Here is a 1,125,760-nt window from a genome sequence, read left to right as displayed (position 1 = left end):
TCGGAACATTCTCGTCTGTGAACCTGTTCTTCCTCTGAACATTCCTGTCTGTGAACCTGTTCTCCTCTGAACATTCCTGTCTGTGAACCTGTTCTTCCTCGGAACATTCTCGTCTGTGAACCTGTTCTTCCTCTGAACATTCCTATCTGTGAACCTGTTCTCCTCTGAACATTCCTGTCTGTGAACCTGTTCTTCCTCTGAACATTCCTGTCTGTGAACCTGTTCTTCCTCTGAACATTCCTGTCTGTGAACCTGTTCTTCCTCTGCACATTCCTGTCTGTGGACCTGTTCTCCCCCTGAACATTCCTGTCTGTGAACCTGTTCTTCCTCTGAACATTCCTGTCTGTGAACCTGTTCTCCCCCTGAACATTCCTGTCTGTGGACCTGTTCTTCCTCTGAACATTCCTGTCTGTGAACCTGTTCTTCCTCTGAACATTCCTGTCTGTGAACCTGTTCTTCCTCTGAACATTCCTGTCTGTGGACCTGTTCTTCCTCTGAACATTCCTGTCTGTGAACCTGTTCTTCCTCTGAACATTCCTGTCTGTGAACCTGTTCTCCCCCTGAACATTCCTGTCTGTGGACCTGTTCTTCCTCTGAACATTCCTGTCTGTGAACCTGTTCTCCCCCTGAACATTCCTGTCTGTGAACCTGTTCTCCTCTGAACATTCCTGTCTGTGAACCTGTTCTCCCCCTGAACATTCCTGTCTGTGAACCTGTTCTTCCTCTGAACATTCCTGTCTGTGAACCTGTTCTCCCCCGGAACATTCCTGTCTGTGAACCTGTTCTCCCCCGGAACATTCCTGTCTGTGGACCTGTTCTTCCTCTGAACATTCCTCTCTGTGAACCTGTTCACCCCTGAACATTCCTGTCTGTTGACCTGTTCTTCCCCTGAACATTCCTGTCTGTGAACCTGTTCTTCCTCTGAACATTCCTGTCTGTGAACCTGTTCTTCCTCTGAACATTCCTGTCTGTGAACCTGTTCTCCTCTGAACATTCCTCTCTGTGGACCTGTTCTTCCTCTGAACATTCCTGTCTGTGAAACTGTTCTTCCTCTGAACATTCCTGTCTGTGAACCTGTTCTCCCCCTGAACATTCCTGTCTGTGGACCTGTTCTCCTCTGAACATTCCTGTCTGTGAACCTGTTCTTCCTCTGAACATTCCTGTCTGTGAACCTGTTCTCCTCTGAACATTCCTGTCTGTCAACCTGTTCTTCCTCTGAACATTCCTGTCTGTGAACCTGTTCTCCCCCTGAACATTCCTGTCTGTGAACCAGTTCTTCCTCTGAACATTCCTGACTGTGAACCTGTTCTCCCCCTGAACATTCCTGTCTGTGAACCTGTTCTTCCTCTGAACATTCTTGTCTGTGAACCTGTTCTCCTCTAAACATTCCTGTCTGTGAACCTGTTCTTCCTCTGAACATTCCTGTCTGTGAACCTGTTCTCCCTCTGAACATTCCTGTCTGTGAACCTGTTCTTCCTCTGAACATTCCTGTCTGTGAACCTGTTCTTCCTCTGAACATTCCTGTCTGTGAACCTGTTCTTCCTCTGAACATTCCTGTCTGTGAACCTGTTCTCCTCTGAACATTCCGGTCTGTGAACCTGTTCTTCCTCTGAACATTCCTGACTGTGAACCTGTTCTCCCCCTGAACATTCCTGTCTATGAACCTGTTCTTCCTCTGAACATTCCTGTCTGTGAACCTGTTCTTCCTCTGAACATTCCTGACTGTGAACCTGTTCTCCCCCTGAACATTCCTGTCTGTGAACCTGTTCTTCCTCTGAACATTCTTGTCTGTGAACCTGTTCTCCTCTAAACATTCCTGTCTGTGAACCTGTTCTTCCTCTGAACATTCCTGACTGTGAACCTGTTCTTCCTCTGAACATTCCTGTCTGTGAACCTGTTCTTCCTATGAACATTCCTGTCTGTGAACCTGTTCTTCCTCTGAACATTCCTGTCTGTGAACCTGTTCTTCCTATGAACATTCCTGTCTGTGAACCTGTTCTTCCTCTGAACATTCCTGTCTGTGAACCTGTTCTTCCTCTGAACATTCCTGTCTGTGAACCTGTTCTTCCTCTGAACATTCCTGACTGTGAACCTGTTCTTCCTCTGAACATTCCTGTCTGTGAACCTGTTCTTCCTATGAACATTCCTGTCTGTGAACCTGTTCTTCCTCTGAACATTCCTGTCTGTGAACCTGTTCTTCCTCTGAACATTCCTGTCTGTGAACCTGTTCTTCCTCTGAACATTCCTGTCTGTGAACCTGTTCTCCTCTGAACATTCCTCTCTGTGAACCTGTTCTCCCACTGAACATTCCTGTCTGTGGACCTGTTTTCCTCTGAACATTCATGTCTGTGAACCCATTCTTCCTCTGAACATTCCTGTCTGTGAACCTGTGCTCCTCTGAACATTCCTCTCTGTGAACCTGTTCTTCCTCTGAACATTCCTGTCTGTGAACCTGTTCTTCCTCTGAACATTCCTGTCTGTGAACCTGTTCTCCTCTGAACATTCCTGTCTGTGAACCTGTTCTTCCTCTGAACATTCCTGTCTGTGAACCTGTTCTTCCTCTGAACATTCCTGTCTGTGGACCTGTTCTTCCTCTGAACATTCCTGTCTGTGAACCTGTTCTTCCTCTGAACATTCCTGTCTGTGAACCTGTTCTCCCCCTGAACATTCCTGTCTGTGAACCTGTTCTCCCCCAGAACATTCCTGTCTGTGGACCTGTTCTTCCTCTGAACATTCCTGTCTGTGAACCTGTTCTCCTCTGAACATTCCTGTCTGTGAACCTGTTCTTCCTCGGAACATTCTCGTCTGTGAACCTGTTCTTCCTCTGAACATTCCTGTCTGTGAACCTGTTCTCCTCTGAACATTCCTGTCTGTGAACCTGTTCTTCCTCGGAACATTCTCGTCTGTGAACCTGTTCTTCCTCTGAACATTCCTATCTGTGAACCTGTTCTCCTCTGAACATTCCTGTCTGTGAACCTGTTCTTCCTCTGAACATTCCTGTCTGTGAACCTGTTCTTCCTCTGAACATTCCTGTCTGTGAACCTGTTCTTCCTCTGCACATTCCTGTCTGTGGACCTGTTCTCCCCCTGAACATTCCTGTCTGTGAACCTGTTCTTCTTCTGAACATTCCTGTCTGTGAACCTGTTCTCCCCCTGAACATTCCTGTCTGGACCTGTTCTTCCTCTGAACATTCCTGTCTGTGAACCTGTTCTTCCTCTGAACATTCCTGTCTGTGAACCTGTTCTTCCTCTGAACATTCCTGTCTGTGAACCTGTTCTTCCTCTGAACATTCCTGTCTGTGAACCTGTTCTTCCTCTGAACATTCCTGTCTGTGAACCTGTTCTTCCTCTGAACATTCCTGTCTGTGAACCTGTTCTTCCTCTGAACATTCCTGTCTGTGAACCTGTTCTTCCTCTGAACATTCCTGTCTGTGAACCTGTTCTCCCCCTGAACATTCCTGTCTGTGGACCTGTTCTTCCTCTGAACATTCCTGTCTGTGAACCTGTTCTTCCTCTGAACATTCCTGTCTGTGAACCTGTTCTCCCCCTGAACATTCCTGTCTGTGAACCTGTTCTCCCCCTTAACATTCCTGTCTGTGAACCTGTTCTTCCTCTGAACATTCCTGTCTGTGAACCTGTTCTTCCTCTGAACATTCCTGTCTGTGAACCTGTTCTTCCTCTGAACATTCCTGTCTGTGAACCTGTTCTTCCTCTGAACATTCATGTCTGTGAACCTGTTCTCCCCCTGAACATTCCTGTCTGTGAAACTGTTCTCCCCCTGAACATTCCTGTCTGTGGACCTGTTCTTCCTCTGAACATTCCTGTCTGTGAACCTGTTCTCCTCTGAACATTCCTGTCTGTGAACCTGTTCTTCCTCGGAACATTCTCGTCTGTGAACCTGTTCTTCCTCTGAACGTTCCTGTCTGTGAACCTGTTCTCCTCTGAACATTCCTGTCTGTGAACCTGTTCTTCCTCGGAACATTCTCGTCTGTGAACCTGTTCTTCCTCTGAACATTCCTATCTGTGAACCTGTTCTCCTCTGAACATTCCTGTCTGTGAACCTGTTCTTCCTCTGAACATTCCTGTCTGTGAACCTGTTCTTCCTCTGAACATTCCTGTCTGTGAACCTGTTCTTCCTCTGCACATTCCTGTCTGTGGACCTGTTCTCCCCCTGAACATTCCTGTCTGTGAACCTGTTCTTCCTCTGAACATTCCTGTCTGTGAACCTGTTCTCCCCCTGAACATTCCTGTCTGTGAACCTGTTCTTCCTCTGAACATTCCTGTCTGTGAACCTGTTCTTCCTCTGAACATTCCTGTCTGTGAACCTGTTCTTCCTCTGAACATTCCTGTCTGTGAACCTGTTCTTCCTCTGAACATTCCTGTCTGTGAACCTGTTCTTCCTCTGAACATTCCTGTCTGTGAACCTGTTCTTCCTCTGAACATTCCTGTCTGTGAACCTGTTCTTCCTCTGAACATTCCTGTCTGTGGACCTGTTCTTCCTCTGAACATTCCTGTCTGTGAACCTGTTCTCCCCCTGAACATTCCTGTCTGTGGACCTGTTCTTCCTCTGAACATTCCTGTCTGTGAACCTGTTCTCCCCCTGAACATTCCTGTCTGTGAACCTGTTCTCCTCTGAACATTCCTGTCTGTGAACCTGTTCTCCCCCTGAACATTCCTGTCTGTGAACCTGTTCTTCCTCTGAACATTCCTGTCTGTGAACCTGTTCTCCCCCGGAACATTCCTGTCTGTGAACCTGTTCTCCCCCGGAACATTCCTGTCTGTGGACCTGTTCTTCCTCTGAACATTCCTCTCTGTGAACCTGTTCACCCCTGAACATTCCTGTCTGTTGACCTGTTCTTCCCCTGAACATTCCTGTCTGTGAACCTGTTCTTCCTCTGAACATTCCTGTCTGTGAACCTGTTCTTCCTCTGAACATTCCTGTCTGTGGACCTGTTCTCCTCTGAACATTCCTGTCTGTGAACCTGTTCTTCCTCTGAACATTCCTGTCTGTGAACCTGTTCTCCTCTGAACATTCCTGTCTGTCAACCTGTTCTTCCTCTGAACATTCCTGTCTGTGAACCTGTTCTCCCCCTGAACATTCCTGTCTGTGAACCAGTTCTTCCTCTGAACATTCCTGACTGTGAACCTGTTCTCCCCCTGAACATTCCTGTCTGTGAACCTGTTCTTCCTCTGAACATTCTTGTCTGTGAACCTGTTCTCCTCTAAACATTCCTGTCTGTGAACCTGTTCTTCCTCTGAACATTCCTGTCTGTGAACCTGTTCTCCCTCTGAACATTCCTGTCTGTGAACCTGTTCTTCCTCTGAACATTCCTGTCTGTGAACCTGTTCTTCCTCTGAACATTCCTGTCTGTGAACCTGTTCTCCTCTGAACATTCCGGTCTGTGAACCTGTTCTTCCTCTGAACATTCCTGACTGTGAACCTGTTCTCCCCCTGAACATTCCTGTCTATGAACCTGTTCTTCCTCTGAACATTCCTGTCTGTGAACCTGTTCTTCCTCTGAACATTCCTGACTGTGAACCTGTTCTCCCCCTGAACATTCCTGTCTGTGAACCTGTTCTTCCTCTGAACATTCTTGTCTGTGAACCTGTTCTCCTCTAAACATTCCTGTCTGTGAACCTGTTCTTCCTCTGAACATTCCTGACTGTGAACCTGTTCTTCCTCTGAACATTCCTGTCTGTGAACCTGTTCTTCCTATGAACATTCCTGTCTGTGAACCTGTTCTTCCTCTGAACATTCCTGTCTGTGAACCTGTTCTTCCTCTGAACATTCCTGTCTGTGAACCTGTTCTTCCTCTGAACATTCCTGTCTGTGAACCTGTTCTTCCTCTGAACATTCCTGACTGTGAACCTGTTCTTCCTCTGAACATTCCTGTCTGTGAACCTGTTCTTCCTATGAACATTCCTGTCTGTGAACCTGTTCTTCCTCTGAACATTCCTGTCTGTGAACCTGTTCTTCCTATGAACATTCCTGTCTGTGAACCTGTTCTTCCTCTGAACATTCCTGTCTGTGAACCTGTTCTTCCTCTTAACATTCCTGTCTGTGAACCTGTTCTTCCTATGAACATTCCTGTCTGTGAACCTGTTCTTCCTCTGAACATTCCTGTCTGTGAACCTGTTCTTCCTCTGAACATTCCTGTCTGTGAACCTGTTCTTCCTCTGAACATTCCTGACTGTGAACCTGTTCTTCCTCTGAACATTCCTGTCTGTGAACCTGTTCTTCCTATGAACATTCCTGTCTGTGAACCTGTTCTTCCTCTGAACATTCCTGTCTGTGAACCTGTTCTTCCTCTGAACATTCCTGTCTGTGAACCTGTTCTCCTCTGAACATTCCTGTCTGTGAACCCATTCTTCCTCTGAACATTCCTGTCTGTGAACCTGTGCTCCTCTGAACATTCCTCTCTGTGAACCTGTTCTTCCTCTGAACATTCCTGTCTGTGAACCTGTTCTTCCTCTGAACATTCCTGTCTGTGAACCTGTTCTCCTCTGAACATTCCTGTCTGTGAACCTGTTCTTCCTCTGAACATTCCTGTCTGTGAACCTGTTCTTCCTCTGAACATTCCTGTCTGTGAACCTGTTCTCCCCCTTAACATTCCTGTCTGTGGACCTGTTCTTCCTCTGAACATTCCTGTCTGTGAACCTGTTCTTCCTCTGAACATTCCTGTCTGTGAACCTGTTCTCCCCCTGAACATTCCTGTCTGTGAACCTGTTCTCCCCCAGAACATTCCTGTCTGTGGACCTGTTCTTCCTCTGAACATTCCTGTCTGTGAACCTGTTCTCCTCTGAACATTCCTGTCTGTGAACCTGTTCTTCCTCGGAACATTCTCGTCTGTGAACCTGTTCTTCCTCTGAACATTCCTGTCTGTGAACCTGTTCTCCTCTGAACATTCCTGTCTGTGAACCTGTTCTTCCTCGGAACATTCTCGTCTGTGAACCTGTTCTTCCTCTGAACATTCCTATCTGTGAACCTGTTCTCCTCTGAACATTCCTGTCTGTGAACCTGTTCTTCCTCTGAACATTCCTGTCTGTGAACCTGTTCTTCCTCTGAACATTCCTGTCTGTGAACCTGTTCTTCCTCTGCACATTCCTGTCTGTGGACCTGTTCTCCCCCTGAACATTCCTGTCTGTGAACCTGTTCTTCTTCTGAACATTCCTGTCTGTGAACCTGTTCTCCCCCTGAACATTCCTGTCTGGACCTGTTCTTCCTCTGAACATTCCTGTCTGTGAACCTGTTCTTCCTCTGAACATTCCTGTCTGTGAACCTGTTCTTCCTCTGAACATTCCTGTCTGTGAACCTGTTCTTCCTCTGAACATTCCTGTCTGTGAACCTGTTCTTCCTCTGAACATTCCTGTCTGTGAACCTGTTCTCCCCCTGAACATTCCTGTCTGTGGACCTGTTCTTCCTCTGAACATTCCTGTCTGTGAACCTGTGCTCCTCTGAACATTCCTGTCTGTGAACCTGTTCTCCTCTGAACATTCCTGTCTGTGAACCTGTTCTTCCTCTGAACATTCCTGTCTGTGAACCTGTTCTTCCTCTGAACATTCCTGTCTGTGAAACTGTTCTTCCTCTGAACATTCCTGTCTGTGAAACTGTTCTTCCTCTGAACATTCCTGTCTGTGAACCTGTTCTTCCTCTGAACATTCCTGTCTGTGAAACTGTTCTTCCTCTGAACATTCCTGTCTGTGAACCTGTTCTTCCTCTGAACATTCCTGTCTGTGAAACTGTTCTTCCTCTGAACATTCCTGTCTGTGAACCTGTTCTTCCTCTGAACATTCCTGTCTGTGAACCTGTTCTCCCCCTTAACATTCCTGTCTGTGGACCTGTTCTTCCTCTGAACATTCCTGTCTGTGAACCTGTTCTTCCTCTGAACATTCCTGTCTGTGAACCTGTTCTCCCCCTGAACATTCCTGTCTGTGAAACTGTTCTCCCCCTGAACATTCCTGTCTGTGGACCTGTTCTTCCTCTGAACATTCCTGTCTGTGAACCTGTTCTCCTCTGAACATTCCTGTCTGTGAACCTGTTCTTCCTCGGAACATTCTCGTCTGTGAACCTGTTCTTCCTCTGAACATTCCTGTCTGTGAACCTGTTCTCCTCTGAACATTCCTGTCTGTGAACCTGTTCTTCCTCGGAACATTCTCGTCTGTGAACCTGTTCTTCCTCTGAACATTCCTATCTGTGAACCTGTTCTCCTCTGAACATTCCTGTCTGTGAACCTGTTCTTCCTCTGAACATTCCTGTCTGTGAACCTGTTCTTCCTCTGAACATTCCTGTCTGTGAACCTGTTCTTCCTCTGCACATTCCTGTCTGTGGACCTGTTCTCCCCCTGAACATTCCTGTCTGTGAACCTGTTCTTCCTCTGAACATTCCTGTCTGTGAACCTGTTCTCCCCCTGAACATTCCTGTCTGTGGACCTGTTCTTCCTCTGAACATTCCTGTCTGTGAACCTGTTCTTCCTCTGAACATTCCTGTCTGTGAACCTGTTCTTCCTCTGAACATTCCTGTCTGTGGACCTGTTCTTCCTCTGAACATTCCTGTCTGTGAACCTGTTCTTCCTCTGAACATTCCTGTCTGTGAACCTGTTCTCCCCCTGAACATTCCTGTCTGTGGACCTGTTCTTCCTCTGAACATTCCTGTCTGTGAACCTGTTCTCCCCCTGAACATTCCTGTCTGTGAACCTGTTCTCCTCTGAACATTCCTGTCTGTGAACCTGTTCTCCCCCTGAACATTCCTGTCTGTGAACCTGTTCTTCCTCTGAACATTCCTGTCTGTGAACCTGTTCTCCCCCGGAACATTCCTGTCTGTGAACCTGTTCTCCCCCGGAACATTCCTGTCTGTGGACCTGTTCTTCCTCTGAACATTCCTCTCTGTGAACCTGTTCACCCCTGAACATTCCTGTCTGTTGACCTGTTCTTCCCCTGAACATTCCTGTCTGTGAACCTGTTCTTCCTCTGAACATTCCTGTCTGTGAACCTGTTCTTCCTCTGAACATTCCTGTCTGTGAACCTGTTCTCCTCTGAACATTCCTCTCTGTGGACCTGTTCTTCCTCTGAACATTCCTGTCTGTGAAACTGTTCTTCCTCTGAACATTCCTGTCTGTGAACCTGTTCTCCCCCTGAACATTCCTGTCTGTGGACCTGTTCTCCTCTGAACATTCCTGTCTGTGAACCTGTTCTTCCTCTGAACATTCCTGTCTGTGAACCTGTTCTCCTCTGAACATTCCTGTCTGTCAACCTGTTCTTCCTCTGAACATTCCTGTCTGTGAACCTGTTCTCCCCCTGAACATTCCTGTCTGTGAACCAGTTCTTCCTCTGAACATTCCTGACTGTGAACCTGTTCTCCCCCTGAACATTCCTGTCTGTGAACCTGTTCTTCCTCTGAACATTCTTGTCTGTGAACCTGTTCTCCTCTAAACATTCCTGTCTGTGAACCTGTTCTTCCTCTGAACATTCCTGTCTGTGAACCTGTTCTCCCTCTGAACATTCCTGTCTGTGAACCTGTTCTTCCTCTGAACATTCCTGTCTGTGAACCTGTTCTTCCTCTGAACATTCCTGTCTGTGAACTTGTTCTTCCTCTGAACATTCCTGTCTGTGAACCTGTTCTCCTCTGAACATTCCGGTCTGTGAACCTGTTCTTCCTCTGAACATTCCTGACTGTGAACCTGTTCTCCCCCTGAACATTCCTGTCTATGAACCTGTTCTTCCTCTGAACATTCCTGTCTGTGAACCTGTTCTTCCTCTGAACATTCCTGACTGTGAACCTGTTCTCCCCCTGAACATTCCTGTCTGTGAACCTGTTCTTCCTCTGAACATTCTTGTCTGTGAACCTGTTCTCCTCTAAACATTCCTGTCTGTGAACCTGTTCTTCCTCTGAACATTCCTGACTGTGAACCTGTTCTTCCTCTGAACATTCCTGTCTGTGAACCTGTTCTTCCTATGAACATTCCTGTCTGTGAACCTGTTCTTCCTCTGAACATTCCTGTCTGTGAACCTGTTCTTCCTATGAACATTCCTGTCTGTGAACCTGTTCTTCCTCTGAACATTCCTGTCTGTGAACCTGTTCTTCCTCTGAACATTCCTGTCTGTGAACCTGTTCTTCCTCTGAACATTCCTGACTGTGAACCTGTTCTTCCTCTGAACATTCCTGTCTGTGAACCTGTTCTTCCTATGAACATTCCTGTCTGTGAACCTGTTCTTCCTCTGAACATTCCTGTCTGTGAACCTGTTCTTCCTCTGAACATTCCTGTCTGTGAACCTGTTCTTCCTCTGAACATTCCTGTCTGTGAACCTGTTCTCCTCTGAACATTCCTGTCTGTGAACCCATTCTTCCTCTGAACATTCCTGTCTGTGAACCTGTGCTCCTCTGAACATTCCTCTCTGTGAACCTGTTCTTCCTCTGAACATTCCTGTCTGTGAACCTGTTCTTCCTCTGAACATTCCTGTCTGTGAACCTGTTCTCCTCTGAACATTCCTGTCTGTGAACCTGTTCTTCCTCTGAACATTCCTGTCTGTGAACCTGTTCTTCCTCTGAACATTCCTGTCTGTGAACCTGTTCTCCCCCTTAACATTCCTGTCTGTGGACCTGTTCTTCCTCTGAACATTCCTGTCTGTGAACCTGTTCTTCCTCTGAACATTCCTGTCTGTGAACCTGTTCTCCCCCTGAACATTCCTGTCTGTGAACCTGTTCTCCCCCAGAACATTCCTGTCTGTGGACCTGTTCTTCCCCTGAACATTCCTGTCTGTGAACCTGTTCTCCTCTGTACATTCCTGTCTGTGAACCTGTTCTTCCTCGGAACATTCTCGTCTGTGAACCTGTTCTTCCTCTGAACATTCCTGTCTGTGAACCTGTTCTCCTCTGAACATTCCTGTCTGTGAACCTGTTCTTCCTCGGAACATTCTCGTCTGTGAACCTGTTCTTCCTCTGAACATTCCTATCTGTGAACCTGTTCTCCTCTGAACATTCCTGTCTGTGAACCTGTTCTTCCTCTGAACATTCCTGTCTGTGAACCTGTTCTTCCTCTGAACATTCCTGTCTGTGAACCTGTTCTCCTCTGAACATTCCTGTCTGTCAACCTGTTCTTCCTCTGAACATTCCTGTCTGTGAACCTGTTCTCCCCTGAACATTCCTGTCTGTGAACCAGTTCTTCCTCTGAACATTCCTGACTGTGAACCTGTTCTTCCTCTGAACATTCCTGTCTGTGAACCTGTTCTTCCTCTGAACATTCCTGTCTGTGAACCTGTTCTTCCTCTGAACATTCCTGTCTGTGAACCTGTTCTTCCTCTGAACATTCCTGTCTGTGAACCTGTTCTACCCCTGAACATTCCTGTCTGTGGACCTGTTCTTCCTCTGAACATTCCTGTCTGTGAACCTGTTCTTCCTCTGAACATTCCTGTCTGTGAACCTGTTCTCCCCCTGAACATTCCTGTCTGTGGACCTGTTCTTCCTCTGAACATTCCTGTCTGTGAACCTGTTCTCCCCCTGAACATTCCTGTCTGTGAACCTGTTCTCCTCTGAACATTCCTGTCTGTGAACCTGTTCTCCCCCTGAACATTCCTGTCTGTGAACCTGTTCTTCCTCTGAACATTCCTGTCTGTGAACCTGTTCTTCCTCTGAACATTCCTGTCTGTGAACCTGTTCTCCCCCTGAACATTCCTGTCTGTGGACCTGTTCTTCCTCTGAACATTCCTGTCTGTCAACCTGTTCTTCCTCTGAACATTCCTGTCTGTGAACCTGTTCTCCCCCTGAACATTCCTGTCTGTGGACCTGTTCTTCCTCTGAACATTCCTGTCTGTGAACCTGTTCTCCCCCTGAACATTCTTGTCTGTGAACCTGTTCTCCTCTGAACATTCCTGTCTGTGAACCTGTTCTCCCCCGGAACATTCCTGTCTGTGAACCTGTTCTCCCCCGGAACATTCCTGTCTGTGGACCTGTTCTTCCTCTGAACATTCCTCTCTGTGAACCAGTTCACCCCTGAACATTCCTGTCTGTTGACCTGTTCTTCCCCTGAACATTCCTGTCTGTGAACCTGTTCTTCCTCTGAACATTCCTGTCTGTGAACCTGTTGTTCCTCTGAACATTCCTGTCTGTGAACCTGTTCTCCTCTGAACATTCCTGTCTGTGGACCTGTTCTTCCTCTGAACATTCCTGTCTGTGAACCTGTTCTTCCTCTGAACCTTCCTGTCTGTGAACCTGTTCTCCCCCTGAACATTCCTGTCTGTGGACCTGTTCTCCTCTGAACATTCCTGTCTGTGAACCTGTTCTCCTCTGAACATTCCTGTCTGTGAACCTGTTCTCCTCTGAACATTCCTATCTGTGAACCTGTTCTTCCTCTGAACATTCCTGTCTGTGAACCTGTTCTCCCCCTGAACATTCCTGTCTGTGAACCTGTTCTTCCTCTGAACATTCCTGTCTGTGAACCTGTTCTCCCCCTGAACATTCCTGTCTGTGGACCTGTTCTTCCTCTGAACATTCCTGTCTGTGAACCTGTTCTGCCCCTGAACATTCCTGTCTGTGGACCTGTTCTTCCTCTGAACATTCCTGTCTGTGAACCTGTTCTTCCTCTGAACATTCCTGTCTGTGAACCTGTTCTTCCTCTGAACATTCCTGTCTGTGAACCTGTTCTCCTCTGAACATTCCTGTCTATGAACCTGTTCTCCCCCTGAACATTCCTGTCTGTGGACCTGTTCTTCCTCTGAACATTCCTGTCTGTGAACCTGTTCTCCCCCTGAACATTCCTGTCTGTGAACCTGTTCTCCCCCTGAACATTCCTGTCTGTGAACCTGTTCTTCCTCTGAACATTCCTGTCTGTGAACCTGTTCTCCCCCTGAACATTCCTGTCTGTGAACCTGTTCTTCCTCTGAACATTCCTGTCTGTGAACCTGTTCTCCCCCGGAACATTCCTGTCTGTGAACCTGTTCTCCCACGGAACATTCCTGTCTGTGGACCTGTTCTTCCTCTGAACATTCCTGTCTGTGAACCTGTTCTTCCTCTGAACATTCCTGTCTGTGAACCTGTTCTTCCTCTGAACATTCCTGTCTGTGAACCTGTTCTTCCTCTGAACATTCCTGTCTGTGAACCTGTTCTTCCTCTGAACATTCCTGTCTGTGGACCTGTTCTCCCCCTGAACATTCCTGTCTGTGAACCTGTTCTTCCTCTGAACATTCCTGTCTGTGAACCTGTTCTCCCCCTGAACATTCCTGTCTGTGAACCTGTTCTCCCCCTGAACATTCCTGTCTGTGGACCTGTTCTTCCTCTGAACATTCCTGTCTGTGAACCTGTTCTCCCCCTGAACATTCCTGTCTGTGGACCTGTTCTTCCTCTGAACATTCCTGTCTGTGAACCTGTTCTTCCTCTGAACATTCCTGTCTGTGAACCTGTTCTTCCTCTGAACATTCCTGTCTGTGAACCTGTTCTCCTCTGAACATTCCTGTCTGTGAACCTGTTCTCCTCTGAACATTCCTGTCTGTGAACCTGTTCTCCCCCTGAACATTCCTGTCTGTGGACCTGTTCTTCCACTGAACATTCCTGTCTGTGAACCTGTTCTCCCCCTGAACATTCCTGTCTGTGAACCTTTTCTCCTCTGAACATTCCTGTCTGTGAACCTGTTTTCCCCCTGAACATTCCTGTCTGTGAACCTGTTCTTCCTCTGAACATTCCTGTCTGTGAACCTGTTCTCCCCCGGAACATTCCTGTCTGTGGACCTGTTCTTCCTCTGAACATTCCTCTCTGTGAACCTGTTCTCCCCCTGAACATTCCTGTCTGTTGACCTGTTCTTCCTCTGAACATTCCTGTCTCTGAACCTGTTCTTCCTCTGAACATTCCTGTCTGTGAACCTGTTCTTCCTCTGAACATTCCTGTCTGTGAACCTGTTCTTCCTCTGAACATTCCTGTCTGTGAACCTGTTCTTCCTCTGAACATTCCTGTCTGTGAACCTGTTCTCCTCTGAACATTTCTGTCTGTGAAACTGTTCTTACTCTGAACATTCCTGTCTGTGAACCTGTTCTCCTCTGAACATTCCTGTCTGTGAACCTGTTCTTCCTCTGAACATTCCTGTCTGTGAACCTGTTCTCCCCCTTAACATTCCTGTCTGTGAACCAGTTCTTCCTCTGAACATTCCTGTCTGTGAACCAGTTCTTCCTCTGAACATTCCTGTCTGTGAACCTGTTCTCCCCCTGAACATTCCTGTCTGTGAACCTGTTCTCCTCTGAATATTCCTGTCTGTGAACCTATTCTTCCTCTGAACATTCCTGTCTGTGAACCTGTTTTCCTCTGAACATTCCTGTCTGTGAACCTGTTCTTCTTCTGAACATTCCTGTCTGTGAACCTATTCTCCCCCTGAACATTCCTTTCTGTGAACCAGTTGTCCCCCTGAACATTCCTGTCTGTGAACCCGTTCTTCCTCTGAACATTCCTGTCTGTGAACCTGTTCTTCCTCTAAACATTCCTGACTGTGAACCTGTTCTTCTTCTGAACATTCCTGTCTGTGAACCAGTTCTCCCCCTGAACATTCCTGTCTGTGAACCCGTTCTTCCTCTGAACATTCCTGTCTGTGAACCTGTTCTCCTCTGAACATTCCTGTCTGTGGACCTGTTCTTCCTCTGAACATTCCTGTCTGTGAACCTGTTCTCCCCCTGAACATTCCTGTCTGTGGACCTGTTCTTCCTCTGAACATTCCTGTCTGTGAACCTGTTCTTCCTCTGAACATTCCTGTCTGTGAACCTGTTCTTCCTCTGAACATTCCTGTCTGTGAACCTGTTCTCCCCCTGAACATTCCTGTCTGTGGACCTGTTCTTCCTCTGAACATTCCTGTCTGTGAACCTGTTCTTCCTCTGAACATTCCTGTCTGTGAACCTGTTCTTCCTCTGAACATTCCTGTCTGTGAACCTGTTCTCCCCCTGAACATTCCTGTCTGTGGACCTGTTCTTCCTCTGAACATTCCTGTCTGTGAACCTGTTCTTCCTCTGAACATTCCTGTCTGTGAACCTGTTCTTCCTCTGAACATTCCTGTCTGTGAACCTGTTCTTCCTCTGAACATTCCTGTCTATGAACCTGTTCTTCCTCTGAACATTCCTGTCTGTGGACCTGTTCTCCCCCTGAACATTCCTGTCTGTGAACCTGTTCTTCCTCTGAACATTCCTGTCTGTGAACCTGTTCTCCCCCTGAACATTCCTGTCTGTGAACCTGTTCTCCCCCTGAACATTCCTGTCTGTGAAACTGTTCTCCCCCTGAACATTCCTGTCTGTGGACCTGTTCTCCCCCTGAACATTCCTGTCTGTGAACCTGTTCTTCCTCTGAACATTCCTGTCTGTGAACCTGTTCTCCCCCTGAACATTCCTGTCTGTGAACCTGTTCTCCCCCTGAACATTCCTGTCTGTGAAACTGTTCTCCCCCTGAACATTCCTGTCTGTGAAACTGTTCTCCCCCTGAACATTCCTGTCTGTGGACCTGTTCTTCCTCTGAACATTCCTGTCTGTGAACCTGTTCTTTCTCTGAACATTCCTGTCTGTGAACCTGTTCTCCTCTGAACATTCCTGTCTGTGAACCTGTTCTTCCTCTGAAAATTCCTGTCTGTGAACCTGTTCTTCCTCTGAACATTCCTGTCTGTGAACCTGTTCTCCCCCTGAACATTCCTGTCTGTGGACCTGTTCTCCTCTGAACATTCCTGTCTGTGGACCTGTTCTCCTCTGAACATTCCTGTCTGTGAACCTGTTCTTCCTCTGAACATTCCTGTCTGTGAACCTGTTCTCCCCCTGAACATTCCTGTCTGTGGACCTGTTCTTTCTCTGAACATTCCTGTCTGTGAACCTGTTCTTCCTCTGAACATTCCTGTCTGTGAACCTGTTCTTCCTCTGAACATTCCTGTCTGTGGACCTGTTCTTCCTCTGAACATTCCTGTCTGTGAACCTGTTCTCCCCCTGAACATTCCTGTCTGTGGACCTGTTCTTCCTCTGAACATTCCTGTCTGTGAACCTGTTCTTCCTCTGAACATTCCTGTCTGTGAACCTGTTCTTCCTCTGAACATTCCTGTCTGTGAACCTGTTCTCCCCCTGAACATTCCTGTCTGTGGACCTGTTCTTCCTCTGAACATTCCTGTCTGTGAACCTGTTCTTCCTCTGAACATTCCTGTCTGTGAACCTGTTCTTCCTCTGAACATTCCTGTCTGTGAACCTGTTCTCCCCCTGAACATTCCTGTCTGTGGACCTGTTCTTCCTCTGAACATTCCTGTCTGTGAACCTGTTATTCCTCTGAACATTCCTGTCTGTGAACCTGTTCTTCCTCTGAACATTCCTGTCTGTGAACCTGTTCTTCCTCTGAACATTCCTGTCTATGAACCTGTTCTTCCTCTGAACATTCCTGTCTGTGGACCTGTTCTCCCCCTGAACATTCCTGTCTGTGAACCTGTTCTTCCTCTGAACATTCCTGTCTGTGAACCTGTTCTCCCCCTGAACATTCCTGTCTGTGAACCTGTTCTCCCCCTGAACATTCCTGTCTGTGAAACTGTTCTCCCCCTGAACATTCCTGTCTGTGGACCTGTTCTCCCCCTGAACATTCCTGTCTGTGATCCTGTTCTTCCTCTGAACATTCCTGTCTGTGAACCTGTTCTCCCCCTGAACATTCCTGTCTGTGAACCTGTTCTCCCCCTGAACATTCCTGTCTGTGAAACTGTTCTCCCCCTGAACATTCCTGTCTGTGAAACTGTTCTCCCCCTGAACATTCCTGTCTGTGGACCTGTTCTTCCTCTGAACATTCCTGTCTGTGAACCTGTTCTTCCTCTGAACATTCCTGTCTGTGAACCTGTTCTTCCTCTGAACATTCCTGTCTGTGAATCTGTTCTTCCTCTGAACATTCCTGTCTGTGAACCTGTTCTTCCTCTGAACATTCCTGTCTCTGAACCTGTTCTTCCTCTGAACATTCCTGTCTGTGAACCTGTTCTTCCTCTGAACATTCCTGTCCGTGAAACTGTTCTTCCTCTGAACATTCCTGTCTGTGAACCTGTTCTTCCTCTGAACATTCCTGTCTGTGAACCTGTTCTTCCTCTGAACATTCCTGTCTGTGAACCTGTTCTCCTCTGAACATTCCTGTCTGTGAACCTGTGCTCCTCTGAACATTCCTGTCTGTGAACCTGTTCTCCTCTGAACATTCCTGTCTGTGAACCTGTTCTTCCTCTGAACATTCCTGTCTGTGAACCTGTTCTCCCCCTGAACATTCCTGTCTGTGAACCTGTTCTCCCCCTGAACATTCCTGTCTGTGAACCTGTTCTCCTCTGAAGATTCCTGTCTGTGAACCTGTTCTCCCCCTGAACATTCCTGTCTGTGAACCTGTTCTTCCTCTCAACATTCCTGTCTGTGAACCTGTCCTCCCCCAGAACATTCCTGTCTGTGAACCTGTTCTCCCAGGGAACATTCCTGTCTGTGGACCTGTTCTTCCTCTGAACATTCCTCTCTGTGAACCTGTTCTCCCCCTGAACATTCCTGTCTGTTGACCTGTTCTTCCTCTGAACATTCCTGTCTGTGGACCTGTTCTTCCTCTGAACATTCCTGTCTGTGAACCTGTTCTTCCTCTGAACATTCCTGTCTGTGAACCTGTTCTCCCCCTGAACGTTCCTGTCTGTGGACCTGTTCTTCCTCTGAACATTCCTGTCTGTGAACTTGTTCTTCCTCTGAACATTCCTGTCTGTGAACCTGTTCTTCCTCTGAACATTCCTGTCTGTGAACCTGTTCTTCCTCTGAACATTCCTGTCTGTGAACCTGTTCTCCTCTGAACATTCCTGTCTGTGAACCTGTTCTTCCTCTGAACATTCCTGTCTGTGAACCTGTTCTCCTCTGAACATTCCTGTCTGTGAACCTGTTCTTCCTCTGAACATTCCTGTCTGTGAACCTGTTCTTCCTCTGAACATTCCTGTCTGTGAACCTGTTCTTCCTCTGAACATTCCTGTCTGTGAACCTGTTCTTCCTCTGAACATTCCTGTCTGTGAACCTGTTCTTCCTCTGAACATTCCTGTCTGTGAACCTGTTCTCCCCCTGAACATTCCTGACTGTGAACCTGTTCTTCCTCTGAACATTCCTGTCTGTGAACCTGTTCTTCCTCTGAACATTCCTGTCTGTGAACCTGTTCTCCCCCTGAACATTCCTGACTGTGAACCTGTTCTTCCTCTGAACATTCCTGTCTGTGAACCTGTTCTTCCTCTGAACATTCCTGTCTGTGAACCTGTTCTTCCTCTGAACATTCCTGTCTGTGAACCTGTTCTTCCTCTGAACATTCCTGTCTGTGAACCTGTTCTTCCTCTGAACATTCCTGTCTGTGAACCTGTTCTCCCCCTGAACATTCCTGACTGTGAACCTGTTCTTCCTCTGAACATTCCTGTCTGTGAACTTGTTCTCCCACGGAACATTCCTGTCTGTGGATCTGTTCTTCCTCAGAACATTCCTGTCTGTGAACCTGTTCTTCCTCTGAACATTCCTGTCTGTGAACCAGTTCTCCTCTGAACATTCCTGTCTGTGGACCTGTTCTTCCTCTGAACATTCCTGTCTGTGAACCTGTTCTTCCTCTTAACATTCCTGTCTGTGAACCTGTTCTCCCCCTGAACATTCCTGTCTGTGGACCTGTTCTTCCTCTCAACATTCCTGTCTGTGAACCTGTTCTTCCTCTGAACATTCCTGTCTGTGAACCTGTTCTCCTCTGAACATTCCTGTCTGTGAACCTGTTCTTCCTCTGAACATTCCTGTCTGTGAACGTGTTCTCCTCTGAACATTCCTGTCTGTGAACCTGTTCTTCCTCTGAACATTCCTATCTGTGAACCTGTTCTCCTCTGAACATTCCTGTCTGTGAACCTGTTCTTCCTCTGAACATTCCTGTCTGTGAACCTGTTCTTCCTCTGAACATTCCTGTCTGTGAACCTGTTCTTCCTCTGCACATTCCTGTCTGTGGACCTGTTCTCCCCCTGAACATTCCTGTCTGTGAACCTGTTCTTCTTCTGAACATTCCTGTCTGTGAACCTGTTCTCCCCCTGAACATTCCTGTCTGGACCTGTTCTTCCTCTGAACATTCCTGTCTGTGAACCTGTTCTTCCTCTGAACATTCCTGTCTGTGAACCTGTTCTTCCTCTGAACATTCCTGTCTGTGAACCTGTTCTTCCTCTGAACATTCCTGTCTGTGAACCTGTTCTTCCTCTGAACATTCCTGTCTGTGAACCTGTTCTTCCTCTGAACATTCCTGTCTGTGAACCTGTTCTTCCTCTGAACATTCCTGTCTGTGAACCTGTTCTTCCTCTGAACATTCCTGTTTGTGAACCTGTTCTCCCCCTGAACATTCCTGTCTGTGGACCTGTTCTTCCTCTGAACATTCCTGTCTGTGAACCTGTTCTTCCTCTGAACATTCCTGTCTGTGAACCTGTTCTCCCCCTGAACATTCCTGTCTGTGGACCTGTTCTTCCTCTGAACATTCCTGTCTGTGAACCTGTTCTCCCCCTGAACATTCCTGTCTGTGAACCTGTTCTCCTCTGAACATTCCTGTCTGTGAACCTGTTCTCCCCCTGAACATTCCTGTCTGTGAACCTGTTCTTCCTCTGAACATTCCTGTCTGTGAACCTGTTCTTCCTCTGAACATTCCTGTCTGTGAACCTGTTCTCCCCCTGAACATTCCTGTCTGTGGACCTGTTCTTCCTCTGAACATTCCTGTCTGTCAACCTGTTCTTCCTCTGAACATTCCTGTCTGTGAACCTGTTCTCCCCCTGAACATTCCTGTCTGTGGACCTGTTCTTCCTCTGAACATTCCTGTCTGTCAACCTGTTCTTCCTCTGAACATTCCTGTCTGTGAACCTGTTCTCCCCCTGAACATTCCTGTCTGTGAACCTGTTCTCCTCTGAACATTCCTGTCTGTGAACCTGTTCTCCCCCGGAACATTCCTGTCTGTGAACCTGTTCTCCCCCGGAACATTCCTGTCTGTGGACCTGTTCTTCCTCTGAACATTCCTCTCTGTGAACCAGTTCACCCCTGAACATTCCTGTCTGTTGACCTGTTCTTCCCCTGAACATTCCTGTCTGTGAACCTGTTCTTCCTCTGAACATTCCTGTCTGTGAACCTGTTGTTCCTCTGAACATTCCTGTCTGTGAACCTGTTCTCCTCTGAACATTCCTGTCTGTGGACCTGTTCTTCCTCTGAACATTCCTGTCTGTGAACCTGTTCTTCCTCTGAACCTTCCTGTCTGTGAACCTGTTCTCCCCCTGAACATTCCTGTCTGTGGACCTGTTCTCCTCTGAACATTCCTGTCTGTGAACCTGTTCTCCAATGAACATTCCTGTCTGTGAACCTGTTCTCCTCTGAACATTCCTGTCTGTGAACCTGTTCTCCTCTGAACATTTCTGTCTGTGAAACTGTTCTTCCTCTGAACATTCCTGTCTGTGAACCTGTTCTCCTCTGAACATTCCTGTCTGTGAACCTGTTCTTCCTCTGAACATTCCTGTCTGTGAACCTGTTCTTCCTCTGAACATTCCTGTCTGTGAACCTGTTCTTCCTCTGAACATTCCTGTCTGTGAACCTGTTCTCCCCCTTAACATTCCTGTCTGTGAACCAGTTCTTCCTCTGAACATTCCTGTCTGTGAACCAGTTCTTCCTCTGAACATTCCTGTCTGTGAACCTGTTCTCCCCCTGAACATTCCTGTCTGTGAACCTGTTCTCCTCTGAACATTCCTGTCTGTGAACCTATTCTTCCTCTGAACATTCCTGTCTGTGAACCTGTTCTTCCTCTGAACATTCCTGTCTGTGAACCTGTTCTTCCTCTGAACATTCCTGTCTATGAACCTGTTCTTCCTCTGAACATTCCTGTCTGTGGACCTGTTCTCCCCCTGAACATTCCTGTCTGTGAACCTGTTCTTCCTCTGAACATTCCTGTCTGTGAACCTGTTCTCCCCCTGAACATTCCTGTCTGTGAACCTGTTCTCCCCCTGAACATTCCTGTCTGTGAAACTGTTCTCCCCCTGAACATTCCTGTCTGTGGACCTGTTCTCCCCCTGAACATTCCTGTCTGTGAACCTGTTCTTCCTCTGAACATTCCTGTCTGTGAACCTGTTCTCCCCCTGAACATTCCTGTCTGTGAACCTGTTCTCCCCCTGAACATTCCTGTCTGTGAAACTGTTCTCCCCCTGAACATTCCTGTCTGTGAAACTGTTCTCCCCCTGAACATTCCTGTCTGTGGACCTGTTCTTCCTCTGAACATTCCTGTCTGTGAACCTGTTCTTTCTCTGAACATTCCTGTCTGTGAACCTGTTCTCCTCTGAACATTCCTGTCTGTGAACCTGTTCTTCCTCTGAAAATTCCTGTCTGTGAACCTGTTCTTCCTCTGAACATTCCTGTCTGTGAACCTGTTCTCCCCCTGAACATTCCTGTCTGTGGACCTGTTCTCCTCTGAACATTCCTGTCTGTGGACCTGTTCTCCTCTGAACATTCCTGTCTGTGAACCTGTTCTTCCTCTGAACATTCCTGTCTGTGAACCTGTTCTCCCCCTGAACATTCCTGTCTGTGGACCTGTTCTTTCTCTGAACATTCCTGTCTGTGAACCTGTTCTTCCTCTGAACATTCCTGTCTGTGAACCTGTTCTTCCTCTGAACATTCCTGTCTGTGGACCTGTTCTTCCTCTGAACATTCCTGTCTGTGAACCTGTTCTCCCCCTGAACATTCCTGTCTGTGGACCTGTTCTTCCTCTGAACATTCCTGTCTGTGAACCTGTTCTTCCTCTGAACATTCCTGTCTGTGAACCTGTTCTTCCTCTGAACATTCCTGTCTGTGAACCTGTTCTCCCCCTGAACATTCCTGTCTGTGGACCTGTTCTTCCTCTGAACATTCCTGTCTGTGAACCTGTTCTTCCTCTGAACATTCCTGTCTGTGAACCTGTTCTTCCTCTGAACATTCCTGTCTGTGAACCTGTTCTCCCCCTGAACATTCCTGTCTGTGGACCTGTTCTTCCTCTGAACATTCCTGTCTGTGAACCTGTTATTCCTCTGAACATTCCTGTCTGTGAACCTGTTCTTCCTCTGAACATTCCTGTCTGTGAACCTGTTCTTCCTCTGAACATTCCTGTCTATGAACCTGTTCTTCCTCTGAACATTCCTGTCTGTGGACCTGTTCTCCCCCTGAACATTCCTGTCTGTGAACCTGTTCTTCCTCTGAACATTCCTGTCTGTGAACCTGTTCTCCCCCTGAACATTCCTGTCTGTGAACCTGTTCTCCCCCTGAACATTCCTGTCTGTGAAACTGTTCTCCCCCTGAACATTCCTGTCTGTGGACCTGTTCTCCCCCTGAACATTCCTGTCTGTGATCCTGTTCTTCCTCTGAACATTCCTGTCTGTGAACCTGTTCTCCCCCTGAACATTCCTGTCTGTGAACCTGTTCTCCCCCTGAACATTCCTGTCTGTGAAACTGTTCTCCCCCTGAACATTCCTGTCTGTGAAACTGTTCTCCCCCTGAACATTCCTGTCTGTGGACCTGTTCTTCCTCTGAACATTCCTGTCTGTGAACCTGTTCTTCCTCTGAACATTCCTGTCTGTGAACCTGTTCTTCCTCTGAACATTCCTGTCTGTGAATCTGTTCTTCCTCTGAACATTCCTGTCTGTGAACCTGTTCTTCCTCTGAACATTCCTGTCTCTGAACCTGTTCTTCCTCTGAACATTCCTGTCTGTGAACCTGTTCTTCCTCTGAACATTCCTGTCCGTGAAACTGTTCTTCCTCTGAACATTCCTGTCTGTGAACCTGTTCTTCCTCTGAACATTCCTGTCTGTGAACCTGTTCTTCCTCTGAACATTCCTGTCTGTGAACCTGTTCTCCTCTGAACATTCCTGTCTGTGAACCTGTGCTCCTCTGAACATTCCTGTCTGTGAACCTGTTCTCCTCTGAACATTCCTGTCTGTGAACCTGTTCTTCCTCTGAACATTCCTGTCTGTGAACCTGTTCTCCCCCTGAACATTCCTGTCTGTGAACCTGTTCTCCCCCTGAACATTCCTGTCTGTGAACCTGTTCTCCTCTGAAGATTCCTGTCTGTGAACCTGTTCTCCCCCTGAACATTCCTGTCTGTGAACCTGTTCTTCCTCTCAACATTCCTGTCTGTGAACCTGTCCTCCCCCAGAACATTCCTGTCTGTGAACCTGTTCTCCCAGGGAACATTCCTGTCTGTGGACCTGTTCTTCCTCTGAACATTCCTCTCTGTGAACCTGTTCTCCCCCTGAACATTCCTGTCTGTTGACCTGTTCTTCCTCTGAACATTCCTGTCTGTGGACCTGTTCTTCCTCTGAACATTCCTGTCTGTGAACCTGTTCTTCCTCTGAACATTCCTGTCTGTGAACCTGTTCTCCCCCTGAACGTTCCTGTCTGTGGACCTGTTCTTCCTCTGAACATTCCTGTCTGTGAACTTGTTCTTCCTCTGAACATTCCTGTCTGTGAACCTGTTCTTCCTCTGAACATTCCTGTCTGTGAACCTGTTCTTCCTCTGAACATTCCTGTCTGTGAACCTGTTCTCCTCTGAACATTCCTGTCTGTGAACCTGTTCTTCCTCTGAACATTCCTGTCTGTGAACCTGTTCTCCTCTGAACATTCCTGTCTGTGAACCTGTTCTTCCTCTGAACATTCCTGTCTGTGAACCTGTTCTTCCTCTGAACATTCCTGTCTGTGAACCTGTTCTTCCTCTGAACATTCCTGTCTGTGAACCTGTTCTTCCTCTGAACATTCCTGTCTGTGAACCTGTTCTTCCTCTGAACATTCCTGTCTGTGAACCTGTTCTCCCCCTGAACATTCCTGACTGTGAACCTGTTCTTCCTCTGAACATTCCTGTCTGTGAACTTGTTCTCCCACGGAACATTCCTGTCTGTGGATCTGTTCTTCCTCTGAACATTCCTGTCTGTGAACCTGTTCTTCCTCTGAACATTCCTGTCTGTGAACCTGTTCTTCCTCTGAACATTCCTGTCTGTGAACCTGTTCTTCCTCTGAACATTCCTGTCTGTGAACCTGTTCTCCCCCTGAACATTCCTGACTGTGAACCTGTTCTTCCTCTGAACATTCCTGTCTGTGAACTTGTTCTCCCACGGAACATTCCTGTCTGTGGATCTGTTCTTCCTCAGAACATTCCTGTCTGTGAACCTGTTCTTCCTCTGAACATTCCTGTCTGTGAACCAGTTCTCCTCTGAACATTCCTGTCTGTGGACCTGTTCTTCCTCTGAACATTCCTGTCTGTGAACCTGTTCTTCCTCTTAACATTCCTGTCTGTGAACCTGTTCTCCCCCTGAACATTCCTGTCTGTGGACCTGTTCTTCCTCTCAACATTCCTGTCTGTGAACCTGTTCTTCCTCTGAACATTCCTGTCTGTGAACCTGTTCTCCTCTGAACATTCCTGTCTGTGAACCTGTTCTTCCTCTGAACATTCCTGTCTGTGAACGTGTTCTCCTCTGAACATTCCTGTCTGTGAACCTGTTCTTCCTCTGAACATTCCTATCTGTGAACCTGTTCTCCTCTGAACATTCCTGTCTGTGAACCTGTTCTTCCTCTGAACATTCCTGTCTGTGAACCTGTTCTTCCTCTGAACATTCCTGTCTGTGAACCTGTTCTTCCTCTGCACATTCCTGTCTGTGGACCTGTTCTCCCCCTGAACATTCCTGTCTGTGAACCTGTTCTTCTTCTGAACATTCCTGTCTGTGAACCTGTTCTCCCCCTGAACATTCCTGTCTGGACCTGTTCTTCCTCTGAACATTCCTGTCTGTGAACCTGTTCTTCCTCTGAACATTCCTGTCTGTGAACCTGTTCTTCCTCTGAACATTCCTGTCTGTGAACCTGTTCTTCCTCTGAACATTCCTGTCTGTGAACCTGTTCTTCCTCTGAACATTCCTGTCTGTGAACCTGTTCTTCCTCTGAACATTCCTGTCTGTGAACCTGTTCTTCCTCTGAACATTCCTGTCTGTGAACCTGTTCTTCCTCTGAACATTCCTGTTTGTGAACCTGTTCTCCCCCTGAACATTCCTGTCTGTGGACCTGTTCTTCCTCTGAACATTCCTGTCTGTGAACCTGTTCTTCCTCTGAACATTCCTGTCTGTGAACCTGTTCTCCCCCTGAACATTCCTGTCTGTGGACCTGTTCTTCCTCTGAACATTCCTGTCTGTGAACCTGTTCTCCCCCTGAACATTCCTGTCTGTGAACCTGTTCTCCTCTGAACATTCCTGTCTGTGAACCTGTTCTCCCCCTGAACATTCCTGTCTGTGAACCTGTTCTTCCTCTGAACATTCCTGTCTGTGAACCTGTTCTTCCTCTGAACATTCCTGTCTGTGAACCTGTTCTCCCCCTGAACATTCCTGTCTGTGGACCTGTTCTTCCTCTGAACATTCCTGTCTGTCAACCTGTTCTTCCTCTGAACATTCCTGTCTGTGAACCTGTTCTCCCCCTGAACATTCCTGTCTGTGGACCTGTTCTTCCTCTGAACATTCCTGTCTGTCAACCTGTTCTTCCTCTGAACATTCCTGTCTGTGAACCTGTTCTCCCCCTGAACATTCCTGTCTGTGAACCTGTTCTCCTCTGAACATTCCTGTCTGTGAACCTGTTCTCCCCCGGAACATTCCTGTCTGTGAACCTGTTCTCCCCCGGAACATTCCTGTCTGTGGACCTGTTCTTCCTCTGAACATTCCTCTCTGTGAACCAGTTCACCCCTGAACATTCCTGTCTGTTGACCTGTTCTTCCCCTGAACATTCCTGTCTGTGAACCTGTTCTTCCTCTGAACATTCCTGTCTGTGAACCTGTTGTTCCTCTGAACATTCCTGTCTGTGAACCTGTTCTCCTCTGAACATTCCTGTCTGTGGACCTGTTCTTCCTCTGAACATTCCTGTCTGTGAACCTGTTCTTCCTCTGAACCTTCCTGTCTGTGAACCTGTTCTCCCCCTGAACATTCCTGTCTGTGGACCTGTTCTCCTCTGAACATTCCTGTCTGTGAACCTGTTCTCCAATGAACATTCCTGTCTGTGAACCTGTTCTCCTCTGAACATTCCTGTCTGTGAACCTGTTCTCCTCTGAACATTTCTGTCTGTGAAACTGTTCTTCCTCTGAACATTCCTGTCTGTGAACCTGTTCTCCTCTGAACATTCCTGTCTGTGAACCTGTTCTTCCTCTGAACATTCCTGTCTGTGAACCTGTTCTTCCTCTGAACATTCCTGTCTGTGAACCTGTTCTTCCTCTGAACATTCCTGTCTGTGAACCTGTTCTCCCCCTTAACATTCCTGTCTGTGAACCAGTTCTTCCTCTGAACATTCCTGTCTGTGAACCAGTTCTTCCTCTGAACATTCCTGTCTGTGAACCTGTTCTCCCCCTGAACATTCCTGTCTGTGAACCTGTTCTCCTCTGAACATTCCTGTCTGTGAACCTATTCTTCCTCTGAACATTCCTGTCTGTGAACCTGTTTTCCTCTGAACATTCCTGTCTGTGAACCTGTTCTTCTTCTGAACATTCCTGTCTGTGAACCTATTCTCCCCCTGAACATTCCTTTCTGTGAACCAGTTGTCCCCCTGAACATTCCTGTCTGTGAACCCGTTCTTCCTCTGAACATTCCTGTCTGTGAACCTGTTCTTCCTCTGAACATTCCTGACTGTGAACCTGTTCTTCTTCTGAACATTCCTGTCTGTGAACCAGTTCTCCCCCTGAACATTCCTGTCTGTGAACCCGTTCTTCCTCTGAACATTCCTGTCTGTGAACCTGTTCTCCTCTGAACATTCCTGTCAGTGAACCTGTTCTTCCTCTGAACATTCCTGTCTGTGGACCTGTTCTTCCTCTGAACATTCCTGTCTGTGAACCTGTTCTTTCTCTGAACATTCCTGTCTGTGAACCTGTTCTCCTCTGAACATTCCTGTCTGTGAACCTGTTCTTCCTCTGAAAATTCCTGTCTGTGAACCTGTTCTTCCTCTGAACATTCCTGTCTGTGAACCTGTTCTCCCCCTGAACATTCCTGTCTGTGGACCTGTTCTCCTCTGAACATTCCTGTCTGTGGACCTGTTCTCCTCTGAACATTCCTGTCTGTGAACCTGTTCTTCCTCTGAACATTCCTGTCTGTGAACCTGTTCTCCCCCTGAACATTCCTGTCTGTGGACCTGTTCTTTCTCTGAACATTCCTGTCTGTGAACCTGTTCTTCCTCTGAACATTCCTGTCTGTGAACCTGTTCTTCCTCTGAACATTCCTGTCTGTGGACCTGTTCTTCCTCTGAACATTCCTGTCTGTGAACCTGTTCTCCCCCTGAACATTCCTGTCTGTGGACCTGTTCTTCCTCTGAACATTCCTGTCTGTGAACCTGTTCTTCCTCTGAACATTCCTGTCTGTGAACCTGTTCTTCCTCTGAACATTCCTGTCTGTGAACCTGTTCTCCCCCTGAACATTCCTGTCTGTGGACCTGTTCTTCCTCTGAACATTCCTGTCTGTGAACCTGTTCTTCCTCTGAACATTCCTGTCTGTGAACCTGTTCTTCCTCTGAACATTCCTGTCTGTGAACCTGTTCTCCCCCTGAACATTCCTGTCTGTGGACCTGTTCTTCCTCTGAACATTCCTGTCTGTGAACCTGTTCTTCCTCTGAACATTCCTGTCTGTGAACCTGTTCTTCCTCTGAACATTCCTGTCTGTGAACCTGTTCTTCCTCTGAACATTCCTGTCTATGAACCTGTTCTTCCTCTGAACATTCCTGTCTGTGGACCTGTTCTCCCCCTGAACATTCCTGTCTGTGAACCTGTTCTTCCTCTGAACATTCCTGTCTGTGAACCTGTTCTCCCCCTGAACATTCCTGTCTGTGAACCTGTTCTCCCCCTGAACATTCCTGTCTGTGAAACTGTTCTCCCCCTGAACATTCCTGTCTGTGAAACTGTTCTCCCCCTGAACATTCCTGTCTGTGGACCTGTTCTTCCTCTGAACATTCCTGTCTGTGAACCTGTTCTTCCTCTGAACATTCCTGTCTGTGAACCTGTTCTTCCTCTGAACATTCCTGTCTGTGAACCTGTTCTCCTCTGAACATTCCTGTCTGTGAACCTGTTCTCCCCCTGAACATTCCTGTCTGTGGACCTGTTCTTCCTCTGAACATTCCTGTCTGTGAACCTGTTCTCCCCCTGAACATTCCTGTCTGTGAACCTTTTCTCCTCTGAACATTCCTGTCTGTGAACCTGTTCTCCCCCTGAACATTCCTGTCTGTGGACCTGTTCTCCTCTGAACATTCCTGTCTGTGAACCTGTTCTCCCTCTGAACATTCCTGTCTGTGAACCTGTTCTTCCTCTTAACATTCCTGTCTGTGAACATGTTCTCCTCTGAACATTCCTGTCTGTGAACCTGTTCTTCCTCTGAACATTCCTGTCTGTGAACCTGTTCTTCCTCTGAACATTCCTGTCTGTGAATCTGTTCTTCCTCTGAACATTCCTGTCTCTGAACCTGTTCTTCCTCTGAACATTCCTGTCTGTGAACCTGTTCTTCCTCTGAACATTCCTGTCCGTGAAACTGTTCTTCCTCTGAACATTCCTGTCTGTGAACCTGTTCTCCCCCTGAACATTCCTGTCTGTGAACCTGTTCTCCCCCTGAACATTCCTGTCTGTGAAACTGTTCTCCCCCTGAACATTCCTGTCTGTGAAACTGTTCTCCCCCTGAACATTCCTGTCTGTGGACCTGTTCTTCCTCTGAACATTCCTGTCTGTGAACCTGTTCTTCCTCTGAACATTCCTGTCTGTGAACCTGTTCTTCCTCTGAACATTCCTGTCTGTGAACCTGTTCTCCTCTGAACATTCCTGTCTGTGAACCTGTTCTCCCCCTGAACATTCCTGTCTGTGGACCTGTTCTTCCTCTGAACATTCCTGTCTGTGAACCTGTTCTCCCCCTGAACATTCCTGTCTGTGAACCTTTTCTCCTCTGAACATTCCTGTCTGTGAACCTGTTCTCCCCCTGAACATTCCTGTCTGTGGACCTGTTCTCCTCTGAACATTCCTGTCTGTGAACCTGTTCTCCCTCTGAACATTCCTGTCTGTGAACCTGTTCTTCCTCTTAACATTCCTGTCTGTGAACATGTTCTCCTCTGAACATTCCTGTCTGTGAACCTGTTCTTCCTCTGAACATTCCTGTCTGTGAACCTGTTCTTCCTCTGAACATTCCTGTCTGTGAATCTGTTCTTCCTCTGAACATTCCTGTCTCTGAACCTGTTCTTCCTCTGAACATTCCTGTCTGTGAACCTGTTCTTCCTCTGAACATTCCTGTCCGTGAAACTGTTCTTCCTCTGAACATTCCTGTCTGTGAACCTGTTCTTCCTCTGAACATTCCTGTCTGTGAACCTGTTCTTCCTCTGAACATTCCTGTCTGTGAACCTGTTCTCCTCTGAACATTCCTGTCTGTGAACCTGTGCTCCTCTGAACATTCCTGTCTGTGAACCTGTTCTCCTCTGAACATTCCTGTCTGTGAACCTGTTCTTCCTCTGAACATTCCTGTCTGTGAACCTGTTCTCCCCCTGAACATTCCTGTCTGTGAACCTGTTCTCCCCCTGAACATTCCTGTCTGTGAACCTGTTCTCCTCTGAAGATTCCTGTCTGTGAACCTGTTCTCCCCCTGAACATTCCTGTCTGTGAACCTGTTCTTCCTCTCAACATTCCTGTCTGTGAACCTGTCCTCCCCCAGAACATTCCTGTCTGTGAACCTGTTCTCCCAGGGAACATTCCTGTCTGTGGACCTGTTCTTCCTCTGAACATTCCTCTCTGTGAACCTGTTCTCCCCCTGAACATTCCTGTCTGTTGACCTGTTCTTCCTCTGAACATTCCTGTCTGTGGACCTGTTCTTCCTCTGAACATTCCTGTCTGTGAACCTGTTCTTCCTCTGAACATTCCTGTCTGTGAACCTGTTCTCCCCCTGAACGTTCCTGTCTGTGGACCTGTTCTTCCTCTGAACATTCCTGTCTGTGAACTTGTTCTTCCTCTGAACATTCCTGTCTGTGAACCTGTTCTTCCTCTGAACATTCCTGTCTGTGAACCTGTTCTTCCTCTGAACATTCCTGTCTGTGAACCTGTTCTCCTCTGAACATTCCTGTCTGTGAACCTGTTCTCCCCCTGAACGTTCCTGTCTGTGGACCTGTTCTTCCTCTGAACATTCCTGTCTGTGAACCTGTTCTTCCTCTGAACATTCCTGTCTGTGAACCTGTTCTTCCTCTGAACATTCCTGTCTGTGAACCTGTTCTTCCTCTGAACATTCCTGTCTGTGAACCTGTTCTTCCTCTGAACATTCCTGTCTGTGAACCTGTTCTTCCTCTGAACATTCCTGTCTGTGAACCTGTTCTCCCCCTGAACATTCCTGACTGTGAACCTGTTCTTCCTCTGAACATTCCTGTCTGTGAACTTGTTCTCCCACGGAACATTCCTGTCTGTGGATCTGTTCTTCCTCTGAACATTCCTGTCTGTGAACCTGTTCTTCCTCTGAACATTCCTGTCTGTGAACCTGTTCTTCCTCTGAACATTCCTGTCTGTGAACCTGTTCTTCCTCTGAACATTCCTGTCTGTGAACCTGTTCTCCCCCTGAACATTCCTGACTGTGAACCTGTTCTTCCTCTGAACATTCCTGTCTGTGAACTTGTTCTCCCACGGAACATTCCTGTCTGTGGATCTGTTCTTCCTCAGAACATTCCTGTCTGTGAACCTGTTCTTCCTCTGAACATTCCTGTCTGTGAACCAGTTCTCCTCTGAACATTCCTGTCTGTGGACCTGTTCTTCCTCTGAACATTCCTGTCTGTGAACCTGTTCTTCCTCTTAACATTCCTGTCTGTGAACCTGTTCTCCCCCTGAACATTCCTGTCTGTGGACCTGTTCTTCCTCTCAACATTCCTGTCTGTGAACCTGTTCTTCCTCTGAACATTCCTGTCTGTGAACCTGTTCTCCTCTGAACATTCCTGTCTGTGAACCTGTTCTTCCTCTGAACATTCCTGTCTGTGAACGTGTTCTCCTCTGAACATTCCTGTCTGTGAACCTGTTCTTCCTCTGAACATTCCTATCTGTGAACCTGTTCTCCTCTGAACATTCCTGTCTGTGAACCTGTTCTTCCTCTGAACATTCCTGTCTGTGAACCTGTTCTTCCTCTGAACATTCCTGTCTGTGAACCTGTTCTTCCTCTGCACATTCCTGTCTGTGGACCTGTTCTCCCCCTGAACATTCCTGTCTGTGAACCTGTTCTTCTTCTGAACATTCCTGTCTGTGAACCTGTTCTCCCCCTGAACATTCCTGTCTGGACCTGTTCTTCCTCTGAACATTCCTGTCTGTGAACCTGTTCTTCCTCTGAACATTCCTGTCTGTGAACCTGTTCTTCCTCTGAACATTCCTGTCTGTGAACCTGTTCTTCCTCTGAACATTCCTGTCTGTGAACCTGTTCTTCCTCTGAACATTCCTGTCTGTGAACCTGTTCTTCCTCTGAACATTCCTGTCTGTGAACCTGTTCTTCCTCTGAACATTCCTGTCTGTGAACCTGTTCTTCCTCTGAACATTCCTGTCTGTGAACCTGTTCTCCCCCTGAACATTCCTGTCTGTGGACCTGTTCTTCCTCTGAACATTCCTGTCTGTGAACCTGTTCTTCCTCTGAACATTCCTGTCTGTGAACCTGTTCTCCCCCTGAACATTCCTGTCTGTGGACCTGTTCTTCCTCTGAACATTCCTGTCTGTGAACCTGTTCTCCCCCTGAACATTCCTGTCTGTGAACCTGTTCTCCTCTGAACATTCCTGTCTGTGAACCTGTTCTCCCCCTGAACATTCCTGTCTGTGAACCTGTTCTTCCTCTGAACATTCCTGTCTGTGAACCTGTTCTTCCTCTGAACATTCCTGTCTGTGAACCTGTTCTCCCCCTGAACATTCCTGTCTGTGGACCTGTTCTTCCTCTGAACATTCCTGTCTGTCAACCTGTTCTTCCTCTGAACATTCCTGTCTGTGAACCTGTTCTCCCCCTGAACATTCCTGTCTGTGGACCTGTTCTTCCTCTGAACATTCCTGTCTGTGAACCTGTTCTCCCCCTGAACATTCCTGTCTGTGAACCTGTTCTCCTCTGAACATTCCTGTCTGTGAACCTGTTCTCCCCCGGAACATTCCTGTCTGTGAACCTGTTCTCCCCCGGAACATTCCTGTCTGTGGACCTGTTCTTCCTCTGAACATTCCTCTCTGTGAACCAGTTCACCCCTGAACATTCCTGTCTGTTGACCTGTTCTTCCCCTGAACATTCCTGTCTGTGAACCTGTTCTTCCTCTGAACATTCCTGTCTGTGAACCTGTTGTTCCTCTGAACATTCCTGTCTGTGAACCTGTTCTCCTCTGAACATTCCTGTCTGTGGACCTGTTCTTCCTCTGAACATTCCTGTCTGTGAACCTGTTCTTCCTCTGAACCTTCCTGTCTGTGAACCTGTTCTCCCCCTGAACATTCCTGTCTGTGGACCTGTTCTCCTCTGAACATTCCTGTCTGTGAACCTGTTCTCCTCTGAACATTCCTGTCTGTGAACCTGTTCTCCTCTGAACATTCCTGTCTGTGAACCTGTTCTCCTCTGAACATTTCTGTCTGTGAAACTGTTCTTCCTCTGAACATTCCTGTCTGTGAACCTGTTCTCCTCTGAACATTCCTGTCTGTGAACCTGTTCTTCCTCTGAACATTCCTGTCTGTGAACCTGTTCTTCCTCTGAACATTCCTGTCTGTGAACCTGTTCTTCCTCTGAACATTCCTGTCTGTGAACCAGTTCTTCCTCTGAACATTCCTGTCTGTGAACCTGTTCTCCCCCTGAACATTCCTGTCTGTGAACCTGTTCTCCTCTGAACATTCCTGTCTGTGAACCTATTCTTCCTCTGAACATTCCTGTCTGTGAACCTGTTTTCCTCTGAACATTCCTGTCTGTGAACCTGTTCTTCTTCTGAACATTCCTGTCTGTGAACCTATTCTCCCCCTGAACATTCCTTTCTGTGAACCAGTTGTCCCCCTGAACATTCCTGTCTGTGAACCCGTTCTTCCTCTGAACATTCCTGTCTGTGAACCTGTTCTTCCTCTGAACATTCCTGACTGTGAACCTGTTCTTCTTCTGAACATTCCTGTCTGTGAACCAGTTCTCCCCCTGAACATTCCTGTCTGTGAACCCGTTCTTCCTCTGAACATTCCTGTCTGTGAACCTGTTCTCCTCTGAACATTCCTGTCAGTGAACCTGTTCTTCCTCTGAACATTCCTGTCTGTGGACCTGTTCTTCCTCTGAACATTCCTGTCTGTGAACCTGTTCTTTCTCTGAACATTCCTGTCTGTGAACCTGTTCTCCTCTGAACATTCCTGTCTGTGAACCTGTTCTTCCTCTGAAAATTCCTGTCTGTGAACCTGTTCTTCCTCTGAACATTCCTGTCTGTGAACCTGTTCTCCCCCTGAACATTCCTGTCTGTGGACCTGTTCTCCTCTGAACATTCCTGTCTGTGGACCTGTTCTCCTCTGAACATTCCTGTCTGTGAACCTGTTCTTCCTCTGAACATTCCTGTCTGTGAACCTGTTCTCCCCCTGAACATTCCTGTCTGTGGACCTGTTCTTTCTCTGAACATTCCTGTCTGTGAACCTGTTCTTCCTCTGAACATTCCTGTCTGTGAACCTGTTCTTCCTCTGAACATTCCTGTCTGTGGACCTGTTCTTCCTCTGAACATTCCTGTCTGTGAACCTGTTCTCCCCCTGAACATTCCTGTCTGTGGACCTGTTCTTCCTCTGAACATTCCTGTCTGTGAACCTGTTCTTCCTCTGAACATTCCTGTCTGTGAACCTGTTCTTCCTCTGAACATTCCTGTCTGTGAACCTGTTCTCCCCCTGAACATTCCTGTCTGTGGACCTGTTCTTCCTCTGAACATTCCTGTCTGTGAACCTGTTCTTCCTCTGAACATTCCTGTCTGTGAACCTGTTCTTCCTCTGAACATTCCTGTCTGTGAACCTGTTCTCCCCCTGAACATTCCTGTCTGTGGACCTGTTCTTCCTCTGAACATTCCTGTCTGTGAACCTGTTCTTCCTCTGAACATTCCTGTCTGTGAACCTGTTCTTCCTCTGAACATTCCTGTCTGTGAACCTGTTCTTCCTCTGAACATTCCTGTCTATGAACCTGTTCTTCCTCTGAACATTCCTGTCTGTGGACCTGTTCTCCCCCTGAACATTCCTGTCTGTGAACCTGTTCTTCCTCTGAACATTCCTGTCTGTGAACCTGTTCTCCCCCTGAACATTCCTGTCTGTGAACCTGTTCTCCCCCTGAACATTCCTGTCTGTGAAACTGTTCTCCCCCTGAACATTCCTGTCTGTGAAACTGTTCTCCCCCTGAACATTCCTGTCTGTGGACCTGTTCTTCCTCTGAACATTCCTGTCTGTGAACCTGTTCTTCCTCTGAACATTCCTGTCTGTGAACCTGTTCTTCCTCTGAACATTCCTGTCTGTGAACCTGTTCTCCTCTGAACATTCCTGTCTGTGAACCTGTTCTCCCCCTGAACATTCCTGTCTGTGGACCTGTTCTTCCTCTGAACATTCCTGTCTGTGAACCTGTTCTCCCCCTGAACATTCCTGTCTGTGAACCTTTTCTCCTCTGAACATTCCTGTCTGTGAACCTGTTCTCCCCCTGAACATTCCTGTCTGTGGACCTGTTCTCCTCTGAACATTCCTGTCTGTGAACCTGTTCTCCCTCTGAACATTCCTGTCTGTGAACCTGTTCTTCCTCTTAACATTCCTGTCTGTGAACATGTTCTCCTCTGAACATTCCTGTCTGTGAACCTGTTCTTCCTCTGAACATTCCTGTCTGTGAACCTGTTCTTCCTCTGAACATTCCTGTCTGTGAACCTGTTCTTCCTCTGAACATTCCTGTCTGTGAATCTGTTCTTCCTCTGAACATTCCTGTCTGTGAACCTGTTCTTCCTCTGAACATTCCTGTCTCTGAACCTGTTCTTCCTCTGAACATTCCTGTCTGTGAACCTGTTCTTCCTCTGAACATTCCTGTCCGTGAAACTGTTCTTCCTCTGAACATTCCTGTCTGTGAACCTGTTCTTCCTCTGAACATTCCTGTCTGTGAACCTGTTCTTCCTCTGAACATTCCTGTCTGTGAACCTGTTCTCCTCTGAACATTCCTGTCTGTGAACCTGTGCTCCTCTGAACATTCCTGTCTGTGAACCTGTTCTCCTCTGAACATTCCTGTCTGTGAACCTGTTCTTCCTCTGAACATTCCTGTCTGTGAACCTGTTCTCCCCCTGAACATTCCTGTCTGTGAACCTGTTCTCCCCCTGAACATTCCTGTCTGTGAACCTGTTCTCCTCTGAAGATTCCTGTCTGTGAACCTGTTCTCCCCCTGAACATTCCTGTCTGTGAACCTGTTCTTCCTCTCAACATTCCTGTCTGTGAACCTGTCCTCCCCCAGAACATTCCTGTCTGTGAACCTGTTCTCCCACGGAACATTCCTGTCTGTGGACCTGTTCTTCCTCTGAACATTCCTCTCTGTGAACCTGTTCTCCCCCTGAACATTCCTGTCTGTTGACCTGTTCTTCCTCTGAACATTCCTGTCTGTGGACCTGTTCTTCCTCTGAACATTCCTGTCTGTGAACCTGTTCTTCCTCTGAACATTCCTGTCTGTGAACCTGTTCTCCCCCTGAACGTTCCTGTCTGTGGACCTGTTCTTCCTCTGAACATTCCTGTCTGTGAACCTGTTCTTCCTCTGAACATTCCTGTCTGTGAACCTGTTCTTCCTCTGAACATTCCTGTCTGTGAACCTGTTCTTTCTCTGAACATTCCTGTCTGTGAACCTGTTCTCCTCTGAACATTCCTGTCTGTGAACCTGTTCTTCCTCTGAACATTCCTGTCTGTGAACCTGTTCTTCCTCTGAACATTCCTGTCTGTGAACCTGTTCTCCCTCTGAACATTCCTGTCTGTGAACCTGTTCTCCCCCTGAACATTCCTGTCTGTGAAACTGTTCTCCCCCTGAACATTCCTGTCTGTGAAACTGTTCTCCCCCTGAACATTCCTGTCTGTGGACCTGTTCTTCCTCTGAACATTCCTGTCTGTGAACCTGTTCTTCCTCTGAACATTCCTGTCTGTGAACCTGTTCTTCCTCTGAACATTCCTGTCTGTGAACCTGTTCTCCTCTGAACATTCCTGTCTGTGAACCTGTTCTCCCCCTGAACATTCCTGTCTGTGGACCTGTTCTTCCTCTGAACATTCCTGTCTGTGAACCTGTTCTCCCCCTGAACATTCCTGTCTGTGAACCTTTTCTCCTCTGAACATTCCTGTCTGTGAACCTGTTCTCCCCCTGAACATTCCTGTCTGTGGACCTGTTCTCCTCTGAACATTCCTGTCTGTGAACCTGTTCTCCCTCTGAACATTCCTGTCTGTGAACCTGTTCTTCCTCTTAACATTCCTGTCTGTGAACATGTTCTCCTCTGAACATTCCTGTCTGTGAACCTGTTCTTCCTCTGAACATTCCTGTCTGTGAACCTGTTCTTCCTCTGAACATTCCTGTCTGTGAACCTGTTCTTCCTCTGAACATTCCTGTCTGTGAATCTGTTCTTCCTCTGAACATTCCTGTCTGTGAACCTGTTCTTCCTCTGAACATTCCTGTCTCTGAACCTGTTCTTCCTCTGAACATTCCTGTCTGTGAACCTGTTCTTCCTCTGAACATTCCTGTCCGTGAAACTGTTCTTCCTCTGAACATTCCTGTCTGTGAACCTGTTCTTCCTCTGAACATTCCTGTCTGTGAACCTGTTCTTCCTCTGAACATTCCTGTCTGTGAACCTGTTCTCCTCTGAACATTCCTGTCTGTGAACCTGTGCTCCTCTGAACATTCCTGTCTGTGAACCTGTTCTCCTCTGAACATTCCTGTCTGTGAACCTGTTCTTCCTCTGAACATTCCTGTCTGTGAACCTGTTCTCCCCCTGAACATTCCTGTCTGTGAACCTGTTCTCCCCCTGAACATTCCTGTCTGTGAACCTGTTCTCCTCTGAAGATTCCTGTCTGTGAACCTGTTCTCCCCCTGAACATTCCTGTCTGTGAACCTGTTCTTCCTCTCAACATTCCTGTCTGTGAACCTGTCCTCCCCCAGAACATTCCTGTCTGTGAACCTGTTCTCCCACGGAACATTCCTGTCTGTGGACCTGTTCTTCCTCTGAACATTCCTCTCTGTGAACCTGTTCTCCCCCTGAACATTCCTGTCTGTTGACCTGTTCTTCCTCTGAACATTCCTGTCTGTGGACCTGTTCTTCCTCTGAACATTCCTGTCTGTGAACCTGTTCTTCCTCTGAACATTCCTGTCTGTGAACCTGTTCTCCCCCTGAACGTTCCTGTCTGTGGACCTGTTCTTCCTCTGAACATTCCTGTCTGTGAACCTGTTCTTCCTCTGAACATTCCTGTCTGTGAACCTGTTCTTCCTCTGAACATTCCTGTCTGTGAACCTGTTCTTCCTCTGAACATTCCTGTCTGTGAACCTGTTCTCCTCTGAACATTCCTGTCTGTGAACCTGTTCTTCCTCTGAACATTCCTGTCTGTGAACCTGTTCTCCTCTGAACATTCCTGTCTGTGAACCTGTTCTTCCTCTGAACATTCCTGTCTGTGAACCTGTTCTTCCTCTGAACATTCCTGTCTGTGAACCTGTTCTTCCTCTGAACATTCCTGTCTGTGAACCTGTTCTTCCTCTGAACATTCCTGTCTGTGAACCTGTTCTCCCCCTGAACATTCCTGACTGTGAACCTGTTCTTCCTCTGAACATTCCTGTCTGTGAACTTGTTCTCCCACGGAACATTCCTGTCTGTGGATCTGTTCTTCCTCTGAACATTCCTCTCTGTGAACCTGTTCTCCCCCTGAACATTCCTGTCTGTTGACCTGTTCTTCCTCAGAACATTCCTGTCTGTGAACCTGTTCTTCCTCTGAACATTCCTGTCTGTGAACCAGTTCTCCTCTGAACATTCCTGTCTGTGGACCTGTTCTTCCTCTGAACATTCCTGTCTGTGAACCTGTTCTTCCTCTTAACATTCCTGTCTGTGAACCTGTTCTCCCCCTGAACATTCCTGTCTGTGGACCTGTTCTTCCTCTCAACATTCCTGTCTGTGAACCTGTTCTTCCTCTGAACATTCCTGTCTGTGAACCTGTTCTCCTCTGAACATTCCTGTCTGTGAACCTGTTCTTCCTCTGAACATTCCTGTCTGTGAACGTGTTCTCCTCTGAACATTCCTGTCTGTGAACCTGTTCTTCCTCTGAACATTCCTGTCTGTGAACCTGTTCTTCCTCTGAACAATCCTGTCTGTGAACCTGTTCTCCCCCTGAACATTCCTGTCTGTGAACCTGTTCTTCCTCTGAACATTCCTGTCTGTGAACCTGTTCTTCCTCTGAACATTCCTGTCTGTGAACCTTTTCTCCTCTGAACATTCCTGTCTGTGAACCTGTTCTCCTCTGAACATTCCTGTCTGTGAACCTGTTCTCCTCTGAACATTCCTGTCTGTGAACCTGTGCTTCCTCTTAACATTCCTGTCTGTGAACATATTCTCCCCCTGAACATTCCTGTCTGTGAACCTGTTCTTCCTCTGAACATTCCTGTCTGTGAACTTGTTCTTCCTCTGAACATTCCTGCCTGTGAACTTGTTCTTCCTCTGAACATTCCTGTCTGTGAACTTGTTCTTCCTCTGAACATTCCTGTCTGTGAACCTGTTCTTCCTCTGAACATTCCTGTCTGTGAACCTGTTCTTCCTCTGAACATTCCTGTCCGTGAAACTGTTCTTCCTCTGAACATTCCTGTCTGTGAACCTTTTCTCCTCTGAACATTCCTGTCTGTGAACCTGTTCTTCCTCTGAACATTCCTGTCTGTGAACCTGTTCTCCTCTGAACATTCCTGTCTGTGAACCTGTGCTCCTCTGAACATTCCTGTCTGTGAACCTGTTCTCCTCTGAACATTCCTGTCTGTGAACCTGTTCTCCCTCTGAACATTCCTGTCTGTGAACCTGTTCTTCCTCTTAACATTCCTGTCTGTGAACATGTTCTCCTCTGAACATTCCTGTCTGTGAACCTGTTCTTCCTCTGAACATTCCTGTCTGTGAACCTGTTCTTCCTCTGAACATTCCTGTCTGTGAACCTGTTCTTCCTCTGAACATTCCTGTCTGTGAATCTGTTCTTCCTCTGAACATTCCTGTCTGTGAACCTGTTCTTCCTCTGAACATTCCTGTCTCTGAACCTGTTCTTCCTCTGAACATTCCTGTCTGTGAACCTGTTCTTCCTCTGAACATTCCTGTCCGTGAAACTGTTCTTCCTCTGAACATTCCTGTCTGTGAACCTGTTCTTCCTCTGAACATTCCTGTCTGTGAACCTGTTCTTCCTCTGAACATTCCTGTCTGTGAACCTGTTCTCCTCTGAACATTCCTGTCTGTGAACCTGTTCTTCCTCTTAACATTCCTGTCTGTGAACCTGTTCTCCCCCTGAACATTCCTGTCTGTGAACCTGTGCTCCTCTGAACATTCCTGTCTGTGAACCTGTTCTTCCTCTGAACATTCCTGTCTGTGAACCTGTGCTCCTCTGAACATTCCTGTCTGTGAACCTGTTCTCCCCCTGAACATTCCTGTCTGTGAACCTGTGCTCCTCTGAACATTCCTGTCTGTGAACCTGTTCTTCCTCTGAACATTCCTGTCCGTGAAACTGTTCTTCCTCTGAACATTCCTGTCTGTGAACCTGTTCTTCCTCTGAACATTCCTGTCTGTGAACCTGTTCTCCCCCTGAACATTCCTGTCTGTGAACCTGTGCTCCTCTGAACATTCCTGTCTGTGAACCTGTTCTCCTCTGAACATTCCTGTCTGTGAACCTGTTCTTCCTCTGAACATTCCTGTCTGTGAACCTGTTCTCCCCCTGAACATTCCTGTCTGTGAACCTGTTCTCCCCCTGAACATTCCTGTCTGTGAACCTGTTCTCCTCTGAAGATTCCTGTCTGTGAACCTGTTCTCCCCCTGAACATTCCTGTCTGTGAACCTGTTCTTCCTCTCAACATTCCTGTCTGTGAACCTGTCCTCCCCCAGAACATTCCTGTCTGTGAACCTGTTCTCCCACGGAACATTCCTGTCTGTGGACCTGTTCTTCCTCTGAACATTCCTCTCTGTGAACCTGTTCTCCCCCTGAACATTCCTGTCTGTTGACCTGTTCTTCCTCTGAACATTCCTGTCTGTGGACCTGTTCTTCCTCTGAACATTCCTGTCTGTGAACCTGTTCTTCCTCTGAACATTCCTGTCTGTGAACCTGTTCTCCCCCTGAACGTTCCTGTCTGTGGACCTGTTCTTCCTCTGAACATTCCTGTCTGTGAACCTGTTCTTCCTCTGAACATTCCTGTCTGTGAACCTGTTCTTCCTCTGAACATTCCTGTCTGTGAACCTGTTCTTCCTCTGAACATTCCTGTCTGTGAACCTGTTCTCCTCTGAACATTCCTGTCTGTGAACCTGTTCTTCCTCTGAACATTCCTGTCTGTGAACCTGTTCTCCTCTGAACATTCCTGTCTGTGAACCTGTTCTTCCTCTGAACATTCCTGTCTGTGAACCTGTTCTTCCTCTGAACATTCCTGTCTGTGAACCTGTTCTTCCTCTGAACATTCCTGTCTGTGAACCTGTTCTTCCTCTGAACATTCCTGTCTGTGAACCTGTTCTCCCCCTGAACATTCCTGACTGTGAACCTGTTCTTCCTCTGAACATTCCTGTCTGTGAACTTGTTCTCCCACGGAACATTCCTGTCTGTGGATCTGTTCTTCCTCTGAACATTCCTCTCTGTGAACCTGTTCTCCCCCTGAACATTCCTGTCTGTTGACCTGTTCTTCCTCAGAACATTCCTGTCTGTGAACCTGTTCTTCCTCTGAACATTCCTGTCTGTGAACCAGTTCTCCTCTGAACATTCCTGTCTGTGGACCTGTTCTTCCTCTGAACATTCCTGTCTGTGAACCTGTTCTTCCTCTTAACATTCCTGTCTGTGAACCTGTTCTCCCCCTGAACATTCCTGTCTGTGGACCTGTTCTTCCTCTCAACATTCCTGTCTGTGAACCTGTTCTTCCTCTGAACATTCCTGTCTGTGAACCTGTTCTCCTCTGAACATTCCTGTCTGTGAACCTGTTCTTCCTCTGAACATTCCTGTCTGTGAACGTGTTCTCCTCTGAACATTCCTGTCTGTGAACCTGTTCTTCCTCTGAACATTCCTGTCTGTGAACCTGTTCTTCCTCTGAACAATCCTGTCTGTGAACCTGTTCTCCCCCTGAACATTCCTGTCTGTGAACCTGTTCTTCCTCTGAACATTCCTGTCTGTGAACCTGTTCTTCCTCTGAACATTCCTGTCTGTGAACCTTTTCTCCTCTGAACATTCCTGTCTGTGAACCTGTTCTCCTCTGAACATTCCTGTCTGTGAACCTGTTCTCCTCTGAACATTCCTGTCTGTGAACCTGTGCTTCCTCTTAACATTCCTGTCTGTGAACATATTCTCCCCCTGAACATTCCTGTCTGTGAACCTGTTCTTCCTCTGAACATTCCTGTCTGTGAACTTGTTCTTCCTCTGAACATTCCTGCCTGTGAACCTGTTCTTCCTCTGAACATTCCTGTCTGTGAATCTGTTCTTCCTCTGAACATTCCTGTCTGTGAACCTGTTCTTCCTCTGAACATTCCTGTCTGTGAACCTGTTCTTCCTCTGAACATTCCTGTCCGTGAAACTGTTCTTCCTCTGAACATTCCTGTCTGTGAACCTTTTCTCCTCTGAACATTCCTGTCTGTGAACCTGTTCTCCTCTGAACATTCCTGTCTGTGAACCTGTTCTCCTCTGAACATTCCTGTCTGTGAACCTGTTCTCCCTCTGAACATTCCTGTCTGTGAACCTGTTCTCCCTCTGAACATTCCTGTCTGTGAACATGTTCTCCTCTGAACATTCCTGTCTGTGAACCTGTTCTTCCTCTGAACATTCCTGTCTGTGAACCTGTTCTTCCTCTGAACATTCCTGTCTGTGAACCTGTTCTTCCTCTGAACATTCCTGTCTGTGAATCTGTTCTTCCTCTGAACATTCCTGTCTGTGAACCTGTTCTTCCTCTGAACATTCCTGTCTCTGAACCTGTTCTTCCTCTGAACATTCCTGTCTGTGAACCTGTTCTTCCTCTGAACATTCCTGTCCGTGAAACTGTTCTTCCTCTGAACATTCCTGTCTGTGAACCTGTTCTTCCTCTGAACATTCCTGTCTGTGAACCTGTTCTTCCTCTGAACATTCCTGTCTGTGAACCTGTTCTCCTCTGAACATTCCTGTCTGTGAACCTGTGCTCCTCTGAACATTCCTGTCTGTGAACCTGTTCTCCTCCGAACATTCCTGTCTGTGAACCTGTTCTTCCTCTGAACATTCCTGTCTGTGAACCTGTTCTCCTCTGAACATTACTGTCTCTGAACCTGTTCTTCCTCTCAACATTCCTGTCTGTGAACCTGTTCTTCCTCTGAACATTCCTGTCTGTGGACCTGTTCTCCTCTGAACATTCCTGTCTGTGAACCTGTTCTTCCTCGGAACATTCTCGTCTGTGAACCTGTTCTTCCTCTGAACATTCCTGTCTGTGAACCTGTTCTTCCTCTGAACATTCCTGTCTGTGAACCTGTTCTCCTCTGAACATTCCTGTCTGTGAACCTGTTCTTCCTCTGAACATTCCTGTCTGTGAACCTGTTCTTCCTCTGAACATTCCTGTCTGTGAACCTGTTCTTCCTCTGAACATTCCTGTCTGCGAACCTGTTCTTCCTCTGAACATTCCTGTCTGTGAACCTGTTCTTCCTCTGAACATTCCTGTCTGTGGACCTGTTCTCCCCCTGAATATTCCTGTCTGTGAACCTGTTCTTCCTCTGAACATTCCTGTCTGTGAACCTGTTCTCCCCCTGAACATTCCTGTCGGTGAACCTGTTCTCCCCCTGAACATTCCTGTCTGTGGACCTGTTCTTCCTCTGAACATTCCTGTCTGTGAACCTGTTCTCCCCCTGAACATTCCTGTCTGTGGACCTGTTCTTCCTCTGAACATTCCTGTCTGTGAACCTGTTCTCCCTCTGAACATTCCTGTCTGTGAACCTGTTCTTCCTCTGAACATTCCTGTCTGTGAACCTGTTCTTCATCTGAACATTCCTGTCTGTGAACCTGTTCTTCCTCTGAACATTCCTGTCTGTGGACCTGTTCTCCCCCTGAACATTCCTGTCTGTGAACCTGTTCTTCCTCTGAACATTCCTGTCTGTGAACCTGTTCTCCCCCTGAACATTCCTGTCTGTGAACCTGTTCTCCCCCTGAACATTCCTGTCTGTGGACCTGTTCTTCCTCTGAACATTCCTGTCTGTGAACCTGTTCTCCCCCTGAACATTCCTGTCTGTGGACCTGTTCTTCCTCTGAACATTCCTGTCTGTGAACCTGTTCTTCCTCTGAACATTCCTGTCTGTGAACCTGTTCTTCCTCTGAACATTCCTGTCTGTGAACCTGTTCTTCCTCTGAATATTCCTGTCTGTGAACCTGTTCTCCTCTGAACATTCCTGTCTGTGAACCTCTTCTCCCCCTGAACATTCCTGTCTGTGGACCTGTTCTTCCTCTGAACATTCCTGTCTGTGAACCTGTTCTCCCCCTGAACATTCCTGTCTGTGAACCTGTTCTCCTCTGAACATTCCTGTCTGTGAACCTGTTCTCCCCCTGAACATTCCTGTCTGTGAACCTGTTCTTTCTCTGAACATTCCTGTCTGTGAACCTGTTCTCCCCCGGAACATTCCTGTCTGTGAACCTGTTCTCCCATGGAACATTCCTGTCTGTGGACCTGTTCTTCCTCTGAACATTCCTGTCTGTGGACCTGTTCTCCCCCTGAACATTCCTGTCTGTGAACCTGTTCTTCCTCTGAACATTCCTGTCTGTGAACCTGTTCTTCCTCTGAACATTCCTGTCTGTGAACCTGTTCTCCTCTGAACATTCCTGTCTGTGAACCTGTTCTTCCTCTGAACATTCCTGTCTGTGAACCTGTTCTTCCTCTGAACATTCCTGTCTGTGAACCTGTTCTTCCTCTGAACATTCCTGTCTGCGAACCTGTTCTTCCTCTGAACATTCCTGTCTGTGAACCTGTTCTTCCTCTGAACATTCCTGTCTGTGGACCTGTTCTCCCCCTGAATATTCCTGTCTGTGAACCTGTTCTTCCTCTGAACATTCCTGTCTGTGAACCTGTTCTCCCCCTGAACATTCCTGTCGGTGAACCTGTTCTCCCCCTGAACATTCCTGTCTGTGGACCTGTTCTTCCTCTGAACATTCCTGTCTGTGAACCTGTTCTCCCCCTGAACATTCCTGTCTGTGGACCTGTTCTTCCTCTGAACATTCCTGTCTGTGAACCTGTTCTTCCTCTGAACATTCCTGTCTGTGAACCTGTTCTTCCTCTGAACATTCCTGTCTGTGAACCTGTTCTTCATCTGAACATTCCTGTCTGTGAACCTGTTCTTCCTCTGAACATTCCTGTCTGTGAACCTGTTCTTCCTCTGAACATTCCTGTCTGTGAACCTGTTCTTCCTCTGAACATTCCTGTCTGTGAACCTGTTCTTCCTCTGAACATTCCTGTCTGTGAACCTGTTCTTCCTCTGAACATTCCTGTCTGTGAACCTGTTCTTCATCTGAACATTCCTGTCTGTGAACCTGTTCTTCCTCTGAACATTCCTGTCTGTGGACCTGTTCTCCCCCTGAACATTCCTGTCTGTGAACCTGTTCTTCCTCTGAACATTCCTGTCTGTGAACCTGTTCTCCCCCTGAACATTCCTGTCTGTGAACCTGTTCTCCCCCTGAACATTCCTGTCTGTGGACCTGTTCTTCCTCTGAACATTCCTGTCTGTGAACCTGTTCTCCCCCTGAACATTCCTGTCTGTGGACCTGTTCTTCCTCTGAACATTCCTGTCTGTGAACCTGTTCTTCCTCTGAACATTCCTGTCTGTGAACCTGTTCTTCCTCTGAACATTCCTGTCTGTGAACCTGTTCTCCCCCGGAACATTCCTGTCTGTGAACCTGTTCTCCCACGGAACATTCCTGTCTGTGGACCTGTTCTTCCTCTGAACATTCCTCTCTGTGAACCTGTTCTCCCCCTGAACATTCCTGTCTGTTGACCTGTTCTTCCTCTGAACATTCCTGTCTGTGAACCTGTTCTTCCTCTGAACATTCCTGTCTGTGAACCTGTTCTTCCTCTGAACATTCCTGTCTGTGAACCTGTTCTTCCTCTGAACATTCCTGTCTGTGAACCTGTTCTCCCCCTTAACATTCCTGTCTGTGAACCAGTTCTTCCTCTGAACATTCCTGTCTGTGAACCAGTTCTTCCTCTGAACATTCCTGTCTGTGAACCTGTTCTCCCCCTGAACATTCCTGTCTGTGAAACTGTTCTTCCTCTGAACATTCCTGTCTGTGAACCTGTTCTCCTCTGAACATTCCTGTCTGTGAACCTGTTCTCCTCTGAACATTTCTGTCTGTGAAACTGTTCTTCCTCTGAACATTCCTGTCTGTGAACCTGTTCTCCTCTGAACATTCCTGTCTGTGAACCTGTTCTTCCTCTGAACATTCCTGTCTGTGAACCTGTTCTTCCTCTGAACATTCCTGTCTGTGAACCTGTTCTTCCTCTGAACATTCCTGTCTGTGAACCTGTTCTCCCCCTTAACATTCCTGTCTGTGAACCAGTTCTTCCTCTGAACATTCCTGTCTGTGAACCAGTTCTTCCTCTGAAAATTCCTGTCTGTGAACCTGTTCTCCCCCTGAACATTCCTGTCTGTGAACCTGTTCTCCTCTGAACATTCCTGTCTGTGAACCTATTCTTCCTCTGAACATTCCTGTCTGTGAACCTGTTTTCCTCTGAACATTCCTGTCTGTGAACCTGTTCTTCTTCTGAACATTCCTGTCTGTGAACCTATTCTCCCCCTGAACATTCCTTTCTGTGAACCAGTTGTCCCCCTGAACATTCCTGTCTGTGAACCCGTTCTTCCTCTGAACATTCCTGTCTGTGAACCTGTTCTTCCTCTGAACATTCCTGACTGTGAACCTGTTCTTCTTCTGAACATTCCTGTCTGTGAACCAGTTCTCCCCCTGAACATTCCTGTCTGTGAACCCGTTCTTCCTCTGAACATTCCTGTCTGTGAACCTGTTCTCCTCTGAACATTCCTGTCAGTGAACCTGTTCTTCCTCTGAACATTCCTGTCTGTGGACCTGTTCTTCCTCTGAACATTCCTGTCTGTGAACCTGTTCTTTCTCTGAACATTCCTGTCTGTGAACCTGTTCTCCTCTGAACATTCCTGTCTGTGAACCTGTTCTTCCTCTGAAAATTCCTGTCTGTGAACCTGTTCTTCCTCTGAACATTCCTGTCTGTGAACCTGTTCTCCCCCTGAACATTCCTGTCTGTGGACCTGTTCTCCTCTGAACATTCCTGTCTGTGGACCTGTTCTCCTCTGAACATTCCTGTCTGTGAACCTGTTCTCCCCCTGAACATTCCTGACTGTGAACCTGTTCTTCCTCTGAACATTCCTGTCTGTGAACTTGTTCTCCCACGGAACATTCCTGTCTGTGGATCTGTTCTTCCTCTGAACATTCCTGTCTGTGAACCTGTTCTTCCTCTGAACATTCCTGTCTGTGAACCTGTTCTTCCTCTGAACATTCCTGTCTGTGAACCTGTTCTTCCTCTGAACATTCCTGTCTGTGAACCTGTTCTCCCCCTGAACATTCCTGACTGTGAACCTGTTCTTCCTCTGAACATTCCTGTCTGTGAACTTGTTCTCCCACGGAACATTCCTGTCTGTGGATCTGTTCTTCCTCAGAACATTCCTGTCTGTGAACCTGTTCTTCCTCTGAACATTCCTGTCTGTGAACCAGTTCTCCTCTGAACATTCCTGTCTGTGGACCTGTTCTTCCTCTGAACATTCCTGTCTGTGAACCTGTTCTTCCTCTTAACATTCCTGTCTGTGAACCTGTTCTCCCCCTGAACATTCCTGTCTGTGGACCTGTTCTTCCTCTCAACATTCCTGTCTGTGAACCTGTTCTTCCTCTGAACATTCCTGTCTGTGAACCTGTTCTCCTCTGAACATTCCTGTCTGTGAACCTGTTCTTCCTCTGAACATTCCTGTCTGTGAACGTGTTCTCCTCTGAACATTCCTGTCTGTGAACCTGTTCTTCCTCTGAACATTCCTATCTGTGAACCTGTTCTCCTCTGAACATTCCTGTCTGTGAACCTGTTCTTCCTCTGAACATTCCTGTCTGTGAACCTGTTCTTCCTCTGAACATTCCTGTCTGTGAACCTGTTCTTCCTCTGCACATTCCTGTCTGTGGACCTGTTCTCCCCCTGAACATTCCTGTCTGTGAACCTGTTCTTCTTCTGAACATTCCTGTCTGTGAACCTGTTCTCCCCCTGAACATTCCTGTCTGGACCTGTTCTTCCTCTGAACATTCCTGTCTGTGAACCTGTTCTTCCTCTGAACATTCCTGTCTGTGAACCTGTTCTTCCTCTGAACATTCCTGTCTGTGAACCTGTTCTTCCTCTGAACATTCCTGTCTGTGAACCTGTTCTTCCTCTGAACATTCCTGTCTGTGAACCTGTTCTTCCTCTGAACATTCCTGTCTGTGAACCTGATCTTCCTCTGAACATTCCTGTCTGTGAACCTGTTCTTCCTCTGAACATTCCTGTCTGTGAACCTGTTCTCCCCCTGAACATTCCTGTCTGTGGACCTGTTCTTCCTCTGAACATTCCTGTCTGTGAACCTGTTCTTCCTCTGAACATTCCTGTCTGTGAACCTGTTCTCCCCCTGAACATTCCTGTCTGTGGACCTGTTCTTCCTCTGAACATTCCTGTCTGTGAACCTGTTCTCCCCCTGAACATTCCTGTCTGTGGACCTGTTCTTCCTCTGAACATTCCTGTCTGTGAACCTGTTCTTCCTCTGAACATTCCTGTCTGTGAACCTGTTCTCCCCCTGAACATTCCTGTCTGTGAACCTGTTCTCTTCTGAACATTTCTGTCTGTGGACCTGTTCTTCCTCTGAACATTCCTGTCTGTGAACCTGTTCTCCTCTGAACATTCCTGTCTGTGAACCTGTTCTCCTCTGAACATTCCTGTCTGTGAACCTGTTCTTCCTCTGAACATTCCTGTCTGTGAACCTGTTGTCTTCTGAAAATTTCTGTCTGTGAACCTGTTCTCCTCTGAACATTCCTGTCTGTGAACCTGTTCTCCTCTGAACATTCCTGTCTGTGAACCTGTTCTCTTCTGAACATTTCTGTCTATGGACCTGTTATTCCTCTGAACATTCCTGTCTGTGAACCTGTTCTCCTCTGAACATTCCTGTCTGTGAACCTGTTCTCCTCTGAACATTCCTGTCTGTGAACCTGTTCTCCTCTGAACATTCCTGTCTGTGAACCTGTTCTTCCTCTGAACATTCCTGTCTGTGAACCTGTTCTTCCTCTGAACATTCCTGTCTGTGAACCTGTTCTCCTCTGAACATTCCTGTCTGTGAACCTGTTCTTCCTGTGAACATTCCTGTCTGTGAACCTGTTCTTCCTCTGAACATTCCTGTCTGTGAACCTGTTCTCCTCTGAACATTCCTGTCTGTGAACCTGTTCTTCCTCTGAACATTCCTGTCTGTGAACCTGTTCTTCCTCTGAACATTCCTGTCTGTGAACCTGTTCTTCCTCTGAACATTCCTGTCTGTGAACCTGTTCTTCCTCTGAACATTCCTGTCTATGAACATGTTCTTCCTCTGAACATTCCTGTCTGTGAACCTGTTCTTCCTCTGAACATTCCTGTCTGTGAACCTGTTCTCCTCTGAACATTCCTGTCTGTGAACCTGTTCTTCCTCTGAACATTCCTGTCTGTGAACCTGTTCTTCCTCTGAACATTCCTGTCTGTGAACCTGTGCTCCTCTGAACATTCCTGTCTGTGAACCTGTTCTCCTCTGAACATTCCTGTCTGTGAACCTGTTCTCCTCTGAACATTCCTGTCTGTGAACCCGTTCTTCCTCTGAACATTCCTGTCTGTTAACCTGTTCTCCTCTGAACATTCCTGTCTGTGAACCTGTTCTTCCTCTGAACATTCCTGTCTGTGAACCTGTTCTCCTCTGAACATTACTGTCTGTGAACCTGTTCTTCCTCTGAACATTCCTGTCTGTGAACCTGTTCTTCCTCTGAGCATTCCTGTCTGTGAACCTGTTCTTCCTCTGAACATTCCTGACTGTGAATCTGTTCTCCCCCTGAACATTCCTGACTGTGAACCTGTTCTTCCTCTGAACATTCCTGTCTGTGAACCTGTTCTTCCTCTGAACATTCCTGTCTGTGAACCTGTTCTTCCTCTGAACATTCCTGACTGTGAACCTGTTCTTCCTCTGAACATTCCTGTCTGTGAACCTATTATTCCCCTGAACATTCCTGTCTGTGAACCTGTTCTTCCTCTGAACATTCCTGACTGTGAACCTGTTCTCCCCCTGAACATTCCAGACTGTGAACCTGTTCTTCCTCTGAACATTCCTGTCTGTGAACCTGTTCTTCCTCTGAACATTCATGTCTGTGAACCTGTTCTTCCTCTAAACATTCCTGTCTGTGAACCTGTTCTTCCTTTGAACATTCCTGTCTGTGAACCTGTTCTTCCTCTGAACATTCCTGTCTGTGAACCTGTTCTTCCTCTGAACATTCCTGTCTGTGAACCTGTTCTTCCTCTGAACATTCCTTTCTGTGAACCTGTTCTTCCTCTGAACATTCCTGTCTGTTAACCTGTTCTCCCCTGAACATTCCTGTCTGTGAACCTGTTCTCCCCCTGAACATTCCTGTCTGTGAACCTGTTCTCCCTCTGCATATTCCTGTCTGTGATCCTGTTCTCCCCCTGAACATTCCTGTCTGTGAACCTGTTCTCCTCTGAACATTCCTGTCTGTGAACCTGTTCTCCCTCTGAACATTCCTGTCTGTGAACCTGTTCTTCCTCTTAACATTCCTGTCTGTGAACATGTTCTCCTCTGAACATTCCTGTCTGTGAACCTGTTCTTCCTCTGAACATTCCTTTCTGTGAACCTGTTCTTCCTCTGAACATTCCTGTCCGTGAAACTGTTCTTCCTCTGAACATTCCTGTCTGTGAACCTGTTCTCCTCTGAACATTCCTGTCTGTGAACCTGTTCTCCTCTGAACATTCCTGTCTGTGAACCTGTTCTCCCTCTGAACATTCCTGTCTGTGAACCTGTTCTTCCTCTTAACATTCCTGTCTGTGAACATGTTCTCCTCTGAACATTCCTGTCTGTGAACCTGTTCTTCTTCTGAACATTCCTGTCTGTGAACCTATTCTCCCCCTGAACATTCCTGTCCGTGAAACTGTTCTTCCTCTGAACATTCCTGTCTGTGAACCAGTTCTCCTCTGAACATTCCTGTCTGTGGACCTGTTCTTCCTCTGAACATTCCTGTCTGTGAACCTGTTCTTCCTCTTAACATTCCTGTCTGTGAACCTGTTCTCCCCCTGAACATTCCTGTCTGTGGACCTGTTCTTCCTCTCAACATTCCTGTCTGTGAACCTGTTCTTCCTCTGAACATTCCTGTCTGTGAACCTGTTCTCCTCTGAACATTCCTGTCTGTGAACCTGTTCTTCCTCTGAACATTCCTGTCTGTGAACGTGTTCTCCTCTGAACATTCCTGTCTGTGAACCTGTTCTTCCTCTGAACATTCCTATCTGTGAACCTGTTCTCCTCTGAACATTCCTGTCTGTGAACCTGTTCTTCCTCTGAACATTCCTGTCTGTGAACCTGTTCTTCCTCTGAACATTCCTGTCTGTGAACCTGTTCTTCCTCTGCACATTCCTGTCTGTGGACCTGTTCTCCCCCTGAACATTCCTGTCTGTGAACCTGTTCTTCTTCTGAACATTCCTGTCTGTGAACCTGTTCTCCCCCTGAACATTCCTGTCTGGACCTGTTCTTCCTCTGAACATTCCTGTCTGTGAACCTGTTCTTCCTCTGAACATTCCTGTCTGTGAACCTGTTCTTCCTCTGAACATTCCTGTCTGTGAACCTGTTCTTCCTCTGAACATTCCTGTCTGTGAACCTGTTCTTCCTCTGAACATTCCTGTCTGTGAACCTGTTCTTCCTCTGAACATTCCTGTCTGTGAACCTGATCTTCCTCTGAACATTCCTGTCTGTGAACCTGTTCTTCCTCTGAACATTCCTGTCTGTGAACCTGTTCTCCCCCTGAACATTCCTGTCTGTGGACCTGTTCTTCCTCTGAACATTCCTGTCTGTGAACCTGTTCTTCCTCTGAACATTCCTGTCTGTGAACCTGTTCTCCCCCTGAACATTCCTGTCTGTGGACCTGTTCTTCCTCTGAACATTCCTGTCTGTGAACCTGTTCTCCCCCTGAACATTCCTGTCTGTGGACCTGTTCTTCCTCTGAACATTCCTGTCTGTGAACCTGTTCTTCCTCTGAACATTCCTGTCTGTGAACCTGTTCTCCCCCTGAACATTCCTGTCTGTGAACCTGTTCTCTTCTGAACATTTCTGTCTGTGGACCTGTTCTTCCTCTGAACATTCCTGTCTGTGAACCTGTTCTCCTCTGAACATTCCTGTCTGTGAACCTGTTCTCCTCTGAACATTCCTGTCTGTGAACCTGTTCTTCCTCTGAACATTCCTGTCTGTGAACCTGTTGTCTTCTGAAAATTTCTGTCTGTGAACCTGTTCTCCTCTGAACATTCCTGTCTGTGAACCTGTTCTCCTCTGAACATTCCTGTCTGTGAACCTGTTCTCTTCTGAACATTTCTGTCTATGGACCTGTTATTCCTCTGAACATTCCTGTCTGTGAACCTGTTCTCCTCTGAACATTCCTGTCTGTGAACCTGTTCTCCTCTGAACATTCCTGTCTGTGAACCTGTTCTCCTCTGAACATTCCTGTCTGTGAACCTGTTCTTCCTCTGAACATTCCTGTCTGTGAACCTGTTCTTCCTCTGAACATTCCTGTCTGTGAACCTGTTCTCCTCTGAACATTCCTGTCTGTGAACCTGTTCTTCCTGTGAACATTCCTGTCTGTGAACCTGTTCTTCCTCTGAACATTCCTGTCTGTGAACCTGTTCTCCTCTGAACATTCCTGTCTGTGAACCTGTTCTTCCTCTGAACATTCCTGTCTGTGAACCTGTTCTTCCTCTGAACATTCCTGTCTGTGAACCTGTTCTTCCTCTGAACATTCCTGTCTGTGAACCTGTTCTTCCTCTGAACATTCCTGTCTATGAACATGTTCTTCCTCTGAACATTCCTGTCTGTGAACCTGTTCTTCCTCTGAACATTCCTGTCTGTGAACCTGTTCTCCTCTGAACATTCCTGTCTGTGAACCTGTTCTTCCTCTGAACATTCCTGTCTGTGAACCTGTTCTTCCTCTGAACATTCCTGTCTGTGAACCTGTGCTCCTCTGAACATTCCTGTCTGTGAACCTGTTCTCCTCTGAACATTCCTGTCTGTGAACCTGTTCTCCTCTGAACATTCCTGTCTGTGAACCCGTTCTTCCTCTGAACATTCCTGTCTGTTAACCTGTTCTCCTCTGAACATTCCTGTCTGTGAACCTGTTCTTCCTCTGAACATTCCTGTCTGTGAACCTGTTCTCCTCTGAACATTACTGTCTGTGAACCTGTTCTTCCTCTGAACATTCCTGTCTGTGAACCTGTTCTTCCTCTGAGCATTCCTGTCTGTGAACCTGTTCTTCCTCTGAACATTCCTGACTGTGAATCTGTTCTCCCCCTGAACATTCCTGACTGTGAACCTGTTCTTCCTCTGAACATTCCTGTCTGTGAACCTGTTCTTCCTCTGAACATTCCTGTCTGTGAACCTGTTCTTCCTCTGAACATTCCTGACTGTGAACCTGTTCTTCCTCTGAACATTCCTGTCTGTGAACCTATTATTCCCCTGAACATTCCTGTCTGTGAACCTGTTCTTCCTCTGAACATTCCTGACTGTGAACCTGTTCTCCCCCTGAACATTCCAGACTGTGAACCTGTTCTTCCTCTGAACATTCCTGTCTGTGAACCTGTTCTTCCTCTGAACATTCATGTCTGTGAACCTGTTCTTCCTCTAAACATTCCTGTCTGTGAACCTGTTCTTCCTTTGAACATTCCTGTCTGTGAACCTGTTCTTCCTCTGAACATTCCTGTCTGTGAACCTGTTCTTCCTCTGAACATTCCTGTCTGTGAACCTGTTCTTCCTCTGAACATTCCTTTCTGTGAACCTGTTCTTCCTCTGAACATTCCTGTCTGTTAACCTGTTCTCCCCTGAACATTCCTGTCTGTGAACCTGTTCTCCCCCTGAACATTCCTGTCTGTGAACCTGTTCTCCCTCTGCATATTCCTGTCTGTGATCCTGTTCTCCCCCTGAACATTCCTGTCTGTGAACCTGTTCTCCTCTGAACATTCCTGTCTGTGAACCTGTTCTCCCTCTGAACATTCCTGTCTGTGAACCTGTTCTTCCTCTTAACATTCCTGTCTGTGAACATGTTCTCCTCTGAACATTCCTGTCTGTGAACCTGTTCTTCCTCTGAACATTCCTGTCCGTGAAACTGTTCTTCCTCTGAACATTCCTGTCTGTGAACCTGTTCTCCTCTGAACATTCCTGTCTGTGAACCTGTTCTCCTCTGAACATTCCTGTCTGTGAACCTGTTCTCCCTCTGAACATTCCTGTCTGTGAACCTGTTCTTCCTCTTAACATTCCTGTCTGTGAACATGTTCTCCTCTGAACATTCCTGTCTGTGAACCTGTTCTTCCTCTGAACATTCCTGTCTGTGAACCTGTTCTCCCTCTGAACATTCCTGTCCGTGAAACTGTTCTTCCTCTGAACATTCCTGTCTGTGAACCTGTTCTCCTCTGAACATTCCTGTCTGTGAACCTGTTCTCCTCTGAACATTCCTGTCTGTGAACCTGTTCTCCTCTGAACATTCCTGTCTGTGAACCTGTTCTCCCTCTGAACATTCCTGTCTGTGAACCTGTTCTTCCTCTTAACATTCCTGTCTGTGAACATGTTCTCCTCTGAACATTCCTGTCTGTGAACCTGTTCTTCCTCTGAACATTCCTTTCTGTGAACCTGTTCTTCCTCTGAACATTCCTGTCCGTGAAACTGTTCTTCCTCTGAACATTCCTGTCTGTGAACCTGTTCTCCTCTGAACATTCCTGTCTGTGAACCTGTTCTCCTCTGAACATTCCTGTCTGTGAACCTGTTCTCCCTCTGAACATTCCTGTCTGTGAACCTGTTCTTCCTCTTAACATTCCTGTCTGTGAACATGTTCTCCTCTGAACATTCCTGTCTGTGAACCTGTTCTCCCTCTGAACATTCCTGTCTGTGAACCTGTTCTTCCTCTTAACATTCCTGTCTGTGAACATGTTCTCCTCTGAACATTCCTGTCTGTGAACCTGTTCTCCCTCTGAACATTCCTGTCCGTGAAACTGTTCTTCCTCTGAACATTCCTGTCTGTGAACCTGTTCTCCTCTGAACATTCCTGTCTGTGAACCTGTTCTCCTCTGAACATTCCTGTCTGTGAACCTGTTCTCCCTCTGAACATTCCTGTCTGTGAACCTGTTCTTCCTCTTAACATTCCTGTCTGTGAACATGTTCTCCTCTGAACATTCCTGTCTGTGAACCTGTTCTTCCTCTGAACATTCCTGTCCGTGAAACTGTTCTTCCTCTGAACATTCCTGTCTGTGAACCTGTTCTTCCTCTGAACATTCCTGTCTGTGAACCTGTTCTCCTCTGAACATTCCTGTCTGTGAACCTGTTCTTCCTCTGAACATTCCTGTCTGTGAACCTGTTCTTCCTCTGAACATTCCTGTCTGTGAACCTGTTCTTCCTCTGAACATTCCTGTCCGTGAACCTGTTCTCCTCTGAACATTCCTGTCTGTGAACCTGTTCTTCCTCTGAACATTCCTGTCTGTGGACCTGTTCTCCTCTGAACATTCCTGTCTGTGAACCTGTTCTTCCTCTGAACATTCCTGTCTGTGAACCTGTTCTTCCTCTGAACATTCCTGTCTGTGAACCTGTTCTCCTCTGAACATTCCTGTCTGTGAACCTGTTCTCCCTCTGAACATTTTTGTCTGTGAACCTGTTCTTCCTCTGAACATTCCTGTCTGTGAACCTGTTCTTCCTCTGAACATTCCTGTCTGTGAACCTGTTCTTCCTCTGAACATTCCTGTCTGTGGACCTGTTCTCCTCTGAACATTCCTGTCTGTGAACCTGTTCTTCCTCTGAACATTCCTGTATGTGAACCTGTTCTCCTCTGAACATTCCTGTCTGTGAACCTGTTCTTCCTCTGAACATTCCTGTCTGTGGACCTGTTCTTCCTCTGAACATTCCTGACTGTGAACCTGTTCTTCCTCTGAACATTCCTGTCTGTGAACCTGTTCTCCTCTGAACATTTCTGTCTGTCTGTTGACCTGTTCTTCCTCTGAACATTCCTGTCTGTGAACCTGTTCTTCCTCTGAACATTCCTGTATGTGAACCTGTTCTCCTCTGAACATTCCTGTCTGTGAACCTGTTCTTCCTCTGAACATTCCTGTCTGTGAACCTGTTGTCTTCTGAACATTTATGTCTGTGAACCTGTTCTCCTCTGAACATTCCTGTCTGTGAACCTGTTCTCCTCTGAACATTCCTGTCTGTGAACCTGTTCTCTTCTGAACAGTTCTGTCTATGGACCTGTTATTCCTCTGAACATTCCTGTCTGTGAACCTGTTCTCCTCTGAACATTCCTGTCTGTGAACCTGTTCTCCTCTGAACATTCCTGTCTGTGAACCTGTTCTCCTCTGAACATTCCTGTCTGTGAACCTGTTCTTCCTCTGAACATTCCTGTCTGTGAACCTGTTCTTCCTCTGAACATTCCTGTCTGTGAACCTGTTCTCCTCTGAACATTCCTGTCTGTGAACCTGTTCTCCTCTGAACATTCCTGTCTGTGAACCTGTTCTCCTCTGAACATTCCTGTCTGTGAACCTGTTCTTCCTCTGAACATTCCTGTCTGTGAACCTGTTCTTCCTCTGAACATTCCTGTCTGTGAACCTGTTCTCCTCTGAACATTCCTGTCTGTGAACCTGTTCTTCCTCTGAACATTCCTGTCTGTGAACCTGTTCTTCCTCTGAACATTCCTGTCTGTGAACCTGTTCTTCCTCTGAACATTCCTGTCTGTGAACCTGTTCTTCCTCTGAACATTCCTGTCTGTGGACCTGTTCTCCTCTGAACATTCCTGTCTGTGAACCTGTTCTTCCTCTGAACATTCCTGTATGTGAACCTGTTCTCCTCTGAATTTTCCTGTCTGTGAACCTGTTCTTCCTCTGAACATTCCTGTCTGTGGACCTGTTCTTCCTCTGAACATTCCTGACTGTGAACCTGTTCTTCCTCTGAACATTCCTGTCTGTGAACCTGTTCTCCTCTGAACATTCCTGTCTGTGAACCTGTTCTCCTCTGAACATTCCTGTCTGTGAACCTGTTCTTCCTCTGAACATTCCTGTATGTGAACCTGTTCTCCTCTGAACATTCCTGTCTGTGAACCTGTTCTTCCTCTGAACATTCCTGTCTGTGGACCTGTTCTTCCTCTGAACATTCCTGTCTGTGAACCTGTTCTTCCTCTGAACATTCCTGACTGTGAACCTGTTCTTCCTCTGAACATTCCTGTCTGTGAACCTGTTCTCCTCTGAACATTCCTGTCTGTGAACCTGTTCTTCCTCTGAACATTCCTGTCTGTGAACCTGTTCTCCTCTGAACATTCCTGTCTGTGAACCTGTTCTCCTCTGAACATTCCTGTCTGTGAACCTGTTCTTCCTCTGAACATTCCTGTCTGTGAACCTGTTCTCTTCTGAACATTTCTGTCTGTGGACCTGTTCTTCCTCTGAACAATCCTGTCTGTGAACCTGTTCTTTTTCTGAACATTCCTGTCTGTGAACCTGTTCTTCCTCTGAACATTCCTGTCTGTGAACCTGTTCTCCTCTGAACATTCCTGTCTGTGAACCTGTTCTTCCTCTGAACATTCCTGTCTGTGAACCTGTTCTCTTCTGAACATTTCTGTCTGTGGACCTGTTCTTCCTCTGAACATTCCTGTCTGTGAACCTGTTCTCCTCTGAACATTCCTGTCTGTGAACCTGTTCTCCTCTGAACATTCCTGTATGTGAACCTGTTCTTCCTCTGAACATTCCTGTCTGTGAACCTGTTGTCTTCTGAAAATTTCTGTCTGTGAACCTGTTCTCCTCTGAACATTCCTGTCTGTGAACCTGTTCTCCTCTGAACATTCCTGTCTGTGAACATGTTCTCCTCTGAACATTCCTGTCTGTGAACCTGTTCTTCCTCTGAACATTCCTTTCTGTGAACCTGTTCTTCCTCTGAACATTCCTGTCCGTGAAACTGTTCTTCCTCTGAACATTCCTGTCTGTGAACCTGTTCTACTCTGAACATTCCTGTCTGTGAACCTGTTCTCCTCTGAACATTCCTGTCTGTGAACCTGTTCTCCCTCTGAACATTCCTGTCTGTGAACCTGTTCTTCCTCTTAACATTCCTGTCTGTGAACATGTTCTCCTCTGAACATTCCTGTCTGTGAACCTGTTCTTCCTCTGAACATTCCTGTCTGTGAACCTGTTCTCCCTCTGAACATTCCTGTCCGTGAAACTGTTCTTCCTCTGAACATTCCTGTCTGTGAACCTGTTCTCCTCTGAACATTCCTGTCTGTGAACCTGTTCTCCTCTGAACATTCCTGTCTGTGAACCTGTTCTCCTCTGAACATTCCTGTCTGTGAACCTGTTCTCCCTCTGAACATTCCTGTCTGTGAACCTGTTCTTCCTCTTAACATTCCTGTCTGTGAACATGTTCTCCTCTGAACATTCCTGTCTGTGAACCTGTTCTTCCTCTGAACATTCCTTTCTGTGAACCTGTTCTTCCTCTGAACATTCCTGTCCGTGAAACTGTTCTTCCTCTGAACATTCCTGTCTGTGAACCTGTTCTCCTCTGAACATTCCTGTCTGTGAACCTGTTCTCCTCTGAACATTCCTGTCTGTGAACCTGTTCTCCCTCTGAACATTCCTGTCTGTGAACCTGTTCTTCCTCTTAACATTCCTGTCTGTGAACATGTTCTCCTCTGAACATTCCTGTCTGTGAACCTGTTCTCCCTCTGAACATTCCTGTCTGTGAACCTGTTCTTCCTCTTAACATTCCTGTCTGTGAACATGTTCTCCTCTGAACATTCCTGTCTGTGAACCTGTTCTCCCTCTGAACATTCCTGTCCGTGAAACTGTTCTTCCTCTGAACATTCCTGTCTGTGAACCTGTTCTCCTCTGAACATTCCTGTCTGTGAACCTGTTCTCCTCTGAACATTCCTGTCTGTGAACCTGTTCTCCCTCTGAACATTCCTGTCTGTGAACCTGTTCTTCCTCTTAACATTCCTGTCTGTGAACATGTTCTCCTCTGAACATTCCTGTCTGTGAACCTGTTCTTCCTCTGAACATTCCTGTCCGTGAAACTGTTCTTCCTCTGAACATTCCTGTCTGTGAACCTGTTCTTCCTCTGAACATTCCTGTCTGTGAACCTGTTCTCCTCTGAACATTCCTGTCTGTGAACCTGTTCTTCCTCTGAACATTCCTGTCTGTGAACCTGTTCTTCCTCTGAACATTCCTGTCTGTGAACCTGTTCTTCCTCTGAACATTCCTGTCCGTGAACCTGTTCTCCTCTGAACATTCCTGTCTGTGAACCTGTTCTTCCTCTGAACATTCCTGTCTGTGGACCTGTTCTCCTCTGAACATTCCTGTCTGTGAACCTGTTCTTCCTCTGAACATTCCTGTCTGTGAACCTGTTCTTCCTCTGAACATTCCTGTCTGTGAACCTGTTCTCCTCTGAACATTCCTGTCTGTGAACCTGTTCTCCCTCTGAACATTTTTGTCTGTGAACCTGTTCTTCCTCTGAACATTCCTGTCTGTGAACCTGTTCTTCCTCTGAACATTCCTGTCTGTGAACCTGTTCTTCCTCTGAACATTCCTGTCTGTGGACCTGTTCTCCTCTGAACATTCCTGTCTGTGAACCTGTTCTTCCTCTGAACATTCCTGTATGTGAACCTGTTCTCCTCTGAACATTCCTGTCTGTGAACCTGTTCTTCCTCTGAACATTCCTGTCTGTGGACCTGTTCTTCCTCTGAACATTCCTGACTGTGAACCTGTTCTTCCTCTGAACATTCCTGTCTGTGAACCTGTTCTCCTCTGAACATTTCTGTCTGTCTGTTGACCTGTTCTTCCTCTGAACATTCCTGTCTGTGAACCTGTTCTTCCTCTGAACATTCCTGTATGTGAACCTGTTCTCCTCTGAACATTCCTGTCTGTGAACCTGTTCTTCCTCTGAACATTCCTGTCTGTGAACCTGTTGTCTTCTGAACATTTATGTCTGTGAACCTGTTCTCCTCTGAACATTCCTGTCTGTGAACCTGTTCTCCTCTGAACATTCCTGTCTGTGAACCTGTTCTCTTCTGAACAGTTCTGTCTATGGACCTGTTATTCCTCTGAACATTCCTGTCTGTGAACCTGTTCTCCTCTGAACATTCCTGTCTGTGAACCTGTTCTCCTCTGAACATTCCTGTCTGTGAACCTGTTCTCCTCTGAACATTCCTGTCTGTGAACCTGTTCTTCCTCTGAACATTCCTGTCTGTGAACCTGTTCTTCCTCTGAACATTCCTGTCTGTGAACCTGTTCTCCTCTGAACATTCCTGTCTGTGAACCTGTTCTTCCTCTGAACATTCCTGTCTGTGAACCTGTTCTTCCTCTGAACATTCCTGTCTGTGAACCTGTTCTCCTCTGAACATTCCTGTCTGTGAACCTGTTCTTCCTCTGAACATTCCTGTCTGTGAACCTGTTCTTCCTCTGAACATTCCTGTCTGTGAACCTGTTCTTCCTCTGAACATTCCTGTCTGTGAACCTGTTCTTCCTCTGAACATTCCTGTCTGTGGACCTGTTCTCCTCTGAACATTCCTGTCTGTGAACCTGTTCTTCCTCTGAACATTCCTGTATGTGAACCTGTTCTCCTCTGAATTTTCCTGTCTGTGAACCTGTTCTTCCTCTGAACATTCCTGTCTGTGGACCTGTTCTTCCTCTGAACATTCCTGACTGTGAACCTGTTCTTCCTCTGAACATTCCTGTCTGTGAACCTGTTCTCCTCTGAACATTCCTGTCTGTGAACCTGTTCTCCTCTGAACATTCCTGTCTGTGAACCTGTTCTTCCTCTGAACATTCCTGTATGTGAACCTGTTCTCCTCTGAACATTCCTGTCTGTGAACCTGTTCTTCCTCTGAACATTCCTGTCTGTGGACCTGTTCTTCCTCTGAACATTCCTGACTGTGAACCTGTTCTTCCTCTGAACATTCCTGTCTGTGAACCTGTTCTTCCTCTGAACATTCCTGACTGTGAACCTGTTCTTCCTCTGAACATTCCTGTCTGTGAACCTGTTCTCCTCTGAACATTCCTGTCTGTGAACCTGTTCTTCCTCTGAACATTCCTGTCTGTGAACCTGTTCTCCTCTGAACATTCCTGTCTGTGAACCTGTTCTCCTCTGAACATTCCTGTCTGTGAACCTGTTCTTCCTCTGAACATTCCTGTCTGTGAACCTGTTCTCTTCTGAACATTTCTGTCTGTGGACCTGTTCTTCCTCTGAACAATCCTGTCTGTGAACCTGTTCTTTTTCTGAACATTCCTGTCTGTGAACCTGTTCTTCCTCTGAACATTCCTGTCTGTGAACCTGTTCTCCTCTGAACATTCCTGTCTGTGAACCTGTTCTTCCTCTGAACATTCCTGTCTGTGAACCTGTTCTCTTCTGAACATTTCTGTCTGTGGACCTGTTCTTCCTCTGAACATTCCTGTCTGTGAACCTGTTCTCCTCTGAACATTCCGTTCTGTGAACCTGTTCTCCTCTGAACATTCCTGTATGTGAACCTGTTCTTCCTCTGAACATTCCTGTCTGTGAACCTGTTGTCTTCTGAAAATTTCTGTCTGTGAACCTGTTCTCCTCTGAACATTCCTGTCTGTGAACCTGTTCTCCTCTGAACATTCCTGTCTGTGAACCTGTTCTCTTCTGAACATTTCTGTCTATGGACCTGTTATTCCTCTGAACATTCCTGTCTGTGAACCTGTTCTCCTCTGAACATTCCTGTCTGTGAACCTGTTCTCCTCTGAACATTCCTGTCTGTGAACCTGTTCTCCTCTGAACATTCCTGTCTGTGAACCTGTTCTTCCTCTGAACATTCCTGTCTGTGAACCTGTTGTCTTCTGAAAATTTCTGTCTGTGAACCTGTTCTCCTCTGAACATTCCTGTCTGTGAACCTGTTCTCCTCTGAACATTCATGTCTGTGAACCTGTTCTCTTCTGAACATTTCTGTCTATGGACCTGTTATTCCTCTGAACATTCCTGTCTGTGAACCTGTTCTCCTCTGAACATTCCTGTCTGTGAACCTGTTCTCCTCTGAACATTCCTGTCTGTGAACCTGTTCTCCTCTGAACATTCCTGTCTATGAACATGTTCTTCCTCTGAACATTCCTGTCTGTGAACCTGTTCTTCCTCTGAACATTCCTGACTGTGAACCTGTTCTTCCTCTGAACATTCCTGTCTGTGAACCTATTATTCCCCTGAACATTCCTGTCTGTGAACCTGTTCTTCCTCTGAACATTCCTGACTGTGAACCTCTTCTCCCCCTGAACATTCCAGACTGTGAACCTGTTCTTCCTCTGAACATTCCTGTCTGTGAACCTGTTCTTCCTCTGAACATTCCTGTCTGTGAACCTGTTCTTCCTCTAAACATTCCTGTCTGTGAACCTGTTCTTCCTTTGAACATTCCTGTCTGTGAACCTGTTCTTCCTCTGAACATTCCTGTCTGTGAACCTGTTCTTCCTCTGAACATTCCTGTCTGTGAACCTGTTCTTCCTCTGAACATTCCTTTCTGTGAACCTGTTCTTCCTCTGAACATTCCTGTCTGTTAACCTGTTCTCCCCTGAACATTCCTGTCTGTGAACCTGTTCTCCCCCTGAACATTCCTGTCTGTGAACCTGTTCTCCCTCTGCATATTCCTGTCTGTGATCCTGTTCTCCCCCTGAACATTCCTGTCTGTGAACCTGTTCTCCTCTGAACATTCCTGTCTGTGAACCTGTTCTCCCTCTGAACATTCCTGTCTGTGAACCTGTTCTTCCTCTGAACATTCCTGTCTGTGAACCTGTTCTTCCTCTGAACATTCCTGTCTGTGAACCTGTTCTCCTCTGAACATTCCTGTCTGTGAACCTGTTCTTCCTCTGAACATTCCTGTCTGTGAACCTGTTCTTCCTCTGAACATTCCTGTCTGTGAACCTGTTCTCCTCTGAACATTCCTGTCTGTGAACCTGTTCTTCCTCTGAACATTCCTGTCTGTGAACCTGTTCTTCCTCTGAACATTCCTGTCTGTGAACCTGTTCTTCCTCTGAACATTCCTGTCTGTGAACCTGTTCTTCCTCTGAACATTCCTGTCTGTGGACCTGTTCTCCTCTGAACATTCCTGTCTGTGAACCTGTTCTTCCTCTGAACATTCCTGTATGTGAACCTGTTCTCCTCTGAATTTTCCTGTCTGTGAACCTGTTCTTCCTCTGAACATTCCTGTCTGTGGACCTGTTCTTCCTCTGAACATTCCTGACTGTGAACCTGTTCTTCCTCTGAACATTCCTGTCTGTGAACCTGTTCTCCTCTGAACATTCCTGTCTGTGAACCTGTTCTTCCTCTGAACATTCCTGTATGTGAACCTATTATTCCCCTGAACATTCCTGTCTGTGGACCTGTTCTTCCTCTGAACATTCCTGACTGTGAACCTGTTCTTCCTCTGAACATTCCTGTCTGTGAACCTGTTCTCCTCTGAACATTCCTGTCTGTGGACCTGTTCTTCCTCTGAACATTCCTGACTGTGAACCTGTTCTTCCTCTGAACATTCATGTCTGTGAACCTGTTCTCCTCTGAACATTCCTGTCTGTGAACCTGTTCTCCTCTGAACATTCCTGTCTATGAACATGTTCTTCCTCTGAACATTCCTGTCTGTGAACCTGTTCTTCCTCTGAACATTCCTGACTGTGAACCTGTTCTTCCTCTGAACATTCCTGTCTGTGAACCTATTATTCCCCTGAACATTCCTGTCTGTGAACCTGTTCTTCCTCTGAACATTCCTGACTGTGAACCTGTTCTCCCCCTGAACATTCCAGACTGTGAACCTGTTCTTCCTCTGAACATTCCTGTCAGTGAACCTGTTCTTCCTCTGAACATTCCTGTCTGTGAACCTGTTCTTCCTCTAAACATTCCTGTCTGTGAACCTGTTCTTCCTTTGAACATTCCTGTCTGTGAACCTGTTCTTCCTCTGAACATTCCTGTCTGTGAACCTGTTCTTCCTCTGAACATTCCTGTCTGTGAACCTGTTCTTCCTCTGAACATTCCTTTCTGTGAACCTGTTCTTCCTCTGAACATTCCTGTCTGTTAACCTGTTCTCCCCTGAACATTCCTGTCTGTGAACCTGTTCTCCCTCTGCATATTCCTGTCTGTGATCCTGTTCTCCCCCTGAACATTCCTGTCTGTGAACCTGTTCTCCTCTGAACATTCCTGTCTGTGAACCTGTTCTCCCTCTGAACATTCCTGTCTGTGAACCTGTTCTTCCTCTTAACATTCCTGTCTGTGAACATGTTCTCCTCTGAACATTCCTGTCTGTGAACCTGTTCTTCCTCTGAACATTCCTTTCTGTGAACCTGTTCTTCCTCTGAACATTCCTGTCCGTGAAACTGTTCTTCCTCTGAACATTCCTGTCTGTGAACCTGTTCTCCTCTGAACATTCCTGTCTGTGAACCTGTTCTCCTCTGAACATTCCTGTCTGTGAACCTGTTCTCCCTCTGAACATTCCTGTCTGTGAACCTGTTCTTCCTCTTAACATTCCTGTCTGTGAACATGTTCTCCTCTGAACATTCCTGTCTGTGAATCTGTTCTTCCTCTGAACATTCCTGTCTGTGAACCTGTTCTCCCTCTGAACATTCCTGTCCGTGAAACTGTTCTTCCTCTGAACATTCCTGTCTGTGAACCTGTTCTCCTCTGAACATTCCTGTCTGTGAACCTGTTCTCCTCTGAACATTCCTGTCTGTGAACCTGTTCTCCTCTGAACATTCCTGTCTGTGAACCTGTTCTCCTCTGAACATTCCTGTCTGTGAACCTGTTCTTCCTCTGAACATTCCTGTCTGTGAACCTGTTGTCTTCTGAAAATTTCTGTCTGTGAACCTGTTCTCCTCTGAACATTCCTGTCTGTGAACCTGTTCTCCTCTGAACATTCCTGTCTGTGAACCTGTTCTCTTCTGAACATTTCTGTCTATGGACCTGTTATTCCTCTGAACATTCCTGTCTGTGAACCTGTTCTCCTCTGAACATTCCTGTCTGTGAACCTGTTCTCCTCTGAACATTCCTGTCTGTGAACCTGTTCTCCTCTGAACATTCCTGTCTGTGAACCTGTTCTTCCTCTGAACATTCCTGTCTGTGAACCTGTTGTCTTCTGAAAATTTCTGTCTGTGAACCTGTTCTCCTCTGAACATTCCTGTCTGTGAACCTGTTCTCCTCTGAACATTCCTGTCTGTGAACCTGTTCTCTTCTGAACATTTCTGTCTATGGACCTGTTATTCCTCTGAACATTCCTGTCTGTGAACCTGTTCTCCTCTGAACATTCCTGTCTGTGAACCTGTTCTCCTCTGAACATTCCTGTCTGTGAACCTGTTCTCCTCTGAACATTCCTGTCTATGAACATGTTCTTCCTCTGAACATTCCTGTCTGTGAACCTGTTCTCTTCTGAACATTTCTGTCTATGGACCTGTTATTCCTCTGAACATTCCTGTCTGTGAACCTGTTCTCCTCTGAACATTCCTGTCTGTGAACCTGTTCTCCTCTGAACATTCCTGTCTGTGAACCTGTTCTCCTCTGAACATTCCTGTCTATGAACATGTTCTTCCTCTGAACATTCCTGACTGTGAACCTGTTCTTCCTCTGAACATTCCTGTCTGTGAACCTATTATTCCCCTGAACATTCCTGTCTGTGAACCTGTTCTTCCTCTGAACATTCCTGACTGTGAACCTGTTCTCCCCCTGAACATTCCAGACTGTGAACCTGTTCTTCCTCTGAACATTCCTGTCAGTGAACCTGTTCTTCCTCTGAACATTCCTGTCTGTGAACCTGTTCTTCCTCTAAACATTCCTGTCTGTGAACCTGTTCTTCCTTTGAACATTCCTGTCTGTGAACCTGTTCTTCCTCTGAACATTCCTGTCTGTGAACCTGTTCTTCCTCTGAACATTCCTGTCTGTGAACCTGTTCTTCCTCTGAACATTCCTGTCTGTGAACCTGTTCTTCCTCTGAACATTCCTGTCTGTGAACCTGTTCTTCCTTTGAACATTCCTGTCTGTGAACCTGTTCTTCCTCTGAACATTCCTGTCTGTGAACCTGTTCTTCCTCTGAACATTCCTTTCTGTGAACCTGTTCTTCCTCTGAACATTCCTGTCTGTTAACCTGTTCTCCCCTGAACATTCCTGTCTGTGAACCTGTTCTCCCTCTGCATATTCCTGTCTGTGATCCTGTTCTCCCCCTGAACATTCCTGTCTGTGAACCTGTTCTCCTCTGAACATTCCTGTCTGTGAACCTGTTCTCCCTCTGAACATTCCTGTCTGTGAACCTGTTCTTCCTCTTAACATTCCTGTCTGTGAACATGTTCTCCTCTGAACATTCCTGTCTGTGAACCTGTTCTTCCTCTGAACATTCCTTTCTGTGAACCTGTTCTTCCTCTGAACATTCCTGTCCGTGAAACTGTTCTTCCTCTGAACATTCCTGTCTGTGAACCTGTTCTCCTCTGAACATTCCTGTCTGTGAACCTGTTCTCCTCTGAACATTCCTGTCTGTGAACCTGTTCTCCCTCTGAACATTCCTGTCTGTGAACCTGTTCTTCCTCTTAACATTCCTGTCTGTGAACATGTTCTCCTCTGAACATTCCTGTCTGTGAACCTGTTCTTCCTCTGAACATTCCTGTCTGTGAACCTGTTCTCCCTCTGAACATTCCTGTCCGTGAAACTGTTCTTCCTCTGAACATTCCTGTCTGTGAACCTGTTCTCCTCTGAACATTCCTGTCTGTGAACCTGTTCTCCTCTGAACATTCCTGTCTGTGAACCTGTTCTCCCTCTGAACATTCCTGTCTGTGAACCTGTTCTTCCTCTTAACATTCCTGTCTGTGAACATGTTCTCCTCTGAACATTCCTGTCTGTGAACCTGTTCTTCCTCTGAACATTCCTTTCTGTGAACCTGTTCTTCCTCTGAACATTCCTGTCCGTGAAACTGTTCTTCCTCTGAACATTCCTGTCTGTGAACCTGTTCTCCTCTGAACATTCCTGTCTGTGAACCTGTTCTCCTCTGAACATTCCTGTCTGTGAACCTGTTCTCCCTCTGAACATTCCTGTCTGTGAACCTGTTCTTCCTCTTAACATTCCTGTCTGTGAACATGTTCTCCTCTGAACATTCCTGTCTGTGAACCTGTTCTTCCTCTGAACATTCCTGTCTGTGAACCTGTTCTCCCTCTGAACATTCCTGTCCGTGAAACTGTTCTTCCTCTGAACATTCCTGTCTGTGAACCTGTTCTCCTCTGAACATTCCTGTCTGTGAACCTGTTCTCCTCTGAACATTCCTGTCTGTGAACCTGTTCTCCCTCTGAACATTCCTGTCTGTGAACCTGTTCTTCCTCTTAACATTCCTGTCTGTGAACATGTTCTCCTCTGAACATTCCTGTCTGTGAACCTGTTCTTCCTCTGAACATTCCTCTCCGTGAAACTGTTCTTCCTCTGAACATTCCTGTCTGTGAACCTGTTCTTCCTCTGAACATTCCTGTCTGTGAACCTGTTCTCCTCTGAACATTCCTGTCTGTGAACCTGTTCTTCCTCTGAACATTCCTGTCTGTGAACCTGTTCTTCCTCTGAACATTCCTGTCTGTGAACCTGTTCTTCCTCTGAACATTCCTGTCCGTGAACCTGTTCTCCTCTGAACATTCCTGTCTGTGAACCTGTTCTTCCTCTGAACATTCCTGTCTGTGGACCTGTTCTCCTCTGAACATTCCTGTCTGTGAACCTGTTCTTCCTCTGAACATTCCTGTCTGTGAACCTGTTCTTCCTCTGAACATTCCTGTCTGTGAACCTGTTCTCCTCTGAACATTCCTGTCTGTGAACCTGTTCTCCCTCTGAACATTCCTGTCTGTGAACCTGTTCTTCCTCTGAACATTCCTGTCTGTGAACCTGTTCTTCCTCTGAACATTCCTGTCTGTGAACCTGTTCTTCCTCTGAACATTCCTGTCTGTGGACCTGTTCTCCTCTGAACATTCCTGTCTGTGAACCTGTTCTTCCTCTGAACATTCCTGTATGTGAACCTGTTCTCCTCTGAACATTCCTGTCTCTGAACCTGTTCTTCCTCTGAACATTCCTGTCTGCGGACCTGTTCTTCCTCTGAACATTCCTGACTGTGAACCTGTTCTTCCTCTGAACATTCCTGTCTGTGAACCTGTTCTCCTCTGAACATTCCTGTCTGTGAACCTGTTCTCCTCTGAACATTCCTGTCTGTGAACCTGTTCTTCCTCTGAACATTCCTGTATGTGAACCTGTTCTCCTCTGAACATTCCTGTCTGTGAACCTGTTCTTCCTCTGAACATTCCTGTCTGTGGACCTGTTCTTCCTCTGAACATTCCTGACTGTGAACCTGTTCTTCCTCTGAACATTCCTGTCTGTGAACCTGTTCTTCCTCTGAACATTCCTGACTGTGAACCTGTTCTTCCTCTGAACATTCCTGTCTGTGAACCTGTTCTCCTCTGAACATTCCTGTCTGTGAACCTGTTCTTCCTCTGAACATTCCTGTCTGTGAACCTGTTCTCCTCTGAACATTCCTGTCTGTGAACCTGTTCTCCTCTGAACATTCCTGTCTGTGAACCTGTTCTTCCTCTGAACATTCCTGTCTGTGAACCTGTTCTCTTCTGAACATTTCTGTCTGTGGACCTGTTCTTCCTCTGAACATTCCTGTCTGTGAACCTGTTCTTCCTCTGAACATTCCTGTCTGTGAACCTGTTCTTCCTCTGAACATTCCTGTCTGTGGACCTGTTCTCCTCTGAACATTCCTGTCTGTGAACCTGTTCTTCCTCTGAACATTCCTGTATGTGAACCTGTTCTCCTCTGAACATTCCTGTCTGTGAACCTGTTCTTCCTCTGAACATTCCTGTCTGTGGACCTGTTCTTCCTCTGAACATTCCTGACTGTGAACCTGTTCTTCCTCTGAACATTCCTGTCTGTGAACCTGTTCTCCTCTGAACATTCCTGTCTGTGAACCTGTTCTCCTCTGAACATTCCTGTCTGTGAACCTGTTCTCTTCTGAACATTTCTGTCTGTGGACCTGTTCTTCCTCTGAACATTCCTGTCTGTGAACCTGTTCTCCTCTGAACATTCCTGTCTGTGAACCTGTTCTCCTCTGAACATTCCTGTCTGTGAACCTGTTCTTCCTCTGAACATTCCTGTCTGTGAACCTGTTGTCTTCTGAACATTTCTGTCTGTGAACCTGTTCTCCTCTGAACATTCCTGTCTGTGAACCTGTTCTCCTCTGAACATTCCTGTCTGTGAACCTGTTCTCTTCTGAACATTTCTGTCTATGGACCTGTTATTCCTCTGAACATTCCTGTCTGTGAACCTGTTCTCCTCTGAACATTCCTGTCTGTGAACCTGTTCTCCTCTGAACATTCCTGTCTGTGAACCTGTTCTCCTCTGAACATTCCTGTCTGTGAACCTGTTCTTCCTCTTAACATTCCTGTCTGTGAACATGTTCTCCTCTGAACATTCCTGTCTGTGAACCTGTTCTTCCTCTGAACATTCCTGTCTGTGAACCTGTTCTTCCTCTGAACATTCCTGTCTATGAACATGTTCTTCCTCTGAACATTCCTGTCTGTGAACCTGTTCTCCTCTGAACATTCCTGTCTGTGAACCTGTTCTCCTCTGAACATTCCTGTCTGTGAACCTGTTCTCCTCTGAACATTCCTGTCTGTGAACCTGTTCTTCCTCTTAACATTCCTGTCTGTGAACATGTTCTCCTCTGAACATTCCTGTCTGTGAACCTGTTCTTCCTCTGAACATTCCTGTCTGTGAACCTGTTCTTCCTCTGAACATTCCTGTCTATGAACATGTTCTTCCTCTGAACATTCCTGTCTGTGAACCTGTTCTCCCTCTGAACATTCCTGTCTGTGAACCTGTTCTTCCTCTGAACATTCCTGTCTGTGAACCTGTTCTTCCTCTGAACATTCCTGTCTGTGAACCTGTTCTTCCTCTGAACATTCCTGTCTGTGGACCTGTTCTCCTCTGAACATTCCTGTCTGTGAACCTGTTCTTCCTCTGAACATTCCTGTATGTGAACCTGTTCTCCTCTGAACATTCCTGTCTGTGAACCTGTTCTTCCTCTTAACATTCCTGTCTGTGAACATGTTCTCCTCTGAACATTCCTGTCTGTGAACCTGTTCTTCCTCTGAACATTCCTGTCTGTGAACCTGTTCTTCCTCTGAACATTCCTGTCTGTGAACCTGTTCTTCCTCTTAACATTCCTGTCTGTGAACATGTTCTCCTCTGAACATTCCTGTCTGTGAACCTGTTCTTCCTCTGAACATTCCTGTCTGTGAACCTGTTCTTCCTCTGAACATTCCTGTCTATGAACATGTTCTTCCTCTGAACATTCCTGTCTGTGAACCTGTTCTCCTCTGAACATTCCTGTCTGTGAACCTGTTCTCCTCTGAACATTCCTGTCTGTGAACCTGTTCTCCTCTGAACATTCCTGTCTGTGAACCTGTTCTTCCTCTTAACATTCCTGTCTGTGAACATGTTCTCCTCTGAACATTCCTGTCTGTGAACCTGTTCTTCCTCTGAACATTCCTGTCTGTGAACCTGTTCTTCCTCTGAACATTCCTGTCTATGAACATGTTCTTCCTCTGAACATTCCTGTCTGTGAACCTGTTCTCCCTCTGAACATTCCTGTCTGTGAACCTGTTCTTCCTCTGAACATTCCTGTCTGTGAACCTGTTCTTCCTCTGAACATTCCTGTCTGTGAACCTGTTCTTCCTCTGAACATTCCTGTCTGTGGACCTGTTCTCCTCTGAACATTCCTGTCTGTGAACCTGTTCTCCTCTGAACATTCCTGTCTGTGAACCTGTTCTTCCTCTGAACATTCCTGTATGTGAACCTGTTCTCCTCTGAACATTCCTGTCTGTGAACCTGTTCTTCCTCTGAACATTCCTGTCTGTGGACCTGTTCTTCCTCTGAACATTCCTGACTGTGAACCTGTTCTTCCTCTGAACATTCCTGTCTGTGAACCTGTTCTTCCTCTGAACATTCCTGTCTGTGAACCTGTTCTCCTCTGAACATTCCTGTCTGTGAACCTGTTCTCCTCTGAACATTCCTGTCTGTGAACCTGTTCTCCTCTGAACATTCCTGTCTGTGAACCTGTTCTCCTCTGAACATTCCTGTCTGTGAACCTGTTCTTCCTCTGAACATTCCTGTCTGTGAACCTGTTGTCTTCTGAACATTTCTGTCTGTGAACCTGTTCTCCTCTGAACATTCCTGTCTGTGAACCTGTTCTCCTCTGAACATTCCTGTCTGTGAACCTGTCCTCTTCTGAACATTTCTGTCTATGGACCTGTTATTCCTCTGAACATTCCTGTCTGTGAACCTGTTCTCCTCTGAACATTCCTGTCTGTGAACCTGTTCTCCTCTGAACATTCCTGTCTGTGAACCTGTTCTCCTCTGAACATTCCTGTCTGTGAACCTGTTCTCCTCTGAACATTCCTGTCTGTGAACCTGTTCTCCTCTGAACATTCCTGTCTGTGAACCTGTTCTCCTCTGAACATTCCTGTCTATGAACATGTTCTTCCTCTGAACATTCCTGTCTGTGAACCTGTTCTCCTCTGAACATTCCTGTCTGTGAACCTGTTCTCCTCTGAACATTCCTGTCTGTGAACCTGTTCTCTTCTGAACATTTCTGTCTGTGGACCTGTTCTTCCTCTGAACATTCCTGTCTGTGAACCTGTTCTCCTCTGAACATTCCTGTCTGTGAACCTGTTCTCCTCTGAAGATTCCTGTCTGTGAACCTGTTCTTCCTCTGAACATTCCTGTCTGTGAACCTGTTGTCTTCTGAACATTTCTGTCTGTGAACCTGTTCTCCTCTGAACATTCCTGTCTGTGAACCTGTTCTCCTCTGAACATTCCTGTCTGTGAACCTGTTCTCTTCTGAACATTTCTGTCTATGGACCTGTTATTCCTCTGAACATTCCTGTCTGTGAACCTGTTCTCCTCTGAACATTCCTGTCTGTGAACCTGTTCTCCTCTGAACATTCCTGTCTGTGAACCTGTTCTCCTCTGAACATTCCTGTCTGTGAACCTGTTCTTCCTCTTAACATTCCTGTCTGTGAACATGTTCTCCTCTGAACATTCCTGTCTGTGAACCTGTTCTTCCTCTGAACATTCCTGTCTGTGAACCTGTTCTTCCTCTGAACATTCCTGTCTGTGAACCTGTTCTTCCTCTTAACATTCCTGTCTGTGAACATGTTCTCCTCTGAACATTCCTGTCTGTGAACCTGTTCTTCCTCTGAACATTCCTGTCTGTGAACCTGTTCTTCCTCTGAACATTCCTGTCTGTGAACCTGTTCTTCCTCTGAACATTCCTGTCTGTGAACCTGTTCTTCCTCTGAACATTCCTGTCTATGAACCTGTTCTTCCTCTGAACATTCCTGTCTGTGAACCTGTTCTTCCTCTGAACATTCCTGTCTGTGAACCTGTTCTCTTCTGAACATTTCTGTCTATGGACCTGTTATTCCTCTGAACATTCCTGTCTGTGAACCTGTTCTCCTCTGAACATTCCTGTCTGTGAACCTGTTCTCCTCTGAACATTCCTGTCTGTGAACATGTTCTCCTCTGAACATTCCTGTCTGTGAACCTGTTCTTCCTCTTAACATTCCTGTCTGTGAACATGTTCTCCTCTGAACATTCCTGTCTGTGAACCTGTTCTTCCTCTGAACATTCCTGTCTGTGAACATGTTCTCCTCTGAACATTCCTGTCTGTGAACCTGTTCTTCCTCTGAACATTCCTGTCTATGAACATGTTCTTCCTCTGAACATTCCTGTCTGTGAACCTGTTCTCCCTCTGAACATTCCTGTCTGTGAACCTGTTCTTCCTCTGAACATTCCTGTCTGTGAACCTGTTCTTCCTCTGAACATTCCTGTCTGTGAACCTGTTCTTCCTCTGAACATTCCTGTCTGTGGACCTGTTCTCCTCTGAACATTCCTGTCTGTGAACCTGTTCTTCCTCTGAACATTCCTGTATGTGAACCTGTTCTCCTCTGAATTTTCCTGTCTGTGAACCTGTTCTTCCTCTGAACATTCCTGTCTGTGGACCTGTTCTTCCTCTGAACATTCCTGACTGTGAACCTGTTCTTCCTCTGAACATTCCTGTCTGTGAACCTGTTCTCCTCTGAACATTCCTGTCTGTGAACCTGTTCTCCTCTGAACATTCCTGTCTGTGAACCTGTTCTTCCTCTGAACATTCCTGTATGTGAACCTGTTCTCCTCTGAACATTCCTGTCTGTGAACCTGTTCTTCCTCTGAACATTCCTGTCTGTGGACCTGTTCTTCCTCTGAACATTCCTGACTGTGAACCTGTTCTTCCTCTGAACATTCCTGTCTGTGAACCTGTTCTTCCTCTGAACATTCCTGACTGTGAACCTGTTCTTCCTCTGAACATTCCTGTCTGTGAACCTGTTCTCCTCTGAACATTCCTGTCTGTGAACCTGTTCTTCCTCTGAACATTCCTGTCTGTGAACCTGTTCTCCTCTGAACATTCCTGTCTGTGAACCTGTTCTCCTCTGAACATTCCTGTCTGTGAACCTGTTCTCCTCTGAACATTCCTGTCTGTGAACCTGTTCTTCCTCTGAACATTCCTGTCTGTGAACCTGTTGTCTTCTGAACATTTCTGTCTGTGAACCTGTTCTCCTCTGAACATTCCTGTCTGTGAACCTGTTCTCCTCTGAACATTCCTGTCTGTGAACCTGTTCTCTTCTGAACATTTCTGTCTATGGACCTGTTATTCCTCTGAACATTCCTGTCTGTGAACCTGTTCTCCTCTGAACATTCCTGTCTGTGAACCTGTTCTCCTCTGAACATTCCTGTCTGTGAACCTGTTCTCCTCTGAACATTCCTGTCTGTGAACCTGTTCTCCTCTGAACATTCCTGTCTGTGAACCTGTTCTCCTCTGAACATTCCTGTCTGTGAACCTGTTCTCCTCTGAACATTCCTGTCTATGAACCTGTTCTCCTCTGAACATTCCTGTCTGTGAACCTGTTCTCTTCTGAACATTTCTGTCTGTGGACCTGTTCTTCCTCTGAACATTCCTGTCTGTGAACCTGTTCTCCTCTGAACATTCCTGTCTGTGAACCTGTTCTCCTCTGAACATTCCTGTCTGTGAACCTGTTCTTCCTCTGAACATTCCTGTCTGTGAACCTGTTGTCTTCGAAACATTTCTGTCTGTGAACCTGTTCTCCTCTGAACATTCCTGTCTGTGAACCTGTTCTCCTCTGAACATTCCTGTCTGTGAACCTGTTCTCTTCTGAACATTTCTGTCTATGGACCTGTTATTCCTCTGAACATTCCTGTCTGTGAACCTGTTCTCCTCTGAACATTCCTGTCTGTGAACCTGTTCTCCTCTGAACATTCCTGTCTGTGAACCTGTTCTCCTCTGAACATTCCTCTCTGTGAACCTGTTCTTCCTCTTAACATTCCTGTCTGTGAACATGTTCTCCTCTGAACATTCCTGTCTGTGAACCTGTTCTTCCTCTGAACATTCCTGTCTGTGAACCTGTTCTTCCTCTGAACATTCCTGTCTATGAACATGTTCTTGCTCTGAACATTCCTGTCTGTGAACCTGTTCTCCTCTGAACATTCCTGTCTGTGAACCTGTTCTCCTCTGAACATTCCTGTCTGTGAACCTGTTCTCCTCTGAACATTCCTGTCTGTGAACCTGTTCTTCCTCTTAACATTCCTGTCTGTGAACCTGTTCTCCTCTGAACATTCCTGTCTGTGAACCTGTTCTTCCTCTGAACATTCCTGTCTGTGAACCTGTTCTTCCTCTGAACATTCCTGTCTATGAACATGTTCTTCCTCTGAACATTCCTGTCTGTGAACCTGTTCTCCCTCTGAACATTCCTGTCTGTGAACCTGTTCTTCCTCTGAACATTCCTGTCTGTGAACCTGTTCTTCCTCTGAACATTCCTGTCTGTGAACCTGTTCTTCCTCTGAACATTCCTGTCTGTGGACCTGTTCTCCTCTGAACATTCCTGTCTGTGAACCTGTTCTTCCTCTGAACATTCCTGTATGTGAACCTGTTCTCCTCTGAACATTCCTGTCTGTGAACCTGTTCTTCCTCTTAACATTCCTGTCTGTGAACATGTTCTCCTCTGAACATTCCTGTCTGTGAACCTGTTCTTCCTCTGAACATTCCTGTCTGTGAACCTGTTCTTCCTCTGAACATTCCTGTCTGTGAACCTGTTCTTCCTCTTAACATTCCTGTCTGTGAACATGTTCTCCTCTGAACATTCCTGTCTGTGAACCTGTTCTTCCTCTGAACATTCCTGTCTGTGAACCTGTTCTTCCTCTGAACATTCCTGTCTATGAACATGTTCTTCCTCTGAACATTCCTGTCTGTGAACCTGTTCTCCTCTGAACATTCCTGTCTGTGAACCTGTTCTCCTCTGAACATTCCTGTCTGTGAACCTGTTCTCCTCTGAACATTCCTGTCTGTGAACCTGTTCTTCCTCTTAACATTCCTGTCTGTGAACATGTTCTCCTCTGAACATTCCTGTCTGTGAACCTGTTCTTCCTCTGAACATTCCTGTCTGTGAACCTGTTCTTCCTCTGAACATTCCTGTCTATGAACATGTTCTTCCTCTGAACATTCCTGTCTGTGAACCTGTTCTCCCACTGAACATTCCTGTCTGTGAACCTGTTCTTCCTCTGAACATTCCTGTCTGTGAACCTGTTCTTCCTCTGAACATTCCTGTCTGTGAACCTGTTCTTCCTCTGAACATTCCTGTCTGTGGACCTGTTCTCCTCTGAACATTCCTGTCTGTGAACCTGTTCTTCCTCTGAACATTCCTGTATGTGAACCTGTTCTCCTCTGAATTTTCCTGTCTGTGAACCTGTTCTTCCTCTGAACATTCCTGTCTGTGGACCTGTTCTTCCTCTGAACATTCCTGACTGTGAACCTGTTCTTCCTCTGAACATTCCTGTCTGTGAACCTGTTCTCCTCTGAACATTCCTGTCTGTGAACCTGTTCTCCTCTGAACATTCCTGTCTGTGAACCTGTTCTTCCTCTGAACATTCCTGTATGTGAACCTGTTCTCCTCTGAACATTCCTGTCTGTGAACCTGTTCTTCCTCTGAACATTCCTGTCTGTGGACCTGTTCTTCCTCTGAACATTCCTGACTTTGAACCTGTTCTTCCTCTGAACATTCCTGTCTGTGAACCTGTTCTTCCTCTGAACATTCCTGACTGTGAACCTGTTCTTCCTCTGAACATTCCTGTCTGTGAACCTGTTCTCCTCTGAACATTCCTGTCTGTGAACCTGTTCTTCCTCTGAACATTCCTGTCTGTGAACCTGTTCTCCTCTGAACATTCCTGTCTGTGAACCTGTTCTCCTCTGAACATTCCTGTCTGTGAACCTGTTCTTCCTCTGAACATTCCTGTCTGTGAACCTGTTCTCTTCTGAACATTTCTGTCTGTGGACCTGTTCTTCCTCTGAACAATCCTGTCTGTGAACCTGTTCTTTTTCTGAACATTCCTGTCTGTGAACCTGTTCTTCCTCTGAACATTCCTGTCTGTGAACCTGTTCTCCTCTGAACATTCCTGTGTGTGAACCTGTTCTTCCTCTGAACATTCCTGTCTGTGAACCTGTTCTCCTCTGAACATTCCTGTCTGTGAACCTGTTCTCCTCTGAACATTCCTGTCTGTGAACCTGTTCTCTTCTGAACATTTCTGTCTGTGGACCTGTTCTTCCTCTGAACATTCCTGTCTGTGAACCTGTTCTCCTCTGAACATTCCTGTCTGTGAACCTGTTCTCCTCTGAACATTCCTGTCTGTGAACCTGTTCTTCCTCTGAACATTCCTGTCTGTGAACCTGTTGTCTTCTGAACATTTCTGTCTGTGAACCTGTTCTCCTCTGAACATTCCTGTCTGTGAACCTGTTCTCCTCTGAACATTCCTGTCTGTGAACCTGTTCTCTTCTGAACATTTCTGTCTATGGACCTGTTATTCCTCTGAACATTCCTGTCTGTGAACCTGTTCTCCTCTGAACATTCCTGTCTGTGAACCTGTTCTCCTCTGAACATTCCTGTCTGTGAACCTGTTCTCCTCTGAACATTCCTGTCTGTGAACCTGTTCTTCCTCTTAACATTCCTGTCTGTGAACATGTTCTCCTCTGAACATTCCTGTCTGTGAACCTGTTCTTCCTCTGAACATTCCTGTCTATGAACATGTTCTTCCTCTGAACATTCCTGTCTGTGAACCTGTTCTCCCTCTGAACATTCCTGTCTGTGAACCTGTTCTTCCTCTGAACATTCCTGTCTGTGAACCTGTTCTTCCTCTGAACATTCCTGTCTGTGAACCTGTTCTTCCTCTGAACATTCCTGTCTGTGGACCTGTTCTCCTCTGAACATTCCTGTCTGTGAACCTGTTCTTCCTCTGAACATTCCTGTATGTGACCCTGTTCTCCTCTGAATTTTCCTGTCTGTGAACCTGTTCTTCCTCTGAACATTCCTGTCTGTGGACCTGTTCTTCCTCTGAACATTCCTGACTGTGAACCTGTTCTTCCTCTGAACATTCCTGTCTGTGAACCTGTTCTCCTCTGAACATTCCTGTCTGTGAACCTGTTCTCCTCTGAACATTCCTGTCTGTGAACCTGTTCTTCCTCTGAACATTCCTGTATGTGAACCTGTTCTCCTCTGAACATTCCTGTCTGTGAACCTGTTCTTCCTCTGAACATTCCTGTCTGTGAACCTGTTCTCCTCTGAACATTACTGTCTGTGAACCTGTTCTTCCTCTGAACATTCCTGTCTGTGAACCTGTTCTTCCTCTGAACATTCCTGACTGTGAACCTGTTCTTCCTCTGAACATTCCTGTCTGTGAACCTGTTCTCCCCCTGAACATTCCTGACTGTGAACCTGTTCTTCCTCTGAACATTCCTGTCTGTGAACCTGTTCTTCCTCTGAACATTCCTGACTGTGAACCTGTTCTTCCTCTGAACATTCCTGTCTGTGAACCTGTTCTCCTCTGAACATTCCTGTCTGTGAACCTGTTCTCCTCTGAACATTCCTGTCTGTGGACCTGTTCTTCCTCTGAACATTCCTGACTGTGAACCTGTTCTTCCTCTGAACATTCCTGTCTGTGAACCTGTTCTTCCTCTGAACATTCGTGTCTGTGAACCTGTTCTTCCTCTGAACATTCCTGTCTGTGAACCTGTTCTTCCTCTGAACATTCCTGTCTGTGAACCTGTTCTTCCTCTAAACATTCCTGTCTGTGAACCTGTTCTTCCTTTGAACATTCCTGTCTGTGAACCTGTTCTTCCTCTGAACATTCCTGTCTGTGAACCTGTTCTTCCTCTGAACATTCCTGTCTGTGAACCTGTTCTTCCTCTGAACATTCCTTTCTGTGAACCTGTTCTTCCTCTGAACATTCCTGTCTGTGAACCTGTTCTCCCCTGAACATTCCTGTCTGTGAACCTGTTCTCCCCCTGAACATTCCTGTCTGTGAACCTGTTCTCCCTCTGCATATTCCTGTCTGTGATCCTGTTCTCCCCCTGAACATTCCTGTCTGTGAACCTGTTCTCCCTCTGAACATTCCTGTCTGTGAACCTGTTCTTCCTCTGAACATTCCTGTCTGTGATCCTGTTGTCCCCCTGAACATTCCTGTCTGTGAACCTGTTCTCCCTCTGAACATTGCTGATTGTGAACCTGTTCTTCCTCTGAACATTCCTGTCTGTGAACCTGTTCTCCTCTGAACATTCCTGTCTGTGAACCTGTTCTCCTCTGAACATTCCTGTCTGTGAACCTGTTCTCCTCTGAACATTCCTGTCTGCGAACCTGTTCTTCCTCTGAACATTCCTGTCTGTGTACATGTTCTCCTCTGAAAATTCCTGTCTGTGAACCTGTTCTTCCTCTGAACATTCCTGTCTGTGAACCTGTTCTTCCTCTGAACATTCCTGTCTGTGAACCTGTTCTTCCTCTGAACATTCCTGACTGTGAACCTGTTCTTCCTCTGAACATTCCTGACTGTGAACCTGTTCTTCTTCTGAACATTCCTGTCTGTGAACCTGTTCTCCCCCTGAACATTCCTTTCTGTGAACCTGTTCTCCTCTGAACATTCCTGTCTGTGAACCTGTTCTTCCTCTGAACATTCCTGTCTGTGAACCTGTTCTTCCTCTGAACATTCCAGTCTGTGTACCTGTTCTCTCTCTGAAACTTTCCTGTCTGTGGACCTGTTCTCTATCTGAACATTCCTGTCTGTGGACCTGTTCTCCTCTGAACCTTTCCTGTTCGAGGACCTGTTCTCACTCTGAACATTCCTGTCTGTGAACCTGTTCTGCCACTGAACATTCATGTCTGTGAACCTGTTCTCCCCCTGAACATTCCTGTCTGTGAACCTGTTCTCCCCCTGAACATTCCTGTCTGTGAACCTGTTCTTCCTCTGAACATTCCTTTCTGTGAACCTGTTCTTCCTCTGAACATTCCTGTCTGTGAACCTGTTCTCCCCCTGAACATTCCTGTCTGTGAACCTGTTCTTCCTCTGAACATTCCTGTCTGTGGACCTGTTCTTCCTCTGAACATTCCTGACTGTGAACCTGTTCTTCCTCTGAACATTCCTGTCTGTGAACCTGTTCTCCTCTGAACATTCCTGTCTGTGAACCTGTTCTCCTCTGAACATTCCTGTCTGTGAACCTGTTCTTCCTCTGAACATTCCTGTCTGTGAACCTGTTCTCTTCTGAACATTTCTGTCTGTGGACCTGTTCTTCCTCTGAACAATCCTGTCTGTGAACCTGTTCTTTTTCTGAACATTCCTGTCTGTGAACCTGTTCTTCCTCTGAACATTCCTGTCTGTGAACCTGTTCTCCTCTGAACATTCCTGTCTGTGAACCTGTTCTTCCTCTGAACATTCCAGTCTGTGAACCTGTTCTCTTCTGAACATTTCTGTCTGTGGACCTGTTCTTCCTCTGAACATTCCTGTCTGTGAACCTGTTCTCCTCTGAACATTCCTGTCTGTGAACCTGTTCTCCTCTGAACATTCCTGTCTGTGAACCTGTTCTTCCTCTGAACATTCCTGTCTGTGAACCTGTTGTCTTCTGAAAATTTCTGTCTGTGAACCTGTTCTCCTCTGAACATTCCTGTCTGTGAACCTGTTCTCCTCTGAACATTCCTGTCTGTGAACCTGTTCTCTTCTGAACATTTCTGTCTATGGACCTGTTATTCCTCTGAACATTCCTGTCTGTGAACCTGTTCTCCTCTGAACATTCCTGTCTGTGAACCTGTTCTCCTCTGAACATTCCTGTCTGTGAACCTGTTCTCCTCTGAACATTCCTGTCTGTGAACCTGTTCTTCCTCTGAACATTCCTGTCTGTGAACCTGTTCTCTTCTGAACATTTCTGTCTGTGGACCTGTTCTTCCTCTGAACAATCCTGTCTGTGAACCTGTTCTTTTTCTGAACATTCCTGTCTGTGAACCTGTTCTTCCTCTGAACATTCCTGTCTGTGAACCTGTTCTCCTCTGAACATTCCTGTCTGTGAACCTGTTCTTCCTCTGAACATTCCTGTCTGTGAACCTGTTCTCTTCTGAACATTTCTGTCTGTGGACCTGTTCTTCCTCTGAACATTCCTGTCTGTGAACCTGTTCTCCTCTGAACATTCCTGTCTGTGAACCTGTTCTCCTCTGAACATTCCTGTCTGTGAACCTGTTCTTCCTCTGAACATTCCTGTCTGTGAACCTGTTGTCTTCTGAAAATTTCTGTCTGTGAACCTGTTCTCCTCTGAACATTCCTGTCTGTGAACCTGTTCTCCTCTGAACATTCCTGTCTGTGAACCTGTTCTCTTCTGAACATTTCTGTCTATGGACCTGTTATTCCTCTGAACATTCCTGTCTGTGAACCTGTTCTCCTCTGAACATTCCTGTCTGTGAACCTGTTCTCCTCTGAACATTCCTGTCTGTGAACCTGTTCTCCTCTGAACATTCCTGTCTGTGAACCTGTTCTTCCTCTGAACATTCCTGTCTGTGAACCTGTTCTTCCTCTGAACATTCCTGTCTGTGAACCTGTTCTCCTCTGAACATTCCTGTCTGTGAACCTGTTCTTCCTCTGAACATTCCTGTCTGTGAACCTGTTCTTCCTCTGAACATTCCTGTCTGTGAACCTGTTCTCCTCTGAACATTCCTGTCTGTGAACCTGTTCTTCCTCTGAACATTCCTGTCTGTGAACCTGTTCTTCCTCTGAACATTCCTGTCTGTGAACCTGTTCTTCCTCTGAACATTCCTGTCTGTGAACCTGTTCTTCCTCTGAACATTCCTGTCTATGAACCTGTTCTTCCTCTGAACATTCCTGTCTGTGAACCTGTTCTTCCTCTGAACATTCCTGTCTGTGAACCTGTTCTTCCTCTGAACATTCCTGTCTATGAACCTGTTCTTCCTCTGAACATTCCTGTCTGTGAACCTGTTCTTCCTCTGAACATTCCTGTCTGTGAACCTGTTCTCCTCTGAACATTCCTGTCTGTGAACCTGTTCTTCCTCTGAACATTCCTGTCTGTGAACCTGTTCTTCCTCTGAACATTCCTGTCTGTGAACCTGTGCTCCTCTGAACATTCCTGTCTGTGAACCTGTTCTCCTCTGAACATTCCTGTCTGTGAACCTGTTCTCCTCTGAACATTCCTGTCTGTGAACCCGTTCTTCCTCTGAACATTCCTGTCTGTTAACCTGTTCTCCTCTGAACATTCCTGTCTGTGAACCTGTTCTTCCTCTGAACATTCCTGTCTGTGAACCTGTTCTCCTCTGAACATTACTGTCTGTGAACCTGTTCTTCCTCTGAACATTCCTGTCTGTGAACCTGTTCTTCCTCTGAGCATTCCTGTCTGTGAACCTGTTCTTCCTCTGAACATTCCTGACTGTGAATCTGTTCTCCCCCTGAACATTCCTGACTGTGAACCTGTTCTTCCTCTGAACATTCCTGTCTGTGAACCTGTTCTTCCTCTGAACATTCCTGTCTGTGAACCTGTTCTTCCTCTGAACATTCCTGACTGTGAACCTGTTCTTCCTCTGAACATTCCTGTCTGTGAACCTATTATTCCCCTGAACATTCCTGTCTGTGAACCTGTTCTTCCTCTGAACATTCCTGACTGTGAACCTGTTCTCCCCCTGAACATTCCAGACTGTGAACCTGTTCTTCCTCTGAACATTCCTGTCTGTGAACCTGTTCTTCCTCTGAACATTCCTGTCTGTGAACCTGTTCTTCCTCTAAACATTCCTGTCTGTGAACCTGTTCTTCCTTTGAACATTCCTGTCTGTGAACCTGTTCTTCCTCTGAACATTCCTGTCTGTGAACCTGTTCTTCCTCTGAACATTCCTGTCTGTGAACCTGTTCTTCCTCTGAACATTCCTTTCTGTGAACCTGTTCTTCCTCTGAACATTCCTGTCTGTTAACCTGTTCTCCCCTGAACATTCCTGTCTGTGAACCTGTTCTCCCCCTGAACATTCCTGTCTGTGAACCTGTTCTCCCTCTGAACATTCCTGTCTGTGAACCTGTTCTTCCTCTGAACATTCCTGTCTGTGATCCTGTTGTCCCCCTGAACATTCCTGTCTGTGAACCTGTTCTTCCTCTGAACATTCCTGTCTGTGAACCTGTTCTTCCTCTAAACATTCCTGTCTGTGAACCTGTTCTTCCTTTGAACATTCCTGTCTGTGAACCTGTTCTTCCTCTGAACATTCCTGTCTGTGAACCTGTTCTTCCTCTGAACATTCCTGTCTGTGAACCTGTTCTTCCTCTGAACATTCCTTTCTGTGAACCTGTTCTTCCTCTGAACATTCCTGTCTGTTAACCTGTTCTCCCCTGAACATTCCTGTCTGTGAACCTGTTCTCCCCCTGAACATTCCTGTCTGTGAACCTGTTCTCCCTCTGCATATTCCTGTCTGTGATCCTGTTCTCCCCCTGAACATTCCTGTCTGTGAACCTGTTCTCCCTCTGAACATTCCTGTCTGTGAACCTGTTCTTCCTCTGAACATTCCTGTCTGTGATCCTGTTGTCCCCCTGAACATTCCTGTCTGTGAACCTGTTCTCCCTCTGAACATTGCTGATTGTGAACCTGTTCTTCCTCTGAACATTCCTGTCTGTGAACCTGTTCTCCTCTGAACATTCCTGTCTGTGAACCTGTTCTCATCTGAACATTCCTGTCTGTGAACCTGTTCTCCTCTGAACATTCCTGTCTGTGAACCTGTTCTTCCTCTGAACATTCCTGTATGTGAACCTGTTCTCCTCTGAACATTCCTGTCTGTGAACCTGTTCTTCCTCTGAACATTCCTGTCTGTGAACCTGTTCTTCCTCTGAACATTCCTGTCTGTGAACCTGTTCTCCTCTGAACATTCCTGTCTGTGAACCTGTTCTCCTCTGAACATTCCTGTCTGTGAACCTGTTCTCCTCTGAACATTCCTGTCTGTGAACCTGTTCTTCCTCTGAACATTCCTGTCTGTGAACCTGTTCTCCTCTGAACATTCCTGTCTGTGAACCTGTTCTCCTCTGAACATTCCTGTCTGTGAACCTGTTCTTCCTCTGAACATTCCTGTCTGTGAACCTGTTCTCTTCTGAACATTTCTGTCTGTGGACCTGTTCTTCCTCTGAACAATCCTGTCTGTGAACCTGTTCTTTTTCTGAACATTCCTGTCTGTGAACCTGTTCTTCCTCTGAACATTCCTGTCTGTGAACCTGTTCTCCTCTGAACATTCCTGTCTGTGAACCTGTTCTTCCTCTGAACATTCCTGTCTGTGAACCTGTTCTCTTCTGAACATTTCTGTCTGTGAACCTGTTCTCCTCTGAACATTCCTGTCTGTGAACCTGTTCTCCTCTGAACATTCCTGTCTGTGAACCTGTTCTTCCTCTGAACATTCCTGTCTGTGAACCTGTTGTCTTCTGAAAATTTCTGTCTGTGAACCTGTTCTCCTCTGAACATTCCTGTCTGTGAACCTGTTCTCCTCTGAACATTCCTGTCTGTGAACCTGTTCTCTTCTGAACATTTCTGTCTATGGACCTGTTATTCCTCTGAACATTCCTGTCTGTGAACCTGTTCTCCTCTGAACATTCCTGTCTGTGAACCTGTTCTCCTCTGAACATTCCTGTCTGTGAACCTGTTCTCCTCTGAACATTCCTGTCTGTGAACCTGTTCTTCCTCTGAACATTCCTGTCTGTGAACCTGTTCTTCCTCTGAACATTCCTGTCTGTGAACCTGTTCTCCTCTGAACATTCCTGTCTGTGAACCTGTTCTTCCTCTGAACATTCCTGTCTGTGAACCTGTTCTTCCTCTGAACATTCCTGTCTGTGAACCTGTTCTCCTCTGAACATTCCTGTCTGTGAACCTGTTCTTCCTCTGAACATTCCTGTCTGTGAACCTGTTCTTCCTCTGAACATTCCTGTCTGTGAACCTGTTCTCCTCTGAACATTCCTGTCTGTGAACCCGTTCTTCCTCTGAACATTCCTGTCTGTTAACCTGTTCTCCTCTGAACATTCCTGTCTGTGAACCTGTTCTTCCTCTGAACATTCCTGTCTGTGAACCTGTTCTTCCTCTGAACATTCCTGTCTGTGAACCTGTTCTCCTCTGAACATTCCTGTCTGTGAACCTGTTCTTCCTCTGAACATTCCTGTCTGTGAACCTGTTCTTCCTCTGAACATTCCTGTCTGTGAACCTGTTCTCCTCTGAACATTCCTGTCTGTGAACCCGTTCTTCCTCTGAACATTCCTGTCTGTTAACCTGTTCTCCTCTGAACATTCCTGTCTGTGAACCTGTTCTTCCTCTGAACATTCCTGTCTGTGAACCTGTTCTCCTCTGAACATTACTGTCTGTGAACCTGTTCTTCCTCTGAACATTCCTGTCTGTGAACCTGTTCTTCCTCTGAACATTCCTGACTGTGAATCTGTTCTCCCCCTGAACATTCCTGACTGTGAACCTGTTCTTCCTCTGAACATTCCTGTCTGTGAACCTGTTCTTCCTCTGAACATTCCTGTCTGTGAACCTGTTCTTCCTCTGAACATTCCTGACTGTGAACCTGTTCTTCCTCTGAACATTCCTGTCTGTGAACCTGTTCTTCCTCTGAACATTCCTGACTGTGAACCTGTTCTCCCCCTGAACATTCCAGACTGTGAACCTGTTCTTCCTCTGAACATTCCTGTCTGTGAACCTGTTCTTCCTCTGAACATTCCTGTCTGTGAACCTGTTCTTCCTCTAAACATTCCTGTCTGTGAACCTGTTCTTCCTTTGAACATTCCTGTCTGTGAACCTGTTCTTCCTCTGAACATTCCTGTCTGTGTACCTGTTCTTCCTCTGAACATTCCTGTCTGTGAACCTGTTCTTCCTCTGAACATTCCTTTCTGTGAACCTGTTCTTCCTCTGAACATTCCTGTCTGTTAACCTGTTCTCCCCTGAACATTCCTGTCTGTGAACCTGTTCTCCCCCTGAACATTCCTGTCTGTGAACCTGTTCTCCCTCTGCATATTCCTGTCTGTGATCCTGTTCTCCCCCTGAACATTCCTGTCTGTGAACCTGTTCTCCTTCTGAACATTCCTGTCTGTGAACCTGTTCTTCCTCTGAACATTCCTGTCTGTGATCCTGTTGTCCCCCTGAACATTCCTGTCTGTGAACCTGTTCTCCCTCTGAACATTGCTGATTGTGAACCTGTTCTTCCTCTGAACATTCCTGTCTGTGAACCTGTTCTCCTCTGAACATTCCTGTCTGTGAACCTGTTCTCCTCTGAACATTCCTGTCTGTGAACCTGTTCTCCTCTGAACATTCCTGTCTGTGAACCTGTTCTTCCTCTGAACATTCCTGTCTGTGTACATGTTCTCCTCTGAAAATTCCTGTCTGTGAACCTGTTCTTCCTCTGAACATTCCTGTCTGTGAACCTGTTCTTCCTCTGAACATTCCTGTCTGTGAACCTGTTCTTCCTCTGAACATTCCTGACTGTGAACCTGTTCTTCCTCTGAACATTCCTGACTGTGAACCTGTTCTTCTTCTGAACATTCCTGTCTGTGAACCTGTTCTCCTCTGAATTTTCCTGTCTGTGAACCTGTTCTTCCTCTGAACATTCCTGTCTGTGGACCTGTTCTTCCTCTGAACATTCCTGACTGTGAACCTGTTCTTCCTCTGAACATTCCTGTCTGTGAACCTGTTCTCCTCTGAACATTCCTGTCTGTGAACCTGTTCTTCCTCTGAACATTCCTGTCTGTGAACCTGTTCTTCCTCTGAACATTCCTGTCTGTGAACCTGTTCTTCCTCTGAACATTCCTGTCTATGAACCTGTTCTTCCTCTGAACATTCCTGTCTGTGAACCTGTTCTTCCTCTGAACATTCCTGTCTGTGAACCTGTTCTTCCTCTGAACATTCCTGTCTATGAACCTGTTCTTCCTCTGAACATTCCTGTCTGTGAACCTGTTCTTCCTCTGAACATTCCTGTCTGTGAACCTGTTCTCCTCTGAACATTCCTGTCTGTGAACCTGTTCTTCCTCTGAACATTCCTGTCTGTGAACCTGTTCTTCCTCTGAACATTCCTGTCTGTGAACCTGTGCTCCTCTGAACATTCCTGTCTGTGAACCTGTTCTCCTCTGAACATTCCTGTCTGTGAACCTGTTCTCCTCTGAACATTCCTGTCTGTGAACCCGTTCTTCCTCTGAACATTCCTGTCTGTTAACCTGTTCTCCTCTGAACATTCCTGTCTGTGAACCTGTTCTTCCTCTGAACATTCCTGTCTGTGAACCTGTTCTCCTCTGAACATTACTGTCTGTGAACCTGTTCTTCCTCTGAACATTCCTGTCTGTGAACCTGTTCTTCCTCTGAGCATTCCTGTCTGTGAACCTGTTCTTCCTCTGAACATTCCTGACTGTGAATCTGTTCTCCCCCTGAACATTCCTGACTGTGAACCTGTTCTTCCTCTGAACATTCCTGTCTGTGAACCTGTTCTTCCTCTGAACATTCCTGTCTGTGAACCTGTTCTTCCTCTGAACATTCCTGACTGTGAACCTGTTCTTCCTCTGAACATTCCTGTCTGTGAACCTATTATTCCCCTGAACATTCCTGTCTGTGAACCTGTTCTTCCTCTGAACATTCCTGACTGTGAACCTGTTCTCCCCCTGAACATTCCAGACTGTGAACCTGTTCTTCCTCTGAACATTCCTGTCTGTGAACCTGTTCTTCCTCTGAACATTCCTGTCTGTGAAGCTGTTCTTCCTCTAAACATTCCTGTCTGTGAACCTGTTCTTCCTTTGAACATTCCTGTCTGTGAACCTGTTCTTCCTCTGAACATTCCTGTCTGTGAACCTGTTCTTCCTCTGAACATTCCTGTCTGTGAACCTGTTCTTCCTCTGAACATTCCTTTCTGTGAACCTGTTCTTCCTCTGAACATTCCTGTCTGTTAACCTGTTCTCCCCTGAACATTCCTGTCTGTGAACCTGTTCTCCCCCTGAACATTCCTGTCTGTGAACCTGTTCTCCCTCTGCATATTCCTGTCTGTGATCCTGTTCTCCCCCTGAACATTCCTGTCTGTGAACCTGTTCTCCCTCTGAACATTCCTGTCTGTGAACCTGTTCTTCCTCTGAACATTCCTGTCTGTGATCCTGTTGTCCCCCTGAACATTCCTGTCTGTGAACCTGTTCTCCCTCTGAACATTGCTGATTGTGAACCTGTTCTTCCTCTGAACATTCCTGTCTGTGAACCTGTTCTCCTCTGAACATTCCTGTCTGTGAACCTGTTCTCCTCTGAACATTCCTGTCTGTGAACCTGTTCTCCTCTGAACATTCCTGTCTGTGAACCTGTTCTTCCTCTGAACATTCCTGTCTGTGTACATGTTCTCCTCTGAAAATTCCTGTCTGTGAACCTGTTCTTCCTCTGAACATTCCTGTCTGTGAACCTGTTCTTCCTCTGAACATTCCTGTCTGTGAACCTGTTCTTCCTCTGAACATTCCTGACTGTGAACCTGTTCTTCCTCTGAACATTCCTGACTGTGAACCTGTTCTTCTTCTGAACATTCCTGTCTGTGAACCTGTTCTCCTCTGAATTTTCCTGTCTGTGAACCTGTTCTTCCTCTGAACATTCCTGTCTGTGGACCTGTTCTTCCTCTGAACATTCCTGACTGTGAACCTGTTCTTCCTCTGAACATTCCTGTCTGTGAACCTGTTCTCCTCTGAACATTCCTGTCTGTGAACCTGTTCTCCTCTGAACATTCCTGTCTGTGAACCTGTTCTTCCTCTGAACATTCCTGTATGTGAACCTGTTCTCCTCTGAACATTCCTGTCTGTGAACCTGTTCTTCCTCTGAACATTCCTGTCTGTGGACCTGTTCTTCCTCTGAACATTCCTGACTGTGAACCTGTTCTTCCTCTGAACATTCCTGTCTGTGAACCTGTTCTTCCTCTGAACATTCCTGACTGTGAACCTGTTCTTCCTCTGAACATTCCTGTCTGTGAACCTGTTCTCCTCTGAACATTCCTGTCTGTGAACCTGTTCTTCCTCTGAACATTCCTGTCTGTGAACCTGTTCTCCTCTGAACATTCCTGTCTGTGAACCTGTTCTCCTCTGAACATTCCTGTCTGTGAACCTGTTCTTCCTCTGAACATTCCTGTCTGTGAACCTGTTCTCTTCTGAACATTTCTGTCTGTGGACCTGTTCTTCCTCTGAACAATCCTGTCTGTGAACCTGTTCTTTTTCTGAACATTCCTGTCTGTGAACCTGTTCTTCCTCTGAACATTCCTGTCTGTGAACCTGTTCTCCTCTGAACATTCCTGTCTGTGAACCTGTTCTTCCTCTGAACATTCCTGTCTGTGAACCTGTTCTCTTCTGAACATTTCTGTCTGTGGACCTGTTCTTCCTCTGAACATTCCTGTCTGTGAACCTGTTCTCCTCTGAACATTCCTGTCTGTGAACCTGTTCTCCTCTGAACATTCCTGTCTGTGAACCTGTTCTTCCTCTGAACATTCCTGTCTGTGAACCTGTTGTCTTCTGAAAATTTCTGTCTGTGAACCTGTTCTCCTCTGAACATTCCTGTCTGTGAACCTGTTCTCCTCTGAACATTCCTGTCTGTGAACCTGTTCTCTTCTGAACATTTCTGTCTATGGACCTGTTATTCCTCTGAACATTCCTGTCTGTGAACCTGTTCTCCTCTGAACATTCCTGTCTGTGAACCTGTTCTCCTCTGAACATTCCTGTCTGTGAACCTGTTCTCCTCTGAACATTCCTGTCTGTGAACCTGTTCTTCCTCTGAACATTCCTGTCTGTGAACCTGTTCTTCCTCTGAACATTCCTGTCTGTGAACCTGTTCTCCTCTGAACATTCCTGTCTGTGAACCTGTTCTTCCTCTGAACATTCCTGTCTGTGAACCTGTTCGCCTCTGAACATTCCTGTCTGTGAACCTGTTCTTCCTCTGAACATTCCTGTCTGTGAACCTGTTCTTCCTCTGAACATTCCTGTCTGTGAACCTGTTCTTCCTCTGAACATTCCTGTCTGTGAACCTGTTCTCTTCTGAACATTTCTGTCTGTGGACCTGTTCTTCCTCTGAACATTCCTGTCTGTGAACCTGTTCTCCTCTGAACATTCCTGTCTGTGAACCTGTTCTCCTCTGAACATTCCTGTCTGTGAACCTGTTCTTCCTCTGAACATTCCTGTCTGTGAACCTGTTGTCTTCTGAAAATTTCTGTCTGTGAACCTGTTCTCCTCTGAACATTCCTGTCTGTGAACCTGTTCTCCTCTGAACATTCCTGTCTGTGAACCTGTTCTCTTCTGAACATTTCTGTCTATGGACCTGTTATTCCTCTGAACATTCCTGTCTGTGAACCTGTTCTCCTCTGAACATTCCTGTCTGTGAACCTGTTCTCCTCTGAACATTCCTGTCTGTGAACCTGTTCTCCTCTGAACATTCCTGTCTGTGAACCTGTTCTTCCTCTGAACATTCCTGTCTGTGAACCTGTTCTTCCTCTGAACATTCCTGTCTGTGAACCTGTTCTCCTCTGAACATTCCTGTCTGTGAACCTGTTCTTCCTCTGAACATTCCTGTCTGTGAACCTGTTCTTCCTCTGAACATTCCTGTCTGTGAACCTGTTCGCCTCTGAACATTCCTGTCTGTGAACCTGTTCTTCCTCTGAACATTCCTGTCTGTGAACCTGTTCTTCCTCTGAACATTCCTGTCTGTGAACCTGTTCTTCCTCTGAACATTCCTGTCTGTGAACCTGTTCATCCTCTGAACATTCCTGTCTGTGAACCTGTTCTTCCTCTGAACATTCCTGTCTGTGAACCTGTTCTTCCTCTGAACATTCCTGTCTGTGAACCTGTTCTTCCTCTGAACATTCCTGTCTATGAACCTGTTCTTCCTCTGAACATTCCTGTCTGTGAACCTGTTCTTCCTCTGAACATTCCTGTCTGTGAACCTGTTCTCCTCTGAACATTCCTGTCTGTGAACCTGTTCTTCCTCTGAACATTCCTGTCTGTGAACCTGTTCTTCCTCTGAACATTCCTGTCTGTGAACCTGTGCTCCTCTGAACATTCCTGTCTGTGAACCTGTTCTCCTCTGAACATTCCTGTCTGTGAACCTGTTCTCCTCTGAACATTCCTGTCTGTGAACCCGTTCTTCCTCTGAACATTCCTGTCTGTTAACCTGTTCTCCTCTGAACATTCCTGTCTGTGAACCTGTTCTTCCTCTGAACATTCCTGTCTGTGAACCTGTTCTCCTCTGAACATTACTGTCTGTGAACCTGTTCTTCCTCTGAACATTCCTGTCTGTGAACCTGTTCTTCCTCTGAGCATTCCTGTCTGTGAACCTGTTCTTCCTCTGAACATTCCTGACTGTGAATCTGTTCTCCCCCTGAACATTCCTGACTGTGAACCTGTTCTTCCTCTGAACATTCCTGTCTGTGAACCTGTTCTTCCTCTGAACATTCCTGTCTGTGAACCTGTTCTTCCTCTGAACATTCCTGACTGTGAACCTGTTCTTCCTCTGAACATTCCTGTCTGTGAACCTATTATTCCCCTGAACATTCCTGTCTGTGAACCTGTTCTTCCTCTGAACATTCCTGACTGTGAACCTGTTCTCCCCCTGAACATTCCAGACTGTGAACCTGTTCTTCCTCTGAACATTCCTGTCTGTGAACCTGTTCTTCCTCTGAACATTCCTGTCTGTGAACCTATTCTTCCTCTAAACATTCCTGTCTGTGAACCTGTTCTTCCTTTGAACATTCCTGTCTGTGAACCTGTTCTTCCTCTGAACATTCCTGTCTGTGAACCTATTCTTCCTCTGAACATTCCTGTCTGTGAACCTGTTCTTCCTCTGAACATTCCTTTCTGTGAACCTGTTCTTCCTCTGAACATTCCTGTCTGTTAACCTGTTCTCCCCTGAACATTCCTGTCTGTGAACCTGTTCTCCCCCTGAACATTCCTGTCTGTGAACCTGTTCTCCCTCTGCATATTCCTGTCTGTGATCCTGTTCTCCCCCTGAACATTCCTGTCTGTGAACCTGTTCTCCCTCTGAACATTCCTGTCTGTGAACCTGTTCTTCCTCTGAACATTCCTGTCTGTGATCCTGTTGTCCCCCTGAACATTCCTGTCTGTGAACCTGTTCTCCCTCTGAACATTGCTGATTGTGAACCTGTTCTTCCTCTGAACATTCCTGTCTGTGAACCTGTTCTCCTCTGAACATTCCTGTCTGTGAACCTGTTCTCCTCTGAACATTCCTGTCTGTGAACCTGTTCTCCTCTGAACATTCCTGTCTGTGAACCTGTTCTTCCTCTGAACATTCCTGTCTGTGTACATGTTCTCCTCTGAAAATTCCTGTCTGTGAACCTGTTCTTCCTCTGAACATTCCTGTCTGTGAACCTGTTCTTCCTCTGAACATTCCTGTCTGTGAACCTGTTCTTCCTCTGAACATTCCTGACTGTGAACCTGTTCTTCCTCTGAACATTCCTGACTGTGAACCTGTTCTTCTTCTGAACATTCCTGTCTGTGAACCTGTTCTCCCCCTGAACATTCCTTTCTGTGAACCTGTTCTCCTCTGAACATTCCTGTCTGTGAACCTGTTCTCCCCCTGAACATTCCTGTCTGTGGACCTGATCTCCCCATGAACATTCCTGTCTGTGAACCCTTTCTTCCTCTGAACATTCCTGTCTGTGAACCTGTTCTCCTCTGAACATTCCTGTCTGTGAACCTGTTCTTCCTCTGAACATTCCTTTCTGTGAACCTGTTCTCCTCTGAACATTCCTGTCTGTGAACCTGTTCTTCCTCTGAACATTCCTGTCTGTGAACCTGTTCTCCTCTGAACATTCCAGTCTGTGTACCTGTTCTCTCTCTGAAACTTTCCTGTCTGTGGACCTGTTCTCCCTCTGAACATTCCTGTCTGTGGACTTGTTCTCCTGTGAACATTCCAGTCTGTGTACCTGTTCTCTCTCTGAACCTTTCCTGTCTGTGGACATGTTCTCTATCTGAACATTCCTGTCTGTGGACCTGTTCTCCTCTGAACCTTTCATGTTCGAGGACCTGTTCTCACTCTGAACATTCCTGTCTGTGAACCTGTTCTTCCTCTGAACATTCCTGTCTGTGAACCTGTTCTCCTCTGAACATTCCTGTCTGTGAACCTGTTCTTCTTCTGAACATTCCTGTCTGTGAACCTGTTCTTCCTCTGAACATTCCTGTCTGTGAACCTGTTCTTCCTCTGAACATTCCTGTCTATGAACCTGTTCTTCCTCTGAACATTCCTGTCTGTGAACCTGTTCTTCCTCTGAACATTCCTGTCTGTGAACCTGTTCTTCCTCTGAACATTCCTGTCTGTGGACCTGATCTCCCCCTGAACATTCCTGTCTGTGGACCTGTTCTTCCTCTGAACATTCCTGTCTGTGAACCTGTTCTTCCTCTGAACATTCCTGTCCGTGAAACTGTTCTTCCTCTGAACATTCCTGTCTGTGAACCTGTTCTTCCTCTGAACATTCCTGTCCGTGAAACTGTTCTTCCTCTGAACATTCCTGTCTGTGAACCTGTTCTTCCTCTGAACATTCCTGTCTGTGAACCTGTTCTCCTCTGAACATTCCTGTCTGTGAACCTGTTCTTCCTCTGAACATTCCTGTCTGTGAACCTGTTCTTCCTCTGAACATTCCTGTCTGTGAACCTGTTCTTCCTCTGAACATTCCTGTCCGTGAACCTGTTCTCCTCTGAACATTCCTGTCTGTGAACCTGTTCTTCCTCTGAACATTCCTGTCTGTGGACCTGTTCTCCTCTGAACATTCCTGTCTGTGAACCTGTTCTTCCTCTGAACATTCCTGTCTGTGAACCTGTTCTTCCTTTGAACATTCCTGTCTGTGAACCTGTTCTCCTCTGAACATTCCTGTCTGTGAACCTGTTCTCCCTCTGAACATTCCTGTCTGTGAACCTGTTCTTCCTCTGAACATTCCTGTCTGTGAACCTGTTCTTCCTCTGAACATTCCTGTCTGTGAACCTGTTCTTCCTCTGAACATTCCTGTCTGTGGACCTGTTCTCCTCTGAACATTCCTGTCTGTGAACCTGTTCTTCCTCTGAACATTCCTGTATGTGAACCTGTTCTCCTCTGAACATTCCTGTCTGTGAACCTGTTCTTCCTCTGAACATTCCTGTCTGTGGACCTGTTCTTCCTCTGAACATTCCTGACTGTGAACCTGTTCTTCCTCTGAACATTCCTGTCTGTGAACCTGTTCTCCTCTGAACATTCCTGTCTGTGAACCTGTTCTCCTCTGAACATTCCTGTCTGTGAACCTGTTCTTCCTCTGAACATTCCTGTATGTGAACCTGTTCTCCTCTGAACATTCCTGTCTGTGAACCTGTTCTTCCTCTGAACATTCCTGTCTGTGGACCTGTTCTTCCTCTGAACATTCCTGTCTGTGAACCTGTTCTTCCTCTGAACATTCCTGACTGTGAACCTGTTCTTCCTCTGAACATTCCTGTCTGTGAACCTGTTCTCCTCTGAACATTCCTGTCTGTGAACCTGTTCTTCCTCTGAACATTCCTGTCTGTGAACCTGTTCTCCTCTGAACATTCCTGTCTGTGAACCTGTTCTCCTCTGAACATTCCTGTCTGTGAACCTGTTCTTCCTCTGAACATTCCTGTCTGTGAACCTGTTCTCTTCTGAACATTTCTGTCTGTGGACCTGTTCTTCCTCTGAACAATCCTGTCTGTGAACCTGTTCTTTTTCTGAACATGCCTGTCTGTGAACCTGTTCTTCCTCTGAACATTCCTGTCTGTGAACCTGTTCTCCTCTGAACATTCCTGTCTGTGAACCTGTTCTTCCTCTGAACATTCCTGTCTGTGAACCTGTTCTCTTCTGAACATTTCTGTCTGTGGACCTGTTCTTCCTCTGAACATTCCTGTCTGTGAACCTGTTCTCCTCTGAACATTCCTGTCTGTGAACCTGTTCTCCTCTGAACATTCCTGTCTGTGAACCTGTTCTTCCTCTGAACATTCCTGTCTGTGAACCTGTTGTCTTCTGAACATTTCTGTCTGTGAACCTGTTCTCCTCTGAACATTCCTGTCTGTGAACCTGTTCTCCTCTGAACATTCCTGTCTGTGAACCTGTTCTCTTCTGAACATTTCTGTCTATGGACCTGTTATTCCTCTGAACATTCCTGTCTGTGAACCTGTTCTCCTCTGAACATTCCTGTCTGTGAACCTGTTCTCCTCTGAACATTCCTGTCTGTGAACCTGTTCTCCTCTGAACATTCCTGTCTGTGAACCTGTTCTCCTCTGAACATTCCTGTCTGTGAACCTGTTCTTCCTCTGAACATTCCTGTCTGTGAACCTGTTCTTCCTCTGAACATTCCTGTCTGTGAACCTGTTCTCCTCTGAACATTCCTGTCTGTGAACCTGTTCTTCCTCTGAACATTCCTGTCTGTGAACCTGTTCTTCGTCTGAACATTCCTGTCTGTGAACCTGTTCTCCTCTGAACATTCCTGTCTGTGAACCTGTTCTTCCTCTGAACATTCCTGTCTGTGAACCTGTTCTTCCTCTGAACATTCCTGTCTGTGAACCTGTTCTTCCTCTGAACATTCCTGTCTGTGAACCTGTTCTTCCTCTGAACATTCCTGTCTATGAACCTGTTCTTCCTCTGAACATTCCTGTCTGTGAACCTGTTCTTCCTCTGAACATTCCTGTCTGTGAACCTGTTCTCCTCTGAACATTCCTGTCTGTGAACCTGTTCTTCCTCTGAACATTCCTGTCTGTGAACCTGTTCTTCCTCTGAACATTCCTGTCTGTGAACCTGTGCTCCTCTGAACATTCCTGTCTGTGAACCTGTTCTCCTCTGAACATTCCTGTCTGTGAACCTGTTCTCCTCTGAACATTCCTGTCTGTGAACCCGTTCTTCCTCTGAACATTCCTGTCTGTTAACCTGTTCTCCTCTGAACATTCCTGTCTGTGAACCTGTTCTTCCTCTGAACATTCCTGTCTGTGAACCTGTTCTCCTCTGAACATTACTGTCCGTGAACCTGTTCTTCCTCTGAACATTCCTGTCTGTGAACCTGTTCTTCCTCTGAGCATTCCTGTCTGTGAACCTGTTCTTCCTCTGAACATTCCTGACTGTGAATCTGTTCTCCCCCTGAACATTCCTGTCTGTGAACCTGTTCTTCCTCTGAACATTCCTGTCTGTGAACCTGTTCTCCTCTGAACATTACTGTCCGTGAACCTGTTCTTCCTCTGAACATTCCTGTCTGTGAACCTGTTCTTCCTCTGAGCATTCCTGTCTGTGAACCTGTTCTTCCTCTGAACATTCCTGTCTGTGAACCTGTTCTTCCTCTGAACATTCCTGTCTATGAACCTGTTCTTCCTCTGAACATTCCTGTCTGTGAACCTGTTCTTCCTCTGAACATTCCTGTCTGTGAACCTGTTCTCCTCTGAACATTCCTGTCTGTGAACCTGTTCTTCCTCTGAACATTCCTGTCTGTGAACCTGTTCTTCCTCTGAACATTCCTGTCTGTGAACCTGTGCTCCTCTGAACATTCCTGTCTGTGAACCTGTTCTCCTCTGAACATTCCTGTCTGTGAACCTGTTCTCCTCTGAACATTCCTGTCTGTGAACCCGTTCTTCCTCTGAACATTCCTGTCTGTTAACCTGTTCTCCTCTGAACATTCCTGTCTGTGAACCTGTTCTTCCTCTGAACATTCCTGTCTGTGAACCTGTTCTCCTCTGAACATTACTGTCTGTGAACCTGTTCTTCCTCTGAACATTCCTGTCTGTGAACCTGTTCTTCCTCTGAGCATTCCTGTCTGTGAACCTGTTCTTCCTCTGAACATTCCTGACTGTGAATCTGTTCTCCCCCTGAACATTCCTGACTGTGAACCTGTTCTTCCTCTGAACATTCCTGTCTGTGAACCTGTTCTTCCTCTGAACATTCCTGTCTGTGAACCTGTTCTTCCTCTGAACATTCCTGACTGTGAACCTGTTCTTCCTCTGAACATTCCTGTCTGTGAACCTATTATTCCCCTGAACATTCCTGTCTGTGAACCTGTTCTTCCTCTGAACATTCCTGACTGTGAACCTGTTCTCCCCCTGAACATTCCAGACTGTGAACCTGTTCTTCCTCTGAACATTCCTGTCTGTGAACCTGTTCTTCCTCTGAACATTCCTGTCTGTGAACCTATTCTTCCTCTAAACATTCCTGTCTGTGAACCTGTTCTTCCTTTGAACATTCCTGTCTGTGAACCTGTTCTTCCTCTGAACATTCCTGTCTGTGAACCTGTTCTTCCTCTGAACATTCCTGTCTGTGAACCTGTTCTTCCTCTGAACATTCCTTTCTGTGAACCTGTTCTTCCTCTGAACATTCCTGTCTGTTAACCTGTTCTCCCCTGAACATTCCTGTCTGTGAACCTGTTCTCCCCCTGAACATTCCTGTCTGTGAACCTGTTCTCCCTCTGCATATTCCTGTCTGTGATCCTGTTCTCCCCCTGAACATTCCTGTCTGTGAACCTGTTCTCCCTCTGAACATTCCTGTCTGTGAACCTGTTCTTCCTCTGAACATTCCTGTCTGTGATCCTGTTGTCCCCCTGAACATTCCTGTCTGTGAACCTGTTCTCCCTCTGAACATTGCTGATTGTGAACCTGTTCTTCCTCTGAACATTCCTGTCTGTGAACCTGTTCTCCTCTGAACATTCCTGTCTGTGAACCTGTTCTCCTCTGAACATTCCTGTCTGTGAACCTGTTCTCCTCTGAACATTCCTGTCTGTGAACCTGTTCTTCCTCTGAACATTCCTGTCTGTGTACATGTTCTCCTCTGAAAATTCCTGTCTGTGAACCTGTTCTTCCTCTGAACATTCCTGTCTGTGAACCTGTTCTTCCTCTGAACATTCCTGTCTGTGAACCTGTTCTTCCTCTGAACATTCCTGACTGTGAACCTGTTCTTCCTCTGAACATTCCTGACTGTGAACCTGTTCTTCTTCTGAACATTCCTGTCTGTGAACCTGTTCTCCCCCTGAACATTCCTTTCTGTGAACCTGTTCTCCTCTGAACATTCCTGTCTGTGAACCTGTTCTCCCCCTGAACATTCCTGTCTGTGGACCTGATCTCCCCATGAACATTCCTGTCTGTGAATCCTTTCTTCCTCTGAACATTCCTGTCTGTGAACCTGTTCTCCTCTGAACATTCCTGTCTGTGAACCTGTTCTTCCTCTGAACATTCCTTTCTGTGAACCTGTTCTCCTCTGAACATTCCTGTCTGTGAACCTGTTCTTCCTCTGAACATTCCTGTCTGTGAACCTGTTCTCCTCTGAACATTCCAGTCTGTGTACCTGTTCTCTCTCTGAAACTTTCCTGTCTGTGGACCTGTTCTCCCTCTGAACATTCCTGTCTGTGGACTTGTTCTCCTGTGAACATTCCAGTCTGTGTACCTGTTCTCTCTCTGAACCTTTCCTGTCTGTGGACATGTTCTCTATCTGAACATTCCTGTCTGTGGACCTGTTCTCCTCTGATCCTTTCATGTTCGAGGACCTGTTCTCACTCTGAACATTCCTGTCTGTGAACCTGTTCTTCCTCTGAACATTCCTGTCTGTGAACCTGTTCTCCTCTGAACATTCCTGTCTGTGAACCTGTTCTTCTTCTGAACATTCCTGTCTGTGAACCTGTTCTTCCTCTGAACATTCCTGTCTGTGAACCTGTTCTTCCTCTGAACATTCCTGTCTATGAACCTGTTCTTCCTCTGAACATTCCTGTCTGTGAACCTGTTCTTCCTCTGAACATTCCTGTCTGTGAACCTGTTCTTCCTCTGAACATTCCTGTCTGTGGACCTGATCTCCCCCTGAACATTCCTGTCTGTGGACCTGTTCTTCCTCTGAACATTCCTGTCTGTGAACCTGTTCTTCCTCTGAACATTCCTGTCCGTGAAACTGTTCTTCCTCTGAACATTCCTGTCTGTGAACCTGTTCTTCCTCTGAACATTCCTGTCTGTGAACCTGTTCTCCTCTGAACATTCCTGTCTGTGAACCTGTTCTTCCTCTGAACATTCCTGTCCGTGAAACTGTTCTTCCTCTGAACATTCCTGTCTGTGAACCTGTTCTTCCTCTGAACATTCCTGTCTGTGAACCTGTTCTCCTCTGAACATTCCTGTCTGTGAACCTGTTCTTCCTCTGAACATTCCTGTCTGTGAACCTGTTCTTCCTCTGAACATTCCTGTCTGTGAACCTGTTCTTCCTCTGAACATTCCTGTCCGTGAACCTGTTCTCCTCTGAACATTCCTGTCTGTGAACCTGTTCTTCCTCTGAACATTCCTGTCTGTGGACCTGTTCTCCTCTGAACATTCCTGTCTGTGAACCTGTTCTTCCTCTGAACATTCCTGTCTGTGAACCTGTTCTTCCTTTGAACATTCCTGTCTGTGAACCTGTTCTCCTCTGAACATTCCTGTCTGTGAACCTGTTCTCCCTCTGAACATTCCTGTCTGTGAACCTGTTCTTCCTCTGAACATTCCTGTCTGTGAACCTGTTCTTCCTCTGAACATTCCTGTCTGTGAACCTGTTCTTCCTCTGAACATTCCTGTCTGTGGACCTGTTCTCCTCTGAACATTCCTGTCTGTGAACCTGTTCTTCCTCTGAACATTCCTGTATGTGAACCTGTTCTCCTCTGAACATTCCTGTCTGTGAACCTGTTCTTCCTCTGAACATTCCTGTCTGTGGACCTGTTCTTCCTCTGAACATTCCTGACTGTGAACCTGTTCTTCCTCTGAACATTCCTGTCTGTGAACCTGTTCTCCTCTGAACATTCCTGTCTGTGAACCTGTTCTCCTCTGAACATTCCTGTCTGTGAACCTGTTCTTCCTCTGAACATTCCTGTATGTGAACCTGTTCTCCTCTGAACATTCCTGTCTGTGAACCTGTTCTTCCTCTGAACATTCCTGTCTGTGGACCTGTTCTTCCTCTGAACATTCCTGACTGTGAACCTGTTCTTCCTCTGAACATTCCTGTCTGTGAACCTGTTCTTCCTCTGAACATTCCTGACTGTGAACCTGTTCTTCCTCTGAACATTCCTGTCTGTGAACCTGTTCTCCTCTGAACATTCCTGTCTGTGAACCTGTTCTTCCTCTGAACATTCCTGTCTGTGAACCTGTTCTCCTCTGAACATTCCTGTCTGTGAACCTGTTCTCCTCTGAACATTCCTGTCTGTGAACCTGTTCTTCCTCTGAACATTCCTGTCTGTGAACCTGTTCTCTTCTGAACATTTCTGTCTGTGGACCTGTTCTTCCTCTGAACAATCCTGTCTGTGAACCTGTTCTTTTTCTGAACATGCCTGTCTGTGAACCTGTTCTTCCTCTGAACATTCCTGTCTGTGAACCTGTTCTCCTCTGAACATTCCTGTCTGTGAACCTGTTCTTCCTCTGAACATTCCTGTCTGTGAACCTGTTCTCTTCTGAACATTTCTGTCTGTGGACCTGTTCTTCCTCTGAACATTCCTGTCTGTGAACCTGTTCTCCTCTGAACATTCCTGTCTGTGAACCTGTTCTCCTCTGAACATTCCTGTCTGTGAACCTGTTCTTCCTCTGAACATTCCTGTCTGTGAACCTGTTGTCTTCTGAACATTTCTGTCTGTGAACCTGTTCTCCTCTGAACATTCCTGTCTGTGAACCTGTTCTCCTCTGAACATTCCTGTCTGTGAACCTGTTCTCTTCTGAACATTTCTGTCTATGGACCTGTTATTCCTCTGAACATTCCTGTCTGTGAACCTGTTCTCCTCTGAACATTCCTGTCTGTGAACCTGTTCTCCTCTGAACATTCCTGTCTGTGAACCTGTTCTCCTCTGAACATTCCTGTCTGTGAACCTGTTCTCCTCTGAACATTCCTGTCTGTGAACCTGTTCTTCCTCTGAACATTCCTGTCTGTGAACCTGTTCTTCCTCTGAACATTCCTGTCTGTGAACCTGTTCTCCTCTGAACATTCCTGTCTGTGAACCTGTTCTTCCTCTGAACATTCCTGTCTGTGAACCTGTTCTTCGTCTGAACATTCCTGTCTGTGAACCTGTTCTCCTCTGAACATTCCTGTCTGTGAACCTGTTCTTCCTCTGAACATTCCTGTCTGTGAACCTGTTCTTCCTCTGAACATTCCTGTCTGTGAACCTGTTCTTCCTCTGAACATTCCTGTCTGTGAACCTGTTCTTCCTCTGAACATTCCTGTCTATGAACCTGTTCTTCCTCTGAACATTCCTGTCTGTGAACCTGTTCTTCCTCTGAACATTCCTGTCTGTGAACCTGTTCTCCTCTGAACATTCCTGTCTGTGAACCTGTTCTTCCTCTGAACATTCCTGTCTGTGAACCTGTTCTTCCTCTGAACATTCCTGTCTGTGAACCTGTGCTCCTCTGAACATTCCTGTCTGTGAACCTGTTCTCCTCTGAACATTCCTGTCTGTGAACCTGTTCTCCTCTGAACATTCCTGTCTGTGAACCCGTTCTTCCTCTGAACATTCCTGTCTGTTAACCTGTTCTCCTCTGAACATTCCTGTCTGTGAACCTGTTCTTCCTCTGAACATTCCTGTCTGTGAACCTGTTCTTCCTCTGAACATTCCTGACTGTGAACCTGTTCTTCCTCTGAACATTCCTGTCTGTGAACCTATTATTCCCCTGAACATTCCTGTCTGTGAACCTGTTCTTCCTCTGAACATTCCTGACTGTGAACCTGTTCTCCCCCTGAACATTCCAGACTGTGAACCTGTTCTTCCTCTGAACATTCCTGTCTGTGAACCTGTTCTTCCTCTGAACATTCCTGTCTGTGAACCTATTCTTCCTCTAAACATTCCTGTCTGTGAACCTGTTCTTCCTTTGAACATTCCTGTCTGTGAACCTGTTCTTCCTCTGAACATTCCTGTCTGTGAACCTGTTCTTCCTCTGAACATTCCTGTCTGTGAACCTGTTCTTCCTCTGAACATTCCTTTCTGTGAACCTGTTCTTCCTCTGAACATTCCTGTCTGTTAACCTGTTCTCCCCTGAACATTCCTGTCTGTGAACCTGTTCTCCCCCTGAACATTCCTGTCTGTGAACCTGTTCTCCCTCTGCATATTCCTGTCTGTGATCCTGTTCTCCCCCTGAACATTCCTGTCTGTGAACCTGTTCTCCCTCTGAACATTCCTGTCTGTGAACCTGTTCTTCCTCTGAACATTCCTGTCTGTGATCCTGTTGTCCCCCTGAACATTCCTGTCTGTGAACCTGTTCTCCCTCTGAACATTGCTGATTGTGAACCTGTTCTTCCTCTGAACATTCCTGTCTGTGAACCTGTTCTCCTCTGAACATTCCTGTCTGTGAACCTGTTCTCCTCTGAACATTCCTGTCTGTGAACCTGTTCTCCTCTGAACATTCCTGTCTGTGAACCTGTTCTTCCTCTGAACATTCCTGTCTGTGTACATGTTCTCCTCTGAAAATTCCTGTCTGTGAACCTGTTCTTCCTCTGAACATTCCTGTCTGTGAACCTGTTCTTCCTCTGAACATTCCTGTCTGTGAACCTGTTCTTCCTCTGAACATTCCTGACTGTGAACCTGTTCTTCCTCTGAACATTCCTGACTGTGAACCTGTTCTTCTTCTGAACATTCCTGTCTGTGAACCTGTTCTCCCCCTGAACATTCCTTTCTGTGAACCTGTTCTCCTCTGAACATTCCTGTCTGTGAACCTGTTCTCCCCCTGAACATTCCTGTCTGTGGACCTGATCTCCCCATGAACATTCCTGTCTGTGAATCCTTTCTTCCTCTGAACATTCCTGTCTGTGATCCTGTTCTCCTCTGAACATTCCTGTCTGTGAACCTGTTCTTCCTCTGAACATTCCTTTCTGTGAACCTGTTCTCCTCTGAACATTCCTGTCTGTGAACCTGTTCTTCCTCTGAACATTCCTGTCTGTGAACCTGTTCTCCTCTGAACATTCCAGTCTGTGTACCTGTTCTCTCTCTGAAACTTTCCTGTCTGTGGACCTGTTCTCCCTCTGAACATTCCTGTCTGTGGACTTGTTCTCCTGTGAACATTCCAGTCTGTGTACCTGTTCTCTCTCTGAACCTTTCCTGTCTGTGGACATGTTCTCTATCTGAACATTCCTGTCTGTGGACCTGTTCTCCTCTGATCCTTTCATGTTCGAGGACCTGTTCTCACTCTGAACATTCCTGTCTGTGAACCTGTTCTTCCTCTGAACATTCCTGTCTGTGAACCTGTTCTCCTCTGAACATTCCTGTCTGTGAACCTGTTCTTCTTCTGAACATTCCTGTCTGTGAACCTGTTCTTCCTCTGAACATTCCTGTCTGTGAACCTGTTCTTCCTCTGAACATTCCTGTCTATGAACCTGTTCTTCCTCTGAACATTCCTGTCTGTGAACCTGTTCTTCCTCTGAACATTCCTGTCTGTGAACCTGTTCTTCCTCTGAACATTCCTGTCTGTGGACCTGATCTCCCCCTGAACATTCCTGTCTGTGGACCTGTTCTTCCTCTGAACATTCCTGTCTGTGAACCTGTTCTTCCTCTGAACATTCCTGTCCGTGAAACTGTTCTTCCTCTGAACATTCCTGTCTGTGAACCTGTTCTTCCTCTGAACATTCCTGTCTGTGAACCTGTTCTCCTCTGAACATTCCTGTCTGTGAACCTGTTCTTCCTCTGAACATTCCTGTCCGTGAAACTGTTCTTCCTCTGAACATTCCTGTCTGTGAACCTGTTCTTCCTCTGAACATTCCTGTCTGTGAACCTGTTCTCCTCTGAACATTCCTGTCTGTGAACCTGTTCTTCCTCTGAACATTCCTGTCTGTGAACCTGTTCTTCCTCTGAACATTCCTGTCTGTGAACCTGTTCTTCCTCTGAACATTCCTGTCCGTGAACCTGTTCTCCTCTGAACATTCCTGTCTGTGAACCTGTTCTTCCTCTGAACATTCCTGTCTGTGGACCTGTTCTCCTCTGAACATTCCTGTCTGTGAACCTGTTCTTCCTCTGAACATTCCTGTCTGTGAACCTGTTCTTCCTTTGAACATTCCTGTCTGTGAACCTGTTCTCCTCTGAACATTCCTGTCTGTGAACCTGTTCTCCCTCTGAACATTCCTGTCTGTGAACCTGTTCTTCCTCTGAACATTCCTGTCTGTGAACCTGTTCTTCCTCTGAACATTCCTGTCTGTGAACCTGTTCTTCCTCTGAACATTCCTGTCTGTGGACCTGTTCTCCTCTGAACATTCCTGTCTGTGAACCTGTTCTTCCTCTGAACATTCCTGTATGTGAACCTGTTCTCCTCTGAACATTCCTGTCTGTGAACCTGTTCTTCCTCTGAACATTCCTGTCTGTGGACCTGTTCTTCCTCTGAACATTCCTGACTGTGAACCTGTTCTTCCTCTGAACATTCCTGTCTGTGAACCTGTTCTCCTCTGAACATTCCTGTCTGTGAACCTGTTCTCCTCTGAACATTCCTGTCTGTGAACCTGTTCTTCCTCTGAACATTCCTGTATGTGAACCTGTTCTCCTCTGAACATTCCTGTCTGTGAACCTGTTCTTCCTCTGAACATTCCTGTCTGTGGACCTGTTCTTCCTCTGAACATTCCTGACTGTGAACCTGTTCTTCCTCTGAACATTCCTGTCTGTGAACCTGTTCTTCCTCTGAACATTCCTGACTGTGAACCTGTTCTTCCTCTGAACATTCCTGTCTGTGAACCTGTTCTCCTCTGAACATTCCTGTCTGTGAACCTGTTCTTCCTCTGAACATTCCTGTCTGTGAACCTGTTCTCCTCTGAACATTCCTGTCTGTGAACCTGTTCTCCTCTGAACATTCCTGTCTGTGAACCTGTTCTTCCTCTGAACATTCCTGTCTGTGAACCTGTTCTCTTCTGAACATTTCTGTCTGTGGACCTGTTCTTCCTCTGAACAATCCTGTCTGTGAACCTGTTCTTTTTCTGAACATGCCTGTCTGTGAACCTGTTCTTCCTCTGAACATTCCTGTCTGTGAACCTGTTCTCCTCTGAACATTCCTGTCTGTGAACCTGTTCTTCCTCTGAACATTCCTGTCTGTGAACCTGTTCTCTTCTGAACATTTCTGTCTGTGGACCTGTTCTTCCTCTGAACATTCCTGTCTGTGAACCTGTTCTCCTCTGAACATTCCTGTCTGTGAACCTGTTCTCCTCTGAACATTCCTGTCTGTGAACCTGTTCTTCCTCTGAACATTCCTGTCTGTGAACCTGTTGTCTTCTGAACATTTCTGTCTGTGAACCTGTTCTCCTCTGAACATTCCTGTCTGTGAACCTGTTCTCCTCTGAACATTCCTGTCTGTGAACCTGTTCTCTTCTGAACATTTCTGACTATGGACCTGTTATTCCTCTGAACATTCCTGTCTGTGAACCTGTTCTCCTCTGAACATTCCTGTCTGTGAACCTGTTCTCCTCTGAACATTCCTGTCTGTGAACCTGTTCTCCTCTGAACATTCCTGTCTGTGAACCTGTTCTCCTCTGAACATTCCTGTCTGTGAACCTGTTCTTCCTCTGAACATTCCTGTCTGTGAACCTGTTCTTCCTCTGAACATTCCTGTCTGTGAACCTGTTCTCCTCTGAACATTCCTGTCTGTGAACCTGTTCTTCCTCTGAACATTCCTGTCTGTGAACCTGTTCTTCGTCTGAACATTCCTGTCTGTGAACCTGTTCTCCTCTGAACATTCCTGTCTGTGAACCTGTTCTTCCTCTGAACATTCCTGTCTGTGAACCTGTTCTTCCTCTGAACATTCCTGTCTGTGAACCTGTTCTTCCTCTGAACATTCCTGTCTGTGAACCTGTTCTTCCTCTGAACATTCCTGTCTATGAACCTGTTCTTCCTCTGAACATTCCTGTCTGTGAACCTGTTCTTCCTCTGAACATTCCTGTCTGTGAACCTGTTCTCCTCTGAACATTCCTGTCTGTGAACCTGTTCTTCCTCTGAACATTCCTGTCTGTGAACCTGTTCTTCCTCTGAACATTCCTGTCTGTGAACCTGTGCTCCTCTGAACATTCCTGTCTGTGAACCTGTTCTCCTCTGAACATTCCTGTCTGTGAACCTGTTCTCCTCTGAACATTCCTGTCTGTGAACCCGTTCTTCCTCTGAACATTCCTGTCTGTTAACCTGTTCTCCTCTGAACATTCCTGTCTGTGAACCTGTTCTTCCTCTGAACATTCCTGTCTGTGAACCTGTTCTCCTCTGAACATTACTGTCCGTGAACCTGTTCTTCCTCTGAACATTCCTGTCTGTTAACCTGTTCTTCCTCTGAGCATTCCTGTCTGTGAACCTGTTCTTCCTCTGAACATTCCTGACTGTGAATCTGTTCTCCCCCTGAACATTCCTGACTGTGAACCTGTTCTTCCTCTGAACATTCCTGTCTGTGAACCTGTTCTTCCTCTGAACATTCCTGTCTGTGAACCTGTTCTTCCTCTGAACATTCCTGACTGTGAACCTGTTCTTCCTCTGAACATTCCTGTCTGTGAACCTATTATTCCCCTGAACATTCCTGTCTGTGAACCTGTTCTTCCTCTGAACATTCCTGACTGTGAACCTGTTCTCCCCCTGAACATTCCAGACTGTGAACCTGTTCTTCCTCTGAACATTCGTGTCTGTGAACCTGTTCTTCCTCTGAACATTCCTGTCTGTGAACCTGTTCTTCCTCTGAACATTCCTGTCTGTGAACCTGTTCTTCCTCTAAACATTCCTGTCTGTGAACCTGTTCTTCCTTTGAACATTCCTGTCTGTGAACCTGTTCTTCCTCTGAACATTCCTGTCTGTGAACCTGTTCTTCCTCTGAACATTCCTGTCTGTGAACCTGTTCTTCCTCTGAACATTCCTTTCTGTGAACCTGTTCTTCCTCTGAACATTCCTGTCTGTGAACCTGTTCTCCCCTGAACATTCCTGTCTGTGAACCTGTTCTCCCCCTGAACATTCCTGTCTGTGAACCTGTTCTCCTTCTGCATATTCCTGTCTGTGATCCTGTTCTCCCCCTGAACATTCCTGTCTGTGAACCTGTTCTCCCTCTGAACATTCCTGTCTGTGAACCTGTTCTTCCTCTGAACATTCCTGTCTGTGATCCTGTTGTCCCCCTGAACATTCCTGTCTGTGAACCTGTTCTCCCTCTGAACATTGCTGATTGTGAACCTGTTCTTCCTCTGAACATTCCTGTCTGTGAACCTGTTCTCCTCTGAACATTCCTGTCTGTGAACCTGTTCTCCTCTGAACATTCCTGTCTGTGAACCTGTTCTCCTCTGAACATTCCTGTCTGTGAACCTGTTCTTCCTCTGAACATTCCTGTCTGTGAACCTGTTCTTCCTCTGAACATTCCTGTCTGTGAACCTGTTCTTCCTCTGAACATTCCTGACTGTGAACCTGTTCTTCCTCTGAACATTCCTGACTGTGAACCTGTTCTTCTTCTGAACATTCCTGTCTGTGAACCTGTTCTCCCCCTGAACATTCCTTTCTGTGAACCTGTTCTCCTCTGAACATTCCTGTCTGTGAACCTGTTCTCCCCCTGAACATTCCTGTCTGTGGACCTGATCTCCCCATGAACATTCCTGTCTGTGAACCCTTTCTTCCTCTGAATATTCCTGTCTGTGAACCTGTTCTCCTCTGAACATTCCTGTCTGTGAACCTGTTCTTCCTCTGAACATTCCTGTCTGTGAACCTGTTCTTCCTCTGAACATTCCTGTCTGTGAACCTGTTCTCCTCTGAACATTCCAGTCTGTGTACCTGTTCTCTCTCTGAAACTTTCCTGTCTGTGGACCTGTTCTCCCTCTGAACATTCCTGTCTGTGGACTTGTTCTCCTGTGAACATTCCAGTCTGTGTACCTGTTCTCTCTGAACCTTTCCTGTCTGTGGACATGTTCTCTATCTGAACATTCCTGTCTGTGGACCTGTTCTCCTCTGAACCTTTCATGTTCGAGGACCTGTTCTCACTCTGAACATTCCTGTCTGTGAACCTGTTCTGCCACTGAACATTCATGTCTGTGAACCTGTTCTCCCCCTGAACATTCCTGTCTGTGAACCTGTTCTCCCCCTGAACATTCCTGTCTGTGAACCTGTTCTTCCTCTGAACATTCCTTTCTGTGAACCTGTTCTTCCTCTGAACATATAGTCTGTGAACCTGTTCTCCCCCTGAACATTCCTGTCTGTGAACCTGTTCTCCCCCTCAACATTCCTGTCTGTGAACCTGTTCTCCTCTGAACATTCCTGTCTGTGAACCTGTTCTTCCTCTGAACATTCCTGTCTGTGAACCTGTTCTCTTCTGAACATTTCTGTCTGTGGACCTGTTCTTCCTCTGAACATTCCTGTCTGTGAACCTGTTCTTCCTCTGAACATTCCTGTCCGTGAACCTGTTCTCCTCTGAACATTCCTGTCTGTGAACCTGCTCTTCCTCTGAACATTCCTGTCTGTGGACCTGTTCTCCTCTGAACATTCCTGTCTGTGAACCTGTTCTTCCTCTGAACATTCCTGTCTGTGAACCTGTTCTTCCTCTGAACATTCCTGTCTGTGAACCTGTTCTCCTCTGAACATTCCTGTCTGTGAACCTGTTCTCCCTCTGAACATTCCTGTCTGTGAACCTGTTCTTCCTCTGAACATTCCTGTCTGTGAACCTGTTCTTCCTCTGAACATTCCTGTCTGTGAACCTGTTCTTCCTCTGAACATTCCTGTCTGTGGACCTGTTCTCCTCTGAACATTCCTGTCTGTGAACCTGTTCTTCCTCTGAACATTCCTGTATGTGAACCTGTTCTCCTCTGAACATTCCTGTCTGTGAACCTGTTCTTCCTCTGAACATTCCTGTCTGTGGACCTGTTCTTCCTCTGAACATTCCTGACTGTGAACCTGTTCTTCCTCTGAACATTCCTGTCTGTGAACCTGTTCTCCTCTGAACATTCCTGTCTGTGAACCTGTTCTCCTCTGAACATTCCTGTCTGTGAACCTGTTCTTCCTCTGAACATTCCTGTATGTGAACCTGTTCTCCTCTGAACATTCCTGTCTGTGAACCTGTTCTTCCTCTGAACATTCCTGTCTGTGGACCTGTTCTTCCTCTGAACATTCCTGACTGTGAACCTGTTCTTCCTCTGAACATTCCTGTCTGTGAACCTGTTCTCCTCTGAACATTCCTGTCTGTGAACCTGTTCTCCTCTGAACATTCCTGTCTGTGGACCTGTTCTTCCTCTGAACATTCCTGACTGTGAACCTGTTCTTCCTCTGAACATTCCTGTCTGTGAACCTGTTCTCCTCTTAACATTCCTGTCTGTGAACCTGTTCTCCTCTGAACATTCCTGTCTGTGAACCTGTTCTTCCTCTGAACATTCCTGTCTGTGGACCTGTTCTTCCTCTGAACATTCCTGTCTGTGAACCTGTTCTTCCTCTGAACATTCCTGACTGTGAACCTGTTCTTCCTCTGAACATTCCTGACTGTGAACCTGTTCTTCCTCTGAACATTCCTGTCTGTGAACCTGTTCTCCTCTGAACATTCCTGTCTGTGAACCTGTTCTTCCTCTGAACATTCCTGTCTGTGAACCTGTTCTCCTCTGAACATTCCTGTCTGTGAACCTGTTCTCCTCTCAACATTCCTGTCTGTGAACCTGTTCTTCCTCTGAACATTCCTGTCTGTGAACCTGTTCTCCTCGGAACATTCCTGTCTGTGAACCTGTTCTTTCTCTGAACATTCCTGTCTGTGAACCTGTTCTTCCTCTGAACATTCCTGTCTGTGAACCTGTTCTCCTCTGAACATTCCTGTCTGTGAACCTGTTCTTCCTCTGAACATTCCTGTCTGTGAACCTGTTCTTCCTCTGAACATTCCTGTCTGTGAACCTGTTCTTCTTCTGAACATTCCTGTCTGTGAACCTGTTCTTCCTCTGAACATTCCTGTCTATGAACCTGTTCTTCCTCTGAACATTCCTGTCTGTGAACCTGTTCTTCCTCTGAACATTCCTGTCTGTGAACCTGTTCTCCTCTGAACATTCCTGTCTGTGAACCTGTTCTTCCTCTGAACATTCCTGTCTGTGAACCTGTTCTTCCTCTGAACATTCCTGTCTGTGAACCTGTGCTCCTCTGAACATTCCTGTCTGTGAACCTGTTCTCCTCTGAACATTCCTGTCTGTGAACCTGTTCTCCTCTGAACATTCCTGTCTGTGAACCTGTGCTCCTCTGAACATTCCTGTCTGTGAACCCGTTCTTCCTCTGAACATTCCTGTCTGTGAACCTGTGCTCCTCTGAACATTCCTATCTGTGAACCTTTTCTCCTCTGAACATTCCTGTCTGTGAACCTGTTCTTCCTCTGAACATTCCTGTCTGTGAACCTGTTCTCCTCTGAACATTACTGTCCGTGAACCTGTTCTTCCTCTGAACATTCCTGTCTGTGAACCTGTTCTTCCTCTGAGCATTCCTGTCTGTGAACCTGTTCTTCCTCTGAATATTCCTGACTGTGAATCTGTTCTCCCCCTGAACATTCCTGACTCTGAACCTGTTCTTCCTCTGAACATTCCTGTCTGTGAACCTGTTCTTCCTCTGAACATTCCTGTCTGTGAACCTGTTCTTCCTCTGAACATTCCTGACTGTGAACTTGTTCTTCCCCTGAACATTCCTGTCTGTGAACCTATTCTTCCCCTGAACATTCCTGTCTGTGAACCTGTTCTTCCTCTGAACATTCCTGACTGTGAACCTGTTCTCCCCCTGAACATTCCAGACTGTGAACCTGTTCTTCCTCTGAACATTCGTGTCTGTGAACCTGTTCTTCCTCTGAACATTCCTGTCTGTGAACCTGTTCTTCCTCTGAACATTCCTGTCTGTGAAACTGTTCTTCCTCTAAACATTCCTGTCTGTGAACCTGTTCTTCCTCTGAACATTCCTGTCTGTGAACCTGTTCTTCCTCTGAACATTCCTGTCTGTGAACCTGTTCTTCCTCTGAACATTCCTGTCTGTGAACCTGTTCTTCCTCTGAACATTCCTTTCTGTGAACCTGTTCTTCCTCTGAACATTCCTGTCTGTGAACCTGTTCTCCCCCTTAACATTCCTGTCTGTGAACCTGTTCTCCCCCTGAACATTCCTGTCTGTGAACCTGTTCTCCCTCTGCATATTCCTGTCTGTGATCCTGTTCTCCCCCTGAACATTCCTGTCTGTGAACCTGTTCTCCCTCTGAACATTCCTGTCTGTGAACCTGTTCTTCCTCTGAACATTCCTGTCTGTGATCCTGTTGTCCCCTTGAACATTCCTGTCTGTGAACCTGTTCTCCCTCTGAACATTGCTGACTGTGAACCTGTTCTTCCTCTGAACATTCCTGTCTGTGAACCTGTTCTCCTCTGAACATTCCTGTCTGTGAACCTGTTCTTCCTCTGAACATTCCTGTCTGTGAACCTGTTCTTCCTCTGAACATTCCTGTCTGTGAACCTGTTCTTCCTCTGAACATTCCTGACTGTGAACCTGTTCTTCCTCTGAACATTCCTGACTGTGAACCTGTTCTTCCTCTGAACATTCCTGACTGTGAACCTGTTCTTCTTCTGAACATTCCTGTCTGTGAACCTGTTCTCCCCCTGAACATTCCTTTCTGTGAACCTGTTCTCCTCTGAACATTCCTGTCTGTGAACCTGTTCTTCTTCTGAACATTCCTGTCTGTGAACCTGTTCTCCCCCTGAACATTCCTTTCTGTGAACCTGTTCTCCTCTGAACATTCCTGACTGTGAACATGTTCTTCTTCTGAACATTCCTGTCTGTGAACCTGTTCTCCCCCTGAACATTCCTTTCTGTGAACCTGTTCTCCTCTGAACATTCCTGTCTGTGAACCTGTTCTCCCCCTGAACATTCCTGTCTGTGGACCTGATCTCCCCCTGAACATTCCTGTCTGTGAACCTGTTCTTCCTCTGAACATTCCTGTCTGTGGACCTGTTCTCCTCTGAAAATTCCTGTCTGTGAACCTGTTCTTCCTCTGAACATTCCTGTCTGTGGACCTGTTCTTCCTCTGAACCATCCTGTCTGTGAACCTGTTCTTCCTCTGAACATTCCTGACTGTGAACCTGTTCTTCCTCTGAACATTCCTGACTGTGAACCTGTTCTTCTTCTGAACATTCCTGTCTGTGAACCTGTTCTCCCCCTGAACATTCCTTTCTGTGAACCTGTTCTCCTCTGAACATTCCTGTCTGTGAACCTGTTCTCCCCCTGAACATTCCTGTCTGTGGACCTGATCTCCCCCTGAACATTCCTGTCTGTGAACCCTTTCTTCCTCTGAACATTCCTGTCTGTGAACCTGTTCTCCTCTGAACATTCCTGTCTGTGAACCTGTTCTTCCTCTGAACATTCCTGTCTGTGAACCTGTTCTCCTCTGAACATTCCTGTCTGTGAACCTGTTCTCCCCCTGAACATTCCTTTCTGTGAACCTGTTCTCCTCTGAACATTCCTGTCTGTGAACCTGTTCTCCCCCTGAACATTCCTGTCTGTGGACCTGATCTCCCCCTGAACATTCCTGTCTGTGAACCCTTTCTTCCTCTGAACATTCCTGTCTGTGAACCTGTTCTCCTCTGAACATTCCTGTCTGTGAACCTGTTCTTCCTCTGAACATTCCTGTCTGTGAACCTGTTCTCCTCTGAACATTCCTGTCTGTGAACCTGTTCTTCCTCTCAACATTCCTGTCTGTGAACCTGTTCTCCTCTGAACATTCCTGTCTGTGGACTTGTTCTCCCACTGAACATTCCTGTCTGTGGACCTGTTTTCCTCTGAACATTCCTGTCTGTGGACCTGTTCTCCTCTGAACATTCCTGTCTTTGGACCTGTTCTCCCACTGAACTTTCCTGTCTGTGGACCTGTTTTCCTCTGAACATTCCTGTCTGTGGACCTATTCTCCACCTGAACATTCCTGTCTGTGTACCTGTTCTCTTCTGAACATTCCTGTGTGTGGACCTGTTTTTTCTCTCAGAACATTCCTGTCTGTGGAGCTGTTCTCCTCTGAACATTCCTGTCCGTGGACCTGTTCTCCTCTGAACATTCCTGTCCATGTACCTGTTTTCCCTCTGAACATTCCTGTCTGTGATCCTGTTCTCCCCCTGAACATTCCTGTCTGTGAACCTGTTCTCCTCTGAACATTCCTCTCTGTGAACCTGTTCTCCCCCTGAACATTCGTGTCTGTGGACCTATTTCCCTCTGAACATTCCCGTCTGTGTACCTGTTCTCCCTCTGAACATTCATGTCCGTGTACCAGTTTTCCCTCTAAACATTCCTGTCTGTGGACCTTTTCTCCCTCTGAACATTCCTGTCTGTGAAATTGTTCTCCACTTGAACATTCCTGTCTGTGAACGTCTTCTTCTCTGAACATTCCTGTCTGTGGACCTGTTTCCTCTGAACATTCCAGTCTGTGAACCTATTCTCCTCTGAACATTCCTGTCTGTGAACCTCTTCTCCTCTGAACATTTCTGTCTGTGGTCCTGTTCTCCTCTGAACATTCCAGTCTGTGAACCTGTTCTCCTCTGAACACTCCTCTCTGTGAACCTGTTCTCCTCTGAACATTCCTGTCTGTGAACCTGTTCTCTTCTGAACATTCCTGTCTGTGGACCTGTTCTCCTCTCAACATTCCTGTCTGTGAGCCTGTTCTCCCTCTGAACATTCCTGTCTGTGGACCTGTTCTCCCACTGAACATTCCTGTCTGTGGACCTGTTTTCCTCTGAACATTCCTGTCTGTGGACCTGTTCTCCTCTGAACATTCCTGTCTGTGGACCTGTTCTCCCCCTGAACATTCCTGTCTGTGGACCTGTTTTCCTCTGAACATTCCCCTGTGAACCTGTTCTCCCTCTGAACATTTCTGTCTGTGGTCCTGTTCTCCTCTGAACATTCCTGTCTGTGAACCTGTTCTCCTCTGAACACTCCTTTCTGTGAACCTGTTCTCCTCTGTACATTCCTGTCTGTGAACCTGTTCTCTTCTGAACATTCCTGTCTGTGGACCTGTTCTCCTCTCAACATTCCTGTCTGTGAACCTGTTCTCCCTCTGAACATTCCTGTCTGTGGACCTGTTCTCCCACTGAACATTCCTGTCTGTGGACCTGTTTTCCTCTGAACATTCCTGTCTGTGGACCTGTTCTCCTCTGAACATTCCTGTTTGTGGACCTGTTCTCCCACTGCACATTCCTGTCTGTGGACCTGTTTTCCTCTGAACATTCCTGTCTGTTTTCCTATTCTCCACCTGAACATTCCTGTCTGTGTACCTGTTCTGTTCTGAACATTCCTGTCTGTGGACCTGTGATTTATCTCAGAACATTCCTGTCTGTGGAGCTGTTCTCCTCTGAACATTCCTGTCCGTGGACCTGTTCTCCTCTGAACATTCCTGTCCATGTACCTGTTCCCCCTCTGAACATTCCTGTCTGTGTACCTGTTCTCTTCTGAACATTCCTGTCTGTGAACTTGTTCTCCTCTAAACATTCCTGTCTGTGGATCTGATCTCCCTCTGAACATTCCTGTCTGTGAACCTGTTTTCCTCTGCACATTCCTCTGTGAACCTGTTCTCCCCCTGAACATTCGTGTCTGTGGACCTATTTCCCTCTGAACATTCCCGTCTGTGTACCTTTTCTCCCTCTGAACATTCCTGTCTGTGAAATTGTTCTCCACCTGAACATTCCTCTCTGTGGAACATTTCTCCTCGGAACATTCCTGTCTGTTGTACTGATCTCGCTCTAAATATTCCTGTCTGTGAACGTCTTCTTCTCTGAACATTCCTGTCTGTGAACCTCTTCTCCTCTGAACATTCCTGTCTGTGAACCTCTTCTCCTCTGAACATTTCTGTCTGTGGTCCTGTTCTCCTCTGAACATTCCTGTCTGTGAACCTGTTCTCCTCTGAACACTCCTGTCTGTGAACCTGTTGTCCTCTGAACATTCCTGTCTGTGAACCTGTTCTCTGCTGAACATTCCTGTCTGTGGACCTGTTCTCCTCTCAACATTCCTGTCTGTGGACCTGTTCTCCCGCTGAACATTCCTGTCTGTGGACCTGTTTTCCTCTGAACATTCCTGCCTGTGGACCTGTTCTCCTCTGAACATTCCCGTCTTTGGACCTATTCTCCACCTGAACATTCCTGTCTGTGTACCTGTTCTCTTCTGAACATTCCTGTCTGTGGACCTGTTTTTTCTCTCAGAACATTCCTGTCTGTGGAGCTGTTCTCCTCTGAACATTCCTGTCCATGTACCTGTTCTCCCCCTGAACATTCCTGTCTGTGAACCTGTTCTCCTCTGAACATTCCTCTCTGTGAACCTGTTCTCCCCCTGAACATTCGTGTCTGTGGACCTATTTCCCTCTGAACATTCCCGTCTGTGTACCTGTTCTCCCTCTGAACATTCATGTCCGTGTACCAGTTTTCCCTCTGAACATTCCTGACTGTGAACCTGTTCTTCTTCTGAACATTCCTGTCTGTGAACCTGTTCTTCCTCTGAACATTCCTTTCTGTGAACCTGTTCTTCCTCTGAACATTCCTGTCTGTGAACCTGTTCTCCTCTGAACATTGCTGTCTGTGAACCTGTTCTTCCTCTGAACATTCCTTTCTGTGAACCTGTTCTTCCTCTGAACATTCCTGTCTGTGAACCTGTTCTTCTTCTGAACATTCCTGTCTGTGAACCTGTTCTTCCTCTGAACATTTCTGTCTGTGAACCTGTTCTCCCCCTGAAAATTCCTGTCTGTGAACCTGTTCTTCCTCTGAACATTCCTGTCTGTGAACCTGTTCTCCCCCTGAACATTCCTGTCTGTGAACCTGTTCTTCCTCTGAACATTCCTGTCTGTGAACCTGTTCTCCTCTGAACATTCCTGTCTGTGAACCTGTTCTTCCTCTGAACATTCCTGTCTGTGAACCTGTTCTCCTCTGAACATTCCTGTCTGTGAACCTGTTCTTCTTCTGAAAATTCCTGTCTGTGAACCTGTTCTTCCTCTGAACATTTCTGTCTGTGAACCTGTTCTCCCCCTGAAAATTCCTGTCTGTGAACCTGTTCTTCCTCTGAACATTCCTGTCTGTGAACCCGTTCTTCCTCTGAACATTCCTGTCTGTGAACCTGTTCTCCTCTGAACATTCCTCTCTGTGAACCTGTTCTCCTCTGAACATTCCTGTCTGTGAACCAGTTCTCCCCCTGAACATTCCTGTCTGTGAACCTGTTCTTCCTCTGAACATTCCTGTCTGTGAACCTGTTCTTCCTCTGAACATTCCTGTCTGTGAACCTGTTCTTCCTCTGAACAATCCTGTCTGTGGACCTGTTCTTCCTCTGAACATTCCAGTCTGTGAACCTGTTCATCCTCTGAACATTCCTTTCTGTGAACCTGTTCTTCCTCTGAACATTCCTGACTGTGAACCTGTTCTCCTCTGAACATTCCTTTCTGTGAACCTGTTCTCCTCTGAACATTCCTCTCTGTGCACCTGTTCTCCTCTGAACATTCCTGTCTGTGAACCAGTTGTCCCCCTGAACATTCCTGTCTGTGGACCTGATCTCCCCCTGAACATTCCTGTCTGTGAACCTGTTCTCCTCTGAACATTCCTGACTGTGAACCTGTTCTTCCTCTGAACATTCCTGTCTGTGAACCTGTTCTTCCTCTGAACATTCCTGTCTGTGAACCTGTTCTTCCTCTGAACATTCCTGACTGTGAACCTGTTCTTCCTCTGAACATTCCTGACTGTGAACCTGTTCTTCCTCTGAACATTCCTGACTGTGAACCTGTTCTTCTTCTGAACATTCCTGTCTGTGAACCTGTTCTCCCCCTGAACATTCCTTTCTGTGAACCTGTTCTCCTCTGAACATTCCTGTCTGTGAACCTGTTCTTCTTCTGAACATTCCTGTCTGTGAACCTGTTCTCCCCCTGAACATTCCTTTCTGTGAACCTGTTCTCCTCTGAACATTCCTGACTGTGAACATGTTCTTCTTCTGAACATTCCTGTCTGTGAACCTGTTCTCCCCCTGAACATTCCTTTCTGTGAACCTGTTCTCCTCTGAACATTCCTGTCTGTGAACCTGTTCTCCCCCTGAACATTCCTGTCTGTGGACCTGATCTCCCCCTGAACATTCCTGTCTGTGAACCTGTTCTTCCTCTGAACATTCCTGTCTGTGTACCTGTTCTCCTCTGAAAATTCCTGTCTGTGAACCTGTTCTTCCTCTGAACATTCCTGTCTGTGGACCTGTTCTTCCTCTGAACCATCCTGTCTGTGAACCTGTTCTTCCTCTGAACATTCCTGACTGTGAACCTGTTCTTCCTCTGAACATTCCTGACTGTGAACCTGTTCTTCTTCTGAACATTCCTGTCTGTGAACCTGTTCTCCCCCTGAACATTCCTTTCTGTGAACCTGTTCTCCTCTGAACATTCCTGTCTGTGAACCTGTTCTCCCCCTGAACATTCCTGTCTGTGGACCTGATCTCCCCCTGAACATTCCTGTCTGTGAACCCTTTCTTCCTCTGAACATTCCTGTCTGTGAACCTGTTCTCCTCTGAACATTCCTGTCTGTGAACCTGTTCTTCCTCTGAACATTCCTGTCTGTGAACCTGTTCTCCTCTGAACATTCCTGTCTGTGAACCTGTTCTCCCCCTGAACATTCCTTTCTGTGAACCTGTTCTCCTCTGAACATTCCTGTCTGTGAACCTGTTCTCCCCCTGAACATTCCTGTCTGTGGACCTGATCTCCCCCTGAACATTCCTGTCTGTGAACCCTTTCTTCCTCTGAACATTCCTGTCTGTGAACCTGTTCTCCTCTGAACATTCCTGTCTGTGAACCTGTTCTTCCTCTGAACATTCCTGTCTGTGAACCTGTTCTCCTCTGAACATTCCTGTCTGTGAACCTGTTCTTCCTCTCAACATTCCTGTCTGTGAACCTGTTCTCCTCTGAACATTCCTGTCTGTGGACTTGTTCTCCCACTGAACATTCCTGTCTGTGGACCTGTTTTCCTCTGAACATTCCTGTCTGTGGACCTGTTCTCCTCTGAACATTCCTGTCTTTGGACCTGTTCTCCCACTGAACTTTCCTGTCTGTGGACCTGTTTTCCTCTGAACATTCCTGTCTGTGGACCTATTCTCCACCTGAACATTCCTGTCTGTGTACCTGTTCTCTTCTGAACATTCCTGTGTGTGGACCTGTTTTTTCTCTCAGAACATTCCTGTCTGTGAACCTGTTCTCCCCCTGAACATTCCTTTCTGTGAACCTGTTCTCCTCTGAACATTCCTGTCTGTGAACCTGTTCTCCCCCTGAACATTCCTGTCTGTGGACCTGATCTCCCCCTGAACATTCCTGTCTGTGAACCCTTTCTTCCTCTGAACATTCCTGTCTGTGAACCTGTTCTCCTCTGAACATTCCTGTCTGTGAACCTGTTCTTCCTCTGAACATTCCTGTCTGTGAACCTGTTCTCCTCTGAACATTCCTGTCTGTGAACCTGTTCTCCCCCTGAACATTCCTTTCTGTGAACCTGTTCTCCTCTGAACATTCCTGTCTGTGAACCTGTTCTCCCCCTGAACATTCCTGTCTGTGGACCTGATCTCCCCCTGAACATTCCTGTCTGTGAACCCTTTCTTCCTCTGAACATTCCTGTCTGTGAACCTGTTCTCCTCTGAACATTCCTGTCTGTGAACCTGTTCTTCCTCTGAACATTCCTGTCTGTGAACCTGTTCTCCTCTGAACATTCCTGTCTGTGAACCTGTTCTTCCTCTCAACATTCCTGTCTGTGAACCTGTTCTCCTCTGAACATTCCTGTCTGTGGACTTGTTCTCCCACTGAACATTCCTGTCTGTGGACCTGTTTTCCTCTGAACATTCCTGTCTGTGGACCTGTTCTCCTCTGAACATTCCTGTCTTTGGACCTGTTCTCCCACTGAACTTTCCTGTCTGTGGACCTGTTTTCCTCTGAACATTCCTGTCTGTGGACCTATTCTCCACCTGAACATTCCTGTCTGTGTACCTGTTCTCTTCTGAACATTCCTGTGTGTGGACCTGTTTTTTCTCTCAGAACATTCCTGTCTGTGGAGCTGTTCTCCTCTGAACATTCCTGTCCGTGGACCTGTTCTCCTCTGAACATTCCTGTCCATGTACCTGTTTTCCCTCTGAACATTCCTGTCTGTGATCCTGTTCTCCCCCTGAACATTCCTGTCTGTGAACCTGTTCTCCTCTGAACATTCCTCTCTGTGAACCTGTTCTCCCCCTGAACATTCGTGTCTGTGGACCTATTTCCCTCTGAACATTCCCGTCTGTGTACCTGTTCTCCCTCTGAACATTCATGTCCGTGTACCAGTTTTCCCTCTAAACATTCCTGTCTGTGGACCTTTTCTCCCTCTGAACATTCCTGTCTGTGAAATTGTTCTCCACTTGAACATTCCTGTCTGTGAACGTCTTCTTCTCTGAACATTCCTGTCTGTGGACCTGTTTCCTCTGAACATTCCAGTCTGTGAACCTATTCTCCTCTGAACATTCCTGTCTGTGAACCTCTTCTCCTCTGAACATTTCTGTCTGTGGTCCTGTTCTCCTCTGAACATTCCAGTCTGTGAACCTGTTCTCCTCTGAACACTCCTCTCTGTGAACCTGTTCTCCTCTGAACATTCCTGTCTGTGAACCTGTTCTCTTCTGAACATTCCTGTCTGTGGACCTGTTCTCCTCTCAACATTCCTGTCTGTGAGCCTGTTCTCCCTCTGAACATTCCTGTCTGTGGACCTGTTCTCCCACTGAACATTCCTGTCTGTGGACCTGTTTTCCTCTGAACATTCCTGTCTGTGGACCTGTTCTCCTCTGAACATTCCTGTCTGTGGACCTGTTCTCCCCCTGAACATTCCTGTCTGTGGACCTGTTTTCCTCTGAACATTCCCCTGTGAACCTGTTCTCCCTCTGAACATTTCTGTCTGTGGTCCTGTTCTCCTCTGAACATTCCTGTCTGTGAACCTGTTCTCCTCTGAACACTCCTTTCTGTGAACCTGTTCTCCTCTGTACATTCCTGTCTGTGAACCTGTTCTCTTCTGAACATTCCTGTCTGTGGACCTGTTCTCCTCTCAACATTCCTGTCTGTGAACCTGTTCTCCCTCTGAACATTCCTGTCTGTGGACCTGTTCTCCCACTGAACATTCCTGTCTGTGGACCTGTTTTCCTCTGAACATTCCTGTCTGTGGACCTGTTCTCCTCTGAACATTCCTGTTTGTGGACCTGTTCTCCCACTGCACATTCCTGTCTGTGGACCTGTTTTCCTCTGAACATTCCTGTCTGTTTTCCTATTCTCCACCTGAACATTCCTGTCTGTGTACCTGTTCTCTTCTGAACATTCCTGTCTGTGGACCTGTGATTTATCTCAGAACATTCCTGTCTGTGGAGCTGTTCTCCTCTGAACATTCCTGTCCGTGGACCTGTTCTCCTCTGAACATTCCTGTCCATGTACCTGTTCCCCCTCTGAACATTCCTGTCTGTGTACCTGTTCTCTTCTGAACATTCCTGTCTGTGAACTTGTTCTCCTCTAAACATTCCTGTCTGTGGATCTGATCTCCCTCTGAACATTCCTGTCTGTGAACCTGTTTTCCTCTGCACATTCCTCTGTGAACCTGTTCTCCCCCTGAACATTCGTGTCTGTGGACCTATTTCCCTCTGAACATTCCCGTCTGTGTACCTTTTCTCCCTCTGAACATTCCTGTCTGTGAAATTGTTCTCCACCTGAACATTCCTCTCTGTGGAACATTTCTCCTCGGAACATTCCTGTCTGTTGTACTGATCTCGCTCTAAATATTCCTGTCTGTGAACGTCTTCTTCTCTGAACATTCCTGTCTGTGAACCTCTTCTCCTCTGAACATTCCTGTCTGTGAACCTCTTCTCCTCTGAACATTTCTGTCTGTGGTCCTGTTCTCCTCTGAACATTCCTGTCTGTGAACCTGTTCTCCTCTGAACACTCCTGTCTGTGAACCTGTTGTCCTCTGAACATTCCTGTCTGTGAACCTGTTCTCTGCTGAACATTCCTGTCTGTGGACCTGTTCTCCTCTCAACATTCCTGTCTGTGGACCTGTTCTCCCGCTGAACATTCCTGTCTGTGGACCTGTTTTCCTCTGAACATTCCTGCCTGTGGACCTGTTCTCCTCTGAACATTCCCGTCTTTGGACCTATTCTCCACCTGAACATTCCTGTCTGTGTACCTGTTCTCTTCTGAACATTCCTGTCTGTGGACCTGTTTTTTCTCTCAGAACATTCCTGTCTGTGGAGCTGTTCTCCTCTGAACATTCCTGTCCATGTACCTGTTCTCCCCCTGAACATTCCTGTCTGTGAACCTGTTCTCCTCTGAACATTCCTCTCTGTGAACCTGTTCTCCCCCTGAACATTCGTGTCTGTGGACCTATTTCCCTCTGAACATTCCCGTCTGTGTACCTGTTCTCCCTCTGAACATTCATGTCCGTGTACCAGTTTTCCCTCTGAACATTCCTGACTGTGAACCTGTTCTTCTTCTGAACATTCCTGTCTGTGAACCTGTTCTTCCTCTGAACATTCCTTTCTGTGAACCTGTTCTTCCTCTGAACATTCCTGTCTGTGAACCTGTTCTCCTCTGAACATTGCTGTCTGTGAACCTGTTCTTCCTCTGAACATTCCTTTCTGTGAACCTGTTCTTCCTCTGAACATTCCTGTCTGTGAACCTGTTCTTCTTCTGAACATTCCTGTCTGTGAACCTGTTCTTCCTCTGAACATTTCTGTCTGTGAACCTGTTCTCCCCCTGAAAATTCCTGTCTGTGAACCTGTTCTTCCTCTGAACATTCCTGTCTGTGAACCTGTTCTCCCCCTGAACATTCCTGTCTGTGAACCTGTTCTTCCTCTGAACATTCCTGTCTGTGAACCTGTTCTCCTCTGAACATTCCTGTCTGTGAACCTGTTCTTCCTCTGAACATTCCTGTCTGTGAACCTGTTCTCCTCTGAACATTCCTGTCTGTGAACCTGTTCTTCTTCTGAAAATTCCTGTCTGTGAACCTGTTCTTCCTCTGAACATTTCTGTCTGTGAACCTGTTCTCCCCCTGAAAATTCCTGTCTGTGAACCTGTTCTTCCTCTGAACATTCCTGTCTGTGAACCCGTTCTTCCTCTGAACATTCCTGTCTGTGAACCTGTTCTCCTCTGAACATTCCTCTCTGTGAACCTGTTCTCCTCTGAACATTCCTGTCTGTGAACCAGTTCTCCCCCTGAACATTCCTGTCTGTGAACCTGTTCTTCCTCTGAACATTCCTGTCTGTGAACCTGTTCTTCCTCTGAACATTCCTGTCTGTGAACCTGTTCTTCCTCTGAACAATCCTGTCTGTGGACCTGTTCTTCCTCTGAACATTCCAGTCTGTGAACCTGTTCATCCTCTGAACATTCCTTTCTGTGAACCTGTTCTTCCTCTGAACATTCCTGACTGTGAACCTGTTCTCCTCTGAACATTCCTTTCTGTGAACCTGTTCTCCTCTGAACATTCCTCTCTGTGCACCTGTTCTCCTCTGAACATTCCTGTCTGTGAACCAGTTGTCCCCCTGAACATTCCTGTCTGTGGACCTGATCTCCCCCTGAACATTCCTGTCTGTGAACCTGTTCTCCTCTGAACATTCCTGACTGTGAACCTGTTCTTCCTCTGAACATTCCTGTCTGTGAACCTGTTCTTCCTCTGAACATTCCTGTCTGTGAACCTGTTCTTCCTCTGAACATTCCTGACTGTGAACCTGTTCTTCCTCTGAACATTCCTGACTGTGAACCTGTTCTTCCTCTGAACATTCCTGACTGTGAACCTGTTCTTCTTCTGAACATTCCTGTCTGTGAACCTGTTCTCCCCCTGAACATTCCTTTCTGTGAACCTGTTCTCCTCTGAACATTCCTGTCTGTGAACCTGTTCTTCTTCTGAACATTCCTGTCTGTGAACCTGTTCTCCCCCTGAACATTCCTTTCTGTGAACCTGTTCTCCTCTGAACATTCCTGACTGTGAACATGTTCTTCTTCTGAACATTCCTGTCTGTGAACCTGTTCTCCCCCTGAACATTCCTTTCTGTGAACCTGTTCTCCTCTGAACATTCCTGTCTGTGAACCTGTTCTCCCCCTGAACATTCCTGTCTGTGGACCTGATCTCCCCCTGAACATTCCTGTCTGTGAACCTGTTCTTCCTCTGAACATTCCTGTCTGTGTACCTGTTCTCCTCTGAAAATTCCTGTCTGTGAACCTGTTCTTCCTCTGAACATTCCTGTCTGTGGACCTGTTCTTCCTCTGAACCATCCTGTCTGTGAACCTGTTCTTCCTCTGAACATTCCTGACTGTGAACCTGTTCTTCCTCTGAACATTCCTGACTGTGAACCTGTTCTTCTTCTGAACATTCCTGTCTGTGAACCTGTTCTCCCCCTGAACATTCCTTTCTGTGAACCTGTTCTCCTCTGAACATTCCTGTCTGTGAACCTGTTCTCCCCCTGAACATTCCTGTCTGTGGACCTGATCTCCCCCTGAACATTCCTGTCTGTGAACCCTTTCTTCCTCTGAACATTCCTGTCTGTGAACCTGTTCTCCTCTGAACATTCCTGTCTGTGAACCTGTTCTTCCTCTGAACATTCCTGTCTGTGAACCTGTTCTCCTCTGAACATTCCTGTCTGTGAACCTGTTCTCCCCCTGAACATTCCTTTCTGTGAACCTGTTCTCCTCTGAACATTCCTGTCTGTGAACCTGTTCTCCCCCTGAACATTCCTGTCTGTGGACCTGATCTCCCCCTGAACATTCCTGTCTGTGAACCCTTTCTTCCTCTGAACATTCCTGTCTGTGAACCTGTTCTCCTCTGAACATTCCTGTCTGTGAACCTGTTCTTCCTCTGAACATTCCTGTCTGTGAACCTGTTCTCCTCTGAACATTCCTGTCTGTGAACCTGTTCTTCCTCTCAACATTCCTGTCTGTGAACCTGTTCTCCTCTGAACATTCCTGTCTGTGGACTTGTTCTCCCACTGAACATTCCTGTCTGTGGACCTGTTTTCCTCTGAACATTCCTGTCTGTGGACCTGTTCTCCTCTGAACATTCCTGTCTTTGGACCTGTTCTCCCACTGAACTTTCCTGTCTGTGGACCTGTTTTCCTCTGAACATTCCTGTCTGTGGACCTATTCTCCACCTGAACATTCCTGTCTGTGTACCTGTTCTCTTCTGAACATTCCTGTGTGTGGACCTGTTTTTTCTCTCAGAACATTCCTGTCTGTGGAGCTGTTCTCCTCTGAACATTCCTGTCCGTGGACCTGTTCTCCTCTGAACATTCCTGTCCATGTACCTGTTTTCCCTCTGAACATTCCTGTCTGTGATCCTGTTCTCCCCCTGAACATTCCTGTCTGTGAACCTGTTCTCCTCTGAACATTCCTCTCTGTGAACCTGTTCTCCCCCTGAACATTCGTGTCTGTGGACCTATTTCCCTCTGAACATTCCCGTCTGTGTACCTGTTCTCCCTCTGAACATTCATGTCCGTGTACCAGTTTTCCCTCTAAACATTCCTGTCTGTGGACCTTTTCTCCCTCTGAACATTCCTGTCTGTGAAATTGTTCTCCACTTGAACATTCCTGTCTGTGAACGTCTTCTTCTCTGAACATTCCTGTCTGTGGACCTGTTTCCTCTGAACATTCCAGTCTGTGAACCTATTCTCCTCTGAACATTCCTGTCTGTGAACCTCTTCTCCTCTGAACATTTCTGTCTGTGGTCCTGTTCTCCTCTGAACATTCCAGTCTGTGAACCTGTTCTCCTCTGAACACTCCTCTCTGTGAACCTGTTCTCCTCTGAACATTCCTGTCTGTGAACCTGTTCTCTTCTGAACATTCCTGTCTGTGGACCTGTTCTCCTCTCAACATTCCTGTCTGTGAGCCTGTTCTCCCTCTGAACATTCCTGTCTGTGGACCTGTTCTCCCACTGAACATTCCTGTCTGTGGACCTGTTTTCCTCTGAACATTCCTGTCTGTGGACCTGTTCTCCTCTGAACATTCCTGTCTGTGGACCTGTTCTCCCCCTGAACATTCCTGTCTGTGGACCTGTTTTCCTCTGAACATTCCCCTGTGAACCTGTTCTCCCTCTGAACATTTCTGTCTGTGGTCCTGTTCTCCTCTGAACATTCCTGTCTGTGAACCTGTTCTCCTCTGAACACTCCTTTCTGTGAACCTGTTCTCCTCTGTACATTCCTGTCTGTGAACCTGTTCTCTTCTGAACATTCCTGTCTGTGGACCTGTTCTCCTCTCAACATTCCTGTCTGTGAACCTGTTCTCCCTCTGAACATTCCTGTCTGTGGACCTGTTCTCCCACTGAACATTCCTGTCTGTGGACCTGTTTTCCTCTGAACATTCCTGTCTGTGGACCTGTTCTCCTCTGAACATTCCTGTTTGTGGACCTGTTCTCCCACTGCACATTCCTGTCTGTGGACCTGTTTTCCTCTGAACATTCCTGTCTGTTTTCCTATTCTCCACCTGAACATTCCTGTCTGTGTACCTGTTCTCTTCTGAACATTCCTGTCTGTGGACCTGTGATTTATCTCAGAACATTCCTGTCTGTGGAGCTGTTCTCCTCTGAACATTCCTGTCCGTGGACCTGTTCTCCTCTGAACATTCCTGTCCATGTACCTGTTCCCCCTCTGAACATTCCTGTCTGTGTACCTGTTCTCTTCTGAACATTCCTGTCTGTGAACTTGTTCTCCTCTAAACATTCCTGTCTGTGGATCTGATCTCCCTCTGAACATTCCTGTCTGTGAACCTGTTTTCCTCTGCACATTCCTCTGTGAACCTGTTCTCCCCCTGAACATTCGTGTCTGTGGACCTATTTCCCTCTGAACATTCCCGTCTGTGTACCTTTTCTCCCTCTGAACATTCCTGTCTGTGAAATTGTTCTCCACCTGAACATTCCTCTCTGTGGAACATTTCTCCTCGGAACATTCCTGTCTGTTGTACTGATCTCGCTCTAAATATTCCTGTCTGTGAACGTCTTCTTCTCTGAACATTCCTGTCTGTGAACCTCTTCTCCTCTGAACATTCCTGTCTGTGAACCTCTTCTCCTCTGAACATTTCTGTCTGTGGTCCTGTTCTCCTCTGAACATTCCTGTCTGTGAACCTGTTCTCCTCTGAACACTCCTGTCTGTGAACCTGTTGTCCTCTGAACATTCCTGTCTGTGAACCTGTTCTCTGCTGAACATTCCTGTCTGTGGACCTGTTCTCCTCTCAACATTCCTGTCTGTGGACCTGTTCTCCCGCTGAACATTCCTGTCTGTGGACCTGTTTTCCTCTGAACATTCCTGCCTGTGGACCTGTTCTCCTCTGAACATTCCCGTCTTTGGACCTATTCTCCACCTGAACATTCCTGTCTGTGTACCTGTTCTCTTCTGAACATTCCTGTCTGTGGACCTGTTTTTTCTCTCAGAACATTCCTGTCTGTGGAGCTGTTCTCCTCTGAACATTCCTGTCCATGTACCTGTTCTCCCCCTGAACATTCCTGTCTGTGAACCTGTTCTCCTCTGAACATTCCTCTCTGTGAACCTGTTCTCCCCCTGAACATTCGTGTCTGTGGACCTATTTCCCTCTGAACATTCCCGTCTGTGTACCTGTTCTCCCTCTGAACATTCATGTCCGTGTACCAGTTTTCCCTCTGAACATTCCTGACTGTGAACCTGTTCTTCTTCTGAACATTCCTGTCTGTGAACCTGTTCTTCCTCTGAACATTCCTTTCTGTGAACCTGTTCTTCCTCTGAACATTCCTGTCTGTGAACCTGTTCTCCTCTGAACATTGCTGTCTGTGAACCTGTTCTTCCTCTGAACATTCCTTTCTGTGAACCTGTTCTTCCTCTGAACATTCCTGTCTGTGAACCTGTTCTTCTTCTGAACATTCCTGTCTGTGAACCTGTTCTTCCTCTGAACATTTCTGTCTGTGAACCTGTTCTCCCCCTGAAAATTCCTGTCTGTGAACCTGTTCTTCCTCTGAACATTCCTGTCTGTGAACCTGTTCTCCCCCTGAACATTCCTGTCTGTGAACCTGTTCTTCCTCTGAACATTCCTGTCTGTGAACCTGTTCTCCTCTGAACATTCCTGTCTGTGAACCTGTTCTTCCTCTGAACATTCCTGTCTGTGAACCTGTTCTCCTCTGAACATTCCTGTCTGTGAACCTGTTCTTCTTCTGAAAATTCCTGTCTGTGAACCTGTTCTTCCTCTGAACATTTCTGTCTGTGAACCTGTTCTCCCCCTGAAAATTCCTGTCTGTGAACCTGTTCTTCCTCTGAACATTCCTGTCTGTGAACCCGTTCTTCCTCTGAACATTCCTGTCTGTGAACCTGTTCTCCTCTGAACATTCCTCTCTGTGAACCTGTTCTCCTCTGAACATTCCTGTCTGTGAACCAGTTCTCCCCCTGAACATTCCTGTCTGTGAACCTGTTCTTCCTCTGAACATTCCTGTCTGTGAACCTGTTCTTCCTCTGAACATTCCTGTCTGTGAACCTGTTCTTCCTCTGAACAATCCTGTCTGTGGACCTGTTCTTCCTCTGAACATTCCAGTCTGTGAACCTGTTCATCCTCTGAACATTCCTTTCTGTGAACCTGTTCTTCCTCTGAACATTCCTGACTGTGAACCTGTTCTCCTCTGAACATTCCTTTCTGTGAACCTGTTCTCCTCTGAACATTCCTCTCTGTGCACCTGTTCTCCTCTGAACATTCCTGTCTGTGAACCAGTTGTCCCCCTGAACATTCCTGTCTGTGGACCTGATCTCCCCCTGAACATTCCTGTCTGTGAACCCGTTCTTCCTCTGAACATTCCTGTCTGTGAACCTGTTCTCCTCTGAACATTCCTGTCTGTGAACCTGTTCTTCTTCTGAAAATTCCTGTCTGTGAACTTGTTCTCCTCTGAACATTCCTGTCTGTGAACCTGTTCTCCCCCTGAACATTCCTTTCTGTGAACCTGTTCTCCTCTGAACATTCCTGTCTGTGAACCTGTTCTCCCCCTGAACATTCCTGTCTGTGGACCTGATCTCCCCCTGAACATTCCTGTCTGTGAACCTGTTCTCCTCTGAACATTCCTGTCTGTGAACCTGTTCTTCCTCTGAACATTCCTGTCTGTGAACCTGTTCTCCTCTGAACATTCCTGTCTGTGAACCTGTTCTTCCTCTGAACATTCCTGTCTGTGAACCTGTTCTCCTCTGAACATTCCTGTCTGTGGACCTGTTCTCCCACTGAACATTCCTGTCTGTGGACCTGTTTTCCTCTGAACATTCCTGTCTGTGGACCTGTTCTCCTCTGAACATTCCTGTCTTTGGACCTGTTCTCCCACTGAACATTCCTGTCTGTGGACATGTTTTCCTCTGAACATTCCTGTCTGTGGACCTATTCTCCACCTGAACATTCCTGTCTGTGTACCTGTTCTCTTCTGAACATTCCTGTATGTGGACCTGTTTTTTCTCTCAGAACATTCCTGTCTGTGGAGCTGTTCTCCTCTGAACATTCCTGTCCGTGGACCTGTTCTCCTCTGAACATTCCTGTCCATGTACCTGTTCCCCCTCTGAACATTCCTTTCTGTGATCCTGTTCTCCCCCTGAACATTCCTGTCTGTGAACCTGTTCTCCTATGAACATTCCTCTCTGTGAACCTGTTCTCCCCGTGAACATTCGTGTCTGTGGACCTATTTCCCTCTGAACATTCCCGTCTGTGTACCTGTTCTCCCTCTGAACATTCATGTCCGTGTACCAGTTTTCCCTCTAAACATTCCTGTCTGTGGACCTTTTCTCCCTCTGAACATTCCTGTCTGTGAAATTGTTCTCCACTTGAACATTCCTCTCTGTGGAACATTTCTCCTCGGAACATTCCTGTCTGTTGTACTGATCTCGCTCTAAATATTCCTGTCTGTGAACGTCTTCTTCTCTGAACATTCCTGTCTGTGCACCTGTTCTCCTCTGAAACTTTCCTGTCTATGAACCTGTTCTCATTTGAACTTTCCTGTTTGTGAACCTGTTCTTGCTCTGAACATACCTGTCTGTGAACCTGTTCTTCCTCTGAACATTCCTGTCTGTGAACGTCTTCTTCTCTGAACATTCCTGTCTGTGGACCTGTTTCCTCTGAACATTCCAGTCTGTGAACCTATTCTCCTCTGAACATTCCTGTCTGTGAACCTCTTCTCCTCTGAACATTTCTGTCTGTGGTCCTGTTCTCCTCTGAACATTCCAGTCTGTGAACCTGTTCTCCTCTGAACACTCCTCTCTGTGAACCTGTTCTCCTCTGAACATTCCTGTCTGTGAACCTGTTCTCTTCTGAACATTCCTGTCTGTGGACCTGTTCTCCTCTCAACATTCCTGTCTGTGAGCCTGTTCTCCCTCTGAACATTCCTGTCTGTGGACCTGTTCTCCCACTGAACATTCCTGTCTGTGGACCTGTTTTCCTCTGAACATTCCTGTCTGTGGACCTGTTCTCCTCTGAACATTCCTGTCTGTGGACCTGTTCTCCCCCTGAACATTCCTGTCTGTGGACCTGTTTTCCTCTGAACATTCCCCTGTGAACCTGTTCTCCCTCTGAACATTTCTGTCTGTGGTCCTGTTCTCCTCTGAACATTCCTGTCTGTGAACCTGTTCTCCTCTGAGCACTCCTTTCTGTGAACCTGTTCTCCTCTGTACATTCCTGTCTGTGAACCTGTTCTCTTCTGAACATTCCTGTCTGTGGACCTGTTCTCCTCTCAACATTCCTGTCTGTGAACCTTTTCTCCCTCTGAACATTCCTGTCTGTGGACCTGTTCTCCCACTGAACATTCCTGTCTGTGGACCTGTTTTCCTCTGAACATTCCTGTCTGTGCACCTGTTCTCCTCTGAACATTCCTGTTTGTGGACCTGTTCTCCCACTGCACATTCCTGTCTGTGGACCTGTTTTCCTCTGAACATTCCTGTCTGTTTTCCTATTCTCCACCTGAACATTCCTGTCTGTGTACCTGTTCTCTTCTGAACATTCCTGTCTGTGGACCTGTGTTTTATCTCAGAACATTCCTGTCTGTGGAGCTGTTCTCCTCTGAACATTCCTGTCCGTGGACCTGTTCTCCTCTGAACATTCCTGTCCATGTACCTGTTCCCCCTCTGAACATTCCTGTCTGTGTACCTGTTCTCTTCTGAACATTCCTGTCTGTGAACTTGTTCTCCTCTAAACATTCCTGTCTGTGGATCTGATCTCCCTCTGAACATTCCTGTCTGTGAACCTGTTTTCCTCTGCACATTCCTCTGTGAACCTGTTCTCCCCCTGAACATTCGTGTCTGTGGACCTATTTCCCTCTGAACATTCCCGTCTGTGTACCTGTTCTCCCTCTGAACATTCATGTCCGTGTACCAGTTTTCCCTCTAAACATTCCTGTCTGTGGACCTTTTCTCCCTCGGAACATTCCTGTCTGTTGTACTGATCTCGCTCTAAATATTCCTGTCTGTGAACGTCTTCTTCTCTGAACATTCCTGTCTGTGAACCTCTTCTCCTCTGAACATTCCTGTCTGTGAACCTCTTCTCCTCTGAACATTTCTGTCTGTGGTCCTGTTCTCCTCTGAACATTCCTGTCTGTGAACCTGTTCTCCTCTGAACACTCCTGTCTGTGAACCTGTTGTCCTCTGAACATTCCTGTCTGTGAACCTGTTCTCTGCTGAACATTCCTGTCTGTGGACCTGTTCTCCTCTCAACATTCCTGTCTGTGGACCTGTTCTCCCACTGAACATTCCTGTCTGTGGACCTGTTTTCCTCTGAACATTCCTGTCTGTGGACCTGTTCTCCTCTGAACATTCCTGTCTTTGGACCTGTTCTCCCACTGAACATTCCTGTCTGTGGACCTGTTTTCCTCTGAACATTCCTGTCTGTGGACCTGTTCTCCTCTCAACATTCCTGTCTGTGGACCTATTCTCCACCTGAACATTCCTGTCTGTGTACCTGTTCTCTTCTGAACATTCCTGTCTGTGGACCTGTTTTTTCTCTCAGAACATTCCTGTCTGTGGAGCTGTTCTCCTCTGAACATTCCTGTCCATGTACCTGTTCCCCCTCTGAACATTCCTGTCTGTGATCCTGTTCTCCCCCTAAACATTCCTGTCTGTGAACCTGTTGTCCTCTGAACATTCCTCTCTGTGAACCTGTTCTCCCCCTGAACATTCGTGTCTGTGGACCTATTTCCCTCTGAACATTCCCGTCTGTGTACCTGTTCTCCCTCTGAACATTCATGTCCGTGTACCAGTTTTCCCTCTGAACATTCCTGACTGTGAACCTGTTCTTCTTCTGAACATTCCTGTCTGTGAACCTGTTCTTCCTCTGAACATTGCTGATTGTGAACCTGTTCTTCCTCTGAACATTCCTGTCTGTGAACCTGTTCTCCTCTGAACATTCCTGTCTGTGAACCTGTTCTCCTCTGAACATTCCTGTCTGTGAACCTGTTCTCCTCTGAACATTCCTGTCTGTGAACCTGTTCTTCCTCTGAACATTCCTGTCTGTGTACATGTTCTCCTCTGAAAATTCCTGTCTGTGAACCTGTTCTTCCTCTGAACATTCCTGTCTGTGAACCTGTTCTTCCTCTGAACATTCCTGTCTGTGAACCTGTTCTTCCTCTGAACATTCCTGACTGTGAACCTGTTCTTCCTCTGAACATTCCTGACTGTGAACCTGTTCTTCTTCTGAACATTCCTGTCTGTGAACCTGTTCTCCCCCTGAACATTCCTTTCTCTGAACCTGTTCTCCTCTGAACATTCCTGTCTGTGAACCTGTTCTCCCCCTGAACATTCCTGTCTGTGGACCTGATCTCCCCATGAACATTCCTGTCTGTGAACCCTTTCTTCCTCTGAACATTCCTGTCTGTGAACCTGTTCTCCTCTGAACATTCCTGTCTGTGAACCTGTTCTTCCTCTGAACATTCCTTTCTGTGAACCTGTTCTCCTCTGAACATTCCTGTCTGTGAACCTGTTCTTCCTCTGAACATTCCTTTCTGTGAACCTGTTCTCCTCTGAACATTCCTTTCTGTGAACCTGTTCTCCTCTGAACATTCCTGTCTGTGAACCTGTTCTTCCTCTGAACATTCCTGTCTGTGGACCTGTTCTCCCTCTGAAGATTCCTGTCTGTGGACTTGTTCTCCTGTGAACATTCCAGTCTGTGTACCTGTTCTCTCTGAACCTTTCCTGTCTGTGGACATGTTCTCTATCTGAACATTCCTGTCTGTGGACCTGTTCTCCTCTGAACCTTTCATGTTCGAGGACCTGTTCTCACTCTGAACATTCCTGTCTGTGAACCTGTTCTGCCACTGAACATTCATGTCTGTGAACCTGTTCTCCCCCTGAACATTCCTGTCTGTGAACCTGTTCTCCCCCTGAACATTCCTGTCTGTGAACCTGTTCTTCCTCTGAACATTCCTTTCTGTGAACCTGTTCTTCCTCTGAACATTCCTGTCTGTGAACCTGTTCTCCCCCTGAACATTCCTGTCTGTGAACCTGTTCTCCCCCTCAACATTCCTGTCTGTGAACCTGTTCTCCTCTGAACATTCCTGTCTGTGAACCTGTTCTTCCTCTGAACATTCCTGTCTGTGAACCTGTTCTCTTCTGAACATTTCTGTCTGTGGACCTGTTCTTCCTCTGAACATTCCTGTCTGTGAACCTGTTCTTCCTCTGAACATTCCTGTCCGTGAACCTGTTCTCCTCTGAACATTCCTGTCTGTGAACCTGCTCTTCCTCTGAACATTCCTGTCTGTGGACCTGTTCTCCTCTGAACATTCCTGTCTGTGAACCTGTTCTTCCTCTGAACATTCCTGTCTGTGAACCTGTTCTTCCTCTGAACATTCCTGTCTGTGAACCTGTTCTCCTCTGAACATTCCTGTCTGTGAACCTGTTCTCCCTCTGAACATTCCTGTCTGTGAACCTGTTCTTCCTCTGAACATTCCTGTCTGTGAACCTGTTCTTCCTCTGAACATTCCTGTCTGTGAACCTGTTCTTCCTCTGAACATTCCTGTCTGTGGACCTGTTCTCCTCTGAACATTCCTGTCTGTGAACCTGTTCTTCCTCTGAACATTCCTGTATGTGAACCTGTTCTCCTCTGAACATTCCTGTCTGTGAACCTGTTCTTCCTCTGAACATTCCTGTCTGTGGACCTGTTCTTCCTCTGAACATTCCTGACTGTGAACCTGTTCTTCCTCTGAACATTCCTGTCTGTGAACCTGTTCTCCTCTGAACATTCCTGTCTGTGAACCTGTTCTCCTCTGAACATTCCTGTCTGTGAACCTGTTCTTCCTCTGAACATTCCTGTATGTGAACCTGTTCTCCTCTGAACATTCCTGTCTGTGAACCTGTTCTTCCTCTGAACATTCCTGTCTGTGGACCTGTTCTTCCTCTGAACATTCCTGACTGTGAACCTGTTCTTCCTCTGAACATTCCTGTCTGTGAACCTGTTCTCCTCTGAACATTCCTGTCTGTGAACCTGTTCTCCTCTGAACATTCCTGTCTGTGGACCTGTTCTTCCTCTGAACATTCCTGACTGTGAACCTGTTCTTCCTCTGAACATTCCTGTCTGTGAACCTGTTCTCCTCTTAACATTCCTGTCTGTGAACCTGTTCTCCTCTGAACATTCCTGTCTGTGAACCTGTTCTTCCTCTGAACATTCCTGTCTGTGGACCTGTTCTTCCTCTGAACATTCCTGTCTGTGAACCTGTTCTTCCTCTGAACATTCCTGACTGTGAACCTGTTCTTCCTCTGAACATTCCTGTCTGTGAACCTGTTCTCCTCTGAACATTCCTGTCTGTGAACCTGTTCTTCCTCTGAACATTCCTGTCTGTGAACCTGTTCTCCTCTGAACATTCCTGTCTGTGAACCTGTTCTCCTCTCAACATTCCTGTCTGTGAACCTGTTCTTCCTCTGAACATTCCTGTCTGTGAACCTGTTCTCCTCGGAACATTCCTGTCTGTGAACCTGTTCTTTCTCTGAACATTCCTGTCTGTGAACCTGTTCTTCCTCTGAACATTCCTGTCTGTGAACCTGTTCTCCTCTGAACATTCCTGTCTGTGAACCTGTTCTTCCTCTGAACATTCCTGTCTGTGAACCTGTTCTTCCTCTGAACATTCCTGTCTGTGAACCTGTTCTTCCTCTGAACATTCCTGTCTGTGAACCTGTTCTTCCTCTGAACATTCCTGTCTATGAACCTGTTCTTCCTCTGAACATTCCTGTCTGTGAACCTGTTCTTCCTCTGAACATTCCTGTCTGTGAACCTGTTCTCCTCTGAACATTCCTGTCTGTGAACCTGTTCTTCCTCTGAACATTCCTGTCTGTGAACCTGTTCTTCCTCTGAACATTCCTGTCTGTGAACCTGTGCTCCTCTGAACATTCCTGTCTGTGAACCTGTTCTCCTCTGAACATTCCTGTCTGTGAACCTGTTCTCCTCTGAACATTCCTGTCTGTGAACCCGTTCTTCCTCTGAACATTCCTGTCTGTGAACCTGTGCTCCTCTGAACATTCCTATCTGTGAACCTTTTCTCCTCTGAACATTCCTGTCTGTGAACCTGTTCTTCCTCTGAACATTCCTGTCTGTGAACCTGTTCTCCTCTGAACATTACTGTCCGTGAACCTGTTCTTCCTCTGAACATTCCTGTCTGTGAACCTGTTCTTCCTCTGAGCATTCCTGTCTGTGAACCTGTTCTTCCTCTGAATATTCCTGACTGTGAATCTGTTCTCCCCCTGAACATTCCTGACTCTGAACCTGTTCTCCCTCTGCATATTCCTGTCTGTGAACCTGTTCTTCCTCTGAACATTCCTGTCTGTGAACCTGTTCTTCCTCTGAACATTCCTGACTGTGAACCTGTTCTTCCCCTGAACATTCCTGTCTGTGAACCTATTCTTCCCCTGAACATTCCTGTCTGTGAACCTGTTCTTCTTCTGAACATTCCTGACTGTGAACCTGTTCTCCCCCTGAACATTCCAGACTGTGAACCTGTTCTTCCTCTGAACATTCGTGTCTGTGAACCTGTTCTTCCTCTGAACATTCCTGTCTGTGAACCTGTTCTTCCTCTGAACATTCCTGTCTGTGAAACTGTTCTTCCTCTAAACATTCCTGTCTGTGAACCTGTTCTTCCTCTGAACATTCCTGTCTGTGAACCTGTTCTTCCTCTGAACATTCCTGTCTGTGAACCTGTTCTTCCTCTGAACATTCCTGTCTGTGAACCTGTTCTTCCTCTGAACATTCCTTTCTGTGAACCTGTTCTTCCTCTGAACATTCCTGTCTGTGAACCTGTTCTCCCCCTGAACATTCCTGTCTGTGAACCTGTTCTCCCCCTGAACATTCCTGTCTGTGAACCTGTTCTCCCTCTGCATATTCCTGTCTGTGATCCTGTTCTCCCCCTGAACATTCCTGTCTGTGAACCTGTTCTCCCTCTGAACATTCCTGTCTGTGAACCTGTTCTTCCTCTGAACATTCCTGTCTGTGATCCTGTTGTCCCCTTGAACATTCCTGTCTGTGAACCTGTTCTCCCTCTGAACATTGCTGACTGTGAACCTGTTCTTCCTCTGAACATTCCTGTCTGTGAACCTGTTCTCCTCTGAACATTCCTGTCTGTGAACCTGTTCTCCTCTGAACATTCCTGTCTGTGAACCTGTTCTCCTCTGAACATTCCTGTCTGTGAACCTGTTCTTCCTCTGAACATTCCTGTCTGTGAACCTGTTCTTCCTCTGAACATTCCTGTCTGTGAACCTGTTCTTCCTCTGAACATTCCTGACTGTGAACCTGTTCTTCCTCTGAACATTCCTGACTGTGAACCTGTTCTTCCTCTGAACATTCCTGACTGTGAACCTGTTCTTCTTCTGAACATTCCTGTCTGTGAACCTGTTCTCCCCCTGAACATTCCTTTCTGTGAACCTGTTCTCCTCTGAACATTCCTGTCTGTGAACCTGTTCTTCTTCTGAACATTCCTGTCTGTGAACCTGTTCTCCCCCTGAACATTCCTTTCTGTGAACCTGTTCTCCTCTGAACATTCCTGACTGTGAACATGTTCTTCTTCTGAACATTCCTGTCTGTGAACCTGTTCTCCCCCTGAACATTCCTTTCTGTGAACCTGTTCTCCTCTGAACATTCCTGTCTGTGAACCTGTTCTCCCCCTGAACATTCCTGTCTGTGGACCTGATCTCCCCCTGAACATTCCTGTCTGTGAACCTGTTCTTCCTCTGAACATTCCTGTCTGTGTACCTGTTCTCCTCTGAAAATTCCTGTCTGTGAACCTGTTCTTCCTCTGAACATTCCTGTCTGTGGACCTGTTCTTCCTCTGAACCACCCTGTCTGTGAACCTGTTCTTCCTCTGAACATTCCTGACTGTGAACCTGTTCTTCCTCTGAACATTCCTGACTGTGAACCTGTTCTTCTTCTGAACATTCCTGTCTGTGAACCTGTTCTCCCCCTGAACATTCCTTTCTGTGAACCTGTTCTCCTCTGAACATTCCTGTCTGTGAACCTGTTCTCCCCCTGAACATTCCTGTCTGTGGACCTGATCTCCCCCTGAACATTCCTGTCTGTGAACCCTTTCTTCCTCTGAACATTCCTGTCTGTGAACCTGTTCTCCTCTGAACATTCCTGTCTGTGAACCTGTTCTTCCTCTGAACATTCCTGTCTGTGAACCTGTTCTCCTCTGAACATTCCTGTCTGTGAACCTGTTCTCCCCCTGAACATTCCTTTCTGTGAACCTGTTCTCCTCTGAACATTCCTGTCTGTGAACCTGTTCTCCCCCTGAACATTCCTGTCTGTGGACCTGATCTCCCCCTGAACATTCCTGTCTGTGAACCCTTTCTTCCTCTGAACATTCCTGTCTGTGAACCTGTTCTCCTCTGAACATTCCTGTCTGTGAACCTGTTCTTCCTCTGAACATTCCTGTCTGTGAACCTGTTCTCCTCTGAACATTCCTGTCTGTGAACCTGTTCTTCCTCTCAACATTCCTGTCTGTGAACCTGTTCTCCTCTGAACATTCCTGTCTGTGGACCTGTTCTCCCACTGAACATTCCTGTCTGTGGACCTGTTTTCCTCTGAACATTCCTGTCTGTGGACCTGTTCTCCTCTGAACATTCCTGTCTTTGGACCTGTTCTCCCACTGAACTTTCCTGTCTGTGGACCTGTTTTCCTCTGAACATTCCTGTCTGTGGACCTATTCTCCACCTGAACATTCCTGTCTGTGTACCTGTTCTCTTCTGAACATTCCTGTGTGTGGACCTGTTTTTTCTCTCAGAACATTCCTGTCTGTGGAGCTGTTCTCCTCTGAACATTCCTGTCCGTGGACCTGTTCTCCTCTGAACATTCCTGTCCATGTACCTGTTTTCCCTCTGAACATTCCTGTCTGTGATCCTGTTCTCCCCCTGAACATTCCTGTCTGTGAACCTGTTCTCCTCTGAACATTCCTCTCTGTGAACCTGTTCTCCCCCTGAACATTCGTGTCTGTGGACCTATTTCCCTCTGAACATTCCCGTCTGTGTACCTGTTCTCCCTCTGAACATTCATGTCCGTGTACCAGTTTTCCCTCTAAACATTCCTGTCTGTGGACCTTTTCTCCCTCTGAACATTCCTGTCTGTGAAATTGTTCTCCACTTGAACATTCCTCTCTGTGGAACATTTCTCCTCGGAACCTTCCTGTCTGTTGTACTGATCTCGCTCTAAATATTCCTGTCTGTGAACGTCTTCTTCTCTGAACATTCCTGTCTGTGCACCTGTTCTCCTCTGAAACTTTCCTGTCTATGAACCTGTTCTCATTTGAACTTTCCTGTTTGTGAACCTGTTCTTCCTCTGAACATACCTGTCTGTGAACCTGTTCTTCCTCTGAACATTCCTGTCTGTGAACGTCTTCTTCTCTGAACATTCCTGTCTGTGGACCTGTTTCCTCTGAACATTCCAGTCTGTGAACCTATTCTCCTCTGAACATTCCTGTCTGTGAACCTCTTCTCCTCTGAACATTTCTGTCTGTGGTCCTGTTCTCCTCTGAACATTCCAGTCTGTGAACCTGTTCTCCTCTGAACACTCCTCTCTGTGAACCTGTTCTCCTCTGAACATTCCTGTCTGTGAACCTGTTCTCTTCTGAACATTCCTGTCTGTGGACCTGTTCTCCTCTCAACATTCCTGTCTGTGAGCCTGTTCTCCCTCTGAACATTCCTGTCTGTGGACCTGTTCTCCCACTGAACATTCCTGTCTGTGGACCTGTTTTCCTCTGAACATTCCTGTCTGTGGACCTGTTCTCCTCTGAACATTCCTGTCTGTGGACCTGTTCTCCCCCTGAACATTCCTGTCTGTGGACCTGTTTTCCTCTGAACATTCCCCTGTGAACCTGTTCTCCCTCTGAACATTTCTGTCTGTGGTCCTGTTCTCCTCTGAACATTCCTGTCTGTGAACCTGTTCTCCTCTGAACACTCCTTTCTGTGAACCTGTTCTCCTCTGTACATTCCTGTCTGTGAACCTGTTCTCTTCTGAACATTCCTGTCTGTGGACCTGTTCTCCTCTCAACATTCCTGTCTGTGAACCTGTTCTCCCTCTGAACATTCCTGTCTGTGGACCTGTTCTCCCACTGAACATTCCTGTCTGTGGACCTGTTTTCCTCTGAACATTCCTGTCTGTGGACCTGTTCTCCTCTGAACATTCCTGTTTGTGGACCTGTTCTCCCACTGCACATTCCTGTCTGTGGACCTGTTTTCCTCTGAACATTCCTGTCTGTTTTCCTATTCTCCACCTGAACATTCCTGTCTGTGTACCTGTTCTCTTCTGAACATTCCTGTCTGTGGACCTGTGATTTATCTCAGAACATTCCTGTCTGTGGAGCTGTTCTCCTCTGAACATTCCTGTCCGTGGACCTGTTCTCCTCTGAACATTCCTGTCCATGTACCTGTTCCCCCTCTGAACATTCCTGTCTGTGTACCTGTTCTCTTCTGAACATTCCTGTCTGTGAACTTGTTCTCCTCTAAACATTCCTGTCTGTGGATCTGATCTCCCTCTGAACATTCCTGTCTGTGAACCTGTTTTCCTCTGCACATTCCTCTGTGAACCTGTTCTCCCCCTGAACATTCGTGTCTGTGGACCTATTTCCCTCTGAACATTCCCGTCTGTGTACCTGTTCTCCCTCTGAACATTCATGTCCGTGTACCAGTTTTCCCTCTAAACATTCCTGTCTGTGGACCTTTTCTCCCTCTGAACATTCCTGTCTGTGAAATTGTTCTCCACCTGAACATTCCTCTCTGTGGAACATTTCTCCTCGGAACATTCCTGTCTGTTGTACTGATCTCGCTCTAAATATTCCTGTCTGTGAACGTCTTCTTCTCTGAACATTCCTGTCTGAGAACCTCTTCTCCTCTGAACATTCCTGTCTGTGAACCTCTTCTCCTCTGAACATTTCTGTCTGTGGTCCTGTTCTCCTCTGAACATTCCTGTCTGTGAACCTGTTCTCCTCTGAACACTCCTGTCTGTGAACCTGTTGTCCTCTGAACATTCCTGTCTGTGAACCTGTTCTCTGCTGAACATTCCTGTCTGTGGACCTGTTCTCCTCTCAACATTCCTGTCTGTGGACCTGTTCTCCCGCTGAACATTCCTGTCTGTGGACCTGTTTTCCTCTGAACATTCCTGCCTGTGGACCTGTTCTCCTCTGAACATTCCTGTCTTTGGACCTATTCTCCACCTGAACATTCCTGTCTGTGTACCTGTTCTCTTCTGAACATTCCTGTCTGTGGACCTGTTTTTTCTCTCAGAACATTCCTGTCTGTGGAGCTGTTCTCCTCTGAACATTCCTGTCCATGTACCTGTTCTCCCCCTGAACATTCCTGTCTGTGAACCTGTTCTCCTCTGAACATTCCTCTCTGTGAACCTGTTCTCCCCCTGAACATTCGTGTCTGTGGACCTATTTCCCTCTGAACATTCCCGTCTGTGTACCTGTTCTCCCTCTGAACATTCATGTCCGTGTACCAGTTTTCCCTCTGAACATTCCTGACTGTGAACCTGTTCTTCTTCTGAACATTCCTGTCTGTGAACCTGTTCTTCCTCTGAACATTCCTGTCTGTGAACCTGTTCTCCTCTGAACATTCCTGTCTGTGAACCTGTTCTTCTTCTGAACATTCCTGTCTGTGAACCTGTTCTTCCTCTGAACATTTCTGTCTGTGAACCTGTTCTCCCCCTGAAAATTCCTGTCTGTGAACCTGTTCTTCCTCTGAACATTCCTGTCTGTAAACCTGTTCTCCCCCTGAACATTCCTGTCTGTGAACCTGTTCTTCCTCTGAACATTCCTGTCTGTGAACCTGTTCTCCTCTGAACATTCCTGTCTGTGAACCTGTTCTTCCTCTGAACATTCCTGTCTGTGAACCTGTTCTCCTCTGAACATTCCTGTCTGTGAACCTGTTCTTCTTCTGAAAATTCCTGTCTGTGAACCTGTTCTTCCTCTGAACATTTCTGTCTGTGAACCTGTTCTCCCCCTGAAAATTCCTGTCTGTGAACCTGTTCTTCCTCTGAACATTCCTGTCTGTGAACCCGTTCTTCCTCTGAACATTCCTGTCTGTGAACCTGTTCTCCTCTGAACATTCCTCTCTGTGAACCTGTTCTCCTCTGAACATTCCTGTCTGTGAACCAGTTCTCCCCCTGAACATTCCTGTCTGTGGACCTGTTCTTCCTCTGAACATTCCTGTCTGTGAACCTGTTCTTCCTCTGAACATTCCTGTCTGTGAACCTGTTCTTCCTCTGAACATTCCTGTCTGTGAACCTGTTCTTCCTCTGAACAATCCTGTCTGTGGACCTGTTCTTCCTCTGAACATTCCTTTCTGTGAACCTGTTCTTCCTCTGAACATTCCTGACTGTGAACCTGTTCTTCCTCTGAACAATCCTGTCTGTGAACCTGTTCATACTCTGAACATTCCTTTCTGTGAACCTGTTCATACTCTGAACATTCCTTTCTGTGAACCTGTTCTTCCTCTGAACATTCCTGACTGTGAACCTGTTCTCCTCTGAACATTCCTTTCTGTGAACCTGTTCTCCTCTGAACATTCCTCTCTGTGCACCTGTTCTCCTCTGAACATTCCTGTCTGTGAACCAGTTGTCCCCCTGAACATTCCTGTCTGTGGACCTGATCTCCCCCTGAACATTCCTGTCTGTGAACCCGTTCTTCCTCTGAACATTCCTGTCTGTGAACCTGTTCTCCTCTGAACATTCCTGTCTGTGAACCTGTTCTTCTTCTGAAAATTCCTGTCTGTGAACTTGTTCTCCTCTGAACATTCCTGTCTGTGAACCTGTTCTCCCCCTGAACATTCCTTTCTGTGAACCTGTTCTCCTCTGAACATTCCTGTCTGTGAACCTGTTCTCCCCCTGAACATTCCTGTCTGTGGACCTGATCTCCCCCTGAACATTCCTGTCTGTGAACCTGTTCTCCTCTGAACATTCCTGTCTGTGAACCTGTTCTTCCTCTGAACATTCCTGTCTGTGAACCTGTTCTCCTCTGAACATTCCTGTCTGTGAACCTGTTCTTCCTCTGAACATTCCTGTCTGTGAACCTGTTCTCCTCTGAACATTCCTGTCTGTGGACCTGTTCTCCCACTGAACATTCCTGTCTGTGGACCTGTTTTCCTCTGAACATTCCTGTCTGTGGACCTGTTCTCCTCTGAACATTCCTGTCTTTGGACCTGTTCTCCCACTGAACATTCCTGTCTGTGGACATGTTTTCCTCTGAACATTCCTGTCTGTGGACCTATTCTCCACCTGAACATTCCTGTCTGTGTACCTGTTCTCTTCTGAACATTCCTGTATGTGGACCTGTTTTTTCTCTCAGAACATTCCTGTCTGTGGAGCTGTTCTCCTCTGAACATTCCTGTCCGTGGACCTGTTCTCCTCTGAACATTCCTGTCCATGTACCTGTTCCCCCTCTGAACATTCCTTTCTGTGATCCTGTTCTCCCCCTGAACATTCCTGTCTGTGAACCTGTTCTCCTATGAACATTCCTCTCTGTGAACCTGTTCTCCCCCTGAACATTCGTGTCTGTGGACCTATTTCCCTCTGAACATTCCCGTCTGTGTACCTGTTCTCCCTCTGAACATTCATGTCCGTGTACCAGTTTTCCCTCTAAACATTCCTGTCTGTGGACCTTTTCTCCCTCTGAACATTCCTGTCTGTGAAATTGTTCTCCACTTGAACATTCCTCTCTGTGGAACATTTCTCCTCGGAACATTCCTGTCTGTTGTACTGATCTCGCTCTAAATATTCCTGTCTGTGAACGTCTTCTTCTCTGAACATTCCTGTCTGTGCACCTGTTCTCCTCTGAAACTTTCCTGTCTATGAACCTGTTCTCATTTGAACTTTCCTGTTTGTGAACCTGTTCTTCCTCTGAACATACCTGTCTGTGAACCTGTTCTTCCTCTGAACATTCCTGTCTGTGAACGTCTTCTTCTCTGAACATTCCTGTCTGTGGACCTGTTTCCTCTGAACATTCCAGTCTGTGAACCTATTCTCCTCTGAACATTCCTGTCTGTGAACCTCTTCTCCTCTGAACATTTCTGTCTGTGGTCCTGTTCTCCTCTGAACATTCCAGTCTGTGAACCTGTTCTCCTCTGAACACTCCTCTCTGTGAACCTGTTCTCCTCTGAACATTCCTGTCTGTGAACCTGTTCTCTTCTGAACATTCCTGTCTGTGGACCTGTTCTCCTCTCAACATTCCTGTCTGTGAGCCTGTTCTCCCTCTGAACATTCCTGTCTGTGGACCTGTTCTCCCACTGAACATTCCTGTCTGTGGACCTGTTTTCCTCTGAACATTCCTGTCTGTGGACCTGTTCTCCTCTGAACATTCCTGTCTGTGGACCTGTTCTCCCCCTGAACATTCCTGTCTGTGGACCTGTTTTCCTCTGAACATTCCCCTGTGAACCTGTTCTCCCTCTGAACATTTCTGTCTGTGGTCCTGTTCTCCTCTGAACATTCCTGTCTGTGAACCTGTTCTCCTCTGAGCACTCCTTTCTGTGAACCTGTTCTCCTCTGTACATTCCTGTCTGTGAACCTGTTCTCTTCTGAACATTCCTGTCTGTGGACCTGTTCTCCTCTCAACATTCCTGTCTGTGAACCTTTTCTCCCTCTGAACATTCCTGTCTGTGGACCTGTTCTCCCACTGAACATTCCTGTCTGTGGACCTGTTTTCCTCTGAACATTCCTGTCTGTGCACCTGTTCTCCTCTGAACATTCCTGTTTGTGGACCTGTTCTCCCACTGCACATTCCTGTCTGTGGACCTGTTTTCCTCTGAACATTCCTGTCTGTTTTCCTATTCTCCACCTGAACATTCCTGTCTGTGTACCTGTTCTCTTCTGAACATTCCTGTCTGTGGACCTGTGTTTTATCTCAGAACATTCCTGTCTGTGGAGCTGTTCTCCTCTGAACATTCCTGTCCGTGGACCTGTTCTCCTCTGAACATTCCTGTCCATGTACCTGTTCCCCCTCTGAACATTCCTGTCTGTGTACCTGTTCTCTTCTGAACATTCCTGTCTGTGAACTTGTTCTCCTCTAAACATTCCTGTCTGTGGATCTGATCTCCCTCTGAACATTCCTGTCTGTGAACCTGTTTTCCTCTGCACATTCCTCTGTGAACCTGTTCTCCCCCTGAACATTCGTGTCTGTGGACCTATTTCCCTCTGAACATTCCCGTCTGTGTACCTGTTCTCCCTCTGAACATTCATGTCCGTGTACCAGTTTTCCCTCTAAACATTCCTGTCTGTGGACCTTTTCTCCCTCGGAACATTCCTGTCTGTTGTACTGATCTCGCTCTAAATATTCCTGTCTGTGAACGTCTTCTTCTCTGAACATTCCTGTCTGTGAACCTCTTCTCCTCTGAACATTCCTGTCTGTGAACCTCTTCTCCTCTGAACATTTCTGTCTGTGGTCCTGTTCTCCTCTGAACATTCCTGTCTGTGAACCTGTTCTCCTCTGAACACTCCTGTCTGTGAACTTGTTGTCCTCTGAACATTCCTGTCTGTGAACCTGTTCTCTGCTGAACATTCCTGTCTGTGGACCTGTTCTCCTCTCAACATTCCTGTCTGTGGACCTGTTCTCCCACTGAACATTCCTGTCTGTGGACCTGTTTTCCTCTGAACATTCCTGTCTGTGGACCTGTTCTCCTCTGAACATTCCTGTCTTTGGACCTGTTCTCCCACTGAACATTCCTGTCTGTGGACCTGTTTTCCTCTGAACATTCCTGTCTGTGGACCTGTTCTCCTCTCAACATTCCTGTCTGTGGACCTATTCTCCACCTGAACATTCCTGTCTGTGTACCTGTTCTCTTCTGAACATTCCTGTCTGTGGACCTGTTTTTTCTCTCAGAACATTCCTGTCTGTGGAGCTGTTCTCCTCTGAACATTCCTGTCCATGTACCTGTTCCCCCTCTGAACATTCCTGTCTGTGATCCTGTTCTCCCCCTGAACATTCCTGTCTGTGAACCTGTTGTCCTCTGAACATTCCTCTCTGTGAACCTGTTCTCCCCCTGAACATTCGTGTCTGTGGACCTATTTCCCTCTGAACATTCCTGACTGTGAACCTGTTCTTCTTCTGAACATTCCTGTCTGTGAACCTGTTCTTCCTCTGAACAATCCTGTCTGTGGACCTTTTCTCCCTCTGAACATTCCTGTCTGTGAAATTGTTCTCCACCTGAACATTCCTCTCTGTGGAACATTTCTCCTCGGAACATTCCTGTCTGTTGTACTGATCTCGCTCTAAATATTCCTGTCTGTGAACGTCTTCTTCTCTGAACATTCCTGTCTGTGAACCTCTTCTCCTCTGAACATTCCTGTCTGTGAACCTCTTCTCCTCTGAACATTTCTGTCTGTGGTCCTGTTCTCCTCTGAACATTCCTGTCTGTGAACCTGTTCTCCTCTGAACACTCCTGTCTGTGAACCTGTTGTCCTCTGAACATTCCTGTCTGTGAACCTGTTCTCTGCTGAACATTCCTGTCTGTGGACCTGTTCTCCTCTCAACATTCCTGTCTGTGGACCTGTTCTCCCGCTGAACATTCCTGTCTGTGGACCTGTTTTCCTCTGAACATTCCTGCCTGTGGACCTGTTCTCCTCTGAACATTCCTGTCTTTGGACCTATTCTCCACCTGAACATTCCTGTCTGTGTACCTGTTCTCTTCTGAACATTCCTGTCTGTGGACCTGTTTTTTCTCTCAGAACATTCCTGTCTGTGGAGCTGTTCTCCTCTGAACATTCCTGTCCATGTACCTGTTCTCCCCCTGAACATTCCTGTCTGTGAACCTGTTCTCCTCTGAACATTCCTCTCTGTGAACCTGTTCTCCCCCTGAACATTCGTGTCTGTGGACCTATTTCCCTCTGAACATTCCCGTCTGTGTACCTGTTCTCCCTCTGAACATTCATGTCCGTGTACCAGTTTTCCCTCTGAACATTCCTGACTGTGAACCTGTTCTTCTTCTGAACATTCCTGTCTGTGAACCTGTTCTTCCTCTGAACATTCCTTTCTGTGAACCTGTTCTTCCTCTGAACATTCCTGTCTGTGAACCTGTTCTTGCTCTGAACATTCCTGTCTGTGGACCTGATCTCCCCCTGAACATTCCTGTCTGTGAACCTGTTCTCCTCTGAACATTCCTGTCTGTGAACCTGTTCTCCTCTGAACATTCCTGTCTGTGAACCTGTTCTTCCTCTGAACATTCCTTTCTGTGAACCTGTTCTTCCTCTGAACATTCCTGTCTGTGAACCTGTTCTTCTTCTGAACATTCCTGTCTGTGAACCTGTTCTTCCTCTGAACATTTCTGTCTGTGAACCTGTTCTCCCCCTGAAAATTCCTGTCTGTGAACCTGTTCTTCCTCTGAACATTCCTGTCTGTGAACCTGTTCTCCCCCTGAACATTCCTGTCTGTGAACCTGTTCTTCCTCTGAACATTCCTGTCTGTGAACCTGTTCTCCTCTGAACATTCCTGTCTGTGAACCTGTTCTTCCTCTGAACATTCCTGTCTGTGAACCTGTTCTCCTCTGAACATTCCTGTCTGTGAACCTGTTCTTCCTATGAACATTCCTGTCTGTGCACCTGTTCTTCTTCTGAAAATTCCTGTCTGTGAACCTGTTCTTCCTCTGAACATTTCTGTCTGTGAACGTGTTCTCCCCCTGAAAATTCCTGTCTGTGAACCTGTTCTTCCTCTGAACATTCCTGTCTGTGAACCCGTTCTTCCTCTGAACATTCCTGTCTGTGAACCTGTTCTCCTCTGAACATTCCTCTCTGTGAACCTGTTCTCCTCTGAACATTCCTGTCTGTGAACCAGTTCTCCCCCTGAACATTCCTGTCTGTGGACCTGTTCTTCCTCTGAACATTCCTGTCTGTGAACCTGTTCTTCCTCTGAACATTCCTGTCTGTGAACCTGTTCTTCCTCTGAACATTCCTGTCTGTGAACCTGTTCTTCCTCTGAACAATCCTGTCTGTGGACCTGTTCTTCCTCTGAACATTCCAGTCTGTGAACCTGTTCATCCTCTGAACATTCCTGACTGTGAACCTGTTCTCCTCTGAACATTCCTGTCTGTGAACCTGTTCTCCTCTGAACATTCCTGTCTGTGAACCTGTTCTCCTCTGAACATTCCTCTCTGTGCACCTGTTCTCCTCTGAACATTCCTGTCTGTGAACCAGTTGTCCCCCTGAACATTCCTGTCTGTGGACCTGATCTCCCCCTGAACATTCCTGTCTGTGAACCCGTTCTTCCTCTGAACATTCCTGTCTGTGAACCTGTTCTCCTCTGAACATTCCTGTCTGTGAACCTGTTCTTCTTCTGAAAATTCCTGTCTGTGAACTTGTTCTCCTCTGAACATTCCTGTCTGTGAACCTGTTCTCCCCCTGAACATTCCTTTCTGTGAACCTGTTCTCCTCTGAACATTCCTGTCTGTGAACCTGTTCTCCCCCTGAACATTCCTGTCTGTGGACCTGATCTCCCCCTGAACATTCCTGTCTGTGAACCTGTTCTCCTCTGAACATTCCTGTCTGTGAACCTGTTCTTCCTCTGAACATTCCTGTCTGTGAACCTGTTCTCCTCTGAACATTCCTGTCTGTGAACCTGTTCTTCCTCTGAACATTCCTGTCTGTGAACCTGTTCTCCTCTGAACATTCCTGTCTGTGGACCTGTTCTCCCACTGAACATTCCTGTCTGTGGACCTGTTTTCCTCTGAACATTCCTGTCTGTGGACCTGTTCTCCTCTGAACATTCCTGTCTTTGGACCTGTTCTCCCACTGAACATTCCTGTCTGTGGACATGTTTTCCTCTGAACATTCCTGTCTGTGGACCTATTCTCCACCTGAACATTCCTGTCTGTGTACCTGTTCTCTTCTGAACATTCCTGTATGTGGACCTGTTTTTTCTCTCAGAACATTCCTGTCTGTGGAGCTGTTCTCCTCTGAACATTCCTGTCCGTGGACCTGTTCTCCTCTGAACATTCCTGTCCATGTACCTGTTCCCCCTCTGAACATTCCTTTCTGTGATCCTGTTCTCCCCCTGAACATTCCTGTCTGTGAACCTGTTCTCCTATGAACATTCCTCTCTGTGAACCTGTTCTCCCCCTGAACATTCGTGTCTGTGGACCTATTTCCCTCTGAACATTCCCGTCTGTGTACCTGTTCTCCCTCTGAACATTCATGTCCGTGTACCAGTTTTCCCTCTAAACATTCCTGTCTGTGGACCTTTTCTCCCTCTGAACATTCCTGTCTGTGAAATTGTTCTCCACTTGAACATTCCTCTCTGTGGAACATTTCTCCTCGGAACATTCCTGTCTGTTGTACTGATCTCGCTCTAAATATTCCTGTCTGTGAACGTCTTCTTCTCTGAACATTCCTGTCTGTGCACCTGTTCTCCTCTGAAACATTCCTGTCTATGAACCTGTTCTCATTTGAACTTTCCTGTTTGTGAACCTGTTCTTCCTCTGAACATACCTGTCTGTGAACCTGTTCTTCCTCTGAACATTCCTGTCTGTGAACGTCTTCTTCTCTGAACATTCCTGTCTGTGGACCTGTTTCCTCTGAACATTCCAGTCTGTGAACCTATTCTCCTCTGAACATTCCTGTCTGTGAACCTCTTCTCCTCTGAACATTTCTGTCTGTGGTCCTGTTCTCCTCTGAACATTCCAGTCTGTGAACCTGTTCTCCTCTGAACACTCCTCTCTGTGAACCTGTTCTCCTCTGAACATTCCTGTCTGTGAACCTGTTCTCTTCTGAACATTCCTGTCTGTGGACCTGTTCTCCTCTCAACATTCCTGTCTGTGAGCCTGTTCTCCCTCTGAACATTCCTGTCTGTGGACCTGTTCTCCCACTGAACATTCCTGTCTGTGGACCTGTTTTCCTCTGAACATTCCTGTCTGTGGACCTGTTCTCCTCTGAACATTCCTGTCTGTGGACCTGTTCTCCCCCTGAACATTCCTGTCTGTGGACCTGTTTTCCTCTGAACATTCCCCTGTGAACCTGTTCTCCCTCTGAACATTTCTGTCTGTGGTCCTGTTCTCCTCTGAACATTCCTGTCTGTGAACCTGTTCTCCTCTGAGCACTCCTTTCTGTGAACCTGTTCTCCTCTGTACATTCCTGTCTGTGAACCTGTTCTCTTCTGAACATTCCTGTCTGTGGACCTGTTCTCCTCTCAACATTCCTGTCTGTGAACCTTTTCTCCCTCTGAACATTCCTGTCTGTGGACCTGTTCTCCCACTGAACATTCCTGTCTGTGGACCTGTTTTCCTCTGAACATTCCTGTCTGTGCATCTGTTCTCCTCTGAACATTCCTGTTTGTGGACCTGTTCTCCCACTGCACATTCCTGTCTGTGGACCTGTTTTCCTCTGAACATTCCTGTCTGTTTTCCTATTCTCCACCTGAACATTCCTGTCTGTGTACCTGTTCTCTTCTGAACATTCCTGTCTGTGGACCTGTGTTTTATCTCAGAACATTCCTGTCTGTGGAGCTGTTCTCCTCTGAACATTCCTGTCCGTGGACCTGTTCTCCTCTGAACATTCCTGTCCATGTACCTGTTCCCCCTCTGAACATTCCTGTCTGTGTACCTGTTCTCTTCTGAACATTCCTGTCTGTGAACTTGTTCTCCTCTAAACATTCCTGTCTGTGGATCTGATCTCCCTCTGAACATTCCTGTCTGTGAACCTGTTTTCCTCTGCACATTCCTCTGTGAACCTGTTCTCCCCCTGAACATTCGTGTCTGTGGACCTATTTCCCTCTGAACATTCCCGTCTGTGTACCTGTTCTCCCTCTGAACATTCATGTCCGTGTACCAGTTTTCCCTCTAAACATTCCTGTCTGTGGACCTTTTCTCCCTCTGAACATTCCTGTCTGTGAAATTGTTCTCCACCTGAACATTCCTCTCTGTGGAACATTTCTCCTCGGAACATTCCTGTCTGTTGTACTGATCTCGCTCTAAATATTCCTGTCTGTGAACGTCTTCTTCTCTGAACATTCCTGTCTGTGAACCTCTTCTCCTCTGAACATTCCTGTCTGTGAACCTCTTCTCCTCTGAACATTTCTGTCTGTGGTCCTGTTCTCCTCTGAACATTCCTGTCTGTGAACCTGTTCTCCTCTGAACACTCCTGTCTGTGAACCTGTTTTCCTCTGAACATTCCTGTCTGTGAACCTGTTCTCTGCTGAACATTCCTGTCTGTGGACCTGTTCTCCTCTCAACATTCCTGTCTGTGGACCTGTTCTCCCACTGAACATTCCTGTCTGTGGACCTGTTTTCCTCTGAACATTCCTGTCTGTGGACCTGTTCTCCTCTGAACATTCCTGTCTTTGGACCTGTTCTCCCACTGAACATTCCTGTCTGTGGACCTGTTTTCCTCTGAACATTCCTGTCTGTGGACCTGTTCTCCTCTCAACATTCCTGTCTGTGGACCTATTCTCCACCTGAACATTCCTGTCTGTGTACCTGTTCTCTTCTGAACATTCCTGTCTGTGGACCTGTTTTTTCTCTCAGAACATTCCTGTCTGTGGAGCTGTTCTCCTCTGAACATTCCTGTCCATGTACCTGTTCCCCCTCTGAACATTCCTGTCTGTGATCCTGTTCTCCCCCTGAACATTCCTGTCTGTGAACCTGTTGTCCTCTGAACATTCCTCTCTGTGAACCTGTTCTCCCCCTGAACATTCGTGTCTGTGGACCTATTTCCCTCTGAACATTCCCGTCTGTGTACCTGTTCTCCCTCTGAACATTCATGTCCGTGTACCAGTTTTCCCTCTGAACATTCCTGACTGTGAACCTGTTCTTCTTCTGAACATTCCTGTCTGTGAACCTGTTCTTCCTCTGAACATTCCTTTCTGTGAACCTGTTCTTCCTCTGAACATTCCTGTCTGTGAACCTGTTCTCCTCTGAACATTCCTGTCTGTGAACCTGTTCTTCCTCTGAACATTCCTTTCTGTGAACCTGTTCTTCCTCTGAACATTCCTGTCTGTGAACCTGTTCTCCTCTGAACATTCCTGTCTGTGAACCTGTTCTTCTTCTGAACATTCCTGTCTGTGAACCTGTTCTTCCTCTGAACATTTCTGTCTGTGAACCTGTTCTCCCCCTGAAAATTCCTGTCTGTGAACCTGTTCTTCCTCTGAACATTCCTGTCTGTGAACCTGTTCTCCCCCTAAACATTCCTGTCTGTGAACCTGTTCTTCCTCTGAACATTCCTGTCTGTGAACCTGTTCTCCTCTGAACATTCCTGTCTGTGAACCTGTTCTTCCTCTGAACATTCCTGTCTGTGAACCTGTTCTCCTCTGAACATTCCTGTCTGTGAACCTGTTCTTCTTCTGAAAATTCCTGTCTGTGAACCTGTTCTTCCTCTGAACATTTCTGTCTGTGAACCTGTTCTCCCCCTGAAAATTCCTGTCTGTGAACCTGTTCTTCCTCTGAACATTCCTGTCTGTGAACCCGTTCTTCCTCTGAACATTCCTGTCTGTGAACCTGTTCTCCTCTGAACATTCCTGTCTGTGAACCAGTTCTCCCCCTGAACATTCCTGTCTGTGGACCTGTTCTTCCTCTGAACATTCCTGTCTGTGAACCTGTTCTTCCTCTGAACATTCCTGTCTGTGAACCTGTTCTTCCTCTGAACATTCCTGTCTGTGAACCTGTTCTCCTCTGAACATTCCTGTCTGTGAACCAGTTCTTCTTCTGAAAATTCCTGTCTGTGAACCTGTTCTTCCTCTGAACATTTCTGTCTGTGAACCTGTTCTCCCCCTGAAAATTCCTGTCTGTGAACCTGTTCTTCCTCTGAACATTCCTGTCTGTGAACCCGTTCTTCCTCTGAACATTCCTGTCTGTGAACCTGTTCTCCTCTGAACATTCCTGTCTGTGAACCAGTTCTCCCCCTGAACATTCCTGTCTGTGGACCTGTTCTTCCTCTGAACATTCCTGTCTGTGAACCTGTTCTTCCTCTGAACATTCCTGTCTGTGAACCTGTTCTTCCTCTGAACAATCCTGTCTGTGGACCTGTTCTTCCTCTGAACATTCCAGTCTGTGAACCTGTTCTTCCTCTGAACATTCCTGACTGTGAACCTGTTCTCCTCTGAACATTCCTTTCTGTGAACCTGTTCTCCTCTGAACATTCCTCTCTGTGCACCTGTTCTCCTCTGAACATTCCTGTCTGTGGACCTGATCTCCCCCTGAACATTCCTGTCTGTGAACCCGTTCTTCCTCTGAACATTCCTGTCTGTGAACCTGTTCTCCTCTGAACATTCCTGTCTGTGAACCTGTTCTTCCTCTGAACATTCCTGTCTGTGAACCTGTTCTCCTCTGAACATTCCTGTCTGTGAACCTGTTCTTCCTCTGAACATTCCTGTCTGTGAACCTGTTCTTCCTCTGAACATTCCTGTCTGTGAACCTGTTCTTCCTCTGAACATTCCTGTCTGTGAACCTGTTCTTCCTCTGAACATTCCTGTCTGTGAACCTGTTCTTCCTCTGAACATTCCTGTCTGTGAACCTGTTTTCCTCTGAACATTCCTGTCTGTGAACCTGTTCTTCCTCTGAACATTCCTGTCTGTGAACCTGTTCTCCCCCTGAACATTCCTGTCTGTGAACCTGTTTTCCTCTGAACATTCCTGTCTGTGAACCTGTTCTTCCTCTGAACATTCCTGTCTGTGAACCTGTTGTCCTCTAAACATTCCTGTCTGTGAACCTGTTCTCCTCTGAACATTCCTGTCTGTGAACCTGTTCTTCCTCTGAACATTCCTGACTGTGAACCTGTTCTTCCTCTGAACATTCTTGTCTGTGAAACTGTTCTCCTCTAAACATTCCTGTCTGTGAACCTGTTCTCCTCTGAACATTCTTGTCTGTGAACCTGTTCTCCTCTAAACATTCCTGTCTGTGAACCTGTTCTTCCTCTGAACATTCCTGTCTGTGAACCTGTTCTCCTCTGAACATTCCTGTCTGTGAACCTGTTCTTCCTCTGAACATTCCTGTCTGTGAACCTGTTCTTCCCCTGAACATTCCAGTCTGTGAACCTGTTCTTCCTCTGAACATTCCTGTCTGTGAACCTGTTCTCCCCTTGAACATTCCTGACTGTGAACCTGTTCTTCCTCTGAACATTCCTGTCTGTGAACCTGTTCTTCCTCTGAACATTCTTGTCTGTGAACCTGTTCTCCTCTAAACATTCCTGTCTGTGAACCTGTTCTTCCTCTGAACATTCCTGTCTGTGAACCTGTTCTCCCTCTGAACATTCCTGTCTGTGAACCTGTTCTTCCTCTGAACATTCCTGTCTGTGAACCTGTTCTTCCTCTGAACATTCCTGTCTGTGAACCTGTTCTTCCTCTGAACATTCCTGTCTGTGAACCTGTTCTCCTCTGAACATTCCTGTCTGTGAACCTGTTCTTCCTCTGAACATTCCTGTCTGTGAACCTGTTCTCCTCTGAACATTCCTGTCTGTGAACCTGTTCTTCCTCTGAACATTCCTGTCTGTGAACCTGTTCTTCCTCTGAACATTCCTGTCTGTGAACCTTTTCTTCCTCTGAACATTCCTGACTGTGAACCTGTTCTTCCTCTGAACATTCCTGTCTGTGAACCTGTTCTTCCTCTGAACATTCATGTCTGTGAACCTGTTCTTCCTCTGAACATTCCTGTCTGTGAACCTGTTCTCCCCCTGAACATTCCTGTCTGTGAACCTGTTCTTCCTCTGAACATTCCTGTCTGTGAACCTGTTCTTCCTCTGAACATTCTTGTCTGTGAACCTGTTCTCCTCTAAACATTCCTGTCTGTGAACCTCTTCTCCTCTGAACATTTCTGTCTGTGGTCCTGTTCTCCTCTGAACATTCCAGTCTGTGAACCTGTTCTCCTCTGAACACTCCTCTCTGTGAACCTGTTCTCCTCTGAACATTCCTGTCTGTGAACCTGTTCTCTTCTGAACATTCCTGTCTGTGGACCTGTTCTCCTCTCAACATTCCTGTCTGTGAGCCTGTTCTCCCTCTGAACATTCCTGTCTGTGGACCTGTTCTCAAACTCAACATTCCTGTCTGTGGACCTGTTTTCCTCTGAACATTCCTGTCTGTGGACCTGTTCTCCTCTGAACATTCCTGTCTGTAGACCTGTTTTCCTCTGAACATTCCCCTGTGAACCTGTTCTCACTCTGAACATTTCTGTCTGTGGTCCTGTTCTCCTCTGAACATTCCTGTCTGTGAACCTGTTCTCCTCTGAACACTCCTGTCTGTGAACCTGTTCTCCTCTGTACATTCCTGTCTGTGAACCTGTTCTCTTCTGAACATTCCTGTCTGTGGACCTGTTCTCCTCTCAACATTCCTGTCTGTGAACCTGTTCTCCCTCTGAACATTCCTGTCTGTGGACCTGTTCTCCCACTGCACATTCCTGTCTGTGGACTTGTTTTCCTCTGAACATTCCTGTCTGTTTTCTTATTCTCCACCTGAACATTCCTGTCTGTGTACCTGTTCTCTTCTGAACATTCCTGTCTGTGGACCTGTGTTTTATCTCAGAACATTCCTGTCTGTGGAGCTGTTCTCCTCTGAACATTCCTGTCCGTGGACCTGTTCTCCTCTGAACATTCCTGTCCATGTACCTGTTCCCCCTCTGAACATTCCTGTCTGTGTACCTGTTCTCTTCTGAACATTCCTGTCTGTGAACTTGTTCTCCTCTAAACATTCCTGTCTGTGGATCTGATCTCCCTCTGAACATTCCTGTCTGTGAACCTGTTTTCCTCTGCACATTCTTCTGTGAACCTGTTCTCCCCCTGAACATTCGTGTCTGTGGACCTATTTCCCTCTGAACATTCCCGTCTGTGTACCTGTTCTCCCTCTAAACATTCCTGTCTGTGGACCTTTTCTCCCTCGGAACATTCCTGTCTGTTGTACTGATCTCGCTCTAAATATTCCTGTCTGTGAACATCTTCTTCTCTGAACATTTCTGTCTGTGGTCCTGTTCTCCTCTGAACATTCCTGTCTGTGGACCTGTTCTTCCTCTGAACATTCCTGTCTTTGGACCTGTTTTCCTCTGAACATTCCTGTCTGTGGACCTGTTTTCCTCTGAACATTCCTGTCTGTGGACCTGTTCTCCACCTGAACATTCCTGTCTGTGTACCTGTTCTCTTCTGAACATTCCTGTCTGTGGACCTGTTTTTTCTCTCAGAACATTCCTGTCTGTGGACCTGTTCTCCTCTGAACATTCCTGTCCATGTACCTGTTCCCCCTCTGAACATTCCTGTCTGTGAACCTGTTCTCCTCTGAACATTCCTCTCTGTGAACCTGTTCTCCCCCTGAACATTCGTGTCTGTGGACCTATTTCCCTCTGAACATTCCCGTCTGTGAACCTGTTCTCCCTCTGAACATTCCTTTCTGTGAACCTGTTCTTCCTCTGAACATTCCTGTCTGTGAACCTGTTCTCCTCTGAACATTCCTGTCTGTGAACCTGTTCATCCTCTGAACATTTCTGTCTGTGAACCTGTTCTTCCTCTGAACATTCCTGTCTGTGAACCTGTTCTCCTCTGAACATTCCTGTCTGTGAACCCGTTCTTCCTCTGAACATTCCTGTCTGTGAACCTGTTATCCTCTGAACATTCCTGTCTGTGAACCTGTTCTTCTTCTGAACATTCCTTTCTGTGAACCTGTTCTTCCTCTGAACATTCCTGTCTGTGAACCTGTTCATCCTCTGAACATTTCTGTCTGTGAACCTGTTCTTCCTCTGAACATTCCTGTCTGTGAACCTGTTCTTCCTCTGAACATTCCTGTCTGTGAACCTGTTCTTCCTCTGAACATTCCTGTCTGTGAACCCGTTCTTCCTCTGAACATTCCTGTCTGTGAACCTGTTATCCTCTGAACATTCCTGTCTGTGAACCTGTTCTCCTCTGAACATTCCTGTCTGTGAACCTGTTCTCCTCTGAACATTCCTGTCTGTGAACCCGTTCTCCTCTGAACATTCCTGTCTGTGAACCTGTTCTTCCTCTGAAAATTCCTGTCTGTGAACCTTTTCTTCCTCTGAACATTCCTGTCTGTGAACCTGTTCTCCTCTGAACATTCCTGTCTGTGAACCTGTTCTTCCTCTGAACATTCCTGTCTGTGAACCTGTTCTCCTCTGAACATTCCTGTCTGTGAACCCGTTCTTCCTCTGAACATTCCTGTCTGTGAACCTGTTCTCCTCTGAACATTCCTGTCTGTGAACCTGTTCTCCTCTGAACATTTCTGTCTGTGAACCTGTTCTCCTCTGAACATTCCTGTCTGTGAACCTGTTCTCCTCTGAACATTCCTGTCTGTGAACCTGTTCTTCCTCTGAAAATTCCTGTCTGTGAACCTGTTCTCCTCTGAACATTCCTGTCTGTGAACCTGTTCTTCCTCTGAACATTCCTGTCTGTGAACCTGTTCTCCCCCTGAACATTCCTGTCTGTGGACCTGTTCTCCCCCTGAACATTCCTGTCTGTGAACCTGTTCTTCCTCTGAACATTCCTGTCTGTGAACCTGTTCTTCCTCTGAACATTCCAGTCTGTGAACCTGTTCTTCCTCTGAACATTCCTGTCTGTGAACCTGTTCTTCCTCTGAAAATTCCTGTCTGTGAACCTGTTCTTCCTCTGAACATTCCTGTCTGTGAACCTGTTCTCCCCCTGAACATTCCTGTCTGTGGACCTGTTCTTCCTCTGAACATTCCTGACTGTGAACCTGTTCTTCCTCTGAACATTCCTTTCTGTGAACCTGTTCTTCCTCTGAACATTCCTGACTGTGAACCTGTTCTTCCTCTGAACATTCCTTTCTGTGAACCTGTTCTTCCTCTGAACATTCCTGACTGTGAACCTGTTCTTCCTCTGAACATTCCTGTCTGTGAACCAGTTGTCCCCCTGAACATTCCTGTCTGTGGACCTGATCTCCCCCTGAACATTCCTGTCTGTGAACCCGTTCTTCCTCTGAACATTCCTGTCTGTGAACCTGTTGTCCCCCTGAACATTCCTGTCTGTGGACCTGATCTCCCCCTGAACATTCCTGTCTGTGAACCCGTTCTTCCTCTGAACATTCCTGTCTGTGAACATGTTCTCCTCTGAACATTCCTGTCTGTGAACCTGTTCTTCCTCTGAACATTCCTGACTGTGAACCTGTTCTCCTCTGAACATTCCTGACTGTGAACCTGTTCTTCTTCTGAACATTCCTGTCTGTGAACCTGTTCTCCCCCTGAACATTCCTTTCTGTGAACCTGTTCTCCTCTGAACATTCCTGTCTGTGAACCAGTTCTCCCCCTGAACATTCCTGTCTGTGGACCTGTTCTCCTCTGAACATTCCTGTCTGTGAACCAGTTCTCCCCCTGAACATTCCTGTCTGTGAACCTGTTCTCCTCTGAACATTCCTGTCTGTGAACCAGTTCTCCCCCTGAACATTCCTGTCTGTGGACCTGATCTCCCCCTGAACATTCCTGTCTGTGAACCCGTTCTTCCTCTGAACATTCCTGTCTGTGAACCTGTTCTCCTCTGAACATTCCTGTCTGTGAACCTGTTCTTCCTCTGAACATTCCTGTCTGTGAACCTGTTCTCCTCTGAACATTCCTGTCTGTGAACCTGTTCGTCCTCTGAACATTCCTGTCTGTGAACCTGTTCTTCCACTGAACATTCCTGTCTGTGAACCTGTTCTTCCTCTGAACATTCCTGTCTGTGAACCTGTTCTTCCTCTGAACATTCCTGTCTGTGAACCTGTTCTTCCTCTGAACATTCCTGTCTGTGAACCTGTTCTTCCTCTGAACATTCCTGTCTGTGAACCTGTTCTTCCTCTGAACATTCCTGTCTGTGAACCTGTTCTTCCACTGAACATTCCTGTCTGTGAACCTGTTCTTCCTCTGAACATTCCTGACTGTGAACCTGTTCTTCCTCTGAACATTCCAGTCTGTGAACCTGTTCTTCCTCTGAACATTCCTGTCTGTGAACCTGTTCTTCCTCTGAACATTCCTGTCTGTGAACCTGTTCTTCCTCTGAACATTCCTGTCCATGTACCTGTTCCCCCTCTGAACATTCCTGTCTGTCTACCTGTTCTCTTCTGAACATTCCTGTCTGTGAACTTGTTCTCCTCTAAACATTCCTGTCTGTGGATCTGATCTCCCTCTGAACATTCCTGTCTGTGAACCTGTTTTCCTCTGCATATTCCTCTGTGAACCTTTTCTCCCCCTGAACATTCGTGTCTGTGGACCTATTTCCCTCTGAACATTCCCGTCTGTGTACCTGTTCTCCCTCTGAACATTCATGTCCGTGTACCAGTTTTCCCTCTAAACATTCCTGTCTGTGAAATTTTTCTCCACCTGAACATTCCTCTCTGTGGTACATTTCTCCTCGGAACATTCCCGTCTGTTGTACTGATCTCGCTCTAAATATTCCTGTCTGTGAACGTCTTCTTCTCTGAACATTCCTGTCTGTGGACCTGTTCTCCTCTGAACATTCCTGTCTGTGAACCTGTTCTTCCTCTGAACATTCCTGACTGTGAACCTGTTCTTCTTCTGAACATTCCTGTCTGTGAACCAGTTGTCCCCCTGAACATTCCTGTCTGTGAACCAGTTCTCCCCCTGAACATTCCTGTCTGTGAACCAGTTGTCCCCCTGAACATTCCTGTCTGTGAACCCGTTCTTCCTCTGAACATTCCTGTCTGTGAACCTGTTGTCCCCCTGAACATTCCTGTCTGTGAACCAGTTGTCCCCCTGAACATTCCTGTCTGTGAACCCGTTCTTCCTCTGAACATTCCTGTCTGTGAACCTGTTGTCCTCTGAACATTCCTGTCTGTGAACCTGTTCTTCCTCTGAACATTCCTGACTGTGAACCTGTTCTTCTTCTGAACATTCCTGTCTGTGAACCTGTTCTTCCTCTGAACATTCCTGTCTGTGAACCTGTTCTTCCTCTGAACATTCCTGTCTGTGAACCTGTTCTTCCTCTGAACATTCCTGTCTGTGAACCTGTTCTCCCCCTCAACATTCCTGTCTGTGAACCTGTTCTCCTCTGAACATTCCTGTCTGTGAACCTCTTCTCCTCTGAACATTTCTGTCTGTGGTCCTGTTCTCCTCTGAACATTCCTGTCTGTGAACCTGTTCTCCTCTCAACATTCCTGTCTGTGAACCTGTTCTCCCTCTGAACATTCCTGTCTGTGGACCTGTTCTCCCACTGAACATTCCTGTCTGTGGACCTGTTTTCCTCTGAACATTCCTGTCTGTGGACCTGTTCTCCTCTGAACATTCCTGTCTTTGGACCTGTTCTCCCACTGAACATTCCTGTCTGTGGACCTGTTTTCCTCTGAACATTCCTGTCTGTGGACCTATTCTCCACCTGAACATTCCTGTCTGTTTATCTGTTCTCTTCTGAACATTCCTGTCTGTGGACCTGTTTTTTCTCTCAGAACATTCCTGTCTGTGGAGCTGTTCTCCTCTGAACATTCCTGTCCGTGGACCTGTTCTCCTCTGAACATTCCTGTCCATGTACCTGTTCCCCCTCTGAACATTCCTGTGTGATCCTGTTCTCCCCCTGAACATTCCTGTCTGTGAACCTGTTCTCCTCTGAACATTCCTCTCTGTGAACCTGTTCTCCCCCTGAACATTCGTGTCTGTGGACCTATTTCCCTCTGAACATTCCCGTCTGTGTACCTGTTCTCCCTCTGAACATTCAAGTCCGTGTACCAGTTTTCCCTCTAAACATTCCTGTCTGTGGACCTTTTCTCCCTCTGAACATTCCTGTCTGTGAAATTATTCTCCACTTGAACATTCCTCTCTGTGGAACATTTCTCCTCGGAACATTCCTGTCTGTTGTACTGATCTCGCTCTAAATATTCCTGTCTGTGAACGTCTTCTTCTCTGAACATTCCTGTCTGTGCACCTGTTCTCCTCTGAAACTTTCCTGTCTATGAATCTGTTCTCATTTGAACTTTCCTGTCTATGAACCTGTTCTCATTTGAACATTCCTCTCTGTGACCCTGTTCTCCCCCTGAACATTCGTGTCTGTGGACCTATTTCCCTCTGAACATTCCCTCTGTGTACCTGTTCTCCCTCTGAACATTCATGTCCGTGTACCAGTTTTCCCTCTAAACATTCCTGTCTGTGGACCTTTTCTCCCTCTGAACATTCCTGTCTGTGATATTGTTCTCCACTTGAACATTCCTCTCTGTGGAACATTTCTCCTCAGAACATTCCTGTCTGTTGTACTGATCTCGCTCTAAATATTCCTGTCTGTGAACGTATTCTCCTCTGAACCTTCCTGTCTGTGAACCTGTTCTCCTCAGAACATTCCTGTCTATGTACCTGTTCTCCTCTGAATATTCCTGTCTGTGAACCTGTTCAAACTCTGAACATTCTTGTTTGTGGTCCAGTTCTCTTCTGAACATTCCTGTCTGTGAAACTCTTCTCCTATGAACACTCTTATCTGTGAACATGTTCCTCCTCTGAACATTCCTGACTGTGAACCTGTTCTCAAATGAACATTCCACTCTGTGAACCTGTTCTCCTCTCAACATTCCTGTCTGTGGACCTGTTCTCCTCTGAACATTCCTGTCTGTGGGCCTGTTCTCCCTCTGAACATTCCAGTCTGTGAAACTGTTTTCCTCTGAACATTCCGTCTGTGTGCCTGTTCTCCTCTGAACATTCCTGTCTGTGAACCTGTTCTCCTCTGAACGTTCCTCTCTGTGGACCTGTTCTCCTCTGAACATTCCTCTCTGTGAACCTGTTCTCCTCTGAACATTCCTGCCTGTGGACCTGTTCTCCTCTGAACATTCCTGTCTGTGAACCTGTTCTTCCTCTGAACATTCCTGTCTGTGAACCTGTTCTCCTCTGAACATTCCTGTCTGTGAACCTGTTCGTCCTCTGAACATTCCTGTCTGTGAACCTGTTCTTCCCCTGAACATTCCAGTCTGTGAACCTGTTCTTCCTCTGAACATTCCTGCCTGTGAACCTGTTCTCCCCTTGAACATTCCTGACTGTGAACCTGTTCTTCCTCTGAACATTCCTGTCTGTGAACCTGTTCTTCCTCTGAACATTCTTGTCTGTGAACCTGTTCTCCTCTAAACATTCCTGTCTGTGAACCTGTTCTTCCTCTGAACATTCCTGTCTGTGAACCTGTTCTCCCTCTGAACATTCCTGTCTGTGAACCTGTTCTTCCTCTGAACATTCCTGTCTGTGAACCTGTTCTTCCTCTGAACATTCCTGTCTGTGAACCTGTTCTTCCTCTGAACATTCCTGTCTGTGAACCTGTTCTCCTCTGAACATTCCTGTCTGTGAACCTGTTCTTCCTCTGAACATTCCTGTCTGTGAACCTGTTCTCCTCTGAACATTCCTGTCTGTGAACCTGTTCTTCCTCTGAACATTCCTGTCTGTGAACCTGTTCTTCCTCTGAACATTCCTGTCTGTGAACCTTTTCTTCCTCTGAACATTCCTGACTGTGAACCTGTTCTTCCTCTGAACATTCCTGTCTGTGAACCTGTTCTTCCTCTGAACATTCCTGACTTTGAACCTTTTCTCCCCCAGAACATTCCTGACTGTGAACCTGTTCTTCCTCTGAACATTCCTGTCTGTGAACCTGTTCTTCCTCTGAACATTCATGTCTGTGAACCTGTTCTTCCTCTGAACATTCCTGTCTGTGAACCTGTTCTTCCTCTGAACATTCATGTCTGTGAACCTGTTCTCCCCCTGAACATTCCTGTCTGTGAACCTGTTCTTCCTCTGAACATTCCTGTCTGTGAACCTGTTCTTCCTCTGAACATTCTTGTCTGTGAACCTGTTCTCCTCTAAACATTCCTGTCTGTGAACCTCTTCTCCTCTGAACATTTCTGTCTGTGGTCCTGTTCTCCTCTGAACATTCCAGTCTGTGAACCTGTTCTCCTCTGAACACTCCTCTCTGTGAACCTGTTCTCCTCTGAACATTCCTGTCTGTGAACCTGTTCTCTTCTGAACATTCCTGTCTGTGGACCTGTTCTCCTCTCAACATTCCTGTCTGTGAGCCTGTTCTCCCTCTGAACATTCCTGTCTGTGGACCTGTTCTCAAACTGAACATTCCTGTCTGTGGACCTGTTTTCCTCTGAACATTCCTGTCTGTGGACCTGTTCTCCTCTGAACATTCCTGTCTGTAGACCTGTTTTCCTCTGAACATTCCCCTGTGAACCTGTTCTCACTCTGAACATTTCTGTCTGTGGTCCTGTTCTCCTCTGAACATTCCTGTCTGTGAACCTGTTCTCCTCTGAACACTCCTGTCTGTGAACCTGTTCTCCTCTGTACATTCCTGTCTGTGAACCTGTTCTCTTCTGAACATTCCTGTCTGTGGACCTGTTCTCCTCTCAACATTCCTGTCTGTGAACCTGTTCTCCCTCTGAACATTCCTGTCTGTGGACCTGTTCTCCCACTGCACATTCCTGTCTGTGGACTTGTTTTCCTCTGAACATTCCTGTCTGTTTTCCTATTCTCCACCTGAACATTCCTGTCTGTGTACCTGTTCTCTTCTGAACATTCCTGTCTGTGGACCTGTGTTTTATCTCAGAACATTCCTGTCTGTGGAGCTGTTCTCCTCTGAACATTCCTGTCCGTGGACCTGTTCTCCTCTGAACATTCCTGTCCATGTACCTGTTCCCCCTCTGAACATTCCTGTCTGTGTACCTGTTCTCTTCTGAACATTCCTGTCTGTGAACTTGTTCTCCTCTAAACATTCCTGTCTGTGGATCTGATCTCCCTCTGAACATTCCTGTCTGTGAACCTGTTTTCCTCTGCACATTCTTCTGTGAACCTGTTCTCCCCCTGAACATTCGTGTCTGTGGACCTATTTCCCTCTGAACATTCCCGTCTGTGTACCTGTTCTCCCTCTAAACATTCCTGTCTGTGGACCTTTTCTCCCTCGGAACATTCCTGTCTGTTGTACTGATCTCGCTCTAAATATTCCTGTCTGTGAACATCTTCTTCTCTGAACATTTCTGTCTGTGGTCCTGTTCTCCTCTGAACATTCCTGTCTGTGGACCTGTTCTTCCTCTGAACATTCCTGTCTTTGGACCTGTTTTCCTCTGAACATTCCTGTCTGTGGACCTGTTTTCCTCTGAACATTCCTGTCTGTGGACCTGTTCTCCACCTGAACATTCCTGTCTGTGTACCTGTTCTCTTCTGAACATTCCTGTCTGTGGACCTGTTTTTTCTCTCAGAACATTCCTGTCTGTGGACCTGTTCTCCTCTGAACATTCCTGTCCATGTACCTGTTCCCCCTCTGAACATTCCTGTCTGTGAACCTGTTCTCCTCTGAACATTCCTCTCTGTGAACCTGTTCTCCCCCTGAACATTCGTGTCTGTGGACCTATTTCCCTCTGAACATTCCCGTCTGTGAACCTGTTCTCCCTCTGAACATTCCTTTCTGTGAACCTGTTCTTCCTCTGAACATTCCTGTCTGTGAACCTGTTCTCCTCTGAACATTCCTGTCTGTGAACCTGTTCATCCTCTGAACATTTCTGTCTGTGAACCTGTTCTTCCTCTGAACATTCCTGTCTGTGAACCTGTTCTCCTCTGAACATTCCTGTCTGTGAACCCGTTCTTCCTCTGAACATTCCTGTCTGTGAACCTGTTATCCTCTGAACATTCCTGTCTGTGAACCTGTTCTCCTCTGAACATTCCTGTCTGTGAACCTGTTCTTCTTCTGAACATTCCTTTCTGTGAACCTGTTCTTCCTCTGAACATTCCGGTCTGTGAACCTGTTCTCCTCTGAACATTCCTGTCTGTGAACCTGTTCATCCTCTGAACATTTCTGTCTGTGAACCTGTTCTTCCTCTGAACATTCTTGTCTGTGAACCTGTTCTCCTCTGAACATTCCTGTCTGTGAACCCGTTCTTCCTCTGAACATTCCTGTCTGTGAACCTGTTATCCTCTGAACATTCCTGTCTGTGAACCTGTTCTCCTCTGAACATTCCTGTCTGTGAACCTGTTCTCCTCTGAACATTCCTGTCTGTGAACCCGTTCTCCTCTGAACATTCCTGTCTGTGAACCTGTTCTTCCTCTGAAAATTCCTGTCTGTGAACCTTTTCTTCCTCTGAACATTCCTGTCTGTGAACCTGTTCTCCTCTGAACATTCCTGTCTGTGAACCTGTTCTTCCTCTGAACATTCCTGTCTGTGAACCTGTTCTCCTCTGAACATTCCTGTCTGTGAACCCGTTCTTCCTCTGAACATTCCTGTCTGTGAACCTGTTCTCCTCTGAACATTCCTGTCTGTGAACCTGTTCTCCTCTGAACATTTCTGTCTGTGAACCTGTTCTCCTCTGAACATTCCTGTCTGTGAACCTGTTCTCCTCTGAACATTCCTGTCTGTGAACCTGTTCTTCCTCTGAAAATTCCTGTCTGTGAACCTGTTCTCCTCTGAACATTCCTGTCTGTGAACCTGTTCTTCCTCTGAACATTCCTGTCTGTGAACCTGTTCTCCCCCTGAACATTCCTGTCTGTGGACCTGTTCTCCCCCTGAACATTCCTGTCTGTGAACCTGTTCTTCCTCTGAACATTCCTGTCTGTGAACCTGTTCTTCCTCTGAACATTCCAGTCTGTGAACCTGTTCTTCCTCTGAACATTCCTGTCTGTGAACCTGTTCTTCCTCTGAAAATTCCTGTCTGTGAACCTGTTCTTCCTCTGAACATTCCTGTCTGTGAACCTGTTCTCCCCCTGAACATTCCTGTCTGTGGACCTGTTCTTCCTCTGAACATTCCTGACTGTGAACCTGTTCTTCCTCTGAACATTCCTTTCTGTGAACCTGTTCTTCCTCTGAACATTCCTGACTGTGAACCTGTTCTCCTCTGAACATTCCTTTCTGTGAACCTGTTCTCCTCTGAACATTCCTGTCTGTGAACCAGTTGTCCCCCTGAACATTCCTGTCTGTGGACCTGATCTCCCCCTGAACATTCCTGTCTGTGAACCCGTTCTTCCTCTGAACATTCCTGTCTGTGAACCTGTTCTTCCTCTGAACATTCCTGACTGTGAACCTGTTCTCCTCTGAACATTCCTGACTGTGAACCTGTTCTTCTTCTGAACATTCCTGTCTGTGAACCTGTTCTCCCCCTGAACATTCCTTTCTGTGAACCTGTTCTCCTCTGAACATTCCTGTCTGTGAACCAGTTCTCCCCCTGAACATTCCTGTCTGTGGACCTGTTCTCCCCTGAACATTCCTGTCTGTGAACCAGTTGTCCCCCTGAACATTCCTGTCTGTGAACCCATTCTTCCTCTGAACATTCCTGTCTGTGAACCTGTTCTCCTCTGAACATTCCTGTCTGTGAACCAGTTGTCCCCCTGAACATTCCTGTCTGTGGACCTGATCTCCCCCTGAACATTCCTGTCTGTGAACCCGTTCTTCCTCTGAACATTCCTGACTGTGAACCTGTTCTCCTCTGAACATTCCTGACTGTGAACCTGTTCTTCTTCTGAACATTCCTGTCTGTGAACCTGTTCTCCCCCTGAACATTCCTTTCTGTGAACCTGTTCTCCTCTGAACATTCCTGTCTGTGAACCAGTTCTCCCCCTGAACATTCCTGTCTGTGAACATGTTCTCCTCTGAACATTCCTGTCTGTGAACCTGTTCTTCCTCTGAACATTCCTGACTGTGAACCTGTTCTCCTCTGAACATTCCTGACTGTGAACCTGTTCTTCTTCTGAACATTCCTGTCTGTGAACCTGTTCTCCCCCTGAACATTCCTTTCTGTGAACCTGTTCTCCTCTGAACATTCCTGTCTGTGAACCAGTTCTCCCCCTGAACATTCCTGTCTGTGGACCTGTTCTCCCCTGAACATTCCTGTCTGTGAACCCGTTCTTCCTCTGAACATTCCTGTCTGTGAACCTGTTCTTCCTCTGAACATTCCTGTCTGTGAACCAGTTCTCCCCCTGAACTCCTGTCTGTGGACCTGATCTCCCCCTGAACATTCCTGTCTGTGAACCCGTTCTTCCTCTGAACATTCCTGTCTGTGAACCTGTTCTCCTCTGAACATTCCTGTCTGTGAACCTGTTCTTCCTCTGAACATTCCTGTCTGTGAACCTGTTCTCCTCTGAACATTCCTGTCTGTGAACCTGTTCGTCCTCTGAACATTCCTGTCTGTGAACCTGTTCTTCCACTGAACATTCCTGTCTGTGAACCTGTTCTTCCTCTGAACATTCCTGTCTGTGAACCTGTTCTTCCTCTGAACATTCCTGTCTGTGAACCTGTTCTTCCTCTGAACATTCCTGTCTGTGAACCTGTTCTTCCTCTGAACATTCCTGTCTGTGAACCTGTTCTTCCTCTGAACATTCCTGTCTGTGAACCTGTTCTTCCACTGAACATTCCTGTCTGTGAACCTGTTCTTCCTCTGAACATTCCTGACTGTGAACCTGTTCTTCCTCTGAACATTCCAGTCTGTGAACCTGTTCTTCCTCTGAACATTCCTGTCTGTGAACCTGTTCTTCCTCTGAACATTCCTGTCTGTGAACCTGTTCTTCCTCTGAACATTCCTGTCCATGTACCTGTTCCCCCTCTGAACATTCCTGTCTGTGTACCTGTTCTCTTCTGAACATTCCTGTCTGTGAACTTGTTCTCCTCTAAACATTCCTGTCTGTGGATCTGATCTCCCTCTGAACATTCCTGTCTGTGAACCTGTTTTCCTCTGCATATTCCTCTGTGAACCTTTTCTCCCCCTGAACATTCGTGTCTGTGGACCTATTTCCCTCTGAACATTCCCGTCTGTGTACCTGTTCTCCCTCTGAACATTCATGTCCGTGTACCAGTTTTCCCTCTAAACATTCCTGTCTGTGGACCATTTCTCCCTCTGAACATTCCTGTCTGTGAAATTTTTCTCCACCTGAACATTCCTCTCTGTGGTACATTTCTCCTCGGAACATTCCCGTCTGTTGTACTGATCTCGCTCTAAATATTCCTGTCTGTGAACGTCTTCTTCTCTGAACATTCCTGTCTGTGGACCTGTTCTCCTCTGAACATTCCTGTCTGTGAACCTGTTCTTCCTCTGAACATTCCTGACTGTGAACCTGTTCTTCTTCTGAACATTCCTGTCTGTGAACCAGTTGTCCCCCTGAACATTCCTGTCTGTGAACCAGTTCTCCCCCTGAACATTCCTGTCTGTGAACCCGTTCTTCCTCTGAACATTCCTGTCTGTGAACCAGTTGTCCCCCTGAACATTCCTGTCTGTGAACCCGTTCTTCCTCTGAACATTCCTGTCTGTGAACCTGTTGTCCCCCTGAACATTCCTGTCTGTGAACCCGTTCTTCCTCTGAACATTCCTGTCTGTGAACCTGTTGTCCTCTGAACATTCCTGTCTGTGAACCTGTTCTTCCTCTGAACATTCCTGACTGTGAACCTGTTCTTCTTCTGAACATTCCTGTCTGTGAACCTGTTCTTCCTCTGAACATTCCTGTCTGTGAACCTGTTCTTCCTCTGAACATTCCTGTCTGTGAACCTGTTCTTCCTCTGAACATTCCTGTCTGTGAACCTGTTCTCCCCCTCAACATTCCTGTCTGTGAACCTGTTCTCCTCTGAACATTCCTGTCTGTGAACCTCTTCTCCTCTGAACATTTCTGTCTGTGGTCCTGTTCTCCTCTGAACATTCCTGTCTGTGAACCTGTTCTCCTCTCAACATTCCTGTCTGTGAACCTGTTCTCCCTCTGAACATTCCTGTCTGTGGACCTGTTCTCCCACTGAACATTCCTGTCTGTGGACCTGTTTTCCTCTGAACATTCCTGTCTGTGGACCTGTTCTCCTCTGAACATTCCTGTCTTTGGACCTGTTCTCCCACTGAACATTCCTGTCTGTGGACCTGTTTTCCTCTGAACATTCCTGTCTGTGGACCTATTCTCCACCTGAACATTCCTGTCTGTGTACCTGTTCTCTTCTGAACATTCCTGTCTGTGGACCTGTTTTTTCTCTCAGAACATTCCTGTCTGTGGAGCTGTTCTCCTCTGAACATTCCTGTCCGTGGACCTGTTCTCCTCTGAACATTCCTGTCCATGTACCTGTTCCCCCTCTGAACATTCCTGTGTGATCCTGTTCTCCCCCTGAACATTCCTGTCTGTGAACCTGTTCTCCTCTGAACATTCCTCTCTGTGAACCTGTTCTCCCCCTGAACATTCGTGTCTGTGGACCTATTTCCCTCTGAACATTCCCGTCTGTGTACCTGTTCTCCCTCTGAACATTCAAGTCCGTGTACCAGTTTTCCCTCTAAACATTCCTGTCTGTGGACCTTTTCTCCCTCTGAACATTCCTGTCTGTGAAATTATTCTCCACTTGAACATTCCTCTCTGTGGAACATTTCTCCTCGGAACATTCCTGTCTGTTGTACTGATCTCGCTCTAAATATTCCTGTCTGTGAACGTCTTCTTCTCTGAACATTCCTGTCTGTGCACCTGTTCTCCTCTGAAACTTTCCTGTCTATGAACCTGTTCTCATTTGAACTTTCCTGTCTATGAACCTGTTCTCATTTGAACATTCCTCTCTGTGACCCTGTTCTCCCCCTGAACATTCGTGTCTGTGGACCTATTTCCCTCTGAACATTCCCTCTGTGTACCTGTTCTCCCTCTGAACATTCATGTCCGTGTACCAGTTTTCCCTCTAAACATTCCTGTCTGTGGACCTTTTCTCCCTCTGAACATTCCTGTCTGTGATATTGTTCTCCACTTGAACATTCCTCTCTGTGGAACATTTCTCCTCGGAACATTCCTGTCTGTTGTACTGATCTCGCTCTAAATATTCCTGTCTGTGAACGTATTCTCCTCTGAACCTTCCTGTCTGTGAACCTGTTCTCCTCAGAACATTCCTGTCTATGTACCTGTTCTCCTCTGAATATTCCTGTCTGTGAACCTGTTCAAACTCTGAACATTCTTGTTTGTGGTCCAGTTCTCTTCTGAACATTCCTGTCTGTGAAACTCTTCTCCTATGAACACTCTTATCTGTGAACATGTTCCTCCTCTGAACATTCCTGACTGTGAACCTGTTCTCAAATGAACATTCCACTCTGTGAACCTGTTCTCCTCTCAACATTCCTGTCTGTGGACCTGTTCTCCTCTGAACATTCCTGTCTGTGGGCCTGTTCTCCCTCTGAACATTCCAGTCTGTGAAACTGTTTTCCTCTGAACATTCCGTCTGTGTGCCTGTTCTCCTCTGAACATTCCTGTCTGTGAACCTGTTCTCCTCTGAACGTTCCTCTCTGTGGACCTGTTCTCCTCTGAACATTCCTCTCTGTGAACCTGTTCTCCTCTGAACATTCCTGCCTGTGGACCTGATCTCTTCTGAACATTCCAGTCTGTGGACCTGATCTCTTCTGAACATTCCTGTCTGTGGACCTGATCTCCCTCTGAACTTTCCTGTCTGTGAACCTGTTCTCTTCTGAACATTCCTGTTTGTGAACCTGTTCTCCTTCTGAACATTCCTGTCTGTGTACATTTTCTCCCCCTGAACATTCCTGTCTGTAGAACTGTTCTTGTCTGAACATTCCTGTCTGTGGACATGCTCACCTCTGAACATTCCCGTTGTGGACGTGATCTCTTCTGAACATTCCTGTTTGTGGTCCTGTTCTCCTTTGAACATTCCTGTCTGTGAACCTGTTCTCCTCTGAACATTCCTGTCTGTGGACCTGTTCTCCCACTAAAACTTCCTGTCTGTGGACCTGTTCTCACTCTGAACATTCCTGTTTGTGGTCCTGTTCTCCTCTGAACATTCCTGTCTGTGGACCTATTCTCCACCTGAACATTCCTGTCTGTGAACCTGTTCTCACTCTGAACATTCCTCTCTGTGAACATGTTCTCACTCTGAACATTCCTGATTGTGTTCCTGTTCTCCCACTAAACATTCCTGTCTGTGGACCTGTTTTCCTCTGAACATTCCTGTCTGTGAACCTGTTCTCATCTGAACATTCCTGTCTGTGAACCTGTTGTCTCTCTCAACATTACTGTCTGTGGACCTGTTCTCACTCTGAACATTCCTGTTTGTGGTCCTGTTCTCCTCTGAACATTCCTGTCTGTGGACCTATTCTCCACCTGAACATTCCTGTCTGTGAACCTGTTCTCACTCTGAACATTCCTCTCTGTGAACATGTTCTCACTCTGAACATTCCTGATTGTGTTCCTGTTCTCCCACTAAACATTCCTGTCTGTGGACCTGTTTTCCTCTGAACATTCCTGTCTGTGAACCTGTTCTCACTCTGAACATTCCTCTCTGTGAACATGTTCTCACTCTGAACATTCCTGATTGTGTTCCTGTTCTCCCACTAAACATTCCTGTCTGTGGACCTGTTTTCCTCTGAACGTTCATGTCTGTGGACCTGTTCTCTTCTGGACATTCCTGTCTGAGGACCTGATTTCTTCTAAACATTCCTGTCTGTGGACCTGCTCTCTTCTGCACATTCCTGTCTGTGGACCTGATGTCCTTCTCAACTTTCCTGTCTGTGGACCTTTTCTTTCTGAACATTCCTGTCTGTGGACCTGTTCTCCTCTGAACATTCCTTTCCTTGGACGTGATCTCCCTCTGAACTTTCCTGTCTGTGGACCTGATCTCCCTCTGAACTTTCCTGTTTGTGAACCTGTTCTCTTCTCAACATTCCTGTTTGTGAACCTGTTCTCCCTCTGAACATTCCTGTCTGTGAACCTGTTCTCTTCTCAACATTCCTGTCTGTGGACCTGATCTCCCTCTGAACTTTCCTGTCTGTGAACCTGTTCTCTTCTCAACATTCCTGATTGTGAACCTGTTCTCCCCCTGAACATTCCTGTCTGTAGATTTGTTCTCGTCTGAACATTCCTGTCTGTGGACCTGTTTTTTCTCTCAGATCATTTATGTCTGTGTACCTGTTCTCCCTCTGATCATTCCTGCCGAGTACCTGTTCTCCTCTGAACATTCCTCTCTGTAGACCAATTCTCCGTGTGAATATTTCTGTCTCTGGACCTGTTCTCTCTTTGAAACGTAAATGTCTGTGGACCTGTTCTCCGTCTGAACATTTCTGTCTGTATACCTGTTCTCCTCTGAAAATTCCTGTCTGTGAACCTGTTCTCATCTGAACATTCCTGTCTGTGAACCTGTTGTCTCTCTCAACATTACTGTCTGTGGACCTGTTCTCCTCTTAACTTTCCTCTCTGTGTATCTGTTCTCCTCTGAACATTCCTGTCTGTGTTCCTGTTCTCTATCTGAACATTCCTCTCTGTGGAACTGTTCTCACTCTGAACCGTTCCTGTCTGTGTACACGTTGTCTCTCTGAACATTCCTCTCTGTGGAACTGTTCTCTCTCTGAACCGTTCCTGTCTGTGTACCCGTTGTCTCTCTGAACATTCCTGTCTGTGGACCAGTTCTCTCTCTGAACCGTTCCTGTCTGTGTACCCGTTGTCTCTCTGAACATTCCTGTCTGTGGACCTGTTCTCCCTCTGAACATTCCTGTCTGTGAACCTGTTCTCCTCAGAACATTCCTGTCTGTGAACCTGTTCAAACTCTGAACATTCCTGTTTGTGGTCCTGTTCTCTTCTGAACATTTCTGTCTTTGGACCTGTTCTCCTCTGAACATTCCTGTCTGTGAACCTGTTCTCCTCTGAACATTCCTGTCTGTGGACCTGTTCTCCCTCTGAACATTCCTGTCTGTGGACCTTTTCTCCTCTGAACATTCCTGTCTGTGAACCTGTTCTCCTCTGAACATTCCTGTCTGTGTACCTGTTCTCCCACTGAACATTCCTGTCTGTGGACCTGTTATTTCTCTCAGAACATTCCTGTCTGTGCACCTGTTCTCCTCTGAACATTCCTGTCCGTGGACCTGTTCTCCTCTGAACATTCCTGTCCATGTACCTGTTCTCCCTCTGAATATTCCTGTCCATGTACCTGCTCCCCCTCTGAACATTCCTGTCTGTGAACCTGTTTTCCTCTGAACATTCCTCTCTGTGAACCTGTTCTTCCCCTGAACATTTGTGTCTGTGGACCTGCTCTCTTCTGCACATTCCTGTCTGTGGACCTGATGTCCCTCTCAACTTTCCTGCCTGTGGACCTGTTCTTTCTGAACATTCCTGTCTGTGGACCTGTTCTCCTCTGAACATTCCTGTCCTTGGACCTGATCTCCCTCTGAACTTTCCTGTCTGTGGACATGATCTCTTCTCAACATTCCTGTCTGTGGACCTGATCTCCCTCTGAACTTTCCTGTCTGTGAACCTGTACTCTTCTCAACATTCCTGTTTGTGAACCTGTTCTCCCCCTGAACATTCCTGTCTGTAGATTTGTTCTCGTCTGAACATTCCTGTCTGTGGACCTGTTTTTTCTCTCAGATCATTTATGTCTGTGTACCTGTTCTCCCTCTGATCATTCCTGCCGAGTACCTGTTCTCCTCTGAACATTCCTCTCTGTAGACCTATTCTTCGTGTGAATATTTCTGTCTCTGGACCTGTTCTCTCTTTGAAACGTAAATGTCTGTGGACCTGTTCTCCGTCTGAACATTTCTGTCTGTATACCTGTTCTCCTCTGAACATTCCTGTCTGTGAACCTGTTGTCTCTCTCAACATTACTGTCTGTGGACCTATTCTCCTCTTAATTTTCCTCTCTGTGTATCTGTTCTCCTCTGAACATTCCTGTCTGTGTTCCTGTTCTCTATCTGAACATTCCTCTCTGTGGACCTGTTCTCTCTCTGAACCGTTCCTGTCTGTGTACACGTTGTCTCTCTGAACATTCCTGTCTGTGGACCAGTTCTCTCTCTGAACCGTTCCTGTCTGTGTACCCGTTGTCTCTCTGAACATTCCTGTCTGTGGACCTGTTCTCCCTCTGATCATTCCTGTCTGTGGACCTGTTCTCCTCTGAACATTCCTGTCTGTGAACGTGTTCTCACTCTGAACATTCCTGTCTGTGGACCTGTTCTCCTCTGAACATACCCGTCTCTGAACCAGTTCTCCTTAGAACATTCCTGTCTGTGAACCTGTTCTCCTCTGAACATTCCTGTCTGTGGACCTGTTCTCCCTCTGAACATTCCTGTCTGTGGACCTGTTCTCCTCTGAACATTCCTGTCTGTGAACCTGTTCTCCTCTGAACATTCCTGTCTGTGTACCTGTTCTCCCTCTGAACATTCCTGTCTGTGCACCTGTTCTCCTCTGAACATTCCTGTCCGTGGACCTGTTCTCCTCTGAACATTCCTGTCCATGTACCTGTTCTCCCTCTGAATATTCCTGTCCATGTACCTGTTCCCCCTCTGAACATTCCTGTCTGTGAACCTGTTCTTCCCCTGAACATTTGTGTCTGTGGACCTGATCTCCCTCTGAAATTTCCTGTCTGTGAACCTGTTCTCTTCTGAACATTCCTGTCTGTGAACCTGTTCTCTTCTGAACATTCCTGTCTGTGAACCTGTTCTACACTGAACATTCCTGTCTCTGAACCTGTTCTCCTCTGAACATTCCTGTCTGTGAACCTTTTCTCCTCTGAACATACCTGTCTCTGAACCAGTTCTCCTTAGAACATTCCTGTCTGTGAACCTGTTCAAACTCTGAACATTCCTGTTTGTGTTCCTGTTCTCTTCTGAACATTTCTGTCTGTGGACCTGTTCTCCTTTGAACATTCCTGTCTGTGAACCTGTTCTCCTCTGAACATTCCTATCTGTGGACCTGTTCTCCCTCTGAACAATCCTGTCTGTGAACCTGTTCTCCTCTGACATTCCTGTCTGTGAACGTCTTCTTCTCTGAACATTCCTGTCTGTGAACCTGTTCTCCTCTGAACATTCCTGTCTCTGAACCTGTTCTCCTTAGAACATTCCTGTCTGTGCACCTGTTCTCCTCTGAACATTCCTGCCTGTGGACCTGATCTCTTCTGAACATTCCTGTTTGTGGTCCTGTTCTCCTCTGAACATTCCTGTCTGTGGACCTATTCTCCACCTGAACATTCCTGTCTGTGGACCTGTTCTCCCAATGAACATTCCTCTCTGTGGACTTGTTTTCCTCTGAACATTCCTGTCTGTGAACCTGTTCTCACTCTGAACATTCCTGTCTGTGAACCTGATCCCACTCTGAACATTCCTGTTTGTGTTCCTGTTCTCCCACTAAACATTCATGTCTGTGGACCTGTTTTCCTCTGAACATTCCTGTCTGTGGACCTGTTCTCCTCTGCACATTCCTGTCTGTGGACCTGATGTCCCTCTGTACTTTCCTGTCTGTGGAACTGTTCTCTTCTCAACATTCCTGTCCATGTACCTGTTCTCCCTCTGAATATTCCTGTCCATATACCTGTTCCCCTCCGAACATTCTTGTCTGTGTACCTGTTCTCTTCTGAACATTCCTGTCTGTGAACTTGTTCTCCTCTAAATATTCCTGTCTGTGGACCTGATCTCCCTCTGAACATTCCTCTCTGTGAACCTGTTTTCCCCTAAATATTCGTGCCTTTGGACCTATTTTCATCTGAACATTCCCGTCTGTGTACCTGTTCTCCCTCTGAACATTCCTGTCTGTGAAATTGTTCTCCACCTGAACATTCCTCTCTGTGAACCTGTTCTCCTCTGAACATTCCTGTCTGTGAACCTCTTCTCCTCTGAACATTCCTGTCTCTGAACCTGTTCTCCTCAGAACATTCCTGTCTGTGAACCTGTTCAAACTCTGAACATTCCTGTTTGTGGTCCTGTTCTCTTCTGAACATTTCTGTCTGTGAACCTATTTCCCTCTGAACATTCCTGTCTGTGGACCTTTTCTCCCTCTGAACATTCCTGTCTGTGGACCTGTTCTCCCTCTGAACATTCCTGTCTGTGAAATTGTTCTCCACTTGAACATTCCTCTCTGTGGAACAGTTCTCCTCAGAATATTCCTGTCTGTTGTCCTGATCTCCCTCTGAACATTCCTGTCTGTTGTCCTGTTCTACGTCTAAACATTCCTGTCTGTGAACGTCTTCTTCTCTGAACATTCCTGTCTGTGGACCTGTTCTCCTCTGAACCTTTCCTGTCTATGAACCTGTTCTCGTTTGAACATTCCTGTCTGTGAACCTGTTCCCCACTGAACATTCCTGTCTGTGAACCTATTCTCCTTGAACATTCCTGTCTGTGTACACGTTGTCTCTCTGAACATTCCTGTCTGTGGACCAGTTCTCTCTCTGAACCGTTCCTGTCTGTGTACCCGTTGTCTCTCTGAACATTCCTATCCGTGGACCTGTTCTCCTCTGAACATTCTGTGAACCTGTTCTCCTCTGAACATTCCTGTCTGTGAACCTGTTCTCTTCTGAACATTCCTGTCTGTGAACCTGTTCTCCACAGAACATTCCTGTCTGTGAACCTGTTCAAACTCTGAACATTCCTGTTTGTGGTCCTGTTCTCTTCTGAACATTTCTGTCTTTGGACCTGTTCTCCTCTGAACATTCCTGTCTGTGAACCTGTTCTTCCTCTGAACATTCCTGTCTGTGGACCTGTTCTCCCTCTGAACATTCCTGTCTGTGAACCTGTTTTCCTCTGAACATTCCGTCTGTGTACGCGTTCTCCTCTGAACATTCCTGTTTGTGAACCTGTTCTCCTCTCACTTTCCTGTCTGTGAACGTCTTCTTCCCCGAACATTCCTGTCTGTGAACCTGTTCTCCTGTGAACATTCCTGTCTGTGGACCTGTTCTCCTCTGAACATTCCTGTCTGTGAACCTGTTGTCTCTCTCAACTTTACTGTCTGTGGACCTGTTCTCCTCTGAACATTCCTGTCTGTGAACCTGTTCCCCACTGAACATTCCTGTCTGTGAACCTATTCTCCTCTGAACATTCCTGTCTGTGAACCTGTTCTCCTCTGAACATTCCTGTCTGTGAACCTGTTCTCCTCTGAACATTCCTGTCCGTGGACCTGTTCTCCTCTGAACATTCTGTGAACCTGTTCTCCTCTGAACATTCCTGTCTGTGAACCTGTTCTCCTCAGAACATTCCTGTCTGTGAATCTGTTCAAACTCTGAACATTCCTGTTTGTGGTCCTGTTCTCTTCTGAACATTTCTGTCTTTGGACCTGTTCTCCTCTGAACATTCCTGTCTGTGAACCTGTTCTCCTCTGAACATTCCTGTCTGTGGACCTGTTCTCCCTCTGAACATTCCTGTCTGTGAACCTGTTTTCCTCTGAACATTCCGTCTGTGTACGCGTTCTCCTCTGAACATTCCTGTTTGTGAACCTATTCTCCTCTCAACATTCCTGTCTGTGGACCGGTTCTCCTCTCACTTTCCTGTCTGTGAACGTCTTCTTCCCCGAACATTCCTGTCTGTGAACCTGTTCTCCTGTGAACATTCCTGTCTGTGGACCTGTTCTCCTCTGAACATTCCTGTCTGTGAACCTGTTGTCTCTCTCAACATTACTGTCTGTGGACCTGTTCTCCTCTGAACATTCTTGTCTGTTAACCTGTTCTCCCTCTGAACATTCCTCTCTGTGGTCCTGTTCTCCTCTGAACATTCCTGTCTGTGTTCCTGTTCTCTATCTGATCATTCCTCTCTGTGGACCTGTTCTCTCTCTGAACCGTTCCTGTCTGTGTACCCGTTGTCTCTCTGAACATTCCTGTCTGTGGACCAGTTCTCTCTCTGAACCGTTCCTCTCTGTGTACCTGTTCTCCCTCTGAACATTCCTGTCTGTGGACCTGTTCTCCCTCTGAACTTTCCTGTCTGTGGACCTGTTTTCTCTCTGAACCGTTCCTGTCTGTGGACCTGTTCTCCCTCTGTACATTCCTGTCTTTGGACCTGTTCCTGCTCTGAACATTGCTGTCTGTGGACCTGTTCTCCTCTGAACATTCCTCTCTGTGAACGTCTTCTTCTCTGAACATTCCTGTCTGTGAACCTGTTCTCTTCTGAACATTCCTGTCTGTGGACCTGTTCTAACTCTGAACATTCCTGTTTGTGGTCCAGTTCTCCTCTGAACATTCCTGTCTGTGAACCTGTTCTCCTCTGAACATTCCTCTCTGTGAACCTGTTCTCTTCTCAACATTGCTGTTTGTGAACCTGTTCTCCCCCTGAACATTCCTGTCTGTAGATTTGTTCTCGTCTGAACATTCCTGTCTGTGGACCTGTTTTTTCTCTCAGTACATTTATGTCTGTGGACCTGTTCTCCCTCTGATCATTCCTGCCGAGTACCTGTTCTCCTCTAAACATTCCTCTCTGTAGACCTATTCTCCGTGTGAATATTTCTGTCTCTGGGCCTGTTCTCTCTTTGAAACGTAAATGTCTGTGGACCTGTTCTCCGTCTGAACATTTCTGTCTGTATACCTGTTCTCCTCTGAACATTCCTGTCTGTGGACCTGTTCTCCTCTGAACATTCCTGTCTGTGATCCTGTTCTCCCTCTGAACATTCCTGTCTGTGGACCTGTTCTCCCTCTGAACATTCCTGTCTGTGTTCCTGTTCTCTATCTGAACATTCCTCTCTGTGGACCTGTTCTCTCTCTGAACCGTTCCTGTCTGTGTACCCGTTGTCTCTCTGAACATTCCTGTCTGTGGACCAGTTCTCTCTCTGAACCGTTCCTGTCTGTGTACCTGTTCTCCATCTGACATTCCTGTCTGTGGACCTGTTCTCCCTCTGAACATTCCTGTCTGTGGACCTGTTTTCTCTCTGAACCGTTCCTGTCTGTGGACCTGTTCTCCCTTTGTACATTCCTGTCTGTGGACCTGTTCTCGCTCTGAACATTCCTGTCTGTGAACCTGTTCTCTTCTGAACATTCCTGTCTGTGGACCTGTTCTCCTCTGAACATTCCTGTCTGTGAACCTGTTCTCACTCTGAACATTCCTGTTTGTGTTCCTGTTCTCCCACTAAACATTCCTGTCTGTGGACCTGTTTTCCTCTGAACATTCCTGTCTGTGAACCTGTTCTCACTCCTAACATTCCTGTTTGTGTTCCTGTTGTTCTCTGAACATTCCTGTCTGTGGACCTGTTCTGCTCTGAACATTCCTGTCTGTGGACCTGTTTACCTCTGAACATTCCTCTCTGTGGACCTGTTCTCCTCTGAACATTCCTGTCCTTGGACCTGATCTCCCTCTGAACATTCCTGTCTGTGGACCTGATCTCCCTCTGAACTTTCCTGTCTGTGAACCTGTTCTCTTCTCAACATTCCTGTTTGTGAACCTGTTCTCCCTCTGAACATTCCTGTCTGTGAACCTGTTCTCTTATCAACATTCCTGTCTGTGGACCTGATCTCCCTCTGAACTTTCCTGTCTGTGTACCTGTTCTCTTCTCAACATTCCTGTTTGTGAACCTGTTCTCCCCCTGAACATTCCTGTCTGTAGATTTGTTCTCGTCTGAACATTCCTTTCTGTGGACCTGTTTTTTCTCTCAGAACATTTATGTCTGTGGACCTGTTCTCCCTCTGATCATTCCTGCCGAGTACCTGTTCTCCTCTGAACATTCCTCTCAGTAGACCTATTCTCCGTGTGAATATTTCTGTCTCTGGACCTGTTCTCTCTTTGAAACGTAAATGTCTGTGGACCTGTTCTCCGTCTGAAAATTTCTGTCTGTATACCTGTTCTCCTCTGAACATTCCTGTCTGTGGACCTGTTCTCCTCTGAACATTTCTGTCTGTATACCTTTTCTCCTCTGAACATTCCTGTCTGTGGACCTGTTCTCCTCTGAACATTCCTGTCTGTGATCCTGTTCTCCCTCTGAACATTCATGTCTGTGATCCTGTTCTCCCTCTGAACATTCCTGTCTGTGGACCTGTTCTCCTCTGAACATTCCTGTCTGTGAACCTGTTCTCCTCTGAACATTCCTATCTGTGGACCTGTTCTCCCTCTGAACAATCCTGTCTGTGAACCTGTTCTCCTCTGACATTCCTGTCTGTGAACGTCTTCTTCTCTCAACATTACTGTCTGTGGACCTGTTCTCACTCTGAACATTCCTGTTTGTGGTCCTGTTCTCCTCTGAACATTCCTGTCTGTGGACCTATTCTCCACCTGAACATTCCTGTCTGTGAACCTGTTCTCACTCTGAACATTCCTCTCTGTGAACATGTTCTCACTCTGAACATTCCTGATTGTGTTCCTGTTCTCCCACTAAACATTCCTGTCTGTGGACCTGTTTTCCTCTGAACATTCCTGTCTGTGAACCTGTTCTCACTCTGAACATTCCTCTCTGTGAACATGTTCTCACTCTGAACATTCCTGATTGTGTTCCTGTTCTCCCACTAAACATTCCTGTCTGTGGACCTGTTTTCCTCTGAACGTTCATGTCTGTGGACCTGTTCTCTTCTGGACATTCCTGTCTGAGGACCTGATTTCTTCTAAACATTCCTGTCTGTGGACCTGCTCTCTTCTGCACATTCCTGTCTGTGGACCTGATGTCCTTCTCAACTTTCCTGTCTGTGGACCTTTTCTTTCTGAACATTCCTGTCTGTGGACCTGTTCTCCTCTGAACATTCCTTTCCTTGGACGTGATCTCCCTCTGAACTTTCCTGTCTGTGGACCTGATCTCCCTCTGAACTTTCCTGTTTGTGAACCTGTTCTCTTCTCAACATTCCTGTTTGTGAACCTGTTCTCCCTCTGAACATTCCTGTCTGTGAACCTGTTCTCTTCTCAACATTCCTGTCTGTGGACCTGATCTCCCTCTGAACTTTCCTGTCTGTGAACCTGTTCTCTTCTCAACATTCCTGATTGTGAACCTGTTCTCCCCCTGAACATTCCTGTCTGTAGATTTGTTCTCGTCTGAACATTCCTGTCTGTGGACCTGTTTTTTCTCTCAGATCATTTATGTCTGTGTACCTGTTCTCCCTCTGATCATTCCTGCCGAGTACCTGTTCTCCTCTGAACATTCCTCTCTGTAGACCAATTCTCCGTGTGAATATTTCTGTCTCTGGACCTGTTCTCTCTTTGAAACGTAAATGTCTGTGGACCTGTTCTCCGTCTGAACATTTCTGTCTGTATACCTGTTCTCCTCTGAAAATTCCTGTCTGTGAACCTGTTCTCATCTGAACATTCCTGTCTGTGAACCTGTTGTCTCTCTCAACATTACTGTCTGTGGACCTGTTCTCCTCTTAACTTTCCTCTCTGTGTATCTGTTCTCCTCTGAACATTCCTGTCTGTGTTCCTGTTCTCTATCTGAACATTCCTCTCTGTGGAACTGTTCTCACTCTGAACCGTTCCTGTCTGTGTACACGTTGTCTCTCTGAACATTCCTCTCTGTGGAACTGTTCTCTCTCTGAACCGTTCCTGTCTGTGTACCCGTTGTCTCTCTGAACATTCCTGTCTGTGGACCAGTTCTCTCTCTGAACCGTTCCTGTCTGTGTACCCGTTGTCTCTCTGAACATTCCTGTCTGTGGACCTGTTCTCCCTCTGAACATTCCTGTCTGTGAACCTGTTCTCCTCAGAACATTCCTGTCTGTGAACCTGTTCAAACTCTGAACATTCCTGTTTGTGGTCCTGTTCTCTTCTGAACATTTCTGTCTTTGGACCTGTTCTCCTCTGAACATTCCTGTCTGTGAACCTGTTCTCCTCTGAACATTCCTGTCTGTGGACCTGTTCTCCCTCTGAACATTCCTGTCTGTGGACCTTTTCTCCTCTGAACATTCCTGTCTGTGAACCTGTTCTCCTCTGAACATTCCTGTCTGTGTACCTGTTCTCCCACTGAACATTCCTGTCTGTGGACCTGTTATTTCTCTCAGAACATTCCTGTCTGTGCACCTGTTCTCCTCTGAACATTCCTGTCCGTGGACCTGTTCTCCTCTGAACATTCCTGTCCATGTACCTGTTCTCCCTCTGAATATTCCTGTCCATGTACCTGCTCCCCCTCTGAACATTCCTGTCTGTGAACCTGTTTTCCTCTGAACATTCCTCTCTGTGAACCTGTTCTTCCCCTGAACATTTGTGTCTGTGGACCTGCTCTCTTCTGCACATTCCTGTCTGTGGACCTGATGTCCCTCTCAACTTTCCTGCCTGTGGACCTGTTCTTTCTGAACATTCCTGTCTGTGGACCTGTTCTCCTCTGAACATTCCTGTCCTTGGACCTGATCTCCCTCTGAACTTTCCTGTCTGTGGACATGATCTCTTCTCAACATTCCTGTCTGTGGACCTGATCTCCCTCTGAACTTTCCTGTCTGTGAACCTGTACTCTTCTCAACATTCCTGTTTGTGAACCTGTTCTCCCCCTGAACATTCCTGTCTGTAGATTTGTTCTCGTCTGAACATTCCTGTCTGTGGACCTGTTTTTTCTCTCAGATCATTTATGTCTGTGTACCTGTTCTCCCTCTGATCATTCCTGCCGAGTACCTGTTCTCCTCTGAACATTCCTCTCTGTAGACCTATTCTTCGTGTGAATATTTCTGTCTCTGGACCTGTTCTCTCTTTGAAACGTAAATGTCTGTGGACCTGTTCTCCGTCTGAACATTTCTGTCTGTATACCTGTTCTCCTCTGAACATTCCTGTCTGTGAACCTGTTGTCTCTCTCAACATTACTGTCTGTGGACCTATTCTCCTCTTAATTTTCCTCTCTGTGTATCTGTTCTCCTCTGAACATTCCTGTCTGTGTTCCTGTTCTCTATCTGAACATTCCTCTCTGTGGACCTGTTCTCTCTCTGAACCGTTCCTGTCTGTGTACACGTTGTCTCTCTGAACATTCCTGTCTGTGGACCAGTTCTCTCTCTGAACCGTTCCTGTCTGTGTACCCGTTGTCTCTCTGAACATTCCTGTCTGTGGACCTGTTCTCCCTCTGATCATTCCTGTCTGTGGACCTGTTCTCCTCTGAACATTCCTGTCTGTGAACGTGTTCTCACTCTGAACATTCCTGTCTGTGGACCTGTTCTCCTCTGAACATACCCGTCTCTGAACCAGTTCTCCTTAGAACATTCCTGTCTGTGAACCTGTTCTCCTCTGAACATTCCTGTCTGTGGACCTGTTCTCCCTCTGAACATTCCTGTCTGTGGACCTGTTCTCCTCTGAACATTCCTGTCTGTGAACCTGTTCTCCTCTGAACATTCCTGTCTGTGTACCTGTTCTCCCTCTGAACATTCCTGTCTGTGCACCTGTTCTCCTCTGAACATTCCTGTCCGTGGACCTGTTCTCCTCTGAACATTCCTGTCCATGTACCTGTTCTCCCTCTGAATATTCCTGTCCATGTACCTGTTCCCCCTCTGAACATTCCTGTCTGTGAACCTGTTCTTCCCCTGAACATTTGTGTCTGTGGACCTGATCTCCCTCTGAAATTTCCTGTCTGTGAACCTGTTCTCTTCTGAACATTCCTGTCTGTGAACCTGTTCTCTTCTGAACATTCCTGTCTGTGAACCTGTTCTACACTGAACATTCCTGTCTCTGAACCTGTTCTCCTCTGAACATTCCTGTCTGTGAACCTTTTCTCCTCTGAACATACCTGTCTCTGAACCAGTTCTCCTTAGAACATTCCTGTCTGTGAACCTGTTCAAACTCTGAACATTCCTGTTTGTGTTCCTGTTCTCTTCTGAACATTTCTGTCTGTGGACCTGTTCTCCTTTGAACATTCCTGTCTGTGAACCTGTTCTCCTCTGAACATTCCTATCTGTGGACCTGTTCTCCCTCTGAACAATCCTGTCTGTGAACCTGTTCTCCTCTGACATTCCTGTCTGTGAACGTCTTCTTCTCTGAACATTCCTGTCTGTGAACCTGTTCTCCTCTGAACATTCCTGTCTCTGAACCTGTTCTCCTTAGAACATTCCTGTCTGTGCACCTGTTCTCCTCTGAACATTCCTGCCTGTGGACCTGATCTCTTCTGAACATTCCTGTTTGTGGTCCTGTTCTCCTCTGAACATTCCTGTCTGTGGACCTATTCTCCACCTGAACATTCCTGTCTGTGAACCTGTTCTCACTCTGAACATTCCTGTCTGTGAACCTGATCCCACTCTGAACATTCCTGTTTGTGTTCCTGTTCTCCCACTAAACATTCATGTCTGTGGACCTGTTTTCCTCTGAACTTTCCTGTCTGTGGACCTGTTTACCTCTGAACATTCCTGTCTGTGGACCTGTTCTCCTCTGCACATTCCTGTCTGTGGACCTGATGTCCCTCTGTACTTTCCTGTCTGTGGAACTGTTCTCTTCTCAACATTCCTGTCCATGTACCTGTTCTCCCTCTGAATATTCCTGTCCATATACCTGTTCCCCTCCGAACATTCTTGTCTGTGTACCTGTTCTCTTCTGAACATTCCTGTCTGTGAACTTGTTCTCCTCTAAATATTCCTGTCTGTGGACCTGATCTCCCTCTGAACATTCCTCTCTGTGAACCTGTTTTCCCCCTAAATATTCGTGCCTTTGGACCTATTTTCATCTGAACATTCCCGTCTGTGTACCTGTTCTCCCTCTGAACATTCCTGTCTGTGAAATTGTTCTCCACCTGAACATTCCTCTCTGTGAACCTGTTCTCCTCTGAACATTCCTGTCTGTGAACCTCTTCTCCTCTGAACATTCCTGTCTCTGAACCTGTTCTCCTCAGAACATTCCTGTCTGTGAACCTGTTCAAACTCTGAACATTCCTGTTTGTGGTCCTGTTCTCTTCTGAACATTTCTGTCTGTGAACCTATTTCCCTCTGAACATTCCTGTCTGTGGACCTTTTCTCCCTCTGAACATTCCTGTCTGTGGACCTGTTCTCCCTCTGAACATTCCTGTCTGTGAAATTGTTCTCCACTTGAACATTCCTCTCTGTGGAACAGTTCTCCTCAGAATATTCCTGTCTGTTGTCCTGATCTCCCTCTGAACATTCCTGTCTGTTGTCCTGTTCTACGTCTAAACATTCCTGTCTGTGAACGTCTTCTTCTCTGAACATTCCTGTCTGTGGACCTGTTCTCCTCTGAACCTTTCCTGTCTATGAACCTGTTCTCGTTTGAACATTCCTGTCTGTGAACCTGTTCCCCACTGAACATTCCTGTCTGTGAACCTATTCTCCTTGAACATTCCTGTCTGTGTACACGTTGTCTCTCTGAACATTCCTGTCTGTGGACCAGTTCTCTCTCTGAACCGTTCCTGTCTGTGTACCCGTTGTCTCTCTGAACATTCCTATCCGTGGACCTGTTCTCCTCTGAACATTCTGTGAACCTGTTCTCCTCTGAACATTCCTGTCTGTGAACCTGTTCTCTTCTGAACATTCCTGTCTGTGAACCTGTTCTCCACAGAACATTCCTGTCTGTGAACCTGTTCAAACTCTGAACATTCCTGTTTGTGGTCCTGTTCTCTTCTGAACATTTCTGTCTTTGGACCTGTTCTCCTCTGAACATTCCTGTCTGTGAACCTGTTCTTCCTCTGAACATTCCTGTCTGTGGACCTGTTCTCCCTCTGAACATTCCTGTCTGTGAACCTGTTTTCCTCTGAACATTCCGTCTGTGTACGCGTTCTCCTCTGAACATTCCTGTTTGTGAACCTGTTCTCCTCTCACTTTCCTGTCTGTGAACGTCTTCTTCCCCGAACATTCCTGTCTGTGAACCTGTTCTCCTGTGAACATTCCTGTCTGTGGACCTGTTCTCCTCTGAACATTCCTGTCTGTGAACCTGTTGTCTCTCTCAACTTTACTGTCTGTGGACCTGTTCTCCTCTGAACATTCCTGTCTGTGAACCTGTTCCCCACTGAACATTCCTGTCTGTGAACCTATTCTCCTCTGAACATTCCTGTCTGTGAACCTGTTCTCCTCTGAACATTCCTGTCTGTGAACCTGTTCTCCTCTGAACATTCCTGTCCGTGGACCTGTTCTCCTCTGAACATTCTGTGAACCTGTTCTCCTCTGAACATTCCTGTCTGTGAACCTGTTCTCCTCAGAACATTCCTGTCTGTGAATCTGTTCAAACTCTGAACATTCCTGTTTGTGGTCCTGTTCTCTTCTGAACATTTCTGTCTTTGGACCTGTTCTCCTCTGAACATTCCTGTCTGTGAACCTGTTCTCCTCTGAACATTCCTGTCTGTGGACCTGTTCTCCCTCTGAACATTCCTGTCTGTGAACCTGTTTTCCTCTGAACATTCCGTCTGTGTACGCGTTCTCCTCTGAACATTCCTGTTTGTGAACCTATTCTCCTCTCAACATTCCTGTCTGTGGACCGGTTCTCCTCTCACTTTCCTGTCTGTGAACGTCTTCTTCCCCGAACATTCCTGTCTGTGAACCTGTTCTCCTGTGAACATTCCTGTCTGTGGACCTGTTCTCCTCTGAACATTCCTGTCTGTGAACCTGTTGTCTCTCTCAACATTACTGTCTGTGGACCTGTTCTCCTCTGAACATTCTTGTCTGTTAACCTGTTCTCCCTCTGAACATTCCTCTCTGTGGTCCTGTTCTCCTCTGAACATTCCTGTCTGTGTTCCTGTTCTCTATCTGATCATTCCTCTCTGTGGACCTGTTCTCTCTCTGAACCGTTCCTGTCTGTGTACCCGTTGTCTCTCTGAACATTCCTGTCTGTGGACCAGTTCTCTCTCTGAACCGTTCCTCTCTGTGTACCTGTTCTCCCTCTGAACATTCCTGTCTGTGGACCTGTTCTCCCTCTGAACTTTCCTGTCTGTGGACCTGTTTTCTCTCTGAACCGTTCCTGTCTGTGGACCTGTTCTCCCTCTGTACATTCCTGTCTTTGGACCTGTTCCTGCTCTGAACATTGCTGTCTGTGGACCTGTTCTCCTCTGAACATTCCTCTCTGTGAACGTCTTCTTCTCTGAACATTCCTGTCTGTGAACCTGTTCTCTTCTGAACATTCCTGTCTGTGGACCTGTTCTAACTCTGAACATTCCTGTTTGTGGTCCAGTTCTCCTCTGAACATTCCTGTCTGTGAACCTGTTCTCCTCTGAACATTCCTCTCTGTGAACCTGTTCTCTTCTCAACATTGCTGTTTGTGAACCTGTTCTCCCCCTGAACATTCCTGTCTGTAGATTTGTTCTCGTCTGAACATTCCTGTCTGTGGACCTGTTTTTTCTCTCAGTACATTTATGTCTGTGGACCTGTTCTCCCTCTGATCATTCCTGCCGAGTACCTGTTCTCCTCTAAACATTCCTCTCTGTAGACCTATTCTCCGTGTGAATATTTCTGTCTCTGGGCCTGTTCTCTCTTTGAAACGTAAATGTCTGTGGACCTGTTCTCCGTCTGAACATTTCTGTCTGTATACCTGTTCTCCTCTGAACATTCCTGTCTGTGGACCTGTTCTCCTCTGAACATTCCTGTCTGTGATCCTGTTCTCCCTCTGAACATTCCTGTCTGTGGACCTGTTCTCCCTCTGAACATTCCTGTCTGTGTTCCTGTTCTCTATCTGAACATTCCTCTCTGTGGACCTGTTCTCTCTCTGAACCGTTCCTGTCTGTGTACCCGTTGTCTCTCTGAACATTCCTGTCTGTGGACCAGTTCTCTCTCTGAACCGTTCCTGTCTGTGTACCTGTTCTCCATCTGACATTCCTGTCTGTGGACCTGTTCTCCCTCTGAACATTCCTGTCTGTGGACCTGTTTTCTCTCTGAACCGTTCCTGTCTGTGGACCTGTTCTCCCTTTGTACATTCCTGTCTGTGGACCTGTTCTCGCTCTGAACATTCCTGTCTGTGAACCTGTTCTCTTCTGAACATTCCTGTCTGTGGACCTGTTCTCCTCTGAACATTCCTGTCTGTGAACCTGTTCTCACTCTGAACATTCCTGTTTGTGTTCCTGTTCTCCCACTAAACATTCCTGTCTGTGGACCTGTTTTCCTCTGAACATTCCTGTCTGTGAACCTGTTCTCACTCCTAACATTCCTGTTTGTGTTCCTGTTGTTCTCTGAACATTCCTGTCTGTGGACCTGTTCTGCTCTGAACATTCCTGTCTGTGGACCTGTTTACCTCTGAACATTCCTCTCTGTGGACCTGTTCTCCTCTGAACATTCCTGTCCTTGGACCTGATCTCCCTCTGAACATTCCTGTCTGTGGACCTGATCTCCCTCTGAACTTTCCTGTCTGTGAACCTGTTCTCTTCTCAACATTCCTGTTTGTGAACCTGTTCTCCCTCTGAACATTCCTGTCTGTGAACCTGTTCTCTTATCAACATTCCTGTCTGTGGACCTGATCTCCCTCTGAACTTTCCTGTCTGTGTACCTGTTCTCTTCTCAACATTCCTGTTTGTGAACCTGTTCTCCCCCTGAACATTCCTGTCTGTAGATTTGTTCTCGTCTGAACATTCCTTTCTGTGGACCTGTTTTTTCTCTCAGAACATTTATGTCTGTGGACCTGTTCTCCCTCTGATCATTCCTGCCGAGTACCTGTTCTCCTCTGAACATTCCTCTCAGTAGACCTATTCTCCGTGTGAATATTTCTGTCTCTGGACCTGTTCTCTCTTTGAAACGTAAATGTCTGTGGACCTGTTCTCCGTCTGAACATTTCTGTCTGTATACCTGTTCTCCTCTGAACATTCCTGTCTGTGGACCTGTTCTCCTCTGAACATTTCTGTCTGTATACCTTTTCTCCTCTGAACATTCCTGTCTGTGGACCTGTTCTCCTCTGAACATTCCTGTCTGTGATCCTGTTCTCCCTCTGAACATTCATGTCTGTGATCCTGTTCTCCCTCTGAACATTCCTGTCTGTGGACCTGTTCTCCTCTGAACATTCCAGTCTGTGTACCTGTTCTCTCAATGAACCTTTCCTGTCTGTCTGTTAAAATCACCTTTCAATATTGTTATTGTCCCTGTCTGCTCCACTGCCTCTGGTAGCTCATTCCACACACCACCACCCTCAGTGTGAAGAAGCTGCCTCTCAGGATTTCTTCACACGTTAAATTTATGCCATCTAGTTTTAGACTTCCCTACGATTGGAAAAAGTCCACGACTAATTACCTAACTCTTCTCCTGATTTTACAAACCTCAACAAGGTCATTTTAATCAGTTTTAGAATCAGAATCAGAATTTATTATCATGAACATGTAACATGTAACAAAATTTCTTAGCATTACAGGTGCAAATATTACTATAAATTATTATTTTTTAGTAAATAAATTACTACAAAATAAGAGAAAATGTCCATTCAGAAATCTGACAGCTGAAAGGAAAAAGTTGTTTTTGTGTCACTGGGTTTTTGTCTTCAGACTCTTGTAGCTCCTTTCTGAAGATACCAGTGTGAAGAGGGCATGTCCTGGATGGTGAGGGTCCTTGAGGATAGAGGTTGTTTTCTTGATACACCGCCTCTTATAAGTGTCCTTGATGGAGTGAAGGCTGATGCCCATCATGGTTCTCCCTGTAGCCTTTTCCTGTCCTATGCATTGGCACCTTCACACCAGACAGTAATGCAACCAGTCAGAATGCTCTCCACGGTACCCTAGAAATTTGCAAGTCTTTGGTGACACACCAAATCTCCGCAAACTCCTCACAAAGTATAGCCGCTGGTGAGCCTTCTTTGTGATTGCATCAACATGGAGGCCCCACCACAGATCTTTGGAGATGTTGAGACCAAGAATTTGAAGTTCTTAACCCTTTCCTCCACACTTTAATTATTAATCTTCCTCTTTGTACCAGCTGACAGTAATGGTCACTCCAGTTCACTCTGAATGTGTCGGGACGCGGCATCGATACTGTGGAAGAATAAGTAGTTTGTCAGCTTTTCCGCATCAAGGTTCATTTACTACAAGAACTCAGCCATTTGAGATACCAGCATTGACAGCACCCTGACTTGGTCTATTTCATGGGAGGCCCTGTTGAGGGGAGAGGTCGGTCTCACCCTTGAGTGGGGAAGAATGGAGTGGTGGCTGAAGGATCAGACATTTGGATTCAGTTGGTGTTGCGAGAAAGACCCAAGGGAGAATTGCCGGAAATGGAGCTTGGTAGTTTCCATGACAACCCACTTAATATATTTACCATGGTAACATTGACTGGTAAATTTTTGGCCAAGACCTTTGTTAAGTTTCTGTCAAGAAATGTCAGATTTCATTGTTTACGTTGGATCATTTGCTTCGATCACCTTGTATCAAAACAACATCTATTTATCTATTGATTGATTGATTTATTTGTATAGATGAATACTTGTCCTGCATATGTATTGTTTGTCTGTATGTGTGTTACGTCTGGTTGTGTGTCTGTGGGTTTTGCGCCAAGGACTAGAGAACGCTGTTTGGTCAGGTTGTACTGATGCAATTAGATGACAATAAACTTAACATGAACTGATTTACATATTTTTTGTTAGATATACAGCGCAGTAACCGGCCCTTCGAGCCCAAAAGACCATGCTGCCCAATTATACCCAATTAACCTACAACGCCAGTACATTTTGAATGGTAGGAGGAATCTAGAGCACCCGGAGGAAACCCATGTAGACACGGGGCGAACATACAAATTCCTTACAGACAGCACGGGATTCAAATTCTGGTGCGGATCGCTGCCGCTGTAACTTGTATAGACAATTGTGCTAACCACTAGAGGCTGTCCATTTATAAATATTTGACACTATTGATATTAACTTTATTTGACATCGTTTTGAAGTTTCATGTACATATTGTTGAATATACTTTAATTTTATATTTTTAATTAGGGAAAGAAGTATCGGTGGTACAAGACACGCACCACTGCGTTCAGGAACAGCTGCGACCCCTCCACCATCAAGAACATCTACAGGGAACGCTGCCATCAGAGGGCAGCAGAAATCATCAAGGATTCACACCACCTAGTGCACTTTTTTTTCGCTTCTAACATCAGGAAAGGGGTATAGGTGCCACAAGACTCGCACCACCAGGTTCAGGAAGAGCTCCTCCCCCTCTAGCATCAAACTCCTCAACAACAAACTCAATCAGGGACTCATTTAAGGTCTCTGACTTTTGCACTTCATTGATTTTTTTTCCCTCTCTCTCCTTTGCACAGTCAGTTTATTTACATTTCTTTATTTGTTTATATGTGTATGCTGAGTCCGGTTTTTTCCCCCACTGCCAATAAGTGGCGATTCTGCCGTGCCTACAGGAAAAGGAATCTTAAGGTTGTATATGTGTATATGATGTCATGTACGTGCTCTGACAATAAATTGGACTGATTCATCTTATCATCGGCATGAACACTTTTTTGAAAAGGTTCTCAATCTTGGCACAATTTCAAATATCAGTCATATACTATGAAACAAACCCAGTTTAAATATCCTGCTTTACAGATAATTAATGGTTAAAAGATTCCATTATCTCTGAAAGTTATTTTCCTGCTAACAAGAAGTGCAGTAGAAATATCGTTTGACAATGTTGATTTTGGCACTCTGAACTCCCTCCGCCAGCAGTTCCTTCATGTGGCAGAAAGAAGGACAAGCACGGAGTTACTCACGCCTTCCTTTCGTATTCTTACTGGGTATTTCCAGTGGTTTCTGGGTGTTTTTGTGAGATCGCCTTTTCTGCGTGTTGCTTATTTTGATTGACTCATTGTTCTGGAAATGTAGCTACTTCCTAATTTTCAGTTTCAGTTCTAGGAAATTTCTTGAAGGTGGAAAAACACATTTGGAAAGGGCTAAAATTTGATGCATGTCCTTCTAGTTAGAGCACACTGCAGAGAGAAGGGAGAACGCTGAAGCAGTAGCCCGTTTAAAATACCAGGGGATGATTATCCGTGAATCAATTATTGACATTTATATTGCAAAGTGACAGGAAAATGTGCAGATCCGTTGCCGTGTCTTCTCCATACTTCCTGAATGCAATTTTACGACAAATTGTAGATGTCCCTAAGGGGTTTGTACGTTCTCCCCTTTTCTGCGTGGGTTTCCTCTGTGTGCTCTGGTTTCCTCCCATCGTTCAAAAACATACCAGACTTCGAGGTCAATTAGGATCTAACTGGGTGCACGGATTCGTGGGCCGGAAGGGCCTGTTACTGTGCTGTATGTCTACATTTTTTATTTAAATTTAAAATGAAAATCATACAATTCAAACCATGGTTTACTGTGCTATTTACACTAACCTCTATGCATGCAATAGTCTAGAATTTGTTGTCTCAATAAAACATGTGCCAACTGGCATAGACAATTCTGACAACAACAAAAAATCAATTAATAGGAACATAGGAACATAGGAAGTAGGAACAGGAGTAGGCCAAAAATGGCCCATCGAGCCATTCAATACGATCATGGCTGATCTAATTTATGACCTAACTCCACCTACCTGCCTTCTCCCCATATCCCCTAATTTCTCTATCATGTAAAAATTTATCTAACCGAATTTTAAATATGTTTAATGAGGCAGCCTCAACCACTTCCCTGGTTAGAGAATTCCAAACATTCACCACTCTCTGGGAAAAACTATTTTTCCTCATCTCTGTCCTAAATCTACTCCCCTGAATCTTGAGACTGTGTCCTCTCATTTTAGTTTCTCCGGCTAGCTCAAAAAACCTTCCGACATCTATCCTATCCATACCCTTCATAATCCTATATGTGTCTATAAGATCTCCTCTCATTCTTCTGAACTCGAGCGAAAACAATCCTAGACGATTTAATCTTTCATCATAAGTCAACCCCTTCATGCCAGGGATCAACCTAGTAAACCTCCTCTGGACCGTCTCCAAAGCCAGTATATCCTTCCTCAAATATGGAGACCAGAACTGGACACAGTACTCCAGGTGCGGTCTCACCAGTACCTTATACAGTTGCAACATTACCTCCCTACTCCTGAATTCAATTCCTCTAGCGATGAAGGCCAACATTCCATTTGCCTTCTTAATAACCTGCTGCACCTGCAACCTAACTTTTTGCGATTCATGCACAAGGACTCCCAAGTCCCTCTGCACAACAGCATGCTGTAGTTTTTCACCCTTTAAATAATATTCACAAAATTTTATTTTTCTTGACAAAGTGGATAGCCTCACACTTACTAACATTGTACTCCATCTGCCAGACCTTTGCCCACTCATCCAGCTTAACTATATCCCTCTGCAGACTCTCCACATCCTCATTACAATTTGCTCTTCCACTCAATTTGGTGTCATCCGCAAACTTGGCTACACCACATTTTGTCCCCTCCTCCAAGTCATCAATGTAAATGATAAACAGTTGTGGGCCTAACATTGACCCCTGCGGCACCCCACTTACCACTCTCTGCCAACCTGAAAAACTCCCACTTATCCTGACTCTCTGCCTCCTGTCAGACAACCAATTTTCAATCCAGGCCAATATACTTCCCCAGACTCTACTTTCCTGTAACTTACTGACAAGTCTCTTGTGCGGCACCCTATCAAATGCTTTCTGGACATCCAAATATACAACATCAACCTCTTCCCCTCTATCCACCGCACCCATTATATCCTCAAAGAATCCTAACAAGTTTGTCAAACAAGATCTTCCCTTTCTAAAACCATGTTGCGTCTGCCTGATTGAACCCTTACATTCCAAAAGTTTCACTATTTCATCTTTAATGACAGCTTCAAGCATTTTTCCAACTACAGACGTCAAGCTAATTGGCCGATAATTTCCAGTCTTCTGCCTACATCCTTTCTTAAAAAGTGGCGTGACATTTGCTGTCTTCCAGTCTGCCGGGACCTGCCCAGATTCCAAGGAATTTTGGTATATGACCATCAATGCATCAACTGCCATTTCCTTCAGAACACTTGAATGCATATCATCAGGACCAGGTGATTTGTCTGGCTTTAGTCCCATTAGTTTCTCCATCACTACTTCCTTTGTAACAACTATTTTAACATTCGCATCCTTAACTCCGCATTTGGGCATGCTGGACGTGTCTTCCACCGTGAAGACTGACACAAAATATTTGTTCAATGCCTCGGCCATTTCCTCATTTTTTGCTACCAGGTTTCCTTTCTCATCCTCCAAGGGTCCTATGTTAACTCTGGCCACCCTCTTCTGTTTTATATATTTATAAAATATTTGCTTTCTGTTTTTATATTTACTTTCATAATCCTTTTTCCCATTTCTTATTACCCGCTTTGTAACCCCTTTTTGTCTCTTAAAGTTATCCCAATCTTCCAGTTTCCTGCTCCTCTTTGCAGCTTTGTACACCTGCGCCTTCAATTTTAGACTCTCCTTTATTTCCTTTGTTAACCACGGTTGATTTTTCCCTCCCTTGCTGCCCTTTTTCCTGACCGGAATATATTTCTGTTGAGCATTACAAGATATTTCTTTGAAAATCTTCCACTGTTCCTCAACGGTTTCATCAATTAGCCTGTGCTCCCAGTCCACTCTGCCCAATTCCTCCCTCATCCTATGGTAGTCACCCCTGTTTAAGCATAATATATTAGTTTTAGATCTAACTATTTCCCCTTCCATCTGAATGAGAAATTCAATCATACTATGATCGCTATTTCCCAGATGTGAAACCTTTCTGACAAATGATTACTGATTCTTTTCATTATGGTGAAATAAATCAGAATCAAGATCAGGTTTATTGTCATGAACATTTGCATTATATATTTCAGATTTATTGTCTGAGTGTATCACATACAACCCTGAGGTTCCTTTTTCCCGCGGGTTGCGGCAGAATTACCACTTAATAGGTGTAGTGCAAAACATAAATGGTGCACAGCGTAAACATGTAAACAATTAAAATCCCTGTAAACAGATAACGAATGTAAACAAACTGACTGTGCAATATAGAGAGAACAAAAGAAAATCAATAAAGTGCACGTCGGAGTCTCTGATTGAGTTTGTCATTAAGGAGTCTGATGGTGCAAAAATTTCAATAAATTACAGTTTTGTAAATTCAATATTTAAAAATAAATAATTAATGCAAAAAAAGGGAAGATTTGTCTGTGGTCCATTGCCTGTTTAGGAAACTGATGGCAGAGGGGAAGAAGGTGTTTTTGTACTGCTGGGTGTTCATCTTCAGGCTTCTGTACCTCCCTTCAGATGGTAGCAGTAAGGAGAAGGTATGGCCTGGAGTGGTGAGGGTCCTTGAGTTCAACCTTGTTTTCCACAAGAGGCGTGTGATATTAAAATGATGTAAAAGAAAGCAAATGGATAGTTTCAGGACAGAAATGCCCACAGGGTTTTCTACATTGTGTTTCACTCGTACAAGTAGCAGAGGTGGAGCTCCTGAAGAACCACCCTTTACTGAAGGTCATCCACACTCTCACTGAAGACTGGAATCAGGTGCACCATGACCATGTACCATGGTCAAACCACATGCTACATCAAACACACCAACGAACAGGAAGGAGTTTAATACAGCAAAATCCACTCGATGGAAAAAAGGTTATAAATTTATGTTAAAATATCCAGCGGTGCTGAAAATAGTTATCCCGGGGCAGCAAAGCAAACTGTTCTCGGATCTGGAAAAAGCACGAAAATTTGCAGAACACCTACAAAACAGACAGAAAGATGAAGAGATATAACAAGAACAAAAATGATAACAAACTATATATAAAGAAGAAGAAGAAGAAAGTATAAGTAAGAAATAAGAAGGGAAAGAAAGGAAGTAAGGAGGGAATTAAGAGAGTGAGCTTTGTTATATATGAAGATTAAAATCTTTTCTGGGGGGGGCTGGGTGGGGAAGAATAACAGTCACTGTGGTATCAGTTGATGCTTGCGAGCAGGTTCGCAAATCCAAAAGGAAAGGGGAGATGTGGTTGCCCGACAAGGGACAAAGGGCAACTCAGAGATGGGACGGACTATTGGGGTTAAAGGAATTTTAGATATGGGAATAGTGGAAATATTTTATGTTTTAGAAATGTTGTCTTATAATGTGTTCAAAAAAAGAAAGCAGAAATGGATAAGAAGGGAAGGTGGTGATGAGAAAACGGAAAGGAAAGGTAAACAAAGTATGAAATGGCTATGTTGAACTATATGATTTTAAATATTAACGGAATACATAACCAAATCAAAAGGAAGAAGCTGTTAAATTTACTGAAGAAAGAAAAAATTGATATAGCATTCGTACAAGAAACACATCTAAATGAAGTGGAACACAAGAAATTAAAGAGAGATTGGATAGGACATGTAAGAGCAGCATCATATAATTCAAAAGCCAGAGGAATAGCTGTATTAATCAATAAAAATGTACCAATCAAAATAGAAGAGGAAATAATAGATCCAGCAGGGAGGTATGTAATAATAAAATGTCAGATATATGCAGAATTTTGGAATTTACTCAATGTATATGCACCTAATGAAGAAGATCAAAAATTTATGTAAGATTTTTTTTGAAGATCGCAGATACGCAAGGGAATATAATAATAGGAGGGGATTTTAACCTTAATTTGGACTCAAACATGGATAAAACTGGAAAAAAGACTAACAGAAAGAACAAAGTAACCAAATTTATAATTAAATTGATTCAGGAAATGCAACTTTTGGATATATGGAGGAAACAACACCCAAAGGAAAAGGAATATTCATATTATTTGGGTAGACATAAAACATACTCAAGGATAGACCTATTCCTGTTATCAGCCCACATTCAAGGAAGAGTTAAGAAAATGGAATATAAAGCTAGATTGTTATCGGATCACTCACCCCTGTTATTGGCAATAGAGCTGGAGGACATCCCACCAAGAATGTATAGATGGAAATTAAACTCCATGCTACTTAAAAGACAGGATTTTAGAGAATTCATTGAGTGACAAATTAAAATGTACTTTGAAATAAATACGGAATCAGTGAAAGATAAGTTTATACTATGGGACGCAATGAAAGCGTTCATCAGAGGGCAAATAATAAGTTATGTAACCAAGATGAAGAAGGACTACAATCGGGAAAGAGAACAGTTGGAAAGGGAAATAACAAATATAGAAAAAGAATTAGCAATAAAGGAAGATACAACTAAGAGAATTGACAGACAAAAAGTAAAATATGAAACACTACAAACATATAAGGTGGAGAAGAACATAATGAAGACAAAACAGAAGTATTATAAGCTAGGAGAAAAAACGCACAAAATACTAGCGTGGCAGCTTAAGACAGAACAAACTAAAAGAACGGTATTGGCATCAAGGACAAAGGACAAACAAATTGCATATAACCCAACGGAGATCAATGAAAACTTCAGGGAATTCTACGAACAACTATATCAAACTGAAAACGAAGGGAAAGAAGACAAAATAGATGAATTTCTAACTAAAAGTGAACTACCAAAATTGCAAACAGAGGAGCAAAATAAATTAATAAAACCATTTGAAATAGAAGAAATACAGTTGATATTTAAAAAATTACCGAACAATAAAACACCGGGAGAGGATGGACTCCCAATAGAATTCTATAAAACATTTAAAGACTTATTAATTCCTCCTCTCCTGGAAGTAATGAACCAGATTGAAAAAACACAAAACATACCAGATTCATGCAAAACAGCAATAATTACAGTAATACCAAAGATAGGGAAAGATCCACTAACACCAGCATTGTATAGACCAATATCTCTACTTAACACAGATTATAAGATAATAGCTAAACTATTAGCAAACAGATTAGCCGACTTTGTACCAAAAATAGTAAAACTAGATCAAACTGGATTTATTAAAAAAAGACGAACAATGGACAATATCTGTAAATTCATTAACTTAATCCATGCAGTACAAGGAAACAAAACTCCAACAGTAGCGGTTGCTTTAGACGCAGAGAAAGCCTTTGAATGGAATTATTTATTCAAAGTACTACAAAAATTCAACCTACCAGAAAAAAAAAATTATTGGATTAAAGCATTATATAAGGGACCATTGGCGAAAGTGACAGTAAATGGAGATATATATCAAACCAATTTAAATTAAGCAGATCAACAAGGCAGGGATGTCCACTATCTCCCTCACTGTTCATGTTAGCTATAGAACCACTAGCAGAACTGATAAGAACAGAAAATAAAATAAAAGGGATAAAAATAAAAGAGAAGGAATATAAAATCAGTCTATTTGCAGATGACGTTATAATATACTTAACAGAACCAGAAATAAAAGAATTACATAGGAAATTGAAGGAATATGGAGAAGTATCGGGGTACAAGATCAATGCAAATAAAAGTGAAGCAATGCCAATGAATAATGCAGATTTCACAAAGTTTAAGAAAGAATCACCATTTAGATGGCAAACACAAGCAATTCAATACCTAGGTAGACAACTAAATAATAATCTCGGCCATCTATATAAACTAAATTATCAGCCATTAATGACAAAATTACAAGACGACATAGAGCACTGGAAAGAGTGCCCAAGATGGATGTGATGGGGTGGGGACAGTTTATAAAGTGGGGAACTCCTTCTTCCATTTACACAGAGATTCTCTGTATTCCTGATGCTCGGATTCCCGTTCATATAAATCCTCCTTCTCCACATCGAGAGGTTGCCAATGGGAATGTCACAGAGGCTCATTCTTTTAGTCTTTTCCTCTGTACCCATCCACAATAGACTATGTGTGTGTGTGTGTGTGTGTGTGTGTGTGTGTGTGTGTGTGTGTGTGTGTGTGTGTGTGTGTGTGTGTGTGTGTGTGTGTGTGTGTGTGTGTGTGTGTGTGCATGCATATCTATACATTTCGGTGTTTTAAAATGATATCAAAGTTAGCAATCTTTAAAATATTAAATGCATTTTGCATTTTTATTTTAGTTACAGAGTTACATGCACCTCATTAATCTTTCCTTTTGACTGATTTTAATGATACAGCTTGTTTCTTTACCACAATGACACACGAGCACACATCTGAAATGCAGATTAGTATCTTACATTTCCCCACTCCACCCCGATCATAATCAATCTAAAACCTGCTGATTATATTGAGTATGAGTTTTGATGAAAACACAAGTTAAAATAGAGAAGTTCTTCTCGGGGAAGATTAATAGAAATCCTTGCATTATTTTCTTCTAACAGTGGATTACAATAGTGATATTTTGGAAGTCAAGGGAAAGCAATTCTCTTTATTATCGATAATAACGTCTTGTGGGGGGGTTTGAGAGACCACATCTAGTTCCCTGTGGAGACAAAGAGAGTTCCACCAGCAACCTCCGACAGATCCTGAAATTAAAAAATTAAATGAAGTGCCGACACTGCGCGACTTGCACCAAGAAGCAGGGGGCCCAAGGCAGGTTAACCAGCTTCACATTTGATAGCTATGAACAAAGCAGTTTTTATATGGAGTAAACCGCAAGGGCTGGAAATAGTCAGGTCTGGTGGCATCTGTGAGGAGAGAAACAGAATTAATGCCATGCTCTGGTTAAAGGTCATCGAGCGATGAACTCCATTTTTCTCTCCTCATGGGTGCTGCATGGACCTATCACATATCTCCATCATTTTCTATATTTGTCTTCGATTTCAAGCATCTGCAGACTTTTGCCTTTGGATACATTTTACAGAAAAGGGAGTGTAATAAACACACACAATAATGTTTCAAGATAAGACCATATAATTAACTGTTCTAGCAAGATGGTTCCCACAATTCTAGTGCCTCTGACAGTCATCAAGGTCCTGGCTGTTATTTGAGAGTGTATTTTTTTAAAAAAAACAAAAGTATAATTAATTTTGCAAATCTTATTTTATATCCCTGAGGGCAAGAACCTGGCCAATAGCCATGACTAATAATCCTTTTCCATCTTTCAGTTTAATCTGTGCCAAAGTAAATGCCAAATTAATTGTTTTCATAGCAACAATCTATCTCAAAGCTCCAAGCACTGGAATCGCCTTGTTTTTGAATATTTGGTGTGACAAATGCTCTCATTTTTCAAATGAATACTTCAGTAATCAAAGAAACCACAATTTCTTCAACTTTCAACAGAAGTAACTGTATATTTAATGGAAACTTCTCTCTGGGTGATTCAGCTTTAAAGGAAATTTGGCCATAAGCCAATAATAATTAATGATCACGATTATTTGTATCTTACTGTTTTTGGTATAACATTTCACAAACTTAAATTACTGCCCTTTTAGTTTAAATTTATTTTAAAGTCTGGCGCCGAGTTCACATAATGGCTACCATTTGACGGAAACATTTGGAACTGATATGGTGGTTTCAACAAATCTGGGTTAGCTCATCTCAGCACAAGATCTCCCCAGTGAGAAAGAAATGAAAGATTGCTACTCCCATATTTGCATTGTACACAATTACTCATTTCTGCCAGTATCCACTTAATAAGACCTTGGGCATTTTACGCCATGTTTTTAATATGCAGTTGTAACAATGGGCTCCATGCAATTTCGACCCTTAATTGAGATCATACTGCTGAAACGACTATGGGAAAGTCATCTCATTTGGACATCTGGAATCCATTTGCATTGCGCTTGTCTTTGCCACCCACACAGCTGACTGTGAATTAGAGCACTGAGTTTACAAGTTTATTCCCTCTACACACCCCATATGAGGTCGCTATCTGCTTTGATGGATGGGAAGAGAGGGGGGTGTGTGTACAGATGAGGAGCAGAATATGGCATTACCAGTCAAGGAGCACGGCAGAAGTCCTTCGCTGCTCTGTTACTCAGTAACTGCCTAGATGGTATTTAGGACGTCCAAATACAATTGTCAGAATGTGAAAAAGACCACAAGGTATGCATTAGTATTTTCTCTCATTAAATTTGCAAGTTCAATATTTGACAAATGCCCTGAACTGACTTTCAAAAAAATGATTAATTTTAATGATGGTAATAAAAATCTAATTTATATTCAGAGTTTCTGATTAAAATGAGAAATCTTAAACTATTCTTTTCAGACTCTTGATTGAGAGTTGCAGAGAGGTGCCACACAGAAACAAGCCCTTCGCCCCATCATATTGCTGATGACCCTTGTGTTTATTCACATTTATCCTACACCAATCATTTTATTCTCTCCCCAATCTCTGTCAACATCGCCCCCCGTCCCCCCACCACCACCACCTCCCCCCCCCTCCACTTCCCACCTGCCCCCTTGGTGTCTGTTGGCAGTGGCTCAGGATAGAACCTGCCCCCGCAGTGATGTGGAGAAGTGAGGCATTCATCAGAATATAAGAAATAGTTGCAGGACTCACCCATCTGATCACTCGTGAAGGGTTGGCCAACGGTTGCAAGCAGGCTCCTGAATTTCCGCCCTTGTTACTCCAATCAAATTGTGCTGACACCGCAGAATCATTGTCTTGTAGCGGCGGCTATTCTGCTTACTGAATGATCTCTCAACCAAGTGGGTTGAGCTCAGTGAGCAAAAACTTGTTTATTGAGGTCTGGTCTTGTACTCCCAGCCTGGACCTGGCTGAGAACTGGGCCAGGGGACCTGACGTCGCCGGGGCCACAGAGCGCGGGCTTCTGAGCCTGGTGCCGAGGTCGGGAAGAAACCCCCGATGGCGCCATTTTGACTGGCTGCCCTGCCGCGTGCGAGACAAGCGGGGCCGGTTCGCCTGCCTAATGGTGTGCCGCCACACAGCCCCCCCAGAACTGGCGCCAATGTCGTTTTTTGCCGGGTGGCCTCGCTTCTTGGGTTGAGCTGCGACCACTGGCTCATTGGGGTCGAGGTGTGCTGGCTTTAATCTGTCCAGAGTGAACAGTTCCCTCTTACCACTGATGTCCAGTGTGAAGGTGGATCCTGAACGCTGGATGACTCTGTACGACCCTTTGTACGGTTTTTGAAGGAGTGCTGTCGAAGGGCCTCATCTGATAAAAACATAATCTGTGGAATACAGCTCCCTGGGGATGTAAGAGGCCCGTGTGCCATGTCTGGGTGGCAGTGGGGGTGTGAAGGAGTCCAACTAGCCCCGATAGTGGGGAAGTAAACCGTGTGGTGACTGTTGCGGGTTGTGAGGTCCATTGATAAACTCACCGGGCAGGGCTAGCAGTGCACCGTAGACCAGCTCGGCCGATGACGCCTGCAGGTCTTCTTTGGGTGTCGAGCGGATTCCCAGGGCAGTTCATCCACTCAGTCAGGGCCAGTGAGGTGGGCCATAAGTGCCAACTTAAGGTGGCGGTGCAATCGCTCGACCAGTCCATTGGCCGGTGGGTGATAGGCCGTTGTGTGATGCAGCTCGATTTCCAGTCTGTTGGCGAGCTGTGCCCAGAGCACGGAGGTGAACTGTGCGCCACGGTCGCTGGTGAGGTTGGTTGGAACGCCAAACCGGGCAACCCAACCGGTCAAAGTTGCTCGGGAGCAGGAGTCCATGGAGGCATCTGGCATCGGGATCACCTCGGGCCAATGAGTGGTGTGGTCTACCACCGTGAAACGTTAACGGTTACCTTGGGAAATGGGTAAGGGGCTGACAATGTCCACATGTATGTGGCTGAACCATTCTTGGATATATTAAAAATCCTGCACGGGTGCTCTGGTGTGCCTGTGTACCTTGGAAAGCTGGCAATGGCTCCAGGTTCTAGCCCAGTCCGCAATCTGCTTTTGAAGCCCGTGCCAGGTGAAGCGTTCTGCCACCATACAAACCGTGGACCTGATGGAAGGGTGGGAAAGATCGTGGATATGGTGGAAGACTTCCCTGCACCACTGCTGGGGAATCACTGGTCGCGGGGTGCTCATGGAGACATCTCACAGGACGATATCATCACCAAGAGAAGTCAGGAGGTACTGGAACCACAGGCCCATGATGGCAGTCCTGAAGGCCTGCGTCTCCTCATTGGACTTCTGATTCCGGGCAAGATGGTCATAGTCTAGGCCGGGTGTCAGCGAGCAAATGGCCGGTTGGGAGAGTGCGTCGGCAACCATATTGTCTTTCTCCGCCTTGTGCCGAATGTCGGTGGTGAACTCCAACACAAAGGACAGGTGATGCTGTTGGTGGGCCGACCTGGGATCTCTAGCCATAGCGAGCACCTGAGTGAGGAGTTTGTGGTCGGTAAAAATGGTGAAAGGCCTCCCCTCCAAGAAATAGCGAAAATGACGCGCAGCAAGGTACATGCCCAGCAACTCACGAATAGCCGCCGCTACAAGACAATCATTCTGCGGTGTCAGCACAATTTGATTGGAGTAACAAGGGCGGAAATTCAGGAGCCTGATCGCAACCGTTGGCCAACCCTTCACGAGTGATCAGATGGGTGAGTCCTGCAACTATTTCTTATATTCTGATGAATGCCTCACTTCTCCACATCACTGCGGGGGCAGGTTCTATCCTGAGCCACTGCCAACAGACACCAAGGGGGCAGGTGGGAAGTGGAGGGGGGGGGGTGGGAGGTGGTGGTGGTGGGGGGAGGGGGGGGATGTTGACGGAGATTGGGGAGAGAATAAAATATGATTGGTGTAGGATAAATGTGAATAAACACAAGGGTCATCAGCAATGTGATGGGGCAAAGGGCTTGTTTCTGTGTGGCACCTCTCTGCAACTCTCAATCAAGAGTCTGAAAAGAATAGTTTAAGATTTCTCATTTTAATCTGGCAGACAAAGAAGTCAGCTAAAGTATGCCAGTGGTTTCCACTGTCTGTTAACCTGCTGCTCCAGGACGGCACTGATGGCGGTGGCAGAGGCATCAATGGAGAGGGCCATGTGAAGGTCGGTGCGTGGGTGGGGGTAGCCTTCGCGAGAGCAACTTACATGGCTTCGAATGCCCTGATGGGCTCTGGAGTCCAGGCAAGTGTTTTGTCCTTGGCTGCAATGAGGGCGAAGTGCGTCTGTATGATGTGTGCAGCACCTGGAATGAATCGGTTATAAAAGTTGACCATACCCGCAAAATCTTGTAGCCCTTTGAGGTTGGCAGGGCGTGGAAACTCTCTGATTTCAGCGACATTCATAGTGGCAGGTGTGGCTCCTTCTGCTGTGATGGTATAGCCCAGGAACTGCATGGACTCTTTCCTGAACTGGCATTTGGCCGGGTTGATCATTTGGCTGAAGTTGGCCAGTCGGGAGAAGAGGATGCACAGGTGAGACTGTGTTGTGCCCGGTCTCTGCTGGCAACAAGAATGTCATCCAGATAAATGAACAAGAAATTCAAATCCCTGCCCACTGTATCCATGAGGCGCTGGAAGATCTGGGTGGCGTTCTTGAGCCCGAACGGCATGCGTAGAAATTCGAACAAACTGAAGGGGATGATGATGGCCATTTTGGGGATGTCCTCGGGGTGCACTGGGATTTGATGATATCTGCCCACCAGGTCAACCTTGGAGAACACCCTCGCACCATGCAGGTTGGCCGTAAAGACCTGAATGTGAGGGATGGGGTAACAGTCAGGTACTGTTGCGTCGATAAGCTGTCGATAATCTCTGCAGGTGCGCCAGCCACCGGAGGCTTTCGGGACCAGGTGGAACGGCGAGGCCCAAGGACTGTCAGAGCATCGAATGATCCCCAGTTCCTGCAAAGGCGAGAACTCCTCTCTTGCTATCTGGAGCTTATCTGGCGGGAGCCGGCGTGCCTTGGCATGACCGGCGGGCATTGGGTGGGGGGATATAATGAAACACCCCGTGGCGTGGAGAGGTGGCGGAGAACTGCGGCTTGAGGAGTGATGGGAACTCGTCCAGGATGCACTGAAACTTGTCCTTGGGTGCGCTGACCATGTCCATCTGCGGCTGCTCTGTGGAGGAGGTGTTGAGGCGAACAGATTGGAAGGTATGGGCATCGATAAGTCGCCTACCTCGGGGGTCGACCAGGAGTCCGTGGGCAAGGAGGAAGTCGACAACCAGAATGGAGGTTGGGAGGGTCAAAACAGTGAACCTCCATGAGAACTTCTGCTGGCCGAACTGGAAGTGGACGGTCTTGTTACCATATGTTCGGATCTCCGACGAATTGGCTGCACAGAGTGCTCATGGTGGCTGTGACCGAGATGATGCTGATCTGCGTCCCGGTGTCATCGAGGAAGCGTCGGCCGCTGATTGCATCCTGCAGGTCGAGAAGGCAGTGTTCTTGGCCAGTCGCTGCAGCCATTAACAGCGGCCAGCCTGCTTGTTTCCCTAGAAGGGCTAACGGCACTTCCGAGCCTTGACTCCCCAGTGCTGGTGGAAGAAGCAGAGGCCTGAAGGGAAGGACTTGCTTCTGGCTATGCTCTTTGAGGTCCCTGCAGGGGCCAAGTGTTCCTCTGCAGCACTAGAGGAAGGCTTGGCATGGTCATGGTCAGGACTCGTAACTTGCTGGACTGCTGAGACCTCCGGGAATCATTCAAGCCATAGCTCCTGAGCCTTTTGAGCAACTTTCCTAGGGTCAACGAAGCTCTCCTGGGACAGTAGTGGCTGGATGTCTTCGGACATATGGTTGAGGAAGATGCGCTCGAAGAGTGGGCAGTTGGTGTGATCGCCCATGAGCATGAGCATCTCATCCATCAATGCGATTGGAGTTCTGTCTCCCAAGGTGTCGAGGTGCAGCATCCTTGCAGCACGCTGGTGCCTGGAGAGGCTGAGGGAGCCGGTGAGCACCCGTTTGATGGTCCCATTCTTATCTTCTGCAGGTGGGAGCTGAACAAGGTGCAGCACTCGTTTGGTGGTGACCTGGTGCAGGGCAGCAACCACATGATAAAACTTGGTCATATCTGATGAAATCTGGCAGAGGTGAAACTGAGCCTCTGCGTAACTGAACCAGGTCTCAGGCTCCTGAACCCAGAAGTCAGGAAGCCTGATCAATGCTATGTTGATCGAAGAGTCGTTCATGTCGGGTTCAAATGAGTTGGAACCTGTCGGGGTTACCAATGTAGAGGCGTCTACTCTGCTAACTGAATGATCTCACAACCAGACGGGTTGAGTTCAGTGAGCAAAAACACTCATTTATTGAGATCTGCCTGGCTGGTCTTATGCTCCCAGCCCGGACCTGGCCAAGAACCGCACCAAGGGCCCTGATACGGGCTTCTGAGCCTGGTGCCAAGGTCAGGGAGAAACCCCCGACGGTGCCATTTTGGCCGGCTGACCCGCCGCATGCGTGACATGCCATGCTCTCATTCCAAATACTAGGGTGGTCTTCAAATACACTGAAATTAGAGTTGAATCACATCACAGGAACAAAAGAAACTCCACTCATTCTCTCGCTGTACAATTTTCCTTACCTGAGAATAAAGTAGTTGGCACTTTGAACTGGTGTAATCTCATTCCTCAGGGAGAACTTGCACACTTCTTATAGACAGCATGGGATTTGAACCCTGGTCCAGATCACTGGCACTGTAAGGCCATTGCACTAATCACTATGTCAACCGTGCCACCCAAGAAGGCAGACATTTCAGAAGGCCTGGAATGGAAGACCTCATCTTGGGAATAGATGCAGTGGAGATGGAGGAATTGAGAGAAGGGAATAGAATCCTTGCAGGAGACAGGGTGTGAGGAAGTGTAGCCCTTTGTGGCCTTCTCTACATCAGAGAGACTGGGCGCAGCTTCACTGAGCACCTTCACTCCGACCGCACCAGTAATAGGGGTCTCCCAGTGGCCAACCTTTTCCGTTCTGCGTCCCGCTCCCAGACTCATGTCTATCCATGACCTCATGAACTATCGCAGCAAGACCACCCGTAAATTGGAGGGACAACATCTGATTTTCCGTCTGGGCATTCTCCAGCCAAATGGCATTAACATTGACTTTTCCGGTTTCTGCTAACTTGCTCCTCTCCCCTTCCCCATGTCTTCTTTCCCTCAGCTCTCCACCCCTTTCCCTCTCTATTCACCTACACTTCCCTCCTCCCCCTTGCTCGCTGCTGTGCCCTCCCTCCTTTCTCCACCTATTATCTCCTGCCTTTGCTACCATGCTCCTCCCCCTTACCTTTTGATTCGGACACCTGCCGACATTTTCCATCCCTTGATGAAGGGCTCAAGCCTGAAACATCAGTATCATTGCTACATAAAGGACTCTGTTTGACCTGCTGAGTTTTCTCCAACTTTGTCCTCAACCTGATGTGGACAAATGTTCAAAAGCAAAGATGTTCAAAATGACAAGCAAGCTCATTTGGAACATTACATCACTTTATTAAAAAAAACCACCATACACAACAAAAGAAAATGTTGACACACCGGAGACTGCAGCTGACAGAATCTGGACCAAAAGACAATTGGTTGGTCGAGCAGCGTCGATGTTTCGGGCCGGAACCCTTTGTCAATTTCCTGTTTGATCTGGAACATAAACTCTACAGATGCTGCCCTACCTGTTGTTTCCAGCTTCATTTTAGGTTTCTGGCATCTGCAGTGATTTTGATTTTCATACATCAGTGGGTCCACGTGGTGGGGGGGGGGGGGGGCTACGTCAGGACTCACGAAACCTGAAGCCCTTTTGCCCTTATCTGAGGGTGTCGTTGACTTTCTCCTGGCCGACAGTGGACCACATGCTCCCAGACTCTACAACATGGTGACTCTGCTGGAGGAAGTCAGCAGGCCATGCAGCATCCAAGGAGGAAAATGGACAGTCATCTTATTGTGTTGATTCCCTGCAGCAGTCGATTTTGTTCATTACCCATGTTTCCTTCCTTAATGTTGCCGAGTTATCTCCTGGAAAATTGTCCCAAATTTATAAGAATGAAGTCATTCGCATTCACATCTCTTTCAAGCTGTGAAAATGTGTTTTCAACTTCAAAGCCATGGATTGAAACAAACTGCCTGGAAGAAATTGACCATTAGATTTAGGATGCTTTTTTTTTAGTGCATCACAGGTTTGAGATCAAAGGACTCTCACTAGGCTGTGGACTGTTGGAGACTGATTCATGGGAACCAGGATTTGAGAGGGTGCTGAGGGCAAGGAGGGCTCCCAAAGGCCCTCAGGCACTGAAGGCTTCCTGATTGTGCCAAAGGCTTGGATCTGGAGCTTGGGCGGCTGATGGTTGGAACTGAACTGGAGTTTGTGCTGCTGCAGGAGCGCAGGAAGAGAATCCATGGACTCTCGGTGACTCTGAAGGAACTCTCTTCTCTTTCTCTGACTGAAAAGGGCACTGGGCAAAGCCAGTGGCAAATCTTCCTCTGCCCTTAATATTGCATTTCTGCTTTATTACATGACAATAATTAGTATCTCATCTGATCAAAACATGGGCAGCAAAGTGACTGGAATTAATCAGGTGTAAAAGTATTCGCTTATCTGCTAACAGTGTTATAGAAGTAACCGGTGAGGATATTGTTGCACAAATGATTAACGTCAATTGAATTCCATGACTTTTTAAACAGGGAGAGTTAACCACTTTAGTTAGAAAAGAAATTTTAAATGTTTAAATCCTGAGGTACATTTGGTAAATGCTCATTAGGTTCTGTGTGATGGCTTTAACACCTGACATTTTGGCCTTAAACCTTTAAACACATTTACAAGGAAAATGTGATTCAGGGTCATTGTTTGGTGAACATGGGGAAAGCCAAAGAGAAGACATCTGCAGATGCCGGGGTTGAGGGCAGGGGAGAGGGAGATCTACAGTGGTGTCAGCTTCTGAAGGATTGTCTAGTTGAGAGGTTCCAACCCCCTCTGACAGTAACTTCCCATTTACAGCTGGAGGGAGGGAATCAAATTGCATCGTTTATTGTCGCATGTACTGAGATACAGTGAAAAGCTTAATTTTGTGTGCTGTCCAGGCATGTCCATTCACGTGAGAAGCACCAAAAGCTGCAGATGCTGCAGTCTTGAACAGACAAAGAATTGCTGGAGGAACTCAGAAGGTATGATGATAAAGGGTTCAGACCTGATACGTTGACAGACCATGTCTGACCCACTAGGTTCCTCCAGCATTTCTTTGTCTGCCCAATTCAACTCATGGAACAGTAATATACACATAAACAATGGTGTAGGAAGTGTGTTGTAATGTCACCTAGTTTAGGGTGTGGGGAACACTTAACAACAGTGCAAGGACATCGTCTTTTTTGCCAGCGAGAGGCCCATTTAAGAGTTTAACAGCAGAGAATAATCTCTTCTTGAATATGAAAGTTTGTGTTTCCTCGCACTTATATCTTCTGCCCAATGGCATAGGGGAGAAGAGAGCATGACCGGCATTTAACAGGTCATTTAATATATTGCCAGATTTCCTGAGTCAACAGGATGCGTCAATGGATGGGAGGTTGGTTTGCGCGATGGCCTCAGCTGTGTTCACAGCTCTCGGCAGTTTCTTGTGATCTTGAGCCGTTCCCATCCCAAACTGCGATGCATCTGGACAAGATACCTCCTGCAGTGCAGTGGGTAAGAGAACTAGAGGAGGTGCCGAATTCCCTCAGGGCTCGGAGAAAGCAGGCTGTAATTTCTTGGTTGTAAACCTCGTTGAGTAAATAGGTTGTCGGGGATATTTAGTTTTCTTCCTTTTTAAAATATTTGTATTGATTTTATTAATAACAAAAATAGTTACAGAATAAAACAATCAGATAGCAAAAGCAAACGTGAATGATACAACATATTCATAATTTGTAATCCAGATAATACTTTTTTAAAAAAGGAACTAATAATAAAAAGGAAAAGATAGAAGATAAGAAACAAAACAAAAAGAATGAATGTTCAATCGCCCCCCCCACCATCCCCACTAAAATGGCGTTGCCAGGTGCTGTATATGCTTAGCATTAAAAGAAAAATAAAGGAAGGAAAACTAAAAAAAGAATGTGGAAAAGTCACAAGTCAGACCATTCAATTACACTGAAGCAAAATTATAAAATAAGAAATTGAGTCATAAATGATCCCCATAACTTCTGGAATCTTATATCTGAATTATTAATTGAACAACGAATCTTTTCCATATGCAAATAGGACACGACATCCCGTAACCACTGTTCATGAGTAGGCAGGGCAACATACTTCCATTTAAGTAAAATCGCTCACCTCGCCAAAGGACAGGCAAAAGAGATAGCACAACTGTGGACCGGAGTCAAGGAAAAATAATTCCCTCCCATGGTACCGAAGAGGCCCACCGAAGGATTTGGTACCAAATTGTAGTTTTCACAGTTTGAAGCCCTCCACTTTCTCCAAGTCAGCATTGCTGATGCATACAGGAACACGTGGTCATCTCCGAATACTGAAGTTACGGACCAGCTCCTTCATTTGGCTGACGGTTGAGGACAAAATGGAGAGTGGAAAGAGTTGACTGGCTCTCTCAAAGATAAGCTGTCTGGCAGTTCTTCTTATCCAAAGTTCCATAATATGATCACTGAGAGGAAACACTCTCTAAACTCACAAGGTACTGTCTGGAACTTTTAGTAAAGATTATAACATATATATGTAATTAAGGTAGAAGATGTAGTATCATATATAACATTTTCAAAGTTTATTGCCAATTTGAACCCCTATTATGTTTTTAATATTTAATTCATTCACAAGATGGGACAACAATTATGTCTTTCCTTCAAACCCCAAACTGAGGAGATGGATCAGATTCTTATAGTCAGATCAAGTCAAGTTTATTGTCATCTGATTGTACAAGTACAATCCAACAAAACAGCATTCTCCAGTCCTCAGTCCCAACACACAGACACACAACCAGACATAAACACACACATATACAGACAGACAATACATATGCAGGACAAGTATTCAGAAATACAAATAAATAAATTTCATGAATATGAGAGTCTCAGCTGGTTAGTGTGAGCAGTTCCTTTGGTCATTCAGTATTCTCACTGCCCGTGGGAAGGAACTGTTCCTCAGCCTGATGGTGCTGGCTCCAATACTCCTGTATCTCTTTCTCGAAGAGATTAGCTAGAAAATGCTGTGTGCGGGGTAGAAGGGTCCGCAATAATTTTGCGCACCATCTTCAGACAACAATCCTGGTAGATCACGTCCATTGGTTGGGGAGTGGGGGGGTGGGGGGGGGGGGAAAGGGAGAGCCCAGTGATCCTCTCTGTCACTCCTATGGTCCTGTGGATTGATCTCTGGTCTATTTCTCTGCAGCAACCGCACCACACAGTGATACAGCCGGCCAAGACACTCTCAATAGAGCTCCTGTGTAGTCTTGCCCACTTACTGATCGGTCAACCTGGGGCAACGTGCAGGGGAGGATAGATCTCACACCCTCAAGGATATTCGTGAAGCAGACAGGTTTTATGAAAATCCAATAATGCCCTGGATAGCATTATTACATTTTTTCCTTTTAATATTAAATGTACATAATTATTTGTTCTTAAATTCTCAGCTGACATGGTGGGATTTGAGCTCGTGTCTCCAGATCAATGGCCCAGAATCCTGGTTATTACTCTTGCAACTTTAATGCAACATGACCATACCCTGTTTTACTTGATGGGATTAGTATCCAGATACAAAAAAAGCTTTAGAGTTCTCAAAAAGTAATGCTGGATTAAATCCACTTGTACCTCAAGTAACAGAAAGAAAACTTGCAGTTTATTCGGCAGAGCAATGTTCACACTTTAAACTCACAACTGCCTGAGGCCACATTTACTGAAATAGCTCCTCACAAATGGTGAAGCCTGCAACTTTGTGAGGCAGGAATCTGCTGGTCCTTTTCGACCTTTCTATTGATCCTTTGTTTCAAACCTCCCTCAGATTCCTTTGAGCTGATTAGCATTGAACCCCAGCCCCAGCCTAATCATCTAGTCCAGCCACCCTAACACCACCCCCCCCCCCGCCCCAGCCCCGCACACCTCCGTGCAGCAGCAGAGCGGATGAAACAATGCCTGCTTGTCTGAATCAATGGTACATGATATCTGTGGCCTTGCACACAATATCTTGCTGTGGGAATCCGCAAGAAAGCATGCATTGGTGCTTTGAGGCGCACCGAAGAACTTCTCAGACTCAGATTTCATGTGTCTGCAGGCACCAGCACCTGTGGAGCAAGCCTGCAGGTTGAATTTCTCAAAGTACACAAAGGCAAAAATTAGCTGCACAAAGCCACAGTTTTATCTTCATCACAACCACCAGATCTGGATAATCAGACACTTTTTTTAACCAGAAGGAAAAATCAATTTTCAGCAAAAACAAATAAAAATAGAAAGATTCTCACACCGCAGAGTACTTTTCCATTTTAATGCTGGGAGAATGTTAGTATCAGATTGCCAGCTTTGATATATATTAACGATCTGGAAGTAGGGTTGGAGAATCGGATAAGCAAGTTTGTGGATGATACAAAGATTGGTGGTGTTGTGGACAGTGAGGAAGATTACCGTAGATTAAAAGGTGATTTAGGAAGGCTGGAGGTGTGGGCTGAGAAATGGCTGATGGAATTTAATACAGATAAGTGTGAGGTGTTACATTTTGGAAAGGCAAATCAAAATAGGTCATATGCATTAAATGGTAGGCTATTGAGATGTGCAGAGCAACAAAGGGATTTAGGAGTGATGGTAAATAGTACCCTCAAGGCTGATACTCAGGTAGATGGTGTGGTGAAGAAGGCATTTGGAATGTTGGCCTTCATAAATCGGAGTATTGAATTCAAGAGTAGGGAGGTTATGATGAAATTGTACAAGGCAATGGTGAGGCCCAATTTGGAGTACTGTGTACAGTTTTGGTCACCAAATTATAGGAAAGATATAAACAGAATAGAGAGAGTGCAGAGAAGGTTCACAAGAATGTTGACAGGATTTCAGGGTCTGAGTTCCAGGGAAAGTTTGTGCAGACTGGGGCTTTTTTCTCTGGAGCGTAGAAGATTGAGAGGGGACTTGATAGAGGTGTTTAAGATTTTAAAAGGGACAGACAGAGTAAATGTGGATAGGCTTTTTCAATTAAGAAAGGGGGAGATTCAAACTAGAGGACATGGTTTAAGATTGAAGGAGGAAAATTATAAGGGGAACATGAGGGGAAATTTCTTTACGCAGAGGGTGGTGGGGATGTGGAATGAGCTTCCGGCAGACGTGGTTGAGGCAGGATCATTGGTTACATTTAAGGAAAGAATGGATCGTTACATGGATAGGAGGGGACTAGAGAGGTATGGACCGGGTGCTGGTCAGTGGGACTAGGAGGGTGGGGATTTGCTACGGCATGGACTAGTAGGGCCGAACTGGCCTGTTCTGTGCTGTAAGTGGTTATATGGTTATATGGATTTTCAAAAGGAGTCATTGAAATATTCCTTGGGGTAAACATCAAAAGGACTTAGTGTCTTTATTAGTGGATAAATCACGAGGACCAGATGAAATATTCAGTAAAAGTCACAAAATCTGGATGCCAGAAACCCGGACCACCTGAGAATCTTTTTAAATTTAGCAGGTTTTTGTAAGTACCACAGATGCATGGAAGTCACAGAAATGAACAAATAACCCTAATATGAAAAAAATATTTACTTAAAAAACTATCAAAATTTACCTGTTCATCTCTTTTTTTATTCATAAATTTTAATTTTAAAAGTACTGCCTGAGAATCCGGACTGACCTGACCCCTGAACAGTCCGGATCTTAGGACTTTTACTGTATCCCTGATTGTTAAAGGAAGTAAGAGTGGAGTCAAGGGTGGAAACAAGCCCTTTTCCCCAACTTGTGCACTTGGACTAAACTATCAACCAGAGGTCAGAGATTGTGGAAGAGTGGATCCAGTCTACAGGAGAGTACCTGAGGACCGAAGATATGCTGACAACAAACCATGGTTTAAAAGGGAGGTAGAGATGAACAGGAAGCTCAGTTACTTAGATCAGTGGCAGACAAATTATTCATTCAGCAATAGCAGAGAGACAGTCCAGGGAAATTAGGTCTGACTTGATTTTGTTTGAAGCAATGATAGATGTTGATAGTGTGAATTTTGATAGTATCAAATTGAGGCCAAGTGACAAAGTGGATTCCAATTGGTTCATTGGCTGAATGAACTTAAGGGGTAAAAAATTATTTCAAAGCTATTATGAGTGGTTTAGACAGTGCTCAGTACTCACTCCCATACTTAAGGGTTGTGGTAACAAAGTTTGCGGCCCTTACAGCGACAGGCTGTGCTGTGAAGAGCGAGGTCAGAATCTATAAGATTCTGGTTGGATGTGGACAGACGGTATAATTGGGCAGTTGAAGTAAATAGAGAATGTGAGGGAATGCATATGAGGTGCAAGAAGGCAGGAAATATATAATGAATGGGAGGATTAGAGGGACCTTGCAAGGGCATGCCTGCAGATCGTTAATGATGTGAGGATGGATTAATGTGGTAGTCAAAAGTCATGCAAAATGATTAAATGAGTTTGTTGCTATATACATAAATACAATGTACAAGTCTTCCTTCAACACAAATTAAGTAATTTCAGATGCAGCAAAGAGGAATGAAAGATAACAAATATAAAAAGAAGAGAACAGAAAATAAATAATCACTAATAAATAAAGGTCTCCTTTATTAATAAAGGCACAGAAGATGAGAACAGGGGAGTTCTGTTCAGGCTGGTTAGGCCCCAGCAGGAGCAGAGAGTCAGGTTCTGGCCATTATGTCCCAGGGAACAATGAGTTCACCTGGTGGGAGTGCAAAGGGTTTACCAGGATGTTGCCAGGTCTGAAGAAGTGGGGGCAGTGAGGACTAGGCTTGTTTACGGTGCAATGGGGAAAGCAGAGGGAAAACTGTATGGAACCGGCGAGAGAAAAATAGGAGGGACATACAAGAGGTGTCAACAGCTGTGGATCAAAGGAAATGATTGAACAACAGTGGGGAAGATTTTAGCCCAAAGGGTAATAGAAAACTGGAACCCATTTTCAGAGAAGGTACATCAGACCCAGGTCACAGTTAAAACAATACTGGGACTTGATGCGCAGGGTTGCAGACCCAGTTCTGGAGGTGGGATTAGGCTTGTTTTTCTGGCACAAACAAAATGGACTCAAGAACTTCTGCGATATAATTTTATCAATTATTCTGTGATGGGGTATTTCAGTGACATACAAGGTAGTGCTGCTACTTCACTGCTCCAGTGTTATCTAAGCTGGCTCTATCTCTCACTCTCTCTCTCTCTCTCTCTCTCACACACACACACACTCTCACTCTCTCTCTCTCACTCTGTGACTGCGTAGGACTCTTCCTCCCACATCACCACCATGTGCTCCAGATCCAAATCTCCAACACGATCAGAAAGTCTTAAGCATCCAATGCCCTTTGGCTGCCCCTCCTGCCCTTGGCTCCCTCTCACGTCCCGGTTCTGATCCCTGGATGGGATCCATCTGAAGAGATAGACCCTAGCACTATGCCACAAGGAAATCTGATTGCAACATACGCTGCAAAGAACCTGGGTGACATATGTTATGATGATCAATAACTAACCTGGTTTTCAACAGTTTGGCGATCCATTTGAACGCTGTACAAGAACTAGTGCAAGTATTATTGCTCGTAGCTAAATGCAGATATTTACATAATTCCTTTTCCAAGTTCAGAACATTCCAAACTTCATTTCAACCAAAGTAGTTCAGTTAATTTTGCAATGGAGTAACTAATTTATTGGATGAATCTGCTTAGACTGGACGAAGAGTGTATTGCTTTAATACCTCTTGTAAGTTCTTGCTCCTTCGATAATTACTTACCTTGCCCAGCCAGAGCAGAGCTGATTGAATCAGAATTTATTATCATGAACATGGGATTTAGGATGGTAAAGAGAGACAGTGGGGGAAAAAAAAGTCTTCCTTTACTTGAGACAGGAATCAATCGTATGTTGTTCAACGCCAGCTGCAAAAACATCGGGTTGAAGGGTCACGATTCGATTCTCCACTGGCATTCTGCCACTCAGTGTTCAGAGCCGACTAGGTCTCACCCCAACAGCTGTAATAACTGAATAGTGCAAAAGATTTTCATCTCCTTTTCATGACAGAAGCTTGGCAAAGCTTTCTGTCAGTCCGGGATGAGAAGGTCAGCCTGAGCGTGCTCTATGTGGAGGCTCTGTTGATGCCACTGGTGCACAGGAAGTGTGGGCACGGCTATCATGTGTGCAAATCAAAATCTCTCATCAGCTATCTTCTAAAACCTTGCAAATGACCTCCCAGCTTACCAAAATATCGAAGTACAATACATCCTTTCCCTAACACACCTCCTAACATTCCACAGGGAATTCCATCAGGCTAATCCCACTGAGCTCAGCTCAACCCCCAGAGATTCTCAGTATTCCTTCACCACAGTTGGATAGGCAGGAAATAAAACCAAAGGACTTCAAGGAAACTTTGCCTAATTGTACTTTCAACGTGAATAGTTTAGGTTAAAAGTTATACAACTTAACATTTGTTACCATCCCCCTCATAAAAACAGAAAGTGCTAGAAATACTCAGTAGTTCAGTCAGTATCCATGGAAAGGGAACCAAAGTAGCATTTCACGACAATGAGCCTTTATTAGACATTAAGCTGCTACCTGCTGTGTCACACGGTGCAGGATGCATGAAATATCCCCCATTTCCTGAGTTCATCCAGCAATTTTTGTTAATTCCAAAAAAAAACCACTTTTCACAGAAAAAAAGCAACCAATTCTGAATTAGGAACTTATAGAATTTAAGGTCCTGGCATCCAATGTTGGACAAACCATGATGACCTTCCGAAATGAGCAGCTAATTTAAAACATCCAAATCTAAGCTATTATCTTTGGGGAAAAAAAAAATTATGTTCCTTTTTAAACATTTATGTTCCCTCAGAAGACATGGTGTAATTTGTGAAAAATCAGGAACATGCCTAGTTGCTATAAACGCAGGCTTTGCAGACAATTTCGACAAGAATTTTTCCGGATTGATGTTTCCATTATATTGCTGCCACATTTCAAATGCTTTAATGTGCCAGTTCACAGAAATTCAGTCACTCTTGTGTAACAGGCCCAGACGAAGTTGAGGTCACACAGTTATGGGACAAGTCTGACATACAAACTTTCCCTGCTGTTGAACCACAGTACCTCTTACGTCCAAGAACCTCTGCAAGCTTGAAAGTATTTTCTCTTGGTCTGAGAGAGTAAAAATATTTGCAAAGGAAACTTCTTGTTCAAAAAATTCCAGCATTGGTTCCCAGTCCAGATCCTGTACTGCCCACTAATGCAGAAAAATAAATGGTTTCCACCAGTTTTCTCCATCATGTCCAGCTCATTCCTATTTACCTTGCTAATTCCCTGCTCCCCATACCCTCTGAACCATCAAACCCACTCAAATATTTCCCCACCAATGCAACCTATCTTCTGCTTCTCATCCTCCATCTCCCACCCTCCATCCCATCTCCAACTCTCCTCCCCATCTCCCACCCTAATCTTCCATTTTATACCCTCCATCTCCCTTCCACATTGCCTACCCACCATCCCATCTTCTACCTTCACCCCCATCTCCCATCCCCATCTCGGAACCTTCACTCTTATCCACCCTCCAACCCCATTTTCCACCCATCTTCCATCCTCCACCCCATCTCCCATCTTCCACACCATCTCCCACTCCCACCCCCCTCCATTCCTATTTCCCACCCTCCATCTCCCATCCTGCACACCATCTCCCACCCTATTTCATATCCTCCAACCCCATCTCCCATTCTCCACCCCATCTCCCTCCCTCCACCCCTATCTCCCATCCTTAAACTTCTACCACTCTACCCACATGATCCTTGTGTGCTACCCCCTGTGCAAACATGCTTGCTCATCATGGTGGCAGAACCTTCCTGAGCTTAAAATGAACACAAGAATTCCAAGAACACTCCTTGCTTCTGTCCCAGGAGGAATTTCCTAGAGGAATTCAATCATAGGGTGTGTCATTGCTTTGTGGGTACATTGTCTGTCCTTTATGTGTGATGCATTCCCAGGAAAACTGGAGCTAGAACATCAGACACAGGAGCAGGTGTCAGCCACTTTGCCCGTGGAACCCTCCCCACCATTCAGTAAGATATGACTAATCCAGCCAATTCTGCCTTCCCCCCCTTCCCCGCCCCCTCTTCCCCATATTCTTTAATCCTCTACAATGTAATAATCTATCTGTCTATGTCTTAAATGCATTCAATGAGGCAGTCTCCACTTCTTCCTTGGCCAAAGAGTTCCACTTTTTCACTGCTCTCGGGGAGTTCCTTCTTCTCTCTGCCTCAAAACTGCTTCCCTAAATGTTCAGCTGAAGTGCCCCAGTTCCAATCTCATCTTGGTGGAAACAAACTCCTTCCTTCTTTATTATCTATTGGTTTCATCATTTCATATGAATCTTTAAGGTGCCCCCTCGTCCTTCTAAACCTCAATGAGTGAAAACCCAGGCTACTCAATCCCTTCGTGTAATTTGAACCCTCCCTGCGTGTGATAGGGTCCTGGGGACACAGGGTTTGCTGGGGGTCTACTGAGTCTAGGGAGTTTGGAGGAACTCGGTGGGTCAGGGGGCATGGGGACAGAGGATCAGGGAACAGGGGGTGTGTCAAGGACCTGGAAAATCTGGGGGGATGGGAGTGTCTGGGGTGTGTTGGGGTCCAGGGGGACAGGCAGTCCACTGGGTGTGTCTGAGGGGTCAGGGGGTCTGGGGGACACAGCAGGAGTCTGGGGAACATGGGGGGTGTCGGGGGTCGAGAGAATGGAGGAATAGGGATGTGGGGTGCTTTGAGGGTGTAGGGGGTCCATGGGGGATCCAGGGGGACATGGGGAGTCCAGGGTGATATGGGAGGTCTGGGAGGGTGTTGGGGGTCCAGAGGGTCTTGGGGGGGTGGGTCACAGGGGGTGTTGGAGCACTCCCCATGCAGCCGTTTGAATATCACGATCTCAGTCGATTTCTAGTGCTCATTCATCAATCATTTTTGACTGATTGTGTGACTGAAGAGGGTTAAACATTGACCATAATACTGAAAGAATTAATTGTATCTCAAAGTTCAATTAATGATATTATGTCTCTCAAGTCAAAATCTTGGCAAGTGAACGAGAGTGAACGGGACTGTTTGCTCAAACACAAACCTCTGCTGTCCTCTGCTGGTAGTTTCTATAAATTCAAAGTACTTTTCTCACTCATCTCCAAATAATTTCCCAATTTTTAAGGTTACTAAAGGATATAGACGGGATGCAGAGTTGCCCAGAAGAGTGGCCGATGGAATTCAATTTGAGTAATTGTAAGGTGATTCATTTTTGAAGGACAAACCAGAAGGCTGAGGACAGGGTTAATGGTTGGTTACCTAAGAGTGTGGATGAATAGAGAGACCTTGGGGTCAAGGTTGCCACACTGGTTGATTGGATAGTTGAGAAGGCCTATGGGATGCTGGGCTTCATTAATAGGGGGATTGAGTTCAAGAGTAGAGAGGACATGTTGCAATTCCACAAATCTCTGGTCACCTCATAACAGGAAGGATGTGGAAGGTATGAAAAGGGAGCAGAGAAAATTTACCAGGATGTAACCTAGATTGGAAAATAAGTCTTATGAAGCAAAGTTAACAGACTTGGGACTTTTTTCTTTGGAGCATAGAAGGATGAGAGGAAACTTAATAGAGGTCTACAAGATTATGAGAGGCATAAATGGGGTGGAGAGCTAGTGCCTGTTTCCCAGGGCAGGATCAGCAAACACCAGGTCAAAGTGAAGGGAGGGATGTTTAGGGGAGACCACAGGGGTAGTTTTTTTTTTACACACAGAGAGTTGTGGGTGCCTGGAATGCATTTCCAGGGATGGTAGTGGAGATTGAAACATTAGGGGCATTGAAGAGACTCCTCGACAGGTACATGGATGGAAGAAAAATAGATGCTTATGGGGTAAGGGAGGGTTTAGTTTTTTTTAGGGAATATAATGGGTTGGCACAACATTGAGGGCCAAAAGGCCCTTCAGAGTCACGGGTCTGCAGATCTATGTTGAAAACAGGTAGGTGAAGGAACAGGTTTCAAACTCTGCAGATTCACAGTGAACCCCTGAGAGACCACAGGATGCTGCTATGGAAAACAAGATCTTATGCAAACCTTCACCGGAAATATCCTTCAGGAGGATAGGACTGTATGAATATTGACAGGAAAAATTAAAATCCTATGTTTTGGGGATTTGAAATATTTCTAGTTATTTGCAAACAATGGAATTCAAACATAATTATCAGAGAAAAAAAATAATTTGATTATTTTCATTATTCTCAAATTCTAAAATAGGAGTCTTTCCATCAGAATCCTTCATAAAAGGGGAAGGTTTCATAGATCGCTCTGTCACCCCTACACCCCTAACCCCCCCACCTCATTGGAGCAAGTTATACAAGCGTTGTATTCCAGGTTCTCTTCCTGTGAGAGGTTGTCTGCTTACAATCTGTAAAATTGTGAATAAAATTTAATTTGTTTTGTTTATGTTAATTGCTTCAATCTTCATGAGTACTGACATGAAGGGATTACAAGTCTAACAGCGAGAGGGTGGATTCAACATTTCAGGAGATCAGATTCTGGGAAATTATGTCCATCAGTTCAGCTCTCCTGCAATCGCCAACTTAGTATTCTTCCCGATCCTTATCCATGATGTGTGATTTCACGATTTATCACCCTTACGATTCTGTGAAAGTGGATTGTGGAACTCACATGAAGCTTTTCAATGTCACCATGTATATTTAAGGCAGAGATCGATAGATTCCTGATTAGCCAGGGCATCAAAGGTTATGGGGGAAAGGACGAGCAAGCGGAGCTGAGTGGGAAAATGGATCAACTCATGATTAAATGGCGGGGAAAATTTGATGGACTGGGCAGCCTATATTTGCTCCCATGTCATGACCAACTGTCTTTTGACATGATTGTGTTTTGGTTGAATTACTGAACCAGCATCTTCAGTGTTACACCAATAAGTTCGAATCCCACAATGGCACCTGGAGAATTTAATGAAAGTAATGAAATAAATCTGGAGTTAAAGACCTAATCTCATTTGTGGAAGCCTTGAAACTACTAGACTGGTTCATCAATGTTCAGGAAAAGACGTCTACAATCCTTGCTCAGTTTTGTCTTATTTTTCATAGGGAGTGCCCTGGGATTGGGGATTATTTACTTCCTCGGTTCTGAAGATGGTTGATGAGGCCACTGAGAGAACCACGGCTTCTCCCACAGAAGGGTTCAGCATGGGTGGTGATAACCTTCTCTATACGTTTCCAGGACTGGTGAAACTCAAGGTTCAAGGATATCCCAAATCCTCCTCCTCCATGGGTCAGAAATTCCCAGGTATTGAAGGGAATGTTCTTCAAGGAGATGTTGACCACGTTCTTGAACCTTTTCCTCTGTTTATCTGGTCATCACTTTCCACCATAATATTCTGGGTAGAGTGAACCTGAAGGGTCTCAGCAGGTCAGGCAGCATCCGTAGGGAGAAATGGTGAGTCCAGTGAAGATAATGAAACAGTCAGATTCTGATCGGGTACAGGAGGCAGGACCAACGCAGTGGTCAGTATGGCAAACAAGGAGTTGGGGAGCGGTCCCTGAGTAGGACTCTTCCATGTACCCGACAAAAGGGCAGACACAACTGGGGCAAGTGTAAAAACGTCCAATATACAACCAACCCATAGTTACGAACTGAAAAGCCGGCCATAAGTAGAATGGCATCATCTTCCGGTTCGAGCATGGCTAAGTCAGTATTGTGAGAGAGTATGCTGTACAATACTCTCGCGTGATGCAGCCATTGCCCAGCATCACAGAGATTAGCGACATTACAAATGCAAGAAAAGATTTGAAATTGAAAAGAACAGGTTCCAACATCGCACCTGTATAGTACTGTACTCTCTTGTTTCATCTGGTTTACAATTATGTACTTTATTATTATGTTTAAGATGTAGTGTATTTGAAAGTGTCTCTTAAGTATTTTACATGCATAGAAGGGTAAAATATATACTATATACTAAGAGAAACATTTGACTAACTGATGCTAAATAAGGACCATATATACTTGTTCCAACTTAAATATAAATTTGAGTTAAAGACAGACCTAGATAACAGAACATGCTCTTTACCTGGGGGCAACCTGGATATGTTTGTCTGCAAACTTTTAGTAACTTGTAATTATACTCATTTCAGTTCGCAGTTTCTATATCTAAAAGTTGCCGTACCTGTCCACAGGTTCTTTTTGAATTGCTTAGACTAGTTTGCAGTTCCTTTCGTAGTTACTTGCCTGGAGTTATTGCTGCAGTGCAGGCTGGCCTGAACTAACCTACTAACATCTCATGACATGGCCGTAGCCCTCACATTTCTACCTCATTCTAGACTTCTGAAGAACCTTCTGTGATCTCCAGATCCAACAGTACAGCTAAGTACTGCAACACCACACTGATCCCAGCCTGCCAATCTGGGAGAGACTCATTAACGCTTTGTTTTCTCCCCTTCCTTGTTTAAAGACATCTAAAAATCTTAAAAACCTGCAAACTCCATGCAGGCAGCACTGGAAGTCAGGATTGAACTGGGGTTACCGGTGCTGCAAGACAGGAACCCCAACCACTGTACCACAGCACTGCCAATCACGTTTATATCTGTAATATTAATACTAAATTGATAAACATGAGAGACTCTGGTTTCACCGAGGAAAAATAATTGATAATTGTATAATCAAAAGCAGAGAAGTGTTTCAATGTAGGCTGGTTAACCTTCGTCTTTGAGAGTTCATTTTTTTCATGCAATGTTTTATTAATCAGTCAAATGAATCTCATTAAATTTAAAAGTTTCAAATCTGCATCAAATCCCAAAACAGCATCAGTTTAGAGTGAAAACCCACAGTACTGATTTTAATTTAAACTTTTCGCCCGTGTTTTGAACAGCTCCTGCAGAAAAATGGTGCCAGATTGGGGTAAATTACATTTACACAAGTCACCGCCAGGTCCCCTTGAACTTATTACAGGAATAAACATCTTTCACAGGAGAGGGTTAAAATTTTTAATCACCGAGCAGTCATTTTCTATTACATTTTTGTGCATGGTGAACTTGGATGTAAAATTCCAGTCAACACATCTCACAAGTTAGTAATTTTGTCGTTGTCCATTGTTGGGTTACAGAGATCCCCAGATGCTGAAGTTCTAAATCAAACAAAACACAAAGTTAGAAAAAAAAATAAATGGACGGGAAAAGACTACAGAGAGTTGTGAACTTAGCCAGTGCCATCACAGATATCAGACTTCACTCTGATGAGGACATTGACAAGAGGTAGTGTCTTAAGAGAACAGCCTCTATCCTCCAGGACCCCCACCATCCAGGCCATCCTCTCTTCTCACTGCTACCATCAGGAAGGAGGTCCAGGAACCTGAAGACGAACACCCAACGGCACAAAAACAGCTTCCTCCTCTCCGCCATCAGATTTCTGAATGGACCACAGGCATGACCTCACTTTTTCTCTTTTTTTGCACAATTTTTTAAATGTAATTTACAGCAACTTTGCACCTGTGTAATAGTGCCTCAAAACAACTAATTTTGTGACACATCACAATGATAAATTCAGATTCTGATGGCATTTTTCTATCCAAACATTATGTTTTCTGAATGGTTGTTCGATTGGGACTTTCTTAGCAGGCCCTCCTCTCAATGCACGGAGAGGTGGGGGCAGTTGAGAGGAAAACAGTTTATTATTTTTCCTTACAACTGACAAGTGAGACAAAACGAGATTGGACCTAAACGCCAATGTTCCACTAAGCAAAGAAACATTTTTCTTTTCATTTTGTGGTAAATAAAGAAGAACAATGGATTTTCCAAACGTAATCTCAAAATCACTGAACACAAAAATATAACGTGAAGATTTTTACAAGATGTGACTAACCTTTCTTCGATGTTTAACTTGGTACTTGATTCATCATTTCCCCTGCCCCTGTAAAGTTCAACAAGTAAATGAAATATAGTAATCCTTCTCATTCATTAGAAATCATGGAATAAAACCGATCTCAACATTGCCGATGCATCCTCACAGATGGCCAACTGTTTTAACACAGGGACAGAGTCTAAATTAACTGAAGACCAAATAGTTGGAGAACTCGGCATCTATGGAGGCAAAAGCGTAAGTCTCCGAAGATCCTGTTTGACCTACTGAATTCTTCACGATTACATTTTTAGTTCCAGATTCCAGCATCTGCTTTCCCTGGCTCAGAGTCATTCAGGACTAAGATGGGGAAACTTTTCTTCCTGCAAGAATTGTCCAAGTTCCTCCAGTAACTTGTTTTGTTTGGAATTCTCTAACCTGAAAGCTTGAGGTGGCTCAGACATTGGATCAATTCAACACAGAGTTAGACAGGATTCTGGACATTAGGGGAAATAAGGGATTTGGGAATAATGCATATAATGATGGCAGAATGGGCTCAAATGGCAAAGTGGCCTCTTTGTTCTAATGTTCTCATGCCCTCAATACAGTGTTAAATGTATCACAAAAGGTCATGGAGAACTGCATTTTTTCAAAAAGTCTCAAAGAATGTCCTGAATCACTTTGTGGCATGGAGTGTCTACTTTGGGACTCTATTTAGACTGGTGTTGAGAGTGTAAGCAGTATAATCTACTCCCTCAGAGGCTGAATGACTGCATCGAGGGATTCTGTGCTGGGACTGTTGGCCTGGGAGAAGCTATTTTGCCAATGGATATGTAGGAATTTACAGAAACAGTATTGGGATGGTGTCTCCCCAGTGCATTCACTCAGAGATTTACAGGTAGGCAGGTTTACTGTAAACCCCAGGAAGGGACAAAGATACAGATCTAAACATTCTTCCCAGAGTTAAAGACCGCACCATGCACCAGAGGTGAGGGTGAGTTTTATAATCGATAACCACCTTCGTTCTGAGAAAGAATGCAAGGGCATATTAGCTGCACCATTTAAACAATTGCCTCCCCTCCTACCTCGCTTCTCAAGATCTTGCTGATCCTTTGACCTTGGAAAATGCAATATTTATTTCTAAATCAATGCTCTAGGGTGCTTACTTACTTTGCACAAAGGACTCTGTTCATGATCAATCCAGCAAAGACAATGAAAAGGAATACAGTGACAGCAGCGAACGCGGTCATCCAAGGCTGCCAATATAAGGAAGAGCTTGCCTTTGCTCCACCTTCAAATAAAACAAAGTTAAACAATAGTTTGATTTTTCTATTAATGAAAACCACTTCAATAAATGTTCAATGTCAGCCTTTCACTGAGTACATTTTGAAACAGTCTTTTACTTACAGAATTTATAGTTTTAACTTATTATTAAATAATATAGAAAGCAAGTAACACGTGGATCTCATTCATATGTCTCACATTGATGGGCTGTCTGATTTACTTGTCATCTTTGCAGCATCTCAGGAACACATTTAATGCTGTCAACCCATTGCACTGATCATTTCCATGAGGAATCAAGAAATCCCTGGGAGAGGGTCTACTGGCCCTTTCCCAGACCAGTGCCCATCCCCTCCCCTCTCCCATGGAATGCAAAATTGTAGGTCTTGATGCGCAACATGACCGCAACACTGCGAATGCACTCCCCTCTTCCCGTGGTGACATCTTCTAATTGTTAGCGCCAAAATATCCAGTGCCAATTTGTGGGCGGCAAAATGTCCAGTGCCAAAATGTGGGCTCCAAAATGTCCTAGACCTGCTCCCCTGTACCCTTTCCCAAACCAGTACCCCTCCCCTGAGGTCACTGTACCTTTTCCCAAACCAGTACACCTTCCCTGCACCCTTTTCCCAAACCAGTACACCTCCCCTGAGGTCTCTGCATCCTTTTCAAATCAGGATACCTCTGCTGAGGTTCAACTTCAAGTTCCACATCACATTATCAAACCAAAGCTTTATCCAATTCGAACAGAGAACACAGGAACCGTTCTCTGCCGGTTTAGACATCTGTCTAAATGCCTCTCCAACATGTCTGCTTTCATCACATCTCCTCTCAGCCCATCCCAGTAACCTATCACACTCTATATAAAAAATGTATAAATCTCTCTTAAACCTATGCCCTCTAGTATACAACACTTCCACCCTGGGAAAAGATTCTATCTACCCTATCTATACTTCTCAAGATTACATCTAGTCTTCCTTTAGCCTCCAATTGTCCAAGTATATCTGATCTGCCCTTATATCTAATACTCCAATCCAGCCAGCCTCCTGATAAACCTCTTCTGCACCCTCGACAAAGCCTCCACGTCCTTCCTGGAATGCAGCGACCAAAACTTTACACATGTGGTCTAACCAAAGTTTTAACCACCTGCTCTCCGTCACACCTTGACTTTTATACTCAATGCCCCTACTGACAAAGACACACATACTGAATTCCTTCTTTATCATCTATCTACTTTCAGCGAGCTATGGACTTTCACCCCAAGATCTCTCTGTACATCAGTGAATCTAGGGGGCTTCCATTCACTATATACTTTGCCCTTCCATTTGCCCTCCAAAAAAAAACACCACCTCACACCCATCTGGATTGTTTCACCCACCAATTCTCCATTCATATCTCCAGCTGACATATATTCTGTTAAATCCTTTGACAACCTACTTCATTATACACAACTTCACCAATCTTGTTGTCTGCAAACTGACTTATCTGCATTTCTGTCCAAATCATTTTCATACACACACACACACATATATATATATATATATATAAGATATATATATATATGATATATATATGATATATAAGATATATATCATATATATGATATATATATATGATATATAAGATATATATATATATATATATATAAGATATATATATATATATATATATATATAAGATATACATATATATATATATATATATATATATCTTGGCGCCTCACAGTTTGGCGGGCAGCAACCTCCTTTGAAGAAGACCGCAGAGCCCACCTCACCGACAAAAGGCAAAGGAGGAAAAACCCAACACCCAACCCCAACCAACCAATTTTCCCCTGCAACCGCTGCAATCGTGTCTGCCTGTCCCGCATCGGACGTCAGCCACCAATGAGCCTGCAGCTGACGTGGACTTTTTACCCCCTCCATAAATCTTCGTCCGCGAAGCCAAGCCAAAGAAGAAGATATATATATATATATATAAATAAAACAAAAAGCAGATGTTTCAGCACTGAGTCTTGGTATACCTCTGGTCTCAGACCTCCAGCTGGTGACACAGCTCTCCAGCACTGCCTAAGGCCAAACCAATTTTGAATCCAATCTATCAAGTCACTGTCAATCCCAAGCGACTTAATCTTCAAGATTTGGTACAATGAGGAACCTTGTCAAATTACTTACTCAGAGCAGCATGGTTGGCATAGCAGTTAACGCAACATCTTTACAGTGGCAGCGATCGGCACCAGGGTTCAAATCCCGTGCTGTCTGTAAGGAGTTTATACGTTCTCCTTGTATCTGCATGAATTTTCCCCGGGGCCTTCAGTGAATTGGATGTAAATTGGGCGGCACGAGCTCATAGGCTGAAATGGCCTGTTACCGTGCTGTATGTCTAAATTTTTTTTAAATAATTTAAAGGGCAGGTAGATAACATCCACTTCATCAACCATCTTTGTTACCTCCTCAAATAACCTGACCAAGTTCATAAGACATAACTGGTTTCACGCAATGCCATGCTGACTATCCCTTATAAGCCCATATATTTCCAAATACGTTAATCCTATCTGTAAGAATCCTCCCCAAGAGCTCCCCTACCACCAATATATGGCTCACCAGCCTCTTTATTCTTAGATTAACCCTGTGGGTCTTTGTAAACACTGGATACTCTGGTCCACTGGATCTCACAGATGTAGCAAACTTTCACTATGGAGACACAAGATACCATATATCCTGGAGTCTGGAGCAAAAAACAAGCCTCCAGCGTTCACTATGTTTGTATTAAGGGCTTCTTCAATGAAAGCTAATATTCCAATTGAACCAGTTCAATTAATGTTTGCCTCTGCCCCAAGGGAGATAAATACAGGAGAAGTTAAACTCAAAGGTTAGAGGCTTGGGCGTACGTTTCAGTCACAGATATCACATAAATCTAACTTAAGTTTATGAAAAATTAAAATAAAGCACCTTGCAATGGGTTGGATTGCTGAAACACTAGCTTTCACTCTAAAAGTGAATGGGCAAAGTTAAAATGTTCTGACAATTTAATATTTAAAATCCTTTCATTGAACACTTTCTCCTTGTAAGCAAAGTTACAACTCAGATTTCTCAGGCGAACAGAGTAACAGTAAAACAGACTTACCATCCTGTGCTCTCACTGCACTGATTGAAAGCAGAGCAACGAGGGTTCGGCAGGCCCAAGTCATTTTCACTAGGTGCGGCTAAAATGGCCTTGAACAATGAGCACATTTGACAAGAAGATTCGGATCTATAGTGCAAGCAAGGGTCAAAGTACTGCGTTCTGAAGGTAACTTGATCCTATAAAACTAGCAAACGCTCACACCGAGGAATATCAGATCATTTCAAACAAGCTTTGCATTTTGAAAATTGCTCGGGCACTTTAATGAAAACACATTAAAAACTTTTAAGATTTAACATAATAAATTGTTATTGCCTGGTGCACTTGCAAGTAAACAATAAAAGAATGGACTTTGAAATGTTTCTATGCCAGAACAGGCTGTTGAATTTTCTTTTAAGAGAGTCGTGCTCACCCACGTTTACGCTCAGATTGGTAAATGAAGATCCGCTTTAATGCCGAAACTCCTGGTAAGCAAAATCATAGGAATGACTGCTCAAACATACAAATTACGCGCTGAGAGCTCCCAGCAAATACTTTTTTTTTTTTGCATTCTCGACACTCCTAATTTCAAACAGACTGCATCAGCTTCAATACTGAACAAAGTTGGGGTATAATACAGGCAACGGAAGCAAACCATTTTTTTTGTGATTTCCCTTTCAAGAAGGGTTTCGATCGCAAAGATCCAAGAGACAAAATACGACTCTCTTATCCTGATCCATAACTAGCCCACATTTATAAATCAGTCTAATTTTTGTTCCAATATCAATGGACTGAAAATCAGTCATGTTCTATAAAGTCACGTTTATATCATTTGATTGCACAAATACAACCTGACAAAACCGCATTCTCAGGTCCTCGGTGCAAAACATGCAGTCACACAACCAGACATAACACACATATTGTGACAGATTATTTTGTGTGTGTTTTTTTTTTAGGTCTGTCTTTGGGAGATAAATTGGGGCAGGTTTTTTAGTGTAGGTCACATACAAACACTTCAAAACAGATCTCATATCTGTTGAGCTCTGCTCAAGCTGGACAGGGCAACTCCTAGGGGCATTTGCAAAAACTTTGGGGAGTGTCCAAGAGATTTCACTAAAGGATTGTTGTTTCGAAAAGCAACAGATGAAAGAGATCAGAGGAGTGGTTCGGAGCTACAGGCTGCCTGGGAGTGCAGCTTGCTGTTCTAAGAGAGTCATGTGGATTTTGCAAGAAGAGAGAGTTGAACAGGCTTTTTCTCTGAGAGAGAGAGAAAGAGATCAGTTCTACAGGGCTACAGTCAGCAGCAGCTGGGACTGGAACAGGACAAGCTGGAAAGCTTGTGGAAAACCCCCATTTGGAAGGCGGGTTGTGAGTGCTTAGCTCAGCCTGGTCAAAGCCCTTGTGGTTCATGCAAGAGGAGAGGACTGGCTTCCTAATGTTTCACTTGTAATAAGTGAAACAAAAAGGAACTCTGTGATGACCTGAAGGAAAGAGGTTATCATCTGGAGAACCTTGAGGGGGGCAACTTTCTTCGGCAAGACACTGAAGTGGCTGATTAAAAGGGATCAGTTTGTGTCCAGGAACAACAAATCTCTCTCTCTCTGAAAACCACCAAGAACCTTCCTGAGTGGTGACCATTTACCCTTCAAGCACCAAAGCCTGGTGAACTTAAAAAATGTTAAATTGTGTGCACAGTATAAGAATTGCCTGCAACCAGTGAACTTGGAGGCATGAGAAGTGAGACTGGACTGTGAATCGAAGAACTTTCCTGAACTTGCATGCACATTGCATACACATGCACTTAGAAGTAGAAGGGGGTTAAGTTAGGTTAGTTAAGTTAATAGTGATAAGTTAAAGTTTGATTCTGTTTTAAAGATCACTGAAAGCAACTTTTGTTTAAGTAACCAATTGTCTTGGTGAATATTTATTGCTGGTGGGGTTTGGGGTCCTCTTGGCTCGTAACAATACACACAAACAAAACTTATGCAGGACAAGTTTTCATATATACAAATAAATAAATTTTGTTTCAGGAATATGAATCTCGGATGGTTAGTGTGAGCAGTTCCTTTGGTCGTGCTGTGTTCTCATTGCCTGTGGGAAGTGGCTGTTTCTCAGTCTGGTGGTGCTGGTTCTGATACTCCTGTATCTCTTTTCTTGCTGGAAGCATCGGAAAGATGCTGTGGGTGGGGTCTTCAATTATTTTTGCACACCCTCTTCGGACGATCCCGAAAGATCACATCGATGGAAGGGAGGGAGGCCCCAGTGATCCTCTCTGCCAGTCTTATGGTCCTGTGGATTGACCTCCAATCCATTTCTCTGCAGCAACCCGTACCACACTGTGATGCTGCTGTACAGGATGCTCTTGATAGAGCTCTTGTACAAGGTTGACGTGATGGTGGCCGGTAGCCTTACCTGTCTCAGCCTACTCAAGAAGCGCCATTGTTCTTGTGCCTTCCAGACAAGTGAGAAGGAACAAGGAACCATGATGCTGGAGCAGGTTGAAACTTCACCAAAATTCCATTTTAAATAATTATATGAGATGTGATGGGAGAAGGACATCCTTTAACATGGCATTACATTAAGAACAACAGAGCTCGCCATTCCTCTCAATCACAGATGTAGAATTTGTCTCAATATCGCCCAGTTTCTAACAACTTCCAATGCATGGAGCATTCAGATCCAACCTGTTGACTCTCAGTTAGTATCCCACATACGGTCTTCACCCTACAGATGAGTCCGTCATGGGAGTGCAAAGGAAGGGTCCCTTGTGGGGGCCTCATAACCTCAGTTCTCAGAAGTTACTAGGCAAAAGCACTTTAATGGTCACTCGGAAAGAGATTGGAAGTGCAAAGGTGGAGAAACTCAGCAGGTTAAACAGTGTATTTCATATAGCAAAGGTGAAGGTACATAACCATCGTTTCGGGCCTGAGCACTCTCTCTGAACTGCAGAGATAGCTTTCGTGAGATACAAAAGTTATCAGGTTGTTCATTATTTTTTTCTTTGGCTTGGCTTCGCAGACGAAGATTTATGGAGGGGTAAATGTCCACGTCAGCGGCTGACAAGTCCGATGCGGGACAGGCAGACACGGTTACAGCGGAAAATTGGTGGGTTGGGGTTGGGTGTTGGGTTTTTCCTCCTTTGTCTTTTGTCAGTGAGGTGGGCTCTGCGATCTTCTTCAAAGGAGGTTGCTGCCCGCCGAACTGTGAGGCGCCAAGATGCACGGTTTGAGGCGATATCAGCCCACTGGCAGTGGTCAATGTGGCAGGCACCAAGAGATTTCTTTAGGCAGTCCTTGTACCTCTTCTTTGGTGCACCTCTGTCACGGTGGCCAGTGGAGAGCTCACCATATAACACGATCTTGGGAAGGCGATGGTCCTCCATTCTGGAGACGTGACCTACCCAGCGCAGTTGTTCATTATATATAGCAATCAAAGGCATTCTCTCTTGTCCTCCTCAACCAATACATGCAAACATCTACTCAACTGTTTATACACTGTTGGTCCAGGTCCAATAGTGATGAGGTAAAATGCAGGCACTTATCTTTGCATTGACCACTTTATACCTGTAAGTAGACCAGACATTTTACCCTGGAGATTTGGTATGTTACCAAAGGTTCTTGCAAATTTCGACTGGTTGCATCACTGTCTGGTGTGGAGGTGTCAATGTTCAGGACAGAAACTGGCTACACACAGTTGTGAACTCAGCCAGCATTATCATGGGCACAATTCTTCTTTCCATTAAGGACATCTACAAGAGGCAGTATCTCGAGAAAACAGCCTCCATCATCAAGGACCTTCACCACCCAGTCCCTCATCTCATGCGACCATCAGGAAGGAGGCACAGGAGCCTGAAAACAAACACAGAACGGTACAAATGCAGCTTCTTCCCCTCTGCCAGCAGATTTCTGAATAAACAATGAACCACAGACACTAGCTGATATTTTCCCCTTCTTTTACACTAATTTATTTATCTTTCAAATTGTTTATTTACAGAACTGTACGTATAGCAATTTTTGCCCCTGTAATGCACAATACTGCTGCCACAAAATAACAGGTTTGGTGACACATGATGATAAACTCGACTCTGAGAACCAGAAGAGCTGGGATCTTAAACAAGCAGGGAGTAAATGGAGGGGCCCATTGCCTCAGGCAGTAACCATGGAAACAATATGGATGGTCAATACTTCTTGAGACACCTGATGTTTTCAAGCTTTACCCTGTTGTGTAAATGGATGCGAAGAAAGATTTGAAAGTCCAGTCCACGAATGGAATGGAAATTAATTTGTTATTGCTAACTACAGCTGTCTGAGAAAACAGGAGGAAGGAAAAATATGAAATGTATCTCCAGGGTTGAATTGCTTTCTATCCATCAAATGGCCATAGGTTTAACGTGGAGATCTCCAGATCTACAATTCTTGGCTTCTCTGTTGGGTGTGAAAACTTTGGAAAACTAGAAGCAAGATTTACATATTGTTTGTCAAGCAAAAGTCGAATAAAAACATAACTTCTCCATTCCATTTACCAAGCTGAGGCAGGAAAGAAATGAATGTTCTTTGGGTAGGAGTTTTATTTTGTTTATTCATTAAAACGTCAATTGATGTAATAAGAATTCAGAATTGGCTACAAATATTGTTTAACAGCAATAGTGATGGCAATGAAATCTTTCCCAAATCTGACTCTCTCCCAAGGACAGGATGCACACTTTCATCATACTGTGAGTGTTGTTAAACTTCTCTTTCCTCTCATCAATGTCAACAGTTTTCATCGGATGGACTCGTTAGTAAAACTCGTGGCTTGGTGTTACACAAATTTTAGGAATAACCACCGGAGTGTTGATGTGGACCATTGGTTCTCCTTCTGCTCCTTCAATCTGCCCAATGAAATCTTCATCGGCAACTTCCATCTTCCAATCCTCTGAATCAGGACTAGGTCCAAGGAGACAATCTGCGGAGAAAGGTAAATACAGCATAAAAATGAGACATTATTCCGTCTGCTCGGAGAGGTGAGTTGAATGGATTCACTGCATTAACAGCTGATAGTTCAGGTTCAAGTTTACCATCACATACTGAGGATTCATATGGCACGAAACATGATCTTTGACCCAACTCATCCACACAACCAAGTTGACAGAAGTAAATCACAAAATTATGTAGACACCGTGGTTGAAATAAAAACACAAAATGCTGGAAAAACCCAACTGGTCAAACAGTTTCCATTGTAGAAAAGATAAAAATACTTAACTGACATTCCCCTGAAAAAAAAACTCCAGCCAGATGGCATTAACATCGACTTCTCTGCTTTCTGCTAACCTGCTTGCCTTTTTTCCCCTTCACCCTTTCCAATTTTTCCAGTTCTCCCCCTTCCCCCTCCACCCACTTCTCCCTCCTCCCTTTGATTGCTCCTGTCCCCCTCCTTCCCTTCTCCATCTATCATCTCCTACCTACCCCCCCCACATCCTTTTGTTTGGACGCCTGCCGACATTCTTCCACATCTCGAAGAAGGGCTCAAGCCTGAAACATCAGTTATGTATTTTTTAACTTTACTACATAAAGGACACTGTTTGACCCGCTGAGTTTCTCCAGCATTTTGTGTTTTGACCAAGATGACATTCTGGGCTAGTCTACTAGATTTGAATTTGCTCCATACCATTTTAAACCCTTCCTATCCAGAGTGATAAACTTTGTTTTGTGACAGTCCAGCTAATCAAAATTTTCAACCCCTCTTGCCCATATCCTTTTCTTTGGCTTGGCTTTGCGGACGAAGATTTATGGAGGGGGTAAATGTCCACGTCAGCTGCAGGCTCGTTTGTGGCTGACAAGTCCGATGCGGGACAGGCAGACACGGTTGCAGGGGAAAATTGGTTGGTTGGGGTTGGGTGTTGGGTTTTCCCATATCCACAATCTACATTAATACCATAATTTGACCAACTCTTCTTGTCATTTCATCAACATATGATGGAATACTCTACTCACGTCTTACTCTCCTACAGCTCTCAGAAATGTCTCAACACCATCCTGAACAAGGTAGTTTTGATTGGCACCATCATTGACCACACTAAAAGTTTGTTCACCGTGATTGCATTCTGTACTATCTAGGCAACATACTGCAGTTACTTGCTCAGGCTACTCTAACAGCCACAAAGCCACTGTGAAGGTTAAGTGCAATAGGCAGATAGCAACATTATGACCCCCTCCCAGTCACACATAAGCCTGACTTGGAAATATCTCACAGGCCCTTTATTGTCACCAAATCTAAATTCCAAAATCACCAACCTAAAAACACTTCAAATGCTTCAGCTTCTCGCAGATAATTGGAGGTGGGCATTAAATATTGTACTTGCTAATCGTATTCTGGTCCCAAAAGAAAATGAATAAAATAAAAATATATTAGATACAATTAACTCTTAACAAATCAGTTTAAATTCCCACTTGAACTTCATAGATCATCAGTTTATTTTTTCCTTAGATCAGCCATTTTTAACCTTTTTACTATTGCTCCCCCCCCCCCCCCCCCCACCACCAGGACTCTGCTTGATCCAGGGATGTCAACCCAGTCAGCAGGTGGTGCAGGACATAGAACGGTTCTGATGAATGTCAGATCAGACGGGAGAAACTCGCACAAGGCTGCTACTCTTCTTGGCTGTCCTGGTTAGGATGGGATTGGACTTGGAGAGGAACCTGCAAGTGGTGGTGTTCCCTCGTGCTGGCCGGCCTTCTCCTCTGTGTGGTGTTTATGGCCCTCTTGCCTATGTAGCAGTCCAAGTTTTTGTTCCATACATTTCTCCTTCCTTCTACATAAAACAAACATTATTTATGATATACGGGATTAACAGAAAACAAGGCTTTTACTTAAATGTGCTGTGGCACCCAGTGTTTTTTGGGTGGGGGAGGAATAGGTCCCCCCGTTGAGAATGGCTGCCTTAGATTATGGTCTCTTTACAATTCTTAAGCTCTTAGGTAAACTGGTTAATAAATTTGGCCCCTTTCATTTGCTTTCGGTAATTTGCAAGGAGAATAAATGATTATGGTCAGAACTCTCTCTGATCATTCCACCTCTGGTTCCTTTTTTTCCAAATAGTTCTGTGAATCCTGGTGTTATTCCTGACAAACTTATATCAGTAACTCAGGAATTGCCTCAAGGCACACCACAGAGTGCTGTTCAATTCAAACTATAACCATTTAGTTACATCATTTAATTGGAGAGTCTTACCTGCAAAGTCATAAAGCAGGTCCTTGATGAGATGTCCCACAATGGCATATGCTACCAACACTACAATCAGGCCCGCCATAAACAAATAGATCACATATTTTGGAAGATGAATAGCATCTCTTGATGGAGGTTTGTAGTCTTTGTATACAACTTCCTCTCCAAATGTGTACTGGAAGGGGTATTCTTTGTCTGGCATATTAGTCATTGTGTTTTCACCTGATCTCTACGTGAAAAAGTGCCCACAATTCTGTCGCTGAACTTCTGGTCGGTTAATGAATGATAAAAAAGGTTGCATTACTAAATACATATTGTGCAGATTATCACTAGACTCCAGCTGACAGGCTTTATTCAATAATATCCTTTATCCCCTCCTGTTCTTAATCCCTGAGAATCTCCATTCCTTCATGGTACTGTGAACCTTTAAAGAGGCTGCTTTTGTCTTGCCCAGCCAATCACTTAATTTTAATCTCAAAATACAACAAAGTAATAGGGCCCTTCTGGCCCACGAGCCTGCACTGCCCAAATGCCAATTAACCAATTAATTTTGGGGGGAAACCAGAGCACCCAGAGGAAACCTATGTAGACACAGGGAGAATTTGCAACCTCCTTACAGTCAGCAACAGATTTGAACGAGTCACTGACACTTTAATAATGTTGCACTAACCTCTTCACTAAAACTGTGCCGTCATCTCTTTCATCCCTCGTTTGCTTCTTCATTCTTAGATTGAAGATTCTAATAAATTTGAGATATTTTCATTACAGGATTGTAAAGAGCCCAGAGGTAAAATAAACCCTCAACTCACCCTGTCCTGCTCACCTATTGCTTAAGAGATGGCTCAATGTTCAACTTCTCCACTTTCAAACCCCTCACTGGTATGCCACTCCACAAGTCTCTTCCAATCCTATAAACCTTAGAGGTATCAGGTCTTTCTGGCCCCCTTACTATCTTCAAAATGTGATCAATTCAATGCAGCACGCTAAAGTACAGGAGAAACTCAGGTTACGAAGCATCTATAGGAAGTAAACAAGAAAACCTGCAGTAACTGTGTCTTCACTTGTCAAAACCTAAACTCTGGAATTGTCTCCTAAACAACTTTCCTTCTTTAACACATACCTCTTAGATCAAGCTATTGATCATCTCTAAAGATTAGCAGTTCTCTTTCCAATATTTTTATTGAGTTTCATATACACTCATACAGAGGTAATATCATATATCCATCAAAATAGCAAAAAGCAACCTATGAAAGAGAAAAAATATTTCAAGCAAAAACTATTCTAATAATCTAACCCCTCCCTTGTGAAGCTATGATTAAACATAAAATATTCCATTAATGCATGAGAGAAAGGACAAACCATAAAATAGGATCCAGTAATCTTATAAATTCTGAAAATAATCAAGGAAAGGGCCTCATGAATTTAAAAAGTTAAATTTCATTACATTAGAGCATCTAATTTTTAACCCAGAGTTAAGCATGACATCACATCAGATAACCACGGAGTATGTGGAGGAGGGACAGCATCCTTAAGTATAGCTCTTCTTGCAATAAGGATTGGTGGCTCTAAATGCTTTTTTGTGACCCTCTTACATAAAATAATGAACACCACAAAAATAGGAATTTCAATACAAATTTCCTGCACCCAAATTGGTTCCGTTTCTAATATGGAATTTAATTGAAATGCCCAATTTTAATGTTAGTCCTTACTTAACCCATTGCACTCTGTGTTCCTGTTTTCAGGGACTTCCAACAAGCGCTTATACTCAGTGTCCCTGTCTCCCGGGACTGTGTACTACTATTCGTACTGTAGTTTATCCAGAGTACATATAATGAAAGGTTAAAAATGGCCAGAGTTTAAGGGTTAAAAATTTCCCAAAGATGAAGCAGATTTGCATTACAGATGATATTTTTTTTCCTTCCTCCCGTCAATTAGGGGATATGCCTTAAATTGTTAAATCTACTCAAGTAACCCAGAGCAAAGATAAAGAATTATTTCTCACTATTAAGCTCATTGGTCTTGTACAAAAATCCAAAGAATGAAATGTTGATCGCACCTGATCAACTTAATCAGGCTCAATCATGATCAACCAATAATACTTTAAATATTTATAAACCAAGAATTATCTCCTTAATGATGACTGGTAAGTACGGGGCACCAATACCCGAGCCCAGGACTTCCACAGGGAACACAGCCATCAGAGAGCAGCAGCAATCATCAAGGATCCGCACCATCCAGGACACGCTCTATTCTTGCTGCTCTCATTAGGAAAGAGGTCATAGGTGCCACGACTCATTTCACTGGGTTCAGGAAAGTTGCTACCCTCCATCATCTCCTCAACAACAAACTCAGGACACTTTTTCAGGACACTTACTTTGCACTTTATTTATTATTGAACATTTATTTTCTGTATTGCATTTTGGTTGCAAAAGATCAGTCTTGTTCACATTTATCTATTTTGCATACCTATCTTTTTTTTTTTTGCACGACCAATAAGTAAAAATTCTGCTTGGCCCACAGGAAAAAGAATCTCAGGGTTGTATGTGATATCATGTAAGTACTCTGGCAATAAATCTGAACTTTGAATTTTAAATATGCCATTTTAAGATTCAAGCTTTGTTTATAATTTAAGTTGCTGCTGTGATCATTTTCCCAAATTTGTTCTTCTTACAAGCTGGATTAATTTAAAATTTATAAACCTGTTACAGAATTGTCAATGCAAATTTAATATTTTACATTTTCTAGATAATAGTGACAAAGAATGTATTAAAAGGGATTTTAAATCTATCTCCAAGGATTTAACAATGGTGCAGAAAAGACCTGCAAAAAAAAAAAGTGAACTTCTTATCACACTGAGATTGCTCATGTCCCTAAATTAGCAGGTAACAAAATCTAAAAGTGATACGTCTTTGAACCCTGGATTTAGCCTGATGTATGAAGAGTGTCACGGTCAGTTCTGGTGCCTCACAATTCCAGCATTTTGGGTTCAGTGCCTTTAGTAAGTTACTAGTTTGGAGAATTTTCAGCGGTTTGACCAACAAAACAAGATCAGCATTCTCTTCAATTGCCACTGCTTTTGTGGAATTTGCACGGTCACCTCGCAAGCCTCATCTGTGTGTATCCTCCCACATCCCAAAGACATACTGGTAGGTTAAATCACTTACTGAAAAGTGTCTCTAGTGCAGGGGGAAGGCAGATGAATTAAGGAGAGGGGGTGATGTTGGGCATGAGAGACAGAATAGGTTACAGGGAATGAGTAGGAAGATGGGCATACTCAGAGCTTGCATTGACTTGATGGATCAAATGTCCTCATTCTATGCTGTATAAGAAACGAGAAAAGATAATAAAGCTGGATGTATTTCATTAGTAATTCTCCAACATAATTTACTGTTACACATCAGAAAATGTGACAATGCCTCCAACAAGTTCTGAGAATTGAGAGCACATTACACCCAAGTCCCAAAAATTGTCAAGTCTTTTAGCAGTTTACAGAAGTCCCGTTAAGGCGAATGTAAATTCTCCAAGTCAACTGTTCTTTAATTTGACCAAACCGTCAGCATACTGAAACTCAGGGCCGGTTTCATATTCAAGCATGTCCAGTGCCACTTCACAACTTTCTTTCACCACACGTTCCTTGTCGTTCAGATATTTTTTTAGCACTTCCAAACATGATCCTTTGGCAATGGAGCCTAAAGCTTCTGCACACTCATGACGAACCATGGGATTTTCATCCGGTTTCTTTAATGCTTTTATAAGCAGAGGAATGCTGGCATCATGTTGCATCTGACCAAAAACAAAGCCAAGCTCATGCCGAAATAAGGCACTGCTGCAGTGTAAACCTGGACAGGAAAATTTGAGAAGTTAGATGCCACAGATTATATTTAGAAGATCCTATATCCAAGCACTAGTGTGTCTAAGTACGTCTTAAGAAACTGGGAAGGAGATGCAGGAGCCTGAAGACAAACACCAAGTGGCACAAAAGCAGCTTCCTCCCCTGCCATCAGATTTCTGAATGGACAATGAACCAGACAATACCTCACTTTCTCTTTTGCACCAATTTATTTATTTTTAATGCAATTTTTAATCAATATTTGCATCTGTAATCCTGCCACAAAACAAATTTTATGACATGTTCTTGAGAATTCTGATGGTCATCTAGCACTGTAAATAATAAACAGATTTTGTGCTTAATTAATGTATATCTTTTTAAACTGTGTGTAAACAGCAATTTTCTTGATGTCAAGAATGAGCAGGTTAGGCAAATTAAACAGAACCTTAAACTATGAAAATTGTAGCTGTATACCTTTCAAACTAAAATCCAGTGCCTTTAACAGTCGCTGTTTTGCCCAGTGCACTCACTTCTCCACCCACCAAAAAAAATTCAACACCAGTGATTAATTAAAATGGGCCTGTTTTTCATTAATTGCGGCGAGGTAGTAACACTAGATAGTTTAATCAACTCATTCACAAAGAAAGCTGCTCAATATAGACTTGAAATGTTTTATGTATCAGCTTGAATTCACCTTCTCTAACTGTAAAAGAAAAATTCCAATGATCAGCATGCCCTTGAACCTGTTCTGTCATTCAATGGCTAACCTTCAGCGTTTTCCATCTGATTCCCCATCTTTACCTCACATCCCTCGCCCAATCCACCAACTGATGAGACCAAGGCCCACTCTCAACATCTATCAAGTTTATTGTCATCTGATTGTACAAGTACAACCTGACGAAACCCACATTCCTTGGTGCAAAACAGACACACAACGAGACATAACTCACATACAGTCAACACATATGCAGGACAAATAAATAAATATTGCTTAATGAATATGAGAGTCTTGGATCGTTAGTATGAGCAGTTCCTTTAGTCATTCAGCATTCTCACTGCCCATGGGAAGTGAAGGTTTACTTTTCTTACCCCAGTCCAAAGTCAATGAACCAGACCTCACTCCCAATTCTTGACTCCACAGCAAGGGACCTTTCTGCCTCTCCTCTGGTAGTTCTTTGAGAATTCTATTTTGTATATTTGGATTTCCAGGTGTTTGATAAGGTGCTGCACAAGAGACTTCGCAATAAGATACAGATGAATGGAATTAGGGAAGTATATTAGCACAGATTGTGGATTGGTTAACTGACAGAAGGCAAAGTTGGGATAAATGGGTGTTTTTCTGATTGGCAGACAGTGGTAAGTTGGGGGGCTGCAGGGGTCGGTGCTGGGCCCACAGCTGTTCACCATTTACAATGATGATTTGGAAGAGGGAACATAGTGTAGTGGAGCCAAATTTGTGGATGATACTAAATTGAGTGGAAAAGCAAATTGTACAGAGGATATGGAGAGGCTGCAGAGGGATATAGTTAGGTTAGGTGAATGGACAAAGGTCTGGCAGATGGAGTACAATGTAGTAAATGTGAGGTCATCCACTTTGGTAGGAAAAATAGAAGAGCAGATTATTATGGTGAAAAGCTGCAGCATGCTGTCGTGCAGGACTTGGGAGTGCTTGTGCATGAATTGCAAAAAGTTAGGTTGTAGGTCTAACAGGTTATGATGAAGGCAAACTGAATGTTAGCCTTCATCGCTAGAGGAATTGAATTCAAGAGCAGGGAGGTCATTCTGCAACTGTACAAGGTACTGGTGAGGCTGCACCTGGAGGACTGTGTGCAGTTCTGCCCTCCATACTTGAGGAAGGATATACTGGCCTTGGAGGCAGTCCAGAGGAGGTTCACCAGGTTAATCCAGGAGATGCGGGGGTTGACCAATGAGAAGAGACTAAATAGTCAGGGATTATACTCACTCGAATTCACAAGAATGAGAGGAGATCTTATAGAAACATAAAATTATGAAAGGGGTAGATTAGAGGCAAGAAAATTGTTTTCACTAGTAGGTGAGACCAGAACTAGGGTACACAGCCTCAGGATTCAGGGGAATAGATTTAAGACAGAGATGAGGAAAAACTGTTTTTTTCCCCTCAGAGAGTAGTGAATCTGTGGAATTCTCTGCCCAGGGAAGCAGTTGAGGCTACTTCATTAAACATATTTATGGTTCAGTTAGGTAGATTTTTACATAAAAATGGAATTAAGAGATATGGGGAAAAGGCAGGTGGGTGGAGTTGAGTCAGTGATCAGATCAGCCATGATCTTATTGAATGACAGAGCAGGCTCAATGGGCCAGATGGCCTACACCTGCTCCTATTTCTTGTGTTTTCGTGATCAGTCTCTGAACCTGGGCTCTCACTAGTTTAAACTTGCCACTTGCTCCGTGAGGTAATCTGGTACATCTTGTCTACATCCACTCTTGGGTAAGTATATCTTTCTTTATTACATTGCAAATTCTGTTCCAATTGAATTCTATTCGAAGCAGAGTTCAATCCTATACAACAAATCATTGATCTGACAAGAGACAGGGATGTTTTCAATAAACAACTGAGTTCACACATTCCTATCTTTCCCCATAGTTTGGCAAATTAATGGTTTAATGCACACAAAAACATTGTGGGAAAGACCAGTAAACTTTGGCAAGGATCTCATGTCACCCCCAATGAAATTCACTGCCACAGAATGACTTTTGAAATGTATTTCTGTTGTAAAGATCTAAAATGAAAACAGTAATTTGCATCAGTGAATGATTGATAATGTTTGACAAAGTACCAAACAACAATGGGATGACAATCTATTTTATTTCTTCCCTGGAAGGGGCTGTGAGCTCTTAAATATCCTCAAGAAACCAGACAACCCCTAGTTTAAGATGTTATCCAACACCAACACCAAAGATTCCCCCTCCCCCAATTTAATGCACTGGAATGGCTACAAGACACAGGAGCAGAAAGTCTGCCCTGCCATTCCACCATGAGCTGATCCGTTTCCCCAAAGCCCACTGCCTGGCCTTCTCCCCATGACCTTTGATGCTCTGGCAACCGAGTTTATATGCTCTGATCTCCAAGATGCAAGCATGAAGGCTTATACTGATCAGTGAATAACAAACATTAATTTTTTTTCACAAACACAATAAAAGAACTGCAAAGAATCACATAAAAAAATAAATCATACCATCTCCTAAAGCCAGGACTGCTTCTTCACTTCCAATATTCCGAAGTGCAAACATTGCTCGGTATCTGTCAAATAGAGGCAAGGATTCATCCAGGAGAGTCTCCCTCAACTTTTTAATATCACTCTCTGAAGCTGGGGGAGCAGGATCAATTGAACAATATTGACTTCCACTCTGATCTTCGTTGTTCTGAAGCCATTCAATTCGTTTAACTGCTAGCTGGCATGTTTCAGCCACCTAAAAGAAAAGAAATTAATCTTTTAAAAGTATAGGAGAGCTGTGAACCATGAAAATTAAATTAAAACGACTCAGTTTCCTCAGCTTCCAATAGGATAACTCACATGAGCTTCAGCAGCACCATGACCATTGGATTATATTACTGTTAGGGCTGTCACTTCCTTCAGTCATAAAAAGGCCCTCAACGGTGATTTTTCTAAAGAAGTATATCATTTTAATTGAAATGATTGGACACTGGGAGATCCCTATCAATGATGCAGTCAAAGCAAAGGAGCTCAGTGAAGCAATCTCCCTTTCTGCATCCAGTCTTTCTGATGTGCAGAGGCCACAACCTGAGCAGCAGGCGCAGTTTTGATTATTGCATTCGAAAGAATAATTTCCTGAAACCTTCAATTTGGCTGTTATTTAGAAAAAAAAACATTATCAAAGAATGTTGCTAGGAACAAATCAATGAAGAGAACTTGGTAAAGTGTTTCCAGGTTCTTGAGACCTAATTTTTACCAGCTGATGTAAAGGGATTTGAATCTAAAGTAATTTGATGATTGTTCAGGACGTTGAAAACACTGCATTGGGCATAAACAACAGAAACACTCTAATTCAGAAGTCTCTGCTGCATTTTGAGAATGAGAATGCTAGCTTAAATAGCTTTTCCCTCACTAATCTCAGATCAATAGCATTGCCCAGTTGTCCTTGACACACATTTTCTGGCTGATCTCACTGAACCAAGCATAGATCAGGAACTGCATTTTATTGCAGTGTGCTCTTAGAAACTGGCTGGAGAAACACTTGAATTCTTTAAAAAAAGTCAGGATTCCACCAGGAACAAAAAGTTATAGCTGTCAGCTCAACTCCATGCTAATAAAACACAAGTAGCAGGATTATTGTTCAAATAGTTTGAAAACCAATGTACTAGGTAATGCAAAAACTAATAAATCAGTCCAATTACCAAACCCATTTCTCTGCAATTAACTCGTTAAGACCATTCCCACTCATTTGCCAATAATCCAATCTCCTTTCCTCAATCCAAACTGGAACAAACTAAAAAGGGCAGACAACACACTTCCACCCCACAAAAGAAGATGGTTCCCATCTTGTGACTGACCATACATGGACCTCTAGACCAACCATTCTCAACCTTTTTCAGCAATGGCCCCCTTAGGACTGCTCAAAGTTGACAAGGCCCCCTTCCTGTACTTCTCTCCTACTGACTACAGAAACAAAAGACCCCCCCTTAAATGGGCTTTGACTCCCAGAAGGTTCCCCCCCACCTTAAGAATGGCTGCTCTAATCAATGAGAGTGGTTTAAATAAATTCTGAAAATAATTATTGTCAAATTGAAGCCAGAAAATATACATCCCAGTAAAATTAAATGATAAGTCATGGTTCTAAATTAAACTAGAAACATGGTGACAGAGAGTATATAACCAGTAAAATATTTTATACAAACAGGGCCCATATTCTTAATGTCACTGAATCAGTATTGTATTTTATTTTAATTAAGGCAACAAAATAATCAACAAATCACTACTTTTGTATGAATATTTGAAAGACTACACATTTATCAAAAAAATCTATTTACCTGTTTAAAATTGTACTGTGTGTTTTAAATTACACCTTCCCAACTTTTTCAAGTAATGCAAGCAGGCATGCATAATCTATTGAAAATTAAATTGCAGGTCTGTACAAATCAATGAGGAGACCTACTTCTGTTACTGGATCACACGAATACTCTCTCAATATTTCAAGGACTTCTGGTTTTCCAATAGCTCCCAATGCCTCCCCTGAAATTAATTACAAAAAAAGTCCAAATAGAATTCTGTAAAATAAATCAATTGGTCTAGATGCTTGGAAACTGATTGCAGGACTGGTGAAAGGAAGTCCAGATAATGGATTTGAACACCTTCTTCTAGGCCAGATATCAACAACTGCTTCCATTCATGAATCACTGAGAACGATTCAAAAACTGAGATGACCAATGTTTTGCTAGTATCAAAACCAATGAAAAGCAGATCAAGATGTGTTATAAAATGCTGGCGATCATTTTCCTCGTTTTGGCTCAATAAATGTACACCAGCTCTCTGGTCATTTCCTTTTCCCTTCCCATGTCCATCAAGCACAGTGTCAAAAGCAAATTCAAGCTGCTGTAGCACTGAGAGTCAGCATTAAACCACAACCCCCCCCACACCCCCCCCCCCCCCCCGGCTGAACCAGAGTTATGCAAAGAAATCTGATGCTTGAAATTTACTTCAAATGCACAAATTAAACATTTACTTCAAAGAACATTCTGCTTGCCAGTTTAAAATAAATTGTTTTCCTACAGTTCTTTACAAAAACTCATGACCAATGTTGTGAAGCAACAGCCAAGGCAGAAATCAGTCTAAATTGCATTCAAAACACAAGCATGCTGGAGAAAATTAGGCCACACAGCATCTATAGCAGTGGATCTCCGCCTTTTCTTTCCACACACATACCACTTTAAGTAATCCCTATGCCATAGATGCTCTGTGATTGTGGTATGTGAGTGGAGAGAAAAACCTTCCCCTCCGCGCCCCCTTGCCCTCCCCCATCCGCCCCCCTCCCCCCCGCCCCCTCCCCCCTCCTCCCCCCACCTCCCCCCCGCCCCCTCCCCCCTCCTCCCCCACCTCCCCACCTCCCCACCCAACCCCCCTCCGCCCCCCCTCCCCCCTCCGCCCCCCCTCCCCCTCCGCCCCCCCTCCCCCCTCCGCCCCCCCTCCCCCCTCCGCCCCCCCTCCCCCCTCCGCCCCCCCTCCCCCCTCCGCCCCCCCTCCCCCCTCCGCCCCCCCCTCCCCCCTCCGCCCCCCCTCCCCCCTCCGCCCCCCCTCCCCCCTCCGCCCCCCCTCCCCCCTCCGCCCCCCCTCCCCCCTCCGCCCCCCCTCCCCCCTCCGCCCCCGCCCCCTCCGCCCCCCCCCTCCCCCCTCCCCCCCTCCTCCATCACACCCCCTTCATTCCCTCCTCCACGCCCCCTTCACCCCCTCCTCCTCCGCGCCCCCTTCGCCCCCCCCTCCTCCTCCGCGCCCCCTTCACCCCCCTCCTCTGCGCCCCCCTTCACCCCCCTCCTCCTCCGCGCCCCCTTCGCCCCCTCCTCCTCCGCACACCCTTCGCCCCCCTCCGCCACCTCCGCGCCCCCTTCGCCCCCCCTCCTCCTCCGCGCCCCCTTCGCCCCCCTACCTCCTCCGCGCCCCCTTCGCCCCCCCTCCTCCTCCGCGCCCCCTTCGCCCCCCCTCCTCCTCCGCGCCCCCTTAGCCCCCTTCCTCCTCCGCGCCCCCTTCGCCCCCCTCCTCCTCCGCGCCCCCTTCGCCCCCCTCCTCCTCCGCGCCCCCTTCGCCCCCCTCCTCCTCGCGCCCCCTTCGCCCCCTCCTCCTCCGCGCCCCCTTCGCCCCCTCCTCCTCCGTGCCCCCTTCGCCCCCTCCTCCTCCGCGCCCCCTTCGCCCCCTCCTCCTCCGCGCCCCCTCCTCCTCCGCGCCCCTTCTCCTCGCCCCCTTCGCCCCCTCCTCCTCCGCGCCCCCTTCCCCCCTCCTCCTCCGCGCCCCCTTCGCCCCTTCCTCCTCCGCGCCCCCTTCGCCCCCCTCCTCCTCCGCGCCCCCTTCGCCCCCCTCCTCCTCCGCGCCCCCTTCGCCCCCCCCTCCTCCGCGCCCCCTTCGCCCCCCCCTCCTCCGCGCCCCCCTTCGCCCCCCTCCTCCTCCGCGCCCCCTTCGCCCCCCTCCTTCTCCGCGCCCCCTTCGCCCCCTCCTCTGCGCCCCCTTCGCCCCCCTCCTCCTCCGCGCCCCCTTCGCCCCCTCCTCCTCCGCGCCCCCTTCGCCCCCCTCCTCCTCCGCGCCCCCTTCGCCCCCCTCCTCCTCCGCGCCCCCTTCGCCCCCCTCCTCCTCCGCGCCCCCTTCGCCCCCCTCCTCCTCCGCGCCCCCTTCGCCCCCCTCCTCCTCCGCGCCCCCTTCGCCCCCCTCCTCCTCCGCGCCCCCTTCGCCCCCCTCCTCCTCCGCGCCCCCTTCGCCCCCTCCTCCTCCGCGCCCCCTTCGCCCCCTCCTCCTCCGCGCCCCCTTCGCCCCCTCCTCCTCCGCGCCCCCTTCGCCCCCTCCTCCTCCGCGCCCCCTTCGCCCCCTCCTCCTCCGCGCCCCCTTTCGCCCCCTCCTCCTCCGCGCCCCCTTCGCCCCCTCTTCCTGCACGCCCCCTTCGCCCCCCTCCTCCGCGCCCCCTTCGCCCCTCCTCCTCCGCACCCCTTTCGCCCCCTCCTCCTCCGCGCCCCCTTTACCCCCCTCCTCCTCCGCGCCCCCTTTACCCCCCTCTTCCTGCGCGTCCCCTTCACCCCCCTCCTCCTCCGCGCCCCCTTCGCCCCCCTCTTCCTACGCATCCCCTTCGCCCCCCTCCTCCTCCGCGCCCCCTTCGCCCTCCTCCGCGCCCCCTTGCCCGTCCTCCGCGCCCCCTTCCCCTCCTCCTCCTCCGCGCCCAACTTCCCCCTCCTATGCACCCCCTTCCCCCTCCTCTCCGCGCCCCTACCCCCCAAGGCCCCCTTCCTCTCGCTCTCCTTCTTCGCACCCGCACCCCCCAAGGCTCTCCTCCTCTGCAGCCCCTCCCCCCCTCTTCCGCGTCCCCTTCCCCCTCCTCCTCCGCGCCCAACTTCCCTTCTATGCACCCCCTTCCCCTCGCCCTCCTCTCCGCACCCCCACCCCCCAAGGCCCTCCTCCTCTGCGCCCCCTTCCCCTCGCCCTCCTCTCCGCACCCCAACCCCCAAAGCCCTCCTCCTCTGCGCCCCCTTTCCCCACGCTCTCCTTCGTGCACCCACCTCCCATTCTCCCCGCCCCTTCTTTCTCCCCTCCCGCACCTCCTTTCTCCCCTCCCGCACCTCCTTTCTCCCCTCTTCCCCCCCCCCTCCCCCCTGTACAGCGGCCCTTCAGTCTCGGTCAGGGGTCCGAACCGACACATGGGCTCTCCCCATAAATGCGGCAATGACCCGCTGTCCTACTCCACCGATGCCGTGGTCTCCCGGCGGCCTACCCGCTTCGTGCCGGACCATGGGCTCCTGGTCGCGGTCCTGCAACACCCGCCGGAGTATAGGAACGGCTCGCTCGTCCTGCATCTGGCCCAGGCAGTAGGCCACCTCATGCTTCAGCAGCGCCGACTCATCCACGAACCCCTCCGCGATGCATTCTATGGCGAGCGGGCCACCCAGGCCGCGGAGAGTGAACAGGGCACGGAACCGCTCCTTCAGCGGCTTCGATGGGTCCACTAGGACCCTCCCGATTGCCCGCACTGCCTCGGCGTCCGCCATCTTCCTCGGCCAGTGCCACGTGACTCCCAGCATTCCCCCGTGCAGAGAGAGGTTGCAATGACAGTCTGGTCTTCCCTCCTCCAGTATTACTCCCGTACTTCTCCCTTTTCCCTCCCCTCCTCCACTATTACTTCTCATCTCCACTATTGCCCCCTGTCCCTCCCCATCTCCACTATTGCCCCCTGTCCCTCCCCATCTCCACTATTGCCCCCTGTCCCTCCCCTCCCTTCCTTCAGTGTTCCTCTTTGTTTCTCCCCTCCTCCAGTGTTACCCCCTTCTGTTCTTTCCCATCTCCAGTGTTACTGTCCCTTCCTCTGCAGCCCCTCCCCCCTCTTCCGCGTCCCCTTCCCCATCCTTCTCCGCGCCCAACTTCCCCCTCCTATGCACCCCTTCCCCTCGCTCTCCTCTCCGCACACCCACCCCCCAAGGCCCTCCTCCTCTGCGCCCCCACCCTCCAAGGCCCTCCTCCTCTGCGCCCCCTTCCCCTCGCTCTCCTTCGCACCCACACCCCCAAAGGCTCTCCTCCTCTGCGCCCCCTTTCCCCACCTCTCATTCTTCGTGCCCCATCTCATTCTCCCCTTCCTTCCGCCCGTCTTTCCTCCCCTCCCTCCTTCCTCCCCTCCCTCCTTCCTCCCCTCCATCCTCATCCCTCCCTCCCTCCTCTGTCCCTACCCTCCTCCAGTGTTATCCACCTCTGTCCCTACCCTCCTTTAGGGTTTCCCCCTTCCAGGGCCAGATTTAGGCCAACTGATGCTCTAAGAAACAGCTCAACAATGGTTCCCCCTCAATCCTTCCATTGTCTGATAATGTGCTGAATGTGAAATAATTGATTAAAAATTCAGTTTTCTTCCAAGCCAGACCCTACAACTATATTAAATATAACCTGTATATGTTTTTTTTTCCATTTATTGTGGGGACCTAAGCACTTATTTATTTTTCTTAATAGTTAATTGAGGCCTTCCTCAGTCTGTGTCCCTCCCCTTCTCTTCTCAAAATTATCCCCTCTGCCCCTCCCCTCCTTCAGTTATTTCTTCTGTTCCTTTCCCTCCTGATCTGCCCAGGTCCTCTCTCACACACACTCTTCTTTCCCCTCCCCTATCTGCTTCAATCTGTCACAGACACAAAATCCAACCTCCTGGGTCCCTTACCCTCTGATGCTCTCATCTGCCCACCATCCCTTCATCTGACTCCAACCATCAACTTCCTTTCCTGTTGTATTCCATTATCTGAAGTACTTGTTGTCTCAACTTTTATCACTTATAGCTCCACCCCTCTTATCATAACTGAATGACACCTTTTGTCTGTTGGTCTGGACTTCTCCCCCTCCATTTTCTCCCTTTCTCTGCCAGATGTATCCTCCTTTTTGCTTATACCTGGAAGCAGGGCTCAGGCCTGAAACATTGGTAATACACCTTTAGCTCCTATGGACACTTCAAGACCAGCTCAGTTTCTCCAGCATTTATTGTGTTTTTCTATAATCCCAGTATCTGCAGACTTCTGTGTTTCACTCCTTTTTCCACCTTTCCCTCATACACCTGTCTCAATTTGCCCATCAACTGCTGCCTTACCTCTATTTTATTGGGTACCTCACCTTTATACTCTATACTGATTTGAGGGCTCAACTCAAAGTATCGACCATGCCAATGCCTCCATAGTTGATGCTTGACCTGCTGAATTCATCTAGTGCCTCAATTTGTTTTGTTTTGCATTGAACAGATTAAGCTGTTGTAATAGAGGAAAAGCTTCAGGAGAATGTAAAAAACAATGGATACAGAACTAAATTAACTGGTGTTCGCTTGCTGAGCCAGATGGCAGCCTCCAATGCTGTGGGAAAATGTGAAATGATTTTACAAAGAAAATGAATGCCAGGATTTTAATATGCATAAATTGCAATTTTATATAGCTATTATTATCCATTGTGAGAGATTTGATTTTCCTAAATCAGGTGTTTTTTTTCTTCTTCGATGTAAAAGTTACACTCAGGTGTGGCATAGGCAAACTACTATTTATCTTGATTGTAGAAATTAGAAGGCAGTAGCAATTTAATGTTTTACAACTGCCAGTTATGTCTAGACATGAATCAGAACTCGAATCCAATTCCACTCTCTTCTCACATTTGCATTTATTTCAAACTGAATATTTTAAAATACTGTATTATCAAATTTTATGCAGATATATTTAACCAAACAATTGCAGAATATCATTCATACATAACAAATGCAACAAGCTTTCCATGGAATAATGAGGCAAGTGGAGTTTTATTGTAAAGGCATAACACAATATCAAGACTTCCCTATTCAAAAAATGTGTTGAAAAAAATTTTCAAGTACTAAAAATTATACAACTAAAGGATAACTATGTTTCCTGCAAACCCATAGACTAAATGGACAATACCTCACAAATTTCTTCTGCTTTACTGTCAACTGTTCTATCAGACACTGTTCGGTTAACAAAATTTCTTTCTGCCCAAGAACACTCAGCCATTCACTGTTACACCCATCTTTGTGCTTCTCACAGACATTGTGAAGAAAACAACAGCAGTGATTATCACTGGAATTAGTTCAAGGCTGCAGTCATTCCTTTTGAGAAGACACTGCCAAAGTGCTTTGAACCATCCAAATGGCTTAACCCGTAGTTAAATGCAAGCTGATGCAGTGTCAGTGTTTCAGTTTCTGAATATGGCATTAGCAGCCACTCCTGCAGTGGATATGAAGAGCTGCCAATTAGGAGGTGTTTCACTGGAGTGCCTATAATGTTTTCTGTACAGTCAGGGAACAGTTTTCTTTCAGTTGCCATTCTCCACAAGTCAGAATTCTTCAGGATGGTTGTATCAAGAGAATTACCAGAAAATTCAGTGCTGATATCCCAGAATTTTCTAGTGTCGTCCACTATACCTTGTAGCACAACTGAATGAGGAGGGGTGATGATGGGTATGTGGCAGCTGTTAATTGCACCAACACATTGGGGAAATTCCACTTGCTACTAAATGTTTGAGCCATGCTTTCAAATTCTTCATGAGAAGGCAGACTCAGATATGAAGATTTAAGAGACACAATGCCATGGCATACCTTCCTCTCTCATTTACACACAGGTGAACGGCCTATTCCAAACAATTGTTCTGTGTTCCACATTAGTAGTGAGTCACTAAAATACCACTGTAACTCTCTTTTCCGGGGTAGTGCTGGACGCAAGTGAGTGTTGAACGTGTGTTACGCACATGAAACAATGTTCCTTGAGACATTCAAAAATTCTCTAGCCAATCATTTGGCTGAAATTTCTTCAAAGCAACATGTTCCCACCAATCTGAGCTTCTGGGCTCACACCAGATCCTTGTTGGATAGTTAGAGCTACTACCTCCATGTGCCATCACCATCTTCAAACAAAGAGGAAAATCTTTATGTATCCTACTTAAACATTCAGAAATACTACAGGATTTAATAACATGCTTTTTTCAAGAGATAATACAAAGGGACTTGGTATTGGTTTCTTTCTGCCTTGAGATGTGGTATCATAGCATGCAAAAGGAAATCTTGGCAATAATTGGATTCAAAGGAAGGGATGTTGAACACTTCATTTCATGCACCCAGTACCATGACTTCTGTGACACAAATTGTGCAGCAACTATTTCCAGGAATTCTCCATGTTTCCTGACAATACTTTCCAGAGAAATAAAAATATCTGAATTACATCCAGTTTAGAAAGAACAGCTCCACTGAACCAAGACCTATTTAATGATAAAATCAGTATACACAGAATTAATTTAACCTATAATTCTAAATGGGAGTAGCAAGTTAATCTGCACCACAGTTTTAAAATAAAACTAAATGTTGCAGCCTCAGTACACAAATGAAAGCATGCTCGAAAATGTAAGCAACAAAAGGATAGCGCACAGGAAACTGCATACGCTGGAGTCTGGAGCAACAATCTGCTGGAGGAACTCAGTGGGGGCAAAAGAACTGCTGGTGTTTTGGGTCAGAACCCTTTATGAAGACTGAGCAAGCCGAGAAGAGATAGCTAACACAATGTGGTTAGGGTGGGAAGATTGGTCAGGGGACAGGGATACCATTTTGTCATGACAATCACAGACATGAAGTTTTAAAACACATATGGTTATTTAGCCCATTGGAACACTGATATCATAAGACAATAAAAACTGTTGTTAGTACACAAAACACTGAATCTGAATCAAAACAAAATAGAGATTAGGTCAATACACCTATTTTTTGAAATATTTTTCTTTTTTATCCAAAAGTACCACAGCTTCTATTTTCTTCAGTTTCCAGTCAGGGATTCTTACTAGAATGTCTTATTAACAAAGGATTCCTTACTAAGAATCTCCAAGAGGGTCCTTACCTGAAATATTAACTGCATTTTTCTCCATGGATGCTGCCAGAACTGCTGAGTCCCTTTAGCTTCTCATGGTTTGCACAAGGTTTCTGATAGTTCCCCACAGAATTACAGCCCAACTTGTCAATGCCAACCAAGCTAATCACATTTGCCTGTATTTTGCCCATATTCATCCAAACCTTTCCTATCCACCTGCATCTTCTACTTCCTTTGGAATTCAATTCCATATACCCACAGCCTCCATGAGACAAACGTGCCCCTCTGGTCTTTTCTGTAACTTTCCCCACTCATTTTAAATCTTTTTTTAAAAAATCTAATCAGATTACAACTATCAATCCTAGTCCGAGTGAAGGAATATTTTGGAACGTAGACATGCATTTGTTTTTTTTTTGGCAGGCAGTGGGGGAGATTTGGACTGATCTTTAGAGAGCGAAGCAAAGAATGAGCTTTGCCAACAGGGTTACCATCCATTCTGACCCTGTGGATGTGAGTGGGTGACAATGAAATTGGGATGATGTCCCGTAGTGCCCTAATCCTGCAGGAACAACACGCATCTCAAGGGATGTGGGCACGGATCTTGGGGGTGTCGGATCATTGGAGGGCGGAGGAATAGAAAGGATCCTGGGGTGACAGAGCATTAGATGTGGAAGGGGAGAGCAGCTTAGATTTCAGGGGTGATGGGAGGGGTGGGGGTCAGGAAACAGCATAGATACTGCTGGTAGGGGGGCTGGGAGAATAGATCCTATGGGTGATGGATTGGCGGCGGGGGAGAAAGCACAGATTAGGCAGGTAATGCCACAATTCCTGGGTGGGGGCGGGGCACAGAACCCGAAGAGAATGTATCCTGGGGAAAGGCTTGGATCCCTGGGGAAGATGTGTTCTTCTGGGAGATTGTAAGGCTCGGATCCAGGGGTTGGACCCCCAGGGGAATGTAACCCGGCGGGAAGGCTCGGATTCCGGGGTTTGGACTCCAGGGAAATGTATCCCAGGGGGAAGGCTCAGATCCCGGGGTTTGGACTCCAGGAGAATGTATCCCGGGGAAGGCTCGATCCCGGGGTTTGGACCCCCCAGGGGAATGTATCCCGGGGGGGGGGGGAGGCTCGGATCCCGGGGTTTGTACCTGAGGGGATTGTATCCCGGGGGGGGGCAGGCTCGGATCCCGGGGTTTGAACCCCAGGGGAATGTATCCGGGGGGGGGGCTCGGACCCGGGTAAAGCCTTGGATCCTTAGGGGTTGAGTTGAACCTTGGGGGAAAGGATCCCGGGCTCGGATCGGCGTTCGGACCCTCACCAGCCCCGGACCCTCGCCATCGGCGCGGCGTTTCATCAGTAACAGGAACCCTCCTGTTCAGAGCCACGACGGAGAGCACCATTCTCTCCACCATCTTCCAGGCCGCTGTCTGAACCCGGAAGTGCCCGCGACCACCCCACCGGGACCCGAGCCCGTGCAAACGACCGTCTCCATGAGCGATGCCTGGCCTCTCGCCCATCGGGTTGGGGCTTTGGGCGTTCGGTGCGAAGGCCTGTCCCGGCCGGGTGGTGGATGGAACCCGCTAACACACTGACTCCCAGCCTTCGATCGCCGCCGCCTCACGACGATGCCATGGTGACGACGCGCTTCCGTCGTCAATTTGAATCTCTGTGACGTCACAAAGGTAACGGTCGGGCGGCTGGAATCTGCGCCGGAAGGAGGTGCCGCCATGTTGTGCTGAGGCGGCCGGAGCTCGTCTGGGTATCACCAGGTCCGTGTTGGAATCAGCCGAGGAAATGGGGGACCGGGTCCCGGTTGAAGGACGGGCGCGGGGTCCGGCGACATGGTCGTGGGGGGGGGGGGGAGGGGAGGGGAGGGGCCGGTCGCGGGGAGTTCGGCGGGTACGCGGGCGATAGGCCTGGGGGGGGGGGGGGGGGGGGGGGGGGTGGAAGGGCCGGGGCGCGTTTACCTGGGGGGGGGGGGGGTGGTTGGAGGGGCCGGGCTGGGTGTTTGTGAAGCTGGAGACTTTCCTATCCAGACTATCTGAGTTTGGTCCCCAGTGCCAGAGTTCTGCTGGGGTACAGAGTCCTGCTTGTATTCAGTCTGGTAGGTTATGGTGTCAGGGGAATATTAATTCCAATGTTGTATGGTACTAATGGGTATCTGATGCCAAGGGGGTGGTGTGTGTCTGTGATGGGTATCTGGTGCTAGGGAAGGCGTAGTTAGCAGGGAGTTACTCAGTATCAATTCCTGCTACTGGGAGTGGCTGTTAAAATGGAAAAGTGGTGTCTCATGGCTGTGTTTGGTGCAAGGGTGTATCTGGTTCTGGTGGTTACTCTGTGAGAGGAGTGTAAAGGCCAAGAGGTTGCCGGATCCTTGCAGGTAACTGGTGGCAGGGGAGTACCAAGTCCTGACAGGTACCTATTGTTATGATGTTCCTAGTTGGTACTTGTTCCAATGCATTTCTTGGTCTCAGCAGGTAACTGGAGCTAGGTAGGCTTACTCTGAATTCCTGGGCATTTGTCCTTCCCTTAGAGGACAACGCCTCCATTCTAGTCCAGTTTATAGTTTTAGATCTGTCTTTCAGCTGTAGGAATTTGCTTTCAATGACCGTGTAACCTCTCCAAACAAAAATGTATTGTTCAGTCTTTCTGCATTGTCACTACTTGTCAACAGGCTGCAGGTTATCATTGAACCCACACAATATTTAATGTGCTGGCATGTCTGTTCACAATCACACCAATGCCACTTTAGGCATATTAATGACCCACCAATGGTATTTGGGGTATGAGATCTGTTCATTTCATGTTTTTTTGTTTTGAGTGTGAATCATTGGTCAGGCTTGTTCATAAAATTTAAAAAAATTTAGACTGGTGCTATAAATGGGGAGCTAAAGCAGAATTGCTGGAATCACTCAGTAAGCTGGAGAAATAGAATGAATTAACTTTCTGTATCAAACACGCTCTGACAGGTGACCTGAAACATTCACAATTGTTTGTTTCCACGGGGCTGATTTTCTGCTCCCCTTTCATTGTATCTCCTAAGTGTCACAACATTTTGATTCCTTTTTATTTGCGTGCGGTGTAATTTAAAAAAATAATTCCTCTGATCCAGCCATTCTCAATGGAAGCCACAGCACACTGAAAGAAGACTGAAATCATAAATGTTTTTTATGTAGTCAGTAGGAGAGAAGTTCAGAAGAAGCCAACTAGACTGCTTCACAGGGAAGGGGGCCCATAAACTTTGAGCAGAGTTCTAAGGGGGCTGTAGTCAATAAAAGGTTGGGAATGGCTGGTCTAATTTGATAAAGGCAGATCATGTAGTATCTGAAAAGAGCAGAATGCTAAAGTTTAGGATTTAGATCACAACATGAAGCACATCTCCATGTAACACACTAGATTTCTGTATAAACCAATGTAAATAGAAAATTATACTTGTGGGAAATAATTGGTGACAGAACTATTGACAACAATTATTCTTGAATTGAGCTGTGAAATTGATGAGGGTAATTTGCCCCCAAAACACTCCCACAGGTTTTTGTTTTGCAAACCGTTTATCTTTTCTATGCTTTGGTTTGGATTCTTCACCTATTATCATAATGTGTGTGCAGTATGTAAGGTAAAACATCATGAGATGGGAATGTGTAAGGAGTTATCCTGTGCAGGGCTGTAACAAGATGTGAATGCATCCTTGTACTTACAAGATAAGAGAGACATTGATGGATTGAGAGGCAGGAAGCTAGCAGGGAAAGGATAGCAACAGTTTTAGTCATTGGACAAGTAATGATATGATGATGTTCTAAGCACGTATCCAAGGGTATAAAAAAATCACCATTTTGCTGATAACGGCAGAATGCATTCTCCGACTAACATTGTTAGTTGCAAGTGTTACAATCCGGTAATAAAGAACAAAGAACCCTGATTTCGACTCAGTCTGGTGTTTGTCTCACTCATTCATGAACAAAGCAGACCTAACAAGTACAATGATAATGGACTTTATTACTGGCAATCTCTTGGCTAGACATGGAGAAAAGTGAAGGGTGTTGGTGCTTTGGGAATCATGGGCCACATCTTTGTCATGTATTTCATATTGTATAACTTTCTGAATAAATAATCCAATTTGTATTTTAATACAATAAAGACCCTGGTATCCAACATGTACATGGATTTCCAGTTGCTTGAGACTGCATGTTCGTTCTATGAATGGAGAACTAACAGAGAGGCAGTATCTGGGTTTTTTTTGCCTGATGCTTGAATTCTAGCTAACAGTCATCCCACTGGAGCTAAAACCACTTTTTTGATTGCAATATTGTTTGAGCAAATTCATGTTTCTCATCTCCAAAAGCAGACCATGCCTCCTAGTTCTTTTATTCTAGGTAAGATGAAATGGATCTCTGTAAGCGCTCATCATAAACTGTGGTAGCCTGTTACCTGTGCTGTTTACTGTTCTAAGATCTGCGGTTCTGTCATTTCACCTTATTGGGAGTATACAGGCCTGATTTGCATACAATTTTTTTTAAAAATAAAGATGGTACACACAATTCCTCAACAAAATCTGTTATGTCAGTTCAGTACCTGATTTTGTTCTAATTCTGTTCAACTATCTTTAAGAATATCAGTACTCTGTACTCATTGTACTTGTTAACCAAAGTTGCTGAAGGAAAGGCCATCTAATTCAGTATCTACTTCTGCTTATTAAATTATGGTGGAATTGGTTAACATAGCAATCAATATCTAATGGTTACCTTGTAATGTGAAGGAATGCGCCATAATCCCCAATTCCTGTCGTTCAATGTGATGTGCATCACTTGCTGTAATTGCCACATTTGTTGTTTTGCAAAATAGTTACTAATCAGTTGGTTTGAATGTTAACCTGCAGGCATACCTTATCTCACTGATCCTGCTTGTTCAGACAGTTGTTGTTCCCAAGGTGTGATTAGTTTTTTAGAATTAAGGTAGTTTTGTCTACCGTTCACCAGAACAACTTCTGGTTCTCCCAATTACGTGCATTCTCTTTTACAGAATTGTTGCATTGTTGTTGATGGAACCATGAATACTGCCATATGTATTATCCAAATATTTTGTCTACATGAGAATTGGAAGTTATTTTCATTTCCTTTCTCGGACCACTGCTAATTGAATAAGGTTATTTCATAAGGAAAAAGAACCTAGCTATAAATTTGAATTGGCAAAGAACATGTGTTTGGAGCAATGTTTTCAGTCATGTTTCATTTACTTAATCTTTTAAGAACTTTTTAAGGGAAGATGAAGCAGAATATTGAGACTTAATAGAGAATGGCAAGTTAATTTAGTGGTTATTGCCACACTGTTGAAGTGATCTTGATTGGAATATGGCGCATTCTTTAAGGAGTTTGTATGTTCTCTTTGTATCTGTGTGGATTTCTTCTCATCCTCCAAAAATGTGTGGGATTTGTAGGTCAATTAGTATATTTAGGCGGCATGGGCTCGTGGGCCAGAAGGTCCGTATGTCTAAATTTATATTTAAAAGAACATGGCATAATGCTATCTGAAGACCATTCAAAACATACGAGAGCTGCAACCATATGCAAATGATGGTTGGAGAGCAGTCATTATTTAGACTGAGTCTTTAAACAGAGGGGTTTAAAATGTCTAAGTGTACAAGTTTGAAGACCCTAAAGTGTATAAGAAGGACTTTTTTTTAATCCAGAGTCATTAATTTACAAAAATTCATGAAAAATAATTTCTACAATACTGGTCAGACAGGATGGAGATGCACTGGTGCACTTTGTGGGAAAGGATAGCATTGTTGGAGAACAGTGGATTTAAATGGGCCTTGGCCATAATTTATAAGGCTACGGATATAGCCATCGGAATGGGTATTTACCTCCTGCAAACCTGTTACATTTCCATAATTCCTTTGTGGCAACTTTCGATTTGGGATTTCCAAATGTTTGAGGTTGTGAATTCTTGTAGAATTTTTGATGCTTTTTTTTATCTGATCAAATTTGGCAGTTAGTTCAAGCACTGATGTCCCCCAAGATGGTTATGAAGTGAATTTATCTGCTTATAATTTGCCCTCCCTCAAATTATTGCCTGTGTATGTGTAATAAATGTCTCTCACATTTGCCCATCAACTTCCCTTTGATTCTTTTGGATACTAGTCTAACTAAAGTATAACTTGTCTGAGATGTGGGAGGAAAATGCAATACCCAGAGGAAGTCTGCATGGTTATTGATTTAAAAACTTAATGTAGATAATCCCAAGATCAGGTTCACATTTGGGTCTCTGTAACAGTAAAACAGTGCAGCTGTACCACCCAAAACATGTAGACAAATGTTTATATTTGTTTTAGAAATAACTTTCCTTTCCTGATTTCAGATCTGCCATCTTGATAAAACTTACCGTCATTTATCTCCATTAACTATGGATCAAGACTATGAAAGGCGCCTTTTAAGACAGATTAATGTTCAGAATGAAAACATGGTACCTTGTGTAAGTATCATCTTTTAATTTGGATTTCATCTATTTCACATTCGTTTTGATTATTTTTTTGTGTGATCTCCCACATTGGGTGGCTTAAAAATGCTATCTAGTTGAAAATCAGACAAACTATGATTATCCCGTCTTTTGTTATAAATCTTCAATTATTCTTTTAAACAAAATTATTGAATTAGAGTGATTTATGATATCCTAAGCTCATCAATCTGTTTAATTTGGCAAATTACCTTCCTTAAATGTATGCTCACAATCAAAGGGGGGGGGGGGAAAGAGGCGGCAGCAGTCAGGGCGATGATGATCGGGAGGGGTGGTGATGGTTGTCATAGGTCACAAAAGAACTGTGGATGTTTATAGGTTACAACAGTATATGGAAAGGGTGCAGAGTTGGGCAGAGAAGTGACAGATGGAGTTCTATCTGGAAGAGTGAATTGATACGCTTGGGAAGATCCAACTTGAAGGCAAAATACAAGGTTAATGGCAGAATTTAAAATGTGGAGCAACAGAGGGATCTTGAGGTTCAAGTTCATAGTTTTCTCAAAGTTGCTGGGCAAATTGATAGGGTAGTTGAGAAGCCCCATGCTAGCCTTCATTAGTTACAGGAATGAGTTCAAGAGCTGTGAGGTAATATTACAACTCTTTAATACTCTGGTTAATTCATATTTTGAGAATTGTGTTCTGTTCCGGTTGCAACATTACAGGAAGGATGTGGAAGCTTTGAGGGTGCAGAGGTGATTTACTAGGATGCTGTCTGAATTGGAGAACATGTCATGAAAAGCAAGCTAGGGATTTTGTCTTTGGTGGGTCAGGGGATGGAGGCCACTCGAGAGGTCTAAAAGATTGAGAGGCATGGATGAAGTGGACAGCCAGCACCTTGGTGATATCATAAATGGGCTTTTTATAGGGTGGTGGTAGAGGCTGAGACAGTAGGGAAAATTATCAGGTACATGGATCTAAGAAAAATGGAATGTTATGGACTGTGTTGGAGGGAAGGGATAGAGTCATGAAGTAGGTTTAGGTCAGCATAATTTTGAAGGCTAAAGAGGAATAGGTGCCACAAGACTCTCACCACCAGTTTCAGGAACAGCTGCTACCCTAACATCAGACTCCACAACAAACGTAATGAGGGACTCATTAAAGGACTCTTAATTGTGCATTTTATTGATTTTTTAAAAAATTCTCTCTGTATTGCAGTTGGCTTGTTTACATTCGCTATCTGTTTAGTTCTTGTTTGCAAGTGTAAGTTGTGCACAGATTTTTTTTTGTTTTGCACTACCCATAAGTGGTAATTCTGCCACACCTGCAGGAAAAAGAATCTCGATTGTAAGTGATGTCATGTATGTGCTCTGTGACAACAAAGTTGAAATGTGTTTTATAATGTTTTGCATCTCTGAAGGTGGGGAATTCAAGTGGATGGAACCTGAGTAACAGGGCAGTATTTCAAGGAATGGAAGAGAATTATCTCCCTCAATCAATGTTATGGCAGCAATTACCATTTTCACTAGGTACCTTTGAAGGTTAGGTACCTTTGAAAGCAATAAGAACTTGCCTGAATAAAGCATTAGATTAGCCAAGTACCCAGCACTATTGGACACTACCGATAATTAGTAAATTTGCCTAACTACCCAATGAAACATGCATTCTGTATATGGGACCAATTCCAGATATTGGGATTCTTTGTGCATCAAACCTTGTGTGACATAGCTGTGTCAAGCTGCTTGGTTTAGTTTGTTAAACTAGAGCATTATCTGTCAATGGCATTGAAGGACTGTGGCATCAAATTCCTTGGGCACTGTCAAATGATAAGCATGCATTTGAAGTGCGAAAATTTAATGACTGATGAGTTTGCCATGTACAATGTACTGAAATTCTTGCTGCAGCCAAGCAACTATAATAGTATACATTATATGTTACCACAATATGGCAAAACACAGATAATAAATATGAAAGGATAGATAGGTAAAGATTCACAGTTATAGTTAGTGCAAGGAGAAAAAGTAGTGTTTCAATAGAGCAAATAGACCTTTTGATGAAGGTCTCAGGCCTGAAATGTCATTTATAGCTTTATCTCCAGTGGATGCTGAGACACCAGCTGAGTTCCTGCAGCATTTGTGTTTTAACTGATGAAGCAGAGTGGACCCGTTAACATTGCCGTAGCTGTTAATAGCAGCATTCAAATAATTTGTAAAGAATGAATCGGAAAAAGCTGTTGTCATTGAAACATGATTGAAGCGATTACATAAAAAGTTGCTGTAAGCTACCTTTCTGCAGTAATCTACAACACAAGGAGTGATGTAATTAGATTTTATGTAATCCACTCTGATTTAAAGTATATGGGATATTTTCATTTAATAAATATTTTCTATGTTGCCAATGAGCATGCACCAAAAATAGAACAAATTGCTTTAAATGATGAAAATTTGGAAAGAGTCGAAGTTCAAAGCCACAGGATGCATTAATAATAAAATGCTGACCTGAGGGTTAGGTTCTTTAGTATCCGAGGACTGGAATACAAGGAAGCAAAATGTAGTATGGTCATAGTTAGAGAACTCAACACACTTGTGTCATTGTTTAGACAGCTTGTATTCATCTAGAGTATCGTGGATTTATAAGCAAAATTTGTATGATCTTTTGTACATTTAAATGCTCCAAAACTGACAGGGTAGAAAGAAAGAATAAACTTTTTTTGGCATCTAGGATTAGAAGAAATAGTCTTGCTTTCAAGAGAAAAGACAGGATACACTTCAAAACTTGTGCAAGAAAAAACAAAGCACTGGAAGAGCTCAGAAGGTCAGTCAGCATCTGTGGAGGGAAAGGCATGGTCCATGTTTTGGATCATGATCCTGCATTAGGACTTTCACGCTTATTATCTTTTTTAAATAGTGGAATATTGGAAATTTGGTTAGGAGAAAAAGGGAGTTGTACAAGATAAAGACCAGGAAGCTGAGAAGTTGAAGGAGGACTACAAGGAGTGTAGAAGGAATCTTAAGAAAGAAATTAGAAAGGCCAAAAAAAGGCATGAAGAGGCTTTGGCTGACAGAGTAAAAATAAATCCAAAGGGTTTCTATAAGTACATTAAAAGTAAAAGATTAGTGAGAGATAAAATTGGACCCCTTGTAGATAGCGAGGGTAGGCTGAGTGAGAAGTCTGAGGAAATGGGGGAAATTTTGAATGATTTCTTTGCCTCGGTATTCACTAGGGAAAAAAATGTTGAACCAGTTGAAGTAAAGAAAAATAGTGGGGAGGTCATGAAGCATATAAGGATAACCGAGGAGGTAGTGATGGCTGTGTTAAAAAAGATAAAGGTGGATAAATCTCCCGGACCGGACAAAATATTCCCTAGGACACTCAGGGAGGCTAGTGGACAGTTAGTGGGGCCATTAACAGAGATATTTAGGATGTCACTGGCCACGGGGGTGGTGCCAAAGGATTGGAGGGTGGCGCATGTGGTTCCTCTGTTTAAGAAAGGGTCCAAATGCAAACCTGGGAATTATAGGCCTGTAAGTCTGACGTCTGTGGTGGGCAAGTTGATGGAAAGTGTTCTGAGGGGTGCTATTTACAAATTTTTGGAGGTACAGGGATTGATAGGGAGTAATCAGCATGGTTTTGTCAGGGGTAGATCATGCTTGACAAACCTGATTGAGTTCTTCGAGGGGGTTACAAAAAAGGTTGATGAAGGGAAAGCTGTGGATGTTGTCTATTTGGACTTTAGTAAAGCTTTTGACAAAGTTCCCCACAGGAGGTTAGGAAAAAAGGTGGAGGCATTAGGTATAAATAAAGAGGTAGTGAAATGGATTCAGCAGTGGTTGGATGGGAGGTGTCAGAGAGTAGTGGTAGAAAATTGTTTGTCCAATTGGAGGCCGGTGACTAGTGGAGTTCCTCAGGGTTTGGTCCTGGGTCCACTATTATTTGTTATATATATTAATGATCTAGATGTAGGGGTGGAGAATTGGATAAGCAAGTTTGCGGATGACACAAAGATTGGTGGTGTTGTGGACAGTGAGGTAGATTACTGTAGATTAAAAGGTGATTTAGGAAGACTGGAGGTGTGGGCTGAGAAATGGCTGATGGAATTTAATACAGATAAATGTGAGGTGCTACATTTTGGAAAGGGAAATTTAAATAGGTCATATACATTGAATGGTAGACAATTGAGCAACAAAGGGATTTAGGAGTTATGGTAAATAGTACCCTCAAGGCTGATACTCAGGTAGATGGTGTGGTGAAGAAGGCATTTGGAATGTTAGCCTTCATAAATCGGAGTATTGAATTCAAGAGTAGGGAGATTATGATGAAATTGTACAAGGCATTGGTGAGGCCAAATTTGGAGTACTGTGTACAGTTTTGGTCACCAAATTATAGGAAAGATATAAACAAAATAGAAAGAGTGCAGAGAAGGTTCATGAGAATGTTGACAGGATTTCAGGGTCTGAGTAACAGGGAAAGGTTGTGCAGACTGGAGCTTTTTTCTCTGGAGCGTAGAAGATTGAGGGGGGGGCTTGATAGAGGTGTTTAAGATTTTAAAAGGGACAGACAGAGTAAATGTGGATAGGCTTTTTCAATTAAGAAAGGGGGAGATTCAAACTAGAGGACATGGTTTAAGATTGAAGGGGGAAAATTATAAGGGGAACATGAGGGGAAATTTGTTTACGCAGAGGGTGGTGGGGATGTGGAATGAGCTTCCGGCAGACGTGGTCGAGGCGGGATCATTGGTTACATTTAAGGAAAGAATGGATCGTTACATGGATAGGAGGGGACTAGAGGGGTATGGACCAGGTGCTGGTCAGTGGGACTAGGAGGGTGGGGATTTGCTACGGCATGGACTAGTAGGGCCGAACTGGCCTGTTCTGTGCTGTAAGTGGTTATATGGTTATATTTCTAAATCTGTTCCTATCGATTAAAGGAAAATGTATACAGGCTAAAAGGGTCTCGTTCTCATTTGCAACATGCCTCGAAAATTAACCTGTTTTTTCTTAACAGAAGGGTTAGGCTATTGTGTGTTTCCATGAATTTTTAAATTGCATTTATTTTTATAGTTTTAGAAAACAAGTTGAAAATTAAGAAACTTGGAAATCTGAATTGTAGTCTTTTATTAATTGCCAATTTAATTTGAACTTAATATAATTCTCTTTGGATCTTGTGTAGCTATCAGACGTTAGGAGAACGTTAACACCTTCCAATTCACCAGTGTCATCACCAAGTAAAAGTGGCGACCGATTTATTCCATCAAGAGCATCAGCAAACTGGAGTATAAACTTCCACAGAATAAATGTATGTTGTTTTCAAAATCATTTGTTTTACTTTTTTAAATTTGGTGATACAAGCCTTTCCAGAACACGCCACCCAGATAATTTTGGGTAAAACTTGTGTGTATTAAGAACCAAATGATCTTAATTTTTTTGTATATTTTATTTACGATTTTCCAAACTTAAACTCAGTTATCAACATTATCATTGTCAATGTTAACATAATCTGTGTTGACTACAATTTATAATTATCAATTCTATGCAAAGTGTTTTGCAAAGTTCAAGCTCTTTCCGTTTTCCCCCCCCACCCCCCATAGGATTTAATACTTAAGAAATTATCTTAGATTTTGATTTTTTTTTAAATAAAATCTTCATTGGATGTGGACTATTTTGTTTAAGTTGAAAGTCACTTGTTACATAAGAGTTTGGTCATAGCAAATCTTTTTAGTTCATTTTTACCTCCCAATGAGTATTGAGTGACTTTGAGTTGTACATCATAGGGCCAATTGTTTAAACTATTGAGTAGTGTGTACCAAAAATGCCCACACTAATCTACATATATTGGATATCACCATTTATGAATAGATTGGAGGGCCATTTCTCAGAGGATTTATTTAAATTTAGACATATGGCACTGTTATAGGCCATTCCGGCACTTGAACCAATGCTGCCCGAATACACTAAATTAATCTACAGCTCCCAAATGTTTTGTAGGATGGGAGGAAACTGGTGTACCCAGAGGAAACCCAAATAGACGTGGGGAGAACATTAAAACTCCTTAGACAGTGCCAGATTCGAATCCTGGTCCCTGGCGCTGTAATAATATTGCAAGCACTATGACAGCCCTGCTGCCCCAATGTTGTTTAAAGATCTGTGTAAAGCTGAGCAATGAACACATGTATTTGAAAATGTATTCTGATTTTTGTCTGTTTCAGGAAAATGAAAAGTCACCCAGCCAAAACAGAAAAGCAAAAGATGTAACCTCTGACACTGGAAAAGGTTTAATATATACATTTTTAGTTATTTTAATTTTTTTCTCATTCTTGAAATTCAATGTACTTTTATAGAATATGCATATTTAGGGCCTTTTCAGATTATATGCAGATATTTTTAAAAAGCCTAATAACGGTAAAACATTGCAGGGGAATTCATTTGTTTTGCCAAGAGGGGAAATTAAGACAAAATAATCAAATTGAATATTTGTATAAAATCTGCCAATTCTGCATTGAGTTGTGTGAATTTGTCTCTGCAAGCTGAGGAAATTTCATACATGCACTCAAGCAGACATGTTCACCCTAAACCTTGCAGCTGATGGTAACCATGGTTCAAATCATGATTTTCTAGCAGGAAAGGGCAAACTGCCTCTTTTCCAGTGGTTATACTAATACATTTAATCTGCATCAGATTGGATCTTTTGTAAATTTGATGACTCCTTTGTTTCATTGAGAAAGTATGGCCAGGAGAGAGAAAGATAAAACTTGGGTAGCTTTGAATTTTTCACAATATTTAAAGGTCTTGTTTACTTTTTCATAGTTTTTGAATAGGTCAGACACATTCACTGACATTTCTTTTGTCTTGACTGGTTCAGTAAGTGTACGTGGCCTAACATCTTGTTACTCGTAGACCTTGTTTAGAGTACTACCAGAAAGATATTATTTAATTGGAGACAATTGAGGAAAGGGTCACCAGATCTGACTGGATTGTGCTATTATGTGAAGCCAACCAGGCTGTGAGTACTGAGTTTAGACAAATGAGAGAGAATCTCACTGAAGCACATTAGGTTCTTGAAGGGTTGAAATGAGTAAATGCTAAGAGGATGTTTCCTTGTGGTGGATTACAGAACTAAAGCCATAGTTTCTAAATAAGGGCACATCTATTTAAGACTGAGATGAGCTTGAATCTATCCTGGAGGGTTGTGAGTTTTCCAATACCTTGTCTCGTGGAGCTATGGAGACAAGCCTGTGTGTATATTTAAGTCTGCGACTGAGATTTCAGTGAGTCAAAGGTTGTGAAGAAAGAGTACTTGAACAGTATTGGATTAGTCACAATGGCCTACTTATTGAGGCCTTCTGGTTTGTTACTCGATAAGGGTTCAGCCATTCAGGACAGATCAGAAGTCAAAGGGTATAAATTCAGAAAACCTGATGGGTATGCAAGGTGTGTATGTTCAAGATCAAGTGCAATGGATTTTTGGATACATGGAGAATTGAGGGATTTGGGAGTGATATTGAAACATTATGCAGAAGTAAAGGATCACCTTTGATCGTCCTTGTATGACAGATCAGGTGTGAAGGCACAAATGGTCTATGCTGGTTCTCCTAATGTTCTTGTGTTCGTAAGTTGTGGGCTTTCTGGTAGTAGGTACCAAAATAATATCTGAGCATAAAGCCATGCAAAAGGTAGTGGACACAGCCCAGTAAATCACAGGCAAAACTCTCCCCACCATCAAGAAAATCTACATGGAACGCTGCTGTCAGAGAGCAACAGCAATCAAAGATCCACTCCACCCAACACACACTCTGTTCTTGCTGCTACCATCAGCAAAGAGGTATAAGTGCCACAGGATCTGTACCACCAGGTTCAGGAACTGTTGCTACTCCTCCACCATTATATTCCTAAGCAACAAACTCAATCAGAAACTCGTTTAAGAATTTTACTTTGCCTAAGTACAGTTTTTTTTTTTGCACTACTAATGAAGTAGAAATTCTGCCTGGCCTGCAGGAAAAATAAATCTTGGGGTTATATGTGATGTCATGTACTGTGCGTACTCTGACAATAAATCTGTACTTTGAACAATAGCATGCTACATCAGAAGATGACTCCAGCATTTAGAAGTAATGTTTCAGTTTCTAGTTTCTAAAACCTATTCTATGACAGAAACTGCCAAAGATAGATTGTTTTTCATTGCTCAACATTATGACAGTTTTTCATGTAATCTTTAAATTTGTAAACTTTCTCTGAATGTTTTATTTATAGATGGACTTGCTTATTCTGCATTACTTAGAAATGAGCTTCTTGGAGCAGGGATTGAAAAGGTTCAGGACCCTCAGACTGAGGATAGGAGATTACAGCCATCAACACCTGAAAAGAAAAGTTTATTTAAGGTATAATCTGTCAATACCACAAAACATAACATTCACATGCATACTCTTGAAGGTAATTTCATTGTCCCATTAAAAAGGACTGAAAGTGTTAGGTAAGATTTAAAGACAGATGAGGAATGATTTCATAAACCATTGCCAAAGTGCATAAATACTTGTTTGCTTAGTTTGAAAGCACAAATCTGGTTAGGTCATTACAGACCAAATTTAGCATTAATTAGTGTGCAAGAATAGCTTTTTGTTTGTAATTGAGAAGTTAGAGCAAGCTGCGTCACCGGAAGGATGAGTGTGCACCAAAACTTAACCCCTTACTCTGAAGTTTGAGCAGAATTACTATTGGATAGAGTCTGATCTTGCATTTTGGCATCCAGGCAAAAGAGTGAGTGTTGGCTGCTGTCAGCCACAATATACTGTAGGGCTTGGATTAACATCCTGTCCAAATGTTATCCCTGGATCCATGGGGTCTGTTGTCCTTTGTTTTCTCATTTATGTGCTGACCCTTGAGAAAGGTACATTGAATCTGAATCTATTCTTCCAGCCAGGAAATTCATAATTGTAATTACCTGATCTAAAGTTCTATGAACTGAATGTTTTTTTTAAATAAATAATGATCCAGTCTTGATGAAGGATTCAGACCTGAAACATTTTTTTCTCCCACTGAAGCTGCTGACCCACTGAGTTTCAGCAAATTGATTCTTGCTCGAAATATTCTTTTAACTGACTGTAATCTGATCTCACCAAGAAACCCAGTTAATAATTTTTGAGGTCTCCTTCGGGAATTATTTAGAAAGAACTGAACTGAGTGTTAATGCAGGATTCAAATGCATTATTTTATTGTCTTTAATCAGAATTGTCTTCCAATTGTTTTATTTTCTAGTACTCTCTCACCTCGAAGCATGCAAGTCCTGATGATGGAAATGATATTTCTCCATATTCCTTATCTCCAGTTAGCAATAAAAGGTAACCTAGATTATGCCATTTTGTAATGACTTCTTTGACATTATATAGTGGCTCTGTACTTGTATCGTTTACATTCAAGTTCTCCATTTTGAAAACCTTTTAAATGCAGTTATGGAAAACTGGTTCAAAAAATCCTTGACTTTTTGTTTAGCTTTAACACAATAGAACCTTTTGTTGACTTTTATTTTAAATCTCATTTAGAATTGCTAAATTCACTTCAACAAGTAATAAAAAATTTGTGTAGAACTCAAAATGAATGTGAACCATCCTTGTGCTTTGAATTGCTTTTCTTCAGAGTGTCCCTTGATTGGTTCTTTGATCTGAGATTTGGAAAGAATCAATCCTTTGGATGGCATAAGCAATAAATTCATTGATGATTTATTTTTAAATAAATGCTTGAAATCCACTTAATTCAGTTTAGATTTTGAAACCACTCGGATTTTCATCTTGTAAGTACAGTTCTTAAGATATTGAACAGGAGTGGAACAGTTAGTGCAACGCTGTCAAAGCACTATCGACCCATGTTCAAATTTGGCACTGAGGAGTTTGTACATTTATCTCGTGTCTGTAGATTTCCTCCCACCCTTCAAAACGTACGGGGGTTGTATGTTAATTGGGTGTAATTAGGTGACATGGGCTTGTGGACTGGAAGAACCTTTTGCTGTTCAGTATGTCAAAATTTAAATTTAAAAATTTGTGTGCAATGCCCTAAATTCATTCCTTGTTTGAGTGATGCATCTGTAGCTTAATTCTAATTTTCCAATGCATCAATTCAAAAAAATTAGGTCTTAATTCTGCCATTGTTAACACCATGATGCGACTTTGTGACACATTTACACTGCTCTGCAGGTGGAAGAACAATATAAAATTGATTGTCATCATGCTTTCCAGCCTGGGCAAAGGAGACCTTGCATGTCTCCTTTGAATGTTTCGCCTTCATACCCTAATGCTATGCTTTGCAGTACTGATATCTCTACTCTTGGAAAAAGACTCCCTACTGTCTATGCATCTCTTCATTTTCTATACCTCTACCAGATTACCCCTTCAGCTTCTTATGCTCTACAGAAAATATCCAAATTTGCTTAACCTCTCTTTGTAGCTGATGCAGTCCAATCCAGGCAGTACCCTGGTTGCTCCTGTTCACCCTCTCCAAATCCTCTGCAATCTTCCTGTCCAAATACTCCAAATGAGACCTGATCAACCTTTTAGACAATTGCAGCATGGTTTTAATATATGCCCTTATTGAAGGCAAACATGATTCATGCCTTCTGTGCCACCCTAGCCACTTTCAGGACTTGCACACCAAGATTACTCTATTCATCAAGTGTTCTTTGGGTTCCTACTGTTTTTCTCTTACATTTGACATGGAATGAATCACCTCATATTTGGCTGGATTAAATTCCATCTGACATTTCTCTAATCATGTTTCCAACAGTTCTATATTCTGTATCCTTTGGTAATTTTTCTCATTATCCACTGCTCCATCTTATAAATCAGACCACTGCATTTTCATCCCAATGCATTTGAATATAGGCTCCCTGCATTACAAATAACATGTCTTGCAGAAATAGGTAAAATTGCCCATTTTTAAACTTGTAATTATAATGTTTCCTGATATTGATCAATGACTGGATACTCTATAAATTTCATTAGTTATGAATAGTGTTTGGGTGATTATTCTATTAAATGACAGACAATAGTAAGTGTTATAATTTGTGTTACTCTCGAGGATGGAGGTTTCTGACCTTAATAAAACTTGGATGTTTCAATGTTAATTTTTCAAGTTGCTCGACACCTCTTCCTTAATATTGAGATGCCATAGAATATCAACGTAACCCTGCTGATGTCAAGTTTATTGTCATCTGATTGAACCAATACAACCCAATGAAATGGTGTGCTCGCTCGGGTCCTCTGTGCAAAAACACACAGGCACCCATACAGACAAATAATACATATGCAGGACAAGTATTTCAACTATACAAATAAATATTGTTTCATGAATATGAGGCTCTGATGGTTAGTATGAGCATTTTCTTTGATCTCACCATCATCTGTACCCTCTTCGTGGTGAATGCTGATATGAAGTAGTCACCCATTAACCTTTGGCTCCATACCTAAATGCCCTCCGTGGGTGGACCTTCTTGCACAAATATAGGAATAAAAAACCTTGAGCTTCCCTTTAATCCAACTTGCCAGGGATATTTCACGGCCCCTTTTAGCATTCTTAATTTGTTGATCCTTTATATTTTCAAGTATCCATGATTATTATTATCCAATTGTACAAACCAACTAGTGTTCTCCGATCCTTGGTGCAGAAACGTGCAAACACGCATGCAGACATAAAACACATACAGACAACAATAAATATTCAGTGAGTATATTCATGTATAAAAATATTGTTATAAATTTAGAGTCTCAGAGGTTTTGTATGAGAAATTCTTTGTCATTCAGCAGTCTCACTGCCTGTGAGAAAAGCTGTTTCTCAGCCTGGTGGTTCTGGCTCTGATACTCCTGTATCTCTTTCCCAGCAGGAGTTGCTGAAAGATGTTGCTTTGTCTGATTTCAGCTTCCTAACCTTCTGCTTTTGGCTAAACTTGCAATATATTTTGTCTTCCAAGGTTCTTGAATCTTGCCATTCTTGTCTTTCATCCTTACAGGAACATGTTTATCAACTGACCTTTAAAAGACTCGTGTGTCTGGTCTGGATTTGCCTCTTATAGCAGTGCACAGTTCCTGCCTAAATACTGCTGTAATTAGCCGACCCCTATGTTGCATTTTGACCTAAAGACCAGTCACATCTTTATCCACAGCTATATTAAAACATTTGCCCACCGTTCCCAAAATGCACTCCACTGGAACCTTGATCACCAGACCAGGCTCATTCTACAATATAAACCAGTTTGGCATTTGATGTATTTTGCATTGGGCTTAGGATAGGGAAATATTAGTCCAACTTTACCATGAAATAGATTGTCATCATACAGGTATTCTATTAAAGATCACCCTTCCTGATGGAAATACTCAGTGGTTTTAAAATCTAACTTAAATTAGATGGATTTCTAGGGTTCTATTTTTATTACAAAATTAATGAATTACTAGCTGATATGGTTTAAATGAGCTATAAAAACATTTTCTACATCGATTTTAGTGGGTTTTTTTAATAATTATGAAATAAAAACAAAATAACATTTGCAGCATGGTTAGCTTACTCCTCACAGATGGCACCCACGATCTGGGTTGAATCTGGTGCTGTCTGTGAGGAGTTTGTATGTCCTCCCCATGTCTATGTGGGTTTTCTGAGTCCTCAGTTTCCTCCTACCATCCAAAAGCGTACAGGGATTGTAGATTAATTTGTATGGGCTGGTCGGCTGAAAGGGCATTTTACAATGCAGTATGTCAAAATAAAATTAGCATGCTTTCTTCTTTAAATGGTAGAATTCAACCCTGGTGGCACAGCACATGAATCTTTATAAGATTTAACAACAGCTATTTTCAATTTTTAATTTTTACATTTATTTCTTAAACAGTCAAAAACTGTTGCGGTCACCAAGAAAACCTACTCGAAAAATCTCGAAGATTCCATTTAAAGTTCTCGATGCCCCAGAACTTCAGGATGACTTTTACTTGAATCTTGTAGACTGGTCTTCCCTAAATGTATTAAGTGTTGGACTTGGCACTTGTGTGTATCTTTGGAGTGCCTGTACAAGCCAGGTGAGCCTCCAGCATGCAATACCCTCATGCTTGGGCATTATGTGATTTGAATGCTGGTAATAATCATCAGGTTAGGTGGTATCTGTGGGTAGAGACGTATTTAACATTTCATGTCAATGATATTTTCTCAGAACAAAACAAATGTAAACCCTGTATCATTTGACATCCTTATTAATCAAGAACCAATGAACTTCTGCTTTAAATGGACTCAGTGACTTGGCCTCCACAGCCAGGATAGAGAGAGAGCATGAAGGAAATGACCTTAGTGGGGTTGAGACGTAGATTCTCATTTCCATGTGTTAGAAATAGATGACTCTTTGGCCCATTGAGTCTGTGCCAGCTCTCAAACATTCCCATTCCTCTGCAAGTTATTGTCTTACAGGCCAATCAACCTGATCAAAAGAAACAAATTATTCAATCTACCAAAGCAAAGTAATTGTGAAATACATTGTTTTATAATTAAGTATTGTTTTGAGTATTAAAGTTCAGTGTCATAAAGTAACTGCTTTAGAAAACATTTAATTTTTTCATGTTAAATTTCAGAAAATGTGTATCATACTAAGTTTTTAATGATGTTTGCTCAAATTATAGATTAACTTTGTGCCTTTTTAGGTGACCAGACTGTGTGACCTATCTATAGATGGAGATTCTGTGACATCAGTTGGCTGGTCAGAGAGAGTAAATATCAGTTTTATGGTTTTAAAAATAAAGTATACATTTTATTTGTACTTTATTTAAAATGATCTTCCGTTTAACTACTGTTTTCCTATGAATCATTTGTTAATTTGTGAAAATGTACATCAAAGATGGTTTTTCATTTACTCAATGTACTTTAAGATGCATTGTATTCCTACACAAGTTATATTTTATGAAGGTCCACTCCAGGATCCTGTGCATAGGCAAGGGGGATCACTTGGCCCTGCTCAAAAGGAGCAGGGAGGCTCTTGTGGTATCCTAGCCAACTGTTTTGTTTCAGTCAGCATTGGGACACCTCGCTGATGCAGGCATTCAAACATTAACTGAATAGTGCTTGAGTTTTTTTTTATGGTACAAGAGCTGTGTCGCTTTTGAATATTTGATGCATGCAATTTGGGTAAAATTTTTTAAACTAAAGTATGAATGTGTAATGACAAAATAAATGTAAATTTCATGCAAGAATTTTGATTATTTTAAAATAATCAAGGACGAAATAATATTCAGTCAAAGAAGGCAAATAATGGTTTTGCATTTTCTCGTCATGCTGAAGTTCTTGGAATCTTAATTTTTAATTTACTCTAGGGAAACTTGGTAGCAGTGGGAACGCACAAAGGATATGTTCAAATTTGGGATGCAGCTGCAGGGAAGAAATTATCCACACTTGAAGGTCACTCTGCCAGAGTGGGTAAGTCATTGCATTTACGTTTATGGAACAGAATGGACCTTGACCCTTGTGGATGGTCAGAAACTTTTAAACACTCTCAAATCTGCCACAGCATTTTGGAAAGCAAACCTTATCTAACAAATAGAAAGAAATAAGCTTTTAAGTAATTCATTTCGATTGGTTTCCAGTTTATTTTGCCGTTGGCTAAATATGATCCACTTTTAAAATTGAACTACAAAAAATGTTCATTTCTCACCATTATCTAACTCCTTGTTTTCAATTAAGTTTGACCATTGGAATGTTTTGCCCCATGTCAATCTCCAAGGATAGACAATAGCCCTGCTTCATCCTGCCTGCCATTAGGGTTACCTATTATCTCTTGATTACTTAATGTTAATTTTCTGTTTATACAGGCTGCCCAAGCTCCAGCTTGGCTCATAATCCTACTTTTCACCCAATTTGACTTTCACTGGTCGATGTTTAATACAGTTTTTAGCATACCTTTTGATCTTTCTCCATAACTACTGCTGTTACTGCAGTTGGTTGCTCTGACTGTGTTCCGTGTATTTTAACACCATATTTGACATGTGTGTCTTCAACTGTTTCTGTACCTCTCTTGTATTCCTTTCCCAAACCGTACTTTTAATTCCCCAAGTGCAAGAGGTATTTGCTGTCAAATGTATTTGTTGCTAAAATAGTAATTGGAAATATTGTCAGGTTTGCAAAGATAAGCAATTAAACGTGAATAAGAACAAGTGATATTAACAAATTAGATGAATCATCTGTAATTGTGTGTGAACTAGATTTGATCATTTGAATATTGGAACCTTTGTGACAAGCTCAATTTTTAAAAAAATGATTGAGGTATTTTATAGCACGGTAGAAGCTGATTCTGGCCATTTAAGCTCATGCTGCCCAATTACACCCAAATTAACCTACAACCCCTGTGGGAGGAAACCCATGCAGACATAGGGAGTCCTTATAGACAGCACCGGATAATTCTTTCCAAAATTACCGACTTCCAACTAATGTTTCACTTGAAACAAGAGAAACAAAAAGGAACTCTGTGGTGACCTGAAAGAAAGAGGTTATCATCTGGAGAGCCCTGATAGGGCAATTTCTTTCGCAAGACACTGAAGTGGCTGGTTACAAGGAATCAGTTGTGGGTGTCCAGCGAACAACAAATCTCTCGTTCGCACTAACCGTACCAGGTAGTTAAGGATTCCCCCTCAGGTCATGAAGATGGTAATTTTTCAAATCCTCATCAAAAGTGAAATGTAAACTTAAAGCATTTTTTAAAAATATTTTATTTACAAATTTTAAACCACAATAATAATTGCATTACATTCAATTCAAAGGTTATTTTAAAAAGTTATACATGTGGGTATATAAACTCTAACCTCCCACTTCCTCCCCCTCCTCCCAAACCCCTAGAAAGAAAAAAGAGAAACAGAAAAAGGACCAGAGAATGCCATGGGAATAGAGCATTTATATCATAAAGTCTAATATTGAAGGTTACAAAGAAATGAGGTCTTCAGAGAGTCTATTAAACATACAAACCTAGATTTTGTAAATATGGGCACCAAATTTTCCAAAATACATAATATTTGTTTCGTAAGCTGTAAGTAATCTTCTCAAGTTGTATACAGCTACGAAGATCCATACCTAAATCTGAATCTGACTTCCATGATATTGCCGTACTTTTCCTAGAAAGTGCTAAAGCAATTTGTACAAATTCAATTTGATACATTGTTAATTTTAATTTGGGTCTTATAACCTTAATATTACTCAATAAAAATAACATTGGATCTTGTAGGAACTTGACTCAATAATTCTTTCCAAAATTACTGACTTCTAACCAATGTTTCACTTGAAACAAGAGAAACAAAAAGGAACTCTGTGGTGACCTGAAAGAAAGAGGTTATCATCTGGAGAGCCCTGATAGGGCAATTTCTTTCGCAAGACACTGAAGTGGCTGGTTACAAGGAATCAGTTGTGGGTGTCCAGCGAACAACAAATCTCTCTCTGAAAACCAACAAAAACCTTCCTGAGCGGTAACCATTTACCTTTCAAGCACCAAAGCCTGGTGAACTTCATAAATGTTAAATTCTGTGCACAGTATAAGAATTGTCTGTAACCAGTAAACTTAGAGGAATGAGAAGTGAGATTGGACTGTGAATCAAAGAACTTTTCTGAACTTACATGTTACATATACGTGCGCTTAGAATTAGGAGTCTAAGTTAGGTTAGTTAAGTTAAAAGTAATAAGTTAACGTTTGATCCTGTTTTCATGTTTAAAGGTAATTAAGAGCAACTTTTGTTTAACCATTTGTCTTGGTGACTATCTATTGCTGCTGGGTTTTGGGGTTTTCTGGGCTCATAACACAAGTTAGGAAAGCAGTTAACCCATTAAAATATTATGGAATTAAGATGTATAAACTGAAAGTCCACGGCGCTCTATGCACAACTGTACTGGGAGTTCAGGATCCTAATGGCTTGAGGGAAAAATCTGTTTCCCACTCTGGACATAAGGGCCTGAGTGCTTCAGTACCTCCTGCCAGATAGCAGAAGGGAGAACAGTTTACATGCGGAATGTGTGGAGTCTTTCACAATGTTTATTGCTTTCAGCTTATTCAACAACACCTGTCTAAACCTGTAACCTCTTATCTGAACACGCATATTGGAAAGAATCCTGGAGATTCCCAGGGCATCCTGGTCTGGAAGTTTATCACTTGAAGCTAGATCAGAACATGTATATAATGTGCTGGGAGTACCACATTGGTTGGAAGAGTGGCTCACTACCATCTTTGAGCAGTTAAATCTGCAAGTTTGGTTTGAGATGCTCATGAAACAGCCTCCCTTCAATTGGAAAAACATGAAGAAATCACAGATTTTAAGCCTAATGGAATGGGCAGAATGAAACATTTTTACTAGAGCCAGGAAAATTTCTAATCAAATTAAACATTCTGTTTAAAGCATTCGTTGTGATTTCTACCTGTGCATATTTTCAAAATGACAGGTTATACTTAAAGTTGATTGCTCTCTAGGGGCCCTGGCATGGAATGCTGATCAGCTGTCATCAGGAAGTAGGGATCGTCTCATTCTCCAGCGGGATATCCGCACCCCACCATTGCAATCTGAGCGACGTCTTCAGGGTCACAGACAGGAAGTTTGTGGTTTGAAATGGTCGACAGATCACCAGCTTCTAGCTTCTGGAGGAAATGACAACAAGGTAATAATAAGATATGGTACAGGAACACGATCCTTTATCCAGAACCCTTGGGGGACGGTGTGTTCCAGATTTCAGATTTCAGAAAGCCTGATTTAAGCCCACCCAAATTGTGCTGCTGTGTTCACCCCCGCCCCCTTCCAGTCGCCCTGCTGTCTCCCCTCGCCCCCCTGACTCGCATTTCCGGTCTCTCGGCCGCCCGACCCGTGCTGGCAGTCTCCTCTCCCTTCTTGCTGGATTTTGGAGCTTCCTGGATTTTAGATGTCCGGATTGAGGATCGTGTACCTGTACTATTACTGACTTTAGCAGGGTTGTGTTGCCTGAAGAAATCTTGGTTGCCCCAGCATCATTGACACATTGTGAAGGGAGGAATGGGTTTCCACTGCCGGATCCCGTGCGGCTCTTGGCACAAAAGGGAGCATTTGAACAGATACAGCATGACCATTCGTTTCTGAAACGTGCATGGACAAACGGTGTGAATTAAACCCCATTAGATCTTGTCATGAAGCGCATTTTGGATTGGCTCTAGACTGCAGGTATTGCAGACAGGGATGAGGAACTGTTGTCAAATAACATGAGCTCTGTGTTTCTCACAGATGAACCCAATTTCAAGCTGCATTGTGAAACCTAGACGAGCTGCCAGGATGGTCATACTTGAGCATCTTCGGGGGGGGGGGGCGGGGGGGGGGTTCAAAACGCTATTGGTTTTTGCTTGATCTCCTGCTCCTGAAAAATGAACTTCTTTTTGTAAAAACAGGCTTTACGAGATCTGTTCTTGTTCCTTTGATGTTTAAGTAAAAAATGTTTCATTTTGCATTGCAAAATATGACATTGCATCTCTTTTTATTTTACACTTGCTCATTTGGTTAGCTTCTGGTATGGAACAACTCCAGTTCAGGTCCAGTGCAGCAGTATACCGAGCATCTTGCAGCTGTGAAAGCCATTGCCTGGTCTCCCCACCAGCATGGCCTCCTCGCATCAGGTGGTGGAACTGCGGACCGCTGCATTCGTTTCTGGAACACACTTACCTCTCAACCTTTGCAATGCATTGATACAGGTTCCCAGGTGTGCAACCTTGCCTGGTCCAAACACGCAAATGAACTAGTAAGTGGAAAAATTTACTCCACGTGGATTTTTTTAATGCTGCTTGTACTTATAAAAGTGAGGCAATTATAAAAACCAGTATTGTTAAAAAGAAAGTTGTCTTTGTCTGGTTTGGCCTGTATCCAGTCCCACACAAGTGTGGGACAATTTGGGTGGGCTTAAATCAGGCTTTCCAAAATCTGAAATCCAGAACACACTGTTCCCCAAGGGTTCCGGATAAAGGATCGTATCCCTGTACCATATCAATCTCTTCCACCATTTGGTTTGCTGAACCTAGTGATGTTGGTCTGCTGGTGGTGAGCAACTTCATTTAAAAAAAAAAAAAGTTACTGGTGATTTCACATGACCTGATTGAGGAATGCAAAGGGATGAACACATTGATGGTATTATGGTATAGACCTTAACAGTCGGCAAGAATTGGAGGAGCAAATTTGTAGGCTTAGGCTTAGGCTTAGGCTTAGGCTTAGGGTTAGAGTACAAATTTGGATAGTTGTCAGTTGCAGGTAATAAGCTATTTTAACTTTCCACATTGACTGAGTTAGAGTTTGCCAATTCCTAAATCAACAGGGCAGGTGATGAAAGTGTGCGTAAGGAACACTTTGGATCTAGTTATCATGTAATTACTTTCAAAATAAGTATTAAAAAGGATAGGTCTGTTTTTTGGATTGAGATTCTAAATTGGGGAAAAGCCAATTTTGATGGTATCCGAAAGGATCTGGAAAGCACCAGGCTCAGTTATAACTTTTAAGAATGTTGACAGGTACATGGATGAGAGAAGTATGGAGGGCTGTGGACTTAGTGCAGGTCAGTGGGGCTAGGCAGAATAATGGTTCAGCGCAGACTAAGAGCAAAAGCGTCTGTTTTTGTGCTGTTATGTTCTATGTAAGTGTGGATTAGGACGGGTTGTTTCCTGGCAAATGAGTGCTTTTGAAGGTGACATTTTGAGGTTAGTTTGTGTTCCTGTCAGAATTAAAGGTAAGACTTGGAGCTTGGTTTTGGCATATTGAGTCCCTGTTTAAGAGGGATGTGCATAGCAGATTTCATGCTGTCCGTTTTTGTAAAATTCCACTCAATTATTGCTGAATATTTCACCAGAAGATGGTGGTTCTTGGCTTATTAAACTCTTCTGTCTGATCAGATGTATTCAAGGACACAGGAAAGCTAGAGAGGGAATTGCAGGTGCCCTGGCTGAGAGTTTTGAGATGTTGAGTGTGGCGCCGTAAGACTGAAGAGTGGCTAATGTTGTGCCCCTGTTCAAACAAGGGCTGCAGAGAAAAGCCTGGGAACCGCAGGCCAGAGAGCCCAATATCTGTGGCTGGTAAGTTACTAGAAAGTATTCTGAAGGAGGTGCACATACATTTGGCTGGTCATGGACTGATTAAGGCTAGTAAGCATGGTTTTGTAACAGAACACATCTCACAAATCTGAGCGCTTTGACGGTGGCCAAGAAGGTTGATGCAGGACTGTGGATGTTGTATCTATGGATTTCAGCAGGGCTTTCAATAAGGTTCCACTTCATAGGCTGATCTGGAAGGTTAGATCACATGGGTCCAAGGTGAGATACCAGAATGGACAGGAAATTTGATTTGTGGAAGAAAGCAGAGGGTGATGGTGGAAGGTGGTTTATTGGACTGGAGGCCTGTGACTATCGGTGTGCCACCAGGTTTGGTGCTGGGCCCATTGCTGTTTGACATCTATACCAATGATTTGGTTGAAAATGTATATGTGGCATGATTAGTAAGTTTGTGGTTGATATTGTAGATAGTGAAGTCAGTTGCCAAAGATTGCAGCAGGATTATTGATTGGTTGGACAGGTGGGCAGAGCTCAACATAGTCAAATTAGGAGGGTGCAGAAAATTTTTGAGGAGGTTGCCAGTACAAAAGGAGCTCAGGTGGATGAAGGAAGAACTTGGAGGTACACAAATTAATGCAAGGAGTAGATTGCACAAAACACTCATCGAGAGTAGGGAAACTGAAAATGAGGGGACAGGAGTTTAGAGTGAGGGAGGAGAAATTTTAACAGGAACTGAGGGGTAACTTGTTCTACACAAGGTAGTGAGTGTATGCTGGAGGTTGAGCTAGGTGCTATTGCAAAGATTAAGAAAATAATTGAATGAATGTATAGTTAAGATAGGTTTAGAGGTACAGAAGTGAAATGCAGACATGTGGGATTGTATGGATTCAGATTTATTGTCAGATTACATAAATGACATCACATTATAACCCTAAGATTCCTTTTTACTGCAGGCGCGACAAAATTGCCACTAAATGGTAGTGCAAAAATAAACTGTACACAGCGTAAACAGAAAAGATAACAAATGTAAACAAACTGCAATACAGAGAGAACAAAAGAAAATTAATAGTGCGCAAGTAAGAGTCCTTAAATGAGTCTTTGATTGAGTTTGTCATTAGGGATCATGATGAAGGGGTAGCAGCTGTTCCTGAACCTGGTAGTTAGTCTTGTGCCACCTATACCTTTTTCCTGGGTGGGACATTTGAGTCGACTTGGGCAAATTGGACTGAGGGCCTGTTTCCACGCCATGTGAGTCTGATTTGATAGATCCATAGAGCACTACAGCAGAGAAACAGGCCCTTTGACCCTTAGTCTATGCCAAACTATGATCCCACTGACCTGCACCCAAATCATATCCCTCCATACCCCTTCCATGTATCTGTCCAAATTTTTCCTAAATGTCAAAATTGAGCCTGCATTCACCACTTCAGCTGGCAGCTTGTTCCACACTCTCAGCACTCTGCATGAAGTTCCCCCTAATGTTTCCTTTAAACTTTTCACCATTAAATCATGTCTTCCAGTTTTTATCTCACCAAACCTCTGGAAAAAGCCTGCTTGCATTTATTCTATCTGTGCCCCTCATAATTTTGCATACCTCCATCAAATCTCCCCTCATTCTTACACACTCCAGGGAATAAAGTCCTAACCGGTTTAATCTTTCCCTGTAACTTAGTTCAAGACCTGGCAATGTCCTTGTAAATCTCCTCTGCACTCTTTCAATCCTATTGATATCATTCCTATAGTTAGGTGACCAAAACTGCATGATACTCCAAATTTGGCCTCACTAATGTTTCATACAACTTCACCATAACATTCCAACTCCTTACTCAATACTTTGATTTATGAAGGTCAATGTGCCAATAGCTCTCTTTGACTCTTATCTTCCTGTGATGCCACCTTAAGGGAATCTTGCCACTCACATACCACTTGAAGTAATCCCTATGCCATAGATGCAATTGTTACTGAAATATTTTGCTTGAGAAAAATTGTCATTGGCCCATTTCCTTTGGAGTTCTGAAACCGTGCACATAACGAGTCAAATGGGTACGATTAAAACTGTGGTTTTCAAACTTTTTCTTTCCACTCACCTACCACCTTAAGTAATCCCTTACTAATCACAGAGCACCTATGATATAGGGATTACTTAAAGTGGGATGTGAGTGGAAAGAAAAAGTTTGAAAACGAATGATCTTGATCATTGATGTAAATAGCTAACAACAATGGATCCAGCACCAATCCTTCAGGCACACCATAGGCTTCCAGTCATCCATGACCACTCTCTGGCTTCTGTGAAGAGAATGTAGAATCCAGTTTACTCCTTCATCATGAGCACAGAGTGACTGAACTTTCCTGACTAACCTCCCATGCAGGGTCTTTAGTCCATATGTACAATATCCACATCTTTTGTTTCAACTTTCTTGGTAACGTCCTCAAAATTTTATGATTGGTTAAAAACAACCTATCACATAAGAGCCATGTTGACTATCCCTTCTCAGTCTATCCAAATATTTGTAAATATCTCTAAGAACATCTTCCAATAACTTGCCAACTACTGATGTCAGATCACTGGCCTATAATTTCCTGGATTATTTTTAGAGCCTTTTTTTTAAAAAGAAATCACAGAACACTAGTTACCCTCCAGTCTCTGGTATCACACCCTTGGCTAAAGAGATTTTAAATACTTCTGCCAGGGCCCCTGCAATTTATACAATAGCCTTGTCAGGCTCTAGAGATTTATCCACCCTTATTTGTTTTAGGACAGCAAGCACCATCTCTCTAATCTGTATCAGTTCCATGACCCCACTGCTTGTTTGCCTCTTTTCCATAGTGTCTGTGCCAGTTTCCGGAGAAAATATAGAAACAAAAAAAAAATCAGATTGCCTCATTCTGATTTTCGAGATAACCAATTTTGTCCCTTACTATCCTTTTGTTCTTGATATATCTGTAGAAACTCTTAGGATTTTCTCACTTTGTCTACCAAAGTACCCTAGTGTCTTCTTTTAACCCCACCTGATTTTTCTCACATTTTCTTATTATATTCAAGTATCTCATTTGCTTCTTGTTGCTTATAGCTCTCTTAAGCAGATCCCCAATATCCCTCAAAAACCAAGATTCCTGATGCCTCTTAGCTTTGCCTTTGTTCCTTACACGAATATTTGGTCTTCCACTTACCGAGTACATCATTGCCATTAAACAACCTGACCCAATTCATGCATTATGGATCCTTTTTCATTACCTCAAAATTGACCTTTCTCCAATTTAGAGAGAACCAGACATATCCTTATCCATAATTATCTTGAAACCTGTGGGATCATGATCACTGAACCCAAAGTATTCCTCTACATGTACCTCTGTCACCTGTTTCATTCCCTAATAAGAGATGCACAATTGCATTCTCTCTAGTTTTCTATCGTAAAATTCCCCCTTATCCAAAATTCAAGTAACTGGAACCCTCAAGCAACCAGCACAGAAAATAAATAGGTAAAAACTATGAACATTTAAAATTGGCACCCATAGTGGTTAATTTGCCAATCACACAATGCAATCTCAAGCAACAGTAAAATTCACTTACCCAGCATCTGCCAATCCCCATGGGTGCCAGATACTTTTTTTTTAAACTGTATATTGATTTAGAAAACTTTCTTGAACATTTGGCAAACTCTAACCCATCCAGCTCTTTACAGTATGCAAGTCCCAGTCAATATGTGGAAGGTTAAGATCTCTACTAGAACAACTTTTTCTTGCAGCTGTCTGCAGTCTCCCTGCAGATTTGCTCCTCCAGTTCTCGCTGGCTATGGGTTGTCTATAACATAGCCCTATTAATGTAGAGATTCCTTTCTTGTTCCTCAGCTGCACACATATATAGCCTCCTGTCTGAGCATAGCTATGACATTTTCCCTCCGGCTCAATCACATCTGATACATCAGAACACTGAAATTCTAGTCCTAGCCTTCCTACAACCAAGTTTCACTAATAGCTAGTGTCATAATGCCAAGGGCCAATCCATACTCTACACTCATCTGCCTTTCCTACAATACACCTTGCACTGAAATAGACCTACCATTATTCCCACCATGCACAACCCTTTGATTTATCTTTGCAGTCTTAACATTTTTTCCACTCCATTCTGCAATCTGCTCTGACACTCTAACCTGAAAATCTAGTTAAACCCCCCCCCCCCCCCCACCAAGAGCATCTCTACCAAACCTTCACCCAAGGATATTAGTCCCTCTTCAGTTTAGATGCAAACTGACCTGCCAGAACAGGTCCCACCTTCCCTGGAAGAGAGCCCAATGGTCCAGAAACCTGAAGCCCTCCCTCCTGCATTACCTCTTCAGTCATATAGTAAGTTGCATTATCATCCTATTTCTAACCACATTAGCATGTGGCACAGATAGCAATCCTGAGATCACAAACCTGGAGGTCCAGTCCTTCAACTTCACACCTGAACTCTTTGCAGGAACTCCACACCCTTCCTGCCTACATCATTGGTCCCTACTTGGACCCTCCCTCTTGAGAATACAGTGGATTCTGAGACAGCCTGGACCCTGATACCTGAGAAACAACATGCCATCCAGAATTCTTGATCTCTTCCATAGAACCTCTTCTCTGTTTCCATAATTTAAGAATCCCCTGTCACTACAGTTCACCTCACTTCCCTTCTAAGCTACAATCCCAGACTCTGTGCCAGAGACCTGTTTGCTTGGCCTGTCACTGGTAGATCATTCTCCTCAACATTATCCAAAACTATATGTAATAGAGAACAGCCACAGGAGTGCCCTGTACCCAGTTGCCTTCCTCCTAGGTATAATTGCTTAACTCCTGCTCAAGTCTCTTGAATGATCTGGAGTTCATCCTGCTCCATTTCCCCAACACTGTTGGCTTCCCTGATTATTCACCTACTTCAAGAGAGTAGGTCCCCAACCCGCCTGCCATTCCCTCTGTCTATGAACTACAAAAAATATAAAATATGTATATTACCTGTGCTTTCTTGTTGAATCTTTTTATTCCTGGAGAGGCTGGTTCCTGCACTATCACTTCTGCTTGTCAAAGCCCAAAGTGGTGACTCTTCCTTTTATTGGCCGCAGCTAATAAGCTAATGGAAGAAATAAACAAGCACCTACCTTTCCCATTGCTATTTGAACACTCCTGCTCGCATTTATTCTTGCTCTCTCAGCTCCTGTCGGGAAATGCAGCGTGACAGTAAATCAACACGAATCACTAAGTGCAATTAATTTGAGGGAAATTTACTGAGAATACAAAGCTTTGTGGTTTTCACTGGAGGGTTTTTAAGGGCTGATTGGTAAATTGTAGAGTTCACAAGCAGTTTTGTACCTATTGTGTACTTCTATCATAAATGTAGTGTTTTCATTCCAATGTTTTATAATTAAATTGCTTTTGAAATTTTTTTTGTAAGTAAACCAATTCTTTTCATATCCTTAGGTGAGTACTCATGGATATTCCCAGAATCAAATCCTCGTTTGGAAGTATCCGTCATTGACACAAGTGGCCAAACTGACTGGGCACTCGTACAGAGTGCTCTACTTGGTGGGTGGCTTTAGTACTTCTCATTTCTTATCTAGAACACAACATCAAAATAATCCATTGGCTCTCTGAACTACATCCATCTGAAAATCTGCAATCCTCATTTTTTTCTGAATAGCACATTGGTCTTTGTGCTTTGCTCATATTAAATTAGCCACTTTGATGGTGTATATTTTTAAGATGTTAATTTTGGTCACTGGCCAAAAGAGAGGAACACATCCTTATATTCTGTCTCAGCAGTATCCAACCAGATGATATCAATACTGACTTCAATTTCTGCTGAACCCTCCTTGTCCTGTATCCCTCCTTTCTCCACAGAGCTATCTTTAGACTTCTATCCTCATCATCCTCAGCTTCAGCCTGTGCTCCTCCTCTTCCCCTCCCTCACAAGATGTTCTTGCATCTACCTTTTTTTCCACATTCCTGACAAAGGCCTCCTCCTCCTCATCATCATCCTCTATCACTTCTCAGCTTCAGCCTGTGCTCCTCCTCTTCCCCTTCCCTCACAAGATGTTATTGCATCTACCTTTTTTCCACATTCCTGACAAAGGCCTCCTCCTCATCATCATCCTCTATCACTTCTCAGCTTCAGCCTGTGCTCCTCCTGTTCCCCTTCCCTCACAAGATGTTCTTGCATCTACCTTTTTTTCCCACATTCCTGACAAAGGCCTCAGGCCAGAAAAGTTGCTTCTCTGGATGCTGCATAACCTGAGTTTCTCCAGCACATTTGTATAATGCCCTAATTTTGCATATTCTGGATGCTATCTTCAGGGTGGCAAATCCTCTTATGCCACAACATTCATTTTAACATTACTGACCTCTAGAATCCAGGACTAAAAGAAACCTACTGCTGTGTGTCGACACTCTGATCTGGTTTATCGTATGGCTGTTTCAGTAACAAAATATGGGTACAATGAAATTGGCTCATACTTTTAAGACATATTTACCACTTCAACAAATGAAATTTATTCCATTAGTTACCCAAAATCAAACTCCTTGAGTCACTGTTTAATTTGTATGGCAACATGCATTTAACCAGCATTGGGGTGTCCTTTCAGCTTTAATTAAACTCTCCTCTTGAGCCAAGCAAAATTATCATCCTATGACAAATAACTTGTTGGCATTGGTCACCAGTTACTTGAACAGTGTGATGAATAGAAGTGGCAAAGCAGTTCTGAGAGATGGAGAGAGAATTAACTGCTGTTTAGGAATAGCCTAGAACAGGTCTTACCTTGTCACCAAGATCAGTGTGGCCAACGAGTTGTAGCATCTTGAGAACTGAGCAACAATGCCTTCTCCCCTTTCTAGTAGCATGCTGTGTCTGCATCTCTATTCTAAGCAATGTGGTCATTAACATCCACAGCAAAGACTGAAGTTCGATCCAATTGGGGGGGGGGGATGTGGAACCAAATTGCACTTCATCACACCACATACTACACGAGCACGGAAGTCTGATGCACTGCTACCAGCAATAGGTTTTTCCAGTGCATAACCTTGTCTATTTAACTATTTTTAGATAATCCGAAGACTATTAAGTGATGAGACTCGCAGTTTGTAAGGTAGCAACCTGGCATTTATTGGATCTGTTTTCTGGACTGAGTTTACTGCAGAAAAGCGATGTCAAAATATGTACACCTGTAGAGGCAATAAATAAAACCATGAATGTGAACTTTCAAAGGGACTTCTTTATACATATCTATCCAGCAATAGAGGTTAAATGAGTCAAAATTTTCCAGTTAGGAAAATTTAGGACCGACAAGAGAAAAGCTGTTAATAAAAGCAGATTTTGTAGAAACCAATGTAACTGAAAAAGAATGTTGGTATTTTAAGAGGACTGCATTATTATGCATACACTAAATTCTCTCTTTAATCTATAGGCAATGTCCCCAGATGGAGAAGCAATAGTCACTGGTGCTGGAGATGAAACACTTCGATTCTGGAATGTTTTTAGTAAAACTCGTTCAACTAAGGTATGTGGTGTGGTGGGCAGCTGGGGCAGGGGTCAAAGTGATGTTAGTTCAGGTCATTCTGATCACAAGGTGGTGGATTTACTGTGGTATGCATGGGTTCTGGATTCGTGCACCTGCTTACTCAAGTACTGATATGAAGAATGTGCTGCAGGTTGGAAATGATGCATTAGATTTTCCATTTCTGGGCTCCACACGGACCTTTCCCTTCATTAGAATGGAGTTGCCAACCTTCTAAAAGTGATGTTTGCCGTGCTGCCTCCCCACTCACTGGAACCCTCAATCCCGTGTCCAATGAGGTCCACCCTTGAGAAAGTTCCTTATTAATGTTGCATTGAAACAATGAATAGATGCTTCTACAGATCACCACATTATTTCTGATGGTACATTAACCAATTCAGCTTCATTATATTTGGCACTTCAGGACGAGGAACATCACTGAATCATACATTTATTATATTGGCTAAATGCTTTGCAAGTGGTAATAATTAAAAGGAGTTATGTTTATCATATATAATAATAGAATTATTGTGTGTCTAGTGTAAATGCTTTTAGTGACAAATGGTTCTTTTGTAAATGTAATCTAGGGCTTACAGGATGTGAATAGTAGAACATAAATCAACTCTTGAGGAAAGAAAGCATGGAAACTTTTTTGTCTTGATTTACAGGAATCCATATCTGTGCTAAATCTTTTTACGAGGATACGATGAGAACTGAAGAAATAATGTCAAATGAGGGAAGAGGCAGCAGTCCCATAAATACACAAGAGATTGCTTCATCATGTTGGCACTGGAGGACACATTAAAGAATCTTGCTGCTCATTCCAAACAGCTCGAATTTTTGTCAAATATTTTCAATTATGTTTGTTTACAAAGAACTGTTTGAAAAAGACTGCCAAAAGTCTTTAATTAGGTCAAGTGCTATATTCTAATTTTCTTTGTACAGTTTGTATAAAGAGCCAGTTACTTTTCACTGTCAGACAAGTGATTTTTATTTAGTGCAAACTGTAAATATTTTTGTTATTGTAGGAAATGTACATTGAACATAACATTTATGTAGAAATGTAGTGAGAATGCTAAACAAAGCTTGATTATGGCGAGAAGCATATTTAAATCTGAATATTAGGCTTTCCAATGTGCCTACGTATATATTATAATGTATAGTAACTATTGCAACGATTTTCAGTAAATTTGCAGGAAGTTTACTTCTATTAAGTATTAAAAATTCTGGCTACTGTAGATTAACATCATGTTGAACTGCATAAAATACTTATTTTAAATTATGAATTGGCTAAAATTCTAAGACTGGTTATAAGTAACCATTGCGACATAAACCCCAAAATGTGTGTGGAAATTAAAAGATCTTTCTGCTTATAATGTTAAACACTTTTGTCTTAAACTTTACAAATATGGATGGTAAAGCACTTGAATTTTTAAAATCTTTTTAGTGGTGACCATTATCAAGATTTGATGTCTGTCAACTCATTTCTGTTAAACTGTATGTGATTATATATTCTGCTGTAAATCTTTTTGCCTTATCCTGTAATAATAGTGAATGAACCTTCTGATACTCAATAGAAATGAGTAAAGCTGTTGAAAATCTTAGATTGGTGTTAGGTAATATGACTAATTGTAATGTTTACAGGTTGTCAAGTCATCAAATTTACCAGCGTACAAGCATGACACCAAACAAACTGCAGTTCCAAGAGATTAATAGAATCAAGAAAAAGAAATCAAAAATGTGTTACAATGCTTACAAATAGCAATTTTTTCTGACTGATTGTTTTTGAGAGTTTTGAAATCGCATAGAACCAGAAACTTAAATGGATCTCCAGTGCCTTTACTCCACTGAGCCAGAGACGGTCAATGCTACCAGCATCCCCACACTGACCTGCTGAATTTCTCCAGCATTGCATTTTCAAACTGGCTCTGCAGTTCTCCAGAGGACACGCTGGAGGAGAAATGTCTCGATGGGTAGCACCTTTTTAAAAACTTTGGCTTCTGGATTTGGAAATCGCTTATTGGTTCTTAGCATCACACTTATAAAATTCCACTTTGAAGCGTGTCTGTTTCAGTAAGATCAAAAGAACACAAGAAAAAGCAGCAAGATTCTGCCAACTGGCCATAGAACACTATTAGCACAGAAAAAAGCTCTGGCTCTGCTGGTATGTGCTTAAACTATTTTTCTGCTTAATCTCATTGCTCTGAGCCCAGGCCACCTCCCTCACTATCCAATACTGAAGGTCTAAAGAGCTGTGGTAGTCACTACACTCCTGTATGCCTGTGAACCATGGATTATATTGAAGGCATGCAAGACAGCTCAATCATTTTCATATAATTTGCAAAATATTAGGCATCAGATGGTAAGACAAAGTACCAGGCACTGAAGTTCTCTAGAGCAAGTCTACCATCTGTCCACACACTGTTGATGAGAGCACAGACCCGGTGGGGTCATCTGTGTGCCAGACTGCACATACCCAAGTAACTCCTTTTTGGGAAACTCTATTGGTAGATGCTCACATGGAGGGCAGAAAAAAATGTTACAAAGACACACTAAAGGCTTCCCTGAAGTTCATTGGCATACTCGTGGCCACCTGAGAAATACTCGCACAAAACTGCATCCACATAAGCTATCGAGCTTACGAAACAAGCTGCACTGTTAAAGCACAAGATACCTGCAAGCTGCACAAGTCCAGAGCAACAAAGTAACTAATGGTGACGAGGTTTTCATCAACATTGGATGAACAAGAACCCTCAATTCCCCTCCTGGGTGCTGGTCAGTGAGATGAGCCAGTAAAATAGTTCAGCTCAAATATTCAATGACATCGTGTCTGATCTGATAGCGGACTTCCATGTATCCAAAAACCCTTCATTCTGCTCCGATTCAAAAACCCATGGCTACTACCTTAAAAAGATTCAGTCAGATAGCCTCCACTGCTTCCTTCGGTCAGAGGATTCTATAGATTGATTACTCTCAGAGAAGCTGTCCATCTTCACCTCTGACATAAATCTGCTCCCCAAATATGTCCCCCTTTCCAGTCTCACCTACAAACGGAAATATTCCTTTCAGAATATTCTTACACCCATTCTACTAAGCTCCAATGGTGATAGGATCAACCAGCCTTCATTCCCAAATCCAATCAGAAAGAACCTCTTCACTGCCTCCAATGTAATATAAACAGTAAATCCTAAAATATGGAGGCCAAAGCTAGGCATGAGGTGACATGAGACCTGAAAAGTTGCATCAGAACATTCCCACTTTTATACTCATGCCCCTACACCCACAGCTCCCCAAGACACAGCACTTCCTGCACCCAGTTCCAAGTGGGTCACTGGCCTGTTGATGCACCAACTTCTCCCCAAGACACAGCCTTTACTGCACCCAGTTCCAAGTGGGAAACTGGCCCATTAGGGCACCCACTTCTTCCCAAGACACAGCCTTTACTGCACCCAGTTCAAAGTGGGACACTGGCCCATTACTGCAGCCACTTCTCCACAAGACACAGCCCTTCCTGCACCCAGTTCCAAGTGGGACACTGCCCCGTTACTGCACCCACTTCTCCCCAAGACACAGCCTTTACTGCACCCAGTTCAAAGTGGGACACCGGCCCATTACTGCAGCCACTTCTCCACAAGACACAGCACTTCCTGCACCCAGTCCCAAGTGGGTCACTGGCCCGTTGATGCACCCACTTCTCCCCAAGACACAGCCCTTCCTGTACCCAGTTCCAAGTGGGTCACCAGCCCGTTACTGCACCCACTTCTCCCCAAGACACAGCCTTTCCTGTACCCAGTTTCAAGTGGAACACCAGCCTGTTACTACACGCCCTTCTCCCCAAGACACAGCCCTTCCTGGACCCAGTTGCAAGTGGGACACCGTGCCGTTACTGCACCCACTTCTCCCCAAGACACAGCCCTTCTGTACCCAGTTCCAAGTGGGACACCGGTCTGTTACTACACACCCTTCACCCAAGACACAGACCTTCCTGCACCCAGTTCCAACTGGGACACCAGCCTGTTACTACACGCCCTTCTACCCAAGACACAGCCCTTCCTGGACCCTGTTCCAAATGGGACAACAGCCCATTACTGCACCCACTTCTCCCCAAGACACAGCCCTTCCTGTACCCAGTTTCAAGTGGGACACCATCCTGTTACTACACGCCCTTCTCCCCAAGACACAGCCCTTCCTGCACCCTGTTCCAAATGGCACACTAGCCCATTACTGCACCCACTTCTCCCCAAGACACAGCCCTTGCTGTACCCAGTTGCAAGTGGGACTCCGCGCCGTTACTGCACCCACTTCTCCCCAAGACACAGCACTTCCTGTACCCAGTTCCAAGTGGGACACCAGCCTGTTACTGCACCCACTTCTCCCCAAGACACAGCCCTTCCTGTACCCAGTTCCAAGTGGGGCACCAGCCTGTTACTACACGCCCTTCTCCCCAAGACACAGCCCTTCCTGCACCCAGTTCCAAGTGGGACACCGGCCCGTTACTGCACCTACTTCTCCCCAAGACACAGCCCTTCTGTACCCAGTTCCAAGTGGGACACCAGCCTGTTACTACACACCATTCTCCCCAAGACACAGGCCTTCCTGCACCCAGTTCCAAGTGGGACACGAGCCCGTTACTGCACCTACTTCTCCCCAAGACACAGCCCTTCCTGTACCCAGTTCCAAGTGGGGCACCAGCCTGTTACTACACGCCCTTCTCCCCAAGACACAACCCTTCCTGCACCCAGTTCCAAGTGGGACACCGGCCCGTTACTGCACCCACTTCTCCCCAAGACACAGCCCTTCCTGTACCCAGTTTCAAGTGGGACACCAGCCTGTTACTACACGCCCTTCTCCCCAAGACACAGCCCTTCCTGGACCCCGTTCCAAATGGGACAACAGCCCATTACTGCACCCACTTCTCCCCAAGACACAGCCCTTCCTCCACCCAGTTCCAAGTGGGAGACCGGCCCGTTACTACACGCCCTTCTCCCCAAGACACAGCCCTTCCTGTACCCAGTTCCAAGTGGGACACCAGCCTGTTACTACACGCCCTTCTCCCCAAGACACAGCCCTTGCTGTACCCAGTTGCAAGTGGGACACTGCGCCGTTACTGCACCCACTTCTCCCCAAGACACAGCACTTCCTGTACCCAGTTCCAAGTGGGACACCAGCCTGTTACTACACGCCCTTCTCCCAAGACACAGCCCTTCCTGTACCCAGTTCCAAGTGGGACACCAGCCTGTTACTACAAGCCCTTCTCCCCAAGTCACAGCCCTTCCTGTACCCAGTTCCAAGTGGGACACCAACCTGTCACTACACGCCCTTCCCGCACCCTGTTCCAAATGGGACAACAGCCCATGACTGCACCAACTTCTCCCCAAGACACAGCCCTTCCTGCACCCTGTTCCAAATGGGACAACAGCCATTACTGCACCCACTTCTCCCCAAGACACAGCCCTTCCTGTACCCAGTTCCAAGTGGGACACCATCCTGTTACTACACGCCCTTCTCCCCAAGCCACAACTTTTCCTGCACCCAGTTCCAAGTGGGAGACCGGCCCGTTACTGCACCTACTTCTCCCCAAGACACAGCCCTTCCTGTACCCAGTTCCAAGTGGGACACCAGCTTGTTACTACACGCCCTTCTCCCCAAGACACAGCCCTTCCTGCACCCAGTTCCAAGTGGGACACCAGCCTGTTACTGCACCTACTTCTCCCCAAGACACAGCCCTTCCTGCACCCTGTTCCAAATGGGACACTAGCCCATTACTGCACCCACTTCTCCCCAAGACACAGCCCTTGCTGTACCCAGTTGCAAGTGGGACACCGCGCCGTTACTGCACCCACTTCTCCCCAAGACACAGCATTTCCTGTACCCAGTTCCAAGTGAGACACCAGCCTGTTACTACACGCCCTTCTCCCCAAGACACAGCCCTTCCTGTACCCAGTTCCAAGTGGGACACCAGCCTGTTACTACACGCCCTTCTCCCCAAGACACAGCCCTTCCTGTACCCAGTTCCAAGTGGGACACCAGCCTGTCACTACACGCCCTTCTCCCCAAGACACAGCCCTTCCTGCACCCTGTTCCAAATGGGACAACAGCCCATTACTGCACCCACTTCTCCCCAAGACACAGCCCTTCCTGCACCCAGTTCCAAGTGGGAGACCGGCCCGTTACTGCACCTACTTCTCCCCAAGACACAGCCCTTCCTGTACCCAGTTCCAAGTGGGACACCAGCCTGTTGCTACACGCCCTTCTCCCCAAGACACAGCCCTTCCTGTACCCAGTTCCAAGTGGGACACCAGCCTGTTACTACACGCCCTTCTCCCCAAGACACAGCCCTTCCTGCACCCAGTTCCAAGTGGGAGACCGGCCCGTTACTGCACCTACTTCTCCCCAAGACACAGCCCTTCCTGTACCCAGTTCCAAGTGGGACACCAGCTTGTTACTACACGCCCTTCTCCCCAAGACACAGCCCTTCCTGCACCCAGTTCCAAGTGGGACACCAGCCTGTTACTATACACCCTTCTCCCCAAGACACAGCCCTTCCTGTACCCAGTTCCAAGTGGGACACCAGCCTGTTACTACACGCCCTTCTCCCCAAGACACAGCCCTTCCTGTCCCCAGTTCCAAGTGGGACACCAGCCTGTTACTACACGCCCTTCTCCCCAAGACACAGCCCTTCCTGCTCCCAGTTCCAAGTGGGAGACCGGCCCGTTACTGCACCTACTTCTCCCCAAGACATAGCCCTTCCTGCACCCAGTTCCAAGTGGGGCACCAGCCTGTTACTACACGCCCTTCTCCCCAAGACACAGCCCTTCCTGCACCCAGTTCCAAGTGGGAGACCGGCCCGTTACTGCACCTACTTCTCCCCAAGACACAGCCCTTCCTGTACCCAGTTCCAAGTGGGACACCAGCCTGTTACTACACGCCCTTCTCCCCAAGACACAGCCCTTCCTGGACCCAGTTCCAAGTGGGAGAACGGCCCGTTACTGCACCTACTTCTCCCCAAGACATAGCCCTTCCTGCACCCAGTTCCAAGTGGGGCACCAGCCTGTTACTACACACCCTTCTCCCCAAGACACAGCCCTTCCTGTCCCCAGTTCCAAGTGGGACACCAGCCTGTTACTACACGCCCTTCTCCCCAAGACACAGCCCTTCCTGCACCCAGTTCCAAGTGGGAGACCGGCCCGTTACTGCACCTACTTCTCCCCAAGACACAGCCCTTCCTGCACCCAGTTCCAAGTGGGAGACCGGCCCGTTACTGCACCTACTTCTCCCCAAGACACAGCCCTTCCTGTACCCAGTTCCAAGTGGGACACCAGCTTGTTACTACACGCCCTTCTCCCCAAGACACAGCCCTTCCTGCACCCAGTTCCAAGTGGGACAACAGCCTGTTACTATACACCCTTCTCCCCAAGACACAGCCCTTCCTGCACCGTTCCAAGTGGGACACCAGCCTGTTACTACACGCCCTTCTCCCCAAGACACAGCCCTTCCTGTACCCAGTTCCAAGTGGGACACCAGCCTGTTACTACACGCCCTTCTCCCCAAGATACAGCCCTTCCTGTCCCCAGTTCCAAGTGGGACACCAGCCTGTTACTACACGCCCTTCTCCCCAAGACACAGCCCTTCCTGTCCCCAGTTCCAAGTGGGAGACCGGCCCGTTACTGCACCTACTTCTCCCCAAGACATAGCCCTTCCTGCATCCAGTTCCAAGTGGGGCACCAGCCTGTTACTACACGCCCTTCTCCCCAAGACACAGCCCTTCCTGTCCACAGTTCCAAGTGGGACACCAGCCTGTTACTACACGCCCTTCTCCCCAAGACACAGCCCTTCCTGCACCCAGTTCCAAGTGGGAGACCGGCCCGTTACTGCACCTACTTCTCCCCAAGACACACCCCTTCCTGCACCCAGTTCCAAGTGGGAGACCGGCCCGTTACTGCACCTACTTCTCCCCAAGACACAGCCCTTCCTGTACCCAGTTCCAAGTGGGACACCAGCTTGTTACTACACGCCCTTCTCCCCAAGACACAGCCCTTCCTGCACCCAGTTCCAAGTGGGACAACAGCCTGTTACTATACACCCTTCTCCCCAAGACACAGCCCTTCCTGCACCGTTCCAAGTGGGACACCAGCCTGTTACTACACGCCCTTCTACCCAAGACACAGCCCTTCCTGTCCCCAGTTCCAAGTGGGACACCAGCCTGTTACTACACGCCCTTCTCCCCAAGACACAGCCCTTCCTGTCCCCAGTTCCAAGTGGGACACCAGCCTGTTACAACACGCCCTTCTCCCCAAGACACAGCCCTTCCTGCACCCAGTTCCAAGTGGGAGACCGGCCCGTTACTGCACCTACTTCTCCCCAAGACATAGCCCTTCCTGCATCCAGTTCCAAGTGGGAGACCGGCCCGTTACTACTCCCAGTTCTACCCGGGTCACCGACCCATTACCACACACAGCTCAACCTGGCCAACGCCTTTGTTGCAACTGGCCGGAACGGGGGAACTACTTCTCCCGGCATGCCCGGTGGCGGGAGCACCTGCGCAGTCAGGCGCCAGTCGGCGGGAGCCTGGGTGTGAGAGCGGCCGGTGGGGCCCCGCGATAAGTGACCGGCGAGGGGGCTGACGCTGACGGCCGGTTCAAGTCAGGTAACGGTCCGTCGGGAGAGGGAGGTGTGCGGTCTGGGTTGGGCGAATGCTACGCCCCAGGGGCCAGGAGCCCCGGGAGGGAGGTCCTTAGCGGGAGGGCGCTGAGGCCCTGGGGCCGGTTCCCCATCCTCACGCAGCACTGACGAGAGGGGGTGGTGGAGGGGAACACAAGGCTCCCCAAATGAGGGGCAGAATGAGGAGATGGAACAGCCTAGGGCCGTAGTCATAGTGTCCAAGTCTGGGGGAGTGGGGGGAGAGGATAGGGGTGAAGGAGGTGGGGGTTGCTGAGGCAGGATGGACAAGAGGAGAGGGTGAGGAGAGGACGGGGGGGGGGTGGGTGTGAGGAGAGGTCGAGGGGGGTGGGTGTGAGGAGAGGACGAGGGGGGTGGGTGTGAGGAGAGTTTGAGGGGGGTGAGTGTGAGGAGAGGACGAGGGGGGCGGGTGTGAGGAGAGGACGAGGGGGGCGAGTGTGAGGAGAGGACGAGGGGGGCGAGTGTGAGGAGAGGACGAGGGGGGCGAGTGTGAGGAGAGGACGAGGGGGGCGAGTGTGAGGAGAGGACGAGGGGGGCGAGTGTGAGGAGAGGACGAGGGGGGCGAGTGTGAGGAGAGGACGAGGGGGGCGAGTGTGAGGAGAGGACGAGGGGGGCGTGTGAGGAGAGGACGGGGGGGCGAGTGTGAGGAGAGGACGAGGGGGGCGAGTGTGAGGAGAGGACGAGGGGGGCGAGTGTGAGGAGAGGACGAGGGGGGCGAGTGTGAGGAGAGGACGAGGGGGGCGAGTGTGAGGAGGGGACGAGGGGGGCGGGTGTGAGGAGGGGACGAGGGGGGCGGGTGTGAGGAGGGGACGAGGGGGGCGGGTGTGAGGAGGGGACGAGGGGGGCGGGTGTGAGGAGGGGACGAGGGGGGCGGGTGTGAGGAGGGGACGAGGGGGGCGGGTGTGAGGAGGGGACGAGGGGGGCGGGTGTGAGGAGGGGACGAGGGGGGCGGGTGTGAGGAGGGGACGAGGGGGGCGGGTGTGAGGAGGGGACGAGGGGGGCGGGTGTGAGGAGGGGACGAGGGGGGCGGGTGTGAGGAGGGGACGAGGGGGGCGGGTGTGAGGAGGGGACGAGGGGGGCGGGTGTGAGGAGGGGACGAGGGGGGCGGGTGTGAGGAGGGGACGAGGGGGGCGGGTGTGAGGAGGGGACGAGGGGGGCGGGTGTGAGGAGGGGACGAGGGGGGCGGGTGTGAGGAGGGGACGAGGGGGGCGGGTGTGAGGAGGGGACGAGGGGGGCGGGTGTGAGGAGGGGACGAGGGGGGCGGGTGTGAGGAGGGGACGAGGGGGGCGGGTGTGAGGAGGGGACGAGGGGGGCGGGTGTGAGGAGAGGACGAGGGGGGACGGGTGTGAGGAGAGAATCATTCCTATAAAAAATATAATCGTGCACAAAAAGTAAGGGCGTGCCTTTGGTCAATTGATTAATCTGATAGCAATGGGGAAGAAGCTGTCCTTGTGCCGTTGAGTGCTCATCTTCAGGCTCCTGTACTTTTTCCCTGATGATATCAGAGTGAAGAAGGCATGGCCTGGGTGGTGGGGTCCTTGGGGATAGAGGCTGCTTTTTTGAGAACCGTCCTCAATAGGGTCCCCCTGGGATTGCAGGCTGAGTTAACAAGTGTCTGTAGTTTTTTTCCTGTCCTGAGCATTGACACCTCCAGACCAGGCAATGGTGCAACCAGACACAATCCTCTCTATGGTATACCTGTATAAGTTTTCAAGTAACATACAGATAGATATTTGAATTTGAAAAAATCAGGGTAGCACAGTAGGTGCAACGCTATTACAGCACCGGTGACTGGGATTCAATTCACTGCTTTCTGTAAGGAGTTTGTCTGTTCTCCCCTTGGGTTTCCTCCGGGTGCTCTGGCTTCCTCCCACATTCCTTAGACTTACAGAGTTGGTAGGTTAATTGGTCACAAGGGAGCAATCGGTTTCTTAGGCCAGAAGGGCCTAGGAAATGGGTAGGAAAGTGGAGTTGAGTCCAGAGCCAGATCAGCCACGATCTTATTGAATGGTGGAACAGACAGGATGGGCCAAATGGCCACCAACTTGGTTTCTAAAAACAAATTGTGGGAGACACTTGGCAGATTGGACACCAGCTGTGGAGGGGAGAAGTTGAGTCAATCTGCAGCCCTTTGTCAGAATAGATGCAGAGTGACTGGAATTTATTGTCATGAAAATGTCACAAAATTTGTTGTTTTGTGGCAGGATTATGTGTGAAAAAATTGCTATAAATCACATTTTTTTAAAATTTAGTGCCAAGAAAGAAAAAGTGAGGTAGTGTTTGTGATTAATTGTCCATTCAGAAATCAATGATAAAGGAATAGAAACTGTTTTTGTACCATTGGATGTTTTTCTTCAGGCTCCTGTTCCTCCTTCCTGATGGTAGCATAGTTTGAGTGATGAAGGACCTTGAGGATAGAGGCTGTACAGGTCACTAATGACAGTGGAAGGAATGATTCCCCAGATCTGTTTTGATCTTGCAGTACTCGGGTACGCTGATAGTTGCAAAAGAAACTATGAATTGTGGCATTACTGTAGTTTATCCTAATAAGTTGGCAATATAGGAAAAAGCACTACACTGTATAATTTGTTGATATAATTTTTTTTTGGGGGGGGTGAAAGTCCTGTAAAAGGAAAGAAATCTATTTTACAAAGGTCAATTGCAGTTTTAAAAGCCTAATGAATATGAAAAAATACAGTAAGCAAAAAGTACAGCCACTGAAAAATGATTTTCTGATTCATAAGTTTGCAAGTCCAACTGGGAGAGCATTTTGGAGATAGTTATAATCTGTCTCCTTCACAACAGCATTGGAGAGATAGGAACAGAGGGGTTAGAAAAGTGCTTCATTGAAGTTAGGGGAATTATGAAGCTATCGGGCAGGAGATCGGAAGTTTAAATTGGGAACAGATGTTCTCAGGGTAAAGTACGGAAGAAATGTGGCAAATGTTCAGGGGATATTTGTGTGGAGTTCGCATAGGTATGTTCCAATGAGACGGAAGTTATGGTGGGACCCGAAACCGTGGTGTACAAAGGCAGTAATAAATCTAGTCATGAAAGAAAGAAAAGCTTACAAAAGGTTCAGAGAGCCAGGTAATGATAAGGATCTAGAAGATTATAAGGTTAACAGGAAGGATCTTAAAAGGGAAAATTAGGAGAGCCAGAAGGGGCCATGAGAAAGCCTTGGTGGGCAGGATTATGGAAAACCCCAAGGCATTCTACAAGTACAGTATGTGAAGAGCAAGAGGATAAGACGTGAAAGAACAGGACCTATCAAGTGTGTATGGAACCAAAGGAAATGACAGAAGTATTTCATCAATACTTCAGTGTTCACTATGGAAAAGGATCTTGGTGATTGTAGTGACGACTTGCAGCAGACTGAAAAGCTTCAGCATGCAGATATTAAGAGAGGATGCGCTGGAGCTTTGGATAAGTTGCTAGGACTGGATGAGATGTACCCCAGCCTGCTGTGGGAGATGAGGGAGGAGATTGCTGAACTTTGAATCATCAATGGGGACGGGAGAGGTACCGGAGGATTGGAGGGTTGTGAATGTTGTTCCTTTATTCAAGAAAGGGAGTAGAGGTAGCACAGGAAATTATAGACTAGTGAGTCTTACTTCAGTGGTTGGAAAGTTGATGGAGAAGATTTTTGAGGCAGGATTTGTGAACATTTGGAGAGACATAATATGATTAGCAATGGTCAGCATGGCTTTGTCAAGGGCAGGTTTGTGCCTCACGAGCCTGATTTAATTTTTGATGATGTGACTAAATACATTGATGAAGGAAGAGCAGTAGATGTAGTGTATATGGATTTCAGCGAGGCATTTAATAAGGAACCCTATGCAAGGCTTATTGAGAAAGTAAGGAGGTATAGGATCCAAGAACTGGATCCAGAACTGGCTTGACCACAGAAGGCATGGAGGTCGGTGACCAGTGTGCCTCAGGGATCTGTTCTGAGACTCTTACTCTTCGTGATTTTTATAAATGACCTGGATGAGGAAGTGGGCGATAGGTTAGTAAGTTTGCTGATGACACAAAGTTTGGGGGTTTTGGATAGTGTGGGGGGCTGTCAGAGGTTACAGAGGACATTGATTGGATGCAAAATTGGGCTGAGAAGTGGCAGATGAAGTTCAACCCAAATAAGTGTGAAGTGGTTCATTTTGGTAGGTCAAATATGATGGCAGAATATAGTATTAATGATAAGACTATTGGCAGCATGGAGGATCAGAGGGATCTTGGGGTCTGAGTCCATAGGGCACTCAAAGCAGCTGAGCGGGTCGACTCTGTGGTTAAGAAGCCATAAGGTGTATTGGGCTTTATTAAACATGGAATTGAATTAAAAAGTAATGTTGCAGCGATATAGAATCCTGGTCAAACCCCACTTGGAGTACTGTGCGCAGTTCTGGTTGCCTCACTACTAGAAGGATGTGGAGCCCATAGAAAGGGTGCAGAGGAGATTTACAAGGAGGTTGCCTGGATTAGGAAGCATGCCTTATGAAAACAGGTTGAGTGACAGAGGATGAGAGGTGATCTAATAGATGATGATTGTGTGGATAGTCAGAGGCTTTTTCCTAGGACTGGAATGGTTGCCACAAGAGGACACAGATTTAAGGAACTGAGGAGTTGGTACAGAGGAGATATCAGGTAGATTTCTTTACACAGAGAGTGTTGATTAAGTACATGGAATGGGCTGCCAGCAACTGTAGTGGAGGTGGATACAATGGGATCTTTCAAGAAACTTTTGGATAGGTACATGGAACTTAGAAAAATAGAGGGCTGTGGGTAAGCCTAGTCATTTCTAAAGTAGGGACGTGTTTCAGCACAACTTTGCGGGCCGAAGGACCTGTATAGTGCTGTAGGTTTTCTACATTGCAATAATGTTGATTAAATCTGTCATTTTAAAACATCCACAATTGTGGTGGCTGCAGTCAGGAAATGAGATTGGCTGATAGAAAAACAAGTGCGAGTTATAAACTGCTTGTGGGAAAAGCAGATGGAGACGATTATCATTAACTTCAATAAGAATTATGTTTCTATGCCCTTCCTCACCCCATTTTAATGTTACAAAAATGTGTAATGTTTAATGCTCAATTGTAAAATAGCTTTGTTATTCTAACTTTATACAACTATGTTTGAAATGGTGGAACCCTGAGAGATATAGGGATGCATTTCTATAAAATATCATTGAAAATATAAAATATTGAGGGTGGCATGGTTAGTGCAGCTGTTAGCGCAATGCCATTACAGGACCTACAATCAGGACAAGGTTCAAATCCGCTATCTATGAGGAGTTTGTACATGTCTACATGGGTTTTCCATTCCATTCCAAGCGTTGCATGAGTTATTGGCTATAAAATTGGGCAGTACAAACTTGTGGGCCTGTTACCATGCTGTATGTCTAAATTTAAAATTTAGAAAAAAATTAAATTAAAAATTAAAGTACTGGACATGATCTCTAGGAGATTAGAATAAAGGAGCTAGAAATTGTATTACCTGTGTATGAAGCTCTCGTTAGATAATAGCTGGAGTACTATTGCCTTGATGGCAACTGACAAAAAAATTCACCAGTCAGTAGATACCTAGGAAGTACTATGCAAGCTGTGATTATATTCCCTGTAATTTGAAACATTACGGATTTGACTGAAGTTCTCAGGACACTAAAAAAAAGTTTAATAAAAGAGAGAAAGGGAAAAGGTGAGGTACTCTTGGCCAGTCGATATTTATACATTTCCAGATTTTGTTGCTGATGTTTTTACCTTACTAAGTTCAGTGCTTCTTTTTTATTACTGTTAGTCCTTTTCCATTTTACCAGAGGAGTAAAGATTCAATTTGATGCTTGCTAGCCTACACAAGAGATAATTCACATTTCAGGTTTATTGTACATCTATGACATCAATACAACCCTGAGATTCTTTTTTCTGTGGGCTCGGCAGAATTACTATTTATTGGTAGTGAAAAAACATAAACTATATTCAATGTAGATACGTAAACAAACTGCAATACAGAGAGAAATAACAAATCAATAAAGTGCAAAAGAAAGAGTTCTTAAATGAGTCCCTGATTGAGTTTGTTGTTGAGGACTCTGATGGTGGTGGGGTAGCAGCTATTCCTGACCTGGTGGTGTGTCCTGTGGCACCTCTACTTCTTTCCAGTGAGAACAGGGCACTTGCTGGGTGGTCCGAAGACAGCATTCCCTGTAGATGTTCTCAATAGTGGGGATGGATTTGCCTGTGACACCCTGGGCTGTGTCCACTACCTTTTGCAGGGTTTTATGCTTAGGGGTATTGGTGTTTCCATACCAAACCATACCACTACCAAATATGTTGTTTTGAGTCTAAAGTTGCATGTCGGCTAGCAGATATGTTCTGAAGAACATTCATGAAATTGTCTTTTTTTTAATGGACAAAAAGGCTCAGGTTATAGTGTATGATATAAATGGAATAGCACATATGCCATGAAGAGAGAAAAGTTAAAACTGCTATCAACTTGCCAGTTTAAGTTAGTCATGCAAGTGTTGCATGTGGGCCCACACACTTTCTTCTGTAGGAGTAAATCGAATAACGGGGGCAACAATATCCAAATAATGGCCATTATTGTTTGTAAGGGGGATGGCAACCATTGATGAGGAACTAAAATGAGGAGCTCTGAGGAGAGCGTGAATGTGAGAGGACGGAATCCATTTGTTGCTGAAGGTCTCAGAGCCGATTTGCATTGCCTGCAAAGGAAGATGCTGTGGCGCACTGTCTGATGCTTCATTGGGAAAACCAGCAATATAGTCAACTCACTTTTTTGGTTTTAAAAGAAACAGTCCCTTATTCAACTATCAGTTGAGCGTTGTGGCAAATGTTTACCGTTGGAAGTAGCTAGATGTGCGCAAGTTAGTGTTTCACTTCAGCTTGATAACCTTGAATTTAGTAGGAGCAAAATAGTCGTCATATCGAAGGGAGGTGATCATGCTTATCAACTATTTTTGATCACTGACACTTGTACTTCATGCTGAGCTTTGCCCTCTCTCTTATCACCCGTATTGTTTATACATTTTCTACTTGGATATTATTTAATTGCTTGCACAAGGGGGTGCTATGGCATTCAGGAGGAGTTTGTGACTATCTGCGAGTGAGTCATTGCAGAAATGTTGGAAAAGGTTGAAAATAAGTTCTATTTACCTGCTCAAGCCTGAACCCAAGATCATTGTTTCTCATTACTGGTTTAGACCAGCCATTCTCAGCTGGGAAAATGCGTTTCCCCTGGGGGCCATGGACTGAAACCATTTTAAAAAAAATTGTGTGGTCGGTAGGAGAGAAGTTAGGAAGAAACCAACTCAACAATTGCTTCACAGGGAAGGTGGCCATAAACATTGAGCAGAGTCCTTAAGGGGGACATAGCCAGAAAATGGCTTGCTTAGACTGTTGAGTGTGCACCTATGACTGACCAGCAGGTTAAATTAAGCATAGCAGAGAGTCGAAATAAAATATTGACATCAGTTCATCTCATCCTGCATTGGACCTATGTTTACAAACTAGGACTTGTGTACACCATAGATGATCTGTTGACAACAATGCAGATTCATGTTACCTCTGCCAGTTATTTAATTAAACTGATGTTTCATACATAAACAGAAGGGCTCAAGCCCGAAACGTAGGTTATGTATCTTTGCTTTTGCTATACAAAAGAGACCGACCTGCTGAGCTTCTCCAGCATTTTGTGTTTTTACTTCAACTACAGTGTCTACAGAATTTTGTGATTTAATTTAAACTGAACTTTGGATCGTTAACTCCTAACTCTTTTGCAAAATGCATGTCATTTGATAATAGTTTCCAAGCATTTGTAATTTTAAAAATTAATTATCCATATCCAGCTGATCTTCCATATCTGGTGTGGATCCAAGCCATTTTGTTCCTCTTGTTTATGGATGTCTATCCCAAAAAGCTTTTGGTCCTTAAAGGGGTACATGGAGTTTATGCGCTTGTTGGTAGTCCCTGAAAACAGGGAGATGGCATTCAAAGGGTTAAGGCTATAGCTGTTCGTTATTAACTCTAGGGCCATCTATGTCATTGTAGAATGCAAAGCAGTTCATTTACCAGATACAGTAAAACCTCGTTAGAATGCAGTAGTTGGGGTCCAAGATTTCATACTGCGTTACAGCCAAGTCGCGGAACAGATGCAGGGGCGGCCGATGCGAGACTTTGGGGCAAGGGCTGCTGGCGTGGGACTTTGGGGCAAGGGCACCCCGCTCCTTAGCAGTTTGAGGTGCACAGACACCCGCGCTATAAGCGATTTCGGTGATTAACAAATCGCATTCTAACGAGGTTTCACTGTACCTCCATTTTTAACATCAGAACTTATGTTTTCAAAGTGCAATGTTGAGTCTCTTCCCACAGATGCTGAAATATATTTGTAGAATTTTGTTTTAGATTTTGAGCAACTGCAGTTTATTTTTATTTTGCCTCCTATTGTTTAAGATCTTGTAGCCTTTATTCATTAGAATCTTTCATCTAGTTTGCATGTATAAAAATAATCTTTCCTCTTAATGCATTCAGTACATTTTAACTAATTTGATACTTGTGGGCAGACAGTTTAGTAGCAGCTTCAGTTCTCTAGGCAGCTGCTAATTTTATTTCTACTGTACATTTCTTTATTTAATCTAGAAAGGTTAGATTCCACAAAGAATTTGATTGAGTGGAGAGCACATTGCAACATCATGACTCAATGAAAGGATCTTTGTATATGCAAGTTATTCGCTTCCATTGCTGACTTCAGTTTAAAATTAGCATTGGAGGTTTAATGATAATGAGTTTATTGTCATATACACAGGGCAATGGACATATGGAGCAAAATTCAGTCATACAGCATGGAAACAGCCCCTAGAGCCCATGCCAACCAAAATATCCCATCCACATTAGTCCCACCTTCCTCTGTTCAGCCCATATCCCCTCTGATCCTATCTTATCTATCTATCTGTCCAAATGTTTCTTAACAATAGTACCTTCCTCAACTCTACTCTGGCAGATTGTTCCATACACCATTGTGTGTACAAAAAACTTTTTTACAGGTTTATGCTGAGCATCATTCTTCCTGCAGTAGCTTCCATCTACAACCACTAAATTCTCTGTTATAACCACAAAGAATTAAACAAAACCAGCTTTTATTTTTAGCAGCTTCTTTGATGACAGACAGAAATGTAACCAAAGTAATTATACAAGGATTGGAAACTTAATGTGGGGATAGGAAATCCCCAGATCTTTTATTTAATGACAGGAAATTTTACAGTATTTTGAAAAAAAAAACCCCTATACAGCTCATCTTGTATTTATATGCATTATTTATTTAATGTACACATTTGAAATATCATTGCACCCATCTCAGAGCTCTGTCGTCAGCATGTTAAAGTTTTGGGTCACCTGTGGCTTAATATGTGATCTGCCATATTCAAGCATCAGGTTAAAGGATTGGATCCACCTTCTGAGTATACAGTGTGTGTAATATCCTGCTACTCAATAGCAGAGTGTGCCAAGCATGCAAGTGTAGATTGGATATAGATGGGCTAAAGGGAAATGGAGGTATACAAGGCAGGGTGGTGGGTGCCTGGAACAAATACAACAGTAGTGGGTTTTTTTTAATTTTTAAATTTAATTTCACATATGCATTTAAAAAAAACCTTTTTCATAGATTGCTTATTCGAGTATAATAAAAAATTAATACATAGTGATTTAAAAATTTTTTCCCTGCTCCCATCCTTCCCCCCCAACAACCCAATAGAAAAAAAGGAAACAAAAGAAAGAAAACTCACAATAATAATTATAAAAACTTACTAAAACTATAAAATAAAATCTTAACATACCTTAATTTTCTTGATTTGATTTTAGGAGCCGGAAGATTCAGGTTGGGCGATTATAACTTAAATCCTACAATTTGTAAATATGATTCCCAAATTTTTTTTAAATTTCAAATTTGTTATGTAAATTGTATGTAATCTTTTCAAGTGGTTTCCAACTATTTGTTTCAATACGGCCATCTACCCATCCCCAAATGAAACATCTGATTTCCAAGTTACTGCCTCACATTTTCTTGCTACCGTTAGGGCTATTTTAACGAATTCTTTTTGATATTTATCTAATTTCAATTTCAATTCTATATCAAAAATATTTGGGTCCTGAGAAACAGCTTCTTCCCACGGGAGATCAGAACACTGAACAACCAAATGAACTGCTCACACATCTTCATGTTCACAAATCTTTCATATTCACAGATCAATATTTATTTATTTGTATATATGAATACTAGTCCTGTATATGTATTGTTTGTCTGTATCTCTAATATCTGGCTTTATGCGTGTTTTGCACTGAGGACCAGAGAAGGCTTTGTTGTCAGTTTGTACTTGTATAATCAGATGACAATAACCTTGTCTTGAAGTCCAAGTGAGTGAATTTCATGTTTAGACAGTTGCCCATTAATTCACGAAATAGATTAAAATTGTATGTTAAAAGGATACAGCACAGTCTTTGATATTGACATAATTTCAAGCAATTAGTATTGTTTTTTGAGTGCTGTTTCTGCGTTCCATAATTCTGTAATTGTCCCAGCCAGCAACCTTGTTACATGTTACTGTACCTGTGTTCCTTAAAGAAGAGCATGAATTTTATTTCACCTGAAATCATCCCAGGCAACAGTTTGAGGTTCTGAAACCCAGAACCTTAGTCCTAAGCTGCTTTTTTTGCAAGATGACGAAAAATAAACGATTGGTTACTTGCCTAAGTTCTTAGTGATTTTTTGGGGGGAAATTCAACTCCAGTATCTGAGTGGTCAGTCATTTGAATTAATTTCTTGTTAGTAGTTGGTATTTCACATAAATCAATAATAAAAAAAAAACGAGGAAAGGCCTAAAGGGAAGTTTCCGAGGGTGGATGCTGATGGCTGGATTTCCCCATGACTACATTCACTATGATACCTTCCAATGTAATTAAAGGAGAAATTCAGAACGTTATAAATAAAGGAACCAGGCAAACCATCCTGTTCACAAAGGCAGCTGCGAAGTGTCAAGACTGTTTGCTAGGTCTTTGTTCCTTTATTTTTATTTTTGATCTGAAAATGTGTGTAAAATTCCATCTTCAGGAAGGCAGTTTCATGTTAAAGTCCATATTTTCACAGACTTTAGCAATGGTGAATGAAATATTTATATAGAAAAGTAAGTGAATACATCATTTCAAAGGTGGGGTACTCTTTGTTGTGTCTGAAAAGAAAACTTGCAGCTTGTTTGGAATTGGCTGATAAACTAGATGCACCAGCAAAACGAAACACTTTCTGCCAGAGATAGGCAGTTTTTAAAAATTACTGAAAAGTTTGGAATGGAATATGACCTTCTATTTTTGTCATTTTCATTAAGATCTGCTTATTTTTAAGATTTTTTTGCTTTAATTATATTGAAAATGAAAGAATCAGGAAGTACATAAATTGGTGCTTATTGAATCATAGAATTCAAAATATTGCAGGAATCTGCTACAAGCAAGGGCTTTAAACCACGGCATCTGCATATTTGGATATCCATCTTTAATACATTGCTAATGTGTGTTATTGGTCTGAGTTTTAAAGATATAACTATGGTTGTATAGTAAGGTAATGTTCTGAAGTCATGAAGATATACTTATTAATTTTAGGAACTACATCTTAGCATACACCTTGGTTTGCCGATACCTATTCCCAGTGTGTTATTTGTGTGATGTGTTCCCAGTGGATGAAAGGCTGTGAACTTTGTAGTGGACAGAAATCCTCTGCTTGATTGTATGTCTGCCTTAGCTTGCATGCGTTGGGAAAGTAATGAACATTATTCTGGGTTCCCTTTTTGAATTGTTCTATATGGTCTATAATTTTTGGTCATTGAGTTCATATGTAGCATTTTCTGTTTTTAAGGCCAGTTTACATGTTATGTGTACTGTTGATTACTAGTGTCACGCAGATTGGTCATCAACTAACCAGGATTATAGATCTGAGGATACACATTTGGGCCTGTTGTCGAGGATACTCACAGACATCCCTCCTTTGAAAAATGTGTATTTCTGTAGCCACTCATTTCTCTGTTAAACAGTTCTTCAGGTGCTGTCCCACACTGCAAATGGATTAGAGGAAGTTTCACGTCCACAACTACTTGTGTGCTAGCTTCTTATTGACAGTTAAACAGTGGTTTTAAAATGAAATTGTCTCAGTGCAAGTGTGGGAGGGATTGAGATCAGGAACAGATTGATAGGAAAATAGGATAGTTTATTTGAATTGGCACAAGTTGGGATGGAATTGCTCTTGTATTGCATTCATCCATTCATCTATCAGAGGTTTCCCTTTAATATTTTCTCAGGGGCAACTTTTGCATTGTTCTTAATTTGGCTTTAACATTTTGAACTGTTCTTCTATTTTAAGATTCATTGTACTTTATTTAAACCTGGCAAAGATAGGAAATCTTTATTGTGTGTTATTTTACATTTCAGTAAAGAAAGCAGAATTTTATTCACAGGCAATCTACTGTCTGTGATTCTCTGAAGTGATGGAACTGTCGTGTTGCAGCATGAAGCTGTTTGAACAAAATTGTGCCTGCCTGTGTAAACATGATGATCTAAATTGAGCAAGTCCTGAGAAAATAAAAAACAAGGAAGTATTTCAATTATGCATTCCTAACCAAAGAGGATTACTGTCAAATAGTGCATAAGAAAGTATTCTACTTCAGATAATGCTTTACTTTGTTTAATCTTTTCAAAACTTCATGAAAAATAGATGTGCATAAAGCAAAGCATCTCTTTTCTGACCAAGCCAATAATTCATCCAAATTCAGAGTGTGGATTCCAGGATTGGTGTAATCATACACTGCACACAGTATTCACTGTAACCAAGGCAGAGCCTTCAGTTGCTTGCTGCCCTCTAGCCCAGTATAATTTAGATTAATCTGAGGAAGCAAGGGAGATATAATAGTGAAATATAAGGTTCCGTGCAAGTAATATATTTCATCACCAGCGTGTTTGATTGATGTGCAGATTAGAAATAAAATGGAAACTGCAGAAAACAAAATTACCTTCTCCTTTTGACGATGCAGTATTTTTTCAATTTTTTTTATTTAAGGTGAAAATGAGATGAATAGTAATCCATGTACTTTTATTTTGCACCAATTCTGTCACTGAGTTCTGTGTTAGTGTTGCACATAGTAGATGTGTTGTACATAAGACCAGATTTCAGATTTATTGCCAAGAGTACAGTGCAAACATGACATCACATACCTCTCTGAGATTCATTTTCCTGTGGGTGAGGCAGAATTACTACTTATTGGTAGTGAAAAAAAAATACACAGCATATACAGGTAAACAAATAACAAACTGTAAACAGATAACGAATGTGAACAAACTGTGCAATACATGGAGAATTTTTTAAAAATCAATAAAGTGCATAACTAAGAGTCCTTAAATGAGTCCTTGATTGGGTTTGTTGTTGAGGAGCTGATGATGGAGGGGTAGCAGCTGTTCCTGAACCTGGTGGTGCAAGTCTTGTGGCATCTACACCTCTTACCTGACAGAGGCAGCGAGAACAGAGCGTGTGCCGGATGGTGTGGATCCTTGATGATTGCTGCTGCCCTCTGATGGCTGCATTCTCTGTAGATCTTCTCTATAGTGGGGAGGGTTTTGCCTGTGATGTCATGGGCATTACCTTTTGGAGGGGTATCACTGCGTCATTCTAAATCAATTCCTCTTGACTATGGCTAGAATAGGTAAAACTGGCAAATAACTATAGAATTATAAGGTGGTAAAGTATGACATAAATTTATTTTGTGTTTTTCACAGAACTGAAGAATTGTTAGTAACCTTTTCACCTGTGGAAGCAAAGTCATTCCCTCAAGCTCCATCTTTTGTTTTGACGAATTATCAGTCCTGCTCTTGGCAGATCATCACAGAGTTTAATATGGCTGTGGCCTTGAAGCAAGTGTTCAATAAGGACAAGACTTTCCGTCCCAAGCGCAAGTTTGAGCCTGGCACGCAGAGATTTGAGCTGCACAAGAGGGCACAGGCATCGCTGAATGCTGGCCTGGATTTGAAAGTCGCAGTTCAACTTCCTTCAAACGAGGACCTCAATGACTGGGTGGCTGTCCATGTGGTGGATTTCTTCAACCGTATTAATCTAATTTACGGAACTGTCTCCGAGTTCTGCACTGATACCTCGTGCCCCGTTATGTCAGGAGGGTCTCGGTATGAATATAGATGGCAAGATGAGAATAAGTACAGGAAGCCGACAGCATTATCAGCCCCACAATATATGAGTCTTCTTATGGACTGGATTGAAACCCAAGTGAACAATGAAAACATATTTCCAACCAATGTTGGTGAGTTGGAAAATTTAAATGGTGCCCCTTGGATTTGCAATATGTTCTTTTTTTTGAGAAATGCCATAAGCAGGCTCTTCAGCCCACTGAGTCCAAGTTTAAGTTCAACTTTATTTATCATCTGATTATAACAGTACAACCTGATGAAACTGTTCTCCAGTCCTCGGTGCAAAAACAGCGCAAAGATACATACAGACATAACATGCATACAAACTGAACATACACACAGAACCTGTATACATATATTGAAAATGCCTAATTATCGCATATATAGGAAAATCCCCGTTATCCGGAATTGAGCCAACCAGCAGCATCGAGCAACTGACAAAAAAAAGCACAGAAAATAAATAGCTCAAAACTACAAAAGTTTAAAATTGGTGCCTCCTTGCAGGTAAACATAGAAACATAGAAGATAGGAGCAGGAGTAGGTCATTCGACCCTTCGAGCCTGCTCCGCCATTCAATGAGATCATGGCTGATCTTAAAGTTCAGTACCCCGTCCCCGCCTTCTCTCCGTAACCTTTAATACCCTTATACTGAAGAAATAGATCTAATTCCCTCTTAAATATATTTAATGAACCTGCCTCTACTGCCCTCTGTGCCAATGAATTCCACAGATTCACCATCCTCTGGGTCAAGAAATTCCTCCTCATCTCGGTCCTAAATGGTTTGCCTATTATCCTCAAACCATGGCCCCGGGTTCTGGATTTTCCCATCCTTGGAAACATCCCATCTGCATCCACTCTGTCCAGTCCTGCCAGAATTTTATAGGTCTCTATGAATCCCCTCTCAATCTTCTAAACTCCAGCGAGTACAATCCCAATTTGCGCAATCTTTCCTCATAAGTCATTCCTGCCATTCCAGGGATCAGCCTGGTGAATCGCCTCTGCACTCCCTCCATTGCAAGAACATCCTTCCTTAGATAAGGTGACCAAAACTGCACACAATACTCCAGGTGGGGTCTCACCAAGGCCCTGTACAGCTGCAGTAAGGTATCCTTGTTCCTATACTCAAACCCTCTTGATATGAAGGCCAACATACCATTTGCCTTTTTAACCGCCTGCTGTACCTGCATGCTCGCCTTCAGAGACTGGTGTACAAGTACCCCTAGGTCTCTCTGCACTTCCCCATCTCCCAATCTATTGCCATTCAAATAGTAATCTGCCCTCCGGTTTGTATGACCAAAGTGGATCACCTCACATTTATCCACATTGTAGGGCATTTGCCATGTATCTGCCCAGTCCCTCAATTTATCCAAATCATACTGGAGCTTCCTACCCCCTCTTCCGTGCACACAACCCCTCCTAGCTTAGTGTCATCTGCAAATGTGGAGATATTACATCCAATCCCCTCATCCAGATCATTAATGTAAATTGTGAATTGCCAATTATACAGCACAATCTCAAGCAACTGACAAACTCACTTATCTGGCATTGACCAATCCCTATAGGTGCCGGATACCGGGGATTTACTGTATTAAAATGCAAGTGATAGAGGTGGTTTGCGAGCAGACCAGTGGACGTTTTGTTACATAGTTCAACAAGTAAGACCCAGTACAAAAGTGCAGAGTTCAAGAGAGGTCAGTGCCACCCCACAGAGGTTCATGTCAATGATGCTTTGCTCTTCCACAACTTGTGCACCGAGTCTTTACATATGTGGTCAATTTACTGATCTCACAGGGATATGTAAAAACCCTTGATAATGCTGGGACTCGTTAAAGGAGCGGCAACTGAATTTTTTTTAAACCATAGTTCATACTACTATCTGAAAATATAATTCTATCTGTGGACTCCGTCTGCCAAGATTAGTTCACTACTAATGGGATGAGGCAACTCTAGCGCTGCCTTTTCAGAGAGATTTCCTTTCCCTGATCCATCTGCTGCCACCATCTCTGTGACTAGAAACTGCAGTTCAAAACGTCCTTCGTTGGTGATGACCCAGAAGTTGAGAGAAATATTGCATAAATGCATTTTTTTTTTGCCAGTGCATTGAAAATCATCTGATGTCAGGATACTTCAAATTTCAATCCAACAGTATTTCAGTATTGAACTGAGTATAATAATTGACAGTTCTATGTGAGTGGACAGTTCATTTCTGTCACGGTATTTGTCCGATTGGACTGTAATATGTTAATAATTATAAAGATTTACTTGTAAGCTCAAATCAAACTGCTGAGAGGACACAGCAATTGACCACCAAATGGTGACCGAAGTCAGCCCAGCCCCTCACTGCTAGTTCTTGTGATCATGGCTGGTCTGCAGATTGGTTCTAAAATATCACTGTGGGAAAAAAAACTTGGTTCAGTAATCTACACTCAACTAATTCCTATCATCATTCACAGTTCTTAAAACCACCTTGCTGTGTGTTCCCTTCAAATGTTACTCAAATCAATAGTCACCATGAAGATGGTGCCAGGAGCTTCAGCTCTAAAGGAAACCTTCTGCCTTTGAACTGCAGAGAAGTATTGAATTGTTAGCAGCATTCAGATCTTAAAGATGATTAAACTGTATTTTTCATTTCTCCTCAGGAACTCCTTTTCCAAAAAACTTCCAGCAAGTTTGCAAGAAGATTCTTTCTCGCCTTTTCCGTGTTTTTGTCCACGTGTACATCCACCATTTTGACCGAATCGGCTTTATGGGAGCAGAAGCACACGTTAATACTTGTTACAAACATTTTTACTACTTCGTTAAAGAGTTTAATCTTATAGACAACAAAGAATTGGTGCCCCTGGTATGTAACTTTATCAACCAATTTTCAGTAGGGATGATGGGTAGATTTTTTTAACTCTACTGTTAACTGCTTCATAAATACAGCACAGCAATAGATGGCGGGGGTTGGGGAGGGGGGGGGAGGGGGATTCTCTATATGCTCTAAATCTCTGATCATCTGTTATTCCATAGTTTCAAATTCTTGATGGTTTAGTATATGCCTCACCAGAGCCCTGGTCCCATGCCCACTTTAAACCCAGTCCTGTTCTCACTTTAAACAGGCTGGGACCCGTCATGCTCCCTTTGAACACATTGGCACATTGTTCTTAAGTTCTCTTTAAACAGCTGGCTCACTGGAAAATTAACTAAACAACTGTGTAGCAGCAAAACTCCAGTGCTGTTTGCAAAGTGTTTGAATGTTCTCCATTTCCTCCGGGTGCTCCGGTTTCCTTCCACCTTTCAAAAATGTATGGGGGGGTTGTAGGTTAAATTGAGTATTTGGATGGCACGGGCTTGTGGGCCAGAAGAGCATGTTACTGCTCTGTATGTCCAAGTTTTTAAAAAAAAAATAAAATTAAGGTGTGCAGGTACACTAAGAAAGGAAATATCCAAATGTCTGGAAAAACTCCCAGTCCAACACAACCAAAGTCCCAAAGATGCCAGATTATTGGAGTCTTACTGGAACTAATGTTTATGGATCTTTTACATGCAGAATTTAACTGAATCTTCCTGGATGGGCCAGTGTGAATGAAAGTTGCACATGCGGAATTTGAGTTTACCTGTACCTTGCTGTTGTTAGTGAGCCAGGCTCGTTACTGGGATGGGCCAGTGTGAATGAAAGTTGCACATGCGGAGTTTGAGTTTACCTGGACCTGGGTGTTGTTAGTGAGCCAGGCTCATTTCTGGGATGGGCCAGGAGTTTGAGTTTACCTGTACCTGGGTGGTGTTAGTGAGCCAGGCTCATTACTGGGATGGGCCAGTGTGAATGAAAGTTGTACATGCGGAGTTTGAGTTTACCTGTACCTGGGTGGTGTTAGTGAGCCAGGCTCATTACTGGGATGGGCCAGTGTGAATGAAAGTTGTACATGCGGAGTTTGAGTTTACCTGTACCTGGGTGGTGTTAGTGAGCCAGGCTCATTACCGGGATGGGGAAAGTGGAAAGAATTAACATTCTGTTAGATTACTGAGTCTTCCTCAAAGCCTTCACTTTCTCCTATTGATGGTTTTTAATCTTGGTCCTACAGCAGCCCCCTGCCTCATCCATCCATCATTAGATCACTTTCAGCTTTCCTGAGTGCAAATCAGAAGCAATGTTTAAAAAAAACTTTTGAACAGATACATGGATAAGATACGCCTGGAGGGATTTTGGCTGAAGGCAGGCATGTGGGACTAGTGTTGGTGTGGGCAAGTTGGGACAAGGGACCTGTTTCCACGCTGACTGACTCTATGATACTATGCACCGTCATCCTGAATTCAACTCAGATGTGCAGCACATGACATTAGCTCCACCAGCTGAGGGTGCATGTTCCTGCTCATTTTTACGGATCTTTTGATACCCTGCTCTTCATTTCAGCCCTGAGTACTGGAAACTGTTTCAGAGATTGGGTTTACTAATACAGATACACTCAACGCATTTTGTGACATCTTACCATGTTCCAGCATAGTAACTACCGATATATTACCAAAACAAGCCCTAGTTGTTAAATCACTCGGATCTGTATTTATATAACCAGCTATTAATGTTGTCACCATAATATTTGAGGATTGTCACAAGTAGGATGTAATTATAATCCATTAGTTGAACTACCAGTCAGACGTCGGGCTGCACAGTAAGAGTAGCGGTTGGCGCAAAGCTGTTACAGGGCCAGCGACTGGGGTTCAAATCCGGCGCTGTCTGTGAGGAGTCTCCTTGTGTCTTCCTGGGTTTCCTCCCACCCTTCAAAATGTTCAGGGGTTGCAGGCCAAATGGGTGTAATTGGGCAGCATGAGCTTTTAAAAAATTGTCTTTGGAGTTTTAACGCACATGCTGATGGGAGTTTGCTGATTCAAGGTTAGCCAGGGGGTTTATATACTTTCTGGAAAAGCTGACTTCTCTCAACAATCAGACACTGCCACTTAAAGGTTCAGCATTGGCACATCCTTTCAAAGTCAGCGTGGGCTCCCAGGCTGGTCAATTAAATGTATAAGTAGTTTAGGGAGAAGAGAAGAAAGATTGATGAAAACTGTTCAGTTTCATTATGGTTTTGCATCAGGAAGACAATAGTAGGTTCTAAATGGACATATGAACTGAGAATTCTCAAGGTTACATGAAGAAATGTTTGTAATCTTGGATTAAATATATGCTGATTCATTGTATTTCCTTCCTTGTCCCAGAGGTGTTTGTAACTTCACTGAAACAATTGTTACCTGCTCAAAACTCTGAGATTTGCTAAAATGGCCAAGTTTCATAGTTTTATTGAAAAAAACCATTTTCATGTTACTTTTAACTATTCCCTGCATAAGTGTTACAGAAGAGCCCTAGAAGTGAAATGATTTTTTTTTAAATTGTCACTTATACCCAAATACAATTTTTAAAAAAAGCTTTGCTTTGGATGCTATTCAGGTAAGTCAACTCATACATTGGGTAGTGAAATAAAAACAAACAAGGCTACAGTGCAGGGATAAGTGTTACTTGTTAGCATAGGGAATACAGAAAGGTATAGCAATGAAAGAGCACAGTGGGATCATCTTTTGTCAGTGTGAGATTCATTTGTGTCTGATTAAAACAGGAAAGAAACTCCTTAAATCTGGAAGTTCGTGAATTTGAGTGCATGCATCTTCTGAGGGGAGAAGAGTATGTGACCGGGGTGGAACAAGTCCTTTAATGTGTTTGCAGTTTCCCAACACAGCGAGAGGTATAGATGGAATTGATGGATGCCTCGGAGTCCCCTATCCAGTATGTCTATGCAAACAATTCAAAATTATCCCAGGTTCTGTTTTCCCCTCGCACTTCCTTGATAATCTTTCTTGTTTTTTTAATTCCTTAAAAGTGGACTTTTTGTCTCAGTATTTCACATCTGAGCAATGATTAGTTTAAGACCAATTAAACCTGCTAATTCAATTTCTTCAACAGAAGGAGATGACCATGAGAATGTGCCATTGAAATGCATCAACAGATCAATTGCAGAAGAAACTGTTACTTCTGAATAGTAATTGAAGTGGATAATCTTACCAAAAAAACTTGAAAGATGATTGTTGATTTCAAATGATCATCTGCAGATGTCGAAATGTAAAAGATTAAAACATCTGAAAAGTAGTTGCAATAATTACAGAAAATTCCATTTGGCACTGAACCATCTACCTGGGAGAGTCAGTTACTTCCATTCCATTACCACTGCAAATAATGTCAAGCTGCAAAAAAAAAAGCATTTTTCTGATGGATGAATATTCTGCTTGATTTGTGAATATTTTATACATTTCATTGTATGTGAAGTGCTTTTGAATGTTTCTGATAAAATTGATAAAGCAAAAGGCAAAATAATGCAAATATTTTTCAAGACCAGGAAAATGAATAGTTTGTAGATTCTCTTTACTTGTGATTCTTGCTGATATTACAAGGTTTGGCTGCTGCCAAAGACCTTTGTAAAAACAGTTTGCAACATTCCTCGCACATTTAATTCAGTTGTTTATCATCAACAGGAATATTACTTTTTTTTTCCAAAATATATTTCCTATAATGGTACAGTCTATGGCACAAGCTCTCAGAAATAAGTTTTGTCCCGAATGGTACATAGAATATTTGTGTATTTGATTATTACAATGGAAAGAAGAGTTTGCAGACTTTTTTTTAGCTATTTAAAAAAAGAATGATATACTTTTTTACTATATTTCTTTAAAATATGTGTTAATGATTGGTATGATACTGTATAGTTTTGCAGTTCCAGGGGACATCTGTGGTGAAAGGAAGTTCTTTTTAAAATTTATATTTTTCTTGTTATATCACACGGTCTAATTTTTAACTGCCTGAAGTTTGTTATTTTTGCCTTTGGTTCTGTGATGGGAATTTCCACTTGTAAGATTAAAGTCTAATGTTATCAAGCCCTTTTAACTTTTGATTTCCTTATTGGTACTTATTCTTCTGAAAATTATTTACCACAGCTGCTGTAGTTCTCAACTTGGAAGAATATGTTTCTCTTGCAAGCTTGAACCTAACACCCAATATTTATTGTAAAATGGATGGATAGAAAACATCATTTAAATCTGTGACAGTTTCTTTTTTTTTTTTTTTTGCCTTTTTTTTTTAAATTTTTTTATTTTTCACACCATAAATCACATTAGCCATGATATACACTATTTCTTTTTCACACATATACAGTGAGTTTTTCTCCCCCCCCCCCCCCCCTTTCCTCCCAAACCACCCCCCCACCCCCCCTCTCATCCATTTTAGGTATACAATCTAGGTTGCATTAAGCCAGTCAGACAATGTTGTCATTCAACAAAATTACACCAGAAATTCTACTGAGTCCATTCTTTTCTTTCCTTCTCCTTCCATCAACTTAGGTAATGTTTGTCCCCGGTAGGTTTTCGCTATTGTATTTAATGTAAGGCTCCTATACTTGTTCGAATATTTCAATATTATTTCTTAACCAATATGTTATTTTTTCTAATGGAATCTGTGACAGTTTCCAGGATTTCAACAGATTGTAAACTGGTGCTGATTGCACTGGACAACGATTTTTGTTTCAGAAGGTTTGCTTCCTGAAGAAAGTTGGGATTATGATAGGCAACTTCAAGCTGAACTCAAAGATAATTTCAGATTTGCTGTATCATGTAGGAAGTTGGAGAAACATTAAATTAACTTTTATTGAATTTAGTATGTTTAATTCCATAATCAACTGACCTAAAAATGTTTTGCGACTGATTTTCGTTTGTACTCAGTGTGTGATGCTTCTCGTGTCAGTGTCCAATATTGATGGATTCCATTTGCCCTGATACCAGTTTTCCATGGTGGCAATGCCCTGGTGAAACCTTTCACATGTTCGTCTCTGCACCAAGATCAGCAGGGAAGAAGTCCAAGAGCCAATGCAGAAAATGAATTTTCAATGACATTTCATGGTTTTGTAGAACCCCTCGTCCGCGAAGCCAAGCCAAAGAAAAGAAAAGAGAAGAAGGAAAAGATGCTTGAAGTATGTTAAAAATATGACAGGAAATTACAAAACTAAGTTCAATCTTTTTAAAAAAAGGTATGTGATAGGAAACGTTGGGAAAACCCTGATAGGGCAAGTTTCTTCGGCAAGACAAAGTGATTTTTGTGATCAGCAACCCAAAATCCATAAAATACACCCAAAAGTGTGTAGGAAGCAACATTTTTGTTGTTTATTGTTGTCAAAAGTGCTCTGTCCCAAAATGTAACATTAATACATCCCCTATATTTAATACCTTTTCTGCATGTGTATTCCTGTTAATAGGGTTAGTCAGAGTGGATTTTTCAGCATCTGCTTTCCATGAGACAGAATGAAGAGAAGCAGTTAACATTTTCACAAAGAGGACCAGAAGCAGCTTGTTATTGTGTCGACGTGGAATGTTTCTTTGTGAGTGGTACTGATAACAGAAGACCCCTCTACATTGACCCAACAGGAAATCGCAATTGAAAGAGTGCAGAGAAAATTTACAAGGATATTTCTGGGACTTGAAGAGTTGTATTATAAAGAGAGGCTGAATAGGTTAGGACTTTATTCTCTGGAGTTTTGGAGAATGAGGAGAGATTTGAAAGAGGTATTTGAAATTATGAGAGGTGCAGATGAGGTGAATGCAAACAGACTTTTTCCACTGAAGTTTGGGTGTCCAGAGGACATGGGTTAAGGGTGAAAGGTTTAAAGGGAACATTAGTGGGAGCTTCTTCGCTCAGTGTGGTGAGAATGTGGAAGGAGCGACCAGCAGGGGTGATGAATGCAGGTTCAATTTTGACATTTTGGAGAAGATTGAGTAGTTACTGTATATGGTTGGAAGGGGTATAGAGGCCGGTGGGCTGTGTACAGATTAATAGGACTAGGCAGAATAACAGTATGGTGTGGATTAGCTGGGCTGAAGGGCCTCTGCTGTAATGTCTAATGGTTCTCTGATTAGCATAGGTTGAGACCTGTCAATATGGAGGATGCTCAACACATCAGAAGTTCACATTTGGAGAAAAGTTTGTTGAAGTCATGGGAGTCCTGATGGTCATAGGCTAATTGTCCATTTTAAGGCTACTATGAACAGAACGTACCAAGAGCAGTAGTGGGATTGCACACTGCTCTGTTATTTCAGGCTGTTGTCTCACTACCAATGGGCACTGAAGATTAAAAATTAGACTGTTGGTCTCATCTTCTGCATGAATGCTGGGTGAACTAAAAGGTAACGCCCCAAGGGTAAAGCTTACTGTTATGTGCAGTATTCATAAAATCACATGGAATATGATGACTAAGTGTGGAAACAAATAGGCCAGTGTTAACCAAACAGTGGTGTCAGGCCAGTGGTCCATTTCAACATTGTCACTTCCTGTGTTCCCTGTTCTGATCTCTGGCTTCATAACTCTACACTCACCACCCAGCCCCGTCCTCTTTTCAAAGAGTGGCAAGTAATTCAGGTTTCTCCCAGCAGGTGGCACATGCTGCCTGTGTGAAAATAAAGTAGGCACAGGCAATAAAAACCACCACAAAATTCGCCTTAACTTAAAAGATTTACCTCACTGTTTAGAATTCCTGTAATCTGCAATTAATGTTTTCCAAATAATGAAGGGTGTTATTTAGACAAAAGCAAAAGGACAGTCATGTGCAGAGCGTGGAAGCAGGTCTCTCGACTAATCGCATTACATTTATACCATTTTGTTATTAGAACAATAGAATAAAACAGGCCCTTCAGCCCTTCTAGTCTATGCCAAACTATTTTTCTGCTTAGCCCCACTTACCCCTCCTCCCATCCTCATGTCCAAATTCTTAAATGTTAAAATTGAGTCCACGTTAGCCACTTCAGCTGACAGCTTGTTCCACACTCCCACTACTATGTCTGAAGAAGTTTGCCCTAATGTTTCCCTTTAAACTTTTCCTCTTTCACTGTTAACCCATGTCACTTCAATGGAAAAAGCTTACCTACATTTACTCTCTATACCCCTCATCATTTGTAAATACCTCTATCAAATCTCCCTTCATTCTTCTACACTCCAGGTAATGAAGTCCCAGCCTGTTCCTCTGGACCCTGTAATTTGGTCCCCCAAAGTCCCAGCGACATCCTGGTTGTGAAGTGTCCTGGGATAGGAAGCCCTTTGTGCCATTTCCACTGGAACATTAATCCACGGGGACAGCTGTTCCTTTTTGACTGGTTTTATCAGCATGCCAGCATCAACATACGCCAGAGATATGACAAGGGGTAGAGGCAGTTAATCCCTGGTGTGCAATTACATAATTTAATGCCAGTGTTTGGACATTGTTCCTCTTCCTCTGGACCCTGTCCTAGCAAATTCCTGGGACAGGGTGCCAGTGGAAAAGGAACGTCATTCTCTCCACGTTCTCTTCATCTGCCCCCTGATTCCACCACAAACCTGGAGAGTGACTGTTTACAGTGGCCAATTAATCCATTGAACCCCTTCCACCCATGCCTCAGGGATGTAGGAGCAATAGGGTACATCCAAACCCCACAGAGACAGCATTCAAGGATAGGTTGGAACCCAGGTCACTGGACCTATGAGGCACCTGTTCTACTCATTTAACAAATCTTTTGCTAAATGTTTGTTTAATAGTATGAAATAAGCCCTACAACCTAACATCTGTGGCAACCATAAACCACCCATTATGTTAATCTTACATGAATTATTTATTCCCATCAAACACCCTCAGATTCTGCTACTGACCACAGCAGGAGCAACTTTCAGAGACCAATTAACCTACCAACTTGCTCACCTTTGGTGAATCGAGTGCATCCACGCAAGGCATCTGTCATCATAAAGGCTTGGCAGCAATGGAGGAATAAAAATAAAAATGTCCGAGATCAGTGGTCTTCAAACTTTTTTTTTCCACTCACATACCACCTTAAGTCATCCCTATGCTTTGTGATAAGAAAGGGATGACTTAAGTGGTATGTGGTTGAAAAAGTTTGAAAACCAATCGTACCTCATTGACTCGTTATGTGCACGGTTTCATAACTCCAAAGGAAATGGGCCAATGACAATTTTTCTCAAGTGAAATATTTCAGTAACAATTGGATCTAGAGCAGTGGTTCTCTACCTTTTTTCCCCCACTCACAAACCACCTTAAGTAATCCCTTACTAATCACAGAGCACCTATGGCATAGGGATTATGTGAGAGGAAAGAAAAGGTTTGAAAGCCACTGTCCTGGATGATCACAGATATTTTGGAAGGTTACGGGACTAGGGAGGCTCACTGGGAGATGGTGGCACGATCGTGGGGTCAGAAGTTGACAAGGTAATGTGTTGACTCACCCTCTCTAACAGATTGCATTTTCTAGTTTTGTCCTGTAACCTGCAAATCAATTATGAACCTGCCATCTTCAGACATTGGAAGCACAGGCAGCCCTTGGAAGATACTTCATTCTTTGTCAAATACAGTTAAGTCTGTTATCTGATTCAAGCACCCAGCAGTCTCAGACAAGTGACAAATACAGAAAATAAACAGGTAAAAAATACAGAAGTTTGAAATTGGTGCTCCTCGCCATTAGTTTGCCAATCCGCACAACACTCAATCTCAAGCAACTTGAAAATTCATTATCTGGCACCTACCAATCTCCTTGGGGGCTGGATGCCAGAGGTTTTTTTTTTAAACTGTACTTAAGTAAATTTCCTTGTAGTTTTACAGAAGTGCATAGCCATTTCATCTATTTATATGGACGCTGATACTTCAACTAATATCCTCTCCTTTCCAGGGAATTGGCTGGGTGCCAATTGACATTGGCTCATTTCACAACTCCCTGCAGCCTTTTCCTGTCCTGTGCATTGGCACCTCTATACCAGGCAGTGATGTAACCAGTCAGAAATGCTCTCCACGGTACACCTGTAGAAATTTGGTAGCATACGAAAGCTCCTCAAACTTCTCACAAAGTAGAGCCGCTGGCGAGCCTTCTTCATTATTGCATCAACATAAAAGCCCTAGGACAGATCTTCAGAGGTCCTGCCTCCCAGGAATTTGAAGTTCTGAACCCTCTCCGCTGTTGATCCCTTGACAAGCGATTTGGACATGAAACTTAAAGGGCCAATTACTGACACTGGGATAAGGGCCCGGTGGAGCAGTATTCTGCTGATAGATAGTCTCACTGGGAAACTTCAGTAGCCAAAGTTCTGACAAACATTGACTGCTTCCATAAGATGCTGAGTGTTCCCAGCAGAAATAATAAGAAATAAGGAACAAGAGTTGGCCGTCCAGCCCTTCAATAAGATCAAGGCTGATTTGGTGATAGGCTCATCTTCCCCCATCCCTTAACTCTAAGACCTAAAAACCTTTCCAACCTTGTCTTAAAAATATTTATCAAGGCCGCCTCCACTGCTTCCATGGGCAGCATATTCCACAGATCCACCACCCTCTGGGAAAAGCAATTCCTCCTCATCTCCGTCCTAAATCTACTCCCCTGGATCGTGAAGCTGTGTCCCCCTAGTTCTGGTCTCCCCCACCAAGGGGAACAATTTACCTACCTCTGTCTCATCTATGTCTTTCATCATTTTATGCACTCCTATAGCATTCTCTCTAAATTCCACTACAGTCCCAGACGACTCAATCTTTCCTCATAGGCTCACCCCCTCATTACTTTTTTTTTTAATATTGTAAGATGGTTATAATATGAATGTTTGCTTTATGATACTGCTGTAAACACACTGAATTTCATGACTTGTTCGTGACAATTTTTTATAGTAGTGTGCATAGACTGCAAGAAGCTCTTGCTATTAAATATTTTATTTAACGTTCCATACATGCAGTCACTAATTATTATGTAATAGTACAGATAACAAAATAAGAACAAATTGATTACATACATGATAGTTTTCACCCCACCCCAAAACACCAACCTTCCCCCCCCCCAAAAACAATATACAACTTGAAAAAAGTAAACATTTTTATAGGTAGAAAAAGACAAGAAGAAAGAAAGAGGAAGTAAAAAAGAATCTTTGGATTGGAGGGAGAGATGTGTGGTACAACTCCTCAGCTCTAACATAAACATACAGAGGAGAGATAAAAAGGCTATCACTACAAATTTAATCCCATTATTTGAGTGTACAGGCGCCAGATTCGTAAAAACCTAGGGTATTTATTCCTTAAATGGCAAGTAATTTTTTTCCAAAAGAATACAGCTTTGAATTTCAGCCTGCCACCTTGGCAGAGTTAAAAATATTTCTAAGTCATTGCAATATATTTTCTTGGTAATGATAAATTTATAATTTAAATTTAGGGTTCGTCCCTTCAATGAAAATAAATCGGGATGTCGCAGAAAAACATGTCAGTAATTTATGATTCTAAGACCAGTACTCCAGATGCTTTGTACGGTTGCAACATAACCTCCCAGCTCCAAAACGTCGGATCTTTGTGGTGGTGCAGATGGTTTGAGGCTGCACAGGGACTGGGAGCATGGACGGCCACCACTAGTGGATGGGGAGTTTTTTTTGGGTGAAGAAGGAAAATTAGTTATTGTAATTCCCTCAAGTTGAAAGACGTCCTGCGGATTAGGGAGTGACATGAGCCAGAACAAATGATCTGTCTGTGAATTGCTGACATAAGAATGAGTTGGTTCTTGTTCTGGAACTTGTTGGAACTTTCAAGGTCCCTTTCCTGCTCAATTAATCATTCATTTCATTTTGCTAATATGCCAAGATAGCCTCAGGTATGTCAGAATATGAGTTACCTTCACTGTAATAGAACTGCACTTTCTGAGGCTGATGTCCATTAAGCACTAAAAGCTGTAATTATATAATGCCCCATAAAGCTGAATTTCTTGCTTTTCAGAGATTACAACTGAATTTACACTATTTTTTAAATCAGCTGCTGGTTTTGGACTGTTCTCTTTCTTTCCTTCCTGAATTAAATAAAAAAAACTTGTAAGGCCCAGCTGTATTCTGCTTGTCATTCAAGTTTGGGTTTAATTGAGCCATGGGGTGGGCGTTATTTGCAAGTGTAATAGATCAGGCACATCCCTACTTGCTTTTGAAGAGGCTGTTTGCATGACTTTTGGCCCAGAGTTGAGAGTAATCACACTGTTGGCTGAGTACTTGCATGACCCAAAGATCTTTCCCCAGGCTCAGAAGGTTGGAAATTCAAGTTTCACTCCAGGAACACAGTGACTGTTTTAGTCTAATGCTTAGGAGTTGTGCTTATTGGATAACATTTTATCACCGCCTCTCCATCCATTTGGTCGGAAGCTTCTGCCACCTGTATGTGATGCACTCGGAAGAGATGAGCATCGCTGAGGTTCAGGTCATCGCAACGAGGGGCAGACTGAAGCTGTTGGAAGAGATAGCCTCTCGGGGCAAGCATATGATTGTGGCATCAAGGATGTTTCAACATTCTGTGAGGAGTGGATGAGCCACAGTCTTAAAGAGGACCCGTGGGCATTTCTACAGGTGAGATGGGGGCATATGATGGGATCTGGAGTAAAAGTAATCTGCTGGAGGTCGAGCTGCTTCCATGGGCCAAAAAAGAATGGTAGAGATTTTTGGCAGGAATCCTTTATCAAGATTGGGAATGCAGAGGGGAGATAGCCAATATAATGTGGAAAGGATGGCGGGGGTGGGGGTGTTGGAGAGAGGTCCGTGAGGATGAATGGCAGAGGCAGTTGATTAAATTTAGGAAGGTAATTCCAATTTCTGGTCAAAAGTCCTTTCTTCCAAACTGGTTCTAATCTTTCCCCTTCCATTGTTATTCCCTTTGCCACCCAGATCCCCATCCAGTCTCATTGCCTTCCATCCTCTTCCATCCCTAATGCCACTACAGGGTTCCTGCCTTGCTTCACCCCCCCTTCCCCCCTCCTTTTTTTGGTTCCATCTATCCTATAACCTATGAGGGCTTTCTCAAGGTGTTCCAATTCCCTTCCATGTTCCAAAGAAGGATGGGGTTGGTAGGTTTATTGGTCCAGAAGGGCTTTTACCACGCCACATTGTTAAAATGATTGGGGGGGAGCTATGGTGGCATGGTTAGACTAGCAGTTAGTGCAACGCTATTACAGAGCCAGCAATTTGGGTTCAAATCCAGCGCTGTCTGTAAAGAGTTTGCACATTCTCTCCATGACAGTGTGTGTTTCCTTTAGGTATTCCAGTTTCCTCCCACATTCCAAAGACGTACAAGGTTAGTAGGTTAATTAGACGCATCCGTGTAATTGGGCGGCACGGGCTCTCGTGGGCCAGAAGGGCCTGTTACAATGCTATATTTCCAATCTCCATCTCTCCTCCAACATCACCATCTTATCAGATCCCAGAGCCGACAGGCTTTCTCCCCACTTAGCACCACGTCCTCCTCCACCTGACCCCACCCCCCCTCTTTTTTTTCTTCTTGCCTCTGCCTGGCTCCTGTCATTCAACAGTCTGGCTGGTCTGGGACGGATATTTTAATGCAGGTATTTCTCAGGGGAGAATTTAAACTTGTGGCAGATGTACAGAGACTGAAGCAGAGATGTGGATGAAACAGATAAAAAGAGAGGCAGAAAAATAGAAACCAAAGGAGGGAAGGCAAAGAAAGGAGGATGAGAAACAACAAGGGAATCCAACTGAGAGGGTGGATGTAAGAGAAGGTGTCAAAATGATCTGATAGTCATTTCAGCTGAAAGGAAATCTTGCACTGTACAGCTAAATATTGTTCCAGCTCTATCTCTAAATTTGTGGAAGACATTGCAGTGGGCTGGCTATCAAATTTCACATTTACACATTGACATACAGCACAGTAACAGGCCCAATTGACCTACAGCCCCTGGTAAGTTTTGAACGGTGAGTGGAATCCAGAGCCTCCGGAGGAAACTCACACAGACATGGAGAGAATGTGCAAACTCTTTGCAGAAAGCACCAGATTCATACCCCGGTCCCATTGTAACAGGGTTATGATAACTGCTACACTAACAGGGCCACCCAGTGATGAGGTGTGATGCAGGAGAGAGACTGAAAGTCCAGTGACAGTGCCAAGATTACAATCTTTCAACATCAATAAGATGATCATTCACTTCAGGAGAGCAGGAGAAGTTCACACCCTTGTCCACATCAATGCCGCTGAATTTGAAAAAGTATACAAGTTCCAGTTCTTCGGAATAAGCATCTCCAGTGACCTGACTTGGGCTGAGCACATGAACATGATATTTTATCATTTGGAGCCATTTGGAGAAGGTGCACTCGATAACCCTCGGAGGAATTGTTGGTAGAAGAATTGAGCCTCTACTCATTGCCATTTAGAATCTTACTCAAACCTGGAGGATTCCTTGGGAAATTCATCCGTGTGACCACTGGGAGAATGTTTCCCACCGTGCGTCTGAGCAGACTCAGATCGAGGAGAATTTCTTCTCTCAGATGATCGAGAGGCTTTGGAATTCCTTGCTCCAGAAAGGTGTGAAATGTATTCAAAGCAAAAATAGATTTTTAATCACTAAGGGAGTGTAGGTTTTGGGGCGAGGCCAGGTAAGTGACCTGAAGGAAATTTGGGTTAGGCTTGACCTTATTAACTGATGCTTCTCACGGCCTTGGTATGGGGTAAGACCACAGTGTGAGGCTCGTCCCCATTGTACACTGCAGGGCTGGAACTTATTTGTAGTGAAAAGCATTTCAAGGAAATAACTGATGTCATTCTGTTAAAGTTCATCCAGTATGTGATAAAATATACAGTGTACTAAGATTGGAATAGAACCAGTGTGTGCAGAATTGAACAGTGACCCACAACACAAGTATGACGTATTTGCAAATTTTGTGAATAAAATTTATTTTTGCAAATACATGGCCAAGTTGTTTTGGGTTCATCAAAATGTACACATTGCCTGATGATTTTGTCTGTGCTTTGGAACTTTGATCTTGACGTCAATGACAAAACAATATTTGTTTTGCATCTTTAATTACCTCTTGAACTGAGTGGCATGTTGCTTCATTTCAATAATAGAATGGATAGCCAGTACCTTTTTCCCAGGGGAAGAGTGGCAAACATCAGAGGGAATTTTTTTTAGGGGAGACATCGGGGGTAGATTTTACACAGAGAGTAGGGGTGCCTGGAATGCATTTCCAGGGGTGGTGGTGGAGGCTGGTACAATAGGGACATTTAAAAGACTCTCAGACAGGCATGTGGATGCAAAAAAAATCAAAGGATACGGGTGTAGGTAGGGATGGTTTTGATTTTTGAGTAGGTTTCTATCAGTCTACACAACATTGTGGTCTCTGGGGCCTGTATTGTACTGATATGTTCTATGTTCTAATGATGATCAACTCTTCTTTAGTCTGGAGTCACATAGAGACCAGATTGAATAAAGAAGGCAGATTTCATTCTCCAGGAGTACATTCATTAGTACATCAAAACAACCCATTGACACTGCAGTGCCTGAGACTTGGAGGCCTTATCTCTTTCTGTGTGCCCGGCCCACTCCTGTTTACGCTACTGACCCACGACTGCATGGCCAGATCCAGCTCCAACAGTGTCATCGTTTGCAGAGGACGCGACAGTCATCGGCCTCATCAGCCACAACGATGAGTCGCACCACAGAGAAGAGGCGGAAAATCTCATGAAATGGTGAATCAGAATCGGAAATTGTTGCGAGTATAACAACCTGAGTCTCAAGATGTAGGAGATGATCGTGGACTTCAGGAGGGCCATCCTCCACTGCACATCAGCAACTGAGGTACAGAGGGTGGAGAGCACCAAGTTCCTTGAAGTTAACTAGTGACCTATTGTGGACACAAAACCTCTCCTCACTTGTCAGGAAGGTGGAACAGCGACTGCACTTCCTGAGAAGACCGAAGTGGTCAAGGCTACCAACCACCATTATGTCAACCTACAGGAGCTCTACCAAGAGTGCATCACAGTGTGGTATGGTGGTTGCAGAGAAATGGATTGGAGGTCAATCCACAGGACCATGAGTGGCAGAGAGGATCACTGGAGTCTCCCTCCTGTCGACGTGATCCACCAGGATCGTTGTCTGAAGAGGATGTGCAAAATCATTGAGGACCCCTCCACCCTGCACATAGCATCTTTCAACTGCTCCCATCAGGAAAGGTACAGGTGTCTCAGAACCAGCACCACCAGGCTGAGGAGCAGCTTCTTCCCATGGGCAGTGAGAACACTGAACGACCAAAGGAACTGCTCACACTGACCAACCGAGACTCTCACACTCAAGAAACAGTATTTATTTATTTGTACATTTGAATATTTTTCCTGCATATGTATTGTTTGTCTATATGTGTTTTATGTCTGGTTGTATGTCTGCGTGTTTTGCACCAAGGACCAGAGAACACTGTTTCATCAGGTTGTACTTGTGCAATCAGATGATAACAAACTTGACTTATTCATGAGGATGTAATTAGGGAGCTGAGCTTCTGAAGGTTCTAGGGTGTTAACAGTTTCCTGATCGTATCTGGGGTTCAGAACCAGAAGCTCGACTTCATAGTTGGATCGGCCAGGAGGCCATGTGGCTGCAGAGGCTGCGGGAGGGCTGAAGGTGAATCCATGGGCACTCAGTGTCTCTGAAGGGATTTTGTTTTGTTTCTCTTTTGGGGGGGGTCACTGGGCTAGTAGCTGTTTGTGTGTCTTTATGGAAAGCAAAAGTTAACAGACTTTATATACTTATGTACACGATAAAGGAACCTGAACTCTTAATCTTGCTGAATTAGACACCACTCACTTTTGCATGGATTGTGCAAGAGGATGAAGTTTCTGTTCCAACAGTGGAAGGGAATTTGGGGAATGAATCAATGAAGGTAATGTAACAATTGGGGAGAATGGGAGGTGCAGGATGGAGCTCTGCTCCAAATATTAAACAGTGGAATAACCTGGAGAACTTGCACTCATCCTTGGATGCATGGGATGCAGTGCAGATCCTACCACACCACACTCAACCACACACAGTGAATGTGTTCAAGTTTATTGTCGCATGTACTGACGTACAATAATAAAATGTGATTTTCATTTTAGTGTGGAGGGATAGAAGAGTGATTGTAAAGCATGGGGAGAGAAAATATGCTGGCAGCAAGATGTTGCGCTGGTCCAGGCAATCTGCCTAACATTGTGGTAATCAGTAAAACTAAAACAGTATATGCTTCCCAATATCAAACAATGTCACAGATAATTAATAACAATAAATCATTTCAGTTGAACTGTTAACACAGCTTTTACCGGGCACATTCACTTCAGCAAGGAAACAAACCTCACCTTGAGCAGAATTTCTCTCATGACACTAGACATGGATGTAGGGTGCAATGAGATTGGTACCTTGTGAGCATGAGTCACAAGGTGAGACATCCCTTTGATCCCATTGGCAGAAATATGTGCAGAGACCAATTCAATCCTGCCACAGGTGAGTCAGATCTGACTTGCTTGCCATTGTGTCTTCTCAGTTGGAGCTTCGTCTGGCGATACAACCCCCTATGGAATGTTTGGAGGTCCTCAAGACAGAGATTCAAAGAAAAACTACAGGAGATAACTCTGGCAGATAACTTCAAGGATAATCCCAAGAGGTTTTATGTACATAAAGGGAAAAAGGTAAACAGGAGAAAAAAATGGAATCTATCTGGTCGTTCCGTGTGATGCCACAGGAGGTGACCAAGGTTCTAAATAAATTTTTCCTCTGCGTTTACTGTGGAGAAAGATATGAGGGCCAGGGTTCTTGGGACAGACAATGTTAGTGTCTTGAGAATAGTCAGGACTACAGTTGAGGAGTACTATAGGCCCTGATGCTTATGAAGTGGACAATCTCTTGGGCTTGATCAGATATACAGTGACACTGTGAACACTGGAGAGGTAATCGCAGCCTGGCTGAGATTTATAAATTGTCATTAAGTACAAGTGAGGTGCAGAACACAACAGAGAGGTCCCCCCTAAAATGACAGAATGAGAAGAAGACGAAATGAACTGGCCCAGTGTGTAAAAGTAGATGACACAATTTTCTTGTTTATTTTCATTGTGTGATGACATTGCTCAATGGGTTTATTGTATTGTATATGTTGAATGTTTAGTGGGTAGGGAGGGGGGTGGGAAGGAGGGAGGGGGGTAAAAGGGGAGAAAATGACACTGTATCTTCAAGAGGGTATTTTGGTCAATATGGTGCATAGTGTGAAAAATAAATATTTTTTAAGAAAGGTACAACTACATTGGCTGTAAAAATGTTGGGATGTCTTTGAGTGACCAGAAGTACTAAAGTTTTGGGAAGTTTTTTTTCTGCCAGGCAACAAAATATCCTGCTACTGTGGGTGGCAAATGTTGTGCCTCCATTCAACAAGGGCTGCAGAGAAAAGCCTAGGAACTACAGGTCAGAGAGCCCAGCATCAGTGGTTGGTGTTACGAGAGATTATACTGAGGTAAATGATGTACATGCACCTGGATGGACAACGGCAGTTTTGTAAATGGAAGGTCATGTCTCACAAGTCTGATGTGACCAAGAAGGCCCTGATGAGTGCAGTGTTGTGGACATTGTGTATGTGAATTTCAGCAAGCCATCCAATAAGGTTCCACACAGTAGGCTGCTCTGGAAGGTTAGATCACATGGGGTCCAAGGTGAGAATGGATGGAAGTTGGCCTCAGGGTAGAAAGCAGAGGGTGATGTTTTTCAGACTGGAGGTCCAGGACTAGTGATTTGTCACGGGGTTTGGTGCAATTGATCATCTATATCAATGACTTAACTGAAAACATTCACTGTTTGTGGCATAATTAGCAAGTTTGTGGATGACATTAAAACATTTGGTATAGTAGAGAGCGAAGACAGTTGCCAAAGATTGCAGCAGGGTCTTGATTGGTTGGACAAATGGGCAGAGGAATGGCTGGTGAAATTAAATACGGAGAAATGTGAGGTTTTGCATTGTGGGGAGTCTAACAAGGGTAGAACCTGCAGAGTGAATGGTAGGGATCTGGGGAGTGTTGTAGGGCAGAGGGATCTAGGAATGCAAGTACACATTACATTGAAAATAGTTTCATAGGTAGATAGAGTGGTTAAAAGGTTTTTGACACATGGCCTTCATCAGAGAATTGAGCATAGAAGTTGTTAGGTCATGTGGCAGTTTTATGTGTCCAATTTTGGTCACAATGTTATAGGAAAGATGTCAATCTGAAGAAGGTGTAGAGAAGATTTATGAGGATAATGCCTGGACTTTTGGGGTGGGGGGGTGGGGCTGTGCTACAGGGAGAGGTTCAGCAGACTGGAGCTTTATTCCTTGGAGTCCAAGAGGATGAGGGGTGACCTTATAGAGGTGGACAAAATCACGAGAGGAATAGATCAGGTGAACACACTCTTTTGCCTGGTGTAGGGGTAACCAGAGGACGTATGTTTAAGGTGATGGGGAGAATGTGGGATCGAACCCAGGTCCCGATTACTGACACTGAACAGCATTGTGCTAACTGTGCCATCCCCCCCCACCCCCAATAGATTCTGGCAGAAACGTATACAGTGAAATCCTCGTTATCTAGAATTCAAGCAACTGCAAAAAAATTGTAGAAAATAAATGAGTAGAAAATACATAAGTTTAAAATTGGCAGTCCCGAGCAGTCAGTTCGCCAATCCACACAACATACTTTAGTTCTGTTTTTACAAGAGAGGATACAAATAACCTCCCAAGGATGTTGGGAAACATAGAGACTAATGCAAGGGAGGAACTGAAAGAAATCAGTATCTCCAAGGACATGGTCTTGGGGAAATTGATGGGATTGAAGGCAGATAAATCCCAAGGGCCTGATAATCTACATCCTAGGGTACTCAAGGAAGTGGCCATTCAGATAGCAGATGCTTTAAGAATTATTTTCCAGAACTCGATAGACTCAGGATCAGTACCCATGGATTGGAGGGTAGCTAATGTTACCCCACTATTTAAAAAGGGGGGTAGAGAAAAAGTGGGGAATTATCGGCCGGTGAGCCTTACATCAGTAGTGGGCAAAATGATGGAATCTATTATTAAGGATGTAATAGCGGAGCATATGACTAGCAGAGAAGGGATCGGACGGAGTCAACATGGATTTACAAAAGGTAAATCGTGCTTGACAAATCTATTGGAGTTCTTTGAAATGGTGACAGGTAAAATAGATGGGGGAGAGCCAGTGGATGTGGTGTACCTGGACTTCCAAAAGGCCTTCGATAAGGTCCCGCATAAATGACTGGCTTCCAAAATCAAGGCTCATGGGATTGGGGGCAAAGTATTGATGTGGATTGAGAACTGGCTGGCAGGTAGAAGACAGAGAATTGGGATAAATGGCTCGTTTTCTGAGTGGCAGGCGGTAACCAGTGGGGTACCACAGGGATCTGTACTGGGACCCCAGCTGTTCACAATTTACATTAATGATCTGGATGAGGGGATTGGATGTAATATCTCCAAATTTGCAGATGACACTAAGCTAGGAGGGGTTGTGTGCATGGAAGAGGGGGTCAGGAAGCTCCAGTGTGATTTGGATAAATTGAGGGACTGGGCAGATACATGGCAAATGCCCTACAATGTGGATAAATGTGAGGTGATCCACTTTGGTCATACAAACCGGAGGGCAGATTACTATTTGAATGGCAATAGATTGGGAGATGGGGAAGTGCAGAGAGACCTAGGGGTACTTGTACATCAGTTTCTGAAGACGAGCATGCAGGTACAGCAGGCGGTTAAAAAGGCAAATGGTATGTTGGCCTTCATATCAAGAGGGTTTGAGTATAGGAACAAGGATACCTTACTGCAGCTGTACAGGGCCTTGGTGAGACCCCACCTGGAGTATTGTGTGCAGTTTTGGTCACCTTATCTAAGGAAGGATGTTCTTGCAATGGAGGGAGTGCAGAGGCGATTCACCAGGCTGATCCCTGGAATGGCAGGAATGACTTATGAGGAAAGATTGCGCAAATTGGGATTGTACTCGCTGGAGTTTAGAAGATTGAGAGGGGATCTCATAGAGACCTATAAAATTCTGGCAGGACTGGACAGAATGGATGCAGATGGGATGTTTCCAATGACGGGAAAATCCAGAACCCGGGGCCATGGTTTGAGGATAACAGGCAAACCATTTAGGACCGAGATGAGGAGGAATTTCTTTACCCAAAGGGTGGTGAATCTGTGGAATTCATTGCCACAGAGGGCAGTAGAGGCAGGTTCATGAAATATATTTAAGAGGGAATTAGATCTATTTCTTCAGTATAAGGGTATCAAAGGTTACGGAGAGAAGGCGGGGACGGGGTACTGAACTTTAAGATCAGCCATGATCTCGTTGAATGGCGGAGCAGGCTCGAATGGTCGAATGACCTACTCCTGCTCCTATCTTCTATGTTTCTATGTTTCTATACTGTCTAAAGCAACCGGCAAATTCACTTCTCCAGCATCTACCAATCCCCACAGGTGCCGGATACCAGGGGTTTTACTGTAGTTTGCTTATTTGTACAGAATGAGATGAATCAAGAGAGTTTCTAATTCAAGGTAGAAGTAGTCAGACTATGATTTCTCCAGGGACTGCCACGATAACTTCATACCAAAGTTCTTTTCAATGTAAGTATGGATCACGGGTGACCCATTCTCACACAGGCTCCTCGCGGTTTCAGTGTGAAAATTACATATGCTTTGACTTTGGGCTGGGTGAGGCCATGTATCTGTCGTAGTCTCATTTGTTTAATTTAGACATACAGCATGGTAACAGGCCCATCCAGGCCACAAACCCCAATTTACACACCAATTAACCTACATCCCCTGTACGTTTTTGAAGGGTGCTCGGAGATAACCCTTGCAGACATGAGAAGAACATTCAAACTCCTTACAGACAGTGTTGAATTCGAACCCAATTGGCAGTGTGGTGTTGCGCTAACCATTCGCTAGCCATGCTAACCCATCTCCTGATGAAATTCCCGATGCAATTAGGGTTGGTGTATAAGATGTAGTCAATCGTTTTAAAATCCCAGAGGTGGCAAGAGTTGTACAGAGATGATGCTGGAAATGGAGTCTGCCATCTTCCATAGGTTTAGCCACTGGTGAGCTGATCCTACATGCAGGACATACACCTGATCTCCTCGACACAGGTGAGGGATCAAGAATGGAGAGTGATGAGGCTGAGCTGAGATCATCATTTGCATGTGGGGAGTGGCATTGGTTTTGATTCATGTTGGAGAGACACACATGTAGGTGAGAGATAGATCCTTGGGAGGTCAGTGCACAGGAGGGTCCATCACCATCAATTCTGCTACTAAATCTGCTTTGGTAAGAACCTAGCAAGATAAGGACATCACACTCTAATGGAGAATGGATAGAGAGGCTTCAGACAAAGCAAGTCACTGCTTCAGACAACTTGAAACTACCAATCTGTTCAAGAACCTTGGAACAGAAAGGGAGGTTGATGGTGGGAAATTGGATTGGTGAGTATGGAGGGGCCAGTAGTTTAGGGGAGTAAGTCATCAACCATTTCAACATTAAGGCATGCAAAGTTTACCAACATTCATTGCTTCTGACAGAAGTTAGATTACAAATCTGTTTCTAAACTTCATCAAGTTCTTTACATATCTAATGGTTGCATTGCACGGTTAAGTCAATATTTCATCATCCTTCTAGCCTGCATTGATAATGTGTACAGAAACAGAAGTGAGATTAACTGTTTTGTGCCTGTGTGCATTACATAATTATGAAACACTTCCCATAATTTGGAACCTATCCACAGTTAATTACTGACTTATGTTCATTAGTCATTATCTATTTTTGCCTTACCTATAGTTATTTTAAAGTATCTGCAAAGAAATTGTATTTGTGGTTAACTGAACCAATTGGAAATATAAACTCATGGGCAGGGATCCAGATCAGTTATTTGATCTTGCTGGAGTGTAACCCGCCTCAGTGTGTGATCTGAATTGGTTTACACCACACCCTTTATTCTATAATAATTTTTCACACCTACTTGCTGGATCTATGAACTGAGAACAGTGGAGATGGGCCTTCTGGGACTTTTCAAATGTTGGGCCAAATTAAAATAGCAAAGAAGTGAATGATTCAGGTTTAACGCAGAAAGTCAAATGGTGGGGGGGGCAATGTGATTTAAGGAAAAAAATAAAAGTTAAGGGAAAAGTATCTGAAGGAGATTTGGATACATCAGGAAAGTTGTGGTGGAATTTACCTGCTGCCTATGTCTCAAAGTTTCTTCTCCGGATTGATAGGGCACTCCCATCTCCATTGGTCATGCCTGAGGTTCCACCTGAAGAAAAATTTGGTAATCCCATAGCAACTTGTAGGGGCTAGGGATTCTTTGATCTTGTTTTATTCATCTCTATCTGGCACCCAGACCTCTGAAAATTGTCCTTGGAGTTGACTGGAATTTTCAGAATGACGTGGAAGCTGGGAATGTTTTCTGGTCAACAATTCCACAGAAAACCAAACCTGCTGGAAGGGGAATTTGTGCTTCTTTTAGTACTGAGTTGTGGCCATGGTGTGGGCAGCTCAGGGTTTCCCAGAAACTCCCAACATTGACGACCATGTGAGATCGCAGGCAGAGGGTTCAGCTCTGTAGAGTTTGAGCTTCACGCTTGGCACCCTTTGGCTTCCACCTGCACACCCTGTTTCCTGGCTTCGATTTTCTGTTTCTCCTTCCCCTTTCTCGGACATTAAGTCGACTCCTGCGTCAATTATTGGAATTTCCTGTACAAACTCATAAAGCTCGGACCTATCAACCTTCTAACTTTGTCAGAACTTCCTATGCTCCGTCGCTAGCTTTGAAGATGGACCTGAAGGGTAGCTTTTTCACTCAGAGGGTGGTCTGCACCTGGAATGAGCTGCCAGATGAAATTGCAGAAGTACAACATTCAACAGATATTTATACAGATGTATGCATAGGAAGGGCACTGAAGGATATGGACCAAATGCAGGCAAATGGGTTTGGGCCTGAATATCAACTTGGTCAGCATGGGTGAATTGGGCCAAAGGGTCTGTTCTCTGAAACACTTCTCACAGTAACAGGAAATGCTATAGAAATTGAGTAAGCTGGATCGCAGAAGTGGATCAAACCAAAAATTATTATACAGTTCAATGATTTCTCCCAGACTTTAAGAGTTTTGAAGATTGTTTATTGAACCAAAATGTGCAGTGTTCACCTAAGTTTGCATTAGATGGCACCTGTTGTAACATCCCAGAGTGTCATTTAAGAGCAGTTGCCTTTGTTATACAAAACAATGGTGAATCAGCACATACTCAGTGTTGACCAGATAGCCTGGTTGTGTCAATGGGTGAGACACAAGGTAATAATCCCTCAGCTTTCTTCTGACACTCACAGCCGCAGGACGAACAGGGCTTTGGTTTTACACCTCTCCTTAGCGGAAAAGCTGCATCCCCTCAGTCTCCCCAGACTGTGTGGTTAAGTCCCCAGAGTCACATAGAGTCAGCAGTGTTACCACTGAGCTATCATTCACAATTATTCCCAATATTCCTCAGTGTGCTCATGGACTTGGCTGATTAATATCAATAGAGTAAGCGGACAACAGCTCCTGATCGAAGTCTTCACTGCTTATTTGTATTAGAAACCTTAAGACTTCGTAACTTGGCAGCGATTCTATATTTAGATTCTGTTTCACAGAGTCCAAAGGTTTCCTAAATTTAAAGGAGCTGTAAGTTGGAAGAAACCAGAGACTCAACAAACAAAGCTCTTAAACTTGCTTAGCATGTGATACTGTCATAAGGCAATAAATTCTAAGTTAACTGCAAAAATAAGTTTTGAGCTGGAATCTCACAATGATCTTCCTTGTTCTCAACTCCAAAGCCAAAGAACATTTGCTTGTATTCCACTCCACAGCTGTGGAGCTGGTCCATACAGATCAGATCAATTTTAATTTTCGGACCAATTGTGACCTGGCTCCTGCTGGGAGTTACATGGACCAATGTTCAGCCCCGCCACGATGGTCAGCGGGAGCCCTGCTGCAGGAGTGCTGGAAGCCCAGTGGGAGACAGCAGTGGAGAGGTTAAGACCTTCAAATTCCTGGGTGTCAACATTTCTGGGGATCTGTCCTGGAGCCTCCTTGTTGATGCAATCACGAAGAAGGCCTGCCAGCGGCTATACTTCGTGAGGAGTTTGAGAAAATTTGGTATCTCTTCGAAACTCCTTCAGATTTCGGCAGGTGTACCGTGGACAGCATTCTGGCTGGTTGCATCACTGTCTGGTATGGAGGTGTCAATGCACAGGACAGAAAAGAACTACAAAGAGTTGTGAACTGGACCAGCACCATCATGGGCATCAGTCTTCACTCCATTAAGGACATTTACAAGAGGCAGTACCTTAAGAATGAAGCCTCTATCCTCAAGGACCCTCACCACTCAGGCCATGACCTTTTCACAATTAAAAAAAAAAAGAATTACATATCTAGTAAAACATACGTAAGTTTAAAATTGTAAAAGGGAATGCTCTCTGAACTAACACCTAAACCAATGGTTCTCAACCTTTTTCTTTCCACTCACCTACCACTTTAAGTAATCCCTAGGCCATAGGTGCTTTGTGATTAGTAAGGGATTGCCTAAGGTGGTAGGTGAATGGGAAGAAAAAGTTTGAAAACTACTGTTTTAATCATACCTCATTGACTCGTTATGTGCACGGTTTCATAACTCCAAAGGAAATGGGCCAATGACAAGTTTTCTCAAGCAAAATATTTCGGTAACAATTGGGTCTCGAGCAGTGATTCTCAACCTTCCCTTCCCATTCACATACCACCTTCACCAATGCCTTACTAATCACAGAGCACCAATGGCATAGGGAATACTTAAAGTGGTCTGTGAGTGGAAAGAAAAAGGTTGAGAACCACTGGACTGTATCTCATTGCTTGCCGTTCCCTATTGCATAAGGGGCGAATCACAGGAACTCTAGTTACAGAGAAATGAGTTGAATCAGTATTAATGATTCTTTCTGTCTCATCAATAACCAGGCAATGTTCACAATGGGTTTAGGATGGTTGTAACAAGTGGTTGCTTGCTTCTAGTTTCACCCATAACCTGGGTAGCACAGTTAGTGCAACTCTATTACAGCACCAATGACCAAGGTTCAAATCTGGCGCCTTCTCTGTAAGGAGTTTGTGTTCTATCTGTGATCTGCATGAGTTTTCTCTGGGTGTTCCCAGTTTCTTCCCCCACCCCCCCCCCACCCTCCAAAAACGTGTATGGTTCATGGACTTGAAGGGCCTTCTAATGTGCTGTATTGTTAAAATTAAAGGTATTCAAACTTTTTCTTTCCACTCACATACCCCCTTAAGTAATCCTTTACTAATCACAGAGCACTGATGGCACAGGGATTACTTAAAGGGGTATGTGAGTGGAAAGAACCACTGACCTAAACCTTTGGTGAAGATGGGAGCAAATATCCAGCCAGCAAAGTGCCTTGGTCATTCTTTGCTCATAGCAGCTGTTTGAATAAAGTTGTGTGAAACTGCCCAGGTTGTCGCCTCACACTGTTTGGATGATTCTCTTAAAGTGTCTCCTTATCCCTGCTCAGAAGCTTTATCTGTAAACTTGTGGGAGGGGGTGGTTAAGTATCCATAATGTTATTTTTTGGCTTTCGCGTGACTCCATGGAGGGGGAGGAACCTGCAGATGCAGCAAAGCTAAATGTTTTCAAAGAATGTGACAGAAACTAAAGAGAAGTGCTTTAAGGTTTATATATTCATGCAAGTGGTTTGTTCAGTGTAATTATAGTGGAGCATAGTCTTTTTAACTATTTATTCTTAATGCAGTTAGAGGTTTTGTAAGGAGTAAGTCACAAGCAACCATAAAATACACATATCTAGCATCTACCAATCCCCACAGGTGCCAGATACTGGGTGGTTTACTGTATATGACTGGTGTTGGCCCCCCAGAGGAGTAAGATTGATGTTGAAAGTGAATGTGGAGCATTGTTCCACTTCCACATTCTGTCAGTTTGATTTTCCAAAACAGTTCTCCTTCCGAGCTGGGGAGAGATGTTGCATTTGCAAAAATGTTAGAATCAGTTTATTCTCAATTTATTGGGAATAAATTGTCAATAATAAAAAGGTGGTTTTCCTGTTTACAAGACGATGAGAAGATATTTTGATTTCAAATAAATATTTTCCAATTATTCAAAACTGTTTATTCCATTTGGGATATTTTGCTCACCTGGTGCACACCTGCCTACACACTGTTACAACATCTGATCTTCCCCCTGCCCTACCTGTCCAAGGCCCCCATTCCCTAAAACCATAAGACATAGGATCAGAAATATGCCATTCAGCCCAACGTGTCTGCCCCATCATTCAACCATGAGCTGATCCATTATCCCACAGCCCCTCTGCCCGCCGCCTTCTCCCCGTAACCTTTGATACCCTGGCCTGGCCTCCTCAACCAGCCGGTGATTTTTATATAGTGCACTTGGCAAATGTAAGCAGGGGTGAGATGCCTTCTTGGCGAGGTTTAACCCCTTTTGGATTCCACATGCCTGTGAGTTGGCAGAGTTTGTTCTGCAGCACTCCTTGTGTTGATGTAACCCGACAGTGTGTCCATGGCCCTGTATAAAGCACAATACATTAGTGGCTTTTGCTCTCAGAATCAGAATTTATTGTCATGAACACGTGTCACAAAATTTGTGGTTTGAAGCAGTGTTGCAGGTGCAAAATTGCTATAAATTGCATTTTTTTAAAATAAATTAATGCAAAAATAAGAGAATGTGAGGTTGTGTCTGTGGTTCATTGTCCACTCAGGAATCTGATGGCAGAGGGGAAGAAGCTGATTTGTAACATTGGTGGATCATCTTCAGACTCCTGTAGCTCCTTCCTGATGATAGCAGTGTGAAGAGAGCATGGCCTGGGTAGTCAGGGCCTTTGACGATAGAGACTGCTTTCTCGAGATGCCGCCTCGTGTTGATGTCCTCGATGGAGTGGAGACTGATGCCCGTGTGTAGAGCTCGTCGAAAGAACCAAAGACTTGTTGATCCAAACCAAGGCTTTTATTAGCAAAAGACCGGAGCTCTTCACAGGTGGCCGACCAGTCCGGAATGATCCGACCTGGCTAGGGACACAACCCTTTAAGGCCCAGACAATAGGTGTGGCTTAGCTCTCAGCCAATCGCTGTAAGCACAGTCTAGATACAGTAACTATATACACTATGTACATTGGTGATAGATCTGTACTATCACACCGTGATGGCGCTGGCCAAGTTCACAACTCTCTGTAGTCATTTCCTGTCCTATGCATTGGCACCTCCGTAGTCTTTCAACTATTGCAACTCTTAGGGAGGTTGGCAATGGTTCAGGACTAGGAATTAGTATTTCATCCAAAAGAATACACTTCAGGCTGCCTCTGAATACTGGCATTGCAATGAAGGTCTATCCTCTTTTGGAGATGTCATAAGTATTAATAAGTTGTACCCGTGACTCTGTTGCCCACTGACAGCATCACTGCCGTGGATTTAATATTGCGTTCATTCTAATCTTTGAATCAGGGTACTTTTTCAATACTTTTCTGTCTTCCTGCCCACTGCATCAATTAGCTTCAAGAGCATTTTAATGAACAAAGTCCTAACGAGTTAATTGGCAGTTGGAAAAATAAATTATTGGCGGCATGGTTGGCGTAGCGTTTAGCACAATGCCTTTACAGTGCCAGGGTCTGTCAGGAGTTTGTATGCTCTCCCCGTGTCTGTGTGGGTTTTCACCAGGGGCTCCCACTGTTCAAAACAAACCGGGCATGTAGGTAAATTGGGCGGCACAGACTCGTAGGTCGAAATGGCCCTATTACTGTGCTGTACGTCCAAATTTAATTTTTTTTAAATTTTACAAATTTATATGTAAATTTCCCATTTTGAAGTGTGACCTACAGTGGAAGCTCTGAGATGTGGGTATGGGGTGGAGTCTGAAGAAGCTGGTCAACTACCTACCTACAATCTCTCACCTCAGGACACAGCAGATGCCAGAGAACTGGAACTGTACACAGGAGTGCTAGAGGAACCCACAGCATCCATGAGAAGCAATGGGCAGTTATTGATTTGGATCTAAGCCCTTCTTATATTGCCAAAGGTGGGCTAAATGCCCAAATAAAGTGGAAGGGGAGGGGAACAAGCTTACGGGTAAATGCCAATAGGTAGGGGGGGGGAAGGAAAGGAGCTGATGGGGAGGAAGAGGGCTGAGAAAGGGAAGAGGGTGGGGAGCTGGGGGAAGGTGTGGATGATGGGAAGGAGAAAGAGAAGGAAAGGTGTAAGAGGGAAAGAGAGGGATGGGGGAAAGGGGAGGACCGAGTTAATGGAAATTGTAGGTCAATATCGCTGCCGTCTGGTTGGAGGATGCTGAGAGGGAATATTAGATGCTGTTCCTCCTATTTAAGTGTAGCCTCATCCTGGTTGCACATGAGGCCATGAACAGATATGTCAATGTGGCAATGGGATGAGGGATCATTGACTGGCCACCGGGAGGTCTGTCACAGGGTGGGGTTGTTCTGGCTCGCTGATGGATCCATTACACAATACACCATCATGTTTGGCGCCAATTTTGATCAGATGGAAAGATGTCTCCTGCACACTTCTAATCAATGGTTACATGATACGATGTCATATCTTAACCTTGGAGAAAATAAGATGTCCAATGAAAGTTTTAAATTTAAATTTTTCTAATTTTTGGGGCTCCTTTTTGAATTACTTTCATAACCTTTAGTTGGAATGATAATGATGTAACGTGACTCTCATGGGATTTGCATCATTTCTTCTTATTTATATCAGTAGTGAACTTTTTCTTTATATTGCCATGCAACTTTGGAATTGTTTAGTGCTTGGATTATATATAATCTTTTTTTTTTCTCACCCCATTTTTTTACAATATATCTTTGAATGAATAATGTTGTATAAGGTAAAAATGTTGTTACTTTGTTACCGCTGTATCTGTGTTATGCATCAATCTTTTTACTCTATGTATGTATTATTATATAAAAAACATAATAGAAATATTGAAAAGAACATTTATTTTCTACATTCGCTCTTGGATTTCTTCCCTGCTGGTCTTGGTGCAGTTGGTGACGAACATGGTGAAAGGTTTCACCTGGACGTTACCACCATGGACAAGTGTTATCAGGGCAACTGGAATCCATCAGAGCTGGCCGACTATTGCCTGACACGAGAGGCATTGGATGCTGAGTACAAGCAAATGTTTTTAGGTCAGTTGAACAAACATAATTATCATTATGTGATTAAACACACTAAATTCAATAAAAGTTTCTCCAACTTCCTACGTGATACAGCAAACCTGAAATTATCTTTGTGTCCAGCTTGAAGTTGCCTATCAAAATCCCCAATTTTATTTCAGGATCAAACCTTTCTGAAAAAAATTTGTTGTCCAGTGTGATTAATCCACAGATCCAGGACAAAATACATCGAAAACCTAAGATCGAGGAAGTTTACGATGGAGTATCATCAATCGAGACACCATGGAATTCCTTGGTCACCTCATTGGTATTAGACTTGCATGTTAACAACACCTGCCGTTTCAATACTAGTATTTTATTAAATTATGCAAATTCTGGCAAGGTTTTAGACACACTGTTTATCAGCTGATGAACGGTCACTTAGAGTTGTTTGCTGTCTTGTTTTCTCTGCAGAGTGTACTGCTGTAATTGTGACCTCCATATGAATTTTGCCTCCAGATTTCACAACTTCCAACCATCTCTTGGATGGATTCCTACTGTCTCCCCTTCACAGGTCCCACTGTTAATGAATTATTACCCAGCACCAGACCCAGCCCAACCACCCCCCACCCCCCCACCCCCCGCCCCCCACCGAAGTATGTTAAGCTCTAGAATCACTGCAGACGCCAGAATCTGGAGCATCAGAGAATGTGCTAGAGAAACTCAGCAGGTTGAGCAGCATCGGAGGGGTCACTGTTTCGGGATGGAACCCTTCACCAAGCCTCGTTGGAGGGGTCCAACCCAAAATGTAGATGGTTCCCTCCCTGCTACTGCTCCACCCACTGAGGTCCTCCTGAGGTTGTAACGTTAGCCTCTGCCTGCCCTCCTGTACAAAATGTAATCTCACCCAGATTGACATAAAAGTAAAATGTTTCCTGCTTCGGCAGGACTCCATATGCTCAGTTGAGTTCAGCGAAAGTGACACTCAGATGCATCGAACCATGTGAGTACCTTTACATTGGCAGACCAAAGAGATTATGTGCTCCCCCACATCCCCAACATTGACTCTAACAATATGCAAACTTCAAAGGTTCAAGATCTGGTCTAGAGATATCCACGTGGAGTCATAACTTTAATATTACTTCAACCATCTAAACCTAAATCAAGCATTCCGAATCCTGCCTAAAATATTTTTAGGATCTGTGTAAATCAATCCGATTCCTCTCGCGCCTTTACTAATTTTAGCATATCTCAGTGAAGACTCTCTCTCTTTTATGCATCATGAATTGAGGTCCTCAGGTATGTGGCACTGAAATCCGTTGGTTAACTTTCATGTCATCTGTTAATACTTTGTTGTTTTGTGGCTCTATCTACACTGCTTCCGCGACCTTCTTATGTCGTTGCCACATTTGGGTGGCTGGCTTTCCAACCTATCATCAATGTGGCTGACTTGTTTATTTATGATGTCACAGAAGGGGATGTGCAGCCCATGGAGACCATACTAGCCCCTCAATAGCAAGCCCATCAGTCCCATTCTGCCCCCTCCCCCCTCATTTCCCTGTTATCAGACAATTTGTTCTCATATCCCTGCCCATCAACTCCCCTTTGAACTTTACTGGGGATAATTTACAGTGGACAACATTCCTGTATGTCATACGGATGTTGGAGGAAACTGGAGTGCTAGGGAATCCGATCTGGTCACACAGACCGCGCCTGAAGCTGGGATTGAACTCAGCACCCTGGAATGAAGGAGCAACAGCACCTACTTGCTGCTCCACCCGCCATGTGGCCAGTTAATCCATCAGCTGGTCCTTCAGATAAGGGAGGAAATCAGAGCAGCCGAGAGAATGCCACTTGGCCACTGAGCTATAAATACAGTTGAGACCTCAGCGTGGATTCTTGCAGACATTCTTGCTGATCACCCGAGCTCTCTGTATCCTGTTCAATAGTCAGGTCCACAATTTTTCCAGATTAGTGGCCTTCACTTTAGCTCAGTCCTTCTGGACACCCTTTACCTACCTGATGAAAGTCTCGGGCCTTCTGTCCTGTGAATGCTGCCTGACCTACTGAACCCCTTCCAGCTCTTCTTTGTGTATTAGCTCAGGGGTTGGATATGGTTACATTGCGGCCACTGGTGGGGCTAACAACGGTGACACTGAGCAATTGATATGGGAAGGGGTGGGTAGCAACAGTAGAACTGCTGCCTCATTCCAGTTCAGTCCTGACCCTCTGGTGCTGTCTGTGTGGAGTTTGCATATTGTCCCTGTGGCTATCACCTGGGTGCTGTGCTTTCATCTCACATCCCAAAGACGGACACGTGGGCAGGTTTAACTGGTGAGAGTGTGCAGCTGAAGGGTAGGATCTGGAGGAAGCTGAGAGGAATAAGGTTACAGGAGAACTTGGTGAGGGAATCAGACAGGTGTGGGCTCGCATCGACCCCATGGCCTCCTTCTTCCGTGTCATAGCTGGAATTGAAGCAAATGTCCATGTTGCTCTGTAAGGACAAATTGGGACTGTTTGCATGGTATGCCACTCCAAGAAAGAAAATAGGGATTCACCTTGATAGAAACAGAAATATGACAGGATATGCACAGGAGGTGCTGATGGTTGACTTCAGGAAAGGAAAGTCAGTGATCATTTGGGGATCAAAGGTGGAGAGGGTAGGCAAATTTAGGTTCTTGGGAGTCACTATCTCGGAGAATCAACACAACAATGGCATCATGAAAAAAGCACGTCAGTGCCTCGACTTCCTCAGGAGTTTGTGGAGGTTTGATCTGACACCAGAAACCCTAGCAAATTTCTACAGAGGTGTGGTGGAGAGTGTGCTGACTGGCTGCATCACGTCTGGTATGGGAACACCAGTACCCCTGACCATAAAGCTCTCCAAAAGGTAGTGGACAGAGCCCAGAACATCACAAGCAAAACTCTTTCCCCCCCCCCCCCCCTATTGAGTACATCTACAGGGAACGCTCCCGTCAGAGAGCAGCAGAAATCATCAAGGATCCACACCACCCACCACCATATGTTCTGTTCTCGCTACTGCCATCTGGAAAGAGGTATAGATGCCACAAGATTCGTACCACTAGGTTCAGGAACAGCTGCCACCCCTCCACTATCAGTTTCCTCAATGACAAACTCAATCAGAGACTCACTTAAGGACTCTTACTGTGCACTTTATTGATTTTCTTTTTGTTCTCTCAGTCAGTTTGTTTACATTTGTTATCTGTCTATAGTTCTTTTATTTGTTTACATGTTTATGCTGTGTACCATTTTTTTTTTGCTCAACCAATTAGTGGCAATTCTGCCATGGTCGCAAGAAAAAGGAATCTCAGGGATATATGTGATGTCATATATGTTCGCTGAAAAGAAATCTGAATCTGAACAAACAGCATTGATATTGCCTTATTGTAGGCCGAAGGGCCCTGTTCTGATCATTTGTCACTAGGCTGTATTTCTACGTTCTGCCTTAACTACACTTAATTAGTGGTCGGCTTTGTGAACAGTTGAAGCTTGCCTGCTTTATTACTGCATATCATTTGAATCAGGTCTCTGAGAGAAATAGATTGGGATTGTTATGATTTCAGCTGCTTCCTCTGCCCTTGTTAACGTGAAGTGGTTTCCTGTCAGTGAACAGCAAGGCAGGTTCACAGCTCTGCATATTTTACTCCCCAGACGGGACTTTTTGGCCAACCAGTTGCAGTAATACACAGACCACATTTATATCCTGACTGTGCTAAGAAAAGGAAATGAACTAAGAAAAATAAAATTAAAACAACTTCTGAAAGTGGAGAGAATTAAATGGGGTGACCGAGTACTGGAACAAACCAATTATTTTTTAAAATATTTTTTTATTTTTCACACTGTGAACCATATCAACCAAAATACATACAAACATTTCCCTTTTAAATATACACAGTGGCATTTTCTCCCCTTTTTCTCCCCCTATCTTCCCACTCCCCTCCAAGACGAATAAACATTCAACATTTTCAATACAATAAAACCATTAAACAATGTCATCTCACAATGAAAAATAAACAAGAAAAATGTGTCATCCACTTTTACACACTGGATCAAGTCGTTTTGTCTTCTTATCATTTTAGAGGATGGAGGTCTGAGGCAACCCCTCTCTGTTATGTTCCATGTACAGTTCCCAAATTTGTTCAAATAATGTGACTTTATTTTTTAAATTATATATTATTTTTTCCAATGGAATACATTTATTCATTTCCATCTACCATTGCTGTATTCTCAGGCTCTCTTCTGATTTCCAAGTTGACATTATACATTTTTTTGCTACAGCTAAGGCTATCATAATAAATCTTTTTTGCACTTCATCCAGTTTGAGGCCTAATTCCTTACTTCTTATATTACTTAGAAGAAAGATCTCTGGATTTTTTGGTATGTTGCTTTTTGTGATTTTATTTAATACCTGATTTAGATCTTCCCAAAACTTTTTCACTTTCTCATATGCCCAAATTGCATGTACTGTTGTTCCCGTTTCCTTCTTACAGCGAAAACATCTATCTGATACTGTTGGGTCCAATTTCTTTAACTTTTGGGGCGTGATATATAACCTGCATAACCAATTATACTGTATCATGCGTAACCTTGTGTTTATTATATTCTTCATAGTTCCAGAACATAACTTTTCCCATGTTTCATTTTTTATCTTTATGTTTAAATCTTTTTCCCACTTTTGTATAGGTTTATAGCTTATTCCATCATTTTCCTTATCTTGCAGCCTGATGTACATGTTCGTTATAAATCTTTTAATTATCATTGTGTCTGTAATCACATATTCAAAGCTGCTTCCTTCTGGTAACCTCAGTCTATTTCCCAATTTATCCTTTAAGTAGGTTTTCAGTTGGTGGTATGTAAACATTGTACCATGGGTTATTCCATATTTGTACTTCATTTGTTCAAATGTTAATAAATTATTTCCCAAAAAACAATTTTCTATTCTTTTAATTCCTTTTCTCTCCCATTCTCTAAAGGAAAGGTTATCTATTGTAAAAGGGATTAGCTGATTTTGCGTCAATAATAATTTTGGTATTTGGTCATTTGTTTTTTTCCTTTCTAAGTGAATCTTCTTCCATATATTGAGTAAATGATGCAATACTGGTGAGTTTTTATATCGTATGAGCATTTCATCCCACTTATAAAGTATATGTTCCAGTACCTTCTCCCCTATTTTATCTAGCTCTATCTTAGTCCAATCCGGTTTTCCCCTTGTCTGATAAAAATCTGATAAATACCTTAATTGTGCTGCTCTATGATAATTTTTAAAGTTTGGTAACTGCAAACCGCCTTGGTTGTACCTCTCTGTTAATTTATCTAGCGCTATTCTCGGTTTCTCCCCTTTCCATAAAAATTTCCTTATTATTCTCTTTAGTTCATTAAAGAATTTCTCTGTTAAGGCAATTGGTAACGATTGAAATAAGTATTGTATCCTTGGGAAGACATTCATTTTAATGCAATTTACCCTTCCTATCAATGTTAGCGGTAATTCTTTCCAATGTTCTAAGTCTTCCTGCAATTTCTTTATTAGTGGTTGATAATTTAATTTGTACGTGGCTTAAATTATTGGAACAAACCAATTCAAGGAGTAAGTTGACAAATAGTACAGTCAGTCCATAAACTCAAAAAGATGTTTCTGATACTTGTTTAAATGTGTTGATCTTATTTTGATAACAAGAGAAACTCAACCAGTCTCACAGTGTCCATTGGCGGTAAAGATATAGAACTGATGTTTCAAGCCTGGGCCTTTCTTTGAGATATGCTATTTTGATCACATACTAAAATTATAGGATCTGATTATTCTATTGTAATAAAATAATTTAAAACTTTAATTCTCAAATCTAGATTGTGTGCAATTCCCATGGATGTGGAGTCATTGCAGAGGGTACAGAATAGGTTTCTCAGGACATTGCCTGGTTTTGAAGGTTTGAGTTATGGGGAGAGTTTAGAGAAATGTGGGTTATTTTCCCTGCAGCATTGGAGGCTGAGGGGGTGAGGGTTATTGAAGTGTATAAGATCATTAGAGCCAAAGTGCCAGACATTTGAGGACATCTATTTAACATGAGAGGGAAGAAGTTTAAGGGAGATGTACAGAGCAAGTACTTTACACAGTGAGTGGTGGGTGTCTGGAACAGGCTGCCAAGGGTAGTGGTGAATGCGGATACTCTAGCGGCGTTTGGAAGGTTTCGAGATAGACACATTGGAATAGAGGGGTTTGGATCATGTGCAGGCACCATTGTTTTAGTTTCACTGGGGCATCATGCCCAGCACAGGCCAAATAGCCTGTTCCTGTTCTGGACTGGCCTATGTTCTAAATCTAGGTTTGAGAATGTTATTGTAAGCAAATATGCAATAATTTCTAATAATCTAAATCTAGGAATTTCTAGCCTGCAGAATAGCCATTTGGAAAGTAATAAAGGAAATGCACTGGTTTCTGTGTTGGTGAGAAACCAACCCTTACTCAAATCTGAACTTGTATCTATGAATCATAATGAAAATTTCAATTGATTTATTTCACTCACTTTGTATTGCTGCATCTTGTCGGCTGAAATTCCAGCAAAAGTGGTTTATATTAATTAAAATTGCTTGACATGTTTCCAGGAAGGTTCAAGAAAAAAATCTTTCTTCATTTCTCTTTCTGTTCCTTTCTGAAATTTTTTTTCTCTCTAAGTAATTGGAGAAAATCCAGCCGTGAACCTCCACTGGGAGGGAGTGTTTCATCCAGTACAGAACTAGCAATATGTGGAACTGTTTGAGTGAGATTTGTTGATGGAATGAATCAAACAAATTACACAGGTTGTGGGTTTTAGTGGCAGGATTGGAACTCTTCTTTCAAATGCCTAAAGCAAGCAATGGTGGAAAGGTTGCATGTTGACATTTCGTAAGGTTTGATGACCACTTATTGACAGCTGGACACCTAGGAAGACCATTACTGACGGCACCTCATTCCATTCCTTCAGTGAACAGGCGCCCCTCTCCATGCCCCATTGGAATGTGCGTTAGTGTGGTCCAACATTTACAATAAAGCCAGAAACGACAGATATTTTGACGGAAATGCTGAGCTGATTTCAGCCCATTGATTCTCAGCATATGTACCACATATGTATCGTTGGTCTGTCCGTGTGTTATGTTTGCAGTGTGTTGCACGGAGGACCGGAGAATGCTGCTTCATAGAGCTGTACTTGTACAATCAGGTGATAATAAATTTAAACTTGAGCCTCCAAGTTGGTGTGTTCCAAATGGTTTCTGTGACTAACGTTCACCTCGAAGTGAGTGGTGATATCTGGGAAAACGGTATTGTTTTTGATTTTATCAAAGACTAGATCCCTTCTCATCATCGAGGAGAGAATTTGAAAGGCACAGACAATGATAGGGTAGAAACATAGCAGTTTATTTAAATCTTTAAAAATTTAGACATACAGCATGGTATCAGGCCCTTCATGCCCATGTGCCCGCATTACCCAAATACCCCAATTAATTTACTAACCCTGTACATTTTGAAGGGTGGGAGAAAACCAGAGCACCCAGAGGATACCCACGCAGACACAGGGAGAAGATACAAACTCCTTACAGACAGCACTAGATTCAAACCCGGGATGCTATAATAGCATTGCACTAACCCCTACGATAACTATGCCACTTTCTACACTAACCGTGCCACCCATCCACAAAAAGCAATGGGTACACAATGCTTCAAGCCTGGCCCCTTCGTCAGGTGTGCCAAAAATGATGCAATCACATGAACTATCACTTGTAGTCTAACCGGCCAAGAATTTCCAGCTTTTTCCGCTTCTATACATAGGTCGTAGTCCATGGATGAACAATGTTTCCAGAATATTTCCAATTTACCAGCGGCCTTGATTAACACGATTCCAAGCTTCTGCAAACAGTGGGAGCTCGTCCCCACACCCGCAGTCACCCCTCTGGTCACATCACATCATCTGACAACCGTATCAGTCCTCAACCAAGTAAGCGTTCACATGGAGGTTTCTGTTAGAGTCTGTTGCAGATCTCTAAATAGAATCAAATCAGAATTTATTGTCATGAACATTGTCACATGTTCATTGTTTTGCAGCAGCGTCGTAGTGCAAATATTACTATAAAATTAACAATAAATAAATGAGTGCAAGAAAAAGAAAGTGAGGTAGTATCTGTGGTTCATTGACGTTCAGAAATATGATGGCAGAGGGCAAGAAGTTGTCCTTGTGCCACTAGATGTTTGTCTTCAAGCTCCTGTACCCCCTTCCCAATGGTAACAGTATGATGAGGGTCCTTGAGGAAAGAGGCTACTTTCTTAAGACATTTCAAGAGGAATAGAATATAAGAGCAGGGATGTGATGTTGAGACTGTATAAGGCCCTGGTGAGGCCTCACTTGGAGTATTGTGAGCGGATTTGGGCTCCTCATTTAAAAAAGGATGTGGCAACGTTGAAGAGGGTTCAGAGGAGGTTCACAAAGATCATTCTGGGAATGAAAGAGTTATCATATGAGGAGCTTTGGACAGCTCTTGACCTACACATTGGAATTTAGGAAAATGAAGGGGGGATCTCACTGAAACATTATGAACATTGAAAGGCAACGACAGAGGAGATGTTGAAAGGTTGTCTCCCATGGTGGGAGAGTCTAGGACAAGAGGGCACAGCTTCAGGATTGAAGGGCATCCATTGAGAACAGAGATGGGGTGGTATTTCTTCGGCCAGAGGGTAGTAAATCAGTGGAATTTGTTGCCACAGGCAGTTGTGGAGGCCGAGTCATTGGGTGCATTTAAGGCAGAGATTGATAGGTTCTTGATTAGCCAGGGCTCATCAAAGTTGTGGGGAGAAGGCTGGGCAGTGGGGCTGAGTGGGAAAATGGATCAGCTCATGATGAAGTGGTGGGGTAGACTCAATGGGCTGAATAGTCTAATTTCTGCTCCTGCGCATTATGGTCAACAGCAAGGCTTCCCAAATGTTTTAGCTCATGGAACCCTTTTGGGGGGCACTTGGAAATCGTGGAACCCCATCATCAATTACAGTTTAAAAGACCTGATATGTAAACAAGCATAGTAAGAAAGTAAATAAACTTACCATTCTCCACATTGCTTCTAATTTGCCTAAATTTAATGGGGTGAATAAAATTGTTTCTTATCTTCACAGAACTTCTTAATGTTTGTGCATCTGGTGCCTCTTTATTCCCAGATGAGGTGAATCCAAGTGACAAATCATTTTTGTCATACCTTCATTCTTTTATAACACTTGGTTTTTCCAATATAGGCGTCTTCATGAAAAAACAGTGGCACTTTCTTCACATAAATTATCCTGTCTCCTAGTTTCTTTTTTTAATCCAACGATCCATGGTTCTTAATATTGCTCACAAGGAATATCTTTAAAATGTGGCCAACTTGGCACCAAAAGAAACCAGATTCTCATTGGTTGAAAGGGAAGCACAGACCTGATTCTGCGCTGCTGATGTCAGCCCCCATGACGCCATTTTGTTTTCTTAGGGTGGAGTGCACTGTTTGCTGCCATCCCGGAAACAATTTGAATTAAGTCAGCGGTAATAAGTGATTTTAAAATAAAATGGTAGATCGTTATTACTCCCTGTCATTTCTTCCGTGGAACCCCTACGCCTTTCCAGGATTCCATGGAACCCAGCTTGGGAAATCTTGGTCTAAATCTTCCCCCCGCCCACATCTTCTCACCTTAAACCTATTGTCCTATGGTTACCCATTTCCCCTACTCTTGGTGAAAAGACTCTCCATGTTCACCTGATCAATTCCTCTCATGGAATAATCAAATGTATTGGAGATATTCTGAAGGTCCTGCAACATCCATATGAAGCAAAGGGTCATCAATGCCTCAGGCCTGAGCCCCTCGTCAAGGGGAAACACAATGTTGGAAAATCACAGCAGGTTAAACAGTGTGTTCTATATTGCAAAGATAAAGATACATAACCAACATTTTGGGCTTGAGGCCTTTGTCAAGGTGTGAGGAAAATGTAGGTAGGTGCCCTTAATGAAGGGTGGCTGAAGGAAAGAAAATGTGTGGATAAATGCAAGGACAAGATGTAGATTCTGTGTGGTACATTGGACAGGACTGCTGTCCTTTCCACCTTGGAGCCTGAATTTCAAACAGGTCTTAGCAGGAGAAAACAGTTCTAAGGTGCAGTCCTTCAGACTTGAAAGCAATTTGGAAATCGTAATGCAAAGAACCGTAAAGATGGTGAGAAGTGGGGAAGATCCAAGTTGATGTGTTAAACTTTGCTGGGATTGAAAGATGGATGTCTTGCATTTATTTCTACTACAGGCCCATCATGTCCAGCAGCCTGATTGGCTTGAGTGATTTCAACAGAATATCTCTTCAAACAGGCGATATGTTTGCATTCCTTGTGTTCCTCAGCTTTCTCATGTATGTTTGTGCTTCTTTTCGATATTCTCTTCCCAGCCTGCTGTCTCGACAGGCACTGCCATGGCCACCCCACCCCTGCTGGTCCGGGGAATGCTGCATGTTCCCACTGGCAACCCCAACTTCCAGATCAGTGTAGCAACTGGGGCCTTGCCAGGTCTTGGGTTGATCGTCAAAGATGAGGGTTGGGTCGTGTGAGGAGACTGCATTGGGTAAAATGCTTTGAGAGGCTGGTCATAACCAGAATTAACTCGTACCTAAGCAAAGATCTGGACCCACTGCAATTTGCCTATCGTCATAATCACTCCACAGCAGATGCAATATTGCTGGCTCTCCACTCAACTCTGGATCACCTCAAAAACAGCAACTCATACATATGGCTGCTCTTCATCGACTACAGCTCGGTCTTCAATACCATTATTCCCTCAGGGTTGGTCAAGAAGCTACAAACTCTAGGCCTCTGCACCCCGCCTCTGCAACTGGATCCTTAACTTTCTCATCAGAAGACCACAGTCAGTATGAATTGGAAACAACGTCTCCTCCTTAATGATTATCAACACAGATGCACCCCAAGGATCTGTGCTTAGCCCACTGCTCTACTCATTGTATGCCCATGAATGTGTGGCCAGATATAATTCCAATGCCATCTACTGTGCTGATGACACCACAGGTGTCAACAGAATCACAAACGGCAATGAGGAAGTACAGGAGGGAGATGGATCAGCTCGTTGAGTAGTGTCACGCCAAAAACCTTGCACTCAACATTAGCAAAACCAAGTTGATTGTGGACTTCAGGAGAAAGTCAGGGGAACATGACTCAGTCCTCATCGAGGGCTCAGTGGTGGAGAGGGTCAAGAATTCAAATTCTTGGGTATCAACATCTTCGATGATCTGTCCTGGAGCCTCCACGAAGGCTGGCCAATGGCTATACTTTGTGAGGTGTCTGAGGAGATTCGGAATGTCACTGAAGACTCTTGTAAACATCTACAGATGGACCGTGGAGAACATTCTGGCTGGTTGTATCATTGCCTGGTATGGAGGCACCAACTCTCAGGGACAAGAATAACTTGGACTGTGACATCACGGGCACCAGAACTTCACTCCATTGAGACATCTACATGAGGTAGTGTCTTAAAAAAGCAGCCTCTATCCTCAAGGGCTGCCACCACCCAGGCCATGCCCTCTTCACTCTGCTACCATCAGGAAAAAGGTACAGGAGTCTAAAGATAAGCACTCAGTAGCATAAGATCAGCTTCTTTCCCAATGCCATCAGATTCCTGAATAATCAAAGAACCAAAGACACTGCCCTACTTTTCCTGCACTATTATTTTTTTTTTAGTAATGTTGTAAGATGGTTATAATGCGAATGTTCGCTCAATTATGCTGCAGTAAAACACTGAATTTCATGACTTCTGATTCCTGGTTGGGTGAATGAAGTTGATGAGCTCAGAGAATGAGCTTCATTTTCAGGACCTCCAACCAAGGGAAACTTCCTGAACATTATGTCTGGTTATGATACAACACGGGGAAAACTCAGCAGGTCAAACAGTGCACTTATTTAGCAAAGATAAAGAGACATAACCGACATTTCAGTCTTGAACCCTTCATCAAGGTGAGTGTTTTAACTTCCCGAATATTAGTTGCACTCTCTTTGAGTCAGGGGCTCAGACTGTGCAGAACACGACGAGTTTGGGCACCTGCCTACATCCTGTTCATACCTTGATGAAGGGCTCAAGCCTGAAACATGGGTTTATCTTTGCCATATCAAGTACACTGGGTGACCTGCTAAGTTTCTCCAGCTTTGTGTTAATACTTCAATCACAGTGTCTGCAGATGTTCATGTTTTACTTATGAGCAAAAACTCTGAGCACCTGAATCAAATGCAGGGGAGTTGGGGGGTGGGTGGGGGGGGGGGGTGGTCAGAGAGAATGCAACTATTTCCTTGGGGATCACCAAATCTCCATCTTACCTCTGGTGGACAATCAGTAGTGCATCCAAGAACTCGTCTAACATGCCGAGGACTACTCACCAGAATCTGCTGACAAGTATTCCGATTTAAGGGAATCAAGGGATATCGGGTTAGTACTGTGGATTCCGGATCTGCAGGGTGCTCACACGAAATGACTCACTTCAACTACAGTCTTGGTTGGATTGTTCTTTAATCTGCAGATTGGGTTACTTTCATTCACCGCTACTACTGAAATGCCATTCAGGAGTCAGTGTTAAAGGTTTCCTCGAACAGCTACAATACATTCTCTTTTATCCTGATCCGTTGCAAACTGTATAATGTTACACCAATCAAAAAAGACCATCTTTTAATATCCAATAGCTAGTTCCTTGCATATACAAAGTATCTCTAAGTTAGTACGCTTACTGTATAATATTTTACCAATCGTAAAACTGCAGCTTATCAATTCTAGTAGCTAGTTTCTCACATATGCGAAGTCTTAGGGGGGTCATCAGTGCAGGTGCAGATCAACAAGTGCTTTATTGTTCTTTCAGATGCTGCTGTGACCTTCAGTGCTCTCAGAGATATTTTTTGTGTCAGCTTTTTGCTAATTTATTTCTTCTGCTTTTTTCCCATCATATTGCAAAGCCCAACTGCACTATACTAGCGCCTCGCTCAACCTACAGTTTAGCCAATTTCCTCATTCCCCCCCCCACCACCGGTTGTGATTTTACACAACAGTACCAGTCCTGAAACAGATTAGTAATGATCTGGACAACAGCAGAGCAGATGTGCTGATCTGTCTTCCTAGTTCTTACCTTCTAATCTATTGGTTGAATTGGTGCCAGAGAAACATTTCATTCCTTGCTCAATGGCAGCTCTCGATTTTGTGGTCAGCACTGGGCCTGATTCTGATTCACAGTCACATTTCTGGAGACTTTTTCCTACAAATCAGCTTCAGCCGTAATACACATGTAAACCAAACAATTAAGTTGTGTGGGAAATCTTTTTCATTCTCTCTTCTACCTTCCTAACTGCAAGATTAAAGGGGATACTTAGGGAAAAATCACAGGGGTGGACTTTCCACAGGACCCACATCTGTTCCTGCTGGGGAATACCATGGACGTGAGTTTGAGATTGCCCAATTATCAAATTTAGTTTGTCAAGGTTGCCTTGACTGTGGCCAGGAAATGTGTAGTGGCCACCTGGAAGTCTGACTCCCAGCTAAGCACCACACGTTGGAACATGGAGATGCAGAGCTGTGTTCCCCTAGAGAAAGTCACCTTCAACTCAATCTGAAGAGGAGATCTGACACGGCACAGTGAAGCGTGGCAACTGTACCTGCAGTACATTAATTGGAACACAGGTGTGATTACCCCTGCCACTTCCTTTCTTTAAAAAGGACAGTGGATGGAAAGTTCACGCCAGTCCCGGATGTCAGGATTGAAATAACTCTGAGACCCCAGTCAATAACCCCCTCCCCCAGTTGTTTTTTGTCTCGTTTTGTTTTGTTTTCTCGGTTACTTGAGGTTGCTCAGTTATCTTCTTGGCTTATGTTATCTTTGGAATCTTTCTGTGACTCATTGGTATCCTTTGATATTCTATTGTGACAGATTATGTTATATTTTATATTGGAAACAGATATGTTTTATAGGAGATAAATTGTTGCAGGTTTTTTTTTTGTGTAGGTCACATACAAATATTTCAAAACAGATCTTATTTAAAATGCCAGAGCTCTGCTCAAGCCAGACTGTCCAGGCTCTGGGTGCCTTTGAAAAAACTTTGGATGCCTATAAGGACTTCACAGCAACAGATGAACGAACTCAGAAGATTAGGTCCGGAGCCACAGTCTGTCTGAGTGCAGTTGGCTGTTCAAGAGGGTCATGTGGTTTTATCTGTGTGAGAGAGAGAATTCAGTTCTACAGTTCAACAGCAGCTGGAACTGGAACAGTAACAGAACAAGATGGTTGTGAGTGCTTAGTTCAGCCTGGTCAAAGCATTTGTGGTCCATACAAGAGAGGACTGGCTGTCTAATGTTTCACTGAAATAAGGGAAACAAAAAGGCACTCTGTGGTGACCAGGAAGAAAGAGGTTATCATCTGGAAAACCCTGACTGGGGAAGTTTCTTCGGCAAGACACTGAAGTGGCTGATCTAAAGGAATCAGTTGTGGGTGTCCAACAAGCAACAAATTTCTCTGAAAACTGTCAAGAACCGTCCAGAGCAGTAACCATTTACCTTTCAAGCACCAAAGCCTGGTGAAGATTCATTAATATTAACTTCTGTGCACAGTATAAGAATTGCCTACAACCAGTGAACTTGGAGGAGTGAGAAGTGAGATTGGACTGTGAATCAAAGAACTTTTCTGAACTTATACACACATTACATACACATGCGCTTAGAATTAGAAGGGGGTTAAGTTAGATTAAGTTAATAGTGTTAAGTTAAAGTTTGATCCTGTTTTCATGTTTAAAGATAATTAAAAGCAACTTTTGTTTAAGTAACCATTTGTCTTGGTGAATTTCTATTGCTCCTAGGTTTTGGGGTCCTCTGGGCTCGTAAACACTGTTGTTTAATTTTCTTTTGTAACTAGCATGTGTTTGTTGATTTATTGTTTTGGGGTGGGGGTTAAGGGATCGGGAGGGGGTAGGGAAAAGAAAAAAGACTCGCTATATTATACTCTGTAAAAGGGGACGAATGTTCTCCTGTGTTGTTTGAAATGCATGAGCCTGTAATATCCAAAAATAAAATATTCAAAAAAAAAGATTGAAGTGCTACCATTCGGGGCAAACCATTCTTCTCAACGTTTGGTTCACTTGACACAGAGCCCTCTCATGTTACTGAAGGTTTTCTGGCTTTATTTTTCATATAAAATTCAAAATGTAAGTGGGTGCAAGACTTCTAAGGGCCAATTGCTGAATGGTTCCCCCTTCTGTTTTTTGTGGTCAGCTCGGGCTGGACGTTTGTGTAATAATTATCTGAAGCCTGCTCTCTATGTTCTGTCCGTTACCAAGCACTGTCACATTACTGTGCATTTTCTGGTTTGCTGCCAAGACACCATATCCTGGTTGAATCGAGTTAGTGTCGCAGAAACATTTTGTTCCTTACTTGCTGCCAGGTCTATATTTTGTATAAAGGCCATGTGGTTCAACAGTTCCAACATCACACTTGGCCAGACTTTGACTGTAAGCACGTTGCTTGTGGTAATGCCTCAGCTATCATTTTAACAACACGGTTTGAATGGTTCCGCACTGGTTATAGGCCCCACCCGAGTTTGGTTCATGAGTTGCCCGGAACTCCAATGGGGTTGTAATTAATGCAGATCTGTCTTACATCTATGCAATTTAAGTGCTTATTATTGAAATCTGTGAATGGCCATTCTCAGAATTTATGAAAATATTGATCAGTTATATATTTAGCCAAAAAAAAGTTAGCCTCTTAGTTGCAATCATTAACAAATCTTCCCGCTTTTATTCTTATGAAATGGATACTGCATGGTTATATAACAGTGAAGTGATCCATTTAGTTAGATGGCATCCAAAGAAGTGATGGAAAGATTTACCCTTACCATGTTCAGAATTTAATGTATTTACTGATATCCACTAACACTGAAGCATGACTCCAGCAATGTGCCTTTTGTGTGACGTGCCAACAGGCGAGAGGAGATGTATTTTCCAGCAGAGGTTTTTGGACTTCCTGGCCAATTTTATCTGTTTCCCGGATCTAAGACTGCTGGAATCTAACACCCCACTGCTGTTCAGTGAGCTCAACACTACACTTCATCGTTATTAGTGTCTGCCTGTCACCGGCTCTCGACTGTGAGCTGACCTATTAGAATCAAAATTCTCTCACTGCGATTGAAGATCTGATTGGTTACTAGATTGTCAGAACTATCCAATTAGCGAACTGCTGCAACCTGTGTAGTATCTGATTACTTCTACTGTTTCAGTTTGAAACTAAAAGTGAGAACTTCAGGAGTGCTCACTTGGCATAGGTCCTCCAGTAAGCCGAGAAAGATTTAATGACTTTTGTTTCTGCCGAATGACTTTTGTCTCTGCAGAATGCTTGCGCACCTAACTCAAAGATGAGGAACGACTAAAGAGAAGATCATTATACCAGGTCTCTGACATTAATGTGGAGCAGTAAATGAAAGACACAAGTTGTTGGAAACTGGTCAATAGGTCGAGAAGCATCAGTGGGAGAAAAAGAATAGTTGACGATTCAGGTCAGAACCTCTCATCATTTCTAGAGGAAGGATTTCCACCAGAAACAGCATTCCTGTTCCACCCACCGATCTGCTCAAGCCTCGTCTGGTTGGTTCTTGCTCTTGACAACGTTGCCCCACTATTTTCAAAGCTTTCCAAGCAGAGAGGTAATGTTGGCACTTGTAACAAATGTAACCCAGTGCTGATGAGCAGGAAATCTGCTTTGATGTCTCCTGAAAAGAAAAGACAAACCTGCAGATGCTGAAAAATCTGAAACAAAAATAAAATGGAGGTTGTAAAGAGAGCTTTTAGCACATTGGGTCTGGTTAGCGCAACACTGTTTCAGCACCAGCGATCAGGACTTGGGTTCAAATGCCATGCTGTATGTTATCCCTGTGTCTGCATGGGTTTCCTCTGGGTGCTCTGGTTTCCTCCTACAATTTAAATCATACCGGGGTCAATTTGGTGTAATTGAGTGGCACGGGTTGTGGGCTGAAAGGATGTGTTACCCTGCTGTATGTCTAAATTTAAATTTAAAATAAATCAAAGATTGAGTACAGGAGTTGGGATGGTCATGATAAAGTTGTATAAGACATTGGTGAGGCCACATTTGGAGTATTGTGTGCAGTTTTGGTCACCTAACTGCAGGAAGGAAGGATAGCAATAAAATTGAAAGAGGGCGGAGGTTTACTAGGATGTTGCTGGGACTTCAGGAACTGAGTTACAGGGAAAGGTTAAACAGGTTAGGATTTTATTCCCTAGAGCATAGAAGAATGAGGGGAGATTTGATAGAGGTATTTAAAATTATAAGTGTATGGACAGAGTAAACGCGTCGGCTTTTTCCACCGAGGTCAGGTGAGATACAAACCTAGGGAGTAAGGAGTGCACGGGCCTCTCTCTCTTTCCACCCTCTGACTTTCCCAAACCTCCCCACCCTCCCTTGGACCTTTGCTATCCTCCACCTCCTGATCCACCCAATCCTCCTCCCCTCACTGACACCCTCCACTCCATTGAAACTCCCCCTAACCCCTGCCTGATCTTCACCATCCCTTCTGACCTTCCCCTCTCAGACACTGAATGCTCTGTCCTCAGTAGAGGCCTCACCTCGTCCCCCTTCATTCCGCTTTGCCCACACTTCATCGTGTGCCGGGAAGGCCATAATGCTGAACTCTTCTTGCTCTGGCTCTGTCTCCATGCTTACTTCCACCACCATGATTCTCCACCCCCCACTACAGATCCCTTTTCCTGATTTAAACCTTCTTCCTCCTCTAAACACCTCATTCTGGTCCTGTACGTGCTCTGGACCTTTGTATTTCCAACTCCTGCTGTGACATCAACCATATCGACTTCACTACTCTCCTCACTCATTCCAATCTCACCCCTCGGAATGCCTGGCTCTCCACTCTCTCCACACCAATCCGAACATCACCATCAGACCCACAGACAAGGGTGGCACTGTTGTGGTCGGCCACACTGACCTCTATCTAGTCGAAGCCAGGCGACAACTCTCAGACTCCCCCCTCTTACTTACCCCTACAACAGGACCACCAAAACTCATCAAACTACTGTATCAGGCACCACCTCTGAACTGATCAATTCCGGTCACCTCCCTGCCACAGCCTCCTGCCTTTTTGTTGGCTATGTGAAGCTGCCTCATGTACCTAGGATGAGCTCATTGACTTCATCCATTTTGCTGCCAATTTCCACCCCGACCTCAGATTCACTTGGTTCATCTCTAGCAAGACTATCCCTTTTCTTGATCTCTCCATCTCAGGAAACAAACTCTCAACAGACATCTATAAACCCACCAACTCCCACAGCTACCTTGACTACACCTCTTCCCACCTTATCCCCTGTAAGGATTCCATTCCATTCTCTCAATTCCTCCATTCTCTCAATTCCTCCATCTCCACTGCATCTGCACCCAGGATGACGACTTCCATGCCAGATCATCAGAGATGACCTCCTTCTTCAAACAATATGGATTTCCCTCTACCACCATCAACTCGACACTCACCCGCATATCCTCCATTACCCACTCATCTCCCCTGGCCCCCTTCACCCCCATTTCTGTTGCCCTCAGCTACCACCCCACCAGCCTCCGCATCCAACACATCCTCCTCTGCCATTTCTGCCATCTACTACGTGATCCCACCACTAGACAAATATTCCCCTTTCCTCCCATCTCCACCTTTTGCAGGGATCGCTCCCTCTGTGATTCCCTTGTCTACTCCTCTCTCCCCACCAACATTCCCCTTTGGATCTACCCCTGTGACCACAGGAGATGCTCCCCTTGTGCCCCCAGCCCCTCCCTCAGCACCATTTGGGGCCCCAAACAGTCCTTCCAAGTGAAGCAACATTTCATTTGTGAATCTGTAGGGGTCATTTAATACATCTGGCCTCCTCTACATCGGAGAGTCTGGACGCAGATTGGAAGATCGCTTTGTTGAGCACTTTGGCTTCCCTTCCCTTGCCGACATGTCTGTCCATGGTCTCAGTGCACTGCCTGACTGAGACCACCCTCAGTTTGGAGGAACAACACTTCACCTTCTGACTGGACATCCTCTAACCGGATGGCATTAATACCAATATTCTGGCTTTTGTTAAAACACCCCCTTCCCTGTCCCCTTTCCTGATCTCTGTCTCTCCATTCACAGAAACATGTTAAATTCTTACCTCATTGTACCCAATTAACATCTTTTGTTAGTCTGGATTCCTCCCCCACCCATCATTGCCTGGATTCTGAATTCTGAGATTACCTGCTTCTGCTTTATTCCTTGAAGAAGGGCCCAGGCCCAAAATGACGGCAATATATCTTTATCTCCTATAGACGCTGAAAAGACCGCTGAGTTCCTCCAGCATTTTGCTGTGTTTTTACTACAAACCAGAGGACATGGGTTAAGGTTGAAAAGGGGAAGTTTATGGGGAATATTAGGGGGAACTTCTTCACACAGAGTGTGGTGTGAGTGTGGAACGAGCTGTCAGCTGAAATGGTGAATGTGGTCTCACTTTTCACATTTAAGAAGAATATCAACAGGTACATGGATGGGAGGGGAATGGACTGGGTGCAGTGGGACTAGGCAGAATAATAGTTCAGCACAGAGTAGAAGGGCTGAAGGGCCTGTTTATTGTGCTGTAATATTCTATGGAATTACTCTGCAGGTCAGGCAGCCTCTGTGGAGAGGGAAATCGAGTTAACACTTCAGGTCCATGGTCTAGAGATAAAACTCCTTATAACTCAAGGCCTCCGGTAACAGCCTTGTGAATCTTCTCTGTTCCCTTCCTGCATGACAACATCTTTCCTATACCCGAACAACCAGAACTACCCACATTATTCCTCGTGTGATCTCACCAACATCTTGGCATTCCTTCACGATCCATGGCACAACACTTGGAACTGCCCCCTTGAAGCATTGGGTAGTGGGGCTGATTTCTCCCCTGTACAACTTGATCTTATGCAGTGGTGAGGCCATTGAGCCTTTCTTGGTGATGGCACTGAGGTCCCTGCTCAGAGTTCAAGAATAAAGATATCGTACTTCAAACATACAGAGAGCCTTGGTCTATAGTGTAAAATGTTCTTCCCCTTACATGTAAAGGACAGTTGCAGAGAAAGCAAAGTCAAGCTTTGCTGGAGTGACTCCTGGAAAGGTTGGTCTACTGTACAAGGTTATTTAAAGTTTCAATGAGTGAGAAATGAATGCTTAGAAAGGATGACAGACAGACATATAGATACAGGGAGATGGTTCCCCTTCTCCCAAAGGGTGGCTAATCTTGCAAATTTCTGTTGGAGGTCAGTCAATTCAGCCCCCAGACCATGGACAGTGTGGTTAGTGCAACACTGTTACAGCACCTAGGTTCAAATCTGGCACTGTCTGTAAGGAGTTTGTATGTACTCCCCGCGTCTGTTCTAGTGGTCCGGTTTCCTTTCACCCTTCATAATGTAAGAAGAGGGTTGTAGGTTAATTGGGTGGCACGGACTCATGGGCCGGAAGGACCTGTTGCCGTGCCTCATATATTATCCCACCAAGACCACCTTGTGATGCACTGCAGTGTGAACAAACAAGTCCAAACTATGAAGGCTGTACTACAGGCTTTAATTAGGTTAAAACCGGCACACAAGGTTCAGTCTCCCTTCTGGATCCATGTGCTCTACCGCCTACACAAGGGCTGGTGTGAGCTTTTATATGGGGCTGGTGATTGGTGGAGCCAGCCTCCCAGGTTACCTCCCTACAGGTACAGTGGGTTGCCCCCTGCAGCAGGCAGACACTTGTAAATTGGAGGAACCACACCTGATTTTCCATCTGGGCACTCTCCAGCCAGATGGCATTAACATTGACTTTTCCGATTTCTGCTAACCTGCTCTCCTTTCCCCCTCCCTTCTCTTCCCCTTATCAGCTCTCCATCCCCTTCCCTCTCTATTCACCTGGACACCCTTCCTTCCCTTGCTCGCTGCTGTGCCCTCCCTCCCTATTACCTCCACCTATTACCTCCTGCCTTTGCAACCACATCTCTCCCCTTTCCCTTTTATTTGGAGGCCTCAAGCCCGAAACATCAGTTATGTATTTTTATCTTTGCTCTATAAAGGATCCCGTTTGACCTGCTGAGTTTCTCCAGCTTTGCGTTTTTACTTCAACCACAGTGTCGGCAGACTTTCATGTTTTGCTTCCTGTTACAGTGCTATGTCTAAATTTAAAATTTAAGAATCACCCTGGATTGATAAGTAGAAATTCTGCCTGGCCCGGAGAAAAAAGAATCTCAGGGTTGTATGTGATATCATGTATGTACTCTGGCAATAAATCTGAACTTGGAGCTTTTTGACCCTGCATCAGCCAAAGACCATGTTCTGGGCCCCACCATGTTCATCTTCTTCATTAATATGATAGGAGCGTTCATCGCCGATCGCACAGGCCAACTTTGATCAAGGTGAATGGTCTGTCAATGTGGGTTTGGTAACAGAGCAAGTTTGGCTGTGTCAGCATTGAATGAACTGTGATGAATTGTACAGGAGATTCAATGCCAGTTTAACAGTTACAACTCCAGGGAGAACTGTTGAACCAGAAAGAATTTGTACTGAAATCCAGCTATCCAGGAACCGAGAATCCTACCAAGAAAACAAATGTACTTTTTACTCGTAGTAGATTTCAAAATGTTGGAAAATGTATCAAATAGTATAAAAGACCCTACTGAAGACAAATTCCTACAGTTCCAGACTTCACAAGCTGCTGAGTAATTTGTAATTAAAATCCTGTTCCATACTTGGCTTTCACTAGCCTGGGGAGATGGGGGGTGGGTGGGGAGGGAGGGGGTGTTTCTCCTCCTGCACAGGAATGTTGGGCATATCATCTGCTGAAGTTAGAACAAGTCTGTGATCCTTACAATCCAATTCCTCATCTTGGCGTGTCAGCGTTTGTGGGTGTTTTGGTGCAGTGCCAGCTTTTGCCAGTTTCTCGGTCAGTACCATGCGTAACCTAAGTGAGGAAATCGAATCGGAGATCTACTGCTGTGCCTCCTTCAATTACATACTGACGTGGCTGTCTCAGCTACCAGGGGAGCGCAAAGTATTTTCTTTAAAGATAAATCCAATGCACCCTCATCCTGATGCCTCACAAGGCGAAATATTGCAGGTCTGAACACAACTTCCAGATCTTTTTATGATGTGGAAGGAAACCATTTGGTGTTTCAGTCTGTGCTGGGTCACCAGGCAATCCCATTGCCTCGTTCATTTTGCTGGAACTTTTTCTTTCCACATTTCCATCACTTCTTCCACTTACATCAGACCAATTTACTGAGACCACCCACACATCTTGGGGATGTGGGAGGAACTCAGAGTCCCCACATGATCACAGGAGAAACGTGAAAACAATGTCCAGGAATCCCAGCACAACCTGTTCCCTGGAACACTTTAAAGGGAATAGAGCTCTCTCTCTCTCTCTCTCTCTCTCTCTCTCTCACACACACACACACACACATCTTTTTTCTTTTTCTCTTTCCCTTGCTCTTTATCTCACCCCTACTCTCTCCCTCTCACTGTCCTCCTGTTTCCCTCCACTCTATCTCCCTCTTTCTCCCTGCTTTCTCTCTCTTTCTTTCTCCGAACTTTCTGCCTCAGGATTTGTAGGATCACTTGCGGGCAATCATTTAAGAGAATGAACCGGCCAGCCAGGAGCACTCTTTCCCAAGAGTCCAGGTCATGATCCCTTTTGAACTTGTGAAATGGGAAATCCAGGGCCTCAGGAGACAGGATGGACCGTGATGATATTTCCTCTGTGGGACCCCATGAAGTCAGCATGTTAAGAGTCAAACCCCCGTATTGGAGGACAAGCTGCCCATGAGCCTCCTGAACAGATGACCCGATCATCTCTCTCCATCAGTAACGATGTTCCAGGTACCAGCATTAACCGCTGGCTTCAAAGTCTCAAGTATGACTGTGGGTCCTGCCTCTGGACATTTGGTGTATCTATTCACCAGCAATGGTTTGGCCAGAGATTTTGAGGCGTGAGAATGGTGCCTGAGGCAGATGACTAACATTCTGAGGAAACATACTTAAAAACTGAGAAATTATGAACACAATGTGATGCTAGAGAAAGTTACAGTCATTTAAAGGTACCACAGAGACAGTTTACATGTGGATCTAATCAATAAAGCTCTCCAGATAGGCTCAAGCCTATTTTCAAACAAGGATAAAACGATGAGCTGGAGACAGGTGGGTTCCCCGAAGAAGGGACAGGGCAATGCAACATCCAGCAACACCAGCCAATAGGACTGTGGTCATGGAGTCCTCAAGTCATGTAGCACAGAAACAGGCCCTTCTACCCAACTCCTCTATACTAACCAATATGTCTATTTCTGCCGAATCCTATTGTCCTACATTTAGCCCATATTCCTCTCTTCCTTATCTTTCTATGTTTCTGTCCGAACCCACCTCTATCATCCTCCCCATCAGATCCCCACCACTGTCCTATGGGCTAAGGTGCTTTCAGGTGGAATAGCTGGGAGAATGCGGCTCCGGAGCCGGCTGCAGGTGTGTGCGAGAGCGTCATTTAGGTAGCAGCGCTGAAGGCGCTGTTCTGGCACCCGAAAGGTCTGCAGCGGGGAGAGGCACCGCGGAGCAAACGCCGGCTCCCGTCAAGTGTGGCCATAGTCCCGCCCGCTTTCAGATGCCTAGGGGGAGCACTCAGAAGCAGAGAATACACCTACCCCAAGGAGGGTTGGGTAAGTCCTCCTCAGGTCAGGGTTCTCTGCTTTCAGATGGCCTCCCAACAGCCGCATTCGGGTATTTTAGGCGGCTTTACGTTGGGGTATTCTGGCCACCTGTCTATAGATTTGATAGGCTGAGTAGTCTTGGTAATTAGGACGTACAGGAAAGCAGGGGCTCCTTTGACATGCTCAATTCTGTTCAGTTCAATCCCACAATCATCACATTTATTCTATTTCTCTTCTTTTAAAAAAACATGCCTGAAATCCATGACCTTTTCTTAATGGAAAGCACACAGTTTTTTAGAAGCAGGTACAACCCGATCCCTAACTGCAGGAAAGTTTTGCTCTGTTAGCCAAGGTTCTGGAACACAAAGGCAGAGCCCTCATGATAATGGCGGTATAGGAGCCAGCTGCCTGTCCTGACACTCTGAGACACATGTGGTTTTCATTAGTTGCAATATTAGGATTAGCTGTGCACAGAGACGAAGCCAGCCTGAAGAACATTCCATGGATATTTTCTAAACTTTCAGTCACACAGCCATTATATTCTTTGGTACATGCTGCCAACAATAAACTCTCAATGTAATTATGTAGGAATTTAGAGAAAGAAGCATTTAATAATTCACAAAATAGGAGATACCTGTGAAGCAGAGCAAGGGTGTCACGAATGGGCTAAAGGGGGTCTCTCTCCCTCCCTTTGAATCTCCAGCCCTCTTTTGCCATTTCTCCTCTCCATTTTTTGTTTACTCCAATTGAGATGTTTGTAATGTGCCATTCCAATTTAATGAGCCAAAAATTCTCAGGCATTGTGAATTTTATCTAAAATTGTGGAGTTAAATGCTGTTGGATGCTTGTGTGCTCAAAGCAGATTTCAGCATCTTCTCTCTAGAGTTACACGCACGATCTGCAGATTGGCATCAGGCAGGATGAGCCATGGGTTTTAAAATCGTCCAAAGATTCTCTTGTGCTGTTACAAGTAGCACAAGTTAGTCACACATTTACAGAAATGAATTAAAGAGCACAGTGTGCTTTGGCATTGGTGAGGGGGTGGGGGATGGGGGGGGAGAGACCAGGATTAGGTAGTAAGGCCGAGAGAGTTTCCAGCATTGGGAGAGTCTCAGACCAAAGGGCACTGCCGCAGAATAAAAAGACGTCTTTTGAGAACAGAGATGGGGAGGGATTTCTTCAGCCAAATGGTGGTGAATCTGTGAAATTTGTTGCTACAGATGGCCATGGAGGCCAAGCCATTGGGCAGATTTGAAGCAGAGATTGATAGGTTATTGTTAGTAAGGGTGTCAAAAGTCACAGGGAGAAGGCTAGAGAATGGGGTTGGAAGGAAAAATACATCAGCCATATTCGAATGGGGGTGTTGACTCAATGGGCTGAATGGACTACTTCGGCTCCAGCGATTATGGTGTTGTGTTAAATGTGCCCCTTTCCAGTGACTTGGTATCTTCTCATAGGTAGGTCCATCTTTGATCAATTACACCCTCACTGCCAAGGCCTTCAGCACTTCTCCCTCCTGGTAGGATTGTGGATGTATGTGTCAACAGGCTTCATGATATTCTTCCCAGCAGCCATCAGATTCATGAATTAACCCCATAACAGTGCTCTCATGCTGCCCTTGCTTGGTGCTAATTGATCTTTCCTTTCATTGTAATCCTGTACTCTATACATTGTGCTCTTTACATGGCTGTATGAATGTTAGAGATAACCTGTTAAACTGCTCACAGAAGAACCCTCCTCACTGTACTGTGTATAATGTGACAAATATACTTAGGTGTAAACCCCAAGAAGATCTGTAAAGCCTCTGACACAGGTATCCGGAGTCTCTTGCCTCCATACCCCATTATCCTTACTTCAACCTCCTCCTTCCTCCTCAGATTGGCAGGTTAGGGTCCTCTCCCGAAGTCCACACAATATAACGCACAGTTTTATCCAAGGTTTTTTTCCCCCCTCATTTGTTGCCTTCGGCTCTGGGCACAGGAGAATGGCAGCAGAGAGGGAAAGTGCTGAGGTCTCCTGGATCAAACAAGGAAGAGGATTTCAGCCTGTAACGTTGACCGCCGACCACCTTCCGCAGATGCTGCCTGACCCACTGAGTTCCTCTGGCACGTGGTGAGGAAGGTCCCCCTGGGTAGCATTGCTTTAACACACCTTTTCATTGAATTGTTGATTGCCACAGGCCCGCTCAGGTCTGAAACGTCGGCAATATTAACTTTGTCTCCTTTAGATGCTGAAAAGACCAGCTGAGTTCCTCCAGCATTTTGGTATGTTTACTACAATCACACCATCTACAACCTACTGTGTTTCTCTCTTGTTCATTGCCATGTGTACCGGGAGACAGTGAGAAACTTTGTTTTGCCTTTGCCTGCTCTCCAGCAAAGCCAAGCAAAAGGAGAATGATTATACTGAATGTGAAGAGACTATCTGCTTGGAGCACGTCGCCAAGAGTTACCACCCTCCAGCAACATTTCTATAAACAAGAACACAGTATTTAGATCACCCTTTATTAACCCACTCTAATCTCATCAATTCCAGCATCCAATCTCTTCTTGTGGGGATTATCCCCTGCACATTTAACTCCACCCCACAACTGATTTCAGTTCACACAAAAATGCTGGCAAAACTCAGCAGGTCACGCAGCATTCTTTATGTAGCAAAGATAAAGATCCATAGCCAATGTTTTGGGTCTGAGTCCTTCATCAAGGGATGAGAAAAATGTGGACAGGCACTTGAACAAAATGATGGGGGAGGGACAGGAAAGGAACATAGGGTGGATATGGATGAAGTGCAGAAGTGATGGGGAGGGGGTCGTTCTCTGAATGGAGAGGTATGGGAGTGGAGAGCTGGAGGAGAGGAGGCAGAAGGATTGGAATGAAAGAGAGAGAGAGTCAGGGGTGGGGTCTAACAGAAACATGAGAAGTTGATGTTCATGTTATCTGGTTGGAGAGTCTGGATTTGTACAGTTGAAAACTCTTAATTTCTCAAATGAAGTAAATTTTGCAGCTTTACACATTTTGTCAGGACAATCTCACAACATTTAAGAAGTATCTAGGTCAGCCATTCTCCAAGGGGTCCCTATGGCACTCCTCCCCCCCCCCAGCTTCGGGGGCCACAGCACATTTAAGTAAAAGCCTTGTCTTGTTTTTACCTCAGGTAAGATAAATATTTCTAATTTTTTTTATATAGTCGGTAGAAGAACGGAAGAAACCAAATCTTGATTACTTCACAGGGAAGTGGGGTGTCACCCTATCAATTAGACCTATAGGCTTTATCACTATAAACACAGCCATATCATACATGCTGTTGGCCCGATTCCAAGGCAATCCTGAGGGAGGGGAATTGGGTGGTACCACCTTTACTAGGAATCCTGGAGGGGGAGGAGTATCAGGAAGCGGGACAGCCAGTATAGTGTTCCACCACAGGGGGCCCATAAACTTTAAGCTGAGTCCTAGGGGAGGCAGAGCCAAAAACAGGTTGAGAATGGCTGCTCTAGATGAATTTCCCAGGATAGAAAAGGAATGGACCAAGAACTGGTAAATGGGATTAGAGCCCATGGTGGTGAGCAGGCATTTTTTTGGGGCCAAAGGACCTGCTTCTCTGCTGTATGACCTGGTGACCTTTTCCACTTCATGCTTCTGTTCATGGCTGTAAAGCCCAAATGTTTACTGTTATTTTCTTCCCACTCCTTTCCGGGACCTTTCTTCATTCCCCGTTAAACTGTGTGGCCTGCTGTTTTTTTAAAGGTGAAGGTGCTTTCATCCAGAATTCCTAACCAAACCAAATACACAACCTCATTTTGAATTCAGAATCCCTCCTTGAAACTTTCCCACCCCGAGTGCAGCTGTGGCCAGGTTTGAGGTATTCAGGGGAATGTCGCCAACAACAGTCTTCAAAGGCTCTCTCCCAAAAGTCAGTAGAAGGGGCAGTGCTCCTTTTGCCATGGGAATCTGAAACAGTCAATCGCCACTCCATCTTCCCTTCCGAAAATGCAGAACCCACACATCGAAGCAGGCTGGTTTCAGCCACATCGGCACTGAGAGTATTTTCACATTTGTTACTGAGGTGTAGATAAAGCCGTACTTTATTGATCCAGGGTGGAATTGTAAAAACGCAACACTGGAGAAACTCAGCAGGTCAAACTGTGTACTTTATGTCACAAAGATAAAGGTACATAACAACATTTCAGGCTTCAGTCCTCCATCAAGGTGTGGGCAAAATGTAGGCAGGTGCCTGAACTTCAGGCAACAACCTATATTTTGCTAATACCTTGACGAAGGGCTTCAGCCTGAAATGCTGACGTCCACAGTTTGGCGCGCTGAGATTCTCCAGCATTGTGTTTTTATCTCAACCACGGTGTCTGCAGAGTTTTGTGTTTTTACTTCAGTGTGGTATTGTGTCTGTTCACCACTGTCCGCACTAGGCAACAAAACCTAGTGAAGTGCAATGTCAGGTCTGGAATATTCTCTCTCAAATGCTTTACATTATTGTTCTGTTTTTCCTCACCTTAGGTTGCATCAGTCACCCCATCGTATCTGCAGCAGTTTCCACTCTGGATGATGCCTTTAACAGAGGCTTGAAGAATAAAACAGGCATGGAGCCAAGACGTGTAATTATCAAGTGAGTGACTAGAGAGAAGGTGGAGTGTGAGATGATGGGTGTGTTCATGTGGTGGGGGGGAGGGGGGGCGGCTGCCAGTAATGTTCACAGGCTCACAGAATCTTTTTTATTCTATTACTGTTTGAGATCAGCATTTCTCGCCCTGTGGTGCACGGATTCCTGGGGACCTGGGAGTTGGTGAAAGGTCGGCCATAGTAAGTAAATGAATACTTAAAGATCAAAAGTTTGAACATCCCCAACTTAGATTAAAGAACAGAATGGCCACACCCAGATTTGCTGAGGACTCCTGGTTCAAAGCTGATGTTGCATGAGGTCGTCTGCTTTGAACAAGAGCATAGATCAGAATATTTTCCATTTGATGAGATGATTTGAACTGAGGAAGAGTAGAGAGACATTGGACTCATTGCACCAAAGGCCAGTAGGCAGACACAGGCAATGAACTGTTGAACATTTATCTCAAACAGGTTGGAGTACAAAGAGTGAAAGTCACTTGATGACTAAGTAACGCTCGGTTTTCGTCCCATTTAGTGAAGTGCGTCGAGTTCTGGTCCCTCAGAAATAATATGATGGCCTTGGTGGAGCTTTGTAACAGATAGCACCAGAATGAACCCAATAAAAGGTCCCAAATCAAAATGCTGACTGGCCATTCTCTCCCCAGACACTCTCTGACCCCAAGAGTCCAACAAATGCAGGGGAAAAGAGAGCACATTTTCAAAACACATGGATACCCAGAAATGGAACACATTACAATAAACAGGACCAAGAATATGAAATGAATCAGAATTAGAATTTATTGTCATGAATGTGTTACAAAGCTTGTTGTTTTGCAGCAGCTTCACAGGTGCAAATATAGCTATAAATCATGTTTATAAAAATAATTAAATTAGTCCAAAAGAAGAGTGAATTGTGAGGTTGTGTCTGTGGCTCATTGTCTATTTGGAAATCTGATGGCAGAGAAGAAGCTGTTTTTGTAATGTTAAGTGTTTGTCTTCAGGCTCCTGTGCCTCCTTCCCGATGGTACCAGCGTGAAGAGGGCACGGCCTGGGTAGTGAAGGTCCTTGAGGATAGAGGCTGCTTTCTTGAGGCACCGCCTCTTGTAGATGTCCTTAATGGAGTGGAGACTGATGCCTGTGATGACGTTGGCCAAGGTCATAACTCACTGTAGTCTTTTCTTGTCCTGTACAGTGGTGCAACCAATTAGAATGCTTTGCATGGTATACCTGTAGAAATTTACAAGAATCTTCGGTGACATACCAAATCTTCTCACGAGATATAGCTGCTGGCGAGCCTTCTTCATGATTGCATCAACATGGAGGCCCCAGGATAGAGATGTTGACACCCAGAAATTTGAAGTTCTTGACCCTTTCCACTGCTGACCCCTTGCTGAGTCAAAGGATTTTACTCCCTATATTTTAACAGAGACACCAGACCTGCAAAATAAATGTGCACAGTATCATCGCTTTACATTAAATGCTGGAGAAACTCAGCAGGTCAAACAGTGTCCTTGATGTAACAAAGGTAAATGGCATTTCAGGCTTGAGCCCTTCATCAAGGTCGGTTCTGTATTTTTACCTTTGCTACATCAAGGACACTGTTTGACCTGCTGAGTTTCTCCAACATGGTGTTTTTTTTACTTCCACCACTGTGTCTACAGATTTTTGTGTTTACTGATCACATTACATTGTTGAAGCACATCAGATACTACGTCTAAGCAAAACAACAGCACTGTGGAGTTTGCTGGCACTAATGTTACACAACACTGTGTTCCCAAATGGTGCTAGGTATTGCTCTGTAGAAATTGAGGTCTTTGGTGGAATTGTTAATTGTACTTTTTGTTTTGAATATTTTCATTTATCTTTTCATCTTCTTTTGCCTCATTAATTCAGAAAGGAGGTCACAAGGTGGGTTTTCTAAATTGCTGTAAGGTAATGGAGGGAGCAAATATCAAAGAGGTCACAGTTTGAAATTTGAATGGAAATGAGAATTAACAGTAGGAGTCGAACAACTCCCCAAATGAGCATAGAAACTCCAGTGCAAATATATACCATGGAAAAAAGGCTTTTTGGCCCATCGAGTCTAGACTGACCCATCAAACACCCATTTACACTATTCTCCCCACATTCCTTGCACAACCCCCCAAGACGCTGATTGTTGACTTCAGGAAGGGAATACCAGAAGTGTGTGATCTCGTGATCATTGGGGGATCAGAGGTGGAGAGGGTGAGCAAATTTAAATTCCTGGGAGTCACTAACTCGGAGGACCTTTCCTGGACACACACACCAGTGACATTGTGAAGAAATCACAGCAGTGCTTTGACATCCTCAGGAGTTTGCTGGCAAATCTCTACAGATGTGCGCCGCAAAGCGTCCTGACCTGCTGCAGGGGTCGCGAGTTCGTTCCTCGCTTGGGCTTCATTTCTGTGAGGGGTTCTTGACAAAGTGGTGACTCTCTCGTCTTCCTTACGGTAGACAAAGTTAAAGAATTTCATGTATGCTACTTTCTAAATGTAATATTATGTGTCAATAACGGAACCTTTACCTTTACCTTACCTGCATCATGGTCTGGTATGGGGACAGCAATAATCCTGAGCATAAAGCCCTGCAAAAGGGAGTTGGCACAGCCCAGGACATCACGGGTAAAACCCTCCCCATTATCAAGAACATCTACAGGGAACTCTGTTGTCGGAGAGCAGCAACAATCATAAAAGATCCACACCACCCACCATCTATACTCTCTGTTCTCACTGATGCCATCAGGGCCACAAGTCCCGGTCCACCAGGTTTAGGAACAGCTGCTACCCCTCCACCATCAGACTCCTCAACAATAAACTCAACCAGGGACTCATTGCACTTTATTGATTTTTTTCTCTCTCTGTATTGCAGTTTTATATTTCTTTATTTGTTTACATGTGTACATTGAGTACAGTTTTCATTTGCACTACCAATGAGTGGTAATTCTGCCTCGCTCGCAGGCAAAAGGATCTCAGGGTTAAATGTGATCTCTATGTACTCTGACAATAAATCTGAACTTTGAATTTTTGAACTTTGATTTCCCCCCTCATTCAACCACTGGGGCAATTAACTTTGCGACCAGCACATTCTTAGGATGTGGGAGGAACCTGGATGATAAGGGATTGAATGTATTTGAACATATTAAAATTCAGTACTTCTCTGAAAGTTAAACAATGGATAACCCACAGCTGCAAAGCATTTCACCCGCTGAGATTCCAAGTCCCTGTCTCGGGTTGGTGACACATCTCTGTTATCTGATACACCTCCCGAGAGAGGGATTTTGTGGAAAATCCAGGTCAGAGAAGATCACGTCATCACCAACTTGTAAGGACTTGCAAAGCATCTCTTGACATCAAAATGTTTCACTGGGTTTGCTAGATTTTGATGTGTCTGAGCCGGAGACATTGTTTGCCAAGGGCTTCACCTCCCTGGCGCTCACTGTAGGGAGAATGCTTTTTGTGATCCAGTAAAGCTGTCACCTTATGCTGAGAGTAAAACACAAAGGTCTGCAGACACCGCCATTGAAGTTGTGGTGCGCTGAGGTAGTAGCAAACAAGCACAAAACTCAAAGACTGTACAACAGGCTTTATTCAGGTAAAAGTCTGAACACCAGTTCACGCTTCAGTGGCTCCCGTGTGACTGGCTCAGGAGAGACCGGCTCAGGTCTATATTTGGGTCGGCTGATTGACAGCTGGCCAGGTAGAGTCAGTCCTTAGGTGGTCTTCCTGCAGGTACAGAGATTGCCTCCTGCAGTCGGCTGTTGATCATATCACCACAGGAGTAAAAACTGGGGAAACTCAGCAGGTCAAACACTGTACTTTATGTGGGAAAGGTAAAAATACATAACCATCGTTTCAGGCTTGAGGCCTTCATCAAGGTGTGAGCAAAACCCAGGCAGGCTCCTGAACCTCGAGCATTTGATGAAAGGCTATGGTTATGGCGCCTGCCTACATTTTGCACATACCTTGATGAAGCCCTCAGGCTAAAAATGTTGGATATGCATCTTTATCTTTGATAGGTAAAGTACTCTGTTTGACCTGCTGAGTTTCTCCAGCACTGTGTTTTTACCTTACATTGGGAGCCAGTGGAAGAGGAACTTAGGAGTAAAAAGGTTGCTGCCTTACTAAAAAACATGGCGAGCCAGTGGTTCAAATCCAAGGACTTGGTGGAATCGGAGCTTGAGCAAGGATGTGTGGACAGAAATTGGGGTGGGGTAAGATGCTGGAGATAAGATATTGGAGAAGCAAATATCATGGTTTAAGATTCCTTTTATTTGTCACATAATACATTAAAAATGTAACAATGTAGCGTGCGCTTCCGCATAGTGTGGAAAGAATGACACACACCCAAGAAGTCGGTCAAAGACTGGTTTATTGCACTGGCAACTTGGCTTATATTCTCTCCCCTCCGCTGACGACAGGATTGACGTCAAAAGCAGCGCCGGCCTCAGATTGGTCAGCATTCCCGCTGTTGCTTGTTGCTTCCTGCCGTGCGGGTTGTCACCTGGGACGAAAGATGTTGGCCCCCGTGTTCATCAGCCATCTTGTGCACCGGGTCGCATCCCAGTTAGCGGGCTGCTACACCTAACCCCCCCCCCCCCACCAGAACCAGCGATTGGAGCGCAGTCTGCCACTTTCGGTGACTTACCTCTGCGTCGCAGGGCCAGTTGGCTAATGTCCAGATGTGCTGGTTTGAGGCGGTCAATGGTGAAAGTTTCTTCCTTATCACCAATATCCAGCACACATGTCTGACTACTTTGTACGACCCCTCATACGGCCGTTGCAGAGGTGTCTGGTGCGGCCCCTCTGAACGAAAGCATACTCACAGGTCTCTAAGTTTTTGGACTGGCTCGTGCCCAGGTTAGAGGGCTGCTACAACATACTGTACATGATATTCTTTAACATTTGCCTGCTGTAAGGCAGATAACAAGTCACCAGTGCCCCTTACAGTACGAAAGAAAGAAAAGCAAAGAAGAGCTTCTTCAGAGTCACTGAGTATCTGTGGATTCACCTCCAATGCCCACACAGCCTCTGCAGCCACACAGACTCCTGCTTGATTCATCAGGAACCTGAGTTCCAGATCTAAATTTTTGGTGTGATCAAGAAGCCTTCAGCACCTGAAGCCCTTTGGGAGCCCTTCTTGCCCTCAGCATCCAATTCTGGCTCCAATACTTGGATCTTATGAGCCAGCCTCCAGTGGCCCACATGCACCAGTACTCGAAAAAGGGTGTAGGAGTAGGCCACTCGGTCCCTCTAGAGCCAGCTGATGCAAGCCTTAAGGCCGGCCGTAGTCCCCCTTTCTTTCCTGTACATTCACGTCTACGGAGCCAGGTTGGGCTCCATCACAATCTAAAATTCAACGATGTTGTTGTAATGTGTTGCTAGCCGAATAACTGTAAGTGACGGGTCAGAATATAGGATGGAGATCAAGAACCTGGGTGGGTGGTGCCAGAACAACAATCTTGCTCCCAGTGTCACCAAGACCACGGAGCTTATTGTTGATTTTGGAGAGGAGAGTTTGAGGGATACACACCTGTCCACATTGATGGGTCGGAGGTGGAGCGGGCCAGAACCTTCAAGTTCTTGTGAGTCCATATTTCAAATAATCGATGCTGGAGCCAGCATATCTGTGAAGGTGGCACACCAGCGCCTCTGGTTTCTTTCTTCCAATTTTCTTCTTAAGTCATTCACTTCCATTTCTAAAGCCATTTCTCGTTCTTCCCCATTTTCTAATCTTTTCCCTATTTCTGTCATGACCAGCTCTATTCCACTCATTTTTTCTTCTGTACTTTTCATCTTTCTTTTCATTTCACTAAATTCTAATGTCAACCATTCTTTTAATGCTCTCATTTGTTCTTGAAAATTTTTAAAATCTATATACTGTCCATCTATTTTACCTTCTATTTCTCTGTGCAGAGCTTGGTCTTCTTCCTCTTCTCCTGTGTCTGCACCTGTGTTTGTGTCTTCTACTTCTCTTCCTTGTATCTGTGTCTCTTCTGACTTTCTTGTTGAGTTGCTTGCTCACTTTGCTGGGCTTCTTTCCAGCACCTCTGGTTTCTGAGGAGTATCAGAAGGTCATTGAATATACTGTCAACCTTCTAAGGGTGCACTGTGGAAACTACGCTGACTGGTTACTTCACAGTCTAGTTTGACCAAGAATGCAGAAAGCTGCAGAAGATCCATCACAGGCTCTGGGTGAGGCACTGCCTCGAGAACATCATAAAGGATCCCCATCACCCAGGTCATGTCCTCTTCTTACTGCTCCCTATGGGCAGAAGGAACAGAAGCCAGAAGTCCCGGCACCTCTAGGTTCATGAACTGTTTCTTTTCAATGGCCATCAGGCTCGTGAATCTCTCCTTGTTACACTGATCATAAAGTTATGCGACTCCACAGAAGTGAGGGAAGAGATAGCTGGGGCAGTGGCTATGATCCTTGAGTCCTCTTTGGCCACAGGGGAGGCGCCAGAGGATTGGAGAACCGCAAATGTGTTCCCCTTGTTTAAAAGAGGTCATTGGGAGTATCCTGGGAATTATAGATGGGTGAGTCTTACTTCAGTGGTGTGCAAACTATTGGAGAGGATTCTTAAGGATAGGATCTATGAGCATTTGGAGAAGTACAGTCTACTCAAGTATAGTCAGCATGGATTTTTGAAGGGAAGATCATGCCTCATGAGCCTTATTGAGATTTTTGAGGAGGTAACAAATGAAATTGATGTGGTCTCCATGGATTTTAGGAAGGCATTTGACAAGGTCCCCCATGAGAGACTCAATCAGAACGTCATGAAGCATGGCTGTGTGAATAAAAATTGATGGAGAAATTAGAGTGTAGTAGTGGATGGAAGGTATTCTGCCTGGAGATCAGTGACTTGTGGGGATCTGCTCTGGGACCCCTGCTTTTTGTGATTTTTATAAATGACCTAGATAAAGAGGTAGAAGGATTGGCCAGTAAGTTTGCAGAAGGTATGAAAGTTGCAGGGATTGTAGATGGTGCTGAAGGTTGTCATCGTTTACTGAAAGATATAGACAGGGTGCAGAGTTGGGTGGAAAAATGGAAGATGGAGTTCAACCCAGGTAAGTGTGGGGTGATGCATTTTGGAAGGTCAAACGTGAAAGCTGAGTACAGGGTTAATGGTCAGATACTTAACAGTGTGGAGGAACAGAGGGACCTTAGGGTCCAGATCCATACATCTCTCAAAGTTGGGATGCTGGTGTTTTTTAACAGTGGGATTTAGTTCAATAATTGAGAGGTCGTGTTCCAACTCTACTAATCTCTGGAAAAGGTTTCAAAGGTGTCATATAATACCACATTTAGAATGTAACTTAAATGAAATTCTTTACCTTTGTATATCTTGAGGCAGGCAGAGAGTCGCCACTTTGTCCAGCACCCCTCACATCAACCTACAGCACCTGGTGTTCCTAGGTGGTCTCCCTCCAAGTCTAGACTGACCACAATTAGAATATTGTGTGCAGTTCTGGTCATCTCATTATAGGAAGGATGTGGAAGCTATGGAGAGGAGATTTACCAGTATGTTGCCTGGATTGGAAAATGTCTTGTGAGGCAAGGCCAGCAGAGCTAGGAATCTTTGGAGCGAAGGAGGATGAGAGGAGACTTAATCGAGGTCTACAAGATTCTGAGAGGCATGGACAGCCAGCGCCTGTTGCCCAGGACAGGAATAGCAAACACCATAGGAGATCTGTACAAAGTGAAGGGAGGGAGTTTTATAGGGAGGAGACATCAGGGGTAAGTTTATCACATGGAGTTGTGGAGGCCTGGAATGCCTTGCCAGGGATGGTGATGGAGGCTGAAACATTAGGAGCATTTCATAGATTCTCAGACAAGCACATGGATGGAATAAAAATAGAGGGTTACAAGTAGGGAGGGTTTAGTACTTTTTTAAAAAGAAATATATGGACACAACATCGAGGATCAAAGTAGTCTTCTATGTTCTATGACTCTCTGCATTATTGTAATGCCACATTTTTGTTCTTGCACTATTGTAACGGTGAATATTAACTATCATTTTTATTTATTTTCATTTAACTTGCATATACCTATTGTTGTGGTTTTTTGCTAAGTACCTGTTTGGCTACAGCAAGAATTTTGGAGCATTTGTGCACTGTACAGTGTATATGACTATAAACATTATCATTATCTTCTGCGCCAGTTCCCCTTAACTATCAAGAGTGAAACACGAAAGTCTGCACTTAACTATCAATTTTACTATCTCTCAAATATTTGCCTAACTACAGTATGTGCACTCTCAACCATCCAACTGCCACCACTCTATGGCATAGAGAATTCCAGAGATTCACTCCCCCCACCCCCCCCCCCCCCCACAAGAGAAGAAATTTCCACACTTCTTAGTTTTAAATGGCCAGCCCCTGATTTTGTGGCTATGTGCCCTTGTTCATGAATCTCCTATGAAAGAAAAAAAATTTCAACATCGACTCTGTCAAGCCCCCTCACAGGTTTGAATTAGGTCAACCTTCATTCTTCTGCATCTGGCACATGCAGAGTGTTTTTCATGGTAACTGAGAATAGCTGTGACCCTGGTCCAATCCTGACCTCCAGTGCTGACTCTGTGGACTTTGCATGCTCTCCTTGCCACTGTGCGTGCTTTGCCTGCGGTCTCTGTTTCCTTCACATCCCATGGGCCGATTGGCCACTGTTTATTACCTCTAGGGTGGAGGTGAGGAAGTTGGAGGGCATAAGGGGAGAATAGGTTATAGATGAAATTAGCAGGTTCTGGGATCGGTTTGTGAGCTGGCACAGATTCAATGGGCCAAAGAGCCTGATGCTTGGTCTCAGCCTGAAAAGTCAACCGTCCCTCTGCCTCCCCACATGACGCCTGAGCACCGTTCTCCAGCAGTATGCCTTTTGCTCCTTGTCTCCTGTGTCTCTGAACTCCAGTGTTGGAACAGAATCTGATTGAGGATTTCAAATAGAAGCAAGGAGCAGTCAGGTTATGAAGTGGCAAACCGAGCTCAGGAATCAAAAATTCTCTGTGATTGAGCAGGGCAGAAGGTTTGTGGAGCAGACATGGTTACACCATGTGCCTCAATAAGACTGAGTTAAGTCAACAGAGGATTAGGAGTAGGAGAGTTTATTGTCATATACAGTTTATAAGTACAATGTATAGATGCACTGATATTCTTACTTGCTGCAGCCACAGGCACATAAGATGCACCCACCACAGTTGCGTACATTAAATTACCAAAATGGGTTACAAGTAAAACAGGAAAGTCTGCATTGTAGCGGCGGCCACACTGCTAACTGAAGGACCGCACAACCAGACGGGTTGAGTTCAGTGAGCAAAAACTGATTTATTGCAGGCTACCTGGCTGGTCTTGTACTCCCAGCCCGGTTCTGGCTGAGAACCGCGCTGGGGGACCCCCGACGTCACCGGGGCGTCACATGGGTCCCCAAGTGTGGGGTTCTGAGCCCGGTGCCGAGATCGGGAGGAAACCCCCGACGGTGCCATTTTGGCCGGCTGTCCCACCGCGTGCGTGACAAGCGGAGCCAATTCGCCTGCCTCATGGCGTACCGCCACAGCATACACTGTGATTGAACTACAAACACAGCAGGTCAAAGAGTGGACTTTATGGAGCAAAGATGAAGATACATAATTAACGGTTCAGGCTTGAGCCCTTCATCAAGGAATGGGCAAAACGTAGGCAGACGCCTGAACAAAATGATGGGGTAGGGAGGGGCAAGGGGAGGAGCACAGACCCAGAGGCAAGAGGTGGATAGGGGAGGGAGGATGCCTCTGTGAATGGAGAGGGAAAGGGGTGGAGAACTAGTGGAAAGAAAACAGAGGGATGGGGAAGAGGGAGAATGGCGAGTAGGCTAGGAGAAACTAGAGAAGTCAGTGTTAATGCCATCCAGTTGGAGAGTGCCCAAACCAAATAGTAAGGTGTTACCTCTTAACTTTACAGTACGAGGCCCCGGCCAGGCACCTCAGGGCAGGAGAGGACTGAAATGGTTGACCACTAGGAGATCCCTGTCACTGATTTAGACAAAGCAAAGGTGCTCTTCGAAACGATTTCCCAGTCCGCATCCAGTCTCTCCGAGGGAGAGAAGGCCACAACGGTGAGGGGGTGGGGGGATGCAGTAGATCACTGCCATCGATACAGAAGTGTTGCAGCGTTTGGAAGAACAACTGCCTTGATGAAGGGCTCAAGCCCAAAGCCATAGATGATGTCCTTTTATCTTTGCTCCAGGAAGTACACTGTTTGACCAGCCGAGTTTCTCCAGTATTGTGTTTCACAATACGCCAAGAGGCAGGATTCTGATCATGGAGATGCTTTCATTTTATATTCCTACCAAACATTTTCAAGAAATTTTAAAATGTTCGCGCAGTGTGCGTGGTGAAACAACACGTTCGAGGAGGTGAAATGTCTGATGCAAGCAGGGAGGGGTTTGTGAAACAGTCGGGTGACGAAGGAGTTAAGGGCAGGAGAAGGTCGGTGCGGTGCTGCGCACTGTTCCCAGCACAATGTTGGGTTGTGCACAACTGACTGTGCCGCACGTAGGCGGTGCCCACACCGAGGTTGCGTCGCCTGTTTACTGCTGGGAGCTTATAAATGCGCCTGCTCCGCAGCAGCCGCTCGTAGAGAAGCGTCAGGCTGCAGGTTGGCGAGGAGTGTTGTGCGGGTAAATGTGGCTGCTGGCTGGAGGAGTGGGGGGGGGGGGTGGTTAGTGGGTCCGCTGGCTGAAGGTTGTCAGGGTTAGTGGGTCCGCTGGCTGGAGGAGTGTTGGGGGGGTGGTTAGTGGGTCCGCTGGCTGGAGGTTGTCAGGGGGAGTGTGGTGGGGGGGGGTGGTTAGTGGGTCCGCTGGCTGGAGGAGTGTTGGGGGGGGGGTGTTAGTGGGTCCACTGGCTGGAGATTGTCAGGGTTAGTGGGTCCGCTGGCTGGAGGTTGTCAGGGGGAGTGTGGTGGGGGGGGGTGGTTAGTGGGTCCGCTGGCTGGAGGAGTGTTGGGGGGGGGTGTTAGTGGGTCCACTGGCTGGAGAAGTGTTGAGGTGGGGAGGGGGGTGGGAAATTAGTGGAGCCCCTGGCTGTTCGGTGAGGCGTGTTGCCCGTGTAGGAGAGTCCGTGCTCGGGCGCTGCGAGCAGGAGCCACCGCTTCTGCTGTTCCGGGGGGCGGGGGGGGGGGGGGTCCGGAATGGCCGTTGTTTCCGTGAAAGGGACACTTTCGAAGTTGCCTTTGCAGCCGGTATTCGGAAATGGTCGGAGAAGGCGGGTCTCGTGAACCTGTTTGGTGATCCTGGGTCGGATTCAATGTCGGGGCTTGTTCTGCTCTCTCCCACCCACCCAGGGCATGAACACTGGGACAATAGCGAGCTCCTCTACCTTCAGACAAAACCCTCTTCGTGTTTGAGACGGCTGTTAATTTTCTTTCGGCTGAAATCGTCCCGGTGAAGATAGAGATGGTTCAGAACAAGACTGCGGAGTTGAAAGGGTTTCACCGCTCGTTCACGGTAAGGCTGAGCGTTGACTTTAAAGGGACAGGAGCCAGGGCAGAGTGAGAAGCCGTTTCCTCCATTTCTTGCAGTGGGAGGGACCCAGGACCCCCACCCCCACCGCCTGGATTCTCACCGCGCTGTTGTATTAATGACTGGTCATTTTGGATTTGGCGATGCTTTGAAAGGTGGGAATGACTGTCCCTGGTTTAAAGCCGGCTCCATTTTGTGGCTTGGCTGATGCAAGAAGCCAGTGGGTTCACACTTTATAGCTGCAGTTTTGCTTTAACCTCTGGGCTTTTAAACCCCCCCCCCAACCTTTGCATTCTGCTTTCCCGGTGCTTGTGCGTCCTCTACGGCTTTGGGCCAGTTTCATTCTACGCTGTTCTCATTGGATTTAACAGGGGCAGACTCCTTTCGATGATTATTCTGATGGCTCTGGCCTGTCACATATTGAGAAGGCATTTGATTTTGACTGTCCTGCCAGACCTGGTAAGTTGTCGCTGAGTTTTTCCTTTGATTATTGGAAGAGGGGTTTAATTTTTACCCGGTCAGATTTGAGATTTAACCCCAGTGTGGTTTGTTGTAGACATGCCTGCCAGCCTGCCCATTGACATACCAGATGCAAGGAAAAGAAACAAGAAGAAGAAGAGGTGTCGTGCCACCGACAGCTTCAGTGGCAAATTTGAAGGTAGGCGTCTCGCGGGACGAACCTGCCTCCTGGTTCCACTTGGGCCAAGAAAACCATGATTTTGTGCTCCAGTTAGGCACACATTTAAATCCCTGTGTATCGGAGCCAAGAGTGCTCCGACATGGCTTCAAGTTGATGCGAATTGGTTGGATTTGTGGCTGTAATGATGGAATGTTGTGACAGATGAACCAGATAACTACAAAGAGGTAGGAGGTAGGCCACGCTGTACGAAAGTAGAATGGTCCTATGAAACCTTTCGTAAGCCGAAATGGCGTAAAAGTGAGGATCCATTCATCTCTTGAGGGCTATTTTCGTAAAAGAGAAAACCCATTCAAATTTCTTTTGGATAGCGAATACGGGCATCTTTGTAAAAGTGAATTTGTATTCTTGTGGAGAGGCTATCCTAAGAACCCCTCCCAAATTCAACATGAATCAAATTATATAGCCTTAACAGCAAAGGTAGTAGAAGTTGGTTCAATAGAATTTCTACAGTTACTTTGCTACTTCAATATTTTGTCTGACAAATGGTTCCTTTGTATTATGCATTCACGACGGGAGCACACTGTAATGGTGAGATTCCTCTGAATCTTAAAACACCTTTTGAGGCAGAGAAATTCTCAAGAAAGGTCTAGAAATTTCTGAGGACAGAGGATCCAGGCACTTGCAATTAGTATTGTGAGGGCTGACTCTCTGGGTGCTCAAGTATCTTGATTATAGATGGAGCAAGTAGGCCAGTGGCTGTGTTAGATGTGTTGTGACAAAACAAAGTCTGGTCTGAAATGTTCCATGGTGGGGTGGGGGGGTGAAACACAAGTCTGCAAACACTTTGATTGCAGTAAAAACAGAAATGCTGAGGAACTCAGCAGGTCTTGCAGTATCCAGAGGGAAAGATGTAGATCCGACCTCTCGGGCATGACTCAAAAGTCTGCAGATGCTGTGATTGTAGTAGCTCATGCCTCAAACGTTAGTTATACATCTTTACCTCCTTTGAATGATGCAAGACCTGCTGAGTTCCTGCAGCATTTTTGTGTTTTTACTGGAACCTTCCATGATCTCATTCAAAATTATGCAAACTAACTTGGGCAAATTGTCTGCCAGCTTTGATGTCAGTCTGTTAACACAGCTATCAAGGCCCCTGAACCTCCCCTAGTTACAGTAATCAGGGTCTGACAAAAGGATTGTCTCCACTATTGATTGCTAAGTCACATTCTTTTGAACTGGGATAACTGAATATTTTTTTTAATTCATTTCCTCTTGTTAATTCAATTAAATATACTTTTTAAAATAAAAAGTATTTGCAGTTTGTTTTTTACAAAGTATCTGTTCGGCTGCAGCAAGAGTGTCAGTGCGTATGTACATTGTGCAATGTGTATGACAATAAACTCATTCTCGTACCCCCGTCGACCTGCTTTTGCCTGATGCTTACGAGAATGTCTTGTGTCATGTCAACTTGCAGCCCCTGTTTCCTAGGCTGCCTCCTGCTGTGGGCCAGTAGCCTGTGCTTTGCTGAAGCTGCCAGTTTGCACACAAGGTTGTCTTTTTAATTTCAAAACTGATTACTGCTTGTAATTTACATATGAACAGTTTGGTTTTTTGGAAGACTGGTTCATGTTTGTATTTTAATCCCTCTGCCTCCCAATTCCATAACTCCTGCATAATCCCTACAGGGGACAAACCTACAAAGGATGTGACATCTACAAAGGATTTGTGGCTTCAACAGGCACATCTGAAATGGATTCAAGTTTGGGGGACTTTAGCAGCACATTTAAAAGGGGTAAAACCCAAAAGCTTGTTAATTTCAGGCACTCCTTTTAAATTAAAAACACTCAAGCTGGAGAAACTCTGCAGCACAAAAAGCGCACGTTATATTGGAAAGGGAAAACATAGCCGATATTTCAGCCCTGAGCTGTCATCAAGGTATGAGCAAAAGTTGTTTGACCTGGTACGTTTCTCCAGCATTCTGTTTTTGCATCAATCACTCCGTCTGCGCTCTTTGTGCTGCGGAGTTTCTCCAGCTTAGTGTTTTTATTTAAAAGGAGTGTCTGAAATTAACAAGCTTTTTGAGTCCCTGTTGTGTATGCACTTTAAAGGTACGGGTGACAAATATAATTATATCTGAGAAGCAGAATGTTATAGCTGTGCTTGAATCTATGCAAGAGTTTTTAACGCAAGTTTGAATTTTGGTAGGAGTGAGATCTACCTTTAAGTACTTGTTCATCATTTTAAATGTGGTTGGTTTTGCTGTCACTGGGATGTTGTGATTATTCTGTACTGACCCACCTTTTGTTTTTCTCACAGATGTTTACAAGCTTAATGGAGAGATGTTGGGGGAAGGGTCTTTTGCCAGAGTGCAGACCTGTGGAAACTTGATCACCAACAAGGAGTATGCTGTGAAGGTAAGGGGTGTGCTCTGATCCTCTGGATGTACGTCGTGTTGTGTGGGTGGTGATTGTACCACAGGCAACGGTTTGTGGCGTGAGTACACGAGGAGATGTGGCTTTCCAAGTCATTTCAGGCAGTTTAGTCCTGGCAACAAGTTAATAGGCAATTGCCTCCATGTCTTAACAAAGATTCTAATTGTCATTTTGTTCATACATGAAACTTTTGGAAAACATCACCAAACACAGGCTTGCACTAAATTTAAAGCCTCCTGAGTTTGGCCCTGATGCAGGGTCTCAGCCTGATTCTGCAACTTCGCACCTCTCTCCACAGATTCTGCAGTCCTTTGTCTCTAAATTTTCTGCAGCCATTTCAGTCCTGCATTTGCCACGCTATTTAATCTTTTGAGATGGAGTTGGTGGTGGAAGTGCCCTCTAATAAGAATAGACCTCTGTTGCCATACACGAGAGAGGAATTGGGAGTCTTGTGGGTCAACTCACCTTCACTTCAATGGTCAAATGGAAGATGACGCAAATTTCAATCCTCAAATACAAATTTACCATCAAATTCTCTCCAACATCCTGTTACTCAACAGTAAAAACTAACAATGCTGGAGAAAATCACCAGGTCAGAGTATAGCAAAGATACACAACCAACATTCTGGCCTTGAGTCCTTCAAAGTATAAGCAAAATTTAAATTTAGACATGCAGCATGGTAACAGGCCCTTTTGTCCCATGACCCTATGCTCCCCAAATACACCCAATTGGCCTACACCCCCAGAATGGTTTTGAACAGAGAGGAAACCAGAGCACCTGGAAGAAATCCCTGCAGACAAGGGGAGAATGTGCTAGTGCTATTAACAACATTGTGCTAACAGCTGTGCTAACTAAGCCACCCTTTATAGGCAGATGCCATAACCATTGCTTCAGCTTGGACCCTGTCAAGATGTGAGCAAAATATAGGGAGAATCCTGAACAAAATGGTGAGGGGGGGGGGGGGGGTGAGGGACAGGGGGAGGTGCAACAGCACAAGAGGTGATGCGATAGGAGGATAAGGAAGGGAGGGCATACCAGCAAACAGGAGGAGGGGGATTCTTCTGTGAACGGAGAGGAAAAAAGGGGTGGAGAGCAGGATGGGGAAGGGAGAGTAGGCTATCAGAAACCAGAGGAGTCTATGTTAATGCCATCTGGTGGAGAGTCCCCAATCTGAATGTTAGGTGACGTTCTTCCAAATTACGGGGGTGGGGCCTTGGTTTGACAGTACGAGGTCATGGGCAGACTTTGTCAGCAAGGGAGTGGGGCACAGAATTGAAATGGTTGGCCACTGGGAGATCCCTGTCCCTGACGGGAAAGAGTGAAGATGCTCTGCAAAGCGACCTCCCAGTCTGTGCCCAGTCTCTCTAGAGAAAGCCACAATGGGAGCACTGGATGTAGTGGATCAACACTCCCACGGATGCACAAGTTAAGGGTTGCTTCACTTGGAACTACTACCTGCCTACATTTTGCTCATACTTTGATGAAGGGCTCAATTCCAAAACATTGGTTCTGTACCTTTATCTTTGCTATATAAAGTACACTGTTTAGCCAGCTGAGTTTCTCCAGCGTGGTGTTCTTACCTCAACCGCAGTGTCTGCAAACTTGCGTGTTTTACTTTCTGATGCTTCAATGGCAATTAAACTGACAGCTGATTTAAAAACTTTAGCCAGAAAGGTATTTAATATCAAAATATAAATGTTAATACGGCAGCTTCTGTTCTGGAGAGCAGGCGAGAAAAATCCAGTTGGTCCAGAGGGGCTGTGGCAGGAAGGGTGAGCAAGAGGGGCCCCCTCAGAGACCCATGTGGTCCATTGTGGTATTCATGAAAGTGTATGTGTTGGTGATCAGGTTACTAATTCCAGCTTGAAATCCAGCCCAAATTGTTTTTCTTTTTAAGTTTCGTTTTGGTTTTCTGTCCAATACTTGGCAGTTTTGAGGGGGTTATACCCTGTCATCACAGAGTTATCCCATCAGCTGTTACTTGTGATTTGCTACATCTCATTGTAAATTTTGAATTTAGACATGCAGCATGGTAACAGGCCACAGGCCAGTGCTGCCCAAGAATACCCAATTGACCTCCAATGCTGGTATGTTTTGAAGGGTGGGAGGAAACCCATGCAGACACGGGGAGAATGTGTAGATTCCGTACAGGCAGCTCCTTGCGGTCGCTAGTGCTCTAACAGCATTGCGCTAACTGCTATGCTAAACGTGCTGCCCAAAATGATGTAATAGAAGCAACTAATTGCCTCTCTTTTATCAGAGACGCATGCATTGATATCTTTAACCCCAAGGTCTGCGTTGGCACTCGGTGACAGGACTCATTTTCTTCTGTGATGTGGGGCAAAGACAAAAAGGAGGTTTAAAGGAGTTTGTGCAAGCAACTGTGAACATTGGGATAACAATATGGTGTCACGAGCAGGAGGAATTGTGACCCCAATAAATGTGGCAGTTGGGTAATGTGATAAGAAAAAGGTGTACAGACCGCAGACATGATTTGAAATGTGAGTCTGGTGGAAATGTCCGCTGGAATTAGAGGGTCAAAGTATCTGAACATTCTGGCATTGCATCTGTGGAAAGAAAAACTGTTGACATTTCCAATCTCTTCCCACAAATGTTGCCTGACCTTTCCAGCACTTTATATTTTGATTTTAATTGAAGATTGTTTTTTGCTTGCTGTGTTTGCGAGGTGCAGGAGCCCTTGGCCTGTGTCCTCATGAAAGATTTTAGAGAGCACAGAAACCGACCCTCAAGTAAGATGTCTGCTGTGTCCATTCACCTGCTCGGTTCTCTGCCTTGTCTCCATTCTAAAACGTTGAGATAGAATCTGTTTCACTACCCCTGGGGCTGGGTTCCTGATTCCAACCACCCACATCATCCAGCCCCTTGCCTTAAACCAATGCCCTCTAGTTTTAGAGGCCCTGATCTGGGGCTATCCCAGGGGGATTTCCATCCAATCAGCAGAGAGCATTTCCAGCCAATTGGCAGCAGAGTATTCCACTGTCAGTCTTGCAGGGCTTGTTCCTTTGTTAGTGGTTGTAGAGGGTGTAACTGACAGTTTCGAGACTGCGTCATAAGCCATTGTGTTCAGATCTGGGAATCAGACAAAAGCAGTGTTTATGTGATTTGGGAGGGGGGAAAGAGGGGAAAAGTGGGGGAAGGGACGTTGCCGCAGAACACGCCTGCTTCAAGCAGCTGTTTTTAATTTGAGCCTGCAGTGACCTCCAAAGAGCTTTTTGTTAGAAATGCTTTGCTAAACTGCAGAATTCATGAAAGGTATTGGGTGGTGAGAGGATTTAAAAACTAAGAAAAAAATGTTCTTTATGCTAATGGAATCTGACTGCATTTGATTGCACGTGAATTGGGCTTCAGTCAATCTGTGACAGATGTGAAACTTTTTTCCCCCCTCTTCAGTTCAGCCAGATATACTGTTGTTAATGTTTATGAAAATTGTTCAACCAAGAGTTCTTGTGTTTTGTGATAAAAGCTGTGCAGACTGGTTGCATCTTGTGGTCTCTGATATGATAAGTCATGACTGTACATTTTGTACAAGTGTGCTCGCCTTGAGTAAGATTTATATCAACAATTTTTTCTAAAGGAATTTAACCCTTGTTCAGCCTGATAATATACTGCAATACGTTAAAAGGCGCAGTAGTTGATGCAGAAGGAAACGGTGTGAATGAATGCATTAAAGCACGAAAGGCTGCAGACCCTGTAGTTGAAGCAAAAACGCAACGCTGGAGAAATTCAGCAGGCCAAACTGTGTACTTTATATACTAAAGATGCATAATCAACATTTTGGGCTTGAGCCCTTCAAATTCCAAGCAAAATGTAGGCAGGTGCCATAAACTCGGGTGCCTGCCTGCCTGCATTTTGTCCATACCTTAATGAATGGCTCAAGGCCAAAACACTGGTGATGGATCTTTTGCTGAGTTTGTCCAACAATGTGTTTTGACTGCTTTATTGAACTGAATGACTGGAAAGCATTCTATTGGAAAGCAACTGGCATCGTGTCTCTTTCGAAATTCAGTAAGAATGTTACTTTAGCTAGTAGTGCCACTGTTTGTTAACCAGTTGAATTCCATCATATTCCAGAGAGTTGATCGACTCTGTTGATTAACTCTTGTCATTCCAATGTGCAAATTGAAAATATTTGTCAAACGGAATTTCTATTTGAAATATAGAAAGGAACTGAGCATTAGTAAGTCAAAGGCAGGATTCCTGGAGGAACTCAGCCAGCCCCTCAGCATCCATTGTCAGTCTTTACGAAGATGGAAACACAGCCGAAATGCTGGAGGAACTCAGCCGGTCTTTTAGCACTCATTGGAGACAAAGATTGCCGAATTCGGGCCTGAGCCACCCTTCAAGGAATAAGCAAAAAAAAAACCCCAGGAAATCTCAGAATAGAGATTGGAGGAGGAGTCCAGACCAACAAAAGGCATTAATTGGATATGATGAGGGGAGGAGAGAGAATTGATTTTGTCTGTGTGAAAGGAGACGAGGAAATGGGAGAGACAGAGCTTGGTGGAAGGTGACTCGATTAAGAGTCCAGTCCTGAAACATTGACCATTCTACCCATGGACTCTGTCAGACCGGCTGAGTTCCTCCAGCAGTTCGTTGCTCAAAATTCCAGCAGCTACAGTCTTTGTTTCTCTAGCAAGTTGAATGTTCGTTTAGTTGAAAAGGGACAGTGGGCATCCAGTCACAAAGCTGCGACCTGACACTGTGCCTGTGGGTACTAAAGGGCTTTGCTCTGATTACTTGTTGCAGATCATTGAGAAGCGACCGGGCCATAGTCGCAGCCGTGTGTTCCGAGAGGTGGAGATGCTCTATCAGTGTCAGGGACACAGGTACAGCTTGGCTCTCAGTTAATCCTAAGAGAAGCAAGAGACAATTAATGCTACAGTACTCGCTGTTTGCTGACAGGACCGATTTTAGTTCATCAGGTGATTGCCGCAAATAGATAATCCTGATGTAAGACTAGGAAATGGCTTTGTTTTAACAAAGCTATTACACTTCAGTAACACAATTAGTTCTGTTTCACTGCACTTTGATCTTGCCATTGAAATGCATTCCCCGGTTTATCTTTTATTTAACGCACCAGCAATTTTGTAGTTGTGTATTTAAAACAAACAATTCTGTGCGAGGTGATGTGGATGTTTGACTTGTTCAATGCTGTAGACTGAATGATGCTGTTGTCTCAACTGTTAGAACTAATCTTTTTGTATCATCCCCCTTAGGAACATTCTAGAACTAATTGAATTCTTTGAAGATGAGGACAAGTTCTACTTGGTTTTTGAAAAGATGAAAGGAGGTATGAAATTTAACAAATTAGCTGTGGGGTATTTTTTTTGTCAAAGGGCAGCACCTTGTATACCTGTTTTGGCTGCAACAAGCAAGAGTTTTGTTCTGTCCATGACAGTAAACTCACATTGACAGTGAAAGATCTTTATGGTCATAGATTCAGAAAGATTGGCTATAGTGTCAGCACAATGTGGAAACTGGCCCTTCGGCCCATTCTGTCTATGCTGACCAATCATTCAGCTCAGCACTTGGCCTTCCCTGCCTTGATTTTTCCGGATATGCAAATATTACACAAGCCTCCAACAGCCCCTCCAGCATTTGAAAATTAAACCTTCTGGGCAGAAAATGTCTTTCTTGTGTCCCCTCTAAACATTCCTTACTTAAACCTATTCCCTCTGGTGGTAGACCCCTCTGCTAAGAGAAAAGGCCTATAAATGCCTCTCATAATTTTGGGGCACTCTTTTAGATCTGTTATCTTCACTCTACTTCCTAAATTCTAAAAGAGAACTATTTTCATCCATTTTGTCCCTTTTTTTGAAGAAGCTTGCAAACATGATTTGCATTGGCTATTCCTGCAGAATCACACATGGGGAATTTCAGGTCCAGTCAGTCAGCTGAATGCAGTGAGAGGGCTGACAACTTGGGTTGCAATCACTTTACAGTTCAACTAATGTCATTTGGATTAAATCAACAAATAATTCTGATTAAACTCACAAGTTTCAGCAGGGAATGTCTATTTGTGGTGAACGTAAATAGATAATTTTAGAGGGGTGGCTGACAAAGTTTTTGATCACTGTGCTTGTTTTACCCCCTGCAAGTTTAAAACCCTGATGCTGGTACGATACATTTTGCAAACTGATAGATGCTAATCTTAAAAAAAAATTTAAAAATGTAGATGTAGAAAATCTGAAATAAAAAGGAATAAGCAGGAAACACTCAGCTATGTCTGAAAATAAAATTTCAGGCCTGAGACCCTTCATTGATTTCTCTTTGTACAGGGGCTGTGGAATGTTTCCAGCTTTTCCTGATTTGTACTACCAGTGAATTCTCTACTTGCCAATAGTTATGTTTGAAAGGGGCCCTTTATTGTTGACAACATTTTTTGGATCTTTCCATTCTGTGGGAGCTCCCTGACCTGCCCCTTTTTATCCCAGGGTCTGTCTTAACGCACATACACAGAAGAAAGCACTTCAATGAACGGGAAGCCAGTATTGTTGTCCATGAGATTGCGAGTGCATTGGATTTCCTTCACAACAAAGGTAAAAGGACAGGAGGCGCATGTTGAGTTATGTTTTGGTGTGGTTACGGCTACTGTTGGCACAGGGACTGTCCAAGACTCCAGTGCTATTCACCACTTTGTGGGCAGGTAACCACCTGATATTTAGCTTCATCTTGTATACACCCCACTCCCTTGAGGGGAAAATCTAACCTCTCCCAGTTAAGCTCTTTGGCTCCTCATTACATTGGGTTGGCAGCTGTAGGGCCTCATAGTCAGACTTGGTCCATTTTTGTTTGTGTTCATCCTTATCCATCTACCTTCTTTAGAAGTATTCGATTGGACAACAAAGGGGGACCTTTCAGTGGGCCATGCCTACACGCTGCTTACCTGGACGGTAGTCACTTCATTCTCGGCCTCATCCTGATCTCACCACTTCCAAGTCTGGCTACCCCTGTCTCAGACCTAACAACCTTTGCCCAGCCACAGTGTTTTGTCATATTGAAGGAAACCAGAAATTGTACCAAGGTTGAAACATTTGTTGCTATTCAGAACATCTACTTGCATGTTTGACACAGAAGATTTGTGGATAGAGGAAAAATTTAAGTAACAATGGCTGGCATAATTCCACTAATGAGATTTCTCTCTTCTCTGTTAGGCATGGCCCATCGTGATTTAAAACCAGAGAACATTTTGTGTGAAAACCCAGAGCAGGTAGGCACTGCTGGACTCTGAATTGGAGAGAATTCTACTTCAAAGCGCACAAAAGCAGCTGTTTTTCTGGAGGGAATTTGTTGATCAGTTCATCTTTGTTAATTGACCAGTAAAAACACAGTGCTGGTGAAATTCAGCAAGTCAAACAGTGTACTTTCTATAGCAACGATAAAAATGCATAACCACCATTTTAGTCTCGAGCCTCTCATCAAGGTAGGAGCAACATTTTAATTAAAATTCATATATACGGGCCTGTGCTGTGCTGCCTTGATACATCCAATTGACCTACAGCCCCAGTATGGTCCCCCCGCCCCCCCCCCCCCATCAAAAAGGTTCTGCTTCCTGCCTACAATTTGCTCATATCTTGTTGAAGGGTTCAAGGCCAAAACATTGGTTATGTATCTATCTTTGCAACATAAAGGACACTGTTTGACTCACTGAGTTTCTCCAGCATCCTGTTTTTACTTCAACCATAGTGTCTGCAGACTTTCGTGTTTTACTCTTGTTAATTAACCATCTATGTAGAAATAAAAGTGTGCACTCACCAACTTGGGAATCAAATTTTGATGTGGAAAATGATTTGGTTTCTGAACCAAATCATTAAGTTGCCTCCTTTCCTGAATGGAATCTCTTGCGAAGGCTGGTGACGAGAAATGCTAACTTTTATGGGGGGGGGGGGGGAATCGCATCGTTGCAAAACTGTATCACAATCTGTGAATACACAGCTGGTCAGTCAGCACCCACAGTGAAGCTGTTCACTGACAGCTTTTCTATTCAATCTCTGAAGCAGAAGGAAGGTGTCAAAGGTATGGTGAAAAGGCAGGAGAATAGTGCTCAGCTATGATTGGAAATCTGAAGCTATTAAAAACCTGAATTTTTTTTGTTTTAAGATGATCTCAACCCTCTGAGAACCTTCCGGATTGAAATCTTGACTGGAGACCATTGGTGCATTTCCGCTCAACCACATTCTCCACACTTTCCCACCTTGGCAAAGTGTTCCACGTCATGTGGACATTGTATGCTGGTATATTGACACGAGTGGACTAAAATAATCAGTGGACTGATGTTTCACTTCACCCTGTGCCCACCATTCCTTTAACAGTGAAACCTCTGGTATCCGGCACCAATGTAGATTTGCAAATGCCGGATAAGTATATTTGCTGGTTGTTTGAGATTACGTGTTGTGTGATCGGTGGATTGCTAGGGGGCACCAATTTTAAACTCCCATAATTTTTACCTATTTTCTGCTTTAATTTTTAGAGGGTTACTTGAATTCTAGATTTTACTATATTTGGATAAGTTGTTGATGGCAATCATTTGTGTCCTGATCATTGTCACATTTTATCTTGACATCCCAGCTGGGAGAAATTGTTTTAATTGTGTACATGCTGCTCACATTAGCAATTTCTCCCCCGCCCCCACCCCAGCAATTTAATTTTGTACACACTTGGGTGTGGATGCATGCACACATTTGGTTAAAAACTAGTGTTTTGTTTTTAAAAAAATAATAATAATCTTTGTTTATAATTTTGCAATTTGTTAATCTCTTTCTCTTTTTGGCTGTCAGCTTTCTCCTGTAAAGATCTGTGATTTCGACTTGGGTAGTGGGATAAAACTGAATGGTGACTGTTCCCCCATCTCAACCCCTGAACTTCTGACACCGGTAAGAAGCAGGTCTCAGTAGAGCGGTTAGATGGATTACATTCAATGTCTCATTGCTGTGAAATCTGAAGCTATTAAAAACCTGAAATTCTGCCTGCGACTGCAGATAATTCCCTCGTGGTTGAGATCCATTTGTTTTAAGATGATCTCAACCCTCTGAGAATCTTCCAGATTGAAATCTTGCTTGGAGACCATTGGTGAATTTCCACTCAACCACATTCTCCACATTTTCCCACCTTGGCAAAGTGTTCCATTTAAGAACTTACAAATGCCAATACTTTGGGAGCCAGACCCTTGGCTAATTCACTTTAGGGCTTTTTCAACCCTTCAGGCCTTTGAATCCTTTTGCGGTCTTGAATCTAATTTTCTCCAACTACTTCAGAAGTTTCTTTTGTATATAAAAAGCAGCAGGTATGTTCGGTAGTGAAACAATAGAATCTTAAGCAAATGAAGGGAAGCTAATAAGGGAAACAACCAGTCAGGCAGCATCTGTGGAGAGAAGTGGCCTCGATAGGGGGCCCTGACTGGAACCATTGACTGATCCTCTCTCTCCATGGATACTGCCTGGCCACTGAGTCCCTCCAGCTTCTCATTTCTCAATGAGGTAATTTAATTTAAAAATGAGCAAATGTTATCTTAAAATTGTACAACACAGAAGTCAGCAGGCACTGTGATTGAAGTTAAAAACACAATGCTGGAGAAACTCGGTGTACTTTATATAGCAAAGATAATGATACAGAACCAATGTTTTAGGCTTGCCCCCTTCAAGGTATGAGCAATTAACTATCTTGCTTTCACTCTTTCTGATTCCAGTTTAGCAGATTTTTTTTCCTTTAACCCATGAGATTTCCTGAAGCTAAATGTGAGGCCTCCTGTTTTCATGTTAGTCTTGCTTCCTGCAGTCTCGACGGTTATATAATGCATCCAGAGTCAGGGCAGGCACCAGTGGAAACTGCTGGCAATTGAGGGAGAGGCCAGCCCTGGAAGTGCGGAAATCTTAAACACGAGTTTGATGCCAGTGCAAAGCTGGAAAAGCTTCTTGTTGTTAAATTCATGCATGTACTATTGGATTAGACTTTTAAAGTGTCATGAAGATGCTTACAAGGTTATGTTTAGATCACTTTAAGATCCATGTGTCTGCAATGTTTTTGAGTGATCAATCTTTGTCAATAGAGGAATGGTCTCTGCGAGTCACTGAACTTGTGAACCCTTGCTGGCTTGCATGCTGCTGTGGAGTTCTGTTTTTGGTACCGTTTGAGCTCAAGGTCATTGTGTTGTAGCCAATAACTGCTTTCTTAGAAACGCTTCCAGTAATCCTCTGGGGGATCATGGGCTGAATATTTTTCAAAGCAGTAATAGGAGGAGGACGGGGACATGTCTTGGCTCAGTGCTTGAAATATTATTGAGTAAGATGTTATGAGAAATATGTTTAAATTGTTAGAAAAATATGAGGGTCAGAGGTGGGGAAAACTTAGATTGTTGAGTAGGTTTACATGGATCGACACAAACTCGTGGTCTCAAGGCCTGGACTGGTACTGTGCTATAATGTTCTGATATTTGCAATGAATTTTGGTGATTCTTCAAACACTGATACCTGACCAGATTAGTTCTTGGTGTTGAAATATTTCCACGGAATGAGTTGTAGCAGGTGAATGACGAGAGCTGGTTGCCTTTGACAGGCTTTTTTTAAAAGACTGCATTTATCCCAGTTGTGTCCAGCAACTCATTGAATCTACAGTAACCAGATCCAAAAATGCAAGATTGTCTCAAATTTCCAGTGTTTGAATGTGCAGCAGTTTCTGTTCACTCAGCCCCCTCCTTGTCAACTGGCAATGAGACTGCTTAAACGCCTTAAAACTTCAACCCCCTTTTTAAAAAAAAATCTTTCCTCTGATACCTGTTCTCTTCCCACTTCTGGCCTCTCGAGCTCTCTTTTATTTTAATCACTCCACTGATGTCAGTTGTGTTTCTAGATCTCTAATTTTTCTCCTCAAAATAATTTCCTTTTATTATGTTCCTTGAAAGTTGCCTGATAACCCAGACTTTTGGTCATTTGACTGTCATTGCAACAGGGGTGCTATGAAAATGTTATACTTGTTGTATAGATTGTTGTGGCAATGTATAGATATTAGAATTTGTGCCGATTAACTATTGGGCTTGTGAAAATGCAAATGTTTCATGAAGTTGGAAAGGGAGTCTAGACGCAGAAAAAGCCTTTGACAGAGTAGAGTGGAAATACTTATTTAAAGTATTACAGAAATTCAATCTACCAGAAAAATATATAAATTGGATTAAATCATTGTATAATGGACTGTTGGCGAAGGTAACAGTAAATGGATCTGTATCGAGTCACTTTAAATTAAGTAGGTCAACTAGACAGGGATGTCCACCCCCCCCCCCCCCCCTCATTGTTCACCTTAGCAATAGAACCTTTGGCAGAACTGATAAAAATAGAAAATAAAATAAAAGGGATAAAAATAAAGGAGGAAGAGTATAAAATCAACTTATTTGCAGATGACATCATAGTTTACCTAACAGAACCAGAGGTATCAGTAAAAGAATTAAATAAGAAATTGAAGGAATATGGAGAAGTATCGGGGTACAAGATCAATGCAAATAAAAGTGAAGTGAGGCCAATGAGTAACACAGATGATACAGAATTTAAAAAAGAATCACCATTTAAATGGCAAGCACAAGCAATCCGATACCTAGGGATCAGGTTAGATAATAACTTAAGCCACTTGTACAAACTAAATTATCAGCCATTAATAAAGAAATTGCAGGAAGACTTGGAACATTGGAAAGAATTACCGCTAACATTGATAGGGAGGGAATGTCTTCCCAAGGATACAATTCTTATTTCAAACATTATCAATTCCCTTAACAGAAAAATTATTTAAGGAACTAAAGAGAATAATAAGGAAATTCTTGTGGAAAGGGAGGAATCCAAGGGTAGCGTTAGATAAATTAACAGAGAGGTATAATCAAGGTGGTTTACAGTTACCAAATTTTAGAAATTATTATAGAGCCACACAATTGAGGTATTTATCAAATTTTTACCAGACAAGGGAAAAACCAGACTGGACTAAGATAGAACTAGATAAAATAGGGGGGAAAGGAGAAACATATACTTTGTAAGTGGGATGAAAAGCAGGTGCAATATAAAAACACCAGTACTGCATCATTTACATGGAAGAAGATCCACTTAGAAAGGAAAAAAAACAAATGATCAAATATCAAAATTACTATTGACGCAAAATCCGCTAAACCCTTTTACAATAGACAACCTTTCCTTTAGAGAATGGGAGAGAAAGGGAATCAAAAGATAGAAAATTGTTTTTGGGAAATAATTTATTAACATTTGAACAGTTGAAGTACAAATATGGAATAACTCATGGTACAATGTTTGCACATCATCAATTTTTAATGAGACATTTGTACATATTTTGGTGGATATGGTTCACAGTGTGAAAAATAAAAAAGTATTTTTAAAAAATGTAAGAAAGTGAGAATAAATTATTATTTGACTCATTGCTTCACCTCCTTCCCATGCAATACAATATAATACTGTATAAGGTTCAAGGACTCTGGGTAGTGTTTGTTTGTTCCATTGTGTACTAGGGCTGATTCTAGCCAAGCAAGTCCTGCCTGATTCTAAAATGGTCTGTTGCAATTCTGGAAGTGAGGGTGTTTCTACTGTTGTATACCAGGAAATTTTTCAGGAACACACTGTGTAAAAAGCTCAGAATGGGAATGAGGGTGCCATTCCTAGTCATTTTCCAAGAATGCAGGCAGTCGAAACTGAACTGCGGGCATTCTGTGACTGAGGGACTGATCAATATGACCTAGCGCTGCTAGTATGCTATTGCAGACAGAAATGGAGATTTGCAGTTTTGGTTGTTCCTGTGTGAATGACCACAACTGGGATGTGTTCCTAACAGTAAAATCCTCCAAGATCTGTTTTTAAAAAAAAATCTGAAAGCAAAGATCAGTTCTGCTCCATGCTAAATGGTTCTTACAAGTTGCATGGTGGGGGAAGGGCTGTTTACACTGAACACTGCCAAGTGAAACTGCTAACTTGCATTAACCCTTTCCTGGCATATAGTGACTTTGAACGAGCAAAGCACAAAAGGTTAGGTCTGTGTTCAGAGCTTGTGTAAGTTGGGGGCACATCCGACCAGGGGTTAGCAATGAGTTCTGATCCAGGATCCCAACCCAAAACTTCAGCTGTCCCTCTGCCTCCACAGATACTGTCCTGATTTATTTTTTTTTAGCTCAGATTCCATTCTCTTGTGTCTCCAGATTTTAATATCAGATTTTGACAAAGGTGTACACTGTTGGAGGTTCTTCAGTGTCTTCTCGGTTCTTGTGGAAACTGCTTTCATTGTAGAGAGAGTGCATCCTCTCTGACTTCTCAGAAGGTTTGCGGCTCCCTGAACTTTTCCACTTTTCCAACTGATTCCTGTGCAAAATCTTTGCCTTTGTCACTCCCCATGATGTTCCTCAGGAGAGACCAAGGTGCTGCAGACATTGAAATTTCAAGGAACTCGGTGGGTCAAGCAGCATCCGTGGGAGAAAAAGAATGGTTGACGTTTTGGGCTGGAATCCTTCATCACAATGTGGTCTCTTCCTCCATTTTTTTAACCCTTCTGAAATGTAAAGACTCCTGCCTCAAATGGTACTCTCCTCATTGGTCTCTGGTTTCTCACTGCCAGCACGAATGTAGTCACACTCTCATTGCGTGGGATGCCCTTCAACATAAGAACATAAGAAAGAGGAGCAGAAGTAGGCCATCCGGCCCATCGTGCCTGCTCCACCATTCAATGGCTGATCTGATGGGCTCTTCTCCATCTGCCTGCCTTTTCCCCACATCCTGTAATTCCTCTATTATGTAAAAACCTATCCAACCTTGTCTTAAATATATTTACTGAGGTCGCCTCCACTGCTTCAATGGGCAACGAACTCCACAGATTCATTCTCATGAGCAGGTCCTCCTCATCTCCATCTTAAACCTACTACCCTGAATCTTGAGGCTATGTCCCCTAATTCTAGTCTTCACCCCCCCCCCCCCCCCCCACCAATGGGAACATCTTACTGACCTTTCAATCTGTGTCCTTCAAAGGCCCTTTATCCCTCGCCTCCTTCCATTCCAGTTGTTTGACCAAGTTGTTGTTAACCCACCAATGGTTCATGCCCGACAAAGGGCTTAGCCCAAAAGGTTGGTCACCCTTTACTTGCTGTGTGATCATAGTTCCTCTAGCTCATTTCGGTATTGCAGCATTTCATCCTGTTGGTTTGGCAGACTGCTTCCCTGAGAAGTAACGTTGGATATTTTACCATGTTAAAAGAATCATCGGGCACCTTATTTGAGAAAAGACATTGACTTTGGAAGGGTTTGGAGAAAATTTAGAATGTAATGAGGAATTAAAGGGTTAGCATATGAGGAATGTTTGTTGGCTCTTGGACTGTACTCATTGGAGTACAGAAGGATGGGGGGGTGGGGTCGTAACCTTTTAGAGGCATTTTGAATGGTTAAGGCCTGGACAGAGTAGATGTGGCAAGGTTGTTCCCCATGGTAGTAGAGTCTAGGACAAGTGGACACAACTTCAGGATAAAAGGACATCAATTTAAAGCAGTTGAGGAAAAGTTTTTTTAGTCAGAAGATCGTGGGTCTGTGGAAGTTGTTTCCCCATTGGTAGCTACGGAGGCCTGGTTGTTAGGTAGTATTTGAGGCAGAGATCGGCAGGTATTTGGCCAGGGTATCAAGGGTTATGGGGAGAAGGCTGGGAAGTGGTGCTGAGTGGGAGGGTGGATCAGCTCATTAAAGAAAGATGGGGCAGACTCAAATGGCTAATCGGCCTACTTCTGCTCCTATATCTTGTGATCTTGGTGGGGATCAGGATGTTTCAAAAGTGAAAGTTGCAGAATTTGCTGCATCTGATGGCCAGATCTGTACAAAATGATGAAGAATGTTGATGAGATCAAGGTGCAAGCAGCAGATTTGGTGTTTGATTTGGACAACGTGTTTGATACAGACATGTGGGCCAAAGGGCCTGTTCTGTGTGCTCCATTCTTTTTCTCTCACTGATGCTGCTTGACCTGCTAAGTTCCTCCAGCAGAGTGGGTTTCACTGCAGACCTCGGCAGACTCTCGTGTGTCTGTGGTAAGGTGCTCCAGTTGTGAAAACTTGTTGATTTCTCTACTATCCATTTTGAGCACCAAACGTTTCTCTCTGACTTGGCTATTTGTGAAAGGAAGCTGGTGATTTAGCATGTGAATTGTCACCTACTTAATTCCTGTGAATTATTTTTGACGTACAGTGTGGGTCTGCGGAGTACATGGCCCCGGAAGTAGTGGAGGCTTTTAATGAAGAGGCGTCGATATATGATAAGCGATGTGATCTCTGGAGTCTGGGTGTTATATTGTACATCATGCTCAGTGGATATCCACCCTTCGTTGGAAACTGTGGAACGGACTGTGGCTGGGACCGTGGCGAGGCTTGCCCCTCCTGTCAGGTGAGTGCCCTATTTTTAATTTTTTATTTAAAAAAAACTGCACTGTTGGGTGTTGTATTTATTAAAATTCACTTATTGAAATTTGACCAACATAGAGGATAGTTGGGGAAAAATATACCGCTCACTCAAGGATCACCCAATGACTGTGTGGTTCTTGCATTGGGAAGGATGGGTGAGTCGCTGTCACATCCAGAATGGGATGATCGGAGGATAGCTCAATGGAATTATTGAATAGCATGAAATTATAGGAAACAGACGGGTAAGTAGAGCAGAGTCCACGGCCAGTCTTACTGAATGGTGGAGCAGGCTTGATGGGCCAGATGGCCAAATCCTGCTCCTTTTTCTGACATTTGTGCATTTCTTCCCCTGACTTTTCCCTTTTTTTTAAAGCTTCACTCCAGCCAGTAAACAAACTATCTGGATCAGCGCCTTGCTTTAATCTTCATCTAGCCCTGAGCCAAAGAGAGCATGCAACATTGCAGCACTGCACTGCCCCTTCACCTCACGATGTGCTACCCATCTATGTGAACCTGCTCAACCAGCTAAACCTTCCCTATGTTGCACACATAACCTTCTATTTTTCTTGCAGCCCCATGTGCCTGCCTGAGTTTTTTTAAATGACTGTATTGTACGAATCTCCACTACCACCCCCAACAATGCATTCCAGGCATCCACCACTCTTGTTTGTTTTTTTTAAACTTGCCCCGTGATGTCTACCCTAAACTCACCTGAAACAAATGTACTCTGGTGTTTGCTGTTTTTTGCCCTGGGATAAAGGTGCTGGCTGTCCACCCTATCTAAGCACTCATAATCTTGTGGGCCTCTATAGGATGTTGGTTGAGGTGGGTCTTTGAAGTTTCACGAGCCTGAAGATAAATGGCCGATTAATAAAGGGAGAGTGTAGTTAAATTTCCATTAAACTGAGCAGCGTTCCCTTCCCACACAAAGCAGCCGTGGACTTTAAAGGCATGACATGTCTGGTTTAGAATGAGCTGCAGAAAACACCAAAGTCCTCATTGGGCTGATGCTGATGGGTTTATTATTCTGGTAAAAGTGCCTGTAGCTGATTGAGATTCCTCTTGGTTGAGGGTTTGATGGAATGGAAGGAATGACTGGATGAAAAGTGATGGAAGAGGTGGATGCCATCAAGGAGGCAGTTCTTCATCTTGGAACCTGTGGTCTGGTTCTCAACCTTTTTCTTTCCACTCACATACCACTTTAAGTATTCCCTATGCCATAGGGGGTCTGTGATTAGGAAAGGATTGCTAAGGTGGTATGTGGATGGAAAGTAACTTTGAAAAGCACTGTTTTAATTCTACCTAATTGACTCTATGTGGACGGTTTCATAACTGCAAAGGAAATGGGCCAATGACAATATATCTCAAGTAAAATATTTCAGTAACAATTGGATCAAGAGTAGTGATTCCCAATCTTCTCACTCACACACCTTACTAAGCAGCCCCTTACTAATCACAGAGCACCGATGGCATAGGGATTGCTTCGTGGTATGTGAGTGGAAAGAAAAAGGTTGAGAACCACTGGGCTAAACGGTAGTGCCAATAATTGCAACCTTGAAACCAAGGGTTTGTGAATTGGAAATGTGGATGTTCACTTACATTCTTTAAGGATGAAATCTGCCAACTTTAGCTACTCAGTCTTACTCTGCAAATAAAAACTTGATGTTTGAAATCTGAAATCAAGGCAGAAAATGGTGCATACTTGGCAGTTCAAGCAGCATCTGTGAAAGAGAAACTATGAGCGTTTCTGGTTCAAGATCCTTCAGCAGAATTCTGCTGAAGGATCTGGACCTGAAATGGAAACTGTTCCTCCTTCCATAGATGAAACCTGACCTGCTGAGCATTCCCTGCATTTCAGATCTGACTCTGAATTACCTTCTAAGTTGCCTGCCACTTAACTGAATTAAAACCAGAGCACACTCTGCGACCCTTCACTGCACAGACCCATAGATCGAAGGGAACTGACCATCCTCCTCTCAAGGACCATTGCAGACATGCAAGTAATGGCTGTTATTGCCATGTCATCTTTGTGCCAGGTCTTGTTGGAATTAGGAACTTGTCATTTCCAACAAGGCCTGGTGTGAGAGAGGTGAACATGGGCAATGTGGAAATTCTCCCTCGTCCGGAGGAAATAGAATCTTAGGGTTGTATGTGATGTAATGTATGTACTCTGACAATAAATCTGAACTTTGACCATTGAGGGAAAAATATTTGTATTTGTAATCCGTGTGCGTGTTCCTCATTGATAGTAGCTGGGAACTAAATCTGAAGCAGCTGCTCTTGAAACAACCCATTGACAGACCAGGCGTGTAATTAGAGAACCAAGTCAGTGTTACATAATTGCGTAAGGAGTTGGTTTCACCAAATGGGTGTTTCTGAGAATATCTGGCTTAAACAGGAGATCTTGCAACCTTGGCATGCAGTGACATGGGTTTAGACAAATTTAGACATACATACAAAATAGTAACTGGCTCACGAGCCCATGCCACCCAATTGACCTCCAACCCTTGGTACATTTTGAATGGCATACATGGGGAAAATGTACAAACTCTTTACAGACAGCGTAGGATTTGAACCCCAGTCTCAATTGCTGGTGCTGTAACAGCATTGCGCTAACTGCTACGTGAACCATAAGCCTTCTCGTGCTTCATCTTCATTTCCAATTCGCTGTCAATGGCCGAAGAAGGAGGTGGCAGATGGACCCTTAGCCAGAGTACAAGGCTGCATTGTTTTAGAGAAAATATGAAAGATCTTGAAGACCAAAGGTGTTGTCCCTCAAGATCCACTGTGTAATTTTGCTGAATGTGATGGAGATTTGCTCAGTGCTTGCCGGCAAGCAGTCTCCTCAAGCATATCTGTGCCGGGTTAGAAGTTTGTGGACTCGCTGTAACAGCGCACTTTCCAGTGAATGCTGTGGGGATTCACATAGCTAGTCTGTTTGAAGCGATTTGTTCCCACAAACTGTAGCAAGCTTCATGATCCAGCAAGATGATTTGACCCAAAATGGTGTGTAGAGCTCGACGAAAGAATCAAAGACTTGTTGATCCAAACCAAGGCTTTTATTAGCAAAAGACAGGAGCTCTTCACAGGTGGCCGACCAGTCCAGAATGATCCGACCTGGCTAGGGACACAACCCTTTAAGGCCCAGACAGTAGGCGTGGCTTAGCTCTCAGCCAATCGCTGTAAGCACAGTCTAGATACTGTAACTATATACACTATATACATTGGTGATAGATCTGTACGATCCCATGGTGGCACAATGCACATCATCTGTGTACAAGAAAACAGTGATTGACTGTTCCTGTACCTGGTGCCTGTGGCATGGTTCTTTATAGACCTGGAGTCTTCCTGGTGCAGTGTGTAGCTGTTGCTAGTTCAAGTTAACTCACTGACGCTACCTCAAAATTTGCTGCAATCTCTTTGAGATGTACAGATGGTGCAGTAACTTAAACTTCTACTTGACAGCAGTTTTCCTTTCAAATTTATTTCCCTTCAATAATTGGGCAGTACTGTAGCCACGAAGAATCACAGTGTCTGACACAACAGGGCAATCTACTTAACTGAGTGATTTCAAACAGAGCCACCTACTTGTTTGTTGTCCAAAGAGCTCCTTGTCACTGAGACACTAGTCATTTGATCTCTCCAGACAGAATCCACCTTTTTAAGGAATAGTTTTCAAGGCTAATATTTCAGATTCTGAAGTTGTGAAATACTGAATTGCTGACTTGGATTGATGAAATGCAAATTGGCTGAATAGTGGAAACTTTCTGAAGAAAGAAATTTAACACTTGACACTCAACAACAAGAGTGCAGGTGTGAGCTGGGCTGGCCTCTGCCTTTCAGGAATGTTTTATGAATTGCAGGCTTTCATTAAACCAGCTTGCAGCGATTCAGACATTTAAAAGGACAATTGTTTAGATAATGTGGGTGAAACAGACCATCTCCAGTTACCAGCGACTGAACTAGAAGTGTGAGGCTGAGAGTGTGTGGAACAATGTTTTTTTTTAAGGGTGATGGTTGAAGCCAGGGAGATGAAACCCTCTGGGTGCGTGAGATACTGTCACAAGGCCAACAGTAGCTTCTGCCCGTTGGTTTACCATTAAAATCAGTGTAGAAGGTTGTAACTCTATGATCATGAAAACACAGCCTTACCCTGCATTGTATTTTTTCTTTCATTTACAGAATAATCTATTTGAGAGCATTCAGAAAGGAAAGTACGAATTCCCTGACAAGGACTGGGCTCACATCTCTGTTGGTGCCAAGGACCTCATTACAAAACTCTTAGTCAGAGATGCCAAGAAGAGGTTGAGCGCAGCACAAGTTCTGGAGCACCCATGGGTACAAGGGGTATGTATCTTAAACCGAATATTGCAACAGCAATATTGCTTTGTCAGATGCACTGAACTTGCATTGATTGCCTCTCTCTGCTTTCAGCATGCCCCCGAGAACAGCCTTCCAACACCCCGCCTGCTCCAGAGGTAGGTCTTAATGAGAGTCCTGTTTAAATGTGCTGAGATGCTTCAAGTGGAATGTTTTGGGGGATAATTTTATGCCTGCTGAAATCCATAAAAGCTGCAACGTTCTGATGCTGAAAGATCTAAACTGCTTTTCAGTCATTCCAAGAACAATGAAATTCAATTTTAAATATTTAGTGTCTAGCGTGCAATGCCTTGGTTGCTATTGCTTGAATTGTTTTCAATGTTAATTATTCCGATATCCAAAATGTAACCCAAGCCTTTCAGTTACCCTATTTTTAAAAAAAAACAAATGTTTAATTTTACAAGCCAATGCCCTTCTATAAACTACTGAAACAAAAGGCTGCGGGTGTGGGGCCATGGGGATTTAGAGCCAGTGGTTTGTGGTGTGCGTTGGAGCTGTGTTGACTCTTTGTTCTGTCCTGTCCCTCAGGAATAGCAGTGCCAAAGATCTCACGTACTTTGCAGCTGAAGCAATCGCAGTCAACAGGCAGCTAACTCAGCACGAAGAAAACCAGGATGAGGGGAATCAGCCAATCCTCATCAAAGCTACCTCATGTTCTATGCGGCTGTCTCCGCCCTCCGAATCAAAATTGGCCAAACGGAGGCAGAAGACTAGTGCAATCAACGTGGCCAATCAGCAGTTGTTACCACCCTTGGTCTTGGTTGACAATTGCGCGTGACATCATTTATTCCCTGAAGCACATAGCAACTAAACCAGTCTTCTATTGGCTGGGTTCCAAGTCTGGCAGTGTTACAATACTGCTTCACACAAGAAGGAACTGTTTACAACATTTGAAACCTGCGAGGAATAGTATGCAAAGAGAGACAGCTGAGAAACAGAGCAAGAATTTAAGCAAGTCAGTCTCTTCACCAAAGGAACATTTTTTTTTAAAAAAAAAAGCAGGTTTTAAACTTATTTTGTACTGTGATTGCCTTTGTAACAATTGTAGTTTAGTTATGGCTGCTTTTATATTTGGTGAATTTGGGCTACATGTGCATCTCCGCAGTTTGCCAACTTTCCCAGGGTAAAGCTTGGAACTTTCTCTCATTGTCCTGTTTAGATCCTGGTCATGGTGTACTTTGAAGGCTGACATTGGAGATGGCATTGGCAATTCCTGCATTAGACCTGCACTTCAAAAGCTAGAGGCATGCAAAAGAACCCCGCCAAAAGCTTGCATTTCTCAGATACTTGCTGTCTTGATGTGTGTGTGTGTGCGTGTATGTGTATATATATATATATAGTGTGTACATATTTGTGTGTGTGTGTGTATATATATATATGTGTGTATATATATATGTGTGTATATATATATGTGTGTATATATATATATATGTGTGTATATATATATATGTGTGTGTATATATATATATGTGTGTATATATATATATGTGTGTATATATATATGTGTGTATATATATATATATGTGTGTATATATATATGTGTGTATATATATATGTGTGTATATATATATGTGTGTATATATATATGTGTGTGTGTATATATGTATATATATATTTGTGTGTGTGTATGTAAAAACAGGGCTACTTTTGCATACCAGACAATTGAGAAGGGTGAAAGAGATTTTGTATATTCATTTTTTTTAACTCAATTTTTTTCATTCTTGCAGCTTCTCTAACCAGACTATTCTGGGGAAATAAAGCATTTTGTTTCCTTAATTTCTGCCAAATTCATTAATACAAAAATATTATATTTGATTCTCTGAATTCTGCAGTCTGACTTGAGAATAGATGACTGTGATGGTCGGAAGAAAGGGAAGTGTTTGAGAAAAAGGCATTCCAGATACAGAAATAAGACTTGTGTGAAATCTTCCAAATATTGATGTTTACGTTTCTTTTTGTTTTGCAAATATCTCTGGATGGAATCTGAAAGTGCCACATACTGATTTTTGAAGCTTTGAAAAGTGGGTGTTGTTTATGTAGCAAGGGCTTATTTGGCCTATCCTTGTCAATGTGGTGGATGCGATCAAAGCCACTGAATGAACCTTTTAAGCTTTTCACTATCTGGAGCCAACGAGGTTATTTGAAACCAGTTTGAAAGTATGCAGTGAAAATAATGGTCTTGTATCCATGTGGGGAGCTTCTCGCCTCTCTTACTCTGCAGCAGGAGAGTTGGGCAAATGGGAATATTTGTGGACAGTAGTGAGGCATGTTGCCCCTTTACAATAATCTCTTGTCAAAGGGGTGTATAGCTGGAGTGGAGCAAATCACTGCTGTCTTTAATGAAAGACCCTTAATAGTGCCACACAATGAAAACCAGTAGCCAGATCTGGCAGGATCTGAGGGTTTTTTTTTTAGTGGTTCCCATGACGCGTTGATTTTTTTAAAAAGAAAACAGGGTCCCCCTGCTGTACTGATGAGGAAAACCTCTAGTGGGGTTCCCAGCCTGAGCTGAATTGACCCATCTCAACCATGGGGCAAGTTGGAAGGAATTATTGCTGTTACTTGGATGTATGAGGAAAATGTGAAGGTCTTTGAAAGTCCGAGTTGGCTCAGTAGTGATATCACGTTTTCCACAAGAGGAAGAAAGAAACCGGTTTAAGACGGCAGCTTGCCAGTAGTTGGGTAATCAAGCAATGCCCCTGTCTCTGTGGAGTGCGGGAATGGGAAGGAATTACAACGAGGTCCTTCAATAAAATATTTTGAGTATTTGTAGCTCCAAAGTAACACTGATGTAGAAAGTGCTTCTCCTTGTTGACATACACTCTCTTCTAACTCCACTTGCTGTTAAAATTGGAGTTTACTTTTTAAATGGAGGAGTGTGGATTGAGAGCATCTTTTGGCTGTGACTTCCACTGATTTTTTTTGTCCTTGTCTTCTAATTTGAGTCTTCCTGGTGCAATCTATGCAAAAACATTGCATTGAAGGCATGTTTGTTGAAGTATATGACTCGCTTTCATCTTTCCTCCCACATTAGCTGGAGGGAGGGTTGCACATATTGGAAAAGCTTCACCACCAGCTAGCTCTGTTTTATCAATCATGGGATTCATTTGGACAAGAGTGTTCAGGGTGAAAGTCCAAAACTTTCAAACGAAAGTTTTTTTTTGGGAGAGGTTCTGAAAGCAAAAAACATTGGCTGGATTAGTACTGATGTAAACAAAAGCCAAACCTCACTCGTTAGAAATGTGTGGTCTTTTTTAAATGTACTCATTTAATGTAAGTTGGTTCCATTACCCAATCCAAGTGTTATCAGTAAGTGTACGGTATTTTATAATGAAAGGCTGGTGGTATGTGAAGCCAACTTGAATTGTCGTACATTGCTATTCCTTTTGCTGACTATGTCGTAGGTTCCTGTTGTCTTATACTAAGACTACTTGAATTTTGTGTGCATTGCATCATCTCATTTGAATGCAACCCTGTGCTGAGCCACAGCACACATGGTTTAGTTAAGCACCAGCCATAATCGAGCACTGTTGGTAATTTAGCTGGCTCCTAAGGGGCGTGAAGCAAAAGCACTTTATACATCAGGTGACTGATGTATAACTTATTACTGTTGTTGCCAGGATTTTTGTATCGTTTTATAAAAAATTTTAATAAATGCTTTGAACTTAAATGAATGCCTAGTCTTTGATGAGCTGCACGGTCCTAGCCATTTCCTGTCATCGGCTCCGAACAAAGCCTGCAGTGTATACTTCACTGATGGAGTTTACAGCAGGGTGATCAAACTCTCTTGGTTGTGGGATACATGCAGAAAAACATAAGGAGTCTTGAGCCAAACAATATTACGCCCGGCAGTTTTCAACCAGTTGGACTTCAAGAAAAAGGTTTTTAGACGAGAAAACCCCTGTGCTATCAAATAACTATATGGCACTACTGAACAGTTTAAACAGATATGCTCACGTATTGCAGTAGGCATTTCTGTATCTTGCTCTGAAGTTCAATTTCTTTCTTTCTTTGGCTTGGCTTCGCGGACGAAGATTTATGGAGGGGGTAAAAGTCCACGTCAGCTGCAGGCTCGTTTGTGGCTGACAAGTCCGATGCGGGACAGGCAGACACGGTTGCAGCGGCTGCAGGGGAAAATTGGTTGGTTGGGGTTGGGTGTTGGGTTTTTCCTCCTTTGCCTTTTATTTGAGGGGTAGGATGTGGAGGGGGAGGACGTGGACCTGTCCTCGGGCCTGCGCAAAGGAGCTTTTAGGTGGAGTGCAGTGCGCGCAGTACTGGCCCCACCCTTTACACCCATGGTTCATGTGCCGTGGCCGAGCAAGCTGGGACGTGGCAGCGAGGTCCTTGGGTCGTAGGTTTTATATCGGAGTGGCCTTCTCCTATGCAGGTTTCTTACCCGGGCTGGAGGGGTCTGCCTCCCCTCCTAGGTCGGTCCATACTGCCCAGACCGGGGCCGAGGCCGCCGCAGCTCTCCCTGTGCCCGGACTGGGGCCGCCGCCTCCAACTCTCTGCCCGGATCGGGGCATCCGCCTGCCTCACTCGACCGAGGCCGGGACCGCCGTCTTCCCCCTTGCTCCTGCCCGGATCAGGGGCGCCGCCGCCTACCCTCTGACGAAAGGACATTCTCCAGTCCTCGAACCAAAACACGCAGACATAACACATATGACACACAACACATATGCAGGACAAGTTGTCTTTCATTAAGAAAAATAAACAAATATTTTATTTTCTACAAATGAGTCTCTCAGATGTTTAGCGTGAGCAGATCCTTTGGTCGTTCACCATTCTCACTGCCTGTGGGAAGAAGCTGTTCCTCAGCCTGGTGGTGCTGGCTCTGATCCTCAAAGGGATCAGCTGAAAGCTGTTGTGTGCAGGGTGGAAGGGGACCTGAATGATTTTTGCATGCCCTCTTCAGGCAACAATTCTAGATCACATCACATCAGGGAGTTGGAGAGGGGAGACTCCAGTGATCCTCTCTGCCACTCTTATGGTCCTGTGCATTGACCCATGATCCATTTCTCTGCAGCAATGTACCACATTGTGATGCAGCCTGCCAGGTCACTCTCAATGGAGCTCCTATAAAAGGTTAATATAATGGTAGCTAGTAGCCTTGCCCATTTCAATCTTCTCAAGAAGAGCAGACACTGTTGCAGCTTCCTAACAAGCGAGATGTTGAATGTCCACATTAGGTCACTAGTCAAATGAACACCAAGGAACTTGGTGCTCTCCACTCTCTCTAATACAGAGTTGTGGATGTGCAGTGGAGGGCAATTATTCCTTGTCCTCCTGAAGTCCACGATCATCTCCTTAGTCTTGTCCATGTTGAGACTCAGGTTTTTACTCTTGCACCAATTTACAATTGCATTGCCTTCTGCTGTAGTTGTCAAAGTGCTCAAATCTGTAAAACTCCAAAAGGGTGAGATGGACAGGGAGGATGATCCCAATAGCTGGAGATTTTCAGAACTAGGTATCACCACCCAGTGGGGGTGGATAATGTTGTGCCTTTTACAGGTGATCCCCTCTCATTCTTCTCTGGTCCAGTGAATATAGGCCTACAAATCCCAACTATTTTCCAACATTAAGAATATTCATTGTACGAGGAGGGGGGAGTAAATACAGACTCTGTATGTTACATGAATGTTAAAAAAGATAATGTTTGTTTGAGGAGTTTTAAAATAATATTCAAAAAACACAAGATTGTACACAAAACTCTAGCTTTGTTCTCATGAAGACCTGATACAACTGCAGCATGGCATCTATGTTCATGCAAGTCACATTTTCTTGCAAAGACCACCAACCTAGGTCTTTCTAGCTGATTGGTGCACCTAAACACGTCTTTAGTGACAGGTGTATGAGAACTCTCCACTCATCCGCCCCCCACCACCCCCATCCACCCAGGCCTCATTGCACCTTCATTTCCTTAGTTTCTCACCATTCAGATAATAATGTTTTAGTTTTCAAAAATCAAAGTAGTTCAATTTACATGAATACAATAGCACTCTTTAAAACTCATTCGAAAAGCAGTGCAAAGCAAAAACAGGAGAAATGATCAAGAAAGGGACAAGCCAGTCTCCCAACATTACTCAGTGAATACAGTTCATGGCCCAAGAGCCCACATTGATGATCGTGTAAATCTGTAGATAGCTATTAAAGTTGACAGATCCCTTGCAAATCAAGCAAACCTGCTTCCCCATGACTCATTTTCCTACCCTATCTGAAACTTTCAGCACTCCCTTGCCATTTTCAGTCATTTTGATTCCACCATGTTTAATCAACTGAGGTAAATGTTTTGTTTAAAAAAACTGAGGTAAACATTTTCATCAAGTCGCTGCAATGGTCGGTCTAGTAATTGTTCAAATGGCGCTGACATCTAGTGTTGAAACTAAGTGGATTGCACATACAGTGCAATTTATAGTTAGAAATTATCTTTCATTTTTAAATTTTTTTTAAAGTTTAACATGATCCTATATAAATATTCCACTAATATAACAAAGGAATATCTGACCTATACATATATAATTAATATTAATGCTCTTTACAACAAATTTCATCCATAATTGTTAATTTTACATTATTAAAATAATTATGAATATAAACCAGGAGTTACGTTATTCCAACACTCCTCATACCTTGGCATAATATCTAAGTAACTTATGGTCTAGGAGAATCATTATTAAACCATATATGATAAACTAAACTAATCTGCTCAAGGTTACGTAATAGGGCCAAAAAAATACAAAAATGGATCAAGTAACAACCCTCAGAGTATGGTCGGAGGATTGCTGGAGCATCCAATTTATCTAAAACTGTCAATTGTATTCTTATAAATGGGCTCCCTATCTTTTCAAACTGAAACTTTCTATCTTTAATATTGTATAATTTTCTCTAAATTTAGATAGGTCATTACATCATGTAACTGCATAAGTCAGTGAGAGTTCATCTTTCCATTTCATTAAAATTGGCTATCAACCTGCTAAAACTTTCTCTTGAGATGCTGACAAAAGTATATCTGGTTCGTGATTAAAAACCAAACAAGGCAATTGAAGGGCACAGGTCTACTTTTAATGTTAAAAGTCATTGATAGATTCTTCCTAATTTAGGACACTCCCAAAACACATGAATCAATGCGGTTTCAAAAATTTTGCACTTTTCACACCGTGCGACAACATCAGCATAAAAATGAGATAATTTACAATATCTAATTCGTATTAGGTCACATTTATAAATGCCTTCAATGGAAATTGAAGATTGTGTCCAAAGGTTTTTTGAATCATAAAACATTATGGCCAACAGTGGATTATATCAGGATGAAAGATGGAGGTATCTAATCACCCTTCATGGCAAGTTGTAAAATTTATTCCCCAAATCCTTTTGGTCTACATGTACCTTGTTACTGCCTTTCGTGTCAGTTATGCATTGGTATGCCTAAAGATGAGCCCTTTATCTGAATTATTATGCTTAATGATCAATAGGTTTAGTTTAGCTGATTATTTCTTGGTTTGTAGCTATTTTCAAAGTGTTAAAATTGACTAACATGAATAGAAACATAGAAGATAGGAGCAGGAGTAGGTCATTCGACCCTTCGAGCCTGCTCCGCCATTCAATGAGATCATGACTGATCTTAAAGTTCAGTACCCCGTCCCCGCCTTCTCTCCGTAACCTTTAATACCCTTGTACTGAAGAAATAGATCTAATTCCCTCTTAAATAGATTTAATGAACCTGCCTCTACTGCTCTCTGTGGCAATGAATTCCACAGATTCACCACCCTCTGGGTCAAGAAATTCCTCCTCATCTCGGTCCTAAATGGTTTGCCTATTATCCTCAAACCATGGCCCCGGGTTCTGGATTTTCCCATCATTGGAAACATCCCATCTGCATCCATTCTGTCCAGTCCTGCCAGAATTTTATAGGTCTCTATGAGATCCCCTCTCAATCTTCTAAACTCCAGCGAGTACAAGCCCAATTTGCGCAATCTCTCCTCATAAGTCATTCCTGCCATTCCAGGTATCAGCCTGGTGAATCACCTCTGCACTCCCTCCATTGCAAGAACATCCTTCCTTAGATAAGGTGACCAAAACTGCACACAATACTCCAGGTGGGGTCTCACCAAGGCCCTGTACAGCTGCAGCTGTACAACTGCAGTAAGGTATCCTTGTTCCTATACTCAATTATTAGTAGTGTTAAGCTGTAATAGCTGCTAATGCAGCTGTTCATTTTACAGATTCGAGACTTCCCAAATTAAAAACAAATTTAAAAATTCAAAGGTTCGACTCTCCAATTCTGACCGGGTCCTTTACAAGTGGCCAGAGGTTCGAGACTCCAATTCTGACCGGGTCCTTTACAAGTGGCCAGAGGTTCAAGACTCCAATTCTGACCGGGTCCTTTACAAGTGGCCAGAGGTTCGAGACTCCAATTCTGACCGGGTCCTTTACAAGTGGCCAGAGGTTCGAGACTCCAATTCTGACCGGGTCCTTTACAAGTGGCCAGAGGTTCGAGACTCCAATTCTGACCGGGTCCTTTACAAGTGGCCAGAGGTTCGAGACTCCAATTCTGACCGGGTCCTTTACAAGTGGCCAGAGGTTCGAGACTCCAATTCTGACCGGGTCCTTTACAAGTGGCCAGAGGTTCGAGACTCCAATTCTGACCGGGTCCTTTACAAGTGGCCAGAGGTTCGAGACTCCAATTCTGACCGGGTCCTTTACAAGTGACCAGAGGTTCGAGACTCCAATTCTGACCGGGTCCTTTACAAGTGGCCAGAGGTTCGAGACTCCAATTCTGACCGGGTCCTTTACAAGTGGCCAGAGGTTCGAGACTCCAATTCTGACCGGGTCCTTTACAAGTGGCCAGAGGTTCGAGACTCCAATTCTGACTGGGTCCTTTACAAGTGGCCAGAGGTTCGAGACTCCAATTCTGACCGGGTCCTTTACAAGTGGCCAGAGGTTCGAGACTCCAATTCTGACCGGGTCCTTTACAAGTGGCCAGAAGTTCGAGACTCCAATTCTGACCGGGTCCTTTACAAGTGGCCAGAGGTTCGAGACTCCAATTCTGACCGGGTCCTTTACAAGTGGCCAGAGGTTCGAGACTCCAATTCTGACCAGGTCCTTTACAAGTGGCCAGAGGTTCGAGACTCCAATTCTGACCGGGTCCTTTACAAGTGGCCAGAGGTTCGAGACTCCAATTCTGACCGGGTCCTTTACAAGTGGCCAGAGGTTCGAGACTCCAATTCTGACCGGGTCCTTTACAAGTGGCCAGAGGTTCGAGACTCCAATTCTGATCGGGTCCTTTACAAGTGGCCAGAGGTTCGAGACTCCAATTCTGACCGGGTCCTTTACAAGTGACCAGAGGTTTGAGACTCCAATTCTGACCGGGTGCTTTACAAGTGGCCAGAGGTTAAAGACTCCAATTCTGACCGGGTCCTTTACAAGTGGCCAGAGGCTCGAGACTCCAATTCTGGCCGGGTCCTTTACAAGTGGCCAGAGGTTCGAGACTCCAATTCTGACCGGGTCCTTTACAAGTGGCCAGAGGTTCGAGACTCCAATTTTGACCGGGTCCTTTACAAGTGGCCAGAGGTTCGAGACTCCAATTCTGACCGGGTCCTTTACAAGTGGCCAGAGGATCGAGACTCCAATTCTGACCGGGTCCTTTACAAGTGGCCAGAGGTTCGAGACTCCAATTCTGACCTGGTCCTTTACAAGTGGCCAGAGGTTCAAGACTCCAATTCTGCCCAATTTCTCTTCTTAAACCTGAGTTGTTCATTGTCCATAAATTGCAGACAATCTTTGTTTTAACCATATAACCACTTACAGCACAGTACAGGCCAGTTCGGCCCTACTAGTCCATGCCGTAGCAAATCCCCACCCTCCTAGTCCCACTGACCAGCACCCGGTCCATACCCCTCTAGTCCCCTCCTATCCATGTAACGATCCAGTCTTTCCTTAAATGTAACCAATTATCCCGCCTCAACCACGTCTGCCGGAAGCTCATTCCACATCCCCACCACCCTCTGTGTAAAGAAATTTCCCCTCATGTTCCCCTTATAATTTTCCCCCTTCAGTCTTAAACCATGTCCTCTAGTTTGAATCTCCCCCTTTCTTAATTGAAAAAGCCTATCCACATTTACTCTGTCTGTCCCTTTTAAAATCTTAAACACCTCTATCAAGTCCCCCCTCAATCTTCTACGCTCCAGAGAAAAAGCTCCAGTCTGCACAACCTTTCCCTGTTACTCAGACCCTGAAATCCTGTCAACATTCTCATGAACCTTCTCTGCACTCTTTCTATTTTGTTTATATCTTTTGCAAAGGAATAGAACATTGATCCAACAGAGATGGGACACCACTTGCATATTCCTCCTTGTCGCTAACCACTTCTCAAACTTTGCAAAGACAGCATCTTTTAAAATTAGCAAAAACCTATATTTTAATAACTTCTGCACAGTGGTAAAAATTAAAGCTTTTTCTGCAGCAACATTAAGTTTAAATTATCTTCCCCCCCCCCCCCCCCCCGATAAATCCTTCAAAAGAAACATGGGAACTTTGGAGAGTTCAGTTTCATAATTTAGCCCCACCCAAGCAGAAAAAAAGATTTCCAGCTCCCAACATTGGTTCTGTATCTTTAATTTGGCTCTATAAAGGACACGGTTTGACCTGCTAAGCTTCTGCGGCATTGCATTTTTACTTCATCCCCGATGTCTGCAGACTTTTGCATTTTGTTTCCAAAGAAGATTTCCTCACAAAGTATTGTTCAATACATTTACAGTAAATTAAATTTGGCAACTTCAGCACAAGAAAATGGTTACAAGTTGTGTCCAATTTTTCAAAAGGTAAAATGGCTTCATGTTGTTGAGTTTATATTGGACAGTTATGTTTTGCTATGCAGCTCCCTCTGGTGTCTCATGGTAAGATGCACATTTTCTCACGAATGATTAAAATATCTTTGCTACAGGTTTAAAATTAATTTAGATTTAAAACTTATGGAAGTTAGGTGCAAGTGGTGGTTTAAGTTTGTGTTTATTTGTCACTAACACATGATACAGTGAGAAGGGTTCTTCAGCCAGCTGTCTAACATTGGTACAACCGTGTAAAGAGCATAATTGTAGAGTTACAATGGACTAGTACCAAGCAAGGGCAACATGAAAGCACTATTCAGGAGCCTGATGGCTGTGGTTTAGAAATTGTCGATGCTTTCACACACTTGGACTTACTCCACAACAGGAGAAGAGAGTGGCCTCTGCAACTGGATCCTTGACTCCCTCACTAGAAGACTAGACAGTATGAACCAGAAATGTCTTCTCATCACTGAGATCAACACAGGCGCACTTCAAGGATGAAGTGCTCTACTCACTCTACACCAAGGTCATCGACAGGAACGCAGATGGCAATGAGGAAGTGTACAGGAGGGAGATAGATCAGCTCGTTGAGTGGTGGCACAATAACACCCTTGCACTCAACATTAACAAAACTAAAGAACTGATTATGAATTTCAGGAAGGTGAAATCAGGAGAACATGAACCAGTCTTCACTAAGGGCAGTAAAAAGGCTTAAGAACTTCAAGTTCCTGGGTGTCAACATTTCTGAAGATCTGTCCTGGGGATTCCACGTCAATGCAATCACGAAGAAGGCTCGCCAGCAGCTATATTTGGTAAAGAGTTTTTGTTTTTTTTTAAATTTTTTATTTTTCACACCATAAACCACATTAACCATGATACATACTTTTTCCTTTTCAAATATATACAGTGCCATTTTCTCCCGCCCCCCTCCCTCCTCCCATCCCACCCTCCCTACCTCCCCCCTCCCGTCCATTTAAAGTACAAAATCTAGGATACATTAAACCAGTCAAACAATGTTGTCATTCAATCAAAATAAACAAGAAATTCCACTGAGTCAATTCTTTTCATTTCCTTCTCCTTTCGTTAATTTAGGTAGTGAATGTCCCCGGTAGGTTTTCGCTATTGTGTTTCATGTAAGGCTCCCATATTTGTTCAAATATTTCAATATTATTTCTTAAACTATATGTTATTTTTTCTAATGGAATACATTTATTCATTTCTATATACCATTGTTGTATTTTCAAATTATCTTCCGATATCCAGGTTGACATAATACATTTTTTTGCGACGGCTAGAGCTATCTTAACAAATCTTTTTTGTACATTATCCAAATCAATTCCAAATTCTTTGTTTTTTATGTTACTTAGGAGGAAGATCTCTGGATTTTTTGGTATATTGTTTTCTGTAATTTTATTTAATATTTGGTTTAGATCTTCCCAAACTTTTTCTACTTTCTCACATGTCCAGATTGCATGAATTGTTGTTCCCATTTCTTTTTTTACATCGAAAACATCTGTCAGATACTGTTGGGTCCCATTTATTTAACTTTTGAGGTGTAATGTATAGCCTGTATATCCAGTTATATTGTATCATACGTAACCTCGTATTTATTGTATTTCTCATTGTTCCAGAACATAACTTCTCCCATGTTTCCTTTTTTATCTTTATATTTAAATCTTGTTCCCATTTTTGTTTATTTACCATTTGTTTCCTCATTCTCCTTTTCTTGCAGTTTAATATGCATATTTGTAATAAATCTTTTGATTTATTACAAATATCTTTTATTGTATCTGTAATCACATATTCAAAGTTACTTCCCTCGGTAACCTCAGACTGCTTCCCAATTTGTCCTTCAAGTAGGATCTCAATTGGTAATATGCCAGCACTATATCTTGAGTTATATTGTATTTATCTTTCATTTGTTCAAAGGATAATAATCTATTTCCTGAAAAACAATTTTCTATTCTTTTGATCCCTTTTTTCTCCCATTCTCTAAAGGAAAGGTTATCTATTGTAAAAGGGAATAACTTATTTTGCGTCAATATTAGTTTTGGTAATTGATAATTTGTTTTATTTCTTTCTACATGAACCTTCTTCCAAATATTGAGTAGATGATGTAATACTGGAGAACTTCTATGTTTTACCAATTTTTCATCCCATTTATATAATATGTGTTCAGGTATCTTTTCCCCTATTTTATCTAATTCTAATCTAGTCCAATCTGGCTTTTCCCTTGTTTGATAAAAATCTGATAGGTATCTTAATTGTGCGGCTCTATAATAATTTTTAAAGTTTGGCAGTTGTAAGCCTCCTTGTTTATTCCATTCTGTTAATTTATCTAGTGCTATCCTCGGTTTCCCCCCTTTCCATAAAAATTTCCTTATTATTTTCTTTAACTCCTTGAAGAATTTCTCTGTCAAGTGTATTGGCATTGCCTGAAATAGGTATAATATCCTTGGAAAAATGTTCATTTTAATACAGTTTATCCTTCCTATTAGTGTTAGTGGTAAATCCTTCCAATGCTCTAAATCGTCATGTAATTTTTTCATTAATGGATAATAATTGAGTTTATATAGTTGGCCGGGATTTTTATTTATTTGTATACCTAGGTATCTTATTGCTTGCATTTGCCATCTGAATGGTGATTCCTTCTTAAATTTTGAGAAATCCGCATTATTCATAGGCATTGCTTCACTTTTATTTACGTTAATCTTGTAACCTGACACTTCTCCATATTCCTTCAATTTCTTATATAATTCTTTTATTGATAGTTCTGGTTCTGTTAAGTATACTATAACATCATCCGCAAATAAACGGATTTTATATTCCTTGTCTTTTATTTTTATCCCTTTTATATTATTTTCTGTTCTTATCAATTCTGCTAGTGGTTCTATAGCTAACGCGAACAATAAAGGTGATAGTGGGCATCCCTGCCGTGTTGACCTGCTTAAGTTAAATTGCTTTGATATATATCCATTTACTGTCACTTTCGCCTTATATAATGCTTTAATCCAATTAATATACTTCTCTGGTAAACTGAATTTTTGCAATACTTTGAATAAATAATTCCATTCTACTCTGTCAAAGGCCTTCTCTGCGTCTAAAGCAACTGCTACTGTTGGCGCTTTACTCCCTTCTACTGCATGAATTAAGTTAATAAATTTACAAATATTGTCTGTTGTGCGTCTTTTTTTAATAAATCCAGTTTGGTCTAGATTTACCATTTTCGGTACATACTCTGCTAATCTGTTTGCTAATAGTTTAGCTATTATCTTATAATCTGTGTTAAGTAAAGATATTGGTCTATATGACGCTGGTGCGAGTGGATCTTTCCCTTGCTTTAGTATTACTGTAATTATTGCTGTTTTACATGAATCTGGTAAGCTTTGTGTTTTATCTACTTCCAGAAGGGGAGGAATTAATAAATCTTTAAATGTTTTAAAGAATTTTATTGGGAATCCATCCTCTCCTGGTGTTTTATTATTTGGTAATTTTTTTATTATCTCTTGTATTTCTACTATTCCAAATGGTTCTGTTAATTTATTTTGTTCCTCTATTTGTAGTTTTGGTAGTTCAATTTTAGTTAGAAATTCATCTATTTTCCCTTCTTTCCCTTCATTTTCAGTTTGGTATAATTGTTCATAGAATTCTCTAAAGTCTTCCTTGATCTCCTTTGGATTATATGTGATTTGTTTGTCTTTTTTCCTTGTTGCCAATACCATTTTCTTAGCTTGTTCTGTCTTAAGCTGCCATGCTAGAATTTTGTGCGTTTTTTCCCCTAGTTCATAATATTTCTGTTTTGTCTTCATTATATTCTTCTCCACCTTACATGTTTGTAGTGTTTCATATTTTATTTTTTTATCTGCCAATTCTCTTCTTTTAGTTGTATCTTCCTTCATTGCTAATTCTTTTTCTATATTTACTATTTCCCTTTCCAACTTCTCTGTTTCCTGATTATAGTCCTTCTTCATCTTGGTTACATAACTTATTATTTGCCCTCTAATGAACGCTTTCATTGCATCCCATAGTATAAACTTATCTTTCACTGATTCCGTGTTTATTTCAAAATACATTTTAATTTGTCTTTCAATGAATTCTCTAAAATCCTGCCTTTTGAGTAACATGGAGTTAAATCTTCATCTATACATTCTTGGAGGGATGTCCTCTAACTTTATTGTCAATATTAAGGGTGAATGGTCCGATAATATTCTAGCTTTATATTCTGTTTTTCTTACTCTATCTTGCATACGAGCTGATTACAAAAATAGGTCTATTCTTGAATAAGTTTTATGTCTAGCCGAGTAATATGAATATTCCTTTTCCTTTGGGTGTTGTTTCCTCCATATATCCAAAAGTTGCATTTCTTCCATCGATTTAATTATAAATTTGGTTACTTTGTTCTTTCTGTTAATTTTTTTCCCAGTTTTGTCCATATTTGGATCCAAATTCAGGTTGAAATCCCCTCCTATTAATATGTTCCCTTGCGTATCTGGTATCTTCAAAAAAATATCTTGCATAAACTTTTGATCTTCTTCGTTAGGTGAATATACATTGAGTAGATTCCAAAACGCCGAATATATCTGACATTTTATCATTACATATCTCCCTGCTGGATCTATTATTTCCTCTTCTATTTTAATTGGCACATTTTTACTAATTAATATAGCTACTCCTCTTGCTTTTGAATTATACGACGCTGCTGTTACGTGTCCTACCCAATCTCTCTTTAATTTCTTGTGCTCCAATTCAGTTAAATGTGTTTCTTGCACAAATGCTATATCAATTTTTTTCTTTTTTCAGTAAATTTAGCAGTTTCTTCATTTTAATTTGGTTATGTATTCCGTTAATATTTAAAGTCATATAGTTCAGCGTAGCCATTTTATACTTTGTTTATCTTCCCTTTCCGTTTCTCCATCATCACCTTTCCTTCTTATCCATTTCTGCTTTCTTGTTTTGATCACTTTATAAGACAACATTTCTAAAACATCAAACATTTTCCCTATTCTCCTATTTAAAACTTCTTTAACCCCATTCTCCCCTCCCCCTCCTGAGTTGTCCTTTATCCCTTGTCGGACAACCACATCTCCCCTCTCCATTTGGATTTGCGAATTCACTCGCAAACGTCAGCTGATTTTGCAGTGACCGTAACTCCTCCCCACCTAGCCCCCCCAGAAAAGATTTCAATTTTCATATGTAACAAAGGTCACTCTTTTAATTCCCTCCTTATTCCCTCTATTCCATTTCCCTCCCTTTTAATTCTTGTCTATACTCTATATATTTTCCTCTAAATACGGATACATTCATGTATGCACTCTATATATATATATATACACACATATACCCCTTTACACACATATATATAGATCGTGGTCATTTTTACTCTTATTACATGTCTTCATCTCTCTGCTTTTTTTGTAGTTGTTCTGCAAATTTCCTTGCTTCCTCTGGATCCGAGAATAGTCTGTTTTGTTGCCCTGGAATAATTATTTTAAGTACCGCTGGGTACCTTAACATAAATTTATATCCTTTTTTCCATAAGATCGTTTTTGCTGTATTGAACTCCTTCCTCTTCTTCAGGAGTTCAAAACTTATGTCTGGATAGAAAATTTTTTTTGACCTTTATATTCCAGTGGCTTTTTGTCCTCTCTTACTTTCTTCATTGCTTTCTCCAATATATTTTCTCTTGTTGTATATCTTAAGAATTTTACTAAAATGGATCTTGGTTTTTGCTCCGGTTGTGGTTTCAGGGCTAAAGTTCTATGTCCCCTCTCTATTTCCATTTCTTCCTGTAATTCTGGTCTTCCCAGGACCCTGGGGATCCAATCTTTTATAAATTCTCTCATATTCTTGCCTTCTTCATCTTCCTTAAGGCCCACTATCTTTATATTATTTCTTCTATTATAGTTTTCTATTATATCTATCTTCTGAGCTAACAGCTCCCGTGCCTCTTTAGCTTTTTTATTAGATTCTTCTAATTTCTCTTTTAAGTCTTTTACTTCCATATCTACAAATGTTTCTCGTTTTTCCATATTTTCCATCTTTTTGCCAATTCTGATATGGTCACTTCCATTTTATTCATTCTTTCTTCTGCATTCTTAATTCTTCTTTTTATCTCATCAAATTCTTGTAATTGCCATTCTTTCACTGATTCCATAAATTCTTTAAAAAAAGATACATCCATTGTCTTGCCTTTCTCTTCTTCTTCCACTTCTTTCTGTTCTTCTTCTTCTTCTTCCTCTGGGTTGACCATCTGTTGTTTCCTTGTTTTCTTTTTACCCTCTTCTTTCTTGTTGTCGTTATTGTCTGTGTTCTGCACCTGCTGCTGTGCTGCAGATGTCTCTCTCAGCTGTGGAGATCGACTCCGCAGCTGTTCCCCCCTCCCGTCAGTGTGTTTTTTTTCATGCGCGGTTGCGCACTTTTACTCGGCTCTGCGAGCCATTTTTGTAGTCCCGAGCCCGGGACCTCCACTGACCTGTGGGAGCGGGCCTCTCTCTCCGCGGCGGGCCTCTTTGGACAGGTAAGGCCTTCACCTTCTTCTTCCGACGTCTTTCCTTCTTCTTTCCTTCCCGTTGTTTTTGGTTTTTCTTTCTTCGCTGCCATTTTCTTCACACTTTTACTTTCACTTTGTTTTGGTTTTTAAGTTTGTGCCTTTGCTTTTTCTCTATCTTTTTTTAACTTTTCTGGAGAGGGCTGGAGTTCCCCTACCGGCCACTACTCCATCACGTGACTCCTCCTTGGTAAAGAGTTTGAGGAAATTTGGTAAGTCGCCAAAGACTTCCAAATGTCTAACGGTATTATGGAGAGCATCCTGACTGGTTGCATCACTTTCTGGTGTGGAGGTGCCAATGCCCAGAACAGGACAAAGCGACAGAGTCGTGAACTTGACCTGTGTCATCACAGGCATAAATCTCCATCGAGAACATCTATAAGAGGCGGTGTCTTAAGAAAGCAGCCTTTATCCTCAAGGACCCCCACCACCCAGGCCATGCCTCCTTCATTCTGCTACATTAGGAAGAAGGTACAGGAACCTGAAGATGAACAGCCAGCAGTACAAAAACAGCTTCTTCCCCTCTGCCATCAGATTTCTGAACGGACAGTGAACCAACAGGCACTAACTTGTTTACTCTTCTTTGCCCTAATTTTTAAAAATGTAATTTATAGTACTACTTGCACCTGGATTACCTCGAAAACAGCAACTAAAACATATGAATGCTCTTCATAGAGTAGAGTACAGCTCCCTTCAACTCCATTATTCCCTCTGAGCTGGTCAAGAAGCTACAAACCCTGGGCCTCTTCACCCCCCTCTCAACTGGATTCTTGACTTCCTCATTAGAAGACCACAATCAGTACAAATTGGAAACAATGTCTCCTCCTCACTGATTATCAGGACAAGCGCACTTAAAGGATATATGTTTTGCCCACTGCTCTACTCACTATACACCCATGACTGTGTGACTGGGAATCATTATAAATTTGCTGTTGACACTACGGTCGTCAGCAGAATCACGAACGACAATGCGGAAGTGTACAGGAGTGAGACGGATCAGCTCTTTCAGTGGTGTCACGCCAACAATCTTGCACTCAACATTAGCAAAACTAAGGAGATGATTGTGGACTTCAGAAGGAAGTCAGGAGAACACAAGCCAGTCATCATCGAGGGCTCAGTGGTGGAGAGAGTCAAGAACTTCAAATTCCTCGGTCAACATCTCCGAGGATCTGACCTGGAGCTTCCATGTCAATGTAATCACGAAGGCTTACCAGTGGCTATACTTTGTGAGGTGTCTGAGGAGATTCAGTATATCACTGAGGACTCTAGTAAACTTCTACAGGTGTACCGTGGAGAGCATTCTTGCTGGTTGCATCACTGTCTGGTACAGAGGTGCCAATGCTCAGGGCAAGAAAAAATTCCAGAGGGTTGTTAACAGGTTGTGATATCACAGGCTCAAGACCACTCTATCGAGGGAATCTACAAAGGCAGTGTCTTAAGAAAGCAGCCTCTATCCTCAAGGATCCTCATCATCCAGCCCATGCCCTCCATTCAGGAAAAATGTGCAGGAGGTCAAAGATGTGCTCTCAGAGGCACAAGAACAGCTTCTTCCCCTCAGCCCTCAGATTCCTGAATGATCAATGATCAAAGGCACTGCCTAACATTGATTTTTCGTCCACTAATTTAATTTATTCTTGTAAGGGGTTTATATGAATGTTTGCACTGTGATACTGCCACAAAACAACAAACTTGGTGACTTGTTCATGACAATAGATTCTGATTCAGTGTGTCGGCTGCCTTTTCTTGGCAGCGGGAGATGTAGATGGAGTTCATGAAGGGGAGGGGTGTTTTGAGCAGCATTCACTACCTTCTGGAGCTTCTTGTGCTGTGTGCAGTGCACCACGCTGTGATGCATCTATCAATCATCCTTTTGATGGTACACCTGTAGACACTATTGAGGGAGAAGGGAGATTTGCCAAACTTCTTTGTCTGGGTTTGTCTGCACTGCTGGTGGGTAAGTGATGGGGACCCTGGGCTTATACGAGATGCTGCACCAATGCTTGGAGTTAAATCCTCCAGCAGTGATGTTTAAAAATTCAGCCACAGAACTCGAGCCACAGTGTGGCTGTCTGGTTCTGTGCTAAAACTTTGCATCACCCACACTGTCCTCCTCCTGGTTTAGCTAAATGTTTAACCCCCTAACGAGAATGAATGCCTTTGTCCACCTTGGCACCCATTCCCTGCAGATCTACCCAGTGGTTAAACAAATCAGTTTATTTTGATTGTAAGATTAAAAACTGGTTTCTATGAATTGCCATCAATCCCGATAGCTATCTACATGCTCACCTTTATGCATCGATTACCACCTCTTTCCCCAGTTCATTCTTTTTTGACTCCTCTGAACCATTCCACATTCATTCCATCAATCATTCCTGTTCTCACTTCTCAAAGCCAGGAATGTGTCCACTGTTTTGTCTGGTGTCGTTCATCAATTATTTTCATATAGATCCTCTGAACCATTGCACAATCTCAATATTCAATCTTTAATTCTCAGGTCAAGTTCCTTTGTCAGTTTGTAATTGAATGTTTGCCACTTTCAGTTCACCCTCTCTGGATTAATGATCACTGAGGAACCTTCCCTGTCATCGTTTGTGTTGAGCCCATTCATCACCCTGGAAAGATGCTGGCTGGTGTGAAATACAAAGCTGCCCACAATTCAGCATCCGATCGATCAGTGGTAATAACAGTAGGTAACAAATGGAAATAGAGTGTGTGCAGAATTTGGTTTAACAAAGACAGAACATTCTGGAAATGCTCAGCAGACCAGGTAACTCTTGCAGAGGAAAAAGCAGATTTAATGTTAAGTACGCTATATGTTGAATTAATTTAAAGAATATCTGCAGACAGAGCTGAAGTGTGGAAATTAACTAATGTAAAATCTCTCAGACAAGTTTGCCCAGAAGGCAGTGATCAGCCGTGGGGTAGAATTAAGTAGGATTTGCATACAAAATATGGAGATGGGATATTTTAATATAACTGGACAAAGATATTTTGAATAAATGTTTCATGGATTCACCCAATGGGCTTGTCTAGCACAGGAGCATAGAGGACCATCAGGTACATCATTACCTTCTCTGTAACCAAAGGAGTCCATGACTTCTGTGACAGCCATTTAAGTCAGAGTGGCATGGTTGGCGCAAAGCCTTTAAGCCTTTAAGCGCCAGTGATTGGAACCGGGTTTGAATCCTGTATGTTCTCCCCATGTCTATGTGGGTTTTCCCCAAGAGCTCTGGTTTCCTCCCACTGTTCGAAACGTACCAGAGGTTAGGTTAATTGGGCGGCACGGACTCGTGGGCCGAAATGGCCTGTTACCATGCTGTCTGTCTCAATTTTAAAAATGTGAAATTTATTGACATCTAATTGCACAAGTACAACCTGATGAAACCATGTTCTCCATCTTCGGTGCAAAACAGACAGACACACAATGAGACATCAGAATCAGAATTTACTGTCATGAACAAGTCATGACATTTGGTGCAAGCATTCATATTATAACCATCTCACAACATTACTATTAATTAAAAAAAATGTAAATAATAGAGCAGAAAAAGTAAGGCAGTGCCCTTGGTTCATTGATCATTCAGGAATCTGATGGCTGAGGGGAAGAAGCTGTCCTTGAACTGTTGATTGTCGTATTTAGGCTCCCATACCTTTTCCTGATGGTAGCAGAGTGAAGAGGGCATGGTCTGGGTGGTGGGGGATCTTTGAGGATCGAGACCGCTTTTTTAAGTCACCACCTCATGTAGATGTCCTCGATGGAGTGAAGTCTGGTGCCTGTGGCATTGCATTATTGAGTTAACAACCCTCTGGAGTTTATTCTTGTCCTGAGAATTGGTTCCTCCGTATCAGGCAGTGATGTAACCAGCCAAAATGCTCTCCATAGTACACTGTAGAAGTTTTTGAGAGCTTTTGGTGACATACTGAATCTCCTCAGAAACCTCACGAAGCTGCTGACGAGCCTTCTTCGTGATTACATCGACATGGAGGCTCCAGGACAGATCCTCGGAGATGTTGATATGCAGGAATTTGAAGTTCTTGACCCTCTCCACATAACACACATACAGTCAAACAATACATAAGCAGGACAAGCATTCATATATATATATATATATATATATATATACAATCAGCTCTTTGGTTAATATATATATATATCATAAATAAATCTTGTTTCATTAATAAGAGAGTCTCATATGGTGAGTGTGAACAGTTCCTTTGGTCGTTCAGCATTCTCACTGCCAGTGGGAAGAAGCTTTTCTTTTGGTCTGTCTGTCTGATACTCCTGTATCTCTTTCCCAATGGGAGCAGCTGAAAGATGTGGAGTCCATGATGGATGGGGTCCTCAATGACTTTGCGCGCCCTCTACCCCACCAATCTTTCTCTTCCACAAGGGAAACTCATTTGATCTCCCGTATTTGTGGTTTGCTTGACACTATTTAAGCTGCCTTGTTGCTGTTTGAATGAATGTCAGTCTCACTTATATGGTTGTACTCCACTCTTTACCATGACCAACTAAAGATCGTGGGCACAATTTGGAAAGAATTTGAAAAGCCCCTGTGCTGTTTATAAGGATGATTACAATTTGAATGTAATAATAAAATGTGCAGTGCGTTGGGTGTTAGTTATGGGAACTGTCAATTCAATTTCTTTTTTTTGGTCCTTTCATTACTTCGACATCGAAAGGAAACTTGGAATGCAGAAATTATACTGCACTCTGCAGAGTGAGCACGCAAAGTTCATGATCTAATGGCACAGATTGTTAAAGCTATTGTTTGAATGCATGCTGCACATGTACAAGTCCCTAACTACTACCCCCAACTTCAGATTATATAGACCCCCAAAGTAGAGCTGGAACATGTACACCTAGTTTACTCAACTCTCTAATAACACTGTGCATGTCAGAATTTATTGTCATGAACGTGTCACAAAATTTGTTACTTTGCGACATCATTACAGGTGCAAATATTGCTATAAAATTACATTTCTAAAGAAATAAATTAGTGCAAAAAATAAGAGAAAGTGAGGTAGTATCTGTGGTTCAATGTTCATTCAGAAATCTGATGGCAAATGTGCTGCTGGGTGTTCATGTTCAGGCTCCTGTACCTCCTCCTTGATGGAAGTGTGAAGAGGGCATGGCCTGGGTGGTGAGGGTCCTTGAGGATAAAGGCTGCTTTCTTAAGACACCACCTCTTGTAGATGTCCTCGATGAGGTGAAAACTGATGCCCATGATGGCCGAGTTAACAACGCCATGGAATTTTTTCTTGTACTCTGCATTGGCAACTCCATACCAGACAGTGATGCTTCCAGTCAGAATGCTCTTCACGGTACACTTGTAGAAATTTGCAAGAGCCTTTAGTGACACACCGAATTTCCTCAAACTCTTCACAAAGTATAACCATTGGTGAGCCTTTTTCGTGATCGAATTGACATGGAGGCCCCAGGATGGATCTTCAGAGATGTTGCCACCCAGGAATTTGAAGTTCTTGATCTTTTCCATTGCTGACCCCTTGATGAAGACTGGTTCGTGAACTCCTGATATCCCCTTCCTGAAGTCCACAATCAGCTCTTTGGTTAATTTAACATTGAATGCAAGGTTGTTGTTGCGGCACCACTCAAATAGCTGATCTATTCACTTTCTGTACGCTTCCTCATTGCCGTTTGTGATTTCTGCCAACGACCATGGTGTCATCAACATATTTGTAGACGGCACTTGAATTATGCTAAGACACCTGGTCTAGGCTTAGCGTGAGTAAAGCAATGGGCTAAGCATGCATCCCTGATACGTGCCTGTGTTGATCATCAGCGAGAAGGAGACGTTTCTGATTCATACTTGCTGTGGTCTTCCAGTGAGGAAGTCAAGGATCCAGTTGCAGAGGGAGGGGCAAAGACCCAAGTTTATATACAGCAGATATGCTTTACATACACTTCAATTGGAATAAGCAACTGACATTTTAGTTGGGACACAGAGCATTCGCAACACTGAAACCAGAAGAATCGGAGACAGCAGCAGAGATTCCTGCTGTATTCAGGAACCAGGCCACCACTAGCATTCACCCATGAAATATGCAGCATCTGGAGTTCAGTGAAACTCTCATATCCAAACACCCCATTGATCAGAAACCTTGATGTTTTCAGATTTGACTCACTAGGGCCCTGTGCTCCCTCTAGGTTCACTGGACAATTTATTACATAACTGCAAAGTTATAAGAAGTGGGAAAATGTGTACTTCAAATAGAAGTACCAGAACGGGCAGAATGGAATGGAGACCCATCATCATCGAAGGTGCCAGAGCTCATTTAACATCTACAAGGCACACTGAGTCATGGAGTAATACAGAACGGAAACAGACCCTTCGGCCATTGCGTCCATTCCAAACAAGCTATCTGTGGTGATATGTAATTACACCACTAGGTCACCAGGGGTTATCCCGGTGACCTTGTATATAAAGCAGTCCAGAGCTACAGTTTAGCCTTCCAGGTTCGTTTTGCAGAGAGACAAGACCTTAGTGTACATATTAGTTTATTAAAACTGTCTTATACTCGCACTGCTGTTATGGTTCTACATCAGCTCGTCCCATTTGCCTGCATTTGACCCACCGCTCCAAACTAGCCATTCTCAACCTTTATTTTTTAGCTTAAGACTCTGCTCAAAGTTTATGGGCCCCCTTCCATAGTACCATAGAACACGACAGCATAGAAAACAGACCATTCAGCCTTTCTAGTCTGTGCCGAAACATCATTCCACTAGTCCCTGCGAAACAGTCAAGTTTAGTTGATTTCTTCCACTCTTCTCTCCTTCTGACTACATAAAGAACATTTTTTAAAAAATTTATAATTTAAATTTGTGGCCCCCATCTAAACCAGTGGTGAGAAGCATGTAATTGTTCTCAATGTCACCAATTATTTCCCACAAGTATAATTTTCTATTTACATTGGTTTATAAAGAGAATCTGATGTGTTACATGGAGACGTGCTTCATGTCTTGATTTAAATCCTAAACTTTAGCATTCTGTTCTTTTCAGATGCTACATGGTCTGCCTTTAACAAATTAGAGCAGCTATTCTCAACCTGTTTCACCTATGGCCACCTGAGGACTCTGCTCAAAGTTTATGGGCCCCCTTCCCCATAAAGCTGTCTAGTTGGCTTCTACCATACTTCTCTACATAAAAACATTTCAAAAATTATGATTTCAGTCTGTGATGTCCCTTCAATGTGCTGAGGGTGGTGGGGGGGGTGGGGAGGAGTATTGTACAACCCCCTTTAAGAATGGTTGTGTGATAGTACAGATTCTATCACCAATGTGTATATGTACAGATTGTAGTGTAGGATTACAGTGATTGGCTGAGAGTGTAGCCATATTTACTGGCAAGTCTTAAAGGATTGCTCCCAGCCAGACCAGGTCATTCTGGACTGGTCGACCTACTTGTGATATGCTCCAGTCTTTTAGTTAATAAAAGCCTTGGTTTAGATCAATAAGTCTTTGGTTCTTTCCATGCGCACTACAATTTTATTAACTAAAAAAAAATTTGAAGGGATGGAGCGTATGCTACAGCTGGAACGCCTTGATATCGACCCACAGTCAGCTACAGCCTCGAATGACTTTAAGCACTGGGTGAGATGCTTCAAAACATACTTACAGCTCTCTGACCCTGCCGTGATAGAGCCATCGACTACTAATATTGATGACTATGGTGTCCCAGAGAGTCTACCAGAGTGTCCAGGACGCGACCACTTATACCGCAGCCATGAAGGTGCTGAAATGGCTCTACGAGCGACCAGTGAACAGGGTCTATGCTCAGTACAGACTTGCTACAAGGAGGCAACAGCCTGGTGAGTCTGTAGAGCTTATATTCAGGCACTAAGGGCAATGGGCAGGGACTGTGCCTGCACAGACAGAACTGCTGCGGAGACCACAGACCATCTGATTCGGGATGCCTACTTGGCTGGGGTCTGATCGAATGAGGTGAGGCAGCGCCTGCTCGAGCATGGGGAGAAAACCTAGAGGACGTGATCCAGATCACAGAGACGATGGAAGCTGCGGTCTTAAGTATGGACATGTACTCTCGGGGCTGGACTCCACACTGATGTGAGTAGGATGTCCTCCCTCTACCCTACTACTGCTGTTACGCTCCCAAATGCAACCCCAAAGTGTTATTTCTGTGGGAGGAACAAGCGCAGCAGGTCCCAGTGCCCGGCGAGAAAATCCAGGTGCCAGAAGTGCCTTAAAAACGGCCACTTTGCTGTAGTCTGTCGCTCCAAAATAGCCTCGTATGAAGCCCAATCGCCACTCTCCATTTCAAACACCACTTCCTAAAAGTTCTCATCCAATGAGAGCGAGGACTACACCGCACGGCAGAGCCTGACATCATGGGGCAGCATGCAAAGTACAACCCACCCTCGCTACAATGATGTTCACCCTACCTCACGAAGCAACGTCCGACCAGGCCCCAGCCCTGACCTCAAAGGCTGCTGCCACTGCCGACCAGGGACCCGCTGGTGCTGCCAACCGGGGACCCACCGCCACCAAGGCAGCAGACCAGGTACCCGCCACCACTACCGACTGGGGATCAACTGCCGCTGCCGACCAGGGACCTGCCGCCACTGCCGACCGGGGATATGCTGCCACGACTGACGCTGCTGACCCAGTACCCACCGACGCTGCCGACTGGGGACCCGATGCTGCCGACCAGGGACTCGCCACCACTGACCGCCCCACCGCTGACTGCCCCACCGCCGACGACAAGCAGCGACCCCCAACACCAACTCCTCGACACTGTCTTTTCAGGCCCAACTGTTTGCATGATGTCATCACACAGGACTCCACTGTCCCCATTACAAGTCTCTGCCTCAATAACCTTCGACCAGGACTTCCCCCATCCCCTCACAAAAGCAATGAAACTGATTAAAATTGGACACTATACCAATTGCTTATTTGACTCAGGATCAACTGACAGTTTTATCCGCCCAGACCTGGCCCACCGTTGCGGACTGGCTATTCTCCCCACTGCACAGAAAATTTCATTGGCGACCAGATCGCACTCGACTGGGGTAAAGGGGTATTGCGTGGCGACCCTGAAAGTCCAGGGCATCATGTTTACAGACTTCAAACTATTAGTCCTTCCCCAGTTGTGCGTCCCTGCACTGCTGGGATTGGATTTTCAGTGCCAGTTTCAAACCGTTTCCCTGCACTTTGGAGGGCCTCACGCTCCGCTCTCTGTCTGTAACCACTCCACCCCAGAAACCTCCTGCCAGCGGCAGCCCGAGCCACCCTCCCCTGCGTCCCGGGGCCTCACCTGTAGTCTCTCCACCCTCCGAGGTGCTCCGCCAGCGCTTTTCACAAATCTCATCCCTGGCTGGAAGCCTGTGGCCACCAAAAGCTGGCAATATACTTATGAACACAGGAAATTTATCACAAGCGAGGTGCGCAGACTGCTGGATGAGGGCATTATCAAACCTAGCTCGAGTCCATGGAGGGCCCAGGTGGTGGTTGTTAAAAATGGGGAGAAGCCGCAGATGGTGGTTGACTACAGCCAGACCATCAACCGCTTCACGCTTCTGGATGCGTACCCCCTTCCATGGATCACGGATGTGGTGAATCAAATCGCCCGATACCATATATTTTCCACCATTGACTTCTTCTCCAGAACTCTCCAGCGTCCTGAGAGCTGGCACTCCTCTGTCAAGAAGGAGGCCCAGGCCATAGTCGAAGCAGTATGTTGTTGGAGACACTACCTCACTGGCAGGCATTTTACACTGCTGACCGACCAACGTGTGGTCTCCTTCATGTTTAGCAATACCCAGCAAGGTAAGATCAAGAATGACAAAATCACCAGGTGGAGAATTGAGTTCTACACCTTTAATTATGACATACTGTATCGGCCTGGTAAACTCAACGACCCGCCAGATGTGCTTTCCAGGGGCACGTGCCAACATACAACTGGACAGGCTGCAGAAACTCCACGAGGAGCTCTGTCATCCAGGAGTCACTAGGTTCGCACACATTGTCAAAGCTCGCAACCTGCCCTACACGGTCGAGGAGATTCACTCCATGACCCGAGCCTGCCCAGTGTGCGCTGAGTGCAAGCCCCACTTCTTCCATCCGGAGAACACCCATGTCATCAAACCACCCACCCCTTTGAGCGTCTCAGCGTAAACTTCAAGGGGCCCCTACCGTCGACCAACCATAACACCTATATCCTTACGGCCATCGACGAGTACTCCCACTTGCCGTTCACTGTGCCCTGCTCAGACATGACTGCCTCCTCAGTTATAGAGGCCCTGCAGAGCATCGTTGTCATCTTCAGGTACCCCAGTTACATCCACAGTGACAGGGGGTCCTCGTTTATGAGCGCAGAGCTGCGGCAGTACCTTCTGGAGCATGGTATCGCTTCAAGCAGGACCGCCAGCTATAACCCATGCGGTAATGGGCAAGTCGAAAGAGAGAACGCCACCATCTGGAAAGCGGTTATGCTTGCCCTCTGATCCAAAGGTCTTCCCACCTCTCGCTGGCAGGACATGCTCACTAGTGCCCTACACTCCATCTGTTCTCTCCTATGCTCAGCGACCAATGCCACCCCCCCCATGAAAGAATGTTCTCTTTCCCGAAGAAATATCCGAGTCAGGTACGACCATACCGGCGTGGATCATGGTTCCTGGTCCAGTCCTCTTACGATGCCACGTCCGGTACTCAAAGAATGACCCATTGGTTGACTGAGTGACTCTGCTCCATGCGAACCCACATTATGCCTATGTGGAGTACCCAGACGGACGGGAGGACACAATCTCGGTAAGGGACCTAGCCCAAGCCGGATCAGGCGCAGCAGTGCCTTTAACCCGGCCACCCCCTATTCCTTCTCCCCCCAGGTCATGTGCTTGAATAGAGGGACCAGCACCACCTCACCAGCTCAGGCCTTTGGGGAATTGAGCGAAGCAGTGGCCGTACCCTACAGGCCTGCCAGGGACACAACTCCGGTGACCCCAATCCTGGTGCCAATGTGTATATGTACAGATGGTCGTGTAGGATGGCTGTGGTTGGCTGAGAGTAGCCACACCTACTGGCAGGTCTTAAAGGATTGCTCCGAGCCAAACCAGGTCATTCTGGACTGGTCGACCTACATGTGATATGCTCCAGTCTTTTAGTTAATAAAAGTCTTGGTTTGATCAACAGGTCTTTGGTTCTTTCGACGTGCTCTACAATTGTACAACCCCTTTTAAGAATGGTTGCAAAACCATTCCTCTCCATATACTTCTAAATGTTGTAATAGTCCTTGCCTCTACCACTTTTCTGGCATCTCATTTCATGCACTCGCCAACCTCTCTGTGAAAGACCACTTTAAAGCCTTCCCCTTTTACTTTAAAGCTTTGATTTCTTGTTTTCGACTGCCCTATCATTTGAAAAAAAGAATGACCATTCACCTTATCTCACCCTTTTATACACCGTTAAAACCTCACAGTTCGGCGGGCAGCAACCTCCTTTGAAGAAGACCGCAGAGCCCACCTCACTGACAAAAGGCAAAGGAGGAAAAACCCAACACCCAACCCCAACCAACCAATTTTCCCCTCCAACCGCTGCAACCATGTCTGCCTGTCCCGCATCGGACTTGTCAGCCACAAACGAGCCTGCAGCTGACGTGGACATTTACCCCCTCCATAAATCTTCGTCCGCGAAGCCAAGCCAAAGAAAAGAAAACCCCTCAGCGTTCGGTACATCAGGGAGAAAAGTCCCAGTCTATTCAGTCTCTCAAAGCAGATCCAGTGATATTCTCCTAAATCTTATCTCCACCCTTCCCAGCTGAACGACATTTGCCTGACCCTGCAGCACTGAGAGCCACTGTTGAGGATATTGGGTGGGGAATTACATAATTGAACTATGTTTCAGAAAACCTTTGACCGCGAAAAATCTTCCAAGAGAAAACGAGAATATAGATTTTCAACACAACGGTTCCAAGAGGAGTGGAGTCATCTGCTGAAGATCCATGGGAAGTGGAGGGATGATGGTACCGCAGATCGTCACATATGAAAACGGATATTTGTATCTGCTGCCACATCTGTGACAACCAGTGACTAAATGGTGGAAAAAAGAACCAAACCTGAAATGGTAACAATGATTATTTTCATGGAAATCAGTTTCTTTCTGTGTCACACAAAGTAATCAGCTCCATCGGCCACAGTAACAGTGACTGTAGCAGTGAGAATTCACATTGATTTTCTGATGCGAGGGTCAAGCTGGAGTGATGGAGTGTGACTGTGGGTTCCTAACGCTGACAATGAGCAGAAGATATCAATTTCAATCAAAGCAAAAGCCTGAAGTTAGTCTCGCTCAATAGTACCAGCAAAAAAATAACATGAAAGCATTCCAGATAAATCATCGAGAGGGATGAATTATGAGACTTTATTATTATAGAACCATAGGATGCTACAGCACAGGAAACAGGCCAGTTGGCCCTTCTAGTCTATGCCAACCAGTCCCATTGACCTGCTCCCATGCCGTAACCCTCCAGTCCTCTCCCATCCATGTATTTATCCAAGTTATTCTTAAAACTTGAGATTGAGCCTGAATTCACTGCATCAGATGTCTGCTCATTCCACACTCCCACCACACTTTCCCCTAAAAACTTTCCCCTTTCATCTTAAAGCTATGACTGCTCATACTTGTCTTCCCCAAACTAAGTGGGAAAAGTCTATTCAGTTACATAACTTGCAAAAAGTTTAATTTGTTTCATTCACACTCTGAACTTGGAAAGAAAATTAGTTTTCATACCTTGGCCATGACCCCTACAAAGTGTTTGGCCTTGAGGGAGAGTGACAGACTGTTTTATTCAGTGCAGATTTTAAAGACGTTATAATCTTAACTGTTGCACATTCAAAGATCAATTCATGATACTTTTGATACATGCAACATGCTTCTGTAGGAAGGAGGCCTCAGTCCGGGGCGAGCAGCGAACTGGCCCAGGGCACCAGAAACAGGGAGAACCCCCCCCCCCTCCCCTGTTGAGAAGGAGAAGCAGAGGGGGCAAGCCAAATGGACGGTGACCACGGTGGCGGACAAGCGAGGGGCTCAGTGACTGATGGACCCACAAAGGCAGTGGGCTTCTGGAGACTGGCTCATGGGAACCAGGTATCAGAGCCGGAATTCAAGAAGGTGCTGATGGCAGGAACAGCTCCCAAAGGGTCTCAGGAGCTGGGGGCTTCTTGATTGTATTGGAGGTTTGGATCTGGAGCTTGGATTGCTGATGTGGCTGCAGGGGCACTGGAGGTGAATCCACAGACACTCAGTGTCTCTGAAGGGACTCTCTCTGGCTTCTCTTTTTCTCGTACTGCAAGGGGCACCAGGCAGTGCTGATAGTGCCTCTATTTCTACTTGTGGCAGGTAGAAGGAAATTATGTGTAATATTACACATTGTGTACTGTTACATGACAATAAAGGAATCTCGAAGGGACCACAAATTTATTCTTACTCCTTTGTTCTGAACTCATAGCCCAACGGACATTTTTTCTTTCCAGGTGCACCTTTAAGAGGCTCTCTTGCATACCTACAACCAAAGTGACCTGGTCTTGGGGACAGACTAACAGCATCTGCTGTTTGATGGGAGGGTGTAGGAGCTGGCCAGAAAGGGGCAGGTTCCTGTTATCAGGAAGGACATTCATGGAGTCGGATGTCAACCACAGCATCCTTGTATCTGTTCTCCTTCATACATCTTGCTCTCCCTTCCCCTCCAATCCAATGTCTCTGCATAAATTCCAGGGACTGAGGACTGTGTAGTTTGAGTAATCTTTTCTTGTAATTTCACCATTCGAGTCCAGGTGACATTCTGGTAAGCTACCCTTCACTTCCATTGCTGACCCCTCAATGAAGACTGGTTTGTGTTTCCCCTTCTGAAGTCCACCATCAGTTCCTTAGTTTTGCTAACACTGAGTGCAAGGTTGTTGTTTTGTCATCGCTGAACTAACAGATCTATTTCCCTCCTATACGCTTCCTCATTGCTGTCTGTGATTTTGCCAACAACTGTGGTGTCATCGGCAAATGGCATTTGAATTGTGCCTGGCCACACGTTCATGGGTGTAGAGTGGGTAGAGCAGTGGGTTAAGCATGAGTCCTTGAGGTGTGTCTGTGTGATCATCAGTGAGGAGGAGATGTTGTTTCCGATTCGTACTGACTGTGGTCTTCCAATGAGGAAGTTGAAGATCCAGAGGCCCAGGGTTTTGAGCTTGTTGACCAGTACTGAAGGAATGATGGCATTGAGAGCTGAGCTGTGGTTGATGAAGAGATATATGTCAGACTTTGCTAGGATTGTAGAAATATCTGGGATGCACCTTCCTGTAGTTAGCTCTTTTTTTTAAGTTGAAAGCAAGTTCTTGGCTTTGCACTTACCAATCACTCGCCAAATCGCTTTCCTGAGCCCCTGGCTTCCCTCATCTGGAGACACGAGAGACCACACTCGCTGGAATTCAAAGCAGAACACAATCTGCTGAAGGAGCTCAACAGGTCAAGCAACATCAGTGGGAGAAGAAGAATGTTGGAGGTTTGGGGTCGGAAACCTTTGTCAGTCTAGACGCCGTTCACCCTGTTTTGTTTCGCCAGGAGACCTTTTTCTATGACTAACATCTCAAAGAAACTTCAGTGTGAAAAGCATTTAGCACTCAAGTATCAACATTCGATTCCACAAAATGCAATGAATAGTGAAGATGGTTTGAACCCCTTGAGCTTTAATCAACTTTACTGAAATGATTCTGGTTTTATATTGCACGGTCTTCCTCAGAAAGAGATGGTTATTATACTGATGCGTTGATACTTCAGTGACTCACAGCACACCCTTCACTGACCCTTGAACATTTTGCGTCATTTTCCACAGAACAAGAAGAGAGCAGTGAAAATCCCCTTGAGATTGAATGTACTACAACTTGGCAACAGCACTACTTCGATTTAAATCATTCACTTCCACACAGCAATATAACACTCAGAAATTACATGACAGGTTTGCTACCACACAAGTTTTTGTGAAGAACAAGGGATGCATTTGTTTAAATCTCACACTGAACTCCTTCCCATTTTGTTGCTTTTGATGTGATAAAAATGAAACATTTCTGTCTGAAATATGTCCTGACATTGGCTCATGTTTTTCTCCCACAATCAAGTTTGGTTAAACACCAGGTGTTGCCACAGGAAATAATGAAGGGTTGTTTGGCCCACAAAATAGATGTGTCTGCATGGGTTTAGCTTGTGATCAAATCTGCAGACAAAATGTTAATTACATTGTTTAAAACTGTACATACTGTAAACCTGCAACAAAAGAAGAGAACAATGGAAACAAGAAGAGTGAAAAGCATTTTCCATTTATGAGACAAATTGTTAAGGTTGCATCTTCAAAATGTGTTAGCTGGCTTAAGGTTGTGACATTGTTTGTTCCATACCAATTCCAAAGTAACTCATTTACAGATTTTTATCTCTTACCATTTATATTTTATTTGGAAATTGATTGCTATGAATAATTATAAAACTATGTGATTACACCTCAAAAGTAATTTGTTGTTTATTTTTTTATGAGGATGTTCGAGTCTCCATGTAAATTTAGGTTCTTTGTACAGTGACTGCTGCAATGGAGAGCCACTGAACAGATTCTCATGGAGTCCAGCACAGAAACACATGCTCTTAGGCAAATCCAAGCACAGTCACCAACCCACAGATATCTTGTTATCCTGCATCGGTCCCTGTTCCAGTTGTGCATTGCCACACCTGAATACAGGTATACCCTGACTGATGAATACTCACTTTACGCAAATCCGCTTTTACGAAGAAATCTGTGTTCACTTTTACGAAAGGATTTTCGCTTTTATGATAAAATGTAGCAAGCCGTTATAGAGGCTGCGTGTGTATCCCAAGAAGCTACGATGAGATGTCAATAGATGACCCTTTTCCTCTCTCTCCTACATCCCAGTCTCCTGTACCTCCCACCACCCCAGCGTCCGAAGGCTCAGCCTAACTACACTGTACATACGTAATGGTCAGGTGACTCATCTGAGTGCTTCTGGTACCATGTAACCCAGTACTAAACCGAACCCCCCATCAGGCTTGCCTGATGAGGAGGGTGGCTAGACACTCTGCAGGATGAAAAACAAAGGACCGCCGAACCCTCTCGTAGTGTCAACGGCCATCTAGAAAGCACATGCCATGAAGCGCTGAAAGAGCATCCCTTGCTTCAAAGCTTGGTCTGGCCATCCACTGCAACTGAACTTCCCCCAGCCAACTTGGACCTCACCGTGGCTCTGGATCTGGGAGGGAATGTCGAGGGGGTGGAACCCTTGTGCGAAAACCTACTCACCTAAATCCATTCACGCACACACAGTTCCTTTCTGAGGAGTGGGGTATCCTCATCAAACTCCACAAACTGTCTGAAAAGAACCCTCATCATCCTATGGAATGGATACCCAGAATAAAAAGAGACGTACATTATTTCTACTTTATGGCCTGTGTATTTATCATATCATTCCTGGTCTTTCGGTTATTTTCGGTTTTATATGTTATTTGGTATGATTTGGTAGATTACTTTTGAGGTCTGAGAATACTCAAAAATTTTTCCCAAAGAAATCAATGGTAATGGCTTCTTTGCTTTGTGCCATTTTGGCTTAGGGAAGGTTCCATAGGAACGCTCTAGTTTCGTACCCACCGCAGATCTAGTCATGTTGGCGCATGCTGCCACCTAATGACGGAAAGAACACATTGCCTGGCTGTTTTCCAGAGCCCTGTTCCACAAAGAAAAACTGCACACACCACAAGGTGAAATTCATTGGTTTTACTGGTATAAGCTCTCATGAAACGATAGCCGCATATGAATACATTTGACACTAAATAACTGCGAAGTAGAATTTGAAAAAAAGATGCCTTTGTGGGTTCCTCCAATGTCAGGATTGAAATTGCATAGGGACTTTCCTTTAGAATTTTACCACTTGGCCTTTCCTAATTCGCCTGAAGATTGTTGGAAACCTTGCTTACACCTGTAGAGCGCGTCGAAAGAACCAAAGACGTTGATCCAAACCAAGGCTTTTATTAACTAAAAGACTGGAGCATATCACAAGTAGGTCGACCAGTCCAGAATGACCTGGTCTGGCTAGGTGCAATCCTTTAAGATCTCCCAGTAGGTGTGGCTACACTCTCAGCCAATCACAGTCATCCTACACTACAATCTGTACATATACACATTGGTGATAGAATTCACCCCTTCTTTGAGAACTGACCCCGGGGTGGATGGAGGTTAGGGGCTGTACCGGTCAGCGGGCCTGACCATCCGGCGTGTCCACCGTGGTGCCGGGATTGGGGTCACCGGAGATGTGTCGCCGGCAGGCCCGTAGGGTGCGGCCACTGCTTTGCTCAATTCCCCAATGGCGTTGTCGACAGTCTGGCCTGAGCTGGTGGGGTGGTGCTGGTCCCTCTGTTCAAGCACATGACTTGGGGGAGAAGGAATAGGGGGAGGTTGGGTTAAAGGCACTGCTGCGGCTGATCCGGCTTGGACTAGGTCCCTTACCGAGATTGTGTCCTCCCGCCCTTCCGGGTACTCAACGTAGGCATAATATCAGATCACCAAATACCGTGTATTTTCCACCATTGACTTACGTTCGGCCTATCATCAGCTCCCGATCCACCAAGAAGATCGACCTTTCACGGCCTTTGAAGCGAATGGGCGGCTGTATCAATTCCTCAGGGTACCCTTTGAGGTCACAAATGGCGTTGCGGTCTTCCAGCGGGCAATGGACTGGATGATGGACCAGAACAGGCTGACTGCTACTTTCCCGTATCTGGACAATGTCACCATCTGCGGCGATGACACGGAGGCTCATGATGCCAACCTCAAGAAATATTTTCCAGACTGCAATTCGACTGAACTTGACCTACAATTTCGACAAGTGTGTCTTCCGGACCACTTGGCTCGCAATTCTGGGTTGTGTGGTGGAGGGACCGGTCGACCGACTTGTGATATGCTCCAGTCTTTTCAAAACTTTTTAGTTAATAAAATTGTAGAGCACGTCAAAAGAACCAAAGACTTGATGATCCAAACCAAGGCTTTTATTAACTAAAAGACTGGAGCATATCACAAATCGGTCGACCAGTCCAGAATGACCTAGTCTGGCTAGGAGTAATCATTTAAGACTGGCCAGTAGGTGTGGCTACCCTCTCAGCGAATCACAGTCATCCTACACTACAATCTGTACATATCTTCTTCTTTGGCTTGGCTTTGCGGACGAAGATTTATGGAGGGGTAATGTCCACGTCAGCTGCAGGCTCGTTTGTGGCTGACAAGTCCGATGCGGGACAGGCAGACACGGTTGCAGCGGTTGCAAGGGAAAATTGGTTGGTTGGGGTTGGGTGTTGGGTTTTTCCTCCTTTGTCTTTTGTCAGTGAGGTGGGCTCTGCGGTCTTCTTCAAAGGAGGTTGCTGCCCGCCGAACTGTGAGGCGCCAAGATGTACGGTTTGAGGCGATATCAGCCCACTGGTGGTGGTCAGTGTGGCAGGCACCAAGAGATTTCTTTAGGCAGTCCTTGTACCTCTTCTTTGGTGCACCTCTGTCACGGTGGCCAGTGGAGAGCTCGCCATATAACACGATCTTGGGAAGGCGATGGTCCTCTATTCTGGAGACGTGACCTACCCAGTGCAATTGGATCTTCAGCAGCGTGGATTCGATGCTGTCGGCCTCTGCCATCTCGAGTACTTCGATGTTAGGGATGAAGTCGTTCCAATGAATGTTGAGGATGGAGCAGAGACAATGCTGGTGGAAGTGTTCTAGGAGCCGTAGGTGATGCCGGTAGAGGACCCATGATTCGGAGCCGAACAGGAGAGTGTGGGTATGACAACGGCTCTGTATACACTAATCTTTGTGAGGTTGTTTTTCCAGACTCTTTTGTGTAGTCTTCCAAAGGCGCTATTTGCCTTGGCGAGTCTGTTATCTATCTCGTTGTCGATCCTTGCATCAGATGAAATGGTGCAGCCGAGATAGGTAAACTGGTTGACCATTTTGAGTTTTGTGTGCCCGATGGAGATGTGGGAGGGCTGGTAGTCATGGTGGGGAGCTGGCTGATGGAGGACCTCAGTTTTCTTCAGGCTGACTTCCAGGCCAAACATTTTGGCAGTTTCCGCAAAACAGGACGTCAAGCGCTGAAGAGCTGGCTCTGAATGGGCAACTAAAGGATATACACATTGGTGATAGAATCTGTACTATCACAACACCCAAGTGGCAATTGAAGAAATAATTGGAGCTTCGAATTCATTTTCTTTAGACATACAGCACAGTAAGAGGCCATTTCAAGCCATGTCTCCCAATTACACCCAACTGACTTACAAACCCGGGTACATTTCGAATGGTGGAAGGAAACTGGAGTCCCTGGGGAAAACCCAAGCAGGCTCAGTACAAACTCCTTTCAGACAGTGCAGGATTCAAACTCCGGTCCCGATTGCTGGCACTGTAACAGCGTTGTGCTAACCGCTACGATAACCATACTGCCCTGTTTCATGAAATGAGTACAATATGTTCTTTTGAAGAATATTAAAATATAAAATATTTAGAGATGATAGAATTATGAGTATAATTTTTAATTTTAAATCGAAACATGCAATACAAGAAAAAGAGTGTTAGATCAATCTTTCTAAAACATTGGCAAGGCCACAGTATACACCTGACAAAAGGCCCAGGCTTGAAACATTGGTTAGCCATTACCAGCTGAGGTTCCAGCCTGCTTGTGTATTGCAGTGTATTAGTAAATCCCTTACTAATCACAGAGCACCAATGGCATAGAGATTACTTAAAGTGGTATGTGAGTGGAAAGAAAAAGGTTGGGAACCGCTGATCAACACGAAATATAAAGATTGCCTTCTGCAGAAGACACTTTTGATGGGGAAATAGTTTACTGCTCCCTGTATACTGAAATGTTTGCTTGACTGGTTGCTACCAAAAAGGTTCCCATAGCAACTAGGAAGCTGAAAAATCATCTTGCAGTTAAACAATGTGGTTAGTAATATATTTAAAATATGATTGTTATGCACGTGTATGTTTATATTTTTGCATTTTTATATATAGTGTGATAAGACAAAGCTGAGTCCTGACATTCAGCAACCATTTTAATTACCGTATTACACAACCTCTACTTTGGCAGAAGTCTGAGGGAATTTGGCATGTCACCAGCATCCTTTAACAACGTCTAGAGGTGCACCATTGAAAGCATTCTGTCAGGGTGCATCAACGTGTGGGTCAGCAATTGCTCTGCCCAAGAGTGAAAGAAACTGCAGAGATGTGTGAACATGGCTCAGTCCTTCAAATACGGCCTCCTTCATTCCCCTCAACTTTGTCTGCACCACAGCCAACATATTGAAGGACTCCTCCTACCCCAGCCACACTCAATTTGCCCCACCCCATAAGGAAGAAGATTCATGTGTGTGAGATTATGCACCACCAGATTCAAGGACACCTTCTTTCCTGCTGTTATCAGACTCACAAAATGAACTCCAAAATAACAAAATTATGTTGCTTTTACACCATACCAAATAATCTCTCCCTCTAACTCTGTACTGTTGAACTGCATATGTACAAGATGTCAAACTAGTTTGCTACAAAACAACTATCACTGCATTTTGAAACACATGAAACTTGTAAACATCAACGAGGTAAGAAATGTGAAAATCAAAATGTCAATGTGCCTCTAATATTTTTCTTGCAGCAGTGGTGTGTTCGGGTCAGTTGGAGTTTGGGGCATGAATTTGGGCACCAATAGTGGGGCCGGTTGGTTGGGGTAACTGAGGGAGGGGATTGGCCGGTTGGTTGAGGGGTCTCCTGCATGCGCCAGGTCCCGGATGGAGATGGTGTCCTGTTAACCATCCTGATGCTCTACGTAAGTGTATTGGGGATTGGCGAGGAGGGTATGTGTGTCAACTCCTTGATGTCTTCAATCAAATAGGGGAGGTTGCGGGCTCTAACAAAGTGGTAGAGCCTGGTGACTCCGAGGTGGCAGAGGTTCTTGTGGAGATGATCAGGCTGTGCTTTGGTGCATATCCCCTGGGACAGGGCATCGGGAGGCTCGTTGAGCTTCTCAGGCCAGGTAGTGCCTCCAATGGTGCACAGCTTCCACTATAGCTTGGGCCTCCTTGATGGCTGAGTGCCGGAGCTCAGGGCCCTGGAGGGTTCTGGAAAAAAATACCACGATAAAATGGCCAGGATAAAGTCAGATGCATCACTCTGCACCTGGGAGGGGATGGATTCATCTGCAGCATGCATCGCCGCCTTGGTGATGTTACCAAGGGAAAGGAGCCGATTTCACCAGTGGGCGGGCTTTTTCCACGTAATTGGGGACCCACTAGGCATAATAGATAAAGAAGCCCAAGCGCCTTTTCAGGGCTTTGAGGGTCTGGGGTATTGGAAGTTCCAACAGGGATTGCATGCGGTCTGGGTCTGTCCCAATGATGCCATTCTCCACCAAGGAGCCTAGAATGGCCAGCCTTGAAGTGCTAAAGATGCACTTCCTTTGATTATAGCTTTTGGCCGCCTAGAGAAACTTGTGGAGGTTGGCGTCATGGTCCTACTGGTCATGGCCACAGATGTCCAGGTAGGAAAATGTGTCCTTGAGAGTCCATAGTCATTGACTATACAGTCCATCTGCTTCTGGTGATTGCGAAAGGGACACTGAAGAAGTGATAGATGCAGCCATCTGCCTCGAAGGCAGAGTATGGGTGGTCCTCCGGCCAGATTGGTAGCTGGTGGTAAGCCAACTTGAGGTCGATGGTCAAGAAAACCCAGAACAGGGCGATCTCATTGACTGTGTTGGCAATGGGTGGAAGTGGGTAGGCATCCAGCAGGGTGAAGCATTTTATGACCATGCGTTGTTTCTCGCCACTCTTTACTACCATTACTTGGGCTCTCCATGGACATTTTGTAGCTGGCACAGGGTGCAGTCCTAGTATGACCGGCGTGCAGAGGTGTGGCATAATCAGTAGCTTAAAGTTCCTGTACTCTGTGCCCTGCACAGTCAGTGTTGCAGTGCAGTAGCCATTGTTCTCGGCCGAGTGTGATTTGGAGGCCAAAGAGATAGGGTTACAACAAGGGAGTATTGCTGTACAGTATCCGGGTGGATGAAGCTCTCAGTGCTTCCTGTGTAACATAAACAGGTCATAGGATGGCCGTTTACCTCAATGCTCATCATGGCTTTGGCCAGTTGGTGATGGCTGTCTTGATCAAGGATGATGAATGTGAGCATCTGTTCACTGTCCAAGTCACTACTGTGTTGGTTCAGGGATGCTCACCAAGATGGCTTCCCCCATGTCACGCACGCGGTGCTGTCCCTTGCTGTTGGAAGTTGTGCTGCCCTGGCTTATCGTGCCCAGAGCCCCAGCGATCTGTCCCCGGCCACCAGAAGTGATGTCTGAGGTGAAGCCAGAAGAGGGGCGGTCCAAGATGATGGCGGCTGTCAGCTGCAGGTGGTGTTGTTGGAGGAAGGTTGGGACCAACAAACCTCCGTGTAGTGCCCTTCCTTCCCACAAGTGGAACATGTGGCTGGGCAGCTCTTCTGGGGGTGCTTCCCGTGTCTGCAGAAGTAGCACTTCTGGTGCTCGATGGCAGCGGCAGTGATGTGGGACCCCTTTTTCCAAGATGGTGGCGCCCGCGTCCCCCACACGGCGGTCGCGTTACCTGAAGAGAATGCTTTAGCCTTTCATTGCACAGGCTCTGATCGCCCTTTTCCAGGAGTCTCTGTCTGATGTAGTCAGAGCTGAACTCGGCTATGCACGTGTTCCATATTAGGCCTTCGAGGTGGGCAGCTGCAGAGACTTCTCTGCAGTCGAAGACTCACCCCAGCTGCCACAGTCCCTGCATATACTCGTCAATCAACTCACTTGGAACTTGTTTTCGGCTGCCCAGAAGGAATTGTGCATATGTGACATTCAGCATGACCTAGTTCTGTTTCTGTAGGAACTCCATCACTTATCGCTTGAAAAACCCGGTGGCCGACCTGAACAAAGAGCACTTTCCTCTTGTCTTCTTCGCTCTGCACATCGTTGTGCCTCATGAATGCATTGAGGCAGTGCACCCACTGGTTGAATTTAGTCAAGGCCTTCTGGATCCTTAGGGTCGGTGTCGAATTTATCCACCCATATTACCTTATTCATGGTCTAAAATTAAGGTGATTAAATTGTCCTACTAATCAACTACAATCAGACAGAGAATCATGATTAGTAGGGTTTAATCACCTTGAAGTGTCAGCACAGCTTGAATGTGGCAGGCCTGGTTTCAAGGCAGGTACTGAGGGAAGGGTTTGGGTGTAACATCCTTTATGTGGATATCTTGGAGGGAGGAGTCACAGGTTCAGGGGGCAGGCCAGCCCATGCAGTACATATATTCTTATGTATATATAGTGGAAGTACCACAGCAGCTTGCTGGATAAGAATGGTTTGTGGGATATGGCCAACAAAGGTAAATAGGCCTGGCTTTCATTGACACTTTGGTCACAGGGACACATTGGGCCAAAAGGTCTGTTCCCATTGTTAGAAACAGAATTTACCTTTAAAGAAATTGCTCAAGACAAAAATTGAGAACAAAGAACATTTATTATAACAACAATGCAAGGTTGGGTGCTTCCCCTTACCTTGGGAATACACACATACACTGGGGCTCACCCAACTTTTATACAGTCAATTTCAGTATCAGAATACCCTCCCCCTTACATTCTTCTGCCCCCTGGATGGGTTTGGCATAGGCAATCTTTCCTGCCTACGTGCAGTTTCAGTACACTTGGAGGACCAGGGGGTATCCTGTTGGTGTCCCTTCATGTTATTGTCCTTATTCACACCTTCCTGATTCTCGGGGCTACAGTCTCTTGATATGCAGAGTTGGCTCATCCTGTCTAGGGTCAGCTAATTTAATATGTATAAATCTGTGAAAGGTTAACTAATTAGATATGTAGGACTTGGTACTTCTGTCTAGGGCTAGGAGACCCTTATCTGATCCAGACTACCTCAACTTCCTACATTCTATTGTTCCTTACCACTCCTTATCTTAGTCTTATGGTGGCTCTTGTCACAAAGACTAGAAGATTCTTATGTTAATCGTGCTGACTCTGCTTTCCTGCATCCTAATTCCCAAGCTCATCCTGCTTGTACTGGTTACAGCCATTAACTGATGTATGCATTTTAGTTTCCTTCATGTTCATAATTTTAGATCAGTTTTCCCATCTCTCACACCATGCTGTAAAATTAAGATTCCATGATTAATTCAAGATTCCTTTATTGTCATGTAACAGTACAGAAAATGTAATACAAGTCCAAAATTGCAGATCCCAGAAATCCAGACCACCAAAGAATCCAGACTTCTCAAAAACTCTCAAACTTTTAAAATTTAGTGGGCATTTCTAAGCGCCACAGATGCATAGAAATCGCAGAAATGAACAAATAATGTTTTTTCTGTACTTTGTATTTTATATGAAAAAATGTTTAGTTAATATACTATTAAAATGTACCTGTTCATCTCTTTATTTTCCTAAAATGTGAATTTTAGAAGTACTGCCGAGAATCCGGAAAATTCAAAACTCCGCACCAACCGAATCCACGAACAGTTCAAATTTTAGGACTTTTGCTGTATTACACAAAAAATATTAAAATACCCGTTCCTCTCGTATCACCAATATATGATTTGCATTCGGAGCTTCCCATGTTCAAGCTATCCGTTCGTCATTTTCTATTTGGCAAGCTGACATTTATTCTATTGCTCTCCTTTTATACTGTGCAAATCTTTAATGGTATTTTATTCCATTGGTGCGGGAAGAATTTACAGCGCCAGTGATCGGGACAGGACCTGGGTTCAAATCCTGCGCTGTTTGTCCATTCTCCCTGAGTCTGTGTGGGTTTCCCCCCACCCTTCAAGAATGGACTGGGGTGTAGTTTAAATTGGGCGGTGTGGACTCATAGGGCTGAATGGACCTGCTGCAGTGCTGCATGTCAAAATTTAAAAATTTAATCACTCTGCACAACTGAAATATCATTTTTCTTGCACTAACTGCAACTAGGAATATTTATTTATCTATCCTTTTATATTTATGATCTTTTTCCATCTCAAGGCATGGTGGAAATGAAACCTTACACTATTATACAGGAGGACAGTTGCCAGTAAGTATGTTTTCAATGAATGTTCAGGATCTTGAATTGCAGCAGCCAGTAGGCGGGGCATCAACCCATCTTAATTTGCATGAAGGCTTTCTATTGGTCCGGACTCCAACCTAATCGAATGCCTCGTGATATTTCATAGTTGACACCCTAAACAGCCATTCACAAGTGAGGTAAAAGCAAATCGTGGACTCTACCCTACCCAATCAGTGCAGAGGTGGGCGTGTGCTTCCGCGAGCCGGCTCGGCTGAGGGAGCCGCCTTACATAAGGACCGGAGCAGTGGCGGCTGGTTGTCACCTGCCTTTGTTAGATCGCTAACCAACTGAAAAATCACCGCCACGCCGAATCAAGAGGTATTTTAGCGCGTGTTTCGTGTGTCGACGGGGTGCGGTAAATGGCTCTGGAGTGACGATGCTGAGGTTCGGTTGCTGGGATCGGGCCTGATGAAGTGGCGATGGGGAATAGCGTGGGCAGGTGGATCGCGCGGCGGGCGGCAGCACCCAGCGGGGCGGGAAAGGAACATGAACGGCCAAGTGATGCCGGGGTGGACGCGCGGGCCCGCAGCGACTTCAGTGCGCAGGCGCAGCGGAGGCGGTGGTTGCCGGCACCTTGGGCTCGGCCAGAGAGCCCACCGGCCCCAGAGCACATCACTGGCCCCAAAGGCAGGCCTGCTAAACACTATCTGCTGCAGGAACTGGTTTCGGATTCCAACATCTGCAGCCTCCTGCAGAGTTCACTGACATTCTGGTAATTCTGCCTTGCCTGCAGGAAAAAAAGAATGTAGTCTTGACAATCAAATTAAACTTTGGTGCGTTGTCAGGCTGTTAGAATATTGTCAATGAACTCTGGGTTCAGTGGAGTTGACCACAGTGATTTTTCACTATGTAGTGCCTTTTAACAGGAGCAGGGGTGCAGTGTTGCCGGAGCTCACCAGAGCTCTGCTCTGGCACCTCAGGGGGAAGCTCTTGCACCCTTTTATTTACGATTTTCCAAACGAACAGTTAACATTGAAAGTGTTAACAGTATCAGCATTGACTACAATTATCAACTCTATGCAAAGTTTTCTGCAGAGTTCAAGCTCTTTCTGTCCACATCCCCCCCCCCCCCCCCCCACAACACTTAACTAACCACAGTTAACACACAACATCAAAGACCCTTACAACAAAGGTATGAAATGTTTCGGGGGGGATTATGGGTTTGTCACAGCATAGCTTTGGCACCTTCTTGTCACTGTTTTTGGTGAGCTCTGGCACCTAAAAAAATTAGCACTGCACCCCTGAACATGAGCTATTAGAATTCAGTAATGTATTTATACCATTGACCTTGTTCATAATGTGATGATCTATTTGTACAGTGCCATTTTAAATGGGGTAAAACAACAAAATGCCTCACTAACGTATTATAAATTAATTTATTGCCAAGCCATATGGTGTCAGAGGGCCAGGTAACAGCTAAGGGAAAGCTTCCTCAAAGCAATAGGAATGTTTTAGAAGAGGGATTGGAGAAGAACATGAATATCGTTTATGGATTTATGTGCCCTGTTCATTAGACCAGACCTCTGGATGCATGTAACTTGACCATTGTTTTCCTGTTGTCTACATGAGAGGTATTCTGACAGACTCAAATGTATTTTTAATATAAAATAATTTGTATACATAGCAATTTTCAAAAGTTAGTTGAATAGGGTAAAAATTGAAAATAATGTGCAAAGACCCAAATAGCACAAAAGAGGCTGCTATTCTATGATACTGAGATTTTGGTAATTATTTTAAAGTATCTGTGATTTTAAGATCGGTTAACTAAAGGTTTTGAGATATTAAATTAATTTTGAAGTCTAAGAGCAAGAGTTGAGTTTGGGTGTTCTTTGTATGCCTGCTTGCATCTATTTATTTTGATGGAATTACAGACCATATTGTGTAACATGGGTGAAATTTTAGGATACTTCCCGCTTGTGAGTTTTGGTCAGTCATTGAACTCCAACGTAGTGACAAGGTGAGTTTGTCGGTATTTTAAGATTGGGTCCATGAAAATTCCTTCCATTCAGGTGAATAATCATGTCATTCTTCTGTAAAATCAAATCTGATGTGAATATAAAACTTTGATTATTAGAGATAATGTTAACAAGTATCAACAAGTTTAACTAAAGAATTCTAATAATTTTAACTTAAGATTTTAATATCAAGTATAAACTGCTGAGAGCTTTCTATGTATTTAAATAAAAAATAAGGTTAAATAAAAATGGTAAACTATAACAAGATAAATATTCAGGGAAATATTCCTGAGAAATTGGCAAATGTGTTTTGCTTTGAAGTAAGTCTAAAATTGGTAGAAATGCATTATTTTTAAAATATTTTTATTGAAATTTACAATTATACAAAATTAAACCATGTGGTTATATTTTAGGATCAGTGGCAGAAGAAAAAAAAACTATTTGGTCAAAATCCCTTCCATTTAGCAAGATTAGAAACAAAACCTAACGCGGCTATCAAGTGACGATAACTTGGAAAGTGACAACACTGCATTGAAGTTTGGATCAGTCTTAAAACTTTAGATTATGTTAATGGTCCATAAAATGACCCATGTCTTTAAGAAATTAGTATTTGAATTTGTAATGGCATATCTTTTGTTTTAAACTTGAACAGGACATAATATCATTTAACCATTGTGTAGGTGGAGTGTTATCCTTTCATTTGATCAATATTGCATGTCTGGCTATCAATGAAGTTAAATATAAAATTTGATTTTGACATGGTCAATAAATAATCATCATCTTATAATCCAAACACAGCAATAAAGGGAAAGGTTCCAATTTAACTTTGAGAATCACCAATAGTGTGTGAAAAATCTTTACAAAATTTTTCTAGACGGGCAAAACCAAAGCATGTGAACCAAGGAAGCTCTGCAATTTTACAATTGTCACCTAAAGGATATATATTTAGAATAAAAATGAGCTAATTTAGCTTTTGATATATGTACTCTATGGACCACTTTAAATTGGAATACACAATGTGGTGCACAAAGGGAGATAGTATTAATCAAATTACAAATGGAATCACAAACCTCATCAGAAAATGAAGATTTAAATCCTCTTCCCAATCGCTCTTTAACTAAAGATTCTGTTCTTGAATCTTCTTTACCTTCTTTTCAAGAATTTTTTTTAATGATTGGCACAGATTGGATATTAAATGTTTTAAAGACCTTTTTATTCATAATAGTTTTGCTTCTTTTGGCAAAACTTAATTTACCAAACATTTTTTTAGATATTTATGTTAGACATTTTCAATCTCAGATTCCCAATTTTAGGTGAATATTCTTGATTTAGAAATACATTATTGAATAATAATTTTAATCTGAGGAATAAAATGAATATTCTTGATTTAGAAATACATTATTGAATAATAATTTTAATCTGAGGAATAAAATGAACCAATTTTAGGTGAATATTCTTGATTTAGAAATACATTATTGAATAATAATTTTAATCTGAGGAATAAAATGAACCAATTTTAGGTGAATATTCTTGATTTAGAAATACATTATTGAATAATAATTTTAATCTGAGGAATAAAATGAACCAATTTTAGGTGAATATTCTTGATTTAGAAATACATTATTGAATAATAATTTTAATCTGAGGAATAAAATGAACCAATCAGCTAATTTGGCTGTTGTGTACCAAGAAAGTGCATGGTGCACACACACAACAAATTTTCCAGGTACTTTTTTGCACTTTTCAGAAGAGCAAATTCTTATCTGTATCTCAACTATTTTGGTAGAGATTTGTTAATTCTGTGAGTGAAAATCTCCCATTATCTGAACTTCTGTACTGTGGGAATTGCCTTTATTATCTTTGTGTCTATGTTTGCAAGCGAATATTTATTGTAACATAAAAGTGACTGTAAAATGAGTTCACTATATGAGTATGATGGACTTGTTGTGGACAACTGCTTTCAAGACAGATAGTTGCATTTCTTGATAGCAATCAGATAATTTCAGTTTGTTTAATTGCTTCTTCACACTTTCTGTTGTCGTTTGCAGTAAGGCTGTCTGATAAGATGGATCTGAACCTGTAGGAGAAAGGTTAATCTGGTCATTTCTGGTCATTGCTTCTATTTAGAGTCTGGGAACCTATCGTGGCAAGTCCAGTGATCACTGTGCACAAAGAGAATTTGTGCTTGGCTTTCTTATCCTCGTCTTTCAATAATTAATGATAAGGATACCTGATTGATACCTAGGTTTGCTTTGGTAACTAGCAATCAAGAGGGTGAAAATATATTTTCATCACATTTTTAGTTTTGGTACCGGACCACCACAGGGTTGTGTTCTTAGTTCCTGCTCTACTCTTTTTGCACCTATGACTGGACTGGTGTGACAACAACACCATCTACAAATTCGCTGATGATACCATGATAGTAGGTTGTATAAAAAAAAAGGGGTAAGGAATTGCATGAGATAGAAAACTTGGCTGAATGGTGCACCAACCATCTCGCACTCAATGTCACCAAAACGCTAATTGTTGAAACAGGAAGGGAAAACCAAATCTATACGATCCAGTGATCATTGGGGGATCAGAGGTGGAGAAGGTGAGCAAATATAAGTTCTCGGGAGTCACTATTTCAAAAGTATCTTTCCTGGACTCACACGCTAATGCCATCCTAAAGAGAGCACGTTAGCACCTTTACTTGCTCAGGAGTTTGCGGTATGATGTCAGAAACACTGGCAAATTTCTACAGGTGTCGTGGAAAGAGTTCTGACTGGCTGTATCACGGTCTGATATGGGGACACCAAATGCCTCCGAGCGAAAAGCCCTTCAGAAAGTAGTAGACACAGCCCAGGATATCACAGGCAAAACCCTCCCCACCATCAAGAGCATTTAAAAGGAACGCTGCCATCGGAGAGCAGCAGCAATAATCATCAAGGATCCACACCACCCAACACACTCTCTGTTCTCTCTGCTACCATCAGGAAATAGGTGCCACAAGGTTTGCACCACCAGGTTCAGGAACAGCAGCTTACCCCTTCACCATCAGACTCCTTGACAACAAACTCAATCAGGGACTTGTTTAAATACTCTACTTTTGCACTTTATTGATTTTTTTCCCCCTCTGTATTACACTGTCAGATGTTTACATTTCTTTATTTGTTTACTTGTGTACATTGTATACAATTTTTTTGCACTAACAATAAGTGATAATTCTGCCTTTCCCGCAGGAAAAAGAATCTCGGTGTTTTATGTGATGTCATGTACTCTGACAATAAATCTGAAATCTACGGTTAATATTTACCACTGTGATATGTACATTCTTTAATATTTAAACTTCTTAAATTGTTACAGATCTTACTACTATAATGTCGCAAAATAATAAAGAATCTGTACTTGTGGCGGGGTGAGTAATTCTTTACATAATCCTTCATTTCTTGAAAACATGGTTTAAAGTGTGTGTTGAAATGTTTTAAAGATGCAGCAGAATTTTTAAAGATGTCTCATTAAGATGAATTGCATTCATAAAGTGCCATTTTTAACTGAGAAAAAAAAATCTCAATACTTATTTAGTTCAATTTTTATTTTCTTTTTATGAGGGAAAAAAAATGTAATGGATAATGGAGTGGTTTTTTTAGTTCTTGCAATAATTTTCAAATAATTAATCTTAAAGCTTTGAATTAATAAGAATAATAAATTTGAATCTCAAAGGGGGAAAAAGTATTTTGGCAGAAATGGAGTGAAACACGAAAGTCTGCAGACACAGTGGTTGAAGTAAAAATACAATGCTGGAGAAACTCAGCAGGTGACACAGTGTACTTTATATAGCAAAGAAAACGATACATAACCCTTGAGCTCTTCATCAAGGTATGAGCAAGTTGTAGGCAGGCACCTGAATAAAATTATGGCAGGGAGAACAGTCCTACAAGCAAGAGGTAATAGGTGGGTAAGAAGAGAGAGCCTGAGAAAATGGGGAGGGTGGATGACTCTGTAAATATAGAGGGAAGGGGATGGAGGAAAGGAGACTAAGGGATAGGGAAGAAAGGGAGAACAGGGCTTGGTCTAGCAGAAACTGGAGAAGTTGATATCAATGTTATCTGGTTGGAGAGTGCCCAGACAGAATATTAAGAGTTTCTCCTCCAGTTTATGGGTGGCCCTGATTTGACAGAGTGTGAGGCCATGCACAGACATGTTACTGTGGTACTAGAGCACAGAATTGAAATGGCTGCCCACTGGGAGATAGATCCCCATCATTGATCTGGATTGAGTGAGGGTACTCAGTGAAGTGATCTCCCAGTCTGTGACCAGTTGTTCCAATGCAGGGTAGGCTACAATGGGAGTAGATGACTCTCCCAGATTCATGTGAAGTGTTGCTTCACTTTTAAGGACTGTTTGGGGCTCAAAATGGTGGTGAAGGAGGATGTGTGGGAGCAAGAATCGGACTTCCTGCGGTCACGTGGGGGCAATTAGTGGGGATAAATGAAGGTAGAGAGGGGATGTGTCCAGTGATGGGATCATGTTGTAGATGATAGAAATTGCAGAATTGTGTTGAATATGGAGGCTGGTGGGATGATAGGTGAGGGAATCCTGTTTTTGTTGTGTCTAGGGGCAGAGGGGGCCAGGACAGGTGTGGGTAATGGAGGAGATGTGTATAAGTTGCTGCTGGTACCAGAGATGTTCTCCTGCTTCAAAAAAACATGGCTTTCCCTCACCTGTTATCTTTAAAAAACAATATGTATCTGTGTTTTAGAATAACTTCTGCAAGCTGGTCTAACAAAAATATTTCATTTTCTTCTTGTACAACTTGTAAAAATAATTTTAACAGTTTACTAATATATTGCACACTTGATCAATTCAGTTTTGTATATGGTTAAAAAAATTGGTAGGATACTGGCATTGTCATACAACTGCTTCCTCCAGTGACATCTTGAATTGTGTGGAGTGTACATGATTAAAACTCTTGTTTATCCTTTGTATATCTCTTGTTGATATTCTGATTCATTGTTGTAATTGTTAACATTTTTATTGCTTTACACATTTTAAAAATGAAGAAAAGGATAAAGGTGGTAATTTAGTCCATCTAGTCTATGCTGATACGAGGTAAACTGTCTAAACTAGAGTTCCAGGACTTTATCCATATACTTAGAGGTTATGGTATTTCAACTGTTTCTTAAAAGAGCCAAGTTTCTGTCCTTTCCCATCTTGCAAACAGTGAATTCACCCACAGATTGAGAAGCTTTCTCCCATGTGCATACAACTTTCCCAGTTTCAGTTCACATTTGTTTGGCGCTGATTTGTTAACTATATTTTTGTTAAAATTTAGTTTTGGATTAGATGCTGCTATTTGAGGGAAACCAAGGCCCATCTGCTGTTTTAGAATGTGAGATGTTCCATGACGCACTCTTAAAGAATAGCTGTTGTTCCCCTGTGTTGTTCCATGGCCAACGTAATTAAAACTACCTGCTGCTTGAGGAGGCATTCTGTATTCAAACTGCCAACTATTTCCTACATTATATATTATAAATTTAAATAGCAGGATGACAAAGTACTTTGTTTACTATAAGCACATTAGGAATCCTTGAACTGGATATGAAAAGGGAACTATACAGAACTTGCAATTTTATACAGCTATTCCATACAGGTATAAATTAAATAGCGTTGCATGGTTTAAACAGATATGCACATTTTCTTATTGCATACTTGGTATACAATTTGATACATATTTGAAAAATGCAGTATTATTTCAGACATAACCAGGCCTGTTGAATAATGAAAATGGAGTTCAAAATATTAATTACTCTGTTAATTAAGTAATGCCTCGACATTATTTTTGGTTTGGTGAAAAATGATTATCCCGTGGCAGCTCACCCACGTGGCAGGCGAAGCAGCATCAGCGTCGCAGTTGAGTCCATGGTCGGGACATGCTCGGAAGCTCTCTATGTGGGGCAGGGCAACAGACAGGAAGTTGACGTCACTTCGGCCCTGCACGAGTGCTGGGATCAGCATGGACCTCTTAAGCACGGGAGTCTGAATCAGTAAATCAGTCGGTTTGAAACTGTACTCGACTCAGCACGTTACTTGCACTTGCGGGGGCTGATAGCCACAATCCTTCATTTCTGATCTCCTGAACACCACACCTTTGGCAATTAGTGTTCTATTATCAATCGGTTTAGTTACACTTGTAGCTACGCTTGCGGACCCATTTCTTTGCTCTATTGAATGTGATGCTGCAAGGTGATCAATTATCCATTGAACCACAAGTTGTCAGAATGGAGAGGGGTAAAAGTGCTCAGAAATGCATAATGGCAGTATTTGAAAGTTGAATCAGGTGGTGCCACAGTTCAGTTTTGTTAAGTTGTATGAAGTTTTGGATGGGAGGTAGGACAGTTGCATGAGTTGCACAATAAATGATGTGAGAAACCATCAGTGGATGAAGGGCTCACGCCCGAAACATTGGTGGATGCAACTTTACCTTTGCTCCATAAAGGCACTCTTTGACCTGCTGAGTTTCTCCGGCATTTGTGTTTTTTCACTTAATAACGGTGTCAACAGAATCCTGTGTTTTACTTGAGAAAACATCAGTATCAGCAAGGGATATTGTATATTGGCTGATTTGATGATTATATTTTGCATGTAATCCATTGCAATGATCTGAAGCCCTTGGGGAGAGAAGACTATAGTCCCTTTTACACTTGTGTCCCACCAAATCGACTGTTCAGTGTCCCGGGATAGGAATGGCGTTTTTGCTGTTCACACTTGACCACTCTTATCTGGGACATGACATGCATTCAAACTTGTAAGGAGCCATCCCCAGGGTTAGGACTGTTCTACCTTCCATTGGTGATGTCGTGACCTCCCCTAATTCCTGATCAATGTATTTTATTTGAATAAAATTAATCATGCCTAATTATAACATAATTAAGCTCTATGTACAGCACAGTATGAGCCCTTCAGCCCATTGTTATTGTGCCAACCTATATAAACCTTTATAAGGGACCGTGGGAAAGTGCTAGCAATAAATAGCAATAGCGGACAATTTATACAGCGTGGGAAAGTTGTTAGCGCTATCACGCACAATTTATAAATATCGTAGGGAATAAGTGATGGTGGACCTGCCCTCCCAGAATGCTGTGAAGCAGTGAAAGGGCTGTATGCACGGATCACTCCAGGAGGGGTTTCTCCGCTGCACAACATTCTGGGAAGTCTTAATGTTTAAAAATTCTCTGCTATTGCTATTTATTTCTTCTCTCTCTCCTGCTGCGACTTTCCTTCATCAAAATTATACTTCCATTCTAATTTATTCTTCCTTCATGTTCCTGCACTTGCACAAAAACGGATCATTTCTGTCCTAGAATGCAGTTGCCCGTTCTACACTTGCCTGATTGCCACACCGGCAGCTCAAGACGCTAGTGATTGAGACAGTCTATCTAGCGTGAGATCATTTTCATTCCACACTAGACCCTCTTTTGGCCGATTGGCCATTAATTCTTGGGACCACGTGAAAGGGGCTATTGGCAGCTGACTTGAACCTTGCAGAAGGAGAGGTTGCTGCATTCCAGCAGCCATGGTCCTTGCATATATTGTGATTATTGCTTCCATAATGGGCCTAGACTCGCTTTGAGTCTAACCAGGTGGAGCCAAAGGTATGGTCAATCATGCAGATGTAATGACACAAAGGACTTCTTTTGGATGGCTGACTGCAAGCCTGCAGGGAGCCTTGCATTCTGTGCAAACTACAGAGTCCAAAGTATTTTTACCCATGCAAAATCAGAATGCTGGTTATAAATTGGTTCAGCATTGTTTTGTGTACTTTTTTAACCATGGTACTATGAATTGTAAATAAATTGTAAACTTGTTTCTTATAAACATTTATTTAAGTGGCAATTGACAGCCCTGAATAAATTGTACTGCAACATGAGATGTGTGGTGTGCTATTTATTTTTGTTTTTAAGCTTTGTCTGTATATTTAAACTGTAGGAGCCTAGCCAAAGCTTTCAATCACAATGGAGTGTTGCAGACTGTTATAAAGCAAGAAGTGGTTGAGTGTTCCAAAAGTCAACCTTCTCATAAGCAATCTGACAAAAGTGTGGCTGCGGGTGGAAATAATGGCGAAGAAGAGGTAAGTAAATGAACTTTGTTCAGAATGTCGAGATACGTTAATTCTGCATGTCAGAATTTTTTTATCTGACCACAAGTCCTTGTTTTGTGATACCCTTGCTAAAGTCTTCTGTGTGAGATCTGCAGACTAATATTAGCTTAAACCTCCATGGTTTGTGGAATTTAATGCAATTTCTGTTTGATTTAGACTTGTTCATATTTACCTGATGTTTAGGGACTGATTGTTTTGCAATTGGGTATCTGCAGCAATATGTAGCTTTTTTTTAAAAAAAATTAAAAAATTGTGACCATGTGCACCCACCTTATACTTTCAGAGAACCTTTCTCTTTTTCCTCTTGTTTCTCAGTAGAGATTGAGACATACAGAGAACTGGAGAGATGAAGTTCTATTGAGAAAAGAAAAGGCAAGGGAAAACAGTAACAGTCCATTTAGCCTGAACATAAATGATCAGATCTATTGAGGAAGTGGTAATGGCGTGCTTGGGGAAGAAATTATGGGATTCGGCAGAATCATCATAAATTTATTTAAAGGAAAATGTTTGACAAATCCATTGGAGATTTTTGAGATTGAAGCCAGCAGAATAGATGAGGACAAACCAGTTGATTGTTTTGTGTTTGGACATGCAGAGGCTTTCATTTGATGCCACAGTCATTCTTAAACAAAATTGGAGCAAATGGATTGTGAATAATATTGTGAATAATGTACAGGTACTGATATAGGTTGGTTAGTGGTAAGAAAAAGGTAGAAATTAAGTATTTAAGTTACTGCCCTTGGTGGGTCCTGTAATGCTCAACATTGCGTGGGTCACATGTAGGCCGGCAGAATTTCTCCCCAGAGGATGTTGATGGGGCTTAATGTCAGTCAGTAATTGTCTTGTTGTCATAACAAGACTGAATGATCTTTTTATTTAATTCTATGGAGGGCTTTGAACTCTGTCTTGACATTGTAGATCCAAACTTGTAATTTTACAATGCCACCATTGTTCCCTCACTTCATTTTCTTATTGTTTAAAATAATTTTTAAAAAGGATGTGAATGGGAGATCCATGAATTGTTAAAGATTGAATGTAAAAGTCGAAGCAAAATGTGGTAATTGTCATTTTGTTAAACTGAAAATGAAACCAAGAGGTTAGAATGTGGCAGAATGTCTGAAGATGTTAAATTCTCATTTATTTCACTTCATCCACTTGAGCTTCATAAGAGAATAGTAGGAGCAATTAAAGTACAACCATCAATGGCTTTATTGAAGGGTTTAAAAAAAAATTCAATCAATTAGTTGGTCATCAGATATTTTCTGATTATTTTTGGGCAAGAAATATGAATTTTTTGTTGCTAGAGTGTAGAAAATGTAGATTTTGGGATCTTTGAATGTGCCTGGACTTGTAGATTTTTTTCTTAAATTTTCTTCCTGTAATTTTCTTTCTCTCTGTAAAACGAGACTTGTTTTGCATTACTTGATCTGTGTACCTTTTTTCAAAAAGTTAAAGTTAATCCTAATTCTATGAATTGGATACATTCCTTGAATTGTCCTAATGTCATGAATAGGTACAATTGGGTTATTTCTTGGAAATGTGCTCTTGAATTTCTTGACTGCTCTAGGCAAATTTCTCAGATAACAAATTTGAGGGATTTTCATACAAGTGAGTTTTGATTGCCTTGATCTTTTCAGATATTCTGATTAGAGGGGCAGTGATTCTTCAAATATCTTTTTTTTTTTGCACTATTTTTGCAATGTCTCATCACTATTTTACAGCAACGTGTTGTGAAAAAACGTGGCTGGCCAAAAGGAAAGAAAAGGAAGAAAGTTTTACCTAATGGCCCGAAAGCACCAGTAACTGGTTATGTCCGGTTCCTCAATGAGCGTCGGGAGCAAATTCGTATGCAGCACCCAGACCTGCCATTTCCAGAAATCACACGCATGCTTGGGAATGAATGGAGCAAACTTCCTGTTTTGGAAAAACAGGTAAATGTATTGCAGTGGGTGCCTTTTAATGTAAATGGATGAGAGGACATAAATATCACTTCTGTTTGTTTAAGAAAATGCAGCTGAAATTGTATAAACTCATAATAGCAAGGTCCAATTGTAAAACCTGTGCTGTTGATCAAGAAGCATATGCTTGCTCTCAAATACCAGAAACAAACAGCAGTTCTGAATTTCCATTGCTGGCAAAAAGCTCTGTTTGCTTTGTGCTTCTTGGTGAAGTAAACAAGGTTTTAAAAAAAAAACTATGTACATGTCAGTAATGCTTTTTATTTACTTTTTAAATTTGTTCTTCTGTCATAGCGTTATCTGGATGAAGCAGAGAAAGATAAGCAACAATATCTAAAAGAACTTAAAGAATTTCAGCAAACTGAGGCATATAAAATGAGTGCACAAAAAATCCAGGAGAAGAAATTGAAGAAAGGTATGGAAATGCAGATTGTTCCCAGGTTATGAACCCTTGGTCCCAAACAAGATTCCATAATTTTAGTAAATTCATTTAATTCCTGTGAAAGTTGTAACTTTTTTCTCTCTCCACTTTTAGTAATTTGATGTCGTTTATTACAGTACTCGAAGCATGCTTACCATATTGAGTGATTTTAGTTCATTTTCCAACATGTGGACAAAATTGATTCAGAATGTGTGCAAAAACATTTGTTACCCAGAAAATGCCTGTGCAGGGACATCATTCAGCATTGCTAAATCATTTTCAAACTTGAATGGCAATGGTCTTTTAGATTCAGAAACAAATTGTTACCAAAATTTTAAGATTTTATCATTTTTGTAACTTGATTGAATAGATCCTCTCACAAAATTCAGATTCAACCGGAGCAGGATAAACTGCTATTGGATCAACCTCAAGATTGACAGTTCTTGTAAATTACTTTTATTTAATTGTAAATTCAGCAAAATATAAAGTAATTTGAGAACTTTAAGTTGAAAAAAAAATGTCAGCACTGTTAACATGTTATTGTAACAGTTCCAGGTTATTAACGGGGAGACTATTAGCTGTTGATGTTAAGCCAGCCACAAGTATGCAGTTCAATGTGGAAATTGGGAATCATTGATGATGCTTTGCACCTCTGCAGAGTGGACCATTGCAACCTCTGGATGAAATTGGTTGAAAATCACTGATTTGAGATGAACTTCAATGATGCAAGGGAGAAAAGACTGCCTTGTTCAACTAGATACGGTTGAATAAATCTGTGTATGGCCTCTAGCTCTGAAATATTGTTTTTCAGAAGAACGCATAATCCATAAAAAGCCATTTTTTAAGTTAAATCAAATATTTAATCCCTGGTAGGGCATGTCACTTGCAAGAATCTTTGTTAAAATAATGGTTTTATTCTCACAGAAGAATATTTAAAATTTTACATTTATTTTGCATTTTGTTCTGATATATCTTGCACCTGCAATCCCATGTCTTGTATTTCATGGGGGCTCTTTCTTTACTTCCTGTGCATCAATCTGCTCTATTTGTAATTGTTGGAATTTCTCTATAGAATGGACAAAATATGAGAGAGAGAGAGATCTTGTTCTTTCAGACATGATTAAAACTTTGAGCACTTTTTGTCTTCGGCTAGTGCTGTTAACACCAAAATATGTGCTATGATCTTCACTGTCTCCCTTTGCTAATGTGTGTTTTTGTTCTGAACTGTATGCTCACTTCTTACTAATCTACCAGATGTAGTATGAAGGAAGACCAAGAAAGTTCTCATTGCAGTTACAGTGAATGATTTGCATTGTTTATGACTTTATTCAGTACTATGACTATACCCAGACTGAACAGATCTAAAATCTCACCCTTCCAACTGTCCTAATTTTGGAAGGTTGAGAGTTGAATTGGAAATATTTATTAAGGATAGATTGATTGACGTTTTGCAGGTGAATGGAATAGTAAGCACAGATAATGCGACAGATTGTAATATCAAAGGCTTTCAGGTAGCATGGAGGTAAAAATTTAGTTCTTTGTCAGAATTGAGATTGAAGAGGGATATTGGCATCTGAGACTCCATGGGAAAGATTCCCATGGGAAGGAACAAAATATCAATAGATCTTTCATGCAGTTGCTTCTATCTTTGGAAGTAAAGAGATATGACTTTTTCCAGTTTTCTGATGGAATGGGTTAAGTAAAGGGATTGGGAAGTACTTAATTATAATGAAGTGGATATTTGCCTGGTAAATTGTTTGCAGTGGAGAAGTTGATTTTACTTGGGTACTGCCTCAATTGAGTGAGTTGTCTTAGAAGGAAAGTTGGACAGGTTTGGTCTGTAAGTAATGAAATTTAGCAATGTGGAAGGGAACTTCATTCAATAACCTTATAACCATGTACGGAGCGGAAACAGGCCATGATGGCCTTTTGAGTCCGCACTGGTTCACTGATTTTGTGCACATCTTCAGGCGTTGGTCCCGGTAGATCTTCATTCAATAACGATGGGCGAATTCAAAGCAGGTGGAATCTTCCTAGATAAATATAGCTATAAATGCTTCCTCATTTTGGTTCTTTCACAATCTTTGGACTGAACGTTTATAGACCTAGTCAGCTGTGGCGCTTCAAATCACAACACTTTGATGGATGTTGATGTCCTACACTCCTGTCTATGCCAGAATATATTCTAGGCATTGGATTCACTTTTTAATAATACCATTAAATTAGATATCATCGTAAAGTAATTCATATTATGCCAGAATATGAATTTGATTCTGTTCACATCACTAATCTTTGTTGTTCCAATGGAATATGATTTACTCAATAGATATGGATAAGGATAGGTCTGGTCCTCGAGATTCTAAATTGGAGAAAGACCAACTTTGTGAAATTGAGACATCTTGGACAGTGGTTCTCAATCTTCTTCTTTCGACCCACATACCACCCCAATCATTCCCTATGCCACAGGTGCTCTGTGATTAGTAAGGGACTGATTTGAATTTCAACTTAGATTTCAACTGCATTCTGGGTGGTTGATTGAATTTTTTTGGGGGGGGTGGAGGGGAGACTCTTGATGGGATTTCCTCTTGTGGAAGCATCTAGAATTCAAAACAATGAGTTTCCCCATCTAATTCAGATGAGGTGTTTTTTTTTTCCTGAGGGTGAAGGTTTTGAAAGGCTCTTTCTTCGCAAAGTTGAAAAATTTACAAGTTAGAATTACTAGAAAAACGAAAACAATGCTGGAGAAACTCAGCAACTCAAATACCATACTTTACGTAGCAAAGATAAAGATACATAACTAACGTTTTGGGCTTGATCCCTTCATCAAGATGTGAGCAAAATGTAGACAGGTGCCTGAATAGAATGGTGGGGGAGAAGTACAGACCAGAGATGATGGATGGGTAAGGGAGGGAGGGAGGGTACAAGAGAAAACAGGGAGGTGGATATCTCTGTGAACGGAGAGGGATGGAGTGGAGAGCTGGAGGAAAGGAGATGGGGTTGCTACTTGATAAATAAGATGAAACATTAAAGGGTAGGTGGGAATGGAATTTGGGTTATAATTGGAATGCCGTAATAGTGCTGCAGTAGTGACTTGAGAATGCTACTCTCGAGTTCTATGGAACAGTATGGAAAACTAGGATAATATCAAGTGGTGATGGAGTATAATGGGGCATTGTTCTATGTTCAGATTTGTCAGTGGAATAATGAAAGTTGAATGGGCGAACCAAGTGGCAAAAGAATTATCATTGACTTGTTATCTTGCCACTGTTAAAATTCCTCCTGTCTGTTTCCTTACATTATTGCATTCACTCCAATGGTCTCTGACCCAGCTGTTGGACTCTAAAATTTCTCTAGTTTTAAAATTTAGACCAGGCCAATGAACCTCTGTGATCATGGCACTCTTCGTTTCTGATCGCTTCATTTTGGCTTGTGTGTCTGCACCTATCAAGGCTCTACATTCCAAAAATCCCTCCTCCTTCTCAACCTCTTTCTTGCTCCTGAATGAACCCCAAAATAGTAAAAATAATTGACTTAGATGCATAACAATGGATCTCTGTACTTTTGTACTGGTTTACTGTTGTACTATGCATGAGATGACTACTGCATTGCTCACAAACCATCTCTACCATTTAATATATAGCATTAAACTTGTGGAGTGCGATGTCCTTTTGTTAACATTGCTGGAGTGCATGCTAGATATTAAGAATGCATCAAGAATTGTTATGTAGCTTCTAATTTAAGAGAACTGATTTTTTTTTATTTGATCATTTCAGAAGAATTGTGGTCAGGTGTTAATGGACCAGTCCCTAAGGTGAGCTATGAAAATGTTGATTAACTGAAATTGTAAAATTGTATTTTTATGGTTGGGTAAATATTGCTGAACCAGCTTGTCCCTGGAATCTGCACTATGGAGTTGGGCAGCAAAATCTGGCAGCAACCAGATTTTGGGCACTGTACTGCAGAAAGCTACTTCTGGAATGCCCCCAAGAGATCTCAGTGGAAAGCAAAGCTGTGGGTACAACTTTCATTTGAATCCAAAACTTGTATTTTAAATATTTAAATGTCTTGTATCTCATTCAATATTTTAAAGGTGTATAATTATTAACAAAGGATCAGTTTTCTAGAAATATTTTCAATTTCTTGTTATTTAGATCACTGACGACGCACCAGACAGGATTTCCATGTTTGATACCCCAATTTTTACAGAAGAGTTCCTTGACCAGACCAAAGGTATTTTGAAATCTATTGATATTTTGCATTGTATGCTATTTCTTGGAAATCCAAAAACTGTTCTGTTCAGCCCCAATGCACATAACTGAAGCAAGCAAGTTTGATGCTTGATACATTGGTCTAGTCTCTGCCAGAAAATTGAAATGTAACTGGGAAGTGCATGTAAAGGTAGTTGCAACTTTACATTTTCTGGAAAAACGCTACAAATAGGTAATATTTATAATTGATAGTGAGGCAGAAAGTCTTATTAGGAGAGCAAGTATCAAAAAAATTACTTCTGCAATCTATCTATTATTGCCAAAGGGAACTATTAAACAGGGAGTGCATAAATCTAGACAGGATCTGAATGTTACAATTGATGAGCAAAGGTGGTTAGATCTTAGTCAAGATAGCATGACAAACACTATTACTCTAAGATTTAGATTAGTTCAATATCATTTTTTACATCAGCTATATTTAACACCACAGAAATTGAACAGAATGAAATCGGATATATCCAATCAATGCTTTAGGTGTGGTGAAGAGATAGGCACCGTATGACCCAACTTCCATTGTATATTAATGGGGATTGTGTGGAAAGGGTTACAACTTTCAAGTTTCTGGGAACTTATTTGGCTGAGGATCTTTCTTGGATTATTAATACCACCACTATATCAAGAAAGCACATTTCCTGAGAATCCTTAGGAAAATCAATCTACAGGAGGAGTTATTGATGTCCTTCTAGCACTGCTCTATTGAAAGCATGCTGACTTATTGCATTCCCGTGTGGTTTGCTCACTGTGCAGCAGCAGAGAAGAGGGCTCTTCTGAGGGTAATCAATCCAGCCCAGAAGATTATTGGGTGTTCCTTGTCCCCTTTAGAGGATTTATTTCAGTCTTGCTGTTATTGGGAAGACCGCTAATATCCTTAAAGATTCTACTCACCTGGCCTATTATTTGTTTTGACCTATTGCCCTTGGTTAGATGATAAATCACAGACAAACAGACCCCAGAGCCATTCGAGAATTAAACTCCGCCAATTTGTGTATTTGGTGTTGTTTGAAATGCTGCTTTTTTTCCTTTGGTTTTTGCTGTTTTATAGGCTCTTGTATGTTGTGTTGTGAGTAACAGGAATGTATTTTTTGAATTTCATTCCTTTTTCTTGCACAACGGCAGTAAAGTACTTGCATTCAGCTTGGCCATGTCTTTGAGTGGATTTACAAAACTTTTTAGAACAAGTTACACGAATACTATTTCCATTAAACCCAAATTTCTTCTATTGGAAAACAGAAGGAACAAGACCCAAACTAAAATTGTCAACATATCAAATGAAATTTGTTAAAATGACATTGGCAGTAGAGAGGAAATGTATTATAGTGACTTGAAATCGAATATGAGAAGATGGAATACAGAAATCCGAAGCTGTATCTCTTTAGAGAAAATGGCATATAATTGGTGAAATAAATACCCGACATTTTTTGTGCATTTGGAGTCCATATACACAAATTTTGGGTATAAATAAATAAATATAGATATAAATATATCTATAAATAAATATAAATAAATATATCTAAATATAAATAAATATAAATAAATATAAATAAATATAAATAAATATAAATAAATATAAATAAATATAAATAAATATAAATAAATATAAATTTAATAAAAAAATAAATATAAATATAAATAAATAAAAAATAAATATTAATAAAAAATAAATAAAAATAAAAATAAATAAAAAATAAATAAGAATAAAAATAAATAAAAAATAAATACGAATAAAAATAAATAAAAAATAAATATGAATAAAAATAAATAAAAAATAAACATGAATAAAAATAAATAAAAAATATTTATGAATAAAAATAAATAAAAAATAAATATGAATAAAAATAAATAAAAAATAAATATGAATAAAAATAAATAAAAAATAAATATGAATAAAAATAAATAAAAAATAAATATGAATAAAAATAAATAAAAAATAACTGTGAATAAAAATAAATAAAAAATAAATGTGAATAAAAATAAATAAAAAATAAATGTGAATAAAAATGAATAAAAAATAAATGTGAATAAAAATGAATAAAAAATAAATGTGAATAAAAATAAATAAAAAATAACTGTGAATAAAAATAAATAAAAAATAACTGTGAATAAAAATAAATAAAAAATAAATGTGAATAAAAATAAATAAAAAATAAATGTGAATAAAAATAAATAAAAAATAAATGTGAATAAAAATAAATAAAAAATAAATGTGAATAAAAATAAATAAAAAATAAATGTGAATAAAAATAAATAAAAAATAAATGTGAATAAAAATAAATAAAAAATAAATGTGAATAAAAATAAATAAAAAATAAATGTGAATAAAAATATGAATATATATATCTACAAATATCTTCTTTGGCTTGGCTTCGCGGACGAAGATTTATGGAGGGGGTAAAAAGTCCACGTCAGCTGCAGGCTCGTTTGTGGCTGACAAGTCCGATGCGGGACAGGCAGACACGATTGCAGCGGTTGCAAGGGAAAATTTGTTGGTTGGGGTTGGGTGTTGGGTTTTTCCTCCTTTGCCTTTTGTCAGTGAGGTGGGCTCTGCGGTCTTCTTCAAAGGAGGTTGCTGCCCGCCAAACTGTGAGGCGCCAAGATGCACGGTTTGAGGCGATATCAGCCCACTGGTGGTGGTCAGTGTGGCAGGCACCAAGAGATTTCTTTAGGCAGTCCTTGTACCTCTTCTTTGGTGCACCTCTGTCACGGTGGCCAGTGGAGAGCTTGCCATATAACACGATCTTGGGAAGGCGATGGTCCTCCATTCTGGAGACGTGACCCATCCAGCGCAGCTGGATCTTCAGCAGCGTGGACTCGATGCTGTCGACCTCTGCCATCTCGAGTACTTCGACGTTAGGGGTGTAAGCGCTCCAATGGATGTTGAGGATGGAGCGGAGACAACGCTGGTGGAAGCGTTCTAGGAGCCGTAGGTGGTGCCGGTAGAGGACCCATGATTCGGAGCTGAACAGGAGAGTGTGGGTATGACAACGGCTCTGTATACACTAATCTTTGTGAGGTTGTTTTTCCAGACTCTTTTGTGTAGTCTTCCAAAGGCGCTATTTGCCTTGGCGAGTCTGTTATCTATCTCGTTGTCGATCCTTGCATCAGATGAAATGGTGCAGCCGAGATAAGTAAACTGGTTGACCATTTTGAGTTTTGTTTGCCCGAGGGAGATGTGGGAGGGCTGGTAGTCATGGTGGGGAGCTGGCTGATGGAGGACCTCAGTTTTCTTCAGGCTGACTTCCAGGCCAAACATTTTGGCAGTTTCCGCAAAGCAGGACGTCAAGCGCTGAAGAGCTGGCTCTGAATGGGCAACTAAAGCGGCATCATCTGCAAAGAGTAGTTCAAGGACGAGTTTCTCTTGTGTCTTGGTGTGAGCTTGCAGGCGCCTCAGATTGAAGAGACTGCCATCCGTGCGGTACCAGATGTAAACAGCGTCTTCATTGTTGGGGTCTTTCATGACTTGGTTCAGCATCATGCTGAAGAAGATTGAAAAGAGGGTTGGTGCGAGAACACAGCCTTGCTTCATATATATCTACAAATATATATATATATATCTACAAATATATATATATATATCTACAAATATATATATATATATCTACAAATATATATATATATCTACAAATATATATATATATATCTACAAATATATATATATATATCTACAAATATATATATATCTACAAATATATATATATCTACAAATATATATATATCTACAAATATATATATATCTACAAATATATATATATCTACAAATATATATATATATCTACAAATATATATATATATCTACAAATATATATATATATATCTACAAATATATATATATATATCTACAAATATATATATATATATCTACAAATATATATATATCTACAAATATATATATATCTACAAATATATCTATCTACAAATATATCTATCTACAAATATATCTATCTACAAATATATCTATCTACAAATATATCTATCTACAAATATATCTATCTACAAATATATCTATCTACAAATATATCTATCTACAAATATATCTATCTACAAATATATCTATCTACAAATATATCTATCTACAAATATATCTATCTACAAATATATCTATCTACAAATATATCTATCTACAAATCTATCTATCTACAAATCTATCTATCTACAAATCTATCTATCTACAAATCTATCTATCTACAAATCTATCTATCTACAAATCTATCTATCTACAAATCTATCTATCTACAAATCTATCTATCTACAAATCTATCTATCTACAAATCTATCTATCTACAAATCTATCTATCTACAAATCTATCTATCTACAAATCTATCTATCTACAAATCTATCTATCTACAAATCTATCTATCTACAAATCTATCTATCTACAAATCTATCTATCTACAAATCTATCTATCTACAAATCTATCTATCTACAAATCTATCTATCTACAAATCTATCTATCTACAAATCTATCTATCTACAAATCTATCTATCTACAAATCTATCTATCTACAAATCTATCTATCTACAAATCTATCTATCTACAAATCTATCTATCTACAAATCTATCTATCTACAAATCTATCTATCTACAAATCTATCTATCTACAAATCTATCTATCTACAAATCTATCTATCTACAAATCTATCTATCTACAAATCTATCTATCTACAAATCTATCTATCTACAAATCTATCTATCTACAAATCTATCTATCTACAAATCTATCTATCTACAAATCTATCTATCTACAAATCTATCTATCTACAAATCTATCTATCTACAAATCTATCTATCTACAAATCTATCTATCTACAAATCTATCTATCTACAAATCTATCTATCTACAAATCTATCTATCTACAAATCTATCTATCTACAAATCTATCTATCTACAAATCTATCTATCTACAAATCTATCTATCTACAAATCTATCTATCTACAAATCTATCTATCTACAAATCTATCTATCTACAAATCTATCTATCTACAAATCTATCTATCTACAAATCTATCTATCTACAAATCTATCTATCTACAAATCTATCTATCTACAAATCTATCTATCTACAAATCTATCTATCTACAAATCTATCTATCTACAAATCTATCTATCTACAAATCTATCTATCTACAAATCTATCTATCTACAAATCTATCTATCTACAAATCTATCTATCTACAAATCTATCTATCTACAAATCTATCTATCTACAAATCTATCTATCTACAAATCTATCTATCTACAAATCTATCTATCTACAAATCTATCTATCTACAAATCTATCTATCTACAAATCTATCTATCTACAAATCTATCTATCTACAAATCTATCTATCTACAAATCTATCTATCTACAAATCTATCTATCTACAAATCTATCTATCTACAAATCTATCTATCTACAAATCTATCTATCTACAAATCTATCTATCTACAAATCTATCTATCTACAAATCTATCTATCTACAAATCTATCTATCTACAAATCTATCTATCTACAAATCTATCTATCTACAAATCTATCTATCTACAAATCTATCTATCTACAAATCTATCTATCTACAAATCTATCTATCTACAAATCTATCTATCTACAAATCTATCTATCTACAAATCTATCTATCTACAAATCTATCTATCTACAAATCTATCTATCTACAAATCTATCTATCTACAAATCTATCTATCTACAAATCTATCTATCTACAAATCTATCTATCTACAAATCTATCTATCTACAAATCTATCTATCTACAAATCTATCTATCTACAAATCTATCTATCTACAAATCTATCTATCTACAAATCTATCTATCTACAAATCTATCTATCTACAAATCTATCTATCTACAAATCTATCTATCTACAAATCTATCTATCTACAAATCTATCTATCTACAAATCTATCTATCTACAAATCTATCTATCTACAAATCTATCTATCTACAAATCTATCTATCTACAAATCTATCTATCTACAAATCTATCTATCTACAAATCTATCTATCTACAAATCTATCTATCTACAAATCTATCTATCTACAAATCTATCTATCTACAAATCTATCTATCTACAAATCTATCTATCTACAAATCTATCTATCTACAAATCTATCTATCTACAAATCTATCTATCTACAAATCTATCTATCTACAAATCTATCTATCTACAAATCTATCTATCTACAAATCTATCTATCTACAAATCTATCTATCTACAAATCTATCTATCTACAAATCTATCTATCTACAAATCTATCTATCTACAAATCTATCTATCTACAAATCTATCTATCTACAAATCTATCTATCTACAAATCTATCTATCTACAAATCTATCTATCTACAAATCTATCTATCTACAAATCTATCTATCTACAAATCTATCTATCTACAAATCTATCTATCTACAAATCTATCTATCTACAAATCTATCTATCTACAAATCTATCTATCTACAAATCTATCTATCTACAAATCTATCTATCTACAAATCTATCTATCTACAAATCTATCTATCTACAAATCTATCTATCTACAAATCTATCTATCTACAAATCTATCTATCTACAAATCTATCTATCTACAAATCTATCTATCTACAAATCTATCTATCTACAAATCTATCTATCTACAAATCTATCTATCTACAAATCTATCTATCTACAAATCTATCTATCTACAAATCTATCTATCTACAAATCTATCTATCTACAAATCTATCTATCTACAAATCTATCTATCTACAAATCTATCTATCTACAAATCTATCTATCTACAAATCTATCTATCTACAAATCTATCTATCTACAAATCTATCTATCTACAAATCTATCTATCTACAAATCTATCTATCTACAAATCTATCTATCTACAAATCTATCTATCTACAAATCTATCTATCTACAAATCTATCTATCTACAAATCTATCTATCTACAAATCTATCTATCTACAAATCTATCTATCTACAAATCTATCTATCTACAAATCTATCTATCTACAAATCTATCTATCTACAAATCTATCTATCTACAAATCTATCTATCTACAAATCTATCTATCTACAAATCTATCTATCTACAAATCTATCTATCTACAAATCTATCTATCTACAAATCTATCTATCTACAAATCTATCTATCTACAAATCTATCTATCTACAAATCTATCTATCTACAAATCTATCTATCTACAAATCTATCTATCTACAAATCTATCTATCTACAAATCTATCTATCTACAAATCTATCTATCTACAAATCTATCTATCTACAAATCTATCTATCTACAAATCTATCTATCTACAAATCTATCTATCTACAAATCTATCTATCTACAAATCTATCTATCTACAAATCTATCTATCTACAAATCTATCTATCTACAAATCTATCTATCTACAAATCTATCTATCTACAAATCTATCTATCTACAAATCTATCTATCTACAAATCTATCTATCTACAAATCTATCTATCTACAAATCTATCTATCTACAAATCTATCTATCTACAAATCTATCTATCTACAAATCTATCTATCTACAAATCTATCTATCTACAAATCTATCTATCTACAAATCTATCTATCTACAAATCTATCTATCTACAAATCTATCTATCTACAAATCTATCTATCTACAAATCTATCTATCTACAAATCTATCTATCTACAAATCTATCTATCTACAAATCTATCTATCTACAAATCTATCTATCTACAAATCTATCTATCTACAAATCTATCTATCTACAAATCTATCTATCTACAAATCTATCTATCTACAAATCTATCTATCTACAAATCTATCTATCTACAAATCTATCTATCTACAAATCTATCTATCTACAAATCTATCTATCTACAAATCTATCTATCTACAAATCTATCTATCTACAAATCTATCTATCTACAAATCTATCTATCTACAAATCTATCTATCTACAAATCTATCTATCTACAAATCTATCTATCTACAAATCTATCTATCTACAAATCTATCTATCTACAAATCTATCTATCTACAAATCTATCTATCTACAAATCTATCTATCTACAAATCTATCTATCTACAAATCTATCTATCTACAAATCTATCTATCTACAAATCTATCTATCTACAAATCTATCTATCTACAAATCTATCTATCTACAAATCTATCTATCTACAAATCTATCTATCTACAAATCTATCTATCTACAAATCTATCTATCTACAAATCTATCTATCTACAAATCTATCTATCTACAAATCTATCTATCTACAAATCTATCTATCTACAAATCTATCTATCTACAAATCTATCTATCTACAAATCTATCTATCTACAAATCTATCTATCTACAAATCTATCTATCTACAAATCTATCTATCTACAAATCTATCTATCTACAAATCTATCTATCTACAAATCTATCTATCTACAAATCTATCTATCTACAAATCTATCTATCTACAAATCTATCTATCTACAAATCTATCTATCTACAAATCTATCTATCTACAAATCTATCTATCTACAAATCTATCTATCTACAAATCTATCTATCTACAAATCTATCTATCTACAAATCTATCTATCTACAAATCTATCTATCTACAAATCTATCTATCTACAAATCTATCTATCTACAAATCTATCTATCTACAAATCTATCTATCTACAAATCTATCTATCTACAAATCTATCTATCTACAAATCTATCTATCTACAAATCTATCTATCTACAAATCTATCTATCTACAAATCTATCTATCTACAAATCTATCTATCTACAAATCTATCTATCTACAAATCTATCTATCTACAAATCTATCTATCTACAAATCTATCTATCTACAAATCTATCTATCTACAAATCTATCTATCTACAAATCTATCTATCTACAAATCTATCTATCTACAAATCTATCTATCTACAAATCTATCTATCTACAAATCTATCTATCTACAAATCTATCTATCTACAAATCTATCTATCTACAAATCTATCTATCTACAAATCTATCTATCTACAAATCTATCTATCTACAAATCTATCTATCTACAAATCTATCTATCTACAAATCTATCTATCTACAAATCTATCTATCTACAAATCTATCTATCTACAAATCTATCTATCTACAAATCTATCTATCTACAAATCTATCTATCTACAAATCTATCTATCTACAAATCTATCTATCTACAAATCTATCTATCTACAAATCTATCTATCTACAAATCTATCTATCTACAAATCTATCTATCTACAAATCTATCTATCTACAAATCTATCTATCTACAAATCTATCTATCTACAAATCTATCTATCTACAAATCTATCTATCTACAAATCTATCTATCTACAAATCTATCTATCTACAAATCTATCTATCTACAAATCTATCTATCTACAAATCTATCTATCTACAAATCTATCTATCTACAAATCTATCTATCTACAAATCTATCTATCTACAAATCTATCTATCTACAAATCTATCTATCTACAAATCTATCTATCTACAAATCTATCTATCTACAAATCTATCTATCTACAAATCTATCTATCTACAAATCTATCTATCTACAAATCTATCTATCTACAAATCTATCTATCTACAAATCTATCTATCTACAAATCTATCTATCTACAAATCTATCTATCTACAAATCTATCTATCTACAAATCTATCTATCTACAAATCTATCTATCTACAAATCTATCTATCTACAAATCTATCTATCTACAAATCTATCTATCTACAAATCTATCTATCTACAAATCTATCTATCTACAAATCTATCTATCTACAAATCTATCTATCTACAAATCTATCTATCTACAAATCTATCTATCTACAAATCTATCTATCTACAAATCTATCTATCTACAAATCTATCTATCTACAAATCTATCTATCTACAAATCTATCTATCTACAAATCTATCTATCTACAAATCTATCTATCTACAAATCTATCTATCTACAAATCTATCTATCTACAAATCTATCTATCTACAAATCTATCTATCTACAAATCTATCTATCTACAAATCTATCTATCTACAAATCTATCTATCTACAAATCTATCTATCTACAAATCTATCTATCTACAAATCTATCTATCTACAAATCTATCTATCTACAAATCTATCTATCTACAAATCTATCTATCTACAAATCTATCTATCTACAAATCTATCTATCTACAAATCTATCTATCTACAAATCTATCTATCTACAAATCTATCTATCTACAAATCTATCTATCTACAAATCTATCTATCTACAAATCTATCTATCTACAAATCTATCTATCTACAAATCTATCTATCTACAAATCTATCTATCTACAAATCTATCTATCTACAAATCTATCTATCTACAAATCTATCTATCTACAAATCTATCTATCTACAAATCTATCTATCTACAAATCTATCTATCTACAAATCTATCTATCTACAAATCTATCTATCTACAAATCTATCTATCTACAAATCTATCTATCTACAAATCTATCTATCTACAAATCTATCTATCTACAAATCTATCTATCTACAAATCTATCTATCTACAAATCTATCTATCTACAAATCTATCTATCTACAAATCTATCTATCTACAAATCTATCTATCTACAAATCTATCTATCTACAAATCTATCTATCTACAAATCTATCTATCTACAAATCTATCTATCTACAAATCTATCTATCTACAAATCTATCTATCTACAAATCTATCTATCTACAAATCTATCTATCTACAAATCTATCTATCTACAAATCTATCTATCTACAAATCTATCTATCTACAAATCTATCTATCTACAAATCTATCTATCTACAAATCTATCTATCTACAAATCTATCTATCTACAAATCTATCTATCTACAAATCTATCTATCTACAAATCTATCTATCTACAAATCTATCTATCTACAAATCTATCTATCTACAAATCTATCTATCTACAAATCTATCTATCTACAAATCTATCTATCTACAAATCTATCTATCTACAAATCTATCTATCTACAAATCTATCTATCTACAAATCTATCTATCTACAAATCTATCTATCTACAAATCTATCTATCTACAAATCTATCTATCTACAAATCTATCTATCTACAAATCTATCTATCTACAAATCTATCTATCTACAAATCTATCTATCTACAAATCTATCTATCTACAAATCTATCTATCTACAAATCTATCTATCTACAAATCTATCTATCTACAAATCTATCTATCTACAAATCTATCTATCTACAAATCTATCTATCTACAAATCTATCTATCTACAAATCTATCTATCTACAAATCTATCTATCTACAAATCTATCTATCTACAAATCTATCTATCTACAAATCTATCTATCTACAAATCTATCTATCTACAAATCTATCTATCTACAAATCTATCTATCTACAAATCTATCTATCTACAAATCTATCTATCTACAAATCTATCTATCTACAAATCTATCTATCTACAAATCTATCTATCTACAAATCTATCTATCTACAAATCTATCTATCTACAAATCTATCTATCTACAAATCTATCTATCTACAAATCTATCTATCTACAAATCTATCTATCTACAAATCTATCTATCTACAAATCTATCTATCTACAAATCTATCTATCTACAAATCTATCTATCTACAAATCTATCTATCTACAAATCTATCTATCTACAAATCTATCTATCTACAAATCTATCTATCTACAAATCTATCTATCTACAAATCTATCTATCTACAAATCTATCTATCTACAAATCTATCTATCTACAAATCTATCTATCTACAAATCTATCTATCTACAAATCTATCTATCTACAAATCTATCTATCTACAAATCTATCTATCTACAAATCTATCTATCTACAAATCTATCTGTGTGTGTTCTTGCAGCCTCAAGTCCTGTGTTAACTTTCTTCCTTAAAATGAAAATGTTCATTATAAAATCTGTTGCGTTCCAGTGTGTTGGGGGGGAGGGGGCGATGCCCCAAGCAAACCAAGATACTATATTATTCTTTAAGAGGGGATAGAGAGGCTAAGGGAGGGGGGGCAGTGTTATAACCATCATGTAATGAATGAAAATCTCTGGTTTGAATACTTTTTAAAAAAAAATTGCATTATGATTTCTTAATTACATGTATGGAACATTTTTAAATAAAACATTTATTAAAAAAAAATTTAAATTTCTTTAAAAATTTGAAATATCCAATATCTAGTTTCAGCATAGCATTTTTAAAAGCAGCTAGTTTATTTAAATAATAATCAGTCATAATTGCACCACAAATCCAAGATGTGAGATCTGTTACACTAGATCACCTAACTGTAATTATTCATGAATAACCTATTTGACCCTTTTTGGTGGGGGTGGGGGGGGGGTGTGGGGGTGGTGGGAGCTAATTCCTCTCATGAACATCCAAATATGATTTTAAACAAACTTTTAAAAAAGCATAATTGATATTTCAGCTTTGGCTTTATCACATGTGCTCATTTCAATGTTTAGATACCATAACATGAAGGTTAATTTGTGCTTTGTGGAATGCAGTCTGTCAAAATTCTTAATTCACAGTGGCTGGGTAATTTATGGATCCTATTGAATTGATGGCTGCAACTGTCAGAAACTGTGTTCTTGCACAGAGATGGCTAGATCTTTGTGAGAAATGATTTGTGGCCAATTACTGACCCTAGATGTATGAGTTATGGAAGTTGTTATTGCCATTCCGGGGGTATTTTGTGCTTTATAAAGTGGCATGAACTGCTGCTTTGTTGGTTCAGTTTCAAAGCCCTGGAGAAACACCCACTGAAGGAACACTTGATACATACATGGTATCACTATGACTAATCTTTTTTTTAAAGTATTTGAATGCTTTATGTTTTATGTTCAGTTCACCAACTGTAAATCTCCTCACCTAAATTAATTGCTCTAAAGGTGCTTTAAATTGCTTTAAACCTGTTCTTTAGAAATATTTAAACTGCAGGTGCACTAATTTCTGCTACTGCAGTATACTCTGCAAATGTACATCAACTCCGCCACAATAATTAAGAAACCGATCTGACCTTTTAGAATTTGAGGTTTTTAATGGAAAAGGAAAAAGTTGATTATATTTTTCTTTTATTTAAAAAAAAAAGTGAATCTGCTTGTTTCTGTTCTAGCACGAGAATCAGAATTGCGGAAATTAAGAAAGTCAAATGTAGAATTTGAAGAGCAGAATGTTATCTTACAAAAACACATAGAAAGTATGAACAATGCCAAAGAGAAGTTGGAGCAGGAGTTGGCATTAGAAGAGAGACAAACACTGACATTGCAGCACCAGTTACAAGCTGTACGACAAGCCTTGACTGCCAGCTTTGCTTGTGTTCCCATTCCAGGTGAGAAATGGAAAAGTTTTTCAAGACCAACGTACTAAAAGATGTATCTATTTGTTTTAAGTGATAAAGATCTTTCTAAATAATGAATAGATGGAAGTGTATTTTTAAAAATCTTTAATTGCTTTTTATTTGGTCTGACATTTCAAGTATTTCTTGTATCATTATATTGTGTTCATCTGGAAGGTGAAGAGAGATTATGTGGAACTTGCTGTATTATTCCTGCAAGTTATTGTCTGTTTTGGTTATGGTCATGTGCCAAGAAAATGATCTACTTTCTGAAATATTGCTGACCACCAAGGTCATTGGAAATCCACTGTAGGTCAAGCAGGATCTGTAGAAAGAGAAACTTAATATTTTGGGTTGAAGTCTGACAAGGGAGATCTCTGTCCAACTGAGATTTTAATGGTTTCTCCTTCCACAGATAGTATTCAAGCCTTTCCACCCCCACACCTGTATGTGACACAGCCAATCTAGTTGGTCTTTAATGTTTGCATGATTCAAAAACCTATTTCAAAGGTTGGTGACTTTTTTTTCAAAAAAAAAAGGACAATATTTGCACTAAACACTTGGAACTCGTGAATTAATTTGACCTGTTTATTTTTATTCTTTAAGATGGATTTTTTTTAGTAAAAGGATTATATTCAACCTATCCTTGCATAAGTGAGAATCAGTTTCCCAGTTCCACAGAATTTGTATCTTGTTGGGAAGTCCACTGCCCCTTCAGTTATTAAATGGTAACCAGGGTTTGGTTGTGCAAGGATGTAAACTACTGACAAAAATTAAGTTGCTTTATTTTCTCTGCTTGAATTTATTTGTTTTGAAACTTTTCCATAAATCAATATCCATCTTTTCAGATTTGGTTTAATCAAATGTATCAACATAGATTTGAGTTTTGTATTTTTCTACTAATTCATTGTATTAAATGTTAAGCTCCTTAAAAGAGGCATTGATTCTTGGTATGCTAGTTTTGCAGAGAATAACATGGTTGCAGATGTGTCTTGATCTGCATTATTGAAATGAGCAGACATTCCCATCTGTGACTTTTTTTTTCTTGGCTATTAGGCACTGGAGAAACACCCACTGAAGGAACACTTGATACATACATGGCCAAACTTCACAATATCATCGAGAGTAGTCCTTTAGAATATGAAAAATTAGTTGGAAGGGTGCAGGAGATAATCAGCCAATTGGATGGGTAAGTTTCAAAGGTAAAAGTAATGAAAATGCTATTTAATTGAGTTCAAATCTTGATACATCATTCATTGAGGTGATGATTAATTACTAGATTTTTTTTTTTCAAAATTCATTAGAGATTAGTGCTCTGATGCTACAGTAGCCAGGTCATCTGTCCTCAACAGATAGCCAGGATAGCCCGTAGCATTGGATCCCAAGGACAAGATTTTTCATTTTCATTGTGGCCTTTTAACTTGACCTGCATTGAAATAATGCAACCTATAGGGTTGAGGTTGATTAACTTCATCTTGCCGACAATGCTACAAGTATTCTTAGACAATCATCCACCTGTTTGACCCATCGTCGGGAAGCACCATGTAGAAGTGCAAGAACAGATGAATTTGACCGATTTTTACTTCAGCATGTATTACATCATTATTATGTTTACTTTCAGAATATTGTTCTACATCATTGTTGTTATAGCGTTAGAATTTTGTGAATGGGGAAATTAGGATTGTAGTTAATGTTGTCACATGAATGAATTGTTACAATAATTTCAACTTTGCACCTTGTTGAGTATTTTACAGGGTGGAAATGTCAAGGGCAGTTATTTCCACAATACCTTTTGCCAGTGGTTTAGACCAGAGGTTTTCAAACTTTTTCTTGAAGTGGTATGTGAGTGAAAAAAAGTTTGAAAACCACTGTTTTAATTGTACCTAATGGACTCGTTATGTGCAATTTTTCAGTAACAATTGGATCTAGAGTAATGGTTCTCAACCTTCTACCCCACTCACATACCACCCTTACTAAACACAGAGCACTTGTGATATAAGGATTGAGTGGAAAGGAAAAAGTTTGAAAAGCCCTGATTTATACCAAGATTTTTAAACATTAGATATGGAGTTAAATGGTCTTGGGAGATTTGAAGCTAAGTGGCACTATGTCAGACTGTAATGACATCTTCTATCATTGTTTATGGTACATAATTGGTGGGATTGTATTTGCCATATTTCAGCTGTTCATTTGGGTAGATGGCAGTGTTTTAGATATAACGATTTCATTTGAAGAGCAGTCATTTCTACAGATTATCACCACATTTGGGTATTGATGAAGCCCACAGCCTTTTCTATAACTAATACATCCAATTAATTTTTGATATCACTTGGATTGAATAAAATCAGATGAAGATTCCATCCTGTGAAGATGCAACTATAATTTCCAAGTACTTCTGACTGAAAACTTTCTTTTGCGCTAAATAGTATAAACTCTGAAATTATTGACAATAGAAATCTAACACTGCTGCCATCTACCATTAAATTTTTTTAAAAATTTGATATTCAAAACTGGATATGGAAATTTTGATCTGACTAACAAGTGCAGTGAATGAAGGTGACATGATAATGATGTATACTTGGCTTTCCAGAAGGTATGCAACATGATGTCACATAAAAGACTCCTCCATAAGATAAGGATGCATGGAGTTGGGCATGGATGGAGGATTTGTTAACCAAGAAAAAGCAGAGAGTGTATCTCTGGTTGGCAATCTGAGTGGAGTGATGCAGGGGCCTGAAACTGTTCATGATATACATTAATGATTTAGGAAAGGACCGTATATAGTTTGCTAATTGAACAGATGCAGAGAAAAAGATGGGTTGAGTGAGAAGGGAAAGGATCTTGCAGATGGAATGCAAGGTCATCACTGTGGAAGAATAAATAGATCCGATTATTATTTAAATGGTGAAGGATTGCAGTATGCTGTTGTGCAGAGAGATGAGAGAATATTTTAAATTAAAATTTACACAGTAACAGGCCTTTTCAGCCCACAAGCTCGTGTTACTCAATTATACCCAATGGACCTACATTTTTGAATGGTGATGGAATACCCGGAGGAAACCCATGCAGACACAGGAAGAATATATAATATTACAGACAACAGCGCCGGATTTGAACCCCAGTCGCTGGCACTAACAGCATTGCGTTTACCAAGCCGCTGACTTGCACGTGAATTGCAAATATACTGTGAATATTTTGAATAAATATCTAGTATAGATTAAAACTCCGTCTTCAATTTCAGTTATTTCCAGATGAGGCAGTTAGCACAATGCCATTACAGCACCAGTGACCCAGTTTCAAATCTGGGGCTGTCAGTAAGGAGTTTGTCTGATCCCTCTGTGTCTGCATGGGTTTCCTCCGGGTGCTTTGGATTCCTCCCATGCTTCAAAACATAGAGGGGTTGTAGTTTGGGCAACACTGGTTCATGGGCTGGAAAGACTTGTAACCATGATGTTGATCTAAATTTTAAAATAATTAAAATTTATTTTACTTACATCCTGCCCTCTGACAAGTGGACTTTTGTAATCATGATCATTTTCCAAATCCACAAACTAATGCACTCAAGAATATTAAATGAGATGTAAGGCATATATTAGACCAATGTTTTTTAAAGAAGTCACTAGACTGGTATAGCTTGTGGTTATGGTCTGAGAGTGTGTAGTGGGATCCTGACCAAGTTCTGTTTACAAGTAATTCCTGACATTTCTTGCAGTAATTTTCCTGAAATTTAAGCTTTTCTCAAATATAAATTGAGAAGATTAAGAAAATTGAGCAGGGGCACACGGTTAGCAGAGCAGTTAGCGCAATGCTGTTACGGCACCAGTCACCCGGATTCAAATCTGGCATTGTTTATAAGGAATTTTTGCGTTCTTCCCGTGCCTGCGTGGGTATCCGCTGGGTGCTCTGGTTTCCTCCCACACTTCAAAATAGCATTGTAGATTAATTGGGGTATTTGGGCAGCAAGATCTTGAGGACTGGAAGGGCCGGTTATACTATGCTGTGGTAAATAATTTAATTTAATGTTTAACCCGAAATTATCTTGGTGCAACAAAAGAATGCAATTTTTTTGGTTTATAATTGTTCTTAAAATTCTTCCTTTTCAGTGATAAACTATGAACATGGGAAGAGAGCTCCCAGAATGATCATATCCTTGATATTGGATCACTTGGAACTTGCAGAAATGGGAAATAATGCAAATCCCCTTTCTAGTCTTTGATTATTGTACATATTTGGTGTTACAGTTTTGATATTTTACTAGAATGCCCATGATCTTAATGATTTGTCTTGTATGAATGCTATGATGTTTGATTTCTTTCAGTATATTGTTTATTGGAGTACTTGAATCTGTGCAAAAGGAGAAGCCTTTGAGCTTTTATGACTAGGGGTTTGGATTTTTGTGAACTTGTTTCTTTTTGTATTACATGCTTTTTTTTAAACGGCCAAACCCAGGAGCATTTAATCTTTACTTAACGCGGGTACTAGTCTAGACTTAGTTTTACAACACTATTTTACACAGTTCATTATTATTCCCCATTGGGAAAATGTCAGTAACCATTTAGAATATTTTTACATCAGCTGTAAATTTATTTTGAAACATTACTCAAATCTTGAAGCTTCTTGGGGACATGAGAGATGGTGAAGAAATGAAACTTCTGCTACTTTTTTTTGGAAAATTAGCAGGACATGAGCAATGGCCTAGTCTTTATTAGAAATGTTCTTCTATGGAATCTTCCATTTGGAATAAAAATTATGCAGTTGTTCTTTAGAAAGTTTACCTTTATTCTTAAGTTGCAAATTGTATCAATCTTTTACTCTACACTAATCAGAATATATATATATGGATCAGTATGATTTCTATTTAATTAAAGAAAACATTTCTGAAAATTAGTTTAATGGTGATACTTACAACATTTCCTAGTGGAAAGTGAATTGATATTTTGTGTATAACAAACTTTTTCCAGTTCAATACTTGTAACTTCCAGCAATTTTTCTGCCAGGAAATCCATTTTGAATACTGTTGTTAATCTTTCCCTGAAAATAACAATGCTGGAATTTTTTTTGGGGGGGGGTGGGGGAAAGAAAATCAAATAACATTTTATTGTTTGCTTTTTAAATTGTATTTCTTTTTCAAATACAGTTTTCTCTGCTTGCAGCCTAAGGCAAGTTGATTCTCCATTGGCACCAGAGCACCTATTGAAACTACTGTAATAAACTTTTTTTCTCCATTTAACTTTTTTAAATGGGCCATTTAACTTTAAATTGGGACACTATATTGTTCATCCTCTTGTTTTTATGTAACTAAAAGTGTAAAATAAACAACTGCATCCAACTTGTTTGTATTTTTTTTACACTGAGAGACCAATACTTGTGTGTACTGCTTAATGATTTGGTTGTGATGAATTTAATATTTTCTTCAAGAATATAAGGCAAACTTTTAATGCAGTATTTAAAAAGGAAAACCATTACGTGCAAAATAAACAAAAAGAACAAGTGGGTGGAACACAAATACAGGCATATTTTTGTTAATTTTTTTATTAGTGTAAATTCTGAGAGGATAATTGCAGGAACCAATGCTGCCCAATTACACCTGATTGACCTACACCCCTGGTACACTTTGAATGGTGGGAGGAAACGAGCTCTCGGGGAAAACCCACGCAGACATGGGGAAAACATACAAACTCCTTACAGATGGCAGGGGAATCAAACTCTGGTCCTGATTGCTGGCGCTATAATAGCATTGCGCTAATCATGCCACAAAGCATCAATAATCAAGTTCTATAAACATTATTTACTCTCAATATATTTAAAGGGAGCTAATAACTGGGGAACATAGTGAATGCAGTTGTAACTATATCACATTAATAATTGCACAAGATGTCATTACATTTTAATAAATTTTTGCCACTGTTCTTGTTCTACTTCTGGAAAGATTTAAAAAATATATTCGTAAGGCTTGAAAGTCTGATCCAGATCAAAAAAAGGGTAATTAATACTTTCAGCTATCACCTGGGTAGATGTGGGGTTGCAAAAGTAAACTTGCATTTATAACTAGAAACTGGATTGCTGAGGGTTAACTGATGATACTGAAGTATTTATAACAGGTCTGAATGTATGAGCTGACACTGGAACAGTCTTGGAAGACCAATAACATTTCAAGATCATTGGGCAAGATTATAAAGTTAGAAATGCAATGAAATTCAGGGTTAATACATGGGTCAAAGATGGAGGAGGAGTGATGATTTGGTTGTTGCCCAAAGGCTTAATGATAGCTGGCTTTAACAGGTAGGGCATAAGTGCCCACAAAAAAAATCATTAATATTGAGAGTGTGGAAGGGAACTAGGAAAGAAAATGAATTTGGAAGAAGACAGGCAAAACAGGAAATGAATCATTCACACCCTAAGGACACCAAAGTGCATCAAAGATGGTATATTTTGTTTGGAATGAAGTCATTCTTTGGCAGACAAATGGAATATGTGTTCACAGCATTATTTCACAAGTAGCAAAAAAATAATTCAGAGAAACAAGAAATGCAGATGTTGAAACCTTTAGCACTGGCCCTACGCTGGCACTTGCCAAAGTGGTCACCAATTTGCATTTGGTTCAGTCCATTTTTTATTTGTCGAGTGATACTTGCAAAAGAGATCTGGGTACCCCCTGCTCTTTTATCAATAAATAAAAAGTAAATTTAATGTGACCTCTTAGAAAGATGAGGCTCTATTTAGTTTATTCAACTGAAAACTATAACCACAGTCAATGCCAGGTCACCAAAAACCAGCAACGGGATTTGCCATCCCTTCGAGCCACTGTTAGTAATATGAAAAATGCATGGCAACAGAGGAGCACGTCCAAGCTCACAAGATTGTAAGTGAACCAACTCAAAAACATGTTCTAATTTTGGTTACCTAGAATAAATTTTGTAATAAAGATATGCCATGGTCTAACTCTTTTTGAGAAATTGCTAGTGTCCATCAGGGAGTTCTCATGAAGACAACTTCGGAGCAGGGAGTAATGCCTCCAAGTCGTAACTATATAATTCATTATCATACATTTATAAGGCTTTTGGATCAAATGTCTATTGTTTTAGGTATTCCCCTTATTGGTTTGGCGCAGGAATACATGCAGTTTAGAAAATAAGTGGCTTTGTTGCTTTAAGGAATCGGCTCAAATCTTGAGAACCAGTCACTGAAAATGTAAAACAGATGGCCTGGAGTTGGCTGTCCTTTTGCTTTTGACCCCAGTATCTTCAGAGACAGTAAAAACACAAAATTGCCAAAGGAACTCAGCAGGTCTTGCCTGAATTGTTGGTTATATATCTTTATCTCCTCTGGATGCTGCGAGACCTGCTGAGTTCCTCCAGCGTTTTTGTGCTTTTACCACCACCACAGTGTGCAGATTTCTGTGTTTCACTCTTCAGAGACCATTTCCAGTTTTTCTTTCTGCTTTAGATTAGAAACTTGATGCTGAGGATAACTTGGCCTCTGGTCCTCCCTCTGGTGGTGCTGAGCATTCAAATTTCAATATATTGAGATTTTTACAAGTTCAGATGTAATGAAGGGAACCTTTAAGGGTATACTGTAATTATTTCTGATGTTGATATTTAGCCTGTTTTGAATCAAAGAAACATTTTTAAAAATTTATTGCCAGAGTACATACATGACATTACATACAACCCTGAGATTCCTTTTCCTTGCTGGTGCGGCAGAATTACCACTCATTGTTAGTGCAAAAAAAAACTGTACACAGTGTAAATGTGTAAACAAATAACTGTAAACATAACAAATGCAAACTATGCAATATAGAGACAATGCTCTATCATTGTATTGTGTTAATTTTTATAGATTACAGAATGTGATCATAGGAACTGCTCATTTTTTTTAGCTCCATCTACAAATTCTGACCTATCTGCACATCTTCTAAATAGATTAATTATGTGGATATAAGAATGTAACTGCATTTAGCAGTTCTACAGCCATGATGAAATGTTGAAGGTCGTCACCCAGATTCTTTGCTTTCACAGAGTTCCAAAATGTCCATTAATAGCAGTATGATTGGAGACCTTTGGTATAGTGAAAGAAATACAATGAGGGGAGTATTTGGCAGATTTAAAGCGTACCTTTCAAATAGCGTCCACTCTGAAAAAGGGTTTTCAGGCAAAATAATATTTACATCTGTCTCGATCATTATTTAGAGTGTTGTAACATTTTCAGGCCGGAGTAGCAATTTTTCTTTCAGGTGGACGTGAAGTACAGCAGTAAAGTTCATCTTCACTCAGTATTTTATTTGTTGCTTAATTATTGTGCAGTTTGAGTGAGGAAATGTTATAAAAATTGAATGACTGTTTCAACATTAGGGCAATAATGAGACACAATTGGAAGTGGTGATTGACCAAGATTATGCAAGGTTGATGTAACTTTTACTAAACATTTCACAAATGCAAAAATAAAACGTATTTTCAATCATGTGATGCTACTTTAATAGGTTCATTTGACATTCAAGAATGAAATTAATTTTTGAGTGGAAATCTGATTAATAGTGGCTTGCAGTTGACAGCGAGTACCAGGCTTCCTTTCACATAGATAATTGTATTTTGTGAAAAGATTCGACATGGCAAAAATAATCCACTACAGTCGAGGTAAAATTGGTGTGATCCAGAAAGGCTTCTTCGTCGTTAAAAAGATGAGGGCTTCTTGGTTCCATATTTACGGTGTTAATAGGTGCTCAAGCCTTGAAAACATCTAATTTATAGCAGAAAATGCTGGAAATAAGCAGTAGGTTGAGTAGCATTTGTGGAAAGAAAAAACTGAATTAATGCCTTCCATCTTAAACAGTAACCATTCTGCAAAAAGATCTGAGCAGGATAAGCGTTCCCAGCATTTTCTCTTTTACTTCAGATTTGCAGTGTCTTTGGTATTTTTAAGAGAGGTAATTCATCATGGGCCAACCAAGAATGGCGGTGCAACTTGAATTAAATTGGGGGCAGCAGTCATTCACAGTTTATTCTAGATTTAACCCACAGTGATATGAAGGCATTGATTACACACAAACCAAAGTGCAAAGAAATTCTAAGCTTCAGTCATTTTACTGGGGTATGAAACAGTTAAGAGAATTTCCCTGCTCATATTCTCTTCTATATATCTTGTTCTTATCTCTTTGCAGTTTGTCTTACTCCATTGTTGACTAATTTCCAATGACAACTGAATTTAATTTTTGGTGCCATCTGAAGCCCCTTGTCCTTCTCCCACACGACACCTGTTGATGACTAACATTCAATTCAAACAAAAAAAAAACCCTCCAGAGATGGTGTTAATCCAGAATCATAAGGGGAAGCACTCAATAAGCCTTTTTCAAGTATATTACCGAGTTCTCAGCAACAGCCTGGCTGCCAAACATCTTTCAGTCTTTTTGGGTGACCTTAAAGTGTGAGGAAACTTGGGCAGCAAATTATATTTTTACAACAGCTGGTATTCAGAATTTTCCAGTACACCAAATATTCCCAACAATAATTTGTATTTAAATAATGTTATTAACTCAGGAAAAGTCCCAAGGAGCAAAAATTTAACATCTTTTTTTTTGGGGGGGGGGGGAACCAGGATGAGGCATTAGGACAGATGGCCAAAAATTTGGTTGAATCGATAGGTTCAACGAGCTTCATAAAGAGGCAAGGAGAAGTAGAAAATAACGAGGTGCAAAAGTAAACCATGAAATCTCAGATTATGGATTTAGAAATGATACATTATATAAAATGCCAAATCATTAATAACCTCCCATGCAAAGTGGGAGATAGTTTCTCAGAACTTACTTCTGCAATGTTTTAAATCTAAGGTGGAGAGTTAGATTATGGAAATAGGAAAGATATATAAAATTCCAGCTAACATTGGGAGCCATTAATAACCTGCAATGCAAAGCGGGAAGTAGTTTCTCGGAACTTATTTCTGCAATTATTTAGATCGACATAAGGTGGCGACACAGCACATTTTATACAGTACATTATAAACAGGCAAGGAATTGGTCTGGAGAAATCAGTAGGTCAAACAGAATCCATGGGTAGAAATGGTCAGTCAATTAGCTCCTTTTACACTGCAAAGCTTGCATGCTCAGACAGAGCAGAAAAAAGCCGGCTTCATAAGCCCTTTCACACTGCAAGCCAGCTTCCCAAAGTAAAAGCAGCGTTGGCACCTAGTGTGACATTGTGTTGAGAAAAGAATCAGAGTCGGTGGGTCTGGACACAACGGTTTACAACCACATGTAGCTTTTATTAACAACAATTACAGAAGAGAGTGGGAAAATGTTAACTGGAATAAAGCACATGCACAGTTTATAAATGGTTGACTATTTCTATTGATTTTAGCAATTTTCAGACATTCAAACCAAAAAAAAATACAATTGTTATGGCTGCCGAAATTAAGATTGCAGAATGGTTTTGCATTACAGCAACTGTAGATATCTGCCAACAAATGCATACCAGCGTATTAAGTGTCTATAAATGTTCCATTGTTGATATTGATAGGTAATCAAATTGTAATCTGAACTAATGCATGAGATATGCTTTTCCTGCCAACTTCAGTCGGAAGATACAATTGTATTCAGCATCCCTTTAGCACAATTTTATAAGACTATAAGACATATGAGCTGTAATTGTGCACTGTTTAATATTTTCACATGCTCTTTTTTTTAAATTGTGCGCTTGTGTGTTTTATTCCTGTTAACATTTTCCCTTGCTCTTCTACAAACTGTATGCTAATAAAAGCTACGTGTGATTGCAAACCCTTGGGTCCAGCCCAACCAAATCTGATTCATACAGGTGGTGCTGACATTCGCACACTATGTGCCTAGTAGTGCCCAATGCTCCACTGGCTACTGATTATGAACCTTTTCTGGACCCAACTTTGCGTCGTCATCTTCCCTTGCCATTTCGACCCAGCAACACAGGTTGACCATTTTAGATAGGTCCTGCATCGATATGCTCCGCCACTGAGAGTATCCCCATGAAGAATTGAAGACAGTCATCCTGGTTTCCCCCCACCCCCAAAAAAAATGGTGTTTAATTTTTGCTCCTTGGGACTTTTCCTGAGTTAATGACATTATTTAAATACAAATTATTGTTGGGAATATTTGGTGTACTGGAAAATTCTGAATACCAGCTGTTGTAAAAATATAATTTGCTGCCCAAGTTTCCTCACACAAAGAAAGACACTTTAAGGTCACCCAAAAAGACTGAGAGAAGATGAGGCCCAGAATTCATGGGTCTAATGGGAATGGGTGGATTTGCATTTGACAGAATGATCATACACCTACGAATTTCACTGCAAATGTCTTCACACTTAGGACAGTATTCATTGTCAAACAACAGAGAAACTAGGCTATTTACCCCATGTCCACTGCAACCAACAAGTACCCACTTACACTTCAGCCACTTCCATTCGCTGCTCAATCCATCAATTCCTTCTGGATTCCACACACTAGGGGCAATTAACAGTTCTTGATTAACCTAGAAACCACATTGTGGGGATGTGGGGCCGGCCTTGGGTTCAGTGAGATGTATGAAAATTTGTCAGTGATCACACCTTGTAAATGAATAAAGGTCTTCTAGCAAGATATCCTTATAATAACATATGGCAACACAATTATAATAGCATATGGCAACACAATTTGCCCCATCTTACTTGTAAAGTGAGGCATCCCTGCCTTCAAGATTGCTGGTGGAAATATAGATTCAGGTGATATTAGGCTTTCTTGCATTCCATTCCATTCTGAGAGAAACTTCAGTTAACTCTAGAAAAATCTGAACAGATAAATAATATCAAAGTTGTACAGCAGAGAAACAGGTCATTTGACCACCATGTCCACGCTGACCTTTTCGCTCATCAACACCATTGATGAGTTTATCCACAGATATAATTCTGTACCAGAAATAATGTGTACAGTTTATTTTTTGCACTACTAATTAGTGGAAATCCTGTGCTTGTAGCAAAAAGGAATCTCAGGGTTGTAGATATGCTAACAATATAATGGATCCATCATACAAGGGTCATCAACAGCTACTGTTTGACCTGCTGAATGTTTCCAACATTTTTGTTTCAATTCCAAATTTCTAGCATCTGCAGTTATTTTAATTTTTAGAATTCTATCTGGAGATTAATTTGTTCAAGTTCATGTTTATTTATCATCCGATCCCAAAGAAACAGCATTCTCCAGTCCTTGGTGCAAAGCACTGCAAACACACATAACACACATGGGGACAAACAATACATATGCACAGTATATATATATATATATACAACTATTAAAATGAATCACTATTATTGTTAAGTAAATAGTAGTCATGGAGGGTTTGTATGAGCAGTTCATCAGTCTCACTGCCCATGGGAAGAAGCTGTTTCTCAGCTGGCTCTGTGGGTCCTGTATCTCTTTCCCGATGGAGTTGCTGAAAGATGCTATGTGTGGGGTAGTAGAGGTCCTCGACGATTTTACTTGCCCTCTTCAACAATGATCCTGATAGAACCTGATAGATCACTGGGGAGGGAGACCCCATGATCTTCTCTGCCACTCTTATGGTCCTGTGGATTGATCCGATGCTTTACAGCAACTGTACCACACTATGATGCAGCCGGTCAATAGAGCTCCTGTAAAAAGTGGAGTCAAACACAAAAGTTTGCAGATCCTGTGATTGTAGCAAAAACGCAGAGATTCTGGAGGAACTCAGCCAGTCTTGCAACACCCATAGGAGGTAAAGATATATTGCTGATGTTTTGAGTCTGAGCCCTTCCTGAAGGACAGCATGGATACCTGTTGCCTTGCCCATCTCTGTCTTCTCAGGAAGTGCAGTCGCTGACTAGTGAGGAAATGTTTCATGTCTTGGATAGGTCACTTCTTAAGTGGACTCTGGGTAACTTGGTGCTCTCTGCTCTCTCCATGAATGTCTAATGGAGGGTGGTCATTCCTGTTCCTCCTCAAGCCCACAATCACCTCCTTCACCTTTCCATGTTGAAACTCAAGTTAAAAGAGGCCTGCCCTCTTTGGTACCGGGATAATGGTGGCTGTCTTTAAACCCATGTGGATGATGGATTACTGCATGACATGTTGAAGATGTTCATAAAGACCTCCCTCAGTTGGTCTGTGCAGTCCTTCAGTACCCAATCAGGTATGTTGTGTGGATTCACCTTGGGTATTGTTCCCCTCACCTCTGCCGTGGCTATGCAAGGGGCTCATTCATTAATTTTGGCCCAAATCACAGTAAACAATCAAACAGAACAGAAATTATGACAGATGCTGGGTTTTAATTATGAGAAAAGCAACAATGGAAGAGACAGCAAAAAAAAAAGAAATAACACAGAATACTGATGATTTAAATAATAAATAAATATCCAGATTTCACTATGGGCAAGGAAAATCAAGTACTTCCGGCACCCACCAATTGATTAGATGTATTTTTGGCTTTATGCCTTTACATTGTAATTAACTTGCACTGTTTTTAAGATGATTTGTTCCAGGAATTCCATCAGAGTCCACTAACATTTTGATTCACTGCTGATTCTGATGTCGGTCAGATGACTGGGAACCAAATTCCAAGCAGCCAAAGTCTATTGCAATAAATCATGAATACAAAATGAAAACTCTTAATAGTATTTAATGGGTAACAAGCCAAATATAAAATCTAATATTAATGTTCAGTATTTCACATTGTTACTTAATGAATAAAAATAAAGTTGCAAGATAATCTTGACAGTAAATGTTAAATATGCAATTTGATCTTGTACCACTTCACTCAATCGAGGACAATGTACATTTTGGTGATCCTTATACCAGTTTAGGCTGCATAGCTCAAAAGATGGTTGAAGAGTAGATTGTTGACAGGGGCATTATTGCAGCTCCTCGATTTGGCATTCAAGTTCAAGTTATTCCACAATAAGGTAGTTCATCAGTTTACATTTGTACACATTGTTTGTTTGCTAACGTACATTATAATTTGTGATGGTCAGAAAACTAAATTCTCACAGATTTATCTGGTGTCACATATTGTACATAGAGTAATACTTGACAATGGCAGTTGCTTAATCCTTCATACCGATGATCTCTTTTTGTTTCATATATCTTTCGGTAAGCCTCACAACTTTGCTCAACGTGTGGCGATATTTATCATTACTTGGGTCACTTTCATTGCTCCCTCCTTGTTCAGTAACTCGAGTGCCTAGGAACACAGAAGGCAGCTAACATCATAAAGTGTCCCCATCACCTTCGTGTTACCTTCAGAGGCTTAAGTCCAACACCTTAAGGTTCAAGAACTCCTTTCTGTTCCAACAGTCATCAGGCTCTTGAACGACCCATAAACTGCTCCAGAACCCAAGACCATTGACCATTGTATGACATGTTGCACTCACTACAACTGTGGATAGTTATCCTTTAAAACCTATTCTTTCTGTCTGAGGGCACATTATGATCATTTAATAGATGCCATTGGGGTTGGTCTGTCTGACAAACCTGTAGGGCGGCGGCAGGTCAACATTTGCACATTGTACTTGTGGATATGACGATAAAATGATCAACCTGACTGAACGTCTTTGGCTGTGGCTGCGCTATGCGGTGCCTTGATGGGCTTTGACTATTCGTCGGGGCGACGAGGCACACCCGGGCCTCTCCCACCGCTGTCAGCCCGCCAAACCCCGCTCGCGCCGCCTCGCCGTGACGTCATCCGGAGCCGGGGCTGCTCCCCCACAAAATGGCGGCGTGGAGTAAACGCTGAAAGCTGTTGAACGCCGTGCTTCGCCTGCCGCCTCCCAGCTGAGAGGACCGCCGCCTGCAGCAGCGCCGGCCGCGCATTGAAGGCCGGGAAGGGAGATCAGGACCCCGGCCGAGCAGCGGGAGCCATGTCTCTGCTTTGTGTGGGAGGTAAGTCCGGCCGTGTCCCCGCCCGGCCCTTGGTCTGCTCCTCGGGCACTTTGTCAGTGAGTGGCCCCTCTTGCCTGCACGAGCTTTCATTTGCAGACCCTCGCGTTCCCTCAGAATCCGAGGGACCGACTTTGCAGAGCGAGCGAGCCCGCTCACTTCTCAGGGCTGGTTCCTGGCGTGTCAGCTTTTACGAACTGGAGATTAAAACATGTCAGCTTTCCTGTATTTACCCCTCCAATAATGGTCACGGCTGCGCTGGGCTTTCTTCTCGTTTCATTAGGAGTAGTGGTTTGTGTGTCTGCCTTCCCTTCTATTTTAAAATGGGCTGCGCGTCGCGGCTGTGGGCTTTATGAATTGGAGGCACCCGAGTGCCAGTCACATTTATGAATGAATTCGTTGCAGTCCATCCATCGTACAATAAATACTCGGGGGAGGGGGGTGGGGGTGCAGGAGGGGTGGGGTGGAATTGGTTTGGTTGGTTGATTTCCTCTCAGTGTATTTATCACCTCTCTTCTATAACAGTCAACATTTTTAAACTTATTGAAGAAATTTGCCAAATGGCTTCGGGTAAATGAAAATATCCAAGGCTAAATTATTCCTGATAGGTTTTAAAAAAAAAAATCTTGTAGCTTTTCAGTCACATTTCTTTGAGAGACATGCTTGTCTTCGTTTAAAATGATTGGCAGTTTAAATAGGGGGGGCTGGGGGGAAGAAAACCAGGCGAATACAACCAAGGAATTTCTTTGAGAGACATGCTTGTCTTCGTTTAAAATAATTGGCAGTTTAAATAGGGGGGCTGGGGGGAGAGAAAACCAGGCGAATACAACCAAGGAATTTCTTTGAGAGACATGCTTGTCTTCGTTTAAAATAATTGGCAGTTTAAATAGGGGGGCTGGGGGGAGAGAAAACCAGGCGAATACAACCAAGGAATTTCTTTGAGAGACATGCTTGTCTTCGTTTAAAATGATTGGCAGTTTAAATAGGGGGGCCTGGGGGGAAGAAAACCAGGCGAATACAACCAAGGAATTTCTTTGAGAGACATGCTTGTCTTCGTTTAAAATAATTGGCAGTTTAAATAGGGGGGCTGGGGGGAGAGAAAACCAGGCGAATACAACCAAGGAATTTCTTTGAGAGACATGCTTGTCTTCGTTTAAAATAATTGGCAGTTTAAATAGGGGGGCTGGGGGGAGAGAAAACCAGGCGAATACAACCAAGGAATTTCTTTGAGAGACATGCTTGTCTTCGTTTAAAATGATTGGCAGTTTAAATAGGGGGGGCTGGGGGGAAGAAAACCAGGCGAATACAACCAAGGAATTTCTTTGAGAGACATGCTTGTCTTCGTTTAAAATAATTGGCAGTTTAAATAGGGGGGCTGGGGGGAGAGAAAACCAGGCGAATACAACCAAGGAATTTCTTTGAGAGACATGCTTGTCTTCGTTTAAAATGATTGGCAGTTTAAATAGGGGGGCTGGGGGGGTGGGGGAGAAAACCAGGCGAATACAACCAAGGAATTGTATTCCTTGGTGCTTTGGGAAGTGAAATAAATGGAGACGTCATGACCGCTTTCTGCAAGCCATCAGCCAGTGTACTACAGTACCATGGACAGCTCTTCCCCCGAAGCACCACTGTTCATTTCAGTGTACACGTGCACTCGTCCCATTCTCACAGAAGGCGCTTCTGGAAGCGGGTCGAGGCACTTTACAAAACTAAAGTAAAACAAAATTTGGGGATTTTTTTTTTTAGGGAATCGCCAGAACTGCTGAACATTTGGGATTTAAAAAAAATAAATATATTTTATATTTAGAGAATTTATTAGCAATTCGTTTTGTTTTAGAAATTATAGTATTTTACTCTCTGATAAAATAGAATATGTAAATTAATATTTGCATCACTTTGTTCAAGGGTTTACTCCCTTGTGTTTTATGAGGTGTAATGACTTATGTTAGTTTTAATTGTGCATCAAATAATTATGGTGCTGTTTCTCATATGAAACCTATTTTGAATGAAGCTCCTTTTCCACTGGCTCCTTGTCCCAGGATTTAACTGGTTCAGGGCCCAGTGGAAAAGGAAAACAATCAACACGTCGAGGATTGATGGCCTCTACCCCTGCTGCTACCCCTGGCGTCAGCTCTGCCAGCATGCTGATAAACCAGTGGAACAAGGACAACTTCTGTTCAAAGGATGACTCTCTAATACCTGGGGATGAGTGTGTTCAGTGGAAAAGCAGTCAATGTCCTGGTTAAAGTGGCCCAATGGAAACAACACAAACTGCTTCCTGTCTTGGGGCACTGCACAGCTAATTAACTGGGGTGCCTGTGGATAAAGGGCTTTAAATTCAGCAATTATGCAATAAAATTGTTTGAGTTTCTCTGGAGTTAAGTGAATTGTATATATATATATATGAATGTCACCATGTCATTCGCTGAAGTTTTGTACAGTAGGCTCCTCTGGAATGTGCCAATGAGGCACATGGGATCCAAGGTGAGATAAGAGAATAGATAGAAAATTTTCTTTGTGTAGAAGCAGAGAATGATAGTGGAAAATTGTTTTTTCCAGATTAGAGGCTTGTGAGTAATGGGATGCCACAGAGTTTGGTGCTTGGCCCAATGCTTTTCGCTTGCATATCCATGATTTAGATGATCATGTACCTGGCTTGACTAGCAGATTTGTTGATAGTGAAGATGGTTGCCAAAGATTGCACCAGGATCTTGATCAGTTGATGGAATTTAATACTGAGAAATGTAGGGTGTTGCATTTTGGGGAGCTGTAACATGTGTAGGATCTACACAATAGAAGGTAGAATTCTGGGGAGTGTTGTAGAGCAGAGGAATGGAGTAATACTGATACTTCGTACCTTGACAGTGGCGTCACAGATGCATGGGGTGGACAAAAAAGGCTTTCAGCTCATAGCCTTCATCCTGTACTGAGTAAGAAGTTGAGGTCCTATACAGTGGTACAAGATGTTGGTGAGACCCCATTTGGAGTATTGTTCAGTTTTGGTCACCATGGTTATAGGAAAGATGTTAAGCTGGAGAGAGTGCAGAGAAGCTCTATCAGCATGTTAGAAGAATATGGGGGTCAGGAGTGGGCTTTGGGAGAGGTTTGGGAGTCTTGGGCTTATTCCTTGGATTGTAGGCGTATATAGGGGGTGCTACCTGGAAGTTTACAAAACCATGTAAAAAATGGATTAGATGAATGCAGTCTTTTTCCCAGAGTTGGAGAATCAGTAACCAGAGGACGTAATTTTAAGGTTGAGGTAGGATTTAACAGGAGTGGTAGCTATTTACATAGAGAATGGTGAGTATACATAATGAGTTGCCAGAGGAGGTAATGTTTAAGACAAAAATTGGACATAAACATGGATATAAGCCCAGTACTGGCAATTGTGCTATTTTAGTTGGTGCAGGCAAGTCTGACTGAATGACCTGTTTTCACACTGAATCCAATTCTTGGAATGCAGGAATAACTTGTGAAAAAAGACTGAATGGATCTAAATTCTTTTGAATTAAAAGAATGAGAGGAAATCTTATTGAGCCACAAACTTCTGATAGAATTCGACAGTTTCAATGTGGGAAGAATGTTTCCAATGATGGGGAAGTCCAGAATCTGGGGTCAAAGTGAAACGTGAAAGCTTTTTAGGACTGAGATGAGGAGAAATTTTTCACTCACTTGTGAATTTGTGGAACTCCTGATCACAGAAAGTGAGGCCAATTTGTTAGATATACTTTATTCAATAGGGAGTTGGATGTCACACAATTGGCTAAAGGGATCGAGGTGCAGAGAGAAAGCATGAATAGGGTACTAAAGTCTCATGATCAGCCATAATAGTATTGAATGGTGGTTCAGGCTTAAAGGACTGATTGGTCTACCCCTACATCTCTATGGTTCTGTAAAATATTGCTATCATGTCATTCTGCTAAACCCCCCCCCCCCCCCCCGGTATTGCATTCCAAGTTCCTATCACTTTATATTTAAAAAAAAAACCTTTAAACTTTTGAAATTTATGCTGTCTAGTATTTGACATTTCAACACTTAATGCTTTTTGAATTAGACAATACAAAAATGTAAAAAAACCAGAGTATCTTGTTATAAATATTAATTGCAATTCAAAATCCTTCTAAGAGGTCAAAAGCAAACTAAGGCAGGGTGTGCCGGATCAGAGATTTGTACTCTCATTGTCCAGGATGGAAAAAGCCCGTATTTTAAAAAAAAATCAGACAAAATTCAAGAATCTCTCAAGTAATTCTTAATGCACCAGTCAACACACAAGCCTACTTGTATTTCAAAGAATTATAATCCAAATGGTCCCCTTGATGAATAGAACATGCATATTAAAGAAGAACTTCCAACATCAATAATTATTATTATTTTGACAACATCACCAAAACCATCTGAAGGTTGTCATTCAAGTTACATACTGTCTTGTCTTGGAACTCTAAAATTGGTAGAGTTGTGAATAGTGAGAATGATTGTCACAGGATATAGCAAGACATGGACCATTTATAAATGTGGGCAGGGTAATGGCAGATGAAGTTTAATCCAGACAAGTGAGGTGCTCCATTTGGGAGGTGCAATGTAAAAATAAAATGTGTAGTAAATAGTATGAACACTGATGTATAGAGTTATCTTGGGGGTGCTGCCTCCACATGTCTGACTGTCCCCAAAGAGACTGGCTTGAGTCTTTATACGGGCTGATGATTGACAGCCAGCAGGTGGGGCAAACCTGCAATAGGCTGGTAGGAATGTGGCTAGTGTAGTAGTTGTATCACCACATTCGCCCCCTTAAAATGAGTCCTGACCGGTGTGGGGGGGGGGTACTGAGTAGTATCTACAAGTTCAGGCAGTTGTCCGTGCCCCGAGACCATTGCAGGACAATGGTCGGTAGGGGCAGGGTTGGCTGAGTCCAGGGTGGCCAGGGCAGCAGGCAGTGTAGGATGGATGGTGTCTGGCAGAGTGGGGCGGGTCTGCGGGAAGAGGGGTCCTCTGGAGAGGCGGAGAGAGGGGTGTCAGCTCCCGGGGAATCCTGGGTAGGTCAGGGTGCCTGTTATTAGAAGGCTGGGCCCCTGCTGGTGCCAGGTCCCTGGTCAAGAGCGTATTCTCATGTCCATTGGGTTATCTGACATAGGCATAATTTGGGTTTGAATAGAAGAGGTGCATCTGCTTGACCAGGGGGTCGAATTGGTGGGTCCTCATGTTTGTGGAGGAGTACTGGTTCCAGAGATGTCAGCCATGCTGGCAGGGAGACGCCAGTCACTCATTTCCTAGGAAAGGAGAAAAAGTGTTTGTGAGTAGTCTGGTAGCCATGCATGAGCGACCATCTGGACTGGAGTGCCGCAAGGAGGGTCTCTTGCCAATAGTTGATGGACCAGCCTTTCAACCTTGGGATCAGGAGGACTGCCTTCCAGATTACCCTGTTTTCACGTTCCATCTCCCAGTTGCCCCTGGGTTTGTAGCTAGTTGTGTGACTATCTGCAATGCCTCACACTGTCAGATACTGGTGCAGCTCCTCACTCATGAAGTTGGAGCCCCCCGTTTGCTGTGGATGAATGCCAGGTATCTGAACATAGTGAAGATCTGCACGTGCCTTGATAAGGCGGTGGAAGTGTCAGGGCAAGGGATGGCGAAGGGAAAATGGGAGTATTCATCTATGACTGAGAGGAAATGGATGTTCTTATTCGTGAAAGACAGTGGCCCTTGAAGTCTATGCTGAGTTGCTCGAAGGGCCAAGTGGCCTTCACTGCATGGGCATGCGGTGGGTGGAAGAAGCGTGGTTTGATCTCTGCACGTGCCCTGCAGGACTCACTCATGGTCCGGACTCCTTGGATGGTGAAGGGGAGGTTCCAGAACGTAATGAAGTGGTACAGCCACATGGCACCTGGGTGGCAAAGGGTGTCATGCAGTGCCTGAGGCTGCTTGGACTGTGCACTGGCGCAGGTCTGGGACAGGGCATCAGAGGTGTCATTGAGCTTCCCCGGCCTATACTGGATATCATAGCTGAAAGTGGCCAGCTCGATTCTCCAGTGCAAGATCTTGTTTTTGATCTAGTCTCAGGGTGGTGCTGAACATGAATGCCACTGTGTGCTGAACCTTCTGCCATCCAGGTAGTGGGGCCAGTGGTGGACTGCTTCCATGATTGCCTGGGCTTCCTTTTTGATGGTGGAGTGTCTGAGCTCTGAACCATGGAGGGTCCTGGAGAAAAAGGTCATGGGTCTGCCTCCTTGATTGAGAGTGGCAAGGGCAATGTCAGAGGCATCACACCACCTGGAATGGGGTGATCTCATCCATGGCATGCAGCGTGGCATCGACAATGTCCTGTCTGATGCGGGCAAAGTCCACTTGCTCCTCAGCAGGTAGGGGAAAAGTGGTGACTTGGGCCAGTGGGCGGACCTCATCTGAGAAGCAGGGATCCCACTGGGAGTAGTAAGAGAAGAGCTCTAGGCACCTGCGGAGGGCCTTGAGAATGTGGTGGAGGGGAAATTCCATTAGGGGGTGCATGCATTTAGGGTCAGGGGTGATGACACCATGTTCCACGATGCACCCCAGGATAGCGAGGTGGATGGTGGTGAATACTCATTTGTTGTAAATGAGGTTCAGTGCCTCTGCCATCCAGAGAAATCTCTCCAGTTTGGCATCCTGATACTGCTAGTGATGGCTGTAGATCGTGACATTGGAAAGTCATTCTTGGATTGGGCCGGTCTACCTTGCAGTCCATTTCCTGCTGAAACATGGAGTCTTCATTTGTGACCCTAAAGGGGACCTGGTGGAACTGGTTGAGGTGCCCATCTGTCTCAAAGGTGGCATAAGGTTTATTCTGGGCATGGCTAAGGAGCTGATGGTTGGCAATCATGGAGAAAACCCTGTACTGGACTATCTCATTGACCATGTCAGCAATGTGGGGCAGTGGGTAGGCGTCCAGCTTGCTGTACTGGTTGATGACCATCCACAATTTGCTGCCCTCTTTATGACAAGAACCTGGGCTTTCCAGGGGCTGGTGCTGGGCTCTATAACTCCTTCTGCCAGAAGCTGTCTCACCTCAGCCTTAATAAAGGTCCTGTCAGCCGCACAGAAGTGCCTGCACTTGGCAGCTTTAGGCTTGCGGTCTGGTTTCAGGTAGTTGAAGAGGGATGGAGGGGGAACCCGCAGGGTGGAGAGCCCACAGGTGGACTGGGGACAGTTGCTGGACTTTGTGCTGTGATGGTGAGTGGGGAGAATGGGCCACCGAAGGCAAGGGTGAGGCTGTGAAGGTGACACTGGAAGTCTAGTCCCAGGATAACCAGGGCACAGAGCTTGGGCATGACGAGGACCCTGAACTCTTGACGTGTTTCTCCTTCCTTTTCCCCCCCACCACTGTAAGGTTCTCTGAGCAGCACCCGAGAGCCGTGATGGAGTGAGTCATCCTGGACTTTGAAAGAGAGAGCGAGTTTGCTGGGTACACTTTGAGTTTCAGAATACAGACCACATTCAGGTGCACAAAGCTCTCAGTATTTCCACTATCAAACAGGCATTTTATTACTTTTCCATTGACAGCGATATCCACCATTCAGTGCCCGAGACCATGTGGAATGTCCTCTGATAGTGTGGTGGGCGCTAGGACTGTCTCGGGGTCCAAGCTGCTGCTCCCTGACAGTTGTAGCAAGTAGTGGCCAGTGAGTGCCTCTTAGGAGCATGTGGTGTGGCAAGTGTGTGGTTTTGAGTGTGCGTGCTGACCACATCATCTAGTTGGTGAGTTTGGGGGTGTTGGGTGGCCCATGATGGCAGCACCCAGGAGACACATATGGCATTGGCATGGTTTGGCAACTTGACTGGAAGTTATGTTGTTGGTGCGGGTAGAAGTTGGATGATGAAAGATGGCGGTGCCCATCAAGAGCACATGGTGGCGGTGTGGTTGGATAGTGGGGCCAGAAGTAATGTCGATGGTGTGGGCGGAGTAATGGCACTGCTTGGCATCTGCACGTGGAGGTGTCCAGAGAGTCAGAAGGGGCTTCCAGTTGGTTGCAGAGGGCTGCAGCTCTCCTAGTGGATTCGGTGAGGCACACTTTAGCAAAGTGGCCTTTTTTTTTTGCTGCATCGGGAGCAATGAGAGTTCTTCATAGGGCAGTTCTTTCGTGAGCACCTGCCCGACCCACACTGGGACCTGCAGTATTTACTGCGGTGGCGATGCAGGGCAGTTCTTCGGTGAGCACCTGTCCGAACCACACCAGGACCTGCAGTACTTACTGCAGTGGTGATTGTCTCTTCCACATGGGACTCTTAGCAACTGCTGGTATCGGCCAGGCCAGATGTTGGGGGAGGCTAGCATCGAAGGCCTCTATGTGGTGAGCTGCAACTTCTAGGGAGTGGACCACCTCCATCATCCTGGTAAGGGAGGCATTATTCTCCTCCAACAGTCTGTTGAGCCACCCTCAACTGCAATCCTTGCATGCAGACTTCTCGGAAGAGTTGTTCCACCTCCCCAGCAGTCACCCCAGCTTTGATCTAGCATGGGCGTGCTAGTTCTCACAGTGCCCCCATGTAAACATCTGCAGTCTCACCTGGCTGCTGTACCCTGATGCTGAGCAGGTACCGGGCATAGAGTATGTTCTTTTGGGACCGGTACATGCCTTCCAGGATGACCATCGCTGGTTCGAAATCTGTGCAGTCTCGGCTAGCCTGCCTGGAAAGCACACGGGCCTAGCTTGGTTTGTAGTACCATGAGTTTCTTCTGGTTAGTTTTGATGAATTCGTCCTGTGTGTGGATGATCACCTCAATCGCATGCATCCACATCTCTAAGTATGCTGGAGCATCCGGGTGTTGAAGGTTGAAGGCCTCTTGATGGTGAGGAACATCTCCATGGTCCTTTTAATTTTAAGTTAAATTGTGAACGTTGCTGTGCAAATAATTCTGATGCAAAGTCCACAGACTGTACAACAGGCTTTAATGAGCTTAAACTTGTACACACCAGTTTTTGTATCTTTGCTGGCTCCACGTGTCTGACTGTCCCCAAAGGGGCTGGCTTGAGTCTTTAGGCAGGCTGGTGATTGACAGCTGGTAGGTGCGGCCAGCCTCCCAGGTTGCCCCCTGCAGTAGGCCGATAGGAGTGCAGCCAGTGTAGTGGTTGTATCATCACATATATAAAAATGAGGCTTGGTTTGTTCCCCCTCCTTCCCCTCCCCCAGGATGGAAATTAGTATTTCCACTAAGATGAGGTTGATAATTTGAATACTGAGTAGCAGGATTATTTTCTGTTGTGAGAATTCCGACAGCATCGAGTCCACGCTGCTGAAGATCCAGCTGCGCTGGATGGGTCACGTCTCCAGAATGGAGGACCATCGCCTTCCCAAGATCGTATTATATGGCGAGCTCTCCACTGGCCACCGTGACAGAGGTGCACCAAAGAAAAGGTACAAGGACTGCCTAAAGAAATCTCTTGGTGCCTGCCACATTGACCACCGCCAGTGGGCTGATAACGCCTCAAGCCGTGCATCTTGGCGCCTCACAGTTTGGCGGGCAGCAGCCTCCTTTGAAGAAGACCGCAGAGCCCACCTCACTGACAAAAGGCAAAGGAGGAAAAACCCAACACCCAACCCCAACCAACCAATTTTCCCCTGCAACCGCTGCAATCGTGTCTGCCTGTCCCGCATCGGACTGGTCAGCCACAAACGAGCCTGCAGCTGACGTGGACTTTTTACCCCCTCCATAAATCTTCGTCCGCGAAGCCAAGCCAAAGAAAGAAAAAGAATGATATACAGGATATCACAGTTATTTGGAGTACGTATGAAAATTTCCCCCATTCTACCCTGCATTCCACCAGTGTTATTTTAATTCTAAAATGCTAATCTATTGGGTTGTCTCAGGTGGAATGGTAAGGAGGGGTAAAGCAGTTGAAGCAAAATGTTAAAATGCAAGGAACTTGAAGTGATGGAAAATTTGATCAAACTAAATCTTAATTAGTTTTTTTATTAGCATGTGGGAGTCTACCTGTGAGCTCAATTACCAGCGTGGAAACAGGCCATATCGGCCCTTCAAGTCCACACCGGTTCACTTGAACAACTTGTTCCATTTGCTTGCAATGACACAGTTCGCTTGTCCTGTTCGACTTGATGGAATGAAAACAATTCCTATTTAATTTCTACATAAACATATTCAACCCTGAACCAGCCATTCTCAATGAGAACAGACTTAAATCATAAAATATTTTTGGTCTTTTCAAGTAGTTGGTAGGAGAGAAGTATGAAAGAAACAAACTAAACTTGACTGCATCACAAAGAAGGCAGGCTATAAACTTTGAGTTGAACCACAAGGGGACCATAGCCAAAAAAGGGTTGAGAATGGCTACCTTGGACAATTCCAGGGAACTTTGTAACTTTCTAATAAGCAACTGAGATTTAAAAAAAAAAAAATTGAAGCTATCAAAATAGTCTGGTGAATTCAAATGCTCCTTTTAATGTTCTACTTTGGCAGACCATTTTAATTTTAGTAATACATGAGTTAAAATGTGGAACATATTCTTCCTTTTTGATTTAGTGCACTTTTTTAGATTTGGTTTCCACATTTCACTGAAATGTACGTTGCAATGTGCACTGTTATTGAAATCCAAAGTTGCGATAAAATGTCAGACAATTCTTTCTGCATTTACTTTCTTAATAAGAGAGCATGTAGAATTCCTGTTGTGTATCCTATGAAAGTACAGTCATATATTGGTACGTTGATTCTTAAAATATTTCCATTTCTGTTAAAGTTCATATAATATTTGTGCACAGACTTTCCCACATTTGCTTCAGATCCCCAGAACTCTTCTCTTTCATAATGTTGTTGCTTATCACTTTATTGCTGTTTTTCCTGGATGGCCTTGTTATCTGAACTATCTTTGTACAATTTTGGTGGGTTATACAATTAGAACTGTAATCCAAACAATGCTTGCTGATATCCTGATTGTTGTGGCCCAGAATTTCTTAAGGAGTCTGATTTGTTAGGAGTGATGAATCTTCTGCATGCTTTTTTAAAAAAATATTCTTGGTCCAAATATTGGCATGAAATGATTAGACATCCCAATAATTGACACAATGTTTTTTTTTTAAGTTTAAAAATTGGACAGAATATGTTTACCAATTTTTTTAAAAAAGTGCACTAAATCAAAAAGGAGGAATATGTTCAACATTTTAACTCGTGTATTACTAAAATTAAAATGGCCCTGCCAAAGTAGAAAATTTAGGACCATTTGAATTGACCAGACTATTTTGCTTCATCACAATAACATTTTAATGTCTGTGAAGCTTTGCACCTGCAATAAAATTTGACTTGAGTCCTGTAGTAGTGAGGTAAAAAGAATGAGCTGTGTAGAATGCAACTCCACCCATATTTACACAAGACATCCAGGAATAAGAAATGGAGCAGCTGCTTTGTGGGATGTGAAGCATACTGAGATATGGGATACTGGAAGTCACTTCATTGTTAAAGGGATGTGTGGGAGCACAGGATGAAGTAGGTGAAAGCTAAAGGGAAAGGAGAGTAGCTGTTTTGGTAAATTCTGTCAGCATGTTTGGTCCTATGCTAAGCAAGAGCGATACTACTTGCAAAGTATGATTTACTTTCTGTTCACCGGCACTCCCTTTCACTGCTTCATCACCTCCAATTCTCACTTTGGGAAGCTGTGGATAACTGGGTTCTTGTTTTTAAATTCTTTCTTGATCTTGACGCTCCTTGTGTCCACCAACCCCAAAAAGACTTCCTGATTTTTATCCTTGTCTACATTTAATATTGTGGAACCATCATTTAGTTATTGCTCTGTCATTTTCAGCCTTTTAATCTGCATAGAATCTCTAGAATTCCTTTGTCTAAAACTGTACAGCTTTTTGCCCCATCTCTATTTTCTAGGACGCTGTTTAAAGTGCCTATGTCTTGACGGTTCCTCATGTGACTTGGTTTGAACACTTAATATAATCAAGAATCTTCTGACTCTTCACTGTTAATGCAAGTTACTGTTGAATTGCTTTGGAGTTGACATAGTTTCCTTGGCATCTATCTTTTGTGGATGCAAAATCAGCCTGTGTGTGAATATATCTATATGATACTGTAGTGTTCTGAATGACAGTCCATATTTTACAATTTTGGGTCAATGCATGGTTTGATGTTAATACACTTCGATTAACTTTTTTTAATGGTGACCTTTATGGCACTAATATGCATGGAGAATGGAAGATGTTGTATTTGTTGTGGTAGGTTCAGCTAATATAAATCCTGCTGTTTCTTAAACAGATGGATAATAGGACCACTTGAGTGAATATTCAGTGCAAATGTAGTTGAGGACATGAAATTTGAGGTAAAACTATTGCAGGGCTAACTTTGAACAACTTTATCAGCAGACCATTTGAATACCACAAAAAGTGTTTGGATCTTTACTTTCTAGTAAAGTGCTTTTTTAAAAAAAAACATGATTGAATACAATTTTCAATCATTTCCAGTTGTTTCCTTGAAATCAAGCTGGACTATCACAACTGGACAAATCATTGTGCTGTTTGTGCGGTTTAAAGAAACAAGTGCCATGCAGTCCTGAAAGGTCTCAACCTGAAATGTCAACAAGTCCTTTCCTCACAAATGACCTGTTGAGTTCCTCCAGCAGTTTCTTATCTTTGTTCCAAATTCCAGCATTTACAGTCAGTGTCTCCAAATTGTATACTATTCCATGTAACAATTAGTTTGTATAATTTGTTATTCTATAATTGATTTGGAATTTGAGTTAGCAGTAAAAACTGTGTGATTTGCACAATGAAGCGTGACTGTGACTTTATCAAAATTTCATGGCACCATTTTGAAAAGATTAAGTTGAACTACAGCTTTGACTTTATGAAGTAAAACAAAAACGTCATATCAGCCTTGTATTACATTGTTATGTAGATATAACATCCATCTGTGATTAAAATTTCCCAGTTTATTCACTCTGGCAGTTCCCGTGGTGTTTAACATGTCCATTTGTGACTTTTATAGTCTAACACCACAAAATAAGCCAACGTGATTGATAGTACTTGGAGACTTGTGTGGAGCACTTTTATTAGCTTACCATTTATTAGCTTACCATTAACAACTGGTATCTATAATGATCTTTAAATTGGAGTAAAGGCAGGAAAACAGGGTTTATATCTGGACCAATGGGGGCTGAGCCAACCTACCCATAGACAGTGAATTCCAGTTCACTGCATTCACTCCTTCCTTCAGAAGACGACCTGCAGGTGAAAACTGAGACCACATTCAGCAATATAAGCTTTTTACAATTATTTATGTTGAGTCTGTCTGAGGACCTGGTTATTCTGGTAAAGTGGACTTTCCAGAACTTTCTGTGCCTCCTGTGGGCCTTTGACACTGAGATTCAAAGGGGGGCTCGGGTTTAGAATCAATGGTTGTGTAGTTGGAACCATGTCGCCCAGAACCCTGCGTGGGGTATTTGGAAGTTCCAGGCCTATTGTGGGGGTTGGGACCTCAGTTCCTGAAGGTGCTAGGTCTTTGATCAAAATGGTGTCCTCTCTGCCATCCCGGTATGCCACATAGGCATACATTGGGTTTGCGTGCAGTAGATGCACCCTCTCGACCAGAGGGTCCATTTTTCTTATCCTCGTGTGCTTTTTCAGCAAGCTGGTGGCATTAGCCATGCTAGAAGAGTGGATTTCTTGGGAGTTCGTGAGGAGTCATGTGGGTCGCAGTGCAGAGAAGCGATCTTGTGGCATGGAGAGAGGTGGGCAGAATGTCTTGCCAGCGGGAATCTGGAAGGCCTTTAGACTGGAGAGTTAACTTCATAGCTTTCCAAACCGTTGTGTTCTCTTTATCAACTTGTCAGTTTCCCCCCGGGGGTTGTAGCTAGTCATCCTGTTTGATGAGATGGCTCTTACGAGTAAGTATTGGTGTAGCTCTTTGCTTATAAATGAGCCCTAGTTGCTATGAATATAGCTGGGATACCTGAACATGGTGAAAATGGAGTGCAGAGCTCTGACTGTGGTGGTGGTAGTGTCTTGGGAGGGGATGGTGAACGGAGAACGCAAGTACTCATCGATAATGCTAAGAAAGTACATGCTTCCATTGGTGGAAGGAAGGAGCCCCTTGAAATCAATGCTGAGTCGTTCAAAGGGGCGGGAAGCTTGTATCAGGACAGTAGAAGTGCATTTTACACTGGCATCTCCCTGATGCCTTCAATAGAGAAGGGTAGGTTGTGTGCCTTGACGAAGTGAGCCATGCGGGTGATGCCTGGGTGGCAGAGCTCATAGTGAATGGTAGCCTTAGCGATAGGGCTCCTGACAAAGCTGAAAGCCGCCTGGGCTTTGACCATTAATGGAAAGGAGGTGGATTTTATGCGTGGTCCTCCAGATTGTGTCCGCAAATGGTGACGTCGAGATAGGGGAAGATAGCCCTTAACTTGTACTTGTCTACCATTTTGTCCATCTGCCTCTGGAAGACCGAGGCTCCATCCATAATATCAAAAGGGGCCCTCGGGAACTGATAAAGCCACCCATCTGCCTTGAATGCTGTGTAGGGACAGTCCTCTGAATGGATTGGTAGTTGGTGACGTACAGTTTTCAGGTCAATGGTCGAATAGACCCTGTACTGCGCAATTTCATTCATTCAACGTGTTTTAGATTCGGAGAGGGGGTATGCATCCAGGAGAGTGAAGTGTTAATAATCTGGCTATAATCATTCACGAGCCTGGGCTTTTCTCCCCCTCTCATGATGACCACCTGGGCTCTTCACAGGCTGTTGCTAGGATCAATTATTTTTTTTTCTTTAAGCAGCTGCTGCGTATTGGCTCTAATAAATTCTCGGACCCCTGCACTGTATCGCCTGCTCTTTGGCTATTGGCTTACAGATGGGGGTTAGGTTCTGAAATGAGGGGGTTTGATATTTAGTGTGAAGAGATTGTATGTGGTGTCTAGCTTTTGGGACCTTCCATTCTGCACCATGATTGGGGTGGAGTGGGCCTCAGTACCCCATGGTCACGCTTTTAAGGTGACACAGGAAGGCTAGGCCCAGCAACACAGAAGAACACAAATCCGCCAATACATACAGTCAGAACTTGCAAAATTTTCCCCTTTTTACAGTTAGGTGAACTGTATAATATCCCTTAATATTTGCTGAATAGGATTGCAATGCTCAATAAATACGTTGAGTAAACCTTTAAGTTGCACTGCTGAGCAGTCAGAGTTTATAAAGCTCTCAGTTGAGTCAGTGTCTATTAAGCAATCCATCAGATGACTGTTTATCCTGCCCTCCATCGTCGAGTTGTTCAGCTGGTGGGGTTTTGCCTGGTCGAAGATGACTTATGCCAGTGCTTCGGAGGCTGCATTGCTCTCCCTGTTGTTGTCTTGATCTGAGAGCCAGGAAGATGGCGTCGACCACGAGGAGTGGCAAGATGGCTGCTGTTGCTTCACTTCCGGATTTCCTCGATACTTCACTTCTGGTAATGGTTCCTGCCATAAGGCACAGCAAAATGGCATTGGTGAGCAGCATGGAGACGCAGGGACCTGCACTTCTGGGCTTTAGCACGGGGCATACAACAGTTCAGGGGTCGCTAACACGGTCGCATTCCTGGAGTTTCTCTTGGCCCAACAGACTTTTTTGCCCAGTTTGTCCTCTTTTACCACATCCTAAGCACACGGAATCCTTTGTGGGGCATCTGGCATGGGTCTTTTTGGCCTGTCCACAGAAGTAACATCCCTGGTTGGGTCTGGCCGCGGAAGTCTGAACTGGAGACTGCTGTGCTCCGCAGGCCGAGTCTTACGAGAAGGCACTGCTTTTGTTAAAGACGTTGTCTGCTTCCATTTGGGCCTGTTTGAGCTTTCACCAGATTGAGGGTACTGGCAAGGTCCTTCTTCCCCAACTCTACCAGTTACTACCTCATGTACCTCGATCTCACTCCTGCCACAAGGGTATCCCGGACTTGCTATTTTTCTCTCACCCAGGCTGAGACCGGTTCGTAGTAGCACTTTCTCGTCAGTGTCTCTAGTTCCAGAACGTAGTCATCCATCGTTTCACCTGGTTGTTGCTGACGTTGAGAGATTCGGTGTTTTGCCAGCATGTTGTTCTGAGGCCTCAAGTAGTGGGCCTTCAGGCTTTCGATGGCCATTTCGTATGTCACAGAGTCCCTGATGACAGCATATCCCTTGGGACCAACTCAGGAGAGGAGGGCCAATCTCTGGAGACTGCTGAAGTGGAAGACTTCTTGGGTGGCCATTAGGTAAGACTGGAAGTCCTCCAACCAGTAGGTGAATTCTTCCGTGTCCTCTGGGGCCAGAGGGTCTACCTGGAGCATGTTTGGCTTCAATAGGGCTTCCATCCCATTTCCAAAAGTAAGCTAATATAATTAATGTGAGAGTACTCTGAGACGTGTGGAGCGCAAACACTCTTTTATTAGCTTACAATTAATGGCCAACATCTACAATGGCCTTCACGTAAATTGAAGGTAAGGCGGGAAAAATGGGTTTACATCGGGACTGATGGGGCAGAGTCAAGAAGAGGGGCCAGTCGTCTAATCTACCCGTAGACGGTGAATTCCAGCGATCCTGGAATGATTCCTGCTTTAGTGTGCCTTTTAATGGTGCTTGCTAGAGTGCCATCAATTTCATAATTAGGAGTCCAACAAGAATGCATACAATTTAGAATTGAAATCAAATTGGTCAGTATTGTATTTTGAGGTGGATATTGAGAGATGTCAGTCTGCCATCACACTGGAATATGAATGGTTATTTTGACATGTTAAAGAAAAGATGAGATGGACAACAATGAACCTGCCAATTTAATAAAGTGTGTGCAGCATATTACAATGAAGCAGCTAGTGCCTGAGCTCCAGTCTCTCTGGATAAACCTTGACATCCAGTGCTATGTGTAGTGTGCATGTGTGGGCTTCACACATCGCAAAGGCATGTCGTTTAGTAGATTTATTCAACCACTGTATATTGACCCTAGGTGAGTGAGAATCCAAGAGAAGTTGTTGGGAACCTGGGGAGATTGATATGAGTCAACATTGACATGGTAATAGGGGAGAAGGTACCAGAACATATACTTTATAAGTGGGATGAAAAACTGGTGCAATATAGGTTCAGCAGTACTGTACCATCTGCTCAACATTTGGAAGAAGATTCATGTAGAAAGGAAAAAACAAATACCAACTACCAAAATTATTATTGACGCAAAATCAACTAATCCCTTTCACAATAGATAACCTTTCCTTTAGAGAATGGGAAAGAAAAAGGATTAAAAGAATAGAAAATTGTTTTTTGGGAAATAATTTATTATCTTTTGAACAAATGAAGTACAAATATGGAATAACTCACGGTACAATGTTTGCAGACCACCAACTGAAAACCTAGATGAAGGACAAATTGGGAAGCAGGCTGAGGTTACCAGAAGGAAGCCGCTTTGAATATGTGATTACAGATGCAATGATAATTAAAAGATTTATAACAAACATGTACATCAAGCTGCAAGAGAAAGAGAATGAAGAAACAAGCTGTAAACCCAAACAAAAGTGGGAACAAGATCTAAACATAAAGATTAAGAATGAAACATGGGAAAAGCTATGCTCCGGAACTATGAGAAATACAATAAACACGAGGTTACGCGGAGGAGTAACGTGATGGAGTAGTGGCCGGTCAGGGAATTCCAGCCCTCTCCCGAAAAGTTTTATATAAAAAAAAAACACACACAAAGCACAAAGGTACAAGATTAAAATTTATAATAAAGTAAAAATAAAGGTGAGAAGAAAATGGCAGCGAAGAGAGAAAAGTCGAAAACAACAGAAAGAAAAGAGGAAGAAAGAATGTTGGAAGAAGGTGAAGGCCTTACCTGTCCGAAGAGGCCCGCTACGGAGAGAGAAGCCCGATCCCTCAGGTCAGTGGAGGGCTCGGGACTACAAAAATGGCTCACAGAGCCGAGTAAAAGTGCGCTATGCGCGATGCGCATGAAAAAAAAACACACTGACGGGAGGGGGGAACAGCTGCGGAGTCAATCTCCACAGCTGAGAGAGACACCTGCACCACAGCAGCAGGTGCAGAACAGAGACAATAACAACAACAAGAAAGAAGAGGGTAAAAAGAAAACAAGGAAACAACAGATGGTCAACCCAGAGGAAGAAGAACAGAAAGAAATGGAAGAAGAAGAGAAAGGCAAGACAATGGATGTATCTTTTTTAAAGAATATATGGAATCAGTGAAAGAATGGCAATTGCAAGAATTTAATGAGATAAAAAGAAGAATTAAGAATGCAGAAGAAAAAATGAATAAAATAGAAATGGCCATGTCAGAGATAGGAAAAAGAGTGGAAAATATGGAAGAACGAGAAATAATTGTAGAAATGGAAGTAGAGGACTTAAAAGAGAAATTAGAAGAATCTAATAAAAAAGTGAGAGGCACATGAGCTGTTAGCTCAGAAGATAGATATAATAGAAAACTATAATAGAAGAAATAATATAAAGATAGTGGGCCTTAAGGAAGATGAAGGCAAGAATTTATACACGATTGGATCCCCAGGGTCCTAGGAAGACCAGAATTACATGAAGAAATGGAAATAGAGAGGGCACATAGAACTTTAGCCCCAAAACCACAACCGCAGCAAAAACCAAGATCCATTTTAGTAAAATTCTTAAGATATACAACAAGAGAAAATATATTGGAGAAAACAATGAAGAAAGTAAGAGAAGACAAAAAGCCACTGGAATATAAAGGTCAAAACATTTTTTTCTATCCAGACATAAGTTTTGAACTCCTGAAGAGGAAGTTCAATACAGCAAAAACGATCCTATGGAAAAAAGGATATAAATTTATGTTAAAGTACCCAGCGGTACTTAAAATAGTTATTCCAGGGCAACAAAACAGACTATTCTCGGATCCAGAGGAAGCAAGGAAATTTGCAGAACAACTACAAAACAAGCAGAGAGATGAAGACATGTAATGAGAGTAAAATGACCACGAACTATATGTATGTGTGTAAAGGGGTATATGTGTATTCGTATTTAGAGGAAAATATATAGAGTATAGACAAGAATTAATAAGGGACGGAAATGGAATAGAGGGAATAAGGAGGGAATTAAAAAGTGACCTTTGTTACATATGAAAATTGAAATCTTTTCTGGGGGGGGGGCTGGGTGGGGAGGAGTTACGGTCACTGCAAAATCAGTTGACGTTTGCGAGTGAATTCGCAAATCCAAATGGAGAGGGGAGATGTGGTTGCCCGACAAGGGATAAAGGGCAACTCAGGAGGGGGAGGGGAGAATGGGGTTAAATAAATTTTAAATGGGAGAATAAGGAAAATGTTTGATGTTTTAGAAGTGTCTTATAAAGTGTTCAAAACAAGAAAGAAATGGATAAGAAGGAAAGGTGATGATGGAGAAACGGAAAGGGAAGATAAACAAAGTATGAAATGGCTACGCTGAACTATATGACTTAAAATATTAATGGAATACATAACCAAATTAAGAGGAAGAAACTGCTAAATTTACTGAAAAAAGAAAAAAATTGATATAGCATTTGTGCAAGAAACACATTTAACTGAATTGGAGCACAAGAAATTAAAGAGATTGGGTAGGACACGTAACAGCAGCGTCGTATAATTCAAAAGCAAGAGGAGTAGCTATATTAATTAGTAAAAATGTGCCAATTAAAATAGAAGAGGAAATAATCCAGCAGGGAGATATGTAATGATAAAATGTCAGATATATTCAGAGTTTTGGAATCTACTCAATGGATATTCACCTAACGAAGAAGATCAAAAGTTTATGCAAGATATCTTTTTGAAGGTGGCAAATACGCAAGGGAACATATTAATAGGAGGGGATTTCAACCTGAATTTGGATTCAAATATGGATAAAACTCGGAAAAAAATTAACTGAAAGAACAAAGTAACCAAATTTATAATTAAATCGATGGAAGAAATGCAACTTTTGGATATATGTAGGAAACAACACCCAAATAAAAAGGAATATTCATATTACTCGGGTAGACCTAAAACATACTCAAGAATAGACCTATTTTTGTTATAAGCTCGTATGCAAGATAGAGTAAGAAAAACAGAATAGAAAGCTAGAATATTATCGGACCATTCACCCTTGATATTGACTATAGAGTTAGAGGACATCCCTCCAAGAATGTATAGATGGAGATTAAACTCCATGCTACTTAAAAGGCAGGATTTTAGAGAATTAATTGAAAGACAAATTAAAATGTATTTTGAAATAAATACGGAATCAGTGAAAGATAAGTTTATACTATGGGATGCAATGAAAGTGTTCATTAGAGGGCAAATAATAAGTTATGTAACCAAGATCTAGAAGGACTATAATCAGGAAACAGAGCAGTTGGAAAGGGAAATAGTAAATATAGAAAAAGAATTAGCAATGAAGGAAGATACAACTAAAAAAAGAGAAATGGCAGATAAAAAAAATAATATATGAAACACTACAAACATATAAGGTGGACAAGAACATAATGAAGACAAAACAGAAATATTATGAACTAGGGGAAGAAACGCACAAAATTCTAGCATGGCAGCTTAAGACAGAACAAACTAAGAAAATGGTATTGGCATCAAGGAAAAAAGACAAACAAATTACAGATAATCCAAAAGAAATTAATGAAAACTTTAGAGAATTCTATGAACAATTATACCGAACTGAAAACGAAGGGAAAAAAGGGAAAATAGATGAATTTCTGACTAAAATTGAACTATCAAAACTACAAATAGAGGAACAAAATAAATTAACAGAACCATTTGGAATAGTAGAAATACAAGAGATAATAAAAAAATTACCAAATAATAAGACACCAGGAGAGGATGGATTCCCAATAGAATTCTACAAAACATTTAAAGACTTATTAATGTCGCCCCTCCTGGATGTAATCAACCAGATTGATGAAACACAAAGCTTACCAGATTCATGTAAAACAGCAATAATTACAGTAATACTAAAGCAAGGGAAAGATCCACTCTCACCAGCGTCATATAGACCAATATCTTTACTAAACACAGATTATAAGATAATAGCTAAACTATTAGCAAACAGATTAGCAGAGCATGTACCGAAAATGGTAAATTTAGACCAAACTGGATTTATCAGAAAAAGACGCACAACAGACAATATTTGTAAATTTATTAACTTAATTCATGCAGTAGAAGGAAATAAAGCACCTACAGTAGCAGTTGCTTTAAACGCAGAGAAGGCCTTTGACAGAGTAGAATGGAATTATTTGTTCAAAGTATTGCAAAAATTCAGTTTACAGGAGAAGTATATTAATTGGATTAAAGCATTATATAAGGGACCGTTAGCGAAAGTGACAGTAAATGGACATGTATCAAAGCAATTTAACTTAAGCAGGTCAACGCGGCAGGGATGCCCACTATCACCTTTATTGCTTGCGTTAGCTATAGAACCACTAGCAGAATTGACAAGAATAGATAATAATATAAAAGGAATAAAAATAAAAGAGAAGGAATATAATATCAGTCTATTTGCGGATGATGTTATAGTGTACTTAACAGAACTAGAACTATCAATAAAAGAATTATATAAGAAATTGAAGGAATATGGAGAAGTGTCGGGTTACAAGATAAACGTAAATAAAAGTGAAGCAATGCCTATGAATAATGTGGATTTCTCAAAATTTAAGAAGGAATCTCCATTTAGATGGCAAATGCAGGCAATAAGATACCTAGGTGTACAAATAAACAAAAATCTCGGCCAACTATATAAACTCAATTATTATCCACTAATGAAAAAATTACAGGACGATTTAGAGCATTGGAAAGATTTGCCACTAACACTAATAGGAAGGATAACCTGTATTAAAATGAAAATTTTTCCAAGGATATTATACTTATTTCAGGCATTGCCAATACAACTGACAGAAAAATTCTTCAAAGAGTTGAAGAAAATAATAAGGAAATTTTTATGGAGAGGGGGGAAACCGAGGATAGCACTAGATAAATTAACAGAATGGTATAAACAAGGAGGCTTACAACTGCCAAACTTTAATAATTATTATAGAGCTGTACAATTAAGATACCTTTCAGATTTTTATCAAACAAGGGAAAAACCAGACTGGACGAAATTAGAATTAGATAAAATAGGGGAAAAGATACCTGAACACATATTATATAAATGGGATGAAAAATTGGTACAACATACAAGTTCTCCAGTATTACATCATCTCCTTAATATTTGGAAGAAGATTCATGTCGAAAGAAATAAAACAAATCTTCAATTACCAAAACTAATATTGACGCAAAACAAGTTACTCCCTTTTACAATAGATAACCTTTCCTTTAGAGAATGGGGAAAAAAAAGGGATTAAAAGAATAGAAAATTGTTTTTCAGGAAATAGATTCTTATACTTTGAACAAATGAAAGATAAGTACAATATAACTCAAGATACAGTGCTGGCATATTACCAATTGAGATCCTACTTGAAGGATAAATTAGGAAGCAGTTTGAGTTTGCCAGAGGCAAGTAACCTTGAATATGTGATTACAGATACGATGATAATCAAAAGATATATAACAAATATGTATATTAAACTGCAAGAAAAGGAGAATGAGGAAACAAATAGTAAAACTAAACAAAAATGGGAACAAGATTTAAATATAAAGATAAAAAAGGAAACATGGGAGAAATTATGTTCTGGAACAATGAGAAATAAAATAAATACGAGGCTACGTATGATACAATATAACTGGATACACAGACTATACATTACACCTCAAAAGTTAAATAAATGGGACCCAACAGTATCTGATAGATGTTTTCGATGTAAAAAAAAGAAAGGGGAACAACAATTCATGCAATCTGGACATGTGAGGAAAGTAGAAAAATTTTGGGAAGATCTCAATCAGATATTAAATAAAATAACAGAAAACAATATACCAAAGAATCCAGAGATCTTTCTCCTAAGTAACATAAAAAACAAAGAATTTGGAATTGATTTGGAGGATGCACAAAAAAGATTTGTTAAGATAGCTCTAGCTGTAGCAAAAAAATGTATTATGTCAACCTGGAAATTGGAAGATAATTTGAAAATACAACAATGGTATATAGAAATGAATAAATGTATTCCATTAGAAAAATAACATAGTTTAAGAAATAATATTGAAATATTCGAACAAATATGGGAGCCTTACATTAAATACAATAGCGAAAACCTACCGGGGACAATCATTACCTAAGTTGATAGAAGGAGAAGGAAAGAAAAGAATGGACTCAGTAGAATTTTTGGTGTATTTTTGTTGAGTGACAACATTGTCTGACTGGTTTAATGTATCCTAGATTGTATACCTTAAATGGATGGGTGGGAGGGTGGGTTGGGCAGAGGGAGATGGGGGGGAGAAAATCTCACTATATATGTGTGAAAAGGAAAAAGTGTGTATCATGGCTAATGTGATTTATGGTGTGAAAAATAAAAAAATTTAAAAAAAAAAAGAGAATGGGAGAAAAAAGGGATCAAAAGAATAGAAAATTGTTTTTCAGGAAATAGATTATTATCCTTTGAACAAATGAAAGATAAATACAATATAACTCAAGATACAGTGCTGGCATATTACCAATTGAGATCCTACTTGAAGGACAAATTAGGAAGCAGTCTGAGGTTACCAGAGGGAAGTAACTTTGAATATGTGATTACAGATACAATGATAATCAAAAGATTTATAACAAATATGTATATTAAACTGCAAGAAAAGGAGAATGAGGAAACAAATGGTAAATAAACAAAAATGGGAACAAGATTTAAATATAAAGATAAAAAAGGAAACATGGGAGAAGTTGTGTTCTGGAACGATGAGAAATACAATAAATACGAGGTTACGTATGATACAATATAACTGGATATACAGGCTATACATTACACCTCAAAAGTTAAATAAATGGGACCCAACAGTATCTGACAGATGTTTTCGTTGTAAAAAAGAAATGGGAACAACAATTCATGCAATCTGGACATGTGAGAAAGTAGAAAAATTTTGGGAAGATCTAAACCAAATATTAAATAAAATTACAGAAAACAATATACCAAAAAATCCAGAGATCTTCCTCCTAAGTAACATAAAAAAAACAAAGAATTTGGAATTGATTTGGATGGTGCACAAAAAAGATTTGTTAAGATAGCTCTAGCCGTAGCAAAAAAATGTATTATGTCAACCTGGAAATTGGAAGATAATTTGAAAATACAACAATGGTATATAGAAATGAATAAAATGTATTCCATTAGAAAAAATAACATATAGTTTAAGAAATAATATTGAAATATTTGAACAAATATGGGAGCCTTACATGAAACACAATAGAGAAAACCTACCGGGGACATTCACTACCTAAATTAACGAAAGGAGAAAGAAATGAAAAGAATTGACTCAGTGGAATTTCTTGTTTATTTTTATTGAATGACAACATTGTTTGACTGGTTTAATGTATCTTAGATTTTGTACTTCAAATGGATGCAGGGGAGGTAGGGAGGGTGGGATGGGAGGAGGGAGGGAGTGGGGGGGAGAAAATGGCACTGTATATATTTGAAAAGGAAAAAGTATGTATTATGGTCAATGTGGTTTATGTTGTGAAAAATAAAATATTTAAAAAAAAACACGAGGTTACGCATGATACAATATAATTGGTTACATCATGCCCCAAAAGTTAAATAAATGGAACTCAACAGTATGAGATAGATGTTTTCGCTGTAAGAAGGAAACAGGAACAACAGTACATGCAATTTGGGCATGTGAGAAAGTGAAAAAGTTTTGGGAAGATCTAAATCAGGTATGAAATAAAATCACAAAATGCAATATACTAAAAAATCCAGAGATCTTTCTTCTAAGTAATATAAGTAGTAAAGAATTAGCCCTCAAACTGGATGAAGCACAAAAGAGATTTATTATGATAGCCTTAGCTGTAGCAAAAAAATGTAAAATGTCAACCTGGAAATCAGAAGAGGGCCTGAGAGTACAGCAATGGTACATAGAAATGAATAAATGTATTCCATTGGGAAAAAATAACATATAATTTAAAAAATAAAGTCACATTATTTGAACAAATTTGGGAACCGTATGAGGAACACAACAAAGAGGGCCTACCACAGACCTCCACACCCTAAAATGAGAAAATGATAGAATGAGAAGACGACGAAATGACCTGATCCACTGTGTAAAAGTAGATGACACAATTTTCTTGTTAATTTCATTGTGTGATGACATTGTTTAATGGGTTTATTGTATTGTATATGTTGAACGTTTAGTGAGTAGGGAGGGGGGGGAATAAAGGGGAGAAAATGATACTATATATTCAAGAGGGAAATGTTTGTGTATATTTTGGTTAATATGGTTCATAGTGTGAAAAATTTAAAAAAAACCAAAACATTGACATGGGAGGCCAGGACTCTGTTTCTTTGCTATGCAATGCAATTACTCCGTCAGAATGAATGAAAGTAAAGTGGTTGTAGCAAGTCTTCTACGTGATGCGTAACAGCGAACTTATACATGTAAATTTAAAATGGTCATTGTTTTTCATATGATTCTAATTGATTCAAGCATTCCTTCAAAGCACCTTGTCTCAACTACTCTCATTCTGCCTTCAAATATTTTCCAAGCTATCCTTTCTTAAACTTGAGAAACAGGACTTTCATCACACAAAGCTATATTGGCAATCTCCAATAAGTCCATGCTTTTCTAATGAGAAAATTCTGTTCAAATAACCATAAATTATCCCTGTTCCCCTTCTTGAAGGAACATGAGGTATTGCCAGTTTCACTGAACCTGTACAAAAGATTAGTTATACTACCACTGGAATAATCCCTCCAAATTAGGAAGACACCAGAGAAGAAAGGTTTTTTTTTTTGTTATCCACTCAGCCAAAGTTCCATTGATTCCATGCCTCTTGACTTTCAGGATGAGTTTCTCGTGGGGGACCTTGTCAAATGCCTTGCTAAAATCCATGTAGACCACATCTATCACCCTACCCTCATCAGTGTCTTTTTTTAATGTCCTCAAAAAAGCTCATGCTCGTGAGGCATGACCTTCCCTTCACAGAGCCATGCTGACCATCCTTGAGTAGACTGAACTTCTCCAAATGTTCATAGATCCTATCCTTAAGAATCCTCTGACATAAGACTCACCGATCTAAAATTTCCAGGATTCACCCTATTAATTTTTTTGAATATTTTATTTTTTGTTTTCCTTCAATAAACAAGGAGATAACAGAATATATCAAAAAACAAAAAAAGTTACAGAATATATCAACATCTCCCAGCAATCTACTTGCATAGTGTTTCTTTCCCCCCACCCCCCCCAAAATAAGGGAAATACAGAAAACAAAAAGAAAGGTGGGGGGGGGAAGAGAGGCTGGATGTGGTGTTGGTGCTTCCAGTAAGTGTCCATAAAAGCTGTGGAGCCACCCTCTTGTATAATTACTTTTATTAATCCATCTATTGGTAAATCCCCTATTACCTTTTAAACAAGGGGACTACATTTGCCATTCTCTAATCCTCTGGCACCTCCCATGCAGCCAAAGAGGATTTAAAGATCATAGCTACTGCCCTAGTTGTATCTCTTCTCATTTCCCACAGCAACCATAGTCTCATGCCTGGCCCTGGGGACTTGTCAATCTTGATGTTTTTTAGAAGAACCAACCCTTCTTGTTCCTTAATCTTCACATTGCCCAGCACATAGGCCTGTTCTATTTCAACCTACTTTGATCAAGGTCCTTTTTTCTTCTTCTGAATACTGAAGCATAGTGTTCATTTAAGACCTCCTCTTCCTTTTTTTTTTTTTTTTTTTTTAAATTTTTTTTTATTTTTCACACCATAAATCACATTAGCCATGATATACACAATTTCTTTTTCACACATATACAGTGACTTTTTCTCCCCCCCCCCCTTTCCTCCCAAACCACCCCCCCACCCCCCCTCTCATCCATTTTAGGTATACCATCTAGGTTGCATTAATCCAGTCAGACAATGTTGTCATTCAACAAAATTACACCAGAAATTCTACTGAGTCCATTCTTTTCTTTCCTTCTCCTTCCATCAACTTAGGTAATGTTTGTCCCCGGTAGGTTTTCGCTATTGTATTTAATGTAAGGCTCCTATACTTGTTCGAATATTTCAATATTATTTCTTAACCAATATGTTATTTTTTTCTAATGGAATACATTTATTCATTTAAATTTGGTAGTTTATTCCTTTTAATTTGGTTATGTATTCCATTAATATTTAAAGACATATAGTTCAGCGTAGCCCTTTTATATTTTGCTTATCTTCTCTTTCCGTTTTTCCATCATTACCTTTCCTCCTTTTCCATTTCTGTTTTCTTATTTTCAACTCTTTATAAGACAACATTCCTACAACATCCAACATTTTCCTTATTCTCCTATTTCTATCTTATTTATTCCCAATCTCCCATTCACCTCCTGAGTTGTCCTTTATCCCTTGTCGGACAACCACATCTCCCCTCTCCATTTGGATTTGCGAATCCACTCGCAAGCGTCAACTGATTTTGCAGTGACCGCTATTTCCCCCCACCCCGCCTCCCCCAGAAAAGATTTCACTTTTCATATGTCACAAAGGTCACTCTTTTAATTCCCTCCTTATTCTCTCTATTCCATTACCTTCCCTTATTAATTCTTGTCTATACTATCTATATTTTCCTCTAAGTACAGATACATTCACGTATGCTCCTTGTCTCTATTCACTCTTATACCTCTTTACCCGCATACATATCAATCGTGATCATTTTTACTCTCATTACCCGTCTTCATCCCTCAGTCTATTTTTGTCTTTACCCACATACATATCAATTGTGATCATCTTAACTCTCATTACCCGTCTTCCTCCCTCAGTCTATTTTTGTAATTGTTCTGCAAATTTTCGTGCTTCTTCTGGATCCGAGAATAGTCTGTTTTGTTGTCCTGGAATAAATATTTTCAATACCGCTGGATGCTTTAGTATGAATTTATACCCTTTCTTCCATAAAATCGCCTTTGCTGTATTGAACTCTTTTCTCTTCTTTAGGAGTTCAAAACTTATATCTGGATAAATGAAGATTTTTTGCCCTTTATACTCCAGTGGTTTGTTGCCCTCTCTTACTTTTTCCATTGTCTTCTCCAGTACCTTTTCTCTTGTAGTATATCTTAGGAATTTTACTACAATCGATCTTGGTTTTTGTTGTGGTTGTGGTTTAGAGGCCAATACTCTATGTGCCCTTTCTATTTCCAATTCTTGCTGTAGTTCTGGACATCCTAGGGTCTTAGGGATCCACTCTTTTATAAACTCCCTCATATTCTTGCCTTCTTCATCTTCCTTAAGGCCCACTATCTTTATGTTATTTCTTCTGTTATGGTTTTCCATTGTATCTATTTTTTGAGCTAGTAGTTCTTGTGTCTCTTTAGTTTTTTTATTAGATTTCTCCAATTTCTTTTTTAAGTCTTCTACCTCCATTTCTGCTGCTACTGCCCGCTCTTCCATCTTGTCCATTTTCTTTCCCATTTCTGTTAAGGTCATCTCCATTTTATTTATTTTCTCTTCTGTGTTGTTTATTCTTTTTCTTAAATCCTTAAATTCCTGTGTTTGCCATTCTTTAAATGATTCCATGTATCCTCTAATAAGAGCAAGTATATCCTTTACCTTGCCTCTCTTTTCTTCTTCTATTTCACCATACTCTTCCTCTTCTTCTTCCTCTGGGTTGGCCATCTGTTGTTTCTTTGTTGCCCTTTCCTCCTCTTCTATCTTGTTTCTGTTGTCTTCTGTGGTCTCTTCTTGCTGCAGGTGTTCTGCAGCTGTCGTTGCCGGCTGTGGAGATCGACTCCCCAGCTGGTCCCCCCTCCCGTCGGTGTGTTTTTTTTCATTCGCATCGCGCATGCGCGAAACTTCGCGCATGCGCGGTTGCGCACTTTTGCTCGGCTCTGCGAGCCATTTTTGTAGTCCATTATTTACCGACCTGAGGGAGCGGGTTTCTCTCTCCGCAGCGGGCCTCTTCGGACAGGTAAGGCCTTCACCTTTTTCCTCCTTTGTCTTCTCTTCCTCTCTTCTTACCGTTGCTTTCGACTTTTCTTTTTTTGTCGCCATCTTCTTTCCACCTTTATACTCACTTTTCTGTAACTTTTATTTCTGTGCCTTTGTGTTTTCTCTCGTTTTTCCCGACTTTTCTGGAGAGGGCTGGAGTTCACCGTCCGGCCACTACTCCATCGCGTGACTCCTCTAAGACCTCCTCTTCCTCCAGGCACATGTTGCCACCTTTATCCTTTAGTGGCCCCCACCTCAATCCTTGTTATCCTTCTATTCTTCACATACACATTGAATACATGTGTTTCTCCTTAATCCTATATGCCAAGGTCTTCACATGCCCCCTTTGAGCTTTCCTAAGTATCTGCATTGGCCAATCCTGCCCTTCCTCCAGCCAAGTTTCAGTAATGGCACAACGTCATAGTTCCATGTACTGATCCATGCTTGAAGTTCATCCTCTAATAGTGAGGTAAAGTTTTGGAGATTGGTCCAATTTGTGCCAAGCATAAACATTTGAATTTTTTAAAGTGTCTTTTTATTTGGGATTGACCAATGCTCTTAGATTGCTAAACCAATATTTTTACTTATTACCACTTTGACTAGTGTGCTGTTTCAACTGGGAGTTGTGTAAATTTTTTTTCAACAAATCTACACCAGTTAATAGATGTGTACAAATTTTAACATTGTATGAACACTATAATTTTATTCTAAATTCTATTAAATATAAGCAGTCATGTAAAATATTTGAGGTGAAGCACGGAAATTACCAACTACCAATTAACTTCTGCAGAAGCTGCGATTGTAGTGAAAACAGAAATACTGGAGGAACTCAGCAGGTCTCACAGTGTCCTTAGGAGGTAAAGATATATAACTAATGGGTCTGAGCCCATCTTCAATATTTGGGATTCCTTTCTGTGGGCTCAACAAAATGTTGTGGCCTATTGGGGATGTATACTAAGACCTGTAGATACAAAGGTTGTGATTAAGTATAGAATGGATGACTTGTTCCTCTTCACAAGAGGATGGAGTTGAAATGGAATTTGATGCATAAGCAAATTGGGAGGAAGTGGGGGGAGAAATAGATTGGCATTGCTTTGTCTGGTTTAGTTGCTGAGGGCAACAAGTGTGAAGATGGCAGAATTTCTAACCACAATTTCTTTATCCTCAGTGGATTTTTAAAGTTAAATATGTTCTTGGTTTTTTTTTTTGAAAACTTTATTTATAATTTTAAAATACATATAAAAATACAAACAAAAGAGACAGAGAAATAAACAAAACCACCCTACCCCCCACACACAACAGACCACTCAAGGGGAGCAAAAAAAAACATATCACACTGCGTATGTAATTAACTGATATATGTCAAACTTGCAGTAAATAAAATTAAGATAATTCCAAACCCATAAATTTCATATAAGGTGACCACATCTGAACAAAAAAAGAATAATTGTTATATGTAATTTTCTCCATATAATACAGGATCTCAACTCATTATGCCAGCGGGTTATATTTAATTCCACATTATCTTTCCATGTACAGGTAATCGCAATACAGTTCCGTGCTAATGCTAAATGAACAAATGCCATCTGAAACTTATCCAACCCCAAACAAGTAACTAAAGATGCAGTATAACCCAACAAAAAAAATTAATGGATCCAATGGTAATTTAATCTTAAATAATTCAATCACATTCTGGAATAAATGTTCTTGTTGTCCAGATCTCGATTGTTCTTGAAATGAATGACTTGGTAAACCATTTTGGAGAGTACTTGAGTCAAACCACATTATCCTAGCCAGATTGGACAAGATGCTAAAAGATTATTAATGAAGCAGATGGGGTTTTTAACAACAATCTGGTAGGCTCATTGACATGATCACAGTTTAGTAACTTTAATTTAGTAGCTTTGTTACTGGAATTAATTAACGGAATTTATATTCCTTGGCTGCTGTGTTGGGAATTGAACTTGTTTCTGGATCATTAGTCCAATAATAATTATGGTGATATGAACCCACTTCCATGTGGAGGTGTACAGAAGCTTGGATGATTGCTAAAGTTACACAACTGTTCAGCAATTGTGAAAATATAAATGTAGAAACTTCAGATTGTCTTCTAGTTAATTATCCTCACAATAACCTTCCTATCCCTGATAATGCAGTAAACCACAATATAATTTAACAGGGAATGGTTGCTTGTCTTTCCATATTGGCTTCCCAACAAATTTGTATCCTTTTTGTCTAATGCATACCATATTATTTAGTCAATTATTTTTAAAAAGCACTATTGCACAGTGATCTTGAGAGTTAATTTTTGAATCTAATATTTGTCTTTAATTTTCATTGCTTGTTAGCAAGAGAATGAATTTAACTAAAACTGAGCAGAAACCTAATCTCTGCACAGTATTTGAAACATGCCATTTGGTTCAATGTGTTTGTGCTGGTATTTATTAAATAATTTTGTTCTGTTTCTTCCTCCCTTGAGTGTTAATTTGACCTCCCTTTCAAACAATTAATGGTATTATGTCATCAATTATTAACCTTAAACATTTTCAGTAATTTTCAAAAGCAGAGTGCTTTTTAACCAATTCCCAATTGTGCTTCCATTGGTGTTACATTTGATTTAAATAATTCAGTTAGCAATGGCAAAATATTCAATGCAGTAGAGATCAATCCTTGTCAAAATGTACCTGTGAGCATTTGGCATGTAGTAAATTATTTTAATAACCAATAACTCATTTCTGTGCGTTTCCTCTTGTTTGCATAACTTGTTAAATATCAAACAAGTCAAACCTGCAATTCGTCTGCTAATTTTTTCTTCCACCCACCGATGTATATGTATCTGGGAGTGGGATGATGGCATGCTTTGTGGAAAAAACATTATATTGCAGTAGTAAAATGTGATTTTTTTTTTCACCCCCCCCCCCCTACTTTATTTCGGTTTACCATCTTTAGTAATTATTTACTTTCTGTCCAAGGAAAGGGCAATTTCAACAAGCATTACTTGTTTTTGTGAGAACTCTCAGGCTGTGAGAGATTTGCATCCTCAAAACATCATGTTTTCACCAAGAATGGAGAGCAGTGGTCATTTTTACTGTTCCAAAAAATTGATTTGCTTGTTATTTGTTTTAAATATTTTTTTTTATTTTTCACTCTGTGAACCATATCAACCAATATATATACAAACATTTCTCATTAAATATACACAGTGGCATTTTCTCTCTTTCCCCCTCCTCCCCCCTCCAAAACCAATAAATATTCAACATGTACAATAAAACCATTAAACAATGTCATCACACAATGAAAAATAAACAAGAAAAATGTGTCATCTACCTTTACACACTGGATCAAGTCGTTTTGTCTTCTTATCATTTTAGGAGGTGGAGGTCCGAGGCAACCCCTCTCTGTTATGTTCCATGTACGGTTCCCACATTTGTTCAAATAATGTGACTTAATTTTAAAATTGTATGTTACTTTTTACCAATGAAATACATTTATTCATTTCCATGTACCATTGCTGTATTCTCAGGCTCTCTTCCATTTTCCAGGTTGATATTACACATTTTTTGCTACTGCTAAGGCTATCATAATAAGTCCTTTTTGCACTTTATCCTATTTGAGGCCTAATTCCTTACTTATATTACTTAGAAGAAAGATCTCTGGATTTTTTGTGATTTTTATTTAATACCTGATTTAGATCTTCCCAAAACTTTTCCACTTTCTCACATGCCCAAATTGCATGTTCTGTTGTTCCCATTTCCTTCTTACAGTGAAAACATCTATCTGATAATGTTGGATCCAAATCTTTTAACTTTTTATTTATTTATTTTTAATTTTTTTTTATTTTTCACACTATGAACCATACTGACCAAAATACATAGGCATTTTTCTCTTGAATATATACAGTGTCATTTTATCCCCTTTTCTCCCTTCCCTCCCTCCCTCACCCCCTCCCCATTTATTCAAAGTTCAATCTATATGATACATTAAACCCGTTAAACAATGTCGTCACTTAATAAAAATAAACAAGAAATTTTTGTCTTTTACTTTTACAAACTGGGTCGGTTCATTTTGTTGTCTTCTCCTTCTGTCATTTTAGGTGGTGGAGGTCCGTGGTAGGATTTCTCTATTGTGTTTCATGTATGGTTCCCATATTTGTTCGAATATTGTGGTTATTTCTCAAATTATGTTATTTTTTTCTAATGGAATACATTTATTTATTTCTATGTACCATTGTTGTATTCTCAAGTTGTCTTTTAATTTCCAGGTTGACATAATACATTTTTTTGCTACAGCTAGGACTGTCGTAATAAATCTTTTTTGTGCTCCATCCAAATCTAGTCCAAATTCTTTATTTCTTGTATTACTTAGAAGGAAGATCTCTGGGTTTTTTGGTATATTACTTTTTGTGATTTTATTTAATATCTGGTTTAGATCTTCCCAAAATTTTTTCACTTGCCCAAATTGCATGTATTGTTGTTCCCGTTTCCTTTTTACAGCAAAAACATCTATCTGATACTGTTGGGTCCCATTTATTTAACTTTTGAGGTGTGATGTATAGCCTGTGTAACCAATTATATTGTATCATGCGTAACCTCTTGTTTATTGTATTTCTCATAGTTCCGGAGCATAGCTTTTCCCATGTTTCATTCTTTATCTTTGTTTAGATCTTGTTCCCATTTTTGTTTAGGTTTACAGTTTGTTTCCTCGTTCTCCTTTTCTTGCAGTTTGATGTACATGCTTGTTATAAATCTTTTAATTATCATTGTGTCTGTAATCACATATTCAAAATTGCTTCCTTCTGGTAACCTCAGACTGTTTCCCAATTTGTCCTTCAAGTAGGTTTTCAGTTGGTGGTATGCAAACATTGTATCATGAGTTATATTATATTTGTCCTTCAAAAGATAATAATTTATTTCCCGAAAAACAATTTTCTATTCTTTTGATCCCTTTTCTCTCCCATTCTCTGAAGGAAAGGTTATCTATTGTGAAAGGGATTATTTGATTTTGTGTCAATTTTAATTTTGGTAGTTGATAATTTATTTTATTCCTTTCTATGTGAATCTTCTTCTAAATGTTGAGCAGATGGTGCAATACTGGTGAATTCCAATGTTGCACCAGTTTTTCATCCCACTTATATAGTATATGATCAGGTATCTTCTCCCCTATTTTATCTAGCTCTAATCTGGTCCAATCTGGTTTTTCCCTTGTTTGATAAAAATCTGATAGGTATCTTAATTGTGCTGCTCTTTAATAATTCTTAAAGTTTGGTAGTTGTAAGCCTCCTTGTTTGTACCATTCTGTTAATTTATCTAGTGCTATCCTCTGTTTTCTCCCCCCCCCCCTTTCCATAAGAATTTCTTTATTATTTTTAGCTCCTTGAATTTCTCTGTTGGGTGAATTGGTAATGATTGAAATAGGTATTCTATCCTTGGGAAGATGTTCATTTTAATACAGTTTATCCTTCTTATCAGTGTTAGTGGCAAGTCTTTCCAGTGCTCTAAGTCGTCTTGTAATTTTTTCATTAATTTAGTTTGTATAGATGGCCGAGATTATTATTTAGTTGTATACCTAGGTATCGAATTGCTTGTGTTTGCCATCTAAATGGTGATTCTTAAACTTTGTGAAATCCGCATTATTCATTGGCATTGCTTCACTTTTATTTGCCTTGATCTTGTACCCTGATACTTCTCCATATTTCTTCAATTTCTTATGTAATTCTTTTATTGATATTTCTGGTTCTGTTAGGTATATTATAATGTCATCTGCAAATAGACTGATTTTTTTTATTCCTTCTCTTTTATTTTTATCCCTCTTATTTTAATTTCTGTTCTTATCAGTTCTGCCAGTGGTTCTATAGCTAACGCAAACAGTGAGGGAGATAGTGGTCATCCCTGCCTAGTTGATCTGCTTAATTTAAATTGGTTTGATATATATCCATTTACTGTCACCTTCGCCAATGGTCCCTTATATAATGCTTTAATCCAATTAATATATTTCTCTGGTAGGTTGAACCTCTGTAGTACTTTGAATAAATAATTCCATTCTACTCTGTCAAAGGCTTTCTCTGCATCTAAAGCAACCGCCACTTTTGGCATCTTGTTTCCTTGTAATGCATGGATTAAGTTGATGAATTTACAGATATTGTCTGTCGTTTGTCTTTTTTTTTTAAATAAATCCAGTTTGATCTAGTTTTACTATTTTTGGTACACAGTCGGCCAATCTGTTTGGTAATAGTTTAGCTATTATCTTATAATCTGTGTTGATGAGATATTGGTCTATACGATGCTGGTGTTAGTGGATCTTTCCCCATCTTTGGTATTACTGTAATTATTGCTGTTTTGCATGAATCTGGTATGTTTTGTGTTTTTTCAGTCTGGTTCATTACTTCCAGGAGAGGAGGAATTAATAAGTCTTTAAATGTTTTATAGAATTCTATTGGGAGTCCATCCTCTCCCGCTGTTTTATTGTTTGGTAGTTTTTTTTAAAAATATCTCCTTTATTTCTTCTATTTCAAATGGTTTTATTAATTTATTTTGCTCCTCTGTTTGCAATTTCGGTAGTTCAATTCATCTATTTTGTCTTCTTTCCCTTCGTTTTCAGTTTGATAGAGTTGTTCGTAGAATTCCCTGAGATTTTTGTTGATCTCCATTGGGTTATATGTAATTAGTTTGTCCTTTTTCCTTGATGCCAATACCGTTCTTTTAGATTGTTCTGTCTTAAGCTGCCACGCTAGTATTTTGTGCGTTTTTTTTCTCCTAGCTCATAATACTTCTGTTTTGTCTTCATTATGTTCTTCTCCACCTTATATGTTTGTAGTGTTTCATATTTTATTTTTTTGTCTGTCAATTCTCTTCTTTTAGTTGTATCTTCCTTTATTGCTAATTCTTTTTCTGTATTTGTTATTTCCCTTTCCAACTGTTCTGTTTCCCGATTGTAATCCTTCATCTTAGTTACATAACTTATTATCTGCCCTCTAATGAAGGCTTTCTTTGCATCCCATATTATGAATTTGTCTTTCACTGATCCTGTGTTTAATTCCAAATGTTTTAATATGGCATTCAATAAACTCCCTAAATTCCTGCCTTTTAAGTAGCATGGAGTTTAACCATATGTTCTTGGTGGGATGTCCTCCAGTTCTATTGCTAATAACAGGAGTGAATGATCAGCTAGTAATCTAGCTTTATATTCAGTTTTCCTAACTCTCCCTTGAATATGGGCTGACAACAAAAATATATCAATCCTTGAGTATGTTTTATGCCTACTCGAATAATATGAGTATTCCTTCTCTCTTGGGTGTTGCCTCCTCCATATATCCACAAGTTTCATTTCCTGCATTGATAAATTTGGCCACTTTATTCTTTTTGCTTGTCTTTTGTCCAGTTTTATCCAACATTGGATCCAAATTAAGTTTAAAATTCCCTCCTCTCAATATATTTCCTTGCGTATTTACAATCTTCAAAAAAAAATATCCTGCATAAACTTTTGATCCTCCTCATTAGATGCATATATATTGAGCCAATTCCAAGATTCTGAATATATCTGTCACTTTATCATTACATACCTCCCCGCTGGATCTATTATTTCCTCCTCCATCTTGATTGGTACATTTTTATTAATTAATATAGCTGCACCTCTAGCTTTTGGATTATATGATGCTGCCGCTACGTGTCCTACCCAGTCTCTCTTTAATTTGTTATGTTCCACTTCAGTTAGATGTGTTTCCTCCACAAATGCTATATCTATTTTTTCTTTTTTCAGTAAATTTAATACCCTCTTCCTTTTAATTTGGTTATGTATTCCATTAATGTTTATATAGTTCAACATGGCCATCTCATATCCTTTTTACACCTCATTTCCGCTTCTTTTTTCAGTAAATTTAATACCCTCTTCCTTTTAATTTGGTTATGTATTCCATTAATGTTTATAGTCATATAGTTCAACATGGCCATCTCATATCCTTTTTACACCTCATTTCCGCTTCCTCACCACCACCATCCCCTTTTTTCCCATTTTCATCTCTCAGTTTTCCCTTTTTAATCTCAATGTATGACAACATTTTTACAATATAAAATACTCCAACAACTCCCACATTCAATATTACCTTAACCCCAAATACCTCCCCCCCCCCTCCCCTCTGAGTTGCACCTTATCCCTTGCCAGGCAACCACAACTCCCCTTTCCATTTGGATTGCGATCCTGTTCGCAAGCATCAACTGATTTCGCATTGACGGTTATTCTCTTTGCCCCCCCCAACCCCTCCCAGAAAACACTTTTTTTTACACATATAACCAAGTTCTCCCTTTTTTCCCTGACTTCTTTCTTTCTCTTTCCCTTCTTTAGTTAATCACATATGCGTTGTTTTTACATCTTTATATATACTTTATTCCCGTTCTTCATTCTTATTACATCTATTCATCTCTTCTGTCCTGCAAGTGTTCTGCAAATTCTTGTGCTTCCTCCGGATCTGAGAACAGTCTCTTTTGCTCCCTGGGGATAAATATTTTAAGCACACCTGGATGTCTTAACATGAATTTATAACCTTTTTTTCCATTGGATTGATTTTACTCCTTCCTCTTTAAGAGTTCAAAACTTGTGTCTGGGTAAAAAAAATATTTTTTGACCCTTGTATTCCAATGGTTTATTATCTACTCTAATTTTATTCCTTGCCCACTCCAGTATATTTTCTCTTGTTGTATATCTCAAAAGTTTTACTAAAATGGATCTTTTTGATGTATCTGTGGTTTCAGAGCTAGTGCTCTGTGTGCCCTTTCTATTTCCATTTCTTCCTGCATTTCTGTCATTCCCAGGACCTTCGGGATCCATTCTTTTATGAATTCCTTCATATCTGTACCTCCTTCATCTTCCTTCAGGTCCACTATTTTTATGTTGTTTCGCCTACTATAATTTTCCAACATATCAATTTTCTGAGATAACAACTCTTGTGTCTCTTTAATTTTTTTTATTACTTTCTTCCAATTTTCCTCTTGTCATTTACTTCCATTTCTACAGCCGTTTCTCATTCTTCCACATTTTCTACTCTTTTCCCTATTTCTGTCATGACTAGTTCTAAACTTTGCATTTTATCTTATCATTTTTCTTTTAATTGCAATAAATTCTAATGACAACCATTCTTTTAATGCTCTCATTTGTTCCTCAAAAAAAGCTTTATCTATATTCTGTCCATCTGTTTTACCTTCTATTTCTCTGTGAAGATCTTGGTCGTGTTTTTCCTCTTCTTGTGTCTGTACCTGTGTTTGTGTTGTCTTCTCTTTGTCTCTTCTGATTTTTCTGAGTTGCTTGTCTCATTTTGTCGGGCCTCTTCTTGCTTGGCCTCTTGCTGTTGGCTCATCTGTCGAGCCTCCTGCTGCTGCTCCTCTTGCCGTTCACCCCATCAACTTTCTTTCTCACCTGGTACTTCACTCCCTCTCCTGCCGCTTTCCTCATCTTCCAGCTGAGAGTCCTGGTGTTGGGCATCCCTCAGGTGGTCGTGCCGTGGTTGCCCGCTCCTTGGCTGAGCCCCCCTCCTGTCTGTTTTTCTTTACCTTCGATTGCGCACTACTCGTGTGTGACTCCTCGCGCATGCGCAGTTGCGCACTTTCGTTGGCTCAGAGTCATTTTTGCAGTCCACCGGTCGGGGGGGGGGGCCGCAACTCCGCAGGGCCGACACCAACCTTGGAGATCGGGCGCTCTTCGCCACGATGGCTCCCTGTTCCTTTGTGCAGGTAATGCCTTCTCCTTTCTTTTCCGGTGTCTTTTCTTTCTTTTCCCGTTTTTACTTTTTCCTTCTTGGGTGCCATCTTCTTTCTTTTCTCTGCAACCTTATCTATTATTTCTTTTATATTTGTTGAACTTTGTCTTTTCTTGACTTTTTTTCTTCTTTTCTGGAGAGGGCTGGTTTTACCCTACCGGCCACTATTCCATCACGTGACTCCCCTTCTGTTTTGCATTCTTTATGCTATTGGGAACTATAGCCACTTTCAGGTGGCCAGAATACCTGATTGTAAGGCCGCCTATTCTACCCCAATGCAGCTGCCAGGTGGCCACCTGAAAGTGGCGAACCCAGCCAGAAGGAGCACTTACCTAACCCTCCTCGGGTAGGTATATTCTCCAGCTCTGAGAATCCCCCATTGCACCTGAAAGCAGCACCAGGCAAATTGGCTTATAGCTTTCAGGTGCCTAGCAGTCCCCGCTGCCTGACAGTCCCCTGGCGCGGGGCATCAGCACTGGGGCGGCTGGCATCTCTGATACAAACTACCAGTAATCTATACCATTCATTATATCAGTGTTATTTGCTGAATTGTTTTAGATTGCATTAAATAGAAATTTTAAATATTTGTTTGGAGAAAACTTAAATTTTCCATTACATATTTGCATCAGTTGAATAACGATCCCACTTATTGCATATGAGTTGATCCAGTATGACAGGGGTGTCAAACTCAAATTCACGGAGGGCCAAAATTAAAAACTTGGACTAAGTCGAGGGCCGAACTAAATATTTATTGAAAATTTTCAACAACATCTGTATGTTTTCTCTTCTTTCAACACATGTTATGTTAAACTTTAGGATATAACTTTAAGAGGATAATGTTACAGGTCAGGAGTAGGTAGCTCAAGTTCACCCTTTGCTTGACCTGAGGGAAACGTATTTGGTCCCTGTGGAGATGTAGTCAGCATTCACAGGCTGTGTCCATTTTGGCCTGCATCAGGACTCAGCATTTCCTGCTCACTCCTCAGGCTCTAGGCCTCTATTCACCCTCGACCCACCATCCCTCTACCTGACCAGTCCTTTACCCAACCTCTACTCACCCCTCACTCCACTCGCTCTGCCTCTACCCACCCCATCCTATACCCGCCCCTCTACTGCCTCTCCCCTCAACCTGTTCCTCCCTCTACCCGTCTCTCACCCTCTAATCACCCCTCCCCTACTCGCCATGCCCCTCCCCTTTTACCTCTTCCCTATCCACCCCTCCTTCTACTCATCCCTCCCTCTAACTGCCCCTCGCACCACCATAACTTCCCCTGCCCATTACTCCTCACCTACACCCTCTGCCCACCCCTGCTTACTCAGGCCCAGCGTGCTGCCGATCAGCCTTTGCGGAACAGCGGGGGCCGTGCACAGCCTGCCATGTCCGTCGCGCCGACAGGAAATCACAGGCGCTTGCCAATCTGCCGCAACGCTCGACAGGTGGGAGAAGTGACTGATTGTGCGGGGAGCCTTCCAACTGGTTTGCCGGCTGATGACATCGACAGACTTCTCGTGTTACAATTTTGTTTTCCCCGTTCTCAAAGTTTGCACGGTCAACCTGCAACACTCTTGCTCCCTCCGCACCCCGTTGATCTGATGCCCAGGTGTTGTTAGGATTCCCAGCAGAAGGTTTGTGGAACTTTACCATTCTGGATTCCTTTTTGAGAATATTCTGGCCATCTTTTAAGGGGGGTGGTTTTAGGGGGGAGGGGATAGTTAGGGGGTGGGGAAGGATGTGCAATGAAGGGGGAGGATGGTAGGGGTGACATTACCAAAAAACAGCATTGGCTCTCGCTGCAGGGTGGGCCACCTCTAATACATTTTTGAAATGATCTTGCGGGCCAAATATAATTATATTGCGGGCCAAATTTGGCCCGCGGGCCAGAGTTTGACATGTGTGCTGTATGACATGCAATTTTGCAAACTCATGTCAGAAACTCAAACTGTCAATAATTTTTGGAAGGGAAAAATGCAAATTATTGCTAATTACAATTCAAAAACTGGCCTTTATGGCCAACTTTGTCCATCCAAATGTGATGCCTATCTACGGTAATTGTTTTTTCCTGCATGAGATCTTTTTAAAAAATTGAGGGTGTGGTGCGATGGTGTGAGTGAAGGATGAGGGAATATGTTTCACTGGGAGAATTCATTAATAATTGGACAAATAAGTTTTTAGAAAATTTCGATAGTCAAAATTTAGTATGAACCCTTCCTGAACAGTTTTAACTATGCTGATAGAAAGGAAAAGTCTCCAACATCGAGAAAATTGGTCTTAAAAGAAGTCGCAAGGTTTGAAAGAAGTGGGCCTACCTTGACATCGGAGACTTGGGCTGGATTTTCTCCTCTGCAGATGACAAGAGCGACGGCGGCACGAGGACAAGAGCGACGGCGGCACGAGGACAAGAGCGACGGCGGCACGAGGACAAGAGCGACGGCGGCACGAGGACAAGAGCGACGGCGGCACGAGGACAAGAGCGACGGCGGCACGAGGACAAGAGCGACGGCGGCACGAGGACAAGAGCGACGGCGGCACGAGGACAAGAGCGACGGCGGCACGAGGACAAGAGCGACGGCGGCACGAGGACAAGAGCGACGGCGGCACGAGGACAAGAGCGACGGCGGCACGAGGACAAGAGCGACGGCGGCACGAGGACAAGAGCGACGGCGGCACGAGGACAAGAGCGACGGCGGCACGAGGACAAGAGCGACGGCGGCACGAGGACAAGAGCGACGGCGGCACGAGGACAAGAGCGACGGCGGCACGAGGACAAGAGCGACGGCGGCACGAGGACAAGAGCGACGGCGGCACGAGGACAAGAGCGACGGCGGCACGAGGACAAGAGCGACGGCGGCACGAGGACAAGAGCGACGGCGGCACGAGGACAAGAGCGACGGCGGCACGAGGACAAGAGCGACGGCGGCACGAGGACAAGAGCGACGGCGGCACGAGGACAAGAGCGACGGCGGCACGAGGACAAGAGCGACGGCGGCACGAGTTCTCTGAGGAGCCAAAGAAGATGGCGCCAGCATAAGAAGAAGACCGTTGAATGACAAGACTGAAAAGAGCAAGTCTGGAATGAGCAGAACTACAGTGGGAAACTGATAAATCTGCTCTCACCAGCATTGAACTACAAATCTGCCTCCTTTGTGTTTAGAGGCAGAGCAAGAGGCCATTTTTTCATCTATTAGCAATGTGGTGCAGGAAGAAGATGACCAAAGACAGCAAGTGGAGGAGGAGGAGGCAGAAGAACAATATCAACAGGCTCATTTGCAGGAAGAAATTATGCACGTAAAGGTACCTGAAGTTAAGGGACAAGGTATTGGCAGGCAACTGATGAACCAGTTGCAAGCAATGAGTCAAAAAATGGATTTACAATATGGGTCTATTCTTCTTCTTTGGCTTGGCTTCGCGGATGAAGATTTATGGAGGGGTAAAAGTCCACGTCAGCTGCAGGCTTGTTTGTGGCTGACAAGTCTGATGCGGGACAGGCAGACACGGTTGCAGGGGAAAATTGGTTGGTTGGGGTGGGTGTTGGGTTTTTCCTCCTTTGTCTTTTGTCAGTGAGGTGGGCTCTGCGGTCTTCTTCAAAGGTTGCTGCCCGCCGAACTGTGAGGCACCAAGATGCACGGTTTGAGGCGATATCAGCCCACTGGCAGTGGTCAATGTGGCAGGCACCAAGAAATTTCTTTAGGCAGTCCTTGTACCTCTTCTTTGGTGCACCTCTGACATGATGGCCATGAAGAGCTCGCCATATAACACGATCTTGGGGAGGCGATGGTCCTCCATTCTGGAGACGTGACCTACCCAGCACAGTTGGATCTTCACCAGCGTGGATTTGATGCTGTCGGCCTCTGCCATCTCGAGTACTTCGATGTTAGGGATGAAGTCACTCCAATGAATGTTGAGGATGGAGCGGAGACAACGCTGGTGGAAGCGTTCTAGGAGCCGTAGGTGATGCCGGTAGAGGACCCATGATTCGGAGCCAAACAGGAGTGTGGGTATGACAATGGCTCTGTATACGCTTATCTTTGTGAGGTTTTTCAGTGGGTTGTTTTTCCAGACTCTTTTGTGTAGTCTTCCAAAGGCGCTATTTGCCTTGGCGAGTCTGTTGTCTATCTCGTTGTCGATCCTTGCATCCGATGAAATGGTGCAGCCGACATAGGTAAACTGGTTGACCGTTTTGAGTTTTGTGTGCCCGATGGAGATGTGGGGGGGGGGGGGGGGGGGTGCTGGCTGATGGAGGACCTCAGTTTTCTTCAGGCTGACTTCCAGGCCAAACATTTTGACAGTTTCCGCAAAACAGGACGTCAAGCTCTGAAGAGCTGGCTCTGAATGGGCAACTAAAGTGGCATCATCTGCAAAGAGTAGTTCACGGACAAGTTTCTCTTGTGTCTTGCTGTGAGCTTGCAGGCGCCTCAGATTGAAGAGACTGCCATCTGTGCGGTACCGGATGTAAACACCGTCTTCATTGTTGAGGTCTTTCATGGCTTGTTTCAGCATCATGCTGAAGAAGATTGAAAAGAGGGTTGGTGCGAGAACGCAGCCTTGCTTCACGCCATTGTTAATGGAGAAGGGTTCAGAGAGCTCATTGCTGTATCTGACCCGACCTTGTTGGTTTTCGTGCATGGATAACCATGCTGAGGATCTTTGGGGGGCATCCGAGGCGCTCTAGTATTTGCCAAAGCCCTTTCCTGCTCACGGTGTCGAAGGCTTTGGTGAAGTCAACAAAGGTGATGTAGAGAATATCAATTTGAATATGTTAAAAGAGAAATGAAGAGATATGTTTAAAAAAAAAATTGAAGAAAATTTACAAGAATATCATAATGAAGTGGGTCAACGTGGTCAATAAGTTGGAAGATTCAGTTATGGCATGGAGTGTCAAGAAGAAACTTACAAAAAATTGATACATTAAAGAATCATAGTCAAAGATTTTTTAAAATCCAAGCAACCATCCACATTGTTTTGAACATGGTAATCCTTTCTACCTTAACTGCCACCTCTGGTGGCACCTCTGCAAATTATTTCTTTTAAATCTGTAAAAAATCATTAAGGACAAAAAGTTGGGGGGAAAGAAGGAATAAACCCAAAATATTCTTGACATGATATAACCTGTTGATATAATTCCCCAACCGTGCATCTTGGCGCCTCACAGTTCGGCGGGCAGCAACCTCCTTTGAAGAAGACCGCAGAGCCCACCTCACTGACAAAAGACAAAGGAGGAAAAATCCAACACCCAACCCCAACCAACCAATTTTCCCCTGCAACCGTGCCTGCCTGTCCTGCATCGGACTTATCAGTCACCAACGAGCCTGCAGCAGACGTGGACATACCCCTCCGTAAATCTTCGTCTGCAAAACCAAGCCAAAGAAAGAAATTAGTATAATGTGATCATTTTCAGATTTATTGTCAGAGTACATACTTGACTTCACATAAAACCCTGAGATTCCTTTTCCTGCAGGTCTGGCAGAACTAGCACCAATTGGTAGTGCAAAAAAAACTGTACACAGTGTATACATTTAAAGAAATAAAGAACTGTAAACTGTTAATGAATGTAAACAAACTGTGTGCAATACCGAAAATAGAAAAGAAAATCAATAAAGTGCACAACTAAGAGACAAATGAGTCATTGAGGAGACTGATAGTGGAGGGCTAGCAGCTGTTCCTGAAATTGGTGGTGAGAGCCTTGTGACATCTATACTTTTTTTCCTCATGGCAGCAGTGAGAACAGATCATGGGCTGGGTGGTGTGGGTCTTTGATTGCTCCTGCTCTCCAACAGCAATGTTCTCTGTAGATATTCTCAGAAATGGGGTTTGATGTCCTGGGCTATGTCCACTACCTTTTGGAGGATTTTGCGCTCAGGAATTGGTGTCTCCGTATCAGACAGCGATCCTGCCGGTCAGCACATTTTCCACCACACCTCTGTAGAAATTTGCCATGGTTTCTGATGTCAAACTCTTGCAAACACCTGCAGAAGTCAGGGTGTTGACCTGCTTTCTTCACAATGTCATTGGTGCGTTGGTCCAGGAAAGATTCTCCAAGATGGTGACTTCCAAGAACTAACCCTCTCTACCTCTGATCAGTGGATTGTACACCTCTGGCTTTCCTTTCCTGAAGTCAACAATCAGCTCCTTGTTTTTGGTGACACCATTCAGCCAAGTTTTCAATCTCAATCCTGTATGATGACTCATCCCTGCCTTTCTACAACCCACAACTGTGGTATCGTTGGCAAATTTATAGATGGTGTTATTATCATACCTTGTCACACAGTCTTATGTGTAAAGTGAGTGGAGTAGGTTACTGTTAATGTTTTTGGATGCCATTTAAAATCTTTGGTTACAAAGTAGACGTGTTTAGCTCAAAGATTATGAACCCAAAGTATAACTTGAAAAGTGCAGTTGGTATAGAGATGCTGTAGATTTAGAATTAAAACCCTTGGGGTTAACTAGCAAGTTTGCCCAAGACCTCTTATGCAGTCAGATGGAGATGTTATTTTAAATAACATATTAAACACACACTTGCATTGAAGAAGATGCTTCATTTCTAGAGAAGCACAAGGTACCCGGTTATTAACAACAAAAGATCACATTTATTCTTTGTATTTACTCTACCAATTTTTAATTTTGTATTTGGTAGATTTAATTGTTGGATTGTTCTGAAATTTGTATGAAAAATATTGAATGAGCCCATGCTTGAGGTCATTTAAAGATATTGGAGGTTGCCATTGGATCCATGCTGGCCCCGGGAAGCAATCTATTGGTCCCATTTCTCCTCTTAGTTCCCTACTTGCCTGCAACTTGCACTCACCCATCAAATCCTTTTTTTTGTGCCTTTTGACACCAGTGGCAATTTATAGGTTGTCACAGTACCAAAATGTTCTTGTAATGTGGGGGAACTGGTGCAATTGATGGAAACAATGTGACTGGAGGGTGCATGCAAACTCTACACATAGTACCTGAGAAATGGATCAAGCTGGAATGTACCTGAAGTTATTGTGGTCACGATACTGACTGCTGCAGTACCATGCTGTCCTACACTAAACCCAAATAGTCAAATCTAGTTCAGGTTTTGGCATTTCACCGTATGGTGCTTGATGCTGAAACCTAGAAAGGAACGGAAATGCTGGAGGAGCTTGGGGGTTGCCAGCATGGCTTTGTGAAGAGAAAGTCATGCCTCATGAGCTTAATTGAGATTTTTGAGGAGGTAACAAAAGAAATTGATGAAGCAGATGTCATGTGTATGGATTTTAGTAAGGCATTTGACAGTCTCCTATGAGAGACACATTCAGAAAGTCCTGGGGCATGGGATCTGTTGTTATAGTTGGGATAATGTGAACTATTTTGTAACCACGTAAGAATACACCCTTCTCACTGTAATAACTGTAGTACCCCACTGTGTGACGTATGTGTATGAGAGTGTGTGAACAGTTTTTCCTTAGATGGTGGAAGATAAAAGTATGTAAAGTATCTTCTATTAATGAAATGTCGCATCTCTATAAGTTATTTAAGAAGCCTCCCATTAACTCGAGACATAACATGGTGGCAGCGGTATAAAACCATGCAATTGATTGTAAGTCACTGAAATATGAAGGGAAAACAGAGGGGGAAAAAAAAATGGCTGGAGCAACAGTAGTTCACCCAGTGACGGCCTGGGAGGCTGAAGACGATGTTGAATTGTTTAAAAAGTTTCAGCAGAAGTGCAATTTACCATTCAAAAGTTATTTTAAAAATGCAACAGCCGAGGAGAAGGTCGGTTATATACTTCTCTGGACAGGGGAGCAAAGCCTTGACTTATTTAATAGCTGGGAGCTTACAGAGGTGGAGAAAAATGATCCAGAGCAGATATTTGCAAAGTTTGCTTCTCACCCTGAACCCAGGTCTAATCATTGAATTAAATGCTATGAATTTTAAGGCTTAATGAAAGAGATTGATAAGACTGTTGATAACTTCCTCACTAGATTAAAAATTATTTCGGCAAAATGCAGATTTAAGGATATAGAGGATTTAAGAATATAGAGGTTTTAAGGATTATAGAGGATTTAAGGATTAGATGATCAACTAATATGGAGGAGTGCCCATCCTGATATCAAGGATAGCTTGAAGCTGGCCGATGCTTATAGATTCAGACAGAGCCTTCGAAACCATGAGGATGCAAATGAAATCCCTATCTATGCAGACCCACCCACAGCAAAGAGAAGGAAGGGTTGATGCTATAAACAATAAGAAAAGTGCCGATGTCCAGGAGGTGTGGCAGACAACACCCCTTCAATGACCAAAACAAATGCCCCGTATATAGTTATGAACGTAGAGCCTTTGGTAACGCAAACCACTGGGCGAAGATGTGCAAGTTTGGAATGAAGGAAACCATAATACTAGTGAAGAAAAAAGACAAGAAGATCTGCCACATAAAAGAAAACAACAAAGAGGACTCCAACACCCAGATACTGGACATAAAATCCATATACCTTAAGGAGATGTCGGGTGAGATGCACACAAGGATCCAAATACAGAGGACAATCCAGAACAATAATTAAGGTGAAGTTGGACACTGGACCAGAAAGCAACGTGCTTCCACTCTGACACTACTGCCAGATTTTCCCAGAAAACCTAATAAAAGGATATTCAAAAGAGTGTGCATTGAAAACAGCAAATGTCACATTAACGGCCTATGGTGGACCCATTATCAAGCAGCTAAGGAGAGCTAAGATCAATGGCTGCCATAAGGGAAAGAACAACCTCTGTTCGTTCTACGTGGAAGATGCAGATGGACGGAGGAGTCACGTGATGGAGTAGTGGCCGGACGGAGAACTCCAGCCCTCTCCAGAAAAGTCGGGAAAAACAAGAGAAAATACAAAGGCACAGAAATAAAAGTTAAAGAAAAGTGAGTATAAAGGTGGAAAGAAGATGGAGACAAAAGAAGAAAAATCAAAATCAACGGTAAGAAGAGAGGAAGAGAAGACAACGGAGGAAAAAGGTGAAGGCCTTACCTGTCCGAAGAGGCCCGCTGTGGAGAGAGGAGCCCGCTACCTCAGGTCGGTAGAAAAAGAACTACAACAATGGCTCGCAGAGCCGAGTAAAAGTGCGCAACCGCGCATGAAAAAAAACACACCGACGGGAGGGGGGACCAGCTGGGGAGTCGATCTTCTCAGCCGACAACGACAGCTGCAGAACACCTGCAGCAGGAAGAGACCACAGAAGACAATAGAAACAAGAAAGAAGAGAAGGAAAGGGCAACAAAGAAACAACAGATGGCCAACCCAGAGGAAGAAGAAGAGGAAGAATACAGTGAAATAGATGAAGGGAAAGGCAAGGTAAAGGATATAATTTCTCTTGTTAGAGGATACATGGAGTCATTTAAAGAATGTCAAACACAGGAATTCAATGATTTAAGAAGAAGAATAAACAACACAGAAGAGAAAGTGAATAAAATAGATATGACCTTAACAGAAATGGGGGAAAAAATGGACAAGATGGAAGAACGGGCAGTAGCAGCAGAAATGGAGGTAGAAGACTTAAAAAAGAAATTGGAGGAATCTAATAAAAAACTAAAGAGACACAAGAACTACTAGCTCAAAAAATAGATACAATGGAAAATTATAACAGAAGAAATAACATAAAGATAGTGGGCCTTAAGGAAGATGAAGAAGGCAAGAATATGAGGGAGTTTATAAAAGAGTGGATCCCTAAGACCCTAGGATGTCCAGAACTACAGCAAGAAATGGAAATAGAAAGGGCACATAGAGCATTGGCCTCTAAACCACAACCACAACAAAAACCAAGATCTATTGTAGTAAAATTCCTAAGATATACTACAAGAGAAAAGGTACTGGAGAAGACAATGGAAAAAGTAAGAGAGGGCAACAAACCACTGGAGTATAAAGGGCAAAAAATCTTCATTTATCCAGATATAAGTTTTGAACTCGTAAAGAAGAGAAAAGAGTTCAATACAGCAAAGGCGATTTTATGGAAGAAAGGGTATAAATTTATACTGAAGCATCCTGCGGTATTGAAAATATTTATTCCAGGACAACAAAACAGACTATTCTCGGATCCAGAAGAAGCACAAAAATTTGCAGAACAATTACAAAAATAGACTGAGGGATGAAGACGGGTAATGAGAGTAAAAATGATCACGATTGATATGTATGTGGGTAAAGACAAAAATAGACTGAGCGATGAAGACGGGTAATGAGGGTAAAAATGACCACGATTGATATTATGCGGGTAAAGAGGTATAAGAGTGAATAGAGACAATGTGCATACGTGAAAGTATCTGTAATTAGAGGAAAATATAGATAGTATAGACAAGAATTAATAAGGGAAGGTAATGGAATAGAGAGAATAAGGAGGGAATTAAAAGAGTGACCTTTGTGACATATGAAAAGTGAAATCTTTTCTGGGGGGGGGCTGGGTGGGGGAAAAGAGCGGTCACTGCAAAATCAGTTGACGCTTGCGAGTGGATTCGCAAATCCAAATGGAGAGGCGAGATGTGGTTGTCCGACAAGGGATAAAGGACAACTCAGGAGGGGAAGGGGAGATTGGGGATAAAGAAGATAGAAATAGGAGAATAAGGAAAATGTTGGATGTTGTAGGAATGTTGTCTTGTAAAGAGTTGAAAATAAGAAAACAGAAATGGAAAAGGAGGAAAGGTAATGATGGAAAAACGGAAAGAGAAGATAAACAAAATATAAAATGGCTACGCTGAACTATATGACTTTAAATATTAATGGAATACATAACCAAATTAAAAGGAAGAAACTACTAAATTTACTGAAAAAGGAAAAAATAGATATAGCATTTGTCCAAGAAACACACTTAACTGAATTGGAGCACAAGAAATTAAAGAGAGATTGGGTAGGACATGTAACAGCAGCATCGTATAATTCAAAAGCAAGAGGAGTGGCTATATTAATTAGCAAAAATGTGACATTTAAAATAGAAGAGGAAATAATAGATCCAGCAGGGAGATATGTTATGATAAAATGTCAGATATATTCGGAGCTTTGGAATCTACTTAATATATATTCACCTAACGAAGAAGATCAAAAGTTTATGCAAGATATCTTTTTGAAGGTAGCTAATACGCAAGGGAACATACGAATAGGAGGGGATTTCAATCTGAATTTGGATCCAAATATGGATAAAACGGGGAAAAAAATTAACAGGAAGAACAAAGTAACCAAATTTATAATTAAATCAATGCAAGAAATGAAACTTGTGGACATATGGAGGAAACAAAACCCAAAAGAAAAGGAATACTCATACTACTCGACTAGACATAAAACATACTCAAGAATAGACCTATTTTTATTATCAGCTAGTATGCAGGTTAGAGTAAGAAAAACAGAATATAAAGCGAGAATGCTATCGGACCATTCACCCTTAATACTGACAGTAAAGCTAGAGGACATCCCTCCAAGAATGTATAGATGGAGATTAAACCCCATGCTACTTAAAAGACAGGATTTTAGAGAATTTATTGAAAAACAATTAAAAATGTATTTTGAAGTAAATACGGAATCAGTGGAAGGTAAGTTTATACTATGGGACGCAATGAAAGCATTCATTAGAGGGCAAATAATAAGTTATGTAACCAAGATGAAGAAGGACTATAATCAGGAAACAGAGCAGTTGGAAAGGAAATAGTAAACATAGAAAAAAAATTAGCAATAAAGGAAGATACAACCAAAAGAAGAGAATTGGCGGATAAAAAAATAAAATATGAAACATTACAAACATATAAGGTGGAGAAGAATATAATGAAGACAAAACAGAAATATTATGAACTAGGTGAAAAAACACACAAAATCTTAGCATGGCAGCTTAAGACAGAGCAAACTAAGAAAATGGTATTGGCAACAAGGAAAAAAGACAAACAAATTACATATAATCCAAAAGAAATTAAGGAAAACTTCAGAGAATTCTATGAACAATTATACTGAACTGAAAATGAAGGGAAAGAAGGGAAAATAGATGAATTTTTGACTAAAATTGAACTACCAAAACTACAAATAGAGGAACAAAATAAATTAACAGAACCATTTGGAACAGTAGAAATACAAGAGATAATAAAAAAATTACCAAATAATAAGACACCAGGAGAGGATGGACTCCCAATAGAATTCTACAAAACATTTAAAGACCTATAAGACATTTAAAGATTTATTAATTCCTCCCCTCCTGGATGTAATCAACCAGATTGATGAGACACAAAACTTACCAGATTCATGTAAAACAGCAATAATTACAGTGATACTAAAACAAGGGAAAGATCCACTCTCACCAGCGTCATATAGACCAATATCTTTGCTAAACACAGATTATAAGATAATAGCTAAACTATTAGCAAACAGATTAGCAGAACAGGTACCGAAAATGGTAAATTTAGACCAAACTGGATTTATCAAAAAAAGACGCACAACAGACAATATTTGTAAATTTATTAACTTGATTCATGCAGTAGAATGAAATAAAGCACCTGCAGTAGCAGTTGCTTTAGACGCAGAGAAGGCCTTCGACAGAGTAGAATGGAATTATTTGTTCAAAGTATTGCAAAAATTCAGTTTACCGGAGAAGTATATTAATTGGATTAAAGCATTATATAAGGGACCGTTAGCAAAAGTGACAGTAAATGGACATGTATCAAAGCAATTTAACTTAAGCAGGTCAACGCGGCAGGGATGCCCACTATCACCATTATTGTTTGCGCTAGCTATAGAACCACTAGCAGAATCGATAAGAATAGATAATAATATAAAAGGAATAAAAATAAGACAGGGAATATAAAATCAGTCTATTTGCGGATGATGTGATAGTGTACTTAACAGAACCAGAACTATCAATAAAAGAACTATATAAGAAATTGAAGGAATATGGAGAAGTGTCGGGATACAAGATAAACGTAAATAAAAGTGAAGCAATGCCTATGAATAACGCGGATTTCTCAAAATTTAAGAAGGAATCCCCATTCAGATGGCAAATGCAGGCAATAAGATACCTAGGTGTACAAATAAACAAAAATCTAGGCCAATTATATAAACTCAATTACAATCCACTAATGAAAAAATTACAAGACGATTTAGAGCATTGGAAAGAGCTACCACTAACACTGATAGGAAGGATAAACTGTATTAAAATGAACATTTATCCAAGGATACTATACTTATTTCAGGCATTGCCAATACAACTGACAGAAAAATTCTTCAAAGAGTTAAAGAAAATAATAAGGAAATTTTTATGGAGAGGGGGGAAACCGAGGATAGCACTAGATAAATTAACAGAATGGTATAAACAAGGAGGCTTACAATTGCCAAACTTCAAAAATTATTATAGAGCCGCACAATTAAGGTACCTATCAGATTTTTATCAAACAAGGGAAAAACCAGACTGGACGGGATTAGAATTAGATAAAATAGGGGAAAAGATACCTGAACACATATTATATAAATGGGACGAAAAATTGGTACAACATAGAACTTCTCCAGTATTACACCATCTCCTCAATATATGGAAGAAGATTCATGTAGAAAGAAATAAAACAAATTATCAATTACCAAAACTAATATTGACGCAAAATAAGCTACTCCCTTTTACAATAGACAACCTTTCCTTTAGAAAATGGGAAAAAAAAGGGATTAAAAGAATAGAAAATTGTTTTTCAGGAAGTAGATTCTTATCCTTTGAACAAATGAGAGATAAGTACAATATAACTCAAGATACAGCGCTGGCATATTACCAACTGAGATCCTACTTGAAAGATAAATTAGGAAGCAATTTGAGTTTACCAGAGGGAAGTAACCTTGAATATGTGATTACAGATACAATGTTAATCAAAAGATTTATAACAAATATGTATATTAAACTGCAAGAAAAGGAGAATGAGGAAACAAATGGTAAAACTAAACAAAAATGGGAACAAGATTTAAATATAAAGATAAAAAAGGAAACATGGGAGAAATTATGTTCTGGAACGATGAGAAATACAATAAATACGAGGCTGCGTATGATACAATATAATTGGTTACACAGACTATACATTACACCGCAAAAGTTAAATAAATTGGACCCAACAGTATCTGATAGATGTTTTCGATGTAAAAAAGAAAGGGGAACAACAATTCATGCAATCTGGACATGTGAGAGAGTAGAAAAATTTTGGGATGATCTCAATCAGATATTAAATAAAATAACAGAAAACAATATACCAAAGAATCCAGAGATCTTTCTCCTAAGTAACATAAAAAATAAAGAATTTGGAATTGACTTGGAAGATGCACAAAAAAGATTTGTTAAGATAGCCCTAGCCGTAGCAAAAAAATGTATTATGTCAACCTGGAAATTGGAAGATAATTTGAAAATACAACAATGGTATATAGAAATGAATAAATGTATTCCAACCGGGAACAAACATTACCTAAGTTGATGGAAGGAGAAGAAAAGAAAAGAATGGACTCAGTAGAATTTCTGGTGTATTTTTGTTGAATGACAACATTGTCTGACTGGCTTAATGCAATCTAGATTGTATACCTAAAATGGATGAGGGGGGGGGGTTGGGGGGTGGCTTGGGAGGAGGGAGTGGGGGGGAGAAAAAGTCACTGTATATGTGTGAAAAAGAAAAAGTGTATATTATGGCTAACGTGATTTATGGTGTGAAAAATAAAAAATTTTAAAAAAAAAAGATGCAGATGGACCAGCAATTAGCTGCTGGGAGTTGCAGTTGATCTGTCAATCCAAAAGGATCAACAGAGAAATGACCTCCAGTCACAAACAAGGCTGAGATCATGAGCATGTACCTGAAATGCTTTGATGATTCAGTTGGATGCTTTGGATACTTTGAATATCACATCACCATAGATCTGAACTGCAAACCAGTTGTTCATGCTCCAAAGAAAGTACCTCTAGAGCTTGAGAATAAGCTGGAGCAAGAACTAAAGGACATGGAAAGGATGCAAGTCACAGCCAAAGTGACTGAGTTGAATGACTGGGTAAATTTCATAGTGGTCAAAGATAAACCAAATGGCAACTTGAGAATATGTCTGGACCCTAAAGACTTAAATCAAGCAATAAAGAGGAGTCACTACTCAACACTGCAACTAGAAACATCACAGTAGAATTAACAGGATCCAAAATCTTTAGCAAGCTAGATTAAGAATTGATACTGGAATGTGAAACTAGGTGGTGAATCAACATCACTGACAATGTTCAATACTCCATTTGGTCATTACAAGTTCCTGCAACTTCCTTTTGGCCTAAAGGTGACCCAGGCCATCTTCCAACAGAAGATCGATGAGATAAAGGTTCTGTTAGCATTGCGGATGACATCTAGGTCTTTGGCAGAGACTGAAAAACTCATGTCCTTCATCTAGATGAGGCCATGGAGAGAACAAGAAGAGCTCGAATTAAACTTACTGCTGACAAATGCATTATAAAAGAGAAGGAATGACAATTCTTCAGAATGGTGTACACTTTTTAAAAATTTTTAAATTTTTCACACTATGAACCATACTGACCAAAATACACACAAACATTTCTCTCTTGAATATACAGTGTAATTTCCTCCCCTTTTTCTCCCTCCCTTCCCTCCCTCCTTCACCCCCCTCCCTTCCCACTCACTCAACATTCAACATATATGATACATTAAACCCATTAATCAATGTCGTCACACAATGAAAATAAACAAGAAATTTGTGTCTTCAACTTTTACATACTGGGTCAGTTCATTTTGTCTTCTCCTTCTGTCATTTTAGGCGGTGGAGGTCCGCAATAGGACTTCTCTGTTGTGTTCCATGTACGGTTCCCAAATTTGTTCGAATAATGTGATGTTATTTCTTAAATTATGTTATTTTTCCCAATGGAATACATTTATTCATTTCTATGTACCATTGCTGTATTCTCAGGCTATCTTCTAATTTCCAGGTTGACAAAATACATTTTTTTGCTACAGCTAAGGCTATCATAATAAATCTTTTTTGTGCTCCATCCAAATTGAGTCCAAGTTCTTTACTTATATTACTTAGAAGAAAGATCTCTGGGTTTTTTGGTATGTTGCTTTTTGTGATTTTATTTAATACCTGGTTTAGATTTTCCCAAAACTTTTCCACTTTCTCATATGCCCAAATTGCATGTACTGTTGTTGCCGTTCCCTTCTTACAGCAAAAACATCTGTCTGATACTGTTGAGTCCCATTTATTTAACTTTTGGGGCATGGTGTATACCCTGTGTAACCAATTATATTGTATCATGCGTAACCTCGTGTTTATTGTATTTCTCATAGCTCCGGACCATAGCTTTTCCCATGTTTCATTCTTTATCTTTGTTTAGATCTTGTCCCATTTTTGTTTAGGTTTACAGCTTGTTTCCTCATTCTCTTTCTCTTGGAGTTTGATGTACATGTTTGTTATAAATCTTTTAATTATCATTGTGTCTGTAATCACATATTCAAAATTACTTCCTTCTGGTAACTTGTCCTTCAAGTAGGTATTCAGTTTGTGGTATGCAAACATTGTACCATGAGTTATACCATATTTGTCCTTCATTTGTTTAAAAGATAATAATTTATTTCCCGAAAAACAATTTTCTATTCTTTTTATCCCTTTTCTCTCCCATTCTCTAAAGGAAAGGTTATCTATTGTGAAAGGGATTAGTTGATTTTGCGTCAATATTAATTTTGGTAGTTGAAAATTTGTTTTATTCCTTTCGACGTGAATCTTCCAAATGTTGAGCAGATGGTGCAGTACTGGTGATTTCCTATGTTGCACCAGCTTTTCATCCCACTTGTATAGTATATGTTCAGGTATCTTCTCCCCTATTTTATTTAGCTCTAATCTGGTCCAATCTGGTTTTTCCCTTGTTTGATAAAAATCTGATAAGTATCTTAATTGTGCTGCTCTATAATAATTCTTAGTTTGGTAGCTGTAAGCCCCCTTGTTTGTACCATTCTGTTAATTTATCTACCGCTATCCTTGATATTCATTTTAATACAATTTACCCTTCCTATCAGTGTTTGTGGTAAGTCTTTCCAATGCTCTAAGTCATCTTGTAATTTCTTCATTAATGGCTGATAATTTAGTTTGTATCGATGGCCTAGATTATTATCTAGTTGTATACCTAGGTATCGAATTGCTTGTGTTTGCCATCTAAATGGTGATTCTTTCTTAAACTTTGTGAAATCCGCATTATTCATTAGCATTGCTTCACTTTTATTTGCCTTGATCTTGTACCCTGATACTTCTCCATATTCCTTCATTTTCTTATGTAATTCTTTTATTGATATTTCTGGTTCTGTTAAGTATATTATAACGTCATTTGCAAATAGACTGATTTTATATTCCTTCGCTTTTATTTTTATCCCTTTTATTTTCTGTTCTTATCAGTTCTGCTACTGGTTCTATAGCTAACGCGAACAGTGAGGGAGATAGTGGTCATCCCTGCCTAGTTGATCTGCTTAATTTAAATTGGTTTGATATATATCCATTTACTGTCACCTTCGCCAATGGTCCCTTATATAATGCTTTAATCCAATTAATATATTTCTCTGGTAGGTTGAACCTCTGTAGTACTTTCAATAAATAATTCCATGCTACTCTGTCAAAGGCTTTCTCTGCGTCTAAAGCAACCGCCACTGTTGGCATCTTGTTTCCTTGTACTGCATGGATTAAGTTAATGAATTTACAGATATTGTCCGTTGTTTGTCTTTTCTTAATAAATCCAGTTTGATCTAGTTTTACTATTTTTGGTACACGGTCGGCCAATCTGTTTGCTAATGGTTTAGCTATTATCTTATAATCTGTGTTAAGTAGAGTATTGGTCTATACGATGCTGGTGTTAGTGGATCCTTCCCCATCTTTGGTATTACTGTAATTATTGCTGTTTTGCATGAATTTGGCATGTTTTGTGTTTCTTCAATCTGGTTCATTACTTCCAGGAGAGGAGGAATTAATAAGTCTTTAAATGTTTTATAGAATTCTATTGGGAGTCCATCCTCTCCCCGCGTTTTATTGTTCGGTAGTTTTTTTAATATATCCTGTATTTCCTCTATTTCAAATGGTTTTCTTAATTTATTTTGGTAGTTCAATTTTACCTAGAAATTCATCTATTTTGTCTTTCCCTTCGTTCTCAGTTCGATATAGTTGCTCGTAGAATTCCATGAAGTTTTCATTGATCTCCGTTGGGTTATATGTAATTAGTTTGTCCTTTTTCCTTGATGCCAATACCATTCTTTTAGTTTGTTCTGTCTTAAGGAGCCAAATTAGTATTTTATTGTTTTTTTCTCGTAGCTCATAATACTTCTGTTTTGTCTTCATTATGTTCTTCTCCACCTTATATGTTTGTAGTGTTTCATATTTTTTTTGTCCGCCAATTCTCTTTTTGTTGTATCTTCCCTTATTGCTAATTCTTTTTCTATACTAGCTATTTCTCTTTCCAACTGTTCTATTTCCCGATTGTAGTCCTTCTTCATCTTAGTTACATAACTTGTTATCTACCCTCTGATGAACGCTTTCATTGCGTCCCATAGTATAAACTTATCTTTCACTGATTCCGTATTTATTTCAAAGTACATTTTAATTTGTCGCTCAATGAATTCTCTAAAATCCTGTCTTTTAAGTAGCATGGAGTTTAATATCCATCTATACGTTCTCAGTGGGATGTCCTCCAGCTCTATTGCCAATAACAGGGGTGAGTGATCCGATAACAATCTAGCTTTATATTCCGTTTTCCTAACTCTCTCTTGGATGTGGGCTGACAACAGGAACAGGTCTATCCTTGAATATGCTTTATGTCTACCCAAATAATATGAGTATTCCTTCTCCTTTTGGTGTTGTCTCCTCCATATATCCAAAAGTTGCATTTCCTGCATCGATTTAACCATAAATTTGGTTACTTTGTTCTTTCTGCTAGTCTTTTTTCCAGTTTTATCCATCTTTGAGTCCAAATTAAGGTTAAAGTCCCCTCCTATTCCCCTGCGTATCTGCAATCTTCAAAAAGATAACTTGCATAAATTTTGATCTTTTTCTTTAGGTGCATATACATTGAGCAAATTCCAAAATTCTGAATATATCTGTCACTTTATCATTACATACCTCCCTGCTGGATCTATTATTTCCTCCTCTATTTTGATTGGTACATTTTTATTGATTAATATAGCTACTCCTCTGGCTTTTGAATTATATGATGCTGCCGTTACGTGCCCTAACCAATCGCTCCTTAATTTCTTGTGTTCCACTTCAGTTAGATGTGTTTCTTGCATGAATGCTATATCAATTTTTTCTTTCTTCAGTAAATTTAACAGCCTCTTCCTTTGGATTTGATTATGTATTCCATTAATATTTATAGTCATATAGTTCAACATGGCCATTTCATACTTTGTTTACTTTTCCTTTCTGCTTCCTCATCACCACCTTTCCCCCATATCCATTTCTTTTTTTTTGAACACTGTAAAACAACACTTCTAAAACATAAAATATTCCCACTATTCCCACATCTAAAATTCCCTTAACCACAAATGTCTCCCCTCTCTGAGTTGCCCCTTATCCCTTGTCATGCAACCACACCTTCCCTCTCCATTTTGTTTGCAAACCCACTCGCAAGCGTCAACTGATTTTGCAGTGACTGTTATTCTCTCCCACCCAACCCCCTCCAGAAAAGTCTTTTATCTTCACATATAACAAATTCCCCCCTTACTTCCCCTTCTTAGTTCTTATTTATACTTTATTCTTCTTCTTTATATGAAGTTTGTCATCATTCTTGTTCTTGTTACATCTCTTCATCTCTCTGTCTGTTTTGCAGGCGTTCTGCAAATTCTCATGCTTTCTCTGGATCCGAGAACAGTCTGCTTTGATGCCCTGGGATAACTATTTTAAGCACCGCTGGATATCTTAACATAAATTTATAGCCTTTCTTCCATAGGATTGATTTTTGCTGCGTTAAACTCCTTCCTCTTAGGAGCTCAAAACTTGTGCCTGTAGAAAAAAAATTTTTGACCTTTGTATTCCAGTGGCTTTTTGTCTTTTATTTTTTTCATTGCCTTCTCCAATATATTTTCTCTTGTCGTATATCTCAGGAATTTTATGAGAATGGATCTTGGTTTTTGTTGTGGCTGTGGTTTATGGGCTAATGTTCTGTGTGCCCTTTCTATTTCCATTCCTTCCTGTAATTCTGGCATTCCTCAGACCCTGGGGATCCATTCTTTTATAAATTCTTTCATATCTTTGCCTTCTTCATCTTCCTTAAGGCCCACTATCTTTATATTTTTTCTCCTATTATAGTTTTTTTTTTAAATTTTTTATTTTTCACACCATAAATCACAATAGCCATGATATACACTTTTTCTTTTCCACACATTTACAGTGACTTTTTCTCCCTCCCCCCTCCCTCCTCCCAAGCCACCCCCCCACCCCCCCCCCTTCTCATCCATTTTAGGTATACAATCTAGGTTGCATTAATTCAGTTAGACAATGTTGTCATTCAACAAAAATACACCAGAAATTCTACTGAGTCCATTCTTTTCTTTTCTTCTCCTTCCATCAACTTAGGTAATGTTTGTTCCCGGTAGGTTTTCGCTATTGTATTTAATGTAAGGCTCCCATACTTGTTCGAATATTTCAATATTATTTCTTAAACTATATGTTATTTTTTCTAATGGAATACATTTATTCATTTCTATATACCATTGTTGTATTTTCAAATTATCTTCCAATTTCCAGGTTGACATAATACATTTTTTTGCTACGGCTAGGGCTATCTTGACAAATCTTTTTTGTGCATCTTCCAAGTCAATTCCAAATTCTTTATTTTTTATGTTACTTAGGAGAAAGATCTCTGGATTCTTTGGTATATTGTTTTCTGTTATTTTATTTAATATCTGATTGAGATCATCCCAAAATTTTTCTACTCTCTCACATGTCCAGATTGCATGAATTGTTGTTCCCCTTTCTTTTTTACATCGAAAACATCTATCAGATACTGTTGGGTCCCATTTATTTAACTTTTGCGGTGTAATGTATAGTCTGTGTAACCAATTATATTGTATCATACGCAGCCTCGTATTTATTGTATTTCTCATCGTTCCAGAGCATAACTTCTCCCATGTTTCCTTTTTTATCTTTATATTTAAATCTTGTTCCCATTTTTGTTTAGTTTTACCATTTGTTTCCTCATTTTCCTTTTCTTGCAGTTTAATATACATATTTTTTATAAATCTTTTGATTAACATTGTATCTGTAATCACATATTCAAGGTTACTTCCCTCTGGTAAACTCAAGTTGCTTCCTAATTTATCTTTCAAGTAGGATCTCAGTTGGTAATATGCCAGCGCTGTATCTCCAGTTATATTGTACTTATCTCTCATTTGTTCAAAGGATAAGAATCTACTTCCTGAAAAACAATTTTCTATTCTTTTAATCCCTTTTTTTTCCCATTTTCTAAAGGCAAGGTTGTCTATTGTAAAAGGGAGTAGCTTATTTTGCGTCAATATTAGTTTTGGTATTTGGTAATTTATTTTATTTCTTTCTACATGAATCTTCTTCCATATATTGAGGAGATGGTGTAATACTGGAGAAGTTCTATGTTGTACCAATTTTTCGTCCCATTTATATAATATGTGTTCAGGTATCTTTTCCCCTATTTTATCTAATTCTAGTCTCGTCCAGTCTGGTTTTTCCCTTGTTTGATAAAAATCTGATAGGTACCTTAATTGTGCGGCTCTATAATAATTTTTGAAGTTTGGCAATTGTAAGCCTCCTTGTTTATACCATTCTGTTAATTTATCTAGTGCTATCCTCGGTTTCCCCCCTCTCCATAAAAATCTCCTTATTATTTTCTTTAACTCTTTGAAGAATTTTTCTGTCAGTTGTATTGGCAATGCCTGAAATAAGTATAGTATCCTTGGAAAAATGTTCATTTTAATACAGTTTATCCTTCCTATCAGTGTTAGTGGTAGCTCTTTCCAATGCTCTAAATCGTCCTGTAATTTTTTCATTAGTGGATTGTAATTGAGTTTATATAATTGGCCTAGATTTTTGTTTATTTGCACACCTAGGTATCTTATTGCCTGCATTTGCCATCTGAATGGGGATTCCTCCTTAAATTTTGAGAAATCCGCGTTATTCATAGGCATTGCTTCACTTTTATTTACGTTTATCTTGTATCCCGACACTTCTCCATATTCCTTCAATTTCTTATATAGTTCTTTTATTGATAGTTCTGGTTCTGTTAAGTACACTATCACATCATCCGCAAACAGACTGATTTTATATTCCCTGTCTTTTATTTTTATTCCTTTTATATTATTATCTCTTCTTATCGATTCTGCTAGTGGTTCTATAGCTAGCGCAAACAATAATGGTGATAGTGGGCATCCCTGCCGCGTTGACCTGCTTAAGTTAAATTGCTTTGATACATGTCCATTTACTGTCACTTTCGCTAACGGTCCCTTATATAATGCTTTAATCCAATTAATATACTTCTCCGGTAAACTGAATTTTTGCAATACTTTGAACAAGTAATTCCATTCTACTCTGTCGAAGGCCTTCTCTGCGTCTAAAGCAACTGCTACTGCCGGTGCTTTATTTCCTTCTACTGCATGAATTAAGTTAATAAATTTACAAATATTGTCTGTTGTGTGTCTTTTTTTGATAAATCCAGTTTGGTCTAAATTTACCATTTTCGGTACCTGTTCTGCTAATCTGTTCGCTAATAGTTTAGCTATTATCTTATAATCTGTGTTTAGCAGAGATATTGGTCTATATGATGCTGGTGAGAGTGGATCTTTCCCTTGTTTTAGTATCACTGTAATTATGCTGTTTTACATGAATCTGGTAAGTTTTGTGTCTCATCAATCTGGTTGATTACATCCAGGAGGGGCGGTATTATTAGGTCTTTAAATGTTTTGTAGAATTCTATTGGGAGTCCATCCTCTCCTGGTGTCTTATTATTTGGTAAATTTTTTATTATCTCTTGTATTTCTACTGTTCCAAATGGTTCTGTTAATTTATTTTGTTCCTCTATTTGTAGTTTTGGTAGTTCAATTTTAGTCAAAAATTCATCTATTTTCCCTTCTTTCCCTTCGTTTTCGGTTCGGTATAATTGTTCATAGAATTCTCTGAAGTTTTCCTTAATTTCTTTTGGATTATATGTAATTTGTTTGTCTTTTTTCCTTGTTGCCAATACCATTTTCTTAGTTTGCTCTGTCTTAAGCTGCCATGCTAGGATTTTGTGTGTTTTTTCCCCTAGTTCATAATATTTCTGTTTTGTCTTCATTATATTCTTCTCCACCTTATATGTTTGTAATGTTTCATATTTTATTTTTTTATCCGCCAATTCTCTTCTTTTGGTTGTATCTTCCTTTATTGCTAATTTTTTTTCTATGTTTATTATTTCCCTTTCCAACTGCTCTGTTTCCTGATTATAGTCCTTCTTCATCTTGGTTGCATAACTTATTATTTGCCCTCTAATGAATGCTTTCATTGCGTCCCATAGTATAAACTTATCTTCCACTGATTCCGTATTTACTTCAAAGTACATTTTTAATTGTTTTTCAATAAATTCTCTAAAATCCTGTCTTTTAAGTAGCATGGGGTTTAATCTCCATCTATACATTCTTGGAGGGATGTCCTCTAGCTCTATTGCCAATAACAGGGGTGAGTGGTCCGATAATAGTCTAGCTTTATATTCCGTTTTCCTAACTCTCCCTTGCATGTGGGTTGATAACAGGAATAGATCTATCCTTGAGTATGTTTTATGTCTAGTCGAGTAGTATGAGTATTCCTTTTCTTTTGGGTTTTGTTTCCTCCATATGTCCACAAGTTTCATTTCTTGCATTGATTTAATTATAAATTTGGTTACTTTGTTCTTCCTGTTAATTTTTTTCCCCGTTTTATCCATATTTGGATCCAAATTCAGATTGAAATCCCCTCCTATTAGTATGTTCCCTTGCGTATTAGCTACCTTCAAAAAGATATCTTGCATAAACTTTTGATCTTCTTCGTTAGGTGAATATATATTAAGTAGATTCCAAAGCTCTGAATATATCTGACATTTTATCATAACATATCTCCCTGCTGGATCTATTATTTCCTCTTCTATTTTAAATGGCACATTTTTGCTAATTAATATAGCCACTCCTCTTGCTTTTGAATTATACGATGCTGCTGTTACATGTCCTACCCAATCTCTCTTTAATTTCTTGTGCTCCAATTCAGTTAAGTGTGTTTCTTGGACAAATGCTATATCTATTTTTTCCTTTTTCAGTAAATTTAGTAGTTTCTTCCTTTTAATTTGGTTATGTATTCCATTAATATTTAGAGTCATATAGTTCAGCGTAGCCATTTTATATTTTGTTTATCTTCTCTTTCCGTTTTTCCATCATTACCTTTCCTCCTTTTCCATTTCTGTTTTCTTATTTTCAACTCTTTACCAGACAACATTCCTACAACATCCAACATTTTCCTTATTCTCCTATTTCTATCTTCTTTATCCCCAATCTCCCCTTCCCCTCCTGAGTTGCCCTTTATCCCTTGTCGGACAACCACATCTCCCCTCTCCATTTGGATTTGCGAATCCACTCGCAAGCGTCAACTGATTTTGCAGTGACCGCTCTTTTCCCCCACCCAGCCCCCCCCAGAAAAGATTTCGCTTTTTATATGTCACAAAGGTCACTCTTTTAATTCCCTCCTTATTCTCTCTATTCCATTACCTTCCCTTATTAATTCTTGTCTATACTCTCTATGTTTTCCTCTAATTACAGATACTTTCACATATGCCCATTGTCTCTATTCACTCTTATACCTCTTTACCCGCATACATATCAATCGTGGTCATTTTTACCCTCCTTACCCGTCTTCATCCCTCAGTCTATTTTTGTCTTTACCCACATACATATCAATCGTGATGATTTTTGCTCTCATTACCCGTCTTCATCCCTCAGTCTATTTTTGTAATTGTTCTGCAAATTTTCGTGCTTCTTCTGGATCCGAGAATAGTCTGTTTTGTTGTCCTGGAATAAATATTTTCAATACCGCAGGATGCTTCAGTGTAAATTTATATCCTTTCTTCCATAAAATCGCTTTTGCTGCATTGAACTCTTTTCTCTTCTTTAGGAGTTCAAAACTTATATCTGGATAAATGAAGATTTTTTGCCCTTTATACTCCAGTGGTTTGTTGCCCTCTCTTACTTTTTCCATTGTCTTCTCCAGTACCTTTTCTCTTGTAGTATATCTTAGGAATTTTACTACAATAGATCTTGGTTTTTGTTGTGGTTGTGGTTTAGGGGCCAATGCTCTATGTGCCCTTTCTATTTCCATTTCTTGCTGTAGTTCTGGACATCCTAGGGCCTTAGGGATCCATTCTTTTATAAACTCCCTCATATTCTTGCCTTCTACATCTTCCTTAAGGCCCACTATCTTTATGTTATTTCTTCTGTTATAATTTTCCATTATATCTATTTTTTGGGCTAGTAATTCTTGTGTCTCTTTAGTTTTTTTATTAGATTCCTCCAATTTCTTTTTTAAGTCTTCTACCTCCATTTCTGCTGCTATTGCCCGTTCTTCCATCTTGTCCATTTTTTTCCCCATTTCTGTTAAGGTCATATCCATTTTATTTATTTTCTTTTCTGTGTTGTTTATTCTTCTTCTTAAATCATTGAATTCCTGTGTTTGCCATTCTTTAAATGACTCCATGTATCCTCTAACAAGAGCAAGTATATCGTTTACCTTGCCTTTCCCTTTATCTATTTCACTGTATTCTTCCTCTTCTTCTTCCTCTAGGTTGACCATCTGTTGTTTCTTTGCTGCCCTTTCCTCCTCTTCTTTCTTGTTTCCATTGTCTTCTGTGGTCTCTTCTTGCTGCAGGTGTTCTGCAGCTGTCGTTGCCGGCTGTGGAGATCGACTCCCCAGCTGGTCCCCCCTCCCGTCGGTGTGTTTTTTTTCATGCGCATCGCGCATGCGCGAGGAGTCGCGCATGCGCGGTTGCGCACTTTTACTCGGCTCTGTGAGCCATTGTTGTAGTTCTCTTTCTACCGACCTGAGGTAGTGGGGTCTTCTCTCCACAGCGGGCCTCTTCGGACAGGTAAGGCCTTCACCTTTTTCCTCCGTTGTCTTCTCTTCCTCTCTTCTTTCTGTTGATTTTGATTTTTCTCCTTTTGTCTCCATCTTCTTTCCACCTTTATACTCACTTTTCTTTAACTTGTATTTCTGTGCCTTTGTATTTTCTCTTGTTTTTCCCGACTTTTCTGGAGAGGGCTGGAGTTCACCGTCCGGCCACTACTCCATCACGTGACTCCCTCCTATTATAGTTTTCCATTATATCCTTCTTCTGAGCTAACAACTCCTGTGTTTCTTTAACTTTTTTTTTAATCAGATTCTTCCAATTTCCTTTTTAAGTCGTCCACTTCCATTTCTATGGCTGTTTCTTGTTCTTCCACCTTATCTACTCTTTTCCCTATTTCTGTCATTACCATCTCTAATCTACTCACTTTTTCTTCTGTACCTTTTATTCTTCTTTTTATTTCATTAAATTCTCGTGTCTGCCATTCTTTTAGTGCTTCCATATAATCTTCAAAAATTTATCTATCTATGTACAGTCCATTCCCTTTATCTTTCATTTCTCTGTGCAGAGCTTGATGTTCTCCCTCCTCTTCCCCTGAGTCCACTCCAGGATCTGTGTCCTCTACCTCTCTTCCTTGTATCTGTGTCTCTTCTGACTTTCTTGTTGGGCTGTTTGTCTCAGTTTGCTGCTCGTTCCCATTATTTTCTGTACCTTCCCGCTGGGAGCCCTGCTGTCGGGTCTTACTCAGCTGTTCAAGCTGGTCCCCCCTCCCGTTGGTGTTGTCTTTGTCGTGCGCATCGCGCATGTGCGGTTGCACACCTCTGTTTGGTTCTGTGAGCCATCCTTGTAGTCCTGCGCTCGGTGGGTCGCGACCCTTCGGGGTTTCCACTGACCTCAGGGAGTGGGCTCCTCTTTCCACGGCAGGTTCCTGCTTCTTCATACAGGTAAGGCCTTCACCTTTCTCTTCCGATGTCTTTCCTTCTTTTCTTCCTGTTGTTTTTGGCTTTTCTTTCATTTTCTCCACACCTTTATTTTTTATTTGTTGTGGTTTGTGTGTCTGTGGCTTTGCTTTTTCTTTACTTTTTTCCTTCTTTTCTGGAGAGGGCCGGTATTCTCCTACCGGCCACTACTCCATCACGCGACTCAAAACGGTGTACACTCTTGATGGTGTAAAGCCAAGCTCAGAGAAGGTTCAAGCCATGGGCAAGATGGAGCACCCAAAGGACAAAAAGGATCTCAGAAGTTTCCTTGGGTTGGTCCAATTCATGATTTTCTTCATAACCACACACATCAGACTACACAGTAAAAATCAGAGAGTTGCTGAAGGAATTTGTGGAATTTCAGAAGTCACCATTACATCAGAGAAGTTTTGACCAGCTCAAAGTGAAGTTGAGATACTATGATCGAGAAAAATCCCTCACTCTACTTGTAGATTCACCTAACTGGGGCCTTGGTGCAGCATTGGTACAAGGAAAACCAATCGCTTTTGCCTCAAAAACACTAACAGCAGAGACCAGATATGCTAATATCGAGAGAGAGAGAGCTGTTGGCGGTTGTATATGGTGGTAAAAGTTTCTGTATGGAACAAAGTTTATAGGGAAAAGTGATCATTGCCCACAAGAACACCTCCAGAAAAGGAACCTAAACAAGCCACCATCGAGATGGCAGAGATTACTTCGACAACTGCATTGCTATGATTTCAATTAAAATGCATACCTGGCAAAGAAATGGTGCTTGCTGATACCTTGTCATGATTTCCCCGAATTAAAAATATGAAATGAAAGATGTGGGAATTAATATACATCATATCATCAGTGGAATTAATAAACTAGGCCAGATCAAAGAAGAAACCACCAAGGATGATATGTTGCAAATGCTTTCTCAACAAGTAATGCAAGGATGGCCAGAGAGGATAAAGCAGATACAGCACAGTCTAGATACTGTAACTATATACATGTGCATATGTACTATCACATTAGATCAATAACTTCATGGTGATACGAAGGTTGGAGGAGTTGTGGATAGTGTTGAAGGTTGTCACAGGTTACAAAAGGATTTTGACAGAATGCAGATTTGGGCTATAAAATGGCAGATGGCTTTCAATCAGGATAAGTATGAGGTGATGCATTTTGGAAGGTTAAACCAGAAGGCTGAGTACAGGGTTAATGGTCAGATACTTATCAGTGTGGAGAAACAAAGGGTCCTTGGGGTCCAAATCCATACATCTCTCAAGGCTGCCATGCAAGCTGATTGGATAGTTAAGAAGGCCAATTGGTTGCTGGGCTTCATTAATAGGGAGATTGTGTTTGAGGGAACATGTTGCAGCTCTAGAAATCTCTACACTTAAAGTATTGTGTTCTATTCTGGTCACCTCATTATAGGAAGGATGTAGAAGTTATGGAGAGAGTACAGAGGAGATTTACCAGGGATGTTGCCTGAATTGGAAAATGAGCCTTGTGAGGCAAGGTCAGCAGAGCTGGGACTTTTCTCCTGGAGTGAAGGATGAGAAGAGACTTAATAGATCTCTAAGATTCTTGAGAGGCATAGATAAAGTAGACTGCAGCACCTTTTTTGAGTATTTTATTAATAATTTTCTGAACTTAAACTCAAACGGTTATCAATATTATCAACATTACTGTTAACAACATCAATATTAATTACAATTTACAATAATCAATTAAATACTTTTTTGTAGAGATCAAGCTTTTACTCTCCCCTTCCCTCTCTCCTTCCCAACCCTCGCCTTACACCTTACATAACACTCAACCAACCAGTTACTCAACATTCAGAGCATTCTCAACAAAGGGATGAACAAATTTTAGGGGTTTATGGGTTTGTCATGTCACAGGGGTCAGTGCTCAGGCTATTTTCTTTCTCTTGAATTTTCCTGGTTAGAATGGGATGAACTTCCCCCACCAATTGAGGGGCAGACAGGGAAGGTAGGGTGGCGAGGCAAGACGGTTCATACTGTAATTGTGCTCCTATGAATTTTAAGAATGGTTGCCACATTTTCAAGAAAGTGTTATACTTAAGTAATTTTCTCCAGGGAAACACAGCTTTCTATTTCTGTATTCCAGCATGCAATGCTCAATTAGAAGATAGACTCCCAGGTAACAGCTATGCACATTCCTGGCGACTGCCAATCCGACTATTACGAGTTGGATTTAAAATTTGGACAGGTTCATCATTAAGTCTTGTGTCCATTATGTTTTCCAACAAGAACAACTCTGGGTCCTGTGGGAATTCTTTACCTATAATTTTTTCCAGGGCTTGACCCAGTTCCACCCAGAGGGGTCTCACCTTGATATATGTCCAGGTTGTGTGCACAAAAATTCCTGTCACAATGTCACATCTAAAGCATTGGTCTAATAATTCTGATTTAGATCTGTTCAATTTTAGTGGCGTCAGGTCTAGCTGGTGTAGAAAGTTGTATTGTACCAGCCTGTACCGTACATTTGTAGCAGCAGCTACACTACTCCTGAAAGAACACACACAACCATATGGGTTGAGCTCAGTGAGCAGACTCGTTTATTGCAGGCTGCTGGGCTGCACTTGTACTCCCAACCCGGACCTGGCTGAGAACCGCACTGGAGGGCGCTGACGTCACCCGGGTGTCACGTGGTCCCCCAGCGCGGGCTTCTGAGCCCCGTGCTGGAAGGAAGGGAAAACCCCCGACAGCGCCATTTTGGCCGGCTGCCCCAGTTCTGAGACCTCCCAACTCTGAGCAGCAAAGGCACAATCCTGTGTGATAGCTCCCATGGGCATCCTGTGACCAGTGGTTCCCCAGCAGTGGCGCAGGCAGGTCTTCCATCGCATCCACGACCTTTCACATCCATCCATCAGGTCCATGGTCTGGATGGTGGCAGAACGGTTTGTATGGCATGGGCTGCGGAAGCAGATCGTGGGCTGGGCCAGAACATGCACCAGATGTCCAAGGTGCACAGGCACACCAGGGCACCCGTACAGGAGTTGGAGCACATCCAGCACATTCACGTGGACATCGTCAGGCCCTTACCCATTTCCCAGAGCAACCATTCCCTGTTTACGATGGTGGACTGCATCATTCGCTGGCCCGAGGCAATCCTGATGCCAGACGCCTCCACTGACTCCTGCTCCCAAGCACTGTTGCATGGTTGGGTCACCCGGTTCAGCATCCCGGCTCACCTCACCAGCGACCTGTGCGCCCAGTTCACATCTGCACTCTGGACACAGCTTGCCAACAGGTTGGGGATCCAGCTACACCGCACCACGGCCTACCGTCCGCAGGCCAATGGACTGGTTGAATGTCTGCACTGACACCTTAAGTCTGCACTCATGGCCCGCCTCACCGGTCTCGACTGAGCAGATGAACTGCTTTGGGTACTCCTGGGCATCCACTCCACTCCCAAGGAAGATCTGCAGGCGTCATCAGCTGAGCTGGTCTACGGTGCGCCGCTGGCACTACCTGGTGAGTTCGTCAACGGACCTCACAATCCCCAGCAGTCCCCGCACGAACTACTTCCTCACCTCAGGGCACGCTTGGACTCGTTTGAACCGCCACCCAGGCATTGCACCCGCCTGTCTTGTGTTCCCAGCAAACTGCCTTCCACAGAGTACATTTTCACTGATTGGGGCCCGACTGCGGCACCTCTGCAGTGACCATACGAGGGGCCATACAGGGTTGTACAGCGTTCCGGCTCTACGTTCACGCTGGACATTGGTGGCAGGCGGAAGCTGTTTACCGTGGACAGGCTGAAGCCAGCGCACTTTGATCCCACCAAGCCCATGGTAGTTGCCCAGGCCAAGAAGTGAGGCTGACCAGCGAAAAAGGATATTGGTGCTGGTTCTGGGGGGGAGAGTGGGTTGTGCAGCGGCTCACCACTAGGCAGGCAAACCAGCCCCACTTCTATGTTCTGGCCCAGTCCACAATCTGCTTCCGCAGCCCATGCCATACGAACCGTTCTGCCACCATCCGGACCGTGGACCTGATAGACGGATGTGAAAGGTCATGGATGTGATGGAAGATCTACCTGCACCACTGCTGGGGAACCACTGGTCGCGGGGTGCCCATGGAGATATCACACAGGATTGTGCCTTCGCCGCTCGGAGTTGGGAGGTCTCGGAACCGCAGGCCCGTGATGGCGGTCTTGAAGGCCCTCATCTCCTCATCAGATTTCTGGTCCCGGGCGAGTTGGTCAAAGTAGAGGCTGGGTGTCAGCGTGCAGGTGGCCGGTCGCAAGAGTGCATCGGCAACCACATTGTTCTTCCCTGCCTTGTGCCAAATGTCGGTGGTAAATTCCAATATGAAGGAGAGGTGACGCTGCTGGCGGGATGACCAGAGATCCTTTGCCATCGTGAGCACCTGGGTGAGGAGTTTGTGGTCAGTGAAGATGGTAAAAGTCCTCCCCTCCAAAAAATAGCGGAAATGCCGCACAGCCAGGTACATGCCCAGTAACTCGCGGTCGAAGGCACTATACTTGTGTTCCGGTGGGCGGAGCAGGCGGTTGAAGAATGCCAGTGGCTTCCAATGTCCATTAACCTGTTGCTCCAGGAAGGCACTGACAGCTGTGGCAGACGCATCAACAGAGAGTGCCATATGCAGGTCAGTGTGCGGGTGCGCAAGCATGGTGGCCTTCGCGAGGGTATCCTTGGTGGCCTTGAATGCGGTGCAGGTTTCTGGGTTCCATGCAAGCATTTTGTGCTTGGCTGCAATGAGGGTGAATAGCGGCTGCATGATGCGTTCAGCTCCCGGGATGAAGCAGTTGTACAAGTTGACCATACCCGCGAACTCCTGCAATCCCTTGAGGCTGTCCGGGCATGGGAACTTCCTGATAGCAGCGACCTTTGCAACGGCGGGCATGGCTCCTTCGGCCATGATGGTATGACCCAGGAACTGCATGGACTCTTTCCCGAACTGGCATTTGGATGGGTTGATGATGGTAAGGCCAAAGTCAGCCAGTTGGGAGAAAAGGGTGCGTAGGTGGGACTTGTGTTGCGCCTGGTCCTTGTTGGCGACGAGGATGTCGTCCAAATAAATAGATGTCCCTGCCCACAGAGTCCATGGGGCGCTGGAAGGTCTGAGCGGTGTTCTTGAGCCCGAACGGCATGCGAAGGAATTCGAACAGGCCAAAGGGGGTGATGATGGCCATCTTGGGTATGTCCTCAGGGTGCACCGGGATCTGGTGATATCCGCGCACCAAGTCAACCTTAGAGAAAACCCTTGCACCATGCAGGTTGCCCGTAAAGTCTTGGATGGGGTAACGGTCAGGAACTGTTGCCTTGTTGAGCCGTCGATAGTCACCGCAGGGATGCCAGCCACTGGAGGCTTTCGGGACCAGGTGGAATGGCAAGGCCCATGGGCTGTTAGATTGCCAAATGATACCCAGTTCCAACAGGTGCGAAAACTCCTCGTTCGCCATCTCGAGCTTGTCAGGCGGGAGCCGGCGTGCCTTGCCGTGAACTGGTGGGCCCTGGATGGGGATGTGGTGGAACACCCTGTGGTGAGGCAGCGGAGAACTGTGGCTTGAGGAGTGTCGGGAACTCATCCAGGATTTGCTGGAACCCGTCTCTGAGCATGCTGATCATGGCCATCTGCAGTTGCTCCGAGCGGGAGGTGTCGAGGCGAACAGCATGGAAGGTACAGGCGTCCACCAGGTTCCTACCTCGAATATCCAGTGTGTGAGGAGGAAGTCTGCACCCAAGATGGTGGTCAGGAGGGACGAGACTGTGAACCTCCTTGCGAAATTTTGTTGGCCTATCTGGAAGTGGAGTGTCTTTTTTCCATACATCCGGATTTCTGTTGCGTTGGCCGCACAGAGGGGTGGTCCACGAGGTCGGTTCCTGGACTCAATGGCCATGGCCAGGATGACGCAGATCTGGGCTCCAGTGTCAACGAGGAACCGCCGGCCACTGACTGAGTCCCTCAGGTAGAGGAGGCTGTGTCCTTGGCCATTAACAGTGGCTGGCCTGGTCGTTTCCCTGGAATGAGCAGGGCTGACGACACTTCCGAGCCTTGGCTCCCCAGAGCTGGTGGTAGAAGCAGAGGCCTGGAGCGGATGCTGTGGCCTTGGTTATGCTCATGGAGGCCCCTGCAGGGGCCAGATGCTCTACCGCAACGTTAGGGGCGGGCTTGGTGTGGTCATGCCCGTGCCTCATGACCTGCTGGACCGCTGAGCCCTCCGGGAATCATGCGACCCATAGATCTTGGGCCTTCTGGGCGACCTTCCTCGGGTTGGTGAAGCTCTCCTGGACCAGCAGAGGCCGGATGTCCCCGGGCATATGGTCAAGGAAAATGCGCTCAAAGACTGGGCATTTGGTGTGATCACCCATGAGCGTGAGCATCTCATCCATCAGCTCCATCAGGAACCTGTTTCCCAGGGCGTCGAGGTGCAGCATCTGAGTGGCACGCTGGTTCCTGGATAGTCCGAGGGATCCAGTAACCACTCGCTTGATAGTCTCGTATTTGTCTTCGGTGGGTGGGTGCTGAACGAGGTGCAGCATGCGTCTGGCAGTGCCCTGGTCCAGGGCAGCTACCACATGGTAGCATTTGGTCATGTCGTACGAAATCTGGCGGAGGTGAAATTGAGCCTCCATGTGGCCGAACCAGGTCTCTGGCTCCTGAACCCAGATTTCAGGAAGTTTCACGGCTATAGCGCTGATCCTAGCCTCGCACATGATGGGTTCAAAGATGTTTGAACCAGCCGCAGTCACCAATTGTAGCAGCAGCTACTCCTGAAAGAACACACACAACCAGACAGGTTGAGCTCAGTGAGCAGACTAGTTTATTGCAGGCTGCTGGGCTGTACTTGTACTCCCAGCCCGGACCTGGGTGAGAATCGCGCTGGAGGGCATTGACATCACCCGGGCATCATGTAGTCCCCCAGCGCGGGCTTCTGAGCCCTGTGCTGGGAGGAAGGGAAAACCCTCAATGGCGCCATTTCGGCTGGCTGCCCCGCCACATGGCTTACAAGCGGGGCCAGTTTGCCTGCCTAGTGGTGAGCCACCACACGTTAATAATTGCAGTCATGCTGGTCCAACACCGATCAGATTAGCACCACTCATCAATTGTTGTTACTAAGTCCGACTCCCACCTCTGCCTTGATTTATGAAGCCCTGGTTAAGGTCCTTGCATTTGGAAAAAGAGATACATTGCTGTGATTTCCCCCTTTGAATCTTGGCCTCTCGGCCTCTATGTCACTGCATGCGAGTAGGAACATAGTTTGACCTAATTTGTCCTGTAGAAAAGATCTTATCTGAAGGTAGCAGTGGAATGTCTTGTTTTATTAAATCATACCTTATTCCTTAGTTGTTCAAATGCATTAGCCATCCCTGGTCATAACAGTCTTCTATGCACCTGATGCCATTACAAAGCCAGGTGTCCAGGATCTTGTTATCCACTGTCAATGGTATTGATCTATTTGGAGTCGGGGGTGATTTTGGGGACGGTCCCCCTTTGGTTCCTACATATTGGTTAATTTTATTCCAAATGAAGATTATTTGTTTTAGTATGGGGCTTCCTTTTTTTCCCAAATTACAATTTGGCTTTTCATTTGTGAAGTCTACTGGTAATTTCTCACCCACCATGTGCAGGTCAATTTGAGCCCAGGATGGTGCACCTTCCGCCTTGAAGAGTGAGGCAATGTATCTCAACTGCCCAACAATATTTCTTGAAGTCTGGCATTCATAGTCTGCCCAGACTGTAATTCCAGGTCAATTTTTCCATAGAGACCCTGGCTACCTCTCCGTTCCATAGAAATGTCCTTATTTGCGAAAGTAAATTTTGGAAGAATCTCTGGGGCAACGCCACGGGCAATGTTTGGAAGAGGTACTGAAGCCTTGGCAACACATTAATTTGAACACAGTTGACCCTTCCCACTAATGTTATGAGCAGGGACATCCACCTATTTAGATCTTCCTCAATTCTCCCAAGCAAGGGGGTATAATTTAGTTTGTATAAATTATTCTTTATCTATTCTAACTCCTAGATATTTGATCTCATTCTGTGGCCACTTTAAATGACTATTTTCTTGATATTGACTGTAATCCCTTTTAGTAAATGGCATGGCTGTGCTCTTGTCCCAAGTGGCCTTGTGCCCAGAGAGACTGCCAGTCCCTTTATCCTAGGGCGGGGGTAGCAAACACCAGAGGACATCTGTACAAAGTGCAGGGTGGAAAGTTTAGGGGAGACATCAGGGATATGTTTACACAGAGTTGAGTGCCTGGAATGCCATGCCAGGGGTGGTGGCGGAGGCTGCAATATTAGGGGCATTAAAGAGACTCTTAGATGGCACATGGTTGAGAGAAAAAAATAATGTTATGAGGTAGGAAGGGTTTAGTATTTTTGGTAGGAATATGTATTGTTACAAGCCCAAAGAACCCCAAAAAGTAGCCTACTCTACTTTTCCCAATTTATCTCCTTAAAAACATTCCCAAATATTCCATCACAGTATGTCGACCCAACATTGATGGCTGAAGGCTTTATTGTTAAATGTTCTATAAATTAATGTTGCTGATCACAAAAAAAGTACATTTTATCTCTTGTGATAGAGGGGAAAACAAGATTTTGGACATTATTGTGAGTCTCTTGGAATGTTTGCTCTTTTGAAGAATGGGTCACAGAGAAATTCTTGTAACCTTGTACCTCAAGCTATGAGTGCATGATCCCAGAATTGTTCTTCCACAGTAAATCGAGTGAAATTTTACTCTAATGGTAATTTCATTTTTTTTTCCAGTTAAGAAAGCAAAACTCGATGGACCACAAGGTAAGGTTATAATCCTCTAATTATTTTACTGAGGGTTTCTGATTAAAGTAGCCATCTTTACAATGAACTTATAATTTTGACATTGGAAAATCTGACACTATAACTTTTGGCTGTCTTAGCACTGTTGGTTAGGCACTTTAGAAAATGTACTTTCTGATTTGGGGACAAAATCAGCTCCTGAACATTTTTTTTGGGGGGGGGTGGGAAAGACATTTGTTACCCAGGGAAACCCTGTATGCTTTGTATGCTAGTTATAAATTCCAAATTTGATGGTAAGGAGACTGATTTATTATTTATGTTGAGAAAACATTAAGTTGTACAGGTACACAATCCTTTATCCGGACATCTAAAATCCAGCAAGTGGGGAGAGACCGGCAGCGCGAGTCGGGGGCGAGGGGGCAGCGTAACTCGGGTGGGGGGGGGGGTGTGGATACGGCAGCACAATTAAATCTGGCTTTTCGAAATCCAGAAAAATCCAAAATTCGGAACACACTGTCCCCCAAGGGTTCTGGATAAAGGATTGTGTACCTGTATTTCTTGGCAGCTTCACCAATGGAGAACTAATGGCAAGGCCTGCCAATTTTAAACTTCTGTGTTTTTATTTTCTGCTTTTTTTTTTTAACTGGTTGCTTGAATTCTGGATAGCAGGGATTTTTCTGTCGTCTGCTTTCTGCTCAATGATGGTGGGTCGTTTGTAATTCTGCAAGTATGGAGAAATGCAATGTTTTTAACAAAAATTATTTATAATTTTTCAAACTCAAACTGTCAAGAATCCATAATTTAAAAAAAACACACTACATTCTCCCATTATATACAAGCTTCACCGTTGAGTCCAGCCCCTCCTCACCAATTTCACATATTTCATACGAAGACTAAATTAAATAGACTATCACCTCAGAGGGGGATAAAAGCAGCAGAGAAATACAATGTTCCTATTTCTGTTCCTCCTTTGTTTGCAGTGAAGCTAAAGCACATCTAGTTTGTATTCTTCATTATTTGAATCTCTGTCCCCTAGTAATTCTAAATAGTCGAAAATTTTGGTATCTTTACAGTGAAAACAATCCCAATAACAGTAATTAATCTAGAATTTGGGATGGGAAAAAAATAACAACTATCTTGATCACTAGAAAAAAAATTACCAAAACCAATTACTAAAAGCCAGCAAGCCCCTTCAACTTGTTAAATTTCCTGGTATCTGGAGATGTCGTAGAAGATTAGAAATATACTATCAAACCAAGCAGAGAGTTTATATAGGTGTTTTAAAATATATATATATGTGTGTGTGTGTGTATGTATATATATATATATATATATATATATAATTTAAAATTTGATTTTTTTTAAACTGAATAAGACCAATATGTTTTGGTAGAACAGGATCTGGGGCTATTTGGCACTTCGTGTAGTACCAATATGTTTTGGTAGAACAGGATCTGGGGCTATTTGTCACTTTGTGTAGTACCAATATGTTTTGGTAGAACAGGATCTGGGGCTATTTGGCACTTCGTGTAGTACCAATATGTTTTGGTAGAACAGGATCTGGGGCTCTTTGGCACTTTGTGTAGTACCAATATGTTTTGGTAGAACAGGATCTGGGGCTATTTGGCACTTCATGTTGTACAGGTCAGTGTGCAAATACAACAAGTAATTAGTAGGGCCAATGGAATGGTGGCATGTAGACTCCTAACTTTATAATAAATAATTATTATTACAACTTTTCGTTATAACTTGTCGCTGTGAATATCAGCTACTGAGTAGGTTTCCTTTTTTATTCTTAAAAAGATGTGCTTGCAATGGAGAGTGTCAAATGGGAGAGTGATGAATGGGCAAATGTATTCAATCAGTTCAAAATCTGAATTTAAAACCAAAATGCTACAAGGACACCTCAAATCCATTGAAATGACAGGTTTTAATCCTCTGAAGATGATCAGTTGCATTGTGATAGTAGTTGAAATGAAGTTGGTGAATTAGATGGTGGTAAATCAGCAGGCCTGTTTTCGAGCCTCTTCAGCCTCAACTTGATGAATTGACTGTTGTGAACTGTTAGGTCTGCTTTGTTCATGAATGAGTGAGTCAGACACCAGACTGAGTCAAAATCAAGGTTCTTTGTTCTTTATTACCGGATTGTAACACTTGCAACTAACAGTGTTAGTTGGAGAAGGCGCATTCTGCCGTTATCAGCAAGTGGTGTTTTTTTTTATACCTCAGGATACGTACTTAGTAAATTATCTTACCATTACATTGTCCAATGAATAAACTGTTGCTATCCTTCTCTGCTAGCTTGCTGCACATCAATTTGTCATTACCACTCTTATCTTGAGAGTACAAGGTCACAACTGCATCTTGTTACGGCCCAGCACTGGGTGACTCCTTCTTCATTCCCAGCTCATGATGTTTTTACCTAACAGAACCTAGTAGGTCTTAGTAATTTTGTACTCCTAAACTCTGATCACTTATTTTCCTTTCAGATTGTAAGTATGAAGAAAGTTCTTAAGACATCTTTCAAGATTTGTAAATGCTAATTCATGTTGTTTTCAATTGTAATAGTGGATTCTTGTAAAATTTATTTTATGCATGTCTACACACTTTGATCAATAAAGCTCATCTTTTAAAATGTCATGCAAGTAGTTAGAAACCTTTACAATTTGTTTAAAAATTTTTAATGCCCAATGCTGTAGATACTTGAAGCTAATCTTAACTGGAAAGGAAATGCAATTGCAAATCCCAGTAGAAATTAAAATTTGGCTTGGCTCAACTTTGTTTGTTTCAAGTTTACAATTGACAAAACTAGATTCCATTTGGCAAACCAACTGTAAATTCTCTATTCTTTGGCGTGGCTTCGCGGACGAAGATTTATGGAGGGGTAAATGTCCACGTCAGCTGCAGGCTCGTTTGTGGCTGACAAGTCCGATGCGGGACAGGCAGACACGGTTGCAGCGGTTGAACATGGAACAATACAGCACATGAGCAGGCCCTTAGTCCACGATGCCTGTGCCAACCATACCATTATAACAGAATCCTGCCTGCAAATGGGCTATACCTTTTCTATTCAGACCTGTCTCAATGCCTCTTAAACTTTGCTGTCGTATTTTCTTTTACAACTCGGAACAAAAAAAAACTTGCCCTCTTCTCGCCTTTAAAGCTGTACCTGCTAATGTTTGACACTTCCAGCCTGGCACTGAAAGGCCTCTGATGATCTCTTGATGGATAAAGGCTCTGACTACCTGCCCTATCTAGGTGTGATCATACAGATCTATCACCAGTGTATATAGTTACAGTATCTAGACTGTGCTTACAGCGATTGGCTGAGAGGTAAGCCACGCCTACTGTCTGGGCCTTAAAGGGTTGTGTCCCTAGCCAGGTCAGATCATCCCTGACTGGTAGGCCCCCTGTGAAGAGCTCCTGTCTTTTGCTACTAAAAGCCTTGGTTTGGATCAACAAGTCTTTGGCTCTACACTATAGCTCTCATATTTTTGCATACTTCTATCAGGTCTCCAATTAGCATCAACACTCCACAAAAATCCAAGTTTGTATAGCCTCTCTACACATCCTAGTCAACCTCTTCTGCACTCACTCCAAACCATATCATTTAATACAGCAACTAGAACTGTATATGATGCTAAAACCACAAATTTTGGAGGAACTCAGCTGATCTTGAAGCATCCATAGGAACAGTGGCATTGCTAGGGTTGACCTCCTCCCGCACCAGATCATACAGAATCATTAGTAATGTTTTTTTCTACTAATGTTACATGTAAATTGCAATTCCCATATATCACTGAATGTAATAGCTATAGTCGTGAGATAAACAACTAGCAAAATTAAAATTACACCTTTTAAATTACAATATTATGCGACATTCTCAAAAAAGTATTGATATAATTTCACAAATACTAATTACCACAATATTGTAGCTAAAACGCAGAAAATTTGACAAAAGCATTGTCTATAAGAACACCAGGAGCAACAAAAACAAGAGTGGGTTCTTGTCGCATGTGCAGACGAAACCACGTGATTTGAAGTGTCATTGTAATTGGGTAATAATGACAACTCTGACCAGAGCACATTGGAAAGTTCAAATTGGCAGAGTTTTAGCCTTGTAGATAAATGTAAGATGGGCTTTCGAGAAATGTTTTTGTTGTTGTAACTAGCCACAGGGATTTTTTTTTTAAATTTTTTAAATTCTGCTGAAACTGCACAAAACTTTTATGCAATCATTTTTGATGACACCAGTGTATAGGAGCCAAAGGTGTATCGCTATTTCAGGTCTGAGCCCTTCCTCAAAGAATAAGCAAAGAACAGGAAGAAGTAATATAAAGAGACTGAAGGATGGCAGGGGGAGGAGTCCAGACCCACGAAAGGTGTTAATTGGATTTGAGGAGAGGTGAGAATTGATTTTGGCTCTGTGAAAAGAGACGGAAAAGGGAGACCGCTGGGAGAAAGGCAACAAGGGGAAGAAGAGGGGGTGTTAACGGAAACCAGAGAAGTCTGTTAATGTAATCTTGTTAGAGGGTGCCAAGACATATGAGGTGTTGTTCCTCCAATTTGTTGGTGGTCTTAGTCCAGTAGTGCATGAGACAATGGACAGACATGTCAGCAAGGAAATGGGATGAGGAATTAAAATAGGTGGCCACTGGGAGATCCATACTAACGCAGTGGACAGTGCTCTGTTCTAAGCAAAACCTTTTCGCAGTATGAAATGATCAGTAAAGGAAAACAGCAGTTAGATAATGTCTGTGGAAAGAGAAATTTTGGTTAAAGTGCTTCTACTGGAAGAGCAGAAATGGGAAAAAAAAAATTGCTGAGGGATCAAAAGAACAAAGGGAATATCTCAACAGTGAGGCTAAGATTGCACAGATGCTTCCTACATTTATGGGTCCAACTGATTAGTTGATTAATGAGAGAATTTAGAGAGAAATGAAATGACATCTTAAAGCTCTACTTGAATATGAAATGAAACAATACTGGAAATGTCCAGCACACTGGGCAGTGGAGAGAAGATTCCTGGGTTTCTTACATTTAGATAACTTTGCAGCAGAAACAGTCAGTTCTGATATAAACAAGAAAGAGTTATCAAAAATGGTTGAATTTGATTTGGAGACCCATAGGAAGATGAGGAGCTGTTCCTTGGGCTTGAGTTGGAACAGTGCTGAGAGGACAGGCAGGAAGGTTTGATTTGGGAGTGCGCAAGGGAATCAAGGTGGCAAGCAACTGCAAGTTTCTGGTTGACCCGATGGATTGAATAGATACTTTGCAAAGTTATTATTCAATCTGTATTTGCTTCCTCTCGTTTAGAGGAGACTACATAGTGAGCATTAAATGCAGTAATACCAGATTGGCAAAAGTACAAATTAATTTCACATTGGGAAAGAATGAGGTTTTTAATAAATAAATGGATCTGGCGGTGCATCTCTCTTTAGGTGGATGGCAGGTTCTGGGAGAACAGCATTAGCTGGTGTAGATGGAAGAGTGCTCCAGGGGAATCACAAAGAGAATGGTCTCTTTGGAACAACCAAAAGGGAAGAGAGAAAGATGCATGATGGTGACATCTTGTTGAAAGTAGTGGAAATTATAACCTGTATTTTGTAAATACAAAAGCTGGTAAGATGGAAGGAAAGTAATAGAGAAGCAAATCCTCCATTACCCGCACATATACCCTGGCCACCCTCCACCCTCACACGCAACAAGGACAGGTTCCTCAAGCCTTTACATGAATGCATTCCTCCTCTGCTATTTCTGCCACCCCACTATGTGATCCTTCCACTGGACTCGTATCCTTTCCGCCTTCCGCAGAGAGCACTCCCTCTGTGCTCCTTTGTCCCCTCCTCCCTCCCCATCAATCATCCTCTTTGGACCTACCCGTGACTGCATGAGATGTGCCACTTGTTCCCACACCTCCTCCCTCACCACCATTCAGGGCCTCAATCACTCCTTCCAAGTGAAGCATCATTTCACTTGTACATCTGCAGGGGTCATCTACTGCTCCCGTTGTGGTCTCTTCTACATTGGAGAGTCAGGACACAGACTGGGAGATCGCTTTGTTGAGCACCTTGGCTCTGTCTGCCACAATAGTGTGGATCTCCCAGTAACCACCCATTTCAATTTCCCCATCCCCTTGCTGACATGTCTGTCCGTGGTCTTGTGCACCGCCAGACTGAGACCACCCACAAAATGGAGGAATGACACCTTATCTTCCAACTGGGTGCCCTCCAACCGAATGGCATTAATATTGACTTTTTTGGCTTTCGTTTAACCACCCCTCCAACCTCATTTTGCCCTGTCAACTTCCCCCAGCTCTACCTCTCCTTTCCCTGCCTCCTTTTGCAAAAACATGATAAATTCTTATCTCATCCCTTGTATCCAATTAACAATTTTTGTTGTTCTGGACTCCTCCCCTAGCCAACCATGTCTAATTGAGATTTCCTGCTTCTGGCTCATTCTGCTTATTCCTTGAAGAAGGGCTCAGGCCCGAAATGTCGGCGATATATTTTTGCTTTTTATGGATGCTGAAAAGACCGGCTGAGTTCCTCCAGCATTTTGGTGTGTTTTTACTACAATCACAGCGTCTGCAGTCTTTCGTGTTACCCTCCCTTCAACCCTATTCTTTGGAAGGGAGGGCTAACAGTTTTTCCATTCTTGTAGAAAGTGATGAATGTCTGTAATTCTGTAGATGTGTGGAAGTTGGCTGATTAGAAGTGGAGACGATCATTTTGAAAAATACAGCAGTTGATGGCTTTTAGGGATCTTAGTCTTGAAGAAAGGTGCCGACTCAAAACCTTAACTGACAACTTCTCTCCATGGATGCTGCTTCAGCTGACGAGTTTCTCCAGCTCTTTGCTCACTCAGTCCTATCGAATTGTAGTCTTAATTGCACATTGTATTTTGATTAACTGAGTCATCATTAATCAAATGTTCCTTAAATAAAACCTTTTTCTGTTAATATTATAGAAATGTAATGTAATTGTGTATCTCCACCTGATTTCTGTACTCTTGGAATGCTATTCCTCAGTGCCACTAGAGCCTAGAGAATGACCTGTATCTATAAATCTGTCTGTATTTAAATATTCATTAAAACAATTTGGTTTTTTTTCTCCAAACAGAACGATATAACACCTACGTGACTTTAAAAGTTCAAAATGTGAAGAGCACAACGATAGCAGTGAGGGGGAATCAACCCTGTTGGGAACAGGATTTCATGTTGTAAGTTTTAAATGGAACAGTTATAGTAAGAAGCCAATAGTGAAGGTAATATTAATGGTAAGTTCCAATGTATGATGGAATCTTGCTAAAGCAAGAATGTAAAATATCTACAGTATTTCTTATTGCTGGTGATTAGATTTGCAGGCATGAATATGTTTGGCTATATTGTACAGCTTTGGGGGCAATTTTGAAATCAAAATTGATTCAAAGTTGAGGAAGGTAATCTGTTCAAATTAACATCTAGAATTATAATGATTAATACTTTTTTGTTTCAAAAGCCAATTGATCTTGAGGTTTTATACCATTATTAAGGAGTGGTTGTGTGATAAGCTCTTATAAAATAACACTGAAATAATTTTAAAGCGTATATTTGAGATTTTGCTTGACAAAACTTGCAGCTCACCGATGAACACCTTGATCCTTAGCTGCAGAGGACATCAGTTATTTGAGAAGTTACGCTGGCACGCTGAATCTAATATAAATGCCATGCAGGTGCAATACAAGCAGCATGTTCAGATTGTTGCGCTAAAATTAATATTGTATTCTTCCCAAGCATGTTATTAGTGGTCTGCTTTTTAAGACATTCAATTTGTTTGCCTCATCAGTACAGTCATTTCCAAGACAAGATTAGGAGTCTCCATTTCAGTATTCTCATCACTTTGTTTATTGAGATCATGCTGTTGTTTCATAAAAATATTATTTTAAGCATAAACAGTCTTTATAATTTGGGTTTTCTTTTCTATTTTGGGGTGTATTCCCCACAACAGTTATTGGGTGAACGCAGGTTTAAATCTGCCTTAAAATAAGCATTTGTCCACAAATATTGGCAATTGTCATTTTAACCCATTGAACTGTAGAATGTAATTATGCATATGTTTTTCTAGAGCACTCATTATCCTGTACTTGTTGCAAATGATATCAGTTTTCCCGATGAAGATTGAGTTGTATTTGTAAACCAGAATATTTCATGATTCAAATCAATCATATTATTTTGTCCTCTCATGTCCTATTACTTTAATTAACAAGTTGTCACCATTGAAACCCCTAGATGGCGGAAATAAATCTGATTCCAGCAGAGATCACATTATTTATATTTATCCCATTTGTAATTTTTAAAGCTCCTAGATAACTTCATCTTGAAGTTTTCTTTGTGGGAGGGAAAATGTGCCTTAGCTATAATTTTGCATCCCTGTCATTATTTGAGTGATTCTGAGATAATTACTCTGTATGGCCTTAAAATATATTTACAATTGTGACTTATCTGGAGTTTTGATTATAAGGTGGAAAATAATGCATTGGTCTGCCTGCATTCAGGTAATTGAATTCCTAACTTCTTGGTTTTTTTTTCCATGGAATTTTCTTGTCTTTTAAAATCCAAAATATCAATTCTCAAAAAAAAAGTGTTAGAAATATTTAGCAAGTGCAACAAACAATTCAGATTTCTGATCAGAACTGGGAAGTTAGATGCAACAAAGTTTAAGCAGCTAGAAGCAGGAAGAGGAGTGAGGGAAGAAAGAACAAAATGGCTATCCTAAGTGCAACCTTGAGTGGACAATGTTTTTTTTATATTGCTATTAATCTATTAACAGGACTGGGTGACCTCTTTATATCTGCACAGTAATCCTAGCCATGTCAATCATTTGCTTTGCTCTATTCATTCCTTTCCCATCTTCTCCAACATAAGGTCAACTTGTTTTCTCTGTTTCAAAGGAGGGTTTACAACTTGAAACATTAACTCTGTTTTGTTCCACTGAACTTACCTGGCCTGCTGAGTGTTTCCACCATGTTTTAATTTAAAATTTTGCTTGTATTTTCTGTTGAGGTCAATGCTATGCAGTTTAGTTCATCCAATATTTTCTGAAGCCCAAGGTTGTGGCAAGGGAGGGAAAGGATTGTAATGAGAATGTCAGGATAAAGATGGAGAAACGATACCTTCAGGTTAAATTGAAAGTTTGCACCAACATGACATTACAGAAGGGACTCCACCGTATTTTCTAGAGAAGAATATCTCTGCTACATTGGTCCATGGATCAGAATCAAAATAAATTTTCCCTTTCTGCTGTTTACTGTAATTCATTCTCGTATCTGCAAAATAGGGTTCAAAGCTTTCAAAGTCACTTAACAAATATAGAATATCTGAGGGCTGCATTTAACTATAATCTCCCAATGATTTATGAATCAAGGAAAACTTGAGTATGGTACTTTGTGCAGATACATTTTAATTTGGAGTGCATGAAGATTCCTTTGGAGAATTTGATGAATAATCATTTAATCATTTGCAGAATGTCTATAATTAATAAGTGAACTTTTAATATTGTGAACATTTGCCTGCAATGATAGAAATATATAGTAGGAGGCCATAAATTCTTTGTAAAATAAGGTAGAAAGGAAGAGGGAATAAGACATCTGGATGTATCATATAAGTAAATCTGCTTTATTACTTTTGAGAGAGAATTGAAAATCAGAGTATGGAGTTTCAGTTGTATTACTTTGTTAAAACTCCTGAATGCCATGTTGGAACATAGAACAGTACAGGCCCTTTGGCCCATAATCTCTGTAATGCTATCCCACATCAATCTAACCCTTCCTTCCCTCACAGTTCTTAAACCTCCATTTTTTAAAAACATCCATGTACCTTTCTAAGAGGCTTTTAAATGTCCCTCTATGACCAGCCTTGACCACCCCTGATGATGCATTCCAGGAACCCACTATTTTTTTTCAAAAATAAACTGTAGTGCTCGCTTCGGCAGCACATATACTAAAATTGGAATGATACAGAGAAGATTAGCATGGCCCCTGCGCAAGGATGACACGCAAATTCATGAAGCATTCCATATTTTAAAAAAAAAACTGTCTCTGATATCTCCCCTAAACAAAATCATAGCAAAGATATTGTTAGAGCACAGAATTTTCATGAGTCTTTCTGGCTTTTACTTCCTAAACCTTGTGTATGCTTCAAATTCATATTTTATGAATAGACTTTATTGATCAGCACACTGTTATTAAACATTAAAGGTCACCCCACTCACCTTGCCCAAATTTCCACAAGTGCCTAACCCTTTAAGTTATAATTTTCGAGCTTGCTTGACTCCTCCCCACCTTGTATTAATGTAAAAGCTCTCGACATCCAGTTTACCAAAACACCAATCGCCAATTACAACAATTAGCTCTGTTTATCAAGTTCTGGTGTCAGCATACCACAAATCTACACTCTGTCATCTGCACCACTTACATGATTAACTATACCTTTTTTCACCTGGTTCCAATTTGTGGCCCAGTTAACTACTCAAATTGTTGTATTAAGACTACATTTAATTTTATTACTACCATCTTGAAAATGTTGAGAACTTTTTGAGTCCATGTCAGCTCCTTACAGGCCAATTCATGGTCTCATTTCCTCTGTTCTTTCTCTGTAGTTCTGCCAGTTAATTTTCCTTGTGCATCTACCTAGTTTATTTTTCAAAGGCTTGATTATCTCTTTCAAATACTTTTTTTGTTAGGCCATGAATTTTCAATCAAACTATTCTAAGTTTAAAAAGTGGCTTACCTTGCGTTTTGAATTTTTCCCCATCACATTGAGTGTCTGGTTCTTGAGCCAAAAAAAGTCAATGGGAATAGTACCTTTCAAATTACCTTTGCTTTACATTGAAGCAAGAGGGAATCTTTCTAATCTGATTGTCATTTTTCATTCCTGTATCAATTCCAGTAAATCCCTTTAATGTACTTTCTAGAGCATATCCTTTCCAATATTTGGTGACTAGTGTTTGGGCTATCTGAAGTCTAATGTTGTTGAACTCCATGAAATTTACTCTATTTCTGAGGAATTGTTGTGAAGGATGGAGCCAGGTAGCCTTTATAATTCTGCTTGTCTACAGATAAAAGTATTTGCACACTCTGACCTGGTAGCACTTCAGCCAGTCTCCTGAAGTCCACATCTTGATGTGAGTGTCCTGACAGCAGTCTCCAGCAGCCCATGGCCTCAGAGGGTTCTTCACCTCGAGTAGCCAGCAGCCTGCCGCACGAATTAGTCTTTCAGCCGCAGAGCTCCCTCGCTGGTCTGCTGCCACGGTCACCGTCCCGTGGGTCGTCTCCTCTACTTCTCCTCCGGGATAGTCTCCCTGTTTTTTAGTCCCCTGATTCCCTGGAGTTTGCAGTCTTTCATGATTGATGCGCCGCCATCTTGGGTGCAGACCCCGCGGTTGCAGAATTTTGAATAAAACTGCTGTTGGCTCCTTTAACGGGCTGTTCAAAGCCTATGCAGAGCTGATGACAGTTGACTGGGTGGTTGGACCCCGCTAGAGCATTGTATCTCTACTCCTCGCAGGTCGGCACCAGTGGCAGCACTGCTGTTATAGCGGCTCCGGCAGCGCTGCCATTCATTCCTATTTTGTTATGCTCATTAACTCCACCCACTTCTCCCACCACTTGCCTATACCTGAAAGTGATTTTTTTTGCACCTGACCAATTCACCAGTTATTGAATCTTTTAAAAATATAGAAGTAAACTGGAGCATCCTGATGAAACGCTGCAAATGTGCAACTTTGCCCTACAGCTTTGTTTTCACCGAGGGGAGTAAAAGGGCATTGCTGAGTCACTGACCTTTCACTTCCTCTGGATATTGATCTGGCTTTTCTCTTGCTCTAGCACTGAAGTTTGCTGTTCAACATTTGATTTTTTTTTTTCTGAATGGTATTAATGCTGAAGTTCTCTTCCCACTGATCCAACCACACTGAACAATGAGAATTGTTTTCATTGATTTTTTTGGTTTGCTGGAGTCAGCACATCAAGGCAACCCTGAGGGAGGAAGGAACACCAAAACCTCTACTGCAAACTTTCATAGGTTAAGATGCAATCAGTCAGTATACTTTTAACAGTACACCTATCTGGGTAATTCAACTATTCAAGAAGATGGAAGGTTGAAGGAAGTAGCAAATAAAGCCAATCTGTCAAGGGCTTGACCCCTTTCCCCAATATTAAAGAGAGCTATGCATGCTGCTACCTGAAGAAGCCAGCAACTGGCAAAGGATCCCAGCACCCTGGTCAATCTCTTTCTGTTATCTTCAAGTAGAATCTTAAAGACTAGCACCTCTAGCTTCAAGAGCAGTTTCTTTCCAACGTCTGTCAGGCTCTTGAACCTCTCCGTATGACTTGGATCATAAACTATCCTGAGAACACAAAAAGACCCATCTGCACTTTTAAAATGTCACTTTTTTTTTTGCACTAAATGTAACTGAATGCTTGTTTATCTAACTTAATCCAGAATGGACAGAGATGATAAATGTATACTGGTGTGGTTGGTGTATCTTGCATCCCTGTTTGGCTGCAACAAGTAAGAATGTTGGTACACAAATAAACTTATCAGCAATCCAAGATTTCAAACTCAACAACCACACACTACATTAATGAAGATTTATAATTGTTTTTTATACATTTTAAGAGAGTTTGAGATGAGGATTAAACTTCTTTGGAAACCAAAGAATATAATGAAGGGCATGCACACACATGCAAGCTTTGACTTCGGCAATCTCGAATATTTACAAGTTACTTTGAAAGCTCAGCCCAGAAGTAAATTGCATCTGTGCAGATGGTATCAGCAACTTGTGAGGCCAGTCACCTGGTCGATGAGGACTGCCACTCCCTTCAGGAGTTCCATGAAAGGACGAGAGTGACTGTACATTATGCGAGAATGGTTGAAGAGAACTGCTGGAGGAACTCTGCAGGTCTGACACCATCCATGGGTAGGAATGGTTAGTCATCACTTTGGGTCTGAGCTCTTTGATTTGGCCATTTGGTACTTTGTTTTTTTTAAAAAAAAGATGCAGCTGTGTTATCTTCACCAGCGATGTTCATGTTGGGCAGCGGTTCCGTGCCACTGTCCACAGCTAACTTGCCATGGGTGTGAGGGGCTCTCTCTGAGGAGAAGGGAAATTATCTCCCCCACCAGTGGCAAATTGACAATATAGATGTGTATATATGGCAAGCTTCTGAAGGTCTGGGAATGCGAGACTTTCACTTTTTGTGGACACTGCATTGGCCATTCATAGGAAGGGCTATTATTCCACCTATATACAGTTTGGGCAATGTCAAAGTATTTTAATAGTCATCATTTTGCTTATGGGAAACTTGCAAGCTGCCTTTATTCTGGGGTGCCCCATATGCTTACGATATTTTAGCTGCAGGCTGGTAGCTTTTGGGGGATAAGGTGTTCTGAATTCATCACTCCTTGTGCCCATGCATTTGCATTAATTCAGCAAATCAGTTTTTTGTTCTTTTCCAATAACTCAAGTAATTTATTACAATAAAAACACAATGCTGGAGAAACTCAGCAGGTCATACAGTGCCCTTTATATAGCAAAGGTAAAAGTACATAACCAAAGTTTCAGGTTTGAGGCCTTCATCAGCAGACATCTGTACAAGGAAAAACACCATGCTGGAAAAATGTTCGGACGCCTGCTGATATTTTTCTGTTCCTTGATGAAGGGCTCAAGTCCAAAATATCGGTTATATATTTTTACCGTTGCTATATAAAGGCTGTTTCTTTTTTTTTCTTACATAAAGAACGCTGCATGACCTACTGAGTTTCTCCAGCTCTTCTTATACATTACAATCACAGTGTCTGCAGAGTTTCTTGTTTAACTTCTAGCGTTATATGTGTGTTTTGTGTTTTAAATGTTGAATGATGTTTATTTTCAATATCCAATATGCTCTCTTGATTCTGGAAAACCACAAATATTACTTCCTAATTCAAGAAAGGAGGGAGGCGGAAACTATGCCAATTAGTCCGATGTATGTCACTGTAAATGAAAAAGACCATTGTTAAGGAAATAGTAGCAGATCATTTTTAAAAAATCATAATATTATGTAGTATCAGTGTAACTTTTTGAAATGAAAACCACACTTGATAATTTTTAAGTTTCTTGAGGTTATTAAAGGGGAACTTGTAGATGTATCCTGGGTTTTCAAAAGGCATTCAATATGCTTTCATATGTAGGGAAACCTGTTGTGTGGAGGAGATAAAAAAAATGACATTGATATGTTATTGGAGGGGATAAAATAGTCTGAGTGTTATGTAAGGAAATCTGGTTGGAAGATAGAAAAGTAGCATGAAATTAAATAGAGAGAAAATAAAAAATGCTATTATTGAAAAGTCTGGCTTTCCTACATTTAAACAGTTGGCCTTTATTGCAAAAAATAGTTATGTACCAAAACAAGGAAAGCAAAAAAACTGCAGAAATTGAAAACCTGAAGTAATGATAATGTTGTAAGTACTCATGGTGGGGAGAGAAACTGTTTTTCTCCATAGACGCTGTGAATCCTGCTAAATATTTCCAAAATATTTTGTTACTGTATCGCAAAGTTTCCTTTTGACTGTATTAGGTATTGATGACACATGATTGATCCATATTAGTTTAGACTGCCTCGTATTAGGAGAAGCATGCTTGCATTTGGAACATTTCAGAAAAGACTTTAATTATGTTGATTGCTGTGATATGAAGAGATTGCAGTATGCTTTGAGGAAAGGTGAGTAGGTTAGACCAATTTCATTGAAGTTTAGAATAATTGAGAGATAATGTTATTGAAGCATAATATTGATGAACCTGGAGGGGACATGGTTTCAGAAAAAAAAGGTCATCTGGTTAAGATTGAGGTGGAGGAGTTTCTTTTCTGGGGAACATGAATCTTTACTATGAGGGTGAATCATTGAATATTTTCAAGGCAGAGATGCATATTTTTGGTTGATAGAGATGCCAGCAGTTATTGGGAACATGTCACACTCGGGTCAAGATCAGATACACCATGATATTGTATTTGGAGGCTTGAGGGGTCATGTGATTTGCTCTCCTTTATTTTAAAAAAAATTGCTCTTGTGATGCAGGATGTTTGTGTGCAAAAGACCTTCACAAACATTCCATGGCTCTGATCTCAGACTCCTGTGACAGTCTGAGAATTGTAGTTGGGGAAGAAAGTTGCAAGTCCAGTAGCTGAATGTACTGAGATAGCCCTTGTGCTGCTCTGGGCCTGATTTGTGTTGGGAGCTGGACTGTGGAAGACGGTGTTCATTGACCATGGGCAAATGTCTAAAGATTTTGGGTTCATGAAAGATTGTGTTGACAAATCTGCTGGAGTATTCTTACCTTACGATCTTGTATCCTATTGTCGTGAGGTTCATTAAAATAACTAATCATTTTTGTTTGGTGAACAAAAAAAAACTATTGTTTTAAGTTTATGAAAATTAGTGTGTGCCTCAGAGGTTGAGAGTTGAAGCAACCTGGAAGGGCTGATTAGTGTGGAAGAACAGACCGGGAAACATACAGGTTGTGCACAATACAGATAATCCCCAACTTGTGACCTATGCGACTTGCATCCATCTGCACATATGACCAAATTTTTTTAAATATGTACATAACATTTACACTGTTTATGTTGTATTTGACAAACTATAACAGGGTTCCAGAGCATATAAGAGCAAAAATGTACGTACGATATTTGTCGGGGTCCATAGACTAGGCACAGCCATCTTGATTCCTCTACACATGCACGAGTCTTTGGTTGGCATATATGCGGTGGGTTCATGTATTGGAGTTTGGTTGGCACGTGCATGAGAGTTAAGGGTGCGAATTCAATATCGTCAGGGCGCTTAACTCTCACATAGGAATCAAGAAGGTTGTGCCAGGGATGCTGACTAACAAAGTGAATATGCGCATTTTGGATCGTGCATGGCCTGTATCCCTGTTATAGTTTGACAAATACAACATTTAATTCAAAAGTTACCTTTAATACTTGGGTAATCCACGGGCATGGACAAAATTCTGACTTGCGTCCATTTTGAAATACGACCGATCTTTTGATCCAAATTATGGTTGTAAATTGGGGAGTACCTGTGGAGGCACATGTTCTATCCATTTTGTACTGACTATTTTACTGAATTTTATTAATTTAACATATCTGTTAAAGTGTAATATCAATAGCATTCTTTAATTTCAGTACAGGTGCCTAACCTTTTATCCGGGTTTCCGAATACCAGCAACCTCCAGCAACCAGCACCTTTTTCAGTGGATGACATCTGCTCACCAAATATGGTTTTCACACATAAGTCACATTAATTTCCCATAATACACTAGCATACTTACCTCCAGAATGACTGTTCACACAGGCAGGCGTTTACACTAAATCAGGTTAAGTTGCAGTGATTTTGGAGGCTGGACATTTGAGGTGGGGGTAGGTTAAATATAACTGAGTTTTAAAAATGTTGTACAAATATTCTCCATTTTCAGAGGGAGGTCCCTTGTCCCTGTCCTGGTCTGTCTTACCTTCGGTGGAAAGGTGTCTCTCACCCCCCGCCCCCCCCCGCCACCCCAGCACCTGCTGGGGGAGAAGTGGCGGCTGGTTCAATGCGGCCATCTTCCTTCACCATAATCCTCCACGCAGCTGGAACAGCTCTGGCGCTAGGGCCCAAAATAGTCTAGCATTGGCCATGTGGTGGGGGGGTTGAGGAGAGGAGCGCCAATGAATGGACGGCTGGGGGTGGGGTGTGAGGAACAGACGGTGGGAGCTAGGGGTGAGGCATTTGCTTAGAGGGACTGCCTTTAAAATGATTCTGAGCAACGCCAGATGATCCCAGACAAAAGGTTAGGCACCTGTATATGTTCCTGTCTCAGAATTATTTCCTTTTATTTTGCAGTGAAATCAACCGTTTGGAACTAGGCTTAACTGTTGAAGTGTGGAACAAAGGATTGATCTGGGACACAATGGTTGGTACAGTGTGGATCCCTTTAAGGAGTATACGACAATCAAATGAGGTAAACAATTTGTAATAATAAATTGTTGTCTGAATGTTTTTTTTTAAAAACTGCAGCTATTAGAAATCTGAAATTAAAAATAGAAAATATTAGAGAAACATTTAGCAGGTGCATCTCAAAGAAACTGAGTGAATATTTCAGATGGAAGATCCTTTGCAGGAACCAACTGTTATCTATCGTCTCTAGATTATTTGTCCAGATGACTTATTACAATCAATGAAAGCAATTTGTTCTTCACATAAATGTTTAAGTTGCAGTGTAAAGCCACCTTAGATTATTTATTTGACTGATGAGATTTCAGTAGATTCAGTGGAGAAGACCTATTTCTCTTTCACTTAGAGTGTAATCCAACCTCTCATTTTTTGTGATTAGTCCTCTTACCCTTTCGAAATTTAACATTTCTTTCATTAAATAACACAAGATCTTCGGGTTTTGAAATAGGTGTTAATCCATTTTTCTGATGATAGCAAAAACAATACTGTCTTCTCGATAAATTTGTCAGATTAAAATGAATATAATTTTTTTTGACAACAAAGAAAAATTAGAGACAACATTAATATCAAATCGATAGGGTAGTTAAGAAAGGATTTTGTCTGCTGGCCTTTAAGATCGAGTTCAAGAGCTGCGAGGTAATGTTGCAAGTCTATGAAACTCTGCCTAGACCACACTTGGAATATTGTGTTCAGTTCTGGGCACCTCATGATAGGAAGTATGTGGAAACTCTAAAGAGGGTGTAGAGGAGATTTAGCAGCATGAATTTGAGTCAAGGTTCAGTGAGCTAGGGTTTTCTCTTTGGAGTTTTGGAAAATGAGAGGCAGCTTAATAGCTGGCCTGTTTAAGGTTAGTGGAGGAAAGTTTAGGGGAGATGTCAGAGATGGTTTTTGTTTTACACAGAGTGGTGGGTTCCTGAAATGCATTACAGGGACAATGGGGTGGGGAGGGGGAGGTGGTGTGGGTTGCTGCATGCTGGGACAATTGGATATTTAAAAGCCTAAGGTAGGCTCATGGATGTATCAAAATTGAATGTTATGGGCTGTGAGGAAGGGAATATTGATGAGGAGTAGATCTACTTAGGTTGGCAAAACATTGTGGGCTGAAGGGCCTGTACTGTGCTGTAATGTTCTGTTCTGGTTATTTTCAGTCGAATGGTAATGATACATTTAGCAGTTTTTAAAAATTCCAAATATTTAATGGTACAGTGTTGGAGATAGATTTGGAATTATTTCAATTTTTGAAAGCGTCATCTATCCTTTAGATCTTGTTCAATATGCTGAGCTATAGAAAATTTTTAAAAAGTCATTATTTTTCTCTGTACTTTCCAAGCTGTAACTTCCTTGTGTGCTGTTATCTTCCTCTTTCAACCATTTGCTTTCCACTTTCTCTTTGAAGGAGGGACCTGGTGAATGGCTGACTCTTGACTCAGAGGTCATAATGACAGATAATGAAATCTGTGGAACAAAAGACCCAACATTTCATAGGATTTTGTTAGACACTCGATTTGAATTACCTCTTGGTAGGTTTTGGCTTTAGTTGGTCTCGTTAGGGTTGATTTATAATTGACAACTTTCACATGAATGAAAAGTGTTGTATGCTGACCAAAAAAAATATACCCCCAAAAAAACGCTCTTTTTTTTTCCCTTTTACTATCTCTACTATGATTATAAATGACCATAATTATTCCTTTATTGACATGTTGTTTTATTGCCTGTTTAAAACATTTAATTACTTTAATGAATGAATCTGATTGTTGGTGTTACTTTGGATTTCGTCGCTCCTTTGGTAGCTTTTATTCCTTGTCATTTTCATCTTTGTGATCAAATTGCTCTATGCTTGTGTATTTTGTTTCATTATTTTTTTTAAAAATTAAAGCAGAATTAAATGTAAAAACATTTTCCAAGATGCACAGATAGATGTGGTGCTTTATTACTTGTAGACTTCAAGATCTGTTGTTTGGCTGCTGTAGTAGCTTGTGCTACATCTGTAAGTAGCCCCATTTGATTTCAACCTTTTCAGATTAATTTTCTTCAAGCATTTATTTAAGGCAAATAATGGTTAATGTAGGTGTGAAATTGTTACCTTTATGGAGAAAATCAAATTTTCAGAGGAAAAATGAAAAACTAGTGTGACTTCAACATAGCCATTATGTTCAGTTCCATATGGATATCTTGGTGCTTGAGGGAACCTTGCTTGCAAGCAAAATGAATCGGGTGAACATGGTTATCGATGGAACTTTGTGAAGACCTGCATAATCAGATAAACATATTTTCTGAGCTATGTAATGTTTATTAATCATTTTAATTTGTGGTTAGTGGACACCATTTTTCAAAATGCTGCATCATTTTGCTGTATAAAAAGTGTGATTTTTTTTGTAAGCAAACACTGAAATGCATTAAAGTAAAAATATTCTCTTCAATTTAATGTACTCAAATCATACAATTTAACATACCCATTAATTCAGTAAAACTGAGTAACTCATAAACTCAGTATTAACTCAGAGCAAAATGCAACAAAAAATTCAAAATGAAGAACCCTTGTGTATCTCTAATTCTGAATTTATTTATCACACTGAACCATGCAGCGCTTTAAAGTTTAAAACTATACATGAATTAAATAATTGACAGGAAAATAAATAATTTAACCTGGTACCCCAGATTCATGAGTAAAATGATTTTTTCTTCCAAAGGCCATGTACAGTTTAGGGAATTTAATGTCTAAAATGAAAGTTATTGCATTGATACACAGAGAAAAATCATGCTTGGAATAATGAGATTTAACTGCAACTAATTGGATACAATAATAAGGATGAAATTGTACACTAATTTCAGACTTTTTAAAGTATAAATGAACACTTTGTCATTATTGTTAAGTTGCCTGCTCCCATTTTCCAGATTTTTTATTTTATTTTTAGATGCATATAATGACAAATTGTATTTTTCATTGCAGATATCCCAGAAGAAGAAGCACAGTATTGGGCCAAAAAATTGGAACAGCTAAATGCAATGAGAGATCATGACGAAGTAAGTCTTCAATACAGTGTTTTTTTTTTGTTTTTGTTTTGCATTTGCAGGCATTGTTGGTTTTTTAAAATTCTACAAAGTCTATATCATTTTGAACTTTTGTAGGTCAACATTTTAAAAATTTAGTCCTAGGACTACAGAGTAAGAAATATTATCAGGATTAAATCTTTCTATTCAATAGCACTCACACATCTGGATATTTAAAGTATAATTTCAAGTAGAAGCATATTTCCATCATCTTGGCAATCCAAAACCTTAACTTTTGACAAGTGTATAATATATTGATGTGCTAAAAATAAAATCTTTATTCTTGTTATTATTTTGTTTTATTTCCTTTTAAAATCTTCATGTCTTAGCAGGAGAGTTTGTTTTCATTGTTCAAATACAAGTTGAACTGGTTGTTGTTGAGGGAACTATGATCCTTCACTAGAAACATCATGACAGAATTTCGCCACTGGACATTGAAGCATGTGCATTGACTGGAGGTTACTTCCCCATTGATTTTCCCCAATGAATACTCCAGAAAATACCTGGTGCATTCTATTTTCCATGAGTTTTTAAGCAGTTTAGGAAATAAGATTTATTTTATATAAAAAAAACCTATGCTGAAAAATGTATCTCAGATTTCAGATTTATGTCAGAGCACGTACTTAACATCACATTATTACATGCAACATTGTTTGGCAATCTGAACAGCGTGCAAGTAATGCACAGTTTGAATTCTGTGCACATTGAGAGAACTTACCGTTACCAATTCCTTGGTGTCCAATCACACCAGGCTACACCAATTACACCAGGTGTAAACCCTCAGTGTTTACACCTTAATGGTTTAACGTGGAAATTATGAACTTGGAAAATTAGGAGTAAGGAAAGAACACTTATTTCATCGTGCCTTTATTGATTAGTAAGATCATTGGTAATCTAAAATTGTCATTTGTCTGAATGCTATTGGTGCCATGTAACCCAGTACTACCTGTCGGAGAGTCAGCAACTAAACTTGCCTGGCGCAAAGGGTGGATAGACACCCTGCAGAATGAAAAACAAAACCTGTCAAAGGGTGGGCAAACCCTCTCATAGGGTCAGCAGCCATCTGGCAAACACATGGCATGAAGTGTGAAAAGGGCATTCCTTGCATTGAAGCTTGGTCTGGCCATTCACTGCAACAGAACTTCCCCCAGCTGCCTTGGGCCTCACCATGCCACTGAATCTGGGAGGGGATGTTGAGAAGGTGGGTCTGGACCAGTGCAACCCTCTACTCACCTAAAATCCATTCACACAATGCTGTTCCTTTCTGAGGAGTAGGATATCCTCAACACACCCAAGTCCTGTCGAACAGACAAGTGACGAAGCGGTAGGCTTGACTAGCTGGGAGCAGTAGTCACAAGTCTACATTGCAGGGGGAGTGGTCACATGTGGATTACAGAGCAGAGATCCGGTGAGGCAGCACCCTCTGGATCTAAGCAGTCCTTTTTAGAGAGACACTGCTCACCCTACACTAAGGAAATGGGCTAGAAAAGATGGCTGAAACAAAGCCCACTCACACCAACCTGGCCAGTGTGCCGAGGCTGGTGGGTCATCCAACACTAGTGGTAAGAATCACAAGTAGAATCTGATTGTCTCCTCGTGGAGTGTACGAACTCTATTGGACAGTACTATTTCTGATCACCCAGAGAGACATGTTGCACTTATTGCTTGTGTGCTCAAGGACTACAGAATTGACATTGTGGCTCCCAAAGAGTCTCAACTCGCTGTAGTGGACGTGCTGTGAAGAGAAAGGAGGGTACACATTCTTCTGGTAGGCCTGGAGGAAGAAAAGGAGAATCTGCTGTGTGCTTGGCTATCAAGAATTGCCTCACAGCAAAGCTACCTACCCTGCTTGTTGCTGTATATGATCGAATTCAGACCTTTCAAATACCTCTGCAAGCAAAGCTCCACCTCACCATGGTCAAGGTTTACACCCCAACTCTGACTAATCCCAGTGAAGTCAAGGAGGCATTTTATAGTGATTTGAAGATCACCATCCATAGCATGGCAATTTCAGATAAGCTGATGTTGCTGGGAGACTTTAATGCTCAGGTTGGCACGGAGTCGACTGTGTAGCCTGGTGTGATTGGACACCAAGGAATTGGTAACAGTAAGTCTACTGCTTCTCTCAATGTGCACAGAATTCAAACTGTGCATTACTTGCACGCTGTTCATATTGCCAAACAAGCTCAAATGCGCATGGACGAATCCACGATCAAAAAACTGGCATCTCATTGTCATTACCCATCAACGAGACATCTCAGATGTTTGTATCACTAAAGTTAAGCATGGAGCTGAGTGCTCAACTGATCATCAAATGGTGTGGTCAGATCTATGTTTATCAATCAAACCTCCACCCAGACTGATTGTGGCAAACCACCCATAAAGCTGAATATCACCAAATTAAAACACCGTGAGTGTGCTGATACCCTGAAAACCTCCATAGAAACTGCGCTAAGAAGACTGGTTCAGAATCCACCAGACGATATTACTGAGCACTGGAATGCTTTGAAAGAAATGGTCTACAGCACTACCCAGGACACCTTGGGGAAAGTCCAGCACAAGCATCAAGACTGGTTGATGAGAACAACCAATCTGTGCAAGATTTCTAAGAGCTAAGGAGGTTGCACACCAAGCTTTTCTTTGGCATCCAAACTCAAATTCCAAAAAAACATGACTTTTTGAGTGCAATATCATCTTTACAGCTATGAAAGACCAATGGTGGAGAAACAAGGCCATGGTGTTGCAACCCTTTACTGACTGCTTCATAAAAGTTTTTTTGAGTCATCACAATCAAGGTTGTGTATGGTCCATCAAAGCAAGGTACCTCACAACTCCTGAGCAAAGACAGTCTCTTCACAGAGGTCAGAGCACATAAAAAGAGGGCAAGAACACATACAAGCTGCTGAATAGATCAGGAACCATCACCAATTAAGCACTAGACAGAGTACACCCTTGACTCATACTGTTTGAGCTAGGTACTCCCCCCTACTCTTCACAAGGTCATCCATCAAACAGCTAAAACCCAATAAAGCACCAGGGCCTGACAGTATAGCAGATGAGATCTACCAGTATGGTGGTAACACACTGACATTATGCCTGCACAGCTGTTCTCAAAGTTGTGAGGAATCGCAGAACTACCACAAGACTTCAAAGACTCATCAATTGTGACCATCCACCAGAAGAAGGGAGAACAGAGATTGCAACAATTATCGTGCCATCTCTTCTGTCAGAAAATGCCTTGCAAAGATCATCCTTAGATGTTTGGAGTCCAACATCAATGCCAACATTCTTCTAGACAGCCACTGTGGTTTTTGAACAGGCCGTAGTACAGTGGATATGATCTTCTCACTGAGGCAGCTCCACGCACGCACGCACGCACACACACACCCTTTGCCAGTGCTGCTAAGAGCTACGGATTCACAAACAGCCTGAACAAGATGGAAGTTTTCGACCAACCTAACTCTCATCATTGATGACATCGTTTCAATGCTCCCAACAAGTTTTGCCACCTGGCCAGCACATAATCTCTTCGGCTTCTCTAGATGTAGAGATTGAGTCAAGAACCAGAAAGACCTGCTTTGCCTTTGGTCAACTGAAAGATCGGGTTTGGCACAAATCAGGTTGGCCACCAAGTGCAAGGTATACAGGGCCATTGTCATATCAACCTTGCTATATGAATGTGAGATGAGGTGCCCATGTCAGAGTCACTTATGTCAGCTTGACCAACTGTAGCAGCAACATCTATGTTTTCTGAAGATCACCTGTTTTTGAGCCGAAATGTCAGCAGTTTCAACCTTGATGTCAGCCCAACTGCGCTGTGCAAGACATGCTGTCAGAATGCCTGACAGAAAACTACCCAAGGACATCTTGTACGGCCAACTGTCCAGTGGTGCCCAAAAACAAGGAGACCAGTGACTACAGTTCAAGGATGTTCTGGACAGAAACCTGACATTGTCCCATCAATGTGGTAGGATCTAGTTCAAAGTCACTCACAGCAGAGGGATGCTGCTGAGAAAAAGCCCAGAGGCAACAAAGGAAAGGCATAGGAAGCACCACCAGAGAGCTTAGGCCCCTGTTGCCCCTCAGCCCTCACCTGCCAAGTATATGGCAAGCAGTTCTTGTCCAGCTACTCCAGAATGCGCCTATCAAACCCAACAAGCTGACTGAAAGGAACCATCATCATTATATGGGAGGGATAGCCAGAAGAAGAGATAACATCACATACAACCCTGAAATTCGTTTTCTTACAGGCAAGGGAGAATTATTGGTAGTGCAAAAAAAACCTGTGCTCAACCTACACATATAAATAAATGTAAACAAACTGCAATTTCGAGAGGGGAAAAAAACCGAATAAAGTGCAAGTCTACGAGTCCTTGATTGAGTTTGTGGTTGAGGAGTCTGATGGTGGAGGGGGAGCAGCTGTTCCTCAACCTGGGGGTGCGAGTCTTGTGGCTTTTTATCAAAATGTGATTTTTTTTTTGTTCCTTCAAATGTTAATTAATACTAGAAATTTAAACAAATTTTAAACTTTTTCTCAAACTCTTTATTTCTTTCTGTTAATACCACCTGATTTTCTTTTTCCTATCAATTTTACTTGATATAATTATAATGCATACTTTGTAGTTTTGGCTCAGCTTTTCACTCTTCCAATTTGATTGTTTGAGCAGTCTTGCTGTTTTGGGTCCTGTTCACAGATGGAAATGCCCTTTAAAGGTATCATTGTTGCTTAACATGCTAGAATGGTGAAAAAGCAAATTGTGCTGGATGCTGGAAATCTGAAATAAAATCTGAAAATGCTGAATCTATTCAGTAAATCAGTCTGAATGTTCAGGAAGTCCTGTTCTGATGAATGGCTATCAACTTGAAATATTATTTCTCTATAGATACTAACTCACTTGCTGAGAGTTTGCTTTATGGATTAGAGAAAGGCCTTGTTCAGAAGCCAATGTCAACTGAGTGAAGCAGCTATAAGAGAGTAAAAAGAGAGCTATTCCTTTTCTAAAATCTGTGCAGTTTATAGTCAGTAACACTGTTGGCGCCAACATGCTAAAATTTAAATCTATAAATGCCATACAGACAATACTTCAGATTTAACATTTGACCAATATTGCATGTGTAGAGGTCAAACTATTACAATTTGATTTGTAATGTTGAGGTATAATGATACCTTTTTCAAATTAGTTTGCATTCCAAGGGGAGGAGGAGAGACCTTTACCTGTTCCAGACTCTCAGTGTTGTAAGTATGACCAAATATAATATAGTATTTGTCTAATTATTAATGTTAACCTTGAACCTATAAGTCCTAGTTCTTGGTTTACTTCAAAAATTGATACAGAAGACAGTTAATTTTGTATTGATGTATTTAGGACCAGTCACCAATTAATACATGTATGTTTCACTATCTTATAATCAATAATAAAAACCTTTTGATTAAGTTATCTATATCTTAATAACTCTATCATATGGCCATGAAGACTTCTGATTTTGCCATAAATATGAAATTGTAAAATATGATTTAATATAATAAACCAATGTTTCCAGGAATAAGATTCCATCTATTGTTACCTAAATACAAAATCAGTGGTTGATAAAATGTAATGGCAAAACTCATTTTATCTATTCAGCTGCGTGTCTTCATCTCTTCAAGATCAAAATACAACATAACCATTCTCTTGGTTAATGTCAGAGTGATTAATGTACATTAGTTAATACAGTACACTGTAAAATAGTTCCAAGTTGCATTAAGAATTGATGAAGAATGTGGAAATGGAGAGGTGTCAAGATTGTGGTTCACATGTCTCTTGGTCAACGCTTCATTACCAAATGTACACTGAAAAGAATGTGGAAGAGGTGAGGGCTAGATGAATGGAGATTGTGGCTATAAAGCTGGAGAAGTTGATGTAATCAGGAGTGAGGTCAGTGGAGGACCCTGAAGATGATTTAAGTCTGGGAGACTGGAAAATAAGTGATGAACTTGAGTATGAGTGGAGGCTCCTAATGTTGTAAAAATATTAGATGGCACTCTTTGAAAGGTCTTATTTGCTGAATGTCCATTTGAGCATCAGAGGTTTGGAGAGGAAATTAGATAGGGCCCAAAACTATCCTTTAGCCACAGTGTTTAAGAAGCCCATTCAAGTAATTTTGTTCCTTATAATAGGGAAATACTGCCAGCCATATTGATTAGGACTTTGAGGGTGAAAAGTTTGCCTCAAGTTGCTGAGCTTTTTCTCCTGCTGTGTATTTCTACTTCCTGCAGTCATGATTGGGAGGCACAAAGTAAGTGAAATTCTATGTCAGTGGATCTCAACCTTTTTCTTTCCACTCATATACCACTTTAAGTATTTCCTATGCCACAGGTGGTATGTGGATGGAAAGAAAAAGGTTGAAAACCGCTGTTTAAATTGTACCTAATTGACTCATTATGTGCACGGTTTCATAACTCCAAAGGGAATGGGCCAATGACAATCTTTCTCAAGCAAAACAGTTCAGTAACAATTGGGTCTAGAGCAGTGATTCTCAACCTTCCCTTCCCTCTCGCCACCTTAAGCAATCCCTTACTCATCACAGTGCACCGATGGCATAGGGATTACTTTAAGTGGTATGTGAGAGGAAAGAAAAAGGTTGAGAACCACTGCTCTCCATGTTTCATGGTGGAAAATTTTATACAAGGGGCTCTTACTAGGAAATACTTCATGCCTTGAATGCATAAACGTCCTTTAAAAACACAGCTCTGCTTTATTTCATTTCTCAAAAGATCACATTGAGACGACTGCCTACAAAAGGATCAGCCACCTTTCTTCACCTAGATATTTCATTTTGCTATACTTTAATACTACAACAGTGAAGCATAGTAGGTATAAGTTCTCAGTTAAACATTAGTGTTTGAAGTCAATTTTTACTGATGTTCCCTCTTAGTGACCCTATATCCAGAGCATAACAAACGTAAGAAAATGCTGGAAAACAAAAGGTAATTTACTGTACACCAAGGATGCAGGGTACAAATGGAGGCATGGAGATGCAAGAGACTAGAGATGCTGGAATCTAGGGCAAAAAAAAATAAACTCCTGGAAAAACTCAGCAGGTTATGCAGCATCTGTTGGAAACAAAGAGATGGTCAGTGAGTCAAGTCCTGCAACAGCCTTGAGGTTTTCCTGCAGTTTTAAAATGTAAGCTTACAAGGTTTCAAATGGATAATCTCCCCCAATAATTCAATGTTAATGAATCAATTTACCATCTAAAGGATTAAATTTAAAATAATTTGTGTGCAGAGTTTTTTTTTAAAAAACCATGGAGAGGATTTTTTTTGGAATGATGATGCCAGTTTGGTAAATTAAGCTTGCTTTTATTATTGCTTGGTTCTTTATTGTTCTGTTTTTTTTTTAATTACTTGCTATCCTTCATTGTCCCACAGGCAACTGGAGCTATTTCGGCTGGGGAGAACATCAAAGTATGTAGTTATTTGTTGCTTCTGGCTGACAATATATCTATTATTAGACTGCAGATTCAGTCAAAAATAGATTATTGTGTAGTGAGTAAATAACTTTTTTTCAACAAGGCTGCAGATTTTACGATGCAGAATGAGGTTGAAAGACCAAATTGGGAAGGATTGGCTTTTTTCTTAAAAAAAAAGATACACTACATTAGCTGGGTACTAGGTATGCATTCAAATAATTTAGTTTTAATTGAAATGAAACTAAATACTGTAACCTAAAAATGGTCATTAATATCATAATGGCAACATAAGAAATAGGAGCAGGCCATCTGACCCATCGAGCGATTCAATAAGATCACGGCTGATCTGACAATAGGCTCATGTCCACCTACCTGCCTTTTTCCCATACCTCTTAATTCTCCAACTATGTAAAAATCTATCCAACCTTATTTACTGAGGTAGCCTCCACTGTTTTAATGGAAAAGAATTCCATAGATTCACCATTTTGGGAAAAGCAGTTCCTCCTCATCTACATCTAAAATCTACTGCCCTGAATCTTAAGGCCATATCCTCTAGTTCTACTCTTACCTACCACTGGTAACAACTTGCCTACCTCTATCTTATCTAATACTTCCATAATTTTATGTTTCTATAATTTAACATTGATAATTATAACCAACATGATTGTTCATTATTTTTCATTCCTGATTAGTCAGTTACTCTATTAATTGAAATATACAATATTTATATTCAAAATGGTATACTACATGTATTATTTTGTTCTGTGGAATTAAATATACCATGACATTTGAATTAATGTAATATGCAGAAGGAAAATATTGCAGATGCAGATACGTTTAGTGTTTTTAAAGAAAATGCACAGACAATGTACAAGTAAATGACTTGCCTTTTAAACATTTTAAAAATTCAGAATAAGTATTTAATTGTTACTCACCTCTGAAGATCTTCATTTCTAACTTTTTTGGGAAAACAAATCCCCATCACTGAATCATGTCACAGGCAGTTGTTTGAACGAGGATTTAGTTCAGTTTCATGTGGTCAAAACTTGAAATGTAATAAATGCACTGTTTATTTGCTGGCCTCATCTTGGAATTACATAGAATGAGGAATGTTGATTAAAGGAGAGGGTTGACTGGAAGTTAAAATGGAACACCAGTGTAACAGTCTTGGATTTTTTGGGGGATTAATACAATTCTAGGTATATGCATGGAAAATATTTTCATTGTTTATTTATCGGACTCAAGAAAGCTGTCATGCTTGTTTTCCTACGACCTTGCTGAAAATTCATAGATGACTGCTTATTTCCTCTCCTTTCAGAATACCTGCTTCCTCATCATATTACTAAGATTTGCATGTTGTGTTAGGAACTAATCGTGCATAACTGCATCTTGCTGGTCATCACATCTAAATGAAGTTATCATTAAATACAGTATTAAATATTTCTTGGCAAGATGTGGCATTTATTTTCTCAGTTCATAATGGTGGCTCCAGGAGTTATTTTCTGAGTTCAGAATGGTGGCCCCAGGAGTTATTTTCTGAATTCAGAATGGTGGCCCCAGGAGTTATTTTCTGAGTTCAGAATGGTGGCCCCAGGAGTTATTTTCTGAGTTCAAAATGGTGGCCCCAGGAGTTCTGAGTTCAAAATGGTGGCCCCAGGAGTTCTGAGTTCAAAATGGTGGCCCCAGGAGTTATTTTCTCAGTTCATAATGGTGGCCCCAGGAGTTATTTTCTGAGTTCAAAATGGTGGCCCCAGGAGTTATTTTCTGAGTTCAGAATGGTGGCCCCAGGAGTTATTTTCTGAGTTCAGAATGGTGGCCCCAGGAGTTATTTTCTGAGTTCAAAATGGTGGCCCCAGGAGTTATTTTCTGAGTTCAAAATGGTGGCCCCAGGAGTTATTTTCTGAGTTCAGAATGGTGGCCCCAGGAGTTATTTTCTGAGTTCAAAATGGTGGCCCCAGGAGTTATTTTCTGAGTTCAGAATGGTGGCCCCAGGAGTTATTTTCTGAGTTCAGAATGGTGGCCCCAGGAGTTATTTTCTGAGTTCAGAATGGTGGCCCCAGGAGTTATTTTCTGAGTTCAGAATGGTGGCCCCAGGAGTTATTTTCTCAGTTCAGAATGGTGGCCCCAGGAGTTATTTTCTGAGTTCAGAATGGTGGCCCCAGGAGTTATTTTCTGAGTTCAGAATGGTGGCCCCAGGAGTTATTTTCTCAGTTCATAATGGTGGCCCCAGGAGTTATTTTCTGTTCAGAATGGTGGCCCCAGGAATTATTTTCTGTTCATAATGGTGGCCCCAGGAGTTATTTTCTGAGTTCAGAATGGTTGCCCCAGGAGTTATTTTCTCAGTTCATAATAGTGGCCCCAGGAGTTATTTTCTGTTCATAATGGTGGCCCCAGGAGTTATTTTCTGTTCATAATGGTGGCCCCAGGAGTTATTTTCTGTTCATAATGGTGGCCCCAGGAGTTATTTTCTCAGTTCATAATGGTGGCCCCAGGAGTTATTTTCTCAGTTCATAATGGTGGCCCCAGGAGTTATTTTCTGTTCAGAATGGTGGCCCCAGGAATTATTTTCTGTTCATAATGGTGGCCCCAGGAGTTATTTTCTCAGTTCATAATGGTGGCCCCAGGAGTTATTTTCTCAGTTCATAATGGTGGGTCCAGGAGTTATTTTATCAGTTCATAATGGTGGCCCCAGGAGTTATTTTTGCTGTAACAATGCTCTTGCTACCTGGGTGCCTCTTTTTTTAAACCTGTGACCTTGTGGTTTTCCTCCATTCTTGTGCTAGTAGGTTAATTGACACTCCCTATTGCCTCTAATGTAGGTGAAAGGTAGGAGCTCCAGTTGGGATTAATGGGAAAATCGATTATAAGGAAATGTATAAGAATGGGATTGATTGGAAATGTTCTGAGAGCTAGTATATACAGTGCCCTCCATAATCTTTGGAACAAAGACACTTTTTTTCCTTTTTTAGGCCCTATACTCCACGGTTTTAAATTTGTAATAAAACAATTCACATGTAATTAAATTTCACATTCCAGATTTTATTAAAGGGTATTTGTGTAAATTTTGGTTTGACCATGTAGAAATTACAGCACTTTTTAATACATGGATCACTCATTTGGAACATAGAAATGATATGTACTGTATATTTCGGCATACAAGTTGACCTTCAGATAAGATGGGTCTATAGCAGTCCATGAACTAAGTTGTGACATGGCTCACAAAATGGCGGCAAATGCGGCGATCGCGAAGGCCCCACAGGGACCAATGGTCGTCATCCCTCATGACTCCCTGCACAGTGGGTAACAATGGGAACGCCAGCCCATTGAAAGTCGGCGCTGTGATGATGTCACTCCTGTTGTCAGAGGCAGGGAGTGAATATAAACAGAGCTGGCAGAGCAATAAATCAGTCTTTGACCTCGACTCGACTGTGTGTGTGTCGTTCTTACTCCACACTTGGCATAGTGTGCACGCTACATGGGTGAACACCCGACAGGTCCAACTGGCAGTTGGACCCGAAGATAACGGACCAAGCAGCTCTCCACTCGGTCTCACTGCCAATGTTCTGGGCATCGCGGCCACACATCTGGTTCGATAAGGCTGAGACCCAGTTCCACCTTCGACAGATCAACACCAACGACACCTGCTGCTACTACTACATAGTGAGCTCGTTCAACCAGGACACGGCAGTGATGGTCTTTGATTTCCTATGGCAGCCTCCAGAACAAGGCAAATATGGTGCCCACACTGTCAGGCTATCATGGCACAAGTGTGCTGCCAGTTTGTTGCACTTGGACTATTTGGGAGACAGGGCCCAATTTACCCTCATGAGTGAGATGCTTGCACTTGCCAAGGGGCACACAGCCTTGCCTGCTCTTTGAGTAGATTTTCCGGAAACAGCTACCCGAGGATATCTGACTCTTGTTCTCCGACGAGGACTTCAGTGACCCGAGGAAAGTCACAGCCTAGACAAGCGTGCTATGGAGAGCAAAGGAAAAAACAGTGCCTTGTGGAATAGATCACCGAGCCTCAACCCCAGCCAGCAACAAGGCCACAGCAGACGGAGAGGAAAGTGGACTCCTTACCCAGCCATATTGTTATTATTACCTTGAAGTGCAGGGGCCGGTCAATGCCACCCACCCTGCGTGATTCTGGGAAACACCACGGCAAGCTGTCGTTAATGGCTGCAGCAGATGGCCAACTGACAGCCTCCTTCACATGTAGGGCTCTTTCAGGAAGGTGGTTCCTTGTGGACACCAGTGCTGAAATAAGTGTCCGTCCACCCAAGGCCCACGACACCCAGAATGCCAAGCAGGCCCCAGCATTGAGGACAGCAAACAGTACTTCTATACAAACTTATAGCACCCACACTATTTCCTTACGATTTGCTGGCCACCAATTTTTGTGTTTTACTGTCGCAGCAGTGGCGCAATCACTCCTGGGTGCTGATTTCCTGCATGCCCACTGCCAGCTGGTAGACTTGAAAGGGCGGCATTTGGTGCATGCAATAACTTTTCAAATGATGCCCCAGGGGAAGCCAAACTACCAGCCCCCAGCTCGACTCTGTAACACTATCCACAACACCTACACATGCATCCTGGTGGAGTTCCTTGCAGAACCAAAGCACTGGGTAAGGTATCACTTCCTCACCGAGGGGTCCTCTGCTCCACACCAGGGTGTGCTGCCGCCCCTCTGAAAAATTTGCCCTCGCCAAAGAGGAATTTGAGAAAATGGAAGAGTTGGGGATAGTGCGGCAATCGAACAGCCCCTGCCCCCCCCCCGCCACCCCTGCATGTGGTCCTGAAGGCAGCAGGAGGTGGAGGCCATGTAGTATTTATTAACACCTCAATGAGGCCACCACACTAGACAAATACCCCATGCCCCATATCCAAGACTTTACCACCAGCTTGAAGGGGCAAAGGTGTTTTCAAAGGTCATTTTAATCAGGGGGTATCATCAAATCCAAATACACCCAAAAACTGCCATAATCACCCCCTTTGGCCTGCTCAAATTCATGAGGATGCCCTTCGGCCTTAAGAATGCTGCCCAGACTTTTCAGCGGCTGATGGACATGGTGGGCCGGGGTCTCCCATTCATGTTCATCTACCTGGATAATATCCTTATTGCCAGCTGCAACCATTCAGAGCAAATGGCCCACCTCAGACAACTATTCATCCACCTGCAGGTGTTCGGACTGACCATTAACCTTGCCAAGTGTCAGTTTGGGTGGGACACAATTAACTTACTGGGGCATCAGATCAACAGGTACGGGGAAAAACCACTGCCCGAGAAGGTGGAGGCCATTCGGTGGTTCACGAGACCTCTGGCCATGAAGGGGCTGCAGGAGTTTGTCTTTATGATTACATTTTACCATCAGTTCATACCGGCAGCAGCTTGAATCATGCACCCCCTGTGCTCATGGCGGGGAAAAATAAAGATATTGCCTGGGATGGGGAGACCTTGGAGGTGTTCCAGAAGGCAAAGGATGCTCTGGCCAATGACACCCTTCTGGTTTACCCTAGGCCACAGGCACTGACCATCCTTGTGGTGGACACCTCCAGCACAGCAGTTGGAGGGGTCCTCAAACAGCTGATTGATGAACAATGGTAGCCCCTGGCTTTTTCTTAGCAGGCACCTCTGGCCACCTGAACTTAAATACAGAGTTTTTAACTGGGAGCTATTGGCACCGTACTTGGTGGTCAGGCACTTCTGATACTTCCTAGAAGGCAGACAATTCAAGGTCTTCACAGACCACAAACCACTGACTTTCGCCTTCCACAAAGTGTCTGACCCCTGGTCGGCCAGGCAGTAGAGGCACCTTTCCTATGTGTCCAAATTCACCATTGGACATCCAGCACATCGCCAGCAAGAGTAATGTGGTGGCTGACGCACTCTCCCGTCCCACCATTAACTCCGTCCATGCGCTATCCCAGAGCATAACATGACGACCCTGAGATCCTGGCGTATAGGACGGCGCTTTCTGGGCTGCTGCTGGAGGATGTTATCATCTCTCCTGGCAAACAGACGCTCTGCTATGTCTCCACCGGCAAACCCTGCCCCATCATGCTGGCAACATAGGAAAGGCAGAATTTTGATGTGATGCATCTGGCCATCAGAACCACAGTGAAGATGGTGGCCAACAGGTTTTTCTGGCACAGGCTCTGTAAGCAGGTCAGTCACTGGTCCAAGACCTGCACAGACTGTCAGGCATCCAAGGTGCAAACTCACTCTAAAGCACCTCCCCAGACTTTTGAGCCAGCGCAGCGTAGGTTCAGCCATGTCCCATGTTGACGTTGTGGGGGCCATTGCTGATTTCCCCTTGGGTGAGATACCTCCTCACCATGGTTGACCGCTCCAAGAGGTGGCTGGAGGGAGTCCCCATGGCCGACGCAACCACGGAGACCTTCGCCAGGTTATTAATCAACACCTGGGTGTCCAGGTTCAGAGTCCTGGAACATCTCACCTCCAATGGTGGAGCACAGTTTACCTCTGGGCTCTGGATGGTGGTGGCCAAACTATTGGGAACCCAACTCCAGCATTCCATGGCATATCACCCATAGGCCAACTGGTTGGTGGTGGTTCCACAGACACTTAAAAGCTACCCCAGCTCAAGGGGTTTAACTGGGCGGATGAACTACCTTGGGTCCTTCTGGGGACATACAACGTGTTGAAACTGGACTTTAATGTCTCCGCAGCAGAAATAGTCTACATCGCATCCTTGGTAATCCTGGAGGAGTACTTGGCTGCCACCAAGGAGCTGGAAACCCCCATGGTGGCACTAAAACAGCTGAGGGAAAGACTGGGTACCCTCGCCCCTCCACTGCCCCTGCTGCACAGCCAGCCTAAATCTTTTGTCCCCAAAGACTTTTCACACCTGTGAATGTTTTTGTATGACGGGGAGCGCACCAGGCACGTACATGGTCGTCAGGCATAATGGGTCGACGTGTATATTGGACTTTGCTGGCAAAGAGGAGGCCTTCACCCTCGATCGCCTGAAACCGACGTTAGCTAGCCAGTCGAGACTCAGCCCCCATGACGCAGAGGTAGGCTGCCAAAAGCACCAACGGATACTCTGGTTGCCAGTTCTGGGGGGGTGGGTTGTGTAGCGGCCTGCGAACTGTCGGGATACAGCTCGCAAAATGGATAACAAACACGGTGATTGCAAGGGCCCCACAGGGACTAACGGCCATTGTCCCATGTGACCTCCTGCATGGCAAGAAACTGTGGGAATGCTGGCCAGTTGAAGGCTGGTGCTGCGATGACATCACTCCTGTTATCCGAGTCGGGGAGTGAATATGAACAGCTGACAGAGTAATAAATCAGTCTTCAACCGTGTGTGTGTGTGTGTGTGTGTGTGTGTGTGTGTGTGTGTGTGTGTGTGTGTGTGTGTGTGTGTGTGTGTGTGTGTTATTCTTACTCCACAATTTGCATAGCCCAATTTTCAGCCTCATTTTCATGGTTTTATCATATATCAAGTGTATTAGACGATTTCCCCCAATTTTCTGCTGGAGACTGGTGTCCAGGCTTTTCACCAACGACCCAAACTTTGTTACGACACCCCAATCACCAAGTAACAAATCTGTAAATTAAGCAAGCAAGTTTTAACAAAAAAATACCTTTGCTTCTGGCCAGGAAGATGCCAAATGGTGCTGGGTCCAAGTCTTTGGCAACAGCAACTCCATTCTCAACAATGGGTGCGGTGCCATTCGCATTGAAGAAGTCATCTCGCTGCCCAAGTGTGCTCTGTGCAGGAACCACAGCTACTTGTCGGCTTGGGAGGCACCAGTTCCCGGGCAAGAGCGGGGACCTCTGGCTCCTGGGCAGAAGTGGCGACCTCAAGCTCTACAATAGTAATATCGCTGTGTGGGTTATGGCGGCAGGGAGCAGAAGGCAGTGGGGAGGTGCTTCAAGGGTTGTCTTTTACGTCAAATCTACGTTGAGCAGTTTTTTTTAGTTGAATTTAAGGTCTCAATTTTGTATCTGCCATATACGGCACCCCCTTTGAGGATTTCAAGGTTTGACTTTGCTGAAATGTATGATATATTAGTCATGTTTAGTACTTTGTTGGATATGCCTTGCATGCAATGACTGCTTGAAGTCTATGATTCATAGACATCACCAGGTGCTGAGTATCTTCTCTGCTAGGCCTCTATTGCAGCCATTTTCTGCTCTTGCTTGTTTCAGGGGCTTGACCCCCTTGTTTTCTCTTCAGTGTATGAAAGGCATGCTGAATTGGACTGACATTGGGTGACTGACTTGACCATTCAAGAATTTTCCAGTTTTTAATCTTTGGAAAAACTTCTTTGTTGCTTTACCAATGCAGGTGCTTAACCTTTTATCTGGGATCATCGGGACCGGACACCTTTGTTGTTTGGAATTGTCTGGATTTTAGAATTATTTTAAAATGGTGGTCCCTTTAAGCAAACATGGTTTCAAAATTGCACAAAAGAGGACGCGGGGTGTTAAATGAATTTAGATAAATCAAGACCATAATATCGCTGGCATGTTTTTTTTAAAATAAAAATAAAACTGGCTCAGATCGCTGTAGACCCCCACACACCCTGTCCCCGACGTCTCTTAGCTTCTTTGGAAAGGTGACTCTTGGCCCCAAGCACCTGGTGGGAGAGGAGCAGGAAGCGGCTGGCTCAATGTGGGAGCAATAGCTGTCTTCCTTACCCATAATCCCCCACTAGCAGAGCAATTCCAGCTGCATGAGAGATTATAGGTAATGACAACAGCCATTGCTCCCTCATTGAGCTGTTGCCAGACATCGCCGTGAGTGAACTCCAGGCTTGGTAGCACTGCACTCCTGCTGCCACATTTGGAGTTAGACCAGGGTGGGGTGGGGACCGTCAGATGGGCGGGGGTTGGGCAACTGACAGACAGCTTGGGTCGGGGGGGGTTGACGGCTGACCTTGGCGGGGGTGGGGGGGGAACAGATGGCAGGGGCTAGGAACAAAGTGGCCAGGCTGAAAAGGGCCAGTTTTTGGAGGTTGCTGGTGTTCAGAATCCTGGATAAAAGGTTAGGCACCACTGCGTTTGATATGCCCTCCCTCCCCACCCCCTCCTTTATTCAGACACCTGCTGACATTTTTCCACACCTTGAAAGGCTCAAGCCCAAACTGTCAGTTATGTATTTTTACCTTTGCTATATAAAGGACACTGTTTGACCTGCTGAGTTTCTCCAGCGTTGTGTATTTACTTTTGGAATCATTGTCTTGCTGTAGGATGAAGTGCCATTCAATGAGTTTGGAGGCATTTGCTCAGACTTGAGCAGATAAGATATTTCTGTACACGTCGTAATTAACTTTGCTACTGCCTTCAACAGTTACATCATCAATGAAGATATTTGTGTCAGTGCCTGTGGCAGGCATACATGCCCAGGCCATAACACCTCCAGCACCATGTTTCACAGATGAGGTGGTATGCTTTGAATTTTGGGCAGTTCCTTTAAGCCTCCACACTTTGCTTTTGCCATCACTTTGATACAGGTTAATCTTGATCTTGTCTGTCCTCCAGATTTTTTTTCAGAATTGTTCAGGCTCTTTTAAGTACTTCATGGCAAACTGTAATCTGGCCATCCTGTTTCTGTGGTTTGTATCTTGCAGTGTAGACTCTGTATTTCTGTTCATGAAATCTTCTGCAGACAGGAGTCATTAACACATCCACACCAGTAGTCTTTTTCTTCTTAATGATATTTCAAACAGTCGATTTTGGTAATCCTAAGGTTTGGGCACTGTCCATTACTGTTTTATTCTTGTTTTTCAGCCTCATAATGGCTTCTTTGACTTTCATTGGCTCAACTCTAGTCCTGTTGAAAAACGGCAACTACAGACTCCCAAAGCCTGGCTCTCTTATACTTGGACCAATGAAGCAATTAAAGATACCTGAGTAATCATAAGCTCAATGAAGTCACATATCCCAAACATTGTAGTGCTCAGAAATGGGAGAAACTGTATAAAAGTGCTGTGATTTCTGCATGGTCAAACCAAAATGTACACAAATAACCTTGAATGTGCACTTTAATCGCATGAATTGTTTGATGACAAATTTAAAACTGGAGCCCAGGGACAAATAAAGGAAGGAAGTGTCTTTGTCTCAAACATTATGGAGCACACTGTGTATGATTGGATAAATAGCCTCCAACATCAAAAAGAAATGTAGTTTGAGAAAGTAGTTACTATAATTTTCTCGGAGCTATTTAATCGTAAACATGGGTTTGTTTGAATAGTAGATCTGGACCTAGTTTCGGGACTGAGCGCTTGTCTCCATGGATGCTGCCTGATCCACTGAATCCCTCCAGCTTCTCACTGTTTGCTCATAGATTCCAGCATCTCCATTTCTTGTGTTTTTCTCTTTTTCACAGTTAATTCTTCTCCTGCCGAATTATAAATCTTAATATGTGAAATTCAGCATAATTCTCCCAACCATAGCTTGTTTTTAAATGTTACTTTTGTGCTTATGTATGATGTGCATTTGAGTAGAGCAGTTCTGAAATTTAACAGAACACGGGGACAGTTATTAGAGTTGCTGCCTCATAGCTCCAGAGACCTGGGCCTAATCTTCCAATGCCATGTGCACATTTTGCATGTTTTGCTTGCAACTATATACAGTGTCCCTTGGCTGCTCTAGATTGGCCACTGAATATTGCCTCTAATTGAGTGGTAGAATGTGTGGGAACTGATGGGAATATGATGTGAATATATTACAGGGAAAAATTAGTGGAGGGATGGGATTCCGCTGTGAGCTGGAAGCAGATTTCATCAGCCAACTGGCTTATTTCCGTGCCAAAGGAAAACATAAAATTTGGGATAGATTCACTACCTTTCCCACCCCCCACCCCCCACACTTTTACTACATTCACCCCTTCTTTTTAAAAAGAGTCGGCGGGGTGAAGTTGAACTTGCAAAGTTACGAGTTTACCATTTGAAAGACCTAAGTTCAATCTATCAGGTTGTCTGGTCATTCGTTTGGACCGTCACAGAACCAGTTGTGTCTGTGGTGCAGCAGCGGAGTCCTGGAGGGCCCCTGTTCGTATTCATCGTATTAGGCTGATGGGTGGGTGTCGTGCCTGGTGTATCCTCCCTCAGGGAGGAGGCAGGATATCAGTGGTCAGGCGCATCATATGCATCCAATGGTGAGGAGGGTATGGGATGATTAGCAGTGTTCTCCAGGGCCCCTGAGGGAGCCCTGATAGAAACTGTGTCCTCGTGTCTGTATGGAGAAGCCACATAGGGGGTTGGCATGGAGGAGGTGGACCCTTTCAACCAATGGGTCAGATTTGTGGTTCCTTGCATGCTTCTGAAGCAAGACAAGCCCTGGGGACGTCAGCTATGCCAATAGTGTGGTCCCTGTCACAGATTTCCTGGGGAAGGAAATCATACGTTAATGTGGTATAGCATTAGTGGTGTAGCCATCCTGGGACGCATCACCACAATGTGGTAAACTATTGGAATGTATAATTATCTGGTCAAGCATACCTATTGGCTGGTTGAACTTGTGGCCCCTCCCCACAGGCTCCTATATAAAGATGACTGTTCCACAGCCCCCTGAAACTCAAGGCTGGACAAGTGAACAGTAGGCATGTGCTATGTTCTCAAGAGAATTAAAGCCTATTGGTTTCTCCACAATAGTCTCCTGAGTGATTGATGGGGCATCAATTTAATTCACTTGAAGTTTTCTACAATGGAGCAGATCCTCAAACCAGAAAAGCTGGAAATCGACCCTCAATCACCTGAGGCATCTCCCAGCTTCGAGCTCTGGCTGCGCTGTTATGAGACGTTCCTGCAGGCCTCCTCTATCATTGTGCGATCAGAGACCGACAAACTGCAAGTACTGAACTCCCAAGTCAGCACTCTGGTATACTCCATGATCGGGGATACCACAATATACCAGGAGGCCATACCTGCGTAACATCAACTTTGTCTATGCTAGATACCTTCTAGTGATGCAATAACAACAACCAGGTGGGTCAAATGCCGAATAGCTTTGGGACCTGCGAGCACTCAGCAGGGCCTGTGAATTTAAAGCTATGTCTGCCGCGGAGTATGCAGAGGATCTAAACTGAGACACCTACCAGACAGACTGTTGGAGCAAGGGGAACCAAGTGTACGGAGAACAGTTGAGTTGGCAGGTATGCTGGAGGTGGCTCTCCATAACTTGGAGGCCTACTTGACTGACAATGGGCCCTCCTGGGATGCGCTGCCACCACCACCCCGCCACTCTGCAAAAGCCTCCCGACGCTCTCGTTGGCTATAACGACCTGACCACAGCTGCGGTGTTTCAGGAACCCCAAAATGCTACTTCTGCAGCCTGAGCAAGCATCAGAGGGAACACTGCCCAGCAAAGGATTCACTCTGCTCCAGCTGAAAAAGAAGGGCCTTTACACCAAAGTGTGCAAGTCCAAACCCCTTCCTAGCAGTGCTGCGTGTAGGTCATGGGGGCTGACATCTTCAGGACCCAGCTGCGCCACGTGTGGGCTGCGGAGGCTGCCATCTTCTGGATCCGTCAACAAAGTGTGTGGGCCCTGGATGCTACCATCTTCTACTGCAGCATTGTGTATCGACCTGACTCTAGTCTCCATCAACCTCAACCAGGACAGGCTGCACCAAATCGCCAGGTCAATGATGGACATCAAGGTAAATGGCCACATGACAAGTTGTTCGTTTGATAACGGGAGTATGGAGAGTTTTAAACATCTAGACACAGTGCAGCACCTCTCCCTCATAATACCACCGGTGAACCAGAAGGTCTCCTTGGCATCTTAAGTTGTATACGTGGATGTTTGGGGTTTTTATATTGTGACTTTAATGGTGTGGGGTACTGTATAAGACAACTTTAGACTGATAGTAATGTCACAGCTCTGCGCTGATGTACTGTTGTGGCTTGATTTTCAATGTCCATCAATGGGCCCCATCCACACCTCATCATTTGTAACCAGCAATTCGATAGCCAGCCCCTGCTGTACACATCCACCAATCAATAGGTAATTCACTTGAGAACAGCATATCCCTACTGTTCTGTTGTCCTGCATAGAGTTGCAGGGGCTATGGAACAGTTACTTTTACACAGGAGCCTGTGGGTAGGAGCCACAGGTACAATCAGTCAATAGGTATGCTTGACCAAATAATTATACTTTACCACAGTTCCATTGTTTAAAAAAGGCTCTGAAAGTAACCCTGGAAATTATAATTAGGTGAGCCTGATGATACTAGCAGATAAATTATTGGAAGATTCTGAGAGATCGGATATACAATTATTTGGATCGCCATGAATTGATTAGGGACTTTGTGCTTGGTAGGTCATAATTAACCAATTTTGTTCAGTTTTTTGAGGAGATTACCAAAAATATTGAAGAAAAGGCTGTGAATGTTGTCTACATGGACTTTAGTAAGGCTTTTGACAAGGTCCCACATGGGAGGTTAGTCAGGAAGGTTCAAATGCTAGATATTCATGGTGAAGTAGTGAAATGGATTTGACAATGGCTGGATGGCAGAAGCCAGAGAGTAGTAATGGATGACTGCTCAGATTTGGAGGCCAGTGACTAGTGGTGTGCCTCAGGCATCAGTGCTGGGATCATTGTTGTTTATCATCCAAATCATTGATATAGATAACAATGTGGTAAATTTGACCAGCAAGTTTGCAGATGACACTAAGATTGGAGGTGTTGTGGACAGTGAGGAAGGTTTTCTAAGCTAGAAAAATGGGCTGAAAAATGGCAGATGGAATTTAATGCAGACAAGTGTAAGGTGTTGCATTTTTGAAGGGCAAACCAAGAAAGAACATACACAGTAAATTATAGGGCACTGAAGAGTGCTGTAGAACAGAGAGATCTGGGAATACAGATATATAGTTCCCTAGAGATGGCATCACAGGTGGATAGGGTTGTAAAGAGAGCTTATGATATATTGGCCATAATCAAAGTATTGAGTACAGATATTATCATGTTATGTTAAAGTTTTATAAGACATTGGTGAGTATTGGAGTATTGTGTGCAGTTTTGGTCACCTAACCACAGGAGTGATATCAATAATATAGAAAGTGTTCAGAGAAAATTTACGAAGAGGAGGCCTGGACTTCAGGAACTGAATTACAGGGAAAGGTTAAACAGGTTAGGACTTTATTTCCTGGGAGCATAAGAACGAGAGGAGATTTGATAGAAGTATTTAAAATTATGAGGGGGATGTACAGTAAGTGTAGATAGGCATGTTTCACTGAGGGAAGGTGAGATACAAACCAGAGGACATAGGTTAAGATTGAAAGAGAAAAAGTTTAGGGGGAATTTCATCCAGAGAGTGGAGGGGGTGTGGAATGAGCTTCCAGCTGAAGTGGTGAACGTTGGCACATTTTTAACATTTAAGTAGAATTTGGACAAATGTTGCCAGAGTTGTAGATCATGAGGAAGGTTCCCAAAGATTACAATAGGATATAGATCAGTTGGAAATTTGAGTGAAGAAATGGCAGATGGGGCTTAATCTAAACAAGCTTGAGGTGATGCATTTTGGGAAGCAAATGTAAGAGCATACGGTACAGGGAAGGACCCTTAGCAGCATAGACGTACAAAGAGATTTTGGGTGCTTATCCTTGTGCAAGTGACAACAGAGTGGGAAAGAGTCATGAGTATAAATATTGGAAAGTTGTGTTGCAGCCTAATAAAATTTAACTTAGCCCACATTTGGAGTATTGTGTGTAGTTCTGGTCACTACCCTCTAGGAAGGGTACAGGTAGTTGTCTGGATTGGAGAGCTTGGCAATCTTGGATTTATTTTCTCTGATGCATCAAAGGCTGAGGGGTGAATAGGAGTTTATAAAATTGCAAGAGCATAGATTGAGTAGCTAGTCTTTTGTCCAGGATGGAATATTGGTGTGGTGCACTGTTAGCCAGAATCAGACACACACAAAGTAAAGACTGTACAAACAGGCTTTAATCCACAAAGACTTCCACAGAGCCAGGCTGGCTGTGGCTGCAGCAACTCTGAGTGAGACCTCGGGAGGCCGGCGCAGGGTTATATCCCGGAGGGTGATTGACACCCGACCGGGTGGGGCTTGATCCATTCACTCCTACTGATTGACAGCCACACAGGTGTTGTCCTGTCCCCTTACACTCCCGCAGGTACAGAGGTTGCCTCCTGCAGTAGGCCAGTGGTGTACCACCACAATTGGAGAACAGAGGTTCAAGGTCAGAAGAGAAAAGTTTAAAGGAGATTTACAAAGCAGTTTTTTTTGTACTTGGAGTAGATGCCTAGATCAAACTGCCAGGGGAGGTGGTGGAAACATGTGATGGTATTATTCAAGAGGCAATAGATAGACACATGAACAAGGGAAACATATGGGAAGATGTGATAGCTCAGACTAGTATCATGGTCGGTGCAGATCTATGCTCCCATTATCCTGCAAATGTATTTTTCAAATACTAGCACTGTTTTGAAACTTGTTGACTTTCTGTCCACTTATTTTGGTACTGCATATCAAATCATTGTGTAATTATTTTTCCCCAAGTTTCTCTGTCTTTATCTATTTTATCTGATTTTTCTTGAAACTAGTTTCTCCTAATTTTCTTTGTCAAATCTATTCTTGAGCTATATGAAAGTAAACTCAGTTTGTCTATGTACTGTAACTGAAATGTTGCACACTTTCATTTTAATACATCTCTATACCTTCTCTAAGGCATTGAATTCTTTCCCATGTTCTCAAACTGGGGTTTTAACAATTTTTGTAACATTATATCACACTTTTTGTTTTGGCCTTTCAGTATTGATGAGGATCAGTTCCTCAGAATGTCAAAAGCCCTAATGTTCAGAACACTGCCTGTTTGAGTTTTAATGGCAATAATTTATTTTATTGCTGATAATATTTTGTAGCAGCTTAAAACATCTTAACCTTAATTATATCTATTCCAATTGTTTAAATGACAGATATCAGGCATTTAGAAACCATTCTCATAATCTTTGACAGCATGAACTGGCAGAATGCCATCCAAACAATACAAGGGCGGGGCCTCACTTGTGGTGACTGCATTACACAAACCAAGATCGCAGTTGCCTCTCAAAGCTCTTTCTGCTTTGTGAATGGGCCACAGGTATCAGGTGGGTTTGAGGGTGGGTCAACTTGAAGTGTAAAGCGGGTCAGGCATGATCTGGCCTACTGGTTTCATTACCAAACCCCAATGGTTCAATCCCATTTCAAGTATTTATGACAAATGCTTTAACCTGAGACCAAATGTCCTTTGAAGGATGTTACCCAGTTAATTTGTGTATCTTGTCTGGATGTATATTTTTTGATCTTTCTAAAGAAAACAAATTTCTGCGTTAATGAAACTGCAATCCAATGGGTATAAGTTGTGAGAATTAAGCAAAAAAAAAGATTTTTGACCATTTGGAAAAGAATTCTATTGAAGGTGATATTTATTTTGCATATCTGGAAATTTTATCATTAAGGCAATATGGTTTTCATTGTTTATAGACAATGAAGATCCTGACAGTGCAGTGGATGACAGAGACAGCGACTATCGGAGTGAAACTAGCAACAGCGTCCCACCTCCATATTATACCACATCTCAGCCAAATGCTTCAGTCCATCAGTATTCCATTTCTTCACGGCATCAACAGGATGGATCACGGGATTCTTGCACTGATTCTATTCACAGTTATGAGTTAGATTATTCAGATCACCAGAGGCCTATAAGGTACAATTTATTTTGTTGATTTTAAAACAAATTTTTTATTTGATTTCAATGATTGTTTACATGTTAAAAATGGGTTTGTTTAATATAGCAGCGTGTCATTTCTTGAGAAATGCATAGTGACTGCAGAGGAGGCCTTCCTGTAGATCCAATGTGGTGAATATCTGGTCTGATGAAGTTCATTGGGAGTGTTTCATGCCAACTCAATGTAACTGGGGGTGTAAAATCTTTGCCTTTCTAATAGGTATGGGAAAGAGAGCCCAGGTAACAGGCTCCAATTCACGATGATCGATGTAATAATTCATTGCTGAGTTCTGTTACTTGGGTCTTTTTCATTCAAAAAGTTGAAATGGTTTTTGTGATTAATTTTCTTAAATGGAAGTATTTGTTCTTTTGTAGTGTATTGTTTTTTGCAACTGCCAATATGATATTTGCTTGGCATTTTGTTTTTAACCAGTATTTTCATTAATGTGAATAGTTCAGAATCAAGATCTGGTGTACAATTTGATTACAGTATGTCCTGGCCTGCTAATTAACTGCACCTTGGTGTAAAACAATTGTCCAATTTGCCTGCTCTACTATGTGGTTGGATTTTCATTATTTAAGAACAATTCGAGAGAAATCCTTCTGAATTTATTTTTATCCATTGCAAGAGATATGCCTCATACTGCCAACATTGAAAATTCAAAATTATTTTATTGTCATGCGATAAAGTGTAATATGACATGAAATTGCATTGGGTGTGCTGCAAGAGAAAAATTTTCCTTCATGAGCAATTGCATGGCATCCCTTACAGTAAGAAAAAGAGAAGCAAAAGAGATTTGTGAAGAAGTGTGCTCAATTCATGATTTCTCATTTAGAGAGATCGTGGTTTTAGCGTAAACTTGAATAAATTTAAATATATGAATAAAGTTCATGTATTACAGTTCAGAAAGGTAAGCTATTTTGAATTTCTGTAACAGAAATGTTCATTTATAATGCCATTGGGAAATTCAACTATGCATTTTCAAATTAAAATGTTCATTGTTGTTTGTTGGCTTATTAGATACCTGAACATAATTAGGTGCATATTATTATGCTATCAGTTTAATTATTTTTAAAGGAAATGTAAAAGCTCTCAGTATATTGCAATTAGCAACTCGATGCTGTTGTTTGGTTGAGAGAAGATGACATGATCAATCAATGTTTTGAATATCACTAATGAAAAGAGGAACATTTGCAAGTACATTATTTGAAACCAATTTTATGATTTTAAATATTAATCTAAAGGGATTTAACATAAATAATCCTATGATACAACATATGGAACATTTGTAACTTTTAATTTCTTACTTTCTAACATTCATTCTATTTGTTTTTCCTCCCCTAATTACATAGGCTGAATCTTCTCCTGTAGTCTGGTACCATGTACAGCCAACCTGAAAATCCACATCGTCCTCTCAGTTCATTACACCCAACCGCCATGTGTCATTCCACGAAAAATACATTTGGGTTTATCGAGCACAATTAAAAAAAAATAGATCTAAGTTGGTCATTTAAATTATTTTCATTTCATTTAGAGATTTAATAATTTTATATTTATTTGAGAACTCTAACATCTTTCTTTTGAGAAATGGGTACAGTCTAACATTGTTTTCACTCAATTAGCACACCTGCATTTGCAATGTAGCTCTATAGTTTCCAGGACCACTTCTGTTAAATTTGTTGGTGGAATCTTTCTATTCAGTGTTATCACATTCTGATATTTATTTTTTCTCTTTAGGTTCCTAGCTTCTTTCCTTTTCAATATTTTTATTAGCATTGAAATTCCACATCAAAAAATACACAGTACATAAGGATGTATGTAAAAATATCAAAAAGATACACTACACTTAAATCATATAATTTCATCCACTACCAAAAAAAAAGTTGTTTGGCAAAAAAAGACAATTCTTATCAGAGTAAGAATTTACCATATTAGTCAACACTTCTACCTTCATATCAAATCAGAGATTATGAAAGTAATTCAAGAAGGGTCCCCAGAGTGTTTGAAAAATTGAATTCAAATTGGGAAATTGAGCATTTAATCTTCTCTAAATTTAAACATGACATAATGTCACATAGCCATTGAGCATGAAGTAGGCAGAGCAGCACTGCCTGCCTTGCCAGAGGAGAAATAAAAGCTAATACATGCAAATCAGATGCCATTAAAGTTATGCCATTCTGTCCATCAATACTAAATAAGGTAGTTAAGGGATTAGGTTTAAAATTAAGTTTAAAAGGTACAGAAAAAGTTTGAAATATTTTGTTCCAGTATTTCTCAAGACTCTGGCATGTCCAAAACATATGAATTAATGAAACATCTCCATTGTTGCATTTATCACAATGAGGAGATACATCCACATAAAAACAAAAAAGTTTGACTTTGGACTTGTGAGCTCTATGGACTACTTTAAAATGTAGGAGGGAATGGTGGGGGCACGTAAATATGAGGTATTAACCAATTTGAAAATTACATTCCATGTTTCTTCAGAAATGACAAGTTGTAGGTCTTGTTCCCAGGCTTTTTAAGTTTTATGGCGAGCATCTCTTATTCCCAGCCACATATCATAAATGTTAGATATTGAACTGTAATTAAAAAGTTGTAAATTAAAAATTACATCTTATCAGTCCTCTGAGGAAATCTATGTAATTGAGATTGCAAAAAATATCTAATCTGTAGATAACAAAAAAATGAGTATTTGGTAATTCACATTTAACTGAAAGTTGTTCAAAAGAGGCAAGAGTGCCCTTAACAAATAAATCTTTAAAACATTTAATGCCTAATCTTTAAAAGTTACATCAATCATGGAAGGTTTAAAGAAATCATTAGGAAAAATAGGACAAGAAAGAGAAAATCTAATTTCACCAAAATATTTTCTAAGTTGTATCCAGAGCCTCAAAGTATGTTTAACTGCCAGATTATTAGTGAATTTATTAAAGATATAGGAAGTGAGGATCCAAGAAGGGAAATAAGAGAATTTTCTAACAGAATAAGATTCTCGAGACCCATATTGGATAGTCTTCACGGTTAATATAATATGAACAAAATGTAATATTTTGTATATTGACTGCCAATCAAGAACCTAAAGTTTGTTAATGCTAAACCTCCATTCTTTTTGAGTTTTTGTTTAGGTCTTTAGTTAGGTGAGGATGTTTATTCTTCCATTTATAAGAAGATAGGATTGAGTTAAGCGAATCTAAAAAAGACAGGAATAAAAACAGGCAAAGCCTGAAAAAGGTATAGAAATTTAGGTAATGTATTCATTTTAATACCGTTAATTCTACCAACCAATGAGAAAGAAAGGGGCAACCAATTTGATAATGCCCCTCTCACGTGTTTGATTAAAGTGATAAAATTTTTCTTTGAATAAGTTTTTATCGTTTTTAGTAATTGTTACACCCAAATAGGTAAATTGATTTCTTACAATTTTAAAGGGAAAGTTAGTATTTATCAGTGCCAAATTATTCAAAGGAAAAAGTTCACTCTTGTGTAGATTTAACTTGTAACCTGAAAATTGACTAAAATGAGAAATTAAAGAAAGCATAGAAAGTAATGAAGTCTCAAGATTAGAAATAAAAAGCAATAAATCATCAACATAAAGCAAAACTTTGTGGGTTGTGCCCTTCCTTAAAATGCCAGTAATATCATTATTTTCTTGAAAAGCAATGGCTAAGGGTTCTAAAACCAGGTCAAAAAGCAATGGATTTAAAGGGCATCCTTGTCAAGTTTCATGCTGAAGTTTAAATGGTTTAGAATTCTGAAAATTAGTAAGAATATGGGCAGAAATAGGTATACTAACTTAATCCATTGAATAAAGCAGCTACAAAATTAATTTTTTCTAAAGTCTTAAATAAATAATTCTATTCTACCAAATCAAAAACCTTCTCTGCATCGAGAGATATAACATATGTTGAAATGGGAATACTGATTTTAATAAATTCAGTCTGAACATCAAATATAATTGGTTGTAGCAGCCCACGCTTCAGGCTGTTAAATGCGCCAACCGGCAAAGCATCGCACGTGGGCTGAAACGCCCATTTCCATAGGCCGCCGGCAGAGCAGTGAAACTGGCAAATCACTGCCGGTAGATCGCAAGGGGCCCAATTGGCAGTCGGGCTGCTCAAGCCACACCCCGGTTGAGGCTGAGCTGACTATAAAAGACAGAGCTGCCACTGAATAAACTCAGTGACGAATACACTCTACTGGTGTGTGTGTGCCTTTCTTCTCCTGTGGATTCAAGCTGCAGCCTATAACCTAGCTTTAGCTGTAGTGACCTCACGACAGTGGTGATCCTGACTGGTCCAAATAGTGCTTTGGACCCGAAAATGGAAGAGCAAACTGCTATCAACGTGGTAGCATTGAAGCTGCCCAGCTTCTGGACGTCGCAACCAAGGGTGTAGTTCCAGTAAGCCAAGGTGCAGTTCGCCATTCGAAGAATCTCCACTGACAACAAGCGACACCGCAACCCGCATCATTGACTTCCTCCAGCAGCCCCTGGAATGAGGAAGGTATGTGGCCATCAAAGAGCTGTTAACCTGCACTTTCGGGCTCTCGAAGCGCGAGTGTGCTGCCCGACTGTTGCATATTAACTGTTTGGGAGACAGGACCTCTTTCACCCTCATGAGCCACATGCTCGCTCTCACTCCTGCCCACTGTTCCAGCAGATCTTCTTGGGGAGGCTGCCCGAGGACATCCGGCTTTTCATCACAGAGGAAGACTTCAATGACTCCAGGAAGGTGGCTGCCCAAGCAAACCTACTATGGGCGGCGAAAAGGAACGCCTGTGCTTTGCTCGAGCAGGTGACAAAACCATATCATCGGTGCCCGTCCAGGAAAACCACCGACCGACTGTCTGACCACCCAAACACCACGCCCCATCGGTGAACAGTATTGTTTCTTTCACCGACCGTGGGATTCCGAGGCCTGCCGATACTGCTTACCATGCACGTTCCAGGGAAACACTCAGGCTGGCTCTCCCCATCCCCCCCCCCCCGGGAAACTCAACCTAGCCAGGGATGTCTTCAATAAGATGGAGGAACCTGGCATTGTGCGGCGCTCTGATACTCCTTGGGCCTCCCCTCGCCACGCCATGTGGTCCCCAAGACAGCGGGTGGTTGGAGGCTGTGCAGAGACTACCACCACCACCTCAATGAGGCCACCGTGCCGGACAGATATCCAGGACTTCACTGCTAACCCGCAAAGGGCAGTGATATTCTCAAAGGTGGACCTCATCAGGGGCTATCACCAGATCCTGATACACCCTGAAGTCATGCCAAAAACTGCTATCGTAACCCCCTTTGGATTATTTGATTATTAGAATTTCTCCACAAGACCTTTGGGTTTAAAAAAACACGGCTCAGACTTTCCAGAGGCTGATAGATGCAGTGGGATGGGATCTGCATTTTGCTTTTGTCTAGCTCGACAACATTTTAATCACCAGCCACACCCGTACCAAGCATGCTACCCACTTAAAACAATTATTCTCCAGGCTGAGCAATTTCAGTCTCACCATCAACCCAGTCAAGTGCCAATTTGGCCGAGAAACTATTGACTTTTTGGGCCATCGTATCGACCAACATGGAGCCAGACCGTTATCCACTAAGGTGGATGCTATTCGCTCTTTCCCCATGTCATCGACGGTGAAGGGACTGCAAGAGTTTGCAGGTATGGTCGACTTTTATCATCACTTCATACCTGCAGCGGCCTACATCATGAGCCCATTCTTTCCCCTCATGGCAGGGCCCAGTAAAAACATACAATGGACCCAAGAGGCGACCGAGGCCTTCCAGGCCTCCAAAAACGCCATAGCCAATGCCACCCTCCGAATGCATCCGCAGACAGATGCCCTGACTGCCCTCATGACAGATGCCTCTAGCACAGTGATCGGGAGTGTACTTGAGTAACTGGTGAAAGGACAAGGGCAACTGCTGGCCTTTTGCAGTAAACCCCTCAGGCCACCAGAGCTCAAGTAAGTGCCCTTGATAGAGAACTGTTAGCCTTGTACCTGGCAATTCGGCACTTTTGTTACTTCCTGGAGGGCAGGAAGTTCAAAATTTACACATACCTCAAACCCCTTACCTTCACCTTCAGTAACGTGTCAGATCCATGGTCATCCAGGCAACAGCAGCACCTGTCTTACACTTCCAAATTTACAACGGATGTTGAATACATAGCCAGCAAATCCAATGTGGAGGCTGATCTCCTATCTCATCTGGATATATTGGTGGTGCATGACCTATGGCATTGACTATGCGCCCCTGGTTGATGCGCAACAAGCAGACCCTGACATTTCCAGCGTACTGGACAGCACTCACAGGCTTACAACTGGAGGACATCCAGATTGCCCCAGCAATCGCACCTCGACAGGTAAACCTTGATCTGTCATTCTGGCTGCATGGAAGAGGCAGGTTTTTGACTCGGTCTACAACTTGGTTCACCCCGCCAACAGGACTATAGTCAAAATGGTGCCAAGCAGGTATGTCTGGCACGGCCTCAGCAAAGAGGTCGCTCTGTGGACCAGGACTTGTACTCCATGCTAGTCATTCAAAATCCAGCCTATGGGAAAGCTCCACCAGACATTTGAGCCCCCATTTCACTGCTTCATCCACAGTCACATTGACATTGTGGGGCCCTGTGATACAGGCCCCTACTCAATCCAGAGGCTCAAGTCACCTTCTCACAATGGTCAACCAGACAGCCAGAGAGGGTGGCACTATCATAGACTTCTGCTTTACTCAAAACTTGAGTAGTGCATTTCGGGGTCCCCAAATATCTTGCATCGGACAGGGGGGCCCAATTTACTTCCAGTCTGTGGACCGCCTTAACCCACACCCTGGGGACCCAACTCCACCACATCATGGCCTATCACCCACAGGCCAACGGGTTGGTGGAGAGGGCCCACAAACATCTTAACGCAGCCTGAATGGCCTAACTGGGCAGACGAACTCCCCTGGGTCCTGTTAGGCATCTGCACCACTCCCATGGAGGACCTTGAGGCATCCTCTGCCAAGTTGGTCTATGGCGCACCCCTAGTTATACTGGGAAAATTCATGATGGCCCCTGAGGACTTAGGGGAGCCCGTGGCGACCACTTTGTCCCTACTACATGAGCACTTAGGCATCCTGGCCCCCTCTAAACCTAGACCCTACAGCTAACCCTGCACTTGCATCCCAAAGAACTTTACTGACTGTAAATACATGTTTGTTTAGCGCAGGGCTCACCAGCCATCTCTACAGCAGCCTTACGAGGGGCCATACCGGTTCCTCAGACTCAACGGCTCCATCTGAGTTTTGGACATTGGCGTCAGGGAAAACAATTTCACACTCGACCGGTTGAAACTGGCCTACTTGGTCTTTGACCAGCCCATCACTCACTTGACCCCATGGAGCAGGGGTCAGCCTCCTGATCACTTGTTCTGGGGGGTGGGTGGTCGTGTAGCGGCCCGCACCTCGGGCCGACAAAAGAAATTATCTTCGAATGCAGTGACCGGCAAAACATCGTGCTGGCAGATTGGTGAAACTGGCCAATAACTGCTGGTGGATCGCAGGGGGTCCATTCGGGGCCCAGGTATCTGAGGTGACCAATCGGCAGCCGGCCTGCTCAAGCCACTCCCTGATGGTGATGCAGCCGAGCTGATTATAAAAGGCAGAGCTGCCACTGAATAAACTTCAGTGTAGAATATACTCTACTGGTGGGTGTGTCTTTCTTCTCCTGCAGATTTGAGCTACAGCCTTGGGGCTATCACCTAGCTGTCAACGTAGTGACCTCACTGCATGGTGAAATATTTTAAAGTCTACGAGGCAAAACTTTAGATAGAATTTTAGTGTCATTGTCAAGAAAAGAAATTGGCCTGTATGAAGAGCAGTCAACTGGATTTTTATTCTTTTTAAGAATTAGCAAGATAGAAGTTTCAGAACAAAGACTGTGGCAACTTGGCCAAGTTTAAAAGAATCAGAAAGAACAGAACATAAATAGGGTGCAAGTAGTGCAAGTATAAAATCCTCCAGGAAATCCATCAGGATCTGCTGACTTCCCAGAATGTAGTGAATGGACACCCTCCACAATTTCTTCATGGGAAATGGGTTGATCCAATTGCTTTTGATTAGGAGCTCAATTTATACTCAATTTATCTAAAAACAAATATTCATTACTATATTATCCTTAGGAGAATTGGAACCATACGGTTCAGAATAAAATTCTTTAAAGGTTTTTTTTTGTAAATGATCACAGCACCATTTGCAAATTTCTTTGATTTGACTTCTAGCTACTGATGCTTTTAATTGATTAGCCAATAATTTACCTATTTTATCTCCATGGATATAAAATTGAATTTTACCTTTTAAAAGTTGACTTTCAATTGGATATGTTAAAAGAAAGTCATATTTAGTTTTAATTTCAACGCTCCATTTACATAAAGCAGGATCTGGAGCCAGAGCACATCTTTGATCTAATTGTTTCAGTTGGTTAGCTAAATCAGTTGATTAGCCTCTTTCCTAATGCTTGGAGTATAGTATAAGAGATGATTTGTCCTCAAATAAAGGCCTTAAAAGTGTACCAAACAATAGACCAGAAGTTTCTTCCACAGTATTGTTTTTCAAAAAAGAGTAATTTGTTCCTCCAAGAACTTTTAAAAAAAATTCCTGATCAAATAGTAAGGTTGAATTTAAAACACCATTGTCTCTCTGTTTATTTGAGAAAGACCAGGAAAATTTAAAGATAGTAACACAGGAGCATGGTGTGAAATGACTATTTTTGTATTCACAAGAACAAATTAATTGGATATTTTAACTATCAATAAAAAAATAGTCAATCCATGAGTATGAATGGTGAATAGAAAGAAAAAAAAAGAATATTCCCTGTCTTCTGAATGAAAAAAAGTCAGACATCAATAATACCACATTTTAATAAAATGGATTGAATGAATTATGCCGATTTGTTCAAAGTGATTGGTTTATCTAAGATTGGGTCTAGCCAGCAGTTAAAATCTCCCATCATGAATGAATGAAGACTTAAATCAGGCAAGAATGAAAAAAAAAGTTAAAAAATTCAGGGTCATCCACATTTGGAGCATAAACATTATTGAATTCCACCAATTTGTACAATTTCCCTGTCACAATAACAAAACGGCTATTTGTGTCTAAAACATCATTTTTGAACAAAGGAAATTGTGTGATCTATAAAAATCAATACCCCTTTGGATTTAGCCTGGAATGAAGAGTGAAGCTGTTCCACCATCTAAAAAGCCGTGTGCTATCACTTTTGCGTATGTGTTTCTTGGAGAAATCTAATTGGGACCTTAGATTTTATTATTATTTTTTTTTAAAAACTCAATGTCACAGTTTTTTTTTCTTTTTTTTTAAATTTTTTATTTTTCACACCATAAAACACGTTAGCCATGATATACACTTTTTCATTTTCACACATATACAGTGACTTTTTCTCCCCCCCCCCCTCCTCCCAAGCCACCCCCCCACCCCCCCCCCCTCTCATCCATTTTATGTATACAATCTAGGTTGCATTAAGCCCGTCAGCCAATGTTGTCATTCAACAAAAATACACCAGAAATTCTACTGAGTCCATTCTTTTCTTTTCTTCTCCTTCCATAAACTTAGGTAATGTTTGTTCCCGGTAGGTTTTCGCTATTGTATTTAATGTAAGGCTCCCATACTTGTTCGAATATTTCAATATTATTTCTTAAACTATATGTTATTTTTTCTAATGGAATACATTTATTCATTTCTATATACCATTGTTGTATTTTCAAATTATCTTCCAATTTCCAGGTTGACATAATACATTTTTTTGCTACGGCTAGGGCTATCTTAACAAATCTTTTTTGTGCATCTTCCAAGTCAATTCCAAATTCTTTATTTTTTATGTTACTTAGGAGAAGGGACCTTAGATTTTTTAACGTAAGCAAAAAATCTTATTTTGTTGTACAGGGTGATTCATCCCATTAACAGTAAGCTAATTAAGTTAATAGTTTGACTCATTTTAATTACTTTAAAAAGTAAAAGACTAGCAAGTAAAGAGATCATTCCAATTATATTGAACAGGCATTGAAAATGAGATAACAAAAAACAGATGAGTTTCTTCAAAGGTTCGTAGCTTCTAATAGTTTGATTGCGTCCACAGAGCACTCTCTTCTTCAATATGGCCAGATTCCATTACATTATTTATTTTTTGCATTCTATAAGCAAAAATTCACATCATGGTTTAATGTCATTTTCTTAATTCATTACCTCATTGTATTTTTTTAAACAATATTAATATACCAAATTGTAACACAAATGAGCATCTTTTCTGTAATTTGATTAAATTTCAGCAGGCTGTCGCTAAGTACTTAACAATAATCTAGAAGATAAACAAGGGAATACATAAATCTCTGCCTAGTTTGCACTTCACTTTAAACAAATGTGATTAGCCAAGTAGCAGTTTTCTTGCTTGGCACTGGTATGTTGAAAGTGAGATATGTAACTTGCCACATTGCAATTCCTTGAAATTATCATTACATTTAAATAATTTGCTTTGTAATTTTAAGCAAGTATAATCCATTGAATCTCCACCCTGCAATTTGAAAACTAATGTTTTATATGATTGACCTTTAAACAATGAATAGAGTGAAATAATTAGACATACAGCACAGTCACAGGCCCTTTCGGCCCACGGGTCTGTGCCGCCCAATTAGATTCTTATATTTATTTTAAATACAACATTTTTTCAAGACAAGCACACCTTATAAGTGGATGTAATGGGCACACTTTCACAAACTAAGCTGAAATTGTGTATTTTTCATTATTCTGCATGTATATTAAAAATATTAAATCTGTAATATATTGCATTATAAAACAATGACATTGATGTTGCATTATAATTGTCATAAAAGTTTTTTGGCTTTGTATTTGAAATATTATAGAAGTATTCACTTAGTGTAATTGAATTTAAATATTAATACTGGTACATTAATGCTTTTCACTATAAATTATTATTACATTTGACACTCACTTTGTTTATGAATTTAATTTATAAAATTGATTTATTTTAGGTTGCTCTTTTCTGTTTGATACTATTTATATTGATTAATCCATTTTATTGTTTGTTTTAAGCCAGAGATCAGCATTCTTGGTAATTCTCTGTTGGGTAACTATTTTTAAAAACTAGTGTAAGGAAATGAGTACTACATCAAAATCTTTCAGGGGTAACTGTTTTGACTGGTTTTGAATTTAAAAACTATTGATGATCCATAATTTGAAGTTGGAGTAAAAATATTAAAATTCAAAGAATGTATGATGGATATTTGATGTGTAATTTAACACATGGTGAAATTTAAATGTTACTACTGAAAATCTATGGTGTAAAGTTGCATATTATACTGAAAGTATAGTTATTTGTTTATTGACTCCATAATTATATCCTTTAAACATTCGTTCTCATTAATTGACACCTTCTGTAGTGATATTTGTTTATAATTTCAAACAGGGGCTATTGCTGGTCATCTTAATGTAATAATGTTATTTTAATTCCATATAATTTGGTTTCCTATTTAAATGTTCTTGAACCACAGTATGGAGATGAATTTTAGAAAATGAAGGAACTATGTATACTATGTTCTGAGACAACTGTCTTTTGAAGACACACTAATGAAAAGACTGATTTGTTTATGCTAATAATAATCATACTTGGTAAAAGTCTTTGTCATTTTCTGTTTGTAACCCAAATCACCCAGACACACTCAGTTAAGAATCCACCAACAAATGGCTGAGAAGTCAAATGCTTATCACAACCTAAAATTTTGTTGGGATATTTGAAAGTGATGTACAATTGATCAATAAATTATTTATTGGATTTCTCTTCCCCTTTTTACCTCAGCTCATTTTCTTGATTCTGAATTTTATATGTATTCCAGTAAAAATACAGTTGTCTCAGTAGGGTATACAATTAAAAAGTAACATTTTAAAAATTTCATGTTCCCTCACTTTTTTTCCTCTTTGTGCTTTCCGCTTTCTCTGGTAGACGCTATGATAGCATAGATTCTGCCACAAATGGACGCAGTGACCTAGAGACTGCGTCAGACTCTAGCAGGCTAACCAGTCGTCAGTATTCCCTTGACAGTAGGCAGTCTCTAGATCTTTCGGATAGGTGGGTTTTAACCAAATCTATTGCCTTGTTCGTAATCGAGACATTTGTGGTCTATGATGTGCTGTGGCTTCTTGTCTGGTAGTCGTGTGCATGCTTGCTTAAATGTTTCTTCTGTATTTGTGAACGGTAGCTTCCATGTACTATTGGAAGATGAAATAGTACAAGGCTAAACAGAGCAAACCACCAAAATACAAATGTAATAAATACATTATCTCCCATCATAAAACATATTCAGATTTTTAACCTCCTTTTGAAGTGATGTTTGAGGTGATATTTTTACTGTTGTGTGTAACCATTCAAATATTGTGGATCATTATTAATATTTAGATGATGTAAAATCTAAAACCAGTGCTACTCTCAATTGCTGTCATTTTATTATCTCTTGTAAGTTGCTTTGTGGTTGGAGAGAAATTTCTCAGAATTTGTCAGGTTGTGTTGAGTATTATTTCTCTCTCATTTCCAGTACCAAGGTGCGATAGGGTTGGAGAAAGCTTTGGTGGTGATGTTTTTAAAAAAATATTTATTCTTTAAAGTTCTCAAATCTGAATTATGTTTTAAATTGGGCAGAATTTTGGAATAATTTCTCAAATCAAATGATGAAATTATAGCTTTTGAGCTGTGAGAGAATAGATTAAAGTGCTTGATGGTAGCTGCTGTTAATCAGCCACTTTTATCCTAGTATTAATAACATTGCTTTTCTCTAACTAATCTTTTGATGCTTTTGCTTTTAAATTGTTATTGAAACCATGCATATTATGAGGACTGTATCTTTAAGGTCATTAGTGGATTGGCAATAGCATAAAAATCAGAGAAACCCAATCTCTTAACATTAGGCATTCTACAAATTACTACCAATGTAAACAGGCCCCTGAGAAATAACAGCTTTTTATATAATGAATGTACAGGAATTAAATTGTTCGTTTGGGTCCTGATTTTTTTTTCCATGAACTCTTGTACTTATATTTGACCCCTAGCAAAAACCAACTTGGACATTAAAGCTATCTGCTCTATAAAATTGTAATTTGAAGATAAGGTCATTTCATGGTTGTTGGTATTCGTAATGAGCAAAGTGATTATGAAATGTTATACTGGGAACTAGAGCAGGAACATTTATGAAAGAATCTTTTTTTTATTTTTTTTTTCACACCATAAATCACATTAGCCATGATATACACTATTTCTTTTTCACACATATACAGTGACTTTTTCTCTCCCCCCCTTTCCTCCCAAACCACCCCCCCACCCCCCCCTCTCATCCATTTTAGGTATACAATCTAGGTTGCATTAAGCCAGTCAGACAATGTTGTCATTCAACAAAATTACACCAGAAATTCTACAGAGTCCATTCTTTTCTTTCCTTCTCCTTCCATCAACTTAGGTAATGTTTGTCCCCGGTAGGTTTTCGCTATTGTATTTAATGTAAGGCTCCTATACTTGTTCGAATATTTCAATATTATTTCTTAACCAATATGTTATTTTTTCTAATGGAATACATTTATTCATTTAAATTTGGTAGTTTCTTCCTTTTAATTTGGTTATGTATTCCATTAATATTTAAAGACATATAGTTCAGCGTAGCCCTTTTATATTTTGTTTATCTTCTCTTTCCGTTTTTCCATCATTACTTTTCCTCCTTTTCCATTTCTGTTTTCTTATTTTCAACTCTTTATAAGACAACATTCCTACAACATCTAACATTTTCCTTATTCTCCTATTTCTATCTTATTTATCCCCAATCTCCCCTTCACCTCCTGAGTTGTCCTTTATCCCTTGTCGGACAACCACATCTCCCCTCTCCATTTGGATTTGCGAATCCACTCGCAAGCGTCAACTGATTTTGCAGTGACCGCTATTTCCCCCCACCCCGCCTCCCCCAGAAAAGATTTCACTTTTCATATGTCACAAAGGTCACTCTTTTAATTCCCTCCTTATTCTCTCTATTCCATTACCTTCCCTTATTAATTCTTGTCTATACTATCTATATTTTCCTCTAAGTACAGATACATTCATGTATGCTCATTGTCTCTATTCACTCTTATACCTCTTTACCCGCATACATATCAATCGTGATCATTTTTACTCTCATTACCCGTCTTCATCCCTCAGTCTATTTTTGTCTTTACCCACATACATATCAATCGTGATCATTTTAACTCTCATTACCCGTCTTCCTCCCTCAGTCTATTTTTGTAATTGTTCTGCAAATTTTCGTGCTTCTTCTGGATCCGAGAATAGTCTGTTTTGTTGTCCTGGAATAAATATTTTCAATACCGCTGGATGCTTTAGTATAAATTTATACCCTTTCTTCCATAAAATCGCCTTTGCTGTATTGAACTCTTTTCTCTTCTTTAGGAGTTCAAAACTTATATCTGGATAAATGAAGATTTTTTGCCCTTTATACTCCAGTGGTTTGTTGCCCTCTCTTACTTTTTCCATTGTCTTCTCCAGTACCTTTTCTCTTGTAGTATATCTTAGGAATTTTACTACAATAGATCTTGGTTTTTGTTGTGGTTGTGGTTTAGAGGCCAATACTCTATGTGCCCTTTCTATTTCCATTTCATGCTGTAGTTCTGGACATCCTAGGGTCTTAGGGATCCAATCTTTTATAAACTCCCTCATATTCTTGCCTTCTTCATCTTCCTTAAGGCCCACTATCTTTATGTTATTTCTTCTGTTATGGTTTTCCATTGTATCTATTTTTTGAGCTAGTAGTTCTTGTGTCTCTTTAGTTTTTTTATTAGATTTCTCCAATTTCTTTTTTAAGTCTTCTACCTCCATTTCTGCTGCTACTGCCCGCTCTTCCATCTTGTCCATTTTTTTTCCCATTTCTGTTAAGGTCATCTCCATTTTATTTATTTTCTCTTCTGTGTTGTTTATTCTTTTTCTTAAATCCTTAAATTCCTGTGTTTGCCATTCTTTAAATGACTCCATGTATCCTTTAATAAGAGCAAGTATATCCTTTGCCTTGCCTATCTTTTCTTCTTCTATTTCACCATACTCTTCCTCTTCTTCTTCCTCTGGGTTGACCATCTGTTGTTTCTTTGTTGCCCTTTCCTCCTCTTCTTTCTTGTTTCTATTGTCTTCTGTGGTCTCTTCTTGCTGCAGGTGTTCTGCAGCTGTCGTTGCCGGCTGTGGAGATCGACTCCCCAGCTGGTCCCCCCTCCCGTCGGTGTGTTTTTTTTCATTCGCATCGCGCATGCGCGGTTGCGCATTTTTACTCGGCTCAGCGAGCCATTTTTGTAGTCCATTATTTACCGACCTGAGGGAGCGGGTTTCTCTCTCCGCAGCGGGCCTCTTCGGACAGGTAAGGCCTTCACCTTTTTCCTCCGTTGTCTTCTCTTCCTCTCTTCTTGCCGTTGCTTTCGATTTTTCTTTTTTTGTCGCCATCTTCTTTCCACCTTTATACTCACTTTTCTGTAACTTTTATTTCTGTGCCTTTGTGTTTTCTCTTGTTTTTCCCGACTTTTCTGGAGAGGGCTGGAGTTCACCGTCCGGCCACTACTCCATCACGTGACTCCCTCATGAAAGAATCTTAAAACATTTTCATCCACGCTGCACCATGATTAGCGATCAAATATCTATCATCAAGGACCCGCACCACCCAGGCCATGCTACCATCAGGAAGGAGGTGTAGGATCCTGAAGATGAACACCAACGGCACAAAAACTGCTGCTTCCCTTCCACCATCAAATTTCTAAACAGACAATGAACCTATAGACACTACTTCCAATTGTTCTTTTTTTTTGCACTAATTATTGATTTTTAAATATTGTAGTTACGGAACCAAAATTTAAGCAAGTTTTATGACACATGTTCATGACTATGAACCTGATTCTGATCCAATTCCCAGTTTATAGGGAAGAAATGTGTATCATGAAAAGAGGTCATCTGATGTGGGGAGAGTCGGAGGAGGTAAAAACCCCAGAGCTCCCAGGATTGTAAGATATAAACTTGGGAAAAAACTTCATTTGAATTACCAGAATATTAATAAAGGATGCAGGAAGATGCCCAGGACAAGACTACGATAAAAAAAAAAGTAAACTTGCAAATAAAATCCTGAAAGTATCGATGCTGAAGACCCAACCTGGGATGCCTCAAGGTGAAGAAAATGGTGAGGCCGCTCCGAGGTCCGATGGGCTCCAGCCGAGCAGCCCACCCAGCAAGAAAGACGAGGCCCAAGGGAAGAAGGTGCTGAGAGACGGCCCTAGATGGAGCCCTTGGGAATGGGGAGAAGCTTGGGTGTCCCCCCCCCCCCCCGCAGCGGGAGCGCCAGGTCAGGTGCCCTCATGATGTGTGCGATGCTCAAAGTGCAGCCAGCACCAATCATGGAGCGGAGAGCCGCAAGAGCGTGCCGGCTAGGAAGTCCAAAAAGCTGGGGGGCGTTGGCTCCAGCATTGGGAAAGTGGCGCAACCCACCTTGATTCCAGCGGCAGGCAACGATGAAGCAGGTTACGTCGGGTTGAGCACAGGAATGAGCACCTGCAGCAGGTCCAGCAATAGATCGGAGGAGGTGTCGTGTACAAGCAGTGGAAGCGATGGGTTTGGGAATGGTGAGGAGGATGCAGGCAACGAGGGAGGAAGACAGTGGGACCATGAGGCTCAAGAGAACCCTGCCAAGGCAGACCATGTAAGGGGGCTCGGAGACCTCCCTGCAAGATATAATGGAGGTGTTGGGATCATGGAAGACAGACTCTTCCAAGCTATGGAGAAATGAGCTCAGGACATGAGGGGTAAAATTGGACAAGGTGCAAGATACCCTCTCAGGGCTGATGGGCAGGATGACAGAAGTAGAGGAAAGGGTAGGGATAAATGAAGATACCATACATAGTATGAAGAATAAATAAAACATTTTGATAAAAGAGAGGGACTGTATATAGAGGAAATTAATGCCTTTGAAAATCCTAGCAGGAGAAATAATATAAAAAATAGTGGCGCTAAAAGAAAGGACCAAAGGGCAAAATCCAGTGAGTTTTTTCCAGAGCTGGATCCCTGAGGTGCTGGGCAAAGAGATATTAGGAGAAAGGGTAGAAATAAAACTGGTTCATAGATCCCTCCTCCCAAGACCGGGACCCAGGCAGAAATTACAGTCTGTCCTGATGAAACTATTACATTACCAGGATAGAGAAAATAGACTGGGACCAGCAGCAGCTGGTGCAAAAAAAAAGGGATCCCCATGGAAATAGAAAGGAACAAAGTTTTCTTCGACCTGGACATTAATGCGGCACTTTTGAAAGCTGGGAAGTTGTTTTAGCCAACCAAGCAGCTGGTTAAGCAAAAGGGGCATGAATGTGTGCGGAGGCACCTGGCCACCCAGAAGGTGGTACTGCCTGGGGGGGGGGAAGGGGGGGGGAGGAAAGGAAAACAATTTTTTTTACAGATCTACCCATGTTAGGGGGTAACAAGAAGCGTTAAAGCCCGGTTGTCAACTAACCCATAATAATGTATATTATATTGTGAATTGTTCTACAGGGATATATGGACTTACTATGGACTATAACGTATTTCTGGTGTGAAATGAGGTTACAGCAAATGGAAATGAAGTTATAATTTTTTTTGGGAGTGTGGGAGTTGAAGGGAGAAGAAGATGGATGCAGACTGCACAACCTATTGTCAGGGTTGGGGGCTGTGGTGACAACTGAAGGGGGTTGATCACTGAACAAGAGGGAGGGTGGATTCTACGTGGGGTGAAGATTGCTTTGAGTAGGTAATAGGGGATTAAGGGAATGTATGGTTGTGAATGGTGTTTGTCTCCCTTTTGTTTTTCTTCTGGTTAGTCATTTTGGTTTTTGCCTTTGTTCTTGTTATTGCCTTTGTTTCTTGTTAGTGATATATGTTATTCTAAACTATGTATGTGTGTCTCTTCCTTTTACTTTAGTGTGGTTAGTTATTTTGGGTTTTGCTTTTGTCCCCTGGGGACTGGCATGGTGCAAATGGTCGGGAACAAAGAGCAGATGGTGAAGGGCTGGATGAGCAGAGGCCTTCGAACCATTAAGGTACAAAGAAAATACTGGTATGACAACCCTTAGGGCAATGGCTAAAAGAATAGGGTTTGCAAGTTTTAATGTTAAAGGCCTAAATAGGTAAATTAAGAGAAAAAAAAGTCTTGGCACATATTAAGAAGATGGGAGTGGACCTGGTCTTCCTCCAAGAAACTAATTTAAAGGAATCAGAGCACCAAAGGTTGAGGTCCGGGTGGGTGGGCCAGGTAGTGGCCTCCTCGTTTGGCTTAAAAGCAAGGGGGGGTGGCAGTTTTGATCAGGAAAAGTGTTCCAGTAAGGGTGTAGAGTGTGTTGGTAGATAAAACTGGTAGATTTATAATGGTACACTGTCAAATATACTCAGAATCCTGGACCCTAGTGAATCTGTATGCTCCCAATATAGATGAAAAATTTATGCAGGATTTTTTCCTGAGATTGACAGAAGCAAAGGAGAATATTCTAATCGGGGGAAGACTTTAAATTTTGTCTGAACCCTGTTTTGCATAAGTCAACAAAAAGAAATGTGAAAACAGCCGCAACTGATGGTATCAAGGAGCTGAATTTGATAAATATGTGGAGGCAGAAGCATCTGAGGGAGAGGGACTGTTTCTTCTACTCGAGGCAACATGACTCCTACTCTAGAATAAATTTGTTCCTTGCTTCTGCCCATATAGAGGGTAGGATCATGGAATCTGAGTACATGGCAAGGCTACTTTTAGATTATTCGCCTTTAGTTGTTAAGCTTGATATGCCAGATAAACAGAAGACAGTATACAGATGGATTCTTAAGGCACTGCTATTAAAGAAACCGGAGTTTTGTAGTTTTATAAGAATGGAAATAAATTTGTTTTGTGAGGCCAACTGTGTCTCCACGTCAGATAAGTTCCTTTTATTGGTCACCCTCAAAGCTTATTTGAAGGGTCAAATAATTGGATATAAAGAAGTAATATGAGAGGGAAGTGGGCAAATTTGAACAAGAAATAATTTGTCTAGGAACGGACTTTCAAAAACCGGGCTCAGAAGACAAATATAAGGTTTTGAAAAATAAGTTGAAGTTGAAAATGCCATATTGCAGTCTTTGCAAAAATATTATGAATTGGGGGAAAGAGCCCATGAGGTCCTGGCATGGCAGTTGAGAGCAGAACAAGCCTCAAGAATGATCAATGCAATAAAATGTGGATGGAAGGATCTCCTATAAACCAAGGGAAATTAATGACACCTTCTGAAAATTCTATGAAGGTCTATATAAATCAGAAATTGAAAGGGAGGCTGAATAAAATTGGGGAGCTGCATTGAACTCGTTGCAAATCAACAAGTCTCCAGGAGAGAATGGTTTTCCATCTGAGTTTTACAAATAATTCAAAGATCTGTTGATACCTCTTTATATGGAGGTGATATATCAGGCAATGGAGACATGTAGACTCCTGGGATCTTTTTCAATAGCAATCATTACAATTATTTTGAAAAAAGATAAAGACCTCTGATAGACTTATTTCACTATTAAACACAGACTATAAGGTAATAGCCACAGCCCTGGCAAATAGATTGGTGAAGCATTTGCCAGAACTAATTAACAAAAATCAAATGGGCATTGTACAAAAAAAGACAGGCGGCAGATAACGTGGGCACTCTACTAAGCATGGGCCCAAGGTGAAAGTTGTGACCAATGGACAAATTTTTTCAGCTTTCCCACTCAAAAGATCAAGCAGGCAAAGATGCCCACTATCTCCATTTCTGTTCGTACTGGCAATGAAGCTGTTGGCTGAGACCATTTGTCAGGATCCAGATATTGGGCCAGGAAGAACACAAAATCAGCTTATTTGCTGATTATGCATTGATATATTTAGCAGACCCAGCAAGTTCGTTGCCCAAGCTGTGCTCTACTCTGGAGGACTATGGGGAGGTCTCCAGGTACAAGATTAATTGGGACAAGAGTGAGATTATGCCACTTACAGGAGGAGATTATAGTCAATGTAAAAAAAGTTATCTAAAGTGGCCACAAAATAGGATTAAGTACCTTGGAGTCCAAATAGATAATGACCTAAATAACTTGTACAAATTCAATTATGCCCCCTTGCTGAGAAAAATCAAGGAGGACCTAAGCAGATGGATGTCCCTGCCTATAACACTGGTAGGCAGGGTCAACTGCATGAAAATTAATACGCTGTCAAAACTCCAGTATCTTTTTCAGACCTTGCCTGTGGCATTACCCAGAGGATCCTTTCAAGCCTTGCTCTCATGGTTAAGAATTTTCCTATGAATGGGAAGGTAGTTAGGGTTTCTATGGGGAAAAAATTGACCTGGAATTACAGTCTGGGTGGATTACGGAGGTCAGACTTTAAAAAATATTATTAGGCGGCCCAGTCAAGGTACATCTTTGAAGTCTTTGGAAGGGGAGAGGTGCCCTCCTGGATACAAATTGATCTCTACTTGATGGGTGAGAGGGTAGCAGAGGACCTTATTTACAAATGGGATGCCAAATTACTATCTGAAAAACAGACAGCCCTTTATAAAAGCAAATTATTTGAATTTTGAATGATATTAATCGAAATTTAGGAACAAAATTGGAGCTGTTCTCTAAATCACCCCTGACTCCAAACTGATTAATACCTTTGACAGTGGGTAACAAGATCCTAGACACCTGATATGGGAATAGCGTCAGCTGGATAGAGGACTGTAACAAGCAGGGTCAATTGATGTCATTAGAGCATCTTAGGCACAAGTATGATTTATAAAATAAGACCTTCCACTGCTACATTCAGATAAGATCTTTGCGGGACAAATTGAGTCCAACTATGGCCCTACCAAAGTGCAGTGACGTAGAGACCTTGATTTGAAAGGGGATCACCCAGAAATTCATTTCAGCAATGTATTTCCTGCTCCATGCGGAAGGACCCAAATGAGGACTTAATAAATCGAGACAGAGGTGGGAGTCAGATTTGGGAATAACGATTGAGAGCGATGCTGGTCCGACCTGTGCCGGACTAGCATGACGGCAATGATCAATGAGAGGTATAATTTGGTGCAGTATAATTTCCTGATGCTGCAAAGGATTAACAGGTCCAAGCCAGAGCTGTCAGATCAGTGTTTTAGATGTGGCATTGAGACAAGAACCTTTGTGCATGTGACTTGGAGATATACCAAGCTGAGGCCCTTCTGGGCGGAACGAGGCAAAGTCCTAGGGAAAATTATAGCTAAGGAATTCCCATAAGATCCTGAATTGTTCCTGTTGAGCAATATAATGGACATAAGACTTAAAATGAAGCTGTCCAATTTCCAAATTTAATTCGTAATGATCACATTGGTGGTGGTGAGGAAGTGCATAGCGGTTATCTGGAAGTCCAACTCTTGCCTGAGTATTGCACATTGGAGCAAGGAGATGGAAGCTTGTTTTCCCCTGGAGAAAATTACATAACTTGAGGGAAAGGTCCAGCACCTTTCAAAAAATTTGGCAGCCAAACCTGAACCATATAGGATATGGCTGTGGGCCAGCCCGCCTCAACCCCTCCCCAATTTTTGCGGGAGTTGGGAGGGGGCAGGGGTCCAGCTGGAGAAAGTCAGGGAACAAAGGAAAATTGGCCCAATTCCTGGTTGCTGCACTGGGCCAGAACTATAGTTCCCCAATATAATTTACTCCCATGTTATGGATATTTTAATGTCTAAATGTTTTTTTAATTTGGTTGTTCAGTTTATATGTCGAATGTTTGATGTTTGGGGTATGAGGTGGGGGAAGGAGAAAGGGGAAGGGCTATTAGGTTTGGATTTGATTTAAAAAAAATGTATGGATTAGATCAGGATAATTTGTAAATGGCATAAATCTTTAATTATTGTTGATGACAGAGTTGTAAATCATTGAGTGCGAACCTGAAAAATTGTGAATAAAATATTTTTTTAAAGAAATATGCATCATAAACAGGAATTTGTCTGTTATATGCTTGTTTCTGGATATAATTTAGCATATTTATACACTTGCATTTATTTACAGGTTAAAGCTGCACTAAACATTTGTTCAAAGTAGTGAGACATTCATTGCCATTCTTAGAAAAAATGTAGTATTTGCTTTCCTTGGAATTGTATGATAATATTTTTGAGGGAGATGCTGGGGTAATCGCAGATGGTAAACTATTTTTATTTTGCAATGCTGAAAACATGATGCGTTATTCAGTTGATATGTTTGAACACCACTTGATATATAATCAATGATTGTAAATGATTATTTAGCCTTGTAACCAGTCCCATTATTTAATTCCAAAACTGATATATGCTGCCAAGATACTGAATTGGACAGACTAAACTAGTTATTGCCAAGAACTTAAATGCTCATTTTAAGCCAAAATACTCGTTGGGAAAAAATATTGTAACACACTGGTCAGATTATAATATTAACAACATAACGCATTTTAATTAGCATAGATAATAACTCTGAACTGAGACACAGTAGCCAAAAGACAAGGAGGGCTTGAAGTTGGCTCCAGTGTTTACTGAGATACTTGCATTGTATTTCAGAATAACTTTGGTAAATGAAAAGTTAAAAAATATCCATTGAAATTGTCTGTACCATGTGAAATAGATATTTTCATAAAACTTGTATTAATATGGACAAGTATGAACTGTTGCACTTTGAGAAGTCAAATGTAAGTGAAAATTATACACTAAATGGCATGTCCCTCTGGAGCTTTGATATGTGGTGAAGGTTCAAGAGTGTGAAATCTTACCAGTAGGTTTAAAGGCAGTTTCTATCCTGCAGCCAACAGGCCACTGAGTGAACCTCACAACAGTAACCTTGAACTTGCACTGAAAGAGTAAAACCTGCTTGCCCTCATTGCTTGGGACATTGAGTATAAAACTTTTGGTTAGGACACATGCATATTGAACCTTTCGGTTAGGACACATTTGAAGTATTGTACAAAGTGCTGTAAGCGAGGTTTGCCAGGAATAGCAAACATTAGCTATGAAGAGAAGTTGGAGAGCTTGGATGTTTTCTCTGGATGGTTGAAGGGTGAGGGGCTACTTGATACAAGTATGTATAATTGGGTAGATTGCCTCATTTCCCAGAGTGGAAATGTTAAATACTAGAGGGGAGAGGTTTATAATAATGTGCTTATAATAATGTATATATGCCCCAAAATTCTTTCTTGTCATACAGGTAGTTTGTAAAAGAAAACTTCCAAAAGTATACATTGATGTACTGCAAGAAATGATAAATGTATAAGATAAATTCTCAGTTACATTAGTGCATTCATCTGGCCCTTCAATTGAATGCTGGCAATAGCTGGTGTACACAGCATAACTCCATTAATGAAAATAAAGTGCAGACAAGCTTTTTATTATTTAATGCCTTTAATTATTTTATCCATTTTAAAGATTTTATAAAGTGATTAAGTGATTTTTTTTTTAATTTGATCATTTAAAACCTATTCACAGGTCCTTCTTCATTGTCATCCTCTTTGCTCAATTTGTTCATCGAACTCAATTTGCATATTGTGTATAAGTTAAACTTCATTATTACACTCTGAACTCACAACATTCCATTATACTGAAATCTGCAACATTAGACACTTTTAACAAATTAAATCAACTACAGTCTGTGTGTGGGTTCTTAAATGCCTTTTGCAGACACTGATATACCCAACCTGATGATTCCCCTTTTATTATCAAAGCACTGAGATTGTTAGTCCTGAATCAGTATTCATCAATGTTGTAAAACACAAAACCTGGTGGTGCTGGAACCTTGAACAAACAAAGAATTGCTGGAGAAACTCAAGTGGGTCAGATTTTCCATGGGTAGAAACGGCCACCCGAAATTTGGGTCTGAACCATTTATCAACTATGTTGTGCACACCATTTATAATCATTTCAACTTAGTGAAGAGATCCAATGGCCATTGTGTCGCATTGTTTTGAGTTTAAAAGTTCCAGACCTATTTCACTAATTTTAAAAAAAACTTCCAGATGCTAAAAATCTTTAATAACTACCAAAAATGCTTGAAACACTCAGCAGGTCATGCAGGGTTTGTGGAAAGAGTTAGTATTTCAGGTTCAAAATCCTTTGTCAGTCTAATTAAGAATCTCTGACACCAACTCTGTTTCACTTTCCACAGATCATTTTCTGTTTATTTAGCGCAACACTATTACAGCGCTAGCAATCTGGGTGCGAATCTGACACTGTCTGTTAGGAGTTTGCATGTTCTCCCCATGTCTGTGTGGGTTTCCTCCAATAGCTCAGTGGTTAGAGTACTGGTCTTGTAAACCAAGGGTCGGAAGTTCTTTCCTCTCTGGGGCCTCGTTTCTGTGAGAAGCGCTTGATAAAGTGGTGACTGTCTATCTTCCTTTATGGAAGACAACATTAAAGAATTTCATATGTTGCATTCTAAGTGTGATATTACATGACAATAATGGAACCTTTACCCTTCAAAACATATAGGGTCGTAAGTTAATTTGGGTGTAATTGGACAGCATGGGTTTAAATTGCCAAAATTAGCTTCTACTGTGCTGTAAATTTTTTTAAAAATTAAAATGCTTTCTAAATTTCAGAATGCCCATTCAATCGGTAGACTTTAATATGGTCTTTTAATGTGATTTCTTGTAGTAAGAGAAACAAAAAAGAACTGCTATTTGGAACCCCCTGTGCTCTTTTGCTCTCAGCCAGGTCAGCAGTCACTTCTCGTAGTTCAGTCATTGTTTACTACTAGTGTATCTCTATTACATATACACTTTTCTGTTCTTTCCAATTAAAAGGTTACTATGTAGAAAACTGTATTCTGGTCTCTCATTATTTCAGCCTTTTCAGTGTTAATTCACACTTTTCTACTGACCTTCAATAAACTTTACTACCTGACAGTTCCAAGAACCTTTGTGGAGTTTGCACTTTCTCCCTGTGTACAAATTAGTTTTTGCTGGATGCAGCAGTTTCTCTCTGGTAGCTGAATTGGCCAATGTAAATTTTTTCCTTGGTGTAGTTAAGCGGCAAAAGAATCAAATGAGAATTCACTTGCATGTTGTTATGAGCCCAGAGAACCCATAAACCCAGCAATAATAGATATTCACCAAGACAAATGGTTACTTAAACAAAAGTTGCTTTTAATTATCTTTAAACTTGAAAACAGAATCACACTTTAACTTATCACTATTAACTTAACTAACCTAACAACCCCCTTCTAATTCTAAGTGCACTTGTATGTAATGTGTGTATAAGTTCAGAAAAGTTCTTTGATTCACAGTCCAATCTCACTTCTCATTCCTCCAAGTTCACTGGTTGCAGGCAATTTTTATACATTTATGAAGTTCACCAGGCTTTGGTGCTTGAAAGGTAAATGATTACTGCTCAGGAAGGTTCTTGTCGGTTGTCAGAGAGAGATTTGTTGTACGCTGACACCCACAAGTGATTCCTTTTTAAATCAGCCACTTCAGTGTCTTGCCGAAGAAACTTGCCCCATCAGGGTTTTCCAGATGATAACCTCTTTCTTTCAGGTCACCACAGTGTTCCTTTTTGTTTCTCTTAATTCAAGTGTAACATTGAGCAGCCAGTCCTCTCCTCTAGTATGAACCACAAGGGCTTTGACCAGGCTTAACTTAACACTCACAACTCATCTTGCAAATGGGGTTTTTCCACAAGTTTTCCAGCTTGTCCTGTTCCAGTCCCAGCTGCTGCTGCTGACTGTAAAACCACAGAACTGTATTCTCTCTCTCTCTCTCTCTCTCTCTCTGAGAAAAGCCTGTTTGCAAAACCACATGACCCTCTTCGAACAGCAAGTTCCACTCCAGATAGCCTGTGGCTCCAAGTTCTTTTATCTGTTGCTTTTTTGTAAACAACAATTAGTAAAGTCTCTTGGACACTCTCCAAAGCTCTTACAAAGGCCATTGGAGCTGGCCTGTCAAGCATAAGCAGAGTTCCAGTATTTTAAATGAGGTCTTCGCTAGGATTCTCCTAAATAGAATAATACCTAGTGTCGCCGAGAATGTTCTCCCAGAATCACAGTGCGGCTTTCGCGCAAACAAAGGAACTACTGACATGGTCATTGCCCTCAGACAACTCCAAGAAAAGTGCAGAGAACAAAACAAAGTACTCTACATCACCTTTGTTGATCTCACCAAAGCCTTCGACACCGTGAGCAGGAAAGGGCTTTGGCAAATACTAGAGTGCATCGGATGCCCCCCAAAGTTCCTCAACATGGTTATCCAACTGCACGAAAACCAACAAGGTCGGGTCAGATACAGCAATGAGCTCTCTGAACCCTTCTCCATTAATAATGGCGTGAAGCAAGGCTGCGTTCTCACACCAACCTTCTTTTCAATCTTCTTCAGCATGATGCTGAACCAACCCATGAAAGACCTCAACAATGAAGACACTGTTTACATCCGGTACCACACGGATGGCAGTCTCTTCAATCTGAGGCGCCTGCAAGCTCACAGCAAGACACAAGAGCAACTTGTCCGTGAACTACTCTTTGCAGATGATGCCGCTTTAGTTGCCCATTCAGAGCCAGCTCTTCAGCGCTTGACGTCCTGTTTTGCGGAAACTGCCAAAATGTTTGGCCTGGAAGTCAGCCTGAAGAAAACTGAGGTCCTCCATCAGCCAGCTCCCCACCATGACTACCAGCCCCCCCACATCTCCATCAGGCACACAAAACTCAAAACAGTCAACCAGTTTACCTATCTCGGCTGGACCATTTCATCAGATGCAAGGATCGACAACGAGATAGACAACAGACTCGCCAAGGCAAATAGCGCCTTTGGAAGACTACACAAAAGAGTCTGGAAAAACAACCAACTGAAAAACCTCACAAAGATCAGCGTATACAGAGCCGTTGTCATACCCACACTCCTGTTCGGCTCCGAATCATGGGTCCTCTACCGGCATCACCTACGGCTCCTAGAACGATTCCACCACCGTTGTCTCCGCTCCATCCTCAACGATCATTGGAGCGACTTCATCCCTAACATCGAAGTACTCGAGATGGCAGAGGCTGACAGCATCGAATCCACGCTGCTGAAGATCCAACTGCGCTGGGTAGGTCACGTCTCCAGAATGGAGGACCGTCGCCTTCCCAAGATCGTGCTATATGGCGAGCTCTCCACTGGCCATCGTGTCAGAGGTGCACCAAAGAAGAGGTACAAGGACTGCCTAAAGAAATCTCTTGGTGCCTGCCACATTGACCACCGCCAGTGGGCTGATATCGCCTCCAACCGTGCATCTTGGCGCCTCACAGTTTGGCGGGCAGCAACCTCCTTTGAAGAAGACCGCAGAGCCCACCTCACTGACAAAAGACAAAGGTGGAAAAACCCAATACCCAACCCCAACCAACAAATTTTCCCCTGCAACCGTGTCTGCCTGTCCCACATCGGACTTGTCAGCCACAAACGAGCCTGCAGCTGACGTGGACATTTACCCCTCCATAGATTTTCGTCCGCGAAGCCAAGCCAAAGAAGAAAGAAGTATGTGACCTACACTAAAAAACCTGCCCCAATTTATCTCCCAAAAACATATCTATAATCTGCCACACCTGTGACAGTGAGGAGGTTGTAACACTATTAGAAAATAATGGAAAAGGACAGATACAATTGCTCCGAGAGCCATCTTCAATCTAATAGGCTGAACAATCTTCGGTGTCATTGTAAGCCAAGTCTTTTAAACAACAACTTCTCCTTTTGTCTCAGCCAACTAAATGGCACACCCGAAAAAGGGCTCAAGCCCAAAATGATGACTGCCGTTTCCTTTCCATGGATGCTGCAAGACCCGCTGAGTCCTTCCAGCACTTTTATGTATGTTATAGCTTGGTCTTGTTTGTTATGGTTCACAAACTTTCTAAATAACATGCACACAACTGAATGTGTATCCAGTACTTTGTAGAAAGGTTATTTTAATGAAGAGTTGTATGCATTATGAGTTCGGCAGTAAAATGAATGACCCTCATTGCAATTAATAGAAATGCCAATACAGGCACAGTTTATATGTTAGTTGCACAATTTTTTAACCATTAACTTGCTAGCCAAACTTCCCATTATGGATTATGATTGCAGTTTTATAACTATTCACAAAGGAAGGCTTGAGAGAAATTTAGTCAGTTCTACAGTGCTTTGGCAGTGTATGCAACATATGAAATGTGCTATTACAGCGGTGCACAGGTAGAATGGGACACGCCAAAGCCTGTTGTTGAGCCCTAATAGACCTAAATTCTTGTTAGGTCAGTGATTGAGATGTGCTCAGTTCAGTATTACAGTTAATGGGGTTTGATGTTGATCCTGCTTTCACTGACTTTGATCACTTGACCTGAAACTCATTGAAGTACTGTGACATTGCACTGTGGGCATTGCCATTTCACTTCTGGCATTCACCATTGATTCTTTCTGCATCATTGCCTTCCATTTATTTAGCAAAGATCTTCTTCCCCCAACACCTAGGATGCTGACTTTACATTAAAATAATCTTTCTACAAAGTACTGTAAACACATTCAGTTGTGTGCATTCTATCTTATAGCTGCGTTACTTTGGTGCCCACAGTAAGATTCTTCCTGGGTCAGATCACTTGTGGAATGACTTTTCCTAGTAACAGACTTGTGACTTGAGCTACAGGAGAAGCTGAAGCAGTGCAGCCCAGCTTTAACTGGTAATGCTTCTATGGCATTAAAATCATAGAGCTGAATTTTACTGGCTGGAACAGATGGTTCATAAGGGAGTTTTTGGCATTCAGCCATTTGAATGAAAGCCTGTCTGATGACAGGATCCAATCTTGCTGGGATTTCCATGTGCCTTTTTCAGTGGTTTCTTATGCAAATTGGCATGGAAAAATTCATAATGCTAGGAAACTGCCAGTCATTTCAAAGCTGGCATTGGGCTGCGAGGCTTTTGATCTCAGTGAGAACTGTAGGCTTGTAATTAGGATACAAAGGTGGAGATGAATTTTTTTTTTAAATTAGTGTTCCTTGGATTAATATTGATTACTTCTAAATATGTTTGTTTACCTTATTTTAATATTTTTAATATTTTAATTTTACTCCATTTTGGTAGTTAAATTACTGAGTGTCTAACACATTTGGAATCTGTAAAAATGTAGCTTTAATGAAATCCCCTCAAGGGATGCTTTCAGTCAAAAGTCTGACAGTTGTTAGGGTAGGGTTTCTGCACCATTCTAACATTCAAACCATTCCAGACAATTTATTGGAATGAGAGCTGGTGAGATAGGCTCTCCACATCCACCCCAATGAAATGTGAGCTTAGAAGGACTGCTGTCAACAATTCTAGCTGGTGGGCCATCAGAGATTTTGATTTTGGCTTTGTGTTGGATTATGAAAGTTAAATCTTTGTGGGCATTTGAAGTGGAAGTCGATTTTTGAAAGATTAGGGCATTGAGGACAATGGGGAAAATGGCACATGCCTCCTGGAAGAAGGGCTCAGGCCTGAAAAGTCGGCAATATATCTTTGTCTCATTTAGATGCTGAAAAGACCGGCTGAGTCTTGGTGTGTTTGCAACAATCACAACAGCTGCAGCCTATCATGCTTCACTCAGAAGAGATTAAGCCTTTTGCAGATCAGCCATGATTATATTGAACCGTGTAGCAGGATTGAGGAGCGGAGTGGCCACCTATTTTCTGACTTGCGTGGTAAAATGGTCTAAAATTTAAGAGTATGTAAGAGGATCATAGATCTTTATTGAAATTGTTCAGCTAGATCCTAACTCTCCTCTTCACTTCTCCCTTTAAGTAATTAATTTTACATGGATAGTTTTGTAAACATATCAAACATTTTAAAAGCTCTGGGATATGTAATCAAAATAAAATGTATCTTGAACTTGAAGCTATTTACCTAGAAGGTACTTGGGCTTTTGACTCTTATCTGGCTGCCATCATTTGTATTTCATTGTAAATAGAATGCCCAGCGGATCATTCAAATGTAGCACCATTTGATGTAAAAGTCAGTAAAACCCTTGACATTATAAACTCTTGATATTGTAGAAGTTAGTTCCTGTTAATTAAATTAAAACTTCTAAAATGGATTTTCAGGCAAGATGAGATCACCCATGATTTTATTGAATGGCAGGGAAACCTGAGGTAGCTTATAGCTTCTTCTGCTTGCACTAATCGTGAGGTTTTAATAATGCTTCAATCAGCAGTAATCATCAGATTTCTGCACTTTGAAATTGATGGAACTCAGTATAAAATTAATTGTTTCCGATTTTATTTTATTACTGTTTTGAATAAATACTATTACCTTGTGCAAAATACCCTTTGTTTATACACAAAGAGAAGAGATGAAATCCGAATCTTTTCCTACCAAACTCTTCTGCAATCTCCATTCTTACTAGAATGAATAAAATACAAAACATTCAGTCTTATGAGTATTGGTCCTTGGTTCCTCTGCAGTACTTGGAGTAACCACAGGAATAGGTTCCCTGAGCTGGAAAAAAGAGGACTTGGCAAATTGAAAATCACTGTATACTTGTGAGAAAATGTGCATTTGTTTTTTTCACCCCCCCCCCCCCCCCGCCCAAATGAATTCCCTTGGAAATTTCTTTAGAAACTTGGTGTGCAAATCTATTTTCATGGTGCTGATTTGGCAGCCCAGCAGAAGTGCTTCTTATCATTTGTGTCTTCGCAACATTATCTACCAGCAATGTGGGAGGCTGGTTAAATATGTGAATGTTTTAGGGATTTTATGCATTTTTACTGAAGTACTTTTCAAAGGTAGCACATTTGAAGATTGCCCAAAATTCATGTCTGCTTTCCTGTCGAAGCAATCAATAATAATTTGTATTCACGAGAAAAAAAACCTTATTCAATCTGTGCAGGACAAATTCATTATCAGAATTTATAATCTATGTTTTAAAATTATTCAGGATTATTGTCTCAAATTATTTTCTTTTTGAATTCAGAAGCCTATATCTTCCTCACTTTTTTATTGCAGCCCAAAAGGTAGCAGTAGATATGCTTCATCTGCAGAGCTGAGCCAAGGGAGCTCCCAGCTTAGTGAGGATTTTGATCAAGATAATGAGAGTCTGCAAGGCTCCGATTTGGATGACGAACGTGACGGCGACTCGTATCACTCCTGCCACAGCTCAGTAAGCTGTCAGAAAGAATCTTTGGACTGGGAGGATGAGGATAATGAGCCATTGGAGATGTATAGTGAAACTGAAGAGTTCCAGAAGGAAGAGGAGATTTATGAGGAGAAACCTGAAGAGGAAGAAATTGCTGTTCCAGATGATTATCCACCTGAAACTGAAAGACCCTTAGAGGAACCTGAAGTCAAACCACTGGAAATGTAAGGATTTTGAAATGTTTGTTAAAGCTAATGTGAATTTTGATTTTGATCAGTTACTGGTTGAGACTCAGTAAGAGATAATGCTACAACTGGCAACATAATTATAATTTGAAATGTTTAATTACATGAAACAATAGAAAATAGAGGCCTGCAGAATGTATTCTGCCTATTGAGTACTTCAGCAATATGGTTAACAAAATGAAGCCCTGCTCAATTCCCTTCAACTCATGTAGCAATAATTTAAAACACTAAGATATCACTATAACAGCATGTATTTGAAATAACTGCATATTAAGAGTCAAATATAGGATGTGAAATAGAACAAATCAATAATTACAGAGAAAAGTCATCTTGTTAATGAAGATGCTGAGGGAAAAATAATTCCTTGCTGTTGAATCAAATTAATTTTTGGCACAACTCATTTGGGAATCACTTGAGCACACAAAGGATGCAGCCAGTTCTTGATCAGATGGCTTTTGGAAAAAACCTGCCAAATATTTTCCAAACATAATTCTTTTTCAAAGCCATACAAAAGTATAATTTTTAATATACATCTTTTGAAACTTATGATTGAATATTTCACCATGTGTGCAAGAAAAGGCCTGGAAAATGATTTACAGTAAAGATTTAGTATAACAACAAAGTAATGAAAAGCTAAGAAGGCTTGAGATGTGCATTTCCCCTTGCTATTTCTGAACCTTAATCAAATCTCTTGGATTATATTCTTTAATCTGAAGACTAATGCACTTTTTCATTCCCTTGACTATCTTTTATAGTTTCCACCTCAGTTTATTACTTAGTTTTTAAAGTTACACCCAGAATATAGCCCAAATAAAGCTTGAATAACACTGAAGTGAAACTTGGTTCATTTGCCTCCTTTTCTGGGATCATTTGTTTTCATTTTTGACTTAGTTTTTTTTTTAAATTTTGTTGGTATAATTTTTGACAGCATATCAACTGAACAGTTTGGGCACATTGTAAAAATCTTCTCATTACTTCTTGACTTTGCAATGTGTTAAATCCTCATGGCTTGGTGCATCCCTCTCCATTTTGGAATGCTGCAGATATTTTAGTAGGTTGAATGTGCCATTCAATTCAACTTGCTACTCTCAGATTGTCAGAAGAAGTCAGGCAAGAGTAATAGGGATAATACCTGTATTGTTAAACGGGGTCTTTTTTTCTGAAAAATGTATTTGAATACACTACAGATGGTTCCAGCATTCTTCACTGGAATACAGTGACATAGCATTAGTTTTCAAGGACAGATGGCAGAGATTAAACAGGATGTTAATTAAAAATTTAAAATAATCTATGTGAATAAACATTCAGCAGATTTCAAAAGTTGCTGCAATCTCCATCAAAGATTCAATAGATAGAGTGCTACTCCAGGAAATGCAACCTCAAGTTGTAGAATTAAGTTCTGCCGTGAAAGCTAATCATATGTGTCCATGGATTGGAGAACTGAAAAATAACCAGGGTTCGTGCTGCTGTTGAGTACATTTCTGAAAATGATATGTAAGCATTGGGACTGGAATGAGCACTCCAAGTGACATTCATACTGAGAATACAAATTTATTGAGCATATGTAAGCCATGAACACTTGTCACTATTTGGTGGGGTGATAGCTGACCTGCTGCAAACATTTTTTCCTGCCCTGTACCTCAATTTCCTTATTATTCACAAATATATCACTCACTGTTCTAAAGCCAATGAACGACACAGCCTCCACAGCATTCCAGGGTAGAGAAATGAAGTTTTTTGGGTATTTTGTTTCAGCCATGTAGTAAACAACAGTGTTTTATTTCCTGGGCTGGGTATCTTGCTAGAAATTAATAAAAGGGAATTTGAAAATGTTTCCTCATTTTTTAATTTATATCAGGCAAATAGTCTGACAAAAAATAGTTTTAATAGTTGCAAGTCATTATCTGCAATTTAATTGTTTCTCATTTGCTAAGTGGCATAGTCCTGATTTTTGACACTCTAATCCCTTGATTTAGAATCCTCAGCCAGTGTGAAGACCCACCCCGTCTCTCCCTGTCAAACCCTCCAAGAAGTTTCTGCATTTCATTAAGATCACCTCCCATTATTTTAAACTATATTGCTGTGATTCTCAACTGTTTTTCATGCACTTACCAGCTTAGGCATTCCTGTGCTTCACCAAGGACCTCAAGGGAAAAGGGGATGGCTAATGATCTTGACCCCCTTCTTAGACCTCTTACAGGATTTTTCTTTTGATTTGGTGGGAAAATGTTTTGAGAATTTTCAATTTTTATCATCAAATTTACAGCCTTGTTTTGTATGTTACTTGTTTAATTTCTCAGTAATAAACCATGGCCCACCAATGGTCTGCAAACCACAGGTTAACAAATACTGTTTGAGAGAACAGGCCCAGCCTACTCACTCCATATGTATCATAACCACCAGCCCAGTCTGACTTGTCTTCATTTCAGTCCCTCTAAGGTACTTTTTAAGTGAGGAGACTGATTGTGATATTATCTCATTTACTGTCTGAATAAGTTCAAGGAGATTTGTTGATTCCACAAATGAAAATCGGCTCTTTGAGAATAAAAGGAAGACATTAGAGTCATTGAAAATAATACCACAGCAAAATGTCTAAAGATCTCATTAACAAATAAAGGTCTCTGGCACTCAGCATGTTTTTATTTCTTGAAGAGCTGATTGGGAAATCTTAACTAAGACTGCTTGATTTGTGTAAAATATTTTAATATCTTTGTTGTGCTTTTATGCCTTTAGTTACAGAATTGAGGAGGAAGTCCATCCTAATATGTCCAGGGCCAAAGCCAATTGGATTAGAGCTTTTAACAAAGTTCGTATGCAACTCCAAGAGGTAAGTCTACTTCCCCCCCCCCCACAAAGTGAGACAAACCTCAAAAATTAAATTGCAGATAATGACTTGCAACTATTAAAACTATTTTTTGTCAGACTATTTGTCTGATATAAATTAAAAAATGAGGAAACATTTTCAAATTCCCTTTTATTAATTTCTAGCAGGATACCAAGCCTGGGAAATAAAACACTGTTGTTGACTACATGGTTGAAACAAAATACCCAAAAAACTTCATGGTAATTCTGCATAAATATATTTTTTTTCAAACACAACATTTACATTCTTTGTTACAGAGATACACAGTTCAAACAAAGTTAACTCTGTCAAAACATTGACAAGCAATTCTCAGCTAAGGGCTTCATAATATACAATGTTCTTAGTTTTTCCACCTGGAGGATTTACGTCAAGACTTTTTGGTCTTCCAGCACATGAACATCTAACCTAGAGCTGCCCATGGGAAAACCAGACCTCTTCCAGTTGCAGTCTAACTACCTTCAACGTCTGATCTTCTTTGCCTGTCTATAGGCCTGAGCACTGATATGGGCGTATCGCTCCTGTTCTGTTTCCTGCTGCCTGCTCCTTGCATGTCTGAAAGCATCAACAATGAGACGAGACTGATGTTCCTCGGCTGGCTCTTGCCTTCTCCTTTGTCTAATTCTCTGGGCTTGCGAAGAGCTTCTTCCAATGTTGCTTCGCTTTTTTGGGCCCCATATTGAACTGGGATTGGCCACTTGTTTTTATTCTGAATGTACATTGATGCACAGCACTGTAATTAATTGAGATGTCCTTGGTGCAAGTTCATTTTTTTTTTTGGAACTTCATATGACCTTAAAAGTTAAATTCAATGTGGTTGTGACATTCAGCATCAAATGTTATCCCTTCTAAACCTCCGACATTTCTAGAGTGCTCCATATTGATTTGCATGGGGAACAGACAAAGAAACAGACATACATGCTCAAAGATCATGGCAATCAAAGCCATCATCTTCCTTCTCTTTATTTTTAATTTTTGACACCATAAATCACATTAGCCATGATATACACTTTTTCACACATATACAGTGACTTTTTCTCCCCCCCTCCCTCCTCCCAAGCCACCCCCCCACCCCCCCCTCTCACATTTTCCCTCTCCATGACAAATTTTGTTCCATACCTGCCAACTTTTTTGTGATGTCCATCTGAATCTGAACAATGCTGCTTCATAAACCCCACACTGTTGTGGCAGTAGATCACTTCCATTCGCTACTCTTGCTTCTCAGATACACTCACCTTGAAATGATCAGTCTCAAATTTAAGTGGAAAAACACACAAATGTCGGAGAAACTCAGCAGGTAACAGTGCCTTTAAATAGCAACGGTAAAGATACATCACCAAAGTTTCGGGCTTGAGCCCTTCATCAATGTGTGAGGGAACGTGAGAGATGTCCGAACAAAAGGGGGGAGGGGGGAAGGGGGTGGTGAGGGTGGGAGGTGATAGGTGGAGGGTGGTGGGGGAAGAACTTCAGGAAGGGGCATGAGTCTGGGCTCGGTGGAGAGAGAAAGGAAGTAGGAACTGGAATGACTAGTTAAAGTGGGGGGAGGGAGGAAAAAGGCAAGCTGATTAGTGGAATGCAGTCTGAAAATCATCTTTTTTTTGTGCCTGGCCAAGACAATAATTCTTAACCGAGATATCCTCCCCTCAGTAGTTTCAACTCCCTTCTCAACCTTTTTCTTTCCACTCACATACAACTTTAAGTACAGGTATCCTTTATCTGGAACCCTTGGGGGACAGTGTGTTCCAAATTTCGGATTTTTCCGTATTTCGGAAAGCCCTCCTGAATTTGCTGCCGTATCCACCCCCACCCCTTCCAATCACCCGGCCGCTTCCCCCGAGCGCCGGCCACCTCCCCCAAGCGCTGGTCCCTCGGCCGCCTCCACCAAGTATCAGCCGCCCGGCCGCCTCTCTCCCCACTTACCAGATTTTGGAGCTTTCCGGATTTTGGAGCTTTCCGGATTTTAGATGGTCCAGATAAAGGATTGTGTACCTATCCCATAGGTGCTCTATGATTAGTAAGGGATTGCTTAAAGTGGTAAATGAATGGAAAGAAAAAGTTTGAAAACCACTGTTTTAATCATACCTAATTGACTCATTCTGTGCACGGTTTCCTAACTCCAAAGGAAATGGACCAATGACAATTTTTCTTAAGCAAAATATTTGAGTAACCATTGGATCTCGAGCAGTGATTCTCAACCTTCCCTTCCCACTCACATACCACCTTAAGCAATCCCTTACTAATCACAGAGCACTTAAAGTGCTATGTGAGTGGAAAGAAAAAGGTTGAGAACCACTGGTTTAAAGTGATTAGAGCAGGGAGTTAAGAATGTAGCCCTATGGGGCTCTGGTATTGATGAAGATTGTAGAGGAGATGATCTTGCCAATCTTCACTCTGGTCTGGAGGTGAGGAAATTCATGATCCAATTACTTAGTGGGGTGTTGAATCCAAGGTTATGGAGTTTGCTGATCAGTTTTGAGGGGATGATGATGTTAAATGTCAAACTACAGTCAGTACAGAGCATTCTGATGAATGCATCTTTGCTGTCCATATGTCCCAGGGCTTGTGTAGAGCCAATGAGATGGCATCTACTGTAATCTGTTGCTACCATAGGCGAACTGGAATATATCCATATCACCATTTAGGCAGGAGCTGATATGCTTCAACAGCAGCCTTTCAAAATACTTCATTTCTATTGAAACAGATCAAAGTACACTGAAAAGTATAATTGAATTATACAGAAAATACTTTGCACTATGATTAATTAGAAAATTAGAGAAATATTATGGAAATAATATATGTAACATTTTCCAACTAATTTGTGTTTTCTGCAGGCACAACTTGGGGAAGGGGTTGGTGATCTTCCGAAGCCACTTTGGTTTAAAGGAGGGTAAGTACAATGTCATTATTCAGCAGACCTGTATTTTGTTGTACATCTGTTGTAAAATGCATAACACTGATAGTAAAAATATTTGTGCTGCTCTATACTTTTAATTTCTGTAAATTTCAATTACTAATGATTTTATTAATCTGTTTAAATAAGTTATGCAGGCTTTCCACTTCTAATGCTAGCATGAAACTGGGCTTGTGGACTAGCCAGACTACTTATCAATGAAAATTAAATATGGACACGTCCAGTAAACACCCAATCAGCAATAATGCATAGGTTGACAATTTACCCATTTGGTAATAGAAAGTTCTGTTGCGCATGTTATTTCTGCAAGAGCATCTGGAAAGCTTCAAAGAAAATGTAAACAATTATTATCAAAATGAGAGAAGTTTACTTCTATACCTAAAAAGAATTATCAATTCAGTATTGAGTAGTTTCTAAATTGAGTCTATAATCTGTAATCCTATTGCAAAAGATATATTAGTGCAGTAGTTAACTATGCAAATCTTATCATAGAAAGATCATTTACACACATTATGATTTCTAGTATAGAAATAATTAAATTTCACATTCTTCTTGAAGTTTATCTATCAGTCAGAATTAATAAGGACACTCTGGCTCTCAATTTTTAAATGTTGATAAAATGACTTAACAGAAGCTGAACTGCCAGAAAATATTTGCAGTGATTCTCATTTTGAAATTTTAAGCTGTTTATTGAGTACATTAGTACAGTTGTTCAGTAACAAATGGAATGAATGGGTAATGGCTACTCTGAAGTTCAAACAAAGGACCTTATTATCCAACTTGAGAGTTATAGGACAAGATAATGTCTTTTTTTAATAAAGAGCATAATTTTGTTAGTCTTGTTGGGATTTACTACTGAATATAAAAATCAGAAAGCTGGAAAAAATTTGAGGTTAGCGACTAAAACAAAGGAAAGTAGCCCAAAACACTTTCACATAGAGTCTGAAGGCTCCATTTTGCCTTTGATACATGCATAGTTGTTTAAAAATCAGATAGTAATGTTGCTAATCATTTTTGGAAATGTATAATAGCAAATGATGTAATTATTTTAAATAATGACATTAGAACAATGAAATAGGAGCAGGATTAGGCCATTGGTCACAAAGTTTTTTCAGAAGATGAAGTAGATGATTGATTGAGGTAGAGAAGTGGATGTTGTATGCATGGACTTTAACAAAGCTTATGACATGGTCACTCAGAATAAGCTGATCCAGAAGATTAAGGAACATGGAGAATTGGTAAATTGAATTCAAAATTGGCTTGACCGTGAAAACAATGTTGTATTGGAAGGCTGTTATTCTGACTGAAGGGCTGTGACCAGTTGTGTTCTGCAAGGATCAGTGCTGGGACCTGTTGTTTGTGATGTATGTAAATGATTTGAGTGAAAATGTAGGCGGGCTAATTAGTAAATTGACAGATGACACAAAAATTGAAAGAGTTGTGGATAATGAGGAAGGTTGTCAAAGGATTCAGCAAGATAAAGGCCAGTTGCAAATATGAATGTAAAAAATAATGAATGAAGTTCAGAAAAGTGTGAGAGGTTGAGTTTTTGGAGGTCAAATGTAAGTGGACAGTAAATGACAAAGAGATGAAGCAGCATTGATGTACATCGCTCATGTTATGGCAACACAAGTGAATAGGGTGGTGCTGAAGGCATACTGCATACAAGCCTTTTTGGTTGGGCATTAAGAACGAAAGTTAGGAAGTCGTATTGCAGCTGTATAAAACTTTGATGCACCCACATCTGGAGTATTGTGTTCAGTTTTGGTCACCTCATTATGGAAGGATGTGAAGGCTTTGGAGAGAATGTAGAAAGAAGAGATTCACCTGGATGTAGCCCAAATTAGAGATTATTAGCTATAAGGAGAGGTTGGCAAACAATTTATTTTCCTCTGGAGCTAAAGAGACTGAAGACAATCTGATCGAAGTATATTTTAGTTTATTTTATTTATATAGCACATTTTTAAAAATTCACATTGACCAAAGTGCTGTACAGATCATAAATTACATATGAAGCAGCTATTTAAAGTGCAGTACAAAACAGGTACCTGAGCTTTAGAATTGTACATACAACATGGTAGCAATCAACAATCACCTCAGAACGCTTGCGAGTAAAAATACAACTTCAACCTGGATTTAAAAGAGTTAAAGGAAGCGGCTGATTTAATGGAGGGAGAAATGTTTGGGGGTTGCAATAGCGAAGGTGCGATCTCCCCTGAGTATGTGATTTGAGCACAGAAACACCAAGTGCCCTAAAATGGCCAATCAGAGGGGTCTTGAAGTGGTGTAGGGCATTAGAAGATTGTTGATGTAGGAGGGGGTAGTCCGTTGATGGCTTTGTAAACAAACTGGAGAACTTTAAAATCTATTCTGAGCCATACTGCAGCCAGTGAAGGGAGGCCAGAGTAGGGGTGACATGGTTCCTCTTGGCTCCTGTCAGGACCCTTGCTGCAGCATTCAGCACAAATTGCAGACGGGATAATGAAGACTGAATAATTTCTGTATATAGAGTTAGAGTCATCTAAACGGGAGAAAATGAGGGCGTAGATGACTTTCTTGAGGTCCTTCAGTGACAGGAATGATTTGATTTTGGCAATAGTGTGGAGCTGGAAAAACCTAGATTTTACCTACTACATTGACTTGTGTGTCAAACTTGAAGGTGGAATTGAAAATCACATTAAAGGGATTTGACATTTGGTTTGATGAGGGTGGATGTTACCAAGAGTATTGGAGATACCTTTGGTGGAGTTTGGGGATGCTAAATGGGATTATCTCAGATCTTATATAAAGCTATGAGAGGCATAAATAGAGTATATAGACTTTTTCCCTTGGATGAAAATGTCAAATAGTAGAGGATATGGGTTTAAAGTGAGAGGGAGAAAGTTTAAAGGAGATCTATGAGACTTTTTTTACACAGAAACTGGTAAGTGCCTTGAACATGCCAGGACAAATGGTTGAAGCAGATACTATAGCAAAGCATTTAGATGGACACATGAATAGGCACAAAATGGAGGGAAACATGCAGGCAGATGGGATCATTTTAATTTGACATCATGGCTGGCATAGACTGCATGGACCACAAGGCCAGTTCCTGGAATGTGCCATGTTCACAAGATATAGTAGAAGAAGTAGGCCCCTCAACTCTGTTCTGACATTCTAATCATGAGCTGGACCATCCACCCACTCAGCTCCATTTCCCAGCTTTTTCCCTGTAACCCTTGATGACCTGACTAATCAAATAACTGTCAATCTCTGCCACTTCTACAGCCATCTGTGGCAACAAGTTCCACAGACTCATGACCCTCTGACTAAATACATTTTTCCACATCTAGTTTTTTTAAATGATGGTGTTTTATCATGAAATTATGCCCTTTTGTCCTAGTATCCCCTTCCATGGGAAACATGCTTGCTACATCTACTCTGTCCAGGCCTTTCAGCATTCAAAATGCCTCACCCCTCCCCCCCCCCCCACCCCAATCATCCTTCTGCACTCCTAACGAGTACAGTTCAAGAGCAGACAACTATTCCTCATCTACCAACCTTTTTATTCCTGGTATCATTCTATTAATCTCCTCTGAACCCTCTTTCCAACACCAGCATGTATTTTCTGAAATATGGTGCCCAACACTGTACACAGTACTCAAAGTGAGGCCTCACCAGTGCTTCAGAATCTCAAAATTACATTCTTCCTTTTGTATACTATCTCTATGAATGAATGCCAACATTGCATTTGCCTTCTTCACCAACTCAACCTGGAGGTGAACCTTTAGGGTATCCTGCACAAGGACTCCCAAGTCCCTTTGTGCCTCAGAATTTTCTCCCCATCTAAATAATATTCTGCCTGTCTATTTCTTCAACCAAAATGATTGACCGTACCCTTTCCAACATTGTATTTCATCTGCCACTTTGCTCATTCTCATGAATTATCCAAGACTCTCTGCAGCTTTTTGGTACCCTCAGTGCCAACTCCCCTACCACCTATTTTGGTATCATCTGCAAATTTAGACACAAAGCCATCTATTCCATAACGCAAATCATTTATATACAACGTAAAAAGAAGCGGCTCCAACATTGACGCCTGCAGAACACCACTGATCAATGGTAGCCAATCAGAATAAGATCCCTTTATTCCTACTGTCTGATTTCTGCTGACAAGCCAATGCTCTACCATGCTAGTATCCCTCTTGTAATTCCATGGGCTCTCATCTTGTTTAACAGCCTTATTTGTGGCGCCTTGTTGAAATCCTTTTGAAAGTCTCTGTCTCCTACATGTGATCGCTTTAAAAAATGCAATAGGTTTGTCAGGCATGATTTTCCTTTAAGGAAGCCATGCTGACTTGGTTTGTCCTTTTGACCCTGCTCAACAAGATCATAGGTGACCTTCTACCTCAACACTATTTTCCTGTCTTATCCCAATACCATCCAGAAACCTGGTGATCTTGGTTTTAAAAGCATTTTGTGATTGAACTTTCTCATTTCACTCCAGTGTGGTCTGGCCTCGGCCTGAGACAGATCCTAGTTTCAGCCAGGATAAACTTTCTCCATATCCCTCTGTTGATCTGGTTATGTCATTAAGTTGGCTCACCTCTAATTTTTATACTGTATGAAAGAGGGTCTTAGCTAACTAGATCTTTACACCTCATGATGGACCTGCCATTCTCTGAACCAATCAAAGAATCTTCATAGCACTCCCTCTATGACAAACATAACTTTTTTATGTTAGGAGATCAAATTATAACTCTACTCCAGATATGGTCTCCCCAAGGACCTATATAATTAGCTCAAGATATTATTTCTGTATTCAAATTCTTTGTCAACAGAGGCTGACATATAATTTGCCTTCTTAATTGCCTGGTACAACTTTATTTTAGCCTTTGAGCAACTTGTATGCGAAGGTGCCCAGATTTTCTGACCTTTCACCATTTAAAAAAATCCCAGCATTTTTATTGCTGGTTAACCTCATTTTTTTTTCACCACATTCCACTCCATTTGTGGGCCTTCTCATTGCCTGTGCTGCTAACTTTCCCTTTCTGTATCGTCTTGAAGCCTCTTTGTATTCGGCTCACTCCTCACATTCTCACTTGGTTTACTGCTGTCAGCAACCTTCGAAATGTTACATTTCATACCCTCAGCCACTTGCTTTGATGCAATTGTTAATTTTGGAGCCTAAGCATCAATCCCTGTGGTTTCTCTCTCGTCCCTCCTTCAAACTGAGAAGGACCAATTTATTCCATCTGTTCACCAACTCTTCATCGGTGTTTAAAAGAATACAAAGAAAAAAAAACTGCAGATGGTAGAAATCCAAAATAAAAACAGAAAATGGTGGAATACTCAGTACATCCATATATCCTCAGTAGACAAGCCCTCTGGTCTGTCCTGCCTGAACACAGCTGTAATATTTTCTCTGATGAGCAATTCCTCTCTCCCCTCCTCCCCTCACTTCATCTCTCTTCCCCCCTCCCCCCACCATTCTATCATGTCTCAAGCAACAGAAGCCCGGAAAATTAAGCTGTCAGTCCTGCCCCTCATGCACTAATGGCCACAGTGTCATAATTCCACATGCCAATCCATGATCTAAGCTCATCTGCCTTTCCTACAATACTCCTTGCATTGAAATAGATGCACTATAGAAAATTTCCATACATACAACCCATTGACTTCTAATGGTGCATGCAATTTTCACATCAACTTTTCCCTCCTCCACTCTATCTGCTCTGGCACTCCGGTTCCCACCCCCTGCAAATCTAGTTTAAACCCATTGGAGCAGCACAAGCAAACCTTACTGCAAGGATAATAATTATCTTCCAGTTCAGATGTAAACTGTCCTGTCAGAACAAATCTCACCTTCTCTGGAAAAGAGCCCAATGATCAAGAAACCTGAAGCCCTCCCTCCTGCATTATGTCTTTAGCCACATTTTAAGCTGCATCCTCCTCCTATTTCTAACCTCACTAGCACATTGGCATGGGTAGCAAACCTGAGATCACAACCCTGGAGGTCCTGTCCTTTAACCTAGCGCCTAACTCCCTGAACTCTCCTTGCAGGACCTCCTCACCTTTCCTACCCAGAGATATAGGGGAGAAGATGGGGGTTGGACGTGTGAAATAAAGGTAATACCTGGTGGGCTGAGTTCAAATGCCTTAACAGGCGCAGTTATCAGCACATGAAACTGCTTTGTCTATACAGGTACTCCCCGACTTGCGACTTGCGTCCATCCACACTTGCGACAGAAATTTTTTTTTAAATATATAAAGAAAAAATAGAAAATCTAAATGGATTATGTTGTATTTGACAAACTATAATGGGGATACAGTGCATGTAAGAATCAAAATGTGCATACTCACCTTGTTAGTTGGCATCCCAGGGTCCATAGGCGTGGGTGTGCCCATCTTGATTCCTGTGTGCATACACGAGTCTTCATTTGGCGCCTGTACGGTGGGTTCGTGTACTGGAGTTCAGCTAGCACATACGCGAGAGTTAAGCACCCTAACGATATTGAATTTGCACATTGAACACTCACGCATGCGCCAATCAAACTCCAATATGCAAATCCACCAAGCATCCGCCCCTGAAGACTCGCGCATGTGCACAGAAATCAAGATGGCTGCGCCCAGCCTACGGGCGCCGGGATGCTGACTAACAAGATGAGCATGGACCAGAATGTGGAAAGATTCACCAAGGTTGATCGACAAATTCAGGAAGCTTTAAGTTGTTAACATCAAGTCTATGATGAAATAAAGGATTTTGATTAAAAGGTTTGCTTTTAAGACTTCTGTATTCCACATGCATGGGAAAAATTATACTTCTATTTAGAGATCCGACCAATTCTTTGGTCCCAATTACAGTCGTAAGTCAAGGAGTACCTGTATAATGTTTTGTGTATGGTGAGGCTGTGCGGCATGTTTCCACCATTTTCTGTTTTTATCATGACCCACTGAGTATATTAGGCCCAGTTCCACATGCTCAGAATCTTCCTGTTTGGAACTTCTGAAAATCCAAATACAGTACATTTCCAATTATCCGTAAACCACTTTACAGAAATTCTCAGTTATCCAAAAAAATTTGACGGCGATATGACACAAGTTGATTTTTTTTTTACCCGCCGTGCTCAAATGGGACTCTGAAGCACTGTTAGTACCATTTTGAATCCAACAGAGCTCTCCTGTTCTCAAGGTAAGAATTGAACTTTATTTCATGGTTGAAAATTTTATTCTCGCTGTCTTACGCTGATGCTACAGGGCTGGGATCAGAGAGTGGACCTCAGGCTCCTGGGCAGGTTCAGCAGAGGGGAGGTGTCGGGGATCAGAGCAAGGACCTTGGGCTCCTGGGCAGGTTTGGCGAAAGCGGTGGGGAGGTGTCAGGACCAGTGACAACCAATTCAGTGTTCTGCTGCTTAAACTGGGCTGCTTAAAGCCATTTCTATGTGTGATAGTACAGACCTATCACCAATGTATATAGTTACAGTATCTAGAGTGTAATGACTGTGCTTACAGCGATTGGCTGAGAGCTAAGCTACGCCGACTGTCTGGGCCTTAAAGGGTTGTGTCCCTAGCCAGGTCGGATCATTCCGGACTGGTCGGCCACCTGTGAAGAGCTCCTGTCTTTTGCTAATAAAAGCCTTGGTTTGGATCAACAAGTCTTTGGTTCTTTCGATGAGCTCTACAATTTTATTAGCAAAAATAATTTTTTTTAAAAAGGGATGGAGCGTCTGACTCAGCCAGAAAAACTTGACATCGACCCACAGTCAGCTACAGCCTTCAAAGCCTTTAAGTTCTGGCTGTTGAACTTTGAAAACTTCCTAAGGCTCATTGAGGTGGAGGAGGATAACCAGCATCTAACAGCATTGCTGTCTATGGTGTCCTTGAGAGTCTACGAGAACATCCAGGATGAGACCACTTACACCTCAGCCATAAAGGTACTGAAAGAACTGTACGATCAACCAATGAACAAAGTTCATGCCCGGCTCGTGCTTGCGTCGAGGAAGCAACAGCCCGGCGAGTCCAGCAGAGCATATTTACAAGTAGTCAAGGACTGTAACTGTGTTGTCAAAACTGCTGCCGAGATCACAAACGATCTCGTCCGGGATGCCTATGTGGCCGGGCTCCAATCGAACGAAGTGAAGCTGCGCTTGCTCGAACAAGGGTAGAAAAACTAGAGGACGTGGTCCGGATTGCAATCACAATAGAGGATGCAGCCTTAAAGTCAAACGTTTTCTCTAGGGACTGGACCCCACGTTCTGATGTAGGTAGAGTGCCCTTCTACCCTACCACCCCCCGAGATACTGACGGCCTGTCAGCTGCTGCTACACTGCCCCCTGCAAACCCAAAATGTTATTTCTGCGGGAGGGACAAGCACAGCAGGTCCCAGTGCCCAGCAAGAAAAGTCAGGTGCCCGAAGTGCCTTAAAAACAGCCACTTTCCTGCAGTCTGTAGGTCTAAAATGGCCGCCGGCAAACACAGTGCCTCGTGTGAAGCCCAACCGCCACTATCCCATTCAAACTCTTCCCCAGAGCTCTCGTCCAATGAGAGCGAGGGCTCCCCAACATGGCAACGCCTGACGTCACGGAGATGCTGAACCCAGAAGGGGCAGCCCACCCTAGCAACCATGATGTTGACCCGCCTCTCGCCCCCATGCGGAACACTCGACCCGGCCTCGGTCCCGACTGTAGAGCCCACTATTGCCACGGCCACGACCACCCCCGGGGCCGACGCTGCCACCGCCACAGCCACCCCCGGAGACGACGCTACCATTACCGCTGCTCACTCCCCTGCTGCCGCTGCCCACGCTGCCGCCGGTGCGGCCACCGCGACCAACTGGGGACCCGCCACGGCTAACCAGGTACTCGCCCTAGTGTCCATCGCTGACGACCGCTGGGGCCCGACTGCCGCGACCGACGACCTACCCACCGCCAACCGCGAGCAACTACTTACCGTTCATCCGCCGATGCCGCCACAACAGCACCTCCGGGAGTACCTCCAACCTCCTCCTCCAGCGTTGACTGCATCTATGATGTCATCCCGTTGCGTGACGTCAACACGCGGAACTCCCCTGTCAACAGGATCACTGGCTGCTTCTATAACACTAAATCAGCAATGCTCTCATCCCCTCACTAAAGCAATGGATCTGATTAAAGTGCATGGACACTACACCAATTGCTTATTTGACTCTGGGTCAACTGACAGTTTTATCCAGCCAGATCTGGCCCTCCGTTGCGGACTTGATATTATCCCCACTACCCAGAGGATCTCATTCGCAACGAGGTCGCACTCGACCGGGATAAAGGGGTATTGCATCACCACGCTGGAAGTACAGGGCGTAACGGTCACCCACTTCAAATTATTCATCCTTCCCCAATTGAGCGCCCCAGTGTTGCTGGGATTAGACTTTCAGTGTCAGTTTTGAATGGCGTCCTTACACTTTGCAAGAACCCCACGCTCCCCCTCTCGGTCTGCCATCGCCCCACCCCTGAAGCACCCGAGCAACCCGCCCCCGTGCCCCAGGGCCACTCCTGCGGCCTTTCCACACTCCGGATTGCCCCGCCAACACTATTCGCAACCCTCACCCCTGGCTGGAAGCCTATGGCCACCAAAAGTCAGCAATATAGTTACGAAAACAGGCAATTCATTAGGAGTGAGGTGCTTAGATTGCTGGATGAGGGCATCATCGAACCCAGTTCAAGTCCTTGGAGAGCCCAGGTGGGGGTTGTCAAGAACGGGGAAAAGCTACGGATGGTGGTCTACTATAGCCAGACTATTAACCGCTTCACGCTCCTGGATGCGTACCCCCTGCCACGCATCACAGATGTGGTGAACCAGATCACCCAATATCGCATATTCTCCACCATTAACCTACGTTCGGCCTACCACCAGCTTCCGATCCACTGTGAGGACCGACCATTCACGGCCTTCGAAGCGAATGGGCGGCTGTATCAATTTCTCAGGGTACCATTCGGGGTCATGAATGGTGTCGCGGTCTTCCAGCAGGAAATGGACCGGTTGGTGGACCAGAACGGGCTAACCGCTACCATCCCGTATCTGGACAATGTCACCATCTGCGGCCACGATGCGCAGGACCACGACGCCAACCTAGACAAATTTCTTCAATCTGCCGGTCAGCTGAGCCTGACCTACAATTTTGACAAGTGTGTCTTCCGGACCACACGACTCGCGATTCTAGGTTGTGTGGTGGAGAACGGCTAGTGATGCCTGATCCTGACCGCATGCGTCCCCTAATGGACTTACACCCCCCCCCACCCCCATACCCAGAAAGCACTCAAACGCTGCCTGGGCTTTTTCTCATATTACATCCAATGGGTTCCACACTACGCCGACAAGGCGCGTCTTCTTATTAAGACCACCTCCTTTCCCCTCTCGACCGAAGCCACAGCGGCTTTTGATCGAATCAAATCCGACATCGCTGCTGCAACGCTGCACATGATCGATGAGTCTGTCCCGTTTCAAGTCGAGAATGATGAATCCAACTTCGCCCTTGCAGCCACCTTGAACCAGGCCGGTCAGCCTGTAGCCTTCTTCTCCAGAACCCTCCAGGTTCCAGAGAGTAGACACTCCTCGGTCGAGAAGGAGGCCCAGGCCATAGTTGAAGCGGTGCGTCGTTGGAGACATTACCTCGCTGGGAGGCGCTTTACACTGTTGACTGATCAACGCGCGGTCTCCTTCATGTTCAGCAACACCCAGCGAGGTAAGATAAAAAACGACAAAATCGCCAGATGGAGAATTGAACTCTCCACCTTTAACTATGACATCCTGTACCGGCCTGGTAAGCTCAACGACCCACCTGACATGCTCTCCAGGGGGACGTGCGCCAGCGTACAGATGGACAGACTACAGAAACTCCATGTCATCCAGGGGTCACTAGGTTTGCCCACTTTGTGAAGGCGCGCAACCTACCCTACACAGTCGAGGAGATTCGCTCCATTACCCGAGCCTGTTCGGTGTGCGCTGAATGCAAGCCCCACTTCTTCCATCTGGGGAACTCCCACGTTATCAAAGCCACCTGCCCCTTCGAGCGTCTTAGCGTAGACTTTAAGGGGCCCCTACCGTCAACCAACCGTAATAACTACATCCTTACGGCCATCGACGAGTACTCCCGCTTCCCGTTCACTGTGCCCTGCCCAGATACCACTGCCACTTCAGTGATACAGGCCCTTCACAGTATCTTCGCCATTTTCGGGTACCCCAATTCCATCCACAGTGATAGGGGGTCTTCATTCATGAGCGCAGAGCTGCAACAGTACCTTCTGGAGTGTGGTATCGCTTCAAGCAGGACCACCAGCTATAACCCACGCGGTAACGGCCAGGTTTAGAGGGAGAATGCCACCATCTGGAGTGCGGTTACACTGGCTCTCCGGTCTAAAGGTCTCCCCACCTCTCACTGGCAGGAGGTTCTCACTAGTGCCTTACACTCCATCCGCTCCCTCCTATGTTCCGCAACAGATGCCACCCCCCACGAAAGGATGTTCCTTTTCCCGAGGAAATCCAAATCAGGAACCACTGTACCGGCATGGCTCACCGTCCCTGGCCCCGTCCTTTTGCGACGCCATGTCCGGCACTCAAAGAACGACCCCTTGGTCGACCGAGTGACTCAACTCCACGCGAACCCGCATTACACCTACGTTGAGTTCCCAGATGGGTGGGAGGACACTGTTTCGGTGCGGGACCTAGCTCAGGGCACGGTAGGCCCAGCAACCCCTCCAACCCAACCTTCCCCAACTCTTTATTCCCCAAGCCCCGTGCCAGAACAGAAGGACCAACAACACCCCAACGACCCGGGCCACCCTGCCGACAACACGGCTGGGGAATTGAGCGAAGGAGCGGTCGCACCCGATGAGCCCGCTGGTGACACCACTCCAGCAACCCCAATCCCAGCACCACGGCGGTCACGCCGGATGGTCAGACCCCCTGACCGCTACAGTCCTTAACATACCCCTTCCATTCATTCTCTCCCTCGTTTTTTTTTCCTTCCCTTCTCCCTCTTCACTGACCCCAGGGTCAGTTCTCCAAGGAGGGGTGAATGTGATAGTACAGACCTATCACCAATGTATATAGTTACAGTATCTAGAGTGTAATGACTGTGCTTACAGCGATTGGCTGAGAGCTTAGCCACGCCTACTGTCTGGGCCTTAAAGGGTTGTGTCCCTAGCCAGGTCGGATCATTCCGGTCTGGTCGGCCACCTGTGAAGAGCTCCTGTCTTTTGCTACTAAAAACTTTGGTTTGGATCAACAAGTCTTGGGTTCTTTCGACGAGCTCTACACTATGATATCCAGAAAATCAGTTAACTGATACATGTCCAGTCTTGAGTCTTCAGGATATTTGGAAATGTACTGTATTTTGCATCCACTCAGATTCTACCCAGATTTATCCTCAAAAAGTTCCAGTAGATCAGTCAGATATGATTTCCTTCATATAAATCCATGTGTCTCTTCTCAATCATTTTGCTATTTTATGTCTGGCTAAAAACTTGGCACTTCCTTTTTTCTTTCTCTTTCTCCTTGAGTAGTGTCCTCTAAGACACTTTTGGTGCCCTCCAATCAGCAGGAGCCATTCTAGAATCCATAGAATTTTTGAAGGTGACAACCAGATCATCAACTATCTCCATAACCATTTATTTTAAAGCTCTGGGGTGGATTTAATAATTTTTAATCATACTAACTTCTCTTTTAGTATTTTTTAAATTTAATTTGGAGATACAGCATGGTAACTGGCCTTTCCAGCCCACAAGCCCATGATGCCCAAGTACATCTATGTGATCAATTAACCTACTAACCCTGTACATCTTTGGAATATGGAGGGAAACCGGAGCATCCAGATGAAGCCCACGCTGACAAGGGGAAAATGTACAAACTCTTTAATAATACAATTTTTTTTTTTTTACTTTGTCTTTTGCATTTGGACCCTTAGATTTCCAGTAATTTTTTTTGTCCTCTTCTGTGAAAACAAGCTCAGGGTATTTATTTAATCTCTCTGCCTTTTACTTGTCTCCCTTTATAATATGTATGAAACAGATCCACAGGTGTCCTCACTAGTCTTTTCCTTTCCATAGCTGTATGAACGTAGCTCTCAGTTGCATAGCTCTCGGTTCATGGCTTGTTCTGATTTCCCCTTGCTATCAATAGCTTTGTAATCCTTTGAATTCTAAAATGCTCCTTACTGCTTCTTCTGTCAACAATTTAACTCCCTTCCTTAGAATTAATACTATATTTAGTTTCTCATTATTGTTGCGCTATTTTTCTTGTTAACATATCATTGTACTTTCAGGGAATGTATATTTATTGCAGATTGTATATTACTCTCTAAATGTTGGCCATTGCCTGTCCACAGTCATAGCTTTTAGTATAATTTCTTAATTTTTCAAAGGAAGTGTGCCCCTTGTATCTTTTATAGTTTCTTTTTTAGATTAACAATCTTGATTTCAGTTTGATTTCAGTTTAATGCAACCCATATGAATGATCATTCTATCCTAAAGTTCCCTTTACAATAAGATTATTAATTAACTCCTTCTGATTCCATATTTATAAAAATTATATAAAAAGGCCTCTTCCACAAAAATCTTCCTAGTGGTTTCCTACTACTTAACATTGCCTATACCTCAATGTGTTAGTGGTCTACAAATCCATCTCGTTTTGTGTTTCAGAAAGTCATCCAAGGTGAACAAGGAAGTTTACAGATGCTTTGATTTCAGGGCAATACACAAAAGTGCAGGAGAAACTCAGCAGGTCATGCAGCATCTAAAAGAAGCAAAGGGTAACAAATATTTCAGGCCTGAGCCCTTTGTGAGCAAAAAGCAGGCACACACCTGAATAAAAAGATGGGGGAAGAGAGGAGGGAGAAAGGGGCAGGGGGAGGAGCACAGGGCATAGGTGGATATGGGTGGGAGGGCAGAACAGAAAAAAAATCTGGTGATTGGTGGAGGGTGTAGCTCCCTGAATGGAAATGGGAGGGAGACAGAGAGGGACCTAACAGAAATTTGAGAAGTTGATGTTAATGCCTTCTGGTTGGAGGGTACCGAGATGGGATATTAGGTGTTGGTCCTCCAAATTGCAAGTAGTCTTAGTTTGGCAGTGCAGAATTCAACTGTGTAAAAACACAAAGTTTTGTGTTTGACCTTGAAGGATTTTTTTAAAAGTTCTCATTTTTAGCTTGTCTTTCTTCTGTTTTCTCCTTTCATTTTCTCCAATCTTTCCTTTACCACCAGTTGTAAAGTGTCAGGATTTATTTCCCAAAGATTGAGATATCTAACTAGCTTCCAATCCTCAATTCCCTCTAGCCCACCAGACAAAATCTAAGGTTTCCCTCTAAATGCTAAACCTAAATCTTTTTCTAGTGTCCTCCCTCCAAGTGCATCTTATCAATGAGACTAATTTCCAACTTGCATAAAAATTGCTTTACAATTCCTCTTCTTCTTTAAACCTTCTATCAAATTTGACCCTTCCATCCTTGAAAATTACCAATCTCAACACCAATTGTCCCTTTTTTCCCCAAAGTTTTTGATTGCACTTTTTCTTCTTAAATCTATATCCATTTTTCTCAAACTGTCAAGTTTAAATTCTTCCAATTGGTTTCAGCTTCTTCCGTAGTCATGGAATCCTAAATTATCTGGTGCAAAACAGCCCCTTTGGCCTAACTCCGCCACACTGACCAAGTTGACATTTTGGATTGGTTCCTTTTCTCTGAATTTGGTCCATATTGTCAGAAACACAAATTCTCACAAATGAGTCTCTTTAAGATCGGTGACACGACAAGCTTTATTCACAAGTCTGCAGAGTTGGACTCAACCGGCTTCTTGCCAAGTCAAGCCCCGATACATACAGTGCGTTGTTTTTTATACAATTTGCTTGTCCTTCGGCATCTCCACTACACTGCTTTAATTGGTTAGTTTTTGCAGAATCATCCTGATTACTGTTAGTCACGCACACCACAATCATTCATGACCTCTGCTCACACCAAATTCTGTTTTTCACTCTTTATCAATCTTTGGCTCCTGCATGTCTCTCTGTAGTTAAATCTGTTGCAAGTCTGTTGTAACATTTTCCAGCTAAACTCTAGTGGTTAGCCCCCTTTTATGACTAATCATCACATTTTAACTTAAACCCTTTTTAACCCAAATTCTCTATCTATAACACATATCCTTCTAAATAGTACTGAAATGGTTCTTATCAAGAGGACAAATCTATTTAAATTAAATTATTCCTCTTTACTTAAGAAAGTTGATGAGGATTTGAAATTGCCAATAACATTATTTCAAACATTGCCTATATCCTTACCACACAAATGTTTTCAGGAATTAAATAAGTATGCAAGGAAATTTCTTTGGAAGGGAAAAATGTTGAGGGTTTCTTCATAAAATTGAAATTAACATGGAAATATGAACTAGGAGGTCTACAACTTCCACATTTAAAAAAATTATGATAGGGCAACACAAATCCGATTTCTCTCTTTTTTTGAAGAGGGAGAGAAACTAGTGTGGATTAAGATAGAGATGGAAAAAATAGGACAGAAGACACCAGAAGATTTTGTATGTAAATGGAACTGAGATTAATATTTGGTGACAGTGCAACTCCATTGTTGAAGCATTTGATTAATATATGGTATAAAGCAGATACTGAATTGGGAATGAGGAACCATGGTTTAGCTAAAATTCCTTTGAATCAAAACCATGAATAATTGACTTTTGAATATTTGGTTCTCTAAGGGAATTAGAAATGTAGGAGATTGTTATGAAGGAGGAAATTTAATGTCATTTGAGCAATTAAAAATAAATATAGGATACAAAATGATACAGTATTTTGTTGTCAAATAAAAGTATATTTATGAGATAAAAATAGTGAAATAGAAACCTTAATTTGTAATAGATCTATTAAAAAATTTATATCAGCCATGTATATTATTACAAAAGGAAACTCAAAAGCAGGAAATTCATAGATCTGGACAGAGATGGGAGACAGACTTAAATATTATTATTGGTGAGAAAAATTGGTCAGAACCATGTCTAGATTGTATGACAAACACAGTAAATGTTAGATATAGATTGGTTCAATATAATTTTTTACAACAACTATAACTTGCACCACAAAAATTAAATAGATTGGTCAAATCTTTCAGATCATTGTTTTAGATCACACATCTCAAACTCTGGCCCGCGGGCCAAATTTGGCCCACGATATAATTATATTTGGCCCGCAAGATCATTTCAAAAATGTATTAGAGGTGGCCCGCCCTGCAGCGAGAGCCGATGCTGTTTTTTGGTAATGTCACCCCCCACCATCCTCCCCCTTCATTGCACATCCTTCCCCACCCCCTAACTATCCCCTCCCCCCTAAAACCACCCCCCTTAAAAGATGGCCAGAATATTCTCAAAAAGGAATCCAGAATGGTAAAGTTTCACAAACCTTCTGCTGGGAATCCTAACAACACCCGGGCATCAGATCCACGGGACGCGGAGGGAGCAAGAGTGTTGCAGGTTGACCGTGCAAACTTTGAGAACGGGGAAAACAAAATTGTAACACGAGAAGTCTGTCGATGTCATCAGCCGGCAAGTCAGTTGGAAGGCTCCCCGCACAACCAGTCACTTCTCCCACCTGTCGTGCGGTGTGGCGGATTGGCGAGCGCCTGTGATTTCCTGTCGGCGCGACGGACATGGCAGGCTGCGCACGGCCCCCGCTGTTCCGCAAAGGCTGATCGGCAGCGCGCTGGGCCTGAGTGGGTGGGTAAGCAGGGGTGGACAGAGGGTATAGGTGAGGAGTAAAGGGCAGGGGAAGTTATGGTGGTGCGAGGGGCAGAGGGAGGGATGAGTAGAAGGAGGGGTGGATAGGGAAGAGGTAAAAGGGGAGGGGCATGGCGAGTAGGGGAGGGGTGATTAGAGGGTGAGAGATGGGTAGAGGGAGGAACAGGTTGAGTGGAGAGGCAGTAGAGGGGCGTGTATAGGATGGGGTGGGTAGAGGCAGAGCGAGTGGAGTGAGGGGTGAGTAGAGGTTGGGTAAAGGACTGGTCAGGTAGAGGAATGGTGGGTCGAGGGTGAATAGAGGCCTCGAGCCTGAGGAGTGAGCAGGAAATGCTGAGTCCTGATGCAGGCCAAAATGGAGACAGCCTGTGAATGCTGACTACATCTCCACAGGGACCAAATATGTTTCCCTCAGGTCAAGCAAAGGGTGAACTTGAGCTACCTACTCCTGACCTGCAACATTATCCTCCTAAAGTTATATCCTAAAGTTTAACATTACATATGTTGAAAGAAGAGAAAACATGCAGATGTTGTTGAAAATTTTCAATAAATATTTAGTTCGGCCCTCGACTTAGTCCAAGTTTTTAATTTTGGCCCTCCGTGAATTTGAGATTGTTTTAGATGAAGCAAAGAGAATGGTACTTTTTTTACATTCTACATAGTTACGTCCAAAATTGAGACAACTTTCGATAAAATTAGGAAATATTTTGGAGCAAATCACAAGAATTAAATTTCCACAGAATCCAATGTTATTTTTACTGGGCAATATTTCAGAGATAAGACCAAAATTAAAGCTGTATTTGTATCAAAAATAATTTGTAAAAATTGCATTAGCGGTTGCAGGAAAATGTATAACAGTGACAAGGAAATTGGATACTCATTTTAGATTTGGAAAGATGGTGTGCGGAAATTCATAGCTGTATACCTCTTGAGAAGGTTGCTTTAATTTGAGAAATAAACATGATACTTTTTTGGAAATTTGGTGCCCATATTTACATATTATAGGCATAAATTTATAAATGGACTTCCCCTAAACCTTGTGAAACCTCATTAACTCATTGAAATAAATAAACAAATGGAATTGGAAAAGGTTAGAATTGAGTGAAAGATAACCAGGTCTACTTCTTTATTCTTTCTTTACAATTGTATTTTTTTTCCTTCTCTCTTTCTTTCTTTTCTATCCCTTTTGGGGTTATTATTTGGGGGGAGGGGGTTTGGGGGTTCTGTCTAAAACGATCAAATAATGGATTTGATACGAGTACATTTTTAAAATTTTAACATGAATGCATGTATGGAAAATTTAAATAAAGTATTCAAAAGAAGGACATATTATATCCTGTAAAACCGTAACAAATGTAATATGCCCCTTACCATGTTTTTCAACTGACTGCATTTTTAATTGTACTGTTGTCTCCTCCAACACATTTCTACCAATTTCTGTCTGGGTGGGACAACTCATTCCCTTCCTGCCTGTCAAGTTGTAGTTTTCAAAAAAAAAATTGGTTGCAATGGTTTTTCCAATTAAGTATTGCTGCTTTTGTTGCCATGAGCCTTCCTTTACCTGGCCCTGTCTAGGAACAGGAACATAGCATAATCTGTCTGGCCTCCTTGTTCTTGCTGGAATGGAGACAGGTTAGGATAAAACAGATTAGTTATTGGTAATATCAGAGTTTCTTCAATACAATGCAAAACTTGGGATATTATTGCCTTGCTGTTTCTTGGTATACCACATTGTTGTTATTTCTAGTTTAATTGATCTTTATATGTTTAGTGAGCAGGTGTTCTGTTTTGTGGAAATAGCACAATTACTCTAAAAAGAACAGCATATACTGAAAATTAATTGAAGAATGAATATGTGCAAGTTTAGAAGATAACTTTAAGAAGGCAACCAAAGCAGACCTGTTTCTATAACTCTGGAGATGCACAGGAGATGGCAGATGCTTGAATCTGAATCTAAACGCAATCTTCTGGTGGAACTCAGTGAGACAAGTGCATCTGTCAAAAGGAAAAAAAAGGTCAATGTTGTTGGCCAGAACTCAAGGAAGTTTCCAGCCCACAACGGTGGCCACTTATTTTCTTCCACTGATGCTGCTTGACCCGTTGAATTCCTCCTAAAAATTGTGTTCACTTTCTGTTAATTTTTTTTTTGTTTTATATTACAATGAATCTTAAAATACAAATGATTGTAAAATTATTCTGGAAAAAAACTGTCAAAAATGCACCATTGCTGTTGAATACTATTGAATTTGTTGGAGGTTCAAAAATGCTGCCTGTTCATGCAAGTGGAGGATTCCCAGGCAATCCAAAATGTATGATTTTAAGAAGTATTGATGTCTTCATTTTTCAACCTCAGGAAATGATCTGTTCAGAATGGAGAATGTTATTTGTATTTTGTTTAATGATGTGCAGAATTACTGTTGTTCAAGACAATATGGCCTCGAGAGGATCATTGCCCCACTTTTTCTTGGTACTTCACATTACTGTTGCTGTCCTTTTCTAGGCCTGGCGGTGGGCTTTACAGTATTGACAGTATGCCAGATCTTCGAAAGAAAAAACCCAAAAATCTTGTTAGTGATTTGGTGAGACATCTCTTTTCTCCACAGTGACCTGCCACTATGCTGTGAGGCATCTGATAGTTAAGGAATTTTGCCTGTTGCCTTGCTTGCTAGTAATTCTCTTAAGTTTTTTTTGTTTACTTTGGGTTTCTTCCTTTTGTCTTTTGTTTCACTTGTAACTGTAGGGGAGCAGCCGTTAAGTTTCTGCGTAGCATTGACAGCATGCCTGATATTAAGCCACGGCGTAAATCCCTCCCACTGGTCAGCGACCTGGTGAGAAAATCCTTGACTGCTATATTAAAAGGAGGGCATTACCATTTCACATGCAGCTAGTTTTCCTCAATATTACACAGGCTTCTGGGTTCAGCACTGGGTTGAAAGACTTTGGTTTCTAAAATGTTGGCATGGTTTTAATTACTAAATTATCACTTTTAAAAGCTCACTTTTAATTGATTCCACTGCCAGATTCTCTTTAGGCACTGTTCTAAGTTCGCCTTGTTTATATAAAATGCTAATGTTTATCATAAACCATTTTAAACAGCAAATTAGAAACCAAAGTTCTTAAATATTTCTGCTACAGCTTAGCTTCACTTTCTATTGTTTTTTGATTTTTTTTTCAAATATTTTGCCTTTTCTTTTCTCTGCTGCCCCAATCAGACTCTCTTTATTGCCTGTTCATTTTATTCAGTCCCCCAGCCTGACCCCTGAAGCCCGACTACTCGTGTAATGTTGGTGTGAATTAATTATTCAAATTGAGATATTCTCATCACTAGATAGAAAGGATTTCTAAACTGATCAATATTAAAACTGCTGTTTTGCACCTCTGCCAACTGAAGTTTTCCAGGGCCTAAAGTCTTAATCAGTTAATCATGCATAGTTCTTTTTTTTCAAAAAAGGGTGAACATGAACTCTCATTAGGTTTTGTATATTTTTTTTTAAAAATCAGGAAACCAGTTTTAAAAGTTCAGGAACATTATGAAGAAAAATAATGAAGAATGCTATGAGGTCATTGCAGATTACATGACATGATAAAGTTACTCTTAAGTGTGCATAGCTTATAGCTGGAGATTCAAGTGTGGTTAATTTTTGCATCTCTTAAAATAGTTTGCATCGAAAGTGAATAACAAGATGAGAGTATAACCAGAAACTGCAGTTTTCTGAAAGATTAAAGGGAAACCAAACTCCCATCTATTGTTCATTAAACCATAGGTATGATTGAAAAGTATTCACCATAATAAACTTTACACATGGCAAATGGTATTTTGTGTAGTTTGGCTCATCTAATAAAAAAGTGCAGAAGAGATTAACAAGAATGTTACTGGGATTTGAAGAACTGCGCTACAGGGAGAGGTTAGGGCTTATTCCCTGGAGCATAGAAGAATGAGGGGAGATTTGGTGGAGGCATACAAAATGGTATAGATAAAATTAAATGCAAGCAGGTGTTTTCCACTGAGGTTAGGTGAGGTAAAAACTAGAGGGCATGGGTTAATAATACAAGTACACAATCCTTTATCTGGAACCCTTGGGGGACAATGTGTTCTGAATTTCAGATTTTTTCCGGATTTCAGAACAAAAGGCAGCTGCCCCAGATTTAAGGCCACCCAGCTGCCGTATCCAAGCCCTCCTGAGTCGCGCTGCTGTCTCTCTCTCTACCCCTTCGCCCGCCCAAATCGCGCTGACGTCTCTCTCCTCGCCCCCGCCCATCCGAGTCACGCTGCTGTCTCTCTCCTTGCCCCCGCCCATCAGAGTCGTGCTGCTGTTTCTCCCCCCCACCCAAACTAGCTGTGCTGTTCTCTCTCTCTCTCTCTCTCTCTCTCTCTCCCCTCTCTCTCTCTCCACTGTACCGAAGTCCAGATAAAGGATTGTATATCTGTATAGGGGTGAAGTTTATAGGGAATGGTGGGTGTGTGGAATAAGCTGCCAGCTGAACTGGTGAATGCAGGTTCAATTTTGACACATGCATGGGAATGGTCTAGAGGAATGCAGTGCAGGTCAGTGGGACTCAACACAGACTAGAAAGACCAAAGGGCTTGTTTCTGAGCTGTAGTGTTCAATGGTTCTAAATAGTGATGTGGATTTGTATCTTCCAATGTATAGAAATTCAAAGTGAAGAATACAAGTTCAAATCAACAAAATCCACGGCACATGAATTTGAATGGAATAACATTTTTACAGCACAATGGCTGATGAATATCAATAGCAACACTGCCAGTTATGTGGAAAAATAATATAATGGTATATTTCAAGACAATGACAAGTATGATTTAAAGGAAACATATAATGTTGAATTTTGTCACAGAAAACATATACTTCGCAAAAACTTGTATCCAGCTTTGAGCTGAGTATGATAATGCTGTGGGAGATTACATGTACTGGTATTGGACCTCCGACGTGCTGCTGCCATCGACAGCAGACTCAATTCACGAGTGCACTGACCCACACATTACAGCTAGCTGTTAGCTCCCCGTGAAACTGCCAGATATCAGCAGAACTTTTATGAAAGGAGAAGCAGAGATAATTCTCATCCTCAAGCTGCTTTGCTTGCTGATTGATTGTAGATCACGGTAATAATTAACAATCCAATATAGTTTTCAAGATGCTTATCATTGATTTATTTTTGTGGGAGTTTTCATTGATGACATGCTACCCTACTGATCCTTGATTAATGTTACTGAGGTTCATTCTTCAGCATCAAGAAATGGTATCCGATTACCATTGTACTGCAAACTTGCAGTTTCTGTGCATGAGGCCAAAGCTATTGATGCAAAATATAGAGGCCTTGAATGGTTAAACACTAACAGGTCTACACAATGCAACACAAAGGCTGTTGTTATCTGCCCAATCTACAGCTTTGCCCTTCCCTACAGTTGATTTTTTTAAAAATTCCTGTCTGGGCCTCAAATTGTCATTACTCAACATCTGTGGTGCACTGTTAGCCAGAATCAGACACACACGAAGATAAAGACTGTGCAACAGGCTTTAATCCACAAAGACTTCCACAGAGCCAGGCTGGCTGTGGCTGCAGCAACTCTGAGTGAGGCCTCGGGAGGCCGGCGCAGGCTTATATCCCGGAGGGTATATTGACACCCGACCGGGTGGGGTTTGATCCATTCAGGCCGACTGATTGACAGCCGGCCAGGTGTTGTCCTGTCCCCTTACACTCCTGCAGGTACAGAGGTTGTCCCCTGCAGTAGGCTGGTGGTGTACCACCACAACATCAAAGTACAACTCCATTCAGTAAAAAGGGTAATCTTTGATAGTTTAAAATCATCTCTGTGGCATCCTTTCAAAACACACTCTCCAGCAAACACACTGAGAGGCTACTTGAGTAACTTGGACCTTACTATACATAGAAACCTTCAACACCTCCCAATAAACCTGTGATCCCGAGAACCACATATTGCACCTCTTACTTTACAATGTTGAAGAATCCTAAACGAGAACCTGGGGCGTAAAAAGCTAATGCTGACTTAACGACAAGACTTCAACCTGTTGTGAAACATGTTGTCACACGTCGCAGAGCATTGTGATGAGAATGAACTATGGTTGATGTAAATCGAAGCACGTTCAAACTTCACCTTGCTGAAACTGTGGGGACCTTATTTAAACTATAGAGCCAATTATATCCTCCTGCCTCTGATGCAAGTTTCAGGGTGTCATCTCAGAGTTAAATTTGTCCTTTGCAAAGTATTAAACTGGCTCGAGGACCTGAATGAAATATTATGGCAGTTTCTACTCCTGAAATCACATGAAAGGACACGGTGAAATGAGTAGATGAATAGCGGTGAACGAGAAGCTTTGGATCTGGGGCATGAGTATGACTGTGGGCCTCTGGCAGGGAGACTATGTTGGTGTATTTAGGAGAGTGTACTTATCAGAGGTAAATGGGCTCAGGGATGGATCATGATTAGCTCCTGTTGGGAGGTACAAGGCCATGATCAGACTGGGCGATTGCAGTGTGTCATGGAGATGAGAGGTTGCAGGGTTTGAGGGAGAACTGCTGTGTGTCTCCTGTGAGTGATAGAAATGATACAGTGGAATTTGCTGTGGTATGAACAATTGATTTTGTGAAACATTTTGCCTCTGCAAGGAGAAAGCACACAAATAATCAAGCTTCAATTGCTTCAGCTGGCTAAAATCCATTCTATGGGTAGAAATTGTTAGTGTGAAGGCTGCATGAGGAGCAGATATATTGCTTTTTGGTGGTTCATGTTTATCATTAACCATGTGAACATGTAATCAACACATGCCTCATCGATTCATTACTTCATCAATGCCTACTTAATACATCTGTTATTGGCCTGATTAAAGTGGCTACTTTGGAAATAGAAAATAAGTCCAATTATTGTCACAAAGCAAATCCTGAGTGGTTCAAATTTGTAATAACTTCATGATTATTCATGCCATGGCCATCTCCAAAGACCATGTTTAGAATTTCTAAATTCAGGATTCAATTTATTGTCATGTAATAAAGACAGTGCAATATTACACAAAATTTGTTTTCATCTGCTGTAAGGCAGACAGATTCGCCATCAGCAAAAATTGCCTGAATTCAGGAAAGAGAAGCAAAAGGGAGCCCCCTCACAGTTACAGTGTGTCCATGGATTTGCCTCTAGTGCCTCTAGTGTTCCTTCAGCCACACAGAGTACTGTTCAAACCATCAACAGCCCGAGCTCCTGATCCAACCTCCCAACACAATCAGAAACTCTTCAGCACCCTCTCGCATCCCAGTTCCGATACCTGGCGCACCTTCAGTCAGTCATGAACCAGTCACCAGCAGTCCACAACCCGGTGCGAATCCTTCAACCACAGTTGCCAGCGCCCACAGCCTGGCCTGTTCCTTACTACAAGTACTACCTGATGAAACAGCATTCTCTGGTCCTTGGTGCAAAATACGCAGACACAATACCCAGACTCAACCCATAATTACAAACAATACATATGCAGGACAAGCCTTCATATTATACAAGTAAATAAGTCATGCATGCAAATTACTGATCAAAACCCTTCATACCAAATTTTAATGAGTTAAATTGGTTCCTACTTAATTCTGAATGGGCTCAATGGGGTAGATGTGGTTATTCCTGGTCTTGAACCAGAATCTTGTTCTCAAAATAAAGGTTAACTCAGTTTGGACAATAGAGTATCTTCTTTGCTTTGGAGGGTGATTAACCTTTGCAGTTCTCCACCTGGGAGAGCAAAAGAGGCTCAGTTACCACCATTTCAAGGCAGATGAATAGTTTTTAATATTAAGGGATATGAGGTTGGTGCAGGAAACTAGTTCTAGAGTATAAAGTCAGCTATTATTTTGAATAACAACAGACATGAGGAGTCTGCAGTTGCTCCTATTCTCTGTTCTGTTCAATATTAATATGCCCAAATATTGTACTGGAATAATTAAAAGTTCAAAATTAACTGAATTTTTCTCAGACCTAAATTTCTTGCCTGTTTATTGTTAATGGATATAAAATTAGCCTGTGGAAATATAATTAAAATTTGTGAACATTTGTCCCTTTCAATACAGCTTTATTTTGCTCAGGAGAAACGGCAGATGCATCTTAGCAGGATAAAAAAATCACTGTTTGGTATGAAGATAGTTAATAGATTATTTTTTTCCTAAAATAATTTTTATGCAGTCGGTGTGGTTAAGTATATTAATTCATCAAAAAATAAAAAGGAGTTTGGAAAGCTATTTTTTTGATGAGTTAATGCATCATGAACTGTCATCGCTTAGCCATGTGTAAACCTTAATGTCTAGAGAGTTGTAGGCTGCACACTTTGGCTCAGTTTGTTCTTTTCTACAGGCACTCTTGCTGTTGAACTTATTTTAACACATTTGTGGTGTGGATCATATTGCAAGCTCTGTGTGCTGCCATTACCCAATTATTTCAAGCAGTGTGTGAGGCTCATTTGACATCAGTGCAATTATTTGATGTATGGCGAGTGATGGCTTCATCTTGTAAAGCTCAACAAACAGTCAGCAACAAGAAACAACCTGATGTCTGTAATTTAAAGGGGTCATGTTAGCTGCCAATTGACTTCTGAATGTTGCTGCATTTTATAAGGGTTTATAGTTTTCAAATTCCTTCACATTGTTAAGGTTGACACAGGTAATGTTACATTGCTAAAGATTTTAACTCCTCAAACCAGTTGATCCTGGACGTGGGTGCATTAACTCATTTGTGGATTATGGCACGTGCTTGGGAGCATGAGCAGATGACTCGTGTGCAGATGGCTCTGCAGGCTGGTGAAAAGTGTTGTGACTACTGCTAAGATGCTAAGTCCCAATCAGCATCATGAAAGAGAAGGTTCTACATCTAACTAAGGCTCAACAAGGTCATGTGTGTGTGAGGGATTTGTACTTCAAGAATTTTTTCATTGAAATCTGCCACCTGCTGCAGTTGCCAGAGAGCAACGGTAGAGTGACATGCAGCTTTGCAGTTTCCCTGTAGTAGAAACAGCCATTGACTTCACGTAGGTCACCGAGCATGCTGCATGGAGCCTAAGAAATACTGAAAATGAAAACTCTCCTACTCCCTGAACACCCAGGAAGACATGGGGATGATGCATGACCAGACGGTTCATTCAGGCGGATCTTGGCAATGATCACAATGCCTTCTTTAACAGTGCTGTCTGTCTTTTAAACAACAGTAACAAACCAAAGCATTACTACTGGTCAGCATCAACTTTCCACAAATGAAGAGGTTTATGACTGGTGTACAATTCAACATTGGGAGGGCATCACACTTCCAAATAAAGCCATGCTACCACATACATTATGATAGAGCAAACTGTCTTGTGTTGAAACAATACTCCTGTGGCCTGGATCACTCTGCAGTACTTCCAACAGGTGGAACCATTCTCGGTGGCCTGTGGAAAAAGCTCAACTTTGTCTACAAACAGCACTTAGCACTAGCTTGAATGGAACAGGAGGTAAGCAGACAGTCCATGAGGTTATCCATAAATAACTTGTTGGATTAATACCAGTGATGCAATTTCCTGCTCATAAATAGTACCACACCTTAACTTTCCTTAGTTGCCTAATATCACAGAGAAACAGAGTATGGAGTCAGAGTTATACAGCAGGAAAACAGGCCCTTCGGCCCAACTCATCCTTGCTGACTGGAGCTCTAATAACCAAACAAAATTTATAAATCAAATTGTGCTTTAATGCATAGAAACAACAATTAATTAACCTGTGATCTCACTTAGAGCCTACTGTATGCATGCTTTGCCTGTCCTCATGCTCCTTGGACTGATGGAAGCCTAGTGATAGCAGAAGAAACTGTGTATGACTGGAGGACAGCTCCTGGTTTCCAGCTGTACTGTTTTCATGATTCTCAGCAGTATGGGAGGTGGGCAACAGACAATGGTAGTAGGATTATGAATGCGATCATTCTGAGGCACTGTCACTCCCCTGGGGTGTCACCTCAGCAATTTTTATAATCTGGTGCAGGGTTTATTTCTGGATTGCTCTTTGGCCTTTGGTCTCCATAGCCATGATAGAAGCAGTTCAGGCTCTGTTACAGCACCAAAATCAGAATTTATTTATTATCATGAACATGTCATGAAATTTGTTGTTTTGGGACAGCATTACAGGTGCAATTATTGCTATAAATTAGATTTTAAAAATAAATAAATTAGTGCAAAAGAAGAGAAAGTGACCTAGTGTCTACAGTTCATTTTCCATTCCTAAATCTGACGGAATAACCTGACCATGTGCCGCTGGGTGTTCATCTTCAGACTCCTGTACCCCCTCGACTGTAGCAGTGTGAAGAGGGCGTGGCTGAAGTAGTGTGGGTTCTTGATAATGGAGGCTGCTTTTTGTAGATGTCCTCGATGGAGTGGAGACACATGCCCATGATAGTATGGCCTGAGTTCACCTCCATACCATGCAGAGATGCACAGTAGATTTTTTAGAAATTTGCAAGTCTTTGGTGACATAACAGATCTCCTCAAATTTCTCATGATGTATAGCCACTGAGGAGCCTTCTCCATGATTGCATTGACAGAGTGGACCCAAGACATCCTCAGAGATGTTGACACCCTGGAACTTGAAGTTCTTAAGCCTTTCCACTACTGACCCCTCAATGGTTTGTGTTCCCCCTTCCTGAAGTCCACAATCAGCTCCTTGATTTTCCTAATGTTGAGTGCAAGTTGTTGTTGTGGCACCACTCAACTAGCTTACCTATTTCCCTCTTCCTCATTGCCATCTGCGATTCTGCCAATGACCACGCGATCATCGGCAAATTTGTAGATGGTGTTTGAATTGTGCCTGGCCGCAGAGTCATGGGGTGTTGTGCCAGAGTGCATCTTGCCTTCAAATATTGTTACCTGGATTAAAGTTGTACAAGAGATTTAAAATACCCCAAGGTCACTTGCGATGTACAGTGCAAAGTCTTGTTTGGAATGAATGGCTGAGTGTCGCTTGGGCATCACAATTCTTTGGTCAGTTTCAAAACCCTTGGTCTTGCCCATATGGAAAGTTTCACTGCACTGTGTTCAAAAATATTGCAAGAGTACATGGCATTGGAAAAGATTCCAGTATCAGACTGAATTTGATCTATTGCATTTTAGATGTAGGTGGAATAACAACTTTTTTTTGAATTATCTCTGCTTTTTGTCAGCATAATCTGAATCATTATTTAAGGATCTTTGAGAGCTCTTTTGGACGAACTATATAGACCCCTTCTATTATTTAAGATTCTTCTTTGTTAACAGGTGTCATGAGCATTTTTTCAGTTTCTCTCCTGATTAATAGTGAGCACTGATTTTTTTTTAAATCAAGAGAAATGTTGTTATGCTCCAGAGAACATTGTGAGGTATGGATGGCCGACACGCCTCCACAATTGTATGGGGATTGCCAAAATGACACACTTCCCACTCACTATATATTCTCCTGACTCATATTTAAAGGATAAATGCACAATCTTTGATTAAGCACTGAGGTGATTTCTCCAACCTTTTCAGATATAATGTGCATTTGCCACTGTGTGCCAGTGTATTAAAATAAAATGTCAAGTGTGTGGGTGGGTGGGCATTTAAATTATTTAATACTGAGCATTGAATTATACCCTGTACTTTTGCTGCACTATTTTTTCTCTAGCACAGTTGTTTCTTCTTTTAATTATGCTAGATCACTACGTAGCAAGAGCTAACATTTGTTTTGTCCTTCAATTGAAGAACTGTCTCATTACGTAGCAAGAGCTAACATTTGTTTTGTCCTTCAATTGAAGAACTGTCAAATCACAACATTACAACTGCAATCAAACAGAACACATTAATTAAGTTGGAAATTAAATGTACTTATTGCATCTGATCAATTTCAGAATTAAATTAAAATAGAATTTATTTAACATTTAAGAGTTTCATTTGTGCAACTCTAAATTGCATAATTACATTTGAAATCTGTGGAATTAACAGCTAATATTTTAAAATATAATTGCCTAAATATCATTCATTTCAATTTTTAAAAAAAATATTTACAAAAAATTAAAACTATATTTTCACCTCCAATTTACTATATTTTCACAGCACCATTATAGATGAAAGACATGATTATATACACGTGCTGGTAACCCTTGTGAGCTGTCGGTGAGAGAAATTGAAGATCAAGGAATTGCCATGTGTTAGGGCAGAGTGAACAAACCAATAATACAGTAAACTGTTGAGAGAAATTATTAAGATAGAATAACATCTTTTGCATGGCAAATTATCTTAAATTTAGATGGTAAAAAATGTTTTGGTGCAATTGCAAACTAATTTCAGTTGGCAGAGTTGCATTACCCATTCAAAAAGCAGATGTTTTAACTTGTCAAATGTTTTTGATTATGTTTCATGGAAAATTTGAACAGAAATTCTGTTTGGAGGGTACAGGTTGTGTGCAGTACTATTAAACTAATCACAAGGTTGGCTCATGTTGATAAGACATTCACATGGATGTATATACTAAAACAATTTGTGGTCAAAGGGTGAAAAGTTGTTGACTACCAGACTTTTGCTTGAAAATCACAGTTAATTTGACAGCAATTCCTCTAAATGTTTCCAGTAGAATTGTCTACTTTTAGAAAAAATAATAGTTTGTGACATTTAAGCCATTTTATTAGGACTTACTGGTAACTAAAGAACTATTGCCTTCGTACAAAAATGTGTGGATTTGGTAGTCATTTGTGCATGTTGGTCTAGTGACTTCAATATATTAGCGTGTTAAATGTAATGGTAAATTTGTTTATCATTGCATATAGTTAGATACTACTTACTTTCTAAACCAGTATGATGAATTTACTTCAAGATTTATTGTCATAGTAATAAAACAGTGTCATACTATTTGATTTTTATTTTGCCTGCTGCAAGGTGGACAGATTCACCACCAACAGGAATTATCTAAGCGCCTTTTACAGTCAGACTTAGAGTGAGAGAGAAGCAAAAGAGAGTCTCTTCCCACCCCCTCCCCCCCCCCCCCACTCCGAGTCATTACGTGTCCATAGGTTCGCCTCCAGTGTATCCCGGCTCCAATACCTGGTATCGCTCCAGCCAGTTCAAGCCAGTATCCAGGCAGTCCGCAGCCCGGCACGAGTCTCCTGACAGCAGTCTCCAGCAACCCAGAACTTCCATGGCTTCTTTGCCTTGAGTCACCAGCAGCCCACCGCATGCACTGGTTCCTCAACCACAGAGCTCCCTCACTGGTTCGCCACCTTGGTCACCATCTCCGTGGTTCGTCTTCTCCCTCTCAGACAGTGCGTGATCTTCCTATCGTGCCCTGCTCCAGTCCTCCATTTCCCAGGAATCTACAGTCCCTTGTGGCTGCTGACAATTAATAGGTGTCGCCATCTTGGGTACAGTTCTGCCGTCGCGGGATTTCAACTAAAACCACCCCTGACTCCCTCAACGGGCCATAAGGAGCTGACAGCAGTCAACTGGGCGGCTGGATCCTGCGGGAGCGCTGCAACTCTGCTCTCTTGTTCTCCGCAGGACTGCACCAGTGGCAGCACCGCCATCTTCCCTCAAAATATTATCATAATTGGTTTTGGTGTATGACAGTGAAGGACTATATCCATTGAATGTTAATTAGTGTGGAAAAGCACCATGATATGGCAGATAATAGGAGTAGCCTGCCAGGTAGGGCATGTTAGTGGATATTAGAGTACCTTGTTTTCCTGTGGGCAGGACATAATGTTAATGCTCATCACAAAATGTTGTCAAATGCCCTCTTTTGAGACTATTCATGATGTGTCTAACTCCATGAGCCTTCCTATTCAAATTTTTAATGTAGCTTCCACATGCTTCTCTTTGGATCACTTGTGCATGATGTCTGGCTGAGTCAATTGATGTAGATGCATCAATCTGTGATGGTTGTGGAAGTGTCATTCTCAAGGGCATTCCTACCTCCTCAAATTAAAACTGATAATTAAAGCATTAAAGATAAATTGTGACTATTATTTATAAAAATGTCAATAATTTTCTTTCTGTTTGACATGAATATTTTGGGATAAGTTGGAATAATAGCATACATTGTAATTATTTCATTGTTGAGAAAAATAAAGGCTAGGAACCCAAATTACTTAAGATTTTGAAAACTCTATTCAGATATAAATCAAACATGAGTTGGATTGCAACAGAGGTGTTCTATATATTGAACAAAAGATTATGACTTAGATTTCACATGACTAATTCTTGATTGAAACCAGATTTCTTTGGTTAAAATAGATGATGAGTAAGCCGTAGATATTCATTCATGGTTGCTACTGTTAAAAATGCAGTGTGGTGACGATCTCATATATTATCCTGCTTCTGAAATTCAGCTCCATTGAAGTCAATGGATCTATATTTTGGAAGCACATACTATTTATTCCTCCTACCCCCTCCCCCCCACCCCATCCCAAATAACCGTTCTCATTCTCCAATGCAGTCATCTGTTCTTGTAGGTTTCTGCACCCAAATCTATTTCAGTTTATGATCAGGAATTTTTTTTTTAAACTGTGTATGTTAAATTTTGCAGAATATTTGGAAAGTGTCCTTCCAACGATCTCAGTCCATTGTGTCAATCTTCACCTCCTGTCAATCCACTCCGCTTCTCCCCATATCATCTTCATCACAGAGCTCCACACAGTATTTCCCTCCAAACTAATTCAAAGCATCACTTAACAATTCCCCATACATTATCTTAACCCTGCAAAACATTTAGCCAGAGTATTCTAACGATTCTTGATTCTAGTATTTAAAAAAAAAATACACAGGTTAAATTAAATTTAACCTGGTAACAGGCCTTTCCAACCCACACGCCTGAGCAGTCCAAACACCCCAATGAACTTGCAAGCCCTGTACATTCTTTTTGAATGGTGGGAGGAAACCCAGGCAGTTTGTACAGGTAGACGGTATAAACTCCTTACAGACAGTGCAGGATTCAATCGCTGGCGCTGTAATGGTATTGCACTAAACACTTTGTTAACTGTGCTGCCCAAGGACCTAATAAATTTCCATCGATATTAAATAAGTATTACCCCTCAAGTAAAATATCTCAAATTAATCAAAAGTATAGCACTGAATAGATTTATCTGTAATATTTTAAAAAACTACTCTCTATTGAGCCAGAAGATACAGAAAAGTTCTTTTTTTTTTCAGTTGCATAATTGTCAAATAGAAACAAAAGCATAAATTATAAAAACTAAAATCATTGGTTGAAAATGGCCCAAGCTTAGTTATGTGAACACAATCAAAAAGTATTTCTAAATTGCAAAAGATGTCCATGATGAGTGACCTTTTGGTTTGTGCTATAATGTCAAGCTTGTGATGTTTTTGAATCCACGTATTAATGTTTTGTAATTTATTTCATCATTGCATTCACTTTGTGCAGGCTATGGTAAGTGCTTTATATGTGGTCTATTCTCGATTTGGTGAAGATCTGGTAGTGTCGAACAATCAATGAACCAAAGTAAATTGATCTAAATCTGACTTGTGCAACATGAATCCCCATAGGGAAGATTGATTTAGCTACAACATTTCAAATTTACAGAATCCACGCAAGTTCGAACATAACATAAGCCTAAAAATTAACATTTTGAATGCTATATTTCATAATCATTAATATTAAAGGCAACATCTGATGCAGATCCAATAATAGAAAAATGCTAAAAGTCTTATGCTTTAGACTGGAGCAAGAAAACAATTTTTGTGAAACTCGCCCAGAATCCAGTAGACTTTTTATTGTTTGTGTTTTTGACGCAGTTTTATTTAGCGAGCTGTTACGTGTCGTAATGGAAAGGGACTACACATTGTCTGTGAGGATCTACACCAAATTATATCTCTGTGAATTGGTTCAGAGTTCATGCACTTCCACTTCTAATTGTTTTCTTTCTTGCCATGTTTTATCATGTGTAAAATTATTTGAATTAAATTGGATTATAAAGGCAGCAACTCTGCTTCACAATGACCGAGCAATAAAGATATTGTTTCAATGTGGTTTGTACACCAGCAAATATTAACATTCATAATTATGGCCCATATAATAGTGTGTGACAATAAAGGAATTTTGAACACTAGTAGACGTATAGTTTGTGATGTGCCAAATAATATTGAATTCCTGCTGGAACGCATATATTCTCAATCCTTGTTTCACCAGTAATACACTGCTGTGGTATATTTTCTGTAATGCAGGTCATTCCAGAAGCTGGTAATGTAGAAGCTGTTGACACATATAGAACTGTTTCTGATTTTGATACTCCAAAGGGACTGAACTTACAGATACTGAAAGCATCATTCTCAGTATAACTCTAATTACCTTGGCTCTGGCCTCTTTCCCCATTTTTAAAAAAGTAGTTAATAGAAATGCATTCACGTGCTAAATGCAGAATCAGTAAAATCGTGTCAGCCTAAGCTTCTGGCTGATTATAGGGAAACGAGTCATGATTTCATCCACAGGCCATCCATTGCATAATAGTAAACCCAGTGGCAAAAATTTTTTTTTAAATTCAGCAAGTTTATTTTGTACACTAGTGTGTAATTGCAATGCTTGCTTTGGGATTCTTTACATCCTTACATCCTTAAATTGTAATTGCTTTAATTTGCTGGCTACATGATTCCACTGGTTGTTGAACAAGCAAAGTTGCTTCCTTTCTGTGGAGCCTGGGGAAAGGTGATTCATTCTTGATAATGCCTTTCTCTATCATTTTGTATATATTATTTGTCCAAAAATCATTTTCTGTCTATTCTGAAGTGCAGTTAATGAATCTTTTTGTTTACATAGTCATTGGTACAGTCAAGAAAAGCTGGCATCACTTCTGCATTGGCAACTCGTACTCTTAATGACGAAGAACTGGTAAGAGGAGTACCTGTATAATGTTTTGTTCCAAAGGTAGAACATGTGAATAATAAAACTTTTCTTCAAGGTGTAGAAGGGTCATTAATCAATTCATTTGTTTTGTTGAAGAAAGAACTATGTCAGAATCAGAATTTGTCATGAACAAGTCACAAAATTTGTTACTTTCTGGCAGCAAACATTTGTACAAACCACCTTACAAAAATAAATAAAAATATTGCTCAAAAAGTCAAAGTAAGGGAGTGTCTTTTGGTTCGTTCATCATTCAGGAATCTGAGGCAATGGGGAAAGAAGCTGTCCTTGTGCCAGATGGCAATGGGGAAAGAAGCTGTCCTTGTGCCAGATGGCAATGGGGAAAGAAGCTGTCCTTGTGCCAGATGGCAATGGGGAAAGAAGCTGTCCTTGTGCCACTGAGTGCACATCTTCAGGCTCTCTGGTAGCAGAATGAAGAGGGCATGGTCTGGGTGGTGGGGGTCCTTGAGGAAAGAGGCTGCTTTCTTAAGACACCACCTCTTGTAGATGTCCTTGTTGGAGTGAAGTCTGGTGCCCGTGATGTGTCAGGCCAAGTTGACAACCCTCTGGAGTTTCTTCTTGTCCACGAGTGAAAGGATTGAGTATATTTCAGACCTTAAGAATGGGATGTTATCTTCGTAAAGACTTCCTTTAGACTTGACAGTGCCAATCTTCCCTGGTAGACATTCAGTCTTCCATATCTATGGACTTGAGGTCATCTAAAACTCTGTTGTCTATATCGGGATGTGTCCTAAATCCCACACATTCACCATGTGCCTACTGAGCTATAATGGCTTCTGATCTCGCATTGTCTCAATTTTAAAATTCTGACCCTTGTTGACAGATTTCTCCTTGTCCTTCCTTCCCCCTTTGATACTGCTAATTTTGTGATCTTTGCACCATCCAAATCTGGACTCTTGTGCAATCTCTGATTTTAATCACCCAATCCTTACTAGCTAGCAAGAGCCTAATCTCCAGAAGTCATTCTCTAAATCCCTTCACATCTTTTCACCTCTATCATTCTCTCTTCACCTGGCTCATATGCTCCCTTTTAAAAATGCCAGATGTTTTAAAATATAATACTCTCCAGGATCTTTTTTTGGAAAAATATGTGTTTGGATATATTAATAGGAATATTATTCAAAAGTCATGAAAATTTGTAAGTCTGGTAACACCAAATTCACAAGGGTGCACAATTATTTGGTGTTTTATTGTTATGCAATTTTAAAACATTGAACATAATTTTATTGCAGCATAATTAGGCATTTTGTTAGTGGAAAGGAAATAGACTTTCCATGTAAAAAGCAAAAGTAGTTCAACAATGCACTGGATTATCCCACCTTGGATGAAATGAATCCATTGAATGTCATTATAGTGGAAGAATAGAAGAGAAGGGATGAACATTGTGCTTCATTTGAAAGCATTTCGGTTCATTTCCAAGAGTTGGCATTGGATCACTCACTACAGCAGTAAAAACTTTGAATGGGATTCTCTTAAAAATATATCCAAGAGAGGGGATGAAGGTATTTTAATGTTGTACTGAAACATTGTTAGATGTGATCTTCCATGTTTTCAAAAATATTGCTAATGCAAGATTCTTGTTCGTAGAAAAATCATGTTTACAAAAAGACCTTGCAAGCCTTAATCTACCCAATTTCTTGCACAACACCACACAATTTTGAAGTGTGGACAGCAACCACTCCCACCTATTGTTATGAATGTGAAGGCTTGTTGTGGGGGATTGCTCGCCAGGGCATGCGATGCACTGAATGCGGGGTCAAATGTCATGAAAAGTGCCAGGATCTTCTCAATGCAGATTGTTTACAGCGTAAGTAATTTGTTTGGATTTCCCACTCATTTGGAACTTTGTAATGCATTGTAAAATATTCTTTGACTACAAGTATTGAAAGAAGATGGACTGTTTGAACTATTTAAATTTGAAAAATGCATGTAGTCCAAGCACATTGAATCCTCTTTTTTTAAGGTACTTTGTGGTTGGACAAACTTCAGTGTAGTTCAAAGCTGAGGTGGAACGAGGCAGCTGTTTTTTACTTGAGCAGAATATGTCACCGCTCCACACACTATTGCTGAGCAAACTTTATAAAATCTCAAGGTTGTATTGGCATGACTGGGACTCAAATTGCTGTTAGTAGATAGCAAACTCAGTTGATCTATCATGTTTCCACAGCTGCATAAAATTAAAAATTATATGCATTGATATAATATTTGGAATGTATAAAATAAATGGTTTACATAAATTATTGTTCAAAATAAAAAAAATTAACTTCCTTAATCTGAGCATCTAAACCTGCTGCAGGCAAATGAGGTGCTGGGTCTTTTTAAATCGGATCATAAATAGAATGGCCAAATGGTAGAATGGGGTGCATTAATTACATTATTTTAAACCATTGCTGATTGAGGCTTGATGTTTATACAATAACAAGTTTTAAAGTTGAGTTATTGAAATTGCTTTTGGCGAAAATTGACAGTAATTTCTGGCAAGTAAAGTTAGGATTAGGTCTTCTCCAAATTAATGGGTTAAGCACTAACAATGCCAGCAATTAAGATTAACATCATTAATGGATATAATCTATCTATTTAAGTGTTTTTAATAACATTTGGATATGTGGAAATTCACCTCCTTTCATTGGTAAGGCAGCTTTATTGTTTATATGCCTGATTACAGGATTCCTAGAGCAAATACTATCCCAAGCTCTGTCATGGATAGAGATCACTGGAGAGAGAGAGGAAAGATTCAAGGATATAGTCAAGACTGCATAAAAACTGCAGCATTCCCACTAAGGAATTGTGGAGTAATTGAGTTTTACAGCATGAAAACAGGCCCCTTGGCATAACTAGTTCATGCTGAGCAAGTTGTCTGCCTGAGCTAGTTCCATTTGCCTTTGTTCTGCCCATTTCCTCAACCTTTCCTATCTATGTATCCGTCTAATGGTCTTTTAAATTTAATAATTGTACCACCTCCATAGTTTCCTCTGGCAGCTCGTACTTCTATCACCACCCTCTGTGTAGAAAAGGTGTCCCTCAGGTCCATTTTAAATCTTTACCCATTACCTTAAATCTATTCTCCCCCCCCACCACCCCTTTAGGCTCCCCTACTCTGGGGGGGAAAGGCTGTGACCCTGATAAAATGACTCCTCAGCCTCTGATGCTACTAGGGGAAAAGTCTCAGCCTATCCAGCCTCTCCTTATACAGGAAGTGGACTAATCCCAGAAACATTCTTTACTGCGCCCTTTTCAGTTTAATGATATTTTTCCTGCTGCTCCCTGGTCTTTATCTGCTCAAAGTGGAGAACACAAGAAAAAGGAACAAAACAGGCCATTCAGCCCATCAATTCATCTCCACCCTGAGCTAAACCATTCTTGCATCTAGACAAGATCACAAGATACAGAAGTAGGCCATTCAGCTTATCGAGTCTTCTCCCCAACTCCACCCTGAACTTAACCCATTGTTACATCATTGAGAAGGGGCATTCAGAAGGTAAAAAAAAGAATGACACTGTGAAACTTGTGCCCAATCTAAACTGACAAAACCCCACCCTATTCAGGCCACATCTTCTGCAATCAATAAGGATTTTTATGCACAAAAGTCGTGTTATCGCTTGCTTGCATTTCAAAATAAATAACAGATTTATCATTTTTGTTGATTGAAAAGGCAGATCACGCAGTCCTTTAATGTAACCCAGAGCAGCACGCTGGCTTTCCAGGGCAAAAGGGGGTAGACTGTGTAGCACACCAACAGCCCTGCTGCCTGACAGCTCTGCCACTCTGTTCCACCTCCTCTCCCCCCCAACAATCCTGCCTCCCCACTCCATCTCTCCCCCCCATCGATCCTGCCACCTCGCTCCATTTTCCTCCCATCGATCCTTCCTCCCTACTCTATCATTCTTCCATTCCCCTTTCCTCTTGCCCCATCTCCCCCTATCACCCCCACACCGATCCCAGTGCAGTATGGGAGCAGAGCAGGGCAGGGGAGCAGCTTGAGGGGGCAGGCAGCATGAGAAAGTGAGGTGGGGGAGCGGCTCGAGGGAGCTGGGCATCAGGATAAGCCTTGCGGAGTGAGTGAGCACAGCCTGACGGCTCCCCCACCGTTCTGCGACAGAGCAGTGGGACGATAGGGCTGTCAGCGCGATGTCAATCGTCTTACCTTTCTTGTTTGGAGCTGCTTTCAGCACCAATCCTTTTATGCAGGAGGTGGAGCGACTTTGCTCCACCTCTGACGCTACCGCCGTTGGCAGAGGAAACCAGATCGCGTTGGACCTGCCAATCCACCTTTGGACCTTTTATGCAGGTTAGTGAAGCGTCTTAAAGGCAGAGATCTTTGCAGATCGCTAATTTTCACTATAAAAGGGCCTAATGGTAGCCTCGGATTCCCCTCCTTGTAACCTCCAAAATGATTGGAAACAAGTCATTCTCAATTACAAGGGAGTGCAGAAAAAGAACATGATTATCTGATTTCACCTCTGTTGAATCAGATATATTCTCATTTCATTATTAGCGCTGATTGAAATCATGAGAATGGAAATGACCATGGATGCAAATCTGGATCTTGTTATTCTGAAACTTTGTTATGGTACGCTCATGCATATTATTCCAAGTTGAGCGGTTTTTCTAAGTTTAATAGTGTGTTTCCTTCCATTTATGATTCATTGATAATTTCTCATAGGTTAAAAGAACGTTCTATTTAAAAAAAGCCAATTTCTTGTTTAAACAAGTGATTTTGAGTAATTTTACGATGTTTGGGATCTTACTGAATAACCAATGTTTTAATGGTTATGATTTAAATACAGTCGTCTCCCGTATTTAATTGCCTACTGGTTCGAACGCAACTCTAGGTGCTGCTGAAAAGAGTTCGAAGCACGGAGCAGAAGATCGAACACAAAATATCATTATGGTTCTTAAGGACCGAATGAAAATCAGAGAAAGAAATAAGCCGGAAATTTTTGAACTTATCCAAGAGGTGTTTGCGCTTGTAAAGTCTGTCCATGTACAGCAGATGAAGGCAGTCAAGCAAAGTGTATTGGATGGCACATCGAAATGGTCAGCAAAAATCAACATCACTGGTAGGCTTTTAAATTTTTGATAAAGGAAACCAAAGGACTGTCCTATTTTCATTTCCTATTCAAATGGTCGAACCAAAAGATTGCATTTACTCTCTAATAATCCTTTGATACCATATTCTGAAATCTGAAATGTCTTTTGAAATTATAGTTTTGCAACGGGCTGAATATATTGATATGCAGACGATACTAAGATAGGTGGAATAGTGGATAATGAAGAAGGTTTTCAAGGATTGCAGAGGGATTTGGGCTGCTTAGAAAAGTGGGCTGAAAAATGGCAGATGGAATTTAATGCTGATAAGTGTTAGGTGCTTCATTTTGGTAAGAAGAATCAGAATAGGACATATGTGGTAAATGGGAGAGCATTGAAGAATACAGAAGAGCAGAAAGATTTAGGAGTGACGGTACATCGTTCCCTGAAGGTAGAAACTCGCGTGAATAGGGTGGTGAAGAAGGCTTTTAGTATGCTGGCGGTGATGTTGAGATTGTATAAGACGTTGGTGCGGCCTAATTTGGAGTTCTGTGTGCAGTTCTGGTCGCCTAATTATAGGAAGGATATAAACAGAGTGGAGAGAGTGCAGAGAAGGTTTATCAGAATGTTGCCTGGGTTTAAGCATCTGGAGTATGGGGAGAGATTGGACAGATTGGGTCTTTATTCTTTGGAGCGTAGAAGGTTGAGAGGGGATTTGATAGAAGTATTTAAGATTATGAAAGGGATAGACAGAATGGATGTGGATAGACTATTTCCGTTAAGAGGAGGAAGGTTTAAAACAAGAGGACATGAGTTAAGAATTAAGGGGCAGAGGTTTAGAGGTAACATGAGGGGGAACTTCTTTACTCAGAGAGTGGTAGCTGTGTGGAATGATCTTCCGGGAGAAATAGTGGCGGCGGAGTCAATTGTATTATTTAAGAAAAGGTTGGACAGGTATATGGATGAGAGGAAGATGGAGGGTTATGGGCATTGTGCAGGGAGGTGGGATTAGAAAGGGGTGTTTGGTTCGGTGTGGACTAGAAGGGCCTAATGGCCTGTTTCCGTGCTGTAATTGTTATGTTATGTTATGTTATTTTGTAGGTTCCTTGTGTAAAAAAAAATTGTACTGAAGAAAATATTCAATAGGGTATAGACAGGATGCGGAATCGGGCGGGGAAGTGACAGATGGAGTTCAATCTGGATAACCATGCAGATTGAGAGTTTGTACTTGAAGGTAGTGGTGGTGACTATGGCTGTGGAGGAACAAAGCAATCTTGGGGTTCAAATCCATAGATTCCTCAAGGTTGCCACACACATTTGAGTCATGAGGTAATATTGCAGCTCTATAAAACTCTGGTTAGACCACACTTGAAGTATTGTATTTAGATCTAGTTACTTCATTGTAGGGAGAATGTAGAGGTTGCAGAGGAGATTTGCCAGGCTGTTGCTTGGATTGAAGAACATGCCTTATGAAGCGAGGTTGACCAAGCTAGAGCTTTTCTCTTTGGAGCGACAAATAATAAGAGGTGACTTAATACAAGTGTATAATATTATAAGAGGCGTAGTTAGGTTGGACGGCCAGCATCTTTTTCCTGGGGGTGACAATAGCAAATACTAGAGGACATCTGTTTAAGGTGATTGGAGGAAAGTTTAGAGAAACATCAGAGGTATGTTTTTTTTTACACCCAGAGTAGTGGGTGCTTGGAATGCATTGCTGGAAGTGGTTTCAGATCCTGGTACAATGAGGACATTTAAAAGATTCTTATATAGGTCCATGGATGCAAGGAAAATAGGTGATGAGTTTGCAGTTGGGAAGAATGAGTTGTGTGAAGTAGGTGGGCCGATGGGTCTGTATTAGGCTATACTTTTCTGTGCTCAGATTCTGATGATCTGGATACAAAATCTTTGGCTTTGCTTGCCTTTTTTTTAAAATTTGCCTCCTTGGTGATTTTGGATTCATAATTATTTTCAAATAGGTTATGCAATACTGTAATTATTCAGATGTCAGGAATTTTCTTTAATTGGGTTAGTAAATGGGAGTTTACTCTAGTGTCTGTGATATTATTGTGACAGTCTAATTTCCCTTTTTAGTTCTGCATAACCAAATCTTGCTGAAACCTACAAATTTATTTCAAGGGTACCAAGAACTGAATAGAAGATCATTTGGATATATTGTTAACATTTATTTTGCTCACACTGTGTCTAAGTAGATAAAGCCAACTATTCCTGAAAAAAATCACAAGTTTCAAAATTCTAACAATGTAACTTTGGCTGGATACATCTTAACATATATCCTGAATAATTGTCATTGTTACAGCATTCATAGTCTTAGCGAGGATAAACTTAACACATTAATGACCCATTGGTCTTGCTTTAGCTTCTTTACAACTGAACTCAATTAAAATAAGGGAGAAATTAGAACTGGTCTTGCAAATTGCTGGTGCCAAGAAAATGCCTGCCAAGAAGGAAGTACAGTACATTGCTCTAACTTTTGATTAGTCATGTGGATAGGAAGCAATTCCTATGCTAAACATCTTTTTGGACAATAGATGTCTGAGACCATAGGTAAGTATTTATTATTTCAAAGGGAGGCAGATGAACCAGGAAAATATTCAAGAGGGCACCAGGCTTTTCAACTGCTTGCTTGAAAACTCTGATGCAGAGTTATCCTTCTCTCCTTTGGGTTTTTTTTTAAAAAGAACCTTCTCAGAGAAAGTGTAAAGATGGCCTGAAATATGTTTGTGTTGTAGATTTGGCAGTAAGTACATGGAAACAATGTTGTATTCTGTTCCATGACTTTTATCAAGTTGTCAAGGTATCTGCTCACACTAACATCTCCATTAATCAAAATTCTCACAGCATTGTTAGTCTTTGCTTTATTAATTACTTCCAGTAATAACTGCACCACATTTCACACCAACTTCTCTCTGATGGAGTTATTTCTACTCATTTCCTCAGATGTCAAATCACACAGCTATTTTACCATGATGGATGTATTTTATTTGAAGCGTCACCAGATTCTCGACATTTGCATTGCAGAAGGTTGCAGAAGCTGTGCACCATGTGCTGACATTGTAAGAAGGAATAAACATTCTGACAAAGTTGGGGAAGGGCCATGACCGTGGCAAATTGCAACAGTGGAAGCTTTGTGCAGGATTGTATTTTGCATCCCTGCTCACCTACTTCCCTTTGGGTGGCATCTCAGCCAATAGCCACTTTCAGGTGCTCAGACACAGATAATGTACAGGCAGACGCGGCTGGGGGAGTGCAGCTGGGATGTTCAGGTGGCTGCAGAGAAGATGCCTTTCTGTTACCTGAACGTGCAGGCTGAAGGAGAGCCACGTCTGAGCAAACGCCTGTGGACTGTGGCCGTAGTCCCACTGCTGCTTTCAGGTGCAACGGGGGATTCTCGGAGCCGGAGAATATACCTACAGGAGGGGGTTAGGTAAGTGCTCCTCCTGGCCGGGTTCTCCACTTTCAGGTGGCCTCCCAACAGCCACAATGGGGAGAATAGGTGCTTTATGGTCGGGTATTCTGGCCACCTGAAAGTGGCTGAAGTATTCTGCTTGACAAACTCAAATGCCTTGACAAGTTCTTCTCTCTCTCTTGCATTTTGTTTCATGTATTAAACATGTGCAATCCTTTCTGCTAATGTTTGGGAAGGTTCCTTGTCAGTTGATCTCACTGATGTTTAGATGTTGGTACTGCAATTGTTTCAGGAGCTTGGTCAGAAAAGGGGAATTGTGACACAATTAAGACTCTGAGATGTGATGCTTTCTCATCCTTTACTTCTATTAGACTAACCTGGGTTATATATATGTATATGGAAAGGTGACATCATGACGTGGGCGTCATGATGTCCACCAAAGGGTGGGCTTATACCCAACATGAATCACTGAGTATAGGAAGTAAGGCACAGGTTTAGAATGTGACTACTTACCAGTCCTGCTGGAGGGGATGCCGATGTTCACTTGTAGGCTGGTTGCAGATATTTTGAGGTGTTTGGGTTTAACACATGGTTGAGTGCAGAGCATGAAGAGCATCCCTTCCAATATCCAATGTCAACTCCAACATCGCTGTAATTTATTCCTTTCCTTCCCATTACCCATTCCACCTCCTCACCCTGTGGCCATGCATTCAGATAGGCAAAATTGTCCTAGACTGTGGCAACTTAGTACAGACTAAATTCAATTCTTGGAGGCTAAAAGCAGCTGAAAATTATGCACCACTTAGGTGGGAGGGGAAAAATATCAAAGTTAAGAAAACAAGCACATAAAGCTGATTTGTGGGGCGTGGCAAGATGGCGTAAGAAACAGACGTGCCTTCCAGTCCTCTCCTGACTCTGATTTATTGTTTTGTTTTTAAGTGCCCGTTAAAATTCTTTAAAAAGTTTTAAAATAGTAAGAGTAGTTGAATTAATGCCTAATGGTACATTTGTTTAAAAAAAAGTAAAAGAAAACACCAACAGATTGTTAAAAAATTACATTTCCCGAAATTATCTGAGCCTACCTGTTTACAAGAAGCCAGGACCCAGCGTGGAATGGATCCAGGAGAAGAAGCGCAGGATTCGGCATTGGAGCTCTGTTCTGTACCGGTAGGGCTCTCTAAAAAAGGCACTCGGCAGCCTTTAGAACAAAGGGCTGGCCGGGTGCGTGTATTTCAAACAGCAACCGCTGTGAGCGCTGTCACCGAGACTTTGACAGCTGAATCAGCTGGGGCGCCGCCAGCTGGAGAGTTAAAGAGCCGACCTCCGATTGATATAGCGGTGGCGCTGCGAAATGCACCACCAGTCATGACATTTTCCCCAGGTATGGATATAATGGAAGCTTTTGATGAAATATGGCTTAAGGATAAGGATAACCCTGACTATCAGCCTCCTGATGTTGCTGAGGGGGCTGTGGCAGGAGTTTCTACACGGAGTCATACTGCAAGAAAGGCTGCTAAACCAAGGGAAGTGACAGAAGACCCTTTGGTTTCTCAGAAACAGCAGGATCCTATGTCTGAATCTACTTTTGCTGATATGATTGTTAAGAATCTTGAATTTAAGATGTATTCTTCAATGAAACAGCTCGGTAGCTCGATAACCCACGTCCATTCTAAGTTTAATGAATTGGTGAATATCAATACTCAACAGATGGCTGACTATGGAGCATTTAAACTTGAAACCACTGAAAGACTTGATATGTGTGATCGTTTAGTTGATGTACAAGATCAACTGCAAGATGTAAACAAAGCAATTGAAGCATTGCAGATTCAGAATAAAAATCTAACAAAAAAAGTTGATTATTTGGAGAACCAATCTAGACGGAACAATGTAAAAATTGTTGGTTTGCCAGAAGGTATAGAAGGGCCAGATCCAAGAAAATTTTTTACCGAATGGATTCCATGAGTGTTAGGGCAAGATAAGTTCCCTGAAGGTTTAATATTGGAACGTGCTCACAGAGCTTTAAGAAGGAAACCTTTTTCAGGACAGAATCCGAGACCTGTTCTGGTCCGTTGTTTAAATTATTGTGATAGAGAGACAATTTTACGTGTGGCTATTAGAAACGCTCAGCAAAATAGATCTCCTTTAACGACGTGAATTTAATTCTGTGAAAGAGTTGTTGTGGAAAAAAGGATACAAGACAACTTTTAGGAACCCTGCGGTATTGAAGATTTTTCAGGATGGATATCAGCCAAAGTTTTTTGACAATCCTAAAGAAGCTTTGGACTTTGCTCAATCTTTACCGATCACGCAATTTCAAGAACGACGTATTCCTCCTCGGTCTCTAAAGTGAGTGGAGATACAAGATGGGAATCAGATTCCAAGAAGAAATGGAAACAATGGTGGTCGAAGTGATAAAATTGATTTAAAAAAAAACATTTTTTTTTTGGAAGATCTTAATCATTGATGATAGTCTAATATGAAATGGGAGTTGGGAGAGGGAACTGGGTGGGCACTATTTTCCAGAAGTCGTCAGCTACGTGTGAGTTATCTCACACCCAGTATTTTGTGGGAGTTACCACATTGTGCGGTTTAAACAGGAGGGGATAGTAGTAACCTCCTGCCTGTTTTTTTATCTTAATTTTTGAGTTAAGGAGTGAAGGTTTTTTTTAATTACTTTTTTTTAAATAAATTTTTTTTTTCTCTTTTTTTATTTGTTTTTGAATGTAGTTTTAAGATGGAATAAGAGAAAGGGTATTTTTTTCTTTTGGGGTTTTTTTTCTTCTTTTTTTTCTTTTCTTTTTTTTTCTTTTTTTTCTTGTGTTGAGTTGTTGTAAGGAATGTCTAAATTGAAGTTTGCTTCTTTTAATGTCCAGGGTTTAAATAATCCCATTAAGCGTAAGAAAGTACTTACTTACTTTAAAAAATTAAAAGTTGATGTGGCTTTTTTACAGGAAACTCATTTGACAGATAAGGAACATTTGAAACTCAAACGTGAATGGGTTGGACAAGTTTTTTATTCTTCTTGTAAAACAGATATGTGGTCGACATATGATTTTATTGCCTGATTCTAATTTTGAGGAATATGTACTTTCAATACCACAAAAGGGATATATATCTGATTTGTATTGTATTTTACAAGAAATTGATAGTAAAAAAGATTGGGATAAGGATAAGTTGAAATGGGAAAAAGATTTAGGTTTTATAATAGCTGAAGAAGCTTGGATGGAAATTTGTCAGAATAGTATTAGGAAATTGGTTAATGCTAGATTAGCGATGATTAATTACAATTTTATACATCAGTTATATTTAACACCGGAGAAACTAAAAAAGTTTGGTCTTAGTAAGTCGGATTGCTGTTTTCGTTGTGACCAGACGGCTAATACTTTTTTGCATACTGTTGGTTTTGTGATCGATTGCAACAGTTTTGGAAGGGTATTCAATCTATATGTAATAGTTTATATAATATTTGTCTTGTATTAGATCCTGGTATATTTTTATTTGGGAATATGCAATCATTAATTGATTTGGGCCTACAAGATTATCAGATTTCTTTTATCTATTTAGCTTTAGCTGTGGCCAAGAAATGTATAGCTCTTACTTGGAAAGATAGAAATATATTAACTTTAGATAGGTGGTATTTGGAGATGAAGTTCTGTTTGACTATGGAAAGGATATCTTTTTCAATTCAGGATAGGATGTCTTTTTATCGGTTGAAGTGGACTCCGTTTGCTAAATATATGCATTTAAGTTTGATTTAAATATGTTAAGTTTGATATTTTAGTATTGATCTTTTTTTTTCCTTCTTTTTTTTGATGTTAGTATCTTTATTTGTTATGTTTAATCTTTTTTTTGTGTAAGGGTTTTTTTAATATATTATTATTGTTCATTTTATTAACTCTTCACTCTTCCACTCTTTATTTTGGGGGAGGGTTGGACTAACTTTAAGCTCGGTCATTAATGTTGTGTACTAATTTGGGGGGGGGGTTTTAGTTTATTTAGTCTGCCGATGTAGTATTGTAATTTTTATTATCTTATGTCTAATTTTTTTACTGTAACTTTCTATTTTATTCATGTTATAAAAATCTTAAATAAAGTTTTAAAAAATAAAATAAAAAAAAGCTGATTTGTGATTATGTTGGTCAATTTTGATTTCAATTAAAAAAAATCATCATTTGTTTAAGAATTTTTTAGGTTTGTTGATAATTAACACATTGATGTGGACAATGTCCTAAAATTTGCACAGAAGGAAAAAGTATTTGAATTGTACCTGAATGGATAATGGGAACAAGAATCTCTGAGTTGTATATGATGACCTTTACCCTGACAATAAATTAGAATGTTGGACAGTTAGGGTTGGAAACAGGAATGATGACTTGGATAAAACATTCTTTATTGAGTTGATCTCGGAAGCTGCATCTCAGGAACTTTTTTATTATTCCTGGATTTGAATTGGTTGCAAGGGTTGGTTCCTTGTAATATGCTTTTTTTTGGTCATATACCGATGTTCCTAAGATATTCCAAAAGTAACATTTATTATTTGTGGGGAAATGCAGCAGTTGGCAATGTTATTATTCCAGAGTATCAGGAAAAAAGGCAAAGAAACGTCAGCTTGGTGACCTTTTGTGGGGAGGCAAGTTTACAATGCAAACCACTTCCAAAGGTCACTCATGCAAAATGTTTTTTTTAACTTTTTATAACCAGACCTGGATATCTTTAAACAGGTTTTAAAGACGTGCCATAATTCTTGCTCCACTTGAATTCAAGCATGATTGAGATTTCAGATTTATTGTCAGAGTACATACATGTCATCACGTACAACCCTGAGATTTTTTTTCCTGTGGGTGAGGATTATCACTTATTTGTAGTGCAAAAATAACCCTATGCAGTGTAAACAGATAATGAATTCTGTAGTGTTGAGTACCTGCCTACAAATTCAATTTAGTTATTTCATAAATTCACAAATACATGTTCTGTTTTACATCCTGGGGCTATAATGTCCCCAATTCTGACAGGGCAATTCCACTTACTTCAGGACGTCACAAACTATTAATAGAGTAATTTGACCACTGCAATTCATTGCAGATTCTGTCTACTTTTGGAATTTTATCTGGTACATATTCTTAAGGCATCTTGAGCAACTAAGTAAAGCACTGTTGAAGCATTTCTTGACATTTGTTATGAAACAGCTTTCTCTCAACTAAGCATTGATATTGAATTGGAGAAGGAGAGATGTGAAGAGAAGGAAAGGTGTGACCCAGACATTGGTAGAATGCAATATGGGTTCCAGAAAACTGTAGTATAATTGAGCAGATTCATTGTCGAATTAGAAAAGGATTGGTTAATATTTAGAATTTGTGACTGGTAACGGGTTTGTGCATTAACAAAGGATGTAGAATAATTGATGTATTCAAAATTAGGCTACATGGTGCATAATAGATTAACAATGGTTAAGGAGCAATTAGTGCTGAGAAAGCAGAAAATATGTTGTTTTCTGGCTGACAGATGCAGCAAGTTGGTTGCCTCAAGGGTTAGTGCTAAGCATCGGAGATTTACAATCTTTTTATCAATGAGAAAGAGTGTAATTTATTCAAATTTGCTGATGTAAAGCTAGTTGGGGTCAGCATTACCATGAACAGGATACAAAAAGGGTTGTAAAAGGGGTGTACTATCCGAAACACTTGGGACCAGGCGTTTTTCGGTTTTTGTGTTTTATCAGGACAATACACAGTAGCATTCGCAGAATACCCGTATCATTGGTGAAACAACAACAATCAACCACAGCGCTGACATGATGCCAGAAGTTGAAAATTCACACGCAATAATATTTAGTACTTGCCAAAAAAACTTGATATCTGCTTACAAAAGAAGATAAATGCAGCACCAAGCACTAGAAATTCTCCTCGATAGTTTTTTTTTCCAAATGTTTCCTCCAGTGTCATCTGCCTCCTTTTTTTTTGTCTCTCTTTGATTTTATAAACTGACATGATTTGTTCTGTTATGAGTGCTTGCTGCTCTAGTCCTTCAAACAGTCCACACACATTTGGGGGAAAGTACACGACATGAACGTTATCTTTGAGATTTTCGGATGTGTGGTGGTATGTCATGCATGATGTCATTACACCACTAAGTCACCAGGTGGCTCACCTGGTGACCTCGTATATAAGCCCGGGGGATCCCTTCCCCCTCATTCTGGCCTAGGCTTGTACAGAGGCAAGACCAAGGCCTCAAAGCCTAGCTGTATACCAGTCTATTAAAACTAGTGTTTTACCTGCACTCTGCCTTGTGTGGTTTGATGCTAGTAGTCTACAGGATGGAGGATGACCTATCGAGGAATAACAAAATCTTGCATTCATAATCCAGATCAATTTCCCTGCAGTGAGCATGACCCACTGGTACAAAATGTTTGTTAAACCCATCTGAAAGCGTATCTTTGGTGTTAACTCACAGACTAGAATCAATAGAAAATTGGCAAAACAGTGTTATATTTTTAAATAATATTTTTATTAATTACTAATAATATAACACCTTATCTAAAGTTAACCCCCACTATGCGTCAATCAATGTGTGTGTTAACCAAACCCATTAAAGCTTGGGCACAATTAAGGAAAGTTATTCCAAATTGTTAGGTCTGCTTTGATCATGAATGAGTGAGTCAAACACCAGACTGAGTCGAAATCAAGGTTCTTTGTTCTTTATTGCCGGATTGTAACACTAGCAGTGTTAGTTGGAGAAGGCGCATCCTGCCGTTATCAGCAAGTGGTGTTTTTTTATACCTCAGGATACGTACTTAGTAAATGATCATACCATGACATTGTCCAATGAATAAACTGTTGCTACCCTTCTCTGTTAGTCTGCTGCACATCATTCTTGTTAGTGCAAAGCTTATCTTGAGTGGACAAGGTCACATCTGCATTCTGTTACTCCTTAGTACTGGGTGACTCCTTCTCCGGTCCCATCTCATGATGTTTTTACCTTACAGGTTCAAGGCAGTGCTAAACTCTGGGGTTCAAGGCAATGCTAAACTCTGGGGTTCGAGGCAGTGCTAAACTCTGGGGTTCGAGGCAGTGCTAAACTCTGGGGTTCGAGGCAGTGTTAAACTCTGGGGTTCGAGGCAGTGCTAAACTCTGGGGTTCGAGGCAGTGCTAAACTCTGGGGTTTGTTAGGTCTGCTTTGTTCATGAATGAGTGAGTCAAACACCAGACTGAGTCGAAATCAAGGTTCTTTGTTCTTTATTGCCGGATTGTAACACTTGCAGTGTTAGTTGGAGAAGGCGCATTCTGCCGTTATCAGCAAGTGGTGTTTTTTTTATACCTCAGGATACGTACTTAGTAAATGATCATACATGACATTGTCTAATGAATAAACTGTTGCTACCCTTCTCTGTTAGTCTGCTGCACATCATTCTTGTTAGTGCAAAGCTTATCTTGAGTGGACAAGGTCACATCTGCATTCTGTTACTCCTTAGTACTGGGTGACTCCTTCTCCGGTCCCATCTCATGATGTTTTTACCTTACAGGTTCAAGGCAGTGCTAAACTCTGGGGTTCAAGGCAATGCTAAACTCTGGGGTTCGAGGCAGTGCTAAACTCTGGGGTTCAAGGCAATGCTAAACTCTGGGGTTCGAGGCAGTTTTAAACTCTGGGGTTCAAGGCAGTTTTAAACTCTGGGGTTCGAGGCAGTGCTAAACTCTGGGGTTCGAGGCAGTGCTAAACTCTGGGGTTTGTTAGGTCTGCTTTGTTCATGAATGAGTGAGTCAAACACCAGACTGAGTCGAAATCAAGGTTCTTTGTTCTTTATTGCCGGATTGTAACACTTGCAGTGTTAGTTGGAGAAGGCGCATTCTGCCGTTATCAGCAAGTGGTGTTTTTTTATACCTCAGGATACGTACTTAGTAAATGATCATACCATGACATTGTCCAATGAATAAACTGTTGCTACCCTTCTCTGTTAGTCTGCTGCACATCATCTTGTTAGTGCCACGCTTATCTTGAGTGGACAAGGTCACATCTGCATTCTGTTACTCCTTAGTACTGGGTGACTCCTTCTCCGGTCCCATCTCATGATGTTTTTACCTTACACAAGTCAATCTTAGAAATTTCAGTGCTGACACAAAGACTCTCAGAACTAATGCAAAGAAGTGATTACGAATGAGGTGGGAGAGTCTGAGACTGCTGCAAACTTGTGAAACTTTGATGAGTTACTTCATGAGCAAATGTCCTTTCAGAGGGGAACCGAAACGAGTGACTTCCAGAACCCAGACATGGGTCAGTCCAAAGTAACCTTTCTTTTGGTTATGGTGTGGTATTCTAATTTCCCTTCAAAATGATCCTTCCTTTGGTCATGGTGGAAATCAAAATTTCACCCAACAGGAAGAAGCATACAAATTGTCTATTACTGCATAGTCTTCCTTCTGAGCTGCTACTCAAAGTGCTGCTTCTTTAAAATGGCTGCTCCTGATCACAAAATGTCCTCTCCTTTAGGTCTAGACTCTCCCCACACCCGTGCCCGAATAAAAGCAACATATTCTTCTTTTTCAAAAGTAGTAGTGAGTACACGCTGTAATAGTTGCTGCCAAATTCTCTTCTCTCCACAGTTGTGAATGGTCGCTGCTTGTACTAGCCCTCAATTTATAAAATGACTGTCCCACTCGTAATACTGGTGACCCATGCCTTTAATGGACTGGTAAGAAATTCACTCCCTTAAAACAACGAGGAAGCAAGCTTTTGCCTATCACAGCAAGTTTACACTTGTGTGCGACTGCTGCATGACACGTCCCAGCACAGTTATTCTCTCCTTGGCATCCTTAATTCCTGTGGGGCCTGTCTCATCATCTGTACTCAGTGCCTTTCTGGGGCAATATCCACCAAAACAGTGATGTTTCATCAACCTTATAGACTTGTTCTGTTGTCAGATTTTCATCAGTAATGATCTTGGAAAACTAGTCAATGAATTGCTCCACTATTTCGTGATCAGCAGATCACCACGAATCTTTAAAAATGTCATGCTGTGTCTTTTCTTAAATTTATTCAACCAACTAGTTGAATATTCAGTTCCCTTCAAATTTTTTGTTCATTATGATAGAGCTTTGCTTGTTTCATGATGAGGATACCATTAAGTAGCGTGAGTTCGCTCCATCAATACATGATTGAGATCTTCACTTTTAGCTTTATGCAGTGTTTTTCTATTTTTCATTAGCTTCCATTCATCACCGTCAGCATCGAACTTCAACAGTTTATCTTTGTTTCTTCAGGTCATAGATTGTGTTTATTCCAACACCATACTCTTTAAGACGTTTCCCACTTACACCGCTGTCTAGTTTTGCCAACAATTTGACTTTCAGTTCTAAAGATAAGCATAAACGCTTCCTCTTTTTCTTATCACTGTCATCCACAGTGCTATCTGCAGGTCTTTTTGCTATATTCAACTATACCTTTGTACACCAAAGCTCTGTTATGATCAAAATGGCACCATTTTGGCAAGGGCAAGTCAGGTGGTGAATTTTTTTCAACTTGCGACATCATGTCAGCGCTAAAATAGAATTCAGTTTTTGGATCTTCGGATGCGGAGTACTCTACCTGCATGAACAAGTGGAATAAGATGGTGGCTGGTGAAGTATAATATAGATGGGTTTGAGATTATTTGTATGTGTAGGGAGAATGGAGAAACAGAATGTTCCAGTTAATGCTATCAGCTGCTTTCTAAAGTGGGATAAAAATGCTGAGCTTGACTCTATCCTATGAATATAGGTCAACTCATGGGAGAGTGGGGTTGACGCTTGAGAAAAGATTGGTACTAGAGTCCCTAGAGATAGTGGAGAAGTAATTTCATTGGGCATTCCCAAGCTTCTTAACGAACTAGATGTCAGGAATGTTTCCTTTGGTTTGGAGTCCAGACTAGGAGTTCTAGACTCAATAAGGGGTTGACCTTTTTAAAATGGTATGCTGAAAAATTTTTTCACGAATAGGTTGTGAAACTCAGTAGAATTCTGTAAGCCCAGGGGACTTTGGTTGCTCATTTAATGAGAACATTCAAGTCAGAAATTGAATGGGAATATTAAGCAGGCTCTAAAGGTCTAATTCCTCTGTTATTTATTATGTTATTGGCTGTTTGGTGGCAGTTTAATTTTTTATTAATGCATTCATTAATACTGCAGGTTGAGTGCTTCAATGAGACGGTTCCAAGGTTACAGGTATTGTTTTCCAGAAAATATTGGCCCAGATTTGCATATAAAAGTCAGTGATTCCAAAAGGATCAGCTGGAATTTAGCTGTGTGAATGGAGGCAATTTCAGTACAGACATGGCATGTCCAGTCAATCACAATGACCTGAATTTAATAGGTCGTTACAGGCTCACTATCTGTCAAAACTTAATTCCTTATGGGAAATTGATTTCAATGTGGATTGAATGCCTGAGAAGGGAGTTTTTTTTAAATTGTATGTATTGTTTTATGTTTTTAATCATTTGTACTTTAAGTACTATGACAGTTTATGTCATATTTTATTTTGTATATAGATATGTTTTAAAGGATATAAATTGTGGCAGTTTATTTTAGTGTAGGTCACATACAAACACTTCAAAGCAGATCTCATTTAAAATGCCAGAGCTCTGTTCAAGCCAGAGTATTCTGGCTCTGAGGGCTTTTAAAAGCACAAACTTTGATGGATGCCAACGAGGACTTCACACTCTGATAGTACAGATTCTATCACCAAGGTGTATATGCACAGATGGTAGTGTAGGATGACTGTGATTGGCTGAGAGCGTAGCCACACCTACTGGCAGGTCTTAAAGGATTGCTTCTAGCCAGACCAGGTCATTCTGGACTGGTCAACCTACTTGTGATATGCTCCAGTCTTTTAGTTAATAAAACCCTTGGTTTGGATCAACAAGTCTTTGGTTCTTTCCACGCACTCTACAATTTTATTAACTAAAAAGTTTTGAAGGGATGCTATAGCTGAAATGCCTCAACATCGACCCACAGTCAGCTACAGTCTCGAATGACTTTAAGCACTGGGTGAGATGCTTCAGAGCATACTTACAGCTCTCTGACCCTGCCGTGATAGAGGACAGCCATCGACTACTAATATTGATGACTATGGTGTCCCCAAGAGTCTACCAGAGTGTCCAGGACACGACCACTTACGCTGCAGCCATGAAGATGCTGAAAGGGCTCTACGAGCGACCGGTGAACAGGGTCTATGCTCAGTACAAACTTGGTAAAAGGAGGCAACAGCCTGGTGAGTCCTGTAGAGCTTATATTCAGGCACTAAGGGCAATGAGCAGGGACTGTGCCTGCACAGACAGAACTGCTGAGGAAACCACAGACTATCTCATTCGGGATGCCTATGTGGCCGGGGTTTGATCGAATGAGGCGAGGCAGCGCCTGCTGGAGCACGGGGGAGAAAAGCTAGAGGACATGATCCAGATCGCAGAGACAATGGAGGATCTGTCTTAAGTATGGACATGTACTCTCGGGGCTGGACCCCACACTCTGATAAGAGTAGGATGCCCTCCTACTGCTGCTGCGCTGCCCGATGCAACCCCAAAGTGTTATTTCTGCGGGAGGAGCAAGCACAGCAGGTCCCAGTGCCCAGCGAGAAAAGCCAGATGCCAGAAGTGCCTTAAAAACAGCCACTTTGCTGTAGTCTGTCACTCCAAAATGGCCGCTGTCAAACACAGTGCCTTGTGTGAAGCCCAATTGCCACCCTCCATTTCAAACACTTCTTCCTCAGAGCTCTCGTCCAATGAGAGTGAGGGCTCTACCGCGTGGCAGCGCCTGACATCACGGGGCAGACGCCGAGCGCGAAAGGTACAAGCCACCCTCGCCACAATGATGTTCACCCTACCTCATGAAGCAATATCCGACCAGGCCCCAGCCCGACCTCAACGGCCGCTGCCAACTGGGGACCCGCCACCACCGAGGCAGCTGACCAGGTACCCGCAACTGCGACTGACGTTACCGACCCGGTACCCACCGACGCTGCCGACTGGGGACATTCCGACGCTACCGACCTGGTACCACCTGACGCTGCTGACCAGGTACCACCTGACGCTGCTGACCAGGACCTACCGCCACCGACCGCTCCACCACCGACAGCAAGCAGCGACCCCCAACACTTACCGTTGGCTGGCCGACACCTCCAGCAGGCTGCAGGCAGCAACACCAACTCCTCGACGTTGTCTCTTCAGGCCCAACTGTTTGCGTGACGTCATCACGCAGGACTCCACTGTCCCCATTACAAGTCTCTGCATCAGTAACCCTTGACCAGGACTTCCCCCATCCCCCAAAAAAAGCAATGGAACTGATTAAAGTGCATGGACACTATACCAATTGCTTATTTGACTCTGGGTCAACTGACAGTTTTATCCACCCGGACCTGGCCCACCGTTGCGGACTGGCTATTCTTCCTACTGCACAGAGAATTTCATTGGCGACCAGATTGCACTCGACTGGGGTGAAGGGTACTGGGTGGTGATCCTGAAAGTCCAGGGCATCATGTTCACAGACTTCAAACTATTAGTCCTTCCCCAATTGTGCGCCCCTGCATTTTGCCAGTTTCAAACCATTTCCCTGCACTTTGGGGGGCCTCACGCTCCACTCTCTGTCTGTAACCACTCCACCCCGGAAGCCTCCCGCCAGCAGAAGCCCGAGCCACCTTCCCCCGCGCCCCGGGGCCTCACCTGTAGTCTCTCCACCCTCCGAGTTGCTCCGCCAGTGCTTTTCGCAAACCTCACCCCTGGCTGGAAGCCTGTAGCCACCAAAAGCCGGCAATATAATTATGAACACAGGAAATTTATCACAAGCAAGGTGTGCAGACTGCTGGACGAGGGCATTATCAAACCTAGCTCGAGTCCATGGAGAGCCCAGGTGGTGGTTGTGAACAACGGGGAGAAACCACAGATGATGGTTGACTACAGCCAGACAGTCAACTGCTTCACGCTTCTGGATGCATACCCCCTTCCACGGATCACGGATGTAGTGAATCAGATTGCCCAATACCGTGTATTTTCCACCATTGACTTGCGTTCGGCCTATCATCAGCTCCAAATCCTGCCGAAAAGATCGACCTTACACGGCCTTCGAAGCGAATGGGTGGCTGTATCAATTCCTCAGGGTACCCTTTGGGGTCACAAATGGTGTCGCAGTCTTCCAGCGGGAAATGGACCAGATGGTGGACCAGAACGGGCTGACTGCTACTTTCCCATATCTGGACAATGTCACCATCTGCGGCCATGACATGGAGGATCATAATGCCAACCCTGAGAAATTTTTTTCAGACTGCAACTCTGCTAAACTTGACTTACAATTTCGACAAGTGTGTCTTCTGGACCACTCGGCTCACAATTCTGGGTTGTTTGGTGGAGAACGAGGTGGTCATGCCGGACCCTGACCCCATGCGTCACCTCATGGATTTTCCCCCACCCCCCACACCCAGGAGGCACTCCAACGCTGCCTGGGCTTTTTCTCTTACTATGCCCAATAGGTTCCACACTATGCTGACAAGACACGGCCACTCATCAAGACCACCTCCTTCCCCCTGTCAACCGAAGCCTGAGCGGACTTCAACCGCATCAAATCGGACATCGCTGCTGCAACGCTGCACGCCATCGACGAGTCCATTCCATTCCAAGTCGAGAGCGATGCGTCTGACTTTGCACTGGCAGCCACTTTGAACCAGGCCGGCTGGCCAATAGCCTTCTTCTCCAGAACCCTCCAGGGTCCTGAGAGCCAACATTCCTCTGTCGAGAAGGAGGCACAGGCCATAGTCAAAGCAGTATGTCATTGGAGACACTACCTCACTGGCAAGCGCTTTACACTGCTGACTGACCAATGTGCGGTCTCCTTCATGTTTAGCTGTACCCAGCGAGGTAAGATCAAGAATGACAAAATCGCCAGGTGTAGAATCGAGCTCTCCACCTTTAATTATGACATACTGTATCGGCCTGGTAAACTCAATGACCCGCCAGATGTGCTCTCCAGGGTGACTTGCGCCAACACACAACTGGACAGGCTGCAGAGACTCCACGAGGAGCTCCGTCATCCAGGGGTCACTAGGTTCGCGCATTTTGTCAAAGCTCGCAACCTGCCCTATACAGGAGATTCACTCCATGACCCGAGGCTCCCCGGTATGCGCTGAGTACAAGCCCCATTTCTTCCGACCGGAGAACACCCACGTCAACAAAGCCACCCACCCCTTTGAGTGTCTCAGCGTAGACTTCAAGAGGCCCCTACCGTTGACCAACCGTAACACCTACATCCTTACGGCCATCAGCGAGTACTCCCGCTTCCCGTTCGCTGTGCCCTGCTCGGACATGACCACCTCCTCAGTCATAGAGGCCCTGCACAGCATCTTCGCCATCTTCGGGTACCCCAGTTACATCCACAGTGACATGGGGTCTTCGTTTATGAGCACAGAGCTGCAGCAGTACCTTCTGGAGCGTGGTATTGCTTCAAGCAGGACCACCAGCTATAACCCACGCGGTAATGGGCAGGTCGAGAGAGAGAATGCCACCGTCTGGAAAGCGGTTACGCTTGCCCTCCTGTCCAAAGGTCTCCCCACCTCTCCTGGCAGGACGTGCTCACTAGTGCCCTACATTCCATCTGCTCCCTCTTATGCACCGTGACCAATGCCACACCCCATGAAAGGATGTTCTCTTTCCCGAGGAAATCCAAATCGGGAACGACCATACTGGCATGACTCATGGTTTCTGGTCCTCTTACGACGCCACGTCCGGTACTCAAAGAACGACCCCTTGGTTGACCGAGTGACTCTGTTCCATGTGAACCCGCATTATGCCAACGTTGAGTACCCGGATGGGCGGGAGGACACAGTCTCGGTAAGGGACCTAGCCCAAGCCGGATCAGGCGCAGCAGGGCCTTTAACCCAACCTCCCCCTATTCCTTCTTCCCCAGGTCATGTGCTTGAACAGAGGGACCAGCACCACCCCAACAGCTCAGGCCAGACGGTCGACAACGCTGTTGGGGAATTGAGCGAAGCAGTGGCCTCACCCTACGGGCCTGCCGGTGACACGACTCCGGTGACCCCAATCTCAGCACCACGGCAGTCACGCCGGATGGTCAGGCCCCCTGACCGTTACAGCCCATAACCTCCATCCACCCCAGGGTCAGTTCTCAAAGAAGGGGGTGAATGTGATAGTACAGATTCTATCACCAATGTGTATATGTACAGATGGTAGTGTAGGATGACTGTGATTGGCTGAGAGGGTAGCCACACCTACTGGCAGGTCTTAAAGGATTGCTCCTAGCCAGACCAGGTCATTCTGGACTGGTCGATCTACTTGTGATATGCTCCAGTCTTTTAGTTAATAAAAGCCTTGGTTTGGATCAATGAGTCTTTGGTTCTTTCGATGCGCGCTACACACACATAGGTGTTAATTGGACATGCTGTGAGTAATGGATTATTGTGTTGGAAACCAACAGATGAATGAACTCAGAAGATTAGGTCTGGAGCCACAGTCTGCCTGAGTAGATTTGGCTGTTCTAAGAAGGTCATGTGGTTTTCTCTGTGTGTGAGAGAGAATTCAGTTTTCGTTCTACAGTTCAGCATCAGCAGCTGGGACTGGAACAGGACAAGCTGGAAAGCTTGTGTAAAAACCCCATTTTGAAACTGGGTTGTGAGTTCCTAGTTCAGCCTGGTCAAAGCCCTTGTGGTCCATACAAGAGGAGAGGACTGGCTGCATTTGAAATAAGGGAAACAAAAAGGAACTCTGTGGTGACCTGAAAAAAGAGGTTATTATCTGGAAAACCCTGATCGGGCAAGTTTCTTCAGCAAACACCAAAGTGGCTGATCGAAAGGGATCAGTTTTAGATGTCCAACGAGCAACAAACCTCCCTCTGAAAACCAACAACAACCTTTCTAAGCAGTAACCATTTACCTTTCAAGCACCAAAGCCTGATGAAATTCATAAATGTTAAATTCTGTTCATAGTATAAGAATTGCCTGCAACCAGTGAACTTGGAGGAGTGAGAAGTGAGATTGAACTATGAATTAAAGAACTTTTCTGAACTTGTACACACATTATATGTGCGTTTAGAATTAGAAGGGGGTTAAATTAATAGTAGTAAGTTAAAGTTTGATCCTGTTTTCATGTTTAAAGATAATTAAAAGCAACTTTTGTTTAAGTCACCACTTGTCTTGGTGAATTTCTATTTGTGTAGGGTTTTGGGGTCCTCTGGGCTCATAACATTACTGTGATTGGCTGAGAGGGTAGCCACACCTACTGGCAGGTCTTAAAGGATTGCTCCTAGCCAGACCAGGTCATTCTGGACTGGTCGATCTACTTGTGATATGCTCCAGTCTTTTAGTTAATAAAAGCCTTGGTTTGGATCAACAAGTCTTTGGTCCTTTCGATGCGCGCTACACACACATAGGTGTTAATTGGACATGCTGTGAGTAATGGATTATTGTGTTGGAAACCAACAGATGAATGAACTCAGAAGATTAGGTCTGGAGCCACAGTCTGCCTGAGTAGATTTTAGCTTTTTTTAATTCATTTGTACTTTTGAGAATTATTTATCTCGACCAGTGGCGTACACATGGGATCCACAAGGATGATTGTGGAAAGTGGCTCATGCCAGCAAAATCTGGCCCTTTCATACTATATAGGTCTGAGACCTTAAACCCTCAGACCAGTATGAAATCCAAAATGTCTTCCAGAGTTTATTTAAATGTTTTTGAGTCCAGATGTGGTTCAGCATTGATGCTGAAATAAGCTCTGGACATAAGATTGAATGTACTTTATTCCATCTGAATTACTGGATGGAATTTCTGTTTTAAAGAAAAAAAACGAAGGGATTTTCCATGAATATGAACAAACTGTTCTATTTTAATGTGACATAATGGAACCAAAGAAGCCAAATCTTCATTCATAGATGTCTTTATCTCAAATGAGTGACTATTGCAGACTTCTGCAAATAGGGTGCAAGTGAGTTGGCCTGCAGAAAAGTCAAAACAGCCTTTTGGGTGTAACTTGAAAAATTGAGATACAACAATCACACATATTTTTAAAAACCTGCAAAATTGTGGAATTTTGCAAGAGTGACATAACTTCTGAGAAGAGAAATAATAATTAATGTTCTCATAAAGTCCGGCAGCTACTTTGTATAAATAGTGGAACTGATCAATGAGATGAACACTGATGAATTCTATACAATAATAAAGTAATTAATTGCAGTCAATTTGAAAACTGAAGAAGATTCTGCCGATTGACTTTTTTTTCAGGAAATGAAAGTGAGGAACCCAGGGTTTTCTAAAATGGTATTCAAGATAAAGGTGATCATTTGTGTCAAGTACCATAGAAATTAAGAACCTTCACAAGGAGTTTGAAGAGAGGTTCTCCAAATAATGAGGTGTTTGGTAGAGAAAATAGTGGATGGGTTGGCAAATAGATGTCAATCTTTTGTGAACTTCCAGAATTTTATGCAATTTCTTTAACTTGGAACTCCTATCTTTATTTGATAAGTTGTATTTGAAAATATTTTTTTGACTTTTGGTTCTAGCTTAGAATGTATCACAATAAAAAAAATTGAACTTTAAAATGTTCATTTGGAATTCCAAGTGTGATAATTAGCATCTGGTCTTGAATGTTTGCAGTGGTGTGTGCCCAAGGTTTGCAAGCCAAGGATAAAACTGGTTCCAGTGATCCTTATGTAACAGTTCAAGTTGGGAAAACTAAAAAACGCACCAAGACTATCTACGGGAACCTTAATCCAATCTGGGAGGAGAACTTTAACTTGTAAGTAACTCTGATTTTAAAATATGTATTTTACTTTCCGATTAGCTGAATTTAACCTTAGTGTGAAACCCAAAGCATTGATTCCCATATACTTCTAGCAGAATGGATAAATTTGCATGAAAAGACAAGACTTTACGAAGCGTCAACTATTATCAACATGAACAAATTTATCATAATCTTTTCAGGTCCTTTAATTCTATGTTATATGCTTTCCTAGCGCAAGTTAACTGTGTCTGTGATGAATTATTCCTTGATTTCTTCTCAGTACTTAATGTGCTTGAACACATCATCTATCCAAACTCGACTATATTTAGTTTGTCTCTGCAGTATTTCCATAGCGTGATTTCACCCCTACCTGCCATATCAGATCAATCAAGTTGTATCACTCTGACTCTAAACCCCATGTATCCTCGATAGATATTGTTCATTATCTGTTATACCTTTAAAAGCACTTTCCAAGTCTTTCAGTGCCAACTCATGCCTCAGTCCTTTGTGGCTCAGTTTGTTTAGTTGTGAGACCCTGGTTTCAGATCAAAACCAAGTCTTATTCAATCTTCATTTAATATTCCATTATGTTATAATGCTGCTTCCCCAATGGCCCTTAATTTCCAGAATATTAATTAACCCCTTCCAAATTAAGCTCATTTCCTAAAATAGCCTGTTCTCTAATTAGTCTTTTAAGGTCATTCTAGAAAACCATGAATTTGTTCACCCACACTATTACAACTAAATTTGTTTGTCAGTCCATATGCAGATTCCAGCTGATTATTGTATTGCCCTTGTTACATGTGCCTTTAACTTCTTAATTTATAGTATATAAGCACCAACTCCACACAAACTGCTTTTACATGATTTTCTGAGCTAAGAACCTTCCTTTATCAATTCCCTTATCCCTAACTTTATTATGAGACTGTAGTGGCCCGCGCAAGGACCGGCCCACAAAATGGTTGATGAACGCGGTGACTGCACAGACCTGGGGGGCAAAACCAGCCGTCGTTCCAGGTGACCTCTGCATGGTGGGAAGATAGGGAACTCTGGCGGGAATTCTGGCCAACCAGAAGCTGGCGCTTCGATGACGTGGAGCCCTGACATCAGCGCCGGGGCTCATATAAGCAGAGCTGCTGGTGCAATAAATCAGTCTTCAATGCCGTCTCCTCGTGTATGTGTGTTCTTTCCACACTCACTGTAGTGCACACACTACATTGGTGACCCCGACAGGTCCAATCGGCAGATGTATGTGGGTGGGAAGAAAAAATTTGAAAAGCATTGTTTTAGTTGTACCTAATTGACTCGTTATGTGCATGGTTTCATATATCCAAAGGAAATAGGCTAATGACCATTCTTCTCAAGCAAAATATTTCACTAACCATTAGGACTAGAGCAGTGATTCTCAACCTTCCATTCCCACTTACATACTACCTAAGTAATCCCTTACTAATCACAGAGCACCCATGGCATAGGGATTACTTAAAGTGGTATGTGAGTGGAAAGAACAAGGTTGAGAACCACTGGATTAATAGAATCAATTGGAATTATCACGATGAATCCCTGTCCTTTCAGACCGTCCATCAAGACACAAAAAACAACTTTTAGCTGCATATAATGCCAAAACTGTTAAGGTTAGTAAAAATGATTTATATTCTTCATTTATTTCAATATTACATCATAACTAAACTATTTCTTAGTAAAATATCTATCCATAGTTGACTGCACAGATTTTGATTTTTTTTTCCTCATTATACAATTTTCTATAGCTAGCAATAGCTTTTTCTAAATTGTTGTGGACTTCCATGCTTCTTTCCATGTTAGGATTGGCATTGAGATAAAAACCCTTGGCAGCTTCAACAATTTCTGGAAATTTTGCTGCAGCATTTTTATCAGTGCAAGCAGCTCCCTCTGTAATTCTTACCTTGTGTCATCCTGTTCAATGTTTAAAGCCATCAAAGCAACTTAAATTTGTAGCAAATGTTTCCGTATCCCCTTGAGTTTATTTTCTTTAAGCATTGAAATGATGTTTAAAGCAGTGGTTCTCAACCTTTTTCTTTCTACTCCCTATGCCATTGCTCTGTGATTAGAAAGGGATTATTTAAGGTGGTATGTCAGTGGAAAAGGAAAGCTGAGAATCACTGCTCCAGACCCAATTGTTACGGAAATATTTTGCTTGAGAAAAATTGTCATTGGCCCGTTTCCTTTGGAGTTTTGAAACCGTCCCACATAACGAGTAAATTAAGTATGATTTAAACAGTGGTTTTCAAATGTTTTCTTTCCACTCACATATTACCTTAAGCAATCCCTTACTAATCACAGAGCACAGATGGCATAGGGATTGTAAAAAGTAGTATTTGATTTTAGTTACAATCTTCCATCCAAAGATAAAGTAGCCATTCTATTTCAATCATTAATGGACTTCTGTTTCGAGTAATTTTCATGCTTAGTGAAACTGATGCAACTTTACCTTGTTCTTTATATTCGTGCTTCTTACTTAAAATTGTGTGTACTGTTCACTCATTGTAGCCCAGATCATATCCAATGTTCACATTGTTGGCATCGTTGAATAACTTTGTTTTTCTTCTAAAGTAATTGCTTTTCTTTTCCTTTTAATATCCACATTTTCTTTTATCCATATTTATTAGGGGAAAACACTGAGTCTGATTGTCATTTTTGCATACTGTACGTTTCCAATTAACTGAAAACTAATCAACCAAAATTCCAAATATCCAAAAGTTTCTTCGGGTGAGACATGACATCACAATTTGAAAAAAAGTTGGAAAAAAGGAGACATTTGGCCACAGGTTACACGTTGAAGGAAAGGATAGCACTGATTATTTATTTATAAATTGTCATTTTTTTTTGCCATGAGTTACTGCAACTTTTCATAAAATTGCCTAATTTTGGCATTCTCAGAATTTGAATTGAATATCACGCGCTCTCCCCGCCCGCAGCCCGAGCCGCGTTCTCTCCCCGCCCGCCCGTGCCTCTCTCCCTGTCAAATACCCTTTCAGTGGGGGGGGGGGGGGGAGGCTCACTGAAATTCTGCTGGAGGACAATCCCTGTGCAATCTCCTATTACTTACAGGTGAGATGAGACCTAGGGCTCCAAGGCAGTATTGGCGACGGTGGTGGGGAGGTGTTGGGGATTGGCGACTGCATGGGGAGGTGTCAAGATTGGCGACTGCGTGGGGAGGTGTCAGGGATTGGCAACAGCTGGTACAAGTATTCTACTGATGCCACTGGGCTGCTTTAGAGAAAATTCCCGCATATCTGAAAAATCAGCTTAACTGAATTAGGTCTAGTCCCAAGCATTTTGCAGAATCAAAAACGTACTGTATTTTACTTAGGGGCATTCACACGATCTACTCGCGTTTTCCAGAAGTTTCCAGAAAGATCTCGCGGTAACTGAATAATTACACACGTAAAACAGGAAATGGTTGCAGTTTTCCAAATTGTGGTAACTGAATTTCACATGGATTGAAGTAATGTATAGCGGGGTTTACCTGTAGTTGATAGTGAAACATAAGTAAATGAGTAAAAAGTGCTGTATGAATCCAAATTGCTTATTTCCAAAAGTATGAGCAGAAAACCCCCCAGTATAATGCACCTATGGGGATTAGTAGATGCTGGATAAGTGAATTTTCTGGTTGCATGATTGGCGAACTAACATTTTTTTTTCCCAGTTGCTTGAGGCTGCCGATTGCTTGAATTCTGGATAACACGCTTTACTATTTAAAAGAATGCTTACTTTCTTTCAAGAATCTAGCTGTATCTGGGCCATTTAGGAGTATATTAAATATTTTTAAAATGAAGTAGAACTTTGTTGATTCTGAAAATAACATTTCTTCTATTTTAGTGAATGTCATAATTCATCTGATCGAATAAAAGTGCGAGTTTGGGATGAAGATGATGACATAAAATCGCGGGTAAAACAGAGGTTTAAAAGAGAATCTGATGACTTTTTGGGTCAGACCATCATAGAAGTTCGAACACTAAGTGGTGAAATGGATGTCTGGTATAACTTGGGTAAGTTCTGGGTTTATCTTTGGATGTAGAGATAGCAATGCTTCAATAATGACAAAGCAATTCCATCTCAGTATTAGAATCCACATCTCTGGATGTGTTCTAGCAATTATAGAATGTAACCTTCTCAATGAAAACGTGTACTCAGAACATGTTTAGAATCTGCGTCTATTTTAGATTTATTTTATCAAGTTTTTTTTATTCTGGAGTGTAAGCAGAAACACTGAGGGTAATAAATTACAAAATGTATGCATAATCAGTAAAGATAATCAATAAAGACAACCAAGATTAATAGGCCTTTTGCTATAGTCTAGAAAATGTTAAATGCTATTTCATCTCTTACCATCCCGCTTTCATATCAGTGAATACTCATCCAATTACACAGCCATCCTCTGCTCTCTTTGATAGATTATCCACTTTACATATCCACTGCTTTTTAAATGTAAACTACGCACATACAAAATAATACAACATTATTCAACTCATCATGTCTGTGCTGACTATCACATCCCCATTTACTCTAATTCCATTTGATTCACCCCACATTTTCATTCAACCTCCTCAGATTCTGTCACTCAAGCTGTCTGCTCAAGACAATTTATCAGGACTAATTAACCTATCAATCTGTTCCTATTTGGGGGAGGAAATTGAAACTGAAGCAGCCAGGGTAGACTCGTGGTCAGAGGAAGAATATGTGGACTCCACACAGCACAGAGGGTCAAGATTCGATCTGAGTTGTATAAGATGTGACACAGTAGCTCTATTAACAGTGCTGCTGTGTTGCTGGATTATTTATTTAATTTATTGCTGCGGTACTAAAGTTGCATTCTCAGAAATATGTATGTTATACCATTTTTCAAGCTAATATGAAGTGGAATTGTGAACCTATTTGAACACCAGGTGGCCTAAAAATTGTGGTGCAGCTAAGGAAGTGTCACTGCCAATTGATTTATGGGCCTTCTGTTGAAAACTTTTGTTGCAAGGCCTTGGGGTTACTGAATAAGTTTTAGAAACACAAAAGCTGCAGAAGTTTTAGAAACACAAAAGCTGCAGAAGTTTTAGAAACACAAAAGCTGCAGAAGTTTTAGAAACACAAAAGCTGCAGAAGTTTTAGAAACACAAAAGCTGCAGAAGTTTTAGAAACACAAAAGCTGCAGAAGTTTTAGGAACACAAAAGCTGCAGAAGTTTTAGGAACACAAAAGCTGCAGAAGTTTTAGAAACACAAAAGCTGCAGAAGTTTTAGGAACACAAAAGCTGCAGAAGTTTTAGGAACGCAAAAGCTGCAGAAGTTTTAGGAACGCAAAAGCTGCAGATGCTGGAAGAACTCAGCAGGTCTGTCACCATTCATGGGTAGAAATGGTCAGTGAACATCTTGGGACTGAACTCTTTATCCTGGAAGTCAGAACCAAGGCTGGGTCGGAGGGTCAAGGTGGCCAATGACCATAGGGTGGATCAGAAATGGTGCTGAATTTGAGATTGGAGGCAGGAGCTAGTGAACAGTGTGAGGTGGGTATGCAATCCCACACTATGCTATAGGTGAGAAGGTGGAAATCTCTCAGGGTTAGTCCAGTTATCAGACAAGGATCAGCTAATGATTGGCCAAATCGATAATTTAGAGGTGGAGAGCCAGAATAATGCTGATAACCAGGTCAAGATTAGGCAGGGGGTATCCCGAATCGAGATGATGATCAGCTCAAGCCTGAGGAAAGAGACCCACATTCAGGTTGGCAATTCATGATTGGGAAGTACGGCCTAGGCTGTGGTCAGGTTCAGGCCAAGGGCAGAGGCTGAGGATGTGAGAGAATGTAGAAAGTGAAGTGGGGTAAGGGTTGGGTGGGATGTGTGGTCAAAAGGCGTATTGGTTTTGATGGGGGGGGGAGGGGGAATAGTGTGGATAGAGGTGGTTGTTGGGGAATTAATCCAGGGTGGAGATGTTAGAAGGCTGAAAGCTATACAAGAGAGTTGACAGGACCTTCAGTCCTGGTAATGATGAATGAGCCAACTTGCTTTGCGGTGCTCCAGAAGGAGTGATGCATGGGAAATGATGTCAGCCCTTTGTGTCCCTTTCCTGTAAATTGCATCCAGAAATATCTGGTTGAATTTTCAAATGAATAATAATTTATTCTAGCCATGCAATACTGAGTATGATGTGGCAGAACTAATCATTATATTGCAAAACTTGCCTGTGAAGCAGCAGGTTAGGTAGAGACAGCTAGTTCTACTATGGCTTTAGAGAATCAAACAACCCTACTGCTCATCCCTTCATATGGGACATTTTGTGAATTATCATTTATTATCATCATTTATACTGGACAGAATCTCACTAGGGGAGAAAATAAATTAAGTGGTAGATATACCGTATATCATGCAGTCTCACAAGCCTATTCTTCCATTCCGACTCAACTCAGTGATCTGTTGGTCTGTGTTTTTAAAAAGAAACCTGTACTCTGCATACACAATCAATTGGACAAAATTCATGATTTTCACCATCTGGGATTATACTCTGCTTCTTGATTCCACTTCTAAGTCATAGACTTCTAATTTTAGGATCATGTTCTCTTATTCTAGATTCTCCTTACTTAGTTAATTTTGGAGATTCAACCTTTCAGTTAATAGAAATATGAGTTTCATTGCACATAGTTGGGTGACGCAGTTTTAGCGTAATGGTCAGAATGGTTAGCGCAGCAGTTAGTGCAATGCTATTGTAGAGCCAGCAACCCTGGTTCGAATCCGACATTGTCTGGAAGGAGTTTGTACATTCTCATTGTGTCTGCATCGGTTTCCTCCGGGTTCTCCGGTTTCCTCCCACCCTTCAAAACATATGGGGTTAAATGGGGTATTTGGGTAGTATGGGCTGGAAGAGCCTGTTACCATGCTGCATGACTAAATTTAAATAGTCTAAATTTAAAAATTAATTTTTTTCAATCTTTTTGAAAAAATCCTAGATACTTTTCTGTATAGCCTAACAGTATCCAATCAGCTCTGGTGCAATACCTAAAATTGGTCTGTAGATGAGAGTTGGTTAAGTAAGACTATATACAACAGATCTTAACTATAAGCTTTTTACTCACCCCCAAACCCATTGCGTTGAAATGCCATCACTTCTCTACTGTGGCACCTAATTACAATCTCATATTCACAGATTGTTTCAGTTATTTCCAGCAGGTTTTGTTGAACTCTATCTCTTATGTAGCTAGTGTCTTCAGATTCTCAACATGTTCATGGATTTTTCTTTATAATTAATTTGAGTTAAATTGGGTTAAAGGATCTATTTTAATCTTGTTGAATTTTTTGTAATGGATTATACAATATTTAACATTGATTCCCCCTCTTACTATTTCTACATTAAACATAATGTTTGTTTTTTGTTTTCCTGGTCCAACGTGGCTTCTTGGAATTAGATTCAATACAACTTTATTATTTATTGCCTTAAAATGCAAGTGCATTGAAAGTACTCATGAACACCTCAGAATATCTTCTGTCACATTAATTTTTCCCCAATAAATTGTACATAATTACACCCTGTACCAAGAAATGTGATTGAGTCAGTGAGAAATGAATCTGCCCTCTCCAATGGATTACATAAAACTTGAGATATCCAAGAATAAGAAAATTTCAGAAGAGCATGAAAACATTGTCCATAAAACCAATTAAAAAAAAACAATTTTGCAAAATGCATCTGACACACCTCAGAAATGAGCAACTTAAAAAGTTTGTTGAATTTTTTTTGTTTTCATTTCCTTTTTCAGTTACTGTATGTAAGAGTCTGAATATTGGTGTGAAGGCAGTCAAAAGAAAATGCTACAAGACCTGAGATACATTACCATACAGGTTTTTATTTTTTAAAACAGTGTGTGCCTGTAGTGTACAAGCTTCAAGAAATTAAAGATCATATGCTTGTCTGCATTTCCCATGCAACATTCAACATGTAATGTCCAACATAAGGTGATCAAAAACATCTCAAGTTTTATTGATGACACTAAATTTTAATAATTTTACTTGCTTGTCAAGAACAAAAGCATCTGTGTTATTAAGTCTCAGAATATATTTTTACAAAATATAGTTTTACAACTTAGAAATAAAGGAACAGATAACGTAAACATAAAATTCATTTGTATAAACCAATAATTGAAATCCAAGTAGTATGTAAATAAGCTACTTATTCAGTGTTTTAAGTCATAGAGTTTGAATATCAGTAAGTTGCAAATTTTTGCATTTACACACTGCTTTGTAGAATTATCGCTGAATGTCTCTAGTTATGAGTTTTTGATCCACAATAATTTTCCTAGAGAAAGCATTGGCTAGCAATAGACACTTCTCAATGAGAGGAGAATGGAGCAGTCATATAGAGCACGGCATGCGGCAATTTGAACAATATTGTACCCCACCAAAAATGGACATAAGACAGGTCAGTTTTCCTTTACTGAGAAAGTGGTAGCTGAAAGGCAGGGACTCTGAAGTGAGCTTCACAGTATCTGAATAGAAAAAAATTAAAGACTAAGATCGAGAAAGGCAAAAAAAATGGGATGAGCCATGGAGTGGAAGGGATTTCAAAGATGGAGATTACAAAGTTTTGTCAGTGCTGTGAGAAAAAATGAACAGTGAATTTTGAGCCTTTACCAAGTGATTGTTGACAAAACTGGACTAAAAACAGGTTAAGTTTCTACCTATGCAGTCTCTGTGTCTTATTGGTTAGTTGCATAGCCAATCAGGTTTTTGTGAATGTTTGATTGACTTTGATAGCTTGAAAAATAACCCTTTGGAATCGGCATTCATCCAAAAAATGAAGTAAGGACTTTATATATTTTAGATATTGATTACTTGTATCACATTCTGTAGTTTTTCTGTGTAGCATACATTATTTGCATATGTTGAAATGTTAGTGAATACTAGGAGCCAATTTTTTTTTTACTCATTTTTATCACGTTGATTTTCCTTAACTATATTATTATATAACTATTGAATCGTGAAAGACTCTGATAGAGTAAATAAGAAGAACTGACTGAGCAGGTGGGTTCAAAAATGTAGGTATACAAGAAGGATTCATTGAGAGCTAAGGATTTTAAATTTTTTTGACTTGGACAGAGGTCAGAGTTTGGAACTCACATACTGGAAAGGTGGCAGATACAGATATCCTCATTAAATTTGAAAAGTATCCATATATGTTATTGAAAAGATAGAGCATGGGTTTAAGCCTGAAAGGTGGGATGAGGTCAGGTAGTTTTTTAGTTTGCACAGACATGGTTGGTCAAATTACCAGCTTTCACAAGATCAATTTTCAATGATTCATTACGCTGCTAGCATGAGCCATGTTTGGCGATGTCACATTCAATCATGTTTGATCTAGCGATGACATTCTTTCCCATACAGTTGCAAAAGATTAACAGGGTTAAAAAAATTTGGCTCAAAAGATGAGAAATTGTATAACAGCGAGGTTCTGACAAAATAACATTTTTTTAAATTCTACTTTTGATTTGATGACATCTTAATTATATTTACCTGATGTTAGAAATCAGTTTAATGTCTAGTTTATAATTTTGCTAGGAACCAAGTGTGGTATTTGCCCACCATGTGGTTGGAATATATGACCTAACGGGACTTTAATAAAGTCACCAACCAAATCACTTTTTATTATTATTCAAAACAGATGCTTTTAAATAATATTTGAAGAACACAATATATGATCTTTAATTAGGTTGTGGTGTTGCTTAGTGTTTTCAAGCTGTTACTTTTCTTAAACATTTAGCGCACAATCATCGTTCCATGCAAGTTGTAGGAAACTTTTGAATTACTTGTTCTTTCATTGCTTCAGTGCATTTTTGCCTTTTGTCCTTCACAGCTCATAATGTGTCCTAAAATAACTTTTGTATAATGTTTCAACAGAAATACAAAGGCGATATTTTATACCTGAGCATAGTTGGGCATGATAGAAATAAGTTGTTGTAACTCAGATGCCCCTCTTGTAGAGCTTTTGTTAATCCTTGATAGAAATGTTCCAGAGGGTCCTGAAGTAAAAGGGAAAAAAAGTATATGGATTATACCAATATTATAAAAGTAAGCAAAATTTATGTTTCAACTAATTCACGAAACGATGGAACATTTGTTGATTTGATATTATTAAGCTTAATATTAACTTTTATCGACATACTTGTCAGAGGTGGGATTTGGAAAAGTTGGGAAAGTTTTTATTCTGAACCATATTAATTTAATCATATTCATCCAATTTTAAAATTCATTATGAAATCCGGATCTCTGAAAATAGATAATTTGCCTGTATTTACAAATCTAATACATTTAGCATTTAATTAAAAAACTAATTGTCCACTCAAGCTTTCATTTGGAAAGAAATCAACTCAGTTGTTGCTTTCCATAATTCAGTGCACTAAATCGTAGAATCAGTTTTACTGCTTTGAATTGTTTCTGTAGCCGGAAGTAGATATCTCAAACCTGATATGGATAGGCTTCTTTATGAATCAACTAAAGAAAATGTAAATTTCAAGTAAACATTGGAACTTGGCACACTAATGAACTAGATTTGAAATCTAAGTACTGAACTGTCACAGAAAAATTCTTCCACATTAATGCTGACATCTGTCAGTGTCATTGGATTTAATTAGAGTTTAATATTTCCAATGGGACCAGTCATAAAGTAAGAGATGGGATCAATATTTTGGTACATTGCACTAGACTATTGTAATAAAAAACCCTCATGCAAAATGCTCTGTAAAATTTAAATTCTAGGTTTTTTTTACAGCTTTGCCTGACATTTAAAGGTTTCGTGGAAGAAAATATACTTCAGAGTGTAATGAGCTACACATTAGGTTCTTTGTTGACATAGTACCTGAATAATGTTTATCTTTATATTATTGAAACTGTCCCGACGTGATTTTAAATAAATATTGAATAACTGTTGTATAATAGGATGCTGAGTAATTTTTAATCATCTGTTCAAAAGTATACACTAACTCGTGTCTGTGATCCTGCCAATAGGAATGCTCAAGAATCAGACCTGCAAAATGTGCTCCATTTGTGCTGTAATACTTCCGTTTAATCCTTTATGTTTATAGTTAGAAACTAAATAAGTATGCAACTTTTTTTACTTCTACAATGAGTGGTGGTCAAATTGTAGCTTTTATTTATTAAAAATCCATTGAATGTTATTTTTCCCCCACATTTTTAATAAAGGTCATTTTAAATCTAAAGGGACAAGTTGGCTTCAGTTTTGCCTGTCCTTCGAGAATTATATGCAACACTGATTTATTGTCAATAGCAGCATTTTAAAGCTAAATTCTCCACCCAAGTGCGCCCTCTTACTCTTGCATGGCTGAACATGTGTCCATCCTTAAACACTATTTAAACTAGCCGGCTGGTTACTGGTTAATTTTGTTTGATTACTGCTACCTTTCTGCATGCAGTTGTTTGAAAATTTAAAAAGTCTATGATAATGATATAGCAGGTTTTGAAAGACATTGATTAATTCATCCATAAGAATTGTTTGTATGAGCAGGGGTCCTGCAAGTAGGACATGTTGGATGATGGGGGTCAGTAGGAGCCACATCTACTGGGGGTGCTTCTACCTCAACAAGGAGCAATGTACAATATGTTTTCTCTTCACTAATGACATCCTTACTGAAGATTCAATGTGGTAGAGCCACAAGCAGAAGGCCAGGGTTGCATTGCCCGTAGTTGAAAAATTAACCTTGACAAAAAACCTTATGTATCTGGACCTTTGTAGAATGGCAATTTTTTTTTCCATTATTTGAATTTCTTTGTATACAGTAGATACAAAAATACAGATACAGTATTTCAAGATGCAGTAAAAAAAAACCCTGTTATCTGGAATTTAAACAATCGGCAAAAATATCAAGGAAAATAAATAGGTTAAAAAATATGTTTAAAATTGGCACACCTCGCTGTTAGTTCGTCCATACATGCAACCTCAAACAACCAGAAAATTCACTTATGTGGCATCTACCAATCTACTAGGTTCTGGATACCAGGGGTTTTGCTCTACTATCACAGCTGCAAAAGTAACAAAAGGTGTGCCAAAATACTAAGACATAATAAAAGAATAAAACAGTTTTACTGATAAAGATAATAATTTATTTAAAAGTCTATTGAAATGCAATATTATTCCTGTGATTTTTTTTTTTAACGTGAAATTAAAAATGATTGAAGTCTAGTCAGGAGCAAAGTATTCTGAAATTATTTCTTCCATATTTCTCAAACAATCTTTTTCTGTGATTAATAATTTCCACATCCAGATAAACGTACTGACAAATCCGCAGTATCTGGTGCCATCCGGTTACATATTAGTGTGGAGATAAAAGGAGAAGAGAAAGTAGCACCCTACCATGTTCAGTATACGTGTCTACATGAGGTAATTTGCACTGGTAGTTGCATGGTATATATGTATTAAAAAGTCCACTGACATGAACTATGGTGGTTGTGGTCAGGAATTCTGTAGAATAGTTTTCTGACTGTTTCAGAGAAATAAAGTAGTGCAAGGCTCCTTTGGGAGAGAAGAGAATTGCAAGTGGAATCTGCACAGGCAGTCTGATTGAATGGGGAACTTGCTTCACCAGGTTAATGATTAGGAGAGCAAGGTTTGCAAATGTGTGTCAATATACACTGAAACAGACATTCAAAATTAATATCTTCTGCTTTTTCTACAATGTGTGTATGTTTGTATTTACTCTAGATACAAGCCTTGAATAAGTAGATAACATCTCTTCTGCAAGTGTAACTTCTCTCGTATTTGATTTTATTTATTTTTTAAAAGTCCCAAAGTAAAGGCAGATTCATTCATTTGAAAGTTCTGCATGTGTTTTCAGAAATTCAGAAAATTTGATGTCTTCATGTCTTTCATGAATTGGAATTGTTCATGTATCTGTAATTTTTAAAAACTGAGATGAAGTGGAAATATAATTGTACATTTGTATTTTATGTAATTAACTTTTACCCGTTAAATTTATAACAGTTAAGTTACAGTAGTTGATCATAAATTGAGTAGTTAGTTCATTTGGAAGTACTCCAAAGATGCAAACTCTTGTCCACGGATTCTTTACTTGTTAAATCACCTAAATTATTTTGAATATTTTGGGGTTTTTTTCCAAAAATTATACGTAGTAACATTTTAAATATACAATATATTAAACTTTTTCTCACAAACACAAAAAACAAAATCAAAACAGTCCCTTCCCTCCTTCCCATCCATGTTCTTGGCTGAGCTGTTACTTCTTCCGTTTTTTGTTTTGGTTGCCTCCGCTGTTTAATACCAGTTTTATCCATTTTTGATGAAAAAATTCTGGTTTTTGAGCTTTTAAACCATCTTTTTAATACTTTTTGTGGAGAGCTCTTTCAAAACACTTCTGCTTAGCTCATTAGCATGGCACCCCCCCACCCCACCATCAACGAAATTTCTTGATCACATTATGTTATAATTGATTTGGGATAACTAATACTCGAGGTCATTTTGACTTGTTGAAATGTTGCCTTTTTCCATCGTTTTCAGCTTGAAGTATGCAATCTTTCATTACTGCCTTTTTTAGTTACTTTCTCGGTACAATCAATATCACAGACAGTTTAGAACGGTATTATAAATCAAATTAGTGAATGTAATGTTCCTTTTATAAAAAGACAGAAACTGTTGAAGATTCTCATCTAACTAGTCAGCTTGCATCTAGGTGAAAACAGTTAGCACTTACAAAGTGTAGGCTGTCATCAAACTGCTTTTGTATTCCATTTAATATCCTGCCGAGAGTGACATTGCTGGAAGGAACAAAGTAGCCTGTTTCTTCTGTTCTTCTTCAAATACCTTGTCCTGCCTTGTGGCTGATATGTAACTACTCAAAATGTGCTTTGAAATACATTCCTAAGATCCATTAATAACCTTTGATTTGATGCAAAAAGTTTATATTTTTGGGATTCCATGCCAAAAGGTTCTGATTTTTGTATGTTTATGGATTAGAATCTATTTCATTTCCTGACGGATATACAGAACAATGGAGTTGTGAAAATTCCAGATGCAAAAGGAGATGATGCTTGGAAAGTTTATTTTGATGAAACTGCACAAGAAATTGTGGACGAGTTTGCAATGCGATTTGGTGTAGAATCCATTTATCAGGCAATGACGTAAGTCATGTGATTTGTAGAAAATCTTAAATACTGTAAAATACGTTGACATTTACGTACATTATTTTACTTTATTTATTAATGTATTAGAAAAAAAAATTCTTACTATTTCATTGCCAGTAATGTCAGCCAACGCTGAGGCACAAGAAAACTGGAGCAAAAAATTGCTGGAGCAACAGTGGGAATGACAGTGGGAATTTTTAATTTAAACATACAGCACAGTAACAGGCCATTTCATCCCACGAGTATGTATCGGGGATGTAAATTAATTGAGCAGCATGGACTCATGGGCCAAAATGGCCTGTTACTGTGCTAGATGTCTAAATTAAAAGGTTGTCCCTGTCAGCATCTGTGGGAATGAGAGGAGAGGGAAGAATCGTTAACATTTTGGGCTAAGATGGTACCTCAGGGCTGAGAACAGAGAGGCAAGGTAGCTGATATGAAGAGAGAGAGAGGTGGGTTAACTTTGTTGGGTTTCATTGTAATGGTTTGAAGGTCAGAAACAGCAAAACCAGAGGACAAGTGGGTTAGAGATTTAAAATCTCAGTCAGCTGGAATTCAGGTCTCCAAACATTGAACAGGGATGTTCTGCTTTGCAGAACCTCAATTGGAACTTGGTCTCTTTAGTGGAGTGTGGACGACATGCTGAGTGCAAAATCATGAGATGGAAAGTAGATGTGAATTGATGCTTCAGTGGAAGGAGAGTTGTAGCCCCAGCCAACATTTTTTCTCTCGCTATTCCAATTGTGCTGAAGAGTCATTGACTTGAAAGCTTGGTCTCTCCCTTCATAGTGCTGCTTGACCACCTGCTTATTTCTAGCATTTTCCCTCTTTGTTTCAGATTTTCAACATCTGCATTTTTTTTCCTGCTATTTGTTGGTTTCATTATCGTTGAGATGCATTGGTCCACAGTAATTTTTTGATGTAAGACACATTTCAACGTTTAATTAAATGCTGCTAACAGTTATATTTTTGTACTTCTGTAGACATTTTGCCTGTCTCTCTTCAAAGTACATGTGCCCCGGGGTACCTGCTGTAATGAGCACTCTATTGGCAAACATCAACGCTTACTATGCGCATACTACCGCCTCCACCAATGTTTCTGCCTCCGATCGCTTTGCTGCCTCCAATTTTGGGGTATGTATTAATAATGAGCAATAAATCACTCCAATTTTATGTTGAGTCTCTGGAATGGTGAAACCTATGATATTCTCAAGACATCGAGCCTGCCCCACTATCCTCCCACTCAGCCCCACTCCCTGGATTTTTCCCCATATCCCATGATGCACTGACTAATCAAATACCTGTCAATCTCTGCCTTAAATACACCCAACGACTTCGCTTCCACATCCACCTGTGGCAACGAGTTCAACAGACTCACGACCTTCTGACAAGAGAAATTTTTCCACATCTCTGTTTTAAATTGATGCCTTTTTATCCTGAAGTCCTAGAATCCCCTGCCATGGGAAACATCCTTGCCTCATTTATTCTGTTTGGCCCTTTCAGCATTTGAAATGCCTCTGAGGTTTTCCCCCCCCCCCCCCACCCCATCCTTCTGTACTCCAACAAGTACAGTCCAAGAGCCAACAGTCATTCCTCATATGCTAACCCAGGGGTGGCCAACCTTTTAATTTTTAATTTAAACATACAGCACAGTAACAGGCCATTTCATCCCACGAGTATGTATCGGGGATGTAGATTAATTGAGCAGCATGGACTCATGGGCCAAAATGGCCTGTTACTGTGCTGGATGTCTAAATTAAAAGGTTGCCCCTGTCAGCTAACCCTTTCTTTCCTGGTATCATTCTAATAAATCTGAGCCCTGTCCAATGCCAGCACATCTTTTTTTCAAATAAGTACTCCAAGCGAGGTCTCACCAGTGCTTTATATAGTCCCTGCTCTTGTCTGCTATTCCTCTAGAAATTAATGCCAACGTCACATTCACCTTTACCACTGACTCAACCTAACTAATATTATGAGAAATACAAAGTCTTAATTAATAATACAATCAAACAAAACCGTATTTATGTGACAGTGAATAAAGCAAGATATTGCTTTAATCTCAGTCCCACAACTGCACGAAGCAATGCAGGAATATACACTGTGGGAAATAACCATTACATAATGGTTAACCATTACATAAGAACCATTACAGCAGTTGAGGTATTCTTTGGGACATCCAATCAGTAAAAAAAAATATCCGGGTGTATAAAAGAATGCTAGACCTACAAAACCATGCATCAAATTTGTGCAATCACTTAACTTAATAGATTGTCTTATTTTGGACATAAGAATGCTCAATCATTACTACCAATTATTTAAGCCTCCATCTTTTTATTGCAAACTGTCACACATCCATCAGCATTAAATTGAAACGTATTGTGCCATTTGGGTGTGAATGGTAAATGAATTGAAGTTCAATTTTCGTACGTATGGAAAAAATACTTGGTGGGAGTTTGTCACTTGTACACTGTTTACTGCCAATTGTCAATGTTGTTCTGGCTTTCTCAAAGAAGATTTGTTGATAGCATTGGCATAACTTGGCATCAGCAACATGGGAAGGACCTGGCATGTCTTCTTTAGTTTAACATCTGCTTTGCCTCCAAAGAGGAAACTTCAGGTCCAAGCTTTGAAATGTATCACTAATGGTATAACATTAATATTGTAACTGTTCATTTTACATTGGATATAATTTAATCAAGATAACACCACCTTTCTAGGTCAAGACATCTTTCAAGATTCAAGATTTCTTTATTGTCAAGTAATGGTACAGAGTATGTAATATTACATGAAATTGACATCTGCCTACCGTAAGGCAAAGAGTTGCCATTAGTGTCATCTGGTACCCCTTACAGTACAAAAGGGGGGGGAAAAGCAAGAGTCTCCTCAGAGTCTCTCCAGCTCTCCCGTAGCCTCTACAGCCGCACAGATTCCTGTTCAATTTATCGGCAACCCAAGCTCCAGATCCAACCCTCCTATACAATCAGGAAGCCAGTGCTTGAGGTCTCTCAGGTGCCCTCCACACCCTTTCAAATCGTAGCTCCAATACCTGGTTCACTTGAGCCCATCTCCAGCAGCCTGAAGCCCAGTGGGTCCCCGGCCCACATATTGCTCACATCCTGTGTGGGTCCTTCAGCTACTGACCCCCTCATTGATCTTCTGCCAAGGTCTCCGACTTGTAGACTGGTCTCCTCCGCTTCTCCTTCTCAACAGTGGGGGAGGGGAGGAGAGAGAAAGAGAGTGTTTTCCCTGTTTCTCCGCTCCCTGGAGACTGCAAACACTTGTGGCCACTGCCGAGCACAGGCGCCACCCTCTCAGGCACAGACCCATGGTTACACAATTTTAGTTTTAAAAAGACCATCGGCTCCTCTAACAGGCTTTTAACAACTGTATGGAGCCACTGGCATTAATACCGGGTGGTTGAACCTTTCGTAGCAATGTATCTCCGCTCTCCCGGGCCCACACCAGCGACAGCACTGCATAACAACAGCTCCAGCAGTGCGCTGCTTTATAAGCTATCTGATACAATCTCTTTTTTTTTGAGTAAACTGGAAAAAAAATGAGTAAACAACACATTTTGAAGAGAGGTAGAGGCAGACAAATTATTAAATTTGGGCTTGAAGTTCCATCAGGACATACAGCATTTTTGTGGATTATGCAAAGACATTTCATCATAAACTCAAGTTTTGTTTTGGATGCTTAGTGTATTTAATGCTGGTACGTCAGGAAGTCTCCAGATGTTCACGGTGATAAATAGTGGCACCCAGTGTGCCATGTAACAATACTGATGGAAATGGTTTTTGAACATCTCAGCCTGTTCTTCACCTGTTCTGCTGTTGAGGACTTTTTATAATCTTAAGTGGTATTTAAAGAATATTAGACCACAGTTCCTGCATAAAACATCTGAGATTTCGTTACGATAACCATATAACCACTTACAGCACAGAACAGGCCAGTTCGGCCCTACTAGTCCATGCCGTAGCAAATCCCCACCCTCCTAGTCCCACTGACCAGCACCCGGTCCATACCCCTCTAGTCCCCTCCTATCCATGTAACGATCCAGTCTTTCTTTAAATGTAACCAATGATCCCGCCTCGACCACGTCTGCCGGAAGCTCATTCCACATTCCCACCACCCTCTGCGTAAAGAAATTTCCCCTCATGTTCCCCTTATAATTTTCCCCCTTCAATCTTAAACTATGCCCTCTAGTTTGAATCTCCCCCTTTCTTAATTGAAAAAGCCTATCCACATTTACTCTGTCTGTCCCTTTTAAAATCTTAAACACCTCTATCAAGTCCCCTCTCAATCTTCTACGCTCCAGAGAAAAAAGCCCCAGTCTGCACAACCTTTCCCTGGAACTCAGACCCTGAAATCCTGTCAACATTCTCGTGAACCTTCTCTGCACTCTCTCTATTTTGTTTATATCTTTCCTATAATTTGGTGACCAAAACTGTACACAGTACTCCAAATTTGGCCTCACCAATGCCTTGTACAATTTCATCATAACCACCCTACTCTTGAATTCAATACTCCGATTTATGAAGGCCAACATTCCAAATGCCTTCTTCACCACACCATCTACCTGAGTATCAGCCTTGAGGGTACTATTTACCACAACTCCTAAATCCCTTTGTTGCTCTGCACTCCTCAATTGTCTACCATTCAATGTATATGATGTTTGAAAATATTTATTTATTTTAAAGGACAAGTTTGTTTCACAAAATTCTGGAATTTTGAGTTGCATTCATTGGTACATTTTTTTTATTAGTATCACCCACTGCTAACACATGGACAATGTGTGGCAAATATTCATTGTTTTATTATGGTTAAGATGGAAAAATCTAAAATTTTGAACTATGTAATACAAGATATGTTTTATCCCTCTGAGTCTATTCTAAAATAGCATTGTACAATTAATAATTGAGCTAATCTCAATAGAAACTGTGCCACCTTAGTGGAGGGGCACTCATGTGAAAAAGTTGTGATTCATATAATTTAACTTTGTTATAAGGATGAATAATATAGGGTTAAGTAGAATTGTCATTGAACTTGATAAATCTGAAATCAGAATAATGTGATCAATTATTTTCCTGGGAATAAGATAGAATCTACCCATGTTTCATTACATGCAATTGATCCTCATGTATGTTATAGCATCTACCCTCACTAAAAATAGTTCTCTTATTTCTATCCTTTCTCACAGAAAGAGAGATTTGTAAAACTGCTGGACCAACTGCACAATTCTCTTCGTATTGATCTCTCAATGTATCGGGTGAGTTTTTGCACATATTAATATTCTCTTTCAATCTTGGGAAAATTATGTCATAAATACAAGTGTGAATTAAAGTCCCATTTAAATATTAGAAGTTCATGTATAACAAAACACTGGAGTCTTTGTTGAATTTATTCAATTTAAAATCCACTGCAAATTTTATTGGAGTCAAAGTAGTATTTTGCAGGCAATAATAAAGAAATTGTAATTGAACAGGAGAAATGAGCATTTGATCTCAAGTTCAACATACCCAAACTGATCTTCCATTGGTGCAATATCTTTGGCTTGGCTTCGCGGACGAAGATTTATGGAGGGGGTAAAAAGTCCACGTCAGCTGCAGGCTCGTTTGTGGCTGACAAGTCCGATGCGGGACAGGCAGACACGATTGCAGCGGTTGCAAGGGAAAATTGGTTGGTTGGGGTTGGGTGTTGGGTTTTTCCTCCTTTGCCTTTTGTTCGTGAGGTGGGCTCTGCGGTCTTCTTCAAAGGAGGTTGCTGCCCTCCAAACTGTGAGGCGCCAAGATGCACGGTTTGAGGCGTTATCAGCCCACTGGCGGTGGTCAATGTGGCAGGCACCAAGAGATTTCTTTAGGCAGTCCTTGTACCTTTTCTTTGGTGCACCTCTGTCACGGTGGCCAGTGGAGAGCTCGCCATATAACAGGATCTTGGGAAGGCGATGGTCCTCCATTCTGGAGACGTGACCCATCCAGCGCAGCTGGATCTTCAGCAGCGTGGACTCGATGCTGTCGACCTCTGCCATCTCGAGTACTTCGACGTTAGGGGTGTAAGCGCTCCAATGGATGTTGAGGATGGAGCGGAGACAACGCTGGTGGAAGCGTTCTAGGAGCCGTAGGTGGTGCCGGTAGATGACCCATGATTCGGAGCCGAACAGGAGTGTGGGTATGACAACGGCTCTGTATACGCTTATCTTTGTGAGGTTTTTCAGTTGGTTGTTTTTCCAGACTCTTTTGTGTAGTCTTCCAAAGGCGCTATTTGCCTTGGCGAGTCTGTTGTCTATCTCATTGTCGATCCTTGCATCTGATGAAATGGTGCAGCCGAGATAGGTAAACTGGTTGACCGTTTTGAGTTTTGTGTGCCCGATGGAGATGTGGGGGGGCTGGTAGTCATGGTGGGGAGCTGGCTGATGGAGGACCTCAGTTTTCTTCAGGCTGACTTCCAGGCCAAACATTTTGGCAGTTTCCGCAAAGCAGGACGTCAAGCGCTGAAGAGCTGGCTCTGAATGGGCAACTAAAGCGGCATCATCTGCAAAGAGTAGTTCACGGACAAGTTTCTCTTGTGTCTTGGTGTAAGCTTGCAGGCGCCTCAGATTGAAGAGACTGCCATCCGTGCGGTACCGGATGTAAACAGCGTCTTCATTGTTGGGGTCTTTCATGGCTTGGTTCAGCATCATGCTGAAGAAGATTGAAAAGAGGGTTGGTGCGAGAACACAGCCTTGCTTCATGCCATTGTTAATGGAGAAGGGTTCAGAGAGCTCATTGCTGTATCTGACCCGACCTTGTTGGTTTTCGTGCAGTTGGATAATCATGTTGAGGAACTTTGGGGGACATCCGATGCGCTCTAGTATTTGCCAAAGCCCTTTCCTGCTCACGGTGTCGAAGGCTTTGGTGAGGTCAACAAAGGTGATGTAGAGTCCTTTGTTTTGTTCTCTGCACTTTTCTTGGTCATCATCAAACAATGCAATAACCTATATTGAGCAAGTTTTGCACCTGACACCTATTCACAGGATTTGTAGCAGTTTGCTAACAGTGCAAAAGGTTAATCCCACATCCCAACTAACCATCCTGACTCTCATTAATGATAAGGGCCATCCATTGGTGGGGATCAATTCATTTGTCACTAACCGCAAACAAATCTCAGGAAGTATTTTATAAGCCTGTTTGAACTAAAAAAAATGGTTTTGATAAGAATCTTCCAAAGGCGCTATTTGCCTTGGCGAGTCTGTTGTATATCTCATTGTCGATCCTTGCATCTGATGAAATGGTGCAGCCGAGATAGGTAAACTGGTTGACCGTTTTGAGTTAACCATATGTTGTACACGCAAAAGCAAGGTTTTATACAGTAAAGTTTAAATATTATGGCCACAATATTTACTATCATCTCTCATGCCTGAGTTATAGAAGTGCATATAATCAATTGGGAAAGCATTGTACAAAATTGAAAGTAAATGAAGTGATTCCGGATTTTGCGTATTTTGCTTTTGTGTCATGTGTTGCAAATGGTTAGAGGACACAATATGAAAAGATTAGTTTAATAATGAATAAGTACCACCTTCGGAATTGATAGTTTCTGATGTTTGAATTTTTTCCCCATGGTGTAAGAATGCTGATTAAAGGGGGTGGGAATTTATTCTATGTTGTGTACATTAAGCAAATGGTGTAATAGCACAATGCTGAATGAACACAGTAGTGGGACTGAATTTTGGAAGCAAAGTACAATGAACATGTGACAGAGAATGAATTTCTACACCATGGAACAAAATAGATCCTAGTTAATTAGATTGTTTTCTATTCACTAGAATTTGCATGGTTTTTTTTTACATTTTTAGTGTAATTTTGTAATTAGAGATGTAATGCTTGTTTTTGAACAGAACAACTTCCCAGCAAGCAGCCCTGAAAGACTACAAGATTTGAAGTCGACTGTTGATCTTTTAACCAGTATAACCTTCTTTCGGATGAAGGTAGGTTAACAGGAACACAGTTTAATTAATACTATGTTGGTGATGGAATTTGAAACTCAGGATGAATCAGGTAAAATGTATTCATAACATTAAACATGGTATCTGAGCTTCCACTGGCTATAGGCTAGTCTGCCAAGATTGACCAACCAGCACAAAAGATTAGGAATTTCAAGCATAAATAACTTGTGTGTTATTTTTAACTTGTTGAAAGTTGTTCAGTTGGCATGACATCTGGCCAAAAAAATAATAGCCTCATCTCCAAAGTGCATTAATCAACGTCGGTGGTAATCGGTGGAATTTGTTGCCACAGGCAGTTGTGGAGGTCAAGTTATTGGGTGTATTTAAGGTGGAGACTGGTTCTTGATTAGCCAGGGCATCAAAGGTTAAGAAGGCCATGATTTATGATTTATGTTTGTTTCTTACTGTAAGAATAATAGTTTTTGTAAAAAGAAAGAAAATTTAGCTGGGTATGGTTTTAGCTTCTTCCCATTTCTTGGCATTATGAAATTATTTTACAGGATGACACAACTAAGAAGCTTGTTTGATGGAGGTACTTTAAAAAAACTGAATGCAGTTTTAAAGTGTTGTAATGTCTTCAAACTTATTTCATCCTCTTAGGTCCAGGAGTTGCAGAGCCCACCAAGGGCCAGTCAGGTTGTGAAAGATTGTGTCAAAGCTTGCTTGAATTCTACATATGAATATATATTCAACAACTGCCATGAACTATACAGCAGAGAATACCAGACAGATCCAGTAAGTTTATATCATATTTGTAAACATCATTATTTGATACAAAGTAAAGAATTCTATGAAGCTTTAATTTTACTTTAGCTGCTTGCTTTTGAATATGTGCACATTGGATTTTATTAGGGAGGAAGGAGCATATCCTTTCAGCCCATGCTCATATTTTTTTTAAACTATTGCAGAAAAAGACCAACGGAAGCGCATTTACATGAAATTAAAAACAATCTACTGTAGCATTCTTATCAAAATATCCAGGCATTTTGGAAAGGCACCTGCATCAATAAAATAATTCATTATTTCATGGATTGTGGTGGCATAATCCTGTTCCATTAGCCATAATGAGATGGTTTAGATGTTTGAAGTACCCTTAAAGCTGCCTTTCTTCCACTTGCCAATGACTCCAAACTCCACCCATCCCCTCTCCCACATGGCTCATCACTCGTCCAAGATCCATCTGTCACGTACTGACTCCTGTTTCACCACTCCCCCTTTATACTGTCCATTTCAGCCCAAATAGAAGGTTTTGGCTTGAAACATCCACAATTCCTTTCCACGTATAGGTGTTACTTGACCCACTGACTTTCTCGAACAGTTTGGGTTTTTTTAATATTAAAAGCCATTTGCGGTCTTCATATTCTATATAACACGATCCTATAGAATGAATATAAAAATCTATTCTTTGGGTAGCTATGACAATTAAAATTGGACACCATTGAAGGATAAGAAGTTTTATTTGATGGATATATTTAGGTTGGCAATCTGTAAGTGTCTTTAAACAAAGAGGGCATGCTTTTGTTTGCTTCTTCAGAACAAAAAGGCAGAGGTTCCTCCAGAAGAACAAGGGCCTAGCATCAGAAATTTGGACTTTTGGTCTAAACTTATCACACTCATTGTTTCAATCATAGAAGAGGACAAAAATTCATACACACATTGCCTCAATCAGTGAGTATTGAATGTGTCAAGGCTTTCTTTGTTTTCAGATAATAGAACTGCTGTGTCATATATATATTTATAAAATATATACTGCATCTTAAAGCATATGTTTAATAGCCTAGCATTGCAGTTTTGCAAGTCAACCATCTGCCTTGATAAAAATAACTGAAAGAAGAATAGGTGTGAACAACGTCTTTATGATATCTAAGATGCCTTGAACATCTAGGAAATCAGTTGATTCTAGAACTGGTACAATTCTTGAGATGAAGGTACAATGCAATCAGGTAAACTGCTCCCAGGATTTTAACTCAATGAAGAAGGATCAGCTACATACTTCCAAGATGGAATGGTATGTAACTTCAAGGGAAACCTACCTGGCAGTAATCACATCCAGCCTTAAGACCATATGGAGCAAAGTTAATCCATTCGGCCCATTGAGCCTGCTCCACCAATTCAAACATGGCTGATGTGCTTTTCCTTTCAACCCCACTCTCCTGCTTTCTCCACATAATGTTTGACACCCTTACTCATCAAAAACCTATTAACCTCTCTTTAAATATACCTAATAACTCAGCCTCCATAACCACCTGTGGTAACAAATTCCATAACCCTCTGGCTGAAGAAATGTTCTAAAGGGACATTCTTTTATTCTCAGGATGTTCCCTCTGGTCTTAGACTCTACCACCACTGGGAACATCTTCTCCATGTCCACTCTGTCCACCCCTTTCAAATATTTGCTATGTTTTGATGAGATTCCCTCTCATCCTTCCAAACTCCAGTGAGTACAGGTCCAGAGGTTATCATACTTTAACCCTCTCATCCCTGGAATCATTCTCATAAATCTCTTTTGGGCCTTCTTTAATGCCAGCACATCCTTCCTTCTTTAGATATGGGGCCCAAATGTGATCAAACCAATGCCTTATAAAGCCTCAGCATTGCATCTTTGCTTTTGTATTCTAGTCTTCTCAAAATGAATGCTAATATTACATTTGCCTTCTTTACTATCAACTCAACCTACAAGTTAACTTTTAGGAATGCTGCACTAGGACTCCCAAGTCCCTTTGGACCTCCACTTTCTAAATTTTCTCCCCACTCAGAAAATATTCTGTGCCAACAGGAGCAGTATGGCTCATCTGGGGGCCCACAGCATATTTGGGGGAGCACAGACCGAAATCAAAAATATTTTTCATGTGTTTAAGTAGGCCACACAGTCAAACTCAGGCCTGTGGGCCAAATTTGGCCTGTGATATAATTATATTTGGCCCGCAAGATCATATCAAATATGTATTAGAGCTGGCCCGCTGGCTGCCGCGCCAGTATAGCACATGCACAGCTAATACTACAAATCCCAGAATGCTTTGCAAATGCATTGGTGCCGGCCCATCAGCCCGCTAATTGCCCCCACCTCCTCTGTTTACTTTCATTAGTATCTGCGACCTGTCGCCTAACTCACATGTAATAAACCCCTTACGAAAAATGGCCAAACGAAAGACCGAAAACAGGACCTTTCAAGACAGGTGGGAGGCAAACTCTGACCCCAGAGTTTGATAACTTGCATCTAAGAAGAAATGCCAAGTATCTGCTTTAGACCCAGGTGCATCAGAGTAAATCAAGCTAAGCATGGATTAATATTTTCTTTGGTTAACTTTGGACTGTTCATAGTTGAAAGATTGGATTTTCATTGAAGCAAGTTGTTATTTTTTTGACTTGTTGGCTTGTGAAAAAAAATACATTTAAAAGGAGCTTAAAGGCTATAGAGAAATATTATTTATTGAATATTTTATTTCTCATTTGTTAATGCTTCTTCTGGAAAGAGTTTAACCAAAACTATTATGAAACATTTATTTTATTAAGAAAAAGTTTAACATTACATATGTTGAAAGAAGAGAAAACATGCAGATGTTGTTGAAAATTTTCATTAAATATTTAGTTTGGCCCACGACTTAGTCCAAGTTTTTAATTTTGGCCCTCTGTGAATTTGAGTTTGACACCCCTGATGTAGGCGGTAGGAGAGAAGTGTGGAAGAAATCAACTAACCATGACTGCTTCACAGGGAAGGGACCTATAAACTTTGAGCAGAGTCCTAAAGGGTCCAGGCCAAAACTAATGGCTGATCTATGCCTTTATTCCTTCTACCAAAAAAGCATGACCATACATCCACGATGCTTGGAATAAATTGAAAGTTGGCTGCCTTGGGGATCTGACAGAGGGACCAGTGGATGGTCAGCACTAAAAGTGATTCTCATCACGAGTTACTGTCTGCAACTGAAAGAAAGAAAAGGGTGGGGTTTTTCTCAATGATGTACGAGTCGGCCAATCCCATTAAGTAGAAATGGTGGCTTGCTCTCGCAAGTACACTGAAATCTTGAAACTATGTTTTTTTTTAAAATTGTGGCAATCTTGTAGTAAATGCAATACTTCAATAGAATATCATTGAGTATCACTTCTGTCTGCTTCATGTTATTATTTTTCATTTTAGATTTCCACAGGAACTGAATGTAGGAAAGATAAGTGCAGAAGTGATGTGGAACCTGTTTGCCCAAGACATGAAATATGCAATGGAAGGTTGTATTATTAATAATTTTATCTTATAAATTATGTTCCAATTGTTCATTTACTTTCTGAAAAATCTTGTATCTACCTGCAAGAACAAAGCCACAATATTTTTTCCACACATTTGTGAAATAATTTTGTTTGATGTGTAGTCTATTTAAACACTGCGTATAATTTTGGCTTCTTTGCTTTATAAATTATTTATTATATATCAGGAAAACATGGAAGTGGGCTCAAGCGATGTCTGCAGTTCATGATGAACTAGCAGTTGACAATAATTTAAAATTACCTCAAAGAAAAACAAGATTCTAAATGCATGCCTTTACCAGAAAGAGAAAAAAGGAAAACAGTGTTACTGTATGTTTCGGTGTACAAGTCGACCTTCAGATGTCAGGTCCCCATTTTCAGCCTCATTTTCATGTTTTTAAGTGTACATTGGGTGTACAAGTCAACCCCCCCCCCCAAAAAAAATTACAATCACTGAGTTGTTGGGTGTTGCCTGAGGGTGGTTATTATCATGGAGCCTCCCGAAAAACAACGAAAGTATGAAGCGAGTTTTAAGTTAAAAGTGATCAAGATGGCCAAGAAAACCAGCAACTGCTGAAAGAAAATTTGATGTATATGAGAAGTTGGTAAGAGACTGGAGAAAGAAAGAAGAGACTTTAAGAAAAAGACTAAAGAAGCAATGTTTGTTGAGAAGAGGACTCTTTGGTGGGGCAGACTTGGAAAATCACATCACAGCATGGATGCTTGAACAGAGGCAAGATTGCTACATAGTCACGCAAAATAAATAAGAGTGTTAGAAATTAATGTACCTTTAAAGAAATTGCTCGAGACAAAAATTGAGAACAAAGAACATTTATTACTACAACAATGCAAAGTTGGGTGCTTCCCCTTACCCTGGGAATACACACACATACTGGGGCTCACCCAACTTTTATACAGTCAATTTCAGTATCAGAGTGCCCTCCCCCTTACATTCTTCTGCCCCCTGGATGGGTTTGGCATAGGTAATCCTTCCTGCCTACGTGCAGCTTCAGTACACTTGGAGGACCAGGGGGTATCCTGTGGGTGTCCCATCATGTCATTGTCCTTATTCACACCTTCCTGATTCTCGGGGCTACAATCTCTTGGTATGCGGAGTTGACTCATTCTATCTAGGGTTGGCTAATTTCATATGTATAAATCTGTGTATGGTTAGCTAATTAGATATGTAGGACTTGGTACTTCTGTCCAGGGCTAGGAGACCTTTATCTGATCCAGACTACCTCAACTTCCTACATTCTATTGTACCTTACCATTCCTTTTCTTAGTCTTATGGTCTTGTCACAAAGACTAGAAGATTCTTATGTTAATCGTGCTGACTCTGCTTTCCTGCATCCTAACCCCCAAGCTTATCCTGTTTGTACTGGTTACAGCCATTAACTGATGAATTTTAGTTTCTTCCATGTTCATAATTTTAGATCAATTTTCCCATCTCTCACAAGAGCATTTGCACTGAAGTGAACAAAGACACACCCAGAATGCAGTAAAGATTTTGAAGCTACAGTAGCCTTCAAGAACAAGAAAAATCTGGTATTCCGACAAAGAACAAAAATTGCTCAGAAACTACCAAAAGATCTTGATCATAAAGTTGCTGCTTATCGCTGCTGTCCCTTCCCTCCTTTCTCCACCTATCATCTCCTGTCTTGCAACACCCCTCCCCCCACACCCCACACTTCTCCCCTACCCAAAACATCGGCTATGTATCTTTGCCTTTGCTACATAAAGGAAACTGTTTGACCTGCTGAGATTCTCCAGTGTCCACAGAATTTTGTGGTTTACTTTTGATCATAAATTGTGCATTTTCACCAGTTATACATTACCGGCAGAAACACCAGTTTGCATTGGCAAATATTGAAAACCTGGATGAAACCCCCATGAATTTTGACATGATAGGCAATAGAACAGTGGAATGTAAAGGTGTGAAAACTGTGCAAACCAGAAGAACAGGCCATGAAAGGACCTGGGTTACAGGGGTGTTATTGTGCATGACTGACGGATCAAAGTTAAGACCCGTGGCAATCTTCCAACACAAACTTAAACCCAAAATAAAATTCCCAGCAGGTATTTTCGTACATTTTCATGAAAAAGGATGAATGGATGAAAATGGTGTAAAACTATGGATAGACAATATGTGGAACAGGTGGCCAAGGAACAGAGTTTGTTGGTCTGGGATATGTTTCATAGCCATTTAACTGAGAACACTAAAAGTAGTTAGCACTTACATCGCGGTTATCCCAGGTGGTTTGATTGCAACTTCTAGATGTCTGCTTGAACAGGCCATTCAAAGACCAAGTGCATCAAGAAAGGTAGAGCAATGCATGCTGCATCAATGGATGTGCTGAGAGACTTTGTGCTCAAAGCATGGGATAAAGTGAAAGTAACGACTAAAAAAGTAACGACTAATAAAATCGTTTAAAAAGTGTGATATCTCTTATCCAATGGGTGGTATGGAAGATGATTTATTGTGGGACACTGACGACAAAGCTGAAGCTGCATCATCAGATACAGACTGGGACCCGTATGATGAGAGTTTAAACAGTGGGACTCTGGACGTGCTTGTCACAATCTTTGCCTCAGACAACGAAAGTGATTTTTTGAAGGATACTAAATGTGTTTTTTCAATAAAAACTTTGTAATAATATTTTGGTAGCAAGAAAATTTGTTGTAGTTGGTTTCGTTTGGTTTATCAAGGGTTAACTTTTACGCCAAATTAGTGTCTAGTGTTTTTTTTTCAGTTGAATTTAAGGTCTCAAAAATGTATCTGGTGTTGCAGCTGGCTACACATGCAGAAACACACCACAGGACACGGTGGAGGTTTCAGTTGAACTGATTTATTTGAATTCTGCGCGTGCCCCTTCAAGGTCAACGGGAGTTCCGGCCCGCACGGTGGTGATGTCATCCCGTTACCTGGGGCACGAGCTGTGGCCTCAGCCGTGAGGTAATCGGCAAGCCCCAATGGCGCCATCTTCCCGCAGCTGCCCCACCAGCGTGGTGATACAAGCAGGGCCGGTTCACGACAAGAGATGTGCACCGCCATCTAGGCATATATAAATCGATCCCCTATTTTTGAGGGTTTCAAGACTCGACTTGTACGCCGAAATATATAGTATATTACAAAATATAATTGGAGTTGACTAAGGATTTGATGTCTTTCAAGATATTTTTGATGTCTCAATGACCTTCATTAATGGAGTATCACATGTTGCCTTTTCAGGATGAGGGCAGGTGCTTAGAAATAGGCATCAGTCATGGAAAAGGATACAGATAGATTGAGACCAGGCTTTTGGGATTGCATTTTGCTACTTAAAAGTTGACATTCTCTTTATCCTATGCTTTTAATGTCTCAGTTAAATGATCAACATAAGATTACAACGCAGCAGATATTTTGACATCATCGATTCTGACACCAAATTACTTTTAATGTAGATCTTTGTTGATTAAATGCTATTTTATCACTTGTGGGAAAAAAAGTTAAAGGAAACTGCCTATATAAATATTTTCACACTATAATTGCACGACAGATCCACAGATCTTCCAGAAAATGTGCTGTCAGCAAACATCTTTATTCATTGTTAGGATTCCCTGCATTGCCAGAATTCGTTAACTATATATTTCCTACTGGAGTGGTGTATGGGTTGAGAGAAATATGCAGATGACAGCATTCCCATGCAATTGCTGTCTTTATTATTCTATGTACATGTTTTTGGAAACCTTTTTAGGGTACTCAAAAACTGCCTAGCAATGTATATTAGATTCATAAGCCAAAATTTATTAATTTATCTTTGTTTCTCTTGAACACTGGGTTGCATTTGTATATAATGCTAAAGCAGGCAGAAATCAATAATTTATTGTATGTGTCATTAAAACATGAATTTTAAAAGTTTATCATGAGAAGTTTGGTCGCCCTATACCACTAAATTTTCAAAGACGTGCTCAAACATTTCAACACCACGTAGTCTTAAATATGAAATAAAAACCTGATCTGGGAAATTCTGGCCTCCAATGCTGTCCTCCTGGAATTTGCACGTTCTTTGAGTGACTGCATGAATTTCTGTTGTGTGTTCTGGTTTTGTCCCACATCCTAAAAGTGTGTTGGGTCAGTTGCCCACAGGGAAATTGGAGAATTAGGGACAATAATGGACATGCGACAGAGAATAGGTTTCCAGGAAACAAGTGGTCAAGAGGGAGAGCTGATGCAGATTCAGTGTGCTGAATGGCTGCCACTGAAGTAAGGAAATGAGATTATGAAGTAAGAGGTTTATTGGATTTAGATGAAAATTTAATCTTTCAGAGTTACTTTTATGAAATGCTTCTCTCTGATGCAATATGAGAATGGAAGTCGGGACATGTGGATACAAAATTTACATCTTTCCCTTCATTTAAAATAACGGTATTCCTGATTGTGGAGAAGTGGATACTGTCAGTATAATGCCTGCTCCATTAACCAGGTAGATTTCAACCTGGCTGTGTGTGAGCGAGGTCAGGTTGGAAGGGGATTATCAACTGACAACCTCATCTTTTATTTCCTCCTAGTCAGCACAGAACTACGTTTTAGTTTTTAAACAATACAGTTTAAATTTTGTAAATCACATTTGCTGTGTTCATGTAAAAAGTCTCACCATATCAAAATACAAAAGTGCTGGAGAAATTCAGCAGGTCACACAGCATCTTTAGGAAGCAAATAGATAGAACCAATGTTTCAGGCCTGAGCGCTTCATGAAAATACGTACTCATTTGAGTGTAACTCCAAAGGTTACATCGCTCGACTTCCTAAGACGCTGGGGGAACTGCTGAGTTTCTCCATCACCTTTCTATATTGCACTACAATTACAGCATTTGCAGACTTATCTGTTTAACTCTCAATATCAAAGTGTGCACTCACATTTCAGAGCTGGGTGCTGTATTCTTTGTTACAATTGCAGCTCATCACCTTGTGATCACCACTTGAAGTTGCACATTTAAATTGCTGTTGAATCCTGCATTTTTTTTTAAAATTCGGGTTGAAGTAAGAAAGGGGAAACATTTTGTGAAAAGAGAAAGAAACATAACAAAGGATGAAAGAGTGTCACAATGAATGAAGAGGCCACAGATGGAAATTAAAGAGAAGGAAAGAAGGGTGAAACTGGAGACTGAGTTATTTAAGAACTACTGGAAAGGAAGATAGAATGGATTTGATTACTTGTATAACTGATGTAAATTCTGCAATTGCTTCTGCATGAATAGATAGATCTCTTAAATTTCACTTTGTTTATGTTAAAATATTCTGGTGTGTCTTCTCCAGATGTCTTGCAATATGGTAACCCCTTTACAAACTGGAGGCTGTTCAATGTTGACGATGATTTTCACTTTGAAACAGCTAATCTTGCGGCAGGTTGAGATGTTGGTGAAGGAGGCACGTGCAATGCCAGCATTCATTACAAGAGGAATGGAATACAAGAGCCAAGGATGTGATATTGAGGCTTTATAAGGCACTGGTGAGGCCTCACGGAGAATTCTGGGCAATTTTGGGCTCCTCATTTAAGAAAGGATGTGCTGATGTTGGAGAGGATTACAAGGATGATTCCGGAATTGAAATGGTTACTATCATATGAGAAGTGTTTGAAAGCTATTGGCCTGTACTCGTTTAGTCATTTAGGAGAATGGCGGGGGGGGGGGGGGGGTCCCTGATTGAAACGTTTTGAAAAGTTGAAAAGCATGGACAGAGTAGATGTACAAAGGTTGTATCCCGTGGTGGGAGAGTCGAGGATAAGAGGGCATAATTTCAAGATTGAAACAGAGATATGGGGGAATTTCTGTGGAATTTGTGCCGCAGGTGGTTGTGAAAGCCAGGCCACTGAATGTATTTAAAGCAGAGATTGATGGGTTCTTGATTAGAAGGCCACAGAGTGAGGCTGAGTGGGAAAATGAATCAGCTCATAATTAATTGGCAGGCCAGACTCAATGGGCTGAATGGCCTATTTCTGCTCCTATGTCTTATGAATGTTAAATGTAATACCTATATTAATGACTAATCCATTAGACTTCCAGAAATCCATTGTGAATGAATTCAGCTGTTTAGGGACTTTTAAGTTTGAAAATTATACATGTAAGTAATAACTACACCATAAAATCTGTACATTGAATGTGGTTGAGGTTATCTTAAGTGCTTTTAGTAATTTGAATTCACAGGAATGGTTTATTATGGTATAAAACACAATACAATTAATTTTAAATCTATAACATGCGCAGATAAACATCAGTTAGCAGGGTGCTTATGGATCATTTTCTCTGCATTCGCAACTGAATGTTAATTTGCAAGCTTTCAATAAATATCAGCTAATTTATTGGATAGGTTTCTGGCTGATTGAGAATGGTACTTTGGAACTCTGGTTTCTTCCTGAGACAGATTAAAATGATGACCCACATTCATACTATTCATTTCAAGCTGTAATTTAAATGGCTCTGAAGCTAAGTGATACTTGAGGTACCATCTATATAACACCAGGAATAGGCTTTCACTTCAATTAACAGCCCAAGTGATTCCAATGTCAAAAATGATGCAAGTAGGAGTACCCTGCTGAGTCATCCATACTACAGTAATACTGGGAGTATTGGCATGCATATCTGATCATGTGAACGCTTCTAATTCCCAGTATCATTCTCATCCTAAGGAGAAAGGGTGTTACTGGATTTGGAGACTGTGCGAAGGAGGTTCATCAGGTTGATTCCAGAAATGAAAGAGTTATTTTATGAAGAGAGATTGAGGAGTACTGAGAAGAGAGACTGTACTCTCTGAAGTTTTTTTAAAAAAAAGATGAGAGGGGTCTAGTAGGTGCATATAAAATTACGAAAAGAATGGATAAGATAGAATCGGGGAGGTTGCTTTCACTGGCTGGGACACAGCCTCAAGATTCGAGGGAATAGATTTAAGACCGAGATGAGGAGGAACTGCTTCTCCCAGAGAGTAGTAAATCTGTTGAATTCAATGAAGCAGAGCAGCCGAGGCCGTCTCAATTAATATTTTTAAGACAGATGGATTTTTGAAGAATAGTAGAATTAAGGGTAATGGGGAACAGGCGGATAAGTTGAACTGAGTCCATGGCCAGATCAGCCATGGTGCAGGCTCAATGGTCAGGTGGCTAACTACTGCTCCCAGAACAATAGACCATCTGCTGGAGGAAGTCAGCAGGTTGAGCAGCCTCAGTCCTGACGAAGGGTACCAGCCCACAACATTGACCATTCCTTTTTCTCTCACTGATGCTGCTTGACCCACTGGGTTCCTCCAGCAGATTCTGGGTTGCTCCAGATTCCAGCATCTGCTGTTTCTCTTGTCTCCAGTTTCCCTGCTATTATTTCATGTGTTCTTACCCAGCTACGTGTGCAAGATTTTAAAGGCATTTACAATTAAACGTTTTTACTGAGAACCCGCTCTCCCTTCTTTTCAGTCCAGGAAATTAGAATAAAATCTTCCGATCTCGATCTCTGCCTAATGTTTATTATTCTTATACCCAAGCAATCTCCTCTGTGATCACGGAATTATGCACCATGAGAATAAATATCATTTTAGTTGTTCAATACTGCGCCTTGATCGCAATCTGTAAATAAATAATTTTGATTTCATTGATTTTGATCAGGTATATTGTCCAAGAGTGTTTTATTTGTCAATCATGTAACTAGGGTGCTATTAAGGAGTGTAAGTGAAGATTGTTGTATCAGTTAACAACTTGACAGAAAACTAACCAATTTCATCCACACAAAAGGATCTGAGGTGATTGATCCAAATATTTACAAAAATGATGATACATGTAAACTATCACGTCCACTCTAAAAGAAATCACAGAACTGCTCCAACGTCCAAGTAATTCAGGGTTCAAGCATCAGGTGCTAGCAGTTTCTCATGAAACAGAATTATCGCTGCAGTGATTCATATTATAAACATTGTAGACATCAGTGCTGTTTTTGAACTTCCAACCATTGTGAGATACCTTCTGTTATTTAAATATGTTTTAACCTGTGCTATTCTAACTAAGGCTCAAAATGTCACAGTTAGGTAGGAAAGAAAGATGGATATCCCAGGGTACTATAAACAAATGATTAACCTTCATTGTATAATTAATTAAATCATGAGAAATGTAACCAAACTGTCAGTGTTTCCCTTATCTCTGTTTAAAACTTAAGATGTTCGCACATATACTGTTGCAGGCAAAAATCAAAAAGTTATAATTCATGGCCTGTTCGTCACAATGTTTGATTTGATCATTATGTGTATTATTGCAAAATCCAAACCCATTTTCAGTCAAAAGTAACCTGTACTTTAGCAAGGTACTAATTACTGCTAAACAATCTGGTTTTTGGATCATTACATCAAAAGAAAATCAGTTTTTTTATCGTAAAACATTTTTCTTTAATGCTGGAATGCCCAACACTTCATTCCATTTTCTGTGCTATGATTAAAATAAGAATTATCTCTGCTTTGGTTTCCTATTTGCTCTCTGTGAGAAAGATTCAGTCTGCCTCCAACCAGATTCACCATCCACTGCTCATCTTTCTACTCCTTCTCCCTCTTTTGCCTCCACTTCCCTCCCACACATCCAAGAATCAAAGAGTGACCCATTCACATTTGCATCAAAGAAATGTACGCTCTAGCCTTGCTGTTGCGGTCAGGCTTTTTCCGGGTCGGTGGTTGCCACCACTCTTTCACAGATGACAACAAAATTTCGGCTAATGTTTAATGAATTATTTCTCTGCATTTTGGAACCTAAAATAAAAATTATAAACTTCTCATGATTCAATCTAAAGATGCTTTAGTGTTTTCAAAATCTGTCTACATTATTTTGAGTTAACTATTTTTCTAATCTGCTCTGTTGGTATAGAGATATTTAGGCTATGTTTCTTTTATTGTACTAAAGTAAGATCCAAAACAGTTTATTGCTGCTATTTTTTTTCAGTTAATTTCAGCTCAAGCACATTTGATGTTTTTTCTTAAAAAGCTGGTTTATATATTTACTGGACTTTGAATAGAAGCTAAAAGTAATGCACTGGGTCATAAATGGTATAATTTTTTGGTAAAGGATCAATATACCAGGCACTTTTTAAACCATGACATCTGCTAATCTGGAGAAGGGCATAACTATTGCCCACATAAATACCATTTTCACTTTAAAATGTGATTTTTGCATATATCCTCTTTGTATGAAAGGCATCATACAATTGCTAATATTGGTGAAAAAAAATTCAAATTATGTGCAGATTTTTCTGGTGACCAAAGCATTATATACAATCATTGCCATTCCTTTGAGAATTATCTTTTCTTTGTCTTTTCTTTGTCTTTCAGAACATGATAAACATAGGCTTTGCAAAAGTGCAGATTATATGAATTTACACTTCAAAGTTAAATGGCTGTACAATGAATATGTAAAAGACCTGACAGCTTTCAAGGATTCTGTCCCAGAATACCCAGCGTAAGTATTCCTCGAATCAATTTAATAATGAATCAACCAACGTGGTCTGTATTTGGCTAGAGTTGTGATTTTGAGGGAAACATTCGCACCAGAGTTTCATTACTTAAGCAGTTTTATATTGGGGTGAAACACAGAAGTGTGCAGAAGTTGTGATTGTAGTAAAAACACAGTAAATGCTGGAGGAGCTCAGCCGGACTCATAGTATTTCTTAAGAGGTAAAGATATATTACTGACGTTTCAGGCCTGAAACCTCCTACGGAAGCTGTGAGACCGGCTGAATTCCTCCAGTATCTCTCGGTTTTCACTACCTGACAGAGTATGGAGAGCGTGGTGGCTAGAGACAAATTACTTTTAATATAGAAAAGCTGTTCATTTTATTGGTAAATTAACGCCATTTATTTAAAAAAAGAGATAAAGCTATTAAGAAATATGAGTTTGCAAGCAATAAATAATTAAAAATAGCAATAAAAGTTGATAAGGCCATGACTTGTGAGACAAATTACTCCCAAGGCTCATTTAAATGTCGAAGCATACTGGGGTGATGTTAAATTTGTGCACAATCAAACCCAAGGCTGAATTGTAATTGCAAAATAAGTGACTGCTTATCTGAAAGTTTTCTTCAACCCACTGACTTTGCATTTAATCTGAGTTAAACTTGCATGGTTTGCAACTTTTGTTAAATAAATGATTTTTACGTTGATCTTTATGGATGGGCAAATCCTTTCACAGCCTGTAGCCCCTTTCCCAAACAAATTGATCCCAAAAGCACTCATGAATGACTTTTACAGCTTTGGTTTGGTCTTCATTGGTTCATGTCTTTCCACTGAAGTGAAGTGGCTATATTAGGCACTTCCTACAAAGAGATGGTCATTAAAATGTTACTGTGCAAGTCAGAACTTTTTAAACCAACACTTGATAATACATAGCCTCCTTCTCTTCCTGGAAGTGCTGTAATGCTTTAACAGAAATATAGGCAGACTGAGAAGATTCCTGGTTTGACTGCTGAGATAACTTTGAGCAACATCTTGTGAGTTTTTCATTCCAGAAGTTCCCTGCCATAGATGACTCCATCTGCACCTATGCAGGGGCAGACGGCCTTCTCAAAATGATGCAACCTATTGGATGCAAGTTGGTGGGGGCAGAAGCTGAGAAATGAACCACTTTGACCACTTAGATGGCCACCGTCCATGACATTCCACCAATTAGCCACCACCAATTCCCCACAATGATAAGCTGCAGGCCACTCTATTGTGAATCAAAGTGCTGAATTGTCAAGACTAGGGTGTATGCATCTTTCCAAGGTGGCATTCATAGTGTGCATGTCCTGGGAAAGGTGTCTCAGCGCTCTGATAGTACAGACCTATCACCAATGTATATAGTTACAATATCTAGACTGTGCTTACAGCGATTGGCTGAGAGCTTAGCCACGCCTACTGTCTGGGCCTTAAAGGGTTGTGTCCCTAGCCAGGTCGGATCATTCCGGACTGGTCGGCCACCTGTGAAGAGCTCCTGTCTTTTGCTAATAAAAGCCTTGGTTTGGATGAACGAGTCTTTGGTTCTTTCGACGAGCTCTACGAGCGCCCATTTCAATGCCTTAACCATATAAAAGTTTTCAGCACGGAAACAGGCCATGTCGGCCCTTCAAGTCCGTACCGGTTCACTTGAACAACTCCACTAGCTCCTCCGCAAACCCCTGAGGAAGCAGAGGCTTTCTTCATGATGCCACCGATGCACTGGTTGTCGTTATCTCAAAAGTTTTACTAAGATGCATCTTGATATTTGATATGCCTGTGGTTTTGGAGCAAAGTAGTCTTTGGTGGTTGAGCCTGCAGTATACACCCTTTGAGAACAATTAGGATTTTAATACTGGGAGAAGATGCTTGTTTGAAGATCCATACAAATACCTCCTCTTGTATTAAAACAAATTAAATGATATTGCCTTTACCTGAGACATCACATTCCTCATAACTACACCCAATTGTATGAAAACAAAACTATGGAGGCTGGACATTTGAAATAAAAACAAAATGCTGGCAATAATCGGCCTATCAGGAACTATGCGTCGAGGTAAAGTTTCAGATTCACCCTGGACACGTGCAGGCATGGTCTATTTGGCGCACATAGCCTGTGTCTGTGCTGTGAACCCTCTGCAATTCACCCTGGCTGAAATGCTCACCTCAAGTTTCCGCGGTAGTAGCAGCTTGAAAACCTGGAAAATTGGTTGTGAGATGAGTAGCTTTGCCTGGCTAATGAAAAATCCAAACTGTTCCTTTTTATGTTAGATTCAAGACATTATGATTGAAATGGTTTTGTTCTTAATAAATAATCTAGACAACATTTTGGTCAGTTTTATTGATGCTGACTAACCCACCATATATTTGCAATATTCTTTTTGCCTAGTATTCCACATTTAATGTATATAATAGGAACTTTCTTATTTAAAATTGTTAAACATTGAAAATGCAGTAATTTAATTTAATAATTTAACAGAAATAAGCTGAATAGTTCAATTTTAATGATTACCATAGATTAATTTTTTTCATTTATTATTAATTCATTTCCAGGAAGTATCTGACTCTTAGCTCATAAGGAAGAAAACTTAGAAACCACATTGTAAATGTAATATATGTATTTTTTAAAATACAAGTTTCAAATATGAGACTTTTTCTCCACAGATGGTTTGAACCATTTGTTATACAGTGGTTGGATGAGAATGAAGAGGTTTCGCGAGACTTCTTGCATGGAGCTCTAGAACGAGACAAGAAGGATGGTGTAAGACAATTTGTATTCTCTGCATCATGAAGTATTGGTAACTGCTACCATTGCAGGTGCAAATTGCTCATATTTCTTACACTGGTACAGATGAGGAAACACTAATGCAAAAAGAGCCTTTCTGTGCATGCCTCTACTACATTTGAAAGAGCAATCTAGTTGGTTCTTCTCCCTGAAGCTTCTCCCTCATTGTAATGTCCTTTTGATAGTTATTATTGAGACTGTTCTGCCAGACAAAAATTTCCAGATACAGGTATACCCCACTTGACAAACTTGAATTACGAAAATTTGCTTTTACGAAAACTTTTGAATGGGTTTTTGCTTTTCGGAAGTTAGCCTCCAATAGTAGTGAATGTGTTTCGTTTTACGCCATTTCAGCTTGTGAAAGGTTTCCTGGGAAGGCTATAGTTTCGTAAAGCAGGGTATACCTGTAACTTAAGTTTATGATCAAGTAAATATTTGTCCATAACTTGGTCTAAAAATTGCTTTATCAAGGTTCCTCTTGTTGCTAATTTTCTATCAAAGTCGAAAACAACTTGTATAAATAGATTTATGATCAAATAATCAGATGAAAGTTAATTGACTTTGTTTTTTTTAACCACCACAGTTCCAGCAAACATCAGAACATGCCCTCTTCTCCTGTTCTGTGGTAGATGTCTTTTCACAATTGAACCAGAGTTTTGAAATCATTAAGAAGCTTGAATGCCCGGATCCACAAATAGTGGGACACTATATGGCAAGATTTGCTAAGGTAAAGAATGAGTTTTTATGAACAAATTTGTGTAAAGTCATTAAACTAGTCAAAATTCAGCTGAATTGTGATCAAGAGGCTTTCGTATACAAAATCAAATGATGCATATTATTCTTGCGGTCGTGTCTCTGTATATTGTGTATTTCTATCGATTGGCCAGAATTTAATTACTTTTTGCCTACGATTCCTGCCTTATTGGAGTGAAAATTCTGTTTGTCTCCTGAAGATTCATCCTACGGATCTTTATTTAAGCTCGCCACCTTGTTTATGGGAAGATCCTGACTTTACATTAGTGCCACTGAGTGAACTGCTTCTGCATGGGCAGACATCTCGATCCTTTGGTTTCTGGAACTAAATAATAGAATCGGTTCCTGAGAAATTACATTCCCTGGTTTAATGCAGTTGGTCACCACACAACTGATTTTCCACAATTAGCGTTCTTTTAAATTACATGCATGCCCATCTCTTTTCAATGCCTTAGAAATGAAAAATGTCTGGCAAACAGCATTTTAAAAAATATTTTAAATTTTATCTATACATGTCATCATGAAAATACGAAATACAGTAATCAAATATCAATATCAGTTCAATTATGCATTATGGTATAACCTCCAACCCAATCCCCTGCAGTAAATCCCCATATAGTAAGAAAGAAATAGATAAGAAGAAAGAAGCAAAGAAAAAGAAGAGATGAAGAGAAAGACCTGATTGCCAAGAAGACACTGCTCACCATACAGTTCTAACCATTTACATTTTTAATTCATCCAAGGAGATTAACAGGATTCTTGATATTTAGGGAGAATATCTATAAATTTATACCCATAGTTTGGAAATAGTGGTGCCAGATTTTCAAAAATACATCATATTTATTTCTTAAATTGTAAGTAATCTTAAGGGTAATAACTATGCATTTCTGCATTCCATCACTCCATACCCAGAAAAGTTACTGCTATACATTTTCTTGCTACTGCTAATTCAATCTTTACAAATTCTTTGTGATTTCAATGTTGGTCTTATCTCTACAATATTACCTCATAAAAACAACGTTGGATTTTGTGGAAATTTAATTCCTGTAATCTGTTCTTTTTAAAAAAAAGTTCCTGTAATCTGTTCTTCTTAAAAAAAAAAGTTTCCAACTTTATCCAGAAAGGTCTCACTTTTGGCAGGACCAAGTAGATTGTGGAAAAAAAAGTACCTATCTCCTGGCCACATCTAAAATATTAATTTCTGTGATTACTTTTAAATATCCATATATCAGGCCAACTTGCATTTTTTGGATATTTATTGAAGAATATGGTAAATCAATTTCACATCAGTTCAGCATTCCAGTATCAATATATTTGTATCATTTATGTAGTTTATTTTGTACAAAAAAAATCAAGTTCTGTAAAAAAAAAATTAATTTTCTTTTTCAGACAATCAGCAATGTTCTCCTGCAGTATGCTGAGATAATAGCTAAGGATTATGCATCGTACTGTTCAAAGGAGAAAGTGGTAATCTATTACTCTAATATTCTGTTGCCCTAAAGGATTAGATTCGAAGTATTGGTTTAAAAAAAAAAGTGGCAGTTCTCTTCGCATCTATAAGAGGAAACAATTGGTTAATGTTTTGGAAGCCAGAATTTTGTTAAAATCCTAACCTAGAACTGAAAACATCTACAGTATTGCTATTTACTTTTGTGTAATGAGACTCAAAATATAATTACTATGGAATGAAACTTGGCAATATTGTTCTAGGATTATTTTGCATCATTCTAGAAATTCCAGTAGGCAAATAAATATGTGCACATCACTATTTCCAGATCAGAAATATAGCAAATCATATCAAACTATCAGAACATTGTGGAGCATTGTAGCTGAGTAGAAGTACTATCTTGGGGCATTACAAGGCTTCCCATGTTGCCATTGGGAGTAAATGGGCATTCCTTGAAGATCTAGAATCTAGATCTTCATAACTAAGTGGAAGATTGGATTCCTCTCTGGGGGATACCTTCCTTTTCCTCGATAGAACAGCCTCTCCCTCTTACCCATCATCTAGCTCCATAAAACTATCTTATTCCCACCCCCCCCCCCCCCCCCAATCACTGGCCCCTGTTGCTTTCCAGATAGCTGCTAATATCTTGCACTTCCCTCTTCCACCCAAATCGATTGAACTGATCATCAGCCAGTTCACAGAGCCCCAATCAGGCCCATGATTGCCAGCCCTGTCCCTGCCCTGACCACGGCATCTGTCCAGTCACTCCTCGTGCCCTGGGCATCTTGATTGGTTGCTGTTTCCAGGAGGGGTGTGATCAAACCAATAATTGGCCCACGCAATGACCGTATAATGTACCTAGTGGGGCACACTTAGAATCGTGGGGAAAGACACTTTCCCATTGAATGTTAACTAGTATTACCTATTTATTGACACTAACAGACCTGCTTTTGGGAGCCTTGTCCAATATTTATATCTCAACCAACAGAAACATCAACAGATCATTATTGATGCACATTTCTGTTTGTAAAACTTTGCTGAGCACATCTGTTGTTGCAGTGATTATGCTTCAAAGATCTGTTAGTACCAATAAATGAAAGTGTTGGTCAACATTCTGTGGGAATGTCTGTTGCCTCAATATTCTAGGTGACTTAAATATCCTGATGTCAAAACCATTACATGAATACAAATGAATTTAGAGTTTCAATATTTAGAATTGTTTTGCCTCTTGCCAGTCCGATTTACAGAGGTACCAGTGTCTTTTTTGGCTCTTGTTACATGTCTTAAACTAAACAAATGAATTTCACGTGTACTGTATTACCTTTTCCGTGTGCAATATATTTATTTATTTATTTATTTCTCTGCATTGTGGTAATTTGGTTAAAACTATTGTTGGTGCATCTTACTACTTTGTGTGGCTGAAGCAAGTAAGAATTTCAATGCCTCTCTGTTTTACTTGCATATGTGTCAATAAGCCTTCATATCATTATCTCATCATATTGTGCATTATATTATCTCTCATCTAAATTATACTGTTAGTTATTTGTGAGTGTCCAATGTCATCACATATTGCATCAATCTCCCTTTTAATCTCGACACCCTTTTATTTACCTGTTTCTTTTTTTGATGTCTGTTCATTCTAGGATTAAAACATTGTACTAATGGTTTTTACCATTAAATGGCACTGTTACATCTTATTTACTAGACATTTTTAAGAAAAAAAATGTCCTCTCTTCATTCTCCACTGCAAGTTTAGAAAATCCAGCAGCAAAAGTTGACTGAAAGTTCCCTTGGAGGTCATTGTGCAGTCGAGAAACAAATAATTTAGGTCCTGCATAATGTTTCAGGAATCTAGAAGGCTTGCAGAAAACCACAATTCACTCATTGGTATTTTCGTACAACTGCACTGCTTTTAGGTTCCTCAAAATCATCATGGAGACTGAAGTAAGGTACACTCGACCATTCCAACTGTATCCCCGGCACCTTGCTATGACCCTGCCCTATGTTTAAAGAAGGATCAAAAATTATAAATTGACAAAAGCATATTAATTTTCTAAGAGTTCACAAGAGTTGCCGTTTATTTTCAGACATCATTGTAAATTTGTTGTGGCGAACTTTATTTATTTTCTTATGCCCATTGTTAGCATTTTATGTAAAGCTTGGAGTCTGTAACTATAAAATTAATCACTAATACATTAATATTTTGCAGCCGTGCATTCTGATGAACAATATTCAGCAGGTGCGAGTGCAACTGGAGAAGATGTTTGAAGCAATGGGAGGCAAAGATGTAAGATTCCCAAATTCTTAACTTATTTTTACTTTAAATTGTTTTTAAGGAAATATACTACTCTCGACCCTACATTTTCTTTAATGCTTCAGACAACTTATAGTGCCAGAAAATAATGAATGGAGAGGCAGGCAGCATAGGAGTATCCTATACATGAATATCACCTTTATGTTTTGGAGTATTTGATATGCTATATAAAATGCAGGGTGACCGTCAGGGACATCAAGGTGTAATCTTGCAGTTGTCTATGTCATTGCCTCATTGACAGATGTGTTTCATACTTTCTTCTTTGCTGAGCTCCAGGCTCTACATGGTGCTTTCTACATAGATCTTTATTCTAAATTGGCAGTAACAGGGCAATACAGGTAGCTGTATCTGCAAAACAAGCAAGCTACATGATAATCAAATGGGCCTTGAGACAATGGTTCTAAAGCCCATTAAACTGCATGACCCTGAGGGAGGTAGCACAGCCAACTCCCTGGGCCCAGCAGTCCAGGAAGCAATGTCATGATCCTCTGTATTTAAAAAAAAAATATTAATTTTCCTTCCTTCTTTCTAATCTTGGCTACTGTCAGACTCTTTGTCATTTTAACCTAGTTTGTACACTGTAACCTCTACCATTGCTTTCTTGTTGAAGTAAGCCTCTCTTCCCAGGTCTGCACTGATAACTTATTTGAATACAAATCACGAAACAATATTTTCCTTTATTCTAACATTTAACAACCCTACTTTTCTCATTGCACCTCACGTATAAAACCTGCCACATTCTTTGACGTCTGATTTACTTTTTTTTCTGATCTGGCTTCTTCCTCCATTATGATTTTGAAAGACGAAAAAAAAGGTTTATTGTGATGAAGATATTTTTGTCTTTAAAGTAAGTAGTCGTAGTGCAGAGCTAGGGGAAAAGTGGCTGCCTTCAATAACTGTGCAGAGGGAGAGTTAGGAGTGCGTGTATTGCATTAAGATGGTAAAAAGTGTGATGGTAACTGAGACTGTGAAATAAAATAGGAAAATCAATGGGATGACTTTACCACAAAACAAGTGGAGCTTGGCTACAGTTAATTTCACAAGATGCTGTATGTCTCTATGGGCAATTTCCTCTGTGTCTTTAAATATATCATCATTTCTTGATTTAACTGGCGTATGACTTTTAGTTGAACTTGGTATTGCAGTACAACTCTTCTCCGAAATGGTCGGGACCGGGCCTATGTCAGATAAACATTTTTTTTTTCAGAGAACTGGTCATTTTTTAAAAGCAGCCCAGTAGCAACAGCAAATCACTTGTAACAGTGTTTAAACAACAAAAAAAACAAGAAGGGAAGGCTTTTTAAGCTTGAAAATAATGTTTAATTCTCACAAAAAATGCTGGCTGCCGCCAATTCCCGACACCTCTCCACTGAGGTTCCCGCTCCTGCCCAGGAGCCCAACATCCCTGCCGCTGCCAGGAGGCCACGCTCCAGGACAAGGGATTCTTCCGACCGCTTGCGGCTGGGAGACAGCAGCACGTGGTTTGAAAGCCGAGTACATCCTAGGGTAAATAAGAAATGAAAAGAGAGAGGGGAGGGAGTTACCGGAAACGAGGACAATTGTCATTCTAATTTCATGTCAGGTGAATTTTTTTCTCAACCTGCGAGGTCAGTTCGGCTCCGAAAAAATTTTTCAGATAAATGAGGATTTCTGATTTGTTTCGGATGTCCTCATTTATCTGAATTTTTTTTTAAAAACTCAGATAAATGAGGATTTTGGAAAATCCAATTTTGGATAATCGGAGTTGTACTGTATTTGTTTTAATTCTCTTATGCTATCCTTCAGACAGCACAGATGTGTAACTTTGTTTCTCTTACTGTTAATCTCTATTAAAAAAATCTACATTGTAGGGTAATATCAGATTCAGTATTTGGCTTGGATATATTGTCCTGTGATATGCTCTTAAATAGGGCTAGCTTTAAGCCATTTGGACCAATTGCTAGGTACCTAACCTTTTATCCGGGATCATCGGGACTGGACACCCACGCTGTTCAGAATCTTCCAGATTTTGGAATCATTTTGATTTCAGTCCCTTTAAGCTCGCTCGCCCAAGTCACGCTACCGTCTCTGCCCTGCCTGCTCAAGTCGCGCTGCAATCTCTTCCCCCCCCCCACCTGCCCGAGTCACTTTGCCATCCCTTTTAACACCCCACCCCCATCACTACCAGCACCTGGGGACCTTGGCTGTGAACCTGGGGCCCCCGCAAAAAATGTTTCCACAGCTCCTAAGGCTAGCCCTGCTCTTAAAGTTATGAAGAAGATGAAACATGGAAGAAAGCAGTAGGAGAGATAATTCAGCTCATTGTGACTGGTTTTTTTTTCTGACAGTTCCTGTCATTCTCTATTTTAATTCTGCACTTTCTGGCTCATCGAGCCATTCAGCTTGGTTGGTGGGATTTTGAATAACTGCAGTCCACTGGGTAAACACCTGTCTATATTTGCAGCTGAATGCAGAAGCAAGCGACACTTTAAAAGAGCTGCAGATAAAACTCAATAATGTGCTGGATGATCTCAGCAGAGTGTTTGCACTAAGGTAAGGGTCTCAACATATACTATTGAAGATGCACTCGCAAACTTGCCTTGAAAGGAGATTCTAGGCATGGAAGTTAGAAAGAAAAATGCAACTTGTTTATTTACTAGTTAAACAGGAGGTCTGCAGATCCAGTGTACACAAAAATGCTTCTCCAGCAGTTTTGCTTATTAGCTTTGTTTACATATTTTAATTATTTCTTGATTTTAATGCATCTTTAGTTAACATTGTAGTTTTTCATTTCTTTAATCATTTACAACAATTGCGATGTTTTGCATGTTTCTAAATATCAGAAAGATTTCAAGATTTTTAAATTACAGTCTAGGGCTGTGACCAAAGGAAAAAAGGTGAATTCCCAACTTTGCCTTCTGTCAAAGCCAGGGTTTTTTTTTGTCCTGCTTGATGTGTGGAGTGGGATACCTCCCGGACAAGATACCTCCCGGACAAGCTCTTTGCATCTGGTTCAAGGAAGTATGGGCAGGGGTGAAAAGTAAACTGGATATCACTTGATTTAGCTCCAGTGAACTAATAATATTGCAATAGGTTTCTGATCATTTACTTTACTCTAATTTTTCTTGTTTTACTTGTACTTGAACAATTACAAAGACAATTAGTGATGTAAAAATGTTGCTTATGTTTAAAACTTTACACTCTTATTTTCCGTGAAGAATAGTTTACATTTAATGCCATGCTTGACATTCTTTTGTGTGGTCAGTTTTCAGCCTCATATTGAGGAATGTGTGAAGCAGATGGGAGATATCCTCAGCCAGGTGAAAGGAACTGGAAATGTCCCTGCCAGTACTTGCAACAGTGTGGCTCAGGATGCTGACAACGTCCTCCAGCCACTCATGGACTTACTAGATAGCAAGTTAGTCAACATTTTCTCCTTTTTTAAAAAAAAATTGGAATGTTAGCTGAGTGAATCCTGGGTGCTGAATCTGAACTGTGTCCTGCTGCTTCAAAATATGAGCTAATCATGGATGTACCTCTTACCGACCTATCCAATATTTACTTACACCTAACCTCCAGATCTGACATTAATTTTCTCCAGTTTACTGCTGAAAATTTAATTTGCCACCTCCAGGTTCAGCCATTCGAATCGAGGATGAACTCCCCTTGACCACTCTTCCTTAACTTCAACCCATCCAAAAATACATTCTTTCATTCACCGGCTTCCCAACTGCCAGTGACTTGCATTTAAAACCCTAATTCTTGAATTCAAATATCGCATCTATCCTTGAACCTTTACCTACACAACAATCTTCCGGTTGTTTTCCATCTCCAAGATTGTACACCTGTGATTTGCTTTATTGCATCTATGAGCCTGCATCTTCACCCACATTGAGTCTGTGGTATCCATTTCCCTTTCAAAGTTCTGAACCTCCTTCATCATTTATATTTTGCCTAAAAATGTCTACTTTTGGGCTGTTTTCCGAAATGGTGCTCTGTACCTCGGTTGTTACTTTGAATTTTGATAGACAGATTTGGTTCCTCTACAGTCTTTATTCAGATGCCTTCCTGTTTTTTTTTTTTGCTTATACTTTGGAGGGCTCAGGCTTGAAATGTCAGGAATATATCTTGACCTCCTATGGACGCTGCGAATTCCTCCAGCATTTACTCTGTGTGTTTTAATATTTGGCTCTTCTTCCAGTTTGACCCTGTTTGCGAAGATCTGTGAGAAAACAGTATTGAAGCGTGTTCTGAAAGAACTGTGGAAGATTGTAATGAACACAATGGAGAAAACTATTGTCCTCCCACCTTTAACCGATCAAACGGTGAGCAGCAGATTCTACCTTCCGATCATTGTTTGCGATTTAGTGAGATATTGCAGCAAGTTGTTGCAGCATAGCCTAATTGTAGGATTGATCTGCAATGCCCGTACAAATGTTCATTTCAAATGTACGGTTCTTAATTCTGCTAATTACAAGTCATTTTCAAAATGCATTATGGGAGCAAAAACCCATATCGATTGGATTACCACCTTGACATGGTGTATAATCTGAATTAGGGCATTGGTGAATGAAATATGAAGAGGAATGATTCTATTTCGAACATTGAAGGCATTGCTGTTCCTCACCAATGCTGCAATTATGATGGAAATGAAGTTCGCAATGAACTGCTTCATTGTAGTTCAGCCTCAGTTGGGAAAGAGAACATTATTGAACAAGTTTCTTCGCAGTAGAGACCCGACTAGTTTTAAAAGCCAATAGAAAAAGAATTGTGTTATTTGAATCATTGTTGCGAATTATTTAGAAAATAGTTAACTTCATTCAGGAACTTTTTTTTTCATCCTTAAAGGATTTTTAAAAATCGTTATAAGCGCACTGCTCGGGGGAAATGTTTATTCTTCGCTTTTTTTAAATTAAACAGTATAATTGAGATCCATTTAAAAATGTTTTTTAATGAATTCAAATATTTAACAAGTGATCTTTATTGGTGGTTCCTGTACTGATTTGTTTTTAATAATTATACTCTGGCAGTTTACCAAAGGGCCACGTCTTTCTTAAAAATAAAAGTTTATGAAGTCAACCGATTTTAAAAAGTTTCATTAAACTAGAAAAGTACTAGTAATATGCTGGTCTGATTATCATTTTCTTTAATTGTTCTGCTTTCTGATAATGGCAGATGATTGTAAGTACAGCACTATGTGTCTGTCTGTCTGTCTGCTGTACGTTTAATCGAATCAGCCAGTATTGTTGTGTGTGGCTGCGCTCGTTAGTGTATGCTGCCACAAGCTGGTGCACATGGCTGACTTTGGTTAATAATAATGACATTGCTGGGATCCCATACCCAAAATCTCCCCTTGTTTTGTCACTTGAATGTTTGCTCTTTTGGATTTTTTAAAAAATCTGTCAAAAATATGTTGTATGTTTACAGCTCAATTCTGAATGTGCACATAAGGAAAACGTCTATTTTAAGAAAAGCTAACTGCTTGTTTTTCTTGAAATGTTGTTAAATGTATCAGTTGATACCACTGTTTAATTAATAGCTGAGTATATGTGTTTTGAACTGCTGGCCGATTCTTTTTCTGCAAGAGATCTCCTTTCTGAAGTGCCTCTGCAATTATGTTTTGTTCATTATTTGCAATACAATTATGTGTGCTGCCATCTTAATCCAAAATTGTTTTCATAGTGTGTCAGAACATGACAAACTTAACTCTTGTTCACTTTGATTATTGTTGAGTTTCAAGTTGGGTGGGAGGTAGGAAGCAAATGCAGGCTATTTAATGATAAAAGGCACTATTTACCACACATGAACACAAATGCAGAGTGAATATGAAATCTGTAAAAAGTTATTTCCAGTATGAACTATGCCTACTGTAGAGCTTGTCGAAAGAATCAAAGACTTGATGATCCAAACCAAGGCTTTTATTAGCAAAAGACAGGAGCTCTTCACAGGTGGCCGACCAATCCAAAATGATCTGACCTGGCTCGGGACACAACCCTTTAAGGCCCAGACAGTAGGTGTGGCTTAGCTCTCAGCCAATCGCTGTAAGCACAGTCTCGATACTGTAACTATATACACTATATACATTGGTGATAGATCTGTACTGTCACACCTACCAAATTTAAATTTAGTGAAAATACCAAAGGAGTGGAGTACAACACCCAAGTGCGGCCACGCAGATTGAATTGTGATTGTAAAATCATGTTTACCTTTGAAATGTTAATTATATTTTGATAACTTTTTATTTTGTAGCACCTATTTTAATGTGCAGAACTTCTGATGCACCTTAAGTTGTAGGGTGGAGGGATCTAAATAAAATGGCTTTTTTCTTTTATAATTCCTTCAACAGGATCTGGGAATCTTTTGAATTTTCCTATTATCGTCATCGTCATATATTTGAACAAGTTTCAAATGATCTGCCAAAGTTAGTTTGCTGTTGTCATAAAGTGACCTTGAGGTTGTTGGGTTTTTATTAAAAAGCTTAATTTGACAAAAAAGTTCTAAAGTCTGAATGTTCCACATTTACTCAACAATCCTAATGTTGATGAGTCAATAGACATTCTCTGTAAAGTTAAAATTTTACAATGTTTAACCCGATGTATAAATAAGATATCTGCATTATATAATCCACAAAATCAAATGTCCTCTGACACACAATACTTTTGATATTTTGTCATGTTACAAAAGGACTTGATTATTGTGTATTAAATGTTGTTCTGGTCGAGGCATCATTTTGATTTTAAATAAATCTAGATTATCTGGAAAAAAATTGAGGGAAATGCAGTTAGCACAATGCTATTACAGTGCCAGCGATCCGAGTTCAAATCCTGCCCTGTCTGTAAGGAGTTTGCATGTTCTCACCGTGTCTGCGTGGGTTTCCTCTGGGTGCTCCAGTTTCCTCTCACTCTTCAAAAGTAAAGGGGTCGTAGATTAATTGGGATATTTGGGCTCATGGTCCCAAAGGGTCTGTAACAGTGCTGTATATCTAAGTTAAAATTAAAGTGCCAACATTTCAAATCCAAACTGCAAAATAAATTCATCTGAATGTGACATGTAATCTTAGAGAAAGGAAGCTTCCCTTCAGCCACATGGAAAAATAGATAAAGTAGCAAAATTTAAAAGGTCATTGCCAATGGGCAATGTTCAATCTTATCCGCACATTATCTCTAAGAATACATAGCTTCAGGAATTCTTTCAAAGTTCTGTAACCTTTTGATTTATGGATTGGATGAAAGGATGTAACAGAATTATGCCCCCAAGCATAATTTACATTGTGACAGAAAGCAAGTTCTCAGGCAGATGTGGAATGTCCAAGATGTGAAATTTGGGGGGGGGGGATGTTAATTTTAATTGAGAAGGTTGAAACAAATACCATTTGTAATTTCATGACACTGAAACTAATGGTCTAGAATTTGCGATAGAAAAATTACCATAAGACAATGGGGCATTTGATTCTACTGGGTGAAATTTGTCAGTATTTATATACAGCACACACATGGACAATTAGATGTAGAAAGATAGATGTGGGCAGATTGATAGATACAATTCCCTGCTCCATTACAGTGTGCGCTGCTCAGCTATATTCTACAAATTGCAGAATTGATTAAAATAAATTCAAGTGCTTTCAAATTGCCATTTAAAGAGACACTGAATCGAGTAAAGCTGTTTTTAGTGTACATAGCCATGATTATTATTTAACAATTTCATAAGATTAAAAGAATTTACATTTATATTATGGATACTCAGATAACAATGTCAATTTTTAAAACTCAGCTGTATTTCAACATCTGCCTTTATCTCATGATCTCATTTATGTTCAAATTTTACATTATATACTGTAAAATATTGTAAAACTTAGTAAAAGCGTCTTGCTGTATGTGAGGATTTTTGGATGTGTATGGCTGCAGTCATTTGTGGCAGGTATTGCCTAGCAATGACCCATGACAGCAAGCAATATAAGAAAGCTGAAGTCACATTCATTGATATCACTGGATCTTTGTAGGCAGCTTTCTATCAGGCCCTCAGTGAGTTTTTCTGAGTGAAAATAGATGCCCGTTACTTTTGATGCATGCTAAAATTTGATGTAACGATTCGTGTCTTGACACCGATTGAAATCTCCTTATTTCCTACCACTGAGATTTTGAAGAGAACGTCTAAATGCATTGCAGTTTTCCCAAGTTATAGATCACAAACAGATTCCACAGAACAAATGAAACCCTGATGCTTGCAAATTTGATTTAGATAATCATGAAAAACTAATCGTCCTCAACAGTGTCAGTGTCATTTTCACCAATAAAAGAAACAAACCACTTTAACTTAAAATGTCCACCTAATTGTTAACCATAAGATATAGGAGCAGAAGTTGGTAATTTGTCCCATTTACTCTGCTTCTGTCATAAGCAGATCCACTCTCCCACACATCCCAACTCCCCTGCTTTCTCTCCATAACCTTTGATACCTGCCTATTCAGATGTTAATCTCTGCCTCAAATCCACCCAATGACTTGGCTTCCACCAGCTGCCTAAGGGAGCAAATTCAAGACGTTCACCACTCTTTGGCTAAACAAATTCCTCCATATCTCTATTTTAAATGGATGTCTTTAATCCAAAAGTTATGCCCTCTTGTCCTTTGCTCCCCTATCATGGAAAACAACTTTTGCTCTATCTACTCTGTCCAGGCCTTTTGAAATGCTTCAATGAGATTCCCCTCATTCTACTCAACTCTAAGGAGTACAGTCCAAGAGCTGTCAAACTGTCCTCGTATGCTAATCCCTTCATTCCAGGAATCATTCTTGCGAATCTTCTCTGAACACTCTTCACATCCTTTCTTAAATAATGAGCCCAGAACTGCACCACGTCCTCCAAGTGAAACCTCACCAATGCCTTGTAAAGCCTCAGTATCATATCCCTGCTCTTAAATCCTATTCTTCTAGATAGGAATGCCAGCATTGCATTTGCCTTCTTCAGCACCAACTCAACCTGGAGGTTAACCTTTCGGGTATCCTGCACGAGGATTCCTAAGTCCCTTTGCACCTCCAAACTTTGAATTTTCTCCCCATATAAATAACAGCCTGTCCTTTTATTCCTTCTCCAAAAATGCATGACCCTACACTTATGAACATTTTATTTCATTTGCCACCACTTTGCTTTCTCCCAATCTGTCCAAGTCTCTCCATTTCCTCATCACTACTTGCCTCTCCACCTATCTGGTATCATCTGAAAATTTAGCCGCAAAGCCATTTATTCTGCAAGCCAAATCATTAACATACAATGTACAAAAAAGTAGTCCCTACACCAACCCCTGCTGAGCACAACTGGTGATTAATACTCCACAAGAATACGATCCCTTTATTCCTGCCGATCAGCCCATGCCAGTATCTTTCCTATAATTCCAAGGGCTCTCATCTTGTTGCACAGACTCGAGTGCGGCACCTTGTCAAAGGCCTTTTGAAAATCCAAATATAAAACCTCCACTGCATCTACTTTGTCTTGCCTGCTTATAGTTTCATCAAAAAATTGCAGTAGGCTTATCGGGCAAGATTTTCCCTTAAGGAAACCATGCTGACTTTGACCCATTTTGTCATGCACCTCCAGGTACTCTGTAACCTCATCCTTGACAATTGACTCCAACCACTGTTACAGGTCTAAAATTTTCTTTCTGCTTCCTCCTTTTTAAATAGCAGAGTGTCCTTTGCAATTTTCCAATCTTCTGGAAACATGCTAGATTCTATTGATCTTTGGAATATTATTACCAGTGCCTCCATAATCTCTATAGCTACTTCTCATACCCTTTCAGATTCCCAAGCACCTTCTCTCTGGTGATCATGACCTCTCTTCCCTGACCCCCTTGAAAGTCAGGTATACTGCTAATGTCTTCCACAGTGAAGACTGATGCAAAATACTCATTCAATACCTCTGCCATTTCCTTGTCTTTCCTTATAATTTCTCCAGCGCCATTTTCTATTGTCCCTATATCTTCACTCACCTCATTTTTACTCTTAATTAGAAAAGCGTTTTTTTAAATATTTGCGAGCAAAATTCATCTTTTCCTTCTGAGTTGCCTTCTGAATGCTTTTAAAAGCTTCCCAGTCCTGTATCTTCCCAATAATTTTTACTTCCTTGAATGCCCTTTCTTTTACTTTTGCTTTGAGTTCTCTTGTCAGCCACAGTTGTGTCATTTTTCCATTAAAATATTTCTTCTTTTGTGGAAAGTACTTTCTTTATTTCTTGCAGAAACTCCAGCTATTGCTGCTCTGCTGTTATCCCTGGTAGTGTGACTTTCTAAACCAACTTTTACCATTTCCTCCCTCTACAATCTGCATGGTGAATTCTAGCGTATTATGTTCACTGCCTCCTTACAGTCCCCTTACCTTTAGCTCCCTTATCAACCCTGGTTCATTATACAATACCCAGAATGGCTATTTTCCTGCTCGACTCAGCCACAAGCTGTTCTAAGAAGCCATCCTGAAAGCATTCAATGAATTCCTTCTTGGGATCCAGTACCAATCTGGTTTTCCCAGTCAACCTGCATATTAAAATCCCCTGTGACTTCCTATTTGTTTAAAAAGGGATAATTCAGGCAATTTGAGTCAATATTCTTGTCATTCAAGTCATTTTCACCCATCATCCTTATGTTCCCTAATGTATATTCTCTCCTGGTTACAGACTGCTTTGATTTTAAATTTCACATTCTGCTAACTTCAGTGCCCTTCCTGAAATGTTTATGCTCCAACTTTGGCCTGTAGGATATCCCTGATGAACAGCTGTGGCTTCAAGCTCTCAAGATGGCTACTCCAGAATTTCTTCCCTAAATTTCTTCTCCTCTGCAATTCTTCCAGATAGAATTTTGCCCAGGCTCTGACTGCACTCCCTGCCTGCACATTCTGATGCCTGTAATAAGCATTCATTATACCTCACAGGCATTGTGTCCAGAGCCTATGTAGTTCACTAGGTGTCAAAGGCTTAATTATTTTTAAGTGATATTTAAAATTATAATTTTAACTATTTAGATTATTAATATTTGTGAAAGAATTATGGTTAAAATGTAATCAAAATAGTAAATAATTAAAACAATTGGAGTCAGAATGAATAAGTAAAGCATTTATCTGAATTTTTTTTTTGCACAGGATCAAAATGCTGAGTCCAGCAGCACAGTATAGAGTCTGATGTGCTGGCCTATGATTTTCAGCAAGTTCCAGACACGCATGCGCAGAAATGTCCTGAGGTCTGTATGGCTGATAATCAGCGGTTTCCTTCAGAACCATCGGCTATCAGTCAGCATCATTCAGCGCATTAACTCTGTCTGTACTTCTGTGTCAAATTTTGCTTTTATGAAGTACTTTGGGATATCTGATGTTAAAGATGGAATACAAATGCAGATAATTTTTCTTCATTTAATTTATGGAGTATTAGTATTACTACACCATGATTTGTCACTGTAAACCCTGGAATTTCTCGACATATATACTCATGTTTTGTACGGTTTTATTGGTTAGTCTAAACATTAGTTTATGCCTGAATTTTCAACTTAGTTTTATGTATGTCAATATTGTGTCAAGCTGCTAAACATCAGTATTCATAGCACCTCAACTCCAGTTTGAATGTAATCATCGCATATACATCTTTATCAGGTATTTACGGTGGGTTTCACTGTACTTGTAATTTTTTTCATGTATAAAAATTCTCTCCCTAAGTGGAATTGCTCATTATTGTGATTTTTTTTGACAACTTTCTGCAATAAATAGATGAGCAATATGTAAAAAAAAATAATAAATATTCTCTTTTCAGGGAAGGGTGAAGCTTGTCTGTCACAGCGATGTAAGAAAATAATTCAGTGTTGAATGTGTCTGTGACTGTATTTTGAAAACGTTTTGTGAAGTGGAAGATTGTTACAGATTTTTTCATATTATTTCAGCTGAGTTGTGGCATTTATTTCTTTTTTTGTTCTTTTCTGTTTCAAAGGGCACACAACTTATTTTCAACGCTGCAAAAGAACTCGGGCAACTTTCAAAATTAAAGGTAAGAGTGCAGTTCATCTTAATCTATGCTATCACCTGTGTATTAGGCAAGCATTAAATGGTGAGGAAAACAAAAAATTCCAACCAGTGGCCTGAAATTATATCCAGTACATTGTAGTTTCTCCACTCAATTTTGTTGCGTCTTAATTTACGTATATATAGCTGTCTTCTTGACTGAATACTAAATATAAGAGCGAAGTTGTGTCATGTCTCAAGTTTTATCACAATGGATGTCCTTTCTGAGCTTATCCTATGAGTCTAATCAATTGTATATTCTCCCAACTCACTTTTAATAGATAAATTGTAAGGATCTCCTACTATGTTTTAGAAAGCTTTGTGGTGATACTTGAAAGAGGGGACGTGAAATATTACTGGCAAATATCATTAGATAAAATCCCAAAGTATATTATGAGCAAAATCATAATCAGAAAAAAATAAGGGCCATTCACGATCAATGTGTGTGTTGAGCCAGAGAATTTAAGCGAGGACTGAAATGAATACCTATCTATATTCATTAAGAAAGTTTGGAAGAAACTACAGAACTTGTAATGAAAACTTCCCTCCCCTCCATGGACTCCATTACCTAAGAAATGCAGCCAATATGCTGAAAGACACATTTTCTTTTCCCTCCTTCCACTGGGGAGAAGGCTTAAGATTTTGAAAATTTGCACCAGCAGTCTTAAAGACAGCTTCTTCCCCACAGCCATCATGCTCATGAATGAACCCCACCACAGTGTTCTAAAGCTACCCGTGCTTGGTGCTAAATCAACTTCCTTTTCATTGCAATCCTGTTTTCTGTAAATGTGCTCTTTACACGGCTGTATGAATGTTAGCGATAACCTGGAAGTCAGTTCACAGAAAAACCCTTACTCTGCAAGGTATTTTGTTACAAACTTGCACTTCAACGAAGGAGAAGGAGATTGTAGTTGGAGAATTCAGGGAGGGACATGTTGTCATTAAAGGCGAGGGAGTATTAAATATCTGACAGCACAATAACACATAAATCCTTAGACTCGTATGAGATGTGGCCCATGCTGCTATATGAGGCCAAACAGGAGATTGGTAGGTTGTTCTATTTTCATGAACCACAGAAGAGGTGCCATATGACTGGAGGACAGCAAATGTTGTACTTTATTCAAGAAGGGCAGCAGAGAGAAGGTGACCAATTATAGACCTATAAATCTAACCACAATGGGAGTTTATTGGAAAAAATCTGAGGGACAGGATTAATCTATGCTTAGTGTGGAATTAAGCACAGATCAACAGCATAGCTTTGGGGGAAACCTTGTGGACCAATATGAGTGCATTCTTGAAAGAGATAACAAAATGCAAGATGAAGGCTGTGTGGCTGCCAAGATTTCAGTGAGGGCAGGGTAGAATCCATGGCTGCAAAGCAAGCTGGCGAATTGGATCCAGAATTGGTGGCAGAGAGTGTGATTGGAGGCCTATCTTTGTAACTGAATGCCTGTGACTACTGGTGTGCCATCAGAAATACAGCTGGAATCCTTGCACTTCAGTATATGCATCAACAATAGGATTGAAATCTACATGAACACTTGAACCAGTTAGAAGACCTCAGCCCAAGTACTTGTAAATGGATTTAATATAGATGGTTTACTGTCATCACGGCCCTTAGGGCCTGTGTGAAGCTTGATTGCCAGTGCCCATGCCCCACTGATGCAAACCTTTTGATCAGTTTGAACCATATTTACTTTTGTAACTTGATCCTGTTTTTGCTGGTGAAACTTGGACATGCTCTTTTGCTGGGTTCCTGTGTCTGGTGAAGCTGGTGATCAACCTCTAACTCCAGTGTTATTGCTGAGCTACATTTAGCTCCTGATCCCCAACCTGTCCAATGCATAATTCTTGTTGCTGTAGTTAAGTCACTCGATGGACTTGCACCTTCCGAACTAGCCAACCTTTTCTAATGGTACTGTGGTAATGTTCAATAAAAGAAAAAGGGCAATAAAATAACATAGTAAACTCACCAATAACTTTAGACCCAATGTTTAGCAGTCATATCGGTGTTTTTCTTTAAAATAAGGAAGGAAATTGTTAAAAATTATTCAAAGATGCTGTATTTGTGATGAGACATTTAAGTTCATTAAAACAACCTGTTCTACCTGCTTTATTGTGGTTTATGCTGAATGATCTAATGGTTGTATTTGTCAGGATCATATGGTAAGAGAAGAAGCCAAAAGTCTTTCCCCCAAGCAGTGTGCTGTAGTGGAGCTTGCACTAGATACTATTAAGGTAACTAATATTATATTTCAGTAAACTATTTGTGCTGTAGTGGAGCTTGCACTAGATACTATTAAGGAAACTAATATTATATTTCAGTAAACTATTTGTGCTGTAGTGGAGCTTGCACTAGATACTATTAAGGTAACTAATATTATATTTCCGTAAACTGTGCTTATATTTTCTGTGCATAGGTATACAGATATGTGTTGCTTAACATCCACGATACATTGTGAAACTGGGCATGAAGTGATGTGGACGTTGTGAAAACACCATATTACTGTATATACTTAGCAAAGCTATATGGGATACTGAACTTGTGTGAAAATAAACTATTTATTTTCACTTTTTAAACACTTTCTTAGCCTATATCACACACAGTTTAATGAAAAATATCAAGGTCATCCACATCACTGTTCTCAACTTCCTCATGGTGTTCTACTGGATGAGTTTCAGGTTGAGTAACCTCCATTGATGAACTAACACTCTATAATGCCTGAAAGTTGAGGCTCGTCTTGAGGAGGTGTTGGCTTCTTCAGGAATATGTCCAGTGTTGTTTGCCTCGTTTGCTTTATATGCAGCATTCCCCTCTATCAGTGAAAGGAGTTCAGTCTCTTCAGCAAGCTGTTAAGTAATTTGGCGAACCCCTTAACTCAACCTCTTCTGCAGTTTCATCTTCAGCTATTTGCTCTTGCTCCAGCAACTCATTTGTTAGTTCCTAAAGAATCACCTCCATGAGTTCTTCAATGTCCTCATCATCTATGTCTAGGTTCTGTTTGTTGTTTACCATGTCGCCAACAACTCTGTTAATCCTTGCAATCTCATCATCTTTTTCAAATCCCTTGAAGTCATCCACAGACCGCTTCAGTGTTTTTTTTCCACATGCCATTCATGCACTCTTTGGTCACATCATCCCAGGCTCAAGCAAGGTCCTTTATGCATTGGTAAAAGTTGTACTCCTTCCAGAACTGCATCAGTGTCTTGTCAGTGTCATTAGTTGCAGTGTGGTCCACTTACATCTGCTGTGTCCCGTTCTCATGTTCTCCAATTGGGGTTTTTGACTAAACTCCATTATTGCCCTATCAGACCATGGACAACTTAAGTATATGTGGTCTGGCGTTGCCCGATCGGACGTTAAGCGCCACACACACCCGTATTTACAAGACCAGCCTTTATAGGCAGCATAAATGGAGCTGGCAACAGGTAGCTACAAATGGGTGTAACTATAAGAGATTGCCCATTTCAAACTGAGGAGGAGGCATTTCTTCCATGAGAATTGTAAACCTTTGGGATTCTCTGCAGGGCAAAGAATGTCAGCCATTAAAACTCCAAGGTAGTCAAGGAGTATGTGGAAAAAATGGCAGTAAGGCCAAGGATTGGTCATGATCTTAATAGTAGTGCAGCTAGCTTGAAGGGCTACTGGCTTATTCTTGTTCCTGTTTCTTGTGAAAGATTAAGGCTAGATGGGAGTGGCGATTGGGGCAAATGATGGGAGTTTGAGTAATACAGGTTTTTCTAATTCACTAACATTTCCACGTCAAAGTCAGAAAACAATAGGAGGAAGGATGTGGAAGTGTGTGAATCAGAGAAATGATCAGAGGAGGTCTTACCTGTGGAGATGTGTTGATAGTGGCAAGACCATGAGGAAAAGCAAGGGCAGAAATGTGGCCAGATGTTGAGAAAGAGGTTAAGAGAGCAGAGAACAGGCTTGTGATTAAAATAATATAACTTGTTTTATATTAAATATAAATATCATCATTTTCTCCTGTTTTTACACCACCATGAGCACCTTTGTTGCAACAACCCGAACCTCAAAATTTGGTAGAAACTACAAGGACATTTTAACTCTTCGACTACCATTTATTGTCATTTTAATTTCTGAATTATTAATTACTTTTATTTCCATGTTTTCGGCTCATTCACAATCTGATATTGTGATTGACTATACCTGAAGTTATATCCTGGAAGAAATTTTATTTCTGATATCTTACGGAGCTGATTGAAAATCTCTCTTGATTTAGCAATATTTTCACGCGGGAGGAGTTGGCCTAAAGAAGACCTTTTTAGAAAAGAGCCCTGATCTGCAATCTCTACGGTATGCTCTGTCGCTGTACACACAGGCTACTGACACACTTATTAAAACATTTATCCAGTCTCAGTCATCTCAGGGTGAGTACTGCTTCACTCAGTCTTTCTCGTCTGCATGTTAACTGACGTTATTTGCCCTATTTTAACTTATTTGTGTGTTTTCAGATGATTGTGGGCTAATTATTGTGATCCATATAACTAATTACATAATATAAATAGTTGAGATACTATTGTTTATCATTGTTCCTTATTAGAAAATCCAAACATTTTTTATTGCATAACTAACCAAGTGTATATAAAAGTTCAAATGAAATGTATGATTGAATGCATTCTTCTTTCTCATGTACACCTTTATCAGTGGACTAGAATGCTCAACTTCATTAAAAATATATAAAATGTCCACAGAAATTAAACATCAAAAGTACAGATGTTGGAATTATAAATTTTTTTAAACTGCTAGTAACATTTAAAAGTCCAGCAGCAGCTGCGGAGGGAGAACCTGAGTAAGCATTTTAAGTTGAGGATCTGATCCTTCATGATAATTTGGAAAATGAGAAGATAAATTAGCTTTGGGTTGTCGAGAGGTTGATAGGGCGCTTGAGTGAGGATACGTGGATAGGTGAAGATTAGGAGTGATGAAACAATCTGAATTGTCTAGTTAATAATTAGAACAATTAGAGAGACAAAGCAGATAAAGGGACATATAAAAGCTGTAAAATGTTTGAGGTGTTGTTAAAACTTGATATCAAAAAAGAGAATGCTGGAAATGTTCAGGAGAAATTCCGTTCTATATATTTAATAAATGTGTCCCAACACGATGATTATCAAGGGTCCCAGTCCATTCAGAGGGCTGCAACAATTATAGAGTCTTAAGAAGTTATTACATTTATTTTACAAAGTCTGTCAGTTCATACATTATTTATTCGTCTGACTGTTCTTTTCTGGAGTATACTCTGCTCATTAGTCTTCGACAAAAATCTTACTTTCAGGCAATTTTTTAATCATTAGGTTCCTTTTTAAACATGAAACCACTAGTGTTTATGTTAGAGGGGACCATGGGCTACTGATTTTCAAGATTTGGGCCCTGCCATGATACATTTTCATGTGGCAGTTTAATTGAGGTATGGTACTTCACAAATTGCGGTACTATTTTATTCAGTATTTGAAGAAACAGAATTAGACTTGTCAAAAAGATGGCACCAAGCAAAAGGGACAGCTTTCAGCCTCAACCAAAGGAGACAGTAGAGAGATTAAAGGGAATGCTTTAGCTTTAATGCCAGAACAGGTGAAGGTAGCAGCCGTGGTCTTGTAATAAAAAAACATACCGGGGGTGTAGGCTGATTGGATGTATTTGGGCAGCACGGTAAAATCAGGAAGACGTCAAAGGCTTGAATCGAAATGATGTGCAACTAATAAGGGACTTGTTAAAGAATTTTGGATGTAATAGGGATGGAGATCATTGGAATAGTCAAGTATGAAGGTTTCAGTAATAGATGTTTAGTTGGACAATGAATGAGATGAAGGTGTTAATGGGCAATTTTATTGGCGTTTGGAATTCACCCTTGGTTCAGATGAGATCACGTGGGTATGAATGGTTTTCTCAGGTTTGGACAGTGAATTTAGGTATTATTTATGGGATGCCCTGAGAGCAACAATTTTGTCTTATCAATATTTCATGAGAGAAATTTGTGGCTCACCCAGGATTAAATGTCAAGCAAGCGTTGTCACAAATCCGGCCTTCATTAGTTAGATTATTGAGTACAGAGGTTGGGAGGTCATGTAACAATTGTATGTTTGTGGGGCCCCACAGAGCATTGAGTACAGTTTTGGTCATTGTTTTGCAGAAATAATGTCAAACTGGAGAGGGTGAAGAGAAGATTATAAGGGGTGCTGCCAGGTTTCAGTTGAATGCACAGTCTTTTGCCCAGAGTATGGAAATTGGTAATCTGGGAATATAGGTTTGTGGTGAGCGGGAAAACTTTAATAGTAATCTAAGGGGTTATTTTTTTTTACACATAAGGTGGTGAGTATATAGAACAGGCTGCCGGAGGAGGAGGTTGTGGCAGGTACTATCACAATGTTTAAGAAAAATCTGTACAGAGGATGGGTTGAGAAGGGTATGGGCTGAACGCAGACAGGTGGGATATTTTGATCAGGTGCCGAAGGGCCTGTTTCCATGTTGTGCGCCTCTGTTATCTTGAAGATGGAAGCTTGTGTGTTTTTGGATGTTGTGAGTGGTAGCATTTGGATTGCAAAAAGAATGGTGGAGTGAGGGGCAAGTTTAAGCTTCTTGAAAATCCCAAGAGTTAATAGGGGGAAAAGCAGGAAATGATTAATTTGCAGTTGATTTTGATTATTGTGCAATGATAAATCAGAACGGATTCATGTGGCTGATCATTAGTATTGAAGGTGGCAGAGGAATAAATAGTTTGTAATGGTAACAAACAGTAAAAATTATTTTGTAACGATAATCTTTTAATGGGCCAAATATCTTCATTCTTGCATTCAAAGAGGAAATGGGATAGACTCTGTGGTTCTATTTAGCTGCAAGCCCAAGGCCACCTGTGATTCTGACTGAATTTGCTCTAAAGCAGTGGTTCCCAAACATTGCCGGGCTGCCGTCCCTTGGTTCCTAGGCCACATCCCCCGAACCTCCCACGTACAACGAACATACACCTTAGTATTTTGACTACTGCAAATTTAAAACAATTAATCTAACATGAGCACTCACCATCCCGTGTTTAAAGTAACCAGTTATCTTCACTTCATACTGATATACAACGCAGGTCATACAGTCCACAGACTGTACGACAGACTTTAATCAGCTTAAACTTGTACACACCAGGTCTCTGTACCTTCCTGGTTCCACGTGCCCGAATGACTTCCAAAGGGGCTGGCTCAAGTCTTTATACAGGCCAGTGATTGACAGTGGGTAGGTAGGGCCATCCTCCCAGGTTTGCCTACCTGCAGTAGACTGGTAGGAGTGCAGCCAGTGTAGTGGTTGTATCACCACACTTGGCCATTACTGAGTTTAGATGAGGCCATGTTTTAATGATTCGGGTCCATTGAGGCAATTTAGCTGGACATCCTACATCTAATGTGAACACTTGCTATTGTTGTGGGACTAACATTACTTGTTTTAAAGATGGTGTTCACTGCATTTTAATACTGATCCAAACTAGGCCAATTCTTTGTAAACATCACAATGAACATGAAATATAAAACTTATTAGTTCAGTTACTACATGGAAATATGCTTTGTATGCCAGTTATTTGCATTCCAAGACTATTGCAAAAACATAATTATCATGTCTTAATGTGCAACATGTGTGTTCTCCTATCCTATGTTGTAATGGTGATTGAAGGCTTTCCAGTTTCCCCACTGAACAACTTTTTTTAATGTGTAGAGATAGCAAATTTTGTACAATTCTCTATGCAGGTGAAAGCTAAAGGAACTATTGTGCAATAAATCTATATTTCAATGTTACCCATTAATCTTCATCCAGTAGAGTTGGACCCTCCAAATTGTCATAATCTCCCCAACTTCGTCAATTAAAGTGAGATTGTATTAGTAGAATATTCAGTCAGGGATACAGATCTGTCATTTTTGGCTTGACTTGGGCCCAGAAGTGATTCAGAAACACAATAATGTGGTTAAATCTTACCTGCCCTCCAAAAGCCAAAGGCAAGAAGCCCTCGCTGACCTTTATGCTCTTTCGCAATTTTAGTCAAAATGCTCACCTACGAGGAGGAGTCACGTGATGGAGTAGTGGCCGGACGGTGAACTCCAGCCCTCTCCAGAAAAGTCGGGAAAAACAAGAGAAAATACAAAGGCACAGAAATACAAGTTAAAGAAAAGTGAATATAAAGGTGGAAAGAAGATGGAGACAAAAGGAGAAAAATCAAAATCAACGGAAAGAAGAGAGGAAGAGAAGACAACGGAGGAAAAAGGTGAAGGCCTTACCTGTCCGAAGAGGCCCGCTGTGGAGAGAAGACCCCACTACCTCAGGTCGGTAGAAAGAGAACTACAACAATGGCTCACAGAGCCGAGTAAAAGTGCGCAACCGCGCATGCGCGACTCCTCGCGCATGCGCGATGCGCATACAAAAAAACACACCGACGGGAGGGGGGACCAGCTGGGGAGTCGATCTCCACAGCCGGCAACGACAGCTGCAGAACACCTGCAGCAAGAAGAGACCACAGAAGACAATAGAAACAAGAAAGAAGAGGAGGAAAGGGCAGCAAAGAAACAACAGATGGTCAACCTAGAGGAAGAAGAAGAGGAAGAGGAAGAGTACAGGGAAATAGAAGAAGAAAAGATAGGCAAGGTAAAGGAGGTACTTGCTCTTGTTAGAGGATACATGGAGTCATTTAAAGAATGGCAAACACAGGAATTCAATGATTTAAGAAGAAGAATAAACAACACAGAAAAGAAAATAAATAAAATGGATATGACCTTAACAGAAATGGGGAAAAAAATGGACAAGATGGAAGAACGGGCAATAGCAGCAGAAATGGAGGTAGAAGACTTAAAAAAGAAATTGGAGGAATCTAATAAAAAAACTAAAGAGACACAAGAATTACTAGCCCAAAAAATAGATATAATGGAAAATTATAACAGAAGAAATAACATAAAGATAGTGGGCCTTAAGGAAGATGTAGAAGGCAAGAATATGAGGGAGTTTATAAAAGAATGGATCCCTAAGGCCCTAGGATGTCCAGAACTACAGCAAGAAATGGAAATAGAAAGAGCACATAGAGCATTGGCCCCTAAACCACAACCACAACAAAAACCAAGATCTATTGTAGTAAAATTCCTAAGATATACTACAAGAGAAAAGGTGCTGGAGAAGACAATGGAAAAAGTAAGAGAGGGCAACAAACCACTGGAGTATAAAGGGCAAAAAATCTTCATTTATCCAGATATAAGCTTTGAACTCCTAAAGAAGAGAAAAGAGTTAGGGTTAGGGTTAGGGCTGGGTGGGGGGAAAAGAGCGGTCACTGCAAAATCAGTTGACGCTTGCGAGTGGATTCAAATATCCAAATGGAGAGGGGAGATGTGGTTGTCCGACAATGGATAAAGGGCAACTCAGGAGGGGAAGGGGAGATTGGGGATAAAGAAGATAGAAATAGGAGAATAAGGAAAATGTTGGATGTTGTAGGAATGTTGTCTGGTAAAGAGTTGAAAATAAGAAAACAGAAATGGAAAAGGAGGAAAGGTAATGATGGAAAAACAGAAAGAGAAGATAAACAAAATATAAAAGCGATTTTATGGAAGAAAGGATATAAATTTACACTGAAGCATCCTGCGGTATTGAAAATATTTATTCCAGGACAACAAAACAGACTATTCTCGGATCCAGAAGAAGCACGAAAATTTGCAGAACAATTACAAAAATAGACTGAGGGATGAAGACGGGTAATGAGAGCAAAAATTATCACGATTGATATGTATGTGGGTAAAGACAAAAATAGACTGAGGGATGAAGACGGGTAAGGAGGGTAAAAATGACCACGATTGATATGTATGCGGGTAAAGAGGTATAAGAGTGAATAGAGACAACGGGCATATGTGAAAGTATCTGTAATTAGAGGAAAACATAGAAAGTATAGACAAGAATTAATAAGGGAAGGTAATGGAATAGAGAGAATAAGGAGGGAACTAAAAGAGTGACCTTTGTGACATATAAAAAACGAAATCTTTTCTGGGGGGGGCTGGGTGGGGGGAAAAGAGCGGTCACTGCAAAATCAGTTGACGCTTGCGAGTGGATTCGCAAATCCAAATGGAGAGGGGAGATGTGGTTGTCCGACAAGGGATAAAGGGCAACTCAGGAGGGGAAGGGGAGATTGGGGATAAAGAAGATAGAAATAGGAGAATAAGGAAAATGTTGGATGTTGTAGGAATGTTGTCTGGTAAAGAGTTGAAAATAAGAAAACAGAAATGGAAAAGGAGGAAAGGTAATGATGGAAAAACGGAAAGAGAAGATAAACAAAATATAAAATGGCTACGCTGAACTATATGACTCTAAATATTAATGGAATACATAACCAAATTAAAAGGAAGAAACTACTAAATTTACTGAAAAAGGAAAAAATAGATATAGCATTTGTCCAAGAAACACATTTAACTGAATTGGAGCACAAGAAATTAAAGAGAGATTGGGTAGGACATGTAACAGCAGCATCGTATAATTCAAAAGCAAGAGGAGTGGCTATATTAATTAGCAAAAATGTGCCATTTAAAATAGAAGAGGAAATAATAGATCCAGCAGGGAGATATGTTATGATAAAATGTCAGATATATTCAGAGCTTTGGAATCTACTTAATATATATTCACCTAACGAAGAAGATCAAAAGTTTATGCAAGATATCTTTTTGAAGGTAGCTAATACGCAAGGGAACATACTAATAGGAGGGGATTTCAATCTGAATTTGGATCCAAATATGGATAAAACGGGGAAAAAAATTAACAGGAAGAACAAAGTAACCAAATTTATAATTAAATCAATGCAAGAAATGAAACTTGTGGACATATGGAGGAAACAAAACCCAAAAGAAAAGGAATACTCATACTACTCGACTAGACATAAAACATACTCAAGGATAGACCTATTCCTGTTATCAGCCCACATACAAGGGAGAGTTAGGAAAACGGAATATAAAGCTAGACTATTATCGGACCACTCACCCCTGTTATTGGCAATAGAGCTAGAAGACATCCCTCCAAGAATGTATAGATGGAGATTAAACCCCATGCTACTTAAAAGACAGGATTTTCGAGAATTTATTGAAAAACAATTAAAAATGTACTTTGAAGTTAATACGGAATCAGTGGAAGATAAGTTTATACTATGGGACGCAATGAAAGCATTCATTAGAGGGCAAATAATAAGTTATGCAACCAAGATGAAGAAGGACTATAATCAGGAAACAGAGCAGTTGGAAAGGGAAATAATAAACATAGAAAAAAAATTAGCAATAAAGGAAGATACAACCAAAAGAAGAGAATTGGCGGATAAAAAAATAAAATATGAAACATTACAAACATATAAGGTGGAGAAGAATATAATGAAGACAAAACAGAAATATTATGAACTAGGGGAAAAAACACACAAAATCCTAGCATGGCAGCTTAAGACAGAGCAAACTAAGAAAATGGTATTGGCAACAAGGAAAAAAGACAAACAAATTACATATAATCCAAAAGAAATTAAGGAAAACTTCAGAGAATTCTATGAACAATTATACCGAACCGAAAACGAAGGGAAAGAAGGGAAAATAGATGAATTTTTGACTAAAATTGAACTACCAAAACTACAAATAGAGGAACAAAATAAATTAACAGAACCATTTGGAACAGTAGAAATACAAGAGATAATAAAAAATTTACCAAATAATAAGACACCAGGAGAGGATGGACTCCCAATAGAATTCTACAAAACATTTAAAGACCTAATAATACCGCCCCTCCTGGATGTAATCAACCAGATTGATGAGACACAAAACTTACCAGATTCATGTAAAACAGCAATAATTACAGTGATACTAAAACAAGGGAAAGATCCACTCTCACCAGCGTCATATAGACCAATATCTTTGCTAAACACAGATTATAAGATAATAGCTAAACTATTAGCGAACAGATTAGCAGAACAGGTACCGAAAATGGTAAATTTAGACCAAACTGGATTTATCAAAAAAAGACGCACAACAGACAATATTTGTAAATTTATTAACTTAATTCATGCAGTAGAAGGAAATAAAGCACCGGCAGTAGCAGTTGCTTTAGACGCAGAGAAGGCCTTCGACAGAGTAGAATGGAATTACTTGTTCAAAGTATTGCAAAAATTCAGTTTACCGGAGAAGTATATTAATTGGATTAAAGCATTATATAAGGGACCGTTAGCGAAAGTGACAGTAAATGGACATGTATCAAAGCAATTTAACTTAAGCAGGTCAACGCGGCAGGGATGCCCACTATCACCATTATTGTTTGCGCTAGCTATAGAACCACTAGCAGAATCGATAAGAAGAGATAATAATATAAAAGGAATAAAAATAAAAGACAGGGAATATAAAATCAGTCTGTTTGCGGATGATGTGATAGTGTACTTAACAGAACCAGAACTATCAATAAAAGAACTATATAAGAAATTGAAGGAATATGGAGAAGTGTCGGGATACAAGATAAACGTAAATAAAAGTGAAGCAATGCCTATGAATAACGCGGATTTCTCAAAATTTAAGGAGGAATCCCCATTCAGATGGCAAACGCAGGCAATAAGATACCTAGGTGTGCAAATAAACAAAAATCTAGGCCAATTATATAAACTCAATTACAATCCACTAATGAAAAAATTACAGGACGATTTAGAGCATTGGAAAGAGCTACCACTAACACTGATAGGAAGGATAAACTGTATTAAAATGAACATTTTTCCAAGGATACTATACTTATTTCAGGCATTGCCAATACAACTGACAGAAAAATTCTTCAAAGAGTTAAAGAAAATAATAAGGAGATTTTTATGGAGAGGGGGGAAACCGAGGATAGCACTAGACAAATTAACAGAATGGTATAAACAAGGAGGCTTACAATTGCCAAACTTCAAAAATTATTATAGAGCCGCACAATTAAGGTACCTATCAGATTTTTATCAAACAAGGGAAAAACCAGACTGGACGAGACTAGAATTAGATAAAATAGGGGAAAAGATACCTGAACACATATTATATAAATGGGACGAAAAATTGGTACAACATAGAACTTCTCCAGTATTACACCATCTCCTCAATATATGGAAGAAGATTCATGTAGAAAGAAATAAAATAAATTACCAAATACCAAAACTAATATTGACGCAAAATAAGCTACTCCCTTTTACAATAGACAACCTTGCCTTTAGAAAATGGGAAAAAAAAGGGATTAAAAGAATAGAAAATTGTTTTTCAGGAAGTAGATTCTTATCCTTTGAACAAATGAGAGATAAGTACAATATAACGGGAGATACAGCGCTGGCATATTACCAACTGAGATCCTACTTGAAAGATAAATTAGGAAGCAACTTGAGTTTACCAGAGGGAAGTAACCTTGAATATGTGATTACAGATACAATGTTAATCAAAAGATTTATAAAAAATATGTATATTAAACTGCAAGAAAAGGAAAATGAGGAAACAAATGGTAAAACTAAACAAAAATGGGAACAAGATTTAAATATAAAGATAAAAAAGGAAACATGGGAGAAGTTATGCTCTGGAACGATGAGAAATACAATAAATACGAGGCTGCGTATGATACAATATAATTGGTTACACAGACTATACATTACACCGCAAAAGTTAAATAAATGGGACCCAACAGTATCTGATAGATGTTTTCGATGTAAAAAAGAAAGGGGAACAACAATTCATGCAATCTGGACATGTGAGAGAGTAGAAAAATTTTGGGATGATCTCAATCAGATATTAAATAAAATAACAGAAAACAATATACCAAAGAATCCAGAGATCTTTCTCCTAAGTAACATAAAAAATAAAGAATTTGGAATTGACTTGGAGGATGCACAAAAAAGATTTGTTAAGATAGCCCTAGCTGTAGCAAAAAAATGTATTATGTCAACCTGGAAATTGGAAGATAATTTGAAAATACAACAATGGTATATAGAAATGAATAAATGTATTCCATTAGAAAAAATAACATATAGTTTAAGAAATAATATTGAAATATTCGAACAAGTATGGGAGCCTTACATTAAATACAATAGCGAAAACCTACCGGGAACAAACATTACCTAAGTTGATGGAAGGAGAAGAGAAGAAAAAAATGGACTCAGTAGAATTTCTGGTGTATTTTTGTTGAATGACAACATTGTCTAACTGAATTAATGCAACCTAGATTGTATAACTAAAATGGATGAGAGGGGGGAGGGATGGGGGGGTGGCTTGGGAGGAGGGAGGGGGGAGGGAGAAAAAGTCACTGTAAATGTGTGGAAAAGAAAAAGTGTATATCATGGCTATTGTGATTTATGGTGTGAAAAATAAAAAATTTAAAAAAAAAAAAAAAAAATGCTCACCTACAATCTTGAATCACGTTTTCTGCGTGTTACCCTTTTTAGTGATGTCGGTAATGATACAAGGTATTTCTTAATATTGATGTTTATATTCGATTATCATAATATTTTCTCAAATTGTGCTACATATTGCAAGGCCTTGAGCATCAGCCTAAGAAACATTGAGCGATTGTAGAGTCATTCAGGCAGTTGAATAAAACAAGTGATTTGTTAATCTTTGCGAGAATAAAACATTTTTAATATTACATAAACAAACCCATGCTACTGGAGTTATAAAAAGATTGATCCCATTCTTCAAAAGCCATGTCCCAGAATATTTTTGTCCTGATCATCTTCATTTGTCTAAAACTATCTTTGAGGACAACTGATAACGTCTGTCTTGTGTGCATATTCTCACTTTGATTTTTTTTCTTTTTCCTTTCATTTCCACCTGCTGTCTGGCTTTGATTTCACAACTCAGTGCATGGTGGGAAGGGTATTAGGTTTACCCAGAGCGAGGAGGTTTATCCCGAAAAGGGTACGTTGGAGTTTCATGTTGCCATTAATGGCGGCATTGGAATGTCTGGGCTTGAAACAGCTGTTCAGTTGATACCAAAGTAGAATCTACAAGAATCTAAGCAACCCAAACTGAGCAGTCTCTGTGCATGTTTTTGCAGCAAACAGCTTTCTATCAATAATCAACACAAAATGTAGTGTTTTGCTTGATACAGTTATAATGAGGGAGGACTCTTTCATTTGGGTTAAAGAAAAAGGTTTTTGCAAGACCCTGAAATGGAATTTCCTCTGAAATAAAATATTCAGTTTGTAAGGAGGAAAAACAAATCAAGGTTTCAATATCTTTCGAGGAGCAGAACTTTTAGATTTTGTACAAAATCTATTGTTTTTGATCATGCCTCACTACTTTACTATATTATTTAACTTTAAAGTCAATGTAATTGGATTTCAACTCCGAACAAACTGAATTAATGCATCTGTCTTGCGGGTTTGAATGTACGCTGGTGTCTGTTATTTTTAATTGCATCAAACTCACCAGAACAGAACCAGTGGCATTATGATGGCTGAACCATTGCTTGCACTGGGTTGGAGGGAGAGGAAGTTGGTTTGGTTTGTGCATGTGACTCATTCGGTTGTTCCAGTTACAAAATGAGTCGCTCACTTCGCACACAGTGAGTTTTGGAATGAATGCTTTACAAACCATTCACAATCACTGATTTTAAATTTTAAATTTCTTTGAAATTTGATAGGATCTGGTGTGGATGATCCAGTGGGAGAAGTATCCGTCCACGTTGAGCTTTTCACACATCCAGGAACTGGAGAACACAAAATCACAGTTAAAGGTTGGTTCACACCCTCAACATTTTCAATATTCATGTCCACTTAAAAATAAGAATTATAGCTATTCCCAACAAATTCATTTATAATAAGAAACCAGATTAAACCATACAATCCCATGAGCCTGTACTACCACTTGTTGATTGTAGCTCATTCCTCCCATATTCCCATTCAATGCTCAACTTTTGAATATTTATGTTGCTTTGAAGGAGAATGCAGTGTTGGCATTCATATCTGGAGGAATGGGAAGTGAGGTTGAGGCTTTATAAGGCACCGGTGAGGCCTCACTTAGAGTATAGGGTCGTTTTGGGCTCTTTATTTAAGAAAGGATGTGCTGGCATTGGAGAGGGTTCAAAGAAGATTACAAGAATGAAGGAAATAGGAATCGAGGAATGTTTGACAGCTCTTGGATTGCACTCCTTGGAGTTCAGAAGAATGAGTGGGTACCTCACAAGCATTTCAAATATTGAAAGGCCAAGACAGTCTAGATGTGGCTCCCATGCTGGGAGACTCCAGGACAAGAGAGCACAACTTCAAGATTGAAAGGTGTCCATTTAAGACAGATGTAGAGGAATTACTTTAGCCAGAGAGTGGGGAACCTCTGGAATTAGCTTCCAAAGCTGTCCATGGCAGCCAAGATGTTGGGTATATTTAAGGCAGAGATTAATAAGTATCTAAATAGTCAGGGTATCAAAAGTTACAGGGAGAAGGCAGAATGGATCTGCACATGATAGAATGGACTAGATGGGCTGAATTGCCTATTTCTGCTCCTTGTCTTATGGTCTTAGCCCTGACTCTACTGAATGGAATGACAGAATTACAATGAACAGTGCAGAAAGTAAATTTGTTCTCCTCTTAAAACTGACCAATTACCCTAAACCCATGCTCCAAAGTATTAAACACTTCTAACGAAAAAAACTGCTTCTCAGCACTTACATAATCAGCTCTCTTGTACGTCTCAGTAAAATGATCTCACATGCTTGTAATCTCAAGTGTACCTTGGCTTAATGGTCTCTTTAATGGGACAAGCCCTTGGTCACTGGAATGTGCAACAAACCAGTTGCTGAATGTAAAAGCTGGAGAAACTCCGCTGGTCAGTATATTTTGTGTAGCAATGATAAGGATACAAAGCCAACATTTTACCCTTCATTGGGTATGATCAAATATAGGAAGGTGCCTGAACAAAATGGTGAGGGGGAGGAGTGCAGTCCCACAAACAGGAAGTAATAGGTAGAGCTCACCAGCAAACAAGATGGCTCTGTGAATCGAGAGGGAAGGGGTAGAGAGCTGGAGGAATGGGAAGGGAGGGAGTAGGCTAGTATAAACTGGAAAAGTCAATGTTAATGCCATCCATTTGGAGAGTGCCCAGACAGAAAATCCAGTGCTGCTCCTCCAATTTACAGGTGGTCTTGCTTTGACCGTGCATAAGGCCACCGATAGACATGGGAGTGGGACACAGAATTGAAATGGTTGGCCACTGAGAGATCCCTGTCACTGATGTAGACACAGCAAGGGTGCTCAACGAAGCGATCTCCCAGACGTAGAGTAGATACAGTAAGAGCATTTTTTCAAATCCTGGGCAAGGCTGAAAGACGAAACTAGAGCTATCAATATGGTAAAATTGTAGGTTAGAAATTCGTCAAGCCACATTTCAAAAATGCTACTCAACACAAGCCATCCCTTTTCAAATCTTACTGCCCTATATCACAGCATCAAGCGGAGATAAAACATCAAAAGGGTCTTTAAACGTTGACCGGCTGTCATGGATGTTGCTTGACGTACTGAGTATCTCCAGCTTCTCTTCAGAAAAGTTGAGTTGTTTTTGAGTAAACAATGTTGAAAGCTAATTTGAGAAGCCACAGCCTCAATAACATCATGTTATTTTAAAATGAAGTAATCTAGGCAAATGTCAGTGTGGATTGCTTGTGATAAAATCTGGTGTTGTGACCTCTAGATTGAAATAACTGAATTTAAATCAACTGAAATGCCCAGTGTGGAAAAAACTGTATTTAAATCTATACTTGGGTCTCATAACCTCCTTTGCTCATCTGCAGTTGTGGCTGTTAATGATCTGAAGTGGCAAACAACTGGCATCTTCCGTCCATTTGTGGAAGTTAACATGATTGGCCCTCACCTTAGCGATAAGAAGAGAAGGTTTGCCACCAAATCCAAAAACAACAGTTGGGCTCCAAAGTTCAATGAAACCTTTCAATTGTATGTATCTTTCAATTTGCTCTGAGCAAATTATTTTTTTTTTTAATTCACTTGTTGGTTACTGGCACATTTGACAGTTTATTATTTAAGTTTCTGTTGTAGTGATTCAGTAGGATAAGTTTTCCCAAATACTCTTCAACTGCAGTCTCAATCAATCAAGACGAGACATAGTGGGAATGTTCCAATTTTCTCATTGATTAAATGATTTGCAAGGGGAATAATCTCCTTACGAGTCAGTCATTGATAACGGGTTGAAAGTACAGAAAGGTGGATGAAAAATGATGTGCAAATCACTTAACAATGCTGGAGAAACTCAGTAGGTCAGACAGTGTACTTTATGTAGCAGATGCATAAGGAACATTTTCCTCACACCTTGAGGGCCTGAAATGTTGCTTATGCCATCTGCAGACATAAAGTACACAGTTTGACCTACTGAGTTTCTCCAGCATTTTTTTTTTATTTCATTCACTGCAGACTTTTGTGCTTTACTCTTCTCTATTTACATTTGGTTCAATAATTGGGGTTTACCCAACAAGTGGTCTTCTTCCAATAGATCTGTTTTCTCTTCAAACAACAAGCTAACCTTCTCCAATCACTTCGGAAATCATTTCTGGGCTTTTTTTTTTAAAGTCTTGATTCCATTAGATTTAGTCTTCTGAGTTGCTTCCCACTGCAATTATCAATTGATATTGCAGTCCAATTCCAGGTAAATAGTAATCTTTAAAATTTAAAAGACATTGTCGAATCTTTATTTCAACAAATGCAGGCCCAGTTGGGTTTCATCCATTACCAAGCAGTGGATAGTGAATCTAGTTATCCTTGCATTGCAACTGGACTCTATTATTTACAGACAAAAGTTCAGGTCAATGCACAGCATCTTATTCATGCAATAAATTGGGGAATATCAAGATAAATGCACTCTTTTAAATCATTCCGATTTTTTTTCTTCTGCAGCACATTGAGCGCTGAGGATGGCCCAGAATGCTATGAAATCCAGATCTGTGTAAAAGATTACTGTTTTGCCCGAGAAGATCGAAGTGTGGGTATTGCAGTGATGCAACTGCGAGACATCATCCAGAAAGGAAGTTGTGCCTGCTGGTTACCTCTTGGCCGCAGGATTCACATGGATGAGACGGGATTAACTGTTCTCAGGATACTTTCACAAAGAAACAATGATGAGGTGGCAAAGGAATTTGTGAAATTGAAATCTGACATCCGGTCAACTGAAGAGGGCAGTTGAGAAAGATGGCCAATATGAAAATGTAGATCAGAATTTAAACTTTTATCTTGAGCTCTTTGGAGCTTCAGTTTTCTCATCTAAATGAAGCCACATGCCTCAATTAAGTAAGCAAAAAATAAATCAATAAATCAGGAGGCCAGATTTATGTTTTGGTATGTGCATGTCTCTGTGGTTGATCCTTTAGTTTGTAAGTGTAGACAATTAATTTTACTTTGTGATGATGAAAAGGCAGCCACTTAGAAACTGGAGTTTTCCCATGGAGTAACAACTGGATCAACTTTTCTCTTACGGTTAATGTAACTTGTGTAAATAAATGCCGCATGACTCCACTGAGCACTGTGATCCTGTCCTTGTGGAGAGACCTGCAGCTGAAAGAACTTGTATACCTCTTGTGAAAAGCCTCGTTTAACCTTTCTCCTCAACACCAAACTGCCGAAGTGTCTTTATATTCACTGGTAACAGATTTCTAACATTCCACGATATTTCCTGAATAGATTGTCCATCTGAGCTGTATTCACAAACAGGCTCAGTATTTTACTAACCACGTAGGATTAGACAAATTTTTGCATGTAATTGACTGCGATGCAAAAAAAATCTATAAACCAACTTCCTGGTGTAATCAATCGATGAGTGGAAAGATGATAGCCTTGGGTTAGCTTTTAGATATCCATTCATAAATCAGCAGTGGGAATAACCATTTAGATGTCTCCCTGAGATGTTACTGTAATAAGCACCATAAGGGTATTGTAATATCTGCTCAAAACTATTTTACATAAACTCAACTATCATGTTTTACTGTTCTTTATTCATTTTATTCCATTAAGCCCACTGCTCTCCATTTACTCCAACCTTTGACAATTCATTTCCTCTTTGCTGGCAGATACAAGCTAGGGGACACAAGTTGTAGATTGCTCCCTTGCGTTGAGGTTTTTTTTTAAAAATAGGCCAGTGCATGGCTCAGAAGGTGAACAAAAGGCAAGAGGAAACAATTGGAGTACACATCATTAATAAGAGATGGTGATACCAATATTGCAAAAATCTATTTACATTTGAAATATCTGGCACCCCACACGCAGTTGGAAGAAAAATAACAACCTTGTAGATTGTAATTTGTAATCAAATGCTGTCACATAAACAATTGGTGTTTTTATTCCCCCCCGAGTGTTTTCTCCTTGCACGACAAATTACATCTTCAAGTAAACACTCAAGTGGATGCAGAGTCCATTAAGTAACTGACCCCCACAATAAATAGAGACAAGAAATATTCATCCACCACCTCCCCCAGTTCCCATGGCTACATAGACAACCTTGGTGATCTTTAAGGGGAACAATTCTCATCTTAGTTATCCTTATTTACCTGTAGATTCTCCTTTGCCTTATCTGCCAAAATCCATCAAGCCCTCCTGAATTCTCTCGTGTATTCATTCCTGACAAAATGCCTCTCGTTATCTTTCAAACCTCTATCAGGTCGCTCCCAGGAGAAAAGCAAAGTTCACTTGACCTATCCTCATAAGGCATGCTCTCCAATCCAGGCAACATTCTTGTAATCTCTTTCTATCACATCCACACCCTTCCTGCAGTGAGGTGACCAGAACTGAACATAATATTCCAAGTGGGGTCTAACTAAGGTCTTCCATTGCTGCCACAATACCTCATGGCTTGAACTCTATACCACAGTTAATGAAGGCCAATACATCATCTTAACAACACTATCAATCTGTGCAGCAGCTTTGAGTGTCCTCAGAGACCTTCCATCAACATTGTATTCTGCCTTCAAATTTGACCCACTGAAAAAAAACCTTCACACTTTTCTGGGTTAAACTCCATCTGCCACTTCTCAGCCAGCTTTGCTTCCTATCAATGACCCTCTGTAACCTCTAACTCTCAGACTATCCACCAACCTTCATGTCCTTCACAAAGATACTAATCCATCATTGCCTCTCATCCAATTTTTGTTTTAGAAATCAGAGGCGGGATCCCAGAACAGATCCCTGTGGAACACCACTGGTCATGGCCTCCATGCAGAATATGAACCTTCTCTGTGCAAGCCAATTTTGTACCCTTAACTCTAACAGGAACATACTGGCCCTGAATTCTCCCCATCTCACCTTTTCCAGTTGGCAGTCACCCCTTTATTACAAACCTCTCTCCCACTCTACCTCTGCAAGTTCCTGTGGACCAGACCCACCCTTTTCCGTCATGATCACTGGCCACAAAGTGCTCCATGACTGACACTTCAGTCACTCACCCTGTCTCAGCGGTGCCTACTCCATGTAGCCATCTACCTATTGCTTAAGAAACCTTTTGCCCAATCCAACACCTTATCACTAGGGCAGTCCTAGTCAGTGCTGAAAAAGCAGAGCTTTTGTGGAATCTACTCTGGGATCCTTTACCAGATTAGATCTTTACAATGGAGGTTTATACCTAATTATAAAAGCAAGTTCTATTTCTTAATTGTTTGCAGTAATATTTAAATGGACTTTAAATGGAAAAATATTTGATTTTGAATGTTCCTGAACAGAAATATTTGATGAAAAATGTTGATGGCTTTGTCATAACAAAGCTGAGGGCATATACTGTGCTATAGAACATTATAGCACAGTCGGTCCCCCATCTTGCCTTCTCCCGAGGATAGGACCCAATTTGGTCACAAGCATAGGTCAGAGCATGTCAAACAAAGACCCAACAAGCTTCCTTTTCCCACTGTTTACCAGGCACATGTGGAATAATGAAACACTTCGACTCCACTCAAAAGTCCAGGGCAAACACCAATAATTTGGCGTCAAATCTCAGCTGCTGCTCTACACTATTGGATGTTTACCCTAATGTACCCCATACTTAAGATGTTGCACAGTAGGACATACATTTTTCACTGAACTCGGTGCATTTAAGGAGAATGCAGCTCTGATGAATCAGAAGCTGAATTTTATCACAATCTACATTATTAGGGTTTATGCAGTGAATAGCTTTTAGTTAAATTTAAAAAAATATTTCTTAAGCAGTAACCCTCCCCAGCCGAGGAATAGTGAAACACTAAATTCTGCAGACACCATGGTTGCAGTAAAAACTCAATGCTGGAGAACCTCAGCAGGTCAAATAGTGTACTTAATGTAGCAAAGATAAAGATTACATAACTTGAACCCTTCATCAGAAGATGAACCTTGAGCGCCTGCCTACATTTTGTTCACATCTTGAAGAAGCGCTCAAGCCTGAAACTTTAGTTATGTATCTTCATCTTTTCTATATAAAGTATACTGTTTGGCCTCCTGAGTTTTTCCAGCCTTTCAATTGTGAGTAGAAAATCCTTTCAACAATTGCTTTAACAGTCAGCTAAGCTCCCTGTTGAGTCCCGACATAGGCTCAAGTATAAATTTCCCACTATATTACCTCGGAAAATGTCATTTTAAATGTCCTCGGGTAAATCGAAGCCAGTATTCTTCAATGACTAGAATGGCAAGACAACATTGAAAGCCTTTAAGATTAAAATGCCTGACAAATCTCCAAACTAAACCCCAATTTCTATATGCATAAACTTATGGAGAAAAGCTAAAACTTGTTATTAATAAATCAATAACAACAGATAAAAATCAATTGAGATATACATTTACACATTTACTTAATGTTGGAAGCAATATTAAAGGAAAGCACAGGAGCTAAAATTAGCCAGAGAGACACAAGAAACTGGAATCAGGACCAAACATATCTGTGGGAGGAAAAGAACGGACAACATCTTGGATTTGGACCTGAGATATCAACCATTCATTTTCTCCCACTGGTGCTGCTCGACGCACTGAACTCCTCCAGCAGATACATTGTACAAGTGTACATTATCTGCAATATTTAAAAAATGACCTGGAGACTTGATCAGCTTGGAGTTTTCAGAATGATATCACCATTTTTCAAAAAAAAAAGTACCCATTTCTAAACAATCACTCTTGCCTTTTCTTGATCAAGAAACAGAGACATCGATTACTTACGTAAGGCCATCTTAGCTTTAGCAATGAACAGGCAATTCCTAGTCAGTGTACAGGCAAACTGACCTTTGCTCCAATCCTTGGTAAGTCGGGGTGGTGGGGGGGGGAAAGAATCAAACATGAGTAGCTCATGCAAAATTATGTTATTTTATGCAAGCAGAATTTTCATCCTCTTCATAAACTTAATTATCCAACTTCATCTTATGGCTGATCATAAAAAAAATTTCTTCTATATTCATATGCATTTTAAAAATGTTTGTCTAATCCTAGTGGGATCTCAATAAACGTTGCTTTTGGTTTAAAGCCACATTGCAGTGCCAACTGTGGTTTCATGTTCACAATGGGTGACACTTGTTTTGCTATCTTATGTGCTAGGTTCAATTCAAGGATCGTGTTTCTTTGAGGGGGTGCATGGTAATAAAATTCAGTGAAGGATATGGCACTTTATGGCTGAATAATTATTTTATTGAAGACTTGTAGGAAAATAGCATGAAACAATTTTTTCAATTATTTATCAAAATGGTGTTTTTGATATGTTTTCAACACACTCAGCTGAAAATAGTTTCCAAATACTATATATAGCACATTACAAAAGGTAATTCCATTGTAATACATGACTGAAGTTCAGAGACCAATTGTGTGGCATGATTTGCACTATTAATACATTCATGTTTAAGATTTTATTCCAAACAAGTCTTCACATGTTGCAGATTCTTTTTAATATACATATAATTTGTATTTTAAAAATATTCAAACTTGTGCCATACATCCAAGCAACTTTGGCATCCTCTTAGAATAAACATTTAACCCAATTTATTTCAATACCATCTTGTTTCAATTTCTTGGAGTAATCTGCCATTGATACTAGCATTTAATATCAACCAATCAGGACAAAGATATTTTAATGCAGGACAAAATGATATTTTCTCAGCACAAGTCGTTAGTTAACCTTGCACTACTGCATTACATGGTTTAAAAACGGTGATGCTTGTTTACTCAGGTAGTTCTGCAGTATTTAGTCATGACTTTGGATTAGTCATAGTAGAGCAGAGCAAAACCGGCTCTACCAGTCTCTTCAAATGCGCATTTGCCATTTTGGGAATGATGCCCAGTGTACCTGCTGCTCTTTCATGTCAGGAGAATGTCTCAGCAGTTCACAACACCATTGCCAACATGTACAAGGATTATTTTGTTCCTCTTAAATAGCCTGGATAGGGAAAGAATGGGTAACAGCCGATGAACATGTGGCACCAGCTCCAAATCAAGTCACTTGCAAAGATCATAAAATTGGCAGCAAACCAACTTGGTTCAATATTAGCACGATTTCCATGAGGAGGGCGCTTTGAATTTATCACAGCTGCTACCACTTCTCCCCAACAACCTAATTAACTTCCAGCCCTTAAATAGGGAGATGGAAGCAACAAGCCCAAAACAGTTATACATCTTTACCTCCTGTGGTCACTGTGAGACCTGCTGACCTGTTTTCAGATAGAAATTCCGTGAAGGTGTAAAATATCAAAATGGAAGTGAGGAAAGATGGAACTATGAGACACCTGCGAGAAGAAACAAAATCAGGGAAGGAACATCAGCTGTGCATGTTGCAAGGTGTCCCGGTCAACAATAAAAAGCTATTGCTAACACTTTCCCCACTCACCACTAACCAGATACTTGCATTTCTTCCCCGCAGTTATACATTCAAGTTTCCTCTCTTGTTACAAAAATTAGCATGGGTGGGGCATTCACAAGCTGAAAGAGAGCACCTCCTCGTGCTCAGAGGGACCAGAAGGCAAATTCTACAAAATAAGAAGCACGAGGGAATTTAAGCACAAACTAAACTTTAAAATTGTGTGTGAACGGTCTCTGGTGAATTTTGAACCACCTTTATGAAGCTTCCCACGGTTAACAAAGTGCTCATTTAATAAAGTACAACCCTACAACAGCACAAGTTGTGCTTGACTTTTGCAACTGATATTGAAAAGGTTTCACGTGTGCATTACTGTACCCAAAATGGAAGACCTGGTGGATTCAATACTTGTCACATTGACTTTGCAACACAGTGCCGGTCTAATTTCTAGGCCAGTGCTCTGAAACACAGCAAAAATAGCATTTTAACTGTCAACCTAATATTCAAGCATTTGGCAAACAACATTGGACAGTAGAGAGATGTGTTTATATTATTACTTTAAATTTAATTTACTGTGAAGGACTCCAATTAAAAACCCAAAATTTCATAGCAGATTTGTCAAAGGCCAGTATCGGTCTTCCTCAATTTTATGTCATTCAATCAATAGTGTGTGTGGAGGATGGAAACAGACTTCATTCAGTGACCACCAAGTTAGTGATGCCGAAATATACAGATGGTCCACAAGTCAGGGTGTTGCATCAGGAGTGGGAAAATTGTTGGTGAAGATTCTTTTTTTTGTTGAGGCAGGGACTAATGCAAAATTAAAGGAAGATTTGTCGGATACATGGACAGGATGGATTTAGAGGGATATTGGCCAAATGTAGGAAGGTGGACTTCGTATGGGTGGGATAGTTTGATAAGCGTGGGAAAGTGGGCTGAAGGGCCTTTTTCCATGCAGGATTACTCTCTGATGATTTCTGTTCACTCGGAAAGTCTGGCTGAGTAGGAATCAGCACCCTTTTGTGCAGGGGTGGGGCGGTGGGGAGGGGGGGTTAGAGGGGGGAGGGAAATCACATCTCACAAATCTGGCTGAATTTTTTTTTTAAAAGGGAGCAAACCAAGGAGATGGACAAAGGCAGAGCAGTGGATGTTGTCTGCAATAGACTTCAGTAAAGCTTTTGACAAGGACTCACCCAGTAAGTCAGCTGCTCCACAACACTGCGGCACAAGAACTGGATCCAAAATTAGCTAGGTGACAGGAGGCAGAGGGTGGTGGATGATGGGTGTTTCCCCTGACTGGGAAATCTGTTACAAACAATGAACCACAGGAATTGGTACTGGACCATCGTTGCTTATATTAAAATGACATGGACGAGGATGCAGAAGGGAAACTAAGTTTGTTGATGGGAAAGAGTTAAAATTGTAGGCAGACAAGATTGTTTTAAAGGTACAATGGGACATAAATTGGGTGGAAAGTTGAGCAGAGCAGTGGCAGATGGAATGCAATCCTGTCATGAGTGTTGGTGGATGGTGAGTCCTTTCTACAGCTCCCAGAAAGTGGCTTCATAGATGAATTTGAGGTGAAAAAGGTAAACTTGCCTCACAGGTGGAGGCATGGAGTACAAAAGCTGGGAATGTCACTGCAATTGTCCAACACATTGAGACAACTTGTGCAGAATTCTGATAGTCATACCACGGGAAGAATCTGGTAACAATAGCAAAGAACAGAAGAGATTTGCCAGGATATTGCCTGGAATGGAGGACTGTAGGAGAGATTGGACATGCTGGATTCATTCTCACAAGAACATCGAAGGTAAGGGGTAAACTTGAGAAGTTTACAAAATTAATGAGGAGAATGGGCAGAAAAGACAGAATTTCTCCCCTCAGGTCAGGGAAGTCTCAGACAAGTGTATAGATTTAAGTTGAGGTAGGAGAAATTTGAAAAGATCTGAGGGGCCAGAGGAAATATTACAAGGCAGATATTATTACAATGTTTAGAAGGCATTTGGACAGGTTAAATGGATGGGAAAGAAATTGAGGGATGCATGCAAATGGAATTAGCATGGATAAATGTCATGGTGGACATGGACCATGGGCTTGTTATGATCCGTAATTCAGTGAATACTGGTATAACCTACCTTTCCTGTGTTAAAGCAGAAATAATTGTCCTAGATTGTTCTGTATTAAAAAGTATTTTACAAAAATGTAAGTTTAATGATTTATGTGTCACTAAATCAATGTGTTGCTTTATGTGTTGTCACCAGCTACGCAGCCAAGGCAGGATCTGAATTTAGAACAAAACACGATCGCCCACGGATGCTGCTCAATCCGCTGAGTTTCTCCAGCGGATTTCTTTTTGCACTAGATTCCAGGGCCTGCAACCTCCCGAGTCCCTGCCGTCACGATGAGTTGTTGCTGAGCAGCAAAAAATGTGGGAAGAATAACGTCCACAGTAAAACTAAAAATCAAAGGGGAGGGCTGCCCACAAGGATTCACAAACTAATTACAAGTGCAATGATCTGATTTCACCCCAAATTGCTTTGATGGTTTTGGAACCACTTTTACATTACCAGCGTTCAGCTTCAGAAAGAGACCTTCAAGAAAATTACATCTTGAATTTTCAGAGCATATTTAAAAAGTGCAACTTTAAGCAAAAGACCAGATGTTCATAAAGGCAAAATAATTAGTCTGCTTTATTGAAGATATTATTTCTGAACGCATCTACAAGATGCCCATTGATGGTGCAAACATGTTTAGATTCACCAAAATCAAATTGCAGAACAATGTTAATTTAATTCAGAACAGATGCTGGATATCAGCTCAGGCAGAATCTATTGGGGGGGGGGGGGGGGTGGGTAGAGACAGAGAGAGACCTGCTAAGAGTTTCACCACTGATTTTCATCTGAGATTTCCAGCACTGACAAAATTAATCAATCAAATTTACTTAAATTAGCTTGACAATAGAGGAATTAATTATATTATATGTTCTGGAAACACTTTTTAAATAACCTCAACTTGTGCAAAAACATGCAATTTTCATAAACATTTCCAGTTGTAGATATGCTGCAGGTTGTCCCAACCCTTCATCCTAATATATGGTCAGAATCTCCTCAGAAAGTCCAGCTGCAACACTTCAGGAATTTGAATCTCCTGCAGATTCACAGGAGAAGGGATAATAGGAAAATTCACAGCGAACACGTACTTCAAATCCATCAGCAACTGCCGACTTGGACTTCTGCCCGCTAATCGATTCTGTGGAAGGCAAAACATTAAGTAATAGTTTTTGCAAGTTTCAATCTGGCTTAGCTCAGGACAATATTCAGTTCCATTGGAGCAAAAACAAACAATCCAACTGACTGGAATTTCCTGACAAGAGCGTTTTGCTCCATTTTACAAGGGAAAATAAAAATCAACAGACACAAAAGGATGACCTTTCCACTAGAAGTACATCTTCGTCATCAAGCCCAATACATTCATGTGCAAGTATCCCACAACTTTTCATTAATAACAACAGTTGCTGGAGGACACGAGTTTTGGCAGCATCTGTGGAGGCAATGGATGGTCCCCACATCTTGACCCAAGACAATGACTACCCTTTAGATGCTGCCTGACCAACCAAGTTCTTCCAGCAGTTGCTGTCTTGTCTCCTCAATTTTCCCCTATTCACAAACCTCTTGCTTCATGGATGCTTCCCCATCACCAGTCCAAGAAAGTCAAATCTCAAAAAGGTCATTAAACAAGCTAATAACTACCCCAATGATTTTCGTTAACTTGAAACAGGCAAGTTACAATACTGTTGTTCCACAAAATTCCAATGGCCCAAAATAATCACTCCCGTGGAGTCCAACCGCTCAGTCTGACTGTAAATGGAGCTAATGGTGATTTTATTTAAAACCACTGCAACCACGGGGTGTGGCCCAAGATGGTGGTGCCTACGATCGGCAGCAGCCACGGGGGGAGGAGGGGTTACAGACTCCGGGGAAGCAGAATATTGGGTCTGGGCACCAGAAAACAAGGAGACCACTCCCCATTTGAGGAGAAGCAGAGGAGATAACCCATAGGGAGCTGACTGCAGCGACAAACCAGTGAGGGGCTCTGAAGCTGAAGAACACACAGGAAGCCGGCTGTTGGCGGCTCGAGGCAATGAACCCATGCAGGCTGTGCGTGACTGCGGACGAGGGATTCGCAACAGGTTGCAGACTGCTGGAGACTGGTTCATGTTGGCTGAAGGGGTACCAGGTATCAGAACTGGGATGCGAGAGGATACCGAGAGCGCTAAAGAGGTCCTGATCGTGTCGAAGGTTCAGATCTGGAGCTCAGGCTGCAGGTGGTTTGGACTGGACTCTGTATGGCAGCGGGAGCGCTGGAGGTGAATCCACGGACACTCGGTGACTCTGAGGGGACGCTCCTTTGCTTCTCTTTCTCTGACTGCAAGAGCCGCTTCAGGCTCTGTGTGCTGAGCACACACTTCCAGTATTACACAAAATTTGTTTTCGTCTGCAGTGTCATACACGACAATAAAATTGAAAATTAACTCTAACCACAGGTAGATTGCAAACTTAAAAAGGCTTCTCATGGAGAAATCAACATTTGCTAGAAAAAAATTTTTTTTTTCCATGTGAAGTACCAGCTTTTCAAGTACCAAGCAGCAGGAGAATAAAATTGACAAACATCAATCTCCAAAAAATTTTTTTAACCTCCCATCCCAAAAACAACCACTCTCCTCAACGTCAGTCTTTTGCCCATTCAAATAGTATGGATTTATGAGATCATGAACAAAACCGTTAGTCTAAACCTCTCATCCAAGTACACTTTCTAAATACTGCTAATTATATAAACTAAGGAAAATAATTATTTATTCAACAGGATAGATTTTAAAAGCCAACCTGAATGTTCTTTACAAAAGATACAGTCACACGCTCCTCAAATTCATGAATAGGTGTGTAAATGGTCAAAATTTTCACAATCTGTTGGAAAGGGATACAATAAGGATAAGAAAAAGAGTAAAGTGGAAACATTAAATGCATAGAGAATATTTTGCACGAGGAAGGATGCAAATTCCTCCACAGGTCTGAGTGCAGTAACCTTGACCACAACTTGTTGGCCACCTCACCACTTCCAAATGACACCCGTTTTAATGACAAACAAGATGGCTGATAACCACAGTTCGATGCGGGATTCCAATCTTTTCAGGTGCAGATGTGTACATAACTGTCCTCTACTTTGGCAATGTAGGCAAGTGGAATATGGACATATGGATCCTTCTTCTACAAAAGGCTAAACATTTAAGGGGGAGGTCACTTTTGTCAGTGCTCGGAATTGAGTAGTTTGCCATTTTAACTCATTCTTGGCTATTCTCCTTCGACAGATGGAGACGTACTCGAGGTTCCAAAAGAGAACGCTGAGATTCAAGTGGGGAACCAGTGCTGAGCACACATTTCCCGGCATTGAGGAGCAGACTGTTCCACTAATTCAAGTCATCACAGATAGAGGAATGGTTATTTTATCCAAAAGGTTTCATTTGAAAGCTGAAAGTGGCAAGTTTTTCTTTGTGGCTGTTCTTAAAGTCAACAATACTTCCTCGCCATAAAAACATCAATACCAATGAACAAAATTGGCCCTACAGTCAACCAGGGTCAAATCTAACCATTCTTGTAGGTGACATGATTCATGGCAATGTAGCTGTTCCCCGGGCACAGGAACCATCCCACTGTAGAAACAAAGCTGCAAATCACACAGCCAACCCATGCTACACTCAACAAGATTCAAATTACACCTACACATATAAATTTGAACAATCTAAATCCAATTTATCTGGTTTGATCATTTCACGACACAGGCCATTCTCGATACAAGGCAGTAGCTCACTACCAGCTTTTCAAGTTCAGCAATTACATTCTAGCTCAGCCTGCGATTCCTAGAAGAAATAAAAATTCTCTGGATTTAGAATTTCCTACCTCCAAGCACAACTGGGTCCTTCAACTCAACAGCGCTGAACCAGTGAGATGGTTTACATTTAAGGGCTTCTTTAGAATTCCAGCACAAATTAGTCTTCAATCTAAACCCCCAACCCCTCCATGACTCTCACTGCTTTATTTGTTCTATAGTTGTAATATCACAGCAATTGAAATCTGAACCAAGATCTCAAAGAACTGCTGGAGGAACTCAGCAGGCCAGACGGCATCCATCGATAGAAATGGTCGGTGAATGTTTTGCGTCTGGACCCTTTATCAAGACCAAGATAAAAAAGGTGAAAACATGCATGTGTATATATGAGAGACAGGGTGGGGGAGAGTTGATAATAGGACAGAAGGTGGAGAGGGGAAGACCACTTGGAAGTGAGGGTAAAGAAAAGTTGGGGGGGGGGAGGAGGGGAAGTCAAGGAATATATGGAGATGGGAACAATGGAACCAGACGGGGTGGGGGTGCCTAAAATTAGAGAAAAAAAAATTGATGGTCATGCTGTTGGGTTTAATGCTGTCAAGGAGGAATGTGTGTGTTGTTCCTCAAGTTTACATTAGACCTCACCTTAGAATTTCTCTCTAGATCATACATTCTTCCTGAACAGCTGTAGATCCAACAGCAAATATCGTTTCCCAAGATTATGATGTTAGACACTTTCCCATATCTTGAGATAATACAATTGAATCAACCAACATTTGAGAGCTATTTGCAAAGCTCTCGGCGTGCAGACGCACATCTCGATGTACCTGTGGCTGTGTCAGCATCGTGCACATTGAACAGATCACATCAGCATCTGCATCAGTCACTTTATTCAACTGCAAGAGCTGTGTAGCTTGTATCAGTGGCTCCAGTACCTCAACCGCCCCACAATGCTGCAGGTTTCTGCCCTGTAACCACTCAATGAGTTGGCTGACATGGTTCCTGAATCAGAAAGGAGATGAAAACAATGAACAAACATTTCAGCAATTAGACTAATGTGACGTGAAGGATTCAAGCATCTCCCAAGCTAAGGTCACAAGCACATGGTCAAAATTGCACAAGACACCACAAACTAAACCAGTTTATGATGGCAGTTATCTCCCTTATCCATCTACTATGGTGGGCTTGTGCTCCTCCCACTCCCCACCATTTTGCTCAGGCACCTGCCTACATTTTGCTCATACCTTGATGAAGGGCTCAAGCCTGAAATGTTGGTTATGTATTGTGGTGGAATATAGTACTGCAGGCATGTCATCACTGGGCTGGGCAGGCTGGCCTGCCTTCTGTACCTGTAGCCCCTCCCCATAATAAAAGCTGAGAGCCCTGCCTTGGACGTGAGCCAGTAGCATGTAGAGACATGCCTGAGTTTTCTGATTAATAAAGCCTTTGACTGCTTGCTTCGTGTCTGCGAGTGGTCACTAATTGCACTACAATTCATTAATCAGAAAACCAAGGCATGCATCTACATGGTGCTGGATCCTGTCCAAGACAGGTATGAGGGAGGAAACTAGGGCTCTGTTCCACCACATGTATCTTTGCTATAAAAAGCGCACTGTTCAACCTGCTAAGTTTCTTGAGGATTGTGCCTTTACTTCAATCATGGTGTCTGTAGACTTTCATTTTTCTACAATAGTAGTTATCCTTTGCAACTAATTGACACTCATTTCAAATGAACATCTGGTTTTATCTTAAACAATCCTTAGTCCACAGCAGCAGAAACAAATCCATACCTATGAGTGACCTTAAGATCACTAAAGATCCAACCTCACTTAACTAGGATTCAAAAAAAAAGTACATCATAAAATAGTTTAATCCTCCAACTCATCAAAAACACAACCAGCCAAGAAAAGCAGCATTAGCCATACATCAACTTGACATCATTATTGACAGTTATATAATTACTCAAAATAGCAGCCGTGAGCTAAAGGAAAGCAATTTGCCCTCTGTTCCAAATGAGACAATGTCTAGACTCGACTCGGCTTAAAAATCAAAACAGAACTAAGCAGATCACCGCTCGCCCGCCCACACTTTGTTGCTCAACTCCTCCTGCAACATTTGAAACTGATGAGTTGACAAGTTTGCTACTGTTATCAGGGAAGCCAATACCTGATTTGGACAGCATTATGAAAGGAGCACACATCCCTCCTCAGAAGCAGGTTGTTCAGTGTGACTGCTGCAATGATGTAGTAAATCTGCCGGAAAACCTGCTTCAGGATTTCAGGGTGCAGGCCGTGCTTGGAAAGTATGCAGTGGAAGGAGCTTAATTGCTGGAGAATAGACTTCAAAGTGTACGAGGTGATGTCTGCAGGCAAAGCTTCCATCTTCTTTCTATATGCTGCAGGTCTTGCGGACTTGCTCTTAATGACATTATTTTCAAGCATCCCAGGCACTGCAGGCGCAGATCAAAATACATGGGGGAAAGAATGTCATGTTTAAAATCACCATTTTACAGGCACCATGCTACTGAAATGTCACAACAGAACTTGACTGATGGTTGATACAACGGAGTGCTCAAAACTACAATCAAGTATCGCACACCTATTCAGTATCTACAGCCAACTCCTACCTGATCAAGTTTGTGAAAATTTCAAACTGAGATTGTATTTCCAATTTACAGGCTAGAAGCAGAGCAGTAAAAGCTTACTGTTACGAAGCAGTGATGTCCCCTTTCCCTATATCAGGTGTCAGTCTAAGGAAACCTCTGTGTGATCATCGTATCAAGCTGATGCCATTCAAATCTTTAGCTACTTTTAAACATGTTTCATGATTAAATAATGTTGGAAAAGTCTCATGAACATGAATTTTAAAAATCCATTAAATTCTAATTGCCACATCTGAAAAATGTAATTCACATGCACAAATTTGGAGTTTTTTTTTTAAAAAAAGGCATTGAGCTTGTTCAGCAGTAATTATAGTTTAATACACAAATCTACATGAGGTGTGGGCTCAAGCCACCCAGCCAGCATAAGGAAGGATCACCCTGTTCACAATATCTTCTCTCTGCTCCCAAGGTCCACAAGCCTGAAGTCCACAATCTCCAGCTTCAGGAACACTTCCCTCCCTTCTCCATCAAATAGCTATCAAGTTCTTCCCTGCACTCCCCTAACCCCAACTACCCCAAGACTACCAACCACTGAAACCACTTTCATTTGAAATTAATTGCAATTTAATATTTATACATAATTCTTTCTTTTTGATTTTTTAATAGGTTTTTAAAATAAATACAGTAGGGAAGAAAAGGAAACTAAACTGAAAATACAATGTCACATATATATTTATATGTATGTATAGATATAATCTCAAGATAAAACTTCAAACAGTATAAACTCTGTTCCCCCTCCACTGCTCTGAGTGAAAATATAGACATCAAAAAAAATATTTAAAAACCCCCACCTAATCTAAGCTATATTTTAAAAAAAACTAACCAAAACAAGCATCTGAGCAGATTATCCTTTGGATTACATACATTTTGTAGTTTTTGATTCATACCGTGATTCAAAAAGTAAAGATTATATCTCACCTGGAAGGGTAAGTACATCTAATCACATTAAAAAAAACATTTACATCAAATGAAATCAAGACATAAGAGGTCACCATGCACCCTCAAGTTTCACCAATGAGATAAATACATGATACCTATACATATTTCTTTTATATTTATTACCTCACTGTGTGTCGGTGAGCATCATGCATACGGGTGGCTGCAACAGGTAAGAATGCTGTGGATCTCTACATTATACTTGCGCATATGACAAAAAAACTCAAATCCTATAATTAAAAAAAAATCTCTCACCTTGTGCAATAAAGCAAAATTTTCAATGTGGTTTACAAGTCCCATCATTACATTTGGATTAATTGCCTGATTCCACTCATGAGGAAACAAAAACCCATGCAGGCGAGGGGTTCCTAATCACAGATAATATGGGGATTTCTCATTAATCCTCATGCTTCTCTCGATTTCACAGCTAATTATGTCTTAGTTTACACAACTACAAAATCTAGGATTGCATTACCTTGGAGTGGATTTTTTTTTAATCCTCCATTTTTCTGTATGTATTTAACCATTTTCAAATAAAAAAAATTAACTCCTTCCCGCTCCCTCACAAACACCAGAAATCAACATCACACTTCTGGTTTCATTTCTCCTCCTTTGCAGCCAATGTCCCTGGATTGTTTCTGATTTCACAACTCTTCCCTTAACTTTCAATTAGAGTTTCATTGCTCTTTAGGGCAACTTTTAGTACCAAACCCCAAAATAGCGATGAGTTGGATGTCCAAATCTGACAGATGACATTATTTCTAACCAGATAGGAGTGCATTCATTGCACTTTTTACAGAATCACTTGCCAATCATTTGCTGCAATTTCCCTTCTGCTGCTTTGATCAGTTGGTGATAGAGTTGAATCGCGAGGTCAGATAAAATCAGACAATATTGAGAAAGATCAAGATTCCTCAAGGCATGCTTTCGTTGTTCAGGCGTGCTCATTTCAACAGAATTCTGGTTACAAGACAAAGCAAACAAAAATAAATTTAACAACCAAGGTACTGGTAAATTTTAGTTAACTTCTCCCTTTCCGTGTTTGACTGCTATTCGAGTGAAAGTGTGCATCCTACCAAGTTCTGAAGCTAACAAAAGGAGCAACTACATTATTCTTCATGGAGACATCCAGTAGGGAAGCAGGCACTTCAGCCCATCACATCCATGCTGACCAAGTAGACCAAGCCCATTTTACTGGCTCTTGACCTGTGGCCTCTAATTTTCAAGTGCTCGCCCATGTCTTTGAAGGGTTTGAGAGGACCTGCCTCCAACTCCCCTTTTGTCCTATTTTTCCATAGTGACAAAATCAGCAAAGAAAATCCCTCGTGGTGAGACTTTCTGAGATTTTCTGCTTCTGACTTATTCACAAGATCACAAGACAAAGGAACAGAGGCAGGCCACTCGGCCCATCAAGTCTGTTCTGTAAATCTACACTAAGCTACTCTACACTAGTTCCAATTTCCGGCCTCTTCCCCACATCCCTTGATGCCCTCACTAATGAGATATTTGTCTATTTCTTGTTTAAATACCCCCAGTGATCTGGCTTCCACTGCTGTACGCGGCAATGAGTTCCACAGATCCATGACACTCTGGCAAAAGATGTTCTTTCTAATCTCTGTTTTATATGGATAGCCTCTAATTTTCAGACTATGACCCCTTGTCCTCGATTCACCCACCAAGGGAAGCATCTTACCCGCATCCACCCTATCTAAACCTTTCAAAATACTAAAAGTCTCTATGAGATCTCCTCTCATTCTCCTAAGCGTCCCAAGTTCAATCCTGACCTCTGGTGCTGTCTGTATGGAGTTTGTATGTTCATCGTCACGATGTGGCTCTCCCCCACGTCCCAACGATTTGTGGGAGGGGGTTTTCGAGTAGCCTCTGTAAATTGTCCCTTGTGACTGGGAGAGTGAGAGAACCTGGGAGGAGTTGATGACAATTTTTTTTTAAATGGGGTTACGTATAGTGGTCTCTGGGGGTAATTTTACAAAGTGAAAGGTTAAGACTGGAACAGGTACACAAGGTAGAAGATGAATGAAAATAAAGTTTTGAAATATATACTGGCACTCAAGGGACACATTTCCACAAATAAAGTCACTTATTTTAGGTCCACACTGGTTGCCAAATCGGTACTTGCCTTCAAAAAAAAAGTCACATCACAAATACAACACTTCGAGTTTCAAGCCGCAAGAACATCATCACATCAAACTGGTGATTTATGAACGCTACGCCCTGGTAATCTGCACACCTCACCCATCTGTGTGGAGGACCGGGGCCATAGTACAAACTTGCGATGTTTTACAATGTAATAAAAGTTACGCTGTCATATCATAGCCTTTAAATCCAAGCGTCTGCAGGAAATTTATTCAAGGCTTGGGTTTTTCATAAAATTGCAGAGAATGCAACAAGTGACCTTGGTCAACACTGTTCTGTAACCTACCCACTGATCCACAGCCCTAGTCAACCGTGACTGAATGTACGGGGAGCCAAACTATACAGTTGGCACCTGTGAAAATGCTATGAAAATTTTAAGTATGTGTTTGGAGATAATAATGCAAATTGATGATGAAATGCAGGTCAGTATTATCACTGCAGAATGAAGAGACCTTTAAAATCTTGCATTCGACCATGGACCACCTGCTTCATCTTTCCAACATTGGTGGACTTCTCTAAATCAACGTAGAATACTCACTTCATCTCCACTGTACTGCCTCAAGCAGACAAGAAGGCGGTAAGTGTTCGAAAGCCAGAACGCCACCATCTCAAAGTCATTGTTTCGCTGTAAAATTGAAGAATCAAGGCACTTTTTACTTCCTCCCATTTACAATTCACTTTGACCATTTCAACTCGATGAACAAAAGCTGTCTCCCGTTCATAAGATCCATCACACGTACAGATGGACAGGCTAGGTACAGATTCAGCACTTCTGCCGCACAAATGGAAACTTTATGCCATAAATATCCACCTGTCATTGATAAAGAAATTGTGTAGTTCTGTTTCCTTCCCCAGGTTCTATTTTTTTTAATTAAAAGTTTTTTTTTGATTACCATGCAAGGTTTTCAAATGCAGTTATTTGGAATTTGCTGCATTAAGTTTCAGACGTCCACCGGGAGAAACGGCAATGAAGCTGGGAAGATCAATGACATTATTAAAAAACCCATTTGAGAACAGTAGAAGCTTAGAATGATTTATTCTATTTTAGGGTATGAGATTTTTTTTAAAATTATCGACAGAGAAATTAAACACATTTTCCACAAAAGCTTGCGGACATTCAAAGATGGGCTCACAAAATACTGTTGACTTTAACTGATCTTTTAAACAATGTGCATTGTTATCCTGGCCCCACGCCCTCATCACTGAAATGGGCGAACCTACATTTGGTAAGCCAGAGACACACAAGAACTGCAGATGCTGAATGAACCAAGAGAAGCTGGAGGGAGCCTCGGGGAGCCAGGCACCATCCGTGGGAAGAAATGGTCAGTGAGCATTTTAGGTCACGAAATGGGTCAACTCCATCCTAATCGAAGGGTTTGGATCATAAACTTTGATCATAGGAGGTAGGAGCAGTGCAACGCCATTCAGCCGTTCGAGTCTGCTCCACCATTTCAATCATGGCTGTGTTCTTCCTTTCGACCCCATTCCCCTGCCTTCTCCCCATTACCTTTGAAACCCTCATTAATCAAGAACTTAGCTTTAAATACACTCCACAGCCACCTGTGGCAACAAATTACACAGATTCACTACCCTCTGGCTGAAGACACTTCTCATCACTGTTCTGCAGGGACATCCTTTGATTCTGAGGCTGTGCCCACAAGTACCAGTCTATCCACTGTTAACTCACCATTTCTCTCAATGGATGCCGTCTGTACACAGGCCACTGCCTACAGGTTGATATTGACTAAAACTAGAATCTCCGGAATATCAGAAAACTTGGCTCATTTGTTCATGATCTCTGGATTACAAATGTGTGGACAAGAACCAAAATGAACTAAGAATCTGAGGATGAGAGAGGTAAAGGAAGGCAACTTGCTGGTTAAACACAAATTCCACCGCTCCCATCCACCTACAAAAGTGCAGCATCAATGAGATACTGGCCCGTGGAGCATTTTTTCTCACTGGGATCGTCCAGTGCAGTACAGCTAATATGCTCGCTTGAACTCAAACCAGTCAAAAGTGAAAGCAGCCATTTTCCCCAAAAGGTCCGATCAACAGAAAAACAAGAGCAGCAGAGAAAGTTTGTGGATGAAAGTGATCGTTAGCTTGAATAGTTCTGCAGGACATTTACATTACGCAGGGCAGACAACGCTTCTTACCCTCCTGGAGTTTTTTTGAATAAATGCAAAAGTTCTCAGCATTGTAACCAAAAATTCCTCTTTCAAATAATTGTGGCAAAAGCAGAGCTAAAATAGGTTGAGCCTATCAATGCTCCGGCTACCTCATTTCAAACGCCGGCATGGTTGGGGTAGCGGTTAGTACACCTTTACAGTGGCAGTGATTAGGACTGGGGTTAAAATCCCACACTCCCTGGATCTGCATGGGATTTCCCCGGGGCGCTGGTTCCCTTCCACTGTTCGAAATGTACCGGGGGTGCAGGTTAATAGGTTAATTGGGTGTAAATTGGGCTCATGGGCCAAAATGGCCTGTTACTGTGTCTAAACTAAAATTTACATTTAATTCATTTCCAGATCAGCCCACATGGAAGAAGTTATTAAATACAGTAAAAAAAAACCTCTGGTATCCCGCACCTATGGGGATTGGTAGATGCTGGATAGGGATAAGTGAACTTTCTGGTTGCTTGAGATTGCGTGCTGTGTGAATAGAGAACTAATGGTGAGGTGCACTAATTTTGAACCTGCATTTTTTTACCCATTTGTTTCTGCTTTTTATCCCCCCCCCACCCCCCACTTGCTGAATTCCACATAACAGGGGTTTTACAGTATATAGCTTTGCAAAAGAGAGAAAAGAAGATACAGGAATACAGGATTGTCAACACATTAAGTATTTTGGAACTGCATACCAAACATCAAAAAAATGTTTTCTTACTTTTGAAACCTTCTTAATGCCACTTATCATGGCTGCAAACAGGGAATGAGCTCTCTGTTCGTCATTAACATGATCTGCGTGTCTGACACACATGAAGATGATGAAGGCAGGAAGTGTGGGCAGTACACCCAATGTATCCAATTGAGGCTGGAGATCTACAACAAAAAAAACCATTGAATTTTCTGCAACAAAGCAAAGTAAAACCATACTTAGTTGTCAAAAGTCCATAGTGGAGACGACAGCTTGACAAGAGCAGACACAACCTTGAGTGCATCTTGTTGGTGCAGAAACTGCTCCAACCAAGACCACAAGAAACTGCAGAGTTGGAAAGGTGGTTCATTCCATCGCACACACCAACTTTCTACCACCCTCTACCACAACCCCCCCCAACCCACCTCCACCAACTCCATCGATAACTTCTGCTGCCTTGGAAAAGTGGTCAACATATTAAGAAACACATGCCATTAGATTGAAGGACAATTTCTTTCTGTTAGCAGAATTTTTGATTGAACCTCAGAATCATAAAATTATGTTGCCTTTGCTCTGCCACAACTGGTCTCTCTCTGAAATCTCATCACTCATCTGAGACACAATTCTTCAGAGCACACATTATATTTTTTGGTAGGCCTGTAGATGTAGATACTATTTCCACATACAAGCCAATCACCTGTGCCACTCAAGGCTCATGCAGGATTCAAAGAAATGAAATTCAGTTTGCATGATTACTCAGAGAACTTTGATTAAAAGTTTGAAATTTCAGTCAGATGATTGATAAAAATCCATGGACAGCGCTCAGAAAGATTAGTCCAAATGTGTCAATAGATCAATAGTGGTATTATTGAAAGCAGCAAAATAAAATGTCAGAAATAACATCGGAAAACAATCTCTTATAACGCAAAGACCAACTTGTTCACCCTTGGTTCAGCAACCAAAGCTAACCAGCTTTTTTCTAGAAAGCTGTGCTCAGTGCTCTCCAAGTCTCAGAGGTTGGGCTTCAGAAACATCAAGAAGGAAGCAGAATCCAAAAGAGCAATTTCACTCATAAGGTTCACTATTCATCCCACTGAAAGAAGAGGAAGGAAGCTTTCTAGTTGATCTACAGAAGATTAACACCTTACATTTTCAAGCAGCATGTTACAAATCAAACCTATTAAGCCCACTCAGGCTGTGTTTATTCGTAATTACAACTTGGATCTGTATTCCAAGGTTTAATGGCTTTAAATCTTTATAGAATTTATAAACAAAATAAACATTGTTTGTCACAGGAACAAGGAATGTTGTAACCAAAAAAAGATGTAACAACCCTCAAAAAAAGGTAAGGAATAGTTAGATGATACCGAATCAATTGGTCCAATGCTTCTGGCATTAAATGTTAATTTTTTAAAATAAATAATCCATGTTTGATTATATATCCCACAGGACAGATTACATACAATTAAGTTCATCTGCATTTTGATACTAGCTTTATTACTAGTTAATATTACTTCAGGGATTCGGTCATAAAAAGTGCAACTCTTCAGGGGAGACGCCAGTTTTTTTTTTAAAAAACAGGGTGGTGGCCACCTGGAATGCAATCCCAGGGGTGGTGGTGAAGGCTGGTAACAATGGGGACATTTAAAAGTCTTAGACAGGCACCTAGATGCAACAAAAATAGAGGGCAATGAGATAGGGAAGGTTTTGTTTATTCAGCAGATTTATATAGGTCGGCACATCGTGGGGCTGTATTGTGCTATAATGTTCCATGTTCTTTCTCCAAAGATATTGGCCCATTATTTATCCCAGCTCCTTCCACTGGAGCCCAATTACATTCTCAATTTCCGTTAAATATCTTTTGCAAATTACAGCTTTTTAACCAATCCTGGAACCACTCTGCTTGCCTTCCACAAGTCCCATGCTCCGATCACCCTCACTTCATTCCGTCACTGACTCTCACATGAAACCTCTGCCACTGAATTGAAATACATTTTAACTCCAATTCCTGGACGGGGGCAGGTGGAGTGATATTTCTCACCCACCATTAACCAAGGCCAGTAAGATATGGAGCAAAATTCTGAATAAATTCTATGAGACTGAATTTAAAGAGCCAAGTTTCCTCAGGGGCCAGACAGGAGTGCCCTTGCTGGCGAGATGGAAAGACTTTGGAAGATACCGCATCTGAACTCCAAAGATTCCCTTCCACGACACTTAACCATGGAACCCACAGGCTGCCCATCTGATTATAGCAGCAGCTACTTGCTACAGTGGTTACAGGAATGAAGTGCATCTGCTAGAACGGAGATGTGGAGGAATTTATTTAGCCAGTGGTGGAAAATCTGTGCAATTTGATGCCGTAGGTGCTTGTGGAGTCCAAGTCATTGTGTTTATTTAAGACAGATTGATGTTATTGATTAGCCAAGGCATCAAAGGTTATGGGGAGAAGGTCAGGCAGTGGGGCTGAGTTGGAAAATGGATCTGCTCAGGATTAAATGGTGGGGAAGACACAAAAGGCCATTTCTACTCCTCTGTCTTATGGTCTTACAGGGACAGCGGCTACAGAGGAGACAATCTGATCCTCACCAGTTTGAAATACTTCTCTCTTTTTCTTGTACGATGGTGCTAGAGTAGCCAGTCTCCACTCACCTTCACAAAGTTCATGCAAAACAAAGCTTTTCATTACATCTTTAAATTAAAATAATTCAACCATCACCCAGTGCTCCGATGCTGCCTTCCACCCCAGCTTTGGTCAGTAAGTGAGGAGTGTGCAAAGTGTCAGTTACCCTGACACTACTTATGGAAAGGCCAAGTCCCCACCCAAGCCTCCACAAAAATCAAACCAAGGTCCCAAGTTTTTCAATAAATAATTTTCCTGCTTGGTTAACATTCCAGCCAAACCAAGCGAGAAATATTTGGTATCAAATATCACCAACTGCCCAGAGCAAAAGAAAATCTGCTGGAGGAACTCAGTAGGCCGAGCAGGATCTCTGGGAGAAAAAGAATGGTCCAAGTTTCAAGTCAGACCAGATTCCAGATCACTAATTATGCACGAGTCTGCCTCAACTCAGTAACACAATGGGCCATTCTACCCGTGACAAGGTTCCTGATTAAATAAGCTTCATCTTCTTTCTTGCATTCCAACATTCCCTGGAAGTCTTTTGTTTTGCTTGGAGTGGAAACTGTTGTGGACAGATCATGGCGATTGGACTCAGTGACAGATTTCAGTTTTCCTACAGAGCAAAAGAGTAACTGTTAAAATGCAAATCTTGCACACAAACCCTACAGCAGCACGTTGACCAATATGGATCTGCAGTTTGAACATGACAATCACATACCAGCCAACCTACAAGTATGAAGCACAATCAGGTCCACTACACACTGCTCAGTGGAATGTTCAGCCATTACAGTTAAGACACAGAACAGGCCCTTTGACTCTCAATGTTGTACCAACCCATATATTCCTTAAAAGTACTAAACTCTCCCTATCCTATAACCCTCTATTTTTCTTTCATTCATGTGTCTGTCTAAGAATCTCTCAGATACTCCTAATGTTTCAGCCTCCACCACCATCCCTGGCAAGGTATTCCAGGCACCCACAACTCTGTAAAAAAAAAACTTACCCCTGATGTCTCTTCTAAACTTTTCTCCCTTCATTTTGTACACATGTCCTCTGGGTGTTTGTTATTTCTGCCCTAGGAAACTGGCGCTGGCTGTCCACTCTATCTATGCCTCTCATAATCTTGTAGACCTCTATTAAGTTTCTTATCCTTCTACGATCCAAAGAGAAAAGTCCTAGCTCTGCTAACCCTGCCTCATGCGACTTATTTTTCAATCCAAGCAACATCCTGGTAAATCTCCTCTGCACCCTCTCCATAGCTTGCACATCCTATGATGAGTTGACCAGAACTGAGGTCTCACCAGAAATTTGTAGAAATGCAACATGACCTCTCTACTCTTGAACTCAATCTCCTATTAATGAAGCCTAGCATCCCGTAGGCCTTCTTAACTATCCTATCAACCTGTGCAGCGACCTTAAGGAATGCACGGATTTGGACTCCAAGGTCCCTCTGTTCATCCACACTCTTAAATAACCAACCATTAACCCTGTACCCAGCATTCTGGTTTGTCCTTCCAAAATGAATCACCTCACACTTATCTGGATTGAACTCCATCTGCCACTTCTCTGCCCAACTCTGTATCCGGTCTATATCCTCTTGTAACCTTCGACAACCTTCATCTCATCCACAATTCCTCCAAACTTCGTATCATCTGCAAACTTTCTGAAACATCTTTCTGCCTCTTTGTCCAGGTAACTTATAAAAATCAAAGACCAGGGGTCCCAGAACAGAACCTTGTGATACACCTCTAGTCAATGACTTCCAGGCAGAATACTTTGCTTCCACTACTACTCTCTGCTTTCTACCTGCAAGCAATTCTTTTTTTAAAAAATATACAGCCATAGATCTCATGCCTCATAACTTTCTGAACGAGTCTCTCATGGGGGACCTTGTCAAATGCCTTGCTAAAATCCATATTGACCACATCTACCACCCTACCCTCATCAATTCCTTTCATTACCCCCTCAAAACACTCAATTAGGCTCGTGAGGCATGCCCTTCTCTTCACAGAGCCAAGTTGACTATCCTTGAGCAGTACTTCTCCAAATGCTCATAGGTCCTATCCTTAAGAATCCTCTCCAATAGTTTGCACACCCTTGATGCAAGACTCACGGTCTATAATTCCCAGAATTCTCCCTATTACCTTTTTTTTTAAAAAACAAGGGGACTACATTTTCCATTCTCCAATCCTCTGGCACCTCTCCTGCAGCCAAAGAGGATGCAAAGATCATATCTACTTCCCCAGCTATCTTTTCCCAATTTTCCTACAGCAACCTTGGCATATTGCAACCATCCCTGGTGACATCAATCTTGATGTTTTTGAAAGATCCAACACTTCCTCTTCCTTAATCTCCACATTCCAACACACAAGCCTGTTCTATTCTGACCTCACCCCGATCAAATTTTCTCTTGTGAATACTGAAGCAAAGTATTCGTTTAGGACCTCCCCAACCTCTTCTGCCTCCAGCCACTGGTTGCCTCATTTATCCTTTAGCAGCCCCACCTTCATTCTGTCATCCTTCTGTTAATCACAAATGCAGAGAATGCCTTGGGGTTCTCCTTAATCCTACACGCCAAGGACCCCTTCGAGCTCTCCTAAGTCCTTTCTTAAGCTCCTTCCTGGCTACCATATTCTTCTCATGAGCCCTTTCTACTTCCATATCTAACGCATTTCCTTCCTCTTGACTGGCCTCACCTGCTTCGTCAAGCACGGTTCCCTTTTGCTTCCTTCTTTTCCTTGACCCAGTGGGATAAACCTATCCTGAACCCAGCATGTGGTCCCTAAACTTCCTTTGTATTACTTCCGTCCTTTCACCCTTAAACATCTTTTTCCAATTTACTCTCGCTAGTTCCTACCTCATCCCATCATAATTAGCCCTTCCCCAATTAAACACTTTCCCATTTTTTTCTCCTTATCCATAGCTATGCTAAAGCTCAGGGAGTTATGGTCACTCTCACCAAAATGCTCCCCCACTGAGAGGGGTCCACCACCTGACCAGGTTATTTATCCAGAATTAGATCTAGTATGGCCTCTACTCTCATTGGCCAGTCCACATACTGTGTCAGAAATCCTGCTTGAACACACCTGACAAATTCAGTCCCATTTATCCCTCTTGCAGTCAGGAGGACCCAGTCAATATTAGAGAAGTTTAAATCACCCATAACTACAACCCTGTATTTCCTGCAGCATTCCAAAATCTGCCTCCTTATCTGCTCCTCGGCATCCGAGGGCTATTTGGGGCCTATGGATTACTCCTTATTTTTGACTCCCCACCCCCCCCCCCACACTCTCTTAGTAGACACCCTCTCTGCAGTGTCCTCCCCCTCTGCAGGATCCTGGTACCTGCATCAGCCAATCCTGTCCTTCCTCCAGCCAAGTCTCTGTAAGGGCCACAGCATCATAGTTAACCAAATAACGAAGCATAATTATATGGAATCATGCCAAAAAAAATTTCTAGAACACAATATATTTGAGTATTAAATATTCCACCTGTAGCCATCCAAGCAGTTAACTTTGAAAGAATTGAATTGCATCAGGCGCACAGCAGGCACCAAACGTGACGTTACATTCAAACCTGGCTGCTGGATTTATAATTTCTAACAACGGCTACTTTGAGGGACTATTTTTCCAATGTGAGGCTGTTCCGGACGCAGAGCTCAAGTGAAGTGTTTGCAAAATTTAGGTCGTACTCATTGAGCTTCTGGAGTTAGGGATGCATTTGAAAATAGCTCACTGCAAAGTACTGTTTGTCAAAGCCACTCTCATTTATTGGCTTTCTTTGGGAATTTATCTACACCAGTCTGGCCCAAGAATCTGTTGTGATGCCACGTTGAAAACAAAATCCAAGTAAATCCAGTTACTCAATCAGTTCAGGGAATGTGCAACAGGTTATTATCCTGGGCTGCTCAGAATCATTACCATTGAAGAAAGCTTCTAAATAAACAAATGCCACTACCACCTAAACTAGCCATTCTCAACCTTTTTTTTTTGGCTATTGCTCCCCCCCCCCCAGGATTCTGCTCAACATTTATGAGGACTCCCCCCCCCCCCACTTCCTTGTGAAGCAGTCAAGTTATGGCTTCTTCCGTACTTCTCTCCTGCCAACTACATAAAATATATTTGTTACATGAGGCAAAAAGAAAACAAGGCTTTTACTTACATGTGCTGCACACTCAGTGGGGCCAAAGAAAGAATGGCTGACTCTTTTATAATTTAGACATGTAACATGGTAACAGGCCATTTCGGCCCACGAGCCCTTGCTGCCCAATTATACACAATTAACCTACAACCCTGGTACGTTTCAAAGGGTGGGAGGATATTGGAGCCCCCGGGGAAAGCCCAGGCAGACGGGAGAGAACATATAAATTTCTTACAGACGGCGTGGGATTTGAACCCGGGTGCTGTAACAGCGTTGGGCTAACCGCTAGGCCAACCATGCCGCCCAATGATTTCAAACTGAAATCTAAATGATTTCAAACTGAAATCTAAATGATTTCAAATATACTACAATGTAAAGATCTTTCTTGACAGTGAAGGGACTCTCTTTTGCTTCCTTTTCTCTCGTACTGTAAGAGGCGCTAGGTAACACTAATGGAGACTCTTTGCCTTACAAAAGGCAAAAGTTAAATTATATCATGTATGTTACAGTTTTAATGTATTATTACATGACAATAAAAGGAACCTTGACCCAAAAGGAATTATGATCATAAAACACATGAAACACACCCAGCTCCATAGACTTTAACTGTTTCTTCAGCTTGTATACAGTCCTCTCCTGCTTCTCCACCAGCTCTAGTAGTTCCTAAACAAGAGACCAAATTCAGAACTCGAGCCACAATTTATTGCATTAATTCAACAATGAATCATAATCACCAAACAAAAATGTCAATAAAACTAGTTTGCAAGTATTAAAGTGGGATGGTGTAGTTAAAATGTACACTAAACTAGTCCATAACAAACACTACAGGCCCTCAATGTGGTGCTGACCCACGTATACCAACCAAAAACTAAACCCCCCTGCCTTATAACCCTCTATTTTTTTTTCATCCACGAGCCTAAGAGTTTCTTAAATGCCCCTTATGTTCCAGCCTCCACCACCACCCCTGGCAATGCATTCTGAGTAAATAAACTTCCCCCTGATGTCTCCCCTAAACTTTTCCTCCCTTCACTTGGTACAGATGCCCTCTGGTACTTGCTACTCCAGCCCTTGGAAAAAGGTGCTGGTTGCCTCTCAGAATCTTGTAGACCTCTCATCCTTCTCCATGAGGAAAGCTCTAGCACTTTCCAATCCAGGCAACACCCTGGTATATCTCCTCTGCAGCCTTTCCGTAGATTCCACATTCTTCCTGCAATGAGGCACAATATTCTAACTATGGTCTCACCAGAAAGTAGCATGCACCCATCATCAAAAACTGACTTGTTACAAGGGGGTATAGAGTACAGAGAGCTCGTCTGATTGAAAATAATGCAGCAGTGTTGATAGATCAGGGTCAGTAAACAGAATACTGTGGAGATCATTGGAATCAAGCAACTGCTTGAAAGTAATCGTGAAGGCCAACTGATTCAGGAAGAGCAGACCTGCCGTCTTGTCATTGATGTTCCCAGACAATCAAAAAAGCCATCCATCAAATTGTACAATGGAAGGTGAGCAGACTGGTGGACAAGGCATGGGCCCATGCAAAAACAAAAAAGCAATAGGAACAGGGATTGGCAGAGGACCCCATGATGAAGTGTCCTAGGGCACTTACCCAAGCTATACTTTTGATCTGGTCCTCCTCCTCTGTTGTTTTAAAAATCTATGATCATGACACTCATCATTAAACAGGAGCAATGTGATGGCTTTGATTCTACATGAAGAATCTGGAATTTCGTGAATCAAAACAAGGATTTAAACGGCTTGCTTTGGCAGGACATAGGAGAGAGAATATACCCATGTCCCACTTGGGAAACACCCACAGTTCATCTGCTGGGATTTACTTCTTGTCAAGAACCTCCAGGCCTCTTGCAGCAAGATCTGAGCATTCTCACCCACAGCACCTCTCAAGGTGGCCAGAAATAGACGCATCTGCACCTTCTCTGACTGTGACTTAAGAAATTGCCAGAAACTGCCTTCAGCTGTTGGAAACCATAACTCCCAAGCAAACCATCCAAATTGTGTGTAATTTGTCCCTTTTATTTAAAAGAAAAGGCATTTTTATTAATTTTGCTCTGGAATTGTGGGTCCACATCAGAACAAGATTAAACCCATCAACAAAAAAAAAGCAGAAACTCAATTTCTAAGCGCTCGTGTCTGATGAGCGGGGCAGATTTTTTTTTGGAGGTGACAAGGAGGGTCGAGAAAGGTCACATGCAAGGCACTATATTACAAAACCAAGTCAAAAGAAAGCAAATCCATGGTTACTGGGAGTTCTAGTGACCAGCAGGCAGCTCGTAGTCTTGTTCACAGGTCCCTTGCTGCAATTCAAGCAGCTGTTGTGATAAATTAGCTTTCCTCATAATGAGGAGAAAGAAAATTGGAGGCTGCATAGACTGGTCAGATGGTCCCAACAGCCAAAGCTCTCCACGTGTCACAGGACTAAAATGTGCTTTTAAATTGGCTAAGGTTCATAGAGCAGCCAGGTCACACTGGAACATTACCTCAGCTAAGGGGTTCACACCACTAGCACACTGGTGGGGAATACAGAGACCCACACAGTTGTGTGTAAATTATGGGAAGACTCTCTGTGTGCATCGTGGTTGGGGGGGAGGGGGGTGCGGGGGAGGGGAGGGGGAGCAGAGCAGAGAAGAAATTTAACCAAAGGTACGCAAAGTTAGGACAAGCATGGACCAATGCGTGTCAGTAACCAGAGGTTACAAGTTTCATGGAAATGGTTTATGGGCTGGAGAAATTATAGGTGGAGGGGTGGTGGTGGAAGAATCTCGACAAGTGAAGATCCAGAAGGTGAGAAAGGCAAATGCTCACCACATTTCCATAGTAAAGGTTCCATTATTGTCACATAATACTATTTTGAATGTAACATAAATGAAATTCTTGAACTTTTGCAAGGAAGACAGAGAGAGAGAGTCGCCCCTCACAGAAACCTGGTGTTCCTAGGCTAGAACATCAAGTAGTGCAGTCATCAAGTGCACAGAGCCGTGATGTGGAAATTATCCAAGCTATACTTTTGATCTGGTCCTCCTCCTCCTCCTCTGTTGTTTTAAAAATCTATGATCATGACACTCATCATTAAACAGGAGCAAAGACATAACCCCAAGTTACCAAGTGAATCACTGAAGCAGCTAAATTTAGTGGAAAAGCAAACTTGTCAATTCACTTCAGACATGCTCAGCCCCTAGCTACTTCAAACAGGAGTGACCTGATAGATTACTCACCATGGAACAGAGTTCAAACCATGGCTACTCAAAGCAAGATTTCAAGGGACATTATAATTCAGAAGCCCACTCAGTTTGGAATCAAGTACTGACAGCATGTGACAGAACAGCAAAAAACAAACAAACCTACACATTGCTCTCCCGATTATCCAAGAGGCTGATAAGGAGCTTCTTCCAGAAACATGGGAGTTGGTCCTTGAACTAGTTTTATGTGAAAAGCAACATTTCTGCTCAGAACAGTGAGAATCCATTCCAGTTCGTCAACACCATCAATCAAAGATGGAAGGTAAAAATTACTTAATTGTTCTTCGTCACCAGTACTGGCACTGCGTGGTCAGTACAATGCTATGTGCCAGAAATGGCTGAGGAGTAGATCTGGGAGGAAGGAAGATCACAGGTTCAAATCCAGTCTTCCACTGAGCCAAGACCACGGAGCAAAGAACCTTCTGAAGGAAAAGGTAGTTTGAGCTGCTTGTACAAGAAATTAATTTTTACAAATACTGAGGACCAGCAGTCTGGAACCTACTCTCTCTGAAGATGATGTCGGCAACATTGGGCTTGAGTGAAGACACAACTAGAATTGAGCAGCACGGTTAGTGCCACACCTTTACAGCACCAGTGGCCCTGGTTCAAATCTGCCAGTGTCTGTAAGGAGTTTGTACATTCTCCCTCTATCTGCGCTAGTTTGCTCTGGTTTCCACCCACCCTCCAAAAAAGTACAATGTTAGCAGGTTATTGGTCACGTGGGTGTTTAGCATAAGAGATCTTTCTGGCTCATGAAAACTGTGCTGCCCAATTACACGATCACTCCCCAGAGACTGGTGGAGAAGCTGTCCTTGGTGAGACACAACACCTCTCTCAGTAATTAGATCCCAATAAAGACCACAGTCTATCCAGGTTGGTAGCATAATGTCAAGCACAGTCATGCTGAACTCTGGCCCACCTCAGGACTGGATGCTCAGCCCGCTCCTGTTCACGCTACTGACTCTCAACTGCATCACCAGATCCAGCTCGAATAATGTCATCAAGTTTGCAGACAACACAACAGTCGTTGGCCTCATCAGCAACAATGATGAGTCATTGGAGAAAAGGTGGAAAATTGTGTGAAATGGTGTGAGAGTGACAACTTGAGTCTCAACATGGAGAAGGCGAAGGAGATGATCATGGACTTCAGGAGGACCAGGAACGACCACTCTCCACTACACTACAACTCTGTAGTAGAGACAGGAGTTAATTTAACTAGTGACCTATCACGGACAGTCAACATCTCCTTACTTAGAGGAAGGCAAAACTTGCTGAGAAGACTGAAGCGGGCAAGGCTACCAGCCACCATCAACTTTCTATAGGAGCTTTATCAAGAGTGTCCTGGCCAGCTGGATCACAGCATGGTACGGTTGCTGCAGAGAAATGGATTGGAGGTCAATCCACAGGATCGGGATCATTGTCTAAGGAGGGTGTACAAAATCATTAAGGACCCCTTCCACCCTGCACACAGCATCTTTCAGCTGTTCATGTCAGAGAAGCTGAGGAACAGCTTCTTCCATCAGATAGTGAGAATGCTGGACAACCAAAGGAACAGCTCACACTAACCATCGAAGACCCTCATTTGTACAAAACAATTTTTTAAAATAGATTCTAATACTTGTCCTGCATATGTGTTATTTGTCTGTATGTGTGTTAAGTCTAGTTGTGTGTCTGCATGTTTTTGCACCAAGGACTAGAAAACACTATTGCATCAGGTTGTACAATCAGATGACAATAAATTGACTGAACCTACCCACCCCTTGGGATTTGGAGGAGTTGATGAAACTGGAACACCCAGAGAAAACCCAAGCAAGACATGGCGTAATTGGGTAGTGAGGGATTGTGGGCTGGAAGGGACAGATACAATGAAATACAACCATATAGCTGTAACAATTTACAGTACGGAAACAGGCCATCTTGGCCTCTCTAGTCCGCACCAATTTAAGTGAAACTCCACTAGTCCCACCTACCTGCTCCCTGTCCATATCCCTCCAACCCCCTCACATCCATGTACTCATCCAACCTTCTCTTAAATGACAGAATTGACCCTGCTGCAACCACCTCTTCCGCAAGGTCGTTCCACTCAGCCACCACTCTCCGAGTGAAGAAACTCCCTCTTATGTTACTTCTAAAGTTCTGCCCCCTATGCCTTAACTTATGACCCCTCATTCCAATCTCTCCTACCCTCAAGCCTTTTCCCATCTACTCTATCTATCCCCCTCATAATTTTAAATTCCCCTATCAAATCCCCCCTCAACCTTCTACACGCCAATGAATAAAGGCCCAGTCTACTCAATCTTTCTTTGTATTCTAGAAACTGCCATCCAGGCAACATTTTAGTAAATCTCTTTATCTTCTCTACCTCATTGATATCCTTCCTATAATTTGGTGACCAGAACTGCACATGGTATTCCAAACATGGCCTCACCAATGCCAGAGGGATTCCACAGAGGGAATACCTCTCCTCCTCACCAACAAGGAAAGCAACTCCATTGTGATATGCCAGAAACAATTTAATTCAGATTACAAATTTTGCAGAGAGCCAAATTTAACAGTGACGACAAGTTACACGGCCGTTCAAAACCAAATAAACTCTTCCCTTCGAAGAGTCAAAGAACCGAAATGCTGATGCCAGCCTGACCCCCCCTACTTTGATAAGACACCAGGAAACATGTTCAGTGTGTACATCAGTGATTTTTCGTGGGGAAAATACAAATAGATAATAAATGCTCACCTTGTGACCAACTGCCACTGTCGAGTGATTTATTTACCAACTTCCCTCCCCAGAATTGTGTGTGGATTCTGCTGCGATAACCCACCACGTAGAAGTCGCATGTCAAAACAGCAAGTTTGAAGGATCTTAGTTCATCAATTTGTGTTTTGATATAAACTGTACCAAGAGTATCTCATTCAAAAAATATGTAATTTTTCTCCTCATAACAAAGAACTCAGCTCTCGGAACTGATCTGTCAATATCATATGCATCAGGACAAGGAGAAATGTGTGACATCCCCAATCTTGATATTGTCCAACTTGCAAACACTATCTAGAAAAAGGATGTCAAATCATGAAATTATTTTTAACTTTATTACCAAATTTTCATGGGCAAGTTGCACGATTTCTTGCTGTAAACCACCTTCCAAATCTGCCTCCAACAGTTGCTGTCGTGACTCGGCGACCTGGTGGCGTCGTTGGCAAAGCTTCCCTCTCAGGTCTCTGGCCTCCTTTTGGGCAGTTTCCATTTCCTCCTCATGCTGATTCTTCTCTTCTTGTAACTGGTCCATGAGAAGTCTGAACAGGGGGAGAAAATACAGCCGCATTGAGCTGGCCACTGGTTAAGGCCGCTTCGCCCTTTCAAAGAGCTGGGCAGAGAGAGCGGGGTGGGGGGGGGGGGGGGTGGTGGTGAAGGCAGCAGACCCAAAACCCAAAAGCAATGCACTCACTTGGTTGTGTAAGATCAACAGTGGACTGACTTGAAAATTGTTTTGCTTTTTTTTAAAAAAAAAATCACACACTTGAAACACGGCCCATCTTAATCATTTCCCAGCTTAGAATTTTGACAATCCCTTAACATGTGAAGGCTGTACATAAAAATAAAACAACTATTTGCAATGTTTTAATACGTTTACTCTAACAGAGTGGCAAACTTCTAATGTTCCATTTATGATTCAAGAATCTCATTTTTCCACATTGCTTGCTTATTTGCAATCCAGTGATTCAAATCACCCCAGAGGTTCTCCACCCACTAAAAAAAAATCACACATCTGTGCAGTTCTCCAATGAGGACTATTTAACTCAATTTTACATGAATCAGGGTTGCATGGTTAGTGCAATGTTATTGCCAGCCAACTCTGTAAGGAGTATGTACGTGCTCCCCATTACCTCGTGGGTTTCCTCCGGGTGCTCTGGTTTCCTCCCATGTTCCAAAGGCGTACAAGGTTAGTAGGTCATTTGGGTGCTGTGGGGTCATTGGCTTGAAAGGTCTCTTACCGTGCTGTGTCGCTTATTTTAAAAAGCAAGTCGCCATTGGCATCTTCCATTCCTGACTGGTATTTCTGGAATAAACAATTCCAGGGGTCTACCAGCATATCCTACACTGCCTGAACTTTTCTATCCTTAAGTTTTTTACCCCAAACATATCACTGGTTCCATTCCTGCAGCGTCATTCAGACCTCAGGAAACGACAGAAAGGTGCCTAACTCAGACCATCAGTGCATTTTGACATCGCACTGCTGTATGACAACTTGAAAACAAACCTCCAGATTTCAGGACAGCTTCTTTCCTGCTGCCCATCAGACTCCTCAATGAACTCTGCCCACCAACAGATGTTGCCCTAACACCATTTTTAAATGGTATTTTCTTCATACTCTGAACTATTTGACATATTTTAATAGTTCTCATGTCCATGCGACTCCCCCTTCAAAACAAGCAACGCATCACCCTCATCAGTGTCTATGCTCCAACCCTTCAAGCGGAACCAGCAGAAAATGACAAGTTCTACACTGATCTGCGCAACCTCATCCAACGCACCCCTACAGCCGACAAGGTTGTCATCCTTGGCAACTTCAACGCTCACGTCAGCAAAGACCCAGAAACCTGGCCAGGAATCCTTGGCAAGCATGGTGTCGGCAAGTGCAATGACAATGGGCGCCTCCTGTTGGAACTCTGCGCAGAACAGCGACTTGTCATTACTAACACCCTTTTCCAGCAGAGAGACAGCCTGAAGACTACCTGGATGCATCCCCGATCCAAACACTGGCACCTCCTGGACTACATTCTGGTGCGAGGAGGAGACAAACGAGATATGCTCCACACCAGGGTCATGCCCAGCGCGGAGTGCCACACTGACCACCGGCTTGTTCGCTGCAAGCTCAACCTTCACTTCAAGCCAAAGTTCAAGAACAGTGGAGCCCCCAGAAAGAGGTTCAATGTTGGAAACTTACAGTCAGACGTAGTGAGAGGAAACTTCCAGGCAAACCTCCAAGCAAAGCTCGAGGATGCAAACTGCCTCACGGACACGTCTCCTGAAACCCTCTGGGATCAGCTGAAAACGGCCATACTGCAATCCACTGAAGAGGTACTGGGCTTCTCTTCCAGGAAAAACAAGGACTGGTTTGACGAAAACAATCAGGAAATCCAGGAGCTGCTGGCAAAGAAGCGAGCTGCCCACCAGGCTCACCTTGCAAAGTCTTCCTGGCCAGAGAAAAAATGAGCCTTCCGTCTCGCATGCAGCCACCTTCAGCACAAACTCCGGGAGAACCAAAATGAGTGGTGGACTAGCCTCACCAAACAAACCCAGCTTAACGCCGACATTGGCGACTTCAGGGGTTTTTATGAGACACTAAAGGCTGTGTACGGCCCCTCACCCCAACTCCAAAGCCCTCTGCGCAGGTCAGATGGCGAAGTCCTCCTCAGCATCAAGATCTCCATCCTCAACCGATGGTCAGAACACTTCCAATCCCTTTTCAGTGCCAACCGCTCAGTCCAAGAATCTGCCCTGCTCCAGCTTCCTCAACAACCCTTGAGGCTAGAGCTGGATGAGGTCCTTACCCGGGAAGAGACATATAAGGCAATTGAACAACTGAAAAGTGGCAAAGCAGCAGGTATGGATGGAATCCCCCCAGAGGTCTGGAAGGCTGGCGGCAAAGCTCTGCATACCAAACTGCATGAGTTTTTCATGCTCTGCTGGGACTAAGGAAAGCTGCCTCAGGACCTTCGTGATGCCATCATCATCACCCTGTACAAAAACAAAGGCGAGAAATCAGACTGCTCAAACTACAGGGGAATCACACTGCTCTCCATTGCAGGCAAAATCTTCGCTAGGATTCTCCTTAATAGACTAATACCTAGTGTCGCCGAAAATGTCCTCCCAGAATCATAGTGTGGCTTTCGCGCAAACAGAGGAACTACTGACATGGTCTTTGCCCTCAGACAGCTCCAAGAAAAGTGCAGAGAACAAAACAAAGGACTCTACATCACCTTTGTTGACCTCACCAAAGCCTTCGACACTGTGAACAGGAAAGGGCTTTGGCAAATACTAGAGCGCCTCGGATGCCCCCCAAAGTTCCTCAACATGGTTATCCAACTGCACGAAAACCAACAAGGTCGGGTCAGATACAGCAATGAGCTCTCTGAACCCTTCTCCATTAACAATGGCGTGAAGCAAGGCTGCGTTCTCGCACCAACCCTCTTTACTATCTTCTTCAGCATGATGCATGAAAGACCTCAACAATGAAGATGCTGTTTACGTCTGGTACCGCACGGATGGCAGTCTCTTCAATCTGAGGCGCCTGCAAGCTCACACCAAGACACAAGAGCAACTTATCCGTGAACTACTCTTTGCAGACGATGCCGCTTTAGTTGCCCATTCAGAGCCAGCTCTCCAGCGCATGACGTCCTGTTTTGCGGAAACTGCCAAAATGTTTGGCCTGGAAGTCAGCCTGAAGAAAACTGAGATCCTCCATCAGCCAGCTCCCCACCATGACCACCAGCCTCCCCCCCCCCCCCACATCTCCATCGGGCACAGAGAACTCAAAACGGTCAACCATTTTACCTACTTCGGCTGCACCATTTCATCTGATGCAAGGATCGACAAAGAGATAGACAGCAGACTCGCCAAGGCAAATAGCGCCTTTGGAAGACTACACAAAAGAGTCTGGAAAAACAACCACCTGAAGAAACACACAAACATCAGCATGTACAGAGCCGTTGTCATACCCACACTCCTGTTCGGCCTCGAATCATGGGTCCTCTACCGGCATCACCTATGGCTCCTAGAACGCTTCCATCAGCGCTGTCTCCGCTCCATCCTCAACATTCATTGGAATGACTTCATCACCAACATCAAAGTACTCGAGCTGGCAGAGTCCGCAAGCATCGAATCCACGCTGCTGAAGACCCAACTGCGCTGGGTGGGTCACGTCTCCAGAATGGAGGACCATCGCCTTCCCAAGATCGTGTTCTATGGTGAGCTCTCCACTGGCCACCGAGACAGAGGTGCACCGAAGAAGAGGTACAAGGACTGCTTAAAGAAATCTCTTGGTGCCTGCCACATTGACCACCACCAGTGGGCTGATCTCGCCTCCAACCGTGCATCTTGGCGCCTCACAGTTCGGCGGGCAGCCACCTCCTTTGAAGAAGTCCGCAGAGCCCACCTCACTGACAAAAACACAACATCCAACCCCAACCCACCAATTTTCCCTTGCAACCGTGTCTGCCTGTCCCGCATCGGACTTGTCAGCCACAAACGAGCCTGCAGCAGACATGGACATTATCCCTCCATAAATATTCGTCTGCGAAGCCAAGCCAAAGAAGAAAGAAAGAAGAATTTTCTAACCATTTTAATTCCCTATTTCTTTAAAAACATTTTTTTAAGATCATTGACTTATCCCTCAACAAGGCAATGTTTTCCAAACTAAGTTGCATACAAAAAAATGCGTGCTCTGTTGACTTTCTCCAGAACTTTTGTGAACTGCATTCAAAAATACAGTACAACTCCGATTATCCAAAATGATTGGGACTGGACCTATTTCAGATAAACAATATTTTCCGATAACTGGTCATTTTTTTTTAAAAACAGCCCAGTAGCAACAGCAAATCACTTGTAACAGTGTTTTAGCAACAACAAACAACAAGGGAAGCTTTTAAGAATAAAACAATGTTTAATTATCACCAAAAAACAACCTGAATAAAATAAGATAAATCTAACAACAAAAACTCAAAATTCTACTCAGAAGTTTTTCCAAAATTCTTTTTTCAATCAGTTCAAAATGTTAGATAACTGAGGTTTTCTGATTGTTTTCTATATCTTCATTTATTCAAAATTTTTTGGAGGTGAAATGACATCATTTCAGCTTCGAAGTTTTTCCGATAAATGAGGATTTCTGATTTTTCTGGAATCCTCAATTATCCGAAAAAAAATTTCAGAGCATAACAGACGTCACTTCCAGTCCAAAAAATTTCGGAAAATCCGATTTCGAATCTTCGGAGTTGTACTGTAGCTTGCGTGTGCTTACATCACCACCTCCTCAGGTGGGAGAGGAAGCGTGCGCCAAGCCCATGCGCACAAGTACCATGTGCAGATGCACCAAAATTCCCATTTACTGCAACCTCACAGGTCCACAAGATGCATCAACCATAACAGTTTGCCAAGACAGGAAAAGGGATAAAAGGCCAGATAAATAAATATTCAGATCGATTTTGTGCAAAAAAAAACTTCAGATACAGGAGAGAATAGATTTCAGCAGATCACGAAATATTTCACCGACTTAATAACCTATTGCCACACCACTGCTTAAGACTTTGATTTTATGAAACTTTATTCTTCCTTTCTGATCCAAACTGGTGGCAAGCAGATCAGGAAGCCTCTGGTTCCCCAACCAACTCGTCCTTGACAAGCATTGGGCAGAGCCAACTGTGCCCTTGAGGGTTTAATTGTGGGAAACACATGGATGAAATCTTTGGTGGCAACAAGTACCTTGTTTAAAAAGAAAGAAAATTCCTGAAAATAAAACTGCTGAGTTCTTCAGCTCTGCACCTGGAAGAACAGAATACTAAATCACAACAGGGACTAGAGTGGCCCTGTGACGAACAGAGCATATTTGAGGCAACTGGAACAGTCGTGGATTTTGCACTATCTACAAGATGTCTGCTTATACAAATAGCACTGCAGCAGATTAACAAAATGCACAAGCAACATTTAAAAGAGGATATTGGGTGCAGAACCTACTAAAAGCACAAAGTATTTTATACCCCGATTGCAGAATACTTGCACCACACAAAATGGTCAAATTAACCTCGTACTTTCAAATAATGAAACCCACTCCATTTGGATGGTTTCAAAGGTTACTGATGCAACATAATATTATATCAATTTTAGTGCTAGTGGTTGCTGGAAGATTCCAATTTTATGACTCTCTGCAGAATGTGAATGATTTAGATTATGGAACAAATAGCTTTGTGGTCAAGTTGGCAGATGATATGAGGGTAGATGGAGGAGCAGGTAATGCTGAGGAAACAGGGAGGCTGCAGAAGGACTGAGACAGATTAAGAGAATGGGCAAAGTGCTACAAGAAATACCACGCCAGAATGTGTACGGTCGTGCACTTTAGTAGAGAATAAAATGGGCAGACTACTTTCTAAATGGGAGAAAATTGAAAATGTCCAGATCCAAAAGGATAGCGTGAAGCTGGTGAAGAAGGCAAATGCAATGCTGGCATTCATTTCAGGAGGAATAGAAAAGAGCAGGGATGTGATGTTGAGACTTTATAAGGCACTGGTGAGACCTCATTTGGAGTATTGTGAGCAGTTTTGGGGTCTTCATTTAAGAAAGAATGTGCTGACATTATGGAGAGGGCTCAGAGGAGGTTCACAAGGTGATTCCAGGAATGAAAGGACCATCATATGAGGAGCATTTGACTGCCTTTTGTGTGTACTCATTAGAATTTAGGAGAATGAGAAGAGATCTTATTTTTAAAATTTCAACCATTGAAAGGCATGAACAGAGTAGGTATAGAAAGGTTGTTTCCCATGGTGGGAGAGTCTAGGACAAGAGGGTACCACTTCAAAATTGAAGTAATTTCTTCAGCCAGAGGGTGGTAAATCTGTGGAATTTGTTGCCATAGACGGTTGTAGATGCCAAGTCATTGGATGTATTTAAAGCATAGGTTCTTGATTAGCCAGGGCATCAAAGGTTGTGGGGAAAAGGCCAGGCAGTGGGACTGAGTGGGAAAATGGATCAGCTCATGATTAAATGGTGGGGCAGACTCGATGGGCTGAATAGCCTATTTCTGCTGCTATGTCTTATGCTCTTAAAACAGAATTGTATCCTCCTCTTCAAATCACTAACCTCAAAAACCAAAACATCTCACCAATGATCTCAGGTTTTTAAAGCACATTCAGGATATCAAACAAGCTCAAAGTCATTGCTTTAAAATGGCGGTGAGTTGTGGTAATCGTTGCCATAGAAGACTGTGGAGGCCAGGGCAGTGGGTATATTTAAGCCAGAGGTAGATAGGCTCTTGATAAGGAAGTTTTACAGGGAGAAGACGGGGTTAAAGGGGACAGAAAATCAGCCATGATGGAATGGTTGGGCAGACAAAATGGGCCGAATGGCCTAATCTGGTTCTTGTGACTTATGATTTTGTAATAGCAATGCTATGTTTGATTGAGATGAGGTTAGGGAGCAATGCCTCTCCATGAAATTACACCTCAAATCACAACCAACATCTCCCCCCACCCCTTTCTCTCTCTTTCTAGGACAGGAGAGCAAAGGAATTGGAACCACACAATCAGCCGTCAGAAGGCATGAAGAGTTGAGAATCCATTCTCAACTCATGTTCCAGAGCTGGAGTACAACTGCTGACTTATACTTGAATCTATTTTTTTTTTAACCAATGACTCCAAAAAATAAAGGATATAATGTGCATCAAAGATTTCTTTGCTCAGAGTGCATCGCAGCTTTGAATGGAATACAGCAATACCTGCATCAAACATCCATACAGACATCTGATCGACAAGACGAAAGAATGATTTCTGAACATCCCAAATCGGGCACCACCCTTCTGTAAACAGAAGCATTTCCTTGGATGAGTCACAGCTTCACTGGATTAAGAGGGCTAAAGAAGAGGTCAATGTTGAACACCTTGCACTCTGTGTGGAGCCCACGTTGCCATAAATCAACCAAAGGGAGCACCTCCCTAATCTCACCCACAGTCTGAATCACCAGAGAAAATACAAAACCTCACTTTCAAAAGCAGCTGGAAAAACAACAACTATGTGCCCTCAGAGCAACTGGAGCAGTAGTTACTTCCGGTGGTGTTATTGTCGAAAAACAGCTGCCAGTGCACAGAAAGATCCCATAAGGAACAAGGCACTTAAGTACTGAATGAAGAAAAGGGGTTTATCAGACCAATGCTGTATCTGCCCTATGGTGGGTTCAGGCGCCATCTTTATTTTGTCTGGTGCTGGATTAGGGCTCAAAGCAGGATACAGAAGTCGAGTCTTCTTCACAATGGTGCTGAGAGGAACTGTGAATGCTGCACAAGTAACTGCAGAGAGTCAGCCTTGGCTCTCTCTGATCTGGCTTTGCTCTCTACTCAATATTCTCATTCATCATCTGTTGCCCACTTGCTCGGATACAGGCCAAGGCCACGTGGGTTAACCCCCTCTTTCCATAATCCTTTCTGGAAAAGAAATGAGAAATTCCCCCTTTTTTTCTGGACTCAGTCACAACTGGAAAGAATGCAATCTAACGCATTTCTCTACTATTATCTCCACATCACAGTTCCTGCGCCCCACCACCATGCCGTCCCAGGACACACCCTTCTGAGCAAGTTCCCCACACGCTTACTGATGGTTTTCTTCACTTCCTCACTGGTCAAACTCTTCAATATCTCCCAAGGACCCTCCACCAGTCTTCCCGGCAAACCTTCCATCCCATCCCAGTCCTCCACTCTTCCCAGCAATGTGACAGTGTTCTTGAAATCATTCTGCTGTGAAGTGTCTAGAACTCGCCTTGATTTTAAATCACCTCCAACTCATCAATTAAGCTAAGATGACTCAAGGCAAGGCCACTTCACTCAAGGAGTCTAACTCTCCAACTCCCCCCCGCCCATACTCATAGCCAATCACACCATCTCCAAATTTTTACTAACTCAGATTAATTGGCCATTGCTTTTAATAACCAACCTACCAAACAGAGCCGAGTTACCTCCCCTACACTCACCAAGATGTCACTTGGTTTCTCCCCAATGTCTCCAGTTAATCCTGGTTCCAAACTCTGCTCACTCTCCTCCATACTAGTGTTGAAATACTTCAGGATGTTCAGTGACACTCTGGGTTCATCAGACATACGAAGACCCAGTCAAAACACTCAGCCACAGATCAGTTCACTCCTCAGTGACATCATGTGAAGTTCCTGACTTATCTTCACCTGGTCTGGCGTTCTCACTGCCACCTGATCCACAATCAAGCCTTTGGAGAAGCCATACTTTCTGCTGGCTAAGGTTCAGCTGTAACTTCTACACAACTTACACATAACAATAAATGACAACTTGTGCTCCATGGCATAATCACATCACAGTAACACATACCCAAATGTTGCTGGCATTTCAACCACAAAAACTCTCAATTAACATTGGGAAGTCTCCTAATCACGTTTCATATTCCCAATGACTTCATACAACCATAATCTGTGGGCATTTTCCAACATCTGAGCCAAGTCCATGGGTTTGGCTGTTAAGAAGTCATCACCTACGGCTCCTAGAACGCTTCCACCAGCGTGGTCTCCGCTCCATCCTCAACATTCATTGGAGCGCTTTCATCCCTAACGTCGAAGTACTCGAGATGGCAGAGGTCGACAGCATCGAGTCCACGCTGCTGAAGATCCAGCTGCGCTGGGTGGGTCACGTCTCCAGAATGGAGGACCATCGCCTACCCAAGATTGTTATATGGCGAGCTCTCCACTGGCCACCGTGACAGAGGTGCACCAAAGAAAAGGTACAAGGACTGCCTAAAGGAATCTCTTGGTGCCTGCCACATTGACCACCGCCAGTGGGCTGATATCGCCTCAAACCGTGCATCTTGGCGCCTCACAGTTTGGCAGGCAGCAACCTCCTTTGAAGAAGACCGCAGAGCCCACCTCACTGACAAAAGGCAAAGGAGGAAAAACCCAACACCCAACCCCAACCAACCAATTTTCCCCTGCAACCTCTGCAACCATGTCTGCCTGTCCCGCATCGGACTTGTCAGCCACAAATGAGCCTGCAGCTGACGTGGACATTTACCCCCTCCATAAATCATCGTCCGCGAAGCCAAGCCAAAGAAGAAGAGGAGGATTTTGGATCATTCCATCTCCCAACGCCACATCCCAATACAGTGCAACCTTCTCCTCCAATTCGACTCACCCACATTTTTTCCTGATACTTCCTTTTCCCCACCATCTGAAGCACTAATGTTTTATTCTGACTGTTATCCGCTTTGCCTAAATGGACAGAGGATGTAAGAGCAAAATCAAAATGATATTGAGGTAAAAACACAAAAGTGTTGGATGAACTCGGCAGGTCTCTCAGCATCCATAGGAGGTAACAATATGCAATGAACATTTCAGGTCTGAGCCCTGTTAAGGTCCAAGCAAAAAGCATCCAGGCGCCTGACTAAATAGACTGGGGAAGGAGGAGCACAGAGCAACAGGAAAAATGAAATTGGTTATCACCCCAAATGATATTTATCTGAATTGCAAAAGAGTTGAGTGAGAAATAGGGAAGCTGGGGCGTGGCAAGATGGCGTAGAAGAAAGACGTGTGTTCCATCTTTCCCCAGCTAGATTATTAAATACCCGACTTTAAAAAGTATAAAAGTGATTAAAAATAGTATTTATCTTTTTCTTCTTTGGCTTGGCTTCGCGGACGAAGATTTATGGAGGGGGTAAAAAGTCCACGTCAGCTGCAGGCTCGTTTGTGGCTGACAAGTCCGATGCGGGACAGGCAGACACGATTGCAGCGGTTGCAGAGGAAAATTGGTTGGTTGGGGTTGGGTGTTGGGTTTTTCCTCCTTTGCCTTTTGTCAGTGAGGTGGGCTCTGCGGTCTTCTTCAAAGGAGGTTGCTGCCCGCCAAACTGTGAGGCGCCAAGATGCACGGTTTGAGGCGATATCAGCCCACTGGCGGTGGTCAATGTGGCAGGCACCAAGAGATTTCTTTAGGCAGTCCTTGTACCTTTTCTTTGGTGCACCTCTGTCACGGTGGCCAGTGCAGAGCTCGCCATATAACACGATCTTGGGAAGGCGATGGTCCTCCATTCTGGAGACGTGACCCATCCAGCGCAGCTGGATCTTCAGCAGCGTGGACTCGATGCTGTCGACCTCTGCCATCTCGAGTACTTCGACGTTAGGGATGTAAGCGCTCCAATGGATGTTGAGGATGGAGCGGAGACAACGCTGGTGGAAGCGTTCTAGGAGCCGTAGGTGGTGCCGGTAGAGGACCCATGATTCGGAGCCGAACAGGAGTGTGGGTATGACAACGGCTCTGTATACGCTTATCTTTGTGAGGTTTTTCAGTTGGTTGTTTTTCCAGACTCTTTTGTGTAGTCTTCCAAAGGCGCTATTTGCCTTGGCGAGTCTGTTGTCTATCTCATTGTCGATCCTTGCATCTGATGAAATGGTGCAGCCGAGATAGGTAAACTGGTTGACCGTTTTGAGTTTTGTGTGCCCGATGGAGATGTGGGGGGGCTGGTTTTCTTCAGGCTGACTTCCAGGCCAAACATTTTGGCAGTTTCCGCAAAGCAGGACGTCAAGCGCTGAAGAGCTGGCTCTGAATGGGCAACTAAAGCGGCATCGTCTGCAAAGAGTAGTTCACGGACAAGTTTCTCTTGTGTCTTGGTGTGAGCTTGCAGGCGCCTCAGATTGAAGAGACTGCCATCCGTGCGGTACCGGATGTAAACAGCGTCTTCATTGTTGGGGTCTTTCATGGCTTGGTTCAGCATCATGCTGAAGAAGATTGAAAAGAGGGTTGGTGCCAGAACACAGCCTTGCTTCACGCCATTGTTAATGGAGAAGGGTTCAGAGAGCTCATTGCTGTATCTGACCCGACCTTGTTGGTTTTCGTGCAGTTGGATAATCATGTTGAGGAACTTTGGGGGACATCCGATGCGCTCTAGTATTTGCCAAAGCCCTTTCCTGCTCACGGTGTCTTTGAATAACAGTGATTCATCATGGCTACTAATGTGAAGAAATCTAAAACTCAACTTCAGAAGAAATTACCATATAAAAGTATAGACGATCTGAGGCCTACCTGCACAGCTGAATCCACGGAGTCGTTGTTGGGAGTCTTCAAACCCCAGAGGATTCCTGCTCGTTCAAGTTTGACTTCGGCACCAATCCTGCAGTCACAAGATGGCGCCAATACTTCGATGAGTTCGGCCGTAGCCGACCGACAGAGGGGCTTGTGAGCCCGTGACATTGCTGGGTGGCCCTGGGACGCGCAATGTAGCATCGGAGGATGCCCCTGCGCGTCCGGCAGTTCTGCCGGGCATGTGCAGAGCATCCCAGGTTCAGAACCTTTTGGAAAAAGTGTGGGGAGCCCGAGCGCCAGCGCCCCGACAAGGTGGGGGTGCTGGCGTCGGGTGTCCAGACCCGCAGCCGCACAGTCAGAGGACCTATGGTGACTGAAGGTGAAGATCAACTTATCTTATTGGAATTTGTCCAGGAGGAGGAGCCTGTACTTATAGAAGGTAGACCTCAAAAAGTGGTTATGGAATCTGGATTGGACTCAGTGTTCACTGTTTTGGAAGGGATTGCTTTTCAAATGGATAATATGTCGAAACAAATGTCAACTCAAATAACCCAAGGATTTATGGATATGAAAATAAAATTGAATACTTTGTGTGAAGAAATCTCAACTATGAAACAAGAAATGACTGTAGTTAAAAGTGATATTAACAGATGTTTAAAATCTGTTGATATTGTACAAGATAATTTTTTTAAAATTGCAACAGCTTTTTCTGAATGTCAAAATCAAGTGGAACGCAATAAAGAAAAAATGGAAAAAGTGAAAGGTTCTTTTGTAGATTGGGAGATTCAAAAAAGGGATTTATTGAAGAAGATTGATTCTTTGGAAAATCAAAGCCAGAGAAAATAGTTGGTCTTCCAGAGGACTTTGAAGGTTCTGACCCAATAAAATTTTTTAAACATTGGATCCCAGAGGTGTTGGGTAAAGAGTTTTTTCCTGAAGGTTTGGAACTGGATCGGGCCCATAGAACATTGAGGAAAAAACCACATCCTGGACAAACACCAAGGGCGGTCTTGATTCGTTGTTTGAAGTATCAAGATAGAGAAATGATTTTACGAATGGCGGTACAGAAAGCGCAGCAGAGTCAATCCCCATTGAAAACAATAGAGTGTTTTTTATGCCGATTTGTGTCAAGAGGTTATTCGAAGACAACGGGAATTTAATTCGGCTAAAGATGTCTTATGGCGAAAGGGCTACGTTTGCTTTTCGTTATCCTGCAATTTTGAAGGTATTTTTATGGAAACTTTCAATCTCAATTTTTTGAGAACAATCATGATGCCTTGGTTTTTGCTAATTCATTGCTAGAATTGCGAAGAAATGGGCGGTCTTCACCATCGTCTCCTAAGAGGAGGGTAAATGAAAATGGGAACGGGAATGGATATGGAGGAGGCGTGGCAAGATTGCGTATAGTCAAGACGTGTAATCTCGACCTCTCTGGCCAGACTTTTAAGTACCCGTTTTTTAACCCTATGTTTTCAAGTTAAAACTTTTTAAATTTTAGTTTAAAGTATTAAGGAATTATTATGGCCACTAATGGTAAAAAGTCTAAACCTCAAGTGCAGAAGAAGTTACATTTTCTAAGTGCTGAAGATTTGGGGCCTAGACGACTTGATACAGCCCCAGGTTCAATCTCTTCATTGTCTAAACCTCAAAGATCGCCTGTGGCAGCTGAAAAAAAAATGTCTATAACTCACCAAGTGAAGGATGGCGCTGGAATTACCCATTCCCTGGAAGAAGATACATGTTCCCAAGAAGTGGACCCCGATTTGGAAAGCCTCTCGATTTCAACGGAGGGAGCACGCAGGAAGACGACTCCATTGTTGGAAATGCATCAGGTAGCACTTCAATCTGAAGAAATCGCTTATCTTCATGATTTGATGAAAAAACAACGAGATGTTGGGGGAGACCAGCGGCGACCCCCTGAGGAAGTCGGGGTGCCGTCGTTGGGAGTCCAGACCCACAGTAAAACTTTTTAAATGCCTTCTGTTGAGTTGCAGCAGGAGCTGCAGTTACCTTGTTCTGCCACTATGTCAGAGAGAGCAGAGCTGAGCTTTACTGAATCAAAGTGTATGCAATTAAATGCTATTGTTCAAACTGTTAAGAAACCTTTGTTAACATCTCAAATGAATGAAATGGTTCAAATGAATGCTGGTATAAGTTCAGAATTAAATATGGTTTTAAGACACGTGTGGATGCATCTTATGAAGAATTTAAAAAATTTCAGACTGCTTTTTTGGACTGTAAACAACAAGTGATTCTAACACAGAAAAAGTGTTGAAAGTGGAAAAATTAGTCATGGAACTAGGAGAATGTGAGAAGGAGCTAGAAAGAAAAATAGATTACTTGGAGAATCGAAGCAGAAGGAATAATGTGAAAATTGTTGGTTTGCCAGAAGGTATAGAAGGACAAGATCCTCTTCGTTTCTTTAAAGACTGGATCCCGCAGATATTAGGGTAAGAATTTTTCTCTGGGGGATTGGTACTGGAAAGAGCCCATAGAGCTTTAAGAAGAACACCCTCAGCTGGTCAACCACCGAGACCGGTAATAATTTGATGTTTGAGTTATTTGGACAGAGAACCAATACTTCGACTTGTAGTGTAAAATGCGAGCCAATGACAAGCCCCGTTATTGATTCAGAATAACAGAGTCTTTTTTTATCCTGATTTGAGTCAAGAGGTCATTCAACGTCGACGTCAATTCAATCCAGTTAAAGAAGTTTTGTGGCATAAAGGTTATAAGTCTACTTTTTGCTATCCTGGAGTGTTGAAGGTGTTTTATGGAGACTATCAATTTCGGTTTTTTGAAAATGATCATGAAGCAATGATTTTTGCTGATTCATTGCCAGATATAAGAGGATAAAGACATAGTCCACCATTATCTCCTAAAGAAAAATCTGGTTGTTCTGGAAACAGAAGAAATAGCAGAAATGGGGAAAACGGGAAAGAGTCTACCTCCTTCTGAAATGGGATCTCCGAGATTGGAATCTTTTGGATGAAAAGAAGAATTTTCTTATTCTATTTTTTTTGTGTTATTACAATATTTTGATGTTATTGATTGTTTGGCTGGGGAGGGAGAGATTTGCACTAAGTTCTTTATTAGTCATCAGCCACTGGTGGGTGACCCACACCCAATTTTTGTTTAGGGGTTACTACCTTTTGGTAGTTTTTTGGGGGGTGGGGGGAGGATTTTCTTTTTTTTTATCTTTTTTTTCTTTTCATTTTAGTTAGTTTTTAATTTGTGATTTTTTTCTATTGGAGGGCCTATGTACATTGATTTGAGTTTTTATATAAAGATATTCTTGGTATTTAGTAATAATAGTAGGTATGTCACAGTTGAGGTTTGCTACTTTTAATGTTCGAGGATTAAATAGTCCGATTAAGTGTAAGCGGGTTTTGGCGTATATTAAGAAAATGAAAATTGATTTTCTTTTTTACAAGAAACACATTTGAATGTGAAGGAAAGTATGAAATTAAAAAGGGACTGGGTTGGGCATTTATTCTTCTTCATTTAATTCTAGAGCTAAAGGTGTAGCAATTTTGATACATAAAAATTTATCTTTTGAATTACAATCAATGGAGGAAAAGGCAGGATGTATTCTTAAATTGAATTGTAATATTTTTAGTGAATTTTGGACTTTACTTAATATTTCTGCCGCAAATGTAGATGATGAAATATTTATTTCAGATTCATTTTAATGTTTGGGTCAGGCTAATGATAATATTTTAGTTGGTGATGATTTTAATTGTGTTTTGGAACCTTAATTAGATAAATCTCCGAAAAAAGTTAAGAAATCCAAGATGGCAGTTCAGGTTCAAGCGTTGATGAAAGATCTTAATTTAGTAGATATTTGGAGACGTCTTAATCCGACAGAGAAAGATTTCTCCTTTTATTCATCTAGACATGAATTGTTTTCAAGGATTGACTTCTTTTTTAATGCTGTTAGACGGAATTCTCTTTTTTTATTGTTAACTCAAGCTAATGAAAATATTTTAGTTGGGGGAGATTTTAATTGTGCTTTGGAATCTTTATTGGATAGAAACCCGAAGAGTATAAGGAAATCAAAGACAGCAATACAGATTAAAGCATTGATGAAGGATTTAAATCTGGTAGATATTTGGAGAAAGGTTAATTTTACAGAGAAAGATTTTTCTTTTTATTCATCACGACATGATTTGTTTTCTAGGATTTTTTTGTATCAGCACACCAACAGGGTAAAGTATTGCAAGCTGAATATAAAAGTAGAGTTCTATCTGACCATTCATTATTATATTTTTCTTGTGAAAGTTCAGAAGTGTTACGTTTGTTGTATAGATGGATGTTTAATGCAATGTTATTGAATTATCTAGTATATTTGGAGATGTGTTAAAACAAGTTACTGAAGAACAGATGTTTCCGGAATCTTGTTTTAATAACTGTTATTCCAAATAAAGATAGAGATCCATTAAAAGTGCTTTCAAATAGACCTATTTCTTTATTAAATGTATATTATAAAATTATAGCCAAGGTACTTGCTATGTACTTACCTAAGTTGATACATACTGATCAAACAGGTTTTATTAAGAATAGAAATGCATCTGATAATATTCTTCGATTAATTACTTTGGTCAATGCATACAAAAAGCACCCTAACCATACTATGGTGATTGCACTAGATGCAGAAAAGGCTTTTGATAGGGTTGAGTGGGATTTTTTATTTAAGGTGTTGGAAAAGTTTAAATTCAGCCCTTTTGTTACTGGTTGGGTTAAAGCTTTATATACAAACCCGATTGCTATGGTGATGACAAATGGTCAAATTTCTTTACCATTTAGGTTGACTCGTTCAACTCGGCAGGGCTGCCCATTGTCACTTGCCTTATTTGCATTGGCTATTGAACCATTAGCTCAGACTATTGGGCAAAATAATGAAATTAGAGGGATGAAGGCTATGAATGAAGAATATAAGATTAATTTATTTCCAGATGATGTATTGATATATTTGATGGAACCGTCGTTGAAGCAGTTATAAGACTGTTTGTTGAAATTTGGAGAATTGTCAGGATATAAGGTTAATTGGGATAAAAGCGAAATTTTACCAGTTAGGATGGGAGATTATTCAGAATTTATAATTATTACAAAATTAAAGTGGAGAAATAAAATTAAATATTTAGGTGTGTTTGTAGATGTTAATTATCAGTGATTATATCAGTTAAATTATGTGCCTATATTAAAATGGATTAAAGCAGATTTGATTAAGTGGAAAGATCTTCCGTTAACTTTGATTGATCGGGTTAATTGTATTAAAATGAATATTTTTCCTCGAATTCAATATTTATTTCAGTCAATACCTTGTTTACTTTCAAAAGGTTTTTTTCAGGATTTAAATAAGGTAGTGCAGGAGTTTTTATGGAAAGGTAAATTAGCTCAAGTGGCATTGTATAAACTTGCATGAAAATATGCGTTAGGTGGACTTCAGTGACCACATTTTCAAAATTATTATGAAGCGGTCCAGTTGAATTTTATTAGTAGGATGATGGATTTAGATTATCCTCCAAGCTGGGCTAAGGTGGAATTGGCATGTATTTCTGAGGTTAAGGTAAATTAATTTATATTTCATTGGAATTTGAATTTGCTGCAGGAATATAATATGCCGGTATTGAAACATTTATTAAAGATCTGGATTTAAAAAAATAGGGTTTTGGGATCAAAAGATAAATTATCAATTTTAACTCCATTGTATAATAATCAGCTTATTCCTTTTACAATGTTTAATAATTATTTGAAGAATTGGGATTTTAAGGGTATAAAGACAATACAGGATTGTTTTGAGGAGGGACAATTTCTTTCTTTTATCAATTGAGAGAAAGATTTGATATATCTGTAAATTCTTTGTGTATTAACAACTTAGAGCTTTGGTAAATTATGGTAGAGAGATGAATTTACCCATTTTGTCGAGATTTGAGTGTAATACCAAAGAAGGGTTATATTTCAGTTATGTATAATTTGTTACAAGATAATATGGATAAACCGGACTGGGAAAAATCTAAACTTAAATGGGAGAGTGATTTAGTGTTCATTTTTCCTGAAGATGATTGGGCGGATATGTGTCAGAACAATGTATTTAAATTGACAAATGTAAGATATGGAATGGTTAATTATAATTTTTTTACATCGATTATATTTGACTCTGGAGAAACTGAAAAAATATGGGTTTAGTAATTCAGATTTATGTTTTAGATGTGATTCATATATTGGAACTTTTTTTTACATGCTGTTTGGACTTGTGTTAAAGTTCAACCATTTTGACAAGGAATTAAAAGTAGTTTTGGAAAAATTGTATAACTTTACATTACCATGAGATCCAATGAATTTTTTCTTGGGTAATTTGATTTCTTTGAGGGGATAAGGTTTGGATAAAATGCAAATTGCTTTTGTACGTTTGGTGTTATCAGTAGCACGTAAATGTGTTGTGAGTACTTGGAAAGATAATGCAGAGATTAATATACTATATTAGCATAATAAATTGAAGCCTTGAATTGTTATGGAAAAAATTACTTATAATTTACATTATAATTATTGCTTTTTGTTAGTAAATGGTCTCCGTATTGAAATATATGCATTTAAATATATTTTTAATTGTTTTCAGCATATATAATTTTTTTAAAATCATAAATATCATTTATATTTTTGGCTCCCCTTAAGGGAATTGGCTGAAGGGGTGGAAGGGTGGGTTTGGGATTTATTTTGTAAAATCAATTTTTGATTAAAAAAAACATAACATACAATCCAATAATCTTTAAATAAAGTTTGAAAAAAAAGAAATAGGGAAGCTTTATTACAATTGTACAGGTGATGTTGAGGCCACGTCTGGGAGACTGAACATTTCTGATCCCCATACCCAAAAAACCTGCAACAACATTGGAGGCAGTCCAATGGACCTCCTGCAGAATAATTCCCAGGATTAGGTTAATCTATCAAGAGGCTGGGTCTCCAATTTTTTGGAGTTTAGAACAAGAGAAGATCTTAGTGAAAGGTTTGGACTCCAAAAGGAGCACTGCAGGTCAGATGTTTTCACCAGTGGAAGATTGTTTATAGTTAGAAGGGACAGTCATTTAAGAGGCGTGCATAGAAATTCCCCACAGAGTCATGAATCTCTACCCCCGAGGGCTGTGCAAGTTGGATCAAAGTGGAGGTAAATTCATTGTTGAAAGATTGGGGAATTGGAGGCAGTGAGGTGCGGGTACAGAGGAGACAAGCCTGTGGTGGATCATCCACAATGATGAGTGCGGAGACTCCTGCTCTCACTTTTTGGTGCTGTGTCCTCATTTCCTCCTCCCCTTCACGTCTTTAATTGCCTTTCTGAATGTCCTCAAATCTGTGACTTTCTTTTAAATGTACTGATTTTGAAAGGAAAAAGAAATTGCAATTCCACAAATTTATATTTTCCAATGAGTGATTTCTCCTCTGTGATCTTTCCCGGATTTAATGTATTCTATCGAGTTAGCTGCCTGGAAACCAGAGAGTGGGTAGCTGAGTGGATGACACATTCACACACCACCAGTAAGTGACAATCAGCAGGCAAGAAAACAAACTCTAGAGTCCCATTTTGTAACATTCGATTATGAAACACAGATGGCTTGTAAAATTATTAATAAAAGATTAAGCCAATTCACTCTTTGCAAAAGAGATAAAGTCAAGCTATGTAAAATAAAGAAATCAGAAAGATATCTAAAAATGCAGGCAGAAATTTTTTTAACAGAAACAAGCAAACAAAGCTTCATCATTTTATACTTTTTCTGATTAGGAACCACCATTGCAAAACCTCCAGTTCCCCACTATCACAAACTTCCATACTCAAGGATTTTTTAAAAATAACCTCTGCATTTCTTTATAACCCATGCAATGAAAATAAACTATTAAACAACATGTTCAAAGGATTTTCCTGTGCATTTTTAACTTTTTATGGGGCTAATTACTGATGGTAAAAGCTGCAAAGTGGACGGGGGCGGGGGTGGATGGTGTGGGTTGTTGGGAAGAGATGAGCAGGCATTTGGGATGTGAATAAAGTGGGTGAGAAAATGTGCATCTTAATTAGACCAGAAGGTTGCCATGTAAATAGCATCCGCTCTGTGACTGTGAATTAGTGTAGAGGAAATAGATGTCAAATCTTCCCTCTCAGATGGCTGTAAAAGATCCAATCACACTGCTTTGGAAGAGGGAAATTATCTCAAGAGCTTCACTCCTGCTCATGGGATCTCACTGAGTACAGTTCACAGATGGCAACGGCGGCTGGGGTTAACAATGGGCTGAATTGGTGAGAGGTGCAATGAAAATGCAGATGCCCTTTTGCTCTCCCTCAGAAACTCTGCCTGTTCCTACTGATGGCAAAATACAGAAAAAAAAAAGACCCAAACAAAAAAACTACAAAAACAAGCAAATATTTTATAATATTACAATCTCCAACAATTAGTTCAATGGCAGTTAAATGGGAGCAATTAATATTTATGATAAGGGGAGCATCTTCATGCTTTTAAATTAAATCTCAGTTGGCTTGCCTTTTACACAAATTTGCAACAAACTCCCAACAGCAGCTCTGGTACAGAAGTCAAACCTGCAGCGATTTCCTTGCTGTACCATTTACACATAAATTAACACCAGCCACTTCAACTCTCAAGGTGCCAGCATCACTGAACTATTGCCTTGAATTTTACTGCTTTAGTGTTGGGCTCCGTGTCCAAACCATTCGCACCATCTCCAATCACCAGCCTCCACGTAAATTAGTACACAGCTGTAGCCTGCCACTCTGAAGCACTTCTCCCTCCTGTTCTCGCCCCACCAGGAACAGAGTGGCTGCACTTGGCCAGACGCACTTCCCAGCCGAATCTGCAGTCTTCAACTTCCAAGAAACTTGCAGCTTTGTTCCTGTCAATCAGGACCTGAATGAACTCTTATTAGTTCTTCCTTTGACAACCAAACAATCCTTTTTCATGTCCCAAAAGGATCTCAGGGTTGTATATGATGTCACGCACATACTCTGACAAATCTGAACCTTGAACGTGTGAAAGGTTTGACCTGCTGAGTATCTCCAGCCTGCGGTTTTACAAAATCTGCTCAGTGTCATTTTGCCTCCTGTCAACGATCAGAACCAACAGCTGCAAGTAACTGACTGGGATGATTTTTATTTAAACTTAAATTTATTTACAATGCGGTAGAAGCCGGTTCCGGCCCAATGAAACTCATGCTGCTCACTTTATAATGATGAGAATCAGTGAGAATACACAAACATACACCCAAAATCTTTATGCATTTCTGAGCAAATGACAAGTCAAATAGGCATCATTTGCCTGTATTATATGCAAACAAGGATCAATTTTACTGCTTAAACACCACTATGCCCTAATCAACATTCCATCCATTTATTTCACCTTTCTCATCCCCCATCCAAACTATCCTGTCTTCTTTTCAGCTTCCCCAAAGCTTTGCCTCATGAGGTTCACAGCTTGTCATATTAAAATCGAGACTCTGTTGATCTGCATCCCCCTCAACCAGACCTTGATGTTCAGATGCTCCACCAATGACAGAAAGTGTGACAAAAGGGATCATCATCAAGAGGTGCTGACCCCACTGAGGGGGAATGGCAAGTTTGGATAGTGGGGCTTGGATTGTTCTTCACAGGAGCCTGCACAACAGGCCGAACAGTCTCAATCTGTTAGTGTGATTCTACAATGCTAGGATATTTAAGGCAAAACAGTTGTTAGCACAGAAATATTTCAAGGATCAAAAGTTCAAAAAGTCAAAGTTTTGATTTATTGAAAGAGTACATAAATGGCAACCCTGAGATTCTTTTCCCTGCAGGCCAGGCAGAATTTCTAATTATTGGTAGTGTAACCTGTACTCTTGAAAAGATGCCTGTAGAAAAGAGAAATTTATACAGAGAAAAATATAAGCAAACTGATAGTGTAATACAGAAAATAAATATTCAATAATAAATAGTGTGCAAAGTAAGAGTCCTTACTTAGTCTCAGATTGTGCTCATCCTTCAGAATAATAGTGTATTAGTTTTGAGTTAGTGTGGATTTTCCGAACTGGACAAAAGGGATCGGGAAATGGGAAACCAAGACTAACTGAGATCACAGGTTCCGAAGGCACTTGCTCGATTCTCAATTACTTACTTGTTGGCCACACGAACAGCATCGTAAGCACATCGGAGATCGTCTGCCGTCATTTTGTTTCCGTCTTTAGGTAATCCAAACAGATCTGCCATTGAAGGCTACAAACAGGAGATCTTCCATTAATTGCAGAACGTGCGTGGAATTGAAAGAGAGTGCAATGGAAAGGCAATGTCTTCAGGTCAGTCTAAGCTGTAGAACACCAGTTTCAGCTTCAAAAATAAACATTTACCGGGGCGTGGCAAGATGGCATAGAAGAAAGACGTGTATTCCACCTTTCCCCAGATGGATTACTAAATACCCGGTTTTAAAAAAGCATAAAAGTGGTTAAAAATAATATTTTACAGTTGTTAAAATAAGTGATTTATTATGGCATCTAATGTGAAAAAATTTAAACCTCAACTTCAGAAAAAATTACCATGCAAAAGTGCGGAAGAACTGAGGCCTACCTCCATAGCTGAATCCACAGAATCGTCGTTGGGAGTCTTCAAACCTGAGAGGACTCCAGCCCATTCGAGCTTGACCTCGGCGCCGATCCTGCCTCCACAAGATGGCGCCGACACTTTGGTGAGTTCGGCCTTTGCCGACCCCCGTTCAGGTGAAGCCGTGTGTGTGGGCAGCACGGCCGACAAGGGGACCCGCGAACTCACTGGATGGCCCGGGGCGCACAGTATAGCGTTAGAGGACGCACCTGCGCGTCCGGCGGCTTTGCCTGGCTTGCGTGGGGCATCCCGGGTCCGAGAATTGCTGGACAAAGTATGGGCTGTGGGGGAGCCCGAACGTCAACGTCCCGAAGAGGTCGGGGTGCCGGCATCGGGTGTCCAGACCCGCAGCCATTCAACTAAAGGATCTACTGAGGAAGAAGAGGAACTTTCCTCAATGGAATTTGTCCAGGAGTAGGAGCCTGCAGTTAAAGGAGACAGATCTCAAGAAGTGGAGGTGGAATCTGAAATGGATTCAGTGTTCACTGTTTTGGAAGGGATTGCTTGTCAAATGCACAATATGTCAAAACAAATATCAACTCAGGTGAATCAAGGATTTCTGGAGATGAAAATAAAAATGAATACACTGTGTGATGAAATGTCAACTATGAAACAGGAAATGACTGTAGTTAAGGGTGATATTAATGGATGTATAAAATCAGTCGATACTGTGCAAGATAATTTTAAGAAAATTGAAAGCCTTTTCTGAATGTCAAAATCAGGTGGAACGTAATAGAGAAAAAATGGAAAAAGTGGAAAGTTCTTTTGTAGATTGGGGGATTCAAAAAAGAGATTTATTGAAAAAGTTTGATTCATTGGAAAATCAAAGTCGAAGGAATAATGTGAAAATAGTTGGTCTTCCAGAGGACATTGAAGGTTTCGATCCTATAAAATTTTTTAAGCATTGGATCCCAGAGGTGCTGGGTAAAGAGCTTTTTCCCGAAAGCTTGGAATTGGATTGAGCTCATAGAGCTCTGAGAAGAAAACCACATCCAGGACAAACACCGAGAGCAGTCTTGGTTCGTTGTTTAAAATATCAAGACAGAGAAATGATTCTACGTATGGATGTACAGAAAGCACAGCAGAGTCAGTCTCCATTAATGGTTCAAAATAACAGTGTTTTTTTATGCCAATTTGAGCCAAGAGGTTATTAGAAGACTATGAGAATTTAATACGGTTAAAGATGTTTTGTGGCGAAAAGGCTACAAGTTTGCTTTTCGTGGTCCTGCAATTTGAAGGTTTTTTATGGAAACTTTCAATCTCAATTCTTTGAGAATGATCATGATGCTTTGGTTTTTGCTAATTCTTTGCCAGAATTGCGAAGAAATGGGCGTTCTCCCCTGTTGTCTCCTAAGAGGAGGGTAAATGGAAATGGAAATGGACATGGGTATGGAAAGTATGGAAAGAAGGAAGAGTTGACACGAAGTCTTCTTGATGTTGAAGATCCGAAGCAGTCATTGGCCTTGGAATCATTGGGCTGAATATATGGACTATATTTGATAGTGTTTCATTAAATAATAAATATGTATCTGGCTGGGGGGGATGGATGACACTGAAAACTTTGATAGTCGTCTGCCACTAGTGGGTTTACCACACCCAGATTTTTAGGGTATTACTAACTTTGGGTGGTTTTTTTTGTGTTTTTGTGCTTTTTTTAATGTTTTTTTTCTTTTCTTTTTTTGAAGAATTATAGAAGGGAGCATTATTTTATAGTGTGTAAATATATTAGTAGTAAAAAAGATGTCTAAATTGAATTTTGCAACTTTTAATGTTCAGGGATTAAATAATTCAGTTAAGAGAAAGAGAACATTGGCATATAAAAAAAAAGAAAATTGATATTGCTTTTTTACAAGAAACATATTTGACTGAAAAAGAACATTTGAAATTGAAAAGAGATTGGGTTGGTCTTGTTTTTTCTTTTAATTCTAAGGCAAGAGGAGTAGCAATTTTGATTCATAAAAATTTACCATTTGAATTGGAATCTTCATTGGGGTACGCAGGCAGAGTATTAAGAGTGAACTGTAAAATTTTTGCTGAATCTTGGAGTTTGCTGAATCTTTATGCCCCTAATAGAGACAATGAGCGGTTTATTTCAGAAGCTTTTTTACTGTTAACTCAAGCTAATTAAAATGTCTTAATTGGTGGTGATTTTAATTGTGTTCTGGACCCTTTATTGGACAAAAATCCAAAAAGTATAAGGAAACCAAAGATGACAACACAAATTAATGCTTTAATTAAAGATTTAAATTTGGTGGATATTTGGAGAAAAGTTAATCCTTCAGTGGAAGATTTTTCTTTTTACTCATCATGACGATTCGTTTTCTAGGACTGATTTTTTTTGGTATCAGCACATTTACAAGGTAGAGTATTATGAGCTGAATATAAATGTAGAGTTATATCAGATCATTCATTATTACTTTTTTCTTGTGAAAGTTCAGAGGTAGTATGTCCGTCATTTAGATGGAGGTTTAATCCAATGTTATTGAAAAAACCAGAGTTTGTTACTTTTGTTAAAGAGCATATCTTTTTATTTTTGACCGAGAATGTTAATTCTGTGGATAGTTATTTTGTAATATGGGACACTTTAAAAGCTTATTTGAGGGGGAAGATTATTAGTTATTCTACGAAAGTTAAGAAATATATGGCAGAAAGTTTAGAGTTAGAAAATCAGATTCCTGAGTTAGAGAAAAATGTTCAGAAAGCCGCATTAGCAAGGTTGAAATTACGTTACAATACTTTACAAACTTATCAGTTTGAGCGCTTAATTAATCGATCTAAACAACGTTATTATGAGTTGGGGGAAAGAGCTCATGAGGTACTTCTTGGCAATTGAAAGCTGAACAGACAACTCAGACTATTAATGCTGTTAAGAAGAATTCAAAAGTTACTTATAAACCTCAGGAAATTAAGGACCAGTTTTATTCATTTTATCTAAAATTATATAATTCTGAGGGGTATTGACTCTTACTTATCTAAATTATTACTGGTATAGATGGAAAAGATGTTCAGGAATTGGAATCTTCATTTATGGATTTTGAAATTAACTAAGCTATTCAGGAAATGCCAAATGGAAAGTCCCCAGGGGATGATGGATTTCGTGTGGAATTTTATAAACTTTTTTTAATGATGATTTCTCTAATGTATTTGGAGAAGTGTTGAATCAAGTTTTACTGAAGATCAGAAGTTACCAGAATCATGTTCAAGTGCTTTAATAACTGTTATTCCAAAAAAAAGAGTTCCATTAAAAGTGTCTTCATATAGACCTATTTCTTTATTAAATGTAGATTATAAAACTATAGTGAAAGTATTAACTAATAGACTTCCTAAATATTTACCGAAATTGGTACATATTGATCAAACAGGTTTTAATAAGAATATATTTAAGACAATATATTTCAATTAACTACTTTGGTCAACGCATATCGAAAGCAATCTAACCACCCTATGGTGGTTGCATTAGATGCAGAAAAAGCTTTTGATAGGGTTGAGTGGGATTTTTTATTTAAAGTGTTAAAGAAATTTAAATTCGGTCCTTTTTTTTATTGGTTGGGTTAAGGCTTTATATACGAACCCGATTGCTAGGGTGGTAACAAATGGACAGATTTCTTTACCATTTAAATTGACTCGTTCAACTCGACAGGGCTGCCCATTGTCACCAGCCTTATTTGCATTGGCTATTGAACCGTTAGCTGAGGCTATTAGACAAAATGAAGAAATTAGAGGGATGAGCATTAAGAATGAAGAATATAAAATTAACTTATTTGTGGACGATGTGTTGGTATATTTGACGGAACCAGCACGATCGTTGAAACAATTGCAAGTGTTTGTTGAAATTTGGAGATTTATCGGGATATAAAGTTAATTGAGATAAAAGTGAAATGTTACCAGTTGGAGTGGGAGATTATTCTGAATTTAAAACTATAACAAAATTAAGGTAGACAAGTAAAATTAAATATTTAGGTGTGTTTATGGATACTAATTATCAATCATTATATCAATTAAATTATGTACATATATTAAGACGGATTAAAGCAGATTTGATTAAGTGGAAAAATTTTCCATTAACTTTGATTGATCGGGTTAATTGTATTAAAATGAATATTTTTCCTCAAATTCAATATTTATTTCAGTCAATACCTTGTTTACTTTCTAAGGGTTTTTTCAAGATTTGAATAAAGCAGTGCAAGAGTTTTTATGGAAAGGTAAATGAGCTCGAGTGGCGTTGCATAGACTTACATGCATTGGGCGGACTACAGTTACCACATTTTCAAAATTATTATGAAGCAGTCCAGTTGAAGTTTGTTAATAGATTGATGGATTTCGATCAGCCTCCTACCTGGGCTAAAGTGAGATACATGAATTTATATTTCGCTGGAATCTGATTTTATTACAGCAATATGATATGCCGATATTGAAACATTTGTTAAAGATTTGGATTAAAAAAAACAGGGTACTAGGGTTGAAAGATAAATTATCAGTTTTAACTCCATTGTATAATAATCAGCTTATTCCTTTTTCAATGTTTAATAATCATTTAAAGATTTGGGACTCTAAAGGTATAAAGACAATACAAGATTGTTTTGAAGAGGGTCAATTTCTTTCTTTTAATCAATTGAGAGAAAGATTTGATATACCTGTAAATTATTTGATTGCATATTATCAACAGAGCTTTGATCAAAAATAATTATGGTAGAGAGATGATTTTACCTTCATTGTCGAGATTTGAATCTTTGATTTCCTCTATATCGAAAAAGGTTATATTTCAGTTATGTATAATTTGTTACAAGATAGTATGGATAAGTCAGATTGGGAGAAATCTAAACTTAAACAGAAAAGTGATTTAGTATTTATTTTTCCTGAAGATGATTGGGTGACTATGTGTCAGGATAATGTAATCAAATTGACTAATGTAAGATATGGAATGGTTAATTAGAATTTTTTACATCAATTATATTTGACCCCAGAAAAGCTAAAAAAAAAATATGGGTTTAGTAATTTGGATTCTAGATTTTGATATGGCTCATGTATTGGAACTTTTCTAGATGCCGTTTAGACTTGTGTTAAAGTTCAATCATTTTGGCAAGGAATTAAAGTAGTTTTGGAAAAATTATATAATTTTATATTACCGTTAGGTCCAACGTTTTTTTTGTTGGGAAATTTGTATTCGTTAAGGGGAATGGGATTGGACAAAACTCAAATTGTTTTTGTACGTTTGGTGTTATCAGTAGCACGTAAATATGTTGCTAGTACTTGGAAAGATGATACTGAGATTAATATATTACACTGGCACAATGAATTGAAAGTATGTGTTGTCATGGAAAAAATTACTTATTACATGATAATTATTTTTCTTTTGTGAGTAGATGGTTTCCGTATTTGAAATATATGCATTTAGATATACTTTGAAATGTTATTAACATTTCTAATATTTTCTTTTTATATATATAATCTATTTTTTTTGTTGATCCCCTTAAGGGAGCTGGCTGAAGGGGTGGGTGTTAATCTTTGTAAAATCTATTTTTAATTATTACTATACTGTATGTTATGTTTTTTCTATCTTTTAAATAAAGTTTGGGAAAATAAATAAATAAAGACTTTTTACCCCAAATTATCTTTTAACGTTTATGGAGTTCAACACTCTCAAAACTGAATCAACACCACTACCACCATTTACAAATCTCCCCTGAATGGGAACCACAACAAAGCCTGCTCCATTTTTCTGTACTCGGCTTGACGTTTCAAGATTTTTAATTTTTATAAGCTTACTGCACATTGAAAATCTATTCTCTTTCTTGTATTTCCTTTCACTAAAATCAAATTTAATTAGGTTCTTGAAAGTTAGCCCAATTCATTTTGAACAGTTTCCAGAGGCAGGAAACTCGCCTGGTAGGAGAGAATAGAACTAGGGGACACTGCCTCAAAATTTTGAAAGAGTAGATTTAAAACCAATCTAATGAGGAACTGGTTTTCCCAGAGACCAGCAAATCTGGGGGTTTCTCACTCCCAAAGAAGCAGGAGAGGCCACTTAATTAAATATATTTAAGACAGTTATATCAATTTTTTTTGCATAGTAGAGGAATGAAGCATTACGAGGAAAAGGTGGGTAAGCTTAGCCAAGTACAAGGCCAGGATGGTGGAGCAGGTTCATCGGCTGGATGATTGACTCCTTGAGTCCTTCTGAAAATTACTGTTTAAAATCTAGATATTGCTCACAAGTTCAACTCAGTGACAGTTCTTTGATAAATAATCCTGGGTGGGAAGTCAAAAGAACCTCAAGTGATCTCTAGACATACAGGAGGCTGCAGATGCTGAAATCTGGAGCAACAATTCTACTGGAGGAACTCAGTCGGGTCAAGCTGCATCAGTGGAGGAAAAGAATGGTCAAAACTCTCCAACCCTTTGTCCAGTCCCGAAACATACCAAGTCATTTTATCCCACTGAAGATACTTGAATTTCTGAGTTACTCCAGCAGAGTGTGTTTTTTTAAAAATTATGTTTCTCCCACCAGAATCTTTGTCAAAATATTCCAAACCATTGGTGGGGAAGTCAAAGGAAATTGCGGGACATCCACAAGGGATACCTTACAAACTGGGAGAAGAGCCCACCTTATTTTTCAGTTCCTCAATCTTCCTCTCTGCCAGAAGGAGCTGAGATTTAAGCAGGTCCAACTCTTCAGTAGCTGCCTTCAGCTGATTCCGTACACGGAAGCTCGCTTTGCTTTGATCGCCGGCGTCATTTGCAGCAATACTCCCAACATTTCTTAGCTTGTGGAGCTCATCATTTAGTGCCTTGTTTTCATTTTCAAGCTCTTGACACTAGCAAGCATTTTAATGCATTAGACTAGGCCCACACTAAACATTGGAAGCTTTATGAATTTTCTTTAAAACAGTTAAATTCAATAAATGATCATTATGAAAGAAAATTCTACATAGTCCTTCAACGTTCACAGGCAGCAGTGGTCAAGTTTTTAAAACCATATTATTGACTCAGCATCTCCAGGAGGCATTTAAAAGTGCCACAGATAAGATTGATACATGAGCAGGAGGTTGGGAGAAGTGTGCTGGCATAGTTTGAAGACTGATTATCGCACTGAAGACAATCTGAACAAATTGGTCTTTTTCATGTGGAAAGGTACAATTAGTGATGGCCCTCCATAATGAGTGGGACCAAGGGCAAGCCATCAAAGCTCAATGAAGCGTCAGTGAGAGGTATGCCACAATGAGACCATTCGAACACTGTGACAGTGACGAGATTGAGTGAACAATAGTGTGGAAAGGTCTTGAACTTCAATAAGAGGAATCAAAAGGCAATCTATGACCTGAATGTAGAGAAAATATAGTTGAGTGACCTTCAGAGAGGTATGTCCTTGGACACAAATCACACAAGTTGGCAGGCAAGAGCAGCAAGAGGTAAACGGCACTGATCTTTTTTCATTCAGAAGTTAGAGTTTAAACATCATGAGCTATTGTTACAAATGGACAGAGAATTGGCCAAGTACAATGTACATTTCTGGTCCCCTGATTTTTTTAAAAAATACATTAGCATTGAAGACAGTTCAGAAGAGATTCACTTAATTCCAGGGTTGAGAGAGTAGTCCCAATTAAGAATAGCTAAAGAAGTTAGATCGCTATTCTTAAGGAAGGGATTCGGCCTGTAACGTCAGCATGGATGCTGCCTGACCCACAGAGTTACTCCAGCATTTTGTGAGGATCTATGTGCTTTAGAGTTTAGAAGAATGAGAGCTGATCTTATTACAAGACAAGAGGCCCTAACACAGCATGACAAGATACATTTTGAGATGCTTCCACCTGTGGGACAATCTCCCAAAAGGGCAACAAAGCTGCTTCTTTAAAATTGAGATGCACAGGGATTGGTTCTCATGGGCAGTCAATCTCTGGAATTCTCCAATGTAGAAGGTTGCAGAGGGGAAGGCATTCAAGGACGTAATACACAAATGTTCATCAGATCAGGAAGGAATGGCTTGGGAACGTGCAGAGGATGAAAAGAGTCCTGGGCCAGATTGGCTGCAATCATATTAATGGCCTCGTATTTTCATGTGTTCCTTCAAACAAGAGGGAAGATTAGTAACATGGATCCCAAGGTTAGCTTTCAACTGGATCTTTTGCAAGTACAGCATCCATGATACCAAAATCCACTTCAGAATGTATATCTGGGCAATTATAAAAGTGAAAAAATAAACACAATACCTTCACAGCACTTCCTACTTCTGGAGTATCTTCATTCCTCATTTCATTCATCTGTTTTTTTTTTAAAAAAGTCTCAATTAATTATCACATGGAAGTAACTGCTTAAAAGCCAAAATCAATTTGAGCCAAACAATCTACTAAATAAAACTAGTTGTCAGAAAGTAGATACTCCACCCTTCAAACTGCGAAGACGTTAAAAAGAAGACGGACTAGACCCGGGATGATTTGAAGGGGAAGAGAAAGCCACAGAAAGTTATGCAGATCGTAAACATCGCAGGAAAGGTATAACCAACCCTGGCAAATCGTTCATAATGAGTGGTAAGAAAATGTAAAGGTTTGACGGGGGGGGTTAAAGGGCAGGGAGAAGCTAAACAGGTCATTCAGGAAGAGAGGCCTGCACCAACACACTCCAGTTATACATATATCATTACGTTTTGCCCACATTCCCACAAGTTTCTCCAGATTATGCCACTTGGGGCGATTTATAAGAGTCTTTTAACCCACATCTGTGGGATATAAAGAGCTCTATGGGGGACCCACAGTGTCACTGGGTGAACATTCAAACTCCACACAGGCAGAGAGTGGAGGTCAAGATTGAACACAGGTCACTGAAGCTACAAGGTAACAGCTCTGCATCACCCATGAACACAGGGCAATCAGGCAACTGAAGTCTTGCACTGTTCACCTCATCACAAATGAGATTAGGGAAGGCACAACTGAATGGGAGGTCTTGTTTTTGGACACTAGCTGATCAAAATTTGGAAAAGAAAATGGGCAGTAATCAAAAATGGGAGCCCAGACAGATCCCACCATTCAGGTGAAGTTAATAATAACCTCATGCATTCTAATTCCAGAGGAAAAATAGAAAGAAAAGACACATTTTCTGACTTGGATCATTCAATGCAAGCAAACACTGTAGGGAAGGGCAGCATTTCTATCTTTTCTCAGAGATAGAGCCACCAGACCCTCAGCAACGTTTCTTCATCCATCTCCACTGTCCTGAAATATCAACTTTGCTTAGATGCTGCCCAACTGACTGAGCATTTCCACCGTCTGCAGTTTCAGACTTTGCGCTTTTTCGATTAGCAATCTGCACATCCTGAAGAGGTCAAACTAGGAGCATTCCTGACAGAAAGCCATTCTATACGCATCAAATTCAGGCAGCTCTCTGTGACTGGAGAATCTGGTAACATCTTCTACTTCCTCCAAAGACCAAGGTCAAATCAATTCACTGCTTTGATTGGCAAATTCTTCGATTGACATGGAATTCGTCAACACTGAAAAGCTGATTGAATAAGTTGTATTTAACACAGAAAATGTTTTTCTCGCTAAAAAAAAAAGCATTGCTGCAAAGAAATTACTTTTATTTTTCCTTTCCTTGAAATTATTCAAGTTCTTCAAAGGCTAGTGTATTAAAAGTGCAGGATAACATTTTGGTGTGATCAAAAAACAGACATTGTAAAGAATTACATCCTGTAGAAGAAGAGGCTGAATTAAGGTAGTTGAAGTTTCTGTCCTTCCCTCTCAAAGGCACTGCTAAAAATAATTTAATGATGGGCTCGAGCCCAAAACTGCATCTTTATCTTTGCTCTGTGAAGCATATTGTTTGACCTGCTGAGTTTCTCCAGCATTGTGTTTTTGCTAAAAATAACTTTCTGGATGCTGGGGAATATGTACAGCTGTGCCAGATGTTCCTCCGTTAAACAAACTTCAAGGGGAAAAAAATGCTAAATCCATTTCAAGACATTGCACTCGGAAGACAAGGAATAAGGCATTGGGCCTAGATAATGATCATCTTTAGAAGAAAAATGCAGAATGCAGATGGATTAATTTCACACGATTGCAACAATTTATTTGTTGAGGGGTCACGCAAGTCAGTACAACAGGCAAGCTGCTCATCTACAGGACAGAGATCAATTCACTTCCACTCAGCAAAGGGAATGTCATTGCTGCCTGATTTAGCAGAGCTCAAACTATCCAGCAGACATTTTGGCTTTGTCTCTCCTTTCCATTTCAGGGCACATCCCACAATGCATTACACAGATAAAACAACGTCATCTGCTTCTAACCAATGCAGTGACTAAATGTGGTCTTCCCTTTGCTTTGTCCAACTTCTCAGCAACCCAAAACTGATTTTCTCTCTTAACCAGCTCCAAATAAAAGTGCCTGAAATGTTAACTGTTCCCTTCCCAAGGTGTTGCCCAATCTGCTGATTCTTCCCACAATTTTCTGCTTTCATTTTTGCTCAAACAAGCTTACTGCCAATCATCTCCCATCAAAGGTAACTAGAAGGGCAAAGCATCCAGGATGGTGCAGGAATGAACTTTGATGAGTAGTGGAATGTTGCCTACTGTACTGGAGAATCCCTGCTCCCAAAATGTTCCCACAAGCTTTGACAGCCAGTAAAGGAATTCCCACCGCTTTGTTAATTGTCAAAGCTGTCAATCTTATAAATGTTTCTAAACATCTGGCATCAGAAACATGGAATCTAATCATTTGAATTTTTTTAAAAATTGGATAAATGCACTTGAAATCCCAAATCGTTACAAGGCAAAATACAATTAAAGTGCAGGGATTTGTCTTTTCAAAAACCTCTCCACATTGTTTCCAGAGTGACCACTCAAGTTGTGCAAAATTTACTTCCTTCACGTGAAGGCAGTTTATAAATCCCAAATTATAAATCTGACTGACAAGATGCATGTGAAGTTCTCTCCCAAATAATTTTTTAATCAGCTGACCAAATAAAGTTACCTTCATTAAGCTCATTTCATCCTTTAGATTCTCGTATCTTTGCTCGAGGCGAGAGAATTCTTTCATAAGGCTCTGGTAGTGGAATCGTTCCTCCTCAAGTTCAGCCTGTAATTGGCGACTCTTTGATGCCACCTTGAGGGAAACTTGCTCTTTCATGCACAAAGGAAAAAAAATGATTGTTCCCACTCATCTAATAAGTTCGGAATCAGAATTTATTGCCATGAGCAAGTCGTGAAATTTGATGTTTTGCTGTAGCATACATCGTGCAAACATTCATATTATAACCATCTTACGAATTTACCATAAAAAATAAAATAGTGAATGAAAAATAAGGCAGTGTCTTTGGTTCATTGATTATTCAGTAATCTGATGAAGCTGTCCTTTTTAGGCTCCAATGGTAGCAGAGTGAAGAGGGCATGGCCTGGGTGGTGGGAGTCTTTGAGGATAGAGGCTGCTTTATTAAGATACCGCCTCATGTAGATGTCCTCGATGGAGTGAAGTCTGGTACCTGTGATGTCACAGGCCGAGTTAACAACCCTCTGCAGTTTATTCTTGTCCTGGCATTTGGTGCCTCCACACCAGGCAGTGATGCAACCAGTCAGAATGCTCTCCATGGTACACCTGTAGAAGTTTACTGGAGTCCTCAGTGACCATACCGAATCTCCTCAGACACCTCACAAAGTATAGCCGCAGGCAAGCCTTCTTTGTGATTGCATCAACGTGGAGGCTCTAGGACAGATCCTCAGAGATGTTGACACCCAGGAATTTGAAGTTCTTGACCATCTCCACTACTGAGCCCTCGATGGGGACTGGGTCGTGTTCCCCTGACCTCCTCCATACATTCTTGCATATCATGTCGAGGTGAGATAACAGGAAATGCAAAGGAAAGCAGGTTCTCAAAGGCAGAGCTTAAAAAAAATGCAAGTCCTTACTGCAGACCAAAGGAAATTTCATTTAATATTACATTTTCTGCTTTATTACATGACAATAAAAGAATCTTGAATCATTTACCAAAGAGTTGAATGAAAATGATTTTATTTAAAAACTGAACTCTGCACGCCAGGTGTTGAACTTTATGGGTGTATAAAGAGTCACCCGAGGTGCTTTCAAATTGCAGCACCTGGGTGTTCCTTTTGGGACCCGGGTGCGATTACTGGGTCATGGGTGCAGGATGCACCTTTCAAATTGCAGCACCTGGGTGTTCCTTTTGGGACCCGGGTGCGATTACTGGGTCATGGGTGCAGGATGCACCTTTCAAATTGCAGGTCTGATAAATCAGCAACCCGACGATTTAAGGGGGGGGATCAAGCCCCTGCGATTACGTGGTGAGTGACATGTCCCGCACTCACGGGAACTATCAGCCATGAGTCTCCTCTCCCTTCACCAGCTGTCAGTAGTCCCCCCGCCACCATCAGTCACCACCCAACCCCCGCCGAACGAGGGGGGGGGGGTGGTTGCTGCCAGAGCGGTTCCAGCAGAGTAGGGGATTATGGGTAAGGAAGATGGTCTTTGCTCCCACACTGAGCCGTCGCCGCGAACTGGAGCAGCGTTCAAAGCAGCGGCACATCGCGGCTCCCCACCACACTCAGCTCCCCACTCTCCCCCCCACCCCCCGATTACAGCCCTTCCACTCTCTTTCACTCCCACCCTCCAATTGCAGCAGCGGCATCTCAGCCAGGGGTTTCCCTGTGACACAAGCACTGATGTCACCACAGTAACTGGGTTGGCCATTTCCCCTTTTCAAACCGCTGGACCAGGACGCCCAGGCAAGTTGGTTCCCTGACCACCTCTGAGGTAGGTCAGGGGCCTGGTTGGAGCCTTTCAAATCACCTTGTAACTGGGTCGCTGACTGTGCAAATTGCCTGGTTAACCTCATTTTACATGGCACTTTGAAAGGACCTAACGTTTAATCAATTCCTTTCCAAAGAGTCAGTCAACATTGATAGAAACGCTGGAAGATTTCAGCTGCTCAGTACAATTGGTGTTTCATAAACAGAAGCAACCCAAATAGCCTCTCAAACTTGTTCTGACTGTCAATAAAATTCAAAGCTGATCCAACTCCAGTTGTTAGGTTTTTATAAAGGGATCTTTGCACTTTGTCTTTTGTTGTCTACTTAGCAAAGGTTGGATCATACAGATTGGATTACACAGAGAATAAAACACGAACACAGTACAAACTTGAGCCAATGTTGGCCAGTTTTCTACTTCACCATCTCAACAAGGAACAGGCCACCATAGCAAACAATAGCCTTTGGGCAAGTCAATCGTAAAAAGTGGCTGCATCATTGGGACAATTAGATCCCAATGAATTAAGAAACGCTTAAAAAAAAATACCTTGAATGATCTTCGGCTGCTCCAGAACTAGTTTATTAAAAGTTTCTCTTTCATCGTTTAGCTGACTGTTTTCTTTTTGAAGAATAGCAAGATGCTGAAAAAAAATGTTAAACGGTCTGAATAAAATGTTACGCCGTCTGAATAAAATGTTACGCTGTCTGAATAAAATGTTACGCTGTCTGAATAAAATGTTCCATTGTCTGAATAAAATGTTACGCTGTCTGAATAAAATGTTACGCTGTCTGAATAAAATGTTAAACGGTCTGAATAAAATGTTAAACAGTCTGAATAAACTGTTAAACGGTCTGAATAAAATGTTAAACAGTCTGAATAAAATGTTACGCTGCCTGAATAAAATGTTAAACGGTCCGAATAAAATGTTAAACGGTCCGAATAAAATGTTAAACAGTCTGAATAAAATGTTACGCTGTCTGAATAAAATGTTAAACGGTCTGAATAAAATGTTAAACGGTCTGAATAAAATGTTAAACGGTCTGAATAAAATGTCAAACGGTCTGAATAAAATGTTAAACGGTCTGAATAAAATGTTAAACAGTCTGAATAAAATGTTACGCTGTCTGAATAAAATGTTACGCTGTCTGAATAAAATGTTAAACGGTCTGAATAAAATGTTAAACGGTCTGAATAAAATGTTAAACGGTCTGAATAAAATGTTAAGCAGTCTGAATAAAATGTTAAACAGTCTGAATAAAATGTTACGCTGTCTGAATAAAATGTTAAACGGTCTGAATAAAATGTTAAACGGTCTGAATAAAATGTTAAACGGTCTGAATAAAATGTTAAACAGTCTGAATAAAATGTTACGCTGTCTGAATAAAATGTTAAACGGTCTGAATAAAATGTTAAACAGTCTGAATAAAATGTTACGCTGTCTGAATAAAATGTTAAACGGTCTGAATAAAATGTTAAACGGTCTGAATAAAATGTTAAACAGTCTGAATAAAATGTTACGCTGCCTGAATAAAATGTTAAACGGTCTGAATAAAATATTAAACGGTCCGAATAAAATGTTAAACGGTCTGAATAAAATGTTAAACGATCCGAATAAAATGTTAAACAGTCTGAATAAAATGTTACGCTGTCTGAATAAAATGTTAAATGGTCTGAATAAAATATTAAACAGTCCGAATAAAATGTTAAACGGTCTGAATAAAATGTCAAACGGTCTGAATAAAATGTTAAACAGTCTGAATAAAATGTTAAACAGTCTGAATAAAATGTTACGCTGTCTGAATAAAATGTTAAACGGTCTGAATAAATTGTTAAACGGTCTGAATAAAATGTTATGCTGTCTGAAGTTTTAAACAATGGAGGTTAAAAAAAATCAATATTTTAAAAATCAACATAAAAGGAATAATTCCAGGATCATTTGAAGCAATGCAATAAGAAATTCCAGGATATTGACCCAGTAAAGGTACCCAATCCTTTATCCGGAACCCTTGGGGGAACAGTCTGTTCCAAATTTCAGATTTTTCCGGATTTCAGAAAGCCAGATTTAAGCCCACCCGAATTGTGCTGCTGTATCCACCCCCACCCCCTTCCAATCGCCCTGCCGTCTCCCACTCCTCGCCCGCCTGACAAGCGCTGCCAGTCTCTCCCTCTCGCCCGCCTAACTCGCGCAGCCATCTCTCTCCCCACTTGCCAATTTTGGAGCTTTCCAGATTTTAGATGTCCGGATAAAGGATTATCTAGCTGTACTAGCAAGAGAATGGTGATACATTTCCAAGTCAGCAGTAAAGTGACTTGGAAGAGTGATAAGAGGTGACGGTCCCATGCCCTCCTTGGAGGATAAGACACCAGGGTGTTGCTGTCAAAGAAATTTCAATGGTGTGTGCTATTCATCCTTCAGAATAAACTACAATTCTAGCCAAATGGCAGCATTGGCAATAAACTTGCCAATTAATGGATGCAATATCAACACGGAATTTACTTCTTTGTGGAGCCAGCTGACCTCAGAACGCTGGTGCTGGATTCGTCAAGATAGTGTACACTTTGCCAGACGCAGTCGAGCACTCTGTCTACACCTGAAGCTTACTGAAGCCAATTCTGAATGATGTGGAAATAAGCAGGACCAAATAATATGAGGTTGGAAGTAGTTAGGTCTTTAGAACATGGAAGTTTATTTTCCCCTCCTTGCCCACCATTAGATGCTCAGCTCAGATGTCTAATCGGTGGAGGAAATTCAGGAACTGCCCCTGGAGACAGAGGTGTGAAGCTGCATGTATCTGTACCTGTCTCAGCTCCGTCTGTTCCCGAGAGGCTCGAGCCTCTGCTTTACTTCTGCCTCTAAGGGCCTGCTCAAGTTGCTCCTGCAGTTTTGCAAGTTGCTCCTGTTTAGCCTCTCCCATTCTCTGATGAACAAGTTCCATTTCGCTCTTGAGTTTGTGCACCTCATTTTTGTGAGAGGCAGTAAGCGCTGCCATTTGCTCCACCAGCATTTTGTTCTCTTTAGTCTAAAGAGAGAAATTTACGAACAAGATATTAAGTCACCAAAATTCACAAATGGGGCATCAACATCATTATTGTCCAATTGCTTTGATTGTTTCAGTCAATTAAAGGAAAATAACTTGTGATTTTATTATTTGATTCCATCATAACAATTAAATGATGAGAAATGGGAAACTACAATATTACAAAAGTAGCACAGTTGAATCAACACCTGTTTAGAAGGCAAGATGCCCACAGCTTTGTTACACCAAAACAGCCCAAAGTCCATTCTTTTCATCGCTAGATTAACCAAATGCTTTCTCTTTGTGATGGAAGTTTGCTTGGGTCTGGTAACAGAATATGGAGGGAGCTGTTAGAAATTACTCGATACAAGCATTTCTACCCAGAAACACTGTCTGATCTGCTAGATTTGCTCAATATTCCAGTGGCTGCAGCTTTTGTGTTTCTCAATGCTAAATTACTGTCCAGCTTACTTTCCACACAAGTTGAAGTCTGTCCTAAATATCAGAAAGAGGATCTCCACCAGCCATTCTCAACAGGGGCCCTATGAACCCCCCACCCCACCATATTTAAGGGAGGAACCATGGATTGAAATCTCAGAATATTTTTAATGTGGTCGGTGGAAGAGAGTACGGAAGAATTTGACTGCTTCACAAGGAAGAGGGCCCATAAACTTTGAGCAGAATGCTAAGGGGGCCAAAACTTTAAAAGAAAACACAACTTGAGATTGGCTGATCTACACCTTGTGTACATGTCAAACTCAGGCCAGAAAACAATCCTGAACCAGTTCCCTTCGCATACAGATGTGCAGCGATAAGGTATTTTACAAGAGTAGTCTGATTCAAGCATGTGGAGTTCCAACTTTACAAGGCCTTGCCGTTTTACCTGATCATTTACTTTGCACTGCAACTGTAGAATCTTTTTCTCCATTCCTTTGTTCAGCTCTCTGTAGTGTTGCAATGAACAGGCTTCCACCTTCAGCTTCTTCAGCTGACGATATGCCATCGTGCGCCGGTAACAACACTGGATGTGGATAATAGCACGCAGAGTTCTCTGATACCTCGTGGAGCTCAGCCACCCTCGTATGTACTTCTGCAAGACAATGGCTTTCTGCTCCTGGACCATCTAATGGAAAACGTACGCGGTCATTTGTAAATAATTACTACAGTTGTGATCCAATTTAAACCCTTTGATATACACCACAATACACTGGTATTATGGGTATTCACATCAGAAGAAACCTTTGCATTTAGACAGCAAAGATCGTTAAGGGTTATTGCGATGCAATTACAGTGCCGCTAAGGCACGTTCTCCCCATGACTGCACAAGCTTCCTTCCATGTTCCAAAGACACCCGGGGTTAGTAGGGTAATTGATCACATGGGTGCATTTGGGTAGCATCGGCTCATGGGCCGGTTACTATGATGCATCTCTAAATATAAAAAAATTAACATCCTTTATAGCCAATGAGATACTTTTAAAGTGTCGCCACTGACGGCTGACAATGTACGTGCAGGAAGACTCCAAAGAAAGACGTGTAATAAATGGGAAACTTAGACCCCAAGGCTTAAGAGTAGAATTAAGCCATTCGGCCCAGTGAGTCTGCTTTGCCACTCAAATCATGGCTGATGCCCATTAGATACAGGTGTATCCCGCTTTACAAAGGTAGAGCCTTCCTGAGAGACTGCTCATTGTGAAATTTCGTTAATCAAAGGCCCATCGACTTCCTTTGGAGGCAATTTTCTTTTAAAGCGAAAACCCATTATAATTTCTTCTTCAACGCGAACATCAGTTTCTTTGTTAAAGTGAATTTTTGTTAAGCGAATGCTCATAAAGCGGGGTTTACCCAAGACAAACAAAAGTCCTGGAAATTCTCAGCGAGGCAGACAGCATCAGTGGAAGAGAAAACATTGTAGCCATTGGCCAGGATGTCACAAAAAACTTTCTAAACAGCAACCTACGATCTCTCATATCCCCTCCATCAACTCTGCAGAACACTGGTTCATTGTCTGACCTTCCAACGCTCCAGAGTAGGACTGCAGCCCACAACCACATGCAAGGAACGTCCATCCTCCAAGTCTTGTTGGGGGAAATAGTCTTCCAAGTTGCATTAACTTCACTAATCAAGTCAAGTCATATTGCAGCAGTTCCCCAATAAATTCACAACACAACCACAAACTTCCACAGGTCAGCACATGCCACAGTGAGCAGATGCAATTGGCCTCAGTGATTCTTGGTCAGAGAAGAGAGATTAAAAACCCAAGGAGCTCCTCCTGCTTCATTAACCTTCATGCATAGAATGTATAATAATATCAGCCATGACGACAATGCCCACCCCGTTCACTGTCTGCACCTTCAGGATGAATGACCATGAGGTCTACAACTCCTACCAGTCTTTCGAAAACTGGATTACTGTCATGGTACGTAAACCCAGGGAATCACAGTTTGACACTGACCTTTAACTGCCAGCATTAGGAAAAGGCCAGAGAGAAAAAAAGGGCAGGAGAGGAGTACTGACCAACAGACAAAAGGTGACACAGATTGGAGGACAGGAAAGAGGAAAGACAAGGATTGATTGGAGAGGGGGTTTTGCTCTGTGAATGCAGAGCTGGGGTAAAAGGAGACAGAGGGAAAAGTTGGGGAGGGAGAGAGAGAGCTAGAGGAAAGGAGACACAGGGATAGATGGGGGGTGGGGTGAACAGAAACTGGAGAAGTCGATGTAAATTCCATCAGGTTAGAGGGTGCCCATACAGAATAAGAGGTGTATTTGTGTGGTCTCAGTCTGGCAGTGAATTTGTAACTACAATCACAACCTTCATGTTTCATGCTATAGAACTCAAGGTGCTGATGAGCAAGCAGAAAAAGTTCCAAAATTGAAGAACTAATTCTTTAAAATTGCTTGCATAGAAGTCCTCATAAACTTGCCTTGCCATACATTCTTCTTGCAGCCATGCCTTTTGCCCATGCTTGAATAGTAACTGCCGCTCGACGAGTGAGTACATACTCCCTCCGCACAGTCAATGTTCTATATCGACTCTGTATAACCAAAGCAGCCCTGGTTCGCCGAGAATGCTCCACAAACCTAAACAATAATCAAAAAATTAAATTACTTCTTGCATTTCATTTATCCATGCTCCAACATTTAGCAGAATGAAACAGGGCAAATTCATTCAAGAGGTTTGGGTCGCCTGCCCAACACTAACAAGCTAACCATGGCTTGGCTACATCACTCAAACTGTCCGAGCATTCAATTCAATAAGACCATGCTACAATCTAGAAAAATGTCCAGCGAGTACAATTCAAAGCTTCCTCAGCTGAGGAAAAAATGATGAGAATAATTTTTATCAACCGTACATCCACACATACATGCAGCAAAAGTCCTAAAATCTGGACTGCTTGGGGACTGAGTCAGTCTGGATTTTCAAAATTTCCAGATTCTTGGGCAATACTTTTAAAATTCAAATTTAAGGAGAATAAATAGGCCATGTTGATAGTTTATTGACAAAACTTTTTTTTACATATAAAATTATAAAATACAAAAGAAAAATTCCTTATATTTCTGCAAGATTGCTTGTTGCCTCGGTGTAGAGAGTTTGAGAAGCCCAGATTCTCAGGTGGGCCAGATTTTTGGACTTTTACTGTAGTATTAACATGGAAAATAAAAGTGTGCATTTGTGGTTTAATGTATAATGGTTCTTGCAAGCCGACTGAAGTTAGAATTTTTGAAAGCAACCCTGATGATCTGCTGCAAGAAAATCGTAATGGTTCTTCATCTGTTAACCCAGAGGTTAAACTTCCCTCAAACATACGTTTGGTCCCCACACTGTAAAATGACCAGGACCCCATTTTCTGTGCTCTCTTTATCAATACCAGGTTCACAGGAAAATTATATTAAAGGGTACCATGCAACAGCTACAAAATGGTGTTGGAGCAGCAAGACAAGCAACATCCAATAGTCTGGAAAGCCTGCTGCTCTGGCACCAAAAGCTTAAGCTGGGTGGATATTGGAATCCAACTGCAGGTTTTGGACAATCAAAAGACAGTGGAAGATGTCTTACTTGACATGATTTAGGACTGAGATGGGAATGTACTTACTGTTTAGCAAGAAATCGCCTTGTATACTTCTGCATAATGATGATGGCTTTGTATGCTCGCTGATATTTCTTCCATTGAAGCCAACCTCTCACCACCTTCTGCACCATTACGCAGGCAAGACGCAACTGGTTCACGCGGAGCTTTTCCAGGTAGGCCACTTGCCCTGCACGAAAAAATATCTTGCTCCTTCCAAATTGATATTTATTTACACCCTGTGGACATGATTTATTTGTTGTTATTGCAGCATTTTGTACAAGCAAAAATACATTTCCATTTCCAGATACAAGTTTGTATTTTCCAGATTAAAATAGAAACCATGCATCCCCTTGTACAAAAGAGGGATAGTTTACATTTTCAGTCCTCACCCTACACTTCCCCCCACCCCCCAATATACACCTGTCAAAACCTCTTAAATGTTTAAATCTAGCCCACATCCACCACCTACACTGGCAGTTCATTCCACACTCTTACCGCCATCCGAGTGAAGAAATTCCCCCTTATGTTCCTCCAAAACATTTCACTTTTCACCCTTAATCCATGTCCTCCATTTCTTGTTTCTCCTAACCTCAGTGGAAAAATATTTATCCCATCGATACCCCTCTTCATTTTGTAGACCTCTATCAAATCTTCCCCTCATTCTCTGATGCTCCAGGAATAAATTCCAAACCTATTCAACCCTTCCCTATAACTCGGCCCCTCAAGTCCAAGTAAATTTTCTCTGCGCTCTTTTAATCTTATTGACATTTTTCCTGTAATTAGGTGACCAAAATTTGTTCTCAAAGCTTCAAATTTGGCTTCACCAATGTCTTGTACAACTTCACCATAACATCCCAACTCCTGTGCTCAATACTTTGATTTATGATGGCCACATGCCTCCCTTTACACCTGTTTGCCACTTTTTCTTTAAATTTTTTATTTTTCACACTATAAACCATATTGACCAAGATACATACAGACATTTTTCTCTTGAATATATAGTCATTTTCTCCCCCTTTTTCCCCCCTCCCTTCCCTCCCTCCCTCACTCCCTTCCCCATTTATTTGAACTTCAATCTATAAGATACATTAAACCCGTTAAACAATGTCATCACTTAATAAAAATAAACAAGAAATTTTACTGAGTCAGTTCTTTTCGTTATCTTCTCCTTCTGTCATTTTAATAGTGGAAGTCCACGGTAGGATTTCTCTATTGTGTTTCATGTATGGCTCCCATATTTGTTCGAATATTGTAATGTTATTTCTTAAATTATATGTTATTTTTTCTAATGGAATACATTTATTCATTTCTATGTACCATTGTTCTATTCTCAAGTTGTCTTCTAATTTCCAGGTTGACATAATACATTTTTTTTAGGGCCATCAAAACAAATCTTTTTTGTGCTCCATCCAAATCGAGTCCAAATTCTTTATTTCTTATATTACTTAGGAGGAAGATCTCTGGGTTTTTTGGTATATTGCTTTTTGTGATTTTATTTAATATCTGGTTTAGATCTTCCCAAAATTTTTTCACTTTCTCACATGTCCAAATTGCATGAATTGTTGTTCCCGTTTCCTTTTTACAGCAAAAACATCTGTCTGATACTGTTGGGTCCCATTTATTTAACTTTTGAGGTGTGACGTATAGCCTGTGTATCCAGTTATATTGTATTATCCGTAACCTCAAGTTTATTTATCATAGTTCAAAATTATCATTGTGTCTGTAATCACATATTCAAAATTGCTTCCTTCTGGTAATCTCAGATTGTTTCCCAATTTGTCCTTCAAGTAGGTTTTCAGTTGGTGGTCTGCAAACATTGTATCGAGTTATATTATATTTATCCTTCATTTGTTCAAAGGATAATAATTTATTTCCCGAAAAACAATTTTCTATTCTTTTGATCCCTTTTCGCTCCCAATCTAAAGGAAAGGTTATCTATTGTGAAAGGGATTAGTTAATTTTGCGTCAATATTAGTTTTGGTAGTTGGTAATTTGTCTTATTCCTTTCTACACGAATCTTCTTCCAAATATTGAGCAGATGATGCAATACCGGTGAATTCCTACGTTGCACCAATTTTTCATCCCATTTATATAGTATATGTTCAGGTATCTTCTCCCCTATTTTATCTAGTTCTAATCTGGTCCAATCTGGTTTTTCCCTTGTTTGAGAAAAATCTGATAGGTATCTTAATTGTGCGGCTCTATAATAATTCTTAAAGTTTGGTAGTTGTAAGCCTCCTTGTTTGTACCATTCTGTTAATTTATCTAGTGCTATCCTCGGTTTCCCCCCTTTCCATAAGAATTTCCTTATTATTTTCTTTAACTCCTTGAAGAATTTCTCTGTTAGGTGAATTGGTAATGAGTGAAATAGGTATTGTATCCTTGGGAAAATGTTCATTTTAATACAATTTATCCTTCCTATCAGTGTTAGTGGTAAGTCTTTCCAATGCTCTAAGTCGTCTTGTAATTTTTTCATTAATGGATGATAATTTAGTTTATATAGATGGCCGAGATTTTTATTTAGTTATATACCTAGGTATCGCATTGCTTGTGTTTGCCATCTAAATGGTGATTCTTTCTTGAACTTTGTGAAATCCGCATTATTCATTGGCATTGCTTCACTTTTATTCGCGTTGATCTTGTACCCCCTTCCAATGGTTTACCCAAACTATACTATGTTTAAATTTAGATAAAATTAGAAACTCTGTCTATGAATCCCCTTCTAAGTTTGAGTTAACCTGGCGACCATTTATTCAATATTTTCATTTGTGGTGAGTTGATCTGGCTCTGTTTTCTTTCTATGATTATGTATGATAATTGGGCTGTAAGTTGAGATCGGAGTGATCGGCGTGGTTTAGCTATATCTGTAGGTTTTTTTTTTAAGTTTTTTTTTTAAGTTTTTTTTAATTCAGATTTGCTTTTTCTCCTTTTTTGGGGTTTTTTTTTCTCTTTTTTCATATATTGTTATTAATTATATCTTTTTTTTTAGAGATAGTTCACACCTTAAACTGATCTAAAAATTTTTTTATGATATATTTTTATTCTGTAATATTATTGTTTAATATCTCTGTATTAATTCATTACTTACTATGTATTTTTTATATCTCTTTGAACTGTATGTGTTTATAAATTATAATAATAATAAAAAGATTGAAAAAGAAAGATCTTGTACCCCGATACTTCTCCATATTCCTTCAATTTTCTATATAATTCTTTTATTGATATTTCTGGTTCTGTTAAGTATATTATAATGTCATCTGCTAATAGACTGATTTTATATTCCTTCTCTTTTATTTTTATCCTTCTTATTTTATTTTCTGTTCTTATCAGTTCTGCTAGTGGTTCTATAGCTAACGCGAACAGTGAGGGAGATAGTGGACATCCCTGCCTTGTTGATCTGCTTAAGTTAAATTGTTTTGATATATATCCATTTACTGTCACTTTCGCCAATGGCCCCTTATATAATGCTTTAATCCAATTAATATATTTCTCTGGTAGGCTGAATTTTTGCAATACTTTGAATAAATAATTCCATTCTACTCTGTCAAAGGACTTCTCTGCGTCTAAAGCAACCGCTACTGTTGGAGCTTTATTTTCTTCTACTGCATGAATTAAGTTAATAAATTTACAAATATTGTCTGTTGTTCATCTTTTTTTAATAAATCCAGTTTGGTCTAGATTTACTATTTTTGGTACATAGTCGGCCAACCTGTTTGCTAATAGTTTAGCTATTATCTGATAATCTGTGTTAAGTAGAGATATTGGTCTATATGATGTTGGTGCAAGTGGATCTTTCCCTGTCTTTGGTATTACTGTAATTACTGCTGTTTTGCATGAATCTGGTACGTTTTGTGTTTTATCAATCTGGTTGATTACTTCCAGGAGTGGAGGAATTAATAAGTCTTTAAATGTTTTATAGAATTCTATTGGGAGTCCATCCTCTCCTGGTGTTTTATTGTTCAGTAGTTTTTTTAATATCACCTGTAATTCTTCTATTTCAAATGGTTTTATTAATTTATTTTGCTCCTCTGTTTGAAATTTTGGTAGTTCAATTTTAGTTAGAAATTCATCTATTTTGTCTTCTTTCCCTTCGTTTTCAGTTTGATATAGTTGTTCGTAGAATTCCCTGGTTTTCATTGATTTCCGTTGGATTATATGTAATTTATTTGTCCTTTTTCCTTAATGCCAATACCATTCTTTTAGTTTGTTCTGTCTTAAGCTGCCACGCTAGAATTTTGTGTGTTTTTTCTCCTAGCTCATAATACTTCTGTTTTGTCTTCGTATGTTCTTCTCCACCTTATATGTTTGTAGTGTTTCATATTTTATTTTTTTGTCTGCCAATTCTCTTCTTTTAGTTGTATCTTCCTTTATTGCTAATTCTTTTTCTATATTTGCTATTTCCCTTTCCAACTGCTCTGTTTCCTGATTATAGTCCTTCTTCATCTTGGTTACATAACTTATTATTTGCCCTCTGATGAACGCTTTCATTACATCCCATAGTATAAACTTATCTTTCACTGATTCCGTATTTATTTTAAAGTACATTTTAATTTGTCGCTCAATTAATTCTCTAAAATCCTGTCTTTTAAGTAGCATGGAGTTTAATCTCCATCTATACATTCTTGGTGGGATGTCCTCTAGCTCTATTGCCAATAACAGGGGTGAGTGATCCGATAATAGTCTAGCTTTATATTCCGTTTTCCTAACTCTCCCTTGAATGTGGGCTGATAACAGGAATATGTCTATCCTTGAGTATGTTTTGTGTCTACCCGAATAATATGAATATTCCTTTTCCTTTGGGTGTTGTTTCCTCCATATATCCAAAAGTTGCATTTCTTGCATCGATTTAATTATAAATTTGGTTACTTTGTTTTCTGTTAGTTTTTTTTTCCAATTTTATCCATGTTTGAGTCCAAATTAAGGTTAAAATCCCCTCCTATTAGTATGTTCTCTTGTGTATCTGCTATCTTCAAAAAGATATCTTTCATAATTTTTTGATCTTCTTCATTAGGTGAGTATACATTGAGTAAATTCTAAAATTCTGAATATATCTGACATTTTATCATTACATATCTCCCTGCTGGATCTATTATTTCCTCTTCTATTTTGATTGGTACATTTTTATTGATTAATATAGCTACTCCTCTGGCTTTTGAATTATATGATGCTGCTGTTACATGTCCTATCCAATCTCTCTTTAATTTCTCGTGTTCCACTTCAGTTAGATGTGTTTCTTGTACGAATGCTATATCAATTTTTTTCTTTTTTCAGTAAATTTAACAGTTTCTTCCTTTTGATTTGGATATGTATTCCATTAATATTTAAAGTCATATAGATCAACATAGTCATTTCATACTTTGTTTATCTTTCCTTTCCGTTTCCTCATCACCACCTTCTCTTCTTATCCATTTCTGCTTTCTTTTTTTGAACACATTATAAGACAACATTTCTAAAACTTAAAATATTTCCACTATTCTCATAACTAAAATTCCTTTAACCCCAATAGTCCCTCCTCTTTCTGAGTTGCCCTTTGTCCCATATCGGGCAACCACATCTCCCCTCTCCATTTGGATTTACGAATCCATTCGCAAGCGTCAACTGATTTCGCAGTGACTGCTATTCTTCCCCTCCCAGCCCCCCCCAGAAAAGATTTTAATCTTCATATATAACAAAGGTCACTCTCTTAATTCCCTCCTTACTTCTTTTCTTCCCTTTCTTTCCCTTCTTAGTTCTTACTTATACTCCATATAGTTTGTTGTCATTTTTGTTCTTGTTACATCTCTTCATCTCTCTGTCTGTTTTGTAGTTGTTCTGCAAATTTTCATGCTTTTTCCGTATCCCAGAATAGTTTGGTTTGCTGCCCCGGGATAACTATTTTAAGTACCGCTGGGTATTTTAACATAAATTTATAACCTTTTTTTCCATAGTGTTGTTTTTGCTGCATTAAACTCCTTCCTCTTCGTCAGGAGTTCAAAACTTATATCTGGATAGAAAAAAAAAATTTGACCCTTGTATTCCAGTGGTTTTTTATCTTTTCTTATTTTTTTCATTGCCTTCTCCAATATATTTTCTCTTGTTGTATATCTTAGGAATTTTACTAGAATGGATCTTGGTTTTTGTTGTGGTTGTGGTTTAGGGCTAATGTTCTGTGTGCCCTTTCTATTTCCATTTCTTCCTGTAATTCTGGCACTCCTAGGACCCTGGGGATCCATTCTTTTATAAATTCTTTCATATTTTTGCCTTCTTCATCTTCCTTAAGGCCCACTATCTTTATATTGTTTCTTCTATTATAATTTTCCATTATATCTATCTTCTGAGCTAACAGCTCCTGTGTTTCTTTAACTTTTTTATCAGATTCTTCTAATTTCTTTTTTAAGTCATCTACTTCCATTTCTATGGCTGTTTCTCGTTCTTCCACCTTGTCTACTCTTTTTCCTATATCTGTCATGATCATCTCTAATCTATTCACTTTTTCTTCTGTATTTTTTATTCTTCTTTTTATTTCACTGAATTCTTGTGACTGCCATTCTTTTACTGTTTCCATATATTCTTTAAAAAAATATATATCCATGTCCTTGCCTTTCCCTTCATCTTCCATTTCTCTGTGTTCTTCTTCCTCTTCTTCTGAGTCCATTCCAGGATCTGTGTCCTTTACACCTGTCTCTTCTGATTTTCTTGTTGGGTTGTTTATTTTATTTTGTTGGGTATTTTTGTTCTTCTTATTTTTATTAGAAGTGTCTTGGTGTTGATCTTCTTCCTCTGGGTTGGTCATCTGTTGTTTCTTTGATTTCCTATTTTTATTCTCTTCCTTCTTGTTCCCGTTATTTTCTATGTTTTCCTGTTGTCGCGTTATACTTGTCTGTTTCGGCTGTGGAGATTTACTCCTCAGCTGGTCCCCCCTCCCGTCAGTGTTGTTTTTGTCTTGTGCATCGCGCATGCGCAGTTGCACACTTTTGTTTGGCTCCGTGAGCCATCTTTGTAGTCCTGAGTTCGGGGTTTCCACTGACCTCAGGAAGCGGGCTTCTCTCTCCACGGTGGGCTTCCTCATACCGGTAAGGCCTTCACCTTCCTCTTCCGACGTCCTTCCTTCTTCTTTTCTTCCCGTTGTTTTTGGTTTTTCTTTCTTTGCTGCCATTTTCTCCACACTTTCACTTTCAATTTGTTATGGTTTCTGTGTTAGTGACTTTGTTTTTTCTCTACCTTTTTTTTAACTTTTCTGGAGAGGGTTGGTATTTTCTTACCGGTCACTACTCCATCACGTGACTTCCCTCGTTTTGCCATTTTCAGGGAATTATACATCTGTATTCCCAGATCCCTCTGTTCTCCGGATTCCTCAGCACCATACCATTTGCCGTGGATGCCCCTGCTAGGTTAGTCCTCCTAGTGTGCAACACCTCACACTTGTCCACATTGAATTTCACCTGCCATTTTGGAGCCCATTCTGGCTAGTCCAGATCCCTCTGCAAGCTATGAGAGCCTTCCTCACTGTCCACTGCAGACCCAATTTTAACGTCATCTGCAAATTTGTTGACTCACTTTATATCAATCAGACACAATGTTCCTTTTATTGTCACAAAAATGTAATAAACATGACATACTTCAACTTTTGTCTGGAATAAGGGAATAGAATTGCCACAATCATTGCCTGATGCCCCAAATAATAAAACCATAGAACGCTACAGCATGGAAAACAGGCCCTTCTCGTCTGTTCCGAACTATTTTCTGCCTAGTCCTACTGATCTGCACTCGGTCCATATCCCTCCAAACTCCTCCTGTCCAAATTTTTCTGAAATATCAAAATTGAAGTCAGCATTCACCTCTTCAGTTGGCAACTCATTCCACACTCCCACCACTGTGAGTGTGAAGAAATTCCCCAAAATGTTCCCTTTAAACATTTCCCCTTTCACACTTAACCCATGTCCTCTAATTTATAACCTCGCTTCTAGTTTTTAATTCAGTAGAAAAAGCCTGTAGGCATTTACTCTATCTATACCCATCATAATTTGGTAAACCTACATTAAATCTCCCCTCAGTCTTCTGCACTCCAGGGAATGAAGTCCAAACCTGTTTAATAAGAAAATGAAATGCAAAAGGGTCCTTTCCGAATCACTGAGTATCCACAGATTCGTCTCCAGTGGTCCCACAGCCTCTACAGCCACACAGACTCATGCTCAAACCATTGGCAGCCTGAGCCCAAGGTCCAAACCTCTAGTATGTTCAGCACCCAGAGTCCTTCTTGCCCTCAGCATCCTCTCTCATCCCAGTTCCAATACCTGGTTCCCATGATCCAGTCTCCAGAAAATCACAGGATGTGGGGGTCTCTCAACCACTGAGATCCTCACAGATCATTGTTATAGATGGCAAACAGCAATGGTGGACAAAAAGAGGATCCAGCATGGATTCCTGCAGCACACCACAGGTCACAGCCCACCAACCCCTCATCACCACTCCGCCCACTAAGCCTATTTGGTTTCAATTAGCTTGCTCACTCTGGATCCCAGATGATCTAACATTCCAGACTAACCCATCAAAGCCCTTGCGAACGCCCAAATAGACTTCATCTACCACCCTCCCCTTGTCAGTCCTTTTAGGTACCTCAAGTAACATTTAAATCTGACATTATTTCTCTTGCGCAAAGTTCTATTGACTAATTAGTCATCGTCTCTACAAGGGCAGGAAGATCCCATCCAAGAATCCCCTCCCGTAATCTCACCACCACTGATGTTGGGGTACCTGCTCTCCCACTCGTCCTTATAGCCTCATTAAACTAAAAAGGCACAAAATTACCCCCCCCCTTCCAAGTCTTCCAGCACCACACCCTTAACCAACAGCAATGCAAATATGTCTGCCAGGCTTAGCAATGCCTTCCTGAGCTTTCCACATGTCTGGGACGCAGTTGGCCAGACTTCAAGGATCTGTCCACCTTTACACATACTACCTGCACTTCCGTCTTTCATACTGTGGACATGTTCCATGACATCATTATTTGTTCCCCAAATGCCCTAGATTCACAATGTGCATTCCGCAATTTAAAGTTTCTCATTTGTTTTGAGAAATCTGCATGAAAAGCAGAATTGCATCCATGGTAGCAGAGCTCTTGAAGTACGCTTAAAACATGGGAAAATTGTTTTTCTTACCTTGATTAAATTTTCTAGCACATTTTTACATGTCTGCTTCTTGTCCTCGTGAATGTCATTTTTTCTCATCAAAACTCTATAGCGGCTAAAAAAATCTGTGTAGGTCCATCTAACACAAAAACAAAAGAACATTAATAAACACAGTAATGGCACTGTAATGGAATATTTAAACCGTCTTTCTTACTTTTGCAGCCTTTGCTTCTGCAGGGCTGAGAACCTGCTTGTTGTATATGAATTAGTAGACACACCTAAATTCCACCATGGGACCCAGGATGCAGTTGAAATCAGAAGACATTATCTAAATTTACACCTATATGGGGCCCAGGGATGCATATGAATCAGTAGACATTATCCAACTTCCACCATGAGGCCCAGAGATGCAGTTGTCTTTTGTTGGTCGCAGACTGTCAGGAGACCTTGAAGATAATTAAATCATTTGTTCAAAGAGATAAGATCTGAAGTAAACAACTTTTGGGTAATATAAGCCATGGTCCCACTGCTGAAGTTTGAGACTCTCCAAGAGGTGGCAACATCTCTCAGCAAGAAGAAGAACTTCCAAGAGTCCAGTTAACGTCCCGGTCGAGGAAGGTAGTAGAGAAGCTGCTACCGGCACCCCGACAACCTATACAAGGGTGCAGTCATTGCCTCGCTTCGGCAGTTGGGACCAGTCTAGGCGTTGATAAGTATAATTGGGAAGGGCTTGCATATTGTAGTGTGAATTCAGCTTTAGATTTAGTAGTAAAGCCTTGTATAAACTGAACTGCTCTCGGTGTGTGTGTGTGTGTGTCTTTCGGTAGCTCAAACTCTGTGACCAATCTAAAACAAACAAAATGAGAGGTATAAGTTTACCCAAGACAGGCACAGAGCAGATTTGCTCCAAAAAGTAGATTTAAGTGGAACCATCTTCCTGCATCTAAACCACTTTATGATCTAATATCACCATGATAGACATTCAAAAAAAAATGAGTTGAAAGCCATTGCATTTCTCCACCCCCCCCCCCCCACCCCATCATTAAACTGGAGAAACTCAACACAATTGACCAAATTTCTCCAAGATTTTTGTGTAAACTACAATCACCAGCATTCGCAAATGTTAGCGTCTAACAACTTAAACTTATCCAGGTTCTTCACAACTGTACACTGAACTGAATGGAGACACTTCTTCCAAAAGTTTCCACCAAGAAGGTTGTTCATGGTTTTGTTTGGAGGTAATTTCCAGTGGCCAATCAATCTAAGTAGCACTGTTCTTTTTCAGAAATGGGAGGAAAAGCTCCCTAACCTTGCGTTGGGCCACTTTGTAACAGTGCAGGAGGCCACAGATAACAATCAAGGGAGACGGTGAGCTGAAGTCGGATTTTGATTTCAGAATTCAACCCATCACCTGAACTTTTCAATTGTTGCTGACAATCTTGGCAGTTAAAGGCTTACAATTTTCACTTGTGCACATGAAAGTCTCAACCTCCCTGCTCACTGAAGCGTTACATATTGCATTTTAACACTAGACTCCTTCCAGAGTCCAAAATAAACTCCACTGCTTACTAATGATACATAGCCCACTATTCCCTGCAGATCTAGAAGCTTATTAAACACTATCGTTGTACCTGCTTCAACCATACACCAACAGCCGATTCTATCCACACATCCTCTTCAAGCTCTTTTCTACCCCACAAATGCACATCCTCCAGCAGGTGACATTTTTAATCCTGCCGTGGGGGGAGGGGGGGGCAGAAAATTCTATCTACCCTTTCACAGTTTTATAATGATCTTCCGCATTGGGCTGGATGGTTGACGTAGCGGTTAGTGCAACATCTTTACAGCACCAGCGATCAGGACCGGAGTTTGAATCCTGCGCAGTCTGCAAGGACTTTGTACTTTCTCCCAGTGTCTGTGTGGGCTTTTCCCAGGGTCTCCGGTTTCTTCCCACCATTCAAAAATATACCAGGAGTGAAGGTTAACTGGGAGATCCATTGGGCAGCATGGACTCGTGGGGTGAAACGGCCTGTTGCCGTCCTGTATATCGAAATAAATAATCTCCCTTCAGCCTCCAACACTCCAGGGAAAACAACCCAAGTTTGTCCAACCTCTCCCCACAACTCATTTATTCTAACCCAGGGGGCATCCTGGTGAATCTCTTCTGGATCCTTTCCAAAGTCTCCACATCCTTCCAATAAGGGGTGGCACGGTTAACTACTGCAGCACAAGCTACCTGGATTCAAATCCGCCATTATAAGGAGTTTATTCCCATGTCTGTGTGGATCTCTCCACCCCCATCCCCGCCAAGTGCTCTGGCTTCCTTCCACCCTCCAGTTGTCGGTTCATTGGGTGTAATTGTGCAACACGGGTTTAAATGGCCAGAATCAGCTTCTGCCATGCTATAAATAAAACAAAAATTTAATTTATAATGGAGCAACCACAATTGTGCATTATATTCCAAGTGCAGTCAAACCAAAACATTTTAAATAGCTGCAACACAACTTCCTTACTCTTGTACTCAATGCCCCAAGTAATAAAAGCTAGAACACCAGATACTTCCTTCACTATCTCATCTACTTTCAAGGAGCTATCGGCCTGGATCCCCACATCCCTTCAAATAGTATTGCTCTTAAGAGTCCTGTTATTAACTGTATGCTTTCTCTTTACATTTAATCTCCTGAAGTGCAACATCTCTTGATTGCCTGGATTAAAATCCACTTGCTCACATTTGTAACTGATATGTCCTAAGAATAATGAACGCAGCTTTCTTTGGCAACTTCTTTCTGCATAAAAGAGGCAAAGAGCAATTTCACTTCATTCCATTTAGTTTACCATGAGAGCAGCCATTACATTTCCATTTTGAACGTCTCTACTCTCACAAAATTCACTGCAGAATTTGTGTTTATTTTTTTTTAATTTATTCAGACATACAGCACTGTAACAGGCCATTTCAGCCCACAAATCCAATTTACCCCAAAGTAACCTTCACCCCGAACATTTTGAACAGTGGGAGGAAGGCAGAGCCCCCAGAGAAAACCCACACAGACATGGGGAGAACTTACAAACTCCTTACAGTGCAGGATTTGAACCCCGGTTGCAGGCACTGCAAAGGCATTGCACTAACCGCTACGTCAACCATGCTGCCCTGAACAACAGGTATTACAGGGGTCCTTACCATTTTGACAGCATGCTTTCTCCGATGAAAATTGACCATTAAGTTACACGTTACAATTTTAACAAAAAAAGTTTAGAAATTGTTGAAGAGCAATACCAGTATCACTTTAGAAAAAAAATTGTAAACTTGAGAGTACATGAGAAAAATCAGCCCTACATAAAATTAAGTCAAGTATTTGAAGTACTGGGATAGGTTTGGATATTTTAACCTCCAAGATAATTACAGACCTTGAGGGATATCCAGCAGCACTGAGGCGGACTGTCTCAAGAATGCCACAGGCCCTTAATTGTTGCACCATTCTCCGGGGATTAAACCTGGAACACATTTATAACATGGAGATTTGGGGCCATTAATTAAAATGGAGAACAGAATTAAAATATTAGAAAACAGAATCCAAAACAGCCAAAAAAATGAAGAGGTATTTTAAAAATATACACATCAGTGCCTATACTTCTTCAGGAGTTTGCAGGGGTTTGGCATGACATCTGGCAAATTTCTATAGATGTTCAGTGGAAAGTGTGCTGACCGATTGTATCACAGTCTGGTATGGGGACACCAATACCGCTGAGTGCAAAGCCCTGCAGAAAGTAGTGGACACAGCCCATTACACGTAAACCCCTCCCCGCCATCAAGAACATCTACAGGGAACGCTGACATCAGAGAGCAGCAGCAACATCAAGGATCCACAGAACCAGCACATATTCTGATCTTGCCTCTACAATAAAGAAAGTACAAGACTGGTACCACCATGTTCAGGAACAGCTGCTACCCCTCCACCATCATACTCCTCAACAACCAACTCAATCAGGGATACATTTAAGAACTCTTAGTTATGCACTCTCTCTGTATTGCACATATTCCCTCAGACCTTGAGGGAAGCTAATGTAGAAATGGCAGGGGTTCTGACAGAAATATTTAAAATGTCCTTAGCCACAGTTGGGTTGCAGGGTAGCTCACGTTGTTCCATTGTTTAAAAAAGGCTCCAAAAGTAATCCTGGAAATTATAGGCCAGTGAGCCTGACATCAGTAGTAGATCGATTATTGGAAGGCTTGCTGAGTGATCGGATATACAATTATTTAGATAGCCAGAGACTTATAAGGGATAGTCAGCATGGCTTTATGTGTGGTAGATTGTGTTTAACCAATCTTACAGTTTTTCAAGAAGGTTACCAGTAAAGTTGATGAAGGAAAGGCTGTGGATGTTGGCGACATGATCTTTAGTAAGGCCTTTGACAAGGTCCCACATGGGAGGTTAGTCAGGAAGGTTCAGATGCTAGGTATTCATAGTAAAATGGTGAACTGGATTTGACAATGGCTGGACGGGAGAAGCCAGAGAGTACTGGTGGATGACGCATCTCAGATCGGAGGCCTGTAGCTAGAGATGTGCTTCAGTGATTGGTGCTGGGACCATTGTTGTTTGTCATCTACATCAATGATCGGGAATGACAATGTTGTAAATTTGATTAGTAAATTTGTAGATGACACTAAAATTGGAGGTACCGTGGACAGCAAATAAGGTTTTCAAAACTTGCATTGGTATCTAGACCAGCTGGTAAAGTGGGTTTTTTAATTTCTCAGGTGTCAAATATAATTGATGTAAAAAATTATAATTAATCATTACATAACATGCATTTATCAATCTAATTACATAACAGATATCTAACCAATCATCTTCAGAAAAAATAAAACCAATATCTGCTTCCCATTTGATTTTAGATCTATCCCAACCCTTTTTATCCATACCATCCTGTAATATTTGATACATAGTATGAAATATAACCCTTCTCTGGTACCTTCATAAGGTAAAATCATATCTCTACCAAACATACATTTTACCAAAAATCGAATTTGATAATAAAGAAATAAGGAGTTCTTATCAATACCAAAATCTTCCCTTATCTGATTAAAAGATAAAAACTTACCCTCTTTAAAACAATCTCCCAAATTTTTCACATCTTTAAATCTCCAATGCAATAAACTTTGATTATGTATTGAAAAAGAAATAAGTTGATTACTATACAATGGAGTCAAAGCCAATAATTTACCCCTAGAGCCTATCATTTTATTTTTCATTATCCATAACTTCATTAAATGTTTTAGTATAGACACATTATATTGTTGTAACAAATTTATATTCCACCTAAACAAAAATTGATGTATTTCAAATTCAGAAATACTTGCCATCTCAATTTTAGCCCAACTAGGAGGCCGTATCAAATCCATCAATGAATTAATAAATTAAGTTGGGTTGCTTCATAATAATTTTGAAAATGTGGTAAACTCATATTTCCAAGTTAATTTATTCAAAGCTACTCTCGAAAATTTACCCCTCCATAAAAACTCCCTAACCATTTTATTCAAATCTCAAAAAAAAATTTTATCAAGTAAATACGGAATAGATTGAAACAAATATTGTATACATGGAAAGATATTCATCTTAATTTTATTTATCCTTCCCATTAAATTAATAGGTAAATCTGTCCATTTAATCAAATCAGTTTTAATTTTTTTCATTAACGGAGCATAATTTAATTTATATAAAGATTGATAATTAACACTCAAAATTATACCCAGATATTTAATTTGATCAGTCCACCTCAAATTAATAATATTCTTTTAAACTGAATAATCTCCTTCACTTACCAGTAATATTTCACTTTTTTCCCCAATTAACTTTATATCCAGAAAGACATCCATATTGTATTAAACATTCCTTCAAATGCAAAAGTGACTGAGCTGGGTTTATTAAATACACCAATACATCATCAGCAAATAAATTAATTTTATACTCCTCATCGAAAACTTCCATATCTTGTACCTGTGTATTTTGTCTTATCAACTGTGCTAAAGGTTCAATCACTAACGCAAACAAAGCTGGTGATAAAGGCCAACGTTGATGAGTTGATCGAGTTAACTTAAAAGATTCCGAAATCAAACCATTCGTCAATATTCTAACTACCGGTTTACTATATGCAGCCCTAATCCAACGAATAAAAGGACCAAACTTAAATTTCTCCAAAACTTTAAACAAAAAATTCCATTCAACTCTATCAAATGCTTTTTCTGCATCTAGGGATATCACCATCAGGTGATCTAAAGATTGTCGAAATCTATTAATCAAACTAATCATGTGCAAAATGTTATCTGAAGCATATCTATTCTTTATAAAACCTGTTTGATCAATATGAATCAACTTAGGTAAAAATTTAGCCAATCTATTTGCTAATATTTTAGCTATTATTTTATAATCTACATTTAACAATGAAATTGGTCTATATGAAGATACTTTCAAAGGATCTCAATCTTTTTTAGGAATTACTGTAAATTAAAGCACTAAAACAAGACTCAGGTAATTCATAATGTTCTCCAACTTGACGAAATACATCCCCAAACACTGTAGATAAATCATCATTAAAAATTTTATAAAATTCAACTGAAAATCCATCATCACCAGGCGATTTACCATTTGGCATTTCCAGCATAGCCATTTTAATTTCCAAATCAGTAAATGGTTCTTCTAACTCCTGTATATCTCCATCCTCTAATATCGGTAAATTCAACTGTGATTAAAAAAAAGATCAATCGATCCAGTTTCTTGTTTTCCTTTAGATGTATATAACTTTTTATAAAATTCTCATTAATCTCACGAGGTTTATAAGTAATAAGAGAATTCCGTCCAACAGCATTAATAGTCCTCGATATCTGTTCTTTCTTTAATTGCCATGCCAATAACTTATGTGCTTTCGCTCCCCATTCGTAATACCGTTGTTTAGTCCTATTAATCACACATTCAAATTGATAAGATTGCAAAGTATTATATTTCAATTTCAGCCAAGATAATTCTATTTTCTGTTCTTCTGTAGCATCTTTCTGAAATTCCTTTTCTAACTCATCGATCTGTTTCTCTAATTCAAGACTCTGATTTAATCGATTTTTTTTATTTTAGAAGTACAACTAATTATTTGTCCTCTCAAATAGGCTTTCATAGCATCCCATAATACAAACTTACTTTAAACAGAATTAGAATTTTCTTTAAAAAAAATTAATTTGTTTTTTCAAAAAATCAATAAATTCCATATTTTTTAACAACATTGTATTAAATCTCCAACAATAAACTACTTGAGTTTTCTCAGAAGTTTCATATGTAAAATATAACTGAGAATGATCTGAAATCACCCTACTTTTATATTCCGCTTGTTGTATTTTCCCTTGTAAATGTGCCGATCCTAAAAAGAAGTCAATCCTTGAAAACGATTCATGTCTAGATGACTAAAAGGAAAAATCTTTCTCTGTCGGATTAAGACGTCTCCAAATATCTACTAAATTATGATCTTTCATCAACGCTTGGACCTGAATTGCCATCTTGGATTTCTTATCTTTCTTCAGAGATTTATCTAGTAAAGGCTCCAAAACACAATTAAAATCACCACCAACTAAAATATTATCATTAGCCCGACCCAAACATAAAAATGAATCTGAAATAAATATTTCATCATCTGCATTTGGGGCATCAATATTAAGTAAAGTCCAAAATTCACTAAAAATCTTAAGAGTTCAATTTTAAGAATACATCCTGCCTTTTCCTCCATTGATCGTAATTCAAAAGATAAATTTTTGGGTGTCAAAATTGCTACACCTTTAGCTCTAGAATTAAATGAAGAATATACATGCCCAACCCAGTCCCTCTTTAATTTCATACTTTCCTTCACATTCAAATGTGTTTCTTGTAAAAAGGCAATATCAATTTTCATTTTTTTAATACATGCCAAGACTCGCTTCCGCTTAATCAGATTATTTAATCTTCGAACATTATCTATTATTAATATCTATTATTAATAAATACCAATAATATCTTTATATAAAAACTCAAATCAACGTATATAGGCCCTCCAATAGAAATAAAATCACAAATTAAAAACAAAAAAATAAATAAAAATAATAAAGAAAAAAAGAGAAAATCCCCCCCACCCAAAAAAAAACTACCGAAAGGTAGTAATCCCCTAAACAAAAATTGGGTGTGGGTCACCCACCAGTGGCTGATGACTAGTAAAGAACTTAGTGCAAATCTCTCCCTCCCCAGCCAAACAGTCAAAATATCATAATAACAAAAGAAAAAAATAGAAAAAGAAAATTCTTCTTTTCATCCAAGAGATTCCAATCTCAGAGATCCCATTTCAGAAGGAAGTAGACTCTTTCCATTCCCGTTTTTCCCATTTCTGCCATTTCTTCCATTTCCAGAGCAACCAGACTTTTCTTTAGGAGATAATAGTGGACTACGTCTTTGTCCTCTTATATCTGGCAATGAATCAGCAAAAATCATTGCTTCACGATCAGTTTCAAAAAACCAAAATTGATAGTCTCCATAAAACACCTTCAACATTATAACCTTTATGCCACAAAACTTCTTTAACTGGATTGAATCGATGTCGACGTTGAATGACTTCTTGACTCAAATCAGGATTAAAAAAAACCCTCTATTCTGAATCAATAATGGGGTTTGTCATCATCTCGCATTTTGTACTGCAAGTCGAAGTATTACTTCTCTGTCCAAATAATTCAAACATCAAATTATTACCGGTCTTGGTGGTTGACCAGCTGAGAGTGTTCTTCTTAAAGCTCTATGGGCTCTTTCCAGTACCAATCCCCCAGAGAAAAATTCTTGCCCTAATATTTGCCGAATCCAGTCTTTAAAGAAATGAAGAGGATCTTGTCCTTCTATACCTTCTGGCAAACCAACAATTTTCACATTACTCCTTCTGGTTTGATTCTCCAAGTAATCTATTTTTCTTTCTAGCTCCTTCTCACGTTTCCCTAATTCTATGAGTGATTTTTCCACTTTCAACACTTTTTCTGTGTTAGAAGTCACTTGTTGTTTACAGTCCCAAAAAAGCAGTCTGAAATTTTTTAAATTCTTCATAAGATGCATCCACACGTGCCTTAACCATATTTAATTCTGAACTTATACCAGCATTCATTTGAGCCATTTCATTCATTTGAGATGTCAACAAATCCATTCCAGGTTTTATAACAGTTTGAATAGCATTTAATTGCATACACTGTGATTCAGTAAAGCTCAGCTCTGCTCTCTCTGACATAGTGGCAGAACAAGGTAACTGCGGCTCCTGCTGCAACTCAACAGAAGGCATTTTAAAAGTTTTACTGCGGGTCTGGACTCCCAGCGACGGCACCCCGACTTCCTCGGGGGTTGCCGCTGGTCTCCCCCCCGCATCTCGTTGTTTTTTCGTCAATTCACGAAGATAAGAGATTTCTTCAGATTGAAATGCTACCACCTGATGCATTTCCAACAATGGAGTCATCTCCCTGTGTGCTCCCTCCGTTGAAATCGAAAGGCTTTTCAAATCGGGGTCCACATCTTGGGAACACGCACCTTCTTCTGGAGAACAGTGCCATCCTTCATTTGGTGAGCAATAGATTTTTTTTTCAGCCTCCATAGGCAATCTTTGGGGTTTAGACAATGAAGAGATTGAGCCTGGGGCAGTACCAAGTCGTCTAGGCCCCAAATCTTCAACACTTCGAAAATGTAACTTCTTCTGAACTTGAGGTTTAGTCTTTTTACCATTAGTGGCCATAATAATTCCTTAATACTTTAAACTAAAATTTAAAAAGTTTAAACTTGAAAACAAAGGGTTAAAAAACAGGTATTTAAAAGTCTGGCCAGAGAGGTCGAGATTACACGTCTAGACTCTACACCATCTTGCCACACCTCCCCCCCCAAATTTTCACACTTAAGGGAAATTTGGAAAGGTATATGGGTGGGAGAGGTATGGAGGGCTATGGACTCATTGCAGGTCAGTGGGACTAGATAAGAAAAAGTGGTTTGGCACAGACGGTAGGGGCTGAGGTGGCCTGTTTTTTCTGCTCTAGTTCAAAGTTCTATATGTACATTGAGTACAGTTGTTTTGCACTACCAATAAATGGCAATTCTGCCTCGCTCACAAGAAAAAGACTCTCAGGGTTGAATGTGATGTCATATTTGTACTTTGAAAATAAATCTGAATTTCATAAAAGTCAGATAAAATAATTTCCATTGCACGTCCCCCATTCTATGGGCATCCTTAGAATCAAGAAGTTTAAAAATACAAGTTTAAAATTCGACTATATTTGCCTTCCTTCTCCCCAGCCACATCACAGTTTTGCTTTAAATCAGTAAAACATTAATTGGACACTTCAGATCTCTGTAATAGTTCGGGTTATCTTGCACCTTTTTGGAAGATGTTACAACTGTTGATATTAAATAACATTTAAAACAGAAGAATTGGGTTTACTTACAAGAAGGGCTGCTTCGAATCATTTGGCTTTAAGCAGCGAACATAATGAGGGGTTGTAGAATTCAGAGTTTCCATTAGTAGGTGGAGTGAAGCTCTAAACTACAAAAATGTACATCATTCATTAATTAGAAAGCGCAGATATTGGTTGTAAAAAATGTTCTTAATTTAACGGTTCTCACAATGCAAGAACCAGGCACATTGTTTAATTCTTCCACCAGATAACCCAAGAATGGCCAAGTATGAAACAGTGCAAAGGTCCACCAAGGTCAGCAGGCTGGCCTGGTATTCAGCCTGACCTGCAATGGAAACCCAGCTCTCCACTATCATCCTCTGCTCAAATATTTGTCCACCTCTCCCTGAAGCTAAAAGGGTAGAGGGAACATTCTATACTCAGCAGCTCCACACAGAACACAATCGCTCAGGGCTGCAGACATTAGAAGTCTATGTTTAAACACAAAGAGCTGGATAGGTCAGGATAGGATTGGGAGCACGGGCACACTGAAGAGGAACATACGAGATGCAAATTAATGCAAAGTTGTATATACACGAACCTCACCCAACCCAAACTTTTCTCTCCCCATGCAGCCGTCCCCCAAGTAAAACACGCACGCGCACGATATTTGGAAACCTTTTGACGTTGTGGGGAACCATACATGGAATTGGACGAGGCAGATTACTTTATTACATGGCAAAGAAGGCCTGTGACCACTTGCTTTGATTTCTATTCTTTTTTAGTAAATTATTAATTATTTTCTTAGACTATTGTGGCTAACCCGTTTGTACTTTAAAATTCAAGATATCTAATCCCAAAATGTTTGGCTTGTTTGGGATTACCAATTACCACATATCATAACTCACACACAATAACCAAGCTGCTAAGATTCAGGTAGCTGCAGGACGTCTTTTCCCACAAGGGAGTGGCCTTAGGAGAAAGAGACTCAGAAGGAATACTCAGGAGACAGAGACCTCCAGTCCACATCCAATCTCCCCGATGTATTGAAGCCACATCAGATGTAATAAATAACTCCTACAGATTCACAGGTAAAGTGTGGCTTCACTCAGCAGGACTGTTTTGGCCCCTGAATGGGGGTGAGGGAGGTGCAAGTATAGTCTCCAACCCGACCGCATAACTGGATGGATCTGGCAGCAGTTTTGAAAATAAAATAATTATTTTGCAGGCCATGGTACAAGGCAAGTTACCTGAGAGCTCACAGTTTTCTTGTGCCCACTTGCCACAGGTAAAGTTTTTCTTAAAGTCTTTAAATTTATCCTCGAGATCTGAACTCCTCCTGAGGGCACAGCTTCCTTTCTGAACAACTCTGCAACCAGCTCAGACTAGGACGAGAAAAGTTCAGCGTTGAGTTATTATTTTATGACAACATGGCCAAGTCTTGTCTCAGTTTTCCATCAGTTCAGCAGTAGCAACAAGGGAATAGGGCTGATACCCCACATTGGATTCTCAGGTTTCAGATACAGCTGCGGAACAAATTCTTCCAATCATCTTGACATGGTTTCAATCTCCCATTTCCACTCCAGTCAAGAGTAATCAAACTTTTTCATTTAAAATTGCATTCAATGTAACTGCAAGTTCATTTGTCGATCTCCACAAATTCTTTCCTCAATCACTATACAACTATATTAGCTCCACAGTATTATTCTAAAAGCTATGCAATGCAAATCCTTCCAAATCTTTCTAGCCTTGAGCAATATTGTCCACAACTAGGGCCAGCTCCAAGCTACATTCATCACCTATTTCCCTGTTAGTCAGTCCTACATCGAACACCACAGCCCAGAACTGACTTGTGCTGAGCATTTACAGCACGCTACTTTGTTTGCTTCTATTTCCCTTCCCAGGTATTGAGAGAAAACCTGAATCTTCCATTATGAAACCAAGGTCAAAGTCAAAATGCTTTAATCTTTGTGTCCAATGGCAGTTTAGCCACAAATCACACCTTCATTAACCTCAGACATTGCCAGTTTTAAAATGCTAATTTCATCTCCTCGAAATATCTTATTTCCATATTCAACCTTATTCTACTTACCTGGATGACCTTCATATGTCCAAAATTCACGTCCACAATGGACTTTCTCCACCCATTTCTGGAACATCATGTAGTTTGTATCCATGTTGACATCCCTTCATCTCTCCAACGTGGCCAACACATCCAAATTTGATAAACGCCTTCCCTTCCTCCACTGTCCCCCTCCACCCCCCCCCACCCTCTTCTCTGAGCGCCAATGCACTACCTTGAAATTACTCCAGAAATATTTTGGTGCTTGATGCCGGCAGTTGGATCACTGCCAGACCAACCACTGAAGGGAACCTTAACAAATAATTTCCTCATCAAGCTGTGGAAAAGTAACATTCGTGTTGCTGGACAAAAGCCACCAGTGCAAATGGTGACACGATCTTCGATGAATTGATCTAAATTGATGCTGGCTGGAAGGATCTGCTCATCTTCCACAGAATCCGGAACATTGAATATCCAGTGGTTTAAGCAATAAATCACATTGTTCATTTTGGAATCAGAAGGAAAAGTAAGTGTAGCTTGGTATTAGTCCCACCTTATAAATAGATCCCATCAGTAAGGTTAAAAGTGAAATTAGAACACTTGTTGAACAAAGAAATGTGATTAAAATTACCTTCTGTAAAATTTCATCAGGGTTAGCGTGGAGAGAAAGAGAAAAAAAAGGTTTGAGCATGTTAAATTCAGATCCATTGAGCTCAGCACCAATTAAAATTCATGACTGCACATGACTGATTTCTAAAGAAAACACAATTAGGAATGCCCATAAACAAATTTGACAAAAGCTACCAGCCACAACAGTTGTGCTGAACATAAATCACAAGTACTCAGGAGAGAGCTACAAACTGCCAAAGTGTGATCAGCCAAATTCAGACTTGGATATCGTTTTGATGTGGGAGGTTTCCTTCGTGCACAGGCATGGTCTTCTGTATAGATAAATTTGGGAGATCAAAAAATCTTTGCCACACACTCCAGCGACCGTTAAACCTGAAACAATGTTAGTTTCAATGACCCTTTTCTTGTCCCATAGTTTTCAATAGAATCTTTGATTATTTCCCTTCAAGATTAAGTTTATTCATTAGTCCCACAGTGCAAAAAGATGTAGTGCTGCCTGGGTCGAGAGATGCACTAGTACGTACTGCTGCATCCCTCTTCCTGGTCTTGACTTGTACAGGCACTATTGAGAGTTTGCAGTTATCCTTACCGGCCCCAGTAAGACCACTTGTCTGAACTGAGGCTATAACACGGTTTTCTGCTGCTCCCTTTGTTTGTTCACTCGCTCATTTTCCAGTTCCTTGTTCCTTTGATGAATATTCAGCATTCTAGGATGCTTCAAATTGCATGTTACAACCAAGTCGTTTCTTGCAATTTTCACTGATGTGTTCTTTACACAGACAGCTAAAATATATTCTGTTCTCTTTTAAGAAAGCGATCTTCTCATTATGTTCCCACTTTTCCAATTGTAAACACATTTCCAAAGCACGTCCACCTTCGCAGAACAGCTCTTCTCAGCAGCCAAGCTCTCCTTTTCTTTAGTTATTTTATCCTTTTCCTTATTTACAACTGACTCAGTAGTGGCAAAGGTTCTTCTTTTCAATTTCAGACCAGGCTGAGTTGGACCTCCTTACATCTTCGCTCATTGTTGGAATGTCCTTGGTATTTCCAAATATTGGTACAGTTGTGATCCGCATTCAAGGAACTCCACAATATTCTCAAAGGTAGCATCCCTTCTGTACTTTGTCTGAAGTTTACAAACTCTTGTTCTCCACAAATCCTTTATCCTATAAGGCAATTTGCTTGTGATGAGTAACATATTAAAAAGTAAGTTAAACTCATACATGTGGTTAATATCTTCCATGGAATTACAACATCCTCTTAAAAAGAGGGTGTATGCTTGTAAAGCCTTTGTATCCTCCACTTTTATTGATGACCATGAAAGAAATTTATTCATGTAAGCCTTTGCAATTTTATGCTCATTGCCAAAATAATCTTTTAGTAATACCTCTGGCTAGGGAATCCCCTTTCTGGATCCATATGCAGACCACTCTTCACAAGTTCCTTTGGCTGTCCTCTAATGTACAGATCCAGGTAATAAAAGACGATCTCTGGCGTTTTTCTTCTTACTTTCAAATATATGTTCAAAAGAGTTAATAGATGCTTGATACTGAAGTGGATCTCTGTCAAAAACTTGAATCTCCTTCTTGGGTAAGGATTAGCAACAAATAAAGCAGGAATTTCATTTTGTTTTGCCATGATTGACACTATATTGTCTTGTTCACCATGGCTTTAAGCCAGTACTGTAGCTGAAAACGTCACATGTCCTTGTCCACCCTATTGCGAGCACCCATTTTGGATTATCACTGTGGGGGACAATATGGACAGGAAGGACTAAATGGTCACATCTAATATTTCACACAAGCGCAACACAAGCCCCAGCCCAGTGATAATTCGATGCATTGGAAGAACTGAGGAAAAGACTGTTCCAGATTCGAGACATTTGCAAAGACATTGGTTCTCTCTTCACAAAATCACATTCTGACAGCTGAAGAGAAGGCAGCTTTTTGAAGCAGCTGTTGTACCCACCCATTTTTTTGTGGAATTCAGAGCAAAGCCGGCTCTGTGAATGGTTGGGCCTTTTTGGTGGATTGACCTGTGCCAGGAGGGTCTTTTTGAGAAGCAAAGTGCTTTATTTTTATTAGACTAACAGTGGAGGTCACTTGGAGAGATTGTTTCATTTTAAGTGTGACGAGCAGTGAGGTTACATGGAGAGACCCATGCCAAGGTGTTGGAAGCTTCTAAAGGCTGCCCAGTTTGAGTCTTGCCTACAAAAGGACCAGGAGTGTTATGACCACAGCTTATGTGGATAGATATTTCTTCAAAGACAACGCAAGAAGAATTTGTGAATCTGTAGCAGCCACAACTCCAGTCTTTCCATCAGTTTCACATTAATTTTAGGCATCAAATTTCAAAGGTTTACGCTTCAACACTGAATTTGAATGACTGAATTTTGAAGTAACTTTCTAGATTTTGGCCTGGACTGTAATGGGTATATCACACACATACACCAGACACCTGCACATAGATGGGGATAGATTTCGTGTTAAGGATAGCTTAAGAGTAAGAAATAAAATGAGTGTTTTAAAATTAAACTCTGTCTGGTTCATTGCCTATTGCTGCTCATTACACACGGTTCGTAACAACCCTGATTTTTGTTACCTGACCGAAGTGAATAGAATTCTGACTCAATTGATCGAAATCCGCTCACATCTCTGTACGAGGTGTTTGAACCCCAGCAACACCATACTCAGGGAGGATTTGTTCATGTATATTCACGTGATCATGAATATACATGAATAAATGCCTTAGCATCAAATGCTCTAATAAAATGTGATGACTCTTATCATCAGACCTCTTAGGTAGATCACTTCAAACAACAGGTACCTTCACTTCAGCCTTCTCAGCTGATCCAATTGTTCCCTTTATATCCTTCTCTCCAATTGCTGCTTCATTAGCTGCTCTACTTGGTCCATTCGCTGCCTCCTTTGCAGCCCCAGCTGGTCCATCACTGCTGCCTCCTTTGCTGGCCCACCTGGTCCATTCGCTCCTCCTAGTCCTCTTAGGTGCATTTCTCATCAAGCGCATCTTGTTGTGCTTGAAGAGCAGCCAATTTCATCTGGGCTTTTCTATATTGAGTTGAAGCACAGGAAGCCCCCGGAGCCCACTTTGGAACTTCTTTTGCTTCTCCTGCTTCCAACATTTGACACATTGTCTTCCGGATTTGCTTCTGGTACGTCAGTTGTTGACTGGAAATCTGACTCCTTTTCAGATCATGCATCCTCTTCCCTTTTGTCCTCTTCGCCGACACTTTGTGACACATCTTTAGCCATCCCCGTACCACTGACCCTGGAATCAGCTGACGTCATCTGCAGTGCTTTCGTGAAGTCTTTACTCGCATCAACTGAAGGCGCTGCTGCTTCTTTACGCAATGAGAGCATTTTCGTCACCTGTTGTATCTAGCCCCTGTTGGCGCAGTTCTTTCATAAGATCTGCCTTCTTCCAGGTTTCGGTACGTTGTGACTCCTAATCCAGCGGTGGCAATTTCACCAGTATCCACCTCAATGACGATTTCCAGAAGAGAAACACAAGCAAACTACACTGTTATCAGGAAGCAAAGCTCCATCGCAGAATCCGTAATTTATATCACTAATTCGCTTTACCAACGTGTCAACAAGATCCTCTTCTCAGAGATTAGAAGTTTCAAACTCTTTTTTTTCTGGCCACTGCTTAGGTCGATGGATGTGGGTTACAAACTGCAAAGCAACTCCGTATTTCTAAGATGTCCGCTGTATTGCTTTCAATACAATTCAATTTCACCTTACAGAAGTCCAAAAGATCCAATGAAATTTCTGGTAACTAATTGTAGCGACTTCAATCAATAAAATAGTCACTTGGAGGCCAAGTGAGACGTTTGTGACACATTTCTTGAATGAATTGGTAATGAAGCCCAAATGATTTTTCTTAAACAGTCTTTATTAGCAAACAGAAAATGGCCAACATCTGTAGTATTGTTCAATATCAATAACAAAAAATCTACTGTAGAAGAAAGTAACATTCTAGCAAAATACCGATTAATCATAACATGTAACGTTCAGTGTTACGGTCGACAGAAATTATCGACGCCTAACTCACCTTCCTCGGATCACTCAACTGACGACACGGGTTAGCGAATCTCCTTTTCAGCATGTGCAAACCCCCGCACATGCTCATTGCAGAATGTGCTGGCCCTGGCTCCAACCACTTGCTGCCAGGGCCAAGCCAAGCATGCATATGTACTGGCGAACACGCCAGCCCCAGCTGAAGCCACTGCAGCCAGGGCCGAGCCAAAAGCGCATGCACCGCCACACTCCTTTGGCTCCGTAAACGGTGCCAGTCTTCGTGCATGTGGCCAACAGGAAGAGGCCTACGGACTCCGGGCACCGCTGAAACCCACAGCCACAACAGGCAAGAAACAAGCCTTTGGCTCTTGTACTATTTATATTTCTGTATTTGCACAGTTTCTTTACATTTCTTTCTCAATTAGAAATAATTAGAAATTCTACAAGAATTTCAGGGTGGTATGTGAGGTCAGCATATTCTCTGACAATAAATTTGAACTTTGAAATGTACCAGGTACACACAGGGCATCCAATAGCAATGCTATGAAAATGGTTACATTGACAAGTTAGGGAAAGGTGTACATTGTATTACAGTACAGGTCAATACACATTTAAATAAGTTTGTTAAAATAGACAACTTGCCTTGCTTGCTTTCAAAATGTTAATTTGCTCTTCATAAACCGTGTCTCTATTTTTCTGTAAAAATCCTTCGCACTGATACAATACCTAAAACCAACAGAAACATCAGAAGTGACAATGAACAAATAAATCTAGTAGGCAGCAATTTCAAACTCAAGGCTCCCAAATTTGTAAGCAAGCTCACATTTTCATAAGTAAAAAGAATTCTGCTGCTGCATCAGGGAGAAAAAAAACTTTATTGGTGAAGGTTAAAGCAGAATTTTCAATTTTAAATGTCAACATGAAGAATTCGCAATATTTGATTCTCAACTGCACATTTAACAAAATACATTAAAACAGGATCTAAAGTGAAATTCAATGTCAAAATTAACAACGTTGCACTGAATAGAATACAAAAAGGTTTATATTGTAAGATTTTAAGATCAATGTTAAAAGAACAGAGTTTTAAAAATGTAATGGTAAAATGAAAAACAAAGCAGCTCTCCTCAAATCCCCTCATTTCTGAATCGCCGAAAATGTTAATTTCTAAATATTAAATGTCCAGTGATAACATTTAGTTTCTTGAACAAGAATCGAAAACTATACCACCACGTACATCACCAGCATAATGGTGAATTGTGAAAGCAGAATTTGACATTCTGGGTTTCTGAAAGTAGTCACTTGTGTACTGATGCTGGTTATAGAGTTTCTGGGCCCACTTCTCATCCGTTCCTCTTGGCATCTCCAAAATAAACAAAATACAATTGTCAATGGCAACTCGAGGGGTCAAACTGTATCATTTAATAAACAGGTCAGGCAGCAGTTCTCATTAATCTTTCAGGTTCAGGGTCCTCCATTAGAAGGTTCTGAAATATAGGGTCTTGAATCTGAAGCTTTTGACTTTTTTTCCCCTATTTTCTGCAGATGCTGCCTGACCTGCTGAGTGTTTCCAGAATTTTCTACTTTTGGTTCAGACATTCAGTATCTGCAATCATCTTTGATTTTCAATTCATAAATTAATGTTAACCCCCCCCCCCCACCCCCACCACCACACTGGCAGTTTTATTTCATTTACCTGATCCAGGGGCAGCTAGAAATGGTAACTACACGCATTGTGAATCAAAACGTGAAAGATAGCAATGTTTTCAAATTAATTTCCTCAAAAGGAACTATGACCACCAGTTATTAATCCAAGCGTACTATGTATATAAGTCACCAGTGCCACAGATTCAACCAAATCCAAACATTAATCATCCATTACATTAAATGATTTGGCTTCCTGGAATGAAGTTCTTTTATGGAGTGGCCAGGTTTATTTGAAAGACAGTATGAATACCCCAAAAGGGCACTGGAATTAAGACCATCAGATGTGGGAGCCGAAATAGGTTATTCAGCCCATCAAGTCTGCCTCACCATTTCATCATGAGCTAATTATTTTCCCACTCGCCCCCACTGTCCAGACCTCCCCATAACATTTGATACCCTGGCTAATAAAGAACCTATCAATCATTGCCTTACACATACCCAATGATTTGGCCTCCCACAATCATCTGTGGTAACAAATTCCACAGATTTGGCACCTTCTGTCAAAAGAAATTCCTCCGCACCTCTGTTCTAAGTGGTCGCCTTTCAACCCTGAAGTTATGGTGTCTTCTCCTAGACTCTCCCACCCTGGGAAACAACCTTTCCAAATCTACTTTGTCCATGTCTTTCAACATTCAAAATGCCCCTTCCCCCGTTCTCATAAATTCCAACAAGAGCTGTCAAATGCTCCTCATATGTTAACCCTTTCATTCCTGGAATCATCCTTGTGAACCTCCTATGAACCCTCTTTAATGTCAGCACATTACCCACAGCTCCCTTCCTCCCCCAAAAACAGGGAAATGTCTGCACACGCATGTACAGGGCAGTTGCTCATAGTCCTACAGTCAGCATCATTAGAAAACAAAGGAGATGATTCTTCAAGATGGCAAGGCACATCTGTATTCTTACAAATAATTGGAAGAAATAATTATTAAAAATAACATGACATTTGGTTTCTTTAAATCCCATGGTTTCCCCATATCCGAAAACCAGGAGACCGGACATTTTTGGTTATTGGGCTTTTTTGGTTAACAGAAGAAAACTGAAACCGCCGGTCCCGTCACCTCCCCACCACCACCGCTGGTCCAGATTACGTCCCTGCTCCTGGCCAGGAGACCGCGCTCTCCTTAATGACACTGGGACAAAGGATTCTTCCTACCACTTGCGGCTGGGAGACAATGGCACACAGTTTGTAAACCAAGTATATTAGAGGGTAAAGAAGAAAAGGAAAGAGAGAGGGGAGGGAGTTATGCGAAACAAAGACAATCGGCATTCTAGTTTCCCCCAAGTGCTGTCTGACCTGCCAACTTCCTCCAGTAGCTCACTGGAGGACTGGACTGGAATCTCAAGCAGATTCTAGCCTGCTCCTCTGACCTGACATCACCGTCTGTCCTCCTGGCTGATTCTGAGCTCTGTTGTTACCAACAGAGCATCAGAGCCCCACATGAACAAGTCAAGTGATAATTTTTTTCCCCAACTGTTAATGGAATATTTCGGTTAACAGAATTTCGGGTGGCACGATTGGTGTAGCAGTTAGCGCAACACCTTTACAGCGCGAGCAATCAGGACCGGACCTGGATTCCAATCCTGCACTGTCTGTGAGGAGCTTGTATGTTCTGCCTGTGTTGGTGTGGGTTTTCTCCAGTGCTCCAGTTTCCTCCCACCCTTCAAAAACACACTGAGGTGTAAGTTAATGGGGTGCAAATTCGGCATCATGGACTCGTAGGGCTAATTGACGTTATGAATAATTTAAAATTTAAATAAGGGAAAACATACTGTACTGACTTCTGATTGGATCACTAACAGAATTCTAATGTGTTTTAACATCTGCTGCCCTCAGAACAATATGGTTGGTGGATTAATAACTTGAATTGGTCTTTCAACTATCAAGCGTGATGGAGCATTAATTCTTACCTTGCATTCTTCATCGAGCAGATCGAAAATGCCCATCTTTGCTTCAATGACATCAATACAAGGCTGATTATCGCGGTAATCAACCAGTGCCCATGATAATCCTTCAGTCAAGTATTCTTCCTGCTCCCACTTGAACACATGCTGGAAGGAAAGTGGCCGTTTCCACAATTAGACCACAAAAAATCAACCAGACATTCACCGATTGGAAAATCTATTCAGCAGCCTCTCCAAAGAGAAACTACAGAGTTAGAGCTATTATGCCAGACATTATAACAAATCAGAACAGGTCAGGGTATTCTGTCTCATTCACCTGCTCTGCCACTCAATACAATCAATGGCTGGTCCAATTTTCCTTGCGATCACTTTCCTGCCTTTTCTTTAATGTACTTAATTTTCTCTGTGTCCTCCTTTGTTCTAGAATGCATTCAGTCTTCACATCCATCACCGACTTATGCCATGCCACAAGTGTCTCTTCCAACTTTATACTTCCTTGTTAGCCAGGATTGATTAACTTCGCCAAAATCTCTACTCTTTGGGAGATCATTTTATTGGGAGCCACAAATTATCTTATTGAATGGCTGCCAGGGTCTGCTCATCACATTTGCTGAACTGTTTACACAGTCCACTTGTCCCAATGGAAATCGTATTCTTCTCTCTCACCTCTGCCCTGAAGCCAAATGCCATCATTCTGTGGTCATAACTTCCGAACCTTATTCGTTATACCTGTTTTGTTACACATTATCGGGTTTTTTTTAAAAAAAAACAACTCATCCAAAAACAGATTGTTCCATGCCAACCTATTCTCATGGCTACTGCTTCAATAAATTATGTCCTGCTACAATCTAGTGAAGGAACCAACAAAATAATCAAAGTATGATATGAGAAAAAAAATAGGCATTCACCTATGGATTGGTGTTCCTCAAATACAATGCAATTTACATTAAAAAATTTCATGAAAAAAATCAATGGAAGTATTTATTGACATTTTCAACATATAGCAAGTGGACTGGTCCCACATTACACCACAATTCATCACATTACAACACAAAACTCATCTGGAATTCATTGAAGTTTTCCTTCAACCAACAAAATTCTTCAGAGTAAATATGGACTAACTGCTGAAATGGTTATCGAAAGGAGATCTGAATAATTCATGACCAGAAAAATAATCAGGGATGTAACTACTGGGGTCAGTGCAGAGACCCTTGTCTTTTTCTATTATTCTCAGTAAATTACATTCAAGTTTCTTGAAACCAATTGTCAATGGATTGAAGATCAATGTCAATTGTGTGCTTGTAGTTTTGGATATCTTCTTCTTCTTTGGCTTGGCTTCGCGGACGAAGATTTATGGAGGGGGTAAATGTCCACGTCAGCTGCAGGCTCGTTTGTGGCTGACAAGTCCGATGCAGGACAGGCAGACACGGTCGCAGCGGTTGCAGGGGAAAATTGGTTGGTTGGGGTTGGGTGTTGGGTTTTTCCTCCTTTGCCTTTTGTCAGTGAGGTGGGCTCTGCGGTCTTCTTCAAAGGAGGTTGCTGCCCGCCAAACTGTAAGGCGCCAAGATGCACGGTTTGAGGCGTTATCAGCCCACTGGCGGTGGTCAATGTGGCAGGCACCAAGAGATTTCTTTAGGCAGTCCTTGTACCTCTTCTTTGGTGCACCTCTGTCACGGTGGCCAGTGGAGAGCTCGCCATATAACACGATCTTGGGAAGGTGATGGTCCTCCATTCTGGAGACGTGACCCACCCAGCGCAGTTTACATATGCACTGAAATTCTTGTGGCTGCTAATCAGACATTTTTTTTTATTCCAATAGCTTACATTAAATTGCCCCAGTACAAAAAGAAAACAAATATTCACTATTTGTGCAATAATAGAAGTTGATGGGCAAACAAGGTTGGAGGTAACAGAAACTATTACAACTGTAGACAGAGGGGCAATGACGCCATCAGACAAAGAAAATATTGTTTGACTGTTCATTATCTGAAAAGTTTTTTTTTAATACAAAAAAAAGACCATAAACCATTCCCGTTAAAGATTCATGCAACAAACATGCTGGGGTGAAGACTCTTCTTTGTTGAATTTTCTAGAATTCTATATAAAGGAGCTTTTGATATTTCACAACCAGCCACCTTGTGCCTTTCACTAGAATAATCTTGCACAATCTGCCCACAAATTAATAACTTAGCTCTGACACATTTTTAAAAACTCCATGTGAAGCCCCTTTCATACTTGCATCCCAGTAAATCGGCTGTTCAATGAAAGGGGGGGGGGGGGGGGTGGTTTTGGCCTTTCACACTAGGTCATTCCTAACTGGGACACTGAATGCTTTCACACTTGCACAAGGGTTTATCCCCAGCGTTTGGTCTGTTCTATCTTTAATAGGAAGTGCCTGCAATGCAATTGCCCGTTTCACACTTGCCTGATCTCAACGCCGGCATCTGCAGACACCGGGGGTGGACAATCCCCAGCGTGAGATGATGTCAGAGTTGAACAGATTTTGCTTTCTTTAAAGGCTGATTGGCGTCTGATTCCTGGGATGACTGGCAAGTGTGAAAGGGGTTTAAGACAGTTTTGATACCAATTTGAATAGATTCATTCACAAACCTCATCCATCAACTTAAATTCAATCTTCCTATGCCAGAAAATTCCATGTCACATCAGAAAACAAAGTCAGTGTTCATACCCAAAGCCCAATTTTCCCTCCACAATAAATTTTTAAAAACTACACAATGAGATGATTTATATAAGAGATGTTTTCAAGAATTAAATTTTAAAATGCTCCCCTTATTTAAATCTTACCAAGTTAAACTTCTGCTGCAACTTTTCATTTGCATAATTAATGCAAAACTGTTCAAAACTGTTTCTTTCGAATGTTTCAAACCTAAAAAGAGGATTTAAAGAATTTAAACAGCAAGTTTTTAAACTGATATAGGTCTAAAGAACAAGGCTTAGCTCTCTTACCCATATATATCAAGCAGACCGATGAAGGAACGCTGCTTTGAGCAGGACTTTAAAGTTTTATCAATTTGATTCACAATCCAGTTGAAAAGTTGCCCATAAATGTGCTTTGCGAGAGCGTCTCTGGAGCCAGTGGCCTGCTTCGTTGTCATTGATTTGATGTAAGTTTCATTCAGTGTAACAAGCTTTCGATGAGAGAGCCAATAGGCCATCTGGTTTTGTTCGAGTCCCAGTAACTCACAGAATCGATGGAGGTGTTTATTATTTGACTGCCGACAATTAAAACACATTTTGGTCACTAGTCTTTCAGATTAACAAGAACAAGGACAGGGTAAATACAAACTTTTATTGGTCACTTCCCAAATTATACCCCACCTGTAGCACCATATCTGGAGCTTGTGACTTCTACAGAAGCCTCCTCCAAACCATTCAACTGCCAGAGGTAATTCAATACAGGTTGGCATTAGAGAGGGTACAGAGGGGGTTCACTAGAATGATCCCTGGAATTAAACCTTTAACATATGAGGCTCTGGGACTGCACATGCTGGCGTTTAGAAGAATGAGAGAGGAAATCATTGAAACCGAGACAGAGTGGAATTAGAGAGGATGTTTGCTACGGTGGGAGAGTCTGGGACCAGAGAGCACAGCCTCCGAATTTTTAAAAAAATCTCTTTAGAATAGAGATGAGGAGGAAAATCAAGAAACTTTTGCAGCTAAGATTTATGACTCAAGACAATCAAAATTATATTTCTCACTGTACCACCTGAATATTCAAGAGCTGGTGCCATGAATTAATATTCCTGCTGCTTCTAATAGGAGCATAAACCAAACTAGACACATGGTGTTTGGGCTAAATTACAATGGAGCAGTTCACCCACTTCCCAGAAGATGCAGAGAAGGAAGAAGAAAGCACGAGAATTCATGTTCCAAATAGCCAGAATCTCTTTCCCCACTGTAAAAGTATCACATACGAGAGAACATCCATTTAAAGGGTGAGGAGAGGAGGTTTGAAAAGCAATATTTAGGGCTCTTATTTTTTAATAAATACTGATTTATTAAATCAGGGTGCCTAGGAACAGGCTGCCAAGAGTGGTGGTGGAAGCACATACAATAATAGCATTTAAGTGGCTTCTCAGCAGACATGTGAACATGAAGAGGATGGAGAGATATCTATCAGGTACAATCAGCAGTTTGATACAAGACATCGTGTCATGTGAGCTGAAGGGAAGGCTCTACATTTGAAAATGGGAGACATTCTATATGTTCTAACTGTTCAGAGAGCAAGGCACCAGAGGCAAAAGAAAATAAGTGCAGTGTACCATTAAGAAACCCAGCACAGTGCTCCCATTCTCCTCTTGTTTTGTACCAATTAATCTTTTGTGTCATTGTAGCTCAAATGTGCTCAAATGTTCTTATTGTGCGTCTGGTCTTTTATAGGGCTCTATGAATGTCAGAGTTAACTTGTTGAACCCCCCCCCGGAATAATGTAATAACACCTTAAACCAAGGGGTACAATATTTCACCACCTGTGTACACTGCATCATCAACAAGGGGAGGTCTACTCAAAGATTTCATGTTCTTGCCCATCTTTACAAGCTTCAATAATTAAAATCTACAGATATTATAACCGTTTCTCTCTTGCTAGTCCCATTATAGATAACCATCTTTTTCAGCCTCTTGTATTAGATGCAAACTTTAAGGAAAGGTCAGATAAGGTATCAAAAATTATAAAGATCTTTTTATTTGAGATAACTTTGCCTCTGTTGAGGTAAATTTAATCTTTCTAACAGACCTTTCTTTAGATATTTACAAGTTAGGTATTTTGTTCAGTTAAAATTACGATTTTCCTCGAATCACAAATTCAAATATTATTGATCTATTTTGTAGCTTACAGTTTGTTCATGGAGGATTAATATCATGTTTTATAATGACTTAGTGGATTTAAGATCAGCCTCAATGGCTGGGATTAAAAATGATTGGGAACATGATCTCAATACAACATTTCCAAATGAAGACAGGTATTCTGCTCTTAGTTTGATTAATGATTCTTCATTTTGTGCAAGGCATTGTTTATTACAATTTAAGGTGGTGCAAAGAATATATCTGTCAAAACTTAAATGATCTCATTTTTATGCAGTTCTTAATCCATTATGTGAGAAGTGCAAAATTTTTGAAGCCATGTATTTTGGGAGTTTCCCAATTAAGATTTTGGGAAAACATTTTTCAATCTTTACCAATGATTTTTAAGATCAAAATAGAACCATGCCTTTTAATTGCCTTGTTTGGTTTTTCTCATGAACCAGATATACTTTCATCTGCATCTCAAGAGAAAGTTTTAGCTTTTAGCACGTTGATAGCCAAACGAGCAATTTTAATGATATGGAAAGATGAATCTTCACCTACTCATACACAATGGTTCCCTGATGTAATGCCATACTCAAGTTTGGAGAAAATTAGATGCAACATTATAGATAGAAAGTTTCAAATTGAAAATATATGGGGTCCATTCATGGAATACTATTATGAATGGAAGATTTAAGTAATTTGGATGCTCCGGTGATTCTCTGTCTGGATTCCGAAGGTCGCTATTTGATCTATATCTTCTTTTTCTACATTAACCTTGATTAGAGGGGGTAGATTTGAATGAGATTTTTTTTTGGTTTTTTTTTCTTTTTATATATTAATTGATTATATACAGTTTTAATTATGGCTGTCCTAGATCATATCATCAAATTAGACAGTTTTGACCAAGGGTTGATATCATGTAACTCAATTGGTTTCTATCCAGAATTATTTTTTAAAATAATATTAATTTTTTTATATGGATTTTTTAAATTACATTTATATTAAATTGTGATATGTATACATGACATGGTTTTTGTTATATTAGTAAACTTTGTACGCAGGATTATTATGTTAAATTCAATAAAAATATTTTAAGAATAAAGAAGACACTATTGAGATCGAATATAGACAAGTTTCCAAGATTTAATGGTCATTGTTCCCAAATCATTAAAAAATTATGAATGAGTCATGATTTTCCAAAATTCTCTCCAACCGTTTGTTTCAAATGGAAAAAAACTCAACGTCATTTATTAAAGGATAAAATAAATGAGGAGAAAATGCACTCTTACCATTTACTTCCAGACTGGGAACATCCAGTTCTGGCAGTCATTGGATGGCACCAAGGAGTTACCCAGCATATTGCAGGGATCCGAGAACACTTGGGTTCTTTAACACCACATGGAGCAGTGACAGATGCACCCACGCCTGCTGTTCACCTTTCTCGGGTCACAAAAACAACCTCACGTGTATGGAACTAACTCATCCACCAGCAACTCACTGACAAAGCCAGTTGATTCACCACATCATTGCTCTTCATCAGATTGCTTGCTTTCTCCCCAACTGCCATCCCACCAACAAAAAGCACTTGAATATAAGCCGATTACTATTGAACCCTAGAATTTATCTCCTTTCCAATAAAGTAATGGCTAAAGCTACTCTATTTACTTCTCATAGGGCCTGCTTAAAATTATGAAGTGGTGTCTGCATGGTGTGGACAGGCTTTTTCCATTTGACCCATCACCAAGGGCTGAGCTCTTAGTCCACACATTGCATGATAATAAACTAGCTCTTGGATATAGAGTGAAACAAGAAAATCCGCAGGTGTTGAGATTGTAGTTTTTAAAAAAACACAGAAATACTGGAGGAACTCAGACACTCAGTGTCCATAGGAGGTAAAGATATATAACTGAAGATTTTGGCCTGAGCCCAGCTGAATTCCTTTGCAATTGTGTGGTTTTTTTTTACTCTTTTGATCTGAGACCAGCTGTGGCAAAAAAAAATCTGCAGGAGAAACTCAGAGGGTTAAACAGCATCAGAAACCTTTCAGTGTCACCAACTATTGAGGCTAATTGTAATCAAGATCGTATAAGTGATTTGATTTCAAAAACAACATTCAAGGACAGCACAGATCAAATCCACCCAAACCCAGAGTATGGAACTGAAACAGGAGACAAGGTTGTCAAACAACTAAAGGATGGATTTTATCATTTTGCATATATTTCAGAGGTGATTAATTTTCACTTCGCATCAACCGCTACAAAAAAAACCCCAAAATTAAAACAAAGACAAGCATTAATAAAAATGGCCTCAATTCAATACCACAAATTACTTAACAACCAGTTCTTCCTGAAATGGGAGCTGAGCCAACATTATGGTCCACATAGCAAAGCTACATAAAACAAACAACTGCTTTCTGTAGCTTTCAAAAAAAAATTATTGCAAAAGTTGTGGTTATTCAAATGTTAAACAAAAAAAGTTTAAATGGCCAAGATAATAAATGTACTCACATGAACAAAGCTCCGCTCACCATCACGATCATTTGACTGAAAGTTTATGTTTCCCAGATGAAGGATAGAAGCTATAATTTGAAATATTTCCATTTGATAAGATTCCGAGAAGCCTGAAAAATATCCACAAACAAAAAAGAAGTTATTCCAGCAACTTTCCCCATTTTTATATGCAGGCATTAAACCAACAGAATGGAGAGAAAAAAAATCACTGCAAAACTAACTTCAGTTAGCACTCAATGACAGCTAGCTGCATCAGTTATGAATTAGCATCAATATTCAAAAAAATATTATATTTTTAAACAGGAACCTTGAACATGAACCTTCAATAGCTGAAAGAGACATCAAAACCACAGTTGAACTAAATGCATTTCAACGGGTTTCCTCAATAAAGGCATTTTGCAATCACAGCAAAAATTGGACACATCCAATTTCTATCATTTTCATTACAATGAGAAGCTGAAGGGACCCAGCAGACTCGGGTGAATCCACACACACCAACTCTGATGGCACACTTGTTTCACTTTCTCCTATTGTTAGGGATGCCGGAGCTCAATGACAACTTATTTCTCTTCTGGGAGGCCAAAGATAAAGTTACACTGACAGGAGGAACAACAGGGACAATATGGATACACGAGCTTCCAGATGCTGGAGGTTGGAGCAAAGAACAGCAAACTGCTGGAGAGAGTCAGGTGGCGTCTGTGGAGGGAAATGGATAGCTGATCGTGTCAAGCCCTACATCTGCAGTGGGGCAAATCTCTCGCTCCTCTAAAGCATTGCTGCAAGATCCCTCCATAGAGGGCTTGAGGTGTCATCCGGTCTCAAAGATGACACCACAAGGCCAAGCTCTCTCGGTACACTGCAGGTAGCCTGATTTTTGCCACCTAAATCTCTAGACTAGATCACTAATCCACAGCTTTCTGATGAACCATCACAAAACGAAGGGTTAGGTTTCTATATGAAGAACCTAAGCTGAGTCATCTACATAATTAGCTGAAGCAATCTGAACATCCACAATTGTTTCCACAGGTTGATAGATTCCACATACCCAAGGTGGTAAATGCTGTCCGAGTTCTTTCAAAGTCTGCCACATCATCAGTTCCATCAATCCCAATTTCACCACCTTGATTAACATACCAGTAATTCTCAGCACTATCTGAAAGATAATCCAAAACTTATTGACCATGTAAATGGAATACATAAGTAATCAGTTTGGTAGGAGAGATCACACTGATAAACAAATGTAAAACATGAAAATCTGCAGACACCGTCATTGAAGTAAAAACAGCAGGTCAAGCAGCTTACTCTATATAGCAAAGATCAAGATAACAGAAGCAACATTTTCGGCTTCATCAAGATTTGGATACACGAGACTTCAGATGCTGGAGGTTGGAGCAAAGAACAGCAAGCTGCTAGAGAGAGTCAGAGAGTCAGGTAGCATCTGTGGAGGAAAATTGACCCTGTGATTGTAGTATAAACACACCAAAATGCTGGAGGAACTCAGCTGGTCTTTCCAGTATCCATAAAAAGCAAAGATATATCACCGACAATTCAGGCTTGAGCTCTTCTTCAGGGAATAAAGAGGCTTCTTCAGCTGCATTCTCCAAGAAAAATTGCCGAAGAAAAAAGAAGACGGCCTTACCTGCATGAAGGAACAGAATGCTGTGGTGGCGAAGAGCACCCAACCCCCGAGGTCAGTGCATGCCCTGAGAAGTAGCGACTCATCTGCCGGTGGACTTCAAAAATGGCTCTTGGAGCCAATCAAAAGTGCACAACCCACAGAAAAAAAGAGGACACCGGTGGGAGGGGGCCCAGCAGAGGAGGAGGCAGCCACAGCACAAAGAGCTAAGGGATGCCCAACACCAGGGCGTTCATCTGGAAGACAAGAAAGGGAGCAGAGAATGGAACGACGTGGGAGAGAGATGACCGGCAAGAAGATCAACAGCAGGAGGCACAACAGAGGAGTAGCCCAAAAGGGGAGGACCAGCAACAAGAGGCCCAGCAAGAAGAGGCCCGACAAAGAGATGCAAGCAGATCCACAGGAAAAACAGAAGAGACACAGACACAAAGAAGAGAAGAAGACACAAACACAGAGAAATAGAAGGTAAAATTGATGGACAAAGAGAAATAGAAGATAAAACTGATGGACAAAGAGAAATAGAAGGTAAAACTGATGGACAGAATATAGATAAAGTTTTTTTTGAAGAACAAATGAGGTCATTAAAAGAATGGTTATCATTAGAATTTAATGTAATTAAAAGAAAAATGAAAAGAACAGAAGATAAAATGCAAAGTTTAGAGCTGGTAATGACAGAAATAGGGAAAAGAGTAGAGAATGTGGAAGAGTGGGAAACAGCTGTAGAAATGGAAGTGACTGACTTAAGAGAAAAATTGGAAGAAAGTGACAAAAAAATTAGAGACGCAAGAGTTGTTATCTCAGAAAATTGATATGTTGGAAAATTATAGGAGGCGAAACAACATAAAAATAGTGGGCCTGAAGGAGGGTGAAGAAGGCACAGATATGAAGGAATTTATAAAAGGATGGATCCCAAATGTCCTAGGAACGAAATACAGGAAGAAATGGAAATAGAAAGGTCTCACAGAGCACTAACTCCGAAACCACACATCAAAAGCCAAGATCCATCTTAGTAAAATTTTTGAGATATACGATAAGAGAAAACATACTGGAACGGTCAAGAAAATAAAGTTAGAGAAGACAATAAACCATTGGAATAAAAAGGTCAAAAAATATATTTTTACCCAGACATAAGTGTTGAACTCTGAAAGAGGAGGAAGGAGTTTAATACAGCGAAAACTATTTTATGGAAAAAAGGTTACAAATTCATGTTAAGACATCCAGCTGCGCTTAAAATATTTATATCGGGGAGCAAAACAGACTGTTCTTGGATCCAGAGGAAGCGCTAGAATTCGCAGAACATTTGCAGGACAGAAGAAGACGAAGAAGTGTAATAAGAATGAAGAACGGTGATAAAGTATATATAAAGATGTAAAAACAATGTATATGCAAAGAACTAAAGAGGAAAAACAGAAGGGAAGGAAGGAAGTAAGGGTGGAAAAAATGAGAGAGCTTTGTTATATGTGTTTTTTTTAAAAAGTGTTTTCTGGGGAGGGCTGGGGGGAAAGGGAAGAACCGTCACTGCAAAATCAGTTGACGCTGCGAGCAAGATCACAATCCAAATGAATCCCGTCAAGGGATAAGGGGCAACTCAGAGAGGGAGGGAACTTTTGGGGTTAAGGTATTAGTGGGTGTGGGAACCGCGGGGGTACTTTATGTTTTAAGTGTGTTGTTGTACATTAAGTTTAATAAGAGAAAAGTAAGAGATGAAAATGGGGAAAAGGGGGGTGGAGGTGGCGAAGAGGTGGAAAAGAAATATAAGCAAGATATAAGATGGCCATGAAGAATCATATGACTATAAACATTAATGGAATACATAACCAAATTAAAAGGAAGAGGTTATTAAATTTACTGAAAAAAGAAAAAATAGACATAGCATTTGTGCAGGAAACATATCTAACTGAAGTGGAACCCGGCAGCATCCTATAATTCAAAAGCTAGTGGTGCAGCCATACTATTTAACAAAAGTGTACCAATTAAAATAGAGGAGGAGATATTAGATCCGGCAGTGAAGTATGTAATGATAAAATGTCAGAAAAACTCAGAATTTTGGAATTTGCTCAATATATATGCGCCTAACAAGGAGGATCAAAAGTTTATGCAGGATATTTTTTTGAGGATTGCAAACACACAAGGAAATATATTGATAGGAGGAGATTTTAACCTTAATTTTGACCCAATGTTGGATAAAACTGGACAAAAGACAAGTAATAAGAATAAAGTAGCCATATTTATTGTTAAATCAATTCAGGAAATAAAACTTATCAATATATGGAGGAGGCAGCACCCATGAGAGAAGGAATATTCATATTATTCGAGTCGGCACAAAACAAAAATTGATATGTTTTTGTTGTCAGCCCATATTCAAGGGAGAGTTAGGAAAACTGAGTATAAAGCTAGATTACTATCAGATTATAAGCAATAGAACTGGAGTGCATCCCACCAAGAACATATAGATGGAGGTTAAACTCCATGCTACTTAAAAGGCAGGAATTTAGGGAGTTTATTGAACACCAAATTAAAACATATTTTGAATTAAACACAGGATCAGTGAAAGATAAATTTATATTATGGGACGCAATGAAAGCCTTCATTAGAGGGCAGATAATAAGTTATGTGACTAAGATGAAAAAGGATTATAATCGGGAAACAGAGCAGTTGGAAAGGAAGATAGTAAGTACAGAAAAGGAATTAGTAAAAAGGGATGATATAACAAAAAGCAGAGAATAGGCAGACAAAAATATTAAATACGAAACATTACAAACGAATAAGGTGGAGAAGAACAGAATGAAAACAAAGCAAACATATTACGAACTGGGAGAAAAAAAAACACATAAAATATTAGTCTGGCAACTTAAAACACAACAAGCTAAAATAACGATATTGGCATCAAGGAAAAAGGACAAACAAATTACATAAAACCCAACAGAGATTAATGAAAATTTTAAGGAGTTTTATGAACAATTATACCAAACTAAGAATGATGGAAAAGATGACAAAATAGAGGAATTTTTAGCTAAAATTGAACTGCAAGAAGAGGAACAAAGAAAACTAATAAAACCATTTGAAATAGAGGAAGTACAAGATATATTAAAAAAAGCTGCCAAACAATAAAACACCAGGAGAGGATGGATTTCCAATAAAATTTTATAAAACATTTAAAGAGTTATGAATTCCTCCTCTCCTGAAAGTAATGAACCAGATAGAAGAAACACAAAACATGTAAGACAGCAATAATTACAGTAATACCAAAGATGGGTAATGATCTATTAACACCAGCATCATATAGACCAATATCTCTACTTAACTCAGATTATAAGATAATAGCAAAATTATTAGCAAACAGATTGGCCGATTGTATACCAAAAATTGTAAAACAAGATCACACTGGATTTATTAAGAAAAGACGAACAACGGACAATGTCTGTAAATTTATTAATCTAATTCATGCAGTTCAAGGAAATAAGAAACCAACAGTGGCTGTTGCTTTAGACGCAGAAAAGGCTTTTGACAGAGTAGAGTGGAATTACTTATTTAAAGTATTACAGAAGTTCAGTCTATCAGAAAAATTTATAAAATGGATTAAAGCATTGTAATAATGGACCGTTGGCGAAAGTAGCAGTAAATGGATATGTATCGAATCAATTTAAATAAAGTAGGTCAACTAGACAGGGATGTCCACTATCCCCCTCATTGTTCGCCTTAGCAATAGAACCTTTGGCAGAACTGATGAGAATAGAAAATAAGATAAAAGGGATAAAAATAAAGGAGTATAAAATTAGCTTATTTGCAGAAGACGTTATAGTATACTTAACAGAACCAGAGATATCAATAAAAGGATTACATAAGAAATTGAAGAAATATTGAGGTGCAATGCAAATAAAAGTGAAGCGATGCCAATGAGTAACGCAGACTATAGAGAATTTTTAAAAGAATCACCATTTAAATGGCAACCACAAGCAATCTGATACTTATAGATCAGGTTAGATAATAATTTAAGCCACTTGTACAAACTAAATTATCAGCCACTAATAAATAAATTGCAGGAAGACTTAGAACATTGGAAAGAATTACCGCTAACAATGATAGGGATGGTGAGCTGCATTAAAATGAACGTGTTCCCAAGGATACAATATTTATTTCAAACATTACCAATTCCCTTAACAGAAATTTTTTTTAATGAACTAAAGAGAACAATAAGGAAATTCTTGTGGAAAGGGAAGAAACCAAGGGTAGCGTTAGATAAATTAACAGAGAGGTATAATCAAGGTGGTTTGCAGTTAACAAATTTTAGAAATTATAGAGCCGCACAATTAAGGTATTTATCGGATTTTTATCAGACAAGGGAAAAACCAGACTGGACTAAGATAGAACTAGATAAAATAGGCGAGAAGGTACCGGAACATATACTTTATAAGTGGGATGAAAAACTGTGCAATATAAAAACTCACTAGTATTGCATCATTTACTTAATACATGGAAGAAGATCCACTTAGAAAGAAAAAAGAACGAATTACCAAATACCAAAATTATTATTGCCACAAAATCCGCTAATTCCTTTTACAATAGATAACCTTTCCTTTAGAGAATGGGAGAGAAAAGGAATCAAAAGAATAGAAAACTGTTTTTTGGGAAATAATTTATTAACATTTGAACAGTTGAAGTACAAATATGGAATAACTCATGGTACAATGTTTCCATATCATCAATTGAAAGCTTATTTAAAGGATAAATTGAGAAACAACTTGAGATTACCTGAAGGAAGCAGCTTTGAATATGTGATTACAGATACAATGATAATTAAAAGATTTATAATGAACATGTACATTAAGCTGCAAGATAAAGAGAGTGATGAAATAAACTATAAACCTAAGCTGAAGTTGGAAAAGGATTTAAACATAAAGATAAAAAATGAAGTATGGGAAAAGTTATGTTCTGGAAATATGAAGAATACAATGATCACAACTTTACATATTACACAGTATAATTGGTTACACAGGGAATATATTACACTTCAAAAATTAAAAGAATGGGACTCAACATTATTAGATAGATGTTTTCGCTGTGGGAAGGAAATGGGAACAACATTACATGCAACTTGGACATGTGCGAAGGTGAATACGTTTTGGGAAGAACTAAATCAGATACTAAATAAAATTACAAAAAATAGCATACCAAAGAAATCAGAGATATTTCTTTTAAATAACATAAAAAGTAAAGAATTAGGCCTCAAACTGGATAAAGCACAAAAAAAATTCATTAGCAGTAGCAAAAAAATGGAAGAGAACATGAGTATACAGCAATGGTACATGGAAATGAATAAATGTATTCCATTGGAAAAAATAACATATAATTTAAAAAATAAGTCACAATGTTTGAACAAATTTGGGAACCATACATGGAACATACCAGAGAGAGCATGCCTAGGTCCTCCATCCCCTAAAATGAAAATGATAAGAAGACAAAACGACTAGATTCAGTGTGTAATAAATAGACGACGCATTTTTCTTGTTTATTTTCCTTCGTGTGAAGATATTGTTTTATGGCTTTATTGTATTATATATGTTGAATACCAATGGGTTTTGGAGGGGGATGGGTAGAGGGGAGGGAGGGAAAGGGGGAAAAAAGGGTCACTGTAAATTTAATGAGAAATGTTTGTATATACTTTGGTTGACATGATTCACAGTGTGAAAAATTAAAAAAAGTTTTTAAAAAGAACTAGGACAGCCAGCGCGGGCTATCAGCGTGGGGACGTCCCCGTGCAGACAGCGCACACCGGCTGCTCCTGGCCTGGCATCCCACACTGGGGTGGAGGGGCAGCTGGGAGGGGAGCTGTCAGGAACTCGTCAACTGACTGACATCCCCTTAGCAGACGCTTTCAGGCGGCTGCATTCCTGTGCCCGGGGGCGGTGGGGAGGGGAGAACCTCAGTGCTATAGCAATTATCCCTCCTGGAGGCCGGTTACAAAGTTTGCCTTGCAGGCGCTTCCAAGTGCCCCCCCCCCCCCCCCCCCCCCCGACAGCCGCATATTAGCATAATATGGAGCTTTACAATTGGGGATTTTGGCCACCTGAAAGTGCCTAAGCAGAATGAGCCAGAAGCAGGAAGTCTCAGAATTCAGACAATACTGAAACAATCCAGACCAACAAAAGGTGTTAATTGGATGTGATAGGAGGTAAGAATTTATCATCTTTGTGCAAAAGGAGACAGGGAAAAGGGAGACAGACAGAGGTGGGGGAAGATGTGGTGGGGAGGAGGGGTTTAATGAAAGCCAGAGAAGTCGATATTAATGAGGTGTTGTTCCTTCAATTTGTTTTTTTTAAACTTTATTTAAAATTTTATAACATGAATAACATATAGGATTACATTTAAAAAAATTAAGAATAAAATAATAAAAATTACAATACAGTATCCATAATCTAAATAAACTATACCCTCCCCAAAAATTATTACACATTAATAACCCAACTCAAATTAGTCCAACCCCCCCTTTCCTCCCCCAAAATAAAGAGTGAAGAATTAATAAAGTTAATAATATATGTGAGAAAAAAAACCCACTTACAAAAAAAAACAACAAAAACATAACCGATTAAAATACTAACAAAAAGAAAAGTAATTAATACTAAAATATCAGACTTAAAAAAAACATATTTAAATCAAACTTAAATGCATATATTTCACAAACGGGGTTAATTAATATAAAAAATTAGTAAAGTTAGTAACATTATCTATCAAAAATTCTTAAACAATAATTCTTAAAACAAAATTGTAGCATGAAAAAAAATGAAAAAAAAACTTTCTCTATAGAGATAAACATTCACCAAATATCAACTAACTTCACATCTATCATCATATTAGTCACATAAACCACCATCTTAAAACAAAATTCAAACCTCATTAAGCATTGTACAATTCAATTTTAGTACTCTTCCACCATTTTTCCCTTTTACTCTTGAATAGTTATCCAATAAAAGCTCCAATACCACATTTAAATATCCCCAATCATTCATTACGTTAAAATTCAGATATCCAAATAATAAAAACACATCTACAACAAAATCTATATCTTCAACAAATGGAGTTGTTCCTTCAATTTGTGAGTGATCTCAGACTGGCAGCACACGAGACCTGAGCAGTCAGGGCAGCAAGGGAATAGGACAGGGAATTGAAATGGGTGACCACTATTACGACAGAGAGAGCCGGAGCTGAACAAACCACTCTCCCAGCCTGCATCCAGTTTCTCCGATGTAGAGGAGACCCTGGCTGACATGTCTGTCCATGGTCTCATGTACTATCCATTCACGGAGTTATTCCACCCACCCACCCCCCACCATTTTCCATTGGGCCCTCCCCCCTTATCCACCTATTACCCTAGATACACAAACCCAACCATCTGGGAAGACCCATTGCTTCTGCCCATTTCTGCCCAACTAGTTTAATCTTACCTTGACTATCTTTTCTCCCCTGGTCCAATCCCTCCCCACCTGCATCTGTGATACCTCACATGCCCTTTATCTCCTCAATGACTTGATTCCCCGAACAGGACTGCCTCATCTCCATGAGGAATGTCCAATTCCTTTATACCTCTAACCCCCACACAGAAGGTCTGAAACCACTTCACTTCTTCCTGGACCAAAGACCCAATCAGTCACCCTCTACCTCCACCCTCTTCTGCCTGGCAGAACTTTTCCTCACTCTAAACAACTTCTCCTTTAACTCATCTCACTTCCTCCAAATCAAAAGAGTAGATTTGCCTTTTCAAAATGTAACACCTCACACTTATCTGTATTAAATTCCATCAGCCATTTCTCAGCCCACACCTCCAGCCTTCCTAAATCACCTTTTAATCTACAGTAATCTTCCTCACTGTCCACAACACCACCAATCTTTGTATCATCCGCAAACTTGCTTATCCAATTCTCCACCCCTACTTCCAGATCGTTAATATATATAATAAACAATAGTGGACCCAGGACCGATCCCTGAGGAACTCCACTAGTCACCAGCCTCCAACTGGACAAACAATTTTCTACCACTACTCTCTGACACCTCCCATCCAACCATTGCTGAATCCATTTCACTACCTCCTTATTTATACCTAATGCCCCCACCTTTTTTCCTAACCTCCTGTGGGGAACTTTGTCAAAAGCTTTACTAAAGTCTAAATAGACAACATCCACAGCTTTCCCTTCATCAACCTTTTTTGTAACCCCCTCGAAAAACTCAATCAAGTTTGTCAAGCTTGATCTACCCCTGACAAAACCATGCTGATTACTCCCTATCAATCTCTGAACCTCCAAATATTTGTAAATACCATCCCTTAGAACACTTTCCATCAACTTGCCCACCACAGACATCAGACTCACGGGCCTATAATTCCCAGGTTTACATTTGGACCCTTTCATAAACAGCGGAACCACATGCGCCACCCTCCAATCCTTTGGGCACTACCCCCGTGGCCAGTGACATTCTAAATATCTCTGTTAATGGCCCCACTATCTGTCCACAAGCCTCCCTGAGTGTCCTTGGGAATATTTTGTCCGGTCCTGGAGATTTATCCACCTTTATCTTTTTCAACACAGCCTTCACTACCTCCTCGGTTATCCTTCTACGCTTCATGACCTCCCCACTATTTTTCTTTACTTCAACTGGTTCAATATTTTTTTCCCTAGTGAATACCGAGGCAAAGAAATCATTCAAAATTTCCCCCATTTCCTTTGACTTCTCACTCAGCCTACCCTCGCTATCTACAAGGGGTCCAATTTTATCCCTCACTAATCTTTTACTTTTAATGTACCTCTAGAAACCCTTTGGATTTATTTTTATCTTTACTGTTTTCCACTAAACTCACTCACCTTTTCTTTCCCCTCCCCCTTTTCCTGTCTTCCCAGTTCCTCTATCTATCTAGCTATCCTTCCTCCCTCTCATTGCTGCTGTCCACTCCCTCCTTTCTCCATCATCATCTCCTGCCTTTGCAACCACCCCCCCCCCCCACCCCTCTTGTTTGGAAGCTTGACAGCATTTTCTCATACTTTGATGAACGGCTCAAGCCCAAAACATCAGCTTTGCTACATAAAGGACACTGTTTGACCTGTTTAGCTTCTCCAGCGTTGTGCATTTTATACACCTATTATCTCTTGCCTGTGGGCTTATCCTCCTCTCCGTCATTTTGTTCGGGCACCTGCCTATACTTAGCTCATACCTCGATGAAGGACTCAAGCCCGAAACATTGGTTATATTATATAAAGTACACTGCTTGACCTGCTGAGTTTCTCCAGCATTGTGTTTTTACTGATAAACAATTGCCCGCCAGCAGAGGGCAATCACATACCCATAATTTCAACTGGCTCTCTTAACAACCTTTTTTTCTTATCCAACAACCTTGGCTCAAGCAGGAAATCACAAACTTTGGAAGTTTAAGCAACTGCAAGCAAAATTTTCTCGTTTCATCAGACACCATACTTCCTGGTGATAATGAGTCCTTGAACCCAATGTACATATTTTCTCACAAGGCTTGAAGGACAAAATTCTCATTGGTTCAGAGTTAGTTGTGAAGTTAATCAAAGCCAATCCTTAAAGGCACACACTACATATGTGAAGGGGAGATCATCCCATCCAGTTTCCCCACCTCTGTGGTAATAGTGTGAACGAGGTTTTTCCAAGAGGGAACCAGGAGGAGCAAGATCGAACAAGATAACTCGTTTAGAAAACACACACTGGTTTTGATTCTATTATATCTAAACCATATGATACATGCAACAAGAAAAAAATTATCCAATGATCACTTAAAACACAAAGGAAACATCCTAAAATTAGAAAAAATTAGGATGTTGTATTGGGCTAATCCATCTTCAATGTAGCACCCTATGACAGTACAGATCTATCACCAATGTATATAGTCTGTATAGTTACAGTATCGAGAGTGTGCTTACAGCGATTGGCTGAGAGCTAAGCCATGCCTACTGTCTGGGCCTTAAAGGGTTGTGTCCCTAGCCAGGTCGGATCATTCCGGACTGGTCGGCCACCTGTGAAGAGCTCCTGTCTTTTGCTAATAAAAGCCTTGGTTTGGATCAACAAGTCTTTGGTTCTTTCGACGAGCTCTACACCCCCAAACTCCCAAGACCCCTGATTACATTAAGCTCAGGCACAGTTTCTAAAACCTCACTGGAAAGTTGAAATATTGCAATTAAAAAGTCAGTAGAGAGTAAAACCAGTCACGAATGTTGATGATCATGTGCAGAACTTACATTCCCATATAATTGATGACCCCTTGACCCAATCATGGAAATTGACATCAGGTGTTTATCGCACCATCATACTTACCAAGTGCCAATTCAGAAAACTCAGCCAGATTAGCAGATGCACAGAGCTGGTAGAAAATGTGATAATTCCTTTCCTCCTCTGCCTGAGAGGGAAAAATAATTTTAACAGTAGGTACCTAGTCAAACCTTTTTACCATAGGAACAGGAAGGCTTCAACCACAAGGTTATCAAAGCATTCAGAAGAAAACCCCATAGCCCAGAGAGTGTCAGCAAGGATACGCTGACAAACAGTTTTTATATCACTATTCCTAAATGTTTGCTCCACAATAAAATATTTGTTGGGGATTACAACATTGGCTGGGCATTCTTTTTTAAATCAAGCCCTTGCCGTAGACACTAAACACTCAGATGTGACATTTTAAAAGGTATCAAGTGAAGCTTTACAATGCAAAAAGCAAGCAAAATAAAGTCATAAATCATACTTCAACTTATGGACTTGACTTGAACAATTGTACTTTTGTTTCAAACTATTTCAAAAGTTACACCAAAATATTAATTGAGCTGCCTGTAAAACCACGTGATTGTTTCTGTACAGGAAAAAGGACAATACAAAATTCACAAATCTTGTTAAAAGTGCTCAAAGCAGCAACCCTCACCAAGCCAGAACATACACCAGGAGCCAGAGGCTTAACATTTGACTGAATCGCAGATTACAGTCGTTGGCAAGACCAAAAGAATCCACTCCCACATAACCATACACATTGTACTTTGCTCAAGTAATACATTTAGTTATTTTAAAATAAGGCACAGGTTACATCCTAAAGTTTAAAAAAAATCAGAAAAACCAAATTTCATAGGTCAGACATTAAACCCACAGGAGCATGGGTGGGGGGGTTGTGGGGTGATGGGTGAATGGGATGGTGAGAGCAAGGGAACACGGGCTATGAAGAATTAAATATTTTAACAAACTATAAAATCAGTAAGTAACATTCATGGATACAGAATTCACTGGTTACAGAGAATGAACCATCAATATTCAGCACCACACAGTGCAACTTCAGATAGACAGAAGGTGACTCAAACACTTACAAAGTTCAAATTTATTGGCAGAGTACCGACATGACATCACATACAACCCTGAGATTCTTTCTTCCTGTGGGCCAGGGCAGAATTTCTGTTTATTGGTAACTGTAACTTTGATCACAATAAAGTGCAATTTTGCAGTAATTTAAAATACTGACTTCATAATTTTTAATATTGATTTTAAGCCAAGCAAAAATATACATTAAAACAAATGAACAGATTCACGGAACCAGCACAAAAACAGGCCCTTCTAGTCTGTGCCAAACTAGTATTCTGCCTAGTCCCATTGTCCTGCACCCAGTCCATAACCATCCACACCCCTCCCATCTATGGACTTGTCCAAATTCTTCTTAAATGTTAAAATTGATCTAGCTGGGAGCTCTGACTTCTGGACAGCTGGGGAGCAGGAAAGATTTACTGCATTCACTTTTCACCAACCAGAAGGAAAATAGGTAAGATTGTAGCAGAGGAAAATTTTGCCAGTTGTTCCCACAAGTGGTTGGTGGGCCAAAGTCGTTATGGCGCTCCTAGGGAAAAGAATAGCAGATCCCAGGAGGATAAAGGCAAACTGGTGAAAGTGGGAAGGGGAAGGTTTCTGAAAACTGCCATGCATTGGGAGAAACAAACCAGAGGTTCAGTGTCGACCTACTTGAAGAACATCAACAGGAGCCGGGGGATGAGGGTGGGGGAGATTGCAGTAGCTGTTGAAAGTCAAGGATAGACAGTAGCAGACAATTGCAGGTTATACGTATACGAATGTTGGAAGGTGATGGGAATACTACACTGCCAGTGCAAGATCCAGATTCAAACTGCAATTTCTCAAGCACCACATGTTACACGATTAATTGAAGAACAAAGACACGTTCATGTTTGTGGTTTAATAATCATGAGGTAATCTTGAAGACAAAACTTGTTTAGGAACTGTTACAGATAGATCTGTTAATAATTGTACACCATTAAATCTGCAGCCCAGCACGAATTTAACATCAAGTATTCCTCAATGAATTTACACATTTCTAATTGAAACCACTGTTGAATTCATACAGAGATTCAGTTTGATTATAGAGTCAAAAACAAGGCAGGTGGGCAAATTAATGGCTTTTTTTTTGTAAAAGGGTGGACTGGAATCAATTCCTCACCTGGAACACAACTCTCGATTTCTCCAACAAGTATGTTCTCATATTGGCCCCCATTATGTGATATCTACGATTAAAATCGATCTCTATGTATTTTCCAAATCGACTGCTGTTGTCATTTCTTGTAGTTTTGGCATTTCCAATTGCCTGATGAGAAAGATATTATAAAGTCGATCTTTAAAATGTTATGAGAAATATTCTGCATTTGATGATGAGCACAGAAACAGACCATTCTGCCCATCTAATCCTTGCCAAACAATTTTCTTGCTTGGTCCATCGACCTGCACCCTCCATATCCCTCCCCTCCATGTACCCATCCAATCTTCTCTTAAAGGTCTAAATCGAACCCACATCCACCACCTCCACTGGCAGCTCATTCCTCTCTCAGAGTGAAGAAGTTCCCACTACTGTTCCCTTTAAACATTTCACCTTTCATCCTTAACACAGGACCTCTTGCTCTTGCCTCAACAAAGTTGAAAAAGCCTGTATGCTTTCACCCTTATATACCCCTCAATTTTGTACTCCTCCATCAAATATCCCCCTCATTCTCTGAAGCTCCAACCTATATAACCTTCCCCTGTAACTGAGCTCTTCAAATTTCAGCAACATCCTTGTAAATTTTCTCTGCATTCTTTCAAAATTATTGATATCTTTCCTGGAGTTACGGAGGAAAACTGCACACAATACTCCAAATTTGGCCACACCAATGTCTTGTGCAACTTCACCTTAACTACCCAACTCCCGAGTACATGCAGATATAAAAAAAATTGAATATATCCCTCCCCATCTCTTTTGGTTCCATATATAGATGACCAGTCTGATCTTCAGTACTAATTATGTCATTTAATATCCTTTTGCTCTTAATATACATGTAGAAGGCCTTGGCAGACCTTCATCATGTCTGCCAGAGCAACCTCTTGCCTTCTTTTAGCCCTTCTGATTTCCCTGTGTTTTCTTGCTTTTTAAAAAAAAATACTCCATCAAGTACAGCCTTTCCCCACTTACAACCATCGTACATAAGACTGAAAAAAAAGTATAAATTTTCAAAAATAAAAAAAATTCTGTAAATATAAAAATTATGCTTGGTGTAAGGTAAAACATCATGAGATGGGAATGTGTAGGGAGTTACCCTGTACAAGGCTGTAACAAGAAGGGGAGGTGTCCTTGTACTCCTGTTAGGTAAAACATCATGAGATGGGAATGTACGGGGCAGTAACAAGATGTGAATGCATCCTTGTACTTACAAGATAAGAGAGACATTGATGGATTGAGAGGCAGGAAGCTAGCAGGGAAAGGATAGCAACAGTTTTAGTCATTGGACAAGTAATGATATGATGATGTTCTAAGCACATATCCAAGGGTATAAAAAAATCACCATTTTGCTGATAACGGCAGAATGCATTCTCCGACTAACCTGGTTGGTCGCAAGTGTTACAATCCGGTAATAAAGAACAAAGAACCCTGATTTCGACTCAGCCTGGTGTTTGTCTCACTCATTCATGAACAAAGCAGACCTAACATTGGTCGTACGTCCACCAGTGCTAATGGCCGTGTGCGTATGATAGTGACCGTCAGATGATATCCCAGCATTGTGTACATCACAGCATCTCTCTCAGTTCTCATCTCAGTTCCCATTCAATAAGCGCAAGTTATTCAAGTAAATCTAACGAATTTTCGTTCAGGATTAAACCATTATTATATTAAACCCCAAAGAATGCTGTAAAGGTATACAACTTCTACATGCCATGCTAACATACATCCAACTTACATCCATTTCAAGATCCATCCGGTCGGTCAGAACAGAACTCGGACGTATGTCAGGAAATGGTTATATCTTCTTGTTCTTTGCTGCCTACATCTGCTATATTAAGTAAAAACAATACTGGAGTAACAAGACCAATGTTTCGGGTTTGAGCCCTTCATCAAGATACCTTGGATGAAGGGCTGATGCCTGAAACATTAGTTATTTATCTTTGCTATATAAAGTTCACGGTTTGACCTGCTGTCATGTTGAGAAGATAATCAGGTTTGGTGGGTTCACAGGGAGATGAGTCTTGACACAAGTGCTACAATTACACGCAACTTAACTAACACACAACAGGGGAGAACATCAAAAGTACTCAATTACTTAAACAACGATAGAGACATTCACATCGGACCTTGGTTGGTCTCTGAAACCAGAGGCCGTCTATGCTCCACATGCTTACACACTCGAGTACACACTCTACAGACAGGACTTTCTCACACACACACACACACACACACACCCCCAGTTCCCTGTACCAACGGCGGGAGTGGGTGGTGTGGCTCTCTGCAAGTTCTGATCTATTGCAGTACTACGGCTTAGGTAAAGTGGACTGCACACCTTACTAGCCACACTTCCAGTGTTGTCCACAGTAGCGACCTGGCATGGAACGATGTCTGAGGCTTGGACCATGAGGCAGAGAGAGAAGGAAAAAAAAATGTGCAAGGTGTGCACTAATAGGTGAGAGCCAACATTGATCGGCAGGTGATGCGACTTCCAAATAAGTTTCAGACAGGGAGGACACGTAACCACCCGCATTCCACAATATTTCAGACAGGCAGGGAGGCCACATGTTTCTCCACAATCTATATAATACATCTGCTGAGTTTCTCTTGCATTGTGTTTTCACTCCAACCATGGTGTCCAGAGTGTTCTTGTTTTAACTTGCTAATATGAACCTCCCTTTTTACCAAGGATAATGTACTCAGTCCCCTACGATATTTCCTCTACACCCATGACAAAACAGCAAAACTACACTCCAACAATCTTCAAATTTGCCGATGACGAGAATTAGGTCAGGTATCAAATGACAATGTGGCAGAATACAAGGAAAAGATTGAAAGTCAAGTGGCACAGTGCCAACATAGCAACCCTTCTCTCACCATTAATAAGACAAAGGAGATGACCGAGGAAAAGAGTATACACACCATTCCACATTAATGGTGCTGAAGTGGAGAGAGCAGATAGCTTCGAATTCTTAGCAATGAACATCTCCCAGGTCCCCACCTGAGACAAGTGCATCAACATGGATTAGAACATGCACCAATGTCTCTACTTTCTGTGAAGACTATAATTCTTAGTTGCACCTCCATAAAACTCTGATTCGAACCACACTTGAGAGCATTGCATTCAGTTCTGGTCACCTCATTACAGGTGCTTTGGAGAGGGTGCAGAGGAGATTTACCAGGATGTTGCCTGAATTGGAGAACATGTCATATGAAGCAAGGTTGACAGAGCTGGGGATTTTCTCTTTGAAGTGACGAAGGATGAGAGGAGACAAAATAGAGGTATATATTATGAGAGGCATCGAGAGAGGGGGCAGTCAGCACCATTTTCCTGGGGCAACAATAGCAAATGCTAAAGGTGAATGGAAGAAAGTTTAAGAGAGGAAGTTTAAAAAAAGAGTAGTGGTTGTCTGGAGTGCATTGCCAAGGGTGGTAGTGGAAAGTGGTACATTAAGGACACTTAAAAGACTCTTAAATCAGCACGTAGGTACAAAGGAAAATAGAGGGCAATGGGTGTAAGGAAGGAGAAAAATTAGATTGTTGTTGAGGTCAGCTCAACATTGCGCTCCGAAGGGCCTGTACTGTACTGTTCTATGTGCTAAGAATAAAGAGGTTCCGCATGTGCCCCCTTGTCCCTCAATTTCTACAGGTGCACCATCAAAAGCACACTTACTGGGTGCATCACAGTGTGAGTCAGGAGCTGCCTTGCTCCAGATCAGAAGAAGGTGGTGAGAGAGAGAAAATGAGTTGGAGAAATAAGTCACTTCCCTCTTCTCCATGGACTCCATCTGCATCTCCCGTTGCCTAGAAAAGGCAGCCAGCGTCCTGAAGGGCCCATCACACCCTGGACGCCCTCATTTCTCCCATCAGACAGAAGCCTTAAGAGAGTTAAATCATCCACTATGTGGCTGAAAGATAGTTTCTTTCCTGCAGCCATCAGGCTCTTGAATGAACCCCATAACAGCATTATCAATGCTGCTTTTGTTTGGTGCTACTTGACCTTACTTTTCGTTGTGATCCTATACTCTGCAAAATGTTCTCTTTACACGGATGTATGAATGTTAGAGGTAACCTGTTGGTCTGTTCGCAGAAGAACACTTCTCACTGTACTAGGCATTTTGGACAAAAAACAAACTCTTATCTGATGCCTCAGCATGCCATAACCCTTTTTAACCACAAATGTTACAAATTTTAATTATTCTATAATATACAAATGGACAAACTCAGGCTTGTGAATCTAATTTGTAAAGGTCAGAATCTGATCAGCCACTGGAAAATGGACTTCCCTGTTCCCCACTCCCTCAACTTCCCCCTCAGTTTCCCATGCTTGGGACAATTCCATTCTTCTCCCTCATGAAGAACAAAGGCAACAGCTAGTGGCCACTTTAAGTCACTTCAGCCAGCCACATGCAATTTAAAACACAATTATCAGTTAGCATTAACTCTAGCTAAATTCCAACATTACAATCAAACGTGGAACAGTAATACAGACATCTTCCCAATGCAATTCATTCCAAATAACATCCCATTCAGCTAGTTCATTGCTAGATTATAAATAAGCACGTTGTTATACTCCAATTAATTATTGCTCAACAGATTATTCTGGTCCACGCATTGAAGTAAAAGTTCAATAAAAACCTAACGTCTTTGGTTATATGATGTACTTTTTGCGCTTTGAGTTTAGTTCTCCTCTGTAAGGTAAAACATCATGAGATGGGAATGTGTAGGGAGTTACCCTGTACAGGGCAGTAACAAGAAGGGGAGGTGTCCTTGTACTCCTGTTAGGTAAAACATCATGAGATGGGAATGTACAGGGCTGTAACAAGATGTGAATGCATCCTTGTACTTACAAGATAAGAGAGACATTGATGGATTGAGAGGCAGGAAGCTAGCAGGGAAAGGATAGCAACAGTTTTAGTCATTGGACAAGTAATGATATGATGATGTTCTAAGCACATATCCAAGGGTATAAAAAATCACCATTTTGCTGATAACGGCAGAATGCATTCTCCGACTAACATAGTTAGTCGCAAGTGTTACAATCCGGTAATAAAGAACAAAGAACCCTGATTTCGACTCAGCCTGGTGTTTGTCTCACTCATTCATGAACAAAGCAGACCTAACAATTTGGTGACCCCGACGTGATGGGTGAGTGAACACTGGACGACGGTTTCTGTTTTTTCTGACAATCATCTCAGCCGGCTGATAAAAAGGTCCAGAGAAGCCTGTTTTAACAAAATTCTCTTTTTTTTAAAAAAATCTTTATGATTGTCAGTAAGAACTGGAGATCGGACAAATTAGACGACCACAATTGAAGGTCGCATGCCAGGATTGTAACACGTAAGTGATTACAGACAAGATAAAAGTCCTTAAGGTGTTTGAATGACATTTATTAAGTGCTTCGCAAGAAACTACTAGAGTTTAAAAGTCTTTATTGTGTCGTTGCAAAGTCCAATAGAGTGAGAAGGTGGTCTATAAACAATTGAGGACCTGAGTTTTCTGCCCTAAACTGGTTATTAAGAGGAGAAATCTCCCACGTGAAGGTTGGGCTTTGAAAGAAAACAAAGGTTCAGGCTTATTGGCCTCAATTGTATCTGAGAGACTGACTTATAAATGTCCGGTAGGTATGATAATGTCTGTACACTTGAGAAGTTAAGAATTTATTTCCCCAATTCGCCGTGGTGGAATACCACAGCAGACACTAGAGACCTTGAGACAACAAAAAAAGTACTCAGGGACACCTGCCTGGTGAACAAGAACGACGACAGAAGGCTGCGACAGCTGTGTCCGGATCAGGTAGGAGATATTAATGAAAAAGTTGACAAACTCCTAAGAGACACCCGGTTTATTCGAAATACTTTTGATAAGTTAAATGAGGGTATTCCCAATATCACCAAGGAGATAAAGTTACGTAAATTCATAGATTGGTACAGGGAAACAGGACAAAAGTATAGCCCAAATATTTGGTTTTCTAGTTGTAATTTAACTTTCAGACCCCTTTGGGAAAACAGAGAGTGGAAAACGAGCAATCAGAGTATACAGGACAGTCTGAAGTCAATTGGAGGACAAGACTTAGACTGTTCCTTTAAAAGATATTAGTCATCCAGCTTGCAAGGAGACATTTTTAAAAGCAATTTTCGTTGACATAGATCCCCTAAACGGACAAAAACCTAAATTAAAACAGGCATTAGAAAGCAGTCCCGCAGCTATGGCTGTACAGTTGCCTGCTAAGACTTTTGACCAAGTTATTAAGGAAATTAATCAGGAATTAGAGGAGCGAAATACCAGTAATGCGGCATTGGAAAAACAAAAAATGCTCCAAAAATGTGTAGACCGCTGGAGGAAGAGGGGTTGGTTACCCGGGGGCACTGAGATGTTCCTGACAGGTGAGAAAAAAAAAAATTTAAAACGTAGAGGCTTAGATAAGCTGGAAGAAACAAAACACAGAAGGGAAAGGAAAAGTGCCTGTTTCCAGTTTCCAGCCACGAAGTGTCCGGGTTTGCTCTCTCCCTCCCTCCTTTCACCCTCCCCTCTCTCTCTTCTCTCCCCCTCTCTCTCTTCTCCCCCCCCTCCTCTCTCACCCACTCCCCCTCCCAATCCCAATCTGTGGCGGTGCTGCCCTGAAATCCCCAGGTTGGGCAGGGCAGAGAAATACAATTTGGTTTTAATTTTGTGCCCACAATTCCAGCTCCGCATCAAATGGGATCCTGTTTTATCCTCTCTCCCTCCCTCTTTCCCGCACCCCCACCATTGCGGGATCAGGGCAGACATTGTGGGCTGACGTGTAGCTCACTCGAGGTGGGAGGGAAGGAAGGAGTGATAGTTCCCAGTGGTGGGAGACCCAATCTGATCCAGACCAGTGATCACAGGATGAGAACCTTTTAAAACCTTTGAAACGAAAGTGTTAATCTGAAGACTTTTCTCCCAGTGGGGCCAGTGCAAGGCATTTTCTCTCTCTATCTCTTGTGCTCTGTGTATCTGCCTCTCTATCTCTCGCTATGCTCTCTCTCTCTCTCTCTCTCTCTCTCTCTCTCATAGTCTCTGGATGTATGTGATGTCATGTATGTACTCTGACAATAAATCATTTATAAGTGAGTCTTATACAATTAAACAAAACGGGACACAGAAAACAAAATCTTTAATCGCGAGTCAGCAAAAAAGAGGGTGAGAGACAAGGAGATGCAGTACCGCGATGTCCTAGCTATATTCGAAGAATTTGGTCTCCCTGATAACCCACCTATTATGGCCCCTGTAGAAATAGCTTGTAGACCCCCGCCCTATGCATATGTGGAGTCACAAGGTGCCCCTGGCACCCCAGATGGGATACTGGAGTCACGTCCCTTATATCCAGATATTGAGACACTGGGGTGTGACAAGAACCTCGGGAATAGGGACACATCAGACGAGGTACAGGCCCCTTTAATAAAAATAGAAGGGGGAGTAATAGATGTAGAGACCCCTCTGGAGTCCAAGAAAATAGAAAAGGAGTTAGAGATACAGAAATGGAACATGAAAAAGGTTCAGGATAACATTAAAAACTTAAACAGAGATATTAATGTGCTGGGGCAGATCAGTGAGGATCAAAAAGAATTAATGGTAGGTGTATTGAAGGAAGTGGAAAAGATAACTACAACACTGTCAGGAGAAATTAAAGCTGAAGGAATGGTAATAGGAGTAAAGGACGAAAAGTGTAGTACAGATGAGGAAACGAGATACGATCCACCATGGGAGGAAAGTAGAAGGAAAAGACTCAGGAGGGAGAAAAATAGACATGCCTACCTGGACATAGTTAGAACAAAAGAGAAAGATGTGAAACAACTAAACTATGGCCGAAAAGATTATCTTAGAGATGAACGTGACCAATATACCTTTGACCCTGAGACATTGGAAGCTGATAGGGACAGTGACAGTGACGAAGAAGAGTCAGAACAAGGTGGGATAAATAAATGCATGCCAAGAGTAAAGAAGGAGCAGAAATCCCCAAAATTGAGATATCAATGCCCATTACTGATCACGGGACGGGGAACTCAAAAATATGTACCCTGGTCACGAATGGACTTAGAGAGTTTAATGAAAAAACTACCTCCGTTGAGTAATGGGGCTAGTCCATGGATTTCTTGTTTTGAGCGAGAAACCTGCCAAGAACAATTAGCACTCGCAGATGTCAGAACTATCATGATAAAATTAAAGGCAGAAGGGGCCCTGAAGCAAATAGAGAAAATTGTAAGAAGCAGTAAATTGGGGGATGAAATAGAATTTAACCCACTTCGGAATAAATTTTGGGAAGCACTTAGAGAAACATTTCCTACACCCTATAGTTTGGATGCCTTGGTAACCCTTCAACTAAAGGAAGGAGAGACTGCACACGAGTATTTCACTCGAGCATGGGACTTATGGGAAACAGGGACTGGAGAAAGACCCGACCACAGCCCCTTAGGAAGGGCTCACTTTCGTAATGGGATAATAAACGGACTACCTGCTACGGTTCAAGCAAAATTAAGGGACATTGTGGGATTAGAGACAATGTCAAGGATTTGTGGAAAAGACACCTGACACATGCAATCAAACGACATCGTCAATCAGAGCATGCTAAGTCAGAAAGTGCGTCCCAGAAGGAGGTGGACAAAACAACCGATAAATTGGTGAGAGCCATAGAACATATAGGGGTTAAATTAGCGGCCCAACAGATAGTCCCACAGGTCATGGGGCCAGTGATAAATCCGGGACCCCAAGTAAGAAATGGTTGGGAAAGACAGCTAGGTACAATGTATAGAGGGGAACATGCAGTATGCTGGTACTGCCAAAATCCTGGACACTACCAGCGGAACTGTCCGGAGGCTGGGAGAGCAAGGGGAAAAAGATTACCCTCTATTAGAGGCTATCGGGGAAGAGGAGGAAACTTAAGAGGACAAGCAAGGGGTAGGGGTGGACACATTGATGGGCCCCAGAGAATCGGGGGGTGGCAGAGTGATCAACAAGTCCAGGCACCTCAGTGTAATGACTATATTGAGGAAGGTGCTGAATTTGATTATTGAAGGTGCCCTGGAGAATCAAAAATCACGCCTCCCTGGGAGCCACCAAAAATTTGGGGGACGGTAAATGGAGAAAAAATTGAATTTATGGTTGACACAGGGGCAGCAGTTACGACAGTGATTAAAAAACCCCCAGGGAGCACATTTTCGGGCAAAACATTATCTACAATAGGATTCTCCGGGATAAGGGAAACACAGCCCTATACAGATAACATCGATATGACATTTGGACGACAAAGGGTTAAAACGCCTGTCCTGGTTGTGCCAAGTTGCCGCATTAATTTATTAGCAAGGGACATTCTTACCAAACTAGGAATAACCATACAATGTTCTGAGAAGGGCCTTCGGTTAACATACCCAGGGGATACAATAAGAAGGGGAGGACAGTTTATAGTAATGACCCCATCTAACGCTTCAGAAGACTTTGTGGAGGTTAGTATTTTCTGGAGTCGGCTACTGTATGATGAACCAGGCCCAGGGCTGATTAAACAGTTTTTTGAGTGGAGGGCCAGTATTCCTCGGTATGGGGATTACCATTATCCACTAGATCCTATGCATGTTACATTAAACTACACCATCCACCCGGACCAGGAATATGAGGAGAGGTGGGACTCTCTAAAAGAAGGGAAGACAGAAACGATACATTGTCCATTTATCTTTGTAGGTAAGGAGGGAATAGCTGCTATGGTTGTCATGACAGAAGAACAAATGGAGTGGTTCTGCTTAGGAGTAGAAAGTGTGCCTCATGTGACCTTGGGTATTGACAAAGATCATCACGCTCGACAGCTGGGTCCGATGGTAAAGGAAGCGATAGGGTGTGAATACAGGCAGACAGAAATCCCGGGATATTCCACCTCGGAGGGAGGAAAATTTGTCAGACTGAATATTGAAGCATGGGACCAGGTAGTGAATGAGAAAGTAGAAAGAGACCGAGCCATAGAAGGAGAAAATATTGATCACAGAGACTCAGACAAATATCTTTCTAATCTGAGTCCACATATATGGACAACGGGGCCCTATGATGTGGGAGTAATAAAAGGAGAGGTATTTCTAGAATTGGCCAACCCCGGGCAGAAACCAATATGGAGAAAACAATACCGCTTGTCGCCCAGTCAGGAGGAGGGTATTAAAGGAACGATAGAAGGGTTAATGGAGTCAGGGGTTTTAAGGGCTGCACCTGACAGTATGTGGAACACGCCCATCATGCCTGTTCCCAAACAGGGTAGAAAAGACTGGAGGATGGTACACGACCTCCGGGAGATTAACTTGGCTACCAAGACCATCGAGAGACCAGTCCCAGACCCATATGTAGCACTTAGGGCTCTGAGTCCGGAGCACGGATACTATACTGTCATTGATCTGGCAAACGCATTCTTCTGCTTGAAATTAGCTGAGGAATGCCAAGACTGGTTCACTTTCACTTACCAAGCACATCGGTACACATACACTAGATTACCTCAGGGTTATAAGGACAGTCCAGGACTGTTCAATCAGGCCCTTAGCGAAATCCTAATGAAATTAAAGCTCCCGGAAGATGTTACACTGATTCAGTATGTAGACGACCTACTATTAGCAGGGAAAACGCCACATGGGTGCCTGACAGGGCAGCCAAACAGGTTACTGGTTATCATGAACATATACAGGGGATGATTTTGAGGTCCCATAACAAAAAAATGAATCTGAAACTAAGGAGACTTGTAGCAGATTGAATGACTACACAGATGAGTTTTGTGGAGGAAGAGTGCTGTACAACTGGCTCCCCGCTAACTGGGATGGTCGGTGTGCTCTAGTAACCCTTAATGCGCCAGTGCTGATTGTCAAAAGGCAGGAGGGAGACGAGGATTCCCTAGAATTGCGCCACACAGAGAGTTGGCTGTGGAGAAAAAGGAGGAGTGTTGGACTCTTGGGGCCGGGAGGAAGGAACCCTGATGGGGTATGGATTGATGCCATTGGCCAAGCCCGGAATATTCCGGACGAATTTAAATTAGCCGATGAGATTGCAGCTGGGTTTGAAAGCTTTCCTGTTTTTAGTGCAATATTTCCCATCACTGTAAATAAGAATGTTAATAGGATCAACCTTATTCACTATAATGTCCAGCGCCTTGCAAATTTGACCAGGGACGTTGTTGAGGCAATACATCAACAACTGTCAGAAACTTCCCTTATGACACTTCAGAATAGGATAGCGATTGATATGGTCCTGGCAGAGAAAGGTGGAGTGTGTGCTATGTTTGGAGATCTATGCTGCACTTCTATCTCTAATAACACAGGGCCAGATGGATCACTCACTAAGGGGTTAACGAAACTTAGGGCATTGGCGAAAGAATTAAAAGCCCAGTCTGGAGTCTCCAATCCTGTTTTATCCTGGTTACAGGGAGTGTTTGGGAGATGGAGCACATTGTTAGGACAACTTTTGCTGGGTTTGTTCATTTCTGTATCAATTTTTATCACTTGTGGCTGTTGTTGTATTCCATGCATTCAAACGCTGGTCACGAGGACCATAGAGAGAGCCTTTGCTGACCGTGATGAACTGCCTCCGAAATATCAAGCTGTGCAGGCTGTGGAGCAAGACTATCTCACATTACAGGAGGCGGAGAAAGTTGCTGAGATCGATCTGGAGTCTGAAGGGGAATGTGATGGGAAGGAGGGATTGTGAATTAGATTGTTACACATATAATTTTAACCTTGCTTGTAACCTAAATATTATAACCTTGATTGTAGAACAAATATTATAACATTGATTGTAACACAAACATTATTAATCAGATTGTAGAACAAGTATTATGAATTAGATTGTAGACCATATGTTAACTTGGGAATTTACTAATGTACGGGGGGTTAGCTAGTTTTTTGCTTGGGGGCAAATGGGATGAAACTTGTAAACGGGCAATGGGATCGGGGTGACGGATGGGGGGTGTACGCAAAGGAGGGTTGGGGGAGCCCTCGCCCACCAGCCGAACTGCCCTGTGAACAGAACCCGTATAGAGCTTGGCAATAATGGGCGAACTAATGTAACGCGGTGGTAGCATAGTCAGGGCGAGATTGTCCTCTAAAGAGGACAAAGGAGGGATTGTAAGGTAAAACATCATGAGATGGGAATGTGTAGGGAGTTACCCTGTACAGGGCAGTAACAAGAAGGGGAGGTGTCCTTGTACTCCTGTTAGGTAAAACATCATGAGATGGGAATGTACAGGGCTGTAACAAGATGTGAATGCATCCTTGTACTTACAAGATAAGAGAGACATTGATGGATTGAGAGGCAGGAAGCTAGCAGGGAAAGGATAGCAACAGTTTTAGTCATTGGACAAGTAATGATATGATGATGTTCTAAGCACATATCCAAGGGTATAAAAAATCACCATTTTGCTGATAACGGCAGAATGCATTCTCCGACTAACATGGTTAGTCGCAAGTGTTACAATCCGGTAATAAAGAACAAAGAACCCTGATTTCAACTCAGCCTGGTGTTTGTCTCACTCATTCATGAACAAAGCAGACCTAACACCTCCCAGCAGAAAAGCAAACAATCATGGGCTGTTCTACTCGTGATGCACACACGCTTGATGCATAGAAGCTGAAATAAGCAATTTTTACTTGCTAACCTTAATAAAAATAACAAATTTCCAGGATGAATCACAGGTCACGCCTTTACAGTCAGGCACATACCTCCATGATGGGGTTGGATGCAAGAAACTTCGCCTCCACGTTAGTTTCACCAGCAGATCCTCCAATGGTTGCAAAGTAACGCATAATCCATTTAGCAGACATGGTTTTCCCTGCTCCAGATTCTCCACTGATTATAACCGACTGGTTCTTGTCATCTCTGTTGGTCGAGTTGGACAATTCATTTCTCATTCCATTCTGTAACCTGGTAGCTACTGAACAGAACCTGCCACATGGACTGAGTTTACAATAAGGAAAACCCTCTCTAAACAGGTGTAAAACATGAACAGAAGTGGTGGAATAATCATGAGGTTTAATTCCAGTCTCTCAGTCAGCTGTATAAATGAGGCAGAAGGCAGTTGCTTGTACTTGGAGGGGGAAAGAAGAAATATTTTGTAAAACCGCTCATCAGTGAGTTTGAAAATTCAAGACTGTGACAAGGAGCTACTGCAGCTACCAGATTAATGGTGGTTTCCAACAAAATGTCCCATTGATCCCACTCCCCAACTTATTTCTCCAACTCATTTTCTCTCTCTTACCCATCACACACACATTGTTTCATGTGCTTCACACTTACAAGAGATTTTTATGTTTTTATTTAAATTTAGACAGGCCTTTACGGCCCACGAGCCTGTGTCGCCTAATTAACCTACAACACCTTTTGCTTTTCTTTTGAACAGTAGGCCCCCCCAGGAAAAACCCACGCAGACTCAGGGAGAACGTACAAACTCCTTACAGAGAGTGCAGGATTCAAACACTGGTCCTGTTCGCTGGTGCTGTAACGCCAACCACTACACTAATTGTGCCACCCCTACACTTAGCAAGCAGTTGAGATGAGGATCAAAGCCATGCTCCAGGAGTTGTGAGACAGTTCCACTTGGGACAACTTGTAGTTTCCAATTAGCCCTCTGAAACTGCAGGTTTGGAATGCCGGTGGAGACTGAAACACTCTGGGAAACCCACACAGTCACAGGGAGAAACAAAACTTCAGACAGCACCGAAGGATAAACCCCGGTAAGTACAACGGCCCCAGTAAGTACAACGGTGACGTTGTAGCTTTAGTTCCATCATTTTCAACAAGGTCTCCATGCCAACTCCAACTCACTACTGCTTTACAATTCAATTGACCATTTTATGTTAAGACCATAAGATATTCAGTCCGTCAAGTCCACTCCACCATTCCATCATGAGCTGATCCATTCTCCCACTCAGCCCCACAACCGTACATTCTCCACAGAACTTTTGATACCCTGACTATTCAGATACCTATCAATCTCTCCCTTAAATACACCCAATGACCTGGCCTCCATAGACATCTAAGGCAGCAAATTCCAGAGGTTCACCACTTTGTCTTAATTCTTCCACATCCCTGTTTTAAATGGGCACCCTTCAATCCTGAAATTGTGCCCTCTTGTCCTTGTTCCCCTACCATGGGGAACAACTTTGCCACATCAACACTGTCCAGGCCTTTCAACATTTGGAATGATTCTAAGGTTCCCTTTCATTCTCTGAATGAAAGTACAATCCAAGAGTCGTCAAACGTTCCTCATATGCTAATCCCTTCATTCCAGGAATCCTTGTATGCTCTCTAATGCCAGCACATTCTTTCTTAAATAAGGAGCCCAAAACTGTACCCCATACTCCAAGCGAGGCCTCACCAGTGCCATATAAAGCCTCAATATTATAGCCCTGCTCTTGAATTTTCTCCCCACGCATATAATATTCTGCCCTAAAGTGCATGATCATACATTTTCCAACATTGTATTTTACTTTCTACTTCTCCTATCCAAGTATCTCTGCAGCCTCTCCACTTCCTCATCACTCCATGCCCCTCCACCCATCTTTGTATCATCGATTTTTCCCATTTCAAACCAGCACACACTGTTAGAGACTTAATGGCACTTGCCTTGCCATCTGTCTGTAGGCATTCTCAGCGACCGCAAAAATGTGGGGATCCATGTCTCCTACATCCTGTCCGCTGTAGGCGTAAATTACATCATCTCCATAAAGAGGGAGCTGTTCATAGGGATTGATAGCTACAAGAACAATACCTTGAAAAGAGAACACCTTAGACTAGACAAATTAATTTAAGAAAGTGTTTCACAACAGAGGCAGTGAGCCGCTGGTTAGCTCCCTCTCAGCACAGTCAACAAACATGATACTTGAAAATGTTGAAAGCAGCGATTTCTGAACTTTGCATCAGAACACTGATGTTTTCAAAAGGAAACTGGTTAATTGGAGAATCTACATTTGTCTTGATTCAAACTGGCAGGTTGAAGGGGAAAAACAGCCTGAAATTTGAATGGGCACCAGTTCTAATATGCAGTGCCAATTCTGTGCATTCACCCAACTATGCGTCAGCTAACTATGGATGCAATACTTGCATAAAAATTTAATTGGAAAAGGAAAGGGTTAAATTTGGCTTGCAGCTACCTGGTTGTGGTTAGATGTTTCTGGTTTGTGATTTCGGGGGTGGGGGAAGAGAAGCTCATGGGGGAAGAGACTGAATTTGCCAACTTTAGTAAGCAATTTACCAAGACCATCCAAAGGGACGAGAGGGCGACAGGAATATTACTCATTGTAAATTCCCACATCTAGGATTTGTTTTTGTGCTTCTGGCTAGTTTTGATCAGCTTCAATTTTTCCTTATGGTTTTAATAATTCTTTGATTTATTTTACATATTCTGCTCAGTTTTCTGATTCATTATCTATCTTTCTGCAATTATGTGCTTTTCCTTGGAAGTTAAATTATTTGGGATAACCTTCCTTTGCATATTTTCTTGTTGCCATTACATCCTTTTCTAAAACAGCTCCGTAAACGTGCACATTAATTGATCTTGTCCAGCCATTCATTTTATTCATACTTCAAAGCACTGGTATAACTTTTCCCTTTCATCTTGTCAAAAACATTCAGATTGACAAGACCCCAGGACCAGATGAGATGTTCCCCAGGTTACTGCAGGAAGTGAGAGACGAGATTTCTGGGGCATTGGGAATTATCTTTAAGTCCTCCTTGGCCACACGGAAGCTTCTGGAGGATTGGAGAACTACAAATGTGGTCCCCTGGTTTAAAAAAGGCGATAGGGAGAATCCTGGGAATTATAGACCAGCAAGTCTTATGTCAGCAGTGGGCAAATTATTGGAGAGGATTCTTAAGAGACAGGATTTACAAGCATTTAGAAAAGCATAGTCTTCTCCGGGATAGTCAGCATGGCTTGAGAGGGCCAGGTCATACCTTATCAGCCTGAGTTTTTTGAAGAAGTGACAAAATAAATTAGGGTGGTAGATGTGGTGTATATGGATTTTAGTCAGGCATTGGACAAGATTCCCCCATGGTAGACTCATTCAGAAAGTCATGAAATTCATGGAACCTTGGCTGTTTAGACCCAGAATCGCTTGCCTGCAGAATGCAGAGGCCAGTAGTGGATGGAAAGTATTCTGCCTGCAGAATGCAGTAGTGGATGGAAAGTATTCTGCCTTCAGAATGCAGAGGGCAGTAGCGATGGAAAGTATTCTGCCTGCAGAATGCAGAGGGCAGTAGTGGATGGAAAGTATTCTGCCTGCAGAATGCAGACGGCAGTAGTGGATGGAAAGTATTCTGCCTGCTGATCAGTGACTAGTAGTGTTCTGAAGGGATCTGTTCTGCAAGCCCTGTTCTTCATGATTTTTTATAAAATGACCTGGGTGAAGACGTGGAAGGATGTCAGTAAATTTGCTGATGACCCAAAGGCTGGAGGTATTGTGGAAAGTGTCGAAGGTTAAAGCAGGGTAATGCAGAGTTGGGCAGAGAAGTGGCAGATAAAGTTTCATTCGATAAAAGTGAAGTGATGCATTTTGGAACGTCAGTCTCAATGATGGAGTACATGGTCAATGGCAGGGTTCTTAACAGTGTGGAGGAACAGAGGGACCTAGGGGTCCAAATCCATAGCTCTCTCAAGGATGCCTGGGTAGCTGATTGGGTAGTTAAAAAGACTTTTGGAATGCTGGCCTTCATTAGTCGGGGGATTGAGTTCAAGTGCTGTGAGGCAATGTCACTTTACAGCTGGATAAAAATATTCAGCAATTGATTTTAATGATTTTGCGTTGGGTGGGGCAGAACTGAGGCTTGAGAAAACTTCCAAATCAAAGAGATTAAAATACAAATAGTCTTCATCAACTTTCCTTGTATACACAAATTCTCAGTGGCCAGCTCAAACATGGGATAAAGCAATATTAAAAAGTCAAGAAAATAAAACATTTTAAAAAAGAAAGGATGGCCACATCTGCTCAATAACATTCAGTTCAAGTAACCACGAAGCAAGAAGGGAAGGGAAAACAAATAAAATCTTAAAGCACATTTTGAACTTTCATTTTATGGAGCAAAACATCATTAAAACGGTTAACTCAAAGCATCAACAGGTAAAATACTGAATTCTGACAAATGTTAACTTGTTTCTCCCTCCCATAGATGCTATCCAATCCTCTGAGTGTTGCCAACACTGCTTTTACGCAAAACACAAAGAGAAATGGAAAATATAAGATAAGGGAAAATGAATATAATTATACCAGTATGGTCACTTCTTTTGTTTTTCCAAATTTTATCTTTTAAAATATATTTTTTAAGAAGTGGATGAATTATTATTTCAATTAATTTTATGCAAATCCAAATGGAAGGTTCATGCAAATTTAAAGGGCTCATTTTACAACAATGCAAAAATCATTTTGAAAATTGAAACAGATTTTATCTGGGGCTGTTGAAAATGTCACAAGCACAAAACTAAAGAGGAGTGAACACCTTGGCTAAGGTCACATCCAAGTCATCAGCTCAGAATCAGAAGCAACTTGATCACAGACCCATCCTTGAGGGGCACAGAAACAAAAGTTCCAGCCTTCTCTCATCTAGTTCTCTCTTCATTGGAATCCAACAACGGTGACAATCCATGCCGGAAAAGAAATTAATTCTTTTACATTTTTATTTACAACATGGTAGAAGCTGATTCCGGCCAATGACACCCAAATTAACCTACAACCCCGTATGTCTCTTGAATGTTGGAGAAAACCAGAGCACCCAGAGGAAATCCATGTAGATATGAGGAGACCGTACAAACTCCTTACAGACAGCGGAGGATCGAACCCGGATTGGTGGATCTGTAATAGCGTGGTGCTAAATGCTAATTAAAAATTTAAATACCTTTTCATTTACTTACCACAGTACGTATAGATGCAGTTGGACTCCAAAAATCTCACTTTCAGGTTGTGAAGCACTGCAGGTTCATGTAGGTAACTGAGGGCAGTCAAGTCATTCTCACCCATTAAAATGTCAGGGTTTCGTAGATATTGCGACTCACGAGTGTTTTGGTCAATTGGATACTCAATATTCTGGAAATCAAAGAAAATATTCTCCAGCATGAATATTGTCTTCCTTCCCTGCCCAGGAAACACTTCATTTCTAGTGCTAAAGCAACACTTCTAGAAAAACTCAGGACAGACAGCATGAATGAAGGAGGATGCTCAACTGATGTTTTGGATTGAGATCCTGCTTCATCCCCCTCCATGGATGTGACCATACTTGCCCTGGTTGGCTTCAATGTGCTTTTCACAAAAATCAATCCCAAAAATACCATGATTTTCTCATCTAAACCATCGGATTCCTCCCCCCCCCCACCCCCCAGTCTCAGACAATGGATTAAATCACCCCAAAATTATCACCACAGCTTTCAAATAAGCTCCATACATGGTCCTCTGGTTGCCAGGAGACACATGCACCAATTTCATAGGGGAAAAAAAAGCAAGGCATTGCTCATCATTTTCCAAACTCTTCCCACATCCAAATTTTCCAAACTAAAAGTCCAATGGTCCAATCCCCATGTTCACATTTATCAAATGTTCTAACTGCCTGGACCCCAGTTTAACCCACAACTATCCCATGGTTCAGAGTTCAATTCCCCCCCTATACAAAATCCAGAAGTTCATTTAGAAGTTAAAAGATTCTGACTTGCATAATGCCAAACCTCCACAACTTCTGTCATTACTTCTTCCCCAGTTTATCAGCGCAAGTACACCTGGAACAGTACAGGGCAGGAACAAGCGCTTCAGCCCACGACAACTGTGCCAACTTAATGTCAAACATTACTAATCTCATCTGCCTCCATATAATGGGGTTTCTCCATCCTGCCTGTTCACTTGCTTCTCCAAATGCCATTTCACTATTGCAGATATATTTTCCACCCCTGGCAGCACCTTCCACTCCACACTCCAAAAAAAAACATTGCCTAGCAAATCTCCTTTAAACTTTTGCCATTTTCCTTCAGCCATACCCCTTGTATTTGACATTTCCACCCTTAGAAAAAGGCTGACCATTCATAAACATATTAGGTTGCTGCTCAGCTCCCGAGAGTACAAAAATAAAGTTTGTTTCACCTCTTCTAGCGAGTACTGTAATCTAGGTAACTTCCTGGTCAATCCCTTCTGTCACCACAGCATTATCAGCATCTGTGGTGCTTTGGTGACGGAGCGGCTGTATTTTTAAATAAGGAGCATGGACACCAAATTTCTGGAAACCTCTGTCAGTCAAGAGTATTTCCTGCTTTACTTATGTCATACAAAATTGGACAATTATGGCCCAAATTACCATTTGATCAAGAAATTATGCTTTCTTGTACACCTGTTAAGTTTCTGTTCATGGTTTAAAAACAAAGTGAGGTAGAATCTCATTAAAAGGTACACAATGTGAACAAAAAGAGTCAACTGTCTTCCCAATGATAACAATATTGGTCAAAATTGTGCTCTGATAATATGGCATCAGATATAAATTGGTACAATACAATTTAACTCACCAATTATACCTTACACCACAAAAATTACATGGTTTAAAATCTGAAATTCTGGACTTGGGTGTTTTAGGTGTAGTATAGAGGTTAGAACATTTATACATTCTGACTTACTTGGCTAAGCATGAATGTAAGATCCTTTTGGTATGAATTGGCAGAAATTTTGACAAGAATTATAGAAGTGGATTTTCCATTTGGCACAAAACTATCAAAATATCAAATCTAGTTCGTGAGAATTGCACAAGCAGTAGTCAGGAAATATATAGCTTTTACATGGATGTCTGACTCCCCCCTACTTATTATTCACAGGAATATGGAAATGCAAAGTTGTGCCCCCCTGGAACAAATAACAATCTTAGAAATGCTGGCATCAGCAGTCTGCTGGAGTTCAGCAACCACACAGAACTGTCGGGCACCACCCAGCCTCTCCAGTTAGCCAACCAGGTACATGCCCGCCCACCAGCCAGAGCACACACCAGCATTGATTGGTCAGGTCCCATACAATGGGAGCCCATACTTCTCAGATCAGGTTATTTAAACCACCGCTCCCATTGTCCACTCTCCCTGTCTCGTGGTCAACTCCTGCACTCGGTTTTGGGGGGGGGGAGGGTGGGTCGCTGTCACCACGGCTGGACACCATCCGAAAGAGAACGTAGGCCAGCGAGAGAAATCCCACACTGACCAGGGTGTCACCGTCAATCAGGTAGTCACTGGTGGAGCAGCCACACACCTCCACTAACTGGGGATTAGACGATGTGCATTCCCCCCTTTTCATCCAATCCACCTGTACACCCACACCTGGAGTCAGAAAGTTTCCCACGGGTCATTGCTCCAGAACTGTAGTGAGGGCCTGTGCACACTCGAACACCATTGAGCCCCTTCCCGTGTGTGTGTGTGTGTGTGTGTGTGTGTGTGTGTGTGTGTGTGTGTGTGTGTGTGTGTGTGTGCACGCGCACGCACCGTGACTGTCTGCTTCTCTGCTGCATCCCAGTTTAAATTGTTATTTTAATAACTGTGTACTCCAGGACTCTCGTTTCATGACTAACAAAGCGCATGTTTTACGGCACCCTACTGTGTCTGGACTAGAGTTCTTGCTGTACCCAAACGAACTAAAAAAAAAAATCACAGGCTACAGAAAGAAATATGATGTGGTTGTTAAACTATGGCAACACCTTATTTGAATCATACTGGCTTAAGGATATAATTAACTCCCCCCAAAAAGGTTTAAATAATAGGTTAATAGCAGAGAATTTCTGAAGATCAAGATATGGACTAATTTCTTTCTTTCTTTCTTTGGCTTGGCTTCGCGGACGAAGATTTATGGAGGGGTATGTCGTCTGCTGCAGGCTCGTTGGTGACTGACAAGTCTGATGCGGGACAGGCAGGCACGGTTGCAAGGGAAAATTGGTTGGTTGGGGTTGGGTGTTGGGTTTTTCCTCCTTTGTCTTTTGTCAGTGAGGTGGACTAATTAAGGCATGCTCAAACACCTTTTTTTTTTGGACAATTTTTTTTAATATTAGCAGATGGGAGGGGGATGAGATTTGGCCAATAAACATGAAATTCTCTAATTTTAGAATACTATTTATATGAGGTGTAGAAATGTATGTGTTCATGGGATAAATGTGGAAAGTTGTGTTTATAAGAAAACCACCATTAAGTTTTAGTCAGAAGCTTCCAGAGTACAAACCTCCCAGACAGGAATCAATTCTCATCTCTTCCACAGAATCCCCAGGCTAAAGATATCCTGAGGCCTGCTTTAACACAATAAAAAGGCAGCCCATTCATAAATGGGTTTCCCGCCCAAATGCAGCTGATTGATGTTAGACGAGGTGTAAATTGTCAAAGGCTGCAGGGTCCAGCAACACTCAGGGTGCCAGTCAGTCCCTGGTTGGACATTGTTTCTTGCATCAAAGTTTTGGCCGCCTCCATTGTTAACTTTAATAATTTAAAGAGTGAAACTATTTGCATGTGTTAATTGAAAACCAGAAATCAGGAAGGCAGACAGATATTGGTGTGTACTGAGAGCAACCCTTGCAGACTTCTGTTGATTTTTGTATACAAGGACGTCTCTTAATTATGACTTGTTCATACAAATAAATGATTGACAACAAACCTTTTCCCTATGCAAAATGCAAAGCATAAGTTGCAACAATATATTCAAGGAAATGATATTCAATTTGTATGCAAGAAAATGCCTTAAATATTGTACCCCGTGACTGTATTCTTTGAATGAGACCAAACAGTCTTAGTGAGGTGACCTTGTCTACCCAACACTAACGACTGTTCGTTCCCGCTAGCATTATTCGAATAAAGTCTATTTGAGTTGCACTGTGTGGCTTGGTTGTACTTTTTGTACCTTAACAGGAGCACGACTATCACAGATATATGTAGTAATGTTCTATACGATTCTTGGAAAAATTAAAATATAAAAAAAAGGTTTTTCAACAGTTGATCATATTTGATCTTTGCTCTGTGCATCTCATTTTAATAAAGACATTGCTAATGCAAACACAAGAAACAAAAACTATTTTGAAAATTCTGCTTTTTATTTGAAAAAAATGCAGTGACGAATTCTCAAGTCTCCACGAAGGGGGGAGTGTGCCTCACTTTATTTTTCCAGTTTAGCTGTGGTTACACAGAGGATGAAGACGGAACACAGAACATAATTTATCTCTTGCTTATTTTAATAGAGAAGTCACAAATCTAAACGACCAGTGGGAGAATAAGAACAGGTGGCTTCGAGACTTTGTAAAGTTTTTCCATCTTGATGAAGGACCTTGGCCCAAAACGTTGACTACCTATTTTTCTCCCACTGATATTGCTCGACCTGCTGAGTTCCTCCAGCATCTTGCAGTCTCCTGGGACTCCCCAAGACCCACAAATCTACCACAGCGTTCCAGATCTGAAGGCACTCTCTTTTGCTTCTCTCTCATTCTTACTGTAAGGGGCGCCAAGTGACACTCATGGCAACTCTGTCTGCCTTAAGGCAGCCAGATGGCAATTTTTGTGTCATGTTACATATTCTGTCCTATTACATGACAAATAAGGAATCTCAAATACAAATCTTGATAATTCATTCTTCTGACATTCATAAAGCCCAGATTTCAGCAAATTGCAGCACCAGGTATTAATTAGGTTCTGAGGTACAATCTAAAAATAAACTTTTGCCGTCCATGTTGTCAATAGAGCCTACTTCCATTGACATATTTGTGTGGAAACTCATGTGATAAAGGAAACTAAATGTTTCCAAAACAGGACAACCTTAAAGCAAGCAGATATTGGATAGAAATATTTGGCTGCCATCAACAAAACTAGAAGAGTGTCCAATATCATTCATACCCTCACCCGACAACCAAGCAATAACCAAAAGTTTGAAAAGTACTTAAAAATGTTAAATAGATTATAAATCAGCTGTTTTGTGCTAAGCCTGCCATAGGTGTTTAAGCTCTGATGGGACTGTATAATTTTCTTTTAATGATCAACAATTCTTCAACCTCAAGCACACATGAAGTCAGGACATCCACGGAATAAAAATTGAGCTATAAAAAATTGTTAAACAATATTTGTTGAAAAAAATCAATACGGACAGAACGTTATTAGTCTTAATGTTAATAGGATAAACAGGAGAGTGAAAAGGACAAAGGTCTTGGCATAATTAAACTTAAATTAAAGGCTGATATAGTCTTTCTACAAGAAACACATCCCACCAAATTGGAACATGCTAAATTAAAAAGAGGATGAGGGTTGGGGGGGGGGGGAAAGAGAACAAGTAATATCATCTACATTCAGTTCAAAAGCAAGAGGAGTAGCAATTCTAATTAACAAATATATACCAATAATAATAGAAAGGACACTGACTGACCAAGCCAGAAGACTTGTAAAGGCACATTGTATCATTTGTGCAGAATTATGGATATTTATGAACATCTATGCACCAAATTATGATGATGAAACCATTATGAAAGATATCTTTTTTTTAAAAGAGGGAAGACAAAATATACTGGTCAAAGAAGACTTCACTTTCTGTCTAGATCCAAGAATGGATAAATTAGCCAGAACAGTGACAAGCGACACTATCATTTATGATGGATTTAAATTTGATTGATGTATTGAAGCAGCTTAAGCCCATAGAAAGAGATTATTCATTCTACACAAGGGTATATGATCCACATACAAGGATTGATTTGTTTTTAATGTCTGCCCATTTAAAAAATAGAATGGTAAAAAAGGAATATTTGGTAAGTCTTCTATCAGATCATTCACCATCAACTCGAACAACTGCAATAATGGAAAAAACAAGAATTGCCTCACTGTTGAAAAGGAAGGACTTTTGTGAGTTTATTAAGAGACAGGTAGAACTATTCTGTGAAACTAACCTTTCTTCTACTGATAATAGCTTTTTTAAGATGGGATATGCTTAAAGCTTATTGAAGAGGACAAATTATTTTATACAAAAAAAAAATCGAGAGAATATGCTACATTCAAGGTGCAATAAATAAAAAATCAACAAAAGAGAATATGCTACAGAGCTGGATGGTCTAGAGAAAGATAATGAAATTGGGAAAAGAATAACAGAAAACAGGGTAACAAGAAAAACAGACTGTTTTGAGAATATGCTACAGAGCTGGATGGTCTAGAGAAAGATAATGAAACTGGGAAAAGAATAACAGAAAACAGGGTAACAAGAAAAACAGACTGTTTTGAGAATATGCTACAGAGCTGGATGGTCTAGAGAAAGATAATAAAACTGGGAAAAGAATAACAGAAAACAGGGTCACAAGAAAAACAGACTGATAGAGAATAAAACATCGAAATATAACATATTAAAAATATATACAACTGAAAAACAGGAAAACCATCATATTAACCTATATTACTCTTGAATGCTGGTTATAAAATATTGGCAAAAGCATTAGCTAACAGATTGGGACAATAACTATCAAAATTAATACATACAGATCAGGTGGGATTTGTCAAAAGAAGACATTCTTCAAATAGAAGTAGATTATCTAATATGTTACATATGGCAAAAATTAAAGTTGAATCCAAGTATAAGCATCTCCCTTGATGCAGAAAAAGCATTTGATTGATTAGAATGGTCTTTCTTATTTAAAACATTGGAAAAATTTAGTATCAGCAGAAAATTTATAAACTGGATAAGAACTCTATCATAAACCACAAGCCAAAATTATAATTAATAATCAGATGTCAGCAGTTTTTCCCTTGAGTAGATCAAGTAGACAGGGGTGTCCTCTATCTCTGGCACTTTTTATCCTAGCTATTGAACCACTGGTGGAGATTTATAAGGAGAGATCAGTATATTAAGGCTTCAAAATTGGACAGGAAGAACATAAAATTAGCTTATTTGCTGATGATGCGTTATTGTATGTCTGAGCTGGCTGAGTCCTTGATAAAATTACAAACAACAAAAATATGGAAGAATATCAGGTTATAAAATAAATATGGACAAGAGTGAGATAATGCCATTGAAAATTTTGATTATGAAAGATATCAAAAAGGTAGTAGATTTAAATGGAAGATATATGGCATCAAATATTTAGGAATAATGACAGATAATAACTTACAGAACTTGTATAATTTAATTACATTCCTCTTTTAGAAAAAATAGAAAAAGATTTACAGAAATGGAAAGACCTGCCAATTACTCTAGTGGGAAGTGCAAATTGTGTTAAAATGAAGATGATAACAAGATTACAGTATATTTCTCAATCGTTGCCTATTGCACCACCTAAGAATTTCTTTAAATTATTGAATAAGTACATAAGGGAATTCCTATGGAATAATAAAGTGCCGAGATTTTCATCGGAAAAGCTAAAAAGGGATTAAATAAATTGGGGGCACTTAGACTTCCGGACTTTTAGAAATTGCAGCGGCGATCCGGCAAAGATGGCATCGCGGGCCCTTCTCTTGCGGCACAGACAAGAAGTACACGTACGTGCTTACGTCAGCATGATGTGAGTTCCGGTATGCGAGGGGTGGGCTCCAAATGGCCTTAAAGGCTGCAGCACAAAGTTCAAAATCAGTTGTGCTTAATGACCTCACAGCCTGCTGTTTCAGTTCTTTTTGCTGCACTCGCCTACAACAAAATACCATTTATCAGCACAAGCAAGATTTTTCATCGTTCTTTTTTTGAAGAAGACAGTCCCCCTTCTTGGATCCGAATGGGAGTGAATGCAAGCGAAGAAGAAACAGCGAAGGACTTTATTTATAAGTGGAATGTTAAGTTAATAACAAAAAGGCAGATAACCCTATATTAATACATGTGATTAGAATATGGCAAGAAATAAATGAGTATTAAAAAAAAGCAGAAATATCATTAAGCTATGAATCTGGGTAACAAAATATTGAATTTATGATATGACCAAGGAATAAGATATATTGATGATTGTTATATGGAAGGATTTCTTGCATCTTTTGAACAATGAAGAAATAAATACGGAGTAGCCAGATGAGACTTTATTTTGTTTTCTCCTGCAAAGATAATTCCTTAGAGAAAGATGGGGGTTGGCCCCACTTGAAATTAGTGAAATGGAATGAATGATTTGGCTGGGGAATACACCTAAATTTATAACTAAGATGTACTATGCTCTCCAGAATGAAAGTGAGAAACCAGGATTACAGAGATTAAGGGAGAGATGGGAGTCAGACTTGGGCGTAGTGATTTCAGCAAGAAACTGGCCAGATTGGTAAGGACATCATGACATCAATTATAAATGTAAGATACGGATTAGCGCAAAATAATTGTTTCTTTTTACACCAATTATATCTCACACCACAGGAGTTGCATAAATCAAAATGTGAATTATCGGAAATGTATTTCAGGTGTGGAATTGAAATAGGAACGTTTTTTACATGCTACGTGGTTGTGTAAGGTGAGACCTTCCTGGAAGGAGATGACAGAAATATTAACAAGGGTAACAGGTGTGGCCTTCATGGGCAACCCAGAGCTTTATCTTTTGGGCAACTTTATTGAAATAAGCAATAAACTAACGAAACAGATTTAACTCCTTTAAGGCAGTGTCTCCCCAGCATTTCCTGTTCTGACTTCAGGTTTACCAGAATTTTCATTTATTTACATTTTCCCGCTCTGGCCAGCAGAGTGTTTCCAACAGGATGCTAGCGGCCGCCAATTTTAACCCCACTTCTCAAAATCATGAAATTTTACACAATATCAGTGGCAGTTGTTGGAACCCAGCAAAACATTGGCCTTATTTTAACTATTGCACACAGTGCTTTTGATTTAAATCACGTTTTAAAGATTGCAATTTTTTTTAAAAAATCCAACTCTTAGATGGGTCTTTTCATATATATCCAATGTTCCAACATCATTGATGGAGAACATGAAATAGGAATCTCAAACATCAGTGGATACATTCATTCCATAAATGTATTTAGCGCCAGCAACCCAGATACAATTCTGATGGTCTGTAAGGAATTTGTATATTCTCTGTGTCTGTGTGGGTTTCCTCTGGGTATTCCGGTTTCCTCCCACCCTTCAAAACATTCTGGGGTCATAGGTTAATTGGGGTATATAGGCGAAACGGGCTTGTGGGCCAGAAGAGCCTGTTACCATAATGCATGTCTAAATTTTAAAAAACTAAATTTAATCTTCTCAAGTGGTTAAGCTGCAGGATATTAAGCATCATTTAAACTTACAGTTCCATCTTCCAGTTTGAGGTGTAGTACGCAGTCCTCTTCTTTGTAATCTTTCATCAGCTCAGCAGATTTCCACACATCCTCAGGGTCAGAAATCCACACTCTGCTCGACTAAAACAATAAACAAGCAGATAATACCAAGTCTACATTCAAATCCGCAGCAGGACAACAAAATGCAAAAGGTCATTCCCTCTGTGGTCACTGTAACTCAACTGAATGATAGGGAGGTGTAATGGATCTGTGTTAATAGTAATATTTAGCTTAAGGTTAAGCTACATTTATAAATATGTCTGAAGTGATGTAATGGGTTTGAAACAGGGTTACACACAGGTCACAGCACGGCTGCAAGGACATCATTGCACTCAGAGCAAAATGTCAGTTTGGAGTCGCAGTGTCTAGAAGAACAATCCCATAATGGAACAGAAGAGTTCTTAATTGTAACTCAAATACCAGGTGTGGTTCTTAAAAGCAATTAAGGCCTCTTGAAGAATTGAGTGATAGATTTAAGCCTCTTAAAACAGAAGTGAGGTCATCTTTAGGAGTTGTGACGTCTGCAAGCCAGAGTTAGATGATTACATGGTTTACAAGAAAATGGGGTTGGCAACTGTTTAAAATTCGAATAACTGATTACATATTTTCCAGGAATTAAGACTGGCCTCTTCAGTGATGTAATTTCATACGATTTTAAGGGTACATATAATATATCCAAAGGCAGAGAAATCTTTAGACCAGAAGAAAGAAACCGCCAGAAGAAGATGGACAGTATTTTTTTGGAGAAGGAGGAGGCGCTGTTCTAAGTGGCTTTACAGTAAGCAACAGCACTTCTGTCTCTTTGTTATTAGGAGGCAGCCTCATCATGGAAAGAAGCTCCAGAACTCTTAGGAAGTTAAGATGGAGTGAAGAAATCCAGTGAAGTCTTGGACCTGGGAAATCAACTCAACAATATTTGTGAGTTTGAACAGTCTAAGGGGTGAATCAATGTTAACAAACACTTCAGTACTGCTTTAAGCAACAATTTAAAAGAATTTGATGCTTCATAATCACTTCTAAAATTACAATTTAATAGACCAAGTTCAACATGACTTTAAAATATTGGGCTTTAAAAATAACTGTTCAGACTCAAGTTTAAATTGAAATAGTTTGGACTTTAATACGCACACATTCATACAATTACATTCACACATAGTGGCGTTAAGCTTAGAGTCAAGTGACTCGAGTTTGGTCATAAGTTGGGGAATGGGGACTTTAGCCAAGGACCACCTTATACAGTACTTTTAATACAAAAATATGAACTTATACAGTAGATTTAATAAAGTTTATTTTTAATTTTGGTTGTATGTGAGGGTGGATGTAACTCACATAAGTTGGAAGTTGAGGACTACCTGTAGATACATTTCAGTCTCAAATCACAGCCATGTGTGTCAAACTCAAATGCACGGAGGGCCAAAATTAAAAACTTGGACTAAGTTGAGGGCCGAACTAAATATTTATTGAAAATTTTCAACAACATCTGCATGTTTTCTCTTTTTTCAACATATGTAATGTTAAACTTTTTCTTATTAAAATAAATGTTTAATAATAGTTTTGGATAAACTCTTTCATTGTCATTGTCAATTGCCCATTTCCTTTAGCATTCTGAAACCGTGCACATGACGAGTCAATGAGGGATGATTAAAGCAGTGGTCTTCAAACTTTTTCTTTCCACCCACAGACCACCTTAAGCAATCCCTTACTAATCACAGAGCACCAATGGCACAGGGACGCGAGTGGAAAGAAAAAGGTTGAGAACTGTTGTATTGTGGTAACTCCACATCTGATTAGGTTAATTGTTAGGCAAGTGGTCAGAGAAGGACCCCCCCCCCACCCCAAGAAAGGCTTAAATCACAGGAACAAAATAAGCTTCCGTCTCACTGCTCCCAATCTTACACACAGTCCTGATGTGGAATGTGGGGTCGCAGCTCCACGTTCACCCGAGTTCAGGTGCTGTCTGTGTGGAGTTTGTATGCTCTCCCCTTGTCTTGGACCAACAGGTTGGTCGCCTGACGAAGACACCCGAACCCCCCGTTGAAACGCCGGCGTCCGGGGCGGTGGAAGAATTGGCTGAGAAGAGCGCGTTGCTCCCACCCCCCTCCCATGGTTGGAGAGGGATTAAACTGCGATCTCACGGCGCCGGGCTCGTCTCCAACAAAATGAGCAGGAGGCAGGGTCCGCCGCGCACGGAGCGAAGGGGAAGGCATCGCCAACGAGACGTTGGGTCCGGCATCGCCGCTGAAGCGCAGACCCAGGAGGATGGTCCCCAACTCCAGTCGTGTCTGTGTGTCCGGGAGCCGGGCGGGCTGAGTGTGGCGCTCCGATCCCCGGGATTCGGGACTCTGAGATCCCTCCACACCTCCGGCGTCTTCATTTTCACCTTCAGTGTGCATGCACTATACTGGCGCAGTGGCCAGCGGGCCAACTCTAATATATATTTAATATGATGTTGCGGGCCAAATATAATTATATCGCGGGCCAGAGTTTTTTCATGTGTGCTCTAGACTGAAGTAATGTTGAAGCTCTATTAAACTCTGGTTAGACCACAATTGGAACATTGTATTAAATTCTGGTTGCCTCATTACAGGAAGGATGTGGAAGCTTTGAAGAGGGTGCAAGTGAATATTTACCAGGTTAACAGAGGTTCTCTTTGGAGAAAGGAAGGATGAGAGGCAACTTAGAGGTCTCCAAGATTATGAGAGGCATAGGTCAGATGGACAACAGCAAAGGTCAGTGGATATCTGTTTAAGGTGAGGGGAGGAAAGTTCAGGGGAGAAGTCAGAGGCAAGTTTTTTTTTAAAAAGTAGTGGGTGCCTTGAATGCATTTTCAGGGGTGGCGGCAATAGCTGGTACAATAGGGACATTTAAAAGGCTCTTTGATAGGCACATAGATGCAAGAAAAATAAAAGGTTATGGGTGGGAAGTAGGGAAGGTTTAGTGTTGAATATGTTTAAAAATATAGGTCGGCACAACATCATGGACCAAAGGACCTATATTGCGCTGTACTGTTATATCATCTTTGCGTCTCTCTTTGTTCATCTTGCCTAATTGCAAGATTATAATTTTATTTTCTCTCCTGCAATCAACCTCATTACTAGTTTTCTTCTCCCCTTCCCATGCATTCCTCACCCAGAAGTCAAACTCTCCAACTTACACACAATTGGGATTCCAATTCCAGAGTAATATACATTTCACCTTTTAATGAAAAGACTAGTAACTCCATAAAAGGCACAAGGGAATAGAATCTGGAACAAGTCAGCTGCTGGAGGAACTCAGCAGGTCAGGCAGCATCTGTGGAGGCAGAGGGAATGGTCAATCCTTCAGGTCAAGACCCTGGGTCAGATACTTCATTGATAAAGGATCTCAACCCAATATGTAGGCCATCCTTTTACCTCCACACATCCTGCTCAAGCTGCTTGATTTTCTTCCCCATGTTTTGTTGAGGTTCAATGTTTTTGTCAATAGGGACCAATTACGCAAGACCCATTTAGCCAAGGTTCAGTAGAGGGTAACTGTGCACCCATGGATTCCTTCCAATTTGCTCTCTAAATATTAAGAAATTCCAGCTAAATTAATTTCTTTCTACACTTTAAAATCCTACCATTACCACAAACTCTCACACTCTTCCTCACAAATCCAATTTAAAATTATTTCTTTGTATAACACTTTCATTTAGCCTCAAATATACCAGTTATTGAACAGGAGGAGGTTTCAATATTTACATAGAAATGGCCCCAATTATTAAAACAGTCAGCTATAGTCTTCCTTCTGAACAATACTTGTTGAATTACATATGCAGAGATTGTTGGTTACTTGCATCTATACCAGTATCAAATTATAACTACTGAACTGCCAGCTTTTCTCCCCAACATCAGTCCCTGCAACTGAAAGTGACCAGGGATTTTCACAGGAAACTTCAGGTTGCCATCAGCAATCCTGGATCCCTTTTCTTTTTAAAATATTTTTTATTGGTGTTTATATTATAAGTACAGTTTTATATAATGTGCTATTGTGAGAGATGGGAAAACTGATCTAAAATTATGAACATGAAGGAAACTAAAATTCATACATCAGTTAATGGCTGTAACCAGTACAAACAGGATGAGCTTGGGAATTAGGATGCAGGAAAGCAGAGTCAGCACGATTAACACAAGAATCTTCTTTGTGACAAGAAAAGGAATGGTAAGGAACAATAGAATGTAGGAAGTTGAGGTAGTCTGGATCAGATAAGGGTCTCCTAGCCCTAGACAGAAGTACCAAGTCCTACATATCTAATTAGTTAACCTTTCACAGATTTATACATATTAAATTAGCCGACCCTAGACAGGATGAGCCAACTCTGCATACCAAGAGACTGTAGCCCCGAGAATCAGGAAGGTGTGAATAAGGACAATAACATGAATGGACACTCAAAGGATACCCCCTGGTCCTCCAAGTGTACTGAAACTACAGGTAGGCAGGAAAGATTGCCTATGCCAAACCCATCCAGGGGGCAGAAGGATGTAAGGGGGAGGGTATTCTGATACTGAAATTGACTGTATAAAAGTTGGGTGAGCTCCAGTGTATGTGTGTATTCCCAAGGTAAGGGGAAGCACCCAACTTTGCATTGTTGTTATAATAAATGTTCTTTGTTCTCAATTTTTGTCTCGAGCAATTTCTTTAAAGGTACTTCTGTTTCTAACACTATGATTCAAGATAAAAAAATTATTATTTAAAAACCTATCATGATAAAAAAAATCCAGAGTACAATCAAAGAAATAGAATTTAACAATACACAAAAAAAACAAAAGAAAAAGAAATGTGGGAATCAAGTGACAACTACTTGGAGATGGACAGCATCAAAGTTTCTGAACAACCCTAATTTTAAAGACTATGATAATAATTCGTACTTGGGCCCCATGTTATTTTGGAAGTTACTATTTGAATCTTTGATGGCATATCTAATTTTCTTCTAAACTTAAAGAAGACATAATATCATTTAATCATTGTGTGTGTGGAGGGGGTGGGGTGCGTGTGTAGACGTGTGTGAGTGTGTGAGTGAGTGAGTGAGTGAGTGAGTGAGTGAGTGAGTGAGTGAGTGTGTGAGTGAGTGAGTGTGTGAGTGTGTGAGTGTGTGAGTGTGTGAGTGTGTGAGTGTGTGAGTGTGTGAGTGTGTGAGTGTGTGAGTGTGTGAGTGTGTGTGTAGGTGGAGTATATGGTCTTTCCATTTAATCAAAACTGCACATCTGGCTAACAATGTAAAAGATAAAATATAGTCTTGAACCGGATCCCTTCAATAACAGCACTCTTTCCTGCCTTCTCTACAAGTTTAAAGTATTTGAACTGACAATATTTAAAAAGTGCAACTTTCCATTAAAATGCTAACAGACCCACACCCAAGTGAAGGCACAGCCTGCTGCTCCACATGTTCCCTGGGGCACTTAAAGCAGCAGATGGTGCAACTATCTCACAGCTTCAGAAACCCGAGTTCAATCCTACCCAACATCTTTGGCTGAGTGTGGAGTTTGCAGATTTTCTTGGTGGATGTATGGGTTTCCTCACAGGGACTAGGAAGTTAATTGGCTTCCATAGTGCAGAAAGGTTACTCAGATTGAGCAGGAGAAATGGACTAACGGAAGTCGTCCTTCAGGTCTCTGTTATGAGAATACAGGCTATTATGAACTTTTTTCTAAACTCCAGTGCTGCATCAGAACCTTTAGAGTTCCTCATTTCTGGGCACCACTGATTTCCCCGACAATTCAATAAATGTGAACATCACTTGATGCCTTCATTTTCAAAAGAAAACAATTGAAGGGAAATAATCATGTTTAGTTTCGGTCACAGTCAGTGAACTTGGGGATGAAAGTTCACCAGTTTTCTAGGAGCAAAGGTAACAACTTGCCCTCTTTAAATTACAAAAGAAAAAAAATTCTACTCTGTGGAGATCATTTTTCCAATGGGATTGGTTGCTCAAGCAGCTTGATAACACAGCTGCTGATGTCAAGGATCTGCTGGACTGACACCCAGAGGCAGCAGGCATTTAAATAAGGGGAAAATCTGAGTTAGAGAAACATGATAAGCTGCAGACGCTGTGATTGTAGTAAAAATACCAAAGTGCTGAAGGAACTCAGCTGGTATATTCAAAATCTTTAGGAGACAAAGATATATTGGTGACAATTCGGGCCTGAGTCTTTCTCCAAGGGGAAAAAAAATCAGAAAAGGGAGAAGCAGGGTATATCAGAAAGTCTCAGAAATCAAACAGATCAACAAAAGGTGTTAATTGGATGTGATAAGGGCCTAGGTAGAATTTATCATGTCTGTGTAAGACAGAGACAATGGGGGAGCAGAGAGTTGGGGAGGGGTGGTTTAAAGGAAAGACAGAGAAGTTGATAATGATGCCATCCAATTGGAGGGTGTCCAGATTGAAGAGGAGGTGTGGCTCCTCCAATTTACTGGTGGTCACAGTCTGGCAGTGCATGAGACCATGGGCAGACATGTCGGCAAGGGAATGGGGTGGAGAATTGAAATGGGTGGCCACTGGGAGATCCATGCTATTGTGGCAGTCAGAGGCGAGGTGCTCAACAAAGCGATCTCCCAGTCTGCATCCAGTTTCTCCAATGTGGAGGAGACCACAGCTGGAGCACCAGAAGCAGTAGATGACCCTTGAAGATTCACAAGTGAAATGTTGCCTCACTTGAAAGGAGTGTTTGGGGTCCAAAATGATGGCGTGGCTGCAACATCCTAAGGGTATGATTGATGGGGAGGGAGGAGTGGACAAGGGAGTCATGGAGGGAGCAGTCCCTGCAGGAGGCGGAGAGGGGAATATATGTCTAGTGGTGGGATCATGTAGTAGGAGGCAGAAATGGCGGAGGAGGATGTGTTGAATACAGAGGCTGATGGTGAGGGCCGAGTCAATGGTGGTAGAAGAAAAGCCACGTTGTTTAAAGGAGGAGAACATCTACCTGGACATGTACCAAGGTGAGACCCTTCTGGGTGGAACAAGGCCAAGTCCAAGAAATTCCCACAGGAACCACAGTTGTTCCCGTTGGGAAATACAAGACTTACAATGAACCTGACTAAATTTCAAATCCAATTCATAATGATCGCATTGGCAGTGGCCAGGAAGTGCCTGAGCATTACTCGCTGGAATGCAGAAATTCAAAGCTATGTTCCCCTGGAGAAAATTACTTAAGAAAAAAGTATAACACTTTCTTGAAAATTTGGCAACCATACTATATTTTATCAAAATTTTATTTAGTAATCAAAATAAGTCATACAATCAAAATACAAGTAAATACATAATATTTTTCCCATATAATCCCCTGCCCCCCCAACCCTAACCCCCCCTACCCCTCCCAACCCCCCCCATCTACCCCATAAGAAAGGGAAAGAAAAAAGATAGAAGAGGAGATCAACTTACATAACAACCATCAACTATTGCCATGGTTTAGTGCAACCCCAACACCCATGGGGGGAAAAAAAACTATTACAAATTCAAACCCATATATCCTGTGTACGGGCTCCAAACTTTAACAAAGAAAGGATAGTTATTATGTAAATTATGTTATTTTTTCCAATGGAATACAAGACTTCATTTCCGAATGCCACCGTTGAATACTCAGTTCAGTCTCATTTTTCCAAGTAATTGCCACACATTTTCTAGCCACAGCTAATGCCAATCTCAAAAAGGCAATTTGCGACTTATCTAATTTTAATTCCAAACTCAATTTCTTAATATAACCCAATAAAAATACCATAGGATCAAGCAAAATTTTAAGTAAAACTTCTAAAAGTTCCTTAATTCTATTCCAAAAAGGTTTCACTGTTCCACATAACCAAGTAGAGTGCAAGAAAGACCCAACTTGCTTATGGCACCTAAAACATAAATCAGAAGAAATAAACTTATTTCCTTAACTTCTCAGGAGTTAAATATAACTGGTGAATAAAGTTATAATGAACCAATCTTTACCTTACATTTACAATTTTAGTCATACAATCCTCACGTAATAAAATAACCAGCTTCATAACAATCCTCTACCAATTTAATTCCTTTCTTTTCCCACATTTTCAAAAGCTGATTATTTAATGAAAAAGATTTATTTTGAAACAAAGGGGTTTTAGCCGAGATTTTGCCTTCCGTACCTATAATTCCATTCTTCTTAGTCCATAACTCCATATTTTGCAACCATAGGAACACGATTATAGTGTGGACCATTATGCCTTCCTGCTCCATCTTCCCCGTCTACCGCTCAATCAGTGGTGGGGGGGGTGTCATCCCATCCCAACCAGGAAAAGTCAAGAGAAGAAAACAGCCTGAGCACTGACCGCCATGTCGTGACAAACTCACAAAACACAGATGTGTCTTATACTTTTGTTGTGAGTGTCTTAAATGTTGTGTGCAACCATGGTTAGTTAAGAGTTAAGTGTTAAATGTGGGGGGGGGGGAGAAGGGGAGGGAGATGTAAAGAGCTTGAACTCTGCAGAAAACTGTATAAAATGGATAATTGTAAATTGTAGTCAATGCTGATACTGTTAATTGACACTGATAATGTTGAGAACTGTTTAAGTTTGGAAAATCATAAATAAAATATTCCCAAAAAAAAAAGAGGACATCTCTGATGATCTGGCATGGAAATCCTCATCCTGGGTGCAGATGCGACAGAGAAATTGAGAGAATGGAACGGAATCCTTCCAGGGGACAATCTCAGGTCTCCATCTATGCAGGGAACTTTCTCTAGAATCAGCAGGAAATAAAATTCCCTTTAAACTAGAACCCAAAATTTAATGACAAACATATTATCTCACGCATTTGTTGACAAGTCCAGAGCATTCTTTCTACAACCAAAATACCAGGAATTGTTCTCAGTGACAAAATAATAATGCTTCCAGATAAACTCAAAGAAAGCAAGTTACAAGCAGAGGTGACAATTTCCCTTTTTGATATTTGATCACATCTGTTCAGTCGGACCTGAGACCAAAGCCAAACACTTCTGCATGGTCAGCCAGCCTAATCATAGTGAAGAAATCTCTCAGCAAGCAAAACAGGAAATCAATTTGTGAACATTTGGCACTCCATTGCTAACTTGCCCATTCTTCCCTCCCCAGCCTTTGACCACTGCATGGAGTATTTACAACAAATTTGTATCCTAGTTTGATTTTACAATTGGATGCTCGAACACAACACTTCATGCCATATATTTAAAATAACCCGATCTTTCAAAAATATTGTAGCCCAAGAGTTCCACACAGAAAGTCTAGCGGTTACCATAACAACAGAATCCCAATTACAATTAATTCAGAGCTCAGGATAAGCGTTCTTTTGGATAAATTTCCATAACTACCTATTTGCACTTTCTTCATAAAGTACACAATTTCTATATTCCTCTTGGACAATCCAAACCCTTTTCCACCAGATGCAAATTCATCACTCAACAGACATCTAAGACTGGGAGATCACTTTGTTGAGCACCTCGGCTCTGTCCACCACAATGGCGTGGATCTCTGGAAGCCACCCATTTCAATTCCCCATCCCATTTCCATTCTGACATGTCTGTCCATGGTCGCATGCACTGCCAGACTGAGACCCACTGCAAATTGGAGGAGCAACACCTCATCTTCAGTCTGGGCCCCCTCCAACCCAGATGGCATTAATACCAACTTCTCAGGCTTTCGTTAAATCCCTCCCCCTCACTTCTTCCCCTGTCACCTTCCCCCATGGTCTCTCTCCTTCCTCCCTCCCACCCCCCTCCTTCTGTATTTACAATCCTCACCTTTCCCCTTATCATATCCTATTAACACCTTTTGTTGGTCTGGACTCCTCCCCCAGTCAGCTGTCTCTATTCTGAGCTTTCCTGCCTTTTGCTCATTCTGCTTATTCCTTGAAGAAGGGCTCGGGCCCGAAATATATCTTTGTCTCCCATGGACGCTGAAAGATAGCTGAGTTCTCCAACATTTTGGTGCTTTTACTACAGTCACAGAGTATGCAGAGTTTTATGTTTCACTCTGAAAATGAGAAGACAGTTATGACGATTGTTGCACATGTAGATACTAATGTGGGTTAATGAAGATGGATCCAAAGGAGGGATGGATACTTTGGAGGGGGGGAAAAAAAGAGATAGAACTTCCACTTTATTGAAAATATGAAGATATGGCACTTGTTATATATTATGTTCACTGATGCATTTAAAAGAGTGGAGAACCTGTAACCGTTTTATTAACAGTTGAAAACTGGCTTATCACAAAAAGAACTTAGTCCTCCCCAACTGAATAAAGTATTTATCACTTTGTAGCATTGGTTAGATAACGAATGTTCAAATTCAAAATCATTGAGAAAGCTTTTAGTTTGAAGATCTTTGTCAAATGTCTGCACTCAGTGGAACCTCACAGAGCTTATTATTTCAAGCTGGAGCCATGTCCAAGGCCAAGTGAAAATGAAAAAAAGATGCAGGAAATCAAGTTAAATCAAAAAAAGTTTTTGTTTCTTTACACAGAGTTTGTCCAGAGTTAAACTAAAAGTTAATTTAAAACTTGCCAGCAAGTTACAGAGAATTTCTTCCCCCCCCCCCCCACCCCAACCCGCCGCAGAGGCGAGTGGGGTGGTAGGCGATGACAAGGGGAATCCGGTCCTTGTTGCATGTGGGGGCTAAGGGTAGATGTGCAGATAATGAAGGATATGTGGGAGAGATCCCAGTTGGGGAAGCCACATTTTGTTTCGGAGGAGGAGGACATCTCAGATGATCCAGCGTGGAAGAGAAGACCTCAAGCTAGGAGCAATTTCTAGTGGGATGGTCAGTTCATTTTAGAAAAGCGAAACAGCAGCAAAGTGATGAACTGTAGAAGATTATCCTGCAACTATTTCCATGTTAACCATTAGATTTACTGGTGATTGTTAGTGATCGCTCCTTACTGGTACACACAGAACAATGATCATCTGCATTAGTTTGCAAATATCACCTCAAAATAGATTTTGTTCTCAATTAGTGAGAGGAGCAGACAGTACAAAATTTGATTTAGAGAAAAGCTATTTGTTTCAAAAAAGGAACAAACTGAGCACCTATAATCTGGAACCAGTAACCAACTAATCAAGTGACCACCAAACAAACCCTGCTGGAGGATCCCTGCAGGACCAGCAGCATCAGTGGGAGAAAAGGAATGGTCGACGTTTTGAGCCAAACTCTTATCAGTGAAGTTTTTCTGGTCAAAACATCAACTATTCTTTTTCTCCCACGAGTTCCTCCAGCAGGCATCTACAGTCTCCTTGCACGTATGCCGTCATTAACTCTTTAAAGCTATAACAATTTAAAACCAAAACCTAAATGAACACCAGCATCCTATTATTGGCACAATTTACAAATGGAGGCTCAAAGACAACACTTCATGCCACATCTTTAAAATAACCCAAACTAAGGGACTGTAGTCTAAATAGGATTAACATTCAAGTAGCTGAATTAATTTAAAAAAGGGGTCCTTTGAAACAGCACATAATCAAATATTGCAAGATTAATACAGAACATTGTCGTCACCTTTATTTATTGTTCATACCATGCTTGCACTGTAAAGACGAAATAGCATTTCTCCAGGACCACGAGCAACTTTACATAAATATAAGAATACAATTTAGAATAGAAGTTAAACACAATAATAAGACATATACAGTAAAAGTCCACAGTACACTATCCATACATGTTCTGGGAATTCAGACGCCTGATGGCTTTGGGGTAGGAGGAGAAACTGTTGCCCAATCTGGACGTTAAGGCCCAAGTCCTATGGAACATCCTACCAGATGGCAAAAGGGAGAACAGCTTACATGAGGGGTGTGTGTCCTTCACAATGTTTATTGCCTTTTCCTGCATCAAGTGTTCTAGATGTCCTTCATGGTAGAAAGAGAGCCCATAATGATCTTCTCTGCTGACTTTACTATTCTCTGCAGGGTCTTCCAGTCCACTCTGAGATTGAGTGGACCTTTGACCTTTACTCAGAACCAAAATAGTTCAAAGACCTGGCCTTGTATTCCTGAAACCTCCAGGTTCTCCACAAGTAGGATGTCAAGTATCACCTTGACTCAATCAAGGACATTGATTCAATTGGAAAATAAGAGGTATGCCAGATTTAATTGTCTAGATTGGCATCAATGGCTGCCTCATTATATCCACATGCAATTCTTGCATATTCCTCACAGACAGCGTGGAATTCGAACCCCTCCAGTCCCAATCACTGGCGCTGTCAAAGCATTGCACTAACCGCTACGCCAATGAACCCACCAACATACAAGTAAAAACAGCCCTACCTTTATATTCAGGAGTCTAGATTCCCAACAAAGGGCTCAGGCTGGAAACATTCATCACCTGTTACCTCCCTTGGATGTTGAAGTTCCTTCTCCAGCACTTTTGTGTATTGCAGGAGTCCCCAGCATCTATAGACTTCCTTGCTTAAACTCCTAGAACAATGCAGCACAGGCCCTTCAGCCCACAATGTTGTACTGGCCTAGGAAACCTAGTCCACAACTCCTGTGCGACACACATTGCTCCCATCAGCACCATATAGTAAGTATAGACCAATGCACCTTCCCTCACTTAACCACCTTACCTTCACACCAAAATAGTGATTTCAAATTTTTAAAAATACTTGAATTATGCAATGGCTTTCAAGAATATCATGAGTTTAGTAAAAGGTTTCTCTGTAGACAGTGAACAAATCGAAAAAAATTCAAAGTGCACTTTTTTTAAGAAAGGAAAAGCTTTCTGCTTTAAGTGTAAGTGGATTGTCACATCATGTGTCAACGAAATAGCCTTGAGACAGTCAACATGTGACTTTCCTAATTTTTCGTTGGTTTGTCAGTCCATAAAACAATAACATTTTAAAATAACGATTAGATTTCAAATGTGGCGACTTTAAAATACAAAAGATTCAGAAATAAGCCATTCAGCCCATCGAGTCTGTCTGCCCACCCCAGCTGATCCATTAACAGGATGGAGAAGCGAGAACTCTCCTCAGAAACGCCACGTTCACATCGCCCGGTTCTAATCCCACCACGGCCATGTAAATGTCCCCCCCCCCCCACCCCCGGGTCCCCCCCCCACCCCCGGGTCCCCCCCCCACCCCCGGGTCCCCCCCCCACCCCCGGGTCCCCCCCCACCCCCGGGTCCCCCCCCCACCCCCGGGTCCCCCCCCCACCCCCGGGTCCCCCCCCCACCCCCGGGTCCCCCCCCCACCCCCGGGTCCCCCCCCCACCCCCGGGTCCCCTCCCTCTCCTCCCCCACCCCACATCACCACCCCCGGGTCCCCTCCCTCTCCTCTCCCCCCCTCACCGCTGGGTCCCCTCCCTCTCCTCCACCCCCACCCTCTCCTCCCTCTCCTCCCCCCAAACACCCCCACCCCCGGGTCCCCTCCATCTCCACCCTCCCACCCCCGGGTCCCCTCCCTCTCCTCTCCCCCCCTCACCGCTGGGTCCCCTCCCTCTCCTCCACCCCCACCCTCTCCTCCCTCTCCTCCCCCCAAACACCCCCACCCCCGGGTCCCCTCCATCTCCACCCTCCCACCCCCGGGTCCCCTCCCTCTCCTCTCCCCCCCCTCACCGCTGGGTCCCCTCCCTCTCCTCCACCCCCACCCTCTCCTCCCTCTCCTCCCCCCAAACACCCCCACCCCCGGGTCCCCTCCATCTCCACCCTCCCACCCCCCGGGTCCCCTCCCTCCCACCCCCCGGGTCCCCTCCCTCCCACCCCCCGGGTCCCCTCCCTCCCACCCCCCGGGTCCCCTCCCTCCCACCCCCCGGGTCCCCTCCCTCCCACCCCCCGGGTCCCCTCCCTCCCACCCCCCGGGTCCCCTCCCTCCCACCCCCCGGGTCCCCTCCCTCCCACCCCCCGGGTCCCCTCCCTCCCACCCCCCCACATCCCCGGGTCCCCTCCCTCCCCCCCCCCACATCCTCGGGTCCCCTCCCTCTCCTCTTCCCCCCCCCGGGGACCCACCCTCTCTTCCCCCCCACCCCCGGGTCCCCCCCCCACCCCGGGTCCCCCCCCCACCCCCGGGTCCCCCCCCCACCCCCGGGTCCCCCCCCCACCCCCGGGTCCCCTCCCTCTCCTCCCCCACCCCACATCACCACCCCCGGGTCCCCTCCCTCTCCTCTCCCCCCCTCACCGCTGGGTCCCCTCCCTCTCCTCCACCCCCACCCTCTCCTCCCTCTCCTCCCCCCAAACACCCCCACCCCCGGGTCCCCTCCATCTCCACCCTCCCACCCCCGGGTCCCCTCCCTCTCCTCTCCCCCCCTCACCGCTGGGTCCCCTCCCTCTCCTCCACCCCCACCCTCTCCTCCCTCTCCTCCCCCCAAACACCCCCACCCCCGGGTCCCCTCCCTCCCACCCCCCGGGTCCCCTCCCTCCCACCCCCCGGGTCCCCTCCCTCCCACCCCCCGGGTCCCCTCCCTCCCACCCCCCGGGTCCCCTCCCTCCCACCCCCCGGGTCCCCTCCCTCCCACCCCCCGGGTCCCCTCCCTCCCACCCCCCGGGTCCCCTCCCTCCCACCCCCCGGGTCCCCTCCCTCCCACCCCCCGGGTCCCCTCCCTCCCACCCCCCGGGTCCCCTCCCTCCCCCCCCCCCCACATCCTCGGGTCCCCTCCCTCTCCTCTTCCCCCCCCCGGGGACCCACCCTCTCTTCCCCCCCCCCCCGGGTCCAACCCTCTCCCCCTTCCCTCTTCTCCCCCCCTCCCCGCGGTCCGTCCCCCTCCTGGGCAATCCGCGCTGTGACCGGCGGACCCAGCAGCGAAGCGCCACGCACCTCGGTGTAAAGGCCGGCCGCAGACATTCTGACCCGGGGGTCGCCGTCTCGGTGGGAGCCGCTCATCGCCCTGTTTCTTCGCTCCGTCCGCGCTGCTCCTGCGCGTGACTGCGCGCGCACCCGTTCCCCGCCCCTGGAGGACCCCCTTTCCCATTCCTCCCCCAGGAAACCTCCTTCCCCTATTCCTCCCCAAGGAGACCCCGTTCCTCCAGGGAGACCCTGTACCCCCAAGGTAGACCCACTTCCCCCTGGGTAGACTCTGTACCCCCAAGGGTAGACCCATTCCCCCACCCCAGGACCCTGTCCCCATTCCCTCTGTCCTTGACCAGGTCATTGGGTGTGTTTAAGGCAGAGATTGATAGGTTTTTAAATAGTCCAGGGCATCAAAGGATATAGGCAGGCAGGCAATCGAGCTGAATGGGTCAGCTCATGTTTAAATGGTGAGGCAGCCTCAATGGGCTGAATAGCCTATTTCTGCTCCTGCGCCTTGTGACTCCGAACCCATCAGCTCCTCCTCTCTCTGGTCCCTGAACATCGTCACTGAAGGCATGGATCAGGAAGCCCAACCTTATGATCATCTACAAAACGGGACTGGACGCAGTCATTAATGTCGCCATACTTGAAGGTAAGCATGTTTCATGAAGGAAATGCTGAGGTGGGAAGAAAACCAGAAAATTTCTGATCATTTTCACCAGCATTGGGTGTGTGAATTAAATAGCCAAGAAGGAGCTCAGCCAAAAGCATAGCTGGTTTTACAAATATCTGCAGTCTTTCTGAAGTTGGTGGTTATCAATGGACTCAGAATGGGGGTGGAAGGAGCCTTGTGATTGCTGTTCAGAATGGGGTGTTCTGCTCAAACATCTTTAACCTTCATCTGCCACCCCTGTGTGAGATGGGATTGTGGTCTGGTGGGTTACCACATTTACTTCTGATGATGTTCAGAAGGGGTCCAATTATGAAGCACCGTGGGTGGTGGAGGCAGAGCCTCTCACAACTTGCAAGAAATATCTAGACCAGCACCAAGGCAATCATAGCCAAGGGCTGAATATGGGACTGGTACAGATAGATACGTAATGGTCAGTCTGGGCATGGTGGGTGATATGCCTACATCTCTGCTGGACAACTCCATTAATCTTTCTTACCCAAATCATCCCGTGTTCCACTTCATAAAGCATTGGTAGAGCTCATCAAGGATCAATGAAATGTGCCTCAATCACCCAGGTCAAAACACATAGTGCAGCTGAGAATTAATCATTTTACATTTATTACACTTTGGGAGCAATAAAAAAGGCAACAGGATCACACCAGAATTATAAATTGTTCTATACATTCTTGGATATATTTCTTATTGTTTATAAATACATAAATTTATACTCCAGGATCCTGCATTTAATTTAACTTTAGATTAGAGATATAGCACAGTAACAGGCCCTTCTGGTCTATAAGACAGAGTACCTGGAGGAAATCCATGCAATCACAAGGAGAACGTACCAAATTCTTACAGACAGCATCAAGGCACTGCATTGGCATTATGCTAACCACTATGTGAACCATGCCGGACTATTTATTACCAAGGCTCTGAACTTCAACTGAATTCAAGATCTCAGATATTCTTGAAGTCTCTCTAGGTTTGAGAAGTCACGTGATGAAGTAGTGGACGGTCGTGGAACTCCAGCCCTCTCCGGAAAAGTTTAAAAAAACACAGAAAACACAAAGGCACAAACACAAAAATTAAAATAAAGTGAAAGTAAAGGTGGGAAGAAAATGGCAGCAAAGAAAGAAAAGTCGAAAGCAACGGGAAGAAAAGAAGAAGAAAAGACGTCGGAAGAAGAAGGTGAAGGCCTTACCTGTCCGAGGAGGCCCGCTGTGGAGAGAGAAGCCCACTCCCTCAGGTCAGTCGAAGTCCTGAGCTCGGGACTACAAAAATGGCTCGCGGAGCCAAGCAAAAGTGCCACGCATTGAGGCTGCAAGGAGTCGCGCATGCGCAATGTGCAAGACAAAAAAAACACTGACGGGAGGGGGGACCAGCTGAGGAGTCGATCTCCACAGCTGAGAATGACAGCCACAGCACAACAAGAAGAGAACATAGAAAACAACGAGAACAAGAAAGAAGAGAGTAAAAAGAAATCAAGGAAACAACAGATGACCAACCCAGAGGAAGAAGAAGAAGAACATAGAGAAATGGAAGAAGAAGGGAAGGGCAAGACATTGGATATAATTTTTTTAAAGAATATATGGAATCAGTAAAAGAATGGCAATCACAAGAATTTAGTGAAATAAAAAGAATTAAAAGTACAGAAGAAAAAATGAATAGATTAGAGATGGTCATGTCAGATATAAGAAAAAGAGTGGACAAGGTGGAAAAACGAGAAACAGCAGTAGAAATGGAAGTAGAGGACAAAAAAGAAATTAGAAGAATCTAATAAAAAAGTTAAAGAGACACAAGAGCTGTTAGCTCAGAAGATAGATATAATGGAAAATTATAATAGAAGAAATAATATAAAGATAGTGGGCCTTAAGGAAGATGAAGAAGGCAAGAATATGAGAGAATTTATAAAAGATTGGATCCCCAGGGTCCTAGGAATACCAGAATTACAGGAAGAAATGGAAATAGAAAGGGCACATAGAACATTAGCCCCTAAACCACAGCCACAGCAAAAACCAAGATCCATTCTAGTAAAATTCCTAAGATATACAACAAGAGAAAATATATTGGAGAAAGCAATGAAGAAAATAAGAGAAGACAAAAAGCCACTGGAATACAAAGGTGAAAAATTTTTTTCTATCCAGACATAAGTTTTGAACTCCTGAAGAAGAGAAAGGAGTTTAATACAGCAAAAGCAATCCTATGGAAAAAAAGATATAAATTTATGCTAAAGTACCCAGCGGTACTTAAAATAGTTATTCCAGGGCAGCAAAACAGACTATTCTCGGATCCAGAGGAAGCACGAAAATTTGCAGAACAACTACAAAACAAACAGAGAGATGAAGACATGTAACGAGAGCAAAAATGACCACGAAATATATGAATGTGTGATTATGGGTATATATATATATATGTGTGTGTGTGTATGTATATATGTGTGTACATGAGTGTATGCGTATTTAAAAGAAAATATATAGAGTATAGATAAGAATTAATAAGGGAAAGAAAGGGAAGAGAGGAAGTAAGGAGGGAATTAAGAGAGTGATCTTTGTTGTATATGAAAATTAAAATCTCTTCTGGGGGGGGCTGGGTGGGGAGGAGTTACGGTCACTGCAAAATCAGTTGACGCTTGCGAGTGAATTTGCAAATCCAAATGGAGAGGGGAGATGTGGTTGCCCGACAAGGGATAAAGGGCAACTCAGGAAGGGGAGGGGTTAAAGAAATTTTAGATAGGAGAATAAGGGAAATGTTTGATGTTTTAGAAATGTTGTCTTATAAAGTGTTCAAAAATAGAAAGCAGAAATGGATAAGAAGGTGATGATGAGGAAACGGAAAGGAAAGATAAACAAAGTATGAAATGGCTATGTTGAACTATATGACTTTAAATATTAACAGAATACATAACCAAATTAAAAGGAAGAAACTGCTAAATTTACTGAAAAAAGAAAAAATTGATATAGCATTCGTGCAAGAAACACACTTAACTGAAATGGAATACAAGAAATTAAAGAGAGATTGGATAGGACATTTAACAGCAGCGTCATATAATTCAAAAGCTAGAGGAGTAGCTATATTAATCAGTAAAAATGTACCAATTAAAATAGAAGAGGAAATAATAGATCCAGCAGGGAGATATGTAATGATAAAATGTTAGATATATTCGGAGTTTTGGAATTTACTCAATGTATATTCACCTAAAGAAGAAGATCAAAAATTTATGCAAGATATTTTTTTGAAGATAGCAGACACGCAAGGGAACATACTAATAGGAGGGGATTTCAACCTTAATTTGGATTCAAACATGGATAAAACTGGGAAAAGAATTAACAGAAAGAACAAAGTAACCAAATTTATAATTAAATCGATGCAAGAAATGCAACTTTTGGATATATGGAGGAAACAACACCCAAAGGAAAAGGAATATTCATATTATTCGGGTAGACATAAAACATACTCAAGAATAGACCTATTCCTGTTATCAGCTCGCATGCAAGACAGAGTAAGAAAAACAGAATATAAAGCTAGACTATTATCGGACCACTCACCCCTGATATTGACAATAGAGTTAGAGGACATCCCTCCAAGAATGTATAGATGGAGATTAACCTCCATGCTACTTAAAAGGCAGAATTTTAGAGAATTCATTAAAAGACAAATTAAAATGTACTTTGAAATAAATACGGAATCAGTGAAAGATAAGTTTATACTATGGGATGCAATGAAAGAATTCATCAGAGGGCAAATAATAAGTTGTGTAACTAAGATGAAGAAGGACTACAATCAGGAAACAGAGCAGTTGGAAAGGGAAATAGCAAGTATAGAAAAAGAATTAGCAATGAAGGAAGACACAACTAAAAGAAGAGAATTGGCAGATAAAAAAATAAAATATGAAACACTACAAACATATAAGGTGGAGAAGAACATAATGAAGACAAAACAGAAATATTATGAACTAGGAGAAAAAATGCACAAAATTCTAGCTTGGCAGCTTAAGACAAAACAAACTAAGAGAATGGTATTGGCATCAAGGAAAAAAGACAAACAAATCACATATAATCCAATGGAGATTAATGAAAACTTCAGAGAATTCTATGAACAATTATACCAAACTAAAAATGAAGGGAAAGAAGACAAAATAGATGAATTTCTAACTAAAATTGAACTACCGAAATTACAAATAGAGGAACAAAATAAATTAACGGAACCATTTGAAATGGTAGAAATACAAGAGATAATAAAAAAACTACCGAATAATAAAACACCAGGAGAGGATGGATTCCCAATAGAATTCTATAAAACATTTAAAGATTTATTAATTCCTCCCCTCCTGGAAGTAATCAACCAGATTGATAAAACACAAAGCTTACCAGATTCATGCAAAACAGCAATAATTACAGTAATACCAAAGACAGGGAAAGATCCACTCGCACCAGCGTCATATAGACCAATATCTTTACTTAACACAGATTATAAGATAATAGCTAAACTATTAGCAAACAGATTAGCCGACTATGTACCAAAAATAGTAAATCTAGACCAAACTGGATTTATTAAAAAAAGACGAACAACAGACAATATTTGTAAATTTATTAACTTAATTGATGCAGTAGAAGAAAATAAAGCTCCAACAGTAGCGGTTGCTTTAGACGCAGAGAGGCCTTTGACAGAGTAGAATGGAATTATTTATTCAAAGTATTGCAAAAATTCAGTTTACCAGAGAAATATATTAATTGGATTAAAGCATTATATAAGGGGCCATTGGCGAAAGTGACAGTAAATGGATATATATCAAAGCAATTTAACTTAAGCAGATCAACAAGGCAGGGATGCCCACTATCACCCTTATTGTTCGCGTTAGCTATAGAACCACTAGCAGAATTGATAAGAACAGAAAATAATATAAAAGGGATAAAAATAAAAGACAAGGAATATAAAATCAGTTTATTTGCGGATGATGTTATAGTATACTTAACAGAACCAGAACTATCAATAAAAGAATTATATAAGAAATTGAAGGAATATGGAGAAGTGTCGGGTTACAAGATTAACGTAAATAAAAGTGAAGCAATGCCAATGAATAATGCGGATTTCTCAAAATTTAAGAAGGAATCACCATTCAGATGGCAAATGCAAGCAATAAGATACATAGGTATACAAATAAATAAAAATCTCGGCCATTTATATAAACTCAATTATTATCCACTAATGAAAAAATTACAGGGTGAAGGATAAACTGTATTAAAATGAACATTTTCCCAAGGATATTATACCTATTTCAGGCATTGCCAATACACTTGACAGAGAAATTCTTCAAGGAGTTAAAGAAAATAATAAGGAAATTTTTATGGAAAGGGGGGAAACCGAGGATAGCACTAGATAAATTAACAGAATGGTATAAACAAGGAGGCTTACAACTGCCAAACTTTAAAAATTATTATAGAGCCGCACAATTAAGATACCTATCAGATTTTTACCAAACAAGGGAAAAGCCAGATTGGACTAGATTAGAACTAGATAAAATAGGGGGAAAGATACCTGAACACATATTATATAAATGGGATGAAAAATTGGTACAACGTAGGAGTTCTCCAGTATTACATCATCTGCTCAATATTTGGAAGAAGATTCATGTAGAAAGGAATAAAACAAATTACCAATTACCAAAACTAATATTGACGCAAAATCAGTTACTCCCTTTTACAATAGATAACCTTTCCTTTAGAGAATGGGAGAAAAAAGGGATCAAAAGAATAGAAAATTGTTTTTCAGGAAATAGATTATTATTCTTTGAACAAATGAAAGATAAATACAATATAACTCAAGATACAGGGCTGGCATATTACCAATTGAGATCCTACTTGAAGGACAAATTAGGAAGCAGTCTGAGGTTACCAGAGGGAAGTAACTTTGAATATGTGATTACAGATACAATGATAATCAAAAGATTTATAACAAATATGTATATTAAACTGCAAGTAAAGGAGAATGAGGAAACAAATGGTAAAACTAAACAAAAATGGGAACAAGATTTAAATATAAAGATAAAAAAGGAAACATGGGAGAAGGTATGTTCTGGAACGATGAGAAATACGTATGATACAATATAACTGGATACACAGGCTATACATTACACCTCAAAAGTTAAATAAATGGTACCCAACAGTATCTGACAGATGTTTTCGTTGTAAAAAAGAAATGGGAACAACAATTCATGCAATCTGGACATGTGAGAAAGTAGAAAAAATTTGGGAAGATCTAAACCAGATATTAAATAAAATTACAGAAAACAATATACCAAAAAACCCAGAGATCTTCCTCCTAAGTAACATAAAAAACAAAGAATTTGGAATTGATTTGGATGGTGCACAAAAAAGATTTGTTAAGATAGCTCTAGCCGTAGCAAAAAAATGTATTATGTCAACCTGGAAATTGGAAGATAATTTGAAAATACAACAATGGTATATAGAAATGAATAAATGTATTCCATTAGAAAAAATAACATATAGTTTAAGAAATAATATTGAAATATTTGAACAAATATGGGAGCCTTACATGAAACACAATAGAGAAAACCTACCGGGGACATTCACTACCTAAATTAACGAAAGGAGAAAGAAATGAAAAGAATTGACTCAGTGGAATTTCTTGTTTATTTTTATTGAATGACAATATTATTTGACTGGTTTAATGTATCTTAGATTTTGTACTTTAAATGGATGGGGGAGGAGGTAGGGAGGGTGGGATGGGAGGAGGGAGGGCGTGGAGAAAATGACACTGTATATATTTGAAAAGGAAAATATATATCATGGTCAATGTGGTTTATGGTGTGAAATATAAAATTAAAAAAAAAAAATAGTATACTTAACAGAACCAGAAATATCAATAAAGGAATTACATAAGAAATTGAAGGAATTTGGAGAAGTGTCGGGATACAAGATTAACGCAAATAAAAGTGAAGCAATGCCAATGAATAATGCGGATTTCTCAAAATTTAAGAAAGAATCACCATTCAGATGGCAAATGCAAGCAAAACGATACCTAGGTATACAAATAAATAAAAACCTCGGCCATCTATATAAACTCAATTATTATCCACTAATGAAAAAATTACAGGACGACTTATCGAGCATTGGTAAGACTTACCACTAACACTAATAGGAAGGATAAACTGTATTAAAATGAACATTTTCCCAAGGATACAATACCTATTTCAGGCATTGCCAATACACTTGACGGAGAAATTCTTCAAGGAGTTAAAGAAAATAATAAGGAACTTTTTATGGAAAGAGGGGAAACCGAGGATAGCACTAGATAAATTAACAGAATGGTATAAACAAGGAGGCTTACAACTGCCAAACTTTAAAAATTATTATAGAGCTGTACAATTAAGATACCTATCAGATTTTTATCAAACAAGGGAAAAGCCAGATTGGACTAGATTAGAACTAGATAAAATAGGGGAGAAGATACCCGAACATATTATATAAATGGGATGAAAAATTGGTACAACGTAGGAATTCTCCAGTATTACATCATCTGCTCAATATTTGGAAGAAGATTCATGTAGAAAGGAATAAAACAAATTACCAACTACCAAAACTAATACTGACGCAAAATCAGCTAATCCCTTTTACAATAGATAACCTTTCCTTTAGAGAATGGGAGGAAAAGGGGATCAAAAGAATAGAAAATTGCTTTTCAGGAAATAAATTATTATCCTTTGAACAAACTCACGATATAGTGTGGGCATACTACCAACTGAAATCCTACTTGAAGGACAAATTGGGAAGCAGTCTGAGGTTACCAGAGGGAAGTAATTTTGAATATGTGATTACAGACACAGTGATAATCAAAAAATTTATAACAAACATGTATATTAAACTACAAGAAAAGGAGAATGAGGAAACAAATGATAAAACTAAACAAAAATGGGAACAAGATCTAAACATAAAGATAAAGAAGGAAACATGGGAGAAGTTATGCTCAGGAACTATGAGAAATACAATAAATACGAGGTTACGTATGATACAATATAACTGGATACACAGGCTATATATTACACCTCAAAAGTTAAACAAATGGGACCCAACAGTATCTGACTGATGTTTTCGCTGTAAAAAGGAAATGGGAACAACAATTCATGCAATCTGGACATGTGAGAAAATGAAAAAATTTTGGGAAAATCTAAACCAGATATTAAATAAAATCACAAAAAGCAATATACCAAAAAACCCAGAGATCTTCCTCCTAAGTAACATAAAAAACAAAAAATTTGGACTTGATTTGGATGGTGCACAAAAAAGATTTGTTAGGATAGCCCTAGCTGTAGCAAAAAAATGTATTATGTCAGCCTGGAAATTAGAAGATAACTTGAGAATACAACAATGGTATATAGAAATGAATAAATGTATTCCATTAGAAAAAATAACATATAATTTAAGAAATAATATTACAATATTTGAACAAATATGGGAGCCATACATGAAACACAATAGAGATAACCTACCGGGGACATCTACCACCTAAAATGACAGAAGGAGAAGAGAATGAAAAGAATTGACTCAGTGGAATTTCTTGTTTATTTTTATTGAGTGAGAACATTGTTTGACGGGTTTAATGTATCTTAGATTCTGAACTTTAAATGAATGGGAGGGAAGGTAGGGAGGGTGGGATGGGAAGGGGGGGAAGAAAACGATACTGTATATATTTGAAAAGGAAAATGTATGTATCTTGATCAATGTGGTTTATAGTGTGAAAAATAAAAAAAATTTTTAAAAAGTCTCTCTAGGTTTGAATCACCCCAGACCCTCATATGAATGGGAAAAGATTTGATGTGCAGGTTGTCGAATTCTCACCTGATTTCAGCCCAATTCTATAGATGTAAACATAGCAAGAACTTAGAAATGTTAAAAAAAAACATTTCTACCCTTGGACATTTTCACCTTTTGCAAGAAAATTAATTTGGAATCTATAGGCCATTTCAGATAGCCTAAAAGTTGAGATGTCAAGGCAGAGAAACTCCGCCAAAACGCATAATCACCTACCTTTCTGAATGTGTGGAGGTGGTCTCCAAGCTGCATATTCCAACCCCTCTCCGAGAGGGATAATCTCCAGAGCACAGCCCTTTGCCAATCAATCTGAATGTACAGCCATGCTGAGCGGCTATTTAGGGACGGGCTGATGATGCCGTCAGCCCACGACCCATCTCCCCACTCGCCCCTCTCCCTCCAAGTCACGGGCGGCGGGGAGCCCTTGGGGCAGTTGTGGCAGCAGGGACCGTCAGGACAGCCAGTGCCACTTCGGCTTTCGGGGCCGCTCTCTGCGGCTCAAAACATGGCAGACCAATGGCCATCTTCCCTATCGTAATCTCCCACCCAGCTGGAACTGTTCTGGGAACCAGAGTGGTTTCAGCTGGGTGGGGATTTATGGATAGGGAAGATGGCTATTGCTCTGCCGCGTATTGATGACGGGTGGCGCTACAGCACCAGTCGCCCCACCTCCGTCGGATCCGAGTCGCCTCTGGATATGAATGGGGTGCTGGAGCAGCCTTTTAGGGCTGCTGTCTGAAAGGCAAGTTCCCATTTTTCTATCCACTCTGTAGCCAGTCTCAAGGCGGAGACCTGACATGAAATGGCTTTATCAAATAACAAGAGGTGAACAGAGTGGGGAACTGGGCGCATGACTAGAGAAGGAGAATTTCAACCTGGAAATAATATTCTCCTCCGTCATTAACAACCTGCAAATGTCAAGCATGATTAACATCAGAAAATATCCCTAGGCACATCACTGAAGAGTAATCATTCAACAGCCTGCCAAAGAAGGTGGTATTTAGAAGGGCTGACTAAAAGCTTGCTCTTAAGAGTTTTAAATCAAAATGATAAAAATAAAAAGCATCTATTACATTCCTCTTAGCACATCTGAAAGTACTTTACAACCAATGAAATGTTATGTAAGTATAACCACTGTTATAATGTAAGAAATGCACTCTCAATTTTATACCCAGCAAGCTTTCACAAATCCTTGTGCAGTATATTGTTGAGCATGTGGTGGCACACCACTAGCCAGGCGAGCCGGCCCCGCTTGTAATCCACGCGGTGGGGCAGCCGGCCAAAATGGCGCCATTGGGGGGTTTCCCCTTCTTCTCAGCATGGGGCTCAGAAACCCACACTGGGGGACCATGTGGCGCCCAGGTGACGTCAGTGCACCCCAGCATGGTTCTCAGCCAGGTCCGGGCTGGGAGTCTAAGTCCAGCCCAGCAGCCCGCAATAAATCAGTTCTGCTCACTGAGCTCAACCCGTCTGGTTGTGTGTTCTTTCAGTAGCAGAGTAGCTGTCGCTACAAGCAATAGATAAACATCAGCCACAATATTCAAATTCTCCCAGTGTCCATAAGAGATAAAGATGTATTACCAAAGTTTCGGGGCTGAGCCATTCTTCAAGATGTACACATGATCAGCAACCAGCAAGGCCACGTCCTATATTTAGGATGCTACCAATTAATAGAATAAAAAATACATTTGTTATTTAGTCACCACAGAGAGATGTGAACATTTTCATAATTTCATGCAGAAGACATAATGGACAGAATGGCCTTCTACCCAAACTTTTGAAACATAAAGTATTTTGTGACAACAAAATAAAACAAGACATTTTACAGGGGAAGTGAGGAAGCTGTCAGATCTTGCATCCTTCCAGCCAAAGTTCTCCACCGTACTTTCTTCATCAGCTTTAACTACTGGCAATACCATAGCACCTGGCATTCTTTCCAGTAGTGAGGTGGGATGGAAACATACAGCCTTGTTAAAAAGAGCCCGGAATTGCAGATCCTTTCTTTGCCCTGCACAGTCTAAACTCAAAGGAAACACATTCTAAGAATCGCTCCGTCCTCATCCAATCTTGTTCTTGTGGGAGTAATTCGAATGAACTCTGAATTTCATGACAATAGATTCTGATTCTATTGTACATAGGTCCATGGCACAATCAACACATTGAGAAAAGTCTCTGCCACAATTGGTTATGGCGGAGAGCAGGAGGGGGAAGCTAGTGGAGTTGTTCAAGTGAACCGGCGTGGACTTGAAGGGCCGACATGGCCTGTTTCCACGCCGTAAACAGTTATATGGTAAGCAACAATGTGTGGATCCATGGACTGATGTTCAGACTCCATGAATCTGTATGTCAAGGACACTTAATGATTGTCTCTCGCTTGCCCTGGGTGTCCTAAGAAAACAACTGTTACACCCAAAGGGGAAAGTTATCCTTGCAAGCAACATTACCTTGACCATCCAGGCATAATCCTTTTTAAAGCCAGAGTAACATACAACCAGTAAATAATGGCGGAATAATTTCATACACAAATACAAACCCAACCATTTCATTTTCTCATCTGGAGGGCCACAAGGCACATAGTACTTTCAATATCCCCATCTGTGGAGAATAGGCATGTCATGACTGGACCCTCGCCTACCTCAGAGTGACCTTTGACCACTCTCTAATCTACCATCACTGCCTCTAAAAGAAAGACATCACCTCAGAAAGAGAGGCAGGCAGTGCTTGCATGCACCAAGGTCTGAATAATGTTCAAACACATGTTGTAATAAGAGGCAAGTATGATGACAGCCGATGACTATCCGCACATTGACAAGGTCTAACCAGATCCTCTCAACACTGTAAAGGAGTGGTTCCAATTTGGAATGACAAAGTTAAAAATAGATTTGCAAAAATACTCATCCTGTAATTATAATGGATATTTGTGACATGTTGAATGCATCTATTTGGGGTTATAGGCAATTAAGAAGCTTTCATAGATTATTATAATCATTGAATCTCCCACTGGTTATCATCAATAACCAGGGTGTAATCATTAACTTAATTAAAACATCACATAAATATGTGGTCACGTGACCAGGCTAATCTGTGGCAATTGGCTCACCTCCTGATTCCCCAAAACCTTTCTGCTATCTACAAAGCACACCAAAATTTTGATGGAAAATACTCCAATGACCTGGACGAATGCAGTTCCAACAAAACGCAGGAGGGTTGACATCTCTAAGACAAAGCATCCTGCTAAACTGCCATCCCATCCACTCACTCCACCACCAGTGCCCTTGTGACTGAAGTAAGCACCATTTAAAATGAGGTGCTGTGCCCTCCATACGGTCACAGCCATAGCTGACCATCAGACTTTCCCCACCCCCTCCCCCATCACTAGCGTCTAGCTTGACACATGCTAGCGACTCTCCATCTGCCCCTGGCCACATCACTAACGTGCATCAAGAGTCAGTAGCATCCCTCTGTCCTGGTTAGCACCAACCCCCACTCCCCCCCATTGGCAACTTGGTCCCAGCTAGCGCTCCACCCTCCATGTTAACAGGTAGGTCCCAGCTCCCCCCACCCAACCCCGCTGAACGAGCCCCCCTCTAACACACTAATGACCCCCCTCTTAACATTCATTCTGGCATCTTGTACTACTTCTATTAATATGGTTTATATAAATGTTTGCTGCCACAAAACAACGGTTTTGTGACATGTTCATGACAAAAATTCTGATTCTTTGTTGACCTTCTAGCAGATTAAATGCAATTTTGTGTAATATTATATCCGATTCATTAAATGACAATAAAAGAATCTTGAATCTTAAATTTAGATATTATCACTTGCACATGTAAATTTGAAATCATATAACCACTTACAGCACAGAACAGGCCAGTTCGGCCCTACTAGTCCATGCCGGAACAAATCCCCACCCTCCTAGTCCCACTGACCAGCACCTGGTTCATACCCCTCCAATCCTATCCCCTCCATGTAATTATCCAGTCTTTCCTTAAATGTAAATAACATCCTTGCTTCAACCACCTCTGCCGGAAGCTTATTCCACATCCCAACCTCCCTTTGCGTGAAGAAATTTCTCCTCATGTTCCCCTTATAATTTCCCCCCTGCAATCTCAAACCATGGCCTCTGGTATGAATATCCCCCACTCTTAATTGAAAAAGCCTATCCACGTTGACTCTCTTTGTCCCTTTTAAAATCTTGAACACCTCCATCAAATCCCCCCTACGCTCCAGAGAAAAAAGCCCCAGACTGCTCAACCTTTCTCTGTAACTCAAACCCTGACATCCTGTCAACATTCTCGTGAACCTTCCCTGCACTCTCTCTATTTTGTTTATATCCTTCCTATAATTCGGTGATCAAAACTGCACACAGTATTCCAAACTTGGCCTCACCAATGCTTTGTACAATTTCATCATAACATCCCAACTCTTGAATTCAATACTCCGATTTATGAAGGCCAACATTCCAAATGCCTTCTTCACCACTCTATCTACCTGAGTATCAACTTTGAGGGTATTATTTACCATAACTCCTAAATCCCTTTGTTGCTCTGCACTCCTCAATTGTCTACCATTCAATGTATATGTCCTATTTAGATTTGCCTTTCCAAAATGCAACACTTCACACTTATCCGTATTGAATTCCATCAGCCATTTCTCAGCCCACTCTTCTAGCTTTCCTATATCTTTTTAAGCTACGGTAATCTTCCTCACTGTCCACAATACCACCAATCTTTGTATCATCTGCAAACTTACTTATCCAATTTACCACCCCTTCTTCCAGATCATTAATATATATAACAAACAATAGTGGACCCAGGACCGATCCCTGAGGAACTCCACTAGTCACCAAGATTTAGCAGCAAACTATTGATTAATCCATTAATATTAAATTATATATTATTAATAATAAGAGCTTTATTGTAATTTTGGAAGTGATATCATTATTTTAATGTTTGTAACACATTTGATTCCCAATAAACCAAGTAAAATAAATGATCAAAAACACATATGCTCAATATTTCTCAGATACATTCATTGCTACAAAGATGGATACTGTGCAAAATGTAACAGAAAGATATCACTCCAAGATTTTGTTAAATTAATTTGCGATAAATATCTTTAGAAGTCTAGCGAGAATCTAATGTAGAATGGATATATTTAAAATGTCCTTAGCCATAGGTGAGGTACCGGAGGATTGGAAGGTAGCTCATATTGCTCTGTTGTTTTAAAAAAGGCTGTAAAAATAACCCAGGAAGCTACAGGCCAATGCTCTAAGAGACCGAATATACAAGTATTTGGATAGTCAGGGATTGATTAGGGATAGTCAACAATAGCTTTATGAGTGGTAGGTCATGTTCAACAAATCTTATTAAAAAATTTTTTGTGGAGGTTACCAGGAAAATTGCTGTGGATATTGTCTACATGGACTTTAGTAAGGCCTTTGACTATGTCCCACATGGGAGGTTAGTCAGGAAGGTTCAGTTGCCATGGTGAGGTTGTAAACTGGATTTAACATTGGCTTTATGGGAGAAGCCAGAGAGTGGGAGTGGATGACTGCCTCTTTGACTAGAGGCCTGTGGCTAGTAGTGCCTAAATGATCGGTGCTGGGTCCATGGTTGTTTGTCATCTATATCATTGATCGAGATAATACTGTGGTAAATTGTAGGTTTGCTATTGACACAAAAATTGGAAGAGTAGTGAACAGCGAGTGAGGCTTTCAAAGCTTGTAGAGGGATCTGGATCAGCTAGATAAATGGCTGAAAAAAGGCAGATGGAATTTAATGCAAACAAGAGTGAGGACAAGTCAAGATATGTATAAACCACATTATAAAATAAATGGTAGGGCACTGAGAAGTGTGGTAGATCTGGGAATTCAGATATATAATTCCCTGAAAATGGCATCATAGGGTTGTAAAGAGAGCTTTTGGAACATTGGCCTTCATAAATCAGGAGTTGGGATGTTACGGTAAAGTTGTACGGGTAGTCCTCAACTTACGACTGTAATTGGGACCGAAGGATTGGTCATGTCAGATTCGCATGTCTTAACGAGGTAGTAAAGCAATTTTTCAAAAGACATTTCAACAAATGAACCTTTAATGAAGAATCTCAGCATATGTACATTATTTTAAAACATTTTGGTTGATATATTGATGAATGGGCCAAATAAAGGGGAGATTAATGGCTAGAAACTTAAATGGCATGACATGTGTAGTAGATTCATGGAACCAAAGTTGTTAGTGAAAACCAAAATGAAATCTTGAAGCAGTACTTTGTGCAGAATATGCCCGACCATCATCTCTCAGCACACCGTTAACCAATGAGTCCAATCTGAAGAGTGGCAGATTTATCAGCTGCCAGTGCATAGATGCACAAGCTGAGCATCTTCTGTGGACACACAGTAGCATGCCTATCACTTTCTGTAGACATGTACATGTAACAGCCATAGTGTGTCAGTGGTGAACGGAATAAACTTTCATATAGATGGAGAATCATTTAGGTAAACTAATGAGCTGCATGTGTCGGGCAACATCTGTGGAAGAAAATGGACACGTTCAGGGCCAGAACCTTCATCTGAAAAGTTTTGTGCTTCCTGAATGTTGGAGCTAAATTCAATAATCTATATGCAGAATATTCCATCACAGGCCTGACTGAATCTTGTAGATGGTAGGAGTTTGTGGCAGAACTCAAACTAAAAGGCCCAACCATTATCTGCTGTTACAGACTCAATATTTACATTCTCAGTCGATTGTTTCAGGTCAATAGTTGCTCTCCACACCAAATCCTCCAGAAACTTTGCACTTTCACTAAAGGTTGGTTGGCATGAAGGTAAGTGCAACGTTGGCCTTCATTGCTGGAGGGATTGAATTCAGGATCAGGGAGGTTATTCTGTACATAACTGGACAAGATATTGGGGAGGTTGCATCTGGAGTACTGTACTGCATACAGTTCTGGTCTCCTTACTTGAGGAAGAATATACTGGCTTTGGAGGCAGTGCAGAGGAGCTTCACCAAGTTGATTCCAGAGATGAGGGGTTTAACCTATGATTGAGTTGTCTGGAATTGTACTGGCTGGAATTTAGAAGAATGAGAGGGGATCTTATGAAACTTATGAAAGGCATAGATAAAATAGAGGTAGGCAAGTTGTTTCTTTTAGTGGGGGAGACCAGAACTAGGGGATGTCGCCACAAGATTCAGGGTAGTAGATTTAGGATGGAGATGAGGAGGAACTACTTTTTCCAAAGATAATTTTGCACTCCACATTAGCAAAACCAAGGAGATTATTGTGGACTTCAGGAGGAAGTCAGGGGAACATGACCCAGTTCTCATTGAGGGCTCAGTAGTGGAGAGGGTCAAGAACTTCAAATTCCTGGGTGTTGACATCTCTAAGGATTTGTCCTGGATCCTCCATGTCGATGCAATCACGAAGAAGGCTCGCCAGCGGCTATACTTTGTGAGGTTTTTGAGGATATTCGGCATGTTGCATCACTATCTGATATGGAAGCACCAACTCTGAGGACAAGCCATTAAAATCCCCTTTGTTTTAGTCCATTCACCAATGTATCATCAAACTTCCCCTTTCCTGGGCCACACTATACAGAAGTTACAGAGAAAAATCAGATGGTGTGGTGGGACCCAGAAAGTCACCAGCAGAAGGGAGAAAAAGCTGAAAGGTTAGAAGAGGGAAAAGGGGCTGTTCAAGGTGAGGTTTAGAAAGTTTTCAAGGCCAGGTGTTGTGGCAAAGATGTTGGCAGAGGTAATTTCTTAAAGTGGACCACTTTAAGTCTGAAAAAGACTGTAAACAACTCTGCGGGTGAATGTAGAAAATAATGAGAAGAGGCTAAAGGATGAAAAGCTCTCTGAACCTAATGGATGGAATTCTAGGGTCTTAAAGGAAATGTCTGTGAAGCTAGATGATGGTTGGGTTGGTTGTAATCAACCAAAATTCTCTGGATTCTGGAGTGATACCATGGAATTGCCAATGCAATGTTATTATTCAAGAAAAGAAGGAGAAAACTATGTTAGTTAACATATGCCCACAATTTGAGCAGTGCAGTCAACACAACAACTTTACAACACCAGCAACTTGGGTTTAAATCCTGCACTCTTTGTAAAGAGTTTGGATGTTCACCCTGTGCCTGCATGAGCTTCCTCTGGGGACTCCAATCCTCCAAAATGTATGGGGTTGTTGGTTAATTTGGGTGTAATTGGCTGGTATCAGCTTCTACTGAACTGCAGATGATTTTTTAAAAACATTTAAAAATGAAAAATAATTTAAAATGTCAGAAACTATTATTACCTAGCTAACGACAGGACATTTAGAAAATCATAAGACAAGCAAAGTCAACGTTGCTTTATGAAAATATTATCATGTCTTTAATGACTGTGGAAGTTATTTGAAAATAGTGCAAACAGGGTTGATGAATGGGACCCAGGAGATGTGGTATATTTGGATTTCCAGCAGTCTTTTGATAAGCTGCCACAAAAGTAATGCCTAAGGATGGTGTCCCACTGGCTTGCCCACCTCCCCTTACTCACCTCATTTGATTACTGCTTGCCTGCATTCATTCCAATAGTGCACATTACTGGTCCAGCCTTCTCCATCATTCATTACCCTGTATCCCACAATTCACGAGAATGTTAGTCCAAGCATCAGGATGCATAACTGATGTCGCAGTTAAACAACTGAATGGAATACAGAGGTGGTAATATTACTTGGGTCACATCTTTATTCCAATTGTTTCTTTCTCAACAACAAACCCAACTAGTCCCCCCCTCCACTACCGCCCTCCTCCTGCTGGCAGAATGTCCTCACCTTAAATAACTTCTTTGGCTCATCCCGCTTTCTCCAAATCTAAGGGGTAGCCATGCATGCATAGGTCCCAGCTCTGCCTGCCTTTTTGTTAGCTATGTGGACCAATTATTGCTACAAGCCTGCACAGACGAGGCTCCTCGACTCTTTGGTACATAAAGAACGCTGTGTAACCTGCTGAATTTCTCCAGCATTTTTGTGCAACGCATCATTGAAAATTTATTTTTCTGCAGTCAGACTTGGACTTCTTCCCTGTTGACCTTGGTGCATTCAGTGACGAACATGGTGAAAGATTTCACCAGGACATTGCAACCATGAAAAAGTGGTATCAGGGCAACTGGAATCCATCAATGCTGACTGACTATTATTGGACACTGACACGAGAGGCATCAGATGCTGAGTACAAATGAAAATCAGTGGCAAAACATTTTTAGGTCAGGTGAACTAACACAATGTGTCAGCATCATTATGCAATTAAACATGTTAAATTAACTTTTATTGCATTTAACATTTCTTCAACTTCCTACATGATACAGCAAAGCTGAAGTTATCTTCATGTTCAGTTGTCTATTACCTTTTGAAAAAAATTGTCCAATGTAATCAGCCATTTATTGAATGATGCATCAGGTGCAAGGGACCATATATTTCCAAAAGAAAATTTCTCATTTCATTCCTAAATGTTGGACTCCTAACTTTGAGATATTGATTCTGGTTGCAGACATTCATGCCATGGGAAACATCAAGGCCCTTGAGAATGTTATCTGTGTCCTCTCTCCATTAAATAATTTCATCAATGATTTATTCCCCTGGCAACTCAGTGATATTCCCTTTGTTATCTACAGTCCTCACCTACCAATCTTACAACATAAAATCATCTTGTTCTCTCTATTCCTCATGTTCTCTATAAGCTCAGGGGAAAGATTCTAGGCTGATACAAGTGTACAGAATTGAAATCTTGTTTCACTGTCAAAAATTATTCAGAGATTCAGTATGCCTTCTCAGATACTGCAATAACTCCCATAACACTATTCTTTACTGGAGAACATTTGCAGAATCTAAACCCCACTATTCTTTTACAAATGTGAAATATTTTCCTTTCAAAAAAAACTCTTATATAGGGAGTTAAATTGCACTCTTCAAAAGCCCCAGTGAGTGTTAAGTACTGTTCAGAAACCTCACTGTCAGGAGAGAAGTCCAACAGGGATTGTCTTGCATGGATTTTGGATTAATTTGACATTTAAACTATGAACAAGCATCAGATGGAAAAACAATGTCTTCTCACCTTGTTGTGGTGTTTTGATTTAATTCTAGTGAGTGCTGTTGTTTCTGATAAGAACCATAGAAGGACACCTCAAAAATCAAAGTGAGACAGGGCCTTGGGATTGAGAATGACTTACTTTTTACTCTAGTTTTGTCGATCCCAAAGTCATTAACAGTCATTGTGGGAACTGCAGACTCTTTCGTGGATTGTGAGGTGGTCCACCTTGTGCACAGCATCTCTCACCTGCTTCCATTGGGGAAGAGATACAGGAGGATCAGAGCCAGCACCACCAGGTTGAGGAACAGCTTCTTCCCACAGATAATGGGAACGCTGAATGACCAAAGGAGCCACTCATACTATCTGAGATTCTCATATTAACGAAACAACATTTATTTATTTATATAGATTAAATACTGGTCCTGCATATGCATTGTTTATCTGTATGTATGTGAATTATGTCTGGTTTTATGCCTGTTTTGATCCAAGGACTGGAGAACGCTGTTTCATTGGGTTGTACTTGTCCAATCAGATGACAATAAACTTGACTTGATGTGTTGCTTCTGCAAGTCCTCTGTGTGTTTCGGCTGCATGGCCTGGATGCGACCACTACCATCCTCCAATCTTCTACACTTTGAGCAAGAATTCATAAGATAGAGTGGGGATATGGCATTTCTTTAAGGAAGGTTTGAGCACTTTTTTTTTACAGTCCATCTCATGACATAGCTGGGGTCTGTTTAAAAACCCTAGTTCCAGACATTGGAATAGAAGACGCCCAGCTTAACTGACCAAATGCAAATATGGCTTCACAATAGGTGTTCACTCAAATACGGAGCAGGTCATTGTTGTGTGTGGAGAAAATGTGGCCTCTCTGCCTTTCTGGAATGTGTTCATTACGAGTGGTCATGTCTCCTTCCCGTCTGAAACTTATTTGGAAGTCACATCACCTGTCAATCAAGGTTGGACTCCGGCCACCCATTAGTGTGCACCTTACCTTTGGCCATTTCAATTCACCTCAGGTCATTATTGGTGAGAATCACAGATTAGCACTGTATGTAGTACTAGCACTCTACACATTCTCTCTGCCTCATGGTCCAAGCCTCGGACACCTCTCCATGCCAGGTCGCTACTGTGGATGTTGCTAGAAAGGTTGGGGGTAAGGTGTGCACTACACTGAAGCTGAGCTGTAGTAGTGTGATGGATCAATACTTGCAGTAGAGCCACACCCCTGTTGATCAGGGAACCGGGAGCGTATGCAACAGTCCCTGTTTAGTGTGTGTGTGTGTGTGTGTGTGTGTGTGTGTGTGTGTGTGTGTGTGTGTGAGTGAGAGCGGGGTTGACTATAGGTTTATCGTTGCCAGAGTCCAACTGATGTCCGAGGTGAATGTCTGTATTGTTGCTTACGTGGACAATTTAACATTTTCCCCTGTGTGTTAATAAAAGTTACGTGTGAGTGAAACATGGGTCTAGACTCATCTCTCGGTCAACCCACTGAACCTGATACTCTTCTCAACACAACAGTATGAACAAAGCAACTTCGGACAAAAACTAAGGTGGTCAAGGTTTTTATCTTTGGCTCATTTCAGTAACAGTGTAAACTATTTAATGATCCAAAGAATTTACTACGTTGGAGAAAATTAAAAGTTCATGACATGTATAGATAATCACATTAAAGGTAGGTTATATTATGATGAAGGTATGCTACAATAAGCTTTCTACAAAGGTTCATTCTCATAATTTACACAGTACCAATGATTCGACACAGGCAGAGAATTATTGCTCATTAATCATATACCTCGTTACCACAACTACAAATCAAATATCTAGCATAAAAATAACGTGTTCCTATTTTTAAACAATAAAACAAAGAAACAGAGGACTGGAGCTTTCAGTCAGATGTTCACTTTTAAAGAGAATAGACTTTAAAGATCAAGTGATCTCAGAATCAGAATTTATTGTCATGAACACATCACAAAATTTGTTGTTTTGTGGCAGCACCACAGTGCAAACATTTCTATAAACCACATTTCAAAATAAAAAATAGTGCAAGAAAAGAAAAAGACGAAGTAGGGCAGTGTCTGTGGTTCATTGTTCATTTAGAAATTGATGGCAGAGGGGAAAAAGCTAAGTGCTCACCTTCAGGCTCCTGTACTTCCTTCCCGATGGTAGCAGAGTGAAGAGGGCTTAGCCTGGGTGGTGGGGGGGGGGGGGGGTCCTTGAGGATAGAGGTTGACATTGCCTCCTGTAGATGTCCTCGATGGAGCAAAGACTGGTGCTTGTGATGTTGCAGGCAGAGTTAACAACCCTTTGGAATTTTTTCTTGTCCAGTGCATACCAGACAGTGATGCACCCAGTCAGAATCCTCTCCATGGTACACCTGTAGAAGTTTTTGAGAGTCTTTGATGATGTATCGGATCTCCTCAGACTCCTCACAAAGTATAGCTGCTGCTAAGCCTTCTTCATGATTGCATTGACATGTGAGCCCCAGGACAGATCCTCGGAGCTGTTGACACCCAGGAATTTAAAGGAATCTGTGCCTCCTCCGACATTGGTTGTTGTCAGCAGTGGTTCAAATGGATTCTGGGTTATTGCATGGATTTGGATACAACAAGCTAGCTGAGCAACTACTGGTAATCATTTTAAATGATTTCTTGTTCACCACCTCAGCATAGAAGATACTTGTAAAAGTATGGGCTTTAATAATTTTTAACTGAGGTAGAAACTGAAGACTTCCAAAATCATGTTTTTATTTCAACATCCATGATAATTCTCAACATTTTGATCTATAGATTTCAGATTTATTGCATGATATCTGTAGAGCTCGTTGAAAGAATCAAAGACTTGTTGATCCAAACCAAGGCTTTTATTAGCAAAAGACAGGAGCTCTTCACAGGTGGCCGACTAGTCCGGAATGATCTGACCTGGCTAGGGACACAACCCTTTAAGGCCCAGACAGTAGGCGTGGCTACTGTAAATAAAATTTGCATGCATAAAATTGCTCTATGGGGTGGAACCAGAGCTTCCCAAGACATCTTCCAACGCACACATGCAAGATATTTATGTGCATCTACAGTTCTTTTCCTTGAATATACCGGATACACTACTGCGCAGAATGTGGAGAGGGATGAATCACTGACACCAGCTGAATTGAATTGTCACATGTACCAAGAAGCAGTGAAAAGCTTTATTTTGGGTACTATCTAGGTAAATCAATTCATATTGAAGTACAATAAAGCAAAAGTGCCTGGTGTTGCAAGTAAAAGTAGTTAAAATAGCACACAGACATCATCTTTTATCATTTGGATTATCTACATTGAATTCAGGCAATCAAACACACGTGTGGTGGGGAGCAGTGAAATTTGGAGTTAATTATGCAATGTGTCAGTTCCTGGGAATAAATTGATTTCAGTGTTAAACTCACAGGCAAAGTGGAGATCATTGCTGATTTATTTCTTGTCTTGATAAATCGTGATGGGTCATCTGCCTTAAAATACCTAACCTCTAGTGTATATGCAGTCATAATACTTAAAGTTTGTAACAATCATAACAGAGAATATTGATGATGGGAGAGTCAACGATGGTGAGATATTTCAATGTTGAAGGCAGCAGGGATAAAGAGAATAAACAATTGGGGATTGGAGTTAAAAATGCAGATATTTATCATTCGTGGTCGACTCCTACACTTGGTCAGCAGCTCTCATAGGATGGGGTTTGATTCTTAGTTTAGGAATACATGTTTTTTCTCTTTCCCTTTTCCCCCACTTATTAACATAGGTTCACATGTACCTTGTTTATTATTATTTGATACTTGTAACTTGATATTAGTTTACTTTATCATTATTACCATGTATTTTGCTTATGTTAAAACCAATAAAAAGATTGAAAAATGCAGATATTCAAAAGCCAAGAGAATAAAAACAGGACTTGCTGGAATCACACAGGAACAGAATTAGGCCATTCAGCCCATCAAATCTCCACCATTCAAATCACACCGGATGTTTTTTTCTCTCTCAACCCCATTGTCCTGTCTTCTCCCCATAAACTTGAGCACCCTTACTTATCAATTCATAGGCCAAACAACATTCGTGGGGATAGAAACAGTCAGCTTTCAGAACATTCAATACTGACAGACAAAATTTAATAGATACACCTTGTTTGTTGGCCATAGTTGAAGTAATCAAAAATCAGCCATTCTCAACGGGGGCCCTACGACCCTTCGGTGCGCCAGAGCACATTTAAGTAAAAGCCTTGTTTTCTTTTCATCTCACATTAAAAATATTTTTTATGTTTATTATGTTGATGGTAGAACAGAAGAAAACAAAACTTGACTGCCTCACAAAGAAGGGAGCAAATAACTTTTAGCAATATCCTGGTTGGGGGGGGGGGGAACAGAGGTGAAAAAAGGTTGAGAATGGTTGATATAGATGAATGTTTAATAGTATACAAGAGTTGTGGCTGTTTGAAATATAAAGGTCTGAAGTGCGCAGCTGGCCAGGACGAGGTGTCCAGGAGGAGGAAGAAGGCTTGAAGTGGGGGGGGGGGGTGCATGGAGAATCATGGTGTACAAATCATTATTGGTGCTAGGAAATGTTATCCTCTGCCTCTCTATTAACACACAAAAAAAGCACAACTTCTGACAAAGGGTTCATGCCTCAAAATGTCACTTATTTCCTTCCTCACGGATGTTGCTTGACATGCTGAGGGCTCCAAGCTATTCTGCACTCAATGAGATGAAAGTTTAAATTATCCGGAAAACATCAGACACTATAGGAGAATGATGTGCAGTATTATGAAAACAAAGACATGAGAGAGACAAAACTGGCAAATAAAACAATGTCAAAGATAAAGAACAACTCAGTCAAGCCAAAACTGCCACAAAAAATGCTGGGAAAACAGAATGAAACCACCAATCCCTTGAAGAATCAAGAGCAAGAGCTCAAAATCACCCAGCGTAGTATGAAAAATGATTTGTACCTGTAATGGAGGATTTAGACCAGCTGATGCAAGAAGGGATGCAGTTGAATCAGAAGTCATAATCTAAATTCCACTATGGGGCCCAGGGATACATATGAATCAGTAGACATTACCCAACTTCCACCATGAGGCCCAGAGATGCAGTTGTCTTTTGTTGGTCGCAGACTGTCAGGAGACCTTGAAGGTAATTAAATCATTTGTTCAAAGAGATAAGATCTGAAGTAAACAACTTTTGGGTAATATAAGCCATGGTCCCACTGCTGAAGTTTGAGACTCTCCAAGAGGTGGCAACATCTCTCAGCAAGAAGAAGAACTTCAAGATTCCAAACCGACGTCCCGGACCGGGGAGGTGGAGACAACCTACTACAAGTGTGCAGTCTTTGCCTCGCTTTGGCAGTTGGGACCAGTCCAGGCGTTGATAAGTATAATTGGGAAGGGCTTGCATATTGTAGTGCGAATTCAGCTTTAGATTTAGTAATAAAGCCTTGTATAAACTGAACTGCTCTCGGTGTGTGTGTCTATTTTCTTTTGGTAGCTCAAACACTGTGACCAATCTAAAACGAACAAAATGAGAGGTATAAGTTTACCCAAGACAATTGGCGTAGTCGGCAGGATTGGTCTCAAGATGGTTCGCCGAAAGAAAGAGGTGAGCCCTGATCAGTTCTTGATTCCAGGATGGACTTCTAAAGATGATGGGTTTGGCATGTTGGCCAATACCGTCTTTGTTGGGACCACCCATTAGTTGGGGTGAGAAGTTAGACCCATCAAGTGCACCTCTGGGAGAGCAGGTTGCCACTCTCCTTCGAGAAAGTAAATTTCCTGGTAAAAAGGGAACGCTGACAGACAGTTTTTGGTTGCTGGCCACAGCCTTACGCCACTCCGTTCAGTGTGCAGCAGAATTAGTTCAGCGAGAAGTAGAATCTCAGCATAATAGAGAGCAACTAGAGGAGGAGTTAGAAGCCCTGCGACAACGCTGTTCCATGATGAGTGAGATTGTTTGCACCAGTCAGGACCGAGCCAAAGAATGGGAGGATAAACATGTCCAAACGATCTGCCGTAATATTAAACTCCGGCAGCAGCTCTGTGCGGATAAAGAAAGGCATGGAGTAGAACCCGATCCACACCGTATTCGTGCCATGATAAGGAATGGCGACGATCCTGATGTAATTGATGAATGGGACAGGAATACCTGGAATGATGACCATGGTAATAATGCAGATACTCCTCAGCATGTGCCTAACATACTGCCCGCCCCATAAGGCAGCAGATTTCCCAAACAGATGGAAGGGGGGATGATGTAAGGGTAGAGATTGAAGGGATAGATACCCCAATCTCCCAAGAGGACCCAGGGGAAAATACCCGAATCCCTGCTTATGCTCTATGGCCCACCCCCTCTACGAGATGGCCTAGGCCTTGTCCCATCCACTGGGCAAAGGACCCTGTGGGCCAAAGTGGGAGCAAAGATCGGAAACAGTCAATGATCCGTGACTTCTCTGTAAAAGAGCTGGCTGCCGTTGGAGATCGATATAGGCAAAAGGCGGGAGAAACTCTGGCAGCCTGGCTCCTGCGTGTCTGGGAGCAAGGAGGGGGTAATGAATATTTAACCCCTGAGGAATTGTTGGGATTAGGAACATTGACTACTGATATCCATGTCACTGCTGAGCTGCGGGGTAGAGGGAGAGAGGTGGATTACTTACTTGCCACTCTAGGGGATGCCCTGCTACGAGTATACCCATCACCAGTAGATTGGGATTTACATTTACAGAACAATTGGGCCACCCCAGAAGAGAGTATAGCAGTAAATCGTCAGCAGGCCCTGGCCTCTGCCTTGTATGCAGGGCGTTTGAGGCTATGGGTACATGGGGGGAGCACTGATGAAGAGATATTCACAGCAGGAATGTATACCAGATTGGTTCGTTCCGCCCAACCCACTACACGGGGACTGGTTCTGTCCGTAACTAGACCGCTAATTGGGCACCCTGTGTCTGAGGTGGTGCACGCCTTATCTGGGCTTCGAGAATTAGAATTGGGAGGTAAAATCCACTCATGTACAACCCAGGTTACATCAGACAAGCAGGATGAAAGGAGAGGGACTGCTGGTAATAACGGACCGACAAGAAAGGACCTTTTTCTAACCTTGTTAAAGTTAGGCGTACCTAAAAGTGATATTGATGGGAAACCTACTGCAGTCCTTTATGCCCTTTATAAGAGGAAGGCAGGGGAACATCATCCCCAGCTGTTGAGTCCTCCTGGCCCAGCTGTGCCTTCTGCTCCCACTGAACCAGCTTCTCTTGCTCCAGTTATCCGTGATGAGATACAACAAATGGTTAAAAAGGCTCTTATGGATAATAGTGTCATGTGGGCCTGGAAGCCACCGAACCCTACTAAAGCATGAGGGTGTGGGCAGGGCCCCTGTGTCTACTCCATTGAGATACGGCGGATACACGGGGACCCACGACCCTACATACCGTTAACAGTCCATTGGGGTGGGGGTAATGACTACCAATATTTGGCCTTGGTCGATACCGGAGCGGAGCACTTGGTGATTCCAGGTAACCCTGATCTCTGGGCTGGACCAACATTTCGAATAGAGGGGATGGGAGGAGCGATCACCCTGGCGAAGGAAATAAAAGTCCGCGCCACGGTGGGTGATGGCCCTTTCCCTATATGGTTATATGCCCTGGTGGCTGCCACTGACGAGTATATCCTGGGTATTAATATGTTGGCCGGTACAGCCCTTAATACTAGCCAAGGGGGATTTGCATTTGGAATTCGGACTATTACTAAAAGATTAGTGGTGGGTCGGGCTAAGTGGGATCCTGTGATGGTGCCTCCCCCCACCAAAACCAGTATGCATTCCACAATATCGCCTCCCTGGGGGGCAGGAAGAGATTACTGCCACCATCGATGCTCTGCAAGAAGAAGGGGTAGTGAGGCCCGCAACGTCGCCCTTTAATAGCCCTGTTTGGCCGGTCCAGAAGCCGGATGGCTCCTGGAGAATGACAGTTTTTTGAACAAACATGCCCCACCACTTGCTTCGGCAGTTCTGGACATTGTTACCCTTATTGAAAACATTGCTACTGGGAACTCAGGAACATGTTATGCTGTCATTGATCTCGCTAACGCCTTCTTCAGTATTCTTATAGACGAGGTCTCACAGGATCAGTTCGCCTTTACCTGGAAGGGGCGTCAGTATACATTGACCTGCCTCCCTCAGGGCTATGAACACTCTCCCACTATTTGCCACAGCCTAATTGCCCGTGATTTGGAGACGGTGACAGTATTGCCTTCCCTCTCAATTCACCATTATATTTATGATGTGATGATCCAAGGGGCCACGGAAGAGATGGTACAGAAAGCAGAACAAGAGGACGCCTGGTTTACTGATGGTAGCAGCCGGTGGGTGCAAGGAAAGCAGAAGTGGAAGGCGGTGGCTTACCGTCCCAGGTCAGGAACTCACTTATTGGAGGAAGGGGATGGTGGCTCCAGTCAGTATGCTGAGTTGAAGGTGGTCACTTTACCACTAGACCCCCATGATCACCCTCTTCGCTTGTTTACTGATTCCTGGGCTGTAGCTAATGGACTAGTGATATGGATGCCTGATTGGCAAAAGAATGACTGGCTGATACATGACCGCCCGGTATGGGGAAAACAGTTGTGGGAGCTGTTGTGGAATGCTTCCCATCATCGTGAGATAACTGTATATCACATTGACGCCAATACCAATGCGACAACGAACATGGCACAACATAATGCAGTAGCAGATCAGCCGTGCCGATACCGTCCCCCTGGTTCAATGGGCACACGAACAGAGTGGCCATTTGGGGGAGAAGGGATCAGCTATGTGGGCCCGTACACGTGCCTTACCTGTCCATCAGGACGATGTCCACATGGTCGTGCGTATATGCCCAGCATGCCAGCTTGTGAAGTCCCGCACTGTTCCTCCTGGTCCGCATGGCCGAATAAGACGGGGAACTCACTCAGCTGCAGTCTGGCAAATTCATTACATAGGCCCCATGCCAGACTGTATGGTTAAACGTTACATCCTAGCAATGGTTGACACCTTTTCGGGCCTGGTTTTTGCTTTTCCCAAGACGATTATCCAAGGACTAAACCATTTAATTTATCGTTATGATGTGCCAGAGGAAATTCAGTCTGATAATAGCTCGCACTTCTCCAGGAAGGCAATCTGTGATTGGGCAACTGACAACAGTATCTTATGGGTCCACCATATTCCTTATTACCCCCAGGCTGCCGGGTTAGTTGAACGAATGAATGGCTTACTGAAGGAACAAATTCGTTTGTTAACACCACTGGGGACCCTGAAGGGGTGGTGCCATGTGCTGCAGCAGGCAGTCGACAATTTGAATCATCGCCCTTTGAAGGGAGGCACACCTTTCCACCGACTTCTTCACACTTCTGAACTACAGCCTATTCCAGAGGAAAAACAGACATTGCCCCCCATTCCCGAGCTAGAGAATGTCAGACAAAAGGTATGGGTGGCACCAACAGGTAGTGGCCCTCCTGTAAAAGGGGAAATAGTGACACATGCCCAGGGTAACACTCGGTGGGTAGCTATTGAGGGACAGGATGGTTTAGTTTGTTTAAATACGGCATCGTGAGTGACATACGTCAGGCTTCTTTGTTCCAGGTCCTCCATCTTGTGCTCCTGCTGATCTGGCTTAACCACTGCTTTGATGCCAGCAATTGGATTTGTAATGTCGAGGACGTTCCGAGGGCATTGCCCGTGGGGGACATGGCCTGATGTATCCACTAATATATCTGATATGGTTAAGCATGTTTCAAAATCTGTTCGTGAGCTTCAGTGTCTGGGTATTGTGGCCCACGAGGCTAGTTTGAATCCTTTTTCATGGTTAAATGGTATATTTGGGGGATTGGACCACAATATTCTCCGTTGGTTAGTCGTATTATTGCTTATTTTTTTGCTTATTATAGTTTTAGCTTTTTTTCGCTCCTTCTGTGCTCAAATGCTTGTAAGATCTTATAAGTGACAGGTTGCGACCAAGGGGTGGAATGTAATGGAGGATTTAGACCAGCTTATGCAAGAAGAGATGCAGTTGAAATCAGAAGACATTATCTAAATTTACACCTATATGGGGCCCAGGGATGCATATGAATCAGTAGGCATTACCTAACTTCCACCATGAGGCCCAGAGATGCAGTTGTCTTTTGTTGGTCGCAGACTGTCAGGAGACCTTGAAGGTAATTAAATCATTTGTTCAAAGAGATAAGATCTGAAGTAAACAACTTTTGGGTAATATAAGCCATGGTCCCACTGCTGAAGTTTGAGACTCTCCAAGAGGTGGCAACATCTCTCAGCAAGAACTTCAAGATTCCAAACCGACATCCCGGTCCAAGTGTGCAGTCGTTGCCTCGCTTCGGCAGTTGGGACCAGTCCAGGCGTTGATAAGTATAATTGGGAAGGGCTTGCATATTGTAGTGTGAATTCAGCTTTAGATTTAGTAATAAAGCCTTGTATAAACTGAACTGCTCTCGCTGTGTGTGTCTATTTTCTTTTGGTAGCTCAAACACTGTGACCAATCTAAAATGAACAAAACGAGAGATATAAGTTTACCCAAGACAGTACCTCAAACATCAACAAACCCACAAAGCAGCAGAATGACCTAATGTCACACAGACCAGTTCCAAACTGATGTTTCTATTGACTCATGCTCCAATTTAGCAGGTTACACAAGGAAGACTTGATTTTGCTCGACTATAAAATTAAAATTACAATAATGCAGTTTAATGCAGCCAGGTAATATTGGATTTTATCTATTTAATTAACACGCTTAAATCAAATTTGTCCCAGTTTCTGAAAGTCCCTGAACAAATCTCAATTAATTGCTGATTATTGGCATGCACTTTCTGATTTGCCTTGAGACACTAGAATGTACCTAGCAGCTTGCAACTTATGTGAACATCACATTTAACAGAAGGTACGAGGAGATATATAGATTCATGTCTTGTTGTCAGGAAGGTGGTGATGAAAGTGGCAGGGTGGGCAACCCAGATTTAAGGGAGAAAATGGTGACGGGAGAGGAATTGTTTTAAAAGATGGTGCTAAAGGGTGTGTTCTTCTTCAGAAGATTCTGTGGGCTTTTTTGTGGTCTTCTGGCTTCTATTGTTGATGACACCGGGGTGGGGGGGGGGGGGGAGATTTTAACGTGAAACAATATTTGTTTGGATAAAACACTGAAGTTTAATATTAATGGGTCTGAAAACCGACAAGAACCTTACTGAGTGGTAACCATTTACCTTTCAAGCACCAAAGCCGGGTGAAATTCATGTTAAATTCTGTGCACAGTATAAGAATTGCCGGATACCAGTGAACTGGAGGAGTAAGAAGTGAGATTGGACTGGGAATTAAATAACTTTTCTAAACTTGCACACACATTACATACATATATGCTTAGAATTAGAAGGGGGTTAAATTAGGTTAAGTAAATAGCAACATGTTAAAGTTTGATCCTGTTTTCATGTTTAAAGATAATTAAAAGCAATTTTTCTTTAAGTAACCATTCATCTTGGGGGATTTTTGGAGCTGGGTTTTGGGGTCCTCTGGGCTCATAACATTAGCCTAAAACTAATAGTATGTGATCACTAGTCCCAAAGTGTTCCCCAACACAAACCTCTGTCACCTGACCCATCTCATTCCCTAACAGGAGATCCAATACTGCCCCCTCTCAAGTCAGTTCTTCTACTTATTAAGAAAACTTTCCTGAACACACTGAAACTCTACCCCATCCAGCTCTCTTACTGTATGGGCGTCCAGTTAATGTTTGACAAGTTGAAATCTCCCACAACTACCTTATGTTTACCACACATATGTGCAATCTCCATACAAATTTGCTCCTCTAATTTCCTCAGCCCATTCGGTGTCTATAATATACTCTCATTAATGTATTCATGCTTCTGACATTCCTCAATTCTACCCAAATAGCTGGACAATCCCACCAAATCATCCTGCCACAGTACTGCTGTAATGTTCTCTAATAAGCAATGCAACTCCTCCACCCTTTATCCCCCCCTGTTCTAACATGTCTAAAACAACGGAATCTTGGAATATTTAACTCCCAAACATGACCTTCCTGCAACCAAGTTTCACTAATGGCCACAATATTGTATTTCCATGTGGGTATCCATGTCTTAAGCTCATCCTCCTTATTTACAATACTCCTTGCATTAAAATATATGCACTTGAGAGACTCCTCTACGTGTACTCCTTTTGCTATCGGCTACCTTTACCTTCTTCAGTCCATTTATTTTTACATTCTGTTTCCTTCATTCCTTCCAATCTAGGTGTTCTTCCTCCCTACTCCCATTCTGATTCCCAAACTAGTTTAAACCCTCCCCAACGGCACTAGCAAACCTGCCTGCCAGGATATTGGTCGGCCTCCAGTTCAAGTGCAGTCCCTTCCTTTTGTACAGGTCATACTTGCTCCAGAAGGGATCCCAATGATCCAGAAATCTAAACCCCTGTCTCCTGCACCAGCTCCTTAACCATACATTCATCCTCCACAACTTCCTATTTCTACGATCACTACCCTCACAGACCAGGTAGGATTTGTTAAAGGAACACATTCCTCAAATAGTCTTGGAAGATTATTTAATAAAATACACATATCAAAATTCAAACAGTATCCGAGTATTAGAGTCTCCCTGGTTGCAGAAAAAGCTTTTGACTGTTTGGAATGGTCCTTTCTATTTAAAACACTGGAAAAATTTGACATAGGCAGAACATTTATAAACTGGATAAAAACTTTATATCATAAACCATAAGCTAAAATTATAACCAATAATCAGATGTCAGCAGTGTTCCCCTTGAGTAGATTGCGTAGACAGGGATTCCCCTGTCCCCAACGCTTTTATTTTAGCGATTGAACTGCTGGCAGAGATAATAAGAAGGGATGCAGAAAAGAAGTTGGACAAGAAGAACTAAAAATTAGTCTATTTGCCAATGATGAGGTACTATAACTATCAGACCCAGTTAAATCTTTGGAAAAATTACAAGGAACACGAGAAAAATATGGAAGAATATCTTGTTGTAAAATAAATATGGACAAAAGTGAGATAATGCCATTGACACATTTTGAATATGGACAATACCAAAAAGGAAGTAAATTTAAATGGAAGACAGATGGAATAAAATATCTTGGGATAGCAACTGACAACAATTTACAAAATCTGTACAAACTAAATTATGTTCCTCTTTTGGGGAAGATAGAAGATATACAGAAATGTAAAGACTTACCAATTACTCTTGTGGGAAGGGTTAATTGTGTCAAAATGAAAGTAATGCCAAGACTGCAGTATCTTTTTCAATCACTGCCTATCCATTACCTAAAAGTGACTTTAAATTATTAAACAATCATATTAGACATTTCCCATGGAATAATAAGATACCAAGAATTGCACTGGGAGGACTTAGATTTCTAGATTTTAAAAAAATACTACCTAGCTGCAGGCTAGATTTCTCGCAGCCTTCCTTGTGGAAGAAAGCCTCCCCTCTTTGATTCAGTTGGGAGTGGACTCAATGGTGGTGGGGATTTTATCTATAAATGGAGTGTCAAATCTCTAGAAAAAAAGACAGATAATCTCATCCTATAATGATCAGAACGTAGCAAGAAATTAATTTATCGGAAAAAAAAGTAGGGATATCAATAAAAGCACCATTTTGTAAAAATGTGCAAGAGAATATTAAATTTGTGGTACGACAAATCCACAAGATATACAAAGGACTGCTATACAGAAGGAACGTGTGTCCTTCGAACAACTAAAACACAAATACAGAGTGCCAATGGGACCTTCTTTTGTTTTCTCCAGCTTAGATCATTCTTGAGAGAAAGATGGGGACCCAACCTGAAATTAGTGAAATGGACTGAAATGTCTAGATGGGGAATAGACCCAAATTTATTTCAAAAAATGTACTATGCTCTCTAAAGTTAAAGTGCAAAACCAGGATTACAGAGGTCAAGGGAAAGAGGTCAGATTGGTGCAAGAACAGAATGACATCAATTATAAATGCAAGATATGGATTGGTTCAATATAATTGTTTTTCTTTTTACACACCAATTATATCTTACCCCATAGAAGTTATACAGATCAAAAGCAGCAATGTCAGAGATGTGTTTCAGATGTGGGGTTGAGACATGAATTTTTCTACATGCTACAACACAAGGCCATTTTGGCAAGACATCACAGAAAAATTAACCAGAATAACAGGAGTGGCCTTCACAGGGAACCCAGAGCTAGATGTACTAGGTAATTTTATGGAAATAGTCAAAAATTGACCAAATAGCAAATCTCATTTATAAAAATTGCACTGGCGGTAGCGAAATAATGACTCCCTTCTACTTGTAGCACGATGGACTGTAAAAATGAACAGCTGTATACCTACGGGGAAAAAAAACACAAAGAATAAATAGACGCTTTTGAAAAGACCTGGCAGCCATACCCGGACCATACAAGGCCCAAATACGGTAACAATACAAAATGTTACTATTTACACATAATCCAAATGTGATTTCCCCAATTGTATTCTAAATATTAAAGATATGTAAGCTCTGATGGTGTGCAGATCTGTATGTATGGAAAGAGGAGGGATTGTTTTGTTTTTGTAAGAAAAAGTTTAATATTTTGTGATATTGAAGATTTTAAGTATATTTTTGAAAATAAATTTTTAAAAAAACTTTGATTATGAAGACGAATGTGCCAAAAGCTCGCTTTACAACCCTATCAACTATGACACCCACTTTCAAGGAATTATGCATCTGTATTCCCAGATTCCCCCCATTCTACTGCACTCCTCAGTGCCCTACTGCTCACTGCTCTTGTTTTCCTAGCTTGTCGACTTGTGTAGAGATGAAGAATTCTGATTTTGTAAATGTTTTAATGGTCTATTTTATCATAAGGAAAACATGCAAGTTTGTTGCCATTAAGAGCCTTAAACAATCAAATATTTGAACATCTCCAATGGAAGACTGGACACTATACAATTTTCCTTAGGTGTAATTATGACCATTTCTTGTCTGCTCTCAAATGTTAGTTTATCAAGAATGTAAATTCAGCAACCTTTTTGAAACTCAAACTGAAAATGAATGTGTGCCTCTCTATTGCAGCTTGCTTGGTCAAACTCTAGCATAGGATTGAGTACATGCTAGCTAGCAGAAGCAACTTCAAGAAAAAGTGTTCCACAGCTGACTTTGTTGTGCTACCCGACCACATGTACTGCAGTAGTCCAGGCCCATGACTGCCTTCAGAAGAATACAAGAATGGGAATTTGCTTTGCCAATGACATAAACATCCTAAAAATTAAAAATTCAATTCATTCAGCTTGTCAAGAAATGACAGAGCAGCAAAAGCCAAGGATCATAACATCCTGGTACACGTTGAGTACTCCTTATCCGATACCCAAAATCAGATTTTTTTTTCATCTGTGGTCCCATAAGGCAAGCATATACTTCAGAAATCCTGATTGGAAAACGGGACGTAGTGGCGTAAGTATTGTATAATTGAGTGTAGATTTTTCCATATATGTCTAATTCAGTTAACTTGTGGATTTGCAACTACCATATATGCTCATGTACAGATGGTCCCCAATCTATGACCGTAATCGGGACCAGCGAATTAAGTCACAACTTGGACTGGTTGTAAGTCAGATTCGCCCACCATGCACGATTAAACAAGACTATAAAGAGAAATTTTTAAAAAGATTTTTAACAAATAAATCTTTAATGAAGAATTTAAACTTATGTACAGTACCTTCAAAAAAGATACTCCCAATCCCCATATCAACTTCTAGTATATGTCATTGGACTCCGGCATTAGGCTGCTGCCAGGAGTGGGAATTTCAGGCTGCCATGGAGAGCGAGGACAGCTGTATACAAGACTTTTAATACAAAAAATCTATGAAAAGTAGTTTTAAAAGATTTTAAAAATTCAGTTGTATGTGCAGGTGGATCAGAAGTCGAGGACTAACAGTAATTGTCAATATCGTGTAATAGTCAACCCCCCCGTTTTTGGCCTTTAAAAAAATATTAGGTGTATTTTGTATGACCCGTGTAAAAGTTGACCCCCCCCCCCGCCCATCCGAGCTCTCAACGCTCCATCTGCAGATCCTTCCCCCTGCTGCCCACCCATCCAAATCCTGACCGCGGTTCTTCAGCCCAGCTGCTTGCCCATCCGAACTCCCAACTACTTATCCTCATTCAGCCACCCATCCATCTGAGCTACTGACACCCCAACCATGAACTTACCATCCAGTCCCATGAACAACACAGGTACTCCCCACCCTACTTTTTTGCCCCAAAATATTGTCCAAAAAATTTGTCGACCACACGAGAATATACAGAATTTGTATTGTAATGTGAATGCATGCATCTAAGTTTGAGTGAGTGAAGGATCTGTGGTTGGGAGGGAGCCAGGGTGAGGATTTGCGATTGGGAGTTCAGATGGGCAGGCAGTAGGGAGATTTTTCTTTTAAATGGTGTTCAAAAATCTGAAACTCTTCTGGTCCCGTGCATTTCAGATAAGGGGTACTCGGCCTGTATTGATTTGAAGTGCTCAAGAACGTGCCATTTCTCAACCTGTTCAGAACTGGCACCTAGATTCAGAGTGAAAAATTGCCCAAGTATGTCAAGTTAAAAAGCAATGCACAAATCATCATATTCCACTGCTTAACTTTTAATGATGAGCAAACCCAAGGAGTTTTTTGCCATGGTAACAATAACCTGCCCACTAACCTTTGATTTTTGGTTGATCAAACTCACTTGGCTCCAAATTACATTACAATTTACACCAAGTCTCTTAACTTCATCACATCTTGTATATTGTGGTCAGCACATTTATAGGAAAGGTATAAATTCATAAGGGTGTGACCAGGATTGGAGGGCTTTTGTTTGGACAGGAAAGGTGTTTTTCCTGCAGCATTGAAGGCTGAGAGGTGACATGAGGTATACAAAATTGGAAAGCATGGATAGAGCAAATATCCAATGTCCATTTCTCATGTTGGGGAATCTAAAACTAGAGATGTTTAAAGGAAATAAGAGTAGTTTAGTTAGGAGCTGGAATGAGCTGTCAGAAGAGGTAGAGGAAGTTAGTGCAACAATATTTAAGAGACATCATAGACCATTGCAGCAAAGTGCAAACCTATACAAGTCTACTCAAAAACTAAACCTTGCCTCGTCACAACCTTCTATTTTCTTTCATCTAATGCTTGTCTAAGATTCACTTGCATACCACCTTAAGTAACGCCTTACTAATTGTTATCCATTGTTAGGGGGTGTGAGATGGTGGGCTTCAGACTGTTCAAACTGAGGACAAGGTCATAGCACAAGGTGACTAGAGACTCCTGGGGACAGGTGAGTACGGGGTGGTGGGATCAGTGTGGGGGCTGGTCTTTTTTATCACAATGCCACTCCCTCACACTAATTTCCTCTCCCTTAATATCTGAAGGTCTATCAGTGACTGTCTTGAATATCTTCAGTAACTGAGCATCTGCACCCTTTTCTGTAGAGTTCCGGATTCAGTACTCCTTGATACATACATTTTTTAAAATCTTATTCATGAATGATCAAGTTCTATTTTTAAAGACAAATAGCCACCCAACATCTGTCCTATGAAAACCATGAATTATCCCATTGCAAACCCAGATAACTTTCATTGTCCACTGAGCATATAATTTCATGACATCAACAAACATACTATAACCAACAGAAACCGAACAGCCAAGCATGAATAGAGTCGAACAGGACAAGCGGACTGTGTCATTGCAAACAAATGGAACAAGTTGTTCAAGTGAACCGGTGTGGACTTGAAGGGCCGATATGGCCTGTTTCCACGCTGTAAACTGTTATATCTACTTATGAATCTTTTAAATGTCCCGATTGCATCAGCCTCCGCCACCATCAGGACAGGAGTTTGAATGAGAAAGACAATGAGATACAAGCTTGCCTTAATAATAAAGACAAGCTTGATGTTCTGCATTGAGAGTGGGATGAAGGGCTCTTTTCTATGCTCCACATTTCTGACAAAATTGCTCCAAGAATTCCAGGCCAAGGAAATCGAGGACTGAGGTAATATTGCACATAAAGGATGAAAGCCAATTGCTTCGGCAAAAGGATAGGACTACTTGTGCATGTTTGGGCAGTGACAGGATCCCAAACATCTTCAGCTATTGTAGTGATGACATTCCCTTTGCCAAAAGATTGGAGACATTCAGTGTTGATTGTGAAGTATTCAATTCTATACACAACTCATTACTAATGAGGTGTATGACCACATGCAGAAAGACCTGGCCAACATTCAAGTTTGGATGACGTGCCAAGAACCATGCCAAAACTCTTCTGGGCAATTACTTCATGTCAATAGGAACATTAGCCACATATGCATCATGGGTACAAGGGCAATTTAGAGGCAGGGTATTCTGTGCTGAATGACTTCACAATGTTTTTCTTCAGTTGTAATGTACATGTCAGGTACTCTCTAGCCCAGGGGTGTCAAACTCAAATTAGCAGAGGGCCAAAATTAAAAACTTGGGCTAAGTCGTGGGCCAAACTAAATATTTACTGAAAATTTTCAACAACATCTGCATGTTTTCTCTTCTTTCAACATATGTAATGTTAAACTTTTTCTTATTAAAATAAATGTTTAATAATAGTTTTGGTTAAACTTTCCAGAAGAAGCATTAACAAATGAGAAATAAAATATTCAATAAATAATATTTCTCTATAGCCTTTAAGCTTTTAAATTTTTTTTTCACAAGCCAACAAGTCAAAAAAATAACAACTTGCTTCAATGAAAATCCAATCTTTCAACTATGAACAGTCCAAAATTAACTAAAGAAAATATGAATCCGAGCTTTGCTTGCTACACTGTGATTTACTCTGATGTACCTGGGTCTAAACCAGATACTTGGCATCTCTTCTTAGATGCAAGTTCATCAAAGTCTGAGGTCAGAGTTTGCCTCCCACCTGTCTTGAAAGGTCCTGTTTTCTGTCTTTGGTTTGGCCATTTTTCGTAAGGGGTTTATTACATGTGAGTTGGGCGACAGGTCGCAGATTCTAATGAAAGTAGAGAGAGGTGGGGGCGATTAGCGGGCTGACAGTCCGGCGCCAATGCATTTGCAAAGCATTCTGGGATTTGTAGTGTTAGCTGTGCATGCACTATACTGGCGCAGCGGCCCAGCTCTAATACATATTTGATATGATCTTGTGGGCCAAATATAATTATATCACGGGCCAAATTTGGCCCGCAGGCCTGAGTTTGACATGTGTGCTCTAGCCACTAAATGAGGGCAGCATTAGTAGTTCAACATCATTCTGTGTAAAGTAATTTCTTGAGTTGGCAACTCATCTATCAAGTCTTCAAATCAACAATAACAGCTAAATACATGTAACCAAGGCCAAGGACAAGAGCTGAATAGGAACATTACTAACTGCAACATGAACAAATTGGCCATTGGGTGGTTCAGTGATTCACAGATTGTTTGGACATCACTGGTAGTTTGAAGAAAAAAAAAATTAGCAGTTGTTTAATATATGATGGGCAAGTCCTTCCAGATCCTATATTGAGAGCAGCATTGGCATCCACACTAAAAACCATTAAAAAATACCAGGCAAAACACACAGTTAACACTGGCGAGATACCAGGTTTAGAAACATGTGAATTGAAAATTTGCCACATGGTACAACTGCACCCTCAGCAGACAAGGATCACAATTGTCTGTAGCAGTGAAGTAAACCATTACAATGAGCTTCATTATTCAGCTCCTCACATACTGGATATATTTACATTTCATAGTTTGCCATTCATAAAAGAGATCACCATTATATTCTATTCAAAGACTGCTTACCATAGACTTTATTTCTAGCAAAAGAGAAGCAAAGTAGACTAAGTCTTGAAAGGATTATAGAGTTCCGTGAAAGACAGGATATTGACTTTGAAGCTTGATAATGGATTTATATTGGAACTAAAACACTTTTCACTTGTATCCAGGAGGTGTGTGACCAGCCAGTGAATCATACAAGTATCCCAGCACAGTCCTCATGTCAGCTAGACTTGCCTATCATTTTGGAAGTGGATTGTTTTTGCATACATCCCATACACATCGGCAACATATAAATTATGAATTATAAATTAAGTCATATTAAATGCAATAGAGCAACCCACTGAGATGGTTAGTGCAGCAGTCAACACAACGCTTTTACAGCAATAGCGACCTGGGTTCAAATCTAGCGCCGTAAGGAACTTGTACATTCTCCCTGCAACCTATGTGGGTTTTTAGCGGTGTTCTCCAGTTTCTTCCCACCTCTAAAATGTATGGGGTTGTAGGTAAATTGAACAACATGAAACTCAATGGTCAGAATTAGCTTCTATCATGTTTGTCAGGATTTGTGATTGCCTGTAATCACTGACTTGAAGGTATAGTCTTTCTATTGCAATTTTTATTTTTCAGTAAAATGGTCACACGTACCTGAAGATCCGAAAAACAAAAGAACCAAAAAAACGAAGTGCCTACGTGATCTACCGGGACCATGGCCTGAAGAGGGCGCACAAAATCAGTGAACCGGTGCGGACTCGAAAGGCCAACATGGCCTGTTTCGGCTCCGTAAATGGTTATATGGTTACATGACTTTACAAGTTGAAACAAATTCATCATCTAACTTGCCTTATATGTGGCATCTAATGGTGCCTGTTCAATTACAGCAACAGTACCAAAAAAAAAATGAACTCTTTGCTTCTGGCCCAGGAAGATGCCAAATGGAGCTGGGTCTGTTTTCAGCATCGGTTGCAGCCAGAGTTGGCAACGGTGACTCCACTCTCAACATCAGGTTTGGTGCTGTCCACATCAAAGTCGTCGCCTCGGGCTCCTGTGCGAGAGCAGAGACCTCGCTCCCGGGCAGGAGGAGGGGCCGTAGTCAGGGTGGTGTCGAGGGCTGACGACGGCAGTGGGGAGGTGGTCTTCTTTTGTAAGCAGAGATAAAATTTATTTTCAAGTACTAAACATTATTTGACGTGAATTTTCCACTTACGGCATCATGTCAGCGCTCTAAAAGCCTGCCGCTGTTTGTTGTTGCTGTTTAACCGCTGATCCAGGTATTCTGCTGATGCTACTGTGCTCATAGTTCCATTGTTCAGAAAACCGAAAAAACACAAAAACTGGAAAAACATCTAGTCCCAAGCATTTCTGATACAGGGTACTGGATGAGTTCCCCCCCATTATTAATAAAAATAAATATATAAATAAATAGATAGATGCGAATATATAAATAGAATGAATCCTAAATTCCAGCAATTTACAATCTTACTTTGGAGAGCAGTGCAGAACAGTGGAACTAAAGGAGGCAATTGAAGAGCTCGACAAGAGCAACTTAGAAACAGAGAAAAAAACTCATGATTCTCCTGCTTAAAGCCAAAGGTTGTTAATAAAATGAATCAATCATGAGGTAGTGTATCAACTCTACAAAATAACAATACCACTCCAACATGTCAGAATTTGGCATTCAGTCCCACCCCCCACCCTTAAGAGGTTGCCACATAAAATGTGAAAATTCAGTATACAAATAATTTAGTTCAAGTTCATTGTCATCTGATTGTATACATACAGTAAAAAGCACATCTCCAGACCACAGTGCACAGACACACCCTAGACAAAAACATAACAGTATATATATATATATATATATATATATATCTATATCTAAAACACACATACATATACACACATTGATCCAAAATCAATGTATATAAAAAAAATAATTGTCAGTTTTTTAGGATTGTTCAAATGTTTCATTGCCTGCAGGGAGAAGCTGTTTCCCCAGCCTGGCAGTCCTGATTTTTATGCTCCTTATCTCTTCCTTGAAGGTAGTGTCTCAAAGATACTGCAGGCTGGTTGGAAAGGGTCAGCAGTGATTCTGGGCCCTCTTTAGGTTCCCTGTTGATAGAGGGAAGGGAGACCCTAGTGTTCTCAGCAATTTTAATCACCCTCTGATCAGATGCTTTATAAGTACCATACCACACTATGGCAGCCACCCAACACACACTCTGGTGCTCCTGTAGGATGGTGACCAGTACTCTTGCTCTCCTCAACCTCTTTAAGAGCTGCAGGTGTAGCTGCGCTTTCCTGACTAATGAGGTGGTGCTGTGGGCTCAGGAAAGGTTGTCCTTTAAATGGACACCAAAGAACATTGTGCTCTCCATCCTCTCTATAACGGAGTCATTGATATGTAGTGGGGAATGGTCCCTTGTCCTCCAGCAGTCCACCATCACCTTTCTCTTGTCCATGGTACGACTCAGGTTGCTCTTGCACCACTGTGCAAGAACAATAACACTACAATGGGCAATTTGCAATCAGGAAAATATCAAAATATTTCATCAATTTTTATAGTAACATCCAGGGAAAATACTACTCACAAACTTGTATCACATGTCAATCCATGTTCAGCTTTTGAGCTGATATGCTCTCCATCACAAACTTGTGCATCAGTGCATCCACCATCATCTCAGAATCAGAATTTAGTCTCATTGTCATGTCATAAGATTCAGTCTTTTGTGACAGCATTACAGTGCAAACATTCATACTTCAACCATCTTACAACATTATTATATAATAAATCACAGCAGTGTCTTTGGTTCAATGATAATTTAGGAATCTGATAGCAGCGGGGAAGAAGCTGTCCTTGTGTCGTTGAGTGCTTGTATTTAGTCTCCTGTACCTTTTTCCTACTGGCAGCATAGTGAATAGGGCATGGCCTCCTGCTACTGAAATTATTATCAATGCCTGGATTATCCCTTCTTTTGACTATTCAAAACTTTATTGGAATACTCAAGGTTGACTTGCAACACAAATCCACATCCCATGCATCCATGCCACATGCTGTCCAAGACCGATACTCTCAAGCTCATTTCTGTTGTTTTTTCCCCCATCTTTTAATGCCTTTCTCCTTAAAATAACAACCCAATTTGAAAAGAACAACCAATTTCTTACCAAGGGAACATTCTGACAGTACAATATAAAAAGAAATATGAAAGGAAAATGTGAATTTAAAGGAACAATTTGATGTATTTTAAATCTATCCCTTGCTGAGTTTACTGATAATGCAGCTTTTTGACCAACTTGCACTTTAAATCAGTTATAAATAAGGTTACAGTACCAAATGCAGTCCTAAAAGCATATGGAATATAATAAATTAGGACCACGTCACAATATAAATGGGTTTTCATCTAACCACAAAAAAAATTCAAACTTCACATCACCAACAGCATGGCCAAGAGACAAATTTGGTACAAAAATTAATACTCCATCTTATTTATACATAAAAGTCCAAAAATCTGGACCACCTGAGAATCCAGACGTTTCAAAAACTCTCAAACTTTTAAAATTTAGCGGGCTTTTATGCGTGTGCATAAGAGCCTCAGATGAATAAAAATGTATTTGTTTTGTACTTTGCATATATGAAAAATGTTTTGTTAATAAACTATCAAAATTTACCTGTTCATTTCTTTTTTATTCCTCTGTACATTTGAATTTTAGAAAGTACTGCCCGAGAATCCATAGCAGTCCAGATTTTAGGACTTCTAATGTATTTATATTCAGGAAAAAATTTTTAAATCTTAAAAATATTTAACGTTTTTAAATAATTTTTCATTTGTTGGCAAGTATACTTCTTCCCAGTCTATGGGAAACAATAAAGTGTGAGAAGTGCAAGAAATACCTTACGTCAATTGTACTTCATGTTTATCAGTTAATACCAATGAACAGCAGTCCCCTTAATTTATTTCTAGTCAATAAGAAGAGTATCTCATTGACAAAAAAAACAGTAAGAAGTGATATTTTCTAATTATCTTATTTGTAAAAAATTTAGCATTCACTTTGCTAAAACCCAACTGGTCTATTTTAGATTTCAATATTCCCATTTTCTAAAATTGTGATACATCACTATTACGGAGTACATTAATGCATCTTCATATGGAGTTTTGGCAGTTCCCTCTATAAATTTCTCACACAATAAAATGCTTTTTCTTCCACACACCACGTACTGTAAAAGGTTTTTTTTTATTAAGAAGGATTTTTAAGTCAAAAAATAAAACTCTTAATACAATTTCACGCCGTCAAGTCAGTTCAGCAAATATATATCAGTACTTTAGCCATGTAAGGTTAAAGGTCCATTATCTTAAAATAAAATATATTTAGTTTTTAAACTTTATTCAAATAAAGTACATTTTCAGTCCTATAAATTCCCTACATATACATAGTAAGAGGTAAACAAATGATAAAACTTGGATATTTAGTAATCTGTACTGATGCTGTCACAATTAAACTCTGGTGTTATAAAACATACAACCACTTTGCTTTTCTCAGCTATGTGTACAAGATATATTCTATGCATTAAAAAATAAAATGCTAGGTAGAAATTTTAAAAACTCATATCTGCAAAGTGCGGCGGACCTTTCCTTTATTTAAATCTAACTGAATACTGTCATAGTAACTTTGACAAGCAGTACACAATCAGCACGTGGTTACAACTGCTCAACAATATCTAACTTATTCCAAAATTGCCAAAGATGACTGGGTTAAAATTAAAGCTAATTTGTAAACATCTCCTCTAGGAAATATAGTCTTCCAGTCGAAATAAAATAAGGTTTGTCTAGGGTACATTGTACAGCGGTTATTCTGTTCTTGGTGTTGCCTGCAGTACTTGCTAGGACACAATACCGCTAGGAGAATATACGGATGGCCTGTGATGCTGGTTTTTGGCAGACAGGGCACTTAGGCTCAGCTTTCTCACAGATGCGATTGGCACACTCCATGCAAAAGTAATTGTGACCACAAGGAACAAGTGCAGCGATCACTTCGCTCTCACGGCAAACTATACAGTCACGGTTGTTTTTCTGCCTGCTTTCGGAACCACTCGAGTCTGTGGGAGAGCCAGATGTTGCTGAGGTACTGCCAGGAAGTGAAGATGATGAATAGCCTGGGCTGTTAGAAAAGGCAGACACGGATGTCTGGTTAGGTAGCCATGCTAAATTAGCCAAAGGATCACTTTGCACACGCCTAGCCAGTGGATGGTCGAGGGCACTACCTTCAGAAATGGTGGGTGACACACGAAGAGTAGAGGAGCCACTAATGCTGTTCGTGCGTCTCTGGACCGCTGAACTACCATTAAAGGCTTGAATCGGATTGCCATGCTCAAATGGAGACCATATCATGCCGTGAGGCCCACTCAAACAATCAACGGCTGGATATTCTATCCCCACATCGCGCTCATCTGAATTGACAGAAGTAAGCGATTCCCCAAATGTGAAGCCACCACTACCTGTACTGAACGGACTGGTTGGACTGGTGTCTGCTAATCTGTTGCTGTAATAAGAATCAGTGGAAGTGCTTCCCAAGGAGCTTAAGCTATCATTTCGAAAGCTGGCAGCAGGTCTGCGGGCCGGGTTGGGGGCCTTGGACCACAGGCTCCCGGTGGTGCTGATGCCATCTAAGCTTACATCAGTTCCATTGGAGTGAAAGTCATTGTCTGCAGTTAAGTCAATAAGCACTCCAGTTCTCATTGAAATGTGAGCCTCAATTTCCTCTCTGGCTCGATCCACATTTTCTGGCATGCCTGTGACCTCAAAGACTGGTTCTTTGTCACGGCTTGGAGTGACGATGTACGTGTGAGTTGTCTGCTGGATTCGTTTTATGGTAGCTCCTTTGGGTCCTACCACAAGCCCCACCACACGATAAGGCACACGCACCTGGATTGTCGTCTGTCCTGGCAGGTTAGGAGATCCTGCTACAGTCCCTGCCAACCCATTTGTTTTGTTACGAGATGCTCGGATCATTGAGAAGTGTTCTGCAGCTGAAAGGATCTCCCTTTTGGCCATGGCTACATCTTCCTTTCTCCCAGTGACAATAAATACGGGTTCTTCACCTCGAACAGGAGTTTTTATGTACGTGTTTGTCTTTGCACGAAGAGCTTTAATTTTGCAACCTTTAGGGAAAAAAAGAACATTGTAATTAGATATTTAAAATGTATTGTCCCTATATAGGTGGGGGGGGGGGGGGGGCGGGAGGGTGAAAAATCAGATTTAGGTATAATTCAGGGTTTGGAAAACAATGCAGTTTTTTTTTCAACTATTTGCTGTCTCCATAGTAAGGACACACTTCAATTGAATTGATAAAATGGTGGGAGATTTGAAACACAAGGATTTGTTCAATCGTAATAAGAAACTAAAGAAATTTTGTCACATAAATCATTTATACTGCCCAATAACTAACTTTTAAAAATGATTCAGAAAAAAAACCTCATCCTGTTTTTGAAGCATTCTGCAAATGCATGGAGATGCAACTCTTCCAATAAGTACACCCTCCTGGGATTAAATAGACTAAAGCAAGACTAGGGAAGAAACAATTATATGAAATGATATACAGAGAACTAAAGAAGCATTATAAATACTGTGATTAGCATTCAATTTAGTCCCCATGCTTTCAAACATGGGTTTTCTAAATTTACTTGGGAAATGTATCAAAACATCCAAAGTCAAAGTGCTTCAGGCAACCTGACCTAGAAGAACCAACCACACTCTCCCTCTCACAGCAATACAAAAACCTCATGCCCATATTTTAAAACAACAATTTGAACTACATCGAAGTGCTGAGGAAAAAAAAATAATTTGTTCATTTTCAAGCATCACTTGTAACTTTACTGATTAGTGATACTTTGGATATAATACTTCCATGTAAACAAAGTGAAAAGGATTTGTTATAGTTTTCGCCCTAAAGCATTTTCTGGAAATACTCAGCAAGTTGAACAGCATCTGTGGAGTGAGAAGCAAAGTTAACTTTTCAGGTTAATGGCCCTTCATTAGTTCTAGGCAGAGCCTGAAAGGAGGAAAGGGAAGTGGAAAAGGGGTTAATTTGAAGAATTCCACCCCACTGGTATCATGGATATAAGCAGACATGAAGCACAACAGCCACACTAAAGAGCAAGGGAACAGAATTTAGAGGTAACACAGACATAGATGAGTATTTCAATACAACTTTTTAATGACTCAACCACTGGATAGGAACATCACTGAATAAGTTTACTTTGGCCATTCCTAAAAGATTCCAAAGCGAGGGGTGGAGCACAGAATTTGAACAATCTTTAAATGTCAGACATTGTGACCTATGAACAATTCAAATTGAAGTAAATAATTACAAGATTTTTTAAAAAATGAAACAATTGAAAACATTTAAAAATCATAGTCTACTGTTTTCAATTACCTGTATTTTGAAAATATTATTAACCATCCTCTTGCCTGAGAAACTGCACACCAAAAATCTAATTGAAATCAAATGTGATCTGGACAGTAAAGAATCTCACAAGACTGAACTTTGACCCTAGTGTGGAACTTAACATCCGTAAAACCATATGTCACTCTTCAAGATTCAGGCATTTGCATTCAGCGTCACATGTGAAAACGAAACTTCGAGATGCCAACAGATGAAAACAAGATCTGCCCACTATTCCAACGAGGATATGGTTTTAAGATGTCACAGATTTAGACAGTATCGTAAAGGCAACTAATAAATTGATGCAGTGGATCTTATGAAAAGTACTAAGTGAAGCTATGATCTGCAAGTGACAAGGAATAAATGAATATTCAAGGCGCAAAAGATGCAGTTCAAGTTGGCTATTTTGCCCCCAAAAAGCTGTCCTTGTTCAGGTAATTAGAAAGTGTTCCATCACATTTGATGTGTCTGATTGCTGCAGAAGAACTGCTCTTGTAGCCAATCGCGAAATATAAATTTTTAAAAAATTATATCTTTATGCACTCATGATTTTTTTTATTTAATTTTTTATTTTTCACACCATAAATCACAATAGCCATGATATACACTTTTTCTTTTTCACACATTTACAGTGACTTTTTCTCCCCCCCCTCCCTCCTCCCAAGCCACCCCCCCACCCCCCCCCCCTCATCCATTTTAGGTATACAATCTAGGTTGCATTAATTCAGTCAGACAATGTTGTCATTCAACAAAAATACACCAGAAATTCTACTGAGTCCATTCTTTTCTTTTCTTCTCCTTCCATCAACTTAGGTAATGTTTGTTCCCGGTAGGTTTTCGCTATTGTATTTAATGTAAGGCTCCCATACTTGTTCGAATATTTCAATATTATTTCTTAAACTATATGTTATTTTTTCTAATGGAATACATTTATTCATTTCTATATACCATTGTTGTATTTTCAAATTATCTTCCAATTTCCAGGTTGACATAATACATTTTTTTGCTACGGCTAGGGCTATCTTAACAAATCTTTTTTGTGCATCTTCCAAGTCAATTCCAAATTCTTTATTTTTTATGTTACTTAGGAGAAAGATCTCTGGATTCTTTGGTATATTGTTTTCTGTTATTTTATTTAATATCTGATTGAGATCATCCCAAAATTTTTCTACTCTCTCACATGTCCAGATTGCATGAATTGTGGTTCCCCTTTCTTTTTTACATCGAAAACATCTATCAGATACTGTTGGGTCCCATTTATTTAACTTTTGCGGTGTAATGTATAGTCTGTGTAACCAATTATATTGTATCATACGCAGTCTCGTATTTATTGTATTTCTCATCGTTCCAGAACATAATTTCTCCCATGTTTCCTTTTTTATCTTTATATTTAAATCTTGTTCCCATTTTTGTTTAGTTTTACCATTTGTTTCCTCATTCTCCTTTTCTTGCAGTTTAATATACATATTTGTTATAAATCTTTTGATTAACATTGTATCTGTAATCACATATTCAAGGTTACTTCCCTCTGGTAAACTCAAATTGCTTCCTAATTTATCTTTCAAGTAGGATCTCAGTTGGTAATATGCCAGCGCTGTATCTCCAGTTATATTGTACTTATCTCTCATTTGTTCAAAGGATAAGAATCTACTACCTGAAAAACAATTTTCTATTCTTTTAATCCCTTTTTTTTCCCATTTTCTAAAGGAAAGGTTGTCTATTGTAAAAGGGAGTAGCTTATTTTGCGTCAATATTAGTTTTGGTATTTGATAATTTGTTTTATTTCTTTCTACATGAATCTTCTTCCATATATTGAGGAGATGGTATAATACTGGAGAAGTTCTATGTTGTACCAATTTTTCGTCCCATTTATATAATGTGTTCAGGTATCTTTTCCCCTATTTTATCTAATTCTAGTCTCGTCCAGTCTGGTTTTTCCCTTGTTTGGTAAAAATCTGATAGGTACCTTAATTGTGCGGCTCTATAATAATTTTTGAAGTTTGGCAATTGTAAGCCTCCTTGTTTATACCATTCTGTTAATTTATCTAGTGCTATCCTCGGTTTCTCCCCTCTCCATAAAAATCTCCTTATTATTTTCTTTAACTCTTTGAAGAATTTTTCTGTCAGTTGTATTGGCAATGCCTGAAATAAGTATAGTATCCTTGGAAAAATGTTCATTTTAATACAGTTTATCCTTCCTATCAGTGTTAGTGGTAGCTCTTTCCAATGCTCTAAATCGTCCTGTAATTTTTTCATTAGTGGATTGTAATTGAGTTTATATAATTGGCCTAGATTTTTGTTTATTTGCACACCTAGGTATCTTATTGCCTGCATTTGCCATCTGAATGGGGATACCTCCTTAAATTTTGAGAAATCCGCGTTATTCATAGGCATTGCTTCACTTTTATTTACGTTTATCTTGTATCCCGACACTTCTCCATATTCCTTCAATTTCTTATATAGTTCTTTTATTGATAGTTCTGGTTCTGTTAAGTACACTATCACATCATCCGCAAATAGACTGATTTTATATTCCCTGTCTTTTATTTTTATTCCTTTTATATTATTATCTATTCTTATCGATTCTGCTAGTGGTTCTATAGCTAGCGCAAACAATAATGGTGATAGTGGGCATCAGAAACGCGTTGACCTGCTTAAGTTAAATTGCTTTGATACATGTCCATTTACTGTCACTTTCGCTAACGGTCCCTTATATAATGCTTTAATCCAATTAATATACTTCTCCGGTAAACTGAATTTTTGCAATACTTTGAACAAGTAATTCCATTCTACTCTGTCGAAGGCCTTCTCTGCGTCTAAAGCAACTGCTACTGCCAGTGCTTTATTTCCTTCTACTGCATGAATTAAGTTAATAAATTTACAAATATTGTCTGTTGTGCGTCTTTTTTTGATAAATCCAGTTTGGTCTAAATTTACCATTTTCGGTACCTGTTCTGCTAATCTGTTTGCTAATAGTTTAGCTATTATCTTATAATCTGTGTTTAGCAGAGATATTGGTCTATATGACGCTGGTGAGAGTGGATCTTTCCCTTGTTTTAGTATCACTGTAATTATTGCTGTTTTACATGAATCTGGTAAGTTTTGTGTCTCATCAATCTGGTTGATTACATCCAGGAGGGGCGGTATTATTAGATCTTTAAATGTTTTGTAGAATTCTATTGGGAGTCCATCCTCTCCTGGTGTCTTATTATTTGGTAAATTTTTTATTATCTCTTGTATTTCTACTGTTCCAAATGGTTCTGTTAATTTATTTTGTTCCTCTATTTGTAGTTTTGGTAGTTCAATTTTAGTCAAAAATTCATCTATTTTCCCTTCTTTCCCTTCGTTTTCAGTTCGGTATAATTGTTCATAGAATTCTCTGAAGTTTTCCTTAATTTCTTTTGGATTATATGTAATTTGTTTGTCTTTTTTCCTTGTTGCCAATACCATTTTCTTAGTTTGCTCTGTCTTAAGCTGCCATGCTAAGATTTTGTGTGTTTTTTCACCTAGTTCATAATATTTCTGTTTTGTCTTCATTATATTCTTCTCCACCTTATATGTTTGTAATGTTTCATATTTTATTTTTTTATCTGCCAATTCTCTTCTTTTGGTTGTATCTTCCTTTATTGCTAATTTTTTTTCTATGTTTATTATTTCCCTTTCCAACTGCTCTGTTTCCTGATTATAGTCCTTCTTTATCTTGGTTGCATAACTTATTATTTGTCCTCTAATGAATGCTTTCATTGCGTCCCATAGTATAAACTTATCTTCCACTGATTCCGTATTTACTTCAAAGTACATTTTTAATTGTTTTTCAATAAATTCTCTAAAATCCTGTCTTTTAAGTAGCATGGGGTTTAATCTCCATCTATACATTCTTGGAGGGATGTCCTCTAGCTTTACTGTCAGTATTAAGGGTGAATGGTCCGATAGCATTCTCGCTTTATATTCTGTTTTTCTTACTCTATCCTGCATACTAGCTGATAACAAAAATAGGTCTATTCTTGAGTATGTTTTATGTCTAGTCGAGTAGTATGAGTATTCCTTTTCTTTTGGGTTTTGTTTCCTCCATATATCCACAAGTTTCATTTCTTCCATTGATTTAATTATAAATTTGGTTACTTTGTTCTTCCTGTTAATTTTTTTCCCCGTTTTATCCATATTTGGATCCAAATTCAGATTGAAATCCCCTCCTATTAGTATGTTCCCTTGCGTATTAGCTACCTTCAAAAAGATATCTTGCATAAACTTTTGATCTTCTTCGTTAGGTGAATATATATTAAGTAGATTCCAAAGCTCCGAATATATCTGACATTTTATCATAACATATCTCCCTGCTGGATCTATTATTTCCTCTTCTATTTTAAATGGCACATTTTTGCTAATTAATATAGCCACTCCTCTTGCTTTTGAATTATACGATGCTGCTGTTACATGTCCTACCCAATCTCTCTTTAATTTCTTGTGCTCCAATTCAGTTAAGTGTGTTTCTTGGACAAATGCTATATCTATTTTTTCCTTTTTCAGTAAATTTAGTAGTTTCTTCCTTTTAATTTGGTTATGTATTCCATTAATATTTAAAGTCATATAGTTCAGCGTAGCCATTTTATATTTTGTTTATCTTCTCTTTCCGTTTTTCCATCATTACCTTTCCTCCTTTTCCATTTCTGTTTTCTTATTTTCAACTCTTTACCAGACAACATTCCTACAACATCCAACATTTTCCTTATTCTCCTATTTCTATCTTCTTTATCCCCAATCTCCCCTTCCCCTCCTGAGTTGTCCTTTATCCCTTGTCGGACAACCACATCTCCCCTCTCCATTTGGATTTGCGAATCCACTCGCAAGCGTCAACTGATTTTGCAGTGACCGCTCTTTTCCCCCACCCAGCCCCCCCAGAAAAGATTTCACTTTTCATATGTCACAAAGGTCACTCTTTTAATTCCCTCCTTATTCTCTCTATTCCATTACCTTCCCTTATTAATTCTTGTCTATACTATCTATGTTTTCCTCTAATTACAGATACTTTCACGTATGCCCATTGTCTCTATTCACTCTTATACCTCTTTACCCGCATACATATCAATCGTGGTCATTTTTACCCTCATTACCCGTCTTCATCCCTCAGTGTATTTTTGTCTTTACCCACATACATATCAATCGTGGTCATTTTTACTCTCATTACCCGTCTTCATCCCTCAGTCTATTTTTGTAATTGTTCTGCAAATTTTCGTGCTTCTTCTGGATCCGAGAACAGTCTGTTTTGTTGTCCTGGAATAAATATTTTCAATACCGCAGGATGCTTCAGTGTAAATTTATATCCTTTCTTCCATAAAATCGCTTTTGCTGTATTGAACTCTTTTCTCTTCTTTAGGAGTTCAAAGCTTATATCTGGATAAATGAAGATTTTTTGCCCTTTATACTCCAGTGGTTTGTTGCCCTCTCTTACTTTTTCCATTGTCTTCTCCAGTACCTTTTCTCTTGTAGTATATCTTAGGAATTTTACTACAATAGATCTTGGTTTTTGTTGTGGTTGTGGTTTAGGGGCCAATGCTCTATGTGCCCTTTCTATTTCCATTTCTTGCTGTAGTTCTGGACATCCTAGGGCCTTAGGGATCCATTCTTTTATAAACTCCCTCATATTCTTGCCTTCTTCATCTTCCTTAAGGCCCACTATCTTTATGTTATTTCTTCTGTTATAATTTTCCATTATATCTATTTTTTGGGCTAGTAATTCTTGTGTCTCTTTAGTTTTTTTATTAGATTCCTCCAATTTCTTTTTTAAGTCTTCTACCTCCATTTCTGCTGCTATTGCCCGTTCTTCCATCTTGTCCATTTTTTCCCCCATTTCTGATAAGGTCATATCCATTTTATTTATTTTCTTTTCTGTGTTGTTTATTCTTCTTCTTAAATCATTGAATTCCTGTGTTTGCCATTCTTTAAATGACTCCATGTATCCTCTAACAAGAGCAAGTATATCCTTTACCTTGCCTTTCCCTTTATCTATTTCACTGTATTCTTCCTCTTCTTCTTCCTCTGGGTTGGCCATCTGTTGTTTCTTTGATGCCCTTTCCTCCTCTTCTTTCTTGTTTCCTTTGCCTTCTGTGGTCTCTTCTTGCTGCAGGTGTTCTCCAGCTGTCGTTGCCGGCTGTGGAGATCGACTCCCCAGCTGGTCCCCCCTCCCGTCGGTGTGTTTTTTTTCATGCGCGGTTGTGCACTTTTACTCGGCTCTGCGAGCCATTTTTGTAGTCCTATTTCTACCGACCTGAGGTAGTGGGCTCCTCTCTCCACAGCGGGCCTCTTCGGACAGGTAAGGCCTTCACCTTTTTCCTCCGTTGTCTTCTCTTCCTCTCTTCTTTCCGTTGATTTTGATTTTTCTCCTTTTGTCTCCATCTTCTTTCCACCTTTATACTCACTTTTCTTTAACTTGTATTTCTGTGCCTTTGTATTTTCTCTTGTTTTTCCCGACTTTTCTGGAGAGGGCTGGAGTTCACCGTCCGGCCACTACTCCATCACGTGACTCCTCCCCATGCACTCATGATTTTTATGTGCTGTGTATTACTTGTGTATGTGGTATATATACCATGGTTCGGAGAAATGTTGTTTTGTCTGGGTATGCATATACAGTCAGATGATAAAAGGCTTGAACTTGAACACAGTGCATTTTGGTGAACATTGTCAAGTTTCAGGTCAATGCAATCTCCATAATTCAGAGTGATCTCACAGAATACAGCAATGATTCAATTATTTTCTGTCAAGAGCCATTGCTTGGTTCTTTCATTACATGAATTTCAATTGACCCAACTCAGCCTGAACCTGATCCAGGATTTGCTGCACATTGGACCAAGGAGCATCTATAAACTTGAACATTTTCGAGGTTATCAAATATTCTCCATTATATTAGAAGGTTCTTTTGGGGTGGGGAGCATTTTAGAGGAAAAAGATAATTTTAACATAGCTGAAGTTAATTCACGATCTGGGCCATGCTTCTAAGAATTTCAGTCACCCTTCAGCAAGATCAGCCACTCATTTGTAATAAATGATGCAGAAGTCAACTTTATTTTTAAAATATTTAAAAGGCATAATGAGATATCAGATTCATTTTAAAGGGCAGTCAAGAATCAAACAAAGGACTGGAGATACATACCTGCAAGATAAGAACAGCTTTCTCGCTTCTCCAATTGAGATAAGTGACAAATTGACCATTTGCAATTTTCTACAACAACCTGGCATTTCATATGATTTTTACACAGCCACTTTGTTCTGGGATATTTGTGGCTTTTTTTTTTAACCCTGCACCTGCTGTGGAAAGAGCACTGACACAGAATTGGGGGTGGTGGGGGGGGGGGGTGTATTCCAGTCCTGGCTTTTTTTTAAAACAGCAGAAGTAGTAACAGTGTCAGAATGCCGTCGGTGTAAAAAGGGTGATCCAGCATTCCAGAACCATGGTAGCAAAGAATGTGTTTACCATATATTTTTTAAAGTGTATTTACCAGTAAGTATTTAAAACTTTTACAAAACATGCAAGTCAGTCAACAGAAAAAATATTTTTCATAATACCACTGTCCCACTCTCTCCCGATGGCTCACTGCCTGCTCTCTTTTGCTGTGTGCCTCTCATGGAGAGGGGTGAGGTCAATCACTAAGTGTGGTTGGGTCCAAAACGAACCCAGCAAGGTATCATTCCCAGAACATCACTGATTTGACACTATGTCTGCCAGATTCTGCAATTTTACAGCAAAGGTAAAAGGCAGAGTTGATCTGGCTGGCAGCGAGTAATTTACTCGGGAATGCCTTGGGGTTTAGCTCATCTCGGATGTCTATGCATGCTCCCATAATTGCAGAAGTCTGAAATGAGCTGGAGATTAAACAAGCTGGTGGCGAAATAGTGATGCATCCTCTACTAGAGTCACTGTTTCGTTAGGTGGATGGAGCACTGATGTGTTGCTGGGAGGAGGATGAGAGATTATTTAATTCATAAGTACATATAACCATATAACAGTTTACAGCGTGGAAACAGGCCATATCGGCCCTTCAAGTCCACACCGGTTCACTTGAACAACTTGTTCCATTTGTTTGCAATGACACAGTCCGCTTGTCCTGTTCGACTCTATTCATGCTTGGCTGTTCGGTTTCTGTTGGTTATAGTATGTTTGTTGATGTCATGAAATTATATGCTCAGTGGACAATGAAAGTTATCTGGGTTTGCAATGGGATAATTCATGGTTTTCATAGGACAGATGTTGGGTGGCTATTTGTCTTTAAAAATAGAACTTGATCATTCATGAATAAGATTTTAAAAAATGTATGTATCAAGGAGTACTGAATCCGGAACTCTACAGAAAAGGGTGCAGATGCTCAGTTACTGAAGATATTCAAGACAGTCAATGATAGACCTTCAGAAATGAAGGGAGAGGAAATTAGTGTGAGGGAGTGGCATTGTGATAAAAAAGACCAGCCCCCACACTGATCCCACCACCCCGCACTCACCTGTCCCCAGGAGTCTCAAGTCACCTTGTGCTATAACGTCCTCAGTTTGAACAGTCTGAAGCCCACCATCTCACACCCCCTAACAATGGATAACAATTAGTAAGGCATTACTTAAGGTGGTATGCAAGTGGAAAGGGTAAGTTTTAAATACACAGCTTTAGATCATACTTGAAGTAGATTTTCCTTTCTTTTTAAAATATTTTTTATTGAGTTCAACATACAAACATAAATACAGAATTGACAATTACATAATAATTCATTTGTACACAAGTAAGCACGCACAAAAAAAGCCAACATTTGATTGCAAACCCTTGCGTACAGACTCGTCTCCTTCAAAACCGACCCTTTCTCAACACAACAATGAGCAGTGCAGGACCAACAGCGGGCCACAGAGAGAGCCTCCTGCCACCAACCCCCACACTGATCCTACCGCCCGGCTCCCCACCCCACTAACAGCCCTAATTTCAACTTCGTATGCAAGACCGGGGAATATTTTTGAGCCATTGGGGGGGGGAATCAAATATGATAGGTTATACGTGACACTAGACGCTGATGTGTTACCCACCCCTTTTGTTCCCGAAAAGACACAATGACCCGGCATTATGCCTGCTTTGTTTGATTCAAGTGTAAACGACCAAAGACAGCTTAACGCCGGATCTTCCTTACAGCAATATCACAAGATTTCTATGTCAAAAGCAGTCATCATTATTAATATGAGCTTTTTATTCCAATTCACCAAATGTTAATTCTGCACCTATTAGTGTGATCCCAATTCCTTTAACCAGATACTTATTGTGGAGTTACAAGTCTCTTTACATCACCACATTCTACTTCATTCCAAAGAAAATTTCAGTGAGAAGATGACATGGGCTTACAAGGTTGAAGATTGTCTGGCTCAATGAAGAAATTAATGGGGGTGAGGAAAATCAGAAAGCTGTGGAGAAAGAGCAACGGAAGGAGATGAAATTGTAATCCTCATCACAGCCACTAAGTAACACACCTTTAATCTGTGCTATCTCTGCACTGTCTCAAGGTGTGCTTCAAAACAAGTATGCGAGTATCTATTGTAAAAGCATTCTTAGAATCATACACATCCACTTTAAAGTTCAGAGTAGAAAAGTTAGACTACTCATAACTAGTCTTCATTTTAAATAACATTTATACGACGTGTGGCTAACGGGTTTTTGAAGTGCAAAAATCTCTAAATCAAAATATTAAAATGCCAGAAATAATCAAGTCAAGCATGAGAAAATTAGATTACATTTCAGCTTAATGACATTTCATTAAAACTGTCTCACTCTCGATAGATGGGAATAATTTTTGTTTCAGTGACACGTCCTCTCACTTATTCAGTTGCATATTTAAGGCGCTGACTTACAATGGAAACTATTAGAAATTCTGAACTATAACTAATTATAGGAGCCAATAATTGGTTTCCTCCCCCCCACTCCCCAATAATGAAAGCAATGAATAAGCATAATCATTTATGTACAGAGAAAATCAAGATTTACACATCTATTCTATTGACTTCATATGAGAACATAGAAAATTATACTGACAGCTTTTAACCATCAGATTGCAGGAACTCCCGATAATCACAAAGCTCAGAACAAAGCAATTTTTAAAAAAAAACTGGCACATCAAAAATATGCATCTTATAATTTATGCTTAATTACACTATTCCACATTTTAAGTCATCCACCCAGCAATGCCAAATGGCACCAATTTTATCCTGTTGGAACCACTTACTCACAAAGATTCAGACTGCAATGAATTAATTTGAATGTGTTACTTAAGCCAGATAAGTATCAGAATGCTTCAAATGAAAACTAAGAGGTCAAATTCCATTATAACAGAGTGTGCATTCCAGTATTCAGGGTTTACTTTCTAGTACGCTGCTGAGAGAATTCCAACTTATTAAATCAAGACACCTTTTGTACAATTCAGTAGTTCTGAAAGACCCCAAAATATCAGAGTTTACTCTGTTTCCTGGCCAATATTCCTTCACAACTCAAGCTTTAAAACTCATCAATCATATCAGTGACTGTCTTGAATATCTTCAGTAACTGAGCATCTGCACCCTTTTCTGTAGAGTTCCGGATTCAGTACCCCTTGATACATACATTTTTTAAAATCTTTTTCATGAATGATCAAGTTCTATTTTTAAAGACAAATAGCCACCCAACATCTGTCCTATGAAAACCATGAATTATCCCATTGCAAACCCAGATAACTTTCATTGTCCACTGAGCATATAATTTCATGACATCAGCAAACATACTATAACCAACAGAAACCAAACAGCCAAGCATGAATAGAGTCGAACAGGACAAGCGGACTGTGTCATTGCAAACAAATGGAACAAGTTGTTCAAGTGAACCGGTGTGGACTTGAAGGGCTGATATGGCCTGTTTCCACGCTGTAAACTGTTATATGGTTATGGTTATTGTTGATTATGGATAATCATGTTGAGGAACTTTGGGGGACATCCGATGCGCTCTAGTATTTGCCAAAGCCCTTTCCTGCTCACGGTGTCGAAGGCTTTGGTGAGGTCAACAAAGGTGATGTAGAGTCCTTTGTTTTGTTCTCTGCACTTTTCTTGGAGCTGTCTGAAGCCAAGCCAAAGAAAGATTGTTGATTATGGAATCTTACTGTGTACAAAAAGAGTCTCTTTTGCCCAATATACTAATGCACTGTAAAGTGCTTTGACACCAAGTTGAAATGTGAAAGACAAGTTTCTAATGTCTTGCTTGCACCATTCTTTTTAAACTTTATTAGGCATTTATTTTTTAGTTATTCTCAATCATTTCACCTAATCATCATCTTGTATCTGAGCAAATGTGTGTAGTACACTGCAATTAATGTTATTTTCCACTTTAAATGGAATAATACCATTGATAAAAATCGGATCTGGCTTGCGCAAAATGTACAGACTTGTTCATAGACACCTTAACAAAATTGAACCTTTAATAAATCTCTTTACAAACCACACATTTGCTGCCTGCAAACGTATTTGAATGCAGGTGAAACTATTGCAAGGGAAACATTCTCAGGTCTGAGCAATCAGGATAACAAAACTGGGAACAAGTGAACACACATCTACCCTTTGTTTACAAATCTTCAGAAACAATCTTCATAAACATGTTGCAGAATAATTCTGCTATCTCATTTAAGGGTGCCACAGCTAGTGTAGTGGTTAGCGCAATGCTGTAATAGTGCCAGCAACCTCGATTTGAATCCGACACTGTCTATAGTCTGTACATTCTCTCCATGTCTGCGTGGATTTCTTCTTGTGCTCGTTTCCTCCCACCCTCCAAAAACAAATGTGGGTTGAGGATTAATTGAGGTATATAAGCAGCACAGGGTCGTGGGCCAGAAGAGCCTGTTACCACATTGAATGTGCATATTTTAAAAAAAATTAAAGGGATTTCTGTTGAGGTACAACCAAATGATCTGTGGGGAAGGGGGCTCCACTCTTAAATGAGATAGCAGAAGGGGTTCCACTACCAAGACTGTGCCCCTAAAACTTTGACACAATTACTGTTCATGATTCCTGCGGGGATATACAAGAAGAAACAGACTCTTCGAAACACTAGTGCCAATAGTAATTTTAGACACTTATCATACACATGTCCGACATGAACTGAGTCACCAAATAAGTAAAACTCAGGTCATCCTGCTTTGTATGATTCAATGCAAGAAATATTGAGTCAATACGGTGTACAAAGATGTTCCATTGTTTGGTCATGTGGAATATATCACGCCATTGAATCCTTAAAAATCAAAACTTGCATTTAAGTCAAACAAAATATGCATGCTATTTTAGTTACATCTGAGATGTGTGGACCGAATTCCACAGACAGGCAGCAACAGCAAAAATAAAGCTCATTGTCTATTAATCCAAAGTTTTTTTTTGTTTTTTTTTAATTTTTATTTTTCACACTATAAACCATATTGACCAAGATACATACAGACATTTTTTTTCTTGAATATATAGTGTCATTTTCTCCCCCTTTTTCCCCCCTCCCTTCCCTCCCTCCCTCACTCCCTTCCACATTTATTTAAAGTTCAATCTATAAGATACATTAAACCTGTTAAACAATGTTGTCACTTAATAAAAATAAACAATAAATTTTACTGAGTCCGTTCTTTTTGTTGTCTTCTCCTTCTGTCATTTTAGGTGGTGGAAGTCCACGGTAGGATTTCTCTATTGTGTTTCATGCATGGCTCCCATATTTGTTCGAATATTGTAATGTTATTTCTTAAATTATATGTTATTTTTTCCAATGGAATACATTTATTCATTTCTATATACCATTGTTGTATTCTCAAGTTGTCTTCTAATTTCCAGGTTGACATAATGCATTTTTTTGCTACAGCTAGGGCTATCATAACAAATCTTTTTTGTGCTCCATCCAAATCAAGTCCAAATTCTTTATTTCTTATATTACTTAGGAGGAAGATCTCTGGGTTTTTTGGTATATTGCTTTTTGTTATTTTATTTAATATCTGGTTTAGATCTTCCCATAATGTTTCCATTTTCTCACATGTCCAAATTGCATGAATTGTTGTTCCCGTTTCCTTTTTACAGCGAAAACATCTGTCTGATACTGTTGGGTCCCATTTATTTAACTTTTGAGGTGTGATGTATAACCCGTGTATCCAGTTATATTGTATCATGCATAACCTCGTGTTTATTGTATTTCTTATAGTTCCGGAGCATAGCTTTTCCCATGTTTCATTCTTTATCTTTATGTTTAGATCTTGTTTTCATTTTTGTTTAGGTTTACCGTTTGTTTCCTCGTTCTCCTTTTATTGCAGTTTGATGTACATGTTTGTTACAAATTTTTTAATTATCATTGTGTCTGTAATCACATATTCAAAATTGCTTCCTTCTGGTAACCTCAGACTGTTTCCCAATTTGTCCTTCAAGTAGGTTTTCAGTTGGTGGTATGCAAACATTGTATCGTGAGTTATATTTATCCTTCATTTGTTCAAAGGATAGTAATTTATTTCCCGAAAAACAATTTTCTATTCTTTTGATCCCTTTTCGCTCCCAATCTAAAGGAAAGATTATCTATTGTGAAAGGGATTAGTTAATTTTGCGTCAATATTAGTTTTGGTAGTTGGTAATTTGTCTTATTCCTTTCTACATGAATCTTCTTCCAAATGTTGAGCAGATGATGCAATACCGGTGAATTCCTACGTTGCACCAATTTTTCATCCCATTTATATAGTATATGTTCAGGTATCTTCTCCCCTATTTTATCTAGTTCTAATCTGGTCCAATCTGGTTTTTCCCTTGTTTGAGAAAAATCTGATAGGTATCTTAATTGTGCGGCTCTATAATAATTCTTAAAGTTTGGTAGTTGTAAGCCTCCTTGTTTGTACCATTCTGTTAATTTATCTAGTGCTATCCTCGGATTCCCCCCTTTCCATAAGAATTTCCTTATTATTTTCTTTAACTCCTTGAAGAATTTCTCTGTTAGGTGAATTGGTAATGAGTGAAATAGGTATTGTATCCTTGGGAAAATGTTCATTTTAAATCAATTTATCCTTCCTATCAGTGTTAGTGGTACGTCTTTCCAAATCTCTAAGTCGTCTTGTAATTTTTTCATTAATGGATGATAATTTAGTTTATATAGATGGCCGAGATTTTTATTTAGTTGTATACCTAGGTATCGCTTTGCTTGTGTTTGCCATCTAAATGGTGATTCTTTCTTGAACTTTGTGAAATCCGCATTATTCATTGGCATTGCTTCACTTTTATTTGCGTTGATCTTGTACCCCGATACTTCTCCATATTCCTTCAATTTCCTTTGTAATTCTTTTATTGATATTACTGGTTCTGTTAAGTATATTATAATGTCATCTGCAAATAGACTGATTTTAGATTCCTTCTCTTTTATTTTTATCTCTCTTATTTTATTTTTGTTCTTATCAGTTCTGCTAGTGGTTCTATACCTAACGCGAACAGTGAGGGAGATAGTGGACATCCCTGCCTTGTTGATCTGCTTAAGTTAAATTGTTTTGATATATATCCATTTACTGTCACTTTCGCCAATGGCCCCTTGTATAATGCTTTAATCCAATTAATATATTTCTCTGGTAGGCTGAATTTTTGTAGTACTTTGAATAAATAATTCCATTCTACTCTGTCAAAGGCCTTCTCTGCATCTACAGCAACCGCTACTGTTGGAGTTTTATTTCCTTCTACTGCATGAATTAAGTTAATAAATTTACAAATATTGTCCGTTGTTCGTCTTTTTTCAATAAATCCAGTTTGGTCTAGATTTACTATTTTTGGGACATAGTCAGCCAATCTGTTTGCTAATAGTTTAGCTATTATCTTATAATCTGTGTTAAGTAGAGATATTGGTCTATATGACGCTGGTGCTAGTGGATCTTTCCCTGTCTTTGGTATTACTGTAATTATTGATGTTTTGCATGAATCTGGTACGTTTTGTGTTTTATCAATCTGGTTGATTACTTCCAGGAGGGGAGGAATTAATAAGTCTTTAAATGTTTTATAGAATTCTATTGGGAATCCATCCTCTCCTGGTGTTTTATTGTTCGGTAGTTTTTTTAATATCTCCTGTAATTCTTCTATTTCAAATGGTTTTATTAATTTATTTTGCTTCTCTGTTTGTAATTTCGGTAGTTCAATTTTAGTTAGAAATTCATTTATTTTGTCTTTCCCTTCGTTTTCAGTTTGATATAGTTGTTCGTAGAATTCCCTGAAGTTTTCATTGATCTCCGTTGGATTATATGTAATTTGTCCTTTTTCCTTAATGCCAATACCATTCTTTTAGTTTGTTCTGACTTAAGCTGCCACGCTAGAATTTTGTGCGTTTTTTCTCCGAGCTCATATTTCTGTTTTGTCTTCATTATGTTCTTCTCCACCTTATATGTTTGTAGTGTTTCATATTTTTTTTTGGTCTGCCAATTCTCTTCTTTTAGTTGTATCTTCCTTTTTTGCTAATTATTTTTCTATATTTGTTATTTCCCTTTCCAACTGTTCTCTTTCCCGATTGTAGTCCTTCTTCAACTTAGTTACACAACTTATTATTTGCCTTCTGATGAACGCTTTCATTGCGTCCCATAGTATAAACTTATCTTTCACTGATTCCGTATTTATTTCATAGTACATTTTAATTTGTCGTTCAATTAATTCTCTAAAATCCTGTCTTATAAGTAGCATGGAGTTTAATCTCCATCTATACATTCTTGGTGGGATGTCCTCTAGCTCTATTGCCAATTACAGGGGTGAGTGATCCGATAATAGTCTAGCTTTATATTCCGTTTTCCTAACTCTCCCTTGAATGTGGGCTGATAACAAAAAATATGTCTATCCTTGAGTATGTTTTGTGTCTACCCGAATAATATGAATATTCCTTTTCCTTTGGGTGTTGTTTCCTCCATATATCCAAAAGTTGCATTTCTTGCATCGATTTAATTATAAATTTGGTTACTTTGTTCTTTCTGTTAGTTTTTTTTTCAGTTTTATCCATGTTTGAGTCCAAATTAAGGTTAAAATCCCCTCCTATTAATATGTTCCCTTGCGTATCTGCTATCTTCAAAAAGATATCTTGCATAAATTTTTGATCTTCTTCATTAGGTGAGTATACATTGAGTAAATTCCAAAACTCCGAATATATCTAACATTTTATCATTACATATCTCCCTGCTGGATCTATTATTTCCTCTTCTATTTTGATTGGTACATTTTTATTGATTAATATAGCTACTCCTCTGGCTTTTGAATTATATGATGCTGCTGTTACATGTCCTATCCAATCTCTCTTTAATTTCTTGTGTTCCACTTCAGTTAGATGTGTTTCTTGTACGAATGCTATATCAATTTTTTTCTTTTTTCAGTAAATTTAACAGTTTCTTCCTTTTGATTTGGATATGTATTCCATTAATATTTAAAGTCATATAGATCAACGTAGTCATTTCATACTTTGTTTATCTTTCCTTTCCGTTTCCTCATCACCACCTTCCCTTCTTATCCATTTCTGCTTTCTTTTTTTGAACACATTATAAGACAACATTTCTAAAACATAAAATATTTCCACTATTCTCATAACTAAAATTCCTTTAACCCCAATAGTCCCTCCCTTTCTGAGTTACCCTTTGTCCCTTGTCGGGCAACCACATCTCCCCTCTCCATTTGGATTTGCGAATCCGCTCGCAAGCGTCAACTGATTTCGCAGTGACTGTTATTCTTCCCCACCCAGCCCCCCCAGAAAAGATTTTATTCTTCATATATAAAAGGTCACTCTCTTAATTCCCTCCTTACTTCTTTTCTTCCCTTTCTTTCCCTTCTTAGTTCTTACTTATACTCCATATAGTTTGTTGTCATTTTTGTTCTTGTTACATCTCTTCATCTCTCTGTCTGTTTTGTAGTTGTTCTGCAAATATTTGTGCTTCTTCCGGATCCGAGAATAGCTTGCTTTGCTGCCCCGGGATAACTATTTTAAGTACCACTGGGTATTTTAACATAAATTTATAACCTTTTTTCCATTGGGTCGTTTTTGCTGCATTGAACTCCTTCCTCTTCGTCAGGAGTTCAAAACTTATATCTGGATAGAAAAAATTTTTTTGACCCTTGTATTCCAGTGGTTTTTTTTGTCTTCTTATTTTTTTCATTGCCTTCTCCAATATATTTTCTCTTGTTGTATATCTTAGGAATTTTACTAGAATTGATCTTGGTTTTTGTTGTGGTTGTGGTTTAGGGGCTAATGTTCTGTGTGCCCTTTCTATTTCCATTTCTTCCTGTAATTCTGGTCTTCCTAGGACCCTGGGGATCCATTCTTTTATAAATTCTCTCATATTCTTGCCTTCTTTATCTTTCTTAAGGACCACTATCTTTATATTGTTTCTTCTATTCTAATTTTCTATTATATCTATCTTCTGAGCTAACAGCTCTTGTGTCTCTTTAACTTTTTTATCAGATTCTTTTTTAAGTCATCTACTTCCATTTCTATGGCTGTTTCTCGTTCTTCCACCTTGTCTACTCTTTTTCCTATATCTGTCATGATCATCTCTAATCTATTCACTTTTTCTTCTGTACTTTTTATTCTTCTTTTTATTTCACTGAATTCTTGTAACTGCCATTCTTTTACTGTTTCCATATATTCTTTAAAAAAAAATATATCCATGTACTTGCCCTTCCCTTCATCTTCCATTTCTCTGTGTTCTTCCTCTTCTTCTTCTGAGTCCACTCCAGGATCTGTGTCCTTTTCCTCTGTCTCTTCTGGTTTTCTTGTTGGGTTGTTTATTTTATTTTGTTGGGTATTCTTGTTCTTCTTATTTTTATTAAAAGTGTCTTGGTGTTGATCTTCTTCCTCTGGGTTGGTCACCTGTTGTTTCTTTGATTTCCTATTTTTATTTTCTTCCTTTTTGTTCTCGTTATTTTCTATGTTTTCCTGTTCAGAGTCTTGCTGTTGTGTTGTACTTGTCTGTTTCAGCTGTGGAGATTTACTCCTCAGCTGGTCCCCCCTCTCGTCAGTGTTATTTTTGTCTTGCGCATGCGCGGTTGCGCATTTTTGTTTGGCTCTGTGAGCCATTTTTGTAGTCCAGAGTTTGGTGTTTCCACTGACCTCAGGGAGCGTGCTTCTCTCTCCACTGTGGGCCTCTTCGTACCGGTAAGGCCTTCCCCTTCCTCCTCTGACGTCTTTCCTTCTTCTTTTCTTCCCATTGTCTTTGGTTTTTCTTTCTTCGCTGCCATTTTCTCCACACTTTCACTTTCAATTTGTTATGGTTTCTGTGTTAGTAACTTTGTTTTTTCTCTACCTTTTTTTACTTTTCTGGAGAGGGCTGGAGTTCCCCTAGCGGCCACTACTCCATCACGTGACCCCTTTAATCCAAAGTTATAGACTTTTAAGTCTGTGTGCTGTCTCAAGACACATGAGATTTGTTTTCACACATTTCAGATACTTAATGACAAAGAGCAAATGGATAGTATTCCGTTGTGAACTTAATCACAAAAACAACTGGACTTGGACACAGACCAAACAAATTTAAAGATGGTCTTTTTCTTTATTTTAAATGGTGATACACTTTGTAAAACAGTTTGGATACAATGAATAAAACTGGCCCTTTCCCACTCCATCCACATCCCCAGTAATTACCACTAAATATATTTGATGCCATGTAACTAAACTCCTCAGTCTCACAAGACTTGGTTTGCATTTTTTTTTGGGGGAGACACCACAAATTAATAGGGGAGACAAAAAGGATAACCCCATACTTAACACGAACACGCATGATTAAAATCTAGCACGAGATCAATTAGTGTATTGGAGAAAAAGTGGAGATATTGCCCAAGGCGCTCATTTACACACGCAAAAGCTAGAACTCAAAATTCTTCTTTTGCTTGACAATTGTCCCGTCCACCCACCAGTTGCCAACCTAATAAGCTGTGGCAGAAAGATCAGAGTTTCTTACCTCCCAAAGAACACTATATCAAAGATCCAGCCTCTAGATCAGGGGATCATCTCCAGGTTCGTGCAGAACTACAGGTGTAAATTAATTCATAGAAGGGTAGACGAATCAACAACAGTGGAAGACTATCTGAAAAGCATGAACATTAAGGAAGTTTGCTACTTTGGTGGGAAGGGCTGGGCAGCAGTTAGTTCCTTGTGTGTGGAAAAATCCACCAAGGTGATGATCAAAAATTCTATGGCTTCACAGAGGTGAAGAGGTGCATGAGGCAGATAGGCTGTTTGAAATTTGCAGAGAGGATTTACACCAGTGGTATTCTACCAATGACCATTGCCCAACATATGAGACCCGACAGACTCAGAGATTGTGAGCCACAGTACTATAGCACCAGATCCCGAAACACAGAAGGATGTTAATGAGGAGCCTCCACCCCCAAAAGTGTCTGAAGCCACTGAGTACCTCAAAGCTAGCCTATGTTTGCTTGAGACCCAGGATGTGGACCATATAAAAATCCTCCAACACAGAGGAGTTTTGGATTTCAGTCGCAGCCAGCGATATATTGCGTTCAAGCAACAAACACGCAATTGTTTTTTTTAAAAGAAATAAAATGTTGATTACAAGAAATTTTTAAAAAAGATTGAAAATACTGGTATTGTACATTAATTCTTTATTTTTTTGAAACCACTGTTTTTCATGAACCCCGATTCCACTTTTTTTCAAGATGCAATTTTTTTGAACCCGTGCTATAATAGGGTCCACTGTCACTTGTTCCTTTTACTTTTGGAAATAAAATAGGACAACAAAGATTTATTCCATCAAATTAACGTTTTCTGTGGGCTGAAAATTGTAATCAATGAAGTAGCTTAGAGTAAACTCAAAATCAGTTTACATTTTATGCTGTGCAGCTCCTAAATTATTTTTTTAAATTAACAGAATCAGTTCACCGTGGTTTATTTAGAGGTTGAACAGCTTTTGGGTTCAAAACAAAAAAAATATTTTGTTTTACAGTCTTCAACGAATTTGGAAACATGGAAGACTCAAAAGAAAACCCGTAAATAGATAGATTTCAGAGAAATACCTCAATTTTATTAGCATCGTCCTTAGACATGTACTTTTAGGATTTGATTTTGAGTGTAGCTAATTTTCAATATTCATTGTGCTCCATTCACTCCCAACATTAACAACTCAATTACATCATTCATATTTAAATGCAGTGACTTTAGAATAGTTACCTTCAAAATCTTTTACACCCAAATTGATGGACAGGTTGCAATCAGTATCATGGAGATTATCTCCAAAAAGACAAACAGTTTTGTATAATCATTTCCCTAAATTCTTAGTTCAATACAATTTTCTATAAGTACAATTGTACAATGGAAACTTTAGCCCGCTTCCTCTAATCAATTCTCAGTTTTTCCCTCCTGCCCTCTATTCATGTCCACCTACAGCTTCTTGGCTGTGCTCCTCCCCATACCTTTTTATTCAGGTGTCTGGCTGCTTTCACCACCCCCCTCCCCCAACTCCCCCATACTTTGATGAAGGGCTCAGTCCCAAAACATTGGTAATTTACCTTTGCCTCCTACACTGCAGAATCTGCTGAATTTCTCCAGAATTTGTGTATTTACTTAGCCAGCTGATGTAACTTAACAGGCAATCGAAGTCCCGGAGGAAAACCACGACCAATATCCCGTAACCCGTAATCTTTCCTCTATCAATTTTTGACCAATTTCTTTCTTTTATCACCACATTCTCAAATAATCCATCTAAATATCAAAATGTCACAGATCATTTACAAAATCAACAAAAGACAAAGCATTGATTGAATTCTTCCTTAGTCCCAGTGAATAGACAGACTAACATTTGGAGGAGTTAACATTTTGGAGAGTTAATATTTTGGAATGTTAACCCAAATTAATTCCCCCCCCCCCACCCCCCCCCCCCCACTACACACATGTGGCATGCAGCAGTTAGTGTTGCTCTCAGTATAACTCCATCTCCTCTGCTCAACTCTGATCTTAATTACTGTGTTGAGGTTACATGTTCATTCCATGACCAACTGGGCTCTTCTGAGTGCACAGTTAAGATCTTCAAGTTGATTAACTGGTTGCTTTAAGTCACCCTTCAGTATTGTATAAAATTAAAGGGTAATTGATGGGCATGTGTCAAAGAGGACAAGATGCAGGAAATAAATTGTATGTTTACCAACGTACATGATATTGAAGTTATTGTCTGAGACATTATACAATGTAGAGTACATATGCATCAAAATTCTTACTTGCTGCAGCCAAACAGGTACTTTGTGGAGGAAAAAAAACATAATATAGTAGAATCCCCATTATCTGGCACCTACAAGGATCGCAGATGCCGCATATGCAACTTTTCTGGTTGACTGAGACAGTTTCAATGCCTAACATCTGCATTAAGAATACAGTTTAAAAGAAAAAAAGACAGTGTAAAATACAAAGTAATTCGAAAAAAAATCAGTATAGTATTCAGATAATTCATCACCTTTATTTATTGTTCATATGCTCACATGAGATAGAGTTTTTCTAGGACTATGGAACATTTACAAAAATACAAGTTAAACACATAAACTAATATTAAGATGCATACTGTAAGAGTCCCCAGTGCCAAGGTTCTCTATATACATATCTTCTGGGAATTCAGGAGTCTGATGGCCTGGGGGGGGGGGGAAGTCTGATGGCCTGGGGGGGGGGGGGGGGGGGAATCTGCTGCCAATCTGGATGTATGGGTCTTAGTGCTCTAGTACTTCCAACCAGATGGCAGAAGGGTGTTCATTTTACTTGAGGGGTGTGTTTATTGCCTTCAGCCTGCAATGAATGTTGTAGAAAGCCCCCAATGATCTTTTCCACTCATTTCATTATCCTTTGCAAGGTCTTGCAGTCTGAGGAAGTACCAAATCAGGCGGTGATATAGTTGCACAGGATGACCTCAATACATCCTCTGTAGAATGTGGAGAGGATTGTTTGGAGCTGGTGTTGTGTGACCAGGTGAGATTCTCCACCAAGTGCACTCTGACTTAACTTGATACTCTTGACAACCTCAATGGTGGAGCCATCAAAGGTCAGCAGAGCGAGGTCCCCCTGGGCCCTTCTAAAGTTGACAACCATCTCTTTTGTTTTTTTAACATTCAGATACAGGTTGTTGGCTCTGCACCAGTCCATTAGTGACTCATCATTCTTACTAATCAGGCCCACCACGGTCATGTCGTTACTGAAATTGATGATGTGACTCAAGCTGTGTTTAGGTGCACAGTCATGGGTCAGCAGAGTGAACAGTGGACTAGCGCAGCCCTGGGGGGCCCCCCATGCTCAGTGTGATGGTCTTGGAGGTGCTGTTTCCAAACTGGGCTGCCTGAGGTCTCCTGATAGGCTGTCAAGAATCTTTTGTAACTTACAAAATTTAAATTCAAACCCCAGTTCACTGGCACTCTGTGTTGCACTTGCTGTTATACTAATTGTGTCACTGTCATAATTAACCCACCCTCCCCCCAAGTCTCAGGATCGAGCATTACTCTGGGAGTCCAGACCCGCAGTAAATCTTTTAAAATGCCTTCTGTTGAATTGCAGCAGGAGCTGCAGTTACCTTGTTCTGCCACCATGTCAGAGAGAGCAGAGCTGAGATTTACTGATTCACAGTGTATGCAATTGAATGCAGTTTATTCAAGCTGTTATAAAACCTGGAATGGATTTGTTAACATCTCAAATAAATGAAATGGTTCAAATGAATGATGGTATAAGTTCAGAATTAAATATGGTTAAGACACGTGTGGATGCATCTTATGAAGAATTTTTAAAAATTCAGACTGCTTTTTTGGACTGTAAACAACAAGTGACTTCTAACATAGAAAAAGTGTTGAAGGTGGAAAAATCAGTCATAGAATTAGGAGATCGTGAGAAGGAGCTATAAAGAAAAATAGATTATTTGGAAAATCAAAGCAGAAGGAATAATGTGAAAATTGTTGGTTTGCCAGAAGGTATAGAAGGACAAGATCCTTTTCGTTTTTTTTGAAGACTAGATTCCACAAATATTAGGGCAAGAATTTTTCTCTGGGGAATTGGCACTGGAAAGAGCCCATAGAGCTTTAAAAAGAATACCCTCAGCTGGTCAACCCCCGAGACCGGTAATAATTAGATGTCTGAGTTATTTGGATAGAGAAGCAATACTTCGACTTACAGTACAAAATGCAAAACAACGACAAACCCCATTATTGATTCAGTATAGCAGAGTCTTTTTTTATCCTGATCTGAGTCAAGATGTCATTCAACGTCGACGTCAATTTAATCCAGTTAAAGAAGTTTTGTGGCGTAAAGGTTATAAGTATACTTTTCATTACCCTGCAATGTTGAAGGTGTTTTATGGAGACTATCAATTTCGCTTTTTTGAAACTGATTGTGAAGCAATGATTTTTGCTGACTCATTGCCAGATATAAGAGGACAAAGACGTAGTCCACCATTATCTCCAAAAGGAAAATTTGGTAGCTCTGGAAACGGAAGAAATGGCAAAAATGGGAATGGAAATAGTCTACCTCCTTGGAGGTATCCAAAATGGGATATTCGAGATTGGAAAAGAAGAATTTTCTTATTTTATTTGTTCTCTTGTTATTATGATATTTTGATGTTACTGATTGTTTGGCTGGGGAGGGAGAGATTTGCACTAAGTTCTTTACTAGTCATCACCCACTGGTGGGTGACCCACACCCAATTTTTGTTTAGGGGATTACTACCTTTTGGTAGTTTTTTTTGGGGGGGGGGGAATTTTTTCTTTATTTTTTTTATTTGTAAACATTTTTCTTAGTTTTTAAATGTGATTTTTTAAAATTGGATGGCCTATATATGTTGATTTGAGTTTTTATATAAAGATATTCTTGGTATTTAGTAATAATAGTAGGTATGTCAAAGTTGAGGTTTGCTACTTTTAATGTTCGAGCATTAAATAGTACGATTAAACGTAAGCGAGTCTTGGCGTATATTAAGAAAATGTGAAATTAAAAAGTGATTTGGCTGGGCATGTATATTCTTCTTCATTTGATTCTAGAGCTAATAAAGGTGTAGCAATTTTGATACATAAAAATTTATCTTTTGAATTACAATCAATGGAGGAAAAGGCAGGATGCATTCTTAAATTGAATTGTAAGATTTTTAGTGAATTTTGGACTTTAATATTTATGCTCCAAATGCAGATGATGAAGTATTTATTTTGGATGCATTTTTATGTTTGGGTCAGGCTAATGATAATAAATATTTTAGTTGGTGGTGATTTTAATTGTGTTTTGGAACCTTTATTAGATAAATCTCTGAAGAAAGTTAAAAAATCCAAGAAGGCAATCCAGGTCCAAGCATTGATGAAAGTTCTTAATTTAGTAGATATTTGGAGACGTCTTAATCCGACAGAGAAAGATTTTTCCTTTTATTCATCTAGACATGAATAGTTTCTTTTTTTTTTAAACTTTATTTATTCGTTCAAAATACAGATAATAAGTAACATATATAACAATAAAGAAAGCATGAACGTTTTATATAAAGAAAAAGAAACCCCCCCTGTTTCAACTCTCCTAAGGAGAGCCATAAAGAAAAAAGAAAAAACTAAAGAAAAGTAAAGCATACATATTAAAATCTAGTCAATATAAATCAAAATGTAAATATTCTGACTATAACAACCTCCTATTAATAAAAAAATCTTTAGTTATCCACGAAACATATGTAATTTTTTCCATTATTAAACAATATTTCATCTCATTATGCCAAAAGTCTCAAATGTAATCATTTCAGGTAAAATCATATCTCTACCGAACATGTTTTACCAAATATCAAACTTGATAAAAACACGCTGACGCTTTATCGGACTGTTTAAACCCCGAACATTAAAAATAGCAAACTTCAACTTTGACATATCCACTAATATTACTAAAAACTAATAATATCAATATATAAAGACTCAGATCAACGTAAATAGGCCCTCCAATAGGAGAAAAATAAACCACAAATTAAAGTCTAAATAAAATGAAAATAAAAAAAAGATAAAAAGAAAAAGATTTAAAAAACCCAAAAAACTACCAAAAGGTAGTAATCCCTAAACAAAAGTTGAGTGTGGATCTAGTAGAACATGGAGCAAATTTCTCCCTCCCCAACCAAACAAAGAATAACAACGATATCATAATAACAGAAAAAGAAAGTAAAAATAAAAAAGTTCTTCTATTCATCCAAGAGATTCCAGACTTGGCGACCCCATTTCGAGGAAACGGACTCTTTCCATTCCCATTTCTGCCGTTTCTTCCATTTCCAGATCAACCAGATTTTTGTTTTTTTTTTAAATTTTTTATTTTTCACACCATAAATCACATTAGCCATGATATACACTATTTCTTTTTCACACATATACAGTGACTTTTTCTCTCCCCCCCACTCCTCCCAAGCCACCCCCCCACCCCCCCTCTCATCCATTTTAGGTATACAATCTAGGTTGCATTAAGCCAGTCAGACAATGTTGTCATTCAACAAAAATACACCAGAAATTCTACTGAGTCCATTCTTTTCTTTCCTTCTCCTTCCATCAACTTAGGTAATGTTTGTCCCCGGTAGGTTTTCGCTATTGTATTTAATGTAAGGCTCCTATACTTGTTCGAATATTTCAATATTATTTCTTAACCTATATGTTATTTTTTCTAATGGAATACATTTATTCATTTAAATTTAGTAGTTTCTTCCTTTTAATTTGGTTATGTATTCCATTAATATTTAAAGTCATATAGTTCAGCGTAGCCCTTTTATATTTTGTTTATCTTCTCTTTCCGTTTTTCCATCATTACCTTTCCTCCTTTTCCATTTCTGTTTTCTTATTTTCAACTCTTTATAAGACAACATTCCTACAACATCCAACATTTTCCTTATTCTCCTATTTCTATCTTATTTATCCCCAATCTCCCCTTCCCCTCCTGAGTTGTCCTTTATCCCTTGTCGGACAACCACATCTCCCCTCTCCATTTGGATTTGCGAATCCACTCGCAAGCGTCAACTGATTTTGCAGTGACCGCTATTTCCCCCCACCCTGCCCCCCCAGAAAAGATTTCACTTTTCATATGTCACAAAGGTCACTCTTTTAATTCCCTCCTTATTCTCTCTATTCCATTACCTTCCCTTATTAATTCTTGTCTATACTATCTATATTTTCCTCTAAGTACAGATACATTCACGTATGCACATTATCTCTATTCACTCTTATACCTCTTTACCCGCATACATATCAATCGTGATCATTTTTACTCTCATTACCCGTCTTCATCCCTCAGTCTATTTTTGTCTTTACCGACATACATATCAATCGTGATCATTTTAACTCTCATTACCCGTCTTCCTCCCTCAGTCTATTTTTGTAATTGTTCTGCAAATTTTCGTGCTTCTTCTGGATCCGAGAATAGTCTGTTTTGTTGTCCTGGAATAAATATTTTCAATACCGCTGGATGCTTTAGTATAAATTTATACCCTTTCTTCCATAAAATCGCCTTTGCTGTATTGAACTCTTTTCTCTTCTTTAGGAGTTCAAAACTTATATCTGGATAAATGAAGATTTTTTGCCCTTTATACTCCAGTGGTTTGTTGCCCTCTCTTACTTTTTCCATTGTCTTCTCCAGTACCTTTTCTCTTGTAGTATATCTTAGGAATTTTACTACAATAGATCTTGGTTTTTGTTGTGGTTGTGGTTTAGAGGCCAATACTCTATGTGCCCTTTCTATTTCCATTTCTTGCTGTAGTTCTGGACATCCTAGGGTCTTAGGGATCCACTCTTTTATAAACTCCCTCATATTCTTGCCTTCTTCATCTTCCTTAAGGCCCACTATCTTTATGTTATTTCTTCTGTTATGGTTTTCCATTGTATCTATTTTTTGAGCTAGTAGTTCTTGTGTCTCTTTAGTTTTTTTTATTAGATTCCTCCAATTTCTTTTTTAAGTCTTCTACCTCCATTTCTGCTGCTACTGCCCGCTCTTCCATCTTGTCCATTTTCTTTCCCATTTCTGTTAAGGTCATCTCTATTTTATTCATTTTCTCTTCTGTGTTGTTTATTCTTTTTCTTAAATCCTTAAATTCCTGTGTTTGCCATTCTTTAAATGACTCCATGTATCCTTTAATAAGAGAAAGTATATCTTTTATCTTGCCTTTCTTTTCTTCTTCTATTTCACTGTACTCTTCCTCTTCTTCCTTTGGGTTGGCCATTTGTTGTTTCTTTGGTGCCCTTTCCTCCTCTTCTTTCTTGTTTCTATTGTCTTCTGTGGTCTCTTCTTGCTGCAGGTGTTCTGCAGCTGTCGTTGCCGGCTGTGGAGATCGACTCCCCAGCTGGTCCCCCCTCCCGTCGGTGTGTTTTTTTTCATGCGCGGTTGCGCACTTTTACTTGGCTCAGCGAGCCATTTTTGTAGTCCATTATTTACCGACCTGAGGGAGCGGGTTTCTCTCTCCGCAGCGGGCCTCTTCGGACAGGTAAGGCCTTCACCTTTTTCCTCCTTTGTCTTCTCTTCCTCTCTTCTTACCGTTGCTTTCGATTTTTCTTTTTTTGTCGCCATCTTCTTTCCACCTTTATACTCACTTTTCTGTAACTTTTATTTCTGTGCCTTTGTTTTTCCCGACTTTTCTGGAGAGGGCTGGAGTTCACCGTCCGGCCACTACTCCATCACGTGACTCCTCCAACAACCAGATTTTTCTTTAGGAGACAATGGTGGGCTACGTCTTTGTCCTCTTACATCTGGCAATGAATCAGCAAAACTCATTGCTTCACGCTCATTCTCAAAAAACCGGGATTGAAAGTCTCCACAAAACACCTTCAACACTGCCGGATAGCGAAAAGTAGACATAACCTTAACGCCACAAAACTTCTTTAACTGGATTAAATCGACGCCGACGCTGAATAACCTCTTGACTCAAATCAGGATAGAAAAAAAAACACGACTATTCTGAATCATTAACGGGGCTTGTCGTTGTCTCGCGTTTTGCACTGCTAAACAAAGTATCGTTTCTCTGTCCAAATAATTCAAACATCGAATTATCACGGGTCTCGGTGGTTGACCAGGCAAAGGTCTTCTTCTTAAGGTTCTATGAACTCTTTCCAATACCAGACCTCCAGAGAAAAATTCCTGCCCCAGTATTTATGGAATCCATTCGGTAAAAAAACGAACAGGATCTTGTCCTTCCAGACCTTCTGGCAAACCAGCAATCTTCACATTATTCCTTCTACTTTGATTCTCCAAATAATCTACTTTCCTCTCTAACTCCCTCTCACGTTCTCGCAATTCTTTAATGGATTTTTCCACCTCCAACACTTTTTCTGTATTAGAAGCCACTTGCTGTTGACATTTCAAAAAAGCAGCCTGAAATTGTTTAAAATCCTCACAAGATGCTTCCACACGTATTTTAACTGTATCCAGTTCCAAACTGAGCCTCTGAGACATTTCATTCAGCATAGGCTGAATGATAAGACTTAGCTGTTTACATTGTAATTCAGAAAAGCTCAGCCCTGCTTTCTCTTGCGTAGTGGCTGAACCAGGTAACTGTAGCTCCTACTGCATTTCAATAACAGGCAATTTAACAGTTTTACTACGGGTCTGGACTCCCAGCGACGGCACCCCGACTTCCTCAGGGGGCCGACGCTGTTCTCCCCCCGCAACCCATTTTTCTTTCAAAAACTCACAAAAAGGACCAAAATATTCAGATTGGAGTATTTCCAGGAGCATTTCAAGCAATAGAGTCGTCTTCTTGCGTGCCTCGTCCGTTAAAGTCGGCATGCTGCCAGGATCGGGATCCACATTGGGGGCACACACACCTTCCGCCTAGGAACGGGTAATTCCAGCCATGTCCTTCTCCTGGTGAGTAGTAGTCATTTTTTCAGCTCCCACAGGTAATCTCTGTGGTTCAGGCTTTTTTTAAATTTTTCACACCATAAACCACATTGACCAAGATACATACATTTTCCTTTTCAAATATATACAGTGTCGTTTTCTACCCCCCCTCCTCCCATCCCACCCTCCCTACCTTCCCCCCCCCATTCAATTAAAGTACAGAATCTAAGATACATTAAACCAGTCAAACAATGTTGACATTCAATAAAAATAAACAAGAAATTCCACTGAGTCAATTCTTTTAATTTCCTTCTCCTTTCGTTATTTTAGGTGGTAGATGTCCCCGGTAGGTATTCTCTATTGTGTTTCATGTATGGCTCCCATATTTGATCAAATATTTCAATATTATTTCTTAAATCATATGTTATTTTTTCTAATGGAATACATTTATTCATTTCTATATACCATTGTTGTATTCTCAAATTATCTTCTAATTTCCAGGTGGACATAATACATTTTTTTGCCACGGCTAGAGCTTTCATAACAAATCTTTTTTGTGCACCATCAAGATCAAGTCCAAATTCTTTGTTTTTTATGTTACTTAGGAGAAAGATCTCTGGGTTTTTTGGTATATTGTTTTCTGTAATTTTATTTAATATCTCGTTTAGATCTTCAAAAAATTTTTCCACTTTCTCACATGTCCAGATTGCATGAATTGTTGTTCCCATTTCTTTTTTACAACGAAAACATCTGTCAGATACTGTTGGGTCCCATTTATTTAACTTTTGAGGTGTAATGTATAGCCTGTGTATCCAGTTATATTGTATCATACGTAACCTCGTGTTTATTGCATTTCTCATAGTTCCAGAGCATAACTTCTCCAATCTTTATCTTTATGTTTAAATCTTGTTCCCATTTTTGTTTCGTTTTACCATTTGTTTCCTCATTCTCCTTTTCTTGCAGTTTAATATACATATTTGTTATAAATTTTTTGATTATAATTTTATCTGTAATCACATATTCAAAATTACTTCCCTCTGGTAACCTCAGACTGCTTCCCAATTTGTCCTTCAAGTAGGATCTCAGTTGGTAGTGTGCCAACACTGTATCTTGAGTTATATTATATTTATCCTTCATTTGTTCAAAGGATAGTAATTTATTTCCTGAAAAACAATTTTCTATTCTTTTGATCCTTTTTTTCTCCCATTCTTTACAGGAAAGGTTATCTATTGTAAAAGGGATTAACTGATTTGGCGTCAGTATTAGTTTTGGTAATTGGTAATTTTTTTTATTCCTTTCTACATGAATCTTCTTCCAAATATTGAGCAGATGATGTAATACTGGAGAACTCCTACGTTGTACCAATTTTTCATCCCATTTATATAATATATGTTCAGGTACCTTCTCCCCTATTTTATCTAGTTCTAATCTAGTCCAATCTGGCTTTTCCCTTGTTTGATAAAAATCTGATAGGTATCTTAGTTGTGCGGCTCTATAATAATTTTTTTAAGTTTGGCAGTTGTAAGCCTCCTTGTTTATACCATTCTGTTAATTTATCTAGTGCTATCCTCGGTTTCCCCCCTTTCCATAAAAATTTCCTTATTATTTTCTTTAACTCCTTGAAGAATTTCTCTGTCACGTGTATTGGCAATGCCTGAAATAGGTATTGTATCCTTGGGAAAATGTTCATTTTAATACTGTTTATTCTTTCTATTAGTGTTAGTGGTAAATCTTTCCAATGCTCTAAATCGTCCTGTAATTTTTTCATTAGTGGATAATAATTGAGTTTATATAGATGGCCGAGGTTTTTATTTATTTGTATACCTATGTATCTTATTGCTTGCATTTGCCATCTGAATGGTGATTCTTTCTTAAATTTTGAGAAATCCGCATTATTCATTGGCATTGCTTCACTTTTATTTGCGTTAATCTTGTAACCCGACACTTCTCCATATTCCTTCAATTTCTTATGTAATTCTTTTATTGATATTTCTGGTTCTGTTAAGTATACTATAACATCATCTGCAAATAAACTGATTTTATATTCCTTGTCTTTTATTTTTATCCCTTTTATTTTATTTTCTGTTCTTATCAATTCTGCTAGTGGTTCTATAGCTAACGCGAACAATAAGGGTGATAGTGGGAATCCCTGCCTTGCTAATCTGCTTAAATTAAATTGCTTTGATATATATCCATTTACTGTCACTTTCGCCAATGGCCCCTTATATAATGCTTTAATCCAATTAATATACTTCTCTGGTAAACTGAATTTTTGCAATACTTTGAATAAATAATTCCATTCTACTCTGTCAAAGGCCTTCTCTGCGTCTAAAGCAACCGCCACTGTTGGCATCTTGTTTCCTTGTACTGCATGGATTAAGTTAATGAATTTACAGATATTGTCCGTTGTTTGTCTTTTCTTAATAAATCCAGTTTGATCTAGTTTTACTATTTTTGGTACACGGTCGGCCAATCTGTTTGCTAATGGTTTAGCTATTATCTTATAATCTGTGTTAAGTAGAGTATTGGTCTATGCGATGCTGGTGTTGGCATCTTGTTTCCTTGTACTGCATGAATTAAGTTAATAAATTAACAAATATTGTCTGTTGTTCGTCTTTTTTTAATAAATCCAGTTTGGTCTAGATTTACCATTTTAGGTACATAATCGGCTAATCTGTTTGCAAATAGTAATCTGTGTTAAGTAATGATATTGGTCTATATGACACTGGTGCGAGTGGATCTTTCCCTGTCTGGTATTACTGTAATTATTGATGTTTTGCATGAATCTGGTAAGCTTTGTGTTTTGTCAATCTGGTTGATTACTTCCAGGAGGGGAGGAATTAATAAATCTTTAAATGTTTTATAGAATTCTATTGGGAATCCATCCTCTCCTGATGTTTTATAATTTGGTAGTTTTTTTTTATTATCTCTTGTATTTCTACTATTTCAAATGGTTCTGTTAATTTATTTTCTTCCTCTATTTGTAATTTTGGTAGTTCAATTTTAGTTAAAAATTGATCTATTTTGTCTTCTTTCCCTTCGTTTTCAGTTTGGTATAATTGTTCATAGAATTCTCTGAAGTTTTCATTAATCTCCGTTGGATTATATGTGATTTGTTTGTCTTTTTTCCTTGATGCCTATACCATTCTCTTAGTTTGTTCTGTCTTAAGCTGCCACGCTAGAATTTTGTGTGTTTTTTCCCCTAGTTCATAATATTTCTGTTTTGTCTTCATTATGTTCTCCACCTTATGTTTGTAGTGTTTCATATTTTTTTATCTGCCAATTCTCTTCTTTTAGTTGTGTCTTCCTTCATTGCTAATTCTTTTTCTATATTTACTATTTCCCTTTCTAACTGCTCTGTTTCCTGATTGTAGTCCTTCTTCATCTTGGTTACATAACTTATTATTTGCCCTCTGATGAATGCTTTCATTGCATCCCATAGTATAAACTTATCTTTCACTGATTCCGTATTTATTTCAAAGTACATTTTAATTTGGTGGTTCAGGCTTGAAAGAAAGTAAACCTGAAGTTGTAGCAGACTGTTTAGGCTCTAAATCTTCAACACTCTGAAAATGGAGTTTCTTCTGTACTTGAGGTTTAATCTTTTTACCATTAATGGCCATAACAATTCCTTGATACTTTAAACTAAGTTTTTAAAAATTTAAACCTGAAAACAAAGAGTTAAAAACGGGTTCTTAAAAGTCTGGCCAGAGAGGTCGAGATTACACGTCTAGACTCTACGCCATCTGCCACACCCCCACATGAATCGTTTTCAAGGACTGACTTCTTTTTAGTATCGGCACATTTACAAGGGAAAATACAACAAGCGGAATATAAAACTAGGGTGATTTCAGATCATTCTCTGTTATATTTTACATATGAAACCTGAGAAAATTCAAATAGCTTATTGTTGGAGATTTAATACAATGTTGATGAAAAATGCAGAATTTATTGATTTTTTGAAAAAACAAATTAATTTTTTTGAAAGAAAATTCTAAACCTGTTCAAAATAAGTTTGTATTATGGGATGCTATGAAAGCCTATTTGAGGGGACAAATAATTAGTTATACTTCTAAAATAAAAAAGAATCAATTAAATCAGAGTCGAATTAGAGAAACAGATTGATGAGTTAGAAAAGGAATTTCAGAAAGATGCTACAGAAGATCAGAAAATAGAATTATCTAGGCTGAAATTGAAATATAATACTTTGCAATCTTATCAATTTGAATGTGTGATTAATAGGACTAAACAACGGTATTACGAATGGGGAGAGAAAGCGTGGCAATTAAAGAAAGAACAGATATCGAGGACTATTAATGCTGTTAGACGAAATTTTCTTTTTACATAAACCTCGTGAGATTAATGATGAATTTTATTCATTTTATAAAAAGTTATATACATCTGAAGGAAAACAAGAAACTGGATCAATTGATTTTTTTTTAAATCACAGTTGAATTTACCGATATTAGAGGATGGATATATACAGGAGTTAGAAGAACCATTTACTGATTTGGAAATTAAAATGGCTATGCTGAAAATGCCAAACGGTAAATCGCCTGGTGATGATGTATTTTCGGTTGAATTTTATAAGTTTTTTTATGATGATTTATCTACAGTGTTTGGGGATGTATTACATCAAGTTGGAGAACATTATGATTTACCTGAGTCTTGATCTAGTGCTTCAATTACAGTAATTCCTAAAAAAGATAGAGATCCTTTGAAGGTATCTTCATATAGACCAAGTTTATTGTTAAATGTAGATTATAAAATAATAGCGAATAGATTGGCTAAATTTTTACCAAAGTTGATTCATATTGATCAAACACGTTTTATAAAGAATAGATGCTTCAGATAACATTTTGTGTGTGATTAGTTTGATTAATTGATTTTAACAATCTTTAGATCACCCGATGGTGATATCCTTAGATGCAGAAAAAGCATTTGATAGAGTTGAATGGAATTTTTTGTTTAAAGTTTTGGAGAAATTTAAGTTTGATCCTTCTTTTATGGTTGGATTAGGACTCTATATAGTAAACCGGTAGTTAGAGTATTGACGAATGGTTTGATTTCAGAATCTTTTAAGTTAACTCAATCAACTCGTCATTGTCCTTTATCATCAGCTTTGTTTGCATTAGTGATTGAACCTTTAGCACAGTTGATAAGACAAAATACAGATACAAGGTATGAAAGTTTTAGATGAGGAGTATAATATTAATTTATTTGATGACATATTGTATTTAATAAACCCAGCTCAGTCACTTTTGCATTTGAAGGAATGTTTAATACAATATGGATGTCTTTCTGGATACAAAGTTAATTGTGAAAAAAGTGAAATATTAGCAGTAAGTGAAGGAGATTATCAGTCTATAAGAATATTATTCATTTGAAGTGGACTGATCGAACTAAATATCTGGGTATAATTTTGAATGTTAATTATCAATCTTTATATAAATTAAATTATCCTCCATTAATTAAAAAAATTAAAACTGATTTGATTAAATGGAGATTTACCTATTAATTTATGATGAATCATCTTTCTGCGTATACAATATTTGTTTCAATCTATTCCGTATTTACTTGATAAAATTTTTTTTCAAGATTTATGGAGGGGTAAATTTTCGAGAGTAGTTTTGAATAAATTAATATGGAAATATGAGTTAGGGAGATTAAGTTTACCACATTTTCAAAATTATTATGAGGCAGCCCAACTTAAATTTATTAGTTCATTGGTGGATTTGGTACGGCCTCCTAGTTGGGCTAAAATTGAGATGGCAAGTATTTCTGAATTTGAAATGCATCAATTTTTGTTTAGGTGGCACATGAATTTGTTACAACAATATAATGTGCCTATACTAAAACATTTAATGAAATTATGGATGAAGAAAAATAAAATGATAGGCTCTAGGGGTAAATTATTGGCTTTGACTCCGTTGTATAATAATCAACTTATTTCTTTTTCAATACATAATCAAAGTTTATTGCATTGGAGATTTAAAGGTGTGAAAAATTTGGGAGATTGTTTTAAAGAGGGTAAATTTTTATCTTTTAATCAGATGAGGGAAGATTTTGGTATTGATAAGAATTCTTTATTTCTTTATTATCAAATTCGATCTTTGGTAAAATGTATGTTTGGTAGAGATATATGATTTTACCTACAATGACTAAATTTGAGAATTCTCTTATGAAGGTACCAGAGAAGGGTTACATTTCATTTATGTATCAAACATTACAGGAGGGATGGATAAAAGGTTGGGATAGATCTAAAATTAAATGGGAAGCGGATAATGGTTTTATTTTTTTCGAAGATGATTGGTTAGATATCTGTTATGATAGTGTAAGTAGATTGATAAATGAATGTTATGCAATGATTAATTACAATTTTTTACATCAATTATATTTGACTGAAAATTTTTAAAAATATGGTTTTAATGATTCAGATTTGTGTTTTAGATGTGGTGATATGGTTGGAACTTTTTTCCATGCAGTTTGGTCATGTATATACATACATGATTTTTGGAAGAAAATTCAATCATTTTTAGAATATCTGTATAAGATTAAAATAGTTTTAGATCCAAGGGTATTTTTATTGGATAGTTTGCAACCTCTGAAAGGCGGGATTAAATAAGTTTCAGCTTGCTTTTGTATATTTAGCTTTATCCGTAGCGAAAAAATGTATTGCTAGTACGTGGAAAGATACAAATATGATTGATATTAATAGGTGGCATAATGAGATTAAATATTGTTTAATAATGGAAAAATTACATATGTTTCACATGATAATTATTATTTTTTATTTAAAGTGGCTGTTATATTTGGAATATTTACATTTCAATTTATATTGATTAGATTTTAATATGTATATTTAACTTTTTTTTATATCCTTTTTTATGCCTCTCCTTAGGAGTTGGCTTAAGGGAGGGGGTTTCTCTTTCTTCTTTTCTTTTATATATAAAAAAAGTTCATGTTCATGTTTAATTGCTGTACATGTCATTTGTTTTTTGAAGAAATAAATAAAGTTTTAAAAAAAGATAGAGCCTTCCTAATATACCTAATACAAATAAAGATAAAGAATCTTACTAGGCAGGGATAGGGTGATACTTTGGGAGAATCACCCCGGCAGTGAGATGCATTGACCGGCTCTTCATCCGGAGCACCAACATTTTATTCGAACACAGTTTTTTTGAAACTTCATTCACAGTTGGCGAAGCGATTAGCACAATGCCTTTACAGCCTCAGCAATCGAGTTCGGACTGGGGTTCTTGTCCTGTGCTGTCTATAAGGAGTTTGTACATTCTCCTTTTGTCTGCATGGGTTTTCACCAGGGCTACGGATTCCTCTGAACGCTCGGAAGTGTAGGTTAATTGAGTGTAAATTGGGCAGCATGGACTCGTGGGCCAAAATGGCCTGTTACTGTGCTGTATGTCTAAATTTAAAAATTTAAGCTGCTGTGAGCGAGGCACATCTGGGGGGGGGGGGCTCCACTGGCTGAATGTTTGCTCCCATTTTCACCAAGTGGCTGTGTGTTGCTTTGGAAAAATATAACTTTACAATTTTAAACTTTTAAAAATTTATACATATCTATTTTAAGTTTTGTTAATGCATTTATTTCCTCACTTTTTTTGCCAATTGTTTGGGTTTCAGGTTGATTGAATTCCAGATAATGGAGATTCCACTATTGAATTGAGACAAGTTCAAAAGACATAGATAATAAATATTCAGTTATCTTTGTGCAAAAAAAGTGACTTACAATCATGAAAAAAAATTGAACATATTTATTTAGGCCAAAATTATCAAGTTTATCATCATTATTCCAACCATAATAAGAAAATGTCAGTCAGGTTCTTATTAATTGTAAGTGGATCATTTATTACTCTAATGGATTTAATCTGCAAAACTCAAGACACAAATGTACCAAAGGACACTGGTTTCAGAAGAATCCATTCCCAAGAAATGGGATGCTCACTCGACAACTTCAGCAAACAAGAGGCTGCATTTGGTGAATTTGGGTCAGTGTGCTCACCTAGTAGTTTCAGTGGGAGAAAGAAGTCAGGCCTACTTTGTCTGCGCGCGCGTGCGTGTCACCTGACCCGCACTTTCCTAATCCCCTTCCAAGAGTAGGACTTTGTGTGATGTGAATCACTTGACAACCCAAGAGAGGGTGTTTAGAGAGGAAGACTTGTGTGACAGAAGGACACTTGTTAACCCCAAGGTGGGCTTTGGAGGTGTGAACCTCATGTCGTGACTATGAGGTCACTGGGTAAAAGTTCCCCTTTGAAGAAATTAAACTTGTTTGTTGCCTCATTTGAAAGTCTTAAGTGATCATGGCCATCTGTCTCCACATCCAATTAAAAGACGAGTGGGCAACTTAACTAAGAATCCCAAGCCTGGAGACCAGACTCTGTGAGCTGTTCCTTTTTGACTGACTGACTTGAGGGTTTGTTTAGGGAGTTTTCCTTTTGGGGCATTTTGGGCTTGGACTATAATGGTCTGGGTTCTTCCCCCTCCCCCTTACTCTCCCCCACGTACACATTATAACCATATAACCACTTACAGCACAGAACAGGCCAGTTCAGCCCTACTAGTCCATGCCGTAGTAAATCCCCACCCTCCTAGTCCCACTGACCAGCACCCGGTCCATAACCCTCTAGTCCCCTCCTATCCATGTAACGATCCAGTCTTTCCTTAAATGTAACCAATGATCCAGCCTCGACCACGTCTGCCGGAAGCTCATTCCACATCCCCACCACCCACTGCGTAAAGAAATTTCCCCTCATGTTCCCCTTATAATTTTCCCCCTTCAATCTTAAACCATGTCCTCTAGTTTGAATCTCCCCCTTTCTTAATTGAAAAAGCCTATCCACATTTACTCTGTCTGTCCCTTTTAAAATCTTAAACACCTCTATCAAGTCCCCTCTCAATCTTCTACGCTCCAGAGAAAAAAGCCCCAGTCTGCACAACCTTTCCCTGTAACTCAGACCCTGAAATATGTTGTTAGTATATAGTTGCTATAAAAGTTTATGTTCGGGTATCGTTTATTGAGTTAATTCTTTTATAGACTATTATTAATAAATTTTTTGAGTTAAACTTAACCCATCTGCTGGTGAGACGTAACAATACAAATTGTTAAGTAAAGTCAATAAAGCAGAAAAATGTTGGAAATATTAAGCAAGTCATATACCTTCCGTGAAAAGAGAAACTAGAGTTAACATTTTTGGTCCAAAGATTTATCATTACATATATTAAAATTAAACAAAATGTATTTTATTGGGTGCAACATTCCAAATCCACATCATCCTAAGTTGCATTACTAATTGTGCTTTCTACATTTCAGATCCAATGTTACCATTTCCTCAAATACAGAAGAAATGTTAAGTAAACTTGCATCTTAAGATAACAAAACTTTTTACCTAATCACAGCTATACATCTAGCACCATTTACTTGTAGGCGTAATGAAGCTGTTTGCTCCCCATTGCTAGTTTTATTGCATGAACATTAAGCACATTCTTAATTTTAAAGTGAAATTTCAGTTACCACAATATTTTTCAGGTTAATGAATTAGGAGTCAGGAGAGTGAGAAAAGAATCCCAAAACAATTAACTTTAATTTGAAAGAAAAAAAATGTAACCACAGCCCAAAATCCATTTAATCTGCAGGATTGTAACTCATGACTCAAAGATCACCAAGTGATTTAACAGAATTCAAGTAGTACATTAATGCACAATAAACACGTGACTAAAGCACTTAATTCAACTGGACTGTATTTTTAACTTCTATAATATCATATATTTTGGTGTACAAGTCAAATGGCAGATGTCGATTCCTTTTTTAGCCTCATAAAAAAATAACCTCAGCCTACCGTGATGGCCCATGGAGCTGGAGCGGTGACAATGTGCCCCCAGTAGGAGCAGAAACCTCGGCCTACCAGGCAGGAAAGACGTTGGCGATGTCAGGGTCCTAGGTAAGAGTGATTATGGCAGGCCTAGTGGTGGGGAGGTGTCAGGGAATGGTGGCACCAACATCAACTTATACGCAGATTTGACGTCAATCTACTTTTTTTGGTGAATTTGCCTCAAAAGTATATCCTGCGTACAAGATGACCTCAATTTTTTGAATGATTTTTAAGGGTTTTACGACTCGACTTGTATGGCAAAATATACGGTATATATGTGTATGAACCTATTCAAAATTATCTCCACTCTAGTCTCCTACATAAAAGCATACCACTCATTCCTTTAAATATTTTGAGAGGATTCTATCAGAATTTTTTAAATAAATTTTATTTATTGATCAAAATAAATCATACAATCAAAGTCAAAATACAAATAGATGCATATTTATCCCCCTATAATTCCCCCCCACCCCACCAAACTACCCCAAAAGAAAAAAAGAAAAGAATGGAAAAATAGTTGATGATTGTTATGTGAGTTGATCTCTTCTATCCTCTATTACCATGGTTCGGTACTACCCCAACAATTTTCTACAAGAAGTTGTAAATAGATTCATCGAAAATGAAATTATATTCAGGTTTCTGAGAGAAGGATAATTGCTCAGATTTTCCTCCCCCCCTCCCGTTCCTCCCCCCCCTCCCGTTCCTCCCCCCCCCCCGTTCCTCCCCCCCCTCCCGTTCCTCCCGTTCCTCCCGTTCCTCCCCCCCCTCCCGTTCCTCCCCCCCCCCGTTCCTCCCCCCCTCCCGTTCCTCCCCCCCTCCCGTTCCTCTCCCCCCCTCCCTCCCCCCTCCCGTTCCTCTCCCCCCCTCCCTCCCCCCTCCCGTTCCTCTCCCCCCCTCCCGTTCCCCTCCCGTTCCTCTCCGTTCCTCTCCCGTTCCTCTCCCCCCCTCCCGTTCCTCTCCCCCCCTCCCGTTCCTCTCCCCCCCTCCCGTTCCTCTCCCCCCCTCCCGTTCCTCTCCCCCCCTCCCGTTCCTCTCCCCCCCTCCCGTTCCTCTCCCCCCCTCCCGTTCCTCTCCCCCCCTCCCGTTCCTCTCCCCCCCTCCCGTTCCTCTCCCCCCCTCCCGTTCCTCTCCCCCCCTCCCGTTCCTCTCCCCCCCTCCCGTTCCTCTCCCCCCCTCCCGTTCCTCTCCCCCCCTCCCGTTCCTCTCCCCCCCTCCCGTTCCTCTCCCCCCCTCCCGTTCCTCTCCCCCCCTCCCGTTCCTCTCCCCCCCTCCCGTTCCTCTCCCCCCCTCCCGTTCCTCTCCCCCCCTCCCGTTCCTCTCCCCCCCTCCCGTTCCTCTCCCCCCCTCCCGTTCCTCTCCCCCCCTCCCGTTCCTCTCCCCCCCTCCCGTTCCTCTCCCCCCCTCCCGTTCCTCTCCCCCCCTCCCGTTCCTCTCCCCCCCTCCCGTTCCTCTCCCCCCCTCCCGTTCCTCTCCCCCCCTCCCGTTCCTCTCCCCCCCTCCCGTTCCTCTCCCCCCCTCCCGTTCCTCTCCCCCCCTCCCGTTCCTCTCCCCCCCTCCCGTTCCTCTCCCCCCCTCCCGTTCCTCTCCCCCCCTCCCGTTCCTCTCCCCCCCTCCCGTTCCTCTCCCCCCCTCCCGTTCCTCTCCCCCCCTCCCGTTCCTCTCCCCCCCTCCCGTTCCTCTCCCCCCCTCCCGTTCCTCTCCCCCCCTCCCGTTCCTCTCCCCCCCTCCCGTTCCTCTCCCCCCCTCCCGTTCCTCTCCCCCCCTCCCGTTCCTCTCCCCCCCTCCCGTTCCTCTCCCCCCCTCCCGTTCCTCTCCCCCCCTCCCGTTCCTCTCCCCCCCTCCCGTTCCTCTCCCCCCCTCCCGTTCCTCTCCCCCCCTCCTGTTCCTCTCCCCCCCTCCTGTTCCTCCCCGAAAACACATTACCGGTTGATAATGCTCGGCATTATCAATGCATTAAAGGTTTCTAGGTGTTTTTGAATGCCCACACCAATGAACTTTAAATGTTTTATGATTAACTAAAGCACTTAAATAACTTAAAATACTAAAGCTAACAAAAATAAGAAAATATGATTTAACCATCACTTTCTTCCCCAAAGTCCTGTAATATCTATTTGAACGAATGGGCTCATAGGTCTGGAACAAAGCCGACCCTGATGTATGACAAGAGCAAATTTCATTAACGCTGCAGAAAATCTCAGTAACCTCCTGCTCCAGGCAACGGCTAGCGGCAATGCTCGGAAATTGTTATCGAAGCTTGCATAGTTTTTGCAATTGTCTAAGTGTCCCCTGTACTCACACTTACCAGCCTGCACAAACAGATGATAATCAAGACAAAAGAATTTTAAAATATTTTCATATAGTTGTCATTGAGACACATAGAAAAAACAGCATGGTAACAGGCCCTTTCAGCCCATGGGCCTGTACCACCCAATTACACTCAATGACCTACACCCCCGGAATGTTTTAAATGATGGGAGGAAACCAGAGCCCCCAGAGAAAACCCACAGCGACATGGGGAGAACATACAATCTCCTTACAGACAGCGCTGGATTTGAAACCTGGTCGCTGGTGCACCTGCTTCTCTAACTGTGCCGCCCAATATCTATCCACAAATTTTTTTTCAATTAATTTGCTTGTACAAAAAAGACAATTTCATTACAAAAATTATTTTCTCAGTTTCGATTCACTCTTGTTATAAAAACGGAATTGCATTGTAGTACACAAAACTATAATTTTGAATTTTTATAGTTGCTATAATGTTTTAAAAGTATCTCAAGATAGAGGTGAAATGACACATCACAGTAACAGGTTGAATAAGATAATTAGCTGTTAATGAAATAAAGACGAAGTTGAAGGAGAATGCTGTTGAAAGATGGTAAATTATTAATAAAGTACATGGTACAGTTAGAACTAGAACTAGAGGCTGTTACTTAATTGCAGAGTAGATAAGTGAAAAGGAGAGGACATGAAAGTAATATTTTACTTTTTCTTTAATATTCTTTCTTTTTTTAAGACTCTCCTTAGGAGAGTTGGCTGAAGGGGGAGGTTCTTTTTTTTCCTATATATAAAAAAAGTTCATATTTATGTTTAATTGCTGCATATGTTATATATTATTTGTTTTTTGAATGAATAAATAAAGTTTTTTAAAAAAGTAACCAATGTCCGAAGTGATTATCAATGTCGAATTTTAAGTTATACGAGTAGAGTTAAAGTAAGCATCGACTTCCATTTCCATTTTCAATTTTGCTGTTTGATCACAATATGTGAGTTGATCTCCTCTTCTATCCTCTATTACCATGGTTCGGTACTACCCCAACAATTTTCTACAAGAAGTTGTAAATAGATTCATCGAAAATGAAATTATATTCAGGTTTCTGAGAGAAGGATAATTGCTCAGATTTTCCTTTCCCCCCCTATTCCCCCCCTCCCCCTCCGTTCCCCCCCTTCCCCCCCCGTTCCCCCTCCCCCCCCCGTTCCTCCCCCCCCCGTTCCTCCCCCCCCCCGTTCCTCCCCCCCCCCGTTCCTCCCCCCCCCCGTTCCTCCCCCCCCCCGTTCCACCCGAATAAACAGGTAGCACTGGGTTACGTGGTACCAGTAGCCCTCCAACGAGTGACCTGACAACAGTTCTTAAGTAAGTCTGATAGTGGAGTAGTAGCAACAGTTCCTGAACCTGGTGGAATGAGTCTTGTGGCACTAATACCCCCTTTCCTGATGGCAGCAGCAGGTACAGTGTGGTGTGGATCCTTGATGATTGTTTCTGCTTTCCGAGGGTAGTGCTCCATGTATGATGTAGAGTTTTATCTATGAAGTACCAAGCTGTGTTCACTACATTTTGCAGGGCTTTCGCTCAGAAGTATTGGTGCCCCCATACTAGGCCATGACGCAGCCAGTCAGAACTTTTTCTACTATACACCTGGTGATGTTTGCCAAGATTTTCAATGTCACACCGAACCTCCAGCACCTCAACTGAGGAATTGGAGGTGCTGATGTGCTTTCGTCACAATGACATTATGTTGGGTCCAGGAAAGCTCCTCCTAAAAAGTGACTCGTAGCAAAGAGTGACTCTCCACTCTGATCCGCCAATGTTCTTGATTGTAGACCTTTGGTTTTTCCCTTCCTAAAGTCCATAATCAGCTCCTTGGTTTTGGTGATACTGATTGCAAGGTTGTTTGCATACCATTTAGCCAAGTTTTCAAACTCTATCTTGTATGCTTAGTCATCGTTCTTTTTATACAGAACACCATGGGATCATCAGAAAATTTGTAAATTGTGTTGTCATACCTAGGCACATAGTCATAGGTGTGAAGTGAGTGGAGCAGGGGGCTAGGTACACTGCCTTGAGGTGCTCCCTTGCTGATGGAGATTGTGGATGAGATGTTCTTGGCAAGCCACACTAATTGGGGTCTGGAGGTGAGGAAATCCAGGATTCAATTAATCAGTGGAGTATTGAGACCCAGGTCTTGGAGTTTGCTGATCAGTTTTGAGGGGGATAATGGTGTTGAATGAAAAACTGTGGTCAATAAAGAGCATCCTGATGTATGAATCTTTTCTGTCCAGGTGTTCCAGAGTTTTGTATAGAGCCAGTGAGATGGATTCCCGTAGACCTGTTGCTGTGGGAAGCAAATTGGATTGGATCCAGGTCACTGTTCAGACAAGAGTTGATCCCAATCCTGCACTAAAATTGCTATGATTACTGCTCATCTTTGGCTTCGCGGACGAAGATTTATGGAGGGGCTCGTTGGTGACTGACAAGTCCGATGCGGGACAGGCAGGCACAGTTGCAGTGGTTGCAAGGGAAAATTGGTTGGTTGGGGTTGGGTGTTGGGTTTTTCCTCCTTTGTCTTTTGTCAGTGAGGTGGGCTCTGCGGTCTTCTTCAAAGGAGGTTGCTCTCCGCCGAACTGTGAGGCGCCAAGATGCACAGTTGGAGGCGAGATCAGCCCACTGGCAGTAGTCAATGTGGCAGGCACCGAGATTTCTTTAAGCAGTCCTTGTACCTCTTCTTTGGTGCACCTCTGTCTCGGTGGCCAGTGGAGATCTCGCCATAGAACACGATCTTGGGAAGGTGATGGTCCTCCATTCTGGAGATATGACCCACCCAGCACAGTTGGGTCTTCAGCAGCGTGGATTCGATGCTTGCGGACTCTGCCAGCTCAAGTACTTCAATGTTGGTGCAGACACCCATTCCTATTTTCAAAGCCAAACAATTGCTGAATGAAGTTGCTGTTCAATAAACTGCAACAAGCAGGAAGTTATTTTTAAATAATTTTCCAGAAATTGCATAATTTTATTAGCAGTCTCCCTCAGTTAACAACAGTCTCAGAAAAATGTACATCATGGGTACACGTCACAGACCAAAGGATCAGTGAGGTATGACCTGCGAGGAGGTTACCAACCAACCAGATGTCATACACATTGTACAATGTGCATATGCCCAAAATTCTTACTTTCTGCACTCAATCAGATAGTAAATAAATAAAAACTAAATGAATGAAATTAAAAGAGATAATAAATACAGAAGATGGAAAAGAAACATTCAAAGTAACCCTTGTGCAAAAAAAGTGACTTGCAATACTGCAGACAGCCCGTGATTAGTGTACCAAGGGGAGGTTCAAAAATCTAACTTATGGAAAAAGCTGCTGGACCTTCCTGCCCAAAGGTCGCAGCAAAAAGAGGATGTGACCAGGGTCACATCTGCCTCCTTGATGTCTGCAATGGATAAAAAGTCATACAACTTTACCTATGGCAGGAGGCTGCTTAAAATATTGTGTGGTTTTTTTTAAAAAAAAGAATAACAGGTTTTTAACTGTTTCAGTTGAAGTGACATAAGTAAGACAAAAATGCAGATTCTGGAAGTCATCCAATGTACTGTTCAAACTTCATCTAAAAATGCTGGGTAAAATAGTAACTATGAAAACAATCAAACACTTCCTTGGCACAAATAATCTGAAAACTATAGAGCCTTCTAATTATTTAGGATCCCCACCTTTGATGATCATATTATCATCCTTCCTGTGCCCCTATTTGGACAGAGCAGCACTCAACATCCAAGCTCAACAATGACAATCAGATTCTGTAGGACATACATAGATCCAGGTTCAAAAAAGGGAATTAAATCAAGCAGAGGCACGAAATATAAAAGCTATAAGAGAGAAACCAGTTACAATGCACTTAAAACTGAATAGTTATAAACATTGAATATTGTTAAACATTTTCTATGTAGTTAAAAAGACGTACTGAGGCAAAACTCACAAAAATCAAAAGCAACAAAAGAGGTATCAAAGTGTTATAACTTTTGGTGAATTAAATATTCCCTGTAAAGTCTACTTTAGGTATTTTAACTACTCCTACATTTACATTAAAAAAAAATCACAAAAATACTTCATTAAAATACAGCTTTAAAGTATTCAGGAAGATTTTCACTACCACAGGAACAAACTAAAAGATACATTAGAGCAGGTATTCTAGTAGAATAGAATGCACATAGATATGAAATATTCAACACTGAACATGAATTCAATAAGATCCTTTAACAAAAAAAAAACATGAGTACCAAAACAAAGTTCCATACATCCAAGATTTTTTAAAATGTGGGTCAATTTTTCTTTCATGCAGTATTTTGGAATTAAATCCAATTCAAATAGGACAACATTTGAAGCTCTGGAAACAAAAGCAAAAATCAATCCCAGACCAAACCCAATGATGTCAGCATTTAAATCAGAGCATGGTTTGATTCCCTAACAAAGAGCACAATGAAACCCGAAAGAATTTGCCCAAATTAACTTTTTTTTAAATAAATGAACGACTCTCACCTTTAAAGGCAACGAGGAATTTACATTTTTTTTGTCCTTATTACTATTAGAAAAATGAAGGCAAATTTCAGCCCAATGTTACATATCATCAGACTGGATTGAATTCAGAATATCCAAGAGTGCGTGTATTTTCAGATACATGAAGGACTCCTGTCCAAATTAAACAATAACCTGAGCATTTTAGTTAAACCACATTTTGTTAACAGAACGCAAGAGCAACGAAATTGACATGTCAGATGGGGATTTCAGGGTGGAAACACTCCAATCCGCTCAACGACAGCATTTCATCCATTTATGCTCTGCACAAATAAGCTATTTTTGACCCTCCGCTCCACCCCACCCACACACAAAGCAACTGCATCAAATCCAACAGTTATAAACTAGAATCTCAGCGGCCTCCGACGATGCAGAAAGCGTGAATCCGTCAACCAGTGCAAAATAGCCGGGGGGGGGGGGGGGCCGCCTCAACAATCTGCACCGGTTAAGACCCAGACACAAAGCAATTATTTTTGGGAGGGGGGCAATTGATTACTTCAACCATTTTGCTCTCAACTCTGCACACACAACGTGCAAATGTGAACCTGCTTCTTCCTATTAAGAGGGTGTCACGGCTTGAATGCATTCTGTCCCCCCCCCCCCGTTCCCCACTCCCCCCCCGTTCCCCACTCCCCCCCCGTTCCCCACTCCCCCCCCGTTCCCCACTCCCCCCCCGTTCCCCACTCCCCCCCCGTTCCCCACTCCCCCCCCGTTCCCCACTCCCCCCCCGTTCCCCACTCCCCCCCCGTTCCCCACTCCCCCCCCGTTCCCCACTCCCCCCCCGTTCCCCACTCCCCCCCCGTTCCCCACTCCCCCCCCGTTCCCCACTCCCCCCCCGTTCCCCACTCCCCCCCCGTTCCCCACTCCCCCCCCGTTCCCCACTCCCCCCCCGTTCCCCACTCCCCCCCCGTTCCCCACTCCCCCCCCGTTCCCCACTCCCCCCCCGTTCCCCACTCCCCCCCCGTTCCCCACTCCCCCCCCGTTCCCCACTCCCCCCCCTGTTCCCCACTCCCCCCCCTGTTCCCCACCCCCCCCCCTGTTCCCCACTCCCCCCCACCCCTGGTTTTCCAGCCTGGCCACAGCGTTTCCCTCTTGTGAAGGGGAGGGAAGGGAAACTTTTTTTTAAACAGCTGAAGGGGAATGGGCGCCGCTTCCCCTGCGGATGGCTTGGCTTACCTTGCCTTCCCACGATCTCGGCCACATGCTCGGAGCTGGGCACCGGCACACACTCGGTCATGTTGACGCTCTTCCTGCGCCCGCCATCGCCGGGCACGGTGAAGAGCGGTGGCGGCGGCTGGAAGAGCGAGGCGGCCGAGTGCGGGAGGCCGGCCAAGCCGTTCTCACCGTCCCCATCCTCCTCGTCCGCCGCCGCCGCCTCGTCCTCCTCCTCCTCCTCCTCGTCCTCCTCTCCCGCCATCATCCCCCCGCCGCCGCCCCCTTCCTCCGCCAGCCCCAGCAACGCGAGGTGATCCAGGGCGAGCCGCAGCGATTTCTGATCGTCCTCCGTGCCGGCATCCGCGGCTCCTCCGCCCGTCGCCGCCGCCGTGCCCGTGCCGCCGTCCTCGCCAGAGTCACCCACAGGCTCCATCTCCGAGAACATGGAGCCTGGCATGCCCGCGGCCGCGCTGCCCCGTACTCCCGCCGCCGCCGCCGCCGGCCCGCCCGCCCCCAGGGCCAGCACCCGTGCCCGAGCCGCCGCTCCTCCCACCTCGGGCTCGCCGCCTTCCCTTTGTCTCGGCCGCGCGCGCGCGCGCGGGCGGGCGTGCGCTCGCGCCGCCTCCTCCTCCTCGTCCCGCCGGCCCTCCCAGTGGCGCCGGGACCCCTCTCCTTCCTCCCTCTCTCTCTCTCTCTCCCCCCTCCCCTCTCCTTTTTTTTCTCCCTCCCTCACCCGGGGAAACGTGCTCAGTGACGTCGGCGCCGCCAAACAATGGGGACCGGCTATCCGCCGCCGGGTCAGGGGTCAACACTTGAGGCCGGGCCGCCCCGGGGTGAGCCCGACCTCGGGAGGCGGTGACAGCCGGGGGGGTCCTTCGCGTTCCAGCGGGGTCGGCGTGAAGTGCTGCTGCCCAACACACAGAAGGGGAGTGAAGGCGGCCATCGGGCGTGGAACAGATAAGAGTGGAGGGCGAAAATCTGCAGACGTTGTGGTTGTAGTCAGAAATGCTGGAGACACTCAGCCCATCTCGTAGCGTCGGCAGGAGGTAAAGATCTATGTTCCCGACGCTTCAGGCTTGAGCTTTTGTTCCAGGAATAAGCGAAGAACAGGCTTGGGGAGGAGTCCGGGACCAACAAAGGGTGTTAATTGGAGACGAGGAGAGGTGAGAATTGATTCTATCTGTGTGAAAGGAGACCAGGGGAAAGCCGTTTTCGGGTGCTCCGACGCGGAGAATGCACCGGCAGACGCGGCTGGGACGTTCAGGTGGCCGCGGAGAAGACGCCTTCCTACCAGGCTGAAGGAGAGCCGCGCCCGAGCTCTTGCGGACTGCGGCCGTCGTCCCACTGCTGCTTTCAGGTGCAAATCGTGGGGGGGGGGTGGGGATTCTCGGAGCCCTTACAGGAGGAGGGTGAGGTAAGTGCTCCTCCTGGCCGGGTTCTCCACTTTCAGGTGGCCTCCCGCCAGCCGCATTGAGGTAGAATAGGCGGCTTCACATCGGGGTATTTTGGCCACCTGAAAGTGCCTAAAAAGAACTGGGGGAAGAAGATGGAAGTGGGGTGAATTTGACAGAAACTGGTTAATGCCACCCGGATGGAGGGTGTCCATTCGGAAGATTAGGTGTTGTTCCTTGTAGGTGGCCTGAGTCTGGTTGTCCATAAGACCATGGACGGCCAGGTCAGCAAGGGAACGGGATGGGGAATTGGAATGATGGCCATGCTATTGCGGCCGACAGAGCCATGGTGCCCAACGAAGGAATCTCCCAGTTTGTGCCCAGTCTCTCCGAGGTAGAGACCACAACAAGAGCACCTCATGCAATAGATGACCCCTGCCGCTTCACAAGTGAAATGTTCCCTAACACAGAATAAATAATACACCATAGGCTGGGCAGTGGGTGTGGGGAAGAGGAGCATGGCTCCATCAGGACTGAGCATGATGGACAGAGCTGAAGGGTGGGGGGGGGGGGGACACGTTTGCTCTGGAGAGATGGAGATGAGTCCTGGTCAAGACCAGTGGAGAAGGAGAACTTGGCAGGTGGACACTCAGCCCAGGCCTGTCCCTCGGGGGGCCAGCACTTCCACAGCAAGTGGAAATCACAGCTGCTAATGCTGGAGAAATTCAGCACCATCTTTCAAAAAAGTGAGGCCTTATTCCCTTCATCATTCTGAATGGTGGCAGGAGCACTGATGTTGCCAATTGAATGGACATAGTTGGACAAGGATTAGCTCTTTGTTAACTTCTTATGCTCTCAGTCAAATAATCTGCAATGTATTAAACCTCATGCATTAGCAATAACCACTTGGACCAAATACAGTGCCCTCCATAATGTTTGGGCCGGACACTTTTTCTCTTTATTGAATGAGGGGTCTATGTACAAAACATGTTCTAATTTATTTATGGTCAAACCAAAATGTACGCATATACCTTTCATAAAATCTGGAATGTGCATGTTAATCATTTGATTACAAATTTGAAGCTGTGGAGCACAGAGGCAAGCATTATGGCGGGCACTGTATTTTGAGGGGTTTTTTTTTTTTTTTATTTTTCACACTATGAACCATATTGACCAAAATACACATAAACATTTCCCTCTTGAATATACACAGTGTCATTTTTCTCCCCTTTTCCCCCCCTCCCTTCCCTCCCTCCTCCCCATCCACTAAACGTTCAACATATACAATACATTAAACCCATTAAACAATGTCATCACACAATGAAAATAAACAAGAAAATTGTGTCATCTACTTTTACACACTGGGTCAGTTCATTTCGTCTTCTTCTCATTCTGTCATTTTAGGTAGTAGAAGTCTGCGGTAGGACCTCTCTGTTGTGTTCCATGTACGCTTCCCAAATTTGTTCGAATACTGTGATGTTATTTCTTAAATTGTACGTTATTTTTTCCAATGGAATACATTTATTCATTTCTATGTACCATTGCTGTATTCTCAGGCTCTCTTCTGATTTCCAGGTTGACATTATACATTTTTTTGCTACAGCTAAGCCTATCATAAATCTTTTTTGTCCTTCATCCAAATCGAGGCCAAGTTCTTTACTTCTCATATTACTTGGAAGAAAGATCTCTGGATTTTTTGGTATGTTATTTTTTGTGATTTTATTTAATACCTGATTTAGATCTTCCCAAAACTTTTCCACTTTCTCACATGCCCAAATTGCATGTACTGTTGTTCCCGTTTCCTTCTTACAGCGAAAACATCTATCTAATACTGTTGGTGGGTCCCATTTATTTAACTTTTGGGGTGTGGTGTATAGCCTGTGTAACCAATTATATCGTATCATGCGTCACCTCGTGTTTATTGTATTTCTCATAGTTCCGGAGCATAGCTTTTCCCATGTTTCATTCTTTATCTTTATGTTTAGATCTTGTTCCCACTTTTGTTTGGGTTTACAGCTTATTTCATTGTTCTCTTTCTCTTGCAGTTTGATGTACATGTTTGTTATAAATCTTTTAATTATCATTGTGTCTGTAATCACATATTCAAAACTGCTTCCCAATTTGTTCTTCAAGTAGGTTTTCATTTGGTGGTATGCAAACATTGTACCGTGAGTTATACCATATTTATCCTTCATTTGTTCAAAAGATAATAATTTATTTCCCAAAAAACAATTTTCTATTCTTTTGATCCCTTTTCTCTCCCATTCTCTAAAGGAAAGGTTATCTATTGTGAAAGGGATTAGTTGATTTTGGATCAATATTAATTTTGGTAGTTGGTAATTTGTTTTTTCCTTTCTACCTGAATCTTCTTCCAAATGTTGAGCAGATGGTGCAGTACTGGTGAATTCCTATGTTGCACCAGCTTTTCGTCCCACTTATATAGTATATGTTCAGGTACCTTCTCCCCTATTTTATCTAGCTCTGATCTGGTCCAATTAAGGGTACTGAATACTCTATACTAATGCACATGGAATGTCAGTAAATAATCAACATTTATTAACCACAATATACATGAAAATAAAAATAAAAACTTTAAAAAAGGATGTTTGTGATGGTTAGGATTCCTGGCCTGGAGGTCATGGTCTAAATCAGGGGTGTCAAACTCAAATTCACGGAGGGCCAAAATTAAAAACTTGGACTAAGTCGAGGGCCGAACTAAATATTTATTGAAAATTTTCAACAACATCTGCATGTTTTCTCTTCTTTCAACATATGTAATGTTAAACTTTAGGATATAACTTTAGGAGGATAATGTTACAGGTCAGGAGTAGGTAGCTCAAGTTCACCCTTTGCTTGACCTGAGGGAAACATATTTGGTCCCTGTGGAGATGTAGTCGGCATTCACAGGCTGTGTCCATTTTGGCCTGTATCAGGACTCAGCATTTCCTGCTCACTCCTCAGGCTCTAGGCCTCTATTCACCCTAGTCCCACCATCCCTCTACCTGACCAGTCCTTTACCCAACCTCTACTCACCCCTCACTCCACTTGCTCTACCTCTACCCACCCCATCCTATACACACCCCTCTACTGCCTCTCCCCTCAACCTGTTCCTCCCTCTATCCATCTCTCACCCTCTAATCACCCCTCCCCTACTCGCCCTGCCCCTCCCCTTTTACCTCTTCCCTATCCACCCCTCCTTCTACTCATCCCTCCCTCTAACTGCCCCTTGCTCCACCATAACTTCCCCTGCCCATTACTCCTCACCTACACCCTCTGCCCACCCCTGCTTACCCACCACTCAGGCCCAGCGCGCTGCCGATCAGCCTTTGCGAACAGCCACCATCTCTCTCTTCACGTGCAGGGCCGAACCAGCCGTCCCTGGGGTCAGCGCGGGTGCAAGCGCTGAAGGCCGTGGCGACTGGGAGAAGTGCGCTCGCGCTGTGGAAGGGCCGTCCGGTGCCAGTCGCGCGGGGCTCGCGCTGCCCGGGGGCCGTGCACAGCCTGCCTTGCCCGTCGCGCCGACAGGAAATCACAGGCGCTCGCCTATCCGCCGCACCGCTCGACAGGTGGGAGAAGTGACTGGTTGTGCGGGGAGCCTTCCAACTGGCTTGCCGGCTGATGACATCGACAGACTTCTCGTGTTACAATTTGTCGTGTTACAATGGGGAAGGATGTGCAATGAAGGGGGAGGATGGTGGGGGTGACATGACCAAAAAACAGCATCGGCTCTCGGTGCAGGGCGGGCCACCTCTAATACATTTTTTTCAATGATCTTGCGGGCCAAATATAATTATATCGCAGGCCAAATTTGGCCCACGGGCCAGAGTTTGACATGTGTGGTCTAAATTATTAAATATATTCAAAAGGAATTGGATATTGTCAGGGGTCAAGGAATCTAGGGAGAAAGCTCGAATGGATTACTGAAATTGGACGATCAGCCAAGAAGACTCAAAAGGTCAAATGACCCTAGTCCTAGAGTGATTTTTTTTTTAATTTTTTTAATGTCATTTGCATTATTTCACCAATAATTACGCTAATATTTATGTACTCTAGTTTAACACAATTCAAGATTCAAAGGCAATTTCTTTCCTGCCTGTTGTCGGATTCTGAAATGAACCTTCTATCGGCAAAATACTCTATTTTGCCATTGTGCTGTTTTAACAATTTTTCTCTTTAGGGCTGTATTTTGCCTTGTTAACACTATACCCTGCACTCTGACTTAGTGCAGATTTAGATAGCAGATTTATTGTCCGACTACGTACACGACATCACATACAACCCTGAGATTCTTATTCTGCGGGTGAGGCAGAATTACCAATTGTTGGCACTGCAAAAAAACTGACTCAATGTATACATGTAAATAAATACATTTAAACAAACTGCAATACAGAGATGGGGGGAAAAAAAATTCAATGGTGCAAAAAGTAAGGGTCCCTGAATTGAGTTTGTTGTTGAGGAGTCTGATGGTGGAGGGGTAGCAGCTGTTCCTGAACCTGGTGGTGCGAGTCTTGTGGCACCGAGACCTCTTTCCTGATGGCAGCGGCGAGAACAGAGCACATGCTGGCGTGGATTCTTGATGATTGCTGCTGCTGCTCTCTGATGGTAATATTCTCTGTAGATGTGCTTTATGGTGGAAAAGGTTTTACCTGTGATGTTCTGGACAGTGTCCACTACCTTTTTCCAGGGCTGTATCCTCAGGATATTGGTGTTCCCATACTATACATTGATGCAGCTAGTCAGTACACTTCACACCTGTCAAAATTTGCCAGGGTTTCCAATATCGTACCAAAACTCCTGAGGAAATAGAGTCAATGATGTCCTTTCTTCATGATGCCATTAGTGTATTGGGTCCAGGAAGGTTCCTCCCAGATAGAACTTAAAATTTGCTCATCCCCCAATGATCAGTGGATCGTACTCCTCCGTTTTTCCCTTCCTGAAGTCAACAATCAGCTCCTTGGTTTTGGTGATGTTGAGTGCGAAGTTGATGTTGGTGCACCATTCGGCCCAGTTTTCAATCTTCGTCACCCCTTTTTCTACACAACCCACCTCCCGTGGTATCCATTAGCAAATTTGTAGATGGGGTTGTAAATCATACCCTTTTGTTGTACTTAGGTCTGCTATATTTAGGTGTAGTTCAACTTGCCTGAATATCATGTGAAACAAAGCTCAATACATTTGACATAAAAAAAAGGACTGAAAAATCCAAGCACCCAGAATCCTATAGTTAGGTCATGACAAACACAAATAAAGAATAATACCATTCTAATTCCATTTCTGGGATCGTAAGTTGCAGAAGAAGTAAAAACACAAAAGTCAACAGTCACCATGGTTAAAGTAATGTCATTTGTCCATTGTTGTCGATGAAGACCTCAACAACCATTAGTCACTTTAAAATTGGACGTGGAGATGACCAGTCTGAAGATGACTGGTCAAGCCAATTTGAATATGTCCTGGCTCGTGTCGGGCAGACGTGTAGACTCTACAGTTGTTGTACTGATGGCTCTGGATTTGCCCAGCTCGCACCTGTGTTGAGCTTCAATGCCTTGCTTTTTGTAAGCTTGATAGCCCGGGTGGATAAGGCCGCACCAGGAAGGGCAATTTTGTGCCAGCATTTTCCAGATGGTTGTGACTATGTCGTGACTTCAGGGAGGCTCTTAGTGTCTCTTTTAAACAATTCTGCCCTCCATGTGAGTGTTCCACCAGCAGAGATCTCCCCAAAAAGGAGCTGCTTGAATAAGCGCTCGTTCGGTATACGGATAGCATGACCTGCCCACTGCGTATGTGTTCTCAGCAGTGTGTGTGTGGTCTGATGGTAGACTTGCTCTAGAGAGAACTTCAGTGTCTGGTACTTTGTCTTGCCATCTAATGCCTAATACTCTGCGAAGACAAGTCTTGTGAAAATAGCTGAGTTGTGAGAAACATGAGTTTCTAATGCCTCTGTTGTTAACTTCTGAATCAACAGTCAATGCTCATGAGAGGGAGGGTGTTGCCAAGGTAACTGGACCACTCCCTGTTGTTTCTACCCTTTGATTGTGTAAGGAGCATGAGGAGCAGGCTGGTACATGACTTCAGTCTTTTTAATGTTGATGGTGAGTCCAAAGTTGACACAAGCTGTGAATTTATCCATACTGACTTGCATCTCTGGCTCTGAGCCAGTGTACAGGGCACAGTCATCGGCAAAAAGGAAGTCTCAGAACAGTCTACTTTGGTAATAGCTTGAAGTCTCCTCAGGTTGAAGAGCTTCCCATCCACTCTGTACTTGAGGCTGTCCTGGAAAGCATCATTCAGCATGGCAGTAAATGATGTGCGTGCAAGCTTGATGACATTGGTGTCTGGGAATTCCTTAGAGGATTCTCCGTCATCTAGTACTCTGGCCATCGTGGAACTGGCATACCATCTGAATGAATTTAGCGGGGCAGCCGAACTTTGACATGATCCTCCATAGACTTTGTCAGCTAACAGTGTTGAAGGCTTTCACGAGGTCAACAAAGGTTGAGCAGAGTTCACAATTCTGCTCCTGACACTTCTGAAGTTGGCATGCGACAATGATTGTGTCAATAGTCCCACGATCTTTGCAGAAGCTACACTCTGATTCTGGTTGCAGGCCCAGCTTCAGATGAGTGACCAGACAATTTAGCAGGATTCTTGCAAGGATTTTTCCTGTGATGGAAAGCAGCGGAATACCTCGGTGATTGTCGCATACTTGTCAATTACCCTTCCTCTTGTAGAATTGATGCATCTATAAATTCCTGAGGAATGGATCCTTGTGTCCAAAAAGACTGTAACAGCTCGGTGAGCTTCTCTATAAGTACAGGTCCACCAGCTTTGTAGATCTTTGGAGGTATGGCGTCTGCCCCTGAGGCTTTGTCACTGGATAGCTGGCTAACTGCTTTTGTGACTTTGGCTATCACTGGTGGATCAACCATGATGTCCACCTGGGGAATTCGATCTATCTATCACCTCATCATTGATAGATGATGGTTGGTTGAGAACGACTTCAAAGTGTTCAGCCCATCTCTGCAGGATCTGAGCCTTCTCTGTAATGAGAGTTGTACTCAGAAGGGGGGAGCTTCCAAGAGACTGAGGTCCATAGAGAGTGTTAAGGGCTTCATAGTACCATTTCAAGTAATTTCTGTCATCGTATCCCTGTATTTCATCTGCCTTGGTGCTCAACCTGGCATCTTGCATTTTACACAGTTTTTTCTGGACTCTCCTGCAAGCACTAGTGAAGGCATTTTTCTTAACAGCTGATGATAGAGGGTGGGCACGATGAAGGTGGTGCTTTTCAACAAATAGAGGCTGTACCTCCTCATCATTCTCATCGAACCAGTCGTGCTGCTTGTGCGTAGAGGGCCCAAGCATATTCAGTGAGGATGAATGGCCAGCATCCCTGAAACGCTCCCAGCCGTCCTTAGTGCTGCCTGCAAGGTGTAGGTCAGCGAGTTTGGTTTCTGAATCTTCAGCCAGTGCTGAAGCTATGCTGGGTTCTTCAGCCAGGCCACATTGATTCCTCTCGTGGCCTTGCTTCCTTGTGGTCACCTCTTGAGTCTGATGGAGAGCTTCATTTTGGAGACAATGAGCCTGTGATCTGTCCAACAGTCAGTACCACATGTAGCCTTGGTCACTCTGACATCCTGCCTGCCTTTTTTCTAGGCAATGACATAGTTGCTAGATGCCAAAGCTTAGAGCGGGGATGCATCTAGGAGGTCTTGCTGCAGGTAGGCAGGCGGAAAGTTGCATTGGTGATGAGAAGGTTGCGTGCTGCATAGGTCTTGAGTAAGAGTAGGTCATTACTGTTACACTTGCGCTCTCCATGTCTCCCAACGAGTCCCTGCCAGGCTGCAGAGTTACACCATGCTCACTGCTGATAGCAAGATATTTAGGTCTTCATAAAACCAGGCTTTCATCTCATCTGAGTTGGTCATTGTGGGGGCATCAGTGATGATCAGGGTGGCTTGACTTCTTTAACAGAAGCTGTAGTGTCATGAGCCCATCATTCACACCCTTGGGGAGACTGGCAAGTTTTCGAACAAGATGAAGTAACAATACCTTGATGAAGGGTCAAGCCCAAAGCATTGGTTATGTGTCTTTATCTTTGCTATATAAAATACACTGTTTGACCTGAGTTTCTCCAGCATTGTGTTTTTGCTTTTTAGTATAAATTGCAACATGTGTACAGCTACTGAGGGTTGTTGGAATCTGGTTACTCATCAGATTATCAAATATCCAGATTTGTGTGCAAATGAGGTAACAATGCCAGAACGCAGCCTGAGATGAGATGACACCTTAAAAACCAGATTGCTATGAATCAATATTTGATCTGATATTAGTTTTAGCAATATTTATTCCAATTTAAACATTTTTCTAATGTTACGCTACTATTTTAAAAGTTGTTCCAGTAAACCATTAAGTTTAAAGGTTGCATAGAAACTGGGGCTCCAGTGAGTTTTAAAGGGACCATGGGAAACATGCGAACAAGATAATCGACCATCCGAATTTCAGAATCCTTGGATTACAAATTATTGCAAAGATCTAACTCTTAACTTTAGAATGAAAATTTGATCTAGTGTTAGTTTCTTTTACTGGAATAAAAGTTAATTCTCAGCATGTCAGACATATAATGTGCTTTGGAATGCTTATTGAATCCTGTTTATTTATGATTTACTAATGGCATATAAAGTTAACTAATTTAAAAAGGAACAATAAAATAGGGTCTAAATTCCCAGGACATGCTGTTGAGCAAAATGGATTCAATAGATTCAAAAATAATTAAAATGTTTCCAGAAAATAAATTGGGAGTGAAGACAATGTACAAGAAGAATTGGCTTTTTATGTCAGTGGATTTTTTTTAAATTTAAATGTTCTAATTGATTTAAAATATGTGCAAATTGATATGGTGACCTTGATGAGATATAGGGATAATTTGCAAGCAATAAACTCAATGGTTCTTTACTGTACACACGATTATTACTGAATTAACTGAGATTGAAGTTTATTTTTTTGACCAGTTTTTAGCAATGCTGAGGAGACTTCACAAATAAAAATTGAGGGGGGATGGCGTAGAGACTAGACGTGTAATCCCTGTCCTCCCTGGTCAGACTTTTAAGTATCCGTTTTTTAACCCTTTATTTTCAATTTTAATTTTTAGTTTGATATTTTGGTGAGACATTATAGCTGCTAATGTAAAAAAAAACTAAGTCTCAGTTACAAAAGAAAATATAGTTTCGAAGTGCAGAAGAATTGGGGCCTAAATGACCTGGAACAGCCTCGGACTCTATTTCAGTGATCTACAAGCCTCAACGATCACCGGTGGGGACAAAAGTTAAAGTAACAGCCACTCACCAATCTCAAGATGGCGCTGGTTCGACCAGTTTTCTGGAGGAAGAAGCGTGCTCCCGAGAAGTTGGACACGAGCCTGGAGGCTTGTTTCAAAGAACAACCCCGTTGGAAGAGATGGGAGCGCGAAGAAAGAGGACTGTGATGCTATAGACATGCAGTCTATAGCGACTGTGGACGTGAGTAGCGCTGCCAATTACGGAGGATTCCGTCATTTTATTTAAAAATGGTCTGCAGGGGGAGGACAGCGACGATCCCCTGAGGAAGCGACGATCCCCTGAGGAAGCGACGATCCCCTGTGGAAGCGACGATCCCCTGAGGAAGCGACGATCCCCTGAGGAAGCGACGATCCCCTGAGGAAGCGACGATCCCCTGAGGAAGCGACGATCCCCTGAGGAAGCGACGATCCCCTGAGGAAGCGACGATCCCCTGAGGAAGCGACGATCCCCTGAGGAAGCGACGATCCCCTGAGGAAGCGACGATCCCCTGAGGAAGCGACGATCCCCTGAGGAAGCGACGATCCCCTGAGGAAGCGACGATCCCCTGAGGAAGCGACGATCCCCTGAGGAAGCGACGATCCCCTGAGGAAGTCGGGGGGTCGCCATTGGGTGTCCAAACCCGCAGCAAGACGATTAGAATGCTGCCTTTTGATGTACAACCAGAAGAAGACCTACTTTATTCGGCCATTCCACAGGAAATGGAAGAAGAGCTGGAAGAAAGTGAGTTACAAATTACAGAACCAGATTCTGCATTCCAAATTGCATCTCAGCCTGTTTATATGATGTTTGAAGGTATTGCTTCTTATTTGGATATCATTACTGGTCAATTGAACTAACTGTGGTAAAGGCAGAAGCTAAAGAAAATTGGGAAAACTTTTTAAAAATTTGAAACTTTCCAATACAGAACAGTAGTAAAGGTGGAAAAATCAGTTAAAGGTTTAGGAGCCCGGGAAAGAGAATTAACAAAAAAAATAGACTATTTGGAAAATCAAAGCAGAAGAAATAATATGAAAATTGTGGGTTTGCCAGAAGGTCAAGATCCTGTCAAATTTTTTTAAAAATTGGATTCCTCATATGTTAAGGGAAGAGACTTTTCCTGATGGATTGGTATTGGAAAGTGCACATTCTTCTTTTTCTTTTCTTTTCTTTGGCTTGGCTTCACGGACGAAGATTTATGGAGGGGGTAAATGTCCATGTCAGCTGCAGGCTCGTTTGTGGCTGACAAGTCCGATGCGGGACAGGCAGACACAGTTGCAGCGGTTGCAGGGGAAAATTGGTTGGTTGGGGTTGGGTGTTGGGTTTTTCCTCCTTTGCTTTTTGTCAGTGAGGTGGGCTCTGCGGTCTTCTTCAAAGGAGGTTGCTGCCCGCCAAACTGTGAGGCGCCAAGATGCACGGTTTGAGGCGATATCAGCCCACTGGCGGTGGTCAATGTGGCAGGCACCAAGAGATTTCTTTAGGCAGTCCTTGTACCTTTTCTTTGGTGCACCTCTGTCACAGTGGCCAGTGGAGAGCTCGCCATATAACATGATCTTGGGAAGGCGATGGTCTTCCGTTCTGGAGACGTGACCCACCCAGCGCAGCTGGATCTTCAGCAGTGTGGACTCGATGCTGTCGACCTCTGCCATCTCGAGTACTTCGACATTAGGGATGAAAGCGCTCCAATGAATGTTGAGGATGGAGCGGAGACAACGCTGGTGGAAGCGTTCTAGGAGCCGTAGGTGATGCCGGTAGAGGATCCATGATTCGGAGCTGAACAGGAGTGTGGGTATGACAATGGCTCTGTATACACTTATCTTTGTGAGGTTTTTCAGTTGGTTGTTTTTCCAGACTCTTTTGTGAACACCCATACCTGGTCAACCTCCAAGAGCTGTGATAGTTCGTTGTTTGAACTGTTTGGATAGAGAGACAATCCTTCGACTTGCAGTTCAAAATGCAAGACAAGGACAAGCTCCAATGATAATTCAGAATAGTAGAGTTTTCTTCTACCCTGATTTGAGTCAAGACGTCATCAGACGCCGACATGAATTTAATCCAGTTAAAGATGTTTTATGGCGTAAAGGTGGCAAATTTGCTTTTCGTTACCCTGCTGTGTTGAAAGTGTTTTATAGAAACTATTCAGTCTCAATTCTTTTAGCAATGGTTTTTGCTAATTCGCTGCTAGATGTCAGAGGACAAAGAACCTGTCTCCTAAAAGAAAATCCTCCGGTCTTGGAAATGGGAAGAATGGAAGAAGTGGAAAGAACGGGAATGGAAGGAGTTCTTTTACTCTTAAAATGAGTTCATCATCTGGACTGGAATCTCAAGGCTGATTTTTTTTTTTGGTAATATGTTAATATTTTTGATTGGCTGGCTGGGGAGGAGGGGATTGCACTGATTTCTTTGTTAGTCATCAGTCACTAGTGGGTAATCCACACCCAGTTTTTTTTTTAGGGAGTTACTACCTTGGTAGTTTTTTTGGGGGTTTTTTTTGTTGTTTTTCTTTATTAATGAATATTATCTTTATTTGGAGGGCCTATATATTTTAATTTGAGGGTCCCATATATTACAAATTTTTTTGTTATTAATTTTGTGATTATTATTGGTATTTAGTAATTGTATTAGATATGTCAAATTTGAAATTTGCTACTTTTAATGTTCAGGGATTAAATAACATGATCAAGCGTAAGAAAGTTTTGGCATATATTAAAAAGATGAAAATTGATAGTGCTTTTTTACATGAGACACATTTGAATGAAAAAGAGTGTATGAAATTGAAGAGGGACTGGGTTGGACATTTTATTTTCTTTATTTAACTCTAAAGCTAAAGGAGTCGCAATCTGTTGAGTTACAATCAATGGAAATTAATGCAGGTCGTATTCTTGAATTGTAAGATTTTTAATGAATTTTGGACTTTACTTAACATTTATGCACCGAATGTGGATGATGAAGCATTTATTTCAGATGCATTTTTGCTTCTGGGACAAGCCAATGAAAATGTTCTGGTTGGAGGAGATTTTAATTGTGTTTTGGAACCTTTATTAGATAAATTTCAAAAAAAATGTTAAAAAATCTAAAATGGCAACTCAACAGAGAAGGACTTCTCCTTTTATTCATCTAGACATGAATCTTTTTCTAGAATTGATTTTTTTTTTAGTATCGGCACATTTACAGGGTAAAATATTGCAAGCAGAATATAAAAGTGGGGTAATTTCAGATCATTCTTTGTTGTATTTTACTTACGAGAGTTCTGAAAAAATTCATGCAGCTTCTCGTTGGAGATTCAATACGATGTTGTTTTAAAAAAAAAAAGCAGAATTTATTGAATTTTTTAAAAATCAATTTCATTTTGGAAGAAAATGTTAATTCCATTCAGAGTAAATTTATATTGTGGGATGCTATGAAAGCTTACTTGAGAGGTCAAATAAAATTAGTTATACCTCTAAGGTTAAAAAGAATTATTCGACCAAGAGTCTTGAATTAGAGAAAGATTGATAAATTAGAAAAGGAATTTCAGAGATATGTGACAGAAAATCAAAAAATAGAATTTTCTAGATTGAAATTGAAATACAATACGTTGCAATCTTATCGATTTGAATGCTTGATAAATAGATCTAAATAACTATTATGAATGGGGTGAGAAAGCACGTAAGGTACTTGCATGGCAGTTAAAGAAAGATCAGATATCAAGGACGGAATCCGACTATTACTTAAATGTAGACCATAAAATAATAGCTAAAATATTAGCGAATCGATTGGCTAAATTTTTACTTAAGTTGATACTGGTTTCATAAAGAATAGATATGCTTCAGATAATATTCTTAGAGTGATTAGTTTGATTAATAAATACCGACAATGCCCTGACCACCCGATGGTGATATCTCTCAATGCAGAAAAGGCTTTTGATAGAGTTGAATGGAACTTTTTATTTAAAGTTTTAGAGAAATGTAAGTTTGGTCTTTATTGGTTGGATTAAAGCTTTATATAATAAACCAATAGCCAGGATATTGACAAATGGTCAGATTTTGGAACCTTTTAAATTAACTCGTTCAACTCGACAAGGTTGTCCTTTATCCCCAGCTTTGTTTGCGTTAGTAATTGAACCTTTAGCACGGCTGATACGACAAAATACACAGATACAAGTTATGAGAGTTTTAGATGAGGAGTATAAAATTAATCTATTTGCTGACGATGTACTGGTGTATTTAACACATCCAGCTCAGTCACTTTTACACTTGAAGGAGTGTTTAACACAATATGGATCTTTGTCTGGATATAAAGTTAATTAGAAAAAAGTGAAATTTTACCTATAGGTGAAGGAGATTATTCAGTTTATAAGAATATTATCAATTTGAAGTGGACTGATCGAATTAAATATTTGGATATAAATGTGGATGTTGATTATCAATCTTTATATAAATTAAATTATGTACCGTTAATGAAAAAGATCAAAGCTGATTTGATTAAGTGGAAGGATCTTCCTATAAATTTAATTGGAAGAATAAATACAATTAAAATGAACATCTTTCCATGTATACAATATTTGTTTCAGTCAATTCTGTGTTTACTTAATAAGAATTTTTTCCAAGATTTAAATAAAATAGTTAGGGAATTTTTATGGAAGGGTAAATTTCCGAGAGTAGCTTTGAATAAGTTGACCTGGAAATATGCATTAGGAGGATTACGTTTACCAAATTTTCAAAATTATTATGAGGCAGATCAATTTAAATTTATTAGTTCTTTAATGGATTTGTAACGGCCCCCTAGTTGGGCTAAAATTGAGATGGCAAATATTTTTGAATTTGAAATACATCAATTTTTGTTTCAGTGGAATTTAAATTTATTGCAACAATATAACGTGCCTATACTAAAGCATTTAATGAAGTTATGGATGAGAAAAAATAGAACGATAGGTTCTAAGGGTAAATTATTGACTTTAACACAGTTATATAATAATCAACTTATTCCTTTTTCAATCAATGTTTATTTCATTGGAAATCTAAAGGTATAAAAAATCTGGGGGATTATTTTAAAGAAGGTAAATTTTTATCCTTTAATCAAATGAGGGAAGATTTTGGTATTAATGAGAATTCTTTATTTGCTTATTATCAACTTCGATCTTTAGTAAAACAAATATTTGGTAGAGATATGACTTTACCTAAATTAACTAAATTTGAATCTTTTCTTGTGACTGTACCATAGAAGGGATATATTTCATTGATGTACCAAATACTACAGGAGAGTATGGAAAAAAAGGGATGGGATAGATCTAAGATTAAATGAGATAAGGATATTAACTTTACTTTTTCTGAGGATGATTGGTTAGATATCTGTCATGATCGTGTTACTAGATTGATAAATGTTCGTTGTGCAATGGTTAATTATAATTTTTTACATCAATTGTATTTAACACCTGAAAAGTTTTTTTAAAAATGTGGTTTTAGTGAATCAGACTCTTGTTTTAGATGTGGTAATTTGGTTGGAACTTTTTTTCATGCTGTTTGGTTATGTGTACATATACAATCTTTTTGGAGAGCAATTCAATTGTTTTTGGAACATTTGTATAAGGTTAAAATACTTTTAGACCCGACAATATTTTTGTTGGGCAAGTTGAAGCCTTTGAAAGATTTGGGATTAGTTAAATTTCAGATTGCTTTTGAATATTTAGCTTTATCTATAGCAAAAAAAATCTATAGCAAGTACATGGAAAAATGCTAATGTGATTGATATTAATAGATGGCATAATGAGATGGAAAACTTGTTTGGTAATGGAAAAAATTATGTATGTTTTACATGATAATTATTCTTTTTTTCTTAATAACTGGTCTTTATATTCAGAATATTTACATTAAATTTACTTTGATTAGATTTTAGTAAATATATTTTAGTTTATATTTTAGTTTTCTTTCTTTTTTGGCTCTCCTAAATAGAGCTGGCTGAGAGGGTTGTTTTTTTCCTTTTTTCATTATATAGTTTTTTTTATTGTTCACAATATGTACTTTTACTACTGTATGTAATAACCTTGTTGAATGAATAAATAAAGTTATGGAAAAAAAATCAAATAAAAATTGATTTACCTGATTAGTTAGTTTCCTATATCATGTCATTGGTCTTTGAAGTCATTAGTGTAGTGGTGGCTGGAGACTGATGACCGATAGTTTTTTTTGCAAGCATGGTATTGGGAGCCCTTTTTGTTCATGGTTTAGGTGGGTTAGTAAGTTGCAAATGACACAAAGATTGGTGGAATTGTGGGCATTGTAGAGGGGTATCAAAGAATACAACAGCATATAGATGAGTTACAGATATGAGCAGAGAAATGGCAGATTGAATTTAATGTGGACATTGTGAAGTTTTACCCTTTAGGAGGTCAAATGCAAGGGGAAAGTATACAGTAAATAGCTGGTCTCTTAAAAGCATTGATGTGTACTGAAGGATCTATGGATTCAGGTCCATAGCTCCTTGATAATGTTCACGCAAGTAAATAGGGTGGTGAAGGAAATGTCTGCTGTTTGTTTTTTTTTTAGTTAGGGAATTAAATATTAAAATCAAAGAAGCTTCAGAATTGGGTTTATTATCATGAATATAAGTCATGAAATTTGATCATTTGCAACAGCAATATTGAGTACAATTCTGGACACCCCATTATAGGAAGGATGTGGAGCTTTGGAAAGGGGAGTAGGCTTAACAGAGGTTGGATAAACTTGGGTTGTTTTCTCTGGAGAGCTAGAGGTTGTGAGGAGACCTGACAAATGTTCATAAAATTATGAGTTTGTCATAGGTTGTCACTCAAAATCTTTTTACAAAGGTCACATATTTGAGGACCTGCGTTAAGGTGAGGAGACTTTAAAGGAGGTGTGAGGGGGAAATTATTTAAGACATTAGGTGGCTGGCATAGTGATGGAAGCAGATACAATAGTACTGTTTTGGAGGTTTTCAGACACACACAAATATGCAGGGATAGAGTGATATGTATCATGCGCAAGCAGAATTTTATTTTAATTGGGCATATTTGGCATAGACATATGGGCTGAAGGGAATTTTTCTGTGCGATCTACATTTCTGAAGTATAAATCCAACTTTACAGATTTTCAGAATGCTTAGCTGTAAAGAAAAAAATAAAATGGGACCTTAACATTCAGGTTAATTAACATTCATCTGCTCCAAATGGGTTAATTACATCTTCAGATTCAGGATTGAAGGGTGCCTGCTGAGAACAGAGATGCAGAGGAACTTCTTCAGCCAGAGGATGGTAAATCTGTGGAATTTGTTTGCACAGGTGGCGGTGGAGGCAAATTCATTTAAGACTGGGATCGATTAGCAAGGGCATCAAAGGTTATGAGGAGAAAGCCAGGCAGTGGGGCTGAGTGGGAAAATGGATCAGCTCATGATTAAATGAAGGGGAAGACTTGATGGGCTGAATAGTCTATTTCTGTTCCCGTCATTGATATATTGTGCTCTCATTGGCTGAACAAATTCATAAAATGTGGCTGCATTCCTCAAGTGGCTTCAATTTATTAGCCCCATTCACACTGGCACTTTAACCCAGTAATTAACCACCAATCTACCAGTTAATGTACCTGTGTGAATGCTCGCAAACTGGCATGCAGGCGTCAGATGCCCCCCGCCCCCCCCCCCCCCCCCCCGGGGATGTACGGTCTGGAGAGGATGTATCATCTCCGATTTGTTTTGAAAGGGGTATGCACCCCTTTGCTCTGGGATGCCAGGTTGTGAGTGAAAAAGGGCACAAAGAACCGGTTAACATTGGCCTAGTGTCCGGTCAGATCTGTGTCTGGACAGCTAACAGCAATTATTAATGCCAGGTACATATTGGTTCATTATAATTTTCTGCATCAATTGTACCTCACCCCACAAAAACTAGATATTTTGGAAATGTGCAGATGTGGTGTGGAGATTAGAGCCTTCATCCACTCAACCTGGCTGTTTACAAAGGTGAGATCCTTCTGGGAGGACCTGGGGGATATTCCACACCATAAGTCCTTCTGGGAGGCATTGGGGACTCGAGTTTTAAACTATTCATATACCAAATTCAGTTCATAAATGTCTCCTTGGCAGTCGCCAGGAAGCGTATAGCGGTTATGTGGAAGTCCAACACCCAACTAAATATTACACTGTGAAATATGGAAATGCAGAGTTGCATTCTCTGGAGAAAATCATGTACAATTTAAGGAGGAAATATGACACATTTGTTAAGAGTTTGGCAACCTTATCTGAAACACACAGGTACACAGATATAATTTCACCCCTTCAGAATAAAGGAAATTAAAAACAATTCATTCCAGCAGGGAAACAATTGGGATCAAAGAAGTGGGATGTGGTGCAGACAACGTGGTCTTGTTTATGCGTCCCTTACACCTTTTTATTGAATTGAAGTACCTAAGGTCTTCCCAGTTTCTTGTCAGGGTTGTTGACCTCAAAAGTATTTTTATAATTTATATAACTTTATTCTCATTTGTACTGAGGCTTGCAGGAAAACACTCCATGTTATGCATAAGTGTTGAAAGTGTATTGTCTGAATCTATGAGTCTTTGAAAATCAAAAATAAAATATATTTTTTTTAAAACTGGTCCAGTGCAAATCCTATTTGAATTCGTTTGCTGAACTTCCAATTTACTGGTTAGCCAGTATGAAAAGGGCTAATGCATTGGATGTTTGTGTTTTTTGACAACTTTATTTTTTTTATGTTTACTAATACTTTTCAACAAAAATATTTTTCATCAAACCACAAACACAATGGATCATTTGATGGGATAACACTCGTCTGAATGATTTCTTAAAGCATTAATGTCGCAACTCAACTATTAGTCAACTAAATGGAACATTGTCCATTTCATGTATAATATAAAATGCATTTGGTGAAGTCCAGAATTAACAAGTTTAAAGCTTGAATGTGGCTGAAAGTTAGTTTGGTTTTCGAAAATTGACTGACCTATTAAGTTGATTCCTTTCATCAATCATTTAATGAGGCATTCCATATTTTATTATCTTTATATCAGCTTGCACCCAAGTCCATAGACACTTTATTCCACTGAATGACTCTGGCTCCTATCTTAGCATTGACAGTTAAAATCCTCATTCTTGCTTTCAATATTTCAAAAGTCCCTTATTATTAACACAAAATCAGTTTTCCTTACTAAGGAACTATAACTTTTTTGTAAGAGTTTCTAAAATGACAGATTTTGCACATTTCATGGCCAGTGATTTAACCTAGTGGGATAACTGGAAAACGGTCAAGAAAGGTTCAGGGGTTTTTTTGGGCAACAATTAAGGAGTAAGATTTGCTGCTTCTCTTCCCAGAAATTCGGGTTTGAAACAAATGAGGAATCAGGTCAACTTTGGGTTTAACGTCCCCGAAATCCTTGTATTCAAATATGAACGACTCTCCTCCCACCTCACTGCCTTACAACTATTCAGGTTCTAGAAATATGCCCTTACAAAATTCACAAATTACTACCCAAAAATCTGAGATCTGGAATAAAATTGCAGGAAAAAGTAAATAAAATGAATTGTCTATATTTGAACTTCATTTTCTCCCCCACCCCAGGGATCACCTGTAGTCGTCTGTTGATGTTATCTGTGAACAATGGATAGTTGGGTAAAGGATAATATAATAGGGTGCTTTGCTGCTGTGAACAGTTTACTGTGTGCAACTGTTTACTTCCAAAACCACAGCAGTCAAAATTACCCTGGGAATATTGACAACCAAATAGACAAAGAATTTCTGATTTCTGAAAACATGATTACAAAAATTAGGGGGGGGAGAAAATGCCACTGTGTATATTTAAGAGGGAAATGTCTGTATGTATTTGGTTGATATGGTTCAGTGTGAAAAATAAAAAATTATAATAAAAAAATGATTACAAAAACAAAGTAATGATTTATTTTGTTTATCTGTGGTTTATTTTACTTGAATTAATTCACTGTAAATGAATCTCGTGTTCCTTGTGAACTGCAGCAATAAAATAACAATTCAATCATGTATTTATAAATATACTTTGATCAATGAACATAATCTTATGGTTCAGAATTGTCATGAACATGTCACAAAATTTCTTGTTTTTTTTTAGCATCACACAATGCAAACATAAACTACATAAAATAAATAAATGAAAGAAAAATATAAAGCAAGTTAAAGTTAATGTTTTATTGTTCATTTTTATGCCACTGAGTGCTCATCTTCGGGCCCTTTCTCTCTCCTTCCCCCCACCCCCCCTCGCAATGGTAGCAGAGTGAAGCGATAAACATATCAAAGGGCAAGGGCAGGTAGCAATCAAAAATTTAATAAGTCATAAGAAAATGATCAACAGAACCTCACAATCTGGGTTTATTCTTGAACACTGTGGCACAATCCAATCTCTGAATGAAATCAGCCAGGTATACTGGCAGCAGAATCTGGACTGGTAGTTCAGATAGAGTAGGTGGGTAATTTCTGATGAAATGTTGACAGTTTTCCTCTCCATTTGCTGATACCCGCTACCCTGAGTATTTACAGCATTGACCGTTTTTATTTTATACTTCCAGCATCTGCATTTTTTTTGTAAGATCAGGAAATTATAGTTAATCAGTGTAATTTATTTAGAATGATACATAACCAATGTTTTGGGCTTGAGCCCTTCATCAAGAGATGAGCCAAATGTAGACAGCCTTCTGAATAAAATGGTTAGGGAGTGTTGGAGTATTCTTTCACATAAATCACTTTTAGATCTCTCCATACCATCTACTTTTCAATTCAAATCAGGGCCACCCATAAATTGGAGCAACACCTAATATTCTGCCTGGGCACTCTCCAACAGAATGGCATTAACGGTGACCTCTGCTCTCTGCTACACCACTCCCTCTCTCCTTCATTCCAGCTTTTCAGCCCTTTTCCTCCATTCACAGAGCTATACCCCCTGCCCATTGTCTCTTGGATCCTCCTTCCTTATCCACCTATTTCCTCTTGCCTGTGCTCCTGTTTGGGCACATGTGTATAATTTGCTCTCAAATCGACGAAGGGCTCAAGTCCAAAACTTTGGTTATGTATTTTTATGTATCATCAGTACAGTTTGTCCTGCTGACTTCCTCCAGCATTGTGTTTTTATTTCAGTGTCTGAAGACAGGTTTTACTCCTATAGAGTTATTAGTATCGAGCTAATCAGATAGGGGGGGTAATCCAATTTATTGAGAATGGCTGCTGTGGAGGTTTGATGAAATATTCAACAACATCCCAAAGCTGTTCAGACTTCTTAGAAAGTATACGAGTTGATGCATCTTCTTAACTGTCTCGACGTGCCACAAATTTGAAGGTAATCCAACCCATTGAACACAAATTTGAAGGTAATCCAACCCATCAAAGCCAAGAGATGTGTGGTCCCTTGGTCTCCCCTTCCTAAAATTAACACCAATGCCTTTGGTCTTGGTGACACGACCAAACCAGATTCTCAATCTCCATTCTGGTTTCTGAGTTATCACCTTCCAGCTGTTCATCCAACACTGATAGTCTTGGTAGCATTAACACCAAGGATTTAGGATTAGTAATCAGGTGTACAATTTGGGTTCACATTGGATTTACTCGTTCTTTGATCAATCAACTTCTGCCATTGCTGAAAGAAATGCTAAATATTTCTGTGCTAACAATATTCGAGAACTTAGCATTATTGCACAGCCACAGTTTTATTTCCCACCTTACTACTCGTCTCCAAATTCAACAATAATTGCTACAATGCAGCGTGCTTAACTCGACAAATGGTCTGGACTTTGGATAAATAAATTTTGATAACTATTTTAATATTTCATTCCCAGTGAATGGAAGTTTTCATATCCATTCTCATTTCATGCTAGATCCTTGCCTGTTGACCCAAATTCCAGTACAACAGCTCTTGGCGCAGAAATTATGAACAATGGTCATTTTTAAACTTATTTGGCGTCACAGCATTGAGGGCCACCTAACAATACTCAAAATTTAAATTGGGAGGACTAGCCCTTAAATTTAGCCATTAATTTCTATTCCCCCAGATTGTAAATGGTTCAAGGATTCTTTTGCCATGTAATATTTAAAATGTAACATGCATGATGTACTTTTAACCTTTGACTGCTGCAAGGCAAACAAGGAGTTGCTAGGAGCCCATTGCCCCCAACAATAGGAGAAAGAAGCAAAGGAGAGACCCTTCAAAATCGCTGAGTGTCCGTGGATAGGACTCTTTGCTTTTATTCCCCCACATTGTAAATGGTAAAATTATGATCAATTGTCAAAAGTGTCTTAGGTTATTGATAATAGAAAAAAAAGAAAGATGAACCTATCTATTAATAGCAATCCAGGCACTGGATCAGAATAAAATTGACATTATTTCTTACTCACATTCTCAATGTCTTGAGGTGGGAAGTGTGGTCTACAGATTAATTAAACAGCTGTCTCGTGTAATCATACTGTGTAGAGCTCGTCGAAAGAACCAAAGACTTGTTGATCCAAACCAAGGCTTTTATTAGCAAAAGACCGGAGCTCTTCACAGGTGGCTGACCAGTCCGGAATGATCCGACCTGGCTTGGGACACAACCCTTTTAAGGCCCAGACAGTAGGCGTGGCTTAGCTCTCAGCCAATCGCTGTAAGCACAGTCTAGATACAGTAACTATATACACTATATACATTGGTGATAGACCTGTACTATCACATACTGAAGAACATTTAACTGACTAACAGACATCTCCAACTTGGGTTTGTCCAACCCCTCATGAGTGGTTTTGGGGGAGGGAGGAGAAAGAAGGTAATATGCAATTTACAAGTAGGCAAGGCAATAAGTATCAACAATGTGGACCACATGGCTTCAGGTAAACAAAAGCCAAGAGAAATCTGCTAGGTAGTTAAGACAAAATGGTAAATCACAAATATCACATTAATAATTCAGGCTAAGGAAGCAAAAAGAGTGAACTACAAGGATCGGAGGCTTCAACGTTCATCGATGACTTGGTATCACCAAACTAACGAATGAAACAGCAGAAAAAAAGTTTAAAATCATCAAATCAGGGTCAACTGACGCACTGTAACTCTTTATGGGGACTAAAGAACGCACTTGATAACTCCACCTCATAGTAGGAAAATACTGCTTCACTGGGCAGGCGTGTTCACCAATGTAAAACTATATCGAAGACTGGTTGAAGATCAACTCTCCCACTACATCTTTCCCAACTTCCTTCATCTGATCAGCATCTATTTTGCCAAGCTGAACACCATGAGATTTTTGTCCAGATAAAAGTTCCAAGAAAGATGATACTTTAAAGTAACACTTTCCATCCTTCAGAAATGTTATTAAAACTGGGCAAACTGGGTGTAATTCTGGGGCAATACACCCCTTTTAACCATTGGTCTGTCATCATGTTAGTCCATTCACTACCTCTCACAATTCTCTATTCCCCCCCCCCCCCCCGGCAAGATATACCAATCTAACCACAGATCAGCTTTGCAGTGGAAACTGACAATGTTGGTATAAAACCCAAGTCACAACATGATGAATGCTCGAGTACAAGTGGACCAGGGAGTTAATCCTTGCAAAATGATGGAAGGAGAAATAAAGATGTGGTGGTAGAATCTTTAAAGGTGGGGGGGAAATTGCAGCAATTGATTTACTGAAAGTAGATGGATAAAAGAGAGAACTACACTGGTCCTCATCTTCTGCCCCGACAGCCTCCTTGGAAGTGGTGGACACCCAGCCTAACCTGCTAATCTTCCTGTTCTACATTTTGCAACTCCTACATTTTCTATGTTCTTGTGTCAGTGTCCTCACTCTAATTGTTTACTCATTCTCTGACCAGAGAACCTTGTTTACAGCATATTCCCATAATTATCTCCTTCATGCTCCTCAGTTTCCTTCCTCTCCTTCCCAATTCTGATCAATTATCTTCAACGTGAAACATTAATTGTTTCTCTTCCCACATATGCAACCCATTTTGCTTTATGTAAGAGTTGAGACATGGTGAAGTTGGATGCCATTACAGAGATGGAAGTGAACATCTAAGTGGAGGCGCCTATGTGATCAAATTTGACTCCAAGTTCCAATCTGGATAGTTGCAAGGGTAGGGGAGATGGTTGACAGCAAGGAATTCACCAGCATTAGAACCACAGCCAGAACTTCCAAAATAATTCCCTGCTGCTGTGAAAGAGCATTTTAAAAATACATAAATGAAAAGCCAGTTTAAAAAAAAGTATGTATCCTTGGAATTATAGATGACAAAAGTACAGAAAACTTTCCAAAAGCGGTTGACTTATCCATCCTTCCAACTATGTTGCAGCACCGTGACTTGCATCAATAGCTAAAAATAGAATTAAAATATTTTGGTAATAATAATTCAATTGTAAATGTGATTCCAAAGCACTATTTAAACATCTGAATGTAGTTCTCATCTTCCATAGGAATTATTTACAAAGGGCCTGATTTGGAAGGAAAAATATTCTCAAAATGAAGCAAGATTGATTCACTTTATTCAGCAATGTGGGTCAGCACAGCAAGGCTTTTACTAATTCCAAAAGGATCTGGAATGCCCTTTCAAACTCAAGATCCCTAACTCAGCAACATTTAGTGGGTCATAGCAAAAAGTAGAAGAAATGGCACCTTCAAATGTTGCACAAATTCGGGGGCAACACGAGTATCCACACCATTTTCTATCTGAGCACTTTGCATTCAAAGAACCCAAATAAATTCATAATACTGTTACCCAGTTTGTAGATCAAATTAGTTAAATAGCAAATCTGATTCCAGGGTATGCACCAAACACCTGGCTCCATCCAAAAATTTTTTTTCTCTTTCCTAGATCTCGCAAAGGATCTTAGACTCCGAATATCAACCGTTTCTCTTACCACAAATGCTGCCTCCTTGCTGAGTGATTCCATTATTTGCAGTTTGACTTTTATTTGCTAAACCACTGTGGCACCCCAGCTATTTACATTTATACTCACTGAGTCACTTACAAATTTTCTTAATGACAAACTTATGAGCGATGGCAGCATTGCTACTCGTTGCTTCTTATTAACTGTAGAGTTATCTTATGAATTAACTCGTTTTATTTAAAACCCGATTACAAAAGGGATCAGGAGCAAGGCTAATTATTTGAATTGAATGACGGGCTTCAAGAAGGATTAACTGAGTATGCATTCACAATTTACTGTGCTGTTGACAGAATTAAGATTGATTTAACCAATCGAATGAGAATGAAATTTCAGAGCAAGGGGAAAAAAAAAATCAGTGGCCATTCCACTCTCATGCATAGAGATATGGCCAATGTGGGGTACAAGAGAGGGGTACTAAAGCAAGCAGTTTTACAGTACGTTTGCAAATAAAGTTTGTACATCGAATGGATTTAATCTGCACAAATGGCAGGTTGACCAATAATTTTACAGTTCATGTTAGCCACAGATATTCACAGACCTACAGTGATCACTCTCTTCAAGGTTCACCAGCTTGAAACATACCAGTTTTACCACCAGTATCAGTTGAGTTTCAGTGGAAACCATTGAAGAGCATTTATTCCCACCTCCCACACCCAGAATGTATCCATAAACCAGAACTTTTAATTACTTGGTTATCACATTGCTGCATTTGTACATTGTAGGAAATTTAAAAAAAGATAGGGAGAGTGTTCCAGTTCAACCTTGGATGAACAGGGAGGAACATGTCAGGTAAACACAACCTGATTCAAATAAATCCCTGGAGAACTGGGGATGCAGTTAACTTGAGGAGGAAACCCAGGAAGGCAAAGACGAAACCCCAGTTATCTCCACAAGACAATCTGAAGGATTTCCACAAGCAAGAGCAAAAGTGTATCAGGGAGATCAACATGGTCATGTGTTTGGAGCCATAGGTGATGTGCAAAATCCTAAAGGAGCATTTCTCAGCTAAAGATGGAGGGGATTTGGGGGTGTCCAACAGTAATGATGTCATGAAGAAGAGTCCACAATACAGAAGAGGCTGGAGGTCTTAAAACACAAAAAGATATACAAATCCTGAGAGCCTGACCAGGTGTATCCAAAGATGTGGGAAACCAAGCAAGATACTCAGCAAATTGGGAGGGATATTTGTATCATTGTTAGCCAGGGAACATTCCAAAAGACAGGTGGGTAGTTAATGTTGCACCTTTATGGCAGTGAGGAAAATCTTGGTAACTACAGATCAGTAAGCCCAATACAGTGGCAGGCAAATTATTGGAGGAAATACTGAAAGACAGGAATGTACATGGATAGGAATAAAAGGATGAGCTTGGTTGGCATGGTGAACTGAAGGGCCCGTTTTCATGCTGTGGAAATCTACGACTATGACCAATTGGATTGTCAGTATGGCTTCAAGCGTGGGAAATAGCGACTTGAAAATTTGATTGCATTTTCTGCTTGGTCGGCTGGTCTGAAAGGTTAGATCACGAGATCCAGAATAAGATAGCCAATTAGGTGAAAAATTGGCTTGACAGATGGAGACAATTTATAACCAATGAAGTAATTTCAAGTATTTTGTTTAAAAAATGCCACATCATTATAAATAATTCCTCAATTATAGAATGAGCAAGGGTACAACTAAAAGGCACTAGAATGATCTGATCACATTTCTTTGAACAGTGGTTAGTAAAGACGCTGACTTAAGGGAGTAGGAAAAATGGTCGAGAACCACTGTCCCAGAACATGCAGGAGATATTAAATGCTTTGTTCGCACCCCAAGAACAGAAAGCATTGGAAAATTATTCACCTGGAGAATTTTCTGAAACTTGGTTTCATTAGTGTTGTCACTTGTACCCCCCTAAAAAAAATCTTTCATCTCAAGTTTAAAGTCCATATGACCCAATTTTAAAAATATAAAATTTGGCATTACCTCGATATACAAAAGAGAGAGTTGACTTTGCCTTTTTGGCATGTTAAATATACTAGTTTGAATAGAAAACACTTGGCAATGAGATTTTATTGACAAGCTATTCCAGCTTTTATAGTTTAGTTCCACTACACATAATGTACATTTATCAAGGTGGGAGGAACTGGAAACATTACAAAACAATTTTTCAGAGAACATGCATGAACAGTTTCTGGCTTGAAGAATGCATTCTTAATCCTTCAATGAGGCAATATTCTAGGAACATAACATACAAAACTAGAAATGCTGGAATCATTTAGTGCTGCCATCGCTGAAGATGCATGTAGGCCTATCTCAATTAAATCGCCACAATAGTACATTCCTACCACTAGACAACTTGCACACGTCAATTTTTTACAATATTTTACATAGCTTTAAAAAAATGTGTATATAAAAACAAACCAAAGTTTAAAAATGATTACTGGCAATGGTCTACATGCCCATCTCAAATGACCGTTTCCAAATGACAAAATGCATTTAAAATTGGAAAAGTACTTCTTCAAACATATTATAACCAGTTTGAAAATGGATATTCCAAATGATTCAACTATTCAGTGACACTCATTCTTACGAATATTTTCACTCCATCTTTGTCCACATTTTCCTGAAAAACACTGGATTCTAGTAACAACCTGCCAAAAAAGCAAATAATAATTCATATTGCAGGAAAAGATCTCTGATATTGATGTGGGGCAAATATTAACCTTTGCTAAGTTATTCAGCACTGTGGATCGGTGGGTAATTAGAACAAATTTCATAACCTGACATGTCATGACTTACTCAAACAGATCTTCATGGATGACTTGCTACAGGTTAATCTTTGGTCTGAATTCTGTCAGTTTTCAACTGTCAGAGGACGGTAATATGCAAATACATTGAGTATATTATACTGAACATGTATAAAACAACCCAGTACATTTCATATGTGGCCAAGTCAAAATACACTCTTCAAATCAAATTTGCCTCCCAACTACATTACAGGTAGGACAAGATCATGTCAAGAATGGTCATTAATAATTCTACAAATACATGGCAAATTATATTGAACCTTAAAAACAAAAGGCAATTATTATAAAGAGCAGGAACAACCAGATTTAAGGCATCTTAATTTATCATTCTCCCTCCAAATAGGTATATTCAATAAAAATAGTGGTGTAAGCCACTGTGGAATAGCCAAATTGTAATGAATGAGCAAGTAATGCAAGATGAAGATGTGAAACTCATCCAGAGCAGTCAGCATAAAGGTAGTGACAGTCTGATTAAACCACAGGTTTGCAAGACACAAAAAAGTGTGCTTGAGACTTTGATGTGGTTGCTTCCTTGTCTAAGGATTTGTATCAAAGAAGACAAATAGAAGTTCATTCTTCATGACAGATATGCAGTATTGATTTCTACAGCATAGCAATATCATCGCATGCAAAAAGATCATGAGTCCAAAATACTGAATTACATAGAGGTTTCATCTTAAATGTGGTTATTCAGGAATGCGTAACTCGGGTGTAGAAGTAATTGGGAGAATCCCTCTGGCAAGAGTGTAAACAACAGAAGCACAACCCCCCCCATCCCCTAATTCAGAGAATTCCCAAAGAGGTTAACAGAATAATTTAAGCATCTAAAAAGTCTCTCTGCCTGCCAGCATTAAGACATTTCTGTACCCTCAGCTAAAACAATTAGCATGTCCAGCTGCTGGGTCCACCACAGATCTGTGTCAATATAATCCACCACATCCCTGTGCTGCATTTGGTCAGTAAGGAAATTCTCCAAATCGAGCAGGCAAAATGAACTCTTGAAAAGGACCATAGACTATGAGAGTGCAGGCCCGACATCCCATAATGCTGTGCCAACCTATATAAATCTACAACAATCTAAACCTTTCATACTTCACACCCATCTACTCTATTTTTCTTGCATCTATGTGCCAATCTAAGTCGTTTAAATGTCCAGCCTCCACCACCAACCTTGACAATGTATTCCAAGCACCCACTACTGTGTAAAATACAAAAACCTTCACCCTGATGTCTCCCCTAACCTTATGTAGATGTTCTCTGGTACCTGATTTTCTTAACTACCTTATCAACCTGCACAACAACCGAGAGAGATATATGGATTTGGATCCCAACTTCCCTCTGTTCTTCCACACGATTAAGAATCCTGTCATTAACCATGTGCTCCACCTTCAAGTTCGACCTTCCAAAATCCATCACTTCACACTTATATGGATTAAACTCTATCTGTCAACTCTGCATCCTGTTGAAACTATTCACAGCACTTCAACTTTTGCGTCATCTGTAAACTTACTGGCCCATCGTTCAGGTCATATTTTTTCAATATACAAATAAATAAAATCAGTAAGAGCAAGGGTCCCATCACTTGAACCTGCACTGCTAGATTTCTAACAACCACACCACGACAGAAGCTCCAAGGTAGTGGACCAAGAGAAAAGCAAGTTTGACCTTGACAGCTTTCAGAATTCTGATCAGAGACCCAGAGAGGGATCTTGCAGCATCCCAAAGACACAGCCCCTGAAGAATTCCTAATGGATCATTGCTCTCTCAAAAATAATGCAAACTTTGTGCAGACGATTGCTAGGCTGATATTGCTAAGCACAAAATTATTGTATTTGGCCATTTCCACAAGGGGTGGGTCATAAGCTTATGGTTAGAAAAACTTAACCTGTTCAACGAGAACTGCAGTTTCACTTTTTAAACTGAATACTTTATTGGATTTAGACCTAGATAAGCTTGTCCCTATAAACAGACAAAAGGCAGCAGCACTTAAATTATTTCAATTGGCCTCAAGTCAACATGATGCTAACAAGGATGAATTTAAAAATAATAATAAAAGAAATTTGTGCACAAAAGATCCACAAACATCTGTTCTTGGGAAGGGAAATGTCTACAGCATTTTGCACCACACAGATACACAGGCATTTATCAAGCTTGCTACCAGACTATTTAGCTCACGTGTTCATACAATGCATGTCTGTTTCAGGTCCATCATCAAGTGCAATTGGGACAAGGAAAGGTATTGTGAGCAAAACCACAACGCTGGAAAAACTCAGCAAATCAAACAGTATGCTTTATGTAGCGAAGATAAAGATACAACCAAAGTTTCAGGCTTGAGCCCTTTATCAAGGTGTCAGCAAAAGGTAGCCAGGCACCCAAACAAAATAGTGGAGGGGTCAGGGGGAGGAGCTCAGGCCACAGGTGGATGAGGAGGAAGAGCCCAAGAAAAAGTGGGAGGGGGTAGCTCTGAATGGAGGGGGTGGAAAGCTGAAGGAAACAGAGGGATAGGGGAGAGGAGAATGGAGAGTGGTCAAGGTTAGTGCCATCCTGATGAAGAATATCCAGATGGAATATTAAGTGTTACTCCTCCAATTTACAAGTGGCCCAGAGTTTGAATTGAAAAGTAGGTGGTATGGAGAGACCCAAAAGTGACTTATGAAACAAGAGTAAGTGTTCAGGTGGATATACAGTTACATCATTGGTTTTCAAATTGCCCCCTAAACTCAGATTCCACTTTAAGCAATCCCTTTGCCATCCGTGGTCTGGGATTGATTGGTAAGGGATTGCTTAAGATGGTACATGAGTGAGAAGGGAAGGTTGAGAACCACTGCTCTCGACCCAACTGTTACTGAAGTTTTTTGTTGAGGAAAAATGACCACTGGCCCATTTCCTTTAGAGTTATGAAACCGTACGCATAACAAGTCAATTAAGTATGATTAAAACAGTGGTTTTTCAAACCTTTTTCTGTCCACACATACTAACTTAAACAATTCCCTACTAATCACAGTGCACTTATGGCACAGGGATTGCTTAAGGTAGAATGTGAGTTGGGGGGGCAGTTTGAAAACCACTGTTACATCAAACACAAAGTTAATCTGTTCAGGCATCTGTCTACATTTTGCTCATACCTTGAAGGGCTCAAGCCCAAATTGTTGGTTATGCATCTTTACTACATAAACTACACTGTTTGACCTGTTGAGTTTCTCCAGCATTGTGTTTTTACTTCAGAGTATCTACAGACATTTGTGTTTTACTCTTGTATTATGCTGTGAGTTTTAGTCACATTTTGGCATCCAAACAACAGCAGCAAAACTGGCATTGGCTAACCATCCCTAAGTGCCCTAAAAGTGGTGATCCATCCATTGGTGGTGGCTAGCTTGGCCATTTCAGAGTCACTCACAAGGGGAACAAAGGTTCTGGAGTCACATATGGACCAGGCAAAGATAGCAGATTTCCTTCCTTACAGGGCATCAGCAAACCAGATGGGTTTTTAAAACCAACAGTCCAATAGTTTCAGTGGTCATCATTACTAAGATTAGTTTGTCACTTTTCCAAATTTAAATTACACAGACCACTGTGGAATTTGAGCCCAAATGCCACATCATCAATCCAGGCCTCAGGATTACCAGATCAGAAACACAATTGCTGTACATCCCTCAATTATAGAAGATTTTGACATTACACCAATATTCACTTCCGTTGTGCAAATATTGAGATTTTCTTCATCCTTGTGATACCTTGGCTATACGTCATCCTCTTTATCTTGCACTGTATCGGACCCCTTTCCAGATTCTTCAGCATGTGCCAGCATATCAGCCATTAGCGCCTCTTCCAACTTCTTCCGCACCTGTTGCACAAGTTCTTCCTGCTTCCTGTAATAAATTTGCTAAAAGTGACACATTCAGCTCGAATAACAATGTTAAACAACACGCATGTTTCAAGTGCACCAATGTCAATATTGTATGTGGATGGTGGTGCCTTTTAGCACTGTCTACAGTCTTTTAAAATGAAATACAAGTTACAATGGACGTTCTAGCATGCATTCCTTCCCCTTGAATCATTAATTTCTAACAACACCTTACAATTGGAAAGAAAGAACAACCCTAAAAGGCAGGAACAAGAAATCTCCTCTTCATGATATGTGACAATAATTATGCCAGCATTTTTTTCTAGATATATTAATTTGGAATAGAATCACTATATAGCAATAAAAACCTAGATTTGGAGCTAAAAGAAGAAAGCTATTGTTGTAGCTGTTTTGATGAAAGCAAAAAAATTACCCAAAATAGCTAGTGACCATATTTCTCAGACACCCCTCAATGTATGAAGTACCTTACGTTCAGAAGTGTCGACAATATTGTAATAATACTCTCATAATACATCCATTATAACCTCTTGGCAACCAATTTGTATGATAAATAGATGAATTGAAATTAATAAAGAAACTATTATTGTATTTAATGTGTCTGTACCTAACCTTTTATCCAGGATCGTTGGGAGTGGAAACCTGCCATTGTTTGCAATCATTTTGAATTTGGTCCCTTTAGGCCCGCTTGCCTGAGTCGCGCTGCCATCTCTCTCTCTCCCTCGCTTGTGTCATGCTGCTGTCTCCCCTCACTCGCCTGAGTCGCGCTGCCATCTCTCTCTCCCTCGCTTGTGTCATGCTGCTGTCTCCCCTCACTCGCCTGAGTCGCGCTGCCATCTCTCTCTCCCTCGCTTGTGTCATGCTGCTGTCTCCCCTCACTCGCCTGAGTCGCACTGCCATCTCTCTCCCCTCCCCGCCCCTAAGCATTCCCCAGCATCAGGGGAATGGCTCCCTTCTCGGTTCCCCTGCGTTGGCGCTGGTACAACGGTTTCAACTGCGTAGAGGTTATGGGTAATGACAATAGTCATTGAGCCGCCACTGGGCCGATGAACATGCCACAATGCTGGACAGACGTCAGTATACGGTCATTCAGAGGCACTTATAAAGTAGCGGAATGATTCCAACGCTAGTTCAACGAGGGTCATGCTCGATGGGTAGGCTATTAATAAAGTAATGATACCACTAATTAGCAACGCAGAACATGATGGGAGTTGAGTGAGGGTCACGTGGGGTCATGTTTAGCGCCAAACTCCATCTTTGATGAGCATATGTCATCTACCCAAAAAAAGTGCCGGTTTTGGAGGTTGTTGGTTTTCAAAATTCTGGTAAAAAGTTAGGCACCTATACTGGTGAAAGCTAGAGCAAGAGAAAGTAAGACATTTTTTTTAACATTTTGGTTGCTATTTAAATGAAAAAGGGATGGGAACATATGCAGGGGTGACAATACATTGGATGGTGCAGTAAAAGGTAGATTGTGAAAGAATAGTTAACTCATGAGTGTTTTGCTATTTTGCCTCCTGTGTACCGCTAATTCCTGGAAGCATTTGTCAGAGTTTGGCTTTAATTTTTCTTACAACAATCACTCAGCGTGGCTATTTTTACTGTCACCCCTGCATGTGTTCCCATCCCTTTTTCATTTAAATAGCAACCAAAATGTAAAAAAAAAGTCTTACTTTCTCTTGCTCTAGCTTTCACCAGTATAGGTGCCTAACTAACCTTTTACCAGAATTTTGAAAACCAACAACCTCCAAAACCGGCATTTTTTTTGGTAGATGACATATGCTCATCAAAGATGGAGTTTGGCGCTAAACATGACCCCACGTGACCCTCGCTCAACCCCCATCATTAACTGTTAGTCCATTTGATACTCAGGCAGACAGCACAGAAATGCCACTTTTTTGTCCATCAACACTGATCCCATGTGCCCATATTATGTCTTATCATTCTATGCCTGGCTAAATTGCTCTTACATATAGTTAATTAGATACAAAGAGTTCCATCAAACTTTCCCCTCTGATCCTCTTTGAACCTCCTTCACCTTGAAATAAAAGCCTCGTTTTCAACTTCCTACCATGGAAAATTTCAGTCTCCCTCTAAGCCTCATCATTTTATACACCTCTATCAGGTCACCCCTCAGTTTCACATGGGAAAAAGTTACAACCTATCCAATCTCTCTCCATAACCTCTGATCCATGTGACATCCTGGTGAAACTCCTCTGCAGTCTCTCCAGTCCAATCACATCCTACCTAGAACTGCAACAATATACCAGATGTGGTCTATCAATCTTCTGTAAAGCTGAAAAATAGCTTATTTTTATGTGCCCCAACATGAAAGCATGCTTACCATACACCCTCATGGTCCTATCCATCCATCTTGCCACTTTCAGGAAACAATGAGCTTGAACCAAAGATTCTTCCATTTAATCAACAATTACTACTCCAATTTGACTTCTGAAAATGAATCACAGGCCTACATTCAAAATGTCAGGTGTCAACTTGACGCAGATGTGTGATTAAACCAAGAATAGTTTTTGTAAACTGAGTGAGCAAATTACCATGAATTAGTAGTGGATTGATTTTAAGCTTATTTTTTAATAAATTTAGACATACAGCACTGCATTTCAGCCCATGAGCCCGTACTGCCCAATTGACGTACAACGTCTGGCATGTTTTGAACAGTGGGAGGAAACCCACACAGACACGGGGAGAATGTACAAACTACAGACAGCACAGAATTTGAGTGCATGTGTGCTTTTGTATATAATTTTTTTTTAAAGTATCGGTCGGTAGCTTCTCCTTCATTTAGTGTCTATGGCATTCAAATCACTAAAGAAATGCCAGAAAATGATGTAATCTTTGCTCAATGAAAGCACAGTCTCTTCTGCAAACCAAACTGTTGTTATCAAGTATCAATTCATAGAGAAAACAGGAAGTGTTCCAATGATGCAAATTTTGGGATGGTAACACACATGCAAGTGATCCCAGGAATTAACCGCCAATCGGCCTTTCAAGTGTCTAGTGTGAAAGCAAAATCATCTCAATGCCAGGGATTGACGACCTCGACCCCTAGTACAATCCCTGGCGTCTGCAGATGCTGGCATTGCAATCAGGCAAATGTGAAACACGTAATTGCATTGTGGGATTAAAATGGCCCACGTTTTTGCGCAAATGCTGGAAAATGAAGCCAGAAGCGATTAAAATGAAGGTATAAACTTTACTGTGGGAAAGTTGCAGCGAGAGAGAGAGAGAGAGAGAGAGAGAGAGGAAATACATAGCAAGAGCAGACAATTTTTAAACAGCATGGAAAAATTAGTGGCTCTATAGCGCACAATTTATAAAGACCGTGGGGGAAAAAGCAATGGTGGACCTGACTTCCCAGAATGCCGTGCGGCAGAGAAACCCCTCCATGAATGCTCCGTGCCTGCAGCCGGGCATACAGCCCTTTCTCTGCCGCACGGCATTCTGCGAAGTCGGTCCGCTATCGTTTTTTCCCCCACGGTATTTATAAATCATATGTGATAGTGCTACCAACATTCTCACACTATATAAATTGTGCTCGATAGCGCTACAAATTTTCCCCAGATTATATAAATTGAGCACTATAGCGCTACCAACTTTCCCACACTGTTTATAAATTGTCTGCTATTCCTATTTATTGCTAGCACTTTCCCACGGTCCCTTATAAAGGTTTATATAGATTGGTACAACAGCAGGGGCTGAAAGGCTCATACTGTGCTGTACATAAAGTTTAATTATGTTATAATTAGGCATGATTAATTTTGCTCAAATAGAAGATCATAATACATTGATCAGAATTTAGGGCAGGTTCACCATCACTCAATGCATCAAGTCCAAACTTCAGGGATGGCTCCTTGCCAGTGTGAAAGCATTCAGTGTCCCAGTTAGGAGTGGTCAAGTGTGAAAACGCAAACCCCCATTCCTATCCTAGAACACTAAATGGCCAATTTAATGGGATGCAAGTGTGAAAGGGGCTTTAGATACCTCACAGTTCAATTGTCATGTACTGAAGGGATCCTAGAATCTAAAATACGTCACCAATATTTTAAAAAAATTCATGCCATTATCTGAATTGTGGGAAATAGTTACTGTATCCACAACTGAGGCTTGAAACACTGTTCTATCAAATTATCTTAGATTAAGCATTTCTAACTTTTAAAATATCCTTTCTGTAGTAGAAATCCTGGAGCTGGTGACAATTTTAGATAAACATATTTTTCTTAAAGTATTAATTTGAGTATTTTTTTTAATCAATTCCATGTTTGGTACTGGGGAAATTTTTTAAAGAATTGAATAAGCCAGTACGTCTTTTTTTACGGAAAGGTAAATTATCAAGAATATCAATGCAAAAGTTGACATGGTCATATGACTTAGGAGGTCTTCAATTACCACATTTTCAAAATTACTATCAGGCAGCACAACTGAAGTTTATTAGTAGATTGCTTGATATTGACCAACCACCAATGTGGGCATATGTGGAGATGGATCAGATGCATGAAAAGTCATTACATAATTTTATATACAAGTGGAATTTATTGCTTTTGCAAACATATAAAGTACCAGTCTTAATTCATTTATTTAAAATATGGAAGAAGTTGAATCAGTCTATAAGTTCGAAAGAAATATGTTCAATTAAAACTCCACTATATCAAAATCAATTTATTTCCTTCTCAATGCACAACCCTTATTTGAAGGAGTGGGACTTAAAAGGTTTGGTATTAATTGAAGATTGTTTTGAAGCAGGTTTATTTCTTTCATTTGATAGACTTAGTTTGGAATATCACGAAACACGTTATTTGCTTATTATCAAATACGGGATTTTTTAATTAATAAGTTTGGTCGAGACTTGATATTACCAAGGCAATCGAAGTTTGAAATGTTGCTTATGGATAAGGGAAAGAAAGAGTTTGTTTCAGAGATGTATTTGTTATTACAATCAAAAATGAAGAAGTCTGGAGTGTTGAGAGTAAGAGATAAATGGGAACAGGAGTTAGCTATGGTTATCACTGATGAAGTATGGTCTGATTTATGTCTACATAGTGTTACAAAATTAGTTAATGTATGTTATAGTTTAGTTAATTATAACTTTTTACATCAGTTATATTTAACTCCAGAAAAGTTAAAGAGGTATGGTTTTAGGGATTCTAATTTGTGCTTTAGATGTGGTGATCAGGTAGGTACTTTTATACATTCTGTATGGGAATGCTCAAAAGTTAAACCGTTTTGGGAAAAGATTATTACATTTTTGCGAGATTAATTTAAAATAGATTTGTTTATGGATCCATGGCTGTGCCTATTAGGATATATGAATCCATTAACAACAAGTTTACATAAATTTCAGGTTGCGTTTATTCATTTAAGTTTGGCAGTAGCTAGGAAATGTATATGATGTAGACCCAAGTATACAGAGGTGGCATAATGACATTCAATCATGTTTGTATTTAGAGAAAATTACATATAATTTGAGGAATAATTATGCTTTTTTTGAAAATATGTGGACTTCAGATTTGAAATGTACGAAGCTAAATGTAAAGTAATTATTCTTTTTATTTGCATTGTAATTCAACCCACGCTACGAACCTTCTTTCTGTATGTTAAGCTCCGGGGGGAGGGAGGGATAGTAAGGGGTGGGAGGGGGGGTGAATGGGAGGCGGGAGGGTGTAAGGGGAATGAGTTTTTTTTTCATGTATGTTTTGTTATATTTCTTTTGTATTCCTTTGTAAAATTTTAAATAAATTTTTCAAAAAAAAGTATTAATTTGAATCTTCTGCTTAAAAATCTAATTATAAACCAAGATCATTTCCCAGGAAGTATTGCCTTAGTTATGCTAAACATGAAAAACATGACCTATGCCTAACATGACCTATGGTCATTCAAACTCAACTCTTTATTCACAGTAACCTTTCACCCCACTGCTCAATAATGAATATAGCTGCTCCTCTTACTTATGATAGCCTGACTTAACGATTTTTCTAAATTACGATGGTCATTATTGCTATATTTTTATCATTAAAAATGTTTTTTTCAGAGTGAAATAAAAGGTATTCAACATTTAGTTATAAAATAGGCTTTGATTTAGATAAATCTACCCAGCTGTAGGCTATGGTCAGTGGTCTGAGCACGTTTAAAGTAGGATAGATAATCTATGATGTTCAGTAGGTGCTGTACTGTATTCTTTTACAACATGATTTTTCCACTTACGATGGGGTTATCAGGATGTAACCCCCATTGTAAGCCGAGGAACGCCTGTTTCAAAAATATGCATCTCTTGCAACCACAATGTGAAACCAAATGGTGAGGTTACACTGATCCCAACTGGTGAAAATGGGGTAAACTGTGGGCAGGCAGTTACTGAAAAGACTTCAAACACCCACAAGTCATCTGGCATGTGTGCAAATGAACACCAAAATAGACCGATCTCACAGACATAGTTATTGAAGTTTGAAATGTTCTGTTAAAATCAAATGATTTCTTGAGAAACTTGCCTCAACTCTAATATGTTGTTCCACAGGAGATTATAGTTCATACAGATGGTGACTAGTATTTCCTCTATACAGTGACATACAAATTAGGATTCAAGAGCGAACCACAAGTGGTTCAGTGCCTGCTCTGTCTTTCAATATCATGCCTCTGGTCATTCAAACTCAACTCTTTATTCACAGTAACCTTTCACCCCACTGCTCAATAATGTACTTCTGCCTTTAAAACATTCAAAGGCTGACTCCTATGTTCTTGGAGGAAGAGAATTCCAAAGACAGTCCTCATCATGGTACATTGATGAGGGGCTCAGGCAATTTCTCCAGCAATTTTGTGTATCTACCTCAATATTTGCCTTGTTTTAGATTCTCCCACAAAAGAAAATTTCCAAATTCTACCCTATCCTGACCATTCAGGATCTTGTACTGTCAATTAATTCACTTTCCTTAATAATTGATAAAGGGAGCAGCTGGTTTGAATATCTGCTGTAGAGCATAGCCACAGCATCCTAGGCGATAAAACCTTAACCTTAATTTTTAGTCAAGGAATAAAATTAATCTGCAGTATTACACCAAATGAGCTGACCTCAATTTACAAATTCCACATCACATATGAGATGCAGCAACCCCATTTAATTTTACTTGCAAGATACCAAACAGGACATTTAGTATTCCTACCTGATGTCTTCATCGGTGACCATGAAGGCTTTGCAGAGAGGTTGAGAGGTATTAAGCCATACACCAGGATTCTTTTCCACTGCTGCCGAGAGTTGGCCAGTGATAGGATTAGAACTTGTGTGCAAAGCACTTGCAATAGCAGACAACAAAGTTTCATCTGTGCATCCTGGCCCTACACCTGCAAAAGAATTCACAAGTATTTTCAGTAATCATCATTTTCTCATTAAATATTTCAAATTTCATCTTTCTAAGTCTTCAAGTAATCAATATCAGTTTAAATAACTTGGAAACAATGTTTTAAAAATCAAAATTGCCAGTTCCTTTATAAAACTAGAATTAGCATGCAAATAGTTTAATCACCCAAAGTGCAAAAACCTTTAGAACTACAACATTATCGCACAGAAACAGGACCTGTGGCGAACTATTTTTCTGCCTTGTCTCATCGACCTGCATGGTAGCCCTCCATATCCCTGTTATCCATGTATCCACACAAATTTCCCTTAAATACTGTGAGCCACATCACCATTTCCATTGGTTGCTCATTCTGGTTTCTCACCGCCCTCCAATGTTCCCCTTAAATATTTCACCTTTCACTCTAAACCCATCTCCTTTAATTCTTGTCTCACCCAACCTCATTGGGAAAAATTTTGCTTGCGTTTTCCCCTCATAATTTTGTAAACCTTAATAAAATCACCCCTCATTCTCTGACGCTCCAGAGCATAAAGTCCTTAAGTCCCAGCAACAACCTTGTAAATTTTCTCTAAACTCTAAATCTTAATGACATCTTTCCAGTAGGTAGGTGACCGAAACAGCACACGATACTCTAAATTTGGCCTCATTAATGTCTTGTACAACCTCAACATAACGTTCTACATCCTGCTCTTAATGCTTTGATTTATGAAAGCCAGTATGTCGAAGCCTCTCTTTACAACCCTACCTGTGACACAACTTTCAATCATGCATCTGTAATCCCAGATTCCTCTGTTCTACTGCATTCCTCAGTGCCCTACCCTGATACTTTTTGGGATGTTCTGGTTGATAAATTCACATTCCACTTAAAACTTGCTCACCTGGTTAGAATATAAGATTTTGCATAGATGGCTTAAGCAGTAAGTAAAATGAGAGTTGAGCAATTGTCTAAAGGGTCACGAACCCCAGTTAGCAAATTAAGTGTCGCATTAGGATTGGCAAAATATCAATACATTGCTAAGATTTTAGTGGAAATATTTTCCAGTCCTAATCTATTCAGAAACAACTTGTAAACATGGGGGAAAAGAAGAAAGCTAAGTAAAATCAAAAGACTTCCTCTCCAAAACATTTTTTTTTAAGTTGAGCATTCTAGACTATGGGTTACAAAAATAGCTGAAGCGAGGATTGAAAATAATAGGGTAAAAGGGAAAAGAGGATGGATGCACTGGTTTTATTAAAATTTTTATTTTTCACACAATAAACCACATTGATCAAGATACATACATTTTCCCTCTTGAACATATACAGTTTCGTTTTCTCCCCCCCCTCCCTCCTCTCCTCACTCCCTCCCTACCTCCTCTCCCATTCATTTAAAGTTCAGAAAATAGGATACATTAAACCCGTCAAACAATGTTGTCACTCAATAAAAACAAACAAGAAATTCCACTGAGTCAGTCCTTTTCATTCTCTTCTCCTTCTGTCATTTTAGGTGGTAGATGTCCCTGGCAGGATTTTTCTATTATGTTTCATGTATGGCTCCCATATTTGTTCAAATATTGTAATATTATTTCTTAAATTATATGTTATTTTTTCTAATGGAATTACATTTATTCATTTCTATATACCATTGTTGTATTCTCAAGTTATCTTTTAATTTCCAGGCTGACATAATACATTTTTTTGCTACAGCTAGGGCTATCCTAACAAATCTTTTTTGTGCTCCATCCAAATCAAGTCCAAATTCTTTGTTTTTTATGTTACTTAGGAGGAAGATCTCTGGGTTTTTTGGTATATTACTTTTTGTGATTTTATTTAATATCTGGTTTAGATCTTCCCAAAATTTTTCCACTTTCTCACATGTCCATATTGCATGAATTGTTGTTCCCATTTCCTTTTTGCAGTGAAAACATCTGTCAGATACTGTTGGGTCCCATTTATTTAACTTTTGAGGTGTAATATATAGCCTGTGTATCCAGTTATATTGTATCATACGTAACCTCATATTTATTGTATTTCTCATAGTTTCTGAGCATAACTTCTCCCATGTTTCCTTCTTTATCTTTATGTTTAGATCTTGTTCCCATTTTTGTTTAGTTTTACATTTGTTTCCTCATTCTCCTTTTCTTGTAGTTTAATATACATGTTTGTTACAAATTTTTTGATTATAATTTTATCTGTAATCACATATTCAAAATTACTTCCCTCTGGTAACCTCAGACTGCTTCCCAATTTGTCCTTCAAGTAGGATCTCAGTTGGTAGTGTGCCAACACTGTATCTTGAGTTATATTATATTTATCCTTCATTTGTTCAAAGGATAATAATTTATTTCCTGAAAAGCAATTTTCTATTCTTTTGATCCCCTTTTTCTCCCATTCTCTAAAGGAAAGGTTATCTATTGTAAAAGGGATTAGCTGATTTTGCGTCAGTATTAGTTTTGGTAGTTGGTAATTTGTTTTATTCCTTTCTATATGAATCTTCTTCTAAATATTGAGCAGATGATGTAATACTGGAGAATTCCTACGTTGTACCAATTTTTCATCCCATTTATATAATATATGTTCAGGTATCTTCTCCCCTATTTTATCTAGTTCTAATCTAGTCCAATCTGGCTTTTCCCTTGTTTGATAAAAATCTGATAGGTATCTTAATTGTGCAGATCTATAATAATTTTTAAAGTTTGGCAGTTGTAAGCCTCCTTGTTTATACCATTCTGTTAATTTATCTAGTGCTATCCTCGGTTTCCCCCCTTTCCATAAAAATTTCCTTATTATTTTCTTCAACTCCTTGAAGAATTTCTCTGTCAAGTGTATTGGCAATGCCTGAAATAGGTATTGTATCCTTGGGAAAATGTTCATTTTAATACAGTTTATCCTTCCTATTAGTGTTAGTGGTAAGTCTTTCCAATGCTCTAAGTCGTCCTGTAATTTTATAATTAGTGGATAATAATTGAGTTTATATCGATGGCCAAGGTTTTTATTTATTTGTATACCTAGGTATCGCATTGCTTGCATTTGCCATCTGAATGGTGATTCTTTCTTAAATTTTGAGAAATCCGCATTATTCATTGGCATTGCTTCACTTTTATTTACGTTAATCTTGTATCCCAACACTTCTCCATATTCCTTCAATTTCTTATGTAATTCTTTTATTGATATTTTTGGTTCTGTTAAGTATACTATAACGTCATCTGCAAATAAACGGATTTTATATTCCTTGTCTTTTATTTTTATCCCTTTTATTTTATTTTCTGTTCTTATCAGTTCTGCTAGTGGTTCTATGGCTAACGCGAACAATAAGGAAGATAGTGGACATCCCTGCCTTGTTGATCTGCTTAAGTTAAATTGTTTTGATATATATCCATTTACTGTCACTTTCACCAATGGCCCCTTATATAATGCTTTAATCCAATTAATATATTTCTCTGGTACGCTGAATTTTTGTAGTACTTTGAATAAATAATTCCATTCTACTCTGTCAAAGGCCTTCTCTGCGTCTAAAGCAACCGCTACTGTTGGAGCTTTATTTCCTTCTACTGCATGAATTAAGTTAATAAATTTACAAATATTGTCTGTTGTGCGTCTTTTTTTGATAAATCCAGTTTGGTCTAAATTTACCATTTTCGGTACCTGTTCTGCTAATCTGTTTGCTAATAGTTTAGCTATTATCTTATAATCTGTGTTAAGTAAAGATATTGGTCTAAATGACGCTGGTGTGAGTGGATCTTTCCCTGTCTTTGGTATTACTGTAATTATTGCTGTTTTGCATGAATCTGGTAAGCTTTGTGTTTTATCAATCTGGATGATTACTTCCAGGAGGGGAGGAATTAATAAATCTTTAAATGTTTTATAGATACAGATACAGCAATGAGCTCTCTGAACCCTTCTCCATTAACAATGGCGTGAAACAAGGCTGTGTCCTCGCACCAACCCTCTTTTCAATCTTCTTCAGCATGATGCTGAACCAAGCCATGAAAGACCCCAACAATGAAGACGCTGTTTACATCCGGTACCGCACGGATGGCAGTCTCTTCAATCTGAGGCGCCTGCAAGCTCACACCAAGACACAAGAGAAACTTGTCCGTGAACTACTCTTTGCAGACGATGCCGCTTTAGTTGCCCATTCAGAGCCAGCTCTTCAGCGCTTGACGTCCTGCTTTGCGGAAACTGCCAAAATGTTTGGCCTGGAAGTCAGCCTGAAGAAAACTGAGGTCCTCCATCAGCCAGCTCCCCACCATGACTACCAGCCCTCCCACATCTCCATCGGGCACACAAAACTCAAAACGGTCAACCAGTTTACCTATCTCGGCTGCACCATTTCATCAGATGCAAGGATCGACAATGAGATAGACAACAGACTCGCCAAGGCAAATAGCGCCTTTGGAAGACTACACAAAAGAGTCTGGAAAAACAACCAACTGAAAAACCTCACAAAGATAAGCGTATACAGAGCCGTTGTCATACCCACATTCCTGTTCGGCTCCGAATCATGGGTCCTCTACCGGCACCACCTACGACTCCTAGAACGCTTCCACCAGCGTTGTCTCCGCTCCATCCTCAACATCCATTGGAGCGCTTACATCCCTAACGTTGAAGTACTCGAGATGGCAGAGGTCGACAGCATCGAGTCCACGCTGCTGAAGATCCAGCTGCGCTGGATGGGTCACGTCTCCAGAATGGAGGACCATCGCCTTCCCAAGATCGTGTTATATGGCGAGCTCTCCACTGGCCACCGTGACAGAGGTGCACCAAAGAAAAGGTACAAGGACTGCCTAAAGAAATCTCTTGGTGCCTGCCACATTGACCACCGCCAGTGGGCTGATAACGCCTCAAACCGTGCATCTTGGCGCCTCACAGTTTGGCGGGCAGCAACCTCCTTTGAAGAAGACCGCAGAGCCCACCTCACTGACAAAAGGCAAAGGAGGAAAAACCCAACACCCAACCCCAACCAACCAATTTTCCCCTGCAACCGCTGCAATCGTGTCTGCCTGTCCCGCATCGGACTTGTCAGCCACAAACGAGCCTGCAGCTGACGTGGACTTTTACCCCCTTCATAAATCTTCGTCCGCGAAGCCAAGCCAAAGAATAGAATTCTATTGGGAATCCATCCTTTCTTGGTTTTTTATTATTCGGTAGTTTTTTTATTATCTCCTGTATTTCTTCTATTTCAAATGGTTTTGTTAATTTATTTTGTTCCTCTGTTTGTAATTTCGGTAGTTCAATTTTAGTTAAAAATTCATCAATTTTGTATTCTTTCCCTTCATTTTCACTTTGGTATAATTGTTCGTAGAATTGTCTGAAGTTTTCATTAATCTCCGTTGGATTATATGTGATTTACTTGTCTTTTTTCCTTGATGCCAATACCATTTTCTTAGTTTGTTCTGTCTTAAGCTGCCACACTAGAATTTTATGCGTTTTTTCTCCTAGTTCATAATATTTCTGTTTTGTCTTCATCATGTTCTTCTCCACCTTAAATGTTTGTAGTGTTTCATATTTTATTTTTTTATCTGCCAATTCTTTTCTTTTAGTTGTATCTTCCTTCATTGCTAATTCTTTTTCTATATTTGCTATTTCCCTTTCCAACTGCTGTTTCCTGATTATAGTCCTTCTTCATCTTGGTTACATAACTTATTATTTGCCCTCTGATGAATGCTTTCATTGCATCCCATAGTATAAACATCTTTCATTGATTCCGTATTTATTTCAAAGTACATTTTAATTTGTCGTTCAATGAATTATCTAAAATCCTGCCTTTTAAGTAGCATGGAGTTTAATCTCCATCTATACATTCTTGGAGGGACGTCCTCTAACTCTATTGTCAATATCAGGGGTGAGTGGTCCGATAATATTCTAGCTTTATATTCTGTTTTCCTAACTCTCTCTTGCATGCGAGCTGATAACAGGATTAGGTCTATTCTTGAGTATGTTTTATGTCTGCCCAAATAATATGAATATTCCTTTTCCTTTGGGTGTTGTTTCCTCCATATATCCAAAAGTTGCATTTTTTGCATCGATTTAATTATAAATTTGGTTACTTTGTTCTTTCTGTTAATTTTTTCCCCAGTTTTATCCATGTTTGAATCCAAATTAAGGTTGAAATCCCCTCCTATTAATATGTTCCCTTGCGTGTCTGCTATCTTCAAAAAAATATCTTGCATAAATTTTTGATCTTCTTCGTTAGGTGAATATACATTGAGTAAATTCCAAAACTCCGAATATATCTGACATTTTATCATTACATAAGTCCCTGCTGGATTTATTATTTCCTCTTCTATTTTGATTGGTACATTTTTACTGATTAATATAGCTACTCCTCTGGCTTTTGAATTATATGACGCTGCTGTTACATGTCCTGGTTGATCAAAAACGGAGATGAGTAACTGGTCAGAGAATTAAGAAATCTTTGTGATGTGAGACAGACTGATCATAAATTCAGCTCAAATTAAGAGCACAAATATTGTAAACTTTGTTATTAAAATCAAAAATAACTGGGAAGGTAAGGAAAATGGGACACCGACGATTTCTGACAAGGGCTACTGGAAGGTCAAGAGGGCGGTGCCATTACACTAGTTATAGAAACTGCATTTTATGAGGCTCTTGTACATCACCTGTCTCTGCTGATAGACAAGTATTTTTATTTTTGTCAGAATTATTAGCAAGCAACACAAAACCGTCCATGCTGTTGATAGGAAGAAGGCATCAAGGCACTGGTCAAGTGTGCAGCAGTTTCAAGTCCCAAATGGAATTCAATAGGGATAAGCATTTTAGGAATGGTACACAAGTCAGAAATAATGCACACAAGGAGCAGCGGAATACTGAATTGTTAAGGAGCAAATTGTATAATTGTGAAAGGTGTATGTCTGTAAATGTCCAAAAGGCAAGGGAGCAGGTTGATGAAATGGTTATGGTGGCATGCAGGAGAGTTTTACAAACAGAGCATACATGGTACCCGAGCACAAAAATCAAGCTGATGTTGCACAAAACAAATACTTGGATCTAATAAAGATGCCAAGACTTCATCATTTATCTGCAAGACTGGGGTTTTCTTTGGAACAAAGAAGGCGATAGCATTAAACGAGATGCAAAAAAAAAAAATCATTCACTAACCTGACAATTTATTCATTTCTATAGGAACACAGAGCATCAACTTGCACATGAGAAACTAAACTAAAATTGCTTTCAGATGGGCGTGGCTCCTAGTCACAAACATCAAATTCCTCACAAAATATTTCAGAAATATACTCTTCTCCAACAATGGAAACTGCTAAAATGTGTGCTCACCTTGTAAACCTTTAGGTAGATCCATTGTCTTGATAATTTCTTCTGCAATATCAAAGGCATTCAATCCAGTAAGTTTCTTCTCCCAGAATAACTACAAAATAATTTTTAAATTGCCACAATTAAAATAATCATGACACAATACACTTAAACTCAAACTATTTGCATTATTAAAGCAAATACAGTTCTGAAATTAAATTTTAAGTAAGAAAAACATTTAAAAACTAGCTTTTTTTTAATGTCATGCGACTTTCCATATGTGCCTCACAAAAAATATTTATAGTTGGACAGGCAAAGAATCCTCATTCTGTTAGAATTAAGTGTCATGAACAAGTCACGAAATTCGTTGTTTTGTGGCAGCATTCATGTGGAAACATTCATTTAAACCACCTTACAAACTGGGCCATAGGGGTGGATGATAAGGAATCAAAGAAACAAATATACATCGTCAAATATTTAAAATTAAGAAAATTATAAGCGATTCATTAAATTTGAACCAATCTAAATATATTTCAGATTAACTACCTGGCGTGGCTGTTCAACAGCTTTCTGTGGATCCATTTTTACTTTGTTGTTGGGATGGTTGGTAACTTTAGTAACAGGTTGCTTAAATATTGAAGCAGTCTGTCTCACAGGGAGTGAGGTGTTCAGGTCTGGTTTACCCTGTAAAAATCAATCAGTTCGTAAGTATGGATATTTTAACTGCAATTGGTATTGCATTTTAGATACACCTCTGACCCAATTTCAAAATCAAGGAATTAATTTACAACTTTAAAATCAATTTTATAACGCCATACGCTGCATATGCATTCATTACAAGTGTTGTATTTTCTAACATTACAACATCAAACAATTATATGGGGAGTTCAGCAGCTTTTCATTTTCCATAGACAATGATTTCTTTTGGAGAGCTTTAGATTCTGCAGTTCATTTGAAATTTAAGTTAGTACAGTGGGAACTTCATCCAAATATTTTCCAAACCAATCCAAAAGCTAGGTTCCGATCATTCTTATTCCTCAAACCACCTTTGCTATACAATCACATGTGCAGACAGACAGAATCTTAGCCCGCTGCATTGGCATCAATGTTAATCTTGAGGAGACCAGAACATTTAAGAAAAATGGAACTATCTTCAAGATGGTGGTCTGCAGATAAAGAGAGGGATTCTTGTCCTGTTTTGATGGTCCATCTGGGGCAAATAGACTAAAAGTACATGAGAAATAGGAGCAAGAGTAGGCCATTTGGCCCATTGAGCAGACCTTTTAATAAGGTCATGCTTGATTTGGTTGTGGACTCCACTCCATCTACCTGCCTAATTCCTCATCTCTTCAAAAATCTGAGTCAATAAATTTAACAATGCAGTCTCTACTGCATCCTAGGGTAGAAAATCCAACAGATTCACTATTGTCTGAGTAAAGCAGTTCCTCCTCATCTGTCCTAAATATATTCACCCAAATCTTGAAACTATGTCCTCTAGTCTCAGACCAGTGGAAACAACTTTTCTATCTTATCTATCCCTTTCATAATTTTCAATGTTTCTACAATTTCTCACATTCTTCTGAATTCCAGCAAAGTACAATTCCAACTCTCCTTGCAGGATAACACCCTCATCTCTGCAATCAACCTGGTGAACCTCCTCTGCATTGTCTCCAAAGCCAGTAAGTAGATCCTTTCCACTTGAGGAGACCAAAATTAAATGCAGTAATCCAGATGTATCAACACCAGTGTCCTGTACAATCGCAGCAGAACTTCCTTGTTCTCAAATTCAATCCTTGTATACATGAAGGCCGACATTCCAATTGCCTTCTTGATTACCTGTTGCACCTCCAAACTAACTTTTTGTGATGCACAGTCACATCCAAGCCCCTTGTCATTTTTTTTTTAAACTGGAATATACTTTTATTGAACACAAATCTCAGTCAGTAAAGCTAAGCTCACTAATTGCTTCTGATCAGTGCATGTTTTACATTAAATAACCCACTAAAAACTGCACCACATTTGCAGTAAGTGCTACTATGCTATACGAATCGAAATGAATCCAATAAAAGGTAAATTTACATTTATGCATCTATCACAATTGCCATGAATGGTCTGTATAATGGGATGGGCAACATTAAAATAATTTCCCATTGATACTTTTCATGATTGACAGTTGCTTGACAGTTTCCATTTGCAACAAGTGGATACCATTTACCTGCTACCAATTTCAACAAGTCAAATGAAGCAACCATACAATTCAAAGGCGCTCAGATCTCCTGATTGCATTGTTGCCACCAAACTCCATGATCATATTATAAAGTTATACTGTAAAGATTAAGTAATTGAGTCAGCTTCATGACACGGTTGGCATAACAATTAGCGCAATGCCTTTACAGTGCCAGCGAATGGGACCAGATCTGGGTTTGAATCCAACACCTTCTGTAAGGAGTGCATACATTCTCCTTGTTTCTGCGTGGGTTTTCCCCAGGGGCTCCAGTTTCCTCCCACCGTTCAAAACCATACCAGGGGTGTAAGTTAATGGGGTGTAAATTGGGCGGCACGGGCTTATGGGCCAAAATGGCCTGTTACCACGCTGCATGTCTAAATTTTAAAAAGTCCCTTCAGCCAATGCTGACCCAGCTGTTTACTTAAGCTAGTCCCATTTACCTGCATTTGGCCCACATCCATCTTAACATTTTATATCCATTTACCTGTCTAAATGTCTTTGAAAAGCTGGAATGGTATCCACCTCAACAATCTCCTGTGGCAGCTCTTTCCATATATCTAATACCTTTAGATCTGACAATTTAGCCTGAACAAAATAAAGAGACTGACCCGCTTTTAATAGTGCATTATGCTCTACATTGGAGTAACACTTTAAATATTTGGGTCAACTTAATTTCAGTGCTTTAATTCCATTTGTTAGGATTTTCCAAATGTTAGTTCTCAAAGGGGCAGCTAATTACAAAAGGTACAATGCAGAAGGAGGAACCTACCTGCAACACTAGCTATTTTAGTTGGTGAAAATGAAATACTGCAGTATTAGTTCAGGAATGTCATTTATCCCAAAATATTGAATACCAATATGAAAAAGAAATCATTATCTTTTGCAAAAGTCATTGCGTGCTGATTTTTTAGAAGTTTCCCCAGGCATTTCCACCAGCCATAAAAGATTACACACGATTGAAGATATCCGACTTTCAAAAGCAGCAAGTTGCCAAACTCTACAAAGTGACAGGCAGGAACCAGACTTTCAGTGTTTCATGCTCATTGTACACGTTCTCAACCAGGTGGTAGTTCAGTCAGTATTGGTAGGTGCCTGAAGGTAGGCATGCCAAATTCTAATCAATGCAAACATATGGGTTTACAGAGCAATTTCATCTACTGCACTGAAGTTCACAGGTTAAATGCCATGAACCATCGTGGAGCCTATTCCTGGACAAATGCCAGTTGGGTCAACATCTTAACTAGGGATAACATGCGGATCATTCTTCAAATCATTGTGAAATACGATAAACTGGTGAAAATGTCGAAATGTTAAATACCTTGACCTGGTTGGCAGAGTCGAAGCGTAGTCTCTGTCTGTTCTTGTTCAGTTTGCTGATGAGCATTTTCCCTGTTCGGAAATCGAAGCTGCTCAGATCCATTGAGTTTCCCAGATACCGCGCAAGCTGTGGCTTGCTTCGGAACTTCTTTCCACTTGGGCTAAAATAAAATAATGCAATCGCAAAAAGTGTTTCTTATTGCATTATAAAACTTGTCATATACTTTTCCAAAAGTATGAACTTCCAAAAGGTACTAAAACCTACCAACGTAGCCGACATGCCAAGAAACCATCACTCAATAGGGTCACAGATAGCACTACCAGTCAACCAAACACCAACCTACTATTCGAGCTGAACTAAATATCGAGCTGATCAAACTTGTATTATCTACTTTCCAGTCGAGTTAAAGGGATCAGTCATGACCATCCAAGAGAATGTAGAATCCACACTAGGGGCATTGCTAATATTAACCATTTGGCATGGCACAGCTGAACATTTTGGAGCACTCAATTTTCCACGCAAGATGCTGATCAAAGCTATGCAAAGTATAGCCAAGAGCTTCACCAAAGGGCAGGGAAGAGAGGGGGGGGGGAAAAAAAGTGCCATTTCTCAGGCTATTTGCACAGACCTCCCAGCAGCTGGTTATACAGCAGCAATGACAGAGGTCTGGAAGCAGAACTCCATATTTTCTCACCAGGAAAGATGAACTGCGCAGGGAGACAAAGGGAAGAATATATAATACAATTGAAATTGAGGTGTTTATATTTGTATCAATATTTTCACAGTCCCAGAAACTCTAGAACTTCTACTGTGTTTGTTGTTTGGACCCATGACCCCCACATACCAATCTCCTGATCTCAATCACACTAGAGAAGGAGAAGGTGTCACACGCTTCCCCATGGGGAAGAAAAGGTCTCTCACGCACCTCCTAGTGGACAGCTCAAGAGCTACATTGGCAGAGGCCTGGTAGCAGATCACCTGTCTCTCTTCTTGGCCAGGGAATGGTGCGTGATGTACTGGCAACCTAAACAAGAGGGGAGAAACACAATTTAAAATGGGGGATGGAAATGGAACATAATTAAGCATTCTGAATTCTTCCCACTCCATCACCTTCACTGAGATAACTCTAAAATTTGAAAATGATACCACTCTAGACACAAAGGGTTTGGACTATTAGTAATTTGAATGACAACTGATATAAGTTAATAGACATGTATATTTGAACTATTCTTCTACTCAAAAAAAATTGATAAACCAACCCAATTCCCCAATGTATTTAAGACCTATACTAATCATAGGTCAGTTAAGACCATTTGGGCTTCCTTACTCACCAGAAAATTAATGCCATGAGACCTGCATGATCTTGAATTTTCATCCAGTATCTGTCACTGTCTCAGTAAGATGCTAAAAATTGCTATGAATGATGGCAAAAATTAGGAAGAAACTTTCTAATGGAGTAAATTAGTCACAGCTATACTATACTAACATTCTAATGTGAAATACCTCTGAAAATAGTGCACAGAAACACACAAACATCCAGCTTTAGTGATGAAACAACATAAAATGAAAGTGACCAATGAAAGAATGAGAAAAAAATTACATGGAAGAAAGATCTACAAGGCGAGTTTTTTGGATCTGGAATAGACTGATCTAGGGATGAGGTTCAATCATAAATGTTCAGAAGAAAACGGAAATACTTGGTGGGTTGTTGCAGGGACACAGTAGAATGGGAGAGTGGGACTAGCCAAAATACTCTTGCAACAAAAAAAAAAGCCTGAGCGGTCTTCTTTCATGATAGAAATGCAAATCTTCACAACTTAATCATTTGAAAACATCAATCGTAGAACAGTAGAACAGCTGGGTTAGCAAGGACCAAAAGAAAAAAACAGCGTAATAATGACAATTAGGAATCCCAGAAGTCCGCTTTACATGGTATTGTTTTGTGAACCAGCAAAAGTACAAATTAACAACCGTTACCAACTTTAAAATCTTTATGAACATTTGCTTAAATAAAATTTCAAAACACTGAATCAGTCTTCATTGTTGTCAGGATTCAATTCTTATAAAGCTTTTTTAAATCCCAGGTCTATTAGACTTTAAAAACTACAAATAAATTAGAAACTCTGAAGCTACTTAGTGGAGGGGGATTTGGGTGAGGAGATATAGAAAAAATATCGTGGAATTTTGGAAAATAGGGGAATTTGGAGATTTTATTGCATGCCACATTAAACATGGAGATTTAGGATCTAAATTTGCAACAACACAAAAGAACTAGATATTAACAACATTGGAAATGGACTACAAGATGTATATCATTCACTATTTTTTGAAGAGGATCTGGTTAGTCGGAAAATAAAGGTATGATCTCATATTGATCTATGAAAAGGGTAACAGAAGAAAGCAAAATGTTATAAGGTCTCTCTCTGGCAGATTGGTTCTTTGAACTAAATTCTTTCAATCATGTTGAAAGTGACTTCTAAATATGTCCACATTACAGTTAAATAGCCCATTAAAAAGTTATGTTATATGAGAAAGGGCAATATAAATACACAAATTGTATTGTGTGAATAACTAACCCAAAATAGTCAAATTTTCAAGTTGATATTGTTCGTGCTCACTCTGGGACCTTCTTCCCATAGAGGAAAATGTACCACTTTAAAACTTATAAAAGTATGAAAACTAGGGAAATCAAAATATTATTATTGTACCTTTCTACAGAGAGTGTACATCACACCAAGTTGAATATGTGTACTTAATTTTTCACTCTACACTTAAAACAAGGCTAAAGTAAACTACCAAATACTGACTTGTAAATCAAAGGGTATTTGACAAAAAAAATCCAACCATTTATGTTGTGGGGAAGGAAAAAAATGGGTAGCTTGTTCAAATTTTAAACAGGGCTTAAAGAGGTAGACAAGGAGTTTGGGGTGACGGGGAGAATGATACCAACCCCTTCAAATTGTCTCATTGGAATTAGTGAAGCACAAGATCACTGTTCATTTTCCTTGATCTTATTCCAACTGTTTTCTCAAGGAGACTGCACAAGTGCTCCATCATGAGTGTTGTGCAAAGGAGAACCCCTTCAAAGTAGGCATCACTTGAAGAGCTTTCACAGAGTTGCGCAGACCAGCTGAGTTTCTCCAGCATTGTGTTTTTACAAGTGCTCCATCATTACTGTTGCAGCCCCACAGATTGGATATGTTGATAACCTGGCCAGAGAATACCCAATAGATAATTGGGTATTTTCACCTTTTCCACAATTCAAGATGAATCAATTAGACATTGCAATTTCTTGAAACATTATGTACTGTACATGGTTTCTTACAAAACTATACAATACTTATACTACACCTCTATTGTAAAATAAGTTAAGGGTATTCTTCCTTAAACGTACATTTTGACAAGAAATTTTCCAGTGGAAAATTCATATATCCATGACAAAGCATGGTCCAGAATAAAAAAAAACATACGAGCATACTTTAACACAAGCAGGTAATATGAAATTAGAATAGGGTACATCCAATTTAACAGCAGAATTAGTCTCAAATGAAAGTAAAAAGAAATTTCTGAAATTTTTTTTTTAATGCAAAAATTCTGGGGAACCTCAGCAAGTCATGCAGCGTTGATTATGTTTCTTTTTTATCTTTCCTACATAAACAATGTTTCAGGCCTGAGCCCTTCATCAAGGTATGAGCAAAAAGAAGGCAGGCACCCAAACAAAATGGTGAGGGGAGGAGCAGGGGAAGCAGCACAGGGCCACAGGCAAGAGGTCATAGGTGGATATGACACTTCTGAATGTTAGATTTAGTTTTTGGTACAAATGCTTAATTTAATCTTAAAAAAAATCTTGTCTAGTTGAACCATGTTGCATGCAATTATTTAAAAGTTAACTGAAGGGATGTTGTGAAGAAAATATTCTAAATAACAAGCTCCCTCCCAATCTTTAAGAACACCCACAGGAAAATATGAACATGGAAATGTGCCATATTTAATATGAAACAAAAATATGCTGAAATGCAATCAATTTGTAAATGGATCTGCAGTTGTTTTGACAAACTTTCAAATAAATATTTGGTTCAAATTACAAAATAAAAATTGGATATTGTCTTATTCTATTTTTCATGAGTATTTCACAAACTTTTCTAAAAGTGCAAGAGTGATGTGGGTTCCAGAAAAATGGCCAACTCAGCGCATTGGGCAAGGCACAAATGCATTTGTGCTGTTACAGGGCGCAGACTCTGTCCAGAAACCAAATACATTTTCCTGTTTCAACCAAATTGTTCCTCTTTTTAAAAAATTTCCTCAACTGATGCAACAGATTAAAATCATTGACTCAAATATTTTCAACTCAATTTCCATTGGCTTTCAAATATTAATTCAAATCTGATATTGCTAACTAAAGGTGGTCATTATTAGCACAGCGAGGTCCATATGGTCCAATCTTAGGAGTAATTATGAGTGTATTAAATGGAACTAACTATTTTATTTGATCTCCATAACTGTTCAAACAGTGACTTCATGGACAAAAACTATACAAATTATCAAACTCCTTCATTTAAAAAAGAATGACTTTATTTCAATTTTTAGTCTTGGCATTTACTTTCAAAATCAGTTTAATGCCTACTCAACTTGCTTCAGTGGTAGACTCATGGGAAGCAAATATATTTTACATTGGATTTTTCTTTTTTTTTTAAAGCTGCATATTATCAACAAATGGTGCAATACTAATATGATATTCCCTCAGACCTTGAGGGAGACTAGTGTAAAAATGGCTGGGGCACTGGCAGATAAATTTAAAATGTCCTTGAGCCACAAGGACATTGGATTGGAGGGTAGCTCATGTTGTTCCATTGTTTAAAAATGGCTCAAAAAAATAAACCAGGTCATTATAGGTCGGTGAGCCTGACATCAATATAGGTAAATTATTGGAAGGAGTTATGAGAGATAGGATACATAGATATTTGGGCTAATTAAGGACTGTCAGCATGGGTTTCTTCGTGGTAGGTTGTGTTGTAGAATTTTTCGAGGAGTTACCTACAAGGTAGATGAAGGAAAGGCTGTGGATGTTGTCTACATGGACTTTAGTAAAGTCTTTGATAAGGTCTCCATAGTGAGGTTATAAACTGGATTTGAAATTGGCTGTGTGGGAGAAAACAGAGTGGTAGTGAATGGTCGCTTCTCAGACTCGAGGCCTGTGACTAGAGGTGTTCCTCAGGGATCGGTGTTGGGACCATTGTTGTTATCTGGATGACAATATGGATGATAATGTGATAAATTGGACCAGCAAATTTGCTGATGATACAAAGATAGGTGGCGCTGTGGACTGCGAGGAAATTTTTCAAAGCTTGCAAAGGGTTCTGGACCAATTGGGAGAATGGGCTAAAAAAATGGTAGATAGAATTTGTAGATAGAATTTAATGCAGACAAGTGTGAGGTGTTGCATTTTGGAAAGGCAAACCAAGGTAAGACATACACTGTAATTGGTAGGGCACTGAAGAGTGCGGAGGAGCAAAGAGATCTGGGAATACAGATACATAATTCCCTAAAGGTAGACAGAGTTGTAAAGAAAGCTTTTGACACCTTAGCCTTTATAAATCAAAGTAATGAGTACAGGAGTTGGGATGTTATATTGAAGTTGTTTAAGACATTGGTGAGGCCAAATTTGGAATGTGGTGTGCAGTTCAGGTAACCTAACTACATGAAAGATATCAATAAGATTGAAAGAGGGGATAGAAGATTTACAAGGATGTTTCCGGGTCTTCAGGAGTTGAGTTACAGGGAAAGATTAAACAAGTTATGACTTTATTCCTTGGAGCGAAGAAGAAGGGGAGATTTGATAGAGGTTTAAAAGATTATGAGAGATATAGACAGAGTGGATGCGAGTAGACACTTTCCACTTTGATTGGGGGAGATAAATACAAGAGGTCAGTTTTAAGATGAAAGGGGAAAGGTTAAGGGGGCACATTAGGGGAAAGTTCTTCATTCAGAGAGTGGAGAGAGTGTGGAATGAGCTGCCATCTAATGTGAATGCAGGCTCTATCAAGTTTTAGGAAGAATAAATTGGATAAATACATGGATGGGAGAGGACTGGAGGGTTATGGAATGGGAGCAGGTCAATGGGATGAGTGGAATGGTCAGCACAGACTAGAAGGGCCGAATGCCTGTTTTCTCTGCTGTACCATTCTAGACTGAAAAGAGGGTTGGTGCGAGAACACAGCCTTGCTTCACGCCATTGTTAATGGAGAAGGGTTCAGAGAGCACATTGCTGTATCTGACCCGACCTTGTTGGTTTTCGTGCAGTTGGATAATCATGTTGAGGAACTTTGGGGGACATCCGATGCGCTCTAGTATTTGCCAAAGCCCTTTCCTGCTCACGGTGTCGAAGGCTTTGGTGAGGTCAACAAAGGTGATGTAGAGTCCTTTGTTTTGTTCTCTGCACTTTTCTTGGAGCTGTCTGAGGGCAAAGACCATGTCAGTAGTTCCTCTGTTTGCGCGAAAGCCGCACTGTGATTCTGGGAGAATATTCTCAGCGACACTAGGTATTATTCTATTTAGTAGAATCCTAGCGAAGATTTTGCCTGCAATGGAGAGCAACGTGATTCCCCTGTAGTTTGAGCAGTCTGATTTCTCGCCTTTGTTTTTGTACAGGGTGATGATGGTGGCATCACGAAGATCCTGAGGCAGTTTTCCTTGGTCCCAACAAAGCTTGAAAAACTCATGCAGTTTGGCATGCAGAGTTTTGCCGCCAGCCTTCCAGACCTCTGGGGGGATTCCATCCATACCTGCTGCTTTGCCACTTTTCAGTTGTTCGATTGCCTTATATGTCTCATCCAGGGTGAGAACCTCATCCAGCTCTAGCCTTAGGGGCTGTTGAGGGAGCTGGAGTTGGTTCAGCATGATGCTGAACCAAGCCATGAAAGACCCCAACAATGAAGACGCTGTTTACATCCGGTACCGCACGGATGGCAGTCTCTTCAATCTGAGGCGCCTGCAAGCTCACACCAAGACACAAGAGAAACTTGTCCGTGAACTACTCTTTGCAGACGATGCCGCTTTAGTTGCCCATTCAGAGCCAGCTCTTCAGCGCTTGACGTCCTGCTTTGCGGAAACTGCCAAAATGTTTGGCCTGGAAGTCAGCCTGAAGAAAACTGAGGTCCTCCATCAGCCAGCTCCCCACCATGACTACCAGCCCCCCCACATCTCCATCGGGCACACAAAACTCAAAACGGTCAACCAGTTTACCTATCTCGGCTGCACCATTTCATCAGATGCAAGGATCGACAATGAGATAGACAACAGACTCGCCAAGGCAAATAGTGCCTTTGGAAGACTACACAAAAGAGTCTGGAAAAACAACCAACTGAAAAACCTCACAAAGATAAGCGTATACAGAGCCGTTGTCATACCCACACTCCTGTTCGGCTCCGAATCATGGGTCCTCTACCGGCACCACCTACGGCTCCTAGAACGCTTCCACCAGCGTTGTCTCCGCTCCATCCTCAACATCCATTGGAGCACTTTCATCCCTAACGTCGAAGTACTCGAGATGGCAGAGGTCGACAGCATCGAGTCCACGCTGCTGAAGATCCAGCTGCGCTGGATGGGTCACGTCTCCAGAATGGAGGACCATCGCCTTCCCAAGATCGTGTTATATGGCGAGCTCTCCACTGGCCACCGTGACAGAGGTGCACCAAAGAAAAGGTACAAGGACTGCCTAAAGAAATCTCTTGGTGCCTGCCACATTGACCACCGCCAGTGGGCTGATAACGCCTCAAACCGTGCATCTTGGCGCCTCACAGTTTGGCGGGCAGCAACCTCCTTTGAAGAAGACCGCAGAGCCCACCTCACTGACAAAAGGCAAAGGAGGAAAAAACCCAACACCCAACCCCAACCAACCAATTTTCCCCTGCAACCGTGTCTGCCTGTCCCGCATCGGACTTGTCAGCCACGAACGAGCCTGCAGCTGACGTGGACTTTTTACCCCCTCCATAAATCTTCGTCCGCGAAGCCAAGCCAAAGAAAAAACCATTCTAGACACAATCATATGGCTCAAGTTCACTAAAATTTGTGCATACATTCATGGTGTGTGCAGCAAGCATAAAAGGTAATGCAATGCTACTGTTTAATTGATATCGGTTAAAACTGAGGTCTGGATTAATGCTTCCGAAAACTCAATCTTGAATTCATTGTGATTTCCCACAACGATATTACTACACAAACAGATATCTCAAGGTGCAATGGCCTGAAATATCAGACTTTAAACATTGATGCAACCTTGCACAGCAAAATGGGTTCTCTGAACATGCTGACAGGCCAGAATTGAAATTTCATAATTACACGTTTGAGAGAATCAGACGAATTCTGTAAATCAACTCATAATTATTGAATTTATTTTTCAATTTCAGTCAACAAATAGCTGTTCAAAAAAAAAACCAAATGAATTTAAGTACTTTACAATAATAGTAAATATTACTTCGGATAAGATAAACATTGGGATTTTCCTATTTGTATGCCTAATAATATTCATGATTTTTTTTGTTTTACACCACATTACTGTACTCCAAATTAAATTCTCCCTCTATTTTCGTTTCACAAGAGAGATTCATCATCTTAAAAATCCTCCATTAATCACTTTGATTTTACCGTGATTTTCTGCGAATGTTTCAATCTAAAATAGCACTGAAATGTAGTAGATCTGATCACTGGATAGCACGCAAACCAACATTTTCACTGTTTCTCAGCAGTTGACAAGAAATCAGAAACTTACCTACAATGCTACACCTTCGTCAGACATATTTGTGGAAGCTTGCCACACACAAAGAGGCTGCTATTTGACATTCGTTATAACATGCAGAAATAATTTGTTGACTCTAGGTTTAAATGCCATTCCTCACTTCTCTTGCAGGTAAACAGCAGCTATAATTATAAAGCTGCAGAATCACTGAACTACAGTAGGAAAAGTTTTGTCTGTGATGTCCTGGCTGTGTCGACTACCTTTTGGACTTTTACACTTTTATCTTGAGTGTAAAACTCAGGGGTATTGGTGTCTCCATACCAGACTGTAATGAGGACAGTCAGTACACTTTCCACCATGCCTCTGTAGAATTTTCCCAGGGTTTCTGGGGTCATACCAATCCTCCAAAAACTCCTGAGGAAGTAGAGGTACTGACCTAGTTTCTTCCTAATGCCATTGGTGTGTTAAGTCCAGGAATGATCCTCCGAGATGGTGACTCGCAAGATCTAAAATTTGATCATCCTTTCCACCTCTGAACCCCCAATGATCACAGGATTGTGAACCTCTGGCTTTCCTTTCCTGAAGTCAACAATCTGCTCCTTAGTTTTGGTGACACTGAGTGCAAGGTTGTTGTTGGTGCACCATTCAGCCAAGTTTTCAATCTCCATCCTGTATGTTGGCTCATCCCCTTCCTTTATAAACCCTCTACCATGGTATCGTTAACACCAACTACAAATTTGCTAATGTCATACTGAGCTATGCAGTCATAAATGTAAAATGAATAGAGCAGAGGGATAAGAATACACCCCTGTGGTGCTCAGATAGTGATGGAGATTGTGGAGGAGAAATTCCTACCAATCTTCACAGATTGTGGTCCGGAAGTGAGGAAATCCATAATCAAATTACACAGTGGGGTGTTAACTCCCAGGTTTTAGAATTTGCTTATCAGTTTTGAGGGGATGATGGTGTTAAGTGCTGAAATGTAGTCAATAATACAACAATTTTTCTGTTACAAGATGTTACAGCTCTTTTGTTTTTCCTGGGCTTTAATCTTGATGACAAGCATGAGGCATTTCATCAAAAATGTTCTTGATGTTCATGCATAACATATAATTTTTTGTTATTTTATCAAAAGTCATTAAGTCAATTATACATGACTTGCCTTTATGAAATTTGCACAGGCTTTCTTGATCCAATCCACACGGCAGAATGACTTCTAATTGTGGGCCTGATTATAGTTTGTAGACCTTACTCCACCTCCAAGATCAAACTAGATAGTTTAGAGTTGCTCGGTTTTTCCCTGTATCCTTTCTGAACAAGGTGTGATGTTTGCAGTTTTCCAGTCCTCAGCATGTTTGAAGCATGCCTCTACAATTTTTTCCCCTCACATTCCTTCTCATGCATCTCATATTTTTAAGTCCTCTGGAAGCAGTTTTTAAATTCATCCTGAAACTCAGATGAGTTTTCATTTTGCTAAGATGCCAGCATAATTTTCTTCAGTAAAATGTTATTAAGAGTCAATTTTTTTAAAATATAAAGGCATACAGCACTGAAACAGGCCAATTTGGCCCTGAGTTTATCCCGCCCAATTTACAACCATTAACCTACATCCCCTCCCCCTCCCCCCCCCCCCCCCCCCAGTACATTTTCAAGGATGAGAGGAAACCAGAGCCGCCGGAGAAAAACCTATGCAGACACAGGGAGAACGTACAAACTCCTTACAGACAGCATGGGATTTGAACCCAGGTCCAGTCCTGATCACTGGTGCTGTAAAGAGTATACCAATCATGCCGCCTTACTTCTGCGGGTTTGTTTTCTGTTTCCTCTTACAACCCTTCAAGTGCCTCCAGACTATTTTACATGATACAAGAAAGCAGAGAGATTTTCCGCATTTTTATTAGCCATAGGCAAGATGCCAGAAGACAGAAAGATAGCTAAATGTTGTCCCCTTGTTCAAAACCTGTAGGAACAAGTCCCTGGAAACTATTTCACATCTGTGATAGTTAAGTAGTTAAAAGATTCTGAGGAGCATGATTTATGTTCACTTGCAAAAGCATTATCTGATTAGGAGGAATCAGCACTGTTCTGTGCAATGGTGTCTCATCCATCTGATTTATTTTTGAGATGATAACTTAGAAAATTGATGAAGGCAAAGCCGCAGACAATATTTACATGGACTTTAAAGCTCTTGACAAGGTCTGCATGGCTCAGAAAGTTAAAACACAATGGATCCAAGGTGTGTTGGCAACAGTGGATAAGATAGAAGTGAATGACTAAAGTTCAGTAAAAGTAATGTAGCACAGGAATCAGTGCTGTGAAATTTGTAGGTTTTTTAAAAAAGACATACTGCACGGTAACAGGCCATTTCTGCCCTCAAGTCTATGCCGGCCAATTTAAACCCATTAACCTACACCCCCAGTATGTTTTTTGAACAGTGGGAGTCCCCAGAGAAAACCCACACGGACACACAAAATGTCAAACTCCTTACAGACAGCATGGGACTTGAACCCCAGTCCTGATCACTGACGCTGTAAAGGCTAACCACAGCACCATGCCGCCCAAATTTTTGATTAAAAAATCTGCAGAAAACACAAAGAAATTGGGTGTTTCAGAGAGTGAAGGCGGCAGTCGAACGATACAGACACGGATGAGATGGAATGATAGGCAAAGTGTTGGCAAATGAAATTTAATCCAGGTAAGTGTGAGGTAATGCACTTTGAGAGGTCAAATTCTGGGAAATGGCAGGGATCTTCAGAGCACTGATGTATAGAGAAACCCTGAAGTGCCAGTCTGTAGGCCCCTGAGAGTGCTGACACATTTGCACAAGGTAGTGAAAAAGGCACTCAGGCTTTCCTTTAGAGGCCAAAGCATTGAGTGCAAGATTTTATGTAGTGCTTATACAAAACATTATTAAAATCGTACTTGGAATATTGTACACGTTCACTCACGACAGGAAGGATGTGCTAGTAACAGACAGAATGGCAGAGATTTTTTTTTAGTTATCCCCTTGTTACAGGGAGATTTGGATAAGATTAGTTTATCCTCAATAGAATGCAATGAGCCTGAATCAGTCATCGGCACAGATTAAATCTGCCCAACTTGCTCATGCCCAGTGGCGAGAAGAATGGTGAAATCTGGGTCAATAAACAATCTGCTTTCAAACATTGAGTCAAGTTGGATCAGTGGGAGAATAAGAATCGTCAACATTTTGGTTTGGAATCCTTCATCAAGACTGATGACAAGGTTCAAGTTAGGAGAAATTTTACAAGATGTTCAAAGGCTAGGTTTTGCCATTAAGAAGCTGATGAATATCTACAATGACCTGTCAGAGATAATGATCCAGGCAAATACTGCTACAATGGTTAAAACACAGATGACAGGTACTTGGTTAGGAAAGGCATAGCGGCCATACAGGCAGATGGGATAAGGAACCACCGTCAACATAGATGACCATCCCCATTTCTGCATTGTACATTTCTGGGACTTCACTGTGAATTGATACCTACACTGGAAAAGAGACCAGTAATAGTCAACAAAACATGTTCATCAAGCTGGTAATGAGAAAATATTTTGCATTGTTATGGCTTTCCTGACCCAGGGGATTATCCAACAGCTTTACAAGCAATAATTATTTATTCGGGGTATGAGTTTACTAGTGCCCAACAAGACACCAGTGAGAATAGTGAAATGGACTCATGTTGAGTTCATGATAAATATCGATCAGGAACCAAGGACACTTTACTAGTTAACACGAATCATGGGTCCTCTACAGGCATCACCTACGGCTCCTAGAACGCTTCCACCAGCGTTGTCTCCGCTCCATCCTCAACATCCATTGGAGCGCTTTCATCCCTAACGTCGAAGTACTCGAGATGGCAGAGGTCGACAGCATCGAGTCCACGCTGCTGAAGATCCAGCTGCGCTGGGTGGGTCACGTCTCCAGAATGGAGGACCATTGCCTTCCCAAGATCGTGTTCTATGGCGAGCTCTCCACTGGCCACCGTGACAGAGGTGCACCAAAGAAAAGGTACAAGGACTGCCTAAAGAAATCTCTTGGTGCCTGCCACATTGACCACCGCCAGTGGGCTGATCTCGCCTCAAACCGTGCATCTTGGCGCCTCACAATTTGGCGGGCAGCAACCTCCTTTGAAGAAGACCACAGAGCCCACCTCACTGACAAAAGACAAAGGAGGAAAAACCCAACCCCAACCAGCCAATTTTCCCCTGCAACCGCTGCAACCGTGTCTGCCTGTCCCGCATCGGACTGGTCAGCCACAAACGAGCCTGCAGCTGACGTGGACTTTTACCCCCTCCATAAATCTTCGTCCGCGAAGCCAAGCCAAAGAAAAATGGTACATCTGACCATAAAAAGGCAATGCTGAAGAAACTCAGCAGGTCAAACACTGTACTTTATGCAGCTAAAAAAAATTTAAATCAAGACAGGAGCCAAATGTAGGCAGGCACCCTAGTTCACCTGCTGAGTTTCTCCAGCATTGCGTTTTTACTTCCACTATGGTGTCTGCAAGACTTTTGTGTTTTGCGTACATCTGACAGTCTCACTCAGCTCAAATCTTTCCGCATCCCGTATCCTCACCAGTCACGATAGTGCCCAGACGGCATCCTGCACCTTACAAAGAGGCAGATTTTTTTTTTCAAATTAAGTAGCACGTCAACAAGAAGAGTTCACAATTTCAAACTTTTATCCAAGTTAAGCAAATTACAATTTTTAAAAACTCCTGCCATCTTCCAACTTTTGCCTTCTCCAACACTGGCTCAGAAATTGTCTCAGAATCACAGGCACCGAAAAGTATCCTCACAATTCATCCAGGCAGCTCCAAAAGTTGTCGTTTTTCTTGGCTCACGGTTCACCCGTTCTAACTTTAACTCTTGCCATAAATTAGCCAGCCAATACAAAGATTCACATTCTGGGTTTCTCGGATTGGACAACTCGTGAGCGATTCAACGGCAATGTTCTTTCAGTCAGGCTCGAAACCTTTCTTCCCCCTCAAATCTGTGCAGACAAGTGCCTCAGAAGCTCCATTGCAAACTTGAGCAATGCACGACTTTCAAGAAATACTTCTATCAATTCTGCAGTTCACCATACTTTTTTTTAAAAACAGAATAACCACCATGTGATAAACCAATCCAACAGGGCTTAAAATTGGGGCGCAAATGCGAGGGGCTCCTGTTGAGAATGACGACGTTTCAAACGCTGATGGGGCAGTGAACTCGACAGCCACGTGTAAAACCACCGGGGAAGGTGCAATAATAAAAGCTGGTGGATATGGGTTTTAATTTGCAAATTAAAAACGAGCTCCCGCTGCAGCTTGCACAAGTTGCCGGCCGGGGCCGACGCCTTTCCCCGGGGAACCAGCCGCCGGGCCGCAGGTTGAAGGGGGCTTCCTGCTTCCCTTACAGCCCCCTCCAACAACACACGCTGGGGAGAGGCGAAAGGCCCAGCCGAGCTGCTTTTGTCCCAGCCCAAGGCCTTCCCCTCCCCCACACCCTCGGACACAAGGAGCCCCGTCTCCTCGCCCCTCCGACTGGGCGCCGGTGCCTCCCGGCGGCCTCGCAGGCCTCGGCCTCGGCTCACCTGTAGTAGTACACGTCGCTCTTGCCCGCCGACAGACCCGACTTCCGAGTCACCTCTTCGCGCTTCCAGCCGGAGGGCAGCGCCGAGCACTCGAAGCGTTTCCTCTCCATCTCCAGGGCTGCCGCTGGCTCGAGGGCGCCGACGGAAAATCTCCCCCGCCTCCGGTCGGGAGCATGGACCGGGGATCCCGCGCCGCCGCCACCCGGCCTGGCACCGCAGCCCTCCGCTCAGTGAGCCGCCCCACCCCTCGCGGCGCCCGCCAGCCTGACTCCCTCCGCACAGACGAAAGAGTGCCGTCGCCCTCCGCGGGGCGAGGGCGTTCCACTGCGCTGCGCACTTATTTGCTTTTTCGCTTGCGGGCGAGGCAGAATTACTACTTTTTGGCAGTGCAAAAAAGAATTGTATCCCATGTACACATGGAAACAAATAAAGAAATGTTTGCAACTGTGCGATACAGAGAGAGAAATCAAGACAGTGCAAATGTAGCAATCCTGAAATGTAACCCTCATTGAGTTTGTTGTTGGTAGCAGCTGGTGGTGCGAAAAGCACCGAAACGCTGGATCCACTCGGCTTCAGCAGCCCATGGGGTTTCACTCGGTGCGGGTCCGGTGGCGCCCACATCGCTTTCCCAGCGTGTGCTGGCTGGGCGGCGGCCATCACTCGATGTTTGCTGCTGCTCGCCAACAGCAAAGATGTCCTGGAGGGGTTTTGCCGGTGATGTCCTGGGCTGTGTCCACTCCCCTTTGGCAGGGGGTATTGGCCACCATGCAGCCGGTCAGCACAGTCTCCAACACCCCTCTGTGGAAGTTTGCCAGGGTTTCCGATGTCGTGCCAAAGCTCCGCAAACCTCTGAGTAAGTAGAGGCTCATTTGATACTCTTTGCACATTATTTATGACTGAATATTTATTTTTCTTCTGTATTGCAGTCAGTTTGTTCACATTTCTCTCTTGTGTATAACTATCTTTTCTTGAGCTTGGTTTTTTTTTGCACAACCAGTTAATGATAATTCTGCCGGGCCGCAGGAAAAATGAATCTCAAGGTTGTATGTGATGTCATGAATGTATTCTGACAATAAATCTGAACTTTGGTACAATGTATATGGCATTGCATTATCCATGAGATAGAAAACAGGTAAATTCTCTCTTTCAGAATAAAGATCCCAGGACTTTGTTAGCTTTAAGGTGATGCATTGAGCAGCTTGAACGATTATTTATTTATCTGTCCTTTTATATTTATTCTGTCTTGGCATATTATGGTAATTTAATTTATACTACTGAGGTTGGTGTACCAGTGACTGTATATTGCATTTATGTACATGACAATAAATAAACTCTTAATCATCATCTGTTTGACTCCAGAGACACCATAGGATATAAAGTCCATAACTGCTGTTAGGTATGTCCAAATGGGACATCCAGTTCTTTTCACTACATGCACCACAGCACTCCTTCAACCAGTTTTGCTGACATTTGCATTTACACTTTTCAACGAGCTGATCTACCTCCTTTTTACTATACTTTACTATAGATCAACAAGCTGATCGATGTGAAGCCATATTAAGAAAAGATCCTTTTAACACTTTTTAAATTTCTGGATATTCAGCTAATTTAGCCCCCTTTTGAACAGAGGTGTCAGGCAAAGCAAACGAACAGAATAAATTTATTTTATTCTGCATGAGGATACTTCATTTACCTACATTAAGAAACTAAAGACAATAAATTTTAAACAAGCTGCCATTCATTGCACAAGAGATCATTAATTTCATATTACAGTAAAATGTAAGCACGATTAATCAAATTTTTAAACATAAATAATTTCATATAATGTGAAATATGAAGGTAACAAGATAGTCTGATTAAGTGAATATTTCATAGTATCTTTGGCTTGACTTTGCAGACGAAGATTTATGGAGGGGTAATGTCCACGTCAGCTGCAGGCTCGTTTGTGGCTGACAAGTCCGACAGGCAGACACGGTTGCAGCGGTTGCAAGGGAAAATTGGTGGGTTGGGGTTGGGTGTTGGGTTTTTCCTCCTTTGTCTTTTGTCAGTGAGGTGGGCTCTGCGGTCTTCTTCAAAGGAGGTTGCTGCCCGCCGAACTGTGAGGTGCCAAGATGCACGGTTTGAGGCGAGATCAGCCCACTGGTGGTGGTCAATGGGGCAGGCACCAAGAAATTTCTTTAGGCAGTCCTTGTACCTCTTATTTGATGCACCTCTGTCTCGGTGGCCAGTGGAGAGCTCGCCATATAACACAATCTTGGGAAGGCGATGGTCCTCCATTCTGGAGACGTTACCTACCCAGCGCAGTTGGATCTTCAGACGCTTGGATTCGATGCTGTCGGCCTCTGCCATCTCGATTACTTCGATGTTGGTGATGAAGTCGCTCCAATGAATGTTGAGGATGGAGAGGAGACAACGCTGGTGGATATATATATATATATATATATATATATATTTTTTTTTTTTTCTTTCTTTGGCTTGGCTTCGCGGACGAAGATTTATGGAGGGGGTAAAAAGTCCACGTCAGCTGCAGGCTCGTTTGTGGCTGACAGGTCCGATGCGGGACAGGCAGACACGATTGCAGCGGTTGCAAGGGAAAATTGGTTGGTTGGGGTTGGGTGTTGGGTTTTTCCTCCTTTGCCTTTTGTCAGTGAGGTGGGCTCTGCAGTCTTCTTCAAAGGAGGTTGCTGCCCGCCAAACTGTGAGGCGCCAAGATGCACGGTTTGAGGCGTTATCAGCCCACTGGCGGTGGTCAATGTGGCAGGCACCAAGAGATTTCTTTAGGCAGTCCTTGTACCTTTTCTTTGGTGCACCTCTGTCACGGTGGCCAGTGGAGAGCTCGCCATATAACACGATCTTGGGAAGGCGATGGTCCTCCATTCTGGAGACGTGACCCATCCAGCACAGCTGGATCTTCAGCAGCGTGGACTCGATGCTGTCGACCTCTGCCATCTCGAGTACTTCGACGTTAGGGGTGTAAGCGCTCCAATGGATGTTGAGGATGGAGCGGAGACAACGCTGGTGGAAGCGTTCTAGGAGCCGTAGGTGGTGCCGGTAGAGGACCCATGATTCGGAGCCGAACAGGAGTGTGGGTATGACAACGGCTCTGTATACGCTTATCTTTGTGAGGTTTTTCAGTTGGTTGTTTTTCCAGACTCTTTTGTGTAGTCTTCCAAAGGCACTATTTGCCTTGGCGAGTCTGTTGTCTATCTCATTGTCGATCCTTGCATCTGATGAAATGGTGCAGCCGAGATAGGTAAACTGGTTGACCGTTTTGAGTTTTGTGTGCCCGATGGAGATGTGGGGGGGCTGGTAGTCATGGTGGGGAGCTGGCTGATGGAGGACCTCAGTTTTCTTCAGGCTGACTTCCAGGCCAAACATTTTGGCAGTTTCCGCAAAGCAGGACGTCAAGCGCTGAAGAGCTGGCTCTGAATGGGCAACTAAAGCGGCATCATCTGCAAAGAGTAGTTCACGGACAAGTTTCTCTTGTGTCTTGGTGTGAGCTTGCAGGCGCCTCAGATTGAAGAGACTGCCATCCGTGCGGTACCGGATGTAAACAGCGTCTTCATTGTTGGGGTCTTTCATGGCTTGGTTCAGCATCATGCTGAAGAAGATTGAAAAGAGGGTTGGTGCGAGAACGCAGCCTTGCTTCACGCCATTGTTAATGGAGAAGGGTTCAGAGAGCTCATTGCTGTATCTGACCCGACCTTGTTGGTTTTCGTGCAGTTTGATAATCATGTTGAGGAACTTTGGGGGACATCCGATGCGCTCTAGTATTTGCCAAAGCCCTTTCCTGCTCACGGTGTCGAAGGCTTTGGTGAGGTCAACAAAGGTGATGTAGAGTCCTTTGTTTTGTTCTCTGCACTTTTCTTGGAGCTGTCTGAGGGCAAAGACCATGTCAGTGGTTCCTCTGTTTGCGCGAAAGCTGCACTGTGATTCTGGGAGAATATTCTCGGCGACACTAGGTATTATTCTATTTAGTAGAATCCTAGCGAAGATTTTGCCTGCAATGGAGAGCAACGTGATTCCCCTGTAGTTTGAGCAGTCTGATTTCTCGCCTTTGTTTTTGTACAGGGTGATGATGGTGGCATCACGAAGATCCTGAGGCAGTTTACCTTGGTCCCAACAAAGCTTGAAAAACTCATGCAGTTTGGCATGCAGAGTTTTGCCGCCAGCCTTCCAGACTTCTGGGGGGATTCCATCCATACCTGCTGCTTTGCCACTTTTCAGTTGTTCGATTGCCTTATATGTCTCATCCAGGGTGGGAACCTCATCCAGCTCCACACCAGGGTCATGCCTAGCGCGGAATGCCACACTGACCACCGGCTGGTTCGCTGCAAGCTCAACCTTCACTTCAAGCCAAAGCCCAGGAACAATAAAGCCCCCAGAAAGAGGTTCAATGTTGGAAACCTGCAGTCAGACGAAGCGAGAGGAAACTTCCAGGCAAACCTCAAAGCAAAGCTCGACGTTGCAACCCGCCTCACGGACCCGTCCCCTGAAACCCTCTGGGATCAGTTGAAGACTACCATACTGCAATCCACTGAAGAGGTACTGGGCTTCTCCTCCAGGAAAAACAAGGACTGGTTTGACGAAAACAGCCAGGAAATCCAGGAGCTGCTGGCAAAGAAGCGAGCTGCCCACCAGGCTCACCTTACAAAGCCGTCCTGTCCAGAGAAGAAACAAGCCTTCCGTCGCGCATGCAGCCATCTTCAGCGCAAACTCCGGGAGATCCAAAATGAGTGGTGGACTAGCCTCGCCAAACGAACACAGCTCAGCGCGGACATTGGCGACTTCAGGGGTTTCTACGAGGCTCTAAAGGCTGTGTACGGCCCCTCACCCCAAGTCCAAAGCCCGCTGCGCAGCTCAGACGGCAAAGTCCTCCTCAGCGACAAGATCTCCATCCTCAACCGATGGTCAGAACACTTCCAATCTCTTTTCAGTGCCAACCGCTCAGTCCAAGATTCCGCCCTGCTCCAGCTCCCTCAACAGCCCCTAAGGCTAGAGCTGGATGAGGTTCCCACCCTGGATGAGACATATAAGGCAATCGAATATATATATATATATATATATATATATATAATGTTCTTCCATTGGGATGTTATTTTTAAACTGAAACCGACTCAATGCTGCCATCTAGTGATAGGAAAAGATTAAAAAATACCTGACAGAACAGCCACTGCCTCCTTTCCCCCAGCTCTACATTCACAGAACAATGCCCCTTCCCCCATCAAATCTCTGCTTTCCCCTCTGTTATCCTCCTATCCATGTCCAATTAAACACCATTTGTCTGTTGATCTCTGCTCCTCTCACTCCCCTTTCTTCTCCCTGGCTTTTTAATTCATACCTTGAAGAAGGCTCAGGCCCGAAACATCAGTGATATATCTTTACCTCCTATGGACAATGAAAGATCTGCTGTGTTCCTCTAGCATTTCTGTGTTTTTACTACAACCACAGCATCTGCAGACATTCTTATTTCACGCGATAATAAACTCCAACTTGCATTGAACAAAGTGGGATTTTTGCAAGGGATTTTAGAATGTTTGTTTCCAGCAAAGTAGTTTAAAACATTTTTTGCTAAGAAAAATATCAAATTTAAACAAATTACAAATTTTCCACTATTTAGCAAAGTATTCGTTTTTAGAGAACCTAAAGTGAACTGCAATATTCAAGGGCAACGACACACTTTCTGAATTTAGCAATGCTGAATGGGAAATGCAAATTATATGGTATCAGAGCAAAGATGAGGATACATTTCACTGAAGATGCTCGAATCAAAAAAAACAAGCTGGATTTTAACATCAGGTGTTTGTTTTCTTTTAATTTTTTTTATTTTTCACACTATAAACAATATTGATCAAGATACATACATTTTCCTACTTAAATATATACAGTGTCATTTTCTCCCCCCCTCCCTCCTCCCTCACCTCCCCTCCCATTTATTTAAAGTTCAGAATATAAGATACATTAAACCCGTCAAACAATGTTCTCACTCAATAAAAATAAACAAGAAATTCCACTGAGTCAGTTCTTTTCATTCTCTTCTCCCTCTGTCATTTTAGGTGGTAGATGTCCCTGGTAGGTTTTCCTCCTTGAAGAATTTCTCTGTTAAGCGTATTGGTAATGCCTGAAATAGGTATTGTATCCTTGGGAAAATGTTCATTTTAATACAGTTTATCCTTCCTATTAGTGTTAGTGGTAAGTCTTTCCAATGCTCTAAGTCGTCCTGTAATTTTTTCATTAGTGGATAATAATTGAGTTTATATAGATGGCTGAGGTTTTTATTTATTTGTATACCTAGGTATCACATTGCTTGCGTTTGCCATCTGAATGGTGATTCTATCATAAATTTTGAGAAATCTGCATTATTCATTGGCATTGCTACACTTTTATTTGCGTTAGTCTTGTACCCCGACACTTCTCCATATTCCTTCAATTTCCTATGTAATTCTTTTATTGATATTTCTGGTTCTGCTAAGTATATTATAACCTCATCTGCAAATAGACTGATTTTATATTCCTTGTCTTTTATTTTTATCCCTTTTATTTTATTTTCTGTTCTTATCAGTTCTGCTAGTGGTTCTATGGCTAACGCGAACAATAAGGAAGATAGTGGACATCCCTGCCTTGTTGATCTGCTTAAGTTAAATTGTTTTGATATATATCCATTTACTGTCACTTTCGCCAATGGCCCCTTATATAATGCTTTAATCCAATTAATATATTTCTCTGGTAAGCTGAATTTTGTAGTACTTTGAATAAATAATTCCATTCTATTCTGTCAAAGGCCTTCTCTGCGTCTAAAGCAACTGCTAGTGTTGGAGTTTTATTTCCTTCTACTGCATGAATTAAGTTAATAAATTTACAGATATTGTCTGTTGTTCATCTTTTTTTAATAAATCCAGTTTGGTCTAGATTTACTATTTTTGATACATAGTTGGCTAATCTGTTTGCTAATAGTTTAGCTATTATCTCATAATCTGTGTTAAGTAAAGATATTGGTCTATATGACGCTGGTGCGAGTGGATCTTTCCCTGTCTTTGGCATTACTGTAATTATTGCTGTTTTGCATGAATCTGGTAAGCTTTGTGTTTTATCAATCTGGCTGATTACTTCCAGAAGGGGAGGAATTAATAAATCTTTAAATGTTTTATAAAATTCTATTGGGAATCCATCCTCTCCTGGTGTTTTATTGTTTGGTAGTTTTTTTTTATTATCTCCTGTATTTCTTCTATTTCAAATGGTTTTGTTAATTTATTTTGTTCCTCTGTTTGTAATTTCGGTAGTTCAATTTTAGTTAAAAATTCATCTATTTTGTCTTCTTTCCCTTCGTTTTCAGTTTGATATAATTGTTCATAGAATTCTCTGAAGTTTTCATTAATCTCCGTTGGATTATATGTAATTCACTTGTCTTTTTTCCTTAATGCCAATATCATTCTCTTAGTTTGTTCTGTCTTAAGCTGCCACGCTAGAATTTTATGCGTTTTTTTCTCCTAGTTCATAATATTTCTGTTTTGTCTTCATTATGTTCTTCTCTACCTTATATGTTTGTAGTGTTTCATATTTTATTTTTTATCTGCCAATTCTCTTCTTTTAGTTGTGTCTTCCTTCATTGCTAATTCTTTTTCTATATTTGCTATCTCCCTTTCCAACTGCTCTTTTTCCTGATTGTAGTCCTTCTTCATCTTAGTTACATAACTTATTATTTGCCCTCTGATGAACGCTTTCATTGCATCCCATAGTATAAACTAATCTTTCACTGATTCCATATTTATTTCAAAGTACATTTTAATTTGTCATTCAATGAATTCTCTAAAATCCTGCCTTTTAAATAGCATGGAGTTTAATCTCCATCTATACATTCTTGGAGGGATGTCCTCTAACTCTATTGTCAATATCAGGGGTGAGTGGTCTGATAATAATCTAGCTTTATATTCCGTTTTCCTAACTCTTGCATGCGAGCTGATAACAGGAATAGGTCTATTCTTGAGTATGTTTTATATCTAACCGAATAATATGAATATTCTTTTTCCTTTGGGTGTTGTTTCCTCCATATGTCCAAAAGTTGCATTTCTTTCATTGATTTAATTATAAATGTGGTTACTTTGCTCTTTCTGTTAATTTTTTTTCCAGTTTTATCCATGTTTGAATCCAAATTAAGGTTGAAATCCCCTCCTATTAGTATGTTCCCTTGCATGTCTACTATCTTCAAAAAGATATCTTGTATAAATTTTTGATCTTCTTCATTAGGTGAATATACATTGAGTAAATTCCAAAACTCCGAATATATCTGAAATTTTATCTGCTGGATCTATTATTTCCTCTTCTATTTTGATTGGTACATTTTTACTGATTAATATAGCTACTCCTCTGGCTTTTGAATTATACGATGCTGCTGTTACATGCCCTATCCAATCTCTCTTTAATTTCTTGTGTTCCACTTCAGTTAAGTGTGTTTCTTGTACGAATGCTACATCAATTTTTTCTTTTTTCAGTAAATTTAACAGTTTCTTCCTTTTGATTTGGTTATGTATTCCATTAATATTTAAAGTCATATAGTTCAACATAGCCATTTCATACTTTGTTTATCTTTCCTTTCCGTTTCCTCATCACCACCTTCCCTTCTTATCCATTTCTGCTTTCTTGTTTTGAACACATTATAAGACAACATTTCTAAAACAAAATATTTCCACTATTCTCATATCTAAAATTCCTTTAACCCCAATAGTCCCTCCCCTTCCTGAGTTGCCCTTTGTCCCTTGTCGGGCAACCACATCTCCCCTCTCCATTTGGATTTGAAAATTCACTCACGTCAACTGATTTCGCAGTGACCGTAATTCTTCCCCACCCAACCCCCCCAGAAAAGATTTTAATCTTCATATATAACAAAGGTCACTTCCTTTCTTTCCCTTCTTAGTTCTTACCTATACTCTTTTTTTATATATATACATACACACATACACACACATATATATATATATATATATATACACCTACATACACACATATGGTTTGTGGTAATTTTTGTTCTCGTTACATGTCTTCATCTCTCTGTCTGTTTTGTAGTTGTTCTGCAAATTTTCATGCTTCCTCCGGATCCAAGAATAGTCTGTTTTGCTGCCCTGGAATAACTATTTTAAGTACCGCTGGGTACTTTAGCATAAATTTATATCCTTTTTTCCATAGGGTCGTTTTTGCTGTATTAAACTCCTTCCTCTTCTTCAGGAGTTCAAAACTTATATCTGGATAGAAAAAAAATTTTTGACCTTTGTATTCCAGTGGTTTTTTGTCTTCTCTTATTTTCCTCATTGCTTTCTCCAATATATTTTCTCTTGTTGTATATCTTAAGAATTTTACTAGAATGGATCTTGGTTTTTGTTGTGGTTGTGGTTGAGGAGCTAATGTTCTGTGTGCCCTTTCTATTTCCATTTCTTCCTGTAATTCTGGCCTTCCTAGGACCCTGGGGATCCATTCTTTTTTAAATTCTCTCATATTCTTGCCTTCTTCATCTTCCTTAAGGCCCACTATCTTTATATTGTTTCTTCTATTATAATTTTCCATTATATCTATCTTCTGAGCTAACAGCTCTTGTGTCTCTTTAACTTTTTTATCAGATTCTTCTAATTTCTTTTTTAAGTCATCTACTTCCATTTCTACGGCTGTTTCTCGTTCTTCTACCTTGTCCACTCTTTTTCCTATATCTGTCATGATCATCTCTAATCTATTCACTTTTTCTTCTGAACTTTTTAATTCACTGAATTCTTGTGATTGCCATTCTTTTACTGATTCCATATATTCTTTAAAAAAAAATATATCCATGTACTTGCCCTTCCCTTCATCTTTCATTTCTCTGTGTTCTTCCTCTTCTTCTTCTGAGTCCACTCCAGGATCTGTGTCCTTTACCTCTGTCTCTTCTGGTTTTCTTGTTGGTTTGTTTGTTTTATTTTGTTGGGTATTTTTGGTCTTCTTATTTTTACTAGAGGTGTCTTGATGCTGGTCTTCCTCCTCTGGGTTGGTCATTTCTTTTTACTCTCTTCTTTCTTGTTCTCGTTATTTTCTATGTTTTCCTCTTGCTGCTTCGTTGTGGTTGTCACTTTCAGCTGTGGAGATCGACTCCTCAGCTGGTCCTCCCTCCCGTCAGTGTTATTTGTCTTGCGCATGCACGATTGCGCACTTTTGTTTGGCTCCGTGAGCCATTTTTGTAGTCCCGAGTTCGGGGCTTCAAGTGGCCTTAGGGAGCGGGCTTCTCTCTCCACGGCGGGCCTCCTCGTACAGGTAAGGCCTTCACCTTCTTCTTCCAACGTCTTTTCTTCTTCTCTTCTTCCCGTTGCTTTTGGCTTTTCTTTCTTCGCTGCCATTTTCTCCACACCTTTACTTTCACTTTATTTTGGTTTTTGTGTTTGTGCCTTTGTTTTTTCACTGTCTTTTTTTTACTTTTCCGGAGAGGGCTGGAGTTCCCCGACCGGCCACTACTCATCACATGACTCCTCAACATCAGGTGTTTGTGAAGAGATGTTCACCTCAGGAGGCAGAAACCAAGAGTGCAGCTGGTCTATTCATTAGCAATATCACAAGAAGAGCAGGTAAACTCCTTGGTCTGCAACACTCCCACTTATAAATTGCTACTTTAGAGTAGCAATTTTTTAAGCAACCCTTAGAGTCAAAACTTAGAGTTCAAGGGGTTGAATAAGAAGGGATAGCCAAAGTCCAAAGACTTTGAAACTCCAGGTTCTTCTAGTCTGAGAGCCTGGAATTATAAGGGAGGTTTGAAGTGAGCGCATTTGACGCTGGATCAGTGGAAACCAGTCAAAGCGGAGATGAACTGTTTAATGTTCGTCACGATATCAGTCCATAACCTTGACAACATTTTTCCTTTCATGTTGCAGAAATTGCTGAGCAATTGCCGAGAAAATGCACCTGGGTTTGAATCTAACCTCATGCACATTCTCTCTGTGACCCACATCATAAAGGCATGCTGATTGGTAGGTTAGTAGGGTGCTGTAAGGTTAAGGACTGATGCCCAACCTTGAATCTGGATGAGTGAGAGGAGAATCATAAATTGAAGAATAGGTTTGCAGAGAAATCGTCGGAGGAACAGGTTTTCCAGGAGATAACATAGACGTTGTGGAATGAGTTGCCTCCTTCCATGTCATTAGGAAATATGTAATCTGTAAATTAATGGTAAGACCAAGTCAGTCTCATCAGCCAATGAGACTTCAAGGTTGAGAAAAAAGAGCAGCAGGATGAGGACATAATAAAAGGATAGATAGCACAACAGACTTACCTCGATGAGAATAAATAGGTGACTGAAAAGAGAAATCCAGAAAGATAGGACTTAGAAATGATGAAGTTATGTTAAAATTTAATATTTTAAACCAAATATTACCTGTAGGAATAACTTCAGTGAATACCATTGGAAGCACATTACAGAAACTATGATCTAGTTCTACAAAGGGAGCTGCACTGTTCAGTAGCAGCACGAACATTCTGTTATGTTTCATTAGTATTTATTGTGCATGTGGGATAATCATAATACTCATGAATCAAGCGCAAGCTGATTCTGCAAGGCCAACGTGGAGCACTGTCAATCATCACCAATTCTGGCAATTTGCAATTCCTTGAATCTGATCATGGCCAGAATTAACTTATGCCAAAGTAAAGATCTGGACAAACTGCAATTTGACTATCGCCATAATCGCTCCACAGCAGATGTAATCTCATTGGCTCTCCATTCAGCCCGGCATCGGCACCACAAAGCATGTTAGATAGGGGCATTAGCGTATGCGGAGAGGGTGTGTGTGCTGTACCATCATCTGCCCCTCTCCAATATCATTGCTGAGAGCACTGCTTTTACGCCATCAATCATCATTAGCCACTAGTGACGCAGCCTGGGGCAGGTGGAGTCACTACTGGGTGTCAAGCTAGATGCTAGTGATACTTGACACATGCTAGTGATGCAGGCTGGGGCAGGTCTGATGGCGAGCGATGGCCACGACCATATTGGGGGGCACAGCACCTCATTGGGAGGGCAATGCCTGTGGATGCCCACCCCCCCCACTTAGCGCCAACCCTGACTCAGCCCTGGATCATCTTGATAATACCTACATTGAGCTGCTTTTCAAATCAATTATAGTTCAGCTTTCAATACCATCATACTCTCAGTACTAGCAGGCAAGCTTCAAAACCAAGGACTCTGCAACTGGATTCTTGTATTCCTCATCCGAATACCTGAATTGCTACGAATCGGAAACAACGTGTCCGCCTCAAAGATGCATGCTTAGCCTACTGCTCTACTTTCTCTATGCCCATGACTTCGATAGGGACAATTCAAATGTCATCTATGAATTTGCTGATGACACCACAGTCATTGGCAAAATCACAGACAGCAATGAGTAAGCGTACAGGAGGGAGATAGATCAGCTCGTTGCGTGGTGTCATAACAACAACCTTGCAGTCAATGTTAGCAAAATTAAGGAACTGATTGTGGATTTCAGGAAGGGGAAATCAGGAAAACGCAAAGTGGTGCTCATCAGGGGATTAGCAGTGGAAGGGGTTAAGAATTTCAAATTTCTGGCTGTCAACATCTCTTAAGATCTGTCCTGGGACCTCCATGTCGATGCAATCATGAAGAAGGTTCGCCAGCGGCTATACTTTGTGAGAAGTTTGAGTAGGTTCACTATGTCACCAAAGAGTCTTGCAAATTTCTCCAGGTGTGCCACGGAGAGCATTCTGACTGGTTGCATCTCTGTGTGGAGGTGCTAAAGAACAGGAGAAGATTACAGAGAGCTGTAAACTCGACCAGTACCATCACGGGCATCAGTCTTCACTTCATTAAGGATAACTACAGGAGACGGTGGCTTAAAAAAGCAGCCTCTGTCCTCAAAGACTCTCACCACCCAGGCCATGCCCCCTTCACACTACAATCATCAGGAAGGAAGTACAGGAGCCTGAAGATGAGCACCCAACATTACAAAAAGCAGCCTCTGTCCTCAAAGACTCTCACCACCCAGGCCATGCCCCCTTCACACTACAATCATCAGGAAGGAAATACAGGTGCCTGAAGATGAGCACCCAACATTACAAAAACAACTTCTTCCCCTCTGCCATCAGATTTCTGAATGGACAATGAACCACAGACACAACCTCACTTTCTCTTCTTTTGAATTAATATATTTATTTTTTTTATAATGTCATCTATAGCAATTTTGCTCCTGTAATGCTGCCTCAAAACAATGAATTTCATGTTCAGGACAATAAATTCTGATGTTTTTTCCCATGATGCAGATCCCATTTGTATCAGCAAGAACTATTAAATTCACTTCTGGTTTGAGAGAAAAATTTGGAACAATTTATATTTAATATTATTCTGCTGTAATAAATACATGTTTTCTGATTATAGGGACTGAAATTAATACTCTGCTACAGAGTGTGTATGCTCTGACTTCATTTACAGCCACTAAGCTTTTCAGTACATTTAGTCATGGGAATATCCCAGAGATGGGAACAAATATTGTTTTGCACAAAAGATGCAATTTTTTTTCAGATTTGGATTTACTATTGTCTGAGGAAGTTCATTAGATCTTCTATAGCAATAGTTCCCAGACATTTTCGGGCTGCCACTCACCTTGGCCTCCAGGCCACATCCTGAGTCCCCCCACCCCGCCATACAACAATGCTGGGGGGGGCATATTAGAGCAGTGCTGATGGGTGTCGTGGCGTCACTGAGCAGGGTGGGGAGTTAGTGGGGGCGCTAAGCAGGGTGCCAATACATCATGGCGGCTACTGAGACCAGCTCTCACAAGAACTCCTTGGCTCACTCCTGCCACCCCGAGTCTGGCCAGAAAATTACTGCGCTGGTTTCTTAAAGTTGGCAGTAAACTGATTAATAACAAGAGGGACGGTTTGGGCCGGCCCTTTTTTCCTCGCTGCCCCCTTGGATCTTTCCACCACCCACAGGGGGGCAGCAGCGCCCACTTTGGGAATCACTATTCTACAGCTGAACAATATGTTACATTTGCAACCTCATGGTGCTTATCAGAAAGACCTCACTATTACAATTACAGTGACTCTTACAAATCACCGTCAAACTTTTTATTCAACAGCTTCTGAGGATTTTAAAAAAATATGCATTCTAAAAAAGAATTTAATTGATCTCAAGGAACACATAATGATATATCCTATCCAATGTTTCTCCATGTTTATTTACAATAGTCTGCTAAATACTGCAGATCAGAAAACTCAAGGAAGACAATACTTTTTTTTCCTTTACTGACAGATAACTTCTTCATCAAAGCTTAATTACCTTATAAATGCTAATTCCTCAAAAGGAAAAATGATGGCATTCTAAATGGAAAACGTATTTCAGCGCCATATTTTAGAGGGTTTGTCAACCAGCTCTCTCAATAAGTTTAGCGAACAGACCAAACCTAATCAATGTTAAACAAGAAAGTCTGCAGACGCTGTGATTGCAGTGTAAACCTAATCAGTAACTCTTACAATTCACTATCTAAAGTTGTGTATTTGATGATTCTTGAGATGAACCACACAAAATATTTAACAATATTTAAAAATAAACAGGTTATTTTGCTAAAGAGAATTAAATTCACGAAGCATATTATGCTTAAATCAAAGCATCTTGGAAGCAATGTGCTCTATCTAGTAACAAGTCTTCTCAAGTATTTGTAACTAATTTCCTTCGCTCTAAATTTCTGTTGCCCCTGCTCTGAAAAACATGAAAACTCTTCAAAGAAACAATGAAATTATTTTACAAGGTTGTTCCAAAACTGAATTTCTCATAATTATTGAGTCAGACAGTAACATACATCATTCAATGTCAAAGATTACAACGAACTGAAGTTTTGTGAAAGTTAAAATCAAATCCAATATTTCAGTCTGTCTTTGACATCAGTTCTACTTTTTAATATCCCATTTTAAAACTAAAATATTGATGCAGAAACAAAATTCAAATTTTGACTTGGGGTGCAGTGTCAGCACTGTGCAATTGCTCAGCCAAGGGAGGTGGAAGGCACTCCTTCCGTCCAAACAGGTCGCCTTTGGGCAAGGTGTAGTTCCCATTTAGCCTCCCAATCAGGGTCACATGAAGTCATGGATTGCAGATGGTGGATGGTTTTTTTCAATTAGATTCTACAAACTGGAATTTATGGTCATAAAACTAAAAACACACTGGGCAGATGAATCTGCTGATCAATGGCCTGGGTTACCCATCCAGTACGGACACTGCAACTGAAGAAGGCAACAGGAAACCACTTCAGTATCTTTCCCCTTGTATAATCATGAACTCAACATCGACTATGGCCTCAGCTCAAAGATGGAGCCAACTACAATTTGGAGGGTCAGAGATCGTGACGGATGGAGAGACATGATCGCCTATGCCAAAAGGCAAGGCACCAGAATGAATGACATGGGGTACATGAATATTTTCATTTGCAATCCTTTTGAACCTTGATAATAATGACCATGCCATTTTTATCCCAGATGCGCTACAGCCTTGCATTGTAATTTTGAGATTGTAATCAATCTGCAGCAAATAAAAATTTTGGTTCATGTGTACATTGTACATTTGTAACAACAATAAATTTTCATATCATCTCTTTGATCTATGGATTGGACTTACTTTAATTTTAGCAACTGTAAATGAATCACCTTCTCGATCAACCTAATTCTTCCCAGACGCGAGAACCAGTAGAACATCCGATCCTTCCCTTTGGATCTACGATACTGCTGCTGAATTTATCTGGTCATCTGCTCTTTTCAATTGCAAATTGGTAAAGCAACCTGCTCCTAATTGGTGGCTGTTGTATTTAAAACTAGCTGAGGTTAAAGTGCAGGGATTAGAATTCTGACTTCTCATTAGATGTGCAGGGGAAATCCAAGATGATTATTTACAAAATCCCCTCCACAGAAAAAAAATGGGCTGCTTGCATTGAATTTACTATTCGTTATAAAGGCTTTTTTTAAAAAGTTGAAGAAGAAAATGAGCTCATTCACAACTCGAAAGATCATGGATACAAGACCTATTTTGAGGCCATAAATTAATTTTGAATGAAATGTGCTGCCGTGCTAGAAATCCAGGTTCATCTTTTAAAGAATAGAAATAAAGTAACTGCAAGTACTCAGTCGGTTAGGAAGGATCTGCATTTTCTTCAATTGCCAAAATTTATTTCCAATTACTGTACTGTTTAAAGAATGGTATACTTTTATGCTACATTTCTTGAAATTCTATCCTATAACAATGGCTGTAATGTTGTGAACATGACAACACCGTGTTGATGGCTGAGTAACTGGAAAAGCTGAGTCGGTATTCAGGATGGAGGTTGAGAATCTGGTTGGTTAGTGCCAGGATAAAATCTCCAGCCTGGGCTGTACCACCCTTGTCGACAAGATGGCCAAGAAGATGCACCTCTACTTCCTCATGAGCCTGAGGAAATTTGGTATGTTCCAGGTGTCCCTCAACAACTTCCATCAAGAGCATCCAGTCGGGGTGCATAACTGTATGATAGAACTGCTCTGCTCAAGACAGCGAGAAACTGCAGAGAATTGTGACCGCAGCTCAGACGGCCCATCGACAACATCAACACATACTGAGGCCTCAGAAAAGAAACTGCCGACATACCACAGGGTTCATCCCAAAGCAGCCACACTTCCACCAGAATGAAGATTCGAGCATGAAATCTTGCAGCACTAGATTCAAGGACAGTGTCTTTCCCGCTATAATCAAATGACTGAATGAACTCACCCAAGTACTACATTTACTCTACTCAAACTCAAAATGTCTGCTTGCTTTAAGCTCATACCTTGATGAAGGATTCGGGCCCGAAATGTTGGTTATGTACTTTTACCTTTGCTACATCAGTTTCTTCAGCATTTTCTATTACAACTACAATTACAGTGTCTGCAGACATTCTTGTTTAGTTCTCACTGTAACCCTCCTATCTCAATATTCTGATTTATTGTCTGAGTAAGAGTCCTTAATGTTTGGGAATATAATGATGGTGGTTACTGAACCTGGTGGTGCGAACCTTGTGGCATCTATACCTCTTTCCTGATGGTAACAAAGAGAACAGATCATGTGCTGGGTGGTGTGGATCCTTGATGTCTGACAGCGGACAACATTCCCTGTAGATGTTCTCAATGGTGAGGAAGGTTTTACCTGTGATGTACAGCAGATCCTCACTTAACGTTGTTCATATGTTCTTAGAAAGTGCTACTTTACGTGAAACGTTACGTTAAACAAAATCAATTTTTCATTACACTAAAATACTGTCGTATTTAATTTCTTTTCTCATCAGCGTTATAAGAAAATGATGTTGACCAAAACTACGTGATTCAAGAACATACTCTATTGGGCTGCCTCCTCTCAAAACACTTTATTCCTGTGTATGTTAATGCCACTGATCGATGGTCATTTAAGCATTTAAGTTATGAGCCAAGGTGACCCCAAAACCCAGTAATAGATATTACTAGTAAAAGACAAATGGTTAAACAAAAATTGCTTTTAATTATCTTTAAACATGAAAATAGAATCAAACTTTAACTTATCACTATTGACTTACTTAACCCCCTTCTAATTCTAAACACATGTATGTAATGTGTGTGGAAGTTCAGAAAAGTTCTTTGGTTCACAGTCCAATCTCACTTCTCATTCCTCCAAGTTCACTGGTTGCAGGCAATTCTTATACTGTACACAGAATTTAACATTTATAAAGTTCACCAGGCTTTGATGCTTGAAAGGTAAATGGTTACCATTTAGGAAGGTTCTTGTCAGTTTTCAGTGAGAGATTTCTTGTTCCAGGACATCTACAACTGATGTATTTCCATCAGCCACTTCAGTGTCTTGCTGACGAAACTTACCCCTTTAGGGTTCTCCAGATGATAACCTCTTTCTTTCAGGTCACCACAGTGCATTTTTGTTTCTCTTATTCCAAGTGAAACATTAGACAGCCAGTCCTCTCCTCTTGCATGAACCACAAGGGCTTTGACCAGGCCGTCTTCCAAATTGAGCTTTCCGCAAGCTTGCCAGCTTGTCCTGTTCCAGTCTCAGCTGCCTGTTGGCTGTAACACTGTAGAACAATCTCGTTCTCGGTCTCTTAGAGAGAAAAACTGTTTGACTACTTGCAAAGCCACATGTCCCTCTTAGAACAGCAAGCTCTACTTCAGACAGAAGGCAGCTCTGACAAGATCTTTCATCTGTTGTCTTTTGTAAACAACAATCCATTAGTGAAGTTTCTTGGGCACTCTCCAAAGCTCTTGCAAAAGCCATAGAGCTGATATGTCTAGCATTAGCAGAGCTCCAGTATTTTAAGTAAGATCTGTTTTAAAGTGTTTGTATGCAACTTTCTCTACAAACCTTTCCCAATTTATCACCCAAAAACACAGTTATATACTCTGTCACAGTATGCTTTGGTTTGGTTGACTGCACACAAATCTTTTCATTGAACCTTGGTACACAGGAAAATAAACATGGAGGAAATAAGATGGGGGGAGGGGCTTCGGATAATTGTACTTATCATAGCAAGATGCTGAAATGAATAAGCTGTGTGGATCACCCCATCCAGGCCCAAGTATCTGTCCACACTGGTTGCTGGCACAGTCATAGCCTTCTGTGCCTTGAAGACTGAAGTGTTCGCCTGGATGGTTATTATATTTATGGGGCTACCTGTCCCGGCCAACCTCAGGCAGTTTGTTTCAGATGTCAGCTTCTTTCTGGGTGAAGGAATTCTACCTCGGGTCCTCTCTAAACCTCTGAGCGCTCACCATAGACATATGCCCTCTGGTATTCAATACCCTAATTACAGCTCCACTGAGTCTCATCCCATCAGCCTCCTCTGTTCAGAAAAAAGCCAACCCATCTGATAAATGGAAACATTCACCAATTAAAGTGTATATCCAAATGCCTCAAGCATTGCGGTGTACTGATTCTTCCATCTCCTCTGCAGGAAGGTACACATCAACCGCCCTGTGGGAAACTGACCTCTCTGATGCCCTTTAAATATTCAGCTTCTCACCTTAAGTCTATGTCCTCGTTCCATCTGCCTATCATTGCCTCTCATAATCATACACTTCCACCATGTCACCCCTCAGCCTCCTGTGCTTCAGAGAAAATGTCAGCCTGTCTAAACTCTCATTACTCATGAGAATCCTCTACCCTGACAGCATCATGGTGAACTTTCTCTGCACCCGCTCCAATACAATTGAGTCATTCCTATTGTGTGGTGTCTAGAACCAGGTGTAATATTCCAACTGTGCTTTAACCAATATTTTATCCAGGAGAGGATGGATTTCCAATAGAATTCTATAAAACATTTAAAGATTTATTAATTCCTCCCCTCATGGAAGTAATCAACCAGAATGATAAAACACAAAGCTTACCAGATTCATGTAAAACAGCAATAATTACAGTAATACTAAAGCAAGGGAAAGATCCACTCGCACCAGCGTCATATAGACCAATATCATTACTTAACACAGATTATAAGATAATAGCTAAGCTATTAGAAAACAGATTAGCAGAGTATGTACCTAAAATTGTAAATCTAGACCAAACTGGATTTATTAAAAAAAGACGCACAACTGACAATATTTGTAAATTTATTAACTTAATTCATGCAGTAGAAGGGAGTAAAGCGCCAACAGTAGCAGTTGTTTTAGACGCAGAGAAGGCCTTTGACAGAGTAGAATGGAATTATTTATTCAAAGTATTGCAAAAATTCAGTTTACCAGAGAAGTATATTAATTGGATTAAAGCATTATATAAGGGGCCATTGGCGAAAGTGACAGTAAATGGATATATATCAAAGCAATTTAATTTAAGCAGATTAGCAAGGCAGGGATTCCCACTATCACCCTTATTGTTCGCGTTAGCTATAGAACCACTAGCAGAATTGATAAGAACAGAAAATAAAATAAAAGGGATAAAAATAAAAGACAAGGAATATAAAATCAGTTTATTTGCAGATGATGTTATAGTATACTTAACAGAACCAGAACTATCAATAAAAGAATTATATAAGAAATTGAAGGAATATGGAGAAGTGTCGGGTTACAAGAGTAACGCAAATAAAAGTGAAGCAATGCCAATGAATAATGCGGATTTCTCAAAATTTAAGAAGGAATCACCATTCAGATGGCAAATGCAAGCAATAAGATACCTAGGTATACAAATAAATAAAAATCTTGGCCATCTATATAAACTCAATTATTATCCACTAATGAAAAAATTACAGGACGATTTAGAGCATTGGAAAGATTTACCATTAATACTAATAGGAAGGATAAACTGTATTAAAATGAACATTTTCCCAAGGATATTATACCTATTTCTGGCATTGCCAATACACTTGACAGAGAAATTCTTCAAGGAGTTAAAGAAAATAATAAGGAAATTTTTATGGAAAGGGGGGAAACCGAGGATAGCACTAGATAAATTAACAGAATGGTATAAACAAGGAGGCTTACAACTGCCAAACTTTAAAAATTATTATAGAGCCGCACAATTAAGATACCTATCAAATTTTTACCAAACAAGGGAAAAGCCAGATTGGACTAGATTAGAACTAGATAAAATAGGGGAAAAGATACCTGAACACACATTATATAAATGGGATGAAAAATTGGTACAACGAAGGAGTTCTCCAGTATTACATCATCTATTCAATATTTGGAAGAAGATTCATGTACAAAGGAATAAAACAAATTACCAATTACCAAAACTAATATTGATGCAAAATCAGTTACTCCCTTTTACAATAGATAACCTTTCCTTTAGAGAATGGGAGAAAAAAGGGATCAAAAGAATAGAAAATTGTTTTTCAGGAAATAGATTATTATCCTTTGAACAAATGAAAGATAAATACAATATAACTCAAGATACAGGGCTGGCATATTACCAATTGAGATCCTACTTGAAGGACAAATTAGGAAGCAGTCTGAGTTTAAGTAACTTTGAACATGTGATTACAGATACAATGATAATCAAAAGATTTATAACAAATATGTACATTAAACTGCAAGAAAAGGAGAATGAGGAAACAAATGGTAAAACTAAACAAAAATGGGAACAAGATTTAAATATAAAGATAAAAAAGGAAACATGGGAGAAATTATGTTCTGGAATGATGAGAAATACAATAAATACGAGGTTACGTATGATACAATATAACTGGATACACAGG

At 41.5% G+C, this 1,125,760-nt stretch overlaps 11 protein-coding genes, 2 long non-coding RNA genes and 1 other non-coding gene across 27 annotated transcripts; 7 read left to right on the top strand and 7 right to left on the bottom strand.

The window, feature by feature from the left end:
* Positions 1–219,015: 219,015 nt before the first annotated feature.
* Positions 219,016–224,494, bottom strand: smim24 (small integral membrane protein 24). Its single transcript, XM_069922985.1, has 4 exons — positions 224,422–224,494; positions 221,191–221,311; positions 220,045–220,092; positions 219,016–219,310 (listed from the first exon to the last, which is right to left on the bottom strand). Exons 1-4 carry the CDS (start codon positions 224,483–224,485, stop codon positions 219,247–219,249), a joined length of 297 nt encoding a protein of 98 aa, XP_069779086.1. The 5' UTR covers positions 224,486–224,494; the 3' UTR covers positions 219,016–219,246.
* A 9,463-nt stretch (positions 224,495–233,957) lies between these two features.
* dohh (deoxyhypusine hydroxylase/monooxygenase) lies at positions 233,958–244,177 on the bottom strand. Its single transcript, XM_069928648.1, has 4 exons — positions 243,890–244,177; positions 240,584–240,660; positions 238,645–238,879; positions 233,958–235,439 (listed from the first exon to the last, which is right to left on the bottom strand). Exons 1-4 carry the CDS (start codon positions 244,161–244,163, stop codon positions 235,126–235,128), a joined length of 900 nt encoding a protein of 299 aa, XP_069784749.1. The 5' UTR covers positions 244,164–244,177; the 3' UTR covers positions 233,958–235,125.
* A 2,225-nt stretch (positions 244,178–246,402) lies between these two features.
* LOC138758965 (uncharacterized) lies at positions 246,403–250,155 on the bottom strand. Its single transcript, XM_069928649.1, has 2 exons — positions 248,517–250,155; positions 246,403–247,536 (listed from the first exon to the last, which is right to left on the bottom strand). Exon 1 carries the CDS (start codon positions 249,997–249,999, stop codon positions 249,292–249,294), a length of 708 nt encoding a protein of 235 aa, XP_069784750.1. The 5' UTR covers positions 250,000–250,155; the 3' UTR covers positions 246,403–247,536; positions 248,517–249,291.
* Positions 250,151–284,075, top strand: fzr1a (fizzy/cell division cycle 20 related 1a). Of its 5 annotated transcripts, none has more exons than XM_069928644.1 (14): positions 250,152–250,251; positions 254,840–254,953; positions 260,102–260,227; positions 261,138–261,201; positions 263,179–263,306; positions 264,181–264,263; positions 267,791–267,974; positions 268,587–268,652; positions 269,253–269,355; positions 272,381–272,565; positions 273,433–273,666; positions 280,403–280,507; positions 282,382–282,474; positions 283,140–284,075. In XM_069928644.1, exons 2-14 carry the CDS (start codon positions 254,885–254,887, stop codon positions 283,179–283,181), a joined length of 1,482 nt encoding a protein of 493 aa, XP_069784745.1. In that variant the 5' UTR covers positions 250,152–250,251; positions 254,840–254,884; the 3' UTR covers positions 283,182–284,075. The 5 variants fall into 5 exon arrangements, 4 of the variants coding, with proteins under 4 accessions (XP_069784745.1, XP_069784748.1, XP_069784746.1 ...); XM_069928645.1 differs by lacking the exon at positions 250,152–250,251 and adding an exon at positions 250,565–250,586; XR_011354549.1 differs by lacking the exons at positions 282,382–282,474; positions 283,140–284,075 and adding an exon at positions 275,914–276,036 and having other exon boundaries at positions 250,151–250,251; positions 280,403–280,488.
* A 6,906-nt stretch (positions 284,076–290,981) lies between these two features.
* Positions 290,982–313,052, top strand: mob3a (MOB kinase activator 3A). Its single transcript, XM_069928643.1, has 4 exons — positions 290,982–291,118; positions 304,962–305,497; positions 308,024–308,226; positions 311,317–313,052. The coding sequence occupies exons 2-4, from the start codon at positions 305,080–305,082 to the stop codon at positions 311,344–311,346; spliced, it is 651 nt and encodes a 216-aa protein (XP_069784744.1). The 5' UTR covers positions 290,982–291,118; positions 304,962–305,079; the 3' UTR covers positions 311,347–313,052.
* A 63,279-nt stretch (positions 313,053–376,331) lies between these two features.
* On the top strand, positions 376,332–403,821 carry mknk2b (MAPK interacting serine/threonine kinase 2b). The gene is made up of 14 exons (XM_069928641.1): positions 376,332–376,433; positions 377,096–377,258; positions 377,645–377,732; positions 377,830–377,931; positions 380,230–380,327; positions 385,114–385,193; positions 385,584–385,657; positions 386,802–386,906; positions 387,522–387,577; positions 389,145–389,240; positions 395,560–395,754; positions 399,954–400,118; positions 400,206–400,249; positions 400,680–403,821. The coding sequence occupies exons 2-14, from the start codon at positions 377,208–377,210 to the stop codon at positions 400,927–400,929; spliced, it is 1,404 nt and encodes a 467-aa protein (XP_069784742.1). The 5' UTR covers positions 376,332–376,433; positions 377,096–377,207; the 3' UTR covers positions 400,930–403,821.
* Positions 403,822–442,870: 39,049 nt separating this feature from the next.
* hmg20b (high mobility group 20B) lies at positions 442,871–478,157 on the top strand. The gene is made up of 10 exons (XM_069928640.1): positions 442,871–443,004; positions 447,987–448,038; positions 452,610–452,751; positions 454,503–454,712; positions 455,034–455,154; positions 458,934–458,971; positions 459,312–459,390; positions 472,607–472,822; positions 473,885–474,017; positions 476,932–478,157. The coding sequence occupies exons 2-10, from the start codon at positions 448,001–448,003 to the stop codon at positions 476,942–476,944; spliced, it is 990 nt and encodes a 329-aa protein (XP_069784741.1). The 5' UTR covers positions 442,871–443,004; positions 447,987–448,000; the 3' UTR covers positions 476,945–478,157.
* A 9,336-nt stretch (positions 478,158–487,493) lies between these two features.
* On the top strand, positions 487,494–778,122 carry LOC138758958 (protein unc-13 homolog A). 5 transcript variants are annotated; one of them, XM_069928637.1, is made up of 40 exons: positions 487,494–487,715; positions 562,192–562,221; positions 569,322–569,421; positions 579,104–579,221; positions 580,611–580,734; positions 582,165–582,238; positions 587,447–587,501; positions 589,677–589,712; positions 606,176–606,398; positions 637,433–637,786; positions 640,541–640,634; positions 643,499–643,554; positions 663,055–663,142; positions 677,112–677,183; positions 678,804–679,023; positions 682,049–682,276; positions 703,282–703,423; positions 707,270–707,439; positions 715,702–715,817; positions 717,408–717,571; positions 718,558–718,708; positions 722,775–722,843; positions 725,451–725,540; positions 726,159–726,293; positions 727,093–727,226; positions 729,697–729,782; positions 739,129–739,255; positions 741,931–742,027; positions 742,635–742,778; positions 744,194–744,271; positions 746,461–746,538; positions 749,009–749,097; positions 749,810–749,962; positions 750,746–750,869; positions 758,502–758,558; positions 760,730–760,810; positions 762,820–762,967; positions 774,204–774,296; positions 776,346–776,505; positions 777,460–778,122. In XM_069928637.1, exons 1-40 carry the CDS (start codon positions 487,694–487,696, stop codon positions 777,743–777,745), a joined length of 4,866 nt encoding a protein of 1,621 aa, XP_069784738.1. In that variant the 5' UTR covers positions 487,494–487,693; the 3' UTR covers positions 777,746–778,122. The 5 variants fall into 5 exon arrangements, with proteins under 5 accessions (XP_069784738.1, XP_069784739.1, XP_069784736.1 ...); XM_069928635.1 differs by lacking the exon at positions 487,494–487,715 and adding an exon at positions 487,866–488,007; XM_069928636.1 differs by lacking the exon at positions 487,494–487,715 and adding an exon at positions 518,260–518,362.
* LOC138759669 (U6 spliceosomal RNA) lies at positions 572,156–572,262 on the top strand. The gene has a single exon (XR_011355012.1). It is a non-coding gene; the product is annotated as a U6 spliceosomal RNA (small nuclear RNA).
* Positions 778,123–781,157: 3,035 nt separating the features above from the next.
* LOC138758959 (uncharacterized) lies at positions 781,158–783,280 on the bottom strand. Its single transcript, XR_011354548.1, has 3 exons — positions 783,169–783,280; positions 781,723–781,798; positions 781,158–781,190 (listed from the first exon to the last, which is right to left on the bottom strand). It is a non-coding gene; the product is annotated as an uncharacterized lncRNA (long non-coding RNA).
* Positions 783,281–786,038: 2,758 nt separating this feature from the next.
* Positions 786,039–946,466, bottom strand: LOC138758957 (unconventional myosin-Vb-like). Its single transcript, XM_069928633.1, has 37 exons — positions 946,383–946,466; positions 931,605–931,715; positions 922,305–922,476; positions 919,025–919,169; positions 917,122–917,278; positions 904,397–904,540; positions 902,236–902,317; positions 891,325–891,432; positions 890,277–890,389; positions 885,928–886,193; positions 885,766–885,847; positions 882,967–883,107; positions 880,586–880,711; positions 879,994–880,077; positions 873,870–874,004; positions 872,671–872,768; positions 865,608–865,694; positions 862,233–862,341; positions 853,120–853,331; positions 851,950–852,106; positions 849,911–850,150; positions 848,809–849,030; positions 846,557–846,650; positions 844,223–844,371; positions 841,472–841,522; positions 839,870–840,079; positions 832,786–832,883; positions 810,947–811,145; positions 805,185–805,260; positions 800,930–801,070; positions 797,868–798,022; positions 795,517–795,603; positions 793,634–793,784; positions 791,393–791,675; positions 790,054–790,228; positions 788,230–788,310; positions 786,039–786,595 (listed from the first exon to the last, which is right to left on the bottom strand). Exons 1-37 carry the CDS (start codon positions 946,446–946,448, stop codon positions 786,443–786,445), a joined length of 5,160 nt encoding a protein of 1,719 aa, XP_069784734.1. The 5' UTR covers positions 946,449–946,466; the 3' UTR covers positions 786,039–786,442.
* A 43,894-nt stretch (positions 946,467–990,360) lies between these two features.
* Positions 990,361–1,040,395, bottom strand: LOC138758954 (RNA-binding protein MEX3B-like). The gene is made up of 2 exons (XM_069928628.1): positions 1,039,880–1,040,395; positions 990,361–991,901 (listed from the first exon to the last, which is right to left on the bottom strand). The coding sequence occupies exons 1-2, from the start codon at positions 1,040,313–1,040,315 to the stop codon at positions 990,640–990,642; spliced, it is 1,698 nt and encodes a 565-aa protein (XP_069784729.1). The 5' UTR covers positions 1,040,316–1,040,395; the 3' UTR covers positions 990,361–990,639.
* LOC138758956 (uncharacterized) lies at positions 1,040,146–1,065,263 on the top strand. Of its 2 annotated transcripts, none has more exons than XR_011354547.1 (2): positions 1,040,146–1,041,021; positions 1,064,963–1,065,263. It is a non-coding gene; the product is annotated as an uncharacterized lncRNA (long non-coding RNA). The 2 variants fall into 2 exon arrangements; XR_011354546.1 differs by lacking the exon at positions 1,064,963–1,065,263 and adding an exon at positions 1,044,611–1,045,074.
* Positions 1,065,264–1,067,471: 2,208 nt separating this feature from the next.
* mbd3a (methyl-CpG binding domain protein 3a) lies at positions 1,067,472–1,104,838 on the bottom strand. Of its 5 annotated transcripts, none has more exons than XM_069928629.1 (8): positions 1,104,576–1,104,835; positions 1,091,174–1,091,272; positions 1,090,249–1,090,408; positions 1,087,250–1,087,387; positions 1,086,728–1,086,818; positions 1,079,261–1,079,438; positions 1,071,961–1,072,095; positions 1,067,472–1,068,070 (listed from the first exon to the last, which is right to left on the bottom strand). In XM_069928629.1, exons 1-7 carry the CDS (start codon positions 1,104,683–1,104,685, stop codon positions 1,071,966–1,071,968), a joined length of 906 nt encoding a protein of 301 aa, XP_069784730.1. In that variant the 5' UTR covers positions 1,104,686–1,104,835; the 3' UTR covers positions 1,067,472–1,068,070; positions 1,071,961–1,071,965. The 5 variants fall into 5 exon arrangements, 4 of the variants coding, with proteins under 4 accessions (XP_069784730.1, XP_069784731.1, XP_069784732.1 ...); XM_069928630.1 differs by having other exon boundaries at positions 1,090,255–1,090,408; XR_011354545.1 differs by lacking the exon at positions 1,067,472–1,068,070 and adding an exon at positions 1,074,433–1,074,539 and having other exon boundaries at positions 1,072,009–1,072,095; positions 1,104,576–1,104,838.
* Positions 1,104,839–1,125,760: the final 20,922 nt, after the last annotated feature.

This window comes from Narcine bancroftii, chromosome 3, assembly GCF_036971445.1.
Source record: "Narcine bancroftii isolate sNarBan1 chromosome 3, sNarBan1.hap1, whole genome shotgun sequence".
Lineage (NCBI taxonomy): Eukaryota > Metazoa > Chordata > Chondrichthyes > Torpediniformes > Narcinidae > Narcine > Narcine bancroftii.
Note: the sequence above shows the minus strand (reverse complement) of the source record. Positions and strands in the feature narration are given on the sequence as shown.

What these genes read in the sequence shown, in the direction of transcription:
- smim24 (XM_069922985.1), bottom strand. Translation starts at nt 224,485, where the DNA reads ATGACTTGGGCCTGCCGAACCCTCGTTGCTCTGCTTTCAATCAGTGCA. An exon ending in TGCAGTGAGAGCACAGGATG is followed by an intron (nt 221,312 to 224,421) that starts GTAAGTCTGTTT and finishes TTTTATTTGAAG; the next exon opens with GTGGAGCAAAGGCAAGCTCT. An exon ending in AAGTTAAACATCGAAGAAAG is followed by an intron (nt 219,311 to 220,044) that starts GTTAGTCACATC and finishes TGTTTGATTTAG; the next exon opens with AACTTCAGCATCTGGGGATC.
- dohh (XM_069928648.1), bottom strand. Translation starts at nt 244,163, where the DNA reads ATGGCGGACGCCGAGGCAGTGCGGGCAATCGGGAGGGTCCTAGTGGAC. An exon ending in CGTGTGATCCAGTAACAGAA is followed by an intron (nt 238,880 to 240,583) that starts GTAGGTCTCCTC and finishes CTTTTCTTTTAG; the next exon opens with GTGGCTGAAACATGCCAGCT. An exon ending in AGTCCTGGCTTTAGGAGATG is followed by an intron (nt 235,440 to 238,644) that starts GTATGATTTATT and finishes TTTCCTGTCCAG; the next exon opens with GTTTACACTGCAGCAGTGCC.
- LOC138758965 (XM_069928649.1), bottom strand. Translation starts at nt 249,999, where the DNA reads ATGGGCGAGAGGCCAGGCATCGCTCATGGAGACGGTCGTTTGCACGGG.
- fzr1a (XM_069928644.1), top strand. Translation starts at nt 254,885, where the DNA reads ATGGATCAAGACTATGAAAGGCGCCTTTTAAGACAGATTAATGTTCAG. An exon ending in TCTCCAGTTAGCAATAAAAG is followed by an intron (nt 264,264 to 267,790) that starts GTAACCTAGATT and finishes TTTCTTAAACAG; the next exon opens with TCAAAAACTGTTGCGGTCAC. An exon ending in AGGTCACTCTGCCAGAGTGG is followed by an intron (nt 269,356 to 272,380) that starts GTAAGTCATTGC and finishes ATTGCTCTCTAG; the next exon opens with GGGCCCTGGCATGGAATGCT.
- mob3a (XM_069928643.1), top strand. Translation starts at nt 305,080, where the DNA reads ATGGCTGTGGCCTTGAAGCAAGTGTTCAATAAGGACAAGACTTTCCGT. An exon ending in CATATTTCCAACCAATGTTG is followed by an intron (nt 305,498 to 308,023) that starts GTGAGTTGGAAA and finishes ATTTCTCCTCAG; the next exon opens with GAACTCCTTTTCCAAAAAAC. An exon ending in ACAAAGAATTGGTGCCCCTG is followed by an intron (nt 308,227 to 311,316) that starts GTATGTAACTTT and finishes TTTCTTCAACAG; the next exon opens with AAGGAGATGACCATGAGAAT.
- mknk2b (XM_069928641.1), top strand. Translation starts at nt 377,208, where the DNA reads ATGGTTCAGAACAAGACTGCGGAGTTGAAAGGGTTTCACCGCTCGTTC. An exon ending in GGTTTCACCGCTCGTTCACG is followed by an intron (nt 377,259 to 377,644) that starts GTAAGGCTGAGC and finishes TGGATTTAACAG; the next exon opens with GGGCAGACTCCTTTCGATGA. An exon ending in GGATTTCCTTCACAACAAAG is followed by an intron (nt 386,907 to 387,521) that starts GTAAAAGGACAG and finishes CTTCTCTGTTAG; the next exon opens with GCATGGCCCATCGTGATTTA.
- hmg20b (XM_069928640.1), top strand. Translation starts at nt 448,001, where the DNA reads ATGTCGCAAAATAATAAAGAATCTGTACTTGTGGCGGG. An exon ending in TTAATGGACCAGTCCCTAAG is followed by an intron (nt 458,972 to 459,311) that starts GTGAGCTATGAA and finishes CTTGTTATTTAG; the next exon opens with ATCACTGACGACGCACCAGA. An exon ending in GTTCCTTGACCAGACCAAAG is followed by an intron (nt 459,391 to 472,606) that starts GTATTTTGAAAT and finishes TTTCTGTTCTAG; the next exon opens with CACGAGAATCAGAATTGCGG.
- LOC138758958 (XM_069928635.1), top strand. Translation starts at nt 487,956, where the DNA reads ATGGTCACGGCTGCGCTGGGCTTTCTTCTCGTTTCATTAGGAGTAGTG. An exon ending in TTGCTGCCTCCAATTTTGGG is followed by an intron (nt 718,709 to 722,774) that starts GTATGTATTAAT and finishes CCTTTCTCACAG; the next exon opens with AAAGAGAGATTTGTAAAACT. An exon ending in TTGCACTAGATACTATTAAG is followed by an intron (nt 760,811 to 762,819) that starts GTAACTAATATT and finishes CTCTTGATTTAG; the next exon opens with CAATATTTTCACGCGGGAGG.
- LOC138758957 (XM_069928633.1), bottom strand. Translation starts at nt 946,448, where the DNA reads ATGAGCGGCTCCCACCGAGACGGCGACCCCCGGGTCAGAATGTCTGCG. An exon ending in AGAAAACTGTGAGCTCTCAG is followed by an intron (nt 872,769 to 873,869) that starts GTAACTTGCCTT and finishes ACATTTTTGTAG; the next exon opens with TTTAGAGCTTCACTCCACCT. An exon ending in CATAATGCTGTCCAAATCAG is followed by an intron (nt 790,229 to 791,392) that starts GTATTGGCTTCC and finishes TTTCTGATTCAG; the next exon opens with GAACCATGTCAGCCAACTCA.
- LOC138758954 (XM_069928628.1), bottom strand. Translation starts at nt 1,040,315, where the DNA reads ATGCCAGGCTCCATGTTCTCGGAGATGGAGCCTGTGGGTGACTCTGGC. An exon ending in CGAGATCGTGGGAAGGCAAG is followed by an intron (nt 991,902 to 1,039,879) that starts GTAAGCCAAGCC and finishes TTTTCCCTAAAG; the next exon opens with GTTGCAAAATTAAAGCTCTT.
- mbd3a (XM_069928629.1), bottom strand. Translation starts at nt 1,104,685, where the DNA reads ATGGAGAGGAAACGCTTCGAGTGCTCGGCGCTGCCCTCCGGCTGGAAG. An exon ending in TCTACCTAAAGGTTTACAAG is followed by an intron (nt 1,079,439 to 1,086,727) that starts GTGAGCACACAT and finishes ATTCTTTTGCAG; the next exon opens with GTGTAGGGCCAGGATGCACA. An exon ending in GTCACCGATGAAGACATCAG is followed by an intron (nt 1,072,096 to 1,079,260) that starts GTAGGAATACTA and finishes AATTTATTACAG; the next exon opens with GAAGCAGGAAGAACTTGTGC.